At 47.3% G+C, this 1,114,149-nt stretch overlaps 3 protein-coding genes, 6 long non-coding RNA genes and 1 pseudogene across 11 annotated transcripts; 4 read left to right on the plus strand and 6 right to left on the minus strand.

Annotated features, from left to right (window-relative positions):
* Positions 1–117,186: 117,186 nt before the first annotated feature.
* On the minus strand, positions 117,187–121,261 carry LOC140218314 (uncharacterized). Its single transcript, XR_011894576.1, has 3 exons — positions 120,896–121,261; positions 120,039–120,125; positions 117,187–117,381 (listed from the first exon to the last, which is right to left on the minus strand). It is a non-coding gene; the product is annotated as an uncharacterized lncRNA (long non-coding RNA).
* A 137,243-nt stretch (positions 121,262–258,504) lies between these two features.
* LOC140218423 (uncharacterized) lies at positions 258,505–260,334 on the plus strand (annotated as a pseudogene).
* An 84,759-nt stretch (positions 260,335–345,093) lies between these two features.
* LOC126530134 (uncharacterized) lies at positions 345,094–348,412 on the plus strand. Its single transcript, XR_007599366.2, has 2 exons — positions 345,094–345,202; positions 348,246–348,412. It is a non-coding gene; the product is annotated as an uncharacterized lncRNA (long non-coding RNA).
* A 14,017-nt stretch (positions 348,413–362,429) lies between these two features.
* On the minus strand, positions 362,430–371,140 carry LOC140218440 (uncharacterized). The gene is made up of 2 exons (XR_011894691.1): positions 371,056–371,140; positions 362,430–364,019 (listed from the first exon to the last, which is right to left on the minus strand). It is a non-coding gene; the product is annotated as an uncharacterized lncRNA (long non-coding RNA).
* A 5,372-nt stretch (positions 371,141–376,512) lies between these two features.
* Positions 376,513–386,544, minus strand: LOC129384577 (uncharacterized). The gene is made up of 3 exons (XR_008612277.2): positions 386,341–386,544; positions 385,280–385,416; positions 376,513–376,763 (listed from the first exon to the last, which is right to left on the minus strand). It is a non-coding gene; the product is annotated as an uncharacterized lncRNA (long non-coding RNA).
* Positions 386,545–387,020: 476 nt separating this feature from the next.
* LOC126529909 (nuclear factor related to kappa-B-binding protein) lies at positions 387,021–824,804 on the plus strand. 3 transcript variants are annotated; one of them, XM_055070097.2, is made up of 21 exons: positions 387,021–387,082; positions 387,278–387,340; positions 408,015–408,170; positions 424,828–424,911; positions 444,595–444,662; positions 464,291–464,418; positions 507,071–507,272; positions 528,279–528,416; positions 582,349–582,452; positions 599,769–599,856; positions 648,916–649,238; positions 658,627–658,753; positions 674,585–674,829; positions 693,474–693,648; positions 712,251–712,354; positions 728,861–728,984; positions 729,166–729,239; positions 739,750–740,019; positions 763,096–763,255; positions 804,731–804,975; positions 824,713–824,804. In XM_055070097.2, exons 2-21 carry the CDS (start codon positions 387,336–387,338, stop codon positions 824,767–824,769), a joined length of 2,877 nt encoding a protein of 958 aa, XP_054926072.1. In that variant the 5' UTR covers positions 387,021–387,082; positions 387,278–387,335; the 3' UTR covers positions 824,770–824,804. The 3 variants fall into 3 exon arrangements, with proteins under 3 accessions (XP_054926072.1, XP_054926073.1, XP_050033317.1); XM_055070098.2 differs by having other exon boundaries at positions 387,032–387,340; positions 739,753–740,019; XM_050177360.3 differs by having other exon boundaries at positions 387,032–387,340; positions 424,828–424,883.
* On the minus strand, positions 704,391–712,297 carry LOC140218441 (uncharacterized). The gene is made up of 3 exons (XR_011894692.1): positions 712,214–712,297; positions 710,738–710,837; positions 704,391–705,108 (listed from the first exon to the last, which is right to left on the minus strand). It is a non-coding gene; the product is annotated as an uncharacterized lncRNA (long non-coding RNA).
* Positions 824,805–824,905: 101 nt separating the features above from the next.
* Positions 824,906–842,912, minus strand: LOC126529906 (3'-5' ssDNA/RNA exonuclease TatD-like). The gene is made up of 3 exons (XM_055070099.2): positions 842,613–842,912; positions 842,392–842,552; positions 824,906–831,706 (listed from the first exon to the last, which is right to left on the minus strand). Exons 1-3 carry the CDS (start codon positions 842,902–842,904, stop codon positions 831,227–831,229), a joined length of 933 nt encoding a protein of 310 aa, XP_054926074.1. The 5' UTR covers positions 842,905–842,912; the 3' UTR covers positions 824,906–831,226.
* Positions 842,913–843,150: 238 nt separating this feature from the next.
* LOC126529908 (endoplasmic reticulum aminopeptidase 2-like) lies at positions 843,151–966,278 on the plus strand. The gene is made up of 16 exons (XM_050177359.2): positions 843,151–843,239; positions 845,860–846,296; positions 861,643–862,047; positions 862,944–863,064; positions 874,618–875,021; positions 894,108–894,239; positions 897,600–897,831; positions 911,290–911,420; positions 911,476–911,531; positions 911,615–911,762; positions 921,095–921,168; positions 921,754–921,858; positions 925,841–926,008; positions 939,031–939,171; positions 939,702–939,783; positions 959,710–966,278. Exons 1-16 carry the CDS (start codon positions 843,200–843,202, stop codon positions 959,848–959,850), a joined length of 2,817 nt encoding a protein of 938 aa, XP_050033316.1. The 5' UTR covers positions 843,151–843,199; the 3' UTR covers positions 959,851–966,278.
* Positions 966,279–967,314: 1,036 nt separating this feature from the next.
* Positions 967,315–968,568, minus strand: LOC129384514 (uncharacterized). Its single transcript, XR_008612228.1, has 2 exons — positions 968,203–968,568; positions 967,315–968,089 (listed from the first exon to the last, which is right to left on the minus strand). It is a non-coding gene; the product is annotated as an uncharacterized lncRNA (long non-coding RNA).
* Between the last annotated feature and the right edge of the window lie 145,581 nt (positions 968,569–1,114,149).

Here is a 1,114,149-nt window from a genome sequence, read left to right on the forward strand (position 1 = left end):
TGAAACTGACACGCATCGCATAACACTGGGTGCGCGATATATCGCTGCGCGCTCTCGCTACAACGTTAGAAAAGGGTTGCATCGCCTTGATTTGCACAGGCAGTCTCCTGGGGATTACGCTGCTCGCAATAAAGACTTTTCTGAAACTGACACGCGTCGCATAACACTTGGGGCGCGATATATCGCTGCGCGCTCTCGCTACAACGTTAGAAAAGGGTTGCATCACCTTGATTTGGACAGGCAGTCTCCTGGGGATTACGCTGCTCGCAATAAAGACTTTTCTGAAACTGACACGCGTCGCATTACACTTGGGGCGCGCTATATCGCTGCGCGCTTTCGCTACAACGTTAGAAAAGGATTGCATCGCATTGATTTGCACACGCAGTCTCCTGGGGCTTACGCTGCTCGCAATAAAGACTTTTCTGAAACTGACACGCGTCGCATAACTCTTGGTGCACGATATATCGCTGCGCGCTCTCGCTACAACGTTAGAAAAGGGTTGCATCGCCTTGATTTGCACACGCAGTCTCCTGGGGATTACGCTGCTCGCAATAAAGACTTTTCTGAAACTGACACGCGTCGCATTACACTTGGGGCGCGCTATATCGTTGCGCGCTCCCGCTACAACGTTAGAAAAGGGTTGCATCGCCTTTCCTTGCACTAGTCTCCTGACAATTACGCTGCTCGCAATAAAGACTTTTCTGAAACTGACACGCGTCGCATTACACTTGGGGCGCGATATATCGCTGCGCGCTCTCGCTACAACGTTAGAAAAGGGTTGCATCGCCTTGACTTGGACAGGCAGTCTCCTGGGGATTACGCTGCTCTCAATAAGGACTTTTCTGAAACTGACACGCGTCGCATTACACTTGGGGCGCGCAATATCGCTGCGCGCTCTCGCTACAACGTTAGAAAATGGTTGCATCGCCTTTCTTTGCACAAGAATAGTCTCCTGACGATTACGCTGCTCGCAATAAAGACTTTTCTGAAACTGACACGCATCGCATAACACTGGGTGCGCGATATATCGCTGCGCGCTCTCGCTACAACGTTAGAAAAGGGTTGCATCGCCTTGATTTGCACAGGCAGTCTCCTGGGGATTACGCTGCTCGCAATAAAGACTTTTCTGAAACTGACACGCGTCGCATAACACTTGGGGCGCGATATATCGCTGCGCGCTCTCGCTACAACGTTAGAAAAGGGTTGCATCACCTTGATTTGGACAGGCAGTCTCCTGGGGATTACGCTGCTCGCAATAAAGACTTTTCTGAAACTGACACGCGTCGCATTACACTTGGGGCGCGCTATATCGCTGCGCGCTTTCGCTACAACGTTAGAAAAGGATTGCATCGCATTGATTTGCACACGCAGTCTCCTGGGGCTTACGCTGCTCGCAATAAAGACTTTTCTGAAACTGACACGCGTCGCATAACTCTTGGTGCACGATATATCGCTGCGCGCTCTCGCTACAACGTTAGAAAAGGGTTGCATCGCCTTGATTTGCACACGCAGTCTCCTGGGGATTACGCTGCTCGCAATAAAGACTTTTCTGAAACTGACACGCGTCGCATTACACTTGGGGCGCGCTATATCGTTGCGCGCTCCCGCTACAACGTTAGAAAAGGGTTGCATCGCCTTTCCTTGCACTAGTCTCCTGACAATTACGCTGCTCGCAATAAAGACTTTTCTGAAACTGACACGCGTCGCATTACACTTGGGGCGCGCTATATCGCTGGGCGCTCTCGCTACAACGTTAGAAAAGGGTTGCATCGCCTTGATTTGCACAGGCAGTCTCCTGGGGATTACGCTGCTCGCAATAAAGACTTTTCTGAAACTGACACGCGTCGCATAACACTTGGGGCGCGATATATCGCTGCGCGCTCTCGCTACAACTTTAGAAAAGGGTTGCATCGCCTTCATTTGGACAGGCAGTCTCCTGGGGTTACGCTGCTCACAATAAAGACTTTTCTGAAACTTATACGCGTCGCATTACACTTGGGGCGCGATATATCGCTGCGCGCTCTCGCTACAACGTTAGAAAAGGGTTGCATCGCCTTGATTTGGACAGGCAGTCTCCTGGGGATTACGCTGCTCTCAATAAGGACTTTTCTGAAACTGACACGCGTCGCATTACACTTGGGGCGCGCAATATCGCTGCGCGCTCTCGCTACAACGTTAGAAAATGGTTGCATCGCCTTTCTTTGCACAAGAATAGTCTCCTGACGATTACGCTGCTCGCAATAAAGACTTTTCTGAAACTGACACGCGTCGCATTACACTTGGGGCGTCCTATATCGCTGCGCGCTGTCGCTACAACGTTAGAAAAGGATTGCATCGCCTTGATTTGCACACGCAGTCTCCTGGGGATTACGCTGCTCGGAATAAAGACTTTTCTGAAACTGACACGCGTCGCATAACACTTGGGGCGCGATATATCGCTGCGCGCTCTCGCTACAACGTTAGAAAATGGTTGCATCGCCTTTCTTTGCACAAGAATAGTCTCCTGACGATTACGCTGCTCGCAATAAAGACTTTTCTGAAACTGACACGCGTCGCATTACACTTGGGGCGCGCTATATCGCTGCGCGCTCTCGCTACAACGTTAGAAAAGGGTTGCATCGCCTTGATTTGCACAGGAAGTCTCCTGGGGATTACGCTGCGCGCAATAAAGACTTTTCTGAAACTGACACGCGTCGCATTACACTTGGTGCGCGATATATCGCTGCGCGCTCTCGCTACAAGGTTAGAAAAGGGTTGCATCACATTTCTTTGCACCAATATAGTCTCCTGACGATTACGCTGCTCGCAATAAAGACTTTTCTGAATCTGGCACGCATCGCATAACACTTGGTTCGCGATATATCGCTGCGCGCTCTCGCTACAACGTTAGAAAAGGGTTGCATCGCCTTTCTTTGCACAAGTATAGTCTCGTGACGATTACGCTTCTCGCAATAAAGACTTTTCTGGAACTGACACGCGGCGCATAACACTTGGGGCGCGATATATCGCTGCGCGCTCTTGCTACAACGTTAGAAAAGGGTTGCATCGCCTTTCCTTGCACTAGTCTCCTGACAATTACGCTGCTCGCAATAAAGACTTTTCTGAAACTGACACGCGTCGCATAACACTTGGGGCGCGATATATCGCTGCGCGCTCTCGCTACAACGTTAGAAAAGGGTTGCATCGCCTTGATTTGCACAGGCAGTCTCCTGACGATTACGCTGCTCGCAATAAAGACTTTTCTGAAACTTACACGCGTCGCATAACACTTGGGGCGCGATATATCGCTGCGCGCTCTCGCTACAACGTTAGAAAATGGTTGCATCGCCTTTCTTTGCACAAGTATAGTCTCGTGACGATTACGCTTCTCGCAATAAAGACTTTTCTGGAACTGACACGCGGCGCATAACACTTGGGGCGCGATATATCGCTGCGCGCTCTTGCTACAACGTTAGAAAAGGGTTGCATCGCCTTTCCTTGCACTAGTCTCCTGACAATTACGCTGCTCGCAATAAAGACTTTTCTGAAACTGACACGCGTCGCATAACACTTGGGGCGCGATATATCGCTGCGCGCTCTCGCTACAACGTTAGAAAAGGGTTGCATCGCCTTGATTTGCACAGGCAGTCTCCTGACGATTACGCTGCTCGCAATAAAGACTTTTCTGAAACTTACACGCGTCGCATAACACTTGGGGCGCGATATATCGCTGCGCGCTCTCGCTACAACGTTAGAAAAGGGTTGCATCGCCTCGATTTGCACAGGCAGTCTCCTGACGATAACGCAGCTCGCAATAAAGACTTTTCTGAAACTGACACGCGTCGCATGACACTTGGGGCGCGATATATCGTTGCGCGCTCTCGCTACAACGTTAGAAAAGGGTTGCATCGCCTTTCCTTCCACTAGTCTCCTGACAATTACGCTGCTCGCAATAAAGACTTTTCTGAAACTGACACGCGTCGCATAACACTTGGGGCGTGATATATCGCTGCGCGCTCTCGCTACAACGTTAGAAAAGGGTTGCATCGCCTTGATTTGGACAGGCAGTCTCCTGGGGTTACGCTGCTCGCAATAAAGACTTTTCTGAAACTGACACGCGTCGCATAACACTTGGGGCGCGATATATCGCTGCGCGCTCTCGCTACAACGTTAGAAAAGGGTTGCATCGCCTTGATTTGCACAGGCAGTCTCCTGACGATTACGCTGCTTGCAATAAAGACTTTTCTGAAACTTACACGCGTCGCATAACACTTGGGGCGCGATATATCGCTGCGCGCTCTCGCTACAACGTTAGAAAATGGTTGCATCGCCTTTCTTTGCACAAGAATAGTCTCCTGACGATTACGCTGCTCGCAATAAAGACTTTTCTTAAACTGACACGCATCGCAAAACACTGGGGCGCGATATATCGCTGCGCGCTCTCGCTACAACGTTAGAAAAGGGTTGCATCGCCTCGATTTGCACAGGCAGTCTCCTGACGATAACGCAGCTCGCAATAAAGACTTTTCTGAAACTGACACGCGTCGCATGACACTTGGGGCGCGATATATCGTTGCGCGCTCTCGCTACAACGTTAGAAAAGGGTTGCATCGCCTTTCCTTCCACTAGTCTCCTGACAATTACGCTGCTCGCAATAAAGACTTTTCTGAAACTGACACGCGTCGCATAACACTTGGGGCGTGATATATCGCTGCGCGCTCTCGCTACAACGTTAGAAAAGGGTTGCATCGCCTTGATTTGGACAGGCAGTCTCCTGGGGTTACGCTGCTCGCAATAAAGACTTTTCTGAAACTTATACGCGTCGCATAACACTTGGGGCGCGATATATCGCTGCGCGCTCTCGCTACAACGTTAGAAAAGGGTTGCATCGCCTTGACTTGGACAGGCAGTCTCCTGGGGATTACGCTGCTCTAAATAAGGACTTTTCTGAAACTGACACGCGTCGCATTACACTTGGGGCGCGCAATATCGCTGCGCGCTCTCGCTATAACGTTAGAAAATGGTTGCATCGCCTTTCTTTGCACAAGAATAGTCTCCTGACGATTACGCTGCTCGCAATAAAGACTTTTCTGAAACTGACACGCATCGCATAACACTGGGTGCGCGATATATCGCTGCGCGCTCTCGCTACAACGTTAGAAAAGGGTTGCATCGCCTTTCTTTGCACAAGTATAGTCTCGTGACGATTACGCTTCTCGCAATAAAGACTTTTCTGGAACTGACACGCGGCGCATAACACTTGGGGCGCGATATATCGCTGCGCGCTCTTGCTACAACGTTAGAAAAGGGTTGCATCGCCTTTCCTTGCACTAGTCTCCTGACAATTACGCTGCTCGCAATAAAGACTTTTCTGAAACTGACACGCGTCGCATAACACTTGGGGCGCGATATATCGCTGCGCGCTCTCGCTACAACGTTAGAAAAGGGTTGCATCGCCTTGATTTGCACAGGCAGTCTCCTGACGATTACGCTGCTCGCAATAAAGACTTTTCTGAAACTTACACGCGTCGCATAACACTTGGGGCGCGATATATCGCTGCGCGCTCTCGCTACAACGTTAGAAAATGGTTGCATCGCCTTTCTTTGCACAAGTATAGTCTCGTGACGATTACGCTTCTCGCAATAAAGACTTTTCTGGAACTGACACGCGGCGCATAACACTTGGGGCGCGATATATCGCTGCGCGCTCTTGCTACAACGTTAGAAAAGGGTTGCATCGCCTTTCCTTGCACTAGTCTCCTGACAATTACGCTGCTCGCAATAAAGACTTTTCTGAAACTGACACGCGTCGCATAACACTTGGGGCGCGATATATCGCTGCGCGCTCTCGCTACAACGTTAGAAAAGGGTTGCATCGCCTTGATTTGCACAGGCAGTCTCCTGACGATTACGCTGCTCGCAATAAAGACTTTTCTGAAACTTACACGCGTCGCATAACACTTGGGGCGCGATATATCGCTGCGCGCTCTCGCTACAACGTTAGAAAAGGGTTGCATCGCCTCGATTTGCACAGGCAGTCTCCTGACGATAACGCAGCTCGCAATAAAGACTTTTCTGAAACTGACACGCGTCGCATGACACTTGGGGCGCGATATATCGTTGCGCGCTCTCGCTACAACGTTAGAAAAGGGTTGCATCGCCTTTCCTTCCACTAGTCTCCTGACAATTACGCTGCTCGCAATAAAGACTTTTCTGAAACTGACACGCGTCGCATAACACTTGGGGCGTGATATATCGCTGCGCGCTCTCGCTACAACGTTAGAAAAGGGTTGCATCGCCTTGATTTGGACAGGCAGTCTCCTGGGGTTACGCTGCTCGCAATAAAGACTTTTCTGAAACTGACACGCGTCGCATAACACTTGGGGCGCGATATATCGCTGCGCGCTCTCGCTACAACGTTAGAAAAGGGTTGCATCGCCTTGATTTGCACAGGCAGTCTCCTGACGATTACGCTTCTCGCAATAAAGACTTTTCTGGAACTGACACGCGGCGCATAACACTTGGGGCGCGATATATCGCTGCGCGCTCTTGCTACAACGTTAGAAAAGGGTTGCATCGCCTTTCCTTGCACTAGTCTCCTGACAATTACGCTGCTCGCAATAAAGACTTTTCTGAAACTGACACGCGTCGCATAACACTTGGGGCGCGATATATCGCTGCGCGCTCTCGCTACAACGTTAGAAAAGGGTTGCATCGCCTTGATTTGCACAGGCAGTCTCCTGACGATTACGCTGCTCGCAATAAAGACTTTTCTGAAACTTACACGCGTCGCATAACACTTGGGGCGCGATATATCGCTGCGCGCTCTCGCTACAACGTTAGAAAATGGTTGCATCGCCTTTCTTTGCACAAGTATAGTCTCGTGACGATTACGCTTCTCGCAATAAAGACTTTTCTGGAACTGACACGCGGCGCATAACACTTGGGGCGCGATATATCGCTGCGCGCTCTTGCTACAACGTTAGAAAAGGGTTGCATCGCCTTTCCTTGCACTAGTCTCCTGACAATTACGCTGCTCGCAATAAAGACTTTTCTGAAACTGACACGCGTCGCATAACACTTGGGGCGCGATATATCGCTGCGCGCTCTCGCTACAACGTTAGAAAAGGGTTGCATCGCCTTGATTTGCACAGGCAGTCTCCTGACGATTACGCTGCTCGCAATAAAGACTTTTCTGAAACTTACACGCGTCGCATAACACTTGGGGCGCGATATATCGCTGCGCGCTCTCGCTACAACGTTAGAAAAGGGTTGCATCGCCTCGATTTGCACAGGCAGTCTCCTGACGATAACGCAGCTCGCAATAAAGACTTTTCTGAAACTGACACGCGTCGCATGACACTTGGGGCGCGATATATCGTTGCGCGCTCTCGCTACAACGTTAGAAAAGGGTTGCATCGCCTTTCCTTCCACTAGTCTCCTGACAATTACGCTGCTCGCAATAAAGACTTTTCTGAAACTGACACGCGTCGCATAACACTTGGGGCGTGATATATCGCTGCGCGCTCTCGCTACAACGTTAGAAAAGGGTTGCATCGCCTTGATTTGGACAGGCAGTCTCCTGGGGTTACGCTGCTCGCAATAAAGACTTTTCTGAAACTGACACGCGTCGCATAACACTTGGGGCGCGATATATCGCTGCGCGCTCTCGCTACAACGTTAGAAAAGGGTTGCATCGCCTTGATTTGCACAGGCAGTCTCCTGACGATTACGCTGCTTGCAATAAAGACTTTTCTGAAACTTACACGCGTCGCATAACACTTGGGGCGCGATATATCGCTGCGCGCTCTCGCTACAACGTTAGAAAATGGTTGCATCGCCTTTCTTTGCACAAGAATAGTCTCCTGACGATTACGCTGCTCGCAATAAAGACTTTTCTTAAACTGACACGCATCGCAAAACACTGGGGCGCGATATATCGCTGCGCGCTCTCGCTACAACGTTAGAAAAGGGTTGCATCGCCTCGATTTGCACAGGCAGTCTCCTGACGATAACGCAGCTCGCAATAAAGACTTTTCTGAAACTGACACGCGTCGCATGACACTTGGGGCGCGATATATCGTTGCGCGCTCTCGCTACAACGTTAGAAAAGGGTTGCATCGCCTTTCCTTCCACTAGTCTCCTGACAATTACGCTGCTCGCAATAAAGACTTTTCTGAAACTGACACGCGTCGCATAACACTTGGGGCGTGATATATCGCTGCGCGCTCTCGCTACAACGTTAGAAAAGGGTTGCATCGCCTTGATTTGGACAGGCAGTCTCCTGGGGTTACGCTGCTCGCAATAAAGACTTTTCTGAAACTTATACGCGTCGCATAACACTTGGGGCGCGATATATCGCTGCGCGCTCTCGCTACAACGTTAGAAAAGGGTTGCATCGCCTTGACTTGGACAGGCAGTCTCCTGGGGATTACGCTGCTCTAAATAAGGACTTTTCTGAAACTGACACGCGTCGCATTACACTTGGGGCGCGCAATATCGCTGCGCGCTCTCGCTATAACGTTAGAAAATGGTTGCATCGCCTTTCTTTGCACAAGAATAGTCTCCTGACGATTACGCTGCTCGCAATAAAGACTTTTCTGAAACTGACACGCATCGCATAACACTGGGTGCGCGATATATCGCTGCGCGCTCTCGCTACAACGTTAGAAAAGGGTTGCATCGCCTTGATTTGCACAGGCAGTCTCCTGGGGATTACGCTGCTCGCAATAAAGACTTTTCTGAAACTGACACGCGTCGCATAACACTTGGGGCGCGATATATCGCTGCGCGCTCTCGCTACAACGTTAGAAAAGGGTTGCATCACCTTGATTTGGACAGGCAGTCTCCTGGGGATTACGCTGCTCGCAATAAAGACTTTTCTGAAACTGACACGCGTCGCATTACACTTGGGGCGCGCTATATCGCTGCGCGCTTTCGCTACAACGTTAGAAAAGGATTGCATCGCATTGATTTGCACACGTAGTCTGCTGGGGCTTACGCTGCTCGCAATAAAGACTTTTCTGAAACTGACACGCGTCGCATAACTCTTGGTGCACGATATATCGCTGCGCGCTCTCGCTACAACGTTAGAAAAGGGTTGCATCGCCTTGATTTGCACACGCAGTCTCCTGGGGATTACGCTGCTCGCAATAAAGACTTTTCTGAAACTGACACGCGTCGCATAACACTTGGGGCGCGATATATCGCTGCGCGCTCTCGCTACAACGTTAGAAAAGGGTTGCATCACCTTGATTTGGACAGGCAGTCTCCTGGGGATTACGCTGCTCGCAATAAAGACTTTTCTGAAACTGACACGCGTCGCATTACACTTGGGGCGCGCTATATCGCTGCGCGCTTTCGCTACAACGTTAGAAAAGGATTGCATCGCATTGATTTGCACACGTAGTCTGCTGGGGCTTACGCTGCTCGCAATAAAGACTTTTCTGAAACTGACACGCGTCGCATAACTCTTGGTGCACGATATATCGCTGCGCGCTCTCGCTACAACGTTAGAAAAGGGTTGCATCGCCTTGATTTGCACACGCAGTCTCCTGGGGATTACGCTGCTCGCAATAAAGACTTTTCTGAAACTGACACGCGTCGCATTACACTTGGGGCGCGCTATATCGTTGCGCGCTCCCGCTACAACGTTAGAAAAGGGTTGCATCGCCTTGATTTGCACACGCAGTCTCCTGACGATTACGCTGCTCGGAATAAAGACTTTTCTGAAACTGACACGCGTCGTATAACACTTGGGGCGCGATATATCGCTGCGCGCTCTCGCTACAACGTTAGAAAAGGGTTGCATCACCTTGATTTGCACACGCAGTCTCCTGGGGATTACGCTGCTCGGAATAAAGACTTTTCTGAAACTGACACGCGTCGCATAACACTTGGGGCGCGATATATCGCTGCGCGCTCTCGCTACAACGTTAGAAAAGGGTTGCATCACCTTGATTTGCACACGCAGTCTCCTGGGGATTACGCTGCTCGGAATAAAGACTTTTCTGAAACTGACACGCGTCGTATAACACTTGGGGCGCGATATATCGCTGCGCGCTGTCGCTACAACGTTAGAAAAGGGTTGCATCACCTTGATTTGCACACGCAGTCTCCTGGGGATTACGCTGCTCGCAATAAAGACTTTTCTGAGACTGACACGCGTCGTATAACACTTGGGGCGCGATATATCGCTGCGCGCTGTCGCTACAACGTTAGAAAAGGGTTGCATCGCCTTGATTTGCACACGCAGTCTCCTGACGATTACGCTGCTCGGAATAAAGACTTTTCTGAAACTGACACGCGTCGTATAACACTTGGGGCGCGATATATCGCTGCGCGCTGTCGCTACAACGTTAGAAAAGGGTTGCATCACCTTGATTTGCACACGCAGTCTCCTGGGGATTACGCTGCTCGCAATAAAGACTTTTCTGAGACTGACACGCGTCGTATAACACTTGGGGCGCGATATATCGCTGCGCGCTGTCGCTACAACGTTAGAAAAGGGTTGCATCGCCTTGATTTGCACACGCAGTCTCCTGACGATTACGCTGCTCGGAATAAAGACTTTTCTGAAACTGACACGCGTCGCATAACACTTGGGGCGCGATATATCGCTGCGCGCTCTCGCTACAACGTTAGAAAATGGTTGCATCGCCTTTCTTTGCACAAGAATAGTCTCCTGACGATTACGCTGCTCGCAATAAAGACTTTTCTGAAACTGACACGCGTCGAATTACACTTGGGGCGCGCTATATCGCTGCGCGCTGTCGCTACAACGTTAGAAAAGGGTTGCATCGCCTTTCCTTGCACTAGTCTCCTGACAATTACGCTGCTCGCAATAAAGACTTTTCTGAGACTGACACGCGTCGTATAACACTTGGGGCGCGATATATCGCTGCGCGCTGTCGCTACAACGTTAGAAAAGGGTTGCATCACCTTGATTTGCACACGCAGTCTCCTGACGATTACGCTGCTCGGAATAAAGACTTTTCTGAAACTGACACGCGTCGTATAACACTTGGGGCGCGATATATCGCTGCGCGCTGTCGCTACAACGTTAGAAAAGGATTGCATCGCCTTGATTTGCACACGCAGTCTCCTGACGATTACGCTGCTCGGAATAAAGACTTTTCTGAAACTGACACGCGTCGTATAACACTTGGGGCGCGATATATCGCTGCGCGCTGTCGCTACAACGTTAGAAAAGGGTTGCATCGCCTTTCCTTGCACTAGTCTCCTGACAATTACGCTGCTCGCAATAAAGACTTTTCTGAAACTGACACGCGTCGCATTACACTTGGGGCGCGCTATATCGCTGCGCGCTGTCGCTACAACGTTAGAAAAGGGTTGCATCGCCTTTCCTTGCACTAGTCTCCTGACAATTACGCTGCTCGCAATAAAGACTTTTCTGAGACTGACACGCGTCGTATAACACTTGGGGCGCGCTATATCGCTGCGCGCTGTCGCTACAACGTTAGAAAAGGGTTGCATCACCTTTCTTTGCACAAGAATAGTCTCCTGACGATTACGCTGCTCGGAATAAAGACTTTTCTGAGACTGACACGCGTCGTATAACACTTGGGGCGCGCTATATCGCTGCGCGCTGTCGCTACAACGTTAGAAAAGGGTTGCATCACCTTTCTTTGCACAAGAATAGTCTCCTGCCGATTACGCTGCTCGGAATAAAGACTTTTCTGAGACTGACACGCGTCGTATAACACTTGGGGCGCGCTATATCGCTGCGCGCTGTCGCTACAACGTTAGAAAAGGGTTGCATCACCTTTCTTTGCACAAGAATAGTCTCCTGACGATTACGCTGCTCGGAATAAAGACTTTTCTGAGACTGACACGCGTCGTATAACACTTGGGGCGCGCTATATCGCTGCGCGCTGTCGCTACAACGTTAGAAAATGGTTGCATCGCCTTTCTTTGCACAAGAATAGTCTCCTGCCGATTACGCTGCTCGGAATAAAGACTTTTCTGAGACTGACACGCGTCGTATAACACTTGGGGCGCGCTATATCGCTGCGCGCTGTCGCTACAACGTTAGAAAAGGGTTGCATCGCCTTTCTTTGCACAAGAATAGTCTCCTGACGATTACGCTGCTCGGAATAAAGACTTTTCTGAGACTGACACGCGTCGTATAACACTTGGGGCGCGCTATATCGCTGCGCGCTGTCGCTACAACGTTAGAAAATGGTTGCATCGCCTTTCTTTGCACAAGAATAGTCTCCTGACGATTACGCTGCTCGGAATAAAGACTTTTCTGAAACTGACACGCGTCGTATAACACTTGGGGCGCGCTATATCGCTGCGCGCTGTCGCTACAACGTTAGAAAATGGTTGCATCGCCTTTCTTTGCACAAGAATAGTCTCCTGACGATTACGCTGCTCGGAATAAAGACTTTTCTGAAACTGACACGCGTCGTATAACACTTGGGGCGCGATATATCGCTGCGCGCTCTCGCTACAACGTTAGAAAATGGTTGCATCGCCTTTCTTTGCACAAGAATAGTCTCCTGACGATTACGCTGCTCGGAATAAAGACTTTTCTGAAACTGACACGCGTCGTATAACACTTGGGGCGCGCTATATCGCTGCGCGCTCTCGCTACAACGTTAGAAAAGGGTTGCATCGCCTTTCTTTGCACAAGAATAGTCTCCTGACGATTACGCTGCTCGGAATAAAGACTTTTCTGAGACTGACACGCGTCGTATAACACTTGGGGCGCGCTATATCGCTGCGCGCTGTCGCTACAACGTTAGAAAATGGTTGCATCGCCTTTCTTTGCACAAGAATAGTCTCCTGACGATTACGCTGCTCGGAATAAAGACTTTTCTGAAACTGACACGCGTCGTATAACACTTGGGGCGCGCTATATCGCTGCGCGCTGTCGCTACAACGTTAGAAAATGGTTGCATCGCCTTTCTTTGCACAAGAATAGTCTCCTGACGATTACGCTGCTCGGAATAAAGACTTTTCTGAAACTGACACGCGTCGTATAACACTTGGGGCGCGCTATATCGCTGCGCGCTCTCGCTACAACGTTAGAAAATGGTTGCATCGCCTTTCTTTGCACAAGAATAGTCTCCTGACGATTACGCTGCTCGGAATAAAGACTTTTCTGAGACTGACACGCGTCGTATAACACTTGGGGCGCGCTATATCGCTGCGCGCTGTCGCTACAACGTTAGAAAATGGTTGCATCGCCTTTCTTTGCACAAGAATAGTCTCCTGACGATTACGCTGCTCGGAATAAAGACTTTTCTGAAACTGACACGCGTCGTATAACACTTGGGGCGCGCTATATCGCTGCGCGCTGTCGCTACAACGTTAGAAAATGGTTGCATCGCCTTTCTTTGCACAAGAATAGTCTCCTGACGATTACGCTGCTCGGAATAAAGACTTTTCTGAAACTGACACGCGTCGTATAACACTTGGGGCGCGCTATATCGCTGCGCGCTGTCGCTACAACGTTAGAAAATGGTTGCATCGCCTTTCTTTGCACAAGAATAGTCTCCTGACGATTACGCTGCTCGGAATAAAGACTTTTCTGAGACTGACACGCGTCGTATAACACTTGGGGCGCGCTATATCGCTGCGCGCTGTCGCTACAACGTTAGAAAATGGTTGCATCGCCTTTCTTTGCACAAGAATAGTCTCCTGACGATTACGCTGCTCGGAATAAAGACTTTTCTGAGACTGACACGCGTCGTATAACACTTGGGGCGCGCTATATCGCTGCGCGCTCTCGCTACAACGTTAGAAAAGGGTTGCATCACCTTGATTTGCACACGCAGTCTCCTGGGGATTACGCTGCTCGGAATAAAGACTTTTCTGAAACTGACACGCGTCGTATAACACTTGGGGCGCGCTATATCGCTGCGCGCTCTCGCTACAACGTTAGAAAATGGTTGCATCGCCTTTCTTTGCACAAGAATAGTCTCCTGACGATTACGCTGCTCGGAATAAAGACTTTTCTGAGACTGACACGCGTCGTATAACACTTGGGGCGCGCTATATCGCTGCGCGCTCTCGCTACAACGTTAGAAAATGGTTGCATCGCCTTTCTTTGCACAAGAATAGTCTCCTGACGATTACGCTGCTCGGAATAAAGACTTTTCTGAGACTGACACGCGTCGTATAACACTTGGGGCGCGCTATATCGCTGCGCGCTGTCGCTACAACGTTAGAAAAGGATTGCATCGCCTTTCTTTGCACAAGAATAGTCTCCTGACGATTACGCTGCTCGGAATAAAGACTTTTCTGAGACTGACACGCGTCGTATAACACTTGGGGCGCGCTATATCGCTGCGCGCTCTCGCTACAACGTTAGAAAAGGGTTGCATCACCTTGATTTGCACACGCAGTCTCCTGGGGATTACGCTGCTCGGAATAAAGACTTTTCTGAAACTGACACGCGTCGTATAACACTTGGGGCGCGCTATATCGCTGCGCGCTCTCGCTACAACGTTAGAAAATGGTTGCATCGCCTTTCTTTGCACAAGAATAGTCTCCTGACGATTACGCTGCTCGGAATAAAGACTTTTCTGAGACTGACACGCGTCGTATAACACTTGGGGCGCGCTATATCGCTGCGCGCTCTCGCTACAACGTTAGAAAATGGTTGCATCGCCTTTCTTTGCACAAGAATAGTCTCCTGACGATTACGCTGCTCGGAATAAAGACTTTTCTGAGACTGACACGCGTCGTATAACACTTGGGGCGCGCTATATCGCTGCGCGCTCTCGCTACAACGTTAGAAAAGGGTTGCATCACCTTGATTTGCACACGCAGTCTCCTGGGGATTACGCTGCTCGGAATAAAGACTTTTCTGAAACTGACACGCGTCGTATAACACTTGGGGCGCGCTATATCGCTGCGCGCTGTCGCTACAACGTTAGAAAATGGTTGCATCGCCTTTCTTTGCACAAGAATAGTCTCCTGACGATTACGCTGCTCGGAATAAAGACTTTTCTGAGACTGACACGCGTCGTATAACACTTGGGGCGCGCTATATCGCTGCGCGCTGTCGCTACAACGTTAGAAAAGGATTGCATCGCCTTGATTTGCACACGCAGTCTCCTGACGATTACGCTGCTCGGAATAAAGACTTTTCTGAGACTGACACGCGTCGTATAACACTTGGGGCGCGCTATATCGCTGCGCGCTCTCGCTACAACGTTAGAAAATGGTTGCATCGCCTTTCTTTGCACAAGAATAGTCTCCTGACGATTACGCTGCTCGGAATAAAGACTTTTCTGAGACTGACACGCGTCGTATAACACTTGGGGCGCGCTATATCGCTGCGCGCTCTCGCTACAACGTTAGAAAAGGGTTGCATCACCTTGATTTGCACACGCAGTCTCCTGGGGATTACGCTGCTCGGAATAAAGACTTTTCTGAAACTGACACGCGTCGTATAACACTTGGGGCGCGCTATATCGCTGCGCGCTCTCGCTACAACGTTAGAAAATGGTTGCATCGCCTTTCTTTGCACAAGAATAGTCTCCTGACGATTACGCTGCTCGGAATAAAGACTTTTCTGAGACTGACACGCGTCGTATAACACTTGGGGCGCGCTATATCGCTGCGCGCTCTCGCTACAACGTTAGAAAATGGTTGCATCGCCTTGATTTGCACACGCAGTCTCCTGACGATTACGCTGCTCGGAATAAAGACTTTTCTGAGACTGACACGCGTCGTATAACACTTGGGGCGCGCTATATCGCTGCGCGCTCTCGCTACAACGTTAGAAAATGGTTGCATCGCCTTTCTTTGCACAAGAATAGTCTCCTGACGATTACGCTGCTCGGAATAAAGACTTTTCTGAGACTGACACGCGTCGTATAACACTTGGGGCGCGCTATATCGCTGCGCGCTCTCGCTACAACGTTAGAAAATGGTTGCATCGCCTTTCTTTGCACAAGAATAGTCTCCTGACGATTACGCTGCTCGGAATAAAGACTTTTCTGAGACTGACACGCGTCGTATAACACTTGGGGCGCGCTATATCGCTGCGCGCTCTCGCTACAACGTTAGAAAATGGTTGCATCGCCTTTCTTTGCACAAGAATAGTCTCCTGACGATTACGCTGCTCGCAATAAAGACTTTTCTGAAACTGACACGCGTCGTATAACACTTGGGGCGCGCTATATCGCTGCGCGCTGTCGCTACAACGTTAGAAAAGGATTGCATCGCCTTGATTTGCACAAGAATAGTCTCCTGACGATTACGCTGCTCGCAATAAAGACTTTTCTGAAACTGACACGCGTCGTATAACACTTGGGGCGCGCTATATCGCTGCGCGCTGTCGCTACAACGTTAGAAAAGGATTGCATCGCCTTTCTTTGCACAAGAATAGTCTCCTGACAATTACGCTGCTCGGAATAAAAACTTTTCTGAGACTGACACGCGTCGTATAACACTTGGGGCGCGCTATATCGCTGCGCGCTGTCGCTACAACATTAGAAAAGGATTGCATCGCCTTGATTTGCACAAGAATAGTCTCCTGACGATTACGCTGCTCGCAATAAAGACTTTTCTGAAACTGACACGCGTCGTATAACACTTGGGGCGCGATATATCGCTGCGCGCTGTCGCTACAACGTTAGAAAAGGATTGCATCGCCTTGATTTGCAAGGGAATAGTCTCCTGACGATTACGCTGCTCGCAATAAAGACTTTTCTGAAACTGACACGCGTCGCATTACACTTGGGGCGCGCTATATCGCTGCGCGCTCTCGCTACAACGTTAGAAAATGGTTGCATCGCCTTTCTTTGCACAAGAATAGTCTCCTGACGATTACGCTGCTCGGAATAAAGACTTTTCTGAGACTGACACGCGTCGTATAACACTTGGGGCGCGATATATCGCTGCGCGCTGTCGCTACAACGTTAGAAAAGGATTGCATCGCCTTGATTTGCAAGGGAATAGTCTCCTGACGATTACGCTGCTCGCAATAAAGACTTTTCTGAAACTGACACGCGTCGCATTACACTTGGGGCGCGCTATATCGCTGCGCGCTGTCGCTACAACGTTAGAAAAGGGTTGCATCGCCTTTCTTTGCACAAGAATAGTCTCCTGACGATTACGCTGCTCGCAATAAAGACTTTTCTGAAACTGACACGCGTCGTATAACACTTGGGGCGCGATATATCGCTGCGCACTGTCGCTACAACGTTAGAAAATGGTTGCATCGCCTTTCTTTGCACAAGAATAGTCTCCTGACGATTACGCTGCTCGCAATAAAGACTTTTCTGAAACTGACACGCGTCGCATTACACTTGGGGCGCGCTATATCGCTGCGCGCTGTCGCTACAACGTTAGAAAAGGATTGCATCGCCTTGATTTGCACACGCAGTCTCCTGACGATTACGCTGCTCGGAATAAAGACTTTTCTGAGACTGACACGCGTCGTATAACACTTGGGGCGCGCTATATCGCTGCGCGCTCTCGCTACAACGTTAGAAAATGGTTGCATCGCCTTTCTTTGCACAAGAATAGTCTCCTGACGATTACGCTGCTCGCAATAAAGACTTTTCTGAAACTGACACGCGTCGGATTACACTTGGGGCGCGCTATATCGCTGCGCGCTCTCGCTACAACGTTAGAAAATGGTTGCATCGCCTTTCTTTGCACAAGAATAGTCTCCTGACGATTACGCTGCTCGCAATAAAGACTTTTCTGAAACTGACACGCGTCGCATTACACTTGGGGCGCGCTATATCGCTGCGCACTGTCGCTACAACGTTAGAAAAGGATTGCATCGCCTTGATTTGCACACGCAGTCTCCTGACGATTACGCTGCTCGGAATAAAGACTTTTCTGAGACTGACACGCGTCGTATAACACTTGGGGCGCGCTATATCGCTGCGCGCTCTCGCTACAACGTTAGAAAATGGTTGCATCGCCTTTCTTTGCACAAGAATAGTCTCCTGACGATTACGCTGCTCGCAATAAAGACTTTTCTGAAACTGACACGTGTCGCATTACACTTGGGGCGCGCTATATCGCTGCGCGCTCTCGCTACAACGTTAGAAAATGGTTGCATCGCCTTTCTTTGCACAAGAATAGTCTCCTGACGATTACGCTGCTCGCAATAAAGACTTTTCTGAAACTGACACGCGTCGCATTACACTTGGGGCGCGCTATATCGCTGCGCGCTGTCGCTACAACGTTAGAAAATGGTTGCATCGCCTTTCTTTGCACAAGAATAGTCTCCTGACGATTACGCTGCTCGCAATAAAGACTTTTCTGAGACTGACACGCGTCGTATAACACTTGGGGCGCGATATATCGCTGCGCGCTGTCGCTACAACGTTAGAAAAGGATTGCATCGCCTTGATTTGCACAAGAATAGTCTCCTGACGATTACGCTGCTCGCAATAAAGACTTTTCTGAAACTGACACGCGTCGCATTACACTTGGGGCGCGCTATATCGCTGCGCGCTGTCGCTACAACGTTAGAAAATGGTTGCATCGCCTTTCTTTGCACAAGAATAGTCTCCTGACGATTACGCTGCTCGCAATAAAGACTTTTCTGAAACTGACACGCGTCGCATTACACTTGGGGCGCGCTATATCGCTGCGCGCTGTCGCTACAACGTTAGAAAATGGTTACATCGCCTTTCTTTGCACAAGAATAGTCTCCTGACGATTACGCTGCTCGCAATAAAGACTTTTCTGAGACTGACACGCGTCGTATAACACTTGGGGCGCGCTATATCGCTGCGCGCTGTCGCTACAACGTTAGAAAAGGATTGCATCGCCTTGATTTGCACAAGAATAGTCTCCTGACGATTACGCTGCTCGCAATAAAGACTTTTCTGAAACTGACACGCGTCGTATAACACTTGGGGCGCGCTATATCGCTGCGCGCTGTCGCTACAACGTTAGAAAAGGATTGCATCGCCTTGATTTGCACAAGAATAGTCTCCTGACGATTACGCTGCTCGCAATAAAGACTTTTCTGAGACTGACACGCGTCGTATAACACTTGGGGCGCGCTATATCGCTGCGCGCTGTCGCTACAACGTTAGAAAAGGATTGCATCGCCTTGATTTGCACAAGAATAGTCTCCTGACGATTACGCTGCTCGCAATAAAGACTTTTCTGAGACTGACACGCGTCGTATAACACTTGGGGCGCGCTATATCGCTGCGCGCTGTCGCTACAACGTTAGAAAAGGATTGCATCGCCTTGATTTGCACAAGAATAGTCTCCTGACGATTACGCTGCTCGCAATAAAGACTTTTCTGAGACTGACACGCGTCGTATAACACTTGGGGCGCGCTATATCGCTGCGCGCTGTCGCTACAACGTTAGAAAAGGATTGCATCGCCTTGATTTGCACAAGAATAGTCTCCTGACGATTACGCTGCTCGCAATAAAGACTTTTCTGAGACTGACACGCGTCGTATAACACTTGGGGCGCGCTATATCGCTGCGCGCTGTCGCTACAACGTTAGAAAAGGATTGCATCGCCTTGATTTGCACAAGAATAGTCTCCTGACGATTACGCTGCTCGCAATAAAGACTTTTCTGAAACTGACACGCGTCGCATTACACTTGGGGCGCGCTATATCGCTGCGCGCTGTCGCTACAACGTTAGAAAATGGTTGCATCGCCTTTCTTTGCACAAGAATAGTCTCCTGACGATTACGCTGCTCGCAATAAAGACTTTTCTGAAACTGACACGCGTCGTATAACACTTGGGGCGCGATATATCGCTGCGCGCTGTCGCTACAACGTTAGAAAAGGATTGCATCGCCTTGATTTGCACAAGAATAGTCTCCTGACGATTACGCTGCTCGCAATAAAGACTTTTCTGAAACTGACACGCGTCGCATTACACTTGGGGCGCGCTATATCGCTGCGCGCTGTCGCTACAACGTTAGAAAATGGTTGCATCGCCTTTCTTTGCACAAGAATAGTCTCCTGACGATTACGCTGCTCGCAATAAAGACTTTTCTGAAACTGACACGCGTCGCATTACACTTGGGGCGCGCTATATCGCTGCGCGCTGTCGCTACAACGTTAGAAAATGGTTACATCGCCTTTCTTTGCACAAGAATAGTCTCCTGACGATTACGCTGCTCGCAATAAAGACTTTTCTGAAACTGACACGCGTCGCATTACACTTGGGGCGCGCTATATCGCTGCGCGCTGTCGCTACAACGTTAGAAAAGGATTGCATCGCCTTGATTTGCACACGCAGTCTCCTGACGATTACGCTGCTCGGAATAAAGACTTTTCTGAAACTGACACGCGTCGCATAACACTTGGGGCGCGCTATATCGCTGCGCGCTGTCGCTACAACGTTAGAAAAGGGTTGCATCGCCTTTCTTTGCACAAGAATAGTCTCCTGACGATTACGCTGCTCGCAATAAAGACTTTTCTGAAACTGACACGCGTCGCATTACACTTGGGGCGCGCTATATCGCTGCGCGCTCTCGCTACAACGTTAGAAAAGGGTTGCATCGCCTTGATTTGCACAGGCAGTCTCCTGACGATTACGCTGCTCGGAATAAAGACTTTTCTGAAACTGACACGCGTCGCATAACACTTGGGGCGCGCTATATCGCTGCGCGCTCTCGCTACAACGTTAGAAAAGGGTTGCATCGCCTTGATTTGCACAGGCAGTCTCCTGACGATTACGCTGCTCGGAATAAAGACTTTTCTGAAACTGACACGCGTCGCATTACACTTGGGGCGCGCTATATCGCTGCGCGCTGTCGCTACAACGTTAGAAAAGGATTGCATCGCCTTGATTTGCACACGCAGTCTCCTGACGATTACGCTGCTCGGAATAAAGACTTTTCTGAAACTGACACGCGTCGCATAACACTTGGGGCGCGATATATCGCTGCGCGCTCTCGCTACAACGTTAGAAAAGGGTTGCATCGCCTTTCTTTGCACAAGAATAGTCTCCTGACGATTACGCTGCTAGCAATAAAGACTTTTCTGAAACTGACACGCGTCGCATTACACTTGGGGCGCGCTATATCGCTGCGCGCTGTCGCTACAACGTTAGAAAAGGATTGCATCGCCTTGATTTGCACACGCAGTCTCCTGACGATTACGCTGCTCGGAATAAAGACTTTTCTGAAACTGACACGCGTCGCATAACACTTGGGGCGCGATATATCGCTGCGCGCTCTCGCTACAACGTTAGAAAATGGTTGCATCGCCTTTCTTTGCACAAGAATAGTCTCCTGACGATTACGCTGCTCGCAATAAAGACTTTTCTGAAACTGACACGCGTCGCATTACACTTGGGGCGCGCTATATCGCTGCGCGCTCTCGCTACAACGTTAGAAAAGGGTTGCATCGCCTTGATTTGCACAGGCAGTCTCCTGGGGATTACGCTGCGCGCAATAAAGACTTTTCTGAAACTGACACGCGTCGCATTACACTTGGGGCGCGCTATATCGCTGCGCGCCCTCGCTACAACGTTAGAAAATGGTTGCATCGCCTTTCTTTGCACAAGAATAGTCTCCTGACGATTACGCTGCTCGCAATAAAGACTTTTCTGAAACTGACACGCATCACATAACACTGGGGGCGCGATATATCGCTGCGCGCTCTCGCTACAACGTTAGAAAAGGGTTGCATCGCCTTGATTTGCACAGGCAGTCTCCTGGGGATTACGCTGCTCGCAATAAAGACTTTTCTGAAACTGACACGCGTCGCATAACACTTGGGGCGCGATATATCGCTGCGCGCTCTCGCTACAACGTTAGAAAAGGGTTGCATCACCTTGATTTGGACAGGCAGTCTCCTGGGGATTACGCTGCTCGCAATAAAGACTTTTCTGAAACTGACACGCGTCGCATAACACTTGGGGCGCGATATATCGCTGCGCGCTCTCGCTACAACGTTAGAAAATGGTTGCATCGCCTTTCTTTGCACAAGAATAGTCTCCTGACGATTACGCTGCTCGCAATAAAGACTTTTCTGAAACTGACACGCGTCGCATTACACTTGGGGCGCGCTATATCGCTGCGCGCTCTCGCTACAACGTTAGAAAAGGGTTGCATCGCCTTGATTTGCACAGGCAGTCTCCTGGGGATTACGCTGCGCGCAATAAAGACTTTTCTGAAACTGACACGCGTCGCATTACACTTGGTGCGCGATATATCGCTGCGCGCTCTCGCTACAAGGTTAGAAAAGGGTTGCATCACATTTCTTTGCACCAATATAGTCTCCTGACGATTACGCTGCTCGCAATAAAGACTTTTCAGAATCTGGCACGCATCGCATAACACTTGGGGCGCGATATATCGCTGCGCGCTCTTGCTACAACGTTAGAAAAGGGTTGCATCGCCTTTCCTTGCACTAGTCTCCTGACAATTACGCTGCTCGCAATAAAGACTTTTCTGAAACTGACACGCGTCGCATAACACTTGGGGCGCGATATATCGCTGCGCGCTCTCGCTACAACGTTAGAAAAGGGTTGCATCGCCTTGATTTGCACAGGCAGTCTCCTGACGATTACGCTGCTCGCAATAAAGACTTTTCTGAAACTTACACGCGTCGCATAACACTTGGGGCGCGATATATCGCTGCGCGCTCTCGCTACAACGTTAGAAAATGGTTGCATCGCCTTTCTTTGCACAAGAATAGTCTCCTGACGATTACGCTGCTCGCAATAAAGACTTTTCTGAAACTGACACGCATCGCAAAACACTGGGGGCGCGATATATCGCTGCGCGCTCTCGCTACAACGTTAGAAAAGGGTTGCATCGCCTTGATTTGGACAGGCAGTCTCCTGGGGTTACGCTGCTCGCAATAAAGACTTTTCTGAAACTTATACGCGTCGCATAACACTTGGGGCGCGATATATCGCTGCGCGCTCTCGCTACAACGTTAGAAAAGGGTTGCATCGCCTTGACTTGGACAGGCAGTCTCCTGGGGATTACGCTGCTCTCAATAAGGATTTTTCTGAAACTGACACGCGTCGCATTACACTTGGGGCACGCAATATCGCTGCGCGCTCTCGCTACAACGTTAGAAAATGGTTGCATCGCCTTTCTTTGCACAAGAATAGTCTCCTGACGATTACGCTGCTCGCAATTAAGACTTTTCTGAAACTGACACGCATCGCATAACACTGGGGGCGCGATATATCGCTGCGCGCTCTCACTACAACGTTAGAAAAGGGTTGCATCGCCTTGATTTGGACAGGCAGTCTCCTGGGGATTACGCTGCTCGCAATAAAGACTTTTCTGAAACTGACACGCGTCGCATTACACTTGGGGCGCGCTATATCGCTGCGCGCCCTCGCTACAACGTTAGAAAAGGGTTGCATCGCCTTGATTTGGACAGGCCGTCTCCTGGGGATTACGCTGCTCGCAATAAAGACTTTTCTGAAACTGACACGCGTCGCATAACACTTGGGGCACGATATATCGCTGCACGCTCTCGCTACAACGTTAGAAAAGGGTTGCATCGCCTTGATTTGGACAGGCAGTCTCCTGGGGATTACGCTGCTCGCAATAAAGACTTTTCTGAAACTGACACGCGTCGCATTACACTTGGGGCGCGCTATATCGCTGCGCGCCCTCGCTACAACGTTAGAAAATGGTTGCATCGCCTTTCTTTGCACAAGAATAGTCTCCTGACGATTACGCTGCTCGCAATAAAGACTTTTCTGAAACTGACACGCATCGCATAACACTGGGGGCGCGATATATCGCTGCGCGCTCTCGCTACAACGTTAGAAAAGGGTTGCATCGCCTTGATTTGCACAGGCAATCTCCTGGGGATTACGCTGCTCGCAATAAAGACTTTTCTGAAACTGACACGCGTCGCATAACACTTGGGGCGCGATATATCGCTGCGCGCTCTCGCTACAACGTTAGAAAAGGGTTGCATCACCTTGATTTGGACAGGCAGTCTCCTGGGGATTACGCTGCTCGCAATAAAGACTTTTCTGAAACTGACACGCGTCGCATTACACTTGGGGCGCGCTATATCGCTGCGCGCTTTCGCTACAACGTTAGAAAAGGATTGCATCGCATTGATTTGCACACGCAGTCTCCTGGGGCTTACGCTGCTCGCAATAAAGACTTTTCTGAAACTGACACGCGTCGCATAACTCTTGGTGCACGATATATCGCTGCGCGCTCTCGCTACAACGTTAGAAAAGGGTTGCATCGCCTTGATTTGCACACGCAGTCTCCTGGGGATTACGCTGCTCGCAATAAAGACTTTTCTGAAACTGACACGCGTCGCATTACACTTGGGGCGCGCTATATCGTTGCGCGCTCCCGCTACAACGTTAGAAAAGGGTTGCATCGCCTTTCCTTGCACTAGTCTCCTGACAATTACGCTGCTCGCAATAAAGACTTTTCTGAAACTGACACGCGTCGCATTACACTTGGGGCGCGCTATATCGCTGGGCGCTCTCGCTACAACGTTAGAAAAGGGTTGCATCGCCTTGATTTGCACAGGCAGTCTCCTGGGGATTACGCTGCTCGCAATAAAGACTTTTCTGAAACTGACACGCGTCGCATAACACTTGGGGCGCGATATATCGCTGCGCGCTCTCGCTACAACTTTAGAAAAGGGTTGCATCGCCTTCATTTGGACAGGCAGTCTCCTGGGGTTACGCTGCTCACAATAAAGACTTTTCTGAAACTTATACGCGTCGCATTACACTTGGGGCGCGCTATATCGTTGCGCGCTCCCGCTACAACGTTAGAAAAGGGTTGCATCGCCTTACCTTGCACTAGTCTCCTGACAATTACGCTGCTCGCAATAAAGACTTTTCTGAAACGGACACGTGTCGCATTACACTTGGGGCGCGCTATATCGCTGGGCGCTCTCGCTACAACGTTAGAAAAGGGTTGCATCGCCTTGATTTGCACAGGCAGTCTCCTGGGGATTACGCTGCTCGCAATAAAGACTTTTCTGAAACTGACACGCGTCGCATAACACTTGGGGCGCGATATATCGCTGCGCTCTCTCGCTACAACGTTAGAAAAGGGTTGCATCGCCTTGATTTGGACAGGCAGTCTCCTGGGGTTACGCTGCTCGCAATAAAGACTTTTCTGAAACTTCTACGCGTCGCATAACACTTGGGGCGCGATATATCGCTGCGCGCTCTCGCTACAACGTTAGAAAAGGGTTGCATCGCCTTGATTTGGACAGGCAGTCTCCTGGGGATTACGCTGCTCTCAATAAGGACTTTTCTGAAACTGACACGCGTCGCATTACACTTGGGGCGCGCAATATCGCTGCGCGCTCTCGCTACAACGTTAGAAAATGGTTGCATCGCCTTTCTTTGCACAAGAATAGTCTCCTGACGATTACGCTGCTCGCAATAAAGACTTTTCTGAAACTGACACGCGTCGCATTACACTTGGGGCGCGCTATATCGCTGCGCGCTGTCGCTACAACGTTAGAAAAGGATTGCATCGCCTTGATTTGCACACGCAGTCTCCTGGGGATTACGCTGCTCGGAATAAAGACTTTTCTGAAACTGACACGCGTCGCATAACACTTGGGGCGCGCTATATCGCTGCGCGCTCTCGCTACAAGGTTAGAAAAGGGTTGCATCACATTTCTTTGCACCAATATAGTCTCCTGACGATTACGCTGCTCGCAATAAAGACTTTTCTGAATCTGGCACGCATCGCATAACACTTGGGGCGCGATATATCGCTGCGCGCTCTCGCTACAACGTTAGAAAAGGGTTGCATCGCCTTTCTTTGCACAAGTATAGTCTCGTGACGATTACGCTTCCCGCAATAAAGACTTTTCTGGAACTGACACGCGGCGCATAACACTTGGGGCGTGATATATCGCTGCGCGCTCTTGCTACAACGTTAGAAAAGGGTTGCATCGCCTTGATTTGCACAGGCAGTCTCCTGACGATTACGCTGCTCGCAATAAAGACTTTTCTGAAACTTACACGCGTCGCATAACACTTGGGGCGCGATATATCGCTGCGCGCTCTCGCTACAACGTTAGAAAATGGTTGCATCGCCTTTCTTTGCACAAGAATAGTCTCCTGACGATTACGCTGCTCGCAATAAAGACTTTTCTGAAACTGACACGCGTCGCATAACACTTGGGGCGCGATATATCGCTGCGCGCTCTCACTACAACGTTAGAAAAGGGTTGCATCGCCTTGATTTGCACAGGCAGTCTCCTGGGGATTACGCTGCTCGCAATAAAGACTTTTCTGAAACTGACACGCGTCGCATAACACTTGGGGCGCGATATATCGCTGCGCGCTCTCGCTACAACGTTAGAAAAGGGTTGCATCGCCTTGATTTGCACAGGCAGTCTCCTGACGACAACGCAGCTCGCAATAAAGACTTTTCTGAAACTGACACGCGTCGCATTACACTTGGGGCGCGCTATATCGCTGCGCGCCCTCGCTACAACGTTAGAAAATGGTTGCATCGCCTTTCTTTGCACAAGAATAGTCTCCTGACGATTACGCTGCTCGCAATAAAGACTTTTCTGAAACTGACACGCATCGCATAACACTGGGGGCGCGATATATCGCTGCGCGCTCTCGCTACAACGTTAGAAAAGGGTTGCATCGCCTTGATTTGCACAGGCAGTCTCCTGGGGATTACGCTGCTCGCAATAAAGACTTTTCTGAAACTGACACGCGTCGCATAACACTTGGGGCGCGATATATCGCTGCGCGCTCTCGCTACAAAGTTAGAAAAGGGTTGCATCACCTTGATTTGGACAGGCAGTCTCCTGGGGATTACGCTGCTCGCAATAAAGACTTTTCTGAAACTGACACGCGTCACATTACACTTGGGGCGCGCTATATCGCTGCGCGCTTTCGCTACAACGTTAGAAAGGATTGCATCGCATTGATTTGCACACGCAGTCTCCTGGGGCTTACGCTGCTCGCAATAAAGACTTTTCTGAAACTGACACGCGTCGCATAACTCTTGGTGCACGATATATCGCTGCGCGCTCTCGCTACAACGTTAGAAAAGGGTTGCATCGCCTTGATTTGCACACGCAGTCTCCTGGGGATTACGCTGCTCGCAATAAAGACTTTTCTGAAACTGACACGCGTCGCATTACACTTGGGGCGCGCTATATCGCTGCGCGCTCTCGCTACAACGTTAGAAAAGGATTGCATCGCCTTGATTTGCACACGCAGTCTCCTGGGGATTACGCTGCTCGCAATAAAGATTTTTCTGAAACTGACACGCGTCGCATGACACTTGGGGCGCGATATATCGTTGCGCTCTCTCGCTACAACGTTAGAAAAGGATCGCATCGCCTTGATTTGCACACGCAGTCTCCTGGGGATTACGCTGCTCGCAATAAAGACTTTTCTGAAACTGACACGCGTCGCATTACACTTGGGGCGCGCTATATCGCTGGGCGCTCTCGCTACAACGTTAGAAAAGGGTTGCATCGCCTTGATTTGCACAGGCAGTCTCCTGGGGATTACGCTGCTCGCAATAAAGACTTTTCTGAAACTGACACGCGTCGCATAACACTTGGGGCGCGATATATCGCTGCGCGCTCTCGCTACAACGTTACAAAAGGGTTGCATCGCCTTGATTTGGACAGGCAGTCTCCTGGGGTTACGCTGCTCGCAATAAAGACTTTTCTGAAACTTATACGCGTCGCATAACACTTGGGGCGCGATATATCGCTGCGCGCTCTCGCTACAACGTTAGAAAAGGGTTGCATCGCCTTGACTTGGACAGGCAGTCTCCTGGGGATTACGCTGCTCTCAATAAGGACTTTTCTGAAACTGACACGCGTCGCATTACACTTGGGGCGCGCAATATCGCTGCGCACTCTCGCTACAACGTTAGAAAATGGTTGCATCGCCTTTCTTTGCACAAGAATAGTCTCCTGACGATTACGCTGCTCGCAATAAAGACTTTTCTGAAACTGACACGCATCGCAAAACACTGGGGGCGCGATATATCGCTGCGCGCTCTCACTACAACGTTAGAATAGATTTGCATCGCCATGATTTGCACAGGCAGTCTCCTGGGGATTACGCTGCTCGCAATAAAGACTTTTCTGAAACTGACACGCGTCGCATAACACTTGGGGCACGATATATCGCTGCGCGCTCTCGCTACAACGTTAGAAAAGGGTTGCATCGCCTTGATTTGGACAGGCAGTCTCCTGGGGATTACGCTGCTCGCAATAAAGACTTTTCTGAAACTGACACGCGTCGCATTACACTTGGGGCGCGCTATATCGCTGCGCGCTTTCGCTACAACGTTAGAAAAGGATTGCATCGCCTTGATTTGCACACGCAGTCTCCTGGGGATTACGCTGCTCGGAATAAAGACTTTTCTGAAACTGACACGCGTCGCATAACACTTGGGGCGCGATATATCGCTGCGCGCTCTCGCTACAACGTTAGAAAAGGGTTGCATCGCCTTGATTTGCACAGGCAGTCTCCTGACGATTACGCTGCTCGCAATAAAGACTTTTCTGAAACTGACACGCATCGCAAAACACTGGGGGCGCGATATATCGCTGCGCGCTCTCACTACAACGTTAGAATAGGTTTGCATCGCCATGATTTGCACAGGCAGTCTCCTGGGGATTACGCTGCTCGCAATAAAGACTTTTCTGAAACTGACACGCGTCGCATAACACTTGGGGCACGATATATCGCTGCGCGCTCTCGCTACAACGTTAGAAAAGGGTTGCATCGCCTTGATTTGGACAGGCAGTCTCCTGGGGATTACGCTGCTCGCAATAAAGACTTTTCTGAAACTGACACGCGTCGCATTACACTTGGGGCGCGCTATATCGCTGCGCGCTTTCGCTACAACGTTAGAAAAGGGTTGCATCGCCTTTCCTTGCACTAGTCTCCTGACAATTACGCTGCTCGCAATAAAGACTTTTCTGAAACTGACACGCGTCGCATAACACTTGGGGCGCGATATATCGCTGCGCGCTCTCGCTACAACGTTAGAAAAGGGTTGCATCGCCTTGATTTGCACAGGCAGTCTCCTGACGATTACGCTGCTCGCAATAAAGACTTTTCTGAAACTTACACGCGTCGCATAACACTTGCGGCGCGATATATCGCTGCGCGCTCTCGCTACAACGTTAGAAAAGGGTTGCATCGCCTTGATTTGGACAGGCAGTCTCCTGGGGTTACGCTGCTCGCAATAAAGACTTTTCTGAAACTGATACGCGTCGCATAACACTTGGGGCGCGATATATCGCTGCGCGCTCTCGCTACAACGTTAGAAAAGGGTTGCATCGCCTTGATTTGGACAGGCAGTCTCCTGGGGATTACGCTGCTCTCAATAAGGACTTTTCTGAAACTGACACGCGTCGCATTACACTTGGGGCGCGATATATCGCTGCGCGCTCTCGCTACAACGTTAGAAAATGGTTGCATCGCCTTGATTTGGACAGGCAGTCTCCTGGGGATTACGCTGCTCTCAATAAGGACTTTTCTGAAACTGACACGCGTCGCATTACACTTGGGGCGCGATATATTGACACGTGTACTTGTCTCTATCGGGTGACAAGTTTTGCCGCCGAACAAATGTTATCGCACAGCGCGGGACGCGCCTGCATGTATCCGAAGTTTCTGGAAAGTTATCGATGCTTCTACCCGCTGTCTGTTGTCGCCGAACGTTGTGTTATCTGATTTCATCGCTTGACACGAATGGTGTAGAACATTTTAGAAGGCATGCGGGTCCCAACGTTTAATCTGGAACATTCGATGATTGCTGTATAAAAGCCGACGCGCTTGACCCGCTGATCAGATTTTCGACGATCGCCGAGCGTGTTCGCCGCTATCGTTGTGCTATAAGTGTAGCCTGTTTTGTGGGCACAGGTTCGCCCAATAAAAGTTTGTTTTGTCGTTCACAGTATTGCTACTGTGTTATTCAACGTCACCACCACGTGACATCTGGTGGAGGTGCTTTTCGTTCATGTACCGGACGCCCCCGACAAGCCGTGATCCAAGCCCGGAGCGCAAAGAGAACACCAACGTAGTCCCGGAGCATCGAGCAAGCCGCCGTCTTCAACAGCTGCCCCCGGAGCACGGACTTCTACCTGAGAAGACCAAGAAGATTGTGGACAAGGCAACCCCAATGGCAGCCCCAGCGTCCCCCATCGTGCTGCAGCAGCCCAGGGAACCTCCGACGTTCCGCCGATCAACATTCGAGGACCCGGAAACCTGGCTCGAAACGTATGAGAGGGTCGCTAAGTTTAACAGTTGGGACAGCGACGACAAGCTGCGGCATGTCTATTTCGCATTGGAAGACGCCGCCAGGACGTGGTTCGAGAATCGGGAAGCCACCTTAACGACGTGGGACCTTTTCCGAAGCGGCTTCTTGCACACGTTTACAAGCGTCGTGCGAAAAGAGCGAGCCCAAGCTCTACTAGAAACCAGAGTGCAGCTGCCAAACGAGACGATCGCGATCTTCACGGAGGAAATGGCCCGTCTTTTCCAGCACGCCGACCCGGAAATGTCGGAGGAGAAAAAAGTTCGCTTCCTGATGCGCGGCGTCAAGCAAGACCTTTTCGCCGGACTTATTCGTAACCCACCAAAGACTGTGGCTGAGTTTTCTGCAGAGGCATCGACGATCGAGAAAACTCTGGAGATGCGCACCCGGCAATATAACCGCCAGGGGCACACGCCGCAGTATGCCATCCAAGGACTGGGTTCGGACGACCTTCAAGAGACCATCAGGGCCATTGTGCGCGAAGAACTGCGCAAGGTCCTGCCTTCGTCGCAGCCTCAAGTAGCTTCGATCGCTGACATCGTGAAAGATGAGGTTCAGCGATCGCTTGGTGTTCCTGAGGTGCAACCTCAATTACTGCAGCCCCAGCCAGAAGCGATGACCTACGCCGCCGTCGCACGCCGTCAAGGCCCCCCTCCGCGACCACGCCAGGGCCCTGCAACGACGCAATTCCGTCGTCCGCCGCCGCCGCCGCCAGCACGCCCACCCGTCGCCCAGCGCACCTACGCGAGGAAGACGGACATTTGGCGAGCCCCCGACCACCGTCCGCTCTGCTATCACTGCGGAGAAGCCGGCCATGTGTATCGCCGATGCCCATACCGGGAGATGGGACTGCGAGGTTTCGCCGTCAATGCTCCGCGCCCGCAGCGAGGTGAACGCCCTCGCGATATCGCCGACTACCTCGCCGCTACTCAATGGAGCTCTCGACGACCGTCGCGTTCACCATCACCAGGCCGCTACCTGTCGCCGCAGCGACGACCATACACTGGCCCAGCCCGGGGCCGGTCAGCGAGCCCGTATCCGGAAAACTAAAAGCAGCAACCGATGGAGGTGCGGTTGCTGTTCGTCGAACTGACGAAGATCCTCCGCCGCCGACGAAGACGACGAAGAAACCATCTCGACGACCTAATGACGACACGCCGCCGTCCCGACGAAGTCAGGAAGCCAAGACTACACCGACGAAAGACGACTTTACGACGCGACGTTCCAGCTTCAGTTCAACACGACGCAGCCGTGATCCGACGCCGAGACCTAACTGTAACGCAAGACAAAGAACCACCGACCTCGACGTGCTTCTCGACGGCCACGCAGTCACCGCCTTAGTAGACACAGGAGCCGATTACTCCGTCATGAGTGGATCCATCGCCGCCCAGTTGAGGAAAGTTAAGACTGCATGGGAAGGCCCTCAAATACGCACCGCTGGAGGACACCTGATTACGCCGACTGGGATCTGCACGGCAAGAATTACCGTTCATGACCGGACTTACCCTGCCACCTTCGTTGTCCTCCAACAGTGTTCACGAGACGTCATTCTCGGCATGGACTTCTTGAATCAACATGGCGCAGTCATCGACCTGAAGTCGAAGTCGATAACGCTGTCACAAGATCAAGCGATACCGCCGGAGAGCTGTCGTAGTCACCACGCCTTGAGTGTGCTCGAAGATCAAGTGAGCATCCCGCCGCGCGCCAGCATTATTATTTCCGTCGGCACTGAAACACCCGCTGACATAGAAGGCGTCATCGAGGGCGACCAACATTTACTGCTCGACCGTGAAATTTGCGTCGCAAGAGGGATCGCTCGACTCCACGGAGGGCAGGTGGAAGTTATGCTCACCAACTTCAGCCAAGAGTTCAAGCACATCAACAAGGGCACGACAATCGCATACATCGAGGAAATTGTGGAAACCAGCAATGCCTTTGTCCTCTCGGATTCAGCCGCATCTACCCCGATGAGCATTGTCCCCGAACCAGACTTCGACGTGAATCCAAGTCTTCCTATGAGTAAGCAGCAACTGATCAGAAGTCTTCTCCGACGATACAAAGACTGCTTTTCGACGTCCTCGAGGATTCGACAAACACCAGTTGCAAAGCATCGCATAATAACCGAAGAGAGCGCTCGACCACTCCGCCAGAGCCCTTACCGAGTTTCGACGCGAGAACGTGAAGCTATTAGGCAACAAGTCGACGAAATGCTGCGCGACGACATCATCCAGCCGTCGAAAAGCCCGTGGGCCTCTCCTGTAGTCCTGGTAAAGAAAAAGGACGGAACCCTACGCTTCTGCGTCGACTATCGTCGACTGAACAAGATCACGAAGAAGGATGTGTACCCCCTTCCACGGATAGACGACGCATTGGATCGGCTCTGCAACGCTAAATACTTCTCGTCGATGGACCTCAAGTCTGGCTACTGGCAAATAGAAGTCGACGAGAGAGATCGCGAAAAGACTGCCTTCATCACGCCAGACGGCCTCTACGAGTTCAAGGTCATGCCATTCGGACTGTGCTCGGCGCCTGCAACGTTTCAGCGCGTCATGGACACGGTGTTAGCCGGACTGAAGTGGCAGACGTGCCTTGTTTACCTGGACGACGTCGTTGTCTTCGCCGGAAATTTCGACGATCACCTTAGGCGGCTTGCGACAGTGTTAGAAGCCATCAAGTCATCAGGGCTCACTCTGAAGCCGGAAAAGTGCCGCTTCGCTTACGATGAGCTTTTGTTCCTAGGCCACGTGATCAGCAAATCAGGAGTACGCCCCGACCCACAGAAGACAGCTGCCATCGCAAAGTTCCCGCAGCCAACCGACAAGAAGGCAGTGCGCAGATTCCTTGGCATGTGTGCCTACTATAGGCGCTTTGTCAAGGACTTCTCACGCATCGCGGAGCCGCTAACACATCTAACCAAATGTGATGTCGCGTTCAAGTGGGAAACGCCGCAGGCCAAGGCATTTCAAGAACTCAAACGACGCATGCAGTCGCCGCCGGTACTTGCACACTTCGACGAGGACGCCGATACCGAAATCCACACTGACGCCAGTAGCCTAGGCCTCGGTGCCGTCCTAGTCCAGAGGAAAGAAGGACTTGAAAGGGTGATATCGTATGCTAGCCGGTCGCTGTCAAAAGCGGAAAGCAACTATTCTACGACTGAAAAGGAATGCCTCGCCATCATTTGGGCTATAGCTAAATTCCGCCCTTACCTCTATGGCAGGCCATTCAAAGTCGTCAGTGACCATCATGCATTGTGTTGGCTAGCTAACTTAAAGGACCCTTCAGGACGGCTGGCGCGGTGGAGCCTCAGACTACAAGAATATGACGTCACGGTAACATACAAGTCCGGACGAAAACACTCAGACGCCGATTGCCTATCACGCGCCCCCATTGACCCGCCGCCGCAAGATGACGAGGATGACGACGCCTTCCTTGGAATAATAAGCGCGGAAGACTTCGCTGAACAACAACGAGCGGACCCGGAACTTAAAGGCCTCGTCGATTATTTGGAAGGGCACACCGACGTTGTCCCCAGGGCATTTAAGCGCGGATTATCTTCCTTCACGCTTCAAGACAGTCTACTCGTGAAGAACTTCTCGCCAGTCCGCGCCAATTACCTTCTTGTTGTCCCGTCAGGACTTCGTCCAGAAGTATTGCATGCCCTACATGACGATCCGACCGCTGGACACCTCGGATTTTCCCGGACACTATCGAGGATACAAGAAAAGTATTATTGGCCGCGCCTGACCGCCGACGTCACCCGTTATGTCAGAACATGCCGAGACTGTCAGCGACGCAAGACACCGCCGACAAGGCCAGCCGGATTACTACAGCCAATCGAGCCTCCTTGCCGACCATTCCAGCAGATCGGGATGGACTTGCTGGGACCCTTTCCGACGTCAATAACCGGAAATAAGTGGATCGTCGTGGCGACGGACTACCTCACCCGCTTCGCTGAAACAAAAGCACTGCCGAAAGGTAGCGCAGCCGAAGTGGCGAAATTCTTTGTCGAAAACATCCTGCTGCGACATGGCGCCCCAGAAGTCCTCATCACCGACCGAGGAACGGCCTTTACAGCGGAGCTCACCCAAGCCATTCTGAAATACAGTCAGACAAGGCACAGGAGGACAACGGCTTACCACCCGCAGACGAATGGTCTTACGGAGCGGCTGAATAAGACCCTCGCCGACATGCTAGCGATGTACGTCGACGTCGAACACAAGACCTGGGATGCCGTCCTGCCGTACGTAACATTCGCTTATAACACGGCGGTGCAAGAAACAACACAGATCACGCCGTTCAAGTTGGTTTACGGCAGGGACCCGACGACGACGCTCGACGCCATGCTGCCGCACGTAACGGACGAAGAGAATCTTGACGTCGCTACCTATCTCCAGCGCGCCGAAGAAGCCCGACAGCTCGCCCGCCTGCGAATCAAGAACCAGCAGAGGACCGACAGCCGACACTACAATCTCCGACGACGCTTCGTCGAGTACCAGCCCGGCGACCGCGTTTGGGTGTGGACCCCGATACGCCGACGGGGACTGAGTGAGAAACTATTGCGACGCTATTTCGGACCCTACAAGGTCATCCGACGTATTGGCGCTCTGGACTATGAGGTCGTGCCAGACGGCATTTCGCATTCACAGCGACGTCGCGCACGACCTGAAGTGGTCCACGTGGTGCGTCTGAAACCATTTTACGGACGCTAACGAACTTTCCTTATTTTGCTTTATTCTTTGCTATGAGTGCTTACTTATTACTTTGATTTGTTTGCAGCATCGGGTCGATGCTTTTTAAGAGGGGGGTATTGACACGTGTACTTGTCTCTATCGGGTGACAAGTTTTGCCGCCGAACAAATGTTATCGCACAGCGCGGGACGCGCCTGCATGTATCCGAAGTTTCTGGAAAGTTATCGATGCTTCTACCCGCTGTCTGTTGTCGCCGAACGTTGTGTTATCTGATTTCATCGCTTGACACGAATGGTGTAGAACATTTTAGAAGGCATGCGGGTCCCAACGTTTAATCTGGAACATTCGATGATTGCTGTATAAAAGCCGACGCGCTTGACCCGCTGATCAGATTTTCGACGATCGCCGAGCGTGTTCGCCGCTATCGTTGTGCTATAAGTGTAGCCTGTTTTGTGGGCACAGGTTCGCCCAATAAAAGTTTGTTTTGTCGTTCACAGTATTGCTACTGTGTTATTCAACGTCACCACCACGTGACAATATCGCTGCGCGCTCTCGCTACAACGTTAGAAAAGGGTTGCATCGCCTTGATTTGGACAGGCAGTCTCCTGGGGATTACGCTGCTCGCAATAAAGACTTTTCTAAAACTGACACGCGTCGCATAACACTTGGGGCGCGATATATCGCTGCGCGCTTTCGCTACAACGTTAGAAAAGGATTGCATCGCATTGATTTGCACACGCAGTCTCCTGGGGCTTACGCTGCTCGCAATAAAGACTTTTCTGAAACTGACACGCGTCGCATAACTCTTGGTGCACGATATATCGCTGCGCGCTCTCGCTACAACGTTAGAAAAGGGTTGCATCGCCTTGATTTGCACACGCAGTCTCCTTGGGATTACGCTGCTCGCAAAAAAGACTTTTCTGAAACTGACACGCGTCGCATTACACTTGGGGCGCGCTATATTGCTGCGCGCTCTCGCTACAACGTTAGAAAAGGGTTGCATCGCCTTGATTTGCACAGGCAGTCTCCTGGGGATTGCGCTGCTCGCAATAAAAACTTTTCTGAAACTGACACGTGTCGCATAACACTTGGGGCGCGATATATCGCTGCGCGCTCTCGCTACAACGTTAGAAAAGGGTTGCATCGCCTTGATTTGCACAGGCAGTCTCCTGGGGATTACGTTCCTCGCAATAAAGACTTTTCTGAAACTGACACGCGTCACATAACACTTGGGGGGTGATATATCGCTGTGCGCTCTCGCTACAACGTTAGAAAAGGGTTGCATCGCCTTGATTTGTACACGCAGTCTCCTGGGGATTACGCTGCTCGCAATAAAAACTTTTCTGAAACACAACTCGTCGCATGACACTTGGGGCGCGATATATTGCTTCGCGCTCTCGCTACAACGATAGAAAAGGTTTGCATCGGCTTGATTTGCACAGATAGTCTCCTCGGGATTACGCTGCTCGCAATAAAGACTTTTCTGAAACTGACACGCGTCGTATAGCACTTGGGGCGTGATACGTCGCTGCGCGCTCTCGCTACAACGTTAGAATAGGGTTGCATCGCCGTTATTTGCACAAGTATAGTCTCCTGACGATTACGCTGCTCGGAATAAAGTCTTTTCTGAAACTGACACGCGTCGCATAACACTTGGGGCGCGATATATCGCTGCGCGCTCTCGCTACAACGTTAGAAAAGGGTTGCATCGCCTTGATTTGCACAGGCAGTCTCCTGGGGATTGCGCTGCTCGCAATAAAGACTTTTCTGAAACTGACACGCGTCGCATAACACTTGGGGCGCGATATATCGCTGCGCGCTCTCGCTACAACGATAGAAAAGGGTTGCATCGGCTTGATTTGCACAGATAGTCTCCTCGGGATTACGCTGCTCGCAATAAAGACTTTTCTGAAACTGACACGCGTCGCATTACACTTGGGGCGCGCAATATCGCTGCGCGCTCTCGCTACAACGTTAGAAAATGGTTGCATCGCCTTTCTTTGCACAAGAATAGTCTCCTGACGATTACGCTGCTCGCAATAAAGACTTTTCTGAAACTGACACGCATCGCATAACACTGGGGGCGCGATATATCGCTGCGCGCTCTCACTACAACGTTAGAAAAGGGTTGCATCGCCTTGATTTGGACAGGCAGTCTCCTGGGGATTACGCTGCTCGCAATAAAGACTTTTCTGAAACTGACACGCGTCGCATTGCACTTGGGGCGCGCTATATCGCTGCGCGCCCTCGCTACAACGTTAGAAAAGGGTTGCATCGCCTTGATTTGGACAGGCAGTCTCCTGGGGATTACGCTGCTCGCAATAAAGACTTTTCTGAAACTGACACGCGTCGCATAACACTTGGGGCACGATATATCGCTGCACGCTCTCGCTACAACGTTAGAAAAGGGTTGCATCGCCTTGATTTGGACAGGCAGTCTCCTGGGGATTACGCTGCTCGCAATAAAGACTTTTCTGAAACTGACACGCGTCGCATTACACTTGGGGCGCGCTATATCGCTGCGCGCCCTCGCTACAACGTTAGAAAATGGTTGCATCGCCTTTCTTTGCACAAGAATAGTCTCCTGACGATTACGCTGCTCGCAATAAAGACTTTTCTGAAACTGACACGCATCGCATAACACTGGGGGCGCGATATATCGCTGCGCGCTCTCGCTACAACGTTAGAAAAGGGTTGCATCGCCTTGATTTGCACAGGCAATCTCCTGGGGATTACGCTGCTCGCAATAAAGACTTTTCTGAAACTGACACGCGTCGCATAACACTTGGGGCGCGATATATCGCTGCGCGCTCTCGCTACAACGTTAGAAAAGGGTTGCATCACCTTGATTTGGACAGGCAGTCTCCTGGGGATTACGCTGCTCGCAATAAAGACTTTTCTGAAACTGACACGCGTCGCATTACACTTGGGGCGCGCTATATCGCTGCGCGCTTTCGCTACAACGTTAGAAAAGGATTGCATCGCATTGATTTGCACACGCAGTCTCCTGGGGCTTACGCTGCTCGCAATAAAGACTTTTCTGAAACTGACACGCGTCGCATAACTCTTGGTGCACGATACATCGCTGCGCGCTCTCGCTACAACGTTAGAAAAGGGTTGCATCGCCTTGATTTGCACACGCAGTCTCCTGGGGATTACGCTGCTCGCAATAAAGACTTTTCTGAAACTGACACGCGTCGCATTACACTTGGGGCGCGCTATATCGCTGCGCGCTCTCGCTACAACGTTAGAAAAGGATTGCATCGCCTTGATTTGCACACGCAGTCTCCTGGGGATTACGCTGCTCGCAATAAAGATTTTTCTGAAACTGACACGCGTCGCATGACACTTGGGGCGCGATATATCGTTGCGCGCTCTCGCTACAACGTTAGAAAAGGATCGCATCGCCTTGATTTGCACACGCAGTCTCCTGGGGATTACGCTGCTCGCAATAAAGACTTTTCTGAAACTGACACGCGTCGCATTACACTTGGGGCGCGCTATATCGCTGGGCGCTCTCGCTACAACGTTAGAAAAGGGTTGCATCGCCTTGATTTGCACAGGCAGTCTCCTGGGGATTACGCTGCTCGCAATAAAGACTTTTCTGAAACTGACACGCGTCGCATAACACTTGGGGCGCGATATATCGCTGCGCGCTCTCGCTACAACGTTAGAAAAGGGTTGCATCGCCTTGATTTGGACAGGCAGTCTCCTGGGGTTACGCTGCTCGCAATAAAGACTTTTCTGAAACTGACACGCGTCGTATAGCACTTGGGGCGTGATACGTCGCTGCGCGCTCTCGCTACAACGTTAGAATAGGGTTGCATCGCCGTTATTTGCACAAGTATAGTCTCCTGACGATTACGCTGCTCGGAATAAAGTCTTTTCTGAAACTGACACGCGTCGCATAACACTTGGGGCGCGATATATCGCTGCGCGCTCTCGCTACAACGTTAGAAAAGGGTTGCATCGCCTTGATTTGCACAGGCAGTCTCCTGGGGATTGCGCTGCTCGCAATAAAGACTTTTCTGAAACTGACACGCGTCGCATAACACTTGGGGCGCGATATATCGCTGCGCGCTCTCGCTACAACGATAGAAAAGGGTTGCATCGGCTTGATTTGCACAGATAGTCTCCTCGGGATTACGCTGCTCGCAATAAAGACTTTTCTGAAACTGACACGCGTCGCATTACACTTGGGGCGCGCAATATCGCTGCGCGCTCTCGCTACAACGTTAGAAAATGGTTGCATCGCCTTTCTTTGCACAAGAATAGTCTCCTGACGATTACGCTGCTCGCAATAAAGACTTTTCTGAAACTGACACGCATCGCATAACACTGGGGGCGCGATATATCGCTGCGCGCTCTCACTACAACGTTAGAAAAGGGTTGCATCGCCTTGATTTGGACAGGCAGTCTCCTGGGGATTACGCTGCTCGCAATAAAGACTTTTCTGAAACTGACACGCGTCGCATTGCACTTGGGGCGCGCTATATCGCTGCGCGCCCTCGCTACAACGTTAGAAAAGGGTTGCATCGCCTTGATTTGGACAGGCAGTCTCCTGGGGATTACGCTGCTCGCAATAAAGACTTTTCTGAAACTGACACGCGTCGCATAACACTTGGGGCACGATATATCGCTGCACGCTCTCGCTACAACGTTAGAAAAGGGTTGCATCGCCTTGATTTGGACAGGCAGTCTCCTGGGGATTACGCTGCTCGCAATAAAGACTTTTCTGAAACTGACACGCGTCGCATTACACTTGGGGCGCGCTATATCGCTGCGCGCCCTCGCTACAACGTTAGAAAATGGTTGCATCGCCTTTCTTTGCACAAGAATAGTCTCCTGACGATTACGCTGCTCGCAATAAAGACTTTTCTGAAACTGACACGCATCGCATAACACTGGGGGCGCGATATATCGCTGCGCGCTCTCGCTACAACGTTAGAAAAGGGTTGCATCGCCTTGATTTGCACAGGCAATCTCCTGGGGATTACGCTGCTCGCAATAAAGACTTTTCTGAAACTGACACGCGTCGCATAACACTTGGGGCGCGATATATCGCTGCGCGCTCTCGCTACAACGTTAGAAAAGGGTTGCATCACCTTGATTTGGACAGGCAGTCTCCTGGGGATTACGCTGCTCGCAATAAAGACTTTTCTGAAACTGACACGCGTCGCATTACACTTGGGGCGCGCTATATCGCTGCGCGCTTTCGCTACAACGTTAGAAAAGGATTGCATCGCATTGATTTGCACACGCAGTCTCCTGGGGCTTACGCTGCTCGCAATAAAGACTTTTCTGAAACTGACACGCGTCGCATAACTCTTGGTGCACGATACATCGCTGCGCGCTCTCGCTACAACGTTAGAAAAGGGTTGCATCGCCTTGATTTGCACACGCAGTCTCCTGGGGATTACGCTGCTCGCAATAAAGACTTTTCTGAAACTGACACGCGTCGCATTACACTTGGGGCGCGCTATATCGCTGCGCGCTCTCGCTACAACGTTAGAAAAGGATTGCATCGCCTTGATTTGCACACGCAGTCTCCTGGGGATTACGCTGCTCGCAATAAAGATTTTTCTGAAACTGACACGCGTCGCATGACACTTGGGGCGCGATATATCGTTGCGCGCTCTCGCTACAACGTTAGAAAAGGATCGCATCGCCTTGATTTGCACACGCAGTCTCCTGGGGATTACGCTGCTCGCAATAAAGACTTTTCTGAAACTGACACGCGTCGCATTACACTTGGGGCGCGCTATATCGCTGGGCGCTCTCGCTACAACGTTAGAAAAGGGTTGCATCGCCTTGATTTGCACAGGCAGTCTCCTGGGGATTACGCTGCTCGCAATAAAGACTTTTCTGAAACTGACACGCGTCGCATAACACTTGGGGCGCGATATATCGCTGCGCGCTCTCGCTACAACGTTAGAAAAGGGTTGCATCGCCTTGATTTGGACAGGCAGTCTCCTGGGGTTACGCTGCTCGCAATAAAGACTTTTCTGAAACTTATACGCGTCGCATAACACTTGGGGCGCGATATATCGCTGCGCGCTCTCGCTACAACGTTAGAAAAGGGTTGCATCGCCTTGACTTGGACAGGCAGTCTCCTGGGGATTACGCTGCTCTCAATAAGGACTTTTCTGAAACTGACACGCGTCGCATTACACTTGGGGCGCGCAATATCGCTGCGCGCTCTCGCTACAACGTTAGAAAATGGTTGCTTCGCCTTTCTTTGCACAAGAATAGTCTCCTGACGATTACGCTGCTCGCAATAAAGACTTTTCTGAAACTGACACTCATCGCAAAACACTGGGGGCGCGATATATCGCTGCGCGCTCTCACTACAACGTTAGAATAGGTTTGCATCGCCATGATTTGCACAGGCAGTCTCCTGGGGATTACGCTGCTCGCAATAAAGACTTTTCTGAAACTGACACGCGTCGCATAACACTTGGGGCACGATATATCGCTCCGCGCTCTCGCTACAACGTTAGAAAAGGGTTGCATCGCCTTGATTTGGACAGGCAGTCTCCTGGGGATTACGCTGCTCGCAATAAAGACTTTTCTGAAACTGACACGCGTCGCATTACACTTGGGGCGCGCTATATCGCTGCGCGCTTTCGCTACAACGTTAGAAAAGGATTGCATTGCAAGAATAGTCTCCTGACGATTACGCTGCTCGCAATAAAGACTTTTCTGAAACTGACACGCATCGCATAACACTGGGGGCGCGATATATCGCTGCGCGCTCTCACTACAACGTTAGAAAAGGGTTGCATCGCCTTGATTTGGACAGGCAGTCTCCTGGGGATTACGCTGCTCGCAATAAAGACTTTTCTGAAACTGACACGCGTCGCATAACACTTGGGGCACGATATATCGCTGCACGCTCTCGCTACAACGTTAGAAAAGGGTTGCATCGCCTTGATTTGGACAGGCAGTCTCCTGGGGATTACGCTGCTCGCAATAAAGACTTTTCTGAAACTGACACGCGTCGCATTACACTTGGGGCGCGCTATATCGCTGCGCGCCCTCGCTACAACGTTAGAAAATGGTTGCATCGCCTTTCTTTGCACAAGAATAGTCTCCTGACGATTACGCTGCTCGCAATAAAGACTTTTCTGAAACTGACACGCATCGCATAACACTGGGGGCGCGATATATCGCTGCGCGCTCTCGCTACAACGTTAGAAAAGGGTTGCATCGCCTTGATTTGCACAGGCAATCTCCTGGGGATTACGCTGCTCGCAATAAAGACTTTTCTGAAACTGACACGCGTCGCATAACACTTGGGGCGCGATATATCGCTGCGCGCTCTCGCTACAACGTTAGAAAAGGGTTGCATCACCTTGATTTGGACAGGCAGTCTCCTGGGGATTACGCTGCTCGCAATAAAGACTTTTCTGAAACTGACACGCGTCGCATTACACTTGGGGCGCGCTATATCGCTGCGCGCTTTCGCTACAACGTTAGAAAAGGATTGCATCGCATTGATTTGCACACGCAGTCTCCTGGGGCTTACGCTGCTCGCAATAAAGACTTTTCTGAAACTGACACGCGTCGCATAACTCTTGGTGCACGATACATCGCTGCGCGCTCTCGCTACAACGTTAGAAAAGGGTTGCATCGCCTTGATTTGCACACGCAGTCTCCTGGGGATTACGCTGCTCGCAATAAAGACTTTTCTGAAACTGACACGCGTCGCATTACACTTGGGGCGCGCTATATCGCTGCGCGCTCTCGCTACAACGTTAGAAAAGGATTGCATCGCCTTGATTTGCACACGCAGTCTCCTGGGGATTACGCTGCTCGCAATAAAGATTTTTCTGAAACTGACACGCGTCGCATGACACTTGGGGCGCGATATATCGTTGCGCGCTCTCGCTGCAACGTTAGAAAAGGATCGCATCGCCTTGATTTGCACACGCAGTCTCCTGGGGATTACGCTGCTCGCAATAAAGACTTTTCTGAAACTGACACGCGTCGCATTACACTTGGGGCGCGCTATATCGCTGGGCGCTCTCGCTACAACGTTAGAAAAGGGTTGCATCGCCTTGATTTGCAAGGGCAGTCTCCTGGGGATTACGCTGCTCGCAATAAAGACTTTTCTGAAACTGACACGCGTCGCATAACACTTGGGGCGCGATATATCGCTGCGCGCTCTCGCTACAACGATAGAAAAGGGTTGCATCGGCTTGATTTGCACAGATAGTCTCCTCGGGATTACGCTGCTCGCAATAAAGACTTTTCTGAAACTGACACGCGTCGCATAACACTTGGGGCGCGATATATCGCTGCGCGCTCTCGCTACAACGTTAGAAAAGGGTTGCATCGCCTTGACTTGGACAGGCAGTCTCCTGGGGATTACGCTGCTCTCAATAAGGACTTTTCTGAAACTGACACGCGTCGCATTACACTTGGGGCGCGCAATATCGCTGCGCGCTCTCGCTACAACGTTAGAAAATGGTTGCTTCGCCTTTCTTTGCACAAGAATAGTCTCCTGACGATTACGCTGCTCGCAATAAAGACTTTTCTGAAACTGACACTCATCGCAAAACACTGGGGGCGCGATATATCGCTGCGCGCTCTCACTACAACGTTAGAATAGGTTTGCATCGCCATGATTTGCACAGGCAGTCTCCTGGGGATTACGCTGCTCGCAATAAAGACTTTTCTGAAACTGACACGCGTCGCATAACACTTGGGGCACGATATATCGCTCCGCGCTCTCGCTACAACGTTAGAAAAGGGTTGCATCGCCTTGATTTGGACAGGCAGTCTCCTGGGGATTACGCTGCTCGCAATAAAGACTTTTCTGAAACTGACACGCGTCGCATTACACTTGGGGCGCGCTATATCGCTGCGCGCTTTCGCTACAACGTTAGAAAAGGATTGCATTGCAAGAATAGTCTCCTGACGATTACGCTGCTCGCAATAAAGACTTTTCTGAAACTGACACGCATCGCATAACACTGGGGGCGCGATATATCGCTGCGCGCTCTCACTACAACGTTAGAAAAGGGTTGCATCGCCTTGATTTGGACAGGCAGTCTCCTGGGGATTACGCTGCTCGCAATAAAGACTTTTCTGAAACTGACACGCGTCGCATTGCACTTGGGGCGCGCTATATCGCTGCGCGCCCTCGCTACAACGTTAGAAAAGGGTTGCATCGCCTTGATTTGGACAGGCAGTCTCCTGGGGATTACGCTGCTCGCAATAAAGACTTTTCTGAAACTGACACGCGTCGCATAACACTTGGGGCACGATATATCGCTGCACGCTCTCGCTACAACGTTAGAAAAGGGTTGCATCGCCTTGATTTGGACAGGCAGTCTCCTGGGGATTACGCTGCTCGCAATAAAGACTTTTCTGAAACTGACACGCGTCGCATTACACTTGGGGCGCGCTATATCGCTGCGCGCCCTCGCTACAACGTTAGAAAATGGTTGCATCGCCTTTCTTTGCACAAGAATAGTCTCCTGACGATTACGCTGCTCGCAATAAAGACTTTTCTGAAACTGACACGCATCGCATAACACTGGGGGCGCGATATATCGCTGCGCGCTCTCGCTACAACGTTAGAAAAGGGTTGCATCGCCTTGATTTGCACAGGCAATCTCCTGGGGATTACGCTGCTCGCAATAAAGACTTTTCTGAAACTGACACGCGTCGCATAACACTTGGGGCGCGATATATCGCTGCGCGCTCTCGCTACAACGTTAGAAAAGGGTTGCATCACCTTGATTTGGACAGGCAGTCTCCTGGGGATTACGCTGCTCGCAATAAAGACTTTTCTGAAACTGACACGCGTCGCATTACACTTGGGGCGCGCTATATCGCTGCGCGCTTTCGCTACAACGTTAGAAAAGGATTGCATCGCATTGATTTGCACACGCAGTCTCCTGGGGCTTACGCTGCTCGCAATAAAGACTTTTCTGAAACTGACACGCGTCGCATAACTCTTGGTGCACGATACATCGCTGCGCGCTCTCGCTACAACGTTAGAAAAGGGTTGCATCGCCTTGATTTGCACACGCAGTCTCCTGGGGATTACGCTGCTCGCAATAAAGACTTTTCTGAAACTGACACGCGTCGCATTACACTTGGGGCGCGCTATATCGCTGCGCGCTCTCGCTACAACGTTAGAAAAGGATTGCATCGCCTTGATTTGCACACGCAGTCTCCTGGGGATTACGCTGCTCGCAATAAAGATTTTTCTGAAACTGACACGCGTCGCATGACACTTGGGGCGCGATATATCGTTGCGCGCTCTCGCTGCAACGTTAGAAAAGGATCGCATCGCCTTGATTTGCACACGCAGTCTCCTGGGGATTACGCTGCTCGCAATAAAGACTTTTCTGAAACTGACACGCGTCGCATTACACTTGGGGCGCGCTATATCGCTGGGCGCTCTCGCTACAACGTTAGAAAAGGGTTGCATCGCCTTGATTTGCACAGGCAGTCTCCTGGGGTTTACGCTGCTCGCAATAAAGACTTTTCTGAAACTGACACGCGTCGCATAACACTGGGGGCGCGATATATCGCTGCGCGCTCTCGCTACAACGTTAGAAAAGGGTTGCATCGCCTTGATTTGGACAGGCAGTCTCCTGGGGTTACGCTGCTCGCAATAAAGACTTTTCTGAAACTTATACGCGTCGCATAACACTTGGGGCGCGATATATCGCTGCGCGCTCTCGCTACAACGTTAGAAAAGGGTTGCATCGCCTTGACTTGGACAGGCAGTCTCCTGGGGATTACGCTGCTCTCAATAAGGACTTTTCTGAAACTGACACGCGTCGCATTACACTTGGGGCGCGCAATATCGCTGCGCGCTCTCACTACAACGTTAGAAAATGGTTGCTTCGCCTTTCTTTGCACAAGAATAGTCTCCTGACGATTACGCTGCTCGCAATAAAGACTTTTCTGAAACTGACACTCATCGCAAAACACTGGGGGCGCGATATATCGCTGCGCGCTCTCACTACAACGTTAGAATAGGTTTGCATCGCCATGATTTGCACAGGCAGTCTCCTGGGGATTACGCTGCTCGCAATAAAGACTTTTCTGAAACTGACACGCGTCGCATAACACTTGGGGCGCGATATATCGCTGCGCGCTCTCGCTACAACGTTAGAAAAGGGTTGCATCGCCTTGATTTGGACAGGCAGTCTCCTGGGGTTACGCTGCTCGCAATAAAGACTTTTCTGAAACTTATACGCGTCGCATAACACTTGGGGCACGATATATCGCTCCGCGCTCTCGCTACAACGTTAGAAAAGGGTTGCATCGCCTTGATTTGGACAGGCAGTCTCCTGGGGATTACGCTGCTCGCAATAAAGACTTTTCTGAAACTGACACGCGTCGCATTACACTTGGGGCGCGCTATATCGCTGCGCGCTTTCGCTACAACGTTAGAAAAGGATTGCATCGCCTTGATTTGCACACGCAGTCTCCTGGGGATTACGCTGCTCGGAATAAAGACTTTTCTGAAACTGACACGCGTCGCATAACACTTGGGGCGCGATATATCGCTGCGCGCTCTCGCTACAACGTTAGAAAAGGGTTGCATCGCCTTGATTTGCACAGGCAGTCTCCTGACGATTACGCTGCTCGCAATAAAGACTTTTCTGAAACTGACACGCATCGCAAAACACTGGGGGCGCGATATATCGCTGCGCGCTCTCACTACAACGTTAGAATAGGTTTGCATCGCCATGATTTGCACAGGCAGTCTCCTGGGGATTACGCTGCTCGCAATAAAGACTTTTCTGAAACTGACACGCGTCGCATAACACTTGGGGCACGATATATCGCTGCGCGCTCTCGCTACAACGTTAGAAAAGGGTTGCATCGCCTTGATTTGGACAGGCAGTCTCCTGGGGATTACGCTGCTCGCAATAAAGACTTTTCTGAAACTGACACACGTCGCATTACACTTGGGGCGCGCTATATCGCTGCGCGCTTTCGCTACAACGTTAGAAAAGGGTTGCATCGCCTTTCCTTGCACTAGTCTCCTGACAATTACGCTGCTCGCAATAAAGACTTTTCTGAAACTGACACGCGTCGCATAACACTTGGGGCGCGATATATCGCTGCGCGCTCTCGCTACAACGTTAGAAAAGGGTTGCATCGCCTTGATTTGCACAGGCAGTCTCCTGACGATTACGCTGCTCGCAATAAAGACTTTTCTGAAACTTACACGCGTCGCATAACACTTGGGGCGCGATATATCGCTGCGCGCTCTCGCTACAACGTTAGAAAAGGGTTGCATCGCCTTGATTTGGACAGGCAGTCTCCTGGGGTTACGCTGCTCGCAATAAAGACTTTTCTGAAACTGATACGCGTCGCATAACACTTGGGGCGCGATATATCGCTGCGCGCTCTCGCTACAACGTTAGAAAAGGGTTGCATCGCCTTGATTTGGACAGGCAGTCTCCTGGGGATTACGCTGCTCTCAATAAGGACTTTTCTGAAACTGACACGCGTCGCATTACACTTGGGGCGCGATATATCGCTGCGCGCTCTCGCTACAACGTTAGAAAATGGTTGCATCGCCTTGATTTGGACAGGCAGTCTCCTGGGGATTACGCTGCTCTCAATAAGGACTTTTCTGAAACTGACACGCGTCGCATTACACTTGGGGCGCGATATATCGCTGCGCGCTCTCGCTACAACGTTAGAAAAGGGTTGCATCGCCTTGATTTGGAAAGGGAATCTGGGGATTACGCTGCTCGCAATAAAGACTTTTCTGAAACTGACACGCGTCGCATAACACTTGGGGCGCGATATATCGCTGCGCGCTTTCGCTACAACGTTAGAAAAGGATTGCATCGCATTGATTTGCACACGCAGTCTCCCGGGGCTTACACTGCTCGCAATAAAGACTTTTCTGAAACTGACACGCGTCGCATAACTCTTGGTGCACGATATATCGCTGCGCGCTCTCGCTACAACGTTAGAAAAGGGTTGCATCGCCTTGATTTGCACACGCAGTCTCCTGGGGATTACGCTGCTCGCAATAAAGACTTTTCTGAAACTGACACGCGTCGCATTACACTTGGGGCGCGCTATATCGCTGCGCGCTCTCGCTACAACGTTAGAAAAGGGTTGCATCGCCTTGATTTGCACAGGCAGTCTCCTGGGGATTGCGCTGCTCGCAATAAAAACTTTTCTGAAACTGACACGTGTCGCATAACACTTGGGGCGCGATATATCGCTGCGCGCTCTCGCTACAACGTTAGAAAAGGGTTGCGTCGCCTTGATTTGCACAGGCAGTCTCCTGGGGATTACGTTCCTCGCAATAAAGACTTTTCTGAAACTGACACGCGTCGCATAACACTTGGGGGGTGATATATCGCTGTGCGCTCTCGCTACAACGTTAGAAAAGGGTTGCATCGCCTTGATTTGCACACGCAGTCTCCTGGGGATTACGCTGCTCGCAATAAAAACTTTTCTGAAACACAACTCGTCGCATGGCACTTGGGGCGCGATATATTGCTTCGCGCTCTCGCTACAACGATAGAAAAGGTTTGCATCGGCTTGATTTGCACAGATAGTCTCCTCGGGATTACGCTGCTCGCAATAAAGACTTTTCTGAAACTGACACGCGTCGTATAACACTTGGGGCGTGATACGTCGCTGCGCGCTCTCGCTACAACGTTAGAATAGGGTTGCATCGCCGTTATTTGCACAAGTATAGTCTCCTGACGATTACGCTGCTCGGAATAAAGTCTTTTCTGAAACTGACACGCGTCGCATAACACTTGGGGCGCGATATATCGCTGCGCGCTCTCGCTACAACGTTAGAAAAGGGTTGCATCGCCTTGATTTGCACAGGCAGTCTCCTGGGGATTGCGCTGCTCGCAATAAAGACTTTTCTGAAACTGACACGCGTCGCATAACACTTGTGGCGCGATATATCGCTGCGCGCTCTCGCTACAACGATAGAAAAGGGTTGCATCGGCTTGATTTGCACAGATAGTCTCCTCGGGATTACGCTGCTCGCAATAAAGACTTTTCTGAAACTGACACGCGTCGCATAACGCTTGGGGCGCAAAATATCGCTGCGCGCTCTCGCTACAACGTTAGAAAAGGGTTGCATCGCCTTTTTTTGCACAAGTATAGTCTCCTGACGATTACGCTGCTCGCAATAAAAACTTTTCTGAAACTGACACGCGTCGCATAACACTTAGGGCGTGATACATCGCTGCGCGCTCTCGCTACAACGATAGAAAAGGGTTGCATCGGCTTGATTTGCACAGATAGTCTCCTCGGGATTACGCTGCTCGCAATAAAGACTTTTCTGAAACTGACACGCGTGGCATAACTCTTGGTGCACGATATATCGCTGCGCGCTCTCGCTACAACGTTAGAAAAGGGTTGCATCGCCTTGATTTACACGGGCAGTCTCCTGACGATTACGCTGCTCGCGATAAAGACTTTTCTGAAACTGACACGCGTCGCATTACACTTGGGGCGCGCTATATCGCTGCGCGCTCTCGCTACAACGTTAGAAAATGGTCGCATCGCCTTTCTTTGCACAAGAATAGTCTCCTGACGATTACGCTGCTCGCAATAAAGACTTTTCTGAAACTGACACGCGTCGCATTACACTTGGGGCGCGCTATATCGCTGCGCGCTTTCGCTACAACGTTAGAAAAGGATTGCATCGCCTTGATTTGCACACGCAGTCTCCTGGGGATTACGCTGCTCGCAATAAAAACTTTTCTGAAACTGACACGCGTCACATAACACTTGGTGCACCATATATCGCTGCGCGCTCTCGCTACAACGTTAGAATAGGTTTGCATCGCCATGATTTGCACAGGCAGTCTCCTGGGGATTACGCTGCTCGCAATAAAGACTTTTCTGAAACTGACACGCGTCGCATAACACTTGGGGCGCGATATATCGCTGCGCGCTCTCGCTAAAACGTTAGAAAAGGGTTGCATCGCCTTGATTTGGACAGGCAGTCTCCTGGGGATTACGCTGCTCGCAATAAAGACTTTTCTGAAACTGACACGCGTCGCATTACACTTGGGGCGCGCTATATCGCTGCGCGCTTTCGCTACAACGTTAGAAAAGGATTGCATCGCCTTGATTTGCACACGCAGTCTCCTGGGGATTACGCTGCTCGGAATAAAGACTTTTCTGAAACTGACACGCGTCGCATAACACTTGGGGCGCGATATATCGCTGCGCGCTCTCGCTACAACGTTAGAAAAGGGTTGCATCGCCTTGATTTGGACAGGCAGTCTCCTGGGGATTACGCTGCTCGGAATAAAGACTTTTCTGAGACTGACACGCGTCGCATAACACTTGGGGCGCGATATATCGCTGCGCGCTCTCGCTACAGCGTTAGAAAAGGGTTGCATCGCCTTGATTTGCACACGCAGTCACCTGGGGATTACGCTGCTCGGAATAAAGACTTTTGTGAGACTGACACGCGTCGCATAACACTTGGGGCGCGATATATCGCTGCGCGCTCTCGCTACAACGTTAGAAAAGGGTTGCATCGCCTTGATTTGCACACGCAGTCACCTGGGGATTACGCTGCTCGGAATAAAGACTTTTGTGAGACTGACACGCGTCGCATAACACTTGGGGCGCGATATATCGCTGCGCGCTCTCGCTACAACGTTAGAAAAGGGTTGCATCGCCTTGATTTGCACACGCAGTCTCCTGGGGATTACGCTGCTCGGAATAAAGACTTTTCTGAGACTGACACGCGTCGTATAACACTTGGGGCGCGATATATCGCTGCGCGCTCTCGCTACAACGTTAGAAAAGGGTTGCATCGCCTTGATTTGCACACGCAGTCACCTGGGGATTACGCTGCTCGGAATAAAGACTTTTCTGAGACTGACACGCGTCGCATAACACTTGGGGCGCGATATATCGCTGCGCGCTCTCGCTACAACGTTAGAAAAGGGTTGCATCGCCTTGATTTGCACACGCAGTCTCCTGGGGATTACGCTGCTCGGAATAAAGACTTTTCTGAGACTGACACGCGTCGTATAACACTTGGGGCGCGATATATCGCTGCGCGCTCTCGCTACAACGTTAGAAAAGGGTTGCATCGCCTTGATTTGCGCACGCAGTCACCTGGGGATTACGCTGCTCGGAATAAAGACTTTTCTGAGACTGACACGCGTCGCATAACACTTGGGGCGCGATATATCGCTGCGCGCTCTCGCTACAACGTTAGAAAAGGGTTGCATCGCCTTGATTTGCGCACGCAGTCACCTGGGGATTACGCTGCTCGGAATAAAGACTTTTCTGAAACTGACACGCGTCGCATAACACTTGGGGCGCGATATATCGCTGCGCGCTCTCGCTACAACGTTAGAAAAGGGTTGCATCGCCTTGATTTGCACACGCAGTCTCCTGGGGATTACGCTGCTCGGAATAAAGACTTTTCTGAAACTGACACGCGTCGCATAACACTTGGGGCGCGATATATCGCTGCGCGCTCTCGCTACAACGTTAGAAAAGGGTTGCATCGCCTTGATTTGCGCACGCAGTCACCTGGGGATTACGCTGCTCGGAATAAAGACTTTTCTGAAACTGACACGCGTCGCATAACACTTGGGGCGCGATATATCGCTGCGCGCTCTCGCTACAACGTTAGAAAAGGGTTGCATCGCCTTGATTTGCGCACGCAGTCACCTGGGGATTACGCTGCTCGGAATAAAGACTTTTCTGAAACTGACACGCGTCGTATAACACTTGGGGCGCGATATATCGCTGCGCGCTCTCGCTACAACGTTAGAAAAGGGTTGCATCGCCTTGATTTGCACACGCAGTCTCCTGGGGATTACGCTGCTCGGAATAAAGACTTTTCTGAGACTGACACGCGTCGCATAACACTTGGGGCGCGATATATCGCTGCGCGCTCTCGCTACAACGTTAGAAAAGGGTTGCATCGCCTTGATTTGCGCACGCAGTCACCTGGGGATTACGCTGCTCGGAATAAAGACTTTTCTGAAACTGACACGCGTCGCATAACACTTGGGGCGCGATATATCGCTGCGCGCTCTCGCTACAACGTTAGAAAAGGGTTGCATCGCCTTGATTTGCACACGCAGTCTCCTGGGGATTACGCTGCTCGGAATAAAGACTTTTCTGAAACTGACACGCGTCGCATAACACTTGGGGCGCGATATATCGCTGCGCGCTCTCGCTACAACGTTAGAAAAGGGTTGCATCGCCTTGATTTGCGCACGCAGTCACCTGGGGATTACGCTGCTCGGAATAAAGACTTTTCTGAAACTGACACGCGTCGCATAAAACTTGGGGCGCGATATATCGCTGCGCGCTCTCGCTACAACGTTAGAAAAGGCTTGCATCGCCTTGATTTGCGCACGCAGTCACCTGGGGATTACGCTGCTCGGAATAAAGACTTTTCTGAAACTGACACGCGTCGCATAACACTTGGGGCGCGATATATCGCTGCGCGCTCTCGCTACAACGTTAGAAAAGGGTTGCATCGCCTTGATTTGCACACGCAGTCTCCTGGGGATTACGCTGCTCGGAATAAAGACTTTTCTGAAACTGACACGCGTCGTATAACACTTGGGGCGCGATATATCGCTGCGCGCTCTCGCTACAACGTTAGAAAAGGGTTGCATCGCCTTGATTTGCACACGCAGTCTCCTGGGGATTACGCTGCTCGGAATAAAGACTTTTCTGAGACTGACACGCGTCGCATAACACTTGGGGCGCGATATATCGCTGCGCGCTCTCGCTACAACGTTAGAAAAGGGTTGCATCGCCTTGATTTGCACAGGCAGTCACCTGGGGATTACGCTGCGCGCAATAAAGACTTTTCTGAAACTGACACGCGTCGCATAACACTTGGGGCGCGATATATCGCTGCGCGCTCTCGCTACAACGTTAGAAAAGGGTTGCATCGCCTTGATTTGCACACGCAGTCTCCTGGGGATTACGCTGCTCGGAATAAAGACTTTTCTGAAACTGACACGCGTCGCATAACACTTGGGGCGCGATATATCGCTGCGCGCTCTCGCTACAACGTTAGAAAAGGGTTGCATCGCCTTGATTTGCACACGCAGTCTCCTGGGGATTACGCTGCTCGGAATAAAGACTTTTCTGAAACTGACACGCGTCGTATAACACTTGGGGCGCGATATATCGCTGCGCGCTCTCGCTACAACGTTAGAAAAGGGTTGCATCGCCTTGATTTGCACACGCAGTCTCCTGGGGATTACGCTGCTCGGAATAAAGACTTTTCTGAAACTGACACGCGTCGTATAACACTTGGGGCGCGATATATCGCTGCGCGCTCTCGCTACAACGTTAGAAAAGGGTTGCATCGCCTTGATTTGCACACGCAGTCTCCTGGGGATTACGCTGCTCGGAATAAAGACTTTTCTGAAACTGACACGCGTCGTATAACACTTGGGGCGCGATATATCGCTGCGCGTTCTCGCTACAACGTTAGAAAAGGGTTGCATCGCCTTGATTTGCACACGCAGTCTCCTGGGGATTACGCTGCTCGGAATAAAGACTTTTCTGAAACTGACACGCGTCGTATAACACTTGGGGCGCGATATATCGCTGCGCGCTCTCGCTACAACGTTAGAAAAGGGTTGCATCGCCTTGATTTGCACAGGCAGTCACCTGGGGATTACGCTGCGCGCAATAAAGACTTTTCTGAAACTGACACGCGTCGCATTACACTTGGTGCGCGATATATCGCTGCGCGCTCTCGCTACAACGTTAGAAAAGGATTGCATCGCCTTGATTTGCGCACGCAGTCTCCTGGGGATTACGCTGCACGCAATAAAGACTTTTCTGAAACTGACACGCGTCGCATTACACTTGGTGCGCGATATATCGCTGCGCGCTCTCGCTACAAGGTTAGAAAAGGGTTGCATCACATTTCTTTGCACCAATATAGTCTCCTGACGATTACGCTGCTCGCAATAAAGACTTTTCTGAATCTGGCACGCATCGCATAACACTTGGGGCGCGATATATCGCTGCGCGCTCTCGCTACAACGTTAGAAAAGGGTTGCATCGCCTTTCTTTGCACAAGTATAGTCTCGTGACGATTACGCTTCTCGCAATAAAGACTTTTCTGGAACTGACACGCGGCGCATAACACTTGGGGCGCGATATATCGCTGCGCGCTCTTGCTACAACGTTAGAAAAGGGTTGCATCGCCTTTCCTTGCACTAGTCTCCTGACAATTACGCTGCTCGCGATAAAGACTTTTCTGAAACTGACACGCGTCGCATAACACTTGGGGCGCGATATATCGCTGCGCGCTCTCGCTACAACGTTAGAAAAGGGTTGCATCGCCTTGATTTGCACAGGCAGTCTCCTGACGATTACGCTGCTCGCAATAAAGACTTTTCTGAAACTTACACGCGTCGCATAACACTTGGGGCGCCATATATCGCTGCGCGCTCTCGCTACAACGTTAGAAAAGGGTTGCATCGCCTTGATTTGGACAGGCAGTCTCCTGGGGTTACGCTGCTCGCAATAAAGACTTTTCTGAAACTGATACGCGTCGCATAACACTTGGGGCGCGATATATCGCTGCGCGCTCTCGCTACAACGTTAGAAAAGGGTTGCATCGCCTTGATTTGGACAGGCAGTCTCCTGGGGATTACGCTGCTCTCAATAAGGACTTTTCTGAAACTGACACGCGTCGCATTACACTTGGGGCGCGATATATCGCTGCGCGCTCTCGCTACAACGTTAGAAAATGGTTGCATCGCCTTGATTTGGACAGGCAGTCTCCTGGGGATTACGCTGCTCTCAATAAGGACTTTTCTGAAACTGACACGCGTCGCATTACACTTGGGGCGCGATATATCGCTGCGCGCTCTCGCTACAACGTTAGAAAAGGGTTGCATCGCCTTGATTTGCGCACGCAGTCTCCTGGGGATTACGCTGCTCGCAATAAAGACTTTTCTGGGACTGACACGCGTCGTATAACACTTGGGGCGCGATATATCGCTGCGCGCTCTCGCTACAACGTTAGAAAAGGGTTGCATCGCCTTGATTTGCACAGGCAGTCTCCTGGGGTTTACGCTGCGCGCAATAAAGACTTTTCTGAAACTGACACGCGTCGCATAACACTTGGGGCGCGATATATCGCTGCGCGCTCTCGCTACAACGTTAGAAAAGGGTTGCATCGCCTTGATTTGCGCACGCAGTCACCTGGGGATTACGCTGCTCGGAATAAAGACTTTTCTGAAACTGACACGCGTCGCATAACACTTGGGGCGCGATATATCGCTGCGCGCTCTCGCTACAACGTTAGAAAAGGGTTGCATCGCCTTGATTTGCACACGCAGTCTCCTGGGGATTACGCTGCTCGGAATAAAGACTTTTCTGAAACTGACACGCGTCGTATAACACTTGGGGCGCGATATATCGCTGCGCGCTCTCGCTACAACGTTAGAAAAGGGTTGCATCGCCTTGATTTGCACACGCAGTCTCCTGGGGATTACGCTGCTCGGAATAAAGACTTTTCTGAGACTGACACGCGTCGTATAACACTTGGGGCGCGATATATCGCTGCGCGCTCTCGCTACAACGTTAGAAAAGGGTTGCATCGCCTTGATTTGCACACGCAGTCTCCTGGGGATTACGCTGCTCGGAATAAAGACTTTTCTGAAACTGACACGCGTCGTATAACACTTGGGGCGCGATATATCGCTGCGCGCTCTCGCTACAACGTTAGAAAAGGGTTGCATCGCCTTGATTTGCACACGCAGTCTCCTGGGGATTACGCTGCTCGGAATAAAGACTTTTCTGAAACTGACACGCGTCGTATAACACTTGGGGCGCGATATATCGCTGCGCGCTCTCGCTACAACGTTAGAAAAGGGTTGCATCGCCTTGATTTGCACACGCAGTCTCCTGGGGATTACGCTGCTCGGAATAAAGACTTTTCTGAAACTGACACGCGTCGTATAACACTTGGGGCGCGATATATCGCTGCGCGCTCTCGCTACAACGTTAGAAAAGGGTTGCATCGCCTTGATTTGCACACGCAGTCTCCTGGGGATTACGCTGCTCGGAATAAAGACTTTTCTGAGACTGACACGCGTCGTATAACACTTGGGGCGCGATATATCGCTGCGCGCTCTCGCTACAACGTTAGAAAAGGGTTGCATCGCCTTGATTTGCACACGCAGTCTCCTGGGGATTACGCTGCTCGGAATAAAGACTTTTCTGAAACTGACACGCGTCGCATAACACTTGGGGCGCGATATATCGCTGCGCGCTCTCGCTACAACGTTAGAAAAGGGTTGCATCGCCTTGATTTGCACACGCAGTCTCCTGGGGATTACGCTGCTCGGAATAAAGACTTTTCTGAAACTGACACGCGTCGTGTAACACTTGGGGCGCGATATATCGCTGCGCGCTCTCGCTACAACGTTAGAAAAGGGTTGCATCGCCTTGATTTGCACACGCAGTCTCCTGGGGATTACGCTGCTCGGAATAAAGACTTTTCTGAAACTGACACGCGTCGTATAACACTTGGGGCGCGATATATCGCTGCGCGCTCTCGCTACAACGTTAGAAAAGGGTTGCATCGCCTTGATTTGCACACGCAGTCTCCTGGGGATTACGCTGCTCGGAATAAAGACTTTTCTGAGACTGACACGCGTCGTATAACACTTGGGGCGCGATATATCGCTGCGCGCTCTCGCTACAACGTTAGAAAAGGGTTGCATCGCCTTGATTTGCACACGCAGTCTCCTGGGGATTACGCTGCTCGGAATAAAGACTTTTCTGAAACTGACACGCGTCGCATAATACTTGGGGCGCGATATATCGCTGCGCGCTCTCGCTACAACGTTAGAAAAGGGTTGCATCGCCTTGATTTGCACAGGCAGTCACCTGGGGATTACGCTGCGCGCAATAAAGACTTTTCTGAAACTGACACGCGTCGTATAACACTTGGGGCGCGATATATCGCTGCGCGCTCTCGCTACAACGTTAGAAAAGGGTTGCATCGCCTTGATTTGCACACGCAGTCTCCTGGGGATTACGCTGCTCGGAATAAAGACTTTTCTGAAACTGACACGCGTCGTATAACACTTGGGGCGCGATATATCGCTGCGCGCTCTCGCTACAACGTTAGAAAAGGGTTGCATCGCCTTGATTTGCACACGCAGTCTCCTGGGGATTACGCTGCTCGGAATAAAGACTTTTCTGAAACTGACACGCGTCGCATAACACTTGGGGCGCGATATATCGCTGCGCGCTCTCGCTACAACGTTAGAAAAGGGTTGCATCGCCTTGATTTGGACAGGCAGTCTCCTGGGGATTACGCTGCTCGCAATAAAGACTTTTCTGAAACTGACACGCGTCGCATTACACTTGGGGCGCGCTATATCGCTGCGCGCTCTCGCTACAACGTTAGAAAAGGGTTGCATCGCCTTGATTTGCACAGGCAGTCACCTGGGGATTACGCTGCGCGCAATAAAGACTTTTCTGAAACTGACACGCGTCGCATTACACTTGGTGCGCGATATATCGCTGCGCGCTCTCGCTACAACGTTAGAAAAGGATTGCATCGCCTTGATTTGCGCACGCAGTCTCCTGGGGATTACGCTGCACGCAATAAAGACTTTTCTGAAACTGACACGCGTCGCATTACACTTGGTGCGCGATATATCGCTGCGCGCTCTCGCTACAAGGTTAGAAAAGGGTTGCATCACATTTCTTTGCACCAATATAGTCTCCTGACGATTACGCTGCTCGCAATAAAGACTTTTCTGAATCTGGCACGCATCGCATAACACTTGGGGCGCGATATATCGCTGCGCGCTCTCGCTACAACGTTAGAAAAGGGTTGCATCGCCTTTCTTTGCACAAGTATAGTCTCGTGACGATTACGCTTCTCGCAATAAAGACTTTTCTGGAACTGACACGCGGCGCATAACACTTGGGGCGCGATATATCGCTGCGCGCTCTTGCTACAACGTTAGAAAAGGGTTCCATCGCCTTTCCTTGCACTAGTCTCCTGACAATTACGCTGCTCGCGATAAAGACTTTTCTGAAACTGACACGCGTCGCATAACACTTGGGGCGCGATATATCGCTGCGCGCTCTCGCTACAACGTTAGAAAAGGGTTGCATCGCCTTGATTTGCACAGGCAGTCTCCTGACGATTACGCTGCTCGCAATAAAGACTTTTCTGAAACTTACACGCGTCGCATAACACTTGGGGCGCCATATATCGCTGCGCGCTCTCGCTACAACGTTAGAAAAGGGTTGCATCGCCTTGATTTGGACAGGCAGTCTCCTGGGGTTACGCTGCTCGCAATAAAGACTTTTCTGAAACTGACACGCGTCGCATTACACTTGGGGCGCGATATATCGCTGCGCGCTCTCGCTACAACGTTAGAAAATGGTTGCATCGCCTTGATTTGGACAGGCAGTCTCCTGGGGATTACGCTGCTCTCAATAAGGACTTTTCTGAAACTGACACGCGTCGCATTACACTTGGGGCGCGATATATCGCTGCGCGCTCTCGCTACAACGTTAGAAAAGGGTTGCATCGCCTTGATTTGCGCACGCAGTCTCCTGGGGATTACGCTGCTCGCAATAAAGACTTTTCTGGGACTGACACGCGTCGTATAACACTTCGGGCGCGATATATCGCTGCGCGCTCTCGCTACAACGTTAGAAAAGGGTTGCATCGCCTTGATTTGCACAGGCAGTCTCCTGGGGTTTACGCTGCGCGCAATAAAGACTTTTCTGAAACTGACACGCGTCGCATTACACTTGGTGCGCGATATATCGCTGCGCGCTCTCGCTACAACGTTAGAAAAGGATTGCATCGCCTTGATTTGCGCACGCAGTCTCCTGGGGATTACGCTGCGCGCAATAAAGACTTTTCTGAAACTGACACGCGTCGCATTACACTTGGGGCGCGCTATATCGCTGCGCGCTCTCGCTACAACGTTAGAAAAGGGTTGCATCGCCTTGATTTGCACAGGCAGTCTCCTGGGGATTGCGCTGCTCGCAATAAAAACTTTTCTGAAACTGACACGTGTCGCATAACACTTGGGGCGCGATATATCGCTGCGCGCTCTCGCTACAACGTTAGAAAAGGGTTGCATCGCCTTGATTTGCACAGGCAGTCTCCTGGGGATTACGTTCCTCGCAATAAAGACTTTTCTGAAACTGACACGCGTCGCATAACACTTGGGGCGCGATATATCGCTGCGCGCCCTCGCTACAACGTTAGAAAATGGTTGCATCGCCTTTCTTTGCACAAGAATAGTCTCCTGACGATTACGCTGCTCGCAATAAAGACTTTTCTGAAACTGACACGCATCGCATAACACTGGGGGCGCGATATATCGCTGCGCGCTCTCGCTACAACGTTAGAAAAGGGTTGCATCGCCTTGATTTGCACAGGCAGTCTCCTGGGGCTTACGCTGCTCGCAATAAAGACTTTTCTGAAACTGACACGCGTCGCATAACTCTTGGTGCACGATATATCGCTGCGCGCTCTCGCTACAACGTTAGAAAAGGGTTGCATCGCCTTGATTTGCACACGCAGTCTCCTGGGGATTACGCTGCTCGCAATAAAGACTTTTCTGAAACTGACACGCGTCGCATTACACTTGGGGCGCGCTATATCGCTGCGCGCTCTCGCTACAACGTTAGAAAAGGATTGCATCGCCTTGATTTGCACACGCAGTCTCCTGGGGATTACGCTGCTCGCAATAAAGACTTTTCTGAAACTGACACGCGTCGCATTACACTTGGGGCGCGCTATATCGCTGCGCGCTTTCGCTACAACGTTAGAAAAGGATTGCATCGCCTTGATTTGCACACGCAGTCTCCTGGGGATTACGCTGCTCGGAATAAAGACTTTTCTGAAACTGACACGCGTCGCATAACACTTGGGGCGCGATATATCGCTGCGCGCTCTCGCTACAACGTTAGAAAAGGGTTGCATCGCCTTGATTTGGACAGGCAGTCTCCTGGGGATTACGCTGCTCGGAATAAAGACTTTTCTGAAACTGACACGCGTCGTATAACACTTGGGGCGCGATATATCGCTGCGCGCTCTCGCTACAACGTTAGAAAAGGGTTGCATCGCCTTGATTTGCACAGGCAGTCACCTGGGGATTACGCTGCGCGCAATAAAGACTTTTCTGAAACTGACACGCGTCGTATAACACTTGGGGCGCGATATATCGCTGCGCGCTCTCGCTACAACGTTAGAAAAGGGGGTCATCGCCTTGATTTGCACACGCAGTCTCCTGGGGATTACGCTGCTCGGAATAAAGACTTTTCTGAAACTGACACGCGTCGTATAACACTTGGGGCGCGATATATCGCTGCGCGCTCTCGCTACAACGTTAGAAAAGGGTTGCATCGCCTTGATTTGCACACGCAGTCTCCTGGGGATTACGCTGCTCGGAATAAAGACTTTTCTGAAACTGACACGCGTCGCATAACACTTGGGGCGCGATATATCGCTGCGCGCTCTCGCTACAACGTTAGAAAAGGGTTGCATCGCCTTGATTTGGACAGGCAGTCTCCTGGGGATTACGCTGCTCGCAATAAAGACTTTTCTCAAACTGACACGCGCCGCATTACACTTGGGGCGCGCTATATCGCTGCGCGCTCTCACTACAACGTTAGAAAAGGGTTCCATCGCCTTGATTTGCACAGGCAGTCACCTGGGGATTACGCTGCGCGCAATAAAGACTTTTCTGAAACTGACACGCGTCGCATTACACTTGGTGCGCGATATATCGCTGCGCGCTCTCGCTACAACGTTAGAAAAGGATTGCATCGCCTTGATTTGCGCACGCAGTCTCCTGGGGATTACGCTGCACGCAATAAAGACTTTTCTGAAACTGACACGCGTCGCATTACACTTGGTGCGCGATATATCGCTGCGCGCTCTCGCTACAAGGTTAGAAAAGGGTTGCATCACATTTCTTTGCACCAATATAGTCTCCTGACGATTACGCTGCTCGCAATAAAGACTTTTCTGAATCTGGCACGCATCGCATAACACTTGGGGCGCGATATATCGCTGCGCGCTCTCGCTACAACGTTAGAAAAGGGTTGCATCGCCTTTCTTTGCACAAGTATAGTCTCGTGACGATTACGCTTCTCGCAATAAAGACTTTTCTGGAACTGACACGCGGCGCATAACACTTGGGGCGCGATACATCGCTGCGCGCTCTTGCTACAACGTTAGAAAAGGGTTGCATCGCCTTTCCTTGCACTAGTCTCCTGACAATTACGCTGCTCGCGATAAAGACTTTTCTGAAACTGACACGCGTCGCATAACACTTGGGGCGCGATATATCGCTGCGCGCTCTCGCTACAACGTTAGAAAAGGGTTGCATCGCCTTGATTTGCACAGGCAGTCTCCTGACGATTACGCTAGTCGCAATAAAGACTTTTCTGAAACTTACACGCGTCGCATAACACTTGGGGCGCCATATATCGCTGCGCGCTCTCGCTACAACGTTAGAAAAGGGTTGCATCGCCTTGATTTGGACAGGCAGTCTCCTGGGGTTACGCTGCTCGCAATAAAGACTTTTCTGAAACTGATACGCGTCGCATTACACTTGGGGCGCGCTATATCGCTGCGCGCTTTCGCTACAACGTTAGAAAAGGATTGCATCGCCTTGATTTGCACACGCAGTCTCCTGGGGATTACGCTGCTCGGAATAAAGACTTTTCTGAAACTGACACGCGTCGCATAACACTTGGGGCGCGATATATCGCTGCGCGCTCTCGCTACAACGTTAGAAAAGGGTTGCATCGCCTTGATTTGGACAGGCAGTCTCCTGGGGATTACGCTGCTCGGAATAAAGACTTTTCTGAAACTGACACGCGTCGTATAACACTTGGGGCGCGATATATCGCTGCGCGCTCTCGCTACAACGTTAGAAAAGGGTTGCATCGCCTTGATTTGCACAGGCAGTCACCTGGGGATTACGCTGCGCGCAATAAAGACTTTTCTGAAACTGACACGCGTCGTATAACACTTGGGGCGCGATATATCGCTGCGCGCTCTCGCTACAACGTTAGAAAAGGGGGTCATCGCCTTGATTTGCACACGCAGTCTCCTGGGGATTACGCTGCTCGGAATAAAGACTTTTCTGAAACTGACACGCGTCGTATAACACTTGGGGCGCGATATATCGCTGCGCGCTCTCGCTACAACGTTAGAAAAGGGTTGCATCGCCTTGATTTGCACACGCAGTCTCCTGGGGATTACGCTGCTCGGAATAAAGACTTTTCTGAAACTGACACGCGTCGCATAACACTTGGGGCGCGATATATCGCTGCGCGCTCTCGCTACAACGTTAGAAAAGGGTTGCATCGCCTTGATTTGGACAGGCAGTCTCCTGGGGATTACGCTGCTCGCAATAAAGACTTTTCTCAAACTGACACGCGTCGCATTACACTTGGGGCGCGCTATATCGCTGCGCGCTCTCACTACAACGTTAGAAAAGGGTTGCATCGCCTTGATTTGCACAGGCAGTCACCTGGGGATTACGCTGCGCGCAATAAAGACTTTTCTGAAACTGACACGCGTCGCATTACACTTGGTGCGCGATATATCGCTGCGCGCTCTCGCTACAACGTTAGAAAAGGATTGCATCGCCTTGATTTGCGCACGCAGTCTCCTGGGGATTACGCTGCACGCAATAAAGACTTTTCTGAAACTGACACGCGTCGCATTACACTTGGTGCGCGATATATCGCTGCGCGCTCTCGCTACAAGGTTAGAAAAGGGTTGCATCACATTTCTTTGCACCAATATAGTCTCCTGACGATTACGCTGCTCGCAATAAAGACTTTTCTGAATCTGGCACGCATCGCATAACACTTGGGGCGCGATATATCGCTGCGCGCTCTCGCTACAACGTTAGAAAAGGGTTGCATCGCCTTTCTTTGCACAAGTATAGTCTCGTGACGATTACGCTTCTCGCAATAAAGACTTTTCTGGAACTGACACGCGGCGCATAACACTTGGGGCGCGATACATCGCTGCGCGCTCTTGCTACAACGTTAGAAAAGGGTTGCATCGCCTTTCCTTGCACTAGTCTCCTGACAATTACGCTGCTCGCGATAAAGACTTTTCTGAAACTGACACGCGTCGCATAACACTTGGGGCGCGATATATCGCTGCGCGCTCTCGCTACAACGTTAGAAAAGGGTTGCATCGCCTTGATTTGCACAGGCAGTCTCCTGACGATTACGCTAGTCGCAATAAAGACTTTTCTGAAACTTACACGCGTCGCATAACACTTGGGGCGCCATATATCGCTGCGCGCTCTCGCTACAACGTTAGAAAAGGGTTGCATCGCCTTGATTTGGACAGGCAGTCTCCTGGGGTTACGCTGCTCGCAATAAAGACTTTTCTGAAACTGATACGCGTCGCATAACACTTGGGGCGCGATATATCGCTGCGCGCTCTCGCTACAACGTTAGAAAAGGGTTGCATCGCCTTGATTTGGACAGGCAGTCTCCTGGGGATTACGCTGCTCTCAATAAGGACTTTTCTGAAACTGACACGCGTCGCATTACACTTGGGGCGCGATATATCGCTGCGCGCTCTCGCTACAACGTTAGAAAATGGTTGCATCGCCTTGATTTGGACAGGCAGTCTCCTGGGGATTACGCTGCTCTCAATAAGGACTTTTCTGAAACTGACACGCGTCGCATTACACTTGGGGCGCGATATATCGCTGCGCGCTCTCGCTACAACGTTAGAAAAGGGTTGCATCGCCTTGATTTGCGCACGCAGTCTCCTGGGGATTACGCTGCTCGCAATAAAGACTTTTCTGGGACTGACACGCGTCGTATAACACTTGGGGCGCGATATATCGCTGCGCGCTCTCGCTACAACGCTAGAAAAGGGTTGCATCGCCTTGATTTGCACAGGCAGTCTCCTGGGGTTTACGCTGCGCGCAATAAAGACTTTTCTGAAACTGACACGCGTCGCATTACACTTGGTGCGCGATATATCGCTGCGCGCTCTCGCTACAACGTTAGAAAAGGATTGCATCGCCTTGATTTGCGCACGCAGTCTCCTGGGGATTACGCTGCGCGCAATAAAGACTTTTCTGAAACTGACACGCGTCGCATTACACTTGGGGCGCGCTATATCGCTGCGCGCTCTCGCTACAACGTTAGAAAAGGGTTGCATCGCCTTGATTTGCACAGGCAGTCTCCTGGGGATTGCGCTGCTCGCAATAAAAACTTTTCTGAAACTGACACGTGTCGCATAACACTTGGGGCGCGATATATCGCTGCGCGCTCTCGCTACAACGTTAGAAAAGGGTTGCATCGCCTTGATTTGCACAGGCAGTCTCCTGGGGATTACGTTCCTCGCAATAAAGACTTTTCTGAAACTGACACGCGTCGCATAACACTTGGGGCGCGATATATCGCTGCGCGCCCTCGCTACAACGTTAGAAAATGGTTGCATCGCCTTTCTTTGCACAAGAATAGTCTCCTGACGATTACGCTGCTCGCAATAAAGACTTTTCTGAAACTGACACGCATCGCATAACACTGGGGGCGCGATATATCGCTGCGCGCTCTCGCTACAACGTTAGAAAAGGGTTGCATCGCCTTGATTTGCACAGGCAGTCTCCTGGGGCTTACGCTGCTCGCAATAAAGACTTTTCTGAAACTGACACGCGTCGCATAACTCTTGGTGCACGATATATCGCTGCGCGCTCTCGCTACAACGTTAGAAAAGGGTTGCATCGCCTTGATTTGCACACGCAGTCTCCTGGGGATTACGCTGCTCGCAATAAAGACTTTTCTGAAACTGACACGCGTCGCATTACACTTGGGGCGCGCTATATCGCTGCGCGCTCTCGCTACAACGTTAGAAAAGGATTGCATCGCCTTGATTTGCACACGCAGTCTCCTGGGGATTACGCTGCTCGCAATAAAGATCTTTCTGAAACTGACACGCGTCGCATGACACTTGGGGCGCGATATATCGTTGCGCGCTCTCGCTACAACGTTAGAAACGGATCGCATCGCCTTGATTTGCACACGCAGTCTCCTGGGGATTACGCTGCTCGCAATAAAGACTTTTCTGAAACTGACACGCGTCGCATTACACTTGGGGCGCGCTATATCGCTGGGCGCTCTCGCTACAACGTTAGAAAAGGGTTGCATCGCCTTGATTTGCACAGGCAGTCTCCTGGGGATTACGCTGCTCGCAATAAAGACTTTTCTGAAACTGACACGCGTCGCATAACACTTGGGGCGCGATATATCGCTGCGCGCTCTCGCTACAACGTTAGAAAAGGGTTGCATCGCCTTGATTTGGACAGGCAGTCTCCTGGGGTTACGCTGCTCGCAATAAAGACTTTTCTGAAACTTATACGCGTCGCATAACACTTGGGGCGCGATATATCGCTGCGCGCTCTCGCTACAACGTTAGAAAAGGGTTGCATCGCCTTGACTTGGACAGGCAGTCTCCTGGGGATTACGCTGCTCTCAATAAGGACTTTTCTGAAACTGACACGCGTCGCATTACACTTGGGGCGCGCAATATCGCTGCGCGCTCTCGCTACAACGTTAGAAAATGGTTGCATCGCCTTTCTTTGCACAAGAATAGTCTCCTGACGATTACGCTGCTCGCAATAAAGACTTTTCTGAAACTGACACTCATCGCAAAACACTGGGGGCGCGATATATCGCTGCGCGCTCTCACTACAACGTTAGAATAGGTTTGCATCGCCATGATTTGCACAGGCAGTCTCCTGGGGATTACGCTGCTCGCAATAAAGACTTTTCTGAAACTGACACGCGTCGCATAACACTTGGGGCACGATATATCGCTGCGCGCTCTCGCTACAACGTTAGAAAAGGGTTGCATCGCCTTGATTTGGACAGGCAGTCTCCTGGGGATTACGCTGCTCGCAATAAAGACTTTTCTGAAACTGACACGCGTCGCATTACACTTGGGGCGCGCTATATCGCTGCGTGCTTTCGCTACAACGTTAGAAAAGGATTGCATCGCCTTGATTTGCACACGCAGTCTCCTGGGGATTACGCTGCTCGGAATAAAGACTTTTCTGAAACTGACACGCGTCACATAACACTTGGGGCGCGATATATCGCTGCGCGCTCTCGCTACAACGTTAGAAAAGGGTTGCATCGCCTTGATTTGCACAGGCAGTCTCCTGACGATTACGCTGCTCGCAATAAAGACTTTTCTGAAACTGACACGCATCGCAAAACACTGGGGGCGCGATATATCGCTGCGCGCTCTCACTACAACGTTAGAATAGGTTTGCATCGCCATGATTTGCACAGGCAGTCTCCTGGGGATTACGCTGCTCGCAATAAAGACTTTTCTGAAACTGACACGCGTCGCATAACACTTGGGGCACGATATATCGCTGCGCGCTCTCGCTACAACGTTAGAAAAGGGTTGCATCGCCTTGATTTGGACAGGCAGTCTCCTGGGGATTACGCTGCTCGCAATAAAGACTTTTCTGAAACTGACACGCGTCGCATTACACTTGGGGCGCGCTATATCGCTGCGCGCTTTCGCTACAACGTTAGAAAAGGGTTGCATCGCCTTTCCTTGCACTAGTCTCCTGACAATTACGCTGCTCGCAATAAAGACTTTTCTGAAACTGACACGCGTCGCATAACACTTGGGGCGCGATATATCGCTGCGCGCTCTCGCTACAACGTTAGAAAAGGGTTGCATCGCCTTGATTTGCACAGGCAGTCTCCTGACGATTACGCTGCTCGCAATAAAGACTTTTCTGAAACTTACACGCGTCGCATAACACTTGCGGCGCGATATATCGCTGCGCGCTCTCGCTACAACGTTAGAAAAGGGTTGCATCGCCTTGATTTGGACAGGCAGTCTCCTGGGGTTACGCTGCTCGCAATAAAGACTTTTCTGAAACTGATACGCGTCGCATAACACTTGGGGCGCGATATATCGCTGCGCGCTCTCGCTACAACGTTAGAAAAGGGTTGCATCGCCTTGATTTGGACAGGCAGTCTCCTGGGGATTACGCTGCTCTCAATAAGGACTTTTCTGAAACTGACACGCGTCGCATAACACTTGGGGCGCGATATATCGCTGCGCGCTTTCGCTACAACGTTAGAAAAGGATTGCATCGCATTGATTTGCACACGCAGTCTCCTGGGGCTTACGCTGCTCGCAATAAAGACTTTTCTGAAACTGACACGCGTCGCATAACTCTTGGTGCACGATATATCGCTGCGCGCTCTCGCTACAACGTTAGAAAAGGGTTGCATCGCCTTGATTTGCACACGCAGTCTCCTTGGGATTACGCTGCTCGCAATAAAGACTTTTCTGAAACTGACACGCGTCGCATTACACTTGGGGCGCGCTATATCGCTGCGCGCTCTCGCTACAACGTTAGAAAAGGGTTGCATCGCCTTGATTTGCACAGGCAGTCTCCTGGGGATTGCGCTGCTCGCAATAAAAACTTTTCTGAAACTGACACGTGTCGCATAACACTTGGGGCGCGATATATCGCTGCGCGCTCTCGCTACAACGTTAGAAAAGGGTTGCATCGCCTTGATTTGCACAGGCAGTCTCCTGGGGATTACGTTCCTCGCAATAAAGACTTTTCTGAAACTGACACGCGTCGCATAACACTTGGGGGGTGATATATCGCTGTGCGCTCTCGCTACAACGTTAGAAAAGGGTTGCATCGCCTTGATTTGCACACGCAGTCTCCTGGGGATTACGCTGCTCGCAATAAAAACTTTTCTGAAACACAACTCGTCGCATGACACTTGGGGCGCGATATATTGCTTCGCGCTCTCGCTACAACGATAGAAAAGGTTTGCATCGGCTTGATTTGCACAGATAGTCTCCTCGGGATTACGCTGCTCGCAATAAAGACTTTTCTGAAACTGACACGCGTCGTATAGCACTTGGGGCGTGATACGTCGCTGCGCGCTCTCGCTACAACGTTAGAATAGGGTTGCATCGCCGTTATTTGCACAAGTATAGTCTCCTGACGATTACGCTGCTCGGAATAAAGTCTTTTCTGAAACTGACACGCGTCGCATAACACTTGGGGCGCGATATATCGCTGCGCGCTCTCGCTACAACGTTAGAAAAGGGTTGCATCGCCTTGATTTGCACAGGCAGTCTCCTGGGGATTGCGCTGCTCGCAATAAAGACTTTTCTGAAACTGACACGCGTCGCATAACACTTGGGGCGCGATATATCGCTGCGCGCTCTCGCTACAACGATAGAAAAGGGTTGCATCGGCTTGATTTGCACAGATAGTCTCCTCGGGATTACGCTGCTCGCAATAAAGACTTTTCTGAAACTGACACGCGTCGCATAACGCTTGGGGCGCAAAATATCGCTGCGCGCTCTCGCTACAACGTTAGAAAAGGGTTGCATCGCCTTTTTTTGCACAAGTATAGTCTCCTGACGATTACGCTGCTCGCAATAAAAACTTTTCTGAAACTGACACGCGTCGCATAACACTTAGGGCGTGATACATCGCTGCGCGCTCTCGCTACAACGTTAGAAAAGGTTTGCATCGCCTTGATTTGGACAGGCAGTCTCCTGGGGTTACGCTGCTCGCAATAAAGACTTTTCTGAAACTTATACGCGTCGCATAACACTTGGGGCGCGATATATCGCTGCGCGCTCTCGCTACAACGTTAGAAAAGGGTTGCATCGCCTTGACTTGGACAGGCAGTCTCCTGGGGATTACGCTGCTCTCAATAAGGACTTTTCTGAAACTGACACGCGTCGCATTACACTTGGGGCGCGCAATATCGCTGCGCGCTCTCGCTACAACGTTAGAAAATGGTTGCATCGCCTTTCTTTGCACAAGAATAGTCTCCTGACGATTACGCTGCTCGCAATAAAGACTTGTCTGAAACTGACACGCATCGCATAACACTGGCGGCGCGATATATCGCTGCGCGCTCTCACTACAACGTTAGAAAAGGGTTGCATCGCCTTGATTTGGACAGGCAGTCTCCTGGGGATTACGCTGCTCGCAATAAAGACTTTTCTGAAACTGACACGCGTCGCATTGCACTTGGGGCGCGCTATATCGCTGCGCGCCCTCGCTACAACGTTAGAAAAGGGTTGCATCGCCTTGATTTGGACAGGCAGTCTCCTGGGGATTACGCTGCTCGCAATAAAGACTTTTCTGAAACTGACACGCGTCGCATAACACTTGGGGCACGATATATCGCTGCACGCTCTCGCTACAACGTTAGAAAAGGGTTGCATCGCCTTGATTTGGACAGGCAGTCTCCTGGGGATTACGCTGCTCGCAATAAAGACTTTTCTGAAACTGACACGCGTCGCATTACACTTGGGGCGCGCTATATCGCTGCGCGCCCTCGCTACAACGTTAGAAAATGGTTGCATCGCCTTTCTTTGCACAAGAATAGTCTCCTGACGATTACGCTGCTCGCAATAAAGACTTTTCTGAAACTGACACGCATCGCATAACACTGGGGGCGCGATATATCGCTGCGCGCTCTCGCTACAACCTTAGAAAAGGGTTGCATCGCCTTGATTTGCACAGGCAATCTCCTGGGGATTACGCTGCTCGCAATAAAGACTTTTCTGAAACTGACACGCGTCGCATAACACTTGGGGCGCGATATATCGCTGCGCGCTCTCGCTACAACGTTAGAAAAGGGTTGCATCACCTTGATTTGGACAGGCAGTCTCCTGGGGATTACGCTGCTCGCAATAAAGACTTTTCTGAAACTGACACGCGTCGCATAACTCTTGGTGCACGATACATCGCTGCGCGCTCTCGCTACAACGTTAGAAAAGGGTTGCATCGCCTTGATTTGCACACGCAGTCACCTGGGGATTACGCTGCTCGCAATAAAGACTTTTCTGAAACTGACACGCGTCGCATTACACTTGGGGCGCGCTATATCGTTGCGCGCTCCCGCTACAACGTTAGAAAAGGGTTGCACCGCCTTTCCTTGCACTAGTCTCCTGACAATTACGCTGCTCGCAATAAAGACTTTTCTGAAACTGACACGCGTCGCATAACACTTGGGGCGCGTTATATCGCTGCGCGCTCTCGCTACAACTTTAGAAAAGGGTTGCATCGCCTTCATTTGGACAGGCAGTCTCCTGGGGTTACGCTGCTCACAATAAAGACTTTTGTGAAACTTATACGCGTCGCATTACACTTGGGGCGCGCTATATCGTTGCGCGCTCCCGCTACAACGTTAGAAAAGGGTTGCATCGCCTTTCCTTGCACTAGTCTCCTGACAATTACGCTGCTCGCAATAAAGACTTTTCTGAAACTGACACGCGTCGCATTACACTTGGGGCGCGCTATATCGCTGGGCGCTCTCGCTACAACGTTAGAAAAGGGTTGCATCGCCTTGATTTGCACAGGCAGTCTCCTGGGGATTACGCTGCTCGCAATAAAGACTTTTCTGAAACTGACACGCGTCGCATAACACTTGGGGCGCGATATATCGCTGCGCGCTCTCGCTACAACGTTAGAAAAGGGTTGCATCGCCTTGATTTGGACAGGCAGTCTCCTGGGGTTACGCTGCTCGCAATAAAGACTTTTCTGAAACTTATACGCGTCGCATAACACTTGGGGCGCGATATATCGCTGCGCGCCCTCGCTACAACGTTAGAAAATGGTTGCATCGCCTTTCTTTGCACAAGAATAGTCTCCTGACGATTACGCTGCTCGCAATAAAGACTTTTCTGAAACTGACACGCATCGCATAACACTGGGGGCGCGATATATCGCTGCGCGCTCTCGCTACAACGTTAGAAAAGGGTTGCATCGCCTTGATTTGCACAGGCAGTCTCCTGGGGATTACGCTGCTCGCAATAAAGACTTTTCTGAAACTGACACGCGTCGCATAACACTTGGGGCGCGATATATCGCTGCGCGCTCTCGCTACAACGTTAGAAAAGGGTTGCATCACCTTGATTTGGACAGGCAGTCTCCTGGGGATTACGCTGCTCGCAATAAAGACTTTTCTGAAACTGACACGCGTCACATTACACTTGGGGCGCGCTATATCGCTGCGCGCTTTCGCTACAACGTTAGAAAGGATTGCATCGCATTGATTTGCACACGCAGTCTCCTGGGGCTTACGCTGCTCGCAATAAAGACTTTTCTGAAACTGACACGCGTCGCATAACTCTTGGTGCACGATATATCGCTGCGCGCTCTCGCTACAACGTTAGAAAAGGGTTGCATCGCCTTGATTTGCACACGCAGTCTCCTGGGGATTACGCTGCTCGCAATAAAGACTTTTCTGAAACTGACACGCGTCGCATTACACTTGGGGCGCGCTATATCGCTGCGCGCTCTCGCTACAACGTTAGAAAAGGATTGCATCGCCTTGATTTGCACACGCAGTCTCCTGGGGATTACGCTGCTCGCAATAAAGATCTTTCTGAAACTGACACGCGTCGCATGACACTTGGGGCGCGATATATCGTTGCGCGCTCTCGCTACAACGTTAGAAAAGGATCGCATCGCCTTGATTTGCACACGCAGTCTCCTGGGGATTACGCTGCTCGCAATAAAGACTTTTCTGAAACTGACACGCGTCGCATTACACTTGGGGCGCGCTATATCGCTGGGCGCTCTCGCTACAACGTTAGAAAAGGGTTGCATCGCCTTGATTTGCACAGGCAGTCTCCTGGGGATTACGCTGCTCGCAATAAAGACTTTTCTGAAACTGACACGCGTCGCATAACACTTGGGGCGCGATATATCGCTGCGCGCTCTCGCTACAACGTTAGAAAAGGGTTGCATCGCCTTGATTTGGACAGGCAGTCTCCTGGGGTTACGCTGCTCGCAATAAAGACTTTTCTGAAACTTATACGCGTCGCATAACACTTGGGGCGCGATATATCGCTGCGCGCTCTCGCTACAACGTTAGAAAAGGGTTGCATCGCCTTGACTTGGACAGGCAGTCTCCTGGGGATTACGCTGCTCTCAATAAGGACTTTTCTGAAACTGACACGCGTCGCATTACACTTGGGGCGCGCAATATCGCTGCGCGCTCTCGCTACAACGTTAGAAAATGGTCGCATCGCCTTTCTTTGCACAAGAATAGTCTCCTGACGATTACGCTGCTCGCAATAAAGACTTTTCTGAAACTGACACTCATCGCAAAACACTGGGGGCGCGATATATCGCTGCGCGCTCTCACTACAACGTTAGAATAGGTTTGCATCGCCATGATTTGCACAGGCAGTCTCCTGGGGATTACGCTGCTCGCAATAAAGACTTTTCTGAAACTGACACGCGTCGCATTACACTTGGGGCGCGCTATATCGCTGCGCGCTTTCGGTACAACGTTAGAAAAGGATTGCATCGCCTTGATTTGCACACGCAGTCTCCTGGGGATTACGCTGCTCGGAATAAAGACATTTCTGAAACTGACACGCGTCGCATAACACTTGGGGCGCGATATATCGCTGCGCGCTCTCGCTACAACGTTAGAAAAGGGTTGCATCGCCTTGATTTGCACAGGCAGTCTCCTGACGATTACGCTGCTCGCAATAAAGACTTTTCTGAAACTGACACGCATCGCAAAACACTGGGGGCGCGATATATCGCTGCGCGCTCTCACTACAACGTTAGAATAGGTTTGCATCGCCATGATTTGCACAGGCAGTCTCCTGGGGATTACGCTGCTCGCAATAAAGACTTTTCTGAAACTGACACGCGTCGCATAACACTTGGGGCACGATATATCGCTGCGCGCTCTCGCTACAACGTTAGAAAAGGGTTGCATCGCCTTGATTTGGACAGGCAGTCTCCTGGGGATTACGCTGCTCGCAATAAAGACTTTTCTGAAACTGACACGCGTCGCATTACACTTGGGGCGCGCTATATCGCTGCGCGCTTTCGCTACAACGTTAGAAAAGGGTTGCATCGCCTTTCCTTGCACTAGTCTCCTGACAATTACGCTGCTCGCAATAAAGACTTTTCTGAAACTGACACGCGTCGCATAACACTTGGGGCGCGATATATCGCTGCGCGCTCTCGCTACAACGTTAGAAAAGGGTTGCATCGCCTTGATTTGCACAGGCAGTCTCCTGACGATTACGCTGCTCGCAATAAAGACTTTTCTGAAACTTACACGCGTCGCATAACACTTGGGGCGCGATATATCGCTGCGCGCTCTCGCTACAACGTTAGAAAAGGGTTGCATCGCCTTGATTTGGACAGGCAGTCTCCTGGGGTTACGCTGCTCGCAATAAAGACTTTTCTGAAACTGATACGCGTCGCATAACACTTGGGGCGCGATATATCGCTGCGCGCTCTCGCTACAACGTTAGAAAAGGGTTGCATCGCCTTGATTTGGACAGGCAGTCTCCTGGGGATTACGCTGCTCTCAATAAGGACTTTTCTGAAACTGACACGCGTCGCATTACACTTGGGGCGCGATATATCGCTGCGCGCTCTCGCTACAACGTTAGAAAATGGTTGCATCGCCTTGATTTGGACAGGCAGTCTCCTGGGGATTACGCTGCTCTCAATAAGGACTTTTCTGAAACTGACACGCGTCGCATTACACTTGGGGCGCGATATATCGCTGCGCGCTCTCGCTACAACGTTAGAAAAGGGTTGCATCGCCTTGATTTGGACAGGCAGTCTCCTGGGGATTACGCTGCTCGCAATAAAGACTTTTCTGAAACTGACACGCGTCGCATAACACTTGGGGCGCGATATATCGCTGCGCGCTTTCGCTACAACGTTAGAAAAGGATTGCATCGCATTGATTTGCACACGCAGTCTCCCGGGGCTTACACTGCTCGCAATAAAGACTTTTCTGAAACTGACACGCGTCGCATAACTCTTGGTGAACGATATATCGCTGCGCGCTCTCGCTACAACGTTAGAAAAGGGTTGCATCGCCTTGATTTGCACACGCAGTCTCCTGGGGATTACGCTGCTCGCAATAAAGACTTTTCTGAAACTGACACGCGTCGCATTACACTTGGGGCGCGCTATATCGCTGCGCGCTCTCGCTACAACGTTAGAAAAGGGTTGCATCGCCTTGATTTGCACAGGCAGTCTCCTGGGGATTGCGCTGCTCGCAATAAAAACTTTTCTGAAACTGACACGTGTCGCATAACACTTGGGGCGCGATATATCGCTGCGCGCTCTCGCTACAACGTTAGAAAAGGGTTGCGTCGCCTTGATTTGCACAGGCAGTCTCCTGGGGATTACGTTCCTCGCAATAAAGACTTTTCTGAAACTGACACGCGTCGCATAACACTTGGGGGGTGATATATCGCTGTGCGCTCTCGCTACAACGTTAGAAAAGGGTTGCATCGCCTTGATTTGCACACGCAGTCTCCTGGGGATTACGCTGCTCGCAATAAAAACTTTTCTGAAACACAACTCGTCGCATGACACTTGGGGCGCGATATATTGCTTCGCGCTCTCGCTACAACGATAGAAAAGGTTTGCATCGGCTTGATTTGCACAGATAGTCTCCTCGGGATTACGCTGCTCGCAATAAAGACTTTTCTGAAACTGACACGCGTCGTATAACACTTGGGGCGTGATACGTCGCTGCGCGCTCTCGCTACAACGTTAGAATAGGGTTGCATCGCCGTTATTTGCACAAGTATAGTCTCCTGACGATTACGCTGCTCGGAATAAAGTCTTTTCTGAAACTGACACGCGTCGCATAACACTTGGGGCGCGATATATCGCTGCGCGCTCTCGCTACAACGTTAGAAAAGGGTTGCATCGCCTTGATTTGCACAGGCAGTCTCCTGGGGATTGCGCTGCTCGCAATAAAGACTTTTCTGAAACTGACACGCGTCGCATAACACTTGGGGCGCGATATATCGCTGCGCGCTCTCGCTACAACGATAGAAAAGGGTTGCATCGGCTTGATTTGCACAGATAGTCTCCTCGGGATTACGCTGCTCGCAATAAAGACTTTTCTGAAACTGACACGCGTCGCATAACGCTTGGGGCGCAAAATATCGCTGCGCGCTCTCGCTACAACGTTAGAAAAGGGTTGCATCGCCTTTTTTTGCACAAGTATAGTCTCCTGACGATTACGCTGCTCGCAATAAAAACTTTTCTGAAACTGACACGCGTCGCATAACACTTAGGGCGTGATACATCGCTGTGCGCTCTCGCTACAACGATAGAAAAGGGTTGCATCGGCTTGATTTGCACAGATAGTCTCCTCGGGATTACGCTGCTCGCAATAAAGACTTTTCTGAAACTGACACGCGTGGCATAACTCTTGGTGCACGATATATCGCTGCGCGCTCTCGCTACAACGTTAGAAAAGGGTTGCATCGCCTTGATTTACACGGGCAGTCTCCTGACGATTACGCTGCTCGCAATAAAGACTTTTCTGAAACTGACACGCGTCGCATTACACTTGGGGCGCGCTATATCGCTGCGCGCTCTCGCTACAACGTTAGAAAATGGTCGCATCGCCTTTCTTTGCACAAGAATAGTCTCCTGACGATTACGCTGCTCGCAATAAAGACTTTTCTGAAACTGACACGCGTCGCATTACACTTGGGGCGCGCTATATCGCTGCGCGCTTTCGCTACAACGTTAGAAAAGGATTGCATCGCCTTGATTTGCACACGCAGTCTCCTGGGGATTACGCTGCTCGCAATAAAAACTTTTCTGAAACTGACACGCGTCACATAACACTTGGTGCACCATATATCGCTGCGCGCTCTCGCTACAACGTTAGAATAGGTTTGCATCGCCATGATTTGCACAGGCAGTCTCCTGGGGATTACGCTGCTCGCAATAAAGACTTTTCTGAAACTGACACGCGTCGCATTCACTTGGGGCGCGCTATATCGCTGCGCGCTTTCGCTACAACCTTAGAAAAGGATTGCATCGCCTTGATTTGCACACGCAGTCTCCTGGGGATTACGCTGCTCGGAATAAAGACTTTTCTGAAACTGACACGCGTCACATAACACTTGGGGCGCGATATATCGCTGCGCGCTCTCGCTACAACGTTAGAAAAGGGTTGCATCGCCTTGATTTGCGCACGCAGTCTCCTGGGGATTACGCTGCTCGCAATAAAGACTTTTCTGAAACTGACACGCGTCGCATAACACTTGGGGCGCGATATATCGCTGCGCGCTCTCGCTACAACGTTAGAAAAGGGTTGCATCGCCTTGATTTGCACAGGCAGTCTCCTGGGGATTACGCTGCGCGCAATAAAGACTTTTCTGAAACTGACACGCGTCGCATTACACTTGGTGCGCGATATATCGCTGCGCGCTCTCGCTACAACGTTAGAAAAGGATTGCATCGCCTTGATTTGCGCACGCAGTCTCCTGGGGATTACGCTGCACGCAATAAAGACTTTTCTGAAACTGACACGCGTCGCATTACACTTGGTGCGCGATATATCGCTGCGCGCTCTCGCTACAAGGTTAGAAAAGGGTTGCATCACATTTCTTTGCACCAATATAGTCTCCTGACGATTACGCTGCTCGCAATAAAGACTTTTCTGAATCTGGCACGCATCGCATAACACTTGGGGCGCGATATACCGCTGCGCGCTCTCGCTACAACGTTAGAAAAGGGTTGCATCGCCTTTCTTTGCACAAGTATAGTCTCGTGACGATTACGCTTCTCGCAATAAAGACTTTTCTGGAACTGACACGCGGCGCATAACACTTGGGGCGCGATATATCGCTGCGCGCTCTTGCTACAACGTTAGAAAAGGGTTGCATCGCCTTTCCTTGCACTAGTCTCCTGACAATTACGCTGCTCGCAATAAAGACTTTTCTGAAACTGACACGCGTCGCATAACACTTGGGGCGCGATATATCGCTGCGCGCTCTCGCTACAACGTTAGAAAAGGGTTGCATCGCCTTGATTTGCACAGGCAGTCTCCTGACGATTACGCTGCTCGCAATAAAGACTTTTCTGAAACTTACACGCGTCGCATAACACTTGGGGCGCGATATATCGCTGCGCGCTCTCGCTACAACGTTAGAAAAGGGTTGCATCGCCTTGATTTGGACAGGCAGTCTCCTGGGGTTACGCTGCTCGCAATAAAGACTTTTCTGAAACTGATACGCGTCGCATAACACTTGGGGCGCGATATATCGCTGCGCGCTCTCGCTACAACGTTAGAAAAGGGTTGCATCGCCTTGATTTGGACAGGCAGTCTCCTGGGGATTACGCTGCTCTCAATAAGGACTTTTCTGAAACTGACACGCGTCGCATTACACTTGGGGCGCGATATATCGCTGCGCGCTCTCGCTACAACGTTAGAAAATGGTTGCATCGCCTTGATTTGGACAGGCAGTCTCCTGGGGATTACGCTGCTCTCAATAAGGACTTTTCTGAAACTGACACGCGTCGCATTACACTTGGTGCGCGATATATCGCTGCGCGCTCTCGCTACAACGTTAGAAAAGGATTGCATCGCCTTGATTTGCGCACGCAGTCTCCTGGGGATTACGCTGCTCTCAATAAGGACTTTTCTGAAACTGACACGCGTCGCAGTATACACTTGGGGCGCGATATATCGCTGCGCGCTCTCGCTACAACGTTAGAAAAGGGTTGCATCGCCTTGATTTGCGCACGCAGTCTCCTGGGGATTACGCTGCTCTCAATAAGGACTTTTCTGAAACTGACACGCGTCGCATTACACTTGGGGCGCGATATATCGCTGCGCGCTCTCGCTACAACGTTAGAAAAGGGTTGCATCGCCTTGATTTGCGCACGCAGTCTCCTGGGGATTACGCTGCTCTCAATAAGGACTTTTCTAAAACTGACACGCGTCGCATTACACTTGGGGCGCGATATATCGCTGCGCGCTCTCGCTACAACGTTAGAAAAGGGTTGCATCGCCTTGATTTGCACAGGCAGTCTCCTGGGGATTACGCTGCGCGCAATAAAGACTTTTCTGAAACTGACACGCGTCGCATTACACTTGGTGCGCGATATATCGCTGCGCGCTCTCGCTACAACGTTAGAAAAGGATTGCATCGCCTTGATTTGCGCACGCAGTCTCCTGGGGATTACGCTGCGCGCAATAAAGACTTTTCTGAAACTGACACGCGTCGCATTACACTTGGTGCGCGATATATCGCTGCGCGCTCTCGCTACAAGGTTAGAAAAGGGTTGCATCACATTTCTTTGCACCAATATAGTCTCCTGACGATTACGCTGCTCGCAATAAAGACTTTTCTGAATCTGGCACGCATCGCATAACACTTGGGGCGCGATATATCGCTGCGCGCTCTCGCTACAACTTTAGAAAAGGGTTGCATCGCCTTTCTTTGCACAAGTATAGTCTCGTGACGATTACGCTTCTCGCAATAAAGACTTTTCTGGAACTGACACGCGGCGCATAACACTTGGGGCGCGATATATCGCTGCGCGCTCTTGCTACAACGTTAGAAAAGGGTTGCATCGCCTTTCCTTGCACTAGTCTCCTGACAATTACGCTGCTCGCAATAAAGACTTTTCTGAAACTGACACGCGTCGCATAACACTTGGGGCGCGATATATCGCTGCGCGCTCTCGCTACAACGTTAGAAAAGGGTTGCATCGACTTGATTTGCACAGGCAGTCTCCTGACGATTACGCTGCTCGCAATAAAGACTTTTCTGAAACTTACACGCGTCGCATAACACTTGGGGCGCGATATATCGCTGCGCGCTCTCGCTACAACGTTAGAAAAGGGTTGCATCGCCTTGATTTGGACAGGCAGTCTCCTGGGGTTACGCTGCTCGCAATAAAGACTTTTCTGAAACTGATATGCGTCGCATAACACTTGGGGCGCGATATATCGCATCGCGCTCTCGCTACGACGTTAGAAAAGGGTTGCATCGCCTTGATTTGGACAGGCAGTCTCCTGGGGATTACGCTGCTCTCAATAAGGACTTTTCTGAAACTGACACGCGTCGCATGACACTCGGGGCGCGATATAACGCTGCGCGCTCTCGCTACAACGTTAGAAAATGGTTGCATCGCCTTGATTTGGACAGGCAGTCTCCTGGGGATTACGCTGCTCTCAATAAGGACTTTTCTGAAACTGACACGCGTCGCATTACACTTGGGGCGCGATATATCGCTGCGCGCTCTCGCTACAACGTTAGAAAAGGGTTGCATCGCCTTGATTTGGACAGGCAGTCTCCTGGGGATTACGCTGCTCGCAATAAAGACTTTTCTGAAACTGACACGCGTCGCATAACACTTGGGGCGCAATATATCGCTGCGCGCTTTCGCTACAACGTTAGAAAAGGATTGCATCGCATTGATTTGCACACGCAGTCTCCTGGGGCTTACGCTGCTCGCAATAAAGACTTTTCTGAAACTGACACGCGTCGCATAACTCTTGGTGCACGATATATCGCTGCGCGCTCTCGCTACAACGTTAGAAAAGGGTTGCATCGCCTTGATTTGCACACGCAGTCTCCTGGGGATTACGCTGCTCGCAATAAAGACTTTTCTGAAACTGACACGCGTCGCATTACACTTGGGGCGCGCTATATCGCTGCGCGCTCTCGCTACAACGTTAGAAAAGGGTTGCATCGCCTTGATTTGCACAGGCAGTCTCCTGGGGATTGCGCTGCTCGCAATAAAAACTTTTCTGAAACTGACACGTGTCGCATAACACTTGGGGCGCGATATATCGCTGCGCGCTCTCGCTACAACGTTAGAAAAGGGTTGCATCGCCTTGATTTGCACAGGCAGTCTCCTGGGGATTACGTTCCTCGCAATAAAGACTTTTCTGAAACTGACACGCGTCGCATAACACTTGGGGGGTGATATATCGCTGTGCGCTCTCGCTACAACGTTAGAAAAGGGTTGCATCGCCTTGATTTGCACACGCAGTCTCCTGGGGATTACGCTGCTCGCAATAAAAACTTTTCTGAAACACAACTCGTCGCATGACACTTGGGGCGCGATATATTGCTTCGCGCTCTCGCTACAACGATAGAAAAGGGTTGCATCGGCTTGATTTGCACAGATAGTCTCCTCGGGATTACGCTGCTCGCAATAAAGACTTTTCTGAAACTGACACGCGTCGTATAACACTTGGGGCGCGATATATCGCTGCGCGCTCTCGCTACAACGTTAGAAAAGGGTTGCATCGCCTTGATTTGGACAGGCAGTCTCCTGGGGTTACGCTGCTCGCAATAAAGACTTTTCTGAAACTGATATGCGTCGCATAACACTTGGGGCGCGATATATCGCATCGCGCTCTCGCTACAACGTTAGAAAAGGGTTGCATCGCCTTGATTTGGACAGGCAGTCTCCTGGGGATTACGCTGCTCTCAATAAGGACTTTTCTGAAACTGACACGCGTCGCATGACACTCGGGGCGCGATATAACGCTGCGCGCTCTCGCTACAACGTTAGAAAATGGTTGCATCGCCTTGATTTGGACAGGCAGTCTCCTGGGGATTACGCTGCTCTCAATAAGGACTTTTCTGAAACTGACACGCGTCGCATTACACTTGGGGCGCGATATATCGCTGCGCGCTCTCGCTACAACGTTAGAAAAGGGTTGCATCGCCTTGATTTGGACAGGCAGTCTCCTGGGGATTACGCTGCTCGCAATAAAGACTTTTCTGAAACTGACACGCGTCGCATAACACTTGGGGCGCAATATATCGCTGCGCGCTTTCGCTACAACGTTAGAAAAGGATTGCATCGCATTGATTTGCACACGCAGTCTCCTGGGGCTTACGCTGCTCGCAATAAAGACTTTTCTGAAACTGACACGCGTCGCATAACTCTTGGTGCACGATATATCGCTGCGCGCTCTCGCTACAACGTTAGAAAAGGGTTGCATCGCCTTGATTTGCACACGCAGTCTCCTGGGGATTACGCTGCTCGCAATAAAGACTTTTCTGAAACTGACACGCGTCGCATTACACTTGGGGCGCGCTATATCGCTGCGCGCTCTCGCTACAACGTTAGAAAAGGGTTGCATCGCCTTGATTTGCACAGGCAGTCTCCTGGGGATTGCGCTGCTCGCAATAAAAACTTTTCTGAAACTGACACGTGTCGCATAACACTTGGGGCGCGATATATCGCTGCGCGCTCTCGCTACAACGTTAGAAAAGGGTTGCATCGCCTTGATTTGCACAGGCAGTCTCCTGGGGATTACGTTCCTCGCAATAAAGACTTTTCTGAAACTGACACGCGTCGCATAACACTTGGGGGGTGATATATCGCTGTGCGCTCTCGCTACAACGTTAGAAAAGGGTTGCATCGCCTTGATTTGCACACGCAGTCTCCTGGGGATTACGCTGCTCGCAATAAAAACTTTTCTGAAACACAACTCGTCGCATGACACTTGGGGCGCGATATATTGCTTCGCGCTCTCGCTACAACGATAGAAAAGGGTTGCATCGGCTTGATTTGCACAGATAGTCTCCTCGGGATTACGCTGCTCGCAATAAAGACTTTTCTGAAACTGACACGCGTCGTATAACACTTGGGGCGTGATACGTCGCTGCGCGCTCTCGCTACAACGTTAGAATAGGGTTGCATCGCCGTTATTTGCACAAGTATAGTCTCCTGACGATTACGCTGCTCGGAATAAAGTCTTTTCTGAAACTGACACGCGTCGCATAACACTTGGGGCGCGATATATCGCTGCGCGCTCTCGCTACAACGTTAAAAAAGGGTTGCATCGCCTTGATTTGCACAGGCAGTCTCCTGGGGATTGCGCTGCTCGCAATAGAGACTTTTCTGAAACTGACACGCGTCGCATAACACTTGGGGCGCGATATATCGCTGCGCGCTCTCGCTACAACGATAGAAAAGGGTTGCATCGGCTTGATTTGCACAGATAGTCTCCTCGGGATTACGCTGCTCGCAATAAAGACTTTTCTGAAACTGACACGCGTCGCATAACGCTTGGGGCGCAAAATATCGCTGCGCGCTCTCGCTACAACGTTAGAAAAGGGTTGCATCGCCTTTTTTTGCACAAGTATAGTCTCCTGACGATTACGCTGCTCGCAATAAAGACTTTTCTGAAACTGACACGCGTCGCATAACACTTAGGGCGTGATACATCGCTGCGCGCTCTCGCTACAACGATAGAAAAGGGTTGCATCGGCTTGATTTGCACAGATAGTCTCCTCGGGATTACGCTGCTCGCAATAAAGACTTTTCTGAAACTGACACGCGTGGCATAACTCTTGGTGCACGATATATCGCTGCGCGCTCTCGCTACAACGTTAGAAAAGGGTTGCATCGCCTTGATTTACACGGGCAGTCTCCTGACGATTACGCTGCTCGCGATAAAGACTTTTCTGAAACTGACACGCGTCGCATTACACTTGGGGCGCGCTATATCGCTGCGCGCTCTCGCTACAACGTTCGAAAATGGTCGCATCGCCTTTCTTTGCACAAGAATAGTCTCCTGACGATTACGCTGCTCGCAATAAAGACTTTTCTGAAACTGACACGCGTCGCATTACACTTGGGGCGCGCTATATCGCTGCGCGCTTTCGCTACAACGTTAGAAATGGATTGCATCGCCTTGATTTGCACACGCAGTCTCCTGGGGATTACGCTGCTCGCAATAAAAACTTTTCTGAAACTGACACGCGTCGCATAACTCTTGGTGCACCATATATCGCTGCGCGCTCTCGCTACAACGTTAGAAAAGGATTGCATCGCCTTGATTTTCACACGCAGTCTCCTGGGGATTACGCTGCTCGCAATAAAGATTTTTCTGGAACTGACAGGCGTCGCATGACACTTGGGGTGCGATATATCGCTGCGCGCTCTCGCTACAACGTTAGAAAAGGGTTGCATCGCCTTGATTTGTACAGGCAGTCTCCTGGTGATTGTGCTGCTCGCAATAAAGACTTTTCTGAAACTGACACGCGTCGCATAACACTTGGGGCGCGATATATCGCTGCGCGCTCTCGCTACAACGTTAGAAAAGGATTGCATCGCCTTGATTTGCGCACGCAGTCTCCTGGGGATTACGCTGCGCGCAATAAAGACTTTTCTGAAACTGACACGCGTCGCATTACACTTCGTGCGCGATATATCGCTGCGCGCTCAAGCTACAAGGTTAGAAAAGGGTTGCATCACATTTCTTTGCCCCAATATAGTCTCCTGACGATTACGCTGCTCGCAATAAAGACTTTTCTGAATCTGGCACGCATCGCATAACACTTGGGGCGCGATATATCGCTGCGCGCTCTCGCTACAACGTTAGAAAAGGGTTGCATCGCCTTTCTTTGCACAAGTATAGTCTCGTGACGATTACGCTTCTCGCAATAAAGACTTTTCTGGAACTGACACGCGGCGCATAACACTTGGGGCGCGATATATCGCTGCGCGCTCTTGCTACAACGTTAGAAAAGGGTTGCATCGCCTTTCCTTGCACTATAGTCTCCTGACAATTACGCTGCTCGCAATAAAGACTTTTCTGAAACTGACACGCGTCGCATAACACTTGGGGCGCGATATATCGCTGCGCGCTCTCGCTACAACGTTAGAAAAGGGTTGCATCGCCTTGATTTGCACAGGCAGTCTCCTGACGATTACGCTGCTCGCAATAAAGACTTTTCTGAAACTTACACGCGTCGCATAACACTTGGGGCGCGATATATCGCTGCGCGCTCTCGCTACAACGTTAGAAAAGGGTTGCATCGCCTTGATTTGGACAGGCAGTCTCCTGGGGTTACGCTGCTCGCAATAAAGACTTTTCTGAAACTGATACGCGTCGCATAACACTTGGGGCGCGATATATCGCTGCGCGCTCTCGCTACAACGTTAGAAAAGGGTTGCATCGCCTTGATTTGGACAGGCAGTCTGCTGGGGATTACGCTGCTCTCAATAAGGACTTTTCTGAAACTGACACGCGTCGCATTACACTTGGGGCGCGATATATCGCTGCGCGCTCTCGCTACAACGTTAGAAAATGGTTGCATCGCCTTGATTTGGACAGGCAGTCTCCTGGGGATTACGCTGCTCTCAATAAGGACTTTTCTGAAACTGACACGCGTCGCATTACACTTGGGGCGCGATATATCGCTGCGCGTTCTCGCTACAACGTTAGAAAAGGGTTGCATCGCCTTGATTTGGACAGGCAGTCTCCTGGGGATTACGCTGCTCGCAATAAAGACTTTTCTGAAACTGACACGCGTCGCATAACACTTGGGGCGCGATATATCGCTGCGCGCTTTCGCTACAACGTTAGAAAAGGATTGCATCGCATTGATTTGCACACGCAGTCTCCTGGGGCTTACGCTGCTCGCAATAAAGACTTTTCTGAAACTGACACGCGTCGCATAACTCTTGGTGCACGATATATCGCTGCGCGCTCTCGCTACAACGTTAGAAAAGGGTTGCATCGCCTTGATTTGCACACGCAGTCTCCTGGGGATTACGCTGTTCGCAATAAAGACTTTTCTGAAACTGACACGCGTCGCATTACACTTGGGGCGCGCTATATCGCTGCGCGCTCTCGCTACAACGTTAGAAAAGGGTTGCATCGCCTTGATTTGCACAGGCAGTCTCCTGGGGATTGCGCTGCTCGCAATAAAAACTTTTCTGAAACTGACACGTGTCGCATAACACTTGGGGCGCGATATATCGCTGCGCGCTCTCGCTACAACGTTAGAAAAGGGTTGCATCGCCTTGATTTGCACAGGCAGTCTCCTGGGGATTACGTTCCTCGCAATAAAGACTTTTCTGAAACTGACACGCGTCGCATAACACTTGGGGGGTGATATATCGCTGTGCGCTCTCGCTACAACCTTACAAAAGGGTTGCATCGCCTTGATTTGCACACGCAGTCTCCTGGGGATTACGCTGCTCGCAATAAAAACTTTTCTGAAACACAACTCGTCGCATGACACTTGGGGCGCGATATATTGCTTCGCGCTCTCGCTACAACGTTAGAAAAGGGTTGCATCGCCTTGATTTGCACAGGCAGTCTCCTGGGGATTGCGCTGCTGGCAATAAAGACTTTTCTGACACTGACACGCGTCGCATAACTCTTGGTGCACCATATATCGCTGCGCGCTCTCGCTACAACGTTAGAAAAGGGTTGCATCGCCTTTTTTTGCACAAGTATAGTCTCCTGACGATTACGCTGCTCGCAATAAAGACTTTTCTGAAACTGACACGCGTCGCATAACACTTAGGGCGTGATACATCGCTGCGCGCTCTCGCTACAACGATAGAAAAGGGTTGCATCGGCTTGATTTGCACGGGCAGTCTCCTGACGATTACGCTGCTCGCGATAAAGACTTTTCTGAAACTGACACGCGTCGCATTACACTTGGGGCGCTCTATATCGCTGCGCGCTCTCGCTACAACGTTAGAAAATGGTCGCATCGCCTTTCTTTGCACAAGAATAGTCTCCTGACGATTACGCTGCTCGCAATAAAGACTTTTCTGAAACTGACACGCGTCGCATTACACTTGGGGCGCGCTATATCGCTGCGCGCTTTCGCTACAACGTTAGAAAAGGATTGCATCGCCTTGATTTGCACACGCAGTCTCCTGGGGATTACGCTGCTCGCAATAAAAACTTTTCTGAAACTGACACGCGTCGCATAACTCTTGGTGCACCATATATCGCTGCGCGCTCTCGCTACAACGTTAGAAAAGGATTGCATCGCCTTGATTTTCACACGCAGTCTCCTGGGGATTACGCTGCTCGCAATAAAGATTTTTCTGGAACTGACACGCGTCGCATGACACTTGGGGTGCGATATATCGCTGCGCGCTCTCGATACAACGTTAGAAAAGGGTTGCATCGCCTTGATTTGTACAGGCAGTCTCCTGGCGATTGTGCTGCTCGCAATAAAGACTTTTCTGAAACTGACACGCGTCGCATAACACTTGGGGCGCGATATATCGCTGCGCGCTCTCGCTACAACGTTAGAAAAGGGTTGCATCGCCTTTCCTTGCACTAGTCTCCTGACAATTACTCTGCTCGCAATGAAGACTTTTCTGAAACTGACACGCGTCGCATAACACTTGGGGCGCGATATATCGCTGCGCGCTCTCGCTACAACGTTAGAAAAGGGTTGCATCGCCTTGATTTGCACAAGAATAGTCTCCTGACGATTACGCTGCTCGCAATAAAGACTTTTCTGAAACTGACACGCATCGCATAACACTGGGGGCGCGATATATCGCTGCGCGCTCTCGCTACAACGTTAGAAAAGGGTTGCACCGCCTTGATTTGCGCAGGCAGTCTCCTGGGGATTACGCTGCTCGCAATAAAGACTTTTCTGAAACTGACACGCGTCGCATAACACTTGGGGCGCGATATATCGCTGCGCGCTCTCGCTACAACGTTAGAAAAGGGTTGCATCACCTTGATTTGGACAGGCAGTCTCCTGGGGATTACGCTGCTCGCAATAAAGACTTTTCTGAAACTGACACGCGTCGCATTACACTTGGGGCGCACTATATCGCTGCGCGCTTTCCCTACAACGTTAGAAAAGGATTGCATCGCATTGATTTGCACACGCAGTCTCCTGGGGCTTACGCTGCTCGCAATAAAGATTTTTCTGAAACTGACACTCGTCGCATGACACTTGGGGCGCGATATATCGTTGCGCGCTCTCGCTACAACGTTAGAAAAGGGTTGCATCGCCTTGATTTGCACAGGCAGTCTCCTGGGGATTACGCTGCTCGCAATAAAGACTTTTCTGAAACTGACACGCGTCGCATAACACTTGGGGCGCGATATATCGCTGCGCGCTCTGGCTACAACGTTAGAAAAGGGTTGCATCGCCTTGATTTGGACAGGCAGTCTCCTGGGGTTACGCTACTCGCAATAAAGACTTTTCTGAAACTTATACGCGTCGCATAACACTTGGGGCGCGATATATCGCTGCGCGCTCTCGCTACAACGTTAGAAAAGGGTTGCATCGCCTTGATTTGGACAGGCAGTCTCCTGGGGATTACGCTGCTCTCAATAAGGACTTTTCTGAAACTGACACGCGTCGCATTACACTTGGGGCGCGCAATATCGCTGCGCGCTCTCGCTACAACGTTAGAAAATGGTTGCATCGAATTTCTTTGCACAAGAATAGTCTCCTGACGATTACGCTGCTCGCAATCAAGACTTTTCTGAAACTGACACGCATCGCATAACACTGGGGGCGCGATATATCGCTGCGCGCTCTCGCTACAACGTTAGAAAAGGGTTGCATCGCCTTGATTTGCACAGGCAGTCTCCTGACGATAACGCAGCTCCCAATAAAGACTTTTCTGAAACTGACACGCGTCGCATTACACTTGGGGCGCGCTATATCGCTGCGCGCTCTCACTACAACGTTAGAAAAGGATTGCATCGCCTTGATTTGCACAGGCAGTCTCCTGGGGATTACGCTGCTCGCAATAAAGACTTTTCTGAAACTGACACGCGTCGCATAACACTTGGGGCGCGATATATCGCTGCGCGCTCTCGCTACAACGTTAGAAAAGGGTTGCATCGCCTTGATTTCCACAGGCAGTCTCCTGACGATAACGCAGCTCCCAATAAAGACTTTTCTGAAACTGACACGCGTCGCATTACACTTGGGGCGCGCTATATCGCTGCGCGCCCTCGCTACAACGTTAGAAAATGGTTGCATCGCCTTTCTTTGCACAAGAATAGTCTCCTGACGATTACGCTGCTCGCAATAAAGACTTTTCTGAAACTGACACGCATCGCATAACACTGGGGGCGCGATATATCGCTGCGCGCTCTCACTACAACGTTAGAAAAGGGTTGCATCGCCTTGATTTGCCCAGGCAGTCTCCTGGGGATTACGCTGCTCGCAATAAAGACGTTTCTGAAACTGACACGCGTCGCATAACACTTGGGGCGCGATATATCGCTGCGCGCTCTCGCTACAACGTTAGAAAAGGGTTGCATCACCTTGATTTGGACAGGCAGTCTCCTGGGGATTACGCTGCTCGCAATAAAGACTTTTCTGAAACTGACACGCGTCGCATAACACTTGGGGCGCGATATATCGCTGCGCGCTCTCGCTACAACGTTAGAAAAGGGTTGCATCGCACTGATTTGCACACGCAGTCTCCTGGGGCTTACGCTGCTCGCAATAAAGACTTTTCTGAAACTGACACGCGTCGCATAACTCTTGGTGCACGATATATCGCTGCGCGCTCTCGCTACAACGTTAGAAAAGGGTTGCATCGCCTTGATTTGCACACGCAGTCTCCTGGGGATTACGCTGCTCGCAATAAAGACTTTTCTGAAACTGACACGCGTCGCATTACACTTGGGGCGCGCTATATCGTTGCGCGCTATCGCTACAACGTTAGAAAAGGGTTGCATCGCCTTTCCTTGCACTAGTCTCCTGACAATTACGCTGCTCGCAATAAAGACTTTTCTGAAACTGACACGCGTCGCATTACACTTGGGGCGCACTATATCGCTGGGCGCTCTCGCTACAACGTTAGAAAAGGGTTGCATCGCCTTGATTTGCACAGGCAGTCTCCTGGGGATTACGCTGCTCGCAATAAGGACTTTTCTGAAACTGACACGCGTCGCATTACACTTGGGGCGCGCTATATCGTTGCGCGCTATCGCTACAACGTTAGAAAAGGGTTGCATCGCCTTTCCTTGCACTAGTCTCCTGACAATTACGCTGCTCGCAATAAAGACTTTTCTGAAACTGACACGCGTCGCATTACACTTGGGGCGCGCTATATCGCTGGGCGCTCTCGCTACAACGTTAGAAAAGGGTTGCATCGCCTTGATTTGCACAGGCAGTCTCCTGGGGATTACGCTGCTCGCAATAAGGACTTTTCTGAAACTGACACGCGTCGCATTACACTTGGGGCGCGCAATATCGCTGCGCGCTCTCGCTACAACGTTAGAAAATGGTTGCATCGCCTTTCTTTGCACAAGAATAGTCTCCTGACGATTACGCTGCTCGCAATAAAGACTTTTCTGAAACTGACACGCGTCGCATTACACTTGGGGCGCGCTATATCGCTGCGCGCTCTCGCTACAACGTTAGAAAAGGATTGCATCGCCTTGATTTGCACACGCAGTCTCCTGGGGATTACGCTGCTCGGAATAAAGACTTTTCTGAAACTGACACGCGTCGCATAACACTTGGGGCGCGATATATCGCTGCGCGCTCTCGCTACAACGTTAGAAAAGGATTGCATCGCCTTGATTTGCACACGCAGTCTCCTGGGGATTACGCTGCTCGCAATAAAGACTTTTCTGAAACTGACACGCGTCGTATAACACTTGGGGCGCGATATATCGCTGCGCGCTCTCGCTACAACGTTAGAAAAGGATTGCATCGCCTTGATTTGCACACGCAGTCTCCTGGGGATTACGCTGCTCGCAATAAAGACTTTTCTGAGACTGACACGCGTCGTATAACACTTGGGGCGCGATATATCGCTGCGCGCTCTCGCTACAAGGTTAGAAAAGGGTTGCATCACATTTCTTTGCACCAATATAGTCTCCTGACGATTCCGCTGCTCGCAATAAAGACTTTTCTGAATCTGGCACGCATCGCATAACACTTGGTTCGCGATATATCGCTGCGCGCTCTCGCTACAACGTTAGAAAAGGATTGCATCGCCTTTATTTGCACACGCAGTCTCCTGGGGATTACGCTGCTCGCAATAAAGACTTTTCTGAGACTGACACGCGTCGTATAACACTTGGGGCGCGATATATCGCTGCGCGCTCTCGCTACAAGGTTAGAAAAGGGTTGCATCACATTTCTTTGCACCAATATAGTCTCCTGACGATTCCGCTGCTCGCAATAAAGACTTTTCTGAATCTGGCACGCATCGCATAACACTTGGTTCGCAAAATATCGCTGCGCGCTCTCGCTACAACGTTAGAAAAGGGTTGCATCACATTTCTTTGCACCAATATAGTCTCCTGACGATTCCGCTGCTCGCAATAAAGACTTTTCTGAATCTGGCACGCATCGCATAACACTTGGTTCGCGATATATCGCTGCGCGCTCTCGCTACAACGTTAGAAAAGGGTTGCATCGCCTTGATTTGCACAGGCAGTCTCCTGGGGATTACGCTGCGCGCAATAAAGACTTTTCTGAAACTGACACGCGTCGCATTACACTTGCTGCGCGATATATCACTGCGCGCTCTCGCTACAAGGTTAGAAAAGGGTTGCATCACATTTCTTTGCACCAATATAGTCTCCTGACGATTCCGCTGCTCGCAATAAAGACTTTTCTGAATCTGGCACGCATCGCATAACACTTGGTTCGCGATATATCGCTGCGCGCTCTCGCTACAACGTTAGAAAAGGGTTGCATCGCCTTTCTTTGCACAAGTATAGTCTCGTGACGATTACGCTTCTCGCAATAAAGACTTTTCTGGAACTGACACGCGGCGCATAACACTTGGGGCGCGATATATCGCTGCGCGCTCTTGCTACAACGTTAGAAAAGGGTTGCATCGCCTTTCCTTGCACTAGTCTCCTGACAATTACGCTGCTCGCAATAAAGACTTTTCTGAAACTGACACGCGTCGCATAACACTTGGGGCGCGATATATCGCTGCGCGCTCTCGCTACAACGTTAGAAAAGGGTTGCATCGCCTTGATTTGCACAGGCAGTCTCCTGACGATTACGCTGCTCGCAATAAAGACTTTTCTGAAACTGACACGCGTCGCATTACACTTGGGGCGCGCTATATCGCTGCGCGCTCTCGCTACAACGTTAGAAAAGGATTGCATCGCCTTGATTTGCACACGCAGTCTCCTGACGATTACGCTGCTCGCAATAAAGACTTTTCTGAAACTGACACGCATCGCAAAACACTGGGGGCGCGATATATCGCTGCGCGCTCTCGCTACAACGTTAGAAAAGGGTTGCATCGCCTTGATTTGCACAGGCAGTCTCCTGGGGATTACGCTGCTCGCAATAAAGACTTTTCTGAAACTGACACGCGTCGCATAACTCTTGGTGCACGATATATAGCTGCGCGCTCTCGCTACAACGTTAGAAAAGGGTTGCATCGCCTTGATTTGCACACGCAGTCTCCTGGGGATTACGCTGCTCGCAATAAAGACTTTTCTGAAACTGACACGCGTCGCATTACACTTGGGGCGCGCTATATCGCTGCGCGCTCTCGCTACAACGTTAGAAAAGGATTGCATCGCCTTGATTTGCACACGCAGTCTCCTGGGGATTACGCTGCTCGCAATAAAGATTTTTCTGAAACTGACACGCGTCGCATGACACTTGGGGCGCGATATATCGTTGCGCGCTCTCGCTACAACATTAGAAAAGGGTTGCATCGCCTTTCCTTGCACTAGTCTCCTGACAATTACGCTGCTCGCAATAAAGACTTTTCTGAAACTGACACGCGTCGCATTACACTTGGGGCGCGCTATATCGCTGGGCGCTCTCGCTACAACGTTAGAAAAGGGTTGCATCGCCGTGATTTGCACAGGCAGTCTCCTGGGGATTACGCTGCTCGCAATAAAGACTTTTCTGAAACTGACACGCGTCGCATAACACTTGGGGCGTGATATATCGCTGCGCGCTCTCGCTACAACGTTAGAAAAGGGTTGCATCGCCTTGATTTGGACAGGCAGTCTCCTGGGGTTACGCTGCTCGCAATAAAGACTTTTCTGAAACTTATACGCGTCGCATAACAGTTGGGGCGCGATATATCGCTGCGCGCTCTCGCTACAACGTTAGAAAAGCGTTGCATCGCCTTGATTTGCACAGGCAGTCTCCTGGGGATTACGCTGCGCGCAATAAAGACTTTTCTGAAACTGACACGCGTCGCATTACACTTGGTGCGCGATATATCGCTGCGCGCTCTCGCTACAAGGTTAGAAAAGGGTTGCATCACATTTCTTTGCACCAATATAGTCTCCTGACGATTACGCTGCTCGCAATAAAGACTTTTCTGAATCTGGCACGCATCGCATAACACTTGGTTCGCGATATATCGCTGCGCGCTCTCGCTACAACGTTAGAAAAGGGTTGCATCGCCTTGATTTGCACAGGCAGAATCCTGGGGATTACGCTGCGCGCAATAAAGACTTTTCTGAAACTGACACGCGTCGCATTACACTTGGTGCGCGATATATCACTGCGCGCTCTCGCTACAACGTTAGAAAAGGATTGCATCGCCTTGATTTGCGCACGCAGTCTCCTGGGGATTACGCTGCGCGCAATATAGACTTTTCTGAAACTGACACGCGTCGCATTACACTTGGTGCGCGATATATCGCTGCGCGCTCTCGCTACAAGGTTAGAAAAGGGTTGCATCACATTTCTTTGCACCAATATAGTCTCCTGACGATTACGCTGCTCGCAATAAAGACTTTTCTGAATCTGGCACGCATCGCATAACACTTGGTTCGCGATATATCGCTGCGCGCTCTCGCTACAACGTTAGAAAAGGGTTGCATCGCCTTTCTTTGCACAAGTATAGTCTCGTGACGATTACGCTTCTCGCAATAAAGACTTTTCTGAAACTGACACGCGTCGCATAACACTTGGGGCGCGATATATCGCTGCGCGCTCTCGCTACAACGTTAGAAAAGGGTTGCATCGCCTTGATTTGCACAGGCAGTCTCCTGACGATTACGCTGCTCGCAATAAAGACTTTTCTGAGACTGACACGCGTCGTATAACACTTGGGGCGCGATATATCGCTGCGCGCTCTCACTACAACGTTAGAAAAGGGTTGCATCACATTTCTTTGCACCAATATAGTCTCCTGACGATTCCGCTGCTCGCAATAAAGACTTTTCTGAATCTGGCACGCATCGCATAACACTTGGTTCGCGATATATCGCTGCGCGCTCTCGCTACAACGTTAGAAAAGGGTTGCATCGCCTTTCTTTGCACCAATATAGTCTCCTGACGATTCCGCTGCTCGCAATAAAGACTTTTCTGAATCTGGCACGCATCGCATAACACTTGGTTCGCGATATATCGCTGCGCGCTCTCGCTACAACGTTAGAAAAGGGTTGCATCGCCTTGATTTGCACAGGCAGTCTCCTGGGGATTACGCTGCGCGCAATAAAGACTTTTCTGAAACTGACACGCGTCGCATTACACTTGGTGCGCGATATATCGCTGCGCGCTCTCGCTACAAGGTTAGAAAAGGGTTGCATCACATTTCTTTGCACCAATATAGTCTCCTGACGATTCCGCTGCTCGCAATAAAGACTTTTCTGAATCTGGCACGCATCGCATAACACTTGGTTCGCGATATATCGCTGCGCGCTCTCGCTACAACGTTAGAAAAGGGTTGCATCGCCTTTCTTTGCAGAAGTATAGTCTCGTGACGATTACGCTTCTCGCAATAAAGACTTTTCTGGAACTGACACGCGGCGCATAACACTTGGGGCGCGATATATCGCTGCGCGCTCTTGCTACAACGTTAGAAAAGGGTTGCATCGCCTTTCCTTGCACTAGTCTCCTGACAATTACGCTGCTCGCAATAAAGACTTTTCTGAATCTGGCACGCATCGCATAACACTTGGTTCGCGATATATCGCTGCGCGCTCTCGCTACAACGTTAGAAAAGGATTGCATCCCCTTGATTTGCACACGCAGTCTCCTGGGGATTACGCTGCGCGCAATAAAGACTTTTCTGAAACTGACACGCGTCGCATTACACTTGGTGCGCGATATATCGCTGCGCGCTCTCGCTACAAGGTTAGAAAAGGGTTGCATCACATTTCTTTGCACCAATATAGTCTCCTGACGATTCCGCTGCTCGCAATAAAGACTTTTCTGAATCTGGCACGCATCGCATAACACTTGGTTCGCGATATATCGCTGCGCGCTCTCGCTACAACGTTAGAAAAGGGTTGCATCGCCTTGATTTGCACAGGCAGTCTCCTGGGGATTACGCTGCGCGCAATAAAGACTTTTCTGAAACTGACACGCGTCGCATTACACTTGGTGCGCGATATATCGCTGCGCGCTCTCGCTACAAGGTTAGAAAAGGGTTGCATCACATTTCTTTGCACCAATATAGTCTCCTGACGATTCCGCTGCTCGCAATAAAGACTTTTCTGAATCTGGCACGCATCGCATAACACTTGGTTCGCGATATATCGCTGCGCGCTCTCGCTACAACGTTAGAAAAGGGTTGCATCGCCTTTCTTTGCAGAAGTATAGTCTCGTGACGATTACGCTTCTCGCAATAAAGACTTTTCTGGAACTGACACGCGGCGCATAACACTTGGGGCGCGATATATCGCTGCGCGCTCTTGCTACAACGTTAGAAAAGGGTTGCATCGCCTTTCCTTGCACTAGTCTCCTGACAATTACGCTGCTCGCAATAAAGACTTTTCTGAAACTGACACGCGTCGCATAACACTTGGGGCGCGATATATCGCTGCGCGCTCTCGCTACAACGTTAGAAAAGGGTTGCATCGCCTTGATTTGCACAGGCAGTCTCCTGACGATTACGCTGCTCGCAATAAAGACTTTTCTGAAACTTACACGCGTCGCATAACACTTGGGGCGCGATATATCGCTGCGCGCTCTCGCTACAACGTTAGAAAATGGTTGCATCGCCTTTCTTTGCACAAGAATAGTCTCCTGACGATTACGCTGCTCGCAATAAAGACTTTTCTGAAACTGACACGCATCGCAAAACACTGGGGGCGCGATATATCGCTGCGCGCTCTCGCTACAACGTTAGAAAAGGGTTGCATCGCCTTGATTTGCACAGGCAGTCTCCTGGGGATTACGCTGCTCGCAATAAAGACTTTTCTGAAACTGACACGCGTCGCATAACACTTGGGGCGCGATATATCGCTGCGCGCTCTCACTACAACGTTAGAAAAGGGTTGCATCGCCTTGATTTGCACAGGCAGTCTCCTGACGATAACGCAGCTCGCAATAAAGACTTTTCTGAAACTGACACGCGTCGCATTACACTTGGGGCGCGCTATATCGCTGCGCGCCCTCGCTACAACGTTAGAAAATGGTTGCATCGCCTTTCTTTGCACAAGAATAGTCTCCTGACGATTACGCTGCTCGCAATAAAGACTTTTCTGAAACTGACACGCATCGCATAACACTGGGGGCGCGATATATCGCTGCGCGCTCTCGCTACAACGTTAGAAAAGGGTTGCATCGCCTTTCCTTGCACTAGTCTCCTGACAATTACGCTGCTCGCAATAAAGACTTTTCTGAAACTGACACGCGTCGCATTACACTTGGGGCGCGCTATATCGCTGGGCGCTCTCGCTACAACGTTAGAAAAGGGTTGCATCGCCTTGATTTGCACAGGCAGTCTCCTGGGGATTACGCTGCTCGCAATAAAGACTTTTCTGAAACTGACACGCGTCGCATAACACTTGGGGCGTGATATATCGCTGCGCGCTCTCGCTACAACGTTAGAAAAGGGTTGCATCGCCTTGATTTGGACAGGCAGTCTCCTGGGGTTACGCTGCTCGCAATAAAGACTTTTCTGAAACTTATACGCGTCGCATAACAGTTGGGGCGCGATATATCGCTGCGCGCTCTCGCTACAACGTTAGAAAAGCGTTGCATCGCCTTGATTTGCACAGGCAGTCTCCTGGGGATTACGCTGCGCGCAATAAAGACTTTTCTGAAACTGACACGCGTCGCATTACACTTGGTGCGCGATATATCGCTGCGCGCTCTCGCTACAAGGTTAGAAAAGGGTTGCATCACATTTCTTTGCACCAATATAGTCTCCTGACGATTACGCTGCTCGCAATAAAGACTTTTCTGAATCTGGCACGCATCGCATAACACTTGGTTCGCGATATATCGCTGCGCGCTCTCGCTACAACGTTAGAAAAGGGTTGCATCGCCTTGATTTGCACAGGCAGAATCCTGGGGATTACGCTGCGCGCAATAAAGACTTTTCTGAAACTGACACGCGTCGCATTACACTTGGTGCGCGATATATCACTGCGCGCTCTCGCTACAACGTTAGAAAAGGATTGCATCGCCTTGATTTGCGCACGCAGTCTCCTGGGGATTACGCTGCGCGCAATATAGACTTTTCTGAAACTGACACGCGTCGCATTACACTTGGTGCGCGATATATCGCTGCGCGCTCTCGCTACAAGGTTAGAAAAGGGTTGCATCACATTTCTTTGCACCAATATAGTCTCCTGACGATTACGCTGCTCGCAATAAAGACTTTTCTGAATCTGGCACGCATCGCATAACACTTGGTTCGCGATATATCGCTGCGCGCTCTCGCTACAACGTTAGAAAAGGGTTGCATCGCCTTTCTTTGCACAAGTATAGTCTCGTGACGATTACGCTTCTCGCAATAAAGACTTTTCTGAAACTGACACGCGTCGCATAACACTTGGGGCGCGATATATCGCTGCGCGCTCTCGCTACAACGTTAGAAAAGGGTTGCATCGCCTTGATTTGCACAGGCAGTCTCCTGACGATTACGCTGCTCGCAATAAAGACTTTTCTGAAACTTACACGCGTCGCATAACACTTGGGGCGCGATATATCGCTGCGCGCTCTCGCTACAACGTTAGAAAAGGGTTGCATCGCCTTTCTTTGCACAAGTATAGTCTCGTGACGATTACGCTTCTCGCAATAAAGACTTTTCTGGAACTGACACGCGGCGCATAACACTTGGGGCGCGATATATCGCTGCGCGCTCTCGCTACAACGTTAGAAAAGGGTTGCATCGCCTTTCCTTGCACTAGTCTCCTGACAATTACGCTGCTCGCAATAAAGACTTTTCTGAAACTGACACGCGTCGCATAACACTTGGGGCGCGATATATCGCTGCGCGCTCTCGCTACAACGTTAGAAAAGGGTTGCATCGCCTTGACTTGGACAGGCAGTCTCCTGGGGATTACGCTACTCTCAATAAGGACTTTTCTGAAACTGACAAGCGTCGCATTACACTTGGGGCGCGCAATATCGCTGCGCGCTCTCGCTACAACGTTAGAAAATGGTTGCATCGCCTTGATTTGCACACGCAGTCTCCTGGGGATTACGCTGCTCGGAATAAAGACTTTTCTGAAACTGACACGCGTCGCATAACACTTGGGGCGCGCAATATCGCTGCGCGCTCTCGCTACAACGTTAGAAAAGGGTTGCATCGCCTTGATTTGCACAGGCAGTCTCCTGGGGATTACGCTGCGCGCAATAAAGACTTTTCTGAAACTGACACGCGTCGCATTACACTTGGTGCGCGATATATCGCTGCGCGCTCTCGCTACAACGTTAGAAAAGGATTGCATCGCCTTGATTTGCGCACGCAGTCTCCTGGGGATTACGCTGCGCGCAATAAAGACTTTTCTGAAACTGACAAGCGTCGCATTACACTTGGGGCGCGCAATATCGCTGCGCGCTCTCGCTACAACGTTAGAAAAGGGTTGCATCGCCTTGATTTGCACAGGCAGTCTCCTGGGGATTACGCTGCGCGCAATAAAGACTTTTCTGAAACTGACACGCGTCGCATTACACTTGGTGCGCGATATATCGCTGCGCGCTCTCGCTACAACGTTAGAAAAGGATTGCATCGCCTTGATTTGCGCACGCAGTCTCCTGGGGATTACGCTGCGCGCAATAAAGACTTTTCTGAATCTGGCACGCATCGCATAACACTTGGTTCGCGATATATCGCTGCGCGCTCTCGCTACAACGTTAGAAAAGGGTTGCATCGCCTTTCTTTGCACAAGTATAGTCTCGTGACGATTACGCTTCTCGCAATAAAGACTTTTCTGGAACTGACACGCGGCGCATAACACTTGGGGCGCGATATATCGCTGCGCGCTCTTGCTACAACGTTAGAAAAGGGTTGCATCGCCTTTCCTTGCACTAGTCTCCTGACAATTACGCTGCTCGCAATAAAGACTTTTCTGAAACTGACACGCGTCGCATTACACTTGGGGCGCGCTATATCGCTGGGCGCTCTCGCTACAACGTTAGAAAAGGGTTGCATCGCCTTGATTTGCACAGGCAGTCTCCTGGGGATTGCGCTGCTCGCAATAAAGACTTTTCTGAAACTGACACGCGTCGCATAACACTTGGGGCGTGATATATCGCTGCGCGCTCTCGCTACAACGTTAGAAAAGGGTTGCATCGCCTTGATTTGGACAGGCAGTCTCCTGGGGTTACGCTACTCGCAATAAAGACTTTTCTGAAACTTATACGCGTCGCATAACAGTTGGGGCGCGATATATCGCTGCGCGCTCTCGCTACAACGTTAGAAAAGCGTTGCATCGCCTTGATTTGCACAGGCAGTCTCCTGGGGATTACGCTGCGCGCAATAAAGACTTTTCTGAAACTGACACGCGTCGCATTACACTTGGTGCGCGATATATCGCTGCGCGCTCTCGCTACAAGGTTAGAAAAGGGTTGCATCACATTTCTTTGCACCAATATAGTCTCCTGACGATTACGCTGCTCGCAATAAAGACTTTTCTGAATCTGGCACGCATCGCATAACACTTGGTTCGCGATATATCGCTGCGCGCTCTCGCTACAACGTTAGAAAAGGGTTGCATCGCCTTGATTTGCACAGGCAGAATCCTGGGGATTACGCTGCGCGCAATAAAGACTTTTCTGAAACTGACACGCGTCGCATTACACTTGGTGCGCGATATATCACTGCGCGCTCTCGCTACAACGTTAGAAAAGGATTGCATCGCCTTGATTTGCGCACGCAGTCTCCTGGGGATTACGCTGCGCGCAATATAGACTTTTCTGAAACTGACACGCGTCGCATTACACTTGGTGCGCGATATATCGCTGCGCGCTCTCGCTACAAGGTTAGAAAAGGGTTGCATCACATTTCTTTGCACCAATATAGTCTCCTGACGATTACGCTGCTCGCAATAAAGACTTTTCTGAATCTGGCACGCATCGCATAACACTTGGTTCGCGATATATCGCTGCGCGCTCTCGCTACAACGTTAGAAAAGGGTTGCATCGCCTTTCTTTGCACAAGTATAGTCTCGTGACGATTACGCTTCTCGCAATAAAGACTTTTCTGAAACTGACACGCGTCGCATAACACTTGGGGCGCGATATATCGCTGCGCGCTCTCGCTACAACGTTAGAAAAGGGTTGCATCGCCTTGATTTGCACAGGCAGTCTCCTGACGATTACGCTGCTCGCAATAAAGACTTTTCTGAAACTTACACGCGTCGCATAACACTTGGGGCGCGATATATCGCTGCGCGCTCTCGCTACAACGTTAGAAAAGGGTTGCATCGCCTTTCTTTGCACAAGTATAGTCTCGTGACGATTACGCTTCTCGCAATAAAGACTTTTCTGGAACTGACACGCGGCGCATAACACTTGGGGCGCGATATATCGCTGCGCGCTCTCGCTACAACGTTAGAAAAGGGTTGCATCGCCTTTCCTTGCACTAGTCTCCTGACAATTACGCTGCTCGCAATAAAGACTTTTCTGAAACTGACACGCGTCGCATAACACTTGGGGCGCGATATATCGCTGCGCGCTCTCGCTACAACGTTAGAAAAGGGTTGCATCGCCTTGACTTGGACAGGCAGTCTCCTGGGGATTACGCTACTCTCAATAAGGACTTTTCTGAAACTGACAAGCGTCGCATTACACTTGGGGCGCGCAATATCGCTGCGCGCTCTCGCTACAACGTTAGAAAATGGTTGCATCGCCTTGATTTGCACACGCAGTCTCCTGGGGATTACGCTGCTCGGAATAAAGACTTTTCTGAAACTGACACGCGTCGCATAACACTTGGGGCGCGCAATATCGCTGCGCGCTCTCGCTACAACGTTAGAAAAGGGTTGCATCGCCTTGATTTGCACAGGCAGTCTCCTGGGGATTACGCTGCGCGCAATAAAGACTTTTCTGAAACTGACACGCGTCGCATTACACTTCGTGCGCGATATATCGCTGCGCGCTCTCGCTACAACGTTAGAAAAGGATTGCATCGCCTTGATTTGCGCACGCAGTCTCCTGGGGATTACGCTGCGCGCAATAAAGACTTTTCTGAAACTGACAAGCGTCGCATTACACTTGGGGCGCGCAATATCGCTGCGCGCTCTCGCTACAACGTTAGAAAAGGGTTGCATCGCCTTGATTTGCACAGGCAGTCTCCTGGGGATTACGCTGCGCGCAATAAAGACTTTTCTGAAACTGACACGCGTCGCATTACACTTGGTGCGCGATATATCGCTGCGCGCTCTCGCTACAACGTTAGAAAAGGATTGCATCGCCTTGATTTGCGCACGCAGTCTCCTGGGGATTACGCTGCGCGCAATAAAGACTTTTCTGAAACTGACACGCGTCGCATTACACTTGGTGCGCGATATATCGCTGCGCGCTCTCGCTACAAGGTTAGAAAAGGGTTGCATCACATTTCTTTGCACCAATATAGTCTCCTGACGATTACGCTGCTCGCAATAAAGACTTTTCTGAATCTGGCACGCATCGCATAACACTTGGTTCGCGATATATCGCTGCGCGCTCTCGCTACAACGTTAGAAAAGGGTTGCATCGCCTTTCTTTGCACAAGTATAGTCTCGTGACGATTACGCTTCTCGCAATAAAGACTTTTCTGGAACTGACACGCGGCGCATAACACTTGGGGCGCGATATATCGCTGCGCGCTCTTGCTACAACGTTAGAAAAGGGTTGCATCGCCTTTCCTTGCACTAGTCTCCTGACAATTACGCTGCTCGCAATAAAGACTTTTCTGAAACTGACACGCGTCGCATAACACTTGGGGCGCGATATATCGCTGCGCGCTCTCGCTACAACGTTAGAAAAGGGTTGCATCGCCTTGATTTGCACAGGCAGTCTCCTGACGATTACGCTGCTCGCAATAAAGACTTTTCTGAAGCTTACACGCGTCGCATAACACTTGGGGCGCGATATATCGCTTCGCGCTCTCGCTACAACGTTAGAAAATGGTTGAATCGCCTTTCTTTGCACAAGAATAGTCTCCTGACGATTACGCTGCTCGCAATAAAGACTTTTCTGAAACTGACACGCATCGCAAAACACTGGGGGCGCGATATATCGCTGCGCGCTCTCACTACAACGTTAGAAAAGGGTTGCATCGCCTTGATTTGCACAGGCAGTCTCCTGGGGATTACGCTGCTCGCAATAAAGACTTTTCTGAAACTGACACGCGTCGCATAACACTTGGGGCGCGATATATCGCTGCGCGCTCTCGCTACAACGTTAGAAAAGGGTTGCATCGCCTCGATTTGCACAGGCAGTCTCCTGACGATAACGCAGCTCGCAATAAAGACTTTTCTGAAACTGACACGCGTCGCATTACACTTGGGGCGCGCTATATCGCTGCGCGCCCTCGCTACAACGTTAGAAAATGGTTGCATCGCCTTGATTTGGACAGGCAGTCTCCTGGGGATTACGCTGCTCGCAATAAAGACTTTTCTGAAACTGACACGCGTCGCATTACACTTGGGGCGCGCTATATCGCTGCGCGCTTTCGCTACAACGTTAGAAAAGGATTGCATGGCATTGATTTGCACACGCAGTCTCCTGGGGCTTACGCTGCTCGCAATAAAGACTTTTCTGAAACTGAAACGCGTCGAATAACTCTTGGTGCACGATATATCGCTGCGCGCTCTCGCTACAACGTTAGAAAAGGGTTGCATCGCCTTGATTTGCACACGCAGTCTCCTGGGGATTACGCTGCACGGAATAAAGACTTTTCTGAAACTGACACGCGTCGCATTACACTTGGGGCGCGCTATATCGCTGCGCGCTCTCGCTACAACGTTAGAAAAGGATTGCATCGCCTTGATTTGCACACGCACTCTCCTGGGGATTACGCTGCTCGCAATAAAGATTTTTCTGAAACTGACACGCGTCGCATGACACTTGGGGCGCGATATATCGTTGCGCGCTCTCGCTACAACGTTAGAAAAGGGTTGCATCGCCTTGATTTGCACAGGCAGTCTCCTGGGGATTACGCTGCGCGCAATAAAGACTTTTCTGAAACTGACACGCGTCGCATTACACTTGGTGCGCGATATATCGCTGCGCGCTCTCGCTACAACGTTAGAAAAGGGTTGCATCGCCTTGATTTGCACAGGCAGTCTCCTGGGGATTACGCTGCGCGCAATAAAGACTTTTCTGAAACTGACACGCGTCGCATTACACTTGGTGCGCGATATATCGCTGCGCGCTCTCGCTACAACGTTAGAAAAGGATTGCATCGCCTTGATTTGCACAGGCAGTCTCCTGGGGATTACGCTGCGCGCAATAGACTTTTCTGAAACTGACACGCGTCGTATAACACTTGGGGCGCGATATATCGCTGCGCGCTCTCGCTACAACGTTAGAAAAGGGTTGCATCGCCTTGATTTGCACAGGCAGTCTCCTGGGGATTACGCTGCGCGCAATAAAGACTTTTCTGAAACTGACACGCGTCGCATTACACTTGGTGCGCGATATATCGCTGCGCGCTCTCGCTACAACGTTAGAAAAGGATTGCATCGCCTTGATTTGCACAGGCAGTCTCCTGGGGATTACGCTGCGCGCAATAAAGACTTTTCTGAAACTGACACGCGTCGCATTACACTTGGGGCGCGATATATCGCTGCGCGCTCTCGCTACAACGTTAGAAAAGGGTTGCATCGCCTTGATTTGCGCACGCAGTCTCCTGGGGATTACGCTGCTCGGAATAAAGACTTTTCTGAAACTGACACGCGTCGCATAACACTTGGGACGCGATATATCGCTGCGCGCTCTCGCTACAACGTTAGAAAAGGATTGCATCGGCTTGATTTGCACAGGCAGTCTCCTGGGGATTACGCTGCGCGCAATAAAGACTTTTCTGAAACTGACACGCGTCGCATTACACTTGGTGCGCGATATATCGCTGCGCGCTCTCGCTACAACGTTAGAAAAGGATTGCATCGCCTTGATTTGCACAGGCAGTCTCCTGGGGATTACGCTGCGCGCAATAAAGACTTTTCTGAAACTGACACGCGTCGCATTACACTTGGGGCGCGATATATCGCTGCGCGCTCTCGCTACAACGTTAGAAAAGGGTTGCATCGCCTTGATTTGCGCACGCAGTCTCCTGGGGATTACGCTGCTCGGAATAAAGACTTTTCTGAAACTGACACGCGTCGCATTACACTTGGTGCGCGATATATCGCTGCGCGCTCTCGCTACAACGTTAGAAAAGGGTTGCATCGCCTTGATTTGCACAGGCAGTCTCCTGGGGATTACGCTGCTCGGAATAAAGACTTTTCTGAAACTGACACGCGTCGCATAACACTTGGGGCGCGATATATCGCTGCGCGCTCTCGCTACAACGTTAGAAAAGGGTTGCATCGCCTTGACTTGGACAGGCAGTCTCCTGGGGATTACGCTGCGCGCAATAAAGACTTTTCTGAAACTGACACGCGTCGTATAACACTTGGGGCGCGATATATCGCTGCGCGCTCTCGCTACAACGTTAGAAAAGGGTTGCATCGCCTTGATTTGCACAGGCAGTCTCCTGGGGATTACGCTGCGCGCAATAAAGACTTTTCTGAAACTGACACGCGTCGCATTACACTTGGTGCGCGATATATCGCTGCGCGCTCTCGCTACAACGTTAGAAAAGGATTGCATCGCCTTGATTTGCACAGGCAGTCTCCTGGGGATTACGCTGCGCGCAATAAAGACTTTTCTGAAACTGACACGCGTCGCATTACACTTGGGGCGCGATATATCGCTGCGCGCTCTCGCTACAACGTTAGAAAAGGGTTGCATCGCCTTGATTTGCACAGGCAGTCTCCTGGGGATTACGCTGCTCGGAATAAAGACTTTTCTGAAACTGACACGCGTCGCATAACACTTGGGGCGCGATATATCGCTGCGCGCTCTCGCTACAACGTTAGAAAAGGGTTGCATCGCCTTGATTTGCACAGGCAGTCTCCTGGGGATTACGCTGCTCGGAATAAAGACTTTTCTGAAACTGACACGCGTCGCATAACACTTGGGGCGCGATATATCGCTGCGCGCTCTCGCTACAACGTTAGAAAAGGGTTGCATCGCCTTGATTTGCGCACGCAGTCTCCTGGGGATTACGCTGCTCGCAATAAAGACTTTTCTGAAACTGACACGCGTCGCATTACACTTGGGGCGCGATATATCGCTGCGCGCTCTCGCTACAACGTTAGAAAAGGATTGCATCGCCTTGATTTGCACAGGCAGTCTCCTGGGGATTACGCTGCGCGCAATAAAGACTTTTCTGAAACTGACACGCGTCGCATTACACTTGGGGCGCGATATATCGCTGCGCGCTCTCGCTACAACGTTAGAAAAGGGTTGCATCGCCTTGATTTGCGCACGCAGTCTCCTGGGGATTACGCTGCGCGCAATAAAGACTTTTCTGAAACTGACACGCGTCGCATTACACTTGGGGCGCGATATATCGCTGCGCGCTCTCGCTACAACGTTAGAAAAGGGTTGCATCGCCTTGATTTGCACAGGCAGTCTCCTGGGGATTACGCTGCGCGCAATAAAGACTTTTCTGAAACTGACACGCGTCGCATTACACTTGGGGCGCGATATATCGCTGCGCGCTCTCGCTACAACGTTAGAAAAGGGTTGCATCGCCTTGATTTGCACAGGCAGTTTCCTGGGGATTACGCTGCGCGCAATAAAGACTTTTCTGAAACTGACACGCGTCGTATAACACTTGGGGCGCGATATATCGCTGCGCGCTCTCGCTACAACGTTAGAAAAGGGTTGCATCGCCTTGACTTGGACAGGCAGTCTCCTGGGGATTACGCTGCGCGCAATAAAGACTTTTCTGAAACTGACACGCGTCGTATAACACTTGGGGCGCGATATATCGCTGCGCGCTCTCGCTACAACGTTAGAAAAGGGTTGCATCGCCTTGATTTGCGCACGCAGTCTCCTGGGGATTACGCTGCGCGCAATAAAGACTTTTCTGAAACTGACACGCGTCGCATTACACTTGGGGCGCGATATATCGCTGCGCGCTCTCGCTACAACGTTAGAAAAGGGTTGCATCGCCTTGACTTGGACAGGCAGTCTCCTGGGGATTACGCTGCGCGCAATAAAGACTTTTCTGAAACTGACACGCGTCGTATAACACTTGGGGCGCGATATATCGCTGCGCGCTCTCGCTACAACGTTAGAAAAGGGTTGCATCGCCTTGATTTGCGCACGCAGTCTCCTGGGGATTACGCTGCGCGCAATAAAGACTTTTCTGAAACTGACACGCGTCGTATAACACTTGGGGCGCGATATATCGCTGCGCGCTCTCGCTACAACGTTAGAAAAGGGTTGCATCGCCTTGACTTGGACAGGCAGTCTCCTGGGGATTACGCTGCGCGCAATAAAGACTTTTCTGAAACTGACACGCGTCGTATAACACTTGGGGCGCGATATATCGCTGCGCGCTCTCGCTACAACGTTAGAAAAGGGTTGCATCGCCTTGATTTGCGCACGCAGTCTCCTGGGGATTACGCTGCGCGCAATAAAGACTTTTCTGAAACTGACACGCGTCGCATTACACTTGGGGCGCGATATATCGCTGCGCGCTCTCGCTACAACGTTAGAAAAGGGTTGCATCGCCTTGATTTGCACAGGCAGTCTCCTGGGGATTACGCTGCGCGCAATAAAGACTTTTCTGAAACTGACACGCGTCGTATAACACTTGGGGCGCGATATATCGCTGCGCGCTCTCGCTACAACGTTAGAAAAGGGTTGCATCGCCTTGATTTGCACAGGCAGTCTCCTGGGGATTACGCTGCGCGCAATAAAGACTTTTCTGAAACTGACACGCGTCGCATTACACTTGGGGCGCGATATATCGCTGCGCGCTCTCGCTACAACGTTAGAAAAGGGTTGCATCGCCTTGATTTGCGCACGCAGTCTCCTGGGGATTACGCTGCTCGCAATAAAGACTTTTCTGAAACTGACACGCGTCGCATTACACTTGGGGCGCGATATATCGCTGCGCGCTCTCGCTACAACGTTAGAAAAGGATTGCATCGCCTTGATTTGCACAGGCAGTCTCCTGGGGATTACGCTGCGCGCAATAAAGACTTTTCTGAAACTGACACGCGTCGCATTACACTTGGGGCGCGATATATCGCTGCGCGCTCTCGCTACAACGTTAGAAAAGGGTTGCATCGCCTTGATTTGCGCACGCAGTCTCCTGGGGATTACGCTGCGCGCAATAAAGACTTTTCTGAAACTGACACGCGTCGCATTACACTTGGGGCGCGATATATCGCTGCGCGCTCTCGCTACAACGTTAGAAAAGGGTTGCATCGCCTTGATTTGCACAGGCAGTCTCCTGGGGATTACGCTGCGCGCAATAAAGACTTTTCTGAAACTGACACGCGTCGCATTACACTTGGGGCGCGATATATCGCTGCGCGCTCTCGCTACAACGTTAGAAAAGGGTTGCATCGCCTTGATTTGCACAGGCAGTCTCCTGGGGATTACGCTGCGCGCAATAAAGACTTTTCTGAAACTGGCACGCGTCGCATTACACTTGGGGCGCGATATATCGCTGCGCGCGCTCGCTACAACGTTAGAAAAGGGTTGCATCGCCTTGACTTGGACAGGCAGTCTCCTGGGGATTACGCTGCGCGCAATAAAGACTTTTCTGAAACTGACACGCGTCGTATAACACTTGGGGCGCGATATATCGCTGCGCGCTCTCGCTACAACGTTAGAAAAGGGTTGCATCGCCTTGATTTGCACAGGCAGTCTCCTGGGGATTACGCTGCGCGCAATAAAGACTTTTCTGAAACTGACACGCGTCGCATTACACTTGGGGCGCGATATATCGCTGCGCGCTCTCGCTACAACGTTAGAAAAGGGTTGCATCGCCTTGATTTGCGCACGCAGTCTCCTGGGGATTACGCTGCGCGCAATAAAGACTTTTCTGAAACTGACACGCGTCGCATTACACTTGGGGCGCGATATATCGCTGCGCGCTCTCGCTACAACGTTAGAAAAGGATTGCATCGCCTTGATTTGCACAGGCAGTCTCCTGGGGATTACGCTGCGCGCAATAAAGACTTTTCTGAAACTGACACGCGTCGCATTACACTTGGGGCGCGATATATCGCTGCGCGCTCTCGCTACAACGTTAGAAAAGGGTTGCATCGCCTTGATTTGCGCACGCAGTCTCCTGGGGATTACGCTGCTCGCAATAAAGACTTTTCTGAAACTGACACGCGTCGCATTACACTTGGGGCGCGATATATCGCTGCGCGCTCTCGCTACAACGTTAGAAAAGGGTTGCATCGCCTTGATTTGCGCACGCAGTCTCCTGGGGATTACGCTGCTCGCAATAAAGACTTTTCTGAAACTGACACGCGTCGCATTACACTTGGGGCGCGATATATCGCTGCGCGCTCTCGCTACAACGTTAGAAAAGGGTTGCATCGCCTTGATTTGCGCACGCAGTCTCCTGGGGATTACGCTGCTCGCAATAAAGACTTTTCTGAAACTGACACGCGTCGCATTACACTTGGGGCGCGATATATCGCTGCGCGCTCTCGCTACAACGTTAGAAAAGGGTTGCATCGCCTTGATTTGCGCACGCAGTCTCCTGGGGATTACGCTGCTCGCAATAAAGACTTTTCTGAAACTGACACGCGTCGCATTACACTTGGGGCGCGATATATCGCTGCGCGCTCTCGCTACAACGTTAGAAAAGGGTTGCATCGCCTTGATTTGCGCACGCAGTCTCCTGGGGATTACGCTGCTCGCAATAAAGACTTTTCTGAAACTGACACGCGTCGCATTACACTTGGGGCGCGATATATCGCTGCGCGCTCTCGCTACAACGTTAGAAAAGGGTTGCATCGCCTTGATTTGCGCACGCAGTCTCCTGGGGATTACGCTGCGCGCAATAAAGACTTTTCTGAAACTGACACGCGTCGCATTACACTTGGGGCGCGATATATCGCTGCGCGCTCTCGCTACAACGTTAGAAAAGGATTGCATCGCCTTGATTTGCACAGGCAGTCTCCTGGGGATTACGCTGCGCGCAATAAAGACTTTTCTGAAACTGACACGCGTCGCATTACACTTGGGGCGCGATATATCGCTGCGCGCTCTCGCTACAACGTTAGAAAAGGGTTGCATCGCCTTGATTTGCGCACGCAGTCTCCTGGGGATTACGCTGCTCGCAATAAAGACTTTTCTGAAACTGACACGCGTCGCATTACACTTGGGGCGCGATATATCGCTGCGCGCTCTCGCTACAACGTTAGAAAAGGGTTGCATCGCCTTGATTTGCACAGGCAGTCTCCTGGGGATTACGCTGCGCGCAATAAAGACTTTTCTGAAACTGACACGCGTCGCATTACACTTGGGGCGCGATATATCGCTGCGCGCTCTCGCTACAACGTTAGAAAAGGGTTGCATCGCCTTGATTTGCACAGGCAGTCTCCTGGGGATTACGCTGCGCGCAATAAAGACTTTTCTGAAACTGACACGCGTCGCATTACACTTGGGGCGCGATATATCGCTGCGCGCTCTCGCTACAACGTTAGAAAAGGGTTGCATCGCCTTGATTTGCACAGGCAGTCTCCTGGGGATTACGCTGCGCGCAATAAAGACTTTTCTGAAACTGACACGCGTCGCATTACACTTGGGGCGCGATATATCGCTGCGCGCTCTCGCTACAACGTTAGAAAAGGGTTGCATCGCCTTGATTTGCGCACGCAGTCTCCTGGGGATTACGCTGCTCGCAATAAAGACTTTTCTGAAACTGACACGCGTCGCATTACACTTGGGGCGCGATATATCGCTGCGCGCTCTCGCTACAACGTTAGAAAAGGGTTGCATCGCCTTGATTTGCGCACGCAGTCTCCTGGGGATTACGCTGCGCGCAATAAAGACTTTTCTGAAACTGACACGCGTCGCATTACACTTGGGGCGCGATATATCGCTGCGCGCTCTCGCTACAACGTTAGAAAAGGGTTGCATCGCCTTGATTTGCACAGGCAGTCTCCTGGGGATTACGCTGCGCGCAATAAAGACTTTTCTGAAACTGACACGCGTCGCATTACACTTGGGGCGCGATATATCGCTGCGCGCTCTCGCTACAACGTTAGAAAAGGGTTGCATCGCCTTGATTTGCACAGGCAGTCTCCTGGGGATTACGCTGCGCGCAATAAAGACTTTTCTGAAACTGACACGCGTCGCATTACACTTGGGGCGCGATATATCGCTGCGCGCTCTCGCTACAACGTTAGAAAAGGGTTGCATCGCCTTGATTTGCGCACGCAGTCTCCTGGGGATTACGCTGCGCGCAATAAAGACTTTTCTGAAACTGACACGCGTCGCATTACACTTGGGGCGCGATATATCGCTGCGCGCTCTCGCTACAACGTTAGAAAAGGATTGCATCGCCTTGATTTGCACAGGCAGTCTCCTGGGGATTACGCTGCGCGCAATAAAGACTTTTCTGAAACTGACACGCGTCGCATTACACTTGGGGCGCGATATATCGCTGCGCGCTCTCGCTACAACGTTAGAAAAGGGTTGCATCGCCTTGACTTGGACAGGCAGTCTCCTGGGGATTACGCTGCGCGCAATAAAGACTTTTCTGAAACTGACACGCGTCGTATAACACTTGGGGCGCGATATATCGCTGCGCGCTCTCGCTACAACGTTAGAAAAGGGTTGCATCGCCTTGATTTGCACAGGCAGTCTCCTGGGGATTACGCTGCGCGCAATAAAGACTTTTCTGAAACTGACACGCGTCGCATTACACTTGGTGCGCGATATATCGCTGCGCGCTCTCGCTACAACGTTAGAAAAGGATTGCATCGCCTTGATTTGCGCACGCAGTCTCCTGGGGATTACGCTGCGCGCAATAAAGACTTTTCTGAAACTGACACGCGTCGCATTACACTTGGTGCGCGATATATCGCTGCGCGCTCTCGCTACAAGGTTAGAAAAGGGTTGCATCACATTTCTTTGCACCAATATAGTCTCCTGACGATTACGCTGCTCGCAATAAAGACTTTTCTGAATCTGGCACGCATCGCATAACACTTGGTTCGCGATATATCGCTGCGCGCTCTCGCTACAACGTTAGAAAAGGGTTGCATCGCCTTTCTTTGCACAAGTATAGTCTCGTGACGATTACGCTTCTCGCAATAAAGACTTTTCTGGAACTGACACGCGGCGCATAACACTTGGGGCGCGATATATCGCTGCGCGCTCTTGCTACAACGTTAGAAAAGGGTTGCATCGCCTTTCCTTGCACTAGTCTCCTGACAATTACGCTGCTCGCAATAAAGACTTTTCTGAAACTGACACGCGTCGCATAACACTTGGGGCGCGATATATCGCTGCGCGCTCTCGCTACAACGTTAGAAAAGGGTTGCATCGCCTTGATTTGCACAGGCAGTCTCCTGGGGATTACGCTGCGCGCAATAAAGACTTTTCTGAAACTGACACGCGTCGCATTACACTTGGTGCGCGATATATCGCTGCGCGCTCTCGCTACAACGTTAGAAAAGGATTGCATCGCCTTGATTTGCGCACGCAGTCTCCTGGGGATTACGCTGCGCGCAATAAAGACTTTTCTGAAACTGACACGCGTCGCATTACACTTGGTGCGCGATATATCGCTGCGCGCTCTCGCTACAAGGTTAGAAAAGGGTTGCATCACATTTCTTTGCACCAATATAGTCTCCTTACGATTACGCTGCTCGCAATAATGACTTTTCTGAATCTGGCACGCATCGCATAACACTTTTTTGTTCGCGATATATCGCTGCGCGCTCTCGCTACAACGTTAGAAAAGGGTTGCATCGCCTTTCTTTGCACAAGTATAGTCTCGTGACGATTACGCTTCTCGCAATAAAGACTTTTCTGGAACTGACACGCGGCGCATAACACTTGGGGCGCGATATATCGCTGCGCGCTCTCGCTACAACGTTAGAAAAGGGTTGCATCGCCTTTCCTTGCACTAGTCTCCTGACAATTACGCTGCTCGCAATAAAGACTTTTCTGAAACTGACACGCGTCGCATAACACTTGGGGCGCGATATATCGCTGCGCGCTCTCGCTACAACGTTAGAAAAGGGTTGCATCGCCTTGACTTGGACAGGCAGTCTCCTGGGGATTACGCTGCTCTCAATAAGGACTTTTCTGAAACTGACAAGCGTCGCATTACACTTGGGGCGCGCAATATCGCTGCGCGCTCTCGCTACAACGTTAGAAAATGGTTGCATCGCCTTGATTTGCACACGCAGTCTCCTGGGGATTACGCTGCTCGGAATAAAGACTTTTCTGAAACTGACACGCGTCGCATAACACTTGGGGCGCGATATATCGCTGCGCGCTCTCGCTACAACGTTAGAAAAGGGTTGCATCGCCTTGATTTGCGCACGCAGTCTCCTGGGGATTACGCTGCGCGCAATAAAGACTTTTCTGAAACTGACACGCGTCGTATAACACTTGGGGCGCGATATATCGCTGCGCGCTCTCGCTACAACGTTAGAAAAGGATTGCATCGCCTTGATTTGCACAGGCAGTCTCCTGGGGATTACGCTGCGCGCAATAAAGACTTTTCTGAAACTGACACGCGTCGTATAACACTTGGGGCGCGATATATCGCTGCGCGCTCTCGCTACAACGTTAGAAAAGGATTGCATCGCCTTGATTTGCACAGGCAGTCTCCTGGGGATTACGCTGCGCGCAATAAAGACTTTTCTGAAACTGACACGCGTCGTATAACACTTGGGGCGCGATATATCGCTGCGCGCTCTCGCTACAACGTTAGAAAAGGGTTGCATCGCCTTGATTTGCGCACGCAGTCTCCTGGGGATTACGCTGCTCGCAATAAAGACTTTTCTGAGACTGACACGCGTCGTATAACACTTGGGGCGCGATATATCGCTGCGCGCTCTCGCTACAACGTTAGAAAAGGGTTGCATCGCCTTGATTTGCACAGGCAGTCTCCTGGGGATTACGCTGCTCGCAATAAAGACTTTTCTGAAACTGACACGCGTCGTATAACACTTGGGGCGCGATATATCGCTGCGCGCTCTCGCTACAACGTTAGAAAAGGATTGCATCGCCTTGATTTGCACAGGCAGTCTCCTGGGGATTACGCTGCGCGCAATAAAGACTTTTCTGAAACTGACACGCGTCGTATAACACTTGGGGCGCGATATATCGCTGCGCGCTCTCGCTACAACGTTAGAAAAGGATTGCATCGCCTTGATTTGCACAGGCAGTCTCCTGGGGATTACGCTGCGCGCAATAAAGACTTTTCTGAAACTGACACGCGTCGTATAACACTTGGGGCGCGATATATCGCTGCGCGCTCTCGCTACAACGTTAGAAAAGGATTGCATCGCCTTGATTTGCACAGGCAGTCTCCTGGGGATTACGCTGCTCGCAATAAAGACTTTTCTGAAACTGACACGCGTCGTATAACACTTGGGGCGCGATATATCGCTGCGCGCTCTCGCTACAACGTTAGAAAAGGATTGCATCGCCTTGATTTGCACAGGCAGTCTCCTGGGGATTACGCTGCGCGCAATAAAGACTTTTCTGAAACTGACACGCGTCGTATAACACTTGGGGCGCGATATATCGCTGCGCGCTCTCGCTACAACGTTAGAAAAGGATTGCATCGCCTTGATTTGCACACGCAGTCTCCTGGGGATTACGCTGCGCGCAATAAAGACTTTTCTGAAACTGACACGCGTCGCATTACACTTGGGGCGCGATATATCGCTGCGCGCTCTCGCTACAACGTTAGAAAAGGGTTGCATCGCCTTGATTTGCGCACGCAGTCTCCTGGGGATTACGCTGCGCGCAATAAAGACTTTTCTGAAACTGACACGCGTCGCATTACACTTGGGGCGCGATATATCGCTGCGCGCTCTCGCTACAACGTTAGAAAAGGATTGCATCGCCTTGATTTGCACAGGCAGTCTCCTGGGGATTACGCTGCGCGCAATAAAGACTTTTCTGAAACTGACACGCGTCGCATTACACTTGGGGCGCGATATATCGCTGCGCGCTCTCGCTACAACGTTAGAAAAGGGTTGCATCGCCTTGATTTGCGCACGCAGTCTCCTGGGGATTACGCTGCTCGCAATAAAGACTTTTCTGAAACTGACACGCGTCGCATTACACTTGGGGCGCGATATATCGCTGCGCGCTCTCGCTACAACGTTAGAAAAGGGTTGCATCGCCTTGATTTGCGCACGCAGTCTCCTGGGGATTACGCTGCTCGCAATAAAGACTTTTCTGAAACTGACACGCGTCGCATTACACTTGGGGCGCGATATATCGCTGCGCGCTCTCGCTACAACGTTAGAAAAGGGTTGCATCGCCTTGATTTGCGCACGCAGTCTCCTGGGGATTACGCTGCTCGCAATAAAGACTTTTCTGAAACTGACACGCGTCGCATTACACTTGGGGCGCGATATATCGCTGCGCGCTCTCGCTACAACGTTAGAAAAGGGTTGCATCGCCTTGATTTGCGCACGCAGTCTCCTGGGGATTACGCTGCTCGCAATAAAGACTTTTCTGAAACTGACACGCGTCGCATTACACTTGGGGCGCGATATATCGCTGCGCGCTCTCGCTACAACGTTAGAAAAGGGTTGCATCGCCTTGATTTGCGCACGCAGTCTCCTGGGGATTACGCTGCTCGCAATAAAGACTTTTCTGAAACTGACACGCGTCGCATTACACTTGGGGCGCGATATATCGCTGCGCGCTCTCGCTACAACGTTAGAAAAGGGTTGCATCGCCTTGATTTGCGCACGCAGTCTCCTGGGGATTACGCTGCGCGCAATAAAGACTTTTCTGAAACTGACACGCGTCGCATTACACTTGGGGCGCGATATATCGCTGCGCGCTCTCGCTACAACGTTAGAAAAGGATTGCATCGCCTTGATTTGCACAGGCAGTCTCCTGGGGATTACGCTGCGCGCAATAAAGACTTTTCTGAAACTGACACGCGTCGCATTACACTTGGGGCGCGATATATCGCTGCGCGCTCTCGCTACAACGTTAGAAAAGGGTTGCATCGCCTTGATTTGCGCACGCAGTCTCCTGGGGATTACGCTGCTCGCAATAAAGACTTTTCTGAAACTGACACGCGTCGCATTACACTTGGGGCGCGATATATCGCTGCGCGCTCTCGCTACAACGTTAGAAAAGGGTTGCATCGCCTTGATTTGCACAGGCAGTCTCCTGGGGATTACGCTGCGCGCAATAAAGACTTTTCTGAAACTGACACGCGTCGCATTACACTTGGGGCGCGATATATCGCTGCGCGCTCTCGCTACAACGTTAGAAAAGGGTTGCATCGCCTTGATTTGCACAGGCAGTCTCCTGGGGATTACGCTGCGCGCAATAAAGACTTTTCTGAAACTGACACGCGTCGCATTACACTTGGGGCGCGATATATCGCTGCGCGCTCTCGCTACAACGTTAGAAAAGGGTTGCATCGCCTTGATTTGCACAGGCAGTCTCCTGGGGATTACGCTGCGCGCAATAAAGACTTTTCTGAAACTGACACGCGTCGCATTACACTTGGGGCGCGATATATCGCTGCGCGCTCTCGCTACAACGTTAGAAAAGGGTTGCATCGCCTTGATTTGCGCACGCAGTCTCCTGGGGATTACGCTGCTCGCAATAAAGACTTTTCTGAAACTGACACGCGTCGCATTACACTTGGGGCGCGATATATCGCTGCGCGCTCTCGCTACAACGTTAGAAAAGGATTGCATCGCCTTGATTTGCACAGGCAGTCTCCTGGGGATTACGCTGCGCGCAATAAAGACTTTTCTGAAACTGACACGCGTCGCATTACACTTGGGGCGCGATATATCGCTGCGCGCTCTCGCTACAACGTTAGAAAAGGGTTGCATCGCCTTGATTTGCGCACGCAGTCTCCCGGGGATTACGCTGCGCGCAATAAAGACTTTTCTGAAACTGACACGCGTCGCATTACACTTGGGGCGCGATATATCGCTGCGCGCTCTCGCTACAACGTTAGAAAAGGGTTGCATCGCCTTGATTTGCACAGGCAGTCTCCTGGGGATTACGCTGCGCGCAATAAAGACTTTTCTGAAACTGACACGCGTCGCATTACACTTGGGGCGCGATATATCGCTGCGCGCTCTCGCTACAACGTTAGAAAAGGGTTGCATCGCCTTGATTTGCACAGGCAGTCTCCTGGGGATTACGCTGCGCGCAATAAAGACTTTTCTGAAACTGACACGCGTCGCATTACACTTGGGGCGCGATATATCGCTGCGCGCTCTCGCTACAACGTTAGAAAAGGGTTGCATCGCCTTGATTTGCGCACGCAGTCTCCTGGGGATTACGCTGCGCGCAATAAAGACTTTTCTGAAACTGACACGCGTCGCATTACACTTGGGGCGCGATATATCGCTGCGCGCTCTCGCTACAACGTTAGAAAAGGATTGCATCGCCTTGATTTGCACAGGCAGTCTCCTGGGGATTACGCTGCGCGCAATAAAGACTTTTCTGAAACTGACACGCGTCGCATTACACTTGGGGCGCGATATATCGCTGCGCGCTCTCGCTACAACGTTAGAAAAGGGTTGCATCGCCTTGACTTGGACAGGCAGTCTCCTGGGGATTACGCTGCGCGCAATAAAGACTTTTCTGAAACTGACACGCGTCGTATAACACTTGGGGCGCGATATATCGCTGCGCGCTCTCGCTACAACGTTAGAAAAGGGTTGCATCGCCTTGATTTGCACAGGCAGTCTCCTGGGGATTACGCTGCGCGCAATAAAGACTTTTCTGAAACTGACACGCGTCGCATTACACTTGGTGCGCGATATATCGCTGCGCGCTCTCGCTACAACGTTAGAAAAGGATTGCATCGCCTTGATTTGCGCACGCAGTCTCCTGGGGATTACGCTGCGCGCAATAAAGACTTTTCTGAAACTGACACGCGTCGCATTACACTTGGTGCGCGATATATCGCTGCGCGCTCTCGCTACAAGGTTAGAAAAGGGTTGCATCACATTTCTTTGCACCAATATAGTCTCCTGACGATTACGCTGCTCGCAATAAAGACTTTTCTGAATCTGGCACGCATCGCATAACACTTGGTTCGCGATATATCGCTGCGCGCTCTCGCTACAACGTTAGAAAAGGGTTGCATCGCCTTTCTTTGCACAAGTATAGTCTCGTGACGATTACGCTTCTCGCAATAAAGACTTTTCTGGAACTGACACGCGGCGCATAACACTTGGGGCGCGATATATCGCTGCGCGCTCTTGCTACAACGTTAGAAAAGGGTTGCATCGCCTTTCCTTGCACTAGTCTCCTGACAATTACGCTGCTCGCAATAAAGACTTTTCTGAAACTGACACGCGTCGCATAACACTTGGGGCGCGATATATCGCTGCGCGCTCTCGCTACAACGTTAGAAAAGGGTTGCATCGCCTTGATTTGCACAGGCAGTCTCCTGGGGATTACGCTGCGCGCAATAAAGACTTTTCTGAAACTGACACGCGTCGCATTACACTTGGTGCGCGATATATCGCTGCGCGCTCTCGCTACAACGTTAGAAAAGGATTGCATCGCCTTGATTTGCGCACGCAGTCTCCTGGGGATTACGCTGCGCGCAATAAAGACTTTTCTGAAACTGACACGCGTCGCATTACACTTGGTGCGCGATATATCGCTGCGCGCTCTCGCTACAAGGTTAGAAAAGGGTTGCATCACATTTCTTTGCACCAATATAGTCTCCTTACGATTACGCTGCTCGCAATAATGACTTTTCTGAATCTGGCACGCATCGCATAACACTTCCCTTATGAAAATATGAGATGAGTTTCACATGAAAGTCTGGCGAGTTTTGACATCACAGCCACTAGATTTTCTGATGAGTTTCTTTGGAATTTTCTGATGTATTCCTAATGTCATTCTAAAACATATTGGCCACCGTCTTTCTGTACAATTCTTGACGAGTGTTTTTCTTGTGAGCATGAAATGTCTTCCTAATGTGCGCTCCAAAGCAGTTTTCTTGTGACTTTCTCACGTCTTCCTAACGAATCTCTAATGAGCTTATACACTAGACTGCTCGTGCTCATATTACTGCTATAACAAAATTGGCCACCACGTGTGGTAACATTTTCTCACGTGTCCCAGTGGCAGTCCGACCTTATTTAAAGCTGTTACCTGTGCGTGACTGTCTTTGGTGCTATATATATGCAGCCTGTATGCATGCATGTATGTCAGCCTGTATGTATGTATGTCGAAGATGCAGCACTTTTGACATGTACATGGGCCCTACATATGCTGCATGTAAGACATTACTCAACGAAAGAAATTTAACAAAAACATTTATTGGGCATATCAATGCTTCCTTAAATGCAGAAGGAGGTTAAATGGAAGGAAAACACAGTATCGGTCTGGTTACGGATGTGATATCTTCCTTTCATTTAATCTCGCTACTTATCATTGAGGAGAGGCTGTTCTTGAGGTGGAGTGTCGTCATCTTGAAGTAAGTGCACGTGTACCCTGCATGGTAGAAAGGACAGAAAATTAACAAAACTTGGCAATCAACCACAGAAATACATGCTGTATCACTTGCTGCAGAACGATCTGGAGATGTTATAGCTAGTTCTGCGAAAAATTTATGTGGTGTCGGTTCACACAAAGTTGAGGAACCACTGCCTGGCCTTTGGGTGCAGCAGTAACTACAGTAAGCAGAAATTGCTCTTGGCTGTACAAATGTGCAACATTGATCAGCTGTGGCATGTGTACATGTCGTGAACAACTTCAGCTATATCGGTTTCCACTTGACAAAGGACAGCAGTGTCTGTGGATTACCAGCGTGAATGACAAAATCTCACTAATTACTTGGCATGGAAATGAGCGTAGGAGTGTTTGTGTACGGGCAACCCAATGCATCCCAGAGACATCCAAGTGCCAGTGGTTATAGAATATTTGCATCAGCTACGGTCACAGTTCTCACACATTCCAAGCCTACTATGTCATGCATGTGTTGGCCTCCTGAATGATGGCATATATCCCATTGAAGAAATACATCACGCCATGTCTGGGTTTTTTTATCATTTACACCTGAGCACTGCTTTCAGAGGGAGGGCACAAGTTGAAAAACAAATGCGTAGAAGCATGATAAACAAGCTTGCATAAAAATAATTTAATAATTAAGCATGGTGGTTGCTATTCCACGTAATTAGAGAGTATTCCTCTTTGTCATGCAATCATAATGAGCGTTGACTGACACACGTCCCATTTTTGGATGTGGTATTCCTCACTGATTTTGTTGTATCAATCGGTTGCCATAGGTGAACGAAACAGATAAACAATCTAAATCCAGTGCACAGCTTGTCATGTCAATGCATGGTCAAATGGGACGAGCACACTGGTTCTTTGAGTGAATTATGGTGCTCTCCTAGGCGCATGCTGAGGCACTGGCTAGTCAGCGTGCCCGATGTACATTGGACCAAATATGCATGTGATCAAAAGAATAGCCTACATTAACCCTGAAAGATACGAGACAAATTTTGGGTATCTTTAACTAAGCAAGCCTCCAATGCCTAGGTGCCTTTGTCAATTCACTTGTGGACTGCAGTGCACATATATTTCCAGCAAAAATAAATTAGGCAGCATATGCACAACCGTCATGTTGTATGGTCTCCCTTCCCTCGCTGCGCAAATTTTGTCCTGAAAAGTTACATGAACTGATTGAATTGCAAATTGAATCGAGAAAGGCAAGGAGGCAAGCGAGGCTTGCTTGGTTAAAGGTAGCACCAAATTTGTCCAGTGCGTGTCAGAGACACTGTACTGTATTCCCTTCACAGGTGGTCAAATGTACATAGCGCAGACTGGCTGGTGCCTAAATATGTACCTATGAGATCAACATATTTCACTCAAAAGACCAGTATGCTCGTCCTACTTGGCCACACATATCCGCAATGGGGCTTCAGGCCGGATTAGGATTGTTTCTGTTTTCACCCATGGCTGAAAATTGGCAAGAGAAATCAGTCAGGCACACCACATAAATAACAATAAGTGTGAGCCAGCCCCCATTATCAATGCATGAAGAAGGGCATCCTTTGTAGATTACAAGGGATAGAAATTAGTCTGTGCCTATTTACTTACTTCTTTTTATGCAAACACCATTTATCATGATTTTATGCCTTTGTATTATAACTTCTGCCATCCCTCTCAAATTAACTGGTGCACAACACAAGTGCACATCCAGTGCTATTTTTGTTAGTCCTTCCAACAACTTAAACAGTCAGTCGTTAGCCAAGGTCATGTTGCATAGTCTCCCTTCCCTCGCTGCGTAAATTTTGTCCTGAAAAGTTACATGAACCGCTTGGCAAATTCAAATGGACACTACAAGTTTCACCGAGTGGACACAGCTGGTTCTCAGAAATGCACAAAAACAGTGATGGGTATCTGTTGGCATCCTGTAGTGTGTGCAAACTAGCTGTGACATTGCTGCAGTAGACACACTCACAACTGCTACAATGCCTACCAGCATGAATAGGGGCAGCTTGCAAAGAAAAGAATACGAAGAAAGTGAGAGAAAAAATAGAAAGCTTACCAGAAAACACCTCACTACTTAAGTAACTGCAGCACAATGAATACTGGCCTTCATATTTCATTTCAAGAAATTCGAGTTCATCAAATGTGTATTTGCAGTGACAGTTATTCTGAGAACAAGACAGACATAATTGTAAACATCAATGTTAAACAATGGTATGCACACTGCGTGCTTAGACCTTTGAGATATATGGCACACTGCACTTCGAATTCTTACATGGACAAAAACAGCACATGTGTGTATCATAAGCAGAAAGGAAAACATGGAAATATATGCTACAGCATAACAAACAGTTCCAAACAAATAAAACCAAAATAAAAAAGAAACATACTGAGTAATAGGCAAAAATAAAATGGACTTGCAGCCAAGCAATTGATGCGAGAAAAATACTAAACGTCAGGACATGCGAGGTGTAGTTTTAACAGAACAAGATAACGTGTGCATAATGTCTACAAACACAAATAAGCAGCAAGTGGAATAAATTTGCACAAATATTTAGCCTATTTAGCAAGATGCATTAAGTAATATGTCGATACACTTATCCACTAACGATACCGAGATCCTACTTTTGTGAACACGTACACTTAAAGCATACCTGACATGTCCATCCAGATTACACGCCGTGCTGCTGCAGCCATTGCCACGGGTTATGTGGACACAGTTGTGGGTCACGGCTTCACCACTACAAAGAGAATTCTGTGTTAACTTACAGCTGTGGCACAATAAGACTATCACATCGTGAACACATGCAAGGAGCATGTAAAAACAGTCACGAAAACAATGCCTGCACTGGTGCAGGGTGGCAACAGAGCACAAAGTCGAAGTCGCTGATGAATGTCACGATAACAGGGACCCCTTCAACAAGGCAAAATTTCACACGCAGCAGCAGCAGCGCATTACATGAATGTTTGTTTACATAACAATTCTAGAGTTTCTGTCATGACTTTAAGTAACTATCCCTTGTAATGTTTACTTACGTCAAAGTTATGGCAACACCCCTTCAAAACAAACCTGTACCAGTAGCACGCTGTGATTGCTTACATTTTTTTTTCCTAATGCTGCTCGTAAATCGAACACCTTGTAAGCAGAGATTATCTACAACGTCGAAACATTTATAAGCGAGGAAACGTCGTAGCAGTAAGAATCGGTCAAGAGGTAGATGAGTCGTTATCATGCGACTTCAGCAGAAAAGCGGGAGCTCACGCACAAGCGCGCATGATGAACACGATTATTTCCGAACGTAATCTTTCTCATCAGAAGAAAACGCTTATCAAGATTTTCAATTCTGCATTATGGCAATAAATTCGCGCAACTAAACTCTGACACCCAGCAATCATCGGCATAGGTTTCACTGTTGTCGTGGGAGTTCTCTTTCCTACGTTCGCAAGGCACCCTATGCCCACACGAGAAGCACGCACAACACGTGTGTAGATAGCAAGCACGGTTACTCACCTTTTGAATGGCACGACGCGGTCGAAAAGCGTCCTCCAAGTTGCCGGTGCTTCGATGTTTCTTCCAGCAGACATGCCGGTGCATAGTGGACGAGCAGTGGCACGCTAACAACACGCATTAATTCTTCGCGACGTCCACCCAACTTTTCACGACAACCAGAGACAAAGGGAACGCACTCCACGGCATGAACATCGTTGGTCCACATTTGGCTGGCGCGCCACGCACACGGCGAGTTTGCAGCGAGACACAAGCTGTCTGTGGCACTTATGCGCACGCGAACTAAGTCACATTTCGTTACAGCAAACACAAAAACACACGATCAAACAAGCACATCGTTGCAGCTCGCACACCCGACCGACTCGTAAAGAGAGCGACAGGTTGATTGGATTGGATTGGAAACGGGACGGTGGGTGGCGCCACCAACAGGTCGGTTGGGGTCAGCCAATGTCTCGGCTAGCGTCATCTGAGGATTTGTGCGGCTGCCTAATTGCGCAGAGCTGTTGCAAGACAAACAGAACCACAGATAAGTCTATATTGTAAGCTATAGCTTGGCATAGTAAGAAATTCTATAACCACGGAGGAAGGAAACTAAGGAGAGGCCCTACCCCCTCCGCGCGCTAGGAGAAAAGTGTGGCGGAAATGACGTATAGGTTCTCATTTCTTTTGCTGCTTTTTTATTTTTTTTTGCTGCATGGCCACGCCTTTTGGGCCACAATGGCGGCGTTGTTCTGATTTTTTGAGCGCGCACACGTGTTGCTCTGGTAGGTTTCGTGCCGTGGCAAAGGCGCTGTGTGGGCGGGTTTGCGTTAGTCACCGTGTCTTGTTGCGCTGTGTTACCTGCACCGTGCTCTGCCGGATGTTGCGCGAGCGCGCGCGCTCCGCGTGCGAAACCACGCGCAGCGCGGCGTGGTTTCGCGAAAGATGTAAACAAGAGAGGAGGGTGTCACAAAAGGCGGAGCATCGCCATGAGCAACGCCAACTTCCGGCTTCACTTTTGCTTCACAAAGAGTGACGTCAGGGCCTCTTCTTAGTTTCCTTCCTCCGTGTCTATAACGCATTTTCAATTTGAATCGCTTCTGCTATCTGCAGCCAGCAAAAGCATGGCCTTCGAGATCTGAAAATGTTAACCCTATAGAAAATCGTTGCGGTGACGTTAATCGAAAGATTTTCACTTCGGGTACCTCTCATAAAACCCGCGAATTACGCATTTCGCTGCTCCCCGTGCTACCTGCACCGTCACTTCAATTTAAATAACTTCCTGCTGTCGTTGACATCAGCTATATAGCCTCAGACATCGTTGACGCGATCTCCGAGAGACACATGTGCAGTGTGCGATGTTTTAGTGCCCGTTGCAACAGTGTCAGTCGGAAAGCATCAAATCTGCTCGTGTGGCGCAGCTTACACTCCTGTCGTCCGTATCTTGCTTTCGTGTTAGTGTGTTTAATGTGCGCGGATAGCACTCGTGTAGCTCGTGCCTTCTGTGTTGATCGTGCTACCCACGAAGATTCCTCGAAAAACCCACATGTCTCGGCAGCGTGCATTTGTCCTATGTGGTATATGCCAGAAATGTGCGCTGGCGTACGATGTGCTTGCAACCAAGTACTACAGTGCGTTCCAGCAAATAGACGCTGCCGCTAACGCGCAGTTTTTTTTTTTTTCCCCGTCGTGGTTGCTCAGTGGCTATGGTGGTGTTGGGCTGCTGAGCACGAGGTCGCGGGATCGAATCCCGGCTTCGGCGGCCGCATTTCAATGGGGGCGAAATGCGAAAACACCCGTGTACTTAGATTTAGGTGCACGTTAAAGAACCCCAGGTGGTCGAAATTTCCGGAGTCCTCGATTCACTACGGCGTGCCTCATAATCAGAAAGTGGTTTTGGCACGCAAAACCCCATAATTTTTTACGCGCAGTTTTCCATGTCATGATCATGTCAATCTGCACAATTGTCGGTTTGCCACTTAAAGACTAGTAACACATCCGAGAAATCAAACTGCTCAGAACAAGGCATACGCTATAAGTTTGCACTGTTTACCAAATGTGATAACGGGGTAACACGAACTTACAGTGCTCTTTAAAAAGGAAAGAAAATTACGTCGTTGTTTTGTGCCTAGTCCTGATATATCGGAAGCGTTTCCAGAGTACTCGGCGCTCACGCTGTGTTATATCGTTTTCTTCATTTCTTCATTCACCCACCCAAGGTACTAGGTGTGAGTGACTTAATTGCTAGATATTAATTAACAGTGCATTAATTAGCACCATCTTCATTAACAAAGGTCGTGGGTTCGAGTGCCTCAAATAACTGTATCTTAACTGTGCCCTAATTAACATCGCCTTCATTAACACCGAAGATCGTGGGTTCGAGTGTCTTAATTGACTATATCTTAATGAACAATACCTCAATTAATATCGCCTTCATTAACAACAATGGTCGTTGGTTCGATTCCCACACAAGGTAATGTATTCGAGTGACTTAATTCCTAGGTCGTAATTAACCGTGCCTTAATTAGCATCATCATCAGTTATTTGGAGTGCCCCAAATAACTGTATCTTAACTACGCCTTAATTAACAGCGCCTTCATTAAAACCAAAGGTCATGGGTACGAGTGTCTTAATTAAAGACACAATAATCAGCTGCACATTAATTAACGTATTAATTAACAGGCTTCGATTTCCACTAAGGGTGGTACGTGCGTTCGAGTGCATTAATTAACTATATCTTCAATAACTGTCTTATTTAACGGTGTCTTAATCAACACCAAAGGTCGTGGGTTCGTAGCCTTAATTACCGCCAAAGGTAGTGGGTTCGACTCCCATGAAAGGTTGAGAGTTTGTAACCTCTTTGTACATCGAGTGCTCACGCCGACAATGCCGGATTTTCCGGCTCATGAGCCATTTAACGCTATCGCATTACAAAGAATTTTTCACGACTTGGCATCGTACACATTCATATATGATGCACTTTGACATTAGCAATAACACAAAAAAGCTGTATACTCCTCTCATCAGAAAACCTAAGGTGCATTGTCATTTGAGTCTCTGATGTACTTGTGATGCCAAAAAACATTAGACGATGCATTTCTTATGAATGTCTGATGTCACCTTAGGAACACATAACGTCCTCTACAGAAACTCATGGTTCATTTTCATAAGGGTTGGTTCGCGATATATCGCTGCGCGCTCTCGCTACAACGTTAGAAAAGGGTTGCATCGCCTTTCTTTGCACAAGTATAGTCTCGTGACGATTACGCTTCTCGCAATAAAGACTTTTCTGGAACTGACACGCGGCGCATAACACTTGGGGCGCGATATATCGCTGCGCGCTCTTGCTACAACGTTAGAAAAGGGTTGCATCGCCTTTCCTTGCACTAGTCTCCTGACAATTACGCTGCTCGCAATAAAGACTTTTCTGAAACTGACACGCGTCGCATAACACTTGGGGCGCGATATATCGCTGCGCGCTCTCGCTACAACGTTAGAAAAGGGTTGCATCGCCTTGACTTGGACAGGCAGTCTCCTGGGGATTACGCTGCTCTCAATAAGGACTTTTCTGAAACTGACAAGCGTCGCATTACACTTGGGGCGCGCAATATCGCTGCGCGCTCTCGCTACAACGTTAGAAAATGGTTGCATCGCCTTGATTTGCACACGCAGTCTCCTGGGGATTACGCTGCTCGGAATAAAGACTTTTCTGAAACTGACACGCGTCGCATAACACTTGGGGCGCGATATATCGCTGCGCGCTCTCGCTACAACGTTAGAAAAGGGTTGCATCGCCTTGATTTGCGCACGCAGTCTCCTGGGGATTACGCTGCGCGCAATAAAGACTTTTCTGAAACTGACACGCGTCGTATAACACTTGGGGCGCGATATATCGCTGCGCGCTCTCGCTACAACGTTAGAAAAGGATTGCATCGCCTTGATTTGCACAGGCAGTCTCCTGGGGATTACGCTGCGCGCAATAAAGACTTTTCTGAAACTGACACGCGTCGTATAACACTTGGGGCGCGATATATCGCTGCGCGCTCTCGCTACAACGTTAGAAAAGGATTGCATCGCCTTGATTTGCACAGGCAGTCTCCTGGGGATTACGCTGCGCGCAATAAAGACTTTTCTGAAACTGACACGCGTCGTATAACACTTGGGGCGCGATATATCGCTGCGCGCTCTCGCTACAACGTTAGAAAAGGATTGCATCGCCTTGATTTGCACAGGCAGTCTCCTGGGGATTACGCTGCGCGCAATAAAGACTTTTCTGAAACTGACACGCGTCGTATAACACTTGGGGCGCGATATATCGCTGCGCGCTCTCGCTACAACGTTAGAAAAGGATTGCATCGCCTTGATTTGCACAGGCAGTCTCCTGGGGATTACGCTGCTCGCAATAAAGACTTTTCTGAAACTGACACGCGTCGTATAACACTTGGGGCGCGATATATCGCTGCGCGCTCTCGCTACAACGTTAGAAAAGGATTGCATCGCCTTGATTTGCACAGGCAGTCTCCTGGGGATTACGCTGCGCGCAATAAAGACTTTTCTGAAACTGACACGCGTCGTATAACACTTGGGGCGCGATATATCGCTGCGCGCTCTCGCTACAACGTTAGAAAAGGATTGCATCGCCTTGATTTGCACAGGCAGTCTCCTGGGGATTACGCTGCGCGCAATAAAGACTTTTCTGAAACTGACACGCGTCGTATAACACTTGGGGCGCGATATATCGCTGCGCGCTCTCGCTACAACGTTAGAAAAGGATTGCATCGCCTTGATTTGCACAGGCAGTCTCCTGGGGATTACGCTGCTCGCAATAAAGACTTTTCTGAAACTGACACGCGTCGTATAACACTTGGGGCGCGATATATCGCTGCGCGCTCTCGCTACAACGTTAGAAAAGGATTGCATCGCCTTGATTTGCACAGGCAGTCTCCTGGGGATTACGCTGCTCGCAATAAAGACTTTTCTGAGACTGACACGCGTCGTATAACACTTGGGGCGCGATATATCGCTGCGCGCTCTCGCTACAACGTTAGAAAAGGATTGCATCGCCTTGATTTGCACAGGCAGTCTCCTGGGGATTACGCTGCGCGCAATAAAGACTTTTCTGAAACTGACACGCGTCGTATAACACTTGGGGCGCGATATATCGCTGCGCGCTCTCGCTACAACGTTAGAAAAGGATTGCATCGCCTTGATTTGCACACGCAGTCTCCTGGGGATTACGCTGCTCGCAATAAAGACTTTTCTGAGACTGACACGCGTCGTATAACACTTGGGGCGCGATATATCGCTGCGCGCTCTCGCTACAACGTTAGAAAAGGATTGCATCGCCTTGATTTGCACAGGCAGTCTCCTGGGGATTACGCTGCGCGCAATAAAGACTTTTCTGAAACTGACACGCGTCGTATAACACTTGGGGCGCGATATATCGCTGCGCGCTCTCGCTACAACGTTAGAAAAGGATTGCATCGCCTTGATTTGCACAGGCAGTCTCCTGGGGATTACGCTGCGCGCAATAAAGACTTTTCTGAAACTGACACGCGTCGTATAACACTTGGGGCGCGATATATCGCTGCGCGCTCTCGCTACAACGTTAGAAAAGGATTGCATCGCCTTGATTTGCACAGGCAGTCTCCTGGGGATTACGCTGCTCGCAATAAAGACTTTTCTGAAACTGACACGCGTCGTATAACACTTGGGGCGCGATATATCGCTGCGCGCTCTCGCTACAACGTTAGAAAAGGATTGCATCCCCTTGATTTGCACAGGCAGTCTCCTGGGGATTACGCTGCGCGCAATAAAGACTTTTCTGAAACTGACACGCGTCGTATAACACTTGGGGCGCGATATATCGCTGCGCGCTCTCGCTACAACGTTAGAAAAGGATTGCATCGCCTTGATTTGCACACGCAGTCTCCTGGGGATTACGCTGCTCGCAATAAAGACTTTTCTGAGACTGACACGCGTCGTATAACACTTGGGGCGCGATATATCGCTGCGCGCTCTCGCTACAACGTTAGAAAAGGATTGCATCGCCTTGATTTGCACAGGCAGTCTCCTGGGGATTACGCTGCGCGCAATAAAGACTTTTCTGAAACTGACACGCGTCGTATAACACTTGGGGCGCGATATATCGCTGCGCGCTCTCGCTACAACGTTAGAAAAGGATTGCATCGCCTTGATTTGCACAGGCAGTCTCCTGGGGATTACGCTGCTCGCAATAAAGACTTTTCTGAAACTGACACGCGTCGTATAACACTTGGGGCGCGATATATCGCTGCGCGCTCTCGCTACAACGTTAGAAAAGGGTTGCATCGCCTTGATTTGCACAGGCAGTCTCCTGGGGATTACGCTGCGCGCAATAAAGACTTTTCTGAAACTGACACGCGTCGTATAACACTTGGGGCGCGATATATCGCTGCGCGCTCTCGCTACAACGTTAGAAAAGGATTGCATCGCCTTGATTTGCACAGGCAGTCTCCTGGGGATTACGCTGCGCGCAATAAAGACTTTTCTGAAACTGACACGCGTCGTATAACACTTGGGGCGCGATATATCGCTGCGCGCTCTCGCTACAACGTTAGAAAAGGATTGCATCGCCTTGATTTGCACACGCAGTCTCCTGGGGATTACGCTGCTCGCAATAAAGACTTTTCTGAGACTGACACGCGTCGTATAACACTTGGGGCGCGATATATCGCTGCGCGCTCTCGCTACAACGTTAGAAAAGGATTGCATCGCCTTGATTTGCACAGGCAGTCTCCTGGGGATTACGCTGCGCGCAATAAAGACTTTTCTGAAACTGACACGCGTCGTATAACACTTGGGGCGCGATATATCGCTGCGCGCTCTCGCTACAACGTTAGAAAAGGATTGCATCGCCTTGATTTGCACAGGCAGTCTCCTGGGGATTACGCTGCTCGCAATAAAGACTTTTCTGAAACTGACACGCGTCGTATAACACTTGGGGCGCGATATATCGCTGCGCGCTCTCGCTACAACGTTAGAAAAGGGTTGCATCGCCTTGATTTGCACAGGCAGTCTCCTGGGGATTACGCTGCGCGCAATAAAGACTTTTCTGAAACTGACACGCGTCGTATAACACTTGGGGCGCGATATATCGCTGCGCGCTCTCGCTACAACGTTAGAAAAGGATTGCATCGCCTTGATTTGCACAGGCAGTCTCCTGGGGATTACGCTGCGCGCAATAAAGACTTTTCTGAGACTGACACGCGTCGTATAACACTTGGGGCGCGATATATCGCTGCGCGCTCTCGCTACAACGTTAGAAAAGGATTGCATCGCCTTGATTTGCACACGCAGTCTCCTGGGGATTACGCTGCTCGCAATAAAGACTTTTCTGAGACTGACACGCGTCGTATAACACTTGGGGCGCGATATATCGCTGCGCGCTCTCGCTACAACGTTAGAAAAGGATTGCATCGCCTTGATTTGCACAGGCAGTCTCCTGGGGATTACGCTGCGCGCAATAAAGACTTTTCTGAAACTGACACGCGTCGTATAACACTTGGGGCGCGATATATCGCTGCGCGCTCTCGCTACAACGTTAGAAAAGGATTGCATCGCCTTGATTTGCACAGGCAGTCTCCTGGGGATTACGCTGCGCGCAATAAAGACTTTTCTGAAACTGACACGCGTCGTATAACACTTGGGGCGCGATATATCGCTGCGCGCTCTCGCTACAACGTTAGAAAAGGATTGCATCGCCTTGATTTGCACAGGCAGTCTCCTGGGGATTACGCTGCTCGCAATAAAGACTTTTCTGAAACTGACACGCGTCGTATAACACTTGGGGCGCGATATATCGCTGCGCGCTCTCGCTACAACGTTAGAAAAGGATTGCATCCCCTTGATTTGCACAGGCAGTCTCCTGGGGATTACGCTGCGCGCAATAAAGACTTTTCTGAAACTGACACGCGTCGTATAACACTTGGGGCGCGATATATCGCTGCGCGCTCTCGCTACAACGTTAGAAAAGGATTGCATCGCCTTGATTTGCACACGCAGTCTCCTGGGGATTACGCTGCTCGCAATAAAGACTTTTCTGAGACTGACACGCGTCGTATAACACTTGGGGCGCGATATATCGCTGCGCGCTCTCGCTACAACGTTAGAAAAGGATTGCATCGCCTTGATTTGCACAGGCAGTCTCCTGGGGATTACGCTGCGCGCAATAAAGACTTTTCTGAAACTGACACGCGTCGTATAACACTTGGGGCGCGATATATCGCTGCGCGCTCTCGCTACAACGTTAGAAAAGGATTGCATCGCCTTGATTTGCACAGGCAGTCTCCTGGGGATTACGCTGCTCGCAATAAAGACTTTTCTGAAACTGACACGCGTCGTATAACACTTGGGGCGCGATATATCGCTGCGCGCTCTCGCTACAACGTTAGAAAAGGGTTGCATCGCCTTGATTTGCACAGGCAGTCTCCTGGGGATTACGCTGCGCGCAATAAAGACTTTTCTGAAACTGACACGCGTCGTATAACACTTGGGGCGCGATATATCGCTGCGCGCTCTCGCTACAACGTTAGAAAAGGATTGCATCGCCTTGATTTGCACAGGCAGTCTCCTGGGGATTACGCTGCGCGCAATAAAGACTTTTCTGAAACTGACACGCGTCGTATAACACTTGGGGCGCGATATATCGCTGCGCGCTCTCGCTACAACGTTAGAAAAGGATTGCATCGCCTTGATTTGCGCACGCAGTCTCCTGGGGATTACGCTGCGCGCAATAAAGACTTTTCTGAGACTGACACGCGTCGTATAACACTTGGGGCGCGATATATCGCTGCGCGCTCTCGCTACAACGTTAGAAAAGGGTTGCATCGCCTTGATTTGCACAGGCAGTCTCCTGGGGATTACGCTGCTCGCAATAAAGACTTTTCTGAAACTGACACGCGTCGTATAACACTTGGGGCGCGATATATCGCTGCGCGCTCTCGCTACAACGTTAGAAAAGGATTGCATCGCCTTGATTTGCGCACGCAGTCTCCTGGGGATTACGCTGCTCGCAATAAAGACTTTTCTGAAACTGACACGCGTGGCATAACACTTGGGGCGCGATATATCGCTGCGCGCTCTCGCTACAACGTTAGAAAAGGATTGCATCGCCTTGATTTGCACAGGCAGTCTCCTGGGGATTACGCTGCTCGCAATAAAGACTTTTCTGAAACTGACACGCGTGGCATAACACTTGGGGCGCGATATATCGCTGCGCGCTCTCGCTACAACGTTAGAAAAGGGTTGCATCGCCTTGATTTGCACAGGCAGTCTCCTGGGGATTACGCTGCTCGCAATAAAGACTTTTCTGAAACTGACACGCGTCGTATAACACTTGGGGCGCGATATATCGCTGCGCGCTCTCGCTACAACGTTAGAAAAGGGTTGCATCGCCTTGATTTGCACAGGCAGTCTCCTGGGGATTACGCTGCTCGCAATAAAGACTTTTCTGAAACTGACACGCGTGGCATAACACTTGGGGCGCGATATATCGCTGCGCGCTCTCGCTACAACGTTAGAAAAGGGTTGCATCGCCTTGATTTGCACAGGCAGTCTCCTGGGGATTACGCTGCTCGCAATAAAGACTTTTCTGAGACTGACACGCGTGGCATAACACTTGGGGCGCGATATATCGCTGCGCGCTCTCGCTACAACGTTAGAAAAGGGTTGCATCGCCTTGATTTGCACAGGCAGTCTCCTGGGGATTACGCTGCTCGCAATAAAGACTTTTCTGAAACTGACACGCGTGGCATAACACTTGGGGCGCGATATATCGCTGCGCGCTCTCGCTACAACGTTAGAAAAGGGTTGCATCGCCTTGATTTGCACAGGCAGTCTCCTGGGGATTACGCTGCTCGCAATAAAGACTTTTCTGAGACTGACACGCGTCGTATAACAATTGGGGCGCGATATATCGCTGCGCGCTCTCGCTACAACGTTAGAAAAGGGTTGCATCGCCTTGATTTGCACAGGCAGTCTCCTGGGGATTACGCTGCTCGCAATAAAGACTTTTCTGAAACTGACACGCGTGGCATAACACTTGGGGCGCGATATATCGCTGCGCGCTCTCGCTACAACGTTAGAAAAGGATTGCATCGCCTTGATTTGGACAGGCAGTCTCCTGGGGTTACGCTGCTCGCAATAAAGACTTTTCTGAAACTGACACGCGTCGTATAACACTTGGGGCGCGATATATCGCTGCGCGCTCTCGCTACAACGTTAGAAAAGGGTTGCATCGCCTTGATTTGCGCACGCAGTCTCCTGGGGATTACGCTGCTCGCAATAAAGACTTTTCTGAAACTGACACGCGTGGCATAACACTTGGGGCGCGATATATCGCTGCGCGCTCTCGCTACAACGTTAGAAAAGGATTGCATCGCCTTGATTTGGACAGGCAGTCTCCTGGGGTTACGCTGCTCGCAATAAAGACTTTTCTGAAACTGACACGCGTCGTATAACACTTGGGGCGCGATATATCGCTGCGCGCTCTCGCTACAACGTTAGAAAAGGATTGCATCGCCTTGATTTGCGCACGCAGTCTCCTGGGGATTACGCTGCTCGCAATAAAGACTTTTCTGAAACTGACACGCGTGGCATAACACTTGGGGCGCGATATATCGCTGCGCGCTCTCGCTACAACGTTAGAAAAGGATTGCATCGCCTTGATTTGGACAGGCAGTCTCCTGGGGTTACGCTGCTCGCAATAAAGACTTTTCTGAAACTGACACGCGTCGTATAACACTTGGGGCGCGATATATCGCTGCGCGCTCTCGCTACAACGTTAGAAAAGGATTGCATCGCCTTGATTTGCACAGGCAGTCTCCTGGGGATTACGCTGCGCGCAATAAAGACTTTTCTGAGACTGACACGCGTCGTATAACACTTGGGGCGCGATATATCGCTGCGCGCTCTCGCTACAACGTTAGAAAAGGGTTGCATCGCCTTGATTTGCACAGGCAGTCTCCTGGGGATTACGCTGCTCGCAATAAAGACTTTTCTGAAACTGACACGCGTGGCATAACACTTGGGGCGCGATATATCGCTGCGCGCTCTCGCTACAACGTTAGAAAAGGATTGCATCGCCTTGATTTGGACAGGCAGTCTCCTGGGGTTACGCTGCTCGCAATAAAGACTTTTCTGAAACTGACACGCGTCGTATAACACTTGGGGCGCGATATATCGCTGCGCGCTCTCGCTACAACGTTAGAAAAGGGTTGCATCGCCTTGATTTGCGCACGCAGTCTCCTGGGGATTACGCTGCTCGCAATAAAGACTTTTCTGAAACTGACACGCGTGGCATAACACTTGGGGCGCGATATATCGCTGCGCGCTCTCGCTACAACGTTAGAAAAGGATTGCATCGCCTTGATTTGGACAGGCAGTCTCCTGGGGTTACGCTGCTCGCAATAAAGACTTTTCTGAAACTGACACGCGTCGTATAACACTTGGGGCGCGATATATCGCTGCGCGCTCTCGCTACAACGTTAGAAAAGGATTGCATCGCCTTGATTTGCACAGGCAGTCTCCTGGGGATTACGCTGCGCGCAATAAAGACTTTTCTGAGACTGACACGCGTCGTATAACACTTGGGGCGCGATATATCGCTGCGCGCTCTCGCTACAACGTTAGAAAAGGGTTGCATCGCCTTGATTTGCACAGGCAGTCTCCTGGGGATTACGCTGCTCGCAATAAAGACTTTTCTGAAACTGACACGCGTCGTATAACACTTGGGGCGCGATATATCGCTGCGCGCTCTCGCTACAACGTTAGAAAAGGATTGCATCGCCTTGATTTGCACAGGCAGTCTCCTGGGGATTACGCTGCTCGCAATAAAGACTTTTCTGAGACTGACACGCGTCGTATAACACTTGGGGCGCGATATATCGCTGCGCGCTCTCGCTACAACGTTAGAAAAGGGTTGCATCGCCTTGATTTGCACAGGCAGTCTCCTGGGGATTACGCTGCTCGCAATAAAGACTTTTCTGAGACTGACACGCGTCGTATAACACTTGGGGCGCGATATATCGCTGCGCGCTCTCGCTACAACGTTAGAAAAGGATTGCATCGCCTTGATTTGCACAGGCAGTCTCCTGGGGATTACGCTGCGCGCAATAAAGACTTTTCTGAAACTGACACGCGTCGTATAACACTTGGGGCGCGATATATCGCTGCGCGCTCTCGCTACAACGTTAGAAAAGGATTGCATCGCCTTGATTTGCACAGGCAGTCTCCTGGGGATTACGCTGCTCGCAATAAAGACTTTTCTGAGACTGACACGCGTCGTATAACACTTGGGGCGCGATATATCGCTGCGCGCTCTCGCTACAACGTTAGAAAAGGGTTGCATCGCCTTGATTTGCACAGGCAGTCTCCTGGGGATTACGCTGCTCGCAATAAAGACTTTTCTGAGACTGACACGCGTCGTATAACACTTGGGGCGCGATATATCGCTGCGCGCTCTCGCTACAACGTTAGAAAAGGGTTGCATCGCCTTGATTTGCGCACGCAGTCTCCTGGGGATTACGCTGCTCGCAATAAAGACTTTTCTGAGACTGACACGCGTCGTATAACACTTGGGGCGCGATATATCGCTGCGCGCTCTCGCTACAACGTTAGAAAAGGATTGCATCGCCTTGATTTGCGCACGCAGTCTCCTGGGGATTACGCTGCGCGCAATAAAGACTTTTCTGAAACTGACACGCGTCGTATAACACTTGGGGCGCGATATATCGCTGCGCGCTCTCGCTACAACGTTAGAAAAGGATTGCATCGCCTTGATTTGCACAGGCAGTCTCCTGGGGATTACGCTGCTCGCAATAAAGACTTTTCTGAGACTGACACGCGTCGTATAACACTTGGGGCGCGATATATCGCTGCGCGCTCTCGCTACAACGTTAGAAAAGGATTGCATCGCCTTGATTTGCGCACGCAGTCTCCTGGGGATTACGCTGCTCGCAATAAAGACTTTTCTGAGACTGACACGCGTCGTATAACACTTGGGGCGCGATATATCGCTGCGCGCTCTCGCTACAACGTTAGAAAAGGGTTGCATCGCCTTGATTTGCACAGGCAGTCTCCTGGGGATTACGCTGCTCGCAATAAAGACTTTTCTGAGACTGACACGCGTCGTATAACACTTGGGGCGCGATATATCGCTGCGCGCTCTCGCTACAACGTTAGAAAAGGGTTGCATCGCCTTGATTTGCACAGGCAGTCTCCTGGGGATTACGCTGCTCGCAATAAAGACTTTTCTGAGACTGACACGCGTCGTATAACACTTGGGGCGCGATATATCGCTGCGCGCTCTCGCTACAACGTTAGAAAAGGATTGCATCGCCTTGATTTGCACAGGCAGTCTCCTGGGGATTACGCTGCGCGCAATAAAGACTTTTCTGAAACTGACACGCGTCGTATAACACTTGGGGCGCGATATATCGCTGCGCGCTCTCGCTACAACGTTAGAAAAGGATTGCATCGCCTTGATTTGCGCACGCAGTCTCCTGGGGATTACGCTGCGCGCAATAAAGACTTTTCTGAAACTGACACGCGTCGTATAACACTTGGGGCGCGATATATCGCTGCGCGCTCTCGCTACAACGTTAGAAAAGGGTTGCATCGCCTTGATTTGCGCACGCAGTCTCCTGGGGATTACGCTGCTCGGAATAAAGACTTTTCTGAAACTGACACGCGTCGCATAACACTTGGGGCGCGATATATCGCTGCGCGCTCTCGCTACAACGTTAGAAAAGGGTTGCATCGCCTTGATTTGCACAGGCAGTCTCCTGGGGATTACGCTGCGCGCAATAAAGACTTTTCTGAAACTGACACGCGTCGCATTACACTTGGTGCGCGATATATCGCTGCGCGCTCTCGCTACAACGTTAGAAAAGGATTGCATCACATTTCTTTGCACCAATATAGTCTCCTGACGATTACGCTGCTCGCAATAAAGACTTTTCTGAATCTGGCACGCATCGCATAACACTTGGTTCGCGATATATCGCTGCGCGCTCTCGCTACAACGTTAGAAAAGGGTTGCATCGCCTTTCTTTGCACAAGTATAGTCTCGTGACGATTACGCTTCTCGCAATAAAGACTTTTCTGGAACTGACACGCGGCGCATAACACTTGGGGCGCGATATATCGCTGCGCGCTCTTGCTACAACGTTAGAAAAGGGTTGCATCGCCTTTCCTTGCACTAGTCTCCTGACAATTACGCTGCTCGCAATAAAGACTTTTCTGAAACTGACACGCGTCGCATAACACTTGGGGCGCGATATATCGCTGCGCGCTCTCGCTACAACGTTAGAAAAGGGTTACATCGCCTTGATTTGCACAGGCAGTCTCCTGACGATTACGCTGCTCGCAATAAAGACTTTTCTGAAACTTACACGCGTCGCATAACACTTGGGGCGCGATATATCGCTGCGCGCTCTCGCTACAACGTTAGAAAATGGTTGCATCGCCTTTCTTTGCACAAGAATAGTCTCCTGACGATTACGCTGGTCGCAATAAAGACTTTTCTGAAACTGACACGCATCGCAAAACACTGGGGGCGCGATATATCGCTGCGCGCTCTCGCTACAACGTTAGAAAAGGGTTCCATCGCCTCGATTTGCACAGGCAGTCTCCTGACGATAACGCAGCTCGCAATAAAGACTTTTCTGAAACTGACACGCGTCGCATTACACTTGGGGCGCGCTATATCGCTGCGCGCCCTCGCTACAACGTTAGAAAATGGTTGCATCGCCTTTCTTTGCACAAGAATAGTCTCCTGACGATTACGCTGCTCGCAATAAAGACTTTTCTGAAACTGACACGCGTCGCATAACACTTGCGGCGCGATATATCGCTGCGCGCTCTCGCTACAACGTTAGAAAAGGGTTGCATCACCTTGATTTGGACAGGCAGTCTCCTGGGGATTACGCTGCTCGCAATAAAGACTTTTCTGAAACTGACACGCGTCGCATTACACTTGGGGCGCGCTATATCGCTGCGCGCTTTCGCTACAACGTTAGAAAAGGATTGCATCGCATTGATTTGCACACGCAGTCTCCTGGGGCTTACGCTGCTCGCAATAAAGACTTTTCTGAAACTGACACGCGTCGCATAACTCTTGGTGCACGATATATCGCTGCGCGCTCTCGCTACAACGTTAGAAAAGGGTTGCATCGCCTTGATTTGCACACGCAGTCTCCTGGGGATTACGCTGCTCGCAATAAAGACCTTTCTGAAACTGACACGCGTCGCATTACACTTGGGGCGCGCTATATCGCTGCGCGCTCTCGCTACAACGTTAGAAAAGGATTGCATCGCCTTGATTTGCGCACGCAGTCTCCTGGGGATTACGCTGCGCGCAATAAAGACTTTTCTGAAACTGACACGCGTCGCATTACACTTGGTGCGCGATATATCGCTGCGCGCTCTCGCTACAAGGTTAGAAAAGGGTTGCATCACATTTCTTTGCACCAATATAGTCTCCTGACGATTACGCTGCTCGCAATAAAGACTTTTCTGAATCTGGCACGCATCGCATAACACTTGGTTCGCGATATATCGCTGCGCGCTCTCGCTACAACGTTAGAAAAGGGTTGCATCGCCTTTCTTTGCACAAGTATAGTCTCGTGGCGATTACGCTTCTCGCAATAAAGACTTTTCTGGAACTGACACGCGGCGCATAACACTTGGGGCGCGATATATCGCTGCGCGCTCTTGCTACAACGTTAGAAAAGGGTTGCATCGCCTTTCTTTGCACAAGAATAGTCTCCTGACGATTACGCTGCTCGCAATAAAGACTTTTCTGAAACTGACACGCATCGCAAAACACTGGGGGCGCGATATATCGCTGCGCGCTCTCGCTACAACGTTAGAAAAGGGTTGCATCGCCTTGATTTGGACAGGCAGTCTCCTGGGGATTACGCTGCTCTCAATAAGGACTTTTCTGAAACTGACACGCGTCGCATTACACTTGGGGCGCGCAATATCGCTGCGCGCCCTCGCTACAACGTTAGAAAATGGTTGCATCGCCTTTCTTTGCACAAGAATAGTCTCCTGACGATTACGCTGCTCGCAATAAAGACTTTTCTGAAACTGACACGCGTCGCATAACACTTGGGGCGCGATATATCGCTGGGCGCTCTCGCTACAACGTTAGAAAAGGGTTGCATCGCCTTGATTTGCACAGGCAGTCTCCTGGGGATTACGCTGCTCGCAATAAAGACTTTTCTGAAACTGACACGCGTCGCATAACACTTGGGGCGTGATATATCGCTGCGCGCTCTCGCTACAACGTTAGAAAAGGGTTGCATCGCCTTGATTTGGACAGGCAGTCTCCTGGGGTTACGCTGCTCGCAATAAAGACTTTTCTGAAACTTATACGCGTCGCATAACACTTGGGGCGCGATATATCGCTGCGCGCTCCCGCTACAACGTTAGAAAAGGGTTGCATCGCCTTGACTTGGACAGGCAGTCTCCTGGGGATTACGCTGCTCTCAATAAGGACTTTTCTGAAACTGACACGCGTCGCATTACACTTGGGGCGCGCAATATCGCTGCGCGCTCTCGCTACAACGTTAGAAAATGGTTGCATCACCTTTCTTTGCAGAAGAATAGTCTCCTGACGATTACGCTGCTCGCAATAAAGACTTTTCTAAAACTGACACGCATCGCATAACACTGGGGGCGCGATATATCGCTGCGCGCTCTCGCTACAACGTTAGAAAAGGGTTGCATCACCATGATTTGGACAGGCAGTCTCCTGGGGATTACGCTGCTCGCAACAAAAAATTTTTCTGAAACTGACACGCGTCGCATTACACTTGGGGCGCGCTATATCGCTGCGCGCTTTCGCTACAACGTTAGAAAAGGATTGCATCGCATTGATTTGCACACGCAGTCTCCTGGGGCTTACGCTGCTCGCAATAAAGACTTTTCTGAAACTGACACGCGTCGCATAACTCTTGGTGCACGATATATCGCTGCGCGCTCTCGCTACAACGTTAGAAAAGGGTTGCATCGCCTTGATTTGCACACGCAGTCTCCTGGGGATTACGCTGCTCGCAATAAAGACTTTTCTGAAACTGACACGCGTCGCATTACACTTGGGGCGCGCTATATCGTTGCGCGCTCCCGCTACAAAGTTAGAAAAGGGTTGCATCGCCTTTCCTTGCACTAGTCTCCTGACAATTACGCTGCTCGCAATAAAGACTTTTCTGAAACTGACACGCGTCGCATTACACTTGGGGCGCGCTATATCGCTGGGCGCTCTCGCTACAACGTTAGAAAAGGGTTGCATCGCCTTGATTTGCACAGGCAGTCTCCTGGGGATTACGCTGCTCGCAATAAAGACTTTTCTGAAACTGACACGCGTCGCATAACACTTGGGGCGCGATATATCGCTGCGCGCTCTCGCTACAACGTTAGAAAAGGGTTGCATCGCCTTGATTTGGACAGGCAGTCTCCTGGGGTTGCGCTGCTCGCAATAAAGACTTTTCTGAAACTTATACGCGTCGCATTACACTTGGGGCGCGCTATATCGTTGCGCGCTCCCGCTACAACGTTAGAAAAGGGTTGCATCGCCTTTCCTTGCACTAGTCTCCTGACAATTACGCTGCTCGCAATAAAGACTTTTCTGAAACTGACACGCGTCGCATTACACTTGGGGCGCGCTATATCGCTGGGCGCTCTCGCTACAACGTTAGAAAAGGGTTGCATCGCCTTGATTTGCACAGGCAGTCTCCTGGGGATTACGCTGCTCGCAATAAAGACTTTTCTGAAACTGACACGCGTCGCATAACACTTGGGGCGCGATATATCGCTGCGCGCTCTCGCTACAACGTTAGAAAAGGGTTGCATCGCCTTGATTTGGACAGGCAGTCTCCTGGGGTTACGCTGCTCGCAATAAAGACTTTTCTGAAACTTATACGCGTCGCATAACACTTGGGGCGCGATATATCGCTGCGCGCTCTCGCTACAACGTTAGAAAAGGGTTGCATCGCCTTGATTTGGACAGGCAGTCTCCTGGGGATTACGCTGCTCTCAATAAGGACTTTTCTGAAACTGACACGCGTCGCATTACACTTGGGGCGCGCAATATCGCTGCGCGCCCTCGCTACAACGTTAGAAAATGGTTGCATCGCCTTTCTTTGCACAAGAATAGTCTCCTGACGATTACGCTGCTCGCAATAAAGACTTTTCTGAAACTGACACGCGTCGCATAACACTTGGGGCGCGATATATCGCTGCGCGCTCTCGCTACAACGTTAGAAAAGGGTTGCATCACCTTGATTTGGACAGGCAGTCTCCTGGGGATTACGCTGCTCGCAATAAAGACTTTTCTGAAACTGACACGCGTCGCATTACACTTGGGGCGCGCTATATCGCTGCGCGCTTTCGCTACAACGTTAGAAAAGGATTGCATCGCATTGATTTGCACACGCAGTCTCCTGGGGCTTACGCTGCTCGCAATAAAGACTTTTCTGAAACTGACACGCGTCGCATAACTCTTGGTGCACGATATATCGCTGCGCGCTCTCGCTACAACGTTAGAAAAGGGTTGCATCGCCTTGATTTGCACACGCAGTCTCCTGGGGATTACGCTGCTCGCAATAAAGACTTTTCTGAAACTGACACGCGTCGCATTACACTTGGGGCGCGCTATATCGCTGCGCGCTCTCGCTACAACGTTAGAAAAGGATTGCATCGCCTTGATTTGCGCACGCAGTCTCCTGGGGATTACGCTGCGCGCAATAAAGACTTTTCTGAAACTGACACGCGTCGCATTACACTTGGTGCGCGATATATCGCTGCGCGCTCTCGCTACAAGGTTAGAAAAGGGTTGCATCACATTTCTTTGCACCAATATAGTCTCCTGACGATTACGCTGCTCGCAATAAAGACTTTTCTGAATCTGGCACGCATCGCATAACACTTGGTTCGCGATATATCGCTGCGCGCTCTCGCTACAACGTTAGAAAAGGGTTGCATCGCCTTTCTTTGCACAAGTATAGTCTCGTGACGATTACGCTTCTCGCAATAAAGACTTTTCTGGAACTGACACGCATCGCATAACACTTGGGGCGCGATATATCGCTGCGCGCTCTCGCTACAACGTTAGAAAAGGGTTGCATCGCCTTGATTTGCACAGGCAGTCTCCTGACGATTACGCTGCTCGCAATAAAGACTTTTCTGAAGGAAGGAAGGAAGGAAAAAGTGGAGAAGGAAGGCAGGGAGGTTAACCAGTTTTGCCTAACCGGTTTGCTACCCTACACATGGGAGCGGGATGGGGGGGATGAAAGATGGGGAGAAGAGATAGAGGGCACATAACACGGCACACACATCGTTGGTTACAGTCTGTCACTCTTGTGTGGTACGTGACATCACTGTCACAGTCGCTTGTCCAAGCCCGTATCCTTCATAAACCGAAGTAGTCCCTTCGTCGCCTTCAGCTGCGATGTCTTCAGTCGGCGATATGTGAAAATGGTTGCAACTGACAATGGTCTACTGTCAAGGTGCGCTAGAACGGACGCCATGGACTGTCTCTGAACATTATATTCAGGACAGTCGCACAGAATGTGTTCCAGCGTCTCCTCGCAAAGACAGGCATTGCAGAGAGCGTTGTCGGCCATTCCAATGCGAAACGAGTAAGATTTCGTGAAGGCCACCCCTAGCCATAAGCGATAAAGCAGGGTGGCCTCACTTCGGCGGAGTCCGGTTGGCATACAGAGATGCATCAAGGAGGGCAGGTCGTGTTGATGATCGCTGCGGTTGGTCTGGCTGCTTGGTGTGCACCATAGAGAGAGCGTGATCTCCTGTGCAAGCACTTGAAGTCTGCTGGCTGCGTCGGAACGTGAAAGTGGTATGGCCTCTTCCTGTGTGTCTTCAAGAGCTGTCCGAGCGGCTTTATCGGCGTCTTCATTTCCGATGACGCCGCAGTGACTTGGCAGCCACTGAAACGTCACGTGATGTCCTTTCTCATGTGATGTATGAAGTAGGCATCTAATATCGAATACGAGCTGTTCAGATGGCCCGCGACGCAGAGCTGATAGTACAGATTGTAGGGCTGCCTTTGAGTCGCTGAAAATTGACCATTGTCGAGGTGGTTCCCGATTGACAAAACAAAGTGCAGCTCGAAGAGCAGCTAGTTCCGCAGATGTAGATGTCGTTGGGTGGTCAGTCCTAAAGCTGATGGTAATACCTCTTTCTGGGACGACTGCAGCACCGGACGAACACTGGATGTTTGTGGAACCGTCAGTATAAATATGTGCACTGTCTGCGTACCTCTCGTGCAGAAGAAGCAGAGACAGTTGTTTCAGCACAGGCGACGACAGCTCAGACTTTTTCCCGATTCCTGGCACGTTGAGATGGACTGTGGGGCTGACAAGGCACCAAGGGGGCATCGATGGTTTAGATGCAGCGGTGAAGCCCGAGGGAAGTTTGTCGTTGTACTTGACAATAGTTTTTGAGAATGATGCTTGGTGCCTGTCTGAAGGTAGTGTTGCAAGGTGGTGATAGGGGGCCCGTGCCAAATGTCTGATATGCGTTCTCAGGGTTTCCACCGTGATGTGAGTCTGCATTGGATGGTCCCGAGCAATCGCAATAGTTGCCTCAGTTGACGTGCATCTCGGCAAACCAAGACAAACTCTGAGTGCTTGAGCTTGCGCTGCTTGCAGAACACGAATATTTGTCTTGCAGGTGTTGTTCAGTACAGGTAGACTGTATCTTAAAAAACCGAGAAAGAGAGCTCTGTAGAGTCTCAGCATTGCGTCTACTGACATCCCCCACGTCTTTCCTGTCAGGTATTTAAACAACTGGGAGGTTGCTGTTAGGCGTCGTTTCATGTAAGCCACGTGCGGGCTCCAACAGAGGTCTCGGTCGATAATTACGCCTAGAAATCTGTAGGTTCTGACATAGGAAATGGTCCGCCCGTTGATTGAGATGACATAAGGCGTCATTGGTTTGCGAGTAAACGCCACTAGGGCGCATTTTTCTGGCGATATGCTGAGACCTTGTTCACACAAGTAGCTCGCTGTCAAAGTAGCCGCTCTCTGAAGCCGTGCACGTATCTGAGGACGTGTGACTGCCGAAGTCCAGAGACAGATGTCGTCTGCGTATACTGAAATTTTGGTGGTAGTTGGCAAGTGTTCAGCAAGCCCAATAAGAGCGAGGTTGAATAGCGTCGGGCTGAGAGCACCGCCTTGAGGAACGCCCTTGCTGGTATAGCGTCGCGTAGTTGGGCCATCGTCAGTTAATACATAGAATGATCTTGCAGATAGGTAACTTGCAATCCTTTTCTGAAACTTACACGCGTCGCATAACACTTGGGGCGCGATATATCGCTGCGCGCTCTCGCTACAACGTTAGAAAATGGTTGCATCGCCTTTCTTTGCACAAGAATAGTCTCCTGACGATTACGCTGCTCGCAATAAAGACTTTTCTGAAACTGACACGCATCGCAAAACACTGGGGGCGCGATATATCGCTGCGCGCTCTCGCTACAACGTTAGAAAAGGGTTGCATCGCCTCGATTTGCACAGGCAGTCTCCTGACGATAACGCAGCTCGCAATAAAGACTTTTCTGAAACTGACACGCGACGCATGACACTTGGGGCGCGATATATCGTTGCGCGCTCTCGCTACAACGTTAGAAAAGGGTTGCATCGCCTTTCCTTGCACTAGTCTCCTGACAATTACGCTGCTCGCAATAAAGACTTTTCTGAAACTTACACGCGTCGCATTACACTTGGGGCGCGCTATATCGCTGGGCGCTCTCGCTACAACGTTAGAAAAGGGTTGCATCGCCTTGATTTGCACAGGCAGTCTCCTGGGGATTACGCTGCTCGCAATAAAGACTTTTCTGAAACTGACACGCGTCGCATAACACTTGGGGCGTGATATATCGCTGCGCGCTCTCGCTACAACGTTAGAAAAGGGTTGCATCGCCTTGATTTGGACAGGCAGTCTCCTGGGGTTACGCTGCTCGCAATAAAGACTTTTCTGAAACTTATACGCGTCGCATAACACTTGGGGCGCGATATATCGCTGCGCGCTCCCGCTACAACGTTAGAAAAGGGTTGCATCGCCTTGACTTGGACAGGCAGTCTCCTGGGGATTACGCTGCTCTCAATAAGGACTTTTCTGAAACTGACACGCGTCGCATTACGCTTGGGGCGCGCAATATCGCTGCGCGCTCTCGCTACAACGTTAGAAAATGGTTGCATCACCTTTCTTTGCAGAAGAATAGTCTCCTGACGATTACGGTGCTCGCAATAAAGACTTTTCTGAAACTGACACGCATCGCATAACACTGGGGGCGCGATATATCGCTGCGCGCTCTCGCTACAACGTTAGAAAAGGGTTGCATCACCATGATTTGGACAGGCAGACTCCTGGGGATTACGCTGCTCGCAACAAAAAATTTTTCTGAAACTGACACGCGTCGCATTACACTTGGGGCGCGCTATATCGCTGCGCGCTTTCGCTACAACGTTAGAAAAGGATTGCATCGCATTGATTTGCACACGCAGTCTCCTGGGGCTTACGCTGCTCGCAATAAAGACTTTTCTGAAACTGACACGCGTCTCATAACTCTTGGTGCACGATATATCGCTGCGCGCTCTCGCTACAACGTTAGAAAAGGGTTGCATCGCCTTGATTTGCACACGCAGTCTCCTGGGGATTACGCAGCTCGCAATAAAGACTTTTCTGAAACTGACACGCGTCGCATTACACTTGGGGCGCGCTATATCGTTGCGCGCTCCCGCTACAAAGTTAGAAAAGGGTTGCATCGCCTTTCCTTGCACTAGTCTCCTGACAATTACGCTGCTCGCAATAAAGACTTTTCTGAAACTGACACGCGTCGCATTACACTTGGGGCGCGCTATATCGCTGGGCGCTCTCGCTACAACGTTAGAAAAGGGTTGCATCGCCTTGATTTGCACAGGCAGTCTCCTGGGGATTACGCTGCTCGCAATAAAGACTTTTCTGAAACTGACACGCGTCGCATAACACTTGGGGCGCGATATATCGCTGCGCGCTCTCGCTACAACGTTAGAAAAGGGTTGCATCGCCTTGATTTCGACAGGCAGTCTCCTGGGGTTGCGCTGCTCGCAATAAAGACTTTTCTGAAACTTATACGCGTCGCATTACACTTGGGGCGCGCTATATCGTTGCGCGCTCCCGCTACAACGTTAGAAAAGGGTTGCATCGCCTTTCCTTGCACTAGTCTCCTGACAATTACGCTGCTCGCAATAAAGACTTTTCTGAAACTGACACGCGTCGCATTACACTTGGGGCGCGCTATATCGCTGGGCGCTCTCGCTACAACGTTAGAAAAGGGTTGCATCGCCTTGATTTGCACAGGCAGTCTCCTGGGGATTACGCTGCTCGCAATAAAGACTTTTCTGAAACTGACACGCGTCGCATAACACTTGGGGCGCGATATATCGCTGCGCGCTCTCGCTACAACGTTAGAAAAGGGTTGCATCGCCTTGATTTCGACAGGCAGTCTCCTGGGGTTGCGCTGCTCGCAATAAAGACTTTTCTGAAACTTATACGCGTCGCATTACACTTGGGGCGCGCTATATCGTTGCGCGCTCCCGCTACAACGTTAGAAAAGGGTTGCATCGCCTTTCCTTGCACTAGTCTCCTGACAATTACGCTGCTCGCAATAAAGACTTTTCTGAAACTGACACGCGTCGCATTACACTTGGGGCGCGCTATATCGCTGGGCGCTCTCGCTACAACGTTAGAAAAGGGTTGCATCGCATTGATTTGCACAGGCAGTCTCCTGAGGATTACGCTGCTCGCAATAAAGACTTTTCTGAAACTGACACGCGTCGCATAACACTTGGGGCGCGATATATCGCTGCGCGCTCTCGCTACAACGTTAGAAAAGGGTTGCATCGCCTTGATTTGGACAGGCAGTCTCCTGGGGTTACGCTGCTCGCAATAAAGACTTTTCTGAAACTTATACGCGTCGCATAACACTTGGGGCGCGATATATCGCTGCGCGCTCTTGCTACAACGTTAGAAAAGGGTTGCATCGCCTTTCCTTGCACTAGTCTCCTGACAATTACGCTGCTCGCAATAAAGACTTTTCTGAAACTGACACGCGTCGCATAACACTTGGGGCGCGATATATCGCTGCGCGCTCTCGCTACAACGTTAGAAAAGGGTTGCATCGCCTTGATTTGCACAGGCAGTCTCCTGACGATTACGCTGCTCGCAATAAAGACTTTTCTGAAACTTACACGCGTCGCATAACACTTGGGGCGCGATATATCGCTGCGCGCTCTCGCTACAACGTTAGAAAATGGTTGCATCGCCTTTCTTTGCACAAGAATAGTCTCCTGATGATTACGCTGCTCGCAATAAAGACTTTTCTGAAACTGACACGCATCGCAAAACACTGGGGGCGCGATATATCGCTGCGCGCTCTCGCTACAACGTTAGAAAAGGGTTGCATCGCCTCGATTTGCACAGGCAGTCTCCTGACGATAACGCAGCTCGCAATAAAGACTTTTCTGAAACTGACACGCGTCGCATGACACTTGGGGCGCGATATATCGTTGCGCGCTCTCGCTACAACGTTAGAAAAGGGTTGCATCGCCTTTCCTTGCACTAGTCTCCTGACAATTACGCTGCTCGCAATAAAGACTTTTCTGAAACTGACACGCGTCGCATTACACTTGGGGCGCGCTATATCGCTGGGCGCTTTCGCTACAATGTTAGAAAAGGGTTGCATCGCCTTGATTTGCACAGGCAGTCTCCTGGGGATCACGCTGCTCGCAATAAAGACTTTTCTGAAACTGACACGCGTCGCATAACACTTGGGGCGTGATATATCGCTGCGCGCTCTCGCTACAACGTTAGAAAAGGGTTGCATCGCCTTGATTTGGACAGGCAGTCTCCTGGGGTTACGCTGCTCGCAATAAAGACTTTTCTGAAACTTATACGCGTCGCATAACACTTGGGGCGCGATATATCGCTGCGCGCTCCCGCTACAACGTTAGAAAAGGGTTGCATCGCCTTGACTTGGACAGGCAGTCTCCTGGGGATTACGCTGCTCTCAATAAGGACTTTTCTGAAACTGACACGCGTCGCATTACACTTGGGGCGCGCAATATCGCTGCGCGCTCTCGCTACAACGTTAGAAAATGGTTGCATCGCCTTTCTTTGCAGAAGAATAGTCTCCTGACGATTACGCTGCTCGCAATAAAGACTTTTCTGAAACTGACACGCATCGCATAACACTGGGGGCGCGATATATCGCTGCGCGCTCTCGCTACAACGTTAGAAAAGGGTTGCATCGCCTTGATTTGCACAGGCAGTCTCCTGGGGATTACGCTGCTCGCAATAAAGACTTTTCTGAAACTGACACGCGTCGCATAACACTTGGGGCGCGATATATCGCTGCGCGCTCTCGCTACAACGTTAGAAAAGGGTTGCATCACCTTGATTTGGACAGGCAGTCTCCTGGGGATTACGCTGCTCGCAATAAAGACTTTTCTGAAACTGACACGCGTCGCATTACACTTGGGGCGCGCTATATCGCTGCGCGCTTTCGCTACAACGTTAGAAAAGGATTGCATCGCATTGATTTGCACACGCAGTCTCCTGGGGCTTACGCTGCTCGCAATAAAGACTTTTCTGAAACTGACACGCGTCGCATAACTCTTGGTGCACGATATATCGCTGCGCGCTCTCGCTACAACGTTAGAAAAGGGTTGCATTGCCTTGATTTGCACACGCAGTCTCCTGGGGATTACGCTGCTCGCAATAAAGCATTTTCTGAAACTGACACGCGTCGCATTACACTTGGGGCGCGCTATATCGTTGCGCGCTCCCGCTACAAAGTTAGAAAAGGGTTGCATCGCCTTTCCTTGCACTAGTCTCCTGACAATTACGCTGCTCGCAATAAAGACTTTTCTGAAACTGACACGCGTCGCATTACACTTGGGGCGCGCTATATCGCTGGGCGCTCTCGCTACAACGTTAGAAAAGGGTTGCATCGCCTTGATTTGCACAGGCAGTCTCCTGGGGATTACGCTGCTCGCAATAAAGACTTTTCTGAAACTGACACGCGTCGCATAACACTTGGGGCGCGATATATCGCTGCGTGCTCTCGCTACAACGTTAGAAAAGGGTTGCATCGCCTTGATTTGGACAGGCAGTCTCCTGGGGTTGCGCTGCTCGCAATAAAGACTTTTCTGAAACTTATACGCGTCGCATTACACTTGGGGCGCGCTATATCGTTGCGCGCTCCCGCTACAACGTTAGAAAAGGGTTGCATCGCCTTTCCTTGCACTAGTCTCCTGACAATTACGCTGCTCGCAATAAAGACTTTTCTGAAACTGACACGCGTCGCATTACACTTGGGGCGCGCTATATCGCTGGGCGCTCTCGCTACAACGTTAGAAAAGGGTTGCATCGCCTTGATTTGCACAGGCAGTCTCCTGGGGATTACGCTGCTCGCAATAAAGACTTTTCTGAAACTGACACGCGTCGCATAACACTTGGGGCGCGATATATCGCTGCGCGCTCTCGCTACAACGTTAGAAAAGGGTTGCATCGCCTTGATTTGGACAGGCAGTCTCCTGGGGTTACGCTGCTCGCAATAAAGACTTTTCTGAAACTTATACGCGTCGCATAAAACTTGGGGCGCGATATATCGCTGCGCGCTCTCGCTACAACGTTAGAAAAGGGTTGCATCGCCTTGATTTGGACAGGCAGTCTCCTGGGGATTACGCTGCTCTCAATAAGGACTTTTCTGAAACTGACACGCGTCGCATTACACTTGGGGCGCGCTATATCGCTGCGCGCTCTCGCTACAACGTTAGAAAAGGATTGCATCGCCTTGATTTGCACAGGCAGTCTCCTGGGGATTACGCTGCGCGCAATAAAGACTTTTCTGAAACTGACACGCGTCGCATTATACTTGGGGCGCGCTATATCGCTGCGCGCTCTCGCTACAACGTTAGAAAAGGGTTGCATCGCCTTGATTTGCACAGGCAGTCTCCTGGGGATTACGCTGCGCGCAATAAAGACTTTTCTGAAACTGACACGCGTCGCATTACACTTGGGGCGCGCTATATCGCTGCGCGCTCTCGCTACAACGTTAGAAAAGGGTTGCATCGCCTTGATTTGCACAGGCAGTCTCCTGGGGTTACGCTGCTCGCAATAAAGACTTTTCTGAGACTGACACGCGTCGTATAACACTTGGGGCGCGATATATCGCTGCGCGCTCTCGCTGCAACGTTAGAAAAGGGTTGCATCGCTTTGATTTGCACAGGCAGTCTCCTGGGGATTACGCTGCGCGCAATAAAGACTTTTCTGAAACTGACACGCGTCGCATTACACTTGGGGCGCGCTATATCGCTGCGCGCTCTCGCTACAACGTTAGAAAAGGATTGCATCGCCTTGATTTGCACAGGCAGTCTCCTGGGGTTACGCTGCTCGCAATAAAGACTTTTCTGAGACTGACACGCGTCGTATAACACTTGGGGCGCGATATATCGCTGCGCGCTCTTGCTGCAACGTTAGAAAAGGGTTGCATCGCCTTGATTTGGACAGGCAGTCTCCTGGGGATTACGCTGCTCTCAATAAGGACTTTTCTGAAACTGACACGCGTCGCATTACACTTGGGGCGCGATATATCGCTGCGCGCTCTCGCTACAACGTTAGAAAAGGGTTGCATCGCCTTGATTTGCACAGGCAGTCTCCTGGGGATTACGCTGCGCGCAATAAAGACTTTTCTGAAACTGACACGCGTCGCATTACACTTGGGGCGCGCTATATCGCTGCGCGCTCTCGCTACAACGTTAGAAAAGGGTTGCATCGCCTTGATTTGCACAGGCAGTCTCCTGGGGATTACGCTGCTCTCAATAAGGACTTTTCTGAAACTGACACGCGTCGCATTACACTTGGGGCGCGATATATCGCTGCGCGCTCTCGCTACAACGTTAGAAAAGGGTTGCATCGCCTTGATTTGGACAGGCAGTCTCCTGGGGTTACGCTGCTCGCAATAAAGACTTTTCTGAGACTGACACGCGTCGCATTACACTTGGGGCGCGATATATCGCTGCGCGCTCTCGCTGCAACGTTAGAAAAGGGTTGCATCGCCTTGATTTGCACAGGCAGTCTCCTGGGGATTACGCTGCGCGCAATAAAGACTTTTCTGAAACTGACACGCGTCGCATTACACTTGGGGCGCGATATATCGCTGCGCGCTCTTGCTGCAACGTTAGAAAAGGGTTGCATCGCCTTGATTTGGACAGGCAGTCTCCTGGGGATTACGCTGCTCTCAATAAGGACTTTTCTGAAACTGACACGCGTCGCATTACACTTGGGGCGCGATATATCGCTGCGCGCTCTCGCTACAACGTTAGAAAAGGGTTGCATCGCCTTGATTTGCACAGGCAGTCTCCTGGGGTTACGCTGCTCGCAATAAAGACTTTTCTGAGACTGACACGCGTCGTATAAAACTTGGGGCGCGATATATCGCTGCGCGCTCTCGCTGCAACGTTAGAAAAGGGTTGCATCGCCTTGATTTGCACAGGCAGTCTCCTGGGGATTACGCTGCGCGCAATAAAGACTTTTCTGAAACTGACACGCGTCGCATTACACTTGGGGCGCGCTATATCGCTGCGCGCTCTCGCTACAACGTTAGAAAAGGGTTGCATCGCCTTGATTTGGACAGGCAGTCTCCTGGGGTTACGCTGCTCGCAATAAAGACTTTTCTGAAACTTATACGCGTCGCATAAAACTTGGGGCGCGATATATCGCTGCGCGCTCTCGCTACAACGTTAGAAAAGGGTTGCATCGCCTTGATTTGGACAGGCAGTCTCCTGGGGATTACGCTGCTCTCAATAAGGACTTTTCTGAAACTGACACGCGTCGCATTACACTTGGGGCGCGCTATATCGCTGCGCGCTCTCGCTACAACGTTAGAAAAGGGTTGCATCGCCTTGATTTGGACAGGCAGTCTCCTGGGGTTACGCTGCTCGCAATAAAGACTTTTCTGAGACTGACACGCGTCGTATAACACTTGGGGCGCGATATATCGCTGCGCGCTCTTGCTGCAACGTTAGAAAAGGGTTGCATCGCCTTGATTTGCACAGGCAGTCTCCTGGGGATTACGCTGCGCGCAATAAAGACTTTTCTGAGACTGACACGCGTCGTATAACACTTGGGGCGCGATATATCGCTGCGCGCTCTCGCTACAACGTTAGAAAAGGGTTGCATCGCCTTGATTTGCACAGGCAGTCTCCTGGGGATTACGCTGCGCGCAATAAAGACTTTTCTGAAACTGACACGCGTCGTATAACACTTGGGGCGCGATATATCGCTGCGCGCTCTCGCTGCAACGTTAGAAAAGGGTTGCATCGCCTTGATTTGCACAGGCAGTCTCCTGGGGATTACGCTGCGCGCAATAAAGACTTTTCTGAAACTGACACGCGTCGTATAACACTTGGGGCGCGATATATCGCTGCGCGCTCTCGCTACAACGTTAGAAAAGGGTTGCATCGCCTTGATTTGCACAGGCAGTCTCCTGGGGATTACGCTGCGCGCAATAAAGACTTTTCTGAAACTGACACGCGTCGTATAACACTTGGGGCGCGATATATCGCTGCGCGCTCTTGCTGCAACGTTAGAAAAGGGTTGCATCGCCTTGATTTGCACAGGCAGTCTCCTGGGGATTACGCTGCGCGCAATAAAGACTTTTCTGAGACTGACACGCGTCGTATAACACTTGGGGCGCGATATATCGCTGCGCGCTCTCGCTACAACGTTAGAAAAGGGTTGCATCGCCTTGATTTGCACAGGCAGTCTCCTGGGGATTACGCTGCGCGCAATAAAGACTTTTCTGAAACTGACACGCGTCGTATAACACTTGGGGCGCGATATATCGCTGCGCGCTCTCGCTGCAACGTTAGAAAAGGGTTGCATCGCCTTGATTTGCACAGGCAGTCTCCTGGGGATTACGCTGCGCGCAATAAAGACTTTTCTGAGACTGACACGCGTCGTATAACACTTGGGGCGCGATATATCGCTGCGCGCTCTCGCTACAACGTTAGAAAAGGGTTGCATCGCCTTGATTTGCACAGGCAGTCTCCTGGGGATTACGCTGCGCGCAATAAAGACTTTTCTGAAACTGACACGCGTCGTATAACACTTGGGGCGCGATATATCGCTGCGCGCTCTCGCTGCAACGTTAGAAAAGGGTTGCATCGCCTTGATTTGCACAGGCAGTCTCCTGGGGTTACGCTGCGCGCAATAAAGACTTTTCTGAGACTGACACGCGTCGTATAACACTTGGGGCGCGATATATCGCTGCGCGCTCTCGCTGCAACGTTAGAAAAGGGTTGCATCGCCTTGATTTGGACAGGCAGTCTCCTGGGGATTACGCTGCTCGCAATAAAGACTTTTCTGAAACTGACACGCGTCGCATAACACTTGGGGCGCGATATATCGCTGCGTGTTCTCGCTACAACGTTAGAAAAGGGTTGCATCGCCTTGATTTGGACAGGCAGTCTCCTGGGGTTGCGCTGCTCGCAATAAAGACTTTTCTGAAACTTATACGCGTCGCATTACACTTGGGGCGCGCTATATCGTTGCGCGCTCCCGCTACAACGTTAGAAAAGGGTTGCATCGCCTTTCCTTGCACTAGTCTCCTGACAATTACGCTGCTCGCAATAAAGACTTTTCTGAAACTGACACGCGTCGCATTACACTTGGGGCGCGCTATATCGCTGGGCGCTCTCGCTACAACGTTAGAAAAGGGTTGCATCGCCTTGATTTGCACAGGCAGTCTCCTGGGGATTACGCTGCTCGCAATAAAGACTTTTCTGAAACTGACACGCGTCGCATAACACTTGGGGCGCGATATATCGCTGCGCGCTCTCGCTACAACGTTAGAAAAGGGTTGCATCGCCTTGATTTGGACAGGCAGTCTCCTGGGGTTACGCTGCTCGCAATAAAGACTTTTCTGAAACTTATACGCGTCGCATAAAACTTGGGGCGCGATATATCGCTGCGCGCTCTCGCTACAACGTTAGAAAAGGGTTGCATCGCCTTGATTTGGACAGGCAGTCTCCTGGGGATTACGCTGCTCTCAATAAGGACTTTTCTGAAACTGACACGCGTCGCATTACACTTGGGGCGCGCTATATCGCTGCGCGCTCTCGCTACAACGTTAGAAAAGGATTGCATCGCCTTGATTTGCACAGGCAGTCTCCTGGGGATTACGCTGCGCGCAATAAAGACTTTTCTGAAACTGACACGCGTCGCATTATACTTGGGGCGCGCTATATCGCTGCGCGCTCTCGCTACAACGTTAGAAAAGGGTTGCATCGCCTTGATTTGCACAGGCAGTCTCCTGGGGTTACGCTGCTCGCAATAAAGACTTTTCTGAGACTGACACGCGTCGTATAACACTTGGGGCGCGATATATCGCTGCGCGCTCTCGCTACAACGTTAGAAAAGGATTGCATCGCCTTGATTTGCACAGGCAGTCTCCTGGGGATTACGCTGCGCGCAATAAAGACTTTTCTGAAACTGACACGCGTCGCATTATACTTGGGGCGCGATATATCGCTGCGCGCTCTCGCTGCAACGTTAGAAAAGGGTTGCATCGCCTTGATTTGCACAGGCAGTCTCCTGGGGATTACGCTGCGCGCAATAAAGACTTTTCTGAAACTGACACGCGTCGTATAACACTTGGGGCGCGATATATCGCTGCGCGCTCTCGCTGCAACGTTAGAAAAGGGTTGCATCGCCTTGATTTGCACAGGCAGTCTCCTAGGGATTACGCTGCGCGCAATAAAGACTTTTCTGAGACTGACACGCGTCGTATAACACTTGGGGCGCGATATATCGCTGCGCGCTCTCGCTACAACGTTAGAAAAGGGTTGCATCGCCTTGATTTGCACAGGCAGTCTCCTGGGGATTACGCTGCGCGCAATAAAGACTTTTCTGAAACTGACACGCGTCGTATAACACTTGGGGCGCGATATATCGCTGCGCGCTCTCGCTGCAACGTTAGAAAAGGGTTGCATCGCCTTGATTTGCACAGGCAGTCTCCTGGGGATTACGCTGCGCGCAATAAAGACTTTTCTGAAACTGACACGCGTCGTATAACACTTGGGGCGCGATATATCGCTGCGCGCTCTCGCTGCAACGTTAGAAAAGGGTTGCATCGCCTTGATTTGCACAGGCAGTCTCCTGGGGATTACGCTGCGCGCAATAAAGACTTTTCTGAGACTGACACGCGTCGCATAACACTTGGGGCGCGATATATCGCTGCGCGCTCTCGCTGCAACGTTAGAAAAGGGTTGCATCGCCTTGATTTGCACAGGCAGTCTCCTAGGGATTACGCTGCGCGCAATAAAGACTTTTCTGAGACTGACACGCGTCGTATAACACTTGGGGCGCGATATATCGCTGCGCGCTCTCGCTACAACGTTAGAAAAGGGTTGCATCGCCTTGATTTGCACAGGCAGTCTCCTGGGGATTACGCTGCGCGCAATAAAGACTTTTCTGAAACTGACACGCGTCGTATAACACTTGGGGCGCGATATATCGCTGCGCGCTCTCGCTGCAACGTTAGAAAAGGGTTGCATCGCCTTGATTTGCACAGGCAGTCTCCTGGGGATTACGCTGCGCGCAATAAAGACTTTTCTGAAACTGACACGCGTCGTATAACACTTGGGGCGCGATATATCGCTGCGCGCTCTCGCTGCAACGTTAGAAAAGGGTTGCATCGCCTTGATTTGCACAGGCAGTCTCCTGGGGATTACGCTGCGCGCAATAAAGACTTTTCTGAGACTGACACGCGTCGTATAACACTTGGGGCGCGATATATCGCTGCGCGCTCTCGCTACAACGTTAGAAAAGGGTTGCATCGCCTTGATTTGCACAGGCAGTCTCCTGGGGATTACGCTGCGCGCAATAAAGACTTTTCTGAAACTGACACGCGTCGTATAACACTTGGGGCGCGATATATCGCTGCGCGCTCTCGCTGCAACGTTAGAAAAGGGTTGCATCGCCTTGATTTGCACAGGCAGTCTCCTGGGGATTACGCTGCGCGCAATAAAGACTTTTCTGAGACTGACACGCGTCGCATAACACTTGGGGCGCGATATATCGCTGCGCGCTCTCGCTGCAACGTTAGAAAAGGGTTGCATCGCCTTGATTTGCACAGGCAGTCTCCTGGGGATTACGCTGCGCGCAATAAAGACTTTTCTGAAACTGACACGCGTCGTATAACACTTGGGGCGCGATATATCGCTGCGCGCTCTCGCTGCAACGTTAGAAAAGGGTTGCATCGCCTTGATTTGCACAGGCAGTCTCCTGGGGATTACGCTGCGCGCAATAAAGACTTTTCTGAGACTGACACGCGTCGCATAACACTTGGGGCGCGATATATCGCTGCGCGCTCTCGCTGCAACGTTAGAAAAGGGTTGCATCGCCTTGATTTGCACAGGCAGTCTCCTGGGGATTACGCTGCGCGCAATAAAGACTTTTCTGAAACTGACACGCGTCGTATAACACTTGGGGCGCGATATATCGCTGCGCGCTCTCGCTGCAACGTTAGAAAAGGGTTGCATCGCCTTGATTTGCACAGGCAGTCTCCTGGGGATTACGCTGCGCGCAATAAAGACTTTTCTGAGACTGACACGCGTCGCATAACACTTGGGGCGCGATATATCGCTGCGCGCTCTCGCTGCAACGTTAGAAAAGGGTTGCATCGCCTTGATTTGCACAGGCAGTCTCCTGGGGATTACGCTGCGCGCAATAAAGACTTTTCTGAAACTGACACGCGTCGTATAACACTTGGGGCGCGATATATCGCTGCGCGCTCTCGCTACAACGTTAGAAAAGGGTTGCATCGCCTTGATTTGCACAGGCAGTCTCCTGGGGATTACGCTGCGCGCAATAAAGACTTTTCTGAAACTGACACGCGTCGTATAACACTTGGGGCGCGATATATCGCTGCGCGCTCTCGCTGCAACGTTAGAAAAGGGTTGCATCGCCTTGATTTGCACAGGCAGTCTCCTGGGGATTACGCTGCGCGCAATAAAGACTTTTCTGAGACTGACACGCGTCGCATAACACTTGGGGCGCGATATATCGCTGCGCGCTCTCGCTGCAACGTTAGAAAAGGGTTGCATCGCCTTGATTTGCACAGGCAGTCTCCTGGGGATTACGCTGCGCGCAATAAAGACTTTTCTGAGACTGACACGCGTCGTATAACACTTGGGGCGCGATATATCGCTGCGCGCTCTCGCTGCAACGTTAGAAAAGGGTTGCATCGCCTTGATTTGCACAGGCAGTCTCCTGGGGATTACGCTGCGCGCAATAAAGACTTTTCTGAGACTGACACGCGTCGTATAACACTTGGGGCGCGATATATCGCTGCGCGCTCTCGCTACAACGTTAGAAAAGGGTTGCATCGCCTTGATTTGCACAGGCAGTCTCCTGGGGATTACGCTGCGCGCAATAAAGACTTTTCTGAAACTGACACGCGTCGTATAACACTTGGGGCGCGATATATCGCTGCGCGCTCTCGCTGCAACGTTAGAAAAGGGTTGCATCGCCTTGATTTGCACAGGCAGTCTCCTGGGGATTACGCTGCGCGCAATAAAGACTTTTCTGAAACTGACACGCGTCGTATAACACTTGGGGCGCGATATATCGCTGCGCGCTCTCGCTGCAACGTTAGAAAAGGGTTGCATCGCCTTGATTTGCACAGGCAGTCTCCTGGGGTTACGCTGCGCGCAATAAAGACTTTTCTGAGACTGACACGCGTCGTATAACACTTGGGGCGCGATATATCGCTGCGCGCTCTCGCTGCAACGTTAGAAAAGGGTTGCATCGCCTTGATTTGGACAGGCAGTCTCCTGGGGATTACGCTGCGCGCAATAAAGACTTTTCTGAGACTGACACGCGTCGTATAACACTTGGGGCGCGATATATCGCTGCGCGCTCTCGCTACAACGTTAGAAAAGGGTTGCATCGCCTTGATTTGCACAGGCAGTCTCCTGGGGATTACGCTGCGCGCAATAAAGACTTTTCTGAGACTGACACGCGTCGTATAACACTTGGGGCGCGATATATCGCTGCGCGCTCTCGCTGCAACGTTAGAAAAGGGTTGCATCGCCTTGATTTGGACAGGCAGTCTCCTGGGGATTACGCTGCGCGCAATAAAGACTTTTCTGAGACTGACACGCGTCGTATAACACTTGGGGCGCGATATATCGCTGCGCGCTCTCGCTGCAACGTTAGAAAAGGGTTGCATCGCCTTGATTTGGACAGGCAGTCTCCTGGGGTTACGCTGCGCGCAATAAAGACTTTTCTGAGACTGACACGCGTCGTATAACACTTGGGGCGCGATATATCGCTGCGCGCTCTCGCTACAACGTTAGAAAAGGGTTGCATCGCCTTGATTTGCACAGGCAGTCTCCTGGGGATTACGCTGCGCGCAATAAAGACTTTTCTGAGACTGACACGCGTCGTATAACACTTGGGGCGCGATATATCGCTGCGCGCTCTCGCTGCAACGTTAGAAAAGGGTTGCATCGCCTTGATTTGGACAGGCAGTCTCCTGGGGATTACGCTGCGCGCAATAAAGACTTTTCTGAGACTGACACGCGTCGTATAACACTTGGGGCGCGATATATCGCTGCGCGCTCTCGCTACAACGTTAGAAAAGGATTGCATCGCCTTGATTTGCACAGGCAGTCTCCTGGGGATTACGCTGCGCGCAATAAAGACTTTTCTGAAACTGACACGCGTCGTATAACACTTGGGGCGCGATATATCGCTGCGCGCTCTCGCTACAACGTTAGAAAAGGATTGCATCGCCTTGATTTGCACAGGCAGTCTCCTGGGGATTACGCTGCGCGCAATAAAGACTTTTCTGAGACTGACACGCGTCGTATAACACTTGGGGCGCGATATATCGCTGCGCGCTCTCGCTACAACGTTAGAAAAGGATTGCATCGCCTTGATTTGCACAGGCAGTCTCCTGGGGATTACGCTGCGCGCAATAAAGACTTTTCTGAAACTGACACGCGTCGCATTACACTTGGGGCGCGCTATATCGCTGCGCGCTCTCGCTACAACGTTAGAAAAGGATTGCATCGCCTTGATTTGCACAGGCAGTCTCCTGGGGATTACGCTGCGCGCAATAAAGACTTTTCTGAGACTGACACGCGTCGTATAACACTTGGGGCGCGATATATCGCTGCGCGCTCTCGCTACAACGTTAGAAAAGGATTGCATCGCCTTGATTTGCACAGGCAGTCTCCTGGGGATTACGCTGCTCGCAATAAAGACTTTTCTGAGACTGACACGCGTCGTATAACACTTGGGGCGCGATATATCGCTGCGCGCTCTCGCTACAACGTTAGAAAAGGATTGCATCGCCTTGATTTGCACAGGCAGTCTCCTGGGGATTACGCTGCGCGCAATAAAGACTTTTCTGAAACTGACACGCGTCGTATAACACTTGGGGCGCGATATATCGCTGCGCGCTCTCGCTACAACGTTAGAAAAGGGTTGCATCGCCTTGATTTGCACAGGCAGTCTCCTGGGGATTACGCTGCGCGCAATAAAGACTTTTCTGAGACTGACACGCGTCGTATAACACTTGGGGCGCGATATATCGCTGCGCGCTCTCGCTACAACGTTAGAAAAGGATTGCATCGCCTTGATTTGCACAGGCAGTCTCCTGGGGATTACGCTGCGCGCAATAAAGACTTTTCTGAAACTGACACGCGTCGCATTACACTTGGGGCGCGCTATATCGCTGCGCGCTCTCGCTACAACGTTAGAAAAGGGTTGCATCGCCTTGATTTGGACAGGCAGTCTCCTGGGGATTACGCTGCGCGCAATAAAGACTTTTCTGAGACTGACACGCGTCGTATAACACTTGGGGCGCGATATATCGCTGCGCGCTCTCGCTGCAACGTTAGAAAAGGGTTGCATCGCCTTGATTTGGACAGGCAGTCTCCTGGGGATTACGCTGCGCGCAATAAAGACTTTTCTGAGACTGACACGCGTCGTATAACACTTGGGGCGCGATATATCGCTGCGCGCTCTCGCTACAACGTTAGAAAAGGGTTGCATCGCCTTGATTTGCACAGGCAGTCTCCTGGGGATTACGCTGCGCGCAATAAAGACTTTTCTGAAACTGACACGCGTCGCATTACACTTGGGGCGCGCTATATCGCTGCGCGCTCTCGCTACAACGTTAGAAAAGGGTTGCATCGCCTTGATTTGCACAGGCAGTCTCCTGGGGATTACGCTGCGCGCAATAAAGAGTTTTCTGAAACTGACACGCGTCGTATAACACTTGGGGCGCGATATATCGCTGCGCGCTCTCGCTGCAACGTTAGAAAAGGGTTGCATCGCCTTGATTTGCACAGGCAGTCTCCTGGGGATTACGCTGCGCGCAATAAAGACTTTTCTGAAACTGACACGCGTCGCATTACACTTGGTGCGCGATATATCGCTGCGCGCTCTCACAAGGTTAGAAAAGGGTTGCATCACATTTCTTTGCACCAATATAGTCTCCTGACGATTACGCTGCTCGCAATAAAGACTTTTCTGAATCTGGCACGCATCGCATAACACTTGGGGCGCGATATATCGCTGCGCGCTCTCGCTACAACGTTATAAATGGGTTGCATCGCCTTTCTTTGCACAAGTATAGTCTCGTGACGATTACGCTGCTCGCAATAAAGACTTTTCTGAATCTGGCACGCATCGCATAACACTTGGGGCGCGATATATCGCTGCGCGCTCTCGCTACAACGTTAGAAAAGGGTTGCATCGCCTTTCCTTGCACTAGTCTCCTGACAATTACGCTGCTCGCAATAAAGACTTTTCTGAAAGTGACACGCGTCGCATAACACTTGGGGCGCGATATATCGCTGCGCGCTCTCGCTACAACGTTAGAAAAAGGTTGCATCGCCTTGATTTGCACAGGCAGTCTCCTGACGATTACGCTGCTCGCAATAAAGACTTTTCTGAAACTTACACGCGTCGCATAACACTTGGGGCGCGATATATCGCTGCGCGCTCTCGCTACAACGTTAGAAAAGGGTTGCATCGCCTTGATTTGCACAGGCAGTCTCCTGACGATAACGCAGCTCGCAATAAAGACTTTTCTGAAACTGACACGCGTCGCATTACACTTGGGGCGCGCTATATCGCTGCGCGCCCTCGCTACAACGTTAGAAAATGGTTGCATCGCCTTTCTTTGCACAAGAATAGTCTCCTGACGATTACGCTGCTCGCAATAAAGACTTTTCTGAAACTGACACGCATCGCATAACACTGGGGGCGCGATATATCGCTGCGCGCTCTCGCTACAACGTTAGAAAAGGGTTGCATCGCCTTGATTTGCACAGGCAGTCTCCTGGGGATTACGCTGCTCGCAATAAAGACTTTTCTGAAACTGACACGCGTCGCATAACACTTGGGGCGCGATATATCGCTGCGCGCTCTCGCTACAACGTTAGAAAAGGGTTGCATCACCTTGATTTGGACAGGCAGTCTCCTGGGGATTACGCTGCTCGCAATAAAGACTTTTCTGAAACTGACACGCGTCACATTACACTTGGGGCGCGCTATATCGCTGCGCGCTTTCGCTACAACGTTAGAAAAGGATTGCATCGCATTGATTTGCACACGCAGTCTCCTGGGGCTAACGCTGCTCGCAATAAAGACTTTTCTGAAACTGACACGCGTCGCATAACTCTTGGTGCACGATATATCGCTGCGCGCTCTCGCTACAACGTTAGAAAAGGGTTGCATCGCCTTGATTTGCACAGGCAGTCTCCTGGGGATTACGCTGCTCGCAATAAAGACTTTTCTGAAACTGACACGCGTCGCATAACACTTGGGGCGCGATATATCGCTGCGCGCTCTCGCTACAACGTTAGAAAAGGGTTGCATCGCCTCGATTTGCACAGGCAGTCTCCTGACGATAACGCAGCTCGCAATAAAGACTTTTCTGAAACTGACACGCGTCGCATTACACTTGGGGCGCGCTATATCGCTGCGCGCCCTCGCTACAACGTTAGAAAATGGTTGCATCGCCTTGATTTGGACAGGCAGTCTCCTGGGGATTACGCTGCTCGCAATAAAGACTTTTCTGAAACTGACACGCGTCGCATTACACTTGGGGCGCGCTATATCGCTGCGCGCTTTCGCTACAACGTTAGAAAAGGATTGCATCGCATTGATTTGCACACGCAGTCTCCTGGGGCTTACGCTGCTCGCAATAAAGACTTTTCTGAAACTGACACGCGTCGCATAACTCTTGGTGCACGATATATCGCTGCGCGCTCTCGCTACAACGTTAGAAAAGGGTTGCATCGCCTTGATTTGCACACGCAGTCTCCTGGGGATTACGCTGCACGCAATAAAGACTTTTCTGAAACTGACACGCGTCGCATTACACTTGGGGCGCGCTATATCGCTGCGCGCTCTCGCTACAACGTTAGAAAAGGATTGCATCGCCTTGATTTGCACACGCAGTCTCCTGGGGATTACGCTGCTCGCAATAAAGATTTTTCTGAAACTGACACGCGTCGCATGACACTTGGGGCGCGATATATCGTTGCGCGCTCTCGCTACAACGTTAGAAAAGGGTTGCATCGCCTTTCCTTGCACTAGTCTCCTGACAATTACGCTGCTCGCAATAAAGACTTTTCTGAAACTGACACGCGTCGCATTACACTTGGGGCGCGCTATATCGTTGCGCGCTCCCGCTACAAAGTTAGAGAAGGGTTGCATCGCCTTTGCTTGCACTAGTCTCCTGACAATTACGCTGCTCGCAATAAAGACTTTTCTGAAACTGACACGTGTCGCATTACACTTGGGGCGCGCTATATCGCTGGGCGCTCTCGCTACAACGTTAGAAAAGGGTTGCATCGCCTTGATTTGCACAGGCAGTCTCCTGGGGATTACGCTGCTCGCAATAAAGACTTTTCTGAAACTGACACTCGTCGCATAACACTTGGGGCGCGATATATCGCTGCGCGCTCTCGCTACAACGTTAGAAAAGGGTTGCATCGCCTTGATTTGGACAGGCAGTCTCCTGGGGTTGCGCTGCTCGCAATAAAGACTTTTCTGAAACTTATACGCGTCGCATTACACTTGGGGCGCGCTATATCGTTGCGCGCTCCCGCTACAACGTTAGAAAAGGGTTGCATCGCCTTTCCCTGCACTAGTCTCCTGACAATTACGCTGCTCGCAATAAAGACTTTTCTGAAACTGACACGCGTCGCATTACACTTGGGGCGCGCTATATCGCTGGGCGCTCTCGCTACAACGTTAGAAAAGGGTTGCATCGCCTTGATTTGCACAGGCAGTCTCCTGGGGATTACGCTGCTCGCAATAAAGAGTTTTCTGAAACTGACACGCGTCGCATAACACTTGGGGCGCGATATATCGCTGCGCGCTCTCGCTACAACGTTAGAAAAGGGTTGCATCGCCTTGATTTGGACAGGCAGTCTCCTGGGGTTACGCTGCTCGCAATAAAGACTTTTCTGAAACTTATACGCGTCGCATAACACTTGGGGCGCGATATATCGCTGCGCGCTCTCGCTACAACGTTAGAAAAGGGTTGCATCGCCTTGATTTGGACAGGCAGTCTCCTGGGGATTACGCTGCTCTCAATAAGGACTTTTCTGAAACTGACACGCGTCGCATTACACTTGGGGCGCGCAATATCGCTGCGCGCTCTCGCTACAACGTTAGAAAATGGTTGCATCGCCTTTCTTTGCACAAGAATAGTCTCCTGACGATTACGCTGCTCGCAATAAAGACTTTTCTGAAACTGACACGCGTCGCATTACACTTGGGGCGCGCTATATCGCTGCGCGCTCTCGCTACAACGTTAGAAAAGGATTGCATCGCCTTGATTTGCACACGCAGTCTCCTGGGGATTACGCTGCTCGGAATAAAGACTTTTCTGAAACTGACACGCGTCGCATAACACTTGGGGCGCGATATATCGCTGCGCGCTCTCGCTACAACGTTAGAAAAGGGTTGCATCGCCTTGATTTGCGCACGCAGTCTCCTGGGGATTACGCTGCGCGCAATAAAGACTTTTCTGAAACTGACACGCGTCGCATTACACTTGGTGCGCGATATATCGCTGCGCGCTCTCACAAGGTTAGAAAAGGGTTGCATCACATTTCTTTGCACCAATATAGTCTCCTGACGATTACGCTGCTCGCAATAAAGACTTTTCTGAATCTGGCACGCATCGCATAACACTTGGGGCGCGATATATCGCTGCGCGCTCTCGCTACAACGTTATAAAAGGGTTGCATCGCCTTTCTTTGCACAAGTATAGTCTCGTGACGATTACGCTGCTCGCAATAAAGACTTTTCTGAATCTGGCACGCATCGCATAACACTTGGGGCGCGATATATCGCTGCGCGCTCTCGCTACAACGTTAGAAAAGGGTTGCATCGCCTTGATTTGCACAGGCAGTCTCCTGACGATTACGCTGCTCGCAATAAAGACTTTTCTGAAACTTACACGCGTCGCATAACACTTGGGGCGCGATATATCGCTGCGCGCTCTCGCTACAACGTTAGAAAAGGGTTGCATCGCCTTGATTTGCACAGGCAGTCTCCTGACGATAACGCAGCTCGCAATAAAGACTTTTCTGAAACTGACACGCGTCGCATTACACTTGGGGCGCGCTATATCGCTGCGCGCCCTCGCTACAACGTTAGAAAATGGTTGCATCGCCTTTCTTTGCACAAGAATAGTCTCCTGACGATTACGCTGCTCGCAATAAAGACTTTTCTGAAACTGACACGCATCGCATAACACTGGGGGCGCGATATATCGCTGCGCGCTCTCGCTACAACGTTAGAAAAGGGTTGTATCGCCTTTATTTGCACAGGCAGTCTCCTGGGGATTACGCTGCTCGCAATAAAGACTTTTCTGAAACTGACACGCGTCGCATAACACTTGGGGCGCGATATATCGCTGCGCGCTCTCGCTACAACGTTAGAAAAGGGTTGCATCACCTTGATTTGGACAGGCAGTCTCCTGGGGATTACGCTGCTCGCAATAAAGACTTTTCTGAAACTGACACGCGTCGCATTACACTTGGTGCGCGATATATCGCTGCGCGCTCTCGCTACAAGGTTAGAAAAGGGTTGCATCACATTTCTTTGCACCAATATAGTCTCCTGACGATTACGCTGCTCGCAATAAAGACTTTTCTGAATCTGGCACGCATCGCATAACACTTGGGGCGCGCTATATCACTGCGCGCTTTCGCTACAACGTTAGAAAAGGATTGCATCGCATTGATTTGCACACGCAGTCTCCTGGGGCTAACGCTGCTCGCAATAAAGACTTTTCTGAAACTGACACGCGTCGCATAACTCTTGGTGCACGATATATCGCTTCGCGCTCTCGCTACAACGTTAGAAAAGGGTTGCATCGCCTTGATTTGCACAGGCAGTCTCCTGGGGATTACGCTGCTCGCAATAAAGACTTTTCTGAAACTGACACGCGTCGCATAACACTTGGGGCGCGATATATTGCTGCGCGCTCTCGCTACAACGTTAGAAAAGGGTTGCATCGCCTCGATTTGCACAGGCAGTCTCCTGACGATAACGCAGCTCGCAATAAAGACTTTTCTGAAACTGACACGCGTCGCATTACACTTGGGGCGCGCTATATCGCTGCGCGCCCTCGCTACAACGTTAGAAAATGGTTGCATCGCCTTGATTTGGACAGGCAGTCTCCTGGGGATTACGCTGCTCGCAATAAAGACTTTTCTGAAACTGACACGCGTCGCATTACACTTGGGGCGCGCTATATCGCTGCGCGCTTTCGCTACAACGTTAGAAAAGGATTGCATCGCATTGATTTGCACACGCAGTCTCCTGGGGCTTACGCTGCTCGCAATAAAGACTTTTCTGAAACTGACACGCGTCGCATGACACTTGGGGCGCGATATATCGTTGCGCGCTCTCGCTACAACGTTAGAAAAGGGTTGCATCGCCTTTCCTTGCACTAGTCTCCTGACAATTACGCTGCTCGCAATAAAGACTTTTCTGAAACTGACACGCGTCGCATTACACTTGGGGCGCGCTATATCGCTGGGCGCTCTCGCTACAACGTTAGAAAAGGGTTGCATCGCCTTGATTTGCACAGGCAGTCTCCTGGGGATTACGCTGCTCGCAATAAAGACTTTTCTGAAACTGACACGCGTCGCATAACACTTGGGGCGTGATATATAGCTGCGCGCTCTCGCTACAACGTTAGAAAAGGGTTGCATCGCCTTGATTTGGACAGGCAGTCTCCTGGGGTTACGCTGCTCGCAATAAAGACTTTTCTGAAACTTATACGCGTCGCATAACACTTGGGGCGCGATATATCGCTGCGCGCTCTCGCTACAACGTTAGAAAAGGGTTGCATCGCCTTGACTTGGACAGGCAGTCTCCTGGGGATTACGCTGCTCTCAATAAGGACTTTTCTGAAACTGACACGCGTCGCATTACACTTGGGGCGCGCAATATCGCTGCGCGCTCTCGCTACAACGTTAGAAAATGGTTGCATCGCCTTGATTTGCACACGCAGTCTCCTGGGGATTACGCTGCTCGGAATAAAGACTTTTCTGAAACTGACACGCGTCGCATAACACTTGGGGCGCGATATATAGCTGCGCGCTCTCGCTACAACGTTAGAAAAGGGTTGCATCGCCTTGATTTGCGCACACAGTCTCCTGGGGATTACGCTGCGCGCAATAAAGACTTTTCTGAAACTGACACGCGTCGCATTACACTTGGGGCGCGCAATATCGCTGCGCGCTCTCGCTACAACGTTAGAAAAGGGTTGCATCACCTTGATTTGCACACGCAGTCTCCTGGGGATTACGCTGCGCGCAATAAAGACTTTTCTGAAACTGACACGCGTCGCATTACACTTGGTGCGCGATATATCGCTGCGCGCTCTCGCTACAACGTTAGAAAAGGATTGCATCGCCTTGATTTGCGCACGCAGTCTCCTGGGGATTACGCTGCGCGCAATAAAGACTTTTCTGAAACTGACACGCGTCGCATTACACTTGGTGCGCGATATATCGCTGCGCGCTCTCGCTACAAGGTTAGAAAAGGGTTGCATCACATTTCTTTGCACCAATATAGTCTCCTGACGATTACGCTGCTCGCAATAAAGACTTTTCTGAATCTGGCACGCATCGCATAACACTTGGTTCGCGATATATCGCTGCGCGCTCTCGCTACAACGTTAGAAAAGGGTTGCATCGCCTTTCTTTGCACAAGTATAGTCTCGTGACGATTACGCTTCTCGCAATAAAGACTTTTCTGGAACTGACACGCGGCGCATAACACTTGGGGCGCGATATATCGCTGCGCGCTCTTGCTACAACGTTAGAAAAGGGTTGCATCGCCTTTCCTTGCACTAGTCTCCTGACAATTACGCTGCTCGCAATAAAGACTTTTCTGAAACTGACGCGCATCGCAAAACACTGGGGGCGCGATATATCGCTGCGCGCTCTCGCTACAACGTTAGAAAAGGGTTCCATCGCCTCGATTTGCACAGGCAGTCTCCTGACGATAACGCAGCTCGCAATAAAGACTTTTCTGAAACTGACACGCGTCGCATTACACTTGGGGCGCGCTATATCGCTGCGCGACCTCGCTACAACGTTAGAAAATGGTTGCATCGCCTTTCTTTGCACAAGAATAGTCTCCTGACGATTACGCTGCTCGCAATAAAGACTTTTCTGAAACTGACACGCATCGCTTAACACTGGGGGCGCGATATATCGCTGCGCGCTGTCGCTACAACGTTAGAAAAGGGTTGCATCGCCTTGATTTGCACAGGCAGTCTCCTGGGGATTACGCTGCTCGCAATAAAGACTTTTCTGAAACTGACACGCGTCGCATAACACTTGGGGCGCGATATATCGCTGCGCGCTCTCGCTACAACGTTAGAAAAGGGTTGCATCACCTTGATTTGGACAGGCAGTCTCCTGGGGCTTACGCTGCTCGCAATAAAGACTTTTCTGAAACTGACACGCGTCGCATAACTCTTGGTGCACGATATATCGCTGCGCGCTCTCGCTACAACGTTAGAAAAGGGTTGCATCGCCTTGATTTGCACACGCAGTCTCCTGGGGATTACGCTGCTCGCAATAAAGACTTTTCTGAAACTGACACGCGTCGCATTACACTTGGGGCGCGCTATATCGCTGCGCGCTCTCGCTACAACGTTAGAAAAGGATTGCATCGCCTTGATTTGCGCACGCAGTCTCCTGGGGATTACGCTGCGCGCAATAAAGACTTTTCTGAAACTGACACGCGTCGCATAACACTTGGGGCGCGATATATCGCTGCGCGCTCTCGCTACAACGTTAGAAAAGGGTTGCATCACCTTGATTTGGACAGGCAGTCTCCTGGGGCTTACGCTGCTCGCAATAAAGACTTTTCTGAAACTGACACGCGTCGCATAACTCTTGGTGCACGATATATCGCTGCGCGCTCTCGCTACAACGTTAAAAAGGGTTGCATCGCCTTGATTTGCACACGCAGTCTCCTGGGGATTACGCTGCTCGCAATAAAGACTTTTCTGAAACTGACACGCGTCGCATTACACTTGGGGCGCGCTATATCGCTGCGCGCTCTCGCTACAACGTTAGAAAAGGATTGCATCGCCTTGATTTGCGCACGCAGTCTCCTGGGGATTACGCTGCTCGCAATAAAGACTTTTCTGAATCTGGCACGCATCGCATAACACTTGGTTCGCGATATATCGCTGCGCGCTCTCACTACAACGTTAGAAAAGGGTTGCATCGCCTTTCTTTGCACAAGTATAGTCTCGTGACGATTACGCTTCTCGCAATAAAGACTTTTCTGGAACTGACACGCGGCGCATAACACTTGGGGCGCGATATATCGCTGCGCGCTCTTGCTACAACGTTAGAAAAGGGTTGCATTGCCTTTCCTTGCACTAGTCTCCTGACAATTACGCTGCTCGCAATAAAGACTTTTCTGAAACTGACACGCGTCGCATAACACTTGGGGCGCGATATATCGCTGCGCGCTCTCGCTACAACGTTAGAAAAGGGTTGCATCGCCTTGACTTGGACAGGCAGTCTCCTGGGGATTACGCTGCTCTCAATAAGGACTTTTCTGAAACTGACAAGCGTCGCATTACACTTGGGGCGCGCAATATCGCTGCGCGCTCTCGCTACAACGTTAGAAAATGGTTGCATCGCCTTGATTTGCACACGCAGTCTCCTGGGGATTACGCTGCTCGGAATAAAGACTTTTCTGAAACTGACACGCGTCGCATAACACTTGGGGCGCGATATATCGCTGCGCGCTCTCGCTACAACGTTAGAAAAGGGTTGCATCGCCTTGATTTGCACACGCAGTCTCCTGGGGATTACGCTGCTCGGAATAAAGACTTTTCTGAGACTGACACGCGTCGTATAACACTTGGGGCGCGATATATCGCTGCGCGCTCTCGCTACAACGTTAGAAAAGGGTTGCATCGCCTTGATTTGCACAGGCAGTCTCCTGGGGATTACGCTGCGCGCAATAAAGACTTTTCTGAAACTGACACGCGTCGCATTACACTTGGTGCGCGATATATCGCTGCGCGCTCTCGCTACAACGTTAGAAAAGGATTGCATCGCCTTGATTTGCGCATGCAGTCTCCTGGGGATTACGCTGCGCGCAATAAAGACTTTTCTGAAACTGACACGCGTCGCAGTACACTTGGTGCGCGATATATCGCTGCGCGCTCTAGCTACAAGGTTAGAAAAGGGTTGCATCACATTTCTTTGCACCAATATAGTCTCCTGACGATTACGCTGCTCGCAATAAAGACTTTTCTGAATCTGGCACGCATCGCATAACACTTGGTTCGCGATATATCGCTGCGCGCTCTCGCTACAACGTTAGAAAAGGGTTGCATCGCCTTTCTTTGCACAAGTATAGTCTCGTGACGATTACGCTTCTCGCAATAAAGACTTTTCTGGAACTGACACGCGGCGCATAACACTTGGGGCGCGATATATCGCTGCGCGCTCTTGCTACAACGTTAGAAAAGGGTTGCATCGCCTTTCCTTGCACTAGTCTCCTGACAATTACGCTGCTCGCAATAAAGACTTTTCTGAAACTGACACGCGTCGCATAACACTTGGGGCGCGATATATCGCTGCGCGCTCTCGCTACAACGTTAGAAAATGGTTGCATCGCCTTTCTTTGCACAAGAATAGTCTCCTGACGATTACGCTGCTCGCAATAAAGACTTTTCTGAAACTGACACGCATCGCAAAACACTGGGGGCGCGATATATCGCTGCGCGCTCTCGCTACAACGTTAGAAAAGGGTTCCATCGCCTCGATTTGCACAGGCAGTCTCCTGACGATAACGCAGCTCGCAATAAAGACTTTTCTGAAACTGACACGCGTCGCATTACACTTGGGGCGCGCTATATCGCTGCGCGACCTCGCTACAACGTTAGAAAATGGTTGCATCGCCTTTCTTTGCACAAGAATACTCTCCTGACGATTACGCTGCTCGCAATAAAGACTTTTCTGAAACTGACACGCATCGCTTAACACTGGGGGCGCGATATATCGCTGCGCGCTGTCGCTACAACGTTAGAAAAGGGTTGCATCGCCTTGATTTGCACAGGCAGTCTCCTGGGGATTACGCTGCTCGCAATAAAGACTTTTCTGAAACTGACACGCGTCGCATAACACTTGGGGCGCGATATATCGCTGCGCGCTCTCGCTACAACGTTAGAAAAGGGTTGCATCACCTTGATTTGGACAGGCAGTCTCCTGGGGCTTACGCTGCTCGCAATAAAGACTTTTCTGAAACTGACACGCGTCGCATAACTCTTGGTGCACGATATATCGCTGCGCGCTCTCGCTACAACGTTAGAAAAGGGTTGCATCGCCTTGATTTGCACACGCAGTCTCCTGGGGATTACGCTGCTCGCAATAAAGACTTTTCTGAAACTGACACGCGTCGCATTACACTTGGGGCGCGCTATATCGCTGCGCGCTCTCGCTACAACGTTAGAAAAGGATTGCATCGCCTTGATTTGCGCACGCAGTCTCCTGGGGTTTACGCTGCGCGCAATAAAGACTTTTCTGAAACTGACACACCTCGCATTACACTTGGTGCGCGATATATCGCTGCGCGCTCTCGCTACAAGGTTAGAAAAGGGTTGCATCACATTTCTTTGCACCAATATAGTCTCCTGACGATTACGCTGCTCGCAATAAAGACTTTTCTGAATCTGGCACGCATCGCATAACACTTGGTTCGCGATATATCGCTGCGCGCTCTCGCTACAACGTTAGAAAAGGGTTGCATCGCCTTTCTTTGCACAAGTATAGTCTCGTGACGATTACGCTTCTCGCAATAAAGACTTTTCTGGAACTGACACGCGGCGCATAACACTTGGGGCGCGATATATCGCTGCGCGCTCTTGCTACAACGTTAGAAAAGGGTTGCATCGCCTTTCCTTGCACTAGTCTCCTGACAATTACGCTGCTCGCAATAAAGACTTTTCTGAAACTGACACGCGTCGCATAACACTTGGGGCGCGATATATCGCTGCGCGCTCTCGCTACAACGTTAGAAAAGGGTTGCATCGCCTTGATTTGCACAGGCAGTCTCCTGACGATTACGCTGCTCGCAATAAAGACTTTTCTGAAACTTACACGCGTCGCATAACACTTGGGGCGCGATATATCGCTGCGCGCTCTCGCTACAACGTTAGAAAATGGTTGCATCGCCTTTCTTTGCACAAGAATAGTCTCCTGACGATTACGCTGCTCGCAATAAAGACTTTTCTGAAACTGACACGCATCGCAAAACACTGGGGGCGCGATATATCGCTGCGCGCTCTCGCTACAACGTTAGAAAAGGGTTGCATCGCCTCGATTTGCACAGGCAGTCTCCTGACGATAACGCAGCTCGCAATAAAGACTTTTCTGAAACTGACACGCGTCGCATGACACTTGGGGCGCGCTATATCGCTGCGCGCTCTCGCTACAACGTTAGGAAAGGGTTGCATCGCCTTGATTTGGACAGGCAGTCTCCTGGGGTTACGCTGCTCGCAATAAAGACTTTTCTGAAACTTATACGCGTCGCATAACACTTGGGGCGCGATATATCGCTGCGCGCTCCCGCTACAACGTTAGAAAAGGGTTGCATCGCCTTGACTTGGACAGGCAGTCTCCTGGGGTTACGCTGCTCGCAATAAAGACTTTTCTGAAACTTATACGCGTCGCATAACACTTGGGGCGCGATATATCGCTGCGCGCTCCCGCTACAACGTTAGAAAAGGGTTTCATCGCCTTGACTTGGACAGGCAGTCTCCTGGGGTTACGCTGCTCGCAATAAAGACTTTTCTGAAACTTATACGCGTCGCATAACACTTGGGGCGCGATATATCGCTGCGCGCTCCCGCTACAACGTTAGAAAAGGGTTGCATCGCCTTGACTTGGACAGGCAGTCTCCTGGGGATTACGCTGCTCTCAATAAGGACTTTTCTGAAACTGACACGCGTCGCATTACACTTGGCGCGCGATATATCGCTGCGCGCTCTCGCTACAACGTTAGAAAAGGGTTGCATCGCCTTGATTTGGACAGGCAGTCTCCTGGGGATTACGCTGCTCCCAATAAAGACTTTTCTGAAACTGACACGCGTCGCATTACACTTGGGGCGCGCTATATCGCTGCGCGCCCTCGCTACAACGTTAGAAAATGGTTGCATCGCCTTTCTTTGCACAAGAATAGTCTCCTGACGATTACGCTGCTCGCAATAAAGACTTTTCAGAAACTGACACGCATCGCATAACACTGGGGGCGCGATATATCGCTGCGCGCTCTCGCTACAACGTTAGAAAAGGGTTGCATCACCTTGATTTGGACAGGCAGTCTCCTGGGGATTACGCTGCTCGCAATAAAGACTTTTCTGAAACTGACACGCGTCGCATTACACTTGGGGCGCGCTATATCGCTGCGCGCTTTCGCTACAACGTTAGAAAAGGATTGCATCGCATTGATTTGCACACGCAGTCTCCTGGGGCTTACGCTGCTCGCAATAAAGACTTTTCTGAAACTGACACGCGTCGCATAACTCTTGGTGCACGATATATCGCTGCGCGCTCTCGCTACAACGTTAGAAAAGGGTTGCATCGCCTTGATTTGCACACGCAGTCTCCTGGGGATTACGCTGCTCGCAATAAAGACTTTTCTGAAACTGACACGCGTCGCATTACACTTGGGGCGCGCTATATCGTTGCGCGCTCCCGCTACAACGTTAGAAAAGGGTTGCATCGCCTTTCCTTGCACTAGTCTCCTGACAATTACGCTGCTCGCAATAAAGACTTTTCTGAAACTGACACGCGTCGCATTACACTTGGGGCGCGCTATATCGCTGGGCGCTCTCGCTACAACGTTAGAAAAGGGTTGCATCGCCTTGATTTGCACAGGCAGTCTCCTGGGGATTACGCTGCTCGCAATAAAGACTTTTCTGAAACTGACACGCGTCGCATAACACTTGGGGCGCGATATATCGCTGCGCGCTCTCGCTACAACGTTAGAAAAGGGTTGCATCGCCTTGATTTGGACAGGCAGTCTCCTGGGGTTACGCTGCTCGCAATAAAGACTTTTCTGAAACTTATACGCGTCGCATTACACTTGGGGCGCGCTATATCGTTGCGCGCTCCCGCTACAACGTTAGAAAAGGGTTGCATCGCCTTTTCTTGCACTAGTCTCCTGACAATTACGCTGCTCGCAATAAAGACTTTTCTGAAACTGACACGCGTCGCATTACACTTGGGGCGCGCTATATCGCTGGGCGCTCTCGCTACAACGTTAGAAAAGGGTTGCATCGCCTTGATTTGCACAGGCAGTCTCCTGGGGATTACGCTGCTCGCAATAAAGACTTTTCTGAAACTGACACGCGTCGCATAACACTTGGGGCGCGATATATCGCTGCGCGCTCTCGCTACAACGTTAGAAAAGGGTTGCATCGCCTTGATTTGGACAGGCAGTCTCCTGGGGATTACGCTGCTCTCAATAAGGACTTTTCTGAAACTGACACGCGTCGCATTACACTTGGGGCGCGCAATATCGCTGCGCGCTATCGCTACAACGTTAGAAAATGGTTGCATCGCCTTTCTTTGCACAAGAATAGTCTCCTGACGATTACGCTGCTCGCAATAAAGACTTTTCTGAAACTGACACGCGTCGCATTACACTTGGGGCGCGCTATATCGCTGCGCGCTCTCGCTACAACGTTAGAAAAGGATTGCATCGCCTTGATTTGCACACGCAGTCTCCTGGGGATTACGCTGCTCGGAATAAAGACTTTTCTGAAACTGACACGCGTCGCATAACACTTGGGGCGCGCTATATCGCTGCGCGCTCTCGCTACAACGTTAGAAAAGGGTTGCATCGCCTTGATTTGCGCACGCAGTCTCCTGGGGATTACGCTGCGCGCAATAAAGACTTTTCTGAAACTGACACGCGTCGCATTACACTTGGTGCGCGATATATCGCTGCGCGCTCTCGCTACAACGTTAGAAAAGGATTGCATCGCCTTGATTTGCACACGCAGTCTCCTGGGGATTACGCTGCTCGGAATAAAGACTTTTCTGAAACTGACACGCGTCGCATAACACTTGGGGCGCGCTATATCGCTGCGCGCTCTCGCTACAACGTTAGAAAAGGGTTGCATCGCCTTGATTTGCGCACGCAGTCTCCTGGGGATTACGCTGCGCGCAATAAAGACTTTTCTGAAACTGACACGCGTCGCATTACACTTGGTGCGCGATATATCGCTGCGCGCTCTCGCTACAACGTTAGAAAAGGATTGCATCGCCTTGATTTGCACAGGCAGTCTCCTGGGGATTACGCTGCGCGCAATAAAGACTTTTCTGAAACTGACACGCGTCGCATTACACTTGGTGCGCGATATATCGCTGCGCGCTCTCGCTACAACGTTAGAAAAGGATTGCATCGCCTTGATTTGCGCACGCAGTCTCCTGGGGATTACGCTGCGCGCAATAAAGACTTTTCTGAAACTGACACGCGTCGCATTACACTTGGTGCGCGATATATCGCTGCGCGCTCTCGCTACAAGGTTAGAAAAGGGTTGCATCACATTTCTTTGCACCAATATAGTCTCCTGACGATTACGCTGCTCGCAATAAAGACTTTTCTGAATCTGGCACGCATCGCATAACACTTGGGGCGCGATATATCGCTGCGCGCTCTCGCTACAACGTTAGAAAAGGGTTGCATCGCCTTTCTTTGCACAAGTATAGTCTCGTGACGATTACGCTTCTCGCAATAAAGACTTTTCTGGAACTGACACGCGGCGCATAACACTTGGGGCGTGATATATCGCTGCGCGCTCTTGCTACAACGTTAGAAAAGGGTTGCATCGCCTTTCCTTGCACTAGTCTCCTGACAATTACGCTGCTCGCAATAAAGACTTTTCTGAAACTGACACGCGTCGCATAACACTTGGGGCGCGATATATCGCTGCGCGCTCTCGCTACAACGTTAGAAAAGGGTTGCATCGCCTTGATTTGCACAGGCAGTCTCCTGACGATAACGCAGCTCGCAATAAAGACTTTTCTGAAACTGACACGCGTCGCATTACACTTGGGGCGCGCTATATCGCTGCGCGCCCTCGCTACAACGTTAGAAAATGGTTGCATCGCCTTTCTTTGCACAAGAATAGTCTCCTGACGATTACGCTGCTCGCAATAAAGACTTTTCTGAAACTGACACGCATCGCATAACACTGGGGGCGCGATATATCGCTGCGCGCTCTCGCTACAACGTTAGAAAAGGGTTGCATCGCCTTGATTTGCACAGGCAGTCTCCTGGGGATTACGCTGCTCGCAATAAAGACTTTTCTGAAACTGACACGCGTCGCATAACACTTGGGGCGCGATATATCGCTGCGCGCTCTCGCTACAACGTTAGAAAAGGGTTGCATCACCTTGATTTGGACAGGCAGTCTCCTGGGGATTACGCTGCTCGCAATAAAGACTTTTCTGAAACTGACACGCGTCACATTACACTTGGGGCGCGCTATATCGCTGCGCGCTTTCGCTACAACGTTAGAAAAAGATTGCATCGCATTGATTTGCACACGCAGTCTCCTGGGGCTTACGCTGCTCGCAATAAAGACTTTTCTGAAACTGACACGCGTCGCATAACTCTTGGTGCACGATATATCGCTGCGCGCTCTCGCTACAACGTTAGAAAAGGGTTGCATCGCCTTGATTTGCACACGCAGTCTCCTGGGGATTACGCTGCTCGCAATAAAGACTTTTCTGAAACTGACACGCGTCGCATTACACTTGGGGCGCGCAATATCGCTGCGCGCTATCGCTACAACGTTAGAAAATGGTTGCATCGCCTTTCTTTGCACAAGAATAGTCTCCTGACGATTACGCTGCTCGCAATAAAGACTTTTCTGAAACTGACACGCGTCGCATTACACTTGGGGCGCGCTATATCGCTGCGCGCTCTCGCTACAACGTTAGAAAAGGATTGCATCGCCTTGATTTGCACACGCAGTCTCCTGGGGATTACGCTGCTCGGAATAAAGACTTTTCTGAAACTGACACGCGTCGCATAACACTTGGGGCGCGATATATCGCTGCGCGCTCTCGCTACAACGTTAGAAAAGGGTTGCATCGCCTTGATTTGCGCACGCAGTCTCCTGGGGATTACGCTGCTCGCAATAAAGACTTTTCTGAAACTGACACGCGTCGCATTACACTTGGTGCGCGATATATCGCTGCGCGCTCTCGCTACAACGTTAGAAAAGGATTGCATCGCCTTGATTTGCACACGCAGTCTCCTGGGGATTACGCTGCTCGGAATAAAGACTTTTCTGAAACTGACACGCGTCGCATAACACTTGGGGCGCGATATATCGCTGCGCGCTCTCGCTACAACGTTAGAAAAGGGTTGCATCGCCTTGATTTGCACAGGCAGTCTCCTGGGGATTACGCTGCGCGCAATAAAGACTTTTCTGAAACTGACACGCGTCGCATTACACTTGGTGCGCGATATATCGCTGCGCGCTCTCGCTACAACGTTAGAAAAGGATTGCATCGCCTTGATTTGCGCACGCAGTCTCCTGGGGATTACGCTGCGCGCAATAAAGACTTTTCTGAAACTGACACGCGTCGCATTACACTTGGTGCGCGATATATCGCTGCGCGCTCTCGCTACAAGGTTAGAAAAGGGTTGCATCACATTTCTTTGCACCAATATAGTCTCCTGACGATTACGCTGCTCGCAATAAAGACTTTTCTGAATCTGGCACGCATCGCATAACACTTGGGGCGCGATATATCGCTGCGCGCTCTCGCTACAACGTTAGAAAAGGGTTGCATCGCCTTTCTTTGCACAAGTATAGTCTCGTGACGATTACGCTTCTCGCAATAAAGACTTTTCTGGAACTGACACGCGGCGCATAACACTTGGGGCGTGATATATCGCTGCGCGCTCTTGCTACAACGTTAGAAAAGGGTTGCATCGCCTTTCCTTGCACTAGTCTCCTGACAATTACGCTGCTCGCAATAAAGACTTTTCTGAAACTGACACGCGTCGCATAACACTTGGGGCGCGATATATCGCTGCGCGCTCTCGCTACAACGTTAGAAAAGGGTTGCATCGCCTTGATTTGCACAGGCAGTCTCCTGACGATTACGCTGCTCGCAATAAAGACTTTTCTGAAACTTACACGCGTCGCATAACACTTGGGGCGCGATATATCGCTGCGCGCTCTCGCTACAACGTTAGAAAATGGTTGCATCGCCTTTCTTTGCACAAGAATAGTCTCCTGACGATTACGCTGCTCGCAATAAAGACTTTTCTGAAACTGACACGCATCGCAAAACACTGGGGGCGCGATATATCGCTGCGCGCTCTCACTACAACGTTAGAAAAGGGTTCCATCGCCTTGATTTGCACAGGCAGTCTCCTGGGGATTACGCTGCTCGCAATAAAGACTTTTCTGAAACTGACACGCGTCGCATAACACTTGGGGCGCGATATATCGCTGCGCGCTCTCGCTACAACGTTAGAAAAGGGTTGCATCGCCTTGATTTGCACAGGCAGTCTCCTGACGATAACGCAGCTCGCAATAAAGACTTTTCTGAAACTGACACGCGTCGCATTACACTTGGGGCGCGCTATATCGCTGCGCGCCCTCGCTACAACGTTAGAAAATGGTTGCATCGCCTTTCTTTGCACAAGAATAGTCTCCTGACGATTACGCTGCTCGCAATAAAGACTTTTCTGAAACTGACACGCATCGCATAACACTGGGGGCGCGATATATCGCTGCGCGCTCTCGCTACAACGTTAGAAAAGGGTTGCATCGCCTTGATTTGCACAGGCAGTCTCCTGGGGATTACGCTGCTCGCAATAAAGACTTTTCTGAAACTGACACGCGTCGCATAACACTTGGGGCGCGATATATCGCTGCGCGCTCTCGCTACAACGTTAGAAAAGGGTTGCATCACCTTGATTTGGACAGGCAGTCTCCTGGGGATTACGCTGCTCGCAATAAAGACTTTTCTGAAACTGACACGCGTCACATTACACTTGGGGCGCGCTATATCGCTGCGCGCTTTCGCTACAACGTTAGAAAAAGATTGCATCGCATTGATTTGCACACGCAGTCTCCTGGGGCTTACGCTGCTCGCAATAAAGACTTTTCTGAAACTGACACGCGTCGCATAACTCTTGGTGCACGATATATCGCTGCGCGCTCTCGCTACAACGTTAGAAAAGGGTTGCATCGCCTTGATTTGCACACGCAGTCTCCTGGGGATTACGCTGCTCGCAATAAAGACTTTTCTGAAACTGACACGCGTCGCATTACACTTGGGGCGCGCAATATCGCTGCGCGCTATCGCTACAACGTTAGAAAATGGTTGCATCGCCTTTCTTTGCACAAGAATAGTCTCCTGACGATTACGCTGCTCGCAATAAAGACTTTTCTGAAACTGACACGCGTCGCATTACACTTGGGGCGCGCTATATCGCTGCGCGCTCTCGCTACAACGTTAGAAAAGGATTGCATCGCCTTGATTTGCACACGCAGTCTCCTGGGGATTACGCTGCTCGGAATAAAGACTTTTCTGAAACTGACACGCGTCGCATAACACTTGGGGCGCGATATATCGCTGCGCGCTCTCGCTACAACGTTAGAAAAGGGTTGCATCGCCTTGATTTGCGCACGCAGTCTCCTGGGGATTACGCTGCTCGCAATAAAGACTTTTCTGAGACTGACACGCGTCGCATTACACTTGGGGCGCGATATATCGCTGCGCGCTCTCGCTACAACGTTAGAAAAGGGTTGCATCGCCTTGATTTGCACACGCAGTCTCCTGGGGATTACGCTGCTCGCAATAAAGACTTTTCTGAAACTGACACGCGTCGCATTACACTTGGGGCGCGCTATATCGCTGCGCGCTCTCGCTACAACGTTAGAAAAGGATTGCATCGCCTTGATTTGCACACGCAGTCTCCTGGGGCTTACGCTGCTCGCAATAAAGACTTTTCTGAAACTGACACGCGTCGCATAACTCTTGGTGCACGATATATCGCTGCGCGCTCTCGCTACAACGTTAGAAAAGGGTTGCATCGCCTTGATTTGCACACGCAGTCTCCTGGGGATTACGCTGCTCGCAATAAAGACTTTTCTGAAACTGACACGCGTCGCATTACACTTGGGGCGCGCTATATCGCTGCGCGCTCTCGCTACAACGTTAGAAAAGGATTGCATCGCCTTGATTTGCGCACGCAGTCTCCTGGGGATTACGCTGCGCGCAATAAAGACTTTTCTGAAACTGACACACCTCGCATTACACTTGGTGCGCGATATATCGCTGCGCGCTCTCGCTACAAGGTTAGAAAAGGGTTGCATCACATTTCTTTGCACCAATATAGTCTCCTGACGATTACGCTGCTCGCAATAAAGACTTTTCTGAATCTGGCACGCATCGCATAACACTTGGTTCGCGATATATCGCTGCGCGCTCTCGCTACAACGTTAGAAAAGGGTTGCATCGCCTTTCTTTGCACAAGTATAGTCTCGTGACGATTACGCTTCTCGCAATAAAGACTTTTCTGGAACTGACACGCGGCGCATAACACTTGGGGCGCGATATATCGCTGCGCGCTCTTGCTACAACGTTAGAAAAGGGTTGCATCGCCTTTCCTTGCACTAGTCTCCTGACAATTACGCTGCTCGCAATAAAGACTTTTCTGAAACTGACACGCGTCGCATAACACTTGGGGCGCGATATATCGCTGCGCGCTCTCGCTACAACGTTAGAAAAGGGTTGCATCGCCTTGATTTGCACAGGCAGTCTCCTGACGATTACGCTGCTCGCAATAAAGACTTTTCTGAAACTTACACGCGTCGCATAACACTTGGGGCGCGATATATCGCTGCGCGCTCTCGCTACAACGTTAGAAAATGGTTGCATCGCCTTTCTTTGCACAAGAATAGTCTCCTGACGATTACGCTGCTCGCAATAAAGACTTTTCTGAAACTGACACGCATCGCAAAACACTGGGGGCGCGATATATCGCTGCGCGCTCTCACTACAACGTTAGAAAAGGGTTCCATCGCCTTGATTTGCACAGGCAGTCTCCTGGGGATTACGCTGCTCGCAATAAAGACTTTTCTGAAACTGACACGCGTCGCATAACACTTGGGGCGCGATATATCGCTGCGCGCTCTCGCTACAACGTTAGAAAAGGGTTGCATCGCCTTGATTTGCACAGGCAGTCTCCTGACGATAACGCAGCTCGCAATAAAGACTTTTCTGAAACTGACACGCGTCGCATTACACTTGGGGCGCGCTATATCGCTGCGCGCCCTCGCTACAACGTTAGAAAATGGTTGCATCGCCTTTCTTTGCACAAGAATAGTCTCCTGACGATTACGCTGCTCTCAATAAGGACTTTTCTGAAACTGACACGCGTCGCATTACACTTGGGGCGCGATATATCGCTGCGCGCTCTCGCTACAACGTTAGAAAAGGGTTGCATCGCCTTGATTTGGACAGGCAGTCTCCTGGGGATTACGCTGCTCGCAATAAAGACTTTTTTGAAACTGACACGCGTCGCATTACACTTGGGGCGCGCTATATCGCTGCGCGCCCTCGCTACAACGTTAGAAAATGGTTGCATCGCCTTTCTTTGCACAAGAATAGTCTCCTGACGATTACGCTGCTCGCAATAAAGACTTTTCAGAAACTGACACGCATCGCATAACACTGGGGGCGCGATATATCGCTGCGCGCTCTCGCTACAACGTTAGAAAAGGGTTGCATCACCTTGATTTGGACAGGCAGTCTCCTGGGGATTACGCTGCTCGCAATAAAGACTTTTCTGAAACTGACACGCGTCGCATTACACTTGGGGCGCGCTATATCGCTGGGCGCTCTCGCTACAACGTTAGAAAAGGGTTGCATCGCCTTGATTTGCACAGGCAGTCTCCTGGGGATTACGCTGCTCGCAATAAAGACTTTTCTGAAACTGACACGCGTCGCATAACACTTGGGGCGCGATATATCGCTGCGCGCTCTCGCTACAACGTTAGAAAAGGGTTGCATCGCCTTGATTTGGACAGGCAGTCTCCTGGGGTTACGCTGCTCGCAATAAAGACTTTTCTGAAACTTATACGCGTCGCATTACACTTGGGGCGCGCTATATCGTTGCGCGCTCCCGCTACAACGTTAGAAAAGGGTTGCATCGCCTTTTCTTGCACTAGTCTCCTGACAATTACGCTGCTCGCAATAAAGACTTTTCTGAAACTGACACGCGTCGCATTACACTTGGGGCGCGCTATATCGCTGGGCGCTCTCGCTACAACGTTAGAAAAGGGTTGCATCGCCTTGATTTGCACAGGCAGTCTCCTGGGGATTACGCTGCTCGCAATAAAGACTTTTCTGAAACTGACACGCGTCGCATAACACTTGGGGCGCGATATATCGCTGCGCGCTCTCGCTACAACGTTAGAAAAGGGTTGCATCGCCTTGATTTGGACACGCAGTCTCCTGGGGTTACGCTGCTCGCAATAAAGACTTTTCTGAAACTTATACGCGTCGCATAACACTTGGGGCGCGATATATCGCTGCGCGCTCTCGCTACAACGTTAGAAAAGGGTTGCATCGCCTTGATTTGGACAGGCAGTCTCCTGGGGATTACGCTGCTCTCAATAAGGACTTTTCTGAAACTGACACGCGTCGCATTACACTTGGGGCGCGCAATATCGCTGCGCGCTATCGCTACAACGTTAGAAAATGGTTGCATCGCCTTTCTTTGCACAAGAATAGTCTCCTGACGATTACGCTGCTCGCAATAAAGACTTTTCTGAAACTGACACGCGTCGCATTACACTTGGGGCGCGCTATATCGCTGCGCGCTCTCGCTACAACGTTAGAAAAGGATTGCATCGCCTTGATTTGCACACGCAGTCTCCTGGGGATTACGCTGCTCGGAATAAAGACTTTTCTGAAACTGACACGCGTCGCATAACACTTGGGGCGCGCTATATCGCTGCGCGCTCTCGCTACAACGTTAGAAAAGGGTTGCATCGCCTTGATTTGCGCACGCAGTCTCCTGGGGATTACGCTGCGCGCAATAAAGACTTTTCGGAAACTGACACGCGTCGCATTACACTTGGTGCGCGATATATCGCTGCGCGCTCTCGCTACAACGTTAGAAAAGGATTGCATCGCCTTGATTTGCACACGCAGTCTCCTGGGGATTACGCTGCTCGGAATAAAGACTTTTCTGAAACTGACACGCGTCGCATAACACTTGGGGCGCGCTATATCGCTGCGCGCTCTCGCTACAACGTTAGAAAAGGGTTGCATCGCCTTGATTTGCACCAATATAGTCTCCTGACGATTACGCTGCTCGCAATAAAGACTTTTCTGAATCTGGCACGCATCGCATAACACTTGGGGCGCGATATATCGCTGCGCGCTCTCGCTACAACGTTAGAAAAGGGTTGCATCGCCTTTCTTTGCACAAGTATAGTCTCGTGACGATTACGCTTCTCGCAATAAAGACTTTTCTGGAACTGACACGCGGCGCATAACACTTGGGGCGTGATATATCGCTGCGCGCTCTTGCTACAACGTTAGAAAAGGGTTGCATCGCCTTTCCTTGCACTAGTCTCCTGACAATTACGCTGCTCGCAATAAAGACTTTTCTGAAACTGACACGCGTCGCATAACACTTGGGGCGCGATATATCGCTGCGCGCTCTCGCTACAACGTTAGAAAAGGGTTGCATCGCCTTGATTTGCACAGGCAGTCTCCTGACGATAACGCAGCTCGCAATAAAGACTTTTCTGAAACTGACACGCGTCGCATTACACTTGGGGCGCGCTATATCGCTGCGCGCCCTCGCTACAACGTTAGAAAATGGTTGCATCGCCTTTCTTTGCACAAGAATAGTCTCCTGACGATTACGCTGCTCGCAATAAAGACTTTTCTGAAACTGACACGCATCGCATAACACTGGGGGCGCGATATATCGCTGCGCGCTCTCGCTACAACGTTAGAAAAGGGTTGCATCGCCTTGATTTGCACAGGCAGTCTCCTGGGGATTACGCTGCTCGCAATAAAGACTTTTCTGAAACTGACACGCGTCGCATAACACTTGGGGCGCGATATATCGCTGCGCGCTCTCGCTACAACGTTAGAAAAGGGTTGCATCACCTTGATTTGGACAGGCAGTCTCCTGGGGATTACGCTGCTCGCAATAAAGACTTTTCTGAAACTGACACGCGTCACATTACACTTGGGGCGCGCTATATCGCTGCGCGCTTTCGCTACAACGTTAGAAAAAGATTGCATCGCATTGATTTGCACACGCAGTCTCCTGGGGCTTACGCTGCTCGCAATAAAGACTTTTCTGAAACTGACACGCGTCGCATAACTCTTGGTGCACGATATATCGCTGCGCGCTCTCGCTACAACGTTAGAAAAGGGTTGCATCGCCTTGATTTGCGCACGCAGTCTCCTGGGGATTACGCTGCTCGCAATAAAGACTTTTCTGAGACTGACACGCGTCGCATTACACTTGGGGCGCGCTATATCGCTGCGCGCCCTCGCTACAACGTTAGAAAAGGGTTGCATCGCCTTGTTTGCACACGCAGTCTCCTGGGGATTACGCTGCTCGCAATAAAGACTTTTCTGAGACTGACACGCGTCGTATAACACTTGGGGCGCGCTATATCGCTGCGCGCTCTCGCTACAACGTTAGAAAAGGATTGCATCGCCTTGATTTGCACACGCAGTCTCCTGGGGATTACGCTGCTCGGAATAAAGACTTTTCTGAAACTGACACGCGTCGTATAACACTTGGGGCGCGCTATATCGCTGCGCGCTCTCGCTACAACGTTAGAAAAGGATTGCATCGCCTTGATTTGCACACGCAGTCTCCTGGGGATTACGCTGCTCGCAATAAAGACTTTTCTGAGACTGACACGCGTCGCATAACTCTTGGTGCACGATATATCGCTGCGCGCTTTCGCTACAACGTTAGAAAAAGATTGCATCGCATTGATTTGCACACGCAGTCTCCTGGGGATTACGCTGCTCGCAATAAAGACTTTTCTGAGACTGACACGCGTCGCATTACACTTGGGGCGCGCTATATCGCTGCGCGCCCTCGCTACAACGTTAGAAAAGGGTTGCATCGCCTTGTTTGCACACGCAGTCTCCTGGGGATTACGCTGCTCGCAATAAAGACTTTTCTGAGACTGACACGCGTCGTATAACACTTGGGGCGCGCTATATCGCTGCGCGCTCTCGCTACAACGTTAGAAAAGGATTGCATCGCCTTGATTTGCACACGCAGTCTCCTGGGGATTACGCTGCTCGGAATAAAGACTTTTCTGAAACTGACACGCGTCGTATAACACTTGGGGCGCGCTATATCGCTGCGCGCTCTCGCTACAACGTTAGAAAAGGATTGCATCGCCTTGATTTGCACACGCAGTCTCCTGGGGATTACGCTGCTCGCAATAAAGACTTTTCTGAGACTGACACGCGTCGCATAACACTTGGGGCGCGCTATATCGCTGCGCGCTCTCGCTACAACGTTAGAAAAGGGTTGCATCGCCTTGATTTGCGCACGCAGTCTCCTGGGGATTACGCTGCTCGCAATAAAGACTTTTCTGAGACTGACACGCGTCGCATTACACTTGGGGCGCGCTATATCGCTGCGCGCTCTCGCTACAACGTTAGAAAAGGATTGCATCGCCTTGATTTGCGCACGCAGTCTCCTGGGGATTACGCTGCGCGCAATAAAGACTTTTCTGAAACTGACACGCGTCGCATTACACTTGGTGCGCGATATATCGCTGCGCGCTCTCGCTACAACGTTAGAAAAGGATTGCATCGCCTTGATTTGCGCACGCAGTCTCCTGGGGATTACGCTGCGCGCAATAAAGACTTTTCTGAAACTGACACGCGTCGCATTACACTTGGTGCGCGATATATCGCTGCGCGCTCTCGCTACAAGGTTAGAAAAGGGTTGCATCACATTTCTTTGCACCAATATAGTCTCCTGACGATTACGCTGCTCGCAATAAAGACTTTTCTGAATCTGGCACGCATCGCATAACACTTGGGGCGCGATATATCGCTGCGCGCTCTCGCTACAACGTTAGAAAAGGGTTGCATCGCCTTTCTTTGCACAAGTATAGTCTCGTGACGATTACGCTTCTCGCAATAAAGACTTTTCTGGAACTGACACGCGGCGCATAACACTTGGGGCGTGATATATCGCTGCGCGCTCTTGCTACAACGTTAGAAAAGGGTTGCATCGCCTTTCCTTGCACTAGTCTCCTGACAATTACGCTGCTCGCAATAAAGACTTTTCTGAAACTGACACGCGTCGCATAACACTTGGGGCGCGATATATCGCTGCGCGCTCTCTCTACAACGTTAGAAAAGGGTTGCATCGCCTTGATTTGCACAGGCAGTCTCCTGACGATTACGCTGCTCGCAATAAAGACTTTTCTGAAACTTACACGCGTCGCATAACACTTGGGGCGCGATATATCGCTGCGCGCTCTCGCTACAACGTTAGAAAATGGTTGCATCGCCTTTCTTTGCACAAGAATAGTCTCCTGACGATTACGCTGCTCGCAATAAAGACTTTTCTGAAACTGACACGCATCGCAAAACACTGGGGGCGCGATATATCGCTGCGCGCTCTCACTACAACGTTAGAAAAGGGTTCCATCGCCTTGATTTGCACAGGCAGTCTCCTGGGGATTACGCTGCTCGCAATAAAGACTTTTCTGAAACTGACACGCGTCGCATAACACTTGGGGCGCGATATATCGCTGCGCGCTCTCGCTACAACGTTAGAAAAGGGTTGCATCGCCTTGATTTGCACAGGCAGTCTCCTGACGATAACGCAGCTCGCAATAAAGAGTTTTCTGAAACTGACACGCGTCGCATTACACTTGGGGCGCGCTATATCGCTGCGCGCCCTCGCTACAACGTTAGAAAATGGTTGCATCGCCTTTCTTTGCACAAGAATAGTCTCCTGACGATTACGCTGCTCGCAATAAAGACTTTTCTGAAACTGACACGCATCGCATAACACTGGGGGCGCGATATATCGCTGCGCGCTCTCGCTACAACGTTAGAAAAGGGTTGCATCGCCTTGATTTGCACAGGCAGTCTCCTGGGGATTACGCTGCTCGCAATAAAGACTTTTCTGAAACTGACACGCGTCGCATAACACTTGGGGCGCGATATATCGCTGCGCGCTCTCGCTACAACGTTAGAAAAGGGTTGCATCACCTTGATTTGGACAGGCAGTCTCCTGGGGATTACGCTGCTCGCAATAAAGACTTTTCTGAAACTGACACGCGTCACATTACACTTGGGGCGCGCTATATCGCTGCGCGCTTTCGCTACAACGTTAGAAAAAGATTGCATCGCATTGATTTGCACACGCAGTCTCCTGGGGCTTACGCTGCTCGCAATAAAGACTTTTCTGAAACTGACACGCGTCGCATAACTCTTGGTGCACGATATATCGCTGCGCGCTCTCGCTACAACGTTAGAAAAGGGTTGCATCGCCTTGATTTGCACACGCAGTCTCCTGGGGATTACGCTGCTCGCAATAAAGACTTTTCTGAAACTGACACGCGTCGCATTACACTTGGGGCGCGCAATATCGCTGCGCGCTATCGCTACAACGTTAGAAAATGGTTGCATCGCCTTTCTTTGCACAAGAATAGTCTCCTGACGATTACGCTGCTCGCAATAAAGACTTTTCTGAAACTGACACGCGTCGCATTACACTTGGGGCGCGCTATATCGCTGCGCGCTCTCGCTACAACGTTAGAAAAGGATTGCATCGCCTTGATTTGCACACGCAGTCTCCTGGGGATTACGCTGCTCGGAATAAAGACTTTTCTGAAACTGACACGCGTCGCATAACACTTGGGGCGCGATATATCGCTGCGCGCTCTCGCTACAACGTTAGAAAAGGGTTGCATCGCCTTGATTTGCGCACGCAGTCTCCTGGGGATTACGCTGCTCGCAATAAAGACTTTTCTGAGACTGACACGCGTCGCATTACACTTGGGGCGCGCTATATCGCTGCGCGCCCTCGCTACAACGTTAGAAAAGGGTTGCATCGCCTTGTTTGCACACGCAGTCTCCTGGGGATTACGCTGCTCGCGATAAAGACTTTTCTGAGACTGACACGCGTCGTATAACACTTGGGGCGCGATATATCGCTGCGCGCTCTCGCTACAACGTTAGAAAAGGGTTGCATCGCCTTGTTTGCACACGCAGTCTCCTGGGGATTACGCTGCTCGCAATAAAGACTTTTCTGAGACTGACACGCGTCGCATTACACTTGGGGCGCGCTATATCGCTGCGCGCCCTCGCTACAACGTTAGAAAAGGGTTGCATCGCCTTGTTTGCACACGCAGTCTCCTGGGGATTACGCTGCTCGCAATAAAGACTTTTCTGAGACTGACACGCGTCGCATTACACTTGGGGCGCGCTATATCGCTGCGCGCCCTCGCTACAACGTTAGAAAAGGATTGCATCGCCTTGATTTGCACACGCAGTCTCCTGGGGATTACGCTGCTCGCAATAAAGACTTTTCTGAGACTGACACGCGTCGCATTACACTTGGGGCGCGATATATCGCTGCGCGCCCTCGCTACAACGTTAGAAAAGGGTTGCATCGCCTTGTTTGCACACGCAGTCTCCTGGGGATTACGCTGCTCGCAATAAAGACTTTTCTGAGACTGACACGCGTCGTATAACACTTGGGGCGCGCTATATCGCTGCGCGCTCTCGCTACAACGTTAGAAAAGGATTGCATCGCCTTGATTTGCACACGCAGTCTCCTGGGGATTACGCTGCTCGGAATAAAGACTTTTCTGAAACTGACACGCGTCGTATAACACTTGGGGCGCGCTATATCGCTGCGCGCTCTCGCTACAACGTTAGAAAAGGATTGCATCGCCTTGATTTGCACACGCAGTCTCCTGGGGATTACGCTGCTCGCAATAAAGACTTTTCTGAGACTGACACGCGTCGCATAACACTTGGGGCGCGCTATATCGCTGCGCGCTCTCGCTACAACGTTAGAAAAGGGTTGCATCGCCTTGATTTGCGCACGCAGTCTCCTGGGGATTACGCTGCTCGCAATAAAGACTTTTCTGAGACTGACACGCGTCGCATTACACTTGGGGCGCGCTATATCGCTGCGCGCTCTCGCTACAACGTTAGAAAAGGATTGCATCGCCTTGATTTGCGCACGCAGTCTCCTGGGGATTACGCTGCTCGCAATAAAGACTTTTCTGAGACTGACACGCGTCGCATAACACTTGGGGCGCGCTATATCGCTGCGCGCTCTCGCTACAACGTTAGAAAAGGGTTGCATCGCCTTGATTTGCGCACGCAGTCTCCTGGGGATTACGCTGCTCGCAATAAAGACTTTTCTGAGACTGACACGCGTCGCATAACACTTGGGGCGCGCTATATCGCTGCGCGCTCTCGCTACAACGTTAGAAAAGGGTTGCATCGCCTTGATTTGCACACGCAGTCTCCTGGGGATTACGCTGCTCGCAATAAAGACTTTTCTGAGACTGACACGCGTCGTATAACACTTGGGGCGCGCTATATCGCTGCGCGCTCTCGCTACAACGTTAGAAAAGGATTGCATCGCCTTGATTTGCACACGCAGTCTCCTGGGGATTACGCTGCTCGGAATAAAGACTTTTCTGAAACTGACACGCGTCGCATAACACTTGGTGCGCGATATATCGCTGCGCGCTCTCGCTACAACGTTAGAAAAGGATTGCATCGCCTTGATTTGCGCACGCAGTCTCCTGGGGATTACGCTGCTCGCAATAAAGACTTTTCTGAGACTGACACGCGTCGCATAACACTTGGGGCGCGCGATATCGCTGCGCGCTCTCGCTACAACGTTAGAAAAGGGTTGCATCGCCTTGATTTGCGCACGCAGTCTCCTGGGGATTACGCTGCTCGCAATAAAGACTTTTCTGAGACTGACACGCGTCGCATTACACTTGGGGCGCGCTATATCGCTGCGCGCCCTCGCTACAACGTTAGAAAAGGGTTGCATCGCCTTGTTTGCACACGCAGTCTCCTGGGGATTACGCTGCTCGCAATAAAGACTTTTCTGAGACTGACACGCGTCGTATAACACTTGGGGCGCGCTATATCGCTGCGCGCTCTCGCTACAACGTTAGAAAAGGGTTGCATCGCCTTGATTTGCACACGCAGTCTCCTGGGGATTACGCTGCTCGGAATAAAGACTTTTCTGAAACTGACACGCGTCGCATAACACTTGGTGCGCGATATATCGCTGCGCGCTCTCGCTACAACGTTAGAAAAGGATTGCATCGCCTTGATTTGCGCACGCAGTCTCCTGGGGATTACGCTGCTCGCAAAAAAGACTTTTCTGAGACTGACACGCGTCGTATAACACTTGGGGCGCGCTATATCGCTGCGCGCTCTCGCTACAACGTTAGAAAAGGATTGCATCGCCTTGATTTGCGCACGCAGTCTCCTGGGGATTACGCTGCTCGCAATAAAGACTTTTCTGAGACTGACACGCGTCGCATTACACTTGGGGCGCGCTATATCGCTGCGCGCTCTCGCTACAACGTTAGAAAAGGGTTGCATCGCCTTGATTTGCACACGCAGTCTCCTGGGGATTACGCTGCTCGGAATAAAGACTTTTCTGAAACTGACACGCGTCGCATAACACTTGGTGCGCGATATATCGCTGCGCGCTCTCGCTACAACGTTAGAAAAGGATTGCATCGCCTTGATTTGCGCACGCAGTCTCCTGGGGATTACGCTGCTCGCAATAAAGACTTTTCTGAGACTGACACGCGTCGTATAACACTTGGGGCGCGATATATCGCTGCGCGCTCTCTCTACAACGTTAGAAAAGGGTTGCATCGCCTTGATTTGCGCACGCAGTCTCCTGGGGATTACGCTGCTCGCAATAAAGACTTTTCTGAAACTGACACGCGTCGCATTACACTTGGGGCGCGATATATCGCTGCGCGCTCTCTCTACAACGTTAGAAAAGGGTTGCATCGCCTTGATTTGCGCACGCAGTCTCCGGGGGATTACGCTGCTCGCAATAAAGACTTTTCTGAGACTGACACGCGTCGCATAACACTTGGTGCGCGATATATCGCTGCGCGCTCTCGCTACAACGAAAAGAAAAGGGTTGCATCGCCTTGATTTGCACACGCAGTCTCCTGGGGATTACGCTGCTCGCAATAAAGACTTTTCTGAAACTGACACGCGTCGTATAACACTTGGGGCGCGATATATCGCTGCGCGCTCTCGCTACAACGTTAGAAAAGGATTGCATCGCCTTGATTTGCGCACGCAGTCTCCTGGGGATTACGCTGCTCGCAATAAAGACTTTTCTGAGACTGACACGCGTCGTATAACACTTGGGGCGCGCTATATCGCTGCGCGCTCTCGCTACAACGTTAGAAAAGGGTTGCATCGCCTTGATTTGCACACGCAGTCTCCTGGGGATTACGCTGCTCGCAATAAAGACTTTTCTGAAACTGACACGCGTCGTATAACACTTGGGGCGCGATATATCGCTGCGCGCTCTCGCTACAACGTTAGAAAAGGGTTGCATCGCCTTGATTTGCGCATGCAGTCTCCTGGGGATTACGCTGCTCGCAATAAAGACTTTTCTGAGACTGACACGCGTCGTATAACACTTGGGGCGCGCTATATCGCTGCGCGCTCTCGCTACAACGTTAGAAAAGGGTTGCATCGCCTTGATTTGCACACGCAGTCTCCTGGGGATTACGCTGCTCGGAATAAAGACTTTTCTGAAACTGACACGCGTCGCATAACACTTGGTGCGCGATATATCGCTGCGCGCTCTCGCTACAACGTTAGAAAAGGGTTGCATCGCCTTGATTTGCGCACGCAGTCTCCTGGGGATTACGCTGCTCGCAATAAAGACTTTTCTGAAACTGACACGCGTCGTATAACACTTGGGGCGCGATATATCGCTGCGCGCTCTCGCTACAACGTTAGAAAAGGGTTGCATCGCCTTGATTTGCGCACGCAGTCTCCTGGGGATTACGCTGCTCGCAATAAAGACTTTTCTGAGACTGACACGCGTCGTATAACACTTGGGGCGCGCTATATCGCTGCGCGCTCTCGCTACAACGTTAGAAAAGGGTTGCATCGCCTTGATTTGCACACGCAGTCTCCTGGGGATTACGCTGCTCGCAATAAAGACTTTTCTGAGACTGACACGCGTCGTATAACACTTGGGGCGCGCTATATCGCTGCGCGCTCTCGCTACAACGTTAGAAAAGGATTGCATCGCCTTGATTTGCACACGCAGTCTCCTGGGGATTACGCTGCTCGCAATAAAGACTTTTCTGAGACTGACACGCGTCGTATAACACTTGGGGCGCGCTATATCGCTGCGCGCTCTCGCTACAACGTTAGAAAAGGGTTGCATCGCCTTGATTTGCACACGCAGTCTCCTGGGGATTACGCTGCTCGCAATAAAGACTTTTCTGAGACTGACACGCGTCGTATAACACTTGGGGCGCGCTATATCGCTGCGCGCTCTCGCTACAACGTTAGAAAAGGATTGCATCGCCTTGATTTGCACACGCAGTCTCCTGGGGATTACGCTGCTCGCAATAAAGACTTTTCTGAGACTGACACGCGTCGCATTACACTTGGGGCGCGCTATATCGCTGCGCGCTCTCGCTACAACGTTAGAAAAGGGTTGCATCGCCTTGATTTGCGCACGCAGTCTCCTGGGGATTACGCTGCTCGCAATAAAGACTTTTCTGAGACTGACACGCGTCGCATAACACTTGGTGCGCGATATATCGCTGCGCGCTCTCGCTACAACGTTAGAAAAGGGTTGCATCGCCTTGATTTGCACACGCAGTCTCCTGGGGATTACGCTGCTCGCAATAAAGACTTTTCTGAGACTGACACGCGTCGCATAACACTTGGTGCGCGATATATCGCTGCGCGCTCTCGCTACAACGTTAGAAAAGGGTTGCATCGCCTTGATTTGCACACGCAGTCTCCTGGGGATTACGCTGCTCGGAATAAAGACTTTTCTGAAACTGACACGCGTCGCATAACACTTGGTGCGCGATATATCGCTGCGCGCTCTCGCTACAACGTTAGAAAAGGGTTGCATCGCCTTGATTTGCGCACGCAGTCTCCTGGGGATTACGCTGCTCGCAATAAAGACTTTTCTGAGACTGACACGCGTCGTATAACACTTGGGGCGCGATATATCGCTGCGCGCTCTCGCTACAACGTTAGAAAAGGGTTGCATCGCCTTGATTTGCACAGGTATAGTCTCCTGGGGATTACGCTGCTCGCAATAAAGACTTTTCTGAAACTGACACGCCTCGCATAACACTTGGTGCGCGATATATCGCTGCGCGCTCTCGCTACAACGTTAGAAAAGGGTTGCATCGCCTTGATTTGCACACGCAGTCTCCTGGGGATTACGCTGCTCGCAATAAAGACTTTTCTGAGACTGACACGCGTCGTATAACACTTGGTGCGCGATATATCGCTGCGCGCTCTCGCTACAACGTTAGAAAAGGGTTGCATCGCCTTGATTTGCACACGCAGTCTCCTGGGGATTACGCTGCTCGCAATAAAGACTTTTCTGAGACTGACACGCGTCGTATAACACTTGGTGCGCGATATATCGCTGCGCGCTCTCGCTACAACGTTAGAAAAGGGTTGCATCGCCTTGATTTGCACACGCAGTCTCCTGGGGATTACGCTGCTCGGAATAAAGACTTTTCTGAAACTGACACGCGTCGTATAACACTTGGGGCGCGCTATATCGCTGCGCGCTCTCGCTACAACGTTAGAAAAGGGTTGCATCGCCTTGATTTGCACACGCAGTCTCCTGGGGATTACGCTGCTCGCAATAAAGACTTTTCTGAGACTGACACGCGTCGTATAACACTTGGGGCGCGCTATATCGCTGCGCGCTCTCGCTACAACGTTAGAAAAGGGTTGCATCGCCTTGATTTGCGCACGCAGTCTCCTGGGGATTACGCTGCTCGCAATAAAGACTTTTCTGAGACTGACACGCGTCGTATAACACTTGGGGCGCGCTATATCGCTGCGCGCTCTCGCTACAACGTTAGAAAAGGGTTGCATCGCCTTGATTTGCACACGCAGTCTCCTGGGGATTACGCTGCTCGCAATAAAGACTTTTCTGAGACTGACACGCGTCGTATAACACTTGGGGCGCGATATATCGCTGCGCGCTCTCGCTACAACGTTAGAAAAGGGTTGCATCGCCTTGATTTGCACACGCAGTCTCCTGGGGATTACGCTGCTCGGAATAAAGACTTTTCTGAAACTGACACGCGTCGTATAACACTTGGGGCGCGCTATATCGCTGCGCGCTCTCGCTACAACGTTAGAAAAGGGTTGCATCGCCTTGATTTGCACACGCAGTCTCCTGGGGATTACGCTGCTCGCAATAAAGACTTTTCTGAGACTGACACGCGTCGTATAACACTTGGGGCGCGCTATATCGCTGCGCGCTCTCGCTACAACGTTAGAAAAGGGTTGCATCGCCTTGATTTGCGCACGCAGTCTCCTGGGGATTACGCTGCTCGCAATAAAGACTTTTCTGAGACTGACACGCGTCGTATAACACTTGGGGCGCGCTATATCGCTGCGCGCTCTCGCTACAACGTTAGAAAAGGGTTGCATCGCCTTGATTTGCACACGCAGTCTCCTGGGGATTACGCTGCTCGCAATAAAGACTTTTCTGAGACTGACACGCGTCGTATAACACTTGGGGCGCGCTATATCGCTGCGCGCTCTCGCTACAACGTTAGAAAAGGGTTGCATCGCCTTGATTTGCACACGCAGTCTCCTGGGGATTACGCTGCTCGCAATAAAGACTTTTCTGAGACTGACACGCGTCGTATAACACTTGGGGCGCGATATATCGCTGCGCGCTCTCGCTACAACGTTAGAAAAGGGTTGCATCGCCTTGATTTGCACACGCAGTCTCCTGGGGATTACGCTGCTCGCAATAAAGACTTTTCTGAGACTGACACGCGTCGTATAACACTTGGGGCGCGCTATATCGCTGCGCGCTCTCGCTACAACGTTAGAAAAGGGTTGCATCGCCTTGATTTGCGCACGCAGTCTCCTGGGGATTACGCTGCTCGCAATAAAGACTTTTCTGAGACTGACACGCGTCGTATAACACTTGGGGCGCGCTATATCGCTGCGCGCTCTCGCTACAACGTTAGAAAAGGGTTGCATCGCCTTGATTTGCACACGCAGTCTCCTGGGGATTACGCTGCTCGCAATAAAGACTTTTCTGAGACTGACACGCGTCGTATAACACTTGGGGCGCGCTATATCGCTGCGCGCTCTCGCTACAACGTTAGAAAAGGGTTGCATCGCCTTGATTTGCACACGCAGTCTCCTGGGGATTACGCTGCTCGCAATAAAGACTTTTCTGAGACTGACACGCGTCGTATAACACTTGGGGCGCGCTATATCGCTGCGCGCTCTCGCTACAACGTTAGAAAAGGGTTGCATCGCCTTGATTTGCACACGCAGTCTCCTGGGGATTACGCTGCTCGCAATAAAGACTTTTCTGAGACTGACACGCGTCGTATAACACTTGGGGCGCGCTATATCGCTGCGCGCTCTCGCTACAACGTTAGAAAAGGGTTGCATCGCCTTGATTTGCACACGCAGTCTCCTGGGGATTACGCTGCTCGCAATAAAGACTTTTCTGAGACTGACACGCGTCGTATAACACTTGGGGCGCGATATATCGCTGCGCGCTCTCGCTACAACGTTAGAAAAGGGTTGCATCGCCTTGATTTGCACACGCAGTCTCCTGTGGATTACGCTGCTCGGAATAAAGACTTTTCTGAGACTGACACGCGTCGTATAACACTTGGGGCGCGATATATCGCTGCGCGCTCTCGCTACAACGTTAGAAAAGGGTTGCATCGCCTTGATTTGCACACGCAGTCTCCTGGGGATTACGCTGCTCGGAATAAAGACTTTTCTGAGACTGACACGCGTCGTATAACACTTGGGGCGCGCTATATCGCTGCGCGCTCTCGCTACAACGTTAGAAAAGGGTTGCATCGCCTTGATTTGCACACGCAGTCTCCTGGGGATTACGCTGCTCGCAATAAAGACTTTTCTGAGACTGACACGCGTCGTATAACACTTGGGGCGCGCTATATCGCTGCGCGCTCTCGCTACAACGTTAGAAAAGGGTTGCATCGCCTTGATTTGCACACGCAGTCTCCTGGGGATTACGCTGCTCGCAATAAAGACTTTTCTGAGACTGACACGCGTCGTATAACACTTGGGGCGCGATATATCGCTGCGCGCTCTCGCTACAACGTTAGAAAAGGGTTGCATCGCCTTGATTTGCGCACGCAGTCTCCTGGGGATTACGCTGCTCGCAATAAAGACTTTTCTGAGACTGACACGCGTCGTATAACACTTGGGGCGCGCTATATCGCTGCGCGCTCTCGCTACAACGTTAGAAAAGGGTTGCATCGCCTTGATTTGCACACGCAGTCTCCTGGGGATTACGCTTCTCGCAATAAAGACTTTTCTGAGACTGACACGCGTCGTATAACACTTGGGGCGCGCTATATCGCTGCGCGCTCTCGCTACAACGTTAGAAAAGGGTTGCATCGCCTTGATTTGCACACGCAGTCTCCTGGGGATTACGCTGCTCGCAATAAAGACTTTTCTGAGACTGACACGCGTCGTATAACACTTGGGGCGCGCTATATCGCTGCGCGCTCTCGCTACAACGTTAGAAAAGGGTTGCATCGCCTTGATTTGCACACGCAGTCTCCTGGGGATTACGCTGCTCGGAATAAAGACTTTTCTGAGACTGACACGCGTCGTATAACACTTGGGGCGCGCTATATCGCTGCGCGCTCTCGCTACAACGTTAGAAAAGGGTTGAATCGCCTTGATTTGCACACGCAGTCTCCTGGGGATTACGCTGCTCGGAATAAAGACTTTTCTGAGACTGACACGCGTCGTATAACACTTGGGGCGCGCTATATCGCTGCGCGCTCTCGCTACAACGTTAGAAAAGGGTTGCATCGCCTTGATTTGCACACGCAGTCTCCTGGGGATTACGCTGCTCGCAATAAAGACTTTTCTGAGACTGACACGCGTCGTATAACACTTGGGGCGCGCTATATCGCTGCGCGCTCTCGCTACAACGTTAGAAAAGGGTTGCATCGCCTTGATTTGCACACGCAGTCTCCTGGGGATTACGCTGCTCGCAATAAAGACTTTTCTGAGACTGACACGCGTCGTATAACACTTGGGGCGCGCTATATCGCTGCGCGCTCTCGCTACAACGTTAGAAAAGGGTTGCATCGCCTTGATTTGCACACGCAGTCTCCTGGGGATTACGCTGCTCGGAATAAAGACTTTTCTGAAACTGACACGCGTCGCATAACACTTGGGGCGCGATATATCGCTGCGCGCTCTCGCTACAACGTTAGAAAAGGGTTGCATCGCCTTGATTTGCACAGGCAGTCTCCTGGGGATTACGCTGCTCGGAATAAAGACTTTTCTGAGACTGACACGCGTCGTATAACACTTGGGGCGCGCTATATCGCTGCGCGCTCTCGCTACAACGTTAGAAAAGGGTTGCATCGCCTTGATTTGCGCACGCAGTCTCCTGGGGATTACGCTGCTCGGAATAAAGACTTTTCTGAGACTGACACGCGTCGTATAACACTTGGGGCGCGCTATATCGCTGCGCGCTCTCGCTACAACGTTAGAAAATGGTTGCATCGCCTTTCTTTGCACAAGAATAGTCTCCTGACGATTACGCTGCTCGCAATAAAGACTTTTCTGAAACTGACACGCGTCGCATTACACTTGGGGCGCGCTATATCGCTGCGCGCTCTCGCTACAACGTTAGAAAAGGATTGCATCGCCTTGATTTGCACACGCAGTCTCCTGGGGATTACGCTGCTCGGAATAAAGACTTTTCTGAAACTGACACGCGTCGCATAACACTTGGGGCGCGATATATCGCTGCGCGCTCTCGCTACAACGTTAGAAAAGGGTTGCATCGCCTTGATTTGCACACGCAGTCTCCTGGGGATTACGCTGCTCGGAATAAAGACTCTTCTGAAACTGACACGCGTCGTATAACACTTGGGGCGCGATATATCGCTGCGCGCTCTCGCTACAACGTTAGAAAAGGGTTGCATCGCCTTGATTTGCACACGCAGTCTCCTGGGGATTACGCTGCTCGGAATAAAGACTTTTCTGAAACTGACACGCGTCGCATAACACTTGGGGCGCGATATATCGCTGCGCGCTCTCGCTACAACGTTAGAAAAGGATTGCATCGCCTTGATTTGCACACGCAGTCTCCTGGGGATTACGCTGCTCGGAATAAAGACTTTTCTGAAACTGACACGCGTCGCATAACACTTGGGGCGCGATATATCGCTGCGCGCTCTCGCTACAACGTTAGAAAAGGGTTGCATCGCCTTGATTTGCACACGCAGTCTCCTGGGGATTACGCTGCTCGCAATAAAGACTTTTCTGAGACTGACACGCGTCGTATAACACTTGGGGCGCGCTATATCGCTGCGCGCTCTCGCTACAACGTTAGAAAAGGGTTGCATCGCCTTGATTTGCACACGCAGTCTCCTGGGGATTACGCTGCTCGGAATAAAGACTTTTCTGAAACTGACACGCGTCCCATAACACTTGGGGCGCGATATATCGCTGCGCGCTCTCGCTACAACGTTAGAAAAGGGTTGCATAGCCTTGATTTGCACAGGCAGTCTCCTGGGGATTACGCTGCTCGGAATAAAGACTTTTCTGAGACTGACACGCGTCCCATAACACTTGGGGCGCGCTATATCGCTGCGCGCTCTCGCTACAACGTTAGAAAAGGGTTGCATAGCCTTGATTTGCACAGGCAGTCTCCTGGGGATTACGCTGCTCGGAATAAAGACTTTTCTGAAACTGACACGCGTCCCATAACACTTGGGGCGCGCTATATCGCTGCGCGCTCTCGCTACAACGTTAGAAAATGGTTGCATCGCCTTTCTTTGCACAAGAATAGTCTCCTGACGATTACGCTGCTCGCAATAAAGACTTTTCTGAAACTGACACGCGTCGCATTACACTTGGGGCGCGCTATATCGCTGCGCGCTCTCGCTACAACGTTAGAAAAGGGTTGCATAGCCTTGATTTGCACAGGCAGTCTCCTGGGGATTACGCTGCTCGGAATAAAGACTTTTCTGAAACTGACACGCGTCCCATAACACTTGGGGCGCGATATATCGCTGCGCGCTCTCGCTACAACGTTAGAAAAGGGTTGCATAGCCTTGATTTGCACAGGCAGTCTCCTGGGGATTACGCTGCTCGGAATAAAGACTTTTCTGAAACTGACACGCGTCCCATAACACTTGGGGCGCGCTATATCGCTGCGCGCTCTCGCTACAACGTTAGAAAATGGTTGCATCGCCTTTCTTTGCACAAGAATAGTCTCCTGACGATTACGCTGCTCGCAATAAAGACTTTTCTGAAACTGACACGCGTCGCATTACACTTGGGGCGCGCTATATCGCTGCGCGCTCTCGCTACAACGTTAGAAAAGGATTGCATCGCCTTGATTTGCGCACGCAGTCTCCTGGGGATTACGCTGCTCGCAATAAAGACTTTTCTGAAACTGACACGCGTCGCATAACACTTGGGGCGCGATATATCGCTGCGCGCTCTCGCTACAACGTTAGAAAAGGGTTGCATCGCCTTGATTTGCGCACGCAGTCTCCTGGGGATTACGCTGCTCGGAATAAAGACTTTTCTGAGACTGACACGCGTCGTATAACACTTGGGGCGCGCTATATCGCTGCGCGCTCTCGCTACAACGTTAGAAAATGGTTGCATCGCCTTTCTTTGCACAAGAATAGTCTCCTGACGATTACGCTGCTCGGAATAAAGACTTTTCTGAAACTGACACGCGTCGTATAACACTTGGGGCGCGATATATCGCTGCGCGCTCTCGCTACAACGTTAGAAAAGGGTTGCATCGCCTTGATTTGCACACGCAGTCTCCTGGGGATTACGCTGCTCGGAATAAAGACTTTTCTGAAACTGACACGCGTCGCATAACACTTGGGGCGCGATATATCGCTGCGCGCTCTCGCTACAACGTTAGAAAAGGATTGCATCGCCTTGATTTGCACACGCAGTCTCCTGGGGATTACGCTGCTCGGAATAAAGACTTTTCTGAAACTGACACGCGTCGCATAACACTTGGGGCGCGATATATCGCTGCGCGCTCTCGCTACAACGTTAGAAAAGGGTTGCATCGCCTTGATTTGCACACGCAGTCTCCTGGGGATTACGCTGCTCGGAATAAAGACTTTTCTGAAACTGACACGCGTCGCATAACACTTGGGGCGCGATATATCGCTGCGCGCTCTCGCTACAACGTTAGAAAAGGGTTGCATCGCCTTGATTTGCACAGGCAGTCTCCTGGGGATTACGCTGCGCGCAATAAAGACTTTTCTGAAACTGACACGCGTCGCATTACACTTGGTGCGCGATATATCGCTGCGCGCTCTCGCTACAACGTTAGAAAAGGGTTGCATCGCCTTTCTTTGCACAAGTATAGTCTCGTGACGATTACGCTTCTCGCAATAAAGACTTTTCTGAAACTGACACGCGTCGCATTACACTTGGGGCGCGCTATATCGCTGCGCGCTCTCGCTACAACGTTAGAAAAGGATTGCATCGCCTTGATTTGCACACGCAGTCTCCTGGGGATTAGGCTGCTCGCAATAAAGATTTTTCTGAAACTGACACGCGTCGCATGACACTTGGGGCGCGATATATCGTTGCGCGCTCTCGCTACAACGTTAGAAAAGGGTTGCATCGCCTTGATTTGGACAGGCAGTCTCCTGGGGTTACGCTGCTCGCAATAAAGACTTTTCTGAAACTTATACGCGTCGCATAACACTTGGGGCGCGATATATCGCTGCGCGCTCTCGCTATAACGTTAGAAAAGGGTTGCATCGCCTTGATTTGGACAGGCAGTCTCCTGGGGTTACGCTGCTCGCAATAAAGACTTTTCTGAAACTGACACGCGTCGCATTACACTTGGGGCGCGCTATATCGCTGCGCGCTCTCGCTACAACGTTAGAAAAGGATTGCATCGCCTTGAATTGCACACGCAGTCTCCTGACAATTACGCTGCTCGCAATAAAGACTTTTCTGAAACTGACACGCGTCGCATTACACTTGGGGCGCGCTATATCGCTGGGCGCTCTCGCTACAACGTTAGAAAAGGGTTGCATCGCCTTGATTTGCACAGGCATTCTCCTGGGGATTACGCTGCTCGCAATAAAGACTTTTCTGAAACTGACACGCGTCGCATAACACTTGGGGCGCGATATATCGCTGCGCGCTCTCGCTACAACGTTAGAAAAGGGTTGCATCGCCTTGATTTGGACAGGCAGTCTCCTGGGGTTACGCTGCTCGCAATAAAGACTTTCCTGAAACTTATACGCGTCGCATAACACTTGGGGCGCGATATATCGCTGCGCGCTCTCGCTACAACGTTAGAAAAGGGTTGCATCGCCTTGACTTGGACAGGCAGTCTCCTGGGGAATACGCTGCTCTCAATAAGGACTTTTCTGAAACTGACACGCGTCGCATTACACTTGGGGCGCGCAATATCGCTGCGCGCTCTCGCTACAACGTTAGAAAATGGTTGCATCGCCTTTCTTTGCACAAGAATAGTCTCCTGACGATTACGCTGCTCGCAATAAAGACTTTTCTGAAACTGACACGCATCGCAAAACACTGGGGGCGCGATATATCGCTGCGCGCTCTCACTACAACGTTAGAAAAGGGTTGCATCGCCTTGATTTGCACAGGCAGTCTCCTGGGGATTACGCTGCTCGCAATAAAGACTTTTCTGAAACTGACACGCGTCGCATTACACTTGGGGCGCGCTATATCGTTGCGCGCTTTCGCTACAACCTTAGAAAAGGGTTGCATCGCCTTGATTTGGACAGGCAGTCTCCTGGGGATTACGCTGCTCGCAATAAAGACTTTTCTGAAACTGACACGCGTCGCATTACACTTGGGGCGCGCTATATCGCTGCGCGCTTTCGCTACAACGTTAGAAAAGGATTGCATCGCCTTGATTTGGACAGGCAGTCTCCTGGGGTTACGCTGCTCGCAATAAAGACTTTTCTGAAACTTATACGCGTCGCATTACACTTGGTGCGCGATATATCGCTGCGCGCTTTCGCTACAACGTTAGAAAAGGATTGCATCGCCTTGATTTGCACACGCAGTCTCCTGGGGATTACGCTGCTCGCAATAAAGACTTTTCTGAAACTGACACGCGTCGTATAACACTTGGGGCGCGCTATATCGCTGCGCGCTCTCGCTACAACGTTAGAAAAGGGTTGCATCGCCTTGATTTGGACAGGCAGTCTCCTGGGGATTACGCTGCTCGCAATAAAGACTTTTCTGAAACTGACACGCGTCGCATTACACTTGGGGCGCGCTATATCGCTGCGCGCTTTCGCTACAACGTTAGAAAAGGGTTGCATCGCCTTGATTTGGACAGGCAGTCTCCTGGGGATTACGCTGCTCGCAATAAAGACTTTTCTGAAACTGACACGCGTCGCATTACACTTGGGGCGCGATATATCGCTGCGCGCTCTCGCTACAACGTTAGAAAAGGGTTGCATCGCCTTGATTTGCACAGGCAGTCTCCTGGGGATTACGCTGCTCGCAAAAAAGACTTTTCTGAAACTGACACGCGTCGCATTACACTTGGGGCGCGCTATGTCGCTGCGCGCTCTCGCTACAACGTTAGAAAAGGGTTGCATCGCCTTGATTTGGACAGGCAGTCTCCTGGGGATTACGCTGCTTGCAATAAAGACTTTTCTGAAACCGACACGCGTCGCATTACACTTGGGGCGCGCTATATCGCTGCGCGCTTTCGCTACAACGTTAGAAAAGGGTTGCATCGCCTTGATTTGGACAGGCAGTCTCCTGGGGATTACGCTGCTCGCAATAAAGACTTTTCTGAAACTGACACGCGTCGCATTACACTTGGGGCGCGCTATATCGCTGCGCGCTTTCGCTACAACGTTAGAAAAGGGTTGCATCGCCTTGATTTGGACAGGCAGTCTCCTGGGGTTACGCTGCTCGCAATAAAGACTTTTCTGAAACTTATACGCGTCGCATAACACTTGGGGCGCGATATATCGCTGCGCGCTCTCGCTACAACGTTAGAAAAGGGTTGCATCGCCTTGACTTGGACAGGCAGTCTCCTGGGGATTAGGCTGCTCGGAATAAAGACTTTTCTGAAACTGACACGCGTCGCATAACACTTGGGGCGCGATATATCGCTGCGCGCTTTCGCTACAACGTTAGAAAAAGATTGCATCGCATTGATTTGCACACGCAGTCTCCTGGGGCTTACGCTGCTCGCAATAAAGACTTTTCTGAAACTGACACGCGTCGCATAACACTTGGGGCGCGATATATCGCTGCGCGCTTTCGCTACAACGTTAGAAAAAGATTGCATCGCATTGATTTGCACACGCAGTCTCCTGGGGCTTACGCTGCTCGCAATAAAGACTTTTCTGAAACTGACACGCGTCGCATAACTCTTGGTGCACGATATATCGCTGCGCGCTCTCGCTACAACGTTAGAAAAGGGTTGCATCGCCTTGATTTGCACACGCAGTCTCCTGGGGATTACGCTGCTCGCAATAAAGACTTTTCTGAAACTGACACGCGTCACATTACACTTGGGGCGCGCTATATCGCTGCGCGCTTTCGCTACAACGTTAGAAAAAGATTGCATCGCATTGATTTGCACACGCAGTCTCCTGGGGCTTACGCTGCTCGCAATAAAGACTTTTCTGAAACTGACACGCGTCGCATAACTCTTGGTGCACGATATATCGCTGCGCGCTCTCGCTACAACGTTAGAAAAGGGTTGCATCGCCTTGATTTGCACACGCAGTCTCCTGGGGATTACGCTGCTCGCAATAAAGACTTTTCTGAAACTGACACGCGTCGCATTACACTTGGGGCGCGCTATATCGCTGCGCGCTCTCGCTACAACGTTAGAAAAGGATTGCATCGCCTTGATTTGCACACGCAGTCTCCTGGGGATTAGGCTGCTCGCAATAAAGATTTTTCTGAAACTGACACGCGTCGCATGACACTTGGGGCGCGATATATCGTTGCGCGCTCTCGCTACAACGTTAGAAAAGGGTTGCATCGCCTTGATTTGGACAGGCAGTCTCCTGGGGTTACGCTGCTCGCAATAAAGACTTTTCTGAAACTTATACGCGTCGCATAACACTTGGGGCGCGATATATCGCTGCGCGCTCTCGCTATAACGTTAGAAAAGGGTTGCATCGCCTTGATTTGGACAGGCAGTCTCCTGGGGTTACGCTGCTCGCAATAAAGACTTTTCTGAAACTGACACGCGTCGCATTACACTTGGGGCGCGCTATATCGCTGCGCGCTCTCGCTACAACGTTAGAAAAGGATTGCATCGCCTTGAATTGCACACGCAGTCTCCTGACAATTACGCTGCTCGCAATAAAGACTTTTCTGAAACTGACACGCGTCGCATTACACTTGGGGCGCGCTATATCGCTGGGCGCTCTCGCTACAACGTTAGAAAAGGGTTGCATCGCCTTGATTTGCACAGGCATTCTCCTGGGGATTACGCTGCTCGCAATAAAGACTTTTCTGAAACTGACACGCGTCGCATAACACTTGGGGCGCGATATATCGCTGCGCGCTCTCGCTACAACGTTAGAAAAGGGTTGCATCGCCTTGATTTGGACAGGCAGTCTCCTGGGGTTACGCTGCTCGCAATAAAGACTTTCCTGAAACTTATACGCGTCGCATAACACTTGGGGCGCGATATATCGCTGCGCGCTCTCGCTACAACGTTAGAAAAGGGTTGCATCGCCTTGACTTGGACAGGCAGTCTCCTGGGGAATACGCTGCTCTCAATAAGGACTTTTCTGAAACTGACACGCGTCGCATTACACTTGGGGCGCGCAATATCGCTGCGCGCTCTCGCTACAACGTTAGAAAATGGTTGCATCGCCTTTCTTTGCACAAGAATAGTCTCCTGACGATTACGCTGCTCGCAATAAAGACTTTTCTGAAACTGACACGCATCGCAAAACACTGGGGGCGCGATATATCGCTGCGCGCTCTCACTACAACGTTAGAAAAGGGTTGCATCGCCTTGATTTGCACAGGCAGTCTCCTGGGGATTACGCTGCTCGCAATAAAGACTTTTCTGAAACTGACACGCGTCGCATTACACTTGGGGCGCGCTATATCGTTGCGCGCTTTCGCTACAACCTTAGAAAAGGGTTGCATCGCCTTGATTTGGACAGGCAGTCTCCTGGGGATTACGCTGCTCGCAATAAAGACTTTTCTGAAACTGACACGCGTCGCATTACACTTGGGGCGCGCTATATCGCTGCGCGCTTTCGCTACAACGTTAGAAAAGGATTGCATCGCCTTGATTTGGACAGGCAGTCTCCTGGGGTTACGCTGCTCGCAATAAAGACTTTTCTGAAACTTATACGCGTCGCATTACACTTGGTGCGCGATATATCGCTGCGCGCTTTCGCTACAACGTTAGAAAAGGATTGCATCGCCTTGATTTGCACACGCAGTCTCCTGGGGATTACGCTGCTCGCAATAAAGACTTTTCTGAAACTGACACGCGTCGTATAACACTTGGGGCGCGCTATATCGCTGCGCGCTCTCGCTACAACGTTAGAAAAGGGTTGCATCGCCTTGATTTGGACAGGCAGTCTCCTGGGGATTACGCTGCTCGCAATAAAGACTTTTCTGAAACTGACACGCGTCGCATTACACTTGGGGCGCGCTATATCGCTGCGCGCTTTCGCTACAACGTTAGAAAAGGGTTGCATCGCCTTGATTTGGACAGGCAGTCTCCTGGGGATTACGCTGCTCGCAATAAAGACTTTTCTGAAACTGACACGCGTCGCATTACACTTGGGGCGCGATATATCGCTGCGCGCTCTCGCTACAACGTTAGAAAAGGGTTGCATCGCCTTGATTTGCACAGGCAGTCTCCTGGGGATTACGCTGCTCGCAAAAAAGACTTTTCTGAAACTGACACGCGTCGCATTACACTTGGGGCGCGCTATGTCGCTGCGCGCTCTCGCTACAACGTTAGAAAAGGGTTGCATCGCCTTGATTTGGACAGGCAGTCTCCTGGGGATTACGCTGCTTGCAATAAAGACTTTTCTGAAACCGACACGCGTCGCATTACACTTGGGGCGCGCTATATCGCTGCGCGCTTTCGCTACAACGTTAGAAAAGGGTTGCATCGCCTTGATTTGGACAGGCAGTCTCCTGGGGATTACGCTGCTCGCAATAAAGACTTTTCTGAAACTGACACGCGTCGCATTACACTTGGGGCGCGCTATATCGCTGCGCGCTTTCGCTACAACGTTAGAAAAGGGTTGCATCGCCTTGATTTGGACAGGCAGTCTCCTGGGGTTACGCTGCTCGCAATAAAGACTTTTCTGAAACTTATACGCGTCGCATAACACTTGGGGCGCGATATATCGCTGCGCGCTCTCGCTACAACGTTAGAAAAGGGTTGCATCGCCTTGACTTGGACAGGCAGTCTCCTGGGGATTACGCTGCTCGGAATAAAGACTTTTCTGAAACTGACACGCGTCGCATAACACTTGGGGCGCGATATATCGCTGCGCGCTCTCGCTACAACGTTAGAAAAGGGTTGCATCGCCTTGATTTGGACAGGCAGTCTCCTGGGGATTACGCTGCTCGCAATAAAGACTTTTCTGAGACTGACACGCGTCGTATAACACTTGGGGCGCGCTATATCGCTGCGCGCTCTCGCTACAACGTTAGAAAAGGGTTGCATCGCCTTGATTTGGACAGGCAGTCTCCTGGGGATTACGCTGCTCGCAATAAAGACTTTTCTGAGACTGACACGCGTCGTATAACACTTGGGGCGCGATATATCGCTGCGCGCTCTCGCTACAACGTTAGAAAAGGGTTGCATCGCCTTGATTTGCACACGCAGTCTCCTGGGGATTACGCTGCTCGCAATAAAGACTTTTCTGAAACTGACACGCGTCGCATAACACTTGGGGCGCGATATATCGCTGCGCGCTCTCGCTACAACGTTAGAAAAGGGTTGCATCGCCTTGATTTGGACAGGCAGTCTCCTGGGGATTGCGCTGCTCGCAATAAAGACTTTTCTGAGACTGACACGCGTCGTATAACACTTGGGGCGCGATATATCGCTGCGCGCTCTCGCTACAACGTTAGAAAAGGGTTGCATCGCCTTGATTTGCACACGCAGTCTCCTGGGGATTACGCTGCTCGGAATAAAGACTTTTCTGAAACTGACACGCGTCGCATAACACTTGGGGCGCGATATATCGCTGCGCGCTCTCGCTACAACGTTAGAAAAGGGTTGCATCGCCTTGACTTGGACAGGCAGTCTCCTGGGGATTACGCTGCTCGCAATAAAGACTTTTCTGAGACTGACACGCGTCGTATAACACTTGGGGCGCGATATATCGCTGCGCGCTCTCGCTACAACGTTAGAAAAGGGTTGCATCGCCTTGATTTGGACAGGCAGTCTCCTGGGGATTACGCTGCTCGCAATAAAGACTTTTCTGAGACTGACACGCGTCGTATAACACTTGGGGCGCGCTATATCGCTGCGCGCTCTCGCTACAACGTTAGAAAAGGGTTGCATCGCCTTGACTTGGACAGGCAGTCTCCTGGGGATTACGCTGCTCGCAATAAAGACTTTTCTGAGACTGACACGCGTCGTATAACACTTGGGGCGCGATATATCGCTGCGCGCTCTCGCTACAACGTTAGAAAAGGGTTGCATCGCCTTGACTTGGACAGGCAGTCTCCTGGGGATTACGCTGCTCGCAATAAAGACTTTTCTGAAACTTATACGCGTCGCATAACACTTGGGGCGCGATATATCGCTGCGCGCTCTCGCTACAACGTTAGAAAAGGGTTGCATCGCCTTGACTTGGACAGGCAGTCTCCTGGGGATTACGCTGCTCGCAATAAAGACTTTTCTGAAACTGACACGCGTCGCATAACACTTGGGGCGCGATATATCGCTGCGCGCTCTCGCTACAACGTTAGAAAAGGGTTGCATCACCTTGATTTGGACAGGCAGTCTCCTGGGGATTACGCTGCTCGCAATAAAGACTTTTCTGAAACTGACACGCGTCACATTACACTTGGGGCGCGCTATATCGCTGCGCGCTTTCGCTACAACGTTAGAAAAAGATTGCATCGCATTGATTTGCACACGCAGTCTCCTGGGGCTTACGCTTCTCGCAATAAAGACTTTTCTGAAACTGACACGCGTCACATTACACTTGGGGCGCGCTATATCGCTGCGCGCTTTCGCTACAACGTTAGAAAAAGATTGCATCGCATTGATTTGCACACGCAGTCTCCTGGGGCTTACGCTGCTCGCAATAAAGACTTTTCTGAAACTGACACGCGTCGCATAACTCTTGGTGCACGATATATCGCTGCGCGCTCTCGCTACAACGTTAGAAAAGGGTTGCATCGCCTTGATTTGCACACGCAGTCTCCTGGGGATTACGCTGCTCGCAATAAAGACTTTTCTGAAACTGACACGCGTCGCATTACACTTGGGGCGCGCTATATCGCTGCGCGCTCTCGCTACAACGTTAGAAAAGGATTGCATCGCCTTGATTTGCACACGCAGTCTCCTGGGGATTAGGCTGCTCGCAATAAAGATTTTTCTGAAACTGACACGCGTCGCATGACACTTGGGGCGCGATATATCGTTGCGCGCTCTCGCTACAACGTTAGAAAAGGGTTGCATCGCCTTGATTTGGACAGGCAGTCTCCTGGGGTTACGCTGCTCGCAATAAAGACTTTTCTGAAACTTATACGCGTCGCATAACACTTGGGGCGCGATATATCGCTGCGCGCTCTCGCTATAACGTTAGAAAAGGGTTGCATCGCCTTGATTTGGACAGGCAGTCTCCTGGGGTTACGCTGCTCGCAATAAAGACTTTTCTGAAACTGACACGCGTCGCATTACACTTGGGGCGCGCTATATCGCTGCGCGCTCTCGCTACAACGTTAGAAAAGGATTGCATCGCCTTGAATTGCACACGCAGTCTCCTGACAATTACGCTGCTCGCAATAAAGACTTTTCTGAAACTGACACGCGTCGCATTACACTTGGGGCGCGCTATATCGCTGGGCGCTCTCGCTACAACGTTAGAAAAGGGTTGCATCGCCTTGATTTGCACAGGCATTCTCCTGGGGATTACGCTGCTCGCAATAAAGACTTTTCTGAAACTGACACGCGTCGCATAACACTTGGGGCGCGATATATCGCTGCGCGCTCTCGCTACAACGTTAGAAAAGGGTTGCATCGCCTTGATTTGGACAGGCAGTCTCCTGGGGTTACGCTGCTCGCAATAAAGACTTTCCTGAAACTTATACGCGTCGCATAACACTTGGGGCGCGATATATCGCTGCGCGCTCTCGCTACAACGTTAGAAAAGGGTTGCATCGCCTTGACTTGGACAGGCAGTCTCCTGGGGAATACGCTGCTCTCAATAAGGACTTTTCTGAAACTGACACGCGTCGCATTACACTTGGGGCGCGCAATATCGCTGCGCGCTCTCGCTACAACGTTAGAAAATGGTTGCATCGCCTTTCTTTGCACAAGAATAGTCTCCTGACGATTACGCTGCTCGCAATAAAGACTTTTCTGAAACTGACACGCATCGCAAAACACTGGGGGCGCGATATATCGCTGCGCGCTCTCACTACAACGTTAGAAAAGGGTTGCATCGCCTTGATTTGCACAGGCAGTCTCCTGGGGATTACGCTGCTCGCAATAAAGACTTTTCTGAAACTGACACGCGTCGCATTACACTTGGGGCGCGCTATATCGTTGCGCGCTTTCGCTACAACCTTAGAAAAGGGTTGCATCGCCTTGATTTGGACAGGCAGTCTCCTGGGGATTACGCTGCTCGCAATAAAGACTTTTCTGAAACTGACACGCGTCGCATTACACTTGGGGCGCGCTATATCGCTGCGCGCTTTCGCTACAACGTTAGAAAAGGATTGCATCGCCTTGATTTGGACAGGCAGTCTCCTGGGGTTACGCTGCTCGCAATAAAGACTTTTCTGAAACTTATACGCGTCGCATTACACTTGGTGCGCGATATATCGCTGCGCGCTTTCGCTACAACGTTAGAAAAGGATTGCATCGCCTTGATTTGCACACGCAGTCTCCTGGGGATTACGCTGCTCGCAATAAAGACTTTTCTGAAACTGACACGCGTCGTATAACACTTGGGGCGCGCTATATCGCTGCGCGCTCTCGCTACAACGTTAGAAAAGGGTTGCATCGCCTTGATTTGGACAGGCAGTCTCCTGGGGATTACGCTGCTCGCAATAAAGACTTTTCTGAAACTGACACGCGTCGCATTACACTTGGGGCGCGCTATATCGCTGCGCGCTTTCGCTACAACGTTAGAAAAGGGTTGCGTCGCCTTGATTTGGACAGGCAGTCTCCTGGGGATTACGCTGCTCGCAATAAAGACTTTTCTGAAACTGACACGCGTCGCATTACACTTGGGGCGCGATATATCGCTGCGCGCTCTCGCTACAACGTTAGAAAAGGGTTGCATCGCCTTGATTTGCACAGGCAGTCTCCTGGGGATTACGCTGCTCGCAATAAAGACTTTTCTGAAACTGACACGCGTCGCATTACACTTGGGGCGCGCTATGTCGCTGCGCGCTCTCGCTACAACGTTAGAAAAGGGTTGCATCGCCTTGATTTGGACAGGCAGTCTCCTGGGGATTACGCTGCTCGCAATAAAGACTTTTCTGAAACCGACACGCGTCGCATTACACTTGGGGCGCGCTATATCGCTGCGCGCTTTCGCTACAACGTTAGAAAAGGGTTGCATCGCCTTGATTTGGACAGGCAGTCTCCTGGGGATTACGCTGCTCGCAATAAAGACTTTTCTGAAACTGACACGCGTCGCATTACACTTGGGGCGCGCTATATCGCTGCGCGCTTTCGCTACAACGTTAGAAAAGGGTTGCATCGCCTTGATTTGGACAGGCAGTCTCCTGGGGTTACGCTGCTCGCAATAAAGACTTTTCTGAAACTTATACGCGTCGCATAACACTTGGGGCGCGATATATCGCTGCGCGCTCTCGCTACAACGTTAGAAAAGGGTTGCATCGCCTTGACTTGGACAGGCAGTCTCCTGGGGATTACGCTGCTCGCAATAAAGACTTTTTTGAGACTGACACGCGTCGTATAACACTTGGGGCGCGATATATCGCTGCGCGCTCTCGCTACAACGTTAGAAAAGGGTTGCATCGCCTTGACTTGGACAGGCAGTCTCCTGGGGATTACGCTGCTCGCAATAAAGACTTTTCTGAAACTTATACGCGTCGCATAACACTTGGGGCGCGATATATCGCTGCGCGCTCTCGCTACAACGTTAGAAAAGGGTTGCATCGCCTTGACTTGGACAGGCAGTCTCCTGGGGATTACGCTGCTCGCAATAAAGACTTTTCTGAGACTGACACGCGTCGTATAACACTTGGGGCGCGATATATCGCTGCGCGCTCTCGCTACAACGTTAGAAAAGGGTTGCATCGCCTTGATTTGCACACGCAGTCTCCTGGGGATTACGCTGCTCGCAATAAAGACTTTTCTGAAACTTATACGCGTCGCATAACACTTGGGGCGCGATATATCGCTGCGCGCTCTCGCTACAACGTTAGAAAAGGGTTGCATCGCCTTGATTTGCACACGCAGTCTCCTGGGGATTACGCTGCTCGGAATAAAGACTTTTCTGAAACTGACACGCGTCGCATAACACTTGGGGCGCGATATATCGCTGCGCGCTCTCGCTACAACGTTAGAAAAGGGTTGCATCGCCTTGACTTGGACAGGCAGTCTCCTGGGGATTACGCTGCTCGCAATAAAGACTTTTTTGAGACTGACACGCGTCGTATAACACTTGGGGCGCGATATATCGCTGCGCGCTCTCGCTACAACGTTAGAAAAGGGTTGCATCGCCTTGACTTGGACAGGCAGTCTCCTGGGGATTACGCTGCTCGCAATAAAGACTTTTTTGAGACTGACACGCGTCGTATAACACTTGGGGCGCGATATATCGCTGCGCGCTCTCGCTACAACGTTAGAAAAGGGTTGCATCGCCTTGACTTGGACAGGCAGTCTCCTGGGGATTACGCTGCTCGCAATAAAGACTTTTCTGAGACTGACACGCGTCGTATAACACTTGGGGCGCGCTATATCGCTGCGCGCTCTCGCTACAACGTTAGAAAAGGGTTGCATCGCCTTGACTTGGACAGGCAGTCTCCTGGGGATTACGCTGCTCGCAATAAAGACTTTTTTGAGACTGACACGCGTCGTATAACACTTGGGGCGCGATATATCGCTGCGCGCTCTCGCTACAACGTTAGAAAAGGGTTGCATCGCCTTGACTTGCACACGCAGTCTCCTGGGGATTACGCTGCTCGCAATAAAGACTTTTCTGAGACTGACACGCGTCGTATAACACTTGGGGCGCGCTATATCGCTGCGCGCTCTCGCTACAACGTTAGAAAAGGGTTGCATCGCCTTGACTTGGACAGGCAGTCTCCTGGGGATTACGCTGCTCGCAATAAAGACTTTTTTGAGACTGACACGCGTCGTATAACACTTGGGGCGCGATATATCGCTGCGCGCTCTCGCTACAACGTTAGAAAAGGGTTGCATCGCCTTGACTTGGACAGGCAGTCTCCTGGGGATTACGCTGCTCGCAATAAAGACTTTTCTGAAACTTATACGCGTCGCATAACACTTGGGGCGCGATATATCGCTGCGCGCTCTCGCTACAACGTTAGAAAAGGGTTGCATCGCCTTGACTTGGACAGGCAGTCTCCTGGGGATTACGCTGCTCGCAATAAAGACTTTTCTGAGACTGACACGCGTCGCATAACACTTGGGGCGCGATATATCGCTGCGCGCTCTCGCTACAACGTTAGAAAAGGGTTGCATCGCCTTGACTTGGACAGGCAGTCTCCTGGGGATTACGCTGCTCGCAATAAAGACTTTTCTGAGACTGACACGCGTCGTATAACACTTGGGGCGCGATATATCGCTGCGCGCTCTCGCTACAACGTTAGAAAAGGGTTGCATCGCCTTGATTTGCACACGCAGTCTCCTGGGGATTACGCTGCTCGCAATAAAGACTTTTCTGAAACTTATACGCGTCGCATAACACTTGGGGCGCGATATATCGCTGCGCGCTCTCGCTACAACGTTAGAAAAGGGTTGCATCGCCTTGATTTGCACACGCAGTCTCCTGGGGATTACGCTGCTCGCAATAAAGACTTTTCTGAGACTGACACGCGTCGTATAACACTTGGGGCGCGCTATATCGCTGCGCGCTCTCGCTACAACGTTAGAAAAGGGTTGCATCGCCTTGATTTGCACACGCAGTCTCCTGGGGATTACGCTGCTCGGAATAAAGACTTTTCTGAAACTGACACGCGTCGCATAACACTTGGGGCGCGATATATCGCTGCGCGCTCTCGCTACAACGTTAGAAAAGGGTTGCATCGCCTTGATTTGCACAGGCAGTCTCCTGGGGATTACGCTGCTCGGAATAAAGACTTTTCTGAGACTGACACGCGTCGTATAACACTTGGGGCGCACTATATCGCTGCGCGCTCTCGCTACAACGTTAGAAAATGGTTGCATCGCCTTTCTTTGCACAAGAATAGTCTCCTGACGATTACGCTGCTCGCAATAAAGACTTTTCTGAAACTGACACGCGTCGCATTACACTTGGGGCGCGCTATATCGCTGCGCGCTCTCGCTACAACGTTAGAAAAGGATTGCATCGCCTTGATTTGCACACGCAGTCTCCTGGGGATTACGCTGCTCGGAATAAAGACTTTTCTGAAACTGACACGCGTCGCATAACACTTGGGGCGCGATATATCGCTGCGCGCTCTCGCTACAACGTTAGAAAAGGGTTGCATCGCCTTGATTTGCGCACGCAGTCTCCTGGGGATTACGCTGCTCGGAATAAAGACTTTTCTGAGACTGACACGCGTCGTATAACACTTGGGGCGCGATATATCGCTGCGCGCTCTCGCTACAACGTTAGAAAATGGTTGCATCGCCTTTCTTTGCACAAGAATAGTCTCCTGACGATTACGCTGCTCGCAATAAAGACTTTTCTGAAACTGACACGCGTTGCATTACACTTGGGGCGCGCTATATCGCTGCGCGCTCTCGCTACAACGTTAGAAAAGGATTGCATCGCCTTGATTTGCACACGCAGTCTCCTGGGGATTACGCTGCTCGGAATAAAGACTTTTCTGAAACTGACACGCGTCGCATAACACTTGGGGCGCGATATATCGCTGCGCGCTCTCGCTACAACGTTAGAAAAGGGTTGCATCGCCTTGATTTGCACACGCAGTCTCCTGGGGATTACGCTGCTCGGAATAAAGACTTTTCTGAAACTGACACGCGTCGTATAACACTTGGGGCGCGATATATCACTGCGCGCTCTCGCTACAACGTTAGAAAAGGGTTGCATCGCCTTGATTTGCACACGCAGTCTCCTGGGGATTACGCTGCTCGGAATAAAGACTTTTCTGAAACTGACACGCGTCGCATAACACTTGGGGCGCGATATATCGCTGCGCGCTCTCGCTACAACGTTAGAAAAGGATTGCATCGCCTTGATTTGCACACGCAGTCTCCTGGGGATTACGCTGCTCGGAATAAAGACTTTTCTGAAACTGACACGCGTCGCATAACACTTGGGGCGCGATATATCGCTGCGCGCTCTCGCTACAACGTTAGAAAAGGGTTGCATCGCCTTGATTTGCACACGCAGTCTCCTGGGGATTACGCTGCTCGGAATAAAGACTTTTCTGAAACTGACACGCGTCGCATAACACTTGGGGCGCGATATATCGCTGCGCGCTCTCGCTACAACGTTAGAAAAGGGTTGCATCGCCTTGATTTGCACAGGCAGTCTCCTGGGGATTACGCTGCGCGCAATAAAGACTTTTCTGGAACTGACACGCGGCGCATAACACTTGGGGCGTGATATATCGCTGCGCGCTCTTGCTACAACGTTAGAAAAGGGTTGCATCGCCTTTCCTTGCACTAGTCTCCTGACAATTACGCTGCTCGCAATAAAGACTTTTCTGAAACTGACACGCGTCGCATAACACTTGGGGCGCGATATATCGCTGCGCGCTCTCGCTACAACGTTAGAAAAGGGTTGCATCGCCTTGATTTGCACAGGCAGTCTCCTGACGATTACGCTGCTCGTAATAAAGACTTTTCTGAAACTTACACGCGTCGCATAACACTTGGGGCGCGATATATCGCTGCGCGCTCTCGCTACAACGTTAGAAAATGGTTGCATCGCCTTTCTTTGCACAAGAATAGTCTCCTGACGATTACGGTGCTCGCAATAAAGACTTTTCTGAAACTGACACGCATCGCAAAACACTGGGGGCGCGATATATCGCTGCGCGCTCTCACTACAACGTTAGAAAAGGGTTCCATCGCCTTGATTTGCACAGGCAGTCTCCTGGGGATTACGCTGCTCGCAATAAAGACTTTTCTGAAACTGACACGCGTCGCATAACACTTGGGGCGCGATATATCGCTGCGCGCTCTCGCTACAACGTTAGAAAAGGGTTGCATCGCCTTGATTTGCACAGGCAGTCTCCTGACGATAACGCAGCTCGCAATAAAGACTTTTCTGAAACTGACACGCGTCGCATTACACTTGGGGCGCGCTATATCGCTGCGCGCCCTCGCTACAACGCTAGAAAATGGTTGCATCGCCTTTCTTTGCACAAGAATAGTCTCCTGACGATTACGCTGCTCGCAATAAAGACTTTTCTGAAACTGACACGCATCGCATAACACTGGGGGCGCGATATATCGCTGCGCGCTCTCGCTACAACGTTAGAAAAGGGTTGCATCGCCTTGATTTGCACAGGCAGTCTCCTGGGGATTACGCTGCTCGCAATAAAGACTTTTCTGAAACTGACACGCGTCGCATAACACTTGGGGCGCGATATATCGCTGCGCGCTCTCGCTACAACGTTAGAAAAGGGTTGCATCACCTTGATTTGGACAGGCAGTCTCCTGGGGATTACGCTGCTCGCAATAAAGACTTTTCTGAAACTGACACGCGTCACATTACACTTGGGGCGCGCTATATCGCTGCGCGCTTTCGCTACAACGTTAGAAAAAGATTGCATCGCATTGATTTGCACACGCAGTCTCCTGGGGCTTACGCTGCTCGCAATAAAGACTTTTCTGAAACTGACACGCGTCGCATAACTCTTGGTGCACGATATATCGCTGCGCGCTCTCGCTACAACGTTAGAAAAGGGTTGCATCGCCTTGATTTGCACACGCAGTCTCCTGGGGATTACGCTGCTCGCAATAAAGACTTTTCTGAAACTGACACGCGTCGCATTACACTTGGGGCGCGCTATATCGCTGCCCGCTCTCGCTACAACGTTAGAAAAGGATTGCATCGCCTTGATTTGCACACGCAGTCTCCTGGGGATTAGGCTGCTCGCAATAAAGATTTTTCTGAAACTGACACGCGTCGCATGACACTTGGGGCGCGATATATCGTTGCGCGCTCTCGCTACAACGTTAGAAAAGGGTTGCATCGCCTTGATTTGGACAGGCAGTCTCCTGGGGTTACGCTGCTCGCAATAAAGACTTTTCTGAAACTTATACGCGTCGCATAACACTTGGGGCGCGATATATCGCTGCGCGCTCTCGCTATAACGTTAGAAAAGGGTTGCATCGCCTTGATTTGGACAGGCAGTCTCCTGGGGTTACGCTGCTCGCAATAAAGACTTTTCTGAAACTGACACGCGTCGCATTACACTTGGGGCGCGCTATATCGCTGCGCGCTCTCGCTACAACGTTAGAAAAGGATTGCATCGCCTTGAATTGCACACGCAGTCTCCTGACAATTACGCTGCTCGCAATAAAGACTTTTCTGAAACTGACACGCGTCGCATTACACTTGGGGCGCGCTATATCGCTGGGCGCTCTCGCTACAACGTTAGAAAAGGGTTGCATCGCCTTGATTTGCACAGGCATTCTCCTGGGGATTACGCTGCTCGCAATAAAGACTTTTCTGAAACTGACACGCGTCGCATAACACTTGGGGCGCGATATATCGCCGCGCGCTCTCGCTACAACGTTAGAAAAGGGTTGCATCGCCTTGATTTGGACAGGCAGTCTCCTGGGGTTACGCTGCTCGCAATAAAGACTTTTCTGAAACTTATACGCGTCGCATAACACTTGGGGCGCGATATATCGCTGCGCGCTCTCGCTACAACGTTAGAAAAGGGTTGCATCGCCTTGACTTGGACAGGCAGTCTCCTGGGGAATACGCTGCTCTCAATAAGGACTTTTCTGAAACTGACACGCGTCGCATTACACTTGGGGCGCGCAATATCGCTGCGCGCTCTCGCTACAACGTTAGAAAATGGTTGCATCGCCTTTCTTTGCACAAGAATAGTCTCCTGACGATTACGCTGCTCGCAATAAAGACTTTTCTGAAACTGACACGCATCGCAAAACACTGGGGGCGCGATATATCGCTGCGCGCTCTCACTACAACGTTAGAAAAGGGTTGCATCGCCTTGATTTGCACAGGCAGTCTCCTGGGGATTACGCTGCTCGCAATAAAGACTTTTCTGAAACTGACACGCGTCGCATTACACTTGGGGCGCGCTATATCGTTGCGCGCTTTCGCTACAACCTTAGAAAAGGGTTGCATCGCCTTGATTTGGACAGGCAGTCTCCTGGGGATTACGCTGCTCGCAATAAAGACTTTTCTGAAACTGACACGCGTCGCATTACACTTGGGGCGCGCTATATCGCTGCGCGCTTTCGCTACAACGTTAGAAAAGGATTGCATCGCCTTGATTTGGACAGGCAGTCTCCTGGGGTTACGCTGCTCGCAATAAAGACTTTTCTGAAACTTATACGCGTCGCATTACACTTGGTGCGCGATATATCGCTGCGCGCTTTCGCTACAACGTTAGAAAAGGATTGCATCGCCTTGATTTGCACACGCAGTCTCCTGGGGATTACGCTGCTCGCAATAAAGACTTTTCTGAAACTGACACGCGTCGTATAACACTTGGGGCGCGCTATATCGCTGCGCGCTCTCGCTACAACGTTAGAAAAGGGTTGCATCGCCTTGATTTGGACAGGCAGTCTCCTGGGGATTACGCTGCTCGCAATAAAGACTTTTCTGAAACTGACACGCGTCGCATTACACTTGGGGCGCGCTATATCGCTGCGCGCTTTCGCTACAACGTTAGAAAAGGGTTGCATCGCCTTGATTTGGACAGGCAGTCTCCTGGGGATTACGCTGCTCGCAATAAAGACTTTTCTGAAACTGACACGCGTCGCATTACACTTGGGGCGCGCTATATCGCTGCGCGCTTTCGCTACAACGTTAGAAAAGGGTTGCATCGCCTTGATTTGGACAGGCAGTCTCCTGGGGATTACGCTGCTCGCAATAAAGACTTTTCTGAAACTGACACGCGTCGCATTACACTTGGGGCGCGCTATATCGCTGCGCGCTCTCGCTACAACGTTAGAAAAGGGTTGCATCGCCTTGATTTGGACAGGCAGTCTCCTGGGGATTACGCTGCTCGCAATAAAGACTTTTCTGAAACCGACACGCGTCGCATTACACTTGGGGCGCGCTATATCGCTGCGCGCTTTCGCTACAACGTTAGAAAAGGGTTGCATCGCCTTGATTTGGACAGGCAGTCTCCTGGGGATTACGCTGCTCGCAATAAAGACTTTTCTGAAACTGACACGCGTCGCATTACACTTGGGGCGCGCTATATCGCTGCGCGCTTTCGCTACAACGTTAGAAAAGGGTTGCATCGCCTTGATTTGGACAGGCAGTCTCCTGGGGTTACGCTGCTCGCAATAAAGACTTTTCTGAAACTTATACGCGTCGCATAATACTTGGGGCGCGATATATCGCTGCGCGCTCTCGCTACAACGTTAGAAAAGGGTTGCATCGCCTTGACTTGGACAGGCAGTCTCCTGGGGAATACGCTGCTCTCAATAAGGACTTTTCTGAAACTGACACGCGTCGCATTACACTTGGGGCGCGCAATATCGCTGCGCGCTCTCGCTACAACGTTAGAAAATGGTTGCATCGCCTTTCTTTGCACAAGAATAGTCTCCTGGGGATTACGCTGCTCGGAATAAAGACTTTTCTGAAACTGACACGCGTCGCATTACACTTGGGGCGCGCTATATCGCTGCGCGCTTTCGCTACAACGTTAGAAAAGGGTTGCATCGCCTTGATTTGGACAGGCAGTCTCCTGGGGATTACGCTGCTCGCAATAAAGACTTTTCTGAAACTGACACGCGTCGCATTACACTTGGGGCGCGCTATATCGCTGCGCGCTTTCGCTACAACGTTAGAAAAGGATTGCATCGCCTTGATTTGCACACGCAGTCTCCTGGGGATTACGCTGCTCGGAATAAAGACTTTTCTGAAACTGACACGCGTCGTATAACACTTGGGGCGCGCAATATCGCTGCGCGCTCTCGCTACAACGTTAGAAAAGGGTTGCATCGCCTTGATTTGGACAGGCAGTCTCCTGGGGATTACGCTGCTCGCAATAAAGACTTTTCTGAAACTGACACGCGTCGCATCCCCTATGAAAATGGTCATTGCCTTTATGTTTCCTTTATGTTTCCTTCTTGTGCCCTATGTGACCTTTATGATTCCTTGTCCTTTGTGTGACCTCCGGGACGCCAACTTTGTGTGTACCACATGTTTACTCATCCTAACGTATACCTCGAGGAAGTGACCTTTATTATGCCTCTAGGATGTGTCCTTTATGTTTACGGCAGGATGTTAACTGGGTGTGTACTATGTGTTACCTGAGTGTACACTAGAGTGCACATGTAGGTGACATAGAGTGCACATAACAACTGCCTATACATATAATACAGGCAGATATATCTGTACTGTGTGACAGCCATTGATACACTCTGCAGAGTCATTGTAAGTACTAAATCTTGACTTATCCTTTCCTTTGCCCCAAGAAAACAACCCTTATTATAATTATTGTAGGATGTGCCCTTTGTGTTTACGGCGGGATGTTACCTAGGTGCGCACTTCAGTGCACACGTAGGTAACATAGAGCATTAATCTATATATGGTGCATGCACTCTTTATATGTTACCTACATGTGCACTTGAGTGCACATGTAGGTAACAGAATGTCCGCAGTGAGCATCTTTTGCAAATAGTACAGTTAGAGCTATCTGTACTGTATGTTAGGCACTGGCAGATTCAGGGAAAAGGCACTGCTTGTCCACCTCGCACTAGACATGCCGACCGGCACTAATTGTGGCTATATTGTGCGGAAAATTGAGTATGCCATGAAATAGGATGGTGTATATAATGATTTATGCCATGCATTCTCTTAATATATAAAGTATTTCTTACTTTTTCAACCTGCTATTCTCCAGTAGCAAGTCAGATGCAGAAATCTGCAGTATTTAACCTAATATGCAAGAATTTCATGAAAGTTTTGTGCCAGCTAGGCTATCAAATATAGTTGATTGAATGTTTAAGACGGTTCTCATAGCAGGCGTCTTGCAGATGCTCCGCTTCGCCTCCAGTTTGGGAAATAATCTACTTAATTTACATGTCTTATATATATATATATATATATATATATATATATATATATATGAGCACTATGTTACCTCTGTGGGCACTCTATGTTACCTGGCTGTGCACTCCCTCGAGTGCACATCCAGGCAACATAGAGAGCGCCCAGTGATTATCTTTTTACACATGCTACAGATAGATCGTCTACCTGAACGATGTATTAACTTTAACTACTGGCGTATCAAAGTAAAAAAAAAAAATGGGGGGTGTGCGCCTGCCTCCCCCTCCCTATATATCTTGGCCGTATTGATCACCACGCGCCATCAACAGTACATACGTACATCAAAGCCTCATGCAGCGAATAATCCCTCACGACAAATAACAATTGCGCGGCGGCTGGAGACGCGGTGGCACGACGCACAGTGTTCGATGGCTTGCGCTACATGAACCGCAAAAGAGGCGTACGCCTCCGCGGCCAATCCGCCGCTTTGCTGTGAGCGTATATGATTATACAACCATTTAAGTAGCTGTTCGCGGTGTTATATTGGTTTCATGATAGCCTCATTACACATAAATATCTAATACGTACATTACGATTGTCTCTATATTACGCTCGTAAGATTTCTTTGCAGCCATCAGCGGGAAATGCAAGCGCTTCCACCTCTAAAGCTCAACTGGAGCTGCCGCTAACTTTCAGAACGCCTAGTTCGAAAGAATGTAGTGAAATTGGATATCTATAACGTTTCTGATGCTCTAAGCTGAAAAAAAAAAGGAAAACTCGAACATTGGGAGACGCTGCCACTGCTCCACCTCAAAACCGGGATCTTCGAAGCACTTTTTGGCATGTTACTTTTTCTACGCTATTTTTTTTTTCAGCCCTTGGCCTTGTCGTGATACCTTTTCTCTACTACTCACACAGATTATACACAAAAGTTTGGTCACTAACCAATGCAGAACCGGCTGTTGGTGCTAAAGGTGCCTTTCTTTTCAAAACTGCGTGTGATTGCTGTAGCGAGATAGCAAAGTGGGCGAGTTGGTTACGATTCATCGTACCTTTAGCAACAGCGCAAAAGCAACGCGGAAACAAGGAACAAACACTCCGCAGAAACAGCGCCGTGTTGTTGTGTTTCTTCCTTTAGTCCGTGTCGCTTTCGCGCTGACCACAAGTACGAGTAACTGCTGTGTCGATATTAGCACGCGTAGAAGTAGGGCAGCGCGGATCCCGTAAATGCTTGCTTGGGCGTACAACTGAACAATTTATAATTGTGAGTTGGCTGAGTATGAAAGTTGTGAGCGGAGTATGGCCGTATTTGATTACGCGAGCATGCAAGCAGTACGCCTGTTTCACTTTGGCCGAAGTTCCGCTGCCGCTGCAAGCCAGCCATCGCCACATTTTGTCGCCTTTATTCCTTACGCTACGAGGAAATATGGTTCCACCTATTCAAGGTAAGGCCTGACATTCTCAAAAACACGCCACTGGGCGCCATAAGAAGCGTGTATATATGCGGCGATTCCGAATTTCTGATCGGTGGGTCTCGCAGCTATCGCGGCTGCCCGCACAACGTGCGCCATCCCAAGCGACGGAGCGGCACATGATGCGCGCTGATTGGCTCGTGTCCGTCGGCAAAAGTTCACGCATAGTTCGTGTAAAATCTCTGCGTATACTTTAAAAAAAGAAGGCAGCGCACCAAGACACTTTAAACTCAATAATTTGTGTTTAAATACCAGCCTTCCTTCCAGCAACGACTTTTTTTTAATCTCGAAGGCCGTGCTTTTCCAAAATGCATGCCCTAACAGGAAATGTAGATCTCGGAGGCTAAATTCACTTTTTAACCGCAGTGCGGCGCTGCCGCAGTGTGACGGTTGACGGTGAGCCACGTTGTGTTGCTGTGAGCGGTGAAAGTACTCGTTGCAGTTACACGGTAACTTAATCATATTTTCGAAGTGCCTAAACAAACTGTGATCCGTACCGTGTGCATTAACCATCAGGAAACCTCTGGACTCGTGTAACGCCATTAGTTCGCCTTATGTTTCCTGTGATACGCCATTGCCTTACTTGTACTACAGCGCTCGTCCGAGCTGCCTTTGTTCTCGCCTGCCCGCGTTCGCTCGTGGAATACCTGGTACTGTGGCTTCGAATTATGGTGCGTGGAAGAATTTGTTGAAAGTTGTGCTTTCGTGCGCTGGTGTTCATCGGCAATTCGACAGTGTTCGCGCCGGAAAGAGCGTCGTCGCGTGGTGCCTGCGAGACGAAGAAGCCGTTTGCTGACCACATTGAAGGTAAGCAGGTCTGACGCTTGTGCGCATTCTCGCAGCTTTTAGTTCATGTAGTAAGCTTTGTAGAACGACAACAGAACACTTTCTGAGCGTACGTTGACTATGTTGCTGTACACATCTAGCAAAGCGTTTCACGAGGGGAGTTTCCGTGAAATGTATTATTTCTTACCGCTTACTTGCTTTATGGAGTGATGTGCTACCACCGCTGATTGTTGGGACTTAATGGGCAAATATTTACGTAAATGCTGAAAGTTACTGTTTTCTCGGTAGATTCCCGGCAAGAAATTCTTCCGTAGATATTAATTTCCGCAAGTTACGTGTGTAATGCATGTCGATGTGTCACGGGCATCGCGAGTTGGCACGCGACTACGATGTTTGACACTTGAACATATATTAGCTTGTGTGAAGATTACTTTATTGATAGTGTTCAGTTTGAAGTCCAGCTTCGCGAGAACTTGTCTGCATTGTTTGTGTTCTTCGACGTGCTCGCGTATTTGTCTTTTATATTGTAGGGCAAATATAGACCGACATTGCAACAGCGAAATTTCTTTTTAATCGAGGCATGTCAATCAGACGCCCGTTTTCATTAATATTTTCATCCGAAGAACAGGATGTCAATTCCTGCGATTGTTAAAGACAGTGGCTTGTAGTACTGCCGAATAAGGGATGCGATTTTCTTGCGATGCTTTGCGCTGGATGTTTGAAACTCTTATAACCCACCTTCCACGGCTGGCTGTTCTAGTTAATAACGATAGCGGAATGTCGGTCAGATCAATGAGCAAAAGGAGTAGCATCGGAAAAGGGATCGCTACAATATCGCGGCCTAGGTTTTAGACCCTTCGTAATCGATTGTTCATTTGATTTACAAGATATTTAAGTTTTGGTGGTAATTTCCCAGGTAGTCTGATGTTTGCGGCTGGTTTTATTCCCGCCTGAATTTTACTATATAACAGTGTAACCACTTGAGATATAACTATGAGACATCTGTACAAGCAGGCACACAAAGATTTGTTGGCCAGTTGCCTACTTCTAAAGGTCATGTACTACTTAGCAGCTGCTGCAGAAATGGTTAAAAGAATTTGTGAGAAATTTAATACCTGAGTGGACTGGCAGCTTAGTCTGTTTCAAAAAATTAGTTTAAAGCTTCTGTGTTGCCCTGATGTCTTTATGAGCTGTTTTTGACTGCTCCACGTTTCTTAGCTGTGTGCATACAGGCCAGGCTGTTCTTGCGTATATGAATATTTTTGAATAAGTGAAAAAGATTGGCTTTTGTTTTGTTTTTCAGGTGCCTTGTGAGCTCTCACCCAAGCACCACATTCCAGAGGTCTGCTGTGAGCAGACGTGGCAGTTTGAAGTAACATTCAGATAGTCCAATAAACTGTTCGTAGTTTCAGACAAACCTTTGCAAAGTATAGTCAAAACTTTCTTTTAAAAGTGCAAGCACTGATCCAAACTGATCTTTCCATCCAAACATTACATTTTATATTAGTAACAAAGACATAACTAGAACAGCAGCACTACAGTGAGGAACGTAGTGGTACTCCAAGTGTTATACTGAAATAATCTATGAAGTCTAATTAGTTTGTAATTTTAGAACAAATTGGCATGAATTTCTGTGCCATAGCAGACTTCCAATCCGTGCGCTGCATCGTGTAGGGAACAGTAACCTTACAATGAAAACCAATGCAAAAAATTTTAACTCGGGAAACGTTTATAAATATAAAATGTGTACTCGGAACTCGTCATCTATGCATGTCTACGTAAAATACAGGATTTAATCACTGCGGCCACATAAAGGATGCATAAAGGTAGGACACACGAAGGAAACATAAAAGCAGTGGCCAAATTTCAACATGGAGGAAACATAAAGTACGGTAACATAAGGGATACATAAAGGGAGGACACACGAAGGAAACATAAAAGCAGTGGCCAAATTTCAACATGGAGGAAACATAAAGTACGGTAACATAAGGGATACATAAAGGGAGGACATATGAAGGAAACATAAAAGCAGTGGCCAAATTTCAACATGGGGGAAACATAAAGGACATTTCCTCATGTGAACTGCGGGAAACATACAGTAAACATAAAGGACATAACCATTTTCATAAGGGATTACACTTGGGGCGCGCTATATCGCTGCGCGCTTTCGCTACAACGTTAGAAAAGGATTGCATCGCCTTGATTTGCACACGCAGTCTCCTGGGGATTACGCTGCTCGGAATAAAGACTTTTCTGAAACTGACACGCGTCGCATTACACTTGGGGCGCGCTATATCGCTGCGCGCTTTCGCTACAACGTTAGAAAAGGATTGCATCGCCTTGATTTGCACACGCTGTCTCCTGGGGATTACGCTGCTCGGAATAAAGACTTTTCTGAAACTGACACGCGTCGTATAACACTTGGGGCGCGCAATATCGCTGCGCGCTCTCGCTACAACGTTAGAAAAGGGTTGCATCGCCTTGATTTGGACAGGCAGTCTCCTGGGGATTACGCTGCTCGCAATAAAGACTTTTCTGAAACTGACACGCGTCGCATTACACTTGGGGCGCGCTATATCGCTGCGCGCTTTCGCTACAACGTTAGAAAAGGGTTGCATCGCCTTGATTTGGACAGGCAGTCTCCTGGGGATTACGCTGCTCGCAATAAAGACTTTTCTAAAACTGACACGCGTCGCATTACACTTGGGGCGCGCTATATCGCTGCGCGCTTTCGCTACAACGTTAGAAAAGGATTGCATCGCCTTGATTTGCACACGCAGTCTCCTGGGGATTACGCTGCTCGGAATAAAGACTTTTCTGAAACTGACACGCGTCGCATAACACTTGGGGCGCGCAATATCGCTGCGCGCTCTCGCTACAACGTTAGAAAAGGGTTGCATCGCCTTGATTTGCGCACGCAGTCTCCTGGGGATTACGCTGCGCGCAATAAAGACTTTTCTGAAACTGACACGCGTCGCATTACACTTGGGGCGCGCTATATCGCTGCGCGCTTTCGCTACAACGTTAGAAAAGGGTTGCATCGCCTTGATTTGGACAGGCAGTCTCCTGGGGATTACGCTGCTCGCAATAAAGACTTTTCTGAAACTGACACGCGTCGCATTACACTTGGGGCGCGCTATATCGCTGCGCGCTTTCGCTACAACGTTAGAAAAGGATTGCATCGCCTTGATTTGCACACGCAGTCTCCTGGGGATTACGCTGCTCGGAATAAAGACTTTTCTGAAACTGACACGCGTCGCATTACACTTGGGGCGCGCTATATCGCTGCGCGCTTTCGCTACAACGTTAGAAAAGGGTTGCATCGCCTTGATTTGGACAGGCAGTCTCCTGGGGATTACGCTGCTCGCAATAAAGACTTTTCTGAAACTGACACGCGTCGCATTACACTTGGGGCGCGCTATATCGCTGCGCGCTTTCGCTACAACGTTAGAAAAGGATTGCATCGCCTTGATTTGCACACGCAGTCTCCTGGGGATTACGCTGCTCGGAATAAAGACTTTTCTGAAACTGACACGCGTCGCATTACACTTGGGGCGCGCTATATCGCTGCGCGCTTTCGCTACAACGTTAGAAAAGGATTGCATCGCCTTGATTTGCACACGCAGTCTCCTGGGGATTACGCTGCTCGGAATAAAGACTTTTCTGAAACTGACACGCGTCGCATTACACTTGGGGCGCGCTATATCGCTGCGCGCTTTCGCTACAACGTTAGAAAAGGATTGCATCGCCTTGATTTGCACACGCTGTCTCCTGGGGATTACGCTGCTCGGAATAAAGACTTTTCTGAAACTGACACGCGTCGTATAACACTTGGGGCGCGCAATATCGCTGCGCGCTCTCGCTACAACGTTAGAAAAGGGTTGCATCGCCTTGATTTGGACAGGCAGTCTCCTGGGGATTACGCTGCTCGCAATAAAGACTTTTCTGAAACTGACACGCGTCGCATTACACTTGGGGCGCGCTATATCGCTGCGCGCTTTCGCTACAACGTTAGAAAAGGGTTGCATCGCCTTGATTTGGACAGGCAGTCTCCTGGGGATTACGCTGCTCGCAATAAAGACTTTTCTAAAACTGACACGCGTCGCATTACACTTGGGGCGCGCTATATCGCTGCGCGCTTTCGCTACAACGTTAGAAAAGGATTGCATCGCCTTGATTTGCACACGCAGTCTCCTGGGGATTACGCTGCTCGGAATAAAGACTTTTCTGAAACTGACACGCGTCGCATAACACTTGGGGCGCGCAATATCGCTGCGCGCTCTCGCTACAACGTTAGAAAAGGGTTGCATCGCCTTGATTTGCGCACGCAGTCTCCTGGGGATTACGCTGCGCGCAATAAAGACTTTTCTGAAACTGACACGCGTCGCATTACACTTGGGGCGCGCTATATCGCTGCGCGCTTTCGCTACAACGTTAGAAAAGGGTTGCATCGCCTTGATTTGGACAGGCAGTCTCCTGGGGATTACGCTGCTCGCAATAAAGACTTTTCTGAAACTGACACGCGTCGCATTACACTTGGGGCGCGCTATATCGCTGCGCGCTTTCGCTACAACGTTAGAAAAGGATTGCATCGCCTTGATTTGCACACGCAGTCTCCTGGGGATTACGCTGCTCGGAATAAAGACTTTTCTGAAACTGACACGCGTCGCATTACACTTGGGGCGCGCTATATCGCTGCGCGCTTTCGCTACAACGTTAGAAAAGGGTTGCATCGCCTTGATTTGGACAGGCAGTCTCCTGGGGATTACGCTGCTCGCAATAAAGACTTTTCTGAAACTGACACGCGTCGCATTACACTTGGGGCGCGCTATATCGCTGCGCGCTTTCGCTACAACGTTAGAAAAGGATTGCATCGCCTTGATTTGCACACGCAGTCTCCTGGGGATTACGCTGCTCGGAATAAAGACTTTTCTGAAACTGACACGCGTCGCATTACACTTGGGGCGCGCTATATCGCTGCGCGCTTTCGCTACAACGTTAGAAAAGGATTGCATCGCCTTGATTTGCACACGCAGTCTCCTGGGGATTACGCTGCTCGGAATAAAGACTTTTCTGAAACTGACACGCGTCGCATTACACTTGGGGCGCGCTATATCGCTGCGCGCTTTCGCTACAACGTTAGAAAAGGATTGCATCGCCTTGATTTGCACACGCAGTCTCCTGGGGATTACGCTGCTCGGAATAAAGACTTTTCTGAAACTGACACGCGTCGCATTACACTTGGGGCGCGCTATATCGCTGCGCGCTTTCGCTACAACGTTAGAAAAGGATTGCATCGCCTTGATTTGCACACGCAGTCTCCTGGGGATTACGCTGCTCGCAATAAAGACTTTTCTGAAACTGACACGCGTCGCATTACACTTGGGGCGCGCTATATCGCTGCGCGCTTTCGCTACAACGTTAGAAAAGGGTTGCATCGCCTTGATTTGGACAGGCAGTCTCCTGGGGATTACGCTGCTCGCAATAAAGACTTTTCTGAAACTGACACGCGTCGCATTACACTTGGGGCGCGCTATATCGCTGCGCGCTTTCGCTACAACGTTAGAAAAGGGTTGCATCGCCTTGATTTGGACAGGCAGTCTCCTGGGGATTACGCTGCTCGGAATAAAGACTTTTCTGAAACTGACACGCGTCGCATTACACTTGGGGCGCGCTATATCGCTGCGCGCTTTCGCTACAACGTTAGAAAAGGATTGCATCGCCTTGATTTGCACACGCAGTCTCCTGGGGATTACGCTGCTCGGAATAAAGACTTTTCTGAAACTGACACGCGTCGCATTACACTTGGGGCGCGCTATATCGCTGCGCGCTTTCGCTACAACGTTAGAAAAGGATTGCATCGCCTTGATTTGCACACGCAGTCTCCTGGGGATTACGCTGCTCGCAATAAAGACTTTTCTGAAACTGACACGCGTCGCATTACACTTGGGGCGCGCTATATCGCTGCGCGCTTTCGCTACAACGTTAGAAAAGGATTGCATCGCCTTGATTTGCACACGCAGTCTCCTGGGGATTACGCTGCTCGCAATAAAGACTTTTCTGAAACTGACACGCGTCGCATTACACTTGGTGCGCGATATATCGCTGCGCGCTCTCGCTACAACGTTAGAAAAGGATTGCATCGCCTTGATTTGCGCACGCAGTCTCCTGGGGATTACGCTGCTCGGAATAAAGACTTTTCTGAAACTGACACGCGTCGCATTACACTTGGGGCGCGCTATATCGCTGCGCGCTTTCGCTACAACGTTAGAAAAGGATTGCATCGCCTTGATTTGCACACGCAGTCTCCTGGGGATTACGCTGCTCGGAATAAAGACTTTTCTGAAACTGACACGCGTCGCATTACACTTGGGGCGCGCTATATCGCTGCGCGCTTTCGCTACAACGTTAGAAAAGGATTGCATCGCCTTGATTTGCACACGCAGTCTCCTGGGGATTACGCTGCTCGCAATAAAGACTTTTCTGAAACTGACACGCGTCGCATTACACTTGGGGCGCGCTATATCGCTGCGCGCTTTCGCTACAACGTTAGAAAAGGGTTGCATCGCCTTGATTTGGACAGGCAGTCTCCTGGGGATTACGCTGCTCGCAATAAAGACTTTTCTGAGACTGACACGCGTCGCATTACACTTGGGGCGCGCTATATCGCTGCGCGCTTTCGCTACAACGTTAGAAAAGGATTGCATCGCCTTGATTTGCGCACGCAGTCTCCTGGGGATTACGCTGCTCGGAATAAAGACTTTTCTGAAACTGACACGCGTCGCATTACACTTGGGGCGCGCTATATCGCTGCGCGCTTTCGCTACAACGTTAGAAAAGGATTGCATCGCCTTGATTTGCACACGCAGTCTCCTGGGGATTACGCTGCTCGGAATAAAGACTTTTCTGAGACTGACACGCGTCGTATAACACTTGGGGCGCGCTATATCGCTGCGCGCTTTCGCTACAACGTTAGAAAAGGATTGCATCGCCTTGATTTGCGCACGCAGTCTCCTGGGGATTACGCTGCTCGGAATAAAGACTTTTCTGAAACTGACACGCGTCGCATTACACTTGGGGCGCGCTATATCGCTGCGCGCTTTCGCTACAACGTTAGAAAAGGATTGCATCGCCTTGATTTGGACAGGCAGTCTCCTGGGGATTACGCTGCTCGCAATAAAGACTTTTCTGAGACTGACACGCGTCGCATTACACTTGGGGCGCGCTATATCGCTGCGCGCTTTCGCTACAACGTTAGAAAAGGATTGCATCGCCTTGATTTGCGCACGCAGTCTCCTGGGGATTACGCTGCTCGGAATAAAGACTTTTCTGAAACTGACACGCGTCGCATTACACTTGGGGCGCGCTATATCGCTGCGCGCTTTCGCTACAACGTTAGAAAAGGATTGCATCGCCTTGATTTGCACACGCAGTCTCCTGGGGATTACGCTGCTCGGAATAAAGACTTTTCTGAAACTGACACGCGTCGCATTACACTTGGGGCGCGCTATATCGCTGCGCGCTTTCGCTACAACGTTAGAAAAGGATTGCATCGCCTTGATTTGCACACGCAGTCTCCTGGGGATTACGCTGCTCGGAATAAAGACTTTTCTGAGACTGACACGCGTCGTATAACACTTGGGGCGCGCAATATCGCTGCGCGCTCTCGCTACAACGTTAGAAAAGGGTTGCATCGCCTTGATTTGGACAGGCAGTCTCCTGGGGATTACGCTGCTCGCAATAAAGACTTTTCTGAAACTGACACGCGTCGCATTACACTTGGGGCGCGCTATATCGCTGCGCACTTTCGCTACAACGTTAGAAAAGGGTTGCATCGCCTTGATTTGCACACGCAGTCTCCTGGGGATTACGCTGCTCGGAATAAAGACTTTTCTGAAACTGACACGCGTCGCATTACACTTGGTGCGCGATATATCGCTGCGCGCTCTCGCTACAACGTTAGAAAAGGATTGCATCGCCTTGATTTGCGCACGCAGTCTCCTGGGGATTACGCTGCGCGCAATAAAGACTTTTCTGAAACTGACACGCGTCGCATTACACTTGGTGCGCGATATATCGCTGCGCGCTCTCGCTACAAGGTTAGAAAAGGGTTGCATCGCCTTTCCTTGCACTAGTCTCCTGACAATTACGCTGCTCGCAATAAAGACTTTTCTGAAACTGACACGCGTCGCATAACACTTGGGGCGCGATATATCGCTGCGCGCTCTCGCTACAACGTTAGAAAAGGGTTGCATCGCCTTGATTTGCACAGGCAGTCTCCTGACGATTACGCTGCTCGCAATAAAGACTTTTCTGAAACTTACACGCGTCGCATAACACTTGGGGCGCGATATATCGCTGCGCGCTCTCGCTACAACGTTAGAAAAGGGTTGCATCGCCTTGATTTGGACAGGCAGTCTCCTGGGGTTACGCTGCTCGCAATAAAGACTTTTCTGAAACTGATACGCGTCGCATAACACTTGGGGCGTGATATATCGCTGCGCGCTCTCGCTACAACGTTAGAAAAGGGTTGCATCGCCTTGATTTGGACAGGCAGTCTCCTGGGGATTACGTTGCTCTCAATAAGGACTTTTCTGAAACTGACACGCGTCGCATTACACTTGGGGCGCGATATATCGCTGCGCGCTCTCGCTACAACGTTAGAAAAGGGTTGCATCACCTTGATTTGGACAGGCAGTCTCCTGGGGATTACGCTGCTCGCAATAAAGACTTTTCTGAAACTGACACGCGTCGCATTACACTTGGGGCGCGCTATATCGCTGCGCGCTTTCGCTACAACGTTAGAAAAGGATTGCATCGCATTGATTTGCACACGCAGTCTCCTGGGGCTTACGCTGCTCGCAATAAAGACTTTTCTGAAACTGACACGCGTCGCATAACTCTTGGTGCACGATATATCGCTGCGCGCTCTCGCTACAACGTTAGAAAAGGGTTGCATCGCCTTTCCTTGCACTAGTCTCCTGACAATTACGCTGCTCGCAATAAAGACTTTTCTGAAACTGACACGCGTCGCATTACACTTGGGGCGCGCTATATCGCTGGGCGCTCTCGCTACAACGTTAGAAAAGGGTTGCATCGCCTTGATTTGCACAGGCAGTCTCCTGGGGATTACGCTGCTCGCAATAAAGACTTTTCTGAAACTGACACGCGTCGCATAACACTTGGGGCGCGATATATCGCTGCGCGCTCTCGCTACAACGTTAGAAAAGGGTTGCATCGCCTTGATTTGGACAGGCAGTCTCCTGGGGTTACGCTGCTCGCAATAAAGACTTTTCTGAAACTTATACGCGTCGCATTACACTTGGGGCGCGCTATATCGTTGCGCGCTCCCGCTACAACGTTAGAAAAGGGTTGCATCGCCTTGATTTGGACAGGCAGTCTCCTGGGGTTACGCTGCTCGCAATAAAGACTTTTCTGAAACTTATACGCGTCGCATAACACTTGGGGCGCGATATATCGCTGCGCGCTCTCGCTATAACGTTAGAAAAGGGTTGCATCGCCTTGATTTGGACAGGCAGTCTCCTGGGGTTACGCTGCTCGCAATAAAGACTTTTCTGAAACTGACACGCGTCGCATTACACTTGGGGCGCGCTATATCGCTGCGCGCTCTCGCTACAACGTTAGAAAAGGATTGCATCGCCTTGATTTGCACACGCAGTCTCCTGACAATTACGCTGCTCGCAATAAAGACTTTTCTGAAACTGACACGCGTCGCATTACACTTGGGGCGCGCTCTTTCGCTGGGCGCTCTCGCTACAACGTTAGAAAAGGGTTGCATCGCCTTGATTTGCACAGGCAGTCTCCTGGGGATTACGCTGCTCGCAATAAAGACTTTTCTGAAACTGACACGCGTCGCATAACACTTGGGGCGCGATATATCGCTGCGCGCTCTCGCTACAACGTTAGAAAAGGGTTGCATCGCCTTGATTTGGACAGGCAGTCTCCTGGGGTTACGCTGCTCGCAATAAAGACTTTTCTGAAACTTATACGCGTCGCATAACACTTGGGGCGCGATATATCGCTGCGCGCTCTCGCTACAACGTTAGAAAAGGGTTGCATCGCCTTGACATGGACAGGCAGTCTCCTGGGGAATACGCTGCTCTCAATAAGGACTTTTCTGAAACTGACACGCGTCGCATTACACTTGGGGCGCGCAATATCGCTGCGCGCTCTCGCTACAACGTTAGAAAATGGTTGCATCGCCTTTCTTTGCACAAGAATAGTCTCCTGACGATTACGCTGCTCGCAATAAAGACTTTTCTGAAACTGACACGCATCGCAAAACACTGGGGGCGCGATATATCGCTGCGCGCTCTCACTACAACGTTAGAAAAGGGTTGCATCGCCTTGATTTGCACAGGCAGTCTCCTGGGGATTACGCTGCTCGCAATAAAGACTTTTCTGAAACTGACACGCGTCGCATTACACTTGTGGCGCGCTATATCGCTGCGCGCTTTCGCTACAAAGTTAGAAAAGGGTTGCATCGCCTTGATTTGGACAGGCAGTCTCCTGGGGATTACGCTGCTCGCAATAAAGACTTTTCTGAAACTGACACGCGTCGCATTACACTTGGGGCGCGCTATATCGCTGCGCGCTTTCGCTACAACGTTAGAAAAGGATTGCATCGCCTTGATTTGCACACGCAGTCTCCTGGGGATTACGCTGCTCGGAATAAAGACTTTTCTGAAACTGACACGCGTCGCATAACACTTGGGGCGCGATATATCGCTGCGCGCTTTCGCTACAACGTTAGAAAAGGATTGCATCGCATTGATTTGCACACGCAGTCTCCTGGGGCTTACGCTGCTCGCAATAAAGACTTTTCTGAAACTGACACGCGTCGCATAACTCTTGGTGCACGATATATCGCTGCGCGCTCTCGCTACAACGTTAGAAAAGGGTTGCATCGCCTTGATTTGCACAGGCAGTCTCCTGGGGATTACGCTGCTCGCAATAAAGACTTTTCTGAAAGTGACACGCGTCGCATTACACTTGGGGCGCACTATATCGTTGCGCGCTCCCGCTACAACGTTAGAAAAGGGTTGCATCGCCTTTCCTTGCACTAGTCTCCTGACAATTACGCTGCTCGCAATAAAGACTTTTCTGAAACTGACACGCGTCGCATTACACTTGGGGCGCGCTATATCGCTGGGCGCTCTCGCTACAACGTTAGAAAAGGGTTGCATCGCCTTGATTTGCACAGGCAGTCTCCTGGGGATTACGCTCCTCGCAATAAAGACTTTTCTGAAACTGACACGCGTCGCATAACACTTGGGGCGCGATATATCGCTGCGCGCTCTCGCTACAACGTTAGAAAAGGGTTGCATCGCCTTGATTTGGACAGGCAGTCTCCTGGGGTTACGCTGCTCGCAATAAAGACTTTTCTGAAACTTATACGCGTCGCATTACACTTGGGGCGCGCTATATCGTTGCGCGCTCCCGCTACAACGTTAGAAAAGGGTTGCATCGCCTTGATTTGGACAGGCAGTCTCCTGGGGTTACGCTGCTCGCAATAAAGACTTTTCTGAAACTTATACGCGTCGCATAACACTTGGGGCGCGATATATCGCTGCGCGCTCTCGCTATAACGTTAGAAAAGGGTTGCATCACCTTGATTTGGACAGGCAGTCTCCTGGGGATTACGCTGCTCGCAATAAAGACTTTTCTGAAACTGACACGCGTCGCATTACACTTGGGGCGCGCTATATCGCTGCGCGCTTTCGCTACAACGTTAGAAAAGGATTGCATCGCATTGATTTGCAGACGCAGTCTCCTGGGGCTTACGCTGCTCGCAATAAAGACTTTTCTGAAACTGACACGCGTCGCATAACTCTTGGTGCACGATATATCGCTGCGCGCTCTCGCTACAACGTTAGAAAAGGGTTGCATCGCCTTGATTTGCACAGGCAGTCTCCTGGGGATTACGCTGCTCGCAATAAAGACTTTTCTGAAAGTGACACGCGTCGCATTACACTTGGGGCGCACTATATCGTTGCGCGCTCCCGCTACAACGTTAGAAAAGGGTTGCATCGCCTTTCCTTGCACTAGTCTCCTGACAATTACGCTGCTCGCAATAAAGACTTTTCTGAAACTGACACGCGTCGCATTACACTTGGGGCGCGCTATATCGCTGGGCGCTCTCGCTACAACGTTAGAAAAGGGTTGCATCGCCTTGATTTGCACAGGCAGTCTCCTGGGGATTACGCTGCTCGCAATAAAGACTTTTCTGAAACTGACACGCGTCGCATAACACTTGGGGCGCGATATATCGCTGCGCGCTCTCGCTACAACGTTAGAAAAGGGTTGCATCGCCTTGATTTGGACAGGCAGTCTCCTGGGGTTACGCTGCTCGCAATAAAGACTTTTCTGAAACTTATACGCGTCGCATTACACTTGGGGCGCGCTATATCGTTGCGCGCTCCCGCTACAACGTTAGAAAAGGGTTGCATCGCCTTGATTTGGACAGGCAGTCTCCTGGGGTTACGCTGCTCGCAATAAAGACTTTTCTGAAACTTATACGCGTCGCATAACACTTGGGGCGCGATATATCGCTGCGTGCTCTCGCTATAACGTTAGAAAAGGGTTGCATCGCCTTGATTTGGACAGGCAGTCTCCTGGGGTTACGCTGCTCGCAATAAAGACTTTTCTGAAACTGACACGCGTCGCATTACACTTGGGGCGCGCTATATCGCTGCGCGCTCTCGCTACAACGTTAGAAAAGGATTGCATCGCCTTGATTTGCACACGCAGTCTCCTGACAATTACGCTGCTCGCAATAAAGACTTTTCTGAAACTGACACGCGTCGCATTACACTTGGGGCGCGCTCTTTCGCTGGCCGCTCTCGCTACAACGTTAGAAAAGGGTTGCATCGCCTTGATTTGCACAGGCAGTCTCCTGGGGATTACGCTGCTCGCAATAAAGACTTTTCTGAAACTGACACGCGTCGCATAACACTTGGGGCGCGATATATCGCTGCGCGCTCTCGCTACAACGTTAGAAAAGGGTTGCATCGCCTTGATTTGGACAGGCAGTCTCCTGGGGTTACGCTGCTCGCAATAAAGACTTTTCTGAAACTTATACGCGTCGCATAACACTTGGGGCGCGATATATCGCTGCGCGCTCTCGCTACAACGTTAGAAAAGGGTTGCATCGCCTTGACATGGACAGGCAGTCTCCTGGGGAATACGCTGCTCTCAATAAGGACTTTTCTGAAACTGACACGCGTCGCATTACACTTGGGGCGCGCAATATCGCTGCGCGCTCTCGCTACAACGTTAGAAAATGGTTGCATCGCCTTTCTTTGCACAAGAATAGTCTCCTGACGATTACGCTGCTCGCAATAAAGACTTTTCTGAAACTGACACGCATCGCAAAACACTGGGGGCGCGATATATCGCTGCGCGCTCTCACTACAACGTTAGAAAAGGGTTGCATCGCCTTGATTTGCACAGGCAGTCTCCTGGGGATTACGCTGCTCGCAATAAAGACTTTTCTGAAACTGACACGCGTCGCATTACACTTGTGGCGCGCTATATCGCTGCGCGCTTTCGCTACAACGTTAGAAAAGGGTTGCATCGCCTTGATTTGGACAGGCAGTCTCCTGGGGATTACGCTGCTCGCAATAAAGACTTTTCTGAAACTGACACGCGTCGCATTACACTTGGGGCGCGCTATATCGCTGCGCGCTTTCGCTACAACGTTAGAAAAGGATTGCATCGCCTTGATTTGCACACGCAGTCTCCTGGGGATTACGCTGCTCGGAATAAAGACTTTTCTGAAACTGACACGCGTCGCATAACACTTGGGGCGCGATATATCGCTGCGCGCTCTCGCTACAACGTTAGAAAAGGGTTGCATCGCCTTGATTTGCACAGGCAGTCTCCTGGGGATTACGCTGCTCGGAATAAAGACTTTTCTGAAACTGACACGCGTCGCATAACACTTGGGGCGCGCAATATCGCTGCGCGCTCTCGCTACAACGTTAGAAAAGGGTTGCATCGCCTTGATTTGCACAGGCAGTCTCCTGGGGATTACGCTGCGCGCAATAAAGACTTTTCTGAAACTGACACGCGTCGTATAACACTTGGGGCGCGCAATATCGCTGCGCGCTCTCGCTACAACGTTAGAAAAGGGTTGCATCGCCTTGATTTGCACAGGCAGTCTCCTGGGGATTACGCTGCTCGCAATAAAGACTTTTCTGAAACTGACACGCGTCGTATAACACTTGGGGCGCGCAATATCGCTGCGCGCTCTCGCTACAACGTTAGAAAAGGGTTGCATCGCCTTGATTTGCACAAGAATAGTCTCCTGACGATTACGCTGCTCGCAATAAAGACTTTTCTGAAACTGACACGCGTCGCATTACACTTGGGGCGCGCAATATCGCTGCGCGCTATCGCTACAACGTTAGAAAATGGTTGCATCGCCTTTCTTTGCACAAGAATAGTCTCCTGACGATTACGCTGCTCGCAATAAAGACTTTTCTGAAACTGACACGCGTCGCATTACACTTGGGGCGCGCTATATCGCTGCGCGCTCTCGCTACAACGTTAGAAAAGGATTGCATCGCCTTGATTTGCACACGCAGTCTCCTGGGGATTACGCTGCTCGGAATAAAGACTTTTCTGAAACTGACACGCGTCGCATAACACTTGGGGCGCGATATATCGCTGCGCGCTCTCGCTACAACGTTAGAAAAGGGTTGCATCGCCTTGATTTGCGCACGCAGTCTCCTGGGATTACGCTGCTCGGAATAAAGACTTTTCTGAAACTGACACGCGTCGCATAACACTTGGGGCGCGATATATCGCTGCGCGCTCTCGCTACAACGTTAGAAAAGGGTTGCATCGCCTTGATTTGCACAAGAATAGTCTCCTGACGATTACGCTGCTCGCAATAAAGACTTTTCTGAAACTGACACGCGTCGCATTACACTTGGGGCGCGCTATATCGCTGCGCGCTCTCGCTACAACGTTAGAAAAGGATTGCATCGCCTTGATTTGCGCACGCAGTCTCCTGGGGATTACGCTGCGCGCAATAAAGACTTTTCTGAAACTGACACGCGTCGCATTACACTTGGTGCGCGATATATCGCTGCGCGCTCTCGCTACAAGGTTAGAAAAGGGTTGCATCGCCTTTCCTTGCACTAGTCTCCTGACAATTACGCTGCTCGCAATAAAGACTTTTCTGAAACTGACACGCGTCGCATAACACTTGGGGCGCGATATATCGCTGCGCGCTCTCGCTACAACGTTAGAAAAGGGTTGCATCGCCTTGATTTGCGCACGCAGTCTCCTGGGGATTACGCTGCGCGCAATAAAGACTTTTCTGAAACTGACACGCGTCGCATAACACTTGGGGCGCGATATATCGCTGCGCGCTCTCGCTACAACGTTAGAAAAGGATTGCATCGCCTTGATTTGCGCACGCAGTCTCCTGGGGATTACGCTGCGCGCAATAAAGACTTTTCTGAAACTGACACGCGTCGCATTACACTTGGTGCGCGATATATCGCTGCGCGCTCTCGCTACAACGTTAGAAAAGGATTGCATCGCCTTGATTTGCGCACGCAGTCTCCTGGGGATTACGCTGCGCGCAATAAAGACTTTTCTGAAACTGACACGCGTCGCATTACACTTGGGGCGCGCTATATCGCTGCGCGCTTTCGCTACAACGTTAGAAAAGGATTGCATCGCCTTGATTTGCACACGCAGTCTCCTGGGGATTACGCTGCTCGGAATAAAGACTTTTCTGAAACTGACACGCGTCGCATTACACTTGGTGCGCGATATATCGCTGCGCGCTCTCGCTACAACGTTAGAAAAGGATTGCATCGCCTTGATTTGCGCACGCAGTCTCCTGGGGATTACGCTGCGCGCAATAAAGACTTTTCTGAAACTGACACGCGTCGCATTACACTTGGGGCGCGCTATATCGCTGCGCGCTTTCGCTACAACGTTAGAAAAGGATTGCATCGCCTTGATTTGCGCACGCAGTCTCCTGGGGATTACGCTGCTTGGAATAAAGACTTTTCTGAAACTGACACGCGTCGCATAACACTTGGGGCGCGATATATCGCTGCGCGCTCTCGCTACAACGTTAGAAAAGGGTTGCATCGCCTTGATTTGCGCACGCAGTCTCCTGGGGATTACGCTGCTCGCAATAAAGACTTTTCTGAGACTGACACGCGTCGTATAACACTTGGTGCGCGATATATCGCTGCGCGCTCTCGCTACAACGTTAGAAAAGGGTTGCATCGCCTTGATTTGCGCACGCAGTCTCCTGGGGATTACGCTGCGCGCAATAAAGACTTTTCTGAAACTGACACGCGTCGCATTACACTTGGGGCGCGATATATCGCTGCGCGCTCTCGCTACAACGTTAGAAAAGGGTTGCATCGCCTTGATTTGCGCACGCAGTCTCCTGGGGATTACGCTGCTCGCAATAAAGACTTTTCTGAGACTGACACGCGTCGCATTACACTTGGGGCGCGATATATCGCTGCGCGCTCTCGCTACAACGTTAGAAAAGGGTTGCATCGCCTTGATTTGCGCACGCAGTCTCCTGGGGATTACGCTGCGCGCAATAAAGACTTTTCTGAAACTGACACGCGTCGCATTACACTTGGGGCGCGATATATCGCTGCGCGCTCTCGCTACAACGTTAGAAAAGGGTTGCATCGCCTTGATTTGCGCACGCAGTCTCCTGGGGATTACGCTGCTCGCAATAAAGACTTTTCTGAAACTGACACGCGTCGCATTACACTTGGGGCGCGATATATCGCTGCGCGCTCTCGCTACAACGTTAGAAAAGGGTTGCATCGCCTTGATTTGCGCACGCAGTCTCCTGGGGATTACGCTGCTCGCAATAAAGACTTTTCTGAAACTGACACGCGTCGCATTACACTTGGGGCGCGATATATCGCTGCGCGCTCTCGCTACAACGTTAGAAAAGGATTGCATCGCCTTGATTTGCGCACGCAGTCTCCTGGGGATTACGCTGCTCGCAATAAAGACTTTTCTGAAACTGACACGCGTCGCATTACACTTGGGGCGCGATATATCGCTGCGCGCTCTCGCTACAACGTTAGAAAAGGGTTGCATCGCCTTGATTTGCGCACGCAGTCTCCTGGGGATTACGCTGCTCGCAATAAAGACTTTTCTGAAACTGACACGCGTCGCATTACACATGGGGCGCGATATATCGCTGCGCGCTCTCGCTACAACGTTAGAAAAGGATTGCATCGCCTTGATTTGCGCACGCAGTCTCCTGGGGATTACGCTGCGCGCAATAAAGACTTTTCTGAAACTGACACGCGTCGCATTACACTTGGGGCGCGATATATCGCTGCGCGCTCTCGCTACAACGTTAGAAAAGGGTTGCATCGCCTTGATTTGCGCACGCAGTCTCCTGGGATTACGCTGCTCGGAATAAAGACTTTTCTGAAACTGACACGCGTCGCATAACACTGGGGGCGCGATATATCGCTGCGCGCTCTCGCTACAACGTTAGAAAAGGGTTGCATCGCCTTGATTTGCACAAGAATAGTCTCCTGACGATTACCCTGCTCGCAATAAAGACTTTTCTGAAACTGACACGCGTCGCATTACACTTGGGGCGCGCTATATCGCTGCGCGCTCTCGCTACAACGTTAGAAAAGGATTGCATCGCCTTGATTTGCACACGCAGTCTCCTGGGGATTACGCTGCTCGGAATAAAGACTTTTCTGAAACTGACACGCGTCGCATAACACTTGGGGCGCGATATATCGCTGCGCGCTCTCGCTACAACGTTAGAAAAGGGTTGCATCGCCTTGATTTGCGCACGCAGTCTCCTGGGGATTACGCTGCTCGCAATAAAGACTTTTCTGAAACTGACACGCGTCGCATAACACTTGGGGCGCGATATATCGCTGCGCGCTCTCGCTACAACGTTAGAAAAGGGTTGCATCGCCTTGATTTGCGCACGCAGTCTCCTGGGGATTACGCTGCTCGCAATAAAGACTTTTCTGAAACTGACACGCGTCGCATTACACTTGGTGCGCGATATATCGCTGCGCGCTCTCGCTACAACGTTAGAAAAGGATTGCATCGCCTTGATTTGCGCACGCAGTCTCCTGGGGATTACGCTGCTCGGAATAAAGACTTTTCTGAAACTGACACGCGTCGCATAGCACTTGGGGCGCGATATATCGCTGCGCGCTCTCGCTACAACGTTAGAAAAGGGTTGCATCTCCTTGATTTGCGCACGCAGTCTCCTGGGGATTACGCTGCTCGCAATAAAGACTTTTCTGAGACTGACACGCGTCGTATAACACTTGGTGCGCGATATATCGCTGCGCGCTCTCGCTACAACGTTAGAAAAGGATTGCATCGCCTTGATTTGCGCACGCAGTCTCCTGGGGATTACGCTGCGCGCAATAAAGACTTTTCTGAAACTGACACGCGTCGCATTACACTTGGTGCGCGATATATCGCTGCGCGCTCTCGCTACAACGTTAGAAAAGGATTGCATCGCCTTGATTTGCGCACGCAGTCTCCTGGGGATTACGCTGCGCGCAATAAAAACTTTTCTGAAACTGACACGCGTCGCATAACACTTGGGGCGCGATATATCGCTGCGCGCTCTCGCTACAACGTTAGAAAAGGGTTGCATCGCCTTGATTTGCGCACGCAGTCTCCTGGGGATTACGCTGCTCGCAATAAAGACTTTTCTGAAACTGACAAGCGTCGCATTACACTTGGTGCGCGATATATCGCTGCGCGCTCTCGCTACAACGTTAGAAAAGGATTGCATCGCCTTGATTTGCGCACGCAGTCTCCTGGGGATTACGCTGCGCGCAATAAAGACTTTTCTGAAACTGACACGCGTCGCATTACACTTGGGGCGCGCTATATCGCTGCGCGCTTTCGCTACAACGTTAGAAAAGGATTGCATCGCCTTGATTTGCACACGCAGTCTCCTGGGGATTACGCTGCTCGGAATAAAGACTTTTCTGAAACTGACACGCGTCGCATTACACTTGGTGCGCGATATATCGCTGCGCGCTCTCGCTACAACGTTAGAAAAGGATTGCATCGCCTTGATTTGCGCACGCAGTCTCCTGGGGATTACGCTGCGCGCAATAAAGACTTTTCTGAAACTGACACGCGTCGCATTACACTTGGGGCGCGCTATATCGCTGCGCGCTTTCGCTACAACGTTAGAAAAGGATTGCATCGCCTTGATTTGCGCACGCAGTCTCCTGGGGATTACGCTGCTCGGAATAAAGACTTTTCTGAAACTGACACGCGTCGCATAACACTTGGGGCGCGATATATCGCTGCGCGCTCTCGCTACAACGTTAGAAAAGGGTTGCATCGCCTTGATTTGCGCACGCAGTCTCCTGGGGATTACGCTGCTCGCAATAAAGACTTTTCTGAGACTGACACGCGTCGTATAACACTTGGTGCGCGATATATCGCTGCGCGCTCTCGCTACAACGTTAGAAAAGGATTGCATCGCCTTGATTTGCGCACGCAGTCTCCTGGGGATTACGCTGCGCGCAATAAAGACTTTTCTGAAACTGACACGCGTCGCATTACACTTGGGGCGCGATATATCGCTGCGCGCTCTCGCTACAACGTTAGAAAAGGATTGCATCGCCTTGATTTGCGCACGCAGTCTCCTGGGGATTACGCTGCTCGGAATAAAGACTTTTCTGAAACTGACACGCGTCGCATTACACTTGGGGCGCGATATATCGCTGCGCGCTCTCGCTACAACGTTAGAAAAGGGTTGCATCGCCTTGATTTGCGCACGCAGTCTCCTGGGGATTACGCTGCTCGGAATAAAGACTTTTCTGAGACTGACACGCGTCGCATTACACTTGGGGCGCGATATATCGCTGCGCGCTCTCGCTACAACGTTAGAAAAGGGTTGCATCGCCTTGATTTGCGCACGCAGTCTCCTGGGGATTACGCTGCTCGCAATAAAGACTTTTCTGAGACTGACACGCGTCGTATAACACTTGGTGCGCGATATATCGCTGCGCGCTCTCGCTACAACGTTAGAAAAGGATTGCATCGCCTTGATTTGCGCACGCAGTCTCCTGGGGATTACGCTGCGCGCAATAAAGACTTTTCTGAAACTGACACGCGTCGCATAACACTTGGGGCGCGATATATCGCTGCGCGCTCTCGCTACAACGTTAGAAAAGGATTGCATCGCCTTGATTTGCGCACGCAGTCTCCTGGGGATTACGCTGCGCGCAATAAAGACTTTTCTGAAACTGACACGCGTCGCATAACACTTGGGGCGCGATATATCGCTGCGCGCTCTCGCTACAACGTTAGAAAAGGATTGCATCGCCTTGATTTGCGCACGCAGTCTCCTGGGGATTACGCTGCTCGGAATAAAGACTTTTCTGAAACTGACACGCGTCGCATTACACTTGGGGCGCGATATATCGCTGCGCGCTCTCGCTACAACGTTAGAAAAGGGTTGCATCGCCTTGATTTGCGCACGCAGTCTCCTGGGGATTACGCTGCTCGCAATAAAGACTTTTCTGAGACTGACACGCGTCGTATAACACTTGGTGCGCGATATATCGCTGCGCGCTCTCGCTACAACGTTAGAAAAGGGTTGCATCGCCTTGATTTGCGCACGCAGTCTCCTGGGGATTACGCTGCTCGCAATAAAGACTTTTCTGAGACTGACACGCGTCGTATAACACTTGGTGCGCGATATATCGCTGCGCGCTCTCGCTACAACGTTAGAAAAGGATTGCATCGCCTTGATTTGCGCACGCAGTCTCCTGGGGATTACGCTGCGCGCAATAAAGACTTTTCTGAAACTGACACGCGTCGCATTACACTTGGGGCGCGATATATCGCTGCGCGCTCTCGCTACAACGTTAGAAAAGGATTGCATCGCCTTGATTTGCGCACGCAGTCTCCTGGGGATTACGCTGCGCGCAATAAAGACTTTTCTGAAACTGACACGCGTCGCATAACACTTGGGGCGCGATATATCGCTGCGCGCTCTCGCTACAACGTTAGAAAAGGATTGCATCGCCTTGATTTGCGCACGCAGTCTCCTGGGGATTACGCTGCGCGCAATAAAGACTTTTCTGAAACTGACACGCGTCGCATAACACTTGGGGCGCGATATATCGCTGCGCGCTCTCGCTACAACGTTAGAAAAGGGTTGCATCGCCTTGATTTGCGCACGCAGTCTCCTGGGGATTACGCTGCTCGCAATAAAGACTTTTCTGAAACTGACACGCGTCGCATTACACTTGGTGCGCGATATATCGCTGCGCGCTCTCGCTACAACGTTAGAAAAGGATTGCATCGCCTTGATTTGCGCACGCAGTCTCCTGGGGATTACGCTGCGCGCAATAAAGACTTTTCTGAAACTGACACGCGTCGCATTACACTTGGGGCGCGCTATATCGCTGCGCGCTTTCGCTACAACGTTAGAAAAGGATTGCATCGCCTTGATTTGCACACGCAGTCTCCTGGGGATTACGCTGCTCGGAATAAAGACTTTTCTGAAACTGACACGCGTCGCATAACACTTGGGGCGCGATATATCGCTGCGCGCTCTCGCTACAACGTTAGAAAAGGGTTGCATCGCCTTGATTTGCGCACGCAGTCTCCTGGGGATTACGCTGCTCGCAATAAAGACTTTTCTGAAACTGACACGCGTCGCATTACACTTGGTGCGCGATATATCGCTGCGCGCTCTCGCTACAACGTTAGAAAAGGATTGCATCGCCTTGATTTGCGCACGCAGTCTCCTGGGGATTACGCTGCGCGCAATAAAGACTTTTCTGAAACTGACACGCGTCGCATTACACTTGGTGCGCGATATATCGCTGCGCGCTCTCGCTACAAGGTTAGAAAAGGGTTGCATCGCCTTTCCTTGCACTAGTCTCCTGACAATTACGCTGCTCGCAATAAAGACTTTTCTGAAACTGACACGCGTCGCATTACACTTGGGGCGCGCTATATCGCTGCGCGCTCTCGCTACAACGTTAGAAAAGGATTGCATCGCCTTGATTTGCGCACGCAGTCTCCTGGGGATTACGCTGCGCGCAATAAAGACTTTTCTGAAACTGACACGCGTCGCATTACACTTGGTGCGCGATATATCGCTGCGCGCTCTCGCTACAAGGTTAGAAAAGGGTTGCATCGCCTTTCCTTGCACTAGTCTCCTGACAATTACGCTGCTCGCAATAAAGACTTTTCTGAAACTGACACGCGTCGCATAACACTTGGGGCGCGATATATCGCTGCGCGCTCTCGCTACAACGTTAGAAAAGGGTTGCATCGCCTTGATTTGCACAGGCAGTCTCCTGACGATTACGCTGCTCGCAATAAAGACTTTTCTGAAACTTACACGCGTCGCATAACACTTGGGGCGCGATATATCGCTGCGCGCTCTCGCTACAACGTTAGAAAAGGGTTGCATCGCCTTGATTTGCGCACGCAGTCTCCTGGGGATTACGCTGCTCGCAATAAAGACTTTTCTGAAACTGACACGCGTCGCATTACACTTGGTGCGCGATATATCGCTGCGCGCTCTCGCTACAACGTTAGAAAAGGATTGCATCGCCTTGATTTGGACAGGCAGTCTCCTGGGGATTACGTTGCTCTCAATAAGGACTTTTCTGAAACTGACACGCGTCGCATTACACTTGGGGCGCGATATATCGCTGCGCGCTCTCGCTACAACGTTAGAAAAGGGTGGCATCACCTTGATTTGGACAGGCAGTCTCCTGGGGATTACGCTGCTCGCAATAAAGACTTTTCTGAAACTGACACGCGTCGCATTACACTTGGGGCGCGCTATATCGCTGCGCGCTTTCGCTACAACGTTAGAAAAGGATTGCATCGCATTGATTTGCACACGCAGTCTCCTGGGGCTTACGCTGCTCGCAATAAAGACTTTTCTGAAACTAACACGCGTCGCATAACTCTTGGTGCACGATATATCGCTGCGCGCTCTCGCTACAACGTTAGAAAAGGGTTGCATCGCCTTGATTTGCACACGCAGTCTCCTGGGGATTACGCTGCTCGCAATAAAGACTTTTCTGAAAGTGACACGCGTCGCATTACACTTGGGGCGCACTATATCGTTGCGCGCTCCCGCTACAACGTTAGAAAAGGGTTGCATCGCCTTTCCTTGCACTAGTCTCCTGACAATTACGCTGCTCGCAATAAAGACTTTTCTGAAACTGACACGCGTCGCATAACACTTGGGGCGCGATATATCGCTGCGCGCTCTCGCTACAACGTTAGAAAAGGGTTGCATCGCCTTGATTTGGACAGGCAGTCTCCTGGGGTTACGCTGCTCGCAATAAAGACTTTTCTGAAACTTATACGCGTCGCATTACACTTGGGGCGCGCTATATCGTTGCGCGCTCCCGCTACAACGTTAGAAAAGGGTTGCATCGCCTTTTCTTGCACTAGTCTCCTGACAACTACGCTGCTCGCAATAAAGACTTTTCTGAAACTGACACGCGTCGCATTACACTTGGGGCGCGCTATATCGCTGGGCGCTCTCGCTACAACGTTAGAAAAGGGTTGCATCGCCTTGATTTGCACAGGCAGTCTCCTGGGGATTACGCTGCTCGCAATAAAGACTTTTCTGAAACTGACACGCGTCGCATAACACTTGGGGCGCGATATATCGCTGCGCGCTCTCGCTACAACGTTAGAAAAGGGTTGCATCGCCTTGATTTGGACAGGCAGTCTCCTGGGGTTACGCTGCTCGCAATAAAGACTTTTCTGAAACTTATACGCGTCGCATAACACTTGGGGCGCGATATATCGCTGCGCGCTCTCGCTACAACGTTAGAAAAGGGTTGCATCGCCTTGATTTGGACAGGCAGTCTCCTGGGGATTACGCTGCTCTCAATAAGGACTTTTCTGAAACTGACACGCGTCGCATTACACTTGGGGCGCGCAATATCGCTGCGCGCTATCGCTACAACGTTAGAAAATGGTTGCATCGCCTTTCTTTGCACAAGAATAGTCTCCTGACGATTACGCTGCTCGCAATAAAGACTTTTCTGAAACTGACACGCGTCGCATTACACTTGGGGCGCGCTATATCGCTGCGCGCTCTCGCTACAACGTTAGAAAAGGATTGCATCGCCTTGATTTGCACACGCAGTCTCTTGGGGATTACGCTGCTCGGAATAAAGACTTTTCTGAAACTGACACGCGTCGCATAACACTTGGGGCGCGATATATCGCTGCGCGCTCTCGCTACAACGTTAGAAAAGGATTGCATCGCCTTGATTTGCACACGCAGTCTCCTGGGGATTACGCTGCTCGGAATAAAGACTTTTCTGAAACTGACACGCGTCGCATTACACTTGGGGCGCGCTATATCGCTGCGCGCTCTCGCTACAACGTTAGAAAAGGATTGCATCGCCTTGATTTGCACACGCAGTCTCCTGACGATTACGCTGCTCGCAATAAAGACTTTTCTGAAACTGACACGCGTCGCATTACACTTGGGGCGCGCTATATCGCTGCGCGCTCTCGCTACAACGTTAGAAAAGGATTGCATCGCCTTGATTTGCACACGCAGTCTCCTGGGGATTACGCTGCTCGGAATAAAGACTTTTCTGAAACTGACACGCGTCGCATAACACTTGGGGCGCGATATATCGCTGCGCGCTCTCGCTACAACGTTAGAAAAGGGTTGCATCGCCTTGATTTGCACACGCAGTCTCCTGGGGATTACGCTGCTCGGAATAAAGACTTTTCTGAAACTGACACGCGTCGCATAACAGTTGGGGCGCGATATATCGCTGCGCGCTCTCGCTACAACGTTAGAAAAGGGTTGCATCGCCTTGATTTGCACAGGCAGTCTCCTGGGGATTACGCTGCGCGCAATAAAGACTTTTCTGAAACTGACACGCGTCGCATTACACTTGGTGCGCGATATATCGCTGCGCGCTCTCGCTACAACGTTAGAAAAGGATTGCATCGCCTTGATTTGCGCACGCAGTCTCCTGGGGATTACGCTGCGCGCAATAAAGACTTTTCTGAAACTGACACGCGTCGCATTACACTTGGTGCGCGATATATCGCTGCGCGCTCTCGCTACAAGGTTAGTAAAGGGTTGCATCACATTTCTTTGCACCAATACAGTCTCCTGACGATTACGCTGCTCGCAATAAAGACTTTTCTGAAACTGACACGCATCGCAAAACACTGGGGGCGCGATATATCGCTGCGCGCTCTCACTACAACGTTAGAAAAGGGTTCCATCGCCTTGATTTGCACAGGCAGTCTCCTGGGGATTACGCTGCTCGCAATAAAGACTTTTCTGAAACTGACACGCGTCGCATAACACTTGGGGCGCGATATATCGCTGCGCGCTCTCGCTACAACGTTAGAAAAGGGTTGCATCGCCTTGATTTGCACAGGCAGTCTCCTGACGATAACGCAGCTCGCAATAAAGACTTTTCTGAAACTGACACGCGTCGCATTACACTTGGGGCGCGCTATATCGCTGCGCGCCCTCGCTACAACGTTAGAAAATGGTTGCATCGCCTTTCTTTGCACAAGAATAGTCTCCTGACGATTATACTGCTCGCAATAAAGACTTTTCTGAAACTGACACGCATCGCATAACACTGGGGGCGCGATATATCGCTGCGCGCTCTCGCTACAACGTTAGAAAAGGGTTGCATCGCCTTGATTTGCACAGGCAGTCTCCTGGGGATTACGCTGCTCGCAATAAAGACTTTTCTGAAACTGACACGCGTCGCATAACACTTGGGGCGCGATATATCGCTGCGCGCTTTCGCTACAACGTTAGAAAAAGATTGCATCGCATTGATTTGCACACGCAGTCTCCTGGGGCTTACGCTGCTCGCAATAAAGACTTTTCTGAAACTGACACGCGTCGCATAACTCTTGGTGCACGATATATCGCTGCGCGCTCTCGCTACAACGTTAGAAAAGGGTTGCATCGCCTTGATTTGCACACGCAGTCTCCTGGGGATTACGCTGCTCGCAATAAAGACTTTTCTGAAACTGACACGCGTCGCATTACCCTTGGGGCGCGCTATATCGCTGGGCGCTCTCGCTACAACGTTAGAAAAGGATTGCATCGCCTTGATTTGCACACGCAGTCTCCTGGGGATTAGGCTGCTCGCAATAAAGATTTTTCTGAAACTGACACGCGTCGCATGACACTTGGGGCGCGATATATCGTTGCGCGCTCTCGCTACAACGTTAGAAAAGGGTTGCATCGCCTTGATTTGGACAGGCAGTCTCCTGGGGTTACGCTGCTCGCAATAAAGACTTTTCTGAAACTTATACGCGTCGCATAACACTTGGGGCGCGATATATCGCTGCGCCCTCTCGCTACAACGTTAGAAAAGGGTTGCATCGCCTTGATTTGGACAGGCAGTCTCCTGGGGTTACGCTGCTCGCAATAAAGACTTTTCTGAAACTGACACGCGTCGCATTACACTTGGGGCGCGCTATATCGCTGCGCGCTCTCGCTACAACGTTAGAAAAGGATTGCATCGCCTTGATTTGCACACGCAGTCTCCTGACAATTACGCTGCTCGCAATAAAGACTTTTCTGAAACTGACACGCGTCGCATTACACTTGGGGCGCGCTATATCGCTGGGCGCTCTCGCTACAACGTTAGAAAAGGGTTGCATCGCCTTGATTTGCACAGGCAGTCTCCTGGGGATTACGCTGCTCGCAATAAAGACTTTTCTGAAACTGACACGCGTCGCATAACACTTGGGGCGCGATATATCGCTGCGCGCTCTCGCTACAACGTTAGAAAAGGGTTGCATCGCCTTGATTTGGACAGGCAGTCTCCTGGGGTTACGCTGCTCGCAATAAAGACTTTTCTGAAACTTATACGCGTCGCATAACACTTGGGGCGCGATATATCGCTGCGCGCTCTCGCTACAACGTTAGAAAAGGGTTGCATCGCCTTGACTTGGACAGGCAGTCTCCTGGGGAATACGCTGCTCTCAATAAGGACTTTTCTGAAACTGACACGCGTCGCATTACACTTGGGGCGCGCAATATCGCTGCGCGCTCTCGCTACAACGTTAGAAAATGGTTGCATCGCCTTTCTTTGCACAAGAATAGTCTCCTGACGATTACGCTGCTCGCAATAAAGACTTTTCTGAAACTGACACGCATCGCAAAACACTGGGGGCGCGATATATCGCTGCGCGCTCTCGCTACAACGTTAGAAAAGGGTTGCATCGCCTTGATTTGGACAGGCAGTCTCCTGGGGATTACGCTGCTCGCAATAAAGACTTTTCTGAAACTGACACGCGTCGCATTACACTTGGGGCGCGCTATATCGCTGCGCGCTTTCGCTACAACGTTAGAAAAGGATTGCATCGCCTTGATTTGGACAGGCAGTCTCCTGGGGATTACGCTGCTCGCAATAAAGACTTTTCTGAGACTGACACGCGTCGCATTACACTTGGGGCGCGATATATCGCTGCGCGCTCTCGCTACAACGTTAGAAAAGGGTTGCATCGCCTTGATTTGGACAGGCAGTCTCCTGGGGATTACGCTGCTCGCAATAAAGACTTTTCTGAAACTGACACGCGTCGCATTACACTTGGGGCGCGCTATATCGCTGCGCGCTTTCGCTACAACGTTAGAAAAGGATTGCATCGCCTTGATTTGGACAGGCAGTCTCCTGGGGATTACGCTGCTCGCAATAAAGACTTTTCTGAAACTGACACGCGTCGCATTACACTTGGGGCGCGATATATCGCTGCGCGCTCTCGCTACAACGTTAGAAAAGGGTTGCATCGCCTTGATTTGGACAGGCAGTCTCCTGGGGATTACGCTGCTCGCAATAAAGACTTTTCTGAGACTGACACGCGTCGCATTACACTTGGGGCGCGCAATATCGCTGCGCGCTCTCGCTACAACGTTAGAAAATGGTTGCATCGCCTTGATTTGCGCACGCAGTCTCCTGGGGATTACGCTGCTCTCAATAAGGACTTTTCTGAAACTGACACGCGTCGCATTACACTTGGGGCGCGATATATCGCTGCGCGCTCTCGCTACAACGTTAGAAAAGGGTTGCATCGCCTTGATTTGGACAGGCAGTCTCCTGGGGATTACGCTGCTCGCAATAAAGACTTTTCTGAGACTGACACGCGTCGCATTACACTTGGGGCGCGCAATATCGCTGCGCGCTCTCGCTACAACGTTAGAAAAGGATTGCATCGCCTTGATTTGGACAGGCAGTCTCCTGGGGATTACGCTGCTCGCAATAAAGACTTTTCTGAAACTGACACGCGTCGCATTACACTTGGGGCGCGATATATCGCTGCGCGCTCTCGCTACAACGTTAGAAAAGGGTTGCATCGCCTTGATTTGGACAGGCAGTCTCCTGGGGATTACGCTGCTCGCAATAAAGACTTTTCTGAGACTGACACGCGTCGCATTACACTTGGGGCGCGCAATATCGCTGCGCGCTCTCGCTACAACGTTAGAAAATGGTTGCATCGCCTTGATTTGCGCACGCAGTCTCCTGGGGATTACGCTGCTCTCAATAAGGACTTTTCTGAAACTGACACGCGTCGCATAACACTTGGGGCGCGATATATCGCTGCGCGCTCTCGCTACAACGTTAGAAAAGGGTTGCATCGCCTTGATTTGGACAGGCAGTCTCCTGGGGATTACGCTGCTCGCAATAAAGACTTTTCTGAAACTGACACGCGTCGCATTACACTTGGGGCGCGATATATCGCTGCGCGCTCTCGCTACAACGTTAGAAAAGGGTTGCATCGCCTTGATTTGCGCACGCAGTCTCCTGGGGATTACGCTGCTCTCAATAAGGACTTTTCTGAAACTGACACGCGTCGCATTACACTTGGGGCGCGCAATATCGCTGCGCGCTCTCGCTACAACGTTAGAAAATGGTTGCATCGCCTTTCTTTGCACAAGAATAGTCTCCTGACGATTACGCTGCTCGCAATAAAGACTTTTCTGAAACTGACACGCGTCGCATTACACTTGGGGCGCGCTATATCGCTGCGCGCTTTCGCTACAACGTTAGAAAAGGATTGCATCGCCTTGATTTGCGCACGCAGTCTCCTGGGGAATACGCTGCTCTCAATAAGGACTTTTCTGAAACTGACACGCGTCGCATTACACTTGGGGCGCGCAATATCGCTGCGCGCTCTCGCTACAACGTTAGAAAATGGTTGCATCGCCTTTCTTTGCACAAGAATAGTCTCCTGACGATTACGCTGCTCGCAATAAAGACTTTTCTGAAACTGACACGCATCGCAAAACACTGGGGGCGCGATATATCGCTGCGCGCTCTCGCTACAACGTTAGAAAAGGGTTGCATCGCCTTGATTTGGACAGGCAGTCTCCTGGGGATTACGCTGCTCGCAATAAAGACTTTTCTGAAACTGACACGCGTCGCATTACACTTGGGGCGCGCTATATCGCTGCGCGCTCTCGCTACAACGTTAGAAAAGGATTGCATCGCCTTGATTTGCGCACGCAGTCTCCTGGGGATTACGCTGCGCGCAATAAAGACTTTTCTGAAACTTATACGCGTCGCATAACACTTGGGGCGCGATATATCGCTGCGCGCTCTCGCTACAACGTTAGAAAAGGGTTGCATCGCCTTGACTTGGACAGGCAGTCTCCTGGGGAATACGCTGCTCTCAATAAGGACTTTTCTGAAACTGACACGCGTCGCATTACACTTGGGGCGCGCAATATCGCTGCGCGCTCTCGCTACAACGTTAGAAAATGGTTGCATCGCCTTTCTTTGCACAAGAATAGTCTCCTGACGATTACGCTGCTCGCAATAAAGACTTTTCTGAAACTGACACGCATCGCAAAACACTGGGGGCGCGATATATCGCTGCGCGCTCTCGCTACAACGTTAGAAAAGGGTTGCATCGCCTTGATTTGGACAGGCAGTCTCCTGGGGATTACGCTGCTCGCAATAAAGACTTTTCTGAAACTGACACGCGTCGCATTACACTTGGGGCGCGATATATCGCTGCGCGCTCTCGCTACAACGTTAGAAAAGGGTTGCATCGCCTTGATTTGCGCACGCAGTCTCCTGGGGATTACGCTGCGCGCAATAAAGACTTTTCTGAAACTTATACGCGTCGCATAACACTTGGGGCGCGATATATCGCTGCGCGCTCTCGCTACAACGTTAGAAAAGGGTTGCATCGCCTTGACTTGGACAGGCAGTCTCCTGGGGAATACGCTGCTCTCAATAAGGACTTTTCTGAAACTGACACGCGTCGCATTACACTTGGGGCGCGCAATATCGCTGCGCGCTCTCGCTACAACGTTAGAAAATGGTTGCATCGCCTTTCTTTGCACAAGAATAGTCTCCTGACGATTACGCTGCTCGCAATAAAGACTTTTCTGAAACTGACACGCATCGCAAAACACTGGGGGCGCGATATATCGCTGCGCGCTCTCGCTACAACGTTAGAAAAGGGTTGCATCGCCTTGATTTGGACAGGCAGTCTCCTGGGGATTACGCTGCTCGCAATAAAGACTTTTCTGAAACTGACACGCGTCGCATTACACTTGGGGCGCGATATATCGCTGCGCGCTCTCGCTACAACGTTAGAAAAGGGTTGCATCGCCTTGATTTGCGCACGCAGTCTCCTGGGGATTACGCTGCGCGCAATAAAGACTTTTCTGAAACTGACACGCGTCGCATTACACTTGGTGCGCGATATATCGCTGCGCGCTCTCGCTACAACGTTAGAAAAGGATTGCATCGCCTTGATTTGCGCACGCAGTCTCCTGGGGATTACGCTGCGCGCAATAAAGACTTTTCTGAAACTGACACGCGTCGCATTACACTTGGTGCGCGATATATCGCTGCGCGCTCTCGCTACAAGGTTAGAAAAGGGTTGCATCGCCTTTCCTTGCACTAGTCTCCTGACAATTACGCTGCTCGCAATAAAGACTTTTCTGAAACTGACACGCGTCGCATAACACTTGGGGCGCGATATATCGCTGCGCGCTCTCGCTACAACGTTAGAAAAGGGTTGCATCGCCTTGATTTGCGCACGCAGTCTCCTGGGGATTACGCTGCGCGCAATAAAGACTTTTCTGAAACTTACACGCGTCGCATAACACTTGGGGCGCGATATATCGCTGCGCGCTCTCGCTACAACGTTAGAAAAGGGTTGCATCGCCTTGATTTGGACAGGCAGTCTCCTGGGGATTACGCTGCTCTCAATAAGGACTTTTCTGAAACTGACACGCGTCGCATTACACTTGGGGCGCGATATATCGCTGCGCGCTCTCGCTACAACGTTAGAAAAGGGTTGCATCGCCTTTCCTTGCACTAGTCTCCTGACAATTACGCTGCTCGCAATAAAGACTTTTCTGAAACTTACACGCGTCGCATAACACTTGGGGCGCGCTATATCGCTGCGCGCTCTCGCTACAACGTTAGAAAAGGATTGCATCGCCTTGATTTGCGCACGCAGTCTCCTGGGGATTACGCTGCGCGCAATAAAGACTTTTCTGAAACTGACACGCGTCGCATTACACTTGGTGCGCGATATATCGCTGCGCGCTCTCGCTACAAGGTTAGAAAAGGGTTGCATCGCCTTTCCTTGCACTAGTCTCCTGACAATTACGCTGCTCGCAATAAAGACTTTTCTGAAACTGACACGCGTCGCATAACACTTGGGGCGCGATATATCGCTGCGCGCTCTCGCTACAACGTTAGAAAAGGGTTGCATCGCCTTGATTTGCACAGGCAGTCTCCTGACGATTACGCTGCTCGCAATAAAGACTTTTCTGAAACTTACACGCGTCGCATAACACTTGGGGCGCGATATATCGCTGCGCGCTCTCGCTACAACGTTAGAAAAGGGTTGCATCGCCTTGATTTGGACAGGCAGTCTCCTGGGGTTACGCTGCTCGCAATAAAGACTTTTCTGAAACTGATACGCGTCGCATAACTCTTGGGGCGCGATATATCGCTGCGCGCTCTCGCTACAACGTTAGAAAAGGGTTGCATCGCCTTGATTTGGACAGGCAGTCTCCTGGGGTTACGCTGCTCGCAATAAAGACTTTTCTGAAACTGACACGCGTCGCATTACACTTGGGGCGCGATATATCGCTGCGCGCTCTCGCTACAACGTTAGAAAAGGGTTGCATCGCCTTGATTTGGACAGGCAGTTTCCTGGGGATTACGCTGCTCGCAATAAATACTTTTCTGAAACTGACACGCGTCGCATAACACTTGGGGCGCGATATATCGCTGCGCGCTCTCGCTACAACGTTAGAAAAGGGTTGCATCGCCTTGATTTGGACAGGCAGTCTCCTGGGGATTACGCTGCTCGCAATAAAGACTTTTCTGAAACTTACACGCGTCGCATTACACTTGGGGCACGCTATATCGCTGCGCGCTCTCGCTACAACGTTAGAAAAGGGTTGCATCGCCTTGATTTGGACAGGCAGTTTCCTGGGGATTACGCTGCTCGCAATAAATACTTTTCTGAAACTGACACGCGTCGCATAACACTTGGGGCGCGATATATCGCTGCGCGCTCTCGCTACAACGTTAGAAAAGGGTTGCATCGCCTTGATTTGGACAGGCAGTCTCCTGGGGATTACGCTGCTCGCAATAAATACTTTTCTGAAACTGACACGCGTCGCATAACACTTGGGGCGCGATATATCGCTGCGCGCTCTCGCTACAACGTTAGAAAAGGGTTGCATCGCCTTGATTTGGACAGGCAGTCTCCTGGGGATTACGCTGCTCGCAATAAAGACTTTTCTGAAACTTACACGCGTCGCATTACACTTGGGGCACGCTATATCGCTGCGCGCTCTCGCTACAACGTTAGAAAAGGGTTGCATCGCCTTGATTTGGACAGGCAGTCTCCTGGGGATTACGCTGCTCGCAATAAAGACTTTTCTGAAACTGACACGCGTCGCATAACACTTGGGGCGCGATATATCGCTGCGCGCTCTCGCTACAACGTTAGAAAAGGGTTGCATCGCCTTTCCTTGCACTAGTCTCCTGACAATTACGCTGCTCGCAATAAAGACTTTTCTGAAACTGACACGCGTCGCATTACACTTGGGGCGCGATATATCGCTGCGCGCTCTCGCTACAACGTTAGAAAATGGTTGCATCGCCTTTGTTTGCACAAGAATAGTCTCCTGACGATTACGCTGCTCGCAATAAAGACTTTTCTGAAACTGACACGCATCGCAAAACACTGGGGGCGCGATATATCGCTGCGCGCTCTCACTACAACGTTAGAAAAGGGTTGCATCGCCTTTCCTTGCACTAGTCTCCTGACAATTACGCTGCTCGCAATAAAGACTTTTCTGAAACTGACACGCGTCGCATAACACTTGGGGCGCGATATATCGCTGCGCGCTCTCGCTACAACGTTAGAAAAGGGTTGCATCGCCTTGATTTGCACAGGCAGTCTCCTGACGATTACGCTGCTCGCAATAAAGACTTTTCTGAAACTGACACGCGTCGCATAACACTTGGGGCGCGATACATCGCTGCGCGCTCTTGCTACAACGTTAGAAAAGGGTTGCATCGCCTTTCCTTGCACTAGTCTCCTGACAATTACGCTGCTCGCAATAAAGACTTTTCTGAAACTGACACGCGTCGCATAACTCTTGGTGCACGATATATCGCTGCGCGCTCTCGCTACAAGGTTAGAAAAGGGTTGCATCACATTTCTTTGCACAAGTATAGTCTCCTGACGATTACGCTGCTCGCAATAAAGACTTTTCTGAAACTGACACGCGTCGCATAACACTTGGGGCGCGATATATCGCTGCGCGCTCTCGCTACAACGTTAGAAAAGGGTTGCATCGCTTTGATTTGCACAGGCAGTCTCCTGACGATTACGCTGCTCGCAATAAAGACTTTTCTGAAACTGACACGCGTGGCATAACACTTGGGGCGCGATATATCGCTGCGCGTCCTCGCTACAACGTTAGACAGGGTTGCATCGTCTTTCTTTGCACCAGTAACACGAGAGTTAGCGTGGACGCGGGGGAGGGAGACTCGGATAAAACAACACCAAATAAGGAGATATCGAAAGCAGCCGCTGCATTAACGAGAGTGAGGAGGGCTCGAGTTCAGTGGTCATGGGTCAGATGGTCATAATCACGACTTAGGCAGCTCCAAACAATACCATATAAGGAACGCCAATTGAACCCGGGTCACGTGGATCGAAATCCACACCACGTGACATGCGCCCTGTTCATGTAGCGGCTGCATTCTATATCCTTATTTGGTAGCGCTTCATGCGAGCCCTCCTCACTCTCGTTAACTCCTAGGTTAACTCCTCGCTCCAGGGTTCAATTGGCGTTACCTTATATGGTATTGTTTTGCGCTGCCCACCTCGTGATCATGACCATGTGACCCATGACCACTGAACTTGAGCCCTCCTCACTCTCGTTAACGTAGCAGGTGCCTTCGATATCTCCTTATTTCGTAACGTTTCATCCGAGTCACCCTCCCCCGCATCCATGTAGGGGCTTATAAATACCGCAACAATTTCGTCTCCTCATTTGATTTCGCCATGACGACGCCACGGATGGACCCAAGTGTGTTGGAGATTTCGGACATCCTCAGGGACCCTGCCGCGGAAGAGGCCTTTCTTCGTGGAGTCGGGCTGGTGCCGACGCCGACAGTTCGACCTCAGAGGACCGGAACCCGTCAAGGCCGTCCACCGACGTCTGACTTCTGGGGCGTCTGCAAGGATCTAGGGTTCAATCCCAGCGAGCCGGGATGCGAGGGAGAAGTCGTCACATACCATCGCCGGTGCAGAAAAGGTACCAGACCTAGCTTCAAATGCAACCGCTGCTGGAAGCAGGTTTCACAGCTCCGCGGTTCCAATGCAGCCAAGGCAGGGCTCATTTTTTGCTCGTACCGACGTACTGGGACGCCCCAACGTGAAACTCTCACGAAGGGAAATAATCTGGTTGACGTACGCCTTGGCTAATGGGCTCTCCTCCAGGAGCACTAAAAAGCTGGTGCAGAATGTATTTAAAATGAGCAATAGCCCCCGCACGGACTGGAGAAATTATGCTAGGGAGGTGGCGCTGGCCGAGCTTTTAGAACAGCCGCCGACGGGAGATGTAGGCCAGGTTGTTCAGATCGACGAGTGCCTAATGAGAGGCAGACGCAAATCGAACCGAGGTCGCCTCCTCGCTGGAGACAACGTCCCTCCCAGGCGCCGTAACAACTGCGGCGGTGTAGCGGACCGGGGTCCATAGATTTTCGGAATACTCTGCGTTCAGAGAAAAGAGCTGAGCCTCTTCAAAGTTGACAAGAGGGACGCCGCTACCCTCGGCCCCCTAATCACCAAAAATGTCCTCCCAAGCACCACAGTTCACAGCGACGAATGGGCTGCGTATCAATGTATACCCACTCTTGCGGACGCCAATGGAGCGCCATTTAACCTGGACTGGCACACCGTAAATCACAGCGTAAACTTTGTGGACCCACAGGGGCAAACACGTGCGCAACGCATAGAGAGCGAGTGTCAGAAGGCCAAGCGCCGACTCGTTCAAAACGGTAACAAAACCTCGCCGGCTCTGCTGCGCTCGCACCTTGCCTGGGCCTGGTGGATGTCGGTGAACGGGCGACCAGGGATCACAGACTGCTTCCTTCGGCTGATAGAGGCAATCGCCCGCCGCTACCCCTTCTAAGACAACCTCGTGCGCAGCTACTTGGATGGCCTTGCCATCCTCCTTCAACAAATCCTCCTTCGTCTGAATGTTTTTCTCTTCACAAACGGCTCTTTTCAGAGCCACTCCAATGGTGCATCGGCAGGGCTGATCTCAACCTCACGCTGCTCCGGCCGTGACCCTCTCCAACCGAGAAATACCTCGAGCTGCAATACTTGCATACACTGCAGCATTCAACCGGATTCAAGAATATTTAAAAACATTACGCAGCTATGACGACTGAAAGTTCTGAAAGCGTATGGGCTGCAGCCCTTACGTGGTGACAGACAAGAAGCAGAAAAATGCAGGTAAAAATAACTTGCAGGTATACGTAGAGACAGATCCGCGCCGGCGCGCGGCGCACTTGCGGCGGAAACCGCGCGCGTAGCCAGAAAAAAAAGCCCCGGTGGTATTGCGTCGCGTATCAGAAAAATTCTTTACGCAGATAAAGACACAGCAAACACTTAATTTGCCCCGTTGCAGCGATCGCGCGCAGCGAATTAAAGCGCCCCAAGTGTTATGCGACGCGTCTCCGTTTCCGAACAGTGTATTGGGATCAGCGTAATCGTCAGGAGGCTATAAAGAAAGGCGATGCAACCCTTTTCTAACGTTGTAGCGAGAGCGCGCAGCGATATATCGCGCCCCAAGTGTTATGCGACGCGTGTCAGTTTCAGAAAAGTCTTTATTGCGAGCAGCGTAATCCCCAGGAGACTGCCTGTGCAAATCAAGGCGATGCAACCCTTTTCTAACGTTGTAGCGAGAGCGCGCAGCGATATATCGCGCACCAAGAGTTATGCGACGCGTGTCCGTTTCCGAACAGTGTATTGCGAGCAGCGTAATCGTCAGGAGACTATACTTGTGCAAAGAAAGGCGATGCAACCCTTTTCTAACGTTGTAGCGAGAGCGCGCAGCGATATTTCGAGCCCCAAGTGTTATGCGACGCGTGTCAGTTTCAGAAAAGTGTTTATTGCGAACAGCGTAATCGTCAGGAGACTATACTTGTGCAAAGATAGGCGATGCAACCCTTTTCTAACGTTGTAGCGAGAGCGCGCAGCGATATATCGCGCCCGAAGTGTTATGCGACGCGTTTCAGTTTCAGATCCAGCGAAAGCCTCGTTCCGCGCGGACCAGCCACAGCGTGTGCAGCGAAAGAAAGCGCTTCGTACCGTCGGAGAACAGGGCCCACAACAAGCAAGCGATTCGAAAGCGCAGGGGTTATGCAGCAGCTTTCCGGTATTGTCGGGAGCTGGGAGCCTGCGCGCGTGTGATCTGGTAACTCTGTGCGCTTCGAAAACGGCGTCGTTGCATTCGCTACATTTGACCGTGTTTTTTCCCGTCAAATTTGGCAGGCAGTCTGGCAACACTGATCCGCAATGCTGGCAACATGTTTAAACCACACCAGTCAGAACTCTGCCCGGACCGCCTCCGTTCGATTTTGGAACGCGTACAAGATCGCACCCTAGTATGCATTATTAACAGCTTTCACACGTTTTCTTTGTTTTCCTATTCTAGTGTTGGCGCATGCTGATTGTGGACACGTGTACGGCAAAATGGCCAGTGGGAGTAAGTTTAGGTGATGTTATTCTTTGCCATGCCTTCCGCGGAAATTATAGCATCCGATTAATGTCTGCATTGTTGAAACTGTTAGTCCAATAGAGATTCCACTGGGTGTTCTTGGACAAGTGTGTACGTTTGACACAGCTATCTTGAACATATGGCTGCACTGCCCAGAATGACTGTATACCGGCGCGCGCAGGAAGACCTTAACTTAATATTATCTGCTGAAGTAGCAGATTCGTGCCTAACTGAAGCCCCGAGTGTCTATTCCATTACAGACGGTGTGGTAAGGCCCGCTGCCGAGTCGTTTCAGCATTCATTTTCTGAGAGTAGTGGTGGGCCTAGTTGTGGTATTCTTACTCCACTTGAACTTCCGGAGGCAGATGTGAGCACCGACGAAGTTTGTGCATGTCTTGACAGCCCTCCGAGAGATGGTGGGCTTTGTAATTCAACTGTTGAACAAATGCGCTCCCTAGGTGATAATGCATTGTCCCAAGGAGACCAGCCAAACACAGTTTCCTTCAAAGAAAAGCTGCAGGCCTGGTGCATAGAGAGAGATGTGCCCCATGTTACCATCACACATTTATTGCAGGTTATGCGCTCACATGCTTGCTTTTCTGGCCTCCCAAAATCTGCCAGAGCTCTCTTGTCAACGCCAAGGTTAGCGTATGGTGTTAAACCAATGGGTTCAGGCCAGTATTGTCATTTTGGTTTAACCGAGGGCCTTCAGGAGGCATTGAAAGATGTTCTGCCTGTGCCTAACCCACTCATACTCCATGTGAATGTAGATGGACTACCTTTGACAAAAAGTACACGAGACCAGTTCTGGCCTATTCTCTGCAGAGCAGCAAATTGTGAAAGCAGTAAGCCATTTCCAATTGGCATTTATTATGGCCAGACTAAGGCTTTGCAGCCTAACACCTTCCTACAGCAGATTGTGTTTGACTTGAAAATAGTCCTGCATCATGGTGTTACTGTTGGAAGCCAACTGATCCGTGTAGAACTTGGTGCAATAATCTGTGATGCACCTGCTAAGGCTTATATTCTGGGCATTAAGGGTCACAGTGTATACTTCAGCTGTCCGAAATGCACTACCGAAGGGAATCATAAGCATGGTCGTATGTGCTTCCCTGAACTCGATGCCCCATTGCGAACAGATGCAAGCTTTCGTAATGTAGATCAGGAAGATCGCCACATTATGGACACAATCCTCAAGGATCTTCCCATTGACTTGATTAGGCAGGTTCCACTTGACTATATGCACCTGACTTGCTTAGGTGTTGTTCGTAAGCTTCTGCTGCTCTGGATTAAAGGAGAAAAGACTTATAGAATAGGAAAACAATTAAGAGAGTCTGTGTCAGGAGCAAGTACTAAAATACGGCACTATGTGCCATCAGAGATGTCTCGAAAGCCGAGACACTTGTCAGACATTGACAGGTGGAAGGCTTCAGAGTTCCGGCTTCTTATGCTGTACACTGGCCCCGTGGTCCTGAAGTCAAGGATACCTGATAATCTGGCAGACAATTTTATGGTGTTGCACGTCGCCATGAGCATTCTGTGTAGCCCGCTGTCATGCACTCGGAACTTGGAGTATGCAGAGAGGTTGCCTGTGCATTTTGTTAAAGTGTTCATTGAAATATACGGAGAGCATGCTGTTTCACTCAATGTCCACTGTTTGGTTCACTTCGCAAACGACCAAACGACGTTTTAGTTCATGGACCTCTGCATGGTTACAGTGCATTCCCCTTCGAAAATTACATGCCTAGGCTAAAGAAGTATGTCAGAAAGCCTGAAAAGCCTCTTCAGCAACTTTACAATCGAATTATGGAAGAGCGGGCATTGGCTAGCATGTCCAACAGACCAGAAAGTTGTATTGCTCTTGATTCAGGCTCTGTATGCTTCACAGAAAAGGAAAAACTGCTGATGAGGCATGATAATGGACCACTTCCACTAGGTTGTGTAGGACCTCAGTACAAAGGTTTCCTATTTTCTCAAGACGCCACCATAAAAGTGAACAAGAGGGACTGCACGTGCATGCTAAATGATGATAGCATTGTCAAAGTTGAAAACTTTGCAGTCTGTGCTGTGGGCCACATGCCTGTGCTTGTTGGGAGGAAGTACCAGAAATTGGAAGACCTTTATACTTATCCATGCAAATCCTCTCTCATTAACATATTTTTGGCTTCTAATCTTTCAGACATCCACTTTTGGCCTGTTTCAGATATCGCACTGAAATGTGTGACTTCCTCTTGGCAGAAAGCATGCAGTATTTCCAATGTGACACCTGCAGTGATTTCTTACACTTCTATTTTGCTATTGTTCTGTTTCTGTTTACCAGTTAAATGTTTGCTTTTATTTCTTGCCATTTAAATAAATTCATTCGCTTTGCTTGTACTAATGTGAGAAATGTATTTTTGATCTCCTAATTATGTCAAAATCGGAATCAATTGTATGTTCACAACTTTGTATAGGCTCGACTTGTAAAACAGGCCGATATATTCAGTTGTGTATGTTCGTTGTCTTTCCTTTGATGTCTTTGAGCTGTGGGAGGATACTGTACTTCACTTTTTCCTTTAAGTTGACAGGTTTGCTGTTGTAGAGTTCCCCGAGGAGGACTGCAGCTTGGCAGTTGTTCACGGTTCGTGGTTGAATCCAAAAATAAATAGGACATATTGGCCTACTTTGAAAAATTCATCGCAGCGGCGTAGAGCCACTGTTGAGGGTGCTGCACCATCTCCTAGCTGGACACAAGCCAACTGTGTGGTGAAATCCTGGGCTGGTAAGGTCGCACTATTGCTTGTGAGATTTCCTATTGGAAAGGTTTCCTTTTTCAGACACTTACGAAAAGGCATGTGAAAAGCAGAATTCCTGCAATATCATTCGGACATGAGCTGTGAAGAGGAACTGGGACGCGGCAAAAGAAAAAAACGAAGTGCCTTGGCTTCTGATTACAGCAGTGAGCAAGACACGCCTGACGACTCGGGTGATGACTCAAACTATGAACCTCCTAGGCCGCCAACACCACCTGAACTGGTAACAAACATTGGTATGAAAGAAGTTTTCTTAATTTGTTTGTGTGCAAGTGCGCGCACATGAAATACGAATATTCACACTTCCCCAAAGCTGCCTCAAGGCAGAGATTGAGTTATGAGTTCAGAAACCTTAAGCATATCAACTGTCTGTTCTTTTTGGGCAGTTACATTGTGCTGTAAACTGGGAGTCTACCATCTTAACCAAAACTTAGCATAGTATAAGCACTTACAAGCACACGTCCCAGCACAAAGCTGTGTGTGTGGATAGGTTAAAAGCATTGTATTGAAATGATAATTTCAGGTGGCTATGACCCAGCTGCTGCCCACGCGTCATTCAAGATGCCTGGACGACACCGAAAGAAACGCTCTGCAGGTATTGTACATCTTTTTCACTTCAACTTAAAAATGTAAAAAAAGACTGACATGGCAAAGTATGCCAAATAGATCTTGATTTAAGTTTCTAATGTGCTGCCAATATGAAGCATTATTGTTGCATGAAAGTAACCATGAGTTCCCCTATGTTAATGCAAAATACCAAATCCTTTGTCTTCACTGTAAGCACGATATTGCTCTTGATAAAGCAAGAAGCTAAAACTTGTGTATATGTTTCCTAATGCAACATCACAAAGTAAATGTGACTCATTCGCCACAAGGATGCACGCAACAGCTCAGTCGTGATATGTTGGTGCTGCTCACCACTTTTTTTTGTTGTTGTGTGTTGAGCATATGCATAGGTGCAGCCTTTCTTTCCGTTATTTCAGGTGCATCTGCGAGTCCTATAGGAAGTCCTATAGCATATGGAAAATGAGCCAAGAGAAAGGCTTCGAGGTTGTCGAAGTAAACAGGGAAGTGAGAAGTTGTGGTGGTTTTAAACGAGATGGGATCCACTTCAATTACAGGCTAGCACGAGAAGTGGGCTGGCGACTTGGGGGTCGCGCTGTTGCTTTTTTAGGGGGCCCGCGGGCGCTCAGGAGGTCAGAGTAGGTAGTAATAAAGAAGGTCCTCTAGGGGAACATCAGAAGAGCATCGCCGTCGATAACAGAAAAAGGAGGAAAGCAAGAACAAGAGCTCGCCATGCAATAGGCTACATAAACATGCAGGGCGGCAGAAGAAAGGAAAAGTGGGCAGAGATTGAGGAGCAGTTACATAGAGAACAAATAGGGGTGTATGCGGTTACAGAAACGCACCTTAGGGACTCAGAAGAGCCGCCAGTTATTGAGAATTATGTATGGGAAGGGTGCAACAGAACTAAGTCGGAAAGAAAGGGAGGGGGAGTCGGAATGCTCATCCATCAGGGAGCCAAATGGAAAAGAGTAAATTCACAATGTCAAGAGCATCTTTGGTTATCAGGTACAATGAGTGGGAAAGAAACTTGGCTGGGAGTCACGTATTTGTGGACCGGAAAAAATTCCACAGAGAAGAATAAAGAGTTAGTGGAATGCATAAGCGCTGATATTAAGGGTTTCGGGAATGGTGCTGAGATTGTCCTATTAGGTGACATGAATGCCCACATACAGGATTTAGATGGCTATACCGACAATAACGGGAAGTCAATGCTAGACCTTTGCGAGCAACATAACCTCGTGATCGTGAATACAGGGCCTAAGTGTGAAGGACAGATCACGTGGGAAGTGGGAAACCGGCAATCGACCATTGATTACTGTCTGATGACAGAAGGAATTCATGATAAGTTGAGAGAAATGGTCATCGATGAGGAAGGGTTTAGCAGCATAGGGAGTGACCATAAACGCATCATTTTGAAAATGGGATATGTAGTTGGGAAAGAGAGCAAGGAAAGCACAATGGCCAGTACAAATTTGAACGCTGAACAAATAGCAAATATAGTCACTAGAGTTGAGGAAGAACTTGGCAAGTGGCCAAGTAAGGGGTGGGAATATGGTGAGCTTCTAAGTGTAGTAACGACAGAAATACGGAAAGAGAAACAACATGTTCGTTGGAAAGGAAAAAAAAAACCGAAAAGCTGGTGGAACAAGGAGATACGAGAAGCGATCGCCGAACGACAGAAAGCATCTCGAGAGCACAGGCAGGCAAAGAAGGCGCAGTTGCCACAGGATGAAGTAACCAGTAAATGGGAAATATACCGGGCGAAAAAGTCTGTGGTTCAAATACTTGTGCAAGGAAAATTAAAAGGTGAAAGTGAACGTTGGTTGTCAGAAATACGTGAGAAAAAGAAGGCCGCACCTATAATATTTTGGAACCACATAAAATTATTAGGCAGGAAGTCAACAACAATACAACAACATATCCTAGACGAAGATGAAAACAGACTGGAAGGAGAAGCGGCAATAAATTACATCCGAAAAGCAACAGCCGAATCTTTCCAAGGCAATGACGAGGTTGTACTTGATGAAAAAAAGAGCGTGAAAGAGACCCAAGTGGTAAAGGAGCTGGTGCTGACAAATTTAAACTGGAAGAAAGCGGAAGAGAAAATTCCTAAGCGCGCAGCCACAGGGCTAGACGAGGTTCCCGTTAGGCTGATAAATGAACTAGGACCAAAAAGTAAGGAAGCTCTGGTGAAAGCAGTGGAAAAAACTTTAAAAGATAGACGAATACCAGACAGTTGGCGACAAAGTAGAATGAATTTAATTTATAAAGGTAAAGGGGAGAAAGACAGAATTCACTCGTATAGACCGTTGACCATTACATTGGTAATATACAGGCTAGCAATGCAGGCAATCAGATTAAAGCTTCAAGCATGGGCAGAAAATAATGGCATTTTGGGAGAGCTTCAGAATGGCTTTAGAATAGGTAGGCGTTTGGATGATAACTTGTTTGTTCTTACTCAGTGTATTGAAATATCAAAAGCAGAAAGCAGACCGTTGTATGTGGCCTTTTTGGACATTACAGGAGCCTACGACAACGTAGACCGCAACATTTTGTGGGATATTCTGGAAGGGGAAGGCTTAGGTAACGATTGTCTACAGCTTTTGAGAGAGATTTACCTAGAAAATACTGTTTGCGTTGAATGGGAAGGGATGAGGAGCGCGGAGAAAGTTCATATCAACAAGGGACTGAGGCAGGGGTGCCCTTTATCCCCGCTGCTGTTTATGATGTACATGGTGAGGATGGAGAGAGCGCTAGAAGGAAGTAATATCGGGTTTAATCTCTCATACAAACAGGCAGGTACACTAATAGAGCAGCAACTCCCAGGTTTATTTTATGCGGATGACATTGTGTTGCTCGCAAACAAGCAAATTGATTTGCAACGTCTGGCTAATATCTGTGGACAGGAAGGCAACAATTTAGGTTTGAAATTTAGTGTTAAATCAGGTGTTATTGTATTCAATTAAAACAGTGAACAGACAGTGGAGATACAGGGCAAAGAAATACCTCGGGTAACAGAATATAAATACCTTGGTATATGGATAAACGAAGACAACGGATATATGGAAACACAGGAAAAAACCATAACAGTCAAGGGGAAGAGAAATGCAGCCATAATGAAGCACAGAGCGCTATGGGGATACAATAGGTACGAGGTCCTCCGAGGTATGTGGAAAGGGGTAATGGTTCCAGGACTTACTTTTGGGAAATGCGGTTGTTCGCTTTAAATCAGGGGTACAATCAGGACTCGACGGGAACCAAAGGTCAGTGGGTCGCCTCGCATTGGGCGCTCACGGGAAGACTACAAATGAAGCTGTGCAAGGGGATATGGGCTGGACTAGTTTTGAAGTGAGGGAAGCTCGCAGTAAAATTGAGTATGAAGAACGGCTGAGGAATATGGAGGAAAGTGAATGGGCTGGGAGAGTGTTCAGGTTTCTGCACAGGCAAAACATTGATTCACAGTGGAGGAAAAGAACTAGGAAGCTTACCAGCAAGTATGCGGCCTTAGGGGTGGGCAACACAGGAACAAAGAAGGTCAAGCGGAAAGTCAGAGAGGCTGAATTAATCTCATGGGTGGCGGCAATGGAAAAGAAACCTGCCATGAGTAACTACTTAAGAGGAAAAAACGAAATTAGGAAAGAAACCATTTATGATAACTCAAAGGGAAGCTCATTACTTTTCGAAGCGAGATCGGGATGCCTTAGAACACGCACCTATAAAGCGATATATAAGAAGGAAGAAGAAGCATGTGCTTGCTGCGGTAAAGCTAGGGAAACGACGGAGCATATTTTATTAGCATGTGAAGACGTGTACCCAGCGGTCGATTTAGGCACCACTGGCCTCCTTGAAGCCCTTGGGTTCAGCGGGAGCAGTGGGAAAGCAAACAGGTCCGCAATAGACATCAGTAAGAGGCGATTGGAGGATTGGTGGAAGAAAAGTAGTGAAACGACAAAAGACGGAGACGTACAAAAGCACAGTTCGCAATAGGGGATCAGAAAATTTGGACGTGGTAGTTCATAGTGTTTTTTTTTTCTTCATTGGTTAACCTAGGTAGGATATTAGGCAGCATAGTAGCAAGAGCTTGGTGGCGCAAGCCACCGCCCCGTTCCAAAGGGAACGCTCATAACATCCATCCATCCATCCACATCGAGTACAAAACTGCGCGTGCGTCTACTTGTCGTACAAAAATCCCTCACGTGACGTGATCCTAGGTGCCTAGGGACAGCATCGTTTAGGGATTTTTGAGAAGGCGCGATGCTGGCGCCGAGCGACGCCGTGGCGTGTTCGTCCTCGGCGTGATCGTTGTCTGGACCGCGCGTTGTTCAACACATGTTCAACATTGCAAATGTGATTATGCTTACGTTGCTTGTGTGTTGGTTGTAGGTTCTGTGTTACTTGGCTGAAAGCCGTGAGTAGTGGCGGTGCGGCAGTGCGGCTTTGGCCTCGGTGAGCTCTGGCAGTACAGAATCTGCGTTGTGTGACCCGTGCTTTCTTGAGAACCCGGCGGTGGTGACAATTGAAATATCGAACTGGCCTAGCGCCTCGGCAGCGAAGTTCTGCGAACCGCGATGTGGCGTCGCCGTGTCCGACTTTGCTTAACGGACATCGAGGGATGTGCTGCTCGCTGCAAGTCATGGAAATGCAACTGCGTCGACCGCCCACCGTTCAGCGCTGAATGTGTGATTGGTGTGCTGTGCTTAAAACGAGTGGTGCAGCGGGGGTGGCGGAGGAGTAGAGTGGCTTAGGGGCTTCGTTTGCGCGTTCACAGACATGTGCTCCCGTCTTGGTCTCATTAGCGGCTGTCGCGGGATTGTGGTGTGCTAGCTCCTTGCCTAGTGTGAAGTTTACGACGCAAACACACAGCATGTTCACGTTTTCCCGCGCTATATGTCATTTGCATGACGGCCCATTTGAAAACGAGACACATGTCTGTGCTCTTTGCGTTTGTGTGTTGTAAATTACTTTCTGTTGTGGAAGTTCTGGGAGTCTTATTACGCAAGGAGTGCGAATGTAAACATAAACACGTGTGTCTGAAATTTTGAATTACCCATGATACCCTTTACGACTGTTAAGTGGGCTACACGGCCTGTGTGAATCAGCTATCGTACGTTGCGACGCTCTTCCGTGCGGTAGGCGGATGCATGGTGTGCGTTTATTTCTGTACTGTTGTAAAAACCGTTTGTTTATTCACTCAATACAAATGTGCGGCTTCTTCGCCGCAGTACATCTTAGTTACGCGGTGAAGCATACTAAAAGTGGGAGGGGGCCGCTATCAGCCAGCATAGTATGTCCACTTAGGCGACCTGAGAGGCGGCGGGTGCGCGAGTGTATAATTAAAGAACTTTTGTTATGTCCAGTGACAGTGGCCCCTTTTCACTTTTAGTATGCTTCACCGCAGTACATTGCTTTGGCTTCACCGCGAAATATTAGTGTATTGCGAGAAAGATAATCGTAAAAAGCCTGACTATGCAATGTTTCTTTTGTAGCTTGCTACACCACAATACAGGGGTGTAAATAAGCATCGTGCAGTAAAGCATACTAAGAGTGGAAAGGGCACATAGGTTTACACTGTGCTTATTATTTTCAATTGTGACATAATTTACAAATGCATCTGTACTCGTGGTAAGCTTCATTGACAATTCTTCGTACATTATAAATTCATATTGCAGGGAAGCTTACTAAAGCACATTCGCCATTATGGTACGTGTTATTCACCTTCAATGCAGGAGCACAATGCGGATTCTTGCCCCTGCTTTTGGCTGGACTGCACATGCTCTTTGAGAATTGATTCATTGTTCATAAGTGCACTGGTACTTTACTCTAAACTGGAGGACTCAAGTTGATATGAAAGCACAATTTTTATTATTGGGACAAGATGTTGCCGAGATGGTTGCAGCACAGCTTTTTTTTTCTTCCAGGCACCTTTTCTACTTGAAGCTTCCATTGCAGTGTTTCGAGCCTCTTTGAACCAGCACATAGTGTATATAAATATTGGACACTGATTATGAACATAACCTAAGTTCATGCCTATCTATAGTAAAAAGATGTAGCACGACCAGACAAAATAAAAGAAGGGGGTGGGCTGCAGCAATACTAAGTGTTAAATGGCGCTTTATCCTTTCCCTTGAGTTTTCTGTTTATGTGCTTTCTATGGATCCTCCGCAGTAACCACACATGTGCCGAACTTGAGCTTGTTGGTTTCAAGTCTCATAGTTGTTACTAACAGAACAGTGTGATAAACGAACAAGGGCTTGGAGGCATCCGTTCACCTTGCTTGCCTCATGGTGCTGCTTCATAAGCACCGTGAGCATCCAGGCCAACTAGGAGGGGAGGTTTGTTGCAATCGCTTCTGAACTGTATTGCCACCAAACCAACAGTGCTCTCAATGACAGCTTTTGGACAGTAGAATGCTTGCACCCAGCGAAGTCCTAAGAAGGAAGCATTCAAGATGTGCAAAGTAGGCTTTTGAAGCTGGCAGCATTACTGAAGGGGCTTTGCCCATGTGCCCTCTTTATGGATACACAAAGATGATTTCCTCTTTAAGAGGGATTGTTTCAGAGGTCGTTACATGGCAACAGTGCTGGGTGTTTAGTAGCTTGTCTTTGCCCACTGTTAATAATCTATTCCTTCTCCAGCGCCCCTGTGGAAGTGCCTACTTTTCGGACACAATGTGCTCTCCATGCATGCATGCATTTTTAGCTTGTAAAGATGTCTATTACCCCTTGCCTCAAGCTGGTCCTTGCTGATGTCACCCAAGAAGGCATTGGGGAGTATGGGAATGTACACTTACAAAACACTGTTGATACCAGTGAAACCAAATTAATGGAGCTGCTGATCTTTTTTTGTCCACTCCATCCTTGTTAGTTACAATGAGCAATGTCCGAACAGAAGGCATATGTAGTTGGTCATGCATAGCCTGCACGCTAAGACTTGTTGGCATGTTGTGACCTTAGCACAGTGTTTATATGTAAAAACCTTCTGATGTGTTGATGACTTCCTTCTCTTTATCATACTTTGCCTGATGGAGCCAGCAAGTGGGTCAACCAGATGTTCAACAGGCTTCCCACTAGTTTTCCCAGAGTCTCCTTTACCAGGGTGCTGCTCATAGATATCTGTTTTCTTGACCTTGCACTGCACTTCAACCATGGCCACACCTGCTAAACCTATAGCATGCGATCAAAAAAGTGTTATACATCATGTTGCTCCAAACTCATGACATGTGCTACAAGGCCTTGAGGAACACCCTCATTTATTTACGCCCTCATCATACTGTACGAAGCTTCGCATGATAAGTGCGACAATTAACATCTGCTGGTTTTTCAGTGTTATTCCTGTCCAGCTTGATGAAAGCTATCCCGAGTGTTTCAAAAGCAAACGACCGCTGCTGGACAAGAATTGCTTAAAACAAGTGTCGCTATAACCACATATGTCACACGAAATGAAGAAGGCCAATGAGTATACAGGCGGTTTACTTTATATCCAACAAGCTTGGTTCTCCCTTTGCTAGTGAGTAAACTCAATTTGCCCCGAATACATGGCCTGTGACAAACTATGTGCCAGACGCTGTGTCCCCTGCAAAGCTGAAGATGTGTACGAGTACCTGACACCCTGCAGCGGCTTCTACACTGGGCAAACGGGCTACTATAAGAACAACTGCCCTTACTAATATGCAAAGAACATGAAAACGGGCAGAAATTTGGCTATTCATTGGACCCAACTGCAGGTGCAAGCCACTCTTCCACCAGATGTGTGTTGTTCACAGAAACTGGAGCTATACAAATGCAGATAAAAACAATGATGTTTGAAAGTAGTAGAGTTGAACTATATTCTGCACAAGCAGTGCTACCTGCTGTGCTGGTACCTTATAGCCACAATTCATGGCTGCACTATTCTTGAATTATTAGGTTCTATTATATTTATGGTGGCCATATATTGCAAATACTTATCATCCACATTGTGTGCAATATGGTTAAATGTCAATTATGAGCCATTCTTAATCTGAAATGCAACAAAAGAGCAAATATAGGAAACAAATTGCAATTCAAAGAGACAAAAGACAACCAGTGCACAGGTTAAGTGACAGACTTCCTTTTATTGAAGAAGAAACGCGACATGTGTCATGCCACCACCAGTGGGTAGCAATCTTTCAAGCTTTGGTGCGACGCTGTAAAACGGCCTTGGACACAAGAAACCGACATCATATTGTACAGAATGAAAGTGCAAGACTCCATCTAAGAACAGTCTATGGCACCACAAACTTGACATGGTGTAAAAATGTTGACATGCCCTACCCATAAAGGAAAAGCAACAAACACAGTAAACACGCCTTAAAATGCAATGTGAAGAGTCTGAAACCAAGAAAAAACAACCCGAAAAAGGTTTCGCTAAGTCTTTCAACGATTAAAATTGTCAAACTGTCTCATCACTTCTTACCTTGGGAAAGGGCCCTATGCTGAACTGGATCAAAGACTACATTACTAACCACACTCAATTTGTAGAAGTTAACCAGCAATATTCCATGAAATCTAGCGCAAGATCCGGAGTTCCACGAGGAAGTGTTCTGGCTCCAGTTTTATTTTTCATATACATTAATGATCTGCCTTCTAATATTCCAGTAAATGTTAGACTTTTTGCTGACGATTGTGTTCTGTATCAGGTAATCAATTCTCATAATGACCATGTGGCCTTGAACGACGCTTTGTCACTTGTGTACAAACGGTGTAACGAATGGCAAATGACTCTAAATATTAAAAAATCAGCAATTTTATCAATTACTAGAAAAAAGCTCGCATCAGAATTTAACTACATTATAAATAACGCCACACTTAACAAAGTGAAGGAGTACAAGTACCTTGGCTTAACATTAACACACAATTTCAGATGGGAGCGCCATGTTAACGTTACCTCGACCGCACAAAAAAAGTTGTTTTTCCTGAACAGACGTCTTAGACTAGCACCCCCAAACACAAAACTACTAGCATATAACACATTTGTCAGATCTGTATTAGAGTATGCTAACGTTGTTTGGTTTCCTTTCACCAAAGAACTCATTAACAAACTAGAAGCAATTCAAAGGAAGGCACTAAGATATTTACAACAAACATAGGTTAACAGACTCACCCACAGAATTGCTAAAACAGGCCGGTATACTGACCTTACAAAAACGAGTCAAGCTTGCACGATTAAAATTTATGTATCAACTTATTCATAATGAATTGAAAATAGACAGTTCCATATACTTATCTTTAGCACAAACACGACTCACCCGACATAAACATTCACTATCATTAAACGAACACCCATTTCATACGAAAGGCATAAGCATTCGTTTTTCCCTTTAATGACACGTGAATGGAATAAGCTGGACCCTAGTATCAGAGACAGCCCATTGTTAACTACTTTCTTTGACATTAGCCGAAAATGAATTGCGTGCTTCACAATTATGATGTACCTGTGTCACCATCTATTTTTGTGCCATTTTATTTCATTAGATTGTGTACATAATCACAATTTCTTTAACGACACCTTAAACGTATCTTATGGATTACTACCTCTTGTGTATACCTCATCTTTATAACTTGTATTATTTGCCATTACTGAGTACTATTGTTTATTTATGCAAATTGTTTACTTTTTTCCTGTTGTAGTTATTGCTTACCACCATTGATATTTGACAGACTACCTCATTACCCCTTGTTACTCTTAAATTTAATGCTATGTATTATTGTATAATTTATGCCTGCCATTTTGTTCACCTTTGTAAAATTGTATAACGTTACTTTTCTGCCTACTACATTGTCTGCCTCTGCTAACTGCATGTCTAATATGTCTAATCTTATTATTGCGCTAATTATTATTGTTACACTGCAAGATAACTATCCTGTTATGATCCCTGGTGGGATCGACAGTATGAATAAATAAATAAATAGTGATCCTGCACAGCTGAAAAGGAAGGAAAGTCCAATAGCAGGGCTGCAGAAAATGTCACCGAATAAATATACTTTGCTTACCAACGATACCTATGGTTTAGTTGTGCTCTGTGTATAAACTAATTGTGTACAAACTTTTCTTGTTTAGAATGGTTTAGCAGATAGGAAAAAATGACCATAAGAGCACCAAGTGTATGCATAGTCTACACACGAAACGCCACTGCTTTCTTATATATTTTTTCTCTACTACTATTCGTGAGTATTTAAGTGCCGTAATAGCACTGCTAACATCCTGCTGCAAAACACAAAATTGGGCAAGTTGTGGCATAAAGAAAATTGCAGCTTCATAATGTGAAACAATCATGCAGTAGCTGGTGAAATATGCGCAGGAAGCTTACTTCATGCAGTGTTTCTTGAAGTGAACACTTGCCAATGCAAGTCGCTAATCTCCTTAAAAAAGTCAAATAAGTAAGATTCGTATTTATTTGTGGGAGTTGTGCCTCCCAGTGATGAAGTGGAAGGACTCGGCTTATCTTCCTCCTCTTTCATATCCGGACTTGGCCACTGGTCTACACCAAAATAACCCTTTAGCTTCTTACAGCTGAATTCGTTTTGGTTTTCTCAAATCTATATTTGGGCTACCAATTGCTAGGTCTCACGCTTAATCAAAGAATGAATAAATGAAATGAATCAATTCTCAAAGAGCATGTGCAGTCCAGCCAAAAGCAGGGGCAAGAATCTGCATTGTGCTCCTGCATTGAGGGTGATTAACACGTACCATAATGGCAAATGTGCTTTAGTAAGCTTCCCTGCAATATGAATTTGTAATGTACAAAGAATTGTCAATGAAGCTTACCGCAAGCATAGATGCACTTGCAAATTATGTCACAATTGAAAATAATGAGCACAGTGTAAACCTATTTTCCCTTTCCACTCTTAGTATGCTTTACTGCACAATGCTTATTTATACCCCTGTATTGCGGTGTAGCAAGCTGCAAAAGAAACGTTGCATAATTAGGCTTTTTACGATTATCTTTCTCGCAATACACCAATATTTCGCGGTGAAGCATACTAAAAGTGAAAAGGGGCCACAATCACTACATAATAAGAGTTCTTTAATTATACACTCGCGCACCCGCCGCCTCTCAGGTCGCCTAAGTGGACATACTATGCTGGCTGATAGGGCCCCCTCCCACTTTAGTATGCTTCACCGCGTAACTAAAATGTACTGCGGCGAAGAAGCCGTACATTTGTATTGAGTGAATAAACAAATAGTTTTTACAACAGTACAGAAATAAACGCGCACCATGCATCCGTCTACCGCACGGAAGAGCGTCGCAACATACGGTAGCTGATTCGTAACACTGAGCTTAGTGTCACACATTACTTCCCCCCCCCCCTGCTCTGGCTTGGATTGGCGAAGCTCGCTACGTGCTTGCGCGCGCTTTTCCGAGCGGAGATTGCTGTGCGCCTGGTTTCTGCACTAGGCTCTTATACAGTTGCTTTTTCGAGCGCAGATCTGTGTGCGTCTGGTTTTTGCACTAGGCTTTTATACGATCGCTTGTCGCTGCTTTCCATTCGGCGCGGCTTGGTGCAGGCGCACAGACTTGGTGTGCGCCTGCTTTTTGCACTGGTCTTTGAACACATCGCTCGCTGCTCGCACTTATATATAAGTACGAAGTGAGCAAAGTGAGCGTCGCTTAGCACGGAAGTCATGTACCTTCACACTGGGTAGCGCCGAGCGATCGCTTCTAACAAACGCAGAAATGAGTCTTTGCAGCGCGTGTGGCCATTGACTCCCACCCCACAGCCATGTGAGGTGCGACTCCAGGAGCGGTGCAGTTACTCTGCAGCCGGCGGAGAGGAGGTGGCGCTTCACTTTCTGCCAATACCTTTCTATTTTTTTTGCGTGTGAACGCCCGTGATAGCTCGTGAGGTTTTGCGGGACGAGCTGCTGGCGCGACCCCCACTCGGTGGCCCCCCCACGAAACACAGAACCTCTTAAAAACTTCTTGAAACGGCTATAAACGGCTATAGACGTCTTGGTCTATGATAAGACTGAATATAGAATTTCTTCTAAACATAACCTCAGCACTTCGAATATGCTAGTATATATTCTATCTGCGGCAAAACCCACTACTGGTGTCACTAGTCTGTTTTGGTAAACACATTCAGGATGTCTAACTCAAGAACTTATCTAGATCTTTTTTTCTAAAAGTGCATAAAATGCCAAACGACGTGTTAAAAGTGCGGTTACCGTCGGCCGTCGGCGTTAGCGAATAAAAGATGCCACAGACAAATCGAACTCGTTGGAAGCAACTTAAGTTAATTGGCTTTAATGTTACATAATTTCACAACAGAACTTCAACAATCAAGGACGTGCTATTGTTTTCCATACGGGGCGCGCACGCGACGCCTGGAAACCATTCTATGCTCGCGTAGCAGGTATTGACAGCAGCAGGAGCGAAACGCCGGTGTTGCACAGCGGTGTCACAGAGCCACCGCGCTGCGATCACTTCGGCGGCACAATCCAAATTTTCCAGACAGCTCATTCTGTGCTGGAAACACTGGGATGCAGGAAGTTTTCAAAAACGGCCGCTGCCACCCGTTATGTCTCGGTCGTGGGTTCGTTATCCAGTTGTGCGTCATACTAAGCCGTTCTGTACATTTATACTGGATATTAACTGGAGTCATTTAGCTGTGCTGATGCTGTTTGCCGTGTGTTTTGCATCAGTGCTTCGTGACATCGGCTGTATTGCGTGTTTTCGCCGACGGCTTACTACCACAATGGCGGGGATCTGCGTTCGCCGCCTTCGCGTCTCAGTGCGTCTTTGTACGTCGCACGTTCGGATAACACCTTTTCCGGTATAAGTGAAATACAGTGCACTTCGTTTTTCGTCAACAATGTGAATTTATTTAGGTGTTACCCGCCGACAATTCTTTATATATGGGCTCTTCTGCTCTGCGAGTTTTCGTCATCTTTTAAGGGTTCTGCTTGTGTTCAGCCGTTCAGCACTACCGCGCTCCACGACTTCCGCAACACCAGTCAGAACTTTGCCCTGCTTGTTAGCCTGTGGTTAACGTAGTACGAACCAACCGAAAGGAGTGCATTCGAAGACGACGCGCTGGCTGTAATGCTGAACCAGACTGAACTCGCCCTATTCTGTGTCCTTTTGTTCTTACGTGTGTGCACGTCTGTGTCAGTGACTATGCAGTTTGTAGCGTTCCCACTTTATAGCAAAACAAAAAATATAACTGCAATGTTTACTTCATCTATACAATTCCAAATTAAATCGTCTGCTGATGTACAAATTTCACTTGTGTTTTGTTCTAAATAAGCAGCAAAACCTTTAACCTAGTAGGTGCTTCATCTGGGAGTGAAATCACGACAGCTTGGCAATTATTAATGGATGTCTGTGACTGGGTCACCTTATTTGTAATTGCAAATCTGCCTTTCAACTGACTTGATGCTATCTTATTTTGTTCCTTTCACTCTATAGAAGGCTGGACATCCTTCTTGTACCTTGGTGCTAGCTGGATGACGGGACCTCATCATGATCAGTGTAAGCCAATGTACTGTACCCTCTCTGGCGCTCCCAGTGCTTTCTATATGGGTTAAGGCCAGGGAGCGCTTCGTGGTAAAATAGCTAGTTGGTGTCTCACAAACGGGCATTTCTTTTTGCACTGGTCTATTATAAGCTGCCACTACTATAACCAATTTCTCAGTGCCAGTGTACATACACAGTTCTACTAATAAGTAGTTTCCTGTGGGGCTGCGCCTCTGCCGGTCCCCCTTTCACTCAAGAGGAAATGATGAAACTAATTAAGGCCCAGGATCAGACCTCTCAAATCCTGGCAGTCCAGAGGGCTCGCGAGAGGGCTGTCAGGTTTCACCTGATGGTCCCCGAGTGGGCCTAGCCAGCTGACGTGGAGCTTGCTTACGTCTATAGTGGAACGAATAAAGTTGTTTCTCTCTCTCTCTCTCCCTAAGCCCTACAAAATTTACCTGTAGGTAGTCATTGCTATGTAAGAACTCAAAAATTAACTCTGTTGTGTCAAACAAGTATTCCATACCATGAGTAAAAATTTGCTGCAACAGTGTACATTACACCTTGCTTCACTAATGCACAAATGTATTCAAGCCAGTATTTGATTAGTTTGGTATTCTAAATGTTTTCTGTGTGATTTAGTTTCTTTACAGGAATTTACTGTACAGCATGAGCAAGCAGTCTAACATTTATGTGTGCTGTAAAAGGTGTGCTTTGCCGCTAGAATTGATAAAACATGGGCCGAGGCTTCTATACAAGGACCAACTTCAATTTTGCTCTACCACCGTCAGCGCTTGGCTGGCGCTTGCAAAATGAATCGCATCAAGTAGCTTGTGCCAGACTGTTTTTTAACCTTGTTGTGAGGAGATCACAAAGTGATGTGTGGAGGCGCCTGCGTCTGAGATATAAACTGCGCTGCAACATATGTGCGTGTAGAACAGGCATGATGCTGAGGGTTCCAGCAGTTTGCAGAGGGGCTTTTAAAATTTTGTCATAACTGCAATTTCACCTGTGCTGTTTTTTATCGCCTATTTCAATAATATCATTGGAGGTGTTATCAGAATTTAGCAATCTATTTGCCCTGGCTCATTAGCCTGCCACATTTGCCTTTTGACTAGGTGGGCAATTATTCAGCATGGACCATTACTTGAATACACCTTTTTGTGTGCAGTGGCTTCTCAGTTGCAAGTCAACATAGATGCTCAGAATTACCTGAGGCTATAGATGCACTGATGAATTTGCCACCTATACGAATCACTTTGCACTTTCTCACGCAAACAGCATGTTAACACTTCCAAGTCAGTGAGCAATGTTATCGTTTGATCACATCATGAGATACTTTCAATTTTGAATGACGCATCATCCAAGGTGTTGCGTCATTTGTGTGAGGTATTGCCCTAAGCCAATTAGGGTCACATGAAAATTTATGAACAAAAGTGATTGATCTAGCTAGGAGTGTTGCTTTGGAACACTACTGTATCACCAGTCCTCCTTTGCATGCTACCTGCTTACTCTGTACTGTGTCATGTTCAAGTTTGAAAGAAAGGCAACAGCTAGGCAGCGCAAAATGCCAAACTTGCTTTTAGTTCAACAATATAAAACGCTATTTAACTTTTTAAGTAAGTTAGTACATCATTTACCTGCAGAGTGAATTATTGTTTTAAACTGATTATATTTTGCAGGAAGCTTCTCAGACTTGTTTGACAGGTTGATAAGTGGCTTTTTAGCCACAAAATGCCATACAATAATTTAAAGGCTGACTTTGACTCTGCTATGCAACTTAATGACTATATTCCAGGAACAAGGTCTCTGAGTTGTGGCGCTGGCTAACACTCCCTAGGTTTTACTAGGACACATAAATACCCAAGAAAGTGGATGGAAAAACGACACCACTGCAGCTCAATTGGTAGAGCATAGCACGCGAAATGCGAAGGTTGTGGGTTCGGTTCCCACCTGCGGCAAGGTGTTGGTTCATCCACTTTAATTTCCATTAATTTATCGTTTCTTTATTTAATTTATTAAGCACAAGTAATTTCCCCAATGTTGTCCTTGGTGTCAGTATTTGTTGGCTTCTTATGATATGAAATATACTAGTCATTTTAAACATCATCGCATACATACCTTAAGATACCCGTAATTTAATAGAAAGGAGGGCTTAAATTTATTTTTAGTGTGAGCCAAACTTCTTACTTAGCACATATTGCTAATTGAAGTTCCGATTTCAACATTCCCATTTCCGCCCTTGCCATTTTTTTCATGTTCTGTGCAGGTATTGCTTGCCTATGTCTACAAGAACCGTCACGCGTGGCCTGTGAGAGCAAGCTTTTGTGGGCAGCCAGTGCTATCCTACGAAGGCTGGCCTACTCTGGCAGCGGCGGCAATCATCTTCAAGATTTATCCATGATCACCTCTGCTGCTATTTGTCACTCTTGTTACACTTTCTGCATCTTTTCTAATTAGGTAATAAAGTATGAGTATGTGACATGGTGTGAAGTTGATGTCTTGCTGCATTTTGGCTTGCAATCACCTTTTATGCATGAAAAGCTCATTGTACTGTTTATGAAAAAAATAACAGCATATTATAAATTTATCTTTCAGTTCTGGTAACATGCAACATACAAGGAATTCACTAATGGATGGTATGCCGAAGAACTGGCCATTATTTCTGCGTGATGCTGTGCAAGCATGTGGCGTTACCTTACAAGAGGCACCCAGAAAGTACGTTACAATTTACTTTTAAATGAAGCATGGGCATCAGAAAAAAATATATTGCTAGTTAGAGTGGTTCGCAGAGTGTTTTTCCAGATGTGTACTATCCTTTATTTCTTAAGTCATTGCAGCACAGTGTTCTGTTTCGTATACTGGTGTAAGGCTATTGTGCCCCCTGTAGCTGAAACCAGGATGTAATTTTTGCCTCAACTGCAGCATCACTGACAAAATTTTTCTTTGCTAGAAACTATTTCAATTTTGTGGAGACCCAGCAGGGCGAAGTTTTGTCAATAATGACTTGTTTCACGGAGAGATGTTCTTGTTTAGGTCAATGAGGGAACATTGGAATTATATCGGCATACAATACAGATCTTGTTTTATTTGCAAAATAATTCTGACAGGCGGCATTCAACTGACTGCTCTAATTAAAGAGCACTGATTGACCAATGAGGCTGTACTACACTATTCCCGTGGTTTACATCTGGAAAAACTACTGCATCACTCTATCCGAGAATATAAACTTTTTTTTTCTGATGTCCATGCCTCGTTTAAAATAAATTGTAACTGTGGGTAAACGTCGGTTACTGTAACAGCTGCTGCAAAAATTTGAGGGAATGTCTAATAAAAGTATTCAGTTGTTCTTGTCAAGCTGTCCATAGGCTACCCAAGCACCGCGAGCGGCGCCACTGCTCCTGACAGGTAACGCCATCTGTGGCAGAAAAATTGAAACTGGGAATATCCACTGCGCATTTCTGCTGCGCCGCGCTGCAGCCGCTCGCTTTTTGTGCACGTGCAGGGCCCTCCCCTCGCAGTACACGTGCGGCGCGTCACAATCTATCGCCTTCAGTGCGACTTCTGAAAGATTGGCAAGCTGGACAGCTATTTCAGGAAAGCCAACTTGTTAAAACGAGAAAAGCTCGTCAGTCACGTATACTCTGTGGAGCAGACAATCAACGGCAACGATGCACAGCTCAGTGCGAAATGTATTTCACAAGTGAGCGACATCGTGTACGACGTGTACCTCGAGATGAGAGTCATTCTGTCATATGTTAAAAATACTGATTGTCTATACACACTGCGAAATGAAGCCGCGTACTCTCAATGTTCTTCCTTGTCGAATATGAAGCATATATTTTAGTTGTTTAGATAGGGCAGCCTTACAGTTGTTGTCGTCTACTGTCGGAGACGGACGTTTGCGGCGTGCGAAAAAAAAAAAATCATTTTACGGCCATGGCATCCCACTGAAAAGCCTGCGAAAATACACTTTTGCTTCGCCCGTTGGAGCATCACCCACTGACTTGGCGGCGAGGCAGCTGAAATTTAAGCACTGGGAAGCCGGTTGAACTGATCACCTCGTTGATTTCGGCGGTCGCGTCATGCCTGCACTCGAGTTTTGTGAAAGTATCGGCTTTACAGGCGCATAAAACCTACTGCGCGAAGGCGGTTCATTGTGAGTGGTGCAGAATTAAAGGCGTGATATGGTATCGTGCGCGTGATGCGCTCGCGTAATTAGCGCGCTAGTGAACGTACACTCGAAACAGTGTGCTATAGTGTTTATATTAGTAAACGCAAGCATATTGCCTTTATTTTCGCTTTATAGGGCAACTGGAGTATTGTGGCAGAGCTGCAAACTTGGAGTTAGCTTTGGAAATGCGCACCATGCCATGTTGCTGAATATTTGTCGAGGCAAGTTTGGAAGGCAGCTGCCTTTGAAAAGTAGTGGCAAATGGCTTCACTGTCTCGCCCTTATTTTTTTTTCTTACATAGCTGCAGTGGTCGTGCCATGAAAAGCGAAATTCTTGCGTTCGAGAAGGCAGATGCACCTACAAAGCTGGCATTACGGCTCAGTGCAAGCACACAGATGCGGTGTGCATTTACGTCAACAATAAAGAAGTAAATTCATGCACCGACCAGCCCTAGAAATGGGGCAAGCCAAGCGGAAAGCCAAAGAGACGCTTAGAAAAGATGTCTCGGACCTCTTCCCAAATGAGTTAGAAAAACATTCATGTTGTAGAATGTACTGCTTCAGTGAAGTAATTGCACCAGTACTGAAGGTACGAGAATTAGGGGCTCGTTACGACACAGCAGCCCACGACACCGCAATACTTCGGACCGCGCTTTTCGCTTCGGCGGGGCCGCTTTTGCCATAGCGGAAACTCAACTTCGCGCAAAAAGCCTATTGACAACGTTCCCAGCTGGCGACGCGACGCCCCAATGCCCCGGCTCGACTGAATAGCGCGGGCGCGCACGTGCAGTGGCCGCCTGCAAACTGGTTGCGCCTGGCTGCGCGGGCGCCATCTATCCCCAGTTTTGCACGGCTCGCTCGCTAGAGCAGCAGTGCGCGCTGTCGTCGCGCGCCCAAACTTGAGCTTGGGTTCCCTATTAGCCAACTTTTAGCGTAACGTTAGCAGGGCTTACTGAAGTACTTCTAGACGTCCATGGCTACAAAATGTCTTGATCAAGACAGCTACTAGGCTTTTGAATTAGCCGTTCAAGACATCTTTTAGACATCAAATAGCTGCTTGCGTGTTTCGTGGGCCGGGAGGATTGTGCAAATTGATGAATGCCTCCTTCGCGGCAAGCGAAAATACAATCGGGGCCCCCTGATGACGGGCGACAACGTTCCGCCGAGCCGCTATATCACGGCGGCATTGCAGATCGTGGACCATGGGTATTCGGCATGATCTGCGTGACCACCGGGCAGCTCCGACTATTCAAGGTCGACAGACGGGACGCGGCGACGCTAGGCCCCATTATTGCAGCCTACGTTGAACCGGGGACCACCATCCACAGTGATGAATGGGCCGCATACAACTGCATGCAGAACTTAGTGGATGCTAACGGAGCGAGCCTCAATCTACAATGGGAAACTAAACACAGCGTGAACTTAGTGGACCCAATCACGGACGCTGACACGCAAAAAATGGAATGTTATTGGCATGCAGAAACTGAAGCGCCACCTCCTCGCAGCCGGCTGCAGGGTAACTGCACCTCCTGGTGCTCTTTCTCTCCCCCTACTTTCATTCCTTACCCCCTGTGCAGCGCGGTTGAGGTGTCCTCTGCTGAGAGACAGTTACTGCGTTGCACTTTACCCCAACCTTTCCTTCCCATCATCAAGAATCTCCTTCTCTCTCTCTCTCCTGGAGTCGCACCTCACATGGCTGTGGTGGGAGTCAATCGCCACACGCGCTGCAAGAACTCATTTCTGCGTTTGTTAGAAGCGATCGCTTGGCGCTACCCAGTGCGAAGGTACATGACAAAGTAATGGAAAACAAAGCGCAGTTTCCTGACCTTTTGCTTTTGTATGAATATTTCCCAGCATTGCTGCGCGCTTACACACACGGTAGCACTTCCGCGATAAGCGACGCTCACCTTGCTCACTTCGTATTTATATATGAGTACGAGCAGTGAGCGATGTGTTCAATGACCAGTGCAAAAAGCAGGCGCACACCAAGTCTGTGCGCCTGCACCAAGCAGCGCCGAATGGAAAGCAGCGACAAGCGATCGTATACAAGCTTTGTGCAAAAACCAGACGCACACCGATCTGCGCTCGAAAAAGCAACTGTACAAAAGCCTAATGGAGAAACCAGGCGCACAGCAATCTGCGCTCGGAAAAGCGCGCGCAAGCACGTAGCGAGCTGCGCCAATCCAATCCAGAAGCCAAAGGAGAGGGGGGAGTAATGTGTGACACTAAGCTCAGTGTTACCAGCTGATTCACACAGGCCGTGTAGCCCACTTATCAGCTGTGTGAATCAGACGAGACGGTCATTAGAGGAAACGCCAGTCCACGGGATTGGCCAGTCGTTTCAGCGGGTGCGAGAGAAAAAATTACGAGACAGTCGTAAAGGGTATTATGGGTAATTCAAAATTTCAGACACACGTGTTTATGTTTACGTTCGCACTCCTTGCGTAATAAGTCTCCCAGAACTTCCACAACAGAAAGTAATTTACAACACACAAACGCAAAGAACACATACATATGTCTCGTTTTCAAATCGGCCGTCATGCAAATGACATATAGCGCGGGAAAACGTGAACATGCTGTGTTTTAGCGTCGTAAACTTCATACTAGGCAAGGAGCTAGCACACCACAATCCCGCGACAGCCGCTAATGAGACCAAGACGGGAGCACATGTCTGTGAACGCGCAAACGAAGCCCCTAAGCCACTCTACTCCTCCGCCACCCCCGCTGCACCACTCGTTTTAAGCACAGCACACCAATCACACATTCAGCGCTGAACGGTGGGTGGTCGACGCAGTTGCATTTCCATGACTTGCAGCGAGCAGCACATCCCTCGATGTCCGTTAAGCAAAGTCGGACACGGCGACGCCACATCGCGGTTCGCAGAACTTCGCTGCCGAGGCGCTAGGCCAGTTCGATATTTTAATTGTCACCACCGCCGGGTTCTCAAGAAAGCACGGGTCACACAACGCAGATTCTGTACTGCCAGAGCTCACCGAGGCCAAAGCCGCACTGCCGCACCGCCACTACTCACGGCTTTCAGCCAAGTAACACAGAACCTACAACCAACACACAAGCAACGCAAGCATAATCACATTTGCAATGTTGAACATGTGTTGAACAACACGCGGTCCAGAGAACGATCACGCCGAGGACGAACACGCCACGGCGTCGCTCGGCGCCAGCATCGCGCCTTCTCAAAAATCCCTAAACGATGCTGTCCCTAGGCACCTAGGATCAGGTCACGTGAGGGATTTTTGTACGACAAATAGACGCACGCGCAATTTCGAGCCGCGCGAACATCCGGGATATTCGGAGCTTGATTGGAGGTTAGCACTTTATGGGGCAGATGGCGCTGTATGTCTTTCCGGCGGCGCGGTCCGCAAGCAGTGTGAACTACGCGATTTTCGGCGGCAGGAGAATTCCATTCGCTGTAGACGCCGGATTCCTCAGTGTGAACGTACCATAAGATTTTGCTGGGTGCAAGCATTCTACTGTCCAAAAGCTCTGATTGAGAGCACTGTTGGTTTGGTGGCAATAAAGTTCAGAAGCAATTGCAACAAACCTCCCTTCCTACTTGGCCTGGATGCTCACGGTGCTTATGAAGCAGCACCATGAGGCAAGCAAGGTGAACCGATGCCTCCAAGCCCTTGTTCGTTTATCACACTGTTCTGTTAGTAACAACCATGAGACTTGAAACCAACAAGCTCAAGCTCAGCACTCGCATGGTTACTGTGGAGGATCCATAAAAAGCACAAAAACAGAAAGAAAACTCAAGGGAAAGGATAAAGCACCATTTAACACTTAGTATTGCTACAGCCCACCCCCTTCTTTCATTTTGTCTGGTCGTGCTACATCTTTTTACTATATATAGGCATGAACTTAGGTGATATTCCGAATCAGTGTCCAATTTTTATATACAATATGTGCTGGTTCAAAGAGGTTCGAAACACTGCAATGGAAGCTTCAAGTAGAAAAGGTGCCTGGAAGAAAAAAAAAGCTGTGCTGCAACCATCTCGGCAACATCTTGTCCCTTTAATAAAAATTGTGCTTCCATATTAACTTGAGCCCTCCAGTTTAGAGTAAAGTACCAGTGCACTTATGAACAATGAATCAATTCTCAATGAGCATGTGCAGTCCAGCCAAAAGCAGGGGCAAGAATGCGCATTGTGCTCCTGCATTGAAGGTGAATAACACGTACCATAATGGTGAATGTGCTTTAGTAAGCTTCCCTGCAATATGAATTTGTAATGTACAAAGAATTGTCAATGAAGCTTACCACGAGCACAGATGCACTTGCAAATTAGGTCACAATTAAAAATAATGAGCACAGTGTAAACCTATGTGCCCTTTCCACTCTTAGTATGCTTTACTGCATGACGCTAATTTTCACCCCTGTATTGCGGTGTAGCAAGCTACAATAGAAACTTTGCATAATTAGGCTTTTTAGGATTATCTTTCTCGCAATACACTAACATTTCGCGGTGAAGCCTAAGCAATGTACTGCGGTGAAGCATACTAAAAGTGAAAAGGGGCCACTGTCACTGGACATAACAAGAGTTCTTTAATCATACGCTCGCGAACCCGCCGCCTCTCAGGTCGCCTAAGTGGACATACTGATAGCGGCCCCCTCCCACTTTTAGTATGCTTCACCGCGTAACTAAAATGTACTGCGGCGAAGAAGCCGTACATTTGTATTGAGTGAATAAACAAATGGTTTTTACAACAGTACAGAAATAAACGCGCACCATGCATCAGTCTACCACACGGAAGAGTGTCGCAACATACGGTAGATGATTCACACAGGCCGTGTAGCCCACTTATCAGTCTTAAAGGGTATTATAGGTAATTCAAAATTTTAGACACACATATGTGTTTATGTTTACGTTCGCACTCCTTGCGTAATAAGACTTCCAGAACTTCCACAATAGAAAGTAATATTATATGTCTCGTTTTCAACTCGGCCGTCATGCAAATGACATATAGCGCGGAAAAACGTGAACATGCTGTGTGTTAGCGTCGTAAACTTCAAACTAGGCAAGGAGCTAGCACACGACAGTCCCGCGACAGGCGCTAATGAGACCAAGACCGGACAAGTCTGTGAACGCGCAAACGGAGTCCCTAAGCCACTCTGCTCCTCTGCCACCCCCGCTGCACGGCTGCACCACTCGTTTCAAGCCCAGCACACCAAACACACATTCAGCGCTGAACAGTGGGCGGTCGACGCAGTTGCATTTACATGACTTGCAGCGATCAGCACATCCCTCGATGTCCATTAAGCAAAGTCGGACACGGCGACGCCACATCGCGGTTCGCAGAACTTCGCTGCCGAGGCGCTAGGCCACTTCAATATTTCAATTGTCACCACCGCCGGCTTCTCAAGAAAGCACGGGTCACACAACGCAGATTCTGTAGTGCCAGAGTTCATCGAGGCCAAAGCCGCACTGCCACTACTCACGGCTTTCCGCCAAGTAACACAGAACCTACAACCAACACACAAGCAACGCACGCACGATTACATGAGCAATGTTGAACAACGCGCGGTCCAGAGAACGATCACGCCGAGGACGAACTCGCCACGGCGTCGCTCGGCGCCAGCATCGCGCCTTCTCAAAAATCCCTAAATGATGCTGTCCCTAGGCACCTAGGATCAGGTCACGTGAGGGATTTTTGTACGACAAATAGACGCACGCCGAAATTGCGCAGTTGTCTCCGCTCGCGTCGAGTTCGTGTGTTTACGTTGCGCCAAGACAATGATTAACCCCGAGCAAGGAGAGGCAGTACTGCTCGGCCTGTTGGCAAGCACCTTTCTGGCGATGCATGACGCGCAGAAGCATTCGCCGAAGAGACGGCGGCAGCGGCGTTGGTGGGTTCGCCCAGCTCTGCAAGAGCGCGACTCGGCCGCCATCTTTGGAAGTTCTGTTTCGCGGTCCCCGATTGGTCAGCGCCGCGCGGCGGCGAGGCAATCCGGCGGCAGCTGCCGCAAAAATCGGTACGGGAGCGATCGGCGCGGAAAGGGCTATTCCGGCGGATCTCGCCGCCGCCGAACTGGGTTCCGCCGAACTGGGCGCCGCTCCAGACGCCGAATGTCTCGGTGTGAACGGGGCATTAAGAAGGAAGCATTCAGGATGTGCAAAATGGGCTTTTGAAGCTGGCAGCATTACTGAAGGGGCTTTGCCCATCTGCCCTCTTTATGGATACACAAAGATGATTTCCTCTTTAAGAGGGATTGTTTCAGAGGTTGTTACATGGCAACAGTGTTGGGTGTTTAGTAGCTTGTCTTTACCCACTGTTAATAACCTGTTCCTTCTCCAGTGCCCCTGTGAAGTGCCTACTTTTTGGACACAATGTGCTCTCCATGCATGCATGCATTTTTAGCTTGTAAAGACGTCTATTAATCCCTTGCCTCAAGCTGGTCCTTGCTGATGTCACCCAAGAAGGCATTGGGGAGTATGGCAATGTACACTTACAAAACACTGTTGATACCAGTGAAACCAAATTAATGGAGCTGCTGTTCTTTTTTTGTCCACTCCATCCTTGTTAGTTACAATGAGCAATGTCCGAACAGAAGGCATATGTAGTTGGTCATGCATAGCCTGCGCACTAAGACTTGTTGGCATGTTATGACCTTAGCAGTGTTTATATGTAAAAACCTTCTGATGTGTTGATGACTCCCTTTTCTTTATCATACTTTGCCTGATGGAGCCAGCAAGTGGGTCAACCAGATGTTCAACAGGCTTCCCACTAGTTTTCCCAGAGTCTCCTTTACCAGGGTGCTGCTCATAGATATCTGTTTTCTTGACCTTGCACTGCACTTCAACCATGGCCACACCCGCTAAACCTATAGCATGCGATCAAAAAAGTGCTATACATCATGTTGCTCCAAACTCGTGACATGTGCTACAAGGCCTTGAGGAACACCCTCATTTATTTACGCCCTCATCATACTGTACGAAGCTTCGCATGATAAGTGCGACAATTAACATCTGCTGGTTTTTCAGTGTTAGTCCTGTCCAGCTTCCTGAAAGCTATCCTGAGTGTTTCAAAAGCAAACGACCGCTGCTGGACAAGAAGTGCTTAAAACAAGGGTCGCTATAACCACATATGTCACACGAAATGAAGGCCACCGAGTATACAGGCGGTTTACTTCATATCCGAGAAGCTTGGTTCTCCCTTTGCTAGTGAGTGAACTCAACTTGCCCCGAATACATGGCCTGTGACAAACTATGTGCCAGATGCTGTGTCCCCTGCAAAGCTGAAGATGTGTATGAGATCCTGACACCCTGCAGCGGCTTCTACACTGGGCAAACAGGCTACTATAAAGACGACTGCCTTTACTAATATGCTAATACCATGAAAACAGGCAGAAATTTGGCTATTCATTGGACCCAACTGCAGGTGCAAGCCACTGTTCCACCATATGTGTGTTGTTCACAGAAACTGGAGCTATACAAATGCAGATAAACACAATGATGTTTGAAAGTAGTAGAGTTGAACTACATTCTGCACAAGCAGTACTATCTGCAGCGCTGGTACCTTATAGCCACAATTCATGGCTGCACCACCATGCAAAGGCACTATTCTTCAATTATTAACTTCTATTATATTTATGGTGGCCATATATTGCAATTACATATCATCCGCATTGTGTGCAGTATGGTTAAATGTCAATTATGATAGCCATTCCTAATCTGAAATGCAACAAAAGAGCAAATATAGGCAAGAAATTGCAATTCAAAGACACAAAAGACAACCAGTGCACAGGATAAGTGATAGACTTCCTTTTATTGAAGAAGAAACGCGACATGTGTCATGCCACCACCAGTGGGTAGCAATCTTTCAAGCTTGGGTGACAGAGGCAAAACTTAGCAAACTGCTACAATCACGCTGTAAAACGGCCTTGGACACAAAAAAACCGACATCATTTTGTACAGAATGAAAGGGCAAGACTCCATCTAAGAACAGTCTATGGTACCACATACTTGAAATGGTGTAAAAAATGTTGACATGCCCTACCCGTAAAGAAAAAGCAACAAACACAGAAAGCACGCCTTAATATGCAATGTGAAGAGTCTGAAACCAAGAAAAAACAACCCGAAAAAGGTTTCGCTAAGTCTTTCAACGATTAAAATTGTCAGACTGTATTATCACTTCTTAATGAACCTGCACAGCTGAAAAGGAAGGAAGGAAAGCCCAATAGCAGGGCTGCAGAAAATGTCACCGAATAAATATACTTTGTTTACCAACGATACCTGTGGTTTAGTTGTGGTCTGTGTATAAACTTTTCTTGTTTAGAATGGTTTAGCGGATAGGGAAAAAATGACCATAAGAACACCAGGTGTATGCATAGTCTACGCACAAAAAGCCACTGCTTTCTTACTTTATTTTCTCTGTACTACTATTCACGAGTATTTAAGTGCCTTAATAGCACTGCTAACATCCTACTGCAAAACACAAAATTGGGCAAGTTGTGGCATAAAGAAAATTGCAGTTTCACTCATAATGTGAAACAATGATGCAGTAGCTGGTGAAATATGCGCAGGAAGCTTACTTCATGCAGTGTTTGTTGAAGTGAACACTTGCAAATGCAAGTTGGTAATCTCCTTAAAAAATTAAAATAAGTAAGAGTCGTATTTATTTGTGGGAGTTGTGCCTCAGTGTTGAAGTGGAAATACTCGGCTTTTCTTTCTCCTCTTTCATATCCGGACTTAGCCACTGATCCACACCAAAACAACCCTTTAGCTTCTTACTGCTTAATTCGTTTTGGTTTTCTCAAATCTATACTTGGGCTACCCATTGCTAGGCCTCTCGCTTTGCTTGAGGAAAACAAGACACCAACAGCTCCATCCAGTAAATCTGAGAAGCCAAGCACTAGAAGAAGATTAATGAAGCAGATGCACTCAATCATTGTCATCACATGCAAGAAGAAAACTTAACATAGGACTGCCTTCACAAGTGGGAAGGTCATGTGTAAGAACTTGAAGGTGTGGATGCCAGCTGTATATACAGTACGCAGACATTGAGCAGGTGTTAGCCAATCTAGGCACCTGTTGGCTAGATCACGCTCTCCGGTATCAGTATTCACCACGACTGTACCTTCAGCAGAGTGGCTGAAATGTAGAATTGTGGACTGCCACTCTTTTGATCGTATGTTTGAATCCTCGCAGCACAATGAGAACTTTATTTGCAATATTCTAGCAAGAAATTCGGGAATTCCAGTGATAACACCAGTAGACATCAGAACAACCAGGGGAGTTAGCCCATAGCAGCTATTGCTGTAAAAAATAAGACTGGCATAAGCACAAGAATTGAGATGGGCATACTACATGCCTTTGTTCTGGTAGTGGTCCACTACTTTGGTGCTACAGTTAATGATCTACACTGTCACTGGACATAATAAGACTTCTTAAATTATACACTCGCGCACCCGCCGCCTCTGAGGTCGCCTAAGTGGACATACTATGCTGGCTGATAGCGCCCCCCTCCCACTTTTAGTATGCTTCACCGCACAACTAAGCTGTACTGCGGCGAAGAAGCCGTACATTTGTATTGAGTGAATAAACAAATGGTTTTTACAACAGTACAGAAATAAACGCGCACCATGCATCATTCTACCACACGAAAGAGCGTCGCAACATACGGTAGCTGATTCACACAGGCCGTGTAGGCCACTTATCAGTCGTAAAGGGCATTATGGGTAATTCAAAATTTCAGACACACATATGTGTTTACGTTTACGTTCGCACTCCTTGCGTAATAAGACTCCCAGAACTTCCACAATAGAAAGTAATTTACAACACACAAACGCAAAGAACACTATATGTCTCGTTTTCAACTCGGCCGTCATGCAAATGACATATAGCGCGGAAAAACGTGAACATGCTGTGTGTTAGCGTCGTAAACTTCATACTAGGCAAGGAGCTAGCACACCACAGTCCCGCGACAGCCGCTAATGAGACCAAGACGGGACATGTCTGTGAACGCGCCAACGGAGCCCCTAAGCCACTCTGCTCCACCACCACCCCCGCTGCACGGCTGCACCACTCGTTTCAAGCACAGCACACCAAACACACATTCAGCGCTGAACAGTGGGCGGTCGACGCAGTTGCATTTACATGACTTGCAGCGAGCAGCAAATCCCTCGATATCCGTTAAGCAAAGTCGGACACGGCGACGCCACATCGCGGTTCGCAGAACTTCGCTGCCGAGGCGCTAGGCCACTTCGATATTTCAATTGTCACCACCGCCGGGTTCTCAAGAAAGCACGGGTCACACAACGCAGATTCTGTAGTGCCAGAGCTCACCGAGGCCAAAGCCGCACTGCCGCACCGCCACTACTCACGGCTTTCCGCCAAGTAACACAGAACCTACAACCAACACACAAGCAACGCACGCACGATTACATGAGCAATGTTGAACAACGCGCGGTCCAGAGAACGATCACGCCGAGGACGAACTCGCCACGGCGTCACTCGGCGCCAGCATCGCGACTTCTCAAAAATCCCTAAATGATGCTGTCCCTAGGCACCTAGGATCAGGTCACGTGAGGGATTTTTGTACGACAAATAGACGCACGCCCAAAACTGCACCCCGTCCAGGTTGCTTGCAGGCAGCGCTACTCTGCCCCTGGCGCACAAAACGTGCACGAACACGCGCGCGCGCACATTTTATTGCTTACAGGTGCTAAGCATCATCGGCAAGCGCTCGAACCTTGTCAAACTGCGTGCTCCGACATACCTGGTTGCAAGCAAACACCAATGGATTTTATAATTGGCCGGAGCTGGGTGCACGCGCGTGGCAGCAGACGACCCCAAGTGGAGTCCGCTGCTGCCACGCATGATGACGTCACAAATAAAAAGCTTTGTAAAAAATACATGAAATGCTAACGTTATCGTTTTGCTGTTAAATACACTACGCCTAAATAAATAAAGCATTTATTTTGTGCTGCGTTTCAAAATCGAAAATGACTGTCGGCGCCTACACACGCGTGCACGCAATGGGAGGACCGTTGTGATTCATTGTGGCTGTGTGGTGTGTACTGTAGTATTGAATCACTGTGTAATATCGGCGAGTACAAATAACGTTGCCATTACGAAGCTACAGAAGCTTCCAACGAACTGTGCTGCATCCACGAAACAGCACGACATGTCGCATCATTTGGACTGTCGGTTTCGAAGAGTCGTGGTAGCACAGCGCCGACTGAATATTGAGTCACTGTGTAATATCGGTGAGTACGAATCACGTTGCCGTTACGAAGCTACAGAAGCTTCGAACGAACTGTGCTGCATCCACGAAACAGCACGACATGTCGCCTCATTTGGACTGTCGGTTTCGAAGAGTCGTGGTAGCACAGCGCCGACTGCATATGGTGCCGACACGGATCATGCATATTGCACGGTGTGTCGTATGTAGCGATTCTTTAAGTTGTGTGTACGCCTTCTGGCAAAGTCGGATGCCTGTTTGGCCTTGGACACCACGTCGACACACTGCTCTCGAGCTCGAAAACGCAGAAGTGGTGCGCGTCGGTATTGACGTCGATGTAGGGTGCATACACATTTCCAAATCGCTGTGCAAAGTGGGGCGCCTTTTGTCGATGCGCAAAGTGCATTCAAACATTTCGCGTCGCCTTACGCACGCAGAAGCCTAGTAACGAAAGCCTGGACGTGAAACGTGAATCTAACAGAAAGGTCTGTTCCCGCCTGAAGGCAATGTCAGCAAGTGTCCGTGACGAGTGTCAAGTGACTCACACGAGGCTGGGCGTTGAAAAGTGTCTCTCGAGTGCCGCTGCTTTAGTCTGGCCAGGGCCCAACCCGCTTTAGTGAACCATTTAAAATGCCCAGTGTATTAGTTGCTATAGATTGTGGTGCAGTGAGACAGCCATTCCATAGCAGCCATGAAAATTACCTGTGGAAGTAATAGTAATGCGATAGGCTTTCGTGGTGATTGTCATTATGTATCACATGCATCGGAGTGCGATCATTTACACCCTGTGCTCGTGTTTAGATAAATGCTTTATCTTCTGAAGATACGGTACAGCACCTGGATCTTGAGTGGATCTTTCACTGTACAGGCTATACCAAAACCTCTCTACCTTTGTGTGCTTCATTTTTGCCAACTGTCTTTGCTCCACAAAGAAGGCCAAGTTTCTTTCACTGAGTTTCACTCACTAAGGGAACAGGCTTGTGCGACTTGCAATCAACAGGGGTCAAACACATGTGGTAGAGCTTTAGTTGTACAATATTCAATCGGGGGCCATTGTACATGCACCCCTAGGAAATCATTTGCTATGGCAAATACTAACGTTGTGGCATTTCTTTTTTAAGTTTGTATGCCTTAATAATATTGTTAAAATATAGAAGTATGTCTGCAAATTTAATAAATTTGGAGATCCTGACGTAATTCCTAATGCATGTTGGTACATTATATTATTCCCAATGGACTCCTCAGTATCGCTGTTATTTCTCAGCATTCTCCCACAACAGGTATTCTTTCATCTCTGAAACAAACGAAAGTCCTCCCGCTTTTCAAATCTGGTGACTAAGGCATTTGTAGCTATATATAGATTGATCTTCTTAGCACCTTATTCAAGTAAAATGTTAGAATACATAGTTTATAAGCATACTGTTGAATTTATTGAATCGCATAATGCCGATGTATGTTCTAACATGGTTTTTTGCGTGGATTTAGTATGATGTCGCAGTTAACTCACGACGTCACTCATGCTTGTGTTTTCTAGCAATGTCAATCATGATTAATAGTTTGCACTTCATTTGCTTGCTTTCTTTCACATTGCGTGGTGTGTGCATATTATTCTTGTATGTATACCTGAATAAAAAATTCAGTTGCAAGTCAGTGCTCCTGTTGCGTTTTCACTGTCCTTCATACTTTGTGCACTGTTTCTACTCTTTCAAAAACGCACTAACTCGTCCAGCTCTCAGTATGGAAGCTTAAAGTCAGCTGTTAAAATGAGAATCCAATAAACATGGAAACTGTCTGTAGGACAATAGCAATGATTTTACTGTTTGCAACATGCAGTTTGTACATGTTGGTACAAGAAGATTTCAAAGAGATATACAGAGTGTTACAGTGCGTAAGGTTGAATGGTCCCGTCCCTGCCATGAATACTGCAATATCATCATAAGTGTGCACAGGTCTTGCACTGCAAGCCAGAGACTTGCTCCAGGGCTTTCTTATTCTATTAAGTGTCAGCTGCTTGCATTCATAATGTGGTTGGTAAATTGCTTACCTATTTCCCACCTAAGTTCTCTGCATTTCATTCTGCTGTATTCATCGAATTGTTTTCAGCACTGTTCTTTCAATGACATCAAGGGTTACATTCATATTGTGTAAAGGTGTTTTCTAATGCACCAAGATTAAAGATTCTGACAAGTTTTCAAAGCTGACACAATGGCAAAAATATTCTCAGCCATAAAGTGTGCTCATTGAGACACCAGGCACCTTGTCCCACAAAACATCAATCAATTCTATTTTTAGATAAAAGCACATCAGTTTCTTACTTGTCAAGCTACATCTCTAGTCACCACATGGTCTTTCCAAAAAGAAGGTTGCACAAGTATTTAAATGCACTGTTTAAAAGTTTACTGTTAAGACTTGTGTTTCCTTCATTTCAGTTGCAATATGTGAAGTAGGTAGCAAGAGTGTTCAGCTTTAGTGCATCTGCTGTTGACAGAGCTAAGCTTACATGAAGGTGAAAGGGCATCCCTGCATATATCAACCCAATGTAAAGGTATGGCTTGATAAAGACATGTTGCGCTGGAAAGGTTAATTAAAGGTCAGCAGGATTCTCTGGTAATGTGGCATGCACAATACAGCTGGGATACAATATGCAGATCACTTTGCAATTACTCATTCGCTTCTTGCTTTCTTTCTGCAGCATAAGTCTGCGTGCTATGGTGTTATTTATCTTCATAACATCATAAAAAAAATTGCAATTCATTGCTCCACCAAAGGCACCATCAGCCAGCTAAGCCATTCTTGACATAAAGCTTCTCAGCCTGGTCTCTACATATGTTAGCTTTGAGAATGTCTTTTCACACAAACTTATCACAGGAACTCTGGAAAGGAGGTCAAGAACGCAACATAAATCTTTGGAAACTGATTTGTCCAGCCCAGTATCATTTTACAGTCCTGGCTTTCTTGATGCCAGTTCGGGACTTAAGAAGCTGCAGCTTAGCATGCAAGGTGTCGAATTATATATATTTCAGAGGAGCTAGACTTGAAAAGCCATTTTATTATCCCCCACATAAAGGTCCAAAAGGCTCTACATGAAAACTATGAGATAAACTTGCGTAAATCCCACGCAATGTGAAAATTGATGTTATGTGAAGTATTTTACAGGTAGCTGGCTATGCCAAGGTGAGGTATTGCTATCGGTGATTCGAAATGAACACTCATGTGAAACTTTCTTTTGAATCTCAAACGGAGGTGACCAACAACGGGTGGGTGTGCTGCTGCTGAGACACCTGAATCTTTTCATGTGAGCCATCTGGTTCCAACGCAGGTAGCGCGAGAGTCGCATGACAAAGCTGGAATGACGACAACGCAGCGAACACGATGGCATCACAAACATAACACATCCACACATCTAGTGGCACAAGCTAATATACAACTTGGGCTACTGGGTTGGCATAAAAACATGTAAGAGTAACAACCCCATTATTGAAATCTTTCAATACAAACTATAACAAAAAATTTTGTGCTTTGTTGCACCTATAAAACTACATCAAAAAATTGTATACTAACATAAGCAAATACACAATAAAAAGTCCATTACAGCAAAAGCAATATTGTGTTACTTATGCGACATTATTTTATTGATGAGGCCATGAAAGTAGAAATGCCAGGTGATAACACTTTGCCAAAGCTCAAGCAAATGTCTCGTTTAGTCCACTTCCTGTTTGGTGGACTTTAATTTGCTGGTCATTGATGCTTGTACACGTTGACATAGCTCCTGCCAGTCATGGCAAAAGCTGATATTATTGTGATTATGGCATGCAGTTTTTCAACTCCAAGCCCAGCTGCTGCTCTTTTTTTTTTAGCATAGCTTCCTTCAGTTGCAGCAATAATATAAAGTTAATATGTGCTGGGCCAATGTACAGATATTTCTGTACTCTTGCATGTCATCCTATCTTTTTACTTCTCCCATTTCTGCCCAGAATGATGCAGTTGATTCGATTTCCAAGGTTGCTTTTGCATTGCTTGTAATTAAGCTTGGAAGGCAGCATTCTCCACTCTTTTTCTGTCCTTGCTGGATTAAGCAACAAGCGAGAATACTGCTTCATGTGGCACAGTGGTTGCTTTATTTTGTCCTCCAGTGTAATAGCAGTTGCTACGAACTCAGCAAGAACCTGGTCCAGATGCCAGCAATCCTTTCTGCACCTTCATTACAGATGTCTGACAATGCAAATTATTGGCAGAAAATTTGCAGATCATGCACTTCAACTTGCTCACCAGCTGCAATGCATGTTGCTATGCAACGCTTGCAGCAGTTTGTCCAGTTAACATATTCCACTGCCAAAAAAAAATTGTGTGTCTGTATCAGCATCACTCTTTTCTCTGGTGTTTGGTCGGATGAAGTTCTGCAAGAGAAGAATCTGCCAGTCATCGCACGAATTCTTGGGTATACATTAACCAAAATATTAACTGAATTGGTTTAAGCAATGTAGGTAGTTGGGCGAGTTGGTTCAGCATTGCAGGTTTGTAAAAGTATATAAGATACAAGTACAAATAAAAGAAAGCACAAGAATCAATAGTGCATGTGCTACATGTGTGTTGTCCTTCCTTTTGTACTTGTATTTTAGGTGTATTTACACGTCTGAAATTGTTTAAGCATGTCGCATCTTAGTTTCAACAGGTATGGCTGACTAGATATTGTGTAGTTTTTAGTTTTCCTGCATGGGGTTTACATCTGAGAGAGAAAGAAAGGAACAAGGAAGGCCGGGTAAGTTAACCAGACGTACATCCAGTTGGCTACCCTGCATGGGGGTGAGTGTATGAGGGTTTAAAAGAAAGAAAGGAGGCAAGTCGAGACAGTTCACTCGCACAAAAGACGGATGGTGTCTATAAGTATCTTTTCAGATTCGTTTATTTTAGAAAGTCATAAGAGCATGTATGCATAGCTTTCTTCATTAATATGGCCAAGCACCCAGGATCCTAGCCTCTGTGAAAGGTCGACTATCCAGTTGTGTGGGTACACTCTAAAAGGGCTGACATTGGACATCAAAGACTGACAGGGGAGGTGTTGAATGGTCTTTTTGCAGTTACAGTGGTCACATTTAATAACGAAGGACAGTGAATTTGTAAAGGCACTTGATCAAGTATGCCTCTAAATACCAGGGGTTACAAAGAAGGCCCAGATGTCATAAACAGTTCTAATAGAGCTTTCTCTCACCCCGAAGGGGAAATGGTGATGTTGCAGCACGTGCAAACATCTTTGAAAGTGGAGGCTAGTGAGTAACAATGGTTCTTGAAAATGTAGCCTGAGAGCTCACCACTTTCAAGCAAACGAGATGGTACTCAAGCAAGATGGTGGAATGTTGAATATGTGCTCTGAGCCCTTTAGTATGTATAGCTATGTAGGCCGAGATTAGGTCTCTCTGCTGATTGCAATTGTAACAATTCAACTGTCAACAATCGTGACTGTGTTTTACACACAGTAGATTCAAGAAAATGCTACCTCGAGACCATGGCTGTATCACCAATTTAACCACTTCAGAGCTAAACTTACATTTCAAAATGCTAAAGGTCTCGTTAACGGCCATGCGCTCAAGAGGGATTTATTTAGAATTATTTGTCTAGCATGCCATACATGTACCCGCCTGTTGTGTTAACTAGGACAGGGACCATTGATTTATATTTGCAGAGGCTTTGTAACAGTGAGGGCTGTCTTTAGGAATTCAGTAGCCACACAATACACGATTTGTAGTGCAACCAAAAATATATCTGAGCTGTGCTCCACAAGGGCAATGAGAAAATCACTTTTGTGATAGTGCATTTCGCACGGATGTAAGTGTAAGTCAGTGTGCTTTTTTTCTTTTTTTTCTCACTTCCTTTCTTCAGTCCCTTGCCGTCTAACATGGAGAATAGCTTTCCAGGGCTGGGGCTTCTCTAGATGCAATTAAATTTTATCTCGAAAGAGAGAGAAGAGCTAGATGTTGAAGATTTCACAGCCGCTGACAGTCCACAGTACACTCTAAAAAAAGTTTACACCCTTTCGGGCTTGTCTTGTCCTACAGCGATAATCGTCATATCTGCCTTACTTGCATATTTCCTTTCTTGAAAACTCGGTGCTCGATACTTTACTGTCGAGACTGCTGTGTCAAGCTGATTACGCACAAGCCGTTCGTGACTAGGAAGTACCGGCCTCGCAGCATTAAAGAAAGGAAATGTGGGCAAGATAAATGACGATTATTGTTTGGGGACAAAATACAACCCAAAGGGAGCAAACTTGACCGCAACATAGACATCTTGTGGGCTAAATTGTACAAAATGCAGTGCAGAGGAGCATATGTGCTAATATATATATATATATATACACACACACACACACAGACACACACACCTACACGTGGGCAAAGGTCTTGTATGTGTTTCTTAATGGTTGTTGACAGATTTGCTTTATCTTCACCACAATACAGACAAGTTATGTGGTGAGTTATACAAACTGCATTGCTGTGAAGCATACTGAGATTGAAAGGGGGCTCATTTCAACTCTCACGGGGACTATAATAAAAGTCCCTAATTACACACGTGCGTACACGTCGTCTCCGGTCACAATATGAGCACTGAACCATCTGATATGTGTACCGACATGCATTCAGAGGTGTTTCTGGTGTGGTGTTTTAAGCCGTTTTTTTTTTGCCCTCAGGATTCCTCTCTGTTTGCGCCCTCTTTACACAACCACTCGCGAACAACAATAAAACCAACTAATAAACCCAGCTATTCGCTGCAATGCATAATTGTTGTCTGCAAATGGGCTTTGCAGCAGTATTAAGCATTATGCAGTGAAGCGCTATCGTAAAAATTTTAAACTCCGGTAAACACATTGCGCTTCATCATGTTTTCGCAATGTTCAGTGTCAATGTTCAGTGTATATATATATATATATATATATATATATATATATATATATATATATGAGTGTGTGTGTGTGCAAATCAAGTTTTTACGATATGTTCTCAGCAGTTGCAGTGGCTGCGATGAACTAGCTTTTACACCAAAATCTATCGGCCTCATCGCATAAAATTTGTGCTGCAGTGAAAATGTATTCGACGTGTACTATACATATCCGACTCCACTGGTACAATAAACCATCCACAAAATTAAGCCAATAGCTGTTTAGCTTGAGTTTCGTAGTTTTAGTGTCTTCGTGCGAGTGAGATGTTTCCAACTTTCTAGTTTTTTGTCAGTGATGTTCATTATTACGTTGTACTGCAAAGAAGCTGCATGTCAGAAGTACATATTCTTTACTCGTTGCACAGTGACTAACAAATTAGTGGTTCTCGCCATGAACTGCTGTCCATATTCACAATGGTCACAGTGATCTCACAGTCCCTGCAAATCAGTACTCATTCAGCTCATACTACGTGACTTTTGGTGTGCGCTACCAATCAGTGATTCATTCTGTCTGCTGTTTGCAGTCGTCCATTAAAGCTGTATGTGTTAGTACTTAGAAACTTGGACAATATGCAATGATTTACTCATTTTTATGTTTTATATTTACATTCTTTTATTTTTTCCTTTCTTATTTCCAATGCAATACAAGGCGTTGTGCAGGCTAACGATGCGGTACTTGTAAATTTATTAAGATAGCTCTGTTTTTTGAACACTCTAAACATGCATGGTTTTGAATCTATCTTCGGTTATATGTGTAAACGGCAGGAACTTCTTTCTGGTATAACATTCTTGGTTGCAGTGAAGGATGTATAAATATAGCTGATTTCGTAATAGCTTCACGATTTTTCTGCGCCGCACTTCTTTGATAGCGCACTACCAATACATACAGAATACACTATAAAAATGTCTTTCCGCACTACACATTAGAATTTTTGACGAGGTGTTTGCACCTGTGAAATTCAGGAGCCGTTGTGTTGTGGCTGCCCAATTTACGTGTCCGACATTTGTGGCACGTTCGCTAGTATAGGAAACAAAGGTGGCAGTCAGGAACTGCTCTGCTTCCTTTTTACCCAATCATGTTGATGTTCTGATGGTCTATCTTTTAGGTAGTCAGAGTTGTCAGTTGATAGTTCTGTATCTACTGTCATCGAAAGCTTCATAGTTAGCCTTTGCGAAACATGAAATAGATTATCATATCTTGGTGGTGAAGCAGTGCACTGACAAGGACAAGGCGCAGGCACCTAAGAATTTATGACACTAGCTGCAAGGTATGATGATTAATCACCAACTAGCCCAGCTTTCCACATTAATGAAATATATCATTTACTTGTAGCGTGAAAGAATGACGCAATAGAAATGTCAGCTTTTCATATGAAAGTATGCATGCACGTGATTCATGCATGTGTGCTTTTTTGATCCAGCGATTCCACAAAGGCAGCCCTGTCAGAATAACTTATTCTTATGTGAGAATAAACCAAAATTATTGTTGAAATGTTCTTTCCCATACTCACCTGAATGACTGAGATGCCCTTGTACTTAACTAGAGATAGCTAGTTGGTCAGCACACTTAATGGCCTGGCCAACTAAGGTACCACTTTGCCAGAAATTAATGGTGGTTTTAAATTACACCTTATTGTGCAAGGTTTTGTGCAGAGAAAGTAGATCACCACACAATAAGTTAAATGACTGACAGTCACTGAACAAGAAAATCTTCTGCCTGGAGTCAATGTTTGGACAAAGGGACTTGCCTTATTAAAAACTGATTTCCACATAGCTCATCACTCGCAAGGGTCGAGGAGGATATCAGGTGCGTAAGAGTAAAATGAAGGCTATGGAAAGGGGAAGTGGAAAGCTTTGAAGGCAAGGATTAGTTTGCGATAGTAAAAGGGGTGTGCTAAGGGTTCTTCCAAGTGGGGTGACGAAAACAACCCACAAAACTTCAAATGAACCATTACATACAAGTAGGCGTCAACCTACTGTGGCAGCCTTTTAGGGAAACCTAATTAAGGTAAGGCTTGCACTGTCAACTCTGTGGACAGCTGAAAGTCTCATAATCATTTCACGTAATGTCCTGGCCATGACCAAATATAATCTGGAGCTCCTACTGTTCCACTTGCCCTGTGTATTTACTATGATATAGTGTTACCTGAAAACACATCTTTCTTGATGGACAGCTTTTAAACTTGCAAAGCCTTTGCTCACTTTAACAAACTCGGGCTTCTTAAGCACAATGTCAATTTTATTAGCTTTTTGTCAATGGGTAACTGTTCTATGACCTGTGGTGTACAAAAATTATTTATCTTCCGATGGTGCTTACTTGTTCAACATCTCCCAATATTGCACATCATTTAATATTTAGGACAACAGCAGTTATAGTGGACTAAGGATGACTGTATTGACTGATGGAACTACCCACATAAAAATATTTCACTTTTAGTACTCTTAAGAGTTCAGCATTTGAATTGTTGAAACATTCAAATGTGGTCAAATACACTGGGTTACAATTATTGGATTGTGTCTACATTAGAAAGAAAAGAATGAAACTGCTGCCATGTCATGTATGGAACACCTGGCTTATAAATTAAGTCATGAACTCAAACCCTAGCAGGAACACGGATTTTGTTTTTTCTACAACAATGGTTTTTTGTAGGATCATTTCTGATCACTAACTCAGCCACGCTAGCACCTATGAGTGGTATATATGACGGCTAAATTAATATTTGGTACATTATATTTTAAGCTTGTTTTTTTAACTAGTATATGCACTTGAACTGACTTGACTTATGGTTGTGCAGCTTTGCTAAGGTTCCCTTCTTTATATATTGGATATGCGTTTAACGGGTTCACGGCAACTCCATTTTTATTAATCCCTTTGTTGTGGCAATCTAAATGTACCGACAACCATCATCTTGCACTCATTTCTCTCCTTCCAAGTTGAAAAAGAAACACAAAAGAAAGAACCATGGTCACTAATAAAAATGTTTTGCCTTTAGTGTACTTATCTGACTAAACCTGTATTCCATACATACTAATACAACTAGGAAGACGTTACAGCATGGAGCCCCTCTGGTTGCTTGAAAGTTCCGAGATTCATGCAGCTCTAATTAATATCAATATAAGTGACCTTTCCTCTGCATATGTTCCAAGTAGTACTTAATGAACAGGATTGTGGAAGTATATGCCTAATGCTGATGCTATTAAGCTAATTTGTCAAAAGACATTGCTACCTGATTTGTGTGAAGCCTGTCTGCAGCTCCTTTTTATAAGTTTAGGTGTATAAAAAGGGTAATATTATAAACCTGATGATAAAGCAGTCATTGTAGAGAGAATCTGGTTCATATTTTAATGTTTGGAACAGGAGCCAGAAATATCACCGATGTCATCTGCCATTGTTAGTGATGTGTGGGCATGTCCTACATACATCATTCTTAATCTGCTTCTGAGCCCCCCACCCCCCTTGCTTTAAATCATTGTCCAAACAAAAAGAGCATGTAGGTGGCTGTGCTAAGACTTGTTCTTCATTATTGCCTTTCACTGAAAGCCATGACCCCAAGCTCTTAACAGTATTCCTTTGTCTAAGCAATGCAAATTTGTGTCATCAAGCTTATTAAAAAGAACTGGTGTGCCAAAGGCATTTTCATAGTAGCCTAATAATTTACCCGCAGTTTCTTTGCAAAAGCTACCCAACATTTTTCACCGCATGCCTTGCATTCTTAGACTTTTGTCCTTGCTGTCTAGTTTTGGAATTGCTGACGTGCATCATTTCAGGCGTGCTTTCTAGCAAGATTGGTAGACTTAGCTTTCCGTCAATTGTACAAGCAATACTTGCCAGGTGTGCAGCTTGTGTTCTCCTACTTGATTCTGAAATGAAATACTTGTACACATAGTGGTATGTTTAACATTTTCCGTGCCTTCGACGAGCTAGGCTCGTCCGTGGCTTTTTGCTAAAAACGGCCAAAAACAAGCTCAGCTCATAAACGGTATTTCGCATTCTCTAGCATTGCCATGGACAAGCCAAGATGTGTCTCAATGCTTAGTCAGGCTTTTGATCGAAGGCAATGCATAATCCATGGGACAGCACAAGAAGAAGCAAATTTATTCTTTCTGAGCAGGTAAAACACGTTGCCAACTGAGGTTTTAAAAATACATTAGCCACTTCTCGTCAGAATGAAATGAATTATGGGTGTTTACATGCCAAAACCATGATATGATTACGAAGCACACCGTAGTGGGGGATTCCGCATTAATTCTGACCATCTGGGTTTCCTTAATATGCGCCAAATGCACAATACATGGGTGCCTTTTCATTTCGCCTCCATCGGGGTAACAGTGCGACATGGAAGGGGATAAAAAAGCGCTTGGTAGTACATACTGCACGAGTGTGCTTAACTGAGCTGGTTAGTGCACGTTTATAAGTGAATTTAACAGTGCTGAAGATGGGCGGAGAGAAGACGACAGACAGCCTCAAAACACCGTAAATAATTTAATATAGTAGCTTCTTTACAGCCACTTTTGTTTTCCAGGAGGATACTATGCCCTGATGTCACGACACAGTATATGGTCATGTGGGAGCAGGACATTACGATGTTATGACACTCGCTCTAGCTCATTCAGTCGTCCACTGTGCTGCTACATTGACCTTCAAAATTTGCAGTGCACAAGTCGACTGAGCTAGCCGGAGGCCTCAAGAGAGTGTCAAAACGTCGCAATGTCCTTTTTTCACATGACTACATATTGTGTTGTGATGTCACTACACAGTATCCTCCCAGAAAACAAAACTGAAACCGGCTCTAGGAAAGCTATTATACTAAATCACGCCACTCCAAGGCTTGTTATTATATTTTTAGAGCTCTAAAGCCTTAATTTAATGAGAGAAAAAAAGGAATAACTGAAGATATCATGTCAGTACCTCTTCAAATGGAACTTTGCAGACAATGTTCGGCCTAAAGTGTATCGGGTGCTTTGAATAAGCATTTATGGTCTTAGGATGTGTTGTAAATGCCAAAGAAAAGTCGAAGGGGGACAGCCCCCGGGCATAGTTTTGTTGGTAAAGTACTTTATTTAAAAAACCTGAAGGAGCTAAGTAACATTTTCTTGGTGCAAATATTGGCTTGTATAGCTGTAACTGACACAAGAATTGTTGAAGCTTGAAGCAGCATCGACTGTGTCATGGGCACTCAAGCAGTGGGCATTCCTTCTCTGGACAAAGATCTAGAGTGAGGGGGCAGGGTAGAACTGAAAAATATTGCCGTCCATTATGAATGCAAGGACATACTTTATGTTATGCACAACATACGGTATCTGTCAACAATAAACTTGCGCACAGTCATAAAATACAGATATGCCTGCTCGTGGATAGACATACATGGCTGCCTTATACATGACATTTAGCATGACAGCTATCTGGCTTTGCCAAAGTATGCAGTAGTCTAACAGCCATGCAAGTGTTGGCAAACTGTATGGCAATATCTATGCAAATTAAAGGGCAGGCTATTGCTTCATGTCAAGATAACTTGATTCAGTACAATATCAGTGCAATTTATATCTCGGTATATCTGCCCGAAATAGACCCTATTTACACCTTGCACTTCTGCCCACGTTAACTCTCACACTACTGCACACAAATGTTAATGTTCTTTTCTTTCCCATTGCCGAACTCCTATTTTGGTCACCACTATAGAAGTTTGACTAATAACCTTTCTGCTAAGCAAAAACTGCACACATTCAGCTTATGCAAGCCACACATCCCGATTTTCTCACAAGGAACAAATTTTATTCCATCTATTTCAGGCTGAGTTTGCACAGTTATGCAATTTTGGAGCTGTGTATAATGTTTGATGTATCGTACAGTGTGGCAGTGTTATATTAATATTGTGTTCAAAAGGAAATCCTTTTTCTTTAACATAAAGTATTATTTTCACTCTTTTCTTGCATTCGGGTGCTTGAGTTGTTTCCCGCAATTTTTCTGCATTCAATTGCGTGACTCTGTCTTTCCAAGCTGCCAAGTGCCTCTGCTTCATCCTTGTGCTCTTCTTGACGCCTTCAGTATGATGCCTGTCCGTTTGATCACACACGAAAGTGCAAAAACTCTCCTTTGACTTATCGTTCTGGTTCTGATCATGACTGCCACACCTTATCTCAAAGAATCCTTGTCTCGTTTTTCTGCAAGCTTCATCCCCCCCCTCCCTCCCCGCTTTGTTTTGCGTTTTTGTCTTTAGGATAAATGTTTAACATTACTTTAGCAGTGGTGCTAGATGGACTATCAGTCCCAGTTAAAGGCAAGCTGTCGCCGTCTTCAGGGCAGACACAGCACCCATTGACCGACACAGCATAGCAGACCTGCTGACAGAGAACAGAATGGCTTTTGTGGCAAAAATTCAGATTCGCCTCTGAGTTTCTGTGCTTCTGGAGCTATGACTGTTGCTTCTGCAATGCATCTATTTGCTGTGAGAATATCGCTACTCAAGTAGTGTTAAATTCTTGCAGCATTCTTTAGACCGAGTTACTTAGCTTTATCAATGGGCATCCTCTAGTCATGTGAACAAACCCAGCTCTATGGCCTGCTTATTAAAATCCCTGTTGGCTTAGCGGATGTGTAATGTGCTTTCTTGTCTAATTTGGTCAATCGGACCTCGAGCTTCACTTTACTGCAGCAGATGCCCAATTCAAAGTATTCACAAGCCTCTACGTCACTCTTGTAGAAAGCAAACTAAGTTGAACTTAATAACTATTTGTGACATAGATGTAAGTATTCTATTACTTTTCTTTGATGTCAGTGTGCAAGAATATTCCCATAATTCTCAGCCACTCAATGTCCCATATTTCAGTCTTTTAGGTCCCTAGGGCACTTGTGAGTGCACAGACAAGGATGCTACATAATTGTTAGTAAACACTAGTGATCCTTGCAGTTCCTCGCATCTTTAATACTGCCATGTTGGTACTGGATGCTTGAAGGGCAAAGCTTCCAAATTTCAGATGGGATGACCTCAGCGTTCCAGCTTTGCAGACCTTGGAGTGCCCATCACGATGAAGGCACAGAATATTGGCAGACACACAGCTGGTGGTTTCAAGGGCTAGGCCTGCACGATCAGCCTTCCGATGAGACTTGCTATCCCAGCCTTGTGAGCTATGGAGCAGTCATCGTTGTGGTGGCAAGATAAGTCTGCACTCTATGTGCCATTCACTTCAAGGGCTAGGCCTTCAAGATGGATGTCACTGAAGAAATTTATTGTCCCAGCCTTGCAAGCTTTGCAGTTGTCATTGCAGTTCTCCTTCGCATCGATAGGCAGGTCATTGGCTGCTCCAAGGGCTGGGCTGACAGGTTGTGTCATTCACCTCCGGGGGCATCCTGGCTTTGTGAACTTTAGACCGTTGTGCTGAAGGGCAAGGTCAGACAGGAGCTGAAGCAAGCAGAAGGTACTCCCACCTCCCAAACCTACAGATGACGCCTGCAGCCACAGTATGAGTCCTGGGTATTATGGCACAAAATGTAAAGAATCGAGACAGATGCCATGGATACCCTGATCTTGCTCCTTTAATAGAACTCTAATGTGAACGATCATGATAGAAGAGTGGTGCTATCTTCCTTTTCTGTTTGCAATAGGTATGAGGGCATTCAAGGCAAGAAAACAGGAAAATTAAACGACCTATTTGTACATATTAAGTAAGGGACTAATCACTGCGGACCACGAAGCCCCGGGTGACAAAAATGAAGGGAATAGCTGGAACATGGATGAAAGCCACATAGGAAGGTCGCCCCATGGATTGTGCTGAAGACATGCAGTCAAGACTTCACTGGACCAGGGCAACCAGTCAAAACCTGGCCAACACATCGCTACAAGAATACGCTTTGTAACTTCACCAGGCTACAGAATTCTAACACAAGGCCTGTGAGCTCCCGCTTCTGTGGCCAGAACACAAGCTTCTCGATATGGTTCCCGCTTCTTTGGCCAAGTGTGGACATTATGTTCGAGATGTCTTGGACCCTTCGGTCAAGCCTGTAGTTGCTGGGGTGAGTGCAGGGCTGCTTCCCTCTTCTCACCTTGCAGCAACAGTGAAATGTTTTTATTGGCTGAACAATACTTTTTTCATTCGCTTTGTTTTGTGCCATTGCTTTATTTGTTGTAGTCTGCTGTTCACGTCGAAATACCATCTTACTCTCAGCTTCTAACTTAAATCTTTACGATTTACTTCCCCTTCCATGGGTGCATTAAACTTTTGTTGCATGTATGCGATGGAATTTTTTTTTGGGGGGGGGTACTATGAGGTTTTCGGAAAGTCACCAATTCCAAATATAAATAACCGACATGATATCTACTGATTATTGGTATCCATGTGGAAAGCAGGCAAACGCAATGAATATGTAATGGCTAAAAAATCACTCCACATAGTTAGATGGTCTGTTGAGATTTTTAGGCCTGCCAAAGTTCTAAGAACACGACAGTGCAAGCCATAAAGTACTTAAATTTAGAATAAACAAAATAGTATTCGGTTATTCACTATGTTGACTGTTTATTAAATAAAGACTGGTAGATTTTATTCCGTAATGATGCTGTGAACAGCCATGCAGCTCAGTATAGTTGCAGCCGCAATGGGTCTGTGCTGCGCAGAAATGTATATCAAGTTTATTAATTAAACATTCACATAACATCTGACGAGAACTTAGTTGCCATATACATGCAGCCGTGCAGGTAGGTCTCCATGATCAATGAGCGCAAAAACAATTAGGCCATAAAAATAGCTGGGTGGCTTGTTTTATTTGAAATTGATTTTGCCCAAACTACACACAAATGAAAAATCATCACATAATATCTATCTCAATAAGACAAACATAAATGAGGGGGGAAATGGTACGACGAGGAGGAGAACAAAGCCAGAAAGATTGGGCTTGGTTCGAAACCTGACAGCAGCTTCAAAGCATGGCCAGAAGGTTTGCCCAGGATGCTAGAAAATATATGTATGTTGGGAAGAGTTCGAGGGCATTGTGGTCAGCTTCATGCTTGATCCATAGTACTATCTGCAATGCGTGTCAATAATTGGCCTCCTGAAAGTTGTTTCCTATGCAAGCATGGCTGTGTATGTTTCAGCTCAAGAACAGAACCTGCTTCTGTGCCTGAATTGACAGATGAGCACGCTTAATAAACCAGAACGTGTCAATAGTGTACTGAGTAGGCGTATGTTAGCAGGCTAGGATTTTATTTGTCTTTAGTTATATTTCTCATCATTTTACCTGTTGCACAATGTAGACCAATGAAGGCCCAAGCACAAGAGGGAAGATGAAAAAGTGAATGCATACATGACTTTCTTTAATGACAAAATGAATGGTTTCTGCATCAATGTCATAATACATACCTGCCAACTTTTACAATTTCATCACAAAAAGTCAGATTTTCAGAGGTTGCTTATAATTCTTCTATTGACACAAATAATTATAATGTGGGCATTTCTTAGGCACTTCATCATCTGCACATGATCATCATCACATCGTGTTCTTGATCTTCATCTCTTGTGGGGACCCAGCTTAAGATTGAACTGTGCCTTCAGTGTGATCGGTCCACCATGTCTTCGGGGCGTATTAAAGGTCATGCTAAATGCTACGTCACAGTAACATTTTTTCATTTGCATCCTAGTAAAGGCAAAAACTGATCTTAACGGAATGCAAATATTATCAATGGGCAATTTTCAGAGCCAGACTACTCAGACCCACTCAGGTATTCAGGCTTACTGGCAGCAGTGCCACAATAAAACTGCAGATAATATTTTGGCTGACGTTACATGAATATTTTGCGAATAAACATCACAAACATTTCTTTTTCTATGACGCAGATTATGTTTGCTGCGAATATAGAGCAGCGTGCCTTTTTCTAGAGCCTCTACAGAATGAAGCCATGTAAGGTTCCCAGAAATGTTGCATAATTCAGTTTCCTAAAATCAGCTTCGCCACAATACGGTCTTGTTATGCAGTGAAGCTTATGCAATGTACGAGGACGAAGCCTATTATAAAAGTGGAAAGGGGCCACTGTCAGGGACATATAATGTGTTCCTTAAAGGGACAATAAAGAGAAAAATTATTTCTTCTGCATTAGTAAATTACCTTTCTACAACACCAAAAACACCACTCTTACCAGTATAAGATGCTTGGTAGACCAGAAAAAGTGCAAAAACAAAAGACGGGTGGCGACGCCTCCTTAAAGTTCCCAGACCTGGTCGCTGTGACGTCATGGATTTGGATGGTATCTTCTAGGGCCTACTTAAGTACATAGCGGTACAGACTGTCTACATTGTGTTCTAAAGGAACCAAACATGAAGTTTCGGGAATTTTTACTCAGCCAACGCTGCCCAAATGCAAAAATATACTTTGAAATCCCTGACGTCACACTGACGCAGCTGTGTCGAGGTTTTGGCGTGAATTTCAAATACTGATACTTCGAACTTCATTTTCACATCTAATAACCAAACTATTGTTTTAAAATGACTGCCTGCGGGGTTCTAAAACAATGCTTTATTAGTCTAAACTGATTTATTGTTTTGCTTTAGTGTCCCCTTAATGATACGTGCGTGCACCCTCCGTCTCCTGTCAGTAAAAGCACCAACACACCTATTTATTGTACTAGCAGGCCATCAGAGCTACTTTGGACATGGCTGTGGCAATGTCAGCTGTTATTTCAACTACCTTGCAAGGATGTAGCTAATATTCTAGAAATATTAAACACTTAAAAAAACATGAACACTATAAACTTTGGCTTGATAAACAAAATGTTACTTTCTTACAGCTAGGGCCGCACTTTTCACCCCAGAACATGGGCCTTAAATCTCCACAGAAACAGCTTTGAATGGCTGCCAGTAGTTATTACGTGTCGGTATTCGTAGTATGACAGGAGACAGCAGGTGCGTGCGTGTGTAATTAAGGAACACGCACGTCCTGTGACAACGGCCTCTTTTCACTTTTGACATGCTTCACCGCGTAACACAGCTGTATTACGGAAAATCTGACTTTAGGAAACTGACTTACACAACATTTTTGGACCCTTGCCCAAACTCAACCGAATTTCTTGTGCAGAAAACAATTCCCAAAATTTTTTACCATATTTTAGTATTTTATGTCTGCAATGGTAGTACTTTTTGGATTTAAAGTTGAAGAGTCTGTAATACAAATGGTTTGTTTGTGTGTAAAATGTCTATCGGGGTATCTTAAGCACATGTGTCAGCACATGTGGTGCGCACGTCTGTAATTAAGGAACACACATGTCCTGTGACTACAGCTGTATTACGGAAAAACTGACTTTAGGAAACCAAATTATGCAACATTTTTAGACCCTTGCCCAAAGCCAACCAAATTTCTTGCGCGGAAAACAATTATCAGAATTACTATATTCCAGTGTTTTCTGTCTGCAATGGCAATACTTTTTGCATATAAAGTTGAAGAGTCTGTAATACAAATGGTTTGTTTGTGTGTAAATTGTCTATTAGGCGCCAAGTAGAACACAAAAGCAAGATGACATACAACACAGAAAAGCTTAAATTTGGCCTGACAGCACAAGATAGCACGAATTTTAGTTCTTGTGTAAATGTCTTTTGACCATAAGTTGAAAAACCCTGTTCACTTAATGTTGAAGATAAAAGCTATAAGGAAAAGTACACAAATTCTTAAGGAATGAAAATGCACAGGGTAGGCTCATCAGAAAGTATAAGCTTTGCCTTTTAGTGAGAGTTTCTTGCAAATTTAAATGTGGTTTGTAATGAGAGCTAATTTTGAATGCTGATAATTCTAAAAATTCTAACACATTGAAGTCGTTTAATAAGGATCTAGCTTCGCTTTTTCCTCCAAGTTTGGCGTTGGCATCTAACCAAGTAGACGTAGCAGGATACAGCTGTACAATGGACAGGGAAAACGTGAATATTTACAGGACAAAAGACTCCTGCCAGATAGACTTAGCGGAAGGGCTCTGCACTTGCGTGATGGGTGTATTTAATAGCTCATGCAATTCAGAGATGCTCAAACAGTAAACATGTTTAGTACCTCGTAGCGGCATGACTGTCACCTCTAACGCAGGTGAAAAAGATGAGCTCACATGCAGGTAGTGCGACAATAGATCACGCTAGCGCACTTGACCAAAGCGGCCGCGGTGTCAGCCTGCCCCGAGATCCCGTGGCACCATGGCTGGCTTAAACAAACAGTGGCTAGGGCAGCTACTTCTTCGCTCTGCCTCCCTCAAAGTGATGACACAGCTGACCGAGCCCAGCCTTCCCACAACTTGGTGACCAGGACGACTGAACCCTGCCATGCCAGCATTAGCGCACCAACTTTACCAAGGCGAGTAGTGACGTGGCCTAGCACGGTTTGGCAGAAGTCTCGCGAGTGTAGGGGGCATGGGAATTCTACATTGACATGCTGGACATCTGGTTCATCCCGCTAAACCATTTCCTTCTTAACAAGGTTCCAGGCTCCGGCTCTCAGCCCCTGCTCTGACTTGTACAAGGACTCGTGGGCAGCCGTCCTTGCTCACTATGTCACCTCGAGCACTCACTCTCCTCCAGCTGGTGCTCTATTACAACAGCTCTCGCCATCTATCGTGTCATTCTGAATATGGTCGTCCCACATCACCTGCGTCCACCCGTGCCGGTCGTCGGCATGCGCCGACCCCAGCATCAAACCTCTACGTGGTCCATGAGCTTCCTCCCCCAGCTCAAAGGCAGCTGCTCGACGATTCTTTCTAAGAAATACACTGGGCTAAACGCAAGCGCTTTCGGCTACTCTTCAGCTCGTTGCTCTTCTTCCTTAGACGGCCCCACAAGCTGCCCGCTTTCCACTCGGGGCAACTCACTCATCGCCAATTCAGAGGCTCAGCCACCGACTCAACAAGGCGCAAATTTCACTCTCGCTGGCGCAGCGTTGCCACAAGCACAACCTTCGTGATGCATTGAGTGACCACTGCAAACCTGATGCTATCGGCATTCGAGATTCCACTGAAAGCAGCAGCAGCCAAGCTTTCCGATGTTGTGCTCACATCTTCCGCGGATGCATGGCCTACCGAAATTTTGCAGGAGCAACTTTGCCATCTGGTTTCTTCAGCTCGAGAATCACTTCTAAGTCAACAACATGAGTGACCAACACTTGCGCTATCTCCACGCAAGTCCCAAGCTGCCAGATGGTCTACTTTTGGAGCTCCGACTTCTACAGGCCCGTGCATCTACGAGTGACTGTGGCAGGTTGCGATTTCTCACTCTGGTATCATTGTGGCTGCGCTTCACTCACAACCTATGCTGCCGGTGCTGCCTGGTGTATATCTCTCAGATTGCGAGAACCCGACACTACCAATGACGACACCGTCTGCACACTTTACCTGGGGGCTTTACCATTGGACTTTATTTCAATTGCACTTCGCACTAGGAGATGGGCTCTGTAGCCGCGCGACTATCACTTCCAACATAGGCAAAGAAGATGGGCTCACGCACAGGCAGAGCAAGAATAGAACATGCTAGTGCACGCGACCTGAACGGCTGCTCCCAAGATCCCGTGACACCATGGCTGGCTGGCTTGAATAAGCCGTGGTTACCTCTTCATGCTGCCTCCCATAAATTGGTGACTAGGACGACCGAACCTAGCCTTCGCACAACTTCTTTGTACATACACCTCTGCTCACAGTGCTTCCGTCTCAAGTCTGAAAACATTGCCTTAGCCTGCAAGTCATTATTGAATTCATGTAATTAACAAATGAGGACTTGTTAATTTGAATTCCAGCAAAAGGGTTAAACAATTACACAAGTCGGAAATCAAAATGGAGCGACTCCCATGCATTATGGGAACCAATGTTATGCTAACATTTTGCTGGTAACCCAACATTGTTATGATTAACGTGAAGTGTTGCTAGGCGGAGCAACATGTTTGTGTAAAATGAACTATATGTGTAACAAAAGCAAAAAGACGTCAGTGACTATGATTGTGTGACACTGACGGCATGATTTCTACTCCGGCCATTTGAAGTCAGCTTACAACATGCAGACTGTTGCGTTCTACATGTGTACTGGACGAGTATATGAAAGAGAAGCATGGATTGTCAAGTTATCAGTGATTATGTGTTATACAATCGTACGTACCTATGGCTATGTCATGTGATGTATGTTAAAACAATGATGGCTTCATAGGTTTCTCAGCCCAAAGCAGTTTTTTAAAAGCCCATAAGGGATTTCTTCGAAAAAAAAGCTTCATAGCTGAAAAAAAATTTTCTCCAGGTCCTGGGATGGAACCCAGGACATTGTGCTAAAGTCAGGTTGATGAGAATTTTCCTTTTCGTCAACCCTCCTTGATTTTGCGGGCTTCCACAGAACTGATTTGCCATTAATCGGGCTTAGGAGCAGGCAAATGGTCGATGGCCCTAACTTTGACCGCCTAAATGCCTTGGGGTAGCATACAACAGTTTATTGGCTACTAACCTGCTTCTAAGGTCACATGCAATTAAAATGAATTATATTAACTAACACATGCAGGATCGTTTTAATAACATATGACTCCATGAACTCATGCACTGCCCAAGATCATAACACGCAAAAAGCACAGTTCACATTAGTAGGCCTTGCAAAGCGTGCCAAGATGCACACCATGAAATTTATTTGAATTGTTTGAGTGCTTCCTATTATGGCCATTTAATGGGACACTAAAGGCAAATACTAAGTAGATGTGGCCTATTAAAGTAGCATTTCATAAACCTCACAGTGCTTGTTTCATGCCAAGAAGAGATAGTTTACGAGAAAATTGCATCTGAAGGGTTCGCATACCTAGAGAGCAATTCAATTCGCCTGCTCCTGAGGACAGAGTGGCGACGTTGTGCTATCACTGCCCTTCACTTCCATTGGTGAGTAAAACAGTACCCTACAGTCGGTGCTACAGTTTTCTGTGCAAAATGCGTAAGCCCGGCCATGTAGCAACCGAGCCAAGACAGAACGTTGGACTCGCCGCTGCAACTGCTCTTGATCAAGTAGCACGGACTGTTCGGGAATCCCGCAACACCACATAAACATCGAATTCTCTGTAACTTGCAGTTTGTGTGAGTTTCGCGAGCCAGAAAATCCAGCTCAGCACTATGTGATAACGAAACTACTAAAACGTGTAAGCGTGGGCGATGCTTTCAAGGGTAACCTCAATGGGTTCTTTTTTCTAAAAATCAAATAGAACTAGAAGAATAGCATTTTCTTTCATCTTATAATGCAATGCAGCAATCTTTTTATTACTAGTAGATAAGTCCTAGCGACAGAACTTTAATGAGTAGTGCCTACATCATCGGCTGGTACTTTAATGTGCTGGGGTAGCCTCTAATTGTGTATTGCAGTTACTTCCGTTCATCAATTACTGAAGCTCTGTTCGCAATAACAGTGATGCCTTCGACGTTCTCGAGCACTAATCTATTACTTTAGCTTGGCCTAATAATTGCCTTTAGTGTCCCTTTAGACACTAGTCCCTCTGACCTGCATAGGACTTGCCACAGCAGAGAGGTATTGCGCTGATAACCCCCACAGCACAACACACAAAGTGCTTGGCATGGTTCTTTGTACATCCTTGTCTCAGTACTCGTGTTACAAAGACACAATTGGGCTAATCACTTCGGTGCGGGAGAAACCACTGGGGCACCATATCTACTAGTCAAGTTTTTCAATTTGTGGCTACTTCTGAGCACATATGGCACGAAGTCATATCTAGTGATATCTGTTCTTCTTATGTCCGATGGTGTGTCCTAGTGAGGAACGCTTCACCTTTTAAAGAACAGATTTGGTAACGGCATGTACAACGAATTGAGTAAGTGGGATTTCAAATGCCTGTTCATTTGATCAAATCACATCAACAGGCCACTTGCCCCAATTGGGCAAATGGCCAATAAACCATCATACCCTGTCTTAGGGCATCAAGGGGCAGCCGAAGTCAGAGCCCTTGAACAGTTGCCTGCTGATGTATTTCATGATGCCTGCAGTTAAGATGTCTGCTGCTGTGGCTGTGAGTGGTAGTGGCTTATGCCAAGGGGATGGGAGGGTGAGTGCCACAGTAGCTGAATTGGTAAGGCACTACATGCCTAATGAAGGTGGTGTATATTCAGCTCCTACCTACAGCAAACTATCTTTTCGCCCACTTTCATTTCCCTTATCCACACCAATTATGAATTCCAAAAATGCACATTTAATTTACCCTATGCTTTCTCCGAGTTCATTACCTATTTTCATCATCTGGTCAAACAATTATGGCTCAGCTCGATAAAGGCTAATTCAGCTTGGAAGATAAGAACATCCGAGGAGGCCAAAAGAAGTGACTTGGTCGGCAATTGTGGATACTGTTCAGAATCAGCTTTAGAAACATAGAAGGTTTTCAGCTAAGCACATAGCAAAGACAGTCGATTTGTCATAAAGGTGCTTAGAGTAACTACTCACTAGTGCACTAAACATGAAAGTTTTAGCTAAGTGTGCCCAAATTGCTGACAAGAAATGCGGAAATAAGGTTACTTGTCAATATAGTATATGCTCCTGACAGAGCACCTTGGTGGCGAGCGCCGCAACACCCGTCACAGCAGAAGCGCAACTAGGGGACAGATGGGGGAATAGGCACCTAGTGTTCCTGTAGCATATACAGGAACACTATAGGCACCCTGCAAGACAGTGCAATTTGCGGCTTTGAAGCTGGTCGGCGCACAGCATGGTATTGGCGTGTTCAATAAAAGCATGAATCTTTTTAAAAGGCGGGAGCTGACTCATACGCTTTCGATTCCGCATTGTGGTACTTGTTAAGTCGTCAGTCCTCACATCACCGGCAACTGCGCTTTCCGTGCTCATATGTTGACATTTCTAACGGCATTGCCAGACATTTGTGTCATTCTTCTGCCTTTCTGTGTAGAGGCTTGGTTAAGATGTCCTCTTTGCGAAATTAGGGCGAGACAATTGCTTAATAAAGCAAGATTAACATAAAATACATGTTTTCTTTAGACTGTTGCTCCGGGTGATCTAGTGCCTCACTTGATTCCCCCTCTCGCCAATGTTTCATAGGCTTCATCGCCTCTCTTGTTTCATGCTGGCGGCCAGACCAGGCTCTAGTTACTTCAGCGTCCAGTGAAGGTATGCGCCTGGGGGGTGCTATTTACATGGAGCAGCAGTGTCTGCCTAACCGGACCCTTTAATCTGATTTGCAACTAGAGACAATTTTTACATTTAAAATAGTGTGAAGCTTGTCACCGACTTGTGGTAACACTGCAATGCATACTAATAATGCGGCAAAAGTCGATCGTGAGGCAGCCCTATTACAAAAATCTGGACTTATATCTACCTTAACGCGCCCCTAAATCAATTTTCCATTTCGCTTTCCTCAATGGCACTTGGACTATCTTGGACTATCTAGTGACGTAGATGCGCTTGCGGCATGTTTTGAAAGCATTGTAAAATCATGTATAAATCTATTTGTTCCTTTGAAAACTAAGAAAAAGAAACAATAACGTTCCCTGGATGAACCGAGAACTGCTGCACTTATCGCGACGTGCAGGCAGACTTCGCACTAAATGCTCAAACAATCCTCAGGCATGCGTTTTGTGCACTCAGGTAAAATATGAACTGCAGAAATCCTCAGCCAAAAATTTCTTCTATAATGTTCAGTTGCCGAAACTGTTCAAATCTAACCCCCGTAAATTCTGGTCTTTCACATCTCCTGGCTCTTCTTCTTCCACATCTTTTAAAATCAACAACAGTGTTGTTAACGATTCATTAGAGATTTCAGAAGTGTTTAATACATATTTTCAGTCAGTGTTCGCCTCGGATGATTCCAGTCTTTCAACACTTACAACTAACGATTCTTATGCAATTGATGATATCAACATTACCCTAGATGTTTTGAATCTCGTACTAAACTTAGATACTAAAAAACCAGCCGGCCCTGATGGAATTCCGTATTCCTTTTTAGTACGATTCTCGCTATGGACATATAAATATCTGTTCATTATATGTCAGAAGTCCCTTAATAGCGGCGTTGTGCCTTCTTCCTGGAGAAGAGCTCAAGTACTACCTTTATATAAATCTGATGGCACACAGCTCTCATCTAACTATAGGCCTATTTCTTTAACCCCAACCTCATGCAAAATACTAGAACACATAATCTATAAGCACATAATAATGTTCCTTGAAAATAATACCCATTGAACAGATTTCAGCATGGCTTCAGGCGTGGTTTTAGTACTGTAACCCAACTTGCGGAGTTCACTCATGACCTTTCCCATTACGACGACTTAGGTAATCAGATTGACACCATTGACTTGATAGCAAAGCTTTCGACACTACTACAATCTAAATTTCTTTTGAGACTCCATAATATTCAATATAACCCTCAGTTAATGTCTTGGATTTCCAGTTTCCTTTCTTTGCGTTCCCATTTCGTATGCTATGATTTTGCGGATTCATCTGTAGTCGACGTCACCTCAGGGGTCCCACAGGGATCTGTACTTGGCCCTCTACTATTCTTATTGTTTATTAACGACCTTCCAGACCATGTTACTTCAAAAATACGCCTTTATGCAGATGATTGTGTTATGTACAGCCCAGCTGACTCACTCGCTGATCATCAGCGCCTTAAAGATGCCTTTGTTTCATTTTGTGACTGGTGTGCTACCTGGAAAATGAGCATCAATTTTGACAAAACTGTTATAATGTATTTTACTAACAGAAGCATGCCCATATGTTTTGATTATGTATTCAACGGTGCACCACTAACACGAGTTTTTCAATACAAATATCTAGGCGTCATTTTTACACCCAGCTTGTCTTGGTCCAAACATATAATTACACTTGTAGCAAAGCGTTAAAAAAACTTGGTTACATCCGCCGAACTTTGTCTGCTGCTCCGAGGGACACTAAATTAGTAGCATACAAAACACTGATTCGCCCAATTTTAGAATATGCTTCCTCTGTATGGAACCCATATAAACAATGTGAAATTCATTGTATGGAATTGGTCCAGAGGAAGGCTATTCGTTATGTTTGCCGTCGCTTCGACTGAGACTTTTCACCGTCAGCTGCTCTTGCGGAATTAAACCTCCAGTTTCTTTCTAGACGGCAGCACATATAATCTCTGAAGATTTTCTATTCTTACAAGAACTCTCTTTGTCACCTATCAGATCCCTCTCTTTTAACGCCTGTTTGCCCGACTTCAACTAGAGCTTATCATGCCTCTAATATCAGACCACTCCATCCACCAACTAACACTTTCAAATAGCTTTTTCCCCCGCATGATTGAACAGTGGAATTTGTTACCTGCCGAAGTTAGTTTGTTATCCATTTCTCAATTTTTAAATGCTATTGCTGATGTATAGTTCTTTTCATTTTTCTATTTCTATGTTCCTGTTTCTGCATATCATAATTAGTTTTACTCGCATGTACACCCACTCCTAACATAGCCCTAACAGGCTGCAGTATGTATTAAAAAAAATGTGTGGCCGCAGTAGCAGATCCAGCGAAATGCATAGATATTTCAGTGGCGTGAATATAATGGTCACACTTCATCATTACCTCCGTGCATTAGCTTGAGAAGCGGCTAATCACTTTGAACACGCTAAAGTAATCAAAATTTGAGGGCTCACTAGAGCGTTGAAGCAGTGCCATGAAAAAGTGAGCTATTCAAATATCAAGCCGATTCATGCTCACAGAGCTATCTCAGCAAAAAAAAGACCCCTTCTTTCACGCCAAAAATGTGCGCAGCAGTGTACAACATTTGTCTATGTGAAAGCGAATAATTTAGCTATTGGCTTCCAGTAACAAAGCAAAATTCGTGCCATTTCTGTTGCTCTAAGCAAGAGCATGCATGCAGTTTCGATATTAGCCCAACACTGGCAGACCAGTCCCACCGTGCCAGTGTTGACTCAACTGACTCAACAACCGACGCGCCGCCTGGGCAGTGCCAGAAGCTTGTACGTTATTGTGAAGAGAGGCATCCGTTTTTTGTAGGTTACTCTTAATGAATTGGCACACAGTTATTTTTGTACAATGTCAAAACAAAGAAAATTGAAGACATTTGTTCCCCTCAACCTAAAGAATTTAAAATCTAAATTTCTGCAGGTAAGGTACGGCGTCCATGTTTTGGGACCAAACAGGATCACCTTGGACTATATTTAAGTGGGTGCTACAGTAACAGCAGTGAATTATTTATTACTGATGGCTAAATGAGGCAGATAAGATCGACAGGCTTTTAAAAGCAGGTTTATCCTATAGGTCATGCGTGCCATGGCCGAATCCATTTCCCGAAAGCTGAAGAGCAGCTCGACAAGGACTTGCTAATCAGATGTAAGCGGAACAGACGCCACTAAACATGAGGTATACAAGTTGTACGCCTCATGTACATGCCGTATCGCGTCATCGCAAGCCCGCCTATCGTATCACGAAGTGCGCATGCACCTACTGATTCGTACGGAATAAAAGCAGCCACGCTATCTTCAATAAACCATTCCATTGCTTGCACCTACTGCGTCTGTTGTTATCCGCGCTACAGCAGTGGCGACGAGGATGGGATTTCATGTGAGCATGGTCAGCGACTGACAGGATCGAATGATGGCATCTCGCCCACCGGTTTTCGACGAGACGGTGAGCAGCTGGAGCACGTACAGGATACGGCTGGAATCTTATTTTGAGGGCAATGGAATTACCGACACGGCCAAACGCCGAGCTCTGCTAGTGTCTTCATTGAGCGATAATGTCGTGCGCATGTTGCAAGGATGCCTTCCAACCGTGTCGGTTAACAGCCAGACTTACGATAAAGTCGTTGAATACCTCGAGGAACATTACAATCCTCAAGTTAGTGAAATAGCGGCGAGTTTCTCGTTCTTCATGCGCAAGCAAAGGGACGGAGAGAGCGTTCGGGAATACGTTCAGAAGGGTTTCAGAAGGGTTTGGGTGCGAGCTAGTTGGTACGGGTCATTCATATTTAAAACAGTGCCAAAAAACACGGACAAGGGAGGACACAGGACGAGCGCTGACTGCCAACAACACCTTTATTGGAGCCTGCGCAAATATATACAATTTGCAACAGGCATAAAGAGAGTGAAAGAAGGGGAGGGGAAGGAGAGTCATCGTCGGTCAACTACTGCTGCGCATGCGTCAATGACATTAAACAAAATAAAAGAAACCAATTGTACACCTCATGTACAAATATGTGCACAAATTTACTCACAGCTTCAAGAACATGCCTGCTAGATACAATGTCCCATTTGTTCCTTTATACACCTGTCAAATTAGCCCAATTGTGTTCTCGTACCAAAAGACAAGGGTATATGAAAAATCACACCAACCATATTGAGCATTGTGCTGTGGGTTGGTCATAAGATATCTCTCAGCTGTGGCAAGTTCTACGTGGACCAAACGGCCCAATGCCTGAATGACTATTTGAGGGAGCATTCAAACAATTTAAATAAACCGGATGGTGCAGCACACATTGCAAGGCCTGCTCATGTGAGCCGTGCTTTCGCACATTATGATCCTGGGCAGGAGTAGCAACAAAACATCGCATGAGCTCACGAAGGTATATTTTATCAGAGAGTGCACATGTTAGTAGCACTTCAATTGCCTTAATTCCCCAGAGGTGCACTTTTTTAATGGCTATTTGTAGCATTACAAGACAAACTAGCACTGTCACAACATTCACATCTTGCCTGTGCACAAAATTTGTACACTGTGTTTCGTCCTTTGAATCATTAAATCAGTTCGTAGTTCGCACTTTCATGTGTCCTTCCTCTGTAAATAGATTTTCGCACACAAAAACAATGTGCAGCAGACTTCACCAATTTGCCCAAGACGAAGTCCTAGTCAGACTCAAAAATCTCCTTCAGAGATTTTCTTACTGTGATGAGAATTTCTGTCACTGCATGGCACTCTGTTCGAACAAGGCCTTCACTGATAAGATGGGAGAAAAGAAAGGTTACAGAGGCAAAAATTGTCACATTGTCACTCAGATATATTCCCTAATGCAATGCCTAAAAGATTTTTTTTTGTTGGACAAGAGGATCAGGGTAAGGCTCACGACTAATGAGCATTCTATTGCACAGATGAAGGGATTAACCAAACAAGCCCTGCGAAGTCAAGGAAGATTCATACAATGGAAACTTGGCATTTGCTTGAGAGTGGCATGCATGGACCTGCAAACCCACACCGGTCATATTAGCGTGCATCTCACATCTATAACCTAATGCAGGTTCCTGCAATGAACCTACATCATGTTTGTAAACAAGTTGCGAGGAACATTTGCGCAAACCTGGTACCTCGCATAGCGCCATCACAAGAAGCAATACTAAATAGCAGCTTAGCAAACTAGCTGGAAGAAATTTAAGAAAATTTCTTGGTCTTCAAGACAGCCAAGCTATAGAACAAAATTGAGCCAAAGTAGAACTATGAGCGGCTGGGTCACGTTCTGCAATATTTGTCTTCATAGTTTACATTGGGGTTGCTCAACATGTTCCTTTAGAACTGTGGCGAGCAGGTGCTCAAGCAAGTCGCGATTCGCTAGCTGCCAAAATCCGATAAACAAGGGAACAGTATGAACATGCAAGACAAGAAACAGTACAGGTAAATGCGACATCGAGTGCCATATAAAAATTGCAACAGCTCACTTACTTATAGCGTCCTCGATCACCTTGCCCCGGGGTTGCCCCGAAACCAGAATGGTGCGCTTTGCCCCGCCGTGGTGCCGCACTGCGGAGGGTCAACATCGAGGACAAAACTGCACCCTGTGCAGGGTGCTTGCATGCAGCGCTACTTTGCCCCTGGCGCGCAAAACGTGCGCGAACACGCGCGCGCGCATATTTTGTTGTTTGCAGATGCTGAGCATCTGCGGCAAGCGCTCGAACCTTGTCAAACTGCGTGCTCCGACATACCTGGTTGCAAGCAAACACCAATGGATTTTATAATTAATCCTGACGACCCGTTTAATGAACCTGTCCACTTTCGGCCGCTCTTCACCACACTGTTTTTGGACGAGGTCGAGCAGCATGTCGTCTTCGCTGTCAGACGAACTTGAAGAATGCTTATCGATTGCGGCAACTAGCAGCGCTTCCTTTCTCATTGCCGACAAATCCACTAGCTAACTCCGTCAACTCCGTTGCAGCGTACCGCAGCTATCGGGCCAGAGCGTCCGCGGTTCTGCAGTCGGCAGTACGCGAGCACGTCGCGCGTCCCGCAGTGCTTGCTGGGATTGCACTCCAGCGCACCGCCGATTTTCTCGGTGCGAGACGGGGCAACGGAAAACCGCTCCGACAGGGTGCGCTTCCGGTGATCGAGGATGGTCAGTGCGCACCGGTGTGGTTGATCGAGGATGAAAGTGCGCACCAAGGCGCCCCGGTGCGCACCGGTGCGGGTGATCGAGGACGCTATTAGGCAATATCTGCAACAGCAATCCTACGAAGGATGAAACATTTTTTTTTTCGCGATCGATGCACAACACTAAGCGGCAACTGCAGCAACAAGCATTTGGAACGAGTTTAAACGTTTTTACCATAAGAGCAAAAAGTTCTGCCAAACTGAGAGCCCACATATGCTCCATTCACATCAGTAAATTCAACAAACAAGAGCAACAGCACTGAAAAACGTAACAGGAGCTGCACAAGACCACACTACCAACCATAAACGCGCTCCAAGGCATAAAGAAACGAGCTGCTCCAGCGTTGCGCCCCAGTGTGGCTCGAGATCGCAAGCTCGAACGCCATCCGGTTCTTCCAGCGCAACTAACTAGAACAACATTCTATCACACAACACAGTAAGAAACCGTAAAATTGTGTTTTAGCTAAGCTGAAAAGCTGAAGCAGCTCCATCAGCGCGCGTAAAACTATAAACCGGAACACGCCATACTTGTTTAAACAACGTCATCATAACTGTGACGTCACTTCCGTGCGTGGCAGCAGCGTTTTAGTCATGGTATGGCACGGAGGAAGGAAACTAAGGAGAGGCCCTGACGTCACTCTTTGTGAAGCAAAAGTGAAGCCGGAAGTTGGCGTTGCTCATGGCGATGCTCCGCCTTTTGTGCCACCCTCCTCTCTTGTTTACATCTTTCGCGAAACCACGCCGCGCTGCGCGTGGTTTCGCACGCGGAGCGCGCGCGCTCGCGCAACATCCGGCAGAGCACGGTGCAGGTAACACAGCGCAACAAGACACGGTGACTAACGCAAACCCGCCCACACAGCGCCTTTGCCACGGCACGAAACCTACCAGAGCAACACGTGTGCGCGCTCAAAAAATCAGAACAACGCCGCCATTGTGGCCCAAAAGGCGTGGCCATGCAGCAAAAAAAAAATAAAAAAGCAGCAAAAGAAATGCGAACCTATACGTCATTTCCGCCACACTTTTCTCCTAGCGCGCGGAGGGGGTAGGGCCTCTCCTTAGTTTCCTTCCTCCGTGTGGTATGGCATGTTTAGAACAGAAAAGGGTTTTGCGTTTGCGGATAGCATCTTGCGCTGACAGCGCCACTAAGGCGTCTAAGAAAAACGATTAAAAATAATTAAATAAAATATTTCATTTTATGACATGAATAGTAATTTTGACTTGCGTGTATTTGCGTTTAATTACAATTTAGAGGTTATTCTTCAAGCAGCAAACAATTAGTTGTGCTTAGTTTTGAGCAACAAAACCAACTTTACGTGCCTTCACCAGCCAAGCTTAGCCGTGTTAGGCCTACGAGCCATAAAATCCACACTCGAATTCGGAATCAGCGGCGTCTAATGAATCAATCTTCATAACATACGCTAGTTGAGAGAAAGCGATAACTGCAGTCACTTCTCCTAGCTTGCGAACTTCACGCGTTACCGCGGATCGAACCCAGTTTGGTGCCAGGTCAGAGCCGTCGCTTCGATGGGTGCCGCCATGTTTGTTGACGCAAAGCTTTTGGGAACGCTATTTGAGCTCCCGCTAAATCGGTGAAATAGCGTTCCCAACGCAAAACCCAAACGCAGTTTGCGTCTCGCGAATGCGCAGTGGCTTCGACGCTATTTCTTTGGGGCCCCAAAACGTTTGGGGCCCCTATTCTAAAACTCTCTATTATTATTGGACGAGGTCGATCAACATGTCGTCTTCGCTCTCAGACGAAGTTGACAAAAGCTCATCGATTGCGGCAGCTAGCCGCGCTTCCTTTCTCATTGCCGACATCTCCACTAGCTAACTCCGTCAACTCCGTTGCAACCGCAGCTATCGGGCTAGAGCGTCCGCGATTCTGCAGTCGGCAGTGCGCGCGCGCATGGCGCGTCCCGCAGTGCTTGCTGGGATTGCACCCCGGCGCACCGCCGATTTTCTCGGTGCGAGACGGGGCAACAGAAAACCGCTCCAGCAGGGTGCGCTTCCGGTGATCGAGGATGGTCGGTGCGGTTGATCGAGGATGAAAGTGCCCACCAAGGCGCCCCGGTGCGGATGATCGGTCGACGCAGTGGAAAGGGGGGGGGAGGGGTAGGCGTTATAGTGCCCTGGTCGTTCGAACGCTTAGGGCCCGAAAGCGTTAGGTTCACCCAAATAGACGCTAAATAATGGTTTGGCTTGGCTCCGTATATTATTTTTAAATAGGTGGCGCTAAAGCGATGAACACGACGAGAGCCTTGAATCGGTGCTTCCGTTCTGCCCGTGCGGTATGTCCGTGGCTGTGGAGAAGTGATTTTAGCTGTTTGATGTCGTTAAATGTGAGAGCTTGTGGCGAAGTCATTGAGTATGGCCGTAGTAGTTCTGCCCATGTAGTGTTCTGCGAACTTCACCTGTGCCTGTGACTGATCGTGTTGCCCAATAGCTTTGTGGAAATTGCGACGTGGTTTGTGTGGATGTCATCGCAGCGTTTACCAGCTCCTGGGTGGCCCCTGTGCCAGTTGTGGATGGCGTTGCGCAGTAGCTTTGTGGAAGTTGATGTACCTTGTGTGGATTTCGTTGGCGCTTATGACTGCTTTAATTATAGGTGGTCACGCTGCCTTTTGAAGCGCGTCCGAGCGCTAGAAACGTCACCGAATTTCTTGTAAACAACGTGGACGTCTCGAAATGTTAGCTAGAAATCAACCAGCAGCAAACAAGTCTGTATCTTGTGGTTTTTCGAGCTTATGCTCATGCGAGCAGCAGAAGGACAAAAGATCCGTTACATAATGTCAGTTCCATAAAATCAGCTTTGCCGCAATACAGTCATGTTATGCGGTGAAGCATGCGTAATGTATTGCGGTAAAGTGTATGAAAAAGTAGGCAGGCACCACTGAGTTACTGGGGCGATTTTATTGTATTATGATCATGGCCGTGCGCAAACAAGGAAGAATCACAGTCGAAGCGCATGGCACAAACCTTGCCAATGCTTCAATTGGAAAAAAAAAGAAAACGAATTGGAGTGGGTGATGCCAAAAACAAAGCCTTGACTTTTGCATTATCAAAGCAGTTCCGAGAATAGTCAATCATATTCCAAGCTCCTGCATTATTTATGATTGTTTAAAGTATATGCATATATTGTGCACCAGCCTTAGCACCATTTCTAATGTACTTTAATGATGTAAGTTTAATAACACATGGCAAATATATAATTTGTGCTGTATGGTGTTGTGCTGTTTATAAGCTGCTGCTTTCATGTGGTAATGTGTACATTGGCTGGAAGAGTTGATGGATCCTCCTTATAGAACTCATTGAAAGGTGAACCACCTGTCAAGCCATCATTGTTCTTGCGGTTGTACACCAGATTTCACAAACATGGGGATAGTTATATAGAAAGAGTAGCTGAGGCTTAACATATCCACATGCATGCACAGGAGTGCGGGAGTCGACCATCTATCTCTCTAACTCAGGTTGAATGTGCATACTTGAGTAACATGTAACACTTCTTGTGTGTCAGGTTTCTTTTATTGTTAGCCAAGTTTGTGTTTTTTCTCCCATTTGTAGGTTTTAGTGTGTGTTACTGTGTATGTATATAATTGCTTCCAGAGTGGCTTTCTTGTTGCTAATAAATTTAGAGAAGGCAGCGTTCTTCATGTTGTGCATCAGACAGCACGTGAGCATGTTTCAAAGGATGTTGGATTTTGTTGCCATAAGCAACAAAAAGGCATAAGCATATAGACTGCTTGCTAGAGGTACTCTTTATAGCATTAAGGATATTATCATGCTGATAACTCTGTGCACAATAACTAGAAAGATCACATCATGTCTGACATGTCTTCTTGCCACCATGAAATCTTGTCAGATGCATAACACGGGACATACACCACAGATCTTGGCCAGCCATTCTCATTTGTGGTCTCGACCTCCTACCACTGAGCAGACTGGTCCAAGAGACAAAACATGCAACTTTTATCTGATTAAATGTAGTGCATGTTGCACAAAATTAGATGTCAGGTGTTATTGTTGACACAGATACGTATCTGTGAGCCTCATAAACTAATGTCAAAAGAAAGAGAGTAATATATACCCATGAAATGCACTCTTGGTAGGATGGCAGGACCATTCTCTTGCAGAGTTAAATAACAACCATGCAGCAGTATCATGATATCAAGCTGAACAATAATTCACTCCAAGAATAGGTTTCTTCATGCAACATTGCACTGATAGTCTTGGAATACAATACCCATTGCTAACAGAAGGCCTTCCAAATTATGCATGACAGGAGGGCATATTTTAGGAAGCAAGAATGAAAACGGAGCCGGTTAACTATGAAAGTTGTGAATGCAACTCTGCAGAAGTTAGAAAAATGAACCAAATGGAATAGTTTAAAAGTAAGTGGTTTAGAGACAAAAGGCCGTTTTATTCCATGCCAGAAAAGCAAGCATAGGTTGAAATGCTTTCCACATACATACCTTCAAGGTGCATGTACAGGGTCTGTCCTGAGAGTAGTGTCAGTAAGGCGATTAAAAATCATTTATTGAATTTGTTGTTACAAAACGTTGAAAAATCTTCAAAATACTCTCCTTTTGCGTCAATACATCGGCTCCAGCGAGACTTGCAGCTCGCGAATGCGTTGCGGTAGTCCTCCTCCAGAATGGCCTTTAATGCTGTGGTGCTAGCTGCTTTGATCACGTCCGCTGTCCCAAAATGATTGCCTTTCAGGGGTGTTTTGAGGCATGGAAACAGAAAAAAGTCGGGGGGGGGGGGCCAAGCCCGGGCTGTACGGGGGCTGGGGGATCGTTGGCACCCCTGCTTTAACCAGGTAGTCGGTGACGATGAAGGCACTGTGGGCCAGCACATTATCGTGGTGCAACTTCCAGTTGTGTGCAATGTCCGGCCGGATGTGTTGAACCCTGCATTTCAGTCTTTCGAGGACATCCACATAAAATTTGGAGTTCACAGTGGTTCCAGGTTGTTCAAACTCATGATGAACCAGTCCGTGGATGTAAAAAAAAAACGATGAGCATGATCTTGATCTTTGATTTGCTCATCCTGGCTTTCTTCTGGGGAGGGGACGAGTGTGTGTGCCACTCAGATGATTGCCTTTTGGTCTCCAGGTCATATTCAAATACCCAAGTCTCGTCTTCTGTAATGACGTCCAAAAATTTTCGCTCACGTTTGCACATGTTGAGATTTTCTTGGCACGTTTCAACACGGCGTGACTTTTCGTTTTCGGTTAGCACTTTTGGAACCATTTTTGTGCACGCCTTCTGCATGCCAATATTGTTTGTAACAATTTCATGAACTTGAGTTTTCGGAACGTTTTACATGTCGGCCATTAAACGAACACTTAATCGTTGGTCTGAGTTCAACAATTCCCTCGCTCGTGTCATATTGTCAGTCGTAGTGGTCGTGGATGGCCATCCAGCGCAGTCCTTGTCGTCGCCCTCTTCCCGGCCTTCCAAAAGGCCTTGTGCCACCGAAACACTTGCCGATCTGACAGGGCATGTTCTTTATAAGCAGTCTTGAGCATAGTAACAGTTTCCGCAGCTGTTTTGCCAAGTTTCACACAAAACTTGATCGCAAATCTTTGTTCTAATGAGCGCTGCATTTTCACTTGCACAAGAATAAAAAACAGCTCTCACGGACAGGCCCGTCCAACACTCTCCGATGTTCGGAGCACAGTGTTTGACGGACCGCTGTGTGATGTGTGGTGCGCGACATGGTGCTTAGATGGATTCTGTCACTACTAGTTTCAACCAGTTAGACCGCTCTGACATACAGTCACATCACAATAAATTTACTGACATTACTTTCAGGACAGACCCTGTATGTGGTGATAGACAAGCTCTTTAGATATAAATGTTGGGAACCTGGATGGAGGTGAGGGACATGTACAGTAAAAACAAGATGTATAAGATCAAAAATTAATTCTTTTAGTCAGAAATTGGTCAGTGGTGTCTGGCTTCTCTTGTTCCCTGGCCCTGGATGGTGAATACAAAGTATATATATATATAATTGTGTACAATCAAGCATAGAATCATTGCCTTCTACCTGTGCTAACGTATGAGGCAGAAACTTGGAGGTTTCTTGGAGACAAGAAAGGGCATTGTGGTGTCATGTTGGAAAGCACTTTTCCGGAGGAGGGTGTGTCCGCCACTGACATAAACTTTAATGAAATTTATACCAATATAGCTGACAAAATGTTGCGCTGTCACCAAGTTGAATCAGTTTAGTTTGACAACAGTCTCAAATGATGTTAAGGTAGAAAAAGGTATTCTTTTATGCGCCTTCTTCAGTGCAAAACACACAAGCTTAGGGAATCCGTTTCAGAACCATTTTGTCGGAATATAAATCATGGCTTCATGTTTCAGAATTTCTGCAGACACACCTTGACAGGCTGGGAATCAACGACCAATTTCTTGCCGCCAGCTCTCAGACTGTTGTACACTTCCTGCAGGAGCATAATCTGGGAAAATGGACAGGCTTGCAGAAGGTCTATGGATGCAGAAGATCTATACAATTCTTTGCCGCAGGTGCGTCTCTTGCAGTTTGTTAAGGACTGCATACACAATCAAACAAGTTAGCTGGAATTTGCTGGAAGGTGTAAAATTCTTGTTGCGAACTTTCTGGAGCTTCTTGATTTGTATTTAAGGTCAATTTTGGTCTGGTGGGAAGGTAAAATATGTGTCCAGAATGCTGGCATCCGCATAGGTTCTGGTGTTGCACCAGTGCTCAGTACTATTTTAAGTAATGTTGACCAGAAAATAATCAAAACCTGAGTGGGCTTGCTCTTAAAATTTTCAGATACGTGGATGATTATTTGTTTTTCATGAGCAAATGATAACTTTCGCAGAGCTGTCATTGAAGTACTGAAGCTATTTAGAGAACAATAGCAAGGTTTCAACTTCACTTTAGAAGTTCCAGAAAAAAAATGTGCTGCAACTTCTTATATCAGGCTTACTTTTATGTGGGATCACGTATGCTGGGGATATCAGTCGAGTACTTCTAAGCCCCTTCTTGATTATAGGTCTAGCCGTTCAAAACTTATTAAGTACAGTATTGCCACTCACGCAATTAGAGATGCCCCAACCAAGAGCTATCCTCACGTTATCCTTGAAAGTGTAAGGAATCTGGTGACAAGGCTGAATGAGGCAGGTTATTCAGTTTCAGTGGTTTTTTTATCTTGAAACACGTTAATTAAGGAACTTAAGGTGCAACCAGGGTGGAGGAAGCTTAAGCAGCAAGAGCGGAACAAAGTGGCCTTTATCCCCTCTATTAATTGTCGCACAGGCAGAAAAAGGTGGCTTCTAAGTTCCAGGAGAGGATTGGGTTTTCATTTAAATATAAGCTGATGGGAACATGTGAAGCAATAAACAAGCACATTCTTCATAACGGGTGTCTGAGCAGGGAGGACTGCCAAGTGAAATATAGCATACAGTTTGTCTCTTGCACACGAAATGTTGTTTATTCGATTCCTTTTTCTTGAAGCCTACAAAACATATATCAGTCAGACTGGAAGGTGCTTAAACATTCAACTAAGGAAGTACCATAGTTTTTTTAAGGGTTTTTGCGCATCCACACCTTTCTGTGCATTGTTGCAGCATTGGGCATCATGCAGTTTTTGAAAGTACTATTCTGCTGTTCACACACTGTGAAAAGCTCTCACATGATATAATGGAGGCTTATCACATTAGAAAGAAAGGCTCACTATGTGTTAGCCAGCCATCCATCTCGCTGCAAGATAGGGAGGTTGCCGTGTTAGATCTCAAGTAAAGCCACTGAGTTGCATTGTGCCTTAGTAATTGTTTTTTTACGTTGATTAATCAGCCGTGACATGTGTGTTGCCGTCAAAACATGTGCATTCGGTGATGTGAAGGTTGTTTTGGTATGTTTCTTCATATGCTAGGGGGCCGGGTGTTGGTCACGTGATGTGTGTTATATATTGGTTGTTTTCTTTCAATAAACTTTATTTGATAGTGCTGTATCCTGTCCCGTTCTATTACTTTCGTCGGCATCTGTCATGCAGTAGCTGCCATGAAGCTTCAACAACTTGCCCAATTTTCTATCGTATTTTCTATCGTATGGAGCATTAGAGTTACGGAATGGATGCCATGGTGTGTGTGTGTGTGTGTGTGTGCGTGTGTGTGTGTGTGTGTGTGTGTGTGTGTGTGTGTGTGTGTGTGTGTGTGCGTGTGTGTGTGTGTGTGTGTGTGTGTGTGTGTGTGTGTAAAGGTAAAATGGTGGTAAGGTGGGATGGTAAAAGTAAAATGAAGAGATTTTCACATCATGACTAGTCTTTTTAACACATTTACCTACAAAATTAAACACCCTGCTCTTATTAAGCACCTTGTACATAGGTATTCATATTACTAATAATCTTTCAATGCAAATGCATATCAACTTTTTGAGTAATGCTAATAACTGAACACATGGCTTTTTGTGCTGCAAGTTTTCTTGGACTCCTGCTTCCCTTAAACTTATACTGTATAATATGCTTGTAAGATAAAAACTGGAGTATGCTTCATCAATCCGGGATATACCTACAAAAAATACAACTCTCATATTTAGTTCAAGCCATACAAAACCAACCTGTATATTTTATTGTAGGTGCTTAGTCCCATACCGCAAGCATATCAACAATTAAAAGTTGCCTTGATTGCCTAGGCAACAAGAAAACTTACCTGTTTATTTCACAAATTCTAAATTGAAACATGTTTTTATTACCTCCTTGTAGCTCATCGATATATACGTGTGTGCGTGTGTGTGTTCTGAGGCTGCCTTTTAAAGGAATAGTAAAGATTGGTTTGGCAAGTTGGCACCTGTACCTTGAGGTTGTAGTTCATTCTCAATGAGATACAAGGAGGTAATAACATATGTTTCAATTGAGAATTTGTGAAATAAATGGGTAAGTTTTTTTGTTGACAAGCCTGGCCAATCAAGGCAAGTTTTAATTGTTGATATGCTTGCGGTATGGAAATAAGCAGCTACAATAAAATTTACAGGTTGGTTTTGTATGGCTTCAACTAAATATGAGAGTTGTGTTTTTTGTAGGTATATCCCGGATTGATGAAGCATACTCCAGTTTTTTGATCTTGCAAGCATATTATACAGTATAAGTTTAAGGGAAGCAGGAGTCCAAGAAAAATTGCAGCACAAAAAGCCATGTGTTCAGTCATTAGCATTAGTCAAAAAGTTATGAAAGTGAAAAACAGGCTGTAGTCCACAACCATGGCTGTGACTCAACAAGTGTCACTGAATATTACCGAATGGTCGTCAACCAACAAACATTCCACTCTCTCCAGTACACTTAAACTATAAAGACTAAAAACAGTGCATTTGTCAGCTTCTCAGGTGCGTTTTCTCTTATTTGTAGAATTCTTACTGGAGCGAATTCTTGTATAATTGTGAAATGCAAGAAACTATTTCCTGTTGAAATTCTCCACGCAAAGCACCTTTCAGTCTGCGTCAGGAGAGAGGAGTCACTAGTTTACGTAACACCCAGCGAACTTATGCGCCTTTATGTGTTTATAGAAATAGACAACAATATTTTTGCATGAAAAATATGAAACCATTATGAAAGAGACTGATTCCCATGCTCAAGACATGGCAACGATGAACAGTATGTCTTCAGCCATGGTACATGAATGTCTGGTAATAACAGGTTATAGCTTTAAAAAACAACAGTTGGTAACAGTGCACCACACTTTATGGCGTTCTGTAATAATCAGCTTTTTGATGTTTGAATATATTACACAAGCCAGAGCCATCAAAATTCTAGAGTGTTTATTTTTTCTTGCGATAGCTTCTTGTTTTCCTAATGAACCAGCTAGCCCAATTTGCCACTCTTCATTATTGTACTCTTGTTGATTAAGTGCTTGGGGAATTGCATGGTCTGCATGTTGGCAGTAGTGACGCAGCTGCTGATGAACAGTTGCAGTAGCCAAAACATGACAATATTTTACAGGACTTATGCACAGTTTCCGGTCGGTGTCCTTACATGTAGCGAAGGGCCCTACTTAACCACGTGACTGCCTTGAGTGGGTGATCGCACTGAACAAACAGTGCTTCACTAGCAGATGGTGAAGAGGTAAAGCTTCTCAGTCTGTATGCAGAGGCATAGAAAGCAGCTGAATGTTAAGTTAGCAGTTATGCTACTTGATACAACAGCAACATTTTCACACCATGCATCTGTCTTCCTCACTTTTTTTCTCCTTTGACTCAATGTAGCTGGTGCAAGTTAATCCGTTAACTGTGGCGGCATGACTAAGACACTATCTTTTTTCTGAATGAAACAAGCAAACTCTGAAATTTTATTTTAACAGTGTATTACGGTTTGAATCAAAGACTCAAAACACTATATATAAAGCCTGTTCTGATTGTCTTCTTTGCTGTCACGTGCTGAAGGCTACACAGGTTAAACTACTTTTACACATTTCGACGTGCGGTGGTTGAACTAGCACCCAGTGAAAATTTGTGTCTTCTGATTTTGCAATATGTTCACTGATGTTTAGCTGTTTTTGTTCATGAATGTGTGGTTTTAAAAATGGTAAATCCATGTTCTTACTTGAATAAGTTCTCAGATCTGTACTCACTTTTGCTTAAATAATATTGCTGTATTGTCATGTTCTGATATATTGCTGTAGATCTTGTACCAATAGCGATGCTTGTCCTGTTTCTTTGCTTCCTGTAAGTGTGCCATGCCAGTTTGTTCTTTTTGCTCAAGCTCACTTGTGTTCTGTCACATATCACAACACTTTTGGGATGAATGCAAAAGTGCATAGTCTAGAGAAAATAGCTTCATATGAACTTGTAATATTATAAAAGCATGTGCCAATTAGACCTGTTCTATACAGCATCTGTGAGCACAAATGGGCATGGTGAAGTTGGTACTTCAGTCTGTGTTGTTCCTCTTATGTGTTTGTTTAAATGTGGCTAAAGTTGCTTGCTTATTCTTTAGATAATGGAGTGTAAAATAAACCCTAGTCACGTTTGTAGTCATGTTGCTTGTGTCTTGTCCTTGTTCCTTTGTGGATGGATGCATTAGCGTTGTCATAATTTTCAAATCAAGTATGCACCAACTAGCCCAGAAAGTAGCTTTAATGAAATCACGTTGGTAGTGTCTCATTTATGGCATTCACAAACTCAGCCTGACATGTCAGAGCTACAGTTAGTATTCACAGTCTTGAAAGTGCTTTGTTTTGCTTTTGTAAATAAACTTTATTACAACAGTAGGAAGATACCTATGAAGAAAGGAGTCAGACAAGTAGACACAATCTCTGCAATGCTATTCACTGCGTGCTTGGAAGAAGTATTCAAGCTATTAAACTGGGAAGGTTTAGGAGTAGGGATCGACGGCGAACACCTCAGCAACATTCGGTTTGCCGATGACATTGTTCTATTCAGCAACACTGCGGACGAGTTACAACAAATTATTGAGGACCTTAACAGGGAGAGTGTAAGAGTGGGGCTGAAGATTAATATGCAGAAGACAAAGATAAGCATAAATAACCGGGCAAAGGAACAAGAGTTCAAGATCGCTAGTCAGCCTCTAGAGTCTGTGAAGGTGTACATCTACCCAGGTCAACTAATCACAGGAAACCCTGACCGTGAGAAGGAAATTCACAGAAGAATAAAAATGGGCTGGATCGCACACGGCAGACATTGTGAGCTCCTGACTGGGAGCTTATCATTATCATTGAAAAGGAAAGTATACAATCAGTGCATTTTACGGGTGCTGACATATGGCGCAGAAATTTGGAGACTGACAAAGAAGCTTGAGAACAAGTTAAGGACCATGCAAAGAGTGATGGAACGAAGAATGCTAAGTATAACTCTAAGAGACAGAAAGAGAGCAGTTTGGACAAGAGAGCAAACGGGTATAGATGATATTCTAATAGACATTAAGAGAAATAAATGGCGCTGGGCAGGTCATGTAATGCGCAGATTAGATAACAGTTGGACCATTAGGGTGACAGAATGGGTACCAAGAGAAGGGAAGTGCAGTAGAGGATGGCAGAAGTCTAGATGGTGAACCAAAATTAGGAAATTTGCGGGTGCTAGTTGGAATCGGTTGGCGCAGGACAGAGGTAATTAGAGATCGAAGGGAGAGGCTTTCGTCCTGCAGTGGACATAAATATGATGATGATGATGATGACAGTAATCCTGTTTTGGATATGCATTAAATGTTGCACATCCGTCTCGCAAAATTTGTAAATGTAATTTTGTATAAAAGAACTGGAGCACACCTGCTACAAAGATGGATTGATACTTTTCTCATGCAACTTCCCCAATGTAGTTTCACAGGCTAAGTAACGCTGCTGTGCTTTGAAAACGTGTGCTTTAATTTATGTTGAAACATACAACAAGCTGTACAAGCTACAAGCTGTAAGCTGTAAGCATACAAGCTGTAAAAAGTTTTGATAATTGCACAGTTTACACGCTTCATTTTTATTTGATACTCTAATATCCCAACTGTGTTTGTTAATCTGTTCACGTGGCAGGCAATGCATTCAGGGTTGTATATTCAGTTCATTTTAAAGACGTCTCTTCAGGCGTGTGGGCACTGGCATGTGTGCTATTTCTAACATGCTTTATCAGTGCCTCAATCAGATTTCTGTATGTCATATGATGATCTCTATCTGGGTTTAAAAGACTGATACATCATGCTATTTGGTCTTGTAGGCAGCACAGTGAGATCTATCTGCTGCCTGCCGGTCTGGTAAAGAGTTCTATGGGTCAGGTAGGAATATATATCACTTTTAGAAGGACCCATACAACCTATACATATTCCTAAGAGACTTGCAGAAATTTTTATCAGTATTTTTTTGCTAGGGTACTGATATTAGGTTTTAAACTAGTGATGGCACTCCGAAGAGACATTAGTGGAGACATGCCCCACTGGGCACGTGCAGCAGCTAAGCCCAGTTGGGGGGGGGGGGGGATATGGACTGGGCGCCGGCTTGCGAGAGCAAGGATGACGTGGCATTGCGGCGGCGCCCTCTCCCCTCACGCAACACCTGGCGCACTAGAGTGATGGCAGATGTACAGTTTCACCCGCTCTGCTCCGTAGAGGCACGCTCGCAATGTGGTCACAACCAATGGGATTTGAGGTTCCATTTCGCTGAGACGACAGACGCTGGCTTTTTTACTCAGTGAGCCATTTGTTTAGTCTGTTTGAACAGAAACGGACCTGCCAGAGTTTGGTTGTTTCACGACAAAACACACAGTCATCAACAGAAAGTTTAGTTTTCTACGTTAAGTTCTTTGCGAGATCTAAAATGAGAAAAATCAAGGGCCTAAACACTCAGCATTGTGGCATGCCAGAAGTGACAAAAGACAGATTTGTGAATTGGAGTTGTTAACATACAAATTGTGTTTAGTCATGAAGAAAGCATTCAGTGAATTTGAGTAATTGCATGTGGATCAATATTAAGTTAGCTTATTCAGGAGAAGGAGGCAGTGGCACAAAGTAGCAGAATTTAAAATGCTAAAAGCATCCATTCAACGCAAGAACTAAGTTCAATGGAGGAGATCAAGTTAGTGAACATGACAATATAGTTGTGTTTTTCATGAGAGACAAGGTCTTATGGCAACCATGTTGACATTTGTTGTAGAAGTTTTGTGACACAATTTAGGATTATTATGGAGATTGAAATAAATGATGTTAGGGAGGCTTGGCGATTGAGGCCAGCAATTGTTTCGCCCAAGTGTCTCTCATAATATTACTGCGGCAGATCACTACGTGCATTCTGTTCTAGAAGCTGAAAAGGTAATGCTAATCTGTGTAATGCATCTGTCGAATGCCGACAACAGTATGATGCTGATGCGGTGACAACGATGGCATGATCGACGATGGGATGACAATTCTAGAGTCATCACGATTGAGGCATAACGACTTTGGGATGATGAGTGCATGCATGGCAATGACTGCGCATCTACTACACAGCGTGAAGGCGGCAGCATCCAACGGCGTGATATTACAACTAATTTGAAATGACAATGCAATGATGACGACAGATTGAAGACTGTGAATGGTGAACAATGATGCGTCCACTTGGCAACTAAAGAAAAACATATGAGGACAGCTAAGCATGTCTTATCTGAGTTGTGATTGCGAAAGCATTAATGCCCAATTCAACGCCACTGAGCAGTCCTTCGAGTTTTACGCTGCAAGTGATGCACCCTAGAGCTACATTGGGCCCGAGATAGCAAGCAGCAGCACCCTGCAGTGCCAACACCGCATGCCACCGACGTGCTGCATGACCAGAGACCAGGAAACAGCAGTGGCCACCAAGGCCGGCAGGCACGCGCAGCAGCTAAGCCCAATGGAGGGGGGAGATACGGACCGGGCGGCGGCTTGCAAGAGCAAGGATGACGTGGTGTCGCGGCGACGCCCTCTCCCCACACGCAACACCTGGTGCACTATAGCGACAGCAGGTGTACCCTTTCACCCACTCTGTTTCATAGAGGCGCGCTCGTGACGTGGTCGCAGCCAATGGGATTTGAGGTGCTGTTTCGCTGAGACGACAGACGCCGGCTTTTTTGCTCAATTGGCCATTTGACGCTTTCGCATAAATAATCGCTACAGAATAATGACGACGTGGTTATGTTGAGCTCGCGTTCACGCTTCATCTGCACAGACCGCCCTACCTATGTACTTTTGGTACTGGGGACAATTCTGTACCATGCAATACACTCAGCCATGGAGCACCTGCAACAATGATGCGATAGGCAAAAAACGCTATGCTTTAAACATGCACCCATAGAGTGCCCCAATATTGCAACCAGCCGATCCGCGCATAGTGAAGCGTCCGCATGGCCGCGTTTGCCACGTGGCCGTGCTATGCGAGTGTGTGGCTGATATATTAATTGAGTAATCGAAAGACTGGTTCCGAATGCATTTACTAACCAATTTGAGTCCACGGCACTTTTATGTGCTGCTTTGAATAACTGCATGTGGTACCGCAGTTCCCGCAGTTGCCCAATGCATGTGGCGCATACTTTAGCAGCAGCGCTCGGCGTGTTTCGACTAAAGCAATTTCGTTTCAATTCTGCCCGCCACTCATGGCGGCTGTAGCTGCTTATAGTTATACAGTACTTTGGTTATAAAGTACAGTAAGTCTAGTTAATAAATTTTATTGGGATGTGAGGTTTTATTTTGGTAAATCGAGAACTTCGTCAAATTGAAACCACTTGATTAGATCACGCAACATGCCATAAAATTGATGCAAGGGCCAAAAATGTCGTTTTTGCCTATGTTCACACTTATGGTAGCTCTTGAGCATGTACTCTGCCTTAATGGAAGAAACCATTAAACATTCTTAAAAGCTAAATGTCAGTGATACTAAAATCCCCAGAACTCAATTAGACCTAATATACCCACATCTTTCTTTTTAATTAGGGCAAATAAGGCAAGATATTAGTTGATTCTAGGATTCCGTGCTCATTAATGTGACAGTGAAAATATTCAATGTCATGTAGTGTAATGCAACGAAAACAAGGACCCAAGAAAAAGGAAAACACAGACATTATTAGGCGCTTGTGTCTGTGTTTCATTTCTTCTTGTGTTCTTGTTTTTGCTGCGCTACAACACATGCCGTTCCATGATAATCAACGAAGAAGCCCACATTGCCACCCCCGTGTAGAGAACAGGAAATTTCTTTATACACTTAAACCTTGATATAACAAAGTAGGCAAAATCGGCAATTCGCTTCGTTATATAGAAATTTCCTTGTATTGAAATTCGATCTGTTATGCAAATGAGTACAGTCGCCGATCGTTTTTGTTGCACGGAAAGGGGCCATGCAATTTTCCGAATTGGCAATAAAAAAAGCAAGTTTGAATGAGAAAACATTTTATTTTGACGAATATGGGAGTCAGCGATGAATGATACGGCTTCATGCCACGTTGATATCTTTACATCAGCGGTACTAATTGAGTGACGGCATGCTTTCGCGTGCACTCCGCCCCCAAAGCGTCGCCCGGTCGCACTGCGACGACGCTATCATGAAAAGCGCCGGCAGCTGGGAGCGAATGCTTCGTCTGCTTCTCGTTCCAACGGGCCATCAAAACTCGAGATTGCGCAACCTTCAATACTAAACGTGCGGGAAAACAGCTTACATGATGCCACGCCGTCTTGGCATGCCCGCTTTTTCCACACGCAGCAGATTACCTCTAGAGCAGGGTGCGCGGCTGCGTATGCGCTCAGCCGCGTCTCGGCCAGTCATGGCCGAGACACGCGCCAGCTTACCCCCCCCCCCCCCGCCCCCTCGCGCGCGCTTGATCGCGTTACCGCGAGCTCGCTTTCCTTCCCCACTTTGCCATTGCTCGCGTGGGAAGGCCGCACTTATGAAGCCACCATCTTTCTTGTCTCACCCTTGCACACTTTCACTCGCACCTAAAGCACAAGTGCGCGGGGCGCGATAGGATCTGATCGCACTTGGACTTAATTTATACGGAACATGATGCGGCTCCAAGCTGTTGTTCTTGTCGCGCTGCACGCAGTTTGAGAGGTGCGTTTGCAAGGAGCCGCTTGTAATTCAGTCATTTGACTATCTGCGTCCGCGGAAGTTACCATTGATTGTCTCAATTGGCACTCCTCTGCGGCAGAAACGAAATCTCGTTATATTGAAATTGCACACAAACACACTTCTTTATATTGAGGCTCTAAATGCATGGTGTTCGAGGGAGAAGAGGTTATGAAAAGTTAAATTCTTCGTTATATCGAGAATTTTGTTATACTGAGGTTTAACTGCATAGAGATTTGAATTTATATACTTTGTTGTGCAGCTCCTTGGGTCATGGTTTAATTCTATGACTATGACTCGTATGACTCTGTATTCGTTGCGTGGGAAACCTCTCTCACCCCATTCCCCTACGGTTCTCCTTTTGGAGGAGGCCCCCTCTTGATCCTATCCTTGTTCCACTCTTGGCCCACATCATTTCACAATCGAGGCATGTAAGGCCACAGTTCTTTATGGTATGCAGCTCTGACATCATGCGTACCATACAGAATTGTACATGAGCCTGAGCCCATGCATAACCATTCTTCTGATCAAATGTTAATTTTTAGACTGAAGTCCTTTCCTCTTGCATGACAGTTATCTCCAGCTGCTGTATTGTTGCTCCTCTCTCATGTGCGTTTACCAATAAATTATCTTAGTCAATTTCTTCTTGAACATCGAGTACAATCTTTGCCATCTTATGTGTGTGTTGAATGTTAATTTTTAAAGACCTGTCTTCACAATCTGCCTCCACCTCATCCATTTTAGCATCCTCAATTCAGTCACTTCTCCATCCTGACTTCTAGGTGACTTTATTAAACTTGTTTAGGTTCCATACAGTAGTGCTGGTCATGTATTGTCTTATAAGTTTATTAGACAGTGAAAATCTTCAACTTGACTGGAACCTGTGTAACATAAATATCATAATGCATCTTTTCAGTTTTTCCAAACTATGTCAATTCTGCTGATTCTGTGGGCTGTCCAAATTTTCCATGTTGGTGTTTTCAGTTATCATTGAACCGAGCTCTTCTCTATGGCTTACCCTCAAGGCTTCCCTTTCATCTACTCTGAGAAATTGGCATGCGGCTACCAGATGTGGGCAGCTTGCCTCACAACACATGCACATGCTCAGCTACTTTCGCCAACCTTTGTGCTAGATGCCAATCAGCGTGAGCAAAGCAGTGAGAATGGGGAATTATGAAATTAAGGCAGAAGTTCGAGCATTAAGGGAAGTCATACTTATGAGGTGAGTACATGTGAAGAAAAGTATTCAGAAATGTTGGGAAATTGCAGTTTCCTGTTTATTGGTCTTTTAAACTCTCCCTAGCTATTTCAGTTATTTCATCATGTGTTGCAATTTTTAGTTGCAATATGTTTTTCTTAAGTGCTGCCACACTTACTACTAGAAGTTTGAGAACCTATATTTCTTATTCACTTGGTTCATTCATACCTACAAGCAGCAGCCTTTTCACTTTACATCAGCTATTAAATGCAATTGATGCCCAGATATGTTCTCAGTCTACTTCAGTGGGAGTCACTAACACAGTGAATGATCATGAAGCATGTGTGTTCTTAGAAAGTACCTTCATGTGATGCAGCTGTAAGTTAAGGTAGGGAATGCTTTGGAAAGCATATTATGTGGCTTACATGAGAATTATTTCATGCCAGAAAGCACACAAATATTCGTGTTTATTTCTGGTGTTCTTCTTCCTTAATTACCTTCTTGATTCAGCGCATATATATGAAGCAAGAGATCCTGGCTTGTTCTTTCTTTACATTAGCAAATTACATTAATCAGATAATAGCACACTTTACATAACTGAGCACACTAAAAGTCACTTGGCGAGAAAAACATGTACTTGTCTTTTTGAATATCCCAGCTTGATGTTTTAGTGTGTGCAGTTTGGACATGATTCTTCAGAAGCACTACATCTGCTTCAGGTATATGAGGCATAATTACTTTTGCTTAAAAATAATCCTAATCTTCCTTGATAGCTGTCCTTTTTTTACTAGACAATATAAGCATGGTGCTTAATTCCAAGATAAATATGCCTGCTGTAACTGTATGCATCAGTTTTTGACTATTCGTTACCTACTGTTCCTATTAGAAAAATGTATTTGCCAACCTCCAATTATTTGCATTGAAGTAGTGAAGAGTTTGACGGCAGCCTGTCTGGTTTGGTCAAAAGAGGCACGGTAAGTAGTTTAAAATTAGATGCGAACCATAAAAATAAAAAATAAGAACTGGTTCAACTGGAACTTTGTTCACAATCTTTGTGAACAAGGCTTTCAAGTGGGAGCCGAAACATCTGTCTTGTATTCCCGATATTCATTTGCTTATTATTATTATTTGAATTCATCTAGCCCTAAAGAGGTGGCAATTTATTTCGAATACTACTTTTTGCATTTTGTTTCCATTGCTGAGTTTTTTTTTTAAAGTAACTTCATGCACCACACAAGTACAACTCAAACATTTTCATTCTTTCAAGGACGTCACAACTAGTGGAAGGTATTCTGCACTAACATAATTATTTTGAGATTTCCAGTAATTATGTAGTCCTCATAAAAAGTATCTAAATAATTTTGGCCTAAGCGGTTATACATTAACCATGTAGGCTTCATGAACTTCTGATATCACTTGGTCTTGGCAAACTTGTGAGCTGACAAGTTTGAGCATGCAGTCACTTCCCTCCATATTTGTTTTCGATGAAGGCTTGCCCTTTGGTGCTACTCTGGATCCACCCCCATTTCCTGTGATTACCACTACGGGCTTCAAGGCACACACCCTCAGGAAAACTTTTCATGCACAAACCTGGTTCTTTCACACTTTTACTAAGACATACATTGAAAGCAAGGATGGCATAGCAGGCATGTTGGTTACAGAAGTACTTTATTAAATAGCTTTGTAAGTATTCATCTAGTGGACATGTCCATATCCTCTTCTGCTGAAGTGCAAATTAGCTGGGGGAGCATGTCTCCTTCTCATGCATATGCTAGCCCAGCCAATCAGAACTTCAGGAGCGGATGAAATGGACATTTCCACTAGATGGACACAGAATACATCCCCTGTTCTCTGTCCTATCTTTCCACCCTTCTCCATGTATTTTACTCAGTAAACTACTGGTTCAGCATGTTGGTCACCTTAATCATCTTCCGGTAGCTCAGCACTTAGAAGGTATACAATACAAATAAGGCACTGTAAACCCAAGCAGTTAGGCTGGCGATTGCTGCTGTTATGCACCATACAGGCTGAAGCAATGGCTTCACCGTAGCTTTCTAAGTTAACTTTACAGAACTTTGAATTTAGAGAAAGCAGAATATAAAAACAGACTAGCATTTTTCTTATGTGCATCACCACTCTGCTTTTTGTGTTACTAAAATAAGTATATTGAACCTAAATGAAGTAAAAAGACAAGGAAATTGTGTCACTAATTTCATTTCACTGTCTTTTTAAAAGTATATCAAGATTTTTTAATTGCATTACAAGTTGTTACTTATGTTTCGATATTAATGTTCATTTCTCATGCTCCAAATAAGGCTACAACTGTTCCCTCATCCACAGCTATCAAGGCCTTATGGCAACTTTGGAAGCTCTCTGAACTGACTAAATGCTATGCATTGCATAATTTCTTAATACATTTTCGTGGCTGCCTTTAACCTCTATAGTTCCTCATTAAAGCCAGCAATCTCTCTTGTGGCCACCTTTAAAGACCTTGTAGTAATGTATGCCTAACAAGAAAGATGGGTGCTTTGTAGTGCTAGTATATGCTCTAAGTAAATCGTTTTATGCAAAAATTGCTGACATAATTGTCTGACAAATACTGCATCATGTTTGCTATTTTGCCTTCTGTTTCAATTTCCCTGCATCTATACATTTTACCAGTGCATGAGTAGGGTTCAAGGCTGTTCTTTAAAATGCTCATGAGCACTTAGCATGATCAGTTCCCCATATAAGTGGTTTTGCTGAAGAGAATACAGGAATATGAGCAAAATTGACAGGGAACCAACATATAGATAACGTCTGCATGACTGCCTATCAAAAGTTATATTTTCTTAGAAAAAAAAAACTGGAACGTACATTGCGTAATGTAAAACTTATTGCATACACCGCCTTCATTAGGATGATACTAGAATATTCAGCGTTGCTTGGAGTCCCCATGAAGTGACGCTTAAGAGGAAGTTGGAAAGGATACAGAGTCTGGCGGCGCGTTTTATTTGTTCGACATACCGAAGGAAGGAATCGGTCACGCTTATGTTACAGCGTTGCAACTTCGATCTTCTTGAGGTACGTAGGAAAAAATATAGGCTGAAGGTGCTTTATCAAATAATGCAGGATCAACTTAAGATTGATAAGCTCAAATATCTACATGCTTCAGGCAAAAGATACCCGCAAACTAACCACGACTACGTCATAAAGCCGGACCATACCAACAGTGATACATATCGATACTCATTTTTCCTGGATGCGATAGAAATGTGGAACCAATTGCCAAACGCTATTGTTAGCCTAAAAGATGTCACCGGCTTTGAAAATGCTGCTGAGGCATATTTATGGGAGTTTTCAATTTAGTTTTGAAGTGCCAAGTGATATGTGCGACTTGATATTCATTGTACGTATTTTGATAAATGTCAGAAGTGTGCTGAACAGCATTCAAGTGAACATCTTATTAACTGTGAATTGACAAGTGTTAAGCAACTTTACGTACATTGACATTGTCCATATTTGATTTATGTAATTGTATTGTCCTCTCTGTTATGACCCTCTATGAGGGTTGACAGTATTAATAAATAAATAAATAGACAACGAGGAATGTGGGTAAGAACACTTTATTTTCAGCACACATGTTTTTTTTTTAATGAACTGCTGTTATACTGCTAAAATCTGCACATTTAATAAAAGTACACTGCTCTGCTTCATCACTCCATGCTAAGTGCAAGTATCCTGTACCAGGAAGTCGAACCAAGACGTGGGATGTTCAGTCTGTGCAAAAATTAACGTGCAAAAACTAAAGCACACACAAGAAAATAAACACAGCACAGGAACATATCCAATGAATCAGAATTATCTTTGAGAGCAAACATATAGTTTCTATGGCACGGTGAAGAAACCTTATTCCTCCGGCTTTCTTTGTGCGCGAGAAAATATGAAAGTGCATGCGTTCTCCCCATATTGTGTATCTGTAACCTTTTCACACACAACAAAGATGTTGTCTCAGTGTGCCCAACTGTCTTTGCATATCCATTTCTCTGCTCTCATACCATGATACTTACAGTTAAAGGCTCTAGCAATGCTTAGCTTGAATGAACCAACACAAACTACATGCACTGTGCTGTCGAACATGGCATTGTAAGTTAGATTCATGCACAGCACATTCATGTGCTATAAACATTTGATTGTGATTGTAGGCGAGATAAATAAAAAGAAGGTATGTAAATAAGAATATTCACTAATAAGCTGTGCAGAAGTGCTCTCCCGTTTGGACAGAAGCCGAGCACTGCTGCAGTGAACAAGAAGCCAACTTATACAGCATTTAAAATCTAGGTTCTAAATGTGCTACAGATTTTTCTGAATTCATGGTCGAAAATCTAGGTGTTAAAGGTGACAAACATTTAAACAGGTCTCTATTCGGACTGGTAATGCTATGTGTCACCTAGTTTGATAAAATATGCCATATCACTGGTTTCCCAAGCTACGGCTGCTGTCCAGTTGCAAGTGCAAATCACTCAATTATGTTTAGGGCACGTTTGAGCAAAAGGCAGCCAAGTTACTGTGCCATTGAGATCTATTTCCTGATATCTGATTTCTTCTCAGAAAGCTATCTCTAAAAAAAACCTTCACAACAACATAACCCAAACTTTTCTTGAGTAAAGCCATCACACTGGTCCTTGAACACTAATTACACAGTCGCTCTTTGTGATGTAATGTTATGTACGTCAGCACCTAACAAAGTACAGGAAAATTTAATAATGGCAGCGTGACAGGTACACAAAAAAGTAAAGGGATAAAACATCATACAGGCTGCCATCAGTGCTCATATCTCCATTTCAATGTGAATGTTTTTAGCAGTGAATACATGTTCTCATTAAACTGAGTCATATATCGAAGGGCAAGGGTCTTTACATTCTAAACTGACAAATGTGCTTCATTACAATTCACCGCAATACAGGAGGTGTTTTGCAGTGAACCATCACATAAGTTTTGGCTAGCTATGGCGGGCGTGTCCTGCAGCGAGGCCTCTTGAGTATTGCGGTAAAGCGTATTATTGTGACAAGAGCTAACCTGGCATGTATGGCTTTAGCCAACAAAATTATCAAGACATCATGCATCCTGCCACGAAAATCTGCTTTGATGAGAGTAGAACATTAGGTTCGTCGCTGACAGAAACCATACATTCCAGATTCACGTAAATCTTTCCCAATATCGGCATGCTTCACCGCAACACACAAATATGTTGCGGCCGGTGATAACGGTGGTCGAACAGACTGGTGCAAATGTTTCGACAGGGGAGCGTGCCTTCATCAGGGCAACTGCTTTCCTTGGCAGTTTTCATATACGTGAGTCCCCCCCAACTCCTAACAGGGGAGATTTACCTGGACCTTTGACAAGAGACGTACCGACAAGCGTTTGGTAGTGGCTGGTAGAGATGCAGCTAGGAGTCTAAAAAGCGTTGCGAAATTCGGTTCCGTAAGGTTAGCTTCACCGCAATACAAATATGTTAAGCGGTTAGACATACAAAATATGTTGCGGTGAATAATAGCAAGGGTACCTGGCCTTTGATGCAAATTAGCAGCTTCCCAAGAGGCACGGTAATCCCGTAGCTAGTTATGCAGTTCCCCGCATGCGAGTGAGTTCCCTGCGTTCGGCGGTTTCCCAGTGACATACAAAATTACATTGATTGACTGTGTTGTAAATGGGCGACGGCACTATATGTTGATGCAAAAGCGTCGTTTCGCTTTCGAAAACTGCGCTCGGCTAAAGAGAACACCTTGACTCGCATATGACCAAAGCAGTTGAACAGGAAACTACGAAATTACGTAGCTATTATGGAAGAAATCAACAACTCAGAAAAAAAATGGCCGTGTAAACATAAACTGCATGGCTTACGAGGTTGACAAACGAACGGTTCAAAGCATCACAGCCACGTGCGAAATAGGGCTGAAGGCCGGCCAGTACACTTAGGCGCCTCGGCGCGCGTAATGTAACAGGAGACGGCAGGTGCACGCGTACATCATTAAGGAACACATATAATTTATGTCGGTGAAAGCGGTCACTCTTCAGTTCTGACATGCTTCACCGCGTAACATTAGTCTACTACGGCGAATCTGACTTCAGGACGCCGATTTCTTCAACTCTTCTAGCGAGGCAGGTCCCTTTATCACGCTTGGCAACGTTTGACATTTTCTACATTAATTTTGTTTGTTCTTTTTGATTTTCTTATCACAGTGACCCTGTATCACGCAGTAGCAGAGCTAGTGCCGCGTCTTAACTGCGTTAGGAAAGGCAAGCGTGTATGCAGCAGGCACGCGGCGGCATTGGCTCTTGTTTGGAAACTTCAAGAGACGCTCTTCCGCGCAGCGATGTCATTTGTATTATTAAAAGAATGCAGGTGATGATTAAATGAGCCGCAGCAAAGCTGTAAAAAAGCAGTAGTAATGCTGTTCCAAGATCCTCTCGCTCGAGCGAGATGGTCTTAGAAAAAAAGGGCGATGTAACGCGATCTGACGGAACAGCTCGTCATACCAGTGTTTTCTTACGTCCTCGTTCTTTCGCGTATCCTCCCCTGAACCAGACTACTGAATGGTTCTGTGCACGCACTGACGATCCTGACGGAGGCAATACCACTCACACGAGCAGCTCCATATAAGATGCCACGGCCCATTCCACATGCCGGCTGCAATTTGACGCGGCCAGGAGGCAAAATATGCGCACAAGGTACCTAATGGTAACGCATCAAACTGCTCACAGCCGCAATCCTTTATTACACGCATGTAGCGTGGAAAGATGAATGGCCGTGTCTGCTGTGCCCGGGCACAGCAGACGAAAGGTGCCCGAAATGTCTACATTCACCCATGACGTCACGTCCGCTATAACCCATGATGTCACATCCGCTCATTTCCATGGCGGCCGTCTTACGGAGCCGGCTGCGCTGCGAAACGGTCCGTATTCCGTGCCCACTTAGAGCGTGAGTAATTCATCTTTCCACGCTATATGCGTATAATAAAGGATTGGGGCTGTGAACAGTTTGATGCGTTACCATTAGGTACCTTGTGCGCATATTTTGCCTCCTGGCCGCGTCAAATTGCAGCCGTCATGTGGAATGGGCCGTGGCATCTTATGTGGAGCTGCTCATGTGAGTGGTATTGCCTCCGTCAGGATCGTCATGCTGTGCGTGCGCAGAACCATTCAGTAGTCTGGTTCAGGGGAGAATGCGCGAAAGAAAGAGGACGTAAGAAAACACTGGCATGACGAGCTGTTCCGTCAGATCGCGTTACATCGCGCTTTTTTTCTAAGACCATCTCGCTCGAGCGAGAGGATCGTAGAACAGCATTACTACTGCTTTTTAACAGCTTTGCTGCGGCTCATTTAATCATCACCTGCATTCTTTTAATAATACAAATGACATCGCTGCGCGGAAGAGCGTCTCTTGAAGTTTCCAAACAAGAGCCATGCCACCGTGCTTGCTGCAAAATACGCTTGCCTTTCCTAACGCAGTTAAGACGCGGCACTAGCTCTGCTACTGCGTGATACAGGGTCACTGTGACAAGAAAATTAAAAAGAACAAACGAAATTAAGGCAGAAAATGTCAAACGTTGCCAAGCGTAATAAACAGACCTGCCTCGCTAGACGAGTTGAAGAAATCGGCGTCCTGAAGTCAGCTTCGCCGCAGTAGACTAGTGTTACGCGGTGAAGCATGTCAGAACTGAAGAGTGACCGCTTTCACCGACATAAATAATATGTGTTCCTTAATGATGTACGCGTGCACCTGCCGTCTCCTGTTACATTACGCGCGCCGAGGCGCCTAAGTGTACTGGCCGGCCGTCAGCGCTATTTCGGACGTGGCTGTGATGCTTTGAACCGTTGGTTTGTCGACCTCGTAAGCCAGTTAATGTTTACACGGCCATTTTTTTTCTGAGCTGATGATTTCTTCCGTAATAGCTACGTAATTTCGTAGTTTCCTGTTCAACTGCGTTGGTCATATGCGAGTCAAGGTGTTCTCTTTAGTCGAGCGCAGTTTTCGAAAGCGAAACGACGCTTTTGCATCAGCATATAGTGCCGTCACCCATTTACAACACAGTCAATCAATGTAATTTTGTATGTCACTGGGAAACCGCCGAACGCAGGGAACTCACTCGCATGCGGGGAACTGCATAACTAGCCACGGGATTACCGTGCCTCTTGGGAACCTGCTTTGCATCAAAGGCCAGGTACCCTTGCTATGATTCACCGCAACATATTTTGTATGTCTACCGCTTAACATATTTGTATTGCGGTGAAGCTAACTTTACGGAACCGAATTTCGCAACGCTTTTTAGACTCCTGCATCTCTACCAGCCACTACCAAACGCTTGTCGGTACGTCTCTTGGCAAAGGTCCAGGTAAATCTCCCCTGTTGGGAGTTGGGGGGACTCACGTATATGAAAACTGCCAAGGAAAGCAGTTGCCCTGATGAAGGCACGTTCCCCTGTCGAAACATTTGCACCAGCCTGTTCGACCACCGTTATCACCGCAACATATTTGTGTGTTGCGGTGAAGCATGCCGATATTGGGAAAGATTTACGTGAATCTGGAATGTATGGTTTCTGTCAGCGACTAACCTAATGTTCTACTCTCATCAAAGCAGATTTTCGTGGCAGGATGCATGATGTCTTGGGAACTGTTGTTGGCTAAAGCCATACATGCCAGGTTAGCTCTTGTCACAATAATACGCTTTACCGCAATACACAAGAGACCCCGCTGCAGGACACGCCCGCTGTAGTTCGCCAAAACCTTATGTGATGGTTCACTGCAAAACACCTCCTGTATTGCGGTGAATCGTAATAAAGCACATTTGTCAGTTTAGAATGTAAAGACCCTTGCCCTTCGCTTTTGTAATAATATGACTCAGTTTAATAAAAACATGTATTCACTGCTAAAAACATCCACATTGAAATGGAGATATGAACACTGATGGCAGCCTGTGTGATGTTTTATCCCTTTACTTTTTGTGTACCTGTCACGCTGCCATTATTAAATTTTCCTGTACTTTGTTAGGTGCTGACGTACATAACGTTACAGCCACTGTGTAATTAGTGTTGAAGGACCAGTGTGATGGCTTTACTTAAGAAAGGTTTGGGTTATGTTGTTGTGAAGGTTTTTTTTTAGAGGTAGCTTTCTGAGAAGAAATCAGATGTCAGGAAATAGATCTCAATGGCACAGTAATCTTGGCTGCCTTTTGCTCAAACGTGCCCTAAACATAATTGAGTGATTTGCACTTGCAACTGGACAGCAGCCGTAGCTTGCTTGGGAGACCAGTGATATGGCATATTTTATCAAACTAGGGGACACATAGCATTACCAGTCCGAATAGAGACCTGTTTAAATGTTGGTCACCTTTAACACCTAGATTTTCGACCATGAATTCAGAAAAATCTGTAGCACATTTAGAACCTAGATTTTAAATGCTGTATAAGTTGGCTTCTTGTTCACTGCAGCTGTGCTCGGGTTCTGTCCAAACGGGAGAGCACTTCTGCACAGCTTATTAGGGAATATTCTTATTTACATACCTTCTTTTTATTTATCTCGCCTACAATCACAATCAAATGTTTATGGCACATGAATGTGCTGTGCATGAATCTAACTTACAATGCCATGTTCAACAGCACAGTGCATGTAGCTTGTGTTGGTTCATTCAAGTTAAGCATTGCTACAGCCTTTAACTGTAGGTATCATGGTATGAGAGCAGAGAAATGGATATGCAAAGACAGTTGGGCACATTGAGACAACATCTTTGTTGTGTGTGAAAAGGTGACAGATACACAATATGGGGAGAACGCATGCACTTTCATATTTTCTCGCGCACAAAAAAAGCCGGAGGAATAAGGTTTCTTCACTGTGCCATAGAAACTATATGTTTGCTCTCAAAGGTAATTCTGATTCATTGGATATGTTCCTGTGCTGTGTTTATTTTCTTGAGTGTGCTTTAGTTTTTGCACGTTAATGTTTCAAACTCGCTTTTATTTTCACAGACTGAACATCCCACGTCTTGGTTTGACTTCCTGGTACAGGATACTTGCACTTAGCATGGAGTGATGAAGCAGAGCAGTGTACTTTTATTAAATGTGCAGATTTTAGCAGTATAACAGCAGTTCATGAAAAAAACATGTGTGCTGAAAATAAAGTGTTTTTACCCACATTCCTCGTTTCTTTTGCCTGGAGCATGTAGATATTTGAGCTTATCAACCTTAAGTTGATCCTGCATTATTTGATAGAGCACCTTCAGCCTATATTTTTTCCTACGTACCTCAAGAAGATCGAAGTTGCAACGCTGTAACATAAGCGTGACTGATTCTTTCCTTCGGTATGTCGAACAAATAAAACGCGCCGCCAGACTCTGTATCCTTTCCAACTTCCTCTTAAGCGTCACTTGATGGGGACTCCAAACAACGCTGAATATTCTAGTATCATCCTAATGAAGGCGGTGTATGCAATAAGCTTTATATTACGCGATGCACGTTCCAGTTTTTTTTTTTTCTAAGAAAATATAACTTTTGATAGGCAGTCATGCAGACGTTATCTTTATCTATATGTTGGTTCCATGTCAATTTTGCTCATATTCCTGTATTCTCTTCAGCAAAACCACTTATATGGGGAACTGATCATGATAAGTGCTCATGAGCATTTTAAAGAACAGCCTTGAACCCTACTCATGCACTGGTAAAATGTATAGATGCAGTGAAATTGAAACAGAAGGCAAAATAGCAAACATGATGCAGTATTTGTCAGACAATTATGTCAGCAATTTTTGCATAAAATGATTTACTTAGAGCATACTAGCACTACAAAGCACCCATCTTTCTTGTTAGGCATACATTACTACAAGGTCTTTAAAGGTGGCCACAAGAGAGATGCTGGCTTTAATGAGGAACTATAGAGGTTAAAGGCAGCCATGAAAATGTATTAAGAAATTATGCAATGCATAGCATTTACTCAGTTCAGAGAGCTTCCAAAGTTGCCATAAGGCATTGATAGCTGTGGATGAGGGAACAGTTGTAGCCCTATTTGGAGCATGAGAAATGAACATTAAGATCGAAACATAATAACAACTCGTAATGCAATTAAAAAATCTTGCTATACTTTTAAAAAGACAGTGAAATGAAATTAGTGACACAATTTCCTTGTCTTTTTACTTCATTTAGGTTCAATATGCTTATTTTAGTAACACAAAAAAGCAGAGTGGTGATGCACATAAGAAAGATGCTAGTCTGTTTTTATATTGTGCTTTCTCTAAATTCAAAGTTCAGTAAAGTTAATTTAGAAAGCTACGGTGAAGCCATTGCTTCAGCCTGTATGGTGCATAACAGCAGCAATCGCCAGCCTAACTGCTTGGGTTTACAGTGCTTTATTTGTATTGTATACCTTCTAAGTGCTGAGCTACTGGAAGATTGATTAAGGTGACCAACATGCTGAACCAGTATTTTACTGAGTAAAATACATGGAGAAGGGTGGAAAGATAGGACAGAGAACAGGGGATGGATTCTGTGTCCATCTAGTGGAAATGTCCATTTCATCCGCTCCTGAAGTTCTGATTGGCTGGGCTAGCACATGCATGAGAAGGAGACATGCTCCCCCAGCTAATTTGCACTTCAGCAGAAGAGGATATGGACATGTCCACTAGATGAATACTTACAAAGCTATTTAATAAAGTACTTCTGTAACCAACATGCCTGCTATGCCATCCTTGCTTTCAATGTCTGTCTTAGTAAAGTGTGAAAGAACCAGGTTTGGTGCATGAAAAGTTTTCCTGAGGGTGTGTGCCTTGAAGCCCGTAGTGGTAATCACAGGAAACGGGGGTGGATCCAGAGTAGCACCAAAGGGCAAGCCTTCATCGAAACAAATATGGAGGGAAGTGACTGCATACTCAAACTTGTCAGCTCACAAGTTTGCCAAGACCATGTGATATCAGAAGTTGATGAAGCCTACATGGTTAATGTATAACCGCTTAGGCCAAAATTATTTAGATACTTTTTATGAGGACTACATATTTACTGGAAATCTCAAAATAATTATGTTAGTGCAGAATACCTTCCACTAGTTGTGACGTCCTTGAAAGAATGAAAATGTTTGAGTTGTACTTGTGTGGTGCATGAAGTTACTTTAAAAAAAAAAACTCAGCAATGGAAACAAAAATGCAAAGAGTAGTATTCGAAATAAATTGCCACCTCTTTAGGGCTAGATGAATTCAAATAATAATAATAAGCAAATGAAGATCGGGCATACAAGATAGATGTTTTGGCTCCCACTTAATTGAAAGCCTTGTTCACAAAGATTGTGAACAAAGCTCCAGTTGAACCAGTTCTTATTTTTTTCATTTTTTATGGTTGGCATCTAATTTTAAACTACTTACCGTGCCTCTTTTGACAAAACCAGACAGGCTGCCGTCAAACTCTTCACTACTTCAATGCAAATAATTGGAGGTTGGCAAATACATTTTTTCTAATAGGAATAGTAGGTAACGAATAGTCAAACACTGATGCATACAGTTACAGCAGGCATATTTATCTTGGAATTCAGCACCATGCTAATATTGTCTAGTAAAAAAAGGACAGCTATCAAGGAAGATTAGGATTATTTTTAAGCAAAAGTAATTATACCTCATATACTTGAAGCAGATGTAGTGCTTCTGAAGAATCACGTCCAAACTGCACACACTAAAACATTGGGCTGGGATATTCAAAAAGACAAGTACATGTTTTTGCTCGCCAAGTGACTTTTAGTGTGCTCAATTATGTAAAGTGTGCTACTATATGATTAATGTAATTTGCTAATGTAAAGAAAGAACAAGCCAGAATCAAGAAGGTAATTAAGTAAGAAGAACACCACAAATAAACACGAATATTTGTGTGCTTTCTGGCATAAAATAATTCTCATGTAAGCCACATAACATGCTTTCCAAAGCATCCCCTACCTTAACTTACAGCTGCATCACATGAAGGCACTTTCTAAGAACACACATGCTTCATGATCATTCACTGTGTTAGTGACTCCCACTGAAGTAGACTGAGAACATATCTGGGCATCAATTGCATTTAATAGCTGATGTAAAGTGAAAAGGCTGCTGCTTGTAGGTATGAATGAACCAAGTGAATAAGAAATATAGGTTCTCAAACTTCTAGTAGTAAGTGTGGCAGCACTTAAGAAAAACATATTGCAACTAAAAATTGCAACACATGATGAAATAACTGAAATAGCTAGGGAGAGTTTAATAGACCAATAAACAGGAAACTGCAAAGTCCCAACATTTCTGAATGCTTTTCTTCACATGTACTCACCTCATAAGTATGACTTCCCTTAATGCTCGAACCTCTGCCTTAATTTCATAATTCCCCATTCTCACTGCTTTGCTCACGCTGATTGGCATCTAGCACAAAGGTTGGCGAAAGTAGCTGAGCATGTGCATGTGTTGTGAGGCAAGCTGCCCACATCTGGTACCTGCATGCAAATTTCTCAGAGTAGATGAAAGGGAAGCCTTGAGGGTAAGCCATAGAGAAGAGCTCGGTTCAATGATAACTGAAAACACCAACATGGAAAATTTGGACTGCCCACCGAATCAGCAGAATTGACATAGCTTGGAAAAACTGAAAAGATGCATTATAATATTTATGTTACACAGGTTCCAGTCAAGTTGAAGATTTTCACTGTCTAATAAACTTATAAGACAATACATGACCAGCAATACTGTATGGAACCTAAACAATTTTAATAAAGTCACCTAGAAGTCAGGATGGAGAAGTGACTGAATTGAGGATGCTAAAATGGATGAGGTGGAGGCAGATTGTGAAGACAGGTCTTAAAAAATTAACATTCAACACACACTTAAGTTGGCAAAGATTGGACTCAATGTTCAAGAAGAAATTGACCAAGATAATTTATTGGTATACACACATGAGAGAGCAGCAACAATACAGCAGAGATAACTTTCATTCAAGAGGAAAGGACGTCAGTCTAAAAATTAACATTTGGTCAGAAGAATGGTTATGCATGGGCTTAGGCTCATGTACAATTATGTATGGTACGCATGATGTCAGAGCTGCATAGCATAAGGAACTGTGGCCTTACATGCCTCGATTATGAAATGATGTGGGCCAAGGGTGGAACAAGGAAAGCATCAAGAGGGGGCCTCCTCCAAAATGAGAATGGTAGGGAAACGGGACGAGAGAGATTTTCTGCGCAACAGATACAGAGTCATATGAGTCATAGTCATATGAGTCATAGTCATAGAAACCATGACCCAAGGAGCTGCACAACAAGGTGTATAAATTCAAATCTCTATACAGTTAAACCTCAGTATAACGAAATTCTCGATATAACGAAGTATTTAACTTTTCATAACCTCTTCTCCATAGAACACCATGCATTTAGAGCATCAATATAAAGAAGTGTGTTTGTGTGCAATTTCAATATAAAGAAATATCGCTTCTGCCGCAGAGGAGTGCCAATTGAGACAATCAATGGTAACTTCCGCGGACGCAGATAGTCAAATGACTGAATTACAAGCGGCTGCTTGCAAACGCACCTCTCAAACTGCGTGCAGCGCGACAAGAACAACAGCTTGGAGCCGCATCATGTTCCGTATAAATTAAGTCCAAGTGCGATCAGATCCTATCGCGCCCCGCGCACTTGTGCTTTAGGTGCGAGTGAAAGTGTGCGAGGGTGAGACAAGAAAGATGGTGGCTTCATAAGTGCGGCTTCCCCACGCGAGCGATGGCAAAGTGGGGAAGGAAAGCGAGCTCGCGGAAACGCGATCAAGCGCGCGCGAGGGGGCGGGGGGGGGTAAGCTGGCGCGCGTCTTGGCCATGACTGGCCGAGACGCGGCTGAGCGCATACGCAGCCACGCACCCTGCTCTAGAGGTAATCTGCTGCGTGTGGAAAAAGCGGGCATGCCAAGACGGCGTGGCATCATGTAAGCTGTTTTCCCGCACGTTTAGTATTGAAGGTTGCGCAATCTCGAGTTTTGATGGCCCGTTGGAACGAGAAGCAGACGAAGCATTCGCTCCCAGCTGCCGGCGCTTTTCATGATAGCGTCGTCGCAGTGCGACCGGGCGACGCTTTGGGGGCGGAGTGTACGCGAAAGCATGGCGTCACTTAGTTCGTACCGCTGATGTGAAGATATTGCACGACCGGCTTTATTACTAAAGCCGGTCGTGAGATATCAACGTGGCATGAAACCGTATCATTCATCGCTGACTCCTAAATTCGTCAAAATAAAATGTTTTCTCATTCAAACTTGATTTTTTTTATTGCCCAATAGTTCGGAAAATTCCATGGCCCCTTTCCGTGCAACAAAAATCGATCGGCGACTGTACTCATTTGCATAACAGATCGAATTTCAATACAAGGAAATTTCTATATAACGAAGCGAATTGCCGATTTTACCTACTTTGTTATATCAAGGTTTGTATAACGAAATTTCCTGTTCTCTACACGGGGGTGGCAATGTGGGCTTGTTCGTTGATCATCATGGAACGGCATGTAGTGTAGCGCAGCAAAAACACGAACACAAGAAGAAATGAAACCCAGACACAAGCGCCTAATTATGTCTGTGTTTTGCTTTTTCTTGTGTCCTTGTTTTCGTTGCATTACACTACATGACATTCAATACTTTCACTGTCACATTCATGAGCACTGAAAACCTAGAATCAACTAATATCTTGTCTGATTTGCCATAATTAAAAAGAAAAATGTGGGTATAGTAGGTCTAATTGAGTTCTGGTGATTTTAGTATCACTGACATATAGCTTTTAAAAATGTTTAATCGTTTCTTCCGTTAAGGCAGAGTACATGCTCAACTGCTACAATAAGTGTGAACGTAGGCAAAAACGACATTTTTGGCTCTTGCATCAATTTTATGGCATGTTGCGTGATCTAATCAAGTGGTTTCAATTTGACGAAATTCTCGATTTAACAAAATAAAACCTCATATCTCAATAAAATTTATTAACTAGACTTACTGTACTTTATAACCAAAGTACTGTATAACTATAAGCAGCTACAGCTGCCATGAGTGGCGAGCAGAATTGAAATGAAATTGCTTTAGTCGAAACACGCCGAGCGCTGCTGCTAAAGTACGCGCCACATGCATTGGGCAACTGCGGGAACCACGGTACCACACGCAGTTATTCAAAGCAGCACATAAAAGTGCCGCAGACTCAAATTGGTTAGTAAATGCATTCGGAACCAGTCTTTCGATTACTCAATTAATATATCAGCCACACACTCGCATAGCACGGCCACGTGGCAAACGCGGCCATTCGGACGCTTCACTATGCGCGGATCAGCTGGTTGCAATATTGGGGCACTCTATGGGTGCATGTTTAAAGCACAGCGTTTTTTGCCTATCGCGTGATCGTTGCGGGTGCTCCATGGCTGAGTGTATTGCATGGTACAGAATTGGCCCCAGTACCAAGAGTACACAGGTAGGGCGGTCCGTGCAGATGAAGCGTGAACGCGAGCTCAACATAACCACGTCGTCATTATTCTGTAGCGATTATTTATGCGAAAGCGTGAAATGGCAAATTGAGCAAAAAAGCCGGCGTCTGTCGTCTCAGCGAAACAGCACCTCAAATCCCATTGGCTGCGACCACTTCACGAGCGCGCCTCTATGAAACAGAGTGGGTGAAAGGGTACACCTGCTGTCGCTATAGTGCACCAGGTGTTGCGTGTGGGGAGAGGGCGTCGCCGCGACACCACGTCATCCTTGCTCTTGCAAGCCGCCGCCCGGTCCGTATCTCCCCCCTCCATTGGGCTTAGCTGCTGCGCGTGCCTGCCGGCCTTGGTGGCCACTGCTGTTTCCTGGTCTCTGGTCATGCAGCACGTCGGTGGCATGCGGTGTTGGCACCGCAGGCTGCTGCTGCTTCCTAGCTCGGGCCCAATGTAGCTCTAGGGTGCATCACTTGCAGTGTAAAACTCGAAGGACTGCTCAGCGGCGTTCAATTGGGCATTAATGCTTTCGCAATCACAACTCAGATAAGACATGCTTAGCTGTGCTCATATGTTTTTCTTTAGTTGCCAAATGGATGCATCATTGTTCACCATTCACAGTCTTCAATCTGTCGTCATCATTGCATTGTCATTTCAAATTAGTTGTAATATCACGCCGACGAATGCTGCCGCCTTCACACTGTGTAGTAGATACGCAGTCATTGCCATGCATGCACTCATCATCCCAAAGTCGTTATGCCTCAATTGTGATGACTCTAGAATTGTCATCCCATCGTCGATCATGCCATCGTTGTCACCGCATCAGCATCATACTGTTGTTGGCATTTGACAGATGCATTACACAGATTAGCATTACCTTTTCAGCTTCTAGAACAGAATGCACGTGGTGATCTGCCGCAGTAATATTATGACAGACACTTGGGCGGAACAATTGCTGGCCTCAATCGCCAAGCCTCCCTGTAACATAATTTATTTCAATCTCCATAATAATCCTAAATTGTGTCACAAAACTTCTACAACAAATGTCAACATGGTTGCCATAAGACCTTGTCTCTCATGAAAAACACAACTATATTGTCATGTTCACTAACTTGATCTCCTCCATTGAACTTAGTTCTTGCGTTGAATGGATGCTTTTAGCATTTTAAATTCTGCTACTTTGTGCCACTGCCTCCTTCTCCTGAATAAGCTAACTTAATATTGATCCACATGCAATTACTCAAATTCACTGAATGCTTTCTTCATGACTAAACACAATTTGTATGTTAACAACTCCAATTCACAAATCTGTCTTTTGTCACTTCTGGCATGCCACAATGCTGAGTGTTTAGGCCCTTGATTTTTCTCATTTTAGATCTCGCAAAGAACTTAACGTAGAAAACTAAACTTTCTGTTGATGACTGTGTGTTTTGTCGTGAAACAACCAAACTCTGGCAGGTCCGTTTCTGTTCAAACAGACTAAACAAATGGCCCACTGAGTAAAAAAGCCAGCGTCTGTTGTCTCAGCGAAATGGAACCTCAAATCCCATTGGTTGTGACCACATTGCGAGCGTGCCTCTACGGAGCAGAGCGGGTGAAAGGGTACATCTGCCGTCGCCCTAGCGTGCCAGGTGTTGCGTGAGGGGAGAGGGCGCCGCCGCAATGCCACGTCATCCTTGCTGCAAGCCGGCGCCCAGTCCTGCAACTGCAAGCCGGCGCCCAGTCCATATCCCCCCCCCCCCCCCTCTGGGCTTAGCTGCTGCACGTGCTCAGTGGGGCAATGTCTCCACTAATGTCTCTCCGGAGTGCCATCACTAGTTAAAAACCTAACATCAGTACCCTAGCAAAAAAAAACTGATAGAAATTTCTACAAGTCTCTTAGGAATATGTATAGGTTGTACGGGTCCTTCTAAGAGTGATATATATTCCTACCTGACCCATAGAACTCTTTACCAGACTGGCAGGCAGCAGATAGATCTCACTGTGCTGCCTACAAGACCAAATAGCATGATGTATCAGTCTTTTAAACCCAGATAGAGATCATCATATGACGTACAGGAATCTGATTGAGGCACTGATAAAGCATGTTAGAAATAGCATGCATGCCGATGCCCACACGCCTGAAGAGACGTTTTTAAAATGAACTGAATATACAACCATGAATGCATTGCCTGCCACGTGAACAGATTAACAAACACAGTTAGGATATTAGAGTATCAAATAAAAATGAAGTGTGTAAACTGTGCAATTATCATACCTTTTTACAGCTTGTATGCAGATATATTATCCTAGAAATGTTTCAACATAAATTAAAGCACACGTTTTCAAAGCACAGCAGCCTTACTTAGCCTGTGAAACTACATTGGGGAAGTTGCATGAGAAAAGTTTCAATCCATCTTTGTAGCAGGTGTGCTCCAGTTCTTTTATACAAAATTACATTTACAAATTTTGCGAGACGGATGTGCAACATTTAATGCATATCCAAAACAGGATTACTGTCATCATCATCATCATATTTATGTCCACTGCAGGACGAAAGCCTCTACCTTCGATCTATAATTACCCCTGTCATGCGCCAACCGATTCCAACTAGCACCCACAAATTTCCTAATTTTGGCGCACCACCTAGACTTCTGCCATCCTCTACTGCACTTCCCTTCTCTTTACCCATTCTGTCACCCTAATGGTCCAACTGTTATCTAATCTGCGCATTACATGACCTGCCCAGCGCCATTTTTTTCTCTTAATGTCTATTAGAATATCATCTATACCCGTTTGCTCTCTTGTCCAAATTGCTCTCTTTCTGTCTCCTAAAGTTATACTTAGCATTCTTCATTCCATCACTCTTTGCACGGTCCTTAACTTGTTCTCAAGCTTCTTTGCAAGTCTGCAAATCTCTGCGCCATATGTCAGCACCCGTAAAATGCACTGATTGTATACTTTCCTTTTCAATGATAATGGTAAGCTCCCAGTCAGGAGCTCACAATGTCTGCCGTGCACGATCCAGCCCATTTTTATTCTTCTGTGAATTTCCTTCTCACGGTCAGGGTTTCCTGTGATTAGTTGACCTGGGTAGATGTACACCTTCACAGACTCTAGAGGCTGACTAGCGATCTTGAACTCTTGTTCCTCTGCCGGGTTATTTATCATTATCTTTGTCTTCTGCATATTAATCTTCAGCCCCACTCTTACACTCTCCCTGTTAAGGTCTTCAATCATTTGTTGTAACTCGTCCGCAGTGTTGCTGAATAGAACAATGTCATCGGCAAATCGAATGTTGCTGAGGTGTTCGCCATCGATCCCTACTCCTAAACCTTCCCAGTTTAATAGCTTGAATACTTCTTCCAAGCACGCAGTGAATAGCATTGCAGAGGTTGTGTCTACTTGTCTGGCTCCTTTCTTCATAGGTATCTTCTTACTGTTGCAATAACGTTTATTTACAAAAGCAAAACAAAGCACTTTCAAGACTGTGGATACTAACTGTAGCTCTAACATGTCAGGCTGAGTTTGTGAATGCCATAAATTAGACACTACCAATGTGATTTCATTAAAGCTACTTTCTGGGCTAGTTGGTGCATACTTGATTTGAAAATTATAACAACACTAATGCATCCATCCACAAAGGAACAAGGACAAGACACAAGCAACATGACTACAAACGTGACTAGGGTTTATTTTACACTCCATTATCTAAAGAATAAGCAAGCAACTTTAGCCACATTTAAACAAACACATAAGAGGAAGAACACAGACTGAAGTACCAACTTCACCATGCCCATTTGTGCTCACAGATGCTGGATAGAACACCAGGTCTAATTGGCACATGCTTTTATAATATTACAAGTTCATATGAAGCTATTTTCTCTAGACTATGCACTTTTGCATTCATCCCAAAAGTGTTGTGATATGTGACAGAACACAAGTGAGCTGGAGCAAAAAGAACAAACTGGCATGGCACACTTACAGGAAGCAAGGAAACAGGACAAGCATCGCTATTGGTACAAGATCTACAGCAATATATCAGAACATGACAATACAGCAATATTATTTAAGCAAAAGTGAGTACAGATCTGAGAACTTATTCAAGTAAGAACATGGATTTACCATTTTTAAAACCACACATTCATGAACAAAAACAGCTAAACATCAGTGAACATATTGCAAAATCAGAAGACACAATTCTTCACTGGGTTCAACCACCGCACGTCGAAATGTGTAAAAGTAGTTTAACCTGTGTAGCCTTCAGCACGTGACAGCAAAGAAGACTATCAGAACAGGCTTCATATATAGTGTTTTGAGTCTTTGATTCAAACCGTAATACACTGTTAAAATAAAATTTCACAGTTTGCTTGTTTCATTCAGAAAAAAGAAAGTGTCTTAGTCATGCCGCCACAGTTAACGGATAAACTTGCACCAGCTACAATTGAGTCAAAGGAGAAAATAAAGTGAGGAAGACAGATGCACGGTGTGAAAATGTTGCTGTTGTATCAAGTAGCATAACTGCTAACTTAACATTCAGCTGCTTTCTATGCCTCTGCATACAGACTGAGAAGCTTTACCTCTTCACCATCTGCTAGTGAAGCACTGTTTGTTCACTGCGATCACCCACTCAAGGCAGTCACGTGGTTAAGTAGGGCCCTTCGCTACATGTAAGGACACCGACCCAAAACTGCGCATAAGTCCTGTAAAATATTGTCATGTTTTGGCTACTGCAACTGTTCATCAGCAGCTGCGTCACTACTGCCAACATGCAGACCATGCAATTCCCCAAGCACTTAATTAACAAGAGTACAATAATGAAGAGTGGCAAATTGGGCTAGCTGGTTCATTAGGAAAACAAGAAGCTATCGCAAGAAAAAATAAACACTCTAGAATTTTGATGGCTCTGGCTTGTTTAACATATTCAAACATCAAAAAGCTGATTATTACAGAACGCCATAAAGTGTGGTGCACTGTTACCAACTGTTGTTTTTTAAAGCTATAACCTGTTATAACCAGACATTCATGTACCATGGCTAAAGACATACTGTTCATCGTTGCCATGTCTTGAGCACGGGAATTAGTCTCTTTCATAAAGGTTTCGTATTGTCCATTCAAAAATATTGTTGTCTATTTCTATAAACACATAAAGGTGCATAATTTCGCTGGGTGTTACGTAAACTAGTGGCTCCTCTCTCCTGACGCAGACTGAAAGGTGCTTTGCATGGAGAATTTCAACAGGAAATAGTTTCTTGCATTTCACAATTATACAAGAATTCGCTCCAGTAAGAATTCTACAAATGAGAGAAAACGCACCTGAGAAGCTGACAAATGCACTGTTTTTAGTCTTTATAGTTCAAGTGTAATGGAGAGAGTGGAATGTTTGTTGGTTGACGACCATTCGGTAATATTCAGTGACACTTGTTCAGTCACAGCCACGGTTGTGGACTACAGCCTGTTTTTCACTTTCATCCATGTTCAAGAACAGCTTTCCAGTGCCTAACGAAACTGTCTGCTGATCAGCTTCCCTCTCCTGTGCACCAAAAAAACTCACTGCTTCTGGTGAAAGATTTAAACTAGCTTTAGGTGCCTGTAACTTTCGAGCAAGTACGTAACATTCCAATATTTGTAAAGGAACATCATTAGCTCCACTGACCAATTTCACAAGAAGTTCATTTCCGCCTTCAAATACAAATGAAGAATGCGACCAATGAGGTCCTAGTTTAGCCGCACTTTTAGGAAGATGCAGGATTTGGTGTACATTGTATGCCATTGCATCCAATCCATACAAAGACTGTGCTCTCACAACAAACTCCGAGAGAAGATCAGATGATCTCATTATGGTCATCTGAAGTGACGGTGCCTAGTAGAAGTATATAGACACCCTCCACAAGCAAACTGGAATGTCTGACATACTTATCCGGCAAAAAGCTATGAAGGCATGGTAATGAATAATGAAGAACCCACCACTTCCATTCACTAGCTTTCCAGATTGTGAAGTCTGATAATCTTCGCGGTGTACGTGTGAACCAATTCGGTGGCTTGATTGCCAATAACCTCCCGTTTAAAGAGGCTAAACTTTGTTGTGAACCAATTTAAACATCTTTTCTCTTTTAAACGTGATCACATTTTTATTCTTTTTAAGCTGTTGTATGGTGTATATTTGTTCCAACAATCTTTCCTTTCTGAATCCTGGGCTTCATATTTTATTTATATGTATTGTCTTTTGTGATAATATAAATGCACTATTTCTGACTCATTTTTTGGGCAAATGAGGAAGCTTGCTTCTCCTTGAAGCACATTACACCTATACAACACACATAGATACTGATAGACTATAGATCTGGCAAACTAATATGAATACACTATTACACTAATAAAAAGAATACACTAGTAGACTTGTACAAGCAGAATAGCACAGATACGTCCAGAATAGAACTAAAAGTAATTTTATCAGTGTATCAGTTGTATTGTTTCATAATGCAATAGAAAAAAACTGATATAATTTTTATTAGGTTGCCCTATCAGATTTTTTGCTAGTGATCTTTCAGTGTAAATGCATATCAACTTTTTGACTAATGCTAATGACTGAACACATGGCTTTTTGTGCTGCAATTTTTCTTGGACTCCTGCTTCCCTTAAACTTATACTGTATAATATGCTTGCAAGATCAAAAAACTGGAGTATGCTTCATCAATCCGGGATATACCTACAAAAAACACAACTCTCATATTTAGTTGAAGCCATACAAAACCAACCTGTAAATTTTATTGCAGCTGGTTATTCCCATACCGTAAGCTTATCAACAATTAAAGCTTGCATTGATTGGTCAGGCTTGTCAACAAAAAAACTTACCCATTTATTTCACAAATTCTCAATTGAAACATATGTTATTACCTCCTCGTATCTCATTGAGAATGAACTACAACCTCAAGGTAATGGTGCCAACTTGCCAAACCAATCTTTACTATTCCTGTAAAAGGCAGCCTCAGAACACACACACGCACACACACGCACACACATATATATCAGTGAGCTGCAAGGAGGTAATAAAAACATGTTTCAATTGAGAATTTGTGAAATAAACAGGTAAGTTTTCTTGTTGCCTAGCCAATCAAGGCAACCTTTAATTGTTGATATGCTTGCGGTATGGGAATAAGCAGCTACAATAAAATGTACGGGTTGGTTTTGTATGGCTTCAACTAAATATGAGAGTTGTGTTTTCTGTAGGTATATCCCGGATTGATGAAGCATACTCCAGTTTTGATCTTACAAGCATATTATACAGTATAAGTTTAAGGGAAGCAGGAGTCCAAGAAAACTTGCAGCACAAAAAGCCATGTGTTCAGTTATTAGCATTACTCAAAAAGTTGATATGCATTTGCATTGAAAGATTATTAGTAATATGAATACCTATGTACAAGGTGCTTAATAAGAACAGGGTGTTTAATTTTGTAGGTAAATGTGTTAAAAAGACTAGTCATGATGTGAAAATCTCTTCATTTTACTTTTACCACCCCACCTTACCACCATTCTACCTTTACACACACACACACACACACACACACACACACACACACACACACACACACACACACACACACACACACACATATACCATGACACCCATTCCGTAACTCTAATGCTCCATACGATAGAAAATACGATAGAAAATTGGGCAAGTTGTTGAAGCTTCATGGCAGCTACTGCATGACAGATGCCGACAAAAGTAATAGAACGGGACAGGATACAGCACTATCAAATGAAGTTTATTGAAAGAAAACAACCAATATATAACACACATCACGTGACCAACACCCGGCCCCCTAGCATATGAAGAAACATACCAAAACAACCTTCACATCACCGAATGCACATGTTTTGACGGCAACACACATGTCACGGCTGATTAATCAACGTAAAAAAACAATTACTAAGGCACAATGCAACTCAGTGGCTTTACTTGAGATCTAACACGGCAACCTCCCTATCTTGCAGCGAGATGGATGGCTGGCTAACACATAGTGAGCCTTTCTTTCTAATGTGATAAGCCTCCATTATATCATGTGAGAGCTTTTCACACGTGTGTGAACAGCAGAATAGTACTTTCAAAGACTGGATGACGCCCAATGCTGCAACAATGCACAGAAAGGTGTGGATGCGCAAAAACCCTTAAGGAAACTATGGTACTTCCTTAGTCGAATGTTTAAGCACCTTCCAGTCTGACTGATATATATTTTGTAGGCTTCAAGAAAAAGGAATCGAATAAACAACATTTCGTGTGCAAGAGACAAACTGTATGCTATATTTCACTTTGCAGTCCTCCCTGCTCAGACACCCGTTGTGAAGAATGTGCTTGTTTATTGCTTTACATATTCCCTTCAGCTTATATTTAAATGAAAACCCAATCCTCTCCTGGAACTTAGAAGCCACCTTTTTCTGCCTGTGCGACAATTAATAGAGGGGATAATGGCAACTTTGTTCCGCTCTTGCTCCTTAAGCTTCTTCCACCCTGGTTGCACCTTAAGTTCCTTAATTAACGTGTTTCAATATAAAAAAGCCACTGAAACTGAATAACCTGCCTCATTAAGCCTTGTCACCAGATTCCTTACACTTTCAAGGATAAGGTGAGGATAGCTCTTGGTTGGGGCATCTCTAATTGTGTGAGTGGCAATACTGTTTTGAATGGCTAGACCTATAATCAAGAAGGGGCTTAGAAGTTCTCGACTGATATCCCCAGCATACGTGATCCCACATAAAAGTAAGCCTGATATAAGAAGTTGCAGCACATATTTTTTCTGGAACTTCTAAAGTGAAGTTGAAACCTTGCTATTGTTCTCTAAATAGCTTCAGAACTTCGATGACAGCTCTGCGAAAGTTATCATTTGCTCATGAAAAACAAATAATCATCCACGTATCCGAAAATTTTAAGAGCAAGCCCACTCAGGTTTTGATTATTTTCTGGTCAACATAACTTAAAATATTACTGAGCACTGGTGCAACACCAGAACCTATGCAGATGCCAGCATTCTGGACACATATTTTACCTTCTCACTAGACCAAAATTGACCTTAAATAGAAATCAAGAAGCTCCAGAAAGTTTGGAACAAGAATTTTACACCTTTCAGCAAATTCCAGCTAACTTGTTTAATTGTGTATGCAGTCCTTAACAAACTGCAAGAGACACACCTGCGGGAAAGAATTGTATAGAACTTCTGCATATATACTAAAGCCTGCCCATTTTCCCAGATTATGCTCCTGCAGGAAGTGTACAACAATCTGAGAGCTGGCAGCAAGGAATTGGTCGTTGATTCCCAGCCTGTCAAGGTGGGTCTGCAGAAATTCTGAAACATGAAGCCATGATTTATATTCAGACAAAATGGTTCTGAAACGGATTCCCTAAGCTTGTGTGTTTTGCACTGAAGAAGGCGCATAAAAGAAGACCTTTTTCTACCTTAACATCATTTGAGACTGTTGTCAAACTAAACTGATTCAACTTTGTGACAGCGCAACATTTTGTCAGCTATATTGGTATGAATTTGATTAAAATTTATGTCAGTGGCTGACACACCCTCCTCCGGAACAGTGCTTTCCAACATGACAACACAATGTCCTTTTTTGTCTCCAAGAAACCTCCAAGTTTCTGCCCCATACGTTAGCACAGGTAGAAGGCAATGATTCTATGCTTGATTGTACACAATTATATATATATATATATATATATATATATATATATATATATATATATATATATGTGTACTTTGTATTCACCATCCAGGGCCAGGGATCAAGAGAAGCCAGACACCACTGACCAATTTCTGACTAAAAGAACCAATTTTTGACCTTATACATCTTGTTTTTACTGTACATGTCCCTCACCTCCATCCAGGTTCCCAACATTTATATCTAAAAAGGGTCTGTCCTGAAAGTAATGTCAGTAAATTTATTGTGATGTGACTGTATGTCAGAGCGGTCTAACTGGTTGAAACTAGTAGTGACGGAATCCAGCTAAGCAGCGGTCCGTCACTCAGTGTGCTCCGAACATTGGAGAGTGTTGGACGGGCCTGTCCGTGAGAGCTGTTTTTTATTCTTGTGCAAGTGAAAATGCAGCGCTCAATAGAACAAAGATTTGCGATCAAGTTTTGTGTGAAACTTGGCAATACCGCTGCGGAAACTGTTACTATGCTCAAGACTGCTTATAAAGAACATGCCCTGTCAAATTGGCAAGTGTTTCGGTGGCACAAGGCCTTTTGGAAGGCCGGAAAGGGGGCGACGACAAGGACTGCGCTGGATGGCCATCCACGACCGCTACGACTGACAATGTGACACGAGCGAGGGAACTGTTGAACTCAGACCAATGATTAAGTGTTCGTTTAATGGCCGACATGTTAAACGTTCCGAAAACTCAAGTTCATGAAATTGTTGCAAACGATATCGGCATGCGGAAGGCGTGCACAAGAATGGTTCCAAAACTGCTCACTGACAACGAAAAGTCACGCCGCGTGGAAACGTGCCAAGAAAATCTCAACATGTGCAAACGTGAGCGAAAATTTTTGCACAACGTCATTACAGAAGACGAGACTTGGGTATTTGAATATGACCTGGAGACCAAAAGGCAATCATCTGAGTGGCACACACACTCATCCACGGACTGGTTCATCATGAGTTTGAAGAACCTGGAACCACTGTGAACTCCAAATTTTATGTGGATGTCCTCGAAAGACTGAAACGCAGGGTTCAACATATCCGGCCGGACATTTCACACAACTGGAAGTTGCACCACGATAATGTGCTGGCCCACAGTGCCTTCATCGTCACCGACCATCTGGTTAAAGCAGGGGTGCCAACGATCCCCCAGCCCCCGTACAGCCCAGGCTTGGCTCCCCCCCCCTTTCCACTCCGTCGACCGGGTCGCAGGAACGGCGGCCAAGATGTATTGCATGGAAACATCGCCCCCGAGTGCTCCGTGATCGCTGCGCATGCGTGAGCTGAGAGAAGGTGAGAAAGGAGAACAACTCTTTTTCGCAGGATGTGACGTCACATTGTTGCTTGTTTTTACTTTTTTGAAAGAGCTACTCTCGAACGTAGATTAGCCATTGCCGTCGTGTCGGCTGCAAGACTTTCTGCGCGCGCTTTTGTGCATGTCGAAAGCGTATAACGTGCGCGATATTCGTGCGAGCGCAGTTTGACTTGAGCAATCGTGGGTTTGGACTCCGTGACATTTGCTTTCGTCATATGCGAGTTAGGGGCTTGCCGACAGGTAAACCGCCGCTGTACTTATTTTTTTATTTATTTACAATGACCTTACAGGCCCCCGTAGGAGCATGACGTAAGGGGGGGTATAAACAGAAACAGTACTATTGACTATCAAGGTGAATACCTTGTTTTTCGTGGTACTGAAATAAATAGCGCTTCGCTGCGATGGTGACTTCAATCGAGTGCGGTAATTGCTGCGCATTACGGGCGATTTAATTGCACAGTACGTGCTGCATTATCGGTGCAGATAGAGAAAACTTATCCTGTGAGCCTTACTTCCGTCAGTCAGTCGGTTAGATGTTTCGCTCTTATCCAGTTCACATTTCTTGATATCCACTAACGATCTGCTTCAAATATCGACGAAGTGTCTATTGATCGTGCAGATGTTTTTTTTTATTATTCACACAACTGGCGATAGGCAGCAACGTTACGGCCGTGAGTTTTCCTTTCGAGCAAACCTTTTCAAATTGAAGTTTTCGCTCATGTTCACGAGATAGCACATTTAAGTGTTACACCCGCTGCTGTATTTTTCGATTCCATGTGACCTAGATTTAAGCTGCCTCAGGTTGTATTAACGCGCGCAGAGGCTTTTCGAAAAATAGTTGTCACCTGAGAAATCAATGCAGTGTGCCAGTTCTTTTGGAATGGTGCTATTTGTGAAATTGATCATATTTCTCCTAGTCATGCTCAACTACTTACTGGTCAGATGTTTGAACTTCCGAAGAAGTATTTGTAAAGTTTCCCTTCCAACTCAGCATTGTAACTGACGCTTCTCGGAAGTATGAGTGGTATTTGCCCCTGCAACACTGCCATGAGTTCAAGTTCAAATTGTGCCCACCGACTGTCTGTCCGTGTGCCACTAAAGAGCAAAGAACTCATTTCTCAATTGTTGCAACATTTCTTTTTCATTCCATCTTCAAGAAATTTGTTTACTTCTTTTCCTGGTCATTGTGGACTTGCACACATTGAAGTTTGGGATAGTTTGGCAAAAGCATTGCATAGTGGGCCTGTAGGGTTTTTTTTTTGTATTTAGCGCATTGCTCTTCTGACTGGACAAATCAAGTAACTGCATTACAAATATTTCACTTCCTTGGAATGTCTGTTCCATGTGCCTCATAACAGTACACGGTTGAATTTGGCACATGCACCTTCATATGACCAAGTGTAGGTTTGTATTGCAATGGAAATAAGAACATGAGTGCTTCAATTGTCTTCATCACATTGCTGATGCCTTCAATGTGTGAAAATGGCTTGTAACAATATTGCTGTGTTTCATGTGAGGATATGGAATAGAATAACTTTCTTCTTTTATGCTGAAGGTATTCGCCCCTTTTGCCTGTTGGGCTTCAAATCTTGTAGAAAATGCTGTGAGCAGCCTGGTGTGTGCCTGAAGAGCAATGCTAGTTTGTGCATGATCATATTGTTGCTGCTGGGAAGATGACATCTTAGGCACATTTTTTTCATACAATTAACACAAATGTTTCTATCTTCCCCTTGTGGCTCAATCGTAGTAGACCTGTTCGTTTTTCAGTTACTTTGTTGTTTATTTTTGTTACATATCAGTATTATGTACTATCAAGTTAGTGGGAATATAAAGCTATTTGATGTTGTATTCATGGGGAATCCTAGCCGATCCCTCGTCATGGGTATGTGCCATATGTCACAGGCAACAGTCATTCTAGTCTCTCTTCTTGTGGTAAAAGTATCCCAAAGCCTATTTTGTATGCTTGCAGATGAGTTGAGATTTACACATCAATGCCAGCTCACAAAGCATCTAATACGGCAATCAGCCAGCCACCTCCGCAGATGGAGAATTCTGCAGTTTCCAATCATACTGTTTCTGTTGTCTTTGGCAGAGATTTTGATTGTACATGGCGGGAATAAACTGTAGGACCATAAAAAAACTTGTGATGACAAGGGCCATATATGGTGGAAATTATAGTAGATTATGACCAGCATTAGCTCAAGCCCTGCTAAAGGTCTGTGGTATCTAAAAAAATAATAAAGTGCTGGTTTTCATATCTATAGCTGCTGTGTGCATTAAGCTCAAAACTCCCTTCTTGGCAACATAACCCAGGAATGCCCACTCCAAACACTCTTGCACATGCACTTTCACAGCATCTGCTTTGATCTACCTAATTGCATATCAGTAAAGGTGGGTCTAGTTCACTAAAGACTGACAATGCTGCATTCGAATGGAACCAAATCGTTCTCGAAAAGTTCTTGAAACCAGTCAAGCAGGTTTTTGAGAACTTTTAATCTGGCAAAATGACAAAATGAAAGTTATTTGAAATAAGTGATGCAATGCTGATGAGGTTTGGGCATGCATTTCAAGGTGCTTGGCCTTCATTATCTCTAATCATAGTGAACCTGCCAAATTGGCAAGGATCTTGAATGAATTCTTCACTAGGCCCAACTATTTTGTTGCTGCCCTATATTGTGCACTCTTCCTAAATAGGAAGAGTGCACAACAAAAATCTTGTGGCTTCCTGTTATCATAACACCCTATAACTTCCTTAGATGTGGGCCATTTGATATTCACCAATAAATACTTCCACAGGATTTAGATGATGCCTTTAAATAAGTGTCCCTCATGCTTACATGTAAAGGAGCACTAACATTAAACTTTTGGACTGAATTTTTTTATATTAATCTGGTTCCAAATGGCAGCTTTTATGGCCACACCATGCCACTGAAAGCTGCATGTGCTTTGAGCGATTCTTAATGTGTGCTAAGACTTGCTTCACTAAATAAATTTTCTTATGACTCTTCTCAAACATCTAAATTAAAATTAATTTACTTCTAGTGTTCTATAAGTCACAACCACGATACGATTACGAGGCATGCCATAGTTGCGGACTCCGGCTTAACTTTAATCGCCTGAGGTTTTTAACGTGCACCCACTCCACAGTGTGCACCAAGACAGAAAGACCAATGTTGTGCTGCATAGTGGTCCTAACATGCTCAGTTTTCAATGACCTAATAATGGCATGGCTTACTTATGAACTGCAGCGTGCATCATTTGTTTGTGACCTACCATGCAATGTTGTCACCAGATTATGGGGCCACGCTGCCTTTGGCACATGTTTAAATGTTGGCGTTAAGGATATATTTGTGGCGCATAGAAGGAATTTGAAGTTTTGTAGTGTAGTTAACTGAATGACAGCTATACACGCATAAGAAAAAAATTGTGCCAGGACTACTTAAACTCTGCAGTGTTTGAGTTTGACCAATTCTTGCGATTTTGCACATTTCGGATGACTGCAGGTCATTCATTACAGTTATACCAGCTTTTGTACTATTTAGACATGCTGTTTGCCCCGGTTTTATACAGTGATCATAGATAGCCACACCACACCATGTTGGTAGAAGAATTCAGAATTTTAGTAAAATGGGGTTGCTCCATGTTGAGGTGCACCAGCATGTCATAGTAAGTGGAAGCCAGAAGCAGCAGCATTTTAAGGTATTGTGCCGCACCATGTAAAGTGAAATTATTGTGCCCCCCTCCACTCTCGCTGGCAAAACCTGCTGGTGAAGCATTGCGAGCAAGCTTTCGAGGTACGCTGCGCTCTTTCCAAAACAGCGTCCGAGGCAGCCATCTATTTTGCCTACAGGACGAGAAGTCCCTGGCCAGGAGTGCATCGAACATACGGAAATATCTGTCAATTGTGCTGCTGAACATCTAGAGATTTATAGTTTTGACCTCAGGTTGCAGAACACAGCAATGCTATAGCAAACAGTGTAGTGAAAGCTGTTTCACGGCTCTACCACGGCATAGCCAGCACTGCATGCATATACTATACACAAGCATGAGGTTTTAGCAGCAATACTTAACAGTAAATTGTATTTGTACAACTTCACTCTGTCTTTAACACTGCCAGGCTTTAAAATACATGAGAAGAGCTCACTGTCTTTCATTTGATGTGTTTATACAAAAAAAGTGTGTGCATGGAAGGGGTTAATTAAGGCTCCTTTGTCAAGCCAAAATGCTTCCTGGCATGATAAAGTGAAGCCTTGTGCATTTCAGTCTGCAGTTGCTCACTGCACTTTCAAAAGCGCAATCAGCACAGAGAGCACAGGAAAACACACAAGCAATGGTTCAGCAGTTTATTTGAAACAAATGCAACTTTGTTTTACAGAAAGACCATATTCCAAAAAAGCAACCACATGCTTTGCAGACAATACAGCCAACTTATGTTAATTGTACAGATGTTAACATGCCCTGCCTTTATATGTGGAAATGTTTCAAGTCTCAAAGTGTGCCCCTACTTTGTAGCTTGTCCTTGGAACAATGGATGATTCAAACAAATGCTAAATTTAGCACCATTGCCACACTGATAGAAGAAAACTACATATTAAAATGGCAACTTCTTGGAGAACAGAAAAGGGTGTATAGTAAACTTCCAATAATCTGACTCCGGTTAATTTAATTTTTTCAGTTAATTCGATCCTGGCCGACGCCCATGCATTTCTATGGGATTAAACATTCATTATTTCGATCCTAAAACTGGCATTCGCCGGATAATGCGAACTTGACCAGACCCCAATAATGACCCCTTTTAGTGGCAGCCCATGTCTCAGTAGAGCTTAGGGGACAGTGAATGCGTTAAACAAATGCCATCTCTCTGAAATGCCTATTTTTGACGCACCCGTGAAAGATTTTCAAGCAGTAACGGTAGCTGACGATGTCCGACTGTGGTACTTATCTGATTCTAACGAACACTTTTTGTTTTCAAAGGACATTGAGACGAAAATTGCCTAGCTGTGCAATCGATTGCGAAACTAAAACCGTGGTTGCACCATTCATATGCTTTACCACATATCATGGCTGTAATACGGCGAAGCTGGCTTTGGAAAATCAGCTGGCATTCTAAAAAATGAGGTACGCGTAGGTTTCTACTTTGGTTTGGAGTTAAGTCATTTCTACTTTAGTTTTATACTGTGGACAAATAGAAATTTGATGCACGTTCGTTTCAGAGGCGTGTTACTCAAGCACATATTGCCTAATGAATCAACGGTGCATCAGCAGGTTTTTGCATCTTAATTCGACCCGTCAGTCTCGTGAGGGTAGAATTAATGGAAGTTGATTGTATAAATTGCGTGATGAAGCACCAAGAAAGTTACCTTGCTCAGGTAGTGAAAAAGCATGGAGAAAGTGCTTCACACAACATCCACTAATGTTCTGTTGCAGATGCAAAAGCTGCCTCCCTTATCTGGAACAGAATAAATTCCTTTCGAAGGCAAAATAAAAAACAGAAAGAGAAGTCATCAAGGCATTCCACATCCATCTTATTCAGTCTTTACAGTGTTGCTACATCACCATTTGCTTAGCCTCCTATGCCAAAAAAAATTGTCGAAAATAAAATGACCTGATTCCCATGTTTTTTACCACCCAAGCAGTGTTTACTGTCAATTATTACTGCTTTCTGTAACCTCACCTGTAAATACTGTATGTTAACCTGTATGTTAACACTGAGCTATACGATAAGCTTAGTGAAAGTTAAAAAAGAATACTTGATGTTCATTTCTGTTTTTTTTTAGAGATAAGAAGGGGTGCTTAGAAGCGAGCCACATTTGCAAAATGCTTGAATAAACAGCAACTACCCCGGTCATGCACTAATTGTGGCCATGCTGTCCCTGCAAACTTCTCATCCGCCCACCTAACTTTCTGCTGCCCCCTGCTACGCTTCCCCTCTCTTGGAATCCAGTCCATAACCCTTAATGACCATCGGTTATCTTCCCACCTCATTACGTGCCCTGCCCATGCCCATTTTTCTTGATTTCAAGTAAGATATCATTAACTCGCGTTTGTTCCCTCACCCAATCTGCTCTCATCTTATCCCCTTAACGTTACACCCATCATTCTTCTTTCCATAGCTCGATGTGTCGTCCTCAGTTTAAGTAGAACCCTTTTTGTAAGCCTCCAGGTTTCTGCCCCGTAGGTGAGTACTGGTAAGACACACCAGTTATACACTTTTCTCTTCAGGGATAATGGCAACCTGCTGTTCATGATCTGAGCATGGCTGCCAAACGCACCCCAGCCCATTCTTATTCTTCTGATTATTTCAGTCTCATGATCCAGATCTGCGTTCACTACCTGTCCTAAGTAGATGTATTTCCTTACCACTTCCAGTGCCTCGCTACCTATCGTAAACTGCTGTTCTCTTCCGAGACTGTTAAACATTACTTTAGTTTTCTAGAGATTAATTTTTAGACCCACCCTTCTGCTTTGCCTCTCCAGGTCAGTGAGCATGCATTGCAATTGGTCCCCTGAGTTACTAAGCAAGGCACTATCATCGGTGAATCGCAACTTACTAGGGTAATCTCCCATTAACTCTTATCCCCAATTCTTCCCAATCCAGGTCTCTGAATACGTCCTGAAAACACGCTGTGAATATCATTGGAGAGATCATATCTCCCTGCCTGACGCCTTTTTTGATTGGGATTTTGTTGCTTTCTTTATGTAGGACTACGGTGGCTTTGGAGCTGCTGTAGATATCTTTCACTATTTTTACACATGGCTCGTCTACACCCCAATTGCATAATGCCTGCATGACTGCTGAGGTTTTGACTGAATCAAACACTTGTAATCAATGAAAGCTATGTATAAGGGGTGGTATTAAAATTAGATCTTTCGTCTCCTGCGATAGCTTACTGGTAGTTACAACCAACTTCTATTGCATACTCCTTAATGATGCCCATAAGATTTTCGTTCATTGCTTCAACACTAAGGTTCTCTTCCCTAGTTAAAGCCCTATACCTCTTCTGTAGCTTGATCCGAAATTCCTCTATTTCCCCTCTTACCGCTTACTCATTGATCGGCTTCTTATGTACCAGTTTTTTCCATTCCCTCCTCAAGTCTAGGCTAATTCGAGATCTTACCATCCTATGGTCACTGCAGCGCACCTTGCCAAGCACATACACATCTTGTATGATGCCAGGGTTAGCACAGGGTATGAGGTCTATATCATTTTTAGTCTCGCCATTAGGGCTCCTCCACGTCCACTTTCGGTTATCCCGCTTGCGGAAGAAGGTATTCATTGTCCGCAAATTATTCCATTCTAATACTAATAATAACTACTAATAACTCTTCCCTACTATTCCTAGAACCTTTCCCATATTCCCCCAATGACTTTTCTCCAGCCTGCTTCTTGCCTACCCTGGCATTGAGGTCGCCCATCAGTATAGTGTATTTTGTTTTGACTTTACCTAGCTCGATTCCACGTCTTCATAGAAGCTTTCGACTTCCTGGTTATCATGACTAGATGTAGGGGCGTAGACCTGTATGACCTTCAATTTGTACCTCTTATTAAGTTTCACAGCAAGACCTGCCACCCTCTCGTTAATGCTATACAATTCCTGTATGTTACCAGCTATATCCTTATTAAACAGGAATCCGACTCCTAGTTCTCGTCTCTCCGCTAAGCCCTGGTGGCACAGCATGTGCCCGCTTTTTAGCAATGTATATGCTTCATTTGTCCTCCCAACCTCACTGAGCTCTATTATATCCCATTTAATGCCCGCTAATTCCTCCAATAGCACTGTTAGACTCTCCTCACTAGAAAACGTTCTAGCGTTAAACATTGCCAGGTTCAGATTCCAATGGCGGCCTGTCCAGATCCAGAGATGCTTAGCACGCTCTGCTGCATCACAGGTCTGACCGCCGCAATGGTCAGTTGCTTAGTAGCTGCTGGGGACTGAGGGCCGAGGTTTGATTGTTCTATTCATACAGAAGGTCAAGGACTGGCCAAGTACTGCACCAAGGTGGCCAATCCTGCTCTGGTGAGGGAGTGCATTACCGGTTCTGGTCACCGGGGTCAGGCCACCAGGCCTGTTTATACAGCTGTATCAACATGTGGATGTTTTTTTGTCCAGTGGAAAATTGTGTGGCACCGGGATTTGAACCACAGTCCTTTTGCACGTGAGGCAGATGCTCTACCTCTACGCTATCGCATCGGGGCGCAAGTAGTAAGTAATTATACAGAAAGCGTTTTATTTACTGTAATTGGAGGATTGGAGCAGATTAGTTCGACCACTCAAGGAGTGGGAATGGTTCAACTGTCAGAACCCCAACAAAAGGACTGGAATCACATAAACCACAACTCTGAAGGAATGAAGTGGGAATAGAATGGAGCGCCCCACTCTGCAATTCTGCACCATGCCGATATATCCTGTTCTTGGGCAATGCCAGCGCAGCTCTAGAACCACAAAGACGACCGCACTACCAGGGCGAAACACATCGAAGGCCCGTCAGCTGCTGCATGAGCACGTGCTGCCAACGAGCAATCCTACACAACATATTATATATATATATATATATATATACACACACGCGCAGTGCACAGACTGGTGCCCTAGGTAGGGGCTAGGACTCGCAAAAACTATAGTGTTCTCCACAAATGTGACGAGTACCAGGCCACCAAACTCCTTGCCCTGTGCATGTTGCTGTCTATCTTCATGAGCCTAAATCCTGATGCAACCACTGGTGCCACACTGCTATTTTCAAAGGCCACCAATAGGTGAAGCGCCAGGGACCGCCCAGGCCAGGGGACATCGGCTTGGTCCGATACACAAACGACAGTAAACTTCGAATTGACAGGACTACGAATGACAGGACTACCGGTACCAATTTGTAACTACTAATTAACTTTCTTCTCCGCGATCGCTAGTAAGATCTGGTGTGGCACAAAGCTCTGTATTGGGACCAATTTTATTCCACCACAAACATGGCTCCACACAATAATTTTGTTTGAAAACATATGTGAGTGCATATGCTTGTATTGGACAGCGAGAATAATTAAGGGTCAGTAAGCAATGCCAAACACATGCAATCCGGCTTACAAAACAAAAGGAACTGGTCACTATTTAGTAATAGTTTTCCTTTGTGTGAAACAACTTCACCCTTGAAAAGTTCCTCATTTTCTCTTCAACATGGCGATGTGTCGCCTCGCGCGCGATCTGGATCGGATACCCGACCTAGGTTACACGCTCTACGCAGACGACATCACGCTGTGGACGAGCAGAGGTTCACTAGGGGATAAGGAATATACGCTCCAAAGTGCAGTATTAGCGGTGGAGAAATTTTCTAGATGGAGTGGCCTGAAGTGCGCACCCGAAAAATCTGAGGTTATCCAGATACACGCGAAAGGCTACAAATCCAGAGGATCGATTAACATCGTGGTTGAGGGCCAATCAGTCCGAGAGGTACCCATGACGCGAGTCCTGGGATTGTGGCTTCAGAGCGACGGGAGAGCAGTACAGACACTCAAGACCCTCAAATCCACAGCCAACAACATAGCCCAAATGATACGTCGCGTGACGTATCGAAAAGCGGGAATGCGAGAAGACGATACCCTAAGGCTCGTACAGGCTTTAGTGGTTAGTCGAATAACGTATGTCTTACCGTACCAAATCCTGAACAGGGAGGAGGAAAAGCAGGCTAACACAATAATGCGAACCGCTTTCAAAGCTGCTCTGGGCCTACCTAAATGTACTTCAACGGAGCGCATGTTAGCTTTGGGAGTGCACAATGCTTTCGACGAACTGAGGCAAGCCACCCTGATGCGACAGAGGGAGCGCCTCAGCTTCACAAAAACTGGTAGGGCAATATTGGCTAGACTCAATATCCCAGCATACCCCATTTATCTCACAGAGCAGGCCGTACCTCACCCTCCTTCGATGAGATCCAAAATTACAGTAGCCCCAATTCCAAAGAATATGCATCCCGAGTACAACAAAGAAAGGCGCAAAGCACACGCACAACACATTCAATCAGCCTACTCTAATAACCATAGGTACAACACGTACTACACAGACGCAGCTCTGTATGCAGAGGCGACTGGGCAGCGCTACCAAAGGAGGTACGCCCTGGCAGTCGTGAACGCTATCAGCCAACAGCATATTACTGCGTCGGCCACGGCGGGATCCCCCACCTCGGCTGAAATATTAGCAGTGGCGATCGCACTCGCTCACGCGGAGCGTTCGCAAAGGGACTCGGTCGTGGTCACGGACTCCCAGGAGACATGTCGCATGTTTCTCAAGGGGCATGTGACTGCGGCTAGCCCCGCGATAATCCCCAAATCTTTCAACCACCATCATCGCCTACTCTGGTGCCCGGGCCACGCGGGGGTACAGGGGAACAAAAAGGCTAACGCGTTAGCTCGAGGGTTCACTAACCGAGCGACGGCGTCCTCTTCTAACCCCAACCACCCGCACTACCCCTCACAAAATTCCACCAATTTAAATGCCAAAGACATCCTTGCTGATCAGCGTGGAGTCTGAAGAAAATACCCGCCACCTCACCCACAACTTAACGGGAAAGAGGCCGCCGATTGGCGTAAAATACAGACCGGGGTGTTCCCCCATTTAAAATTGCTAAACGCCATGTATCCCACTCGTTATAGGGCCAACTGTCCTTGGTGCGGTGGCATACCTACCCTAATACACATAACCTGGGAGTGCACTAAGCACCCTCATAGGCCAAATGCCAGTAGGACAATGGAGCAGTGGGTGGCACAGCTCGCCAGCTCCGACCTGGCAGGACAAAAGTCCTTAATTAGCCAGGTCAGGCAGGTGGCAGAGGCCAGTGAGGCCCTGGAATGAGAGGCTCCGACCACCCCTCCTTCAACTTTTTACAATTTCAATAAAGTTTCTCTCTCTCTCTCTCCTCATTCTACAAAGGTTTATATAGTGAAATATAGAAATATTTGGATGTATTTGAGTTATCACCTGGCCCAAGGAACTTCTAGTGGCAGCCTGTCTCGATCTCGCAATTCCTGGCACTGCCCAATATACAGCATGCTTGACTGCTGCAGTGGTCAAGTGCTCTGCAGCTGTAGGAAATCGAGGGATAAGGGTTGATTGCACAATTTATGGCATTTCCAAATTTTTAACTTAGTACCATCTCTATACTATGTCGACACTATGCCACTAGACCATTGCTGTGCTGCAGTCATCATAATATTAATTACTCATCGTATACACAAGCTAGACAACTGCTTAGGCAAAATATTAAACTGCGCGAGGAAGACAGGACGTGAACTGAAACATAGACACACACAAAGCACAGGCTTCCAACTGGTATTATTTTGTGAAAGCAAAGAATATATAAGGTACTTCAATATGGCAAAACAAGGAGCAATTGCAAATAATTTGTGCACGAGGTATTGACGAAAAATATCAAGGCCATGTATGCATTAAGAGTGCAGGAGAGTCTTAATGTGCCCATCTAAGACTTCAATTCTTTCCTTGAGAATCTCCTCTTGCAGTGCAGGAGCTGCGACAGCAAAAGCTGCCTGCCTTATGAGGAACAGAATAAATTCCTTTTGAAGGCAAACTCAAGAACAGAAAGAGAAGTCATCAAGGCATTCCTCATCGCTAAAAGGTGTGACAACTAAGTTAGCTCACCTTCTTGATCCCTATCAAGGAAAGAAATAGAATTCTTAGATGGGCACATTGGGACTCTACTGCGCTCTTAATGCACAGGTGGCCTTGCTATTTTTTGTCACTCCCTCGTGCACAATTTCGTTGCGAATGTTCTTTGTTTTGCCATATTGAAGAACCTTATAAACTCTCTGCCTTCACCAAACAAAGCCAGTCGGAAGTCTACACTTTGTGCATGCATCTATGTTTTTGTTCATGTCCTGTCTTCCTCGCAGAGTTTAAAATTTTGCTGAAGCTACGAGCTGACTAGCCCAAAACATGCCTTACTTCAGTGTACAGCTGGGCTTGTTGGTAAAGCTACACAATGCAGCTCAAGTGTGTGTCTGCTCTTCCGTGTTCTCATGATGTGGCTCAGCCTTGAGTGCATGTGTAGTTTCAATACTGGCTACTATATTTTAACGACTAATACAATTTCTATCTTCAACTTCCAGCCAGACAGAGTACTTCATACTACATTCTGAACATTGCTGCAGTGCAGCAGGATTTCTGTCTAATGCATTGGCCTCTACCACCAAATGCCTGAGAAATTAAAAAAAGTTATGTAGATTCCAAGCACAGTGGGGATTCATGTTACAGGAGGCATACTGCAGGTAAATGGCTACATAGTGTTGGTTCGGGTTCTTCCAAACATTGCAGTGTTGACCAATGTGTTTGTGTATGGTGAGTGATTGCATATATGACACAAGCTTTGTGAGGAGAGTACGAATGCAAAGGCATGGTTTCTTTGCCTCTTTCCTAACACTGTGTGGCGGCTGCTGTTTTGACGAGTGGAAAACTTGGCTTATGCAGTATGCGCAAATGGGTTTGAGACTTTTAAGACCAATTTCCTTGAGGCAAAGTTTAGCATGGAGTCAGTTTTGTCACAAGGAAGTTATTCCTATTCACACATGCCTGTTTTGTTTTTTGTTTTTTCATTTAGTTTCAGGTCCACCTAAATTATTGCCGTCATGACAGCCGTCACATATATGGTAGCATCAATCTTTGTATTAATCATTCGAGTATTGAAATCTAAAAGTTTGCAGCAGTGTAAAAGGACAGGAGGACAAGAGGAGAGAGGAGAAGAGAGGTTGCAGTGTAACAGAAATAGGCAAGCACTAATTGAGCGACAAGACCACTGGACACAGGAAAAGCAGATTTAGCTGAAACACAGCAGCCTGTAAGGAAGAGACGGAACATAATTCTTTGTGAAGCTTAGTCTGCATCAGTTTTATATACCATCGGAGATCATGAACATGCCAGAGGCAAAGCATACTGTTACGGGGATGTTGGGAGTATAGAAAGACTGTATTTACAATATATATTGTCACGTGGTAGTGACGGTTGAGAAGGCAGCAAAACTATGATTGACGAAACAAGCGTTTTATTGGGCGAACTTGTGCCCTCAAAAGAGGCTACACTCAAAGAAGGATGGTAGCGGCGAACACCATCGGCGGTCGTCGAAAATCTGATGAGCGGGTCAAGCGCATCGGCTTTTATACATCTGTCGTCGAATGTTCCAGAGCAGTCACTGGGACCTGCGTGCCTTCCACAATGTTCCACATTATTCGCGTCGCGCACACATGCAATCAGATAACACAAGTTGCAGTGAAAGACAGTGGATGGAACCATCGATAACATTCCAGAAACTTCTTTTACATGCAGGCGCGTCCTGTGCTGTGCGATAACATTTGTTAGGTGGCGAGAAGTGGTCACCCAATAAAGATAAAGAAGTACACGTGTCAATATACAAGATGAGGCAGAGTAGTTAAGATGGCTGACCACCAACAGCACGCAGCAGCCAGCGTGCTGCGGTCTTCTTCCTCTCTTTTTTCATCCTTCCGTAACAGGACCCCCGGGTGGTGAAGCGCCGTCTTGGCTCATGGTAGGCAAAGAGTCGCGAGCGAAGTACGGCTTCAGCCGCGAAACATGCACGATATCAACAGGCGTCAGACTTGAGGATGCATCAAACTGAAGTGGTGAAATCTCGTAATTTACGTTGTTAACTTGACTTAGGACTTCATAAGGCCCTGTGTAGTGAGAGAGAAGCTTCTGGAAGAGGCCAACCCGACGACATGGTGACCTAAGGAGCATCCAAGCACCTGGTGCGAACTTAAAATCGCTATGGCATAAGTCATAACTCTTTTGGTATATGTTGCGGGGCTAATAAACGAGATCGGGCGACTTGACATGCCCTGTGAGCACGATCGATGACTTCATGAGCATGGTCAGTTGCAACAGGTGGCACAGAAGGGATTATGATGTCAAAGGGCAAAGTGGGGTTGCAACCATACAAAAGATAAAAGGGTGAATATCCTGCAGTGTCACGTCAGGACAAGTTATACACAAACGGCAGTAAGGCCAGCGTGGTGTCCCAGTCGCGGTGATCGTTGGAGACCTACATCGACAGCATCTCTGTGATTGTTCGGTTGAGACATTCCATAAGACCGTTTGTTTGTGGGTGGTAGGCGGACAGCTTATGCTCAGTGGCACAAGAGCGGACGAGGCCGTCGACAACTAGAGACAAGAATGAGCAGCTGCGGTCTGTAATAACTGTCGAGGTGCACCATGGTGGAGAATGACGTCGTGGAGGAGAATATCGACGACGTCTGTTGCACAGCTAGTCGGCAACGCCTTTGTTATCGCATAGTGTGTCATGTAATCAGTAGCGATGGCAGTCGACTTGTTAGCTCTAGTCGTCGTCGGAAAAGTGCCACGTAAGTCAAGGCCTAAGCGAGAGAACGGTTCACAGGGAACTTCAACTGGATGGAGTCATCCGACAGGTGGTAGGGGAGGTTTCTTCCGGCACTGACACAATTCGCAAGTTGCGACATAACAGTGCACAAAGCAGTAGAGACCTGGCCAGAAGAACCGGCGTTGTACATGATCATATGTATGCAAAACTTCAAGGTGTCCCACCGTCGGTGCATTGTGAAGTTGTTCAAAAGCAACAGATTGCAGATGATGAGGACGGCCAAGGAGCAACTCAGGGCCATCAGCGTTCATATTGCGGTGGTAGAAGATGCCATTGCGTGGCAAGAACATGCAGCATGTGCCGTCAGTGCTGTCGGAGTGATTGCACTCTGGCAATGATGGACTGTAAGGACTCGTTGCGTTGTTGTTCGGTGCGCATGTCAGTCATGTCAGTGAAAGCCATCACGCAGGTCACCGGATCTTGCACAGAAGGATCAAGTGGATCCACGGGGTGACGAGAGGCAGTTAGTGTCCTTGTGGAGGCATCCAGCCTTGTAATTGACAATAAATGCAAATTCCTGGAGCCACAAAGCCCAGCCACCAAGCCATCCTGTTGGGTCCCAAAGGGAAGACAGCCGGCAGAGTGCGTGGTGGTCTGTAACGACCGAAAATGTACGGCCGTACAAATATGGCCGGAACTTGACGACAGCCCAAACTAAAGCGAAGCACTCCCACTCGGTGATGGGGTAATTTCTCTCGGCAGGTGACAGCAGGCGGCTGGCGTAAGCTATCACGCACTCCGTACCATTCTGCTGTTGATCGAGAACAGCGCCGATGCCATGGCTGCTTGCGCCAGTGTAGACTTCGGTCGGTGCAGATGGATCAAAGTGGGCAAGTATGGGAAGGGTGGTCAGAAACCTGATGAGAGCGGCAAACGCATGAGCCTGCTCCGGGCCCCATGAGAATGGTGTGTTCTTCTTTTTGATCTGTCAAAGGCCGAGCAATGTTGGCAAGGTTTTTGATGAAATGATTAAAGTAAGAACACAGGCCGAAGAAGCAGCACACGTCAGAAGCAGAATGTGGCACAGGGAAACTCATATGGCACAAACTTTTTCCGAATCTGGTTGGAGACCGGATGCGTCAATGAGGTGTCCCAACACGGTAATCTGACGGTGCCCAAATTGACACTTCGTGGAGTTGGAGGCCAGCTTTTCAGAAGACCGCAATAATGGCAGTGAGTCGGGTAAGGCAGCTGCCCAACATGGGAGAAAAAACAGCTTCGTGAAGGTAACAAAGACAGGTGGTCCATTTGTAGCATCGCAAAAGAGAGTCCATCACAAGTTCAAATGTCGCAGGAGCATTGCATAGGCAAAAGGGCATGACTTTGAATTGATATAAGCCATCCGGTGTGATGAAGGCTGTCTTCTCCAACCATTTCATCAACCGAAATCTGCCAGTAGCTGGATCGAAGATCGATGGACGATAAGTATTTAGCTCTGTGCAAGCAGTCCAAGGCGTCATCGATGCATGGTAGTGGGTAGACGTCTTTTCGCGTGATCTCATTTAAGTGGCAATAATCGACGAAAATATGCCAGGCACCATCTTTCTTTTTTCACACGGACGACAGGCGTAGGGCTGGCTGCTGGCTAATGGCTCGATGACCCCTTTGCGGAGCGTTTTGCCCACCTCTGATTGGATGACTCGACGTTCAGCATGCGATGCACGATAGGGACGCTGACAAATAGGATTTGTGTCTCCAGTGTTTATATGGTAGTGAACAACAGATGTTCAGCCTAAAGGCCTGTTGCCGAAATCAAAGATTCCACTGTACGATTCAAGCAGGAGACGTATGTCCCTGGCCTGTGCAGAGGTGAGGTTAAGTGCAGTCATTTTCGCAAAGTCGTCCGTTAAGGAACCAGAGCTGGGCACTGCGATTGGCACTAATAAACCACTCTCAGAATTCAGACTCACAATATCAAATTCAGAACCACTAGAAACGGTGTCCAAGAACATGCTGGCCGGAATCACTTGAGGGCACAGGCTCAAATTCAGAAGAGGTAAAACAATGTCATTATTAGTAACCGTGACCGGTTCAAAGCACATCGATGATGGGGCCAAGCACATATTCACCATCAGGAAACTGTGGCTGGGCGGTCAAAGTGACGTAAGTAACTGCTTCGAGTGACAGACGCACATCACGAAGCGAGCACAAGTGCGGTGGGGCGGTGCTCGGAGCATCGGCGAGTTGAGGCAGTTCTAACTGAAGAACGTCGGCCGTGCAATCGAGGAGAGCAGAACGAGTGGATAAAAAGTCAAATCCTAGAATAACGTTGTGAGGGAAGATGTTGCTCACAGTAAAGAGAACAGAAGTAGGGCGGCCAGCTATACTTGCAGTACACATTCCAAGAACCAGCATTCCACCGTCAGCCATATGAAGCACTCGGGCAGCTGCTGGGGTGAGGACCTTCTTTAAACGACTACGCAGGCTAGCACACATCACAGGTATGTGGGCTCCACTGTCGATGAGTGCTTGGACAGCTATGCTGTCTATTTTAACACCAATTACACTTCTCCTTGTGTGCATAGACAGAGGATTTGCTGCAGCATTAGGCAATGCAGCACCACCTCCGAGGGCTGCATTAGTTTTACGAACGGGTGCGGCCAAACGCCACAGGGGACGAAAGGCGACGTGGCTGTGGCGAAAGCGAAGATAGGCGACGTGTTTGCGGTGAACGAGACTGGTGTCCGTGCGGCGATGGTGAGCGACTGTACCACATGTTCCTAGCAGAGTTGGCGCTGTTAGATTCGGCGGTGGGCGAAACATTGCGGGCATTTTCATCACAACGGCTCAGGTTGGTCGGCATGCGAAGTGTTAAGGGCCATGAGTTGTGACAGTATCAGGCGACATGACCAATGTGGCAGCAGGTGAAACATATCGGCTGGTCGTCCGCAGTGCTCTACTCAGTCGGGTTGTGATAACGCGGAGAGAAGCGTCGGGGTGGAGCAAAAATAGTAGAAGGGCGTTTGTTAGCTCTGGGATTGGCAACAGCACAGACAGAACGTAAGCCAATGTTTTCAAGTTCCTGGTGAATGATGGCTTGTAAGAAGGGGACTGAAAATGTTGTAGCATCAGGGATAGGCAAACAGAAATGCAGGCGCCATCGCATCCAGTTCACGTCAACGATTCGCACCACATCCTCCGATGGCGAGGCATGCTGCTGTGTGGGTTGATCTTCACACGTTGGCGTTGCAGCAGTAGTGGGAAGTCTGGCGAATGGTTGCAAGACGCATCGGCTTTTGGCGTGCTCGAATTGTTGGCACTCTTTCAAGATAACATCAACTGTAGAGCAGCTTTTGTTTGCACATGAGCAGATTAAAGGCGTCGTCAGCAACCCTTAAGCACATGCCCGACCTTCTCAGCTTCTGTCATGTCGTGATCGTGTTTGCTTTACGACAAAGTGCCAGCATGTCTTGGATGTACAAGAGATAGGACTCCGTGGGAGATTGGGTACAGGAGGCCTATTCCTGTTTTGCGTCAATTTTACGGCCGGCTGGTTTGCCAAACAACTCTGTCAACTTCTCTTTGCATTGGTCCCAGCTGGTTAGCTCCTTTTCGTGGTTTTCATACCACACCTTTGCCGTGCCTCTTAGGTAGAACAACAGGTTAACTAGCACACGCGTGGGGTCCCATCTGTTGATTCCACTCACACGTTCGTACATAGCCACCCACTTTTCAACATCGGTGCCATTGGTCCCACAGAAAGTTCCAGGATCCTTGGGTTGTGCAGCCACAACCTTGGCTATGCCCGATGACAAGGTACAGCAAGATGCTACTTTACCCCCAGATGTCACCTCTTATGACATTTCAAGGCAGCGAGACTGAGACTGCACTGTATTCAGCGGCACTTACAACCATGATGTAGAGGATTGACTTTCCCCCTATGTACAACACATCAGCAGAATAAGAACGAAGAAATGCCCCACACAGGTGCATGGCACTAAACTGGACGCACTACCTGCTGTATGCAAGAGAGAATGAGGAAGAATGAGCTTCCCGTTACTCCTGAGCACCTACCTACAACTGCTTTTATGGGCACAGCATTGAAGCAGCAATTGAGGTAATGCCTAACACCACATGAAATACAAAGCACACTACGTCAACACAGAGAAACCAAAACAACTGCACACACTTCTCACCGAAATAGACACAACACCTGCTTTGTTGCATCTGAGCTGAAACGGGTGAATCCCAAACTCTGTGTCACATAACATCTGAAAAAATTAGATGCTACGAGAGAACCAATGAGATTAATCTGGCGCACTATGCATGCATCTTTAGCCTAATGTGTAAAGAATTGGGCTGCTGCACTAAGGACCCAGATTAACGACCCACCATCAGGCACGTTACTAACTGTTATTGAGCCTATCTGACCGGATGTACGAAGAAGCCAGGAGACAGCTCATGATAATGCTTTGCATAAGAGACAACGAAGCTGAACCCACGTTTTCGGCCTTGTGCTTGCAATGCTCTACCAAGTGAGCTTCAACGGCAGTTGTCCCAATGTCAATTTTCTTGGATAGCTGCGCATATGTACTAAGCAAAGCCGTGGGAGTGCTAGGCAGCAGCACTCACAGTTATGATGGCAGACGTTTAGTATCCTTTAAAACACCCACATTACAAAGCACACGATCTTAGAAGCTGACAACTGGCTAATAAACACTCGTTTTCTACCATGAGGCCCCAAGGCAGCCGAAATCAAAACATTTGTATCTTATGAGCGAGAAAAATCAGGGGAATCATGCAGCTCAATTTTTTGTTTATAACAAGCATGTGATGGCAACAGACAATGAAGCAACAGTGACTATATAGAAAAATGGGTTAGAGCTGACGACAATCATTGGCAGCTCACACTATAATGCTTTCTCGAGTTTATTGTCGCAAGACATCTGGCAGCAAATCCTCTGGATTCTTCTTCTACTATGTCTTTTGCAACTGAAATTTTAAATGTGTGTAATACTTCATGGCAACTTAGAACACTTAAATGGTTAAGCATCTCCGTACCTTAAATTTGTGGACCAGCTTTGTCACCTTTCTAGAACAATAACTCTCTGGTGTCATACATCATTCAAAGCAACTAATTCCCACTCAAACCACTACTTATTAAATCTACCTTTAGATGAGCAGTACCTGCATTAGACGCAGCTGCATACCCTTTTAGCAAATGGATATACATACCACGCTCAGACTGAGCAAACCAAACAAACCAACAGCAACCAGTACTTGTGTCCATTTGTCTTCAACGAGGCAGAGACAGGCACAGGTCTCGACAAACACAACAAATATAAGGTGCAGGCAGAGGAAATAAGCAGAAGCTGTAAAGACAGCAGCAAAGTGAAACAAATTAGACAAGTTTGCAGACAGTCAGCGATCTGGGCCGAGGACAATTCACAACGTTACTGCCACAATTAGAAGCAAATGCTCCTCATGCAACAAGAAAAAACACGCTTTAGCTGTAAACAGCACGACTGCGCGGGGTTGGTTGATATTCTAAACACAGCACATACAACAATTAAAGCAGACACATTACTTGTGCCATCTGTCTTCTTGCTGTTTTTACAATATCGGTCACGGTTGCAAAGCTACGCACATGATCTATGAACGAAAGCAACGGACGTGCATATAAAGTTTGGTGAGCCGATTCATACTCATATAGGTTTAATTTTGAAAGTTCCCGTAAAAGTGATAGTAGCAGCAGCAGTAAAGTGGTTTCGTTTACCAGCTCGCTCACAACGTACGCATTGTATGATTTAACTCCACGGCTCGCAAAGGAGCTACTAAGAAGCTTTAAGTGAAGGAAATACGCTTTCGTTATCTCACTGCAACGAATGAAAGCCTCTGACGCCCATACCGCGGTCAGCAGTGAGAAAGGTAATTAAATGCAGCAATGCGCTGCATGGGTAAATAAGAAGGGCATAGCGTAGTCATCCTATAGAGATGGAGAAAAATAGACTTAAGAACGCGATAAACATCATAGGACGACATCCACGCTAGTTGAGTGCATGCATTTCTGGCGCGTGGAAGATGTCGCTGTTTTTTGTTCATTTTTTTACATCGGTGCAACGCGTAGGAACTGCAGCGTTGAAGGCACGAACGAATAAATTATACTGCGATCACTGCGGGACCTGCGACAACCGTTTCGTGTTCCTTCGAATTTCGAGATCACATCGACCACAGCTCGAATGCGCAACCGGTTTTTTACGTGTCAGCAAGAGAACGGGTAATCGCACAACGCTTACCGTTGTTCCAAGTACTTCGCGGTAGCACCAGCAGCTGGGCAACAAATGTCATCAAGCCCTGGCCCACCGCAGTGTCCGCAACTTGAAGCTTCTAAGTATTCGCCAAAAACTAAAAGCGGACCACATCCATACGTACGCGCGCGAACGAGACGCGAGCCATGCCGTCTGAGTTCGAGAGTAGTTATTTCATAAAAGCAAAAACAAACAACAATGTGACGTCAGATCTGGTAAAGTCAACTTGTCCTCCTTTCTCACCTTCTCTCAGCTAACGCATGCGCAGCGACCACGGAGCCCTCGGGGGCGATGTTCAGGTGGCATGGAATACGGACCGCTTCGCAGCGCAGCTAGGGTAGGGTGGCTAGAAGCGCAGCCGACCGCCATGAAAATGAGCAGATGTGACATCATGAGTTATAGCGAACGTGACGTCATAAGTGAACGTAGACATTTCGGGCACCTTTTGTCTGCTGTGCCCTGGTCACAGCAGACACGGCCTTATTTTTCGCGTCTGAGGGTTTTGCAGGTATATAAATATGAAGTATGTGTCCTGAAATAAAATTGTTGCGACTGCAGCAAGTGTCGTGTATTCTTTTGTGTCTTCGCCTTCTTGTCAGTGCACTGCTCCGTTACCAAGGTATGGGGGACTCTATTCGTGTGCGCGTGACGATAAACATCGACAACGCCGTTGTCAAGCGGACAGCGTTGCTAGCTGCGTTCAGCCGTTCGGCATTGTACCAGTTGTATGGTACGCTTTTATGTGTACGAGATCAAGCGAGCGTGACTTTCTTTAACTGCTTTGGCTGTGGTATCTGCTGGCTATGCATTAGCCATTGTAAATTGCCGAAGGGCACCGTGCATGTTTTGGAAGTTATCGAGATGCAAAACGTTGCTTCTATATAAGTGCATTGATGACATCGTTTGACTAGGGGTACTTCCGCAGAAAGGTGATCTCGGGACTCGGCATCCGTTGTTCCGGAGCTTGATGTACCACCGAGACGATGAGGTATGTGCCACAACAATGTCCCGCGTCTCAACATAGTATTCACCAGATCTGGTTCACCAGTAGCAAAACGATTCGCAACAGGTCGAGCCTACTTAGTCAATCCGCTCAACATGTTTATCCGTCGGTTCTTTTCTCATCAGACTGATTTGTGACTGCGGAACCTCACGGCCTCTTCTGTGCACTCAAAGAGCGTAATGAACGAGTCGGCCTTCTGCAAGGCGATGAGTCTTGCTCTCTCGTCTCCCGAAACGCCAAGTTGTTAATAATTTCTTCACCACTGTCGGTGCCTGTTTTATTATTCTACAGCCCCTCTCTTGCCTAAACGATGTGGTCACGTGAAAAGCAACATTAGAACCAAGTGTGTTTGAAAACACACATGCACTCACGTTGATGTACACACTTCGCTCGTTCTTTTTCTTCTACAGTCCCCATTACAACAGGAGCTCATGATTGGCGGACATTATTACCAGTTTTTATTACGATCAGCATTGCATTCATTTATTTTTGTTGCCAACTGTACACACTGAAATCGAAGAATTTGGCAGATCGCAAAATTTCTTTAATCCTTTTTTCACTGTCTCTTCAAAAGAACAGCTGTATAACTAGTACTTTTGATGCATAAATACAAATGAAAGGGAAAAGACAAGTATTTTGTATTTAATGTACACAGACCTGGTGTACGCACAAGGAAAAAATTTGTCACATTTAACAATGTATAATTTCTACGCGTTGCTACTTTATTAATCATGCTCCAATAAAATAATTGTTCATGTTTCCTGTCGACAGTCGTGCAATGAAATGCATTAATACCTGATAGCGTCACACTCTGCTCTGTGAATATGTTTGAGCAGATGGTTAAACAAATCCAACGGTTTTTGGCTGGTTGCATTTTGATCGGTCATTTTGCATTCTTTAAGACAGTGTGATTGTGTATGTGCTGCTCACTTTTTATGTAGCGAGTTGTTGCAAAGAAAACCCATGTTGGTTTTATTATATCAAATTTAAAGCATCAGTCTTGGATGGTTGAGTGCCAACTGATATGAACACCCATTGATATCAGCTCACCAGGTCAGCAATGTAAGGCAACAAAAGATGGTGTTGCCTTACATTGTAGGCATGCTAAACACAAGAGGAACAAAAAGTGCAACACGAATCCACTGAAAGGCAAAAAACACATGAACTATCTGCACATGCAGGCAGCGCGCCAATCCATCAATCATAAGACATGCTGGGGCATTCATTACTTATACTGGTTCAGGCATGGAAAAAACTCAGTGATTAACTGATTGTCATTTATTGGTTGGTCAAAGGCATGGCCCTAGTGGTGTCTCCGCCTTCAAGACCTTTCTCTCCACATTGTATCAGACTACCCTTGTTCTCTCATTGAACTTCATTCCCCTTTTGCTGATGCCTGGTCAAAGTAACAAACTAGCCTAGTCTCTTCTCTTGAGCTGTAACATTGATTTCTCCTTGTGTGTAGTTATTCCAACCACAACATTTCCTTGTCACTCTGCACAGCTCATCTCATCATTGTTATCTCCAGCATTTACATCTTTTTAATGTTACAGTAAGATGGCCAGTGGGACTAGTTGGTAGTTAATAATTTTTTTCATAATTGGAAAACTAAAGCACTGGAAGAATGAAGAAATAAGACATGTCAAGCACTTGTTTGTGTCCGCCTGCGTCCTCCCGGCACTCCAGTGTCCCGATTTAGAATTTTAATCATCTTCAACTCTATTGAAGTTGTGCAGATCATTACCAAAAAGGCATTTAACATTCTTCACAACTGTCCAAGATTATCCACTTTTTAACTATGCTTGCTTTTCATGTAGAACTTGACACCACAATTAAGGTTCCATTAAAAAGTTTGACATTATCACATAAGCCAGGATAGTGCCAGCATTTGTTTTGGCCACTACGCAACAGAACATCAGGCCATGCTATCCTGTTTGAAACACAACAAGCAAGCAATTAAGCATCACAGATTGTACCCATATATCTTTTTATCAACACGACTGGATTTCTCGTGCTCATTCTCCAAAATAGAGTGAACTGGTTTTGAATGCACACACTTGGCAAGATAAGGATGCTAATGATGATGAAGGCATCAGTCGGAGTCATAATTTCTTTCCAAAATATATTTATTGTAGAAAGCTAGAGCATACATTTTTGTTCTGAGAGTAAACACATGCTGCATTACTCGGAAGTGTGCGTGTCCAGTGCTTCGCAAGAGGCAATGGACATAACAAACATCCAGACGGCGCCGCCAGCACAAACCTCACATCACACAACCTAGAAAGAGCCTGTGAGCTAACCTTCGCCCGTTAAACACACAGCGCAAACTCATTTGTCATCATAGAGACACAAATACTACAATGAAATGTCAGGGGACTTCTTCATAACCTCGATGACATTATATAACTACTACACAAACAATCCAAAGTGGCTGTGTGTTCAAGAGACACATCTGAAACCTACGAACACTAATTTTCTTTGAGTAACAAGCATGTGACGCCCCCTCGGACATAGTGTTTGTTGGCCCGCCAGGCTCAGGAGGCAACATTGGTAACCGCAGCAAGAAACTCCTATGAGCACAGCTACTCGGGGTCAGTCATCGTTCATCACCACCACGCTGCAGAGCGTCTGTCTAACGGAGGGTGCCTCAAGACCTCCCTTGTTCACGAACCCGGGCGGATCGTGACACTGGTGACGAGTACCCACAGATCGTTCCACGCCGCCCCTTGCGGCGGCGGTGCCCTGTTGCTGCCGCTATGCTGCTGTACGGAAGGTTCGAACCGTTTGAGGGAGATGGGTCCGCCTGGCCAGTTTACGAGGAAGTCCACATGTTCTTCCGGGCAAACGACACACCCTAGGCCAAACAGCGGGACATGTTCCTGGCCAGCTGTGGGACCCGCATCTTCAGTCTCCTGCTCGACCTTCTCAAGCCAGCCACGCAGCATGTTAAAACGCTGGGGGAGTGCTCGCCATACTGCGCTTGCATTTCTACCCAGCACTGTCCACACTAATGGAGCATTTCCGCTTCAACAACCGGAGCCACCGGGAAGGAGAGACCCTCGGGCAGTTCGTTGCTGCGCTATGAGGGTTAGCGAGTGCCTGTGTTTTCGGGGACCAACTGGACTCGCTGCTTCGGGACCGTTTCACCTGCGGCATCAACAACCCCGCCATGCGACTCCTGGAGCTTCCCGCCCCCTCACTGGAAGACGCTGTTAAGGCAGTGTTGGCAATGGAAGCTGCCGCCAAGGATGCCGGCGGGATTGCCTGTGCGACTGGCTCACCGTCAGCGGAATTGGCGGTCAACAAGTTGGCGACAAAGGCCAGTACCTGCGGTCACTGTGGTCGTGCCACTCCCCCTGAGTGCCAGTTCTCTCAAGCACTATGCTTAACATGCGGGAAAACTGGGCAACTGGCACGGGTATGCCGAAGGGGGAGGACGAATAGCAAACAGCAGCAGCAGCCTGGTTCAAGCCCAGGTACCACACAAGCCCGTGGCCGGGCTAGCCGTCGCAAGGGTATGCGGCGAGGGCGTGCGGCAGCAGGCTTGAGTTCTTCCGCGGCCAGGCTCCACGTTGTGGTCGAGGACCCGCCGTTTTTCGACATGTGGCACACAGGCTTTGTTCCATCTTCATCTGCCGGCCAACACCTCGACAGAAAAGCTGTTAGCCCTCAGACTCCATAACACGTCCGTGGAGCTCAATGAAGCACAATTAGGGTCGCAGATACTCAGACTCCAGCAGACTACCATGGGCAGGAAGCTTCTAAAGCTGGGACATCAAGAACTAGAAAGGGAAGAACAGAGAACGGCAAACCTACCAGATGAGTACTGCAGCACCATCAGGGTAGGGTCCTTGCCAAGAAACATGGACCCTAACCTACGCGCAGCCAGGCGGAATGCTAGGGCAAAATATGTAGAGAAATATCTAGCAACCAAGGCGAACATGGTATATACGGACGCCGCAGTGTATCCTTGGAAACGAGGAACAACAAAGCAAAAAGTTGTTGCGACAGTAATTGGCTCGGACTAAAGGAGATCACTTGCGCGTCGGCATGGGACTGTACGGTAATTGAGGGAGAAGAAATGGCTGTTGCTCTAGCGGCCGCGGAGGGTTACCGCGCAAGCAAATCCCTTACAATATTAACGGATTCTAAGGAAGCATGCCGTTACTACATCAATGGCAGAATTGGCCAAAAGGCACTCCAATTCTTCCTCCGCGCTGGCCAACATGAAAGATGAGTTAGACACAACATTTTCTAGATGCTGGGACACACTGAAATTGAGGGCAACCAGAGGGCTGATAGGACCGCTCGCGAGCATACTAACCGAGCGGACCTAAATGGAGATCCTGAGGACTTCATGACGGTGATCCCGACGTACTCCGAAATACTCAATTATCATAGAGGAACGAGGGTCAAATACTCCCCGCCCCATAACATGCTTAATCAACAAGAGGCAGTTTGCTGGCGGAAGCTGCAACAGGAACCTTCCCAAATCTACACATACTAAGCAAAATGTTCCCAAACCAATACAAGGACATGTGCCCATGGTGTGACACAAAACCCACCCTTTATCATATCACGTGGGAATGCAGCAAAAACGAAACATTCCACAATATAGAAAATCCGAGTGCGGAGCTGTGGGAGAGTATGCTCTCCACCGGCAACCTATGTCTCCAACGGGGGCTGGTACACTACGCCCAACGAGCAGCCACGCTCACTGGTGCCCTGGAATAGGGGCGCCAACCCTGCAAGATGGGAGTCACCGTCGACAAGAAGATGGAAGTACTCGGTCTGACCGCTGAATGACTCTCTAAATTACAGCAATAAAGTGTATCCTATCCTATCCTATCCGTCTTCTGTGCCGCCGTACATGCTGACCGTTGAAGTCTGCGGGCACCCCATTTCCATGGAGTTGAACACGAGCCAGCGTGTCAGTAATGGCCGGGAAACTCTTAAAGCGTACTTTCCCCGGTGTGTCCGTCGAGGCTGCGGGCGTGATGCTGCGCAGCTACTCAGGACAGCTCTTCCAGGTCCAGAGTCGGGCACAGGTCAGCGCTCGCTTTGGCGACAGGGAGGCAACCCTTCCCCTTTACTTAACCGAGGGGTTGTCGCCGACGCTGCTGGGCCGAAACTGGATTCATGCGCTGGGCGTTCGTCTGCCAGAGTACCAGGAAGCCAGCCTGCATGTGCTGAAAGGTGTCCCCAGCCTCCTAACCGAGTTCAAGTCCCTGTTCCAGCCAGAGGTGGGCACTATTGCCGGCATGACGGCTGGCATCTATGTACCTGAGGGAGCCCGGCCATGTTTTTTCAAGCCTCGCCCACTGCCGTTCGCCCTGAAGGATGTGGTCACCAAGGAGCTGCAACGGTTACAGCGAGAAGGCATCCTAGTGCCCGTCAACACATCTGAATAGGCCGCTCCCATCGTACCAGTCCTCAAGTGGGACGGCAGTGTCAGGATCTGTGGGGATTTCAAGGTTACCATCAACCCCGTCGCTACCATCGAGAAGTACCTGCTGCCCCGAATAGATCTCTGGTAAGTGTTGTCCGGTGGACAGAAGTTTACCAAGCTTGACCTCAGAGATGCTTACCAGCAGCTGGTGCTCCGGGATGCCTCCTGGAAGTATGTCACAATATTGACAATTTTGGGGCTTTTTCAATACACACACTTACTGTTTGGTATGGCCTCAGCCCCAGCCATACTTCAGAGGGAGATAGACAACCTCTTCAGGGGCATGAGGCATGTGACGGTGTACGTTGACGACATCCTGGTTACTGGCAGTGACGTCAGGGACCACCTGCAGAACCTACACAACGTCCTGGCATGACTGCAGGACACCGGCCTCAAGCTGGAAAAGTGTATTTTTCTGGCCCCCAGTGTTGAGTACTTGGGACATGTCATATCCCAGGCTGGCCTAGCTCTTGCTCCCCGCAAAGTTGATGCTGTGCTCAAGGCACCAAAGCCCCGGAACAAGAAGGAGCTTCAAAGTTACCTTGGCCTCACCAACTTCTACAGGAGTTTCCTGCCGAACATGTCGGAGCATCTACAGCCGCTAAATCTGCTTCGAGATGATCAGCAATGGGTCTGGAAGAAGGAGCAGGACCGGGCCTTCCAGCGCAGCAAGGAGCTAATCGCCAAGGCTCCACTCCTGGTGCACTTCGATCCTACCAAGCCTGTCGTCCGTACCGTAGATGCGTTGCCGTACGGCGTGAGAGACGTCCTGGCGCACCGGGACAAGGATGGCCAGGAACGCCCTGTGTCATTTGCTTCTTGTCGGCTTCATGCTGCAGAGCAATGCTACAGCCAGCTGGACAAGGAAGGCCTAGCCCTCATGTTCGGTGTCGAACGTTTCTACCAGTATCTGTAGGGCTGGAAGTTCGAGGCGGTCACGCACCACAAGCCGCTGTTGGAGCTGCTGGGGCCCGACAAGGCAGTTCCCGTCGAGGCATCACCTCGAGTGGTATGCTGAGCCTTGAGGCTGGCAGTTTACAGTTACCAGCTGGTTTACCATTCGGAAAAGGACCTGGGACCTGCCGATGCCCTGAGCTGCCTGCCCCTGCCAGAGGTGCCTGATGCTGTTATAGAACCTGTTGAAGTGTTCATGCTGAAGCATGTGTACCCCGAGGTACTCTCCAGATCTGCGGTGTCGCAAGCGACCAGCCGGGACCCATTCCTGTCTCAGGTGGTCAAAGCAGTGTCTCGTGGGGAGGAATTGCTTCAGCAGGCCTATAGCCACAGGGCTATAGCTTACAGCAGGGCTGCCTACTGTGAGATTCCAGGGTGGTGATCCCACAAAGACTCCGGTCCAGGGTCCTGCAGTTGCTGCACGCGGGTCATTCTGGCGTGGAAAAGACCAAGATGGTGGTCCGATCTCATGTTTGGTGGCCTGGCCTGGACCAGGACATCGCTCACACATCGCCCACACATGGTGCAGAGCTGCCAAATCTGCCAGGAGCATCAGTGGGCCTCACGTCATGTGGAAATCACCCCCTTGGACATTCTCACAGAGACCCTGGTCCCGCTTACATGTGGATTTCGGGGGGCCCTTCAAAGGCCATTACTTCCTGGTGGTGGTGGACGCCTTTTCGAAGTGGGTGGAGGTTCTACCTGTCACCACTCCATTAGCAGGCGTGACAATTGCAGCGCTACGACAGGTCTTTGCTGCCCAGGGATTGCTGGACGTCATCGTGTCCGACAATGGTCCTGCTTTCGCCAGCACAGAGTACCTGGCCTGGCTGACGAAGAACGGAATCTGCCAGATGACGGTTCTGCCGTACCACCCTGCTTCAAATGGTGCAGCCGAGCGGGTGGTGCAAACCATCAAGGACAAGCTCAAGAAGAGCCAGCCTGGGGATTTCCGGGTGCAGATTACCCGGATACTGTTTCAGTACCGGACCACGCCCCACGATGTCACTGGCCGTGCCCCCTGTGAGCGCCTGCTGGGTCGGATGGTCAAGACACCTTTGGATGTCTTGCATCCGGACCTCCAATCCACAGTGCTCCTGAAGCAGCTGAAGCAGAAGCTGGCTGCTGAGTGAGGGTGCCGTCTTGGGCCTTTACCGGGGAGCTCCAGTTTTCGCCAGGAACTTCCGTCCTGGCCCACCCTGTTCCGCCGGACAGGTGGTGTCTCCTGCCAGCGCCTCATCGCTGCTCGCCCACATGCCAGACAGGGCCACGTGGCACAGACACGCCGACCATGTTAGGCCTCGCCTCGGGACCTGGCCAGCACCCTCGACTGCCACTTCAGAGTTGCCGCCCGTAGGAGGACTATTGGCAACACCAGTCGCTTCAAGCGGAGCACCGCCCACCTTGGAGGCGGCAAGCGTTGCCGTAGGTGCGGCGCATGTTGTTCTTTCGTCGAGCCTGTCAACACCGGTGCCCAGGTGGAGTACTCGACGGCGGCGGCCACCGGACTGTTACTCGCCTGGGTAGCAGGCACCGTCGACCCGTCTAGGACGGAGGCAGAACCTCGTACTTTGAACTTGGACGTCTGTTGTTGACAAACTGGGGGTCATCATCATCATCAGCCTGATTACGCCCACTGCAGGGCAAAGGCCTCTCCCATACTTCTCCAACTACCCCGGTCATGTACTAATTGTGGCCATGTTGACCCTCCAAACTTCCTAATCTCATCTGCCCACCTAACTTTCTGTCGCCCCCTGCTACGCTTCCCTTCCCTCGGAATCCAGTCCGTAACCCTTAATGACCATCGGTTATCTTCCCTCCTCATTACATGTCCTGCCCATGCCCATTTCTTTTTCTTGATTTCAACTAAGATGTCATTAACGCGCGTTTGTTTCCTCACCCAATCTGCTCTTTTCTTATCCCTTAACGTTACACCTATCATTCTTCTTTCCATAGCTCGTTGCGTCGTCCTCAATTTAAGTAGAACCCTTTTCGTAAGCCTCCAGGTTTCTGCCCCGTACGTGAGTACTGGTAAGACACAGCTGTTATACACTTTTCTCTTGAGGGATAATGGCAACCTGCTGTTCATGATCTGCGAATGCCTGCCAAACGCACCCCAGCCCATTCTTATTCTTCTGATTATTTCACTCTCATGATCTGGATCAGCAGTCACTACCTGTCCTAAGTAGATGTATTCTCTTACCACTTCCAGTGCCTCGCTACCTATCGTAAACTGCTGTTCCCTTCCGAGACTGTTAAACATTACTTTAGTTTTCTGCAGATTCATTTTTAGTCCCACCCTTCTGCTCTGCCTCTCCAGATCAGTGAGCATGCATTGCAGTTGGTCCCCTGAGTTACTAAGCAAGGCAATATCATCAGCGAAGCGCAAGTTACTAAGGTATTCTCCATTTACTCTTATCCCCAATTCTTCCCAATCCAGGTCTGGGGGTAAGGGGGTGTAACAAGCATGTGACACCTCCTCGGGCATAATCTTCGTTGGCCCGCCAGGCTTGGTGGCCTGCCTGGCTCGGGAGGCAACATTGGCAACCGCAGCAATAAACACCGATGAGCACAGCTGCTCGAGGTCAGTCATCGTTCATCACCGCCACGCTGCGGATCTGTCTAACGGAGGGTGCCTCAAGCCCTCCCTTGTTGAGGGTGCCTCGAACCCGGGCGGATTGTGACACTTTGTAGTTACACCATCTTTTGAAAAGACCGTGACGAGGCTCATGCCTCTGACGGTGTAGGCATAGTAGCCGACAAGTCTGTAGCTTGCTGACATGTCATGCTTCAGATGCCCCTTGAGGCAGTGTCAGTTCGCAGCATCCTCTTTAATAAATTGTTCACTGTATGTTCCATTTACGTACCCTTGAAGCATGATCTTGAAAAAAAAACAGACTTTTATAACCTCATTGATCAGCTTCTTAAGCCTTACATACTCGTGGCAGATTTTAACGCTTACAATACAATGTGGCAAGACTCACGATGTGACATGAGAGGCTGGCCAATGGAAAGCTTTCTTGTATCCTCTGGTGCGTGCCTCTTTAATTAAATGGGAGCCCACGTATTACAGTGTCCAACATAATTCATACTCTTCAATAGGTTTAGCAGTTGGCTCCACGGCCATCTTTCCATGTTTAGAATAGAGTGTATTAAATGATCCCTTCGGAAGTGACCACTTCCCTGTAACCCTAAACCTGATACAGCAATATGAATGCCCTCCAAATGTTCCTCAGTAGAAACTATCATCTGCTGACTGGGATCATTTTAAAGAATCAAGTTATATATCACAAGGTTTTATCAGTGAATTTAGCACAGACGACACAGTAGCGTATTTTACTAGCTTTATAATAGATGCAGCAGAAAAATGCATCTCGCAGAAAACTGGGAACCCATGCAAAAGACGAGTCCCTTGTTGGAACAATGGTTGTAGGCAGGCGCGAAAGGAAGATAACAAAGCATAGGGCATTCTTTGTTGATATCCTAATGCGGAAAACCTTATAGCATTCAAACAGAATAAATCGCAGGGAAGGAGGAAGCGAAGGCAAGCAAAGAGGGCAAGCTGGGAGAGGTTTCTCTCCAGTATTCGTCATTTGTACACACAGGCAGTGAAAGTGTGAGATGGGCTGAGAAGGCCGGAGGGGGCAGCCAATTCATCCGTTGCCCTTGGTAAATGAATAAGGAGACAGTCTGAAAGACCAAGCTGACTCTCTTGGTGAGCACTTTGAGTGTGTTTCTAGCTCTATGCACTATTCCTTGTCTTTCCTGAAATACAAAGAAACAGAGGAACGCAAGCCACAAGCCACTCAACCGTAAATGCAGCTCAAACGAACCTTTTAACCAGCCTTTCTGCATTGCTGAGCTGAAAGCTTCCTTAAACGCATGTCAGAATTCTGCTCCAGGTCCCAACAGAGTTATGTACGAGATGATTAAACACCTTCACAAAGACACACAAATCACACTACTCGCACTCTTTAATACCCTCTGGGCAGATGGGCATCTTCCATCCCCATGGAAAGAAGCTGTTGTCATCCCTTTGTTAAAACAGGGCAAAGATCCCGCCTCAGTAATGAGCTATTGTCCGATAGCACTAACAAGTTGCCTGTGCAAGCTGTTTGAAAAAAGGATAAATCGTCGTCTTTTATATTACCTTGAATCAAACAAAATGCTTGATATGTACCAATGCAGATTTAGAGAAGGCGGGTAAACAACTGACCTCCTCGTGCATGTTGAGACCAACATTCTTGATGCTTTTGTCCATAAGCAGTTTCTCTTACTATTTTTCTTGACATGAAAAAGGCCTACACCACCACATGCCGCTGTGGTATCCTCCGAGACTTGTCACGAATAGGTATCAGGGGGAAAATGCTGAATGTTATTGAGAGTTACCTCACAAAACATACTTTCCACGTAAAAATAAGCAACACTCTCCCGTTCATTTACACAGGAAACTGCAGTCCCCAGGGAGGCGTCCACAGCTGTACGCTTTCTATTGTGAAAATGAACACGCTTCATTATTCACTAACCCCAACCATTTTTTATTTTGTTTACACAGACGACATAAAAATATGTTTTAAATCCCGTAGTATTGCAGTCTGCAAGAGGCAAGTCCAGCTTGGGCTAATGAAGATATTTAAATGGACAGGCGAAGATGGGTTTAAGATCAACCCACATAAAAGCTCCTCTGTCATTTTTTCAAGAGGGGGCTGCCCCCTGACCCCACTATCGAACTACAAGGACAGCACATTCTTGTGAACAAAGAACATAAATTCCTAGGTGTCATACTCAGTCCAAAACAAAGTTTCATCCCCCACATCAGATACTTTAAGGCCAAGTTCCTGAAAGCAATGAACTTACTGAAAATTCTCTCCCACACCAACTAGGGCAGTGACACAAGATGCTTATTGAACCTCTATAAAAGTCTTGTAGGATCCCGTCTAGACTGCTGTTAACAGCGCAAAATGTAGACGAGAGACGAGACAAGAAGACACCACAAGCGCTGACTTTCAACAACGTTTATTTTTAACAGGAACATGGCTTCTTATACCATTGCCCACACATGTCACAGTCACGTGATTGCACATCATGTGAAACATGCACTTTTTCTTTTTTGCTCTCAAGATAGTGGTTGCACGTGCAAAAGCTCAAGTTCTTTTTTTGTCAGTAACAAGGACGGCGTGCTAACGCATTGGTCACGAAGTCTGGTAATCTAGGCTGCCTCAATAATCTCCCGGACCAGCTGGTCATTGTGTTTCTTCAGCACTTCACAGCGTCTGAATTCTGTGGCGCAAGCTTTTGAGGGACAATCCCTGACATGGATTCCTAGATTCCTGTTGGCCTGCTCGACGCTAAGTTTGTGTTCCTTTAGTCTTTCATTTGTGCATCTCGAAGTTTGCCCTATATACCTTTTTCCACATTTCAAAGATATTGAATACACCACGGCTTCTGTGCACTCCACAAAACGATTCTGGTGATTTATCGTGCACCCTTGCTGGTTTATCGGCTCTTCAGCATTGACGCGTCGCAGAATTCAGACGCTGTGAAGTGCTGAAGAAACACATTGACCAACTGGTCTGGGAGATAATTGAGGCAGCTGAGATTAGCAGACTTCGTGACCAATGCGTTAGCAAGCCGTCCTTGTTACTGACAAAAAAAGAACTTGACGTTTTGCACGTGCAACCACTATCTTGAGTGAAAAAAAGAAAAAGTGCATGTTTCACATGATGTGCGATCACGTGACTGTGACACGTGTGGGCAATGGTATAAGAAGCCATGTTCCTGTTAAAAATAAACGTTGTTGAAAGTCAGCACTTGTCTCGTCTCTCGTCTACATTTTGCGCTGTTAACAGCAGGATGGAAAACCAACAAGCCCAAGCTGCTATTCTACCGTCAAGACTACGGTGCTGTGGTGTATCAATCTGCTGCACCGAGTGCCCTAATACATCAGGTACAAAAGCTCAGCAATGCAGAAAGGCTGGTTAAAAAGTTCATTAGGGCTACATTTACGCTTGAGTGGCTTGCATTCCTGTTACTTTGTATTTCAGGAAAGACAAGGGATAGTGCATAGAGCTAGAAACGCACTGAAAGCACCAAGAGAGTCGGCTTGGTCGATCAGACTTTCTCCTCGTTCGTTTACCAAGGGCATCGGATGGATTAGCTGCCCCTTCAGCCTTCTCAGCCTGTCCCGTACTTTCACTTCCTGTGTGTACGAATTAATACCGGAAAGAAACCTTTTCCAGCTTGCCCTCTTTGCTTGCTTTCGCCTCCTCCTTCCGTGCGATTGATCCTGTTCATCATTTAGTAATATGCCTGGCCACATAGCTGTGAGAACTAAGCCAGGTACAAAGCTCAGCAATGGTGATTGTCACGTGGTAGTGACGGTGAAGAAAACCATGTGTCATGTCACGTGGTAGTGACGGTGAATAAAAGCAGCAATACGGTGGAATACAAAACCAGCTTTTATTGGGTGAACCTGTGCCCACAAAAACAGGCTACACTTATAGCACAACGATAGCGGCGAACACGGTCGGCGATCGTCGGAAATCTGATCAGCGAGTCAAGCGCGTCGGCTTTTATACAGCAGTCGTCGAATGTTCCAGACTAATCGTTCGGACCCGCATACCTTCCACAAAGTTCTACACCATTCATGTCACACGATGAAATCAGATAACACAACGTTCGGCGACAACAGATAGCTGGGTAGAAGTATCGATAACTTTCCAGAAACTTCGGATACATGCAGGCGCGTCCCGCGCTGTGCGATTACATTTGTTAGGTGGCGAAAAGTGGTCGCCCGATAAAGATAAGTACACGTGTCACTATGTAGAGTCCAGTGAGTGGTCACTCCATCTGCAAAGGTCGTTGTCCAGTTTTATGTATTTCCTGAAAGCACACACTAACCCTGAACATCCCTGTAATGTAACCATAAGCAATAAGACTTGTGCCGTATTTTTCCAAACTCGCCCAGTGGTGAGAGAGCCTTTTTCGCTGCATGTGACGAGCCTCGGCGAAGCAATGGCTGTCCCACTTTTTAAAAACTTGCTAATGGCTCCCGCCAAGTGGATGTCGCAGCTGATAGTTTGTGACGTCTTTTGTATAAGTTACAAAGAATGCCACAGAAATGCACATAAAAAAGCATTTCCTGGAACTTCAGTCAAAGTACTCGTGCCCAGAATTCTACACAGATGCTTCAAAGTTGCGTGCCGGTGTTTCCACATTCGGTCCATCCTTCTCGGAATCAGGCTGTTTGTACCCGGAAATTCATGGCGGAGGCCTATGCACTTTGTCAGCTGTACGGCACATCAAGGAAACAAAAATAGAAAAGGGAATAATATTTACAGATTCATTAAGACCTTCATTTCTCAATGAAAGAATAAAAATCCAGTCTTTACTGAACTTTATTCAATCCTCTGCGCTTTGTACACACCTCATCAACATATCATGTTGTGCTGTGTACCTGGCCACAGAGGCATCGAGGATAATATGCTTGCCAACTGCATAGCCACAACAGTGACTACAAAACCAAGTAATTCTTCCTTAGCTTTACCTGTTATATATTTAAGCCCCTTCATGTGCAAGAAACTGAAGGGCCACAAGCAGTGTACGTGGGACACTGAAATGCTTAATAAACTTCACATTATCAAGCTAAACATAGGGAACTGGCCACTAACAGCAAAGACTGACGCAGTTTTCTGCCACCTCTGGATAGGTCAGACTTATAGAACTCACTGTTACCTATCAACCGGTGATGATCCTCTTGTCTGTGATAAATGTGGCGAGATGCTTATGGTCGTCTTTTTAGAGTGATGAGAAATCCAAGCTCAATGAAAAAGGTGCTTTTCCTTGGCACACAGACAACAAATTCCCCTCCACTCCGCAATGTTTTTCGGCATTGAACTACTATTTGACACGAAGTTAGTTTTAACGTTTTTGTGTGATGTTGACACATTGCATGTTATCAGACCTAGGTATACGTAGCCCATCCTCACAGTAGAGGCTGCTGCGATAGCATTTTCGTAAAGCACATGCCTCCCAGCCTTTACGTTTGAAGGCTCACTGGTGAGGTCTGAGTGCTACTGTTATTCACTCGTTCAGTACATAATCCCTTGGTGATACAACTTTTATGTTTGTAGCATACACCACTAATCATTATCATTATTTTAATACGTGTACATTTTATGCACTTTACGGCAACTAACTTTTAGGCCTCTCTGTAGCCAAGTTACATGTACTATTTGTAGTAGTGTGCGGCAACCGAGAAGCCGTACTCCAGAAAATGACAGTGGCCGGTGCAGAACAAGGAATCGGCATTTATTCTTTCGGACACGCTTTTTATAGGCAGCGGTTACTTATCCGCTGCTGATATCGGTGCCCGTGATGACGAAGTGGCACGGCACGCACTTGACGTTACGTCATCACATTCCTTCCCCCCAAGATCGTCGTCGTCATTACCATCTTCACTGGCGGAAATCGTGAGACCCATATCGGTCTGGTGGTTTCCTGGCACGCTGACTTCGGCGCAGCACTGGTGGAGGGTCGGAAGGCGCTTCGGCTTGCGTCTGAGGATGGTCATTGTGGGTAGCAGGCAGTGGCAATTCCTGCCCGTCTGGTGGTGGTGGTTCCGGCGTTATTGCATCCTCTGGGGGAGGTGCTGCCGTGTCCGTTTCATGATACGCCTGCCGGGGCATGGTTGGAGCCTCCCGATGACGCACAACGTCCTCAGTCCCGTGTCTTCTCGGGGCCTCCGCACCAATGTTTGATCCTGCATGCTGGAAACTGCGCGAGCGTAAATGGTCAACATGAACGTACCGGACTGTGTTCTGTGTTTTTACGAGATAGGTCGCAGGACTAACTGGCCGCACCACACATATTTCAGTCCACGACACCGTCTCTTGCCTGACAGTCTATGTATACGCAGTCCCCTGCCCTGAATGAATGGAAAATCGATCTTCGTTGGTCATGCTGTCGCTTTACCGCTTCTTGCTTGCTCTGCATGTTGTCTCGAAATGAGGGCCTTAGCAAGGACAGTCTCGTGCACGGCATTAGTTTCAGAAACAGTTTGGCTGAACACTTGCCTGTTACTGTGCTAGGTGTTGTCCGATATGCCAGCAAGAAGTCGTCCAGCCTCTCCCGCAGTGGTCTGCCGTTTTCTCCCTTGTTTTCGTGCAACAGCTGCATGCGGAGGCTCCTCTTAACGGTTTGCACCGTCCTCTAGGCAGCTCCATTGGATTCCGGATGGTATGGCACAGGCTGTATGTGCGCCGGATGCCACAGGCATCGAGGAAGTCTTGGAACTCCTGCGATGAAAACTGTGGACCATTATCAGAAATGACTTGTTCGGGGAATCCGTAAGAAGCAAATAGACTCCGCAAACGCTCGATAGTCTTCGCGGCTGTAGTTGAGCTCATAGGGAACACCTCAATCCATTTTGAAAACGAGTCAACACACAAAAGGAATGTCGTTTTTTCAAATTAAAAAAAATCCAAATGCACTCGCTGCCAGCATTGGGCGGGAAATGGCCATGGCTCGGGTGCATCCTTTATCGGCCTTACTTTCGATTCCAATGGCTTGATTCCCGCTGCTGAAATTCTGTGGCCCAGGTAGCGAACTTCGCTGCAAAAGAGCTTGCATTTTGCCATGCGCAGCGTCACATTGTGATCCTGTAATCGTGTTAACACCTCTTCCAGCTTTTGCCGACAGTCATCAGCACTCGTACCCCCAATTATGACATCATCAATGTAACACCCTACTTGAGGGACGCCTTTGAGAATCCTGTCCATGAGCGACTGGAATATGGCAGGAGCACTTGCAATGCCATAAGGGAGAAGCTGGTATTGGTAAAGACCTTGGTGTGTGTTTACAGTTAAAATCGCCTTCGCAGCTTCGTTAAGTTCTACTTGCTGGTAAGCGGTAGCAAGGTCAAGCACACAGAATACCCTTGAACCTGCTAACGTTGCGAACAAGTCTTCTGGCAACGGAAGAAGGTAATGCTCAGTCAGAAGCGCAGGGTTCACCGTGACCTTGTAGTCGCCACAGAGCCGCACTTTTGCTCCCCCATCCTTGGGTACTACCACTAACGGGGTTGCCCAATCGCTTCTGGTGACTTTTTTCAATATCGCAGTCCGTTCTAAGGTATCAAGTTCTTCAGACACAGCTTGCTTCAATGCAAAAGGCACAGGACGGGCCTTGCAAAATACTGGCGTGCTATTTGGCTTCAAATGAACTTGTGTTTTGTAACCCGTTATGAACCCTATCTGCGGTGAAAACATTGCCTCAAATTTCTTCTTTAGCTCATCCACGGCATCGTCTTGCTCTACAGCTCGAAGTTCTTGCCAGTTTAACTTAAGCTTTGTCAACCAGTTGCGACCAAGCAGACAAGGCAGCCTTCTTCCCCCGTCATCTGCTATCAGCACAGGTAAAATATCAGTTTGATCGCCGTGCTCGACTTGCAGGTTCACTGATCCTACAACTGGCACCAGCTCACCTGTATATGTCCTTAAAGGAACAGTCGCTTTCTTGATAGTCAGTTGTGGAAACTTATGCTGAAAAACCGACTTAGGCATGACGGTGACGGAAGCCCCTGTGTCTATCTGCATCTTTATGGTTTGTCCTTCCATCCGAACAGTGACATAGTACGCTGAATTATTATTTGTCATACTGTATATTTCTTGCTCTTCGTCCGAATCGTCTGCCGGGCTATCGATTGCATTCAGTGCCTTTGTTCTGCCTGGACGCTGTCTGCACATTGTTCTCAAGTGACCTTGCTCACCGCAGTTATGGCACTTATACTTGCGGTACCGGCAGCTTTCCGCCGTGTGACGTTTACCACAACGGAAAAACTCTAGGCACTCATTCTTGACTCGATAGCGGTCCCTAGCTTGACTGCCTTGCTTTAGAACATCAACTTCTAATCTGGAATGCCTTTGTGAACTGCCTTGGTGCTCTTCTAATGCCATTTGCCTAGTCTGTGTGGATGCTAGTTCATGGTTTAACGCGATTTTGCACGCTTCTTCGAATGTCAGCTCTTCAGCTGTAAACAGCTGACGTTGTGTATCGGCGTATCGTAGTCCGGCAACTAGTCGGTCTCTAAGTGCTTCGTCTAGAAATTTGCCAAACTCGCAACTTCTGGCCAGGTGCTTCAGCTGAACCTCAAATTCGGCTACAGTCTCTTGCTCAAGTTGTATCCTTCGGTTAAATCGGCACCTTTCTGCTATCACGGCCTTTCTGGGACTGTAGTGACTTTTTAGCCGAGCCGTTACCTCGTTATACGTTTTGCTTCATGGGGAATGTGGAATCAACAGGTTCTTCAATACCTCATACACTTGAGGACCCACTACCGTCAAGAATACGGCCAGTTTCCTGCCTTCAGCTATGTCATTTCCCGAGACATAAAGCTCAAATCTTTCCAAGTAGGACTCGAAGCTATCGCTTCCTTCGTCAAAGTTATCAATTTTTCCCACCTTCGCCATTGCAGCGCCGGCCCCGCGGTAGTCGTCTTCAGCAGCAATCGAAGAAGCAAGTGACAAGCCGCCCTGATCCCATCTTCGTCGCCAGTGTAGTAGCGTGCGGCAACCGAGAAGCCATACTCCAGAAAACGACAGTGGCCGGTGCAGAACAAGGAATCAGCGTTTATTCTTTTGGACACGCTTTTTATAGGCAGCGGTTACTTATCCGCTGCTGATATCAGTGCCCATGATGACGAAGTGGCACGGCATGCATTTGGCGTTACGTCATCACACTATTCACATCCTGGTTCCCAACCCTGACAGTTTTCATGTTCTACCATTGGCACTTCATTTATTATCTTTTGCTTGGTGCTCTTTGGCCATATCTGGCCCTTGTGCCAATAAAATTCATAAAACAACGACAATTCCATCATGTCTGTGTCTAAGTTTCTCCAGATTAGTGACGAACAATGTTGTGATAAACTGGGAAGGCTTAGAAGTAAGGATTGACGGTGAATGTCTCGGCAACCTTTAGTTTGCAGATGACATTGTTCTCTTCAGCAACACTGGAGATGAGTTACAACAAATGATTGAGGACCTTAACAGAGAGCGTGTAAGAGTGGGGTTGAAGATTAATATGCATAAGACAAAGATAATCATGAATAGCCAGGCAAGGGAACAAGAGTTCAGGATCCCCATTTAGCCTGTAGAGTCTGTGATGGAGTATGTTTACCTAGGTCAATTAATCACAGCTAACCCTGATCATGAGAAGGAAATTCACAGAATAAAAATGGGATAAGGCAGACATTGTCAGCTCCTGACTGGACGCTTACAATTATCATTGAAAAGGGAAGTGTACATTCAGTGCATCTTACCGGTGCTGACATATGGGGCAGAGACTTGATGATTGTCGTTATGCTTCCTTGCGATCGCTCATTGACTGTCTCGAGCCTACACCTAATTACACGCCCCTGCACATGTTTGTCCTCATGAATAGCACACTTCACCATTGTAACGTCCAACCAGACGGCCCTGAGCTGCTGCTTCTTGTACCTATACATCTGTGTTTCACAGTCCTGCATGAGCGTCGCAATGAACCAACTGCTGGTCACCTTGGCGTATCTTGCACGTACGACCATGTCCGGTGCGACTTCTTCTGGCGTGGTCTCGCTCAGTCTGTCCGATGTTATGTGGCCTCTTGCGATAAATGCCAACGTTGTAAACAATCTGCTGCACTCCCTGCTGGACTGCTGCAATCGCTTTCCATCCCGACCGAACCATTCTTCCGTGTTGCTTTAGACCGTCTCGGTCCTTTTCCTGAGTAAAAATCCGGCAACAAGTGGGTCACCACTGCTACCGACTATGTGACCAGGTATGCAATCACTCCAGCGCTCCCCACAAGCACTGCTACTGATGTTGCCGATATTTTGCTCCATGATGTTATTCTACAACACGGCTCCCTTCGCCATTTACTCGCACTGCCTGCAGCAGACAACGAAGACTGGACTGTCTGGTGTGCACACTGTGTATCATCTTAGTTGCTGCTGTGTACCTCAGTATAAATACATCGTAAATAGTCATACCTCGTGTCGCTTTACGCAACAATATTATTAATGCCTTAATTCAAGTTTGCAAAGTTTGCATTTCAGTGCTGCTTCTTCCTGAGATCCAGTGCAAAGCTCATCTGTGTGCAAGTGCGAGTGAATTAATTATATCATTGTGGATGAACACCCTTGTCACTTGCATCCGAGTCTCATCTGCATGAGAACTTTGTGCACTATGTTGGGTACAAAGCACCAGTTGAAACCCGGTATCCCTGGTGGCATACCACTTGTTTCTTAGAACGGAATTTTTTACTTTCCTGTAACTTTGAAAAGTTTGCTGAGTTATTGTCCATTGGTAAATAGCAATCAGAAGTTTGACTGGAGAATGACCTTGGCACTGAACGGATAACTGGTCATATAGAGCACTGCACTGGCTTAATTAGGATTGCTCAGCTTGCGGAAATGTGGTCGTTGATGAGACTACCATTAAGCTAGCAGCTGCGTGAGTTGTGTGGTTTGTTCCTGCATTTGTATCTGCAATTTCTGTTGGATGAAAGTCTCGAGCAATGTCTTGATGCTCTCATCTGCCTCTGCAGGAGGCACGTTGGAGGTAGAGACATCTCACTTTGTTTTATCTGGTGCATTTGGTACTGGATGCAGTACCATATGTGTAGTTGTGCTACTTGCCTGTTTCATTTTGAATAAGTCATTGTTATCGCAAGTGCTCTTTGCGGCTATGCCAAAATACTAAATTTGTATAGATAGAAAGGCGGCACCATCTGTCATCGTCAGGGTGAGACACATGTGAAACACATCCGGCTGTGAAAGTTGATTCGTGTTGTATTGCCTTATTTTTTTTTTTGATGTAGATCATAATTAAAATGGCTTTAGAACATTCTTATATTTTTTATTGGTGCTAACAACGCTGCTTAAACACCAATAATAGTGTCACACAGTGAAGTTGGTTATGTCATATTCGATGCATGGAATTGCTGCATCATGACATCGCTATAGGTGGTGCCTAAGAAGCTTTCTTGGGCACATTGCAAGGTCACTTTAAAATGTGTTATGAATTCATTGGTGCAGAATGTTTGCATAAGAGCTTGTTCCCCTCTGGTTAACAGGGTTTGTTCATAAATTTGTTATGTTTCTTTAGTGTTAGGAAATTGCTGGCCAAGTACAATGTACTGACCACATCTCTTGTGTGGCTAATGAAATGCTGTCTGTGGGGCAAGAGCACTAATCAACTTGTGGATGGAACCACGCAGGGTCGCCACCGGGAGCCGATGGAGCGTTGCCTGCTGGGCAGCCAGGTGGTACAGCTGCCGCAGGCACTGTGCGAGCAGGAGGCCCTGCTGCGTGCCGTCCTCAGCATTGACACCTGGAACAACGCCCTCTCAGAGGCACATAAGATGCGGCTCATGGTGCGGGCTTCTTAATGTAATGCCAGGGTTACTAATGCAAATAACACTTACGCCAATGTCAGAAGAGTTTCCTTATCGGCTATCTAGCTATTTCACGAAAAATCCCAAGGATAGTGCAGTATGAGATGCGGGCTGTTCACATGGGTATGTGTTACTGGGTGTGTGCCACTGGGTATGTGTCACTTTTCAATGAATGTTTTTGACACTAACTTGGGTCACTGGGTATGCATGAACTTCATGGCAGGGTCACCAGAAAGTGTCCAGAGGGAAGGCAGTAGAGAGGAGCTCAGCTGCAGTACATGCCTCATGCATGACACGTGTTGGCTGTTCGCATACTTGGCTAATCATCGTAAATGAGTTCTGCCCAAACATTTATGATGGCTGCTGCTGTTCTCAATGCATTGCGAGTGCCTGTCAGGTGTCTGCCGTCATCTGTGTTGTGATCTGTCACATTAACGTATCTGAGTCAGGACGTTCGTTGGTAACAAATATAAAGTAAAGAATGGTAAAATGATCAATACAGGGGAAGTGAATAAGCTTTATCCTCTACTTCCATGCAAAGCACTTGGGCAAGGTCAGCTTCACTATAGAATGATTGAAAAATTGGCAAGCTGGCTGCAGATTTAGAGCATTGTTGCATCTCAAGATGGCAAAGGGAATTCCGTAGGTGTTCTTAAGGGAGTAAGTGCAATTTTTTTCCAATGCTGCTCAAATAAGCAATTAATGTATATGGTTCTAGATTAGGGGACACAAATGGCTTATGTACGCAAGAACTAGGGGCCACGGTACTGTGCATGCGCAGACCAATACGTCTGGGTTTGCACATGCGCAGTACCGTGGCCCCTAGTTCACGAGTATGCAAGCCGCTTGTGTCCCCTAATCTAAAGCTCTAATAACTTTGCCCATTTATTTACTCATAAAAAATGATCGATCTGGAAAAAAAGAAAATGTCCCAACTTAGTATATTGCCACGTGGTGGTGACGTTGAAGAACACAGTAGCAAATACTGTGAAAGACAAAACTAACTTTTATTGGGCGAACCTGTGCCCACAAAACAGGCTACACTTATAGCACAATGATAGCGGCGAACACGGTCGGCCATCGTCGAAAATCTGATCAGCGGGTCAAGCGCGTCTGCTTTTATACAGAATCGTCGAATGTTCCAGACTAATCGTTGGGACCCGCGTGCCTTCCACAAAGTTCTACACCATTCGCGTCAGGCGAATAAATCAGATAACACAAGGTTCGGCGACAACAGACTGCGGATAGAAGCATCGATAACTTTCCAGAAACTTCGGATACATGCAAGCGCGTGCCGCGCTGTGCGATAAGATTTGTTAGGCGGCGAAACGTGGTCGCCCGATAAATATAAGTACACGTGTCAATACCCCCCTCTTAAAAAGCATCGTCCCGATGCTACAAATATAAGAGAGCGAAACTCAAAAGGACACTTATTAAACATAAGTAACAAAACAACGAAAAGAAATCAAGTCCAAAGGTCAGTTACACGAAGTCCCAAAGTTCGTCAACGCTGGTGGTACGGCTTGAGTCGCACAACGTGGATAATTTCAGGTCGTGAGCGGCGCCGCTGTGCCAGCGAAATGCCGTCTGGCACGACCTCATAGTCCAGTGCGCCAATACGTCGGATGATCTTGTACGGTCCGAAATAGCAACGCAAGAGCTTCTCGCTCAGTCCTCGTCGGCGTATAGGGGTCCAAACCCAAACACGGTCACCGGGCTGGTACTCGATAAAGCATTGTCGGAGGTTGTAGTGTCGGCTGTCGGTCCTCTGCTGGTTCTTGATCTGCAGGCGGGCGAGCTGTCGGGCTTCTTCGGTGCGCTGGAGATAGCTAGCGACGTCAAGATTTTCCTCGCCAGTGACGTGCGGCAGCATGGCGTCGAGCGTCGTCGTCGGATTCCTGCCGTAAACCAGCTCAAAACGGCGTGATCTGTGTTGTTTCTTGCACCGCCGTGTTGTAAGCGAATGTTACGTACGGCAGGACGGCATCCCAGGTCTTGTGTTCGCCGTCGACGTACATTGCTAGCATGTCGGCGAGGGTTTTGTTCAGGCGCTCCGTGAGACCATTCGTCTGCAAATGGTAGGCAGTTGTCCTCCTGTGACTTGTCTGGCTGTATTGCAGAATGGCTTGGGTGAGCTCTGCTGTAAAAGCCGTTCCTCTGTCGGTGATGAGGACTTCTGGGGCACCATGTCGCAGCAGGATGTGCTCGACGAAAAATTTCGCCACTTCGGCTGCGCTGCCTTTTGGTAGAGCTTTAGTTTCAGCGAAGCGGGTGAGGTAGTCCGTCGCCACGACGATGCACTTATTCCCGGATGTTGACGTCGGAAACAGCCCCAACAAATCCATCCCAATCTGCTGGAATGGTCGACGAGGAGGTTCGATCGGCTGTAGTAATCCTGCTGGCCTTGTCGGTGGTGTCTTGCGCCGCTGACAGTCTCGGCATGTCTTGACGTAACGGGCGACGTCGGCGGTGAGACGCGGCCAGTAATACTTTTCCTGTATCCTCGACAGCGTCCGGGAGAATCCGAGGTGCCCAGCGGTTGGGTCGTCGTGTAGGGCGTGCAGTACTTCTGGATGCAGCGCTGACGGTACAACAAGAAGGTAGCTGGCGCGGACTGGTGAGAAGTTCTTCTTCACGAGCAGTTTGTTTTGTAGCGTGAACGAAGACAACCCGCGATTAAATGCCCTAGGGACAACGTCGGTGTTACCTTCCAAGTACTCGACGAGGCCTTTTAACTCTGGGTCTGCTCGCTGCTGTTTAGTGAAGTCTTCCGCGCTTATTATTCCAAGGAAGGCGGCGGCGTCCTCGTCGTCTTGCGGCGGGGGATCGATGGGGGCACGTGATAAGCAGTCGGCGTCGGAGTGTTTTCTTCCGGACTTGTGTATTACCGTGACGTCATATTCTTGAAGTCCGCGGCTCTGCCGGGCCAGCCGTCCTGAAGGGTCCTTTAAGTTAGCTAGCCAACACAACGCGTGATGATTGCTGACGACTTTGAATGGCCTGCCATAGAGGTAAGGGTGGAATTTTGCTGTAGCCCAAATGATGGCGAGGCATTCCTTTTCAGTCGTAGAATAATTGCCTTCCGCTTTTGACAGCGACCGACTAGCATAAGATATCACCCGTTCAAGTCCGTCTTTCCTCTGGACTAGGACGGCACCGAGGCCTTGGCTACTGGCGTCAGTGTGGATTTCAGTATCGGCGTCCTCGTCGAAGTGTGCAAGTACCGGCAGCGACTGCATGCGTCGTTTGAGTTCTTGAAATGCGTCGGCCTGCGGCGATTCCCACTTGAACTCGACATCACATTTCGTTAGATGTGTTAGCGGCTCCGCGATGCGTGAAAAGTCCTTGACAAAGCGCCTATAGTAGGCACACATGCCAAGGAATCTGCGCACTGCCTTCTTGTCGATTGGCTGCGGGAACTTTGCGATGGCAGCTGTCTTCTGCGGGTCGGGGCGTACTCCAGATTTGCTGATTACGTGGCCTAGGAATAGAAGCTCATCGTAAGCGAAGCGACACTTTTCCGGCTTCAGAGTGAGCCCTGATGACTTGATGGCCTCTAATACTGTCGCAAGCCGCTTAAAGTGATCGTCGAAATTTCCGGCGAAGACGACGACGTCATCCAAGTAAACAAGACAGGTCTGCCACTTCAATCTTGCTAAAACTGTGTCCATCACGCGCTGAAACATTGCAGGCGCCGAGCACAGTCCAAATGGCATAACCTTGAACTGATAGATGCCATCTGGCGTGATGAAGGCGGTCTTTTCGCGATCCCTTTCGTCGACTTCTATTTGCCAGTAGCCAGACTTGAGGTCCATCGATGAGAAGTATTTAGCATTCCAGAGCCGATCCAATGCGTCGTCTATCCGTGGGAGGGGGTATACGTCTTTCTTCGTGATTTTGTTCAGTCGACGATAATTGACGCAGAAACGTAGGGTTTCGTCCTTTTTCTTCACTAAAACAACTGGAGACGCCCACGGGCTTTTCGACGGCTGGATGATGTCGTCGTGCAGCATTTCGTCGACTTGTTGTCTTATAGCTTCGCGTTCTCGCGTCGAAACTCGGTAAGGGCTCTGGCGTAGTGGTTCGAGCGCACTCTTCGGTTATTATGCGATGCTTTGCGACTGGTGTTTGTCGAAAACCAGTCTTTGTATCGTTGAAGCAGACTTCTGAGCTGTTGCTGCTTAATCACGGGGAGAGTTGGATTTATGTCGAAGTCTGGCCCGGGAACTACGGTCGTCGGGGTAGATGCAGCAGAATCCGAGAGGACAAAGGCATCGCTGGTTTCCTGAATTTCCTCTATGTATGCGATCGTTGTGCCCTTGTTGATGTGCTTGAACTCCTGGCTGAAGTTTGTCAGCAACACTTTCGTGTTTCCTCCGTGCAGTCGAGCGATCCCTCTTGCGACGCAAATTTCACGGTCGAGCAGCAAACGCTGGTCGCCTTCGATGACGCCTTCTACGTCAGCGGGTGTTTCGGTGCCGACCGAAATAACAATGCTGGAGCGAGGCGGGATGCTCACTTGATCTTCGAGCACTTTCAAGGCGTGGCGACTACGAGGGCTCTCCGGCGGTATCGCTTGATCTTCCGACAGCTTTATTGACTTCGACTTCAGGTCGATGATTGCGCCGTGTTGGTTCAGGAAGTCCATGCTGAGAATGACGTCTCGTCAACACTGTTGCAGGATAACGAAGGTGGCAGGGTAAGTCTGGTCATGAATGGTAATTCTTGCCGTGCAGATTCCACTCGGCGTGATGAGGTGTCCTCCAGCGGTCCGAATTAACGGGCCTTCCCATGCAGTCTTAACTTTCTTCAATTGGGCTGCGATGGGTCCACTCATGACGGAGTAATCGGCTCCTTTGTCTACTAAGGCGGTAACTGCGTGGCCGTCGAGAAGCACGTCGAGGTCAGTGGTTCTTTGTCTTGCGTTACAGTTAGGCCTCGGCGTCGGATCACGGCTGCGTCGAGTTGACCTGTGGTTGGTACGTGGCGTCGTCAGGTGGTCTTTCGTCGGCGTATTCTTTCCTGCCAGACTTCGTCGGGACGGCGGTGTGACGTCGTCGTTATGTCGTCGATGTAGTCTTTTCGGCGTCTTCGGCGGCGGCGGAGGATCTTCGTCAGTTCGACGAACAGCAACCGCACCTCCTTCGGTTGCTGCTTTTAGTTTTCCGGATACGGGCTCGCTGACCGGCCCCGGGCTGGGCCAGTGTATGGTTGGCGCTGCGGTGACAGGTAGCGGCCTGGTGATGGCGAACGGGACGGCCGTCGAGGGCTCCACTGAGTAGCGGCGAGGTAATCTGCGATATCGTGAGGGCGTTCACCTTGCACTGGGCGCGGAGCGTTCGTGGCGAAACCTCGCAGTCCGATCTCCCGGTATGGGCACCGTCGGTAGACGTGACCCGCTTCTCCGCAGTGGTAGCAGAGCGGGCAGTGGTCAGGAGCGCGCCAAACGTCTGTCTTCCTCGGGTAGCTGCGCTGGCCGACGGGTGGGCGTGGTGGCGGCGGCGGTGGTGGTCGACGGAATTGCGGCGTTACGGGGCCCTGGCGCGGTCGTGGAGAGGGACCCTGACGGGGGGCACGGCGGCGTAAGTCATCGCTTCTGGCTGGGGCTGCGGTACTTGTGGTTGCACCTCAGGAAACCAAGCGATCGGTGCACCTCTTTCACGATGTCAGCGATCGAGGCCACTTGAGGCTGCGATGATGGCAAGACCTTGCGCAGTTCTTCGCGCACAATGGCCCTGATGGTCTCGCACCGATCGTCCGTGGCCAGTGATTGAATTCCGGCGTAGCTTGTCGGCTTGGTGCGTCGGTCGAATTGCCGGTTCCGCAATTCCAGTGTCTTCTCGATGCTCGTCGCCTCACGAAGAAACTCGTCGACGGTCTTCGGTGGGCTTCTTACCATTCCGGCAAAAAGTTCCTCCTTTACACCACGCATCAGGAAGCGGACTTTTTTCTCCTCTGACATTTCCGGGTCGGCGTGCCGGAAAAGACGGGCCATCTCCTCCGCGAAGATCGCGATCGTCTCGTTTGGCAGCTGCACTCTGGTTTCTAGTAGTGCTTGGGCTCGCTCTTTTCTCGCGACGCTTGTAAATGTTTGCAAGAAGCCGCTTCGGAACAGGTCCCACGTCGTTAAGGTGGCTTCTCGATTCTCGAACCATGTCCTGGCGGCGTCTTCCAGTGCGAAATAGACATGCCGCAGCTTGTCGTCGCTGTCCCAACTGTTAAACATAGCGACCCTCTCATACGTCTCGAGCCAGGTTTCCGGGTCCTCAAATGTTGATCCGCGGAACGTTGGAGGTTCCCTGGGCTGCTGCAGCACGATGGGGGACGCTGGGGCTGCCATTGGGGTTGCCTTGGCCACAATCTTCTTAGTCTTCTCAGGTAGACGTCCGTGCTCCGGGGGCAGCTGTTGAAGACGGCGGCTTGCTCGATGCTCCGGGACTACGTTGGTGTTCTCTTTGCGGTCCGGGCTTGGATCACGGCTTGTCGGGGGCGTCCGGTACATGAACGAAAAGCACCTCTACCAGATGTCACGTGGTGGTGACGTTGAAGAACACAGTAGCAAATACTGTGAAAGACAAAACTAACATTTATTGGGCGAACCTGTGCCCACAAAAACAGGCTACACTTATAGCACAACGATAGCGGCGAACCCTCTCCAAGTTTCAGCCCGTTATCATGCAGTAACTGATCTGACCAATTCGAAAAAATGTAAGGGTACTGCAGCAACAATAATTTGGAAACTGCAACCTTGGTCACGAGCTTCCCGAATGGCCTACTGATTTTGACTTTTGCCATCAGCAGAGACACACTGTGCTCTTCCACAACCTGTTTAATCCATGCTACTTCTCAAGTCATTTACCATCACGTAAGAGGGATAGACAATGTCCATGGTGGCGGCACTGTCTCATAGCACCCGGCATGGTTTTCTGTTAACATGCAGGTCGTGATGATATGGGTGTAAATCCCATGTCTCGTCTCTTTCGTCCATGTAGGAAAAACTACGCTAGGCTTCCTGTCTGAGTTTGTGGCACTTATAATAACGGATCGGTCTAAAGGATTCGAATTCCCTTTTCAGCTTTTTGGATTTTGGACGGTTTCGCCGTTTTACTTCCCTTCTCTCTTTTCTGATGGCCTTTTCTCTGCGTCTACGTGCTCCGGTCGTTTTGTCCACGATCGCTTTTTGAATGGACATTGTTTCTGTGGTCCATTTCGACCGTCCCTATTTCCGTCCTCGGTGTTCAGCTTTCTATGCATTGCGTATTCTTTGGCTAATTCGGCTGCCCTTTCCACGTTTATGTTTCCTCTTTCTTGCACCGATAGCTTCACAGATAGTGGGATGCTTTTGTAATGCTGCTCTAGACATATGCCTTCGATAATCATCTCTCTGCTCTCGTACGCTTCCATGCTTTTCAACCTCTCGACTAGGTTTGCCTTTAAGCCATATGCAAACTCTGGATATCGCTCACCATCCTTCTTGCATGTGCTTCAATACCTTTGCCAAAAAGCTTTGGCTGAAAGACGGTACTTCTTAACATTCGCATAATCATATGCATCTTGGGCACTGAGTCTGGCGATTACATCAACAACTCCACATGACGTCGCATTCAATTAATTGTATCTGGATTTTTGCTAATGTTTTAAATAGAATTGAGTATAACAGTTTTACAACATAGACAGTAACCGCTGTAGCTATGTACTCGAAGCAAAGTTCATCTTCTCACAAGTCCTTTCAAAATTTCCTAGGAACAATCCTATGTCATTCCCGACCTCAAATGGCTTTAAGATGCTGTCCATGCTGTATGATTTCGCCTCGCTTGATCATTCCAGAGTCCCTTCAGTCACTCGAGACAACTTTCAAGTTTCAAGAGTTTACTTTCAAGGTTAGGATGCATTTTTCTTAACTCTCGATCTTTCTCGCGTTACTCTCTGTCCTGTTCTTTCTCCCATCTGTCTCTTTTCCTAAAGAGTTTTAACCCAATTCCAATGTCCTCCGCTCTTGCATGTTTGGAAAGCAATATTAATGTTTCCGATTTCATCATTTCCTTGTGTACTTCTAGGCCCAGTTCTTCACCGACAACCAACAATTCGTCTCTCATCAGTGTCCTCAAATCCATGATTGCTGTTTTACTGCCTTGGTCCTGCTCTCTAAACACTAGGTAAACACAAACTAGCTAACAATCAGCAGTCCAGCTTCCCTGCTCTTCTAAACTGAACAACCACAAAATGAAGCCTAGAAGTCAAAGCAAAAACTAAGCACTCACTGCAGACACAGCACCACATCGCAATGTCTATCTCACCATCTGTCAAAGTCTGTCTCCTTGTCTGCATCTGCGTGCAGACATGGAGATGCAAGACGAGGAGTAGCAACCTGGCGGCGCACTTGCGGTTACCGATTTCAATGCATCGGCGTGATAAAGACAGCACATGTGCCCATTTCCTCCCGCATACTCACATTGTTGCGTTCCCACACTGTGGAGGCGTCAAGAGCCGACGAAGACATGCAAGAGGCGCGTTACACCCTCTCCTGGTTCTCCCTCGCTCTTGCACCCCTCTCCCCCTAACTTGTGGGTAAAGGAAAGGCAATGCATTGGATTTAAACTTGTATCCATAAACTTGTATAAACTCCACAAACTTGTATATTTACGGAAATAAATTCATTCATTCATTCATTTTCTGCTGACGTGACGAATGTCGCTGGTGTATTCAGAAGTGTAGGTGAGCTGTCTGATTTCGCGGGGCACATAGGAGGTGCTGCTGGATGCTAGGGCAGAAGTCAGTGGTTTATGGTACAGAACATGGAAAGAGCGTCCCTTGAGAAAATGTAGAAAGGGCTTTGCAGCCAAATAGATGGCTCTCAGCTCTCAGCTGAACATGCTGTAGCAGCACTGAGGAGGCGCAAGCTTCTTGGAAAAGAAGACGATGGGCTGCTACGTGCCAGCAACGAACTGCTGCTAAACTGCAACGGCAGCGGTGTCTGATGTGTCAGCCATGTCAGATGTTGGGGAGTTGTATTTGGGGTGGGTGAGGAGTGTCGCGCCGGCAATGGCTACTTTGATGCCTCTAAACGTGCAGTCAGCGGTGTCATTCCAGGCCACGGGAGTATACAGCATCTTGAGGCTCAAGAGAAGGTCGTGTAGAGGCTGCGGTATATTGGCAAATCAAGGAATGAAGTGACGCTAATAGTTAGCGGGTCCAAGAAATTCATGCAGTTGCCTGGTGATGGATGGCTGAGGAAACTTACGGATGGCTGTGACGCAGCCATTCGTAGGGGATGAATGCCGTGTGCGTTGATGCGATGGCCGAGGAAATCCAACTCCGTAACATCGAACTCGCTCTTCGGACCATTAACGACAACCATTCTGGACCATTCTGGCACGTAGGAGTGCGCTACATGATCATTCTTATTTTCTTGGACATCATATAGAGATGATCGGAAGCACTATATTCGAAGCACCACTTCGTCTTTGCTAAACTTTTCTTAGTCAACAACATGGGTGAAATCGCACTTGAGGAACTGTACGTTAAAGCATCCTTCGCCCGGATGCGCTGTCCGCTGCTGTTCTTGTTGGTGCTGAGAACAATGCTTCTTTAGGCCCCCATGATTTATAGTTCAGAACGAAGAAATATGTGTTCTTGTTGATTTTCTCTAAAGCAGAAATACCACCACTATTTGATGCGGACTCCGCTTTTTCGCCATTGGAGATGCGCTTTTGCTAACCATGCCGCTCACCTTTTTGTCGTAGAAGCTTCAACATATTATAACAACTTGCAAACAAGAAATAGTAGAGACCTGTATCTCCTCATTGCACATACTGACGGCTACAGATGACAGTTTTCCACTCTGCATACTTTACTTGTTATGTGCCATCTGCCACAAGTACCAGACGACATGTGCCACTGTGAACCATTGTAATGAGTGCAGTGCCACTTTTGGATCATGATCCGAAGTGCTGGACTACACTTCAGACAGGTCGATTGGCACACTTACTCCTCTAGCCACCATTGCGCCGCAGCTGTGGCTGATAGCGCGTGGGTGCAGCATGGAGGAAAAGGGTGCGCTGACGGAGAGGGTCGTTCGCTTACTTGGCATGAACAAACCTACCGAATAAAACTAAAGGTAGGTTATCTTATTAGCCGAGCCAGCGAGCAAGAGCAGGTGAAGAGGTCCAGGCCTTATCTGTGTCTCCCTATTGGTTGAACGGAGTCATGTAGTTACACTCGCACCGTTTCTGCAGAAACAAGTGCATGAGCATCTGTGCGCAGTTCACCACCCCTTTGTTTTCTTGGATCTTTGTTTTGACTTGTGCAGGCGCTATGCCAGTTGCTCTTGATTGTGGATCCGATGATCGCAACTATTGGCATACTGCACAGCATGATTGTCATAATCAAAAAAGAACAAACTAAGACCCTGCAGGGGCATCTGCGTCAGCAGGCGTTTGGTGTGTTGCGACACCACGTACCCGAGCACATGAGGTTTGGACCCTCCAGCGTGTAGCCGTGCGTGGCTTAGCCGTGTCTGGGGAAAGGGGGATCCTGGGGGTTGAGCCGATGCTGGGTGTTTGGACCTTTAAGGCCCCCCCGACGGAGGCAACACACCTCTTCGGCCTCGGCTTCACATAGACGGCACCTCCAGACTGACCCACCTGGAGGAAACTGGCAGTCGCCTTTTCCTGTCCTCCTCTCCAATCTCAGTCTTCCTCTCACACTTTTCCACCTTTCCTGTCTTCTCTTGACGTCTTATTACTTCCATATTTCCTAGCGGCAAGGGTTAACCGTGTGTAATATATCCAGTCTTGGGTATACAGTAAACTCAGTTGTACGAACGTCGGTTTATTGAATATTTCAGAATTACGAACTTTTAAAAAATTCCCGGCAGTTTTCTTATAGATTCTATGCAAAAGTGTTTCACTTAAGCGAATTTCGGAACAGTCAATATTTCAGTTTAACGAACTCGCTCAGAGGACCAAGGCTCGCACTGCACTGCAGGCACAAACGATGCCCGCCCTCATTAAATCACCGCTCCAGCGGCAATGTAACGTCGCTGGCGCTACAGCGCCCCTGGGGCAAAGCGGCGGCGCGGAAAATGAACGGCAACGAGGAATGGCCTCCGAGATCGCCCGCACAAAAGAGCAAGCATGTAATCTCGGAAGCCATGAACAAAGTAACATCGCTGGCGCTTACAATGCCGCCAGAGCAAAGCGGCGATCTGTCACACCAAAAACCACGTGGTGTGTGTTTTTTTCCGACCGGCTAGTCGTGGCATGGTCGTCGTCTCTTTCTTTCCAGTCTCGTCGGTTCCGCGTGTGCACACAAACGACCCACGTGGTGTGTTTTTCATTGATATGTACAAATTCCATTTCACACATTTCTAACACTATGGATGCCATGTCTTTTGCTCCATCAATTGCACTTCAATCTTCTGACTTTGTATGCCATGTATTATGTTGGTCTAGTGAATATTCAATTTAGTGAACTTTCAGTTAAGTGAACTATTTCCTTCGGTCCCTTGAAGTTCACTCAAGTGAGAGTTCACTGTATATATATTAGGTTATAGCGGCGATGCATGGCTGGCGTCTGCAGGTATCATTCCCAACCTAGTAGCGTCCCCTAGTTGGTCTTGGTGGTGGGTGGCTACCATTGCCGCCGAATTTTCCCATGTTTAATGGCAAACGCTTTCCCCTCCCCCTCCAATATCGCCCTCAAAAACGAGGGCACACCGAAGCAACATTTCAGTTCGAATTAAAACCAAACCATGACACCTTCCCAAAATTCCATGTCCTTCATAGTGAAGGCAACACAACCATTAGAAAACTATCGCCTTTCTTAGTATCAAAATGCCTATCAAACACGATTGGTTCAGGCGCCATCCAGTGCCTCGGAAAATGCGATAGAGGTCGATCCTTAAACCCTGGCGTCATTGACGCCAAAAGACCCGCGCTCCTTGGAGCGCTCACAGAAGGAGAAGCATATTATACCTTCGCTGAGAAAGGGAAAGGTAACCTGAACAGTTACCGCCCTTCATAAGAGTAATCAGCTTTTAAATACATCTCACCTACAATTTGTAAGCTCACACACATAAGTATTTTTATTTCAATTCCAATAAGATGGCTTTCATCATTCATTGGAATTGCAGAGGACTAATTCACAATCTAGGTGACATCAAAGACATCATAAATAAGTTCTCACCAGTTGCATTCTGCCTTCAAGAAACGAACCTGGGACCCAAACATGCACATTTTCTTAAAGGTTTTACTGTCCTAAGAAAGGACCGCGAGCACTCCAGCCATCTATCAGGAGGTGTTGCTATTGTCATCCAAGGTGGCATCCCTACACGGGATGTTTTATTAAATACTATGTTTGAGGCAGTAGCTGTCACCGTTTTATTTTTAAAGACTGTCACCATATGTTCGTTGTACATCCCTCCCCATACCCATTTCACAATTCGAGACATGGAAAATTTAATTGGCCAGCTGCCGGAGCCTTTTGTTTTAGTCGGAGACTTTAATGCTCACTGTACTCTTTGGGGCAGCGATAAGAATGACCAAAGAGGACAACTTCTCGAAGATTTTATTTTGACAAATAACATCTGTCTTTTAAATTCAGGTGCGCCAACTCATTTTTCACCGAGTTCACATACTTTTAGCTGCATTGATTTAGCATTTTGCTCTCCCGACATTTTTACCGATCTTAAATGGGACGTACTGGAGTCTTCATATGGCAGTGATCATCTACCTGCTATAATCAACCTCACCTCAACGCTACCCATTATATCTCAGAAACCGTGCTATTGGAAACTACAAATGGCAGACTGGTCTGTTTTCACAGAAAGTGCCAGGCTCGAGGAGCTTACTTTAACAGACTTAGGCATTGACGAAATTAATTAAAAATTTACTAACGGTATTATTTCTGCAGCTGAAAAGGCCATTCCACAATCTTCTGGCATTGCTCGGAAAAAGCTGAATCCTTGGTGGACACATGAATGCACCGTAGCAAAAAAGCAGCAAAATGAGGCCTGGGGAATCTTACGCAGATACCCAACACATAACCTTCTAAATTTCAAACAAGCAAAAGCGAAAGCTCGATACATTCGAAGACAGGTGGAAAAATTGTCTTGGCAGAAATATATATCTACAATTAATAGCTCCGCCACATCCAAAAGGATGTGGGAACAGGTCAGGAAGTTGAAGGGGGACTACTCATCATTCACGATACCCATACTTACATCTTCAGGCACTCAGACAACACTACAAGAACAAGCGAATATACTTGGGGAACATTTTTATAACATCTCTAGCTCGGCTAATTATTCAAACATGTTTTTAAAATACAAACTGTCAGCAGAAAAGGAGACGCTACCAACTGTTTGTATGTGAAGGGATGAATACAACGCTCCATTCGCGGTACAAGAACTTAACAGGGTCCTCTGTGTTAGCAAAAAAACTGCAGTAGGTCCTGACCGGATCCATTATTCCATGCTTGCACACCTGTCCCAAGTATCCGTAGAGGCTCTCCTTAAATTTTTTAACAAAGCATTTGAATCTGGAAGCATGCCAAAGTGTTGGAAAAGTGCAATAGTTGTGCCTTTTTTAAAAATAGGCAAATCCCCCACATCCCCAAGCAGCTTTCGACCCATTGCCCTGACAAGCTGTTTGGCGAAATCGTACGAAAGTGTCGTAAATGTGAGATGAACTTTTACGCTTGATACACGGGACTCCATTGATTTTCACCAGTGCGGCTATAAAAAAGGGTGTTCAACGACAGACCACCTCGTCCGACTTGAACACGAAATGCGCGAAGCATTTTTACACAAACAGCACTGCCTGGCAGTGTTCTTCGACCTAGAAAAAGCGTACGACACCACGTGGAGGTTTGGAATCTTATGTGACCTCGCCGTGTTAGGAATCCGTGTAAATTTGCTAAACTGTCTCGCTGATTTTATGTCCAACAGAACATCCCAAGTCCGTCTAGGCAATGTGCTCTCTTGCACATTTATCCAGGAAAACGGCGTGCCACAAGGTTGCGTACTTAGCACAACACTCTTTGTAGTAAAAATGAACTCTGTCAACAACGTCATTCCCACCTCTGTTATGTTCTCCATATACGTCGATGATCTGCAAATAGCGTGCCGCGCCTCAAACTTACCAACATGTGAAAGGCAGCTCCAGATAACAATAAATAAACTAATGGAGTGGGCTGAAAAAAATGGTTTCCGCTTCTCTACTCGGAAAACTGTTACAGCACTTTTTTCGCAAAAACTAGGGTTGTACTTAGACCTCGATGTAAAACTGAATGATGTCGTGCTGCTGGTAAACCAAGAATATAAATTCTTGGGAGTAATCTTTGACAAAAAACTAAACTTTCTAGCCCACATTAAAACACTAAAGATAAAGGCAAATAAAGCATTGAATATCCTGAAAGTTTTATCTCATAAGCACTGGGGTTCTGACCGAACGTGTCTTTTACGTATTTACCGGTCTTTTGTTCGTAGCCCTTTAGACTATGGCTCCATTGTTTACAGCTCAGCCAGACAGTCCTACATTCGACGACTTGATCCAGTACATAACCTTGGACTGCGACTGGCAAGTGGTGCCTACAGAACCTCACCTATTCAAAGTTTATACGTCGAGTGTAATGAACCCTCCTTACAGCAGCGCAGAGCATTACTCACTTTTTCCTACGTACTCAGAATTCAGTCATCATCGCAACACATATGCTACAATATCCTCACACAATGCAACTCACACCTACACTATACAAATAAACCGAACATGATTAAACCGCTTGTCCTGCGATATGAGGAATATGTTCGGGATTATGACATTCCTTGCGAAGTCCTCCAGGTTGCCAGAAAGCCACAGCGTCTGCCCCCGTGGCATGATTTTGAACCGTTGTATGACTGGACATTGACACATTTAAAGAAGAAAGACACCCCACGCGAACACATTACACAAGAATTTCGTGCTCTTCAGGAGAAATATCAAAATCACATGGAATTCTACACTGATGGCTCTAAAACGAAAGAACACGTGGGTGTGGGGGTCGTAACGGAAAATTGGGAAACAAGTATTCGATTGCCACAACACGCCTCAGTTTTTACGGCCGAAGTTTTCGCTATATAGGTTGTTGTTAAAAAGATTATCGCTGATAAACACAAAAATGCAGTCATATACACAGATTCTTTAAGCACACTGAAGGCTCTACATCTGAAATCTGAGTGTGAACCCCTGATTGGAGACATTTTAAACATGGTGGCTTTTTACAAATACGGGAGGTCAATTCGTTTCTGCTGGGTCCCAAGCCATGTAGGGATACCGGGTAACAAAGCAGCTGATAGATATGCATTGATGGCAGCGCACAAAGACATTACAAATGCAACACTCCCATATAAAGATAGCATCCATGCAATTAGAAAAGCCTTAACTGTAAAATGGCAACGCGAATGGGACTGTTGTGCCGACAACAAGCTACATCTCACGAAACCCATAGTTGGCAAGTGGAAGTCATGCTATCATCAGGAGTGGTTCATTGAAGTAGTTTTATGCCGACTACGCATTGGGCACACACACCTCACACACAATTACTTACTTACGAAAGAAGACACACCAATATGCGAGAAATGTCAATAGCCACTAACAGTTATGCACATATTACTCACATGTACGCAGATTGAAACACACAGACGGACACTTTTGCACAAATTATATCAACTACACATACCTTTACACCCTGCTCTAATTTTAGGTGATGATCCGCTAGTCCCATTATCTGACGTCCGTAAATTTCTAGACGACACTGGATTTTTACATAAAATATAGATTATTAGCACAACCTTTTCCTTCATAAACTGGATTTTAAAACACCTCGTGTCTGGCGCAGCATAGCCTTAGCCACTTTTGCGCCATTAAACCCCCATTTAATGAACTAACAAACTAAGAGGGCGAGCAGGTGAGCGCCCAAATCTCGAACTACATTAATTCTCAGAATTTCAGTACCTTCCAAGGTGTAAATAAAGTGTATTGGCACTTTTTGATGCTGCAAGGTAATAACATTCGTCTTTTTGTTTATCGACAAATGGTTTCTGGAGCACCAATTGAGAATACTCATAATTTATGCTCATGCTGATGTTGCGGCCACTACTGAAAGCAAGTAAAGAATGATGTTCTTTCATTCGCCGTATCACCCTTAAAGTACATCCAGCTAATACAAAAATACATGCAATTGAGATGGATCAATACAAAAACACCAAGTATTGTAACAGCAACAATAATAAATAAGGTAGAAATAGTGATAACAAAAACTAACTCAAATATTCATAATTTATGCTCATGCTGATGTTGCTGCCACTAGTGAAAGCAAGTAAAGAATGATGTTCTTTCATTTGCCGTATTACCCTTCTTACCCCCCTCCTGTTTCTAAAATCTTTTTATTTTGTTAAACAATTCAGCTTTCAGTGTGCGCATAATATGGCTCGTAGTTGCATGATTTTCCAATAAACCTCAGCTTCCATGTTCCTGCCAAGTTCATTGCTTTCTTTCTTTACCACTTTAGCACAAATGCCCTTTTGTGCAAAATGTTGCATGAACTTGCCCAGCAATTCACGGTTGTGGAGCAATAATTTGCCATTTTATTCCCTCAGGAATTTCTGCCCAACTTTGGCGAGAATGACAAGGAGGAGAAAGTGGAGACCCTGCAGTGAGTGGACCCTCTCTCACCTTCTGTGGTGAAGCACACTTTTTTCCTCCCCTGGGTGAGGTCACCAGCTGCGGCAGAGTACTGCTCCATCAAACAATTTAGAGCAACAAACACTTACATTCTCCTGTGAGACTGGCTAGGGGCATCAGTTTGCTGAATGGTATATCTGAAGAAAGATTTTGGGTTAAGCTTTAAATATGTGAATTGCCAAGAGATCTTATGGGACAGTTCTTGGGTCTAGGTTTGTCTTTTGGGCCTGAAACGAACGTCCTGGTATTTTTGCAACTTTCCAAAAATCCACTTTAGAGTAATTCATCGAGACATACTAAGATTATGAAGCACCTTCCCAGTGCTCTGGAATGTACATTTAAGAGGCAACACATACAATGTAACAACTCGTTAAAAAAGAAAGAAAAGAAAAAAATCCATAACCTCTGCCTTTTTGTCACATGTGTGTTGTGTTTATCAGTTTTTGCCAAGCTTGACCATGGAGTCTTGTTTAATAAGAGAGAAAGAGAAATGTTTATTATTTAAAGGGTCACCTTTTCCATGAAATGCAAAGCATGTGTAGTGATAGCAAGGTATTAGTACATAAAGTAAAGTTTGTGGTTTTATAAGCCGTATACATTCCAGTAAATATTTGCTTTCTAACTGAGCAAGAATGGTGTCATATGCATACAGACAAACATGAAAAGATGTCATGTGATGATCATAACACTTGCCCTCACATTGCTGGGGTTATAAGGGATGGCATCAGCGCCAAGTGAGTACCCTGTGCCGCTGCTTGTTTCATCATTTTGACTGTGCCACATCCCTGAAATTCAGGCTACATTACCTCCAACACTAAGTGCGTGGGAAGAAAATATGCATGAATCCACCAACTGTCTCGGCTCCCCCGATACATATTTATACATAGGCCACTTATGCCATCAGCTGTGTAGACGGCCATGAGCTGCCATGGCCGGGCTAAATAAGAAGGTGCATGCTTTTCTTTCCTAGCGTGCACTTGATCATGGGAACTCCAATTTTGGGCATGTGGGAAGGAAGAAGGCGTGCGCATAAAGCCACCATCCTTCTCGGGTCAACCACATGCACTTGAACTTACATCCACAGCATATGGGGCACGGGTACAGTGGCTGGAATAGGGGAAGTGTGCCGAAGGCGCGGCCGCTCGCGTGTGCTTCCGCGATGCAACTGCGAGGCGACGCTGGTGGTTGCTTACACGTCGTTTCCTACGAGCGTGCTATGCGTTTCGTGCTAGAAACGCGAATTTGCAGTGATTCTTTAGGTTCATAAATTAGTATATCCGGACTGCAATGCGTTCACTTGCATGCTACAATTGCAGTGACAATACATTTGTATATCTCCGCCTTCCATCAGTTTTCGTTCGATAAAACTTGCTCACTGCTGCCACGGTAGTTGCGCTTTAGTTACTGCCCGAGCACAGCAGCGATGCGCTGCACAGTGACGCTCTTTATCGCGTTTCAACTTTGCCGCTCAGAAGACTGCTAAATGCAACCATCGCGTGCTATAGGCGTGAATGGGATCTTTTGCGCACTCGCACTTCTTGCCATAGAAATCTACTTGTCGTTTACACTAGTTCTATGCACAAAAATTTTTCACAGCATGAATGCAGTAGTCGCATTCGTGATAATTGATTCTTATTGAAGAAATTGCTTGAATTAAAGTCGATGTCCAACGCGTATGAATTTATAACTAGACGTTTCTATGAGTGCTGATTATTATTTAATTGTAAAATAAGTATTGTGCTGTATTCGTCCAAATAATGTGATTAGTTTCATGCAAATAAAGGTGGAAAACATATGGTCCCTACTGTACATTCCTGATGGAACTGTTTATTGCTTTTACACTAAACCATAAATCATTCACCTGATAACAAAATTCAGGGTAATTAGAGGTTTCTTAAATGTAACATTAGTTTCAGGTAGATTAGTAATATACAAAACACACTTCAGAGAAAGTTCAGCAAGACATAGCTGAAAGCGCATCTCCACATGGTGCTCAAGTTGTTTTGCTAAGTTTCAAATGTTTTTTCTTCTCCCTTGTGTAAGTGCGGTCTTTGTTCAGAGACTTTGTATAGAAGTGAAGACGTGTCATGATGAAAAACTTTACAATACTGCTTGGTGAAAGAGTCCTCCAGTGCTTCAACAAAAGCAAACAGCTCACGTGTTGGATACAGCAGGCCGCCTTGGTCACAGAATGCTGTGAAGGATGAAACTTGCTTTTCTGCGTTCTCTGGTGGTGTAAGGAGAGCATCGAAGCAATCTCGGCATTTGGCTTTGACAGTGGCTTTGACGTCGGCTCATCACATGCACATTTTCAACAATCCAGAGAAAGCGCACACCGTACGGAAACCGCTCAATATGACCCAAAAAGCGCTGGAAACGTAGGCATGTAGGCCTTCCATGCGCTCAGCTTGACAAGTAAACGACGGCGAGCGCCACCTCGCGGATGCATCATGAAGCTGCACTGTGGTTCCCGTAGGAGCCGCTTGGCGGTAATCACACTCCCCCTATTCCAGCCACTGTAGCACGGGTCACTCATTCTTATCACACTGAGACTACGAAACATCATGGCGACGAGAAAAATTCGCCTGAAGTTTGCATATAATTGTCGCTGCAATAAAAGCAAACAAGAAAGATGGCAACCCATATGGCTTCTTCCTCGTTTAGCCTCACTTCAGCCACATCACGCTCCTTCATACTTATTCCCATTTTAGCTCACCCCATTAGGGCAGATGAGGGTAAGGATGATCATGTGTGCACTGACCATTGCAGTGGTTACATTTTGAGAGGGGCTGCAATGATAATTGTTCCACTTTTTCGTTTATTTTTATGCAACTGCACACTTGCAAAAGATTGGGGTGCAGGGTGTCTACCAACCAAGAAAACCGGGAATTCTCAGGGATTTTCAATAGCCTGGAAAAACTCGGAGAAAACATAGGGAATTAGTGCTTCAATCAGGGAAAATTAGCTGTCATTTTATGAAAGGGAACGAAAGTCACCCGACTACTGGCTCGAGTAAATGAGAGGAATCGTAACGAATTGTCTTTGACGCCGTGTTGTTGGCTGGAGGAGTTGCCAGTGTACAGTCAGTGACCGATTTTCTGGACGCCCGATTTTTGTGAAATGCCTTATAATGTGGACGGCTTTGCGGCACCACCACGTACCCCATAGAGTCAATATATAAGAATTTGTAATTTCAGACGCAAGAACCCTTTGCTCTCAGATTTTCCGGACTTTTTGCCGCAACCGCAGGTCCGAAACGGCATTAATCAAAGCCAACACCGCCGTTTTAATTATCTGGCAGCCTCGAACCAGCTCTCTCTCACGCAGATCCACTGGCAGCTGTATCCACCACCGCAGCAATGCTAGGCTTAGCTGCTTCGGCGTTCACTATTAAGGTTCTTGCCGTTCAGTGCCGTGTTTTTCATTGAAACAATTCGCTGCTGTCAGTAATGGCACCGACTCCGCCTCTGTAATCGTCGCGATTGGCTTCGAAGTTTGGGAAGCATAACACGTTGCATAATACCGGTTCCCGAAAGGCAGCTTCGCCTCAATACAGCGATGTTATGCGGTGAAGCGTACGGGAAGGATTGCGGTGAAGCTTAACAAGTGTGGGAAGGGGCAATTGTCACGGGACGCAGTACGTATTCCATAATTATACATGCTTGCACCCGCTGTCTCCTGTCACAGTACGAGCTACGATATGCCTAATAAGTGTACTGACAGGCCTTCAGAGCTCTCTTGGATGTGCCTGTGAGGACTTGAGCCCTTAAGGGCAGTAAAAGACATGCATTCATTTTTTCGGACTGCCCAATTTGATTTTTTGGACGTTTGCGTGGTCCCTAGGGAGTATGAAAAATCGGATGTTGACTGTACAACTGGCCAAGAGGTTGCTTCAAATGGTCCATGGGGTGAACGCGCAGTCAAATGAGGACAAAAACAGAAATCACCGCCGCATTGAGGGATGATGGGAATGGAACTGTGCTGCCTCTTCTTTGAAGGAGCTTGGGCTCAAAAAGCAAAGTGTTGGCTGATGTAGAAATGCAGGTGACCCTCATCCAAAGCAAAATAAACTCTTGAAAGCAGTCAAACACAAAGCGGAGGCATTGTGCATGGGCGAAAGATTTGTGAGGACAGTTGAGGTTGACTTTCCAACTGCTGAGAAAATCTCACTTGTGACAAAGTTCGGGCCTAATACCAATGATCTTGCTATCACTTCATAGAAATAGCTCATTTTCAGAAATATTTGCTTTTGTATGCATCTCTCTTTATTTGTATGTTAGAATGTTGGACTCTATTTACAATGGGCTTTATCATTTTTCTTTTTCGAAGACATTTTATTTGCTGTACATTTTACTATCCCCTACCTTCATAAGGAGGAAGCTTGGCCGAGTTGATGATTCAATATCGACATGTGTGCACAGCGCAAAAGACGAGGACTGAAGGAAGAACTCAACACAGGCGCTGACTTCAACTGATCTTTATTTGTGAATTTGCCAGAATTATATACACATTCAAAAGTAATGAAAAACAACTTTTGCATTATGTCGCAAATGAACCCCTATGCATCACAGCCAGATACTTGATTTTGTTTTTGGCAAGGGCAATAGACGCCATGCTGATGCAAAGGTCACCCAGCCGCTGTATCTTGTCAACCTCTATGATTTCACGTGTGAGCTGTTCTTGGTGTTTGGAGACTACGACGCAGTTTTCAAATTCAGGGTCACAAGGGCAGTCTCTGCAGTGAATGCCAAGATGACCTTGCATGGCGGTGTAAACATTCTAAAAATGCTCTTTCAATCACTCATTTAAACATCTGCCCGTTTGGCCAACATATTTCTTTCTGCAAGTCATGTAAAGTCATTTCCTTCTGTAAGTAATTTCTTTCCACAATCACGTAAACCACACCCAGGGTGCATGCTCCAAACCACTCCCTATGGTTAGTAGCGCAAATATTTCGTCGTGTGGCATGAGCATTCACACGCCTGCAGAGCTCCGATAATTTTCCGGGGTAGAAAAAACAACTTTAACATCTACTTTACTGCCTATCTTCTTCAAGATATGCAATATCTTGTGCAAGTAAGGGAGCACCGCTACAGTCTCTGGCAGCGCAGTCAGCTGGTGCTTTGTCTCACGCTTGACTTTTCTGCTACTGAAACTAACAAAAGCTCGAGGTACCCAGCATATGTTAGGCGGGAGGCCTGCGCAAGGAGACTGCGCGTTAAAGAGTGGAAGCAAGACTTATTTAGGGCATTTGTGAAGCAAAGTGTCATGATCCGCCTGGGTTCGGGAATGAGGGAGGGCTCGAGGCACCCTCCTCGTATATTTTCACCATGCCTTTCACACGGGTACGGTTCATCGATATGCACCACTGAATGTTGTTTTTTTCCTGTCACATTTGTTTCCGCTTGTACGGTATATTGACACGTGTACTTGCCTATCTTCATCAGGTGACCACGGTTCACCGCCTAACAAATGTTATTGCACAGCGCAGGACGCACCTGCATGTATTCGAAGTTTCTGGAATGTTATCGATGCTTCTATCCGCTGTCTGTCGTCGCCGAACCTTGTGTAATCTGATTGCATGTATGCGCGACGCGAATGGTGTAGAACTTTTTGGAAGGCATGCGGGTCCCAGCAGTTACTCTGGAACATTCGACGACTGATCTATAAAAGCCGACGCGCTTGACTCGCTGAGCAGATTTTCGCCGATCGCCGACCGTGTTCGCTGCTGTCGCCGTTCTTTGAGTGTAACCTGTTTTTGAGGGCACAAGTTCGTCCAACAAAACGCTAGTTTCGTCTTTCTCAGTTTGGCTGCTTTCTTCACAGTCACTACCACGTGACATCTGGTGGAGGTGCTTGTGCGTTCATGTACTGAACGCCCCTGCAAAGCCGCGATCCAACCCCGAAGCCCGGGGACAAATCCGACATCGCCCAAGACCAGCGTGCTAGCCGCAGACTGCAAGGACTGCCCCCAGAGCACAGACTTCTACCTGAGATGACGAAGAAGATCGTGGCCAAGACAACCCCAATGGCTGCCCCAGCGTCCCCCGTTATCCTGCAACAACCTCGGGACCCACCGACCTTCCACGGAGCAGCTACTGAAGACCTGAAATCCTGGCTGGAGACCTACGAATGAATTGCGACTTTCGACAACTGGGACTATGACGACAAGCTGTGGCATGTATACTTCGCCTTGGAAGACGCCGCCAGAACGTGGTTTGAGAACCGGGAGTTGACCATGACAACATGGGACCTGTTCCGTAGCGGCTTCCTGTGCACCTTTACGAGCGTCGTGCGCAAGGAAAGGGCTGAAGCCATGCTGGACATCAGAGTGCAGCTACCTAACGAGAATGTTGCCATCTTCACGGAAGAAATGAACCGTCTGTTCCGCCACGCCGACCCGGATATGCCCGAGGAGAATTCCGCCTTCTCATGCGTGGTGTGAAGGAAGAACTTTTCGGCGCAATGATATGAAGCCCACCGAAGACCGTAGAAGAGTTTCTTCGCGAGGCCACCAGCATGGAGAAAACACTTGAAATGCGGAACCGGCAATTCAACCGCCGCACGAACTCTACCAACTACACAGGAACTCAATCTCTGGCCACCGACGATCTGTGCGACACTATCAGAGCGATCGTACGAGAAGAGCTGCAGAAGTTGTACCCTAGGTCGCAGCCTCAAGTAGCCTCAATCGCCCAAATTGTCAAAGATGAGCTTGAGCGATCCCTTGGAGTTCCTGAGGTGCAACCAGAATCACCGCAGCCCAAGCCGGAAGCGATGACATATGCCGCCGTCGCCCGCTGCCAAGACCCCCCTGCACGACCGCACCAGGGACCTTTAACGCCACAATTTCGTCATTCACCGCCGCCGCCGCCGCCGCCAGCATGCCCGCCCACCGCCGCTACGCGAGGAAGACAGACATTTGGCGTGCTCCTGACGGCCGCCTACTCTGCTACCACTGCGGAGAAGCGGGTCACGTCTACTGCCGATGCCCATACCAGGAAATGGGACTGTGAGGGATCGCCGTTAACGCGCCACGACCACAGCTTGGCGAACGACCTCACGATATCGCCGACTACTTTTCTGCCACTCAGTGGAGCGCTCGACGACCATCCCATTCGCCGTCACCAGGCCGCTACCTGTCGCCGCAGCGCCGACCATATACTGGCCCAGCCTGGGGCCGGTCTGCGAGCCCATATCCGGAAAACTCAAAGTACTTCACACACATCGATCTGTGTGAAAATAAAATCTATAGTGGAAAATGAAACGCTGTCTCTGTGTATCTGTATTTTTTGACGTCCTCGTTCAGTCGTGCTTATACACTCCATCATGGATTAGGCAAGATCCTTTCACTATAGAATCAACAGCAATAAAGGAAAGTTCTGATACATCAAGAAGCGTCTGGCACTGAGCGATAACCCTGGAACAGTAGTTAGCAGGGGAAAATGGTCAGAGGAAAAAAATGCACAATGTACAGTCTAATCTCGTTAATTCGAACATTCGGTTTATTCTAACTGGCGCTGTGACCCGGTAATTCGAACGTGCAAGAATTTGGGAGAGTTAATTCAAACATATTGCGCTCCGACAGTGCTCTCAGCAGCGCGCCAAATCACGCGGCAGCACCTCCACCCAGCATTCCTCTGACCCCACCATGGAGGAGGAAGAGCTTAGGAGAGACTCCTCAACGCTGCACGCGAAAAAAAAACAAATACCGCGGCCGAAATTTGTGCGCAGACATGTGCCGGCACGCATCACCAATTACTTCTGTTAGTGACTTCTGTTAGTGTTGCCTGTACACCGTAGAGTCAACGTAAAGAACGTCTAAAATTTCGGATGTTAAAAACCTTCACCGTCTCACTTCCCAGTCTTTTTGCCATGAACGCAGGTCCGAAACGGCATCAATCGAAGCCACCACCACCGCAATTCGATTATCGCGCTCTCTCATGCAGATCCGCTGGCAACCGTAGCCACATTGCCTAGCTGTTTCGACATTCGCTACCAAGCTTCTTGCTGTTCGATGCCGTGTTTTTAATTGAAGCAGTTTATGCGCCGCTGTTAGCAATGGTGCTGACGACGCCTTTATAATCCTCGCCAATGGCTTCGGAGTGCGGAAAGCATGGCACGTTGCATAATGACGGCTCCCGAAAGTCAACTTTGCGCCAATACAGCAGTCTTACGCGGTGAAGCATACCAAAAGTTTGAAGGGGCAATTGTCACGGAACATGGTATGTTTCCTTTAATTATACACACGTGCACCCGCCATCTCCTGTGACAATACAAGCACCGATACGCCTAAAGGCTGTTTCACGTGCTTCGACTGGAACGACGAAAATCGGTGCAGTCGCACGCGTCGCAATGCGATTTTTAGAGGGAACATTTCACATGATTGCCATTTCAACAATGCGACTAGTGCGACACCCAGGGTTGCTTACTGCCAGGTTTCGTGGCACATGCTGCGTAATTCTTTTACTGTAATGAATAATGTTTGCATGATAATATTGTTGACTTTTCTTTATTAGGAGCAAATAATATGCTTGTTTTGTAATTCAGAAACCTGTTGAAGTTAAAATTTGTTTTGGAGTGCGCAACGGCGGCAGTGGCCAGTGTGGCTGAACGCCTAAAGAAGTCAGTTTCAAGGGGGACGGATGTGATTACAGAAAGCAGTAATAGCAAAAAAACGAGTAGTGGCTATCCGTACATTCATTCAGTGTTGCAAAGGCTTAAAAAAGTTGCAAGTAGATATGATTTCACGGCTCCCAATAAGCTAGGTAAGATATGCCCTGCCGTGCAGAGGAAAAAGGAGCAGGTAAAAGGCAAAAAAAGAATAGATATTTGTCCAATGAAGCACAATAAGAACAACAGTTTTACTGACTGTCGTATGGGGGTGGCTTATAAGATTTCCCTTAGCTGTGGCCAGTTCTAAATAGGGCAAACGGGGTGGTGTATCAATCAGAGGCTGATGGAACATAAAAGGTCGTTAACCGGTGGATTGCCTTCTAATCTTTCTTTACATTGCCAAGATTGTAAGTGCACGCCAGAGTTAGATAAATGTGCGATATTGTACTGGCATAAGAATGAAGATACGCGTCTTACGGTAGAGGCATGGCATATCTACAGTATAATGGTGGAAGTGCATGCATGAGTCAGCCTTTGGTTACTTTACATAAGGAAGAGATTAAGTCTCTTAACAGTTATCTCTCACGTGGACCGGAACATGTACCCGACTGACACGTGGTGATGCCATTGCAGAGCTTGCGCAGCTGAGTTTTGTGTCTCCTTTCTTTTTTTCGCCTCAGTGCTCCCTTCAGTTGATAGTCGGCATTCGTGTTGTCCACTTCTCTACTCTTGTGTCCTGTCTGCATGCCTCACCTCTTTTTTCTTTAGTTGTAAGTTAGCTCTCATCCATCTTTAGTGTCATACTGTTGATACTGCTTGTGTGTGTGTGTGTCTGTGCATGCGTGCATAGATTTGGATGTGAAATTGGGGCCTTGGGCGGGTATATCGTTTGTCTCCTGTGCAGCCTCATGAATTCATTAACTATAGTGCAACAGAAATACAATTGACAAGAACAAAGTGAACATACAGAACGCTTCATTCTTGTCCCTTGTATATCTGTCACGCTTTAATTAATAATGAATACACACTAACTTGTCCAGGTTTCAGTTCTTATGTCGGGATCATAAGCCGGCTTGTGTCCTGGAATATGTGCATGGCTATGTATCCTGTAATTTAATTTTTGGCCATGTGCTTGCAAGTCGCGTGTCAGTCTCCTGATTTTCCTGACAACGTTGTGGGATGTGCAGGCCTAGACAGTTTCTGGTGAATCCATGCAGGTGTGCAGGGTGTTGTAGTCTGTAAATTTGCTCTATAAGTGCTGCTTTGATTGCTTTCAGTTCAGCTTTTTTGGGTGTAGGATGACCTGGAATGGTACTCACTTGTATCGGGTTTAATCTTATGTAGTGTTGTACTACTGTTACACTGCTATTGGTACATCAGTGTACTATATGTGCCTGATGTTTGCTTGCATCTTCATGATTAGCAACCTCCTCTGTGTGTTTGGCAGTTGCATATATAGTCGAACCCGGATATATCGAACCCACATATTTCGAATTATTGGCTATATCGAACACACAGATTACCCCCTAGAAAATACTATGTAAAAGTATTGGACAATTGCGTAGTATATTGAATTCCATTTTCGTCGGACATTCAATATATCGAACGCCGCGCCGCGCCCCTGGAAGGAGCGCTTTTCCCAAAGACATTCGTGTCCGGTCCTCAGGGGAAAACATTTCCGCAGAGTCAGTCAGCAAGCTCCTCCTCTGCGCATGCACGGCCGTCGCCTAGTGACGGAGACGCAGAGCCTTTCCCCCGTTCTTGCGCCCCACCGGCGCGAGCTCTCTTGCTCCTCCTCTACCGCCGGCATGTGCATTGGGCAAGGGCATTGGAGCTCAGCGAAGAGAGTTTGCGGCATGGAGACGCGGCGACGTTTCTAAGCCACGCTTTCTGGGAAAAGGGAGAGAGAGAGAGTGAGGGGTCGGCACGGTCGCTCGGGGGCCAGGGGAGACAAGAGAGCCAGAGGGGGCTCAGAAAACGAACACAGCGCCTTCGACGGCATATTCCGCCTATCTTTTTCCCCGCTCTCTTCTTTCTTTTCCCTTTGTCATTCCTTTGCAGCCCCGTTGACTGCCGCTCGAACAGGCTTCGCTCGGACTGCTCCATCTGCGCATCACACGTTTTGTTGTGCATACCTCTGTTTCAACGTGCCGTGTGTAGTGTGTGTGATTGAGGTCATCTGGTGAGCTATGGCATCCGCGGACATAAAAAAGAGGAAGAATCTGGACTTTGCAAGAAAGCTTGAAGTAATCTGGCGTGTCGAGAATGGAGAAAAGAAGTCCTCCGTGGCAGACGCATTCGGCATTCTGCGGAGTACTTTAAGTACGTTGTTAAAAAACAAGCAGGACATCAAGCTCAAAGCAGGTGAGGAAAGTTGCTCGGGAGCGTGTCGTGTGCGCCCTGCTGCTTTTGACAAATTGGAGAAGGCACTCTATACGTGGTTTCTTGAAATCCGAGTGAAAAATATTCCCGTGGATGGCTCGATGTTAATCGAAAAGGCCAAATGGTTTGCTACGGCTCTTGGCGAAGAGAACTTTTGCGGTGGCACTGCATGGCTGCAAGGGTTTAAAAACCGCCACGGCATTGTAGGAAAGGCCATTTCAGGCGAAAGTGGGACTGTCAGCAGCCAGGAGATGCAGCAGTGACTTTCTGAGGAGTGGCCGAAGATCACTGAGAAGTTTTTGCCTGCAGAAATCTTCAATGCAGACGAAACTGGTCTCTTTTGGCAAATGTTGCCGAATAAGACACTCGCTCTTCGTGGAACCTCATGCCACAGCGGTAAAATGAGCAAAGTGCGTGTGTCGGTGCTGCTTGCAGCCAACATGGACGGCTCGTGCAAGCTACGGCCATTCGTGATCGGGAAGAGCAAGTCACCGCGCGGCTTCAAGAACTGTAAACAGCTTCCCATCTGCTACGGCTGTAATAGGAAGGCCTGGATGACACGTCAACTTTTTGTTGAATGGCTGCAGGCTTGGGACTCTGAGTTGGGCAAGTCAGGCCGCCGAGTTTGCCTTCTGGTAGACAACTGTTCGGCCCATCAAACGACTTTCAAGCAGCCGCACATCGAATTGAAGTTTCTCCCGCCGAACACCACAGCGAGACTGCAGCCCCTTGACCAGGGTATCATAAAGGCATTCAAGGTAGGCTATCGGAAGCGACTTATTCAACGGCTCCTCATAAACCTCCGCATGGGAACCGATCTCAAGATTGACCTGCTCGGCGCGATCCAGATGATTACCGGCGCTTGAGGTGACTTGAAGGAGGCCACAGTAGCCAACTGTTTTGGCAAGGCAGGCCTTGAAGTGGCCGGAGATGAATGTCCGGAAGCTTTAGATGACGTTGAGTGCTTGGAGGACGCGTTCCGCGACTTGTCCAATTTTCCCGGCGCCATCCCGTCCGAAGTTACTGTTGATGACTTCATTAATGCTGACAGCGAAGTTCAAGCGGTAGCCGACCTCGCTGATGAGGACATTGTGGCCAGAATAGCTGGCGTTCAAGACGGCGATTCCAGCGACGACGAGGGCAACTGTGTTTTCGAAGAAACGCGTTCGTGGACATGCACAGCCATTGAACTGGCATCAGCGTTCAGCCTGATTCGGTGCTGTTACAGGGAAATGGAAGGCACTGGGCTCTCGCACCTGGACAGTCTCGAGAAGATTGAGACTAGTGTTTTAAACTTCATTTCCCAGAGGAAAAAGGAGCCCAAAATTTGTGATTTTTTTTCCGTGAAATAAAGTGCTTTCATATTGTGTGCTCATGCTATGTGATTCGCGGCTGTTCCAATCGGTAAGCCACAATTTTTTATGATCGCGAGTGCTTTTTTGGCCTATATCTGTATATCGAATTTTCGCTATATCGAACTATTTTCCGATCCCCGTTGAATTCGATATATCCGGGTTCGACTGTAGTTTCCTGGCCTAAATATTTAATCCCATATTGCACGGTACGGGCCTGTTGGGTTTCAAGTTGAAGTGCTCCTGAGGTTGTGTTTCTGAAGGGAGGGGTAGTCATCTTTGCATCTCATATGCTAGCTGTCATAGTATCTTGGGACCAGGTTCTAAGCTCTTGAGGCAAAGAATTTGTGCTGCAGGCTGCAACTCTACTCTGTCTAGGTGCTTGTCTGTTTGCTCTTTCTCATAGAGGTCTTCAAGCATGGTAAAGTCGGAAAGACCTGTTGTTACCCGTTGTCTATATTCAATGAGTTGTCTTCTTTGTGTGCTGCTGGTAATTCATACCGCACAATACCTTGGACACAAGCACAGCATCTGCAATTTTCCATAGTATCCGCTCGTCCACCCCCCATGATTTCGAGATTATTCTTTTCACCAGGTGTAGAATTTGCATCCAGGCATGGCATAATTGTTTCACCCATGTGTTGGCTCTGCCATTATGGTCTTACACTAGCTGAGGATTTGTGGATGTTGACACGGATATATTTGTCCAGCTTTGTGGAGTACAATGTTGCGATCTGGGGTAGTTCTTGACTCGTCTTTTTTCCGACGTCGATGTAAGCTGACTTAACAAAAAGCGAGAGGTCAGACTGGCCAAGAAAGTCTGCAGTGTTGTCGAGAGCTGGATGCATCATTCTTGATTTCTGTATAATATAGCTTTCCCATAGACTGTAGTACTTCTTGTAGTACGCCTGTGTTGTTGGTGTGGCTGGGCCAAATGTACCTCCGACTCTTACCTGGAATTTTCTGTCTTTCAAAATGTTACTGTTGAACTTAAGTGCTCTAATCAGAAATTTTCTTGCTCATCTTTCCTCTTATTAGAGTAGCATGAGGTACTGCTGTTTAAAGCCTCTTCACTCTCTTCATTCTTTCATAAATGGTATTACACAATGCCCTGTAATAAAGTTACTGCTGCTTATGGCCCACTCATATCTGCCAGAAGGGACAACTCTTGAAAAAGGTTTTCCTTGTGCTGTGTGCATGGTGTAGTACAAGCATTCATGTATTTTGACATATATACATCTGTAGAATCAGCTACCTGATAGATTACCGAGATACTGATCATGCTTATTTGTGCAGTGCTGTTGAACAATACATATTCCTGCAATAAATGTTTACACATTCGAAGTATCAGAAAAAATGCTTGTTTTACAATTTTGCCCTTTGCTTTCGTTTGGTGTTGGTATTGCTTGTTAGATTTTTCATATGCATGCCCTATTTATGCAATGGCCTTTGGGTTCAATAAAGGATGAACTAAATCTAAGTGCAAGAGCTTTTTTTTTACTTGTGACTCCCATCGAGAGGCGACTGCCAAGGCTGGCAACTCAACCCCTTACCTTGTGTAAGGCTGGCAACTCAACCCCTTACCTTGTGTTAGCAGCAGAATGTCGTAGTCACAGTGGCAGATGAATAAATTGAAGAACAAGACAGATTTGTGTTTTTTCTTGCCTGTGTATAGGTAAAAAGTGCAATAAATAAGTATGTCAGAGCAAGAAAGCTGTTTGTGGCCCTTTATTGCATAAACTGCATGTTGCGTATGGTTGAACTGCAGAAATTTCTTTCAAACTCCCAGTTCTTGCAAGTAGCATGGTACTTCATTACTTATAATGGTAGTAATCACAGTGGACATCGTTACGTGGGTTTACACACTAATATATGTGATCACAAAGGTATTAGAAAGTGCTATTAGAAACATGTAAGGCGTGGATGTTTCTGCACACTTGATCAGCTGTGAACATGCAAGAACCATTTGTACTTAAAAAATTCAAAGATTCACAGGAAGGGATGCAACTGGCTGACTTCACTGCACAGTTTTGATTTACTTTTCTTTAACGTGTCGTCTTCTACTGTTTCATCTCCACACGAACAGGCTCTTTGCCTGCTTTTCGCATTGTTGCACGAGTTTTACATGACGGTACATAGTCACTGTGCGTGTCACTGTGTCACTGTGTCACTATCAAGCGAATAATTCACCTAATTTACTAACTAGAGTTAATTACCATTCAGAGGAAATGTTTATACAGATGCAGTAAGGATACAAAGTCCGCAACATATTCAATGTTTATTGGTTTTTGTGCAAGGAAAAATATTCTCCAGAGATGTAACTTAATGTGCATGACATATTCAAAAACAAGTTAACGACTCTGTTTATTCAACTCTGTTTATTCAAATGTGCTATTTCGTTGAAAATTCATTACGATAGCCTACACATTTGCTCTCTCAAATTTAATAAGTAAGTGAGGTAAGATAACCTTCCAAGGTGCATCGGGAAATTCACACTTGAAAACCGACAAGAAAATGCAACTGAACGGTACTGGGTTCAGCACAACATTGAAACTTTGGGTACCTTGCTGTCTTGTCATTTGCCCTTGCCGAGGTTGAAATTATTTAGGCTGCTCCGTACGTATGATTTTTGTGTGCTATTTAACCCTTTGAGGGTCGAATTATTTTGAAAAAAACTTTTCCAGGTGGTCAAATTACTTTATTGCGGATCTTGAATGTACAAAATGTATAAAGTCGGGAATAAATAGTAAAAAATAATTAGGAACAGTATTTTGGTGTCGGCATCACTCAGAACTGCAAATTTTCTATAGTATTTCCGAGCGTGGTACTCCTTGAAACACGGGTCTACGCACAGCGCCTTATCGCAATCTGCACACCTAAAATGCGTGTCTGTTCTCTTGGAGCGAGGAGCTGTGTTGGCGCACACGACATCTCTGCGACATCTCTGCGTGCGGCTGCCTTGGGCAGAGATCTGAGGCACCCTCTCGCATAAGCGCGTTGCCGCAGAGAGCGACAATACCTCATGAGCGGTGGTGATAAACAAGCTAAGAGCAGTGCCAATCAAGATAGAAATCGGCTTCCGCTGCTCCTGCGAGAACGTGCCGACAAAGAGAAAAACCACGTTTCACGCACCTCCATTGCGATCACGCGGCGGAACCGAAACCGCGAAAGCGTGTTGCCGCAGAGAGCGAGAATACCTCGCGAACGGCGCTGATAAGCAAGCTAAGAGCAGCGCCAATCACGATAGAAATCAACTTCCACCGCCCTGCGAGAGAGTGCTGACAAAGAAAAAAAAATGACGTTTCGCGCACCTCTGTTGCGATCACGCGGTGAAACCGAAACCGCCAAAGGGGCGTTGCCGCAGTCTGAGCGACGCGCTGAAGCTAGCAGTCAGCTCTGTTATCTCCCCAAGAAGGTAGCACCAATTTCAAACGCATCTTGTATGTGCGAAGAGGTGGCAGCACCTCACGGTAAGCACGCATCGTCATTATGGCGCGAAATTTCAAACGGAGGGTCGGAACCGTACCCGTACGGCAAAGACCTTGCGGGACAGAAAACCGCCGCCGTACATGTACGGCAAAAACCTTCAAAGGGTTAACAAAAGAAAATGTGAAGACCCCTAAAGGTCATGTCGTCTCGTGGCAACTCGCAGAGGTGTACGAAGCAAAAGTGAAAATGCACTTAATTACCTGCGTAGCATGTCACCGAACCGGTTGGTCGCAGCTGAACTGAAGATCGGGGGGTCGGCACTGCGACTGCGATTTTCGTCGAAAACGACAGAAATCGCACTTCTGGTGTGGCAAAATCGCATCATGTGAAACAGGCTTAATAACTGAATGCTATTTCTAAATATGAGTGAATAAATCATCTAGAACTTCTTACTCGTGTGTTAGCTCAGTGAACATCCGCCACTGCAGGTGAGTCCTCCATTAAGTTACCTTCATTTAATTTAATAAATTTCTTTTAATTTAATATTGTTTGAAGGGGGACTAAGCACTTCTGAAACGTTCCTAACGCTTTTTAGCTTCCAGAATGAAGGCATCAGAAGAGCAGTCAATGAAAATTAAAAATTCATCAACTGTGGGGATGCGCGACTCTCGCGCGTCCCCTGATATGTTTTTCCCGCATACCGCGTCTCCTGTAATCCGGCTTCGCCGCGTGGTTTGGCGCCCGCAGCGGTCGGAGTGGTTGAGGCGCAGTACGAGAGATGGCGCGAGTGTTGTGCTGTTAACGCCGCCGACAGGTCTTTACCTGGGCACCGAAAGACAAGGCGCTTGCTCTCTTAGGGTCGAGACAGCGAGGAATGCGGACGTGCCGTGCTGCGCGTGCGCCGATCCATGCTTCTGCGAGACCGTCTCGCGTGGCCGCCTTGGAACGCGCCACCGTTTGCGTGGCCGTACACGCGAACGACCAGGCATTGGGACCCAGCATGGGGCGAACATGTTCGCTCGCTATCCGGTCGCGGTGAGTCGGACTTCTAGATTTGTCGCGCGCCCATCGGCATGTTTTGTGGATAGCAACTCGGCTAGCTGGCATTGATCTATGAAAGGTGCAATAAATGCCCCTGTGATTGTTTGCACTACTGTGTTGTCGTTCCTTTGTCCCAAGAGCATGGGTGTGAAAGACCCCACACAACGTATATAAATATGTTAAAAACTGCAGTGCCTTGCACTTGTGATGAAATGTCACGGTCTAAACAGGATAAAAACAAGTCACTAAGAATGGGAGCAATGACTTTTTAATTTTCATTGACTGCTCTTCTGATGCCTTCATTCTGGAAGCTAAGAAAACGTTAGAAACGTTTCAGAAGTGCTTAGTCCCCCTTCAAACTAGTCATGAGATGCCGGTAGATAGGTCTCTTTGTTTCCTTGATCTTCGCCTGAGCTTTCAGGACAGCCACATGTGTTGGTCGTATGAGCCGCGAGCCAACAAGCCACTTCTGCCGTATACGTCCGCACATTCTAAGCTTGTTAAGCAGGCCATTATCAGTTTGTGCTTCAAGAATGCCCTTAGCAAGTCTTGCTGTCATGTAGTGGACGTAAGCTTTGAAAGGCAAACTCTACGTTTGTCCTTGGATATTATCCTAGGGTGGTGCTAGTGTCTGTCGCGGAACGCATTTTAAGAGAAGCGTGATCCAGCACGCAGAAGTCAGTTGCCGATGCCCCTCCCGGCATACGCCCTAAAGTCAGTGTCATACCTTACATGCACGGGATATCCCATAACTTGAAAAAGATGGCCCAAAGGGCGAATGTAAGAGTTGTTTTTTCTGCTCCCAACAAGCTTGGCAGGTTTGCAGGCTGACGGATCCAAATGCCGTCCCTTCCGATAAGTGCAGAAAGCATCACCGCAAAAAGTTTGTCGAGTGTGTCCACCAGGTGGTGTACAACCTCCCGCTTTCATGCGGGAAGAAATATATCGGACAAACTGGGCGTTGCCTCAATGATCGGCTCCGCGAACATAGCAACAATGTAAAAAACGGCTCTGGTGGTTTCTTGGCGATCCACTGTCGCGATCATGGATGCAAACCTCTTGAGGATCGATCAATGCACGATTGTTTCCCGTGGCAGCACGCAGCTCAGCCGTGAAATATCTGAAGCGCAGATGATCGCGAAATTGGGTGATAAGCGTGTTAGCTTCCCGTCTCTGGCTCTCACAGAAAAAGAATAAAGTTTCTTGGCAGCGGCATCACTTGACTCCTAACTATGTTACATGAATTCGCACTTCATTTTCTCGTAAGCGCATGCGCGGTCTACACTGCCTCCCATGTATAAAATCGACGCAGTGGCACAATAAACTTAGTTGAAAGTTTGCGCGTGCGTGTTGTTTTTTGTCACGCAATATCATTTAAGTAATGCAGGTTTTCCTCATCCAAACCAAAATAAACTCTTAAAGGAATGAAACAACACACTGAAGCGTTGTGCATGGGCGGAGAGTATGTCAGGACAGTTGAGGTTGACTTACCAGCTGTTGCGAGAGAACCTCATTTGTAACAAAATTCGGGCCTCATACTAATGAGCTTGCTATCAGTTGATAGAAATAGCTCATATTCGAAAATATTTGCTTCTGTATGTATCTCATTTTTATTCGTCTTTGACAATGTTCAACTCGATTTGGAATAGGTTTTACTATGTTTTTCGAAAATATTTTGTTCGCTATGCATTTTACTAACCCCTCCCTTCTGTTTTCTTTTGGAATAAAATGAACACCACTACTTACTATTCAGACTGGTCTAAGTTTTTTTTTTAACATGCTTACTAGAGAGTGACAGCATCAGGGCGACATGGCGTCAGCCCGTCTGTGTCACTGTATCACTCAGGCAGTTTTGCAAAAGCACTCAGGGAAAACCTGATAAACTCGGGGAATTCGAAAATGTCAGCTTTGGTTTGCAATGTGGGCTTGTTGGTAACGCATCTTGAATAGGTGTACGGTAGCACGATTAAATGATAGGACAAAAGAAGACACGCAGGGACACGCACAGCATTGTGTGTTTCCCTGTGTGTCTTCTATTCTCCTGTCTTTTAATCACGCTACTGTACACCTATTCAGCACTGTGGCTTCAGGATTTGCTTGGTGCTATGTTATGCTACGTTGCTGCTTATGAGAATCATCATTATCAGCCTGGCTACGCCCACTTCAGGGCAAAGGCCTCTCCCATACTTCTCCAACTACCCTGGTCATGTGCTAATTGTGGCCATGTTTTCCCTGCAAATTTCTTAATCCCATCTGCCCACCTAACTTTCTGCTGCTCCCTGCTGCGCTTCCCTTCTCTTGGAATCCAGTCCATAACCCTTAATGACCATCTGTTATCTTCCCTTCTCATTACATGCCCTGCCTATGCCCATTTCTTTTTCTTGATTTCAACTAAGATGTCATTAACTTGCGTTTTTTCCCTCACCCAATCTGCTCTCTTCTTATCCCTTAACGTTACACCCTTCATTCTTCTTTCCATAGCTCATTGCGTCGTCCTCAATTTAAGTAGAACCTTTTTTGTAAGCCTCCAGGTTTCTACCCCGTAGGTGAGTACTGGTAAGACACAGCTGTTATACACTTTTCTCTTGAAGGATAATGGCAACCTGGTTTTCATGATCTGAGAATGCCTGCCAAAGACACGCCAGCCCATTCATATTCTTCTGATTATTGCAGTCTCATGATCTGGATCTGCATTCATTACCTGTCCTAAGTAGATGTATTCCCTTACCACTTCCAGTGTGTCGCCACCTATCGTAAACTGCTGTTCTTTTCTGGGACTGTTAAGCATTGCTTTAGTCTTATGAGAATATTCCCACCCATTTTAAGTACACTCACTAGTGCACTGCTCTTGTCTCGATGCAGGCGGCTGTTCAGCGGGTGCAACTTCAAGTTTGGCAATCCCATACACTGCTTCTTCCTGCGGCTTAGGGGTGAGTCACTTTCATGGCTCAACTTTATGGCATGGTCTATAGCCCACAGCATAGAGAAGTGGCTGTAGCAGGGCTGCCATTGGCTACAGGTGAAAGCTTGCCAGATGACAACCAAGTAGAATGCGATCCAGCCAGTGGCCGAAGTGCTTTGTACACATGGGCCATTCTACTGCTGTGTACTAATGAATGTGACTGCAGTAGCCTGCAACAGCAATCTCCACATGTTGGTGACCTGGGCTGTCAGCAACACGGTGCACATGATCGCATGGCAAACTGACCTGTTGATTCCACAAGCTTGAGCTGGCAGGTATGAGGGGGGTTAATAAGAGGAAGTTGCACCACTTGCTTGGTCCACATTTGAGTCTTACCTGACTACTACAATTAAAGTTGTGCGTTTTAGAACTGTGCCTTGTGGCCTGCATGGCTCTTGTTAAGTGCTGCTACTTCGACCTAGAGTCTAATTGCCTCAAATGGTGGTCTCTGATCGAGCTTTAGCTCTGAAAATGGTTATCTGCATTTGCTATGGGGAGGAGGCTGTGCTTCATATGGGACCTGTAAGATCAAAGCGAGATCCTTTCCAAAGTAGCGTTGGCCACAACCAAAAGTGCAGTTTAACTGGAGTTCGGGCCAAACTCCAGCTCTCACATAAAACCCCTCCATGTAAAACTCCTTTGCTGGGGCCTTTGAGACTTTTGGGGCCTTTGAACTGGAAAAAAAAAAAAGAAACATTTTGTAGCTGACTGGATTAGCCAGGTTTTTCATGTGCACCTCTAGTTCCGCATCAGCTGTTGACCACCATTCATAAGTGTACCACCCTGCTAGCTCCTTATCGTATGTGCTTCCCAGATTCCCTCTATGTTAGTTCTTTGAGGATGAGAACTTGCTGCTGTTTAGAAAACTCAATGGCCATGAAGTAGGTAACTCTGGCTGACAGCCAGCTCTGTCTTTACAAAAAAAAGGTCTTCCAGTTTGGATCAAGTACAGTAGGTCGTAAACTATATTTTGCTTGTGCGAAAAGTTTAATTTGAGCAATATTTCAGTGTATTGTGTGTGCGTGATGTTGGTAATTGTGACAGGAAGTAAATCCAACCAGAGTGTTTTCCTGCCAGGACACCTTCCTGCATGAGCAGTAGCATTTGAGAAAGGTAATTTATATCTGCACTGTCACTCAACTTCTTGAAAGAAAGTTTTGTAGTCACTTTAGCATACGCTGAAGAGGATGAAGGCGAAAGTCTGCGTGCTCATGAGACATTAGAGAGTTTTAGAATAGGGGCCCCAAACGCTTTGGGGCCCCAAAGAAATAGCGTCGAAGCCACTGCGCATGCGCGAGACGCAAACTGCGTTTGGGTTTTGCGTTGGGAACGCTATTTCACCGATTTAGCGGGAGCTCAAATAGCGTTCCCAAAAGCTTTGCGTCAACAAACATGGCGGCACCCATCGAAGCGACGGCTCTAACCTAGCACCAAACTGGGTTCGATTCGCGGTAATGTGTGAAGTTCGCAAGCTAGGAGTAGTGACTGCAGTTATCGCTTTCTCTCAACTAGCGTGTGTTATGAAGATTGATTCATTAGACGCCGCTGATTCCGAATTCGAGTGTGGATTTTATGGCTCGTAGGCCTAACACGGCTAAGCTTGGCTGGTGAAGGCACGTAGAGTTGGTTTTGTTGCTCCAAACTAAGCACAACTAATTGTTTGCTGCTTGAAGAATAACCTCTAAATTGTAATTAAACGCGAATACACGCAAGTCAAAATTACTATTCATATCATAAGATGGTATATTTTATTTAATTATTTTTAATCGTTTTTCTTAGACGCCGTAGTGGCGCTGTCAGCGCAAGACGCTATTTGCAAACGCAAAGCCCTATTCTAAAACTCTTCACTCCTGCGTGCCCCAACGCTAACACCCGCAAAGCTCTTTGGGGCCCCAAAATATTGGGGCCCCTATTCTAAAACTCTCTATTAATTAAGGGGGAAGAGGGGCTTAGGAACTTTTTTTTTATTTTTTGACTAAATTTAATAAACATTGTCACCTATACAGAGTTTTTCATGCCGATTTAGAAAATATAATTACTTCTTAAATTGAATAAGTGGTTCCAGATATAATTAAAATTAATCACCTATTCTTTATCTAAAAAATTGTAACGAGAGTATCAGCCAGAATGTTTATAAATACATATGGCTGGATACTACAAACTGTAAGCAACACAATGGCAGGACAACTTTTTTATATTGCAGGTATTACCAATTCTACAGCAATTTGAAGTTCAATCTCCAGACATGGCAATCATGTGGTCCAATTAGTAGCCAGATCTTAAAATTTACAAAAGCGAAATTAAAGAATCTGCTCCTAGCATTGTGTAGTACACACATATAGCTACGTGCCGCTGTTAAAATTATGGTTCTATGTGCCCTGAAGACCGAAATAGCGCTTCGGCAAGTTTATGAAACACCAAAAATGAGATTTTGAGAAAACTTGAAAAAACAAAATGAGCGTACTTTTATAACAGAACACCACGAAATATTTGAATATATACAAGTGCTATTGCATTAGTAGCCTCCAGGAATGTAGTCTGTCTGGCTAGTGTCTGTATGGTGATGCCTTCCGAGCACCCGCTGCAAGTTTTCAGCAGATGCGTGCTCAGCAGACGTAGCCAGCATGTAGTTTGTTCCGGCAGCAGTGTTGTCAACGGGACCTGCTAGTTCCGATTTTTGGTCAGTAGCAGGAGTTGGCGCTAATGCTTAAAGTTTTACTTGAGCTTCACTGTCACTACGGCGAAAAAATTTCGGCTACAGAATAGTAGAGTCGTCCCGAAATGTCAATGAAACGTGGCCATTGTCAGGAGTGCTTCGAGGGACTAGGCCTGACACACCATCCGGATTTCTGCCGCCGCTCGACTGCGGAAGCGGGCGGCCTAAATATAGACCTTTTTCGTCCACGCTGCGGCAGCAGTGCATTCGTGACCCCAGTAAACTTCCGGTCATGCATTTCTGACAGTCAAATTAGCTAAGAAAACAGAGCTATCTTGCGCGTAATTTACTGTGGGCACATATTCTTTATGTGTTCAAATATAAGGTAAGTGCGGCATGTGTTGACCTCGTGTATGGGCTTTTTTTGTTGGACTGAACAATAAAATTCACTTGTAGAACACTCCAACTTCACAGCAAAACTGATGCCAGCTGGAGGGTTCTGTAAATTTATAGGCTATTAACTTGTGTTGTTCCAGAGGGCTTAACCGGAAGTCTTCTGGGAAGCCTATTTGTAAGCATGAAAAGTCAGACGTAGTGTGAGCACGGCTGAAGAAACGTGCACTCGCCAACTGAAAAAATTCAAAACAGAGATTGACGTTTCGGCGGTGAACGAATGCATGGTGGTCTTTATTATATACTCGTTGGAAGACGTAATGCACTTGCGTACAACTCGGGAAGGGGTCCCCGTGTCCGGTTTATCGTGTTAGTAGTAGATTGTATGCATTATCGGGATGATAATTTTTTTTTTCCGCTCTTTCGATGATAGAAGCCGAATGCCAGTTTAATACTATGTCCAGTCTTTTCGTGATGCTCTGCCAGGGCGCTGGAGACCGTTTGTCCCTTGGCTAAATCATTGCGATGCTGCTGTAGCCTTCTTTTAACGTTCCCCGTCTCGCCCACGTAGCACGCATGGCAGTCCTGGCGAGGAATTTGGTAGATGATGGCCGGAAATTTTTCTTTTTCGAGGCAGTCTTTCACTCGGACGAGTTGTTGTTTTAGCTTGCTTGAAGGGACGTGGCAGATTTGTACTTGCATGAGTCCGCACACACGTTATGTCACATTGGCGAGAACAACAGCGTCTATTGTTAGACCAATAGTTCGACACACTGGTGCAGCCAGCATAACCGGGCGCGGCGAACGGACTTCGACGTGGCCAGCGTCGAGCGACGCTCACCCGTGTGCCAGTAACATCGGACCATAAACGCGCCTCATCGATGTCATCAGGAAACGGCGTGGCGGGGTGTCGTTTCTCGACATTGTACGCCGACTTCCTCTTCCTTCTTTTTTTTTTCTAAATTTGAACTTCGTAGCGAACTTCGGAGTCGAGGTTGGCATCGCTGTCAGCGTGGGAAACCTCGTTGGCACGCACGGCATGTGCGGAGTGGCCGCGGAGTGATGCAGACGACGCCAATCTAGCCAATGGCGTAGCTAGCTGAGGGTCACGTGCCTCTGTCATTCAATTACAGCACGCATTGGGTCTTCTTTTTGAGGCAGAATTTCTTCACTGCCAATGTGCGGACGGAGCCGGTGGTGGCGGGAAAATGAAGATGAGAGACTGCTCTTTCAAACAACATACAGGTCGGCACGACCGAACGACTGCGGGGGCCGTCACGTGCCATAGAAAAAGCACTTTTTTAGGGAAACATTGGCTCATATTTAGCCCACACTGGTGACAAAAATTTATATTACGGCTAAAATATTGATTTAGAATGCGCAAAATTTGGCGAAGTGGTAGATAATAGTTGGAAATTCCGAAAATACCGTTTTGAAAATATTGACTTTTTCTCGATTTCTCGGTCTCTAAAACCCGTGTCCCCCTTTAAATTACTTGACATTGTCATTCAAATGTGTTGTTACTTCTTATTACTTATTTTGTCCCACCAAAGGTCATGGTCGAGTGCCTTAATTAACACCACTGGTCGAGGGTATGACCCCCCTCAAAGGTGGTGGGTACCGGTGCCTTAAATATTTTAATTGACTGTGCCTTAATTAACTTCACCTTAACACCAATAGTCATGGGTTCGACGCTCACCAATGGTTGTATGTTCGACTCCCATCAATTTTGGTGCTATTGAAGTTTGGTGCCATAATGCCAGATGGTCCATTTTTCGACCCATGAGCCATTTAAGGCTTTTGCCTTAATTAATTAATAAAGCGACCCATGCTGCCAGTCATTTTATGGTTAACAACATATTCTAGTCTGAAAGCAGAGTCGCAAAAAAGGCACACCCGACACACCTCATAGGCGCTACTAACAACTTCATTCGAAACCGTGAGATGTAGTGGATTCATTATGCAAAAAAGAGGTGAAGCATGCAGACAGGAAGCAAGAGTAGAGAAATGGACAACACGAACGCCAACTATCAACTGAAGGGAGCACTGAGGCGAAAAAAGAAAGAAGACACAAAACTCATCTGCGCAAGCTCTGGAATGGCATCACCACGTGTCAGTCGGGTACATGTGCTGGTCTACGTGAGAGATAACTGTTAAGGGACTTAATCTCTTCCTTATGTAAAGTAATCGAAGGCTGACTCACGCACGCGCTTCCACCATTATAGATATGCCATGTCTCTACCATAAGAGACATAGTTTCATTCTTATGCCTGTACAATATCGCGCATTCATCTAACTCTGGCATGCAGTTACAATCTTGGCAATGTAAAGAAAGATTAGAGGGCGATCCACCGGTTAACAACCTTTTATGTTCCATTAGCTTCTGATTGATACACCACCCCGTTTGCCCTATTTAGGACTGGCCACAGCTAAGGGGAATTTTATAAGCCACCCCCATACGACAGTCAGTAAAACTGTTGTTCTTATTGTGCTTCATTGGACAAATATCTGTTCTTTTTTTGCCTTTTACCTGCTCCTTTTTCCTCTGCACGGCAGGGCATATCTTACCTAGCTTATTGGGAGCAGTGAAATCAACATTAACATCATATCTACTTGCAACTTTTTTAAGCCTTTGCAACACTGAATGAATGTACGGATCGCCACTACTCGTTTTTTTTGCTATTACTGCTTTCTGTAATCACATCCGTCCCCCTTGAAACCGACTTCTTTAGGCATTCAGCCACACTGGCCACTGCTACACTAGGATAACCTGCTTCTAATAGGCGCCAGACCTGCGCATTAAAACTGGCGCTCATTTTGTGCATGCAGGATCGGGTGAGAGAAGACTTAAGGCACGACATGGCAATTCTGTTTTTTACTACTTTGGAATGCTTGGAAAGAAAGTTTAACAACGGCTTCGAAGATCTTGGGGAGTGCTGCCAACAAACGTGATTTTGTTCGAAGACCAAGGAAATGTCGAGAAACTGAATTACGCCTCACTGAGGAAATTCCTTGGTAAACTTTAATCCTCCTCCATAAAGTTTAAATTGCTGACTTACTGAGGTAGCAGCGGAATAGAATTCTTCTTCCGTATTGTCCTGTCTGCATACCTCACCTCTTTTTTGCATAATGAATCCTTACCAACTAGCTCGGCCTTTCTGTCGTGTGAAGAAATAAGCCCTTTTCCTGTAGAAACATTTTTACTGGTAACGTTCCAGTGTGTAATTAAAAAAAAGGTTTAGCCCTTGAAAAAGGTTTTAGAAGTCTATGCTGATTGGGTGGAGAGATGGCATTTTTCTGCAGAAATTGGGCATTTGTTTTGGATCAAGGGTTGCCCCTATTCTTAGCAATATTTACCTGAGTAAGGTTGACAGCTGCTTAGAGGAAGCCTTAGGTGATTGCGTCATCAAGATATTTCGTTACGTTGATCATTACCTGATTTTCTGCAATAGGGAAGAATTCGATTCCGCTGCTACGTCAGTAAGTGAGCAATTTAAGCTTTATGTTTAAATTGCTCACTGGATTAAAGTTTACCAAGGAATTAAAGTTTACCAATTGCCAATTACCAAGCTCGAAGATTGCTCAGTGCAGTCCTTGCGCAGTTATGCAAACAGCCTAATCACTCGCGTTCATCTTTGTTGGTTGCATCAAAATCATTTATGTGCCACGTGGTTTCTCAGCCTCATTTGACCAAGAGTTGGTTTGACTCGCCGCCGTAATGGAAGATGGCTGGTGCGCCTGCTGACCATTGTCAATGCACGAGGTTGCCGGGGAAAAGAAAGCGCATGGCTATAGATTTAGAAACTAAGTGCTTGTAACCGATGAGGCGATCGTCGCGAACATGTTTGCATCAGATATCGACGGCGCCGCCGCTGGCGAAGGCGCGGTAATGGCGCGTTCACACTGAGACATTCGGCGTCTGGAGCGGCGCCCAGTTCGGCGGAACCAAGTTCGGCGGCGGCGAGATCCGCCGGAATAGCCCCTTCCGCGCCGATCGCTCCCGGACCGATTTTTGCGGCAGCTGCCGCCGGATTCCCTCGCCGCGGTCCAATCGGAGCACGTCTCAGCAATTCGAAAGATGGCGGCCAAGCTCGACGCGCTCGTCATATCGCAGTCTTGTACGCATCGCGACCTCGGAAATGCTCATCGAATTGGTGCGTAACCGCCCCGTCCTTTTTAACAAGTACCACGCGAAGCACAAAGTCTAAGCGACCTGACAAGGTGGCCTGACCAAGTTACGCGCGCTCTTGCAAAGCAGGACGAACCCACCAACGCCGGTGGCGTCGTCTCTTCGGCGAATGCTTCTGCGCGTCACGCATCGCCAGAAAGGTGCTCGCCAAACAGGGCTAGCAGTACTGCCTCTTCTTGCTCAGGGTTCATCATTGCCTTTCCAAGCAATGGGGGAGACGCGCAAAATGAACACACGAACTGGACGTGGGCGAAGACAACTGCGCAATTTCGAGTCGCGCGAACATCCGGGATATCCCGCGCTCGCTTCTAGGTTAATATATTATGGGGCAGATGGCGCTGTATGTCGTTCCGGCGGCGCGGTGCGCAAGCGGTGTGAACAACGCGATTTTCGGCAGCAGGAGAATTCCATTCGCTGTAGATGCCGGATTCCTCAGTGTGAACGTGCCATAAGGCAAGCTGCCTTAACATTGTCAACACAGGAGGCCCGGCAGATGATGCAGTTCCTCAGTTACTTTGTTTTCACAAGGAATCTTCCGCTGCACTACGTGGAGCACCAGGATGCCTTGGAGAAGGATGTCGGCAAGCTTCGCATAAAGCATGCAAGGTTGACGGACATAGGGTTTTCTCGTGCAAGCCAATGAGAAGCACATGGCGAGATGCTTGTGGCGATCTCGCATCAGTGTTTCTTTTGAATCTCTCAAGTTGACAGGCTGCCGTGGCAACCTTCTCGCATTTTTTAAAAGGCCCCTTTTGGGGCCACCAAAGCAGTGCCTGGGCGATGCTCACATATCGCTTGCCACCCTCTTTGCTGCGGCTTGTTGCACGCGAAGCAGTTAAATGAGCCAGCAGAATCAGGTGGAGGAAGTGGTGGGGAGGGGCACTGGCCTCCCCACCATTAGTTTTCTCACATCAGCTCTACATCAGGCAGACTATAGATGGCAATTGTCAAAACTAGCAAGATCATTTGAAAGATCTAAAGAAGGTATACTCTGTGTTGTCCAAAATAACAGAAGTCTGACTTACACAAGCATTACTTCTTCTTTTATGTGAAACGCTTCCAATAGCTCACGTGTGATTTTGTCTTTGCTTCTTCCCAGGATCTCTATATCATGAAATCTCGGCTGACAAGAGCAGGCTTTATAGTGTGCTGAAAGATGTGCAATCACCTTCAAGTTATTAGCACGCTCCCTCATTCGATCATTGACGCACTGGCCAGGGCACATATTCTGAAACGTTCACCTTCTGCTAAACTATTGCGTTGGCCACGCCTCAGCCAACGGCGTGCACTGATTGACAGTTTTAGCAAAACTGGAAAATAAACAGCGCCATCTAGTAGTTCCAGCCTATGTCATTTTAACATCATGGTGTTGATGGGTGCTCTTGACATATATTGAATTAACCATAGAGTTTCTCACTATAACACCTAGAGGGAAATCTGGCACCATTGTCTACGGGAGTTTTTAAGGGGTGCCGTGCTGTCATGGGAATGAGGGTAGATGTGTCTGCGAGGCTCATGTTCGCTGGTGTTGTAAGAGGCTTCGTCTAGAACGTAGATTTGGCTACACAGATAACACATTCTTAAAGTAAAACCTTCATAGAATGTTTCTCAGGTGATGTGAATGTCTCTCAGGCAATGTGAAGCGTTCGACAGCGCGTATTGGTTGTGCACGCTGTCACGGGTAAGCAGTCACTTGATTTATTGGACGTGACTATCGCGGCGGTGAAACTATCGTGGAAGGCGAACGTTTGAGAATACGGCCCCAGTAGTTTGACCTATGTAGGACTTTCCAGAAGACAGGGGGATTTCAACTTTCCAAAGGCAGGGGCAAACTATGTATCAATGCATTAGCAATCTTTGGGTACTTCACGCACATTCAGGCATCTATTTATCAGTCGGTTGGTCGTTGCGGATGTAGTCAAGCGTTGGACGAAAACTCGTTTGGCGAGGAAACATATTGGTGCCAAAAAAAATGTGCACTCGCCAAGAATAAAATGAAAATAAAAAATAAATTTAAAAATAAAAAATAAAAATATTTTTCTTTTATTCTTGGTGAGTGCACGTTTTTTGGCACCAATGTGTATGGATGTATGTGTGTGTGGGTGTGTGTATGTTTGTATCTAGCCATTTTCCCACATACTTGAGTCACTCAGTAGTCGGCGATCAAATGGTTAGTGCATCAAGCTGCTATGCTAGGGTACAGGGTCTGAAACCAACCATCTGACCAACTTGGGTCACAAAGTATTTGCCAATGTGTACATATGGGCTGTGCCGCTCTTTAATGAACCTTCTTCATGCCGACATGAGTCACTGTATGAGTTCAGTGAAACTCTTTGAGGCTGCCTTGGAGCACTGGGTATATACAGTCAAACCCGGCTATATCGAACTCGCAAAAAAACGCCTATCAGTTTGATATAGAGCATAATTCGATATAAGCCTGCTAAATACTTGGATGTCAAAAAAGCACATACCATTTATAAAATCACTTTATTGGTGAAACTAGCTTAGTTTCGCACGAAGTAGTCCTGCATTTTCTTCTGCTTAGGCAATTTCGCTGCCTGCGACGCATGCACTTTTCCACATGGTCAGCGTCGGAGCAGCTGAGGCTGCAACCTTCCGCATTCGCGCAGAAGCACCGACTAGCGCGAGCGCACCAATCACTTGGGAGGATGTGGGCCAAGGACCGGCGTTGCTTTCCTCATTGTGCCCACTTTCACTTGTGCTCGGTACGATGTCGGCAATGTAGTCTTCGTTTTCGGGCTCTCCTGTGGTCGCGACAGCATTCTTTGCACTCACAAACTCGTCCACCGTTGATTCGTCAACAGCTTCCGGAAATTCTGACAGCTCGCTCCGAACTTCGGAAACATCGGCAACGGCTTCTTCGCATTCATCAGGATTTAGTCATCACCGAGGTCGCGAAAGTCGGCACGGCTGAAGCAATTTCGGATGAACCACTCGCACACGGCCCTGCGTACGCATCAGGTGCCACGGGCACCGGGTCGCGAGTTTGGCCGCTTTAGCCGTAATCTCCCCCTTCAAGATCGTGCTGAGAGTGCTCCTCAGAATCTTGTACGCTGCGGGGACATCTGACTTCTCATCGCGTTCGATAATATTTATGATTTCGAGCTTCACGACAAAAGGCGAATTTTGCCGCTTCATCACGGCAACACTGCGGGAGGCGGCCTACAAGGCGCACACACAATGAACCAGAAAAGCAGCGAGAGAACTCGCACTTCCACCATCCTGCACGACGAGGGCACAAGAGCCTCTGATTGGCTGTCTGAGCAAGCGCTGCGGGCGGGCCAGGATCATCTTTTGCAGGGGGGTGTCGATGGCTCGTCCGAGGCAGGGCTACTTCTAGCCACCATAGCAGGGCGGTCACGGTAGGGAGAGCGGTTGGATGGAGCCGCGCCGCCGGGTTTTCTCGCCACCGTGAGGGAAAGCCATCTTCCGGGGGCACTTTCTGCCGCTCGACGTTCAATATATCGGGAGTCGCTGCTTTTTTTTGTTCGATGTAAGCATAATTTTTGCTATATATACTCATTGTAACTATACCGTGCCCTGAAATTGTTCGATATATAGAATAATTCGATGTAAACGGGTTTGATATAGTCGGGTTCGACTGTACCAATGAGTCTGCGCTGGTCTTAAATGAATATTATGCAAAATAGAAGTGAGGCGTGCAGACAGGACACAAGAATAGAGAAGTGGACAACACGAACACCGACTATCAACTGAAGGGGGCACTGAGGCAAAAAAGGAAAGACGACACAAAACTCATCTGCGCATGCTCAGGAATGGTAACACCACGTGTCAATCGGGTACACGTGCCGGCCTACGTGAGAGATAACTGTTAAGGCACCTAATCTCTTCCTTATGTAAAGTAATCGAAGGCTGACTCACGCACGCACTTCCACCATTATAGATATGCCATGCCTCTACCATAAGACGCGTATCTTCATTCTTATGTCTGTACAGTATCGCGCATTCATCTAACTCTGGCGTGCAGTTACAATCTCGGCAATGTAGCGAAAGATTAGAAGGCGATCCACCGGTTAACGACCTTTTATGTTCCATTAGCCTCTGATTGATACGCCGTCCCGTTTGCCCTACGTAGAACTGGCCACAGCTAAGGGGAATTTTATAGACCACACCCATACGACAGTCAGTAAAACAGTTGTTCTTATTGTGCTTCACTGGACAAATATCTGTTCGTTTTTTGCCTTTTACCCGCTCCTTTTTATTCTGTACGGCAGCGCATATCTTACCTAGCTTATTGGGAGCAGTGAAAGCAACATTAACATCATATCTACTAGCAACTTTTTTAGCCTGTGCGACACTGAATGAATATACGGAATAGCCACTACTCTTTTTTTGCTATTAGTGCTTTCTGTAATCACGTCCGTCCCTCTCGAAACCGACTTCTTTAGGCGCTCAGCCACAGTGGCCACCGCTACACTAGGATAACCTGCTTCTAATAGGCGCCAGACCTGCGCATTAAAACTGGCGCTCATTTTGTGCATGCAGGATCTGGTGAGGGAAGACTTAAGGCACGACATGGCAATTCCGTTTTTTACTAATTTAGAATGCTTGGATTGAAAGTTTAGCAACGGCTTCGAAGATCTTGGGGAGTGCTGCCAACAAACATGATTTTGTTCAAAGATCAAGGAAATGTCAAGAAACTGAATTACGCGTCGTTGAGGAAATTCCTTGGTAAACTTTAATCCTCCCCCATAAAGTTTAAATTGCACACTTACTGAGGTAGCAGCGGAATCGAATTCTTCCCTATTGCAGAAAATCAGGTAATCATCAACGTAACGAAATATCTTGATAACACTATCACCTAAGGCTTTCTCTAAGCAGTTGTCAACCTTACTCAGGTAAATGTTGCTAAGAATAGGGGCAACCTTTGAGCCAATACAAATGCCTGATTTCTGCAGAAAAACGCCATCTCTCCACCCAATCAGCGTCGACTTCAAGTACATTGAAAGAATTTCTAGAAAAGCTCCCGTGGAAACACCGCATCTGTCAATAAAAGCCGACTCTTGCACTTGTTCTTTAATGCACTCATTTACGGAATTTAGCAACCCGTCATGCGGCAAGGAATAATACAGGTCTTCGATATCCATACTAAAAGCTGTACAATCACCAGGATTTTCCTCTCTCAAATACTGGACTAGTACTCTGAGCCCTTTTCCATGTTCCCCTACTTATCTGCACAATCCTGCTTCGTTAGCTTCCCTAATTGCGATATGTATGTTCCGCGCTAGAACCATGTCGTTGTTTAGTCGTAATCGTGTCGTCCCATTGGAAGTTCAAATGATGTGCGGCTTTCTTCAACCATCAACTGGGCATGCCAGAAGGATTGGAGCTATTCTTTCCGCTGAATCATGGCGCCAAGTTAGGTTCTACCAGGAGTGTCTAAGGGTCCGTTGCGCGGCCCTGGGAGACGGTCGCCATTGGAACCGCCCCTACGCCAATTGGAATAAGTTAGCCGTGCAACATGTGGACTTCCTATGGAGGATGAAACTTCCGGAGCTTCAACAAAGTAAGAGGAAACACCTTTCTAATAATTCACCGTCAAATAACGTACTGGTTCTTGGAGATGCCATCGTGACTGATAACCATAAAAGAACCCTTGCTTTAGGTCCTAAGCACTGTTTTAAGCCTAACGTAAAACCCGTTGACGTTTTAAGCATACCGCGCTGCATAACCAGGTTCGTCCCGGAAGAAGAATGCTCACGCTGTATTTCGGATTGCATTGCTAGCATTAAACAATCAGATTCTCATTTTTAAGATGCCTGACCCTGTCCGATCGTTAGTTGATTACCTTGTGGAGCATAAACTTAGACCAGTAATATCTGACAAGGAAGGTTATTTCGTAATTATGCCAGATGACATGTTTTCGGAAAAAGGGATTTCAGCCATAGAAAATAATTTGCAGCCAGTAAAACTCAAGCCTTCGGTAGTTAAGCAACGTGCGGTTGACCTCTTGTCAAGACATAATCTTGATAGGCTCGTCTGTAATGTCAAGAAAGCTAAATCCCTCACCTTAGAACTGTTTTTCTCGGCCAAGACCCATAAACAAGAAATTCCTTTTCGTGCTATAGTGTCAGAGAAAGGGACGTGGCAGGTCTGTGTCGCTAGTTACCTACAGAACTGCCTAGCTTCTCTAGTTTTTTCAGACCCCTTTTGCCTGCGTAATTCTCAGGCACTAGTTTAGTATTTGAGAGAGGAAAATCCTGGTGATTGTACAGCTTTTAGTATGGATATCGAAGACCTGTATTATTCCTTGCCGCATGACGGGTTGCTAAATTCCGTAAATGAGTGCATTAAAGAACAAGTGCAAGAGCCGGCTTTCATTGACAGATGCGGTGTTTCCACGGGAGCTTTTCTAGAAATTCTTTCAATGTACTTGAAGTCGACGCTGATTGGGTGGAGAGATGGCGTTTTTCTGCAGAAATCAGGCATTTGTATTGGCTCAAAGGTTGCCCCTATTCTTAGCAACATTTACCTGAGTAAGGTTGACAACTGCTTAGAGAAAGCCTTAGGTGATAGTGTTATCAAGATATTTTGTTACGTTGATGATTACCTGATTTTCTGCAATAGGGAAGAATTCGATCCCGCTGCTACCTCACTAAGTGAGCAATTTAAACTTTATGGGGGAGGATTAAAGTTTACCAAGGAATTTCCTCAACGACGCGTAATTCAGTTTCTTGACATTTCCTTGATCTTCGAACAAAATCATGTTTGTTGGCATTACTCCCCAAGATCTTCGAAGCCCTTGCTAAACTTTCAATCCAAGCATTCTAAATTAGTAAAAAACGGAATTGCCATGTCGTGCCTTAAGTCTTCCCTCACCAGATCCTGCATGCACAAAATGAGCGCCAGTTTTAATGCGCAGGTCTGGCGCCTATTAGAAGCAGGTTATCCTAGTGTAGCGGTGGCCACTGTGGCTGAGCGCCTAAAGAAGTCGGTTTCGAGAGGGACGGACGTGATTACAGAAAGCACTAATAGCAAAAAAAGAGTAGTGGCTATTCCGTATATTCATTCAGTGTCGCACAGGCTTAAAAAAGTTGCTAGTAGATATGATGTTAATGTTGCTTTCACTGCTCCCAATAAGCTAGGTAAGATATGTGCTGCCGTACAGAATAAAAAGGAGCGGGTAAAAGGCAAAAAACGAACAGATATTTGTCCAGTGAAGCACAATAAGAACAACTGTTTTACTGACTGTCGTATGGGTGTGGTCTATAATATTCCCCTTAGCTGTGGCCAGTTCTACGTAGGGCAAACAGGACGGTGTACCAATCAGAGGCTAATGGAACATAATAGGTCGTTAACCGGTGGATCGCCTTCTAATCTTTCGCTACATTGCCGAGATTGTAACTGCACGCCAGAGTTAGATGAATGCGCGATATTGTACAGACATAAGAATGAAGATACGCGTCTTATGGTAGAGGCATGGCATATCTATAATGGTGGAAGTGCGTGCGTGAGTCAGCCTTCGATTACTTTACATAAGGAAGAAATTAAGTACCTTAACAGTTATCTCTCACGTAGGCCGGCACGTGTACCCGATTGACACGTGGTGTTACCATTCCTGAGCATGCGCAGATGAGTTTTGTGTCGTCTTTTCTTTTTCGCCTCAGTGCCCCCTTCAGTTGATAGTCGGCGTTCGTGTTGTCCACTTCTCTATTCTTGTGTCCTGTCTGCACGCCTCACTTCTATTTTGCATAATGAATCCTTACCAACTAGCTCAGCTTTCTGTCGTTTTAAATGAATATCTTTGATGCCAACTTGGGTCGCTGGATATATGCCAGTAGGTGTGGGCAACTTATGAATGAATGTCTTTGGTGCTAACTTGGGTGACAAGGTATCTGCCACTGGAAATGTGCTACTCTACAATGTTGAAAAAGATCCTTTAAAGGGCCCATAAATAATTTTCGATATTTTTTAAACATTTCAAGTAAACACACGCATCGAGTTCAGAATGCTGTCACGATCAATGATGCCAAATGCGGCAGCGCCATGTGCCGTGGATGGGCCACAATATAAAAAAAACAATCCCTTGCTCATCTTCAGGCCTTTCCGGTATCCGCAGCTCTTGTCATGATGTCACCAGGAGTAGACGCTATCTATTGGTTGAACAAGAGCTATGACTTCCAGTTAGTCTGGTACACGTGCTCCCTGTGCTTCCTCGTCATGTTGCTTGCTTTTGCGCGCTTGTGAATCGGTAGCTATGGCTCGTGATGCAAGTGCCAAATCGCTTGTGTTCCAACGCAGTTGTGCTTAGTGGTCTGATTAGCTGTGCTGATAGAGTTTGACAGTGTTTTGCGATGGCTAGAAGGAATCCGTGCACGGTACTTGGCTGCAAAAACGCTGACTGGAAAAATGAAAGGACGCGGCACCGGCTGCCTCATGATGCCACCTCGCGCAATGCCTGGCTTGCAGTGCGCAACAGAGGGTCCATAGCGGCACATTTTGCAGGAGCATGGGCCGGCACGGCAGCAACAGTGGGTAGCCGAGAAGCTCAGAGTCGTGGTAACTCGAAGTGGACAGTGTTTTGAAAAGCACATTTGCAATTTTGTATTGGCAAGTGTACTTGTTTATCTCTCTTGGGTGACCGCTTTTTCACTGGCTAACAAAGGTTAAACATTATCGCTCAGTGCAGAATGTACCTGCATGTATCAGAAGTTTCTTGAAGGTTATTGATAGTTCTATCTGTCGCCTGTTGTCAGCAAACTTTGTGTAATCTGATTGTATGCACGAAGCGAATTGTGCGGCACTTTCTGGAAGACACGCGGGCACCAGCAATTATTCTGGTACCTTTGATGACTCGTGCATAAAAGCCGACGTTCTCACCCTGCTAATCAGTTTTTCAATAATCGCTGACTGTGCTTGCCGCTATCATGGTGTTTGAGTGTTGCTTGTTTTGCTGGCCATGACTTCACCCAGTATAAAGCACGAGTTCTCACAATAAAGATTTGAATTTGTAACTCCCAAAACAGAGCGAAGAGAAGAGCAAAACAAGTGAGAGCCACGTTTTAATCATCAAACGCATGTAACTCCGCTGTTACGGCACCGTTTCGAAAAATTCTAGTGGCTGCATGTTCATTGCAGACTTGTACACAACTGCAATACCACTACTAAATTTCGACCTCTGAATGGTTTAGGGGCCCTTTAAACTTCCCTGATTCTGAGCAGAATCGAACCCCCGTCACAAGGCTTCCTCAAGGACAGGAAACTGACGCATTAGCAGGCTGCGCCACAGATGTGCTAGGTATGTGCTGCTTATCAATGAACGCCTTTCATGCCAACGCTTTCGCGAGCTGCACCATGAATGCACTGGGTATGTGCCGCTCTTTCAAGAATCTTTTGCCAACTTGGGGCACTGAGTGTGTGCCACTGAGTATGCGGCAAACGAGGGAGCAATTCTGATTGTTCGCAAGCACTGGTGTGCCACGCTTCTCATGTTGTAACCCACACGCGTACTTCTCGGCAGTGCTACGTGTCCAGAAAGAAGCACAAGAGATTGCTGCATCACCCGCTTCTCGGCGTTTGCCCACACCGGTGTGCCGTTAATTTCGAAGGCCATGTGAAAGGGCACCGAGTGCTCTTAGGGAGGCATGAAAGTGGAGTCATTGCTTTAATGCTAACACATCACCGTCGGCAGTCATTGTGAGATGACTTCTGCCATGATATTTCTTTCTTCAGGGTAAGGCGACGAAGCAGCCTTTGCCACACCTGCCTCAGCATACCTCACACGGTGCGTGTGAGGTGCGCAGCACAGAGGCAGGTGTGGCAACAGCTTGCTTGCATTTTTTTAAGGCGAGAGCCTTAAGTGACCCATCGCAATGGCTTGTACCCCAAAAAAATGGTGTATAGTCCAGTGACGCAAAAAATCAGTGATGCAAAAAAAGATTGGAGGACTCCTTTAAGAGTGGAATGCAATAGTCTTCAAGGATCCCTGACTGCTTCTCATGTTTCCCGGCAACTGCAGCTTATGTCACCATAATGTTTACTGGGAAACGCTAGTGGCGAACACTATACATGAAGGCGAGCTTTCTGGTAGAAACGCGGCCTCTTGCGTGGGCCACAATGCGGTGGAGTCGAGCAGCAACTGGAATTGTTCTATGGAGTCAGGCATGTTGCTTTATGGCCTTTGAGATTTGCACATGCCAGCGCGCACAAATTTCAGAGGCCATGGTCACTCTATGAATGGTAGAAACGCTGGAATTCCCGTGTAACAGAATGATGTTTTCTCGTATATTCAAATTACAATCCAACACTATGATGTCTGTAGGTTGCGTCTAAGTTGTACTTTGATTTTTCTGACGTATTTTACCTTGAGAAATTCAATTGCTTCAGTAACTTCCTTACGCTACATGGAGGGCCTGCGTGGTAGGGTATGTGAGGTTCGAAATGATTTTTGCCAGAACTACAGTCAACGCGGGACGTTGATGCCAGATTTTCTGCAACACGGTATCGTGATAGCGTTAAGCGCGCCCCCCTTAACGCTATCACGTTAATATATCATCAGGAATGGCTCATATCCGCGTAAGCAAGCAAAGATGCAATGGCTGAATATGAAGAAACAAAAGTAAGGAAGAACAAAGAAAGAAAGAAAGATGGAAAGAAACAGAGAACGAAAGAAAAAACGAAATAACCTTCAGATACAGTTACAACTTGATCTTACGAAACCCGATTTTATAAAGTTCCCGATCTCACGAAGACATTTCCGTTCCCCGGTAGGCACCCATAGGGTTCAATGTTGTCATCAACTCAAGTTAACGAAACTAACTTGGCCGAACTCGATTTAATGAAGTTTTTCCTGAAATAAATGAGTAAAAAAAGTGGTGATTTCTTTCTAATCTGTATACAGATGGGTTTCAAGTGTGCACTCTAAAGCTAACACGCTAAAACATCTAGGTGCGCTAGTTGTGGCCCTAGCCTTATTTGACGAGGCTGTACGCCGCGTCCATGCACGGAACTGTAGATTCAACACTGCCTCGGTAGAGGTGGCTGTGGTTGCTTTTATTTCATGGTGTATGCAACAGATGGCTGGATTAGCAGCGAATACAGTGCCGCACTAGCTTTTGCGTGTCACTATGTTACAATTTTTTATTTTGAAGGACCGAAAAATTCCTTTCTCCATTTTACAAACTTCCTGATTTAACGAAATAATTAGAGCATGGTCATCACTTCGTTAAATTGAATTTTACCTGCAGTGCATTAGGTGCTCGCGTGTGTCATTAAGAAGGTCAACCTACAGCATCATACGTTTACTTCACACTGCGGCTCGTTGTGTCTTGCAAGGAGACTGATCTCTCCGATCGTGTAACTTAATTCATTACCACTTACCACTTTACCACATTATCATTACCACAGGATTTCGCTTTCTTGTTTTTTTCGGCTGCTAGTGTGTTATATTCGGCTGCTAGTGTGTTCGGCTGCTAGTGTTATATTCGATATGTTGTTAAAACCAGTATTGTTATAAGTGGGTTTGACTGTTTGCTTGTATGAAATATGGATGTAGCTTGCTAGCACAAGGTGACATGTTGCATGCTAGTCGCACAAAATGATTGGCATCATGTTTCAAAGAAGTGGCGCTGGTTTTTACCCATAGGTGATTGTAGATGTGTCGGGGAAAGCTGTCTGCCCTGCTGTTGTTGGGCACCATACTGAACCTTCAAAATGCCGCCTACTGCGTAGTTGTGCGGAAGAGCTGGAATTATTTTTCATTGCATTGGAAAAATAAGAAGTCTCTTGGTGCATATTTATGTGTCAATTACTATGGTACCGCATTTTTTCCTTCTCAATTTTTGATGGCACACGGAAACACAAATTTGTTCTTGCCGGTTAATTTATAGTGAGGCTGCATTCCCACCAGGTACTTGCTGCTAACCAGGTTTCACAAACAAGAAAAATTTCCAAGGCATTTTACATCCGTGAGGGCCTTGGTCAGTGTGCCAGCAGCCTGCCTGTGCGGTTGCAGTGGGAGTTAACCGTTTTCTTTTATCCATGTGTAGGGACAACTTTCTTTTTGCTTTTGCTGCTTCTTTGCACCTTTTTATCACTCCAATGTGTTGCTATAAGCTGCCTTCTTTTAGAATAAATGTTTTAGTGACAGCACTTATCTGCTCCTTTCACATCATGTTCTGGCTGGTGGTTCCTGCCACGAGTGTATTACCAGCTGTTCCAGTTTTCAACGTTGATTGTTAACGAAACTGAAATTTGGGTCAATGCAATTTTTTTTTCCTTTGCTGTTAAAAATTGTGGTGACGATAACATTTGTGTGCAGCTGACATGCTGCATTATTTCAAGGTGGCAACAACAGTGTCATCCTCTTTATGCACAGATGGCCTGCTGGTGCCCGATATTGCACGCACGGCATCACTGGTGCGCAAGGCCAGCTACCGGGACTACCGGCTGAACCAGCGTCGCTACCACTGTCGCCTGTTGCAGGACATCTTAGTGTCGCGCAAGGCAAGTGTTTTGCCTGCGTCACTCGTCATCTTGTTTAATTGATCGATTGGGCTTAACATTGCAAGGCACCAAGTTCCAGATGCCCTCCTTACTCAATGCTCCTCATAGGGCCTGTAAGGTAATAATAACTCTAGAGTGTATTTTTGCACCCTGCCACGATTTAAACACAGCTGGCACAGTTAAGGGTCAGGTCCGTGAACTTACTAGCATGATCCCATAGTGACCACAGTGAGTCACCATCTCCTTCGGAGTGGCATCCTCCACATTTGCACGTCACATATAGTTCTCATTTCTTGAATGCTTTAAAAAAGCTTTCATCCTAATATTTGCGCCATTTAAAGATGCAACAGCTCGGCACCGTGAGAATGCATGATAAAACGCTGTTGCAACTTGTTTCAGCATCAGGGGCAGCATTTCAATTGATGATGATTTCATGTTGAAAACTGCATGTTATCGTGGCCACTTCCACTTTTTCTAATCGAGACAACCAAGCATAAGCACACAGTTAAGCATACATAATATGTTATATAGACATGTGTCCTCCCCATTCCCCTCATATGGTAGTGGTGATTGGCCATTGTCGCAAGGATGATTATAATTGTATTTCACATTTTGTCCTATTGTGCAACCTATTGGACCTTCTAACCATGGCGTTATAATCTGTTTCAGTAGTTTCAGATGTGTTGCCGGTGTTGGGAACCCTCTGCTTGTCTTAATGGCCTTAACAAGGGGTCGTGTCAGAAGATTAAAGTTTACGGGAAGGCTTCCATGGATGTTGCAGCTGTAATTTTTTACATGATTTTGCTTCACTCTTTAAAAAAAGATTTATTAAGACTCTCTATGATACTGAAAATAGTGTTCTCACTTGTTTGAGTGAGTACTTGCAAAGGACAAAGAAATCAATGCAACTCTGCCCTGTAGACATTATTTTTCATTTAGAAAGTACAAATAATTGCTTTGACATTGGCTAAACGTTTAGGTGTAGTTGGCACAGCCACAGCACTGCAGAGGACTCCTTCCTGTTTAGTGCTTTATGCTCTGCAAAAATGGCATCAGTAGACTCGCCTATGTGGTATCAATCCCAGGTGCACTTTTATATGAAAGGAACGAAGCAGCTGGCATTGAATGTGTTTGGAACAGTGCATAAGGAGTGCGGTAAAAGTGCAAGCATGGACTCTGTAATTAAGAAAATGGCTGCACTTACCCATGTTAGTGAGCATGCCCTGTAAAAATGGATTGCGGAGCATGAGAAAAATGGCAACATGCTGTCACAAAAGAAGCTGTTTCGTGGTGGCCGCGATTGAGACAGGACAACTTCAACCTCAGTGTGTTACACAGCAGAGTCATGCACCAGCTCGCTGTGTCCGTGACGATGATTCATTGGATGCTGCAGATGATTGGCTTCTGGTTTATGGAGCATTCCCATAATGTGCTCCTGATTCAGGCTACACACACATCATTCAGTGGCAATGCAAGTATTTGTGCCAAATAAAGCAGTTGCAACGCCAAGGATGACCCGCCTTATGCACCGACGAAACCTGGCCAACGCTGGGCACACGGTCAGCCGAGGGTGGGTCGACGAGACCATAAAGACTGCCGTGAAAGCGAAGAAAGACAACCTGTTGACAGGCGCCCCCAAACCTCAGTGGTAAGGGCAGTCGGCTTTGTGAGCGGCACCGGTGAAGGGTTCTGCACAGGAAAAGGAACTGCTGGCTATCACGGTGGTAAAATCAATGGCACCCATTATGAGAAGTGGTTTAAAGGAGTACTGACACAAAAATTTCCGATTTTGGTTTTTCCGCTGCAGTAAGTATTAATGACCCAGTAATCACGGCATGAAACATCATTGGCTTTAGAGCGCGGCAGGAAATTATTTGGAGCCTTGTTTATTGCGACCAGTCCATGTTTCGGTTTCAGAAAGCAACAAGTTGGCCAAAGAAGGAATGTAAACTGTGACAAAACTGTGACTTACGCATGCCGGCATGCATGCCGGCACGCAAGCTTCGTGTTGCTAGTTCATCTGCTATGTCTGCATGTGCTTTGCGATGTCCTCGCCATCATCGCCATCTTCGTTTTCATCCTGCAGTGGCCACTATTTCCTGCAGGCGGGAGTTGCCGCTGTATTAGACGTGGCCAACCACCTTTGATTGGATCCACCACAAAGCAGCGACTCGGAAAGTACAGCCAGCGACAGCTATCAATATGCATACACACTGCTACAAGTGGTACGAACCATTCGTCGAGGGCACTTTGGGAATGAAGCATGTTCCGCAGCAGGACATAAGGTGGGGTAATAGTCGGCACAGCATCAGGCTTGGGGGTACATAGTCTTGGTGGAAGATCATCGGAGCGCTCTAAGCTCGGTGGGTTTTGTTTATACCAGGCACGCTCAAAATGAGCAAATCTGGCTGCTCTTCAACGGGGTCCATTTTAAGCGTCCAGCAGCGCGCATGAACTCGAACCATTTATGCCACTCATTGACGCCGACGGTAGCGAACGAGCAAGCCAGGGGAGCTGGCGATCGCTACGAAACGGCGTAGGCCTAGCTCGTTGGCCATTGGATCCGAGGCCGACGGCACATGCGATCCGTCCGCAGCTCGTAATGAAGCACCTATATTCGTCAACACAATCGTCTGCACATTTATGTCGCTTATAAGTGACAATACAATTAGTTTTCCCGACGCTGTTGGTAGCGATGAGAAAACACGTTAGCCAGGTGAGCCACTTTGCAGAGATTGCTGCGGCGGCTGCGCTGACTGCTTGCGAGTCAAAATCACACCAATGATTTACTATTTCGTGCAACGTTTGATGACATGAACACTTTTGAGGTCACTTTACTCGCATTATTTAGTGTCGGAAACAAATTTTAACTGATTTTCTGTGCTGCCGTCAGCAGCGAAAAAAAAAATACATCGGGGTCATCGGAGCGGCGAGAAACTTGCTCGCAGGGCTCGCCCTGATGGCAGTGCAAACTCGTGACGTCGTGTTTTCTCGCTTGTTTACATTCCTTCCTTAATGCTGATGTCGCGAGGTGTTACGTATTGCGGTTGGCTGCTCGCATGTGCACTTTAAAATTGATTTTAAATATGTTCTAAGCTATATTCGCCGTTCATATTTTGCAGACAATGTGTGTGTGCCCACATAGATCGATCTCACACGTTAACTCGACTTCGAATTTATGTGTCAGTACTCCTTTAAAGAAAAGCTGCTGCCTCATTTGCCTCCGAACAGTGTGAATGGGATGGGCAATGCTCTGTACGATTCTGTGCAACTTCAAAAAACCTACCCCTGTTGGGATATGGTGGAGATGACCACGGTGTTGTGTCAGCAGCGGCAGGCAAGTGGGGGCCCCCGGCCAGCGAACGCGCGGCGAGCGCGGATGCAGAGAGGGAGACTCCGAGCTAACTGCTGCTGATGAAAACCGGAACGAAGACTCAGCCGACTCGCGGCCGTTTATTACTAAAAAGGACTTCACATGCCAGATGACACCTCCTGATTGGTCCCAGCTCGTCACATGACAGAAGGGGGTGGGCCATCTAGCTAAACTACTACGAAACATAAATGTATGATAACACAGAGATCTGACAGGGGGCGACACTGTACTACATCATGCCCCCCTGGAACAAAGTAAGCATACAGTGAAACGCGCACACAAGACGCGCACTTAAGTCCAAGGACAAATTCAGTTCGTTCCCCCCCACGTTCACACACACGCGCACCAGATGCACACAAGGCATGCACTTAAGTCCACAACAAATTCAGTCCGTCCCTGCCCAAGTTTACATACACGCGCACCAGTCTTGGGCAACAAAACACAGGCAGTCACTCAAACAGAGTCCGATAAGGAACACGGCACAAAACTCACTGCACCGCAACAAGGAACACATTTTATACCTGTGTGAATGAAAACTGAACTGTCTCCTAAATGTCACAGCGAGGCCCCTAGCCGTGGCATTTCGAAGACGGCAATACGCTCTAAATTCAAGAAACATAATCATCGAGCCAGGGAGGCCGTTTTCTGTCATGCTGAGGATGCGTGTGTACCTCAGAAGAACTTTGGGGGTTGTGACGCGTATTGGTCGACTTTGAAGACCCAGTCGTCCCACTACTATTTCCCTCCCCCTGGTTGGACAATTGAATGTGGTTGTCGCTCAAAGCTGGAGAGGGTTGCCCAGGAAGCTCCTCTCGATGTCCCAACAAGTCCTGGGATGCTACCGATTCCCCCACGGAATCCGAAACGATTGCCGACTGTGTAGACTCGGAAGTGATACAGTCCGACGAACTACTTAACTGATGCCTATGAAAGGACGACGTCACGACAGGCGAGTCATCGGAATGATTATCCAGGTTTGAATATGAGTACAAAAAATCTTTATCAGTTGTGGACAATGTACTATGTTTTGAATTATCTACTACTGTGGTTAACTTAGACGCATTCCACGTCTTGCCATCACCGAGTACAAAAGAGGATGGTCCTACCTGGGCCTTAACTGTACGAGGTTTACTGTACTTAAAAAATTCTTTCTTGGCAAGTTTTACTTTGACGGTGTCTCCCACCTTGATACGAGTTGCCTGAGCACCTCTCCGTTTGTCTACATACTGTTTAGTTTGCCGCTGTTTCTGCGAGACTCTCTCGCGAACTTGAGGAAAAAAACTGTCCTGAACTGCTATGTGCTTATGCAACCTGAAGTTGCTAATATCTATAGGAGCAGGCGCATCCAGAATTGCTTTTACCTTGCTCTCTGTAGGCGAAATGCCTTCAGCTGAAATTTTATCGCCCAGAAAAGTCAGTTCTCTCACAGAGAAGACACATTTTTCATTCAGTTTCATACCACTGTTTGAAATGCGAAGCAAGACTTCACTTAAGTTGGCATCATGCTCAGGTTTTGTCCGACCCCATACCAAAATGTCATCAAGGTAACAGACAGCATTCTCACAACTCTGCAAGATTTGTGACATCATTTTCTGAAACACTGCTGGCGCGGATGCCAAGCCAAAACAGACACGCTTGAACCTGAATAAGCCTTCATGAGTTATGAATGTAGTGAGATCTCTACTATCTTCTTCCAGTAACAGCTGATGATAAGCAGATGCTAGATCCAGCTTAGAAAAATATGTGGCACCATGAAACATTTGTAATAACTCTTCTACGTGCGGCAAAGGATACCCATCAATGACAATTGCCTTATTCGGTTCCCGTAGGTCTACACAGAGCCGGATGGCTCCATCCTTTTTGCGCACTACAACGAGTGAAGACACCCATTCAGAAGCCTCGACGCGCTCGATGACGTCGCAGTCCTTGAGATGTCGCAGTTCATTTGTCACCTGGTCACGGAGAGCCAGGGGTAGTCTGCGGAACTTTGAAGATACTGGTTCCATACCTTGCCGCCGATGTATTCGGTGCACGAAGTTTTTGACGAGTCCCAACTCGCCACTAAAGAGGTGATCAAAACCCGGAGGCACACCTGTGGGGCTCTGTACTGGAGGAAGCGAAGCAAGGCAGCATGTCAGTGACGTACCGTCGATTTGTATCCCCAAGCGCTGGATGGCGTCAAGACCCAGCAGTGATGTTCCTGTAGATGTTACGTGGAAGGTGACAGAGCATGACCTTTGAAGAAACTGGACAGTTGCTTGAAAAAGGCCTTGAATGTCGATGCGTTGCTTGGAGAAATTCCTCAAGTCCACTGCTGTTTTTGACAGTCTGTGCTGTCGACCAAAGTGATTTCTAAAATCTTCGATCGTCATCAATGAGACAGACGCTCCGGTGTCCACGAGCAGCCGCATGGCGACGCCGTTAACCACGACCGGGACTTGTAAATCCCTTTTAGCTTCCAAAGTGCTCACCGTGAAGACAGACGCGGACGGCTGTCCTGCGGAAGACAGCGTCTCTGCGGAAGAGACGTGCTGAACAGTACGGGTTTTTCGGCATACTGATGCAAAATGGCCCAACGTGTGGCAGGCGTTGCACCGCCGGTTTCTTGCTGGACAATTCCTGTACGTTGCAATATGTTTCGTGCTGCCACACCGATCGCATGCACCACGGTTCCCGGAGGAGCCATGTGCGAAATGTCGGCCCTCTTGGCGGCTTCTCGGAAGAATTCGGCCCTCTTGGTGGCCTCTCGGAAGAGGTAGGCCCTCTTGGCGGCCTCTCGGAAGAAGTCGGCCCTCTTGGCGGCCTCTCGGAAGAAGTCGGCCATCTTCATGGCCTCCCGGACTACGTCGGCCATCTTGGCGGCTCCCCGAAAAAAGTCGGCCATCTTGGCCCGTCGACGGAACGCCAAGTTGAGATGCCTCGATTCTTCGAATTTTGTCGGGGTCGAACGCGCGGTTCGCTCATTTCAGGGCTTCTAAAGAGCGTCCAATTTCTTCTGCCTTGTCCAGGGACATGGTTTCGCCATGAGCCAGTAACTTTTCGCGAACGCTGACGTTCGCTACCCCATGTATTATTTGGTCTCGGACGCGCTCGTTGTAGGTTGTGCTGAAGTTGCACTGTACCGCCTTCTCCTTCAATGCGGTCACGAATTCCAGGAATCCTTCTCCCTCGAACTGCCTTCGACTGGTGAATTCGTGCCTCTCCGCCAGCACATTTGTTGACGCGGCGAACAGCTGGTCAAGCCGCTGCAAGAGTTTCTGGAACTCTGACGCTGGCGGGACCGCTTCACTTGACGTTGACGCTGCGTCGGTCGACTGCCTTGCTGCCTCGCTTGACGCTGACGCTGTGCCGGTTAACTGCCTTGCTGCTTCCTGCTCCTCGTCTGCAAAGTACTTCCGTTGTCCCTCATGCCCGAGAGTGCTGACGAGCGCGGACGCTCGTCGCGCGTCCGTCCAGTCGCCACCGCCGGCCGCTTCGAGGTGGGCCTGAAAAATTTTTTTACATCGATACCATGGAATTAACGGTGGCCCGGGCAATTCCAGAAAAACGGGAAGGTTCGCCGAGAAAGACGCCATGCCTGGTAGCGTGCGGGAGACAGTGCAGAAAGCAAGCCGGAGCTCGTAGCAGGAGTGGGGCAAGGCAGAACAAAGGGGGCGAGAAGGCCTAGACTCGGAAGCCTCGCGACGCCAAGTGCGTCGGCGGCGTTTGCTTGCCGTGCAGACACAGGAAGGGACGCTTCACTTACGAAGCTCGTTGGTTTCCTGGGGCTTCGGTCGGAACCGCAGTGGGAATCCCATCCTCATCGCCAAAAGATGTTGTGTCGGCAGCGGCAGGCAAGTGGGGGGCCCCCAGCCAGCGAACGCGCGGCGAGCGCCGACGCAGAGCGGGAGACTCGGAGCTAACTGCTCCCGATGGGAGCTAACTGCTCCCGATGAAAACCGGAACGAAGACTCAGCTGACTCGTGGCCATTTATTACTAAAAAGGACTTCACATGCCAGATGACACCTCCTGATTGGTCCCAGCTCGTCACATGACATAAGGGGGTGCGCCATCTAGCTAAACTACTACGAAACATAAATGTATGAAAACACAGAGATCTGACAGGGGGCGACACTATACTACACACGGCACAATGCTTCGCCACACTGAGCGCCGCGGTTGACCCATGCCTGCCCATCAACTGCGGTCTGGTACAAGCTCGTGGAAACAATCGATGACAACCTCAGAAAGCATTCACTCAGAAAGCATTTATTATGATTAGAACTAACACTTCGAGCAGGCCAGCTAGCTATATAGTTGACATCACTGAGGGTACCTCGAAGAAAATAAGACACTAGGTAAAGAAGGGCTTCCGACATACCAGCTGGGGATACAGGTGGCCGCGAAGATTGCCACAGCATAATCATGGTTGTCAAACTATGTGCGGGAAACAGGAGCGGTGGTGGAGATTTACACACTCGCTCGTTGCTGGTGACCAAAGACCTTTGGGCGATGTCAGAGGGATTTCATGTGATACATGTAGTGGCGCTGATAGCGCTTGCAATTCCCGTGTGCCGCCCACGAAAGGAAGGTTTCCTCTCACCACAACCTCTTCATGCACTTGTGACAGATGGGACCCGCGGATTCCCAGATCCCTTCCTCCTTAATGTTCCCCTACGGCAGAGAGACCGCTGGAAGGACGGCAGCGAGGAAGTGTCCGGGTAGGTGTGAAGGTTAACTCGTAGGAAATGGTGGAATCTATGTCGATAGGCAGCACAACACTGTGGGGCGGCTGTTCAGATATGGCTTTCCTTTATCGATACGGTTATCCTTTATCGTGGATGCCATGTGCTGCTGTGTTGGACCAGGGACAGGGACAGTCCTTCCCTGCAATTTGAGGCCGAGACAGCAGGCAGGGACGTGGATGGTGGAAGCAATAGCAAGTCCGGCGGCTTCACTTGTTACGTCGCTGAAATACACTCCACAAATGCCTAGAATTATAGCAGTAGAGGCTGCCACGGCTTCAGCCATCTGACGCGATGCTGAACCACCTGTTTACTGCATAGCTTTATGCGGCAACAAAAACAATACAGTTCGTTTGAACAAAATTATTTGCTTCGACCGAATTTTTCCGGTTCTATTGCAGCATGAAAGTTGGCAATGCTCGTCTGAACAAAGTGCTCGATGGTCCCCCGAGATGCCTTTTATTCTGCCTGCAAAATATTGAGTCCATCTGAACAAAATATGCTATTTTGAATGACGTTTATCCACTCGGGCGAGTATAGTAAAACTAGCAAATGCATTTGTGCCCGCTAAATGACGCGACATAGTCATCTACAAACGTGCGACCGGCACCTCCGAAGGCCCTTAGGCCCAATCGCATCCATGATGGATACCAAAGCCACAAGAGCCCATAAAGGGTTCCAATGAGCCGCTGCGATAAAATAGGCCTAGCTAAGTGGTCCCCGCTTGCTGCTCAGCACGCAGCTTCCAAGCGGACTCCTGGGACTGTATCCCACTGACATCCTAGCCAGCGTTTTAGGCGCCTGGCTCCCAGAGCCGATGATACAGAGGGAAAACAACTTAAATATGTTCAGGAAAAATTGGCCACCACATCGACTGCTGTACTCACTTGCCTTGGGTGTATTCTTCGTCGCTGCAAATCTAAGCTTCTGTATGAGTTTGGGGGCGTTGTTGAAGCGTTACTCTCACTCAAGAAAGCACATACCCAACCTAGCTAGCAATCATGCCTTTGGGTGATGCCTAACGCTGGTTCGGACGAAGCCCTCCTCGCACTGAGTGAACCGATTGCCATCTAGTTTTTCCAAGATTTGCCCCACATTGAGTACCAAATGTATGATTACGGTGGACATGCCCCCAGCACTATCCTTCACCACAACGAGGCCCAAGATTGGCACCTCCCTGCACGTCAACTGCGATCCGGTAGAAGCTCGAGGAAACAATAGACGACAACCACGTGTACACTCAGAAAGCATTTATAACGATTGCAACAAACACTTCGAGCAAGCCAGCTAGCTATATACAGTGGAATGTCAAATGGAAATTGCTTAAACGGAACACCATCCTCATGGTTAGTTGATATTGTATTCATGCAATTGTATTCAACTTTGTCTCTCAGTTGTGGGGATCTCCTCCGTACTCTTGGGACAAAGGAACGACAACACAGTAGTGCAAACAATCACAAGGGCATTTATTGCACCTTTCATAGATCAATGCCTGCTAGCCGAGTTGCTATCCCCAAAACATGCCGATGGGCGCGCGACAAATCTAGAAGTCCGACTCACCGCGACCGGATAGCGAGCGAATATGTTCGTCCCATGCTGGATCCCAACGCCTGGTCGTTCGCTTGTACGGTCACGCGAACGGTGGCATGTTCCAAGGCGGCCACGCGAGACGGTCTCGCAGAAGCATGGATCGGCGCATGTGCGGCACGGCACATCCGCACTGCTTGCTGTCTCCACCCAAAGAGGAAGCGCCTTGTCTTTCGGCGCCCCAGTAACGCCGCCTGTTGGCAGCGTTAGCAGCGCAACACACGCGCCATCTCTCGTACTGTGCCTCAACCACTCCAGCTCTTCGGGCGCCAGGCCACGCGAGCCGTGCGGGAAAACCAACATATCAGGGGACGCGTGAGAGTCTCGCATCCCCACACAGTAAATGGAACTTCACCCGCCTTGGTTGCTCAGTGGGTATGGTGTTGGGCTGATGAGCATGAGGTCGCAAGATTGAATCCCGGCCATGGCGGCTGCTTTTCGATGGGGGCGAAATGCGAAAACACCCATGTACTTAGATTTAGGTGCACATTAAAAAACCCCACGTGGTTGATATTTCCAGAGTCCTCCACTACGAGCGGCGGCGGAGACTTTCACACTCACTGCTTGCTGGCGACCAAAGAGCCTCGGGTGGATGTGTTGCCACGGCTTAAACGCAGTTTGCTAACTACGTGCAGGAAAATGGGAGTGGCGGCAAAGACTTCCACACTCACCGCTTAATGGCGACCAAAGAACCTTGGGTGGCCATGACGATTGCCATGGCCCAACGATGTGCGGGAAAATGGGAGCAGCAGCAAAGACTTCCACACTCACCGCTTACTGGCGACCAAAGAGCCTCGGTAGAAGTGACGATTTGCCACGGCAGAAACGCAGCTGGCTAACCACGTGCGGGAAAAATGGGAGCGGCGGCAAACACTACCACACTCACCGCTTACTGGTGACCAAGGAGCCTGGGGTGGACATGCCGATTTGCCACATCAGAAAAGCAGTTGGCTAACCACGTTCAGGAAAATGGGAGTGGTGGCAGAGACCTCCACACTTATCGTTTACTGGCGACCAAAGAGCCTCAGGTGGACGAGACGATTTGCCACGGCAGAGGTGCAGTTGCCTAACCACGTGCAGGAAAACGGGAGCGGTGGCAAAGACTTCCACACACCGCTTGCTGGCCACCAAAAAACCTTGGGTGGCCATGACGATTGTCACGGCGCAAACACGGTTGGCTAACCACATCCAGGAAAATGAGAGCAGTGGCAGAGACTTGCACGCTCACCTCTTACTGGCGACCAGAGAGCCTTGGGTGGACGTCACAATTTGCCACGGCAGAAACGCGCTTGGCTAGCCACGTGCGGGAAAATGGGAGCGGCGGCAAACACTTCCACACTCACCGTTTGCTGGCGACCAAAGAGCCTTAGGTGGCTGTGATGTTTTCCATGGCAGAAATACGGTTTGCTAACCCCATCCAGGAAAATGGGAGCGGTGGCAGAGACTTCCACACTCGCCCCTTATTGGCGACCAAAGAGGCACAGGTGGCCGTGATGATTTGCCATGGAAGAAACGTGGTTAGCTAACCCCGTGCGCAAAAATGGGAGCGGTGGCAGTGACTTCCGCAGTCACCGCTTGCTGGCGACGAAAGAGCCTCGGGTGGCTGTGATGATTGCCATGCAGAACGCGGTTGTCTAACCACATCCAGGAAAATTGGAGCGGCGGCAGGGACTTCCACACCCATCGCTTACTGGCGACCAAAGAGCCTTGGGTGGACGTGACGATTTGCCATGGCACAAACGCGGTTGGCTGACCACATGTGGGTAAACGGGAGTGGTGGCTGACACTTCCACACGCACCGTTTACTGGCGACCAAAGAGCCTCGGTGGACGTGATGATTTGCCATGGCAGAAACGCGGTTGGCTAACCACATGCGGGAATAATGGGAGCGGTGGCAAACACTTCCACACTCACCGCTTACTGGCGGCCAAGGAGCCTCGGGTGGATGTGCCGATTTGCCACGGCAGAAAAGCAGTTGGCCAGCCACGTGTGGTAAAATGCGGATGGTGGCAAAGACTTCCACACTCACCGCTTGCTGGCGACCAAAGAGCCTTGGGTGGCTGTGATGTTTTCCATGGCAGAAATGCGGTTGGCTAACCACATCCAGGAAAATGGGAGCGGCGGCAGAGACTTCCACACTCGCCTCTTATTGGCGACCATAGAGCCACAGGTGGCCGTGACGATTTGCCATGGCAGAAATGCGGTTAGCTAACCCCGTGCGCAGAAATGGGAGCGGTGGCAATGACTTCCACACTCACCGCTTGCTGGCGACGAAAGAGCCTCGGGTGGACGTGATGATTGCCGCGGCATAAACACGGTTGGCTAACCACATGCGGGAAAACGGGAGCGGCGGCAAAGACTTCACACTCACCACTTGCTGGCGACCAAAGAGCCTCGAGGAGGGGGGGGGGGGGGCGGGACGATTTGCCACGGCAGAAATGCGGTTGTCTAACCACGTTGCGGGAAAGCTGCGGCAATGACTTCCAGACTAAATGCTTGCTGGTGACCAAAGAGCCAATGGTGGACAGGACGATTTGCCATGGCATAAACACGGTTGGCTAACCACATGCAGGAAAATGGGAGGGTGGCGGACACTGCCACACTCACCGTTTATTGGCGACTAAAGATCCTCGGGTGGATGTGACGATTAGCCACGGCAGTAACGCGGTTGGCTAACCACGTGCAGCAAAATGGGAGCAGCGGCAGAGACTTCCACATTCACCACTTACCGGCGACCAAAGAGCCTCGGTGGTCGTGACGATTTTCCACAGCAGAAACGCAGTTGGCTAACCACGTGCGGGATAATGGGAGTGGCGGCAAACACTTCCACACTCACCGCTTACTGCCGACCAAAGAGCCTCGGTGGACGTGACAATTTGCCATGGCAGAAACGCGGTTGGCTAACCACATGCGGGAAAAATGGGAGCGGCGGCAAACACTTTCATGCTCACCGCTTGCTGGCGACCAAAGAGCCTTGGGTGGCCGTGATTGCCATGGCAGAAACCCGGTTGGCTAACCACATGCAGGAAAATGGGAGCGGCGGCAGAGACCTCCACATTTACCGTTTACTGGCGACCAAAGAGCCTCGTGTGGACGAGATGATTTGCCACGGCAGAGGTGCAGTTGCCTAACCACGTGCAGGAAAACGGGAACGGTGGCAAAGACTTCCACACACCGCTTGCTGGCCACCAAAGAACCTTGGGTGGCCATGACGATTGTCACGGCGGAAATGCATTTGGCTAACCACATGCGGAAAAATGGGAGCGGCGGCAAACATTTCCACACTCACCGCTTGCTGGCGACCAAAGATGATGATAAAGCAACATCTACTGGGCCCGAAATAAATCGGTCGTGCACGCAGGCACCAGATGGGGTGGTTCCCTAGTTACGGGACCCATATGTTTCCAGCAGCTCCTGGCCCCTGTCCGTCAGTGCGAGCTGAATCGGTAAGGCGAGGCTGGATAACAAAAGCTCCCATCGCTCAAGGGGTTGGGGATTGGGGGTGTTGGTGGAAATGGGAGGAGGGGGGGTTGGATGTGATGATTGGCCACGGCAGAAACACGGTTGGCTAACCACGTGCGGAAAAATGGGAGTGGGGGCAAACACTTCCAGACTGACCGCTTGCTGGCGACCAAAGAGCCTCAGGTGGACGTTATGATTTGCCACGGCTGAAACGCGGTTGGCTAACCACGTGTGGGAAAATGGGAGCGGCGGCAAAGACTTCTACACTCACCGCTTGCTGGTGAGCAAGGAGCCTTGGGTGGATGTGATGATTTGCCACCACAGAAACGCAGTTGGCTAACCACATGCAGAAAAACGGGAGTGGTGGCGGAGATTTCTACGCTCACCGTTTGCTGCCGACCAAGAGCCTCAGGCGATGTCGCAGAGATTTAATGTGACACACGCAGTGGCGCTGATAATGCCACGCTGCACGCCGATACGACACAGGTCAAAATGGGGACTCGCTCGTGTACTTCAGTTGGCTACTGGCGTGGCGAGTAGCGGCTGCGATACTGACTTTTCTAGATGATGTTAGCTATGAACCACATTTATCGTTTTCAATCGCAAACTCGCGCGTTTTCTAACATCCTCTAATCTAAGCCGACCATAGAGTTTGGTATATGATTATTTGAAAAGGACCCAACAATTATCTGCCTAGATTTGAATAAATACGATAACCCGATTGAGCTTGTGTGGAGTGACGTGAAAGACTTTGTGGCAAAAGGGAACAGATTTTAAGATACAAGGCCTGTATGCTCTGTTCTGGAAAGGCATAGAGCAAGTGACAGGGGAGAAATGGGAGAATTACGTGGGCCATGTGGTGTGAGCGGAGGCGAAATTGAGCATGTAATCCACGATCAGCTTGACAGCTACCAATCTGCTGTAGCAACCTTGGATGACGACACCACAAGTAGTGATCAAAGCAGCAGGGATCAAGATGATGATCTTGAGTTTTTAGCCCCTCACTTGAGAGATTGTGAGATCTGACACCTTTGCCCCACCTTTGCACCACCATATAAATAATTGTGGCCGAAGCCATCGAATGTTGATGCTAATGCAGTTAGCAATGAAGCAAAGTAGCTACACGGCAGTGCTGGCAGTATCGAATATACATGTATCTTAGATACACTAGCTGACCTATTTTCCGGACCTTGCGTGGACCGAGAAATAGTCTGAGAAATTGAACAGTCTGAAAAACTCATTCAGTCAAAAAAAGAAACAAAATGTATTAGGGGCTTAGGACAGTTTTAAAATATTGTCACGTGGTGGTGACGTTAAGAACACAGTAGCAATACTGTGAAAGGCAAAACTAGCCTTTATTGGGCGAACCTGTGCCCACAAAACAGGCTACACTTATAGCACAACGAAAGCAGCGAACACAGTCGGCGATCGTCGGAAATCTGATCAGCGAGGCAAGCGCGTCGGCTTTTATACAGCAGTCGTCGAATGTTCCAGACTAATCGTTCGGACCCGCGCGCCTTCCACAATGTTCTACACCATTCGCGTCACACGATGAAATCAGATAACACAACGTTCGGCGACAACAGACAGCCGGGTAGAAGCATCGATAACTTTCCAGAAACTTCGGATACATGCAGGCGCGTCCCGCGCTGTGCGATTAGATTTGTTAGGTGGCGAAACGTGGTCGCCTGATAAAGATAAGTACACGTGTCAATACCCCCCTCTTAAAAAGCATCGACCCGATGCTGCAAACAAACGAAGTTAATAAACAAAAGCACTCGTAGCAAAGAAAAGAACAAAAATGACGAAGTTCGTCAGCGTCCGTAAAAGGGTTTAAGGCGCACCACGTGGACCACTTCAGATCGTGCGCGGCGCCGCTGTGAATGCGAAATGCCGTCTGGCACGACCTCATAATCCAGAGCGCCAATACGTCGGATGACCTTGTAGGGTCCGAAATAGCGTCGGAGTAGCTTCTCACTGAGTCCTCGTCGGCGTATCGGAGTCCAGACCCAAACACGGTCGCCAGGCTGGTACTCGACGAAGCGTCGTCGGAGGTTGTAGTGTCGGCTGTCGGTCCTCTGCTGGCTCTTGATTCGCAGGCGGGCGAGCTGTCGGGCTTCTTCGGCGCGCTGGAGATAGCTAGCGACGTCAACATTCTCTTCGTCAGTTACGTGCGGCAGCATGGCGTCAAGCGTCGTCGTCGGGTTCCTGCCGTAGACCAGCTTGAACGGCGTGATCTGTGTTGTTTCTTGCACCGCCGTGTTGTACGCAAAGGTTACGTACGGCAGGACCGCGTCCCACGTCTTGTGTTCGACGTCGACGTACATTGCTAGCATGTCGGCGAGGGTCTTGTTCAGGCGCTCCGTGAGACCATTCGTCTGCGGATGGTAGGCAGTTGTCCTCCTGTGGCTTGTCTGGCTGTACTGCAGAATGGCTTGGGTGAGCTCTGCTGTAAAAGCCGTTCCTCTGTCGGTGATGAGGACTTCTGGGGCACCATGTCGCAGCAGGATGTTTTCGACGAAAAATTTCGCCACTTCGGCTGCGCTGCCTTTTGGTAGAGCTTTAGTTTCAGCAAAGCGGGTGAGATAGTCCGTCGCCACGACGATCCACTTATTCCCGGATGTTGACATCGGAAACGGCCCCAACAAATCCATCCCAATCTGCTGGAATGGTCGGCGAGGAGGTTCGATCGGCTGTAGTAATCCAGCTGGCCTTGTCGGTGGTGTCTTGCGTCGTTGACAATCTCGGCATGTCTTGACGTAACGGGCAACGTCGGCGGTCAGACGCGGCCAGTAATACCTTTCCTGTATTCTCGACAGCGTACGGGAGAATCCGAGGTGCCCAGCGGTTGGATCGTCGTGTAGGGCGTGCAGTATCTCTGGACGCAGCGCTGACGGTACAACAAGGAGGTAGCTGGCGCGGACTGGTGAGAAGTTCTTCTTCACGAGTAGGTTGTTTTGAAGCGTGAACGAAGATAATCCACGCTTAAATGCCCTAGGGACAACGTCGGTGTGCCCTTCCAAATACTCGACTAGGGCTTTTAGCTCCGGGTCCCCTCGTTGTTGTTCGGCGAAGTCTTCCGCGCTTATTATGCCAAGGAAGGCGTCGTCATCCTCGTCATCTTGCGGCGAAGGGTCAATGGGGGCGCGGGATAGGCAATCGGCATCTGAGTGTTTTCTTCCGGACTTGTATGTTACAGTGACGTCGTATTCTTGTAGTCTGAGGCTCCACCGCGCCAGCCGTCCTGAAGGGTCCTTTAAGTTAGCTAGCCAACACAACGCGTGATGGTCGCTGACCACTTTGAATGGCCTGCCATAGAGGTAAGGGCGAAATTTCGCTGTAGCCCAAACGATGGCGAGGCATTCCTTTTCGGTTGTAGAATAATTGCCTTCCGCTTTTGACAACGACCGGCTAGCGTAAGCTATCACGTGTTCATGGCCATCTTTTCTCTGGACTAGGACGGCACCGAGGCCTAGGCTACTGGCGTCAGTGTGTATTTCGGTATCGGCGTGCTCGTCGAAGTGCGCAAGTACGGGCGGCGACTGCATGCGTTGTTTGAGTTCTTGAAATGCGCCGGCCTGCGGCGTTTCCCACTTGAACTCGACGTCACATTTAGTTAGCTTTGTCAGCGGCTCAGCGATGCGTGAAAAGTCCTTGACAAAGCGCCTATAGTAGGCACACATGCCAAGGAATCTGCGCACTGCCTTCTTGTCGGTTGGCTGCGGGAACTTTGCGATGGCAGCTGTCTTCTGTGGGTCGGGGCGTACTCCTGATTTGCTGATCACGTGGCCTAGGAACAAAAGCTCATCGTAAGCGAAACGGCACTTTTCCGGCTTCAGAGTGAGCCCTGATAACTTGATGGCTTCTAACACTGTCGAGAGCCGCCTAAGGTGATCGTCGAAATTTCCGGCGAAGACAACGACGTCATCCAGGTAAACAAGGCACGTCTGCCACTTCAGTCCGGCTAACACCGTGTCCATGACGCGCTGAAACGTTGCAGGCGCCGAGCACAGTCCGAATGGCATGACCTTGAACTCGTAGAGGCCGTCTGGCGTGATGAAGGCAGTCTTTTCGCGATCCCTCTCGTCGACTTCTATTTGCCAGTAGCCAGACTTGAGGTCCATCGACGAGAAGTATTTAGCGTTGCAGAGCCGATCCAATGCGTCGTCTATCCGTGGAAGGGGGTACACATCCTTCTTCGTGATCTTGTTCAGTCGACGATAATCGACGCAGAAGCGTAGGGTTCCGTCCTTTTTCTTTACCAGGACTACAGGAGAGGCCCATGGGCTTTTCGACGGCTGGATGATGTCGTCGCGCAGCATTTCGTCCACTTGTTGTCTTATAGCTTCGCGTTCTCGCGTCGAAACTCGGTAAGGGCTCTGGCGTAGTGGTCGAGCGCACTCTTCGGTTATTATGCGATGCTTTGCGACTGGTGTTTGTCGAATCCTCGATGACGTCGAAAAGCAGTCTTTGTATCGTCGAAGCAGACTTCTGAGCTGTTGCTGCTTAATCACAGTGAGACTTGGATTTATGTCGAAGTCTGGCTCGGGAACTACGGTCGTCGGGGTAGATGCAACAGAATCCGAGAGGACAAAGGCATCGCTGGTTTCCTGAATTTCCTCGATGTATGCGATCGTCGTGCCCTTGTTGATGTGCTTGAACTCCTTGCTGAAGTTTGTCAGCAACACTTTCGTGTTTCCTCCGTGCAGTCGAGCGATCCCTCTTGCGACGCAAATTTCACGGTCGATCAGTAGATGTTGGTCGCCCTCGATGACGCCTTCTACGTCAGCGGGTGTTTCAGTGCCGACCAAAATGACAATGCTGGAGCGAGGCGGGATGCTCACATGATCTTCGAGCACACTCAAGGCGTGGTGACTACGAGGGCTCTCCGGCGGTATCGCTTGATCTTCCGACAGTGTTATCGATTTCGACTTCAGGTCGATGACTGCGCCATGTTGATTCAGGAAGTCCATGCCGAGAATGACGTCTCGTGAACACTGCTGGAGGATAACGAAGGTGGCAGGGTAAGTCCGGTCATGAACGGTAATTCTTGCCGTGCAGATTCCAGTTGGCGTAATGAGGTGTCCTCCAGCAGTTCGAATTTGAGGGCCCTCCCATGCAGTCTTAACCTTCTTCAACTGGGCGGCGATGTGTCCACTCATTACGGAGTAATCGGCCCCTGTGTCGACTAAGGCAGTGACTGCGTGGCCGTCGAGAAGTACGTCGAGGTCGGTGGTTCTTTGTCTGGCGTTGCAGTTGGGTCTTGGCGTCGGATCACGGCTGCGTCGCGTTAAACTGAAGCTGGAACGTCGCGTCGTCACGTAGTCTTTTGTCGGTGTAGTCTTGGCTTTCTGACTTCGTCGGGACGGCGGCGTGTCATTATTATGTCGTGGAGATGGTCTCTTCGGCGTCTCCGTCGGCGTCGGAGGATCTTCGTCAGTTCGACGAACAGCAACCGCACCTCCATCGGTTGCTGCCTTTAGTTTTCCGGATATGGGCTCGCTGACCGGCCCCGGGCTGGGCCAGTGTAAGGTCGGCGCTGCGGCGACAGGTAGCGGCCTGGTGATGGCGAACGCGACGGTCGTCGAGAGCTCCCCTGAGTAGCGGCGAGGTAGTCGGCGATATCCCGGGGGCGTTCACCTTGCTGCGGGCGCGGAGCGTTCACGGCGAAACCTCGCAGTCCCATCTCCCGGTATGGGCATCGGCGGTAGATGTGCCCCGCTTCTCCGCAGTGGTAGCAGAGCGGGCGGTGGTCAGGAGCGCGCCAAATGTCCGTCTTCCTCGCGTAGGTCCGCTGGGCGACGGGTGGTCGTGCTGGCGCTGGCGGCGGCGGACGACGGAACTGCGGCGTGACAGGGCCCTGGCGCGGTCGCGGAGGGGGACCTTGACGGCGTGCGACGGCGGCGTAGGTCATCGCTTGCGGCTCAGGCTGGGGCGATACAGGGGCTACTCCAAGTTTTTGTTGGAGCTCTTCACGCACGGCGTCGGCAATCGAAGCCACTTGAGGCTGTGATGGTGGGAACAGCTTTTGTAGCTCCTCCCGCACGACCGCTCGGATAGCCTCGCGCAGGTCGTCGGTGGCCAGTGATTGAACTCCGGCGTAGTTCGTCGAGTTTGTGCGGCGGTCGAATTGCCGGTTTCGCATCTCGAGTGTCTTCTCGATGCTAGTGGCCTCGCGAAGAAACTCGTCGACGGTCTTCGGTGGGCTTCGTACCATACCGGCGAAAAGTTCCTCCTTTACACCACGCATCAGTAGCCGGACTTTCTTTTCCTCGGACATTTCCGGGTCGGCGTGGCGGAATAGGCGGCTCATTTCTTCCGTGAAGATGGTAACGTTCTCGTTTGGTAGCTGCACTCGGGCGTCCAGCATAGCTTCAGCCCTTTCCTTGCGCACGACGCTTGTAAAGGTGTGCAGGAAGCCGCTACGGAACAGGTCCCACGTTGTCAAGGTCGATTCCCTGTTCTCAAACCAAGTTCTGGCGGCGTCTTCTAAAGTGAAGTAGACATGCCGCAGCTTGTCGTTGGAGTCCCAGTTGTTGAACGTCGCGATGCGTTCGTAGGTCTCCAGCCATGATTCCGGGTCTTCAGTCGCTGCTCCATGGAAGGTTGGTGGGTCCCGAGGTTGTTGTAGGATAACGGGGGACGCTGGGGCAGCCATTGGGGTTGTTTTGACCACGATCTTCTTTGTCGACTCAGGTAGAAGTCCGTGCTCTGGGGGCAGTCCTTGAAGTCTGCGGCTAGCACGCTGGTCTTGGGCGATGTTGGTTTTGTCCTCGGGCTTCGGGCTTGGATCGCGGCTTTGCGGGGGCGTTCGGTACATGAACGTACCCAGCACCTCCACCAGATGTCACGTGGTGGTGACGTTAAGAACACAGTAGCAATACTGTGAAAGGCAAAACTAGCCTTTATTGGGCGAACCTGTGCCCACAAAACAGGCTACACTTATAGCACAACGAAAGCAGCGAACACAGTCGGCGATCGTCGGAAATCTGATCAGCGAGGCAAGCGCGTCGGCTTTTATACAGCAGTCGTCGAATGTTCCAGACTAATCGTTCGGACCCGCGCGCCTTCCACAATGTTCTACACCATTCGCGTCACACGATGAAATCAGATAACACAACGTTCGGCGACAACAGACAGCCGGGTAGAAGCATCGATAACTTTCCAGAAACTTCGGATACATGCAGGCGCGTCCCGCGCTGTGCGATTAGATTTGTTAGGTGGCGAAACGTGGTCGCCTGATAAAGATAAGTACACGTGTCAATATCTCCAATAATGCCCTACCTCATATTACACTTAGAGGCAATCAGATTTGCTTGTATTTGTGTAAGTGTAATGTAGTCTCCGTATGCAGTCCGACAAGAGCTTCACCACGTTGGCAATCACTGTTGCCGGAGATCGCCACAGAGATCGACCAAACACGGCACTTTTCTTTGCACCACTTGGCTCTCTCGAAGACACCTGAGGTGGTGTCGATGACACAAGTGCGAAGCCGCACAAACGCACAAAATGATGCGACGCAATCTCCGAGGCACACAAGCTCTGTGGAAAGACACACTACGTGCAAATAGCAACCAATACTTTAAAATAAATAAATGAATAAAAATCGATCTTGCATTAAGTGATTATGGCGATAGTGCTGACCCAAAATAAGAAAACGAAATAAACAAAAAAAAGTTCCTTCCTATAGAGCATTTCGTCGGCCAAGGAAAAGCAGGCAAGACCTCAGAGGCTGGAGAAAGTTGCACGCATTCTATTGAAAGCGTGCACGTCCCAATCTTGGAGGCTGTAGAGCAAGCCACTGGAAGCTAGCCTGGCCAAGCCATCGGAAAATCCAACATGGCGGTCCCCAAGCCGGGTAGCGTAGATCGGGTAGCGTGGCTCAGAACAAGCGTTTTAGTCTGGAAAATCGAACTTTGGGGCTTAAATTCGTCCGAAAAATTGGTTGCGAAAGTGCATTAGCTCTATGAGAACCCTGACGGTGCATTTATTAAAGGGAAGCTGAAGAGTCTGTCGAATTCAATAAGACGCTCATATACGGATGCAGGAACCTTATAAACCACGTAGGTAAAATTTGGGGGCTTTTTTTCAATTAGGAGCGACGTAATCGTCGGTTGAAATTGCGCTGTAGCTCCGCCCCCCGTCGAATGCCGCGCGCTGCTGCTGACGCTGACGATGCGAGCGGAGACCGGAAACCGCGGTGTTGTGACGTCAACTCTAGTGTTTCGTTCCTTCGCAGCATCCGCGGCCGTGCCTGACCGCGCTTGTTTCTGCATGCGTGCCATCGTAATCTGCTTCGATCGACCCTGCATTCCTTTGTTGGTGCGTCTGTGTGTATGTAGAGTGGTAGTCAACGTGCGTGGTAGTCAGCGTGAGTGGTAATCAACGTGAGTGGTAGTCAACGTGGTAGTCAACAGATGAAGGTCACTACACGTACTGCATGAACCGGGAAGCTTTTCACGCGTTTAAACCGTCTTTGTAGATTGCCGACAGCTTTGGACAGCGCACAAATGCCGTCGATCGCTTCCCCGCTTACGTTCCACGAGGAGGCATGCAGGAACACAACGCTACAGTTGTTTGACCGGAAACGAGCTCACTAGATCAGCGAAAGATCGGCGAGATCACTAGATCGCTTTGCAAAAAACATATTCACCAAAGAGCATTTCCAACACGAGGAGATCCCAAGACTTTGCTTTCGTTCGCGTCGAAAGCACCGCTCGCACCAGCATCGTTTGCTTCTTGGAGAGGTCGGCTCTTCGCAATCGGCTCGTACATGTAGGGAGTAACACCGAACTCCACAGAAAAACGCAGTCTCTCTAAATTTTCCATTACCGTCTCAGAAAAACAGCACCAAACTACCTGGCACCGCGCTTCATGTGTAGCGGCAGCAGTTGGTTACTAGTGTTGACGTCACGAGGCGCCCGACCAATCACAGGCGGAAACGAGACGCGCGAGCTGGGCGTGTCCGCTGCTGCACTTTTTGTCGAAATAAGATATATTTGCACTTTCTTTCGCTCAATTTCGATATGATATTCGAAGGGTTGAAAACCATTATGTACAGATGCTCACTCATTTTTTCTGGAAAACCTTTCAGCTTCCCTTTAAGTCTGGAATATCTATCAAGTCAGAATTTTCGCAGTCCGAAAAATCTGTCTGCGACTGTACTATCTTAGACACTCTTTGGGTATATTGTATCTGTGTTATGATACATCTGCCAGGACGTGTATCAGTATCTGTGTATCTGTGTGGCCTGACACTGCAATTTCAGTGCGTGCAACAAAAGTTTTGTTGAAGTTCCTGCAGGACACCAAGCTCGACGAGCGGCTCTAGCGAGGCAACTGTCTCATGTACATAAGCACTCACCACTTCTCTTATCATCATCATCCATCCCAATACTTTCGCTCCCCTTCCCTCTTCCCCAGTGCAGAGTAGCAGACTAGAGCGCACTAGCTCAGGTCGACCTCTCTGTCTTTCCTATCAATAAATTCTATTCAATTCAAGTGTTTCCAATACATAAAACAATCTATTATGTATAGTATGATACAAGATATTGCTATCGCAACATCACCGTGCGAAACTATAAACATTGACTGAACTCTGCTTCTCAAGCTGCAACTAAGCCATCTGAATAAAACTTTAAGGCAGTGAAATTTTTTATCTCTCTGCCAGAGCCCTCCAGCGAGGGCAGGTGATGAGGTCTGCGCATCCCTATTGGTGCGCAATCATGAGACGGCGTGCTGTCTCGACAAAAATGAGCGCGCGAATGCCTTGAGCACAGCCGATCTTAGGCACTGCCTGGGGGGGGGGGGGGGAAGAATCACTGCCTGGGTGGAAAAAAGCAAACTGCTTAGAAAATAAAAATATAATTCTCTTCCTTCACATCTGATAGCAGAGCGTGTCCGTGTGTCCAGCGATTTGAGTCCTTAACGGCAGTAAAAGACATGCATTCATTTTTTTGAACTGCTCGATTTTACGGACGTTTTCGTGGCCCCTAGGGAGTAAAAAAAATTGGGCATTGACTGTACACCTGACAAAGAGGATGCTTCAAATGGTCCGCGGGGCGAACGCGTGATGGAAAAAAAAAAAAAAGCCTACACATTGAGGAGTGAACAGGAAAGGAAGCGATCCGCCGCTTTTTTCAAGGAGCTTGAGCTCAACAAACGAAGTGTTGACTGAGGCCGAGACGCAGGCGTCCCTCATCCAAACCAAAATAAACTCCTTCAAGCAGTGAAACGCAACACTGAGGTGTTATGCGCGGGCTGAGAGTATGTCAGGACAGTTGAGGTTGACACGCTAGCTTTGAGAGAGCATCTCACTTGTGACAAGGTTAGGGCCTCATATCAATGAGCTTGCTATCAATTGATAAAAAATATCTCACATTCGAAAACATTTGTTTCTGTATGCATCTCCTTTTTATTCGTATTTGAGAATGTTCGACTCGATTTGCAATGAGTTTTACCATTTTTTTCAAATATATTTTATTCGCTGTGCATTTTATGAACCCCTCCTTTCTAATTTCTTTTTGAATAAAATAAATGCTACTCCTTACGGTTCAAACTGGGCTAAGTTGTTTTTTTATTTTTAGCATGCTTACTAGAGAGTGACAGCATCGGGCAACATGATGTCACCCTGCCTTGATGTAAAACAAAGTTCTGTATCACTCAGGGAACTTTGTAAAGGCACTCAGGGAAAACCTGGAAAACTCAATGAATTTAGAAATGTCAACTTGGTAGACACCCTGAAGAATTTATCAATAAAATTTTGATTAAATATCATAAATCACAGGCACAATATATAAATAAATGGGCTTGTATTACCCTCAGAAATTTATTCAGATACACAATAAAAAAAAAACTTCTGAAAATCTGATGAGTGGTTACAGAGATATGGCTGGAACAAGCAGCCTCACCAGCCAAAAAAGTCATTGTGAGAAAATGATCTTTAAAAGTTTTGAGCACATATATTGGTCTAAAATGACCCTGTAGCATAACTGCAGATGTCCTTAGGCACTCTTTTCTTTTTCCACTTTTCCACCTCTTGCGTTCGCTTCTTGGCCCTTTTCAAGTGAAGAGAATCTTTCTCGGCTGCCCGTTGAATGGCCAGGTGGCCAGGTGTCAGCCCCACTGATGAAAATAGCTCTTGGGTGGCCCTGTGGCAGCCAGAATTATATCCTAAAACGGCCTCATGCACTGCTGTCTCCACAGCGATCAGCGACACATGCTACTTTTTTGGCATCAGGGACCACAGCATGGAGTGAAATGATTCTGATGCATTCTGCGTCTTTGCTCCCAGGCAGCGTTGTAGAAGAGAAGCCTATGAGAGGCGCTTATAAACAGGTAGCAGTGCTTCTGCAATATAGCCTGGAAGACTGTACCGATGCTTTGGAGGTGGCACACCATCATTCTTGCTGGCTTTATGACGACACCACGAGTCTGCACCCTCAGGGCACAAGTCGTGGTGAGGATCCTCGTTCGTTGATGTCACATGGTGGTACGATGCCATCACTGCATGCTGCATTGCAGCCAAATCATTGGAATTGTTCTGTAGGGCCCAGCCATAATAGTCGGTCAACTTGTCGATGAGGGCCTTTGTTAGCCGGCCCTTCCCTCCTAAAGCCTTGTCACTTTTCTGCACAAGGTTGCACAGTGCTGTCCCCATCCTCTTCTGGACGTGGTCCAAGCATTCCTCTTTCGAAATGGGGACCAGTCCATAAACATTTTCTTGCACAAGGGCAGAGAAGGTGGCACTATCTCCGTCAGACTCGAACATTGTGTAACAGAGGTTGTGCTTTGGCACTGAATGGGAGAAAAGGATGACAGCTGCCTCAACCTCCATGCTCCCAGACTTAGAGTCAGTGTTTTTCTGGCACACATGATCCTCCTGCCAGCTTGCGTAGCCTGGGTCTCCAGGCTTTGGTCCTACTTGGCAACCAAGGCACTGGTTCGATAAAACAATGCCGTCCAAGGTGAGGCCCGTATGATATTCAGTTATTGCACCAATTCCAATATGGGACATGTGGCGACACTTGTGCCATGTTCCATCAAAATTTACTGTGATATCACTGCTGAAATATGGATCCATTTCCTTGTAGGCGGTTTTCACAGCAGGAGCAGATTCTGTATAGAACTTGTCCATGCACTGTGTCTACGGTTCCCTGAATTTCTTCAAGTGCTTCTGAAAAGTCTTATGATGCAGGCCACGATGGCACATATTCATAGCTGCCCAAAAGTAATTGAGGGCTGTTTGTCCCTTCCCTATCTGTTTTGTCGCCACAATGGCTCTTATATTCATGCCAAAGGCCATTGAGTCGTCCTGATGAGCAGAACTCCACGAGCTTGCAACTACTCCACAATGTAAACATAGCAGCTCAAGCTTTGTTGCAAGTCCAAGTTGGGTGCCTCCTTGAACCTTCATCCCAGTCGTGAAGCACCGCTGGCACGGGGTCCCGGATAGCAGGTTGCCTGGGGCATCCATTTGCACAAGGAGCAATTTGTCGCCTTCTCATGTAGCGGTGGCAGCTTCAGGATCGCGCTCCATTGCTTGAAATTTTCGCTCCATCGCTGACATAGCGCCAAATCCTCATTGCACAGCAGCGAATTTTTTTATCCGCTGCCTCTTTCCCCTCACACGTCAGGAAACGTGTTTTCAAGTGCACAGTGGACGACGCGATCTCACTGTCTGAGGCAGATGAAAGAGAGGATGAGGAAGCTGCTGGTTGATGAGCACGAGACACCAGGCGCACTCGTCACTATAAATTCTTGCGCCGGTGGAGCAAGAGTCACGTTGCTAGAAGCGTCAACGCAACCGCGCTCTTGTGTAGATGAAGCAGAAGCTGCCCCACAGGAACCATCGGTGCGATCATTGTTGGTTGGCGCGCAGGCGAGCGGCGAGCTTTGCCATGCGGGCAAGCTTCATAGTATGTTTCCTCGCACCGAACATGTGTAGCGTCTTCAGTTTCTATGGGCGTATCATGGCCGACTGCACAACAGTCGGCAGGCTAAACGCAACAATGGTCTCGTAAAGATGGTTGAAAATCGTCTCATAAAGACAGTAGAAACTTCGAGGATATGCGAATGGCTGCAAAGATAGACAATGGCAAGTGGAACACACAAAGGCCGCCAGCGATGGAGGAGCCGAAGCATACGACGGCCGGACGCATTATGCAGGAGACCACTACGTCATCGCATGCAGCAGCCAGTGGGAGTCGCGGGCTCCCCCACGTCCTTGAGGAGCGCGCGCTTCGCCCAATCTCAGCTTCGTGTCTCAGCCGTGGGAACCTTGAAAGCTCTCGCGAATCCTCCAGTCATGAGCAATTTACGCCTCTCCCGCGCTGCCGTTGCCGCCGCCGCCGTGGGTGGTGGGAAAAAGAAAGCTCTAGAATGCACGAACAAAACAACACCAAAATGGTGGTGCTTGGGGGAGTGGTGGAGAAATGGCACTCCCGCCAAGTAGGGGTATTTTGAGCGCTCACTCACTGCTCGGGGGCTGCCGCAGCTTGTTATAAACTTTATTTGAAATAGTTTTGCGATGAATTAGATGTTGATATTTACAGAAATGGTAGTTTATAAGACATGCTGCCTGAATATGCATTTTTCCAAAAATCAACTTTTTCGCGATTTTTCAGTTTTCAAAGACCGCGTCCCCCCCTTAAGACGCGTGGTTCTGCTGCAGCAGGACAATGCAAATGCCATGCCCACTTGCGTCGGTGTGTAGGATAGCAGAGGCTGTGGGATCAAAGTGACGAAGTACTGGTCCTGATGTGAGACATCAATGGAATGTCTGAAAGGCGGCTTCACAGTCATCCCTCTGGGTAAAGGGTGTAGGCATGGTCAGAAGTTTGTGAAGAGGAGCGATAGTAGCAAAGTCGCGGACAAAGCGGTGGAACTATGACGCTAATCCAAGAAATCTGCGAAGGTCTTTAGGTATGGTTGGTTTCGGGAAATGCACTACAACAGCAACTTTGCCGGGATCTAGTTCATTGCCATGCTTGCTGACAACGTGACCTAATACTTTAATGTTGTGGCTCACAAATCGACACTTCTTATTATGGAGCTGGAGACTGGCTTTGGCTAGATGTGAGAATGTCATCTCAACGTTCCAGGTGCTGGGAGATGCTGGACGAAAAGATGACAATGTCGTCCAGGTAACAATGGCAGGTTTTCCGTTTGAGGCTGCGCAGTACGGTATAGGTCATTTGTTTTAGTGTGGCTGGTGCATTGCACAGTCTCAAAGGCATCACGTTGAATTCGAAAAGGCCGTCAGATATTGCAAACCCCATCTTCTCTCTGTCAGACTCGTGCATAGGGATCTTCCAAAAGCCAGAGTGCAAGACAAGGCTTGAAAAGTATTTGGAACCTTGTAAGTTATCCAAAGCATCATCAAACGAGGCATAGGATAGACATTCTTATGGGTAATGTTGTTTAGTGTTCTATAATTGATGCAAAACCGTACCGAGTCGTCCTTGTTTTTTTTTAACTAGGACGACAGGAAAAGACCAAGGGCTTGTGGAAGGCCGTATAACGTTCCGCATGAGCATGTCGTTGACTTGGTCTTCGATAACCTTGTGTTCCGAAGCCTATACACAGTAAGGGTGGTGGCAAATGACATGGGATCTGTCTGTTTCGATGCAATGAACAGCCACTGTTGTTTGACCCAGCCATCCAAACAAACGTCAAAACAAGTTTCGTGTTTCTTTAAGATGGTCAGCAAGGCATCAGTCTGCGTTGAGCTGAGATCTGAACTCAGAATGGCCCGAGAGCACTGGTTGAACCTTCCGTGGGCGTGCACTGTGTGGGGGACGAAACTGGTGAAGCAGTGACGACAGATACTGGTGCAGTGTCGATAAGCCACAGTGGACCTCTCTAGCAGCAGAAGTGGCTCTAGTGTTGTGTTGTAGGCAGTTAGACTGGTGCAGCCATGTGAAAAACGCACTAGACAAAAGGCGGTGCCGATTCCCCGAAAATTACAGCGTTGATAAGAGGAAATGGCAGTGTTGCCGTCTATATTGTCCCTTGATCTAACGTTAAGGATACATACATGGCCGGGTGGAAGGACAAAATCTGCTGCTATAAGAAGGTGAGGAATCAGCAGCATCCGAGAGTTCGGTGTCCCTAATATGTATAACCGGAGAGCTCGATTATCCGCACGAAGTGACAGAAGACACAGTAGATAAGAAATCCCAGCCTAAGATGATTGAATCAATGCACGACGAAAGCACGGTAAGCTAGATATGATGCCGAATTCCGTCAATGAGGACATGAGCGGACATGAGTCGTTGGTGCCACATAGAACTTCAGGCCAACATACATAGTTTTCACTTTTCGGAGACAGAAACATAGTTCACGATGAATAACAAAGATGGCGGCACCAGTTTCTATAAGCGTATCGACGGAAACACTGTCCACACAAACAGTGAGTAAATTTGTCGGGTAATCAGGATGAAGTGGGACAGTTTGCGAACAAGCAGTTTATCCTCTAAAAAGTGCAGCTTCTAGTTTTCCGAATGGTTGGCGAGAGAATTGGAGGCAGCAGGCAGGGGGGAGGAAGTATGGCGGAACGGTGACAGAGAATGATGACGTAGTGAGCGAGAAGACTGAGACATGCCTTGGAATAGCAGAGGTGAGGGTGAGCTATGTGATGAGGATATGCGATAAAACCTCATTCATACATTTAAAAAATAAATCGCAAGAAAAACATACTAAGCGGGAAAACACACAATCCGAAGTAACCAAAAAAAAGCTAACATACTTAACTATTGTTAACATCTATGTAATGTGAAGCATCACATGGATCTTTGCAGCACAAAACGCTGACGCGCATCGAGCTGGGGGTGTTCCGGCGGCTGGTGACGCGTTTTGTTGTTTTCCTACTGCGTGGTGTTTTAAGAGGGCGGTGGGAAACGGAAACGAAATCAGGGTAATGGCGGTTGCCACTGAAGCAAAACGTGATGCCGACGAACGGTGGCGCATTTAGATTATTGCCTACTAAAAGGGGGCAGTACACTACCAATGACATTACGTACTACTACCATGTTCTGTAAAATGACTCTTTAAACCTATGCCTCACCAAACGTATGCTTATCACAATAGGTTTGGTGGCGATAGCTGTGAGCGCGGCATACGACGACCCGGCCGGAGATTTGCCGGTACTGAAATAAGAAACTGTGTGCGCCATCATCTTCACGTGAGATGTGCGGCTATATACTGTTCCTGATTATGCGTGCCTCGTGCCTTGTTCACATAGGATCTAGCAGCCGGAAAACGTAGATGATCGCAGTCTGCAGCGGGAAACGGCGTCGTGTTTCGGTTATAGCCTATTAAAAGTGCGCACTACTCTTGCGACAGCACCAAGCGCTCTGAAGCAGATAGGCGAAGATGCTTATCACAATAGGATTGGCGATAACTGGGAATGCCGTGCATGACGACCTCGGAGAAGATTGGCTGGTACCGAATTGAGAAACTGAGTGCGCACTGGCGTTTTTATGTGAGACGGGCAGGCGAGTATTGCAGTTATTAAAACTTCTTTCTGGGCGAGTTGGTGCATACTTGATTTGAAAAGTATTGTGGTGAAACTGCCACAGCGGGCAGTTATATACTGTTGTCGATCGCGCGTGCATTGCACATTTTCTTGTTTACACGAGATCTAGTGGCTGGAGAACGTATCATAGGATTGCACTTCGGCAACGCACTGAATGTTAGTGCTGAAAAATCATGTTTTCCAGGATTGTATGAGCCGGTAAAAAATCAGCGTGACACTATTGGGTCATTTTTTGTGTTCTCGATTGTGAACATTGGTGCCGGGAAAACATTGGAACATATCAACTGTATAGGTTTCCAGAACGTAAGCATCGGGTCTGGGAACACAGTCTCTCTCATAGGCGGAATAACCACGTTGTTCAGCTTGCTGGCGCTGATGGCGTAAATGGGATACATGACCACCAATGCCACAGTAAGCATACTGGGCAGGCACGATGAGCAGGATTGTGCAGGGGCCTGTACTGCCATTGAGGCCAGGTGGTCGCAGACAATGTCAGCAGGGGCAGGTGGTACTGGTACCGGAGACCGCATAACAACCTCTGCACAAGAAGGTGCACAAATAGGCACAGAGGACATGGTATGTGGGACACTTGTCATAGATGCCATTTCTTCTTTAATGATCTTGCACAAATTGGGAGGAGGAGTGCACAGAGATGTAATGGCTGTGTTGGCGGGAACATGGCCGTGAAGCTCCTCTCTCACAATGATGCAGATGAGCATGTGCATATCGTCATTGTCTGTAAGGCGAGCATCGCAGCAGGCGTATGGAAGACAAAAGGAAGAGAGTGTGGCAAGGCATTGGCATTTCGTGATGATATCACGAACTGCAATAGGGCTCTGAATTGCAAGCGTTAAAGGCGACGGACTTGATGCCCTTCAGGATATGGTGGGTTCGGCCCTCTTGTGACATTTCTCTGAGTTTAAACTTACAGTGCAAACACCTAAGCAGACCACAAAAGGAAGATACGACACACATAGGCGCTGTGTGTCAGAGCCAGTGTGTGTTGTATCTTCCTTTTGTAGTCCGTCTTAGGTGTTTGCACTGTAAGTTTAAATTCAGAATTATGTACCATCTAGACCCAAATGAAGCTTTTCTGACATGTCACTCTCAGCGTGCTGGCAGAGAGCTAGGACACTTTCAATATAGGAGGTGTAAGATTTGTATGCTCCCTGGATATGGGTAATGAGCTTGTTTGGCTACTTTGGAGTGCCCAGCAGACATGCTGAATATGTGACGCAACTGCTCAGTAGATGTTGACCAATCAGGAAAGTCGCATTCATGGTTGAAAAACCACGTTTTAGTGACCTCCCTTGAAAGCAACATTTCGGAGCTGGTGTGCCTCGTCCCAACAGTTGTAAGCACTCACCCTGTCGTAATGGTCAAGCCGGTCTTCTGTGTCTTTGTCGCAAAGACCAGGAAAATCCTCAGAGTCGCAGTGCGGTGCGTTGACAGACCAAGTAGGCCCAACTGGTTGAGCTAAGGTGGGTTCAGAAGAGGAAGCATCCGTTAGTGCCATGACTGTTGATGGCCAGCACAACCAGCAACCAGAGCGCAGCTCCAGGGGTGACCAGCAGGGCAAGAGGGCATGAGAATCAATGCACGCTCCACCAATTGTCATATGACACCCCGTACCGCACGAGCCAGTCAGCCAGTGGGCTTCTTCAATTTTCCACTTCTGGCTACCCGCGGGCTGCCAGAGCTAGCCAGAGCATCTTTGTTTTTCTTAGGTTGCTCTGCCCACCGTGCCACACACTTCCGCCGGGCGTTCGTTTTGCTCGGGCTGGACAGTTCTGGCTACCCACGAGCTGCCAGAACCTGCCAGGACAATCTTGGTCTGGCTGCTCTCTGGAAGTTCTCTGGCTAGCAGAAAACTCAAAGAGGCGATGGGCACTTGCCACCATGTTTGTGGGGACTTCACGGATTGCAATGCAGGCGCTTGCGGACTTAAATTTACCTCACCCAGCCAACTGTCTACGGTCATCTTCAGATTTCCTTACTTCTAGCGTTATCTTTTTAGGTGCTAACACACCGTTCCGCATTGCGAAGCGGTGTGATATGAGCAGTGGTGAACCGTTTGAAGCTTTTGTGTGTGTATGTGTGTGTCCCCAAGGCTTCTTTGCGGTGGTGATCAGCGCGTCGCGCTCTCATGCGTGCATGTTATCGGCATCAAGTTCCACGCAAGTTGTAGATGCTCATTCACACATGTTGCGGTACATTTTTGGTTTCTCTTTCTCTGGTGGTGTTCCTTTTCACATATCTTGCATATGCAGTATGCGGAGATATCTCCTTTTTCTGCAGTTAGCAAAGGTGTTGCAGCCTCTCTGTCGTGTTCACTCCGCCTCTCTGTCGTATGCTTGGGTGGCAGCTCCTGGTGTGTGTCCGAACTGCAGGCCATTGATGTAAGAATGCACTGGCCGAGTAATAGGCACATGTACATTAGACACACGTCCATTGGCTTATTGCTCTCATGATCGCGACCAATGTTGTTTTTCGTGTGAAACTTTTCGCTGGTCACAGGCGGCGTGCATTTTCACGTGCCAGCTGCGTCCCCAGCTTCTTAGGGTCAAAATGAGAAGCACCATCAGCCATGACAAACTTTCTGAAATCGAAGCCCAAGCAGGTCAGCAAGAAATTTTATGCGTATAAGACGTACCCAATATCCTGTTTTTTCATGTCTTGTGAAGTGATGACACAACACCAACTCATCGATGTCGCCGGTGGGCGACGTAATCACTGCGAGCAGGGATCCTCAAACTATCGCTTTCGAGGATACAATCACTTACACATGATTTCGCGTCTCGTCACCGGACGTGTCGGAAGCCATCTGTTGTGCTGCACAAGGTGCAGTTGGCCCAGTGTGTGTCCTGTGCCGAGTCGCGCAAAATCGCACGAAAGTGACCGTATCCCTGAATGCAACTATATATTTTCAAGCTGGCAATGCATAAATGGGCCGACATTGCCAAGCGCGCCCCGGCCTTGCCAGGTGCTGCCATGCTGGTAGTAGCATGTTTCCATTCGGCCGGCTGTCCCGGCATTCGATTTTGCAAACTTCGGGCAGGTTCGGGTTGTCTTGGGATCCCAGTCCACGTTACTTCCTATCAGGACCAGAACTAGCTGGCTGCCATCTGGCTGCCAGCAGGCTGCCAGAACTCCTTAAAATCGAAGAGGCCCAGTACCAACCTGACAAACCAATAATGATGATGAACTAATAGTTTGCGCTCACAATATTGGCGTTGCTGTTCCTTTCGTTGCTCATCGTATTTGTGCTGCTCAGTTTGCACAAAACTGCGAAACATCAGGCATCCTAACTGTTTGTGGCTTGCTTTTGGCCCGGAACCACTACGTCCTGCCTAACCTGAGCACGACGCCATTGTGCATATTGACGTTGCGGTTCCTGTCACCATTCATCATGTTCACGCTGCTCTTCAGGAGTCCTGACGATACGTGGCCTTTCCATAGCGCTATCACAGCAGAAATTAAATCAGTTGCTAAGCTGGTTCTTCCTTTAGAGAAGTAGAGCAGCAAGTTGGGCTAGTTGTTGGAAGTTCATCTTGTAATACTGGGGTTACTGTGCTAAGACACACGGACAACAGAAGTAGAAAAGGACAGGACGTGCGCAGACTCACAACTGAATTTTATTGGGTGAAAGATTACATATATATACAATGATCAAAATGACGTCATCATGCTGATAGGCCATCTACAATCACTGCCGTCACAATCTTGCATCCAGAAATTGCACCTCACAATCAACAAGCACAATGGAAGGATCGCTAACACATACACGCGCTTTCTTCTTTATAACATATGCCTCGAACAGCTCCTATGTACGATGATCCCTATGATGGAATTAAATTCTTGTTTTTTCTAGGAGCAGAAGGCACACCTTCTTTGTCTCTTTTTCACAATCCCTGCAATGTTTTGCTACGTAGGAATGCTTGTCAGATGAATTAGTCTTAAAATGTTCTGTAAAAGGCATAAATGGCACAGCCAATGCCTACGTCGCTGCCCTGGCGCCTTTTAAGTGGCAGCATGCATGTGGCTGTTTGTGCGCGGAACGCTTGGGATCAGTGCAATCACGACGCGCAAGCGGGCATGTCACGTGGTGTTTTGTATTTTGCGGGCATCATCAGTAAGCTGAACTACACTAATACTTAAGAGATAGAAAGACAGAAACTGTTTATTCGGACGTTTTGAAAACTGCTCTGCAACTTTCTAAGTGTAAATTTTCCCCTAGCTTCATTAGTTCAGAAGTTGGTTGATTAATCTTGACTAAAAATCTAATTGGGCAAAATACAAAACAAAATAGTGTGACACACTATACAAAAGTGTGCAACATGCATTTGGTCGCGTCATCTTAGAGTGCATCGGGATATTTTTAAACTCTGACTAAAGTTAGCTGAAACACCCTGTATACAGTGACTTTTGCTTAGATACATGGATTTATTGTATACTTATACGTATATTTAAAGATTTTGTTGCGAGGTTTTGTCGATATATGCAGTGAACTTTGTTTCCAGTGACACTCTCTTGCTCTTTATCTTCACATTTGTGTATTCCATTGTATCTTCGCATTTCTAATGTATATTTTGTAGAACTCCTGCTTTCGATATGTGGTCTCTGTAGCGACTATAATTTCGGTGCAATTACAATGCATGACCGGTGACAGCTGCTCCTGCGCAGTACATTAGAACGAAGGACAGCGTCATTGAGATTTCTTGCTAGCCGTTGCATATGTACAAAAATGCAAACAACGTTCTTGAATGACAAAGTTTCATTAAAATATTTGTCCTCAACTTGTTCATTTCACGGCCTTTACATTTATCATATCGTCGGCATGCACTGCTTTGCTTGTTTTGAACTGATATAGTTCTAAAGTTCGTGTGATATTTTCTTTGCTTATTAAATAGACAAAACACATGGAAGCATTGATATCACTTATTTCTGGCCCAACTTTTGGGACATATGAATATATTCTTTTATGAAAAATACATATTTTACTTGTATTGACAGTGTGTAGCATCCAAGAATTCGTTTGCAGCATCTTTGGCAATGACGATGCAGTTATCATTCATGTATTTGATCCCTCAACAAATTGTGTAAGGAGGAGGCCAAGGTCCAACGTGAGCCCCTCCAGAACGAAATTTCTGGCTATGCCACAGCCTGCTTCATATGGTACAAATGCTTTTTCCTGGAAACTGCAGCTTGTGCAACCGTAATCTTTACTGCTTTCTGATTTTATTTCTTTCCCCCTGCACGGCCAGTGCCGCAGATGTGCGGAGGTGAGCGCCATCTGGTGGTGCGTCACACACATGGCGCAACACCTTTCACCATGATTGGTTGAGTTTTCTGTCAATGGAGACAAATAAATCCTGGAATCCTAGTCATATACAGCTTCTCTAAAACATATGGTGGCAGCTTGTCACACAATGTGCAAAACGTTTGTAAATTACTGAGAGGTTATATCAGAGTCCTTCCATTTTTTTTCTGGTCACGAAACTGCCGCCTCAGTTTCATATAGAGCCAGCGCCCGCCGCTAGAGGCGCAACCGTGCATGAGAGGGCATGCCAACGCCGCTACCGCTGTGGTTGTGTGTGGGGCAGCCTCGGTATTCTAGCTTTCTCAACTTCCTCAACCATCGCTATAGCTTCACATAATTATCTTTAACATTGAATATGCTTAAATTACTGCCTGAGCGTGTCTTCTGCCATGATATGAGCACCCGGGACGAAAATAAAGCCGCTCATAACATGGAGCTTGCGGCGGTCCCAGACCAAAAAAAATGGAAAAAATCTGGGATTTTAAGAGCCAGAACCGCGATACGATTATGAGGCACGCCGTAGTGGGGGACTCAGGATTAATTTTCACAACCTGGGATCCTTTAAAATGCACCTAAATTTAAATAAACGTAAATAATTGTCTGAATGAGGTTCAGGTAGGATTAATGCAAGACAAACTTCGCTACTAAATGTGTTTAAATGCACCTAAAGGCCTGCAAAGCGATGCCATTTCTGAATGAGATTTAGCTAGGATTAATGGATTAATGCAAGACAAACTTCGCTACTAAATGTCTTTAAAATGTACCTAAATTTAAATAAACGGGTGTTTTGCATTTCGCCCCCGTCGAAATGCGTCCGCTGTACACGGCCGGGTGGTCTAGGTCCAGATTTCTTCATCATCGCTGTTCGCCTCAACACTTCGGTGGGCTTCGTTTTTTAATATTTGCCTGAAATTAAACGCCGCGCATTCGCAACAAAGCACCAGTGGTCTCACTTATCACCAGATGCAAACGTATGGGCTGTTGCACCCCCGCTTACCCTTAAGTAAGCGCCAACTCTCCGTTGCGCATAGCGAGAGATTGTTCGCCGAGCACAGCTGTTCACTAAGTTTCTGTTAAACTGTGGCAGAGAAGGACTCTGACTGTGGGCAGTATCTTATAAGGAGATCAAAAGAATGAAATTGTTATTGAAAAGGGCTGCTACCGTAGAATACTTAATGACAAAGAAAAGAAAATTGAGCTGCTCCGTGCGCTCAAGATTTCTTTGCAAGGCGATGCCATTTCTGAATGAGATTTAGGTAGGATTAATGCAAGACAAACTTCGCTACTAAATGTCTTTGGTGCAGCTTTTAGCAACGGATTAAGGCGAACGTAAAGTGTTAGGACCTGCACAGTTGAAACTAGCTGTATTTTAATTAGGCAATTGCCCTAGCAAGCAGTTGTTTAGAAGCGTCAGTACGTAAGCCAAGCACTTATTCACGCTGCTCGTGGTTTCGACACATAAACGACGAGACTAGGTATTTTGGTTCTTAATGCGCAACTACTTACAATATGTTAAAAACTTTATAATTCGACTAAGAAAACAAATAGAACGTGTTGGTGCAAAAACAACACACAAGCACGATCATTTATTTATCATGTAAAATAAGCGGAGCGAAATACAGACAGCACAGAGGCGTCCGGTCGCGAATGGTCTACCATTCACAATGCAAGAAATTTGTTAAAAGCATGACACTGACATAATAAGCATAAAGAAATAACCTCAAACGTGAGAGATATGCATTGGGGAGGGGGGGGGCAGGAAACAAACACCAGCAAACGAATGGCATTAAATACAGAATGCATACTCGATTGTTTCTATAAACAAGAAAGTGTAAAGCATAAGCATTTCATAACACATGGCAAAACAGAAGTAGCCAAATCACAAATACAGCAATTTGTTTTTAAATGGCTTGTTAGAGATACCACCATTCTACTTCTTGAGCTGTTACTTGCAACACGTGTTCGGCATCGTTGTCCCACCCCGCCACTTCAACTAAACAGCCGAGCACTCGAAAAATAGCGCAGCACATGCACAGAACACACCCGATCACTCAGCTCGCCTCGCACTGGGCACGCGTTTCGGTACACGAACGATGCCCTCTGTGGCACAGTGGCGCCGCGTCGCGGCACTTTTGGGCAGCATATGAACCTCTCCCATAGCGTGACGGCGGAGTTTCGTGACCAGAAAAACATAGAAGGACTCTGGTTATATCTACAATTTATACACTTGAAATCAACAAGAAAAAATAAATGTCATGATGTTTATTTACTCTTTACTGTCAATGACCGATTTTTCGAACATGCCTGATAATTCAGACGCCTTCATGGCACCGCCATGTGCCCCATAGAGTCAATCATCTGAAATTTCTGACACTGAAGCCCTTCGCCATTCGATTTTTCTTACTTTTTGCTGTGACTGCAGGTCCGAAACAGCAATAGTTGAAACCACCACCCCTGCGATTTTTACTAACTTGAAGACGCATTGCCAGCGCTCTCGCACGGCAATGCGTTGGCAGCCACAGTAGACGTTTTGTGCTCTTGTTAAACCTAGCTTCTTAGACGTTCGCAGAAGTGGGACTTCTGCACCAATTGCGCCATCTTGACACAAACGTAAATTCCTGCGCCAAACACAGAAAATTGATCAAAATTGCACCACGTTGCACCACAATGGCTTCAGCATGTGTGCTCTGGCAGTGGCTGCAAACAGTGAACGAATTTGTTCTTTGAAACAATGCACTGCCAATTACGATATTCCCTAATGCGAAATTTCAGTGCAGTCGTATACATATCTTCATTTAGCGATATGTTGGCTGGCATAGACAATCTGTCCCATGCAGCACGTTGAAAGCAGAGGGAAGTGCGGCGCAACTGCCTCACTAATTGTGACACGTGGGCGTGATTCACAGCAGCCACCACTGATAGACCTCTGCTCATGCAGCGCTCTGTTTTCATACAGATGACGCCTAATATTCTGATGTCATCTTGTAGCCGTCATCGTCACACAGCCTGTCTTGCATGGCACAGCTGTTTTCTTCTCACGCTTTCCCCATTCTCTCTTCCTCCGTTTTCCACCTCACGGTTCCGCTGCACCCTCTTCCTCCGCTTTCCTCCTCATGCTTTCTCTGCTATCGCCATATTTCATCCTCGTTCACTCTTTCATCCTTTTGCTGTGCTCGTTTGCTCAGTTACAAAGTCGCCGAGGGATGATGCCGGCACTCGCTGCAGAAACGGCCGCCCAAGAGCTGCACTCTGAAACAGTGCAGCTATTCACATTCTACACACTGCGTGATGGCACCTCCCGCACAGTTTCTCGTAGTTTTTGTGCTTTTAATGCTGAACTTTTAGGTGGTTTTGGCAAGTAGCCAGCTGCACCTGGCTGTTGCCGCTGCTGTTGGAACGGCCAGGGCTCTATTATTTAGGGTGTACCAGAATACGGTTCAGTGGGCCAAGCAGTCTAGCACTTTCTAGCTGAGACACAAAATAACAAAAAGTAGGCTAGGGGTGCTGTGAGCGAACTAGATATTAGGGAGGTGCGTGCTGCAACAGGTTCAGTGGGTGGGCGTCTCTGTCCCCAGGGCAGGTATAACGTAAAACTATTCCAATCTGTTCTTGGGCCCATATGGCGAGGCCTGAGCCATTTTGATGGATCACTAAGGGCTAGTGGCTGATTTGAAATAAAAACAGATTTAAATTTATGTTATACCAAACAAGGGTCTATTGCAGTTCTCCGAGTCTGCGGTGACATATGGTGATCCAGGAATTATGTTACCGCGTCGATTGGACTGCATAATTTGAGAATCTTCTGTTATCATCATGATCGTTGCTACAGGAATATATAGTTCTGTCATATTGCAAGCAATCTTTTTTGGCTTTACAGGAAAGGCATTCGCCGTGCTGCTGCTCGACCCACTCTTCCATATTCTAGTATGCTATACTTATAATGTGCACTTTTACCGCCCCAAGTTCTGATTGGCTTGCAGCAAGGCCAAACTATCTCTATTATGTAGAAACAGCCTTCAATAAGCCACAGTTATTCATAACTGTGGCTTTGGACTCACTATTTGGACTCACTATTTCAGAATGCATGTTTTTAATGTGAATGCCTTAATGGCTCATGGGTCGAAAATTTGACCATGCGGCGTTATGGCACCTAATTCAATGGCACGAAAATTGGGGATAGAAGCTTCAACCTTTGGTGGGAATTGAACCCAGGACCTTTGCTGTTAAGGCAAAGGTACTTAAGGCACAGTTAATTACAATAGAGTTAATTAAAACACTCAAACACATGACCTTTGATGTTAGGTAAGGTCCCTAAGGATTCCAGAAAAATTGAAAGTGGACTGTGTTAGCCAGCTGTGATGTTTCGTTCGAGAAATACATTGGGCAGGACTTTGGTGGTTCTGTGAGGCAAGCATTGATGGCTGTCTCTTATATGATACAATATAGATGGTGGATTGTTTTGTTGGAGACTGTAGATGTATGTTTCCTCACAAAATAACGAATTTGGTAGCAAATTCCTTGCACAAGCTATAATTTTTATTAGAACCATTATTGGTGCACAAGAGGTAAGAAAGTGAAAATGCCAGCAGTGCTTACAGTGAAAAAAGGGAGTGGGTGGTCTGTCATGTTCCAGGAGCTAATAACAATATAAGCAATAGAAAGTTTGGCTTGTGCCAAACTCATTATGATTTTGCATTGCAAAATTATCATAGAACCAAAGTCTATAAATGATCTGGCCTAGGTATTGAAGGTATGAATCAGTCAGTCAAGAATGACGTCACGAAATTTAAATGAAACTTGTACTAGCTGGAGCTGTGAGAAATATGCTCCATCTCATAAAGCAATGTGTCAAGTTGTTTCTGTAGTTCTGGTATTTTTTGCAAGTTTACTGTAATTAAAATGCCATTTTACATGCTCCAAAAATATAGCCCTAACTGCATGGTGTATCATATATAATATGCAAATATTCTGGCTCATAAATTTGCAACCAAGTGTTTTTTCTAAAAAGGTGACGTTGGTTTAAGGTATCTGGCATAAACAGCAACTTACCTCATTTTTTTTTTTGTGAGAAAATAAAAATTCATGCAGTGAACTATTAAGAGGGGGTATGCAAGGTACTGTGCCCATGTATAATAAGCTAATAAACATCCTAACATATTCATTTGCTGACTCTGGGGGAAAGTTGTGAATAGGTGATTTATATAACTAGATTACCGTATTTACTCGATTCTAATGCGCCCTCGACTGTAACGCGTACCCGTTTTTCATGACCAAAAAGAAAGAGTACAATACCGCACACCTCGTGCTTTTATATAGAAATACTATTTTCTCTCATTTGAAAAAAACAGATCTATTCCCAGTACACTAAAGTTGCGATGAATAAAAATACAAATGGAAGCGGCGTACCTTGCCGCCAAGATTTTCACTGCGTTTGTACGAGTTGCGTTGGGCAATAGATGTCACTCGTCATCGCTCTAAGACAACTCCTTATCACTTTCAACAGACGAAAGTATTTCATCCTCAGTGCTGTCCATGGCATTCGAAATCCCGCACTTTTTAACGGCCTTGTAGACCATGGCAGACGGGATTGTGCACCATGCATCTTTCACCCATCCAGCAAAGTCCTGCAATGAGGCATGCTTCATTTTATTGACAGGCGTGAATTCGTGGCAGCCACTGACAAGCCATTTGGTGTAAAGTGCCCGAATTCTATCTTTCGCTGGCTTGTTCAAACAAACACTGAGTGGCTGGAGCTGCGATGTCATGCCGCTGGGTGTCACGACAAGCTCGGTGTTGCATGCAGCCAGCTTGTCCTTGATGCGCTGGTCAAGGTGGCACCTGAACGCGTCGAGCACAAGCATCCCACGCAGACCCAAACTGCTGCCGGGTCTCTTCCGCCAAACGTTATCAATCCAGTCAGCGACCAAGTCCATGGTCATCCAACTTTTTTCATTTGCGTGCACAATGACGCCACTTGGAAACACGATTCCTTTCGGGAGCATCTTCTGTCTGAAGATAAGGTACGGGGGCAGCTTGTGCCCATCTGCAGTGCAACAAAGCACTGCAGTGACTCTAGTTTTTTCGTGGCCTGAAGACAAAATACGTACTTGCTTCGCCCCCTTCTTTTTGACGGTTGTGGTGACAGGCATGTCAAAGTAGAGCAGCATCTGATCGGCATTTCCAATCTGTCTGAAGTGGTAGCCGTTTCTATGGCGCAACTTCAAAACCTACCGCTGAAAACTGCGATTTCTCTTCATATTCTTCGGGCAATTTTTGGCATATCCCTGTCCGCCTTCGAAGAGAAAAGCCTTTTTCTTTTCATAAAACTTGATAGCCAGCACCTGCTCGCTTTGAAGTCACTCTGCATTAGCCCTTTCTGTAGGGCTAACTGCATCGCCCGTACTTTGAGCAGATTGGTGCTTTGAGCAGAGCCGCTTGCTGCTCTTGCATGTATTCTGCGAGCAGCTCTTCTATTTTGGCGAAGTGGCCGTGCTTCGGTCCACTGAAACCTTTCCTTGTTGCTTTGCTGGCAAAAATATTCTCATTCTGTTTGCTCCAGTCCTGCACAGAAGTTTCGGGAACTCCAAATGCCCGTGATGCGGCCCAATTTCCATCAGTCTCCGCGCACATGATAACTTTCCTTTTAAATGCAGCATCATAGTGGACTCCGCATGTCTTCGCAGTCGGCGCTTCCATGCTGATTGAATAAATGCAGAAAAGAGGAAGACAAGCGGTAGACTAGGTTACACCAGCGCCTGGTTACACGTACAACATGGAGGTATGCACATAGAGGAAGCTACGGCAGCTGGGCTAGAAGCGCATACGAGGCGGCCATTTTTCGTTTGCCGATAGCGATATGGTAACGCGGATTTAGGGTCGTGCTCGATTCTAACGTGCATGCAATTTTTGGACCCGTTTTATCAAAGAAAAGGTGCGCATTAGGTTTGAGTAAATACGGTATATCTTGAAATATTTTTTCTGCCTTTGTGTTTTTTAAGCAATTCGTTGAGTTAGCTTGACAGAAATAAAACAACCCCTCTAAATTATACAGAGGTGGAGGAACAGGATGTATGGTTATTGCATTATAATCTCCAGCATTGTCTCAGTATCCAGTATACGTATGTACTTTCTGTAGCATCAACAGTCTGTGTAGGTGTTGCAGTGCTCTGGCAGCATGACTGCACTATCTGCTACTTGCACCACAGCATTGGATGGTTGTGGCAGCTCTTGCTTTGCTACTTTGGGAATGCAAGAGCAGTAGTCTTTCAGTTTAGTGCGGAGCTGCACATATCGGTACTCAGTTGTGCACAGTGCTTTCCTTTGAAGGAAGGTCAGAGGGAGGGAGCTGCATCGTGACCGCTACCTTCTGCAGATGCTAGGTGCATTGGGCCAGTGCTAACCTACGAGGCCAGAACTTGGAGGATGACAAGGAAAGTTGAGGAGAAGCTAAGAACTAGACAATGAGTGGCAGAGCAGAAAAATGATATGCATAATGTAAGACAACAAACGAGGTTAGCAAGACACTAGGCAGGGGTAGTTGGAGATCGCTGGGAGGAAAGTGGACATAATATAGGCTGCCAATGGCATGGCAGGTGCACTTGTGGCTGTGTAGTGCTCTTGTGACACCCATGAGGTGCTGTTGCGTGCAGCGACTGCTGGACGCTTGCCTGGACTGGGGTCCATGGGGTGGAGTGCCCCGTCCCATAGGAGGGGGTGCAGCAGGGGGGTGTGGAGGCCCCCGCCAGGTGCCTCTCGCACAGCGCACCCGCTGGCGTTACTGCACTGAACTGCAGGAGCTGCGTGACCGCCTGGGGCAGCCACGCACCTCAGATGAGGATGACCTTTGCTCTGGTGAGTCAGAATTTGCTATTTCTAGTCCTGCTTTTGCACAGCATTTCTTACATTTCGTGAAATAGTAAAGGACCTCATAATGCAAAGAAGGCGTGCAGACATGGACACAAGAGAAGAGAAGTGGACAACACGAATGCCGGGAAGTTGCATTTCTTTCTTCTTTGCATTATGAATCCTTACCAACTAGCTCAGCTTTCTGTTGTTTTAGGTAAAGGACCTGTTCACCTTCCCCAATGGTTGTGACCTCTGAAGATATCTAAGAAAAAGTTCAGAGTACCTTTATTGAGGTTTAATTGATGATAAGGGTATATTTGAACCTCATTATAATAAATGTCAATAAAATGACATTTGCAGCTTAGCTCCTATGGTGTAGTAATACAGGGTGCCAATGAGCAGCAGTCTGTGCACCACAGTTGCGGCGCAGCTGATCCACAGTCCAGCTCAAGCTAAAGGAAACAGAGAGAGGAACCGTGGTACAGTGGGCATAAATGTGACAAAGTATTGGATGTAAGCAGGTAGACAGTGCTGGGCCAAGATGGGTTTGGGGGGTTCAACTCACTGAACAAGAAGTAGGGGTGTGTGAATATTTGAAATTTTCTAATAGCGAATCGAATAGCGTCATATTCGATTCAGTTTTCGAATGGAACAGTCACTATTCATAAATGTGAATATATCTCGATTTCAAATATTTCACAATGTCAACTGCACCAAAATAAACATAAAGTTAGAGTAAAAATACGGTAAACTTTCACCCCCGTGGGCATAGCATGAGAAAATGCGTAGTGGAGCAGGCTGCATCACTTAAGTAGACATACTTTAACATGCTGTACAGCGATCATTTGCACTCTTTTTAAGAGCCCTGTCCATGTGAAGAAACTACTTGTTTGCTCCTATTGATGCATTTGTGCTTTTAAGAATGCTTCATAACATACTATGTAATGACAGAAACTTGCTAACTTTAAGAGTATCGGAATGTGAACATCGTTTGTATTAATTGTGTTAACGGCTGCTCATTATTCGAAAACTATTTGCAAAGTATTCAATAATCAATTCAATTCGATTTGCGTCTGGCACTATTCGATTCGTATTTGATGTGGTCACTGTTCGCACACCCTAGAAAGACGTATTTCACAACCCTAGAAAGAAGGCTTTTAGAGTGCAAGGGCATTAAGACAACATGGATGAAAGGGAAATGCAATTTACTGTGACATTTCGCTTCCCGTAGTTGGGACATTACGAATGCAGACCTGCTAGTGGCCATTAATAAAGTGAGCACACGAGAGAGCCTACTTCACGGGGCTCAAGCCCGCAGGCCATGGGGGATAGAGTGACATTTGAGAAATTTATGGTGGGCACCTTTGTGCACAGGCCAGTGTCGAGGTATTTATGAAGTGAGCACACAACTTCCCATACCTCGCTCCACCCCTCAGGCGTGTATGCCAATATTTTGCATGTAAAGACGGACCTGTGCAAGATGTGTAATGACAGGTTGCATAGTGATTAAGGGAGAGGAGAGAAAAGCTTTATTGATGAAAGTCGACGAGGAATGGAAAAGTTGGCCGCATCTCTTGTATTTAGAAATTTAGAGCCCATGTGGTGCATACTGAGGTGGTAATAACCAAAATTTTTATACTATGAGTGAGGCACCTTAATATGAACACATATATTTTGGCAGCTTGTGTGCTGTTAGGGCCCTGTTTGTTAGGGGCTGTAGTGCAATCATAAATGTTGGTGTGTCGAGTCATTTGGCTTTTCACTGTAGTCTTGTACCGTCTTGTGCTGCAATATAATCAGTGACTGCACGTGTCAAGCATCGTCGTGATTGTCGCATTCTCCGTTTGTAACAATCATTCAAATTTTACATCTGCATTATGATTCAGCACTTTAAAAAAAAAAAGAACATTTGGTGTCATTTTAAACAAATGAAGTGGTTGCTGTGATACTTGAACACAGTGTTTTAGCAACTTCTTGTAGTGATGTGTTCGTCATTACGTGACTTTTGTGGTACCATGAAACATCAACAAGGTGGTGTGAGATCACTCAGCAACAAAAAAGAAAAAATCTTAAGAGCCGGTATCATGTCGCAGGATACAATTGATCTTAGGCATTTAATTGCATGACTGAGTTTGTGACTGAGATTAGTGGTTATGCGACAATCCTTAGCTATTTCTGAAGTGCCCTTCTATTATGTGGATATACCGTTAGACTGAAATAATTTTGCCTTATAAGTGAATTTTCACGCTTCGGTACTTTTAATATCTGCTACAAAAGAGGAGCAGAAATACAGTATTGCAAGAGGATCATCTGTAGCATTGCAGTCGTTAGACACAGGATGTCACAAAACTGAGTTCCTGGTGGCTAATATAATGCACTCTTTAGTGGGCTCTTGTTAGCTTGACAGAAGGTAGTGGCCATAATTTTCACAAATAAAGAAAACAGCGCAATAACGTTGACTCTCTAACATAATTTTAACAAATTTTTGCACTTTTCTCATGCACGTAAGCATGCGAAAACATCCTTTTTATAAAATGCTTCATTTTTATACTGTTGCTGCGAACAAGAAAAAAAACAATGAAATAATAGAAGAAAACTATGTGTATAAACTATGAAAAAACAGTGTTCATGAGAGTTACTCACAAAAAAAGACCATTAACCTTTGTCTATTCTATCAACAGCAGTGTTCTTCACGAAGTACCTCATTACAAATACCTGGGCCTCTGGATAACAAGTAACTTAGACTGGACTAAACACATTGATTATGTCGTAAGAAATGCAAACTGTAAGTTGTTCTTTTTACGAAGAGCTTTAAAATTTACCACTCCTGATGTCCGCATGACCGCATATAAAGCGCTTATTCTCCCATCATTAGATTATGCAGCCATAATCTGGGACCCATTCACTAGGACCAATATTAACAAGATTGAAAGCGTACAGAAAAAGGGTGTGCGATTCATAGATAACAGCTTTGGACGTTCTTCTGTTTCTGCCCTTTTAACCAGAGCAAACTTGCCACAAATAACGCAAAGAAACCGGTCATTTAGGCTAAAATTTATGTATCAGATTGTAAAGGGGCACTATAAATTAGGCACTTCAGACCTTTTCATCCAGGTATGCCACTAGACAAAGGCACCAATTAACAATTGCTCCGTTTCACACACGTAACAACTCCTTTAAATACTCTTTCTTTCCGTGGACAATAACTGAATGGAACCAGCTTACTAACACCCAAGTTCAACAGCCTTCACTTACCTTGTTTACATCGTGTCTAACTTAGTAGTTACCGTATGCCTTCTATTTCAGTTTATATTAGTTTATTTACTCTTATGTATCTATGTATTTGTCGGTTGCCTTTTTTTTGTGATCTTTTCAACATTTGTACCCTCCTGCCAAAATCCCCAAAGTGGGATTGCAGTATCAATAAATAAATAAAAATAAAGAAAAATGCATATTAAAGCATAACTGCGAGTCGGCCTAGTTGGAACAGATTCATACTAAAACTTTTTGTGTGCAAACAAACAGGGACGAAGAATAGGGGCAACACAAGGACGAGCGCTTTGTCCTTGTGTTGCCCCTATTCTTCGTCCATGTTTGTTTGCGCACAAAAAGTTTTAATATGCATGTTAAGTCGCACAGCAATCCTCACACTGCGCTGTCACTCATAGTGCCGTACCTTAGTAACTATTAACTTAGTAACTAGTAACTAGTAACTTAGTAACTATTCTGTATTTGATAGAGAATCGAAAAAGAAGTAAAAGGTATGTATGTATGCATACAAGCGATAAAGTAGAATCACGATAACTAGCTACATTTAAATTCACTGTACAGGATTACAGGCGTTTTTATAACCAGTGTAAGAATAGCAGAAAATTTTGTTGCATAACAGCAGTGCCAACAGAATAGGCTGAACGCAAGCCGAACACCAACAAAAAGCACCATAGACATACCGAAACAGAAACAATGTTTTGCACTCCTTTCATATATAGTAGGAATTGGAGGGCTATATATTGCTACGGAACAGTATTTGTGATGACGAAGAGGTGAGCAGCGTGAAGACGACGACGACGATTAGAGGCTAGCGCGGGCTGTTGCCTGTTGCCCAAGTGCGGCGTATTTCATTGTAAATATACTTGTATACAGTGGAACCCCGTTCATACGTTTTTCACCGGACCGGGGGAAAAAAACGTAACAGCCGGGAAAACGCAACAGTGAGGAAAGCTCCGAAAATGAATGAAAAAAGTGCAGCTTCAACTATAGACAATTTATTTCCACAGAGTGCGCTTAGGACTTAAAAAAGTCTAGAATGGTGGCTTGCCGTTTCTTTCGCTCGCTATAAATCGCCACACGTTTCTCAATACCCTGGAAGGCCGCATTGCTGTCAGCGTCGCTGTGAGGTGCGACGTACCTGCGGAGGAGGTCCAGAGCCGCGACGGCTTCTCCAAAGCTAGGATTTGGCAACTCCCCGGCATCATGTGGCTCGTGCTCCTTGTCACCGCGCCACGGCAATGGCAACGGACGAACGAATATCCGCTGGAAATTTTGCCCTCTTTGGCGTAATCATGCTAACGTGCTAACGATTGTTTAATATTGCTGCGGAGCGCGTGCGTCCGAGCAGCCCGGTTGCGCGCAGCGCGGCGTGGGAGAAACGTAAACAAGAGAGGAGAGCAGGCCCGATAGGCGGAGCAACGCCACGAGCAACGCCAACTTCCGGTTTCACTTTAGCTTCACAAAGAGTGACGTCAGGGCCTCTCCCGAGTTTCCTTCCTCCGTGAGTCGACCCGTCCAACAACCAAGCGGTGACCGTAATCACAGTGATGATAGTAGGATCATTTTTCACGAATGGCGGCCTCATGCGGCCTCTCGAACTAGCGTGCGGCTTCTTGCAGCCAGTTCCATAGCCAAGCCCGGCCAAGCCCAGCCAACTCGTCAAAAGCCAAAATGGCGGCTGGAGCGCGTTGTCTACTTTAGCCCAGGCGGGTTCGGGGTGCTAAGTTGCGACGTATCATGCGGGAACGTTATCACAGCTACAACGTAACAGCGGGGTTCCTTATACATTGAATCCTATGGAAGCTATGCCGGGACCGGATGAAAACGACGTAGCAGCCGGGAAAACGCAGCAGTGAGGAACGTAACAGCGGGGTTCTACTGTATAGCTTTTCGTCTGCATCTTCCTACGTAACATATCAGGTGGAGGTGGATGTGGCCTGTACCTCGTCACGGAGCTTCTCAGTGGACGGTATGTCGAGCCTTCCTTCATGGCTCCCGGAGATGACAACTCGACTCCGCCGGCTCCGACACCTGCTGCCATTTCGACGACCTATGTCACTCTCCCCGGTCCCTGTGATTTTGGCGTATTCTCGGGCAAAGATGGGGAAGGCGTCGAGGACTGGATCAGCCTGTACGAACATGTCAGAGGCAATAACAGGTGGGATCCTACTATCATGCTTGCCAATGTAGTCTTTTACCTCGGTGGCACACCTCGAGTTTGGTTTCGGGCGCACGAAGATGAGCTCACCAGTTGGGATTTGCTGAAGCAAAAGCTTTGAGACTTGTTCAGCAACTCCTACGGTCACCGACCTGCTGCCCAGAAGGCACTTTCCGTCAGTGTGCAGATGTCAGCAGAGCCCTACGTCACGTACATTCAGGACGTCTTGGCTCTGTGCCGCAAAGTTGACGCGCACATGACTGAGTCAGACAAGGTTTCCCACATCCTCAAAGGCATTGCAGATGACGCCTTCAACTTGCTCGTTTTCAACAACGTGGCGACGGTGGATGCAGTTATAAAAGAGTGCTGCTGCCTGGAACTCGCTAAAAGCTTACGTATCGACCAGCAGTTTGCCTGTCTGCCCAACACCCCTGCGACATCTTCCTGTGCCGACGCTTCTTGTCCCAACACTGGCGATGTTACCAGGATCGTCCAGCGTGAGATCGAGGCCGCCTATCCGGCTGCCTTCGACTCCAGCCCCTCCAACGCACCTGCAGTCATGGTTTCCCTGATCCAGGCAGTTGTCCGCCAGGAGTTCGCAAACATGGGTCCTCACACCATCTGCTCGGCCCATCACCCTGATACCCACCCGGCTTCTCGAATCGGGTACATTTCTCGGCACTGTCGCAGTCGCTGGAGTTTCCCGACCTGGTCTACTTATACTGCCTACTCTCGCCCCTCAGTTGGCCCTTGTCGTCCCTATGCCACACGCTTCGATAATGCTGCCACTGATTCTCTTGCGCCAAACCGCCCCTATTCTCGTTCGCCTTCGCCCCAATGACGACAATCTTGCTCTCCCCAGCCCCATCGCTCCTATTTGCCGACTCCCTCCAGACGTAGCTCCCAGCCGGAAAACTAGACGATGCAGCGCCTCGAGGTGACGCTGCATTGCTCCCTACGTGACTAAATCCTCTACTGGCTTTGCCCACTCATCTGAACCTTCTTGACGTGCAAGTCGACGGTGTTTCTGTGTCTGCTCTTATAGACACTGGGAGACACTGGGGCGTATTTGTCGGTAATGAGCGTTGACCTTCGTAACCGGCTGAAGAAAATAGTCACGCCCGCCACCATGCCTGTTGTCCGTGTCGCCGATGGTGGAACAGGCCCCGTAATTGGTATGTGTGCCACCCGTGTCTCCTTCGCCGATAACTCCACTATCTTGCTATTCACAGTCATCACCCACTGTCCCCATGACATCATCCTCGGCTTAGACTTCCTCTTTGCACATTCTACTCTCATCGATCGTTCCACTAGTACTCTCCGCCTCGACCTGCCTGTTCTGGATCCCACTGAACCACACCCCCAGTCACTTCAGTTCCGTTGACTTCGTTCGCTTGGCGCCTTCGGCACTGACTTACGTTGACTTCGTGTCATCCCCACCAGTCCCCGACGGTCACAACATCGCGGCTCCTATGCAAGACGTCCTCCTTACACACGGGATCACAGTACCTCATACAGTTTTATCTATTACGGCGAATTGCGTCTGCCTGCCAGTGGTCAATTTTGGCTGGACGACACAAGTGCTGCCACGCGGGATGTCTCTGGCCCAGCTTTGCTCATTCGAGGATCACTCAGTAGCATATATTGCAGTAGACGACAATTCAGCCGATCTTCCTCTACCATCGCTGTCGGCAACTTGTACCATCGCCGACTTACAGAAAACGATTGCACCCGACATGCCGTCCGAGCACGTTTGTGAGCTCTATCGCGTTCTGTTTTCCTACTACGATATTTTTTACTTTAGCAATCTTCCTTTTGCCCAGACTACAGCTGTTAAACATCGCATTAATACCGGTGATGCCCCTCCTATTCATCACTGCCCGTATCGATTGTCACCAGCTGAGCGTCAAGTTATTCACGCCGAAGTTCGCAAAATGCTTGCCAAGAACATTATTGAACCGTCATGTAGTCCATGGGCATCGCCTGTTGTACTGGTAAAAAAGAAGGATGGCTCATGGCGCTTTTGTGTGGATTTTCGGCACCTTAACAGGGTTACCAAAAACGACGTGTAGCCCCTACCTCAGATTGATGACGCCCTTGACTGCCTCCACGGTGCTCGCTACTTCTCCTCTATTGACCTTTGCTCAGGCTACTGGCAGATTGCCGTGGACGATCTCGACGGCGAGAAGACTGCTTTTGTAACACCCGACGGTCTTTATCAATTCAAAGTGATGCCATTCGGTCTATGCAACGCTCCTGCCACTTTTGAATGCATGATGAGCTCCCTTCTTCACGGTTTCAAATGGTCCACGTGCCTGTGCTACTTGGACGACGTTATAGTATTTTCCCCAATGTTTGCTACGCACCTCGAGCGCCTCTCCGCAGTCCTGGATGTTTTTCGTCGAGCCGGTCTGCAACTCAGGCATCGAAGTGCCAATTTGGCCGTCGCCAGATTACCGTCCTTGGGCATCTCCTTGACACGAATGGAGGGCAACCGGACCCAGGCAGGATCCATGCTGTTACGCACTTCCCTGTTCTGAAGTGTGTCAAGGATGTGTGCAGCTTCATTGGCCTTTGTTCGTACTTCCGCGATTTCATGAAAAATTTCGCGGCCATAGCATGACCACTAACCGAGCTTTTGAATAAAGACGCCCCTTTTCAGTGGGGCGATAACGAGGCCTCTGCATTCTCGCATCTAATCGACTTCTCACAACGCCTCCCATTCTGGCCCATTTCGATCCTTTTGCGCCTACCGAAGTCCGCGTGCCCGCGGACTTCGGTGTCAGCGGTCACGGAATTGCAAGCGCAGTACTGGCACAGCAGTCATGGAATTGCCAGCGGTCACGGAATTGCCAGCGCAGTACTGGCACAGCGGTCACGGAATCGCCAGCGGTCACGGAATAGACGCAGTACTGGCACAACGGCAGCGCGGCCACGACCGTGTTATCGCTTACGCCAGCAGGCTGCTCTCACCCGCGGAGTGCAACTATTCCATCACTGAGCGTGGGTGTCTGGCGCTAATTTGGGCGGTTGCGAAATTCCGCCCATACTTATATGGCCGGCCCTTTTCCGTTGTCACAGACCATGACGCGCTTTGCTGGTTATGCTCACTGAAAGATCCTCGGAAGACTTGGTCGCTGGGCCTTCCGCCTCCAGGAATATTTGTATTCTGTCATCTACAGATCTGGCCGACTACACAAGGACGCTAATTGCCTGGCTCGCTACCCGGTCGACGAGCCTGCCGACGCCGACAGTAGTAGCATCAATGACATTTTCTCTGTGTCTCGCCGATGAGCAGTACCGAGACCTATCGCTGCGGGCACTCATCGACGTCTGCGCTCTGCACCTACCGACGCATCCGTTCGCCGATATGTCCTCCAGGGCAGCATTCTGTACCGAAGGAACTTCCTTCCTGATGGATCTGATGTTCTTGTCGTGCCAAAACATCTAAGACAGACTGTGCTCTTTGAGATGCATGACGCACGCACTGCAGAACATCTTGGGGTAACCTGCATGTACGACCGCGTCCGCCGCTGCTTCTATTGGCCTTGTCTCGCTCGCTCCGTCCAACGCTATGTTGCTGCCTGTGATCCCTGCCAGTGTCGAAAAACAGCTCAGGTGCTACCTGCCGGTCATCTCCACCCGATCACCATCCCTGTGGAACCGTTCTTTCGTGTTGGATTAGACCTTCTCGTTCCCTTTCCCACGTCATCCTCTGGGAACAAATGGGTAGCCGTCGCAACTGATTATACCACCTGATACGCTATCACGCGGGCTCTCCCTACCGGTTGCCCCACTGACGTCGCGGACTTTCTCTTGTGTGACATAATCTTGCTTCATGGCGCCCCATGGCAGCTGCTTACTGACCGCGGTTGTAACTTCCTCTCGAAAGTTTCCGCCAACATTGTGCGTCCCTGCTCCATTCAACACAAGCTGACTACCTCATACCATCCTCAAACCAATTGCCTGACAGAGCAGTTGAACCGTACTCTTACCGATATGCTGTCCAAGTACGTTTCCAAGGACCACCACGACTGGGACATATGCCTTCCTTATGTCACATTTGCGTATAATTCTTCCTGGCACGTCGCCGCCAGATTTTCACCATTCTATCTACTGTACAGTCGAGAACCGACCTTGCCCCTAGACACGGCACTTCCTCCTGCTGCGATCTCAACAAGCAAGTATGCGCGAGATGCTATTGCCCTCGCCGTCCATGCACGGCAGCTTGCCCGTACTCGACTGACGGCCTTGCAAACCACTCAGCAGCGTCAGTACAACGCCTGCCACCGTGACGTACAGTTTTCGCCTGGTGCGCTCGTGCTGCTGTGGTCGCCCTCTCGTCATGTCAGACTTTCAGAGAAGCTCCTTTCGCGATACACAGGGCCCTACTGCATGCTGCGCCAGGTGACGCCTGTGACGTACGAAATTGCTCCCGTGAGTTCAACCTCGTCCTCTACTCTGACATCTAGTGATGTTGTGCACGTCAGTAGGCTCAAGGCCTACTACACTGCTTCCGAGTCCGGCCTTTAGTCGCTCCAGGACGGCGCTTTTGCCTCCGGGGGTAGTGCTACGGAACAGTATTTGCGATGATGAAGAGGCGAGCAGTGCGAAGACGACAACGATTAGAGGCCAGCGCGGGCTGTTGCCTCCTGACCAAGTGCGGCGTATTTGATTGTAAATATACTTGCATATAGCTTTTCGTCTGTGTCTTCCTACGTAACAATATCATCAGTTCACTGCTGCTAGCATATTCGATTACCAAACAATCGCCCAAATCGTTTACAGTGAAGTCGAGATGGTCAACAATGGGTCTGGAAGAAGGAGCAGGAGCAGGCATTCCAGCGCAGCAAGGAGCTAATCACCAAGGCTCCAGTGCTGGTGCACTTCGATCCTGCTAAGCCTGTTGTCCTTACCGTAGATGCGTCGCCGTACGGTGTGGGAGCCGTCCTGGCACACCGGAACAAAGATGGCCAGGAACACCCTGTGTCCTTTGCTTCTCGACGGCTTCATGTTGCAGAGCAACGTTACAGCTAGCTGGACAAGGAAGGTTTGGCCCTCATGTTCGGTGTCGAACGCTTCCACCAGTACCTGTGGGGCCGGAAGTTCGAGGTGGTCACGGACCACAAGCCGCTGTTGGGGCTGCTGGGGTCCGACAAGGCACTTCCTGTGCAAGCATCACCTCGAGTGATACGCTGGGCCTTGAGGCTGACGGCTTACAGCTACCAGCTGGTTTACCATCCGGGAAAGGACCTGGGACCTGCTGACGCCCTGAGCCGCCTGCCCCTGCCAGAGGTGCCTGATGCTGTTCCAGAACCTGCTGAAGTGTTCATGCTGGAACACGCGTACCCGGAGGTGCTCTCCAAATCTGCGGTGTCTCAAGCGACCAGCCGGGACCCAGTCCTGTCTCAGGTGGTCAAGGCGGTGTCCCGTGGAGAGGAATTGGTGCAGCAGGCCTATAGCCACAAGGCCGTTGAGCTGAGCTTGCAGCAGGGCTGCCTACTGTGGGGTTCGGGGGTGGTGATCCCACAAAGTCTCCGGTCCAGGATTATGCAGTTGCTGCACGCGGGTCATTCAGGGATAGAAAAGACTAAAATGGTGGCCCGGTCCCATGTTTGGTGGCCTGGCCTGGACCAAGACATCGTGCATTTGGTGCAGAGCTGCCAAATCTGCCAGGAGATTCAGCGAGCCTCGCGTCATGTGGAAATCACCCCCTGGCCGTTCCCACAGAGACCCTGGTCCCGCCTACGTGTGGATTTTGAGGGACCCTTCAAGGGCCATTACTTCCTGGTGGTGGTGGACGCCTTTTCAAAGTGGGTGCAGGTTATACCCGTCACCACTCCATCAGCAGGCGCGACCATTGCAGCGCTACGACAGGTCTTCGCCGCCCAGGGGTTGCCAGATGTCATCGTGTCCGACAATGGTCCTGCTTTCGCCAGCGCAGAGTACCTGGCCTGGCTGACGAAAAACAGAATCCGCCGGATGATGGTTCCACCGTACCACCCTGCTTCAAATGGTGCAGCTGAGCGGGTGGTGCAAACCATCAAAGGCAAGCTCAAGAAGAGCCAGACTGGGGATTTCCGGACACAGATTGCCCGGATACTATTCCAGTACCGGACCACACCTCATGATGTCACTGGCCGTGCCCCCTGTGAGCTCCTGCTGGGTCGGATGATCAAGACACCTTTGCACGTCTTGCATCCGGACCTCCAATCCACAGTGCTTTTGAAGCAGCTGAAGCAGAAGCTGGCTGCTGACCAAGGATGCCGTCCCGGGCCTTTGCCAGAGTCGGGAGCTCCAGTTTTCGCCAGGAACTTCCGTCCTGGCCCACCCTGGTCTACCGGACAGGTGGTGTCTCCTGCCAGCGCGTCATCGCAGCTCGTGCGCATGCCAGACGGGGCCACGTGGCACAGACACGCCGACCATGTCAGGCCTCGCCTCGGGACCTGGCCAGCACCCCCGACTGCCACTTCTGAGTTCCAGCCCGCAGGAGGACTAGTGGCAGCACCAGTCGCTTCCAGTGGAGTACCACCTACCTCGGAGGCGGCAACCATAGCCAGTGGTGCGGCACCCGTGGGACCGGTGTCAAGCCCGGCACCACTCGCAAGGCCGACCACTACGGATCCCCCGGATGGAGCAAGGCTGGCTCAGGCAGCACCCGGCGTTGCCACACCCGACCCGTCAACACCGGTGCCCAGGCGGAGTACTCGATGGCGGAGGCCACCAGACCGTTACTCACCTGGGTAGCAGGCACCGTCGACCCAGCTAGGGTGGAGGCAGAGCCTCATAGTGTGAACTTGGACGTTTGTTTTTTATTTAACAAACAAACTGGGGGTAAGGGGTTGTAGCAAGTATGTGACGCCCCCTCGGACATAATCTTGGTTCGCCCGCCAAGCTCGGCGGCCTGCTATAGCTCGGCAGGCAACACTGGTCACCGCACCACAATAAACACTGACGAGCACGGCAGCTCGCCGGTCAGTAATCATTCAGCACCACCACGCTGCGGAGTGTCCGTCTATCGGAGGGTGCCAGAAGCCCTCCCTTGTTCACGACCCGGGGTGGATCGTGACAGCTGCCATGTGCATTTCATCGCCCATCCATACTAATGCATCAACGGTGCCATCTATAGCCCGATCTCATAACAATTTGCTTAAATTGAAGTTTCTCACTACTCCATCACACATAACTGTGTATTATATAGACACAATTTTTATTGGTTGTATTATACGACGTTTTCACGTGGTCCTGAGAAAGTCGTATAATCGGGGTTCCACTATTACTATCACTTTCGTGAGACTGCATTGGACTTGTCGAAGTATGTGTCCAACGGCATTCCTGGCATTGTGTGCAAAAGCGATCGGCACATGTGCAAAAAATGCTGGGGCTGATTACACTGGCACATCTGGTGTGGCGTTATGCGAAATCTGGCAAGTGATAGTAAAGTGAAACCTCGTTAAACCGTAGTTGGCTGGAGCTCGGAAAAACTACGTACTAAATGGTAGTACTGTTTAACCGAAATAGCATGAGATCGCCCACTTACCTGTCGAAAACGGAACTCAAAGAGAGTGCGATGAAAGGGAAAAAGACATGCAGTATTTGTTCACTTCGCGCGACAAAAGTGTTATTTTTGTTTGATGCCGCGGCGGCCTGGCACGACGACAGCATCCTCAATTTTACTGCAGCTGCGTGCCAGCTTTTCAGCCAGCCCCCTCTTCTCAGCAAATGCTCGCATGGCAGATTCCTCGTTGACGTTATGTATTCTCCGTGCACGCGCGCAGTAGTGCTGCAGAAGTCCCGCGGGCGCATTTTCATTGCTGGGTGCCGGAGTTTGGAATACTTTTTGTTTGGAATAGAGTTATATTATCGCGCCCCTGTTCTCGTCGCGACGATTGCATTCATTAGGCTGACGTAACGCGTAGCTTTTGCCACTGTCGGGCCTGAATCGCCCGCGCTGTCGCTTTCCGTGTCGTCCTTATCACTGTCGCTAGGCGACACTTTGGCAACAACAGAGGCAACGATGGCAAAAAGTCGAACCTTGTAGCCGACATGTCTTCGCGGTCGCAGCAGCGCTGCCGAGAAACTTCTTCGCTTTCCAAATGCCATATACCGTAGTCAACAGCAGATCCTTGTCGCGTGCCAGCGCCAACTTCTTCGTGTTACGTTCGATAGCACGGACGATGTCTAATTTTTCTATGCTGAGCACCCGGCGTCTTTTTTTATCCGAGCTTCGGAAGGACGCGAGTCCTCGCTCACATGACGCCATAACGTTCTCTGGCACGGCGTCGAAATGATGCTGATGTTGATGCGGCTTCACGCGCAAACGCACAGGGCGCTTGGAGGCCGTTGTTCCGATCTCTGAGGCTTGTTGTTCTGCCGGGGCGCCCGATGGAGACGACGCACTGCCGTGTTTGCGCGACGAAAAGTTGAAACGCTACGTTTTAACCGATGCATACGCAATAAGCTGGTACGGCTTATGCGAATACAAAACACATTATGTTCAATGGCCGCTGAGTCGGGGATTTGACTTTACTACTTTTAAAACGAAATTACTGTTTAAGCAGGTACAGTTATGGAGGTTTTACTGTACAGTGAAACCTCATTAAACCGTAGTGGCTGGAGCTCGGAAAAAGTATGTGCTAAACGGTAGTACTGTTTAACCGAAATAGCATGAAATCGACCACTTACCTGTCAAAAACGAAACTCGGAGAGAGTGCGATGAAAGGGGTAAAAAACGTGCAGTATTTATTCACTTCGCGCGACAAAAGTGTTATTTTCATTCAATGCTGCAGCGGCCTACCAGTGACGACAGCGGCCTCAAACTTACTGAAGCTGCGAGGCAGCTTTTCAGCCAGCCCCTTCTTCTCGGCAAACACTCGCATGGCAGATTCCTTGTTGGCATTACGTATTCTCCGTCCATGCGCGCGGTAGCACTGCAGAAGCCGTGGGGCACCTTTTTCATGGTGAGGTGCTGTTCTCGTTGCGACGACTGCATTCATGAGGTTGACGTAACGCGTAGCTTCTGCCTCTGTTGGGCCTGAGTCACCCGTGCTGTTGCTTTCCGTGTCGTCTTCATCACTGCTGTTGCTAGCTGACACTTCGGCCACAACAGAGGCAATGATGTCGAAAAGTCGAACCTCGTAGCTGACATCTCTTCGCGGTCACAGCAGCGCTGCCGAGCAACTTCTTCGCATTCCAAATGCTATACACCGTAGTCAACAGCAGATCCCTGTCACGTGGCAGCGCCGACTTTTTCGTGTCACGTTCGATAGCCTATACAATGTCTAATTTTTCTTCTATGCTCAGGGTGTCTACCAACTGGGAAAACCGGGAAAACTGGGAATTCTCAGGGAATTTCAATAGTCTGGAAATACTCAGGAAAAACTCAGGGAATTTGTGCTTCTATGAAGGAAAATTAGATGTAATCTTATTGAAAGGGAACGAAAGTCGTGTTAATTCTGGCTCCAGTAACAGAGGAATTGCAAAGAATCGTCATTGACGCTGTGTAATTGGCACAAGGTGTTGCAAGAGTAGTTAACTACCGATTTCCAGACGCCCAATTTTTCGGGCATGCCTGATAATTTGCATGGCTTCGCGGCACCACTACGTACTCCATAGAGTCATTGTATAGTGCCCTGACTGCAGGTCTGAAATGGTATTAATCAAAGCCACCACCGCTGCAATTTTGATTATCTCGCCGCCTCAAACCGATGCTCTTGCACACAGATCCGCTGGCAGCCGTAGCCACCACTTCGCAACGTTAGGCCTAGCTGCTTCTACTTTCGCTAGCTTCTTGCCCTGCGATGCCGTGTTTTTCATTTAAAGAATTCGCTGCTGTCAGCAATGGCACCGACTCCGCCTTTGTAATCCTCGCGATTGGCTTCCAAGCTCGCAAAGCACAGTGCGTTGCATAATGCCACTCTCCAAAAGTTAGCTTTGCCTCAATACAGAAATGTTACGTGGGGAAGCATAACAAGCGTGGGAAAGGGCAATTGTCATGTGACACAGTATGTATTCCTTAATTATACACACGTGCACCCCTGTCTCCTGTTACAGTACGAGCACCGATATGCCTAATAAGTGTACTGGCAGGCCTTAAGAACTTTTTCAGACTTGCCTGTGGCAATTTGAGCCCTTAGATCTTTCGTTACTGCGAGAAAACGGTAGTTCTTTATAGATCTCAGAAAAAACAATATTTACCCCTACAAATAATATTACACCACACATTGCAGCATAGCATGTTGTGCATAATGAAAATCTTCTTCCAAAAACATATGTTGCCAAACAAAATTTTTTTAGGTAAAACAAAAATTCTAGAAGGCACCATTTTTGATGCCAGTTGATAAAAACAATAAAAAAACGATATCTGCTAAAACATTAATATTAAAGGTAATTATGAATACACATTTCAAAAATAAATAACCTGGAAATAGTGTCTGAAAAAATAAATGCTCAGTACACTGCCATTCTTCGGATACAAAAAAGAAGCTAAGGCCAGTTCATCGCTCATGCCATACAGTGAAGCAGCTCCTAGATTTTGTGAAGCATAGGTGCACTCCGCACTTTTCTTGCAAAATGTCTCGTATTTGTTCATCTTTCGGTCCTCGTAACACATTTTTCAGTTACATCTTTTCGGCATCTGAGGATAATCCGATGAGAAGTCCAGGGAACGTACTTCACCAGTTCGTCTAGAGTCATGCACCCAGGCACGTACCCAAGGGGGGGCCCGGGGGGGGCCCGGGCCCCCCCCGAAATTAAGCGGCATACCCCCCCCCCCCCCTTATCCGCCCAAGGCACCACTCTTCACACATATTCCTAAAGCTTTGACAAATCAATCTACTCGGCGGTCAACACTTTGCTGCCTTTTACAGCGAAAGCAGTGTATGACTAAGTTCCGTAGTTTTTTTCGGCGTCCGTTAACAGAAAAAATCATGATGTGGGCCAATCCTGGTGATAGTGCAAAAGGGTCCAAGATCAATGGCACATACCTCTGTGAACTCGGGAACCTATAACGCGCCCTTCGGAGTCTTCGGGTTATGGGGACATATGGGGAGTTCCTAATGCCTCCTTCACCTCCACCTGTACAAAAAGGGAATAACCACACCGGGTAACGGGTGACAGTTATATTGCTTATGGGTTTAAGGTTCATTGCAGGGTCTGATAATCAACGCTTTTTCGCAATATCTTATTTTCCACCTTATCTAACCCTTATCGTGGATATATGATTCCGAGGATCTGCCAGCGTCGTGGCTAGGTGTCACTCGAGGAAATAATGAAGCAAAAGGAAAAGTTAAGCGCAACTGGCGTTTTCTCCGGCCACAACTCATTCCACGAGCTTACAGACCAGCCGACTGAACCGAATCCCTTTCCTGGCCCCTGGATTAGTATAAACAAAGAACATTGAACTAACGAAGCAACAGTGATCCGCGTGATCGTTGAATCGATGGTGACAGAAAAATTGTGTTGGGCATTATAAATAAATAAAAATATTATAATTAAAACAATAAATAGATGGTGCAATAGATGGTGACAACTGAATTCATCTTGAGTTCATCGTGAAGGCACCGAATTAATGACAAAACTGACCTCCACACCCCAGGAGATGCCGATAACTACCACCCTCCAAAAGGAGTGAAAAAATTGACTATTCCACTCTGTGAAGATGGAATGGCAGTGAAAGCTGATGACAGTCAAAGCTCTTAAACGAAAAGCAAAGTGTTTCACATCCGCTGCCGGTCGGCCTGAATATAGTGTAATATCGGGCCGACCCGCGGCGGAGTGAAGCAGGCGTTAAGCACCCCGCATACGTGGGTCCATACCGAAGGTAGTACAATGCCGGGCCGACCCGTGGTGGAGGTGAATCAGGCATTAAGAACTCCCCATACGTAGGCCGATCCCGAAGATATCCAAATACCGGGCCCACCGGCGGCGGGGATGAAGCAGGCGTTAAGCGCTCTCCTCACGTGGGTCCATCCCGAAGGTAGTGCAATGCCTGGCCGACCCGCGGTGGAGGTGAAGCAGGCATTAAGAACTCCCCATATGTAGGCCGATCCCGATGATATTGCAATACCGGGCCCACCCGCGGCGGGGGCGAAGCAGGTGCTAAGCGCTCCCTACACATGGGTCCATCCCGAAGATAGTGCAATGCGGGGCCGACCCGCAGTGCAAGTAAAGCAGGCATTAAGAACTCCCCATACGTAGGCCGATCCCGAAGATATCCAAATACCGGGCCCACCGGCGGCGGGGATGAAGCAGGCGTTAAGCGCTCTCCTCACGTGGGTCCATCCCGAAGATAGTGCAATGCGGGGCCGACCCGCAGTGCAAGTGAATCAGGCATTAAGAACTCCCCATACGTAGGCCGATCCCGAAGATATCCAAATACCGGGCCCACCGGCGGCGGGGATGAAGCAGGCGTTAAGCGCTCTCCTCACGTGGGTCCATCCCGAAGGTAGTGCAATGCCTGGCCGACCCGCGGTGGAGGTGAAGCAGGCATTAAGAACTCCCCATATGTAGGCCGATCCCGATGATATTGCAATACCGGGCCCACCCGCGGCGGGGGCGAAGCAGGTGCTAAGCGCTCCCTACACATGGGTCCATCCCGAAGATAGTGCAATGCGGGGCCGACCCGCGGTGCAAGTAAAGCAGGCATTAAGAAGTCCCCATACGTAGGCCGATACCGAACATATTGCAATACCGGGCCCACCCGCGGCGGGGGTGAAGCAGGCGTTAAGCGCTCCCCTCACGTGGGTCCATCCCGAAGTGCAATGCCTGGCCGACTCGCGGTGGAGGTGAAGCAGGCATTAAGAACTCTCCATACGTAGGCCGATGCTGGTGATATTGCAATATCGGGCCCACCCGTGGCGGGGGCGAAGCAGGCGTTAAGCGCTCCCCACAGGTGGGTCCATCCCGAAGGTAGTGCAATGCCGGGCCGACCCGTTCGGGCAAAATTGGCAACTGGAAACAAGAGTCGCAAGGAGTTGAGAAATTAAGCGACCTACTGAGCGAGAAAGCCAAGGCAACCGCCAAACAGGGAGGAAAAGCGAAAATTGTTTGTGAAAATATTTATGGATCAACATCTTATTTAAAAAGGAAGTAGAGAAAACGCTGCCGGAACTGGAGAATAATTCCGTGTGTTTTGAATTACGCTTCTATCAGTTATCAATCGAGCCACCTGCATAGCCATGTCCCTGCTGTGCTAAAGGCGGGGGGGGGGCGGGTGAGGTTATAACTTTCCGCGGTGGGCGCAGTACATCTAGAACCGCAGCGTCCTGCGCTCTACGCGGTTGTACGGAACTGGTGACCACGCCCCCCCCCCCCCCCCCCCCTCGTTACACAACTTCCCAAATAACGACACGAGTCGGTCTTGCTACTTGGTAGAGCAGTAAACGAGGGTTGCAAAAGAACTGTGACTGTTGCGCAAATATACATTTATCTGAAGTTCTTCCAGGGCTAATTCAAAAAGCGTTACTAGAAAACTTCATTTTGCACTCTCGCTTGTTAACTTGTTCTTGGCAAAGTTCTTCCCGCGCACCTTTCATTTGCGAGTCCATTTGATGTGGTTCTTTGTATGCCAAGTAAAGAAGTGTATCTCACATGCGTACCTGTGAGATACACGTTATTTCAATTCTCTTTTGCGGTTTTACGCGTCTTTATGGCAAATGGTGAGCATTCACATTTGTACTGTAGTAAAAGTGCCCTCCACTTCATTTGCATACAAAAGTTACCTTGGGTTTGGCCCCCCCCCCCCCGAAAAAAAATCCTGCGTACATGCCTGCATGCACCTCTTCCAGGACCAATCGCTCACAGCGTAGCTGGCCAACTACAAGATTATGCATCCAAGCATATCTGTTTGCATTTTTGAAGATTGTCTTTATCACTTCTGCAGAGAAAAAGAGTAGGAAGAAATCCCATGCCGTAGCAAACTGTCTTGCGCTGATCCGCAGTGCTGGGCCGAGATGTGCTACGGGTGGCCTTCATGGCGTGAATGGAAGTTTCTTTGCTGCCGATGCCAGCACATCATAACCAAGTGAAGTATACACCCTGAACATAATCAGGACAGGCCTCAGGCCGTGCAGAAAGATTGGCAGATAAGTGCGCACAAGGAAGGAAACCGCTCAAGGCCGTAATTGAAACTCGCCGGTGAACAGTTGCAGATGTCCCATGCTGACTCAAAACATTGTCGCCATCAAAGCTCAAATCTGCTTTGCTGTCATCTTTGGAATCGTAACTTGAGTCCTCATTAATAAATTGAGAAGTCCGAAAAATCGGACGTTGACTGTACAACTGACCAAGAGGATGCTTCAAATGATCCATGGGGCGAACGCATATCGGAAGGAGGATGAGAACAGAAAGCACTGATGCACTGAGGAATTAACAAGAAAGGAAGCGTGAAGCCACTTCTTTGAAGCTGCTTGAGCTAAAAAAACAAAAAACAAAGTGTTGGCTGACGCCAAGATGCAGGTGTCCCTCATCCAAACCAAACTAAACTCTTTAAAGCAGTGAAACCCAACACTGAGGTATTGTGTTAGGGCTGAGAGTGTGGCAGGACAGTTGAGGTTGACTTCCCAGCTGCTGAGAGAGAATCTTAGTTGTGACAAAGTTCAGGCCTCATACCGATGAGCTTGCTAAGAGTTGGTAGAAATAGCTCATGTTTGAAAATATTTACTTCTGTATGCATCTCCTTTTCATGCGTATTTGAAAATATTCTACTCGATTCGGAATGGGTTTTACCATTCTTTCCACTGTGCATTTTACTATCACCTTCTTTCTGTTTTTTTTTGTTAATAAAATAGAAATTACTCCTTACTATTGAAACTGGATTGAATAATTTTTTGTTTCAACATGCTTAGTAGAGAGTGACAGCATCGTGCAACATGGTGTCGGCCCGTCTTGACATAAAACGAAGTTCTGGCTCATTCAGGGAATTTTGCAGAGGTGCTCAGGGAAAACCTGGAAAGCTCAGAGAATTAGGAAATGTCAATTTGGTAGACACCCTGATGCTGAGCATCCGGCATCTTTTTATCCGAGCTTCGGCATGACGCGAGTCGTCGCTTGCGCGACGCCACAACGCTCTCTGGCACGCCGCCAAAATGATGTTGATGTGGCTTCATGCACAAACGCACAGGGCACTTGGAAGCCGTTGTTCTGATCTCTGAGGCTTGTTGTTCTGTCAGGCTGCCCAATGGAGATGACACACCGCCGTGTTTGCGTGACGAAAAGTGGAAACACTACGGGTTAACCAATACGTACGCAATAAGCTGGTGCGGTTTATGCGGATACAAAACACATTATGTTCAATGGCCGCTGAGTCGGGAATTTGACTTTACTTTAAAAACGAAACTACTGTTTAAGCGGGTATAGTTTAACGAAGCTTTACTGTACCTCTGAAAGTTAGTGGCTGAAAATACCTCTCATGATGACACACTTGGCATATGACACACTGGTGCTGATCATGAAAAGTACTGTTTTCTCTCCTGACATAAGTCAGCAAGTTGTACCTACTTTCAGTGAAAAGATAAACCATTGGCAGTTGTAAAACCACGGGATCTACAGCTGCATGCAAGAAGTGTTGTCCTTGTGCTGTGCAGAGGGCGGGGGGCCTCCCAAGCTGCTGCGCAAGTATCGCCGACAGGTGCACCACTTTGAAAGCTCTCTGAGCCCCGAGCTGAACCGTGTCCCCTCAACTTTGGCTGCTGGGCCCCAGGGACCGCATCGATGTGACACCAGTGAGCGAACTCTACTCTCTTTTTGTGTGCCATTTAACCAGTCTGGCAGTGTGTGTTGAGCAACATGATTTTCATATTTTACACATGCCCTGAACATCTGGTGCACTCCTTATCTTGAAGGAGTGCACTCGTCGTTACACAGTCATCATTCTGCTTAGAGAGTTTATTGGAGCTTTTGGTGAAATGATTTGTGCCAACCTTTCTTGACGGCTGAAGCACTGAGATTCCCATGGTGCTTAGGATACTACTGAAAAATTAACTTTTGTTTGTGTTAAATGTAGTCTTGTTGGTATAACAACTTTAGTTGCATAATAGAACAGTTTAAACACTGCTTAATTGCATGTATGTTTGCTGCCCTATATTTTCAACCCACAGTACCCTTCAATTGTCCACACAGGCACCATTTTGTTCATTGTGAGGTTCACTGTGTATGTAGTGTCGTGGCCCATCGTGCTTGGCAACTGCGTGTGACATGGCTAGTATAGGAGCTGTGCAGTGTCGATAACAAGGAAGGCTTGTGGAATTGGTGGCTACAAATTGTTATGGTGAGGGCATACTACTACGACAAAAACAGCAAAATCTTAATACCCAGGGAAAGCACTTGGTCCATAGGACATCTGAATCATGTCCCAATGTCCATAGACCATTTTGGAGACAAATAAGCATCTGTCGGACGTCCAGTTTTGGATATCCCACGCTGCAGATGTTCCAGGGATATGCACATGGACATGCTTTGGATATCATACCATTAATGTCCCAAGGATATCTCACATGGACCTTTTTTGATGTACGTGTTAACATTTGCAGGGGTAAGACTCCTGGGCAGATTGCACCATTTTGATACAAATGCAAATTCCTGTGTCACACTGTGCCAAACACAGAAAATTGTCTGAAATTGTGCCACGCTGCGCCAGAATGGGTTCTTCATCTGTGCTCCGGTAGTTGCCGCGAACAATGAGCAGATTCATTCTCCGAAAAAGAGTGCAGTCGTTCACGTTCCTCACACCGTGCAACACCTCCTGCACCGTTTCTTGTAATTTTTGCGTTTAAGTATTACAGGCATTATTACCAAAATTTGCATGCACTAGACAATTTCAGTATCAGGGTAATCTGCTTAAAAATTGAGCTTAGAACATTGATTAAGACAGTTGCAGTACAGTGCTCATGTTGGTTTATTCTGTGTTTTGTTGTGGTTTCGAAGTGCACCGCCGTATTTCATATTCCACCAAAATTCAGATTGGCCTGCTCCAGACTGCTTCAAAATGAAATTTATTCTGCTCCATGCTGCTCCAAAATGCAATTTTCTCCGCTCCAAGCTGCTACAGAATGCAATTTTACTTGCTCAAAAAATTGGTCCAAAATGACTTAGGGCAATCCCAACCCTGTATTCATCCTCCAATTGAGGCTTTATTTTTTAGTTTCCTCGTAACAGAATTATGTTTTCTCACATGTTTGAATTACATTCAAAAGTTATCATGTCTGCAGCTTGTGCGCATGTCATACTTTACAAGTTTTCTTATGCAATTTACTTTCAAAACTTCAGTTAGTTCAATAACCCACTTGCGTTGGACTGATGACCTAGAAGACCGAGGAATATGCTGCACTTCTGTACACGTGTGTGTGCATAGTAACGTGTGCCCATGGATGGGTGGAAACAGCTTTATTTTAAATCCGGCAAAGTTTAACGACCCGGGCTCAGGTCTCCCATGAGGGGACTTCGAGGCCTTGCCTTGTCGCTGCCTCTTGGGCCTGCTGGACAGCCCACTCTTGCGTCTTGAGGTTGCAGCTGCGCAGAATGGTGGCCCACTTCGACACAAGAGCCTTCGGAGCTACTGCCATTGTAGCTGATATAACACGACACTCCCGCAACATGTGTGAGAGCATCACTCTAGTTGCCTGACATAACTTGCAAAGAGCACTCGGGTATTGCGCGGGGAAAATGTGCTGCAGTTGCACCAGAATGGGGAAGGTTTGTGTCTGCACTTACCGCCAGACGACTGCCTGGCAATGTTTCAGTTTGGGGTGAGGTGGGGGCAATATTTGCATGTTTTGTGGATGGCAACTCGGCTAGCTGGCATTGATCTATGAAAGGTGTAATAAATGCCCTTGTGATTGTTTGCACTACTGTGTTGTCGTTCCTTTGTCCCAAGAGTACGGGAGGAGAACCCCATAAGCTATAAGAGAACAAGTCGACAAAATGCTGCGCGACGACATCATCCAGCCGTCGAAAAGCCCGTGGGCATCCCCTGTTGTCCTGGTGAAGAAGAAGGATGGAACCCTACGTTTCTGCGTCGATTATCGTCATCTGAACAAGATCACGAAGAAGGATGTATACCCCCTCCCACGGATAGACGATGCATTGGATCGGCTCTGCAACGCGAAATACTTCTCGTCGATGGACCTCAGGTCTGGCTATTGGCAAATAGAAGCTGACGAAAGAGATCGCGAAAAGACGGCCTTCATCATCCCAGACGGCCTCTACGAGTTCAAGGTTATGCCAATGGGACTGTGCTCGGTGCCTGCAACGTTCCAGCGTGTGATGGACACGGTTTTAGCAGTATTGAAGTGGCAGACCTGTCTCGTTTACTTGGATGACGTCGTCGTCTTCGCCGTAAATTTCGACAATCACCTTAGGCGGCTTGCAACAGTACTAGAAGCCATCAAGTCATCAGGGCTCACTCTGAAGCCAAAAATGTGCCGCTTCGCTTACGATGAGCTTCTGTTCCTAGGCCACGTCATCAGCAAGTCTGGAGTCCACTCTGACCCGCAGAAGACACCTGCCATCACAAAGTTCCCGCAGCCCATCGACAAGAAGGCATTGCGTAGATTTCTTGGCATGTGTGCCTACTACAGGCGATTTGTTAAGGACTTTTCACGCATCGCTGAACCACTGACACAGCTAACTCAATGTGATGTCGAGTTCAAGTGGGAAACGCTGCAGGCCGACACATTTCAAGAACTCAAACGACGCATGCAGTCGCCGCCTGTACTTGCGCACTTCCACGAGCACGCCGATACCGAAATCCACACTGACGCCAGTAGCCTAGGCCTCGGTGCCGTCCTAGTCGAGAGAAAAGATGGACATGAACACGTGATAGCTTACACTAGCCGGTCGTTGTCAAAAGCGGAAGGCAATTATTCTACAACCTAAAAGGAATGTCTCGCCATCGTTTGGGCTACAGCGAAATTTCGCCCTTACCTATATGGCAGGCCATTCAAAGTGGTCAGCGACCATCACGCGTTGTGTTGGCTAGTTAACTTTAAGGACCCTTCAGGACGACTGGCACGGTGGAGCCTCAGACTACAAGAATACGACATCACTGTAACATACAAGTCTGGACGAAAACACTCAGATGCGATTGCCTATCACGCGCCCCCATTGACCCGCCGCCGCAAGATGACGAGGATGACGACGCCTTCCTTGGAATAATAAGCGCGGAAGACTTCGCCGAACAGCAACGAGGAGACCCCGAGCTAAAAGCCCTATTTGAGTATTTTAAAGGGCACACCGACGTTGTCTCGAGGGCATTTAAGCGTGGATTGTCTTTTTTCAAGCTACAAAACAACCTGCTCGTGAAGAACTTCTCACCAGTCCGCGCCAGCTACCTTCTTGTTGTACCGTCAGCGCTGGGTCCAGAAGTACTGCACGCCCTACACGACGATCCAACCGCTGGGCACCTCGGATTCTCCCGGATGCTGTTGAGAATACAGAAAAGGTATTAATGGCCGCGTTTGACCGCCGACGTTGTCCGTTACGTCAAGACATGCCGAGACTGTCAGCGACGGAAGACACCACCGACAAGACCAGCAGGATTACTACAGCTGATCGAACCTCCTCGCCGACCATTCCAGCAGATTGGGATGGATTTGTTGGGGCCGTTTCCGACGTCAACATCCGGGAATAAGTGGATCGTCGTCGCGACGGACTATCTCACCCGCTTAGCTGAAACTAAAGCTCTACCAAAAGGCAGCGCAGCCGAAGTGGCAAAATTTTTCGGTGAGAACATCCTGCTGCGACATGGTGCCCCAGAAGTCCTCATCACGGACAGAGGAACGGCTTTTACAGCAGAGCTCACACAAGCTATTCTGCAATACAGCCAGACAAGGCGCAGGAGGACAACTGCCTACCATCCGCAAACTAATGGTCTCACGGGAGCGCCTGAACAAGACCCTCGCCGACATGCTAGCAATGTACGTCGACGTCGAGCACAAGACGTGGGACGCGGTCTTGCCATATGTAACCTTCGCTTAACACGGCGGTGCAAGAAACGACACAGATCACGCCGTTTAAGCTAGCTTACGGCAGGAACCCGACGATGACGCTCGACCTCATGCTGCCACACGTCACTGACGAGGAGAATCTTGACGTCGCTACCTATCTCCAGCGCGCCGAAGAAGCTCGACAGCTCGCCCGCCTACGGATCAAGAATCAGCAGCGTACCGACAGCCGACACTACAACCTTCGACGACGCTTCATCTTGTACAAGCCCGGCGACCGTGTTTGGGTATGGACCCCGATACGCCGATGAGGACTGAGTGAGAAGCTATTGCGACGCTATTTTGGACCCTTCAAGGTCATCTGACGTATTGGCGCGCTGGACTATGAGGTCGTGCCAGACGGCATTTCGCATTCACAGTGGCGCCGTGCAGGATCTGAAGTGGTCCACGTGGTGCGCCTTAAACCCTTTTACGGACGCTGACAAACTTACTTATTTTGTTGTTTTCTTTGCTACGAGTGCTTTTCATTATTACTTTCGTTTGTTTGCAGCATCGGGTCGATGCTTTTTTAAGAGGGGGTATTGACACGTGTACTTATCTTTATCGGGCGACCCCGTTTCGCCGCCTGACAAATGTTATCGCACAGCGCGGGACGCGCCTGCATGTATCCGAAGTTTTTGTAAAGTTATCAATGTTTCTATCCGCTGTCTGTTGTCGCCGAACCTTATGTTATCTGATTTCATCGCCTGACGCGAATGGTGTAGAACTTTGTGGAAGGCGCGCGGGTTCCAACGATTAGTCGTGAACGACTACTGCTGTATAAACGACGACTGCTGTATAAAAGCCGACGCGCTTGACCCGCTCATCAGATTTTTGATGATCGCCGACTGTGTTCGCCTCTATCGTTGTGCTATAAGTGTAGCCTGTTTTGTGGGCACAGGTTCGCCCAGTAAAAGTTAGTTTTGTCGTTCACAGTATTGCTACTTTGTTCTTCAACGTCACCACCACGTGACAATATTAACGATATTACTCATTACTGATATGGAAGAAACTGTTTCAACGTACGTAATGCACTCACGAGAAGAAAAAAAAATTGCGTTTGGCTTGCTCCACCGGCCGCCATTTTTATTTTGGTGTCCCGCAGCAAACGCGGTACGAATTTTTTTTTTTTTTTCATATCGCGGGAAATTTAACCCGCGGAATGATCACACCCCTGATTTTGCATCAATTTTTCTGACAAAAAAGTGTGATCATTATGCGAATAAATACGGTAATTGAAGCAGAGTTTCTGCAGGATATACCAGCCCGTGGCTGTCAGGGACATGCATTCGAGTTGCGAGGTTCTTTGCGCATCCACAATTTCCTCAAGCGTGTTGTAAACACCCAGCTGTAGCAAACGAGCAGTGCTTGTGGACTCCGGTAGGCCAAGGGCGATTTTGTAAGTCTTGCATATAAGGGTGTTGATTTTCTCCCTTTTGGTGATACAGTAAAAGCTCATTAATTCGGACTTCTAGGGACCGTAAATTATGTCCGAATTAACCGAATGTCCTAATTATCGAGCAGACAACACCCCGCAGGGGCGTCTGCGCAAGCAGGCGTTTGGTGCGTTGCGACACGACGTACCCGAGCACACGAGGGTTGGACCCTCCCGCGTGTAGCCGTGCGCGGCTTAGCCGTGTCTGGGGAAAAGGGGATCCTGGGGGTTGAGCCGATGCTGGGTGTTTGGACCTTTAAGGCCCCCCCGCGGAGGCAACACACCTCTTCGGCCTCGGCTTCACATAGACGGCACCTTCAGACTGACCCACCTGGAGGAAATCGGCAGTCGCCTTTTCCTGTCCTCTTCTCCAATCTTCGTCTTTCTCTCCCACTTTTCCATCTTTTCTGTCTTCTCTTCACTTCTTATTACTTCCGTATTTCCTGGCGGCAAGGGTTAACCGTGTGTTATATATCCTGCCTTGGGTATATATATATTAGGTTATAGCGGCGATGTATGGCTGGCGTCTGCAGGTATTCTTCCAACCTTGTAGCGTCCCCTTGTTGGGCTCGGTGGTGGGTGGCCACCATCGCCGCCGAACTTTCCTGCTCTCTATGGCAAATAACTTTCCTCCGCTACCTGATCGCTCCCTGAAGAGGGGGCGCACCGATGAAACATTCACTTTGTTCATGCAGCCAAAACAATCCTTTCCAAAGTACCACGTTGTACATAGTCAGCACGATAAGAAAACAGTCAGAATGATCTCACCATTTGTCGTAGCGAAATCTCTCACTGAAGCAATTGGCCCAGGCTATAAAGTAACTAAGATGGGAAGTGGTGATCTTCTTCTCTAACTTCGCGACAAAGCGCAATATGACAAACTCTCGAAACTTGTTGCATTTGGAGAAATTCCAGTCTCAGTGGGCCCACACAGATCCATGAACACAGTGCGCGGGGTCGTCTCAGAAGATGACCTTCTCGAACTGAGTGAAAGCGAACTACTAGAAGGATGGCAAGAACAGAATGTTGTCAAAGTGCAAAGGATTAAAATAAGACGAGATGACAAAGAAATACCAACTAGGCATATAATCATAACATTTGGAACCAGCATTCTCCCTGAATCAATAGAAACCGGCTACTGCAAGCTTTGTGTTAGACCGTACATCCCAAATCCGCGTCGATGCTTTAAGTGTCAGCGTTTTGGGCATGGGTCGCAAACCTGCAGAGGACGTGCTACTTGTGCTAAGTGTAGTTCTTCTGAACACGCTTCTGACATCTGTACTTCACCAAACCACTGTGCTAACTGTGAAGGAGATCACCCCGCCTACTCGCGATCGTGCCCCTCGTGGAAAAAGGAGAAACAAATAATAGAACTGAAAGTCAAACTAAACCTATCTTTTCCAGAGGCACGTAAGCGTCTTTCACTCCAAAATCAGTCCAGTCCTTCCTACACCGATGTGGCGCGCCGGGGGGCAGCGCTACATTTTCAGGCGGCCGCGCAAGTCACACGGAGTGTGACGGCGGTTACGCCATCAGCCCCCCTGGCGGGAGCAGCCGCGGCTCTTCCGCCCCCTACCACGAACGGCCAGCAGACCTCCGAGCCTGCTGGTCCCAGGGCCACTGCTCGTGCAGACAGGCCCGAAAAACCCCCGCGCGTGCCCGCTGAGCGGGCGTCATCCAGCGCCTCTGACGAGGCGATGGATGTAACAAAAACTTCTCCGGCGTCTCAGACGCCGAAGGAACGGCGTTGCTCCCTGGAGCGCGCCAAGAAAAAAGAAATACCCCGCATCAAGGGGCCTGGAAAGGACCCTTGAGCCAACCTAATTCATATCTCTTGACACACAGCACATAAACACAAACAATATGGATACACAAATATTACACTGGAACGTGAGAGGTCTGATCCACAAGCTCGATGATATCAAAGAACTCTTACACAAATACAATCCAAAGGTGCTGTGTGTTCAGGAGACACATCTTAAATCTACGCAAACAAACTTTCTTAGGCAATATGCTATTTTCAGGAAGGACCGAGATGATGCTGTTGCATCGTCCGGCGGCGTAGCAATAATAGTAGACAGAGGCGTTGCTTGTCGGCAACTGCAACTCCGAACTCCCCTTGAGGCAGTTGCTATCCAAGCAGTACTATTCAATAAACTAGTTACTATCACGTCCGTATACATCCCCCCAAATTATCAACTCTCTAGCACAACATTTCAAAGCTTTATTGATGAGCTGCGTCACCCTTACATAGTCGTCGGTGATCTAAATGCGCATAGCACACTGTGGGGTGACTCACGCTGTGATGCGAGAGGACGGCTCATAGAAAACATCCTATTCACTTCGAGTTCCTGCTTGCTTAATAAGAAAAAGCCAACGTTTTACAGCTCTACACATAAAACATTTTCTTCGATAGACCTAAGCATAGCGTCTAGTACAATTGTGCCATATCTCCAGTGGGATGTCATTAATAACCCTTATGGCAGTGATCACTTCCCCATCGTGCTAAACCTTAAAAAACAAAGTGAGTATCCTGCACATGTTCCTCGATGGAAAGTTGATTCAGCCGACTGGACGAAGTTTCGCGAACTAACGCAGCTGCCCTGGAATGATATCTGTGAACTTAGCCTAGACGACGCAGTAGCATACATAACAGCGTTCATTATTGATGCTGCATCAGTATGTATCCCCCAAACAAAAGGGTCGCCCTCAAGACGGCGTATTCCATGGTGGAATGAGGAGTGTAGAGAAGCCAGGAAAAAGCAAAACAAGGCTTGGAATCTCCTCCGTAACTCACCAACCGCAGAGAACCTCATTAATTTCAAGGCGATCAAGTCGCAAGGCAGAAGAACGCGCCGCCGCGCTGAACGCGAAAGTTGGAAAAACTACATAAGCAGCATCAATTCATATACAGACGAACGAAAAGCCTGGAACAGGGTTAACAAAATAAAAGGCCGCGAAACTCATCCCTTACCTTTATTAAATACACAAGGCGACACCCTGGAGGATCAGGCAGATTGTCTAGGAGCACATTTCGAGCACATTTCCAGTACATCACATTACACAGATACATTCCTAAAATACCAGCGACTAGCAGAGCAGATGAATTTGGATCGGAAAAGCACATCCAATGAAGCATACGACCGTCCATTTGGAATGGCTGAGTTCCAGGCCTCACTGAACTGTTGCAACAAGTCCGCTCCAGGAAGTGACAGGATAATGTATGAGATGATCAGACACTTACACCCCGAAACACAAAAAACACTACTGTCACTCTTTAATTCCATGTTCTCTGCAGGCTACATTCCTTCTGTTTGGAACGAAGCAATCGTAATCCCTATTCTCAAAGAGGGCAAGGACCCTTCCTCACCCAACAATTATAGGCCCATAGCTCTGACAAGTTGTATATGCAAATTATTTGAGAAAATGATTAACCGTCGCCTCATCCATTTTCTTGAAAGCAGCAAGATACTCGATCCCTTACAGTGTGGTTTTAGAGATGGTAGATCCACAACAGATCACCTTGTCCGCATCGAGACAAATATCCGCGATGCCTTTGTCCACAAGCAGTTTTTCCTGTCTGTATTTTTAGATGTGGAGAAGGCATACGACGCAACCTGGCGCCTTGGAATCCTCCGCGATCTGTCTGAAATGGAAGTTCGATTCAACTTGCTATACACCATTCAGAGTTACCTCTCCAATCGCACGTTCCGTGTAAGACTTGGTAACGTTCTGTCCCGTCCATTTACGCAGGAGGCTGGTGTTCCACAAGGAGGTGTACTCAGCTGCACTCTTTTTATAGTCAAAATGAACTCGATCCAGACTGCCATACCACGTAGTATGTTTTATTCTGTATATGTAGATGACATCCAGATAGGTTTTAAATCATGTAATCTAAGTATCTGTGAGCGACATGTACAGCTTTGCATAAATAAATTGTCTAAGTGGGCGGACGAAAATGGTTTTAGGCTAAATCCGAGAAAAAGTATGTGCGTCCTGTTCTCTAATAAAAGAGGTATACTGGCGGAACCAGTAATCAATCTCAATAGAGAACGGTTATCTGTGAGCTGTGAACACAAATTCTTAGGGATCCTTCTAGACAGTAAGCTAACCTTTGTGCCACACCTGAAGTATATAAAGGCAAAGTGCCTCAAGACTATGAATCTTCTGAAGCTGTTGTCACGCACAGCTTGGGGAAGCGACAGGAGATGCCTAATAAAGTTGTACAAAAGCCTAATATTAACACGCCTTGACTATGGGGCCATACTCTATAATTCTGCTGGACCTAGTACTCTAAGAATGCTAGATCCTGTCCACCACTTAGGCATCCGCCTTGCAACAGGCGCCTTTAGAACTAGTCCTGTGCAAAGCCTTTACGTCGAATCTAATGAATGGTCGCTGTACAACCAAAGGACATATTTGTGCCTTTCGTATGCCTTGAAGGTAAAATCAGCTGTGGATCATCCATGTCATTCAATTATTCACGACTCCTCCACGGCCAGGCTATACCGTAACCGCCCAGGTGTCCGGCCTCCTCTGTCCCTCCGGTTGGAAGCACTCTCAGAAAAAACAGGAGTCTCTCTTTTAGAGAATGTCTTAATGGCCCCCTCTTGGCTTCCACCGCCTTGGGAGTGGCAAACTATCCAATGTGACATCTCCTTCTTAGAAATATCAAAACAAGCACCTGAGGCTCACATACAATCACATTTTCTTGAACTTAAAGAGAAGTATTCCTGTGACGAATATTACACAGATGCTTCGAAGTCTCCTGCTGGTGTTGCTTACGCAGCTCTCGGACCCTCATTTTCAACATCAGGGCCACTAAACCCACACACCAGTATCTTTACGGCAGAAGCATACGGTATACTTTCGGCTGTTAAGCACATAAGGCGCAGAAATGTCGCTAAGGCTGTTGTCTTTACAGACTCACTAAGTGTCGTGAGAGCCCTGATTAGCTTACGAAAACATAAGAATCCCGTTTTGAATGCACTGTATAGTTTGTTGTGCTCCGCATATATCTGCAACCAAGCGATTATTATATGCTGGGTACCTGGCCATAAAGGTATAAAAGGCAACGTAGCTGCTGACGAAAACGCTACGTCAGTGAGTTTCAGCGACACAGATGGAAATATCCCCATTTCTGCCACAGACCTAAAGCCCTTTTTACGCCGTAAATTGAGGAAACATTGGCAATCAGAGTGGGATACACAAACATTGAATAAGTTACATATTATAAAACCAAGATTGCGGAGTTGGATAAGTGAGAAAACAGCACGGTACAAAGAAGTACTTCTTTGCCGATTAAGAATAGGACACACTTACAGTACTCACTCCTACCTATTGACTGGCGGGGATCCTCCTACTTGTAGTAGGTGCGGCGATGGCCTCACAGTCATCCATGCTCTTATCCAGTGCCCTGCAATAGAAACGGAGAGGAAAAAGTATTTCCCTTCTGCATATCGCGAAAATATACCTCTCCATCCTGCATTTTTTCTTAGTGACGAACCATTTTTCAAACTGCAAACAGTCTTAGATTTTTTAGACGAAACCGACATCCTGAAAATCATTTGGCCAGGCAATTTTTAGCACGTGACTAACAGCCCTGCATTCAAGGGCTCTCTTAAAACTCTGGTGTCAGTGTTGTTTTATTGCACAGTGTTTTTACGACAGCCCATTGCCATAACCCACATCGCTGCCTAGTCACCGTCATTATTTTAGCAACTATATATTCTACTCCACTTACAGCTACAGATTTTAGGCCCTTTTACAGCCATGTGACATCTACCATAAGGAATTCATTGTGCACGCCATCCATAATACATCAACATTACCACTTGTCATGGCGCTCTTTGGCCAAACCTGGCCCTTGCGCCACAAAACACCACACATCATCATCGAGCAGACAACAAAAACAATAAATGCACGACTTTCATCAACAAACCTTTATTGCGCAAAGTAATCGAGGATGCTCGTCTGCTTTCGAGCAGAAACCCGCGCAGATACTATTTTACGAAGTCCTTCCAGGTGCTTAGCAGCTCGCATGCTGTCTGCAGTGTCCCCAAAAAATTCTTCCAACACAGCGAGGGCCTCCGCGGCTTCCTTCACAGTGCCAGGGGACCGAAGCTGCTCCTCTTCCTCCTCAGAATCTTTGCCGTGCAGCACGTCCCTGACAATTTCTTCTTCGGTAAGCGAGCCGGCTGTAACAACGCCGTCATCAATGCCGACGTAATCAGCGAGTGTCACCGCATCCGGCAGAACTCCTCCAAAATCCTCGCAGTCATCTCCATTGTCATCTAGCGACACTTCGGCCACTGTATCATCGCCAAGCTCACGCACAACGAAGCCGCTGTGTCTAGAACAGTTGGCGACGACTTGCATGGACGTGTTGTGCCAAACGTAGGCAAGAATGTTGACCGCGCTCAAAAGATTCACGTCGTACTGCTTGCCGACTTCATGGCACAGGAGCATCCGTTCCAGCACGCGCCTGCGGTATTTGGTCTTGACATACTGAATTATGCCTTGGTCCATCGGTTGGAGGGCCGATGTTGTGTTCGGTGGCAAGAAAACAACTTCTATGTTGTCCAGTCCGGTGACACTGTTATGCGCACTACAATTGTCCAGCACCAGTAACACTTCGCGGTTCTTTGCGGAAAACTGTCGGTCTAACTTCTGCATCCAGCCACGAAAAACTTCCGACGTCATCCAGGCCTTTTTATTCGCTCGGTATTCCACCAGAAGAGCAGGCATGTTCTTAAAGCACCGTGGCTTTTGTGCCTTTCCAATGACGACAAGCGGCAAGCGCTCTGTTCCTGTCATGTTGGCGGCTAAAAGAATGGTGACGCGTTCCTTGGATCGTTTGCCACCGATGCACGGATCTCCTTTCATGGTCACAGTCTTGTCTGACAAAGCCTTAAAGAAAAGTGCTGTTTCATCAGCATTCAATATGTCATTTGGATCGTAGGCGGCGATGAGTTCGAGCAGCTGAGCGTTCTTCCAGTTGTTGGCAACGTCTTCGTGACAGCGCCTCTTTCGCCGCACACAGTCCTAAAAACGAGGCCATGTCGCGCTCTGAAGCACGCACACCACCCTTCCGATGCCTTGAGTGCATCGATATGCATCATCAGTGCAAACCTCTCGGCTTGCGCCATGATGAGGGGTCCACTCAATGGCAGATTTGCATTACGCGAGTCGACCACCCACCAAAGCAAAGCCTCTTCCAACCCTGGATGAGCTGCTGTTCGCAGACGCTTTCGTGACGCTCGAAACTTCTCGCTTTCGAACGCCTGAAGAATCCGTTCATTTTTAACATACGTGCTCAAGGTACTTCTTTTCACGTCGTACTTCTTCATGGCTTCTTGTCGAGAGAGTCCGTCCTTCAGGGCCCGCAAAATTTCCACCTTGGTAGCCAAGTCCTTCGCCTTGTATTTCGGCCGCTTTGCCGGCGTTGCCATCGGCGGAGAATGCAGTGACACGGGCGCACAACAGAAAAGCACCAATAAAGTTCAATAACTGAGCTGCGCTAAATCCAGCGGTCCTCGGCAAAACAGCGTGCAAGGATGTAGCGCACCAACAGCAACAAAGCGACAAAATGGCCCCGTCGATAACGCCGACACATGCAAAAACAAGGAAAAGCACCCATCTAGCCACAAGTTGAGCCAATTGGATTGGATTGGCCAAGTTTCAGCCACTTGAGGTCAATGGCGATGCTGCGTTTGGGCAACGAGGCGTTGGTTTGGGTATCACTTTTGTGCCGCGTTTGCCGTATTTTCGTTTTTGAGCCTCGGTGGCTGCCCAAAATCGTCCGAATTATCCGAGGTGGGCTGGAATCCGTCCGAATTAACGAGAGTTTCGTCCCATGGACTCCCCTATATAATAGTAGGGACCAGGCGCGAAGGTCAAATTATCGAATTTTCCGAATTAACGGAAGTCGAATTAACGAGCTTTCACTGTATTCCAGTTGTGAAGGGCAACCACATAAGTAATGCCACTGATTGCGAAGGAGTGTTTGAGGTGTATGACACTGTCGTGCTTCATGCCCGTGTGCTTGTTTGTAATTCATATGATCAGGCTGGTAGCCGCTGTAACCTTGCCTTCGATATTGCAGATAGCGTTTGTGTTCGACCCGTTGGCTGCGATATGCATGCCGAGGATAATAGACCTGATACTCTGTGCTAACCCTGTCATCATACAAGATGTGGACGTGCTCAGCAAGGTGCGCTGCATTGACCATAGGATGGTAAGAACTCGAATTGGCCTAACCCTGAGGAGGGAACGGAAGAAACTGGTACATAAGAATCCGATCAATGAGTTAGCGGTAAGAGGGAAAATAGAGGAATTCCAGATCAAGCTACAGAACAGGTATTCGGCTTTAACTCAGGAAGAGGACCTTAGTGTTGAAGCAATGAACGACAATCTTGTGGGCATCATTAAGGAGTGTGCAATAGAAGTCGGTGGTAACTCCGTTAGACAGGATACCAATAAGCTATCGCAGGAGACGAAAGATCTGATCAAGAAACGCCAACGTATGAAAGCCTCTAACCCTACAGCTAGAATAGAACTGGCAGAACTTTCGAAGTTAATCTACAAACGTAAGACAGCTGACATAAGGAAATATAATATGGATAGAATTGAACAAGCTCTCAGGAACGGAGGAAGCCTGAAAGCAGTGAAGAAACTAAAAATTGGCAAGAATCAGATGTATGCGTTAAGAGACAAAGCCGGCAATATCATTACTAATATGGATGAGATAGTTCAAGTGGCTGAGGAGTTCTATAGAGATTTATACACTACCAGTGGCACCCACGGCGATAACGGAAGAGAGAATAGTCTAGAGGAGTCCGAAATCCCACAGGTAACGCCGGGAGAAGTAAGGAAAGCCTTGGGAGGTATGCAAAGGGGGACGGCAGCTGGGGAGGATCAGGTAACAGCAGATTTGTTGAAGGATGGTGGGCAGATTGTTCTAGAGAAACTGGCCACCCTGTATACGCAATGCCTTATGACTTCGAGCGTACCGGAATCTTGGAAAAATGCTAACATAATCCTAATCCATAAGAAAGGGGACGCGAAAGACTTGAAAAATTATAGACCAATCAGCTTACTGTTCGTTGCCTACAAAGTATTTACTAAGGTAATTGCAAATAGAATCAGGAACACCTTAGACTTCCGTCAACCAAAGGACCAGGCAGGATTCCGTAAAGGCTACTCAACAATAGACCATATTCACTCTATCAATCAGGTGATAGAAAAATGTGCGGAATATAACCAACCTTTATAATAGCTTTCATTGATTACGAGAAAGCGTTTGATTCAGTCGAAACCTCAGCAGTCATGGAGGCATTGTGGAAGGAGGGTGCAGACGAGCCGTAGGTAAAAATACTGAAAGATATCTGTAGCGGCTCCACAGCCACTGTAGTCCTCCATAAAGGAAGCAACAAAATCCCATTAAAGAAAGGTGTCATGCAGGGAGATACAATCTCTCCAATGCTATTCACAGCGTGTTTACAGGAGGTATTCAGAGACCTGGAATGGGAAGAATTGGGGATAAGGGTTAATGGAGAATACCTTAGTAACTTGCCATTCGCTGATGATATTGCCTTGCTTAGTAACTCAGGGGACCAACTGCAATGCATGCTCACTGACCTGGAGAGGCAAAGCCGAAGGGTGGGTCTAAAAATTAATCTGCAGAAAACTAAAGTAATGTTTAACAGTCTCGGAAGAGAACAGCAGTTTACGATAGGTAGCAAGGCACTGGAAGTGGTGAGGGAATACATCTACTTAGGACAGGTAGTGACGGTGGATCCGGATCATGAGACTGAAATAATCAGAAGAATAAGAATGGGCTTGGGTGCGTTTGGCAGGCATTCTCAGATCATGAACAGCAGGTTGCCATTATCCCTCAAGAGAAAAGTTTATAACAGCTGTGTCTGACCAGTACTCACGTACGGGGCAGAAACCTGGAGGCTTACGAAAATGGTTCTACTTAAATTGAGGACGACGCAACGAGCTAGGGAATGAAGAATGATAGGTGTAATGTTAAGGGATAAGAAAAGAGGAGATTGGGTGAGGGAACAAAAGCGGGTTAATGATATCTTAGTTGAAATCAAGAAAAAGAAATGGGCATGGGCAGGACACGTAATGAGGAGGGAAGATAACCGATGGTCATTAAGAGTTACGGAATGGATTCCAAGGGAAGGGAAGCGTAGCAGAGGGCGGCAGAAAGTTAGGTGGGCGGATGAGATTAAGAAGTTTGCAGGGACAACATGGCCATAATTAGCACATGACCAGGGTAGTTGGAGAAGTATGGGAGAGGTCTTTGCCCTGCAGTGGGCATAACCAGGCTGATGATGATGATGATAAGACACTACGCTGGGGTATTGCAGATACCACGGGAGGTAAACTAAATTGCTGATGTCTCAGTTAAACGTATTGTTCTCTATGTGCAAGGTAGGAAGTGAACCACCGTGTAAGGGCAGAATTTTTGAACGTAACACTGATTTTAAGTAAAAGCTTTTTGTGGGACACCTTGTCAAAGGCGTTTGCAAAGTCTAAGAATATTATATCAGTTCGGCTGCGGGCAATAATCATGCTAGAAATGTCATGCAGAAGTTTAATAAGTTGAGTGACGGTGGACAGTCCTTTGCAGAAGCCATGTTGATCTGGAAAAATTCATTTTTGTTCATCTAAATAGGTGAGCAGGTGGTTCTAGCATTTTAGAACAGGTGCTCGTGAGCGATGTCGGTCGGTACTTGCTAGTGCCCGAGGTTGGACCACCTGTATGGTTGGACCATGTATGGGCACAATTTTTGCGAGCTTCCTGGCAGTGGGAAATGAGCCATCGAAATGGATGATTGAAAAATTAGTGTTAAAAACTTGGATGTCCATTTGGCATATCTATAAAGGAATTCATTGGGGATTTTGTCACGACCGAGACTTTTTTTATATTAATGTGAAGGAACAGATTGTAAACGCCCACTCCTGTATTCCCGATATTTTGAATAGGAAGTGTGTCCACATAATCATTGATGGTAGGCAAGATACCATCATCGATGGTAAAAACTGAGGAAAAAAAGGATGTAAATGCCCCCGCTTGATCCTGGCTACTTTTGTCTGTGTGCATGCTGCACGACTTAGCTGTTGGATTCAAGTACCTCCAAAACTTATCTGGGGCTTCCTTGAGAAATCGTTTCAGCGTTGAGTTATAACAGTTATTTCTAGGTGTCTTCAGGTTATGCCAGAGGTTTTTACCTAAAAGATAAATGTCATGTTTCTGTTCAATACTAAGATTGAGGGTGCAAGATTTTCACATACGTTTATGCTTTCTTTTAGTGTGTATTATCTCCCGAGTTACCCAATGGTTTCTTTTTCCTGCACGTTTAGAACCCTGAGGAATGAAATGTTGTATGCAAAACGCTGTCATATCATGGAAAAATTTCCACAGTTCTTCAGTACAGTCGCCGACTGATTCGCCGACAGTACAGTCGCCGACTCCAAAAATTCGGACATGCTCGATTATTCGGTCTGCTTCGCGGCACCGCCATTCTCCCCATAGACCATAATGTATAACAACTGCCGAAAGTTCGGACACCTTGCAACCTCTCGTCTGATTTTTCGGACACTCCTTGAGCCAACTCGATCGAGAGCACCATGCACCGACTCTGACCAGTGCATTATTCGACTTGCTGAATGCCATTTTTGTTTTGAACGGAGCCTCCTTGCTCCCCCACGAAGTGGCTCTATTGCAAATCCCTGCTCATCATCATCGTTTCTGCCTGGTTCGATAGAGTGGCTTTACAGCAGTGCCGGTTTCAGCTTAGTAAGCCATGTCAAGACAATCCAGCAGCTGGTTTGTTTCTTCGCGCACGACGCAGCGAGTACGCCACGTTTTTCGTTTGTGTGACTGGTGTCGGCATGGTGGTGTTTGCTTTGTGTGCTGTGTCGAGGTTCCGGTGATCCAATGTGGCATACGGAAAGATTGCGTCAAGTGTCTAATGGTGCCGACAGTGCCCGCGCAAACTGCGCTGGGGAATGCCAGAAAGCGGGTGCCGGGAGGCCTAAGGTATGGCGCCTTTCGATGTGTTCCCGACTTCCGCAGAAAATGTTCTGCCGAGACCTGCGCAGTGGTTGCATTGCGATTCCGAACACTGTCTCATTTGACAGTTTCACGGGTGCTGACACTGCTGTACTGACATGCGCAGAACTTGACGATGGCGAGATCATTCGTTGGGTTTTTGCTGCACCGCCGGACGATGACTCTGAGTCGGAAGATGACGCACCATGTGCTACGCTGCCGTCGCATGCAGAGCGTGTACAAACAGTTACTGTGCTTTCAGCCACCTATAGTGACCGTACGACCCTCTCCGAGATTGAGACTTATCTGATTCAGGCTTATCTGCAACGGCGCATTCACGATTTCTTCAAGCCTACTGCTGAGCCAGAATAAGTGTGTGGAAATAAAGGATTTTATTTATTGTTTTCTCAATCTGCTTTTTCGGACATTTCCGCAGTCCCCGTGAGGTCCGAATAAACGGTCGGTGACTGTAGTACCAGATAATCTGTACAACTCCAAAAGAGAATAATATGACTGCTCCAGATGTTACAGTAGTGCCATGTCATTGGTGGTTTTAATGTTTGGAATCACAAGTTTCTCATTCTCATGCATGATATTAACTACACATCTAGTGACATGACCTTTTTATGATCAGAGAGACCTATCATCAATTTCACGCTTCATGAAATGGGAGCAACCAACCAGATAAGAATATTAGATCAAGGATTAAGGAAGCAGTTGGACTCTGTGGGCTTCTATTCGTGCTCTTGGGACAAAGGAAAGAAAAACAGTAGTGCAAACAATCACAAGAGCATTTATTGCACCTTTAATGGATCAATGCCTGCTAGCCGAGTTGCTATCTCCAAATCACCGCGACCGGATAACAAGCGAATATGTTTGCCCCATGCTGGATCCCAACGCCTGGTCGTTCGCGCATACGGTCACGCGAACAGTGGCGCGTTCGAACGAGGCCTCACGAGACAGTCTCGCAGAAGAATGGATCCGGCGCTTTCTCAGATCGTCCGTGCAGCTTGCCAATTCCGAACTAAAGAGTGCCTTCTCCTTTCTGCGCCCAAGAAACCCCACCGTAAGGTGGCATTAGCAGTGCAACAGTCATGCCATCTCTCGTACGGTCCTTCAACCACAGGATTGAAGGAGACGGGAGCTATGCTGGAAAACAACATATCAGGGGACGCATGAGAGTCGCGCATCCCCACATCCCCCCAACCTTTGTGGGGATGCGAGACTCTCGCGCGTCCCCTGATGTTTTTCCCGCATAGCGCATCCCCTGATATGCTGTTTTCCCGCACGGCTCGCGTGGCCTGGCGTTCGCGGCGGTCGGCGTGGTACAAGCGCGGTGCGAGAGATGGCGCCACCGTCGCGGCGGGGTTACTCGGGCGCCGAGGGACAGGCGCTTGGTATCTTTCCCGGCGGGCCGGCGAACAGCGTGGACATTCCGCGCGCGCTGCGACCATGCTTCTGCGAGACCGCCTCGCGTGGCCGCCTTCGAACGCACGACCGTTGGCGTGACCGAACACGCGAACGACCAGGCGTTGGGATCCAGCATGGGGCGAACATATTCGCTCGCATTGCGGTCGCGGTAAGTCGGACTTCTAGATTTGTCGCGCGCCCATCGGCATGTTTTGGGGATAGCAACTCGGCTAGCAGGCATTGATCTATGAAAGGTGCAATAAATGCCTTTGTGATTGTTTGCACTACTGTGTTGTCGTTCCTTTGTCCCAAGAGTACGGAGGAGAACCCCATATCTCCCACACCTTAAATCACTACATATTCCGGCGAAACATGTCACACGGTCTAACATCAACGCGTGCTTCGCGAACAAGGCAGTACATGCAAGAGTGGCTGCGCCGAGGAAATGTCCCCACGCTGTCCATAACATGTGAGCCGACATTGCCCTTGCGCTAGTCCACTGGTCACAGCTGCAGCTCTGCAGACTCGACGGCACGATTCCAAGCCAGGACTCCGGAAATGGCGATGCAGTAGTCGGCACGAGCAAGCGTTGCTCGCACCCTGCTGGCAAGAGCCGCAGTAGCTGTCGGCGACCGCTGGCTCTTTTCTCCGCCGCCAAGGTTTGCGAGCTGGATACAGGCGGTCGCTGAAGCCGCTGCGCCGAACTGACCACAGCATCACCATCGCCCGGGATGGCATGATCGTAGTCCGGGGCAGCAGCGCAGACGATGTGCAGGTGACAGCAAACTAGGGGTGACTCCAATCACGCTGCGCACACTCAACGCACTCGGCAAACACTAAAGTAGTGCAAGGGAGAGGAATTCTGCTTGCGCATCGCTAACGTGGCACGATGTTCAACTTGGCTAGCTAAGGATCGGGCGGCTACTCAGATGCTAAGTTCACGTGAACAAAGCTCGCTTCCTTGATTCGAATGAGTAATTTCAATTCGTGCGAGGCTAACTACAATGAGGAAGCAAAGTGCAACACCTCAATGCCACGGTACACCAGGTTGTGTCCTTCCGCATGCGACAGGCAGCTTCATAAAGCCTTAGGCCTAAAGCGTCGCTACCCTGACAACCGGCATCCAAAAAACACCTAAAATGGGTGCAAAACAGGCAGCCGCGAGGAGACGTCAGCTCTGTTAGATGGCCCTACCCCGCTCGGTGGACACAGCATCTGAGTTGACGGCGCCCACTTTCCCAGACGGTGTCGGAGCGCCCAGTGCCAGGTCGCAATACCAGTCAGCCCATAAAATACCAGTCAGCCGTGGCCACCCGGCTCCTAGAGCTGTGACTTCATCAGGGTCAAAGAGATAGAAGAAGCTATTTACATAAGAAATTCGGACCAGCCACGAGGCTTCCGTACTCACTCGTTTCAGGCTTGCCAATGCTCCACGGGCACTAAGCCTCGCTCTCCCAGGATGTAGACCGCATGGCTCTCGTACCGACAAAAGGCTTAGTATGTTGAAAAGTTCAAACACACTACAGCCACCGTCACCTCGCTCAAGAAAGCACGCCGTCAACGCTACCGATCAAAATTCACGCTAGCCCTACGCTTCGGTTCAAGCAAACGTCTCGAATGAAGCAAAACTGTTAAAACTATCGTCCGAGTCCCCGAGAAGTCAACGTTGGGCAGCCAGATGTGGGATTCTCACCCCCGTACTCTTGGGACAAAGGAATGACAACACAGTAGTGCAAACAATCACAAGGACATTTATTGCACCTTTCATAGATCACTATCGCTAGCCGAGTTGCTATCCACAAAACATGCCGATGGGCGCGCGACAAATCTAGGAAGTCCGACTCACCGCGACCGGATAGCGAGCGAATATGTTCGCCCCATGCTGGATCCGAACGCCTGGTCGTTCATGCATACGGTCACGGGAACGGTGGCGTGTTCGAACGAGGCCTCACGAGATGGTCTCGCAGAAGCATAGATCGGCGCACTTGCGGAACACCGTGCAGCTTGCCGATTCTGAACCAAAGAGGCAGCGCCTTTTCCTTTCCGCGCCCAAGTAACCCCGCTGTGAGGCGGCGTAAGCAGCACGACTCTCGCGCCATCTCTCGTACTGCGCTTCAACCACACCGACCGCCGCGGGCCCCATGCCACGTGGCGAAGCCGGATTACAGGAGACAGGAGCTATGCTGGCAAACAACGTATCAGGGGATGCGTGAGACTCACGCATCCCCACAACTCACACGCGTACAAGCTGAGACGACCTGAGTTAAATCATAACAGAAGGATATCTCAAGTAGTTGTTCAGAATTAGGGACACGTCCCTCTACACAAAGTGTCGACCGATTAATGCCGGGAAGGTTGAAGTCCCCTAATTTTATTTATTTATTCAGGTACCCACAGCACCCATTGAGGGCATTTTTGTAGGGGGGATACAGTTGCAAAACATACATTGTCATGCAGATGACACTGTGTAAATAACAAACAAACAATAAAAATACAACGCATTCCAATACTGAGCAAACTGATAACAAAAGAATTATGAAAGCAAGAAAGACGTAAATATTGTCATATTGTTACGTAGGAAGACGCAGACGAAAAGCTATGTACAAATATATTTACAAGGAAAATACGCTGCGCTTGGCCAAGAGGCAACAGCCCGCGCTAGCTTCTAATCGTCGTCGTCGTCTTCACACTGCTGGCCTTTCGTGATCGCGCATATTGTGCCGTAGCACTACCCCCGGCTGCAAAAGCGCCGTCCCGGAGCGACTAAAGATCGGACTCGGAAGCAGTGTAGTAGGCCTTGAGCCTACTGACGTGTACGACATCACTAGATGCCACAGGGGAGGACGAGGTTGAGGCCACAGGAGCAATTTCGTAAGTCACAGGCGTCACCTGGCGCAGCACGCGGTAGGGCCCTGTGTATCGCGAAAGGAGCTTCTCTGAAAGTCCGACGTGACGAGAGGGCGACCACAGGAGCACGAGCGCACCAGGTGAAAACTGTACGTCACGATGGCGGGCGTTGTACTGACACTGCTGAGTGGTCTGTGAGGCCGTCAGTCGAGCACGGGCAAGCTGGCGTGCATGGTCAGCGAGGGCGATGGCGTCGCGCGCATACTCGCTTGTTGAGACCGCAGCAGGAGGAAGTGCCGTGTCTAGGGGCAAGGTAGGTTCGCGACCGTACAGTAGATAAAAGGGAGAAAATCCGGCGGTGTCGTGCCGGGAAGAATTGTACGCAAATGTTACGTAAGGAAGGGCAATGTCCCAGTCGTGGTGGTCCTTGGAAACGTACTTGGCCAGCATATCGGTAAGAGTACGGTTTAACCGCTCTGTCAGGCCATTGGTTTGAGGATGGTATGAAGTAGTCAGTTTGTGTTGAATGGAGCAGGAACGCACAATGTCAGCGATAACTTTCGAGAGGAAGTTTCGACCACGGTCAGTAAGCAGCTGTCGCGGGGCGCCATGAAGCAAGATAATGTCACGCAAGAGAAAGTCCGCGACGTCAGTGGCGCAGCTGGTAGGGAGAGCCCGAGTGATAGCGTATCGGGTGGCGTAATCAGTCGCGACGGCTACCCATTTGTTCCCAGAAGATGACGTGGGAAAGGGACCGAGCAGGTCTAATCCAACACGAAAGAACGGTTCCACAGGGACGGTGATCGGCTGGAGATGACCGGCAGGTAGCACCTGAGGTGTCTTCCGACGCTGGCAGGGATCACAGGCAGCAACATAGCGTCGAACGGAGCGAGCGAGACCAGGCCAATAGAAGCGGCGGCGGACGCGGTCGTACGTGCGGGTTACCCCAAGATGTCCTGAAGTGGGTGCGTCATGCATCTCAAAGAGCACAGTCTGTCGTAGCTGTTTTGGCACGACAAGAAGAAGGTCAGAGCCGTCAGGGAGGAAGTTCCTTCGATACAGAATGCCACCCTGGAGGACATATCGGCGAACGGATGCGTCGGTAGGTGTAGAGCGCAGACGCTCGATAAGTGCTCGCAGCGATAGGTCTCGGTACTGCTCATCGGCGATGTTACCGAAGGCAGAGACAGAGAAAATGCCGTTGGCGCTACTACTGTCGGCGTCGTCAGGCTCGTCGACCGGGTAGCGAGACAGGCAGTCAGCGTCCTTGTGTAGTCGGCCAGATTTATAGGTGACAGTATGCGAATATTCTTGGAGGCGTAAGGCCCAGCGACCAAGTCTTCCTGTAGGATCTTTCAGTGAGCATAACCAGCAAAGCGCGTGATGGTCTGTGACAACGGAAAAGGATCGGCCATATAAGTATGGGCGGAATTTCGCAACCGCCCAAACTAGGGCCAGACACTCACGCTCAGTGATGGAATAGTTGCGCTCCGCGGGTGAGAGGAGCCTGCTGGCGTAAGCGATAACACGGTCGTGGCCACGCTGGCGTTGTGCCAGTACTGCTCCAATTCCGTGACCGCTGGCATCAGTACGGACTTCGGTAGGCGCAGAAGGATCGAAATGGGCCAAAACGGGAGGCGTTGTGAGAATGTCGATTAGATGAGAGAATGCAGAGGCCTCGTTATCGCCCCACTGGAAAGGAGCGTCTTTTTTCAAAAGGTCGGTTAGTGGTCGTGCTATGGCGGCGAAATTTCTCACGAAACGGCGGAAGTACGAACAAAGGCCGATGAAGCTGCGCACATCCTTGACACACTTCGGAACAGGGAAGTGCGTAACAGCATGGATCTTGCCTGGGTCCGGTTGCACTCCGTTCGCGTCAACGAGATGTCCAAGGACGGTAATCTGGCGGCGGCCGAATTGGCACTTCGATGCGTTGAGTTGCAGACCGGCTCGCCGAAAAACGTCCAGGACTGCTGAGAGGCGCTCGAGGTGCGTAGCGAACGTTGGGGAGAATACGATAACGTCGTCCAAGTAGCACAGGCACGTGGACCATTTGAAACCGTGAAGAAGGGAGTCCATCATGCGTTCAAAAGTGGCAGGGGCGTTACATAGACCGAACGGCATCACTTTGAATTGATAAAGACCGTCGGGTGTGACAAAAGCAGTCTTCTCGCGGTCGAGATCGTCCACGGCAATCTGCCAGTAGCCGGAGCGAAGGTCAATAGAAGAGAAATAGCGAGCACCGTGGAGGCAGTCAAGGGCGTCATCAATCCGAGGTAGGGGATACACGTCCTTTTTGGTAACCCTGTTAAGGTGCCGATAATCCACGCAAAAGCGCCATGAGCCATCCTTCTTTTTGACCAGTACTACAGGTGACGCCCATGGACTATATGATGGTTCAATAATGTTCTTGGCAAGCATTTTGCGAACTTCTGCGTGAATAACTTGACGCTCAGCTGGTGACACTCGATACGGGCGGCGATGAATAGGAGGGGCATCGCCGGTATTAATGCGATGTTTGACAGCTGTAGTTTGGGCTAAAGGACGATCGTTAAAGTCAAAAATATCGTGGTAGGAAAACAGAACGCGGTAGAGTTCACGAGCGTGCTCGGAGGGCAAGTCGGGGGCAATCATTTTCCGTAAGTCAGCGATGGTACAATTTGCCGACTGCGATGGTAGAGGAGTATCGGATGAAGTGTCGTCTACTGCAATGGATGCTACTGAGTGATCCTCGAATGAACAAAGCTGGGCCAAAGACATCCCACGTGGCAGCACTTGTGTCGTCAAGCCAAAGTTGACCACTGGCAGGCAGACGCAATTCGCCGTAATAGATAAAACTGTATGGGGTACTGTGATCCCATGTGTAAGGAGGACGTCTTGCATAGGAGCCGCGATGTAGTGACCGTCGGGGACTGGTGGGGATGACACTAGGTCAACGTAGGTCAGTGCCGAAGGTGGCAAGCGAACGAAGTCGGTGGAACTGAGGCGACTGGGGTGTGGTTCAGCAGGATCCAGAACAGGCAGGTCAAGGCGGAGAGTACTGGCGGAACAATCGATGAGAGCAGAATGTGCGGAAAGGAAGTCTAAGCCGAGGATGATGTCGTGGGGACAGTGGGCGATGACTGTGAATAGCACGATTGTTGAGCGATCGGCGAAGGAGACGCGGGCGGTACACATACCAATTACGGGGGCTGTTCCGCCATCGGCGACACGGACAACAGGCGTCGTGGCGGGCGTGATAATTTTCTTGAGCCGGTTACGAAGGTCAGCGCTCATTACGGACAAATGCGCCCCAGTGTCTATGAGAGCAGACACAGAAACACCGTCGACTTGCACGTCAAGAAGGTTCAGATGAGTGGGCAAAGTCAGTAGAGGATTTGGCGGCGTAGGGAGCAATGCAGCGTCACCTCGAGGCGCTGCATCGTCTAGTTTTCCGGCTGGGAGCGGCGTCCGAAGGGGGTCGGCGAATAGGAGCGACGGGGCTGGGGAGAGCGAGATTGTCGTCGTTGGGGCGAAGGCGAACGAGAATAGGGGCGGTTCGTTGCAGGAGAATCAGTGGCGGCATTATCGGAGCGTGCGGCATAGGGACGAGAAGGGCCACCTGAGGGGCGAGAGTAGGCAGTATAAGTAGGCCGGCTCGGGGAACTCCAGCGACTACGACAGTGCCGAGAAATGTGCCTGATTCGATGGCAGTGGAAACAAATAGGCTTGTCGTCAGCAGTGCGCCATTCAGATGGGTTGCGGAAACGTGGTGGGTAAGAAGATGCGGGACGGGGCGAAATCGAAGAAGCCGGGCGGGTATTAGGGCGATGGGCCGAGCAGATGGTGTGAAGACCCATGTTTTCAAACTCCTGGCGGACAACTGCCTGGATCAGTGAGACCGTGACTGCAGATGTGTTGGTGGGACTGGAGTCGAAGGCAGCCGGATAGGCGGCCTCGATCTCACGCCGGACGATCCTGGTAACATCGGCAGTGTTGTTGAGACGAGGAGCGTCGGCACAGGAAGATGTCGCTGGGGTGTTGGGCAGACGGGCAAACTGCTGGTCAATACGTCAGCTTTTGGCGAGTTCCAGGCGGCGGCACTCGCTTATAACAGCATCCACCGTCGCTACGTTGTTGCAAACGAGCAAGTTGAAGGCGTCATCGGCAATGCCTTTGAGGATGTGGGAAACCTTGTCTGACTCAGTCATGTGGGTGTCAACTTTGCGGCACAGAGCCAAGACGTCCTGAATGTACGTGACATAGGGCTCTGTTGACGTCTGCACACGGCCGGAAAGCGCCTTCTGCGCGGCAAGTTGTTGACCGTAGGGGTTGCCGAACAAGTCTCGAAGCTGTGTCTTAAGTGAATCCCAACTGGTGAGCTCATCTTCGTGCGTGCGATACCAAACTCGAGGTGTGCCACCGAGGTAAAAGACTACGTTGGCGAGCATAATAGTAGGGTCCCACCGGTTATTGCGGCTGACATGTTCATACAGGCTGATCCAGTCATCGACGTCTTCCCCATCTTGGCCCGAGAATACGCCAGGATCACGGGGAGCGGGGAGAGTGATGTAGGTCGTCGAAGTGGCAGCAGGTGTCGGAGCCGGCGGAGTCGGGTTGTCGTCGCCGGGAGCCATGAAGGAAGGCTCGACGTACCGTCCACTGCGAAGCTCCGTGACGAGGTACAGGGAACGTCCACCTCCACCAGATATGTTACGTAGGAAGACGCAGACGAAAAGCTATGTACAAATATATTTACAAGGAAAATACGCTGCGCTTGGCCAAGAGGCAACAGCCCGCGCTAGCTTCTAATCGTCGTCGTCGTCTTCACACTGCTGGCCTTTCGTGATCGCGCATATTGTGCCGTAGCAATATGAACAAGCGTTGTGGGGAGATATGGGGTGTTCTCCTCCGTACTCTTGGGACAAAGGAACGACAGTACAGTAGTGCAAACAATCACAAGGGCATTTATTGCACCTTTCATAGATCAATGCCTGCTAGCCGAGTTGCTATCCCCAAAACATGCCGATGGGCGCGCGACAAATCTACAAGTCCGACTTACCGCGACCGCATTGCGAGCGAATATGTTCGCCCCATGCTGGATCCCAACGCCTGGTCGTTCGCGTGTACAGTCACGCGAATGGTGGCACGTTCGAAGGCGGCCACGCGAGACAGTCTCGCAGAAGCATCGGACGGCGCCTGCGCGGACGTCCGCGCCCGCCGGGAAAGAGCCCGCGCCTTTCTTTCCTGCGCCTAAGTAACCCCGCCACAGCGCAACACTAGCGCCATCTCTCGCACTGCGCTTCAACCACTCCGACCGCCGCGGGCGCCAGGCCATGCGGCGGGCGAAGCCGCCCTGCAGGAGACGAGCTATGCGGGAAAACTAGATCTCAGGGGAGGCGTGAGAGTCACGCATCCCCATATCCCCCCAACCTTAAATTTCACACAGTCTAACATCAACACGTGCTTCGCGAACAAGGTGGTACATGCAACAGTGGCCGCGCCGGGGAAATGTCCACACGCTGTCCATAACATGCGAGCCGACTGTCCTTGGGGTACACCGCTGGCGTCCGCCGGTCACTGCAGCAGCTTTGCAGACTCGACGGCACGATTCCAGGCCAGGACTCCGGAAACGACGACGCAGTAGTCGGTACGAGCAAGTGTCGCTCGCGCCGACGCGCCCTGCTGGCAAGAGCCGCCGTAGCTGTCGGTGACCGCTGGCTCCTTTGTCCGCCGCCGAGGGTTGTGAGCTGGATGCAGGAGGCCGCCGAAGTCGCTGCGCCGAACTGGCCACAGCATCACCATCGCCCGGGGTAACTCCAATGACGCTGCGTAGACTCAACACACTCGGCAAACACTACAGTAGTGCAAGGGAGAGGAATTCTGCATGCGCATCGCCCACGTGGTACGATGTTCAACTCGGCTAGCAAAAGATCGGGCAGCTACTCAGATGCTAAGTTCATGTGAACGAAGCTCGCTTCCTTGAGTCGAACGAGTAATTTCAATTCGTGCGAGGCTAAATAGAATGAGGGAAGCAACTTGCAACACCTCAACGCCACGGTCCACCAGGTTGTGTCCCTCCACGTGCGACAGGCAGCCTTGTAAAGCCTTAGGCCTAAATCGTCGCTACCCTGACAACAACCGGCATCCAAAAACAACACCCAGAATGGGCGCAATACAGGCAGCCGCGAGGAGACGTTAGCTCTGTGAGGTGGTCCTACTCCGCTCGGTGCACACAGCATCCGAGTTGACGGCGCCCACCGTCCCAGACGGTGTCGGAGCGCCCGGTGCCAGGCCGCAATACCAGTCAGCCCGTCGTGGCACCCGTGGCCCGCGGCCACCCGGCTCCCAGAGCCGCGACTTCATCCGAGTCAAAGAGACAGAAGAAGCTATTTACATAAGAAATTCGGACCACCCACGAGGCTTCCGTACTCACTCGCTTCAGGCGTGCGACTGCTCCGCGGGCGCTCAGCCTCGCTCTCCCAGGATGCAGACCACGTGGCTCTCGTACCAACAGGTCTCCTCGATTTGGCTGCACCTTTTGCACTAGTTCAGAAAGGTGTCGTGCCAGTGCAGCGCTAGTTCTGAAGTGTGAGTGTAGCGCGACGCTAGCGCTTTCGATGCAGCGGTCAAATCGAGGACAAAAGTGCAGAAACGTACAGGCCTTCGTCTGCTGCGACTGGGTGGCTGTGGCTTTTCTTTTGTTGGTGTGTCATTATTCAGAAAGCATGACGAAGCGTGGTTTCCACACCTTTCTGAATCATATATGGCACAACGTTTCAAACGTACAGGCCTTCGTCTGCTGCGACTGGGTGGCTGTGGCTTTTCTTTTGTTGGTGTGTCATTATTCAGAAAGCATGACCAAGCGTGGTTTCCACACCTTTCTGAATCATATATGGCACAACGTTTCAAACGACTGACCGATGTGGTTTCGCGCAAACTTAACGTCGAGGTAGCGGTAAGCTCGTGAAAACTAATACAAACGACTGTGACCTGAGGGAAAATCCCGGCCTTCAGTGCACTTAGCAGCAGTTGAACCCGGAAAGCGCCCTTAACAAGATGCTGCGTACACATCCTGAAGAAAACTGGCGTCCGTGCTGCGTTACTAATAGCAGGCGCCGTCGATGCCGTCTACCAACACCCGCATGGCCACGGAGCCGCATGTGTCGTCTGCTATCAAAAGCCTTGCACTACGTGCACGAGAAAAGAACTTGCGGAAAGTCTAGTGCCGAAGTGTACATGAACTCGTGCAGCACGACGCCAAATCGAGTGCCGAAGTGCAGGTGGTGCTAGCTGCACTGGCAAATCGAGTGCTAGAGTGCTGCACCCCCTGAACTAGTGCAGAAAGTGCAGCCAAATCGAGGAGACCTAACGAATGCCATTAAAAAAACACTTGCGAAAAGGCTTAGCATGTTGACATGTTCAAACACACTACAGCCACCATCGCCTCACTCAAGAAAGCACGCCGCCGACGCTAGCGATCAAAATCCCCGCTAGGCCTACGCTTCGGTTCAAACAAAGGTCTCGAACGAAGCAACACTGTTAAAATTATCGTCCGATGCCCCAAGAGGTCCACGTTGGGCTGCCAGATGTGGGGAGATATGGGGTGTTCTCCTCCGTACTCTTGGGACAAAGGATCGACAGTACAGTAGTGCAAACAATCACAAGGGCATTTATTGCACCTTTCATAGATCAATGCCTGCTAGCCGTGTTGCTATCCCCAAAACATGCCGATGGGCGCGCGACAAATCTAGAAGTCCGACTTACCGCGACCGCATTGCGAGCGAATATGTTCGCCCCATGCTGGATCCCAACGCCTGGTCGTTCGCGTGTACAGTCACGCGAATGGTGGCACGTTCGAAGGCGGCCACGCGAGACAGTCTCGCAGAAGCATCGGACGGCGCCCGCGCGGACGTCCGCGCCCGCCGACCCGCCGGGAAAGAGCCCGCGCCTATCTTTCCCGCGCCTAAGTAACCCCGCCACATCGCAACACTAGCGCCATCTCTCGCACTGCGCTTCAACCACTCCGACCGCCGCGGGTGAAGCCGCCCTGCAGGAGACGAGCTATGCGGGAAAACTAGATCTCAGGGGAGGCGTGAGAGTCACGCATCCCCATAGCGTATACAAAAAATTCGAAAACATACAGCAACACAGCAAAAAAGAAATATTATAATAATTCAAGAAAAGTTAATTCAACGAAGGCGTGACAGAGCATTTTCAAAGGAAGATTGCGAGGCTAAGACAACTTCTTCTGGCAATTTATTCCAGTCATGCTCTCTTTTGGGAAAAAATGAGTTTTTAAAGACATTTATACGGCACTGGTATTCTTGAACCTTTAAAGGGACCCTGAAACGATTTTGACGATTTTCTACAAATGTACTGAGTCGTTAGAGTAGGCCCTTCTGATCATTAATTGACACATCTAAGTGCTCCGCGTAAAGCGTGTAATTTATTATAAGGTTTTAAAAATGCACATCGCTGCCGATTGGAGCACGCTGCTCGGCGGAATTTTAAGCCGCCCCTACCCATATGACGAAAATCACCCATATGACGTCAGTGGGGCGAGCTATCCGATTGGCTGACCAGGGCGCGTGATCAATAATTTTTCCAACTTTATGGTAAGCAAATGATCTTCGTAATAGTTGGAATGTTAGTTCATTTGTTTTTATAAACAGAAAGTAACATAAAGAGAATGCACAAGAACGATTTTTCAATACAATTAAGCGCTTCCGGCACACATCAAGTGTCGTCTGCTTGTGTTACAACGTACTCCATTTTGACGAGAGCTCCGCGGACCGAGTTGGTCTCAGTCTTTTCGCGAGCACTATGATTCGACTTTGTTGCTTTGTGGACTGCAAACGTAGCGACTGGCAATATGTCAAGCTGCGACATCGTGTCCCTCTGCAAGGCAGCATATGAGCGAGCTGGCTGCTGCGCATCAGACTGCCGCTATCCGATCGGCGCTAGGGTTTGCGCGTTTGTGGCCGTCACTTTACACCGGAAGATTACTAACGCAATAGCGTTTCGCGAGTCCGGTATTAGGGCAAATGCAAGCGCAAGGGGACAGGGTCTGGCCGCTTGACTGTGCTGTAACGGGATGAGCCATGGGATGAGAATCGCAAATGCGAATGGTCTGCACGGTGCTGCCACCTGGTGGCACAGAGCTCAACCATACACAGTAGCAGTAACGAAGTGTATTCTTCTTTGGCTGCTGGTGTGTATTTTTCGCAGGAGTGTAATCATCAGCACTTTGTTTTTACAAATGTTTAAAATGTTTTACACTTGGTTAGAGCAATATTAGCGCTTTGTTTGGCTGGTTAAGCACTGCGCCAACAAGTGGCTGGACCGTGCAGACCGATCAGGCCGCACGTACGTCTACGCTAAAGTTCCTTCATCAGCTTGAGTTTATGCCTCCAGTCATTTGCCGAAATGACCAGCTTGCCTGTGGTTACCGGAATACCAGACACGTTCGGCGCTACGACAGAATGCTCGCAACGCACGCTGCTTCGATAGCTCTTGCTTGGGATCGACGGCCAAGCGGCTAGCGGAGAGGTTTCACGCGGGCGGGGGCAGGCTCCAAAACAACCGGAAGTGGACGATGTGACGTCGATTCGTGACGCGAAACCAGTGAAGGCGGAGCTCAGCCCCGATCGCTCGGCGAACGAGTTGAGGAGGAAAAGCATGACTAGGGAGGAGAGTAACTTCTAATCGCTTGTAGTTCCATTAATACGTAACGCTTCACTTAAATTGTGGTGTGAATGTTCTACTTAAGCTGTACCCTACGCGTCTACAAAATTTGTCCGAACCGTTTCAGGGGCCCTTTAAAGAATGATCTAAACGGGAGGATATATAGCTGGGAGCTTTCATGTATGAATCTTTAGACAAACCGGTTGCGCCTATAAAAATATTGTAAAATAGCTTAAGTCGAAGGTATTTGCGTCTGTCTTGCAATAGAGGCAAGCCCAAATTTTTCCACATCTGGGAGGAGCTTTTGGTGAAATCATAGTTTGCAGACACAAACCTTGCTGCTCATTTTTGAATTTGTTTAAGTTCTCTGATAAGTGTTTTTGTTTCAGGGTCCCAAATCGCACAACCATATTCTAAGGTGGGACGCACGTTTGTCAAGTAGAGTGTCTCCTTCAAATCAGCAGGTGCCTGCTTGAAATTGCATTTTAGAAAGTTTAACACACGGCTATGTTTGGCAGCAATATGGTTTACGTGGTCGTTCCAAAAAAGGTTGTTTGCGAAGATAACACCGAAGTACTTGTAATTCTGAACAAATTATAAGTTTCTGTCACCTAAAGAGTACTGGGTAGGTAATGGATGCTTTTTATTTGTAAATTGCACAACTTTACATTTTGAAATATTTAATGTCATGTTCCATGTTTTGCACCATGCCAAGACAGAGTCGAGGTCACTTTGCAATTCATAGGAGTCGCTTACACATGTTATGTCACGGTTAATGCAACGATCGTCAGCATACAATCTGACCTGACTGGAAACTAGGTCACCTATATCATTCACAAATATTAAAAAAAGAAGAGGGCCCAGAACTGATCCCTGGGGAACACCCAATATGACTGCAATATTATATGAACTTGCGCCTTCAAGAATAACGAATTGCTTTCTACCGACGAGGTACGCTTCGAGCCATTTCACCAGGGTGGGTGGAATTTTGAGGGTAGACAGTTTCAGTAATAATACATTATGTGCGACAGAATCAAAAGCTTTTTGAAAATCCAAAAATATGCAGTCAACCTGGTTACCATTGTTAATTGAAAAAGCAATCGTGCGATTACCACTTCATGGTCGCTTAAACCAGGAATTGTGGTAGTTGGAGAAACGAGGGTGCGATCGATGCAGACAATCAAATCAAGTACATTTGCACTGCTACAGCCTATTCTAGTTGGGCATTCCACAAACTGAAATAGGGAATGAGTGTTAATCATTTCACAAAAAGCTAATATATGAAGAAGCAATGTGGTCTTTATATTTGGCTTAAGAGAGGCCCATTCTACATTAGGTAAATTAAAATCGCCACCTAAAATAATGTAAGATGCATCAAGGGTTAGTAGGATGTTGCTCAATTCAAATAGGGGTTGCGGTGTTTTAGGGGCTGGAGATCTGTAAAATGAACCAATAGCCATTGAGGAACTGTTAGCCAGTGTGACCTTACACCAGACCATTTCGCATGTCTTGCTTTCTGGGTTAAGAGGTATGCTGTTCAGTCCATTATTGACAATGACAAAGGCATCACCGCCATGCTTGTTACGGTCCTTCCAGTATACATTGTAATTAGGCGGAAATATCTTGCAGGTGCCTATTGTTTCGGCCAACCATGACTTGGTGGCAATGACCACTTGTGGTTTGACCAATTCCAAGAGTGCAGCAAACTCTTCTTTTTTTATTCTTGAGGCTGCGGCAGTTGACAGCAATAATTATCAAGTCGGATTTAGTATCTGCTCTTTTCTGCCATGCAGGATTCCTTGATGGCTATTGGTTTATGCTTTTATGGTATCAGTAGCGCTGTCATACATGTAAACTTGTTTTGCCAACTTCAGTTTGTTGACATTAAATTTGAAGTCACCGCCACATTCCTTGGCAAACTGTTTCACCTTTTCTGCTCATGCCTTCCTTACTTTATTCGAGTAGTCTTCACTGATAGCAAAACCGGTATCTTTTAGTTGTAAGGCAGCTGCAAGTAAGTGCTACTTGTATTTGAAAGATATGAATTTCACTATAATCGGCCGTTTCTTTTCTGGTAAGTAATGCCCAAGTCTGTGCGCTCTTTCCATAGCCATCGAGCTACGTTCTACACTTAGTTTCTCAGTGCAAAAAGTCAGAATCCATTCTTTACACAGTGCCCAGGTTTGATTCTCGGAATCTGAGTGGCCAAAAAAGATCAGGTTGTTCTTTCTTGCTCTGTAATCTAGATCGTCTTGGCCTTTGTGGACTGTTGCAAACGAGGAAGCAACCAATTCAACACGAGACGAGATCCTTTCTATCGATTCTTTTAACTGTGGGACACATGATACGCGGTCTTCAGCGTACACAACCGTGGCTGTGAGCTCTTCTAATTTTTGTTCAATGGCCTGCTGATTACTTCGAAGCGAACGATTTTCGTCAAGATTGTTGGATTGTTTTTCCAAGATTGATGGTATCTGTATAATAGCCTTAAACATTTCCTGTTCTTGTTCATCGGTAAGAGGACCAGGATTCAGCTCGACATCCCCGGCAAGCAGTAAGAGCAACTTTGAAAACAGACAAAAAATGGCAATAGAGCAGCACAATCTTAAACAGAACACGCGACATGCAAGCATGTACATGCTTTGGGTGGGATCTGATGCCAGTTTTCTAAAAGGTTTGCCATTTACACGATAGCAATAACCAACCTGTAGAAACACAAAACGTAAGTGCCTGGCATCCATGGCGGCGTCAGATCCCCATAAAATAATAATAATAAAATTAATAATAAAGTAATCTTGCAATAATAATAAATAATATTGTCTTCATGCTTTAGCTGTGCATCCATAAAGCTTCTTAAGTTATTAAGCACATTCACTGGGGCGTTTGGTGGTCTGTACATAGCACCAATGAATCCTGTACGATTAAGTTTGGTTTTAATCCAAATAGCTTCAACATCAGTGACATGCGGGAGAATACTGAGCAATATACATTCTTTAATTAGCAGGGCAATGCCTCCTCCTCGTTTTGCGGTCTTTTCTCACGATTTTGTATCCAGGAGGTGTGACTTCGGCATCTAGTATGTCTTTTTAAGCCATGTTTCGGTAAGTACCAGAATTTCGGGATCATGTTTTAGTACTAGAGCCTCATTGGCCGTAACCTTATTTAAAATGCTTCTTACATTTATGTTTAGAAGCACCGTGACGCCTTCAATCATTGTTTTTTGTTTTTTTGTTTGTTTGTTTATTTATACTGTCAGTCCAAGAATGGACCATTACAGGAGTGAATAGAAATACAAAAAACGATACAAAATATCGGTACATGTAGAACAAAAAGCAATACAATAGCAGTATCTGTAAAAAGTGACATGCGGAGATCAAAGACAAAACACTGTCGCAGTATGCGCATCAGAAACAGTTGTTATGGTGCATTCATATCTGGGAAAATAAGATTCTCCAAACCAGCAATAAAAGCACTGACAGAGAAACATGTGACAAGTGGATTGGGTAATTCATTCCATTCTTTGATCGCCCTCGGAACAAAACTATACTTGAATTCCGTGTAACTGGCAGCTTGTATAAACTGTGCTTGTGTCTGGTGCGATGATCTGGTGAAATTACTCAGAAATAAGGTCAATTAATTTTAACCTGGTCATGAATAATTAGGTATAAAAATTTCAATCGGTCAGACTTAGTTCTAAAGCGGAGGGGTTTGCACGTCTGCATAGTTCAGTAGGAGAGTGCACGCGCTGATACTGAATCTAGAGGCGAATCATTGAACTCTGTCCAATTTATGACGGTTGGTTACAGTGTGTGAGTCACATACAATCTTAGCATATGCAATAATTGGCCCTACTAATATCTTATATGCCAAGCTTTTCACATCAGGAGTTGCGCTGTACAGTCTTTGCCTGAGACCCCATAAGACTTTATTTGCCCTGCTACACACCTGATTGATATGTGTATTCCACCTCAAGTCTTGAGTAAATAGTAGTCCTAGATATTTATATTCTATTACTCTTTTTAGTTCGTATGGACCGATGCTGTATTTGTACCGCAAAGTCAGCTTCTTGCTTGTTATGGTCATACAAACTGATTTTACTGGGTTCAGTGACATTTGCCATTCATTGAAAGACTACGGTAAGATATTTAGCAACCCACTGAGCATGCCTATATAGGAGCTCATTCGGGATGCTATGGGGGCCGGGGGATTTCTTAATGTTAATGCGCCAAAGAAGGTTCAGGACTCCTTCCTCTTTGATGAGAAGGTCAGATGCTGAAGGGCGGTCAGAGGTGTCATGAAAGTACGGAAGTGTGTCATCATCATTGGTGAACATGGAGGAAAAAAAAGGAATTGAAATTTTCTGTACGTTCTTAGGTAATCATTTCATCCTCATCTTTATATTGTTTTTTTAGAAGGGTTTACATATCTCCAAAATTTTTGGGTGATTTATGAAGGAAATTTTTCAGTGTTAGATTAAAGAATCTCTACTTGGATTCCTTGATAAGATGGTTTAAGTCGAGCCTCATGTTATCAAGCAAAGTGTTGTTCTGGCCGCTAGGATCTCGAGAACAAGCTTTTCCTTTCCTTTTTATCCTCTGTATTATTTATTTATTTTATTTATTGATACTGCAATCCCGGTATCGGGATTATAGCAGGGTGGGAAAAAGAATTAAGCAGTTTCACAAAAATGGCAAAATGTAAACAAAAGAAATAAGGGTGCAGGTTGAAGCTCTGCAGCCAGCATCAGGAATACATTTGAACAAGATATCAAACAGTAAAAAAATAAAATACACAATAGAACAGTAAAGTGATGAAATGCAGTAACACAGACTAGGCAATATGTTGAGCAAATAACGTCAGTGACGGTTGCAACACTTCATTGTTAGTGAGGTTATTCCAATCGGTAATAGTTCGTGGAAGAAATGAGTATTTTAAACAGTTATTACGGATGCGAAAAGGAGTTAAAGTTAGCTGATGTCGTTGTCGGGTCGCATACCCTGACGAAAAATGAACTAAATGGGTGATTTCAGTTCTGTAGTGTCCTTTAATTAATTGGTACATGAATTTAAGTCTTGCAGAATGATTTCGCTCATTTATTGTCGGCAGACCAGCTTTGATTAAAAGATGTGTTATCGATGTACGTCGGTAATTATTATATATGTATCGAGCAGCCCTCCTTTGAACCCTCTCTACTTTGTTTATGTTAGTCTTAGTGAATGGGTCCCAAATGATAGCAGCTTAATCTAAGGTAGGCAAGACAATACATTTGTAAGCAAGGAGGCGGACAGATGGAGTGGATAACCGCAATGCCCGTCTTAAGAAAAACAATTTACGATAAGCGTTACACGTTATGAAATCAATATGTTTGTTCCAGCTGAGATTGTTAGTGACCCAGAGCCCTAGATATTTATATTCTGTTACTTCTGCAAGTGTCACATCATTAATACTGTAATCAAATGCTAAGGCATTTTTTTTGTGAGTAATCCTCATCAATACAGTTTTTTCAACATTAATGGACATTTGCCATGATTCACACCATGCAGAAACTTTTTGCAACGTGTTATTTAGTAGTATTTGATCTGAGACACTTTTTACTTCTGTATAAATGACACAATCATCAGCGTAAAGCCTAATCTTCACAGGAATGTTAGACACAATATCATTAATATATATTAAAAACAAGAGAGGCCCAAGAACAGAGCCCTGAGGGACGCCAGAGTGAACTGTAAGCTTGTAAAAACAATGATTGTTAAAAACAACGAATTGTTCCCTGTTTAAAAGGTAGGCTGAAATCCACTTTACTAATTGTTTGTTATGAAGTATTGTGTCTAACTTATAAATTAACTTTTCGTGAGTGACCCTGTCAAAAGCTTTCGAGAAATCCATAAATACGGCGTCAATCTGTGTTCCATTGTTAATTGAAGAGGAAAAATCATGTATAGTTTCTACTAGCTGTGTACAGGTGGAGTAACCCCTCCTGAATCCATGCTGATATTTAGTAAAGAAATTGTTAGCTTTGAGGAAGCTTTATATGTGAATGTGAATTATGTGCTCAAGTAGTTTACAAGCAGTCGATGTTAGCGAAATCGGGTGGTAATTCTTGATCAATCGCTTGTCTCCACTTTGTGAAGCGGTTTCACTCTGGCAGTCCCCCAGTCTCTTGGGATTTGACTTTCACACAAGGACCTTGTAAATAAAACAAACAAATACTTAGATGTCCATTGTGCATATCTTTTCAAAAAGGCATTAGGTATGTTGCCCGGTCCAGGTGATTTCTTTACCTCAAGGTTAAGCAGCATACTTAAGATACCATGCTCACTATTGACAAGATCCTCCAAAGGCGGCAGTGAGGCTTCAAATTTTGGAAAGATGTTATTGTCGTTAGTAAATACGGACTTAAAATGTTCATTGAAGACATTAGATAGTTTGTGTGCATCACTGACCAGAACACCTTTGATTTCAAACTGATCATGGGTCTTTGAGGTTGGGGAAACCGAACGCCAGAATTTGTCAGGAGACTCTGATATAAATTTGGGCAAAGATTTTTCAAAATAATGCTGTTTGTCAATGGCCGTTTGATTTTTGAGCCCAGAACTAAGCAAAGCTATATTTTGTTACAATTCCGGAGAAAGAATGTTTTCTTTTCTTTTCTGCTTCATGCGCTTCAGTTTTCTTTTTAGCTGCAGTGTCACCCGAGAAATCCATGGGTTTTTTGTTTTCTTTTTAACAATAACCGACACGTGACATTCAATACATTCATGTACCATGGCCTTGAACTGGCCCAAAGTTCTTGAACACTTGCAGTGTTATTACAAAATGCATCAAAATTAATGGAAAGAACATCAATAACGGAAACATCGTCAGCACGGGAGAAGTTTCTAAAATGCATTTTAGGCCAAACCTTATCAAGAGTCATGCCGTAAAGGGTCAGGAGAACAGCCTGGTGATCGGAGATACCAGGTATCACTACACACTTAGTTGCATCGAGGATTGTTCCAGAAACAATCCTCGATGACATGAATTGACATGAATTATTTCCCTTGTAATCCATGGGTTATTTCATTTGCATTTTTTCGTGCCTGTGGGGTAAATTGCGTAATGCAGTGCATCGTAACCTTGGAAAAAAGTCACAGAGATTGTCCGTGCCACCATTGGATTCATAAACAGGCATAAAGTTATCAAACTACCTTTCAAGGTAATCCATGACACTAACATCATCAGTGGCTTGAAAGTTTAGACATTAAATGCTTGAATCCTGGTGCAAGGGGTACGATGACATGTTCAAGGACAGCAGAAAAAGAACGCTAGGGCAAGAACAAAAAGCTGCAAAACAGCAGCTTGACTAGGTCCTTGCCCCTTTTCTTGGCAATAGGCACAGATTCATACATACATTCAGAGTACATATAATACACATATACACACACGCATACCAGAAAACTTCCTTCTATAGTTTGTCAATAAGAGAGAGAGAGAGAAAAAAAGAAAAAGAAGTGCGCAAATATTACCAATGGAAAAAAAGCATGAGTACACATACAGCATTTTCTTGAAACACTGTTCGTTAACCCTTTGAGATGCTGTCTACACAATTGTGCACAGCAGGAGAGTGCATCAATAGCAAAAGCACTGATGAAAGTAATGGTATTTAAAATGTGTTTCATACATCTTGAAACATTTATTATTGGAACTGTGCTGCAATTTTGAATAACGTGCAGAATGTTTTAGCAAAATGAGTGGGAAGGTAGACGGCTGGGTGTTTTTACTATGTGTCAGTATGTTGTATGTAGCGGGTTCACTTCTTTCATTGTTTTTTACAATAACATGCACCGGCATAATTTTCAAGAGGCTGGATAAGTGCTTTTGATGCTTTTCAAAACACGAAATAGTACATGTTCTCATATATTGTGTTCCTGTAGTGAGTTTTCGCATGGAGTTGAAATTTTGTAAACTTGACAAAATTCGCTAAACAATTGAAATCTCTTAATATTTTCTGCAGCTGCACACTTTCTACGATTCTGAAAATGCAAGAGATTGGGTGAAAGCAACTTTTCAATCAATGGGATAAAGTGGCATCTGAAAGGGGTTAAACATTGTTACAACATTCAGATTTAAGAAACTTCCCATTGTAACTCATACAGCCACTCAAGAGTATAATTTAGTACAGTAACATTCTTTTGTACAAAGGATATTCATCAAGAAACATAAGCAAAATACCGTTACATAGAGTGTTTTAATCAAATTGCTCAACCGTTTGTGTCACCGGTCCCACGCAAATGCACCGTATTCTGAAAGTTGTGCTGTCAACGTTCGCTTAGAAATATCGTTTAGGGTTATATCAACATACTGTAAGGCGATTAGTAACTTGGGTACACGATATTCTAATCTAGTAAATCCATAATTTGTTCTTAAAAATGGCAGCAGCCAAGCATACTTTTGCCTCATATTGTACGGTACATGTGTGGGGAAAGTTAATTTGCATAAATCTAAGAAAACTGTGTTGTTGTATAAAAGACTCTTTTTGCACTTTAAAACAAGGTTTGTTTCGTACGAGTGTTGTATGGGAATCACATTAAGAGAGTGAAATATTGCAGTTGTATTGGCATCGTAAGAGGCATTCACAATATTGCGAACGGCTTTTTTCTGCAGGACTAGTAGTTTATAAAGATTTGTTTGGCAAGTGTTTGGCAAGTGGTTCCCCATACGAGATTGCAGTAATTAATATGAGGAGCAAGAAGGCTGTTGTAGATTAAAAGTTTAATTTTAGGGGGTAAAACATGCCTGAATTTGCATAGTATGCCACAAACCCTGGCCAAAGATGTTGAAACTCGGGCGACGTGATCATCCCAGAATAAATGCTCATTAAAAACTACCCCTAGAGTCTTTACTGTTTTTACAAGCTCTATCCTCTCCGTGCCAATCTTTAATATTATGTTCCTATCAATTTTTTTTTATGGTGGAGCAAACAGAATAGCTTTTGTTTTCGTACTATTTATTTCCAATGACTTAATTTTACTCCATTTAAGCAAACTACTCAGGGTGTCACTTGCCAGGTTCAAAAGGTAAGCCAGACTAGTTGACTTGAAAAACAAACTGCTGTCGTCGGCATAAATTATGAAGTGTGTTTTTTTGCTTATATGAATGACGTCATTTATGTAGATGTTTAACAATGTTGGCCCAAGAACGCTGCCTTGCGGAACTCCTTGCAACATTTTTTGAAGAGTTGATTGGTGGGATTTAATTCAGACGCACTGCTTTCTATGTCTTAAATATGACTGTATAAGTGCTAATGGAGTGCTGCAAAACCCATAATTTCGTAATTTATCAAATAAAATTAAATGGTTAATACGGTCAAATGCTTTGGAATAGTCAATAAAAACACCTATCGTTATCTTTTTATATTCAAAACCACTAAGAATGAATTCTTTTTGTGACAGTAAAGCAAGCTCTGTCGACATTCCTTTTCGAAAACCAAACTGTTGCTTGGATATGATAGAATGTTTCTCGCAAAATGATGTAACCCTTCTCGGGATAATTTTTTCTAATCCTTTTGAATTTACAGGTAATACTGAAACTGGTCTGTAATTTGAACATTTGTTTTTGTTCCCTGATTTAAACAGTACAGTAACTTTGGCTTGTTGCATTGCTTCAGGAAAGACTCCAGTAGATAAAGCAATATTGAATATATGAGTGAGGACAGGTGACAGAAGATTGAGCACAAATTTAATGGGTGTTATTTGCAGCCCATCAATATCACATGCTTTGCTGTTTTTCAGGGACATGAAAGCTAAGAAAACCTCTTCCGGAGATGTTGGCTCAAAAAAAGGCTGAATGTTTATTGGGTAGTACACCCAATAACTCAATGCCCTGTGCTGTTTTCTTTAGGTAGAATATTATATTAGCCAGTATAAGCATGTTATCTCACCTGTAGTGTTTGCTGACCCATTCGTAATTCTGCAACCAGTCATCGACGTCAACATTGTCAATCTCGGAAAACATGCCAGGGTCACGAGGCTAAACCAGGATGGCCGTCGGTGGCAGCGACGGGGCTGTGGTTGAAGACTCTCCTTCGGATGACAGGGTGGCCAGGCGCCGTCCGCTGCGGAGCTCCGTTTTGCGCAAGTGATTACCCAGCAACTCCACCAATGATGTTACGTGAAGGAAGAAGTGTACGGCTATTCACAGATGGCTTTTAATGGCGGAAGCAACAAACGTAGAGCAGCGAAAAAACTAAACTCTTCTTCGTTGTCTCCAAGGCCACCATCAGTGTCCTCTTCTTCCCACATTACAGACTGTGACAATATTTCAATCTACGAATTATAGCAGGCAAGTTCACAAGGCATATCCACTTGGAACAAATTCTCAGGACGTCACCAGTTTCGAGATACTAATTTTTCATGTGACCTTTACTGAAAACACCGGCATCTCAAGCGTAGCTGCAACAGGATGACGGATTCGCTCTGCCCCACGGCCAAATCGGAGTATTATTCACTTAACACTTGAACAGATATTTTTCATTCAAGAGTACTTTCCTTTGTGGAAGGGGAGAACAGTGTGGTGTTGATGAAGCATCCATAATGCTGGCATACTGGCTAACCGATCCAGCCACCGTGACTGCCAAGCAGTTTCACACTTCTGCACCAGCAGCCGCTGTAGTGCAATAAGATGAAGTGGAAAAATAAATTTAGGCGTTAAACTTAAGGGAAATGAAGCTTAGTAATCACCCAAGACCAATCCTATAGAGAACTTATCCAATACACCGCCAGTTTATGCGTTGGTCTATCTTCTTCCCAGGAACCAAGAAAGTGTTGGCCCCGCACCTTCATCATCATCATCATCAGCCTAGTTACGCCTACTGCAGGGCAAAGGCCTCTCCCATACTTCTCCAACTACCCCGGTCATGTACTAATTGTGGCCATGTTGTCCCTGCAAACTTCTTAATCTCATCCACCCACCTAACTTTCTGCTGCCCCCTGCTACGCTTCCCTTCCCTTGGAATCCAGTCCATAACCCTTAATAATAACTATCGGTTATCTTCCCTCCTCATTACATGTCCTGCCCATGCCCATTTATTTTTCTTGATTTCAACTAAGACATAATTAACTCACGTTTGTTCCCTCACCCAATCTGCTCTTTTCTTATCCCTTAACGTTACACCCATCATTCTTCTTTCCATAGCTTCTTGTGTCGTCCTCAATTTAAGCAGAACCCTTTTCGTAAGCCTCCAGGTTTCTGCCCTGTACATGAGTACTGGTAAAGCCTGTTTCACATGATGCGATTTTCGCCGCAACGGAAGTGAGATTTCCATCGTTTGCGATGAAAATCGCAGTCGCAGGGCCGACCCGCCGATTTTCGGCTGCGACCAACTGGTTGGTCGCACAGTCGCACCGTTGCAGCGATCGCTGCGATTTTCCGTCGAAATTGCGCGGAGAGCTATCGCGGAGCTTATTCGCTGGTTTGTTTTGAAAAAATTCCGTCTCGCACAACAAATGCAATGCCGGAGACGTGGATTGCCGAACTGTGCAGTGAAGTCAGCCAGTACAAGCAGTTCTTGCACGTTCACAGCTGATCAAGTGTGCAGAAACATTCATGCCTTACATGTTTCTAATAAGTTCGTGGTCACATATATTAGTGTATAAACCCATATAATGATATCTGCTGTGATTACTTTTTATAAGGAATGAAATACCATGCTACTTGCAATAACATTTTAGAACAAATTTCTGCAATTCAACTATACACAATATGTGGTTTATTCAATAAGGGACCACAAACTGGGCTTTTTTGCAATGACCAACTTATTCCAAATTTTACTTACATACAGGCAAGAAAAAAATCTATAGACAAAAATCTTGTTCCTCGCTTTATTCACCTGCCACTGTGGCTATAGCATTCTGCTGCTAACACAAGGCGAGGGGTTGATTTGCCAGCCATGGAAGTCGCACTTCGATGGGAGTCATGGGTAAAAAAAAGCTCTTGCACTTAGATTTAGTTCATCACCTTTCATTGAACCCTTAAACTTCAACATGCTATTGCATACTATTGCATAAGCATTGCATGCTTATGCAAAATCTAACACCAATAGAAAGCAAAGGGCAGAATTGTAAAACAACCATCTTTCGTGATAATTCGAGTGAGTAAATATTCATTGCATCAATATGTATTGTTCAGCACTGCACAAATAAGCATAATCAGGTATAGCAAGTACTCTGTCAGGAAGCTGGTTCTACAGATGTATAATTGTCAAGGCATGAATGCTCATACTATGTCGCACACATAGCACAAAGAAAACCTTTTTCAAGAGTTGTCCCTTCTGGCACATATAAGTGGGCCATAAGCAGCAGAAACTTTATTGCAGGACATTGTGTAATACCGCTTATGAAAGAATGAAGAGGGTGAACAGGCTTTTAACAGCAGTATCTCATGCTACTCTAATAAGAGGAACGATGAGCAAAAACATTTCTGGTAGAACACTTAAACAAAAACTTTATGAAAAACAGAAAATTCCAGGTGAGAGTTGTAGGTACATTTGGCCCACCCACACCAACAACGCAGGCATACTACAAGAAACACTACAGCCTATGGTGTATTACAGTCTATGGGAAAGCTATCTTATACAGAAATCAAGAATGATGCAACAAGCCCTCGACAACACTGCAGACTTTCTTGGCCAGTCTGGCCTCTCACTTTCTTGATAAGTCGGCTTACATCGACGTCGGAAAAAAGACTAGAATCGAGAACTACTCCAGATTGCACATTGTGCTCCCAATAGCTGGAGAAACATACCTGCAAGTCAACATCCACAAATCCTCAGCTAGTGTAAGACCATGACAGCAGAGCCAGCATGTGGGTGAAACAATTATGCCATGCCTGGATGCAAATTCTACACCTGGTGAAAACAATAATCTTGAAATCATGGGGCCTGACGAGTGGATACTATGGAAAATCGCAGATGCTGTGCTTGTGTCCAAGGTATGGTACGGTATGAATTACCAGCAGCACACAAAAAAGACAACTCATGAATACAGGCGTCGGGTAACAGGTATTTCAGACTTTACCATGCTTGAAGACCTCTATGAGAAAGAGCAAACGAACAAGCACCTAGACAGAGTAGCGTTGCAGCCTGCAGCACAACTTCTTTGCCTCAAGAGCTCAGAACCTGGTCCCAAGATACTGTGCCAGCTAGCATATGAGATGCAAGGACGACTACCCCTCCCTTTAGAAACAACGTCGGGAGCACCTGAACTTGAAACACAACAGGCCCATACCGTGAAATATGGGGGCATACAGTTAGGCCAGGAGACTATATGCAACTGCCAGACACAGAGAGGAGGTTGCTAATCATGAATATGCAAGCAAACATCAGGCACACATTGTACACTGATGTGGCAATAGCAGTTTAACAGTAGTATGACACTACATAAAACTAAACCCCAAATAAGTGAGTACCATTCAAGGTCACCCTATACCTAGAAAAGCTGAACTGAAAGCAATCAAAGCAGCACCCTGCACAACACCCTGCATGGATTCACCAGAAACTGTCTGGGCCTGCACATCACACAAGATTGTCAGGAAAATCAGAGATTGACACGCGACTCGTAAGCACATGGCCAGAAATTAAATTACAGGATACATAGCCATACAGATATCCCAGGACACAAGCGGGCTTATAAATAAGCCCGACCTAACTGAAAACTGGATGAGTTTGTGTGTATTCATTATTAACTAAAGTGCAACAGATAGACAACAGACAAGAACAAAGCGCTCTGTTTGTTCACTTTGTTCTTGTCCATTGTATTTCTGTTGCACTATAGTTAATGAATTCATAAGGCTGCACAGGAGAAGAATGATACCTCTGCCCAAGGGCCCGATTTCACATCCAAATCCACGCGTGCATATGCACGCACACGGGCGCGCACGCACGCACACACACACGTACGCACGCACACACGCACACACACACACACAGTATCAACAGGATGACACTAGAGATGGATGAGGACTAACTTTCAACTGAGGTTCATTTGTAAAAATGTGGCGAGTTATACAAATTACCAGAAAAAAAAAGAAAGACGATGAGCAAGACGAGAACAAGGTAAAGCAGGAGCCAACGTTTCGACAAGTGGACTTGTTTTCTTCAAGGTCCACTAGTGGTAACGTTGGCTCCTACTTTCACCTTGTTCTCGTGTTGCTCATCGTCTTGAATTTCCATCTCCCTCCTTGCCCATGTTTTCCCCAGACATCTTTGAAGGATAGATAAAAATTGGTGCTTGATGCAGCAAAACATAAATAAAAATGCTATAGAAAGAAAATACAGAAAAATTCCAAGTGCAGGAAAAAAATTATTACAATTGCCAATCCTGCATGCCAGCACCTTTCAAGAAACACTGTTGTTATTTCAATAGACAGACTGACAGCTTACTTATGCAAGCACATTCTTCCAGTTCTATGCCATTGGAAAAAAAATAAGTTTCCTGGAAGGTAGCCACATGCACACTTGGTGATCACAATGTTTTTTTCCCTGGACTTGTATATTTATATGTATTTTCTATCTTTCCCGCTTTTACGTTTCGTTTCATCAAGCACTAGACTTTATCAAGTTTTATTGCTGTGCTACTTTCTGGTAACCTTTATCGATCACTGCATTTTCACAATGAACCTTTTAATTAGAAGTTAGCGTACCCTGTTCTTACTGGTTCACACTATACATTCTTGCTACATTGGCCAAATAAAAGATTTTATAAGGTACACAGAAGCATGATAAGGGCCATTAAAGTGACTTGTTGCAGTCTAAAAAAAATGAATAGCCTGGCTGCAAATGGCACCAGAGAACACATAGGACGAACAAGAAAACCGAGATGATCTAACAACCAAAAGTTTAATGTACGCACCGAGTAAATGCTGGCTGACAAGCAATAGACCGAACATACACAAAAAGGAGAAGCGAAAATTAATGTGTGTTTCCTGATAGGGAATGCATCCATTTCTAATGGAGGCCATGCTGACAAGATTCTCCCAGCATTTTTAGATCTACAGCTTCCGTAATTTCTCTAGGCAGCCGATCTGCACAGAATGCTAGCTTCTTCCTCTACAATGCATGCTCAGATGTGGAGAGTGCATTGTAGAGGAAGAAGCTAGCATTCTGTGTAGATCGGCTGCCTAGAGAAATTACGGATGCTGTAGATGCAAATACACTGGGAGAATTTTGTCAGCATGGCCTCTGTAACACTTTCAGAGATGGATAGGTTTTCTGTTGGGATCTGTATGGAAACACATCAGTTTTGCTTCTGCTTTTTGTGTAACTTCGATTTATTGCTTGTCAACCAGCATTTACTTGGCATGTTCAATAAACTTTCATTTGTTATTACGCCTTGGTCCCTAGCAGAAAGGTGTTCATTCTTTTTACAGTGAAGCTGTATATGCCTAGGCAAAACACTCATGGTCCGATCCCAAAAACCCTAGTGTAGGGGTATGAGCCATTGTTTAGGGGGGCGTGAGCCACTGCATTCGTCTTGCATGATGGATGGAGAAATGTCTTGTTGGGTAGACATAGAAATGCTTATGCATTTCAATCATGCATTTATCTACATATTATTGCAGGGAAGGGACACAGAGGGGGACGGAGTTAAGACAAGATCATGATGTCATTATTATCTCGCAGCAAAGGTGTAGTGGGCCATTGGCTAGACCGATAGTGACGTCGTTTCTCTCTAGTAGCAGAGCTCGCGTGCAGCAGTCTCTCTCTGGCTTCCCAATAGGTATAAAATGTGTCCCTGTATTTAATTAAATGAAATGTGCAGCCCCGGTGTGTCACTTGGTAACTAGTGCATAAACAAGTCATAAACATTATGATTAACGCATCACAAAACACAAATGCCCAACATAATTCAGAAAGACTTTGATGAACCCGCTGGATTAACACAATGAACTACTCATTGCACTTTCCATGATGGTGATCTTGCAAAGTGCGATGTGTGGCATTCCAAATAAACAATGTGATAAACCCAAGCCAAATGTGTGCATAACCTCATTAAGAAACACAGACATAACCAATAATATAGAAAGACTTGAATAAACCATTGGAATTAACCCAGTGATGAACACCGGGGCCGCAGATTTCAGCTTCACTGGTTTACCATCTGTACAGGGTGCACGGGCAGTAATCTTTTCTGTTATTGTTTGTTAAGTATTGTATAATGTTGTGCCAGTAAAACACGTTGGGCTAGTTGGTGCATTGTACTGGTGCTTCTTTTTTTTGCTGTTTTTTTTCTTATTGTTGTGCCCTTCTTCCTTTTGTAACAACTTTTTTATTCCCCCTCGCATAATACTCCAACCTTGCAGTCTGCGAGGTATATAAATAAGTAAGTACATAAGCATGTCATTCATTATCTGCATACACCTCGCACCATTCCTTGCTCAACAAACGTCACTGTGTTGATGTCTCGCAGCGTGCATCTACATTAACTGCCGTTTGCATTTCGGTATGGTTTGTGAACAGTGTAATGGATAAAGATTACATGACATTAAGGTTGTGACCTATACGGTGCATAAGCAAACCTTGCAAAAGATGACATGTTGGATGTTGAAAATAAGACAAATTGCGTATATTGCAGTTACTTTAACAGCATTTAATTGACCACTTGACAAAAACTTCACTTCGCATAGATTCCAACACGTACACTGCACCTGCAGTTTTTTTTTTTGCTTATTAATGTGGTCGTTACTGCATGGCCACATTGCAGATTTGAAAACAAAGTTAAATAAATTTGTTACAATATAACAATATGCGTAGATCACTGCGATTGCAACACCAGAACTTGATACAAACATGCACACTATAGGATGCAGACAAATGCTCAGGACAAACTCCAGAATGTTTGCATCCTGATACTTATGAAAGTGAACAGTTTCATTCCATGGCTGTCATTGAGAGGGAGACAGAAAACTTAATTGTGTTCGTGGAACAAAAACGCATTGATAAGCTTAGAGATATAGTAATTGCTTAACACTCTCGACATGAATAATTATAGCTTGCTATCGACATTGAATCAGCCTTTCGACAGCAAGAAAAGGAATCAGTTTTTCCAGCTCTGAACATTGAATTGCAGGAAGTGCAAGCAGGCACAAAATTCGGCCACTATAATCTGTTTAGGAATATTAAATTAGATTAAACATTGAGACTTGCATTTGTACTTTCTCTGGCTGAGCAACCTAGTTTGAAATGACTCCCATAAGCATGTTGTAACAATGTTGATCTAATACATGTTAAATGCATGATTAGCTTAAGAAATCTGGATGATTGCTATAAATTACAGCGAAGGAACTATAATGTTTTATAACATTAATAATATAATCATAATATTTATTTCCACAAAACAGGCTAACCGTGAGCGGCGTGCGAGGCTGAGCAGAAAGCCGAAAAATTCTACGGCAAGTGCGCCTGCCGTGGGCCTACGGTCCTGCATTATGAATAGCGCGCATTGATATGGTCTTCTTGTTAGAAGTTCCGAGTATACTACCAGCGCGAGACACAAAGTGGACGAGAAGCGTGTCTTTTATAATGCTGTGTTACAATGTACAGGTTTCTACAAAAGTGACGGTAACTGCTCGAAACATTTGATGCGACGGCTTTTGCACCTTCAGAAATATTTAGAGGGCTCCCATATATATATTCGCAGTGCAAGGACGGCGATGTACTAACCAGGCTAGCGCTAAGGTTGAATTTCACAACACAATTTTCATTCCACGTCCTAATCACACAGATCATTTGAGGCTTCATTCAGGGGCACACGTGGGCTTTCGCGTTGGTGCTTCTTGTTGCGTTTGGCGTAAGAATATGGCTAGGAGCAGGCACCACATATGTGCAACCACAGGCAATATACACGCATCATTTCTCCAGAAGCTGATGCCGAGCACGGGTAGCGCGAGGATCTTGTTGGGCTGACACGACGACTTCGTGGCAGCCGAATTCCGAATACTGCATATGCGGTGAGGGTAGCTAGATGAACTTGTCGATAGGTCATCTTGTAGATTGTTGTAGCACAGGCAGAACGAAACGGACATAGAATGTAGACGAGACAACACACAGCGCTGAACCACCTGCGAACAGCTGTTTACGTGTGCCATGTTGCACTGAACTACAGAAACTGCCGTCGCGCACTCGAAGACAAATCTTAACCAACATTTTTAAATTAGTAAACGTACATATTATTTCCTTCTAATCAAGAAAAGTCAATAATGTTATAATGTAAACGTATTATTCATTACAATAAAAGAATTATGCAGCGTGTGCCACGAAACCTGGCGGTAAGCAACCCTGGGCGTCGCACCCGTCGCATTGTTGAAATCACAATCATGTGAAATGAGCCCTCTAAAAATCGCATTGCGATGCGTGCGGATGCACCCATTTTCGTCGTTCCAGTCGCAGCATGTGAAACAGCCTTAAGACACAGCTGCCCTTAGAATGAGGTTTTTCCGACCTCACGTTACAACCTCTGTGCTTTCTAAAAGGTCTCAGATGACGTTTTGCAGGCCTATTCTAAATGACGTACCAATATTTCAATGTGGTGGCTTGCATGCGACCTGTTGAGGTATGCGTTCGCGGCCTAATGGTTATAGAGTATATCGGGCTTCAAATTGGTGGCACAGTGTCAGAATCTGGCTGGTGATCACTTTTATTTAATTGTGAACATATGCAATTTTTCATACTCACGAGCGTACGGGTTGGTCCCCGACCTCATAACGTGGTTGGCCCACGCTCGCTTACCGACCTGCGGGAGCAGCCCATGACTCTAAGTTACCCAAAGACGTTGGGCCAACCAAGAGGCCCAACCTTCTGCCGACATGGTCAATGGCCAGGCATGAGCCTCGCTTGTCTGGCCAACTATGTCGGCCACCGACTTCTTCCTGACTTGTTACCAACCGTCGGCCATCGGCCAAGTTCCATTGGGTGGCAGTTTAGCTGAGAAAAGTGCAAGCTTTCTAGATCAGTATTATGTAGTACAGGACGTGCAGCTTTGATTGAAAACATCTTCGACGGAAGTCCATCTGGTTGGGAACGAAAGTTTGAAAAATTATTAACTCCAACCAATAATTTATTTGAAACCCAATGTTTCAGAACCAGTTCGGTCCCTTCTTCAGGTGTGACTAAAACGTGGGCCAGCAGCATAGGGCGGCCTATGGTCTCCCTTTGTCAGCACGTGGCTCAGCCCACTGACGTACGCGGAGGGGAGCGTTGCCGGTGTCCGATTCATTGTCGCCTTTGTGAGCCGGATGTGCCAAGACTCGACGTGGCGTCTCTTAAACAGATTATGCTCCACGGCCAAGACGCCCACCTCCTCGAAAGTGATTCTGTGATCGGCGCGCTCGCAGGGCTCGGTCAGGGGGTCGCCTTCGAAGTTCAACAGCCGGATGTCGTTCTTGTGTTGATTTATCCGCTGGGGGAGGTTTTTTGTTTCGCCGATGTATGAAGCTGGGCACTTGGAGCGCAGGATTTTGTATATTACACCTGGCTGTTTTTCTCTGGGGACGCGGTCTTTGGGTCGTGGTATGTAGCGGCCGATTGTAGAAATGGGTTTGTGAGATATGCAGATATCGTAAGTACGATGTCTGCATAAGTACAAAGAAACAAATGACTGCGCAGCGGGCCACAAGTTTGATGTTTCTTAATGGGTGGTGCGAGTGTGGCGATTGCAGCGAACAAAATTTTCGCCTGTGACGGCAAGTGAAGAATTTTTCATGGGCCAACGTAGGGACGCTTTCCGGAGCCGTAGGCTAAGCTTGCGGCTTATGTCACTGAAATGCGTGATCGGTCCCTGCCAGTGAAGTGCCACATGGTCATAAAACAAGCCCGGATCTTCGCCTTTTAAGGACTTGCTCTGCCATGAGTACAAATGGCTTGCGGCAGAAGACTGTGAACTTACGCCAACCAGACCTGTCAAAAGAGCCTCCCTGACGGCTGCGTGTGGTTGGGTGCATTCGGTGTGGGCTGCTGTTCCACAAGATGTCATGGTGCGGTCGTTTGCCAAATGTGGAATTTCAGTGGATGACGACACACTACGTGACCGGAGCAGCCATGACGATGGCAGCACTAGTGAGGACGATAGCGCAAGTGAAAGCGAGTAGTCCAATGACCATTTCACCCACTAATAAATTTTCGTTATCGAATGTGCCCTTGGGTATGCTCTTCTTTTTTTTCCCCCTATCACAAGCGATATGGGGGGGTTGACTCACGTTAGAGTGGACTTACAATCATGTTAATACGGTAATTAGTGAGTTATGGGGAAAACTAAATATTGTCTGAGTTACTATAGGCTATTGTGAACAGTATGCATTTGGTTCAATTCGCTTCCGACGCACCTTTCATTTTGGCTCAGGTTATGTGGGACACCCTGTACACACGCGCACGCACGCCGCATGAGGGGCAGTCAGAAAGTTCCCCGAATGGTGGTTCAGTGTGCTAATGTTATGCTTATGGCAATGCTTGCCCAATCACCTTCCAAGCAGAACCCTTGCGCCCACACACACTTGCTCCATCGTTCCTGCCATTGCTGGAAGCACCGGAAGAAGGCTTCGTTCAGAATCTGTCGGAGCTTAGTCATCGTATTCACTTTGATCGCATTCACTTGGAGGGAGATCCGAAGAGTACGGTGGTTGAAAGACAACCGGAATGTTCTTGGCGAGGAATTGCTGACAATAAGCTATTTGTGTCTTGGTGCACCATCGTGATACAAACACCACTTGCCTTGCCACTTGTCCCGTCGCGTCCTTCGAATCGCATCGAGCACCCTCTGGGAAACTTGCACGTAGAAATAACCAGCAACAGACTGTCCAGGTGGTATGAACTCGTGGTGCACCAAACCGTCGATTTCAAAGAATGCAATGGGCATCACTTTGGCTTTGGACTTGACAATGTATCATTTTTTTGGTCTGGGAGATGCTGGTGTGTGCCACTCCGATGACTGCTATTCCGTTGCCAGGTCATAGACGAACACCCAAGACTCATCACCAGTGCAGATCTCTTGGAGCAACGTTGGGTTCTGCGTACTCATTGCAAACGGCTCGCCATTGATTGTCATGCGACATTACATCTGATCCGTGTTCAGCTGCCTCGGAACAAACTTCACACTGATGCATCTCATCTTCAAATCATTGCGTAAAATGACATGAATTGATCCATGTGGGATACACACTTTTTGCTTTAACTCCTGGATTGTCATTCTTCGATCACGGCAAATCAGTTGCTTCACTTTGGCAATCATTTCTTCGTTTTGGGATGTTGACGGTCTCTCGCTGTGCTCGTCGTCCTCCAACGTCTCCTGCCCATTCTGCCCGTTAACGTCTCCTGCCTGTGCAATCCAGTCGTAAAGCGGGGTTTTCTGTAGTGCATTAACACAATACATTTGCTGCAGGGCTCATAGCGTCTCTAAAGCTGGCTGATTTTCCCAGTTTGCACATGAACTTGATGTTTGCACGTTTGAACTGTGACGTTGCGCCGACTGCCCACTGCTCATGTTCGTGTCACATGGCGCAGTGACACCACTGCGCACTGAAATCTGTCCAGACCTGCTCTGCCCACACGCAAACATACCCAGCCCCCTACCCAAGCATGTGTGCCCTTATTGCTTGTTCGGCATCACCGAAGCGATTCCAGGGACTTTTTGACTGTCTCTCGTGTACAAACACACATACACATACGCACATATATATATAAATAAAATGCAACTGAAGATGGTCTGCTCCAAATCACCGTAAGTTGCACTTGGCTCCTCGAAGAGACACAACATGTGTTGGATGAGCTTCTGCACAACACTTTGCAGTGCAGTGAAAGCAGTTTAAATCATGTATCCGGGACCTCAAACAAGCGTGATATGATGCTAATGAATTTATCTCGCATTTACCACTAAATTGCCGAATTATTTCTCTGTTCCTTGTTCACTTTATTGCTCCACATCTCCTCCTCCACATGGCCCTCGTTGCTCTCCCCTCGGCCGGCGCTCCTTGTTGAGAAGTGCGCTCGCTGCCTCGCTTGTCTGTGGGACCTTTCGAACCGCATTTTAACCGGTATAGTGTCTGACGCTGCTGCACTATAAGTGCTATGCGTACTTATTGAGTTTATAGGAAGTGAAATGAGAGTCAGAATAGACTGCATTATGTCCATTCCTGCTCTATAAGCAGTTACGTTATAAGCACATCTAAGCTGTATATGTGCATCATTTAAAATAGTACACTGACTTGGATTGGCTCTTGATTTACAGGTTCGGGTCGTTTTCTAAGCAAGTGCCTCACTCTATCGGAAATCACCGAGGAACGGTTTCGAGACATGCTGTTGGCTCACCGGCAGAAGCGACTCGCTGGTTTGGTGAGTGCTTTCTGTCTGGAAGAACAAAGAAAAATAACTAAGATACTAAACAGACCATACCTTGAGTATGGTGTGTTTTTATCATTAGCTGTTATTATCATTTTTAAATGAGAGTAGCGCGTTATGCGCTCCGTGCCGTAGAAAAATCCGGGTTCACAGTCTTCCAATTCGCCCGTGAGCGAAAGTTTTCGTGTATACAGGTGTATATACATGTGTGTGCGTACGACTGAGCAGCTTATCCATTCTCCTCGGCTTGGCCTTCAATGGAGCACAAGATGGAGGTGCCCCATGTCTAGTCACCTTTCCGGTAAGAGAAGTGACCAGTTTTCCACCACTATCTTACACCTTCACGTTCTAAGCGCTGTTAAAGGCGGCCGAGGCGCCTTATACCTAGCCGGGTTCTCGGCCGACTGCGCATGTGCGATTCCGGAACTATGAGGTCAGAACCATTTAGAAATCATTCTATATTGAGTTACCCAAATCAGTCAGCTTAAGGCATCTATCACGGACAAACCAAGGAAATTTTTTGGCACGTAGGGCCCTCGGGGCTGTACTTTTCGCCGATAAGGTAGCCTCGCCGCCTGTTTCTGGCGCAAGTGGATCGCCTGAAACAGGCCGGTTTCCCACAGCATATCATAACAGCTGTGGCCAAAGGTCTCCTTAAGACCGCAAAACGCGGGTGACAGGATGAGCAGTTTACTTCACTGGAAAATGCGCGAGTGAAGCAGAAACATGCAATCATACCGTGCATCCACGATATCTCGCACAGACTGAAGAAGATTGGCAATAACACAAATGTAAGCATCATCTTTTCAGCGCCAATCAAGCTCTTCAACTTGTGCAAGGCCAGCTACTGTGGTTCTGAGAAGCGCAGTTGCCGGGCAAATCACAAGGAATGCTACGTTCATTGTGAGAACAATATCGTATATGAACTGCTCCTGTCGTGTGGCAAAAAATACATCGGCCGAACAGGAAGGTGCGTAAATGACAGGTTGCGTGAACACCCAAATAATGTGCGAACTGGAGGAGTGGGGCATCTCGCTTTTCACTGCAGAAAGCATAGATGCAGTCCCATTTATAAACAGTGCACAGTGATAGGAAGAAGCCCAGCGCAAACAACACGTGAGATTATTGAAGCGGCGAAGAGATCGCTAGTTTAGGGAGCGCTTGTGTTAGCGCGCCTTCAATTGATCTTTCAAGAAAAGAATTCTATTTTTTAAACGTGACACAGAGGGTGGCCTGATGGAGATGACATTTTAATCTTGCAATTACAAAATAATTTTTGCCTATGCATGGTCGTTCTTTCATCTTTGATATCATCTTAACTTTCCTTTACACATGTCTCGTTGCTGTCTCATTTGATTAGAAATCAGTATATATATGCATGCGTACGGTGGTGTCTGTTACCTATACAGTGCAGTCCACTTATAACGATACCACATATAACGATATATCGGTTATAACGATGGGTTGACATGAGAGTGTCAATTTATGCATTAGGTCTATGGGGGAAAAAACCATTTATAACGATAGGTTATTCAGCGCATATCGGATATAACGATCAAAATTTTGCCGCCTGGACGGCGTTTTCCGTGCCAAATAATCGTAACATTTGCATTGTTTAGTTCCCTGAAACGAACGATGTCGAGATGAGGCGATGTTTACCTCCATAAGTTCGTATCTGCCGCCATTACCGCGCACCGGAGAGTACCTGAGTAGGCGCAGCGTGCCACAAGATGGCGCTAGCTGCTCCATGCGCGTCGGCCACAGTCGCTCCGAAAGAGAGAGAACAGAAAAAAGCGACAAGCAAGGCGGCGCGGTGGCGCCCATCCCGCGTCTCTCTCTCTCGCTATACCAGGCTGACGCCACCGAAGTAGCGTGCAACCAACGATTCAACCCACTTCGAAGATGGCACTGACAAAGCGTAAAGCTGTGTCGCTTGACACGAAGATGGATATCTTGCAGGACTCTTGATGTGGCTTCAAGGTGAGCGCCCTTGTGAAGAAGTATGAGCTCGCCCAGTTAACGATATCAACCATCTTGAAAACCGGGAACACCACGATTGTGAAGGCTGGAGCTATCAGCGGCCATGCCGATCAGCGGAAAAGGGTTAGAGACCCTTTGTACGCCGATGTTGAAGAGGCGCTTTACCAGTGGTTCATCACCAATTGCTTCAAAAAGGCGGGCTTTGTGCGTAAGGACGAACTTCCTCAACCCACTGAGACCAACACGGTGGAAGCCGCTGACATAATCGAGCTCTGGGAGCTCTTTTCTACTGGTGACACAGGTAGTGCAAAGAAGGAGGAGTTTTTGACTGCAGACAGTGCTGCCTCGTTCTGCGATGAGCTCACTGCCGAAGATCTGCTGTCTCGACAGACAGCAAAGTTGTTTGACGGTGGCGACGGCAGCAGCGACAGTGACAATGAGATTGACAGTGGCTTCTTGACCCTGACCTCGATGTCCACGCAAAGTGCACTGTCGTCGATCGACTCCTTAATTGATTTTGTGCATGCTAAAGGATTACCGCCAGTGTTCGCACAGCCGTTGGAATCCATGCACACTGCGGTTGTGAAGCTGAAGCTGCCGCAAAAGCAAGTGCAGATTTCTGACTATTTAGGCGCGCCTAACCCTTGACATGGTCATCGGCGCTAGAAATAAAGCTTGTTTTTCACAGCCTACTTTCTACATCATCCATTCTTTAGAACAAGTAGTGAATTCGAGTTCGGAGCTGCAAAGGTATGTTCCGCGTCTTTTATTTTATAAAAAATTTTTTTTAATAACTGCAGTCCAGATATAGCGATCATCGGTTATAATGATCATATTTTTCATCTTTCTCGATATTGTTATAAGTGGACTGCACTGTATATATGTGTACCGCTTCGTGGCATAAAACAATTGTTGGAAAAGTTAGCGCTGTGTCCGTGTCTTGCCACTGTCTTTCGTCCCTTTTCGTGCGCTAAAAAACCTCAGTCATAAGAAATGGACACAGCCTGAAATCAGTGAGAAAGAAACTTGGCATAGGACAAACCAAGATGTGTGCACTAAAAGATAAGCAGGGTAATATAATCAGAAATCTCAGACATATTAAAGGAAGCGGAAGAATTCTATGCTGACCTGTACAATACCCAGAGGAGTCAGGATACCTCAATTACGAACAGTAATGAACAGGATACAGAAACTACTCCTATAACTAGCAATGAGGTCAGAAGGGCCCTGCAAGACATGAAACGAGCAAGAGCAGCATGAGAAGATGGAATATCAGTCGATTTAATCAAAGATGGAGGAGACATAATGCTTAGAAAACTGGTGGCTCTTTATATGAAGTGTCTATCGACTGCAAGGCTCCCAGAAAACTGGAAGAATGCAAAGATTATACTAATCCACAAAAAGGGAGATGTTAAAGAATTGGAAAATTATAGTCCCATTAGCTTACTCCCAGTATTATATAAAATATTTACCAAAATAATCTCCAATAGAATGAGGGCAGCACTGGACTTTAGCCAACCAAGGGAACAGGCTGGCTTCAGGAAGGGATACTCTACAATGGATCACATCCATGTCATTAATCAGGTTATCGAGAAATCCACAGAGTGCAATCAGCCTCTCTATATGGCTTTCATAGATTACGAAAAGGCATTTGATTCAGTAGAGATATCAACAGTCATAGCAACATTACGTAATCAAGGAGTACAGAACGCTTACATAAATGCCTTGGAAAATATCTACAGAGGTTCTACAGCTACCTTAATTCTGCACAAGCAGGAAGATACCTATAAAGAAAGAGGTCAGACAGGGAGACACAATCTCTCCAATGCTATTCACTGCTTGCAATTGGAAGAAGTATTCAAGCTATTAAACTGGGAAGGCTTAGGAGTAAAGATTGACGGCGAATATCTCAGCAACCTTTGGTTTGCCGATGACATTGTTCTATTCAGCGACACTCGGGACGAGTTACAACAAATGATTGAGGACCTTAACAGAGAGAGTGTACGAGAGGGGTTGAAGATTAATATGCAGAAGACAAAGATAATGATCAATATTCGGGCAAAGGAACAAGAGTTCTGGATCGCCAGTCGGCCTCTAGAGTCTGTGAAGGAGTATGTTTACCTAGGTCAATTAATCACAGGGAACGCTGATCATGAGAAGGAAGTTCACAGAAGAATAAAAATGGGTTGGATCACATACGGCAGACATTGCCAGCTCCTGACTGGAAGCCTACCATTATCGTTGAAAAGCAAGGTGTACAATCAGTGCATTTTACCAGTCCTGATATATGGGGCAGAGACTCGGAGACTGACAAAGAAGCTTGAGAACAAGTTAAGGACCGCGTCAAGAGCGATGGAACGAAGAATGTTAGGCATAACGTTAAGAGACAGGAAGAGAGTGGTTTGGATCAGAGAGAACGGGTATAGACAATATTATAATTGTCATCAAGGACAAAAAATGGAGCTGGGCAGGTCATGTAATGCACCGGTTAGACAACCGTTGGACCATTAGGCTTACAGAATGGGTACCAAGAGAAGGAAAACGCAATCGAGGACGACAGAAGACTAGGTGGAGCAATGAAATTAGGAAATTCGTGGGTGCTTGTTGGAAGCGGTTGGCACAAGACAGGGCTAATTAGAGATAGCAGGGAGAGGCCTTCGTCCTGCAGTGGACACAAAATAGGCTGATGATGATGATGATGAAGAGCCAGGCAGCATGCAGCAGTCCAGCAGCAAGTGTTCTTGTTGCGGAGGACATGTGCAATAAAAAATTTAGTCGTCAGTAGCGCTGTATCTTCGTTTCCTTCTCTTGTCCTCGTGTTATTTTTTTTTGCGCTTTGCCTCAAGTTATGCAGTACCAACTAGCCCACCAGTCTGTTTGTTCTCTTGATCGTTGTGCTTGTTTCTTGACCTGTTACTAGAAGTGCGTGAACCACACCATTCACTGCTAATGCATCCGATCCCACGAGCGCATATTCAGACATCGATTTACATATTTAGGCACATTCACACAGCACACTCAGTGAAACATGCTAGTTTTCTTGTCGAAGTGGAACTGCATGCGATAAAATAAGATGCCTTTGCACAGCAACACCAGGCAGAACACGTTGTTGACTGCTGAGGTGCAACCACAAACGTGGCAACCTGCGCCGAGGCACCGCAGCGCCCTGTTGCAGCCGAGCTTCAGTGCATATAGACCGTTTTATTGAGGGCAATTTTGCAATGACAGTGCTGTCTATTGTCCAGCGCCATGCTGGTATGTGGGATAGGGCTGGAGGGTGCACGGTGAACGTGCTGTTGATGATGAGTGGCAAGCTTTCGCGCTTTCCCGAGAGGTATGAACAAGTTGCTTGTATTGGGAAACTTCTTAGCATGTCGTCACCAAGTTTTTAGCTTTGATATATCCGCAATATCGATCGGTGACGGGCCTTAGGTGCTCTCGCAGCTCTGCTGACTATATAAATAGGAGGCGATTAAAATTCTGAACATTTTCGATACATAACGTATACATTTAACTTGTTGTTATTGTACTTCTAGCCTTGAACTCTATTGAGGTATCACTCAGGCGACAGTAATCAGAGGTGTCTCCATTTGTCATGCGGTGTGCCGCACAAGCTTACAGCTCAATCCAGCTAACTGTGAAGCTTTGAGGAAACACGTTTTGCTAGCTGTTGTGCTCCTATAATTTTCGCAGTACGAGTTTATAAACATCGTTCATCTGGCAACGGGACATCAAGCTTTACTATATAAAGAACCGTAAAATAACTCAATCGAAAGGGCTCTTAACATGTATAAAATGAGCTGACAACAGTGGCCGCGAATATGCCACGATCAAGCAGATGCTCGCAGCACGTTGAAAGATTATGCGCTCTCTTAGATCTCGAATGGTGCCTGTGTGTGCAAGTGCACCTCGCCTACACGAGAGAGTTGTAAAACGAATAACTACTTTTTGCAAGAGCAAATATTTTCTGCAGTAATACAGCCTGCGACGAGCGGTATTGGCAGCTTGCCAGTGAGATTTGAAAGCACGGGAAGGCCCATGTGAACTAGGGCTAGCCAGCACACGGTAGGCATTGCTTTTGTTACAGAATGGAAAAGAACACGCATTCATTTCTTTTCGGCACGTATTGTTTTCATAATATTACCTTGGTCAACTTCCTCCAGAACGTTTTTTGCGAAGCATGATAATCTTAGAACACACTTAAACAAAACAAGTTTAATGTGCGTGCACGAAGAAATAGTTCACCCATTCGCAATAGTTAACTGACTCAGAATACGCACCTTTCTTTCATATCCCAGTTTGACCATGGGTGCCGAGTTCTGAATTCGTCGCCATGCGCAAACTGGGAACAAAACCATCCAAACATACACGCCATGGCAGCAAGTCCTTTCTGTTTATGCTGGCAATACAAAGCGTACGCTTCTCTGCTATCGTAGTGGTGGTGTCCACGAAGTCACCGCGGATGAAGATGCACTTTACGCTTGCTTCCAAAAGTTATTTTTGCAGCCAAATATAGCAGAGTGATAGCGTGTCGACCTTGAGTCATCTGACATTGCAGAAATCCCAGACAAAACACATTGGAATCGCACTAATTCGCAATTAAACCGCTACCTTTTCAACCTGCCGCTGGGAGAAAACGGCATCCACACATACCAGTGCGAGGAAGAGGTTGGTGCGGAGTGCAGGTTTGAGGCTGCGTTCCTCCCAGCTGATAAAATGGCCTATACCCTATATAAATGTACTGGATTGTGTGTCTGGATTGTGTGCCTGGGATCCTGGAGGTTGAGCCGATGCTGGGTGTCTGGACCTTTAAGGCCCCCCGGCGGAGGCAACACACCTCTTTGGCCTCTGCATCACATAGACGGCACCTCCAGACTGACCCACCTGGAGAAAATCGGCAGTCGCCTTTTCCTGTCCCTCTATTCAATCTTTTGCTTTTGCTCTGGCTGTCTCTTCTTTCCTGTCTTCTTACTGTCTTCTTATCACTTCTTCTCACTTCCGAATTTCAAGGCGGCAAGGGTTAACCTGGTGTATGTATCCAACTTTGGGTATCTTATATTAGGTTATTGTAGCTACGTACAGCTGGCGTGCACGTTTCCTCCCGGACTCATGGCGTCCCCTTTTTGGGCTCGGTGGTGGGCGGCTGGCGTAGCTGCCGAAATTAAATTATTCTGCATGGCTAAGACGTCATTCCTCCCCCCTTTTTCGATCGTCCTCTTTCAAAAAGAGGGCGCACCGAAGAAACCTTTCAGCTATTCAGCCAGCGCAACGAAACTTTCCCCCGCTTTCATGTAATACACAGTCAAGATTCCGAAAAGACAGTCAGAACTATCTCACCTTTCATCGTAGCTAAATGCCTTACTGACACACTAGGTGCTGGCTACAAAGTGACAAAAATGAGCAGTGGCGACCTTCTGCTTGAGGTCCGCGACACTCAACAGCATAGCAAGCTCTCCAATCTCCTAGCATTCCTTAATGTAGCAATCACCGTTACCCCCCACCGATCATTGAACACATGCAAAGGAGTCATCTCTGATGAAGATCTATTGAGCCTAAGCGAGGAAGAGCTCCTGGAGGGCTGGAAAGAACACAATGTCATTCAAGTGCAAAAAATAAAGATCAGGCGAGACAACCAAGACATTCCAACTAAGCATATCATCCTTACCTTTGCATCGAGCATGCTACCAGAAACCCTAGAAATGGGATATACCAAAATTAGAGTCAGGCCTTGCATCCCAAACCCCCGAAGATGCTTCAAGTGTCGGAGATATGGCCATGGTTCGCAAAGCTGCCGTGGCCGACTTACATGTCCGAAGTGTGGCGAACATGAACACGAATCCAACAACTGTAATGGCACACTCCACTGTCTCAACTGTGACGGTGGACACGCAGCATACTCTCGAATCTGCCCTACATGGAAAAAAGAAAAAGACATAATCACAATGAAAATCAAAGAAAACATTTCATTTCAAGAAGTGCGGAAACGTGTTTCATTTTTTCATACCTCAGGGTATGCTGGTGCGGCGCGCAAGGGGGCAACGTCGCAGCAGACTCCAGCTCCGGCCCAGCCCACAACGAGTGTGGTTGCGGCCTTGCCACCAGCCCCCCTGGCGTCAGCAGCCAGCGCTGCTGCGCCGTCCCTGAAGGAGGGCCCATCGACCTCCGGGTTGGTGGCCTCCTAGGCCCTGCTTTTCGAGGCAAGGCCTACGGTGAAAACACCCCGCTCTTGTGAGCGGAAGTCCAGCGGCTCCCAAGAGTCGATAGACACAACCCCGAGCCAGAAGGCGCATCTAGCACCTCGGGAGCGGCGCGAGTCTCGCGACTGCTACAAAAAAGACAGAACCCGTACCATAATCACGGGGCCTGAAAAGGCTCCGTAAGTCATTTCTCTAACTTGACTCCTCTTGACACACAGCATAAAAACACGAACAATATGGCTACACAAATAATGAACTGGAACGTTAGAGGTCGTATCCACAACCTCGATGACGTTAAAGAACTCTTACACAAACATAACCCAAAGGTGCTGTGTGTTCAGGAAACACATCTTAAATGCACACAAACAAACTTTCTTTGTCAGTACGCCATCTACCGTAAAGACCGCAACGAGGCGAATACCTCGTCTGGCGGTGTAGCAATAGTTGTAGACAAGTCCGTAGCTTGTCACCATGGCGCCCTTCAGACGCTCCTTGTGGCAGTGTCAATTTGGGCAATTCTTTCTAATAAATTGATCACTGTATGTTGCTTATACATACCCCCTAATTTTCATCTGGAATAAAGTGATTTTTATAACCTAATTGACCAGCTTCCGGACCCTTACATACTCGCAGGCGATTTTAATGCCCACCACACCATGTGGGGAGACTCGCGATGTGACGCGAGGAGTCGTTTCATTGAAAATTTTCTTGTGAACTCCGGTGCATGCCTCTTAAACAAGAAGGAGCCAACTTATTATAATATTCATAATTCATATTCATCAATAGGCCTGTCTGTTGGCTCGGCTTCAATTTTCCCGGACTTGCAGTGGCATGTAATAAAAATCCCTGTGGAAGTGACCACTTCCCTGTAATGTTAAATTCAATGCCTCAACATGAATGCCCCCTACATACACACCCCGGTGGAAACTAGCCTCCGCCGAATGGAATGATTTTAAGGAAGCAACTTACTTATCACGAGATCTTATCACTGATTTTAACATAGACAATGCAGTAGCATATTTTACTTGTTTTATAATCGACACAGCTGAAAAGTTCATTCCCCAAACGCAAGGTCTCTCTTGTAAAAGACGGGTACCCTGGTGGAATGAACAGTGCAGACTGGCACGAAAGAAACAAAACAAAGCGTGGGGTTTGCTGCGTCGCTCACCGACTGCAGAAAACCTCATAGAATTTAAACTCGCAAAGTCACAAGGAAGGCGCACACGGAGACAGGCAAGGAGGGCTAGCTGGGAGAGGTTTCTCTCTGGCATCAGTTCCTACATCCAAGAGTCCAAAGTATGGAATGGCGTACGAAAGATAAAGGGCCAAAAAATCCACCCTCTGCCCTTAGTGGACGACCAAGGGACTACCTTGGAGGACCAGGTGAACGCTCTGGGCGAACACTTCGAACATGTATCAAGCTCCATGCATTACACAATATCATTCCTCAAATATAAACAAATAGCTGAACTTAAGACACTTGATCGTAAATGCCGTCTGGATGCACCATATAATTGTCCTTTTAATATTGCCGAGCTTAAAGCTGCATTGAGCACATGTAGAAGCTCTGCACCGGGAGCTGATAGAATCATTTATGACATGATTAAGAACTTACACGAAGACACAAAAATGACACTTCTGGCACTTTTCAACTCCATCTGGGCTGCCGGGTACGTTCCATCCTTATGGAATGAAGCTATCGTTATTCCCGTCTTGAAGCTGGGTAAAGACCCTTCCTTGGCGCCAAGTTGTCACCTGATAGCGCTTACAAGTTGTCTTTGTAAGCTATTCTAAAAAATGAATAATTGTAGACTAATACGTTTCCTTGAACTGAACAATATGCTTGATCCCTATCAGTGTGGCTTCAGAGAAGGGCGGTCCACAACTGATCATCTTGTACGCATTGAAGGAAATATCCGCAATGCATTTGTACATAAACAGTTCTTCTTATCGATATTCCTCGATATGGAGAAGGCGTACGACACGACATGGCGATACGGGATCTTGCGAGACTTGTCGGGGATGGGCTTCCATGGAAATATTCTAAACATAATAGAAAGCGATCTGTCCAAACGTACCTCCCGCGTGAAAATCGGCAATGTATTGTCGCGACCTTTTATACAAGAAAATGGTGTACCTCAAGGAGGTGTGCTTAGCTGCACGTTCTTTATCATGAAAATGAACACCCTTCGTGCTTCATTACCGCCAGCCATTTTTTATTCTGTTTACGTAGATGATATACAAATAGGTTTCAAATCCTGCAACCTTGCAGTGTGTGAGAGGCAAGTACAACAGGGCTTGAACAAAGTATCTAAATGGGCAGACGAAAATGGATTTAAAGTGAACCTGAACAAAAGTTCTTGTGTGCTTTTCACAAGAAAGAGAGGGCTCGTTGCAGATCCCAATATCGAAATATATGGCCAGCAAATCCCTGTGAACAAAGAGCACAAGTTCTTAGGTATCATACTTGACTCTAAACTAACATTTATTCCACACATAAAGTATCTCAAGGTGAAATGCTTAAAAACAATGAACTTACTGAAAATTTTATCCCATACAACATGGGGCAGCGACAGAAAATGTTTAATGAATCTCCACAAGAGCCTAATTCGATCACGATTGGACTCTGGTGCCGTGATCTATCATTCTGCCGCCCCGAGTACGCTAAAAATGCTAGATCCGGTCCACCATCTAGGAATCCGACTGGCCACTGGCGCTCTCAGAACAAGTCCCATTGAAAGTTTGCATGTAGAATCAAATGAGTGGTCACTCCATCTGCAGAGAACATACATTAGCCAAACATATTTTCTAAAAGTTTGCTCTAATCTTCAACATCCGTGTTTTAATACAGTCAAACCCGGCTATATCGAACTCGCAAAAAAAACGCCTATCAGTTCGATATAGAGCATAATTCGATATAAGCCTGCTAAATAATTGGATGTCATAAAAGCACATACCATTTATAAAATCACTTTATTGAAGAAACTAGCTTAGTTTGGCATAAATTAGTCCTGCATTTTCTTCTGCTTGGGCAATTTCGCTGCCTGCGACGCACGCACTTCCCCACGTTGTCTAAGGAGTCGGAGCAGCTGAGGCCGCAACCTTCCGCATTCGCGCAGAAGCACCGGACTAATGCGAGTGCACCAATCACTTCGGAGGATGTGGGCAGAGGACCGTCGTTGCTTTTCTCAATGTGCCTACTTTCATTTGTGCTCGGTACGATGTCGGCGATGTAGTTTTCGTTTTCGGGCTCTCCCGTGGTCGCGACACCATCATCTGCACTCACAAACTCGTCCACCGTTGATTCGAATGTCCCGGAAATTTTGACAGCTCGCTCCAAACTTCGGCAACACCGCCAACGGCTTCGTCGCATTCATTAAAATTTACAGTCATCACCGAGCACGCGGAAACCGGAACGTATGAAGAACCCCTCGTACGCGTCGGGCGCCATGGGCACCGGGTTGCGAGTCTGGCCTCTTTAGCCCTAATCGAGCCGAGAGTGCTCCGCGGAATCTTGCACGCTGCGGGAACATCCAACTTCTCATCGCGTTCGACGCAATTTATGATTTCGAGCTTCACGACGAAAGGCGAATTCTGCCTCTTCATCACGGCAACACTGTGGGAGACGGCCCACAAGGCGCAAACACGATAAACCAGATAAGCAGCACAACTCGCACTTTCGCCATCTTGCACGAAGACAGCACAAGAGCCTCTGATTGGCTGTCTGAGCGAGCGCTGAGGCGGGCCAGGATCATTTTTTGCTGGGAAGTGTCGATAGATAGTGATCTAAAGAAACGAAGGACGCTTGATTCTGCAACCCGTGATGGAGCACGGCGAAGCGTCGTCAGGGGAGAGGGAATGGGAAGTGAAAGATGATGGAGAAAGAGGGAGGATGTGGCCTCCACTATGCGCGACAGGGGGAGTGTCGACGGCTCGCCCGAACAGCCCGAGGCAGCGCGGTCACGGTAGGGAGAGCGGTTGGATGGAGCCGCGCCGCCGGGTTTCCCCGCTACTGCGTGGGAAAGCCAACTTCTGGGGGCACTTTTCCGCCGCTTGACGTTCGATATATCGGGAGTCACTGCAATATTTGTTCGATGTAAGCGTAATTTTTGCTATATATACTCATTGTAACTATACCGTGACCAGAAATTGTTCGATATATAGAATAATTCGATGTAAACGGGTTCGATATAGTCGGGTTCGACTGTACCTTTAACGATATGACATATGCTACACTCTTTCGCAATCGTACCTCTGTAAGACAGCCCTTTTCACTGCGTGTGAGGGAGCTTAGCGCTGAAATGGATGTCCCACTCCTCAAACATCGCTTAATGCCTCCAGCTAAGCTGCTACCTCCTTGGGAGTGGCAGATGATACAATGCGATATATCTATCATGCAAGTTACAAAACACGCTCCAGAGATTGAAATCCACATGCATTTCCGGGAACTCCAATACAAACACTCCTGCATGGAGTTCTACACAGACGCATCGAAGTCACGCGAGGGGGTGTCCTATGCAGCGCTCGGCCCATCCTTCTCGGAATCCGATGTACTGCATCCGGAAACAAGCATCTTTACGGCTGAGGCCTACGCACTATTGTCGGCTGTAAAGCATATAAGGAAAACAAAACTAAAAAAATCTGTTATATATACGGATTTCCTCAGCACCGTGAAGGCTTTGATGTCATTTTGTAAGCATAAAAATCCAGTAATCAATTAACTATATTCCGTCCTATGTAAACTGTATATATGCTGGGTGCCGGGTCATAGGGGTATCGAAGGTAACGTTCTGGCGGACCAGATGGCCACATCAATAGCATCGTATTCTGTTCATCCTACCGCTGCAGTCCCTGTCACAGATCTGAGGCCCTTCTTGCGCAGGAAACTGCAAAACTACGGGCAACGCTTGTGGGACAGGGAAACAAATAATAAGCTGCACGTAATAAAGCCACAATTAGGGTTCTAGCCTTCTGCAATAAAATCACGCCGGACAGATGTCCTATTCTGTCATCTTAGAATAGGACACACATTTGGTACCCATAACTTCTTACTCACCGGAAATGACCCTCCAACCTGTGGCAGATGCAGGGAGAGGCTGACCGTGGTCCATGTCCTCCTGGAGTGTCGGAAAGCTGGATCTGAGAGAAGGATACATTTTTCCTTAGCATACCGTCAACACATTCCTCTTCATCCTGTAATGTTTCTCGGTCCAGAACCGCTTTTTAATACAAACACAGTCCTAGGTTTCCTCAGAGATGTTGTCCTACATGTTATTAGTCCCATACATTCGTAGCGCTTCCTCTCTTGAGAGGATGCCGCTGTGACAGTCATACTGTATAGCACATGCCTCCAGGCCCTTGTGTTTCAAGGGCTCTGGCGAGGCAGTAGTGCTCCAGCTAATTTTACGATCTCACATATCTTTTATAATGCATCATTCTCTCACGATGGATTTTATTGCTCATAGAACATGTCATTATCATCGACATAATCTTATAACAGATAGATTTTACGCACTCTAGAGCGACTATTTTTAAGGCCCCTTTACAGCCACGTCACATCAACCTCATTGAACTCATAACTACGCTGCGAATTCATCAACACTGGCTTGGTGCTCTTTGGCCATACCTGGCCCTTGTGCCAATAAAAACCACACATTCATTCATTCATTAAAAAAAAGAAGTGTCTAATCAAAACACAAAATTTACTTCTTTGCAAAGAAGTTTGTGATGCTCATCTGTTTCTGCAGTGCAAATCCGATGAGGGTGGTCTCCAGTTTATTTAAAGCAGAAACATGCTATTCGCTGAGGCCCTTGACATAGACAAGTTGCCTGAGGCTCTTTAAGCATGCTTATGGGTGCTGGCTCCGAAGTTTCATCGTCACTGATTCCTCCGCATCGCTCTCCGCCCGCACTTTGCATGCGATGCCCTCATCCGTGCACGGTTCCGCAATATCAGCATCTTCATCAGCAGAAATAAAGTCATCCCAACCAGTGTTGTAGCCCGCCATGTCGGAGTCGACGACGCGCTGCTACAAATTGCCGGTGGGCCGATCATCTTCGGAGGCATCAAACTCAACATGAGACACTGCGTTGATGAAGCTGGCCTTGCGGAAACAGTTCCGCACATAAGTGGCAAGTTGGCGGCCGGGCAGTCAACGGCAATGAGCAAGTGCTCCACAATACAAGACTAGCCTAATGTCAAGTGCCTCCCTGATCATGTCCTCTATTGCCAAGGCAGATTGCTTCGCCATCGCCTTGGCGATCAAGAACCGTGAACAGATGGGGGAATCGTAGAAACCATTATCTCAGACTCTCAGGAGGCGTGCCGCTTTTTCATGAACGGTCATCTCCGTTTCAAGGTTAGCAACCTCCTGGGAAAGGAACTCAAAAGTACATACAGACTGGTCTGGTGCCTGGGACACGCAGGCCTGGAGGGGAATGAGAGGGCTGATGCTCTAGCTCGAGAGCTCACGAACCGAGTGGAGCAACCATCGCCCTCCCATTCACAACCCGTCACTTCACAGGAAAGCCATCGGGAGGAGGAGGATAACGATCCGGCACATATGGCACCATGCGATATTCTTGCTCACCAGCGCGGCATGCGGCAAAGATATGGCACCCCCCCACATATCTTTGCAAGGGGAAGATGCAATAGATCTCTGAAGAATTCAAACAGGGGTCTACCCAAATTTATTGAGATTAAGCAAAATTTTCCCAATGATATATGGGCGTGCCTGTCCGTGGTGTAGCGACTTGCCACAGTCTTTGTACCAAATCTCATGGGGATACCAAAATAGACTGCCAAGTTTAAATGCGTACTTAGTTAGGTATAATCTAACCAACACACTGGAGCAATGGGACGCAGAGCTCGCCAGCTCAGACCCGAAAGTGCAGCAGGCTCTTGGTCACGTTCGGCTAGCGCCAGAAGCCAGTGGAGCCCTGGACTTGGGGCGCCACCCATCAAGCTCCTAATCCCCTATCCCCCTTTCCCCAATTCAATAAAGTTATTCTCTCTCTCTCCACAATATGGTGCCTATATGATGCCTTAAATGCAGGTATTATGCCCAAATCAAGCGGCTGCACTTTCGAAGTGGTATTGGGTGGCAGGAAATGTAGAGTAACTGCTGTTGGAGAAGTTCGCACGTTGTGTGCTGAGCAGTTGCCGAGCACGAGCAGCACGCGCTTTCTTTGCCTCTGTAGTTGCGGTGAAACTCGCCCAGCCACTCCGCGAATAAATTGTGCGTCATCCATGCCTTTGTATTGTGCCTGTAGCGCACAGGTACACAGCTCCAAAAGCATCGCAACTTCTTTGATTTTATGATTACAAAGGGCACACAGTGGTTGCACGAAAGTACTGTAATGTGCACTTTATGGTGTTTTCTGCCAGCACATGAGTCGCCTTTCATGGCGTGCGTCCTGTCCGGCAGCATCTGATAAAATAATGCAGGTTCGTCTGTGTTATACACATCCTGCTCCGTGTAGCTTACAGTAATGGCTCGGTTTCTTACAAGCCAAGTGGCAACGTCTTGGTCACTTACCGAAGTCGCCTCGGCGGCATTCGATTAAAAAACAATCCCATGCTGCACTTTGAGTCGATGTAGCCAGCCATTGCCTGGGCAGAAGCCAGGAAAATCTAGCAGGAATGCAAAGTTTTTGGCTTTGGCCAGCGTCATTGGCCCACTTATCGCAATGTTGCGAGTCCATGCGTCAGCAAATCACTTAAAAGCAGTGCGTGCTCTACGTCTGCATGGGCGGCCTTTTGCAGGCACTTTCTGTTCGTTGAGTTGGTGGCTGGGCTGATGATCTTTTCCTTGTTCTTTAGAAACGTTGACATGGTTGATTTAGACACGTTGTACTTCTTCACAAACTCGCAGTTTTTAGCACCTTCGTTAGCTTCGTTGCCATGTTCAGCGCTTTTTGTTTCATGACTGCTGCACGTACGGCATTCCCGTCCGTCATCCTGAATTAAACTCGGGCTCGACTAGAACGAAGCGCAAAAGTGAGGAAGCACGGAGACTAGTGTGGAGAAGCCTGCTTTGCGGTAACAGCCAGAAAACAAAACTTCTGAACTTTAGCCGGCGCCGAGACAGCGAGGGAGTTGCAAGAAAGAGTGAGGAGAGAGGAACGGAGTTGTGAGGACAGGTGGGAGGGTAATCTTGGAAGCCACATGCCGACACTTGTGGGCAATGCGTGATGGCGTGGAGAGGGTAGAGGGGCACGAAACGGATACTAGTTCGCCTCTGAGAAGGCTTGGAAAAACAGACCGTGTGCACAAAGGGGTCGGAGGTCGTCGTTATTCCACATCGCGGTGGTGGATTTATGCCGTCCATTCGCTGTAGTTAATCGGCAGGACTCAAAGACGGAATATGTGTGATTTTATGCCATTGAAATAATAATGTATATGTATATTTTGACGGTCGCACAGCTCTCGTTCGTTTTAAACGAAAGTTCGTCTTAAGTGGGGCCATTATATGTGGGCTCGACTACATTGGTTACCAGTATCATCATCGGCTCCAGAATGACCTGGTGAACTAAATTATGCTTTTCAGCACACATTTACTGCCATTACCAAAAAAAAAAAAAAATCTGCGTCATTCCATAAAAACAAAGCTAACTTGATTTACTGCCACAGCACCTCCTTAAAATATGCATTTAGCAAGGCACACATAATACCAGTGACACTGTAGCGTGGAAGGGACAATTTTCTCAGCAATGTGCCTTTTGTGGGAATACGCCTCTTTTGCACTGACTGAACTTTGCATGCAGAAGGAGCTTATTCTTAGACATTTTTGTGAAGAACATCACTTCAGCCCAGAATTGCTGTGGAGCAAAGAATCCATCACAGAACCATTTTTTGTCACCTATCACATGTTTATATTTGTGTGATCACTTCTGTTTGCTGCACTTGACTGCATGCTGGATCATAACACTTTGTTGTATAACTCAAGTGTCACATTCTTGAATTCCTCTTCAAGAATAGGAAGCACAAAACACGAAAGCAAGGATGAAGAGGATGCAGCAGTGTTTATTTCTACTTTCGCATCCTCATTTTCACTGTGCGTTTGTTCAAAGAATATTGAATTCTGACTTGCACTGCTCATTCTTTAATTGTGTTGCACCGATGGCATTGCAGAATACGGCTGAGCTGGACACGTCCTCTGTGACCTTGGAGGAAGTGATTACCCGTACCAACCTGTCACGGAGGCCCCAGCTGCGACCCCGTAAGTACGCTTCTTTCGAGCCTTGCCTGAAAGGGCTGTTGGCTCTCGTCGGAAATATGGGAGCACAAGCATAGCTATCACTTTGTACGGATCCCTTGCACTCTGTCAGCTGACTGAACATGAAATGCACTGTTCACACATATATTTGTTTAAGAAAGTGCTGTTCTCGCTCTGAATATTACATGTATTTACTAATAAAGGACACCACATAGTTGTCATGGTTTCGTAGTTGTCATAGCTGTCGTAGCTTACTCATAACTTTTTTTTTATGTTACAAATTTGGGCTCATTCTACAATTTTGGAAATGTTGCATGAAATTTTACAAAAAGATTCTCTACGCAATAAAGTATCGCTCGTTGGTCTGTGAAGATATTGTTACGAGGCATCACGTATGAGCATTCCGTCAAAGGACCGCGTCGCTCCGTGAAGAGAAAGAAGATGGGGCATGCCGTGTGAGATACTGTCAGTTATTCTGGGATAGCAGCAGCCTGTAAATATTGTAAGATACGATTTCGTCTCCTCCCCATGTACTCATGAACCCCCGTTATAATTTGGTGGAGCTGCGAGGTACCAGAAGCACTGTATGAGTCTTGATCATCATGATGACAGACAAGACCACGACCATGCCTGTGCCAGCCAGTCGATCGTCCTTGCACATCCTAAAGACCTAAGGACATTCTGCTGTACGGATGAAGTTGACGTCAAAGATTGGATTGCCCGTAATAAACACATCAGTGAGATCAGTTGTTGGGACCCAATGCTGATGCTTGCAAACATGCTGTTTTATCTCGAAGGAATGGCTAAGATACTGTTCAAAAAGCACGAGGTTGAGATTTGAAGTTGGGACACTTTCAAAAAAAAAATTAGGGCCATGTTTGGGAAGCCCATGAGTCGAAAGGCAGCCGCAACGGAAGAGCTATCCATCTGTGCTCCGACGCTTACTGAACCGTACATATCCTACATTCAGCATGTCTTGGCTCTTTGCCGTAAAGTCAACAGTGACATGAGAGAGGCGGACGAGGTTGGTCACGTGCAGAAGGGAATCACAGACAATGCGTTCAACCTATTACTGTGCCAAAATGGTGCAACCGTCGACGAAATTATGAAGAATGCCGGTGTTTTGAGCAGGCCAAAAGTCAGCGTATTGCTCGCTTGGTTACCGAACGCCGCTCTGACATCGTCATGCGAAGCCGGACAGGTCTGTCATCTGCAGTCGTCGCTGCCGTCATCGGAACTTACATGAATCATTTGTCGGGAAATTGAATCAATTGCTCCTGCTCTTTCTAACACCAGCCACGGGGATTTTCATGTGCCAGCCCTGGTCCAGTCCATTGTGCGGGAGGAGCTAGGCAACTTGGGTTTTGCCGTCTGCGTCTGCACACCTGACTTTCGCCCTAGGTTGCTACCTCGCCCAAGATCGCTGCCCCAGGGACAACGGTTCCCTCCTCGCTCTCGGAATCCAGTTGAATGGCGGACGGCAGATCATTGGCCATATTCAGATGGCCAGATGATTGGCCATGGCAGACGATTGACCATATTAAGCGCTGTACAAGGTTAAAGAAGGCACACTAATGGGTTCGCAGTGCATTAGTGTGCCTTCTTTAACATTGCACAACGCTGAATATGGTTTTCTGGATTCTGTCGCATGAGTGCGCTCTGGTGATCGGATGTTGGTGGTTCCTGCACATGGTGTTCACTGTGCATGTTCTTCTAGATTCTGCTCTCTATAAAGGAGTGATGCAATAAAATGATGTCAGTTGAGAGCAGCACCTTGTCCTGGTCGTCTCTTTTGTGTCCATTGTTTTGCGCTAAACAAAGTAATTATGGATTTGCACCAACTAGCCCATCAACATATTGTGTTACAGGGATATCTTCGACTTCGATTACTGCCCTCTGGGTCAAATGTCTCTCGTAAGTCATCAAATACATATGGGAGATGCTATTCTTATCAGATTGTGACCATATTGCGTGTCCCATTCCAAAAGCCAGGTCATGCAACATGAGGTCGATAAGATGCGCTCCAAAGGCATCATATAGGCTTCTTCCAGTCCACGGGCGGCACCTGTCGTCTTGGTCAAAAAAAAAAAAAAAAAGAAGGATGGCAGCTGGAAATTTCGCATCAACCATCGTGCCTTAAAATAATGCGCAAAGATGTATATCCGCTGTCATGAATCCATGACGCCCTTGACCGTCTTCACAGTGTGAGATGCTTCTCATCCATAGACCTACACTTAGGTTATTGGCAGATTTCTGTTGACGACTTGGACCGAGAAAAAACTGCCTTTGTCACACCAGACAGTCTCTATCAGTTCAAAGTTATGCCATTTTGACCGTGCAACATCCCCACAACCTTCAAACTCATGATGGACCCTCTTCTTCGTGGTTACATATGGCCATCTGGCTCTCCTACCTAGACAACATCATTGTGTTTTCCCCCAACGTTTCAAAGTCGCCTTACTCGTTTGGCGACCATTCTAGCTGTCTTTCGTTGGGTGGGACTCCACCTAAACTCCAAAAAGTGTAATTTCGGCAGACAACCAATATCTGTGCTTGGTCAACTTGTAAGTGCTACAGATGTCCAACCTGACCCTGACAAGATTAACGCTTGTCAGGGTATGGCCGCACATTCTTCGTTCTTACCGACAACCACACTCTTTGTTGGCTGTCGTTGCTCAAGGACCCAACTGGTCACCTTGGTCGCCGGCCTCTCAGACTGCAGGAATATACATTTGAGGTAATTTATAAATCTGGTGGTCTACATCACGATGCTGATTATCTTTCGCGCCATCCGATGGACCCTGCTAGCCTCGCTGACCATGACAATGATTCCTGTGTGCTCGGCATATCTGATTTATGCGACATTGGCACCGATCAACGTCGGGATGAATCTCTAAAGCTAACTATTCAGCAACTCTCTTCCGCACGTTCCAAGCCTTCTCTACGTCAGTATGTCTTATGCAGTGAAGTTCTATACCGTTGCAACATGAAACCTGACTGGCCGAAATTTTCGCTTGTTGTTCCTTGGCACCTTTGTACCACCATTCTTCAACATCTACACGACACTCCCAACTGTGGGACACCTCAGCACATCACGCACCTACGACCACATGCGACAGCAGTTCTTTTGGCCTGGCTTGTATTGTTCCATGCACCGATACATTGCTGCTTGCGAGCACTGTCAATGGTGCAGATGTCCTGCTCTTCCACAGGCTGGCCTGCGTCAACCTGTCGACATTCCATCGGAGCCCTTCTTTCGCGTCGGCCTTGACTTGCTCGGACCTTTCCCTACATCCGTATCCAGCAACAAATAGATTGCCGTCGCAACCGACTATATGACCAGATATACCATCATGCACGCCATGTCCAGTAGCTGCGCTATAGACGTTGCAGGCTTTCTGCACAATGATGTCATTCTTCGGCACAGGACTCCACACCAGCGTCTTAAGGATCGTGGTCGCTGTTTCCTAGCAAAGGTCGTTCACAAACTTCTTCATAGCTGCGCTACTGAACATTGCCATACGACAGCCTACCGTCCACAGACTAGCAGTCTTACTGAGCGCCTCAACCGAACTCTCGCGAATATGCTGTCTATGTACGTCTCTACTGATCACCGCGATTGGGACGCCAGCCTACTCTACGTTACTTTTGCCTACAACTTGTCCTGGCATGATGCCGCTGGCTATTTGCTTTTCATTCAGCTATACAGCCGCAACCCTGCATTGCCCTTCAAGATGCTTCCTCCTACTGATCCCCCCGTACCCACCGCATATGCTCAGGACATCGCCTTTCGAGCCACAATAGCTCGCCAGGTTGCTCACACTAGGCTATGTGTGTCGTAAGCCTCCCCAAAAAAGCGCTATGATAACCAACACTGCGAAGCCGAGTACCTTCCTGAATCTCTGGTCCTACTCTGGGTACTGTCTCGACGCCAAGGTTTTGCGCAAGGAGCTCCTCCCTCTCTACACCGGACTCAACAAAGTTCTCCACAAGCTCAACGACGTTTACTACCTCATCAATCCGCTCCCACGTAGCCTGTCTTCTTCTTTTACATCCACTACTGATGTTGTCCATTTGTCATGGCTGAAATCCTACTTCACCAGCAATGCTGACTGATTTTAGAAGGTGCCGTGACGGCGCTCAGTCCGCCGGGAGTAATGTTACGAGACATCGTGTAGGAGCATGCCATTAAAGGACTGCTTCACTCTATGAAGAGAAAGAAGACGGGACATGCCATGTGAGATGCTGTCAGCCTATCTGCAGTAGCAGCAGTCTGTAAATATGGTAATATACAATTTTGTCTCTTCCCCGTGTACTCGTGAATCCCCATGGCAATGTTCGAAAATATGATGGTGAAAGGACACCAGAGGTGTACGCATGCTTTGAGGATGCTTATTCATACGAGCTCACGTATCAAGCAACATCGGCAACAGAAGAATCGCTGCAGAAGTCATTAAAGGTGTCCTGAACTACTCCGGACAGGCCGCCATTGGAATATGAACCTGGCAACGTTTAACGCTAGAACATTATCTAGTGAGGCGAGTCTAGCAGCGCTATTGGAAGAATTAGAGGACAGTAAATGGGATATAATAGGGCTCAGTGAAGTTAGAAGGCCAAAAGAAGCATATACAGTGCTAAAAAGCGGGCACGTCCTGTGCTACCGGGGCTTAGCGGAGAGACGAGAACTAGGAGTCGGATTCCTGATTAATAAAACATAGCTGGTAACATACAGGAATTCTATAGCATTAACGAGAGGGTGGCAGGTCTTGTTGTGAAACTTAACAAGAGGTAGAAAATGAAGGTTGTACAGGTCTACGCCCCTACATCCGGTCATGATGACCAGGAAGTCGAAAGCTTCTATGAAGATGTGGAATCGGCGATGGGTAGAGTGAAAACAAAATACACTATACTGATGGGTGATTTCAATGCCAAGGTAGGCAAGAAGCAGGCTGGAGACTGTGGGGAGCACCCGCCTCCATTTCCTCCCGCGTACCCGCGTCATCCCGTTCACACGTGGCGGCATGTCGTGCCGGCGTAGACAAGGGAGAGAGGCACTACGCGCCCTCCCTTTCTCCGTCGCTCTTGTGACGCGCGTACCCCTCTCCCCCCACGCGGCTCACGAGAAAGGGAAACGTATCCGGCGGGGGAGGAGGACTTCCCTGCGCAAAAGGTAAGAAGGCATAAAAGCGCGCCACCGGGAGAGACTCTCTCTCTTGGGACGCCGACCCCTGGACCGCCTGGACGAAAGCACCTGCCGCATCCCGTGAGTGATCTCGTTTGTCTGACCCACCCAGACGAGGCAAGCCTATTTACTACTATTACTGAGAGGACGTCCCTCTGCGAGTGTTTGCTATTGCTAATAGCAATAAACGTTATTACCGTTGACACCGCTGCTTGCCTTATTCGTTTGAACCCGGCGTAGCCGCGATTCCCGCGCTACGGGTTGGGAGTACCACGAAGCGACTGCGTGGGGCTAGATCCGGAGCTCGCCTTCAGCCCTAGCCGCACGCAGAGTGGAACCCTCACAAGACAAGGCAGTGGGGGAATATGGCATAGGCACTAGGAATAGCAGGGGAGAGTTATTAGTAGAGTTTGCGAAACAGAATAATATGCGGATAATGAATACTTTCTTCCACAAGCGGGATAGCTGAAAGTGGACGTGGAGGAGCCCGAACGGCGAGACTAGAAATGAAATCGACTTCATACTCTGCACTAACCCTGGCATCATACAAGATGTGGACGTGCTCAGCAAGGTGCGCTGCAGTGACCACAGGATGGTAAGAACACGAATTAGCCTAGACCTGAGGAGGGAACGGACGAAGCTGGTACATAAGAAGCCGATCAATGAGTTAGCGGTAAGAGGGAAAATAGAGGAATTCCAGATCAAGCTACAGAACAGGTATTCGGCTTTAACTCAGGAAGAGGACCTTAGTGTTGAAGCAATGAACGACAATCTTGTGGGCATCATTAAGGAGTATGCAATAGAAGTCGGTGGTAACTCCGTTAGACAAGATACCAGTAAGCTATCGCAGGAGACGAAAGATCTGATCAAGAAACGCCAATGTATGAAAGCCTCAAACCCTACAGCTAGAATAGAGCTGGCAGAACTTTCGAAGTTAATCAACAAACGTAAGACAGCTGACATAAGGAAGTATAATATGGATAGAATCGAACAAGCTCTCGGGAACGAAGGAAGCCTAAAAGCAGTGAAGAAGAAACTAGGAATTGGCAAGAATCAGATGTATGCGTTAAGAGCCAAAGCCGGCAATATCATTACTAATATGGATGAGATAGTTCAAGTGGCTGAGGAGTTCTATAGAGATTTATACAGTACCAGTGGCACCCACGACGATAATGGAAGAGAGAATAGTCTAGAGGAATTCCAAATCCCACAGGTAACGCCGGAAGAAGTAAAGAAAGCCTTGGGAGCTATGCAAAGGGGGAATGCAGCTGGGGAGGATCAGGTAACAGCAGATTTGTTGAAGGATGGTGGGCAGATTGTTCTAGAGAAACTGGCCACCCTGTATACGCAATGCCTCATGACTTCGAGCGTACCCGAATCTTGGAAAAACGCTAACATAATCCTAATCCATAAGAAAGGGGACGCCAAAGACTTGAAAAATTATAGACCGATCAGTTTACTGTCCGTTGCCTACAAAGTATTTACTAAGGTAATTGCAAATAGAATCAGGAACACCTTAGACTTCCGTCAACCAAAGGACCAGGCAGGATTCCATAAAGGCTACTCAACAATAGACCATATTCACACTATCAATCAGGTGATAGAAAAATGTGCGGTATATAACCAACCTTTATATATAGCTTTCATTGATTACGAGAAAGCGTTTGATTCAGTCGAAACCTCAGCAGTCATGAAGGCATTACGGAATCAGGGTGTAGACGAGCCGTATGTAAAAATACTGAAAGATATCTATAGCGGCTCCACAGTCACCGTAGTCCTCCATAAAGCAAGCAACAAAATCCCAATAAAGAAAGGCGTCAGGCAGGGTGATACGATCTCTCCAATGCTATTCACAGCGTGTTTACAGGAGGTATTCAGAGACCTGGATAGGGAAGAATTGGGGATAAAAGGTAATGGAGAATACCTTAGTAACTTGCGATTCGCTGATGATATTGCCTTGCTTAGTAACTCAGGGGACCAATTGCAATGCATGCTCACTGACCTGGAGAGGCAAAGCCGAAAGGTGGGTCTAAAAATTAATCTGCTGAAAACTAAAGTAATGTTTAACAGTCTCGGAAGAGAACAGCGGTTTACAATAGGTAGTGAGGCACTGGAAGTGGTAAGGGAATACAACTACTTAGGGCAGGTAGTGACTGCGGATCCGGATCATGAGACTGAAATAATCAGAAGAATAAGAATGGGCTGGGGTGCGTTTGGCGGGCATTCTCAGATCATGAACAGCAGGTTGCCATTATCCCTCAAGAGAAAAGTTTATAACAGCTGTGTCTGACCAGTACTCACGTACGGGACAGAAACCTGGAGGCTTACGAAAAGGGTTCTACTTAAATTGAGGACGACGCAACGAGCTATGGAAAGAAGAATGATAGGTGTAACGTTAAGGGATAAGAAAAGAGCAGATTGGGTGAGGGAACAAACGCGAATTAATGACATCTTAGTTGAAATCAAGAAAAAGAAATGGGCATAGGCAGGACACGTAATGAGGAGGGAAGATAACCGATGGTCATTAAGAGTTACGGAATGGATTCTAATGGAAGGGAAGCGTAGCAGAGGGCGGCAGAAAGTTAGGTGGGCAGACGCGATTAAGAAGTTTGCAGGGACAACATGACCACAATTAGTACATGACCGGGGTAGTTGGAGAAGTATGGGAGAGGCCTTTGCCCTGCAGTGGGCATAACCAGGCTGATGATGATGATGATGATGAACTACTCCTCGGTCTTGGTGAAAAAGAAGCAGTCTGTGTACAGCGTACGCTGCTGTCAACATCTCGGCCAAATTTTGCAATCATGTTTTCTCATACTCTCTCGTTCCAACAGAAGCTTTCCCCTCACTCTTTTCATCATCATCATCATTAGCCTGGTTACGGCCACTGCAGGGCAAAGGCCTCTCCCATACTTCTCCAACAACCCTGGTCATGTACTAATTGTGGCCATGTTGTCCCTGCAAACTTCTTAATCTCATCCGCCCACCTAACTTTCTGCCGCCCTCTGCTATGCTTCCCTTCCCTTGGGATCCAGTCCGTAACCCTTAATGACCATCGGTTATCTTCCCTCCTCAGTACATGTCCTGCCCATGCCCATTTCTTTTTCTTGATTTCAAATAAGATGTCATTAACTCGCGTTTGTACCCTCACCCAATCTGCTCTTTTCTTATCCCTTAACGTTACACCTATCATTCTTCTTTCCATAGCTCGTTGCGTCGTCCTCAATTTAAGTAGAACCCTTTTCGTAAGCCTCCAGGTTTCTACCCCGTAGGTGAGTACTGGTAAGATACAGCTATTATATACTTTTCTCTTGAGGGATAATGGCAACCTGCTGTTCATGATCTGAGAATGCCTGCCAAACGCACCCCAGCCCATTCTTATTCTTCTGATTATTTCCGTCTCATGATCCGGATCCGCCGTCACTACCTGCCCTAAGTAGATGTATTCCCTTACGACTTCCAGTGCCTCACTGCCTATTGCAAATTGCTGTTCTCCTCCGAGACTGTTAAACATTACTTTAGGTTTCTGCAGATTAATTTTTAGACCCACTCTTCTGCTTTGCCTCTCCAGGTCAGGGAGCATGCATTACAATTGGTCCCCTGAGTTACTAAGCAAGGCAATATCATAAGCGAATCGCAAGTTACTAAGGTATTCTCCATTAACTTTTATCCCCAATTCTTCCCAATCCAGGTCTCTGAATACCTCCTGTAAACACGCTGTGAATAACATTGGAGAGATCGTATCTCCCTGCCTGACGCCTTTCTTTATTGGGATTTTGTTGCTTGCTTTATGGAGGACTATGGTGGCTGTGGAGCCGCTATAGATATCTTTCAGTATTTTTACAAACGGCTCGTCTACACCCTGATTCCGTAATGCCTCCATGACTGCTGAGGTTTCGATAGAATCAAACGCTTTCTCGTAATCAATGAAAGCTATATGTAAGGGTTGGTTATATTCCGCACATTTTTCTATCACCTGATTGATAGTGTGAATATCATCTATTGTTGAGTAGCCTTTACGGAATCCTGCCTGGTCCTTTGCTTGACAGAAGTCACTCTTTTCGGACTGCCTTATTTCATAGTGTAGCAGATTACCATATGCGGCTGCTATTGGCCAATAGCTGACATTAATGAAGAAGGGTATTTGGGTGAGCGCACTTCTTTCTATTGTTACTGTGTATATTTGTGCAGTTTAATTAACAGGCTGAAGTGAGCTAAAATGTGCGTTTCGAATTTTGGTAATATTGTACTTCCGAAGTACAACTATCGTACCATCGCCAACTATCGTCTGCTAATGCCTGGTAGCACCCACCTACATAGGAATGAAACATTGGACACTGCTTATCAGTGTCGTAGCCATCCGGTCTCGCTAATTTTATTTAGTTTTGAGCACTCAGCTAGCCTCGAACCATGCAAAACTTAAGGTCAGGCCACATGCACGCTTGCCAGCACGCGCTCACTCCTGGACGCTCCTGGCCTTGGCAAACATCACTTCATATTAAACTGTTGGCAGCACTTCAAGATGTACAAGCTGGATATGGCTTCTATCCACAGGTCAAGCTGGTGCGAGACAAAGCCAGTCCACACCATGTAGCATGACCAGACTGGAGCATATGAGCGCGAACGTGCACTCAAGCCTTGTCGTGCACAAACCAAACGCCGCGCATATGCAGTCAAGTTGCATGTAGCTGCGGTTGGCTACATAGTGTACATACCGCAATTGCCGCGAGGTGCCACCATGAGCCAACTTGCTGACCGCATTGCAGCTCATTGAGGACAGCTGCGTTGGGCTAGGGTGCCTTGATGTCCTCTTTGCCTACCCACAGAGAGGGAGGAGGTTTGCATTGACGCACCCTACGTTTGGCACGTTGTAGGAACCAAAGTTGGAAATATTGGCGTCTATGTGAACATCCAAAACAAAATTTGAATTGTGCGCTATGGTGACATTCAGTAGGCAGAGAGTTGTGGGCATGCCCCACTCCACTGTAGCCACTCCGTAGAAGGACTGGAAGCTCCGTGAAGGGGATCCTAGCTGACCTCTGATTGCTAACAACTCCACTTCTGTTTGAAGCTCTTTTCAGCAAGGTATTTATGGAATAGTCTATTTTAACTTCAAGTTAATTTCTTGACTTGGTGAAAAAATGGTTCAGGACCCCTTTAAACCTAGCAATAATGTGCTGCTTGTCAATCTCTGCTCTTCCAAGTTTGTGGCAGCTTGGGTGCTGCATCTAAAGGTGTCGATTTCCTAGTATGGATATTTACAAAAAAAGGTGTGTGCTCACAAATATATATATATATATATATACACACACAGACAGCCGCCGACCCTTTATTCGGACCTCACGGGGACTGTGGCAGCAGATAGAAAAAAATTACATTCTTTATTTCCACGCACTTATTCGGGCTCGGCAGTAGGCTTGAACAAATCGTGAATGCGCCGTTGCACGCTGTTCTGTTTACGCACAATCAGATAAGCCTGAATCTCGGAGAGGGTCGTACGGCGGCTGAAAGCACAATCACTGCTTGTACACGCTCCCCATGCGACGGCAGCGTAGCACATGGTGCGTCATCTTCCGACTCGGAGCCATTGTCCGGCGGTGCAGCAGAAACCTGACGAATGATCTTGCCATCGTCAGGTTCTGCGCATGTCAGTACAGCAGTGTCAGCACCTGTGAAACTGTCAAATGAGACGGTGTCCAGAATTGCAATGCAGCCACTGCGCAGGTCTCGGCAGAACATTTTCTGCGGGAGCACATCGGAAGGCGACAAATCATAGGCCTCCCGGCACCTGCTTACCGGCATTCCCCAGCGCAGTCTGCGCGGGCACTGTCGGCGCTATTAGACACTTGACGCGATGTTTCTGTATGCCATGTTGGATCACCGGAACCTCGACATAGCACACAAAGCAAACACCACCATGCTGACGCCAGTCGCACAAACGAAAAACGTGGCCTGCTCGCAGCGTCGTGCGCGAAAACATAAATCGGCTGCTAGGTTGTCTTGACATGGCTTACTAAGCTGAAACTGGAACTGCTGTAGAGCCACTCTATCGAACCAGGCAGAAACGATGATGACGAGCGGGGATTTGCAGTAGTGCCACTTCGTGGGGCAGCAAGGAGGCTCCGTTCAAAACAAAAATGGCGTTAAGCAAGTCGAACCATGCACCGGTCAGAGTCGATGCATGGTGCTCTCGATCGAGTTGGCTCATGGAGTGTCCGAAAAATCGGACGAGAGGTTGCAAGGTGTCCGAACATTCGGCAGTTATTATACATTATGGTCTATGGGGAGAATGGCGGTGCCGCGAAGCTGACCGAATAATCGAGCACGTCCGAATTTTCGGAGCCCGGAAAATCAGTCGGCGACTGTATATCAGCAGCAGCAGCAGCAGCGGCGGCGGCGGTGGCGGCACTCGTCCTCGATTGCATTTCCCTTCTCTTGGTACCCATTCTGTAACCCTGATGGTCCAACGGTTATCTAACCGGTGCATTATATGACCTGCCCGGCTCCATTCTTTTCTCTTGATGTCAATTAGAATATTGTCTGTACCCGTTTGCTCTTTGATCCAAACCGCTCTCTTTCTGTCTCTTAACGTTATGCCTTGCAATCTTCGTTCCATCGCTCTTTGCACGGTCCTTAACTTCTTTTAAATTTATTAACGTACCTACATTTGCCCTGAGGCATTGTTGTAGGGGGGTGTTTACATGAGTAAACGCAAGAAGTTACAAGCACGGCATAAAAAAAAATTTTTGGCGTGATTACAGCAGTGGACACCGATTACAGTGGGACCAGCAAGTGACAGCTGCACACTCACTGAATGCAGCTGAAGTCATGTTGCACTCATGCACAAATGCTGCCAGAGCGTAACAGAAAATATTTTAGTAGGGGCGGTGACAACAGTGTCGGGAACGGTGTTCCACTCTTTAATAATTTGGAGGAAAAAAATGGCGCTTGGAATGCAGATGTACAGCATGAATATTCGCCAATTTTTTTGCTGTTGTTCCTTTGTCTGGATGGGGGGAGGGGGGCGCTGTAGGTACACATGTCGATTTAATGCCACCTCTTCACATACAATCTGTTTCAAAAATAAACTCCTAGAATAGGTGCACCGGAGCTTTAGAGTGTCCTATGAGACAGTGGGTTTTACACCTGTAACGCTAACCTGATGACTATACTTTTTAGTAACAAACCGCATAGCACGATTCTGTATTACCTCCAACTTCTTCAAAAGAATTTTAGTGTTTGTGTCCCAGACCACTGCAGCATACTGTAGAATTGACCGAACATTAGAAAAGTACAGAAGTTGCTTGACATCTAGAAGGGCTTTATTAACATTCCTTTTAATGAAATGAAGAAGCTTTTAAAGTGATGTAGTTCACATGCTTATTCCACGAAAGATCTGAAGAAAAGAAAACACTAAGATATTCTGCCTGATATACTTTTTCGATTAAAACGTTGTCTAAATTATAGTTGTGGAGAATGTTAGCCTGCTTTCTACTTAAGGTAATCTAAGGATTAAAGTTCATGTGCCATTTACAGCATCAAGCAAGTTTTCGGTCAAGGTCACCCTGCAGGGACAAAGCATCAACGTCACTGTCTATGTCCCTATAAACCACGCAATTGTCCGCGTATAGCTGTATTTTCAATGTAACATTCGAGGTGATGTCATAGGTGTATATGAGGAATAAAAGCGATCCTAAACAGATTCGTGTGATACCCCCAAAGTGACAGCAGCAGGTTTTGATTCATAGCCATTTATAACCACCTTTTGTGAGCGACCCGACAAATAATTCTGCACCCAGTTAAGCACGGGGTTAGGGAGGCCAAGGTAAGACATCTTAAGTAGTAAGAGAGAATGGGGAACAGTATCAAATACTCTTTAAAACCCAACAAAATGCAGTGCACTTGCTTTCCAGCGTCAAATAAAGAAAAAAAATATCATGGAAATATTCAAGCAGCTGGGTAACACATGAAAAGCCCGCATGTAATCCACTTGTTCTCAAGCTTCTTTGTCAGTTTTCAAGTCTCTGACCCATATGTCAGCACTGGTAAAATGCACTGATTGTACACCTTGCTTTTCAATAAGCTTCCAGTCAGGAGCTGACAATGTCTGCCATACGTGAGCAAACCCATTCTTATTCTTCTATGAACTTCCATCTCACGATCAGGGTTCCTTGTGTATAATTGACCTAGGTAAACATACTCCTTCACAGACTCCAGAGGCCGACTGGCGATCCTGAACTCTTGTTCCTTTGCCCGAATATCGATCATTATCTTTGTCTTCTGCATATTAATCTTCAACCCCTCTCTTACACTCTCTTTGTTAGGGTCCTCAATCATTTCTTGTAACTCGTCCTGAGTGTTGCTGAACAGGGCAATGCCATCTGCAAATCGAAGATTGCTGAGATATTCGCCGTTGATCCTTACTCCTAAGCTGCCCCAGTTTAATAGCTTGAATGCTTCTTCCATGCACGCAGTGAATAGCATTGGAGAGATTGTGTCTACTTGTCTGACCCCTTTCTTCATAGGTATCTTCCTACTTTTCTTGTGTAGAAGTAAGGTGGCTGTGGAATCTCTTTAGATATTTTCCAGGGTATTTACGTAAGCGTTCTGTAGTCCTTGATTACATAATGCTTCTATAATTGCTGGTATCTCTATTGAACAGGGATAGGCGGGCTAGTTGGTGGTCGATATTGGAATGCATCATGTTACCGCGCAAACAACAAGGGACAAAAAGGAAAACACACAAGACAGGCGCGGAACTTGATCTGAGATTTACTCCAGGAAATCCCACATTTATACATGTATCATAATCACACTTGCTAATCATCAGACAACCATCACTCGACGTTGGCATGCGGGCGTGAGTGGCACAAATTTGCATGTAAATATTTGCACTCTTTATCGCTCAGTGACACTGAAAAGCTGCGTAAGAGTTCAAATATTTACATGCAAATTTGTGCCACTCATGCCAACGTCGAGTGATGGTTGTCTGATGATTAGCAAGTGGGATTATGATACATATATAAATGTGGGATTTCCCACAGTAAATCTCAGTTGAAGTTCTGCGCCTGTCTTGTGCGTTTCCTTCTTTGTCCCTTGTTTGTGTGGTTACATGATGCATTCCAATATCTATATTTAATCAAATGCCTTTTCGTAATCTATGAAAGCCATATAGAGAGGCTGCTTGCACTCTGTGGATTTCTCGATAACCTGATTAATGACATGGATGTGATCCATTGTAGAGTATCCCTTCCTGAAGCCAGCCTGTTCCCTTGGTTGGCTAAAGTCCAGTGCTGCCCTCATTCTATTGGAGATTATTTTGGTAAATATTTTATATAATACTGGGAGTAAGCTAATGGGACTATAATTTTCCAACTCTTTAACATCTCCCTTTTTGTGGATTAGTATAATCTTTGCATTCTTCCAGTTTTCTGGGAGCCTTGCAGTCGATAGACACTTCATATAAAGAGCCGCCAGTTTTCCAAGCATTATGCCTCCTCCATCTTTGATTAAATCGACTGATATTCCATCTTCTCATGCTGCTCTTGCTCGTTTCATGTCTTGCAGGTCCCTTCTGACCTCATTGCTAGTTATAGGAGTAGTTTCTGTATCCTGTTCATTACTGTTCGTAATTGAGGTATCCTGACTCCTCTGGGTATTGTACAGGTCAGCATAGAATTCTTCCGCTTCCTTTAATATGTCTGAGATTTCTGATTATATTACCCTGCTTATCTTTTAGTGCACACATCTTGGTTTGTCCTATGCCAAGTTTCTTTCTCACTGATTTCAGGGTGCGTCCATTTTTTACGGCTTCTTCAGTCTTTCTCACATTATAGTTTTGAATATCACTTATTTTTGCCTCATTGATCAGTTTTGACAGTTCAGCAAATTCTGTCTTATCTCTTCAGTTGGATACTTTCATTTTTTGTTGTTTCTTTATTAGGTCCTTTGTTACTTGGGAGAGCTTGCCTACTGGTTGCTTTGGTGCCTTGCTTCCCACATCAATTGGTGCCTCTGAAGCCAGCCTAGTTACAGTTTCATTCATTAGCACTATGTCATCATCATCTCTCTGTTCTAAGGCTGCTTATTTGTTTTCAAGTACTAGCCTGAATTTGTCTGCTTTTACCCTTACTGCCTCTAGGTTGACCTGTTTCTTCTTGACCAATTTTGCTCTCACTCTCTTCAAATTGAGGTGAATTCTAGCCCTCACTAACCTACGATCACTTCACTTTACCCTACCTATCACTTCTACATCCTGTACTCTGCTGGGATCGGCAGAAAGTGTGAAATAAATTTCATTATTGTTTCACCATTAAGGCTTTTCCAGGTCCACTTTCTGTTGCTACGCTTCTTGAAAAAGGTGTTCATTATTCGAAGCTTATTCCTTTCTACAAATTCTACCAGTATCACTCCTCTAGCGTTCCTAGAATTGATGCCGTAGTTGCCAATTGCTTGTTCACCAGCCTGCTTTTCCCCCACTTTTATTTATTTATTTTATTTATTTATTAAGGAACCCACAGCGCCAGTGGGGGGCGGGGGGGGGCACAAGAAGAAATACACATGACACCTCTGCTCCTGGACAGTGTTAAAAGTGATAACAAAAGAGGAAAAACGAAGAAGGCAAAGTCCTTAGCAATGTACATCTACAATCTACAACATCAAAAAGAAAGCATCATTTGAATCAACCCTCACAACATTACTCGGCAGTCTATTCCATTCCCTAATGGTTTTAGGAAAGAAAGACATTCTAAACGATTCAATTTTTGTCGCTAATTCACGGACCATAATATCATGGTCAACACGATTGGATCTATAACAAGGCTCTTGCACAAACTATTCGCAATCAACCCGAACAGCTGAATAATAAATGGCATGGAAAAACTTCAGACTCAACTTCTTACGGCACGTGTCTAGCAACTCCCAGTTGAGTGCTTCCTTTGTACGCGATGCACTGTACTGAGCCCCACGTATGCCAGATACGAAACGAGCAGCAATGTTCTGCACCCGCTCCAGCTTATCTTTATCTCTACGAGTAGGTGGGTCCCAAACCGTACACGCATATTACAGAAGTGACCTCACATAAGTCTTGTACAAAATGTCCCGACATGACTGTGGAAAAGTGTTTGCATTTCGGCGAGGAAATCCCAGGGTTTTGCATGCTTTAGCAGCGACATAATCGACTTGACGCCGCCAATTCAAAGCAGAAGTAAAATAAACACCTAAATATTTAAATTCAAATACCTGTTCCAACATTACATTTCTAATAACATATGGTTGCATGTCAAGGTTTTTCTTTCTTGTAAATTTCATATGAACAGTTTTAGACAAATTCAAATTCATATTCCATTTGACGCACCACTCTGAGATTCTGTTCAAGTCTTCCTGAAACATCTCAGCATCACGGTCACAAGTGACTACTCTATAGAGGACGCAGTCGTCTGCAAATAACCGCATTTGAGACACTATTCCGTCACTAATGTTGTTCACAAACAGCAAGAACAATAGCGGCCCTAACACAGAGCCTTGCGGAACACCGGACACAACTTGCACCTTCTGAGACTGAGTACCATTCACCACCACGAACTGCTGACGTAAACGTAGGTAATCTTTTACCCATGATATCACTTGAGGACTGGTATTGTAAAAGGCCATTTTTTTAATTAGTAAACAGTGCATCATGGTATCGAATGCCTTTTTGAAATCCAAAAACATACAGTCCATGCTAAGATGCCTGTCCAGTGCTCCTGCCAGGTCGTGCACAAATTCAGTCAACTGTGTAGTGCAAGATAGGCCCCTTCGAAAACCATGCTGACGAAGATTAAACAAGCTTACATTGAAGTCACCCATTACTACAGTGTACTGAGTTTGCACTTTTCTCATCACTAGTTTAACCTCTTTATAAGACTGATTATACTTCCTCATCATCGTGACTGGATGTTGGAGCATAGGCTCGTGCTACCTTTAATCTATACCTCTTATTGAGTTTGATTATGACTACTGCTACCCTCTCGTTGATGCTGTAGAATTCGTCAGTGTTGCCCGCTATGGCCTTATGGATTAGGAATCCTAATTGCTTCTTATCTGGGAGACCTTTATAGCAGAGGTCATGGCTGTTATTCAGCAATGCTTAACCCTCACCAGTTCTTCTAATCTCACAAAGGCCGATGATATCCCAAACCATGTCTGTTAGTTCCTCAAAAGGTCCTGCTAAGATAGCCTCCCTCAACAAAGTTCGGCAATTAAAGGTTGACAGGGTCAGTTTCCATTAGCTGCCTCTCCGGATCCAGATATTCTTAGCACCCCCTGCTGCGTTGCAGATCTGACTGCTGCCTTGGTCAGGTGGTCCGCAGCTGCTGCGGACTGAGGGCCATTGGGCAATTGAGTAGTGAGCCATGTGGGAGGGAGTGGCCGAATACTGCACCAGGGAGGCCTATTCCTGTTCTGGTGAGGGAGTGTCTTGTTGAAGCTTAGTGGGCCTTCCTAATTTGGTTGTATCTGGATAAGTATAGCCCCACTCGCTCTCGGCATCCTTTGCTGGTGACAGGCGTCATTCCAAGCCTGCAGATGTTGTGCACTAGAGGAGGTGAATTTCAAGTTCACCATTGTAAAAAAAAAATATTATAGAGGGTTTTGAACTTCCGACTATGGCAACCGAGCATTTTACATAGCTCAGTCAGATAATCCCACAGGCGGCGAGGCTACCTTATCGCCAACAAGTACAGCCCAGAGGGCCCTACATGCCTAAAGACTTCTTTGATCTATCCGCGATAGAAGTGTTCTCTTGATCGCGATGGCTAACTTAATATTGAACGATTTCTAAACTATATATATATATATATATATATATATATATATATATATATATATATATATATATATATATATATTTATTGTTGTGTGTGGAAAGACACAGACAGAAGAGGCTATTTACAGGCTATTTACACTGGAGCCAGGCCGGCACTCACTCGCGCCACGCGCACCGACCAACTTCATCGTCGTTCTCGCGGCGGCTTGTTTCTTGAGCATCGCTCGGTGATATCGTAATACCACCGCCCCCCCCCACCACCACCCCCCGGCAGCAAAAGCACCGTCACGGTGCTGTTAAATATCCAAGGCACGTGGAGAGTTATGGGCTCGAGTTGGGCGACGTGGACAATGTCACTGGTTGTCACAGCGGAGGACGTAGTGGGCGTGGCTAGAACGATTTCATAGGTGACATCAGTCACTTTGCGGAGCACGCGATATGGTCCTGTGTAACAAGAAAGGAGTTTTTCACATAGGCCAACTTTACGCGAAGGTGACCAAAGCAACACGAGGCTGCCGGGCACAAAATGGACATCACGGTGACGGAGGTCGTAGCGTTCCTTCTGCTTGTGTTGAGACACTTGTAGACGAGCGTGCACAAGTTGGCGAGCGTGGTCAGCATGGGCGATTGCATCACGGGCATAATCGCTAGTTGAAGCTGTGGCGGACGGAAGCACAGTGTCCAGTGGTAGCGTTGGTTCGCGGCCATACAAGAGGTAAAACAGGGAAAAGCCAGCAGTTTCGAGACGGGTAGAGTTGTATGCAAAGGTAATGTAAGGTAGAGCCAGGTCCCAGTCACAGTGGTCGTCGGAAACGTATTTGGATAGCATGTCTGTAAGGGTGCGGTTCAAGCGCTCAGTGAGGCCGTTCGTTTGAGGGTGGTAGGAGGTGGTAAATTTATGCCGTATTGAGCAGGCACGCATGATGTCGTCGATGACTTTGGGCAAAAACGTACGGCCACGGTCTGTTAGCAATTGACGCGGAGCACCATGCATCAAAATAATATCATGTAGGAGGGTGTCCGCAACATCAGTTGCGCAACTGGTCGGAAGAGCACGGGTTACGGCGTAGCGGGTCGCGTAGTCCACCGCGACTGCAACACACTTGTTTCCTGATGTAGATTCCGATAATGGGCTGAGAAGGTCTAAGCCAACACGATGGAAGGGCTCGGCAGGGATGTCGAGCGGCTGCAGGTAACCAGCGGGGAGCTGGGAAGGCTTCTTGCGTTGTTGGCAAACTTCACAAGCGGCGACGTAACGTTGTACGGAACGGGCAAGACCCGGCCAGAAAAAACGGCAACGTACACGGTCATAGGTTCGAGATACGCCGAGGTGTCCTGCCGTTGGTGCCTTGTGAAGCTCTTCTAGAACGGTTGAGCGGAGGTGTTTAGGTATTACAAGGAGGAACTCAGAGCCGTCTGGATGAAGGTTACGACGGTACAGAGCACCGTCGCGGAGGACGAAGAGGCGTAGAATAGCATTGGCCGGAGAGTGCTCAAAACGGTCGATGAATTCTCTGATGTAGGCGTCACGGCGTTGCTCGTCGGCGAAATGAAGCAGCTATGATACAGAGAAAACACAAGAAGCACTGGCAATATTAGAGGAGTCAGAGTCGTCAACAGGGTAACGCGACAAGCGGTCAGCGTCTTGGTGCTGGCGGCCAGACTTGTACACCACGGAATATGAAAATTCTTGTAGCCTCAAAGCCCATCGACCAAGCCGGCCTGTAGGATCTTTTAGCAAAGACAGCCAGCAGAGAGCATGATGGTCAGTGACTACGGAAAAAGGGCAACTGTAAAGGTAAGGACGGAACTTCGCAACCGCCCAGACTACAGCAAGGCAATCTCATTCCGTAATGGAATAGTTGCCCTCCGATGGTGTGAGGAGGCGGCTCGCATAAGCAATATCGTGATCCTGGCCACGCTGACGCTGGGCTGCTGGGCTAAGATGGCACCTACGCCCTGACCGCTGGCATATGTACGCAATTCTGCAGGGGCATCAGGGTCGAAGTGGGCGAGAATGGGTGGTGAGGAGAGAAGAGTAACGCGACGAGAGAAGGCGGCGGCTTCTGCAGTACCCCACGAGAATTGTACACCTTTCTTCAAAAGATTAGTGAGGGGTCTAGCAATTGCTGCAAAATGTTGAATAAAACGACGAAAGTACGAGCATAGCCCTACAAAACTTCGAACGTCTGTGGCTGTCTTCGGAACCGGAAACTCCCTGAAAGCGCAAATTTTGTCGGGATCAGGCTGTACTCTGGAAGCGTCAACGAGATGGCCCAGAAGACTAATTTGCCAGTGGCCAAAACGACATTTGGACGAGTTAAGTTGCAGCTTCGCCTTTCGAAATACATCAAGTATAGCTGTTAGACGCTCAAGGTGAGTGTCGAATGTGGGCCAGAAGACGATGACGTCGTCAAGGTAGCAGATGCATGTGGACCATTTGTAACCTTGGTGCAAGGAGTCCATCATACGCTCGAAGGTGGCAGGGGCGTTGCATAATCCAAACGGCATTACTTTAAATTGGTATAGGCCATCAGGTGTGATGAACGCGGTTTTTTCTTGGTCCATATCGTCAACAGCAATCTGCCAGTATCCCAAACGAAGATCAATAGACGAGAAATAGCTGGAACCGTGCAGGCAGTCAAGGGCGTCGTCTGTACGTGGGAGCGGGTAGACGTCCTTCGTAGTAATGTTGTTCAGATGACGGTAGTCTACACAGAAGCGCCACTGGAAGAAGGCTCAATGATATTTTTATCTAGCATTTTGTTGACTTCGTTTTGCGGCGTTCCGACGCAGAAACTCGATACGGTCGTCGGTGAATATGCGTAGCATCACCGGTAAGAATCCGATGCTTGACCGCGAGCGTCTGGCCTAAAGGGCTATCGTCGATGTCGAAAATATCTCGGTAGGACGATAATGCTTGGCAAAGCTTTTCAGCCTGCGCCCTGGACAGGTCCGTCGCAACCATTTTCTTTATATTTTGATCCGCACCCGAGGCTGGAGCGAGGGGCCTGCTAAGCTCGCGAGAACCATCGGTCGATAACGCTGCCACGTATTGGTCGCCGAGACAATCAACGGTGGCAAGGCAAATACCTTGCGGTAGAATTTGCTTTGCCAATCCGAAGTTACAGACAGGCATGCGAGTGCGGTTCCCAGTAATATGAAGTATACTGTGAGGCACTGTAACGTCATACCTTATTGGAATGTCGGGCAGAGGAGTGACGAGGTACTCGCCATCAGGAACTGGTGGGAAAGACAACAGTTCAATGTAGACTATTGACTTTGGCTGCAGGCGAAGAAAGCCGGTCGGATGTAAGCGGCTGTGGGGTGCGTCAGAAGGTTCTGCGAGCATCGGCAACTCAAGGCGAAGGGTACTGGAAGAGCAGTCAATAAGAGCAGAATGTGCGGAGAGAAAATCGAGGCTGAGAATGAGGTCGTGGGGGCAATGAGCAATTACGGTGGAGAGGACAGGAGTGTGGCGGCCGGCGATGCTGACGCGTGCCATACACATGCCGATGATAGGCACAGTACCGCCATCCGCAACGCGGACGACACGTGCCGACGCTGGGGTGAGGAGCTTTTTGAGTTGTCGTCGGAAGGCAGCACTCATAATTGAAAGATGTGCTCCTGTATCGATGAGTGCCGTGACAGGATAGCCGTCAACGTCAAGAAGGTTTCGGTTCATGGGTAACGTGAGCAGAGGATTTGAGGGCAGGGTCGACAACGTAGCTTCAACTCCAGAAGCTGCAGCTCCTAGTTTTCCGGCTGGGTCCGGGAGGCGATAGGCGGCAAAGAGAAGCGACAGGGTTGGGGCGAATGAGACTGATGGCGTCGTGGTGAGGGCGAGTGGCTGTACCGAAGGTTCGGAGCAGGAGCATCAGCGGCAGTGGATTCATGGCGGGTGGTATAGGGAAGGGAAGGTCCAAAGGTGCGGGAATAAGCAGCGGTGTATGTCCGAGGAGGTGGTGGCCATTGGTTGCGGATAGTGACGAGCGATGTGGCCGATGCGACAGCAGTGGAAGCAGATCGGCCGGTCATCAGGGGTACGCCAATCGGACAGGTTGCGGTGAGATGTGACGGAATAGGACTGCCGAGGACGAGGAGGGCCGCTAGAGAACTGGGGAACGCTGGGTTGAGACGTGGAACACACAGAGTTCAGACCCATGTTCTCAAATTCCTGTCGGACGATGGCCTGGATCATCGCAATGGTGGTTGCTGGCGGATTGGGAGGCGTCGTGGAGAAAGCTGGCGAACAGGTGGCCTCGAGTTCGCGGCGAACAATACGGGTGACGTTGTCACAGGTGGTGGTCTGACGTGGTCGACCCTCACATGTCGACGTAGCAGCAGTGTTGGGTAGCCGCGTGATGTGGTGTGTGATACGGCGGCTCTTAGCTTGTTCAAGGCGACGGCATCCTTTGATGATGGCGTCGATAGGGGAGATGTTGCCGAAAACAAGCAAATTGAAAGCGTCGTCGGCGATGCCTTTTAGAATATGTGACACTTTATCAGCTTCGGACATAGCATCGTCAGCTTTGTGGCAGAGAGCCAAGACATCGAGGATGTAGGAAACGTATGGCTCCGTAGATGACTGAACGCGGGACGCAAGAGCCTTTCTCGCGGCAGCCTTGCGCCCAATGGGGTCGCCGAACAGTTCCCGTAGCTTCTCTTTGAAATTGTCCCAACTGGTTATCTCGTCGTCATGCGTTTGGTGCCACACGCGTGGGGTGCCGCCGAGATAAAAGATGACATTGGCCAGCATAATCGTTGGGTTCCACCTGTTATTAGCACTGGCGTGTTCATAGAGATTGATCCAGTTGCCAACATCCTGTCCCTCCAGGCCAGAGAACACACCTGGGTCGCGATGTGGGGTGACCGTGACGATTGGAGCAGTGGGACAAGCCGAAGCCGTTGCAGAGGTGGGCGCGTCACCGGGAGGCATGGTGACAAGCTCGGTGTGCCGACCACTTCTGAATTCCGTGGTGTGGACGGGGATCGCTGACCTCCACCAGAATGTTGCGTGTGGAAAGAAACAGACAGAAGAGGCTATTTACAGGCTATTTACACTGGAGCCAGGCAGCCAGGCCTACACTCGCTTGCGCCAAGCGCTCCGACCAACTTCCTCGTCGTTCTCGCGGCGGCTCGTTTCTGGAGCATTGCTCAATGATATAGAAATAATATATATATATATATATATATATATTGTCACCCAGCCATTACTACTGAAACAGTTTACCACCGACAGATTGGCAAAAAAAATCTCTGCCTTTAGCGATGGCGTGTCCTCGGCAAGCGCGCGCGCGCAACCACGAACTACCGCGTCTAAGGGGGTTGTAACGCGACTTCCGTAAACAAGCTCAAATGGTGTAAACTCGGTGGTCTCCTGCACAGCGGTATGGTAAGCAAACGTGACGTATGGTGAAATTTCATCCCATGTTTTGTGTTCCACATCAATGTACATGGAGAGCATGTCGGCTAATGTTCTATTTAGGCGCTCTGTTAAGCCGTTAGATTGGGGTGATAGGCTGTGGTCTTTTGGTGGTCGGTGTGCGTCAGTGTGGCGACTTGTTGCAATAACTCCGCTGTAAACGCTGCACCGCGGTCAGTAATGAGTACAGCGGGTGCACCATGGCGAAGCACGATGTTGTGGACGAAGAAGCTGGTGACTTCAGCAGCATTTCCCCGCGGCACAGCTTTCGTCTCCGCATAGCGAGTTAAATAGTCAGTTGCCACAATTATCCACTTATTTTGCTAGGATGACGTGGGGAACGGCCCAAGAACCATTCCCACTTGCTGGAACGGCGCCGGAGGTGGATCCAAAGGCTGAAGGAGGCCGGCAGGCTTCACGGGTCGAACTTTACGCCTCTGACAGTCACGGCACGTTCGCACATAGCGATGAACCGACGAAAATAGGTGTGGCCAATAGTATTTTTGCCGTATGCGCGCTAATGTCCTCGCGAAGCCTAAGTGGCCGGCACAGGGATCGTCGTGACACGCCTGTAAAACTTCGTCGCGCAGTGCTGTCGGAACGACGAGAAGGAACGTCTCCTGGCTGTTCTCGAAATTTTTCTTGTACAGGATATTGTTTCGCAGGCAGTACGACGTCAATCCTCGTGAAAGTGGGCGTGGGACAACGTCAGCTCCCTCGAGATATCGGATGACTGGAAGCAGCTCAGAGTCTGCACGTTGATAGTCAGCCATGAGCACCACGTCGACGACACCAAGAAACGGCAAATCTAGCTGCAAGTCGGAGGATGTCAAAGGAATAGGAGAACGTGACAAGCAGTCAGCGTCGCTATGCTTATGGCCGGATCTGTAGACAACAGTTATGTCGTATTCCTGGAGGCGGAGGCTCCAACGAGTGAGGCGACCTGACGGGTCTCGTAGATTGGCAAGCCAACAGAGCGAGTGGTGATCGCTGATCGCTCGAAATGGCCGGCCGTATAAGTAGGGTTGGAACTTGCTGATGGCCCACACAACTGCTAAGCATTCTTTTTTGGTCGTTGAATAATTAGCTTCTGCTTTTGTCAGACTACGACTCGCGTACGCAATTACACGTTCCGCGCCATCTTGCCATTGAACCAGAATGGCCCCGAGTCCTACGTTGCTGGCGTCGGTGTGTATTTCAGTTGCCACGGTGTCATCAAAATGCGCCAGCACTGGAGCGGATTGAAGGCGTTTGCCCATTTCGGTGAAGGCCTGCTCTTGGTCTTCCTTTAGAAGAGTTAAGTGCTGGGCTAGTTGGTGATCTTGCATACTGAAAAGATTTTGCGTCAAAAAAACAACACACACAAGAAAGACGACGACACCACGGGCGCGTGGTGTCGTCGGCTTTCTTGTGTGTGTTGTTTTTTTGCGCAAAATCTCTTCTTGGTCTTCCCTCCACGCAAAGGCCACATCTTGTCGCGTCAGTCTCGTGAGCGGTTCAGCAATCCTTGAGAAGCCTTCAACGAAATGACGGTAGTAAGCGCAGATGCCCAGGAACCACTGAACAGCCTTTTTGTCTTTAGGACGAGGAAACTCTGCAATGGCAGTGAGTTTTTCTGGGCCTGGTCGTACTCCTTGGGAGCTGACCACGTGACCTAGAAACTTGAGTTCCTGGAAGCCAAAGTAAAGTTTTTCAGGCTTGATGGTGAGGTTGGCCTTGCGTATTGCGATAAGGACACTTCGTAGCTGGGCGAGATGTTCATCGAACGTGCTGGAAAACACAACGTCGTCTAGGTACACTAGACACGTCTGCCACTTTAGTCCAACGAGTACAGTGTCCATCATTCGTTGGAACATAGCAGGAGCGGAACAGAGACCGAAAGGCAGCACTTTAAATTCGTACAGCCCATCGGGAGTCACGAAGGCAATTTTTTCACGGTCACGCTCGTCTACTTCGATTTGCGAGTAGCCTGACTTTAGGTCTAACGAAGTAAAGAACTGAGCATGACGCAGACGGTCCAAAGCGTCATCGATCCGTGGCAGGGAATAAACGTCGCGTTTGGAGACTCGGTTAAGCCGTCTGTAGTCAATGCAGAAGCCGAGTGTGTTGTTTTTCTTTTTTACTAGTACGACAGGCGATGCCCACGGACTTGTCGACATCTGGATGACGTCATCATTTAGCATTTTTTGAACTTTACGCTTAATCGCCTCCCGCTCCATAGGTGACACACGATACTGATGCTGACGAACAGGCCGCGCTGACTCCTCTGTAACGATCCGGTGTTGTGTAACGGAAGTGCGCTGGACTTTGGATTCCGTGGAAAAACAGCCGGAGAATTCTGTCAGTAGGCCCAGCAGCTGATCCCTTTGTACATCTGCTAAGTCAGCATTAATGTGGACGCGGGTATTCAGGCTGGCGTGAGTGGTTGCATCCGGTGAAGTCACTTGTAACGTGCTGATGTCGGAGAAGTCAGCAATGTCGTTCAGGAATGCCACAGCTGTACCTTGAGGGTCGTGCTGATACTCATGGCTGAAGTTTGTCAACAAAACTTGCGAGCACTTAGGCTGTATTTGAACAAGGCCCTGGGCGATGCAGATGTTTCTTTCGAGCAGCAGCGGGATATTTGCCTCGGCAATACCCTCATAGCCGTCCAATGCGTCGCAGGTGACGAGGGTCAATACGCTGCTCCTTGGCGGCACCGTGATGTTCTCGTCAACAATCCTCGAGGCGTTGACATACGTGTCGTCAGTGCTGCTCCCTGCTAAGGCCTGCACCGTAGAGAACGTTACCCGTGACTTTTGTAAGTTAATCACAGCTCCATTAGCCTGCAGAAAGTCCATTCCCAGAATTAGGTCCCTCCAACAGCTTGGGAGGATAACGAAATCTCCGAGGTACGTAAACCCACGACTGCTCACTCGCGCTGTGCATCTTTCTACCGGGGTTAGCAGATGACCTCCTGCAGTGCAAATCTGCGACCCAGTCCACTCGGTACAAACTTTCTTCAGCTTGCAGGCAAGGTCCATGCTCATAACTGAGGTGTTGGCTCCAGTGTCGATTAACGCCATTATTTCTTCGTCGTCTATGGTGACGGGAATGTTTGACGTTACTACCTCTCGTAAGGTGTTTGACTCTGTCTGTACGTCTGCATCGTTCTGTTTTCGTCGTCGTAGTGAAGGATCTTGCGTACGGTCGTCGTCAGCGGCCTCACCTTCGGAGGTCGCTGAATTCAGTTTTCCCGACCCGTCGGGCTAGGCGAGCAGCATCTCAGAGCACCGTGAGTAAAGGCTTGGCTTGGTGATGGTTACCTGTAACGAGCAGGAGACGACGAATGGGGCTCCTGCCATCGCTGATCAACAATGCGACGATTCGCGACGAAACTCTCTATTTTCGGCGGCCGTTCACCAGGTCGTGGACAAGGTGCATTCGGCGAGAATCAATCCATGGAGCCCCACATGACGATAAGGACACATTCTGTAGATGTGTCCGGCTTCGCCACAATGAAAACAAAGGGGCTTGTAGTCTGTGGTGTGCGAGACATCGCTCTTCCTAGTCCTTGCTTCGGTGATGTGCGGTGGGCTGCGAGGCGGCCTGAAGCTTACGTCCATATGTTGAGTGGGGTGTACCATGCTGCACGCACTTGAGGGTGGCAGACGGCGTACTGCTTCAGCGTAACTCATTTCAGCGTGCGGTCCCTGCTGTGGTGCCTCGTACTGTCCAGGAATATGGACGGCCTGTCGGACCTCGGCCCGCACCATTTCCGCAATGGAAAGTTGTTCCACAGGGGCAGTGGTCGTCTGCATCTTCTGCAGTTCCTCCTTGACGACAGTCCTGATGAGTTCTCGCAAGGTGCCAACGTCGTTACCGAGGGTAACGACAGAGAGCTCCCTTGAAATCATGGCGTCACGGTTGTTTTGCCTGGCCCACTGTTGAAGGGCCTTTTCCATAGTAGTGGCTTCGTCATGGAACTCTGCAAGTGGCGTCGGCGGATTTCGAATGAGGCCAGCAAAGATTTCCTCGTTGATGCCGTGCATGAGATGGTGCACCTTCTTTGTTTCAGTCATAGAAGGGTCCGCACGTCTGAAAAGCCGATTCATGTCTTCTACGTACGCAGTCACTCTCTCATTCGGGCCTTGAAATCTTGCCTCCAACGCTAACTCTGCCCTCTCCTTCCTGTCTACCCTGGTGAAGGCATTGAAGAACTGCCTACGAAATTCTTCCCATGATGTCAGTGTCGCCTTGTGGTTCTCAAACCATGTTTTCGCGGAATCCTCAAGAGCAAAGTACACGTAGCGAAGCTTACACTCGTGGTTCCAGTTGTTGAGGTTGGCAGCCCAGTCAAAATGGTCAAGCCAGTCGTCGGCGTCCACTGAAGCACTTCCGTGGAACAGATTCGGCGTCCGGATGTGATTGACGACAACGTGCGATGTTGCAGGAGTGGCACGAGGTGGTTGGTTCGTCATTCTAGTTTGTTCGGGTAGCAGACCGTGCTGTGGCTGGATACCCTGTAGACGTCGGCTGGCACGTACGTGCACAGGGGTAAGCTCGGCTGAACTACTCGCCAGGCTTAGGGCTGGGGTATGCTCCGGAGATCTTAACATCGACCGTACCCCGCACCTCCACCAGAAAGTTGTGGAGTTGTGGAGTTGTGCTTCATTCCTCCTTCCTATGTCACCCAGCTATTACAACTAAAACAGTTTACCACCGACAGATTGGCAAAAAAAACTTCTACCTTTAGCGATGGCTCGTCCTCGGAGAGCGCACGCGCAACCACGAACTTTGTCGTTCTCGCCTTAAGGGTCCCGTGTCATATCACATGCAAACTTATTTCGCGTCATTTTATATATATATATATATATATATATATAAGCAATTTTTTGTTACACTTTCCTTTCCAGGTTGGCAGGCATGCTTACTACAGTCAACTTCCATCAGTTTGATTCTGACAGCACTCGCTAAATTGATCAAATTATACAGTGGGTCGAATTAAACAAGATGCTGAAAAAACGCAAAAGCACACCGCGGATTCATTTGGCAGTATTTGCCTGATTGTAACACGCCACCGAATAGTATGTGTGCACACTTTCTATCTGTTAAGAGTAGCAAACCAACATAAAAGTGACACCAAAGCTCCTAAACAAAGTAAAAATCTGACACGCACCCAATTTTTTAGCTGGAAGAATTTTTGCACAATGGTGATCAGTTTGCTAGTCAGCAGTATTTTTCTACATCGCCGTATTGAAGCTCTACAGAACGACATTCTCGAAAACCCCGATTAACCTAGTAATTTTTGTCAACTTTGGCATGCTAGCAGCCTGGCTTGCTCGATTTAGGGGTGGTCTACGTCTCCTTCGTATGTCCCTCCTCCCCTACCAGCAACCTTCATTCCTGCCTTCTATGAATAAAAGAATTCATTCTAAAGTCAGCTTCGCCCCATTACATATGCGTTATGCAGGAAATCATGCATACGTCCTGAAGGCGGTTTTCATATCGTGTCTGGCTGCACCACGCAGGTAATTTTCAGTCCAATCTCATTTTAAAAGAAAGGTGCACATGAGTTGCTTGAAAATCTTCCTAGAGGGGGCCGAAAGTAGGCATGGTGGCAGGCAGCGCAAGGACTTCCAGGCACGCTAAACAAAAAACTGAACGCCACAAGCGCTATACTTCAACTCAAATCTAAAGCAGAAAGTGTACGTATAAGCCATGAAGACAAAAAAAAAAAAAAAAAGATATACAGAAAAAAGTCATCACCTGCCATGCCAAGCGCGCCACTCATCCTGCACTATCATTCGCACCTGCTAGATATCTAACTTCTTTTCTTGTGACCAAAATTGACAGTGTGCTCACACAAACTAAATCATCGTGCTACATTTCCTCTGCCTCTGCTGTCAATCTACAAGACTACTCTGTGTTACGATACACCATATACGTGTTATCGAAATAGGGTGTACACCCACGCTCATGAAGGTATGCTGCCAAGTGCCCATCTGCGGACACCTTCCCCTTGTAGTCATGCTCTCTTAGATGCTCAGTCTGCCCCACGTAGACTCCACCACAAGATAGCAGGGTTTTATATTACACCTTGTGTACAAGCTACATATCTATTGCGGTGTCTAACGCTACATGCCTTTCTTTCGGAATGGGACAGGTTCTTCTACATATACCGAAAAACTTTTCAGGTCCTGACATTATTACTTTAACGCCAGCTTTGTTGCCAGTCTTCTTGAGATTGGGAATCGAGCTTTGTTTGCATTTTTTTTTCTTTTGAGCTGGTGTATGGCACTTTCACACCGCAACAGCCAAACAATGACGCTCGTGCTCCTTCCAACAGTCCCTCATCGTCATTCCAACGTCACCAATCCCGTTCGCCACCAGCTCGTTTACCATCGTCCCTATCACTGGAGGCTTGTCACCCACCGGCCCCGACGCAGCCCCAACGCCTGTCTCCGGAAAGCTAAGCGATGCTGCTCCTGGAGGTGACGCTACATTGAAGATTCCACTGCAAAACCCTCTGATCACTTTGCCGACCAAACAGGACTTCATCATGTTTTAGTTGATGGTGTCAAGTGCCCCAGCACTCCTCGACACTGGCACGCACGTATCCGTGATGAGTCCCCAATTGCGCCGACGCCTGGACAAAGTTCTCACACCCGCTGCGTCACGCAGCGGGTGTGCAATCCTTGCAGAGCTGCTCTTTCTACTTTTGTCACTTGCAATGAAGCTAAAGAGCAGATGATGGGCAGTGTTGTAGAAGGCACGAGGTTATTTTTCTGTCGCTATCCGGCATGTGCTGTAGCACATGAGAGCTCTACTAAACCAGTCATCAAAATACAAAAGTCTTTATTTATACCGAGAATTGCGCATTTCAGGAGCACAATTTTTTGAGCAGGACTATTTTAGTCGCGAAGGCAATTGGCTGTCGCGCTTTGGTCATCTAGGCGGGGCCTCCCCCTTTTTCTAAAGGTGTATCCGATTATAGTTTCATTAGAAGCACATCATGGTTCACTAAATCAAAAGCCTTTGAAATTTCTACAAGAACCCCAATAACAAAGGCTTTGTTTTGAAATTGTGTTAGAATGCACTCCTTCTGTTCAAGGCACGCTATTTCGGTAGATTTATTTTTGCAAAAACCAAACTGACTCAGCAAAATAAGGTTATGTTTATCCTCGAAATCAGACATCCTTACCGTATGTGCTGAATTTTTTCAAATGCTTTAGAGAATATAGGTATTATAGACACTGGCCTATAATTTCTTAAATCATTGCGTTCTCCCTTCTGATACAGTACCTTTAGCTGTCTGCATTCTTTAAGGAAATGTATGACTAGTTAAGCTGAATTTAAATTTATTTGTGAGAACAGGTGCTATGATTACAACATTCTTCACGGGCCTTACTTGAATGCCATCTATGTCGCAGCAGCAGCTATTATTAAGGTTTTTAATGACAGATATAACTTCATCATTCGTAACCGGTTGCAAAAACAATTCTTTTTTATTGTGAGTAATAATATATTCACTTGGATCATGTGACGTGCAGGTGGGAGGCAAGACTGGCAAAAAAGTTATTAAAAGCCTCTGCGAGCTCTGCTCCTGATACAACTTCATTATTACGTATTATATTCCGTGGAGTAGTATGTTGTTGCTCTTGCCTCAGTAATCCATTTAATATAGACCACAATAAATCATGTCTCCCGGCTTGAACGTCAAGTAAGACATAGTAGTATGTCATTTGAGCATGTCATAGCCTCTTCGTTAATTTATTCCTGTACTTTTTGAAGTTACTAAGATCATCAATTGAACGTGTATGTAAAATAGTTTGTACAGTTTATCTATTCTTCGTCTTGATTTCCTACCATAAATTGGGTGTTACCCGAGGTTTGTGTGTTTTCGCTTTGATTCTGGCATTTTTAATTTAAAATGAGAATAAGATAACTGCTTAAATATTTTAACGAACTCATTATAAGCCTCATTAGCATTTCACAGTCACTCTCTACAGGCATCTTACCATCCGACTGGTAAGTGGGCAAGGTCGTTCCAGTCTTCAAATGAGGCAACAGAGACACCCCATTAAATTATCGTCCTATATCATTAACTAGTGTCCCCTGCAAAATCATGGAACGCGTCGTATACTCGCATATCATGAACTTTTTAGACTCAATCTGTTTTTTTCGCCCTTGTCAGCACGGATTTCAAAAAGGCTACTCTTGTGAAACACAGTTGGCAATTTTCGTTCATGACCTGCATGTTAACCTTGACAGTAACTTTCAGACTGACGCCATATTCCTGGATTTTGCAAAAGCATTTGACACAGTTCCTCATAAACATTTGCTGCTAAAATTGTCTCAGTTAAATTTACACCCCGACGTACTAAAGTGGATAGAAGCATTCTTGACTAACCGCTCTCAGTTTGTTTTTGTTAATAACCATTATTCTAGCAGACTCCCCGTAACATCAGGCTTCCCCCAGGGATCCGTCTTGGGACCACTTTATTTAATTTACATTAACGATCTACCAACGCATGTATTATGTAACATTCGTATGTTTGCAGATGATTGTGTAATCTACCGCAAGGTTACTAACACATCTGACCACACACTCATCCAGAACGATCTCAATAATGTACAAGAATGGTGTAATCGCTGGCTAATGAACCTAAATCCTAACAAATGTAAACTCGTGTCTTTCACTCGCAGCCATAACCCCCTCACATTTACCTATTCCATTGCTGATGTTCCAATAGAATCAGTCCAATCATTCAAATACCTCGGTGTCATCCTATCTTGTGATCTGTCCTGGCGCTTGCACGCTACTAACATCATCTCAGCTGCTAATAGATCACTGGGATTTCTTAGGCAACATCTGCGTCATACCCCACAACAAGTAAAAGCGTTGGCCTATAAATCATTTGTAAGATCAAAACTTGAATATGCATCTCCCATCTGGAATCCGCATCAGATTTATATTATAAATTCACTTGAGGCTGTGTAAAATCGTGCAACTAGGTTTATTCAATCTTCATATTCATACGATATCAGCATTTCATCGATGAAAGCGAAATCTGGCTTGGAAACGCTTTCTTTCCGTCAACAGGTTGCCACCCTCTCTCTCTTCCGTTCATTTTTTTTTTTCAGCTCCCTAAATCACCCACCGTACATCACGCCCCCTTCATACATATCTCATCGCACTGGTCATCCGCTTCAAGTTGCACGCGCACGTGCCCGGACCACCACTTTTCAAGCATCATTGTTTATTCAAGCATCAAGGGACTGGAATGGCCTTCCACATGCCATCGCAGCCATCACAAGCCCATCTGCCTTTACTGAAGCTGTTGTCACCCATATCTCGAAATTAACGCCTGTTTCTAATGTTTATTTTATTAACCACCCCTTATGTAATACCTTCAATGGGGTTTTTAAGGTAATAAAGTGAAATATATTAATATTATTGCACATAGCTTGTGTCAGTGACTCGTAAAAAGAATTAAGCGCTGTTTCAGTTATACACTGTGTTACTTTTTCCTTTTGGTGCTTTATCTCTCCTGACATATGCAAACAAAGGGAAACAGGGAGGTGATCACTGGTCACGCATGATGACACGCCTGCATGTTCATTGTGTAATGAAGAGTTTGTAATTAGTAAGTCTAGAATAGATTCACTTTCTGGTGTAACCCTTGTTGGGATATTGACTACATAAACAAATGCATTAGAAACCAAAACCATGTTAAATTCTCTTACAGAAGGGTTTTCCCTCGCCATATCGGTATTCAAATTATTATCGGCGATAAATGATAGAAAATGGTCATAGCATTCAATAAACTTAAGGATACTTCCACTGGGAGGGCAATAGTAAATGAAAAACACGAACCTTCCAGTACAATATGATAAAATCACAGCATCATCGGTAATCTGACTATACATGTCTAACCTGTCGCATTCAATATCATCCAACAAAAGTAAAGAAACTCCACTGCCACGGAGGCCGGTGCAGTTCAAGTAATATGTTCTGTAGTTGGTCAGCCCAAATACATCAGAACTGTTTGTACTCCAAGCTTCAATGAACGTAATAGCAGAAAATACAAATGAAAATTCACCAAAGAATTCTTCCAAACACAATGTTTTGTTCTTCACAGAGTGCTCACTTAAGTGAATGATTTTAAGTGATGTTAGCACAAGACAAGAAGTTGTAGAGTTAAGATTACTCGGGAGGTGATAACATAACTTCTCCATGTTGATGGCTTGTCAAAGATAAACTAAAAGAAAACACGAACAGCTTTACAAACGGTCCAAGTCGTTCTTTCCTTTCACATGAATTGCATTCATGCCCTTACTTTTCCAAACAAGAATCTTTCTATTTTTGTGCCAATCAAACTTATAACCATTCTCTTTTGTGCATTTCTTGGCTGCTCGCAGCAGTTCTCTATTTTGACATGTTAGATTTTCCTGTATGAATATGGGTAGTTGGCTGTCATTAAGATTCTTCTTCTTCTGAAGCCACATATCTCTTGTGGCTTGCTTTGTGAAGCGAAGGATGATGCCGGAAACCTTATTAGGTTTGGTGGGAAGTCTGTGAACCACTGAAATGTCAGAATCTGTCAGATGGGGCAACTGAAGTTTATCAGCCACATCGTTCACTAGAGCTGCAAGATTTTCACCCTCTGTTGCCACTATACTGTGCAGCTCCAAATTAAGCTGCCTGCTTCGGAATTCAAGCTGGTGTACTTCTTGTTTGAGCTGAGCTTGAACTAGCTGATTTAACATGTAATGATTTAACATGTAAAACAAGGGTCAGACATTTTTCACGTAAGCACAGTTTACAGTAACATGAAATTCAGCAATACAGAGACCCGATGGCAGCAGCATCAGCGAAGCTAATTTTCTATCGTTTTAATCTTTTCTCGACGTCGAAATTTGGCAATAAGTGGGTCATTGTCGCGACTGATTACATGACCTGGTTCGCGATCACGTGAGCTTTGCGCACAAGCTGTGCAACTGAGATGGCAGATTTTCTTTTGCACAATGTCATCCTCCATCACGGTGCACCCCGGCAGCTCCTCACTGATCGTGGCCGCACCTGCTTGTCCTGAGCACCTCCTTCGCTGCTGTTCTGCCACCCGCAGACTAACGGAGAGGCTTAATAGCACATTGACAGAAATGCTGTCTGTGTACGTTTCTGACGACCACAGTGATTAGGACAGCACGTTACCCTTTGTGACCTTTGTCTATAATTTGTCCCGTCATGAGACTGCTGGCTTTTCACCCCGTTTACCTTCTGTTCCGCCACCACCCTTCATTGCTCTTTGACACACTGCTTCCTTCCACGACAAACACTCCCACGGAATATGCTCAACATGTCTTCGCCCGGGTTCTCACTTGCTACCTGGCACTTGGGCTTCTCATTCACACCTCCTGATTCCTTCTCGTTAAACGCTCCACGCGAGGCCCTTGTGCCCTTGCTGACCGGGCCTTAGGACACTCGTAGTTACCGTGTCCACCGTTTTTTTTTTTTTTCGTATTGGCTTTTATCTTAAATTGTGCGCTTTGGGTTTTTTCAACCCCTTATTTTTTTGTTTTTCATTGGCTTTAAACCCGTTATTGCTTCTGAGTAGGTACGGGTTTCCCCATTTTTATTTAGTTTGTTTTCACTACTTCTGGGGAACAGAGGCAATCCGGGGCTCACATGGCATCCCAGATTGCTGGCTCCCGGCTCACTGAGTCTCAGGCCGTGCAGAAGATCTGTTACAACAGCCAACATCAGGGCGTTCGATTTCCTCCTGGCTCCGTTGTCCTCCTATGGGCACCATGTCTCCACATCAGCTTGTCTGAAAAGCTGTTGCTGTGCTACACAGGGCCCTAGACGATATTGCATCAGCTTGGTGATGTGAACTACGAGATTGCTCCACTAGACTCGCGTGTCCCGGCTGAAGCCTTACTTTGCCATGAGTTCACCTCCCTTATAGTTAGCGCTGAGGCGACGCCTTTACAGTTGGGGGTTGTGTTACGGCGCAACCAAGAGTGGCGGCAGTCAGAAGAAGACAATTTGAGGTGCGGAGGTGGAGTTGGTCTCGACAGCCATCTTGTTTATGCATCGTTGCCTCCCTTGTAAATATTGTAAATACATCTTTATATGTGACTTCTGCAACGTAACAATATCTAGCAGGTGTTAATGATGATAATGCAGGATGAGTGACGCACATGGCTTGGCACGTGATTACTTTTTCTCGGTATATTCTCTCATTTTTCGTCTTCATGGCTTATATTGCTACGGAACAATATGTGCGATCATTAAAAGGCGAGCAGTGCGAAGACGACGACGACGATGAGAAGCTAGCGCGGGCTGTTGCCTCTTGGCCAAGCGCAGCAAGTTTTCTTGTAAATATACTTGTACATAGCTTTTCGTCTGCGTCTTCCTACATAACATATCTGGTGGAGGTGGACATTCCCTGTACCTCGTCACGGAGCTTCACAGTGGACGGCACGTCGAGCCTTCCTTCATGGCTCCCGGCGACGACAACCCGACTCCGCCGGCTCCGACACCTGCTGCCACCTCAACGACCTACATCACTCTCCCCGCTCCCCGTGATCCTGGCATATTCTCGGGCAAAGTTGGGGAAGACGTCGATGACTGGATCAGCCTGTATGAACACGTCAGCCGCAATAACCGGTGGGACCCTACTATTATGCTCGCCAATGTAGTCTTTTACCTCGGTGGCACACCTAGAGTTTTGTATCGCACGCACGAAGATGAGCTCACCAGTTGGGATTCACTTAAGACACACCTTCGGGACTTGTTCGGCAACCCCTACGGTCACCAACTTGCCGCGCAGAAGGCGCTTTCCGGCCGTGTGCAGACGTCAACAGAGCCCTATGTCACGTACATTCAGGACGTCTTGGCTCTGTGCCGCAAAGTTGACACCCACATGACTGAGTCAGACAAGGTTGCCCACATCCTCAAAGGCATTGCCGATGACGCCTTCAACTTGCTCGTTTGCAACAACGTAGCAACGGTGGATGCTGTTATAAAATAGTGCTGCCGCCTGGAACTCGCTAAAAGCCAACGTATTGAGCAGCAGTTTGCCCGTCTGCCCAACACCCCAGCGACATCTTCCTGTGCCGACACTCCTCGTCCACACAACACTGCCGATGATACCAGGATCGTCCGGCGTGAGATCGAGGCCGCCTATCCGGCTGCCTTCGACTCCAGTCCCACCAACACATCTGCAGTCACGGTCTCACTGATCCAGGCAGTTGTCCGCCAAGAGTTTGAAAACATGGGTCTTCACACCATCTGCTGGGCCCATCGTCCTGATACCCGCCCGGCTTCTTCGATTCCGCCCCGTCCCGCACCTTCTTACCCACCACGTTTCCGCAACCCATCTGAATGGCGCACTGCTGACGACAAGCCCATTTGTTTCCACTGCCATCGAATCGGGCACATTCCTCGGCACTGTCGCAGTCGCAGGAGTTCCCCAACCCGGTCTACTTATACCGACTACTCTCGCCCCCCAGGTGGCCCTTCTCGTCCCTATGCCGCACGCTCTGATAACGCCGCCGCTGATTCTCCTGCACCGAACCGCTCCTATTCTCGTTCGCCTTCACCCCAACAACGACAATCTCGCTCTCCCCAGCCCCGTCGCTCCTATTCGCCGACTCCCTTTGGACGCCGCTCCCAGCCGGAAAACTAGACGATGCAGCACCTCGAGGTGACGCTGCATTGCTCCCTACGCCGCCAAATCCTCTACTGACGTTGCCCACTCATCTGAACCTTCTTGACGTGCAAGTCGACGGTGTTTCTGTGTCTGCTCTTATAGACACTGGGAGACACTGGGACGTATTTGTCGGTAATGAGCGTTGACCTTCGTAACCGGCTGAAGAAAATAATCACGCCCGCCACGACGCCTGTTGTCCGTGTCGCCGATGGCGGAACAGCCCCTGTAATTGGTATGTGTGCCGCCCGCGTCTCCTTCGCCGATCGCTCAACAATCGTGCTATTCACAGTCATCGCCCACTGTCCCCATGACATCATCCTCGGCTTAGACTTCCTCTCTGCACATTCTGCTCTCATCGATTGTTCCGCCAGTACTCTCCGCCTTGACCTGCCTGTTCTGGATCCTGCTGAACCACACCCCAGTCGCCTGAGTTCCGTCGACTTCGTTCGCTTGCCACCTTCGGCACTGACCTACGTTGACCTAGTGTCTTCCCCACCAGTCCCCGACGGTCACTACATCGCGGCTCCTATGCAAGACGTCCTCCTTACACATGGGATCACAGTACCTCATACAGTTTTATCTATTACTGCGAATTGCGTCTGCCTGCCAGTGGTCAACTTTGGCTTGACGACACAAGTGCTGCCATGCGGGATGTCTCTGGCCCAGCTTTGCTCATTCGCGGATCACTCAGTAGCATCCATTGCAGTAGACGACACTTCATCCGATGCTCCTCTACCATCTCAGTCGGCAAATTGTACCATCGCGGACTTACAGAAAATGATTGTGCCCGACTTGCCGTCCGACCGCATTCTGTTTTCCTACCACGATATTTTTTACTTTAACGATCGTCCTTTGGCCCAAACTACAGCTGTCAAACATCGCATTAATACCGGCGATGCCCCTCCTATTAATCGCCACCCGTATCGAGTGTCACCAGCTGAGCGTCAAGTTATTCACGCAGAAGTTCGCAAAATGCTTGCCAAGAACATTATTGAGCCATCATATAGTCCATGGGCGTCGCCTGTTGTACTGGTCAAAAAGAAGGATGGCTCATGGCGCTTTTGCGTGGACTATCGGCACCTTAACAGGGTTACCAAAAAGGACGTGTATCCCCTACCTCGGATTGATGACGCCCTTGACTGCCTCCACGGTGCTCGCTATTTGTCCTCTATTGACCTTCGCTCCGGCTACTGGCAGATTGCCGTGGACGATCTCGACCGCGAGAAGACTGCTTTTGTAACACCCGACGGTCTTTATCAATTCAAAGTGATGCCGTTCGGTCTATGTAACACCCCTGCCACTTTTGAACGCATGATGGACTCCCTTCTTCACGGTTTCAAATGGTCCACGTGCCTGTGCTACTTGGATGACGTTATCATATTCTCCCCAACGTTCGCTACGCACCTCGAGCGCCTCTCAGCAGTCCTGGATGTTTGTCGTCGAGCCGGTTTGCAACTCAATGCATCGAAGTGTCAATTCGGCCGTCGCCAGATTACCATCCTTGGACATCTCGTTGACGCGAACGGAGTGCAACCGGACCCAGGCAAGATCCATGCTGTTGCGCACTTCCCTGTTCCGAAGTGTGTCAAGGATGTGCGCAGCTTCATTGGCCTTTGTTCGTACTTCCGCTGTTTCGTGAGAAATTTCGCCGCCATAGGACGACCACTAACCGAGCTTTTGAAAAAAGACGCCCCTTTCCAGTGGGGCGATAACGAGGGCTCTGCATTCTCTTATCTAATCGACATTCTCACAACGCCTCCCGTTCTGGCCCATTTCGATCCTTCTGTGCCTACCGAAGTCCGTACTGATGCCAGCGGTCACGGAATTGGCGCAGTACTGGCACAACGCCAGCATGGCCACGACTGTGTTATCACTTACGCCAGCAGGCTCCTCTCACCCGCAGAGTGCAACTATTCCATAACTGAGCGTGAGTGTCTGGCCCTAGTTTGGGCGGTTGCGAAATTCCGCCCATACTTATATGGCCGACCCTTTTCCGTTGTCACAGACCATCACGCGCTTTGCTGGTTATGCTCACTGAAAGATCCTACAGGAAGACTTGGTCGCTGGGCCTTACGCCTCCAAGAATATTCGTGTACTGTCACCTATAAATCTGGCCGACTACACAAGGACGCCGGCTGCCTGTCTCGCTACCCAGTAGACGAGCCTGACGATGGCGACAGTAGTACCGCCGACGGCATTTTCTCTCTGTCTGCCTTCGCTAACATCGCCGATGAGAACTACCGAGACCTATCGCTGCAAGTACTCATCGAGCGTCTGCACTCTACACCTACCGACGCATCCGTTCGCCGATATGTCCTACAGGGTGGCATTCTGTACCGAAGGAACTTCCTGCCTGATGGCTCTGATCTTCTTCTTGTCATGCTAAAACAGCTACGACAGACTGTGCTCTTTGAGATGCATGACGCACCCACATCAGGACATCTTGGGGTAACCTGCACGTACGACCACGTCCGCTGCCGCTTCTATTGGCCTGGTCTCGCTCGCTCCGTTCGACGCTATGTTGCTGCCTGTGATCCCTGCCAGCGTCGGGAAACACCTCAGGTGCTACCTGCCAGTCATCTCCAGCCGATCACTGTCCCTGTGGAACCGTTCTTTCGTGTTGTATTAGACCTGCTCGGTCCCATTCCCACGTCATCCTCTGGGAACAAATGGGTAGCCGTCGCGACTGATTACGCCACCCGATACGCTATCACTCGGGCTCTCCCTACCAGTTGCGCCACTTACGTCGCGGACTTTCTCTTGCGTGACATTATCTTGCTTCATGGCGCCCCGCGACAGCTGCTTACTGACCGTGGTCGAAACTTTCTCTCGAAAGTTAACGCTGACATTGTGCGTTCCTGCTCCATTCAACACAAACTGACTACCTCATACCATCCTCAAACCAATGGCCTGACAGAGCGGTTAAACCGTACTCTTACCGATATGCTGTCCAAGTACGTTTCCAAAGACCACCACGACTGGGACATTGCCCTTCCTTACGTAACATTTGCGTACAATTCTTCCTGGCACGACACCGCCGGATTTTCTCCATTTTATCTACTGTACGGTCGCGAACCTACCTTGCCCCTAGACACGGCACTTCCTCCTGCTGCGATCTCAACAAGCGAGTATGCGCGCGATGCCATCGCCCTCGCCGACCATGCACGCCAGCTTGCCCGTGCTCGACTGATGGCCTCACAAGCCACTCAGCAGTGTCATTACAATGCCCGCCATCGTGACGTACAGTTTTCGCCTGGTGCGCTCGTTCTCCTGTGGTCGCCCTCCCGTCACGTCGGACTTTCAGAAAAGCTCCTTTCGCGATACACAGGGCCCTACCGCGTGCTGCACCAGGTGACGCCTGTGACTTATGAAATTGCTCCTGTGGGTTCAACCTCGTCCTCTCTTCTGGCATCAAGTGATGTCGTGCATGTCAGTAGGCTCAAGGCCTACTACACTGCTTCTGAGTCCGATCTTTAGTCGCTCCGGGACTGCGCTTTTGCAGCCGGGGGTAGTGCTACGGAACAATATGTCCGATCACGAAAAGGCGAGCAGTGCGAAGACGACGACGACGATGAGAAGCTAGCGCGGGCTGTTGCCTCTTGACCAAGCGCAGCGTATTTTCTTGTAAATGTACTTGCATATAGTCTTCGCGGTGCCTGCCAACATAGATTTGTACCAACTAGCCTGATTCAGTTGCTCAAAAATAGGCATTTTGAATGAGAGATGACACAAGCTCTGAACATTCATTGTCCTCTAAGCTCCGCCGTGACAGATGTTGCCACTAAAGGGGTCACTATGGGCATCACCATAGGGGTCAGGCGTGTGCATGCTGACTGGTCAAGTTTGAATTATCTAGTGAAACCGAATTTATGGACCTAAAGGATGAAATTCCGAGCCCATAGAAATGCATGGGCACTGGCCAGAACCTCCAGCCAAGATTGAATTAATAAAAAAATAGAACTGCTGTCTCATTAACGGAAGTTTACCGTATATGCCGTCACATGAACTTGCATCTATCTGTACAAGGGCACCTTATATACAGCAGACTTCCCTTAAGATGAACCCATATAACTCTTATAACTCTTTCATTACCGCTAGAAATGTGCTCATTTTTGCTGCTAACTTCTTATTTCAGGATGTAGTAGTCGAAACACATACCGTGATGCATAAAATTGTAGTCTGATTACTGGTGCTTTGAATGGATATAAAGCCGTAATAATTGTTCCGACTGTTTTTTGAGAATTTATATGTGAAACTTCAAAGAAGCGCCTCAAGGAAGACGAATGAAAGTATAGTATTTTCTGGTATACAAGTGACACCCTTGTATAAGTTGCACCCGCTAAATACAGCCGCTTTTGCAGAAAAGTTAATATGTAAGTTGCACCTATGCATAAGCCCATGTTTTTCACATTGCGGGTTCACACGCACATATCCTCATTGCGAAATGCCGTGCTTACTGAATTCTGATGTGCTCAGCTACTACGCACCACTAATATACCGGAGATTTTGGCCACCCAAGACATGAGGCAGCCAATATCAAAGGTGATCTAGGGCCGATATCAAGTGAGCATCGTGCTCTCTGAATGTTCGCTTGCTCTCTCATCTATTGTGGTAGGCCAGCACTGCACTTTTGTCAGCGGTTGTCAACACGGCAAGGCAGGAGTTCAAATTGAACATCTCCTCCTCAGTAACATTGGAGCCAAAACAAACATTAGGAAAACAAGATGCTTGCACGATCTCACACCTTAGGCAGAATAATGAAGAAAGGGCTAAAATTGTGCTGTGTTTCACTGCATATAGCCCATTCCGAACCGTGTGCACATGCATAGGTGCATAGAATGCAAGCTTGCGCTCATCGGCGAGCATGAATGCTCTGAGTGCTTCCATGTGAAACCTCCACCTTCAGTAAATATTATATACAAGTCGCACTATTGTATAAGACGTACCAGCGAAAATTTGGGGGATAAAACTTTGCCCTATACACTGGAAAATATGGTAATAATTTGATATTATAGTATAAGTACCGAGAGTAACAATAAACCTGACATACACAAACTATGCACCTGGTTCCTAGCTCCCAACTTTTGTATGTCAGATTGTCATATGTAAGAGGCATGCGGTACAGAAAGAAAGGAAGAGGACAATGTGCGTGGATTGGTCTGAATGGCATGAGCCCTCGAGGCGCATGAACCAACCTGTGATCGGGAGAGAAGTGGCGCTGAGCTGGCATTATCGACGTGGCTCTGGGCCAAGAAGGTTGGAGCGTCGGCATCGCACTGGTGACTGGAGCCATGGAGGTTCGGTCAAGCTCGTGACGCTGGCGATCCAGGGTGTGGCCGTTGACCTCGGTGACATTCGAGCGAGGCTCCTTGGACCTGCTGCAGCCTATCACGGCAGTGCCGGGCACTCCAGGAAGGATCCCCCTTCAGAGGCAGCCCAACACGTACGATAGTTCCCGGGGCGTCTCGTCGGCACTCGGCACCTCTTAGGCCTCTGCTTCACATAGACGGCACCTCCAGACTGACCCTCCTAAAGGAAATCGGCAGTCGCCTTTTCCTGTCCCTCTATTCAATCTTTTGCTTTCCCTCTCGCTGTCTCTTCTTTCCTGTCTTCTTATCACTTCTTCTCACTTCCAAATTTCTACGCGGCAAGGGTTAACCTGGTGTATGTATCCAACCTTGGGTATCTTATATTAGGTTATTGTAGCTACGCACAGCTGGCGTGCACGTTTCCTCCCGGACTCGGGGCATCCCCTTGTTGGGCTCAGTGGTAGGTGGCTGGTGACGCAACTGAAATTAAATGAATTCTGTATGGCTAAGACGTCATTCTTCAGCTAGCGCAAAGAAACTTTCCCCTGCTTCCATATGATACACAGTCAAGATTCCAAAAAGACAGTCAGAACTATCTCACCTTTCATCGTAGCTAAATGCCTTACTGACACACTAGGTGCTGGCTACAAAGTGAAGAAAATGAGCAGTGGCGCCCTTCTTCTTGAGGTCCGCGACACTCAACAGCATGGCAAACTCTCCAATCTCATAGTATTCTGTAATGTGGCAATCACCGTTATCCCCACCGATCACTGAACACGTGTAAAGGAGTCATCACTGATGAAGATCTCTTGATCCTAAGCGAGGAAGAGCTCCTGGAGGGCTGGAAAGAACACAATGTGATTCAAGTGCAAAGAATAAAGATCAAGCCAGACAACCAAGATATTCCAACTAAACATCTCATCCTCACCTTTGCATAGAGCGTGCTACTAGAAACCCTAGAAACCCTAGATTCGAGTCAGGCCTTACATCCCAAACCCCCGAAGATGCTTCAAGTGTGAGAGATATTGCCATGGTTCGCAAAGCTGCCGTGGCCGACTGACCTGTGCAAAGTGTGGCGAACACGAACGCGAATCCAACAACTGTAATGGCACGCTCTGCTGTCCCAACTGTGACAGTGGACACGCAGCATACTCTAGAACTTGCTCCCACATGGAAAAAATAAACAGACATAATCACAATGAAAATCAAAGAGAACATCTCATTTCAAGAAGCGCGGAACCGTGTTTCCTTTTTTCATACCTTAGGGTATGCTGATGCGGCGCGCAAGGGGGCAACGTCGCAGCAGACTCTGGCTTCGGCCCGGCCCACGAAGAGCGTGGCCGCGGCCGTGCCACCAGCCCCCTTGGCGTCAGCAGCCAGCGCTGCTGCGCCGTCCCTGAAGGAGGGCCCATCAACCTCTGGGTTGGTGGCCAACAAGGCCCTGATTTTCAAGGCAAGGCCTACGGTGAAAACATCCCGCTCGTGTGAGGGGAAGTCCAGCAGCTCCCAAGAGTAGATAGACACAACCCCGAGCCAGTTCTCGCGTGATCTGGCGCGAATCTCGCGACCACTCCAAGAAAGACAAAACCCGAATCACGGGGCCTGAAAAGGCTCCGTAGGTCATTTCTCCAACTTGACTCCTCTTGACACACAGCATAATAACACGAACAATATGGCTACACAAATAATACACTGAAACATTAGAGGTCTTATCCACACCCTCGATGACATTAAAGAACTCTTACACAAATATAACCCAAAGGTGCTGTGTGTTCAGGAGACATATCTTAAATGTACACAAACAAACTTTCTTCGTCAGTACACCATCTACCGTAAAGACCGCAACGAGGCGAATACCTCGTTTGGTGGTGTAGCAGTAGTTGTGGACAAGTCCTTAGCTTGTCATTATGTCGCCCTTCAGACACCCCTTGAGCCAGTGTCAATTCAGGCAATTCTTTTTAATAAATTGATCACTGTATGTTGCATATACATACCCCCTAATTATCACCTCGGGAAAAGCTATTTTTATAACCTAACTGATCAGCTTCCGGACCCCTACATACTCGGAGGCGATTTTAATGCCCACAACACCATGTGGGGAGACTCGCGATGTGACGCGAGAGGTCATTCCATTGAAAATTTTCTTGGGAACTCCGGTGCGTGCCTCTTCAACATGAAGGAGCTAACATATTATAATATTCATCATAATTCATATTCATCAATAGACCTGTCGATTGGCTCTGCAGCAATTTTCCCGGACTTGCAACGGCATGTAATCAAAAATTTCTATGGAAGTGACCACTTCCCTGTAATGTTAAATTCAATACGTCAACATGAATGCCCCCCATATACACCCCGGTAGAAACAAGCCTCTGCTGAATGGAATCAATGTAAGGAATCAACTTACTTATCACGGCATGTTATCACCGATTTTAGCATAGATGAAGCAGTAGCGTATTTTACTTGTTTTAAACTAGACACAGCAGAAAAATTCATTCCACAAACACAAGGACTCATGTAAAAGACGGGTTCCCTAGTGGAATGAAGAGTGCAGACTGGCGCGAAAGAAACAAAACAAAGCGTGGGGTTTGCTGCGTCGCTCCCCGACTGCAGAAAACCTCATAGAATTTAAACTGGCAAAATCACTGCGAAGGCGCACGCCGAGACAGGCAAGGAGGGCTAGCTGGGAGAGGTTTCTCTCGGGTATCAGTTCCTACACCCAAGAGTTAAAAGGATGGAATGGCATAAGAAAGCTAAAGCAGCAACAAATCCACCCTTTGCTCTTAGTGGACGACCAAAGGACGGCCTTGGAAGACCAGGCCAACGCTCTGGGCAAACACTGCGAACATGTATCAAGCTCCACGCATTACACAAAACATTCCTCAAATATAAACAAAAAGCTGAACTTAAGGCACTGGATCGTAAATGCCGTCCGGATGAACCATATAACCATCCTTTTAATATTGCCGAGTTAAAGCTGCATTGAGCACATGTAGAAGCTCTGCACCGGGAGCTGATAGAATCATCTATGACATGATTAAGAACTTACACAAAGACACACAAATGACACTCCTGGCAATTTTAAACTCTATCTGGGCATCCGGATACCTCCCATCTTCATGGAACGAAGCTATTGTTATTCCCGTCTTGAAGCTGGGTAAAAACCCTTCCTTGGCAGCAAGTTATCGCCCGATAGCTCTTACAAGTTGTCCGTGTAAGCTATTTGAAAAAAAAATGATTAATCATAGATTAATACATTTCCTTGAACTGAACAATATGCGTGATTCCTATCAGTGTGGATTCAGAGAAGGGCGGTCCACAACTGATCAACTTGTGCGCATTGAAGGAAATATCCGTGATGCATTTGTACATAAAGAGTTCTTATTAATATTCCTCGATATGGAGAAGGCGTATGACACAATGTGGTGATACGGGATTTTGCTAGACTCGTCGGGAATGGGCATTTATGAAAATACGTTAAACATACTAGAAAGCTATTTGTCCAAGCTAACCTTCCGCGTGAAAATCGGCACTGTATTGTTGCGACCTTTTACACAAGAAACTGGTGCGTCCTAAAGAGGTATGCTTAGCTGCACACTCTTCATCGTGAAGATGAGCTCGCTTCGGGCTTCATTACCGCTAGCCATTTTTTATTCTGTTTACATAGATGACATACAAATAGGCTTCAAATCTTACAACTTTGCAGTGTGTGAGAGGCAAGTACAACAGTGCTTGAACAATGTGTCCAAATGGGCAGATGAAAATGGATTTAAAGTAAACCCCAACAAAAGTTCTTGTGTGCTGAGTAGAACTTGTTGCTGGGCGAGTTGGTTGGGATCTAATGAATACATTGTTGCGCCAAAAAAGGAAAATAAATACTTGGGAAGGAAGAGTACGAAACGACAGATTGAGCGCTGAACTTGAACTGATTTTATTCTTGCAGCAGGGCAGGGAGAATGAACCAATGCGCATGCGCACATCAGTGTTGCCTAGAGCGATTACAGTGACGTTTTTAACAGTTGCAACTCGTTTTCAAACAGAAAAGCAGACGTGTCACTAATACAACTTGTGCCTCTCTCTTTTATGTGATACGCCTCCAAAAGTTCTCTTGCTAACGTATCACCACTCCTGCCAAGTATCTTTATCTCACGCAGTAGTGGCTGGCATGTTCCTTTCAGGAAAACCATGCAATGCACAGGTAAATGCGCATTACCTTTGTTGATTACAGACAATTCATGCTCCCAGGCCTGGTCATTAACACATCTCCCCGGTTGTCCAACGTAGGATTTCTCTCATTTTAGCAGTATTTCATATATAACGCTCGTCGCACATTTCACGTACTGTCTAGTGTGCTTTTTCTGGCATCCCGACTTTTTGTCAATGCGGCTTATGCATGGACACAGTCCAGCCAACTTGCATGGTGCCGAGAAAACAACTGGCACACCAAACCTAGTAGCGACTTTCTTCAAGTTGTGGGAAAGCTTGTGGACGTATGGCACCTCTGCGGGTTTGCCTCGTTTTTCGTCGGGCCTAGGCGTGTGCCTTTTTCCCTTCACCTTCTGGAACAATGTTTTAGACACCGCCCCAACAACCGAGCTCGGGTAGCGGGCTGTGTGTAGCCTCGCCAATTGCTTCTCAAAGTTAGTCTGCATCGCGTGGGGGCACGACTTCATGAGAGCAGATTCAAGGCAAAGCGTGGCTATTCCTCTTTTAACTAGCTTTGAGGGTGCCGAATCATACGGCAGCAATTCCTTCTGGGCACGTGGCCTATGCTGCCAACATACGTGGTCTTTGTAAAAAGCTAAAGACAGATCTAAAAACTAAAGAGTGCCATGGGAAGGGATTTCATGTGTAAATAGCATGCTCTTCCCATGTAGTCTAAAAACATCTAAGACCTGGAAAATGCACTGGTCAACAGTAAAAATCATGGTAACATCTAAAAAAAATTAAAAAATCATCGACATATCTAAAAGCCTTAAGGGAGAACCTATCGTCAAAGGAACTGTGCAGATCGCGGTCAATTGAAGCCAAGAAAATGTCGCACAGCACAGGAGCGACGCAGGACCCAATGCATATCCCTTGTCGTTGAACATACAATTCATCGTTAAAAGAAATAAAAGTAGAGTTTAAGTAAAATTCCAATAAAACCATAAAATTGTCTATGGCTATGCCCTCTAGATTCTGAAAATCTACTGGGCCGTTGCGGAGAATGCAATCCCTAACAGAGGCACACATTTCCTGTTGAGGCACTGAGTAAAACAAATCAACTATGTCTACAGAAAAAGCGTGTGCGATAGGGGCGTTTCCTTTCAGGAATTGAATTACATGTCTACAGCTCTTAGTCGTGAAAGGATCATTCACTTGCAATGATTTCACGTTCTTTAAAAGAAACTGGCTAACTACCTGTTGCCAAGAGCCTTTCTCGCTTACGATGGCACGGAATGGAATTCCTTCCCAATGAGATTTCGCTGTGAAAAACAGGGTTAAGGAAGCACCTCTACATTCACTTATTGCCTTGACTAACTTCGAAAGATGAAGTTCTGTGCAAAGGGCTACAGCTTGTTTCTTGACTCTTGTTGCCTTTTCTTTGACTAGGACAAAGTTTTTTTCTACAGCTTGTGCCTTGTCGCTAAACACACCTCCTGAGAAGACCACGAAACATCCTTCCTTATCAGACTGAAGAAGCTCGAGGTTATTTTCTTTGAAAAAAGTTGTGACGATCCCTGTAGGGTCTCTAGACTTGTCAGATTGCACTTTGTTGGGAGCTCTACCAAGGGCATCAACACCTTCCAAGAGGCGTCTCTCCTGGTCTTCACTGGTGGCTTTCTTTGAAATCCGTCTATTTAAGGCCAATAATTCATGGGCTGGTATACGTGGTTCATGGCTATACTTCAGCCCCTTGTCTAGGACACGGGTGATGCATCCCGGGATTACGATATGGTCTTCAGGCACCAACAGACCCTCTTTTCGTGTTACCTTCTTGTCTTTCGGGACATGAAGCAGTTCTCTAATGCAGTCCAACGACAAAATTCGGTTGCTTAGGATGCCTGACGTTTGAGAATCCTGAAACGCTGCTCAGCAATCCAGGTAAGGTACGAAGCATAGCAAAGGACATGCAGGATGTCCCAGCTATGCCTGACTTGAGCCTACAACTCCGAGCGAAGAATCTTGCAAATGCGCTTAACGTGACCTGTTGACGCCTTGAAAGGACCAAAAAGGAAAGAGGCCTCGGCTGACACAAGTCCTTTCCGTAAGCAGAAAGCGATGAGCCTAGACCGACACACTGATTGCACAATAAGACACAAATGGTTGATGTAACTCGCCCAGCAACAAGTTCTACTCAACTACATTTCTAGTACAGTGGGCCCCTTTTCTACCATGTCTACTTGAAGCTACATCTTTTATCTGTATGGGTCTTTTGCTGTTGTTTTAGTTATTTCTGTAGTCATTGTTTTGAATTGTCTTTTGAGTGTATCAGTATGGTGACCCTCAAGTTGTTGTTTATCAGTGCTCTATTAAACAGTTGCAATTTATTTGTTTATATTAATTTATCATCATTGCCATAAGATGGAGTGCTAGATTGTCTGAAATGGCTATTCCATGTGTAGTCTCATGACAGTGAGTACCTTCTGGTACTGCAGAGGACGGCCGACTCAAGCGGCCGCGGGTTGCGGGAGCCGCACCCTCCGTCGCCCCTGTGGTGGCTACCAGTCCGCCCCCTACCACACCGGCCCCTCCGTCATCACCTCCGGTTCCCATCAGCATGGCAGCCGAGCTTCTCCCGGCTGCTGACTCGGAGGAGGATGAAGAGGAAGAAGCAACTGCAGGGGAGCCCCCCAGTCCCGTGCTGCCTCCCAAGGAGCGCCCAGCCAGCCCGCCTGCTTTACAGCAGCCCTCGTGCTTTTTTGCCCTGCTGCGGGACCTCTTCAATGAGACCGCCGAGCAGAAGATGTCTGCCGCCAAGGCAAGCCCACTTTCCTACGGCGTTGCCATGGTGGCTAAAGTGCCAGCGGATTGGTGTGCAAGAGTGCTGGTTCGAGGCTGAGATAATCGAAAGGGCAGCAGTGGTTGCATCAATTAATAACATTTCGGGCCTGTGGTCGTGGCAAAATGTCTGGAAAATCAGACAGAAAACGATTTCACCATTCAAAATTTCAGATGTCCTGATACAGTGGCTTCATGGAGTATGTGGAGGTACTGTGAAGGTGTCTGAATTATTGTGAATGCCCAAAAAATTTGCTGTTGAAATCTCTTTTGCTGACTGTAATTTGAATTGAAGCTCCTCGCAACTCTGCTGTACGAAGCTGTATAACATAGACATAATTTTTGTTGGTTGGATAACACGACATTCTTGCGCATTCCCGAGAAAGTTTTGTCGTTGGGATTCCACTGTATAATTTGCAAGAGTTGAAACTTACATTTCTTAATAACTATATGCTTAATTTATATTTCCTACTCATGAATGACTGAAGACAGCCAAAAATAAAGCAAAAATTTAAAGGGGAATTTTTGGCAACATGCTGCAAAGTTAAAGTAATGACGAGGACAGAAAACCGCGTTTGTTGTGAAGTCAGGCTGACGTCGGCACATGTGCCATAGCTATCTTGGGTACTAGGTGCAAACACACACAAGACACAAGGGAGGAGACGGCAGAGAGCGCCACTTACACATGCTTTATTCGGAGGCACACTACACACTTATATAGCAGTCTTAGACGCAAGGAACACAATCAGATCAAGATTGATATGGAAGCGAACTGGTTAAATATTTCTTTTCAGCCATATATAAAGATATTGATGGGTCACTGATGCACATGCTTCCTTTCTTTCCAATAAAGAAAGTTTCAATTACTTCCCGAGCTTTTTTATCTTTACTCTTTGCTAGAATTCGTGCCCCTGCAAAACATGGCTCTCAAGACCGTGACAGGCAGGACTTGAATGTGCTTGGGTATGTTTGGCCCTTCTTTGTCTTGCTCTACATTTCTTTCATGTTCCCTAATTCGATCGTTAACGCAGTGCCCAGTTTGCCCTATGTAGGAATGGCCGCATGAGAGGGAGATTTCCTACACGACACCTTCTGCACACTTCATAAACGGTTGCCCATGCTTGGGGCCACATCCATTTTTATGTTCACGTATTCTTTCGATACGATAAAAAGGCTTCCTAGCTTTTCAGGGGCCGAAAACACAAGCGGTACCTCATGTCTGCTAGCAACCTTCTTTAAATTTTGGGCCATCTTGTGTACATAGGGCACTACCACAGGCCTCACCACCTCATCTCGAGGGGGATCTTCCCCAGCTCTCACAGCCGCACTCTTCATTTTTTGTACTAGGCTTTCAATGACTGCCATCACAATCGAATCAGGAAATCCAGCTGAAGACAGCCTGGCCATTTGGTTCTGGAAGCTAAACTGCATCCTGTGAGGGCACGATTTTCCGAAGACGGATTTCAGGCAGAGTGAAGCAATCCCCCCTTTTTGTTAACTTCAAATGGGCGGAGTCGTATGGCAGGAGCCCTTTGTTTTGCACGAGGTGCATATGCCCAACAAATCTGATACGCACAAAACTCAATGTTTATTTATCTAGAAACTTTAGGCAGTTACCCTCAGGCACTTCAACGGTGAATTGCAAGCCATTTCCATGTTGTCGAAACATGGATAAAATATCATGCACATTCTCTTCCAAAGTTCAAACTTCCATCCTACAAAAAAATATCCAAAAATCATCCACGTATCTAAAAACTTTCAAGACGTGCCTAGCCGGTAAAACCTGATGTAAAACTTGATCTATTTGTGAGAGAAAAATATTACACAATACTGGCGCCACACAGGATCCTATACATATGACGGCTTTCTGCAGAAAACACTGCTGGTCAAATGTTATAAAAGTCGATTGTAAGTAAAACTCTAAAAGGGTTAAAAAATCGTCAATGGAAATTCCCGCATTGTTCTGAAAGGAAATGGGTTTGTTTTTTTCTATACACTCTCGGAGTGCAGCGAACTGGGCCTTGTGAGGAACAGAGTAAAATAAATCCACCACATCCACGGAAAAGGCGCAAACTTCGTCAGATTTCTTTGTAAGAAATGTGTCTTTATCGGAAAGAAAGGAAGCATGTGCGTCAGCGACCCATCAATATCTTTATATATGGCTGAAAAAAAAAATATTTAACCAGTTCGCTTCCATATAAACCTTGATCTGAGTGTGTTCCTTGCGTCTAAGACGGCTATATAAGTGTGTGGTGTGCCTCCGAATAAAGCAGTTGTAAGTGGCGCTTTGTCTCGTCTCCTCCTTTGTGTCTTACGTGTGTTCGCTAGTACCCAAGATGGATTGTGACCAACTCGCCCAACAAGACGTCCTTTTGTGCCATAGCTACTTGATAACGGCTTTAAAAGGCCGTCACTGAATAAACAATGCGTAGTGTTTTCGTTCTTGTGTGAGTGTTACTGTGAGCCTGGCCGCCCAGTCAAATGCCGAAGGCGTACCTGCCCAGCAGTAGTTATAACAGTGGCGACGAGCAACAAACCACCACCTCAAGGACAGAGAACTTTCCCACCATGGTGTACCAAGTTCCACAGTTTGGCAACACCAAGGACAAGTGGTCATCGTACTACATCCAAGTCCAGTCTTACTTCGAGGGCAACGACATCGTCAACAATGCTAAGAAGAGAGCGCTTCTCATCTCGGCATTGGGTTGGAAGCCTATCGACATACTTAGTTGACGTTGTGCTCCACAGAAGGTGAGCGAGTTAACCTACATGGAAGCAGTTACAATTCTTGAAGAATTTTACGTACCCAAGCCAAATGAGATAGCCGCAAGCTTTAAGTTCTTTACCTGCACTCAAAGTGAAGAGGAATCACCTCAGCAGTTTATCGTGGAGCTTCGCCACCTGGCTGATAAACGCAATTTCGGGACCATGTTGAATCGCCTGCCACATAACAGGATATTATGTGGAATTCGCAGCAGTGACGTGCAGAAGACCCTACTTTCTCACCTGAAGTTGACTTTGCAGAAGGTAGAAACCATTGTGCTTGCAGCAGAGGTTGCAGAACAGGGTGTTCAGCTTATGATTCAGATGGAACCAAAGGAAGAGCCTGAGGTTCACAGACTAGCCGGTGATAGACAACAGTGACAGGCTGGAAAAACCTGCAGTCAGTTGAGCGGCTCGTCTAAAGGCTGTCACCGGTGTGGAAGTGGCGAGCATGGTGAGGGCCTTTTAAACATGCTAAGTGTTTCAACTGTAGGAAAAAGGGACACTTAGAACTATATGTATGTATGCTTTATTTCCACCAAAACTAAATACACCCTTGCAGGGGTAAAGTGAGAAAAAAAGCTGCTCGTGGCAGCTTGACCAGCCCCAAATACCCATAAAAAAAAAAAAAAAAAGGAAGGAGCAGCAGAGTGGAATTACAGTTTTCCGAAGTACTTACAAATTCAAGCACTACAACATATCATGCATGCACATCGCAAATAAGGCAAGGAACAAAAAAGAAAAAAGCTACAAAAGCAAGATGTAAGCAAGCAAGCCAAAATATATAAGCACAAAATCTCACTGCACTTGATAAACACGGGGAAGGCGGGAGATGGAAATACAAGACGATGAGCAAAACGAGAACAAGGTGAAAGCAGGAGCCAACGTTTTGACAAGTGGACTTGTCTTCTTCAAGGCGACATATGCTTTCCTCGCCACAGTATATGTAGGTGGGGTTCTTCTAAAGGGGAGAGGGTGTAAGGCGGCAGGTGGGTGTGGCAACGAGCAAAGGTGTGTCAGAGTGTTGAATTGAAAATAAAGGAGTGCTTTGGACAAGGCCAGTGATTTGGCCAAATGACAAGCACGTTTCAACGCCCGCGTGTTAGCCGGCATGTCAACGGCGTCTGACACGTCGGCTGGGGAAAAAAAAAGGAAGGAAAAGAAAAAAAACACGAAAAGAAGAAAAAGAAGCTAAGAAACCAGACGAAGTGTTGTTGTCTATAGCTTGAAATTTAGCATAGCGAATAGATTCTAAAGCTCCCTTTGAAACGTTTATGCTTGTTGGTTGCAATGTCTTGAACTTATGGATAAGGTATGATTCTGTGTATTTTCTTTCTTGTTGAGAACGAAAATTTGTCTGTAAGATGTAGAGTTTAAGTTCATCAAAGTTATGACCTAGTTGGTTGAAATGCTCGGTGACGGCTTTGGGAAGCTTTTTAGCTGTGGCCGCACGATGTCCGTTTAATCTGACGTTCATTGATTGTTCTGTTTCACCAATGTATTGTTTCTTACAGAAGAAACATTCAAGCATATAAATCACATCTGAGCTTGTCCAAGTGAAGCTAGATTTGACTTCATGTGTATAACTATTTGCGGTGCTTTTAATTTTAATGTCACTTTGAAGGTGCCTACAGGTTTTGCACCTGGGGCGACAACATTCTTTTATTACGGGGGAATGCTGTTGGCTGACTTTTGCGTGCACTAACATGTCTTTAAAGTTCCTGTTGCGGCGATACGTAACCCTAAGTACATCTGGGAACGCTTTCCTCAGTCGCTCGTTACTTGATAATATTGGGTGGTATTTTCGTAGGATGTTGTTTATGTGTGGGAGTGCATTAGAACATTTTGTTATAAAGGCCGGCGGTCTGTCAGATTCTGGTGTGGCCTGTTTCTTCGCCAGTTCCGACTGTCTCTCCAACCTTGACACGGCATCGAGAGCAACTTGGGGATAGTTCCTTTCTGTTAGCGTTGTTTTAAGGTCATTTAGGTGGTGGATATAATCTTGGTCTTCGCTGCAGATTCTTCTTATTCGTTTTGCTTGTCCTACAAAAATTCCTTGCTTGCAGTGTTGCGGGTGATGACTGTTGTAGTCTAAATATTGCTGTCTATCCGTAGGCTTCCGGTAAAGTGCTGTCGGTAAAGGCTCCCGCAGATTCTTCTTATTCGTTTTGCTTGTCCTACAAAAATTCCTTGCTTGCAGTGTTGCGGGTGATGACTGTTGTAGTCTAAATATTGCTGGCTATCCGTAGGCTTCCGGTAAAGTGCTGCCGGTAAAGGCTCCCGGCAGCAAAAGCGCCATCACGATGCTGTTAAATATCCAAGGCGCATGGAGAGTTGTAGGGCTTGAGTCAGGCGATGTGGACAACCTCACTGGTTGTCACAGCGGAGGATGTAGTGGGCGTGGCTAGAATGATTTCATAGGTGACATCGGTCACTTGGTGGAGCATGCGATATGGGCCTGTGTAACAGCGAGAGCAACTGGCCGGAAGAGCGCGGGTTACGGTGTAGCGGGTCGGCATAGTCGGCCGCGACTGCAACCCACTTGTTTCCTGATGTAGATTCCGGAAATAGGCTGAGAAGATCTAAGCCGACACGATGAAAGGGCTCGGCAGGGATGTCGAGCAGCTGCAGGTAACCAGCGGGAAGGTGAGAAGGCTTCTTGCATCGTTCGCAAAGTTCACAAGCAGTGACATAACATCATATGGAACGGGCAAGGCCCGGCCAGAAAAAACGGCGACGTACACGGTCATAGGTTCAAGATACGCCGAGGTGTCCTGCCATTGGTGGGTCGTGAAGCTCTTCTAGAACCGTTGAGTGGACGTGTTTAGGTATGACAAGTAGGAACTCGGAACCATCTGGATGAAGGTTACGACGGTACAGAGTACTGTCGCGGAGGACGAAGAGCCGTAGAGTAGCATCGGCTGGAGAGTGTTCAAAACGGTCGATGAGTGCTCTGATGTAGGCGTCACGGCGTTGCTCGTCGGCGAAATGAAGCAGCTGTGATACAGAGAATACGCAAGCAGCACTGGCAATATTGGAGGAGTCAGAGTCGTCAACAGTGTACTGCTGCAAGCTGTCAGCGTCTTGGTGCAGGCAGCCTGACTTGTGTACCACGGAATATGAAAATTCTTGTAGCCCCAAAGCCCATCGACCAAGCCGGCCTGTAGGATCTTTTAGTGATGAGAGCCAGCAGAGAGCATGATGGTCAGTGACTACGGAAAAAGGGCGACCGTAAAGGTAAGGACGGAACTTTGCAACCGTGCAAACAACAGCAAGACATTGTTGTTCCGTAATGGAATAGTTGCACTCCGATGGTGCTAGGAGGCGGCTTGTGTAAGCAGTAATGCAATCCTGGCCACGCTGACGCTGGGCTAAGATGGCACCTACGCCCTGACCGCTGGCATATGTACGCAATTCTGCAGGGGCATCAGGGTCGAAGTGGGCGAGAATGGGTGGTGAGGAGAGAAGAGTAACGCGACGAGAGAAGGCGGCAGTTTCTGAAGTACCCCACGAGAATTGTGTGCCTTTCTTCAAAAGAATAGTGAGGGGTCTAGCAATTGCCGCAATATCTTGAACAAAACGAGGAAGGTACGAGCATAGCCCTACAAAACTTGGAACGTCTGCGGCTGTCTTCAGAACCGGAAAGTCTCGGACAGCGTGAGTTCTGTCAGGATCAGGCTGTACTCCGGAAGCGTCAACGAGATGGCCCAGAAGACTAATTCAGTGGTGGCCAAAATGACATTTGGACGAGCTAAGTTGCAGCTTCGCCTTTCAATATACATGAAGTATAGTTGTTAGATGCTCAAGGTGAGTGTCGGACGTTGGCAAGAAGACGACGACGTCGTCGAGGTAGCAGAGGCATGTGGACCATTTGAAACCTTGAAGCAAGGAGTCCATCATATGCTCGAAAGGTGGCAGGGGCGTTGCATAATCCAAACGGCATTACTTTAAATTGGTATAGGCCATCGGGTATGATGAACACGGTTTTTTCTCTGTCCATATCGTCAACAGCAATCTGCCAGTATCCAGAACGAAGATCAATAGAAGAGAAATAGCTGGAATCGTGGAGGCAATCGAGGGGGTCGTCTATATGTGGTAGCGGGTAGACGTCCTTCTTAGTAATGTTGTTCAGATGACAGTAGTCTAAACAGAAGGGCCATGCGCCGTCCTTCTGAGCCAACACCACAGGTGACGTCCAGGGACGCCCGCCATCAATTGCGGCAATGACGAGCGACATGGCCGATGCAACAGCAGAACAACACCTACAGTTTGACACGCAGGTAGAGTCAGTGTAACCGAACGCATCCAACGCAGTCCAATGCGCCCGACGTCGAAATTGCTCTTGCTCCATCTGCGCATTCATCGCGCCAACTGCGCCGACCCACAATGCATGGCGTGGAGAAAAAAGGTGCCCTTGTCGCTTCTCTGTTGATCGCAGACAGCCGTTCAAAGCGGCACACAGTTTGGCGATCATTTTGCACTTGCTCCGAAGAGAGCAGGAGGCAGCATTTTGGCTGGCGCAGCGCAAGCAGCTTAATGTGTCAGGCTGTAAGCGACGCACGCCATAAACATCGAACTATAAACGCGCCTTTGTGCCTCTAACGCTCACCTCAGAAACAAAAGCTGTGCTCTAAAATGCACTCGCGAAACGCACTTCAACCTGCTGCAATGTTGGTCTCCGGTGTGCTTTGACTATACGTGTTGGTGGCATGTAAACAGGTATCCCAGTGATGCTTTCCTTTGAGTAATAGCCACAAATCTCAAAAACTATGCTTTTTCGTGCTGCGAGCACCAATAAATGTCACAGCCACCATGTTTTAATTAGACTTCACCTGGTGCCACTTCTCGGCAGAACACTTCGTAGAGAAATAGCATAACTTCCAATGTGTAATATGAAAAAAGAAAATGAAAGAAGACTTGTGGTACCACGACGAATTTGTATCTTGAAGGTTTTGAGAGAGGGAGAGAACTGACCTGCAACAGAGGCGTTGGCCATGCCTGGCCAGGTGCATACACATCTCACCCAAGTTATGCCTAAACAAAGGGCTGCAGATGAAGAGAGCAAAGCTGCATGGCCCGTGCAGTGACACCAGCGTCACCAACATGCTCCCGCGCACTAGCACTCTCCCCATCCACAATGCCGCAAAGTTTAAATTATTGGTGGCAGTGCGGATCTCGGTGTGAATTAGCGGTATGCGTTACATATTGTCATGTGGAGTGATGTATGAACAATACAGTAACAATACTGTGAAAGACGGAACTAACTTTTATTGGGCGAACCTGTGCCCACAGAAACAGGCTACACTTAAAGAATGGTGACAACGGCGAACACAGTCGGTGATCGTCAAAATCTGATCAGCGGGTCGAGCGCGTCGGCTTTTATACATCAGTCGTTGAATGTTCCAGAGTAATAGCTGGGAGCCACGTGCCTTCCACAAAGTTCTACATTATTCATGTCGCGCACATATGCAATCAGATTACACAAGGTTCGGTCACAGACAGCGGATGGAAGCATCGATAACATTCCAGAAACTTCCGATACATGCAGGCGCGTCCTACGCTGTGTGATAACATATTCTAGGCGATGAAACGTGGTCGCCCGATGAAGATAAACAAGTACACATGTCAATATCATCAGAAGCCAACAAAGACACCAAGGGAAACATATGGGAAATTACTTGTACTTACTTATTGAATTAAAGAAATGATAAATTAATGGCAATGAAAGTGGATGAAAAAACAACTTGCCACAGGTGAGGAACAATCCCACGTCTTTGCATTATGTGTGCGATGCTCTCACCGATTGAGCTGCCGCGGTGCGGTTTCCCCATCCACTTTGTTGGGTATTTATGTGTTACTGCTAGAACTAACCTTGGGAGTGTTAGCCAGCACCACCGCTCACAAACCTTGATGGCGCATCTGGAACATCCTTCCTGCCACAGGCGTCACGAGTACGTAATCTTTCTGGGTGAAGGCAACTGGTCAGTAAACTCACAGATGCTACCTGAAGGCATCAGTGTTGCATGGCCAGTCCTTTATTTTCATGTTTTCGCTCATCTTGAAATTTTTTCTGGGTTTTACAGCTTTGAGTTAACGGAGGTTTACTGTATACGCTACACACAGTAACAGTTGTGACGGTACTGCAAAAGATGAAGAGCCTTTTTAGCGACGAAGGCAACAAAGACATTGAGAAAGTCTTTATCAAATCTTACATGCTTGACTTGTTTTGTTCGGAGTTCTCCAACGAAAGTTTGTTTGACGGGACTTGGAACGCACTTCTGTATGCAGTGTATTAGAGCATCCAATGATTGGCAAATAAATGTTTACTTACCTGCTGTGTACTGTATGCAGAGAAAATAAAGAACGTGTTTTCAGTTAAGGCGTTTCCTTGCGAATGATGCAGTGGGTGCAGACTACCTTAAAATATATATTTTTAAAGCCCAAATTTGCGTCTGTGGACCAATATACAGTACATTTCTGCTTGCTGGCTTCGCTCGCACCAAAGTGGTGCTGTCCATCGCGCACCTTGCACACTCTAATGTGCTCCAGTTAATTCTGCTGCCCCTTCTGCCTGCCTGTGCGAAGTCCCTCTGTTGTGTGTGCAGCTCGAGGAGCGCGTCAAGACCTGGAGCCACTCCACCGGAGCTCAGCAGGTGGAGTGGTTCGCACGACGCGACAGCTGGCCTGACATGGTCTCCTCTGCATTGCGTTTCCTGGCAGGTGACTACATAGGTGAGGATGGGTCGACAGTGGGACAATTAGCTCTTCGGTTACCAGCACCACTTGCACAGTTGCTTTTTTTTTTCTTTAAATCCAAACCAGTATGACTGCAATGGAAAAGCACACCAGCATCTCTGACATCTATACCATGATGAGCGTAAGGCCACATTTCATTTCTATCTCAGGCTGTTGACCTATGCAATGACACTGGCTGGTTTCCTTGAAAATGGTCATGGTTCAATGTACTGAGTAATTACATGGCTTTTGCTATTGTGGCTTTTGTGAGGTCACACTGGTAGGGGCGCAGATAGTAGCGCAAATTTGACAGCCCTGCACATAGTGCATAAGTTCTGCATTCCAAGGTTGTGGGCAGTTCATCTTCTCTTTAAAGCATGTCAGCCTGAGTTGCATGTCATGCCTGTGCAGATAAAGCTTTCTTGGAATAAATTATAAAATATATGTGTTCTTCCTTATTACATCTAGCATTGGGCACATGTAGTACAACCAGTAAAAGAAGAAAACGGCAACATTCAATTGAAACCAGGGCAGAGTTTGAGGTTTATTGTTTCTTATAACAGTTGTACAAAGTCGTTACAATGAAGGCAGACTTTGTCTTTCTCCCAACTTCAGTGACCCGCCAGTATCATTCACATGTTGCGTAACTGTGCACTCCAGCATTTAAGACCCTGTTTTAGCACACTCAAGCATTGTGACACCCAATACATAATTCACCAGGAAATGTCTTCAAAGTGTCCAAGCTCTCAAATAGTGATGCCAATCTGAAGTCTTGCTATTACTGCACCACATAAGGAACTCTATAGTTGTGCCTAAATGATCAGGGCAAAGATGCCCGTGTTATGGCAGAAATATAGTGGCAAAAAAAAATGGAATGAGGCTGCAGTTGGGAAGCGTATTTTGCTCTCCTTATTTCTTTGCGATTAGCGTATGAATTTGTCTTCTGATCATGAGCTCAATGAACCTGGTTCAGCTTAACCCACCGAGCTGTACTTGGCCAAACTTACTCTTGATTGTTGGAACAAGCTTTGGCAACAACCAATTGGAGACACTGCCCCTCCCCTATCTTTTGTCTTGTTTTGTTGCTCTTACAAAACAGCCTGATCATGCTGGGCTGCAATAATACCTAAGATCTACTGTGCTTAGCTTGTAACATGGAAGTCTAGGCTGACTTGCCAGTAAGCAATACGTGGTGTTAGTACAGGTATACCCTCTTTTTTTCTTTCTTTTATTTAAGTTACTCCATTTTGTCTGCTAAGCATTTTGTCCTAAGAATCTATCTTCATATCTTATTAAGGAAAAAATACATCCACCCCATCGTAGCAAGTGCTACAAAGGCTGTGCATTTTTCAACTGCACAGCCTGTGCACAACCACCTGCAGGATACTGCACTTCGCAAACAACCCTCCCACCTTCACCTAGAACACCAACAATGGGTGGATGGCTTGCAAAGAAAGTAATAATAATAATAATAATAATGATAATACTAATGCAGAAACCATTCACAGTGATTGTCAATGTAAGTGAATAGCGAAACGCTTCAAGACAGCTATACGCTTTCTTGGAGACGGAAAAAAAAGAATTATTTTTCAGTTCTGTTACTTTTGTAATCTACACTTCGGGGTGCACCTGCCAGGCAAAAATTTGCTCAAGACAATGCGTTGTTGAGCAACAAAATGCCGTATTTATCCATCGAAATACTCAGTTTCGGTACGAAAGCACCGAATTAGACCAATTTTCCACCGTTCGCCATTCCTAAGACCCTCTTGGTCCCGTTCAAAAGGGCATCTTTCCGTCCTGATTTACTACCAAAAACGAGTGTTTAATGCCACTTCAGAAGAGAGCTACCAGGTAAACCCAAAAGAAAAAAATCCATCATGTTGGCCCGCCGCCAGCACGTACACTGAAGGGTGGGTTCTGATTGGAGTACAGGTATTTCCAGTAGCTTCCGGTGCAGATGACAATACACACACAATGCAAACACGCATATTGACAACACCCTTACTCCATGACCATTGTTCAATGTCATGATTGCAATGCCAAACCGTGCTCAGAAATTCCGCATGCTTCACCACTTTGGCAAGGGGTGGAAAGAATGTGCCGTGCAGGATGAGGAGTTATCGCAGTTATCAGCGGTGACATCTGAAGACCCCAGCAGAACAGCAAACAGGCGGACATCTCGGAGTAGCGGCGTGACACAAAAGCAGCCAGTGATTGCAACGGTTGCTGACTGGGGTGGTAATTGCCAGAGTGCCCTTAGACATTGCAGTTATCAGCGGCGACATCTGCTAATTTTGGTGGAAAAGCGGATAGCAGCACTACACAAGGGCAGCTGGCAATCAAGATGGTGGCCATGGTGGTGCCAAAGGCAGCTGACAGCGGCAATACTTGGCTAGAGCACAAGAAAACATCACAGCCAGTAGTGATTATGACTGCGGTACATGGTGGTGTAGTAAATGACAGATGGTGGCAACGGTGAGGACCGCTTCCACTGTTGGCATGCACAATCGGACAGACCGTGCAAGGATAGATGCAATGTTTCTCATGATGGTTGATCAAGTTACCATAGAACAATGAGAACAGCAAAAAGCAGCTGAACTCTCCTTGGCCTTGGCAACAGAGCGCGAGGTGAATTTTCCCACAAGTGAATGCTGTACCGAAAGTGCATTGATCACAACGTACACTATCACTAGCCTTGATATGGTGAACACGTTACTGAAATGTAATGCTTGCCAAGTGGGTCGTGAAGTTGTGATGTTTGAACACAACATGCGGGATTACAGTGTAGCTGTATAACTAAAAGTGCGATGCAGCAACTATGGCGAACATGGTTCAAAAAGGAGCTCACAATGAGTTGTTGGTGCCACTAACAACTGCAACCTGTTCGAGGTCAATGTTTGTGTGGCAGACGGTGCTGAAAGACATTTTTGCCACTATGGGGGTTTCACACTGAGGCCTTCACAATGAGACCTGCCAGCAGTACCTCAAAACAATGTTGAATCCAGTAGCAACGAGGGCCTGCACTGTACATTTGGTAAAATGTGCCAGTGTAGTCAAGAACCTCTACAAAGACCTGAACTTTGGCAATCCATGAAACATAGCAGTCTCTCTTGATAGATGTTTTCACACTAAAGGGCATACTTCTAATGTAGTCAAAGTGGCCACTGTGATAAAGGTTTTTTTTTCCTGCAACATCATTGGCAATGAAAGCACCCAAAAAGCTGTCCATGAGGCACATGGAAAATGTGAAGGGCCCTCGCTACCATTGTTGAGAATGGATGTAGCTTGGCACCTCAGCAGTCTTACCTATATTATCATTCGAAGAAAATGGAATACACCAGAGTTCACCAACTGGCGACTATACATGTGCCATGGGCCCACATATGAGATCACAACATTTACCAGTTTTACTCAATGAGAAGAAACGTTACTGTGCCATCTGCAACTAGGAGCTTTTTTCATGAACACTTACTCATTTCTAATTGGAATGGTGAACAGTGCCAATTGCAGCACATGTTGTGTAGCAGGAATGATCAAATATCTCCTGTGTGAGTGCCCAATATACGCAGATGAAAGGATGGCCCCTCGGACAACATTGGGGTACTTAGATGGTGACGGGCCTTTCACAGAAGAAAAGAACTTGGGGGCCATGGCCTCATCCGTCTGCTATGTAGAAAGCCACAAAAGCGCTGCTTCGTTTCTTGAAATGCACCAACCTATATGACCACTTGTGATTGGCTTAACAACGAACCCGTGATAATAATAATAATAATAATAATAATAATACCTTTATTCATAAAAACAAGTGGTACAAAGTGCCAAGGCATTAGGAAAAAAGTTGCTACAAAAGCAACTTGACTGGTCCTAATAACCAGACGGTCCAAAAGGCAGCAGACAGCAAGGAGCGAGGAAAAAAGAAAGGAAAGAGGAACAACGAAAATGGAGAAAGGAAAGAGAGCAATGGCATATAGTAGTACATAGATCTCACTTAAACAATTTGCATCACACATGAAACAGCTCGGGAAAAACAAACAATATGGATATATAGATACACAAAACTCTTAAAAAGAAAAACATTAGGTACATGGTCAAACCCAATTCTTGGGGCAGTAGAAATTATACAGTTCTCCGCCAGAACAATTAGGTACATCGATGGACGCAAATCTGAGATTATTCAGCAGAGTGGGGAGAGTGTAACAAGTCATTTGGTTACCATAGGTTGAATGCACATGCGGTCCATGCCAGCATTCCGGGGGCCTGGTGTTACAACATGGGATGTTGTGTTTTAATCTAGCCAGAGATGAAACAAGGCTTAAATTCTGTTTGGTTTCTTTTAGGTATCCAAGATAAAGGCGGTAGTTAAACATATCGCTGACTTTAATTACCCGAAGTTTTTTAAATAGGGGCTCAGATGGGGAGTCAAAGGGCATATCACTAATTACGTGAACAATTTTCTTTTGTATTACAAGCAAACGGTTAATATTTGTAACAGGTGTGGTGCCTCAAATAAGGCAGCAATAATGAAGGTGGCTCGCAAACAAAGCATTATAAATTAACATTTTAATCTTCCGAGGCATGTAGTGAATAGAGAAAACGCGTCCAGTTATTTGGGAGAGTTTGACTGCAAGAAAATCAATATGATCGCTCCAGCTCATATTTTCATCAAAAAAGACCCCGAGTGTTTTTACAGAAGGGACAAGTTCAATTTTAGAAGACCCTAACACCATGTCCCTACAAAGACAGGTATTCTTATTCTTCGGTTGAAATAAAACTGCCTTTGTTTTTTCAGCGTTAATCTTGAGACCATTTTCTAGAGACCATAAATATATTTTTTCCAAACAAGAGTTAGCCACTGACACTAGCTCCGATGCATCGGTGGACGAAAACAGGACAGTAGTGTCGTCGGCATAGATTATGAATTTGGCATCGGGATCAATATTAATGAGATCATTGACGTAAAGATTGAACAGAAGAGGCCCAAGGATACTGCCCTGGGGAACACCTACCGTAACACAAGAAATTTTGGACGATTTGTTGTTAATGAACATATATTGCCATCTATGCTGCAAGTATGACCGAAATAATTTTAAGGCGACACCGCGGATACCATAGTAGATAAGGTTATTTAATAATAATTCATGACTGATGGAGTCGAATGTCTTACTAAAGTCAATAAATACCCCTAAAGTAAGCTGGCGGTCCTCAAAATTTTGTAAAATGTATTCTTTCTGCTGAAGAAGCGCAAGCTGAGTTGATCTGTGTTTGCGAAAGGCATATTGCGAGTTAGTGAGGACGCTTTTAGTTTCAAGGAAGTTAGATACACGGATAAAAATTATTTTTCCTAAAGCATTCGAAAAGATCGGGAGTATAGTTATTGGCCTGTAGTTGGACATAGCTGTTTTATCACCTTTCTTGAATAAAGCTAACACTTTTGCAGCTTACACTTTACGTGGGAAGACACCACTACTGAGTGATAAGTTATAAATATGCGTTAGCACTGGGGAAATTACATCGAGAACATATCTAACAGGTTTCATGTGCAAGTTATCTATATCACACGTGCTACTGTCCTTTAAATTTGAAAAAATACAGGTAAGTTCACCTTCATCAGTCGGCTGGAGAAAAACGGTGTCATGAGGCGCGGCTTTAATATAATGGCAAGCACTGCTATTTGTGGGCAACATACTAATGTTGGTGAAATAATAATTAAAAGCATCAGGTAACATTTCAGCGCTAATATCAACCCCGTCTTTCTTAATAATAACAGGGAGTAGGGCATCAGGTGAACGACCGAGTAGCGAATTGACCTTCTTCCATACTTTCCTATATATCGCTCGAACAGGACTCGAAATATTTCTTATTATAGTGAATGTTAGCAAGCCGCAGCTGCTTATTAAGTTTATTACGGTATCTCTTAAACGTGGCTAGATCTGCCATGTCACGGGACACGATAAACTTGTTATATAGACTATTTTTTTTCTTTTATTTCTTGGAATAGTTCTGCCGTGATCCACGGTTTTCTTATCTTTGAGGAGCGCTTTGTTTTAGTACGAGTCGGAAAATGCTGGTCGTAGAGCACACAAAAAATGCCCAAGAAAGTTTCATACGCGAAGTTAGCACATTTTGAATGAAAAATTGCGTGTGTACCAGTGCAAAGTGTGAACTTCTCTGTTCTTTCTCATCTTTCAGTCCCCTTTCCTCAGTGCAGGGTAGCCTGCCAAGCTCAGCCTGGTTAAACTACCTGCCTTTTCTTGACGACTTCTCTCTCTGCCTTGGCTGTGATTGTGGGCCAAAACACGAGAGCTCGGTGATTGTCCACCTGTGTGCATTTCACCTGCTGCTGAAGTGCTGATTGGCTGGGGGCACCTTCTGACACGCACCCTAGGCCTAGCCGATCAGTAGATGAAATGGACATGTAAACTAAGTGGACAGTTTCAGAATACCCCCTTAATACATGCTGATGGGAAATTCCAGCATTTGTGCCAAAAGAGCACATCGTCCAATGCTGGACGGATGGAAGTACAGGTGGCAATGATTCTTTTTCAGTGCTCCCCTTTGCTTCATGACTGTGCTTTGTGATGGTGACAGCCGGTCGTACCACGCTATTGATGAAGCAAATGTGTTTCACATGGTTAAAACACGTTGGCGGGCTAGTTGGTTAGAATCCATGGTAGAGTGTATAAGCACGACTGGACGAGGACGAAGAAAGAAACAGATACACAGACACAGCGCTTCACTTTCAACTATAGATTTTATTTTCGTACGCATCGATAAATATATACCGTACGAGCGGAAACAAACATAACAGCAACAAAATAACATTGAGTGGTACATTTCGTTGAACCGGACACGTGTGCAAGGCAAGAGAAAAAAAGAAAAAACTTGTACTACAATCATCACAAAGACAAACCAAGGAATCGTATCTCCTTTTCTGATAGTGACACCGAAGGCTTGCTTACGCACTTTTTCTCTCATTTTGCTATCTCATAGGCCTCTACAATCTCCCTCGTCATCCTGCTATGAGCCTTATACAGAACGGAAGTGCTTTCAAACATGGGCTTGCAGGAACAATCTCGGCAGTGAATACCCAAATGACCCGAGATTACCTTAGTGACGTTATATTGATGCTCCTTTAATCTCTCGTTGATGCATCTGCCGGTTTGACCAATATACGTACTTCCGCATGAAAGTGGGATGGCATAGACGACGTTATGAGTACAGGTTACAAATTGTTTGCAATGTTGGGTAAAACATGAGTGCCTTTTGTTATTTTCTGTGTTAACCTGTTTGCATAGCTTCTGTAGACGCTCAGGGGCAGAGAAAACCACATCTACTCCCGATTTCGCCGCTATTCTTCTGAGATTATGTAAAATGCAATGAATGTATGGTACCACAGCAACTTCCTTTGCTCTGTTTCTTTCTTCGTCCTCGTCCAGTCACGCTTATACACTCTACCATGTGTTTCACACATGTGAAGAAAGAGGGCAGTGCAAACTGTGTACAGAAACGCATGTGGACTGCACTGCAGAAACTTGTGTAGAACCATTGTGCAGAATCACAAAGGAGAGAACGGAGCGGGTACCAGTGGTAGAGGCCGTCTTACTGGTGACCTTGTCACCAAGCTGACAAGCTATTATGGCTGGGCTCTCATATTGCATTCCGGAAATGTGAACCACACGCACACTGCAGTAGCACATTGCGTGTATGTTACATTTGAGGATAGAGCAATGGCTGATTCGTTACTGCAATACACACCCAGGCGAAATCCGGGACTTGAAATACAGATCTTGCAAGTGATGGCCATTCCGTGATGAGTGTTACCACAATTCCTGTGCACATCACAGTATACTAAAAGGTGTTATGTAAATGAGTACGGATGCATTACACATGCTTATGAAGTCTCAATCAAAGTGTTTTTTTTTTCATGCAATAAAAGGTGCCCTGTCTCTTTTTGCTGTCACGTAGTGTAGTATACCACGCATTATGTTTGTGGTTGCGTCATAGTTTTGCCAATGCAGTGAGGTGTTTCACATTAAAGGGCAAGAACAGAAGAAGGGGCTTGCTGCGCAAGCTGTGCTTCAGAAATCCTGCTTGCATATGGCACAAAAAGTAGAAAAAAAAGAAAAGGCAATTTTCTTGCAGTTCTTTTCTAAGCCCTGGTCATTGTAAACAGTACAAGACCACTTGGTTTTGTTTAGGTGAAAGAGCAGCTTTTGCTTTGCTTATTGCTTGACAGCAAGGGTAATGGGTGACAGTTGGCACAGGATCAAATGCCTCTTGAGTTTACAGGCATTTGATGCTGTACAATAAGGCACAGACTGGCAAGAATGGAAAGCCAGTAGGAATTCCTCAATTTTCCAAGTTAACATGAGCCAAATACACAATCTTTTAGCATAATGCCTTACTAGTGTGATTTTTTAGTGTTTACAATGTAATTGCAATGTTCCAACATGTTAAAATATCCAAACTTGCTAATTAAGTAAATGCATGTGCATATTATTACAGTAGAACCTCATTCATATGTTTTTAAAAAAGGTACTTGAGAAGAAAGAACTAACCGGCAAAATGTACGATTTGAAGTCACTAAAAAATTTGGCTCAATTGTGCTTGATGTCTACGTAATAAAAAGCATTGCAGCACAAGGTGCCGATGCTTGTCGAGCTGGTGGTGTCCGAGCAGCCCGAGACACACATGGTCATTTTTGTGGCTTCGCCAAGCTTTTGTTTTCGCTCCTCAATGTCAGCCTGGGTCAGCAGTTCCTTCGAGTGGGGCATTTTGGTTGAAAATTTTGATGAGCTCACTTTGCGCGAATTGTTGCGGCATGAGACGCCAACATGCATTGAGCTGGTGAAGGTCAACCAGCCCGAGACGCTCATTGTCATTTTCCTATTGCATAATGTTTTAAAACGGCAACAGGAAACCAGAACAAAGTAGAGGCGGTGTGGAATGCCCGAATACGACACCTTCAATGCTGTCAGCGTGAAACATGACTCTCACTTTGTACCACCTGCAGCAGGGAACGGTGAAGTGTTTGGATTATCGTCCATTAAGAGTATGCAGTACTCTTTTTTTTTTTTTTTTATTATTGAACATCCCTTACAGGCCCCTTGACAGGGCATTGAGTAAGGGGGGTAATAAAAAAAGTACAAAGTAACTTGCCAGTGTCAACGTACGGCTCAAATTTGCAGTTTAACATAAAGGAGAGGAATCGATGATAATGTGGTATGGCGGCAAGTACAAGGTTGGGCGGGAAAAAGGATAACACGAAGAGAGAAAAAAATTATAATATTGGCTGGCATTATACATATGGCAAAACTGGATACCGGAACTATAAAGTATACCGATTACAATGACAACAGTAACAAGAAAAGAAACTACAACCAAAGATAGGCGGAATCTAAGCGCATGAACAGTTGACAGGGTTTAAAATACGCATAATGGTAGGGAATGATAAAAACTCAGGAACTAATGGTGTGCACAGTAAAAACATTTATCAGTATAAGGAATGCAGTCCGGCACAAAGTGGGATACTGAAAAAAAAAAGAAAAAAAAAACACGTGCAGGGGTACAAAAATATGACGGACGTCTTTGGTCTTAAAGCTGTCAAAATAACAAATAAATAAATACATGGGTGGTATACAGAACATGGCACCGGAAGTAAAATAAAACTGGAAATACTAGTGGCAAGTTTTTATTCTGAAAAGAAAAGGTGCAGGAGTTGACGGAAATTATCGTGGTCTGGTTCGGATGCAGTGTTGTCTGGAAGACCATTCCACAAACGTATGGCGCGAGAAAGAGCAGATGCGTTGAAGGTGTGAGTTGACCCACATAATCGCGTGAAACTTAAGTGATTATGCAACCGACGTGATGTGATGGAAGGAGCATCAAGGTGAAGTGGGAATGGTCTGTTGCTGTATGCGTATTTGTGAAAAAGGCATAAAAGGGAAATGTCGCGACTAGCACTAAGGGGTTCAAGTGAAAGATTGTGCTTAATTTGCGTTATGCTGTTATGGTTGTCATAATTGCATGAAATGAAACGGGCAGCCCTATTTTGAACCGCTTCAAGCATGTTAATTAAATAATTTTGGTAGGGGTACCAGATAGATGCGGCGTATTCAAGCTGTGGGCGAACGAAGGTCTGATAAGCTAGATGACGAACGTGAGTGGGACAGTTATGTAAATTTCGACGTAAATATCCTAAAGATTTGGAAGCTTTTGTGCATATGGTGGTAATATGGTGAGACCAGGAGAGGTTGGGTGTGAAATGAATACCAAGGTACTTATAAGATGATGCCTGCGACAGTTGGTAATTGTTAATGGTGTAGAAGTAGTTGGAAATGTTTTGCTTGCGTGTGAAGGAGATTATTTTGCATTTTTCTGTATTCAGCAACATAAGCCATTTTTTACACCAGTTGTTAATGCGGTAAAGGTCGTTTTGCAGCGTTAAGTGGTCGTCGGCACAGGTTATTGGACAATATATGATGCAATCGTCAGGGAAGATTCGCATGCAGGAAGAAATGTTTTCTGGTAAGTCGTTTATGTAGATTAAGAACAATAGGGGGCCGAGGACGCACCCCTGTGGTACGCCCGAAGTTACGTGAGAAAGGGAGGATTGGAAATTGTTAATAACCGTGAACTGCTGGCGGAGTGAAAGGAAGTTACGGAGCCAAGATAAGGTTAGCGAGTCTAATCGAAGAGCAGATAATTTAGAAATCAGACGGCAATGGGTGACGCGGTCGAAGGCTTTAGAGAAATCAAGAAAAATACAGTCAGTCTGGAGGTTATTGTTCATGTTGCAGTGTAGTTCTGTACTTAATTCTAGTAGCTGGGTTTCGCAAGAGAAACCTTTCCTGAATCCGTGTTGGTTGTTAAAAAAGACATTGTTAGGTTCTAAGTGTCGGTAAACATGAGAAGCGATTATGTGTTCAAGAAGTTTGCAGCAGATGCAAGTTAAAGAAATTGGACGGTAGCTTTCGGGAGTATGTTTATCACCGGCTTTAAACACAGGCACTATTTTACCAATTTTCCAATCGGAGGGAAGTTGACCTGTCGCTAAAGATTGCCTGAAAAGGTGGTATAAAATGTTAGCTGAAACGGAGACAGTGTTCTTAAGAATTTTAGAGTTAATATTGTCAATTCCGGCTGAAGTGGATAATTTAAGGTTTTTAATTAGAAGTACTATGCCCTCTGCAGTTATTTTGATCGGTTCCATATATGGGAAGTCAAAATCGGGTACGTATGGAATGTCAAAGTGGTCTTCCCGGGTGAAAACAGATGAAAAGAATGTGTTAAATGTCGAGGTGCAATGACTGTCTGAAAGTGGAACATGATTGTCGTCTAGCAAAGATATCTGTTGCGGATCGTGTTCGGGGGATACAAGTTTCCAAAACTTCTTAGAGTTAGATTTCAGAAGGGAAGGTAAATCACTAGAAAAATATTTTTGCTTAGCAGATTCTACTGCGGAACAGTAAGTTATCATGAAATCTTTGTATGTCTTCCACGCGGAAGGCGTGCTATGTCGTTAAGCTGTGCGGTATAAATGTTTCTTTTTATTTCTAAGATGCCGGAGGGATTTTGTAAACCAGGGGTTTGATTTATCATTTTTGACTGTTATTAGCGGGACGTACTGATTTGCTAGCGCACACAATTTGTCTCGGTAAAGTACCCAGTTGTCTTCGATGGGACGACTGTTGAAGGATGGTAGGAATGTGTCAGTGTAGAAGGTTTCGAGTTCGGCGTTAATTTTGCTGTAGTTGGCTTTACTGTAATCGCGAATTTTTTTGCTGTCGGTGCCGGAGAATGGTGGCGGAATGTTAAGGGAAACTTGAAGGAGTTTGTGATCACTAAAACCATCCATGTGTACTAGGGCACCTACTGTTTCAGGAGCCGTCGTAAGGATTAGGTCGAGGATATTTGAACCGCGTGTGGGTTGTTTCACTATTTGAAACAAGTTAAAATCTAAGGTTAGGTAGATAAATTCGGTGGACATGTGGCAGGGGGAAGACAACTGGTTCCAGTCTATTGTAGGAAAATTAAAGTCGCCGAAAATGTAAATGGCATCGGTGCGACATATCTTGATAGCCTCAGTGATGCTGCTGCGCAGTTCGTTCACAAATGAATGACTACAGTCAGGAGGTCGGTAACAATTGCCGATGAGCAGAGGGGAAAACTTGGTTTTGCAGGCTACCCTGATAATTTTTATGTTAGAGTGTGCATTGATTACGTATGATTGTAGAGTATTTTTTATTGTGAGAAGAACACCTCCGCCTCGCCTATTTGTACGGTCATTTCGGTATATGTGAAAATTGTTACGATCAGGCAGAATTTCGCTATCGGTGATGTCAGGGTATAGCCACGTTTCGGTAAGGGCAAGTCACTGTCGTCAAAGAAAGAACAGACCAAATCGCGTTTCGGTAGTAGGCTGCGGATATTACAAGATGATATCGATAATGAGCAAGTGGCTTGATGTGACTCAGCTTTATTCAGATCTTGCATGCACGTGTTAGACTTTAGCTATCTGCTAGCTAGACCAACTGAGTCAGTGTTGATATGATATATGTAGGTGTTTTGTGTTAATGTGCAGACGGTCGACTGATAGTTTGAAAGGCTTGTTTTGGGCTTTGGCAAAGCCCACTAATTTTCGCCTTGCTTGTCGTGTCGCTGGAGAAAAATCTTTGCTGATGGAAACTTTTTAATTTTCGTGCCGAAGACAAAATCTGCTGCTTGTCTTTGAAGAAGGTTAGTTTTGCGATAATTTGTCTCCTCTTTCCTTCGGTGAACTTGCCGAGCCTGTGAACACGCTCGAATTGTGAACTAGTAGTCGTTATTTCTAATCGTTCAGAGCAAAAGCTTATTATTTTTTCCTCGGCCTTGGCCCATTCTTCATCCACATTATCTTCAATCCCAAAAAAGAGAAGATTTGATCGTCGCTGCCTGTTTTCAGCATCGTTGCAACGAGACGTAATTTCTGCCAACTGATGTGAAACCTTCAGCAGGCCGTCGTCAGTAGGACCTTCGGTGTTTCGCTGCAATGCAATCGTTGCCTCGAGGGCAGCGACTTTAGCGTTAAGTAACTTGATCTGATTTTTAGCCGTTTCTTGCTCGTCACTCACTTTTTTCAGATGAGCTAACATTGTGGCATGATCAGCTACTAGTTTGTCTATGCTTTTTAAGGCCGAAGCAAAGGCATCAGCTTCCGCTTTACTCATGGGGCCCGGGTTCGATTCAACATCGCCCGACAGCATAAGCAATATGTTTAGGACGTCAGAACACAGGTTGTACGGAATACACAACAATCGCCTCAATTCATCGTAAAACTCTGGTGGGCACGACACCGCAATAAGACAGGAATGACTGCACTTGGTACAGGAGGCACCCCTCATATAGCTAACCTGTAACAGCACCCATCCCAGATGCGGCGCCGTACCCAAAGCAGGCGGATGAAGGCTGGCGATTATATGCATAACAGCTGAAGCCACGTGTCGATGTCGAGGTTCCGTGTTGCCAGATTGAAGCGCCGATTTCATCCAAGTTTGGCCTCAGAAGGTTTGCAGTAGGCCAGGGATGAGGCAGGCGATCAGGGTCGGTCAGCTCGCAAGATCCGGGGACCCAGGAGCAAACGGCCCAGGTGACCGCAGCCTGTAACAGCAGTGGACGTAAGTCACCCATCCCAGATGCGGTGCCGTACCCAAAGCAGGCGGATGAAGGCTGGCGATTATATGCATAACAGCTGAAGCCACGTGTCGATGTCGAGGTTCCGTGTTGCCAGATTTAAGCGCCGATTGCATCCAAGTTTGGCCTCAGAAGGGTTGCAGTAGGCCAGGGATGAGGCAGGCGATCAGGGTCGGTCAGCTCGCAGGATCCGGGGACCCAGGAGCAAACGGCCCAGGTGACCGCAGCCTGTAACAGCAGTGGATGTAAGTCACCCATCCCAGATGCGGCGCCGTACCCCTGCACCCTACAAGCTGTGAAACAGATGGGGGAAGAAGCTTATCGCAATAGGGTTGGGGGCGCCAGCTTTGAATGCGGCGTGTGATGACCCAGGAGGATATTTGCTGGTACCAGAATAGAAAACTGAGGCGGGCGAGTGTTGCAGAAAAGCTGCTGCGGTGGGCAGCTACTGTTCTTGACTGTGCATGCGTCATGCCTTTTCTTGTTTACATAGGATCTAGCGGCCGGAAAATATATTATGCAGTCGCACTTTGGTGATGTTCTGAATATTGGGGCTGAAAGAGCGTGTTTTCCAGAAAAATATGACCAGGTAGAATAAAAAAATTAACTGCATATTGGGTCATTTTATGGGATCTCGATCGTGAACATTGGCACTGGGAAATCGTACATAACGGAATCATATCAACGAGGTTCTACTGTATATGATATTTGTAGCTTAGTATTCGTATTTGATTGCATTAGAAAATTTTTATATTTCCACACCCCTAACAGTGAACCATGTATTAATAGCTGACCCGCTTCACCCGTGGATGAGATTTCAAGGACCACCAATCTTGCTTGCCACTGTCGTGCTTTGAGTGCTACAGTCAAACCCGGTTATATCGAACTCGCAAAAAAACTCCTATCAGTTCGATATAGTGCATAATCCGATTTAAGCCTGCTAAATAATTGGATGTCATAAAAGCACATACCATTTATAAAATCACTTTATTGATGAAACTAGCTTAGTTTCCCGTAAATTAGTCCTGCGTTTTCTTCTGCTTGGGCAATTTCGCTGCCTGCGACGCACGCACTTCCCCACAATGTGAAAAGGAGTCGGAGCAGCTGAGGCACCACCAATCACCTCAGAGGATGTGGGCAAAGGACCGTCGTTGCTTTCCTCATTGGGCCCACTTTCATTTGTGCTCGGTACGATGTCTGCTATGTAGTCTTCGTTTTTGGGCTCTCTCACGGTCGCACCATCATCTGCACTCACAAACTCGTCCGCCGTTGATTCGTCAACAGCTTCCGAAAATTCTGACAGCTCGCTCCAAGCTTTGGCAACACTGGCAACAGCTTCGTCGCATTCATCAGAATTTACAGTCATCACTGAGCATGAAGAAACCGGCACGTATGAAGAACCACTTGTACACAGCGGTCATGCGTACGCGTCAGGCGCCACGGGCACTGGGTCATGAGTTTCGCCGCTTTAGCCCTAATCGTGCTGAGAGTGCTCCTCGGAATCTTGCACACTGTGGGGACATCCGACTTCTCATCGCGTTCGACCTGATTTATGATTTCGAGCTTCACGACGAAAGGCGAATTATGACGCTTCATCACGGCAACACTGCGGGAGAAGGCCCACAAGGCGCAAACACAATGAACCATAAAAGCAGTGAAACAACTCGCACTTTCACCATCTTACACGACAAGGCACAAGAGCCTCTGATTGGCTGTCTGAGCAAGTGCTGCGGGCAGGCCAGGATCACTTCTTGCAGGAGGGTGTCGACAGCTCGCCCGAGCAGCCCGAGGTAGCGCGGTCACGGTAGGGAGAGCGGTTGGGTAGAGCTGCGCCGCCGAGTTTCCCCGCTACCGCGAAGGAAAGCCAACTTCTGGGGGCACTTTCCCTCCACTTGACGCTCTATATATCGAGAGTTGCTGCTATTTTTGTTCGATGTAAGCGTAATTTTTGCTATATATACTCATTGTAACTATACCGTGACCAGAAATTGTTCAATAATTAGAATAATTCGGTGTAAACGGGTTCGATATAGTTGGGTTCGACTGTACTTGTTCTTTGAGGCATAAGTTCGCTCACTAAAGAGTTAACTTCTTACCTCAGGCGGCTTTGGCAGTGCCTTATTGCTCAATATCACGAAAATGTCATGTCTCATGTAGGGCTGCTGCCAGAGGACTTTGTGCCGTACCTGGACTACAAGGAAAAACAGCAGCAGTGGCAGTGGATAGGGGCAGGCCGAGACTCGGACACGCAAACGCACGCCCTCTGCCAACACTGGCTCCAGGGTAGGGAGCCCATGGACGCCTTGGAGGCCTCTCAGGGCTCACCACCACCACCAAAGTCCACAACAGACTGGACAGTGCGCCCAACCACGGACCACGAGCGCTCACACTACCGTACACAGGTCAGGCTTGGCAAAAGAAAGGTGCCTCCTCATCCAAGTTGTGTGCCCATCTATGTTGCTTCGGTCGTCCCTGCTGCACCACAATTCTGATGATCCAAGGTCCGTGGTCCAGCTTTAATGGGCCTCTTTGATTATCCATCTCCGACCGTCCCAGACAGCACCAGGCGGCGCTTTCAGCCAATAAGCATTGCGTATGTAGCATCACAAGTAGTCCCGGACAGTCTGGGATGGCAAAGTAAAGAGGCCCAGTATGTAGAGACAGATTGTATTCAAAATGATGGAGACAAAAAATTATGCAGATCCCACTCACTGTGCGAATCGGTGTAAGCAAAGCTTTCCTTGCTGGATGCTTTGATTGATGATAATTAACGTTGACATTGATGGTTAAAGCTTAAGTTCTTTATCGTTTAGACTAATACGGGAGTGGTGTGTTGATGTCAAACGTTACTTTGCGTGCACCACTGCTGTTTGCCTGCATAATACACAGGGAGAGGTGTTTGCTTGAGGCATTGCTGTGCGCCATATTTTATAACCTCTGAGAGGGTTGAGCGTTGTCACTGCCTCTCATGGCACATTGCATTGTGGCAGAAGTATTAAACTTGAATTGGATTATGGGGCTGTACATGCCAAAACCACACTCTGATTATGAGGCACGCCATAGTGACGGACTCCGGATTAATTTTGACACCGTGATGTTCTTTAACGTGCCCCAAAATCTAAGTGCACGTGCATTTTCTATTTTACCCCCGTCAAATAGGGCTGTCGCGGTTGGGATCAAATCCATGGCCACTAGCAATGCCATAGCCACAAAGCTATTGCGGCGGCCACAGAAGCATTGATTTGACGGTCGACCGCGTCCGTAGTATCGTCTGGACCCTGCGGTGCATTTTAATTAATGCAGCTCTGTTTCTGCGCCCTGCGTAAGTTGCCCCGCTTCACATATTTGCATGGAGTTTATTTTTCAGAAATAGCAGCAATGTACTGTACTGTATCTTGAACTTAAGCTTGTCCTGTTTCCCCGCAACTGCTGTCGTATAGTAGTGGGGTTTCCTTGCCTTCTCAGGTCACCTCCCCCCTCTCTTATATTGGAATTGCCTCTTCTTGCTCTCCTCCTCTCTAGAGTTCTATGTGCGTCCCCTCTGGCCTCGCATGTTAGTACAAAGGGAAGCACTGCAGTTTCTGCAATGCCTCTGAGGGGAGTCACCAATAATTACAGCTGTCAAGCGGCTATTGTGGCGACGGCCAGGGAGCTCCAGAGGGCATTATGCACATTCGATGGGGTGGGGTGAAAATGAGTTTCTCCCGTCGCCTTTTCTCTCTTACTCGCGCTGTCATCTATATACACGCTCTGAACGACCCCGACGCGGTGTGCACGACAGCAGCCCACAGCAGCAGCAGCAGTGGCAAAGTCGAAGGAAGAGCCAAAGAAAGCTTCACTTTAAAAAGAAACTCAAGACGAGCTCTAACTTTCAACAAATAGTTTTTGTAAATCAAAGCACACATACACACATTGACAATGCACATCTGCTGTGCACAGAGATACGACTGTTTGCATTGATACACATACAGTAAGTCCTCGTTAACTGCAACTTTCATATCTTGAAATATTGTTTAGGTCGAAATATTTTTCTGGCTGTGGTGTCAGCCCATGGGTTTTTCACCCTTTATCTCTAAAAATTTTTTTGACGGATATCGTGAAGCCTAGAGTTCGAAAACACCAAGGAAAAGGCAGTGGGACAGTGTTGGTGGCATCGCTTTCGTTCACTTTTCACTTGGTGGCAGCTTGCAAACCAAACCAGACACTGCGCCTGGCTGTGCTGCCTGCTTATGTTTCCCCCTTTTCTCTATCACCGCTCACATGCACTTGCTTGGGTACCCGCTTCCACTTTGTTGTGGCCTCGTGCAGCAGTGGTTAGCTGGGAGTCAGTCTATTTTTCTTTCCCCCTCTTAATGCTGTTGGTGACACGTCATTGTGGTCACAGCAGGAACTTGAGCAGGACAATCTTTAGCAGGACAATCCATACCTGCCAACCCTCCCGATTCGCCCGGGAGACTCCGGATTTTTGACTGAACTTTCCGATTGTACGGTCACTGTCTTATATCTCCTAAAAAGTGGTCTTTGTTCGCGCAATAATGGTTTTTGCGAAGCCGGCACCGTGGAATCTACAGCCACATCATAATCGTCAGCATCACCAACAACGGCCACACTAGCACGATCAGTATCATCGACTAAGCAGCCGACTATGGTGCTTAGTAAGCCAAACAAAGCCAGAGCCAGTGTAGCTCTTGCATTTCATGCATGCCTTCCTCCATGGTGTATCTTGTTGCTGCTGCTTGGTTCTTTATTCTATGCTGCTTGTGTCTATGATTAGTGTTGGCTAGGCCGTGTGTGTGCGATGCACCATGTAAAGTTGCAGTCCTTGTGTGCTTGATGCCATGGCGCTATCAAAGCCCCAAAAAAGCTATTTGCAGAAGTTTTTCCGATCTTATACTTCTGAATTACCGTGCTTTTTGACATCTAGAAAAGGAGAACATTTTGCATTTGGTATAACGTGTGGATGCGACGTCAACGTGTCTCACGGTGGCAAAGGCGACTTCAAACTGCATGTTTCTATGGCAAAGCACCAAAGCTATGTTCGTGCCGCTGAGCAGCAAGACAACATAGTGAACTTTCTCCGGAACAACTGCGACGACAGTGTCAGACGTGTGGAGTGCCTGTTTACGGGATTCTTCGTTGAACACGACCTACCCCTTAGTGTCAGCGACCACGTTTGGCTTCTTCTATGGAAAATGTTTCTGAAATGCGACGAGGTGAAGCGTTATGGATGTGGACGCAACTCTGAAATGCAACTCTGAAATGCATCTCTGTAGAATGCGGAGGTGGCTAACCTGAAATTTATTTCTCAGGCATCGCTCTCGAGTCTTCGTTTCTTTATTCAGAGTTTGCCTCAGCTGCTGCCCCGAGATTCCAATGAATCTGTTGAAGACGCTTTAGATGCTCTCGAAGCTGAGTTTGCCGCACTACAGGTGTACCGTCTTCAAGAGGACATTCTGAATGGAGAAAGGTGGGACGTGCAGTGGTCTATGGTTGGAAAAATGAAAAACACTGATGGGAAACATGTTTCACTGAGTTGCTAAGGTGATGCTCGATTTACTCGTGATACCGCATAGCAAGGCAGAGTGTGAGAGGATCTTTAGCATGGCGTGAGAAACTAGGACTGAATTCCGCTCGTCAATGTGCAACACAACTCTCCAACACCGGCTGCTCGTGAAGGGCCGTCAGTCTGGACCATGTTTGGAGCAAAGCTACTCGGACAAATTTTTGAAGTGAGCAAAGTCTGCTACTACAAGGTCCCTGCAAAAGGACTCATCGACCACTGCCTGAAAGTTTGAATGACCCCCCTCCCCCCTAGGAAGTTGAAACATTGAATGCACCCCCCCCCCCCCCCCCGCATGAATATAGAGTCTCCCGTTTTTTTATCTCGCTAGGTTGGCAGGTAAGCCAGAAAAAGCGCAAGAATGAAATACGGGTGGCGATGCCTACTTAAGTTCCCGCACCTGGGGGCTGTGCCGTCTTGGATTTTGATGACACTTTCTAGGGCCTACTAATTATATATAGTGGTACAGATTGACTACATTGTGTTCTAAAAGAACCAAATATTAAACATGGCAAGTTTTGGGAACCTTTATTCAGCCAACGCGGCCCAAATGCGAAAACATACTTTGGAGTCCCTGACGTCACACTGACGTACTGGCGCTGGGGTTTCGCTGCAAAATTGAAATACTGATACTTAAACCTTCATTTTCTCATCTAATAATCAAACTATCTTTTTTTAAATGACTGCCTGCAGGATTCTCAAAGAATGCTTCATTAGTCTAAACTGATTTATTGTTTCGCTTTAGTGTCACTTTAAGGGTTAAAATAAAGGAGACCTGTGAGCACCACACAAGATGTTAATGGTAGCTGTGCACTTTTCATAAACAGTCCAGAAAATACCTGCTGCCTCACCCACAACTTAGAGCGCGGTGAAGAGGATGCCAATTGGCGCAAAATACTGACTGGGGTATTCCCCCATCTAAAATTGCTAAACGCCATGTATGCCACTAGCTATGCCCGTAGTGCACTCCAATGGGTGCGCCACTGGTGGTGGCCTTGCGTAGAACACTCGGGACAGGAGCCAGCCACGCGCCGTAGTTTGCTGCATCGTTGATTGTGCTTCTCTGTCTTATTCATGTTTCCAGAGCAAAATAAGCAACACCCTTCGCACGTGTGGGGTGGCCAACGCTTCAAGGAATGTCGAAAAAGAATTGCTGCACAGTGGGGGGCTCAAATACCAGCAAAAACGTGCCGGCAATACGGTTCTAATTATTCCCTGCAAAGCCTCATCAGCAGGAGCAACGGCAGCAATGAATCGCCGCTGTTCGGCGGGAAATTTCTTGTTCTCATCCTTTCCTTTGTCGTGTTGCTGTTTTTTACACTCCATGATATTTAGACGGATAAGCAACGAAGTTCGTCTGCAGTACAGCACGCAGTATAAAGGCATTTCAATCAAGTTGTGAATGCTGTTTGCTGCTTCTTTACTGCGTTGTGCTAGCTAGGCAGTACGACTGCACGAGCGCATTGTGTTGTATTTTAAAGCCACTGAAGCTTGCAAGAACTGAAATTGTTGGTTTGATGCGGCCCTGTAAATTCTCGCACCAGCTGTTGCGCACTTCATTGTAGTGGCCAGACTTGCGGCCATAGCGCACGGCAATGAAGACACAGTAGCCGCTATGAGGGGTGTAGGCACACTTACCGCACAGGTCATGCGCTCTGCTTTTTATTGTACATCGCCCGCCCCCTGGTAATGTCAGTTACCATACTTCCTCCCCCCTTAACACAACAGATTAACAGCATATAAGGAGTTACAGTTCAAGGAGAAATCCGAAGCACCGGACGGCGTTCCCTAGTGCTCCTACGAAGCCTAGGTGTGGACAGAGGTGGGGAGCAATCGGTGCATGTTGATGTCTCCAGCTGATAGGGCTCGCCGAATAGTAGTAGTTGACCCTCCAAGCTTGTCGCTGCTTTGGTTAAACCACCCCGCCTCTGAGGATAAAGTCAAATGTGGTTCCGAGCATGCAGTAGAAGGGCTAAGAGCACCGACGGTTGTGCTGGTGGGGTATCGACTGTGGCCTTGCATGGTCAAGTTGCCGTGTCCATTGTCGCCCATCATCCAATTGTAGCTCCACCTGTGAATTGTGTTGTTTGGTGACTACAGCGGGAATCCAGCTCGGACCTGATCGAAAATTATTGGTGAATACTCTGTCTCCTGGTTGTGCTGACACCCTCTATTTCATTTTTTGATCGTACTCCATCTTCTGAGCGACTTGTTTCTGGAGAACTGTTTTTCTTAGGTCCGGCCGCAACAGATCCAATGCAGTCCTGAGCCTCTGTCCCATCAACAGCTCAGATGGGCAACACCCGATGACCTCGGGCAGTGTCGACCTATATGATAACAGTATTCGTGCAATTTGTGCACAAAGATCCCCTGGGCCAACAACCAAGACTACGAGCAGTAAAACAGCGCTAAACAACAGGACGAGGAGAGGGACAAGACACCAGTGCTGATTAACAACCAAGACACAGATCCAATGCAGTCCTGAGCCTCTGTCCCATCAACAGCTCAGATGGGCAACACCCGATGACCTCGGGGGGTGTCGACCTATATGATAACAGTATTCGTGCAATTTGTGCACAAAGATCCCCTGGGCCAACAACCAAGACTACGAGCAGTAAAACAGCGCTAAACAACAGGACGAGGAGAGGGACAAGACACCAGCGCTGATTAACAACCAAGACACTTGGTTGTTAATCAGCACTGGTGTCTTGTCCCTCTCCTCGTCCTGTTGTTTAGCGTTGTTTTACTGCTCGTAATCATGAACCAACCAATACAAATGCGTACTCTTCTGTAATTTTACTTTCATAGGTTGAAGGGCTCTCTCTGCCATACCATTAGAAGCAGGGTTATAAGGCAGTACTAGCATCTTCTTCACACCGTTCTTCTTCAAGAATGTCTCGTACGCTTCACTCGCGAATGCGGGTCCATTGTCCGATACTACCATGTCTAGGAGGCTGTGATTCTCAAATATGACCCGCATGCATGCAATTGTACATTCCGCTGAGGGTGATGGAACGGGAAAAACTTCAATCCATTTGGAGAATGCATCAATTGCAATTAAAAAAAAAAACAGGGAATTCTAGTAAGGTCACGCATAGTCCACGTGGATCCTTGACCAGACCCTGTCTGGGAACGACCACGGCATCATAGGCACTGGTCTCAATGGTCTCTGTTGTTGTTGGCAGGAGGAGCACTCTTGAGCCGTGGTTACGATCATCATCATCATCAGCCTGGTTACGCCCACTGCAGGGCAAAGGCCTCTCCCATACTTCTCAAACAACCCTGGTCATGTACTAATTGTGGCCATGTCGTCCCTGCAAACTTCTTAATCTCATCCGCCCACCTAACTTTCTGCCGCCCCCTGCTACGCTTCCCTTCCCTTGGAATCCAGTCCGTAACTCTTAACCCTTTCGCTGTCGGACGTTTCTGGCCGTGACGCACCCCCAGTGTCGGCTTGGTTTCAGGGAACGAGCATAACAGGGAATGAACATAGCAATTTATTTTTGATTATGATTAGTATACAAATAACATAGTCAATGCAATATGCACATTTCAGTGTTCTGCAGCTGTTGTTAGTAAACATCATCATCAGCCTGACTATAAAATCCGTTCAACATCCGAATCTGACGATGCGGAACCCTCTTCCTCTCATGCGACTTTGTGCGAGTCCGAATCCGAGCTCGGCTCGTATTCTGAATCGGAATTCAGCCACCGCTCCCATGAGCAGACGAAGGTCCCGCGCGCCGAGCCATCCGAAAGTAACCACGCGCAGGGAGGATGCGCTTTCAGTCGCCCGCGCAACGGAGAGACATGGGACGTTGCGTGATCAAGAAGACGGAGGGAGATGGAAAAAGGCTAAACAAAGTTCGAAGGGCTTTACGTTTACTGCTGCAAGTCGGAAGCGAGGATGCGGCGAGAGAGCGAAAGCAGCAATCGAGTCACCCTTTTTGGAGAGGCAACGGCACGTGCGCCTGAACTTGACGCGCCGTAGCAGGCACAGCAACAGAAGAAAAATAAAAACCTTCAAACCAGCGGAGATTACAGAACAACCCTTGAACCCGTAACCACACGCGCGCGACGCATGATCCAGCGAATGCGGAGCCACCGCGCCACTCAGCAAAGAGAAAGTGGGGAGTGGCAGTCGCACCGTACTCTTCAATACATGGACTAACACAGGTCGGGGCGAATATACGTACTTGTAGAAAGAGTCAACAGATGGCGTGGCCAATCCAGGAGCGCCTGCTTTGCGCTCAGGCGCGAAATTTTGAACGCACGATAGAGAACGTACCGGTACGTCAGTGACACCGTGGGGGGGAAGCGCGATGACGTACCGGTACGTCCGTGACAGCGAAAGGGTTAATGACCATCGGTTATCTTCCCTCCTCATTACATGTCCTGCCCATGCCCATTTCTTTTTCTTGATTTCAACTAAGATGTCATTAACTCGCGTTTGTTCTGGTACATAAGAAGCCGATCAATGAGTTAGCGGTAAGAGGGAAAATAGAGGAATTTCAGATCAAGCTACAGAACAGGTATTCGGCTTTAACTCAGGAAGAGGACCTTAGTGTTGAAGCAATGAACGACAATCTTGTGGGCATCATTAAGGAGTGTGCAACAGAAGTCGGCGGTAACTCTGTTAGACAGGATACCAGTAAGCTATCGCAGGAGACGAAAGATCTGATCAAGAAACGCCAATGTATGAAAACCTCTAACCCTAAAGCTAGAATAGAACTGGCAGAACTTTCGAAGTTAATCAACAAGCGTAAGACAGCTGACATAAGGAAGTATAATATGGATAGAATTGAACAAGCTCTCAGGAACGGAGGAAGCCTAAAAGCAGAGAAGAAGAAACTAGGAATTGGCAAGAATCAGATGTATGCGTTGAGAGACAAAGCCGGCAATATCATTACTAATATGGATGAGATAGTTCAAGTGGCTGAGGAGTTCTATAGAGATTTATACAGTACGAGTGGAACCCACGATGATAATGGAAGAAAGAATAGTCTAGAGGAATTCGAAATCCCACAAGTAACACCGGAAGAAGTAAGGAAAGCCTTGGGAGCTATGCAAAGGGGGAAGGCAGCTGGGGAGGATCAGGTAACAGCAGATTTGTTGAAGGACGGTGGGCAGATTGTTCTAGAAAAACTGGCCAGCCTGTATACACAATGCCCAATGACCTCGAGCGTACCGGAATCTTGGAAGAACGCTAACATAATCCTAATCCATAAGAAAGGGGACGCCAAAGACTTGAAGAATTATAGACCGATCAGCTTACTGTCCGTTGCCTACAAAGTATTTACTAAGGTAATTGCAAATAGAATCAGGAACACCTTAGACTTCCGTCAACCAAAGGACCAGGCAGGATTCCGTAAAGGCTACTCAACAATAGATCATATTCACACAATCAATCAGGTGATAGAGAAATGTGCGGAATACAACCAACCATTATATATAGCTTTCATTGATTATGAGAAAGCGTTTGATTCAGTCGAAACCTCAGCAGTCATGGAGGCATTGCGGAATCAGGGTGTAGACGAGCCGTACGTAAAAATACTGAAAGATATCTATAGCGGCTCCACAGCCACTGTAGTCCTCCATAAAGAAAGCAACAAAATCCCTATAAAGAAAGGCGTCAGGCAGGGAGATATGATCTCTCCAATGCTATTCACAGCATGTTTACAGGAGGTATTCAGAGACCTGGATTGGGAAGAATTGGGGATAAGAGTAAATGGAGAATACCTTAGTAACTTGCGCTTCACTGATGATATTGCCTTGCTTAGTAACTCAGGGGACCAACTGCAATGCATGCTCACTGGCCTGGAGAGGCAGAGCAGGAGGGTGGGACTAAAGATTAATTAAAGCGCCCGCGACATTCGAAAGGATGATGGATAACATTCTACGAGGCCTCAAATGGAAGACGTGCCTGTGTTATTTAGACGACGTGGTAGTTTTCTCCCCTGATTTCACCACTCACCTCTCTCGTCTACGCGAAGTCCTTACTTGCCTTGCCACCGCCGGCGTTCAACTTAACTTGAAAAACTGCCGCTTCGGAGCCCGCCAGCTGACCATACTTGGCCATGTCATTTCCAAAGACGGCGTCCTTCCCGACCCTGACAAACTTCGTGCTGTCGCAGAATTTCCACGGCCGACTACACTGAAAGAGCTCCGAAGTTTTGTCGGCCTTTGCTCTGATTTTCGACGTTTTGTGCGCAATTTTGCCTGCATCATCGCTCCCCTGACAAAGCTCCTGGCTGGCCCTGGTGACCTTCGCGATTGGACTCCGGTCATGTGACCAAGCCTTCACCACTTTGCGTCGCCTGCTTACCTCACCGCCTGTTCTACGTCACTATGACCCGACTGCACCGAGCGAAGTTCATACGGACGCCAGCGGCGTTGGTCTTGGAGCCGTCCTTGCGCAACGCAAGCCTGGCTTTCCGGAATATGTGGTTGCGTATGCGAGTCGTGCCCTCACGAAGGCAGAAACCAATTATTCTGTCACAGAGAAAGAATGCTTGGCTATAGTTTGGGCGTTAAACAAATTTCGCGCTTACTTGTATGGCCATCCGTTCAATGTTGTGACAGACCACCACGCGCTTTGCTGGCTTGCGTCACTGAAAGATCCGTCAGGCCGTCTTGGACGTTGGGCTCTTCGGCTCCAAGAATTTGACATTCGCGTCATCTATCGATCCGAGCGCCAACATTCTGATGCCGATGCACTCTCCCGATCGCCCATGCGATCCGACGAAACGCCACCCTCATCCATAGAGTGCCCGGTTGCTACACTTGCTGTTACTGACATGCCGTCTGAACAGAGGAAAGATCCGTGGATTGTGTCTCTCATTGACATTCTTCACAGTTCTTCAACGGCTACATGCCCTCAAGCCCTTCGTCGCCAAGCCACCCATTTCGTGCTACGGGACGCCACCTTGTACCGCCGAAACTATCAGCCGGACGGTCGCAAATGGCTGCTAGTCATCCCTTGCCATTTGCGCTCCAACATATGCAGTGTGGGGATGCGCGACTCTCGCGCGTCCTCTGATGTTTTTCCCGCATAGCGCGTCTCCTGCAGGGCGGCTTCGCCCGCCGCGTGGCCTGGCGCCCGCGGCGATCGGAGTGGTTGAAGCGCAGTGCGAGAGATGGCGCTAGTGTTGCGCTGCTAACGCCGCCGACAGGCGAGGTTACTTGGGCGCCGAAAGGAAGGCGCTTGGCCTTTTTGGTTTCGGAAAGCAAGCGGGACGGACGTGCCGCTCGCGCGTGCGCCGACCATGCTTCTGCGAGACCGTCTCGCGTGGCCGCCTTGGACACCGTTCGCGTGACAGTACGCGCGAGCGACCAGGTGTTGGGATCCAGCATGGGGCGAACATATTCGCTCGCAATGCGGTCGCGGTAAGTCGGACTTCTAGATTTGTCGCGCGCCCATCGGCATGTTTTGGGGATAGCAACTCGGCTAGCAGGCATTGATCTATGAAAGGTGCAATAAATGCCCTTGTGACTGTTTGCACTACTGTGTTGTCGTTCCTTTGTCCCCAAGAGTACGGAGGAGAACCCCGCATCTCCCACATCTGGTGCCCAACGTGGGGCCTCTTGGGGCATCGGACGATAATTTTAAGTGTTGCTTCGTTCATGACCTTTGTTTGAACCGAAGCGTAGGCCTAGCGTGGATTTTGATCGCTAGCGTCGGCGCCGTGCTTTCTTGAGAGAGGCGACGGTGGCTGTAGTGTGTTTGAACTTATCAACATGCTAAGCCTTTTCGCAAGTGTTTTTTTTTAATGACATTCGTCAGTACGAGATCCACGTGGTCTGCATCCTGGGAGAGCGAGGCTGAGCGCCCACGGAGCAGTGGCAAGCCTGAAGCGAGTGAGTACGGAAGCCTCGGGGGTGGTCCGAATTTCTTATGTAAATAGCTTCTTCTATCTCTTTGACTCAGATGAAGTCGCGGCTCTGGGAGCCGGGAGCCATGAAGCGACAGGGTTCTCACCAGCAGAACTAGTGTATGGGAGGACACTCCGTTCTCCACTGAGAATGTTAAGAGAGATGTGGGAGGAAAGAGGTGAGAGTCCAACAGTGGTTGAATACGTGCTAAATTTACTGGAACGGCTAAGCGCAACCCAAGAACTAGTCGGAAAGAACATGGGAGTGGCTCAAAAGAACGCCAAATTCTATTACGACAAGAATGCGAGGCTTCGTACGTTCAACGCCGGAGACCAGGTAATGATCCTCAAACCTTCAAGAAAGAACAAGCTTGAAGTTCACTGGGACGGGCCCGTTAAAGTGTTGCACAAACTTTCAGACACTAACTATGCTTTGAGAATGCCCGGTCGCAGGAAGGAAGTGAGGATATATCACTGTAATTTGATGAAGCCGTATGTAGAGCGGAGCAGAGTCGTTAACTATACCATCAAAGAGCCGGATGGCATTAGTACCAAGTTTAAGGAGTATAGGGCGACTTGCAACTCTGAAATCGGTCTAGAAGAAGTAGTCGAGCACTCGGTAAGCTCGCACGCTCTAAGACCCGAGCAGCTAGATGAGCTAAAAGAAGTGTTAGGGGAATATCTCGACAGATTCAGCGATCGGCCGGGTAGAACCGAACTGATAACGCATGAAATTGAGCTGACATCAACCGAACCAGTAAGATCAAAGCCTTACAGGGTGTCTCCAAGACAGAGAGAGATTAGGGAGGCAGAGATACAGCGCATGCTAGAGTTGGGAGTTATTGAGCCCGCTGAGAGTGACTACACGTCACCGCTAATACTGGTAGAAACCCCTAACAAGGACCCTCGTCCGTGTGTTGACTACAGGAAGTTAAATGCCATCACTAGGGATCAGCTCTACCCGATACCCAACATTGAGGAACGAATCAAAAGAGTTAGCGCTGCTAAATACATTTCAACTATAGATCTCGTGCGGGGGTACTGGCAAGTTCCCCTTTCAGAAAGTGCCAGCCGTTATGCCGCATTCATCTCGCCTGTAGGCACTTTTCGCCCTCTCGCACTCAGCTTCGGGCTGAAGAACGCGCCGTTTAGCTTCTCTAAGTTAATGGATATTGTCCTAAAGGACTTGCAGGAGTTCGCCTTGCCCTATCTTGATGATGTGGCAATTTTTTCGGACAGCTGGGAACAACACGTATCGCACCTCAAACAGGTGTTCTCACGGTTGAGGGAAGCCGGCTTAACGATGAAAGCGGAAAAGTGTAGGTTTGGTTGTTCGCAGGTTACTTATCTGGGCCATGTTGTCGGTCAGGGCATGAGACGGCCGGCTGAGCTGAAAATAGCTACGATTGGAGAATTTTCTCAGCCGCGCACGAAAACAGACCTTCGTTCATTTTTGAGACTTGTGGGGTACTATCAACGGTACATTCCGAATTACTCACAAATGGCAAGTCCATTAACGGACGCCCTTCGAAAGGGAGCACCGAGTAACGTACACTGGGATAAGGACAAAGAGAGCGCTTTCCAAAGTTTGAAAACGCTATTGGTTTCTCGCCCAGTGCTTCGCGCGCCAGACTACACAAAGGAATTCATAGTTCAATGCGACGCAAGCGACAGAGGTATGGGCGTGGTACTTAGTCAGGTCGGCGACGATAACGAGGAGCATCCTATCCTCTATGCCAGCCGTAAACTAAATGTAAGAGAGGAAGCTTACAGCGCTTCAGAGAAGGAATGTGCTTGTTTAGTTTGGGCCGCACAGAAGTTGTCGTGTTACTTGTACGGAGCGAAGTTCATCTTCGAGACCGACCACTGTCCTCTGACGTGGCTCAATCAAATGTCACACAAAAATGGCCACTTGCTCCGATGGAGCCTCACTCTCCAAGAGTACAACTTCTCCGTTAGATATAAGAAGGGAAAGTTGCATAGCAATGCGGATGGTTTGAGCAGGCTAATTTGAATTCTGCGTTTGAGGGTCCCGCCTAAATTTTAGGGTTACTAGTGCTAATTTTATTAAGCGAAGAAGATCCCCTCTCATTTAGCAGGATTCCATCCATGATTGCTGAATTCGTCAGCAGGAATTTGCTTCAGAAATTGGCATACCGAAATGCAGCATTTTTTGTTTTTGCACTTCTGTTGTTTTTTTTTTTGAAGCCTTGCGAGTCTAAAGTGAGAGCCAATCAATGCACGTCATCTCGGCGCAGAGCCGTGTTGTGGGGTTCATTTTGCAGTTGCCTGTCCTTGTTGTATGTTTTGGGGCGGTGACATCAATACACAAGTGGTCGCTGCGAGCCAAGACATCAATCCCCCCCTGACCACTTGCCGTTCTCTTCCTGCCTAGCGGTTGTCAGCGCTAGACAGTCGAGATTTTTCGGGCCATGGAGGCGCTGTTAAGAATGGCGAGCTACAAGGAAAAATTGCCACCCAATTACGACTGGGGGACAAGGCGCGCATCCCCCACTCTCCGTCACTGCAGCTAGACTGCGTTCGAAGAAGCGGGCTTTGTGCTGAAAACCGCCTCCATCCACGAGCCCCATCTCCGTTGTGACGAAGTGAGTTCGATGGACAAACTATTGTGCCCGAGGTCCCCCAGCGCGAACCTGATTTTGCTACGCATGAGCAAGCCGCGGCGGGACAACGAGCTACCCAGAATGTCTCCGAGCTTCCCGGAACGACTCCCCTCTGTCGGCGGCTCCAGTCCTTCGCACCTGTGTGTTTGCGTGTGTGTGGGCGTAAACGATACTGCAGAGCGACTCCCCTCTGTCGTCGGCTCCAGTCCTTCGCACCTGTGTGTTTGCGTGTGTGTGTGCGTCACCTTGTCGCGGGAGGCGGCTAGTTTTGCGATGACGAAACGAACATTCGCTGCCTTGTATCGCCGTAGGACCGAGCGTTTAAAAACGGCTGTTGGGCGGAGGCTCGACACACTTCTCTCGTGCAGGCAGGTTGGAATGACACACTTTCTCTTGAGCAGTCATGTTGGACTGACACTCTTTTTCTTAAGCAGTCATGTTAGACTGATTTAATTTCTGTAAATAAACCCATTTTCCTCGTTCTCGATGAGAAGCAGTTCTTCCCTTCATCAACGTCCTCAGCGTGTTTAAGTTGGACGACGGCATGGGCCAGCTACCTTCGAATTCATGCCGGACTCCAATCTTGGCAACGGATCTCGAGCGATGGGATTGAGCCCCCAATCCTGACACCTCCTGCATCCAGCTCACAACCCTCGGCGGCGGACAAAAGAGCCAGCGGTCACCGACAGCTACGGCGGCTCTTGCCAGCAGGGCGCGTCGGCGCGAGCGACACTTGCTCGTACCGACTACTGCGTCGTCGTTTCCGGAGTCCTGGCCTGGAATCATGCCGTCGAGTCTGCAAAGCTGCTGCTGTGACCGGCGGACGCCAGCGGTGTACCCAAGGACAGTCGGCTCGCATGCTATGGACAGCATGCGGATATTTCCTCAGCGCGGCCACTGTTGCATGTACTATCTTGTTCGCGAAGCACGGGTTAATGTTAGACCGTGTGACATGTTTCGCCGGAATAAGAAGTGATTTAAGGTTGGGGGGATGTGGGGATGCGCGACTCTCGCGCGTCCCCTGATGTTTTTCCCGCATAGCGTGTCTCCTGCAGGGCGGCTTCGCCCGCCGCGTGGCCTGGCGCCCGCGGCGATCGGAGTGGTTGAAGCGCAGTGCGAGAGATGGTGCTAGTGTTGCGCTGCTAACGCCGCTGACAGGCGAGGTTACTTGGGCGCCGAAAGGAAGGCGCTTGGCCTTTTTGGTTTCGGAAAGCAAGCGGGACGGACGTGCCGCTCGCGCGTGCGCCGACCATGCTTCTGCGAGACCGTCTCGCGTGGCCGCCTTGGACACCGTTCGCGTGACAGTACGCGCGAGCGACCAGGCGTTGGGATCCAGCATGGGGCGAACATATTCGCTCGCAATGCGGTCGCGGTAAGTCGGACTTCTCACCATTTTTCCTTCTTTATGGACATGAACCATCCACTACCCTCGACACCGTGCTACCATATCATCCGGATGCCTCTGAATTCACCCCTCTTTCCGAAGTTGCTCGCCATGCTGAAGAGTGCCGCCAACTGGCTCGCTCGTTCACGTGGGCTACCCAAGGAATTAACAAAGATCGCCACGACAACGGGCAGCCCACACAGTCCTTCGCCGTGGACTCTCACGTCTGGCTTCAGCTGCCCTTCCAATCTCCAGGCCTTAGCCCAAAGCTTGCTCCGAAATATCAGGGTCCGTACCGGGTCGTCGCGTGTACATCGCCTGTGAATTATGTGGTCGAACCGGTGACGCCATCTTCAGGCAAACGCCGCCGTGGCCGCGAGACGGTTCACGTCAGCCGCCTGAAACCGTACCACGACTCCCTTATCGTGTCATCCCCTTAGGTCGCCAGGATGGCTCCTCTTCGCCGCGGGGGCAATTGTAGTGGGCAATATGCATGTGGCGCTGTGTGGACTGCCGCCGCTGCGGCGCGAGACCCGAGCTCGGGCTGCTGATGCGAACGCCTAGGACTCGCAATCAAGCGCTACTTGCGATCCCGCGTACGAGCTACAATAAACCCCCTTTCAAGTGAAACTTTGTTAAACCGTAGTTGGCCGGAGCTCAGAAAAAGTATGTGCTAAAGGGTAGTACTGTTTAACTGAAATAGCAGGAGATCGACCGCTGATCTGTCAAAAACAGAACTCAGAGAGAGTGCGATGAAAGGGGAAAAAAACTTGCAGTATTTATTCGTTTGGCACGACAAAAGTGTTATTTTTGTTTGATGCCGCGGCGGCCTAGCAGCGACGACAGCGGCCTCAAACTTACTGAAGCTACGAGGCAGCTTTTCAGCCAGCCCCCTCTTCTCGGCAAACACTCGCATGGCAGAGTCCTCGTTGGCGTTATGTATTCTCCACGCACGTGCGCAGTATCGCTGCAGAAGTCGCGGGCCACCTTTTTCATTGCGGGGTGCTGTTCTTGGCGCGGTGATTGCATTCATGAGGCTGATGTGACGCGCAGTTTCTGCCACTGTGTGGCCTGAATCGCCCGTACTGTAACTTTCTGTGTTGTGCTCATCACTGTCGTTGGGCAACACTTCGGCAAGAGAGGCAATGGTGGTGAAAAATCAAACCTCATAGCCTACATCTTTTCGCAGTCGCAGCAGTGCTGCCGAGAAACTTCTTCGCATTCCAAATGCCACACAGTGTAGTCAACAATAGATCCCTGTCACATGCCAGTGCTGAGTTCTTCGTGTCAAATTCCACAGCACGAACGATTTCCAATTTTTCTTCTATGCTGAGCACCCGCTGTTTTTTTATCCAAGCTTCGGCATGACGCGAGTCCTTGCCATGACCTCGTGGTCCTTGCTTGCACGATGCTGAAATGATCTTGATGTTGATGTGGCTTCACGCGCAAATGCACAGGGCGCTTGGAGGCTGTTGTTCCAATCTCTGAGGCTTGTTCTGATGGGCCACCCGATGGAGATGATGCACTGCCGTAATTGCACGACGAAAAGTGGAAATGCTATGTGTTAACCAATACATGCGCAATAAGCTAGTACGCTTTATGCGGATACAAAAGGCATCATGTTCAGTGGCCGCCGAGTCAGCATTTGACTTTACTACTTTTAAAGTGAAAGTACAAGTACTGTTTAAGCGGATACAGTTTGCACAATTGTGTGTGGGAAGCTGGCTGGGTGAGTGGATAATGTTCGGCAGCGCGCTCATTATCTTGCCTAGGGACGCAGACCACTCGTTGCACTGCACCGCCAGCATTAACTGACATCACCTCCGTTCCCTCTACCGCACAGTGCTCAAAACTGGTTTCGTCCTCGCTACATGCGGGACACTAAATTGCTGCTTGCCCGCACCAGCACGGGTGGGATGATTCCTTTCCTTATTTGCCTTGCTTTGTTGCCAAGACACTGTGTTTGGCACTTGGTGGCACTTGGCACCCTAATGCAACACTTGAAGCCCGTCATCCAAGAAACTCCTAACTGGTTCCTGACATGCAAATAAGTTGACTATGCTGGTTTTCTGACGATTTCACTTAAAAAACTGAAACTGAACCTTGTAAAAGTGCACTGTCAGGGCTTTAGCCTATGCCCACCAGTGATGAGCTGTTTACACCTTACCATTGCACGAGATTGATGTGAGCATCCTTATCCTTATCAATGTCGCTGAAACTCTATGTTGTGGGTTTGCATACTCACCTTGTTCGGGCACAGCGTGTCGACTGATTGCACGTCGCTGTGTTTACCACTCCTGCGCGAGGCCACAGTGCAGTGGCTGCAGCAACCAGGTGACAGAAGGAAGGGGGAAACGGTAAGGTGGGAGTGGGGAGTGCAAAGGAAGCGCTGCGTGTGGCTAGGCTAGTGAGCTCGGCACCAGCGTGTTCACTCACTGCTGCCGGGTGAGTGCAAGCGACGCTGCCCTGCCATCTGGGCAACCGAAGGCAGTAAGTACTAAATGCCTAGATGCACTGCTAAGTATGGCGAAAGTTACGTGCCTTTCTCTCCCTTCACTTGTGGCACAAGCAGGTTGTATCCAAGTGGCACCCCCTTTGGGCAACACAAACATATCGCAAGGACCCTGATTTTCCTGGCAACATGTGCCAGAAGCGATTGCAGGAGCCAAAAATATGTAATGGCCTTCATGATCATCTTGAGGAGCCTTCATAATCGCCTAGTGAGGCCCTCTCTCTAATTACGCTGTTTCCATCGATGTCTTGCCAAATGAGGGCTGTACCTTCCAGCAAACCCACATCGATGCTGCCACCACTATTGGACAGCAGATGGTAAGGGTAGCTTACCTGAAAGAGGCACGAAAAAGCAGTAAAGGAGCGTGAGAAAACGGCCCACACGTCGTGAGCCCACCATATTGTAAGTCACACTGCCGTGCACAGGCATTGCAATGGATAACCGATATTGCACTGCAGAAGGGTATTCACTGTAACCAGTCAGCCATGCTCAAGGGCATTCATTGTGCTACATGCCATGTGGCAGCATTGAAATAACGTATATTTTGATAGTTGAGCCAGTTTTGTTTGCAACAAGCGATTGTTTGTTTGTCTTATGCTGTGTTCTGATACTTGACGTGGACGGCAATGTAAACAACTGAGGGAACAGTGGCCATCTTTAAGTCTTGTTCTAATTCTGACGAAGTCATCAAAAAAGATAGCTTCGAGGTCAAAAACAATGCAAGGTACTTTGATGTCCAACAAGATGGCGGCTGAGCAGGAAGCTTGATGGGAAGGTCGTCTGTGTACAAGAAAACATAGCTACTCTGTCCTATGCGCTTAATGTAAGTTATGTTGAGTTTTTTATGGGATCACACATGTAAAGAGTTACAATAGAGAGATAATATGTGCTTTTATCAGCTTTTTCTTGTCTCCATGAAGTAACGTCACATCGCAGAGATGTCTTGCAGATGGTTCTAGACACATTACTGTGCTTAGTCTCGAAGCTGTCTCCTCTGCTGGCCAGAACTCGAACACACCTTTGAGTCATAAGTTGGCTCAACTCTATATGAATGGTAGATGAAAAGTCTGTTCCATTTGTGTGTGTGTCTCCCAGGAATGTGTGCGGTACCAGAACCCTCATCGGGCTTTCACATTCCGGGTACATGGCTACGAGGCAGTGGTTGGACCAGTCAAGGGCGTCTACGGCAAGGAGAGTGGTGTGAACAAGGCTCGGGAACACTCGCTACTGGTCTCTGATCGGCCACCCTTTGTCACCATTCTCTCGCTCGGTGAGCTTTCATCTATGTCACAAGTGATTGTTGTTCACAACAACCACTCTTTTGCATGTGTACATTTTCTTCAGTGAAATTTATTGCTCCCAAGATGCAATAAGAAGGTAATGTCAGTCTCTACAGTGCACACTCATATTTGGGAAGAAGTAGTGACTTCTCTATTGCTCAACCAATGGCTTAGCCAGAATCGGGTTGTGGGGCTCGCTGTAGAATGCCATATTTACTCGAATCTAACATGTACTTTTTGCCCATAAAACGGGTCTAGAAATTGCGGGCGCATTACAATTGATTACGACCCTAAATCGTGTTACCATATCGCCATTGGCATTTCAAAATGGCCGCCTCGTATGCACTTCGAGCCTAGCTGCTGTAGGCCGGACTTAGGTTAGTCCACCGTCCGTCTTCCCGTTTTCTACGTTTGCTCTATCAGCATGGAAGTGCCGACTGCGAAGACATGTAGAGTTCATCATGATGCTGCAATTAAAAGGAAAGTGATCACATGTGCGGAGACAGACGGAAATAGGGCCAAATCACGGGTGTGCGGAGTTCCCAAAACTTGCGTGTGGGGCTGGCGCAAATAGGAGAGGTGTCCTGCTCTGGCAGCTGCTGCGTACGGTGCAGCCACACGGCCCCTATTTGAAAGCGATCTGTGATGGAGACAAAGAGTCTACGCATCTAGGCACACTGCGCTGTGTTCTCGTCGCTGAGTTCGCGTTCAAGCGAGAGGCCGCACAGAGGTCAATTCGCTCACTTCTGCTACCACACTTCACTCCACCGTTTTGATAAAGTTTACGTGGTCATTGAGTGAGATGTTCATGTTTGCTTCTGCATGCATGACACCATGCTTGTTAATTTAGTTAGTAAGCAAATGTTTAAATGTTTATACGGCCAATAAAACTGCTATCCTTACTTTTTGTGTAGTTGTCTACTGATTTGTTATCGCATAGATGCTTCGCCTTTCAGGCAAAATTGGGACTTCTCGTATTTATCGCAACTTTAGTGTACAGTGAAAGCTCGTTAATTCGACTTCCGTTAATTCGGAAAATTCGATAATTCGACCTTCGTGCCTGGTCCCTACAATTATATATAGGAGTCTATGGGACGAAAATCTCGTTAATTCGGACGGATTCCAGCCCACCTCGGATAATTCGGACAATTTCGGGCAGCCACCGAGGCTCAAAAACGAAAATACGGCAAACGCGGCACAAAAGTGATACCCAAACCAACACCTCGTTGCCCAAACGCAGCATCGCCATTCACATCAAGTGGCTGAAACTTGGCCAATTCAATCCACTTGGCTCGACTTGTGGCTAGATGGGTGCTTTTTCTTGTTTTTGCACGTGTCGGCGTTATCGACGGGGCCATTTTGTCGCTTTGTTGCTGTTGGTGAGCTACATCCTTGCACGCTGTTTTGCCGACGACCGCTGGATTTAGCGCAGCTCAGTTATTGAACTTTATTGGTGCTTTTCTGTTGTGCGCCCGTGTCACTGCATTCTCCTCCGATGGCAACGCCGGCGAAGCGGCCGAAATACGAGGCGAAGGACTTGGCTACCAAGGTGGACATTTTGCGGGCCCTGAAGGACGGACTCTCTCGAAAAGAATCCATGAAGAAGTATGACGTGAAAAGAAGTACCTTGAGCACGTATGTGAAAAATGAACAGATTTTTTAGGCGTTCGAAAGCGAGAAGTTTCGAGCGTCACGAAAGTGTCTGCGAACAGCAGCTCATCCAGAGTTGGAAGAGGCTTTTCTTCGGTGGGTGGTCGACTTGCGTAATGCAAATCTGCCATTGAGTGGACCCCTCATCATGGCGCAAGCCGAGAGGTTTGCACTGATGATGCATATCGATGCATTCAAGGCATCGGAAAGGTGGTGTGCGTGCTTCAGAGAGCGACATGGCCTCGTTTTTAAGACTGTGTGCGGCGAAAGAGGCGCTGTCACGAAGACGTTGCCAACAACTGGAAGAACGCTCAGCTGCTCGAACTCATCGCCGCCTACGATCCAAATGACATATTGAATGTTGATGAAACAGAACTTTTCTTTAAGGCTTTGTCAGACAAGACTGTGACCATGAAAGGAGATCCGTGCATCGGTGGCAAACGATCCAAGGAACGCGTCACCATTCTTTTAGCCGCCAACATGACAGGAACAGAGCGCTTGCCGCTTGTCGTCATTGGAAAGGCACAAAAGCCACGGTGCTTTAAGAACATGCCTGCTCTTCTGGTGGAATACCGAGCGAATAAAAAGGCCTGGATGACGTTGGAAGTTTTTCGTGGCTGGATGCAGAAGTTAGACCGACAGTTTTCCGCAAAGAACCGCAAAGTGTTAATGGTGCTGGACAATTGTAGTGCGCATAATAGTGTCACCGGACTGGACAACATAGAAGTTGTTTTCTTGCCACCGAACACAACATCGGCCCTCCAACCGATGGACCAAGGCCTAATTCAGTATGTCAAGACCAAATACCGCAGGCGCGTGCTGGAACGGATGCTCCTGTGCCATGAAGTCGGCAAGCAGTTGTGGGGAGCACACACGCCCGTCTTCCCCCGCGCCGTCGCGTCGAGAGCCGGCATAGACAGGGGACAGGCGCACTATGCCCTCTCCCGATTCTCCCTCGCTCTCGCGACGCGCACGCGCCCTTCCCCCCCGACTGGCGGGCAGGCAGCCGACGGGCGAGGAGGACATTCCCCTCGCCCAGGTAAAAAGGTACAAAACAGTGCGACCGGGCGAGACCCTCTCTCTCTGAGGCCGGACCCATAACCTGCCGGACTGGAGTACCTGCTGCTACCCGTGAGTGACCACGTTGCCTGACTACCCCGGGCAACGAGGCCAGCCTATTTATTACTATTACGGAGAGGACGTCCCTCTGCGAGTGTTCGCTATTGCTAATAGCAATAAACGTTGTTACCGTTGACACCGCTGGTTGCCTTATTCGTCCGAACCCGGCGTAGCCGCGATTCCCGCGCTACGGGTTGGGAGTACCACGAAGCGACTGCGTGGGGCTAGATCCGGAGCTCGCCTTCAGCCCTAGCCGCACGCAGAGTGGAACCCCCACACAGTACGACGTGAATCTTTTGAGCACGGTCAACATTCTTGCCTACGTTTGGCACAACACGCCCGCGCGAGTTGTCGCCAACTGTTCTAGACACAGCGGCTTCGTTGTGCGTGCGCTTGGCGATGATGCAGTGGCCGAAGTGTCGCTAGATGACAATGGAGATGACTGCGAGGATTTTGGAGGAGTTCTGCCGGATGCGGTGACACTCGCTGATTATGTCGGCATTGATGACGGCGTTGTTACAGCCGGCTCGCTTACCGAAGAAGAAATTGTCAGGGACGTGCTGCACGGCAAAGATTCTGAGGAGGAAGAGGAGCCGTGGAGGCCCTCGCTGTGTTGGAAGAATTTTGTTAAGACACTGCAGACAGCATGCGAGCTGCTAAGCACTTGGAAGGACTTCGTAAAATAGTATCCGCACGGGTTTCTGCTCGAAAGCAGACGAGCATCCTCGATTACTTTGCGCATTAAAGGTTTGTTGATGAAAGTCGTGCATTTATTGTTTTTGTTGTCCGCTCAATAATTCGGACATAATTTACAGTCCCTAGAAGTCCGAATCAATGAGCTTTTACTATTGGGAGTAAATCTTTAATTTTCCAAATGAGAGACAGTTGTATTTCTGTATGAAAGAATGAGGTGCGCAGTACTGTAAAGAGCTTTTTTTAGGTCACGGCAAACAGGTGCGCTTTACAATGACGGGCGTTTCTTTCCCCCTTTGTTTCGGCCATAGAAAAACGGGTGTGCGTTACAATCGAGGGCGTGTTAGAACCGAGTAAATACGGTAAATGTGTTCTGTCAACTTCTCGGGGTGTCCTTGTTATGTCTGGTTGAGTAGCTCTGCAATAGTGGAACAGTCGTTCTCTAAAAAATGATTTTCCTTGCATTGCCTTGCTTAGTGATGACCTTCTTCATCTCTTAGAACCCTGCCGCAGGTGGCAGGAACTTCCCACCTGCTACATTTGTATAACGAGGCCATGGGAAGCATTATTCTTGCCACAGAAATGTGTCGCTATCTTACACGAACTTGACAAAAATTTTAATGCAGAAGTGCCCTTTGTTGAAGAAGAAATATATCTACAGGATTTCTTGTGCCTTGAACGAATCCCAGCAATACTGTCTTCTCAATCATCTTATACCTCTCTCACACGAGCCTGCAAAAGCTCTTTTACGTAAGCGGTCTTTTACCAAGTTGAAATACTTTTTAATGAAGAGGTGTTGCGTAGCAGACAAACAGCACCAACAATCTTTTTTTATTGTTTCCATCTGGACAAGCTACAGAAAGCATAGCACTAGCGTTTGAAACAAAATCGGCCAAAATATACGGATTTTTCTCGAAATACAAAGTAAAAACTTATTGTATTACACGGTTTTCAAATAAATTTAACAACACCAGGCTAAGAAACGTTAATGTGAATATTTGTTATAGTAGTTTAGAGAGCGTTTTATGGAGTATACAGCTTTCACTGATTACGAGAAAGCGTTTGATTCAGTCGAAACCTCAGCCGTCATGGAGGCATTAAGGAATCAGGGTGTAGACGAGCCGTATATAAAAATACTGAAAGATATTTATACTGGCTCCACAGCCACCATTGTCCCAATAAAGAAAGGCGTCAGGCAGGGAGATACGATCTCTCCAATGCTATTCACAGCGTGTTTACAGGAGGTATTCAGAGACCTGGATTGGGAAGAATTGGGAATTCTGTGCTCAGCAGGGTGCGCTGCAGTGACCATAGGATGGCAAGAACTCGAATTAGCCTAGACCTGAGGAGGGAACGGAAGAAACTGGCACATAAGAAGCCGGTCAATAAGTTAGTGGTAAGAGGGAAAATAGAGTAATTCCAGATCAAGCTACAGAACAGGTATTCGGCTTTAACTCAGGAAGAGGACACTAGTATTCAAGCAACGAACGCCAATCTTGTGGGCATCATTAAGGAGGGTGCAATAGAAGTCGGTGGTAACTCCGTTAGATAGGATACCAGTAAGCTATCGTAGGAGACGAAAGATCTGATCAAGAAATGCCAATGTATGAAAGCCTCTAACCCTACAGCTAGAATATAACTGGCAGAACTTTCGAAGTTAATCAACAAGCGTAAGACAGCTGACATAAGGAAGTATAACATGGATAGTATTGAACATGCTCTCAGGAACGGAGGAAGCCTAAAAGCAGTGAAGAAGAAACTAGGAATTGGCAAGAATCAGATAAGACAACTGACATAAGGAAGTATAACATGGATAGTATTGAACATGCTCTCAGGAACGGAGGAAGCCTAAAAGCAGTGAAGAAGAAACTAGGAATTGGCAAGAATCAGATGTATGCGTTAAGACACAAAGCCGGCAATATCATTACTAATATGGATGAGATAGTTCAAGTGGCTGAGGAGTTCTATAGAGATTTATACAGTACCAGTGGCACCCACGACGATAATGGAAGAGAGAATAGTCTAGAGGAATTCGAAATCCCACAGGTAACGCCGGAAGAAGTAAAGAAAGCCTTGGGAGGTATGCAAAGGGGGAAAGCAGCTGGGGAAGATCAGGTAACAGCAGATTTGTTGAAGAATGGCGGGCAGATTGTTCTAGAGAGACTGGCCACCCTGTATACGCAGTGCCTAATGACCTCGAGCGTACTGGAGTCTTGGAAGAACGCTAACATAATCCTAATCCATGAGAAAGGGAATGCCAAATACTTGAAAAATTATAAACGGATCAGCTTACTGTCAGTTGCCTACAAACTATTTACTAAGGTAATCGCAAATAGAATCAGGAACACCTTAGACTTCTGTCAAGCAAAGGACCAGGTAGGATTCCGTAAAGGCTACTCAACAATAGACCATATTCACACTATCAGTCAGGTGATAGAGAAATGTGCGGAATATAACCAACCCTTATACACTTTAACCTCGTTAAACCGTAGTTGGCCGGAACTCGGAATAACTGCGTACTAAATGGTAGCACTGTTTAACCGAAACAGCATGAGATCGCCCACTTATCTGTCGAAAACGGAACTCGGAGAGAATGCGATGAAAGGGGAAGAAAACATGCAGTATTTATTCACTTCGCGCAACAAAAGTGTTATTTTCGTTTGATGCCGCAGCTGCCTAGCACGACGACAGCGGCCTCAAACTTACTGACGCTGCGTGCCAGTTTTTCAGCCAGCCCCCTCTTCTCGGCAAACACTCGCATGGCAGATTCCTCGCTGGCGTTACGTATTCTCCGTGCACGTGCAGTAGTGCTGCAGAAGTCCCGGGGGCGCATTTTCATTGCTGGGTGCTGGAGTTTGGAATACTTTTCGTTTGGAATAGAGTTACGTTATCGCGCCCCTGTTTTCGTCGCGACGATTGCATTCATTAGACTGACGTAACGCGTAGCTTCGGCCACTGTCGGGCCTGAATCGCCCGTGCTGTTGCTTTCCGTGTCGTCCTTATCACTGTCGCTAGCTGACACTTCGGCAACAGCAGCGGCAACGATGGTGAAAAGTCTAACCTCGTAGCCGACATGTCTTAGCGATCGCAGCAGCGCTGCCGAGCAACTTCTTCACATTCCAAATGCGATACACCGTAGTCAACAGCAAATCCTTGTCGCATGCCAGCGCCGACTTCTTCGTGTCACGTTCGATAGCACGGACAATGTCGAATTTTTCTTCTATGCTGAGCATCCGGCGTCTTTTTTATCCGAGGTTCCGAATGACGCGAGTTCTCGCTTGCACTACGCCATAACGCTCTCTGGCACGGCGTCGTAATGATGCTGATGTTGATGTGGCTTCACGCGCAAACGCACAGGGCGCTTGGAGGCCGTTCCGATCTCTGAGGCTTATTGTTCTGCTGGGCCGCCCGTTGGAGACGATGCACCGCCGTGTTTGTGTGACGAAAAGTTGAAACGCTACGTTTTAACCGATGCGTACGCAATAAGCTGGTATGGTTTATGCGGATACAAAACACATTATGTTCAATGGCCGCTGAGTCGGGGATGTGACTTTACTACTTTTAAAACGAAGCTACTGTTTAAGCGGGTAAGGTTTAACGAGGTTTTACTGTATATAGGTTTCATTGATTACGAGAAAGCGTTTGATTCTGTCGAAACCTCAGCAGTCATGAAGGCATTACGGAATCAGGGTGTAGACAAGCTGTATGTAAACATACTGAAAGATATCTATAGCGGCTCCACAGCCACCGTAGTCCTCCATAACGAAAGCAACAAAATCCCAATAAAGAAAGGTGTAAGGCAGGGAGATACGATCTCTCCAATGCTATTCACAGCATGTTTACAGGAGGTATTCAGAGACCTGGATTGGGAAGAATTGGGGATAAAAGTTAATGGATAATACCTTAGTAACTTGCGATTCGCTGATGATATTGCCTTGCTTAGTAACTCAAGGGACCAATTGCAATGCATGCTCACTGACCTGGAGAGGCAAAGCAGAAGAGTGGGTCTAAATATTAATCTGCAGTAAACTAAAGTAATGTTTAACAGTCTCGGAAGAGAACAGCAATTTACAATAGGTAGCGAGGCACTGGAAGTGGTAAGGGAATACATCTACTTAGGGCAGGTAGTGACGGCGGATCCGGATCATTAGACGGAAATAATCAGAAGAATCAGAATGGGCTAGGGTGCATTTGGCAGGCATTCTCAGATCATGAACAGCAGGTTGCCATTATCCCTCAAGATAAAAGTGTATAATAGCTGTGTCTTACCAGTACTCACCTACGGGGCAGAAACCTGGAGGTTTACGAAGAGGGTTCTACTTAAATTGAGGACGACGCAACGAGCTATGGAAAGAATAATGATGGGTGTAACGTTAATGGATAAGAAAAGAGCAGATTGGGTGAGGGAACAAACGCGAGTTAATGACATCTTAGTTGAAATCGAGAAAAAGAAATGGGCATGGGCAGGACATGTAATGAGGAGGGAAGATAACCGATGTTCATTAAGGGTTACGGACTGGATTCCAAGGGAAGGGAAGCGTAGCAGGGGGCGGCAGAAAGTTAGGTGGGCGGATGAGATTAAGAAGTTTCAGGAACGACATGGCCACAATTAGTACATGACCGGGGTTGTTGGAGAAGAATGGGAGAGGCCTTTGCCCTGCAGTGGGCGTAACCAGGCTGATGATGATGATGATGAGACGTGGTCGCCCGATAAAGATAAACAATATCGCCGGTTGTGCCATCCAACATTGCTGAGCGGTCATAATTAACCGAAAATGACGCCAGCTGTTCACTAGTGAGCTGTGGCTTGAAGTCCGGGTCGTTTTATTCCGCCAAAGTTAATTTTTGAAGGTCCGTTACATGCCCAACATGTTGACCTGGATTTTCAACCAGTTTCCAAGAGTTTCCATTTCACTTCTCTCGTAAAATCCCGGCAACAGGCACTGCCGGTGTCACTACTACACAGTTATCGAAAGTCGCTCCTATGGCGGGGTTCTGCACGGCTGCGTCGTGAGAAAAGAGTCGTGCTCGTAACTATACTGCACCCACACTTCAATTTAGTGTTTAGGACTCGAGTTATCCTTTTGAATATGACAGCAAAACAGATTCAAGCGCTAACGGCAACAATGTTTTGAGTCAGCATGGGACATCTGCAGCTGTTCCCCGACGACTTTCCTTTACGGCCTTGAGCAGTCTCCCTCCTTGTGCGCACTTATTTGTCGATATTTTGCATGACCTGCGAGCTCTACTGATTAGCTTCAGGGTGCATACTTTGCTTGGTTACGATGTGCTGCCATTGGCAGCAAAGAAACTTCTGCTCATGTCAAGAAGCCCACCCGTAGCACATCTCACCCCAGCACTACGGATCAGTGCAAGACAGTTTAGAATGGCATGGGATTTCTTTCTACTCTTCTTCTCTGCAGAGGTGTGAAAGACAATCTGCAAAAATGCAAAGAGATATGCTTGGATGCATAATCTTTTAGTGCCCAGCTATGCTGAGAGCAATCAGTCCTGGATGAGGTGCATGACTCTAGTCGAACTGCTGAAGTACGTTCCTTGGACTTCTCATCGGACCATCCTCAGAAGATGCCGAAAAGGCAGAACTGCAAAATGTGTTACGAGGACCGCAAAGATGAACAAATACCAGACATTTTGCAGGAAAAGTGCGGAGTGCACCTATGCTTCACAAAATCCAGGAGCTGCTTCACTGCATGGCATGAGCAATGAACTGGCCTTAGCTTCTTTTTTGTATTTGAAGAACGGCGGTGTACTGAGCATTTATTTTTTCAGACACTATTCCTGGGTTATTTATCTTGGAAATGTACATTCTGAATTTCCTTTGATATTCATGTTTTTGTAGATATCATGCTCCTTTATATTTCTTTTTATCTACTGGCAGCATAAAAAGGCACTTTCTAGAATTTTTGTTTTGCCAAACATATGTTTTTGTTTGGCAACGTATGTTTTTAGAAAGAGCATTTTATTATGTATAATATGCTATGCTGCAAAGTGTGCTTGAATATTATTTGTAGTGGCAAATAATATTCCATAAGAAAATGACAATTTTCTCACTATAATGAAAGTGTTAACTCGACTGTTGTTCCATCTTCTCCTACCGCTTTTTCCCAGTTCATGTCTTGCAAGGCCCTGCTAACTTCTTGGCAAGTCATAGAAGGAGCCTCTGTAACCCGTTTGTTAGTACTTCGAATGAAGGTAGGGTGGCTGCTATGGATACTGTATAGGTCAGCACAGAATTCTTCAGCTGCTTTTACTATACATGTATCTTCGAAATTGCTGATGATATTACCCTGCTTATATTTCAGTGCATACATCTTGGTTTGTCCTATGCCAAGTTTTCCTAATGATTTCATGCTGCGTCTATTTTTTACTGCTCCTCAGTCTTTCTTAAGTTATAGTTTCGAATATCCTTTATTTTCTCTCTCTTGATCAGTTTTGAAAATTCCGCAAATTCTATCCGATCTCTTGAGTAGGACACTTTCATTCTTTGTTGTTTCTTTATTAGGTCCTACGTTGCTTGGGAGAGCTTACCTATTGGTTGCCTTGGTGCATTGCCTCTCTCTTCAATTGCTGCTTCTGAAGCCAACCTAGTTACTGTTTCATTCATTACCTCCTTGTTATCTTCATCTCTCTGTTCTAGGGCTGCATATTTGTTTGCAAGAACCATCCTGAATTGGTCTGCTTTTATTCTTACTGCATCTAGGTTGGCCTGTTTCTTGACTAATTTTACTCTTTTTCTCTTCATATTGAGGTAAATCCTAGACCTTACTAGCCTATGATAACTGCACTCTACCCTACTTAACACTTCTGCATCCTGCACTATGCTGGGAATGGCAGAAAGTATGAAATTTATTTAATTTCTTGTTTCATCATTAGGACTTTTTCCAGGTCCACTTTCTGTTGCTGCGCTTCCTGAAGAAGGTGTTCATTATTAAGAGCCTATTCTTTTCTGCGAATTCTACCAACATCTCTCCTCTAGTGTTCTTAGGACTGATACCGTAGTTGCCAATTGCTTGTTCACCAGCCTGCTTTCCCCTTACTTTTGCATTGAAGTCACTATTACTACGATATACTGAGTTTGCACTTTTCTCGTCGCCACTTCAGCATGTTCATAAAACTGTTCTATTTCTTCACCATCGTGTCTGTTGGTCGGAGCGTAGGCTTGTACTACCTTCATTCTGCACTTCCTATTAGACCATGTGGTATCGCGCAAAGCAGGACAGGGGACACAGGAAAAAATCAGGAGGTCCCGCTTCACACTGTACCACAGCCTAAAAATGGAAAATCAACTAGCCTAAACCATCACTCTGCTATTAAGCTTTATTACGACTGCTGCTACCCTCTCCTTAATGCTGTAGAGTTCGTTATGTTGCCCACTATGTCTTTATGGATTGGGAGTCCTACCCCATATTTCTTCCTATCTGGGAGTCCTCTGTATCAGAGAACGGGGCCGTTAGTCAGCACTGTGTAAGCCTCACCAGTTCTTCCAACCTCACTAAGGCCAATAATATCCCACACAATGCCTGATATTTCAAAGAGACTGTCTCGCGTGGCCGCCTTCAAACGTGCCACCATTCGCGTGACTGTACACGCGAACGACCAGGCGTTGGGATCCAGCATGGGGCGAATATATTCGCTCGCAATGCGGTCGCGGTAAGTCGGACTTCTAGATTTGTTGCGCGCCCATCGGCATGTTTTGGGGATAGCAACTCGGCTAGCAGGCATTGATCTATGAAAGGTGCAATAAATGCCCTTGTGATTGTTTGCACTACTGTGTTGTCGTTCCTTTGTCCCAAGAGTACGGAGGAGAACCTCGTATCTCCCACAAGGTCCAAAGCTGGGAGTGCCTTTCAGACCAGGGATTGGTTTCCGAAGTGATAACATCTCCGGAGCAGGGTCCGTGAAGAAGTTGGAGGTGGTGTGTCCGATGACGTCCAAGGATGTCTTGATGTGCCGGCCATACAGAAGCACTGCAGGAGAAAGGCCAGTGGTACTGTGAGGAGTGACTTAAGATTCCTAAGTACTCTGTAACAGTGTTCTTCACTGGTCGCTGCTCTAGCAAAGCCAACTGAATGTAATATTTGAGCACATGGATAAATCTTTCAATCTGTCCATTTTCCTGGGGGTGATACACAGCCTGGAGGCTTACGAAAAGGGTTCTACTGAAATTGAGGACGACGCAACGAGCTATGGAAAGAAGAATGATGGGTGTAATGTTAAGGGATAAGAAAAAAGCAGATTGGGTGAGGGAACAAACGCGAGTTAATGACATCTTAGTTGAAATCAAGAATAAGAAATGCGCATGGGCAGGACATGTAATGAGGAGGGAAGATAACCGTTGGTCATTAAGGGTTACGGACTGGATTCCAGAGAAGGGAAGCGTAGCAGGGGGCGGCAGAAAGTTAGGTGGGCGGATGAGATTAAGAAGTTTGCAGGGACGACATGGCCACAATTAGTACATGACCGGGGTTGTTGGAGAAGTATGGGAGAGGCCTTTGTTCTGCAGTGGGCGTAACCAGGCTGATGATGATGATGATGATACACAGCCGAGAAGCTGTGCTTGATGCCCCTGTCTTGAAGAAAGGACTTGAATTCTCAGGATGTAAATTGTGGTGCATAATCCGAGACCAGTTCGTCGGGGTAGCCTTTTTGTGCAAATATTGACAGGAGGAAGTCCACCACTTTACTGGAAGACAAATCCTTGCAGAAAGCAACTTCTAGCCATTTGGAAAAATAATCAACAACTGATATAACAAAAGAGCAGTCTGCTGGTGCACGCTCAAATGGGCCAACAATATCAATAGCTATGTTGCTCCAAGGTTTATCTGGAAGGGCCACTGGCTGTAGTGGAGTAGGATAGCTCTTAGCATTTTTGTCTGCCGACTGACAGACTGTGCAGCTTCGGATGGCAGTTTCTACTTGTTTGTCCTGACCTGGCCACCAGTACTTTTCACGAAGACATTGCTTGGTCTTCACAATTCCAGGGTGCGATTCATGGGCAAGCTGAATAAACGTAGCAGTGAGCTTGGCTGGAACCACAATACACTCCGAGCACATAAGCAGACCATCTGCTACTGACAATTCCTCCCGGACCTCATAGTAGGGAGTCAGTTCAGCAGTCAAATATTTCTTCGTTGGCCATGATGTCTGAACAAAATGAGCAATCTCCTGGAGTTTGCAATCCTCGGCTGTAGCAAGTCGAAGGTCATTGACATGAACTGAAGATGTGCTGGGACATCTTCAGTTCAGGTAGCCGGGACAGGTAGCCGGGACAAAGCGTCTGCTACTTTGTTGTATTCTCCACGTCTGTACTGAACTGTGAAATTGTAACGTAGCAAATGAGAGGTCCACCTTGTGATGTAAAGTGGTCGCTGTCCTGTGCTATGTGTCAAAAGTAGAGATACTAGGGCTTGATGGTCCGTTACCAGCATGAACAGTCGTCCCCAGAGATAAATGTTTCATTTTTCACATGCCCACAGACACGCCAGGGCCTCCTGCTGTCCCGCTGAGTACTTCCGCTTCGCTTCTGTCGGAGTTCAGGATGCGAATGCAACAGTCCGAATGTGTGGCTCCTCAGCCTGTTGTGGTACTGCTCCCAGGCCATAAACAGACGCATCTGTGGCCACAATAACAGGGAGCGTTGGGTTGAACATTTGCAATATCTTGTGCAATGCTAAGAGCTTCATTACCTTTGCAAAGCTCTTTTTGGCAGCGGCATCCCATTCATAATGTACATCCTTACGAAGTAACCTACGCATAGGTTCTACCTCTTCAGCCAGGTGTGGGATAAACTTAGCATAGTACTCAACCAAGCCCAAAAATGAATGCAGCATGCTTGTGTCTGTGGAGGTGGCAGCATGAACAATGGCATCGACCTTGGCTTGAAAGGGAGCTATTCCTTCTGAGCTGACGCGATGCCCAAGAAATGGTAACTCCGATGCATTAAACACGCACTTCTCATTGAGCTTAAGTCCAGCTTCAGAGATGCGTTGAAGAACTTGCTCCAGATTTCTCAAGTGCTCTTTCTCGGTCCTGCCAAAGATAATGATGTCATCTAGGTAGCACAGCACCCCTTTGCAGCCTTGCAGGACTGTTGTCAAGAGTTGTTGAAACGCAGCTGTGGTTGATGCCAGTCTGAGGCACAGCCTTTTCAAGTGAAAAAGGCTATTGTGCGTAATGAAAGAAGTGAGGTCTCTGCTATCTGGGTGAAGCAGCACCTGGTAATAGGCAGAAGCTAAATCGAGCTTTGAAAAGTGGCGTGCTTCATTCAGAGTGTGTAGCAGCTCTTCCGTATGGGGCAAGGGAATGCTGTCGACTACTGTACAATCAATCGCTTTGTTAGGCTCTCTCAAGTCAACGCAGAGGTGGATGCCGTCATCTTTCTTGCGGACTACAACAATAGGAGAAACCCACTCGGAAGCGTTAACCCTTTCAATGACATCATCGGAAAGAAGGCACTCAAGCAGGTTGCTAACCGGCTTGCGCAGAGAAAGTGGCAAACGTCTGAACTTCTGCACGACTGGGGAGGCTGATGACTTTACCTTGACCTTGTGGTGAATGCCCTTGGCAAGTCCAAGGCCTGGTGACAACAAATGCCAAAATTTCGCCCATAGCGAAGCTGGCATACTGAACTTTGGTGGACTTAGCGGATTGTGCTATTCCTGTGCAGTTTTAGCTGCTCCTTTCAGCATGGCATCTGAACCTTCTTCGGTAGCCGTAGAGGCACTAGGGGGCAGAGATATCTTCGGCAACCGTGTGCAGGCAACATAGTTGTGTACGCACAATATGTAGTTCTAGAGCTTGCACAGCATCCAGACCAAGAAGAGAAGTCCCTCCGGGTGCGACCTGAATAGCTACACGGCCGTTTTTTTCCTGGTATGAGTCTGGCTTTAACCCTTTGACGGTCAATGACGTAAATATACGGCACCGCGAACAAGTCCAAGAATGGTCGATGCCATATATTTACAGCGCCGTCTGTACGTTTAAAAAGCACGCCAATTTCCAAACTTTTTCTTTTGTGTCATGTGCTGCCACTATGTGGGAATACAGGAAAAATTTTTTTTTGCATGCCTCCCTCTCTTGGTTTTCGTTGCATGGTTTGTTTTAGCGCTAGTTTGCCCCCGTGCGCCTATATACTACCGCTCGCGCATTGGCGTGCACACGGGCGGGGGGCAGTTTGGATTTTGTTTTGTGGTCGGTTTCGGCTTTTTTCGCCTGCGAAACTGATGGCTATCTCGTTTCTAATTGCTCAAAGGGCGACCGCTTGTTTCTCGCTTGTTTAGTGCTCACAGGGGTGCCCATAGGAACGATGCCGCTGTGCATGCGATTCCGTTTCTTTTCTTTTTTTTAAGACTCGCGAAAACGTAATTGCCCTAGCTGGTTGGCAATAAGATGAAGATTAGCGGAAGTTTGTCACACGTGTTGCTTTTTTTGATGGGCACACAACCACACAGTTTTCTTGAGTGCGCGCACCTACGCAGTTCGATTAGACTAAGAGCAGCAACGTTTGAGGCTTGCGAAATATTCTCGTGGGCTGAATTTCGAAGCCTTGAACTATATGCATAAAAATGCATAAAATTTTTAATTCTGATAAGTTTATTTCCTTTTTTATTGTTATTCATGAATGAAGAGTGCATATATACCAATGCAAAATATTTTTTTCTCACTTTACCGTCACCCTAGAAAAATTACAGTAATTTTTTTCTAAATAAGTTCCTAAGAAGAATCGGAATCTGCAATAAAAAAAATCCACGCTGGGCGGTCGCATAAGGCGAAAAAAAATCGACCCTCAAAGGGTTAAACTGTCCCAGCACAGGAATCTTTTGGCGTTGGAAGTCCAACATAGTAAGTTTAGAGCTGGTCAATTGTATTCTGTCTTTGAACACGCTTCGGAATTCTTGTTCCCATATAATTGACACAGCTGATCCAGTGTCGACCAAGAACTTCACAACGCGCGGTTGCGATTTGGAGTTCATTGGCGCGACTGCCACTTCAATGTAGACACCTGTGGGCTTATCTTCATAAATAGTGAAAATGCTGATGGCATCTGACGTATCCGTTTCAGAAACTACTTCGCGGACGTGAGCCGGGCGTCGTCCTCGTGTGCTGAGGCCACTACGGCAGACTTGCATGAAGTGGCCATGGCGGCCACATGCAAAGCAGGTTTTATTGCGAGCGGGGCATACAGACGGCTCGCAACTTGCTGTGCCGCAATTACCGCAGACATTTGAAATTCCGCTGTACGGAACAACGACGGTGGCTGTGCCTGAAGTTGGCGGGCGAGCATGACGAACGCAGGCTTGACTAGGGACGCACAGGTCATTGTCGCTGAAACGCCAGTTATTTTGTCTGGTCATTCCAAAAGCGTCACGTTGGTGTGGCTGTTGTATGATGTGCTGAACAGGGTTAACAAAGGCTTCAGACTCAAGCTGAGCTCGCTCACGAAGTAGCGCAATTTCAACGGCATGGTCGAAAGTGAGTGCGTCTCCTTCCAATAACAACCGCGAACGTAACTGCAGAGATGCAACGCCAGTGATAAACTGCTCGCACATGTTTTCGTTTGCTTGCTCACCGAAATTGCAAGAGGCAGCAAGTTCTCAAAGCGCCAGGGCGAAGTCAGAGATGGACTCGCCATGTAGCTGATGGCGTTTGCGGAAGTGGTTGTGTTCTAGCCGAACATTGCGCGTGTCGACGAAATGTCGAGCCAGCGTCTCGCGGGCCATCTTGTATGTGTTTGGGGAACGCGCCGCTGTGGCGTCTTGTTTGGGGAGCACGGCGTCCGCTGGATCAGCGGCTGAAGCAGCTTCGTCCAGCACCGTTGGTGATGGGAGTGCATCGAAAATGCGTTGTCCTTCTGGCCCCAAGCAGTGTAGCAAAAGAGCTCGATGGCGGGGCGCAGGCAGGTCAGCAGCTCCAAATGCAAGAAGAAAATTCTCAAAGAGGCGTATCCACGGGGCCATGGAATGGCTGGAGTGCTCGGGGTGGTGAGGAATATTGGCGGCGGCGAAAGTGCAACGGACGCCATCCTCGTCGCCAAATTATAGTTTTGGCGAGCAGTGCGATCAGCAGAAGAACGACACAGACGTTAACCCATACCACACAAGATGCAAGACCCTTTTATTCACGCGAGCACTGATATGTATGTAAGGGCAACAGTGGTGCCATCTCTCTATGGCTTTGTTAATTACGCAACTAAGGGCACCAATCTGTCGTTTCGTATTCTTCCTTCCCAAGTCTTTATTTTCTTTTTTTGGCGCAACAATGTATTCATTAAGGGCACCAAGTGTGGCCCTACGACATTACAGCTACCTTTAGTTTGATTCAGGGGACTTAATCTCATCGCGACATTTGCACCACCTAGTCTCCTCTCTGGCCACTACGGTCAACTGCACACACAGCCTTCGAGTATGGCACCTTGCCTTGCCTCGCCTCACTTGGAGCTCTCGGTCCACTCATGCCGCCACTCTCACCTCACAGTGGCACCGCAGGGGAAAAAAATTAAACTAACAAAACCAAAGGAAGCTTAAGCTTCCTTTGGTTTTGTTTGAAACACCAGCAACTTATTTGGAATATATAAAATGAAAGCAATGGTCTACTCACCGTGAATAAAGAAATCCTTCCGAGTGAAGTGTTTCAAACCAACCAGCATGGTATCGGTCACCTTTATCCATGCAGGTCTCCTGTGCACGTCATCTGGTTCCTGGGGGAAACAACAAAATCATACATTGTTGTCTTTCCACCGCAATAACATGCGTAATTGTATGCAGCGAAATTCTTCCAACATCTGTTTTTCTTTTTTTCTTTCTTGGGCTTGTGCGCGGTGGCATCACAAAACTTTGAAAACTACAAAGCAATGTTTCAACACACGCTGTAATGTGAGAAACTAGAAGTGAACCTAGATTGGCTGGTTCTCGGCGCAGCTGCTAGGGGCTGAGCAGCTGAGATTCATGAATTCATGACATTCAAGCCGAGTTCAGCCCCCTTCACTTAGTAATAACTTCTCAGGAGTGTATTGACGAGCAATGGTGTGCAGTCTCTGATGTTCTATAAATGCATGATGGTTCTAAGTAAGCCAAACTTTTAAAAGTTATGTTTGGTGTCTTTACACTCCCGCATTGGCAGTGCAGAGTTTAAAGGAGTTTTTAGCAAGATTGAAAAGGTCCACACCCAGTGCCATACCTCCATGTCAAAAAAAAACCTTTGCTAGTTGCGAGGTACGCTCAGCCTCACTCGTGGGAAGTGCTACGAACAGGGGTAGAAAAAGGCTTCGTCAAAGAGGCCAGTACTGTAACATAATGTAGAGCTAGCACATCCCTCAACATCCAAGGTGTAATTAGTTTGTTGTGCTGCTATTGTGATGTGTTCATTATGCTTTTCAACTAACCAAAAGATTCTGAACAATAAAATGGTATTTTTGTATTCCTTTACGCTAAACGAGGTGACGTTATGTCGACTTCGAATCGGACATACACATCTAACGCACAATTTTCTATTTTTAAAGGAAAACCCACCAACTTGCGAGAAATGCAAGGAATCACTTACAGTAAATCACATAATTATGTCATGTCCACATACTGAAACACAGAGGCGGAAACATTTCAACAATTGGTATCACTTGCATATACCTTTACACCCTGCATTATTTTTGGGCGATGAGCAGCTAGTGCCGTTCAGTAACTCGTTCGAGTTTTCAGATGAAACTGGATATTTACATCAACTTTAAGGTAGCACAGCTATTGCTGCCTTAACATTGGATCTTGTACTGTCCTGTGACTGGCGCAGCATGCCCTTAGTCACTTTTGCGCTATTAAACTCCAATTAACTAACTGTATGCCTTTACGCAGTTGTATTAGCTTTTGGCAACTTGTCTAGTATACTAAGTGGTTTGAGGTTTGTAGGTATGTTAATATTCTTAATCATCATCTCATCGTCATCGTCATCTCATCTCATCATAGTCTTCTTAATCATCACCATGCATTGTTATCATGACATCTATATTGAGGCCACAACATCCATTTGCCTTTGGTCAGTGGAAAAGTGTCATTGCCACCAGGTGACCCTGAGCTGACTGCTTACATCGAATGCTTGACCACCACTGGTGTGCCTCGTGCAGTGCGTGATGCGGCTGCTCGGCTGCCCAATGGCGAAGGAACACGTGCTGACATCTGTGAACTGCTCAAGGACTCGCAGTACCTGGCAGAGGCCAGCGACCAGCAGGTAACGTTTTCCCACCTCTGCATGAGACATGTGCCATTAGCATAAATTGAAATCCATTCAAGAAAAAAGAAAGTCACTAGAATACCTAGGTGCAGCGGTGGCGTAGAGGCAGAGCATCCGCCTCGCGTGCAAGAGGACCATGGTTACTTGGACAGGTTACGTGGACTGTGGTTACTTAGGACAGGTAGTGACCGCGGATTCGGATCGTGAGACTAAAATAATCAGAATAAGAATGGGCCAGGGTACGTTCGACAGGCATTCTCAGATCATGAACAACAGGTTGCCTTTAATCCCTCAAAAGAAAAGTGTATAACAGCTGTGTCGTACCAGTACTCACGTACGGGGCAGAAACCTGGAGGCTTACGAAAAGGGTTCTACTTAAATTGAGGACGACGCAACAAGCTATGGTAAGAAGAATGATGGGTGTAACGTTAAGGGATAAGAAAAGAGCAGATTGGGTGAGAAACAAACGCAAGTTAATGACATCTTAGTTGAAATCAAGAAAAAGAAATGGGCATGGGCAGGATATGTAATGAGGAGGGAAGATAACCGATGGTCATTAAGGGTTACAGACTGGATTCCAAGGGAAGGGAAGCGTAGCAGGGGGCGGCAGAAAGTTAGGTGGGCGGATGCGATTAAGAAGTTTGCAGGGACAACATGGCCACAATTAGTACATGGCTGGGGTAGTTGGAGAAGTATGGTAGAGGCCTTTGCCCTGCAGTGGGCGTAACCAGGCTGATGATGATGAGAATACCTAAGGTATACTTCTGTTTGGGCAAGTTGGTGCAACATATGTTGCAGTATTACACACAGGCGCCGGTCCTGTCGTTTGTGTTCTTCTTGAGTCCTGGTCTTCTGCACCTTGCCTTTACTACTTCAAGCATGAACCAACTAGCCCAAGCAAGAGTTTTACAGGACCTATACTGTCCTGTGTAATGTGTCATTTTGAACTGTCTAACCTTGCAGTAACTTATTTAACTTGATGAAACTTATAACCTTCTATAAACTTGGTTAAACCTGATATGCATACAGTAAACCCTTGTTATAATTAAGTTGAAGGGCGGGTCGTAATTACTTTGTTATAGCCATTAGTTCGTTATAGCCACTGTCCCTTCCTATCCGCCTTTGACAAGCAAGAGAGGATGTACTCACCACCAAATCTCACAGCAGCCCGCCACATGAAAAAGAAAACGGCCGTTGCACGGAAAAAAACAAGCAAAAAAAAAGACAGCAAGTCATTGATACTTTATTCATGCCAAGCGGCTCATCACTGACTGATCAACAGCACACCAGCTGGCAGCTCACTTCGCAGAAAAAAAAGTGCTTGATAGATTTTTGCCACGTCTTCTTCAGGCGAATAACAGCTTTTTCAGCTGAAGCCGCTATTTCGAGTCTGTCCTCACCGTCACAGAGAGCGCCAAAGAAGCGGCGCAGCAGGTCTGCTGCATCCAGCACTTGTGCGGGCGTCGGTACGTCTGGTTCGCCAATATTAGGCTCCGGGCTGTCGTCGCCAGAAGCAATTGGCAATCTTGCTTGCCGGAACAGCCATCCAAGCAGCCTGTTGCATCTCGATCACCATGTACAAGTCGATCATGGACTCGCGCTTCATACTCATATTGAGCAGAATTCAGTTGATCACACGCTTGCGGTAGCCCAACCTAAAGTTCATGATAACTCCTTGGTCGAGGGGTTGCACAACTGCAGTGCAGTTTGGCGGCAAGAAGCATAGCTCATTGCTTTTGAGCACAGCGCCAGTGTGGTGGGCCGTGCATTTGTCCAGTATGAAGCATATCTACCAGTTCAGCTTGCCCAGCTGCTCGTCCCACTGCCACAACCATTGTGCGAAAATTTCTCTTGTCATCCAAGCCTTACGGTTGGACACATAACTCACTTGGAGCCTTCGTTTGCCTTTGAAGCATTGTGGTGATGCACTTTTGCCAACCACGAGGGCCGGCACCTTTTCCAATCCATCCATGTTGCCACAAAGCAGCACGGTTATGCGGACCTTGCTCTGCTTACCGCCCTGGCAGCATTCACCTTTGATGGCCAAAGTTTTTTGCGGCAGCATCTGTTTGAACAGGGCTCTCATTCGCGTTGAACAAATCCTTCGTACTGTATTTTTCTAGCAGCTGTCCAATGTTTGTCTTCACCCACGCCACTGCAGCTTCGCGATCAACAGACTGCACTTCCCCGCTGACAGCCCTACCGACGATTTCGTGGCGCTCCTTGAAACGCTGCAGCCAGCCAACACTCGCCACAATATCGCCGTGCCCCATGATGCACGTCAAGCCCCTCACTTTGCGCTGGAACAGTGCCCCACTCACAGGAGTACCGCTTGCTCTTGCGTCCAAAAACCACTTGAAGACCGCCTTCTCTACAGCTTCGAAAGCTCTGGCTCGCAGCTTCTTTCTGTCGCCTTTTACGCCATATGTGACAGCACTTGTGACAGCTTCCTTGCTGCTCAAAATCGTCGGCAGTGCGCTAAACGCTATGCCTAAATCTTCGGCCACATTTTCTTCTTCATGCTGGACTCATGTTGCACAGTGAAGAGATGGCAGCGACTGACTGATGCCACTAGTGAGTCAAATGAAGGTGGCTTTGCGTTTCAGCTTGGGAAGCACGCACCGTGATCCGCTGATACCGAGCCGACGCTTCAGCAACTGGAGAACATTGCGTGCTCTCGCGTGGTCGCCGCATCGGAGGAGAGGAGGGGGTGAAGGGGTACATGCAGTGGCGAACGGCGGCAGCTATGCGTTTCGGCTTGGGCAGCGGCACATCATCGAGATCAGCCGCCACCGAGCCGGCGCTCTGATTGCCACCACACATGGAGAAATAAATGGATATATGCTAGACTTGCTGCACCAATGCCTGGTTTGGTGTAGCGCACCTCTGGATTCTGGCGGCGACGGTGCTGGGCCTCTGCTCGGGCAGCTCATTTAGCAGCAGCGGCAGACGAAGGACTTCCACTGGTTGCCTCGCTCATGGCTCAGAAAGAATTGGAGCAAAAAAGCATTGGAGGAAGAGTGAATAGAGCAAGGCTCGCGTTCTGCGGGAGAGATGGTGCCAGGGGTGCGTGCAGCTAGAGCAGCGCGTTGGCTCTGGCTACGGAGCTGGTTATGGCGAGGAACGACGGCGCCGCAAAATGCAGGAATGGGTGCCAAAGAGCTGCGCTCTAAAAGAAGCGTCATTATACCCATTGTGAGAAAATTTTAGCTTTGTTAAAGCGAGGTTTTCAATACATGGGCATCTATTGAAATTTCAAGGGGAGTCACGATTGCTTCATTATATCCATTAGTTCGTTATGTCCCAGTTCATTATAGTGAGATTTTACTGTAAATATATTGTCGCAGTACAACGCAGATAGAAGACCGGGAGACGTTCTTCAATAACAGCAGGACAACCTGTTCAAAAACAAACAGGACAGATACACGTCTTCTTCGTCCTCACCGAATCCCACTGACCCACTAGACGAAGTCCGTTAATGTTCATATCGTCATCATCTGTATAGAATACACGCGTCATTTGTCCCTCCCTAAGAAGCATCGCCCAGATGCGAGACCAGAAGTGTCACTTGCGGAAGTAAGGGTCTCTCGCATAGTTAATCGTTCACATATGGCTTCATGCGGACAACATGCACAAGTTCAGGACGGTGCGTGTGGCGCCACGTACAATTGGGACTACAGTTGCCAGCCGTTTATTTGGACCTCATGGGGACTGCGGAAATGTCCGAACAAACAGGTGTCCGAAAAAGCAGATTAAGAAAGATATGAAATCCTTTATTTCCACACACTTATTCGGGCTCGGCAGTAGGCTTGAAGAAATCGTGAACGTGCCGTTGCCCGCTGTTCCGTTTAGGCACAATCAGATAAGCCTTAATCTCGGAGAGGCTCGTACAGTCACTATAGGCGGCTGAAAGCACAGTCACTGCTTGTACACGCTCCACATGCGACGGCAGCATAGCACATGGGGCGTCATCTTCCAACTTGGAGTCATCGTTGGTGGTGCAGCAGAAACCTGACGAATGATCTCGCCGTCGTCGAGTTGTGCGCATGTCAGTACAGCAATGTCAGCACCTGTGAAACTGTCAAATGAGACGGTGTCCAGTATCGCAATGCAACCATGCGCAGGTCTTGGCAGAACATTTTCCACATCAGTAGGGAGCACATCCTAGGCCTCCCGGCACCCACATGCCGGCATTCCCCAACGCAGTCTGGGGGGCACTGCCGGCACAATTAGACACTTGACGCAATGTTTCCGTATGCCGTGTTGGATCACCGGAACCTCCACACAGCACACAAAGAAAACACCAGTCGCACAAACGAAAAACATGGCCTGCTCGCAGCGTCGTACGCAAAGAAACAAATCAGCTGCTGGATTGTCTTGACATGGCTTACTAAGCTGAAACCGGAACTGCTGTAGAGACACTCTATCGAACCAGGCAGAAACGATGATGATGAGTGGGGATTTGCAGTAGCGCCACTTCGTGAGGCAGCAAGGAGGCTTCGTTCAAAACAAAAATGGCGTTCAGCAAGTCAAACCATGCACCATGAACCATGCATTTACACATATATGTACGTATACGCACATATACAACACTCATTCACTCAAACAAATGCTCTTCTAGAGCTTTAACAAAATTAGGGGACTGGAAAATGGCCCCAGGAAGACAGTTCTAGTCGGAAACGGTCCTCGGGAAAAAACCGTGTTTGAATGTGTCAGTTCTTGCAAAAATTGGTTCCAGTAAATGAGCTCCTGTGTGGTGTGCTCATCTAGACAATAGCTGTTTAAGTTCTGTGGGATGCGAAATGTTTAGTTTATGTGCTAAAAGGTTATAGAGGAACAACAAACAGGACATTTTCCTACGTACTTGAAGTAGTTGAATGTTATTTGTTTTCGTTAGTGTTGTAGGTGAATCAAACCTTCTGTATTTGTTATAAATGAACCTAATCGCTTTCCTTTGCACCATCTCAAGCTGGTAAATGTCTTTCTTTATGAACGGTCCCATAAGACCGACGTGTACTCTAATTTTGATCTAATAAATGTTATGTATGCAAGACGTTTAAGCTTACTTGGAGCACCTGTAAGCTTCCGCCTCAGAAAGCACAGCTTGGAAAATGATGAGGAACAAATGTCTGCAATATGCGCAGACCAGGTTAAATCGTTTGTTATTGTAACCCCTAAGTATTTATGATGTGTGACCTCCATAATAGAATGATTTAGAAGGCTGTAAGAGAAAGGAGAAACCTGTCTTTTGCGCGAAATTCGCAAGAGGACAGTTTTATCTAGGTTAAGTTGCATATTCCATTTAAGGCACCATTGATGAACAGCTAATAGTGAGTTTTGTAAGAGGTAATGATCATTATGCTCGTTTATGCTCTTGAAAAGAATGCAGTCATCTGCAAAAAGCCTGACAGAGACATTTTCGGGAAAAGGAGCCGGCAAATCATTAATATAAATTAAAAAGAGCAGCGGGCCTAAAACGCTTCCTTGGGGTACACCTGACGTAACTGGAAGCACTTCAGATTTACAACCATTAACCTCTACGTACTGTGTCCTGTGTTTTAAATAAGCATTAATCCAATTAACAAGGTAATTAGTAGGGACGCCAATACTTTCCAGTTTATGAATAAGTTTACTGTGGGGAACTGTGTCAAATGCCTTGCGGAAATCTAAAATAAGTACATCAATCTGCCCTGATTTATCAAGCACAACAGAAAAATCATGAATTGTTGTAACTAACTGTGTCACAGTGGACATTTCTTTCTGAAAGCCATGTTGTGCAGGTGATAAAATGTTATTTTCAGCAAGATAGGAGTTAAGATAACCAGAAACTATGTGTTCAAGCAGCTTGCAACAGGAGGAAGTGATTGAGATTGGTCGATAATTAGAAATGGTTAGCTTGTCCCCTTTTTTTTAGAATTGGCACAATGCGGGCCATCCTCCAGTCCTCCGGCACATCTCCCGAAAGTAACGAGACTTGAAAGATCCTTGTTAAGAAAATAGATACCTGTGCTGCAAAGCGCTTCAGAAAGGCATTTGGAAGCCCACCGGGACCCGCGGATTTTTTATCTGCGAGTTTACGCAGCATAGACACAACACTGTTCACAGAGATAGTTGGTACATCACCAGGATCTTCAACTGGAATTCTAGCTGTGGTTGCCTGTTCCATAAGGAACACGCTTTGAAAATACGAGTTAAAACCTTGTGCTATGATCGTGGAGTCGTTGACAACGCTGTTATTAACTCGAATTTTGGTCAAGTGGTCAGTCCTGCGACCTAAAAAATTCCACAATTTTTGGGGATCACTTCTGATAAATTCGGGGAGCATCGTGTCAAAATAATGGGACTTTGCTAATTTTAACTTTAGGCAAGTTCCTCTTTTAGAACCTGGAACTGTTGTGGGCAAGCAATTTTTTTCTTCCTACAGCGCCTTACTTTGCATTTCATTTGAATAATTTCACGACTTATCCAAGGATTGCGGCGATTAATACGAACCTTTCTAAGGGGAACAAAATGTTCAATAGTATACCGTACTGTCTTCTTAAAGTGTTGCCATAAACTATGAAGGTCATTGCTGCAAGGGTTATCTAACTGTGATTGTAAAGAGTCGATGATTACGTTATCGTCAGCACGTGCGTAGTCCTTGATCGTTTTAACCGGACGCATCCCGGAAACAATTGACGAAACACAACAGAAGAACAACAGATGATGATCCAAGATTCCAGCTTCAACACTAAGCACTCCATCAAAAAAGGTTTGACTAACAAAGAAAAGGTCTAAGACAGATGTCTCTCTGGTGTATGCATGAACGGTTTGCTTAAGGTTTAAAGAAAACATCAGATCAAGAATAATATCACATGAGGCAGACAGGCCGTAATACGGTTTATCCCAATCGATAGCAGGGAAATTAAAATCACCGGTAATAATTAAGTTCCGGTTTTGATAAGGTAGTAAGCGGTCAGATAAACTATACATGAAAGAATCCGCTGCATCAGGTGCACAATACACAGCAAAAGGAAAAACAGTGAGACCATGCGCAGTAACGTGCAACAACAAACTTTCATGCTGATCAATTTGTTGAAGCAGCGTTACATTTACTGCACGTTTCGCAATCACAGCAACGCCTCCACCACATGAGCCGCGATCGCATCTGTATATGACATAGTCCGGTGGCACAATTTCTTCATCAAGAATACCTCTATGTAACCATGTCTCGGAAATCACCGGTAGGTGAGGATCATAAGAAATGAGCAGAACTTCAAGGCTATCTTTTTCTTTACAATGCTTCTAGCATTCAGGGATATCACACGTAACTGGCACGTATCTGGCAATGGGGTCGTCTTGACGTCAAGAGAACTACCGGCGTTAATATTTAACCGATGGTGGTTTATGCTTCGCTTGATTTGGAGAACCATGGGCGTAAAAAAAAGACAGTGATTCTGAACCTGTGGCTTGTCAAGTACTTGAAGCATTGGCGCGTTTCCTTCGCGGACGACCTGCATTTTTCCCCAGTTGTGAGGCTTTCGTTACACCACTCTCATAGCTGTGATCAATACCGTGTGAAGCGGCTTCAGGTACTTTAAACCTTTGATTTTTCCTTTCGTCCCACGCATAGACCTCTTTGTTAATGACTAATTTATCATACTTAAGGTACACTTTATCCTCAGGCTCCTTATCTTTAGCAGTAGCCCAGAGCAGCTTTCTAATTTTTCTTAGCCTAGGTGAGAAGTCTTCCGAAATGTACACTTGAGTTCCCTTCAGCTTCGAAGCATTTCTGAGAAGTTCCGGACGCGCTTTCCCTACCGCTTTTCTTCCTAGGCGGTGTAAACTTGCTAGGCTCTCTACCTTTATTTCAAGTTTGCGTTCAAAAATTTCTGTAAGAATATGTTCCTTGAGACTATTTACCGTCTCTGCTTCAGACTCCTAAATACCATACACGAGCAGATTGTTTCGTCGAGAATAATTTTCATTGTTGTCCACATTTCTCCTTAGTGAAGCAATCTCTTCGTTTAGTTCCGCAAGCGATTGCTCGCATGTCTCCATCCTTTTAGCTGTCTGTGAAAGCACTTCCAGTTTACCTTCAATGGGAGACAGTCTCACGTTTGTCGCGGTAATGTGCGAGTCTAGCTTAACTCTGATAGCCTTTAGTTCACATGAAGAAGCTTTTTGATTTTGAAGTATTTCTTTGAGTTGCTCTGCTATCCCTGGGCCTGGATTAAGCTCAACGTCCCCGCTTAACAACAGTGCAAGTAGACAAAATGAGTCAAAACACTCAGTAAAACATTCAAGCAAGACGCCTGGGCAAGGCAGCACAACCAAACAGAGGGAATCACTTTTAAATTCACAGGAATTGTGATATCTACTAACCTGCATGAAAAAGACGAACAGGTTTAGCCATGACTGCATCCCTCGGGTGCTGCCTTGCCCACTGCCGAAGAAATCTTGAGGGGCAGTTTCCAAGAAATTTGATAATGTCGATGTTACTTGGGATAGCCAACGCGAATGCCGATAACGTTCAGGGCAGCAGCCACCGGTGTCGTTGCGAAATCCAGTGTTGGCATGGAAGAGCATCGTCACTGGCACATGGTGTTGTCGTTCATTCCACGATGCAGCACACTGACCGTCGACGGGATGAAAAGAAGCAGTGTCGATTTGTGAGGCAAAGACCTGCATGAAAAAGACGAACAGGTTTAGCCGTGACTGCATCCCTCACTTGTCGCACCCCCTGCTTGTCCACTAGATGTCCAAGTACTGGCACCTCTCTGGCCAAAGTGACATTTGTTGGAGTTGAGGGTAAGGGCATCTTGTTCAAGGCACGTCCGAACAATGTCCGGTTGATGGTTGTGCTCTGGAAAAAGTGCAGCCAAAAATGACGACGTCGTCTAAATAACACGAACAAACCTCCCATTTCAGGCTTTACAGTACCGTGTCCATAAACCTTTCAAATGTTGCAGGTGCATTGCACAAACCAAACAGCATGACGTTGAATTCAAAGAAGCCGTCTGGGGTCACAAAAGTGGTTTTCTCTTCGTCAGCTGTATGCATGGGTATCTGCCAGTAGCCCGATCGGAGGTCCACAGATGAAAAGTAGGATGCAGAATGAAGGCAGTCGATAACGTCATCGATCCAAGGACGTGGATGCACATCCTTTTTCGTCACAGAATTGAGACGCCGGTAGTCGACACAGAACCTCCAGGACCCATTTTCTTTTTCAGGAGCCCCGTAGGGTCGTCTGCATCAGCAGGCATTTGGTGTGTTTCGACACCACGTACCCGAGCACACGAAGGTTGGCCCCTCCCACATGTAGCCGTACGCGGCTTCGCCGTGTCTGGGGAAAGGGGGATCCTGGGGGTTGAGCCGATGCTGGGTGTTTGGACCTTTAAGGCCCCCCGGCGGAGGCAACACACCTCTTCGGCCTCAGCTTCACATAGACGGCACCTCCAGACTGACCCACCTGGAGGAAATAGGCAGTCGCCTTTTCCTGTTCTCCTCTCCAATCTTCGTCTTTCTCACCCACTTTTCCATCTTTCTTGTCTTCTCTTCACTTCTAATTACTTCTGTATTTCCTGGCGGCAAGGGTTAACCGTGTGTAATATATCCTGTCTTGGGTATATATATATTAGGCTATAGCGGCGGTGCATGGCTGGCGTCTGCAGGTATTATTCCCAACCTAGCAGCATTCCCTAGTTGGGCTTGGTGGTGGGTGGCTACTATCGCCGCCGAATTTTCCAGTGTTTACATGGCAAACGCTTCCCCCCCCCTCCAAGATCGCCCACAAAAACGAGGGCGCACTGAAGCAACATTTCAGTTCCTATTAAAACCAAACTATGACACCTTCCCACAGTTCCATGTCCTTCACAGTGAAGGCAACACAACTATTAGAAAACTATCACCTTTCATAGTATCCAAATGCCTATCAAACACAATCGGATCAGGCTACAAAGTATCGAAGATGGCAAGCGGAGACCTCGAACTGACAAAGAAAGAACAAGTCGAAAAAATTAGTGAACTCAAAAGCATCGATGACACTAATGTCACTATTTCCCCACATCGCTCGCTCAACACCAGCAGAGGAGTAATATCAGAAGATTTCTTGAACCTCAGTGATGAAGAGCTCCTTGAGGGATTCCAGGAGCAACATGTAATCAAGGTACAAAGGATAACACTTCGACGAAACGACCAACAGATCCCCACAAAACACGTAATACTTACATTTGACTCCAGTACTGTGCCAAGTTCACTCGACGCAGGCTACCTGAAAATCAACGTCTGACCATACATACCGAACCCGAGGCAATGCTTCAAGTGTCAGAGGTTCAGACATGCATCACAATCATGCAGAGGAAAGGAAACATGCGCAAAGTGTAGTGCCAACGACCATCCATCTGACAACTGCAAGCTCCCACGCAATGTGTCAATTGCAAGGGTGAACATCCAGCTTTCTCACGGAGCTGCCCTTGCTGGAAAAGAGAAAAAGAAATAACTGCAATAACTGTTGTGGCATTCTCTTCCCGTGCTCCTGGGACAAAGGCACGACAACACAATAGTGCAAACAATCACAAGGGCATTTATTCCACCTTTCATAGATCAATGCCTGCTAGCCGAGTTGTAATACACAAAACATGCCGATGGGCGCGCGACAAATCTAGGAAGTCCGACTCACCGCGACCGGATAGCAAGCGAATATGTTCGCCCCATGCTGGATCCCAACGCCTGGTCGTTCGCGTGTACGGTCACGCAAACGGTGGCGCGTTCGAAGGCGGCCACGCGAGACGGTCTCGCAGAAGCATGGATCGGCGCACGCGTGGCACAGCACATCCGCACTGCTTGCTGTCCCGACCCAAAGAGGAAGCGCCTTCTCTTTCGGCGCCCAAGTAAACCCACCTGTCGGCGGCGTTAGCAGCGCAACACTCGCGCCATCTCTCGTACTGCGCCTCAACCACTCCGACCGCCGCGGGCGCCAGGCCACGCAAGCCGTGCGGGAAAACAACATATCAGGGGATGCGTGAGAGTCGCGCATCCCCACACTGTACAGGAAAAGATTTAATTCCATGAAGCGAGGAAAAGGCTTGCGCACTTACCTCAAGTAAGCTATGCCAGTGTGTCGCGGCAGGGGGCAGCGCCACACCGGTCTCAGGAGTCTACAGGGGCCACGTCCGGTACTCCTCTAGAAACCCCAACCGCCCCCTTGGTGGCTGCAGCCAGTGCTGCTCCATAAGCAACGAATACGGGCCCGCAGACAACAGTGCCGCAGAGCCCGAAGTTGAAGCGTACCCCACGGCCCGAGACGCGCGTTTCGGCGCCTGGCTCTCGATCGTCCAGTGCCTCGGAAAAGGCGATGGAGGTCGATCCAAAAACCCCTGCGTCATTGACGCCAAAAGACCCGCACTCCTTGGAGCACTCACAGAAGGAGAAACATATTATAACTTCTGTGAGAAAGGGAAAGGTAACCTGAACGGTTACCGCCCTTCATAAGAGTAATCAGCTTTTAGATACATGTCACCCACAATTTGTAAGCACACACATAAGTAATTTTTTTCCCAATTTTAATAAGATAGCTTTTATCATTCATTGGAACTGCAGAGGCCTAATTCACAATGTAGGTGGCATCAAAGACATCATAAATAAGTTATCACCAGTAGCATTCTGCCTTCAAGAAACGAACCTGGGACCCAAACATACACATTTTTTTAAAGATTTTACTGTCATAAGAAAGGACCGCGAGCACTCCAGCCGTCTATCAGGAGGTGTCGCTATTATCGTCCAAGGCGGCATCCCCACATGGAACGTTTCATTAAATACTCCATACGAGGCAGTAGCTGTCACCATTCTATCCTTTAAGACTGTCACCATTTGTTCGTTGTACATCCCTCCCCATAGCCATTTCACAACTCGAGACCTGGAAAATTTAATTGGCCAGCTGCCGGAGCCTTTTGTTTTAGTTAGAGATTTTAATGCTCATTGTACTCTTTGGGGCAGCGATAAGAATGACCAAAGAGGACAACTTATCGAAGATTTTATTTTGACAAATAACATCTGTCTTTTAAATTCAGGTGCGCCAACTCATTCTTCACTGAGTTCACACAATTTAACTGCCTCGATTTAGCATTTTGCTCTCCGGACATTTTTACCGAATTTAAATGGTATGTACTCGAGACTTCATATGGCAGTGATCATCAACCTCACCTCAACGCTACCCATTATATCCAACAAACCACGCCAATGGAAGTTACAAATGGCAGACTGGGCTGTTTTTACAGAAAGTGCCAGGCTGGAGGAGCTTACCTTAACAGACTTGAGCATTGACAAAATTAATGAAAAATTTACTAACTGTATTATTCCTGCAGCTGAAAAGGCCATTCCGCAATCTTCTGGCATTGTTCGGAAAAGGCTAAATCCTTGGTGGACACATGAGTGCACCATAGCAAAAAAGCTGCAAAATAACGCCTGGGGAATCTTACGCAGGTACCCAACATATAACAACTTTCTAAATTTTAAACAAGCCAAAGCGAAAGCTCAATACATTCGGAGGCAGGTGGAAAAGTTGTCGTGGCAGAAATATATATCTACAATTAATAGCACCGTCACATCGAAAAGGATGTGGGAACAGGTCAGGAAGTTTAAGGGGGACTACTCATCACACACGCTACCCATACTTACACCTTCAGGCACTCAGACAACACTACAAGAACGAGCGAATATACTTGGGGAACATTTCTATAACATCTCTTGCTCGGCTAATTATTCAAACACGTTCTTAAAGTACAAACTGTCAGCAGAAAAGGAGAAGCTACCAACTGCTTGTATGTCAAGGGGTGAATACAACTCTCCATTCACGGTACAAGAACTTAACAGGGTTCTCTGTCCTGGCAAGAAAACTGCAGTAGGTCCTGACTGGATTCATTATTCCATGCTCGCACACCTGTCCCAAGCATCCGTAGATGCCCTCCTTAAATTTTTTAACAAAGTATTTGAATCCGGAAGCATGCCAAAAAGTTGGAAACATGCAATAGTTGTGCCTTTCTTAAAAACAGGTAAATCCCCCACATCCCCAAGCAGCTTTCGACCCATTGCCCTGACAAGCTGTTTGGCGAAAACATGTGAAAGTATCGTAAATGCCAGATTAACTTTCACGCTTCATATACGGAACTCCATTGATTCTCTTCAGTGCGGCTAAAAGAAGGGTGTTCAACAGACCACCTCGTCCGACTTGAACACGAAATACGTGAGGCATTCATACACAAACAGCACTGCCTGGCAGTGTTCTTCGATTTAGAAAAAGCGTATGACACCACGTGGAGATTCGGGATCTTACGTGACCTCGCTGCGTTAGTAATCCACGTAAATTTGCTAAACTGTCTCGCTGATTTCATGTCCAACAGAACATTCCAAGTCCGTCTAGGCAATGTGCTCTCTCGCACATTTATCCAGGAAAACGGCGTGCCACAAGGTTGCATACTAAGCACAACACTCTTTATAGTAAAAATGAACTCTGTTAACGAAGTCATTCCCCCCTCTGTTATGCACTCCATATACGTCGATGATCTGCAAATAGCGTGCTGCGGCTCAAACTTACGAACATGTGAAAGGCAGCTCCAGATAACAATTACTAAACTAATGGAGTGGGCTGAGAAAAATGGCTTCGCTTCTCTACTCAAAAAACTGTTACAGTGCTATTCTCGCAAAAATGAGGGTTGTAGTTAGACCCGGATTTAAAATTGAATGATGTCACGCTGCCGGTAAAACAAGAATATAAATTCTTGGGAGTAATCTTTGACAAAATACTAAACTTCCTATCCCACATCAAAACACTAAAGATTAAGGGAAATAAAGCATTGAATATCCTCAAAGTTTTATCTCATAAGCACTGGGGTTCTGACCAAACCTGTCTTTTACGTATTTACCGGTCTCTTGTGCTTAGCCTTTTAGACTACGGCTCCGTGGTTTACGGCTCAGCCAGACAGTCCTACATCCAACGACTTGATCCAGTACATAACCTTGGACTGCGACTGGCAAGTGGTGCCTACAGAACTTCACCTATTCAAAGCTTATATGTCGAGTGTAATGAACCCTCCTTACAGCAGCGCAGAGCATTACTCACTTTTTCCTACGTACTCAGAATTCAGTCATCACCGCAACACATATGCTACAACATCCTCACACAATGCAACTCACGCTTACACTACACAAATAAAGCGAACATGATTAGGCCACTTGTCCTGCGGTGTGAGCAATACTGTCGGGATTATGACATTCCCCACGAAGTCCTCCAGGTTGCCAAGAAACCATAACAGTTGGCCCCGTGATACGATTTCACACACTTATATGATTGGACGTTAACACATCTAAAGAAAAGAGACATCCCACACGAACACATTATACAAGAATTCCGTGCACTTCAGGACAAATATCAAAATAACATGCAATATTACACTGATGGCTCTAAAACAAAAGATCACGTGGGTGTGGGGGCCGTAACGGAAAATTGGGAAACAAGTATTCAATTGCCACAACATGCCTCTGTTTTCACGGCCGAAGTTTACGCTATCTTGTTTGTTAAAAAGATTATCACTGATAAACACAAACATGCACTCGTATACATTGACTCTTTAAGCACACTGAAGGTTCTACAGCTGAAATCTGAGTGTGAACCCCTGATGGGAGACATTTTAAACATGTTGGCGCCTAACAAATACGGGAGGTCAATTCGTTTCTGCTGGGTTCCAAGCCATGTTGGGATACCGGGTTACGAAGCAGCTGATAGATGTGCATCGATGGCAGCGTACAAAGAGATAACAAACACAACACTTCTATACAGCTTACAGCTACACTTACACTTACAGCTACAGATTTTAGGCCCTTTTACAGCCATGTGACATCTACCATAAGGAATTCATTGTGCACGCCATCCATAATACATCGTCAACATTACCACTTGTCATTGCGCTCTTTGGCCAAACCTGGCCCTTGCGCCATAAAACACCACACATCATCATCATCATCATACAAAGATAGCATCCGTGCGATTAGAAAAGCCTTAACGGCAAAATGGCAACGCGAATGGGACCGTTGTGCCAACAACAAGCTACATCTCACTAAACCCATAATTGGCGAGTGGAAGTCATGTTATCATCAGGTGCGGTACCAACCTCTTTGATGCCAACCTGGATCGCTGGGTTTGGGCCACTCTTCATCAGTGACAAACAAATGATTAAATATTCATCTGGTGCTGGGTGGAATCGAACTCACATCATAGTGAGACAATCTTGTAGGAATATTTCACTCACGCGCTGACCTCAGGACGCTGCCACTAGAGGGTGCAGCTTGTTCGGTGGGAAGCGCAAGGGAGGAACCCGGCTGCATTCACGCCTCATACATAACACGTCTTTGTGGGGGCAGTACAGTGTGCCACTTCATTACTTTGATGCTAATCACATTAATGTTGACATTCATGAGATGAGTTCTGCTGGAATTTTTTATAGAGCTATATTTTCGTGATGCAGACAACAATTCAGAAACAAGCACTGGCCTGCCAAGGTCACTTCAACCTATTTAAAGAATTTATTTGTTGTGGCAGAAATGTAGTCTTGAAAACATCTTTAAGCACAATGAAAGACAGTACATGAAGGAACAGCAGGACAAGGCGCTTACTCACAACTGAAACATTTCAATCAACCAACTCGAGATTTAGCAGAAGCCTACCATGCCAGAGAAAGAGGAGATGCCTGTTGCAGCCACTCTTCTGTCATGCTCCACGATAAGGAAATTGCCTTGCTTGGTAGTTAGCCCACATTTTCATCATTTACTATTGTTTTCTGTCACCTCTGTTTTGCTGCACATGTGTGGTCACCCCTCTTTTTTTTGTGCCTATGTATTTGTGTGCTCACTTCCGATAAATCTTTCAATTGTGAGTCCTGTTGTTCATGTACTGTCTTTCATTGAGCTTAAAAAGTTTTCAAGATGCAAATCAACCAACTAGCCTGAATGACCATTTCGTTGAAAAATTTGTCTACTCAGGTGATTGAGGTGTCCACTGGAGATGCCACACAAGTAGATATTTTTATTTTTTGTATATTAAATAGGTTTAATTTTTGGCTGCTTTTCTGTTCCTGTCTTCAAGAACAGCTGCTTGGGACTACAGTGCATGCACATTTAGTACATGCCCCAAGATATCCGCTCTCTCAAAGCTGCTCTACTAAAGATCATCCGACCTCTGCTCTCCCATTGTCTTGTTGTTGCTTCTTCATCATGAGAGCTGTTGTGCTTGAGTGGGCTGGTAGATCATCAAAGCATCTACGTGTTACTCAACATTTCATGGCGAATGTCAGTCATGCCATGCCATCACCATTGATTTGAGGCTACATATAATAAATTTCTCAAAATGCAGCCACAGCTTCTGTCACACACAGCTGAAAAAAATATGCGCTCAGTGTTCTATATTGACAGATAATAAACTTGGCATTATCGGGACAAACAAAGGTGCTGCTTTAACATTGTGACCGCCAGATCCACACAGTGGTGAGTGGAGCCCTGGACCGGCTGCACTACGAGAAGGATCCTTGTGTCAAGTATGATGTCAACCGCAAGCTCTGGATCTACCTGCACCGCTGCCGCACTGAGGAAGAATTTGGTGAGCCTCACATCTTGCAGTGTAGGCGTAGAAAGAACTGCCCATACTGGTTGCACTCACTTCCCCATATATTGTAGCCCGCCTGTTTCGCTGTCCTGTAAATTGACCATATTCTTAAGACAAACATTTTTCTTTGGTCATTCCTGGATGCATGTCATTGACCAGATGTTGCCCTTTACAGAAAAGATCCACCAGGCACAGGCTGCTGCTGCCAAAGCCAAGAAGGCAATTCAGAAGAACAAGCTGCCCCGCCTGGTGAGCATGGCTAAATGTTCGCTGTTGCAGCATCCTACTAGAGATATGTGCACAGTTACTGCAAATGGCATCTTTGATCCCACTGTGAGGGTTTCTCTGTAGCCTCATTGGTAGACCATCATAACTGGACTTTAATGGTGGTGTGAACAGGTGCAGCACAGAAGAGCGAATAATAAGGGGAAAAAAAATAATAGTAAGTGGGACACACTCGTGCGCAGAGTAATTATTGTTCTCTCTTCTGTCCCCCTTGCTGTCCTCGCGCTGTTTTTCAAACTTTCGAAGTGCACACAGTGCCATTGACACTGGGTCCTCCATACAGAAGCTGCTCCAAGCCACAATCATTACGAAGCACATGCACCTAGAATAATCTCTCATCGCTGCTGTTAGGACTAACAATGGCATCACACATGTTGCACTTCCAATCCACCCCTGCTCTTTGCCAAGATGGCTCCTCCCATGTCCCACTGTCCTTCTCACTCACAGTTCCATCCTGCACTTGGTGCAGAAACCGTGGCTGTCATCTGTGACTCGTCGGTTGTGGTCAGGTGACATTAGACATGGTGCATTTCAACACAACACATAGCATGCTTGACATGACGGACTTCAGCAGGCTGGTGTGCGGACAATGCCGGACTATGAATGAGCCTTTACTCTGACAAATGCTGTACCTTAAAAACATTCTATCTTGTGTTTTCTATGTGTGAGTGTGAGCCTCTGTTTTCCTGTTTTCGTTTTAGTGGCTCCATTGCTGACAACCTCAACATATATGGCAACCTCTGTTTTCCTGTTTTCATTTTACTGGCTTCATTGCTTACAACCTCAACATATATATATATTGCTGAATATTTCAAATCACTTCTCTGGAAGCATACAAGGTAGAGGAAAGTACATGAATGGGAAAAATTGTAGGGGTGTATGAATATCAAAATTTTCAAATATGTATAGAATGTGAATACTTAGCTTCGAATATCAAATTGAATATTCAGTAATGATATGCACACACACTTATTAGCAAGTGGGGTAGTTTGTCATGTTGCAACATTGCAATTGCATTGTCAATGTTAAAAAACTAGACTAGTAAACCGTTATACTAAAGCATTGTTCATTTGGCTTATGTTAACTTAGAAAATTTAGTACAGTCGCACCCAACTATATCGAACAATTTCTGGACACGGTATAGCAACAATGAGTATGTATGGCAAAAATCACGCTTACATCGAACAAAAATAGCAGCGACTCTCAATATATCGAACGTCAAGTGGCGGAAAAGTGCCCCCAGTAGTTAGCTTTCCCTCGTGGAGCCAGGGAAACCCGGCGGTGCGGCTCCATTCAACCATTCTCCATACCCTGCTGCCTCGGACGAGTCGTCGACATCCCCCTGCAAAAAACTGATTCTGCTGGACCGCCCGCAGTGCTTGCTCAGACAGCCAATCAAAGGCTCTTGTGCCCTCGTCGTGCAGGATGGCGAAAGTGCGAGTTGTCTCGCTGCTTTTCTGGTTCATTGTGTGTGCACCTTGTGGGCCTTCTCCTGCAGCGTTGCCATGATGAAGTGGCAGGATTCGCCTTTCGTCGTGAAGCTCACAATCATAAATCGGGTCGAACGCGGTGAGAAGTTGGATGTGCAAGATTCCGAGGAGCCCTTTCAGCACGATCTTGAAGAATAAGAGCGAGATTTGGGCTAAAGCGGCCAGACTCGCGACTTGGTGCCCGTGGAGCCTGACGCGTACGCACAGCCGTGTGCGATCGAGTGGTTCATCAGAAATTGCTTCAGCCATGCTGGCTTCCGCATGCTCGGTGATGACTGTAAATTCTGATAAATGCCATGAAGCCGAGCTGTTGACGAATCAGCGGTAGATGAGCTTGTGAGTGTAAATGATATTGTCACGACCACGGGAGAGCCTGAAAACGAAGACTACATTGCCGACATCGTACTGAGCAGAAGTGAAAGTGGGCACAATGAGGAAAGCAACGACAGTCCTTTGCCTAGATCCTCCGAAGTGATTGATGCGCTCGCACTAGTCCGGTGCTTCTGCGCGAATGCGGAAGGTTTGCGGCCTCAGCTACTCCGACTCCTTAGACAATGTGGAGAAGTGCGTGCATCGCAGGCAGCGAAATTGCCCAAGCAGAACAAAATGCAGGACCATTTCATGCGAAACTAAGCTAGTTTCATCAATCAATTGATTTTATAAATGGCGTGTGCTCTTATGACATCCAGTTATTTAGCAGGCTTATATCGAACTATGCTCTATATCGAATGGATAGGCGGTTTCTTGCGAGTTTGATATAGTCGGGTTCGACTGTAATTCCCACTAGAAGGTAGGTTAAAACTGCGTAAAAAACGAGGACAGCGAAAGAAACACACAATACACAACAGTGCAGTTGTGTGTTTCTTTCGCAGTCCTCGTTTTTAGCGCAGCTTTAATGTATGAACCAACTAGCCCTCAAGAACATCCTACTAATTTCTACTAGCTGTCCTCACCAGCCTGTGCCTTATTGTACTGCATCAAATGCCCGTAAACTCTGAGGCATTTCACCCTGTGCCAGTCATCACTCATCGCACTTGCTATCAAGCAATAGGCTCAGAATCGAGTGTGGCACTGCAAAAAAAAAAAAAAAAAAAAAAAGGCACTCTTGCTGTCTGCAAACCTGTGCACTTTGCTATTGAGAGGCTGGCTTTTTTGCAAAGTTTAGCCATTTAGTGGCTATGTGCACTTTTCAGGTGAAATTTCGCTAGCCGCACGAAATCATCACAAAATTCAGCGTAGAATCGCCCAAATATTCTTTGATTAAATAGAAGCAAATGCTAAGAACCATGTTTGCTCCCGCACAGCCAGCAATGTATTTGATTTGATTAGAATATTCTAACATTTAAAAACATCTATTTTTCAAATCGTATATGAATATTGAAAATATAATATTCGAACTTTTCAAATATTCGCACGCCTTTAAAATATTGTCATCCACTTGAATTGTAGCACGAAGCTACAAAGGAAACCCATACGAGTTTCTCACAAAGAAATCCTCGCAGTAGAAGAAAAAGTCATGCTGGTCCGGCATCCCGGACGAATCAGCTGCATTTTTGCGCAATTGTCCGTGCCGCGCCACGTGCCTGCTTCAATGATTTGCAATGGCCACCATGGAAACAACAGCCACCTTAACGTTCCTGTCGATGCAGCCCTGATCGGCGAGAACGCTGCACCACGTGCTGCCGCCACGCAATGCTGCAAGGGATTGGCGGTTTTGCCGGAGCTTCATTTAAACATTGCCACTTGCTGATAACGGTTCGCGGTGTCATTTTATCGTTTGAACATTGCATTTTTTTTCACCCGCAGCAGCACAGATAAAGTAATTTTACAGCTCTTGTGTGCCTCACATGCAGTCATAATGCTGAGATCGTGATTTCCGAGACCTTCACAGAATGGTGGCATTTCACTGCAGTTTCCAAAGTTTACACTTCTGGCCAACTAGAACCCTTCACTCTCTTGTGCAGAATGCAGTTATGTCCCATTGTTAGTAAAATAGATCACGAGCTCTCTAATAAGAAATGGTGGCTGCGCAGTTTCGAACTGACCACTTTTTGCACAGCTATCAAATTTGTTAAAAACGGCTTTGACTGTATCCACATGCATGTGGACATCAACTGAGCCTTATGTCACTTACATTCAAGACATCTTGGGTCTCTGCTGCAAAGCCAATGAAAATATGTCTGTGTCTGGAAAAGTTGTGCATGTGCTCAAAGCTATCACCAGCAGTGCATTCATCTCGCTCGTGTTCATCAAAATATTAACCGTTGTTGCCATTGTTGGAGAATGCCACTGCCTAGAGCAAGCCAAAAGCTGATGCATCGCTTATCATTTGCCTGCCTGCTGAATACAGTGGCATCGCTATCTTTTCGTGATCTCTATCACCCGGCCACCACCTGCAGCAGTGTTTTATGCACAAGGATGGAACTGCTGTGCCATCTGCGCCATCTTGTGCCAAAACACTTACTCTTATGAAATGGCTCAATGTTGCGGGATGTTTGTGTTCAGTGGCAATCACACAGCCATGCGTTGTCTGGCATTTAGCCCTAGAAGCCAAGCTAAAGCAATCTGTTTCAGCGTCGGCGTCTGTGAAGTGAGGGCATGTTGGTGGCGCATTGTAACTGGGCCACAGGAAAACAAAAATACTTTGTGCTATACAGTGAATGACAAATGTTTTATACAAGTCCTACGCGTATGCATAACATGCAGATCAACTAAAGATTATTTGAACTGGCGCTCTTTATTATAGGCAGTTGGAAAAGAAAGCTGCACTTTCAGCTGAATGAATAAGTCGCATGGTCTGCTGTTATGCATTTTAAGGCTCGCTTGTACGCCCTATTTCTAAATCTGCATCGATTAATGCGAACACCATGCATGTAAATTTTAATATATATTTCGCATGTGCACTTGAACCTCGTGACCAGAAATATCCAATGGCAACTGTAATCATGTCTCAATTGTGCACTCTGGGTACTCTATATTGCACACAACCACACCATACAAAATCAGACTTTTGTGGCTGCAAAACGCAAACCAAGGATGTAAAGTTTTTGTTTTAGTCTAGTCTATCGCAGTGGGTGAATGGCAGTCGTAAAGGGACTGAAAATACGCAAACAACAGAAATTGTGTTCGTAGCCATGATGCTAATGACACGACTTGCGCAGATCAAGTATGAAAATTTTAAGAAACCATTGTTTGGCATTCAAAATATTGGTCGCCGTTTTACATAGACTTTATGGGGCAGCCCTAATAATTCAGCTTGTGCAAAATGTTGGTCGGCGATGCTGAGCAGAAAGCCACTGAACACCTTTTTCCCTTTATTCTTCATGTCACAGTTTTTATTTTCTTCTCGCTAAGTTATGTGGAATACTGACAAACACGCAGTGACCACTAAAGTAACTTCGCATTTATTGTGTGGTACTCTGCTATACCAACTGAATGCTACCAAGGATTAAAAAAAAAAGACGCGAACGGCGTTCACTGTATGTTGATGGGTGGTGCTCATGGTTGTCACAGTCGGTATGTTTTGTTAATTGTGCATGAATATGTATAATTAGCTAAATTTATAAACTTTCCTAATCGACAAGATGCAAACGAAAAAATTGAAGGCTATTCCACATTTTGAAGATGGATGACTAGCTGAGCTGTAAAACATTGTGGTAAAGACTATTGCATCACTCATTGTCCCTTAGTAACGATGGTCGCAATGGCTTTGTGATCGCTGCAAACTGCAAACAGGTTCTTTGATAATGTCAAAATCGGTTAGTTGGGCTTTGTTGGTTGGGTTGGTTGGTTGGGCCGGATAGGCGTGGCATCGCAAGCGATATGTCTGCAACACGAAATGCGTAAACAACTCCATTTTTAGTCCTGACACAGCCACATTGAAATCACTGACAATGACCACAGGGATAGTGTCATCGCAACTAACTCACACAAAGTGAGTAGCCATGAACCTTGCAGGCCTTTGAGCCATTGCATTTTTTGCTTGCTTATGGGGTATGAGCGATTGCTTACAGGGTGTGAGCCATTGATGATGATAGTTTTTGTGTTCGGACACGAAAATTCCATGGTACCCTAGCCATGTACATTTCTGCTGTAAATGTGGTGGAGGATGTTTGAACACAAGCAAATACTGTATTTAAAGCAACATATAATTTGCAATATCCAGTATCCTTATTCAATAAGTGAGCTAACTAATGTTAGCTAATCAAACTTAAATATTAGTCGCTCGTGCAAAATGAAAAAGAAACTCTTGTCTAGCCTAAACAAAACACTCATCGACGTACAGCAGGTGCTGTGCGTATAAATATGTTGGTTATGTTTCTTTTCTTGGTCACATTTAGTTGGCACAACTGGTATGTAACTTAATAGTGGTTTCTGAGAAATGCATATAGGTTTCCTTTGTCGGGCATGTGTATGGCATTTTTTCCTTTAGTGAACTTTCCTCCACCTTGTGCACTTCTGCAGAACTCTTTCGCTGTAACCTAATAGTGTTCTGCAAAGTCAAATAAAAAAACATATTTTCTTGATTTGTTGGTATTTCACTCATGTTGAGCCTCACCTAGCATCCTCCAAAGCGCGTATCTTCTGCTCCAGAAAGAACAGCTCTTGCTCGAAACCTGCTCTAATGTGCCAAATTGGCTGCTCTCAGAGCTGCTCCAAAACTTCCATCTCTGTGTGCATCATACAGCTGGTGGAGACCTACCCACTCTGGAACCCAAGTTCTTCGGCCCACCTCTGGGTTCGGTATCACTTATTCAAGCAGTTGCCTGCCAGATATTCTTGCTGTTTCTTCAGTTCACTGCTTCAAGTTCCAGCCAAATTTTATGACTCCACCATGTCCCCCAGCACATTTTCCTTCACATTTTTGCAGTTGCCCATCTGGTCAACTCCCGATGACAAAGCCATATGTTTTCACTGTCCCCATGAATCTTACTACTACGCTGAAGCTGTAGCTGTTCTACACCCCTTTATCAGCTACTCTCATCCCAGATGGTCATTCTCATTTCTGCCCCAACCAAGTTGCCTCTCATGTATCTACGGCTCCACCTACCTGCCTTCACTCCACTCAATATAATATTGACACGTGCACTTGTCTTTATCGGGCGACACGTTTCACCGCCTAACAAATGTTATTGCACAGTGCAGGACACGTCTCCATGTTTCGTTCACGTTACAAAACAACCTGCTCGTAAATAAGAACTTCTCACGAGTCCGCGACAGCGACCTTCTCGTTGCTCCATCAGCGCTGCGTCCAGAGGTACTGCACGCCCTACATGACAATCCAACCGCTGGGTGCCTAGGATTCTCCCGAACGCTGTCGAGGATACAGGAAAGGTATTACTGGCCGCGTCTGACCGCCGACGTCGCCCATTACGTCAGGACATGCAGAGACTGTTAGTGACGCAAGACACCACCGACCAGGCCAGCAGGATTACTACAGCTTACTAAACTTTGTTTATATTCATATTTTGTTGAAGACAAAGCTCCTTAAACTGTTCAAAAGAAATGTCCAATTCGTCAAGTATAGCCGTATCATCGACCATATTGTAGTCCCTGTAAGTCGAAACATGTCTGGATACATTTCCATTTTGCTGCAATGTCATTGTTATGCCAACGATGGAATGATCATAAATTCCAGGAAAAATCTCAGCTTTGTGTGGCCGGAGCAACAAGTTTTCACTCAGAAATATGAGGTCAAAGACAGATTTGCTGGCTTGCTGGACACGAGTGTATTCATTACAACTTGGTGAAGACTGCGAAAAACACATTTCAATTAGTGCAGTGGCAGGCTTGCATTCCCTATTTCTCGGCAACATGCTGTCCCACAATATTCCCAGAACATTCATATCACCTGCTACAACAACGTTCTTGTGTTGTGCACGCAGACAGTGCATGAAATCATTCTGTCTCTCGATAGCTGCTGCGCTTGTCCCAGGTGGGGGATACACTGCACCGATAACAACAATGTTCACCCCCAAAAAAATTTTACACCATGCTGTTTCTATATCTAAAGGATACTCAAATACTGTATACCACAGTCTGCTATCAATGAAAATCGCCACACCCTGACCTCGGCTGCTACGGTCATTCCTTATCACTTTGTACCCTCACGGACAGATCTCGTGTTCATAAACTTCGTAGTTAAGCCATGTTTCCGTCACTGTCACCACATCTGGCTCGTGCTCGGTCAAAAGATACTCCCGTTCAAAGCTTTCGTTTAAAAGGCTATGGGCATTAATACTGAGCAAGTGAAGCCTGGGCGTCTGGTGACGTCACTCAGATGTTAATGCACTAGTTCCAGTTGCATTCGGGTCTGTCTTGCTGATACATACGTTGTTTCTTCATGTCATCCCAGCCGTAAGTGGTACCGTCAATCTTCATCTTGTCATAAACAAGAATAACTTTGTGCCCGCTTCCCTTATCCCTCAGCGCACTGTTCCAAAGGTTCCGTCGCTTCTGTCTAACATCGTTTGAGTAGTCTTCATTAGTAAAAAATAGCTGTCCCTTTAATTTCCCGAGCACTCCGAAGTACAGCTTGCCTTTCATCAACATTAGTAAAATGCAGGAATACTGGCCTTGTTTTGCCTGAAGAATACTTTCAATTCTGTGCAGGCGTTCAACACACGTAACAGAAACATTGAGCTTCTCTAGAAAAACTTTGCCAACTACTTCACCTTTCAATTTCTCTGCTGTTTCATTTTCCATCTCTGAGAGTCCCATTACGATGAGGTTATTGCTTCGACTGCGGTTTTCGAGAACTTCAAGTTTTTTCTGCATGCCATCCAAACACATATGTAAGTTAGAAATTTTTATGTCTGATTGCTCTATTTTCTTAGTTAGCTCAGGAATACTAGACAACAGTCTCAACCTTAGCAACTGTTGCCTTTAGGTCAGTCACATCACTCTTCAACCCTTTAATTTCAGCCAGAAATTCTTCCAGTAACTCTCGTTCAGGACCCAGATTCGTTTCAATGTCACCACAACATAACAATTGCGTCATAACATCCAAACATTCACTGGAAATTGCACAAAGGGCTTGTGGGCTCGACAGCACTAGCAAACCGGGACAGTCGTCTTTGAAACAAGCATAAGAGCGTTTGTCATCAAGCTGTGTGAAGAATAAAAGTGAGTTGGTCGGTCATTTCATCGCGGTGCTGCCAAGCCCACTGGTATTTTTTCTCTTGATATATTTATTTATTCCATTTCAGTATTTTCTTATTTTTTTCCTGAGCACCGGTTTCTGCCACTCCTTCTATTATCTCTTTCAGAGACGCGATAGCCCACAAACACCAGCGAAACAGGTAATAGAGGGCAGCTGTGCACGCGGGAGTTGACACGTGTCTCTGGCCTTGTGCACAGCACTCCTTTATTCTCAATTCTACACACCTTCGCTCGTTGCTGCACCCACCCGCCTTATGCCCTCTCTTTTTCAGAAGAACCCCACCTCTATATACTGTGGCGAGGAAAGCATATGTCGCTTTGAAGAAGACAAGTCCACTTGTCGAAACGTTGGCTCCTACTTTCACCTTGTTCTCGTCTTGCTCGTCTTGAATTTTCATCTCCCGGCTTCCCCGTGTTTCCCTGATCTTATGTTTGATGGGTCTCTGTGGAGTCGCCCAAAGGGGTTGTGTTTCCGCTCACCGGTGTGCACAACCCCACTGAGTGCTCGCTTGCATGGTCGTCCCGTCGTTTGCTACTGCCAAGGTGTCACCTGGTGGTGATGTTGAAGAACACATTAGCAATACTGTGAAAGACAAAACTAGCTTTTATTGGGCCAACCTGTGCCTACAAAAACAGGCTACACTAATAGCACAACGATAGCGGCAAACACGGTCGGCGATCGGCGAAAATCTGATCGGCGGGTCAAGCGCGTCGGCTTTTATACAGCAGTCATCGAATGTTCCAGACTAATCGTTGGGACCTGCATGCCTTCCACAAAGTTCTACTCCATTCGAGTCACGCGATGAAATCAGATAACACAAGGTTCGGCGACAACAGACAGCGGATAGAAGCATCGATAACTTTCCAGAAACTTCGGATACATGCAGACGCGTCCCGCGCTGTGCGATAACATATGTTAGGCGGCGAAACGTGGTCGCCCGATAAATATAGGTACACGTGTCACAATCGTTTTTTGCAGCCACTGCTATTTTGTTTTCAGTAGTGTCGTATGGCGGAAAGTCTCGGATACTAATCAGTTTTCTTTTTCTTTGCCTTCGGTGGTGGTTCCCCTTTTGGTTGCCGTTCGCATATTCCTGTGGGCTGGGGCATACGCATATGGGATTTCAGTATGGTTGCGCACAGTTCCGCTTCTCGTGGCGTCGTTTCTTTTTCTTTCTCGCTTCTGGCATCTTTCTTCTTGTGATGAAACACGTTATTTCGGGACAATAAGTTCATTAGTGATAGATGACGCTAGAATTATTGCATAGCGTATTTGTGTGTAAAGTATTAGTGCGAGCAAAGCGTCCTTGAGACAAAAATATTGCTTGTAATACACTTTTGCTGTAATTGTGAGTTCTCTATCATTTCCTACTACTGGAATCTGCAATTTAAAAAAATTGACCACAGGGGCACAGTTTTTGCGAAAAAATTCAACCCTCGAAAGGGTAATGGCAAGCATCGAGGTGAATGTTGATGTCTCCCCATTCAGTCGATTGCAATGGCAACACAGCAAATATAGCATATGTGGTTGCAGCATTATGCTTGCCAGTCTGGCATCAATCAACCAAGAATGAGTCCCTCAATTTAAATTATATTGATGTGCTCTCATGAGAAGTCTGGGAATGCTTCCTTGTCAGCAGCTGCTAACACATCCTAAACTGTGCTAGAGGTGGGAGCAGGTAGTACCAGACAGCTTAGTTGCAAATTCACTGTAGGTGGTTTCAGCTTGGCTTAGTCACAGTTGAGCTGGACTGCGGGAGATGTGTGGGCTGAAGACCTTTTACTGGTGTGGCCCAAGCGAGTACTCATGCACCTGCACGCAGAAGTCCAAGGAAAGCCCCAAGGCAGCCGAGCCAGAGACTGCGAGCCCGACCAAGCGGCCACCCTCGTCACCCCCTCTGCCAGCGCCGCGAGTGGAAGCCCCCGAGCCGCCAACCAGCCGGCCCCCACCTGCAGCTCCGTCTGTCCCCACCCCGCCAGAGGAGCCCTCACCTCCCGAGCCCAAGCTGGTCACCAAGGGCTTCCAGACGATAGTGATCAAGCAGGAGCCCAAAAACAAGCCTGTGATGGCACGCCTTGTCTCTGGCTCACAGGTATGACACTTTGATGTGCTTTATTTGCTGCAAGTACAATTGTTATTGAGAACAAAGAGCAAATGGGGGAACAGTGGGCCTAGACCCTTTGTGAATGTAGTAACTCTCAGACCGAGGCAAAGTATAAGCTGCCTTTTTTTTCTTTTTTTTAACTGTAGAAATAAATAGCAGTTTAGCCAGAGGCGATGCATTGATTGTGATAGCAAATTAATACACAGCTATATGAAGTAAGAATCTTAGTTTTATCGGCCACATAAACTTGGTAACGTTTGTTTACTAACTGAATTAACAAGCATGGTGTCAGTGCACACAAGCAAACATGAACCGGCCGCACTCTATGAGCGTGGGCATTCGCAATCAAAACGGTGGTGCGAGCAAGTGCGGCAGCATCAGTGAGCCATGTGACCTTCGTGCAGTCTCTCACTTCAACGCAAGAAACGCAAGAGTGGTGAGAACACAGCACACGCAAAGGTACGAGTCGTCTGCAGATCTCTTTCAAGATACGGCGCACACAGCCGTGCAAAGTATGCCCTTGTTGCTGGAGTCAAAGCCACCCCTTCCCTCCCGCGCTGCCTCCCCACCTTCCTTTAATATGGCACACAAGATTCAGCCACGATCATCAGTTCCCCTTGTGCCTGGTCGCAAAATGCGCAGTTGCTGCGGGAGCACAACACCGCCCTCCCTCCCATCCCCCCACGGCCTTTCACGCAATGAAAGACGATGCGTTTGCTCCCCGCTTTCTCTCTTCATGTGCTTAGCCATGATTGTCGGCTTCCCTTGTGTGCTTTCAGTCGTACCAACAGCATATGACGCGCAGTGACAGTGTTATCGCCCGTCGACTTTATACGGAACATCACAGTGATGCAGACGCCGATGGCAAAAATGCTCCTGGAGTGTCCATACAATTTCTATCGCAATAATAACGAGGAAAAGGGACATGAACATAAAAGGAAAGCCAACTCTACTCGGGAAGTCTTGATGCCTGCATACAAGTTGCTGTTCCTCTGGTCATGATGCCTCCAGTGGAAAGGATGGCCGTCACCTTGGCCATGAGTGGCACTGGCTCAGGGGGAGTAGCGGCAAGCATAGCTCAATCGCATGCAGTGGTTGCAGGCTTGGTTCACACTGGTGCTGGCAAGGTGCCATTTCGTCCACTTTCATTTTTCTTTCCTCTTATTTGTACATTTCAACTGTTAAAAAGAACCTGGTCAATTTCCTGTATGCTTTCCTAGTCCTCGTTGGGCCTATTCAATTATCCGTCTATGATGTCCCAGCATCTCAGATAGTCCAGAACTGTGAGGGACAGATAATCAAAGAGGCCCATTGTCTGTTGACTTTATACCGTGAGAATAAATAGGCACAGTGCATCAATATATCAGCAATAAAACATGTTACAAAGTACAAATACAACAGCACAGTCTAGGCTGTACTCTCTTGAAATGGATTCCTAATAAGCCACACTTTTTGGGCACCTTTACTTATGTCACTCTGTCAAGCCAGACTTGTAATGAAAGCTCTTTGTGCTTGACCTTTAATGGGAACCGACTGTACATAGTACGAGGGCTGTTATTACACAAGAGCATTTCATTTACCTATTAATTTTGAGGGTAAGGGGAGGGAGGGCTCGGAGGTAACCGCAATAGTGACTAAATATTAGGGCAGCTTGGAAAACTTTTCAAGTTTATTTTATTGTCATTTACAACAGCAGCAGCTCGTTGCTAGACTTTATCTCAGTTTGGGCTTCAGTGCAATATTGTTTACTAGGGGTGCGCAAGTACTCAAATATTCGATTTCGAATCATATAGGGAACGTTCGAATAATTTAATTCGCAAACCAAATGTCTAATATTTGATTTTTCGAATATCGGTACCTGCGGTGAATGACCTGGCCATGGTTAGTGCCTAGAGGCATGCAGCGTTCTCACGGTGCATGATCTTTCTCAGTACAAGGTTTGACCGTGTCGACCGGACTGATATAAACAATTAATGCTATGTACTCGAACAGAGGGAACAACAAAAGCAATGCGTGTGGAAAGCACAGAAACATGTGTGAATATCGGGCTGATAGCCAGTGAAAGGCATGCTGATCGTGTCAGATACATTAGTTCACTGTTCACACATATAGATTCATGCAGTTCAGTCTTTTCTACCCACACATGAGCACATTGTAATTTTGCTTGTGATGATGGTGTCTTACCTGTGTTTCAGAATTTTTTGCCCCCTATTTCTGATGTATCAATAAGCGAATAGGGTATATTCCACATGCTTCTAAAACTTGAAGAAAAGAAATGTTCAGGCCCAGACGATATACCCAACACTTTCCTAAAAAGGTATGCCGAATGGGTTTCGAAATACTTGTACATTGTGTTTTTACGTTCCTTAGAAGTAGGTAAACTCCCGAATGACTGGAGAACAGCCCGAGTAATATCACTTCATAAACACGGTGCCAAACAGTCTATAAAGAATTAGTGTCCAGTCTCTTTAACCTCTAACACTTGCAAATTATTAGAGCACATAATACATAAACATATTGTGGATTTCTTAGATACACATAACATCTTAACGGAATGCCAGCATGGATTTCGGAAAGGGTACCCAACTTATACACAGCTAGTTGCTACCATCTAGGACTTTGCCATATCTGTAAATAACGTAAAACAAATTGATGCAATTTTTATGGACTTTTCAAAAGCTTTCGACAAAGTATCACACAGTAAATTGTTATTTAAGTTACATATTCTGCTTAGCAACTCTCAAATTGTTAATTGGATTTCAGCGTACTTGAACAATCGCCACCAGTTCGTTGCATTCAAAGGCCATCAATCTAACCAATTACCAGTGAAATCAGGTGTCCCGCAGGGCTCGGTCCTAGGGCCACTCCTTTTTCTTATGTATATAAACGACATGGTACACGACATCTCTGTCAAATTAAAATTGTACGCGGGCAACTGTGTTCTATATACAGAGGTTAATGATCAATCGGATCAGGCATTGTTAAACAATGATTTTCAGCGTGTTGCTTCTTGGTGTAAGCGGTGGCAGATGTGTATAAACTTCAACAAGACTGTTCTGTTTTTGTGCGGATCACTCGAAAGAAGAGGCCCTTATCGTTTCCGTACAATTTTAAAAATGTGCTTTTGTCTGAACTGTCTGAATACAAATATCTTGGGCTATAGATTTAAAACAATGTTAGGTGTAATAAACATATTCACTATGTTACTGCGAATGCTTATGGAAAGTTATTCTTTTTAAGAAGAATGTTAACTCTGGCTACCCCTGCTGTAAGAAAGTTAGCATACAAATCCATTGTCCTCGCAGTCTTAGACTATGCTGCTATAATATGGGACCCCTATACAAAAGGTAATTTTCTAAAACTAGAGAATGTCCAAAAAAAAAGAGCCGTACAGTTCATTTATAACAATTTTCGACACAGCTCAGAGACTGAAGTACAAGCTCGCGCTAACCTAACCCAGTTATCCGATAGAAACCGCTCATCACGACTAAAATTTTTATATCGATTAGTTAGGGGGCACCATAAAGTTGACGTTAGTGAATGGATTACATTTTCTTCCAGTTATTCAACACGCCAAAGACATGAACTAACAATAACGCCTTTTTGTTCTCATAATGACTCTTTTAAGTATTCATTTTTTCCACGAACGGTCAGAGACTGGAATAAACTCAGCAGCTGCATCGTTCAAGCAGACTCTTTGTCAGCTTTCGCATCCCTTCTTGATTACTGAAATATAATTGGTTATTTTTATTGTGACTGTCTATATGATATCTGCGTTGATTGTTCCTCTGTTTCATTTGCACATTTGATAAATGGTTTCCTTAAATTTTTTGTGTTCTTTTTTGACTGTGACCTAGGCATGTGCATATATTTTGTTTGCCATTATGTTGTATTTTCTCTCATGTATTGTATCCCACCCTGCTAAAATCCCGGTGAAGATTGCAGTATCAATAAATAAAATAAAAATAAAATGCCAGTGCGTAGAGCAGGAGTGAGGCGATATTGTGGGACGTGTATGGGTGTCTCGGAAACAGGGTAGCCAAGGCGAGAAGTACAGCGCAGCCCTGACGGCTGCATCTGAGACGTTGGAGCTGACCGTTACGATGAGCCTCGACAAGCTCGCCTACGGTGTTGTGGATACCAAGCTGAAGAAGCCGTTCTATGGAAGCATGTGGAGACAGCCCAAGAGCCGCTTTCACTGCCTTCCGCAGAAGGGCGTCCATCTTCTCGAGTCTGAGTGAGGGTGGGATTATGATAGGGGAGGTGATAGATGAGCCGGCTGATTATCAGAGCCTGTACTATGTGGAGGATGTCTTTCTTGCGAAGGCCTCTTCTACGATTAGTAATGCAGTTTATCATATGTGTGACTTGTGCTATCTGCTGACCCAAAAGGTAGGTGCATAGTGTGCGAGGCTTTGCCATCAGACTGAATGTGGAGGCCCAAGATACGGAGTCTAGCTACCTGAGGGATAGGGCTGCCGTGTAAAAACAGGGAGATATTAGGGGATTCGTCAGTTCTGCGGCACCACCTGTGCACGAGGAGAAATTTGGACTTTTCACCTGCACAGGCAAGGCCTCCTGTGGCTGCATAGTTTTGCACGACACACACAGCTTCCTGGAAAGCATCCTGGATGGCCCCGTCGGATCCCTGGGTTGCCCAGATCGTAATGTCGTCGGCATAGAGAGCGTGCCGGAAGGTGGGTATCTGGTCTAGTAAGAGGGGCAGCTTAGCCATAGCCACGTTGAAGAGGGTGGGCGATAGGATCGAGCCCTGTGGTGTTCCTCTACTTGTGAGTCTGATGACGTCCGACCGGAGCTCTCCTATGCCAATAGTGGCTGTGCAGTACGAAAGAAACGCTCTGACTTAGTTATAGGTACGTGTGCCGCATTGGGAAGAAGCCAGATTGTTGAGAATTAGGTCATGGGAGACTTTGTTGAAGGCCCCCTTGAGGTCCAGGGCCAGAATAGCTCTGGCCGCACTGGGGCAATCCACAATATTCTCCTTAAGCTGCAGCAAAATGTCCTGCGTAGAGATGTTAGGGCAGTAGCTGAAGAGTGTATCCGGAAAGAATTGGCTGTCTTCGAGTAAGGGTTGTAGCCGCGAACGTACAACGTGCTCAAAGAGTTTACCTACGCACGTAGTTAAGGATATAGGTCGGAGATTCTGCAGGGACACTTCAATATAGGCTATTGACTTTGGCGGCAGACGAAGAAAGCCAGTGGGGCATAGGCGGCACTGGGGTGCTTCAGAAGGTTCTGCGAGAATCGGCAACTCAAGGCGAAGGGTACTGGCAGAGCAGTCAATAAGCAGAATGCGCGGAGAGAAAATCGAGGCCGAGAATTAGGTCGTGGGGGCAATGAGCAATCACGGTGAAGAGGACAGGAGTGTGGCGGCCAGCTATGCTGACATGTGCCATACACATGCCGATGATAGGCAAAGTACCGCCATCCACAATGCGGATGACGCTGGGCTGAGGAGCTTGTTTAGTCGTTGTCAGAAGGCAGCACTCATAATAGAAAGATGAGTGACATGACAGGATAGTCGTCAACGTCAAGAAGGTATTGCTTCGTAGGTAACGTGAGCAGAGGATTTGAGGGCAGCGTCAACAACGCAGCTTCACCTCCAGAAGCTGCAGTGCCTAGTTTTCCGGCTGGATCCGGGAGGCAATAGGCGACGAAGAGAAGCGACGGGCTTGGGGCGAACGAGACTGGTGGTGTCGAGGTGAGGGCGAGCGGCTGTAGCGAGGGTTCGGAGCAGGAGCACCACCGGCAGTGGGTTCATGGCAGGTGGCATAGGGAACAGAAGGTCCAAAGGTGCGGGAACAAGCGGCGGCGTATGTCCAAGGAGGTGGTGGCAATCGCTTACGGCAGTGACGAGCGACGTGGCCGATGCGACAGCAGTGGAAGCAGATCGGCCTGTCATCAGGGGTACGCCATTCGGACGGGTTGCGGCGAGATGTGGCAGAGAAGAACTGCCGGGGACGAGGAGGGCTGCTAGAGAACTGGGGAACGCTGGGTTGAGACGTTGAACACACGGAGTTCACACCCATGTTCTGAAATTCCTGTCTGACGACAGCCTGAATCATCGTAATCATAGTTGCTGGCGGATAGGGAGGCGTCGCGGAGAAAGCCGGCGAACAGGCGGCCTCGAGCTCGTGGCGAACAATACGGGTTACATTGTCACAAGTGGCGCTCTGACGCGGTCAGCCCTCACATGTAGACGTAGCAGCAGTGTTGGGTAGCCGCATGATGTGGTGTGTGATACGGCAGCTCTTAGCTTGTTCAAGGCGACGGCATCCTTTGATGATGGCGTCGATAGGGGAGATGTTGCCAAAAACAAGCAAATTGAAACCGTCGTCGGCGATGCCTTTTAGAATGTGTGCCACTTTATCTGCTCCAGACATAGTATCGTCAGCTTTGTGACATAGAGCCAAGACGTCGAGGATGTATGAAACGTACGGCTCTGTAGATGTCTGAACACAAGATGCATGAGCCTTTCTTGCGGCAATCTCACGCCCAGTGGGGTCGCCGAACAGTTCCCGTAGCTTTTCTTTGAAACTGTCCCAACTGGTTATCTCGTCGTCATGCGTTGGGTGCCACATGCGTGGGGTGCTGCCGAGATAAAAGATGATATTGGCGAGCATAATCGTCTAGTCCCACCTGTTATTTGCACTGGCGTGTTTATAGAGCTTGATCCATTCGTCAACATCCTGTTGCTGCCGGCCAGAAAACACACCAGGGTCACGATGTTGGGCAACCGTGACGATTGGAGTAGTTGGACAAGCCAAAGCTGTTGCAGAGGCAGTCTCGTCACCGGGAAGCATGGTGACAATCTCAATGTACCGACCACTTCAGAGTTCCGTAGCGAGGACGGGGATCGCTAACCTCCACCAGAATGTTACGCGTGGAAAGGCACAGACGAGAGAGGCTATTTACAGGCTATTTACACTGAAGCCAGACAGCCAGGCTGACACTTGCTTGCGCCAAGGGCACAGACCCACTTCGTTGTTCTCGTGGCGGCTTGTCTCTTGAGCATCTCTCAACAATATTGCATAATATAATAAGAGTATCCGGCAACTGAAGCATCCTGTGGCCCATTACTTTCCGCAAATAAAGAAGTAACAAAATCGGACTTTGATCATGCGACAATTCGTATGCCTCAACAATGTCTTTTTTTTCTTTTGCGGAGCGTGGGCACAGATTTTAAAAACACGAAGGAAAGCATGTTTTCCACAATCGAATGCCTACTTTGGGCACCTAATGTGGCTACCGAAGGAATATCGAAGAACACATGAGACGCTTGAACGATACGCACACTGCTTAGTATCCTGCACCGGCGAGACAACACTTTCCGGAGAAGTTTCGCTCAAGCTAACGCGTTGCAATTCGTCGAGTCCCCACAGCGATGGCGGCGAGCAATCATTGTTTCTATTTCTCATCTGCTAGCCAGAAAGCGTTGAAAACATTGCCAGGTGAAAATCCACTCATCCACAAAAAAATGAACGCACACCACTGGAGTGCACCGTGCGGTGGTCAGGGCTACACGAGAAAAATGCATGCGCTCTGGCTGGCTGTGACAGCACGCAGGTAGCGAGAACAAGAAAATTGAAGAGGCTCAGTGTGTCATTGCGAATAAAAGTCACAGTAGAACAGTAACTAAAAACATAATTACCTTTGCTGGCTTTACTGTCTTCACATGGATGCTTTGGCACAGGTGAATAAAATGTTGATATTCATTTCTGTGACATGACGGCACAAATGAACCACCACAACGCTTTGTCTCGTCGGAGCTCGCTGGGTGCTTTGTCAACTTTTGAGTAGTACACTCTAGTCAACTTGTCTGATAGTGTGTTGATTTGGCTTGTCTCGTTGCATGGTCCGATGTACGACTTCAGGAAAGTCGACGCACCTTTGGCACCAAATGTTTATAACAGCATTAAACCCACAAAGTCCCGGAATTGAAAATCTAAGGCACGACTTTGGAAATGTCAATGCACCTTTCAAAAGTTTGTAACAACTTTATACTCGTAATGTTTCGGAATTGAAATCCTTGCGCTCCGTATATTCCGCGGCCTCCACGAGTTGTTGCGACAAGCCCGCTCGCCATCGAAACGCCCTTGAAACTTTGTGCTTGGATGGGGCTTCTTGCGTTATGAGACTCCCGGTCCATGGGCATTGCCACAAGGTCCAGCCAAAGTTCGCAATGATCACGCCGAAATGTCTTTTCGAGCATGAAAAGGATATTCTAGACAAAATTCAGAATGATTTCCAGCGCTGGGGGGTTGTTTTGGTTGGTGGTGCATGACAGCATGAAAAAAATTTCGGGAGGGGGGTGGGGAAGTGCTGAAACCCCATAAGTCCCCTTCTGGCTACGCCCCTGTACATATGCTTTCACTCTTCACTATAATGAATGTGGTGTGTTGCACTAGCACTGCATTTGCCTGGTTTGTTTCCTTATCCAAAAATATTAACACACGAATATCAGCAGTCTTCCAAATGCTCCATTATATTTCTGAAAAATACACAATCTCTGCAAATGAAGTATATTATAACAAGAAAAAGTGGGAGCCCTAAAGCTTTCTACATTAGACTGCTGTCAGTGTCCTGTTTTCAAAAATTGCGGCAGAACCCAATCTCAATGACTGTAGACAGTAATTGAATCAATATGGCGACACAGTGCATTGCCACTATTGAAATGAGTTATGTATGAGGCATGTACTGAATGGTTAGTGCATTGAGCTGCTATGCTGAGGTAACAGGGTTCGAAACCAACCATCCGGCCAACTTTGGTCACTGAGTATGTGCCGATGTGTATATACGTGTGGCTCTTCAACGAACCTTTTTCACGCCGACGTGGGTCACTATGGATGCGGTACTGGGTAGTCACCGCTGTTTGAAGAAACTCTTTGAGGCTGACTTGGAGCCCTGGGTATGTGACACTTGGTCCGTGCTCGTCTTCATTGAACCTCTTTGATTCCAACTTGGGTCACTTGGTATGTGCCAGTATGTGTGTGCCACTCGTTAACCCTTTCGCTGTCACGGATGTACCGGCACGTCATTGCGCTTCCCCCCCCACAGTGTCACTGACGTACCGGTACGTTCTCTACCGTGCGTTCAAAATTTTGCGCCTGAGCGCAAAGCTTGCGCTCCTGGACTGGCCACGTCATCTGTTGACTCTTTCTACAAGTTCGTATTTTCGCACCGACCTGTGTTAGGTGCGACTGCCACTCCCCACTTTCTCTTTGCTGAGTGGCGCAGTGGCTCCGCGTTCACTGGATCATGCGTCACGCGCGTGTAGTTATGGGTTCAAGGGTTGTTCTGCCATCTCCGCTGGTGTGAAGGTTTTTATTTTTCTTCTGTTGGTGTGTCTGCTACGGCGCGTCAAGTTCAGGCGCACGTGCCGTTGCCTCTGCGAAAAGGGTGACTCGATTGCTGCTTTCGCTCTCTCGTCGCACCCTCGCTTCCGACTTGCAGCAGTAAACGCAAAGCCCTTCGAACTTTGTCTTAGCCTTTTTTCATCCCCCTCTGTCTTCTTGATTACACAACCTCCCATTTCTCTCCGTTGTGCGGGCGACTGAAAGCGCATCCTCCCTGTGCGTGGTTACTTTCGGATGGCTGCGCGCACGGGACCTTCGCCTGCTCTTTGGAACGGTGGCTCTTCCAATTCAGAATACGAGCCGAGCTTGGGTTTGGACTCGGACAGCGTCTCACGTGAGGAAGAGATGAGTTCCGCATCGTCAGATTCGGATGTTGAACGGATGTTATAGTCAGGCTGATGATGACGATGTTTACTAACAGCAGCTGCAGAGCACTGGAATGTGCATATTGCATTGACTATGTTATTTGTGTACCAATCATAATCAAAAATAAATTGCTATGTTCATTCCCTGTTATGCTCGTTCCCTGAAACCAAGCCGACACTCGGGGTGCGTCACGGCCAGAAAGGTCCGAGAGCAAAAGGGTTAATGGATATCTGATGCCAACTTGGGTGACTAGGTATGTGCCACTGGGAACGTGCCTTCTACGAATAAGATACCTTGAATTTCTCCAATACTAAGCGGAACGAACCGACGTCACATGTGTTCTTCAAGGACAGCAACCCCAACACATTAGCAGGCTGCGCCAGAAATGCGCTGGGTATGTGCTGCTTTTCAGTGAACTTCTTTCGTGCCAACGCTTTAACGAGCTGAGCTGTGAATTCACCGGGTATGTGCCGCTCTTTAATGAACATCTTGCCAACTCGAGTCACTGAGGGTGTGCCACTAGATGTGCGATAAGCGAGAACACGGTTCTGGGCATTCGCAGGCACCGGTGCGCCATGCTTCTCCGCTGCAAAACTAGATGGAACAGCATGTATAAACAGAAGCTCGAAATCCTGGTTGCCACATGACGCATTTCTAAGCATTCGCATACACTGACGCGCCATGCATTTCGTAGGCCATGCGCAGGCTTTGCGGCAGCTACACTAGATAATGCTGAATGTTCTAAGGGAAGTGCAAAAGAGGAGCCTTGCTGCAGAGCATTGTTGCTAAACTGATTAAATGATAAACACATAGCTTGCTGTGGTTTTGTAGTGGCTGTGGCATAGCGCTGCTAAGCCTGAAAGTGCACAGTCAAATACTGGCCGCAGTTTCCTGCATTTCATAGGGGGTGAAATTCAAAAATGCCCATGTACCGTGTATTGGGTGCACATTAACCCATTGAGGGTCGTTTTTTTTTTGCCATACGCGACTGCCCAGGGTCAATTTTTTTTATTGCAGAGTTCAATTCTTCTTAGGGACTTATTTCGAAAAAAATTTACCGTAATTTTTCTAGCGTGACCGTAAAGTGAGAAAAAGATATTTTGGGTTGGTATATATGTACTCTTCATTCATGAATAACAACAATAAAAAACGAAACTTCCGCAAAGCAGGCTTTGTGGTAGCTGCAGACAACGAATGTCTTGACAGTGAAGACGATGACGCTGGATGCTTGGACAGTGAATTTTGCGAGCTCTCGGCATTCCCAGGTGCCATGCCAGGCAGCGTTACAGCACGCGATTTCGTCAGCACTGACGACGGCGTGCAAGCTGTAGAGGATCACGCTGATGCGGAAATTGTGGCTGACATCATGGGTGATGAGGACGCAGACTCGAGCAGTGGCGAGGGTTCCGACGAAGAGGACCAACCACCATGCACTGCAGCTGAACTTGCATCAGCTTTCAGCGTCATTCGCCGCTGTTGTGGCACAATGGAAGGAGCTGGCCTTTCTCATTTGGACACTGTCAACAAGCTTGAGGACAGCTTAATGAACTTTATGGTGCAGAAGAAAAAGCAAGCAAAGGTCACAGGTTTTTTTCTTCCAAAATAAAGTTCTCTGGTCATCGCGCTGTGTTTTTTTTTCTTATGCACCTTGGAGTTACAGATCGGTAAGTTCCCGTTAGCCACAACATCGGGAAACTGCCTTGAGATGTGGAGTTGTTAGAGACGCTTTTGACATCCATTATTTATATTTCGAATTATCAATATATCGAACTATTTCGCGATCCTTTTCGAGTTCGATATATCCGGGCTAGTCTGTATTATGTCTGCATGGCGCCATTCCTGTGAAAGCGTGCCATTGCTCCAGTGGTCATTGTGAATGCAGCTAAGTCCTGAATGGCCCGATCATCTAGGTCGCGTAGGAGTGTGTATTAAATCCCATCAGCCCCAGGTGCGGCGTTGCGCCTAATGCCCTGCAAGGCCGCCCTAACCTCGGCTTCTGTAATATCGGCGTCTAGAGGGGTGGCGTCTGTGTGTGTATAGTCTCTGTAGGTGGGGCGGGTGCCTGTAGCAACTGTAGACTGTGCTGTAGACTGTGAAGTAGAGTAGTGTCATCGAGACCTAATTTGTGGAGGATGGTGCGGACTCTGTTGTTAGTGTACATTTTGGTTTGCGTAGGGTTTAATAATGCGCGGAGCAGCGACCATGTCCGAGGTGTGCTTAGTGTGCTGCTGAGGCGATCGCAAAGGCTATGCCAATTGTTGTTAGTGAGGGTGCTCGCGTAGTCATTAGCCTCCGTAGTTAGGCGGGCAATACGCAGACGAAGTTTCCGAATATGTTTTTGCTGCCGCCACCACCAGGTCAGGCCTCTGTGTGCCTCCCAGAGATGGAGCAAATGGAGATCCACATCGGGCGCCTCGGTTCTTGCAGTGATGCGTTGAGTTGCAGTTTTTAGATCACTTTGAAGTTGTTTGATCCACTCCTGGAAGGAGGGGGTGTCCTGAGGAGCTAGGGAGGACCGGTTACGCCTAAATTTACCCCAATTTGTTATCTTAACAGTACGTTCAGGAGTGTGTGTTGGTTGTACCTGCAGTTCAGTAGCTAGAATGTAATGGTCGCTGCCTGGGTTCTTCACGAGATTGCTCCAAGAGTGTCGACCTACCCCTCTGACCATCGTGAGGTCAGGGCACGTGTCTCTGCTTATGCTGTTGCCTAATCGTGTTGGTTGATCTTGTTCTGTGGCAGAGTCATGCGATGGAACGCAAGAGCCTGAGCAAGCCGGCGTGCTTTTGGTGTTTTTGTTTGATAACCCCAGGCCGGGTGCGGTGCATTGAAGTCACCTACAATGACCATCTGTTTAGCCACTTTGCATAGATGTGCAAAAAGATGTCCAAACTCATGCTTCCTCGCATTAGGTGCACTGTAGGCATTAAGCGCAAACAGGCTGCTATGGGAGCGAGAGCACGGGACCAATTCGAGAAGTACGTGCAGTATGGTGAGGTTTCGAGGGTGTGTTTGATAACGGTCGAATGTTTGGACACTAATGTGGCTGTGAGGTGTGGTGTGTTGCTATTTATTGTGTCGGTGTATGTGTTGTAGCCGGGAAGTGTAAGAGTACAATGCACTTCCTGCAACACTATTACATCGGGGGGATGGGGCTGTGTGGCGATGAATCGCGTAAGAGATCCGCGTTTCTGGTGGTAGCCCCTGCAATTCTATTGCCACACGCTTAGGAGTTGGGGGCTAGCGTGTGTCCTTTTACAGTTTCTGGCCATGATCAAGTATTATTTGTGTGTGTTTTGTACTCGGGGGGCTGTCCGGGTGGCGGCTCATCGGCCTGGGAGGTGCCGAGAAGTAAGTGTTCCGGGCCCAGTGAGGCGGGTTTTCGGACTGGTAGCAGTAATCGGGCACGACGAAGGTAAGGATGTGATCTTTGTGTTTCATGTGAAGGAAACAGGGAGCGTTTGGATGAAGAGGGAGAGATTGAAAGTTAGCCGAGTGCAGCCGCTATTTGTTCTTTAATATTGGCCACTATCTGCTGGACAGCGGGTTGCAGGGCCTGTTGTATTAGCTGTTGGAGTGGAGCTGTGACTGCAGCCATAATGACCTCCTTCATTTTTTGCATTTCTGCCTTCATTATGGCAACCAATTCTGTCTTTAGAGAGCTGACCATATCGTTCAGTGCCTGTGTCACGACACACGATCTGCCCGGGTTCATGAACAAGGGAGGGCTCGAGGCACCCTTCGTTAGACGCTACGCAGCGTGGTGGTGACGAACGATGACTGACCCCCAAGCAGCTGTGCTCACTGGTGTTTATTGGTGTGGTGACCAATGTTGCCTAACTGAGCCTGGCAGACCACCGAGCCTGGCGGGCCAACGAAGATTGTGCCCGAGGGGGCGTCACATGCTTGCTACACCCCCTCACCCCCAGTTAGTTTGTCACCAACAAAAAACTTCTAAGTTCAATGTACGAGGCCCTGCTTCCGTCCTAGCCGGGTCGACAGTGCCTGCTACCCAAGCGAGTAACGGTCTGGTGGCCTCCGCCGTCGAGTACTCTGCCTGGGCACCGGTGTTGACGGGCCGGGTGTGGCAACGCTGGGTGCTGCCTGAGCCGGCCTCGCTCCATCCGGAGGGTTCGCAGTGCTCGGCCTTGTGAGTGGTGATGGGCTCGACACCGGCCCAACAGGCGCTGCACCACTGGCAACGCTTGCCGCCTCCGAGGGAGGCGGTGCTTCGCTGGAAGCGACTGGTGCTGCCGCTAGTCCTCCTGCGGGCTGGAACTCGGAAGTGGCAGTCGAGGGTGCTGGCCAGGTCCCGAGGCAAGGCCTAACATGGTCGGTGTGTCTGTGCCACGTGACCCCTTCTGGCATGCGGACGAGCAGCAATGAGGCACTGGCCTGAGACACCACCTGTCCGGCAGACCAGGGTGGGCCAGGACGGAAGTTCCTGGCGAAAACAGGAGCTCCCGACTCTGGCAAAGCCCGGGACGGCACCCTTGGTCAGCAGCCAGCTTCTGCTTCAGCTGCTTAAGGAGCACCGTGGATTGAAGGTCCGGATGCAAGACGTCCAAGGGTGTCTTGGCCATTCGACCCAGCAGGAGCTCACAGGGGGCATGGCCAATGACATCGTGGGGCGTGGTCCGGTACTGAAACAGTATCCGGGCAATCTGCGTCCAGAAATCCTGTCTGGCTCTTCTTGAGCTTGTCCTTGATGGTTTGCACCACCCGCTTGGCTACACCATTTGAAGCAGGGTGGTACGGCGGAACCATCATCTGGCAGATTCTGTTCTTCGTCAGCCAGGCCAGGTACTCTGTGCTGGTAAAAGCAGGGCCATTGTCCAACACGATGACGTCCGGCAACCCCTGGACGGCGAAGACCTGTCGTAGCGCCGCAATGGTTGCACCTGCTGATGGAGTGGTGACAGGTAGAACCTTCACCCATTTCGAAAAGGCGTCCACCCAAAAAGGGTCCCCCAAAATTCACATATAGGCGGGACCAGGGTCTCTGTGGGAACGGCCAGAGGGTGATTTCCACACGACGTGAGGCCCGCTGATTCTCCTGGCAGATTTGGCAGCTCTGCACCATGTGAGCAATGTCCTGGTGCAGGCCAGGCGACCAAACATGAGACCACGCCATCATCTTAGTCTTTTGCACACCAGGATGGCCCACGTGCAGCAACTGCAGAACCCTGGACTGGAGACATTGTGGGATCACCACCCTAGAACCCCACAGTAGGCAGCCGTGCTGCAAGCTCAGCTCAGCGGCCTTGTGGCTATAGGCCTGCTGAACCAATTCCTCGCCACAGGACACTGCCTTGACCACCTGAGACAAGACTGGGTCCCGGCTGGTCGCTATGATACCGCAGATCTGGGGAGCACCTCCGGGTACGCGTGCTCCAGCATGAACACTTTAGCAGGTTCTGGAACAGCATCAGGCACCTCTGGCAGGGGCAGGTGGCTCAGGGCATCAACAGGTTCCAGGTCCTTTCCCGGACGGTAAACCAGCTGGTAACTGTAAGCTGCCAGCCGCAAGGTCCAGCGTACCACTCGAGGTGATGTCTGCACAGAAGCTGCCTTGCCAGGCCCCAGCAGCTCCAACAGTGGCTTGTGGTCCGTGACCACCGCGAACTTCCGGCCCAACAGATACTGGTGGAAGCGTTTACACCCAACATGAGGGCCAAACTTTCGTTGTCCAGCTGGCTGTAATGCTGCTCTGCAGTATGAAGCCGACGAGAAGAAAACAACACAGGGCGTTCCTGGCCATCATTGTCTCGGTGCGCCAGGAGGGCTCCCATGCCATATGGCGATGCATCTACAGTCAGCACGACAGGCTTGGCAGGATCGAAGTGCACCAGCTTTAGAGCCTTGGTGATTAGCTCCTTGCTGCACTAGAAGGCCTGGTCCTGCTCCTTCTTCCAAACCCATTGCTGACCTTCTCGAAGCAGAAGATGGAGCGGTTGTAGATGCTCCGACAGGTTCGGCAGGAAACTCCTGTAGAAGTTGAGGCCAAGGTAGCTCTGAAGCTCCTTGTTCTCAGGTTTAAGCATCTTGAGCACAGCATCTACTTTGCGGGAAGCCGGGGCTAGGCCAGTCTGGGAAAAGACATGTCCCAAGTACTCAACACTGGGGGCCAGGAAAATGCACTTTTCCAGCTTGAGCTTAAGACCGGCATCCTGCAGTCAGCCAGGACGTTGTGCAGGTTCTGCAGGTGGTCCCCGTCGTCGCTGCCAGTAACTAGGATGTCATGCAAGTACACCGCCACGTGCCTCATGCCCCTGAAGAGGTTGTCCATCTCTCTCTGAAATATGGCTGGGGCTGAGGCCACGCCAATGGGTAAGCATGTGTACTGGATGAGTCCCAAAGTTGTCAATATGATGACATACTTCCGGGAGGCATCCTGGAGCACGAACTGCTGGTAAGCACCTCTGAGGTCGAGCTTGGTGAACTTCTGTCCACCGGACAACGCTGACCAGAGATCTTCAATTCGCGGCAAGGGGCACTTCTCGACGGTAGCAACGGTGTTGATGGTAACCTTGAAATCCCCACAGATCCTGACACTGCCATCTCACTTGAGGACTGGTATGATGGGAGCGGCCGATTCAGACGTATTGACGGCCAGCAGGATTCCTTCTCGCTGTAACCGTTGCAGCTCCTGAGTGACCCCGTCCTTCAGGGGGAACGGCAGTGGGCGAGGCTTGAAAAATTGTGGCCGGGCTACCTCAGGTACATAGATGCCAGCCATCGTGTTGGCGAATGTGCCCACCCCTGGCTGGAACAGGGACTTGAACTCGGTCAGGAGACTGGGAACGTCTTTCACTGCATGCAGGCTGGCTTCCTGGTACTCTGGCAGACGAACGCCCAGTGCGCGAATCCAGTTTCGGCCCAGCAGTGTTGGTGATGACCCCTTGGTTAAGTAAAGGGGAAGGGTTGCCTCGCTGTCGCCAAAGCGAACGCTGACCTGTGCCTGACCCTGGACCTGGGAGAGCTGCCCAGAGTAGCTGCGCAGCATCGTGCCCGAAGCCTCAACGGACACGCCAGGGAAGGTACGCTCGAACCGTTTCCCAGCCATGACAGACATGCTGGCCCCCGTGTCCAGCTCTATGGAAACGAGGTGCCCGCAGATTTCAACGGTCAGCATGTACGGCAGCACAGACGGCGGAACAAAGCCTGTGTTCCACATGTTGAAAATCGGCGGGTCATCAGCCGCGACGTGGAGCCTGGCCGCGGAAGAACTCGGGCCTGCTGCCGCACACCCCCGCCGCGTACCCTTGCGATGGCTGCCCTGGCCGTGGGCTTGTGTGGTACCTGAGCTTGAACCAGGCTGCTGCTGCTGTTTGCTGTTCGTCCTCCCCCTTCGGCATACCCGTGCCAGCTGCCCAGTTTTCTCGCACGTGAAGCATTAAGCTTCAGAGAGCTGGCACTGTGAGGGGGAGTGGTCACCACCACAGCGACCGCAGGTACTGCCCTTTGTTGCCAACTTCTTGACCGCCGCTTCCGCCGACAATGAGCCAGTCGCATGGGCAATCTCGCCGGCATCCTTGGCGGCAGGTTCCATTGCCAGTGCTGCCTTCACGGCGGCGTCCAGCGAGGGGTCGGGAAGCTCCAGGAGTCACGGTTCATGGCGGGGTTGTTGATGCCGCAGACGAAACGGTCACGGAGCAGCGAGTCCAGTTGGTCCCCGAAAGTGCAGGCACTCGCTAACCCTCGTAGCGCAGCAATGAACTGCCCGAGGGTCTCTCCTTCCCGGCGGCTCCGTTTGTTGAAGCAAAAACGCTTCATTAGTGTGGACGGTGCTGGGTTGAAATGCGAGCGCAGTATAGCGAGCAGCTGACCCAGCGTCTTAACATGGGGCGTGGCTGGCTTGAGAAAGTCGAGCAAGAGACTGAAGACGTGGGTCCCGCAGCTGGCCAGGAAAAGTCCCGCTGTTTGGCCTCGGGTGTGTCGTTAGCCCGGAAGAACGTGTGGACTTGTTCCTCGTAAATTGGCCAGGAGGACCCATCTTTCTCGAACAGCTCCAGCCTTCCGTACAGCGGCATGGCGGCAGCAATGGGGGGTGGTGTTTCGCCGCTTGAGGCGCCGTGAGACGATCCGTGGGTACTCGTCGCCAGTGTCATAATCCACCCGGGTTCGTGAACAAGGGAGGGCTCGAGGCACCCTCCGTTAGACAGATGCTCCGCAGCGTGGTGGCGACGAACGATGACTTACCCCCAAGCAGCTGTGCTCGCCGTTGTTTATTGGTGCAGTGACCAATGTTGCCTAACTGAGCCGGGCAGATCACCAAGCCTGGTGGGCCAACGAAGATTATGTCCGAGGGGGCGTCACGCGCTTGCTACAGCCTGTTGTGTACAGTAGTCGGGTGTGCAAGATGTTTGTGCAGAGTCATTAAGATGCGGCTCATTGTCAGTCATCATGGGTTGCGGTGTGGGTTTGGGCTTAGAGTGTTGTGTGATTGAAGGGGTGTGGGGATGTGGAGAGGGGGATAGAAGTGGGAACTGCGCTGCCCAGCTTACCGCCTGCTTTTTCTTAGCAGATCCATTTCCTTTATGGCCACGGTCCCTCCAATGGCCGCTGGTGGGAGTCCAGCCCTTGGAGCGGCCCTTGGAGCGACTCCGGTCAGTTTGGCGACGATCCCCGGGTGATCCGTGAGTGCGGCTGCGTCCTCTAGTCCAGGGGTTCGCCGCAGAGCTCCCCGGTGTTGTTGCCGCTTGGGTCATATTTTGCTGTGCGCTCTGCTGAGTTGTCGTCTCAGGCTGGCCTTGCACTGGTCTGGGTGGGAAGTGCTGGTCCTTATGCTTGTTTTTTTTTTACGACGCACGCGCAATTCATTGTGTGGCGGCAGTTGACGCGATGGACAGCGAGGGTCAGTAGCAGGATGAGCGCCGTTTCAGTGAATACATTAAGGTGTGCACTCATGTTCCTTCGGTGGGTTTGAGATGCCGCACGCCGGGCAACGGGGTTTGTCGGGCATGGGGCAGACGTCCGCGCGATGGCCTATCGACAAGCACAAGCTGCACACCTGCTGGCATGGTCGGTATACGTGGCAGGGGAGTTCTGCTCCGTACATACGGATGTAGTAAGGTAAATGGGTTCTGGAGAATGTGACCAGGGCCGTATTCATAGGTCCCATCATGCGAGCGTGTAAGACAGGGGCTTCTGAGCATCGGAGGTTTTCTAGCATCGTCGTCGTAGTGGTGTTCGGCTCAAGGCCTGAGACTACACCCTTGCAGGAGTTCTCTGGGGGGGCTTATGTACGCTTGAACAGCGGGTTGAGTGAGGCCCATGGAGATGAATTGAACTTTCTGCAGCCATGCTGCGAGGTTCTCGTCCGGTGTGCTGAGCAGCACAAGGTTTTGCTCAGTTCAGATGTGAATAATGGGTTCGTTGAGCACGGTGCTGTCCAGCCCTGCTGCTATGCCAATGGCTCGGTTAACAGAAGGATGAGGCCACGCATTGAGGTTCAGGCCGTCTCTCGGGCGGAACACAATATTGTAGTCGTCGACAGGCAGTGGCGGGAGTTGCGTGTTCATCTTGCGGGGTGCTTCAGGTGCTAGAGGAGGCGGCAGGTTCGCAGTAGCTTCTGCTAAGCATTTCTTTTTCCGAGCCGCGAGAAACCAGTTGGTGTCCTCCTCGGCCTGACCGAACGAAGCGTCGGCGTCCATCGTGGCAGGGGAGCGGGTGCCGTCGGTCTCCATCTGAGCGGACTAAATTGGCGTGGGAAAGGAGGCGCGCCCACGTCTAGGCTGGCGAGGGGAAGCGCAGGTAAGGCTCAGCGCGTGGCCTTGGTGGTGCAAAACTTCTAAAGCCAATAAAATTTCATTAAGATATCTCAACAAACAAGAAAGTTGTTATCCGAGGGTAGCCTCCCCCTTTAATAATAGGAGAGCGTACTATACATTTAGAACGACAGAAAGCTGAGCTAGTTGGTAAGGATTCATTATGCAAAAAAGGTGAGGCATGCAGACAGGACACAAGAGAAGTGGACAACACGGAATGCCGACTGTCAACTGAAGGGAGCACTGAGGCGAAAAAAGAAAGAAGACACAAAACTCATCTGCGCAAGCTCAGTAATGGTATCACCACGTGTCAGTCGGGTACAAGTGTCGGTCTACTTGAGAGATAACTGTTAAGGGACTTAATCTCTTCCTTATGTAAGGTAATCGAAGGCTGACTCACACACGCACTTCCACCGTTATAGATATGCCATGCCTCTACCATAAGATGCGTATTTTTCTCCTTATGTCTGTACAATATTGTGCATTCATCTAACTTTGGCGTGCAGTTACAATCTTGGCAATGCAGGGAAAGATTAGAAGGTGATCCACTGGTTAATTGCCTTTTATGCTCCATTAGCCTCTGATTGATACACCGCCCCGTTTGCCCTACGTAGAACTGGCCACAGCTAAGGGGAATTTTATAAACCTCATCCATACGACAGTCAGTAAACCTGTTGTTCTTATTGTGCTTCACTGGACAAATATCTGTTCTTTTTTTGCCTTTTAACTGCTCCTTTTTCCTCTGCACGGCAGCGCATATCTTACCTAGCTTATTGGGAACAGTGAAAGCAACATTAACATCACATCTACTTGCAACTTTTTTAAGCCTGTGCGATCCTCAAAAGAGCTCGATTATCTTTGTTCGCGCTGAATGTGTACATGTCTGTGAATATGCGAGTCAAAAAAGTGCTTGCGTGTGGTTCCCTGTTTATTATTTTTTTGTTTTCATTTTTACCGAAATTTAAACGTGTTGTATGATGTTTCGAGGGTGTATATATAGCGACAAGAACTTGAAATAAATCTATTGTTGAAAGTTAGCACTGTGTGTGTCAGATGTGCCTTTCTGTTGTCCTTGTTCAGCTTGCACTACAACAAAATAAGGCATAATTCAGGCTTGACACTTCAGCAAGCAACCGGAGGCTGACTCTAAGTGGCATTTTAAATGGTTCAATGATTTATGCACTGTGCTGATTTATTGCAACATTCATTGGGTGAGGCCGTGGATAAACACATCAGTGGAGATAGAGGAAGGTTCTGTGGCACTCTGGAAAGGCTGGTCCCCTTGGTCAGCACCTGTGATCATATTTGCAGCACCAGTGTCACATTGCCATGAAAATGTTGCACTTCCAGGGTGTCTACCAACCGGGAAAACCGGGAAAACCGGGAATTCTCAGGGAATTTGAACAGTCTGGAAAAACTCAGGGAAAACTCAGGGAATTTGTGCTTCTATCAGGGAAAATTAGCTGTAACTTTATTGAAAGGGAATGAAAGTCGTGGTAATACTGGCTCCAGTAACAGAGGAATCGCAACGAATCGTCATTGACGCCGTGTCATCGGCAGGATGTATTGCCAGAGTAGTTAATGACCGATTTTTTAGACGTCCGATTTTTCGGACATGCCCGATAATTTGCACGGCTTTGCGGCACCACCACGTACTCCATATAGTCAATGTATATTGCCCTGACTGCAGGTCAGAAATGGCATTAATCAAAGCCGCCACTGCCGCTATTTTGATTATCTCGCCGCCTCGAACCGGCACGCTCGCACGCAGATCCGCTGGCAGCCGTAACCACCACCGCGGCAACGTTAGGCCTAGCTGCTTCTATGTTCGCTATTAAGCTTCTTGCCGTGCGATGCCGTGTTTTTCATTGAAAGAATTTGTCGCTGTCAGCAATGGCACCGACTCTGCCTTTGTAATCCTCGCGATTGGCTTTAAAGCTCGCAGAGCACAGCTCGTTGCGTAATGCCAGTCTCCGAAAGTTAGCTTCGCCTCAGTACAGTATTGTTAGGCGGTGAAGCACAAGCGTGGGAAGGGGCAATTGTCACGGGCCACAGTATGTATTCCTTAATTATACACACGCGCACCCCCATCTCCTATCACAGTACGAGCACCGATATGCCTAGTAAGTGTACTGGCAGGTCTTAAGAGCTTTTTCGGGCGTGCCTGGGTCAATTTCAGCCTTTAAGGGTAGTTAAAGACAGGCATTCATTACTTTTGGACTGCCCGATTTTCGATGTTTTTGCGGCCCCTAGGGAATCAGAAAAATCGGACGTTGACTGTACAACTGACCAAGAGGATGCTTCAAATGATCCATGTCGTGAAAGCGTGGTAGAAGGAGGATCAGAACAGAAAGGACCGACGCACTGAGGAATTAAATTAACGGGAACGGAAGCGTGCTGCCGCCTTTTTGAAGAAGCTTGAGCTAAAAAAATCCAAGTGTTGGTAGACGCCGAGATGCAGATGTCCCTCATCCAAACCAAAATAAACTGTTTTAAGCAGTGAAACCCAACACTGAGATGTTGTGTACGGGCTGAGAGTATGTCAGGACAGTTGAGGTTGACTTCCCAGCTGCTGAGAGAGAACCTTAGTTGTGACAAAGTTCAGGCCTCATACAGATGAGCTTGCTATCAGTTGATAGAAATAGCTCATATTAAAAAAATATTTACTTATGTATGCATCTCCTTTTCATGAAAACGTTCGACTCAATTTGGAATGGGTTTTACCATTTCTTTCGCTGTGCATTTTACTAACACCTTCCTTCTGTTTTCTTTTTAAATAAAATAGATATTACTCCTTACTATTCAAACTGGATTAAGTCATTTTTTTTTTTCAGCATGCTTACTAGAGAGTGACAGCATCAGACAACGTGGTATCAGCCTGTCTTGACGTAAAACAAAGTTCTGGCTCATTCAGGGAATTTTGCAAAGGTGCTCAGGGAAAACCTGGAAAACTCAGGGAATTTGGAAATGTCAACTTGGTAGACACCCTGACTTTGCAATATCAGCTCAACTTGACAACAATTTTTAGGTCATGCTCCCTTTATTTGGTTTGGAGATTTTTGCGAACACACAAGCCTTCATTATTCTACTCGGTAAGCACACAGATGAGATTAAGGTGCCTCGTCTGCAGACATCGGTCACCTCTTCATTTACGTTTATTTTCTTTTTCAAGCATCTTGGGTGCGCCTGCCACATACGACAGCAGGAACATTGCCCTTGCACGCTTTTGCATCACACAAAGAGCTTCGAAAGCGAAAGAATCTTCCAAATTCTGCAGAAAACTGAAAAGAATATGGTAATATACCTTAATGAATTTCATTTTTTTAACAGTGAAGTTGCATTTAGGTGGAATTAAAAATTGTAGTGCAGAGGACATTTTAGTGTGCAGAAATTAATTTGGAGTAGTAAATTAAGTTTACCTGCTGCATTGAGATTCGTAGAGCAAGCGTTGGTGTGTGTGCGTGCGTGCGTGGGCATGCAACTGTTTCTTGCAGAAGTGGGAATGTGCAGTTTTGCTGTGCACTCACACTGTTTTCATGTGACGTTTGTAGCAGGTGGTGTGCAACCTGGTGGGGGGCAGCCCCCGGCCGGCCCTGCGTATCCAGGGGGCACCGTTTCTGCCTGCTCCCCGCCTTATCACAGTCGCCCAGCAGGGACCCCCAGCCACAGCCACGCCCATGCTGCTGGCCACACAGCCCACCGTTGTCCTCGGTCAGTAACCAACACCCTCAGTGGGACCTCACTTCAAGCAGCACCACTATGTTAAATAAGCCTAATGAGAACAAGGCTAACTGTATATTATTCGGGGCAAAATGCATACATGTGCATTAATATGTGGGGAGGCTGACTCGTCACTTATAAAGGTGCAATATAAAGAACAACAAGCTCGGCACAGTCCTTTTTGTGAAGTCTGTCTGGGCTTCCTTTGCAGCATCCTGCTTTCTTTTGCAGAAAAGTTTAAAATTGAGTCGTTTGGTACATTTTGAGAATTACAGTGCAAAATGACTGGACAAGAACACAAGGCACAGACTGATCACTTGCAGGTTAGCCTGTAGGGTCAGGTGCATGACAATGTTTCCTTTATGTGCTTCCAGTTGCCAACAGATTCAGCCTTGCCCTGCAGTTAACTAGCCTCCTAGTTAGCCCCAATGCAGTCAACAGCCAGTTATTCGGAGAGCCCCGTGGCACTGCCACTAGCCCTGTAGACTTAAAGTACAGTCGAATCTTGTTAATTCAAACACGCTTAATTTGAACTTCCTGTTTATTCGAACTGACGCTGGGGTCCCGTCAAAGTTCTGTGTAGTCCAATGGGCAAAAATGCCCAGTAATTCGCAAGCGCAAGCATTTACAACAGTTAATATAACATACCGCACTCCGACAATGCTCTCAGCAGCACACCAAATCATGCGGCGGTGCCTCCAACCATCATTGCTCTGACCCCACCATACAGGAAAAGCTTAGGGGAGAGCCGTCAATGCCACGCGTGAAGAAAAAAAAAAAAACTGTGGCGGAAATTTCACCCTCTTTCAAATAGTGTAGCCAGGCCGCCGTTTCTGCGTCGCGCCGTGATGCCCCGACACACTAGTGGCAAAACGCGTGCTGCGGGTTGGATTGGTTCTGGGTCAATTTTTTACAGCTTGCTGCAGCAGCAAGCTGCAAACTGGTGTCATGCGGACCCACCCAACCACTCTATTCGTACTCGTGTCTGGTTCGGTCGGACTGCTTGTTTCATGCTATCATCTGCATGCGTCAGCTCTTGCTCGTGTTTGTTTTGGTTGGTTTGGTTTGGTCTCGTTCACGCTTGTTGTTTTACAGTGATGAATCTAAACTGAGACGTCCCAATGGAAAGGTTGTTTGCAACAGTGCGCTATATCCGATTCTATACGACAAGAGAGGCCACGAATACAAGGATGCAAAGGCAACACCCAGTACTTCATTCTCCTTGTATTTTAACGCAATACTGTTTAGAAGCCCGTGTCACAGAAAGTCTGCGCCGGCATCGGATGTCATTTCGGCAAAAAGATTTTTGAGCCACTTATACCCAGGCCATCCAGTGATGCAAGAAATTTACTGAACTAATTGAATTTCTCAAGCTAAGATACGTAGAAAAATCTTAAACTACGACATACATGCAACCTACAGACATGATAGCTCTCGGATTGTAATTGACTGTAAGATAAAACAATTGTGTTGCACGAAAACTCAAAGAAACCACTTTTCCAATATTTCCACAATTCACAGACCGACCACGGCGTCCGCCATTTGTGCACGCCGGGGTGTCTCGGGGGCCACGGAGCGGGGGGCCCCCGGTTCCTTGCAATAGCTGGCGCTCGCCCCCCGCTGCATCGCGGCCCACGCAAGAGGCTGTGTTTCTACCCCAAAGTCCGCCTTCATGCATAGCATTTGCGGCCAACATTTCCCGGCGAACATTACGGCCTTGTACGCTCCAGTTGCTGGGAAGCATGAGACGCAGTCAGGGATCTTTGGATGCTACTCTTAAAGGCGAAGCTTAAGGATCCTCTAAATTTTGAACACAGCGACGCTGCAACAGACAGGAGCGCACCAACATGATTATGATCAGCGGCAACAACTTCGTCATCTTGATAAGACATGACTCACGTTATGAACGCAGGATGAAGAACGTAAGCTTCATCAATACGTCTTTTTGGGCGGGTTGGTTCATCTTGAAACATATGGGTAATAGAGCGAACAGACGACCACATGAAGAGAGACACGTACACACAAGCGCTGACTAACAACTGGTTTTATTGGCAAGGATAGCACACCTTATATATGCCAGAGTGAAACAAGGGAAATGAAGGAGAAAAACGTGTCAAAGGTGATAGCATGCCAACAACGCAAGCGCAATACAGCCAACCAAGTGTAACAAAATGCAAACAATTATTTTTCTTTTTCTTTGCAATCTGAGTCCCCGAGAGCCGCATCCAGAAGATCAAATTCAGCATCAAAGAGAGTAAGGGAAGGGGTGCTGAAGCACTTGCTACCAAATTTTCTAATGTGGTAGGCTTTTAAACTGATTGCTCTTTCCTAAAACCGTTGTTTCTTTCAACTAGGCCACACAATCCGTACACTTGCTAACGTGCGCAACTAAATGTGTGTATTTATCATCCAGTTTCTCAGTTTTTGAGCGTGTTCCCCCCAACAATCATTGACACAGCAACCAGTTTCGCCGACGTAAAACATCCCGCATGACATGGGAATGCAACAAAGCACTCCAATGGAACATTTAACTAATGGCTGTTGGTGTGTCTTCTGGCATCCACGTTTTCTGGCGTTACAGGTACGTGGATACAACTTTCCCAGCTTACTTGGGGCAGAGAAACAAATTGGTAAGCCGTGCCTGCTACTTTCCACCGTCTTAAGATTGTGGGAAAGTTTATGGATGTAAGGGAACACCTCAGGCTTAGGTGCTTTCCGTTGATCCTCAGCCGTTGTACTTCTCGATCCACACTAGAATTTTTGGAGGAGGGTTTCTGAAACGGCAGTCAAGACTGAGACGGCGAACCCTGCAGCCAAAAGACAGCTTGCCTGATTATTAAAACTGGGCTTAATCTGATGTGGGCATGATTTCTAGAGAGCCGATGCCATACACAACACCGCTATTCCTCTCTTGTCTTGGAGTATGCTGAGTGAAAGGGCAGCAACAATCAGTGCCATCCATCAAGCTGGCGAAAAAGCAAATCTGCTTCCCTCCCGCCCTTCCTCGCAACCATGCTCCCCTCACGCTCCCTCGCAACTCACTCACCTTTGACGCTCACCACGCGCGCACCTGCCTGGCGCCAGCTTAGCCCGCTCCCTGAAGTTTCGTTTTCTACCATTATTGGAAAGCGAGTGTTGGCCAGCATGGGTAGTTTCGTGGTTCTGGCTCGCTGTGTGCTTGCGCTCTGCAATATTTCATGACTCACACCATTCGTGCATCGTGCTATGGTGCATGAATACTTAATTAATCCGAACAGATTTTTGGGCCCCTTCAAGTTCGAATTATCGAGATTAGACTGTATAAGGACAACTGAAATTTTGAACAGCTTACAATGTGTCATGTAATAATATAGACCCCGATGCACGACCATGTGCTAATTTAGCCAGTCAAGCATAAAGAGCTGTATTCTTGTTTTCAGATCTTGCTGGCACTTCACAAAACCAATACTAAGAAAGCCTAGTCGATCTAGTAGTCGCTGATGAAAATCCAGTGCATGCATTGACGGTACTTTCGTCTATCTGTAGCGACAGCATGACAGCGGACCTTTCCAGAGATGTGCGTACATCGTCGGCTGCAGCCGCCACGCCAGTCAGAGACTCGCCCGTTCACCTTGCCTGTAGCGTGCGAGCAGCACACGGCCCAGCACTCCCACCATGTCTTGCAAATGACCACCAACAGTGCAGCTGCCACTGACGGTGCATTTCTGGAATAGTCCATCATCGAGATATGGGCCGCAATTTTGTAGCGACACCTTGTGCTTGTTTCTATGCCACTTTTATCATCCACTGCGCATGGCCAGCTGATGCCATTGATAACGCATGCAGAGCGTCGCTCTGACTACTGACAAAGCATGAAAAGGAATGGCATAAAGGGCATTGCAAGAAAATTGCAGCTGCGGAATGTCTAGGCCAGTGGCAAGTGCATGTGCACAGCAAGATGCATCCACAAACTTGGGCTGTATTCATCAACTATTGCTTTCGAAACACACTTTCATTTTCGCTATATTTGTTGTGACTAGCGCCAGACATGTCAACAGGCAGCAGCATTTCTGCACATTGATAAATGCTTAGCACTGTGCCAAGAACGACGTGTCGCTCGCAGACACCAATGCATCTTGTGTCATGCAAAATACAGCCTGCTTGGAATTGTGCCAAGAATGCTGTCGCTCATTGTCACGAAAAATTGAAGGTATCTTCGAAAGCAACAATGCGAGAATATGGCATACCTTTTTGGCCACTTGTGGAATAAAGTCACTTATTTTTCGGCAAATACGGTATTTCAGACTTTCAGTTATTCAAACATTTCGGTGGTTCCATATCGAGTCCAAATTATCGATAGGTGACTAGGAGAGCTCCTAGAGTCCAAGAAAGGCGTTGATCCCACATTTTCTTTTTTTTAACAGCAAATTTTTCTTTATGAGAAACCTGTATGGGCTTCCTTTATAGCATCATGTTTTGGTTAGGTGGATGAGTTTTTCATTTATGGTCGCCGATTGATAATTCATACTCGACAGGGACCCCCAAATAGTCCAAATAATCGGAAGTCTGAAGTACTCTATTAGCCCGAAAATAAGAGATTTTGTTTCGCAAGTTTTTATTCACCGACAATTACAATACTCCCTAATGCAAAATCTGAGTGCAGTTCTAAATGTGTTTTCATTTCGCGACTTATTAAATGGTGCGGACAATCTTTCTCGTGTGGCATGTTGCAAACGGAGCAAAGCATACCTAAACAAGGAACACTCATGCACAACGATAGCGGCGAGCAGAGTCGGCGATCGTTGAATATTTGATCTGCAGGTCAAGCGTATCAGCTTCTATACATGACTCGTCGAAGGCTCCAGAGTAATCGCTGGTGCCCACGTGACTTCCAGAAAGTTCTACACAATTCACGTCATGCATACAATCAGCTCACAAAAAGCTTTGGTGACCACAGCCAATGGCTAGAACTATTGATAACATTTGAGATACTTCTGATATATACAGGCACATCGTTCATCGAGGGATAACATTTAACATTTGTTAACCAATGAAAAGCAGTGATTGAAGAAAGATAAACAAGTGAACAGATCATAGTGATTGCCGCAGAACATGTCCTGCGCGGCACCGAGCAGCACTACGCTTTTCTCTTTCCTCCTTTGCTGCGGTGCCTGTTCGCTAGGTTATGCCACTGCCGATGCTCGCCACAGGAATGAGCTATTGGGAGCTGTGCTCTAAAAGTTGTGCCGTATTCTCAATTTTGTCAATTTCAGGGAAGCCTTTAACTAGTGCATGACGCATCGGTACTTACAGGTACAACCACAAGACATGTCAGTGCCTATGAGCGACAGTATTCTTGGCGCAGTATCAAGCAAGCTATCTTTTGCAAACCAGCATAAGACATGTTGGCATCTCGCACTTTTCTTGCTCGGCATCTTTTAAAGAAAATAGGGCCGAAAATTTCCTGTGCAGTGCTATCAGATATGAAATCAAAACTGCCTTCCTAATGATCTTATGCGTTACTGCATAACCTAGATGTATTGTGGCGTAGTTGACTTTAAAGAAAACATGTGGCAAAGCTTTCTTTGGGAAACCGGCTGCCATTGTGCAACAGTTTTTCTAGCTAAAAAATCGGGTGCATGTAAAATTTTTACTTTAAGAGCTTTAATGTTATTCTTACATTAGTTTTCTCTTTTGGACACATGGAAAGTGAATGCGTATTTGATTGGGGAGCATGTTCGAATAGGGCAAATGCTGCCAAATGGATTGGTGTTACGTTCCGACATTTTTTCTTCATCCTGTTTAATTCGACCCACTGGATAATTCACTCAATTTCGCCCATCCCGTCAGGGTTGAATTAACAGAAGTCGACTGTGTAATAGACAGCCAAAAAATATTGTTCTATCTTTGCCACGGTAGAGGGGTCTGAGACAGCACTACCGTAGTGAAGCGATGGTTAGATGTTTCTTTTTTTAGGTCATCAGCCTTACTGAAAAAGAGTCACTTTATTTGTATTTCAAAAGACTTAATTTTTTACAGGCTGTAAGCTTATGCAGTTAAACCTCAATATAACAAAGTCGTTAAAATCGGCAGTTTGCTTCGTTATAACGAACTTTCGTAGTGTTGATTTTTATTTTGATGATTCTTTATAGAATAGAAATTGAGCTAGTTGGTTAATGCTAAGCATGGTCTTAAATATTGCAAACTTGATGGCACACAAGAACAAAGAAAAAGAAGACACACACATTGCGCTTCAACTTGAAGTTTATTGTAAGAAAACAAAAAGCTTTAGTGCACAAAATATGTAACCAAGCAGACAGCCAGCAATGACATATACATTATCATGGGGTGTGCGTGAAATCCATCTCTTCTTTCAACAATGATACAGATGTCTGGCTTATGCACGTGTCACCAGTACAGTGTATGTAATAAGCATCTGCTATCTCCCTTGTGAAGATGTCACGATGCCTCTGCAACATGGTGGTTAACTTTGGTGCGCATCTGGATGTGGTGCAATGCTGAACCAGGCGTGCCAGTTTGGCCATATAACACCTGCCGCATGTCATCGATATTCTGTGTACAATGCAAAGTTTGCATGTTATAAACTTCTTGATGTGTTCATCTTGGGATCAAATCCCAGCCACAGCGGCTGCATTTCAATGCAGGTGAAATGCAAAAATGGCCACGTACCATGCTGGGCACACCTTCAAGAACTTCAGGTGTTCAGAATTAATCCAGAGTCTCCACTAATGGGTGTGCCTCACACTCGTGTCATGGTTTTTGCACGTGATATTCTAGAATTTAATTTTATTTAAACGTGAACACACTGGTTATGGGCAGCAAGATACATAATAACCCAGTTTATAATTTCAGAGAGTCAACTTATTTCCTTTATATCGAATATTAAATTCGAGTAAAGAAATGCTTTAAAGAAATCTAGCTGAGTTACATCAATCTGGCTGCTTTAATCAAGCACCTTTGGTCAAATTTGAGAGTTTTTAAGGCTGTCATTTTTTTAGCTCTTCCTGGGCTAACCAGAACTGGCTATCACTCGTGCCAGCACAGGAACTTGAGTCCTTTTACAATGATAGCTGTGCAGTAGTTGCGGGTAGTGTCCCCATATATTGTCATTGTAGCTGGTAGGCAGTAATGATCATCACCTTGGTATTGCAACAACAGTAAAATATAAAAGTTCTGAAACAGAAAGCACTGCAACCAGTCTCAAACCCAGCAGCTTGTATATTCAAAATTAATACTCCAAACCATAATACAGCTGACTTCCGACTTCCATCAATTCGACCCTGACGGGGCCTATAAAATTGATCGAATTATCTGGCAGGTCGAATTAAACAAAATGCAGAAATGATGTCAAAACGAACACCGCTGATTCATTTGGTAGTATTTGCTCGAATCTAACATGCCGCCAATTCAAATGCACGCCCAAAGTAGACCAAAGTAGTAAACTAACTTATGAATGACATTAAATCTCCTAAACTAAATAGGAATCTAACTCACACATGATATTTTAGCAAGGAATATTGTTGCACAATGGTGGCCTATTTGCTAAAGTCAGCTTCGCCGGACTACGCAAGGTTTATGCGGCAAAGCATGCGAACGTTACGAAGTTGGTTTCGTTTTTGTGTCCGACTGGACCGTGGAGGCAATTTGTCACCCAATTTTTTATTAAAAAAAAAAAGGCGTGTGCTAGAACCAGGTAAATATCATAATCGAACAATTCTGAGCTATGGTTATTGCTTGAAAATCTTCTTAGGGCAGGCCAAAAATAGGCACTTTTGACAAGGGATGACGTGTGCTCACGGTTGCACTCGCTGTACCCTAAGCACTGCCGAGACGGATGCTGCCACTAAAGGGTCCGCCGCTATGGGTGTCACCATAGGGGTCAGGCACGTGCGTCCTTACAGGTCATTTTATTTATTTTATTTATTTATTGAGTACCTGCATCACCTGAGAAGACATTACAGCAGGGGGTACATACATATCTACATCAATTGACACTCATTTCAACACACAAAGTGCAGTAAAACTTTTCTTTAGACTGTATACCAACAATATTTGACAGGAGTGCATTCCACTCCTTCGTGGTCCTATAAAAAAAATTCATAACGCAAGGTGTCAGCTTTAAAAGGCAAGTCATGGAGTTTCAAGGCATGGTCTCTTCTACGTGAAATATTCGATTGTAATGTAATATATTTGTTCCTGTCAATGCTTATTTTAGAATAGTAAATACTGTGAAAAAATTTGAGTCTGAAGCACTTTCTTCTGTCCTTTAGATCTTGCCAATGAAGTCTGTACTGGCCTTCGGTAATACTGAGGTTTTTGTCGTAATTCCCAAGAACGAATTGAACCGCCCTATTCTCAATTTTTTCAAGTAAATTGACTAACTGACACGTATAAGGATCCCAGCAGATACAAGCGTACTCAAGTACCGAACGTACATGAGTAAAATACAGCCGTTCTTTCAATTTACTAGGTAATTGACCAAAATTTCGACGTAGGAAGCCCAACTTTCGTGCCGCCTTCCTTCTTGCCTTCTGTACATGCCTGTTCCACCTTAAATCTGAGGTAAACCAAACTCCCAAGTATTTACATTCCGTAACCCTGCTTAGAGTAACACCATTTAATTTATACTCGTTTGTCTTTTATGAATGTTTCCTTGTTAAGGTGATGTTTAAACATTTTGAAACGTTAAGTGACATTTCCCATTTCGCACACCAAGTTGAAAGTTTATCTAAATCACTCTGAAATGCATCAGAAGCCCGCATCAGAAGGTTTTAAAGACGAAATTGGAATGTATTCAGCAAATCTCAGTATGCTTCATATGCTCAAAGTATAGGTGCACTGACTCAGTTACAGGCACGTTAGGGGATTCTGATGTAGAGCAACTAGAAGAGAAGGCAGAAGTGCCGACTGAAATTGTTCTTTTTTAAATATAGCAAGGAAAGGCTAATATAAACAAAGACATACACACACATATATATATATATATATATATATATATATATATATATATATATATGTATATATATATATATATATATATATATATATATATATATATTTATATATATATATAGACCAGCAGCTTCAAGAACGATGCTTGTGAACAACCCGTGCTCTCCTAGTGCGCCCAATGTGTGCCTGTACTGATATTCTTTCTTTAGTTTTTTTCCTTGCCTGAGACTTTATATCTACGAAATAGCTTGCTGGATGACTTTGTGCAGAAAAACAATGCATGTGATTTTGAACTCTGCCCAGGTAAGTATTTCAGTAAATGTACTTTCACTTGTTATTTGACCGTCATGAAATGTGTGTGTATTTATGTAAATTCCATTCATTGTACCCTCCCTGTAACGGCCCTCAACCGAGGGTTAACAGTATGACTAAGTAAATTCAGGGTGTCTACCAACAGGGAAAACCGGGAATTCTCAGGGATATTGAGTAGTCTGGAACAACTCTGGGAAAACTCAGGGAATTTGTCTCTATCAGGGAAAATTAGCTGTAATTTTATTGAAAGGGTAGAAAGTCGTGGTAATGCCGGCTCGAGTAACAAACAGGAATTGATCGTAATGAATAATCTTTGACCTCCTGTCATCGGCTGGAGGAGCTGCCAGTGTACTGTCAACGACCGACTTTCCGGATTCCCAATAAGTTGGACGGCTTCGCGGCACCACCACATACCCGATAGAGTCAATATATCAGAACATCTGAAATTTCGGACACAAGAACTCTTTGCCATCCCATTTTCCGGAGGTTTTGCCAGGACTGCAGATGTGAAATGGCATTAATGAAAGCCACCACCGTGGCCATTTTGATTACCTCGCCGCCTCGGACCGGCGCTCTCGCATGCAGATCCGCTGGCAGCCGTAGCCACCACTGCGGCAACGCTAGGCCTAGCTGCTTCGACGTTCGCTATGAAGCATTTTGCCGTTGGGTGCTGTGTTCTTTATTGAAAGAATTCACTGCTGTCAGCAATGACACGGACTCCGCCATTGTGGTCCTCGCGATTGGCTTAGAAGCTTGGAAAGCACGGTGCATTGCATAATGCCGGTTCCCGAAAGTCAGCTACGCCTCCGTACAGAAATGTTACTTGATGATGCATACGCAAAAGTATTGCAGTAAAGCATAACAAGCGTGGAAAAGGGGCTATTGCCATGGGACACACTATGTATCCCTTAATTATACACGCATACACCCGGTATTTCCTGTCACAGTATGAGCACTGATGTGCCTAATACGTGTACCGACAGGCCTTCAGAGCATTTTTGAATGTGCTTGTGGCTGTTTGAGCTCTTAAGGGCAGTAAATGACATGCATTTATTTTTTCTACCTGACTGATTTTTCTGATGTTTTGGCGGGCCCTGGGGAGTTCGAAATATTGGACGTGAACTGTGGAACTGACCAAGGAAATGCTTCAAATGGTCCGTGAGGCGAATGAGTGGCGGAAGTAAGACAAGAACAGAAAGGACCTACGTATTGAATGAACGGGAAAGGAAGCGTGCTGCCACCATTTTGAAGGAGCTTGAGCTCAAGAAACAAAGTGTTGGCTGATGCCGAGATGCAGCTGTCGCTCATCTAAACCAATAAAACTCTTTAAAGCAGTGGAACACAATACTGAGGTGTCTTGCACGTGCTGAGAGTATGTCAGAACAGTTGAGGTTGACTTACGAGCTGTTGAGAGAGAATCTCAATGATGACAAAGTTCGGGCCTCATACCACTGAGCTTGCTATTAATTGATAGAAACAGCTCATATTCGAAAATATGTGCTTCTGTATGTATCTCCTTTTTATTCGTATTTGAGAATGTCCGACTCGATTTTCATTTTTTTTGAAGACATTTTATTTGCTGTGCATTTTACTGACCCCTCCCTTCTATTCTCTTTTTGAATAACAAACACTACTCCTTAGTATTCAAATTGGATCGTCGTTCTTTTTAAAAAATTTTTTCATATGCTTACTAGAGAGTGACAGCATCTGGCAATATGGTTTCAGCCTGTCTTGACATAAAACATAGTTCTGCATCACTCAGGGAATTTTACAAAGGCACTCAGGGAATTTGGAAATTTCAACTTGGTAGACACCCTGAAATTGATAAATACAGTCGTACCCGACTATATCGAACCCGTTTATATCGAACTATTCCATATATCAAACAATTTCTGAACATGGTATAGTTACAATGAGTATGTATAGCAAAAATTATGCTTACATCGACCAGAAATTGCAGCGACTTCCGGTATATCGAACTTCAAGCGACGAAAAGTGCCCCCAAAAGTTGGCTTTCCCTCGTGGTGGCGGGGAAACCCGGCGGCGTGGCTCCATCCAAACGCTCTCCCTATTGTAAGCACGCTGCCTTGGGTTAGCCCTCAACACCCCACTGCAAAATATGAACCTCACCCGCCCGCAGTGCTTGCTCAGACAGCCAATCAGAGGCTCTTGTGCCCTCGTCGTGCAAGATGGCACAATTGCGAGTTGTCTCACTGCTTTTCTGGTTCATTGTGTTTGTGTCTTGTGGGTCTTCTCCCGCAGTGCTGCCATGATGAAGCGGCAGAATTCACCCTTCGTCATGAAGCTCGAAATCATAAATCAGGTTGAACGTGGTGAGAAGTCGGATATCCCCGCAGTGTGCAAGATTCTGAGGAGCACTCTCAACACGATCTTGAAGAATAAGGGGGAGATTAGGGCTAAAGCGGCCAAACTCGCGACCCGGTGCCCATGGTGCCCGACGCATACACACAGCCATGTACAAGTGGTTCATCCGAAATTGCTTCAGACGTGCCGGCTTCCTCGTCAAATGATCGGGCTTCTAATGAACTCTGTGATAGTACCCACGCAGACCATATGGCAAAGGATGTCCTGTGACCTAGCGTAACTTTCAGAAGCCCACGTGTGATTCACAAACACACTGACGTCGGTATCAATTAATGGGAATTGTAAAAGCTATGCGATGGTACACACATAGCGAACGTGAAACCACTTGGGAAAAGCTGTCACGTGACCTCACATATATTTCGCTAGCCCATGCGTGATTCCCAACCATACTGACATGGATATCAAACAGTTGCACTTCAAACAAGTTCTGCGATGGTACACACGTCATATACTTCAGACCACATGAAAAAGAGTCGCATGACAACACGTAATTTTAGCCAGCCTTTGGGTAATTCCCAACCATGCAAACATGGATATCAAACAAACGAAAATTACAAAAGCTATGCAACGGTACACACTTAGCGAATGTCAAATCATATAGGAAAGGGTGTCACATGACCTTACTATCATTCGCCAGGCTCACGGGTCATTCCCAAACCTGCCAACATGGGTATCAAATGAACAGAAATTGAAGAAGCTGTGTTGCAGTACCCATGAAGTGAATGTATCATGTAGGTATCATGTATGTATCATAAATGTATCAAAAGGGTATCATGTGACCTCACATAATTTTCGCAGGCCCATGGGTGCTTCCCAACTATATTGACACGGATATCATACTGACACGTGTACATGTTTATCTTTATCGGGTTACCGTATTTCACCGCCTAACAAATGTTATCGCACAGCGCAGGATGCGCCTGCATCTATCGGAAGTTTCTTGAAAGTTATCAATGGTTCTATCCACTGTGTGTTGTCACCAAACCTTGTGTAATCGTGCGACACGAATGGTGTAGACCTTTCTGGAAGATACGCGGTTCCCAACGATTACTCTGGAACCTTCGATGACTGATGTATAAGGAGCCAATACCCTTGACCCGCTGATCAGAGTTTCGACAATCGCCGACTGTTCGCCGCTGTCGCCGTTATTTCAGTGTAGCCTGTTCTTGAGGCCACAAGTTCGCCCAATAAAACATTAGTTTTGTCATTCCCAGTTCTGCTGCTTTCTTCACCGTCACTACTACGGGACATCTGGTGGAGGTGCTAATGTGTTCATGTACTGAATGCCCCACAAAGCCACGATCCTAGCCCGAAGCCCAAGGACAAGGCCAACATCGCCCAAGACCAGCGAGCTAGCCGCAGACTGCAAGGACTACCCCCAGAGCATGGACTTCTGCTTGATACAACCAGGAAGACTGTGGCCAGCTGAACAACCACAAAGGCAGCCGCAGCGTCACCGATCGTGCTTCAACAACCAAGAGAGCCCCCTACCTTCCGTAGAGCTATGTCGGAGGATCCGGAAACCTGGCTCGACACCTTCGAAAGGATCTCAAGCTTCAACAACTGGACCTCTGAAGGTAAGCTACGACGTATACTTCTCCTTGGAAGATGCTGCGAGGACTTGGTTAGGGAACTAGGAGTCCACCCTTACAACGTGGGACCTGTTCCACAGTAACTTCCTGAGGACGTTCATGAGTGTTGTCCGAAAAGAAAGGGCCGAAGTTCTGCTGGAAAACCGAGGGCAACTACTAAATGAGATCATCGCCATTTTCATGGCAGAGATGACCCGTCTTTTCCGGCATGCCGACCCGGAAATGTCCGAAGGGAAAAAGTGCGCTTCTTGATGCGAGGCATAAAGCAAGAACTTTTTGCCAGACTGACCTGCAACCCACCGAAGTCCGTAGCTGAGTTCGTGACAGAGGCAACGATGAATGAGCAAACTCTAGAAATGCGCACTAGGCAATATAACTGCCGAGTGCTCACGCCTCTGTGTGCCATCCAAGCATGGCTCCAGTGACCTCCAAGAGACCATCAGGGCCATTGTGCGCGAAGAACACAATAGCCCTTTACTTTTACTTCCTCTAAATGATCAAGTTTGGTCATCTTTCCAACAAACCAGCACAACCGAAAGGCCGCTCCGGACATTGGTCCGAAGACCTCACTAAAGCGTTCAATCGGTAGTAGTGACGGGCGGTGTGTACAAAGGGCAGAGACGTAATCAATGTGAGCTTATGACTCGCGCTTACTGGGAATTCCTCGTTCAAGGGGAACAATTGCAAGCCCCTATCCCAATCACGAAAGAAGTTTCACGGGTTACCCAGTCTTTTCAGGCAGGGATAAAGACACGCTGCTTCCTTCAGTGTAGCGCGCGTGCGGCCCCGGACATCTAAGGGCATCACAGACCCTGTGTCCTCAGTCACTGACATTGTCAAGGATGAACTTCGACGATCACTGGGCGTTACCGAAGTGCAGCCCGAATCGCCGCATCCCATGCCGAAAGCGATGGCCAGTGAAACTACCCGAGGAAGACAGACGTCTGGCGTGCTCCTGACCACTGCCCACTCTGCTACCACTGCAGAGAAGCGGTTCACATCTACCAACGATGACCCTACCGCATATTGGCGAACAACCTCGTGATATCGCCAACTACCTTGCCGCTACTGAGTGGAGCCCTCGACGACCATCCCATTCGCCGCAACGACAACCATACACCGGCCCAGCCCGGGGCCAGTCTGCGAGCCCATATCCGGAAAACTAAAAGCAGCAACTGATGGAGGTGCAGTGATGCATTGGGATGGTGGCGACTCGACCACCATCCCAATGAAGCCATAAAGTCAAGGATACACCAACGAAAGATGACTTGACGCAATGTTCCAGCTTGAGTTCAACGCAGCTGTGATCCGACGCCAGCACCAAACTGCAACGCAAGACAAAGAACAGGAGCCGACTATTCTGTCGTGAGTGGAGCCATCGCCGCCCAGTTTCAGAAGGTTAATTAAGACTGCATGGGAAGGCCCTCAAATTCGGATCGCTGGAGGACACCTAATAACGCCGACTGGAATCTGCACTGCAAGAATTACAGTTCAAGACCGGACCTACCCTGCCACCTTCGTTATCCCCCAACAGTGTTCATAAGACGTCATTCTTGGCATGGACTTTCTGAACCAACACGGCGCAATCATCGACCTGAAGTCCAAGTAGATAACACTGTCGGAAGATCAAGCAATACCGCCGAAGAGCTGTCGTAGTCACCACACCTTGAGTGTGCTCTAAAATCAAGTCAGCATCCCACCTCGCTCCAGCATTGTCATTTCCGTTGGCACCAAAACAACTGCAGATGTATAAGGCGTCATCGAGGGTGACCAACGTCTACTTCTCGACCATGAAATTTGCATCTCAAGAGGGACCGCTCAACTGCACGGAGGAAACGCGAAAGTGTTGCTGACAAACTTCAGCCAAGAGCTCAAGCACATCAACAAGGGCACGACCATTGCATACATCGAGGAAATTCTGGAAACCAGCAATGCGTTTGTCCTCTCGGTTCTGCCGCATGTACCCTGACGACTGTAGTTCCCGAACCAGACTTCGACATAAATGCAAGTCTCTCCATAACTAAGCAACAACAGCTGAGAAGCTTACTTCGATGATACAAAGAGTGCCTTTCAGCGTCATCGAGGATTCGCCAAACGCCAGTCGCAAAGCATCACATAATAACCGAAGAGTGTGCTCAACCACTCTGCCAGAGCCCTTATTGAGTTTCTACACGAGAATGTGAGCCTATCAGGCACCAAGTCGACGAAATGCTGTGCGACGACATCATCCAGCCGTCCAAAAGCCCGTGGGCATCTTCTGTAGTCTTGGTGAAGAAAAAGGACGGAACCCTACGTTTCTGTGTCCATTATCGTCGTCTGAACAAGATCACGAAGAAGGACGTATACCCCCTCCCACGAATAGACAACGCATTGGATCGGCTGTGCAACGCTAAATACTTCTCGTCGATGGACCTAAAGTCTGGCTATTGGCAAATAGAAGTTGATGAAAGAGATCGCGAAAAGACGGCCTTCATCACCACAGACGGCCTCTACGAGTTCAAGGTTATGCCATTCGGACTATGCTCGGCGCCTGCAACGTTCCAGCACGTGATGGACACGGTTAGCAAGTAGGTGACGGCCCCTCGGACTTAATCTTGGTTAGCCCAAGCTCGGTGGCCTGCTAAAGCTCGGCAGGCAACAGTGGTCACCCGCGCCACAATAAACACCGACGAGCACGGCAGCTCGCCGGTCAGTAATCATTCAGCACCACCACGCTGCGGAGCGTCCGGCTATCGGAGGGTGCCAGAAGCCCTCCCTTGTTCACGACCCGGGGTGGATTGTGACACTGGCGAAGAAGCTGGCGACGAAGCGACGAAGCTGGCGACGAGTACCTACGGAGCGTCGCACGCCGCCGCGAGCGGCGAAACACCGCCCCCCGTTGCTGTCGCCATGCCGCTGTACGGAAGGCTCGAGCCGTTCGAGGGAGATGGGTCCGCCTGGCAAATTTACGAGGAGCAAGTCCACGTGTTCTTCCGGGCAAACGACACACCCGAGGCCAAACAGCGGGACATTTTCCTGGCCAGCTGCGGGACCCGCGTCTTCAGCCTCCTGCTCGACCTTCTCAAGCCAGCCACGCCGCACGTTAAGACGCTGGGTGAGCTGCTTGCCATACTGCGCTCGCATTTTGACCCAGCACCGTCCACGCTAATGGAGCGTTTCCGCTTCAACAACCGGAGCCGCCGGGAAGGAGAGACCCTCGGGCAATTCGTTGCTGCGCTACGAGGGTTAGCGATTGCCTGCGCTTTCGGGGACCAACTGGACTCGCTGCTCCGGGACCGTTTCGTCTGCGGAATCAACAACCCCGCCATGCAGACGCGACTCCTGGAGCTCCCCGACCCGTCGCTGGACGACGCCGTGAAGGCAGCGCTGGCAATGGAAGCTGCCGCCAAGGACGACGGCGAGATTTCCCGTGCGACTGGCTCACCGTCGGCGGAAGCGGCGGTCAACAAGTTCGCGACAAAGGGCAGTACCTGCGGTCGCTGTGGTGGTGCCCACTCCCCTTCACAGTGCCAGTTCTCTCAAGCACAATGCTTTACGTGCGGGAAAACTGGGCACCTTGCACGTGTATGCCGAAGTGGGAGGACGAACAGCAAGCAGCAGCCTGATTCAAGCCCAGGTACAACACAAGCCCGCGGCCAGGGTAGCCGTCGCAAGGGTACGCGGCGGAGGCATGCGGCAGCAAGCTCAAGCTCTTCCGCGGCCAGGCTCCACGTCGTGGCCGAGGACCCGCCGATTTTCGACATGTGGCACACAGGCTTTGTACCGTCGTCTGTGCCGCCATACATGCTGACCGTCGAAATCTGCGGGCACCCCATTTCCATGGAGCTGGACACGGGGGCCAGCGTGTCTGTAATGGCCGGGAAGCTCTTCAAGCGGACTTTCCCCGGCGTGTCCGTCGAGGCTTCGGGCGTGATGCTGCGCAGCTCCTCCGGGCAACTCTCCCAGGTCCAGGGTCAGGCACAGGTCAGCGTTCGTTTTGGCGACAGGGAAGCAACCCTTCCCCTTTACTTAACGAAGGGGTCGTCGCCGACGCTGCTGGGCCGAAACTGGATTCATGTACTGGGCATTCGTCTGCCAGAGTACCCGGAAGCCAGCCTGCATGTGATGCAGAGCTGCCAAATCTGCCAGGAGCATCAGCGAGCCTCACGTAATGTGGAAAGCACCCCCTGGCCGTTTCCACAGAGGCCCTGGTCCCGCCTACATGTGGATTTTGGGGGCTGTGGCGGTGGTGGCGGAGCAGCCTCCCTGCGCTTGGAGGACCTGCAGAGCCAGCTCGAGGAACAGCGGGAGCTGGCATCGGCACGGCTGCTGGAGCTGGAGCAGCTTCAGCTTGACCACAAGGAGGCCCTGAAGACGGTGGAGAGGCTGCGGATAGAGCTGCGGTCACTGCCCGAGAGCCTGGTGGTGAGCACGGCAGAGTGCAAGTGCCTGCAGAGCCAGTTCTCCGTGCTGTACAATGAGAGCCGCAACAGGCAGCTCAAGAGCGAGGTCTCCCGCAGTAAGCGCAAGCTGCGCAAGGCTCAATCAGAGAAGCTGAAGCAGAAGCTGGCTGCTGACCAAGGATGCCATCCCGGGCCTTTGCCAGAGTCGGGAGCTCCAGTTTTCGCCAGGAACTTCCGTCCTGGCTCACCCTGGTCTGCCGGACAGGTGGTGTCTCCTGCCAGCGCCTCATCGCTGCTTGTCCGCATGCCAGATGGGGCCATGTGGCACAGACACGCCCACCATGTCAGACCTCGCCTCGGGACCTGGCCAGCACCCTCGACTGCCACTGAGTTCCAGCCCGCAGGAGGACTAGCGGCAGCACCAGTCGCTTCTAGCGGAGTACCACCTACCTCGGAGGCGGCAACCGTAGCCAGTGGTGCGGCACCCGTTGGACCGGTGTCAAGCCCGGCACCACTCGCAAGGCCGACCACTACGCACCCCCCGGATGGAGCAAGGCTGGCTCAGGCAGCACCCGGCGTTGCCACACCCGACCCGTCAACACCGGTGCCCAGGCGGAGTACTCGACGGCGGAGGCCACCAGACCGTTACTCGCCTGGGTAGCAGGCACTGTCGACCCAGCTAGGGTGGAGGCAGAGCCTCATAGTGTGAACTTGGACGTTTGTTTTTTTTTTATTTAACAAACAAACTGGGGGTGAGGGGTTGTAGCAAGTAGGTGACGGCCCCTCGGACTTAATCTTGGTTAGCCCGCCAAGCTCGGTGGCCTGCTAAAGCTCGGCAGGCAACAGTGGTCACCCGCGCCACAATAAACACCGACGAGCACGGCAGCTCGCCGGTCAGTAATCATTCAGCACCACCACGCTGCGGAGCGTCCGGCTATCGGAGGGTGCCAGAAGCCCTCCCTTGTTCACGACCCGGGGTGGATTGTGACAACTTCTCGTCGATGGACCTAAAGTCTGGCTATTGGCAAATAGAAGTTGATGAAAGAGATCGCGAAAAGACGGCCTTCATCACCACAGACGGCCTCTACGAGTTCAAGGTTATGCCATTCGGACTATGCTCGGCGCCTGCAACGTTCCAGCACGTGATGGACACGGTTTTAGCAGGATTGAAGTGGCAGACCTGTCTCGTTTACTTGGAGGACATCGTCGTCTTCGCCGGAAATTTCAACGATCATCTCAGGCGGCTTGTGACAGTACTAGAGGCCATAATGTCATCAGGGCTTACTCTGAAGCCGGAAAAATGCCGCTTCGCTTACTATGAACTTCTGTTCCTAGACCACGTAATCAGCAAATCTGGTGTCCGTCCAGACCCGCAAAAGACAGCTGCCATCGCACAGTTCCCACAACCCATAAACAAGAAGGCAGTGCGTAGATTCCTTGGTATGTGTGCCTACTACAGGCGCTTTGTCAAGGACTTTTCACGCATCTCTGAGCCGTTGACACGTCTAATTAAATGGGATGTTGAGTTCAAGTGGGAAACGCCGCAGGCTGACGTATTTAAGGAACTCAAACGACGTATGCAGTCGCCGCCGGTACTTGCGCACTTCGAAGAGTACGCCGATACAGAAATCCATACTGATGCCAGTAGCCTAGGCCTCGGTGCCGTTCTAGTCCAGAGGAGAAACGGAGTCGAACAGGTGATAGCTTACGCTAGCCGGTCGCTGTCAAAAGTGGAAGGCAACTATTCTACGACCGAAAAGTAATGTCTCACCATCGTTTGGGCTACAGCTAAATTTCGCGCTTATCTTTATGGCAGGCCATTCAAAGTCGTCAGCGACCATCACGCGTTGTGTTGGCTAGCAAATATAAAGGATCCTTCAGGACGACTGGCGCGGTGGAGCCTTAGACTACAACAATACGACATCACTGTAACCTACAAGTCCGGACGAAAACACTCCGGTGCCGATTGCCTATCACGCGCCCCCATTGACCCGCTGCCGCAAGATGACGAGAATGATGACGCCTTCCTTGGAATGATAAGCGCGGAAGACTTCACTGAACAGCAACGGGCAGACCCGGAGCTAAAAGGCCTCGTCGAATATTTGGAAGGGCACACCGACGTTGTCCCCAAGGCATTTAAGCGCGGATTATCTTCCTTCATGCTTCAAAACAATCTACTCGTGAAGAACTTCTCACCAGTCCACGCCAACTACCTTCTTGTTGTTCCGTAGGCGCTGCGTCCAGAAGTACTGCGCGCCCTACATGACGATTCGACCGCCGGGCACTTCAGCTTCTCCCGGACGCTATCGAGGATACAAGAAAGGTATTACTGGCCGCGCGTAATCGCTGACGATGCTCGTGACATCAAGACATGCCGAGACTGTCAGCGACGCAAGACACCACCCACAAGGCCAGCCGGATTACTACAGCCGATCAGGCCTCCTTGCCGACCTTTTCAGCAGATCGGGATAGACTTGTTGAGACCATTTCCGACGTCAGCGTCCGGAAATAAGTGGATCATCGTGGCGACGGACTACCTCACCCAGTTCACTGAAACTAAAGCTCTGCCGAAAGGCAGCGCAGCCGAAGTGGCAAAATGTTTCGTCGGCAGCGTTCTGCTGCGACATGGCGCCCCAGAAGTCCTCATCACCGACAGAGGAACGGCCTTTACAGCGGAGCTCACCCAAGCCATTCCTCAGTACAGTCAGACAAGGCACAGGAGGGCAACTGCCTACCATCCACAGACGAATGGTCTTACGGAACGCCTGAATAAAATTCTCGCTGACATGCTAGGAATGTACGTCGACGTCGAGCACAAGACCTGGGATGCCGTCCTGCCGTACGTAACCTTTGCTTACAACACGGCGGTGTAAGAAACAACACAGTTCACGCCGTTTAAGCTGGTTTACGGCAGGAATTCGACGACGACGCTCGGCACCATGCTGCCGCACGTCACTGAGGAGGAGAACCTTGACGTCGCTACCTATCTCCAGCGCGCCAATGAAGCCCGACAGCTCGCCCACCTACGGATCAAGAACCAGCAGCGTAACGACTGCCAACACTACAACCTCCGACGACGCTTTGTCGAATACCAGCCCGGTGACCGTGTTTGGGTTTGGACCCCAATACGTCGATGAGGACTCAGTGAGAAACTATTGCGACATTATTTTGGACCCTACAAGATCATCCAGTGTGTTGGCGAAATAGACTAAGAGGTCGTGCCAGACGGCATTTCGCAGTCACAGCGGCGCCGGGCACGATCTGAAGTGGTCCACATAGTGCGTCTGAAGCCCTTTAACGCACGCTGACAAACTTCCTTATTTTTGGTTTCTTTGCCACGAGTGCTTTTCTTTATTACTTTTTTTTGTTTGCAGCATCGGATCGATGCTTTTTAAGAGGGGGGTATTGACACGTGTACATGTTTATCTTTCTCAGGTTACCACGTTTCACTGCTTAACAAATGTTCTCACGCAGTGCAGGACGCGCCTGCATGTATACGAAGTTTCTGGAATGTTATCAATGCTTCTACCCGCTGTCTATTGTTGCCAAACCTTGTGTTATCTAATTTCATCGTGTGACGTGAATGGTGTAGAACTTTGTGGAAGGTACGCGGATCCCAACGATTAGTCTGGAACATTCTACGACTACTAATATGGATGAGATAGTTCACGTGGCTGAGGAGTTCTATAGAGATTTATACAGTACGAGTGGAACCCACGATGATAATGGAAGAGAGAATAGTCTAGAGGAATTCGAAATCCCACAAGTAACGCCGGAAGAAGTAAGGAAAGCCTTGGGAGCTATGCAAAGGGGGAAGGCAGCTGGGGAGGATCAGGTAACAGCAGATTTGTTGAAGGACGGTGGGCAGATTGTTCTAGAGAAACTGGCCACCCTGTATACGCAATGCCTCATGACTTCGAGCGTACCGGAATCTTGGAAAAACGCTAACATAATCCTAATCCATAAGAAAGGGGACGCCAAGGACTTGAAAAATTATAGACCGATCAGTTTACTGTCCGTTGCCTACAAAGTATTTACTAAGGTAATTGCAAATAGAATCAGGAACACCTTAGACTTCCGTCAACCAAAGGACCAGGCAGGATTCCGTAAAGGCTACTCAACAATAGACCATATTCACACTATCAATCAGGTGATAGAAAAATGTGCGGAATATAACCGACCTTTATATATAGCTTTCATTGATTATGAGAAAGCGTTTGATTCAGTCGAAACCTCAGCAGTCATGGAGGCATTGCGGAATCAGGGTGTAGACGAGCCGTACGTAAAAATACTGAAAGATATCTATAGCGGCTCCACAGCCACTGTAGTCCTCCATAAAGAAAGCAACAAAATCCCCATAAAGAAAGGCGTCAGGCAGGGAGATACGATCTCTCCAATGCTATTCACAGCATGTTTACAGGAGGTATTCAGAGACCTGGATTGGGAAGAATTGGGGATAAGAGTAAATGGAGAATACCTTAGTAACTTGCGCTTCGCTGATGATATTGCCTTGCTTAGTAACTCAGGGGACCAACTGCAATGCATGCTCACTGACCTGGAGAGGCAGAGCAGAAGGGTGGGACTAAAAATTAATCTGCAGAAAACTAAAGTAATGTTTAACAGTCTCGGAAGGGAACAGCAGTTTACGATAGGTAGCGAGGCACTGGAAGTGGTAAGGGAATACATCTACTTAGGACAGGTAGTGACTGCTGATCCGGATCATGAGAGTGAAATAATCAGAAGAATAAGAATGGGTTGGGGTGCGTTTGGCAGGCATTCTGAGATCATGAACAGCAGGTTGCCATTATCCCTCAAGAGAAAAGTTTATAACAGCTGTGTCTTACCAGTACTCACGTACGGGGCAGAAACCTGGAGGCTTACGAAAAGGGTTCTACTTAAATTGAGGACGACGCAACGGGCTATGGAAAGAAGAATGATAGGTGTAACATTAAGGGATAAGAAAAGAGCAGATTGGGTGAGGGAACAAACGCGCGTTAATGACATCTTAGTTGAAATCAAGAAAAAGAAATGGGCATGGGCAGGACATGTAATGAGGAGGGAAGATAACCGATGGTCATTAAGGGTTACGGACTGGATTCCGAGGGAAGGGAAGCGTAGCAGGGGGCGACAGAAAGTTAGGTGGGCAGATGAGATTAGGAAGTTTGGAGGGTCAACATGGCCACAATTAGCACATGACCGGGGCAGTTGGAGAAGTATGGGAGAGGCCTTTGCCCTGCAGTGGGCGTAACCAGGCTGATGATGATGATGATGATGATGATGATGATGATTCTACGACTGCTGTCTAAAAGCCCACGCGCTTGACCCGCTGATCAGATTTTCGACGATCACCGCTGTCGCCGTTATTTGAGTGTAGCCTGTTGTTGAGGCCACAAGCTCGCCCAATAAAATGCTAGTTTCGTCTGCCTCAGTTTGGCTGCTTTCTTCACAGTCACTACCACGTGACAGTATCGCTACCCAAACAACAGCACGGCCCATCGTAGCACCCTGGGAGAGCAGGATTCTGGGACAGGTCCGTCTGGTGCGAGCAAACCTAGTAGTGGCTTGTGGTCACTGACGGCTTCCAACGGACGACCCCACAACTACTGTCTGAACTGTGTGACCCCAAACACGAGCACTAACGCTTCCTTGTCCAACTGGCTCTAGTTCTTTTCTGCAATTGCCAGACTTCTAGATGCAAAAGCAATGGGACGCTCTTCCCCCGATGTCTCGCGCTGTGCCAGCCCATAAGGTGAGGCATCTGTGATCAGCACAGCCGGCCTTGCAGGGTCAAAATGTGCTCAAACTCTAGTGGACGTAAGCAGCTCTTTGCCTTTCCGGAAAGCTTGCTCCTCCTCAGACGTCCAGCACCACCAGGCCACTGCCCCCAGCAAGTGGTTCAGGGGGTGCAACACACTAGACAGGTTTTGCATGAACCGTCTATAAAAGTTGATCAGGCCCAAGTAGCTCTGTAGCTCCTTCACATTCCAAGGCACTGGTACTGCCAGCATGGCTTCAGTCTTGGTTGGGTTCGGTTGAAGACTGGCTGCACTAATGACGTGCCCTAGATACTCCACCTTAGGTACCAGGAACTCTCATTTAGAAAGCTTCAGCCAAAGCCCGGCTCTCCTCAGTCGCTCCATGACTCTGCACACATTAGCCCAATGGTCGCTGCCATTGGCGTCCGTCACGAGTATATCGTCAAAGTATACCGTGACCAATGTTACTAGACTAGCTTCAGTTGTAAAACTCCCCGCCCGCGCGCTTACAGCCGCTGTCGCCACTTCTGTGACGGCCGCCCGATGGCAGCGCTGTTCCATCGAGCTCCACTGCAGACGCCTCGTCACAGCCTTCAGCTCGTGCGGACGGGCACTTTGCGTGTGTTTCACGCTCGCTGGCATTTTCCCTTGTCCGAATTAGTGATACCATGAGAAAGTGGTATCCACCTACAGCAATAAGATTTATCGCACCAGTTCGTTAATACTGAAAGAAAGGTAAACTGCACGAAAGGAAGAAACGCATACAGCGAAGTGCAGAAGCTGCGTTTCTAAATGTGTTTCTTCCTCTCGTCTTAACGTTTCGCGAGGTTAAGGCTTACGAGCCTGAATATCTGGCCAAAGTGCGTGATTGTAGGAGGATCTTCATCCGCACCGAAGCTTCTCACCACGCCAAAGAAGCGCTACAAAAAGAAAGATGAGGTCGGTCTTTGTACACACTAGCCACAAAAAAAACAAAAAAAAAAGAAGATGTCGGATTTTTCATTCCGTGAAGATGGTTAATCAGCGATGCTGAAACGTGCGGCCCCTGTGTTTATCACTGGGTTAATCCCGAGGGTTCATTAAGGTATTTCTCAGTTGTGAGGTTACACACACAATCGGCTGCAACGGAGAGAACGACGTCACTGACGGTATGCCCGCAGTCCGCAGTTGTCGCTTGCGTTCGATGTCTTGAGTTTGCTTGGCGGCGTGGTTAGCAGCCTTCGCCTGTGATTTGCCGCTTGTGATTCTTCGAAATTAAATTTCTTCAAAATTAAGTCTTTCCGTTACGTAAGGCCATGAGTGGCTCATACTCCTTTAAGGAATGGCTCATACCCCCGTAAACGCGGCCTCCCCATTACGACGACAGAAGTGAAGTGAAATTCTACGCTGGAACGATGAACGGTCACGCAGCCAGCTGTGGAAGACGACGACGAACACGGGAGCAGTGGCACGAGCGCGTGCCGTTAATATCGCAGAGAGTTCCCGGTCGGCACGAGGAATTGCTCTGTTTTACGCCGTGCGAAGCGTCTCATTCCTGGGAGCACAGAAAAAGTGGTGCGCCGAATTGTCGACATTGTTCCGATAGCGGCCTATGCAGCCAGATACGCAGCACGTCGGCATCGTCTGCTGATATTCTTAAGAAACTTGGCGAAGGCCACAGTTCCACGGATGACATGCTTGCTGAAATTCACCGTCAACAACGAACCACAGAATACACCAACGCTGCACCGCGTGCTTAGTCCGGCCCGCCCGTGTAGCCGGCCAGTGAGGAAGTGAAGTCTTTATTCTATGGTGAATCCTGGTGCGACTGCAGCGCCACGAAGGCGCGGGCGGGTGGCGATTCCGCGCAACGGCGCAGAGTTTTAAAACTGAAGCCAGCCTAGTAACATTGACCGTGACATGGTCAAGATTGTGCAGAAGGTTCTCCATCTGGCATTGAAATAAAGCCGGGGCTGACGACACCCCAAACGGAAGTCGGGTTAACTGGTACAAGCTCTTCGGTGTGTTGATGGTGACAAATTTTTTAGAGTCTTTGTGCAGCTTAATCTGCTGGTACTCATCTCTCAGGTTGAGCTTTGTAAACTTAGCGCCCCCCGTTAGCCTTGCAAACAGCTCCTCGATGCAAGGGATTGGGTACGTCTGCAGCACCGTCACTGGGTTGACTGTCATCTTGAAGTCGCCGCACAGGCGAATGCGGCCATCCCGCTTTACTACGGAAACGACGGGCGCGGCCCATTCGGACTTCTTTACAGGGTGGATGACTCCCTCACGCTCCACCTTCTGCAACTCCTCGACATCTCTGTCTCGCAGCGCAAACGGGACGACCCGTGGCTTAAACAATCTTGGCTTAGCACCCTCTTGCACGGTAATCTGGGCGGTCACGTCGTCAAGGGTGCCCAGTCCCTCCGAGAATACTTCATGGAATTGACTCACCACTTCTTCCACGGACGTCACCGCATTGACTGTTTCTGGCTTGCCGATTCAGAGCTGAAATTCTTTCATCCAACTTCTTCTGAACAGCATTGGGCATGGGCCGCTCATGACGAACAAAGGAGTCACACATTTGCGCTCACCAAGCTTCATGGTTGCCACGAACTTACCTACCACCGGCTCCGTGTCACTGAAAAATCCTCTGAACTGGACCTCCGATGTCTCTAGTCGCGCCGAGGGAAACAGCTGCATAAATTTCCTCTCGCTGATAGTTGACACACTGGCGCCAATATCAAGCTCCATGTCCAACGTCATCCCATTGATGGAAACTTCAACACGCATTGGCTCTGGCCCGGTCGCTTCAAGCGTCCATAGGTCGTATGCTCCCTCCTTCTCCGGCCTGTATTCCGTCGCCGCTAGCTCGTCGTTCAGGTTGTGGAAAGGGTACGGTCCATTCTGGAACCTCGCTTTTGCAGTCTGTGACGTGCTTGACCGGCATATTCTGGCCAGATGACCTCTCTGCTCGCACTTGAAGCAAACGCTGCTCACGTGACGGCATTGGGGCGCCCGATGCCGCCCCCCCACAGCGGAAACAAGACCCACTTGCTTGCTGCTTGGTTTTCGCAACATTCGCAGACTCCTTGGATTGTACTGGCGTCGCTTGGGTAGCTGAGTACATAATGCACGGGAATCTTTCTGTGCAGCCTCCATGGCAATGACGGTATTCTTTGCGTTCTCCAACTCCAAATCTGCGGTTTCCAGCAGCCGAGTCTGCATTGTGACATCGTTGATGCTGCTCACGATTTGGTCCCTCAGCATCCGCTCACGAAATTATGTGAACTTGCAGTCATCGGCAAGCTTCTTTAGTGATGCGATGAAGTCGCTAACTGACTCTCCGTCCCGCTGGTGTCAAGAAAAGAACTTGAAACTGGCCACAACCTCCGATTCCTTTGGCGAGTAGTGCTTGTTCAGAGCGTTGAAAATTGCAGCCAAGGTGGTGTCGGCAGGCTTCGTAGGAGCTAGCAGGCTCCGCTGCAGTGAGTACGTTTCTGATCCACAGCACGTCAGAAACACAGCAGTCTTCTTCGCCTCAGCGATGTCATTCGCTGCGAAGTACAGTTCCACCCGTTCATGATACTTGGTCCAATCCGATGTACTCGCGTAGAATGGTTCCACCTTCCCGACAACAGACATGGCCGATACAGGGGGGTGGATAACGCAGACGTGACCATAGTTTATCACTCGTCGCCAGTTGTGATAATCTGGGCTGGGAATATTTCCCGGCCACGAGTGAAGGACAACACGCCAGTCAAGGGCATACCACGTACTGACTAGACCAGTCATGGGTTCCTTTTTATCGACCGACGCGGTGGTGCCCTCCAGTGATCAATAACGTCACAATCCATAACAGAGCATTATTACGATGATGTATCATAAGGGCAAGGTATTTTTGTTGTCACATGACAGTGCTCTTCAAGAAGTCTCTTCAGTTATGTTTGGTTGGCGCAAAATTATAACATTTCATCATTATTTTGAACTTCCTAGAACGCATCCGCAACTGCATGTAGATTACATTGTCTTGGCACTTGGATTAAATGTGTGGTACCTGGATTGAATTGACTGGCACACGGATTAAAATAGCTGGTGCTTGGAATAATTTGAGCGGGAAAACCTGTAGTTTCATGGCAGCCATAGTATTACTTTTGAAATAATGATCCTGCACATTTGCTTACAGAAAAAAAAAAAAGATTCTTGCTAGATTAACCATATCACTGTCATGTGGTACACGTATTGTACTATATTTTGGCACTAGCGCTGTATTATGCAAGCCTGTTTGTATGAAGCAGCTAAACACACCAACTTCCTGCCTCTGTTACACTTCTGGCAACTGTACAGTCAGCATGACTCATCAAATTGTGCTGTGGCTGTGCCTTAGAACAGGTGATTAGTCCATGCAGTCTGTGGGTCAGTATGTAGCTCCTAGCTGTGAAAGCCGCATTTCAGTGAGGGTTAGGGCTTGTGCACACACTCTGGCTGGTTGTAATCAGCAGTCATGCCACTAGTGTTTTTTGGAGGATGTTAAACTTCATTAATCTATCAATATGACAAACAGCAACTTGGTTATGCAAACCGGTGTTTGTTTTTGTTGGATTACTGACAGGTGGAACTGCTAATGATATTTGTCTTTTTGCCAACAGCTGGTAAAGCCTTTCCTTTATGACACTGATAATTACACTGTATTGCTGTGTCGATGCATTTTGCTCACTGAAGCAAAAGATGAAACTGTATTCTTTTCTCAAGCATAATACCTCTTGAAAACACATCTCAGCATCTGCCGTTTTCACAGCTAGTCAAACGTTGGCAGCAAGAAAGATTTTGACGATAATTTCACTAAATACATAAAATGTGACTTGAGATATTCATCCTCAGAATTTGCTATGAAAAGAGGTTTATTTGCAGCTCCTTATGCAAAGGCACAGTGACCGGGAACAACGAGACAGCCCGAAGCACTGTCCAGAAAGATGCCAGCAATCAACAACGCGAGCCAAGCTGAGCTGCGCGTTGGCGATGCAGCTGTGCCACGAGACGAGTCTTCTTCACAGTCTCCCCCCGGACAAAAAGAGCCATCCAGGCACCTTAAGAATTGGGAGGCAGAGGGTCGTGGTAGGGTTTGAGATGCGAGACGGGGACAATGTCACATCCATGCCGGCGCTAGTCGTCGGGGGGTGACGGTGGCTCATGAAGAAAATTCACCAGGGATGTTCGCTCCAAGACTCGGTAAGGCCCTTCGAATTTTGGGACGAGTTTCGAGGAAAGCCCCAGCATTTGGAAAGGGACAGACAGCCACAGAAGAACGCCTGGAGCGTAGGTGTTGTTCGGAAGCAAGTTGGTGCGGTGTTCTTTCTGGCGCTGCTGTTGCTCTGCCATAAAGGAGCATGCTAGCTAGTGGCATCCTTCGGCTTGTCGGGTGACGTCGGATACAGGTAGACACTCAGAGGCGTCAGGACAGTATGAAAGGAGCGTGTCGATGGTATGTGTCGGCTCGCGGCCATACAGGAGGAAGAAAGGTGAAAATCCCATAGTGGCCAGGATCGCGCTGTTGTATGCGAATGTGGTGAATGGAAGGACGCTGCCTCAGTTACCATGATCACATGCCAAGTACATCGAGAGCATATCACCAATTGTGTGGTTAAATCGCTGTGTGAGCGCGTTAGTCTGGGGATGGTATGCCATGCTTGACCGATGAATAATGTGGCATTCCGAAAGCAAACCTTCGACGACTTCGGAGGGGAAGGCGCGACCTCGATCACTGAGGAGTTCTCGAGGTGCGCCGTGTCGAAGGATGAAGCGATGTAGGACGAAAGAGGCTACATCCCGTGCTGTAGCAATTGGTAAAGCAGCAGTTTCGGCATAGCGTGTCAAATGGTCAACAGCAACTACGATCCACCAATTGCCGTCTGGTGTCATGGAAGCGGTGGGCTGTATAGGTCAATGCCGACGCGATCGAAGTGTGTGGCAGGGAATGGGAGTGGCTGCAATGTACCAGACGGGCATAAAGGCAGCGATTTACAGCGTTGACAGTCAAGACAGCACCAAACAAACTTTTGTACAAAATGTTACATGCCGCGCCAGTAGTAGCAGTGGTGAATTTGTTCGTACGTCTTGAAAACTCCGGCGTAGCCACACTGCGGATCGTTGTGGAAATAGGCAGAGATTTCTGACCTAACGCTGCGGGGAATCACCAGAAGCCGCCGACGGCCTTAAGGAGGGTAATTGCATCGATGGAGCAGCTGGTCACGAATGGTAAAATGAACTGCTTGGCGTCGGAGGGTTCGGGATACAGGGATGGTCGATGATCCAGATAGATCGTCGAAAAGAGAAGCAATCCACGGGTCACAACATTGTGCGGTGGCAAAGGAGTCCATGTCAAGAGATGACACGGAGTCTGCGGAAGTTGTTCCGCAGGCCGAGTCTGGAGGGAAAGATGAACGAGGCAAGGCGTCTGCGTCTGAGTGTGTGCACCTGCTGTGGCATACAACGCGAATGTTGTACTGCTGGATGCGTAGTGCCCAATGGGCTAAGCAGCCAGTGGGATCTTTCAAGTTGGCCAGCCAACAAAATGCGTGGTAATCTGTGATCAAGTCAAATGACCAACCCTGTTGGCGTCTGTATGTACCTCAGTTGCAGCTGACGGGTCGAAATGGCGAAGAATAGGTGGGGCAGTGAGAAGACGACGCAGTGTAGCAAAGGCGGAGTCACATTAGGAGACCAGGAGAAGAGGGCGGCGTCACCGCGTAGAAGCTGAGTCAATGGCACCATGATCGATGCGAAATTTCAAACAAAGCGCCGAAAATATGAGCATAGGCCCACAAAGCTTTGAAGTTCTTTGATGATCTTAGGCTTCAGAAACTCGGTGACTGCTGAGTAGAACACTGGGTAGAACACCGTGCTTGGACACAACGTGGCCTAATACGGTGAGCTCTCGCACGGTGAAGCAGCATTGTTTGAGGTTGAGTTGGAGGCCGGCGTTCGTTAGACAGGTCAAAACATGTCTGAGGTGGAGCAGGTGAGTGGGAAAATCAGGTAAGAAAACCACAACATCAAGGTAACCGAGATATATAGACTTGAGGCCACGCAGCGTGTTGTCCATGAGTCGTTCAAACATGGTAGGGACGTTACAAAGCCCGAAAAGCATCATGTGAAATTCATATAAGCTGTCAGGCGTAATGAATGCAGTTTTCTAGCGATCGGTCGCAGCCATCAGGACCCGCCTGTACCCTGAACGCAAGTCAAGGGACGAGAAGAATTCTGCTCCCTGAAGACTGTCGAGAGCGTCGTCGACGCGCGGCAAAGGATAGATGTCTTTGTGCGTTACGTTATTTATCCACCGGTAGTCAACGCAAAAGCGAATAGACCCATCCTTCTTGCAAACGAGAATGACAGGAGATGCCCAGGGACTGTGCGAAAGTTGAATAACGTCACGCCACAGCATATCTTCAACTCGGGTGATAATGACACGACGCTCTTCGGCAGAAACGCGGTACAGTTGACGTAATGGCTGATGTGAACCAGTGTCAATGTAGTGCTGCACTTCCGACATGCGGCCCAGTTGAGGTTGTGAAACGTTGAATGAACTTCTAAAGTGGGGCAGGAGATCAAGAAGCCCGGCGCGTTCGGCAAGTGTGAGGGTATCGGCGATGGCACTCGAGAACGCATCCCTGGATGTCTCCTCAAGCACGGAAATCGAAGATGGTTGGCCAGAGTCCACATCAAAAGAGTCTCTGGGGACGTCAACCAAAGACGATCAGTCGAGGAGTTCAGTCAAGGCAGTCAAGGCATTCACCAACGAGCAACAAAATAGGTGCACAGAGGGGATCGTAGAAGTATATATTGCTGCAGCTGCCAGCAATGTCAAGCGTTGAAAACGGTAATGGGAGAGATTTACGGCTCATGAAGACGTCGTACGGTGTGAAGAGGACCGTTGCATCAGTGATGGCATTGCAAGAGACGAGTATGAGGGCGAAGGAGCCAGGCGGAGTATCTGTGTCCTTGTGCACAGTAAGTTTAGAAGGGTGATCACGATCTTCGTGCAATGGTGCGTCACACAGATGGGGAAAATGGTGCGTCACACAGAAAATTCAACTTCGGCGCGTGCGCAGTCGATCACGGCTTTATGGTAGGATAAGAAGTCCCATCCGAAGATGACATCACTCGAGCAGGCGGGAAAAATAATACACTCGACTATAAGCAATGCCGTAAATAAGCACACGTACAGTACAGGCTTCGTGCAGAGTGACGTGCTGTGCGCTTGCCGTACGAAGTGACAGTCCAGAAAGCGGCATGGTCACCTTGCGCAGTGAACTACACAGTTGGGTGGCTATCTTAGAAACGGCTGCGCCGGTATCCACAAGAGCGAATGCAGGAACACCTTCAACACAAATTTCGGCCACGTTAGCAGGACAGGTGCGAGGACTTAGACAGTTTGAATGGGGCACAGTTCTTGCCTCTTGTGGGAATGCGCGACTCTCAAGCGTCCCCTGATATGCTGTTTTCCCGCATAGCTCCCGTCTCCTGCAGTGCGGCTTCGCCGCGTGGCGTGGGGCCCGCGGCGGTCGGTGCGGTTGAAGCGCAGTGCGAGAGATGGCGCGAGTGCTGCGCTGCTAACGCCGCCTACCAGCGGGGTTACTTGGCCGCGAAAAGGAAGAAGGCTCTTCCTCTTTGGCTGCAGGTGGGCGAGTGCCGCGGACGTCCCGTGCGTGCACCGATCCATGCTTCTGCGAGACCGTCTCGCGTGGCCTCCTTCGAACACGCCCCACATCTGGCTGCCCAATGTGGACCTCTTGGGGCGTCGGACGATAGTTTTAACAGTTTTGCTTCGTTCGAGACCTTTGTTTGAACGAAGCGTAGGCCTAGCGTGGATTTTGATCGGTAGCATCGGCGCCGTGCTTTCTTGAGTGAGGCGATGGTGGCTGTAGTGTGTTTGAACTTTTCAACATGCTAAGCCTTTTCGCAAATGATTTTTTTTAATGACATTCGTCGGTACGTGACCCAGGTGGTCTACATCCTGGGAGAGCGAGGCTTAGCGCCCACGGAGCATTGGCAAGCCTGAAGCGAGCCAGTACAGAAGCCTCGTGGTTGGTCCGAATTTCTTATATAAGTAGCTTCTTCTATCTCTTTGACTCTGATGAAGTCGTGGCTTTGGGAGCCGGGTGGCCACGGGCCATGGGTGCCGCTATGGGCTGACTGGTATTGCAACCTGGCACTGGGCGCTCTGACACCGTCTGGGATGGTGGGCGCCGTCAACTCGGATGCTGTGTGCACCGAGCGAGGTAGGACCACCTAACAGAGCTGACGTCTCCTCGTGGCTGCCTGTCTTGTGCCCATTTTGGGTGTTGTTTTTTTTGGATGCTGGTTGTTGTCAGGATAGCGACGCTTTAGGCCTAAGGCTTTACGAAGCTGCCTGTCGCACGTGGAGAGACACAACCTGGTGGACCGTGGCGTTGAGTTGTTGCACTTTGCTTCCCTCATTCTAGTTAGCCTCGCACGAATTGAGATTACTCGTTCGACTCAAAGAAGTGAGCTTCGTTCACGTGAACTTAGCATCTGAGTAGCTGCCCGATCTTTTGCTAGCCGAGTTGAACATCGTACCACGTGGGCGATGCGCATGCATAATTCCTCTCCCTTGCACTACTTTAATGCTTGCCGAGTGTGTTGAGTGTACGCAGCGTGATTGGAGTCACCCTTGGTTTGCTGTCACCTGCACATTGTCTGCACTGCTGCTCCGTACTGCGATTGAGCCACCCCGGGCAATGGTGATGCTGTGGCCAATTCAGTGCAGCGAATTCGGCGGCCGCCTGTATCCAGCTCGCAACCCTCGGTGGCGGACAAAGGAGCCAGCGGTCACCGACAGCAGGGCGTGAGCGACGCTTGCTCGTGCCGGCTACTGTGTTGCCGTTTCCGGAGTCCTGTCCTAGAATCGTGCCGTCGAGTCTGCAAAGCTGCTGCTGTGACCGGCGGACGCCAGCGGTGTACCAAAGGACAATGTCGGCTCGCATGTTATGGACAGCGTGCGGACATTTCCTTGGCGCGGCCACTGTTGCATGTACTACCTTGTTCGCAAAGCACACGTTGATGTTAAACCGTGGCACATGTTTCGCCGGAATATGTAGTGATTTAAGGTTGGGGAAATGTGGGGATGCGCGACTCTCATGCGTCCCCTGATATGCTGTTTTCCCGCATAGCTCCCGTCTCCTGCAGTGCGGCTTCGCCGCCTGGCCTGGGGCCCGCGGCGGTGGGTGTGGTTGAAGCGCAGTGCGAGAGATGGGCAAGTGTTGCACTGCTAACGCTGCCTACCGACGGGGTTACTTGGGCGCGAAAAGGAAGAAGGCTCTTCCTCTTTGGCTGCGGGTCGGCGAGTGCCGTGGACGTCCCACGCGTGTACCAATCCATACTTCTGCGAGACCGTCTCGCGTGGCCTCCTTCAATGCGCCACCATTCGCATGACTGTACGCGCGAATGACCCGGCGTTGGGATCCAGCCTGGGGCGAACATATTCGCTCACTATCAGGTCGCGGTGAGTCGGACTTCCTAGATTTGTCGCGCGCCCATCGGTATGTTTGTGGATAGCAACTCAGCTAGCAGGCATTGATATATGAAAGGTGCAATAAATGCCCTTCGCCAAATGACAGAGTGTGTTCGTCGACGATGCCTCCTGTCCCATGCTGTCGTCCTGATAGGAGTCGTCAGCATCGATACCGAGCGCAGTCGCAAGGAGATTCAAGACTTCGCTTTTCGGTTGTTCTGTTGAAGGTTGCTGGATTACTTGAGTAATGTTTGATGGTGCTGGATTGATGATCAGTGTGACGTAGGATACTGCGGCTTCCTCCATACCTTCAACTGCATGAATGGTGGGCTCTTCTACAATGGTGACAACGGGTGGAGCTGTCGTGAGTCCCCTCTGATGTCCTTGGAAGCTCTCTTGGCCCAATGCGCCATCCTCGTTTCCACCAAAGTAGTTCTTTCATATGCATTTCTACCAGCACATCATCTTTTCTGCACTTCTGCTTGAGTAGATCAAAGGCATTCCCATAATTACTGTCGGAAAACTGTAGTCCTTCCATGGCAGCTGCCGCTTTTCCGGTTAGTGATGACAGAAGGTACGTAAATTTCTGATTTCGTTCAAGTCGGTTCTTTCATGTACAGCTGTTTCATATTGCCGCCAAAATCTCTGCCATTTCATTTTATCGCCGTCAAACTTCATTATTTCTAGCTTTGGTAGCTTCACTATTGTTGCTTGCTGCGATTGTCTAGCTTCGCCATTAAAGTTGGGTTGCTCCCTCACTGTTTCCCGTATTTCTTGTCGAGAAAGGTACGCATTGATCCTGTGCAGAGCATTTATTATCTTTAATCGTACTCAGTGGTTTTCACAATTTCCGAGTCAGTTGTTTCGGGTTTTATGAACTGCTCCATCTGCTCGTCTGCTTTCTTTAGCGAGTCTGCAATACCTTTGATCTGGCTGGCTATCAGCAACATCGCTGTAGGATCCTCATTTTCCTCCAGTTTCTTTTCAGCATCGCTCACTAAGTTGGTTATTTCTGTCCTCAGCGTTTTTAACTTTTTCAAAATCACATCTCTGTTCATCTTGAATGACTAAGTAAACTGCTGGTCGCTTACAGATTCTAGCGGCGAGCCGTCATCTGAGTCTAGGTCGCCCAATGTATCCGTGCCGCTCCTTGCGGCCGATGTCTCGCCTCGCTGCCATTGGTTCGCCTTCGGGCCTCCTCTTCGTCTGTCTTCTGTGGCCAGTCCGTCGTTCTGGAAGTCCGTGGCCAGTCAGAAGAGGAGTAGCCGCTATCCTGGTCACGGCACCATGTTGCAGAAATGAGACGAGACAGCTGCATTCGATGCAAATGAAATCAAGATTCTTCTTTTTGTTTATTGCTTCTTGTAGCGCGCGTGCCTTTGGAGCCTGCCATCTTCTTCTTTCTCATCTTGTCCGCTCCCATGAGTTTCAACATGCCCTTGTGATTGTTTGCACTGCTGTGTTGTCGTTCCTTTGTCCTAAGAGCACGGGTGTGAGAACCCCACACTCTTGAACTGCGACGTTCAGTTTTCCTGGTCCGCTGGTGCAGGTCGCCGACGCATTGAGGAGAGCAAGTGTCGGCAAGGGGATGGCGAGCGACGCGACAGAAATTCTGGGAGGTCAGCACGAGCACACGGTTGGGGAGAAGGAGCGGCGTATTGGCAAAAGGGCTGGCTGCCGTACTGGAAGGGCCGAGAGGCGTCGCTGAATGCTTGAGGGCACCGGTGGCAATATCGGGTGACATGTCTGTGGGTGCAGCAAGAATAACAGATGGGACGATTGTCAGGCGTCCTCCAAGGATTAGCTCTCGGTGCGGTCCAAGATGCAGCATGGGCTTCCGATGGCACTGATTGGGACTTGGTCGAGAAAGACGCCAGCGGAGGCCTGCATACTGCCTGCGCGTACGGCGACAGGCTGTACTGCCAGCGCAGAGTTGAGATTCGCGGCTGATGGCGTGCGGAAGGAACAACTTGAGCAACCTCTTCGGAAATGAGGGTGCGGAGTGTGTTTGGAAGACGGGAGGTGGGCTCCTGAGTGAAGGGGACTTAAGAAAATTGGTGGGCAACTTCCTCACACACAAAGTCCTTGACCTGCTGAAAGAATGAGGATAGGTCATGCATGCTATCAAGGCTCACCAATGAGTCGTCGCTTCCCGGAGCACGCCGAGTCGAAGCGCGTTGCTTCCTTAACTCCTCCTAACTTTGGTATAGGCTGACGACTTCGGTAACGGTGCACGGATTCCTGGCTAGGAGCATCTGGAATGCACCGTCATCAATGGCTTTGAGTATATGGTGAATTCGCTCAGCTTCGGGCATGGCGGCGTTGACTCGTTTACAAAGGTCCACAACATCTTCAGTGTAGCTCGTTAACGTTTCTGCCATCTGCTGTGCTCGGGCGCGCAAGCATTCTTCAGCGAGCAGCTGGTCGGCTGAACACTTCCATAAAGGTTGTCTTGAAGACTGACCATGTGGGTACATCACTTTCGTGGTTGTGAAACCAGAGTGAGGCAACACCAGCCAGATAAGTGACGACTTGGGTTAACTTCGATGGATCATCCCACTTGCTGTGCGCACTCACACGTTCATATAGTGCAAACCTGTCTTCTACATCTTCGTCGTCTGCGCCGCTGAAGATCTTGGGGTCCTGTTGTCGTAAAACGCCGATGCAGGTGATGGACTCTGGCATGAGCGTCGTTTGGGATAAGCTGTTGGTCATGGCGGGCGGTAGCGTTCTTGATCGCAGCTCTAGGGTTTCAAGCGACGAGGTTCGAGTCCCAGCACCTCCACCAATTGAGAAGAGGTTTATTTGCGGCTCCTTATGCAAAGGCACAGTGACCGGGAACAGCGAGACAGCCCAAAGCACTGTCCAAAAAGAAGCCAGCAATCAACAGCACAAGCCAGGCTGAGCTGCATGTTGGCGATGCAGCTGTACCACAAGACGAGTCTTCTTTTTCACAGCTAGAAAGGCAGTGTTCCAGTTAAGACTACAGTCGAACCCGTTTACGTCGGACTATTCTATACCGAACAATTTCTGGACACGGTATGTTATAATGAGTATATATAGCAAATGCAGCGGTGTCGTAGAGGTAGAACACCCGCTTCGCGTGCAAGAGGTCCATGATTCGAATCCTGGTGCCGCGCAATTTTCCACCGCATTTAAAAAAACAAAAATCCGCGTGTTGACAAAATTGCATAAACAGGCCTGGAGTGTGGCCTGGTCCCGTTGACCAGAACCGGTAACGCACTCCCCCACCAGAGCAAGATTGGCCACCTTGGTGTAGTACTTGGCCACAACCTCCTATATGAACACAACAATTAAACCCCGGCCCTCAGTCCCCAGCAGCTGCGAAGCAACTGACCACGGCTGCGGTCAGACCTGCGACGCAGCAGAGGGTGCTAAGAATCCCTGGCTCCGGACAGGCCGCCATTGGAATATGAACCTGGCAACGTTTAACGTTAGAACGTTATCTAGTAAGGTGAGTCTAGCAGTGCTATTGGAGGAATTAGAGGGCAGTAAATGGGATATAATAGGACTCAGTGAAGTTAGGAGGCCAGAAGAAGGATATACAGTGCTAAAAAGCGGGCACGTCCTGTGCTACCGGGGCTTAGCGGAGAGACGAGAACTACGAGTCGGATTCCTGATTAATAAGAATATAGCTGGTAACATGCAGGAATTCTATAGCATTAACGAGAGAGTGGTAGGTCTTGTTGTAAAACCTAATAAGAGGTACAAAATGAAGGTTGTACAGGTCTACGCCCCTACATCCAGTCATGATGACCAGGAAGTCGAAAGCTTCTATGAAGACGTGGAATCGGTGATGGGTAGAGTGAAAACAAAATACACTATACTGATGGGCGACTTCAATGCCAAGGTAGGCAAGAAGCAGGCTAGAGACAAGTCAGTGGGGGAATATGGCATAGGCTCTAGGAATAGCAGGGGAGAGTTACTAGTAGAATTTGCAGAACAGAATAATATGCGGATAATTAATACCTTCTTCCGCAAGCAGGATAGCCAAAAGTGGACATGGAGGAGCCCGAACAACGAGACTAGAAATGAAATAGACTTTATACTCTGCGCTAACCCTGGCATCATACAAGATGTGGACGTGCTCAGCAAGGTGCGCTGCAGTGACCATAGGATCGTAAGAACTCGAATTAGCCTAGACCTGAGGAGGGAACGGAAGAAATTGGTACATAAGAAGCCGATCAATGAGTTAGTGGTAAGAGGGAAAATAGAGCAATTCCAGATCAAGCTACAGAACAGGTATTCGGCCTTAACTCAGGAAGAGGACCTTAGTGTTGAAGCAATGAATGAGAATCTTGTGGGCATAATTAAGGAGTGTGCAATAGAAGTCGCTGGTAACACCGTTAGACAGGATACCAGTAAGCTTTCGCAGGAGACGAAAGATCTCATCAAGAAACTCTAATATATGAAAGCCTCTAACCCTACAGCTAGAATAGAACTGGCAGAACTTTTGAAGTTAATCAACAAGCGTAAGACAGCTGACATAAGGAAGTATAATATGGATAGAATTGAACATGCTCTCAGGAACGGAGGAAGCCTAAAAGCAGTGAAGAAGAAACTAGGAATTGGCAAGAATCCGATGTATGCGTTAAGAGACAAAGCCGGCAATATCATTACTAATATGGATGAGATAGTTCAAGTGGCTGAGGAGTTCTATAGAGATTTATACAGCACCAGTGGCACCCACGACGATAATGGAAGAGAGAATAGTCTAGAGGAATTTGAAATCCCACAGGTAACGCCGGAAGAAGTAAAGAAAGCCTTAGGAGCTATGCAAAGGGGGAAGGCAGCTGGGGAGGATCAGGTAACAGCAGATTTGTTGAAGGATGGTGGCCAGATTGTTCTAGAGAAACTGGCCACCCTGTATACGCAATGCCTCATGACCTCGAGTGTACCAGAATCTTGGAAGAACGCTAACATAACCCTAATTCGTAAGAAAGGGGACACCAAAAACTTGAAAAATTAGACCGATCAGCTTTGGGAAGAATTGGGGATAACCGATGACCGATTGGGAAGAATTGGGGATAAAAGTTAATGGAGAATACCTTAGTAACTTGCGATTCGCTGATGATATTGCCTTGCTTAGTAACTCAGGGTACCAATTGCAATGCATGCTCACTGATCTGGAGAGGCAAAGCAGAAGGGTGTGTCTGAAAATTAATCTGCAGAAAACTAAAGTAATGTTTAACAGTTTCGGAAGAGAAGAGAAACTTACAATAGGCAGCGAGGCACTGAAAGTGGTAAGGGAATACATCTACTTAGGACAGGTAGTGACTGCAGATCCGGATCATGAGACTGAAATAATCAGAAGAATAAGAATGGGCTGGGGTGCGTTTGGCAGGCATTCTCAGATCATGAACAGCAGGTTGCCATTATCCCTCAAGAGAAAAGTGTATAGTAGCTGTGTCTTACCAGTACTCACCTACGGGGCAGAAACTTGGAGGCTTACGAAAAGGGTTCTACTTAAATTGAGGACGACGCAACGAGCTATGGAAAGAAGAATGATAGGTGTAACGTTAAGGGATTAGAAAAGAGCAGATTGGGTGAGGGAACAAACGCGAGTTAATGACATCTTAGTTGAAATGAAGAAAAAGAAATGGGCATGGGCAGGACATGTAATGAGGAGGGAAGATAATCGATGGTCATTAAGGGTTACGGACTGGATTCCAAGGGAAGGGAAGCGTAGCAGGGGGCGGCCGAAAGTTAGGTGGGCGGATGAGATTAAGAAGTTTGCAGGGACGACATGGCCACAATTAGTACATGACCGGGGTTGTTGGAGAAATTGGAGAGAGGCCTTTGCCCTGCAGTGGGCGTAACCAGGCTGATGATGATGATATAGGAAAAATTATGCTTACATTGAATAAAAATAGCAGCGACTCTCGATATATCGAATGTCAAGCAGCAGAAAGGTACCCCCAGAAGTTGGCTTTCCCTCGCGGCAGCGGGTAAGCCGGGCGGCGCAGCTCCATCCAACCGCTCTCGCTATCGTGACCGCGCTGCCTCGGACGAGCCATCGACACCCCCATGCAAAAAATTATCCTGGCCCACCCGCAGCACTTGCTCAGACAACCAATCAGGAGCTCTTGTGCCATCGCACAAGATAACGAAGGTGTGTGTTGTGTCGCTGCTTTTTTGGTTAATTGTGTGTGCGCCTTGTGGGCCTTCTCCCACAGTGTTGCCGTGATGAAGCGGCAGGATTTGCCTTTCGTCGTGAAGCTCGAAATCATAAATCGGGTCAAACGCTGTGTAAAGTCCAATGTCCCTGCAGCGTGCAAGATTCCGAGGAGCACTCTCAGCACGCTCTTGAAGAATAAGGGGCAGATTAGGGTTAAAGCGGCCAAACTCGTGACCCGGTGCCCATGGCGCCTGGCGCGTATGCGCGGCCATGTATGAGTGGTCCATTCGAAATTGCTTCAGCCGTGCCGACTTCCGCATGCTCGGTGATGACCGTACATTCTGATGAATGCGACGAAGCCATTGCTGGTGTTGCCGAAGTTTGGAGCGAGCTGTCAGAATTTCCGGTGGCTGTTGACAAATCAGTGTTGGACGAGTTTGTAAGTGCAAATCATGGCATCGCGACCACGGGAGAGCCTGAAATTGAAGACTACATTGCCGACATCGTACCAAGCACAATTGAGGAAAGCAACGACGGTCCTTTGCCCACATTCTCCGAAGTGATTGGTGCGCTCGCACTTGTCCGGTGTTTCTGCGCGAATGCGGAAGGTTGCAGCCTCAGATGCTCCAACTCTTTCGACAATGTGGAGAAGTATGTGCGTTCCAGGCAACGAAATTGCCCATGCAGAAGAAAATAAAGGACTATTTCACGTGAAACTAAGCTAGTTTCATCAATAAAGTGATTTTATAAATGGTATGTGCTTTTATGACATCCAAATATTAGGAGGCTTATATCGAATTATGCTCTTTATCAAACTGATAGACGTTTTCTTGCGAGTTTGATATAGCCGGGTTCGACTGTGTCTAAAATTGCTGGTGGAGCACCTTTGGCAAACTTAACTAAAACCTCAACATATTTTTAGCACATTTTAAGGACGGATATCTCAAAAGTAGTGCAAATCTTAGGATTCTTTCTAAGCAGACACGACTTCACTGCTGCTTGGGTTTTATTCCCCGTTTGCAACATTTGTGGTGAATTGATTTAAACATTTTATTTAGGTAATTGGCCATATTATTATTATTATTATTATTATTATTATTATTATTATTATCCATATTATTGCTGACAAAGCTACAACTTTGCTAGGTAATGTTCACCACAAGGCAGGAAGCATGAACAGGCTTTTGAAATTACTATCTAGAGACACTTCTATATCCTAGCCCACATCTCCATCATGCTGTTTCACAAGAATGTTATGTACTTGGGCTTGACTTTGCAAAGGCGTGTTGCTGCGTCTAATGGTTGCAGATGTACAGTGCAGTCTATTTTCATCTTAGTGTTCAATTGAGAGAGGCAGTCACTCTGATGCCAAAGTTTGCCATGCACCAAGTAGAGCTGCCCCCGAAGACTGAGAAGTTGAGGTGTGTGTGTGCAGCCAACCAGAATGGACCACTCAAGTCCAGCCCAGCATACGTGATGGGCACCACGGGACCCCCAGGCACAGCGGCCACCATGGTGGTTGGCGGCCAGCCCCTCAAGGGTATCAAGGTGATCCCAGTGCCTCCACGTGGTGCGCGGCCTCTGCTGGCACGTCTCATTGGGCCGCCGCCGGCAGGGCTGAGGGCCGTGCATCCCGCGGCCACCAACACCCCAGTTTCCTCTTCGTCACTCATTGTGCAGGTGCGTGCCCTTCTGGGTCATCAGTCAGTCAATCATCAGCTTGAAAATGCTCAGCCCACTAGGGTGCCCGCCCAGTGTCCTGCTTCAAAATTACAGAGGCTGTGATTGATTGTTTTCACTACAGCAGCAGGTAGCTAAAGACTTTCTGGATGTGGCCTTGGGCGTTGAAGGAAGCAAAACGCAGTGAAGGGCAACAGAGAATTAGGCAGTGTGATGAGATTGCAAAACTTGCAGGCATAGATTGGAGCCAGCTGATGCAATACATTCGAGGTCACTAAAGCAAACCAGTAAGGCAGGCAGGGATTATGCACTGTCGCTCTTACCATTAAAACTTCTTTCTGGGCGAGTTGGTGCATACTTAATTTGACAAATATAACAGTGCTTCCACTTGCAACCATAAAGGAACAAGGAGCACTTGCGTCCTGTCCTTGTTCCTTTGTCGTTGCATGTGTTAGGGCTGTTATATTTGTCCAATTACTCTTACTATTTAAGATGTCTTTCGGCATTCTTTCTTTTTTTAAATTTGTGCCAACCTTTAGTTACGCTACTGATGATGCTGCTGGCCACTCCCCCTCCTTCACCCGATCTCTCTGTCTCTCTCTAGACGCACGCACGCACACACACACACACACACACACACACACACACACAGTAGCCAAAAAAAATTGTCTGAATAAAAGAACAGTCCGAAAAATCCATGATCCTGTACTGAAAAAGTCGCAGATAGTCCCTTGTTTTAAATTCCTGCTTTTTGTAACGTCTGCTTGCATCTGTGCAAGCGTCATGTTCTCGTCATACACACAAGACAGCATTATTAGAGCATTGAGAATGTCTTGCATTGATGGTTGCGGGTGGCCAGAGGTGTTGTCGTCGGAGTCCAAGTCTCTTTGCGGCAGTGCGGGAAGGTTCATCCCACTGCTGCGCAAGTTGGCAATCGCCTGCTCGCCAGTGTCGATGTCTTCAGCGGTGCCATTTGCCTCTTCGGTCATGGGCTCTTCAGAGTTGCAAAATCAAGCATGCCTAAAACAATCTGCAATCATCGAAGGCTGAACAGCCTTCCAGGTACCTGCTAGCATGCCGAATACCGAGAACAGGTTAACTGAGTACGTCTTCCCGCTGTCAAAGCACGAGTGTGTGGCCAAGTAAACGGGCCCGATAGTGTGCCTTGAGGTTTTTAATGACCCCTTGGTCCGTCGGCTGGAGCACGGTCGTTGTATTCGATGGCAAGAATTCAAGACAAATAGCTTTCAGGTTGTTTACAGTGTCCTGCGCCCCGCAGTTGTCTACGACTATTACCACTTGCCTCTTCTGGTGCCCAAACATCCGGCCCAGACGGTGGATGTAATCTTCAAACGAGCTTTATGTAATCCAGGCCTTTGTATTGCCTCTGTACCACACAGGCAGGTTCTTCGCACCCTTGAAACAACGGTGGTTTTTCACCTTCCTTATCACTAGAAGAGGCAGCTTCTCGGTACCAACCGTGTTTGCCCCGACCATGACAGTTACCCTCTCCTTACTATGCTTCCCACCAGTGCAGGCCTCATAAGTAAAGGATAGTGAGCAGTCTCACGGCATTTTGAAGAATAGGCCTGTCTCGTCACTATTAAAAATGTCTGCAGGAGCATTCTCTTGTACCAGAGCCTTCAACTTACTTGTCCGGTAATCTGTGACAGTAGATTGATCCACGGCACCGCTCTCCCCGCAGATTTTCTTGAAAAAGACTCAGTGCCTTTTCTTAAACCCACGGATCTACCCATCGGTGAACTTGAAGTCCTGAATGCCCATTTTAAAGCGAGCATCTCAGCTTTTTGCTTGAGCATGTTGCCCGAAACGGGAAGGTTCTTTGCTAGGACTCCAGCTGCTGGGCCTCTTCAAGCTTCAGATATTGTCCTTTCCGGTCATTTTTTGTAGTTTTGTAGTGCGACTGGTCAACTGCAGCCAAGGTCTTTTCTTTGTTTTTCTCTTAATGAGACAAGGTCTGTTTGAAGGACTCCTTCGTGACGTCGACTCGCGTTCGTCCTTGCTCGATAAGCCTGATGATGGCGGCCTTTTTGTCGAGCGTCATGGTCGAATATTTTTGGTCGAATACTGTGTATATAGAACGCTCGTGAAAGAGAAAGAAGCACACAGGAGATATCAAGAGAAGAGGAAGAAGAAAGGGCCAGATCACTTATGTCTCATTAAACGGAATCTTAAATTTTGGTGGAGTCGCACTTTTGAACCATGTCTGTGTCATTTGCCATCGCCCGACCTGAAGATGGTCATGACAGAGCCAATTCAGCACTTGAGAATCTAGAATCTGTTGGCTTAGAGTGAATATGCGTGTGACTGACTTCCAATGCTGTATTGACAGTTCCAAGTAGCCAAACCATAGTTAAAAGCGAAACTCAATCTGCTAGCCATCTAATACAACACCTTTTGAAAAATCAGCAACGGCAAGTGTGGTGACAGCAAGAGCTTCTGACTACATTGTCATCAACAACCCAATCAGCAAAGCAGACAGTGCAAGAACTTGTCTTGCCAGAACCTTTCGATGGTACATCATCAAGCCTGTCAATGTGGCTTCACTTTTATGAATATGCATGCTCGCAGAACAATTGTGTTATATCTTTATTAACTACGCTGCTAGCTTGCGGCACACAGGGGAATTACATACCGTATTTACACGATTGTAAGCCAACTCCAATCTAAGTCGACCCCCCCATATCGCGTGTGACAGGAAAAAAAAAAAAAAAGAAGAGCATACCCAAGGGTGCATTCCGTAACGAAAACTTATTAGTAGCTGGCATGGTAACTGGACTACTCGTCTTCACTTGTGCCATCGTCCTCCCAACCCAACCACATGCACCCGTCAAGAAGGCTCTTTTGACAGGTCCAGTTGGCATAAGTTCGTGGTCTGCCGCCAGTCACTCGTACTCACAACGAAGCAGGTCCTTAACAGGCGAAGATCCGGACTTGTTTCATGACCATGTCACATTCACTGGCAGGAACTGATCACGCATTTCAGTGACGTATGCAGCAAGCTTGGCCTACAGCTCTGGAAAGCGTCCCGACTTCGGCCTATGAGAAATTCTTCACTTCCCGTCACAGGTGAAAATCTTGCTTCGCTGCGGTCGGCACTCTCACACCACCCGTTTAGAAACATCAAACACGCTGTGTAGTGATTTGTTTCTTTGGCGTAAAGGATGGCAGCCCTCTTGAACGCTGCTGTGAACGAACGCCGAATGTATAGTGGTCCTGCAGCACTCATGACGACCAAGAAAGCATGGAAGTAGCACGTAGCCAGCCGTCAAGTCGAACACGTCAAACGAAGAGCTACAGGGAAAGAGAAACACGTGAGCGGTGTCTGCTCTTCCATGAACTATCGATACTCCCCGCAAGCGCTGCCTTTCTGAGGGTGCCGCTGCGAAGGGAGCAGCAGCACTTTCATCAACTGTCGACACCCCCCCATGAGTGTTGTGTGCACTGTAAAACTCTAAAAAATTTTGAAAAACCCTTGCGAAAAGCGAACAAACCCACGGGATAACGAAAAGCTATGGGTAGAGCCATAGGAGGACAAACATAAAACTGTAACTACATTGTACGTAGTTCCCCTGATATCTCATTGGTCTCGCTTTTTTGGCAGTGCCATGTTTTGGTTTCGATCTTTACATAGGGAGAACTTGTACCGAGTTTCCCAAGTAATGCAAATTAACATAGGTGAAATAAAAATGCTTATCATTGCAAAGAATCATCAGTAGATTGTTTGTCATGAAGAAAAAGCATATTGAGTGATGCTGAAGCTTATGTAAGGAGTGCGCCCCTTTTAATGAAGTTTAACTTTTCCTCTCACTTGCCAGTGTTCCTGACAAATATGACTCGCCCAACAGCGCCTCCCCCCTCCCCATCCTGCTTGGCATCAAAATCACCTCAGGCCTTGTCAAAAAAAAAAATCTGGCTACATGCCTGGATGTCCACATTTAGATCATTAATTGAAACAAACAATTCCATACAGGTGAAGTTGTCGGAAGTTTACAAGTGCAGCTGCAGCCAAGAACAGAGCAAAATATGCTTCAGCCAGCAGCTTGATACTTTTATTGCCTTGTCATAAGCAAGGAAGAATATAGTATTCACTGGTATTCACAAATGGAGAACCTTTCTTGAGAGAGATTTATGAGACAACCTCAAAAGTCGCTGCACTGTTTAATTAACATTCCTAGCCCAGTTGGCTAAGAAGGGCTGCAGCAACTTCCTCAAGAATATTTTGCAATGTTCCTCAGTATGAGCATGGTCCTTTCTCCGATACATTAATTGCCGACACTTTGTGAAATGTGGGAGTAATGCTGACATCAACAGGTGGCACAGATTGCTGCTTTTTCGAATCTCATCTGTCTTCTTGACCTGCTGAACAAAGATACAAGTCAGCTGGCAAAGCTTAACAACTTCCATTTTAGGGTGTGTCAAGCCTCCATTGTCCATATTTGCAATCAGCCCGTAGAGTGGCCCAGTTGATTCTGGTGCTTCCAGCAGGATCTTGCACAATTTGCATGGCAGCTGAAAACCAGTGTCAAATGTTTCATAAAGCAACTTGATTGTGGTAAGGAAGGGTTCTGCTCTAAGAGTCGTAACATCATAAATAAAGTTATGCAGCACAAAGTTATGCACAGGCTTCGGAACTTCCAAAAGCACTCACATTAAAAGCATTGGGGGCACGCCACCGTATGGAACAAGGTCATGCAACTGCCATTCTTTCTGTAGGCTGCCCTTCAATGGGCCATCGCCCCTCTGCCCAACTGCTTCATGCGAGCGAGGTAGCCTGGATGCTCCATCGCCACCTGCCATCTCATACGGAATACCTGCCTGTCCAAGCTGAAGCAGATCATCGACTCTTAACTTTGCCTCTGTTTCTGGCCACAAACGCACTTCCCGTCTGGCAACCTGGCTGCACTATCAGTGAGGTCACCCCGTCCCAGCTGCTACTTAGCCCAGAACTGTTTCTCGGCCAGTCGGGGCACGCCACAGTATGGAACAAGGTCATGCAACTGCCGTTCTTTCTGCAGGCCACCCTTCAGTGGGCCATCACCCCTCTGCCCAACTGCGTCGTGCATAGCGAGGTAGCCTGGATGCTCCATCGCCACCTGCCATCTCATACGGAATACCTGCCCGTCCAACCCGAAGCGGATCATCGACTCTTTACTTTGCCTCCGTTTCTGGCCACAAACGCACTTTCCGTCTGGCAACCTGGCTGTACTATCAGTGAGGCTGCCCCGTTCCAGCTGCTTCTTAGCCTGGAACTGTTTCTCGGCCATTCGGGGCACGCCACCGTATTGAACAAGGTCATGCAACTGCCATTCTTTCTGCAGGTTAGTTACCTTGCAAACGCAAGCTGCTTCCGCACCAATGACCGTTTTCTAATTGCGGTGTCATGCCCCCCTGAGTTGATTGACAGTTGTCGCAATCATTTATGCAAGTTGTTATGCTCCTGGTACGTTACTTTTCACAATGTATCTTTTTTGCTTATACCGGCTGGCGACGTGGAATCGAACACAGGCACTGCTTCTTAACTTTAATCTATTTCCAAAGCACTATCTCGTTTAGAATCTTCCCAAAGCACCGTGCTAAATGAACTCGCACTAATCCGTACTTCCCAGACTAACATTGAAGCTATGATCAGTGCCCTTTCTGCTCGTGTTGATATCTTAGAAAAAAGAGTTGATGAAGTTCAATCAGTGCACTCACAGCCTTCTTATGGCACAAGTGGCTACATCGCTAATCTGGCTTACCAATTAAAAGCGCTGGAGGAAAAATGTGACGACGCGGAAAACCGACAGAGGCGTCCTAACCTGCTGTTCTTGGGAATTCCTGATGCTAACAACGAAAGCTGGGCACAATCAGAAATGCACGTAACCTCATTCTCATCAGAGAAGCTTAACATTTCCATTGCAGCGGCTGATTTGGAGCGTGCACACAGACTAGGTCGCTTCCAGAAATACAAAAATCGTCCCATCATCGTCAAATTCGCATGTTTTAAAGATAGAACCGCCATCCTTCAACCAGCTTCCAAACTTAAAGGCTCCTCTCTTGCGGTTCGCGAGGATTTCTCTACACGTGTGTGCAGCGCGGAAAAAGTTAAATTCGTTTGGTATATAAACAGGCTCCCAATTTAAAATTCGTTTTGACAGGCTCATATCCCGGCCACGGCGGCCGCATTTCGATGGGGGCGAAATGCGAAAACACCCGTGTGCTTAGATTTAGGTGCACGTTAAAGAACCCCAGGTGGTCGAAATTTCCGGAGTCCTCCACTACGGCGTGCCTCATAATCAGAAAGTGGTTTTGGCACGTAAAACCCCATAATTTAATTTAATTTAACAGGCTCATCATAGAAGACAAGCAGTTTGTCTATGACGCCGAGCCTGATTCAGTCATGGAACTAACAAAGTAGCCATCAACTCGAATTGAAAATCTTCCATTTTCCCACTCTACCCTACCCAGTTACGCGGCATCAAGGAGCCCCATGTTTCACGCAATGAAAGTTATGTTAACCAATGCTCGAAGCTTCATGCCAAAAAAAGAAACACTGGAAATGATCACCACAGATGATGACACTGACATTGTTGTTATCACAGAGTCATGGCTAAACTCTGATATCGAGGACCATTAACTTCTGAACTACCCATCGTATACCATTTATAGGCAAGATAGGACCGGTCGTCGGGGGGGGTCTTGGTATCTGTCAAACTATGGCTGGTCTCTTCTCGCTTAGCTACTGATGGTCACCACGAGATCCTTTGTCTCAAGATAGTAATGCCGACAAGCACGACCATACTGATTTCTTGTTACCATCTCCTTGATTGTGACATTACATTTACAAACAAACTTAATTCCATCATATGCAATGTAATCTCCCGTTTTCCTCATGATAATCTTGTGCTATGGCAGCGACTTCAACTTTCCGGATATTGACTGGGAAAACTGCATCGCTTCAACCCGCGCGTCCAAAGATTTCCTAGAAGCAGTTCTTATGTACAACCTTAGCCAAGTAGTTACCAGACCTACTCGCAGTACTAACATTCTTGAGTTAGTACTTACTACCAATAATGAACTAATTTATTCATTACAGTATGTTAAAGGTGTTAGCGATCACAACATGTTGTTTTTTAACATAGCTGTAGAACTTCCTACCCGCCAGCCGTCTACTAAATACATCCGAGATTACAATAAAGCAAACTCGTTTTTTTGTAGACTTCCATCAATCAGCCCCTTCCAGAACAGCTGAGCAAAACTGGTTACTCTATAAACATTAACTTTTGTCTCTTCTTGATGCTCATGTTCCTCTTGTACGTATTCACGGGGATGCCGGCAGACCCTGGTATTCGAACAACCTTAAAAAACTATCTAGGAAAAAAAAACTCATTTTCCTCAAACTCAAACGACGCAACAATCCGCTCCGCAAAAATTGGAAAAATACTTCACATTATTGTGGGAGTACACAAGTTTGCAGAGACAATCTAAACGCAAATATTTCCACCAGGACCTGCCGAGCATTCTGCGTGACAACCCTCGCAAATTCTGGAACTCATTATCACTTAAACGTACTTCATGTCATAGTATCACGTTAATCAACTTGGATGGGTCTCTTGTTTCAGTGAATCAGCGTCCCGATGTCATGAACTGTTATTTTTGCTCGGTTTTCACTAATCAACCTCCCACTGATTGCTATCTACTCACTTTTCAGAAATGCCAGCTGTTATTATGACTACTCAAGGAATCTCCAATTTAATCGATAACCTTAAACTTTCCAGTGCGCCAGGCCCAGATGGCATAACGGCCAAAGCTTTAAAGACCACCAAATTTCAATGTAGCCACTTCTTGAAATTGATTTTCCCTCAATCTATTGCCTCTTCCACTATTCTGAATGATTGGAAAATTAGCACTACAGTCGCTGACTGACTTTCTGGACTCCGAAAATTCGGACATGCTCAATTATTCGGTCTGCTTCGCGGCACCATCATTCTCCCCATAGACCATAATGTATAACAACTTCCGAAAGTTCGGACGCCTTGCAACCTCTCGTCTGATTTTTCAGACACTCCTTGAGCCAACTCGATCGACAGCACCATGCGCCGACTCTGACTGTTGCATGGTTCGACTTGCTGAACGCCATTTTTGTTTTGAACAGAGCCTCCTTGCTGCCCCACGAAGTGGCGCTACTGCAAATCCCTGCTCATCATCATCGTTTCTGCCTGGTTTGCAGCTACAGCAGTTCCGGTCTCAGCTTAGTATGCCATGTCAAGACAATCCAGCAGCTGATTTGTTTGTTTCTTCGTGCACGACGCTGCGAGTAGGCCAGGTTTTTCGTTTGTGCGACTGATGTCGGGGTGATGGCGTGGTGATGTTTGCTTTGTGTGCTGTGTCGAGGTTGCGGTGATGCAACGCGGCATACGGAAACATCGCGTCAAGTGTCTAATGGCGCCGACATTGCCCGCGCATACTGCGCTGGGGAATGCCGGCAAGCGGGTACCGGGAGGCCTAGGATTTGTCGCCTTCCGATGTGCTCCCTACTGACGCGAAAAATATTTTGCCGAAACCTGCGCAGTGGTTGCATTGCGATTCCGGACACCGTCTCATTTGACAATTTCACAGGTGCTGATACTGCTGTACTGACATGCACAGAACTCGACGACGGTGAGATCATTCGTCAGGTTTCTGCTGCGCCGCCGGACGATGACTGCAAGTCGGAAGATGACGCACCATGGGCTACGCTGCCGTCGCATGCGGAGCGTGTACAAACAGTGACTGTGCTTTCAGCAGCCGTACGACTCTCTCCGAGGTTCAGGCTTATCTGATTGCGCGTAAACGGAACAGCGTGCAACGATGCATTCACGATTTCTTCACACCTACTGCCAAGCCCGAATAAGTGCGTGGAAATAAAGGATTTTATTTTTCTTAATCTGCTTTTTCGGACACCTGTTTATCCGGACATTTCCGCTGTTCCCGTGAGGTCCGAATGTATTGTGAGGAACGTGAGGTCCGAATGTAATGTAATGTCGGCAACTGTATTGTACCTCTGCACAAATCTGGTAGTCATTCCAGTCCATATAATTACTACCCTATTTCCCTAATGTGCATACCTTGTAAAATTCTAGAGCATATATTGTACTCCAGCATTGCATCTCATTTAGACAAGCACTCTTTTTTCTTTTCCAATCAACCTGGATTTAGACGAGGCCACTCATGTGAAATGCAGCTGTTCGAATTCACCACAGACCTTCACCTCCACCTTGACTCCAGTTTCCAAACCGATGTTATCTATCTTGACTTTGCAAAGGCGTTTGATCGTGTCGTCCATCTACGTCTTACTGCGAAACTTGCTTATCTGAATTTCGACCCACTTTTATCGTCCTGGATTGAATGTTTTCTCACAAACCACTCGCAACACACTGTACTGTCATCAATAACCTCAAGTCGTCAAGTAGTCCAGTCTTGTCAGGTGTACTACAGGGCTCTGTGCTCGGGCCTCTTTTGTTTCTAATTTTTATAAATGACCTCCCTAACAGCATTCTTTCATCAATTCAGTTATTCGCTGATGACTGCGTCCTATATTGGCACATATCCTCCCATAATGACCAACTAATACTCCAGGAAGACCTAAGCAAAATAGCAAATTGGTGCTCTATTTGGCTCACGTCCCTCAACGTTTCCAAGTGCAAGTACATGTGAGTAACTCGCAAGCGGGACATCATTAACCACCAGTACTCTCTTAATTCCACAGCCCTGATTCAAGTTGGCTCTTACCGTTATCTAGGTGTTACTATCACTAATCAGCTTACGCGGTCTGCACACATACCTCAACCTATAAACGACTGTTCTAAATCACTTGGCCTACTCAAAAAATAGATTTTTCTGTCTTTTGTTCCTGTACGCAAGCTCGCCTATGAAACCTTCATTTGGACTAAACTGGAGTATGCCTCAGCAATCTGGAACCCTCACCAGTCTTATCTTATTAACTTGCTCGAAGCAGTGCAGAATAGCGGAGCACGTTTTATCGCTTCAAACTATGACTGGCATACAAGGATAAGCTGCATTAAATCATCCCTCAGCATCCCTGGCCTAACACTTCGTAGGAAGATTTCACAACTTTCCCTTTTCCACAAACTCTATTATAATTTCCCACATCTCAGGAACACTCTTTTACTTCCGCCCAACCGCTTGTCTAAGCGTCTCTTTAGCAACCTGTGTCTGCAATGTCTTCATGGTTCCTCTAATGCCTTCAACAACTCTTTCTTACCTAGTGCTATTGAATTGTGGAATGTGCTACCCAACAGCATAGTAAATGAAAGTGATCCAGATAAATTAGGCACCTATTGTCATGTTTTTTTAAACCCTTAAAGGGCCCCTGAAATGGTTCGGACAAATTTTGTAGACGCGTAGGGTACAGCTCAAGTAGCACATTCGCACCACAATTTAAGGGAAGTGTTACGTATTAATGGAGGTACAAGCGATTAGAAGTTACCCTCCTCCCTAGCCATGCTTTTCCTCCTCAACTCGTTCGCCGAGTGATCGGGGCTAAGCTCCGCCTTCACTGGTTTTGCGTCACGATGCGACGTCACATCGTCCACTTCCGTTTGTTTTGGAGCCCGCCCCCGCCCGCGCGAAACCTGTCTGCTAGCCGCTTGGCCGTCGACCCCAGGCGAAAGCTATCGAAGCAGCGTGCGTTGCGAGTATTCTGTCGTAGCACCGAACGTGTCTGGTATTCCGGTAATCACACAATAGCCGAACATTTCGGCGGAACGGTGGAGGTGTAAACTCAAGCTGATAAAGGAACTTTAGCGTAGACGTACGTGAGCTGCCTGATCGGCCCCCCATGGTCCAGCCACCCATTGGCGCAGAGCTTAACCAGCCAAAGAAAGAGCCGATATTGCTCTAACCAAGTGTAAAACATTTTAAACATTAAAAAAAAAAACGTGTTAGCGATTACACTCCTGCGAAAAATTTACATCGGCAGCAAAGAAGAATACATTTTGTTACTGCTACTGTGTGTGGTTGAGCTCTATGCCACCAGGTAGCTGCACTGTGCAGACCATTCACATTTGCGCTTCCGTTCATTCTCTGAAACGACACGCAAGGGGACACGGCCAGGCCCTGTCCCCTTGCGCTTGAATTTACCCTAATACTGGACTCGCGAAACGCTATTGCGTTAGTGATCTTCTGGTGTAAAGTGTTGGCCGCAGTCGCGCAAATACTGGCGACAATCGGATAGCGGCAGTTCGATGCGCTGCAGCCAGTCCACTCGTCTACTGGCTTGCAGAGGGACACTATGTCGCAGCTGACATATTGTTAGTCACTACGTTTGCAGTGCACAACGCAACAAAGTCGAATCATAGCGCTCACGAAAAGACAGACCGACACTGACGGCGGAGCTCTCGTCAAAGACTGAGCACGTTGTAACACAAGCAGACGACACTTGCTGTGTGCTGGAAGTGCTTAAGTGTACTGAAAAATTGTTCTTGTGCATTCTCTTCATGTTACTTTCTTTTTATAAAAACAACTTGACTAACATTTCAACTATTACTAACATCATTTGTTTACCATAAAGTTGGAAAAATTATAGATCACGTGCCCTGGTCAGCCAATCGGATAGCTCGCCCCACTGACGTCATATGGGTGATTTCCGTCATATGGGTAGGGGCGGCTTAAAATTCCACCGAGCAGTGTGCTGCAATCGGCAGTGATGTGCATTTTTAAAAACTTATTATAAATTACATGCTTTACGCGGAGCACTTAGATGTGTGAATTATTGATCAGAAGGGCCTACTCTAACGATTCAGTATGTTTGTAGAAAATCGTCAATATCGTTTCAGGGTCCCTTTAACCTACCACTACTATGCAGTTACTCTAACGTCGTAACTTTTTTTTTTACTTCTCTGTTATATTGCCGGTTGTGTTGCCATTTCTACTGCCGGTTCGTACCTTACTTTGTTTTGTTTTTAATTTTTCTTGCCCATCGTCTACTAGCATGTATACCAAGTTTTGTTTTCCATTGTACAAATGAGTTAACCATTGTATAATAATGACCATAGTGTTTCTTGACGCTTTTGCCCCCCCCCCCCTTCTGTAGTACCCTGAAAGGGGTCCTTAAAGGACAATAAACGATGATGATGACTCACATTAAGTTGCAGGGGAACTCGTGATATTTCACAGTCGGGTCCTTTTTGGCATTTGCGTTGCAGAGCAGCACACAACAGTTGCACAGCATTGCGCCATATTGTCACGTGGTCGTGACATCAAAGAACACAGTACCAATACTGTGAAAGTCAAAACTAGATTTTATTGGGCGAACCTGTGCCAACAAGAAGAGGCTACACTTATAGCACAACGATAGCAGCGAACACGGTCGGCGATCGGCGAAAATCTGATCAACGGGCCAAGCACGTCCCCTTTTATTCATGAATCTTGGAATGTTCCAGACTAATCGTTGGGACCCGCGTACCTTCCACAAAGTTCTACATCATTCGCGTCAGGCGATGAAATCAGATAACATAAGGTGCGGCGTCAACAGAAAGCGGATAGAAGCATAGATAACTTTCCAGAAACTTCGGATACATGCAGGCGCGTCCCGCGCTGTGCGATAACATTTGTTAGGCGGCGAAACTTGGTTGCCCGATAAAGACAAAGAAGTACACGTGTCAATACCCCCCTCTAAAAAAGCATCGACCCAATGCTGCAAACAAACGAAAGTAATAAAGAAAACCACTCGTAGCAAACAAAACAACAAAATAAGGAAGTTCGTCAGCATCCGTAAAATGGTTTAAGGCGCACCACGTAGACCACTTCAGATCGTGCGCGGCGCCGCTGTGAATGCGAAATGCCGTCTGGCACGACCTCATAGTCCAGTGCGCCAATACGTCTTATGACCTTGTAGGGTCCGAAATAGCGGCGCAGTAGCTTCTCACTGAGTCCTCGTAGGCGTATCGGGGTCCATACCCAAACACGGTCGCCGGGCTGGTACTCGACGAAGCGTCGTCGGAGGTTGTAGTGTCGGCTGTCGGTCCTCTGCTGGTTCTTGATCCGCAGGCAGGCGAGCTGTCGGGCTTCTTCGGCGCGCTGGAGATAGGTAGCGACGTCAAGATTCTCTTCGTCAGTGACGTGCGGCAGCATAGCGTCGAGCGTCGTGGTCGGGTTACTGCCATAAACCAGCTTAAACGGCGTGATCTGTGTCGTTCCTTGCAGCGCCGTGTTGTAAGCGAAGGTTACATATGCCAGGACCGCGTCCCACGTCTTGTGCTCGACGTCGATGTACATTGCTAGCATGTCGGCGAGGGTCTTGTTCAGGCGCTCCCGTGAGACCATTCGTTTGCGGATGGTAGGCAGTGGTCCCCCTGTGCCTTGTCTGGCTGTATTGCAGAATAGCTTGTGTGAGCTCTGCTGTAAAAGCCCTTCCTCTGTCCGTGATGAGGACTTCTGGGGCACCATGTCGCAGCAGGATGTTCTTGACGAAAAATTTTGCCACTTCGGCTGCGCTGCCTTTCGGTAGAGCTTTAGTTTCAGCGAAGCGGGTGAGATAGTCCGTCGCCACGACGATAAACTTATTTCCGGAAGTTGATGTCGGAAACGGTCCCAACAAGTACATCCCGATCTGCTGAAAAGGTCGGTAAGGAGGCTAGATCGGCTGTAGTAATCCTGCTGGCCTTGTCGGTGGTGTCTAGCGTCGCTGACAGTCCCGGCATATCTGGACGTAACGGGCGACATCGGCAGTTAGGTGCGGCCAGTAATACCTTTCTTGTATCCTCGATAGCGTCCGGGAGAGACCGAGGTGCCCAGCGGTCGGATCGTCATGTAGGGCGTGCAGTACATCTGGACACAGCGCCGACGGAACAACAAGAAGGTAGTTGGCGTGGACTGGTGAGAAGTTCTTCTTCACGAGTAGGTTGTTTTGAAGCGTGAACGAAGACAATCCACGCCTAAATTCCCTAGGGACAACGTTGGTGTCCCCTTCCAAATACTTGTCTAGAGGTTTTAGCTCCGGGTCTCCTCGTTGCTGTTCGGTGAAGTCTTCCGCACTTATTATTCCAAGGAAGGCGTCTTCATCCTCGTCATCTTGCGGCGGCGGGTCAATGGGGGCACGTGATAGGCAATCGGCATCTGAGTGTTTTCGTCCGGACTTGTATGTTACAGTAATGTCGTATTCTTGTAGTCTGAGGCTCCACCGTGCCAGTCGTTCTGAAGGGTCTTTTAAGTTAGCTAGCCAACACAACGCGTGATGATCGCTGACCACTTTGAATGGCCTGCCATATAGGTAAGGGCGAAATTTCGCTGTAGCCCAAATGATGGCGAGGCATTCCTTTTCGGTTGTTGAATAATTGCCTTCTGCTTTTGACAACGACCGGCTAGCGTAAGCTATCACGTGTTCATGTCCATCTTTTCTCTGGACTAGGATGGCACCGAGGCCTAGGCTACTGGCATCAGTGTGTATTTTGGTATCGGCGTGCTCGTCGAAATGCCCAAGTACGGGCGGCGACTGCATGCATCGTTTGAGTTCTTGAAATGCGTCGACCTGCGGCGTTTCCCACTTGAAATCGACGTCACATTTAGTTAGCTGTGTCAACGGCTCAGCGATGTGTGAAAAGTCCTTGACAAAGCGCCTGTAGTAGGCACACATGCCAAGGAATCTCACCATCATCATCATCATCAGCCTGGTTACGCTCACTGCAGGGTAAAGGCCTCTCCCATACTTCTCCAACTGCCCCGGTCATGTACTAATTGTGGCCATGTGGACCCTCCAAACTTCCTAATCTCATCTGCCCACCTAACTTTCTGTCGCCCCCTGCTATGCTTCCCTTCCCTCGGAATCCAGTCCGTAACCCTTAATGACCATCGGTTATCTTCCCTCCTCATTACATGTCCTGCCCATGCCCATTTCTTTTTCTTGATTTCAACTAAGATGTCATTAACGCGCGTTTGTTCCCTCACCCAATCTGCTCTTTTCTTATCCCTTAATGTTACACCTACCATTCTTCTTTCCATAGCTCGTTGCGTCGTCCTCAATTTAAGTAGAACCCTTTTCGTAAGCCTCCAGGTTTCTGCCCCGTACGTGAGTACTGGTAAGACACAGCTGTTATAAACTTTTCTCTTGAGGGATAATGGCAATCTGCTGTTCATGATCTCAGAATGCCTGCCAAACGCACCCCAGCCCATTCTTATTCGTCTGATTATTTCACTCTCATGATCCGGATCAGCAGTCACTACCTGTCCTAAGTAGATGTATTCCCTTACCACTTCCAGTGCCTCGCTACCTATCGTAAACTGCTGTTCCCTTCCAAGACTGTTAAACATTACTTTAGTTTTCTGCAGATTAATTTTTAGACCCACCCTTCTGCTCTGCCTCTCCAGGTCAGTGAGCATACCTTGCAGTTTGTCCCCTGAGTTACTAAGCAAGGCAATATCATCAGCGAAGCGCAAGTTACTAAGGTATTCTCCATTTACTCTTATCCCCAATTCTTCCCAATCCAGGTCTCTGAATACCTCCTGTAAACATGCTGTGAATAGCATTGGAGAGATCGTATCTCCCTGCCTGACGCCTTTCTTTATAGGGATTTTGTTGCTTTCTTTATGGAGGACTACAGTGGCTGTGGAGCCGCTATAGATATCTTTCAGTATTTTTACGTACGGCTCGTCTACACCCTGATTCCGCAATGCCTCCATGACTGCTGAGGTTTCGACTGAATCAAACGCTTTCTCATAATCAATGAAAGCTATATATAATGGTTCGTTATATTTCGCACATTTCTCTATCACCTGATTGATAGTGTGAATATGATCTATTGTTGAGTAGCCTTTACGGAATCCTGCCTGGTCCTTTGGTTGACGGAAGTCTAAGGTGTTCCTGATTCTATTTGCAATTACCTTAGTAAATACTTTGTAGGCAACGGACAGTAAGCTGATCGGTCTATAATTTTTCAAGTCTTTGGCGTCCCCTTTCTTATGGATTCTACGCAAGGAATCTACACACTGCCTTCTTGTCGATGGGCTGCAAAATCTTTGCGATGGCAGCTGTCTTCTGCGGGTCGGGGCGGACTCCAGACTTGCTGATGACGTGGCCTAGGAACAGAAGCTCATCGTAAGCGAAGCGGCACTTTTCTTGTTTCAGAGTGAGCCCTGATGACTTGATGGCCTCTAGTACTGTTGCAAGCCGCCTAAGGTGATCGTCGAAATTTCCGGCGAAGACAATGACATCATCCAAGTAAACGAGACAGGTCTGCCACTTCAATCCTGCTAAAACCGTGTCCATCACGCGCTGCAACGTTGCAGGCACCGAGCACAGTCCGAATGGCATAACCTTGAACTCGTAGAGGCCGTCTGGGGTGATGAAGGCCGTCTTTTTGCGATCTCTTTCGTCAACTTCTATTTGCCAATAGCCAGACCTGAGGTCCATCGACGAGAAGTATTTAGCGTTGCAGAGCCGATCCAATGCGTCGTCTATCCGTGGGAGGGGGTATACGTCCTTCTTTGTGATCTTGTTCAGACGATGATAATCGACGCAGAAACGTAAGGTTCCGTCCTTTTTCTTCACCGGGACAACAGGGGATGCCCACGGGCTTTTCGATGGCTGGATGATGTCGTCGCGAAGCATTTCGTCGACTTGTTCTCTTATAGCTTCACGTTCTCGAGGCGATACTTGGTAAGGGCTCTGGCAGAGTAGTCGAGCGCACTCCTCAGTAATTATGCGATGCTTGGCGACTGGTGTTTGTCGAATCCTCGATGACGTCGAAAAGCAGCCTTTGTATCGTCAGAGCAGACTTCTGAGTTGCTGTTGCTTAATCACAGGGAGACTTGGATTAATGTCGTAGTCTGGTTCGGGAACCATGGTCGTCGGGGTAGATGCGGCGGAATCCGGGAGGACGAACGCATTACTGGTTTCCAGAATTTCCTCGATGTACGCGATCGTCGTGCCCTTGTTGATGTGCTTGAACTCCTGGCTCAAGTTTATCAGCAACGCTTCAGTTTTCCCTCCATGCAGTCGAGCGATCCCTCTTGCTACGCAAATTTCACAGTCTAGCAGTAGACATTGGTCGCCTTCTATGACGCCTTCTAGGTCAGCGGGTGACGCCTTCTAGGTCAGCAGCATTGTTATTTGTTAGGCAGCGAAATGTGGTTGCCCGATAAAGACAAACAAGTACACGTGTCAATATGAACGAGGCTGGCTACGGCACACACGTACACAGAAGAGCCTTAACAAAGCACAGCAAGCACACACAAACTTGCTCACACACACACACGTGAAAAAGCATGAGATGAATGCGTATCGCACGAGGCAAAAACGTTCTGATGCGAACCGATTTGCTCCGAAACTGCTGTTCCATTATCCGAGACGACGGTCTCTGGACCACCGTGTACTACAAACAATGTAAGCAATTTGCAGCACACAGTTGCCGATAACATGGATATCCGAAGAAGCACCTCCAACCATTTGGCGTGTGCATTGACCACTAGGAGGAAAACAATCCCTTGGAATGGTCCTGCAAGTCAATGTGGATCTTCGACCATGGGTTCTTTGCATACTCCCAGGGATACAGCCTTGCACGTGGTGGTTCTGGCCTTGTTTCTTGACAGTGCTGACAAGCTCAGACCTTTTTCTCGATGTCTCCGGCGATTCCTGGCCACCAGATCGTGCTTCTCACTAAGGCTTTCATGCGCACAATACCAGGATGCATGCTGTGCAGCAACTCTAAAACACGACTTATTGCTTGGTTCGGAACTACCACCCTGCAGCGCCACAGAAGACAGCCACAGTACTTTGAAGGTTCGTGCTGCCGACGGACAAATGGCTTAAATTCCTCCTCCACTTTTCCATGAGGCCAACCATTCACGACCTAACGTTGAACTCCAGCTAAGGTTGGGTCACTCCGTGTGCATCAGGCGATCCTATGGGCATTCCAAGCAATTTCTGGTGCTGACTCCAGCATTTGCACTTCACCCAGTTTTTCCTCAGTTGAGCTAGTGTCTGTTGCTGCAGGTAGTCGACTAAGGGAATCTGCATTTCTGAGGCTTTGTGCGGGCCTATACTCCAATTCATAGTCATATGCAGAGAGCATTCATTAATGACCATCGTAACATCCTTGGTGACAAAACTTGAGGCATTGGTGTTGCATGGTGCAATAAACCCAGCAGAGGCTTATGATCAGTCACAATGCGAAAATGATGGCCATAGATAAACTTGTGGAACTTCTTAATGCCAAGGCCTCTCAGTCCGTCTGCGCATAGTTCCCCTCTGCAGCTGTCATTGTTCGAAAGCCATCGGCTATTGGCACCTCATAGCCATTATTGTCTACATGGCTCAACACTGCCCCAAGCCCGTAAGGTGAAGCGTCGCAGGCCATTATTAGTGGCTTCTGGTAAGCGCAGGCGGACGTGTAAACGTGAGTGGTCTGCATGGTGCAACTACCTGGTGGCACACAGCTCAAAGAGACACAAACAGCTAATATTGCATTAACCAAGCGTATTCTACTTCGCTGCTGGTGTAAATTTTCGGCACTGGCGTAATCGCACTGTTTGCCAAAAATTTACACATGCATGTAGCAAGGTAAAATACACTTGGTTACTGCAATATTAGCTGTTTCTGTCAGTTTGAGCTCTGCGTCACTAGGTGGTGGCACCATGCAGTCCGCTCCCGTTTACAGCTCCGCCCCAACGTCCTGTCCGCCTGCGGTTACCCGAATACTGGACAAGCTAAACCTCTCCATTGTCCAGGTAAGAGTTTTTTCCGTTCCTTCTAGTATGTGCACATAAATACTTTTGCTATTCGCGTTCGCAGTAGTTGCCAGTTGGTCATCTGTGAACTCTGCTTCACGAGCGCTAACTTTAGTTCAGCCTCTGCACATGATCTCAGGCCATATCTATGCATTCAACCTTAAGAATGGCACGGCACAAAATACATGAAGGACGGGACGAGGCCAACTTCCAATTGATTTAATTCAGGAGAACTTACGCTGAAGTAAACATCAGACACATGCGTATACAGACATCATTCAGCACAAACGGGAACCAAGAAGGTCCAATACAGGTCTAATATGTACCCTCGCCTTATGCCTTTCGTCCACACAAAAACTAGCCTACGAAACTTCCATTCAACGTAGCCTCAAATCTGCCTCAGCTATCTGGAACCCCCACCAAGCTTCCTTAATTAACATTTTAGAATCGACAGAAAATTTTGCCGCCAGACTCATCGCTTCCAGGTACAGCTGCCAAGAAAGTGTTGGTGTGATTGAATCATCCCTAGGGCTCAAACCATTGGTACTTTGCCTGAAAATTGCCGAACTGTCTTCTCCAACAACTATGACACCACACAACTACGTGGTAAACGTGTTATCCTGCCACCCTCTAATCTATCCTTTTTTTACCTAACGTCATTGCAGAGTGGAACAATTTTTCGGTTGTCAACGAGCGTAACCGTCGGAAGTTTTAACAGCTGCTTACCATGATCTCAATATCTAACTCTTATATATATTACCATGCTGTGCATTTTTGTGATTCAGGATGTACATAGTGAATTTTTGTACAGGTTTGCTTTTATGTTGTGTTAAATGTTGTTTTTTAGTTATGTTAGAGTGTAAGCTTTTGCACGAAGCTTGTGATCATGTGTTTGTTCACTTCATTATTTGCTGTATTTTTGTGTAACTACGGGATGTAGCACGCCACTAAAGCCAATGTGCGGGGAAACCTTTTCCAGGTTTCTCATTTATGGCTCTCTTCTCCTCGCAGGTGCAACAGCCACAAGCGGGTGAAGGAACCCCGCGGCCTGACTGTCCCTCATCATGATCGTCTGCCACGTGCATTACACATCAATTTGCTTACTTTGTGGTCAATGCCTGTGAGCTGCACAGTTCATGGAACTGCTCCCACAATTCTGTTCCAACGTTGCTAGTGAAAGTCAGACACAGAAGGACACAGCAGCAACATTCACACTTTTTTATGCCTAGGCCACATTAAAACATTGCATATTTCGATGAAGGCACTCTTCAACAGTTGTTACATAAGAAAAAGGCCACACAGGCATTATCACAGCACCGTTCACTCTCTCAAGGAGCATATTCAGCAGCACGGAATGGCAAAACATAGAGCAAGCAATCTGTGTCCACAGCCTCATTCAAACTATTTTGCATGCACACAATGAAGAAGAAGAAGCACTGTGTCTATGGGCACAGGAGTGCACTTGCTTCTGGCACATGCAACACATGCCTGCAATACACTAAGGGACAGCACTGCTCATTAAAGGGGGACCCTCATCCAATGGCAGTTGGAGTAAGGCACTGTCCAGGGAGCATTCTGTTGCAGGAATATTGATTATGCTAAATAGGTTGAGTAACAAACATGTGGGCAAATACCACAAGAGGAGGCTGCGACATGAATACTTCCCAACCACTTTGACCAGCATCTGCAAGTGGCATTCCTCTTTTACCACAAGCAAAATCTCCTTTACCTTTGTGGCACATTAGGTTAATTTAGTAATGCGATTCCTCTAACACATTCGACAATGGGACATTGTGCTGTCTCATCATCACCACTGTACAAGAAATGCAACTGAGGACCAGGCATACACCTAGCAGAAGCATGTTGAACAACATTTGCATCACAATGAATATTTTGTAGAGATTATTACATCATCTACACACTGGACTTGCCATAAAATCCAGCATATAACACAAGCTTTTCTTTCCTGGAGTGTGGTGGGACACAACCATTTTTGAGATGCCATCACCAGGTTTCAGTGCTTTATAAAAATGCGCAATTCTACTGTTCAACTATGTGACACTATATTATTAGAGTACTTATTCACAATGTTCAAACTTGGAGAGGGGCCCTTTAGTGTTGCCAGGCACTTGGTGACATTCTCTGGTCCCTTGAGTGCAAGAAAACCCAGACCAGCTATTGTCGTGGTTGCCCATCATCACATGTGCGAGTGTACAGTAGACCAGAGTAGTGGCATTGTGTGAAACTTGGCAATCAAAATATTTTAGGCACTCCACACAAAGCATGTGGCTAGTTGTTGACTTTGAAGAACCAAGTTGCACATTCAAAAAAGACAACCACAGGAAAAGGCGACGTAGACGGAAAGAGTGCAAACTATCAGTTGGTTTTATTTGTGTGAAGGTGCCTTATATATGCAGAATCACAGCCAATGAAAGGATGAGGAGAATGGGAGGGGGAGAGCAAAGACACACGAGTCAACTCGTAATCAACAGCTGCGCAGAAAAATCTTTTCCTTTTGGTACAATTTGACAAAAGTGTCGCTAACACATTTATCGCCATTTTCCTTTATGTGGTAGGCCTCCGAAAGCTCATGCGCTGTTTTATTTTGACTTTTTCCTAGAATTTTTATGTTCTTAAGCAGAGGCTCACATCCACTGCATGTGAGGCAATGAGCGGGTAAGTTCGCTCCTTCTTTATTCCGAATTGAATGCGCATGTTCCCCTGCGCGTCCATTCACACAACGGCCCGTTTGATCCACGTAGACACCTCCACACTTGAGCAGAATTTCATACACCACGCCCGTGGCACATTTTACATACGTTTCAGAGCATGTTTTATGCCGCTGCCTCGAGCCCCTTCCTGCCTGCAAGTTTCTGTGGAGCAGAAGAAATGACAGGGACGCCATGCCTCTTGGCCATATTTTTTACATTGCATAGTTTTCTTCCTTGGCAGCAACTCATTTGTGCTACTGCGATTTCCTCTTTTTATCTTCCTAAGAAGATTCTCAGCAGATCCAGGGGCTTTAGCATGGTGCAGCAAACACCAGCGGTGGGGTTTTCTTCATGGCGTGTGAAGCAGGCAACGTGTGGAGGAACATGCTGAATGCATGGTGCATTGTCTTCAGCTGTGGTTCTTAAAAGTACACATTACTATAATAGACCGAGTTTTAGGCACAAATAGGCTACAGTCTGCACAGTTGATTGCATATTTTGGAGGCCAAGGCATGCAACGTCAGTTGAGCATAGTTTAGAGTCTGGTGTGAAAATTTGTGTAAATCTCGAACCTGACGTGACCTTCCTCCACACCTATGAGCACCTATAAGGAGGGCAACATGCGACCATCTTGGTATTTTGAGCAGTGATAGGATGCTTGCATTTTAATCAGCGGGGTAAAGAAGCATCCCCACTGCCGTTGCAACATGTATGGTTCTGGTTTATATGCTTAATGCTTTCCTGGGTAAACTCAGTTGACCAAGTTAACACTAGTGTTGTCCTTTTGTTTGCAGTGCCGTTCAGAACTCTTAAAACGGGCTGCGACCTCTTGTGTAGCGTCGGTATGCCTCAACATACAAAGTCTGAGCACATACCTTGCCAGCTCTCCTGAATTATCCGTAATGTGGCTCATTCTACAATTCTACTAATGTTGCATCAAGCATTACGAATAATAAATTATTTTTGTCAGTCAACAAACTTTCAATTGGAACTCTTCTGATGGTGATAGGATGCACAGATGCATACTCGCTTCGAGCTGTAGGCAATGCAATGCACAGGCAAAATCGGCAACAGCAATGTCACTGAAAAATTCACATTGAGATGCTTTGTTGCTGCTAGTGCATCAAAAGGTAAATCGTTGTTAAAGGGCCCCTCACTAAATCTTGGTTACACACTGACAATTGTTACGTGCCCTCTAGGGAACGTTCTACCGTAACAATTTTTCAAATTGGTTCATTATTAGCAGAGATAGGAATGTTCGCGAACCCACCATTTCAGGAGGCAAGCGTCACTGCCAACATAGGCACTCTCTCCACTTGCCTGATATAGCCTCCACAAGCGAAATTTCTTCCCTGTGTTCTCCCATGCCAGAGCTGGGGGATCGTGTCTATCCCTGCACTTTCTTTTTTATGTGTTTTTTACTTTCTACGCGGCACGATTCCAGTGATGGTCTCACACATGAACCCGCAAGCTGTTGCGCATTTGTTTCATTTCACACTGTACACAATCTTACGAGCTGTGCACGAAAACACCCGAGTTGTCCGACTGCTTCTGCAAACTGGATCCCTCAGTGTGCGCATGTTTGGAGTGGCTGGCCCGGCTCGTCGATCTTTACCGCTTTACCTCGCATTGTCGTACTGCTGGCACTAGATAAATGGCGTGATTAAGTCAGTGCTACATGAACACTGAAACAGGCACAAGCAGATCATGCACTGGAACATGGTAGAAAATCACACAAGTTTCATTCTCCGCGTGCGTGACTGTACGATGTGGAACAAGCAGACGAAATGGAAGTACAACTCTTTTGCTACAGCACAAAGTAAAACAAAGGCACGCAGCCATTCTGTTTGTAAGTTTTACTATTTCTCTCAACTTTAGTTCATCTATTGAAGCAGTAGACCAAATAAATAACTGCTGTTGCTTCGAATAATTCTCAAAGTCACATATTACTGTAAGTGACGTCACAGCACTGCAAACTACGTAGGTGCACTTGTGCAAATGACGTCGACTCTCCGGCTGGGAGTGCAGTGCCCATGAGAAGGACAGAAAAAGTTCAGTCTGAAACTTCAGCTGTCTTCATGGTGGGTTGTGGTGTAATACTTTGCAGACACGATTGATAGTAGTGCACGTTGTATGCACTGTGCTTGTCAGCCCAAAATAGCCAGACCTGAGGGGGGGCCTTTAAATAAAACACTTCCACAAAGGCTCCTCCAGGCAAGCCTTCGTAAGAAGTGCGTGCTACCTTCCTCTCTTGGTCAGCAAGAGTTAAAGATTTTACGGTTGGCAAGTATGCGAGCGCATTCTTTTGTGCTTGCTGTGCAAACAAAGGAAAGAGCTATGGTGCTGAGTTGTGTGAGCACTTCGTGGCAAAAGTATGTTTGTGCATTACTATAGCCGTGTCTTGTCCTTTAAAGCCAACACAAACTTCCCCACCAGCTCAGCATCTCAAAGAAGCACGGCATTTCCCATCTTGTTTGCCTGCCTGTCTTGCTAAGCAATTACATTGGAGTAGTGCATATAAAACACATGGCTGTATCGATCCCTCTCACACTTCATTAGGTCAGCAAATCTTTTTTCATTCATTTAATCATCCTTATTCACCCCCATCCCATACCCCTGTATGCCCTGAGGCATTTACCCTCGCATTAAAAAGAAAAAACACATGGCTGGCACAGTTTTCATTCATAGTAGTTGCTCCAAACTTGTTTTGTATATTTTCTAGCTCACCATTGCAGCTTGTCATATGAAGTCTGATTCCTACAGGCGTAAGTGTATAGGCATGGTGAGAGATCAGCATGGCAGATCTTGCAGTGAAATGCGCTGGCATTTTTGTTCGGGTCCTCCAACTGCAAAGTCGTGTAATGTGTGGAAATCATTTGCATAACAAAAATTGCTGAAGAGGAGCCAGAGACAAACCGGAAATGCCACAACCAGTGAGCACACCTCCTTGAACAAGAGTCTTTGACTGTGAAAGTCGCAGCCATGCTCAATGTCTGGCATTGCGCAGTCAGCTGTGCAGGCACCAGACTTTGTGTGTGTGTGTGTGTGTGTAATGGACAAAATTCAAAAAGATCAGTTTCATTCCACATGCAATGAGCCATCCCCACCACTGGTGGTGCAATACAACACATTGCGTATAGGTCACTAATACACAAGAAAGTTTGGTTCATGGGCTGTAATTAATTCATAAAACACAAATCAAAATGACAGCCAGTGACAGCACCACACTTGCACGAAGTGCAAAGATGCATGTGGTTCCTATATCTTTTTAAACGCTTGTATGCATATTAGATTTTACGAGCTTTGCCTCCCGTTTGAATGAGCTGTAGTGAGAAATTCCAGTTTTGCCTTCTGCCGTTCTGTTGGTTCTTTGTGCAGTTCTCCTAGATGGTGATAATTCCACAGCACCACGACATCTTTGTCAGTGGCATCTGCGCTATTTTGACATGCATCCGTCACATCTCATGTTTGCAGCTTCTAAATACTAAGTGGTTCTGGTATAGATCCCTGAAAGTTGGATATGCCAGATACAGCAATGAGGTTGGCTGCAGAAACATACAACAATTCCTCCCAAAGGTCGATGCACTCATTTGTAATGTGTGTCATTGCCAGCGCACCATTTCTGCAGCACTGGCAACCTTTCTTTGAATTACATACAGTACGAGCTCCAAGTACACAGCACATCATCTCACCAATGTCGACGATGGGTGTCTGAAGAATGCACCCATGTGCCGTTGAGGCTTGTGCAGTGAAACAGCGCAAGATAGAGCCTGCATGTACATGTCTGCGGAAACCAGCTGCAAGTACCGCTGGAGGCTCCAATGTTTGGGACCAGCCGTGTCTCTCTCTCTCTCTTTTTTTTCTTTTTGGTTCTCTCTGCAACACCAATCTCTTGAGTGCACCAAGGAAAGCATTAAAGTGCCAATTTGGGCTGATTGGTGCAGGTTGCATAAGAAACAAGTAACAGCACAAGCCACAGGGCATAAAAAGGAGACAAACAAAGCACTGACTATCAACCAATGTTTTATTATGCACATGGTAAATATCTACAGCTGTGTGAAGGAGAGAAAGTAAGCTACATGGCAAACAAAAAAGGCACGATACTGAAAATCAAGATCACTAAGTCAGCGCAGTCGTGAATGTGCAAGAAACGCCATTTGCTTGGCTGTCATGGCATCGCTTCTCACCAAGGAAATTGCGTTTATTGCACTTGATGATAGCACTCCTTTAGTGATCTTGATTTTCAGTATCATGCCTTTCCTTCTTGCCATGTAGCTTACCCTCTATAATTAGCCCTTCATGCACCTGGATATATTTTCTGTGTGCACAATAACACATTGGTCTACAGTCGGCGCTCTGTCCTTCGTATATCTTGTGCCTTGCGCTGTTGCTCATATTGTACGCAAGGTAAGACCTATGTTCACAGCATCTAATACTTGGTGTGTTGGAAGCCTAAAAATGTGAGCTCTGGCTCACGCACCATTTTGTCCGGCCCAAGCAAGTTAAGCCAACAATGTAACGTTGGTAACAGAGCCAAGTGAAGCCAAAGGCATTGCAGGACTGCAGTAACAACTATCAACCTAACCCATTGCCAGAGCCTTGCCCCACGGTTGGTGGGAACGTCATCAGGCGCACAAGAAATGGACTCTTTTTTTCCATGCACCAACTGCTCATGTGCATGCACCTAAACCCTTTGTAACATCGTGTAGAAACTATCGATACGAAATTTCTGCAGCAAATAAGCCAAGTATAATATCGTCCTTAGCGTTCATTTAGGAGTCGTGGAGGAACACGTGTTGCTGCCCACGGGCCTTTCAGTCGAGGCCAAAGATGCTGAGTGCAGTGTAGGTGGTTCGCAGCGCCAGGTCCTGAGGTCCCAGGCCCAGCACAGCTGCAGTCAGCTCAAGCACCGCCGGCAGGCAGCAGGGCTCGTTGCGCTGAAAGGAGCAGTAGCGCTCGAGCAGCTGCACTGCACGGGGCTGCAGTGCCGTGCGCCACGGCGATGGCAGTGCACGGGCATTGGGCCACAGGAAGGGGCTGTCGCTCTCCAGGAGCAGCCGCTCGGGTGGCACGCTCCGCAGCACCTCCGGCTCTTTCCACAGCTGGCCCCCCACACCCAGGTAGCAGCCCCGTGCTAGGTACGCCGCTGCTTGATCGCTGCTGCCCGCAAAGCAGTGCAGTACGACGTGCGCCGGCAGCCGGCTGCTGTGCCGTGCTAGCACATCCATCATGGCATCAAATGCCGCTCGCTCTCGGAGCACCAATGGCTTGTTTAGCTCACATGCCAGCGCCATCTGCAAGTCAGTGATACTCTTAACATAGTCCGGCTATGACTGGCATCGTCCTCTTTCATAAACGAAACACGTGTCCCAATAAATGTGTAGTGTAGACTCTAGGCATCGAAATCTCGCCAGATATCGTACCTCATTATAATGAAGCTTTGTTAAACAGCGCCATAATTTCATTTCAGCCATATGCAACTTCAAACATTTTACTACAGCTTCTGTATCTACCTCATTGGAAACTTTGCTGCTAGGCACCATTCTATTTGGCTGCTAAGCCTAAGTGTTTCTATTGTAAGTACTATCAGCAAAAATGTTAATGTAGACAGCAATGAATGCCTGTTACGCATAATTACATGAAACTGTGACATATAATCGCTCTGTAGATGGTTTCTAAGCATGGAGTAGGTCCCAGTGTATGTTTCAGATTAGGCTGGTGTTACAAACCTGCAAGAAAATGTGTTGTAGTTAAGGAATTGTTCATGTTTGAAATCATGCTACCAGTACTTACTGAAGACAAAACCAGCTTTCAATCTCTCATGATTGTCTGTGGTTGCAATGCTCTCTAAAAGTGAATATGTTGTGCTTTGCAAACTGCAAATATGGCAGTTGTTGTGACACCACATTATTGGCACTATCTACCGATGGCAACCAAGCCTTAGGTCCGCTCGTGGTGGAATACAGAACAGTAGTTCCACGAACTTAGCCAATGTAGCACGGCCATCTGCTTATGGTCAGCGAACAACCTTTGGCAGCTACTAACTGCCCACTGGTTTCATCATCATCATGATCAGCCTATTTTATGTCCACTGTAGGACAAAGGCCTGTCCCTGTGATCTTCAATTACCCCTGTCCTGTGCCATCCGATACCAACCAGCGCCTCAGAATTTCCTAATTTCGTCACCCCACCTAGTCTTCTGCTGTCCTCAACTGCACTTCCTTTCTCTTGGAACCTATTCTGCAACCCTAACAGTCTACCGGTTCTCTAACCTGCGCATTACATGACATGCCCAGCTCCATTTTTGCTCTTAATGACAATTAGAATATCAGCTATACCCATTTGCTCGCTGATCCAAACCGCTCTCTTCCTGTCTCTTAACATCACACCTAACATTCTTTGTTCCATCACTCTTTGCGCCATCATTAACTTGTTCTCAAGTTTCTTTGTCAGTCTCGAAGTTTCTGCCCCATATGTCAGCGCCGGTAAAATGCACCGATTGTACACCTTCCTTTTCAATGATAATGGTAAGTGTCCAGTCTGGAGTTGACAATGCCTGCCAAATGTGCTCCAACCCATTTTTATTCTTCTGTGAATTTCCTTCTCATGATCAGGGTTCCCTGTGGTTAATTGACCTAGGTAAATGTACAGTGCTCACGGAATGAAATGGGACACGGAGCATTTAGTAGAACCCTACATATGTGCAAAGTACGCGAGAGCACCATGTGATGTCGCTAGGAATTTGGTCACCAAAGGTGACGAGGACTCTGATGTAAGTGTACGCGCCAGAATTACGTCGATGTGACACGAACTGCAACCGGTTGAAACGAAAGTATGCGCATTACTTAGCCCTAAATTGACGCGTTTCATTCCGTGAGCACTGTACTCCTTCACAGACTCTAAAGGTTGACTGGCGAACCTGAACTCTTGTTCCCTTGCCCGGCTATTCACGACTATCTTTGTAATCTTCAACGCCACTCTCATACTGTTAAAGTCCTCAGTCACTTGTTGTTCCCCAGTGTTGCTGAATAGGACAATGTCATTTGCAAACTGAAGGTTGCCGAGATATTCGCTGTTGATACTTACCCCTAAGCCGTCCCAATTTAATAGCTTCAATAGTTCTTCCAAGCATGCAGTGAATAGCATTGGAGAATTGTGCCTCCTTGTTTGACCCCTTTCTTTATAGGTATCTTCCTACTTTTCTTGTGTAGATTTAAGGTAGCTGTGGAATCTGTAGATATTTTTCAAGATATTTACGCAAGCTGCCTATACTCCTTGGTTATGTAATGCCTCTATGACTGCTAGTATCCACTGAATCAAATGCCTTTTCGTAATCTATGAAAGCCATATAGAGAGGCTGATTGTACTTTGTGGATTTCTCGATTACCTGATTGATGACATGGATGTGATCCATTGCAGAGTATCCTTTCCTGAAGCCAGCCTGTTCTGTTGGTTGACTAAAGTCCAGTGTTGCCCTTATTCTATTGCAAATCATCTTAATGAATATTTTACACAATACTGTGAGTAAGCTAATATTAGGGCCTATAATTTTTCAATTCTTTAATGTCTCCCTTTTTGTGGATAAGTATAATGTTTGGACTCTCTCAGTTTTCTGGGACCCTTGAAGTTGATAGACACTTCGAATAAAGAGCCGCCAGTTTTTCAATCATTATGTCTCCTCCATCTTTGATTAAATTGACTCTTATTCCATCTTCTCCTGACAATTTTCCCCGTTTCATGTCTTGCAAGGCCCTTCTGATCTCACCACTAGTTATAGGAGGAGTCTCTCCAACCTCTTCATTACTGCTTCAAATGGAAGTATCGTGGCCCCTCTGGATAATGTACAGGTCAGTATAGAATTCTTCCGCTTCATTTATTATACCTTCGAGATTGCTGATGATATTACCCTGCTTATCTTTCAGTGCATACATCTTGGTTTGTCCTATGCCAAGTTTCCTTCTCACTGATTTCAGACTGCGTCCATTTTTTACGGCTTCCTCAGTCTTCCTCACATTATAATTTCGAATATCACTTATTTTCGACTTGTTGATCAGTTTTGACAGTTCCGAGAATTCTATCTTATTTCTTGAGTTGGACACTTTTATTCTTCGGCGTTTCTTTATTAGGTCCTTTGTTACTTGGGAGAGCTTGCCTACTGGTTGCCTTGGTGCCTTGCCTCGTCGGCGTTTTGCATGCTTCAAACGGGGTCATTTCCCTCCAGGGGCCGATTCAGTCACTTCGCGCTTAATGTAGAACCCCACTGTCCAGACTGTGGGGAGGCGTACTGCTCCTTATCCCATATGCTCTGGCAATGCCCTGCGTTACGCAGCTCATCGCTAAGCACTCTAACCGACTGGGAGGCAGCCCTTAAGAGTGGCGACCTCTCAGAGCAACTACGGGCTGTCCAGAGGGCCTGTGACAGGGCAGAGGACCACGATCTTCCGACCCCGACGTGGGTGCAGCCCGCGACGGCTACGGGAACTCCCTGAAAAGGGAGCTACCCTAACGCCGGTTCCTCAGGACCATTAATAAAGTTCTTTGTCTGTCTGTCTCTCACTTCCATTGCTGCTTCTGAACCTAGCCTAGTTACGGTTTTATTCATTTCCTCTATACCATCTTCATCCATCTGGTATACCATCTATACCATCTTCTCTGTTGTAAGGCTGCATATTTGTTTGCAAGTACCAGTCTGAATTGGTCTGTTTTTACCCTTACTGCATCTAGGCTGGCTTGTTTCTTCTTGACCAATTTTACTCTTTCTCTCTTCATATTGAGGTGAATCCTAGACCTCTCTCACCTATGATCACTGCACTTCATCCCTAGCATTAGAAATCGAAATGTCAGTCTGATGACCTACTTGTAAAGAGCACTCAGACAAAATATGCCACCTTCTTTAGGAGAAATGGTGATCGGAGAAGTGAGGGAGACACAATTATAACAGTATTTTACACAATTTCCTGGAAACACTGCCTCAATCAAACAACCCTAGATTATTCTTAACAGCTGTGGTACTATGCAAAATAATTTTCGCTGGCAAAAGATCAACAACGCTTTTAAAAAAGTAAGTGCCCCTCACAGTTGATAAATGAAAATTCACATCCTAACACTTCTACCTCCTGCACTATGCTGGGATCGGCAGAAAGTACGAAATCTATTTCATTTCTTGTTTCACCATTAGGGTTTTTTCTAGGTCCACTTTCTGTTGCTACGCTTCCTGAAGAAGGTGTTCATTATTCGGAGCTTATTCCTTTCTGCAAATTCAACCAACATCTCTCCTCTAGTGTTCCTAGAATAGATGCCGTGGTTGCCAGTTGTTTGTTCACCAGCCTTTTTGCCCACTTTTGCACTGAAGTTGCCCTTTATTACAGTATACTAAGTTTGCACTTTTCTCGTCGCTAATTCCACATCTTCATAAAACTAATCTACTTCATCGTCATCATGACTGGAGGTTGAAGCATAGGCTTGTACTATGTTTAATCTATACCTCCTATTTAGCTTTATTATAAGTACTGCTACTCTCTCTTTAATGCTGTAGAGTTCGTCAATGTTGCCCGCTATTCCTTATGGATTAGGAGTCCTACCCCGCATTGCTTCTTATCTGGGAGTTCTCTATAGCAGAGGACGTGGCCGTTAGTCAGCACTGTATAAGCCTCATCAGTTCTTCTAACCTCACCAAGGCCAATGAGATCCCAAACAATGCCTGATAATTCCTCAAAGAGTCTTGCTAAGCGAGCATCACTCGAGAGGGCTCGAGTGTGCTAAATGGGCACAAGGAAAAAAAAAAGGCTCACTGTGGTCATAAGGTTATTTGACCTGCCATTGACACGAGAGAGCATGCAGCTGCTTAATGTGGCTCTATTATGTGTCGGATTTCGTGCAAAGGCTGAATACAAAACAAAAGGCATGCAAAATCCTGCAAAATGGCATTGAGTATTCCGCAAGTACTTGCCCGATAACCTAGCTAACCTGCAATAACCTAGCTTTTTTATCGGCAAGCTTTTCTTTTTTTCCTGCTATTTGAAAAACTTGTCGGTAACTGTACTCATATCATTAATTGATTCATGACCTTGATGTCATTCTTTCCATACGCTGAGTCGCCGCACACCCCATTGTACAACCTTGCCCCTCTGAAGCCCCCCTGCACACTCAAGTGCCAGAACCAATGTCCTTGCTTAAAAAGGTGCTTTTGTGCAAGCACACTAACGCTCCGACCATCCAAGGTGAGCTGTTGGTTGTTACCTACATAGGACACACAGCCTAAAAAAAGTTACAACAGGCCAAGGTTGCTTTTTCTGTAACAAGCTGCAATATTAGCAGTGCAATCACAAACAAGCAACAAGGCTGTTAAAAAAGGCACAGACTACACTTCGTAAGCTGCAACGGATGTGTAGTGCATCAGATTCCTCTATCCTGTGATAAATTTCATGCGGACCAGACAGGGCACCGTTTCGACAAGACTCGTCACCTTGGGCTGGTCGTTGGATATTTTATCATTCTGAATAGCCATGTAGGTGGTTGACATTGGGCACTCGAAACATGTCAGGCTTTTGGATCGCTCTGCTCTGACAAGAGCACTTTGGCATAGCAACAAATGATTCGGTTTGAACGGGGCAGAATATATAATACGCTCGCAAAGGAGCAAATATGCCATGCACAGCACATTCAAAAGCAATAATTCTTCTTCACTATGATGAATACATATGGCGCTCAATCTTGCCTTTCCCTCGATAACTCATCTCAGAGACAAGATCGTTTCTATGTCTGCACTACAAAGCATTTTTAGAACAACAGCTCAAGCCCACACACGCTGCAATGTCTTGTCCTTTCTTTACACCTATTTGACTGTTCACACCCTTCCACGCAATCCTGGCAAGTCTCCCTTAGAGATTATTTCATACCAACCAATTGTGTTGGCAAGTTGCGTTGGGAAGGTAATGGAGCGTATGATCCTCGCCAGACTTGAGTGGTACCTTGAACATTATGAAATCTACCCAGATGCCATGACTGGCTTTCGACGTCACCGATGTTCTATCGACAATGTTATCGATCTGGTAACCTATGTTCCACACCAAAAGACGTGTAATAGATTATCTGTCGCAATGTTCTTAGATATAAAGGGAGCCTATGACAACTTGAAGCATTGGAATCAGTGGGCCTAGGCGGTCAATTATATCGTTGGACATGCAGTTATTTACATAGGCGGACTCTATTTGTTAACACTGAAGCTGACCCAACCTCCCAATATTATACACACCATGGAGTTCCACAAGGCGGTGTCTTGAGTCCCATGCTTTTCAACCTTGTACACATTGGTCTCGTGGAACGACTTCCGAACACAGTTAAAATATCAATGTATGCCGACGACATCTGCGTCTGGGCATCTGGTGCGACACGACCACAAGTAAGCGCAAGGCTTCCAAAAGCTGCGACGTCAACATCAACGTACCTAAATGAACAAGGCCTCAAGACCTCGCCAGAAAAATGCACATTGGTCGCGTTTAGCTGAAAGCCAAGGAGATCATCCAATGTCTCTATCAACGGTCAAAGCATACCTTATGTCAGGACGCACCGATTCTTAGGCGTAATCATTGATCATGACCTCTGCTGGAGTCCTCATGTGGCATACCTAAGGAAGCGCCTGACGGATGTTTCTAATGTGTTCAAGTTTCTTGGAGGAAAAGCCTGGGGTATGTCAGTACATGCAATGATGCAACTATACAGGACGCTCTTTCTTGGGTATTTGTGACACAGCTTACCTGTGCTGACCAACACCTGCAGAAGTAATATCCATACACTCGAAAGCGTCCAGGCCCAGGCACTTAGAGTGTGTCTTGGATTGCCGCAGTGCTCGTCCACAGCTGAAACAATTGCGATTGCACACGATTTCCCAGCCAAGACCCATATAGTCAGGGAAGTGCTCAGAGCACACTTACGACACCTTGCCCGAGCCCCTGCCCATCATCTAGCCTCACTGCCAGAGGATCGACCACATGCTTCCTTTTGTGAAACAGTCCTGCCCTATCGTGCATACTTTCCATCAGGTTATTCAGCTCCAGCGAGAGTTCCATTTCCCCCATGGTGCTTGGCTCAAGCAAAAGTTCGACTAATGGTACCAGGAATACGAACAAAAGCCCAACTCTCATTTTCAGCACTCGAGAAGCTTTCACTGCTCTTGCTCTACGACCCATACAATGAGCATCGTCATCTATATACTGATGCTTCAACCACGGTGAATGGGTCTGCAGGATCGGTGATCTTTCCTGAAAAAACCTCCACCACAAAGATTCGACTATCTCACCAGACTACATCGACTGCCCGGAGATCGCTGCTATTCGTTGTGCACTTTGTGTAATTTCTGATGAACTACCCAAGAAATGGAGCGTGTTCAGTGACTCCAAGGCTGCTTTTTATTGTTTGGTTTCTGCCTTACATAGCGGACCCCACGCACAACTAGTTCTAGAAATCAGACTGCTACTTCACCACCTCATCGAGCAAGGACACGACATCGCGTTACAGGGGATTCCAAGCCACTGTGGCATTATGGGCAATGAACATGCCGACGCAGCAGCACGATCTGCACATGAGGAGGGCTTGCAAGATACCATTCCATTCTCAAGAACAGACACTGCAATGAAAATTCGTGTGCTTGCAAATGAAGCCATCAGAACTTTATGGAACACACCAAGCTTGAAGTACACACGTCTACACCAACTGGACGCATTCCTTCGACTTCGACCGCCATCTGGACTCTCTCGACTCGAGACAGCAGTACATTGCCAACTGTGGCTTGGTGTCGCCTACACAGAATCTTTCGCCTTCCGAGTTGGTATGGACGAGAGCGCGGCTTTCAGTCACTGCGGCGGCGAGGAGGCCATAGAACATGTACTTTGCCACTGTCCTCGATACAGCGCGCAAGCCTTGACGACTGGCCACTTTCAGAACAGTCAGTCTTGGAATGCAGACATGAACTGTCGTTACACCGAAAGTCGGTCAAGGCTTTGTTGACCTTTTTATGTGGCAGTCGCCTATTAGAAAGACTATAATGATCCCACTCCGTCCCTTTTCATTTTTTTTTTTTCACGCTCTTCTTTCCGTCTTCCCCTTTCCTGTCCCCTAGTGCAGGGTAGCAAACCGGAGGTTTTAATTCTGGTTAACCTCCCTGCTTTTCTCTCATTCACATCTCTCTCTCTCTTTCTGCACAGTCCAAGCAGACAGGCCCAGTGGTGATCAAAGTGGAAAAAAAGCATTATAGACAAATGCATATTCACATTTAGTGCAACGAAATCTGGAAGCGAGCATGGAGCCAACTTCTAGAACTGCTTGACAGCACCGCAAATAGGGAGGAAGAATCATGGTCAACACCAATGGGGTTATTGCTGCGACGTCTAAAGTTCTGGATACATAAAATGGCGGAAGTCGTTGCAGGGTCACAAGACTATCTTCCACAGATATTGCATGTGTTCCAGCTCAAACTGAGATAGGATTCTAGGCGCTGAGGCAGCATAAGCACATCATCATTCATCCGCCCTGAAAAATAATTATTGTTTTTGAGTGAGCTTCAATGTGCACAGATCATTTTGAATATATATATTGCTATGCTACATCTCTATGGACGTCAGACTCTGGAGTTTTGCAAGACGCGTAGCGCCACCTGCCGCTGCGAAAAGGCAGTAATTGAGTAGTGCGAAGCCAGACTCCCTTGCTAAGTTGCCTATGCAGCTAGCGAGTGCGAAAGAACGATTTAACTAGATTTTGGTGCATATTGCGAGTGTTTTGCGCATTTAACACCTAGACAGAGAGCGATGAATTTTTACGCTAGTTGGACGCGCCGCTGAACTGCCATAAAGCGCTTGCTGGCTCACTCTTCAGTCTGATGGCGTAAACGACTGCAACGGCGATATCTCGTCGCGCTACGAAGAAACGCCGCAATCGACGCTACTGGTGTGTTGTAAATTGCCATGAACGTGAAGGACGGAACAACAACGTTCAGTTTTACCGATTTCCATCGGATCGTATAAAGGGGAAAGGAGAGAGCGCTGGATACGGGCTGTTCAACCTGTTGGGTAATCGGATTACTTGCATTCTCCACAACACAGCGGCTCGCATGAGAAAGTGCGACAATTTTGTTCTTCTGTAACTGTGTTCAGTAGCCCTGACGGAGGACTGTGGTAACCAAGCGAAAGCTCAAGAATCTGCAGCCGCCAATTCGTTGGTAACAGAAAAAACAACGTTGCGAACCATCCTGCTTATGTGCCATCGATATCTCCACCTTTTAACAGACGTCCGCCTCCGCTTGACTCAACAAGTGGAACGGAGAGATTTGGCAGGTGAGCTTAACCAAGCATTTTGGTTCGTTCAGGAATTCAAAATCCTGTTCTAGAGCATTGTTGTATCGCGAGCTCATTTCTACTTTAGGTATATTGTATGTCCTGCGCCGATACAACAAGCACGCTTCGCGATGTGCCGAGCCTGCTCGACTGCGTTTTTCAAATGTGAGCAATACAGTTGCTGTAGGAGCACTGGATGAGTAATTGCAAAGTAACGCACGTGTGGAAAGAAAACAATATCGCATTTATTTACATTTATTTGTGCGCGCTTGTTGCTCGAAGCGTCTGCAAAAAGTTCGAATTAAGGTACTGAGCGATGCTGTAGCTCCTGCGAGAAAGAAAGATGCAGCGCGTAGGCTCTGTAGGAAGCTTACTTTCGTTATGATCGCATGCTGTTTGCTGCCCTGGAAAAGGCTATGAAAGGATTTACTCTCTGTAAATAATTGCGAGATATAACATTAAGATAAAATACATAAAAATATAGGAGATACTTAAGTCTTGTGTTCAGGACATATTCTATATGAACCAATTTGAAATGCTTAGATTTTATGCTGATATGCCTATAGACAAACCTGATGCTCTCTGTACTTGCGACTTGCAGCACGCCGAAATAACACTTGAGACTTTATATTGTACACGTACTTCGTCCTGCTGAGCTTCCTTTCCGAAGCGTGGATGGGCGGAAGAAGCTTTTCAGGTCCTTAATTTTTAGGAAACCGCGTCTCAACACAAACGAAAGAGAAGGGTCCATTGTGGACTATGCACCTTCGCTTGCGGACAGCTCTCCTTGCACTACTCAGTTAGCACCAAGGCTGCGATGGGGGCGCTGGTGACAGGTTTTCCCGCAGCGCCGCCTGGGCAGAGTCTATATTTTTGCATCACAAGACCTTGCAAAGGTTTGCTATGATAAGTGATACCAGCATGTCTTGTACACCAAAGGAGATCCAGTATGACACACTGCAAGTGTGGCTTGCACCAAAAGTTTCTAGCCCACTGCACATCGGCCCCATCGTTGTTCTGGCACCTCAGTGACATCACCTGCATGATATCCCACTCGTATCCAATAACTGTCGCTATTGCAACCAATCAACCAATGTCACTGGCATCGCCCACGTTAAACATTATTACCCTCGGAATTCTGAGCGACTCACGCACAGGGCCCTTGCTACGTTACATTGGGCAATAAATCAAACGAGGAGGACGACGTTCACACGGACTTTAGATAACACCTGCAATCATTATTCATCCTCTCCTCTGGAATAATCACATGCATTGCAGCTGTGTATTCTGCCCTGTTCAAAGAAAACCACTTGTTGCAGTCAGCACTAAGCTCCGTAATAGAGGAGCATGTGGATGATTTTTAGGTGATCAAAAGGGGCAGACGAAAAGATGTAGACGTTTGCAGATACAGATATTGCGCAGCGAACCACAAAATGTATGCGGTAAGTTTCTAAAGCCTGTAATTACTTAAACTGCAATGAACCTTAATAGAGCAAGCAGGTGGCTGCGTGTGTGCGCGCGTGCACCATTACCAAGTGGGACGAAACGTACAGGCTTACAGACACGCCCGTTGATCGCATTATTTGGGATCAAATAATGATCGGACATTGTAAAGGTCATGTTAAGCTAGCCATTCAAGCTGCTTCTCGTACCTGTTTCTCGAGCACTTGGATTTGACACTCCGGAGAGGAGAAATTCTTGCTGAAATCGAGGCCACATTCGCCGATGCCGACGCATTCTGGACTCAGCGCGACGCTCCGTAGCACCTCGAGCGCATCCTCGTCCCAGGATTTCGCGTCGTGAGGGTGGACACCTGCGTCGCGAGCACGGTGCATGTGCACGAGAAGGCGAAGCCGCCCTGCAAGCCGCTTACCTGCGGTGCAGTACACGGTACCGGGATGCATGCGCGTCAGCCGAAGGGCCTCCTTGGTGGTGTGTGCCGACGTGCCCAGTACGATCATCTTCTTGACGCCCGCATCTTTGGCTCGCTGAATCACGCTCTCCAGGTCGCGGTTAAACTTTTTGTTCACCAAATTGGCGCAGATGTCTATAAGTATGTAGTTGTCATCACTTACTTCGGTTGCTTGCGCTCTTTGAGGATCGTTTTTCGTCCCCGCAACTCCCGACGTGAACAGCTGATCGCATGCAGCATTGCTTGACGCCATGTTATTGACGTCACGAAAAGCTGCGCGTTATTTAAAAAAAAAAAAAAATTATACACTAATCTCCTAGTTTTCTAAGCGCTAAGAAGAATATGTTCTTCCTCGTTTTATTATGGCTTTTATATCGTTTACGTCATGGTTACTTGAACAACGCTTGAACGATAGATATCGGCTGCAGGGTATCGTGACAGCGCCATAGAATAACGAACCACAGCGCGCTAGTCGAGTGCCTGCAGCCTGCATGCCTGGAAATAGGGAATAGGGTAGGGTGGCGACAGCATCCTTCGTCTGCATCACGATGAAAGAGGGAGACGTCGACTATGTTGCTTTCCTTACCGGTAAAGCCATTGTCGATGTTGGCATTCTGTGCGGCGCGCACGTTGGCAGCACTCGAAGCCGGGCGTTTTCGTATTCTTCGTGATTAATCCTGCGCAATGTTTTGCCATCGGCAGTAATATATCTGATGAGTTTATGGTACCCACGGCGCACATTTGATCGCAATCGAGTCCGATAAGGATCAAATTTCATGATCGCAATTGGCTCCTTTGCTCAAACTGCGGGAGGAAGCCAATCGCGGTGTACGATTTCGATCCTGATCGGGCTCGATCCTGATCGAAAGTGGCCGTGCGAGAGCGGCATAATTCGGTGATGTTCCGAAATAAAAGACGTTGTATCTCGCACTGAGATGCATTTATCTCGCACGTTGTCGTGGTGGTTGACAAACATAAAGCTTCTAGCTTGTAGTAGTAAATTGAGCTTGCTTGCAAGAAAATGTGCGTGCAACGACACCGCGCGTTTCGCTCTGCCTTGTGTGTTACTTTGCAGTGTACTTTAATATTAAATTATTTCTGAGACAATTGACTCTTAATTCAAGCTCCTCAATGAAGGCACGGGGGAATGGCACATATAATTGTGCTATCTTATAACCCTTGTGTAGAAAAAGGAGTGCTATAGTAAAGAATGGGTGCTCGTAGAGGAAAGGAGGATGAGGTTCGAGCGGGCCCTCGGTGTTGGAGTCTCGCGTTTTTAATATTATTTGAACCAAAGAGGTCTCTGGTTCGTTCCCGGTTTTCGGCAACTGACTAACACCGAGGGCCCGCTCGAACTTCATCCTCCTTTTTTTCTCTGCGAGAGCCCATTCTTTGTTATAGCACTTCTTTTTCTACACCTTCCCTTAAAGAAAGGATTATATGTATCATAAGAAGCCAACAAACAAGAACACCAAGGACAACATAGGGGAAGTTACCTGCACTCATTAATTGAATTGAAGAAATGACAAATTAATGGAAATGAAAACATGCAAAATCAACTGGCAGCAGGTGTGTGTGTGTGTGTCTGTGATAATTAGTACTTTGGATCTCTCTGTACGTGTCGCTGCAGTGAATGGTAGTAAGTGCCTAATGCTGTAGCTGGCTCTGGCAGAAAAACATTGACACCGTGACGACAAAGCATTTTCTCCTTTCTTCGATAACAGCTAGGTGTAAAGACATTTTAGCAACCGCTATACTTAGATGGAGTTATGTGTAGATATTAGTATATTGGGTCAGAATGTATAATTAGCAATTCGGGCAATAACAGCCCAAGCTGTTGCTTAAGGTACGTGCTTCTCTAATTATTGGATTACTTGTAGAAATGTTAATGCAGATAGCCTAACATTCTGAGTGTGCATGGAACCATACTTTATTTAATTAATTACTCACTAACTGAATCACTCGCACTGACTCACTCACTTATTTGAATTTGGCCACTGTGGTGGCTCAGTAGCTATGACGTGCTGCTTACAAGTTTCTGGTTTTGATTCCTAGCCATGATGACCACATTTCGATGGCGGTTAAGTGCAATTATCTCTTGTACTTGGGTTTGGGTTACGTAAGCACAGGTGGTCGAAACTAATCCGGAGCCCTCTACTGCAGCAGCACAATCTACCGTGCTGTTTCGGGATGTGCACAATTTTATTTGTATTTGAATCTATTTGCAGAGCAGTGCTGTATTCACTTTCCTGTTTGAAACCTAGCAATTGACTGTGACTTGCTGCATTGGTGCACTTCACTGGTTTGACATCAAGCTCTCCCATTGTTCCAAATTATTTTACGACACCTTTGCATTGTGTAGCTTAAGTTTGTGAATGCTTTGGGAAATGCACGTAGCCACTTTTTGTCTGTACTAAAATATTTGTGTGTGTGTGACAATCTCTGCATGCTGCACCTTCTAATTTTAACATTCTCATTCTAAAGCTGTCAAAGCATGCTTGTTTGTTTGTTTTCTTCTATTTCTATCCACTATCAAAAAAATCAGGTGGCTTATTGCAGTAGCAGGGATACTGACAAAGCAGCACTGAAAAAAAAAGACAGACGCACAAGCGCTGTGTGTGCCCTTCTTCGACCTCATCATTTTTAGCACTGTCTTGTAGAGTATGTAGGAAGCTTATGTGTGGTGCGCTATTAATTAAATCACCCATGCAATAGTGGGATGGTGATATATATTTTCAACATGTCTGGTAGCATGTTTTCAGGATCCCTCTGTGCAGCAGCCCGAGGTGAATGCATCACAGCTTGCACCAGTCGCATCAGGAGAGGTGTGTGTGCTGCTCTTACTGGCCTCGCACATCTGTCCTGTTGCCTCGATCGGACGAATGAATCAAGGAACGGGAAAATGTGACAGCTTGTTGAATGTTGGTTTTAAGCAGCCTTGCACACATAAAATGCAATGTTTAATTTGCTTGACCTTTTTATTTATGAAACAAAATCTTTTGGAGCTGTGCATGAAATATTTCTCTGCATTAACTAATTTAGTTTTAATATTCTAAACAACCAGAGGACATTGCAGAAAGACTTAGTCGAGCATGCTATAGTCGTGACACTTTTACGTGCTGTTGGTTATTGATTACACTGATTTGATGTGATGTCATAAAGCTGTCAGATGCAGTACTAGTGCCCTGAAGTACAACATCTTGCACAGACAACAAGCTACTTGGTCGCACGTACACCAGCTGCCCACGGCACCGGGCTCTGCTGCTGGTAGCGGGCACCTTGGCGGCACTGGTGTTCGTATCTCTGGTAGCAGCCCTGGCTCGACCGGTGTCGCGCTGTCCTCCCGTGGCCCGCCCCGAAGGGTCGATGCCGGGTTGGTCACTCCGGCCAACTCCCCCACCAGCCGATCCGTGGCCGCACGTGAGGCTGCCCGACTTTGCCCAGCCCGTCCACTATGCGCTGGTGCTGCACCCCAACCTGACCACTGCCACCAGCTTCGGTTTTGTCAACATCAGCCTGCAGTTTGTGCGCTCCTCAGACTTTATAATAGTACATGCCAAGAACCTGAGCTTTCTCCAAGTTGGTCTGCACAATGCCTTGACCGTCCAAGTGAAGGGCTTGCGCTATGTTCCCCTGCATGACCAGGTGAGACATTCCTTTTCTGCACAGGTAGCTTAGCATGAGTTGGTCAGCAATTCTTTGGGCGGCGCACAGAATAGACAGAGGACGCAGGAACATAAGACACATCCCAAGTGCTAACCAGCAAGGAACTAGAAATGAACTGGCTTAACACGAGTTGGCAGGCTAGGTATTTTCTCCCATTTTTATCTCTTTAGGAATTGTTTGCTGGTTCCTTCTCCGTGGTGTGTGTTTATGCGTTCTCGGGTCTATCTGCTCTGCACTGCAGCCAAAAAAGACAGGTTGTCTGTTTTGTATTACCTGGCTATGTAAATGCTGCTTTGGGAGCGCTTCCATAAAAAATGTTCGGTCCTCATTTTAGTGTGTGTGGTGCTTAGTGCGCTTTTAACTGACCCAATTTATTTTTTACAATGTCAAGCAGACTTCTCTGATTGAGTGCTTAGAACAATCATAAAAGTTAAGATTGCCATCCACCTGACAATGACACGAAAATAAAAAGGAAACGGGCTTCTCGTACGAGTGTTTCAGAAATAAAGCTCTGCAGTTGGAGAAAAATTTGTGTTGTTCTGGCAATTGAACCTTGGACTAGCACCTTTCTGGGACGATTTGAGCTAACCAGGAGGTGAGCAGACTGCTGGTTCCAGGGCTTGTCAACCAGTAATCGGAAGTCTTGTGTGGGAACATGTTGGAAACTTGGGCAGTCTGTGCAGTGAAAACATCTTTAAAGGGGCCTCACGAAACACTTTTTATAGAATGCAAGAGATCCACTTGAAGTTAAACTAGATATTTCAGAAATGCTTTGCAGCAAAATGCTCTTGAATGCATTCGGCCGAGGCAGACCACTGGCAAAAAATATTGCCTTTGATCCCCTTTGCGATGCTTTGGCTCCTTCTTCAATGCCTTGCACTGCAAAGGCTCCAGTGAAGCTTACCCACAAAGCTCCACCTACTTAACTTCACCGTGGCGGCCAGTTCAAATTTGATTTTGGATGTTGGCATAGACATTACTATTTCCAATTTCGGCACCTACGACGCACCAAACGCAGCAGTCCTCGGGGAGCCGCAGCGCCCTTGGGGGAGCAGGCTTGTTGCGCAACTGCACGGTGGCCACAGTGTCTGTGCCACACAGCCTCTGGGATTGTGCATCAGACCATCCCGGTGTAACTTGGTGCCCAGCTGCCTTGACATGGCGCTGTCAGCCGAGGGCTCTGGTGGTGTCCGCTCTGCAAGAAGTAGGCTTGCGTCGTTGCGGGAGAGAGCCGAACTCACGAGTTGCAGCAGGTATCCGCCAGGTTCGCGATCGGGGCGCCAGAGAGAGGGAGTCTCACCCAGTGACGCTGTGTTTTACCTCTTTATTTTTGCAAGGGGAATGCCCTCCTCACCCGTCGGATACCTTTCCTCGAGTTTGGGGCATGGTGCACGTATCGCTACAGCGAGGAAGAACTGGGACAGGGTGCTGTGTGCCTCTCCCGTGTCTACGCCGGCTCTTGGTGCATCCGCAGCATGTGAATGCAGACACATGAGTACGTAGGAGCAAATGGTCGTGTGTGCTCCCCACAACTAGTAATTACAATTGAACCTCAATATGACAAAGTCAGTAAAATTGGCAATTTGCTTCGTTATATCGAAATTTAGTTTATTGAAATTCGACCTTTTATGCCAATAAGTACAGTCGCTGATTGATTTTTCTTGCATGGAAAGGGGCCGCAGAATTTTCTCTATTATCGGGCAAATCGAAAAAACCAAATTTGAATGACAAAAAAATACATTTTGATAAATTTGGGAGTCGGCGATAAATGATACGGTTTCATGCCACGTACATCGACGATATCGTCTCGGCGGTATGCATTAAGCGAAGCCAGCCACTCTTTCACGTGCACTCCGCCCCCGTGGCTGATAGCATCACCTGCACTGGGACGACACCATCGGGAAAAGTGCCAGCAACAAATGCTTCATCTGCCTCTCACTACAACAGGTCATCGAAACTGGAGATTACACAACCTCCAATACTAAATGAGTGGTAAGACAGCTTACATGGTGCCGCGCTGCCTTGGCACACCGACTCTTTGCACACGTGACAGATTACCTATCTGTAGCTGCGCATCCTGCCTAAAGCAGGATGCACGACTGCGTATGCGCACTCGGCCGCACTTACAGCCATGCACAGCCACGGTCAAGGTGGGCTAACTTACCCCTCTTCTGCGCCCTCTCATGCGCACTTGATCGCATTACCGGGAGTTCACTCCCCTCCCCCTCTTTCTGTTTCCATGTGCGCGAAAGTGGCACTCTCACCCTCGCGCACCCGCAGCAGTAAAATTTCGTTATATTGAAATCGTATATGTACAAGCATACTTTGTTATATTGAGATTCTAAATTCATGGTGTTCTATGGACAAGAGGTTGTAAAAAGTTAAATACTTCATTATATCGAGAATTTCATTGTATTGACATTTGTTATATCAAAGCTTAACTGTACTAGTATCTTCCTGAGCGTAGCTATTTCTGTTTTTAGTTTTGCGCTATGCAAATATAATAGCGTTCTTATGTTGATCCTCTTTCTTTTTTCTTTTTAAATAGTGCTTGTTTTACATTGTGTAACCGAAGTTTCTCCTTTAGCCAATGCCTTCCCGAATGCACGTAAGTTATTCATACATAAATACCATACTTGCATAATTCTAATGCACATCTTTCTTGAATAAAAACTATGTTCAAATTTCCATGTGCGTGACAGAAAATCAAAAACAAAACCGAGTCTTACTAAAAATAAGTTCAGTGCAAGGTAGCAAGCTACATTTCTATTGTACGGACTTAATTTGTTTATGCCTTGGTTTGTGGTCGCCAGTTTCCAATTTGCTGTACGCCTGTCATAGTGCTTCTGCTCAACCACCTTTTGTCAAGATAGTCGAATGGCAGGATGGGAGAAAAAGATGTTTGGTTGTCTTTGTGTGTCGCATGAAAATCATTTCAACACGGTGTGCGTCGACTCCTCGGGTTTCTCTACTCGACACGTGCGGTAGAACCGACGCCAGGTTATCTCTTTTTTTTTTTCAAATATTTGGACCGTAATGTAACCGTGCGTTGCAATAGGGGGTGCGATAGAATTGTGCAGATATGGTATATTTCTAAAAAATAAATCAAGTAAGCATGCTGTGAGCAGACACGTGGAAAAGCGTCTTTTATTTTTCTGTTTGGTGCGATGAACATTTTAGTCACTATTCTTTATACAGTAGTTATGGTAATGCCTGCTTGGGTGGCTCCATTGAGCTCTAAGACTGCAGCATGTAGCAGGACTCGTGGATTTTATTTAATCCGCAAAGAAACCTTTCTTTAGGCTTACTGCGTGGCTTAGCTGAGATATTCTTTTGTATGTTTACGCATTTTATTGGCACTTCACCTTGCCTTTGGACTGGCATACTTAACCCTGCGGTTAGGCTTTTCCATTTGCTAACAAAGCCAGCACTGGATGCATAAATAAGTACAACAAAATGTTTCTTATAATATTTTGAATGCTTTCGCTTCTTGGCTGTTTGGTGCATGTCAATACGCACAACATTGGTTCCTGTCAATAAGCAAGGTTCCAAATTTCAGAATCCGATGGAAAAGTGATTTCCATTGCAGTTGGTTTCTTAGCATGACGAAGCGTTATTGTGGTGATTGGCAAGAAAAAAAACGGCCGTGGCTTAGCTTGGTTAAGCCTGGTGATTGCGAAGCAATAGTGTGTTATTCTCGGATCAGCTGGTAGTATGACTGGTGGTAGTCTTGGGTTATGCTAGTGTTACGGCTTACAGTGAATCATCTAAGCACCAGCACGTCCAGGTGCATCTCGGACTTGAAGACGCCGTTGGCGAACGCCCGTATCGAGCTGAAGGACGAGAGGTCCAAGTAGCGCATGACGACGTTCTCGATGCTCGACACCCGATGAACGTCGGCGGCTGCGAGGAGGCCGCTGCTGATGTCGCGACACGCGAGGATGACTCGGGCGCCGCGCCGCGCCCCTGGTGAGAGGAGCGGGAGTTAGGCCGCCGTTGGGGGCTACCGCCTCGCCTCGCGACGGCGTGAGATGGGGCCCCGTTTTTACGCAGCTGGTGTGACGTCACTCTAGGTCACGTGGTGTGACGTCATGCAGCGAGGTCACGCTAAAGGTCAATGGTGCCTACCACCGCCTCGCCACGGAACGGGCTGAAGTGCGACCTAAAGTAGTATTGCTTTGCAATAAAAATTAAATAAATTCTGAGGTGTATGAGGCAGAAACACAATACGATTATGAGGCATGCCATAGTGGGGGACTCTGGATTAATTTTGGCCGTCTGATGTACTCTAACAGGCATCTCAATCTAGTGCAACCAATTGCAGGAGGTTCCTTGGGGCACATCATGCTACGTCTTGCTTAATCCATGCCCTATCACAATGGCGAAATGCATAGGTAAAAGCAAGCACCGGCACCATCAGTCGACTCACTCAAAGATTTGAAACTAGGAGTGTAGACTATTTGGCTAGTTAGTTTGTTGCAATAGCTGAGGTGATAGTGCTGGATTCACATGGACAAGGAAGACTGCAGGACATGCGCTAGGGAGTGCACCTGCTGTCATCTTTCTTGTCCATGTGAACACAACGCTATGACCTCAATTATTTGAAACCAGTTCACAAAATGATAAACATGAATATAACCAGCAATGCTTGAAGTATAGTGCATTTCCAGCACACGATGAACTCTTTTTCAGAGATATTCCGCTTCTACCTGCCTATGTAAATGTAGTGGGAGTATGGGTGCTGAAAAAATAAATAAATGCGTTTAAGAATAAATAAGTGCCAGCGTGCACTTTGCCCCTCGCAGACCTTCAGTCATCCTTTTGAGTTTGGTAAAGAATCATATTTAGTAGCGCAGAATCAATTTTTGCTCGCCTCATCCAAGCCGTAGCAACAGTACTGGAGTAGCCAAAAGCCTCCCTGACACATGAAAAGCCCTCAGTGGCAAGCACCCAGGTGCTGAGCCTGCCTTGCCTACGTCGGAACCTCTCTTTGTGCGCAATCTTGGAGGCCATGTATGGCAGGCTACAGCTACATCCAGTGCTTATGCGACAGCGTTTGCTTTGTGCACAACAGGGCTGGAGTGCACGCTTGCGCTCGTGTGCTCCAGTTTGGCCGTGCAACATGTTGCGGACCGACTTTGTCCGGCACCAGCTTGACCGACGGATGCTAGCCAACATCCAACTTGCACATTTTGAGCCGCTCTCAGTAGCTCAATACGAAGGGATGTCTACCAAGGCATCTAGCCAGGAGTGAGTGCACACTGGCAAGCATGCGTGCGGTCTGACCTTAAGTTTCGCATGGTTCGAGGCTAGGCGATGGTTGAAATCTATAATCGAAATCAGCGAGACCCAACGGCTGCAACATGGTGGCCAAAGTTTAATTCCTACGTGGTAGGCCATGGCCAAGAGTGAACGGACGACGGTCGGCTTCCTCCGGAAGTATGTAATTCTTATTTAAATCCAAAAGCAGATATTTGCTTACTTCAGCCTGTTTATTAAAGTGTGTCAATAAATATACACAATAACAGTAGGAAGAAGCAGACTGATCCAAACACTCTTCTTGATTGATGTCAGCTTATTTATATATTTATTTATTTATTTATTTAACATACTTTCAAGGCCCGAAGGCATTACAGAAAGGAGTGGGTGAACATAACAAAAGAATTGTGCAGAATAGAAAGACATATTCAATGTGGCGGTTTATGAATGCTGGTTTTGAAGGTGTCGGTATCCAGGATGGCTGCAACGGTGGCGGGAAGGTGGTTCCAATCTTTGCTTGTGCTAGGGATGAATGCATTACTACAAAGTTTAGTATGTGAAGACGGCACACCAACTTTGAAACTGTAGTCAGAGCGAGATGATATGTATGACGGTTGAGTGATAAGCTGTTTTTTCAACGAAGGGTTATGGTGGTAGATTTTATGGAAGAGCAAAAGGGGGAAGCATCTACGACGAAAAGAAAGTTCTGGCAAGTTAAGTGTTGTTTTCATTGAGGTAACGCTAGCATATCGGGAGTAGTTTGATAAGATGAAATGCGCTGCATGATTTTGAATGGCTTCTAGGCTGTTTATGAGTGTAATGTTAGCCGGGTCCCAAATGGTGCATGCGTATTCTAGTTTGGAGCTAACTAATGTTTTGTAGAGAGTTAGTTTCAGTGACGATGGTGCAGATGAGAAGTTTCGGCGCAAATAGCCCAACATGCGATTGGCATTGCTACATATAATGTCGACGTGCATGTGCCAGGAAAGGATGCTGGTGATGTTCAGTCCAAGGTATTTGTACGATGAGACAACTGAGAAAGGGCTATTATTGAGGAAATATGTATGCAGATTAGTAGTATTGGTACGCTGTGATACGCACATGCATTTACATTTGCTTAAGTTAAGCTTCATAGACCACTTGTTACACCATAACAAAACATTATTAATGTCATCTTGAAGTTTATGAGAACTATTGAGGTCAGTAATTTTATTATATATAATGCAAATTTTCAACTAGTAGGCGGCAAAAAGCCTACTAGTTGAAAATTTCACACAGGAAGCAAGGTTATTAATATAGAGAAAAAGTAGAGGACCTAGAACCGACCTTTGCGGTATGCCTGACATTACCACGAGGGGCGCAGACGACAAATTGTTCACGATTACGTATTGTGTTCTATTAGCAAGAAAGTTTTTAATCCAGTCCAGTACTAGCGGGTCAATGTTAAGAAGACTAAATTTATGGATTAGTAGGTTATGGGATACGGTATCAAAGGCTTTAGCAAAATCAATAAGGATGCAATCGGTGTCAAATCCTAAGTCGGTGTTAGAAAAGAGGTCGTTAGTAAAGCAAGCTAGTTGCGTTTCGCAGGAGAACAATTTCCTAAAGCCATGCTGACTGTTTTTAAAGAAAGAGTTCGTCTCAAGAAAATCAACTATGTGGGAATATATTATATGCTCCAGGATCTTACAGGGAATGCTGGTTAGCGATATGGGACAGTAGTTTTCGGGGCAATGTGTGTTACCTGATTTGTGAACAGGAACCACCTTCCAGTCGCTTGGCAGTGATGAGCAGTGTAATGATTGGTAGAATATCCTAGAAAGAATAATTGATGAATACAGTTCAGTACACTTGAGTATTTTTGAATTAATTTCATCTGAACACGCAGATGAAGATATTTTTAAATTACCGATTAGTTTTCTAATGCCCACCCAGTCTATAAGCATTAGGTCCATTGGGGTATCATAAACTTTCGTTGAAGATGGCAAAAGCATAGGTGCAGCATCATGAAAAAAGGAAGCAAAGGCATTATTAAAAATATTGCAACACTGATCACTTTGAACAGGGGTGTTAGATTGGGACAATTGTGTTGTGGCTGGTGTATTACCACGAACAACATTCCAGATTTTATGCGGGTTGACATGTAAGTATGATCGTAATGTAATGTTAACCCATTAGGGACCGGTTTCTTTTTTTCTTGCTATCTTGAAATAAATCTCATATATTAACTTACATTCATACTAATAATTCACATGCAAGAAACTATTACTCTTGCCTAATTAGTTTTTGAAATATAGCACGTGACCATATGGTCACACTGGGCCCTTACGCTACAGCAAGATACGCGAAGTTAAAAACATTTATTTCAAGCCATGAAACATCACAAAAAACATATATAGCGAATAGTCGAGCACTTATTTAGTGTGATATGGTTTAAATCATGGAATACACATGCCGACGTCATACTTTGTGCATTGTGTGGGCACCGCGCTGTGGCAATTATCTCATGCACACCTCCACCTCTTGCCATTAGGTATTGGTGCAACAAAGTGGGCCACTTGGTCATACCGTGTACCAGTCAGGACATAACCAGTCTTTGGTATTCTGCGTTGACCAGGTCCTCTAGGCTTATTGTCCCATCGCGTCAGGTAGCTTTGTGCAATTTGCCTGCGGGATTCCACCTGCGTGACGTTGAACCCTGGGCTACGAATTAGCGCCCAAGCGTTGCTGATAGATACATCACAAAGTCAAGTGAAAATCAGCCACCACCACTTTTTGCCACGGATTGCAATCCTATAGGCGCCTGCATTTGCATCCATCTGGTCCGTACCTCCTATAAACCGTGTACTTACCAACAGTGTTTGGATGGGCCACCTTGATTCGCTTCTTCTCAACATACGAGTACCTGTCTGCAGATGACATTGGCTCTACGCCGTGAATGGTGCTTACGATCGTTACTACAGAGTTGTCAATCCAGCGGACAACAATTATCCCATTGTCGCTCAGCACGGGATCTTCGTGCCCGCGAGGTTGGCGCTTGACGAATTCTGGTCAAGCGATAGGGCACGCTTTGGGAACACGGTTCTGCTTCACTGTACCCGTGCCTTCGTAGCCATGTGCCTTGAGATGCCTGAGTAGCTGCATGCTTGTGAATAAATTATCAAAATAGAAAAAGAAAGGAAGGTCGTGCGTCTCTGCTGCGAGTTCTTCCACCATTTGAAAAGTGGCACCGCTGCTTTTCCGAAGTCATTTTCATGTTTTTCAGATGTTCCGGGATCCCTTGCTTGCCTTGATACACTTTGAAGTTTACAAGGTATCTGTTCTTGGCATTATGCACCATACTTTATACCCGAAACAGATAGGCTTTCCACGTGTAAACTGTTTACACCCATGATGACCATAATACTCAATCATACTTTCGTCATAGGTCAGGTGACGCACACGTTGAAAATGCTCCAGAAACCTTGCATTCAATAGTGCCATCAATGGACGCAACTTTGCCAACTTGGCACTAAGTGCTAGGCTTGCACTTGGCTCAGTGCACTGTGCCAAGTGCAGGAATCGCATTATCTGAATGAAGCGATTTCTTCGCATAGCATTGTAGGCCATCGTGTTGCGCATATCCGTGCCGCTGTCCCAATAGCACATTTTCCCTAGCAAGCGGTTATAGCCGGACAAAACGAGCACTCCAAGAAAACCTAATTCTTCTTTGGTAACCTCCGGATCGGGCATATCCCAAAATAACACATACTTTCTTGTTTGTTCGACTAGCAGCTCCACGACGGCATTTCGAACAACTCAACAGGTGAAAAGTCCCTATAAGCAGCAAAGTTTGGGTCGGGAAATATGCCAAGGCTTATCTGGAGATCCCCCTTCATCCACTTAAAAGCAGTGGATAATTTTTGCCGGAATGCCGCATCAACTACAGAAGAAGAAACCTCCGATATTCCGTCGCCTTGCTCGCCGGGGTTGTCATCGTCCGAGTCGCATCCACCGATGCGGCGTCCGTCAGAGAAAACAGTTTCAGCGCCGGCTAATAGCTACCACCTGCTTAGATTGTCAATGAGCCCACCTGTCTTCATCGGCCGAGTTTTCAACCGAATAGGTGCTAGCCTCTGGCGGCTCGATATAAATCACTGATACGTCGTCATTTTCCTCTACGGCTATCTTCGCTATTTCTTTCAACATCAACCTATTCAGACAATAAAATAAGAAATAACCACTGCGAGAACGTGCCAGCAGCCGTGCACGAGATGAGAATGCAGTTTAAAAAAAATAAAAAGTTAGGTAGCCTAAAGGGCTAGCGTGACCATATGGCAACGCGCAAAATAACGTGCTCGTTCATGGATAAATCAAACATTAATCTTTCACAAATGGTCATCGAAGGTCACATATTCAAAGAGCAATACGGAGGTAGGGATATCTGACTATTGCTTAAACAAGTAGTAAAAACAAACACACTTACCCCTTGGAGCGATGCATGGCAATGCTACTCGCAGAGTAACACTTATTCCTGCCTTTGCGAGGGGTTCCCACAAAACTACTGACAGCTGCCGCCACTTGGTATCCATAAAGGGAACTCTAATCTGTCAAACGGCACGTCAAAGGCGATTTTGGTGCCGTTTTGTTAATCTTAATTCATTGAAATTCACTGTGCAGACTAACGTGACCATATGGTCATGCTGGTCTTTAATGGGTTAAAAAAGGTTCGCTTAGCTTGGAAAATGGCGCTACAATATTCATCGTTGATGCGGTAGTATTTGGACCAATGAATTGGGATGTTCGATTTTTTTTTCGCAATGAAATAACAGTTTTTTCTTGTTCCGAATACGGCGCGAGGTGGCCGTAAACCAAGGCGACTGGGGATTACAGTGTACTTTTCATTGGGGAACATATTTTCTAATTAGGAATAACAGTTTGCACTTATAAAGGGACCAGTTTTGTTCAAGTGTTCGTTGATCGAAATCGGGCATCATTGCATCCATAAAATGCTCCATTTCTTGCTTAATTGCGGGAATATCAGCTTTGGAATAATTGCGAACTGTCTTAACCTTCTTTGTGTAAGAAAAGCGTGTTTTTAAATCAAACTGCAGCAACAAATGATCACTTATCCCAGGAAGATAAGTTAAGGAGGTAACTAGGTCGGGGGTAGTAGACAGCACTAGGTCAAGTGTGTCAGAAGATGTTGGAGTGACTCGGGTTGGTTTGTGGACCAGCTGTGTTAAGTTGAAGTCAAAGCACAAATTTAAGAATTCAATAGACTCAGCTGAAGTACGCTTAAAATTAACAAAGTCAGTCTCCCATATTATATGTGGAAAATTAAAGTCCCCCAGAACAAATACCGGAGAGTTAGGAAACCGAATAATCAATTGGTTAAGGACAACATGGAAATCTGCAGAAAATGTAGAGGACGAATTTGGTGGCCTATAACATGCACAGAATATAAAGGGACGGTCTGAAATGCTCATGTGCACACAGACTGATTCTAGGGACTAATTCTAGGACTAATTCTAGGACTAATTCTAGGACTAATTCTATTAGCTATCAGCTAATAGCAGCCACGATTGGGAAGCTTAAATGTCGTGACATGTGCAAGCCGCTGGGAGCTTCGAAGCGGGGGACGGCAAGGCCTTGTTTGAAAAGAGGGGTGTCCGAGAAACATGCGATTTGGCACTTTTCTTGTGAACTCCACATGCCGTGTACTGCTGCAAAATTTGACTGAATCGTTCACAGCAGCGTATGCTATCTGCAAACTGCGTTTTTTTCACCAAGCCCGAGTGGTGGTACGGGTGCCATGTTAAGTGACTTACGACACATTGCTGTTGTCACACTTGTGTTGATTAGTCTGTGTGTGTACAGCCCGTGCGATGTTATTGCCATCATCGGCTTATTTTGTGCGCACTGCTGGCCACAGGCTTCTCCAAGTAATCTCCAATCACTCCTGCCTTGCATCAACCAACTCCATCCCATTCCTCCTAATCTCGTAGCACTGCACCTAATCTTATGCTTCTCGGGACATTGTGCCCCTTCCTTTGCACTCCAGCAGATTGCCTGCCATTGCGAGGTCTCTGGCCTTTCATGAAGAGCAGTCTCGCTTCCCATTCCTTAACAAGCAGTCCCCCACAAGGTCAGCACTGTCAACAATAGCAAGTTTTTGACCAATCATTTTGAATATAAGAATCAGCACTCGGAAACGCAACACAATAAACTGAATAAATTGACAAGAACAACTGCACTCGCAAGTACATTTCGTTTTGAAGAAGCAGAGTTAATATACGCACACACCAGCACACCGTAGGAGAGTTGCGATCTGGGTCAGTTGGTGCACATTCGTGAGGCTTAAACCAGTCGTAGTGCAGAGTGGCTAGTCCTGTCTCTGTGTGTGCCACGTCTGTCCTCTGTTCTTCGTCTTTTTGACTGGTTTAATTCTCAAGATTCTTCATCAATATTGGATTTATTCTTGGTATGAGGCAATATCAAAGAAAACCTTTCATGTAATGTAGTGGCCGGTATTTCTGATCATCAAGCCGTAATCTTGGTAATAGAAGACATATTATTGGAACGAAGGGGTGATATCCGACACTTTCCGAATTTTGCCCGTGCTGACAATGAATCGATTATTGATATCTTAGATCTTCATTATTATAATTTTCTGCACAGCACTTGTAGCGTGCATGACCTGTGGCTTGTTTTCAAAAACATTGTTCGTGACTGCATTCAGCGTTTTGTACCAGTGATATGCAAGAAGTCAGACAATCACAATCCTTGGATTACGCGAGAAACTTTGCAATTGCAGCGCAAGCTAAAGCGATTAAAGAAAAGAATAAAAACATCAAGCTCAGCCTTTTTAGAGGCAAAAATTCATGAAGTTTCAGAGGAATTAAAACAGTGCATTCTGAAAGATAAAGAAAAATACTACAATAAACAACTTCCGGATTTTATAAAAACTGCACCTGAAAAGTTTTGGCGGTCAATTGCACCAGTTTCTCGTTCTACCGATGCATTCATTATAAATGGACAACATGTAAGTGACAATGTCCAGGTTTCAGCAGCATTTAATAACACCTTTAAGAAAGTTTTCACGAAAGATGACGGGCGTCTCCCACCCTTTAGCATGTCCCTTCCTTCCATGCCTGATGTTATAATTTCTGAAGAGGGTGTTTTTAATCTATTATTAAAACTGGATATTAAGAAATCACCTGGACCAGATGATATACCGAATGCCTTCCTTAAACAGTATGCAGAGTGGTGTTCAAAGTATTTGTGCGTCCTATTCACGCGATCATTAAAAGAAGGTGTTCTACCGTGTGATTGGAAAACTGCTAGGATTAAGCCTTTGCATAAAAGTGGAGAGAAGACGTGTATTGAAAATTATCGCCCTATTTCATTAACTTCGACAACGTGCAAATTATTGGAACACATCATTCATAAGCATCTAACTAATTTCCTCGACGAGCATAATGTACTGGCAGCTGTTCAACACGGGTTCAGGCGAGGGTATTCCACATGCACTCAACTGGTCGAAACAATCCATGATTTTGCGACAGCAATCAATGAAGGAAAACAAACTGATGTTATCTTTATGGACTTTCGAAAAGCTTTCGATAAGGTTTCGCACAAGAAACTACTTCACAAACTCAGTTTTATTATAAATAATAAACAGATATTAACATGGATACAATCGTACCTATCTGATCGCCGTCAGTTTGTCGAACTCCATAGAACTTGCTCCAATTACGTTCCTGTCGATTCTGGTGTTCCCCAGGGATCCGTCCTCGGCCCCCTACTGTTTTTAATGTTTATTAATGATATTGTTAAAAACCTGTCAGTACGTGTTAAGTTATATGCGGACGACTGCGTGCTGTATGAGAAAATAAGTTCGACTGATGATCAAATTAGGCTGAATAATGATTTTGCAAAAATAGTTTCTTGGTGTGAGAAGTGGCAAATGTCAATTAACTTTGAAAAAACCGTATTTATGAGGATAACACTTAAAAATATCCCTCTTCTATATTACTACACTGCTAATAATAATTTTCTTCATGAAGTCACAGAATATAAGTATCTAGGTCTATGGATCTCTGATAACCTTTCTTGGACCAGGCATGTCGACTATGTTTCCGCAACCGCTCTCCGAAAGCTTTTTTTCTTACGCCGCTCGCTTAAGCTCGCGACCCCTGCTACACGCCTCCTTGCCTACAACACTATTATTAGACCAATCTTAGAATATGCAGTAATTATCTGGGACCCTTTTACAAAGGTAAACATAAATAAACTTGAAAGAATCCAAAAGAAAGGAGTAAGGTTTATATATAACACTTACGGGCGTGCATCAGTCAGTGACCTCCTCAAAAAAAGTGGTTTACCCTCTATTCCTAACAGAAATCGCATATGTCGCTTAAAGTTTTTCTATCAATTAATTAATAATAATCTCAAAGTTGACACCTCCAATATCCTTACCTATTCCTCGGGGTACCAAACTAGAAATCGCCATTCTCTTTCTATAACACCATTAAATCCGCGAGTTAATTGTTTTAAATATTCCTTTTTTCCAAGGACCATCAGTGATTGGAATAACCTCACGGATGATGTTGTCAGACAGACATCATTACATTCATTTCAAGAGCATTTGAATTGATTGTTGTTAATTGACCTTGTCGCTGTATTCTCTTGTTGAAATTCTATGTGCAATTTTGTTTTCTTTGTGTCTGAAATTCTGTATCTTAACACAATGTTTCCCACCTGCTATGATCTTGTGTACAAGATCGCAGTATTCATAAATAAAATAAATAAATAAATAAAAGAAGCAGCACACCACCATGCAACAATAAATGGTACTATTTAACAAAAGAAAAAGAAACAAAATATCTCATTTTTTGCTGGCCTTCCAAAAACACAAATTTGTGCTCATTTTGCATGACGTATGGTTGGCTCACACATGTCTCCTTTTCATCTTGCGATATTAAATGCCTCAATTATTTCTCTAGTTAGCTTATCCCTATGGTTAGAAAGTATTGTAGTGCTATTAATGAAAAGCTGCAAGCAACCACATTTTGAATGATGCCCTTTTATGTAATAATGGATGTGGCTCTGTAGTGACCTTTTGTGTTCGGACAATCCTGCGTTCACACAGTGACCAGTCTGGCCAATGTACAACTTACCATACTACAAAGGCAAACAGTAAAATTAAATTATGGTGTTTTACGTGCCAAAACCACTTTCTGATTATGAGGCATGCCGTAGTGGTGGGCTCCGGAAATTTCGACCGCCTGGGGTTCTTTAACATGCACCTAAATCTAAGTACACGGGTGTTTTCGCATTTCGACCCCATCGAAATGCGACCACCGTGGCCGGGATTCAATCCCGCAACCTCATGCTCGGCAGCCCAACACCATAGCCACTGAGCAACCACGGCGGGTAAAGGCAAACAGTAAACAACAGACGTCCTACATTCCACAAAAATAGACACATGCTTAATCCCACACTCCAGTTGATTCGTCTTCAGAGGAGGTGTTGTCCTGTGGCCAATAAGGAGCCCCACATAATTGCAGTGCACAGCATGCGTCTTCCTTGTTACTAACTAGCAGGGAGTCCCCTCAGGGGGAGCCAAGGGCTTAGCTGCACTGCATACTGTTTTGTTGAGACAGGTGCTAAGACGACTGGCATGCCTCTTGGCTGTTTAGGGAAAACTCTGTTTTGGAGTCTTCAGTCTCTCTCTGAGGTGGGGACAAGTAAGCATTGTTGCGAACTCATGCCTTTGCATACCTTGTTCACCTTAATCAGCTGTGGTTATGACTTGTGCGAGCCTCACTTGCTGGCTGCAGTCAGAGCGTTTTCATGTTCACTTTGTGACGCAACTCTGCTTTGTGACACATTTGTTCCTACCTTTGTTTTCTCATGTGATTTTCATTTGCATGACAGCAAATCAAGTAAATGCAAACAATAAAATAATGTGACACAGTGACAATCGGTGTGAGCGCATATCAAGTACACTGGCTGCAGAAAGTGACTCATCCTTGAACACCACTGTGCAAGCGGTGAGTAAACTAAGTCCTTCCGTTTGCAGGTGTACATACAGTTGAATGAGTCTGTACCAGCAGGCAACCAGGTTGTACTGCACATTGCATTCTCGGGCACGCTGGACCGTGACCTCGTGGGGCTGTACCTGAGCTCGTATGTGACGGCAGCGAACGAAACTCGGCGCCTGGCAGCCACCCAGTTTGAGCCCACATCAGCACGGCGTGCCTTTCCCTGCCTGGACGAGCCTGCCTTGAAGGCCAGCTTTGAGCTGGAACTGGTGCACGAGCAGAGCCACCAGGCGTACGCCAACGCACGCCGCCAGAGCCTGCGACCATTTGGGGGACAGCTGGTTTCGAGCCGCTTCGAGCGCTCACTACGCATGAGTACCTACCTCGTGGCCTTTGTCATCTGCGACTATGAGGCTTTGACCAGCCAGCTGGGTGCAGTGCAGGTGAGCCTGTTGGCACGCTTACAATATTGTAGTTGATATTTGCTCACGTCCTACTTTCTTTTATTTTGTGCCCAAACGCCAGCACTGGCACATCAGTGCAGCATCACGGTATATTAGGTTATTTGGTTTGTAGTTCACGAAACTTGCTGCTTTCAGTCTTTGGCTCTGTTTGAGTAGTAATACAACATAGTTCCTCTTTACTAACAAAAATACCTAGGCTCGAGCAGACATTGTCAAAATTCATGATGTCATGGCAAGCTGTTGTGGAAAGATGGTGTCACCACCCATCTTTCATTTTTGCATCCTATGCCAAACCCTTCTCTTGGTGCTATTGTAGAAACGTAATTTACTGTTCTTCTTTTCTCATCACTGTTCCTTCAAAGGAGTGTGGTGCAGTGTGGTGCAGGTTCAAGTACCTTGTAGTAATGCTGAGGCCATATTAGCTAACATTTTAATTGGTCTTCACTGGTGCACATCAATGGAGAAAATGTTTAAAAGGTTGCATTGCTGATTTGTGTAGGTAGTATATCAGTTGCCGATGTCTGGATGGGCAGCTTTGTTTGGTTTGCTAAGCTGCACTATAGCTGGCACAAAGAACGACGAGGGCAAGCATGTGTGAGGAAGCAATGCAATTAGCCAGATGATGCTCCTAGCAAGTGGACCCGATTGAGTCCAGTTGCCTTTATACTGAGTGTTTACAAATTCCTTTGTAGGCTTCTTCAGTGAAAAGAAGTTTAGGTAGGCATGTTTTGATGCATAAGCGACATTGCTGGTCATGGGTAAAAATTCAGAATGGAATATTTGGCACTATTCCCAGTTTCAGCTCTTTCTGCAGCTGTTCGGCATCATTTTATTATTTTGCAAAGTACCAAGTCCACACTCTGATCATTATGCAGCTGCGAGTACTAGTGCCAAAGGAACAGAGTGCACAGGGGCATTTTGCTCTCAGCATGATGAAGCGGTCGCTGGACTTCTTCAATGACTTCTTCAGCATACCATACCCCATGAGCAAACTGGGTAAGCTGTTCTTTTTCATTGTGCGCATGCTGTACTTATGAAGTGGAAACACGCTGTGTACTGGGTGATCCAATCAAACGAGCAAGAGAAGTGGCCAACTACCTTTCGTTGGGCTAGTTGGTGGGGCACAGTACATACATGCGGCACGAACAGACCGAGATGAGATAGCACCGACTGGCAAACTGTTAGCCATTCTCACCTTTGCACTTGCAATGAGAAGGGGTGCCTGCACTAATCTTCACACAGACTGAAGAGATCACAGAGGAAAGCTAGCATTATGCCAGACATGGTAATCCAAGGTGAAGCAGCTGCCGTAAGTGTTGTTCGTAGCAGTACTTGAAACTCTTTGAAGCTTTGGTGCATTAAAATGCAATTATTGAGGCCTCAAAAAGCCATAAATTTTATTATGCAAATCCAGCTTGGTTAGCACCTTTGTGGTAGCTTGCTCACTTTTTATTGTATACCTCTTTTTATAGTGTACTAGAATACTGGGAAGTGTGCTGTCCATCGCGCAAGAGTACACAAATCAGGAAGCCATCACAACGATGACAGACACAAAGGGCGTTGTTTGCAACTGGTGGGCTCCAGCCATGCTCCAGCACACTTGCTATGTCGTCCACATTTTTCTGCTTCCTGTGATATGTTCCGCCGAAGCAACTCCCAAGTAAATACACTGTGTTTTCTTGCTGCACTGTGTGGTTCTTGTGCAGTTGAAGAAAGTATCGTGGGATAGGAGAGTGCCAGAATGATGGAAAGGTGATGGAATAAGCAAAGCAGGGCCCATTTTGTGTTGGGTTGAAATAGGGGCTACTGCTTGTGTGAAAATGTCCTGGCACATTTCTTGTGCTTCGACTCTGATCACCGTGAGGTGTGATCTCATTACAGTAGAACCTTGTTGGTACAATCCCGTTATGTACAATTTCCCGGCACCAATGTTCACGATCGAGAACACAGAAAAATGGCCCAATACAGTTACGCTTCTTCTTTACTGGTTCATACGTTCCCGGAGAACAAGATCTTTAGGCATCAGTGTTCAGTGCGTCACTAAAGTGTGATTGTACGATATGTCCACTAGGTCCCATGTAAACAAGAAAAGCAAGCACACGCGATAGAGAACAGTAGTAGCCCACCACCGCAGTATTCTCCTGCCCTTCTCTTGTAAAAACGTCGGTGTGCACTTGGTCTGCTATTCCGGAACCAGCAAATCTTCTCCCGGGTCGTTGCACACCACATTCACAATGACCGCCACCAACTTATTGTGATAAGCATCTTCACCTATCTGTTCCACAGTGTGGGTGACATAGTGCCATTAGAACTATACTGCACGCTTGTAACAGCTGATAACTCAAACATGCCACCGTTTCCTGCTGCAAGCAGCGCAAAGAACGCGTCATGTTTCGCACTGGCGGCATCATAGGCATCGCATTCTAGTGTCGCCCACAAGTTCAATTTCCTTCTGGTTTCCCAAAGCAAAACGACAATGTGCACATGCAATTGGACAACAACGGTTGCTCCGGCGCCACCAGCTCTATGCGCATCGGCTTCTCGTGCCACAACAATTCGTCCCAAGTGGGCCCTTCAAAACTTCCTGCCAAAACATCCTGCTTGAGAAGAGCTGTTGACCCAGGCCGAATTCGAGGAACACAAACATAAGCTTGCTGCAGCTGTAACAATGATGACACTCATCTCAAGCCCTCTGCCAGCTCAGCGCATGTAGGCGTCTTGTGCTGCAGCAATTCGCACAACGCTTCACATTACATAGATGTCAGCCAAGTTAAGTCTGTCATTTTTTTTTAGTGACTTAGGATCGTACGTTTTCCCGGTTAGTGTGTTTTTTCTCGCATCTTGGGGTGCCATTCGCTGCCGTAGTGACTTGCTGCACTCTGTATGAGCTCTAGATCTTGACCCTTCATCTAGCGGTTCCCCTGACAGAGGAACGGCTTTATTTCAGAGCTCACCCAGGACATTCTGCAATACAGCCAGATAAGCCACAGGAGGACAGCTACCTACCACCCGCAGACAAATAGTCCTACGGAACAGCTGAACAAGACCCTCGCCGACATGCTTGCAACTTACCTATGTTGATGCTGAGCACAAGACGTGGGATGCTGTCCTGCCATACATAACCTTCGCTTATAACATGTCAGTGCAAGAAGCAATGCAAATCACGCCGTTCGAGCTGGTTTACAAAAGGAACGTGACGACGAAGCTTGATGCCATGCTGCCGCACGTCACAGTTGAGAATCTCAATGTTGCCCGCACCGCACTGAAGAAGCCCGACAGCTCGCCCGCATCGATAACCAGCAGAGGACCAACAGCCAGCACTGCAATCTTCGACGGCGACACCAGCCCGGTGACCGTGTTTGGGTCTGATACGTCGACGAGGACTTAGCGAGAAACTGTTACTACACTATTTCATACCCTACAAGATCATCCAACATATTGGCGCACTGCACTATGTGGTGGTGCCAGACGGCATTTCGCAATCACAGTGGCGCCATGCACGACCTGAAGTCATCCAGTGATATGTCTTTAAGTCTTTCTATGCCTGCTGAAGAAGTCAAGGACTTTGTTTGTTTAATATACATTGTTTTGTTTTCACTTTCGTGTTTGTTTTTAAGAGAGGGGTGTTGACACGTGTAGTTACTTATCCTTTTCTTGGGGACTGCATTTCACCCACTAACATCTTAAATTTATCGCTCAGTGCAAGACGCGTCTGCATGATTGGAACTTACTGGAATTTTATCGATGGTTCTGTCTGTTGTCACTGAAGCTTGTGTAATCTGATTGTATGTGCAACATGAATTGTGTAGTACTTTCTGGAAGACACGCGAGCACCAGTGATTAGTCTGGAACTTTCAATGACCCATGTATAAAAGCCGATATAGAGAAGTATAAATAGCTTTCTTTACCGAGAGAATGTCCATGTTCTTTTAGACGGGTACTTATGCACCGACCGGTTTGTCCTATGTACATGTTGCCACAGGTTTAACGGAAACCGGTACACAACACCTATTCTGCATATAGGGAATTTTTGATCTTCTTTAAGACCGCAGCTTCATTTTTTTTACCCTATTGTCAAACTTATTTGAAATAGCTTGGCACAGTTCTTGCACCTTGTTAGGAGCGCTGAAAACCACTTCAACGGCACACCGGCTGGCAACATTCTTTAGCCCATGGGAAAAATAATGGACGTAAGGTACAACCGCAAGCGTTTTTTGTTCTTTCTAAGCCTGTTCCTTGAATCTGTGGGTTGTACGCCCTTTACTATTTTTATTACCTTTTCGGCCGCTCTGACTATAATGTGTTCTGGGAATCCCACTGAAGCTAGTCTTGTTACCTGATTGGCAAACCTTTCTTTTATTCGGTGGCAACAAGATTTTACTGAAGTGGCCCGAAGGCAAGACACCGCAATTCCGCTTTTTACAATCTTCGAATGTCCTGATTTGTACTGTAATATGGGCTTTTTTGATCTAGGGCTGTAGTACATCCAGCATGTGTGGTCGGGTGTTGTGTCGGCAGCGGCAGGCAAGCGGGGGGCCCCGATGGGCGAACGCGTGGCTAGCGCCGGCGCAGTGAAGGAGACACGGAGCTAACTGCTCCCGATGAAAACCGGAACGAAGACCCAGCCGACCCGCGGCCGTTTATTACTTATAAAGGCTTCACACGCTAGATGACGCCTCCCGATTGGTCCAAGCTTGTCACATGACAGAAGGGGGGTGCACCATCTAGCTAAACAACTACAAAACATACATGTACGATGACACAGAGATCTGACAGGGGGCGACACTATACTACATCATCCCCCCTTGGAAACAAAGCAAGCATACAGTGAAACGCGCACACAAGTCGCGCACTTAAGTCCAAAGGCAATTTCAGTTCGTTCCCCCCCCACGTTCACACACGTGCACCAGTCGCACACAAAGCACGCACTTAAGTCCACAACAAATTCAATCCGTCCCTTGGGCACCAAAACACAGGCAGTCACTCAAACAAAGTCTGACAAGGAACACGGCACAAAACTCACTGCACCGCTACAAGGAGCACATTTTATACCTGTGTTAATGAAACATGTGGACTGTCTCCTAAATGTCACAACGAGGCCCTTAGCCGTGGCATTTCGAAGACGGAAATACACTCTACAGTACAGAAACAAAATCATCGAGCCACGGAGGCCGTTTTCTGTCACGATGAGGACGCGTGCGTACCTCAGAAGAACTTTGGGGGTTGCAACGCGTATCGGTCGACTTTAAAGACCCAGTCGTCCCACTATTATTTACCTCCCCCTGGTTGGAAAACTGAACGTGGTTGTCGCTCAAAGCTGGAGAGGGTTGCCCAGGAAGCTCCTCTCGACATCCCAACAAGTCCTGGGAGGCTACCAATTCCCCAACGGAATCAGAGACGACTGCTGACTGTGTAGACTCGGAAGTGATACAGTCAGACGCACAACTTAACTGAAGCTTATGACTATGAGAAGACGCTGTCACTACAGACAAGTCATCGGAATGACTATCCAAGTTTGAATATGAGTACAAAAAGTCCCTATTACTTGTACACAATGTACTACCTGCTGGATCCTTCATCACTACGGTTAACTTAGACACATGCCACGTTTGCCCATCACTGAGTAGAAAAGTAGATGGTCCTATCTGGGCCTTGACTTTACGAGGTTTACTGTACTTAAAAAATCCTTTCCTGTTAAATCTAATTCTGACGTTGTCTCCCACCTTGATACGGGTTGCCTGAGCACCTCTACGTTTGTCTACGTACTGTTTAGTCTGCCACTGTTTCTGCAAGACCCTTTCTTGAACTTGAGACACAAGACTGTCCTGTTCCCGTAGATCTACACAGAGCCGCATGGTTCCATCCTTCTTGCGCACCACCACGAGTGGAGACACCCACTTAGTAGCCTCGACGCGCTCGATGACGTCGCAGTCCTCGAGACGTCGCAATTCATTTGTGACCTGGTCACGGAGAGCCAGGGGTAGTCGGCGCAACTTTGAAGATACTGGTTTCGCATCTTGCCGATGAATTCGGTGCACAAAGTTGTTGACGAGACCCAACTCGTCACTGGAAAGGTGATCAAAATCCGGAGGCACACCTGTGGGGCTCTGTACTGAAGGAAGCGATGGTAGACGACATGTCAGCGACGTACCGTCGATCTGTATGCCCAAGCGTTGGATGGCGTCTAAACCCAGCAGTGATGTTCCTGTAGTCGTTACATGGAACGTGACGGAGCATGACCTTTGGAAAAACTGGACAGTGGCTTGAAACAGGCCTTGAATGTCGATGCGTTGCTTGGAGAAATTTTTCAAGTCCACTGTTTGTGACAGTCTGTGCTGTCGACCAAAGTGCTTTCCAAAATCCTCGGCCGTCATCAATGAGACAGACGCTCCCGTATCCACCGGCAGTCGCATGGAGACGCCGTTCACTACGACTGGAACTTCCAAATCTTTTTTAGTTTCAAAAGCGCTTACCGTCAAGACAGACGCGGACGGCTGCCCTTCGGAAGTTGAAGACAGCGTCTCTGCGGAAGAGACGTGTTGAACAGTACGGGTTTTTCGGCATACTGATGCAGAATGGCCCAACGTGTGGCAGGCGTTGCACCGCCGGTTTCTTGCTGGACAATTCCTGTACGTTGCAATATGTTTCGTGCTGCCACAGCGATCGCATGCACCACGGTTCCCGGAGGAGCCATGTGCGAAATGTCGGCCCTCTCGGCGGCTTCTCGGAAGAAGTCTGCCCTCTCGGCGGCTTCTCGGAAGAAGTCGGTCGTCTCGGCGGCTTCTCGGAAGAAGGCGGTCGTCTCGGCGGCTTCTCGGAAGAAGTCGGCCATCTTCATGGCCTCCCGGACTACGTCGGCCATCTTGGCGGCTCCCCGGAAGAAGTCGGCCATCTTGGCCCGTCGACGGAACGCCAAGTTGAGATGCCTCAATTCTTCGAACATTTTCGGAGCCGAACGCGCGGTTCGCTCGATGCAAGGCTTCTAACGAGCGTCCAATTTCTTCTGCCTTGTCCAGGGACAGGGTTTCGCCATGAGCCAGCAACTTTTCGCGAACGCTGCCGTTCGCTACCCCGTATATTATTTGGTCTCGGACGCGCTCGTCGTAGGTTGCGGCGAAGTTGCACTGTACCGCCTTCTCCTTCAATGCGGTCACGAATTCCAGGAATCCTTCTCCCTCGAACTGCTTTTGACTGGTGAATTTGTGCCTTTCCGCCAGGACATTTGTTGACGCGGCGAACAGCCGGTCAAGCCGCTGCAAGAGTCTCGGGAACTCTGACGCTGGCGGGACCGCATCACTTGACGTTGACGCTGCGCCGGTCGACTGCCTTGCTGCCTCGCTTGACGCTGACGCTGTGCTGGTTAACTGCCTTGCTGCTTCCTGCTCCTCATCTGCAAAGTACTTCCGTTGTCCCTCACGCCCGAGAGCGCTGACGAGCGCGGACGCTCGTCGCGCGTCCGTCCAGTCGCCACCGCCGGCCGCTTCGAGGTGGGCCTGAAAAATTTTTTTCCAGCGATACCAAGGGATTAACGGTGGCCCGGGCAATTCCAGAAAAACGGGAAGGTTCGCCGTGAAAGACGCCATGCCCGGTAGCGTGCAGGAGACAGTGCAGAAAACAAGCCGGAGCTCGCAGCAGGAATGGGGCAAGGAAGAACAAAGGGAGCGAGAAGGCCTAGGCTCGGAAGCCTTGTAGACGCCGAGTGCGTCGGCGGCGTTTGCCTGCCATGCGGACACAGGAAGGGTCGCTTCACTTACGAAGCTCGTTGGTTTCCCAGGGCTTCGGTCGGAACCGCTGCGGGAATCCCATCCTCGTCGCCAAAGGATGTTGTGTCGGCAGCGGCAGGCAAGCGGGGGGCCCCGACGGGCGAACGCGCGGCTAGCGCCGGCGCAGTGAAGGAGACACAGAGCTAACTGCTCCCGATGAAAACCGGAACGAAGACCCAGCCGACCCGCGGCCGTTTATTACTTATAAAGGCTTCACACGCTAGATGACACCTCCCGATTGGTCCAAGCTTGTCACATGACAGAAGGGGGGTGCGCCATCTAGCTAAACAACTACAAAACATACATGTACGATGACACAGAGATCTGACAGGGGGCGACACTATACTACATCGGGTAACAATCGCAGAGACAAATCTATTAACTGTAGTTCGTTTTCTTTGGCAATCTCATGGGTAAACTTAAGGCCTAGGCTACATTCACGGAACACATTTAGTACATTAACCACATTACAGCCATGTTCCTTCCCATCAAAAATAACCAAAAGATCATCAACAAATCGAAATTTTTGCCAAGCTTCCTAAAGCACTGTGAATATTTTGGTCTACACGAGCTAGAAAAATGACGCTTAGTATTGGGGCTAACTTGGAACCTATACATATACCTGATTTTTGCACATACATTGCTTGATTCCAACTGACAAAAGTAGAGCTAAGATAAAGGAATAGTACTTCCATAAAGCTTTCTACGGTCATACCAGTAGATGGCTCTTTCTGTACTGGTGCAAAACAGAGGATAGGACAACGGAGTTCCTCTAGAACACGGTGAGACCGCTCTTGCCCACTGTCAAGAAGGCACCGTCTACAGAAGGAAGAGTGGCACGGCTTGGGGAATATTTTATTCCAGAAGAGGATAACAAGCTTCTGCAGCTTAGGCCAAAGTTCGCACTGGAACCGGCGCTGTGTCCACCTGTGAAGCTGGCAGCATCGAGAGCCATCTCCCGACTGGTCCCTGAAGAAGAACGTGCAAGGTGTGTTTCTGAATGTGTAGATGCCATCGCGAAGGCAAAAACTGCATGTGTTAGTCCGAACCGGCTCAACCTAGTGGCAGGAGACTTGGCTTCTAGAGGGTTATGTGTTGTTACCCCTGATTAAGAAGGATGTTTTGTTGTCCTACCTGATGGTATGTTTCGTCAAAAAGCTTGTGAAGCTATGGATAAAAATTTCAAGACAATCGGATGTTAAGCCTGCCAAAGAAAAACAGTGTGCTATTGAATTACTTCATTCCCTCAGTTTAGAAAGCCTATGTGCCTCAGTCAAAAAAGCAAAGGGCCTGCATCTTGAAGTGTTTTTCTCATGTAAGACGCACATACCTGGAGAGCCGTTCAGAGCCATTGTTACTGAAAGAAGCACTTTGCAGTAGGAGGTAGCATTATTTATCCAGAAACAGCTTTCTTCACTAAGAATCCCCGATCCGTTAGCAATCTGTAATTCTGTGGCAGTTGTACAATATTTGAGGGAAGACAAGACAAAGGGATGCAGCACCTTCAGCATTGATATACAAGATTTATTTTACTGGATTCCCCACACAGAGTTTTTAAAAAATGTAAAAATGTGTGTTCACGAAGATAACAATGAAGTAAAATTAGGAATGACAGCGGAGCACCCGTGAAAAGCGTTATGGAAGTACTGTTCCTTTATCTTAGCTCTACTTTTGCCAGTTGGAATCAAGCAATGTATGTGCAAAAATCTGGTATATGTATAGGTTCCAAGGTAGCCCCAATGCTAAGCGACATTTTTCTAGCTCGTGTAGACCAAAATATTCACAGTGCTTTAGGAAGCTTCAGTCCTGAAATTGCTGACAGTGAGATAATACCACCTACGTATAAAATGATTCGAAAGGATCGTGATTTGTGGGGTGGTGGTGTTGCACTCATTTTTAAAGAAGAAATCGAATTTGTTCCAATGAATTGTCCTAACACAGAAAGCATATGGTGCAGGGTAAACCTTGGCATTCTTTCGTGTGTCACTGCAGTAGTTTATAGGCCTCCCAATGGCCCCCTTATATTTCTTGAGTCACTTCAAGACTATCTTTAACTTCTGTATCTGCCAATGCAAGGGCAATCATTGTAGGTGATTTCAATCTGTTGAATGTCCTTTGGGAGTCACTTGAGGTAGGCTCAGCTGATGCTAAACATAGTGAGGCAATGCTGGACATTACTTTTAATAATGTTCTCATACAAATCGTTAAACATGCAACAAGGATAGGAATAACCATGGAATCAATATTGGACTTGGTTTTTGTTAGCAGTGAAATAACTGAAGAAGAAGGGCTCTCTGATCATAAACTTGTCTTAGTTTCCTTAAAGAAGCTCAGACCATGAAACATGAAAAAAGGCGAACTATGTATTTCTGTTATAGATTTTTCATACGCTGACGATGTATACATCTTAGACTGTTTGGAAACGTCCTTGGATTCATTTGATGTGGAGGATGACGACTACGTTTAAACGCATTGTAAGCGATTGCCTGCAAAATTTTGTTCCTAAAAATATAAAATAATCGGAAAGCATAACCCCTGGATAAATCCAACTTAAACGTAAGATAAAATGCAGAAAATGTAAGTGAGAAAAGTGTGCAAATGAAATATTGCACCTTTCTTTGATGCTTAAGCAGAAGCTGGTGGCAGCGAAAGAAGAGTACTTTTCAGAAAAGCTCATGCAATTTATGAAAGCTTCCCCACAGCGTTTTTGGTGTCACGTTTCACCCTCGTATAAAAAAATGAGGTTCATTGAAATGGATCGCTCTTTGTTCCTGACCAATCAGAAATCGCCAACAGATGCAATGCTTATTTTCATTCTGTGTTCAGTCTGCCTACTTCTTCGCCTCCGAAATACAGTACAGGAAGGTGTGACATTGCTATCTGACATGCCGGATGTTGTTTTGTCTGAAAAAGGTATATTCTCCCTCCTACTTAATTTAAATGCAAAAAGGTCGCCTGGCCCTGATTCAATTCCTAATGAGTTTCTGAAGCAATACGCTGAATGGGTCTCTCAATATTTACTTCTAATATTTAAAGCTTCTTTAGAGCAACATTGCTTACCAACTGATTGGTTACAGGCTAGAATAGTACCAGTACACAAATCTGGAAGCAAACACATTCCTGATAACTATAGACCTATTTCTATCACTTGCACCTGTTCCAAAATAATTGAGCATATCTTGGCAAAGTGCTTATCCGAACACCTTGAGGACACCAAGAAGCTAATTTCCAATCAACATGGCTTTAGATGGAAATTATCTACTGTTACCCAACTTCTAGAAACACTACACGATTTTTCTAAGGCAATAAATGACAGAGATCAAGTAGATGCAATTTGCTTGGACATGTCCAAAGCATTTGACGGTGTTCCACATGCAGAGCTTGTTTATAAGCTGTTTGACCATGGTGTAAACAGAAATACTGTGCTGTGGATAGAAGCATACCTCACCAAGAGAGCTCAGTTGGTGGAGGTAAATGCCTCAAAATCCGACGTCCTTGGGGTACCCTCTGGTGTCCCTCAGGTGCTAGGTCCCATATCTTTATGCTACATCAGTGACATTACAGTTGCCATCCCGCCCCATGTTACAGTCCGCCTATTCGCTGATGATTGTTTAATTTGTTCAGTTATCTCAAAACAAGAAGACCAGTGCCCACTAAACTCTGCATTGAACACTATTATTCAATAGTGTACAGCATACTAAATGAAAATAATCATGCAGAAACATCATATATGACAATTATAAACAAAACCAAAAATGTATTTTCTTTTGAATATGAAACGAACGGGCAGTTTTTAACACGAGTCATCCATTTAAAATATTTCATGATCATCATCATCATCAGCCTAACTACGCCCACTGCAGGGCAAAGGCCTCTCCCATACTTCTCCAACTACCCCAGTCATGTGCCCTCCTGTTGTACTTGCGCACAAAAAGAATGGATCTGTCAGATTCTGCGTAAACTATGGTATACAGTCAAACTTTGATATAGCTGACACATGAAATCATTAAGGCAGATTTAATTAGGAAGTTTGATAGCTCGTGTGTCAGTTCTCCTTCGATTGCACTTTGATCTTGGGAAATGGCGTATCTTGACAGGGTTTGAATGGCAAGCATTTAGTATGCTCTGTAAGTCCGTGGCTATCATTATCAGCATTACAAATGATATTCCAGGTTTTTTGCCGATCCTTCACATATTGCGCGTGGTTAGCGCCCTATATATTTATTCCTTCATTGCTTCACGAATAAACTGTTGTAAGTCAGCGCTGTGTGCATGTCGCTCTCTTGGGTCCTTGTCTTTTTCGCGCTGTGTCCTTTTTCCAGAACCTGTACCTGCAGAAGAGCAGCCTAAGGTCCAGCCCACGTCACGCCCCACACGTAACGGAGCAAGTACATAGCTGCAAGACATCAGAGCATAGAAAACCTGAGGGGCAACCAACAATCATGATACCCTCGGACGACATAGCAGCACCATAGCAGAGGCCTTCGTCCTGCAGTGGACATAAAATAGGTTGATGATGATGATGAATCAAGTTTGATAGATTGAAGGTGTCCCAACCCCTGACTTGTTGTGCATGCTACGGTGCGGCCTGTTCCCAATAAGTACTTCTGAGAGACACTGTGGCCTGAGCTGTGCCAAGGTCCTTAGCTGATTTTTTTGGCTCACACTTTTTCAGTGGGCACTTTTCTTTGCAAACACAGGATGAAAGAAGGCAATAGCAGTCTTTCCTTCTCTCTGGTTAAGATAAGGGCCTGCGGGAAATGCTAATGCACCCTTTTGTTGGCAGACCTGGTTGGTGTGCCTGACTTCGGTCCCGGGGCCATGGAGAACTGGGGTCTGGTCACGTTCCGCATGAGCTCACTGCTGTACGACGAGGCAGTGACGCCCGTGCGCAGCCAGGAGCGTGTTGCTTCCACGGTGGTGCACGAGATTGCCCACCAGTGGTTCGGCAACCTGGTGACCATGCGCTGGTGGGATGACCTGTGGCTCAATGAGGGGCTGGCCACCTTCCTCGAGGTGGTCTGCCTCCAGCAGCTGCAGCCCGAGTGGCGGCTCGCCGAGCTCTTTCCTTATTCGACCACCCAGCCTGCGCTGGAGCTGGACAGTCTGGACACCAGCCACCCAGTGTCAGCTAGCGTGCGTGACCCAGCCGACATTGATGCCCTCTTCGACTCCATCTCCTACAACAAGGCATGACTCTTCTTTTGCCTTTTGTTTTTCAGCTTCTGCCTATAGGGTGAAGGTGGGTTTATTGGCCACCGTATATATTTATTTATGCATACTTTGCCTCATTCGAGGCATTTCGCACAGTAGGTAGGTTGCTGTCTCGCCTCGTTTCGGGCCCTTTGAATAAAATGAAATTTGTGGCTGACTTCTAGCACTACAGCCCAATGCTCTAACCATTGGGTCATGATTGTGTACATATTTATTTATTTATTCATTTATTTGAAATACTCTCAATGCCATTGCAGCAAGGAGTCGTACAGTTGTTGTGTACATTGTTGCATATGTAATACCCCTGTCAATTGGGCAAGTTAAGTGCACTTACGGGGAGTGCACTTCGAGACCTTGAGCGGCATTTTAGGCTACGCGGTGCTAAACGGGAAAACAGAGCGCGCACACAGTTAAAAAAAAAAATAATGCGGCAGCCTAGGATCACAGTTTTTAAAGATGTAGATTAAAAAGAAAAACTTCTAAAACGTTGTTGTTTTACATTGTATTATAGATAAAACAACTACAATGTATATTTTCTCAACAAAAAATGCTAAGTATTTTATTATAAGAGTGCTTCAAGTCAATGCTGGCCAAGACGAATATCTAGCCAATCCAGAACAGCATGGGGCGCTATTCTGAAGATTCCGCCATTTTCTTCTATGCGTGTCGTAGACGCGATGCTAATAAAATGGCGCTGCTGGCCCCATTTTGCTTTCGTAACATGATGCCAACTTGACATTTTGCCTAAGAAACTGAAATGAAGGTGCTGAGCATAAGGTTATCGGTAAGGCAAAACAGTTTTCCTCCGCTGAAAAAATAAAGCAGCCAGCTCAAAGCGCATGATTATTCCGTCGAAAACGCTTCTCGTCTCCATCGTCTGCTGCATACAAGCCGTAGTCTGCTTCATAAGGTAAAATGTGTGTCCCCGGGAAATGGAATGAGTCGTCGTATGTTGGCGCTAACGTGCTTGTTTTCTGCCTTGAGACAACATACGCGACCTGCCAGTGGTGATGCGCGCGCGTTCTAGGCCACGTTATCGCTACCTCGTGAAATGCAAGTGACTCAGCCCGACTCGGCTGGCTGAGGAATGGCCGAATATCACCGATAGCTTTGCGTGCGCCAGAGATATCCACTAGCGCGACGCAAGCACCAGCACTGCCATCTCTTGTTCACTTCGCTGGTTACTCGCACCGAGGGAGGAAACATCAAGGCAGCGCAGCGTGCCTTGCGTACATTTCTTCTTATAAATTAGAAAGACGCTGTTGTCATTGATTGTGCGAAAAGGCATTAATCTTGATTACAATACAAATGCAGCAGTGAAAAGTGGACAACATTGCCGAAAGTTTGCTATGTTCAATCAATCAAATGATGGCCTCAAACACAAATGCCAACACCACCCGAGAGCGATGCAAATACTATGAGCACGCGTTATGAACAAAAGATTTTGATGGTGCCAAACGACGAGGAAAATGTGGCGATATGCATTCCTCTCGGCTGCCATTGCATATGGCTGGTCATTAGCATAATTTGCGCGGCTCGTCGCACCACAAATTATGGCGGCCCAGCACAATGTCACACATCGTCAAAATGACGTTTACGAAACAGCCCTTCCTCTGACGCTCCTCATGGAAGATTCCTTCAGCCAATCAGCAAGCTGGCATGGCGGCTATCTTGGATTGCCACCACATATTCGCGAAATTGCAGATGCATTGCAGTGGCTTCTGTACGCTACCGCTCACTTTCTTTTTGAAGCGCTAACGTCGCAATATAGCTGCCAAGGACCAAAAAAATGTATTAGTCAATAAAATTTGCATCTCCACGTCACATTTCGTCATCTTCTGCAGCCCCGAGCGTGCTAAAGATGCTAGGTCCGGTCCACCACCTAGGAATCCGACTGGCCACTGGAGCTTTCAGAACAAGTCCCATTGAAAGTTTATATGCAGAATCAAATGAGTGGTCACTTCATCTGCAGAGAACATACATCAGCCAAACATATTTTCTGGAAATCCACTCTAATCCTCAACATCCCTGTTTTAATACCATTAACGATATGACATATGCTACACTCTTTCATAATCGTCCCTCCGTAAGACAGCCTTTCTCGCTGCGTGTGAGGGAGCTTAGTGATGAAATGCATGTCCCACTCCTCGAGCTCCGCCTAATGCATCCAGCCAAGCTGCTACCTCCTTGGGAGTGGCAGCTCATACAATGCGATATATCTTTTGTGCAAGTCACAAAGCATGCTCCAGAGATTGAAATACAAATGCACTTCCGGGAACTCCAGTACAAATACTCCTGCACAGAGTTCTACACAGATGCATCGAAGACACACGACGGGGTGTCCTATGCAGCCGTCGGTCCATCCTTCTCGGAATCCAACGTACTGCATCCGGAAACCAGTATCTTTACAGCCGAGGCCTACGCACTGTTGTCGGTTGTAAAGCATATAAAGAAATCAAAACTCCAGAAATCAGTTATATATACGGACTCCCTTAGTGTTGTGAAGGCCTTGATGTCATTCTCTAACCACAATAATCCGGTAATTAATGAACTCTATTCCGTTCTGTCTAAAGCGTGTCACCAGCATGTCATCATATGCTGGGTGCCAGGTCATAGGGGCATCGAAGGTAATGTTCTGGCGGACCAGATGGCCACGTCAGTTGCATCGCATTCTGCTAATCCCACCGCGGCAGTTCCTGTCACAGATCTGAAGCCCTTCTTACGGAGGAAACTACGGAACCACTGGCAACGCCTATGGGACGCGGAAACAAGTAATAAGCTCCACGTGATAAAGCCACAGTTAGGATTCTGGCCCTCTGTAACAAAACCACGCCGATCAGATGTCCTATTCTGTCGTCTCAGAATAGGACACACATTCGGCACCCATAATTTTCTACTCACCAGAAATGATCCTCCAACCTGCGGTAGAGCGAGGAGAGGCTTACCGTCCTCCACGTCCTCCTGGAGTGCCGGAAAGCCGAATCTAAAAGAAAGAAACATTTTCCCTTAGCATACCGGCAGCACATTCCCCTTCATCCAGTAATGTTACTCGGCCCAGAACCGCTATTTGACACCAACGCAGTTCTAAGTTTTCTGAAAGATGTTGTCTTGCATGTTATTAGCCCCACATGTTCGTAGCGCCTCCTCCCTTCAGAGGATGGCGCTGTGATAGTTCTTTCGTATAGCACGTGCCTCTAGGCTCTTGTGTTTCAAGGGCTGCGGTGAGGCAACAGTGCTCCAGGTATTTTTACCATCTCGTATATTTACTATTCTCCGTCATTCTTTTACGATGGATTTTAATGTTCATAGTATTCGTCATTTGTCATCGCCATAATTTTATAGCAAGTAGATTTTACGCACTTTACAGCAACTATTTTTAGGCCACTTTACATCCAAGTCACATCTTCCATAATATATCGTCAACATTACCACTTGTCATGGCGCTCTTTGGCCAAACCTGGCCCTTGCGCCACAAAACACCATACATCATCATACACGCGCTGCTTAGGTCACGTTCTGAAGTATACATAAGCTTCCATGAACATTCCGTCATCCCATTGTGAACAAGGCTTCCGTAGCGAAGCCGAAACATCTTTTAGATTTATTCATTTCTTAGCACTTCTGTTGGTCGGTGTCCATCGTTTTATTACTTTGAGTCTGGTACAAAGGGAAAGCAGCCATGATGTCATGTTACGCCATGTGGGACACCTGTCCTCGGCCTGAATGCGGTTCAAGCCCTCAACCTTCTCATTATGGGAGAAGAATTGCGCTGCCTGCACCTGTCCACAGAGGGACATGCAGAAGTTCCTGCCATGAGCCCCGGTTTGCAACCTCGAAATGCCACACCAAAAGCAGCGCTAGGCCCTCCTAAGTTTGGTATGCCGCCAATACTATGGATCATGTTTGGCCATTTGTTTTTGCCTGGCTTGGGACTTGTCAAAGGTGTGCAACATAAGGTCACAATGAAAAACTTGGTCACACCGGTCTCGCAGAAGCTAAGGCCCCTACCATTCTCTGTCCGCCAGTCGGTCTCCGACGAGATCAAGAAGCTACTTGCAGCAGATGTTATCGAGAGAATTAACGCCTCCGAGTGGGTCTCTCCAATTGTAGCAGCTCGCAAGGCAGACGGTAGCATTTGACTGTGCGTCAATCTACGAGAGCCTAACACAGCTGTAGTAGCAGACAGCTTTCCCTTGCCTCAGATGGAGGAACAGAGCACACTGCTTCTCCAAGGTGGACCTGGCATCGGCCTACTATCAAGTTGTGCTCCACCCAGAAAGCAGAACCCTAACTGCGTTCATTACGCATGAGGGCCTTTTCAGGTTCAAGAGGGTTTGCTTTGGGTTGGCGTCAGCACCGGCTGCATTCCAGATCATGACAAAGATTCTGGAAGGCTGCAAAGGGGTCTTGCGTTACTTGGACAACATAATCATTTTTGGGAAGACTGAGAGCGAACACACACGGAACCTGAAGCAAGTCCTTGAACGAATAGTGGTAGCTGGGTTCAAGCTCTACGAGAAATGCGTATTTAAAACATCGGAGCTGTCTTTCTTAGGACATCGGGTCAGCGCAGAGGGTATAGCACCGCTCCAGAACAAGGTTGATGCGATCGTTAAGGCTCCTGCACCTACAGATGCAGCCACGCTATGCTCTTTTTAGGGCTAGTTGAATACTATGCCAAGTTTGTTCCGTGACTGGCAGATGAGGTAGAGCCAATGCGCCGTCTACTACTCAAAGACATAACCTTTGACGGGACCACACTGCTAAAGAAAGTTTCACAAGGATAAAAAGACTCCTAGCATCCCACAAGGCCCTACGAATGTTTGACCCGACGTTGCTCGTCATTGTCTCAATAGATGCATCTGCATACGGTCTGGGCGCCGTATTGCAACAAGTGGAGGGGTCCCATATGCGAACTGTGGCATTTACATCGCAAGCATTAACAGAGACAGAACGAAAATACTCAGCTGGAGAGCGTGAAGCCCTGGCCTGTCTATGGGCCTGTGAGAAGTGACACGTTTATCTCTGGGGCCGGCCGTTCACCCTATTGACAGATCACCAGGCTCTGGTTGCCTTACTCTCGTCTCAGAGTACAGTACAGTGGCCCCTTCGTATCGCAAGGTGGACTGCACAACTCCTGCGCTACAACTTCAAAGTCCAGTACCGCAGAGGAACCCACAACCAAATAGCAGATGCCTTGTACTGAATGCCTGTTTCAGAAACACAGGGTGGCTTCCAAGTCGATGAAGAGGTTGTGTCTTTAGTTACATCGCCTGTACATCTAGAGGATCTTCGGGTTGCTACCGCTGAGGATGGCATACTACAGCAGGTCACAAAATACATCCAGTCATCATGGCCAAATCGGAAAACACTTCCGGCAGAACTGACACCCTACCATGATGTACAGGAGGAGCTTTCCAAATTCAAAGTGGGTGCCTACGTGTGTGTCAAATGTCCTCTACCTGGACTGAAAGGCACCCCCAGTTTTGGTGCTCCACTCAAAATCCTGAAACGCATAGGTCGTTGGTCATTCCACCTCGAGGACTGCTGGACGTAGAACGCCTCTCAATTATCCGCTGTGCCCCACGAAGCGGTACAAGAAGCAACGGCGAGACAAGAATCCCTGCGGGGGGATATGGACATAGACATGCCGGCAGGCAACGCCAGAACTCGGACACCATCCTTAGGAACACAGAGCACCACATCCCAAAGAACACCAACGACTGATGACGCACAGTCTCCAGAACCGCTGGTGTCACCACTGCCTCCTTGCACGCTGAGCCCACCTACACAACCAGGGAGCCCACTAGCTGAAACCGTGACCTCTGGACTGTGTGCTGATTGCGGTGGCGAATCGAGAAACCCTCATCAGCCAGTAGAGTCAGGGCTGCGCCGTTCTATATGGGAGTGAAGACCGCCAGCATAGTTCAGGGATTATGTGCAATGAATTTACTCATTGCAGTGACTTTATTAGGCAATCGCCACCAGTGACTTTACTAACAATTTGTTAGCGCAATTATTTAATTGGCCGCCACAAGCAGTAACGGTTTTTTTGGTTGTGTGCATATAACCTGCATTCTCTTATTGAGGGAGGGCTAAATGTAGTGTCGTGCCTTCGCAACAGATGGCACTGCGGACGTGACGCAGGTCACATGCGACTGATGGCACCACAGCGCTCATGTATATAAGTTACGCTCACCGGAATAAAGGTTGTTATCGGCATGGAACCGGCAGTAGTGTAGCCTCCGTGTCGCTGGGCTAGCGACACGACAAAAGCTTTGAAGAATTCCGTGCTCAAGTAAAATACCTTCAAGTTGAACTTGCCAAAGTCGAAAAGCAAGGCTATGAGTGCCAAAAAAGAGACCTTAAGGCTAAATAAGGAACTACAGGAAACGAAGATGCAGCTTGTTGAGTTAAAACAATACAGCAGAGGAAATAACATTGAAATTAGAGGCATCCCAAAGAATAAAGATGCGAACGTCATTGGGACCGTCTGAAAAGTCGCATTGTCTTTGCATGTCCAGTTTTCCTTCGGCGACATTGACGTGGCTCACTGTGTCCTGACAAAAGGCAACGTTCTTTCAAATGTAGTCGTAAGGTTCACATAGAGATCAGCTTGTTACAAGCTACTGAAGGCAGCTAAAAAGCAGCAACATAATGCAACCATGCTAGGGTTTCAGAACAACAATTCTGTGTTCACAAAAGAGCACTCGTGTCCAGAAAACTAAATTTTACTTGGAAAAGCAATCCAGAAAAAACGGGAGAAATGCTTTAAATTTGCATGGATGTCCAAGGGAGAGATACTATTGCAGAAGTCAGAAATTAAAGGTAGTGCACCTAACATGTGAAGAAGACTTAGCGAAAATAGTTTAACCATCTTTTCCCAGGTTACCTCATAGTCCTTAATAACTATGGCTTACAAAAGGCTGAAGTTGACAATATTTGTATCAACAAGAATACCTCAGATTTTCATTGCAACATTCGCAGGATCAATAGAAATCTAGGTTTGTTTTCTGCATTTATGTCACAACACATGCATTCATTCAAATTCATTGCAACAACAGAGGCGGGTTACGAAAAAAGAAAGTATCACCATTCCAGGTTACAGCACTGTATCAAATGCACACGAATCACGCTAATGTAGGAGTGGCGTCGTTTTCGTAAAAGACGATAGATCATTTTCTAAGGTCCCAGAGCCCACGTATAGTTGCAATGACATTGAATCGCTTTTTATTCTGCTAGAGGGTGACTTCATCATTGGAGCAGTCCTCTTAGCGGCAGCATGGCTGCATTTCTCGGTAAGCTGGAATATATTTCTTGCGTTGTGTCAGAAAAACCGACATTGGCCACTGGTTGTCGTAGGTGATATACCGTATTTACTCGAATCTAGGCCGACCCCCTAAAGTCCGAAGCCAACAAAAAAAAATATGTTACCTCGAATGTAGGCCGAACAAGAAAAGCGAGGACAGCATTCACAAAATGCAAACGGCATTTATTGAATCTGAACGTGCAGAGCTCATTCAACGTCATCGGCGCTGCTAGACTTGTTGCTGTGTTCCTTGTCACTGTCACCTTCAAACAGTGCACTATCTTCAGTACCGTCAAGCGCATTAGATATGCTGCACTTTTTAAAGGTGTGCACGATCAAAGTACCTGGGATGTCGTCCCACGCTGCAGCTACCCAGCCCGCCAGCTGCCATAGCGATGCACGTTTGATGCGGCCCGTGGCCGTTAGCATGTGGTGTTCGTCAGTCAACCAGTCCGTGTAATATTTCCACAGACGATCCTTGAAAGGTTTGTTGATGCAGAGATCAAGAGGCTGCAACTGGCCCATCATGCCGCCCAGTATAACAGCGAGGTCCGTGTTCGCTTGGGCGAGCGCAGCCTTCATGTTGTCGGACAAGTGCCCACGATAAGAGTCGATGACAAGGAGCGAGTTCTCTGTCAAAATGACTCCTGGACGGCGTCGCCACACAATCTTAACCCACTCTTCCACCATCGCACCCGTCATCCACCCATTCTCATTTGCCCACACAATGACACTTCTTGGGAAAGTTTCTCAAGCAGGCAGTGTCTTCCTTTGAAATATCATATAAGGAGAAAGTTTATGTCCATCAGCTGTGCAGCACAGCATCACAGTTGCGTGCTGCTTCTTGTAGCCCGCGAGCTCACCTTCACCTCCTTGGCACCCTTTTCATTCACGGTGTACGCCACTGGCATATCAAAATACAGAGCCCTCTGGTCGGCGTTGCCGATTTGCCCAAGGTTGTAGCTTGCTGCTTCTCTCTTTCGCAGCATGTAGCGCTGAAAAGCTATCAGCTTTTCTTGAAAATCGCTTGGCAGCTTCTGGGTGATTGAAGTGCGACGTCGGAGGCTGAAGCCGAAGCGCTTCATGAATTTCTGAAGCCAGCGCGGGCTGGCTTTGAAATCCTTTGGCATTAGGCCTCGCTCCCTCGAAAGTTCCCTAGCTTTCGCTTGGAGCACTTCTGTTGTCACTGGAAGGGCAGCTGCTCTCTACGTCCGAACAGTCGGCCAAAACTGTCTCCACTTCATGGTGACGGCCTTTCTTTGGTCTGCTAAATCATCCCCGTTGCGGCGCACGCAAAAAGCTGCTCTCGTTGTCCCCTCCGATGACGGACGTTTTTCTCGTCGACGCCGAAGTCCCACCGGCTTGAAGGTTCGACGATGCCTCTGCGGCTATCACAACTTTTCACTTGAAAGTGGCACTGTAGTGGCATCTCCTGCTTGGTGCCATCGCGATAACACCACGCTGCACACTGATACGGCCGACACAGCACAGGTCAAAATGGTGACCTTGCTTGTCTACGGTTGGCTACTGGCACAGCTAGTAGCAGCTGCGATACTGACTTTTCTAGGTGGCGCTAGTTAGGCACCATATTTAGCAGTTTAAATGAAAAACTGCCGCTTTTTTTTTTAAATCCTCGAACCTAAGACGACCCCAGAGTTTGGAATATGATTATTTGAAAAAAAACTATCGGCCTAGATTCGAATAAGTACGGTAAATATAAACATATTAAGTATGAATAACCGTGGCCATACCAATTTACTGCAATCCTACAACTTCCGTAACTTCATTATATCATCTACACGTATAACTAGTACGTCTGTGTCTTTAGTAGATCATGCTTTAACTAATCTAGACACAGGGGTAGTTGGAGGCGCTTACTCAAAGCCAATCACCAATCATCTTCCTATATTTGTTGCTTCCGATTTTGTTGTTAGTACTAAGCGCTCAAGATTTCATATTTTAACCAAAGTAGATAATAAGATATTAAGCAAAGAGATTCTTTCGATAGACTTCAATCACAGACTTTGAGTTTTGCGAAGAAAATTTGAACTTCCCACAACAACTATGCAGTACAAACGGGTATGTCGCCTGGAAAAATATTCTACTGAAAAAAGCGGCCCATAATCGCAAAATTGTCTTCTTTCAAGGACAAGCAAAGTATCCTGTCCGCAGCACATAAACTTAAGGGAACATTTTCAATTGATGAAGACTTCATGCCATCAACACGTGTGGCTAGAAGAAAACTGGTAGTTTTTGCCAGGCCACTTGAAAAGCCTTTTACGTTGGTGCTCGACAAGCTCTACATAGACAAACAAGTATATGTTTACGACACCGCTAGCGACTCAGTAATACAATGTTGAATTGGTAAAGGCAAGGCGTAGAAGAACAGGACTCAAGAAGAACACACACGACAGGTGCCGGTCCTGTCGTGTGTGTTCTTCTTGAGTCCTGTTCTTCTGCGCCTTGCCTTTACTAATTCAAGCATGAACCAACTAGCCCAAGCAAGAGTTTTACTTAATACAATCTACCAGATAGCTAGATACAAGCCCAAGCTCACAAAATAATCAGCTGCATTTCTTGCCACAAGCCACTCTCTCGCTCTCTGTGGCCTACACTAACATCCGAAGTTTGCTACCTAAACACGATACACTTTGTGCTTTTCTAGATGATAGTGACTCAGACATAATAGTACTAACAGAGACATGGTTGAATCCAGATATCGACGACAATGAGATTCTGCCAGGAAATAACCTTTACAAAATTTATAGAAATGACTGCATCAATAAGCGCAGTGGGGGTATACTTATCGCCATTAAAAAAAATCCTTCATTCATATTTTGTTGATTTCGGGTCATTTCTTGAGATTGTGTGGGCTACTTTTCATGTGTTCTCTAGCGCTGTACTTATTGGGGCCTGTTACAGGGCACTAGATTGTAACCATTCCTTTTTGAATGACTTGCGGGACAGTGTTATTAAAGCGCTCCAGCTGTGTCCATCCAACCACATTTATCTTCTTGGTGATTTCAATTTTCCGCTTATCGACTGGGAACATATGTCATCTTCATGTCATGCGTCTCTGGAACTAATCAATCTAACCTTAGATTTTAACTTCTTCCAAATAGTGAAGGCGCCTGCACGTGCTTCCAATATCTTGGACTTGGTTTTCACAAACGATCCTGACACAATAACTTCCATCTCAAATATGAGCAGCTTTAGTGATCATAACCTCATCCAACTAGCTGTTAGCATTCCGAAGCCCGTGTCTGGCACAATAACAAAACAAATATTCGATTATAACAGAGCAAATTACGATGAGATAATCTAAACTAGAAGAATTTTTTTTGCCAAGCGCTACTACCTTAATTTAATTGTCGATCCGTAAACGACAACTGGGTACTGTACAGGAAAAAATTAACTGCAACACTAGACCGGCACATCCCGATAGTCTCCATAACTAACGACAAATCAAGCCCTTGGTTCAACAAGTCTCTTCGCAAACTAAGGAATAGAAATAAACATTCGTATAACAGGGCTAAACACGTGCACACTGCTGAGGCTTGGCAGATATACAAAGACTGTTTAAACAATTGCTGCTCAGCGATATCTTCCGCTAAAGATAAATACTACTCGCAAGACCTTCCATCACTGCTAACTTCCAATCCCAAAAAATTTTGGCACACCATATCTTCGACAAGAGATACTAACACCATAACTTTACACAGAACCGAAAACATACCTATTCTAGCGCCGATTACCCCACCGTATTCAACATGTCTTTTTTTTTTTTTTCATCTGTTTTCACTCAGGAGGACTGTTCCATTGTTCCAACCTTTCCCGAAATTGATGCCGCTTACATGGAACCAATTGTTGTCGCTGCTGAAGGCGTTAAATTACTCATGAGCAACCTCAAAATATCCACTTCAGCCGGTATTGACAACATTAATTCCAAGATATTAAAGAACACCGTCGCTGCCTCAAGCAAGATCTTATGCCATATTTTTCAACAATCCCTAGTATCTGGAAAGTTGGCCACTGATTGGTTAATAGGAAAAATAATACCAATTCACAAATCTGGAGATGTTCACTCGGCTGACAACTATCGGCCCATATCTTTAACCTGCGTATGTTGCAAAATGCTTGAGCACATAATCAGTTCACACGTGTACAGCCACCTTGAAGCTCACAATTTCTTTTTTTCTAATCAGCATGGTTTTAGGAAGGGATTTTTCTGTGACACAATTATTTGAACCAATGACTGACTTGCACTTTAACATGGACTGCAACCTTCAAACTGACTGTATCTTTCTTGACTTTTCTAAAGCTTTTGACCGCATGCTCCACTGCCGCCTAATTTCTAATTTATCTGCCCTACGACTTGACTCTTTAACATTATCCTGGATTCGTAACTTTCTTTCTTTTCGAGAACAGTTTACTGTTGTTAACAATTTCTCTTCCCCGCCTTCTTATGTTAGCTCTGGTGTGCCACAAGGCAGCGTCCTCAGCCCCTTATTCTTCTTAATCTACATTAACGACTTACCCACCCAGATTACTTTCTGCATGCGCCTTTTTGCCGATGACTGCATAATCTCCCGTCCTATTCACACGACTGACGATCACTTGGCACTTCAAGCAGATCTTAACCTTATTGCTAACTGTTGTAACAAATGGCTCATGACACTAAACTTTACAAAGTGCAAGGTGATGTGCTTCAGCCGAAAATGTGTAAATTCTAAATTTTAGTATCACCTTAATGACACTATGCTTTCCCACACTTCATCATACAAGTACAAGTACCTTGGTGTTCTTACAGAGAATCTTTCATAGGTTCCACACATTGCTTCTACATGCACCAAAGCATCACATTCTCTTGGCTATCTACGACGCAACTTGCGAAATGCCTCGACAAACATTCGAAAACTCGCTTTCCAAACTAATTTTGCCACAGTTAGAATTCGCCTCCTCAATTTGGTCCCCTCATCAACATGACTTAATAAATATGATGGAAAGAATACAAAATAGAGCAGCTCGGTTCATATCACGTAACTACGGTATAAACTCGAGCATTACACTAATTAAACTAGACCTTCTACTGCTGCCGTTAGATATCCGCCACAACATCACTCTTCTGTGCTTATTCCACAAATATATTTACACTAATAAACGAACCCGGTTACAACTGCAAATACCCCACTCTTTTTCACACAGATTACATAATCAGTTCTGTTTCATGCACAAATATGGTAAAACAAATGCATTTAATTCATCTTCGCTACCTCGTGCCACTCGTCTCTGGAATGACCTCCCTGATAACATAGTCTCCATATTGAACCCCGACATGTTCCGCTGTCAGTTACTCATGCTTTACCCATTTAATACCGTTCACGAATGCCCAGCCTAGTGTATTTGATCGTGCATTTTTGCAATATTGTATATTATTTTCATAAACACTATTCCTTTTGCTCTGTTAATGGCAACAAGTATTCATGTGCCTTTATATATTGCTTTGTATTCCCTGTGCCTTCAATATTGTATAACACGGCAATCTTTTAAATGCACTGTTCTTGTTGGAAATTTGTACTTTTTAAATCTTTACTGTTTAAAATGCCCCCATTACTTTATGCCCTGCCATAGAGCCTGTAAGGTTCTTTTGAATAAATAAATAAATGTACAATGAGGATATCGACACCGAACTAAAAAACCTGATTACAGTTCTTAAATTCGCTGTAACCAAAAGTAAATGCAAGGTATTAAAAGGCCAACATGATAAACCTGTGTGCCCTTGGATGACAGAGCAGATACTTGAAACACTTAAAACCAAAAAATATATGTATGATAAGTGGCAGCATAACAAATACAGTGAATACTATTTGCAACAATTCAAAACACAGTGGAATAAATCTGTCACTGTGATTCAGTTGAGTAAAAGAGATTGTTACACACAGTTAACTGCGCATGCAAGTTGTGAAACAATAAAGATGTGGGAGATTATAAATGATGTTATCGGGAAACGCAAACAAATCGTCCTTCTAGACGCTATTGATGAAGACACTGTAGAACAATTCAATACATATTTCTTGTGTATCGGCCCGCCCTTAGCTGCAAAGTATGGTTGTGACAATATAATTTTTTCCTGTTTCTAACACTTTTGCCATGTGTACCATTGAGCTTGGGGACATCATGGTGAGAGTCGGCAATACGTCTTCTAAAACCTCTGGATTACTGTTCGCCTGATCAAAGAGGACATAGATATAGGGCCAGTATTATGTCACCTGCTTAATAATTTTTTGCAATGCTCGAGGTATCTGTTCCCGCTAAAAACTGCTAAGGTGGTCGCACTAACCCTTGTAAAAGATGGTGATCGCACTAACCCCTGCAACTATAAACCAATTTCTGTGCTCAGTATCGTTAACACAATTTTCAAAAGGATTCTTGCAAGTTGATTCTATAAATTTTTAGATAAGTATCAGATTATGTGTCTGCAGCAACACGGGTTTTGTCCAAATTATTCTACTTTGTCAGGAGTGTTAATTCAAACTAAAAAAATTAACGCTGCTTTGCAGAATAACATGCTTGTTGAAGTCATTTTCTTGGACCTAGCATTGGACACGGTTGACCACACTTTGTCAAGTGTTTGACAAAAACTTGTCTGGCAAGGAAACATACTGGTGTCAAAAAAACTTGGCTTCACCAAGAATAAAAGAACATGACGTTTCGGGCCCCATATGGGTCAAGGGACTCATACGGGGCCCGAAACGTCATGTTCTTAATTTTTTCTTGGCGAGTCCACATTTTTCTGGCACCAGTCGACCTCACTATACTTCTTAATAAACTAAAGCATTATGGTTTCTGTGGAACCACATTGAATCTTCTTACCAGTGACTTTCACATCCGCATACAAGTAGTCAGCATGAACAATATTACATCATCACCCAAGAATGTGAGCACTGTAGTCCCATAAGGGTTCGTCCTTGGGCCAATGTTATTTTCTTTATATGTTAATGACCTACTACTAATATTAAAATCAAGTAAAGTCCTTATGTATGCCGACGCCAATTGCATCATGGTTACTGTCCACAATACTTATGATTTAGAATCTAAAGCAAACAAAGAGTTGAAGAAGGCCTTTGAATGGTTTTTAATGAACAAACTGACAATTAACGTTAGAAAGACTAAATATGTTGTATTTCACACACGTAGCAGGTATTTGCCACCTAAATGTTTGCAGTTATTAATAAACAATATGTCATTGGATGAAGTTAGTTCATTTGAATACCTTGGCATGTTATTTGACAACCTGCACTGGAAGAGCACATGAGCGCAGTCTGCACAAAGCTGACATTGGGATGCTGCGCACTCTGACAAGCACGGCATCATTTTTATATAAGGACACTGCATATTTTATACTTTGCATTCATTCACAGCCACCTAATGCATAGTAATGAATCTTAGGGTATGGCTTACAAAACTTATCTGGAACCCATCTGCAACCTACAGAAACGAGCGTTGAAAATAATTACTCAGTCAAGCTTTAAGTCAGGCTTTGTTTAATCTAATGAATGTATTATCTTATGATATGGTACATGAATTCAAGATTGTGCTAAGAGATTTATTAGCAACGGACACAGGCAAATGGGTAGCAGTCACAAGCGTTCCGCCAAGGACAGCAACCACGAGCTCATACCGGTAGTGATGGTGCTGAGGCACAGGCTACTTTTCTTCGTTACAATCGCCCTCCGCAGAAAAAGGGGCCATCCTGGCGGCTTAAGCGAAGAGACTACTATTGGGTCGTAGTACGGCTTAATGCGAGAGACGTGCACGAGTTCACGGCTGTGATGGCGGAGGTCCGTCAATGGCGTGAGGGGCTCTATGATGTAATTGACGGCAGACTGGGTGTGGTAGCCCAGGTGTGGTAGCGGGTACCCAAAGCCATACGAGAGAGCCACAAGAAAAAGTTGGTGCAGAACGGCCGGCAGGTTGACGGGATTGCTGCTGCCACTGGTCCTCGCTGGAAAAAGAGCGGGCAAGCTGGCAGCATTCCTCGGCATGTCGAGCAGCATCAGATAGCGGAGTACTTTTGCACACGTCAGGTGTATATGAAAGAATGGTATCGAACGTATGAGGAGGTTCTCGTCCATATAGGAGAAAGTAAGGGGAAAATCCAGTAGTTGCTTGGGCCGCAGTATTGTATGCATAGGTCACGAAAAGAACTTGGTCCCAGTTTGAATGATCAGAGGCGACATACATCGAGAGCACATCGCCAAGAGTAAGTACAGTTGAAGCGCTTGGTCATGCGGTTAGTTTGTGGATGGTATGCTGTACTGGTGGGGTGGACGATTCGGCATTCGTCAAGTAGTGCCTTCAAAGCATCGAAAAGAAACGCACGGCCTCTATCGCTCAGAAGTTCACGAGGGGCACCATGGCAAAGAACGAAATGTCGTAACAGAAACGATGTAAATGTCGCAGGTGGGGGCAGTCGGCAGAGCGGCTGTTTCGGCATAGCGGGTCAAGTGATCCACTTTAATAATAATCCAGCGGTTGCCTGCTGGAGTGGAGGGTAGCAGTCTGTATATGTCAATACCAACACGATCAAAGGTCGACTAGAGCAGGGAAGGGGTTGTGACGGGTAGACTTGGCCAAGAGGTAATTTTCGGCATTGGCACTGAGCACAGGAGTGAATTAACTTTGACGTAGTTATACATGCAAAGCGTAAGGCGAGCAAAGGACAGCGGAGAACATCTGCAGCGAATGAACACCTCAGAGGATGTAAAGAGAACAGTGCCATCGAAATAGCGGCGCATGACACAGGCACAAGGAGGAAAGGAACGGCATTGTCTTTAGACACAAACAGTTTAGCACTAGAAGGGCGGTTTTCGATAGTCTCATGGTTGGGAAGTGCAGAAAGTTCGAGTTCAGTGTGACAACAGTCAATAACGGTGTTATTATTTGCAAGGAAGTCCCAGCCTAATATAACTTCATGGGGACATGAGGGCAGCACGACGAATTCGACGGTATACAATAGTCTTTGAATGAAGACACAAGCAGTACAAGCAGTGAGAGGGGTAATACTTTGAGCATTCGCGGTTCGAAGGGAGAAGTCAGAAAGGCATCAAAGCCTTTCGTAGTGTGTGGCAGAGTTTGGTGGAAATTACGGATACGGTGGCTTCTGTATCCACAAGTGCCAGGACGGCAATTTCTTTGACAGACACTTCAATTGCGTTGGCTGGAGAGGGACGAGGACTTGGGCACTGCAACGTGGACGCAGTTTGTACCTCTCAACCTGCAGTTACACCGTTCTGCACAATGCAATCAATGGGTCTCTTTGTGCTAGCTAGATGGTTCCACAATTTTTCTGGGTGCACTGCGCATAAAGCTAGGCAGGGTATAGTGAAAATACCGTTGCTTAGCCTTGAATACAGCCCGATTCAAGGCCTCTTAAATGTTCTGGATTTCAGTGCAAAGGGCATGCCGTTGCTTTAGCCTTTTTAGTTTTTGTTTAAGTTGCAGTACTTTTCGTGTAACCCACGGATTACGTTTGGACTTCTTAACTTTGTTTGGAATAAGATTATAGAGACAGAAATGGCCCATTTCTTTGAACTTATTCCAGAGCACCACGGCGTCATTCCCATCAAATTCGCTCAGCCTGTGATCCAAGTAGTCCAAAACACTTTCATCTCTGGCACAGCAAAAGTCCTTCCCAATCACTGTTTTATCAAGGGCAGTATCGCAACATTCCATGGGACATGAAAAGTAGACAAGTTCATGATCCGAAATACCTTTTTCTAAAGAGGTGACAAAATTTTCAATAAAATAACTAATAAAAATAAGATCAAGCATAGTTTCACTATCTCCTTGTAAGTACGTCGGTTGTGTCACAATTTGTTGCAAGTTATTAGTTAGCATAATATCAATCAAGTAATCGACATTCTGATCGTAACTGTAAGCAGCATAATCCCATTTAACACCAGGCAGATTGAAGTCACCAATGAGAAGTATGTTATCCTGAGAAAAAGCCGACATATGCTCATAAAGGTCATTTAGGAACTGGGTAGGTGACTCAGGTGCGCGATAAACAGCGAATAATAAAAAGGATCGCGCCCAACAGTGAAGGTTTAGGCTGACACTTTCGTGATTTTCAATCTGCCGAAGTGGAAAAGCAGGTATGCTATGTTTGACTAGTACAGCTACACCGCCTCCTCTGGAAGGCCTGTCACGTCGAAATACTTGATAAGAAGGTGGAAAAACGCTTGCGCTATCAATGTCATCGCGCAGCCAAGTTTCAGTAATCACAACAACATGGGGATCGTAACTTAAAAGGGTAGCCTCACGCTGGGCACTTTTGTTCACTACACTGCACGCGTTTATGTTTAAAACCCGTAGATTCTTAGTAGTCGAACTAATTAATTGAGGGGTGGATAAGCTTTGACGAGTATTTCATTCTATCCTGGAGTCAGTGTTTTCGTCCCACATAAACAATTGTCCATCCACTCGTAGCTCATCATTGATAAGTTTTACTTTCTTGCCCAGTTCTCAAAAGTTTCCGCTTTCTGCGCATGTCCAGAGAAAAATCGCTTTGAACTGACGTTTTCAATCCTTTAAGCTTATATGTGTTTTTCGATACTTGCTGTTTCTCGTTATAATCTTAAAAGTATGTTATAACTGGCCTATTTTTTTGTCACGTTTGCCCAACCGATGAATTCTCCCTACCGAGTTGCAGGTAACATTAAGTTTCTGTGAAAAGATGTCCCTCAAGACTTTTTGCTTCAGATCGTTAACAGTTTCGGCACTACCTTCTTGTACCCCGAAAACAATCAGATATGACCGCCTGCTCCGTTCCTCTAGGTCAATGATTTTTTTATGCGGAAGATTCACCGATTGTTCAAGGGAAGCAACGCAATCACCTTGTTTATTGATTTTGTCAAAACGTAACACCATATCTGACATTAACTTTTCCATCGTGCTTTACTGAGTCCTAAGTGCCATCACTTCAGCGCTAAGCTTGTGTGGCCCTTCCCACAGTTCTTCCAGAAGTTCTGCTGTCTGTGGGCCATGATTCAATTCTACGTCCCCGCAAAGAAGAAGCTGGCACACACAATACACATTATACGCTATGGTAACGCGCTGTTGTGGGCATGGCATGACCAATATACTGCGGCAATCACTTCTAAGCGTAGTAAAGTATGAACTAACCTGCGCGATACAGAAGAAAGGCTTAGACATCATGCCGAAGCTTGGTCTGCCATGCCCACTCCTACAGAGTGAAAAACCACTTACTTATATTTGACAGGTATTCTATCAATAAAAAATATTTTCCAGGCCTTCGTATACGAACTGTTATCAATACTGGCATACTAATTTGGTGTTCCCTTTAATAGGAGTAGAGCATACTGTACATCTTGATCTTAAAAGTTTGTGTTAGATTTTCTAATATTTAATTCGGCTTTATTTTATTGATTCGATTCAATATTTGATTCGAAACATACTATTCATTTGTCGCACACCCCTTCCAGCACTTTATCGATACTGTATTTGTAACCTAATGTTGTGTAACAATCCTGCTACAGCCTTACATGCAAAGGTATATAATAAATGAATATCTAAGCATTGGTTTTTGGGTCAGATAACCATTATAAGTGGAGTGCACCTTATTGGAGAAAGGTGCATTCATTGCATATGTCTCCATAGCTTGATCTTAGAGTAGCCAAACTTATGTGCAACTTGTGTGACGGCTGCTACTACACATGCTGTCATTGCAGGGTGCCGCTGTAGTGGCCATGCTGGAGGGCTTCCTGGGCCGGCAGCAGCTACGGAAAGGCCTGACCCAGTATCTGAACATGTATCGTTACCACAACGCTGACACTGCAGACCTCTGGGACACCTTCACAAATGTGAGTCTGCGTGTCTTCTTCGAGTGTCTTGCTCACAGTTGCAGTAAATCCCCCTCTCCTGACACCATGGTGTGACATGCAAAAAAGGACCATGCTTATCAGGTGACATTAAAAAAATGCCTTGCAGAGAAGTGCTCTTATATGCAAATATTCAGAATGTTCAAGTATTTTTATCACATATAATGCAGTAAACATTGACTATGTAGTAACTAAAGCCTCTCAATTTATTTATTTATTTACAATGACCTTACAGGCCCCCGTAGGAGCATGACGTAAGGGGGGGTATAAACAGAAACAGTACTATATGAGCTAGTGAACATATTATGTAGCAAGTGGCACTTATACATTTCTACTAAAAAGCATTCAAACACAAGAGATACAGCACTTTAAAAAAAAGAAAAGTAACTGATGCGCAGTACGAACCACGATGCAGGTGAGAAATAGCAATGAAAAGTAATAAGTTGGTGAACAGATTAAAAGGGTGTTATTGAAAGATGACTGCTGACTTGGTTGAGGAAGGAATCATGGTTTGTTAAGGAAGCGATAGTGTCGGGCAAATCGTTCCACAGAGAAATGGCACGTGGAAGCGCAGAGCTGTTGAAGGTTAATGTGTGACCGAAGATGCGTGAGTAACTGAAATTGTTATGGAGGCGTTTTGACATGCGCAAAGGCCTTTCGAGAGGTAGCGGAGACAGCCTATTACTATTAACGTACTTGTGGAACAAACAGAGAAGTGCGATGCAACGGCGAGTTTCAAGTGAAATGATGTCATGATTCTGTTTAATTTCAGTTACGCTATGAGAATAGTTATAATCGCAAGAAATGAAACGTGCTGCTCTGTTCTGTACGGCTTCTAGCATATTGATTAGATATTTTTGATGAGGCGACCACACAGGACTTGCAAATTCTAGTTGAGGCCGGACAAATGTTGCATATGCAAGCTTCCAGATGCTGGTTGGGGCGTTCTTTAAGTTTCTTCGTAAATACCCCAAAGTTCGTGAGGCTTTGGCGCAAATGGCGGTGACGTGGGATGCCCAGGACAGGTTAGGAGCGAGGTGAACTCCGAGATATTTATATGAAGATGCTTTCGAGACCTGAGAGTAGTTAAGAAAGTAGGTGAACTGAGAATTGACATGCTTACGGCTAAAAGTGATAATGTTACATTTAGATTCGTTAAGAGGCATTTGCCAGGTGCTACACCAATCAGAAACATTCTTCAGGTCATTTTGAAGTGCGATGTGGTCGTCGATAGAACTAATGGTGCGGTAAATTATGCAATCGTCAGCAAAAATCGTCAGCGAATTAAGTGCCGTATTTTGTAGTTTGCAATGCCAGTGATGCCATTTCTTCGTTTCCAATGCACGTCTCCTCCTTCTTATATAACTAAAGCTGTGACATGGCATCACATGCTTTTCATTTTCTAGTTTTTGGCTCAGGAGAAGTAAAGTATGACCTTTGTATGACTGGCACCATTTTTGTTGCATTTGTGTGAGTATGGTATGGCGTACAGCATGTGTGATGCTTTCATCCTGACTGCGCTGCCCCAAGTGATGCACTTCCTAGGTGCTCCTGCTTTTTGTCGTGGGCTGCTGAGCATGGCACTGCTAGAACATCTTGAAGGGGCAGTGCAATAAGACGAAGACAGAAGGCAGGAACACACAGGACAGCGCTGAACTCACAACTAGCTTTATTCGAAGGCATACACAAACTTGTGTACACAACCCATAGCCACGTGCTCTCCCATCGATGGCGTCATTATCAGTGCGTAGGCAAAAAACGCAAAACCCTGTAATCTAATGCTACACTATGAGGCGGCTTAAAAATTCAAATTCACTGTCATGCAAATTTAACAATGGCATGCTTACACAGCGTGACCCTTTTTTCCTGATATAGTAGGCCTCAATAATCTCCCTCGTGGTCTGATTTTTATGCGCGGAAAGTATTGTGGTGTTTTTATAGATTGGAGTGCACCCATTCTCAGAGCGATGCCGCGCGACATGCGAGTAGGCATTACCCGTTAGCGAGCACCTATGCTCAGACAATCTAATATTCAGGCAACGACCTGTTTGACCGATATAGACATGACCACAGGAAAATGGAAGCTCATAAACAACTCCCATTCTACAGTGCACAAACGGGGAAGTATGCTTAACAGTACAGCCTTTCCTTTCCGATGCGAGTTGGCGGGATTTGAGTTGTCATTTAGGTAGCATTTCCGTTAGCAGATGCTGATGCTCCGATAGAATCCGGCAAAGGGGAAAACTCGGGGGGCTCACCACGTATGCGACGACTGCAGCGTTGGTGAACAGGAGTCAATGCGATGGGTGCAAGTCGCCGTGAGTTCGGGCTCCTTTCTCTGACTTGAGAAGGGCTTGAAATCATACCCTGCGTCTCCACCAGAGCTGTAACGAAACAGTTCAGTGACACTACTTTAATCACTTTACCTTGGGCGAACTTGTGCCCAACAAACAGCTAAGCGAGAGGCCCACTAGAACGTCCACAGTCTTTTCACCAGAGTCCCACACCTCTTCTTCTCCCCTTGTGTCCTGCGCTGATGATGGGTTGCTCCGAATGCGCGTGCCTTGCGAACCCGTGTTGCCTGGTTCACTGCCGCTATCTTTCACAGGTAGCAGTAAACAACTGGACGGACGCAGGAGGCGGCTGGCGTGTGTAATTTGAAATCATCTTGTGTCAATATATTGTAAATATAATCATCTACACTCCCAACATCCCCGTAACAATATCTTGGAAAATATCTACAAAGATTCCACAGCTACCTGCATTCTCCACAAGAAAAGTAGAAAGATACCTATAAAGAAAGGGGTCAGACAAGGAGACACAATCTCTCAAATGCTATTCACTGCATGCTTGGAATAAGTATTCAAGCTATTAAATTGGCATGGCTTAGGAGTAAGGATAAATGGTAAATATCTCGGCAACCTTCGGTTTGCAGATGACATTGTCCTGTTCAGCAACACTGAGGACCTTAACAGAGAACAGGTGGTGGCGGTGGTGGCGGTGGCGGCGGCGGCGGCTGAATATAAAACTCGGCCAAAGGGTGCCAACCAACTGTGTTTGCTCAGACACCCCCATGATCACAAACAGGCTTCTGTTAGAAACTAGTCTGGCTTGCCCAGGTAGGGCACAGTACTGGTGTTTGACTGAAGCAAAGACTATGTTTCAGCCTTTCTTATGGCAAAGTGTTGCATTCTTTCACTAGAGTGTCATTGAGGGCAGTGAGCAGTGCAGTCAAGAGGTGGCAATGTAACACACTGTTTTGAGGTAAGGTGTCAAGTTGAGGAGATGTGGGGGTTAGAGCTCCCAGTGGCCTCTAATAAAGGCCACCGTGTCTTGCAACAGGTGACCTCTGGACAGGTGGGAGTTTCACAGGTCATGGAGACGTGGACACGACAGAAAGGCTTCCCACTTGTGCGACTTTCAGTCGGGAGTGATGGATGGCTGCATGCTACGCAGCGGCGATTCCAGCTCCTGCCTGCTGACCTGGTCACTGATGTGGCAAGGTGGCACGTGCCGCTCACTTTTGTCACGGATGGCGGTCAGCAGCGTCTGGTCTGGATGAACAGCACTGATTGTGAGCCCTGTCACACAATCTGCTAGCCCCAACTACTGCAGCAGCTTTGCCTGCTTGTTTTGAATTTCAGCTGTTGTCATTTCTGTGGCCAGAAGTTTCTGCATGTGCACTGTCATGCTGTGCAAAAAGGAGGTTCTATTGCCCTGACAGAGGGGTACGATTTAATCAAGCGTTTGATTAAAGTCCGTCTGGTCAGGTAACATGAGGATGAAGTTGCAGTCACTGACCAAATCGAGGTGCAAGAGACTGACGTTTCACAGACTGTATGGGTTCTTTGGAACGGGCTCCTTGAGTGTGACCGAGGAATGCATATGAGCTCTCAAACATCTGTGTGTTTTAAAGTGAAGCTTTCTTAACCTCTTCCTTCAACTTTCCCACTGCTTCTGCTCCTGCTGCTGTCTGGCACACCATGTTGGGGGGGGGATTCAGAGTGTGTGTACACATGACAGGAGCCTGGCAGAGAGCAAAGACAATGTGAGAAACTTCTTTGGACCTTTGCACCACCTCGAATGGGCACAATGCCCTCTGAGCTCCCTGGGCTTCTCCACGTTAGCCTCTTGAAAGCTGTAATTATCCATGACCACCCACAAAAGCATTGCAGAAATTGCAGTGCTTACCTTTCTACTAACGTGCAGATCCAGAGGAGGGGGAGAGGAGGCAGAGGATGGGTAGAACAGACACAATCACGAAACGAGTGGCTTGCCACTCTTCGCTCGCAGTTTATATACTAGCGGGGGGGTAAGGTGATGTGAGAAGGCAGGTAAACGCTACTACTATAGGCGTGACAGCAGTTGCTGCAGGCATACAGGATAACTTTAAGTTGAAGGTACGGTACGGTACGTTTCTGCTATTTCTGAAAAATAAACACCCTGCAAATTTGCCAAGTGGACAACTTATAATATAGGGTGTGCAGAAGCAGAGCCGCATTAGGCGACATCGACATTATGGAAGCAGTCACATGTCAAATCAATGCTTCTGTGCCCGCCGTGCTGGCTTATAGCATTGCTCGAGGTCGCAGGTTTGATCCCGACCACAGCAGCCGCATTTTGGCGGAGGCGAAATAAAAAATTGTTCGTGCACTTAGATTTAGGGACGCAGTAGAGAACACAATGGTCCCAAAATTAATCTGGAGTCCGCCACTATGGTGTGCCTTATAATCCGATTGTGGTTTTGGCATGTGCAGCCCCATAATGCAAATCATCTACACTCTCTCAGCTCATCTACACCCTGATTCCGTAATGCCTCCATGACTGCTGATGTTTTGACTGAATCAAACGCTTTCTCGTAATCAATGAAAGCTATATATAAGCGTTGGTTATATTCCGCACATTTCTCTATCACCTGATTGATAGTGTGAATATGGTCTATTGTTGAGTAGCCTTTACGGAATCCTGCCTGGTCCTTTGGTTGGCAGAAGCCTAAGGTGTTCCTGATTCTATTTGCGATTACCTTAGTACATAATTTGTAGGCAACGGACAGTAAGCTGATCAGTCTATAATTTTTCAAGTCTTTGGCGTCCCCTTTCTTATGGATTATGATTATGTTAGCGTTCTTCCAAGATTCCGGTATGCTCGAAGTCATGAGGCATTGCGTATACAGAGTGGCCAGTTTTTCTAGAACAATCTGCCCACCATCCTTCAACAAATCTGCTGTTACCTGATGCTCCCAGCTGCCTTCCCCCTTTGCATAGCTCCCAAGGCTTTCTTTACTTCTTCCGGCGTTACTTATGGGATTTCAAATTCCTCTAGACTATTCTCTCTTCCATTATCGTCGTGGGTGCCACTGGTACTGTATAAATCTCTATAGAAATCCTCAGCCACTTGAACTATCTCATCCATATTAGTAATGATATTGCCGGCTTTGTCTCTTAACGCATACAGCTGATTCTTGCCTATTCCTAGTTACTTCTTCACTGCTATTGCTTTTAGGCTTCCTCCGTTCCTGAGAGCGTGTTCAATTCTACCCATATTATACTTCCTTATGTCAACTGTCTTACGCTTGTTGATTAACTTGGAAAGTTCTCCTAGTTCTATTCTAGCTGTAGGATTAGAGGCTTTCATACATTGGCGTTTCCTTTTATATATATATATATATATATATATATATATACACACATAATATATATATATATATAAATTCGCTGCACCGCCATTCTCCCCATAGACCATAATGTGTAACAACTGCCGAAAGTTCGGACACCTTGCAACCTCTTGTCTGATTTTTCGGACACTCCTTAAGCCAACTCGATCAAGCACCATGCACCGACTCTGACTGATGCATGGATCAACTTGCTGAATGCCGTTTTTGTTTTGAACGGAGCCTCCTTTCTGCCCCACGAAGTGGCACTACTGTAAATCCCTGCTCATCATCATCGTTTCTGCCTGGTGCATGGCTACAGCAGTTCCGGTCTCATCTTAGTAAGCCATGTCAAGACAATCCAGCAGCTGATTTGTTTGTTTCTTCGTGCACGATGCTGCGAGTAGGCCACGTTTTTCGTTTGTGCGACTGGTATCGGCGTGACGGCGTGGTGATGTTTGCTTTGTGTGCTGTGTCAAGGTTGCGGTGATGAAACGTGGCATACGGAAACATAGCGTCAAGTGTCTAATGGAACCGACAGTGCCCGCGCAGACTGCGCTGCGGAATGCCGGCAAGTGGGTGCCGGGAACCTAGGATTTGTAGCCTTCCAATGTGTACCCTACTGACGCCAAAAGTGTTCTGCCAAGACCTGTGCTGTGGTTCCGGACACCATCTCATTTGACAGTTTCACAGGTGCTCACGCTTCTGTACTGACATGCACAGAACTTGATGACGGCGAGATCATTCGTCAGGTTTCTGCTGCACCGCCGGACGATGACTCCGAGTCGGAAGATGACGCACCATGTGCTACACTGCCGTCGCATGCGGAGCATGCACAAGCAGTGACTGCGCTTTCAGCCACCTATAGTGACCGTACGACCCTCTCCGATATTCAGGCTTATCTGATTGCACGTAAATGGAACAGCGTGTGACGGCGCATTCACGATTTCTTCAGGCCTACTGCCGAGCCTGAATAAGTGCGTGGAAATAAAGGATTTCTTTTTTCTTTTCTTAATCTGCTTTTTCGGACACCTGTTTATTTGGACATTTCCGCAGTCCCCGTGAGGTCCGAATAAACAGTCGGCGACTGTATATATGGAGAAGTATGAGAGAGGCCTTTGCCCTGCAGTGGGCGTAATCAGGCTGATGATGATATATATATATATATATATATTGTTACGCCCACAAAAGGCGTTACATTGAAGCCAGGTAGAATTAGATGCGACGGCCTTGATCAGCTGAGCGCCTGTCGAGATTCAGCTAGCCAGCCACACATCGTCTTCCTCGTTCACCACTCTTCGGTGCCCCCGCATACTGTTTGTTGAGGCGTGAACCCACTATGCACGTAAGAGCGTCACATTTCCCTCTGCGCAGACGAAGCCCGTCGGGCAAGTCAAACAGGCTGTCGAGAAATAAAGGGCTTTAAACAGGCGACATGCAAAAGTTCAGTCTTTGCTGACCGTCGGCCATTTGATGTGAGACATGCTATGTGGTAGGTTAATTCACTGATACGCTCAGTAATAACATAGGGTCCAACATAGTGGGCCAGCAGTTTTTCACATAATCCACATTTCCTGGTTGGTTTCCAGAGCAACACTAAATCACCAGGGTCATATATCACGTGTCGGTGTTCGCGGTCGCAGCATGCCTTCGAGCGGTCTTGTGAAACAAGAGTGCGTAAAGAAGCAAGTCGTCGGGCTTCTTCAGCAAGACAGACTGTCTCTGATATACAAAGATTATCGTGGCTGGAAAATGGGGAGATAGTGTCTAGTGTATAACGAGGCGGACGAGCGTAAAGAAGAAAGAAGGGCCTGTAGCCCATAACTTCATCCTTTGAGGTGTTAAATGCGTACGTAATGAAAGGTAGCACGCTGTCCTAGTTCTTATGATCTGACGCGACATACATGGACAGCATGTTAGTAGGAGTTCTGTTCGTACGTTCCCTAAGACCATTTGTTTGGGGATGATACGGGGTGGAATGTCGAAAACTTGAAGCACATAGAAGAAGCATCTCTTCGACCACGTCTGCAGAGAACTGCCGCCCACGATCACTGATGTTGACTCTGGGAGGTCCATGTCGGAGAATGACAAAACGCAGCAGAAAAGTACACACTTCGGTTGCAGTAGCCGATGGTATTGCAGCTGTCTCACAGTAGCGTGTCAAGTGATCGGCACACATGATTATCCAGCGATTCCCATCGGATGAACGTGGGAAAGGACCGAGAAGGTCGATGCCAACTTGCTCAAAGGGAGTGCTGGGGGGTGGCACTGGATGGAGTTGACCAGGAGGAGCACTCGTCGGACGCTTGTAACGTTGACACTCGATGCAGCTGGACACATACTGGGCGGTCATCTGGCACATTTTAGGCCAGTAGAACCTTTCTTGAAGGTGGTGGAGAGTTTGCGCAGAACCCAAATGACCAGATGTTGGGTCGTCATGCATAGCGCACAAGACGGAGACTCTCCGGGACCACCAGAAGATATCGTGGGCCTGTAGTAGAATAGTTCTTTTTGTAAAGAACCCCATCACGAACGCAGAAACGAGTGGAAGGTGCTGATTGCCTTGCAGTAATGAGCAGTGGTTCTAAAGTTCTGTCTTTTTGTTGCTCGACCTTGAAGGTATTTATATCGGGAAATCCCGGCTCCAGTGATGCGATATAGCAGTTGAAGTTGTCCGCATCGCAGTCCGTCGTTGAAAGCGGCATGCGCGAGAGGCAGTCAGCGTCGGCGTGTCGGCGGCCGCTTCTATAAGAAACGGTAAAGTTATATTCCTGTAAATGAAGTGTCCAACGCGCTAGCCGGCCCGACGGATCACGTAGATTAACCAGCCAGTAGAGAGAATGATGGTCTGTCACCACAGTGAAGGGGCGCCCGTACAGGTACAACCGGAAGCGCTGTACTGCAAAAATAACTACAAGACATTCTTGCTCTGTGACGGTGTAGTTACGCTCGGACTTACTTAAAGAGCGACTTGCATAGGCGACGACGTGTTCTTTGGGGTCGACGCGTTAAATAAGGACAGCGCCGATGCCAATACCGCTAGCGTCCGTATGAACTTCTGTGGGAGCCGCATGGTCGAAGTGTCGGAGAATGGGATGGGACGTCAGACGAGACTTCAGCTCACGAAAACTAGCTTCACATTCAGGAGTCCATTCAAAGAGAACGCCCTTCTGCAGGAGGCATGTCAGTGGATACGCGATGTTGGCAAATCCACGAATAAACCGGCGGAAGTACGAGCAAAGCCCTAGGAAACTGCGTAGCTCTCTTGCATGGCAAGGTTGCTTGAAGGCTTCCACCGTAGCAGTCTTCGCTGGATCAGGTCGTATACCGTCCTTATCCACTAGGTCTCCCAGAACGAGTGTTAGGCGCTCTCCAAAATGACACTTCTTCGAGTTGAGCACCAAACCCGCTTTGTCCAAGCAGTCTAGCACAAGATCGAGACGTGCGTTGTGCTCACTGAATGCGCGCCCGAAAATCACTACATCGTCTAGATAGCACATGCATACTTCTTACTTCAAACCACGCAGGATGTTGTCTGTCCATAAAGCGCTCGAAAGTTGCAGGCGCATTACAGAGCCCGAACGGCATCACATTGAATTCAGAAAGTCCATCTGGGGTTACAAATGGCGTTTTCTTCTTGTCTGCCTTGTGCATAGGAATCTGCCAGTACCCCAAGCTCAAGTCAACAGACGAAAAGTATTACGCTGATGAGAGGCAGTCGATAGCATCATCAATACGCGGAAGAGGATATACGTCCTTTTTAGTGATGGTGTTGAGACGGCGGTAGTCAACACAAAATCGCCATGTACAGTCGAGTCCCGCTACAACGAAATTGACGGTGCACGAAAAAAAATTCGTAGAAGCGAAAATTTCGTTGTTGTGAAATTCACAAAAATATGGCTAGCCTGAACTGGTAAACCACAAACAAACATTTATTTCCAGAAGTCAAGCAGTGTCGACTGCTTCCCTTTTTTTCCTAGGAGCATCATGACGCGATTTTCGCATTCGGCGAGTAGCTGCATCGCGACGTCGTCATCATGCACAGCCACGCTGTTTCTGATGACATCGAACGCATCCAGTACGCGAGATGTGGCCGGTGGATGCAGGTCTGGCACTTCGTCATCATCCGACTGCCCTCCGTCGTCGCGGACACTTTTTATGATGTCCTCATCGCTCAATTCCTCACAGGCGATCACATTGATGTCAGCGTCAATGAAGTCGTCCAGCTCGACACTGGATGCCACACTTCCGGCACCTTGAAGGGCCGCCCAGGACGCAATTACGTCTGCTGGCGGATGCGCTGCTCCGTTGCAGTCAGCAGCATCCTCAGCAGAGTCGGTGTCTGGGTCTCCGAGCTTGAAGCCAGCGTGCGTGATGCAGTTCGCGATAACTGGCCGTCCAGTTACTTGGCGTTACTTTGAAGCCGGGTAGAATTAGATGCGATGGCCTTGATCAGCTGAGCGCCTGTCGAGATTCAGCTAGCCAGCCACCCGTCGTCTTCTTCGTTCACCACTCTTCGGTGCCCCCACATACTGTTTGTTGAGGCGTGAACCCAATATGTACGTAAGAGCGTCACAATATATATATATATATATATGTTTCTTGCACTTCAAGAAACTTCATGTGACCTCGAAGAATTGTTCACTTACGTGACGGCCTTATATGAAGGCCTCATAGTAGGAGACAGTTCAATTTCGCAGCCTGAGTCCTCTCCCACCACCAAGAATTTGACGCCTCTCAGTGGTGTAATTTTCCTTCGTGTAAGTTTCTCATACTTCGCTATCACTAATACTGCTCCGCCTTTCCGGCGAAACTGGAGCCTGTCTTTTTTTTTTCTGTGAGTCTGAGTATAAGCGCTCCTGCACATGACTGCTGTTGATTATGATTTCGAGTGAATGCGGTTTGGCCTCATCTAGGTTATTGAGTGAATTATACAGAGTTCCCTGACTATCACGCACCAAGTCTTTAAAAAAGAGCAGTTGTGTTACTCGAAAAAAACCTAGTGCATATTGTTTTTTCCAGTACAGTGGAGTAGCCACCTGAAATACTTTCGTTTCTGAAATTTAATTTGACATTTGCAATTAATTATCTAATTCGAGAAGTGCTACGCTAATTATCAAAGAGGCATTATCAATGAGGCATCTGTAGGTGCCCCAAGGCATCCCCAGACATCTAACTGCTGTGTTTTCAGTGACATACGAATTGCGTGTAATTTCTTCTGACTGGTAAACAAACCTCACGAAATATGAAAAATACCACACGACTATGCTCCCACCTGCATCATAAAGCAGCACCCTTAAATAAGCTGATTGAAAGCAACTGCATTGCCTGTCGCCAACCCAAAAAGACAGTGCACCGTCTTGATAATGGTACGGAAGGAGCACCAACAGCAGGTCTTGCAGCTTCACAGCTATTCCTTCATCTCATTCCTACGTCACACTTATTATCCGTCTCTCAAGGCCGACTGATCACATTGATAATAAAAGCCCCTTGATAACGCAGCCGAAGCGCCGCTCTTATCACGCATGAAATGTGAAAAACGATATAATAGGCATAGCATGTTTCGAAATTGCAGATTTGCTCGCACCGCATTGACAGAGTGCGCGCGCAGCTATATTTCGTGCCAAAAACTTACTTCGGACCAAAGCCAAATTAAAGTGACGGTTTTAGTTTTCATTAGAATGTATACGTACTGCAAAAACAGGTTCATCGCATAAAATAAAAGTTAAATAACAGACCGGGAAGCGACCCACGTGTTGAGAAAAGGCAAAACCAATTCATTCAAGAAAGTAAATAACTACTTCTAAATGAGCTAAATCGGCAATCGGGACGCCTGCACAACAAACAAACAAAAATTAGTTCAGATTTCCGTGTGCCCTTACTATCTGTGAATTCGTAAGCGCCATTGAACACCAGCTGCTGCCTAGAGGACGTGTTCGAATAGGTCTTCTGCAGCTACGCAGTACTGAGTCTGGTTTATCACATCGTCAGTGGCTTTCTTGATGACCGATGCTCGGATTCTACGGTAGACATTTGTTATTCTTGTCTTGAGCTAATCTGACGTCCATCTCGATCCTGTAAGCAAGATCTTTCACATAACCCCAAAGAAAGAAATCAATTGGGGAGAGGTCAGGTGACCTAGCTGGCCAATTTACAGGCCCGTGCCTTCCAATCTATTGCACATGAAAAGTCGCATCCAGCCAGTTTCAGCTTGGCTGCTGCTGTGTGCTGGTGCTCCATCTTGCTGATACTACAGAAGTGGAAGACGTGACAGTGGGACTTTGCTGAGAAACTCATCCAGCACACATTGAAAGATTTTGTCCACGTAACACTGTCCATTCAGTGTGTGATCAAAGAAGATGGGACTGTTTATAGCACCGGTGCTAATTACGTACCCCTCATTGCACGATCACAGGTACTGGTGCCAATTGCACTTTACTCAGTGTGCTTTGTAGTCACTACAATAGTGCACATTATGCAAGTTTACTCGGGCGTTTCTGTGAAAATCCGCTTCATCTGTGCACATAGTGTTGCTCAAGAAGTCTGGTGACTTATCGAGTTTTGTGAGGACCCAAATCGAGCAATCTAGACAATTCTACAGATCCCTAACTTCCAAGCATTGGTGATGGTAAAGGTGGTACGGATGAAAGGCTTTAGGATCCTCCAACTGATGACTTGAAATTCTACCTGGGCAGCCATGTCCCGCATGCTGGCATGAGGGATTGAGGCCATTAATGTTAGAACATCCGTGCATAGGCTAGGACTCAAAGATGGAATCCTCTTCTTCTGTTTATTGAAGCTGCCAATTAGTCTGAGGTTTTCATCATTTCTGATGATAGTCGAAGCGTTTGGTCTACTGCCACACTTTCAAGACTGATATATATTTGCGGCCTTCCTCTTGTTGTCATTTGCAGCTCCCAAGGCAAGGATCATTTTTACCTTCTGCTCACTAGAAAAAAACATGTTGACTGGGACGAAACAAAATGCACCTTTAAGCAGTTGTAATTACGTTGTCAAATCACTTTTATGGTGATAGGTTTTGTGGCAAATAAAAAGAACCATCTGTGCACTTTATCTTTGCTAAGACAACAGCTATCACAGAAGGGTGATGGTTAGGGCTGATTGATTTTTCATTTTAGACTGTGGTGCAGCGTGAAGCGGGACAAGGGACACAGGGAAAAAACGAGGACATGCACTTAATGCCAACTGAAATTTTATTGTCTGATACAAAATGTTGTATAACACCTATATATAAATAACACTTTGTATCAGGCAAAATTTCAGTTGGCATTAAGTGCTTGTCCTTGTTTTTTCCTGTGTCTCCTGTCCCACTTCACGCTGCACCACACAGCTATCATAGCTTGTTTCCAACTAAGACGAAATGTCATGCGTTACTTCAGCCGAGGTGCAGCAGATAAGGCACTAGTTCGATCATGATGTTTCACAGCGAAGCTGTACAGTGCAGTCCACTTATAACGATACCACATATAACAATATATCGGTTATAACGATGGGTCGACTTGAGAGTGTCATTTTATGCATTAGGTCTATGGGGAAAAAACCATTTATAACGATAGGTTATTCACCGCATATCGGATATAACGATAAAAATTCTGCCGTCTGGATGGCTTTTTCCGTGCAAAATGATCGTAACATTTGCGTTGCTTAGTTCCCTGAAACGAACGATGTCGAGATGAGGCGATGTTTACCTCCATAAGTTCGTATCTGCCGCCATTACCGCGCACCGGAGAGTACCTGAGTAGGCGCAGCGTGCCACAAGATGGCGCTAGCTGCTTCATGCATGTCGGCCACAGTCGCTCCGAAAGAGAGAGAAAGAAAAAAAAAAGCGACAAGCAAAGCGGCGTGGTGGCGCCCATCCCGCACTCAGTCTCTCTCTCTTGCGATAGCAGGCTGACGCCACGGAAGCAGCGTGCAACCAACGGTACAACCCAGTTCGAAGGTGGCGCCGACAAAGCGCAAAGCTGTTTCGCTTCACACGAAGATGGATATTTTGCAGGACTCTCGACGCAGTTTCAAGGTGAGCGCCCTCGTGAAGAAGTATGAGCTCACCCAGTTGACGATATCAACCATCTTGAAAACCGGGAGCACCGCAATTGTGAAGGCAGGAGCTATCAGTGGCCATACCGATCAGCGGAAAAGGGTTAGAGACCCTTTGTACGCCGATGTTGAAGAGGCGCTTTACCAGTGGTTCATCACAACCCGCCGCATAATGTGCCTATTAGTGGGCCAATACTTGCCACCAAAGCGAAAAACTTCGCTTTTCTTCTGGGACGCCCAAATTTTGAGCCTGGGGGAGGCTAGATTCAGTGCTTTAAAGAGCGGCACGAAATCGTTTACAAAAACGTGGTAGGGGAAGCAGCGTCTTTGGACACAGAGGCAAAGCAGCAGTGGCTGCAGACAAAGCTGCCCGGCGTGCTGGAGCGCTACGCGGAGAAGGATATATATAATTGCGACGAAACTGCTCTGTTTTTTTCAAATGTTGCCGTCGAAGACTCACGCTCTTAAAGGAGATCGATGCCCCGGCGGGAAGCACTCGAAACTTAGGTGACCGTGTTGCTGTGCGTTAGCATGGACGGGAGCCATCGTCTCAAGCCTTTCATGATCATGCGATCAAAGAAGCCAACATGCTTTAAGAATCAGCACATCCCGGTCCGCTATCGCAGCAATAAGAAGGCGTGGATGACCCGCGGCCTGTTCGAAGAATGGCTGCTCGAGTTCAACAGTATAATTGAAGGCCAAGAAAGAAAAGCAACCAGTAGTGTTGCTACTTGACAACTGTAGCACACACAGCGTTAACCCGAAGCTAACATCTGTCGAATTGATGTTTATGCCTCCGAATACTACGGCAGGCCTGCAGCCGTTGGACGCTGGTGTGATCGCCAACTTTAAAGTCCTGTATCGGCGGCGCATGCTGGAGTGGCTAATTTTAGCCATTGACCGCGCAGCTCCTGGCACGTCGGGTCACGCAGACGGGCCCCCTGACCTGAAGGTCAGCCTTTTAAAAGCCGTGCGCTTCGTTTATGGTGCATGGTATGAAGTAAAGCAGTCAACCATATACAACTACTTCAAAAAGGCGGGCTTTGTGCGTCAGGACGAACTTCCCCAACCCACTGAGACCAACACGGTGGAAGCCGCTGACATAACCGAGCTCTGGGAGCTCGTTCGTACTGGTGACACAGGTGGTGCGTCGATGGAGGAGTTTTTGACTGCAGACAGTGCTGCCTCGTTCTGCGATGAGGTCACCGACGAGGCCATCGCCGAAGATGTGCTGTCTTGACAAACGGGAAAGTTGTGCGACGGTGGCGACGGCAGCAGCGACAGTTACAACAAGATTGACAGTGGCTGCTTGACCCCGACCACGATGTCCACACAAAGTGCACTGTCATCGATCGACTCCTTAATTGATTTTATGCATGCTAAAGGATTGCCGCCAGTGTTCGTGCAGCAGCTGGAATCCATGCACACCGCGGTTGTGAAGCTGAAGCTGCCGCAAAAGCAAGTGCAGATTTCTGGCTATTTCGGCATGCCTAACCCTTGACAGGGTCATTGACGCTAGAAATAAAGTTTGTTTTTCACAGCCTACTTTCTACATCATCTGTTCTTTAGAGCAAATAGCGAATTCGAGTTCGGAGCTGCAAAGATATGTTCCGCGTTTCTTTTTTTATATATATATATATATATAACTGCAGTCCAGATATAGCGATCATCGATTATAATGATCATATTTTTCGTCTTTCTCGATATTGTTATAAGTGGACTGCACTGTATATGGCTAGCCGATTCGTATATCCGTCTGTCACCTGTACGCTGAAAACTCCGATGCAACCGCATGCGAATGTGTGAGGAAAAAAAGTGAAAGAGAGGTGCACGATTGACTGCGAGTGGGCGCAGCAGTTTCTCTCCGGCTCCAAAATGGGTTGGCCACATGTTATACGTACTCCTTAGGAGCAGGCAGCTTTCGATCAGCAACGCAGCGAGCAGAACCGGGAACGAGCTTGTCTACACCATCCCGATGCTGCAGACAGGCTTGTGCAGCCGAGTGCAAGCAGCAACTGCGTACGGAGGATCCAGCAACCTACCAAGCCGTCATTTAATGAACCGTCGGGAATAGCCCAGTGAGTAACCCAGTGACAAACACCAGGGCTGCACGTTTCAGCTTCACTGGTTAACCATCTGTACGGAGTGCTTGGGCAGCGATTTTTTAAAATTTCCTTCATTTCGTTCTGGCTAACTCAGAAGGAACCTGATCGAGGACGCTGCTTTATGATGTGGGTGGAAGCGCAGTCACATTGTATTCGCTATATTTTGCAGCACACGATCAGTGCGTAGCTGAAATACTGCAGTTAGATGTTCCTTGGCTGTGTCTACAAATATCGCATTGACACTTTCATAATTACAATAGTAAGTCTCAAATTAAATAATTAATTACAATTACCTAATTAACTTTCACTAACTAAAACATTACCGGCAGCTACTCCATTGTACTGGAAACAATATGCGCAAGGTTTTCCTCAAGTAACACGTAGCTTCTTTTAAAATCTTGGTGCAATATTTATGGCCTATGCAAGTGATGGTGTTTTCATCCCGAATAAATCTTGTAAATTATTAGAAGTGTCTTTTTATGAGTTGTTAGCTTTGCTTACTGGAAAGAGAATCGATGCTGAGACACATATAATTCGCGTGCATTTCACACGCCGTTGATAAAAGACTCCACTGAAGGGGTCAGTAAAGTCTACAGGTTTTTTTCATGGTCAAAAAAGCACACAAAGCATTTTGAAGCGAAGTGAACATACAGCAACATACTCATTTAGGCAGAAGCTATCCATACCTTTAGAAATAATTGTTAATTGGCTGGCTCCTTCTCTTTAAAAATATAATAAACTTTATCCTTTGTGTATGTGCATGGTGTTTACAGTGGAAATTTAAAACAATGTAGAAGTGAGAAAATACGGATGAGGCAGCCAACAACGGTTCTTCTAATGAGCTTGTTCTGCTATTGTCACGATTTACAGAAATAAAGCAAAGTATGAATTAAATTCTGTGCACATCTGCACCAACAAATATTGCAGTAGAAAAAAAAAAAGTAGGAAAGTTGGGAGTGAATCAGCTGTTCATTGTTATATCAGCATATTGTTAAAAACCATTATAGTTATAAGTGGGTTTGACAGTAATAGAATATTAATTCATTCAGCACTTTGTCCTTCAGAGGTGTCAGTGAGGCTGCATGCAGCAAGCAAAGGTACTCGCTGAGATGGCTGTGCTGTCATTGATACGTGAAATTTAGAGCTTCAGCAACAGTGCAAAAATTTTCCCATGCGGGCTTGGGAAATGCTCCTAGCACAGTTTACAACACTGTTACAGTGGATGTGTCCCTCGGTGAGTCAGTGCCATCCTGGATCAAGGCCAATGTGAACCAGACAGGCTTCTATCGGGTCAACTATGATGCGCCGAACTGGGCGGCCTTGATGGGCCAGCTCCAGCGTGACCACCAGGTAGGCCGTGCTAGCTAGCACTGAGCCCGCGAGCACTGAGTTGGTCTGGATGCAGGCACTGTGGCCAGCAGACAGGGCGAGCCTACTCGATGATGCCTTCACCCTAGCCAGGTTGGGCTGTCCATGTGACATTTGCTTACGTTTTGCAGGAAGCCTGCTGGTCTGTGTTACATTCCAAGCTGATGGATGTGCAGGGCTGGGGAGCTGAACCTGTCAGTGGCATTGGAACTGGCAAGCTACCTGAAGAAAGAGCGGGACTTCGGGCCATGGGCAACAGCTTTGCCCCACTTGCTTGACCTGCAGCGCATGGGCAGTGACTCTGACTGGCTGCCTGTTCTGCAGGCAAGCACTCCCTCTGCATCCTGTAGAAGGCCAGCCATTACTTTTTCTCTTTAAATTTATTATAATTAGGAGCATTAACTTAGATTTGTCTAAAGGTTTATTAAAAGTGTGTGCTCATTTTGCATTTTGCAGGAGCTTGTGCAAGGCATTAAGTGAGCTGTGGTCCCTTGCAAGCAGTGTGTTGGAACAAAACAAAAACAGGAACGAAAAATTTAAGAACAATATTTTTTTACCGGAATGAAAACATAACCAAAATGTTATTTTTTATTTTGTTTTGGAGTGAAACCAAAATATTTTTTATCAGTTTCCGAAACAACCGACGTCAGGCAACGTCAACATTAGGGCAAATGTCAGGGGTGCGCATAACCATGCATTTCAGGCATGGGTGGTGCGAGTGATAACCGGTCGAGCGCTTCACTAATCTAAGCTTGCCGTTCTGTGCACTAGCAGATCGACGTCATAGCAAAACCCAGGGCTTGCATGCTAAAGAATTTGTTCTGTAGTTTTCTATGAATGCAACGCTTTGTTACCAAAGTTTTATCATTCGTTTATGTTCATTTAAGTTCGTTTTATCGGAACAACCACCTCGCATTTCAACGAGTATACTCGACGACATGCTGCTTCAGAGGTCGTGCTTAGAGCCTTGAGTCAAGGCACCATGCTTCATTCTGACACCATCCTTGCAAATCACAGTTTGTCATGTACCTGACAGTGTGCAAATTTATTTATTTTAATACCCTAAGGACTCTAGTGGGCATTACATAGGGCGCTCAGATTCAAGTGAATGTTATATCAAACATTACCCGGAGGCAAAAATACAATAAAAAACAAGGCTAAAAAAGAACACGCAGGGCATAATTAAAACCAGGGTGTCCAGAATATCATAGTTTAGTGCAAACCAAGTGCCATGATGACATATATACAGACTATTTTCATAATTAGTGCACTTTTATGAGCATTAAGAACAACACTGCAAACATTCAGCACTCAAGGGCCGTAAACAAGACAAGACATAGCCAGAGATATGCTAACAATGTTTATCACTTTGTAAAAAATTCCAGCACAATCTATCTCACATTGAGTGTCAAAGTTAATGCGATTAGCGTTAACCACTTCGTGTTGTCTCTTTCTTCGTCCTGTGTGTTCTTTTCGGTAACTTCCCAAATCGCGATTAGCATTCAAGCAATGTAGTGACACACCATATTGCTAAATACACCTTTATTTAAAATCTGCAATGGCTATTTTGAGATTTCCATTGCTTCCACTATATGCGAAATATGCTGTCTTTGTGATCAGCCCACTTTGCTATGACCAGGGTGTCTACCAACCGGGAAAACTGGGAATTCTCAGGGATTTTGAGTAGTCTGGAAAAACTCAGGGAAAACTCAGGGAATTTGTGCTTCTATCAGGGAAAATTAGCTGTAATTTTATTGAAAGGGAACGAAAGTCACGGTAATGCTGGCTCGAGCTACAGAGAGAAATCGTAACGATTGGTCTTTGACGCCGCGTCGTAGGCTGGAGGAGTTGCCAGAGCATAGTCAACGAGTGACTTTCCGGACGCCAGATAATTCGGATGGCTTCGCGGCACAACACGTACCCCATAGTGTAAATGTACAAGAACGTCTGAAATTTCGGACACAAGCACCCTTCGACGTCCGATTTTCCAGACTTCTTGCCGTGACCGCAGGTCTGAAACAGCATTCATCAAAATCACCACCGTTGTCACTTTGATAACCACGCCGCCTCGAACCGGCACACTCGCACGCAGATCTGCTGGCTGCCGTAGCCACCACCGCGGCAATGCTAGGCCTAGCTGCTTCGAGATTCGGTATTAAGTTTCTTACCGTTCTGTGCCGTGTCCTTCATTGAAAAAATTCGCCACTGTCAGCAATGGCACCGACACCGCCTTTTTGGTAATCGCGACTGGCTTCGAAGTTCGGAAAGCACGGCACGTTGCATAATGCTGGTTCCTGAAAGTCAGCGTCACCTCATTAGAGCAATGTTGTGCTGTGAAGCATAACAAGTGCTGGAAGGGGCAACTTTCACGGGACACAGTATGTATTCCTTAATTATACACGCGTGCACCCGCCATCTCCTGTCACAGTACAAGCACCAATATGCCTAATAAGCGTACTGGCAGGCCTACAGAGCTTTTTCGGATGTGCCTGTGGCGATTTGAGCACTTGAGGACTGTAAAAGACATGCATTAATTTTTTCGGACGTTCTCGCGGCCCCTAGGGAGTCAGAAAAAATCGCATGCTGACTGTACAACTGTCCAAAAGGATGCTTCAAATATTCCATGTGGCGAAAGCATAGACGAAGGAGAACAAGAAGACAAAGGACCTATGCATTGAGAAATGAACAGGAAAGGAAGCATGCCACTGCTTTTTTGAAGGAGCTTGCACTCTAAAAGCAAAGTGTTGGCTGACGCCGGGATGCAGGTGTCCCTCATCCAAGCAAAAAAACTCTTTGAAACAGTGAAATACAACACCGAGGCATTATGCATGGGCTGAGAGTATGTCAGGACAGTTGAGGTTGACTTATCAGCTGTTGCGGGAGAATCTCACTTGTGATAAAGTTCGGGCCTCATGCCAATTAGCTTGCTATCAGTTGATAGAAATAGCTCATATTCGAAAACATTCTGTTAGTATCTCTTTCTTTTTCGTATTTGAGAATGTTCAACTCGATTTGCAATGGGTTTTACTATTTCTTTCGAAGATATTTTATTCGCTGTGCATTTTACTAACCCCCCTCCCTTCTGTTTTCTTTTTGAATAGAGTAAGCACTACCCCTTACTATTCAAACTGAATTAAGTTGTTTTTTTATTTTTTAACATGCTTACTAGAGAATGATACCATTGGGCGACATGATGTAGGGAGCCCGTCTTGACATAAACAAAGTTCTGTGTCACTCAGGGAATATTGCAAAGGCAGTCAGGGAAAACCTGGAAAACTCAGGGAATTTGGAAATATCAACTTGCTAGACACCCTGTTGACACTCGCTCCAGGATCGGCAATGACAGCATAACGGCGACTATATAGTGATGACAAAGTGATGATAATAGAGTGATGAAGGTGGTATGACAATGACGACACGGCGACAATGGGATGACAATTCTGAAATAATGACAATGGTATAACGACAACAGCTTGGCGGCGAAGCCATGAGGACAACAGGATGATGGTGATGGTGTGACAATGATGAAGGTGTGATGACAACCCTGCAGTATCATCTGGGTAAGCAGGAGTTTGGTGTGTTGTGACACCATGGACCCAAGCACATGGGGGTTGGACCCTCGCATGTGTAACCGTGCGGCGCTTAGCCATGTCTGAGGAATAGGGGATCTTGGGGGTTGAGCCGAAGCCAGCTGTTTGGACCTTTATGGCCCCTCGGTAGAGGCTACACACCTCTCTGGCCTCCTCTTCACATAGTCGGCACCAAGGACAGAACTGCAAACATTGCAGTCAAAATTGTAGGGCACAGCACAAGATTGACAGAGCACAAGACGAAGAAAGGATAAACACGGTGCTGGACTTCTCCATCTTGTTCATTCACAGCGCATGAAGCTAGCAAGTGACATGTAAAAATGGTTCCCTCTCTTTAGTAAGAGAGAGCTGCTTCTAATTATTTTTACAGCATAAGCTCTTATGGGCTCGTTATGATGATGGCCATTGTGGTTGGCGATGTTGTCCACTGCCACTGGTGTGCATCACAGGTATGGCCAGGAATGGGGAAAAAGAAAAAATTGTTTGCGCCAGGATCAGACTCAGGCCCCCTGCGTAGGAGTCGGTTACTGTACCACTGAGCCATGCCAGTACTTGCTAGCTTGCAGTGGAAACATGCCATATACACGTCCTAGCACGCGAGAAGACGCGCGATGCGAGATGTGCACCGTGTAACGTTTATATGAGCACACTTTGCATTGCAGTTGCATATTATGGCACCACGTAGCACACCAGTTGCATAGGTAGTGGTACAAGGTAAATAGAGAAGGTTTGAGGAAGAAAAGAAGATTAAGGAGCTGTATACTAGAATGAAAAACATGTTAGCATACCTGATTAAATCAAGCGTGCTAGGTGACTATTTGTCACCGTCCCATTTCAAAGGAGATGGCAATAACTTATCATCATCATTAGCATCATATTGTGCCACTTGTCATGCCATGCAAGATGCATGCTGCATAGCGTCGAAACATGCACATTTTGCATTGCAGTTGCATATTATTGCACCAGGTGGCAGGCCATGTAGCAGTTCACTGGTAGTGTTAAAAAGTAAATAAAGAAGGTTTGAGGAAGAAAAAGAAGATTACGGAGATGTATACAAAAATGCTGGAATGAAAAACATGTGAAGCATACCTGATTAAGTCACGCAGGCTAGGTGACTGTTTCTTACTGCCCCATTTCAAAGGGGACACCAATCTGTCATCATCGTCATTATTAACATTGTATCATGCAACATGTCATGCGACGGGAGATGCTCGGCACGTAGCATTGCTATGGGCACACTTTGCATTGCAGTGGCATATTATTACAGCAGGTCGCATGCCATGTAGCAGTTCGTTGGTAGTGGTACGAGGTAGACAGCGGTGGAATAGGTACAGTGGAACCCCAGTTATACGTCCTCCGGTTTTGCGACGACCCGGGTTTTACGATGGATTAGCGCAGTCCCGGCCAAGTCTTATAGAAGCAATGCATTAAAAACCCCGGTTATCCGATGCAATTTTACGCCTGACCCACGTTATACGACGACCCTCGCGAAGCGCGGAACGGAACAGCGGATGAAAGAGAAGTGCCACGGGTCTCTTTCCTCGCTCCGTCTCTCTGCATGCAAAGCGCTTGACACCGCTCGACCGGTTCGCTCCAGCGCAGCTTTCTTCCCTGCCTCGTCTCATCGTTTGTTTCTCTCTCCCCCACCAGGAGCCGGTAGCCACGCTTGCTGTGCTGAAATAGTGCCTTTTCTTCTCCACAATCTCCCTCTCTTCTTGGCATCGCCGTCTCTTGTCGCGTTGGTGAAGCTTTTCTGTCCTTCCAGTTTCCCAGGAAAAGATCGCTGACAAGGTAGCATGGAGAGGCCTAGGTTTAGCGCTAGTGTTCCTCATCATAATCCTAGTAACCAGCATTCAACGGAGGTTTTGAGTTGTGTGGAGCAACACAATGCACAATGTCCCGAAAGTGGACAGTACTGTCACTCGGCAATAAGCTGAATATTATCGAGGAAGCGGAAAAGCGGCATGGAGCCACGAAAGCCAGCATTGCCTAGGACCTTAAGATACCCGAATCTTCACTTAAGACAACCCTGGCAAACAAAACAGTGATATTGCAGAATGCCAACAAGTTTGGGCTCAAGTGGAAAGCGGCAAAAGAAGGACAGCATGAGAAGTTAGAAAAAGTTCTCGTCAAGTAGCTGCATCAAGCACAGAGCTCTGTGATCAACGTTGACGGCGCCATTCTAAAAGAAAAGGCGAACCTTGTGGCATTGCGTCTGGGCATCGACGACTTTCAGGCATCGAACGGGTGGCTGGATCGCTTTAAAGAACGAAACAGGGTTGTGTACAGCTGCTCCTGCAGAGAAAGCACTTCCTTGAACGTTTCAACGTTGAACGAGTGGATGGAGTTGCTGCTGGAGATGTTTGCTGCACACAAGCCCTGCGACGTTTTCAATGCCGATGAGAGCGGTATTTTTTACCATATGCAGCCCGAGCCGAGCGTTTAAGGGTGACAACTGTCATGATGGCAAGCGTAGTAAAGAGCGTGTGACGACACTGTTCTGTGCTAACGAGGACTGTTCCGAGAGGCTGCCCATGCTCGTTGTTGGAAAGTTTGCAAAGCCATGGTGCTTTGAGAACTTGGAAGACGCTATCGTGCAGCTACAACTTCAATAGAAAAGCGTGGATGACGTCTTCGCTCTTCAACAATTTTTTGCAGCAGCTGGATAACAAAATGGGTGCTAAGGCGAGGAAAATATTGCTTTTCGTGGACAACGCACTGTGCCACCCACCCGATACGTCCAGCATGAGGAAAGGTTGTTTTTTTTCCGCCCAACTGCACAAGCCAGCTGCAGCCGCTGGATACCGGAAGCGGTTAGTGCAGCATCGGCTGGTGGCTATGGAGTGCAGCGACTCGGAAAAAAAGTTCACTGTGCTCGACGCCATGCATTTTATTGCCAGTTCGTGGAAAGCAGGTCGCGAAGCACAATCGCTAACTCGTTCAAGCACTGTGGCTTTAAGCGAGAGACTGCCTCCTCTGCTGGGGATGCAACAACCTCGATGCCGCTCGAGGCCAATGCAGGCTTCCTCACCCGCGACCTTCGCCGAGTTCGTGGAGGCCGACAACAATGTTGCGATCTGTGGTGGGGTGTCGCTGGATGACGCCATCGAGGAGGCTTTGCCTAGTGCCGACACCGCTGTGACATCGGATGAGGACAATGACGACGCCACAGATGCCATGCCTGTACCTACCAGGTTTGCCGAGGTGCTACGGCACTTAGACAGCACCTGGAACTTCATCTGTTCACGTGACACTGCAGAGGACCTCCTTTTCGACGTTGCCCAACTCGAGCAAAAGCTCTTGGTTTACGCATCAAACAAGGTCCAAAAGAAACACCGGCTTTTTTTTAAAGTTCACGCCAACTGGCGGGAATCGCTGCAGTGGGCAGTGTAGTGCCGTAAAGGTTCGTTTGAATAAAGCATGATTGGTACCTGTACTCATAATGCAAAAAAGAGGTGAGGCATGCACACAGGACACAAGAGTAGAGAAGTGGACAACACGAACGTCGACTATCAACTGAAGGGAGCACTGAGGCGAAAAAAGAAAGAAGACACAAAACTCGCCTGCGCAAGCTCAGGAATGGTATCACCACGTGTCAGTCGGGTACATGTGCCGGTCTACGTGAGAGATAACTGTTAAGGCACTTAATCTCTTCCTTATGTAAAGTAATCGAAGGCTGACTCACGCATGCACTTCCACCATTATAGATATGCCATGCCTCTACCATAAGACTCATATCTTCATTCTTATGCCTGTACAATATTGCGCATTCATCTAACTCTGGCGTGCAGTTACAATCTTGGCAATGTAGGGAAAGATTAGAAGGCGATCCACCGGTTAACGACCTTTTATGTTCCATTAGCCTCTGATGTACTGTACCTTATGTAATTTACCTGTACTGCAGCAGTATTATATCTTTTCGCATTTACTTTTTTGATAATTTGGGTTTCCAAGCCCTGCCGAGTATGTTTGTAGTTTACATTGAAGTTTCTCATAAATCCGTCACGCGAGATAAGTAGTATTTTTATACACATAATTTATGTTCGGATTTTACGACTGCCGCATTTTACGACGCTTTTTCGTGGTCCTGAGAAAGTCGTATAATCGGGGTTCCACTGTACTGAGTTTTCACTTTTCTCATTGCTAATTTAACATCTTCATAAAACTGATCTACTTCATCATCATTGTGACTGGATGTTGGAGCATAGACTTGAACTATCTTTAATCTATACCTCTTATTAAGTTTTATTACGACTACTGCTACCCTCTCATTAATGCTGTAGAATTCGTCAATGTCGCCTGCTATGTCCTTATGGATTAGGAATCCTACCCTGTATTGCTTCTTATCTGGAAGACATCTATAGCAGAGTACATGGCTGTTAGTCAGCACTGTATAAGTCTCACCAGTTCTTCTAATCTTCCTAAGGCCAATGATATCCCAAAAAATGTCTGATAGTTCCTCAAACAGTCCTGTTAAGCTAGCCTTACTCGACAAAGGTCAGGCGTTAAAGGTTGACAGGCTCAGTTTTCATTGGTGGTCTCTCTGCCATCCCCCTATTTTGATTCTTTTCATGCAACCTGGTTGTAACAATTATCGGTTGTAACAATGGAATTTTCGTGGCACCTGAATATTGTTATAATTGGGTTCCACTGTACCACATTCAGTGTGAATGGCAATTCATCCGCAATAAAGCTTGGGGAATTTGGTGTTTCCAAAAATCTAACTGGATAAAAATGTACCTACAAAACTTTAATTACATCCCCCAACTGATACGGCATCTTAAGTAAATCTTAAAGAAAACTTAAAGTTTAGTTAACAGATATGACGTAGTGGATACACCTCTATGACGTCAGTATGTAACGTTCGTAAAGAGTACTACTTGCAAAATATGTATGTATGTATTTGCAAAATATGTATATATGTACTAGTAGGACATCCTTTAGATATTATGACACGACGTAAATGAATGGATCATACCTGGATGTTGATACAATATCAGTGGTTCACTGGCACATTAAAGGACGTCATCTCACAAATTTCGTGCCGCAAAATGTTCTCAAATTCTTCAGCTATAAGTGGAGTTATCGCACCAATATCCAGCTTTCTCTCTCTTTTTGCCTCCGCTGGTGCACTGAAAGCTACACAGCGGAGAAGCCAAAAGGACAAAGCTCGGCCAAAAGTGTCGCGACAGCAAAAGGGCTCACAACCTGTGGCGGTCACTGTGCTACGCATCCCGCCACTGCCATCTTGGAGGCCATGCACATCAGATGCAGCTACGGGCAGTGCAAAGATGAAATTATTTTTCTGTTTTTTTTTTTAGGCATATATGTGTTTCATTTATTTAACTCAAAGTTAGCAATTATGTATTTCTCTTGCGATCATGAAATCAGCCAATAACATTAGTGGGTCCAGCTGTTTTCAGTGATGCTGCATGATGACGTTGCAGAAGTGAGAGCAACTGAATAGTTGCAGTTTATGACATGAGATAGTAAATTCCTTGCTGCATGCAGTGCAGTATTTTGGCTCACCATGTACGCAGCAGCCTCTACGACAGGTCGGCAACGTTTTACTGTGTTCAGACAGTGTTTCGGGTCCCTTTAAGAAAGAACAAGATAGCCTCTCTCTACCTTTGTCATATTTTTGGTGCCTACTTGTTCGTTCTACAACAGTTCTGGGCACAAAGTGGTAAAAAAATTTTGAGTGCCTTTGTTTTGCAATGGAAGCATGTTTGGCTCACAATCCCAATGGCTGAAATGGAAGATGTGTACCAAGATGATCCAAGTCAGAGCCCTCAGGCTCTAACTTGGGATGAAATTTTATTTGCTTACTTCGCTCTTCCCAGGGCAGTACCCTACAATGCTTATAGTGGGCACCTACAGTAGCACATGTTTTTGCCATAATGTGTTTGTAGTACAGTGAATGTATGTGTGCATAACGTTCTGCTTGCATTGGGCAGACATGTTGTGCCACATTGTATGTAAGCCCACATGACGTGGTATTTCTCATGGCTCCACAAGGCAGATGAAGGTCATGCGTGTCTGGCCCAACAAGGATTTTGGTTGCAGGGGCATCTCTTGTCACTCCTGAGACCTGTTCTGGCTGACTTGGGATGGGAGGACACAGGCCCGCACCTCGACAGGTGCGTGTGCTGCTCTCACACTGACCTGTCAAGCTGCCACTTGTTAGATGACCGAAGCATTAGACTCATTCAGTCCCTGAGAGCGGCAAATTGGGAATGCTAAATGCCACCTAGATCAGGTGCCTTGTGCAAGGTGGTTGCCCCCCAGCCCAGCTTTCATTGAAAAATGTGTGCAGACTGTTTTCATCTTCCAGAAACCTTCACCAGTAGCAAATCCACTTGAATTGCATTTCTAAGGAAAGGTACTAGTACTTGAAAAGGCAATCCACAAAAATCTTAGTGTTTCTTAAGCAGAGTAAAGAAAAACTTTTGGTAAGCACATTGCGTTTCTCAGTGTGCTTTGGTGTTCGCAGGCTTATGTTTTGTGTATGGCTTTTTATAATAAGTTATTTTTTGTTATTGTTTCATTTGGTTGAGCTCATCACTTTGTTTTGATGAGGTTGTGTTTGACTCATTGCTTTGCCTTGTTCCTTAGTACAGCAGCCATGGTCGCTTTCATTTTGTGTAAAAGCAGCAGATCTTTGTCTGTGCCCTTATTCAGATTGAAGAGGAAATAATTTATGCCCTATGCTGTACTTGAAACAGAAAGCTTCGTGCCGAGATTCTCCATGCTGCCCTTGAGCTGGAAGATGAACAGGTGCTGCAGGAGGCCAGCCATCACTTTGGCCAGTGGATGTACGAGCAACGGAGGTGGGTTGGTCTCTCAGGAGACACACTGCTTTCTCTGCTCTCATATGATTTAACCTATTCAGGTGGATCAGCTTTCGAAAAAAGCAGTAGCACTTCAGTGAAGACTGGAATTAAAATTCTGTTTAGGCTGTCATATCTAGTATAATCTGCACAATTTGCAGAATTTGCATGCCTGAACAGATGCTCGTGTCCTCCTAACATAGTAAAGCTTCTGTATAGTTTGTGCTGTTACTGCTAACAGCATGCTACACTCTTGCTCTCCTAAGCTGACCTTCATTCCTTGCCCATTTCTAAACCCGTCTCCCCTGTTGCCTATCTTAGTTCTCTTTCAAGATCAACTTTTCTGGGCCGCTTTAGAGTCAAAAGCTTTCTGGATTTTTGCTACTCAAATGAGACAAGTTTTGTTTGAGTCTGGACAATCTTGTGCTGCATTGGAACAGTGTCATTTGTGTTTGTCCTGCTGTTTCTTTTACTTTTTACTTTTGAATGGTGTTGTCATGCTTTCATTTCTTCGCAATACACGCAGTCCTTGTGAGCTCATTCTAAACCATGAAAAGTCAGTGCTCCAAAAATGTGCCTTTTCTTCTCGTTTATAAACGTGCCTAAGTGATTCCATTGGAAAGTCATACATCCCCTCTGTGCACAAATTCCTTTCATCTCAGGTGCATTGCATGTAGCACGAAACTGGCTACCTGCCACACCTTATAAAAGCACTGGTTAACACAGTCTGTGAGAAAACCAAGTATGTGTCAATGTGGTGACGGTTCACAGTGGGATCACCCCATCCGGATCATGAGACTGAAATACGTGTAATCAGAAGAATAAGAATGGGCTGGGGTGCGTTTGGCAGGCATTCTCAGATCATGAACAGCAGGCTGCCATTATCCCTCAAGAGAAAAGTGTACAACAGCTGTGTCTTACCAGTACTCACGTACGGGGCAGAAACCTGGAGGCTTACGAAAAGGGTTCTACTAAAATTGAGGGCGACACAACGAGCTATGGAAAGAAGAATTATAGTTGTAGCGTTAAGGGATAAGAAAAGAGCAGATTGGGTGAGAGAACAAACGTGAGTTAATGATATCTTAGTTGAAATCAAGAAAAAGAAATGGGCATGGGCAGGACATGTAATGAGGAGGGAAGATAACCGATGGTCATTAAGGGTTACAGACTGGATTCCAAGAGAAGGGAAGCATAGCAGGGGGCGGCAGAAAGTTAAATGGGCGGATGAGATTAAGAAGTTTGCAGGGACAACATGGCCACAATTAGTACATGACCGGGGTAGTTGGAGAAGTATGGGAGAGGCCTTTGCTCTGCAGTGGGCGTAACCAGGCTGCTGACGATGATGATGACCTGTTCTGTAGCTTGATCTGGAATTCCTCTATTTTTCCTCTTACCGCTAACTCACTGATCAGCTTCCTATGTACCAGTTTCTTCCATTCCCTTCTCAAGTCTAAGCTAATTCAAGTTCTTACCATCCTATGGTCACTACAGCGCACCTTGCCGAGCACGTCCACATCTTGTATGATGCCAGGGTTAGTGCAGAGTATAAAGTCTATTTCATTTCTAGTCTCGCCGTTCAGGCTCCTCCACGTCCACTTTCGTTTATCCCGCTTGCGGAAGAAGGTATTCATTATCCACATATTATTCTGTTCTGCAAACTCTACTAATAACTCTCCCCTGCTATTCCTAGAGCCTATGCCATATTCCCCCACTGACTTGTCTCCAACCTGCTTCTTGCCTACCCTGGCATTGAAGTCGCCCATTAGTATAGTGTATTTTGTTTTGACTTTACTCATCGCTGATTCCACGTCTTCATAGAAGCTTTCGACTTCCTGGTTATCATGACTGTATGTAGGGACGTAGACCTGTACGACCTTAAATTTGTACCTCCTATTAAGTTTCACAACAAGACCTGCCACCCTCTCGTTAATGCTATAGAATTCCTATACGTTAGCTGTATCCTTATTAATCAGGAATCCGACTTCTGGTTCTCGTCTCTCCGCTAAGCCCCGGTAGCACAGGACGTGGCCACTTTTTAGCACTGTATATGCTTCTTTTGTCCTCTTAACCTCACCGAGCCCTATTATATCCCATTTAATGCCTGCTAATTTTTCCAGTGGCACTGCTAGACTCGTCTCACTAGATAACGATCTAGCGTTAAACGTTGCCAGGTTCAGATTCCAATGGCGGCCTGTCCAGACCCAGAGATTCTTAGCACCCTCTGCTGCGTCAAAGGTCTGACCGCCACTGTGGTCAGTTGCTTTGCAGCTGCTGGGGACTGAGGGCCGGGGTTTGATTGTTGTATTCATATAGGAGGTTGTGGCCAAGTACTGCACCAGGGTGGCCAATCCTGCTCTGTTGAGGGAGTGGGTTACCGATTCTGGTCACCGGGATCAGGCCGCTTTCCAGGCCTGTTTATGCAATTTTATCAACGCGCAGATTTTTGTTCTTTTTCGTTAATCCGGTGGAAAATTGCGTGGCTTCGGGATTCGAACCATGGTCCTCTTGCACGCGAGGTGGATACTCTACCTCTACACCATCGCTGCACTTGGGCTCTACAACTTGGGCACAAAGAGTTCAAGTGTAGCAATGGATGGTTCAGCCGTTTTAAAGAGTGCAATAATTTGACCTTCATAGCTGTCTGTGGCGAGAGCGGCAGCGCAAACGAGAACGTCGTCGACGACTGGAAGAAACACACGTTGGCTTCGTTGCTTAGCAAGTACAGTGCAGACGATGTGTACAACCTTGACAAGGCGGCCCTTTTTTACAAGATGCTGCCCACAAAAATGTTTGCAGCAAAGGACACCATGGTCAAGAGTCGAAAGCAGGGCAAGGAAGGAATCAGCGTTCTGTTCGGCGTGAACATGTGTGGTAAACACAAGCTGCCACTACTCGTAGTTGGAAAAAGTGGGAAGCCTCGCTGCTGCACCGCTGATGCACCGCTGGCACCAAGGGATGAGCTTATCTACCGGCACAACAAGAAAGCCTGGGTCACAGGTGCATTATTTGAAGATTACGTTTGGCAGCTTGACCGCAAGTTCGTGGCCACAGGCAGGAATGTACTCTTCATTGTTGATAATTGCCCGGTGCATGGTGACATACCACACCTGAAAGCTATCAGAATGGTATTTCTTCCTTCGAACACCACGTCGATCACGCAGTCAATGGACCAAGGTGTCATTCACCCCACGAGGAAGATTTACCGCCACCACCTGCTCAAGCACATTCTCCTTTGCTATAACAACAGCAAGGAGTACTCCATCGACCTCTTTGGGGCCATATGTCTTATTGTATATGCATGGAAGCAAGTGGAACCCACTTTGATCATGCGGTGTTTTGAACATTCTGGCTTCTCGAAGGAAAGCACCGTCGATGCTGATGCTGACTATTCAGGTGCACTTGATGAAGGAGGAGCCTAGTATTGCGACCGCATCAATGCACTCTGCACAGAGGATAGCGAATCTGGTGCAGTTGGCTTCGCCGAGTATCTGAACTTTGAAAATGATCAACAAACGTGCTACTCAGACTTGGAGAGTGAAGCTACCGCTGATGCTCCCATGTGCGATGACAGCGACGACGACTACGACACTAACGAGCCCTCCCAAGCACCCGCTCTCTGGGAAGTTATCGAATCGCTGAACGTTATCCGTAGTTTTGCTGAGTGCCACGGTAGAAATTCTCAAATGCTGCTCATAGTTGGCCAACTAGAAAACATAACCCTTGGAGCTTCAAACTACAGGACACGGCAAACCAGCATCTCTGATTACTATAAGTAATCCAAAGATCACTGAATAAAGGTAGCGCATTCCTGCAGCGAAATTTTTTGCCTGGGTTGCATTTTTTTTTGCGTTCGGATCATTCGAAAACTCGCTTAATTCGAAGATTTTTTGTGGTCCCGATGACTTCGAATTAACAAGGTTTTACTGTATTTGCATAATGTGTGTGCTCAGCTACAGAGCACAGAAACGTGCCTGTGTTGCAGCCTGGGAGCCAACTTGAAGGACGTGGTGTACCGAGCGGGTGTGCGCCAGGGGGGTCGGCGTGCCTGGCAGCACTGCTGGCAGCACTACCTGTCTTCCCAGGTGCCCTCGGAGAAGGCCCTGCTGCTCCAAGCTCTGGGGGCATCGCCCAGCCAATGGCAGCTGCAGCAGTGAGTGGCTGCCTTGGCACTAATGCTGCTTTCATTGTGCAAGACTTTGCATGCTGAGGGCAAAGTCTGTACAGACCGAGGGATTATATCAAACTGCTTCAACATGTCGCCTATTCCAGCTGAAACTGTCACTCACAATTTCATTCATTCATTTCATTTATTGATACTGTGAATCCCATCAGGGATTGTAACAGGAAAGGCTGTATGTGATACACAAGAACATGGTATAAGATGTTACATACTAAATCTTATACAATAAAGAATTTGGGCTTATAAAAATTTGATTACGTGATTATACAAGAGAATAACAAGAACGAGGAGGATATGACAACAGTAATTACAGTTGCAGAAACCAGTTACAGGGTCAGTATTGAGCTAATAACAGTCACGCAACAATCAAGGTTACAATAATGTCAAAAGGATAGACAGTTGGGCGAGTTGGTACGGTAACATGGTCTTGGCTTGTAGCGCGAAATGAACATGGACACAGAAAGGAGCAGACGGGACGAGCGCCAACTCTCAACTAAATTTTTATTAAAACGAAGAACATATATATAGGTGATTGCAAAAACCGCAGCATAAGAACATGACAAGGTAAAAAACATCAGTTAAACATATCAGGAGGTATGGAAGTCAAAGAAGGAAACAAAAAAAGGTTACTTCAGATTAGTACACGTATTGCGAAGGTACTGAAATTCGCAATCTAACAGAGACAACGAAGCATGGCTAACGCAAGTGTCTCCTTATCTTTTGATGTGGAATGCCTCAATAATTTCCCGTGTGGTTTGGCATTTATGTCTGGAAAGAATTTTTGTGTCTTCAAAGAAAGGTTTGCAACCACAATCGAAACAATGTGCCGCTAAATGTGATGCATTGGGGTTGTTTAGTGAATGTTTGTGTTCTTTTAGTCTAATGTTAATGCACCTGCCGTTCTGTCCAATGTAAACTTTCCCACACTCGAGTGTAATCTGATAAACCATACCGGTGTTGCAAGGCACTAAAGGGGACACATGTCTAACGCCGCAGTCATCTTTTCTTTTTTTGCCACCCTGTTCAAGTTTCCTATTTATCATAGGGCACATGTTAGACAACTTGCGAGGGGCCGAGAAAACTGGATTGATGTCATACCTATTGGCCACGTTCCTTAAACCATGGGATAATCTATGTATATAGGGTACCACAGCAAACTTTGTTTCTTTTTTCTGTTTTTCTTGTTTCTTACCAGAGCTTTTTACCCATTTTAAAAGTTTTTCGCAGGTTAGTGATAATAAATGCATGAGATAGCTAGCCTTCCCAAGCCTTTCTTTCTGTTGTGAAAAACTTTGTTGCATATTGTGCGGACATGACTTAGTAATGGCAGACTTAAGGGTTGAATACGCTATCCCCCGTTTAACAAGTTTAGAATGAGAAGAAGAAAATTCAAGCAGTGGCTTCTTAGCCCTAGGTGAATAATTCCAACAGACATGCTCATCCTGGAATGTTAAGCACAGATCTAAAAACTGTAATTTGTTGCTCTGGATAAGCTCTGGACAAGCGTGAAACCTAGGCCCCCATCACATTCGCTAAAAACCTTTAAAATATCCGTAGCTTTCTTGGTGTAGTTATCGCGAGAACAAAACACCAGGTAGTCATCTACGTATCTAAACGCATGCACCGCCAATTCCTTAAGATTGTTTTGTAGTTTTCTAGTGACGTGACTTATATAAATATCACTCAAAACTGGCGCAACTTTTGAACCAATGCAAACTCCCGATTTTTGTACATACATAGAACTACCCCATTTTACAACGGTATTCCCTATGTAAAACAACAAAATTTCTAGAAAAGGTTCCACGGGCATCCCACAGTCCTGCGTAAACCGGAACTCATCATTGTTGAGCGTCACTGCTTCTTTAACGCTACACATTAGTTCCGATTGCAGAAGCGAATAAAAAAGACCCTTTACATCAACACTGATCGCCGAGCATTTACCTGGATTATTTTCTGTTAGGAAGGCTACAATTTCTTCCGAATGACTTATCAGGAAGGGGTCATTAAGACGAACTGAAGACAGTACATTATGCAAAACAGTTGAGACAGTGTACTGCCACGTTCCTTTTTCAGAAATAATGGCTCAAAAAGGAACTTCCAGCTTATGTGTCTTTACACTAAAATATATGTCGAGGTGCAGACCCTTGGAATGCTTAACTCCCGACGTGAGGCTTTCCAGACCAAATTTCTCAAGCAAATCAATTGCAGTTTTCTTCACTTTCTTTAAATTGGTAATTTTTGGAACAAAATTTTTGTCAATAGCGGTTTTAGCTCTTTGTGCGTACAATTCTTCAGGAACAACAACAAAGAAACCTTCTTTGTCCACAGTAACCAACCTAAGCTCATGCTTGACGAAAAAACGCGACACCCCAGTTAGGTTGTCTGACTTACTGCGCTGAGGTACAGTCCTCGCGATCACATCAACGCACTCAGTCACACACCTTGGTCGAAAGTCTTCAGTGACCCAACGAGAAATGGATCTAGACAAGCTGACCTTTTCCGGAGGTGACAAATCAGGTTCACAGGCAAACTTTGGTCCCTTGCGCAGAGTGCTTTCGATGTTTGCTGGGAGTTGTTGACCTCCGAGCACTACCACTTTTCCTTGGTCCCGCGTAGTCTTATCCTTCTTCAGTAACGAAAGACGAGCATGGGCCCATAGGAATTCCGTGGCCTGCTCTGCTATCCTAATCCATTCCCGAAAACATCGTTGTTGGCCTTCCGCAGATGGGGCTCTCCCGCACAAAACCAGTAGCCTGTCCCTGAAGAAACAGACCTGCCGCCAGAGTTCCGAGTTCAGAATCCAGGCCATACTTCGGGAGTGTCCTGTTGAAGGTTTCGTGCTTCCAAAGATTGCTTGAATATCCGGAGGGCAAAAGCCCTCCGGATATTCTAGTTTATTATTCTAGTTTATTATTATTTATATTCTAGTTTAAGACGTCTGATAATGAAGAATAGCTGTCTTATTGCGGTTGATGTGACATTGTTAACGTGAGAATCCCACCTGAAGTCAGATGTTAGTGTCACACCAAGGTACTTATGCTCATGAACAGATGCAAGACGAATGTTGTTAAGGGTGTACTGGAAGGCTGATGTATGTTTTTTTCTGGTTATAGATAATCGAACAGACTTCTTTAGATTGATATCCATCTGCCAGTCCTTGCACCACTAGGAGACTGCTGCTATGGCGTTATTTAAAGTTCTATGGTCATCAAGGCAGTTAATTTCCTGGAAAAGAATGCAGTCATCTGCAAAAAGTTTGATACTCTGTGAAGCATATGCTGGTAAGTCATTAATAAAGATTAATAATAACACTGGGGCTAGGACATTTCCTTGGGGTACTCCTGATGTAACGTTAGTTGTCGCGGACTTCTCGTTGTTAATTTCAACAAATTGTGTGCGATTACTAAGATAGTTTTTAATCTAGTCAAGGATAGGGCCACTTCCCAAAGTTAGTTCTAGTTTAGCAAGAAGTTTAGTGTGTGACACGCAGTCAAATGCCTTCGAAAAGTCTAAAAATATGAGGTCTATTTGTTTCTGGTTATCAATGCTCTTGGATATGTCATGTGTTAATTCAATTAATTGCGTAATAGTAGAAAGGCCTTTACGAAAGCCGTGCTGACAAGGGGTTAAGATATAATTTACTTCTAGATAAGCATTTACGTATTTTAAAATAATATGTTCTAATAACTTGCATACTGTGCTGGTTAATGATATGGGTCTATAGTTTGAAGGATCAGATTTATTTCCTGATTTGTGTATTGGTGTTATTTTGGCAGTTTTCCATTCCGTAGGATGGGTGCAGGTGGATAATGATTTTTTAAAAAGAAGGATTAGGAATTTTGCCATCCACTCGGCATATCGATGAAGGAATATGTTACGGATGTCATCTGGCCCTGGTCCTTTTTTTGTGTCAAGATTTAGTGAAAGATTTAGTACTCCTGTTTCTGCTATAATTAATGGTTCCATCTTCACACCAGTGCCGGAGGTTATTCCTGGTAGTTCTCCGTTATCAGATGTAAAAATAATGCAGAAATAATTATGCAAACAAGTCGCAGCGTTTTTGCTATCCTCAGGAGATGTCGGTCTTTCATCTCGTGTTTTAGGGTTTAAATAATGCCAGAATTTTTCGGGAGCATTCTTTATAAAGTTAGGAAGTGTTCTTGTAAAATAGTGTGATTTGGCCTTCTTAATTTTTGTTTTCAAATCGGCCACGGCGTGAGTTAATTGTTGAGCAGTTCGTTGTGAGGGATGAGATTTCTTGTTTCTTCTGATTCGGCGAACTTTCCTTTTTGCATGAATAACGGTCCGAGTTATCCAGGGGTTATGTTTATGAGTTTTCTTAGTTTCCAAGGGGACGTAATTACTGATGCAATATGACACAACGGATTTAAATTTGCGCCATAAAATTTCTATGTCTGTGTTTCCATCATGTGTGAGTTGCTTGAATGACGATAGTTCAAATTTTTATTTTTTTATTTTATTGTACCCTCAAGACCGAAGTATTACAGAGGGGAGTGGGTAAAAAAAACATACACAAGTAAATAAACAAAGCAGCAAATAAACAGCAAATTTGATTAGTTAATTGTATCCGGGAGTAATGATGTCTGATAAGGCCGAACGAAACATTGAGTTGTCCTTGATTGCGACAACTGCGCCGGGAAGGTGGTTCCATTCTTGAGAGGTCCTAGGAATAAATGATTCGTTACAGGTTCTGGTGTGGCACTGAACGATTCCAACCTTATGGCTATGGTCGATGCGAGAGGAAATGTAGGTAGGAGATGATATTAGATTATCGGATAGATACGAATTGTGGAAATATAGTTTATGAAATAAAGCAAGGCGAAAGCACTTACGCCAGGCTGAGAGAGGAGCAAGCAGCAAAGAGTTTTTCATGGCGGTTACGCTTGATGGACGGCTGTAATTGCTATGAATGAAATGTGCGGCATTGTTTTGGATTAGTTCAAGTGATTGAGTAAGGGTTTCGAGGTGCTGGTCCCAGATGGATGAGGCGTACTCTATTTTACTCCTAATAAGCGTATTGTATAGGATCAATTTTAATGATATGGGAGCAGAAGAAAAATTTTGGCAAAGATAACCTAGCATGCGATTAGTATTGTTAATTACGTTGTCGATGTGCAACGACCAGGAAAGTGACGAGGTTATGTGGACGCCTAGGTATTTATAGGAGGTTACAACCTCCAGGGGAGTATCATTAAGGTAATAGTTCGGTGGAGGAATATTGCTGCGAGTTACACGCATACATTTACATTTAGTTACGTTAAGTTGCATTAACCATACGTCACACCAGTTAGAGATAGCGTTTATATTGTCTTGTAAGACTTTGTGGTCAGATTTGTCCGAGATTTCACGGAGGATAACACAGTCATCTGCGAAAAGGTAAATATTAGAACAAACGTCATTGGGTAAATCGTTAATGTAAATTAAAAAAAGAAGAGGGCCTATAAATGATCCTTGGGGCACACCATAGTCTACAGGATTAGATGGGGACATATGATTTTTTAACACATACTGTGACCGATTAAAGAAAAAATGTTCAAGCCATGCAAACAGGTGAGGATCAAGATTAAGTTTACTAAGTTTAAATAGAAGTAATTTATGACACACTTTGTCGAAGTCCTTGGCGAAATCAAAGAAAACACAGTCTGCGAAAGAACCTTTGTCGAGAATAAGATGAAGGCTGTGAGTAAAAGAAAGAAGTTGGGGTTCACATGACAAGTTTTTTTGGAAACCATGTTGTGCTTTTGTAAAAAACGAATTATTGTGTAAGTGCTTTGCTAAATGTGAGTACAGAATATGTTCCAAGAACCTTGCAAGGAATGCTTCTGAGGGAAATGGGGCGGTAGTTGAGGGGCCAGTGTTTGCTACCGGACTTATGAAGTCGGCTACCATCGGCTACCTTCCAATCTGCAGGTAGCCGATGGGTATCTAAGGATTGCTGAAAAATTTTCGAAAGCAGAACAGATGAATAAACAACAGTATTTTTCAGGAATTTCGCGTTAACCAAATCAGCACCAGGACTTGATGACAACTTGAGACCTTTAATTACATTTTTGACCCCAAGAGGTTCAAGAAGTTCAAGAGGTTCAATAATAAAGTCCATAGGTGGGTAATTGCAAAACTCGAGAGTTGGAAGCACAGGGTTACTACATACGATGAAGTTGTTACAGAACACAGAGTTAACGATATGGGGACATAAATCTCCGGGTACCGGTGAACCATTGGAATCAATCAACTTGATTGAATTATCTTTGGAAGGGTTAATAACACGCCAAAACTTTTTAGGGTCATTCGCAAGCATTGTGGGCAAAGTGTGTACTTGGAATGCCGTTTTGGCAAGTTTAATAGCTTCTGTGTAAGTACTGTTTGCCTCCTTATAAGCATCTCATTTCGATGCCAGTGAACTTTTATTCGCTATTCGATACAGTTATTTTTTTCGGTTGGAAAGCCTTTTTAATTTGGAATTGAACCAGGGTTTCTTAACATTGCAGGATATTACGCTTGATGGAATAAACTTGTCGGTGAGCTCATGTATATTATTTTTGAAAATGGTCCAGTTCTCATCAACCGTGTAATCATCAAATTGGCTTAGGAAAGGATCAAGAAAATTAGCTAGTTTAATACTAATATCGTCAAAGTTTGCCCTATTGTAGTGGTAAATTTTTTTTTTTTTTTTTTCAACAATTGGTTTTATCACAGGAGATAATATGTTGAAAAAAAGACCCAGGTGATCGCTTAAGCCCGGTAAGCATGAAACATTGGTAACTATGTCAGGATGAGAGCATAATATTAAGTCAAAAAGGTTAGCAGCGCTTTCCGAGATCCTCGTTGGTTCTAATACTAATTGTGTTAGGGAAAACAAAGTGCAGAGATCAAGAAAGTCATTACTTTGCGAAGAAAATGGATAACAGTGCGGAGGTTCAGTAGTCCAGCATATGTTGGGGAAGTTGAAATCCCCCAATAATATAATGGTGTTCGAAGGATGCCGCAAAGTAAGGGTGTTAAGCACATCGTGAAGCTCAGTGGTGAAAGTGGATGGGTAGGATGGATGCGCAGTAGCAGACAACAATCGTAATTTTACGGTAACCGATATCAACGCACACGCACACAACTTCCAGGTTACAGTATAAGTGGATTTGATGACCTTGCAGGGATTTTGAAATAGCGAGTAGTATGCCTCCGCCTTTGCGATTAGTGCGATTGCAGCGGAAGGTACGAAATCGAGACAAGTCAAAGATTTCACAATCTTGCACATGGGGTTGTAGCCACGTTTCTGTTAATACAATGATACCAGCATTACAGCTATCGATGAGCAATTCTAGTTCCACGCGTTTGCGAAACACACTTCTAGCGTTTGCAACAATCACGGAGACTTGTGGTGTTAAAGATATGCCATTGCCCTTTGCACATTGCTATGTAGCAGGATGATGACGCAGATTGTCAGGTGTGCTTGCGTGGTCTGGAACACTACATTTAACTTGCTTAACGCTGTCACTTGTTGAATCATACATAAAACATTGTTTATCAATGAAAAGCTTGTTAAAACATAGTTTAAATGAGGGAGAATTTGGCTGGCTTTAAAGGGACCCTGAAACGATTTTGACGATTTTCTACAAACGTACTGAGTCGTTAGAGTAGGTCCTTCTGATCATTAATTGACACATCTAAGTGCTTCGCGTAAAGCGTGTAATTTATTATAAGGTTTTAAAAATGCACATCGCTGCCGATCGGAGCACGCTGCTCGGCGGAATTTTAAGCCGCCGCTACCCATATGACGAAAATCACCCATATGACGTCAGTGGGGCGAGCTATCCGATTGGCTGACCAGGGCGCGTGATCAATAATTTTTCCAACTTTATGGTAAACAAATGATCTTCGTAATAGTTGGAATGTTAGTTCATTTGTTTTTATAAACAGAAAGTAACATAAAGAGAATGCACAAGAACGACTTTTCAATACAATTAAGCACTTCCGGCACACAGCAAGTGTCGTCTGCTTGTGTTACAACGTACTCCATTTTGACGAGAGCTCCGCGGTCAGAGTCGGTCTCAGTCTTTTCGCGAGCACTATGATTTGACTTTGTTGCTTTGCGGACTGCAAACGTAGCGACTGGCAATATGTCAAGCTGCGACATAGTGTCCCTCTGCAAGGCAGCATACGAGCGAGCTGCCTGCTGCGCATCGGACTGCCGCTATCCGATCGGCGCCAGGGTTTGCGCGTTTGTGGCCGTCACTTTACACCGGAAAATTACTAACGCAATAGCGTTTCGCGAGTCCGGTATTAGGGCAAATGCAAGCGCAAGGGGACAGGGTTTGGCTGCTTGACTGTGCCGTAACGGGATGAGCCATGGGATGAGCAGAATCGCAAATGCGAATGGTCTGCACGGTGCAGCCACCTGGTGGCACAGAGCTCAACCATACACAGTAGCAGTAACGAAGTCTATTCTTCTTTGGCTGCTGGTGTGTATTTTTCGCAGGAGTGTAATCATCAACACTTTGTTTTCATAAATGTTTAAAATGTTTTACACTTGGTTAGAGCAATATTAGCGCTTTGTTTGGCTGGTTAAGCGCTGCGCCAACAAGTGGCTGGACCGTGCAGACCGATCAGGCCGCACGTACGTTTACGCTAAAGTTCCTTCATCAGCTTGAGTTTATGCCTCCAGTCATTTGTCGAAATGACCAGCTTGCCAGTGGTTACCGGAATACCGGACACGTTCGGCGCTACGACAGAATGCTCGCAACGCACGCTGCTTCGATAGCTCTCGCTTGGGGTCGACGGCCAAGCGGCTAGCGGAGAGGATTCACGCGGGCGGGGGCAGGCTCCAAAACAACCGGAAGTGGACGATGTGACGCCGCATCGTGACGCGAAACCAGTGAAGGCGGAGCTTAGCGCCGATCGCTCGGCGAACGAGTTGAGGAGGAAAAGCATGACTAGGGAGGAGGGTAACTTCTAATCGCTTGTAGCTCCATTAATACGTAACGCTTCACTTAAATTGTGGTGTGAATGTTCTACTTAAGCTGTACCCTACGTGTCTACAAAATTTGTCTGAACCGTTTCAGGGGCCCTTTAACCAAATTCGAGAAGCCTTTTTCGAGCGAGCCTTGTCGCAGACGAGAAGTCCTCAGTTACTGAAATGTTACTACTTTTAAGCTGGCTGCGCGACGAAAGTATGCTCTCCTTAATTTTGAAGTTGGTTAGTTTCATTATAACCGGACGACATTTCGTATTTGAAAAAGTACCGATTCGATGCGCCCATTCAACTGAGTTTGGTGGCAAGGCATTTCCCATCACTGACGACAGGGCATCCACAGTTTTTTGTTCAGTTTGCAGCCATGACTCATGGGAATCGGGTATGTCGTGAAAAACCAAGTTATTCCGCCTTGATCTGTCTTCCAAGTCGTCTAAGCGCGAGACTATGGTGTCCTGCTGCTTTTTCGACCGTTCAGCGCTCTCTTGAAGTATGGTGATATCATTGCAAAATGTGTCTAGTGCTTCAGATTTATTTTCAAGTGATTCAAGATGGCGGAAAATATCAGTTGGCTTGCCTTCGATTGCGTTTTGGCTGGCTTTCACATCCTTCATATCTGATGTCAACTCGAACTGGCCTTTAGTAAGCTCGACTGTCGACTTCTTTATGTCTTTTGGCATTAATAGCACGGTACCCGTGTGATCAGACTGGGATTCAGGAAGACTACTCGAGGCAGAGTCATCTTGAGCCGACCTCTGCACCCTTGGAGGCCCCGTTTTTCCTCGACATCACCGCATTGCAACAACAACAGCGCCACGTCGAGACAATCACACATAGTAGCATGTAAGACAAGTGGGCATGGGAGCAGCGAAAGTGAGCGATTATCACTCCATTTAGCATACAGGGTCAAATTGTTACGCACCTGTGGAGCGAAGAAAAGTTGCGCATGAGGCATAGTGCAACGAGTGCTGCTTGCATGCCCACTGAAGGAGTAGTTCATCAGCAAGCTGCTTTTGAAGGGGCTGGGAAAGGGCGGTAAATCAGCTGGTGACGTCGTCCCAGAAACGATGCGGTGTCCATCTAGCGGTACATCCAGGAAGGATGGAAGATTATGGAGACCACACGTGCCGGTGACAGGCTCTTGATCTTGGACAGCATCGACGCGTTCGCCCACGGTAGGGCGAGTTTGGATGGGCGCAGAAAGTGAAACAAGGGCCAGCATCAGGAAAATCTGTGGAGCGAAGAAAAGTTGCGCATGAGGCATAGTGCAACGAGTGCTGCTCGCTTGCCAACAATGACAGTGTATCGATGATGCTTGTATCATCAGCTCTGCTGTAGTCTACTTACGTTTTTGTTGGTTGTGAAGAGGGTAACGAATCTTGATACGGCACCTCACACAATACTAGTTTGTGATCTGACAAGCCGGTCGACACTTCGAATTTAGCATTATGGGTGGGGAAATTATTGCTTAAAAATACTAGGTCTAAAATGTTAGAACTGGATCCTTGTACACGGGTGGGCTCAGTTATTATCTGGGTTAGGTTAAAAGAGAGCATAATGTCGAAAATATCTGCGCAAGGTGAATGGTGATGCAGTGTGTGCCAGTTGATACAAGGGAGATTAAGGTCGCCTAGTAATATGAGCTTGGTCCCCTTCACATGCTGCTGCATATACACGTGCAATGATTGCAGTACATTCAGATCAGTAGAAGGACTACGTAAATGTGTCCAACAATGAAGGTGGTGTTGGCAAAGCAAAGTTTGCAAAATACAGCTTCAACCCCCTCAACGTCAGGCAACTTAATGTACGGAATTTCCCTTTTTATCAAAAGAACAACACCACCGCCTCATGTTGGTCGATCTTTGCGAATAATGACGTAGTTTGGGAGAGTAACTTCAAAGTCTTTGGCATCTTTGGTTAGCCAAGTCTCTGTTATGCCTATAAATTCCGGTTCGAAAGCTATTAACATTGATTCGAGGGGTCCGAGCTTATTACTAACACTTCGAGCGTTAATATTACCGAACATTATTTTGGATGTTGGTGACGACGGGGACGCAAGGTTTGCATACTGGTGTCCTGGTTTTTTGCATCGCTTGAAGTGGGCATAATGGGGGTCACCTCATTATTTTCCTCATCCCAAGGATAAAGGCAACTATTAATTTTTAGTTTGTCGTAGACCAGGGCCACTTTATCACCGGATTCCTTCCTTTCTTTTCCATATTGCCATAGCTTCTTCCTAATATCTCAGACTCGCGCTGAAAAGTCTTTGCTGATGGCGTAGTCAATATCCTTGAGCTTTTGACAGTTAAGCAAAATTTTTTTTTTGTCTCGGAAGTCAAGGAGTTTAAAGATTATTGGTCTTGTTTTGTTTGCCATTGATTTGCCTAGTCTATGGATGCATTCAATTGCCACTGCTTCTAACTCCAAAGTATGCCTAATGACCTTTTCATTCTCCGCGCGTTCCAGGGATTCGGTATTTTCTTCTGTATTTTCCTGCATACCATACACAATAAGGTTCGACCTTCTGGATCTATTCTCTAGATCGTCTAGCCTTAATTCCAAGGATGATACAATTTCTTGTAGGCTAGCGACTTGTTTAGTGCAAGCTGAAACATTATCTTCAAGGCATGATAGACATTCTAGTTTTTCATCTATCGATGTCAGTCATTCTTCCTTTATTGTCTTTATATCTGCGGCGATTTGAGTTAACTGTTCGGCAAGGTCCGGAAGGTCAGGCCCGGGATTAGTCTCGACTTCTCCAGCAAGCAGTAACAACTTTGCAAGGTACACTATGTCATACAAACAATCGAGAAGCACCGTAGGGTACGGCAGCACGAAGAGACAGCGCTCACTAGAGCGAAAACACTTTCCAAAACGTCTTCTTACCTGCACAAAGAAGACAAGCGGGTGAGCCATCTGCATGCAAGCCCTGCTGCCATGCCCTTTGTGATGTGCTGGGTCGTCGCCGGCTTTGTGCTCCGGGTGAGGTGAAGGGCCGTGCTGGGCGGCTTCAAGAATGTACTTCCGCTGGAGGTAGACGATGACGGGTTCCCTTCCGCAAATGGTAGGAAAGGAAACGACGAAAAGGTGACATTCTGAAGCACATGCGCGTTGAGAATCACGAAAGACTGATTTGGTTCTTGATGTCCCGCTGGTATTGGCAGCAGGTTCGCGATAATCTGCACAAAGAAGACAAGCGGGTGAGCCATCTGTGTGCAAGCCCTGCTGCCGTGCCCTTTGTTGTTGTTTCATTCACAAGGTTCATGAATAAATGCAAACTTCCACTTTTCTACAGCGCAGATATAACTAAAAGTTTTCTGCCATTTTCTCAATTAACCTAGCTGAGAAACCAAAAAAAATGGTACAATTTGATGAAAACATTGGTTGGCTCCAACGACATTTCTTGTTCAACTAGTCTGGATGACTTCAAGCCTTCCTGTGAACCTCCATCTTGTTTGGACAGCCTGAAAGCTCATTTTTTGGCCCTCTTGCGTTGCATGTGCAGTGGCGGTAAACAGTAGTTCAGTAGTTCAACATATTTGCCCGGTATCCTTCCGTGGTGAGTCGGACTTCCTTGATCCGTCAGCGTCCATCAAGACCTTCCATTAGTTGCAATTCAGATAGCTGCCATTATTTATTTATTTACACATACTGCAGCCCCTGCAGCCCCATTGCATGGAAGGCAGAATAAATGCCCTTAGGTTGGTTTCTCCTACTGTCTTGTCCTTCCTTTGTCCCAAGAGCATGCTTGAGACCCCACAAGGTTGAATTGTGAAGTTCCACTGAAATGTTTATTTCAAATGCTATTAGTAACAAGACACCAGTGTGTGAAGCAATGCAGCAGAACTTCTGCTGCCATTTTAGAGCCAGCATTATCATTTCTTCAGTGCATTTACATTATACATGAAGGATGTGTCATCTCACAAAAGAAAGAGCTAGGAAACACTGTGAGGAGGCACACATTTATAGCATGCCAGAGTCTCACCGTGGATGCCCGCTTACTTAGATACCTGCAGTTCTCACTGGAGCCAGACAAGGTACGTGCCCAAGACACACACACGGTCATTGGCGTCGTGGCCAGCAACCCTGCTGGTCATTTGCTCACCTGGCACTTCCTCAAGAGCCATTGGGACGCTATTTACAGTCTGTGAGCAAGTTGTCCTTTCTTCATTGATATGTACTGCAAAAGAAAGCTTGCATGTGCGAAATATAAAGCTCAGGCATTGTGGATTTCGTCGAACACTTGACTACCAAATCTGAGGCATTGTGGACTTATGATATTGGCTATCATGACATAGAAGCGCTTCCTGCTTCAAATCTCAATTCTTTCCATGTAGAGGAAGCTGACATAATAGTTCTGCGGAAACCCGCAAGGTGGAGAAAATTAATTAATAAAGGGAAAATGAGACATCCACCCAAACATAGCTAAGTGCTCCAAAGGAAACCCGTACGGGTTCCTCGAAGAAAAATTCGTCGTGGTCAAAAGCTTTGCAGTTGAAGAAAAATTCGTCCTGACGAATTTTTCTTCAACTGCGAAGCTTTTCTTTCGAGGAACCCGTACGGGTTTCCTTTGGAGCACTTAGCTACGTTTGGGTGGATGTCTCATTTTCCCTTTATTAACTAGATGAAGCCGTAGACGAAACCTTGTCACTGAGTCTTTATGCTTTCTCGTTGCAGTTTCAAGGAGACAACATTCTCTCTGGACAGCATCCTATCAGCTCTACTGCCAAGGTTTCACACTGAGTATGACTACCAAGAGGTCAGTGGCCACTGAATAGCTAGCACACCATTAAAAAAAGGAGTGCCCACAAGAAGGGCTGATTTGACAAAGGGCATGCAGCTTAAGTGGCTTAGTGCTGATGATCAGGTTTTTGTCAGAGCATCTCAACTTGCCTGGTAAATGGGGTTGCAGCATGTTTCCGGAATCACCTGCCTTATGGGGATGTGCAACTCTCACGCGTACCCTGATATGGTGTTTTCTCGCATAGTTCCCATCTCCTGTAATCCGGCTTCGCCGCATGGCTTTACTGCAGCGGTCGGTGTGCTAGCAGGGTAGTACGAGAGATGGCACGAGTGTTGCTCTGCTAACGCAACTAACGGCGGGGTTTCTTGGGCGCAAAAAGGAGAAGGCTCTTCCTCTTTGGCTCGGGATCGGCAAGCGGCGCGGACGTTCTGCGCGTTGCCCGATCCATGCTTCTGCAAGACCGTCTCGCGAGGCTTACACAGGAATGGACGAACACGATCGTTCGAACGCGCCACCGTTCGCATAACCGTACACACGAACGACCAGACGCTGGTGTCCAGCATGGGGCGAACATATTCGCTCATTATCCGGTCTCGGTGAGTCGGTCTTCCGCAATTTGTCGTGCACCCATCGGCATGTTTTGTGAATAGCAACTCGGCTAGCAGGTGCAATAACTGGTCCAATAAAAGGTGCAATAAATGCCCTTGTGATTGTTTGCACTACTGTGTTGTCGTTCCTTTGTCCCAAGAGCACGGGTGAGAACCCCACAGCCTTTACTGCTTATTACTGTAGATTAAAGATTTATATCTGCTCTGCTCATTTACCTAGCCTTGATTAATATCTAAACTTAAGTGCTTGCCCTTCCATTAGTTAGTACAGTCAAACCTCATTAATGAGATGAGATATAACAAACTAATGGATATAACATAGTAAGTGAAAATCCCATTGAAATTCCCACAGAGATCCATGTGTTTAAAACCTCGTTTTAACAACGTAATATTGTCCTGCCAATGGATGTAACGAACAAGATCTGTCTATGAAACCTGACGCTTGCACTCTGGATATATAGCTTTCTGCAAGGTTCGGCACACATTCGGTGCAGAAGTTCAAAACTCCTCCATTGAATATGCCATCAAGCAACACTAGTCTTTCTCACCGCTGCACATAGCTGCACGTAAACAGTAGCTCATTAATGCCGTCACTATTCTCCCTCTCACTGCCGCACCACATAGGCTAATGCTGATAGGCATAGCTCCAAGATTGCACTGGTGCAATCGCCCAGCCTTAGCCAGCCTTCGCGACGTGCCACATTCAGACAGAGAAGTGTGATGGAAATGGTGAGCTACTGCTTGCGGGTGGCAGTGTAAAAGATCAGTGCTCCACTTTTCTCTCTCACTGCAGCACACCGTGCAGGCTGGTGCAGTTAGTCGTGGCCTCCGAGATTGCATCGGTGCGGTTGCAATCTCAGAGGCCACAAGTCTGTCACGCTCAAGCTAGTGCGACTAGGTTTGTTGGCCTTTTTGCGCACACAGTGGAGCTAAGGTATAAATACACGTGGTAACAAAGCTCCCATAGAAGTCCATACGTCCTGCTATGGCGGCTTGAAGATGACGACAATGATGATGAATTGGGGCTAATTGATGAAATGATGAATTGTGGAATTGTGGCTAAAGGTAGATTTCACCGCCATTGCATTTCACCACCTCATCGTCTCCTCTTCAGGCATCTATGTCTTTACAGCCACTGTCCACTTAGACTCCCGGTCCTCGCACACTGGTTTCGCAAGAAATCCATATTTGCGGCACAGAAATTGAACCAGTTGAATTGGTTCATTGGCCTGTTATGCAGGTGTATCGTGTGTCGTCCATGAGGTGCAGACACCCTTCGTAGGAGAGCTTGCTCCTTGCTTCAGGTGCCTTGTATGTGGACCAGCCCAGATCACCCTGAATGGCCCCGATTGCAACGTGCCCATGACAGCCAAGGGCCAGATAGCCCACTTCTTGCTGTCCTCGCTCCAACCACTTCCTGGATTTTGCTGTGAGGCAGACAGCTGAATTCGCAGAAGTCAAGCCAGGGACATGCACAGATTTCCACGTGTCTCGGATATTCAGGAAGCGGTTACACCCCCACAGGCATGGCAACCCCATCTACATTTCGCAGGGCCAATTTTTCGGTGTAAAAAAATTTATGTTTCCCGTTCTAGGCTTGTTCGCGAAGTCGTCTACTGTGCCAGATCACATCACATGGCATACAAAGAAACAACAGTACAAATGAAGCGTAAGGGAGAACATTCGCCACAACATCGTGTCACAATCAATTACGAATACGCCTGTCTGTATTTATAGCCCTAATTATATTGTAACGATATTAATAAAACAACTATATTTATTAAGGGCGAACTTGTGCCCACAAGTAAAAGTCATTGCGGTCGTGAAGAAATCCCCGGTGGTCGCATTCTCAAGACTGGCCTCGAACCGTCTTCCTCTTTCTCCTAGCGTGACACCTCGTGCGCGTGGCGCATGCGAGCCGGGTCCAACTGGCTGCCCGTGCCACGAAGATTGCTGCCTGTTGTTGCTGAACAACACCACGGTATGGCGTGCACAGTGTTCAATACAAAGGGCGTGCAACTTGAATGTCACCAAGTTTGTCGCGGCACTATATTGGCAGGCATTACACCAGTGAGTCTTAAGAGTTTTTGCATGAATTTAGAGCAATGGGTTAACTCAGATTTTGAACTAAGTACCACATGCATGTGTTCTTAGTACCAGCACACATCTGTTATTTCAGTGTTATGATCAAATTAACTTTAGTACCTTGAAATAATTCACAAAAACCACCCTTTAACCTTCACTAACACAGCACACATGCCACCTGTAGTTCTTCTCTGGTACTCAAGACACAGCTAAAACATATTCTTTAGTGTGAAAAGGCAGTGAAAAAATAAGATTACTTATCAAATATTATAAGGTTAGTACAATATATATTGCCATTACATCTACGCATAAGAGAGTTTTGACGACATTACAGCGTTAAATACGATAATACAATCTTGGCGTATCTCAGCATGCTTTGCCACAAGCAAACTTCAGAAGCCTGCACAGTTTCGTGCTCATAATTGTTCATGGATGGAACCAAACAGCCTGTGGCTTCACACTTTCCTACTTTAATGACATTGTCTGTACTTTTTCTAATGTTTTCATGGGCGACATATGGGACACATAATTTTCATCAACTACTGTTTTGCACCGCAAGACGTAGTCGCGCTTCAATCACATGGACCTGCATTTCAGCCTCGCCTCTGCGACCGTGTGAATTGACCATGGCGGAGCTACATGAAAGTAGCGGATCAGCCTGGATCAGCTGCGTAGTTGGGGGTACTGTGTTGTGTGCCACGTGCTGCTTGACTACGATGGACTTTGTGTCACAGTGTGAAAGACTGGTTCTTTGACCACGTCGTCGTTTTTGCCAGTTTCACAATGCTATGGACAAGCCAAATGGTAAGCGATAACTACAGGCCATCACATTGAAACAGAAGGCAGCTGCCGTAAAGGCAGTCACATCAGGTGCTAAAAAGTATTCTGTTGCACACATCAAAGATTCATCCGCCGCCCTCCAGCTGTGGAAGAAAACTAAAAGGCGCAGCTCCGGAGGCAAGAACTGCAATCTCTTCGAACTGCTCAAGCCCTCGTTTATTCCCTGCGAACGTCATTGAAGTTTTTGCCGAAGGTACTGCCGTTCACACGCTTGTCGACAAGAGTGCTGCAGTGTCCGTGATTGCCGACCACCTTTGCCGTATGCTCCAAAAAGTCGCGACACCGTTTTCTTCCATTTTGCTACGTACAGCAAGCGCTGAGCCAATTGAGCCCTTAGGAACATGTACCGTCCGTGCCGCCATACAAGACAATTTGTACCACATTGAGTTTGTTGTTCTTCCCCGCTGCTCTCACGCCATCATTCTAGGATGGGACTTCCTCTCATCTCATCAGGCTGTTATTGATTGTGCCCGTGCAGAACTTGCGCTGACCCCATTTTGTGGCAGGCTTTCTGAAGATTTGCCTCCACCTTCTGCTCGAGTATTCTTCACCACCAACACTGATATCCCTGCTTTCTCTTCCACCCTTGTATCTGTTTCCTGTGCTGCTTTCTACGATTCCACAGTTCTTTTCACACCGTCTCAACTTGCTGCACCCCGTCATCCTTTCTTGCTTCCCTTGGCCCACCTTCCCTTTCGCCAGGGCTCCAGCGCACTTTATTTTTCGAATCCATTTTCGTGTTCATCAAGCTCACATCATGACAAGTGCCTCAATTTTGCTGACGAATTTGACACGAGCTCTGTGTACGATGTGCCTGATGACTCGACTCCTCTTCAGGTTGACACTATGACCCCCCTGTCTCTGCATCTGCGCCTGCATGTGACCGAACGTTTGCTACGTCTATTGATCCCAACCTCACTCCGAGTCAACGCACGGAGATCATCAACTGTCTTAAGCGATTTTGAACTTCTTTCGACCTCCAACAACAATATTTGGGACGTACCTCCACAGTCATTCATCACATTGAGACCAGCAGCCATGCACCTCTACGCAACGTCCACACCATGTGTCCGCGATGGAGCGCTGTGTCATCGATGAGCATGTAAGAGACGGGCTTCAAAGCAGCATGATACAGCCACCGGTAGTACTGGTGAAAAAAGAAAAATATGGGAAAATTTGTTTTTGTGTGGACTATCAGTGACTCAACAAGATAACCTGGAAAATGTATATCCTCTCCCCCATATCGACGACGCACTGGACTGCCTCCAAGGCGCTGAATTCTTTTTGTCCTTAGACTTACGATTTGGTTATTGGCAGGTCCCAGTGGCTGACGCAGATAGTCAGAAAATGGAATTTGTTACGCCTGATGGCTTATGGGGGTATGGTAGGGTAAACCCCCATAAAATCGAATTTGCAATTTTGGCACAGAAAAATACACTGCACTATGATGAGCAAACCTGCGTGAGCGCGATCTCGAGTGCCCGCTCAAAGCGGTTCAAATGTTGTGCCAAGGTGTGCCGTGTGCCCTGCCGTTTAAAAGTGGCAGGTGTAGGCGGGTTTGTTTATCGCTGTCGTTTGTGATTTTCTTCATTATGGCATGGATTCTTTTTTGCTTGTGTGTGTGTGGGGGGGGGGGGGGGGTATATAAATTACTTGTACTAAAATATGATATATTAATTAAAAGAAAATGAGTCATCCACCCCATCGTAGCAATTGCCACAAAGGAATCCCATGCGGGTTCCTCGAAAGAAAAGAATCGTAGTTGATGAAAAATTCGTCCTGGTCAGGGGCTGAAACCCGGGACCACCGCCTTTCTGGGGCAGCTGCTCTACCATCTGAGCTAACCAAGCAGCTAGCAGATGGCAGGTCGAAGTCGAATTCGTTAACAACTCGAAGCAAGTGTTTGACGTAATAGTCCTTTGTAGAAAAGAACTATTACGTCAGACTATTGCTTACGTGGTCATGGTAGCCTGTGTTTTGAGTTTCAAACATATTACTTGCCCAGAAGATGGCACGATCGTCCAGAAAATGGAGCAGAAAGCGAACTTCAAAGGTAACCGGTCTTCTGAGCAAATGTATTCATGAACGAACACAGAACACCAATGAGTCGCTCAACCAACTCATATGGTGCCGCTGCCCTAAGAAAACTTTGTCAGTGCTTACGCATTGAAGACAGCAACTAACAATGCTGTAGCCTACTACAATGACAGCAATTCTGCACGAAAAGCTGTTCTGGAGGCCCTTGGAATTGTTCCAGGTCTGTTTTGTAATATTGCCCTCGATAGGATGGACAAAGAGCCTGTTGACATGGCAGAATTCTATGACTCTGCCGAGAGCAAGAAAAAATGAAGGATAAAAAGTAACACTAAGAAGGGTTTTGGAGACACCTGGAAGAAAGTCGGCAGCAATATGTATCCTTCTGGGACATTTTGAGCATCCACAAGCAGTATTCGAACATAAAACTTCGTTTTTCTCAAATTGCATTTTTTATGAATATTTCAAATTCAATGTACCTTTTCTCAGAAAGTATTGATCCTATTCCAGTGAAATTTTGTACACATGTACTACAACCAGTCATAAATATTCTGAACTAAAGAAATCTCTGATGATATGAATGATAACACTGGAAAAATTTACATTGCAAGAAACCCCCCTTGTGGTTTTGTGCAAGCAGAGATATTATTCTTTTTCGGGTGCGAACTCCAAAGTGGATATGATATTTCTTTAGTTCAGATATAACCTATGGGTATTTAGAATAACACTGCATAATATCATCACATTCCTCTGCGTGGCTGCAGAGAAAAGGTACATCAAATAATTAAACACACCCGAAATTTTGGGAGTGGGCCACCGGAAAATCAAACCATCTCGACACAAACAAAGTGTCTCGTATTGTACCCAAGAGCATCTTTTGTAAGCCCGTGAAAGTTGATGCGTATGTCTGCAGCCGTTTCTAAAATATTACGTTAAAACTAACATGTACCATTTACCCCACCATACCTCCTTATATGAATTTACCGTGATGCCCTTTGGCCTGTGTGATGCACCTGCAACGTTTGAAAGAATGATGGATAACGTCCTCCGGGGCTTCAGATGGTAGGTGGCTTTGTTATCTCGATGACATTGTCATCTTTTCCGCGGACTTTTCTTTTCACCTTCTCCGACTCAAACGCATGCTCACTTTCCTCACCGATGCTGGACTCCAGCTCAACTTAAAGAAGTCTCGCTTCGCCGCCCGGCAGCTAGTCATGCTTGGCCACGTCGTCGAATTCCCACGACCAAAAACCACAAAAAAAAAAACTCCGCAGCTTCATCGGATTATGCTTTTGCTTTCGTCGTTTCATCCGCAACTTCACCTCCATAATAGTGCCTTTGATGCAGCTTCTCACAAGTAACCATGACCTCTTGGCCTGGCCACCAGTTTGCGATGCCACACTCATGCCGCTGCGTCGTCTGCTAACCTCACCCCCCATGCTCTGACATTTTGACCGAAGCGCACTGACAGAAATACACACGGATGCCAGTGGCGTCGGCATTGGCGCTGTTCTTACACAATGAAAGACTGGCTTTGATGAATGCATTGTTGCCTTCGCTAGCCGCGCACTCACAAAAGCAGAAGCAAGCTATTCCGTTACAGAAAAAGAATGCCTGGCTATCATTTGGGCCATAACGAATTTTCATCCTTACCTCTATGGTCACCCGTTCGACATCATCACTGACCGCCATGCACTCTGCTGGCTGTCGTCCTTGAAAGATCCTTCAGGTCTCCTCGCTCGATGGGCGCTTCGCCTCCAAGAGTACGATATTCAAGTGCTGTACCGCTATAGCCGTAAACATTCGGACGTGAATGCCTTGTCTCGCTGCCCAGTGTCAGGCCAGCCCAATTATAAGAAAGTACGAATATGTGAGTCCTCCCTCACTGCCACGAACATGCTTTTGGAGCAGCAGAAGGATCAATAGATTGTTGCTATGCTGGCTTTTCTGTCACACCGATCAGCGCCTTCTCCTGACCGTGCAGTGCATCGCCAAGCACACGACTTCGCTGTTCATGACGAACTCTTATACCGGCGTAACTACCTCTCGGGACAGGTGCAAATGGTTACTCCTGGTTCCTCGGCATCTACATTCGGACATACGTGCAGTGTTTCACAATGACCCGTAATGAGCACATGCAGGAGTACTAAAAACATATGCGCGCCTTCGACTCCCTTATTACTGGTGCGGGATGTACCGATTCGTCTGCCAATATGTCCGTTTCTGCCTCACTTGCCAATGCCGCAAGAATACCCCTTGTGCCTCAGCAGCTCTACTGCAACCATTGCCTTGTCCGGGACGGGCCTTTGCTCGCGTTGGAGTTTATGGGCCCCTTCCAAGTACTTCAGGTGGCAACCACTGGGTGATTGTGGCGATAGACCATCTTACGCGATAGCATCTGTGCGTGATGTTGCCTGGTTCCTCCTGCGTAACATCATACTTCGCCATGGAGGCCCCAGAGAATTGCTGAGCAACAGAGTCTTCTCTCTGACATTATAGAAGCCCTACTCAAGGAATGCCATGTAACTCACCGTACCACAACTGCTACTACCCACAAACTAACGGGGTGACTGAGTGCTTTAACTGTACTCTTGGCGACATGTTAGCCATGTACGTCGCATCTAACCAGACCAATGGGACCGCATTCTACCCTTCATGACATACGCTTATAATACCGCCACACAGACCACTACGGGATTTTCCCCATTCTTTCTTCTTTACGGACGCGAGCCTTCCTGCACAATGGATACCACCCTTCCGTATCGCCCTGACACAACGAAGGCTACTACCCTGTCCAAAGCTGCTCCACACGCGGAAAAGTGCCGAAAGCTCGCCCGCACATTTACTTCGGAAGATCAGCACCTACAGAAGCACCTTCGGGATATTCCCGCCTCTCCTACACCCTATGCCCCTGACTCACTAGTCTGTCTTTGGGTTCCCGCTACCAGCCCTGGACTTTAACCCAAGCTTGTTTCCAAGAACCGGGGTCGCTACCGTGTTGTCAGTCAAACGTCTCCTGTGAATTATTTGGTAGAACTTCTTGAGCCGCCTTCTGATAAGCGCCACTGAATTCGTGCATGTTCAGCAGCTCAAGCCATACTTTGGCCCACCTGTTCTATCTAGCCCATAGGTCGCCGAGCCGGCTCCCCTTCTCTGGGGAGGTAATTGTAGTACTGGAGAAGAACAAGCAGCAAGCACTGCTCCTAGAAATGATGAAGACGAGTGGTTGGAAGCCTTGTGCCTGTGTTGCCTAAGCTGTGTGTCCTCTCACTGCGGTGCTCTACTATCCGAGAGTTTCATCAATTAAACTATAACACCTCTTGACAATACTAATGAATAGTAGTGGCCCCAAGACTGAGCCCTGGGAAACACCTGAAGTAACGGAACTGAGAAGTCAGCATTTTAAAAGAACCAATCCGAGATCTCACATCCAAATAGCTAGTCAGCCAGTCGTGTAGTTTGCGATTTTTAAGAACTGAGCGTAGTTTAAAATGAGAAGTTTTTTGTGGCAGACTGTATCAAATGTTTTCGCATAATCTATAAAGGTGTCATCTATCTGTCCACGAGTGTTTAGTGCCATTGCAACGTCATGAGTGAATTTGATGAGTTGTGTGACTGTTTAGTGGCCAGAACGGAACCCATGTTGCCACTTGGAGATTATGCTATTATCAGCCAAAGACCTGCTGATATGTTTATGAATGATATGCTTTGATAACTTACATCATGTGTTAATTAAAGAAATTGGCCTGTAGCTTGAAAACAGCTTTTTGTTGCCAGATTTAAATACAGGGATGACAGTGGCAATTTTCCAGAGACGAGCAACAGTGCATGAGTCGGTCAGATTTTGGAAAATGGTTAGGTAATGTGCAACCTTTCTGAGCACCTTTCTAAAAATTCATTTGGAACACCATCTGGTCCATTACTTTTGGTTGTGTCGATGCTAAGCAGATGGTTAATAACTCCTGCTATGAACATTTGGATATCAGAAATTGGATATCAGATGGCTGCACCATCTCGTGTGCTCTGGAGGTTGGGTTAGTACCATCATCAGAGACAAAAACAGATCTAAAGTTGTTGCTGAATGCTTCAGATATAGAACAAGGATCAGAACAGGGTTGGTCGTCATTGACTTGTCAATAATAAATATAGATGAAACCGGGGATACAGGGTTAATAGTTCTCGAAAATTTCGCTGCGTTAACTTTTATGAGTGTAATCACTGTATTGTTGCAAAATAAGTCTCATGCATCACATATTTTAGTTTTTAATGTTGATTTCAGTGAACTTAGCAAAAAATGATGCTGACTGTTTGGCGGGGAGTTCTGATGCTTGCGAGGCCATTTGGCTTGTTGCATAAGTTGAATGATACGCTTGTTGCACCAGGAGCGTTCCAGGTTGCGTTTTATACATTCTTTTGGAACAAATTTCAATATGCACTCTTCGGCAATGTTGTATAAGTACTCAAGTAAGGTATTGACGTCAGAGTGGTCACTGGAAGTCAAGAAGCAATCAAAAGATGTAGCCAGTAAATTAGTAATAGCAATGTCATCTGCACCGTTAAAATTCAACACAGTTTTGAAAACAGGTGCTATGATGTCAATGGCCAGATTAAATGTAACAAAGACTGCTTTGTGATCACAAAGACCATCAGTTATTTCATATTCAAAGCTGTTGCATAAAAGTGGCTCGTTCACAAAGACAAGATCCCAGATGGAAACTTCACATGTAGGAACAGTGACGGCCTGTGTTAGGTCAAATGAAGTAGCCAAGGTAATGAAAGACTCGCACAGTAATTTGGCGCCACCAGCTACGGAATGAGAGCTCCAGTTTATACATGGGACATTTCAATCACCACAGAGTATCAACTCGCAGCAATGAAGCCTGTGTGTAACTATACGTATTCACAAACGATAGGAAAGATGTTGCCAGAGCCGGGCAGGCGGTATATGGCACCCAAAACCACGATGAAGCTACCGATTTTAACTTTGGCCCAAAGTGATTCAATATCTGTGAGTTCTGGAAGTGCAGAAAATTTGATGCCGTTTCTAAAAAAGAGCGCCACGCCGCCTTGCCCACCCGGCACGTATCTTTCCGTAGAACCGTGTAGCCAGAAGGCAAAAACTCAACATCGGAAATAACATCGCTGATCCAAGTTTCGGTTACTGAAACAAAAGATAGATCATGACAATCCACTAGATATTTAAAGTCATCACTTTTATTAAGTAGACTATGTGCATTTACATTTAGAAGCGTCACTCGGCAGTTAGATTGCAGTCTGTTGGGGATACTTCTGGTTGTCTTTACAATGAATTTTTTAGCATCGTCCCAAGTGTAGCATTTGTTATCCATGATAAGCAAGTTGCAGTGCAGTCATGCCCTAAGTGCGAATGAGTGTGAAGAACCTTTTTATTTCATAGTAAAAATTTACTAATAATTTTGCGCCAATTAGCCCAAAATATGGCAGCAAGAAATGTTGCCAGTAGCTTGTCTGATGCAGCATGTCAAAACTCCTGAAAACTATTGGCCAACTGATAATGCACTAAACTGGCTGAGCTTTTCAATCAGCAGCATTGCCTGCATTCTACTTTTGCGACATTGCCACTCTCCGACAAAAGCCAACAGCATTCACCCTGCACTCTGAGTAGCTCTCTACACACAGCGTGCTGTATATTGGTTGAAGGTTGTGTACTATTATGCTGGAATGGAGCCACACTACATGGCTTGCAGCACATGAAGGAAAGATGCTGCATCATCTAACCTGCAGTTTTCTGTTGTCATTGCGATAAACTGGAGCACTTGCACAGTCAAGGCATGCTGTGTTTCCATATTTTGTAATTACGCATTTCATTTTGTATTTCTTTCACGATTCATAATTAGCTCATACAAAGCCGCATCACCATTCCCGCCTCTGGCTGCCAGCATATAGAAATGCGGTGGAGGAACTGCTGCTGCATTGCTCCAAAGCTGCCGCAAAGTGTGGAACCTGCTACATGCTGCTATAAAAGCCCGACTTTGGAAAAAATTGCATCATGTCAGTGCCAAAAGGGATTCCAGAGCGTTTTATATAGTTCTGCTGGTAGTGAATGTGAAAAGAAAATCCAACTTTTGCATTTATGCATGGATGGTGCAATGTCACTATATCCAGTTACGAATCAGCATGTGTTTCCTGGGTCCGAAAAACAACAAACAAACAAAGCAGACTGTTGCCTAATTCGTTTGTTCGGGAAAAAAAAAAAAAAACCATGGCTTGATGCTACAAGTTTTTTAGGTATCTGCTGCTCAATACCTGCTTTCTAGATTTACGCTAGATATTGGTGTACTTCTAGCACCTTAAAGGGCCCTTTGCCAGGTCTACCTCTTTCTGAGCTGACAAGTGCAGTGCATACAATGCATGCTAATGACCATGTTTTTAAAGTATTCCACCACTTCGCGCTGTGAAAACAGCTGAAATTTCAAACAGCACATTGTGTGCCCTCGAGGGCGCTCGACTCTCAGCCAGAAAGTTGAGGTCGGACACACAAGTGCATCTACATAATTCACAGGGCTGTAAGGTTACTCACAGTGACATGCGACTTTGAGAATTATTTGTTAGTTCTGTTGTTCGTTTGTTTAATCTGTTGCCTCAATAGCTTAATTAAAGCTTAGAGAAATAATAAAACATGCAAACTGAATGTCTGCATGTCTTTGTTTTACTTTGTACGTTAGCAAGAGATGTGTATTTCCGTTTCGTCTGCTTGTTCCCACGTCATGCAGAGAACAAAACTATGTAATTTTCTACCATGTTTCAATGCGCGATCATTCTCTTGGGTCCCCTCATGTCTACCTTAGCGTTCGTGTGGCATTATACCACTAGTCTGGTTCCAGCAGTACAATGACACAGCGTATCGCAGTAAGGATCCATGAGCCGGGCTAAGCTCTCCAAATGCGCACACACTGATGGATCCATTTCGCAGAGGCAGCTGGACAACAACTTAGGTGTTCTCATGAAAGCTCGCAAGATCGTGCATTGGTCGAAACGAAACAAGCGCAACAGCTCGCTATTTTTTGTTGTCTATTGGCATTGTTGCACTGCTGTATTTTTGCATCGGCTTCAGCGTGCCCAGTAGCAACTCGGCACCCGCATACAATGTTGGCCATGAAAGCAGACATCCATTAGACTGAAGTAAGTGCGGCTCCCCCCTGAACTATGTTGTATGAGTTAATTAACAAAGAGGAAATCAGACATCCACCCGTTCGTAGCAATTGCTACAAAGGAAACCCATACGGGTTCCTCGAAAGAAAAGCGTCACAGTTGAAGAAAAATTCATCGTAGTCTGGGACTCGCACCCAGGACCACCGCCTTTCCGGGGCAGCTGCTCTACCATCTGAGGTAACCAGGCGGCTAGCAGATGGCAGGACGAAGTCGAATTTGTCAACATCTCAAAGCAAAGGCAAGAGTTTGACGTAATTCAGAACTATTACATACATTATATGAGGCATGGCTTTACTGTATTACTGTCCTAAATATACAGCTTGTGCAAACTAGCCTGAGCCCAAAGACAACTAGGAAATCAAGAGCCCTGCAAGCAGCTGTGGGAAAAACAAAGTGCAAATCTAGTTGTGAGAGCTGTTTCGCAAAACCATCAAGTCAATTTTAGAGCACATGATAACCTTGTTCACTATGGTAGTGTGGCTTCCGTGTGAGAAAGGGGCATCCTATTCTTTGCTGTATGTGTGTGTGAGTGTGTTTTTCTTGCACTCTGAAGCTGTTACCAAGATGCATTACCAACCAGCTTAGCTACAAGATCTTCTAGAAAAACTTCTTTTCCTGTGTCATTGTATCCCTTGTATGCAGTGCTTTTATCAGTGCAGAGGAAAACACTGCGAGGAATGAAGAGCATAATTGGCCACACAAGCTGATCGTTGCTGCAGTAACGTTGCAAGCAGTGTCGGCATGATGACACCCCTTGCCTTGTGGGCGGATGCCCTTAATTTTCTTCTCTCTGGTTTTATGCCTTCAGAGTATGGCAGCTATTGCTTCTGTATGTCATTGAGCTGGCCATGCGCTTTGTGAGCTGGTTCATACCAGCGCGATGACAGTTTCGTGTGCATGTGAAAGAAGCTGCGCACCGTGAAGCTGAGGGAGATTTTCAGGCCATTGTCGTCAAGGGTGAGGGTTGGATCCATTGTGCACAGCTGGATACACAATCTGTAGCTTGCAATCGTGCGAACAAGCTACAGATACTAAAAGCACAATTTCTAACGAGCTGCAAAGAGGTTTATTTGCAACTGGTGTGGCACCCACCTGACTTCATGTTGTGGGGATGAGCGACTCTCACGCGTCCCCTGATATCTTGTTTTCCCGCATAGCTCCCGCCTCCTGCGATGCGGCTTCGCCGCATGGCCTGGGGCGCGCGGCGGTCGGTGTGGTTGAAGCGCAGTACGAGAGATGGTGCGAGTGTTGCGCTGCTAACGCCTCCTACCGGCGGGGTTACTTGGGCGCGAAAAGGAGAAAGCTCTTCCTCTTGGGTTGCGGGTCGGCGAATGCCACGAACGTCCAGCGTATGCACCGATACATGCTTCTGCGAGACCGTCTCGCGTGGCCTCTTTCAAACGCGCCACCGTTCGCGTGACCATAAGTTTTTCTAGTATGGCAGCTATTGCTTCTGTATGTCATTGAGCTGGCCATGCGCTTTGTGAGCTGGTTCATACCAGCGCGATGACAGTTTCGTGTGCATGTGAAAGAAGCTGCGCACCGTGAAGCTGAGGGAGATTTTCAGGCCATTGTCGTCAAGGGTGAGGGTTGGATCCATTGTGCACAGCTGGATACACAATCTGTAGCTTGCAATCGTGCGAACAAGCTACAGATACTAAAAGCACAATTTCTAACGAGCTGCAAAGAGGTTTATTTGCAACTGGTGTGGCACCCACCTGACTTCATGTTGTGGGGATGAGCGACTCTCACGCGTCCCCTGATATCTTGTTTTCCCGCATAGCTCCCGCCTCCTGCGATGCGGCTTCGCCGCATGGCCTGGGGCGCGCGGCGGTCGGTGTGGTTGAAGCGCAGTACGAGAGATGGTGCGAGTGTTGCGCTGCTAACGCCTCCTACCGGCGGGGTTACTTGGGCGCGAAAAGGAGAAAGCTCTTCCTCTTGGGTTGCGGGTCGGCGAATGCCACGAACGTCCAGCGTATGCACCGATACATGCTTCTGCGAGACCGTCTCGCGTGGCCTCTTTCAAACGCGCCACCGTTCGCGTGACCATACGCGCGAACGACCAGGCGTTGGGATCCAGCATGGGGCAAACATAATCGCTTGCTATCTGGTCGCGGTGAGTCGGACTTCCTAGGTTTGTCGCACGCCCATCCGCATGTTTTGTGGATAGCAGCTCGGCTAGCAGGCATTGATCTGTGAAAGGTGCAATAAATGCCCCTGTGATTGCTTACACTACTGTGTTGTCGTTCCTTTATCCCAAGAGCACGGGGGCGAGAATCCCACATTTGGCACCCAACGTAGGGCCTCTTGTGAACCGCGTAGGGCTAGCATGAATTTTGATCGCTAACGTCGGCGGCGTGCTTTTTTGAGCGAGGCGATGGTGGCTGTAGTGTGTTTGAACTTGTCAACATGCTAAGCCTTCTCGCAAATGATTTTTTTTAATGACATTCGTCAGTAGAAGAGCCACGTGGTCTGCATCGTGGGAGCGGCTCGCTTAGCACCCGCGGAGCATTGGCATGCCTGAAGCAAGTGAGTACGGAAGCCTCGTGGGTGGTCCAAATCTCTTATGTAAATAGCTTCTTCTATCTCTGGCTCTGATGAAGTCGCGGCTCCGGGAGCCGGGTGGCCCCGGACCACGGGTGCCACTACGGGTTGACTGGTATTGAGGCCTGGCACCAGGCGCTCCGACACCGTCTGGGACGGTGGGCGCCGTCAAGTCAGATGCTGTGTGCACCGAACGGGGTACGACCACCTAACAGAGTTGACGTGTCCTCGCGGCTGCCTATTTTGCGCTCAGTTTGGGTGTTTTTGGATGCTGGTTGTTGTCAGGGTAGCGACGCTTTAGGCCTAAGGCTTTATGAAGCTGCCTGTTGCATGTGGAGGGGCACAACCTGGTGGACCGTGGCGTTGAGGTGTTACACTTTGCTTCCCTCATTCTAGTTAGCCTCGCATGAATCGAAATTACTCGTTCGACTCAAGGAAGCGAGCTTCGTTCACGTGAACTTAGCATCTGAGTAGCCACCCGATCTTTTGCTAGCCGAGTTGAACATAGTACCACGTGGGTGATGCGCATGCAAAATTCCTCTCCTTGCACTACTTTAGTGTTTGCCGAGTGCGTTGAGTGTACGCAGCGTGATTGGAGTCACCCCTGGTTTACTGTCACCTGCACATCGTCTGCGCTGCTGCCCCGGACTACAATCGAGCCACCCCGGGCAATGGTGATGTGGTGGCCAGTTCGGCACAGCGACTTCGGCCGCCGCCTGTATCCTGCTCGCAACCCTCAGCAGTGGAAAAAAGAGCCGGCGTTCACCGGCAGCTACTACAGCTCCCGCCAGCAGGGCGCAAGCGCCGCTTGCTCGTGCCGACTACTGCGTCGCCGTTTCCGGAGTCCTGGCCTGGAATCGTGTCATTGAGTCTGCATAGCTGCTGCTGTGACCAGCGGACGCTAGCGATGTACCTAACGACAATGTCGGCTCACATGTTATGGACAGCGTGTGGACATTTTCTCGGCGCGGCCACTGATGCTTGTACTGCCTTGTTCATGAAGCACGCGTTGATGTTAGACCATAGTGCAATACTGCGCTACTTAGCTCGTAGCGCAGTACGTAGGCTATCTCTCGTAGCCCAGTACGAGAGATGGTGCGAGTGTTGCGCTGCTAACGCTGCCTACCGGCAGGCCAGCGGGGTTACTTGGGCTCGAAAAGGAGAAAGCTCTTCCTCTTGGGTTGCGGGTCGGCGAGCACCGCGGACGTCCCGCGCATGCTCCAATACATGCTTCTGCGAGACCGTTTCGTGTGGCCTCCTTCGAATGCGCCACTGTTCGCGTGACCGTATGTGCGAACGATCAGGCATTGAGATCCAGCATGGGGCGAACATATTCGCTCACTATCCGGTCGCGGTGAGCCGGACTTCCTAGATTTGTCGCACACCCATCGGCATGTTTTGTGGACAGCAGCTCGGCTAGCAGGCATTGATCTATGAAAGGTGCAATAAATGCCCTTGTGATTGTTTGCACTACTGTGTTGTTCCTTTGTCGCAAGAGCACGGGGGTGAGAATCCCACAATGTTTGCATTCTGGCACAGCTTATGAACGACGTAATGCATAAACAAATGTTGGATTAGGTGAAAGTTGTGACCTGTGCACTGCATAAACATAAACGTTGCATGACACTATTGTACATTGCATAGGATGAACCTAAAGAAAATGGTTCGCATTGCATTTAGTTGTGTACAAGGCAGTACCTTGTAGGTACTTGTTCATTTCGGATAACCTGGTAACCTCGTTGAATTTTGTAATATGTTTTGTTAAACTGAGAAGCAATGTTGTTGAGCCTACCTTGCTACACTGATGAAGTGAAGAGCACAGTATGTGACGAGCATGTGACGCCCCCTCGGGCATAATCCTTATGAATAATCTTCGTTAGCCTGCCGGGCTCGGTGGACAACATTGATCACCACACCGAATAAACACCAACGAGCGCAGCTGTCAGTCATCATTCACCATCGCCATGCTGCGCCCATGCTCTGATGGTCATAGCCATCTAAGATAGGCAGTAGCAAGCTCCTGCCTTGCACTGGTCAGAGAGAGTTTTGTGCCACTTTTGGTTCAAGTGAAAGTTGCCAGCTTTATGTACGATAACCTTGCCTTTACTCTTTCTGGCACTGCCACTGTTGCTTCATTCCATCGGAGATTGAACAACACAGATGTTTAAACTTAGTAAAATAACAGTTTAGCAGAGTAAAATAACAGTTTATGCACACAGCTATTTACTAAAATAAAGTTACGTACAAATGACAAGGTGAACACTTGATCTGGTGCATTTGACCGAGCCAGGGATTCAGAGAACACTGGAGTGCCATTCTGGACATCAGTGAAGTCTGCCATATTGTCACATCTAATCAGTCCTGATTGGTCCCAAGGGCTGCTACGGCCTCTGATTGGCTCAAAATGGTGCCATTAGAGTATGGCAGAATTCACCGATCTCCTGAATAGCACCCCTGCACTTGCATTAAATATGATAGTGAGGGTTCGGAACATGGAGGAAAGAAACAATATAGGAGAGGCCTTGACATCACGTTTTTGAAGCCAGAAATGCAGCCATGTTGGTGTGCCATCTGCCTTTCTGCCTACAATCAGCTCGCCTGTGCAGATAGGCGCGAGCTTTGAACTTGCATTGCTACGAGGTGCCAGATGTGTGTGCTGCCGATCGGAATAAAGCCTGCGAATTTTCTGTAACAGTTTTAGTGAAGCAGATGCACTCCTGTGCTTTTCCGTTGCACGTTGAAGATGACGACGAAGACCCACACCGTGATTACTTGAGTGTTCCTATTGCTGGCTGACACTCACACTCATAGACCTTCAACACAACCTTCAAGCTTCAACCAGCATGCTTCAGCAACCAGCAAGCTTCAACCACCATGCTCCAAAGTCAGCTTGTCTTGTGAACAGAATGTGCTGCGAGAAAAACATGGGCTAGAAAATATTTGTCTCGCTCTTCAGAGGCCTAAAGCAGTGGCGAGAGCTTCAGGAGCTCAGTTGCTATGGCAACATTGACGTTTGAGTTACCAATCCCAGTGCTCCTTTGTGAAAAACAGCACATGACTTCCACCACACTTTCCCCAAAACATCTGTGCTGGCCAGGACCTCTCCTACGCTTTCCTTCCTCCATGGTTTCGAAGCTGTTTTAAAACCTCGATGGCTCCTCCCAAACAGTGGCACAATAAATCACAGCACACCAGTGATATAATTGGTTGATGCACGTCTGTTTCTCTATCCACATGGCATAGAACATTGCCGAGAAAAAAAGGAAAAGAAAGAGGAACAGTCTGTGCTTAAAGTTGTGCCATTCACGCCATGTTGTTCCCAGAACCTTCCAAGGCAAATTAGCTTGTTGATAAGGAACCACCCCCAAAGCCATATTGTTCCCTAAATATCCACAGGCAAAGTGACAGCAGGCCCTCAGTGATGGCCAGTTCTCCAAGTATGGGAACACATTATGGTAAATGCATTTATCTTACCTGTTTTCCATCCTGTGGTCTCATGTCAACGTCCTTAACACAAAGTTTTCTATTACATTTTTTTCGTGTGACCTATCTAGTTGCTCAGTGCAAAAAAAATTATGCAATGGAGATTCAATGCACATGGTGGTGAAGTGAAGCTTTTATGAAGCAGGCTAATTAAATGCTATAAAACTAACATCGGTGCATTCAGCTTCCTCTATTGACATTCTATGCAATGTGTAATTTTATGCATTGTTTATATTCGTGTGCAACACATCAGAACTTTACTGTCATGCAATGTTTATGTTTGCGAACTGCAAAATTCATAAGCTATGCCAAAAGGCAAACAGCAGTTCACGTAAATGCTCCGCGAGGACGAAGGTGAGGGAAGGATGGTGAGCAGAGGTGCACATTAAATACGATGTGAAAGACAGTGGTAAGGTTAACTATTATTGGCTTGTTTCATTCCTGCCTCTGGCCAAATGGCAACTAGTGTGCACAGGCTATGCAATGTGCTGTTTGTTCCAATCATCTCAGAAAGCTATTTGGTGTTGGCACCAGAGAAGTATGCGTGTAGTTGTGTCCTAATGGTTAGAGCATCAAGCTGTTGAACAGAGATACCACCTGAGATATCAGATGATATGAAGCTGCATCAGAGATATCATTCTTTTATTTTCTCCATGGGAAGCAAAACAGCAGCTGCAGCAGCCGGTAAAGTCCAGGAGGGTTCATTAAGAAAGCTTCGTTTGAGAAACTTTTTCTCGCAGGTTTAGCAAAAATCTTTTTATGGGTCACTAACAGGTAGAAATGTACAATAAAACATTGAAAGAATTTTACTGTAAATGTGTGCCATGGCAAGTAGTTATTTGTTTCACTGTTATATGTAACCAGGGTAATAAGGGAGCTGCAGCTTATGGCAACATCATGCGCGAAACAGGGTTCAAGCACTAAGAGTAATTGTTCAGTGAAAACTTTCTCTCCACACACTTGTTAACAATAAAATTTACATTTAAAAACATCATAATCTAGAATCTCATTAGTGTACCATGAGCTTGGGGAGTAGCTGAGGAAATAAATAATGGTAATGAAAAACAGAGGCTGACCCTGCAACCAGTCATGCCCGGGAGGCTGGAGCACTTGTAAGTGAATGTGGAGAGCCAGTGTGGGTTTTATGTGTGCGCAGGTGAAGCAGTTCTTTGGCCAAGTGGAGTTGCAGTCTGGCCGGCTGGCCCTGGACCAGGCTCTGGAGCGCATCCGCTCAAACATCTTCTGGTTTGAGCACGTGGAGCCACAGCTACGACAGTGGCTGCTGCCAAACACCTAGACACTTGCAGCCAGAGCACTACTTGCATGTCACGAGGGCCATCATCTCTAGGACCATCTCTGCTGTGTGTGCTCTGAAAGAAGTTTTGCACATATCTTGTCCTCATACAGTAATTGTAATTCAATGTCTTGCTTGCCTCTCCTTTGTTGAAAACTATACGCTCGCTACTTTCCAGTCAAGAATGCTATGTTTACGCTGATGCTGTTTGTGACTTGGAAGTACTGAGCGTTAAAAAACGAAAGGCACACAAGATAGTCAATTATTTTTGGTGACACGAAGATAAACCTCAAAGTGTGCTAACTTTGCTTGGAGTGTACTTGAAAGCCACATGCCAAACTGCAAGTGCGCAGGTATTTGCCGTATTTCTGCGACGTGTAATCGCAGGATGCTGTCCTATTAGCGGCGAGAACTTGGAGTGGCGCCCTCTTGCGAGTGATGTCACGGCCAGGAGGCGGCTCGCTCGGCTGCCGTGCGCCTCTTCGTGCATGCTTCGGTTATGGGTGGCTCGAGCCGTACGTATTGAAGGATATGTTGGCTTCTTTCTGCTGTCATGCCTGCACCACAGTTCCTTCTTCAAAAGCGCATGAGTCGAGAAAATTCGTGGCTTGGATATCGCAAGCTATGTAGTGTTGAAGGGGTCTACTGGTTTTACAATGCACCATGTCTGTCCATAAATTTTGCATAAAAAGAATGTCTGCAAATTCAACAAGTGAAGTTGTGTACGATGCTTCACTAAGCACTTACCATTCCCTTAGCACTTAGCTATGAGAGACATTGCATTGTACATGGAAAAAAAATCTTGATCATCGTCATCATCATCAGCCTATTCATGTCCACTGCAGGACGAAGGCGTCTCCCTGCGATCTCCAATTACCCCTGTTCTGCGCCAACCGATTCCAAATAGCACCCGCAAATTTCCTAATTTCGTCACTCCATCTAGTCTTCTGCTGTCCTCTACTGCGCTTCGCTTCGCTTGGTACCTATTCTGTTACCCTAATGGTCCAATGGTTATCTAGTCTGCGCATTACATGACCTGCCCAGTGCCATTTCTTTCTCTTAATGTCTATTAGAATATTGTCTATGGCCGTTTGCTCTCTGATCCAAACTGCTCTCTTTCTGTCTCTTAAAGTTATGCCTAGCATTCTTCGTTCCATCACTCTTTGTGTGGTCCTTAACTTGTTCTCAAGCTTCTTTGTCAGCCTCCAAGTCTCTGCACCGTATGTCAGCACCGGTAAAATGCACTGATTGTATACTTTCCTTTTCAATGATAACAGTAAGCTCCCATTCAGGAACTCACCATGTCTGCTGTATGCAACCCAACCCATTTTCATTCTTCTGTGAATTTCCTTCTCCTGGTTCCCTGTGATTAGTTGAGCTAGGTAAACGTACTCCTCCACAGACTCTAGAAGCTGACTTGCGATCTTGAACTCTTACTCCCTTGCCTATCTATCTATTATCTTTGTCTTCTGCATATTAATCTTCAGTCGAACTCTTACACTCTCCCTGTTAAGGTCCTAAATCATTTGTTGTAACTCGTCTGCATTGTTGCTGAATAGAACAATGTCATCAGCAAACCGAAGGTTGTTGAGGTATTCGCCGTCAATCTTTACTCCTAAGCCTTCCCAATTTAATAGCTTGAATATTTCTTCTAAGCACGCAGTGAATAGCATTGGAGAGATTGTGTCTCCTTGTCTGACCCCTTTCCTTATAGGTATGTTTCTACTTGTGTAGAATTAAGGTGGCTGTGGAATCACTGTAGATATTTTCTAGGGTATTTACATAAGCGGTCTGTACTCCTTGATTACGCAATGCCTCTATGACTGCTGGTATCTCTACTGAATCAAATGCTTTTTCGTTATCTAAGAAAGCCATTAGAGAGGTTTATTGTACTCTGCGGGTTTCTCAATAACCTGGTTAATGACATGGATGTGATCCATTGTAGAGTAACCTTTCCTGAAGCCAGCCTGCTCCCTTGGTTGACTAAATTTCAGTGTTGTCCTTATTCTATTGGAGGTTATTTTGGTAAATATTTTATATAATACTGGGAGTAAGCTAATGGGCCTATAACTTTTTAGTTCTTTAACGTCGCCCTTTCTGTAGATTAGTATAATGTTTGCATTCTTCCAGTTTTCTGGGACCCTTGCAGTCGATAGACACTTCGTATAAAGAGCCGCCAGTTTTCCTAGCATTATGTCTCCTCCATCTTTGATTAAATCGACTGTTATTCCATCCTCTCCTGCCGCTCTTCCTTGTTTCATGCCTTGCAAGGCCTTTCTGACTTCATCTCTAGTTATAGGAGGAGTTTCTGTATACTGTTCATTACTGTTTTGAATAGAGCGCTCCTGAGGCACTAGAAAGGCACTGCCAAGCAAAGCTGTCATCATGATTCTTATTACTCTAGTGAGTTGTTCTAATCAACTATGGCCACTTTATTAATGTGTAAAAAAAAGTTAGGCACGCACTTCATAGGAAAAAGTTTGCTGCTACTTTCACCGCTCTCTGAAACAGGCCCCCGTAAAACAAATTGCTCATGGCTGCTAACACGATGGGGCATCATGTAGAGTATTTACATAGTTAATTCACAAATACCATAGTAGCAATCACCTGAAAGAAAAGTTTTGTGGTTAAGATTGAGAGCCAATCAATTGCAAACGATGAAATGTCTTCTGAGTGTAGTGCTTTCTTCTTTGTTGAGCTTTGGGTAAGGTGGTGGGTACACCCTGCGTTCCAGCCTGTGATGTTGAAGGATCCCTGAGTACGGTCTCTGCCTCCGCTGGCGCAGACCGGGCGTCTCGAGAGTAGGAAGGGTTGGCCCGGCAGGTGTGGCCTCGGGCCGCGGCGTGTGCCGCTTCGTTCCCCTCCAGCCCCTCGTGCCCAGGAACCCATGTCACGCAGGTGTAGGGGATCAGAGTACTGCGGTGTTTTAATAGCTTCAGTGCTTCTGTCGACACGCGACCCTTAGCGTAGTTCCCGACGGCTGCTTGAGAATCGGAGAAGATCACAGCTGCGTCCATTCACGTGGTTGTTGCTAGGGTGATCGCCGTCTCTTCTGCAATCTCGGGGTTTTGTGCACGGACTGTGGCAGACGCTAGCTCTCTGCCCTGAGAATCTACGACGCTCAGGGCGTAAGCGTTTCTTTGCGGGTATTTGGCTGCGTGTAGTCGAGCGTATACGAAACCTTTCTGCCGCCTGCATCATTGCCCAGGGTAATTTAAACAAGTTTTTTTTTTTTTCTGAAAATGAAATAGAACTGGACAAGTAGCATATTTTATTTCTCTGATAATGCTATACAAGAACTTTCTTACAAGGATGCCTTTTTTTTTTTCAACGAGTGGTTGAGTACTATAGTGACACAGAATTTAACTGAGGAGAGCTCTCGTCATCGCACAAGTACTTGAATGTCCTGGGGGAGTCTCTAATAATGTCCTGCATTTACCTCAATTTCTCAATTATTAATTAAGGCTCTGTTCGTGATAATATTGACGCCATTAGAGATTCTCGAGCACTGATCTGTCACAGTAGCTTGACTTAATGTTTGCCTTTAGTGTCCCTGTAAAGAAGCAAGTGGTGCTGGTAGGATCTAAACTGCAGTGTTAAAGGGAAGCTGAAGAGTCTGTCGAATTCAATAAGACGCTCATATACGGATGTGGGAACCTTATAAACCATGTAGGTAAAATTTGGGGTTTTTTTTTTCAATTAGGAGCGACGTAATCATCGGTTGAAATTGCGCTGTAGCTCCGCCCCCCGTCAAATGCCGCGCGCTGCTGCTGACGCTGACGATGCGAGCGGAGACCGGAAACCGCGGTGTTGTGACGCTAACTCTAGTGTTTCGTTCTTTCGCAGCGTCCGCGACCGTGCCTGACCGCGCTTGTTTCTGCGTGTGTGCCATCGTAATCTGCTTCGATCGACCCTGCATTCGTTTGTTGGTGCGTCTGCGTGTATGCAGAGTGGTAGTCAACGTGCGTGGTAGTCAACGTGCGTGGAAGTCAACGTACGTGGTAGTCAACAGATGAAAGTTACTACACGTACTGCATGAACCGGGAAGCTTTTCACACGTTTAAACCGTCTTTGTAGATTGCCCACAGCTTTGGACAGCGCACAAATGCTGACGATCGCATCCCCGCTTACGTTCCACGAGGAGGCATGCAGGAACACAACACTACAGTTGTTTGACCGGAAACGAGCTCACTAGATCGGCAAAAGATCGGCGAGATCACTAGATCGCTTTGCAAAAAACATACTCACCAAAGAGCATTTCCAACACGAGGAGTTCCCAAGACTTTGCTTTCGTTCGCGTCGACAGCACTGCTCGCACCAGCATCGTTTGCTTCTTCGAGAGGCCGGCTCTTCGCAATCGGCTCGTACATGTAGGGAGTACTCAGAAAAACGCAGTCTCTCTAAATTTTCCATTACCGTCTCAGAAAAACAGCACCAAACTACCTGGCACCGCGCTTCATGTGTAGCGGCAGCGGTCGGTTACTAGAGTTGACGTCACGAGGCGCCCGACCAATCACAGGCGGAAATGAGACGCGCGAGCTGGGCGTGTCCGCTGCTGCACTTTTCGTCGAAATAAAATATATTTGCGCTTTCTTTCGCTCAATTTCGATACGATATTCGAATTCGGTGGGTTGAAAACCATTATGTACAGATGTTCACTCATTTTTTCTGGAAAACCTTTCAGCTTCCCTTTAAGTCCTCGTATTACTGCAGAGCGTTTCTGTGCAGAAATGCAAAAATTCGATATTGTACCATGAACCACTCGTCATGAGCAAAACTGTTTTAGCGGATTAAAATGAAGGTAACTGTTGTAGTAGTAATATATAGCCAGCGTTTGTGACAGTTGTTGCACCGTAGCAGGTATGGTATCATAACTGGATTCTCATATGCTAAATTTTTGCGGTTATCGATCCGCTCATGAAAAACCCGCAATAGGCGGGTCTGCGCTCCTTCGGCTGGCACTGTGGCGTTGCCTTTGAGAACTGTATTGTCATCTAAGAAATAAGCTCCTTCAATAAATTTTTGCGAACGAAGATGTCGTAAAAATATATTTGAGACGACCGCCATAAGTATACAAGCCGAGGGACAGAAAGCGAACAAATGAAAACGCTGCAAAAGGCACCCAGACACCACCCGAACTGCAGCAGACGACAGGCTCGGGTCCGTGCCCTGACGTTATGCGAGTGGCGCTCGCAGTGCCTTTGTAGTTCGTTCTCTGGGCTAATAGGATCTGGTCAGTTTCCTGTGTTTGTGCTACACAGGAAATGCCAAAATTCTTTGTTGTTGTACACCAATATGTTGTCTTACAGTACTTCAGCATTTTGCAGTGGTTAGCACAAAAAGAAGAGCAACCTAGCCATACAATATTTCTGAACATGTTACTTCAGAGCTAACAATTCGCGTTGCAGTCTTAGACAATGTGAAATATTCTGCAGTTGCACATTCTTAAAGGTTGCATTAGAAGTTAAAAGCATGAAAACTGTACATGAAACCAAGTTGGAACATGATTTTCAACTTAACTTCCTTATGGATAAAAATAGTTATGTGATTGGCATTCATTGGACGCTTCACAAACTTTCTGGTATCTGCGCAGGTATCTAAATGTTCTTATTTCATGTTGACTTTGGTCACTTATGTGCCGCTCTTCAATGACACAAAAACAAAAAAAAGTATCTGGTGCTGGGTGGAATCAAAACCATGCCACACACACGCACACACACGCACACTCTCTCTCTTGCCTGAATATGTAGATGCAGTGGGCCATGTGTGGATTTGGTGGCACCGTTGCTAGATGACGCAGTGTGTCTATTTGAGCATTGCTTCATTGCCAATGGCATTAACATCGACACTCATGGTAAGATGGGTTCAGCCAGAATTCTTTTTTAAATGCAAGAAGTGTTGCAAGAATGCTAAAAAATGTTTTCATGGCATTAACTGCCTTGAGGTTTTAAGGAAGAACTGAATGCAGGTATATAATGATCTCCACTATATCACCAGTTGCTTTTTTTTTTTTCAACTTTGAAAACAATAATGGCATCTTGTAGTACATTTGGTATTGCAGAAATCATTGTGTGTGTGGTAACTGTATGTATCACAGGATTGTGTTATGTTAGCTAGTTCGTGAATGATATTAACTTAGCTAGCCACTGTAAAGATTGTGGCTGTGTGCCAGACTTTTGGTGTTGTGTCATAACAAGGTATAAGGAGCAAAAATAATGTGATATATGGGAACCGCATGCAATTTTCAAAAGGGGCAATGAATGTGTAAGCATGCCATCGCTGAACCTGCACGAACAGTTGTTTCTTTCACCTTCAAGTCAATAGTGGTCATATGCTTATATGTGTATCTTTCGTTGTTTCCCTTTCCTGCTATGTGTGTGATTTACTCTGTACATATGGAGTTGGCAAAAAAATAAAGGCAATGGTCAGCACTTCGTATTGTCATTATGTGTCCCACTTTGCAGTGCACAGCACATATGCGCACTGTGCACCACATTTGCATGTTCATAGTTCCTGATATTGACCAGTAGATTGGCCCACACTATCTTCAAAACACAGCATGCAAGGGCACATGCAAGTTGGTCATGTTACTTGCTTGCTGCCTGCCAAGTTAGCAGGAATAAACATTCCTCTTTCAGTACTCAATGTGGTCTTGTTACCAGCTCCCAACACAACACTTTTTGATGGCAAGGATTATTATAGGAAATCTGAAGCATCGATAAAATTGGCACTGCAGTGTAAAAAGCTAGCTGCTTTGGTAATTGTGCAGTACAGGTATCCTGGAATTGGCATTGGGGCAGTCTGCACTTCATCGGCCACAACCAGCCTCTCGATGAATAAGACGAGAACTATGGTGGCCATACGAAAACACAGAAAAAAAACTGAGTGGCGCCATTTTCAAAGCCCGGTGGCACCACCTGCTGCTCCAACGGCTCCGAGCTACCAAGCGAGGCGACCGTAGGTAGACGCAGTGCTTGCGCTTTGACATTTCTTTGAAGTTCTCACGAAGGACGGGATGGTGAATTTTAGCCAACAAATTTAGTTCGTGAACTTCAGCTTCTTGGCAAGATTGTGCTGCAAATCGGAATGGCTGTGGCAAGCGCAACGTCCGCAGACGGAGCGGATCGTTCGGATAAGTCCGCGTTACCTTTGCGTGCGGAAACATTGGTTCTGCGGCTATAGGCGTCAGACTGCCCAGGCGGCGCTGCAGAAAAACCTGTCACCAGCGCCCCAGCCTCGGCACAAACTGAGTAGTGCAAAAAGAGCTGTCCACAAGCAATGGTGCATAGGCCACAATGGACCCTCCTCTTTCGGTTGTGTTGAGGCACGGTTTCCTAAAAATCAATGACCTGGAAAGCTTCTTCCACCCATCCACACTTCGGAAAGGGAGAAAGCTCAGCAGGACGAAGTACGTGTACAATATAAAAGAAGTCTCAGGTGTTTTTTCGGCGTGCTGAAACTCGCAAGTACGCATCAGGTTTGTTTATAGGCATATCATCATAAAAATCTAAGCATTTCAAATCGTTTCATATTGAAAATGTCCTGAACACAAGACTTAAGTATCTCCTACATTTTTATGCATTTTATTGTAATATCTTTTTGCAATTATTTACAGACAGTAAATCCTTCCAAAGCCTTTTTCAGGGCAGCAAACACAAAACGTTTTCCAAGGCAGCAGACATAGTGCGAACATACCAAAATAAGCTTCCTACAGTGCCTGCGCGCCCCGTCTTTCTATCGCAGGAGCTACAGCATCGCTCAGTACCTTTGAACTTTTCACAGACGCTTCAAGCAGCACATGCGCACAAATAAATGTAAATAAACACGACATTGTTTTTACACACGTGCGCATTACTTTGCAATTGCTCATGCAGTGCTCCTACAGCAACTTTATTGCTGACATTTGAAAGATGCAGTCGAGCAGGCTCGGCGCATTGTGAAACGTGCTTGTTGTATCGGTGCAGGACATACAAAATACTGAAACTAGAAATTAGCTTGCGATACAATGGTGCTCCGGAACAGGATTTTGAATTCATAAATGAACCAACATGTTTGGTTAAACTGAACAGCCAAATCTCTCGGTTCCACTTGTTGAGTCAAGCGCGGCGAACGTCTGTTAACAGATGGAAATATCGATGGCACATATGCAGGATGGTTCGCAATGTTGTTTTTTCTGTTGCCAACGAAGTGGTGGCTGCAGATTCTTGAGTGTTCGCTTGGTTGCCACGGTCCTCCGTCAGGGCTATGCAGCGCAAATACAGCAGGACAACGTTATCGCACTTTCTCATGCAAGCTGCTGTGTTGTGGGGAATGCAAGTAATTCGATTACCGAACACGTTGAACCAGCGCTCTCACCTTTCTCCCTTCATACGATCGCAAAGGAAATCAGTAAAACTGAACGTTGTTATTCAGTCCTTCACGTTTATCGCAATTTACAACACAACAGTAGCGTCGATTGCGGCATTTCTTCGTAGCGGGCGGCGCTATCGAAGTTGCCGTCGTTTCCTCCATCAGTCTGATGAGTGAGCCAGCTTTATGGCAGCCAGTTCGGCCACAAAACACCTATTCGACGGCGCGTCCGACTAGCGGATAAATTAATAGCTCTCTGTCTGGGTGTTAAATGTGCAAAACACTCGCAATAAGGACCAAAATCTAGTTAAATCGTTGTTTCGCAGTCGCTAGCTGCATAGGCAGCTTAGCAAGGGAGTCGGGCTTTGCACTACTCAATTATTGCCTATTCGCACCGGCAGGTGGCGCTACGCGTCTTGCAAAACTCCATAGTCTGACGTCTATACCATTTTGATTCGCACGTCTGACAATTAATACGTCATGAATTAGTAAAAGCGTTGCAGTACGCGGTATACTTTACATCCACGTTGTAGTGCCTGGAAAAATTTCGCGGCCCGCACCTTGAAAACAGGCGACATACCGTAGGTTCGAATAAGCGGAGCGTACGTGCACGGATGCCCAGATGTGTCAGTTTTTTGCCTCAGGACGGCGGAAGAATTAACTGCCATTAGTTCAACCGTGTCGGATCTTCTGCAATGTATGCATACTTTTTTAACAAACATCGCCGTTCTTGCTATCTGGCCAGCAGTTACGATAAGCAACACAAAGCAGTTTTCACACGTGAAGGTTTCGAATAGTTGCTGAAAGGTATTGCGAAATTCCGTGGCCACTAACGCCAGTGCTCGTAATTCAATCTGTTACTCATGAGTTCGATTGTCATGAGCGTCAGAACTTTGTAGCGGTGCGAACACTTTCGCGACATTTACATCTGAATCAGGTGCGGAGTTCTATGGCAAGAGCCGCTGTACGAAGCCCACCTCAGGCCTTTGTGTAATCGAGGCACGCAGACAGACACATACACATAGAGAGACACGCGCAGATGCACACATACAGAGACAGAAGGACATGCACGGCTGAATATGCCACAGCGGCACTGCTCTCGACGTACACCATGCTCGTCGCAAACGATGCTCTGCAATCTGCTTCGTTTTCGCGCTGGTTACTTGCACATCCATATATGACGCAGTGACGCTCCGATGATGTTCTCTACTTAGATGTTGCGGGCACAGACATATTTACGCATTGAACACCCCGTAACACACCCGCTACATGCACGCGAACGCGTCGCAATTGGCAGCCCAGGGAAGATGGCGGCCGGTCGCTGGGTTATGCGACGGTGTCGCATCGCATTTCTAGCGCATCACATTCATGTAAACAGCAGTAATGCGCTATGAAGGCGCATCACATTAATGCGCCAGGCGAGGGTAGATTTACGGGCGCAAGTCGACTCTCGCGGAGCATGTAAACGCAGGATCGTCGCATTAGGAATTATGGGAAAGAATTAGCCACCAACATGGCGGCGGTCCCGGCTGCCCGCTTCGAATTGAATTTGACGTTGATATTTTTACGATATCATCGAGCGATGCTCAAGAAACGAGCCGCCGCGAGAACGACGATGAAGTTGGTCGGTGCGCTTGGCGCGAGCGAGTGTCGGCCTGGCTGCCTGGCTCCAGTGTAAGCCTGTAAATAGCCTCTTCTGTCTGTGTCTTTCCACACGCAACATTCTGGTGGAGGTCAGCGATCCCCGTCCTCACCACGGAACTCAGAAGTGGTCGGCACACCGAGCTTGTCACCATGCCTCCCGGTGACGCGCCCACCTCTGCAACGGCTTTGGCTTGTCCCACTGCTCCAATCGTCACGGTCGCCCCACATCGCGACCCAGGTGTGTTCTCTGGCCTGGAGGGCCAGGATACATGTTGACGACTGGATCAAACTCTATGAACACGCCAGTGCTAATAACGGGTGGGACCCAACGATTATGCTCGCCAATGTCATCTTTTATCTCGGCGGCACCTCACGCGTGTGGCACCAAACGCATGACGACGAGATAACCATTTGGGACAATTTCAAAGAGAAGCTACGGGAACTGTTCGGCGACCCCATTGGGCGCAAGGCTGCCGCGAGAAAGGCTCTTGCGTCCGTGTTCAGTCATCTACGGAGCCGTACGTTTCCTACATCCTCGACGTCTTGGCTCTCTGCCGCAAAGCTGACGATGCTATGTCCGAAGCCGATAAAGTGTCACATATTCTAGAAGGCATCGCCTACGAAGCTTTCAATTTGCTTGTTTTCGGCAACGTCTCCACTATCGACGCCATCATCAAAGAATGCCGTCGCCTTGAACAAGCTAAGAGCCGCCGTATCACATACCACATCACGCGGGTACCCAACACTGCTGCTACGTCGACATGTGAGGGTCGACCGCGTCAGACCACCACCTGGGACGACGTCACCCGTATTGTTCGCCGCGAACTCGAGGCCACCTGTTCGCCAGCTTTCTCCACGACGCCTTCCGATCCGCCAGCAACCACCATTGCGATGATCCAGGCCGTCGTCCGCCAGGAATTCGAGAACATGGGTCTTGAACTCCGTGTGGTCCACGTCTCAACCCAGCGTTCCTCCTCGTCCTCGGCAGTCCTATTCCGCCACATCTCGCCGCAACCCGTCCGATTGGCGTACCCCTGATGACTGGCCGATCTGCTTCCACTGCTGTCGCATCGGCCACGTCGCTCGTCACTTTCCGCAACCGATGGCCACCACCACCTCGGACATACACCGCCGCTTATTCCCGCACCTTTGGACCTTCCGTTCCCTATACCACCCGCCATGAATCCACTGCCGCCAGCTTTCTCCACGACGCCTCCCGATCCGCCAGCAATCACCATTGCGATGATCCAGGCCGTCGTCCGCCAGGAATTTGAGAACATGGGTCTGAACTCCGTGTGGTCCACGTCTCAACCCAGCGTTCCCCCTCGTCCTCGGCAGTCCTATTCCGCCACATCTCGCCGCAACCCGTCCGATTGGCGTACCCCTGATGACCGGCTAATCTGCTTCCACTGCTGTCGCATCGGCCACGTCGCTCGTCACTTTCCGCAACCGATGGCCACCACCTCCTCGGACATACACCGCCGCTTATTCCCGCACCTTTGGACCTTCCGTTCCCTATACCACCCGCCATGAATCCACTGCCGCTGATGCTCCTGCTCCGAACCTTCGGTACAGCCGCTCGCCCTCACCACGACGCCATCAGTCTCGTTCGCCCCAACCCCGTCGCTTCTCTTCGCCGCCTATCGCCTCCCGGACCCAGCCGGAACACTAAGCACTGCAGCTTCTGGAGGTGAAGCTGCGTTGTCGACCCTGCCCTCAAATCCTCTGCTCACGTTACCCACGAACCGAAACCTTCTTGACGTTGACGGCTATCCTGTCACGGCACTCATCGATACAGGAGCCCATCTTTCAATTATGAGTGCTGCCTTCCGACGACGACTCAAAAAGCTCCTCACCCCAGCGTCGGCACGCGTCGGCCGCGTTGCGGATGGCGGTACTGTGCCTATCATCGGCATGTGTACGGCACGCGTCAGCATCGCCGGTCGCCACACTCCTGTCCTCTTCGCCGTAATTGCTCATTGCCCCCACGACCTCATTCTCGGCCTCGATTTTCTCTCCGCATATTCTGCTCTTATTGACTGCTCTTCCAGTACCTTCGCCTTGGGTTGCTGATGCTCGCAGAACCTTCTGACGCACCCCACTGCCGCTTACGTCCCACCGGCTATCTTCGCCTGCAGCCAAAGTGAATAGCCTACATTGAACTGTTGTCTTTCCCACCAGTTCCTGATGGCGAGTACCTCGTCACTCCTCTGCCCGACATTCCAATAAGGTATGACGTTACAGTGCCTCACAGTATACTTCATATTACTGGGAACCGCACTCGCGCATGCCTGTCTGTAACTTCGGATTGGCAAAGCAAATTCTACCGCAAGGTATTTGCCTTGCCACCGTTGATTGTCTCGGCGACCAATACGTGGCAGCGTTATCGACCGATGGTTCTCGCGAGCTTAGCAGGCCCCTCGCTCCAGCCTCGGGTGCGGATCAAAATATAAAGAAAATGGTTGCGACGGACCTGTCCTCGGCGCAGGCTGAAGAGCTTTGCCAAGCATTATCGTCCTACCGAGATATTTTCGACATCGACGATAGCCCTTTAGGCCAGACGCTCGTGGTCAAGCATCGGATTCTTACCGGTGATGCTACGCATATTCACCGACGACCGTATCGAGTTTCTGCGTCGGAACGCCGAGTAATTCAAAACGAAGTCAACAAAATGCTAGATAAAAATATCATTGAGCCTTCTTCCAGTCCCTGGGCGTCACCTGTGGTGTTGGTTAAGAAGAAGGACGGTACGTGGCGCTTCTGTGTAGACTACCGTCATCTGAACAACATTACTAAGAAGGACGTCTACCCGCTCCCACGTATAGACGACGCCCTTGACTGCCTGCACGGTTCCAGCTATTTCTCGTCCATTGATCTTCGTTCGGGATACTGGCAGATTGCTGTTGACGATATGGACCGAGAAAAAACCGCGTTCATCACACCTGATGGCCTATACCAATTTAAGGTAATGCCGTTTGGATTATGCAACGCCCCTGCCACCTTCGAGCGTATGATGGACTCCTTGCTCCAAGGTTTCAAATGGCCCACATGTCTCTGCTACCTCGACGACGTCATCGTCTTCTCGCCCACGTTCGACACTCACCTTGATCGTCTAACAGCTATACGTGATGTATTTCGAAAGGCGAAGCTGCAACTTAACTCGTCCGAATGTCGTTTTGGCCACCGGCAAATTACTCTTCTGGGCCATCTCGTTGACGCTTCCGGAGTACAGCCTGATCCCGACAAAACTCGCGCTGTCAGAGAGTTTCCGGTTCCGAAGACAGCCGCAGACATTCAAAGTGTTGTAGGGCTATGCTCGTACTTTCGTCGTTTTATTCAAGGTTTTACGGCAATTGCTAGACCCCTCACTAATCTTTTGAAGAAAGGCGTACAATTCTCGTGAGGTACTGCAGAAGCCGCCGCCTTCTCTCGTCTCGTTACTCTTCTGTCCTCACCACCCATTCTCGCCCACTTCGACCCTGATGCCCCTAAGAATTGCGTACAGATGCCAGCGGTCATGGCGTAGGTGCCGTCTTAGCCCAGCGTCAGCGTGGCCATGATCGCGTTATTGCTTATGCGAGCCGCCTCCTCACACCATCGGAGCGCAACTATTCCATTACGGAACGAGAATGCCTTGCTGTAGTCTGGGCGGTTGCGAAGTTCCGTCCTTACCTTTACGGTCGCCCTTTTTCCGTAGTCACTGACCATCGTGCTCTCTGCTGGCTTTCTTCGCTAAAAGATCCTACAGGCAGGCTTGGTCGATGGGCTTTGAGGCTGTAAGAATTTTCATATTCCGTGGTGTACAAGTCTGGCCGCCTGCACCAAGACGCTGACAGCTTGTCGCGTTACCCTGTTGACTACTCTGACTCCTCTAATATTGCCAGTGCTTCTTGCGTATTCTCTGTATCACAGCTGCTTCATTTCGCCGACGAGCAACGCCGTGACGCCTACATCAAAGAACTCATCGACCGTTTTGAGCACTCTCCGGCCGATGCTACTCTACGCCTCTTCGTCATCCGCGACGGTGCTCTGTACCGTCGTAACCTTCGTCCGGACGGCTCTGAGTTCCTCCTTGTAATACCTAAACACCTCCGCTCCACCCTTATAGAATAGCTCCACGACGCACCAACGGCAGGACATCTCGGCGTATCTCGAACCTATGACCGTGTACGTCGCCGTTTTTTCTGGCCGGGTCTTGCACGTTCCGTACGACGTTACGTCGCCGCTTGTGAAGTTTGCCAACGAAGCAACAAGCTTTCCCAGCTCCCCGCTGGTTACCATGCAGCCGCTCGACATTTCTGCCGAGCCCTTTCATCGTGTCGGCTTAGACCTTCTCGGCCCAATTCCGGAATCTACATCAGGGAATAAGTGGGTTGCAGTCGCGGTGGACTACGCGACCCGCTACGCCGTAACCCGTGCTCTTCCGACCAGTTGCGCAACTGATGTTGCGGACTTCCTCCTACATGATATTATTTTGATGCATGGTGCTCCGCGTCAATTGCTAACAGACCGTGGCCGTACGTTTTTGCCCAAAGTCATCGACGACATCATGCGTGCCTGCTCAATACGGCATAAATTTACCACCTCCTACCATCCCCAAACGAACGGCCTCACTGAGCGCTTGAACCGCACCCTTACAGACATGCTATCCAAATACGTTTCCGACGACCACCGTGACTGGGACCTGGCTCTACCTTACATTACCTTTGAATACAACTCTTCCCGTCTCGAAACTGCTGGCTTTTCCCCGTTTTACCTCTTGTATGGCCGCGAACCAATGCTACCACTGGACACTGTGCTTCCGTCCGCCACAGCTTCAACTAGCGATTATGCCCGAGATGCAATCGCCCATGCTGACCACGCTCGCCAACTTGCGCGCGCTCGTCTACAAGTGTCTCAACACAAGTAGAAGCAACGCTACGACCTCCGTCCCCGTGATGTCCATTTTGTGCCCGGCAGCCTCGTGTTGCTTTGGTCACCTTCGCGTAAACTTGACCTATGTGAAAAACTCCTTTCTTATTACACATGACCATATCGCGTGCTCCCCAAAGTGACTGATGTCACCTATGAAATCGTTCTAGCCACGCCCACTACGTCCTCCGCTGTGACAACCAATGACATTGTCCACGTCGCCCGACTCATGCCCTACAACTCTCCAGGCGCCTTGGATATTTAACAGCATCGTGACGGTGCTCTTGCCGCCGGGGGGGGGGGGGGGGGGGGGGGGGGGGGGCAAGAGCACCGCCATGAGTAACTACTTAAGAGGAAAAAACGAAATCAGTAAAGAAACCATTTATGATAACTCAAAGGGAAGCTCATTACTTTTCGAAGCGAGATCGGGATGCCTTAGAACACGCACCTATAAAGCGAGATATAAGAAGGAAGAAGAAGCATGTGCTTGCTGCGGTAAAGCTAGGGAAACGAAGGAGCATATTTTATTAGAATGTGAAGTCGTCTACCCAGCGGTCGATTTAGGCACCACTGGCCTCCTTGAAGCCCTTGGGTTCAGCGGGAGCTGTGGTAAAGCAAACAGGTCCGCAATAGACATTAGTAAGAGGCGACTGGAGGATTGGTGGAAGAAAAGTAGGGAAACGACAAAAGACGGAGACGTACAAAAGCACAGTTCGCAATAGGGGATCAGAAAATTTGGGCGTGGTAGTTCAGAGTGTTTCTCTTTCTTCTTTTTTTCATTGTTTAACCTAGGTAGGATATTAAGCAGTACAGTAGCAAGAGCTTGGTGACGCAACCCACCGCCCCGTTCCAAAGGGGACGCTCATAATATCCATCCATTCAGTTAATGCGCTACATGATGCGCTACATGTAAACCGACACTAAAAAGGTTTGTTCGATTCAGAAAAAGGTGCATGGCACCACAAACGAAAAGGTGCAGCGGGTGCCGGCCTGCACCCACTCGCTGCAAGGTTCAAGGGTGCCGTGCACCGCGGCGGCACCTTGCCTTGCACCCCGTTCAATCGAGCACGGGGGTGCAGGATGCACTGCTGCACCTCGGGGAATCGAGGGACTAGGTGCAGTGCACCGTGAGTAGGTGCAGAAGGTGCACTTAAGGTGTACTAGACTTTACCGACACAGGAGCGTCCGCGGCATGTGGATATGGCTACGTCTGCGTTGACGCGGTCGACGGAACGCAGGCGTTAGGTTCACCCAAACGTCACGTTTGGGATGTCATGGGGATGTTGCATTCATTCTTTGTTTTTCGCGCCCGTGATGTCGCATCCGTCTCTGGGTTTGGCGGCAGAATGGCAAGCTCAAAGAGGTACAAAGAGGAGCTACGCTCAAACAACTGCACAAAGATGTGGATCGTTTATTTTTGGGGGCTTGTGCTATCGTAAGTACTTCCTTTTATGCGAAGCATATTACGAGAGCTCAACCCAGCTCCTCAGGCGCGGCGGTGTCGCCTTCAATACCACGTGACACCGTGACGTCACGACAGAGGAGAAACGGGGCTCCAACTCGCGCCGTCGCTCGCGGCGTCGCGGCGGTATATAAGCAGCTGCGCTTGCCTCTGCTAGACACTCACGAGGTGAGATGCCTCCTGGAGACAGAGCTGCTCGTTGGAATGAGAAGCGAAGGTTGCGGCGTGCTACAGAGACTGATTTTCTAGGTGGCTTTGGCTCAACTCTTGCAAGATGGGCAGGGTGGGAATCGAACCAGGGTCTCCGGAGTGTGAGACGGAGACGCTACCACTGAGCCACAAGTTTTTTTTTTTCTTTATTCACAAAATGACATACATACATAAAAACCCGTTGGGCTACTTGGACCAACGTGACAAGCTAAAATTTCTTGAAATTCACTAATTCATCAAGAATACCCAACCAGTCAGGCGGATCTGCCTGTACACGATATATCTCACGTATGAAGATAATGCTTTCAACAAAGTTTTCTCTTGCTGAGCGCGCATTCACATCGGCGTGCGTTACCGCCATCCGTGTCTTCCAAAGACTATGGAGGCCCAGGAGCATTCTCATGTCGTACGGAAAGCCCTGATGGCTGTCTACCGGCAGGAAACGTATACCCTGTGCTGTTATCGGCAGTTCCCTTTTAAGAGTTCTTTGCAAGACGTCCCAATAAAAAATTGCATCCCAGCACTCAATGAAAGCGTGCTCAATGGTCTCCGGCTTGTTACATAGCGGACAGTTTGTCGTCCATGGTACAAATATTCCTTTGTCGGCTATCCATGTTTTGACCGGAAGGGTAGATGTATGCAATTTAAAGAAGAACGACTTTACGCTTGCTCTCACTGGCATCCTTTTAACTCTTTTTCAAACATCTTGTCCTGGGCCTCCATAGTATTTCATTCGGTACAATGGCACTGGCATCATAACTTCAACTAAATCCTTGTAAAGTTTCTTTCTTGTTACTGTGCTCAGGTACTGAAGGGAAAACCGAGCTTTTAATATTCGAAGGGAGTCGACTACCTCTCGCAAGTAGCCTTTAAGCCGATAGTGTACAGGCTGTGCACTAGACACAATAAATTCAGGCAAAACGCTTTTCAAACGGATCTGGATCATCGTACGCAAGAATGAATCACTTTGATCTCGTAAGAAGACAAAACGAGAAACGATCTGTCGTAAGAACAAATGCGACAATCCAAGACCACCATCTCGAACAGGACGAAACAAGTTGGTACGGCTGACCCTTTCCCAAGTGGAGCCCCAGATAAAAAACAGCAAATACTCTCTGTATTTTCTGTACATTCACACGGGTCATCGACAAAAATTGGAGGACATACCACACTTTGGCAATTAAAAAAAATTACCGACGATTACGTTACTTCCTAATGCGAAATTTGAGCGCAGCAAATAAGCTGTTTCACCTTTTCGATAGATTGAGGCAAAGAAATCGAGCAACACATGTATGCGCTATCACAGAATTTTTTTTTATTTTTCACACGTATTCCTTTAACAAAGACTCCACTAACAGTTCTTGACAGTCATGAAGGAAGCTTTGTGGTCGGAGAAATAGACTGATATATGTTCGACTTGGTACACCAATGCTTGATTCTCAAAGACGAGATCTATACAAGTGCCTCGCGAGGTTGTCACAGCCGTGGGACGCGTTACGAGCGAGAGGAACGGGATGTTCTCCCGCATAAGTGTTAGGAAATTGCTGTTTGTCTTTATGTCAACATTAAAGTCCCCCACTACTAACATCGGTGTGGATCGATGGACGGTTAATGCGAGTTGCAGGAAGTGCACGACGTCTTTCGTGAGTGCGGTAGGGGCGAAGTAGGCAGCTACTACCAGCAAGATAATTTCGCAGTGGCGAACGGCAGCGGCAATTTCGGCTCGGGCGGTGCACATATACAGATCCGCCGCCACCGATCTGGCTCTCTGATTGCCACCGCACAGGGCGAACGGCAGCGGCAATTTCAGATCGGGCGGTGCACATATACACATCCGCCGCCACCGATCTGGCTCTCTGATTGCCACCGCACAGGGGTTGCATTGGAGGAGGAGCGAAGAAAGGAATTAAGTTCGAGCCGGCGCTTTGACAACCGGAGACTCGCAGGAAGAGGGGGGAGGGGGGCGGCGTGTACACCCAGCGGCAAACGATGGGGGCAGAAGCGCGCGCAGCAAGCGGACAACACGATAAAGGGAGGAGGGAAGAGATAGCAGCGACTGACTGATGCCGCTGACGCCGATAGTGAGTCAACCCCAGCTGCGGAGTTGGTTTCAGGGACAACGCCGCCGATGCCGACACAAACAATATGATACCCTCGCTTCCGCAGCGCTAAGAACCAGGTCTAGCCGTGGGAAGGTGGTCACGTATTCGTCGACGTGCCAGGGCCTACGTGAAATAACCGGCGCGTCGGCAACTGAAGAGCACCCTATCCGCCACACAAGAACAGGGGGGGGGGACCCTTTCCTCCTCTTTCTGCATGGCGGCGACGGTGTTTTATGCAGTCACGTTATCTTGACTCTCTAGCGGTGTCAGCGGCATCCAGCGGTATCAGTCGGTCGCTGCTAGCGCTGGGGGGATGAAAGGGGGGCGGAGCTGGTTACGAGGCCGACGACAACGCCGACGACGACGCGAAACCCAGGAACGGACGCCAAAGAGCTGCGCTCTAAAACAAATTACAAACCGTTGCCTTTGCAAACATTGACAAATCACGACCCTGCCATCCTCCGGTTTTCTCTTTTACGCGCGACGTCTCTTCCTCCCAGTACTGCGCGGCACTCTCGTAGTGCTCAAGCGGTACCCCCAAATATTTCGTAGGAGACACGGACCATTGTAAACTGGCAAAGAGAGACGGTGTGTTGTCCCAACTTCCGTGCCAAAATCCGATGCTCTTGTCCCAATTGATCTCGCATCCGGTTTGCCTGCAATATCTTTTAGCATCGCTTATCGTCTCTAGTACACTTTGGCGATCTGTACAAAAGATTGTGACGTCATCAGCATATGCAAGCACTTTAACATGGGACGATTCAAGCTTATAACCACCACTGAGCCACTAGTACGATGCTTCAAAGCGGTACAAAAGCGCCTCTAGTGAATGCGGTGTTGCCTTAGAAACGAGCTGTTTCTAAGGCTCAGGCGTGCGTCGCTTGCTCAGGCGCACATTTCGTTGCCGCGCCGAACGCTGCGTTGCTCGACGCTCACCGCGTCCAATGCGGGGCGCCTAGTCGCTGCGCCGTAGCCCATTGTCTTACACCCCTTGGCGGGTCGACGGGAACGCTGTCGCGTTCCACTCTTGAAGGCGAAGCAGAGTAACGCATGAGTTGTTTCTTCGTCTAGCCGAACCAAATATAGCCAAGCAACAGCAGTTCACCAGGCTAAACAGTGGTTCAACAACTAAAATAAAGGCTAGTATGCTTCGCATCCTGGGCTTAACCTTAGCTAAGCCACAGCCATTTTTTTCCATTCGATGTGCATCTACTATGCAAACCTACGCTTTCGGCTGCCTGATACTTCATTTCCAGGTTCCTCACCAGCTTATTTTCCGTGTGACGCATCCCGCTGACCGCCGCACCGATCAGCCAGTGCTACAGTGTACTAGCGCCGAGAATGCATATTAGACGACACTGTTTATCTTAGGTTCCTTCAGACTTCGTAATAGCCTTTTTCACAATCAACATTACCTGGTTACGGTGCTGCTACACGGCAGAATGTGTAAATGGCAGATGACCCAAGTGCGGCATGTGCGCGCACTTGTTTAGAGAAAATAAAGAGTATTCATCATTTATTTCGCAATGTAAACGCACATTCCTGACGCATGGGTCAGGTCTGCCGTCCGCCAACTAAGGGCGGTAGTAAATGAGTGCTTTGCGGCGTCATTGCACGCGCGGGAAACAGCGTTCGTTTTACATAGTAATATCGCTGCGCTGTCAACAGCCATTCTCCGGTAACCTTTCTCCGCAGCGTAACGCTCGTGTGCTCTGTGCAGATGTGACAGAGGTTGTGTGTGCGGTCGGTATTTGTGATTTTCTAGAAATAAGCTTCATTACAAAGTGCATGATCAGGCTGCGTGGTCGTCCGTTCTACTAGAGCGGGACGATCAATAAACGATACAAGCGTGGACATACACATGCTGTTGCCAAATAAACCTTAAGGTGGGTCCATTTAATACTGGTGGTTTAATCATGGATGAAAGACTGGGATGTTCTCTTTATGTGCTTGCTTCAAAGTAAGATAAATCGAAACTTGGCCAACCAATTTTACTAGTGTTATAAGGCTTTGTGAGAAAGGGTGCTGTGTATTGCTTTGTAATGAGTGACTTGAAGAGTGTGGCATTGTCTCCCATCGCACGTGTATTTTTCCGGCTGGAAGTTATGTTCATGTGCTCAACAGTGCTTCAGGAACCCTCTGAGCGCTTACACGTTGATATTACAGCGACTTGTGAATTCTGGCCCTAATGTAAGCATTAAGGGGCTCTAGCACTCATTTTAGTGATAACTTTAGACGTTAATTCTATAGTGTATATTGTTGACTGACAAGAGAAGCCGGGTCTAGTAAGTTTTACATCTTGACACTAACCTGTGGCATGATGAGTTTACGCAAAAGAACAGTGCAGGTGCCATCATATATACGTTCATTGTCCTTATATTGTTGTGCTTTGAGTCCTGAACATCACTGTCAGATCTTTTCCATCTCGTCAAAATGTTAAACGTCTATGGTAATCGATGTCTAAACATCGTAGTACATATGCCTTTGTGCTACCATCAGTGAGAAACAGCGGTCAAGGTTCCTGAACAAAAACAAACTTTAATTTGGCTTGTTTGCCATTGGGTGCACACTCAATATCTGCTGAAGAATCTTCCCTGAAGCCCACTGCGCAGACTGCTTTGATAGCCTTGTCGTGGAGCGTCACTCAGTGATGCGCACAGCTGTGGCTGAAATGGCTGTGGCACTTTGGCATGCTGCAGACATGGTGGTTGATGTACTAAATAAGGTGTGTCCGATTTATGCACAGTTTACTGCACCATGCGCACCAGTCATGTTGTGCTGTCCCATAGCCCTCAATTCTTTGGTGCAAAAGCATGCCGCTGCACAACGGTTATGAATTGTGGCATGGTGTAGGCGATGTGCCACTGCGTTGCAGGAAACAGCTGCACCTGCTCGTTAGCTGGTGCTGCTGAGGTTCGCAGCACCATGCAAACGATGCTCACAGGGGTGATGTTTGCAGACACAGAGGGCACTTCCAGTGGGTGTGCATATGCTCCGTAACCTCTTAAGCTTGAAGGAGCTTGAAAGTTTCAACATGCAGTCAAAAAAGTGTCCAGCACATTGATATTTGTTGCGGGCACTTTTACTTTAAAACCTCGTTAATATGTAGTTGGCGGGTAACGTGGATCAGGTATGCGCTAATCGATGTACTAATTAGCCGACAATCATAGATGAGCGGCTATAGACTTACCGGCTAAAAGAACATGTTAATTCTCACTCAAACACACGCAGACAAGCTTTATTTGCGGGCAGGCAGCAAAAAACTTCTTACTTTCACTTGCCACCGTAGCGACTTTGCAGTGGTGACGGCATCCTAAAACACGGCAAGTCCGCCAGCCAGTTTCTCCATCAGTCCCCACTTCTCTGCGAATGCCCTGATGATGGTCAACACACTAGCCATGTCAGATACGGAAGGGCCATCATCCATGTTGTCATCCGTGACGATGACGTGGAAATGCTAGAAGCTATGGGAGCAGGAAACACGTCACGGCTACCGTGTTTTGACGTCGCTATCTGTGGCAATGCAGTACAGGAAAGGTCCGTATGCTACAATTTTGCTATCTATGATCTGCAAGCACAACATTTTGTCAATGTCACACTTGCACACTTGTAAAATGACGTAAATATTACGCATTAACCACTTGGCATGCATCAAGTGACTACGGTTTAGGCAGTAATTCGTCAGTGTCATGCTTGTACCCTCTGAAAAATGAAGCAACTACTACACATTAACCGTTTGGCATGCATTAAGCAACTATGGCTAAATGCTCAGCCAATACATCAGGTTGAGTGGCGACAGGGCAGGGGATTCATTATGGTTACATTTAAATTAGAATTGCTTATTAAGTGGGTACATATTGATACATGCATATTGCATGTTTCTTGTGGATCGATGCACGCGGGTGCCCTGACCAAGACGACGAACGCTCTCTGGCTCTCGAGCCGTCGGCTGAACTGGCCAGGACTGCATTATCCTTTGTAAATAGTCTCCAGTTCTTAATCCTTCGTTTGCGTAACGTTTTGGTGGAGGGTGCCGTTCCCCGCCCTCGCCACGGAGCTCCGCAGCGGCCGCACCGTCCTGCTTTTCGCCATGGCTCCCGGTGACGACACCTCATCTGCTTCTACTCCTGCGACCCCGCCAACAACTTGCGTTACGGTTACTAACCCCCTGCAATCCTCCGGCCCGGAGGATATGCTCCGGCCAAGATAAGGTCGACGTTGAGGACTGGCTCAACCTGTAGGAGCGTGTTAGCCAAAACAACCGCTGGGACCCTACCATTATGCTAGTCAATGTCCTATTCTACTTGGGTGGAACTCCTCGTGTCTGGTTCCAGACACACGAGGACGAGATCTCTAGCCGGGATGCTTCAAATAGAAGCTCAGCGACCTCTTTGCAAATCCCACCGTTCTGCCGAAAGGTGGGAACGGTGGGCTGGCTGTTAGAAAAGAGCTTGCTACCCGAGTTTAGTCTTCTACTGAATCGTATGTCTCATACATACAAGAAGTGCTCGCTCTTTGCCGGAAAGTCAATGACAAAATGTTTCAGGTTGAGAAAGTCGGCCACATACTCAAAGGGATCGCGGATGACGCATTCAACTTGTTGGTCTTCAACAATGTGTCCACCAACGCCATTGTCAAGGTATGCCGCCGCGTCTTTCCACAGTTCTCCCAGCTCCCTAACACAGCTGCGAGGTCATCTTGCGTCGACCTTACCGCTTCACCACCCTTAAGTGAGAATGTCACACTATTGTTCGTCGTGAAATCGAGGCTACAAGTCCTGTGCCATTCCATCCACACCCACTTGACCCCACCATTGACCAACCAGCCCTAGCGATCTCATTCAGGCAGTTGTGCGGCAAGAATTTGACAACCTCGGTTGTCCTGCTGCCTACTCCGTCTCCCAACCTGATGCCCAATTGGTGTTGACAGCTATGCATCACAGCGATCAGTATTCCCCTCCCAGGTACCACAACCCTACCCAGTGGAGAACTCCGGACAACAAGCCCTTTTGCTTCCATTGCCTCCACATTGGCCACGTCGCTTGCCACTGCCTCACCTCCTGGACGTCGCCATATTCGAGCTCCTTTTCCCCGTCTCCTCGTCCATGTACCGACCCATGCCGTTACTCGCCTCACCGTATGCCTCCTACCTCAGGCATCACCTCAGCGCCGTTGGTCCCCGTCGAACAAACCACATTGCTATTCATCACCGACCAATTATGGACCCTCCCAGACAGAAAACTAGACCATGCAGCTCCTGGGGCTAGTGCTGCATTATCTTCGTCGTGTCGAAATCCTCCACTGACGCTCCCAACGAACCAGAACTTACTTGATGTTCACGTCGACGGTGTCCCTTTGACGGCGTTAATAAATACTGGAGCGCAGGTGTCCACAATGAGTTGTAAGCTCCGTAGTCGACTGAGGAAGGTTCTCATGCCTCCTACTACTCGAGCCGATGGCCGATGGTAGCACTGTTGACGTTGCAAGAATGTGTACTTCCCCTATTAGTATCGCCGACCACCACGTTCCTGTTCTTTTTACAGTGCGGATCAATTGTCCCCATGACCTAATCCTTGGACTTGACTTTCTTACAGTGCATTCAGCTTTTATCGACTGTTCTGCCGATACCCTTTGCCTCGAACTTCCTCTACTCATGCATATTCGTGCCGAACTGCCGAACAACTTTAGTACGACCGCCTTTGTCCGCCTGCCACCTAATGCCTTGACTTTCGTCGATTTGCTATCATCTTTTCCTTTGCAAGATGGTGATTACGTCGCCACACCTGTTCCTGATGTCCTTTTGATGCGCAATATCCCTCTGCCCCACTCCGTCTAACCCTCGCCGATAACCGGACATGCCTCGATCCCCGTTGTCAATTTTGGCCTGACAAAGGAAGTTCTACCCCAAGGCATATCGGTTGCAATGCTGCGTGCTATAGGAGATGACCACGTCACAACGTTTTCAGTAGACGTCTGCTCAGATTCTTCACCATGTCTACAGGATGCTATTTGCCCTGACGCAACATTTTGTCCCATGATTGCTGCGGACCTATTGCCTGAACAAGCAGCAACTCTGTGTCACCTTTTGGTTTCCTACCACGACATCTTCGACCTCAACAATCTCCAATTGGGCCAGACTTCAATTGTTAAGCATCACATAAATACTGGTGATGCCAGTCCTATTCATCACCGGCCATATCGAGTTTCTGCTTTAGAGCGTAAGGTTATTCAAGATGAAATGAACAAGATGCTTGCAAAAGGTATTGTTGAACCTTTGTCGAGCCCTTTGGCGTTTCCCATGGTACTTGTTAAAAGGAAAGATGGAACATGGTGTTTCTGCGTAAATTATCGTCGTCTAAACCGCATTATCAAGAAAGATGTCTACCCCTTGCCTCGCATTGACGATGCCCTCAATTGTCTCCACGGTGCCAAATACTTTTCATCAATAGACCTTCGGTCTTGGTTATTGGCAAATTTCTGTGGATGAAAAGGACCAAGACAAGACCGCGTTCGTCACCCCTGATGGTCTATATCAATTCTATAACAAGGTTTTGCTGTACAATGGTAGTATTTATTATTATTATTTATTTTTAAAGCTCTTGGCAGATTTGCTTGACTATGCTCCAGGACGAGCAGGCAATGTCGTTTATGGCACAACTTTGTGGAAGTGTTTTAGAACTTTACAGAAAGCATAAAAAGCACGCACTGATTCAAAAAAGCAGCCATAAGCACGAGACCATGTAGTGATCCAATCAAGCAAATAACACGGCCTACACATCATCGCTTGATAGAAAAGTGCGAGTAGTGTGCTGCATCAGCATCCATGGCACTGTTTATCTGTTGCACCGGCACCACTGCCCCTTTTAAGCACCTGTTCTGTGTACGGCACGAGTATCTATCGCATCAATAGCTATGTCTACATTGACAGCTTTCTCAATCACCTCTCAGCATCAGCACAGGGGGCCATTATTTGTAAGAGTGCTTTGTTGAATCTTTCTATGTTGTCAAAAGTGATTCGAAACAGAATTTCACTTGGAGTTTGGTTGTTCTTCATCGACCATATTTGCCCTGTCATTGTTTTTGTGTGTGTCATTTTATGGCCGTTCAATTCACCAGCACCATTTCAAACGGTTCACATGGTGCTGAACCCTACCATTCATTTCAGTGCTTCATTGATAGTGCATTCTAAACCTTGCTATTCATTTCAAAAGGTGCTTGGTTGGTTAGCAATTTTTCAGCACCATCCTTTGGTGCAGCATGTTTCAGGCATTGCTACCTTGGTGCAGAAGTATAGGTACTAATCAGCGATGCAGCATACAAGACACCATCGAAACCCCACTTACACACATCTTCTGCATCTACGCCATGCTAGTGTACATGCTTTGCATGCATGTACACTAGCATGTTTTGTATTTGCCGTTAGGCTGCGAATCAACTGTCTGTATTGATCAACTCAATGCTACTTCAGATTAAATATGCCTCTGTCAATACATCTGCATTGGTAGTTTTCTTGTGCTCTTATTGCCTTCTAAAATTTAATACAGAAAAACAATTGTCTGCATTCTTGTTAACGAAGGCATGACCAGTTCATTCCAAGATACTGACGTTCACTTCCATGGTGCACTTTGCTTTTAGAAAATGCTGTCTGATCATCTGCAGCGAAAAAATTGATATTTATTAACATATAGCATGTATTTAAACTACTTCTCTCATCGGCAGAATTAACCGGACCGTTTCAAGCATTTACTCATTTCTCTACATTATTTTTTGCTTCCAGTACAAATGGGACATTGCTTTCCACTATTTTTATGACCAATGAGCTCAAGACATCGACTTTTATCTGGAGTTCAGAACCCGTCATTGCACTGTACTCTGCCTCTCAAGCTTATGCAGACCAACTCGAGCTAAAGGTTTGTCTCACCTGCACCATTTGAAACAGTTTATGAGGTGCTGCACTCTTCCATTAATTTTATTGGTACAGCAATAGTGCCCTCTGAACCCCATCATTCGTTTCAAAACGAGCAGGCATAGGTGCCGATTATGGGGAAGCTCCGGGGCCCGAGCCCCCTCCGGAGTTTTCAGTGGGTGCTTAGCCCCAGGAGATGCCAAAGACCACACACGCACACGCACACGCACACACACACACACACACACACACACACACACACACACACACACACACACACACACACACACACACACACACACACACACACACACACACACACACACACACACACACACACACACACACACACACACACACACACACACACACACACACACACACATCGGAGCCTCTGCCACCCTACACCGGCACCCCTAACGAGCTCCTAGATGAGGACATTCATCTACATGAGGTAACAGCGACGATAATGGGCTTGAGACGCCACACAGCCCCGGGAATGGACCAAATTACCAATAAGGCACTTATAAATCTTGACAGCCCCTCGCTAGTAGAGCTTACCGCTCATCTTAACGAAGTATGGAGGAAAGCAAACCTTCCCGACGACTGGAAAATAGCCGAGGTTCGTCTGATACCGAAGCCAGGCAAGCCACCACCCAGGTAGCACACAAAGTCTTGAAAACGTCGTATTAAGGGATTCAACGTCTGAAACGGATTTTTGACCAAAATCGACGCATCAAAGACGTTCCAAACAAGATAGCTTAAAAACGAGGGGTGAATACGTTTTGATAACGTTGGAAGCCAGGCAGCTTAAAAACGAGGGGTGAATACGTTTTGAAAACGACTCAAGGCGCCACAGCCACGCCACGGCGCGTCAGCCTCTTTAGCGGCTTCTACAATATTCAACAACCCATCAACGCGATCCAACCTTGCGCAAGGGGGCGATACCGTCGTCAAATCATGTGACCAAGGTGGCCACGTGATTCGTGATGCCGGGCGAGCCGGGCATAGTCGCGTCGTCATGGCGTCGTCGCGTCACCGCACTCGCATTGCGCTGTGGTGTGTTTGCGGCTGTTCTGAATGTGCTGCCGCTGCCCTTTGCTATGTAAGTGTTGCAGTGTTTTGCTGCCAAGAAAACGATATTTTGTGATCAGTTTGGGTGGTGCGATATGTTTGTGTGGTTTTAATTTGGAAATCAGTAGTGTTTTCAATTTTTATGTGACCAAGCCGGCCATGTTATTCGTGAAGCCGGGCATAGTTGCGTTATCGCACTTGCATTGCGCTGTGGTATGATAGCGGCTGTTCTGAATGTGCTGCCGCTGCCCTTTGTCATGTAAGTGTTGCAGGGTTTTGCCGTCAAGAAAACGACGTTCTGTGATTAGTTTGGGTTGTGCGATCTGTTTGTGTAGTTTAATTTGGAAATCAGTAGTGTTTTCAATTGGAGGGCGCGGAGTGGAGGGCACTAATCAGCTCTTCAAGTTCATTGTCATGTTATGTGAGGCGCCTTTTCACTGACGCTGTAATTAAGGCGTTAAGGGCAGTATAAGGACGAAAGTTAGAGGGACGAAATCGTGCCTGTGTGTCCCTAGCGTCGGGATCGGCCGCTATGCGTGATCCTAACAACAAAGCATTTTGCAGAATGCGAAGAAAGGCGGCAAAATTTCTGTCTGTGCGCACCTTGCCGATCTCCGCAATAGAGCCGTCATCGTGGTATTTTAGTCTTCCGTTTAGCAAGAGTGTTGCAGACAAGGGAACTGGTTCAAACAGGCTTTTTTTTTTAATGATTCAGTACTAGTGCGGTATCCCAAAAGGTGAGGTCAAGTGCTCGCCCTATTTTCTTCCCTCGCGCTACAGCGCACTGACAGAATTTTGCGTGCACCATACCGTGCTTTTATCGTTTGCGCTTCAGGTTCTCGATTGTGTTTTCGCCCCCTTCACCCACGTGATGGGTATTTCATGGTATTACCGGGTACCACATGTGTCCATATATTGTGTCCAATATATGAAACGGCCAAATTCGATTTTATTTGACGCCTCAAATGGTAGTAATGTATTGAGTCCCTTGTAGCTTTGTGCTTGTTATTAATTTTACTATTTGGCGAAATGAATACAGCATGTACGCTGCATAACTCGCTTGTGGATACTGCATACGTGAGTCGAGTATGCCCTTGGTATAAAATAACTTGTATGCTTTAGGTAGTACGATTATTTGCAGTTTGGGACATGTGTCAGAATGTACGCTGTGCGCCCTTCGCGCTTTACGGCGGCCTGCGGAGTTCGTGCGGGTGCCATGTGTGCGCATGGAGCTCGCGAAGCGCTCTCGCAGTTATATATATATATATATATATATATATATATATATATATATATATATATATATATATATATATATATATATATATATATATATATATATACACATGTGTTCTGTTCGCGCGCTTCGCACAACAATGCATGTCGCAGTTCTTTGTCCTTGTGCAACACATTTTCCTAGCGTACGTCTGTGCATTATTTGATACCGGTTTCACTCGGGGCTCTTTTAGCCGCTATCCAGTCCGTTACAAATCGAATTTCTCGGTCGTGATTGGCTCCTCTGCGCAAGCTACGAGAGTGAGCCAGTCGCATCGATAATTTCGATCCGGATCGGGCGTTCGGGCGTGATCGCGATCGAGAGTGGTCGTGTGACACCGGTTTTACACATGGCTCCCACATAGGGAACACTTTTAAGTTCAATGCTACTGAGTGAAGAGCAAGTGCATATATATGCCAGTGGTGGTATGTGGGCAAGTCTCTGGTGAAGCCAATACTTGTGCATTCAATACATTTCAATTACCAGCGTAGTGCATCAATGTGTCTACTTCGACAAAATGGAGCACCAGTGCAGATATCTGAGCATACCTGTCCAGGGCAGCAAGTGTGTCTACATTGAAACCACTACCAGCATGTGCGGCAGTTCTATTTCCAGCAGCGGGACTGCACAATAATCAGTAGGGTGCTCTCAAGCTGTTTATCTATGAAGCTCTGCCTGGACTGTGTGCCAAATATTTTTGGACGTGAAAGTGGGGGTGAATTGGTAAACATCAGTGGAACTGTGCCTGGACTTTGTGGCAAATGTTTTTGGATGTGAAAGTGTGAGTGAACTGGCAAAGAATTTGCTCTGGGCTACATGTGTTAAACGTTTTTCTCATTCAGAGTGCTTTTTTTTTTACTTTAGGAGACTGGAGATGTGCGCAAAGTGTGACATGTCAGTGTGCTAATTAATGTATTTGCTGGTTTGCAAATTATTCGTTGCAACTTTGTTTTTGCCAGAGAGGTACAACTTTGCCTCTTGTAAAGGGCTTTTTAGATAAAACACATACTATTTATTATGACCATTGCTTCCTTTGTTACACAAATGCAGCTTCCAGTGCATTCCAGTTTATTTCCATGTTTATTTAAGTTTCTCATATGAGGCTTGCATATTCATTTCTCACGTTCTGGAGTGGCAAGATGCAGCATTACTGTCTCATCGTTTGCTGTACTACAGTAGTGTTCACTTGTTACACTGAATCCCCCGTTTAAGTATTCTGTACTAATTTCACTTTTTGCTTTTTTGTTGTATGGTTATTTTTTCTCGCCATTACCTTCTTTGATATATCCTAAAGGCAATATTTCCAATTTTGCATTGTTCCCATTTCTTTTATTTCTGTCACAGGAATGGTATGCGGTGGTATTTCTTTTTGTGCTCTTTTCAAGCTTCTAGGTGATAGGTAACATTGCTTGGAGGCAGTTACCATCCGATTCATACTCTTGCATTTTTCAGTCTACTTCCTCCATTCGCTCCGATGTCACTTCTGCATAACTCTAGTCCATCTAATAGCACGTGCACTTTACTATGATAAATTAGACACTTTAGTACACTCCAGGTTTTTCTGTTCATTTTTGTATGTGTACTTGGAATTTTGTTTATGTGCTAGTGAATGTTCACTTTCGAGTTCATTACGAATCCTTTCTGCGACTTTTGTCATTGTTGATGTACCTTTACTTCTATTTGCATTTCTCACACAGTTTGTTCGAACCTCGCATAAGCATTACATTTTAATAAAGTGTTTTTGCTTTGTCACAATGTTCTCATTTCATGCACTCTTGGTATGAAGGGCTTGGTCTGGCCACCTGCCAAGACGTGGCCATTTGTTCTTTGCAGGATGTCATTCCCATTGTGGTTGTAAGCATCGTAGCTTACTAAAGGCGGTATTAAGGATTTATTATTCCTAACAGGCTCGTTTTCGTGCGACTTGGTAGAGGATGCGCCGGCCATGCGGGGAACAGTGCTTGGCACTGAGCCGTGGCTCTTACAGTCAACACCGACGCTTCTACTCATCTGGGGCGCGATTGGAGATCGTTGTTCGAAACGCCCGATCAGTTTCACCTCACGCGATTGGCCTAGGCCGTGCCAATGGGTGCGGCTGACGACGTCTGCGCGGCATAGGCCAGTCGCGTGAGGTGAAACTAAACGCGTGTTTTGAACAACGATGTCTGATCGCGCCCGTCACCCGCGAAAATTAGCTTCAGATGATCGTAAACCTTTCAAGACCGCTTCTAGACCAGCTTTTTGATAACGTCCTAAAAACGTTTATAAATTGGTTACGAATAGTTTTGCCAAAGGGATTACTTGTGTCTTTCCCAATCCTATTTCTAGACCAGCTTTTCGAATACGTTTTGCAGACGTGTTCTAGATCGTCTCAAGAAAGTAATTAAGCCGGACATTAGCAGAGATATACGACGTTTTCCCGCCGAAGTTCTCTCATTCGTGTCTTCTTTAACCCGTTTTTATCGTCTTGGATAAACGCTACGAAAACGTTACGTATCTCTTTTGTGCTACCTGGGCAGCCATTGAGAACCTACGACCGATCTCCCTCACTTCGTGTGTAGGAAAGCTCCTAGAGCACATCGTTCTCAACCGGCTACAACCATTCCTGGAGGATTCGGGGAAACTACCAACAACGATGATAGGATTCCGTCCACACCTCTCAACTCAAGACATCCTACTTCAGCTGAAATAGGAGGTGATTGTACCAGCGACACGCAACTCCCCCACGGCTATCCTCGCCTTAGATCTTAAAGGGGCGTTCGATAACGTCAAGCACACAGCAATCTTACAGGGGCTAAACGCGCTGGGCTGTGGGGCCAGGATGTACTCCTATATCAGAGATTTCCTCTCAGATAGAAAAGCCATCCTAAAGGTCGGGGACAAAGCCACAAACCCCTTCCTACTGGGCGGGCGCGGCACACCACAGGGCGCAGTGTTATCCCCTCTCCTTTTCAATATCGCCCTAATAGGCCTACCGCCGCTCCTCGATAACATCCCAGGGATCCGGCATGGCATATATGCCGACGACATTACCATCTGGTCGTCCACAGGGTCCATCGGGGAAATTGAGAATTGCTTGCAGGAAGCTGCAGACGTGGTGAGCGACTATGCTAAGTCATGCGGGCTCAGCTGCGCCCCCCAAACGTCGGAGCTACTCCTGGTCTCACCGCGAAAGAAGCACACATCCGACTCGCCCACTATCAACATACAACTGGAGGGACGCACTATCGTTCCGTCTCAGAGCGTAAAGATATTGGGAATGGTTTTCCAGTCGGATCGCACCAATACAATATTAATTCAAAAGCTTAAAAATACAACAGCCCAAGTTACGCACATGATAACAACCAAGACAAGAGGCATGGGGGAGGCGGACACGCTTCGGCTTGTCCAAGCCTTCGTCGTGTCTCGAATAACTTACGCTATTTCATACGCACTACTCAACGAGACGGAACTGAAGAAAATCAACACAATGATCAGAAAGGCATATAAGCAGGCGATGGGCCTGCCAACCAGTACGTCCACAGAACGCCTACTACGACTAGGTGTGCACAACACGGCCGAGGAGCTGATCGAGGCACATTTATCCAGTCAGCGAACAAGGCTGGCGGTTACGGAACCAGGGAGGTCCATTCTCTTACGCCTGGGGCTCTCTGCCCCTCTGAGCCATCCGCCGCCTCAGACTGTGAGCTTACCCCATGCCATCCGGAGAAACATCACCGTACGTCCTCTACCTCGCAATATGCACCCAGTGCACCACGCAGAGCGAAGGGAGGCCCGCGCCCTGGCCATACACAAGCGATACGGGACTTTACCCTCTACAGCCTACACGGACGCGGCTTCTTACTCCAGACGCGCAGCCACAACAGCCACCGTAGTCGTCAACACAGAACATCGGAGCAGCATTTCGCTCACACGAAACAATCCCCTCCAAGCCGAGGAAGCGGCCATAGCCCTCGCGCTCTCCCAAAGAGAGGTTGAAGTCATAGTGACCGACTCCCAACAGGCGTGCCTGCAACTTTGCTAGTGGCAGAATTCATACTACTACGCTCCGGATCATCAATCAAAAGCCGCCAACGAGATCAGTCATGATCATCTGGGCGCCAGCTCATCAAGGCATTCCTGGCAACGAGGTCGCCAACCACGTGGCTCGAGATCTGACCCACCGAGCCGACGCCGAGGAATCTGAACCCGAACGCATGCACCCTCTAGTCTCTTACCAAGACATCACACAGCACTACAAGCTAACCCGCAGAACATATGCACCCCCACACAAGTCACTACCTGGAGAGCAGGAGCGATTCCTCCGAGCTCTACAGGTTAATACATTCCCCCACCCAACCAGAAATCACCTCATAGACCCTACAAAATTCTCTCCGCAATGCCGCTTCTGCGCAGAGCCCGGGTCCCTCAGGCGGTTGCAGAGCGGCACCATTAAATCCTCCGAACCCCACTAACGAGCTTTGGGAGAGAGCCTTGGCCAGCTCCGACCTCGAGGATCAGCAACGGCTGATTGCGAGGGCCCAGGACGCGGCCCGAGCTCAAGGCAATCTTAAATGAGGACGCCTCTCCGAAGCTTCATTCACCGAATAAAAATGTTTATTCTCTCTCTCTCACACACACACACACACACACACACACACACACACACACACACACACACACACACACACACACACACACACACACGCGCGCGCGCGCGCACACACACACACAAAGTGCCATTACCAGAGCTTTGTAACCCACATCGTTTGAGGTTTCTTTAGACTTTCCTCGACCTTCTCACTTGAAATTTTACAGGGACTAATAGCTTACTGCATCATTGTTGGTGTGGACATGCACGGCTTTTAATTCATACTTTCGCTTTATTTCTGCAAGTCCTGACAATAGGAGGACACGCGTATTAGAAGCACTAGTGGCGGCTGCCTAATACATATTTTCTCACTTCAACCTTGTTTTAAATTTTCACTTTAAACACCATGCATATACACCATATATATGAATATACACACAGGACAAAGTTTATTATATATTTGAAAGAGATGGAGGTAGCCAATTAAAATTTACTTCTAAAGGTATGGATAGCCTATGCCAGAGAATGAATATGTTGCTGTATATTCACCACACTTCAAATTGCTTTGCATGCTTTTTTGACCATGAAATACCTATAGACTTTAGTGACCCATTCGGCAGGGTTTTTAATCAATGGCGTGTGAATTGCACATGAATGTTGTGTGTCTCAGTGTTCCTTCTCTTTCCAGTAAGTAATGCTAACGACTCAAGAAAAAAGAACATTTCTAATAATTTACAACATATATTAGGAAAGGAAACATCGGCAGTTGCACGCAAAGGTCATGAATATATGTAGGGTGTCCCGATTAACTATCATGCGCCAATATTTTAAAAAAGGGCAATGCGTTACTAAAAGAAACCTAGTGCATATTGCTTACAGTACAGTGGAGTAGCTGCCAGTAATTTTTTTGTTCCTGAGAGTTAGTTAAGTAATTCTAATTAATTATCTAACTTGAGACATACTATCCTAATTATCAAAGTGTCAATGAGGCATTTGAAGGCACAGCCAAGGGACATCTAACTACGGTATTTTCAGCAACAAACTAATTGCATACTAATTTTTTTCCGACTGATAAATAAACCCCACGAAATATGGAGAATACCAAGTAACTGCGCTCCCACCCAGATCATAAAGCAGTTCCCTCGGACAGGCTCCTTCTGAGTTATCCAGAATTAACGAAACAAAGGAAAACATCGTGATCGAGCAAGTTCCTTATCTGCCGTGTCCCGGCTGAAGTAACACGTCGTGTTTGATGTTAGTTGGAAAATAGTTGTGATAGCTGTTGTCTTAGCATCTATAAAGTCCATGGATGTCTGATTTTTTTTTCTTTTTTTTGCCACAAAAGCGAATTGACAACGTCGGTGCAAAGGTTAAAATTTGCGTTTTGTTTTGTCCAAGTCTCCGTGTCTTTCTCTATTGAGCAGAAGGTAAACATGATCCTTGCGTTAGGATCTGCAAGTGGCAAAAAGAGTAAGGCCGCAAATATATATATATATATCAGTCATGGAACGGTGGTGGTAGACCAAATGCATCGACTATCATCAGAAATTATGAATACCTGAGCCAAACCGGCAGCTTCAAGAAACAGCAGCGGAGGACTCCATCTTTGAGTCCTAACCTACGCACAAGTGTTCCAGCATTTATGGCTTCAAACCCTCATGCTAGCGTGCAAGACGTGGCCACTGAGGTACCGATTTCCAAGTCATTAGTTTGGAGGATGTAAATGACGGCCTTTCGCTCGGAGCACCTGAACCAGCACCAATGCTTAGAAGATAGGAACCTGTAGAGATGTCTAGATTTCTCGAATTGTGTCCTCACAAAAGCCTATGAGTCTCCAGACTTTTTGAGCAAGATCATGTGCACAGATGAAGCCAGTTTTCGCAGAAGCACCTAGGTAAATTTGCATAATGCACACTATTGGAGGGACTCCAATCTACATTAAGTAAGGCGCAATCGGCGCCAGTACCAGTGGTCGCTCAATGTGTGGTTTGGAATTTACGCCAGTGCAATAATCAGTACCATCTTCAATCACGCACTGACTGCTCAGCGTTACGTGAACGAAATCCTTGAAGGAGTGGTGGATGAGTTTCTCAACAAAGTCCCGCTGTCACGTCTTCCACTTCTGCGGTATCAACAAGATGGGCCACCTGCATGCAGCAGCAGCCGAGCACGAAGCTGGTTGAGTAAGAATTCGATGCCAAACGATCGATCGAATGGTTCGTTGAAATTCACCCCCACCTTCGGCGTCCGAGACGCACCGTCCGAGACGGTCTGCACAGGTGGCTCAATGGGTGACTTAGGTTCGAGGGACAAAGAAGCCGAAGTAACGAACGAACAAAAACTTGTATTTACAGATAAAATTACAAAGTTTGGTTACAAGATTGCATTGTTTCAGGAGTACATCGATTACAAATAGTTACACTGGTTTGGACCACATAGGGCGACCCTATTTCGGCAGAGCCGATGGTGCTTAACACCGAAGCCAGGTCCAGAACTCCCCATCGGAGCGCTGCGGCCGCGTTTTGTAGACGCAACGCTCCGCCCACATTATTTGTTGGCGAATTACTGCCGGGTTGCGTCTCAACTGGACAATTCGTTCACCAATCACTGCGTTCAGCAGAACTTGCGTGCGTGATTGGCCAGTCGAACAACCCTCAATCTAAGAACATCTTTTTTTAGTACAGTTCACAGTGTAGAACCCTCACCCGAAATACACAACATACAACAACAAAGGGGTGAAGGTCATGCCAGCTGTACACACAGCAAGTTCCGAGCAACGGCTCACGAGCACAGCCGGCGCAACAAGCACTGACCAACAAAATACATTCCCAAAACCCAAAAGCCTGGGAACGTCGGGACCATGTTTTCAGTGCTCGAACACGTGCGCGACGCGACCGGATTACAAGAAACCGCAGGCCATGCGGCGCCATAAACAAGCGATTGTTTGCAAGTCAAACTGTCACAGAGGAGCACGGGATAATTGTCCACCCGCCAAGGTCGGCCTCGTGTCCGGGCCGTAAGCCGAAGAAGACGTTCCCACGGCGCCTCGGAACCGAGCCAAAACCGCAGGCTCTTTTGCGGCTCAAAGAATCCCTACGCCGGTCAGCGCGCGGTGCAAAGCCATAAAAAGTAATGAGGCTGGCGCGCCTGCTTGAGGCCGCGCGATCTCCGTTGCCCGCGGCCAGACCCGAACCAAGCATTCTTCAAGGGCACCCATCAGAGCACCGCGGAAGTCAGACGCGCCCGCCCGTTACGGCGTTTGACGCCCATTCGGGGAGACCCCAGCTGTGAATGGGTTTACTCCCGCCAGCCCGCCGCGCGCAAGGGAAACGCCTGCGGGGATTCCGAGGAAGCGCAATGCGACGGGGGTACGAAGCTCCCTTTGTACTGTGATGCGCGACCGCTGCTGTGGTGCTGGTGGTCGTCTCCGCTCCCCGAACTGTGCCGCAGCCATGGTTGCCGACAGCGTGGTTACTCTCCTTGCTTGCAAGGCCCCGCTCTGTGTCAACCGTTGACAGCCATTACTCAAGTGTGCAAACAATCTCGTCGAGACGCATGCCCCCTGCCCAGATGGCCCGCGCCGTCCTTTTGGGTTTGTTTTGGCGCCGCCCGTAGCGGGGCTTACAGGTTGGGTGCGACTTTTCATGCGCAGTAGATTGGAACGCACGAGCCTGTAAATTGGCCGGCTAGGTTACCGGACCTCTCTCCGTTAAATTTCTTTCTTTGGGGTTATGTAAAAGATTGTGCTTACATGATCGAGACGGACGTCAGATTAGTTCAAGGTAAGGATAACGGATGTCTGCCGTAGAATTCCGGCATCGGTCATCAAGAAAGCCACTAAAGGTGTGATAAAATAGACAGTACTGCGTAGCTGCAAAAGGAGACCTATTTGAACACGTCCTCTAGGCTGATGTTCAACGGAGCTTACGAATTCATAGATAATAAGAACACGCAGTGTCTTTTTCTTTTTTTTTCCTTTTTTTATTGTCTGTGTGTGTGTGTGTGTGTGTGCCGACATTCTGATTGCCAGTTCAGCTCATAGAAGTGGTATATTTAATTTCGTGAACGCATTGGTTTTGCCTTTTCAGTACAAGTTGGTCGCTTTCCAATGTGTTTATTTCGCTTTTATTTGTTGACACGAACCTGTTTTTGCAGCACGTATACACTTTCATGAAAAATAAAACGCTCACTTTATATTGGCTTTGGTCCGAAGCAAGTTTCTGGTGCGAAATATAACTTCGCCTGCACTCTTTCGATGCGGTGCGAGGAAAGGCTGGATTTTGAAACATTCTGTGTCTATTACATTGCTCTTCGCATTTCGTGTGTGGTCAGAGCTGCACTTTGGCTGCGTTATCAAGGCTTTTGTTATCATTGATCAGTCGGCCTTGAGAGAGGGATAATAAGTGTGACGCAGAGAGAAAGGAGTAGCTGCGAAGCTGTGAAACCTGCTGTTGGGGCTCCTTCCGTACCATTATCAAGGTGGTGCGCTGTCTCTTCGGGTTTTCGATAGGCAATGCAGTTGCTTTCAATCAGCTTATTTGAGGGCACTGCTTTATGATGCGGGTGAGAGTTCACTCACATGGTATTTTTCATAGTTCGTGAGGTTTTTTTTGTCAGCAAAAAGGATTGTACGCAATTAGTATGTCGCTGAAAACACTGCAGTTAGATGCCATTTTGGGATGCCAACAAATGCCTCATTGACTCTTTGAAAATTAGGAGAGTACTTCTCGAGTTAGATAATTGTAATTACCAAATTAAATCTCAGTAACGAAATAATTACTGGCTACTACTCCACTTTTCTGGAAAAAATATGCACTAGGTTTTCTTCGAGTAACGGTACTGTTCTTTTTTTAAATCTTAGTGCATGATAGCTGTGGAACACTCCCTCTCTTCATCCCCATACCCCTTTCCCCAGTGCAGGGTAGCAAATCGGACATGTGTCTGGTTAACCTCTCTGCCTTTCCTCTCTTCTATTTCTCTCTCTCTGTATAATTCACTCAGTAACCGAAATGAGGCCAAGCCAGATTCACTCGAAATCAGAATCAACAGCAGTCATGTGCGGCAGCACTTATGCTCGGACTAGCAGAAAAAAAAAGAGAGAGGCTGCAGTTTTGCAGAAAGGCGAAGCGGTGTTAGTGATAGCCAAGTATGCGACAATTACACGAAGGAAGATTACACCACCAAGGGGACTCGGGATGTGAAATTGAACTGTCTCCTACTACGAGGTCTTGTATATACTTAGCGCCGTCACTTCAGTGCTCAAGTCTTCGAGGTCACACGAAGTTTCTTGAAGTGCAAGAAATATATATATGTATTGTAAGGAACCGCTTTATTCCAGCCAAGCTCGGGCTACTACCTCGAGGATTAAACTGTGCTGCTGGTGATGATATATGCAGATGGAAAAGATGTGCAGATGATGAAGTTGAAAGTCGGGCATGTGTTGCGCCCACACTAATTCTCTCTCGCTGTGGAAGCGGCCACCTGGCTGCGCATAAGTACTATAAAATGCGTCAAGTATTAGGTTTTAAGCGGGAGACATGCACTATCTCTGTCCCACAGCAACTGGTATCGGATGGCGTTCTAACGAGCGAGACACGGTAATTGACAGGTGATGTCTGCTCAATGACCGTGGAAAGTCGAATAAAACACGTGAGAAATTTTTTGCATAAGCCAGGAACACGCACAGGAGTCCAAAGAAGAACTTCGCCACCAGGAGAAAAAGTCACAGCACAGTGGGTCAAGTCGTAACGAAACTTGCGAGCGTCCTGGGAGATGCCGGTGTTAAGCGGGGCGAGGCGACTGCAGTCCGTGAGGCGAGACACAAACTGTTCCGAGAAAGGAACTGATGGGGGTACAGGAGTCGAAAGGAATGATAGATCAAGAATGAAACTTGGTGAACAGCCATAGATGAAGAAAAAAGGTGAAAAGCCAGTAGTACGTTGCGTAGCCATGTTATTAGGCGAATGTCACGAACGGCAGGATTGCATCCCAGTTCGTGTGGCCGGGGTGGATGTACATCGCAATCATGTCGGAGAGGGTACGGTGAAAACACTCCGTCAAGCTGTTGGTCTGCGGACTGTAACTGGAAGTCGTCTTGCGAATTGTGTTAGAGGCGCACAGAACTTCGGTAAGGATAGAAGAGAGGAAGACTGCTGCGGTGTAAGATAATGTTGTGTAGAAAGAAATCGGTGACTTCAGCAGCAGTCCCGGATGGTAGAGGTGCTGTCTCCGCATAGCGTGTTGGGTGGTCTACGGCCGTTACAATCCAACGATTGCCATGTAAGGTCGTGGGAAAGAGGACCGTACAAGTCTATTCCAACTACTTCGCAAGGCGAAGCGGGACAAGGCAGACGTTGTAAAGAGCCAGAAGGAGTTGTTGGTCGTTTGCGGCTTTGACAATGAACGCAGGATGCAACATACTTCGCAATGGCTGAAGACGGGCCAGGCCAGGAGCAGCGACTTAATATTCTGTTGTAAGTCTTGTGGTAGCCTAGATGACCAGTCGTCGCATGATTGTGAAAGGCTTCGAGCACCTCACATTGCAGAGAACATGGTACGACCGGGACCCATTTGTTGCCATCGATGTGATAAATGTTGCCACGTAAAGCCCCATTGTGCAGCTTGAATTGATTAAGTTGTCGACGAAGTCAGGCGTTTGGAGGTGACGAAGAATCTTCCATGCGTTGGAGAATAGTTCAGCAGTATGGGTCGATGCGTTGGTGGGACACAAGGACAGATGGGCTGTCGTGTCTTAGCCAATCGAGGGTTACAGTGGGTAAAGCCGATGAAGAGGACTCGGGACGTACACAATTACGGAAAGGTGATGGTGAATCGTCATGATTTGGCAGAGGGTAGCGAGAGAGAGCATCGGTGTCTTGATGCTTCTTTGCAGCCCTGTAGGTGACATTGAAGTCGTACTCCTGTAGGCGAAGCACACAGCGACCCAGGTGACCTGATAAATCCTTTAGCAATGAAAGCCAGCACAGTGTGTTATGGTCGGTAACAACTGTGAAATGGCGGCCTTGAAGATATGGGCGAAATTTTTGCATTGCCCAACAGCTAGGCACTCCTGCTTGGTTATGGTGTAGTAATTCTTCTCTGCACTGGTTAGTGCATGACTAGCATAAGCAATTACTCGTTCAGGGAACGTGTTGTCACGTTGCAGTAGAATGGCACTGAGAGTGACTGCTAGCGTCAGTGTGAAAGATGGTGGGCGCGGTCGGATCAAAGTGGCATGATACTGGGTCTGACATCAGGGCATGTTGCAAAAGCAGGAAAGCATGTTCACATTCGTCGGACCAAACAAAGGGCGCATTGCTGGCGAGGAGTTGATGGAGCGGTGACGTAAGCGTAGCGAAATTGCATATGAAGTGCCGGAAGAAGCAAGTCCAAGAAAACTGCATGTCTTTTGGATGCAGTGGACATAAAATTCGAGGATGGCAGCAAGCTTCTCGGGGTCCGGTCGAATACCTTCTTTGCTGACTATGTGCCCCAGAACTTTGATGGTCTTGCTGGCGAAACTGCATTTGTGTGTGTGTGTGTGTGTGTGTGTGTGTGTGTGTGTGTGTGTGTGTGTGTGTGTGTGTGTGTGTGTGTGTGTGTGTGTGTGTGTGCGTGCGTGCGTGCGTGCGTGCGTGCGTGCGTGCGTGCGTGCGTGCGTGCGTGCGTGCGTGTGTGTTGAGCTGCAAACCAGCATTTGCAAGACAGGCAAGGACTTCATCAAGACGTTGCAAATGTTGTGAGAATGTGGTTGAAAACACAATGTCGTCGAGGTAGCACAGACAGGTTTTTCATTTCAAGCCACGCAAGGCTTATCGATCATGCGTTCGAAGGTGGCAGGCACATTGCAGAGTCCAAAAGGCATCGCATTGAACTCGTACAGCCCATCAGGGGTAGCAAATGTTTTTTCTTTGTCGGATTTGGACATCGGTATTTGCCAGTAGCCTGGTCTAAGGTCAAGGCTAGAAAAATTTTCAGCACCGCGGAGTGAATCTATATATAGTGCATCATCCATCCGTGACACGGGGTAAACATCTTTGTGCATGATTTTGTTCAGCGCACGGTAATAGATGCAAGAACACACTGAGCTGTCTTCGTGACAATTGCAACGACATGAGTGTCAACAGCTCAAGTGACAGTTGATCCACGAGGCAACAGTTGGGGTTCGAGAGTTTGGTTTATTGCAGTGAGCAATGCAGACCCCTCAGAGAAGCGATAAATCCTATCATATCCTAAATGGCACCTTGCAAGAGTCCCAAGTGTCAAATGTAATGAGTATTGTGCATTGAAAGGGCCAAGGATGTTTTGTACATGCAAGATAGCAGTTGCTTAGATGTACTATATTAACAGGAACCAAACAAACTCCCTCAGACATAAGCATGCAGCAGATTCAAGGACTAGATGAAGCTTCAAAGAAGTAACTGTGTTTCATGTAGGACAGGAGTGAATGACCTTTGTGCATGAGATCAGTTATAAAAACACTAAATGAATGCAGTACAGTGTCTGTATCATATCTTATGCAGACCAAACTAGCCTGGAGTTTCAGCGTTCCTTGTCAGCTTATTTAAGGCACTACATTGTTCAGAGTGCAATATTCTACAAAACATAATATGCGAGATGTAGCGTGCTAACCCTCATGACTCAACAACTACTGAACCGAAACCTCAATGAGCAGTGAATCTTCCTTGTATTTTTCATCGTAACCATACTTTTACTCTTGAAAGAGAACTTCTTTAGTGAATTTGCTTGTGTATTAATTTTTCTTTAGGCAAGTATTTTTTTACATGTTAATTTCTCAATCCTGCTTTCTCTTTCCGGAGCTAAAACAGAATGCCTCTTATTTCAATTTGATCTTTTGACCTAGGAAGCCATCATCTAGTGCTGTGTACAGCAAGCACATGCTTCGGGCAAGGAGGGAGCCAGCACCATATCTACATCAGCAAGAACATCGGTGCTCAAAATAAACATTTTCTGTGCAAATACCTGTCTTTTTATACTTGCAGCATGAATTAATGTTTCTTTTGCCTTCACATCCAGGAAGGTTTATAGGAATAAATAGTGACTGTTGAATGACCAGGAAAAGCTTTGAAGCCTTTCTACTTGCACAGTGGTAAAATACATGTGTACTTGAACTTGATAGTACAGAAACGAAAGGCAAAATAACAGGCACAATGCTCGGGGCAGCAGTCGTATAAATGGTAGATGAACACAACTAATTGTGCTGTCCAGTTTCATTCAGTTTGACCAAGTTTTGCAAGAATTGCCTTCAAAATGCATCATTCAGTTTAGCCAGCTAAAGTCGAACTCGTACGAACTTTGGGATGTCTGCCGAGAATTTTAGCATAAATGGTATGTGTGCATCCGTCAGCAGCACTACAAGCCGAATAAGGTTTTCGCGTTACTGTCGCCCCTCCCTTGGGGTTATTGCAGTGTCTACTTCAAGTGCTTGAGGGTATAATGGAGAATGACTCCAATTTGCTATAAATATGTGCAGTGTTGATGCAGAAATGAGAAGGCTATATGAATATGCAGGACAAGAGCTGGTAGGCCTGGTTATAAGCATGAATTAGAAACTTATAGACGAAATGCAATATGAATACAATTTGTTAAACGACATCCATGTGTGGGAACTTCCCACATGAAAGGAAAGTGCAATACTTTCAACATGCCAACACAAACATCACTCTAGGGAAAGATTCTGTAAGGGTCCACTAAGTGGACTGTCTATTTCAGCACGCGCTGATTAGGTAGAGCTCTAAGCTGATAGAGCAAGCGACAATCGTCACCGTGGGCTCTCTTGCTCTATTCATTCCGCGTGTACTGGAATGGACAGTCCACTTAGTCAACACTTGCAGACTAGCCCCCTAGGGCTGTAGAAGCACGCAGTATATTAAGCTTAAGTCTGTGTGGAGTGCTGCCTCCTGCTTATGTGGCAAGTCCTCCTGTTTACCTGTTCCTTTCAACTGAGAGCTGAGCATGGCCTAGGTTAAGTCAGAAAAAGCAACCAGCGTCCTTAGAATTCAAACTATTACTATTTGCCCTGTAAAAGGGGACAGTGAAGCCTAAAATGACACTTGACTTGGGCCATATTTTTCGCAATATGCGTGAGAATATTGGGATTTCCCATCAATTTTACCCTTCCTACATCACATTGTGAACAACCCGAAAACTTAACACTGTTGTGCAGAGCGATGAAGGGACAGGATTTGAGCGAAAAAACAACACACGACACCTGAGCGCAAACTATGAACTGGTTTATTTTTCTGCAAGTGAAGCATACATAAAGCCTACATGCATGCACAGGAGTCTTCTTCCAAGTCTACCTACACCCTCTATTGTCAGCGATTATGCTAATCTCTTTATTGCTGAGTGAAATAGACGGCGCACTGACACATAAGCCCTGTGGGTCCATCTTGATGTTGTATGCTTCCACGACTTCTCTTTTCCTTTGGTTCCTACTTTTCAGCAGGATCATTGTCTTGTGATAATCACAAGTTGATAGTTTGTGCTCAGGTGTCGTGTGTTGTTTTTTCGCTCAAGTCCTGTCCCTTCGTCACTCCGCACAACGGTGTTAAAGGGACACTAAAGGTTACCAGAAACTCAAGTTAAAGGGCCCCTGAAACGGTTCGGACAAATTTTGTAGACGCGTAGGGTACAGCTTAAGTAGAACATTCACACCACAATTTAAGTGAAGCGTTACGTATTAATGGAGCTACAAGCGATTAGAGGTTACCCTCCTCCCTAGTCATGCTTTTCCTCCTCAAGTCGTTCGCCGAGCGATCGGGGCTAAGCTCCGCCTTCACTGGTTTCGCGTCACCATGCGACGTCACATCGTCCACTTCCGGTTGTTTTGGAGCCCGCCCCCGCCCGCGTGAAACCTCTCCGCTAGCCGCTTGGCCGTCGACCCCAAGCGAGAGCTATCGAAGCAGCGTGCGTTGCGAGCATTCTGTCGTAGCGCCGAACGTGTCTGGTATTCCGGTAACCACAGGCAAGCTGGTCATTTCGGCAAATGACTGGAGGCATAAACTCAAGCTGATGAAGGAACTTTAGCGTAGACGTACGTGCGGCCTAATAGGTCTGCATGGTCCAGCCACTTGTTGGCGCAGCGCTTAACCAGCCAAACAAAGCGCTAATATTTTTCTAACCAAGTGTAAACCATTTTAAACATTTATAAAAACAAAGTGTTGATGATTACACTCCTGCGAAAAATACACACCAGCAGCCAAAGAAGAATACACTTCGTTACTGCTACTGTGTATGGTTGAGCTCTGTGCCACCAGGTGGCTGCACCGTGCAGACCATTCGCATTTGCGATTCTGCTCATCCCATGGCTCATCCCGTTACGGCACAGTCAAGCGGCCAGACCCTGTCCCCTTGCGCTTGCATTTGCCCTAATACCGGACTCGCGAAACGCTATTGCGTTAGTAATCTTCCGGTGTAAAGTGACGGCCACAAACGCGCAAACCCTGGCGCCGATCGGATAGCGGCAGTCCGATGCGCAGCAGCCAGCTCGCTCGTATGCTGCCTTGCAGAGGGACACGATGTCGCAGCTTGACATATTGCCAGTCGCTACGTTTGCAGTCCGCAAAGCAACAAAGTCAAATCATAGTGCTCGCGAAAAGACTGAGACCGACTCTGACCGCGGAGCTCTCGTCAAAATGGAGTACGTTGTAACACAACACGGAGGAAGGAAACTAAGGAGAGGCCCTACCCCCTCCGCGCGCTAGGAGAAAAGTATGGCGGAAATGACGTAGTAGGTTCTCATTTTTTTTGCTGCTTTTTTATTTTTTTTTTTGTTGTATGGCCACGCCTTTTGGGCCACAATGGCGGCGTTGTTACGGTTTTGAACGCTCACACGTGTTGCTCTGGTAGGTTTCGGGCCGTGGCAAAGGCGCTGAGTGGGTGGGTTTGCGTTAGTCACCGTGTCTTGTTGCGCTGTGTTACCTGCACCGTGCTCTGCCAGATGTTGCGCGAGCGCGCGCGCTCCGCGCGCGACACCACGAGCAGCGCGGCGTGGTTTCGCGAAAGATGTAAACAAGAGAGGAGGGTGGCCCAAAAGGCGGAGCATCGCCATGAGCAACGCCAAATTCCGGCTTCACTTTTGCTTCACAAAGAGTGACGTCAGGGCCTCTCCTTAGTTTCCTTCCTCCGTGTAACACAAGCAGAGGACACTTGCTGTGTGCCGGAAGTGCTTAATTGTATTGAAAAATCGTTCTCGTGCATTCTCTTTATGTTACTTTCTGTTTATAAAAACAAATGAACTAACATTCCAACTATTACGAAGATCATTTGTTTACCATAAAGTTAGAAAAATTATTGATCACGCGCTCTGGTCAGCCAATCGGATAGCTCGCCCCACTGACGTCATATGGGTGATTTTCGTCATATGGGTAGGGGCGGCTTAAAATTCCGCCGATCGGCAGCGATATGCATTTTTAAAAGCTTATAATAAATTACACGCTTTACGCGGAGCACTTAGATGTGTCAATTAATGATCAGAAGGACCTACTCTAACGACTCAGTACTTTTGTAGAAAATCGTCAAAATCGTTTCAGGGTCCCTTTAAAGTGGTAGAGCAATGTTCTAGAACGTTTAAGGCGTCAATATAATCGCGAACAGAGCTTTAGTAACCGAGAAATTGAGGTAAATGCATGACATGATTTGAGACCCCCCAGCGACATTCCGGTACTAGCCCGATGACGAAAGCACTCCTCATAATTTGTGTTACTAATACTCAACTACTCGTATTAAAAATATCATTTCATTCGATTATAAGACGGAAAAAAATGCTACTTGTCTACGTCTATTCGATTCTAAGAAAAAAGAACATTTTGACGTTACCCTTCAGTAATATGGCTGTTCGAAAGGTTTCGTTTTCGCTCGACTCTGCGCGCTCGACTATGCGCCGCGCACGCTTTGGAGTTTCAGAAGTTTCGTTATCGCGTCGTGCTGTGAGGGTTCTGCTGGCTCGCGAAACTTTCATTTGGAACAAGCAGCGAGAATGCCACGTCCATGTGATGTCGTGGGAAGCCCTCGTTGCTCTCCCGCTCCGGAGAGCCGGTGTCGAGGCCGCCGTCGTAGTACGCAACGACGCCGGCAGCGCGAGCCCTCAGCAGCAGGTCGCGCTCGTCGGTGCTCAAATCGCTGAAGTTGAGCCCACCCTCGCGAGCCAATCTGTCAGTGTCAGGGTCCATTGCGACGAGCGTCGAAGTTTGCGTCATAGAATGAAGTACCAGCTTATGGGCGTCTTGCGCTGGAGTTTGAGGTATAGTAGCGGCGCCTGGTGGCGGTGCGGGAAACGACATCTGGGTCGTGCCAGCTTGGGTCGTATCGAGCCCTGGCTGTGGCGAAGCACGTTTCTAGGCCGAGTTTTGCGTCGATTCGCACTTTTTTACGCCCTGTTGCGAGTGCGAAAAGGCTCGTCACTTCTCACAGACCACGCCGACCACGCTGCGAGCTCGCCGCAGCCTATAGTTTAACGAAAACGGACTCTCCGTGCGCCGTGGGACGTAATGCTGGGAGCAGAAGGAATCGGTGATGCCGATCCGGAGAGACCTAGCCCAGCCTCGAAAAGGCGTCACCGTCATTACTTCTGCGTCGTGGGCTGCCATGTACAAGAAGGCCTGAATCCCAACATCAGATTCTACCGTTTTCCTTCAAGGCCTCACGAAGTGGAGCGTCGGGCGCGCTGCATAGCTGCAGTTCGTCGCACTGAGTAAGCGAAACTTCGTGCCATGCTGACTGCTTCGCTTGTCTTTAAGCTTGCTTGATTATCTGCGTTCGAAAGTTCGGTCTTTTGCACCTACAGTACCGACAGCAGACCGACATAGCAGCAGGCATGGCTGGTAATTCACGATTCGAGACCCGACCACAGCGACAATTAACAATTCGACCGATGCAAGGTGGGGAAGTGTGTGCAAATGAGCACAAATGGTCGGGCTCATTCGATGACAATTCACTACTACTCTACGAGCAGCACAGGTTAAGAGAGTTAAATGCGCTCATCCTTGATCTCAAGCCAGCACGTTGAGGCAGCGCAGCAAGGCAATATATTGATTGCACACATCGATGTTCGAGCGCTGTCATTAAAAGCTACATCAAGCGAGCAGCGCACGAGCTCGCGCTGCAGCGCGATTCGCACGTACGTGCGAGCTCACATGCATTGCATCAGTTACTAGCGGCATGCAGTCAACAAAGATTGCAGGAGGCCCGCCGTTTGGCGGCATTTCGAAAGACCGCTGCCGTCGCGGCGCGTACGATCGTGCGCTCGAGCAGTTCGTACATCGCGGCGCGTACCGTCGTGTGCTCGAGCAGTTCCGTACACATGATGTCTGCTTATCGCTGTTGTGGATTCATTTATAGCACGCATTTCCTCGCGTTTGCGCGCCTGAATCTAGCAGCTTGCGTGCAAACCTTACCTGTAGTTCCACTTCGTACGCGACTCGCTTCACTTGCGATTGACACCGTGCTAAAACTTCGCCGCCTAATTCTTGAACGGCGTACACGTATTCGGCACTGCATAATTTCTTGCCTTTACGCAGCGTGCCACCTCTGAAAAAATCTTCGGCGCCCGATATACGCAGCAGGCCGTGCTACAACACAACCGAAAGTGGCGGGTCCATATTGTAAACGTGCTTTCCGAAGCAGACGACCGAGCTTGGTACGACCCATTTTAGGACAGAGGGCGCTTTGTAGCACCTTTCTAGGAGGGAGGGAAAGAATGCCCTAGTACTTATCGGTGGTGATTCAAATATGAGGAGGTGCAAAAGAGCTATAATGGAGCGTGCAAAGGGCGATAGGCGGGTAGCAGTCGGGATGTTCCCAGGCCGGACAATGGACGCAGTACTGAAAGAAACAAAAAGCGAGCTTTCTGAGAATGTTGCAGAGCGCAATTTGGTAGTGGTAGCGGCGGGGCTAAATGATGTGTTGAATGGTGAAGCTGCAAAAGTAGCGGAAAGATTAGCGGAGGGAGTGGACGATTTAAGGGTGACAGCACAGCAAGTCCAGATCGTGGTATGCACAGTGCCGGAGGTGCAAGGAAGGAACGGAGCAATTGCCAAGGACGTTGTGGCTGTAAATTGTGAAATAAGAAAGCTAAGCCAGGAGAAAGGATTTGAAGTGGCAGACATAAACAGAGAAGTGCATAGAGCAGGCTTTGGCGGAGGCTTTACACGAGATGGCATCCACTTTAATGGAAGGCTAGGAGCCGAGATCGGCTGGCGCCTCGCAGGTCGGGCAGTAGCTTTTTTAGGGGGTCCGCTGCGCCTCAGGGCATAGGGGTAGGTAGAAACAGTGTAGAAAGTGCAATAGAGGCTGACGCCAATAAAATGGCCACTAGGAGGTCCAGGAAGAAAACTACAAATAAATTTAACACCAGGATCAGGTACATAAACATGCAAGGCGGTAGAAAGAGAGCGAGGTGGTTAGAAATAGAACAGCAGTTAAAGGACGAAGAAGTAGGTGTATACGCGCTATGCGAAACACACCTCAGGGATCTAGAAGACCCACCGCTTATTGAAGGCTACGTCTGGGAAGGGAGCAATAGGACAACAACGGAGAGGAAGGGAGGAGGAGTAGGTATGCTCATACACCAAGGAACAAATTGGCAAAGAATAAAGTTAACTTGCAAAGAACATGTCTGGGTATCAGGTACAATTGCCGGTAAAAAGGCATGGCTAGCAGTAGTTTATTTAGGGACAGGGGACAAATACAGGCAAGAGAACAAAGATCTAGTGAAGTTCTCGATGACGATATAAAGCAGTTTGGAGAAGGTGCCGATATTTGTCTGCTGGGTGACATGAATGGCCACATCGAGGATCTGGATGGATACACAGATTGTAATGGGAAGTTGATGCTAGACTTCTGTGAACGACACAACCTAGTTATAGTAAATAGAGAAACTAAGTGTGAGGGACAAATCACGTGGGAGTCCCGTAACAGACAAACGACCATTGACTACTGCTTAATGTCGCAGGGATTGTATAGCAAGCTAGCAATAATGGAAATAGACGAAGAGGGGAAGTACAGCCTCGGAAGTGATCATAAGCGTATTAGTCTACAGTTGGGAGCCCTACTCAAAAGAGAAATACAGGGAAGCCAAAAAGAGTACGCAAAATTAAATGACGCGCAAATAGCGCAAATAGCGGCTGGCATAGAGGAAGCAATAAAGAAACATCCCATGGAAAGGTGGGATTATAATCAGTTAGAACTACTCATTAGTACAAAAATAAAAGAGGTAAAAGGAGTAAACCGCTGGAGAGGAAAGGGGAAGCCACGAAGTTGGTGGAATAAGGAAATTAGAGAGGCCATCGAACAACGACGGTGGGCATCTTGGGAACACAGAGAAGCAAAGAGGGCGCAGTTATCTGAAGAGGAAATAGGCCAAAAATGGGAATATTATCGACAAAAGAAACAACAAGTGCAGGTCCTCGTCCAGGCTAAAATAAAGCAGTCCTCTGATCGCTGGCTGGCTGAAGCTCGCGATGCAACTAAAGGGGGGTCAAGAAAATTCTGGAACCATATAAGCTGGCTGGGTAAAGCTAATCACAGAAAAGAGGAACAGATTCACGATGCCGAAGGAAATTGTTTAGAGGGAGATGACGCTGTGAACTACATTGGTTCAGTTATAGCAGAGTCATTTAGGAAAGACGATAGGGTAATCGCCCCAAGTGAGGGAGCAACACAGAATAGCATAATAGAAAACAGCTTAGAATTGACCAATCTTAACTGGAAAAAGGCGGAGGCAAATGTTCCAAAATGCACGTCCGCGGGGATAGACGAAATTCCAATCAAGTTAATTAATGAACTTGGCCCAAGAAGCAAGGAAACGCTGATAAAAGCATTGGAGGCAGTCATAACAAATAAGCAAATTCCGCACAGCTGGAAACAGAGTAAAATGAATTTGATTTATAAAGGAAAAGGTGATAAGAAGAACATAAAATCTTTCCGACCAATTACGATAACATCAGTTATATATAGGCTGGCGATGCAGGCGGTGAAATTAAAAATGCAGTCATGGGTAGAAAGTAATAGAATACTTGGAGAACTTCAGAACGGGTTCAGAAGTGGTAGGCGCTTAGATGATAGCCTGTTCGTGCTTACCCAGTGCATAGAAATAGCTAAGGCGGAAAATAGACCTCTGTATTTAGCCTTCCTGGACATAAGTGGTGCATACGACAATGTGAACAGGGAACTTCTGTGGAACATATTAAAAGCTGAAGGTATCGGTAATGAGGTAATTGATTTTCTACAGGAACTATATCGAGAAAATAATGTTGAAATAACATGGGAAGGAATCAAGAGTACGACAACTGTCGAGGTTCACAAAGGATTAAGGCAAGGTTGTCCTCTATCACCGCTGCTGTTCATGCTTTATATGATAAGCATGGAAAGAAGGTTACAACGAAGCAATCTAGGGTATAATCTGTCGTACAGATTAGGCGAAAAGGTTGTTGAGCAACGACTACCGGGTTTAATGTATGCGGACGATATTGTACTGTTCGCAGATAGCCAGGAAGATTTGCAAACTCTGGTTAATTACTGTGGGGACGAAGGAGACAGTTTAGGTTTCAGTTTTAGTGCAGCTAAGTCCGGTGGGATGTTTTTCAACGATACAACTGATCAGGAGCTTACAATACAAGGCCACGAAATACCCCGAGTGGCCGAATACAAGTATCCCGGGGTTTGGATAAACAAAGGGCAGATGTACACGGAAAAGCACGAACAGTCTCTAATAGCAAAAGGGCGAAGAGATGCCGGGATAATGAAACATAAGGCGTTGTGGGGTTACAACAGGTATGAGGTACTGAGAGGCATTCGGAAGGGAGTAATGGTGCCGGGGCTTACTTTCGGGAATGCGGTCCTGTGTTTAAGGGCAGAGGTTCAGTCGAGACTAGAGGTAAATCAGAGAGCTGTGGGAAGGTTAGCACTAGGTGCCCAGGGGAAAACCACAAACGAAGCAGTACAGGGAGATATGGGCTGGGCGTCATTCGAAGCACGGGAAGCTCAGAGTAAAATCCTATACGAAAAACGTCTGAGGAAATTGGATGATAACAGGTGGGCAGCTAAGGTGTTTAAATACCTATACAGAAAGAGCGTTGACTCACAATGGCGGAAAAGAACTAGAAAGCTAACCAGTAAGTATGCCAGACACGAGGACGAAAAAGGACAGAGCATTAAACGACAGGTTAAAAATGCGGAAGGTAAAAATTGGATAAATTCAATGGGAAATAAGCATAGTGTAGAACTATATCGATACTGGAAACAGCAGATCAGGAAGGAAGCGTTTTATGATAACTCAAGAGGCAGTGCCCTACTCTTTGAAGCTAGATCAGGATGTCTTAGAACGCGGAGCTATAAAAAGAAATTTAACGAAGAAGAAGACACATGTACTGTGTGTGGTAAATATGTAGAAACAATGGAACACCTCATACTAAAATGTGATGGTATCAACCCCGATGTCGATGCGGCCACAGTCACCCTTCCTGAGGCCCTAGGGTTCAGAGATAATGATAGTCATGTAAATAAAGGTGCGGTGGAAATTAGCAAAAGGCGATTGGAGGATTGGTGGCTCAAAAGCAGAGAGGTGACATAAGGTTAAAAGGGTAGGAAGACGTATTTAAAGAAAATCGAGAAATTCAATAACACACAACACAGATAAAAATAAAAGGCAAAATAAAAATCTGAGCATGGTGGCAACTGCCATCACCCCGTTTCAAAGGGGACGCTCCTACCTTCCATCCATCCATCCTCGCAGCGTCCCCTGGGCAATGCAAGGGCCCCATGGTCGCGCGTTTCTCCTTCCGCTAGCCACCATACTCCCGCTTTCGCTCTGCTGTCGGCTCTGTCTTGGCTCTGTTTCTGGCCGCGCGTTTGCGTTTTGCTCAGAAAAGCCGTAGCGCCATCTGCGGACGCCGTTCTACTCACCGATGGCGCAACGTCACTATGAGACCATGATGTCAGTACTCCTCGATCGGAGGGCGGGCGATTTGAACTGCGCTAGAGGTACGCGGACGCTTCAGAACGCATTTTCTCTTGAAATATGTCTCTCCTTGGCACGAAACAAGCGTTTCGAGGTTTCTGTGATGGTATTTCAACAGTCCACGTTGACTTAATAGTAACCTTTAGTGTCCCTTTAAGTATGACGAACCAACTAGCCCATTGCACAATTTTCCTGAACTTGAAAACAATTGTAAACTAGAGTCTGTGAGAAACGATGAAGTGTTCTGTCGTGACATATAGATTTATGCATGATCACTTTGCTATATAAAGATACAATTTTAGCCAATGTTAACGAAGAGCTTCACTTTTGGAGTTCACTTAAATAATGTCTGTGATGCATTGTGACAGTAGGAGGTCCTGGAGATGCTACTGTGGAGATATGTCAACATATTGAGCCTATTCCTGTTTAATCTATGGATAGATGCCTTCATGAAGAGTTGGAGAAACTGCACAATAGAATGTTTTATATCACATGTAATAATTATGCTGTGATAAAGTGTACATGCTGAGCTTAATGTTTTAGAAAAGCTCAAGAAAAGGCTCCAGGATAGGTGACCTTTTATTTGGCTCTCTTCATAGTGAAGTCTAGACGCATCACCTCAGCCACACTTAGTAAAAAATCTGTGGGCTCGTACTGACCATGCCTTTACTGCGCAAGTTGCCTTGGTGCTCCCAGTCTTGACAGGTAACACTTAAGCACTCTCTCATGCACATGTTTGTTCCAAAGCTACAGTTGCTAACTAAAGTAGCTCCCACATGCGGTTCTGTAACTCTAGACCTAACTGCACAAACGCATGCAGTACTACGAGTCTGGCATGGAGTCCACATGACATGTGCACAAATTCAAGTTTCGTATAGGCAACAGATAACTGGTAACCTGTTAGAGTAACAAAATGGATGCCAAGGAAAATTCACCCATGGCCTTAGGCAGGAAAATGAGGTGTTGTGATGAGATAAGTAAATAACAATCGCATTTGATCGACTGACTCAAAGCTGGCAGGGGTATTGCATTTGACATGATTGAAACAAGCTGCAGCATGGCATGGTAACTGTGGCAGCCTTTACAATGTTGCGTTCTCTGAATTACACTTATGTGCATCCATATGCTGCAGCGACCAACTGTTTTTATTCAAGAAAGCCAAGTTTGTGGTTCAGCACACATCATACGCTGGCAAACTCACTGATGAGTCAACTCCCTCAGATCATCCCACGAGTCTGAGCTGAGCAGTATTTGGCGAGTTTGAGCTCGAGTGAGCTCGGCTGAGTAGTATTCTTATGAGTTAAAGTGAGCAGCTAAGTATAATTTTGGCGAGTCTAAATAGTGAGTTCCGATTATTTTGCCAACATATATATGGTCCGTGTACTTTCGAAATTCAGATACTTGCGCATAGGTTGGAAATTAAGCTTCTCGCCAAGTGACTACTGCAGAAATGATCATCGAGCTAGAGAAGACCGATACGCCTTAATGATGCAGCGTGCCGCGCGGGATCCATGTGTGCAGCGAGCCAGTGGATGGGTGCGTGTTTGGGAAATTAGGGGGTTTCGACCCATCCACAGATAATTTCCATAATACCTTTCTCTATAGTGTATTATTGCGACAGCAATTTTTGGACACCCTTGGCGAATTTTCGCCATCGCCCTGATGTTCGGTTTCAAGTCCAAGTGTGACAAAAATTATATTGCCCCGTTGCATCCCACATGCTGGGGTTAATTGCGTATGAAAGGGTGCGAGGGTGAGCCGAGAAGGATGGCAGCTTTATGCGCGCTGTCCACGTCCCGTGATCAAGCGCGCGCTAGGGTAGGAGAGCGCGCGTCTCTTGCCCGGCCGTGCCCGTGCACATGGCTGTCCGCGCGCAGCAGAGTGCATATATACACGGCCCGCGCGTGCCACATTTTTTAAAAGTAATTTGCGGCCGGTGTAAAGGCGGCAAGCCGACGTGGCTGCTGGTTTCACGAGTGTTGGAGGTAGCGTTAATCTAAGTTTCGGACGAAACTTAGAGAACACTGACTTCCTTAGAGGGGCCAAAATTTTGGGGCGGCACGTATAGTAGAATGCAGTGTTCCATTGTAAAATTTTTTTATGTAACAAAGTAGAGTGCTGAGTGTTACGTCTTTGTTACATCAAGGTTCAACAAAAATTAAGCGCTGGAAATCAGCGCTGGACGCATATGCAACTCCTTACTCCACACTGAAAACATTTGAGAAAACATTTTTAAAGAATGCTCTGTACGTTTGTATAAATCCCTACCTGCAGATATTCCTCTGATTTAGCCTAATTATGTGCTGCCAACTTAACTTACTCACGCAGCACACGTATCATTGCGAAATTTGCTTTTAGAAAAAGCATCGAGTTATTTAATTAATTTTGCGAACAGAAAAAAAAATTGCAACTTCCACTATATAGCGCGCTTCCAAGGCTATTAAATAGCTCAATGTTCAGGGAACGTACTGTTTCCATGAGTGGTTTACTCATGCAGTAAGATGTACTGCTCCTACACCTTGTAATAAAAAGCATATGCATCGACACATTACATTCTTGCTTATTTTCTCATCACAGAGGTAGATGGGGCACATGAACCTACATGCTCACACAAATCAACGTGACATGGCAGCGAATTCTTTGTTTACCTTGTACACCACAAGTACGAGGTTTACGCATTCATTTGACTTCATGAAACCCTATTTATACCACAGGCTTTACGGCAATGCTTGCATGCAGTGCGGTGACGCGCTAGACAAAACTGCACATATTATATGGTTTGTTTGATATTAACTCGAGATGCAAACGTTTGCAATGTTTCCATTCACGCAGCGCACCAAAAGAGCGTGGTATATGCATTGATCTGGTTTCATGACATCGTACGTACTTTTGCCACTAGCTTTACGGCAGTGCTTGTTTATAGTGCTCCGAAGCACGACGGAACTGTACATTATTATACGGTGTGCTCGAAATTCACTCGAGATGCAAACGTTTGTGCAGGCAGGAAAGTAATGATTTAATTCACGTAGCACAATACGAGAGCGCGCTCTATGCAGTCCTTTGATTTCATAAAACTCTATTTCTGCCACAGGCTTCACAGCAATGCTTGTGTAGAGGGCTGTGAAGCTCGACGCAGCTGTAACAACATATCCCACGGTACACCAGATTTTTACCGCGTTTGTTTTAAAGGGCCCCTCACAGGCTACATAACAAATTTTGGTTATACGCTGAAAGTTATGTGCCCTCTAAGTAGTGTTCTACCGCAAGAATTTTTCAAATTGGTTCATTAACAGCAGAGAGAAAATGATTGAAGTGCCGCAAACCCATGATTTCAGGAGGCGAGCGTCGCCGCCTATATAAACACTCTCTCGACTTTCCCCGTTTCGCCTGTGTAAGCGAAGTTCCTTCACTGCGTTCTCCCATACCGGAGCCGAGGGATCGCGCGGCGTCTTCTTCTTTTTTCACCGTCACCGGCACACTTCCGGTGACGGTGTCGCGCGAGCTGTTGCGCTTGTCCCGTTTCCTGTAGCGGACGATAATGCGCGCTCTACACGAGAACACGTGATTAGCGGTATAAGTCAGTGCCCCAGCACTGAGGCAAACGCGAGAGGATGAATGAGCATGATCGCAATGCTGGAACACGGTAGAAAATTACATATAGTTTCGTTCTCTGCGCGCGTGCAAACGTCGGAAAAAGGAGACGAAACAGAAATCCATCTCTTTTGCTATAGTGCGAAGTAAAAGAAAAGCACCCAGACGGTTTGTATTTTTCATTATTTCTCTAAACTTTAATTAGTCCACTGAAGCACCAGATTCAACAAATAACTGATGCTGCCTTGAATGTAAGTCACGTGTCACTCTGAGTGACATCACAGCACAGCCTGTGCTCCTCCTATGCAGCAGCAAAGTTACGGGCATTCATCTGCTTGCTGCTGCGATAACGTTATGACACTTGAACTCAGAGGTATGATTTTTGTTGCGTGAGGTTATAGATAGCCAGTAGAATACTTGTCTGATGTTAAATGCTATGACCCACTGGCAATCCATGATGCACTCAATGAAAACATTTTTATGCTGTGTGCGGCGTGACCCACCAGTGACCCACACGCAAGAATTCTCGCTCTTGTGTTGCCATCTGAGGTTTGAAATTGCAACTAATATATCTTCTTATTGCATTGGACATGGGGTGGCACGTTTGTTTCGGAGAGTGGAGTGGCGGCACATTTCTCAGTTAGGTTGCTTGCAAACTTTTCGCCGCAGTTTTTGAAATACGTGCCGTTGGAATAAGTACCTGCATTTTTCTTGCTACTCCCAAACTTTTCAGCGTGTCTAATAGATCCTCATGCCCCTTACGGATGCAAAAAAAAAAAAATCACAATGCAGAGGAAACAAATAAACTTAGTTTTGGGCCAGAAGAATGCACCATGCAGCAACTTCGCGATCACCAGCTGATGAGTCAAGTGCTTCAGTGTCAGATGTTCAGCAGCGGACAGACAGTGAAATCATTGACAAGGATAGTGTTTACGAACCGTCACAGACCTCAGTCAGCACGTCAAATGGAGAGTCGGACCTGACTGATGATTCAGAGGCGAATGTTTCGGGATACGATGCTCTCATTTCTCTCAGCCCATTTCTAGAGAAATGGACACCGGCAACAACCACTTCGCCTAGTGTGACGCCGCACTCTAGGCCGGTCACTATCATTCGGTTGCCATCTAGCCATTATGCCCCATCTTTATGTTCACTGTTTATTATGGATGACACTTGGAAAATGATGGTCAATGAAACAAACAGGTTCACACAACAAGTGTTGAAGTCAACTACTCCCAAATCTAAATCAGGGTTGAAAAATTGGACGGAAACCAATGCCAAAGAAATGAAAGCATTTATTTGAATACTGATTTGTATTGCTCTCCTCTGTCTTCCTACTCTCAAATCTAAATCACAGTTGAAAAATTGGATGGAAACCAATCTCCAACAAACGAAAGCATTTGTTGGAATACCAATTTGTATTGATCTTGTCCATCTTCCTATCTCAGTCACTACTGGGCAAAAAGTAACCTGTATGGTGTTGAACTCATTCGTCGAAATATGAGTTGTGACCGCCTTTTCCCTACTTTTGAGGTTCCGGCATTTTGCGGACAATTAACTGGTTGCAGAGTTGCAGGATCATGTCTTTAAGATCCATCCTTTGATAGAGAAATTGAACTAAAATTTTTGCCACTGAGCTTGAGCCAGGAAAGGAGGTTGTGATAGATGAAACAATAGTGCTATGGCGTGGCAGACTTTCGTTCTTACAGAGTCAGGCTGTTCAAGGCATGTACCAAAGACAGTTACAGGCTAAAGGTTGATGTATATGCCGGAAAGTGTGACTGAACAGTTGGCATCGGACACGCCGAAGATGTATGCTTGAAACTCCTGCAAAATTACAAGGAAGTCGTGTGCCCGCTGTACGTAGACAACTTCTACATGAGCTTACCGCTCACTCTTCGCCTTCTAAAGGAAGACACTTTCATTTGTGGCACAGTTCGCTCAGTGAGGAAAGGGCTGCCAAAAGATGTCACTGAAGTAAAGGTTGCAAATGGTAGTGTTACCGGACTTCAGTCCAAAAATGGAGTGAAGGCACTGAAGTGGATGGACAAGAGGTCTGTTCTGATACTCACATCTGTCACCAAATATAAAGCAACATTGGTGGACAGCGGGAAGAAAACAAGGGACGGCGCACCAATCATGAAACATCAGGCCATTCTCGATTATATTGCAGCAAAAAAGGGCGTCGACTATAGTGATCAAATGACGTTATACCACAACTGCCTTAGAAAAGGACTCAAGTGGTACAGAAAGGTAGCTGTTGAGTTGCTTGTTGGAAGTGCCATCATAAATGCTTGGAACATTCATGGCATGCTTGAAGGAAACTCTACGCCAATTATAAAATTTCCAGATGAACTGGCTCATTTACTGTTCGGCCCTCGTCAAGACAACATCGAAGAAACTCGTGGGAGGAGTGTCCACATGCTAAGAAAAACTGGCACATCGGCACACGACACTCAGTGGCACTGCACTGGCTGCTATGCGGCCAACAGTACCAGCAGCAGCCCAAACACTACGGTGAGAGTGAGAAAAGTGACCACTTTCTGTGGATAACGCCCCGGCAAGCCATTCATCTGTTTGTTGTGCTTTAATTCTAAGCACAAGTAACCTGAGAAGCAAGCTAGCTTCAACTGTAAAATGAGTAGGATGAAAACTTCAAAACATGGTTAATGTTCCTACTAAATTTTAGCCTTTCTCTAACTAATAAATATTTCTAACACACGAACTGACTTCTTGTCTTCTCTAGTGGCAGCACTTTGCAGTTCTACATAAGTTTCTAGCACCTTGAATCCATTGAGGGGCTACAGAATGTATTAAAGAAAGATAAAAATGCATAATGTTGTGCTGAATGTGATCAAGGCACATGTGCAAGAAACTATAATTATTAGTTCGATGAGGACAGTAATGTGCTTTAGCAAGTTAGAAATTTGTTACCAACTTGCCCACATTCACATCTTAACAGATTTAACAATGTTTCCACTACGTGGAGAACCTTGATCTACAGTGCTTTTATCATCCTGAAGAAGGTTGGTGTTCCTATTATAACACGTGTATTTAAAAAGCTCTATCAATCAGGATTTCATGTTGTTTTACTTGACATAAGCTTACGAGGCTTACAGATTACGTGCTCATATCTCAACGTAAACACCCACTTCCTTTTCAATTATTTTCATTTCTGTAAAAGCACAGTAAATTTCGTCAGACGAGAAGTGCAAATGCGTTTTTTATTCTTTCATACTTGGTGCTTGCTAGCCTGCTGCGATTCTGAAGTAAAACTTCAAGAGGACAGCTGCCTGAATACCTTGCTTTTCTGCATGCAGTATTACACTTGAATGCAAGCCTTTTTGAGCTTTGAAAAATTTTAATGGTTTTGTTCCGTTGGGTTAACAGAAAATGTTGAAACCTTACTGTACATAAAATTTATTCTATAGCCTGTTTATTATTACAATAGTGATTGTTCTACAAGTGATCAACACCAGCTAAACAAGGGAGGCCTCTGGCTGCAGCCAGTGTTTCAACAAGAGCACTAGTTGACAAAGATGAGTTTGTCACAACATTGACTCCAGGACAAAACATTCCTTATTCGACTTCACTATTTACATCTTCCTGTGAATCTGTTTGTTGCTCCAACTCCAATACACAAAGATGAGTGGAATGCATAAGCTTACTTGTAGAGCTGCTCAATGAACTGCTGCATAAGTTACCCACCTAACAAAACACACAAGACGTTTTTTAGTAAACCAAAGAAAAATAACAAAATATCACGATACTAATAAAACAACCTACTTGCACAAAGGAAAGCAGTTTATGCGCTAAATATTCACTCTGGCTAATAGATGAGTTGTTTTACAGATTTCACAGGTCATGAATAAATGCTAAAGGAAGACAAACAAGGCAACTACACAAGAACATTGTGTCTTCTTACAAACCATAACAATTACATTGGCCGATTCATTTCTCTCAGTGAGCATGTCAATCAGACAATCACATAGGCAGCCACAGCAAGTATTAGAGGTATTTATGCATAAATCAAGTTGTCAAACACACAATCTTCCTTCATGTTCTGCATGCGAGATTTGCACTTTTGCAAATAAGAATTCTCTTGGACATGATGAACCACGAAGCCATATAATAGCAATGAGAAAATACAGATAAAATGACAGGAGCACAGCATAGAAACTTAACTTTTGCACCGAAGCTTAAAATTATTTTCTTAAAAAAATTAAATTATGAGGTTTCACGTGCCAAAACCACGATCTGATTATGAGGCACGCCATAGTGGGGGACGCCAGAAATTTAGACCACCTGTGGTTCTTTAATGTGCACCTAAGTCTAAAGTACACGTGTCTTTTCGCATTTGACTACCATTGAAATGCGGCGGCCGTGGCCGGGATTCGATCCCACGACCTCGTGTTCAGCAGCTCAACACCATAGCCACTAAGCAACCACGGTGGGTAAAATTATTTTCGTCTCCCAAAATATAATTACTCTATGTGTAGAAGGATCCTCTTTGGGGGTCAGAAATCTAACGGGGGCACGGACAGAGAGAGACACAATGACCAGGTACTGTGACATTTCAAAATTTTATTAAAACTCCAGGCATGTTTATTCACCCTAACCCCTCGACAGGGCCCAAGCGGTAGACCAGAGGCAGTTACAAATCAAGACCTTCCGCAACCCCATTCATCTCAGGAGGATATATTCAGACATCTATTCAGACGATAACTGCAAACTATGTGGCAGGGTTCATGCATTTTAGACACATTCGCTGGGAATGTGCGGTTATAGGCAGAGAAAATGCAGTGCCTCCAGACAGAGCTGCGGCACGGTGGGCAGCCGCGCTGCGAAACTCAAACCTCCAAGATCAACCATGGGCCATCCAACAAGCCCGTGAAGCGGCGAGGAGACAGGATCTCCGGACCTACTCGAGAGCGGCCTAGACCCAGGCCACGAACTTGCCGGATTTTCAATAAAGTTGTTACCACCACCATGTTTTGCATGTAAACTAGCAATTCGTAGGAACATACAAGTGCGTTACGGGAGTAAAGTTTACTTCAGGCTAAGATTTTGTAGCAAAATTATAAAGAAACCCTAGGCGACCAGCAATTTAATGCATGGTATCTTTGTATAAACAGAATGGGCAAATTTACGTCACAACAGCAAATATTCAGGTGAGTTCGTAAACAAAACAGGTGGACCAAGCAGGTAACAGAAACAGCACAGCACTGCTTTCAGCACTCCTTATTTGTCAGAGTTAGTGCAAATACGCAGTGCCGCGCATACATAGATCACAAAGACACCCAATGTGCATTGACCAATAGTCTAGGAGATTAACAGCGCCTACACGACCATGCTACACGACACGGATGCATTGGCAAGTGGGCAATGAAGAAAGCCCGTTTCAAGAGGTGTAACCCTCCAGGCTATTGAGTATTGTACATAGTTAGATTCCAGTAATTTCTGGGGGCCTTAGTTTCATTCACGGCCAGTGTCAAGGCATTTTCGAAGTGAACACACAAGTTCATCCACATCGCTGCTCCTGCCAGGTATGCATGCCTATGACAGGCACATAGTGATTACGGGAGCAGGGAACTGCTTTGTTGAAGGCAAAATCGACAAGCATGCAAAACACTGTCTCAAGAAACTTCACATTTTTCTTTGTTGAAACAATCATAACTTTATTGTTTTCTGAAGAATGACCAACCCTTGATTTGTACCGATCGCTGGTTGTGCATACGAAGTGCACCACTGATGAGATACTCAGTGGATAAGAGATGTGCAGCCTGACCTTGCTGCTATTCGAGGAGCAAACACAGATGTGATGAAAAAAAAATTCAGCTGTAGAACCCCTCTCCCCTGAATCTAATGTTTACGACTGCTATGTCTAGGACCACGCTCATTGTGCCAAATGGGCACAAGGAGTGCACCGCTTTTGCTGTGAAAAGTAGGAGAAAGAGGTTGCCCAGTGCCTGTAGCAGGCAGAACATTGTGGCCCCACCCATGGTGGCCCTCTACCTCATTCCAGATTCTGTTAAGCATAACTACTGAGGGGAAATGAGCGTTAAAATTTTACAGAGACAAAAATGCGACAAGCACATGCTTAAAACTTAGATCAGGCCTTCGTGTCGTCGAAGAGCTTCTAATTTCTGGTACTTCCCTGAATCATCGACCACACTGTGCAAAAGGAAAGCATTCCAAAAATATCGCAACTTGCTTGTTTAGAAAACTCATAAAAAACACTCCCCCCCCACTTTTTTTTTCTTCTTTTACTTTCCATTGACTCTGACTTTCATTATGTTAATAAACTTCAGAAGAGCTTGCTCTCAGGCTAGTTTGTACACACAGCTAAGAATGAAAAAATGGAGAGAAAACCGTACAAGAAAGAAAGGCCTAGAGAATGTTGATTTGTGCGCAGCAATTTATATCAAGGACGGGGTGCTGGACCAGGGAAGCTAAGAAGCCGCCACAACAAACAGGTGTGAGGGGAGCTAGGTGAATGACTTCGATGTCCACACAGAAACATAACTATAGGAATGTTAGAGAATGCTGTGTCGTTCAACAACCCCGCGAATGTTGAAAAATGCGACAGTCATTAGCTGGAAAGAGTTTCAGAGAGCTCCATGGAGTGGGGAGGTGGATACGGTAAGGGGGTTAGGGTGGTGATGCGCATTAAGGGCGTCAACAATGAAGTTAAGTGAAAAATTATAGAACATAGGGGGATTGTCTCATTACTGCTCGATCGCTCAAAACCAGATGGCCGTGGCCAGTTGCCTTAGCCGAGATTCACCTACCACAAGCACAGCACAGCATAGCATGTGCTGTGCTTGCTGCTCTGCAGTCTTTAGAATAGCCGGGTGTCAGGGCAGCATGCCCATAATGCCTGCAATTAAGTAATAGGCGACTTGCATGTGCTGTGCTTGCTGCTCTGCAGTCTTTAGAATAGCCGGGTGTCAGGGCAGCATGCCCATAATGCCTGCAATTAAGTAATAGGCGACTTGCAAAATAGTGCCCGCTCTCTTCCATACATAGCCATGGCTGAACCACTCCCTAGCAAATCTGGTAAGAAAATAACGCTGACCTCCTGCTACTTGGGCTGCAACAAGTCTGGGCTGCAAACAAGAAGACACAAGACAGAGCGCTGTCATGTTTTTAGCACAGTTCGCTTTCCTAAATAATGTACCAACTAGGTCATAATATACATTATATAGATACATCAATTTGTAAACAAAATGTTATTTTTAATATAATCATTTTTAAAAACAGCACAAGGATGATAGAATAATTTTAAGTGTAGTGGCTGCATGCCTTAGCAATGAAAAACTTTTGTCAGAAGTTAAGCAAAGTTGTTTTGGCAACATAAAAATGTGCATCCTCATTGCTAAAGCATTCCTGTCCGGGGAGTGCTAGGAGTTTGTCTTGGCGTGATGTAAAACCCTCCACACATTTATATAGTGCGAGAGAGAGAGGTGATGGGAAAGGGGGAGTGGTAGTGGCCAGTGGAGAATCCTTCCCTGAAATAAATTTCTGGTTACGTCACTGAATGTCTGTAATGCCTTGTAATAGCAATATGTCTTGGATGGAAACACTATAGATGATACCAGTGAATCTATTGAGCCTATTCCTATTTAGTGAGGTGATGGATGTTTTCCCAAAGAATTATAGAAACTGTACAATGGAATGTCTTGTACCACCTGTAATAACTATGCTGTAAGAAAACAGAAAGGCTGAGCTTAAATGTTGTAGGAAATCTCTTAAGAGGCTCGAGGATAGGTAAAGATGACTAACTCCCGTATTCTCCACTCAACACTCCACCTGGACTCAAGTGCACAGCAGCCCCGCTCCTTGACAGAAGTGGTTGCTTAGCTTTAATCAAGCTTCATGTCAGTTACTGTGAAACACAGCGTCGTCTTCAGTCGAGGGGTGGCACTGTGCTCAGCTCAGTGGAAAGAAGCTTCCAGTCATAGATGGTTTCAGAATACAGGGTAAGTGACCTCACATTTTACTCTCTTCGTCGTGAAGTCTAGACACCAAAGCCTCGGTTTGAACAAGTAATGCTTTAAGCGCTCTCTCATGCATATGTTTGCTTTAAGGCAGAGTCAGCTTACTATTTCCTGCTTCTGCCACGTGCAAATGATACAAAAATATCTCAATAAAATGATTGTGATCTAAGCGGTACACACTCTCTGCAAGGTGATTAAATGCTTGTAATAAAAGAAGCACTACTCATGTGCTAGTCAGCATCCGCAGTAATATGTTCACCAAGATATCTTTTTTGTCTCGATATATTCGATATTGCTGCAAATTTAAGAGGATTTGCAGCTAACATGTAGCTGTTTACTTGTGTCTCGAGAACATCAGCTTTAGGTGAGAGGAGCGCTATATTGCATGATACAAAGGAACATTTTTAGACTGCTTGTTTTATTTTTGTGTGAAAAACAATTGTGAAGGTTTTAATTGCAAAGTAATATCGTAGGTGTTGGTAACGCAAACAAGCCATGCAAAGTGTATGCATTAGAAATGTACTATCCAGATGAGGGCCCCCTGTCCCGCTGAAATATTGTAAAGAATGCTATAAATAATAAATGCTATACTATAATATCAAATGCTGTGACATTTAACAGATATGGTGCCTAAGAGAAAGGATAGCTAATGCAAGAGCAGCATTAATAAAACAACAATATTAACTGCAAAATTTATAATTTTTCTCAAAACATTATCTTGGCATTAACTGTGGCCTCACACACTGTGGGCGCCCTTGCCAACAACCTTCACATTTCACTAGTGCTAATTCTAGCTTCCCTCTAGCTTCTAGCTCAACTGCAAGGTTTTGAACGTCAGGGCATGTGCAAGTGAAAATTAGTTTGTGATGGCCATGTGGATCTCAGTTTCTCTGCCTGAATAATAGGGCGAGGAGGGCAATATAATTGCCTTGAGAACTTTTAAGCAGAAAAAGCATGGTGGATGAGGAGCAGTGGCCGTGATAAAACATTTCAGGAGTTCAATGTAGTAAGCCTACAGGAGTAATATGATTAACTTTGCAAGAATATGAGGCCATTATAACAATAGGGGAAACAGACTGGCCCATCACAATGAATTTTCAAATATTGTAACTGATAACACCTTGCACGGCTGCTGTAATTAGGGAAAAAGATGTAGCATTGTCTTAAACAGACAGCTTTTTTGTTTGTTCACTCTGCTATGCCACTGTACACATCATTACTTTTACTTTTTTTCTTTTGCAACAGAAAGTCACCATATGCCTGGAGGCTTTAAATCACCTTCTTGCTGTGCTCCCGATATATATGAACAGTTCGAAAACATTACCATTGTTGCTTGGTTTATTGCCCAAGTAGACCGGCACGTAACGACCGACCAAGGAAGCAGGCATGTGAATATGCACACCCTGTATCCAATCAGCCCCTATATCAATCAATTTTGCACAATTAGACCTCCATATATTGAACTTTAATGTAACAAGCCGTGTTACTTTGCAGAACTTATTTGGTGTGCATATAGGAATCCTCAATTTATTGAATTCTGTTTACCTGCGATTTAAACTTAATGAAATCATAAATTCTTCTAAAATTTAAATGAGGATATGTGTTGCATTTGAACTGTAAATTCTTTGGACGTACAAGCGCTTTTCCGGAGTAAAGCCTCACGATTTCCTTCCCAAGTTTATTTGACTTAAGGACAAAATTCTGCAGCGAAGTTCTAAAACGACCACAGGCGATAAGCAGCTGAATGCGAGGTATCTGGTACAGACCAACGGGGGAAAACTTACAAATCACAACAGCACACTTTCAGGCGAATATGTAAACAGGCGAACTAATTAAGCAGGGAACAAAAACAATACAGCACTGCTTTCATAGGTCCCGAATGATCAGTTTCGTCAGAGTTGGTGCAGGCACGCATCCGCAGATAAAACGGGCTCCCACCGTGCATTGCCCAATACTTTGAGAGCTGACGCCTACACGACCACCGGGGGAGGTTATAGCACTTGTTTCTGCTCTGATCGTATAGTGTTCGAATGATGTTGCGACAACGAAAGTACTTGCGACGACCTTCCGCAACTATAGAACATCACAATCATAGGCAAAGACCGTTTGCACATGTACTAACCAGCCAAACAAACTAACCACGGCAGCGAAGACCACTTAAATCGAAAATACAACACAGAAACTGTTTTGTTATGTCTCGTATAGAGGACGATAGAACACTGGACTTTTGTTAACGGAGGTTAACTGGGTTTATTAAGCATCGAGTACACAGGAATGGGTGTGGTTACATGGAGGTACGGAGAGTAGAGTGTCTTGAGACGGGGCGGCGGCCGACCAGCAGGAGAGGAGCGGGAGAGCCAGACGCAACTTGATATGTCGTCTGCTCAGAGTTCATAGAGGAGGAGGGCTGCCGCGACGGTGGGAGCGGAGGTTTCAGAAGGGCCCTTTTTCTAGCTGCTGGCGCGCGGTCGAGCCGGCTCAGACAGGCTCTGCGGCTGTTTGTTCCGTGTGTTTTCCGAGCCGTGTTGCGTTCAACGTGCCCATGCTTGTGAAAAACAGTGGATGACTTGAAAAAAAGAAGGCGTATCCCTGCATCTACTGCAGCACAGGAGGTTCGATGCCAAAAAGAAAGACGGACACCCATTGTTACGCTCCGGGCTGCAGGGCACTCCGAAAGCGTCATTGTTCGCCGCACTAACGGAAAATGAACTTCGGAAGTAATGGGAGAGCGCAATCTGCTAACAGCAGACAAGCATCGCACTGAATCTTCAGGGGTATTTCATTAAAACTTCTTTCTGGGCGAGTTGGTGCATACTTGACTTAAAAATTGCGTGCTTGTGTGTCGTGCTTGTTACTTTGTGGTTGCATGTGTTTGCGCTGTTACAATTTTTTATGTTCAGCGGTATGTGAGCGCCACTTTGAACCTCGATACATTTGGAGGGATTACGTCCACATCATCAATAGCACCGAAATGAGACTTCCACGTGGCAAGCTGTTGCTGGCGCCTTGCGCGGTGCCTACCCTTCTGCCCGACTGTACGTCCTTCCTTTCTGTCACACCTGTTGAAGAGAGGCTAGAAAGGAAGAGGCCAGCCGCAGAAAGTGCACCGATGGTAAGCACGAAGCCACGTAAGAGCGCACGGACCGCACAAAATGAAGAAAGAGCGGGAGATTGTCAGCTCCGCCAACCACTTCGCGAGATCCTGGTCGAGGCTGCGTAAGATGAAAACGGACAGTTTACGGAGAATGAACCATTCCCAATTAGCTCGCTCCAAGTAGTGAATGTTCCCTCAAGCTCTGGTGCCACTTTAACTGTGGCAGTGACTCAACCGTAGTTTTCACGACAACGTAGGTACAAAAGCAAGAAAGGCTCGAGATATTGCATGAAAAAGTTCTGCATTTCAGTGGGCATGAAGACGAAGTGTCTGCTCAACTGTACTTTAGAGGTGCGCTGTGCCAAGACATAGTTGTACGCTCCCTTGCCGCTGCGAACCATTTGCTACAAGACTCTGAGAGCCGCATCATCTGCCAAAGAATAATGCCTGCAAGTGACTTACGTGACCTTTCACATGTTTTAACTCGAGGTTGCAGCCTGCTGCTGTGGTATTTCGGACTCCAGCATCCGTGACAGCCGCTTAATTTTCTATATCGCTGGTTGTGGCAAGAAAGTGTATTTTAAAGACAGGCTGTGACGCCTGCCTGAACTTACTGCTGATCACAAAATGGGCAGCAGGAAATTTGAGGCTTGCAGAGTTTACCATATGAAAGACAACGGTGGTTTGTCATATCCTGCCTCCCCTCTGTACAAGTTTATGATCAACTTGGACAAATACTTCTTGAGTTGCACGCAGACAGTGCTTAAGATGTTTTAGATGCTGTTAAAGCCAAGCTGCAGCATATCAACTTAGCTGCCCTGATCACTTCGAATCCATCACAGCAGAACTCACTGCTTTCTACATCACAACCAGGCTACATTTCTTCACAAAAAGCGTGAATAAGTGTAATAAAAGAAGGCGCCAGGGATCAAAATATACTAAGCTCTGTTGATGTTCCTAGGACTCCATGGTACAAGGTGTTTTTGGTTATGTGTTTTAACAGTAATAGTTACTTATAATGGGATTAGATGCTCGGTGTCTAGGGAAGGTACACTAGCTAGGGTTCCTTTATAGCTGTGCTATTTTCATTGTGAATAAATAAAAAGAAACACTAACCTGGATTTTTTTTCGAGCGTCACTCTGACAGTATGTGCTGAAGATGCGGCGAATTTCTTAGGAGCTAAAATTTCGGGAAAAATTGTGAGTTTGTATGTGCGCAATTGCATAGTCAAAAACGAATTCATTCCGGGGTTTAATGTGTAAAACGCACTAAGATCTAATTATTAGGCACGTAGTATAAGGGGGGGGGGGGGGACACATGAATAATTTCGACCAACTGGGGTTTTATAACCGGCAACACGGACATGTTTGCATTTTGCCACCATGAAAGTGCAGCCAACGCGACCACTATTTTTATCCTACGCCCTCGGGGTTAGCAGCGCAACACCGAAGTCGCTACGCACTTTCATGTCATTAGCGATAAGCACGCGATTTAAATGGAGTGGTAAATATAGCTCCATAGAAGCAAGGCAGGCCCAGATTTAAAGCTTTTTTAGTTTCGAAACTGATCCTCCCAAAGCGGGCGCGTTTTGCGCCTAGGCACTGAGATGGCGCTGCGGTCGAAGTTTGCGCTACGCTAGCCACGCTGCCGTGTAAAGGCCCGCGTCCGACGTAACGCACGCGCGCGCGCGTGCTACGTCACGTCGACACAAGAACGGCACCGAGAGCGGCGCTGCTGCGCCGGCGTTGAGAGCGCCGCATGCGAAGCAAAATTCTATTAGCAGGTGGTACCCCTCTCCCATCTCTCGTTCGCGCCGCCTTGATTGCCTCCTGCACTGCGCGTGTTTGGGCACGTTTCGCGCCGCGCGCGGTGTGTGCCTACGTGTGTGCGCGTGAAGGGCGGTGTACAGTCTGTTTCACATTTAGGGGAAAACTCGGAGCGCATTGCATCGCGATGCGGCGAGCGCTTGAGTCAGGCGGCGGCAGCAGCTCGCGCAGGTGCTCGAGGGGCGGTATGTTGAACGGCGTCGTCTGCTACGGCGGCGCGCGCTGGCCGCATTGTCGGGAAACGTTCTACTATCAGTTGCAGGGCGCCGATCTCATCGTTACGGCGTGAAATGAGCCGGTATTCTTTACTATGCGTTGTGCGACGCCAACTGATACGCCTCGAAGGTAAGTTCATCGCTGCAGGGCAGTCATAGGCGACGTACTGATTCCATACATTCTTGACGGCCCGTTTCTGGAAGGCGACTATATATTCTAACGCGATAGGTCGCCGATCCACACTGCTCGTGTGGTGCAACAACTGCTAGAAGAGCGCACAGTCACTCTCTTGGAGTGGCTGCCTCAATCCCCGGGCGCCAACATCATTTAAAATGTCTGGGGCTCGTTGAAAGTATCGCTGGCGCACCATCCCCTCTATCAGTCGCCCGAGGATAGGCTTCGATCCACCATCGTCAGCGACTGAGACGTGCTGCGAATGAACACATCCCTGATCAAGTCATTCTGCACTTCACTGCCTTCCAGGATGAGCGCTGTCATCGCTGCCGCTGGGGACATGACGAGATACTAACTGAAGTTCCGAGCGTGACGTGTCCAATTCCCCGCCGGCGGGCAGAGTCTGTCTGGTGAAGCGAACGATTGTCGAGAAAAATCATTTCCAGCTCATTGTCTGAACCTAAAACATTCATTTAATCGTATCCGTTTGTTTCATCGTGTTCGACTCCCATAGTTATCATTGTTGAGTGCTTTGTTTTCCTTTCGAGTCAAACAAAGACTGAACACGTTGCGCGCACATCTTGGTGCGTCTTGTCGCTGCTTATTACGGTAGCACACACAGTGAAGAAATATACGTGCACTGCCCCTTACAGTAGCACGCCTCCCGACAATGCGGCCAGCGCGCGCCGCCGTAGCAGACCACGCAGATCACGACTCCGCCCCTCGAGCGTCTGCGCCTGCTCGAGCTGCTGCTGCCACCGCACGACTCCATTGCTTGACGCATCGCGATGCAATACGTTCCGAGTTATCCCCTAAGTGTGAAACAGACTGTACACGCTTCCATTTGCCTTTAAGAAGATCGGTACGCTTGACGATTATTTTTATGGCTGCAATGCGGCGAAAGGGCAGCGTCTGCTTAACCATGTAAGTGACGCTGAGCAGGTGATTGGAAACGACATCGTATGTACCGCCGGAAAAATCGTCAGCACATACGATGCGGCACATACATACGGCACATACGAGCTAAAGTCATTTTTGCAGTTTCTCACAATATGTTTGCTACAAATCCGTGTTGTCTCTGATGGCGACAACGGTCTTCCATCGACACTGTGCGGAAATAAACAAAATGGAATGCCAACACGCCCTAACCTACGCTCTTTCAAGTTACATTTAAAATATATCGATTACTTAAATGATATTGCGCGACAAAAAACGACACGGACGTGAGGGACGACACACCAAGCGCATGTTGTCGACACACCAAGCGCTTGGTGTGTCGTCTCTCACGTCCGTGTCGTTTATTGTCGCGCAATATCATTTAAGTAATGGATTACCAACTTGCCTGGAATGCTGCTCTCAAAAATATATCGCTGCATAGCACAAGTACGACATGCGCACACAACTTTAACTAGTGCGTCCCCTACAATATGGAATAGAAGCAGCAATGTAGACAGCTTGGCCATTTTTTAACAGTGCTCAAGAGACGGAAGTTGAAAGTATAAGTAATCATTCCTCCTTCAGCAATGTCGGCGCGACCAAGACGCGGGCGTGTATCGTCCAGCAACTCGATCGATCGGTGCAGTGGTGAAGCGGGAATGAACTCCGGTCATGTTCAATGCATCGTGCACATATCCAATTTCTCGGCACGCGTGAACTTCGGCCACTGCTAGCGCATACAACAGAAGTGGTTTCCATTCTTGGGCAGCGCACACATAAACGAAACACGAGAAAAAAAGACAGGACAAGCGCTCGTCGAACAACTTAAAGTTTTCATATGAATAAAAGGATTATGAACCGAGTAATTATTAAATTAATGTGGGTTACATATAAAAACCATCATACACTCAGGAGTGATCAATGAACGAGCTCGCTTCGTTTGCCAGTTGTTTACTTCGCTCGGCGCACCGCAGTAATCCATGTGTGTCGTCTGCTTATTTCGTACCATTTTCTTGTGAATCGGCAGAATTTCACTGCTGGCTTCAACCCTCTCGTGTTTACATTGCTGTCGTGACAGTTAACAACACAACAATAATTTCCGGTCATCCGAAGAGGCGCCGTCGCAAACAAGAGACGTTTCGCGCGCAGCGCGAATTGAACGCCGGCGCGACCGCTAAGGAAAGCGGCGGCGGAAACCTACACCCGTTGGAGATGAAATCGTTCCGCCAGGGGAGAAACGAGCGCTGGCGTCTAGGATGAAATAAAGCCCCTCAATCTTTCAAAAGTAGCGCCATTCTTAGATCTTTCCGCCACCCCGCTCACCCTGGCGCGTCCTCCTCCGCGCCTCCTGTCGCCCCAGCCTCCTCCGCTCCTCCATTGGCCAATCTGTGTCACGTGGAAGCGGGCGCCGTGCTTTTGTATATTTTTTTCTTTCCAGCGCGGAGCAGGCGCCGCGCTTTTGTATATTTTTTCTTTCCAGCGCGCGCCGACCTCCATTGTTGGGCCTGCGCGACGAAAGTACGGCAGGCGGACTGACGGAGTGCGTTAGCGTAATAGAATGTGCAGGGCCGAGAACTTAATTGCGATGCCATGCTGCTGCACCTTCGGTTGCCGCAACAGACACAGCGAGGGCAAAAAGCTTTTTGCTTTGCCGTCCGGCGGGCGCAAGGCAAAAAGAAGTGTGAATTCGCAGGATCGGGCGGGCTGACTTCGAGGAAGTGGCTAAGAGCGCACAGCTTAGTGAAGTAAGGGCCACGGCTACTCACAACCTCTTATTTTGACCATAGTTCACGCCTTCCGCTTCGAAAAAGTGGGTGTTCATGCTCTGCGTGGTTTTTAGCGCGTTGTTTGACTTTCTTTTTTCGAATGTGCTCTCTTTGTTTCATGTAGTATCGTCTTGCGGTGAAATGCACGCATCTGCAGCTGGCCTGTGACATAAAAGCGACTTTATTCAGGGTGTGTTTTGAGCTCCACCAGAAGTTAGCACATTCTCGACGCTATTGCAAGGCTCACAATGACTTACGATGCAGTCTTTTAGCTTCGAATGTACGCCCGCATGTATTGATTTGGTTTGTGGTGATTAATGTTTTTAACGTTCCGAAGTGACTAAAGCTAGAATGGAGGTCGTAGTGGATGGCTCCGGATAACTTTATCTAGCTCGCCTGGGGATGTTTAACGTGCACTTTGATCGTAGAGTCGTACGTGGGCCGGTAAATTCATCGTTGGCGTTTCATAATACTCGTGCGCTAGCGCTGCTTTAGAAGTTGGCGCATCGGCACGATTGTATTTCTTCAATAAATTTTATTTACTAGTGTAACAACTTGTCATTATTTCGTATTATTGACGGCGCCTTCAGGGCACCAAAGCGGCAACGGGAACACCAAAGCTAGAACCAGCGCTGGATGGGGCTCGCCGAAGCCTGTGCATGCCAAGGGGGTATAAGATCGCGGACAGCCAATTTTGCATGCGAACACTCCCTGCGACGCCTGCATTAGTGTAATGTTACGTGCTCTTCAGAGGCCTCCGTTAGCCATTACATGTGCCCTCCTGGAGCAGTACTTCTAAAAAGAAAAAAACAATATATCGTCACGATTACCAAAGCACCCCGCAATGAAAAAACGGCCCTGTTGCCAGGCATTGCTGACCGCACACATCCGGAATCTCTCACGCGCCGACCGAACAAAAGTGTCCTGCAGGTACGTGAATGAACCTACGAAACCACGTACACATACTTTCACGCTGTCAACACCTGAAACTTTGGTAATTACGCGCGTGTTTGAGTGCACCGCGTGCTTGCGTCGTGTTTCAGCAACACGAACTCTCAACGTCGCGCGCTTTACGCCTTAAATACGCCTTGCATAATGGTCATTTTCTCTATTTCCTCCGCAATTCTAACACGAAATTCTAAAGGCCAGTTACCGACTGACGAAGAAAGATCTCGATTGAAAAAACTGCTCCGCAGGGTTCGAACGAACTTTTCAGCGGATTACCTCCCGTAGCGTGTTAGCCGTCGTCTGCTACGGCAGGCCCACCACCGGCGGCGCCACCGTCGAGGCCGCGCCGAGCGGAGGAGGAGGGAAGCGAATGGCGCTACTTTGGGAGATTGAGGGGTTTTAGGATGAAATAAAGCCCCTCAATCTCCCAAAGTAGCGCCATTCGCTTCCCTCCTCCTCCGCTCGGCGCGGCATCGACGGTGGCCATAGAATAAAGAACAAACTTAGAGAAGGGAAACTGTACCTTCCGCCGTGGTTCGAAAATAAGCAGCGGCAGCGCATGGAACTTACTTTGGGGGACGCCAGATGACGTTGCTCAAACCGGAAGCGGAAGTGCACATTTTTTTTTAGAGCAAAATTCAATATGGCCGTTTTTTGCCGGTCGCGTACGCTGGTACGCGCCGTGCTTGCCCTGCAGGCTATGCGGCATGCCTCAATGCCTTCGCTGCCGCGTAGGTGGTGCGTTCTAATTGCCAAGAGCCTCTACTGACGCCCATACAAACAAGCCACAAGTGAGTGAACAGAACGCGCGACTTTATTGGCAGAAGACAAGGAGTGTACATTCTCGTGCAATAGCAGAAATAAAGTTTGCATTAAGGAGGACTGTCGTGGATTATGGTGGATTAAAGTTACCGAAGGAGGATTAAGGTCGATGAATGTGGATTCGGTGGATTAATGTGCATTAGGAGGATTATAGTACACTAATCGGTCTTAATACTCAATGAACCCTAATTCACCTTAGTCCACCCTAATACACGTTAATGCTCCTTCATCCACCTTAATCCAGCTTAATACTCCCAATCCACCTTAATACAACCTAATCAACCTACATCGCCCCTAATGCACCTTAGCCTACCCTATACGGTCTTAATCCTCCTTCATCCACCTTAATCCTTATTCATGCACCTTAACCCAACTTAATCCTGCTTAATAATCCCAATCTACCTTAATACACCCTATTCCACCTCTATCAAACCTAACCCAGCTCCATGGCCCGTAATCCACCTTAGCCTACGCTAATCCATTCTAATCGGTCTTAATCCTCCTTTATCAACCCCAATTCACCTTTATCCACATTAATCGACCGTAATATGCCTTTATCCACCTTAATCCTCGTTCATTCACCCTAATCGGTCTTAATACCTTTCATCAACCCTTCACCTTAATCCACCATAATCCGCCTTAATCCCCCTCCACCCACCTTAATCTTTATTCATGCATCTCCATCCTTAATGCACTCTAAGCCACCTTAATCTTCTTTAATACACTCTAATCAACCTTAATCCTCCCTAATCCAGCTTATGTCAATCACTAATGATTCATTAATTAACTTGGGTAATCATTCTCTTATACAGGGGTGGACATGCTTTGGGTCACCTCTGGCCTTCCTTGGGTCACGTGATACTTCCAGTTTACCACGCGACCTTGAAACAGATCTAAAGGATTTCGCCTTAAAACTTGTCACAATTTTTTTTCAGGGTGCAAAGCAGAATCTATAATGCTGCACTTCCGACTGAATAACAAGAGTTAGCGACGTGCTAGGTGGTGGAGCCGCCCCAGAACATTAAGCATACTGAGGACAACCGCAACAAAAACGCTGGTGAGCAGGCCGGAAGAATGAAAAAAATATGCAGCATTACGGGATGCTTTGCTACGAGCTATGAGAAAGACGCCTCAGCTCGCAAACAACGCTGTTCTTTTTCGGAACAAAGTTCTTTCGGCCAATGTCATGCAGCCACTGCTTCCTGCGCAAGCCGTCACGCTTTCCTTGTGGTATCATAAAAACGGCATAACCATCTTCAGGCTTCTTGCTGCAACAGCCCGGCATAGCGCTAGCACATAGAGCAGGAAACACAGCGTACAACGTTCGCTACGCCGAGCTAAAGCGCCGAGCCAGCCGTGCTCAGGAGGAAAATGGCGCGAACGAAAAAGAAAAACGCAAGCAAAACTCAAGATCCGCGCGTTTCCAAGGGCAACGGCAGGGAGACCAATCGTCGTGCAGGAAAACGGGGGCAAAACTGGTTGCCGCGGGGGAACGCGCAAGGGGCGAGGAGGAGGCGAGGAGGTCGCGCGGCGGCGGCAAAGTTCAAAGAGTGTCGCTACTTTAAAATTATCAAGGGGTTTTAGGCCCACTCCCTATCGCGCGCGCGCGCTCCTCACGGCCAGTCTCTAGGGGAGCGCGCGCGCGCACCCCATAGAATAAAGAACAAACTTAGAGAAGGGAAACTGTACCTTCCACCGTGGTTCGAAAATAAGCAGCGGCAGCGCATGGAACTTACTTTGGCGGACGCCAGATGACGTTGCTCAATCCGGAAGCGGAAGTGCAAAATTTTTTTTTAGAGCAAAATTCAATATGGCCGTTTTTTGCCGGTCGCGTACGCTGGTACGCGCCGTGCTTGCCCTGCAGGCTATGCGGCATGCCTCAATGCCTTGGCTGCCGCGTAGCTGGTGCGTTCTAATTGCCAAGAGCCTCTACTGACGCCCATACAAACAAGCCACAAGTGAGTGAACAGAACGCGCGACTTTATTGGCAGAAGACAAGCAGTGTACATTCTCGTGCAATAGCAGAAATAAAATTTGCATGTCGAGATACGCTGGAATCATTGACGCGAGCTCGTAAACGGCTCACCGTCGTCGTCGCACGTGGTGGTCAGGTTAACGAGCAACAACCAGCAGCGGAAACATATTGGACAGAGTGTGCCACTTGTTTGCAGCGACAGTCGCCGTTAAAAATGCCCAAATTGCATTGCGAAGCAACGGGAGACGCAGGCATCTGCTGCTGCAGCCTACACAGCGACATGGGCTACCCCAGATTTTAGCCGTTCACTCCTTTCCAACCTGCACGTTTCTTTTCTTTCGGGGGCCGCTAATGTGTGGCTCACACTTGGTGTCTCAAATTGTCTCACTATGGACAAGTCGCTTTCGTGGGCATCGCCTCCATCAGCTACTTTTGCGGGCCTTTCCAACCATCTGGCTATCAACTTCATACGCATCGGACTATGTAAGCACGTATGCTGGTCTCCGTTCATGCCTAATCGCGGCCGAGAAAGGCCAGAAGCACAATTCGCCCATTGCTGCAGCAGGAAAGGGCGAACGGGGAGCACGAATCACGGTGCATGAAAATTGGGAGTCTATGTCGCTGTGCAGGCTGCAGGAGCGAATGCTTACTGCGAGAGACTGCTTCCCAGTGCAACCGACCAGGCCGCAATATTCTAAAAACATAACACTGCGACCATAACCAAGCGACATAACAGCAAAATTAAACAGCAATCAGTCACCGCATGAGGTTCAGACAATACATTATACATTGGCGACGAACCATATGGCAACAGTGAGCATTCACATACACGGGTCTCTTAGGGTACATTGAGCTGCCTACCTACAGGCGTAGTGCCTGCCTTCGTCGCATGTGGTGGTCTACTAACGAGCAACAACCAGCAGCAGAAACAGATTGGACAGAGTGTCCCACCTGTTTGCGGCAACAGTCGCTGTTAAAGATGAGCAACTTGCAGTGCAAAGCAATCAAGTGACGCAGGCATCTGCTGCCGCAGCCTACACAGCGACATGGACTACCCATCATTTTAGCGTTAACTCCTTTCCAACGTGCACATTTATTTTCTTTCGGGGGCTGCTATGTGTGGCTCACATTTTGTCGCAATGTGGACAAGTCGCTTTTGTGGGCATCACCTTCGGCAGCCATTCTTGCGGGCCTTTCCACCCATACGGCTATCAACTTCATACACTTCGAACCATGTGAGCACATATGCTGGTCTCCGTTTTGAGCAAATCATGGCCGAGGTAAGCCACAAGCACAATTTGCCCATTACTGCAGCAGGCCAGAACGAACGGGGCGCACCAGTTACGGTGTGTGTATACTGGGAGTCTATGTCGCTTTGCGGACTGCAGGAGCAAATGCTTACCTCGAGGGACTGCTTACCAATGCAACTGACCAGGCCCCCACATCTGAGAAACGTAACACAGTTACCACAGCCAAGTGTGGCAGCAAAACCAGATTCTGCAATCAATCACTTCACTGTAGCTTGCACAAAGACCCAGGCTATCAAGGAAGAGGAGCAATCATCAACGAGACTAGGAATATGGAAAATGAGAAAGCTTGCATTCAAGAGAGAAGCCACTCTGCTCTGCAAGCATTGAAGGCTAAAAACATCAAGAAAAGTAAAATGGTGCATAGCACATGTGCATAGGTTAATGCAAGACGCATGCCGATGCTGCATCAGCTATTTCAGGAGAGGAATTGCGCATGACAACATACACTAGAAGATACTGCTACAGATATGTTAGGCTGCTAGACAGTGACTGGTATTAAGTATCAGCGAAGAATCGGTTGACCTTTATATTTGGATGAGGATGAATGACCTCTAACAAAAATGGGCAATGAGAAAGCTTGCATTTATAGAAGAAAAATTACACTTGGCACAAATGGAATTAACATGGCTAGGAAGCTGATTAAGGGCAAACTGATGGAACTCAATCTTTTGGCCAGTGTCGTCCGTGCTTGGTCAGATGTTGCAGGTGCACCTGAAGACGAAGAATTTCTAGAAAGTCCTTTTTGAGTTACCTGGATGACTCAACCAAATGTCCGTGCTGGTGGAATGGTGGCTGAAGCTCTTTTCAGTCTTGACACAGTCCTCTGCAGACTTGATATCTCATTCATATTCTTCTGCATGTGCTTCTTTGTTCTTGGTGTAAAAGCCTTGCAAATTCGGCTCCAGCCCCTTCCTGTTGGCGCAGATAGGAGCTCCTGTGATGACCAAGATGTGCTTGGCATAGACTCTGTTGAGGCAAAACGGTGACACATGAGATACAGCACAGATTAGCCAAATTTATGTGTGTTTTATATGTTCGAACCAATTATACTGAACCATAAATATGAACAAACATTCATATCTGCTGCAAACAGCAAGCCAATACAGCATATATCAAACATATTTATTTCTGAACCATGTGTTGTTCACCTTGTAGTAGTAGCGAATGTCCACACAATGACCTTGTTGTAGCAGGCAGCAGCTTCTGTTTAGTGCGTGGAGTGTACGTGTTGCTTTATACTGGTGCCGTCTTCATTACTGCATGTCTGGAACAGAAATTTTGACTGAATCAGAAATTGAAAAAGCAAAGTTTTAAAATGCAAAAAGGTGTAACATATATGTTGTAATGGTTTGCGACTACAGAACACATGCAAATGTACACTGTCTGTTCTAGGGTGCTTAAGCAGCATGTTAAATAAATATTGCTATTGTCCATAAAATTGATGTCTGCCTAACTACAATGCATGTCAACAGCGCAAGTACTATTAAGATCACAAATGAGAACATTTGTGGGTTCATTTATACACTAGAAGTGATCACACTGCTAGTTCCACAAGCAAATGCATGAAAGTCATGAAGCTATTAGAACTGATGCATTATTTTTCTGTACGAACGTGATGCACCGCTTCACTACTGCAAAAATAAATGCCCTACGGTAAACCAATCTGAACAGCAAGAACATTTGGAACCAACAAGTACGAAATATGGGTGAATTATCATGCTTGCAACTGTTTAATACATTAAATTCTGTACTTTCACTTCATTTTACCAAAGGATTATTCGGTTTTGTGGACGAAAGACGTTGCCGGCCGACTCGAAAAAAATGTTTAATATGTATATTGATAAGGCTACTCAGTCACCTACAACCACGGCTACAATAACATGAAAAATGAGACGCGCGTTCCGATATCGCTCTTTCTTTCCTGGTTGTGTGTGTAAACCAAACGACAGCCTCGCAAGTAAAGGTTAATTTAGGAAACAGCAACTGAGATCCTCACTGCCCATATGTAATGCAGGATCTAGTTCGTTAACTTGTGCCCGCCTGGAAGGTAATGAGACGGATATTATATAACGATTCAAGCAGCGGTGTTAAACGACTCACCGTTATTGCCGTTGTCAGCCGCAGCAAAATCCAGCTCCCGTTTCGATGCAGACCTGTTCCGAATGGCTCACGACCGAAACCCAACTGCCGGTCTTACATGTCCGCTTGCAAACACGTAACTTCACCCCAAGTTAAATAACGCGAGACATCGAAGTGCAAGAAACTAGTTTTAGAAACAAAGAAGCAACCAGTCTTGAGTGTACGAACGAATGAATCCGTGCTGCCGTGCACTCGGAAATACCGGTCAAAATTTTAAATCCAGGCCAGAGGTCACGTGAAAGATCGATGATGCTGAACGCTATTTGCGTTTATAATGGCGAAGAAACAATAAACTTACTAACAAAGAGTACAATATCTAATTAGCAATGATAATTTTGCCCTGTTTTTATGTAAAAGAAAATGCTTCAGTAATTGTAAGAGAAAGTTTGTAAGATAAAATTGCGCTTGTTACGACGCCTCTACCGGGAAATGTTGGAACTAACGAACGAATCCCGAAAGTGATGCTACTACGTCGGCTTTGTTAGCAGCGGCGCGCGGTCGATTTTTTCGCCCTCTGTGGCCATTTGTTGAACTTGAGAGTGTGCTACCCCTGCGGTGGCGCCGCCGGTGGTGGGCCTGCCGTAGCAGACGACGGCTAACACGCTACGGGAGGAAATCCGCAGAAAAGTTCGTTCGAGCCCTGCGGAGCAGTTTTTTCAATCGAGATCTTTCTTCGTCAGTCGGTAACTGGCCTTTAGAATTCCGTGTTCGAATTGTGGAGGAAATAGAGAAAATGACCATTATTCGAGGCGTATTTAAGGCTTAAAGCGCGCGACGTTGAGAGTTCGTGTTGCTGAAACACGACGCAAGCACGCGGTGTACTCAAACACGTGCGTAATTACCAAAGTTTCAGGTGTTGACAGCGTGAAAGTATGTGTACGTGGTTTCGTAGGTTCATTCACGTACCTGCAGGACACTTTTGTTCAGTCGGCGCGTGAGAGATTCCGGCTGTGTGCGGTCAGCAATGCCTGGCAACAGGGCCGTTTTTTCATTGCGGGGTGCTTTGGTAATCGTGACGATATATTGTTTTTTTTTTTACAAGTACTGCTCCAGGAGGGCACATGTAATGGCTAACGGATGTCTCTGAAGAGCACGTAACATTACACTAATGCAGGCGTCGCAGGGAGTGTTCGCATACAAAATTGGCTGTCCGCGATCTTATACCCCCTTGGCATGCACAGGCTTCGGCGAGCTCCATCCAGCGCTGGTTCTAGCTTTGGTGTTCCCGTTGCCGCTTTGGTGCCCTGAAGGCGCCGTCAATAACATGAAATAATGACAAGTTGTTACACTAGTAAATCAAATTTATTGAAGAAATACAATCGCGCCGAGGCGCCAGCTTCTAAAGCAGCGCTAGCGCACGAGTATTATGAAACGCCAACGAGGAATTTACCGGCCCACGTACGACTCTACGATCAAAGTGCACGTTAAACATCCCCAGGCGAGCTAGATAAAGTTATCCGGAGCCACCCACTACGACCTCCATCCTAGCTTTAGTCGCTTCGGAACGTTAAAAACATTAATCACCACAAACCAAATCAATACATGCGGGCGTACATTCGAAGCTAAAAGACTGCATCGTAAGTCATACTGAGCCTTGCAATAGCGTCGAGAATGTGCTAACTTCTGGTGGAGCTCAAAACACACCCTGAATAAAGTCGCTTTTATGTCACAGGCCAGCTGCAGATGCGTGCATTTCACCGCAAGACGATACTACATGAAACAAAGAGAGCACATTCGAAAAAAGAAAGTCAAAGTGAAACAACGCGCTAAAAACCACGCAGAGCACATGAACACCCACTTTTTCGAAGCGGAAGGCATGAAGGCTCAAAATAAGAGGTTGTGAGTAGCCGTGGCCCTTACTTCACTAAGCCGTGCGCTCTTTGCCACTTCCTCGAAGTCAGCCCGCCCGATCCTGCGAATCCACACTTCTTTTTGCGTTGCGCCCGCCGGACGGCAAAGCAAAAAGCTTTTTGCCCTCGCTGTGTCTGTTGCGGCAACCGAAGGTGCAGCAGCATGGCATGGCAATTAAGTTCTCGGCCCTGCACATTCTATTACGCACTCCGTCAGTCCGCCTGCCGTACTTTCGTCGCGCAGGCCCAACAATGGAGGTCGACGCTCGCTGGAAAGAAAAAATATACAAAAGCGCGGCGCCTGCTCCGCGCTGGAAAGAAAAAAATATACAAAAGCACGGCGCCCGCTTCCACGTGACACAGATTGGCCAATGGAGGAGCGGAGGAGGCTGGGGCGACAGGAGGCGCGGAGGAGGACGCGCCAGGGTGAGCGGGGTGGCGGAAAGATCTAAGAATGGCGCTACTTTTGAAAGATTGAGGGGCTTTAGGATGAAACTTGGCGTGCGGTCGTCCATAGTCGGGCGCACCGGCGCAACCACGGCTTCCGACGCGCCCCGACGGGCCCGGAGCCGCGCGTCGGAGTCGGCGGAACTCTCGCACCACAATGCATTGCGCGCGAAGAAAAAGGCGCCAACACAACACCGCAGACAACTCTGCGCATGCTCCGAAGATAGCAACCAACGGCGTGCGCGTTGAAGTATGGAGGGGATGGCATCTCGGCTGGCGCAACGCAACCGACGTAGCGTGACTGACCGCGAACGACGCTCGCCCGCGCGCCGATAACGTCGGACTATAAACGTGGCTTAAGCAACTTTGCTGCCGACGCTGCAGTAGACGTGAGCATTTGCATCGCGTTTTCTTGTCGAGTGGTTCCGATTTTTTCCCTGTAAGTGTGTGTCCATTATCGTGAGTAGTGCACAAGATGAGCTTCAGCAGCTTTCGGTGTATGGTATGGTGTGGTCGGTGTGGGCGCTCATGTTGCCCTTGATTGGGACCTGCAAGTATGCAAGTAGCGTGGGCTGCCGCTCTTGAATGCCAGATTTTTTATTTTTAGCTGTCAGAAGGTAGGTGGTGCGCGTGATTTCTTTTCGTTACATTGTGTTAGGACTGGGCAACCAAATGCCAACGTGTTTTATGCCGGGATGTACCAGCGCGTACCGGCGCAACACAGAAGAGGCACTTCTCTCCGCCGACCGATCCGCTTCTTCTTGCAAAGTGGTAGAGAGCGATACCCCACGCAGACAAAGCGTTGGGGAAAACATCCAAAATGTGCGACACCCACTTCCAAGCAGGGGACATTGTGAAGTCGTATAAACATATGATCAACGGAAAAGTGATTGAAATCGAGCGTGGAGTATGGTCTCTCAGGAGTGATGCAGTTCCTACCATATTTCCCAATCTCCCGCAGTACTTATCCTCAAATCGTAAGCGGAGAAAATCTCCAAAAAAGAGAGCAAGTGTAGCAACAAACGCATGGGCAACTCAGAGCGACGCTGCAGAAGACACCGCACAAGAGCAACCGGAGCCCGTGCGAATCAGCTGTTTGAATGTTAATGAGTTGGCGGAAAAGAGCGCGTCTTAGCGGTTGCCTCGACAGTGGGGATCGGCAGCTCTTGAAGACTAAATGGACAGCGATCACAGATTGTTTTTTACGAGGCAGGAATGGAGGGAGAGGTATGCACAACATTGAAGAGTATCGTTTATTAAAGACATGCTACGCAGTATCTGCCCACGGAAAACTGGTTATGACGTTCCCCATGGATATGGATATCACTTAAAATCACATAAAATGGCGATCTTGACCTCCTGCAATAAGTGCAAAGGGGATACAGTGGCTTCACAAGACTTTCTACCTCCTGAAGCAATGCTTGTGATTGAACGCGAGTTTGTGACTGGCAGCCTTGTTTGTCCTTCAAGGGAACTGTTTAGCTGCGTGAAAAGCATAGAAGAGACCATTGTGCAAGCATGACAAAAATAAGTCTTAGGGGACCTTTTACCCTAGTTACACGGGCAGCTTATGCCCTTGCCAAGACAGGGACAAACTGTATCGGTTGCCAGGAGAACGACAGTGCCAATAGAGCTCGTAGGAAACGTAAAAAAGCAAAGCTCGTGCGAGTGGTAAATGGAGTGAAAAGTAAGGCCTCTAAAGGTCTGTGAAAAGTTTAAATAAACTATAATATGCTAATACAAGTCCACTAAAAACATCTCTGTAATGTTTTTATTTTATAACTTTACCAGACGTAGCAGAGCAATGTCAGCATGATATCCATTTATAAGGTAGCCCTCTATATGTGATTTGAAAACTAAGGAGTCGCTTTATGGAACCTCTCTTGACGACCCTGGAGGGTGTTCTCGTCCTTAATAAAATCGGGGGAAATATTCAAGCTTTGTTGTTTCAATTTTTTTTTAAATTCTGACTTGCGCGATTTCGCGTTCGGAAAACAGGAATAAAAATTATTCGCGTTCAGTGTGATTGATACGGAGAGGTAGCATTCCCTTTCAAGCGATATAGGGCGAAGTAAACTCCTCATTTCGCTATACAAATGCAGAAGGTATGGAATGGCAGCGCCGAGATACACAGACGATCAATTTGATTCACACGATTTATAACATTCTTTATAGATGTTTTGACCAATAAACTGATTCATACGCCATATATTCGACAACGTAGTTTTCTACAGCAGGTTTAAAGCGTTTAAACGGATTAAAAATAAAAAAAACGCGAAAGGCACACGCACGAGAGTGACGATTCTGCCGAAAACGAAAAGTAATCGCCAATGCCCACCTTTTTCTAAATCGCTCATCGTTTGTACGCATACGTGCGCTAACTCCTGGGCCCGAAAGCGTTAGGTTCACCCAAATAGACGCTAAATAATGGTTTGGCTTGGCTCCGTATATTATTTTTAAATAGGTGGCGCTAAAGCGATAAACGCGACGAGAGCCCTGAATCGGTGCTTCCGTTCTGCCCGTGCGGTCTTCGCCTGTGTCCGTAGCTGTGGAGAAGTGATTGTAGCTGTTTAATGTCGTTAAATGTGAGAGCTTGTGGCGAAGTGATTGAGTATGGCTGTAGTAGTTCTGCCCACGTAGTGTTTTGCGGACTTCACCTGTGCCTGTGACTGATTGTGTTGCCCAATGGCTTTGTGGAAAGCGACGTGGTTTGTGTGGATGTCATCGCAGCGTTTGCCAGCTCCTGGGTGGCCCCTGTGCCAGTTATTGATGGCATTGCCCAGTAGCTTTGTGGAAGTTGATGTACCTTACGTGGATTTCGTTGCCGCTTATGACTGCCTTAACTATAGGTGGTCACGCTGCCTTTTGAAGCGCGTCCGAGCGCGAGAAACTTCAACGATTTTTTTGTAAACAACGTGGACGTCTCGAAATGTTAGCTAGAAATCAACCAGCAGCAAGCCAAATCTGTATATTGTGGTTTTTCGAGCTTACGCTCATGCGAGCAGCAGAAGGACAAAAGGTCCGTTCCATAATGTCAGTTCCATAAAATCAGCTTTGCCGCAATACAGTCATGATATGCGCTGAAGCATACGTAATGTATTGCGGTAAAGTATATGAAAAAGTAGGCAGGGACCACTGCGTTACTGGGGCGATTTTCTTGTATTATGGTCATGGCCGTGCGCGAACAAGAAAAAATCACCGTCGATGCGTATGGCACAAACCTTGCCAATGCTGCAATTGAAAAAAAAAAGAAAACGAATTGGAGTGGGTGATGCCAAAAACAAAGCCTTGACTTTTGTATTATCAAAGCAGTTCCGAGAATAGTCAATCATATTCCAAGCTCCTGCATTATTTATTATTGTTTAAAGTATATGCATATATTGTGCACCAGTCTTAGCGCAAATTCTAATGTACTTTAATGATGTAAGTTTAATAACACGTGGCAAATATATAATTTGTGCTGTATGGTGTCGTGCTGTTTATAAGCTGCTTCTTTCATGTGGTAATGTGTACATTGGCTGGAAGAGTTGATGCATCCTCCTTATAGAACTCATTGAAAAGTGAACCACCTGTCAAGCCATCATTGTTCTTGTGGTTGTACACCAGATTTCACAAACATGGGGATAGTTATGATATAGAAAGAGTAGCTGAGGCTTAACATATCCACATGCATGCACAGAAGTGCGGGAGTCGACCATCTATCTCTCTAACTCAGGTTGAATGTGCATACTTGAGTAACGTGTAACACTTGTTTGGTGTCAGGCTTCTTTTATTGTTAGCCTAGTTTGTGTTTTTTCTCCCATTTGTAGGTTAAGTGTCTGTTGCTGTGTATGTATATAATTGCTTCCAGAGTGGCTTTCTTGTTACTAATAAATTTAGAGAAGGCAGTGCTCTTCATTTTGTGCATCAGACAGCAAGTGAGCATGTTTCAAAGGATGTTGGATTTTGTTGCCATAAGCAACAAAAAGGCATAACCATATAGACTGCTTGCTGGAGGTACTCTTTATAGCATTAAGGATATTATCATGCTGATTACTCTGTGCACAATAATTAGAAAGATCACATCATGTCTGAGATGTCTTGCCACCATGAAATCTTGTCAGATGCATAACACGGGACATACACCACAGATCTTGGCCAGCCATTCTCATTTGTGGTCTCGACCTCCTGCCACTGAGCAGACTGGTCCAAGAGACAAAACATGCAACTTTTATCTGATTAAATGTAGTGCATGTTGCACAAATTTAGATGTCAGGTGTTATTGTTGACACAGATACATATCTGTGAGCCTCATAAACTAATGTCAAAAGAAAGAGAGTAATACCCATGAAATGCACTCTTGGTAGGATGGCAGGACCATTCTCTTGCAGAGTTAAATAACAACCATGCAGCAGTATGATATGAAGCTGCACAATAATTCACTCCAAGAATAGGTTTCTTCATGCAACATTGCACTGATAGTCTTGAAACACAATACCCATTGCTAACAGAAGGCCTGCCAAATTATGCATGACAGGAGGGCATATTTTAGGAAGCAAGAATGAAAACGGAGCGGGTTAACTATAAAAGTTGTGAATGCAACTCCTCAGAAGTTAGAAAAATGAACCAAATGGAATAGTTTAAAAGTAAGTGGTTTAGAGACAGAAGGCCATTTTATTCCAAGCCAGAAAAGCAAGCAGAGGTTGAAATGCTTTCCACATACATACCTTCAAGGTGCATGTACAGGGTCTGTCCTGGGAGCAATGTCAGTAAGGTGATTAAAAATCATTTATTGAATTTGTTGTTACAAAAAGTTTAAAAATCTTCAAAATACTCTCCTTTTGCGTCAATACATCGGCTCCAGCGAGACTTCCAGCTCTCGAATGCGTTGCGGTAGTCCTCCTCCGGAATGGCCTTTAATGCTGTGGTGCTAGCTGCTTTGATCACGTCCACTGTCCCAAAATGATTGCCTTTCAGGGGTGTTTTGAGGCATGGAAGCAGAAAAAAGTCGGGGGGGAGCCAAGCCTGGGCTGTACGGGGGCTGGGGGATCGTTGGCACCCCTGCTTTAACCAGGTAGTCGGTGACGATGAAGGCACTGTGGGCCAGCACATTATCCTGGTGCAACTTCCAGTTGTGTGCAATGTCCGGCCGGATATGTTGAACCCTGCATTTCAGTCTTTCGAGGACATCCACATAAAATTTGGAGTTCACGGTGGTTCCAGGTTCTTCAAACTCATGATACCCGTCTTGTCTTCTGTAATGACGTCAAAAAATGTTCGCTCACGTTTGCACATGTTGAGATTTTCTTGGCACGTTTCAACGCAGCGTGACTTTTCGTTGTCAGTCAGCACTGTTGGAACCATTTTTGTGCACGCCTTCCGCATGCCGATATCGTTTGTAACAATTTCATGAACTTGAGTTTTCGTAACGTTTAACATGTTGGCCATTAAACGAACACTTTATCGTTGGTCTGAGTTCAACAGTTCCCTCACTCGTGTCACATTGTCAGTCGTAGTGGTCGTGGATGGCCATCCAGCGCAGTCCTTGTCGTCACTCTCTTCCCGGCCTTGCAAAAGGCCTTGTGCCACCGAAACACTTGCCGATCTGACAGGGCATGTTCTTTATAAGCAGTCTTGAGCATAGTAACAGTTTCCGCAGCGGTATTGCCAAGTTTCACACAAAACTTGATCGCAAATCTTTGTTCTAATGAGTGCTGCATTTTCACTTGCACAAGAATAAAAAACAGCTCTCACGGAAAGGCCCGTCCTACACTCTCCGATGTTCGGAGCACACTGAGTGACGGGCCGCTGCTTAGCTGGATTCCGTCACTACTAGTTTCAACCAGTTAGACCGCTCTGACATACAGTCACATCACAATAAATTTACTGACATTACTTTCAGGACAGACCCTGTATGTGGTGATAGACAAGCTTTTTAGATATAAATGTTGGGAACCTGGATGGAGGTGAGGGACATGTACAGTAAAAACAAGATGTGTAAGGTCAAAAATTAATTCTTTTAGTCAGAAATTGGTTGTTAGTGGTGTCTGGCTTCTCTTGTTCCCTGGCCCTGGATGGTGACTACAAAGTACACACACACACACACACACACACACACACACACACACACACACACACACACACACACACACACACACACACACACACACACACACACACACACACACACACACACACACACACACACATATATATATATATATATATATATATATAATTGTGTACAATCAAGCATAGAATCATTGCCTTCTACCTGTGCTAACGTATGGGGCAGAAACTTGGAGGTTTCTTGGAGACAAAAAAGGGCATTGTGTTGTCATGTTGGAAAGCACTTTTCCGGAGGAGGGTGTGTCAGCCACTGATATAAATTTTAATGAAATTTATACCAATATAGCTGACATAAAATGTTGAGCTGTCACGAAGTTGAATCAGTTTGGTTTGACAACAGTCTCAAATGATGTTAAGGTGGAGAAAGGTCTTCTGTTATGCGCCTTCTTCAGTGCAAAACACACAAGCTTAGGGAATCCATTTCAGAACCATTGTGTCGGTATATAAATCATGGCTTCATGTTTCAGAATTTCTCCAGACACACCTTGACAGGCTGGGAATCAACGACCAATTCCTTGCTGCCAGCTCTCAGACTGTTGTACACTTCCTGCAGGAGCATAATCTGGGAAAATAGACAGGCTTTAGTATAGATGCAGAAGATCTATACAATTCTTTGCCGCAGGTGCGTCTCTTGCAGTTTGTTAAGGACTGCATATACAATCAAACATGTTAGCTGGAATTTGCTGAAAGGTGTAAAATTCTTGTTGCAAACTTTCTGGAGCTTTTTGATTTCTATTTAGGGTCAATTTTGGTCTGGTGGGAAGGTAAAATATGTGTCCAGAATGCTGGCATCTGCATAGGTTCCGGTGTTGCACCAGTGCTCAGTAATATTTTAAGTTATGTTGACCAGAAAATAATCAAAACCTGAGTGGGCTTGCTCTTAAAATTTTCCGATACGTGGATGATTATTTGTTTTTCATGAGCAAATGATAACTTTCGCAGAGCTGTCATCGAAGTACTGAAGCTATTTAGAGAACAATAGCAAGGTTTCAACTTTACTTTAGAAGTTCCAGGGAAAAAATGTGCTGCAACTTCTTATAGTATCAGGCTTACCTTTAAGTGGGATCACGTATGCTGGGGATATCAGTCGAGAACTTCTAAGCCCCTTCTTGATTATAGGTCTAGCCATTCAAAACTTATTAAGTAGAGTATTGCCACTCACGCAATTAGAGATGCCCCAACCAAGAGCTATCCTCACCTTATCCTTGAAAGTGTAAGGAATCTGGTGACAAGTCTTAATGAGGCAGGTTATTCAGTTTCAGTGGTTTTTTTATCTTGAAACACGTTAAGGAACTTAAGGTGCAACCAGGGTGGAAGAAGCTTAAGGAGCAAGAGCGGAACAAAGTTGCCATTATCCCCTCTATTAATTGTCGCACAGGCAGAAAAAGGTGGCTTCTAAGTTCCAGGAGAGGATTGGGTTTTCATTTAAAGATAAGCCGAAGGGAATATGTGAAGCAATAAACAAGCACATTCTTCACAACGGGTGTCTGAGCAGGGAGGACTGCAAAGTGAAATATAGCATACAGTTTGTCTCTTGCACACAAAATGTTGTTTATTCGATTCCTTTTTCTTGCAGCCTACAAAATATATATCAGTCAGACTGGAAGGTGCTTAAACATTCGACTAAGGAAGTACCATACTTCTTTTAAGGGTTTTTGCACATTCACACCTTTCTGTGCATTGTTGCAGCAGTGGGCGTCATCCAGTTTTTGAAAGTACTACTCTGCTGTTCACACACTGTGAAAAGCTCTCACATGAATTGATGGAGGCTTATCACATTAGAAAGAAAGGCTCACTATGTGTTAGCCAGCCATCCATCTCGCTGCAAGATAGCGAGGTTGCCGTGTTAGATCTTAAGTAAAGCCACTGAGTTGTATTGTGCCTTAGTAATTGTTTTTTTACGTTGATTAATCAGCCGTGACATGTGTGTTGCCGTCAAAACATGTGCATTCAGTGGTGTGAAGGTTGTTTATGTATGTATCTGCATATACTAGGGGGCCTGGTGTTGGTCACGTGATGTGTGTTATATATTGGTTGTTTTCTTTCAATAAACTTCATTTGATAGTGCTGTACCCTGTCCCGTTCTATTACTTTTGTCGGCATCTGTCATGCTGTAGCTGCCATGAAGCTTCAACAACTTGCCCAATTTTCTATCGTATGGAGCATTAGAGTTACGGAATGGGTGCCATGCTATACGTGCGTGCGTGCGTGCGTGCGTGCGTGCGTGCGTGCGTGCGTGTGTGTGTGTAAAGGTAAAATGGTGGTAAGGTGGGGTGGTAAAAGTAAAATGAAGAGATTTTCACATCATGACTAGTCCTTTTAACACATTTACCTACAAAATTAAACAATCTGTTCTTATTAAGCACCTTGCACATAGGTATTCATATTACTAATAATCTTTCAATGCGAATGCATATCAACTTTTTCAGTAATGCTAATAACTGAACACATGGCTTTTTGTGCTGCAAGTTTTCTTGGACTCCTGCTTCCCTTAAACTTATACTGTATAATATGCTTGTAAGATCAAAACTGGAGTATGCTTCATCAATCCGGAATATACCTACAAAAAACACAACTCTCATATTTAGTTGAAGCCACACAAAACCAACCTGTACATTTTATTGTAGCTGCTTATTCCCATACCGAAAGCATATCAACAATTAAAAGTTGTCTGAACATATAGGATAAGAGTAAATGGAGAATACCTTAGTAACTTGCGCTTCGCTGATGATATTTCCTTGCTTAGTAACTCAGGGGACCAACTGCAATGCATGCTCACTGATCTGGAGAGGCAGAGCAGAAGGGTGGGACTAAAAATGAATCTGCAGAAAACTAAAGTAATGTTTAACAGTCTCGGAAGGGAACAGCAGTTTACGATAGGTAGCGAGGCACTGGAAGTGGTAAGAGAATACATCTACTTAGGACAGGTAGTGACTGCTGATCCAGATCATGAGAGTGAAATAATCAGAAGAATAAGAATGGGCTGGGGTGCGTTTGGCAGGCATTCGCAGATCATGAACAGCAGGTTGCCATTATCCCTCAAGAGAAAAGTGTATAACAGCTGTGTCTTACCAGTACTCACGTACGGGGCAGAAACCTGGAGGCTTACGAAAAGGGTTCTACTTAAATTGAGGACGACGCAACGAGCTATGGAAAGAAGAATGATAGGTGTAACGTTAAGGGATAAGAAAAGAGCAGATTGGGTGAGGGAACAAACGCGCGTTAATGACATCTTAGTTGAAATCAAGAAAAAGAAATGGGCATGGGCAGGACATGTAATGAGGAGGGAAGATAACCGATGGTCATTAAGGGTTACGGACTGGATTCCGAGGGAAGGGAAGCGTAGCAGGGGGCGACAGAAAGTTAGGTGGGCAGATGAGATAAGGAAGTTTGGAGGGTCAACATGGCCACAATTAGTACATGACCGGGGTAGTTGGAGAAGTATGGGAGAGGCCTTTGCCCTGCAGTGGGCGTAATCAGGCTGATGATGATGATGATGATGATGAACATATCTGTGCTATTCTGCTTGTACAAGTCTACTAGTGTATTCTTTTTATTAGTGTAATAATGTATTCATATTAGTTTGCCAGATCTATAGTCTATCAGTATCTATGTGTGTTGTATAGGTGTAATGTGCTTCAAGGAGAAGCAAGCTTCCTCATTTGCCCAAAAAATGAGTCAGAAATAATGCATTTATATTATCACAAAAGACAATACATATTAATCAAATATGAAGCCCAGGATTAAGAAAGGAAAGATTGTTGGAACAAATATACACCATACAACAGCTTAAAAAGAATAAAAATGTGATCGCATTTAAAAGAGAAAAGATGTTTACATTGGTTCACAACAAAGCTTTAGCCTCTTTAAACAGGAGGTTATTGGCAATCAAGCCACCGAATTGGTTCACACGTACACCACGAAGATTATCAGACTTCACAATCTGGAAAGCTAGTGAATGGAAGTGGTGGGTTCTTTATTATTCATTACCATGCCTTCATGGCTTTTTGCCGGATAAGTATGTCAGACATTCCAGTTTGCTTGTGGAGGGGGTCTATATACTTCTACTAGACACCGTCACTTCAGATGACCATAATGAGATCATTTGATCTTCTCTCGGAGTTTGTTGTGAGAGCACAGTCTTTGTATGGATTGGGTGCAATGACAAACAATGTACACCAAATCCTGCATCTTCCTAAAAGCGCGGCTAAACTAGGACCTCATTGGTCGCATTCTTCATTTGTATTTGAAGGCGGAAATGAACTTCTTGTGAAATTGGTCAGCGGAGCTAATGATGTTCCTTTACAAATATTGGAATGTTACGTACTTGCTCGAAAGTTACAGGCAGCTAAAGCTAGTTTAAATCTTTGACCAGAAGCAGTGAGTATTTTTGGTGTACAGGAGAGGAGAGCTGGTCAGCAGACAGTTTTGTTAGGCACTGGAAAGCTGTACCGGAACTTGGATGAAAGTGAAAAACAGGCTGAGTCCACAATCGTGGCGGTGACTCAACAAGTGTCACTGAATATTACCAAATGGTCGTCAACCAACAAACATTCCACTCTCTCCAGTAAACTTGAACTATAAAGACTAAAAACAGTGCATTTGTCAGCTTCCCAGGTGCATTTTCTCTCATTTGTGGAATTCTTACTGGAGCGAATTCTTGTATAATTCTGAAATGCAAGAAACTATTTCCTGTTGAAATTCTCCATGCAAAGCACCTTTCAGTCTGCGTCAGAAGAGAGGAGTCACTAGTTTACGTAACACCCAGCGAAGTTATGCGCCTTTATGTGTTTATAGAAATAGACAACAATAGTTTTGAATGAAAAATATGAAACCATTATGAAAGAGACTAATTCCCGTGCTCAAGACATGGCAACGATGAACAGTATGTCTTCAGCCATGGTACATGAATGTCTTGTAATAACAGGTTATAGCTTTAAAAAACAACAGTTGGTAACAGTGCACCACGCTTTATGGCGTTCTGTAATAATCAGCTTTTTGATGTTTGAATATATTAAACAAGCCAGAGCCATCAAAATTCTAGAGTGCTTATTTTTTATTGCGATAGCTTCTTGTTTTCCTAATGAACCAGCTAGCCCAATTTGCCACTCTTAGTTATTGTACTCTTGTTAATTAAGTGCTTGCGGAATTGCATGGTCTGCATGTTGACAGTAGTCATGCATCTGCTGATGAACAGTTGCAGTAGCCAAAACATGATAATATCTTACAGGACTTATGCACAGTTTCGGGTCGGTGTCCTTACATGTAGCCAATGGCCCTACTTAACCATGTGACTGCCTTGAGTGGGTGATCACAGTGAACAAACAGTGCTTCACTAGCAGATGGTGAAGAGGTAAAGCTTCTCACTCTGTATGCAGAAGCATAGAAAGCAGCTGAATGTTAAGTGAGCAGTTATGCTACTTGATACAACAGCATCATTTTCACACCATGCATCTGTCTTCCTCACTTTATTTTCTCCTTTGACTCAATGTAGCTGGTGCAAGTTTATCCGTTAACTGTGGCGGCATGACTAAGACACTATCTTTTTTCTGCATGAAACAAGCAAACTCTGAAATTTTATTTTAACAGTGTATTACAGTTTGAATCAGACTCCAAACACTATATATGAAGCCTGTTCTGATAGTCTTCTTTGCTGTCGCGTGCCGAAGGCTACACAGGTTAAACTACTTTTACACATTTCGACGTGCGGTGGTTCAACTAGCACCCAGTGAAGAATTGTGTCTTCTGATTTTGCACTATGTGCACTGATGTTTAGCTGTTTTTGTTCATGAATATGCGATTTTAAAAATGGTAAATCTATGTTCTTATTTGAATAAGTTCTCAGATCTGTACTCACTTTTGCTTAAATACTATTGCTGTATTGTAGTGTTCTGATATATTGCTATAGATCTTGTACCAATAGCGATGCTTGTCCTGTTTCCTTGCTTCCTGTCAGTGTGCCATGCCAGTTTGTTCTTTTTGCACAAGCTCACTGAATATTTACAATGAATGAATATTTACAATTATTATTAGGGTTATAATTATATTCGAGTGCTGATTGCTGTGCTATCGTTTGTTAACGAAGCTTTCCCATAAGTCTAAATATTTTAAGGCAGTTTGTCGTGTGCGTATCATGGCCACGCACGCTTATATCGCCTTCCGTTTTTCTACCACGGGTGCGCTTTAAAACCACGGTGCTGCAGTTTTGCTTTCCTTTCCTTCCTTCTTCTCCGCCCTTAAAATGGCTCTCTTAACTACTACACGCAGAGACAAAGCAACAGCGCGCGCATTAGATTCCATAGATGAGATGAGTATTTACAATTATTATTAGGGTTATAATTATATTCGAGTGCTGATTGCTGTGCTATCGTTTGTTAGCGAAGCTTTCCCTCAAGTCTAAATATTTTAAGGCAGTTTGTCGTGTGCGTTTCATGGCCACGCACGCTTATATCGCCTTCCGTTTCTCCACCACGGTTGCGCTTTAAAACCACGGCGCTGCAATTTTGCTTCAGAGACGTTCTTTTCCTTCCTTCTTCTCCGCCCTTAAACTGACTCTCTCAACTACTACTCGCAGAGACAAAGCAACAGCGCGGGCATTAGATCCCATTGATGAGATGAATATTTACAATTATTATTAGGGTTATAATTATATTCGACTGCTGATTGCCGTGCTATCGTTTGTTAACGAAGCTTTCCCTCAAGTCTAAATATATTAAGGCAGTTTGTCGTGTGCGTATAATGGCCACGCACGCTTATATCGCCTTCCGTTTCTCCACCACGGTTGCGCTTTAAAACCACGGCGCTGCAATTTTGCTTTCCTTTCCTTCCTTCTTCTCCGCCCTTAAACTGGCTCTCTTAACTACTACACGCGGTCACAAAGCAACAGCGCGCGCATTAGATCCCATAGATGAGATGAATATTTACAATTATTTTTAGGGATATAATTATATTCGAGTGCTGATTGCCGTGCTATCGTTTGTTAACGAAGCTTTCCCTCAAGTCTAAATATTTTAAGGCAGCTTGTCGTGTGCGTATCATGGCCACGCACGCTTATATCCCCTTCTGTTTCTCTACCACAGCTGCGCTTTAAAACCACGGCGCTGCAGTTTTGCTTTCCTTTCCTTCCTTCTTCTCCACCCTTAAACGGGCTCTCTTAACTACTACACGCAGAGACAAAGCAACAGCGCGCGCAATAGATCCCATAGATGAGATGAATATTTACAATTATTATTAGTGTTATAATTACATTCGAGTGCTGATTGCCGTGCTATCGTTTGTTAACGAAGCTGTCCCTCAAGTCTAAATATTTAAAGGCAGTTTGTAGTGTGCGTATCATGGCCACGCACGCTTATATCGCCTTCCGTTTCTCTACCACGGTTGCGCTTTAAAACCAGGGCGCTGCAATTTCGCTTCAGAAACTTTCCTTTCCTTCCTTCTTCTCCGCCCTTAAACTGGCTCTCTCAACTACTACAAGCAGAGACAAAGCAACAGCGTGCGTATTAGATCACATAGATGAGATGAATATTTACAATTATTATTAGGGTTATAATTATATTCGTGTGCTTATTGCCGTGCGATCGTTTGTTAACGAAGCTTTCCCTCAAGTCTAAATATTTTAAGGCAGTTTGTCGTGTGCGTATCATGGCCACGCACGCTTATATCGCCTTCCGTTTCTCTACCACGGGTGCGCTTTAAAACCACGGCGCTGCATGTTTTGCTTTCTTTTCCTTCCGTCTTCTCCGCCCTTAAACTGGCTCTCTTATCTACTACAAGCAGAGAAAAAGCAACAGCGCGCGCATTAGATCCCATAGATGAGATGAATATTTACAATTATTATTAGGGTTATAATTATATTCGTGTGCTGATTGCCGTGCCATCGTTTGTTAACGAAGCTTTCCCTCAAGTCTAAATATTTTAAGGCAGTTCGTCGTGTGCGTATCATGGCCACGCGCGTTTATATTGCCTTCCGTTTTTCTACCACGGGTGCGCTTTAAAACCACGGCGCTGCAGTTTTGCTTTCCTTTCCTTTTTTCCGCGCCCTTAAACTGGCTCTCTTAACGACTACACGAAGAGACAAAGCAACAGCGCGCGCATTAGATCCCATAGGTGAGATGAATATTTACAATTATTATTAGGGTTATAATTATATTCAAGTGCTGATTGCTGTGCTATCGTTTGTTAGCGAAGCTTTCCCTCAAGTCTAAATATTTTAAGGCAGTTTGTCGTGTGCGTATCATGGCCACGCACGCTTATATCGCCTTCCGTTTCTCTACCACGGGTGCGCTTTAAAACCACGGCGCTGCATGTTTTGCTTTCCTTTCCTTCCTTCTTCTCCGCCCTTAAACTGGCCCTCTTATCTACTACACGCAGAGATGAAGCAACAGCGCGCGCATTAGATCCCATAGATGAGATGAATATTTACAATTATTATTAGGGTTATAATTATATTCGAGTGCTGATTGCCGTGCTATCGTTTGTTAACGAAGCTTTCCCTGAAGTCTAATTATTTTTAGGCAGTTTGTCGTGTGCGTATCATGGCCACGCACGCTTATATCGCCTTCCGTTTCTCTACCAAGGTTGCGCTTTAAAACCACGGTGCTGCAATTTTGCTTCAGAGGCTTTCCTTTCCTTCCTTCTTCTCCGCCCTTAAACTGGCTCTCTCAACTACTACACGCAAAGACAAAGCAACAGCGTGCGCATTAGATCCCATAGATGAGATGAATATATACAATTATTATTAGGGTTATAATTATATTCGTGTGCTGATTGCCGTGCCATCGTTTGTTAACGAAGCTTTCCCTAGAGTCTAAATATTCTAAGGAAGTTCGTCGTGTGCGTATCATGGCCACGCGCGTTTATATTGCCTTCCGTTTTTCTACCACGGGTGCGCTTTAAAACCACGGCGCTGCAGTTTTGCTTTCCTTTCCTTTTTTCCCCGCCCTTAAACTGGCTCTCTTAACGACTACACGAAGAGACAAAGCAACAGCGCGCGCATTAGATCCCATAGATGAGATGAATATTTACAATTATTATTAGGGTTATAATTATATTCGAGTGCTGATTGCTGTGCTATCGTTTGTTAGCGAAGCTTTCCCTCTAGTCAAAATATTTTAAGGCAGTTTGTCGTGTGCGTATCATGGCCACGCACGCTTATATCGACTTCCGTTTCTCTACCACGGGTGCGCTTTAAAACCACGGCGCTGCAATTTTGCTTTCCTTTCCTTCCTTCTTCTCCGCCCTTAAACTGGCTCTCTCAACTACTACACGCAGAGACAAAGAGACAGCGTGCGCATTAGATCCCATAGATGAGATGAATATTTACAAATATTATTAATGTTATAATTATATTCGAGTGCTGATTGCTGTGCTATCGTTGGTTAGCGAAGCTTTCCCTCAAGTCTAAATATTTTAGGGCAGTTTGCCGTGTGCGTATCATGGCCACGCACGCTTATATCGCCTTCCGTTTCTCTACCACGGGTGCGCTTTAAAACCACGGCGCTGCAGTTTTGCTTTCTTTCCTTCCTTCTTCTCCGCCCATAAACTCGCTCTCTTAACTACTACACGCAGAGATAAAGCAACAGCGCGCGCATTAGAACGCATAGATGAGATGAATATTTACAATTATAATTAGCGTTATAATTATATTCGTGTGGTGATTGCCGTGCCATCGTTTGTTAACGAAGCTTTCCCTCAAGTCTAAATATTTTAGGGCAGTTTTTCGTGTGCGTATCATGGCCACGCAAGCTTATATCGCCTTCCGTTTCTCTACCACGGGTGCGCTTTAAAACCACGGCGCTGCATGTTTTGCTTTCCTTTCCTTCCTTCTTCTCCGCCCTTAAACTGGCCCTCTTATCTACTACACGCAGAGATGAAGCAACAGCGCGCGCATTACATCCCATAGATGAGATGAATATTTACAATTATTATTAGGGTTATAATTAAATTCGAGTGCTGATTGCCGTGCTATCGTTGGTTAACGAAGCTTTCCCTGAAGTCTAAATATTTTAAGGCAGTTTGTCGTGTGCGTATCATGGCCACGCACGCTTATATCGCCTTCCGTTTCTCTACCACGGTTGCGCTTTAAAACCACGGTGCTGCAATTTTGCTTCAGAGGCTTTCCTTTCCTTCCTTCTTCTCCGCCCTTAAACTGGCTCTCTCAACTACTACACGCAGAGACAAAGCAACAGCGCGCGCATTAGATCCCATAGATGAGAAGAATATTTACAAATATTATTAGGGTTATAATTATATTCGAGTGCTGATTGCTGCGCTATCATTTGTTAACGAAGCTTTCCCTCAAGTCTAAATATTTTAAGGCAGTTTGTCGTGTGCGTATCATGGCCACGCACGCTTATATCGCCTTCCGTTTTTCTACCACGGGTGTGCTTTAAAACCACGGCGCTGCAGTTTTGCTTTCCTTTCCTTCCTTCTTCTCCGCCCTTAAACTGGCTCTCTCAACTACTACACGCAGAGACAAAGAGACAGCGTGCGCATTAGATCCCATAGATGAGATGAATATTTACAAATATTATTAATGTTATAATTATATTCGAGTGCTGATTGCTGTGCTATCGTTGGTTAGCGAAGCTTTCCCTCAAGTCTAAATATTTTAGGGCAGTTTGCCGTGTGCGTATCATGGCCACGCACGCTTATATCGCCTTCCGTTTCTCTACCACGGGTGCGCTTTAAAACCACGGCGCTGCAGTTTTGCTTTCTTTCCTTCCTTCTTCTCCGCCCATAAACTCGCTCTCTTAACTACTACACGCAGAGATAAAGCAACAGCGCGCGCATTAGAACGCATAGATGAGATGAATATTTACAATTATAATTAGCGTTATAATTATATTCGTGTGGTGATTGCCGTGCCATCGTTTGTTAACGAAGCTTTCCCTCAAGTCTAAATATTTTAGGGCAGTTTTTCGTGTGCGTATCATGGCCACGCAAGCTTATATCGCCTTCCGTTTCTCTACCACGGGTGCGCTTTAAAACCACGGCGCTGCATGTTTTGCTTTCCTTTCCTTCCTTCTTCTCCGCCCTTAAACTGGCCCTCTTATCTACTACACGCAGAGATGAAGCAACAGCGCGCGCATTACATCCCATAGATGAGATGAATATTTACAATTATTATTAGGGTTATAATTATATTCGAGTGCTGATTGCCGTGCTATCGTTGGTTAACGAAGCTTTCCCTGAAGTCTAAATATTTTAAGGCAGTTTGTCGTGTGCGTATCATGGCCACGCACGCTTATATCGCCTTCCGTTTCTCTACCACGGTTGCGCTTTAAAACCACGGTGCTGCAATTTTGCTTCAGAGGCTTTCCTTTCCTTCCTTCTTCTCCGCCCTTAAACTGGCTCTCTTAACTACTACACGCAAAGACAAAGCAACAGCGTGCGCATTAGATCCCATAGATGAGATGAATATATACAATTATTATTAGGGTTATAATTATATTCGAGTTCTGATTGCTGTGCTATCGTTTGTTAGCGAAGCTTTCCCTCAAGTCAAAATATTTTAAGGCAGTTTGTCGTGTGCGTATCATGGCCACGCACGCTTATATCGCCTTCCGTTTCTCTACCACGGTTGCGCTTTAAAAATAGGGCGCTGCAATTTCGCTTCAGAGGCTTTCCTTTCCTTCCTTCTTCTCCGCCCTTAAACTGGCTCTCTCAACTACTACACGCAGAGACAAAGCAACAGCGCGCGCATTAGATCCCATAGATGAGAAGAATATTTACAAATATTTTTACGGTTATAATTATATTCGAGTGCTGATTGCTGCGCTATCATTTGTTAACGAAGCTTTCCTTCAAGTCTAAATATTTTAAGGCAGTTTGTGGTGTGCGTATCATGGCCACGCACGCTTATATCGCCTTCCGTTTCTCTACCACGGTTGCGCTTTAAAACCAGGGCGCTGCAATTTCGCTTCAGAGACTTTCCTTTCCTTCCTTCTTCTCCGCCCTTAAACTGGCTCTCTCAACTACTACACGCAGAGACAAAGCAACAGCGCGCGCATTAGATCCCATAGATGAGAAGAATATTTACAAATATTTTTACGGTTATAATTATATTCGAGTGCTGATTGCTGCGCTATCATTTGTTAACGAAGCTTTCCCTCAAGTCTAAATATTTTAAGGCAGTTTGTCGTGTGCGTATCATGGCCACGCACACTTATATCGCCTTCCGTTTCGCTACCACGGGTGCGCTTTAAAACCACGGCGCTGCAGTTTTGCTTTCCTTTCCTTCCTTCTTCTCCGCCCATAAACTCGCTCTCTTAACTACTACACGCAGAGATAAAGCAACAGCGCGCGCATTAGAACGCATAGATGAGATGAATATTTACAATTATTATTAGGGTTATAATTATATTCGTGTGCTTATTGCCGTGCGATCGTTTGTTAACGAAGCTTTCCCTCAAGTCTAAATATTTTAAGGCAGTTTGTCGTCTGCGTATCATGGCCACGCACGCTTATATCGCCTTCCGTTTCTCTACCACGGGTGCGCTTTAAAACCACGGCGCTGCATGTTTTGCTTTCTTTTCCTTCCGTCTTCTCCGCCCTTAAACTGGCTCTCTTATCTACTACAAGCAGAGAAAAAGCAACAGCGCGCGCATTAGATCCCATAGATGAGATGAATATTTACAATTATTATTAGGGTTATAATTATATTCGTGTGCTGATTGCCGTGCCATCGTTTGTTAACGAAGCTTTCCCTCAAGTCTAAATATTTTAAGGCAGTTCGTCGTGTGCGTATCATGGCCACGCGCGTTTATATTGCCTTCCGTTTTTCTACCACGGGTGCGCTTTAAAACCACGGCGCTGCAGTTTTGCTTTCCTTTCCTTTTTTCCCCGCCCTTAAACTGGCTCTCTTAACGACTACACGAAGAGACAAAGCAACAGCGCGCGCATTAGATCCCATAGGTGAGATGAATATTTACAATTATTATTAGGGTTATAATTATATTCAAGTGCTGATTGCTGTGCTATCGTTTGTTAGCGAAGCTTTCCCTCAAGTCTAAATATTTTAAGGCAGTTTGTCGTGTGCGTATCATGGCCACGCACGCTTATATCGCCTTCCGTTTCTCTACCACGGGTGCGCTTTAAAACCACGGCGCTGCATGTTTTGCTTTCCTTTCCTTCCTTCTTCTCCGCCCTTAAACTGGCCCTCTTATCTACTACACGCAGAGATGAAGCAACAGCGCGCGCATTAGATCCCATAGATGAGATGAATATTTACAATTATTATTAGGGTTATAATTATATTCGAGTGCTGATTGCCGTGCTATCGTTTGTTAACGAAGCTTTCCCTGAAGTCTAATTATTTTTAGGCAGTTTGTCGTGTGCGTATCATGGCCACGCACGCTTATATCGCCTTCCGTTTCTCTACCAAGGTTGCGCTTTAAAACCACGGTGCTGCAATTTTGCTTCAGAGGCTTTCCTTTCCTTCCTTCTTCTCCGCCCTTAAACTGGCTCTCTCAACTACTACACGCAAAGACAAAGCAACAGCGTGCGCATTAGATCCCATAGATGAGATGAATATATACAATTATTATTAGGGTTATAATTATATTCGTGTGCTGATTGCCGTGCCATCGTTTGTTAACGAAGCTTTCCCTCAAGTCTAAATATTCTAAGGAAGTTCGTCGTGTGCGTATCATGGCCACGCGCGTTTATATTGCCTTCCGTTTTTCTACCACGGGTGCGCTTTAAAACCACGGCGCTGCAGTTTTGCTTTCCTTTCCTTTTTTCCCCGCCCTTAAACTGGCTCTCTTAACGACTACACGAAGAGACAAAGCAACAGCGCGCGCATTAGATCCCATAGGTGAGATGAATATTTACAATTATTATTAGGGTTATAATTATATTCGAGTGCTGATTGCTGTGCTATCGTTTGTTAGCGAAGCTTTCCCTCTAGTCAAAATATTTTAAGGCAGTTTGTCGTGTGCGTATCATGGCCACGCACGCTTATATCGACTTCCGTTTCTCTACCACGGGTGCGCTTTAAAACCACGGCGCTGCAATTTTGCATCAGAGACTTTCCTTTCCTTCCTTCTTCTCCGCCCTTAAACTGGCTCTCTCAACTACTACACGCAGAGACAAAGCAACAGCGCGCGCATTAGATCCCATAGATGAGAAGAATATTTACAAATATTATTAGGGTTATAATTATATTCGAGTGCTGATTGCTGCGCTATCATTTGTTAACGAAGCTTTCCCTCAAGTCTAAATATTTTAAGGCAGTTTGTCGTGTGCGTATCATGGCCACGCACGCTTATATCGCCTTCCGTTTTTCTACCACGGGTGTGCTTTAAAACCACGGCGCTGCAGTTTTGCTTTCCTTTCCTTCCTTCTTCTCCGCCCTTAAACTGGCTCTCTCAACTACTACACGCAGAGACAAAGCAACAGCGCGCGCATTAGATCCCATAGATGAGATGAATATTTACAAATATTATTAATGTTATAATTATATTCGAGTGCTGATTGCTGTGCTATCGTTGGTTAGCGAAGCTTTCCCTCAAGTCTAAATATTTTAGGGCAGTTTGCCGTGTGCGTATCATGGCCACGCACGCTTATATCGCCTTCCGTTTCTCTACCACGGGTGCGCTTTAAAACCACGGCGCTGCAGTTTTGCTTTCTTTCCTTCCTTCTTCTCCGCCCATAAACTCGCTCTCTTAACTACTACACGCAGAGATAAAGCAACAGCGCGCGCATTAGAACGCATAGATGAGATGAATATTTACAATTATAATTAGCCTTATAATTATATTCGTGTGGTGATTGCCGTGCCATCGTTTGTTAACGAAGCTTTCCCTCAAGTCTAAATATTTTAGGGCAGTTTTTCGTGTGCGTATCATGGCCACGCAAGCTTATATCGCCTTCCGTTTCTCTACCACGGGTGCGCTTTAAAACCACGGTGCTGCAATTTTGCTTCAGAGGCTTTCCTTTCCTTCCTTCTTCTCCGCCCTTAAACTGGCTCTCTTAACTACTACACGCAGAGATGAAGCAACAGCGCGCGCATTAGATCCCATAGATGAGATGAATATTTACAATTATTATTAGGGTTATAATTATATTCGAGTGCTGATTGCCGTGCTATCGTTTGTTAACGAAGCTTTCCCTCAAGTCTAAATATTTTAGGGCAGTTTTTCGTGTGCGTATCATGGCCACGCAAGCTTATATCGCCTTCCGTTTCTCTACCACGGGTGCGCTTTAAAACCACGGTGCTGCAATTTTGCTTCAGAGGCTTTCCTTTCCTTCCTTCTTCTCCGCCCTTAAACTGGCTCTCTTAACTACTACACGCAGAGATGAAGCAACAGCGCGCGCATTAGATCCCATAGATGAGATGAATATTTACAATTATTATTAGGGTTATAATTATATTCGAGTGCTGATTGCCGTGCCATCGTTTGTTAACGAAGCTTTCCCTCAAGTCTAAATATTTTAGGGCAGTTTTTCGTGTGCGTATCATGGCCACGCAAGCTTATATCGCCTTCCGTTTCTCTACCACGGGTGCGCTTTAAAACCACGGTGCTGCAATTTTGCTTCAGAGGCTTTCCTTTCCTTCCTTCTTCTCCGCCCTTAAACTGGCCCTCTTATCTACTACACGCAGAGATGAAGCAACAGCGCGCGCATTAGATCCCATAGATGAGATGAATATTTACAATTATTATTAGGGTTATAATTATATTCGAGTGCTGATTGCCGTGCTATCGTTTGTTAACGAAGCTTTCCCTGAAGTCTAAATATTTTAAGGCAGTTTGTCGTGTGCGTATCATGGCCACGCACGCTTATATCGCCTTCCGTTTCTCTACCACGGTTGCGCTTTAAAACCACGGTGCTGCAATTTTGCTTCAGAGGCTTTCCTTTCCTTCCTTCTTCTCCGCCCTTAAACTGGCTTTCTTAACTACTACACGCAAAGACAAAGCAACAGCGTGCGCATTAGATCCCATAGATGAGATGAATATATACAATTATTATTAGGGTTATAATTATATTCGAGTTCTGATTGCTGTGCTATCGTTTGTTAGCGAAGCTTTCCCTCAAGTCAAAATATTTTAAGGCAGTTTGTCGTGTGCGTATCATGGCCACGCACGCTTATATCGCCTTCCGTTTCTCTACCACGGTTGCGCTTTAAAAATAGGGCGCTGCAATTTCGCTTCAGAGGCTTTCCTTTCCTTCCTTCTTCTCCGCCCTTAAACTGGCTCTCTCAACTACTACACGCAGAGACAAAGCAACAGCGCGCGCATTAGATCCCATAGATGAGAAGAATATTTACAAATATTTTTACGGTTATAATTATATTCGAGTGCTGATTGCTGCGCTATCATTTGTTAACGAAGCTTTCCTTCAAGTCTAAATATTTTAAGGCAGTTTGTGGTGTGCGTATCATGGCCACGCACGCTTATATCGCCTTCCGTTTCTCTACCACGGTTGCGCTTTAAAACCAGGGCGCTGCAATTTCGCTTCAGAGACTTTCCTTTCCTTCCTTCTTCTCCGCCCTTAAACTGGCTCTCTCAACTACTACACGCAGAGACAAAGCAACAGCGCGCGCATTAGATCCCATAGATGAGAAGAATATTTACAAATATTTTTACGGTTATAATTATATTCGAGTGCTGATTGCTGCGCTATCATTTGTTAACGAAGCTTTCCCTCAAGTCTAAATATTTTAAGGCAGTTTGTCGTGTGCGTATCATGGCCACGCACACTTATATCGCCTTCCGTTTCGCTACCACGGGTGCGCTTTAAAACCACGGCGCTGCAGTTTTGCTTTCCTTTCCTTCCTTCTTCTCCGCCCATAAACTCGCTCTCTTAACTACTACACGCAGAGATAAAGCAACAGCGCGCGCATTAGAACGCATAGATGAGATGAATATTTACAATTATTATTAGGGTTATAATTATATTCGTGTGCTTATTGCCGTGCGATCGTTTGTTAACGAAGCTTTCCCTCAAGTCTAAATATTTTAAGGCAGTTTGTCGTCTGCGTATCATGGCCACGCACGCTTATATCGCCTTCCGTTTCTCTACCACGGGTGCGCTTTAAAACCACGGCGCTGCATGTTTTGCTTTCTTTTCCTTCCGTCTTCTCCGTCCTTAAACTGGCTCTCTTATCTACTACAAGCAGAGAAAAAGCAACAGCGCGCGCATTAGATCCCATAGATGAGATGAATATTTACAATTATTATTAGGGTTATAATTATATTCGTGTGCTGATTGCCGTGCCATCGTTTGTTAACGAAGCTTTCCCTCAAGTCTAAATATTTTAAGGCAGTTCGTCGTGTGCGTATCATGGCCACGCGCGTTTATATTGCCTTCCGTTTTTCTACCACGGGTGCGCTTTAAAACCACGGCGCTGCAGTTTTGCTTTCCTTTCCTTTTTTCCCCGCCCTTAAACTGGCTCTCTTAACGACTACACGAAGAGACAAAGCAACAGCGCGCGCATTAGATCCCATAGGTGAGATGAATATTTACAATTATTATTAGGGTTATAATTATATTCAAGTGCTGATTGCTGTGCTATCGTTTGTTAGCGAAGCTTTCCCTCAAGTCTAAATATTTTAAGGCAGTTTGTCGTGTGCGTATCATGGCCACGCACGCTTATATCGCCTTCCGTTTCTCTACCACGGGTGCGCTTTAAAACCACGGCGCTGCATGTTTTGCTTTCCTTTCCTTCCTTCTTCTCCGCCCTTAAACTGGCCCTCTTATCTACTACACGCAGAGATGAAGCAACAGCGCGCGCATTAGATCCCATAGATGAGATGAATATTTACAAATATTATTAATGTTATAATTATATTCGAGTGCTGATTGCTGTGCTATCGTTGGTTAGCGAAGCTTTCCCTCAAGTCTAAATATTTTAGGGCAGTTTGCCGTGTGCGTATCATGGCCACGCACGCTTATATCGCCTTCCGTTTCTCTACCACGGGTGCGCTTTAAAACCACGGCGCTGCAGTTTTGCTTTCTTTCCTTCCTTCTTCTCCGCCCATAAACTCGCTCTCTTAACTACTACACGCAGAGATAAAGCAACAGCGCGCGCATTAGAACGCATAGATGAGATGAATATTTACAATTATAATTAGCGTTATAATTATATTCGTGTGGTGATTGCCGTGCCATCGTTTGTTAACGAAGCTTTCCCTCAAGTCTAAATATTTTAGGGCAGTTTTTCGTGTGCGTATCATGGCCACGCAAGCTTATATCGCCTTCCGTTTCTCTACCACGGGTGCGCTTTAAAACCACGGTGCTGCAATTTTGCTTCAGAGGCTTTCCTTTCCTTCCTTCTTCTCCGCCCTTAAACTGGCTCTCTTAACTACTACACGCAGAGATGAAGCAACAGCGCGCGCATTAGATCCCATAGATGAGATGAATATTTACAATTATTATTAGGGTTATAATTATATTCGAGTGCTGATTGCCGTGCTATCGTTTGTTAACGAAGCTTTCCCTCAAGTCTAAATATTTTAGGGCAGTTTTTCGTGTGCGTATCATGGCCACGCAAGCTTATATCGCCTTCCGTTTCTCTACCACGGGTGCGCTTTAAAACCACGGTGCTGCAATTTTGCTTCAGAGGCTTTCCTTTCCTTCCTTCTTCTCCGCCCTTAAACTGGCTCTCTTAACTACTACACGCAGAGATGAAGCAACAGCGCGCGCATTAGATCCCATAGATGAGATGAATATTTACAATTATTATTAGGGTTATAATTATATTCGAGTGCTGATTGCCGTGCCATCGTTTGTTAACGAAGCTTTCCCTCAAGTCTAAATATTTTAGGGCAGTTTTTCGTGTGCGTATCATGGCCACGCAAGCTTATATCGCCTTCCGTTTCTCTACCACGGGTGCGCTTTAAAACCACGGTGCTGCAATTTTGCTTCAGAGGCTTTCCTTTCCTTCCTTCTTCTCCGCCCTTAAACTGGCCCTCTTATCTACTACACGCAGAGATGAAGCAACAGCGCGCGCATTAGATCCCATAGATGAGATGAATATTTACAATTATTATTAGGGTTATAATTATATTCGAGTGCTGATTGCCGTGCTATCGTTTGTTAACGAAGCTTTCCCTGAAGTCTAAATATTTTAAGGCAGTTTGTCGTGTGCGTATCATGGCCACGCACGCTTATATCGCCTTCCGTTTCTCTACCACGGTTGCGCTTTAAAACCACGGTGCTGCAATTTTGCTTCAGAGGCTTTCCTTTCCTTCCTTCTTCTCCGCCCTTAAACTGGCTCTCTTAACTACTACACGCAAAGACAAAGCAACAGCGTGCGCATTAGATCCCATAGATGAGATGAATATATACAATTATTATTAGGGTTATAATTATATTCGAGTTCTGATTGCTGTGCTATCGTTTGTTAGCGAAGCTTTCCCTCAAGTCAAAATATTTTAAGGCAGTTTGTCGTGTGCGTATCATGGCCACGCACGCTTATATCGCCTTCCGTTTCTCTACCACGGTTGCGCTTTAAAAATAGGGCGCTGCAATTTCGCTTCAGAGGCTTTCCTTTCCTTCCTTCTTCTCCGCCCTTAAACTGGCTCTCTCAACTACTACACGCAGAGACAAAGCAACAGCGCGCGCATTAGATCCCATAGATGAGAAGAATATTTACAAATATTTTTACGGTTATAATTATATTCGAGTGCTGATTGCTGCGCTATCATTTGTTAACGAAGCTTTCCTTCAAGTCTAAATATTTTAAGGCAGTTTGTGGTGTGCGTATCATGGCCACGCACGCTTATATCGCCTTCCGTTTCTCTACCACGGTTGCGCTTTAAAACCAGGGCGCTGCAATTTCGCTTCAGAGACTTTCCTTTCCTTCCTTCTTCTCCGCCCTTAAACTGGCTCTCTCAACTACTACACGCAGAGACAAAGCAACAGCGCGCGCATTAGATCCCATAGATGAGAAGAATATTTACAAATATTTTTACGGTTATAATTATATTCGAGTGCTGATTGCTGCGCTATCATTTGTTAACGAAGCTTTCCCTCAAGTCTAAATATTTTAAGGCAGTTTGTCGTGTGCGTATCATGGCCACGCACACTTATATCGCCTTCCGTTTCGCTACCACGGGTGCGCTTTAAAACCACGGCGCTGCAGTTTTGCTTTCCTTTCCTTCCTTCTTCTCCGCCCATAAACTCGCTCTCTTAACTACTACACGCAGAGATAAAGCAACAGCGCGCGCATTAGAACGCATAGATGAGATGAATATTTACAATTATAATTAGGGTTATAATTATATTCGTGTGGTGATTGCCATGCCATCGTTTGTTAACGAAGCTTTCCTTCAAGTCTAAATATTTTAAGGCAGTTTTTCGTGTGCGTATCATGGCCACGCACGCTTATATCGCCTTCCGTTTCTCTGCCACGGGTGCGCTTTAAAACGACGGCGCTGCATGTGTTGCTTTCCTTTCCTTCCTTCTTCTCCGCCCTTAAACTGGCTCTCTTATTTACTACACGCAGAGATAAAGCAACAGCGCGCGCATTAGATCCCATAGATGAGATGAATATTTACAATTATTATTAGGGTTATAATTATATTCGAGTGCTGATTGACGTGCTATCGTTTGTGAACGAAGCTTTCCCTGAAGTCTAAATATATTAAGGCAGTTTGTCGTGAGCGTATCATGGCCACGCACGCTTATATCGCCTTCCGTTTCTCTACCACGGTTGCGCTTTAAAACCACGGTGCTGCAATTTTGCTTCAGAGACTTTCCTTTCCTTCCTTCTTCTCCGCCCTTAAACTAGCTCTCTCAACTACTACACGCAGAGACAAAGCAACAGCGCGCGCATTAGATCCCATAGATGAGAGGTATATTTACAAATATTATTAGGGTTATAATTATATTCGAGTGCTGATTGCTGCGCTATCATTTGTTAACGAAGCTTTCCCTCAAGTCTAAATAATTTAAGGCAGTTTGTGGTATGCCTATAATGGCCACGCACGCTTATAACGCCTTCCGTTTCTCTACCACGGTTGCGCTTTAAAACCACGGTGCTGCAATTTCGCCTCAGAGACTTTCCTTTCCTTCCTTCTTCTCCGCCCATAAACTGGCTCTCTTAACTACTACACGCAGAGATAAAGCAACAGCGCGCGCATTAGAACCCATAGATGAGATGAATATTTACAAATATTATTAATGTTATAATTATATTCGAGTGCTGATTGCTGTGCTATCGTTGGTTAGCGAAGCTTTCCCTCAAGTCTAAATATTTTAGGGCAGTTTGCCGTGTGCGTATCATGGCCACGCACGCTTATATCGCCTTCCGTTTCTCTACCACGGGTGCGCTTTAAAACCACGGCGCTGCAGTTTTGCTTTCTTTCCTTCCTTCTTCTCCGCCCATAAACTCGCTCTCTTAACTACTACACGCAGAGATAAAGCAACAGCGCGCGCATTAGAACGCATAGATGAGATGAATATTTACAATTATAATTAGCGTTATAATTATATTCGTGTGGTGATTGCCGTGCCATCGTTTGTTAACGAAGCTTTCCCTCAAGTCTAAATATTTTAGGGCAGTTTTTCGTGTGCGTATCATGGCCACGAAAGCTTATATCGCCTTCCGTTTCTCTACCACGGGTGCGCTTTAAAACCACGGCGCTGCATGTTTTGCTTTCCTTTCCTTCCTTCTTCTCCGCCCTTAAACTGGCCCTCTTATCTACTACACGCAGAGATGAAGCAACAGCGCGCGCATTAGATCCCATAGATGAGATGAATATTTACAATTATTATTAGGGTTATAATTATATTCGAGTGCTGATTGCCGTGCTATCGTTTGTTAACGAAGCTTTCCCTGAAGTCTAAATATTTTAAGGCAGTTTGTCGTGTGCGTATCATGGCCACGCACGCTTATATCGCCTTCCGTTTCTCTACCACGGTTGCGCTTTAAAACCACGGTGCTGCAATTTTGCTTCAGAGGCTTTCCTTTCCTTCCTTCTTCTCCGCCCTTAAACTGGCTCTCTTAACTACTACACGCAAAGACAAAGCAACAGCGTGCGCATTAGATCCCATAGATGAGATGAATATATACAATTATTATTAGGGTTATAATTATATTCGAGTTCTGATTGCTGTGCTATCGTTTGTTAGCGAAGCTTTCCCTCAAGTCAAAATATTTTAAGGCAGTTTGTCGTGTGCGTATCATGGCCACGCACGCTTATATCGCCTTCCGTTTCTCTACCACGGTTGCGCTTTAAAAATAGGGCGCTGCAATTTCGCTTCAGAGGCTTTCCTTTCCTTCCTTCTTCTCCGCCCTTAAACTGGCTCTCTCAACTACTACACGCAGAGACAAAGCAACAGCGCGCGCATTAGATCCCATAGATGAGAAGAATATTTACAAATATTTTTACGGTTATAATTATATTCGAGTGCTGATTGCTGCGCTATCATTTGTTAACGAAGCTTTCCTTCAAGTCTAAATATTTTAAGGCAGTTTGTGGTGTGCGTATCATGGCCACGCACGCTTATATCGCCTTCCGTTTCTCTACCACGGTTGCGCTTTAAAACCAGGGCGCTGCAATTTCGCTTCAGAGACTTTCCTTTCCTTCCTTCTTCTCCGCCCTTAAACTGGCTCTCTCAACTACTACACGCAGAGACAAAGCAACAGCGCGCGCATTAGATCCCATAGATGAGAAGAATATTTACAAATATTTTTACGGTTATAATTATATTCGAGTGCTGATTGCTGCGCTATCATTTGTTAACGAAGCTTTCCCTCAAGTCTAAATATTTTAAGGCAGTTTGTCGTGTGCGTATCATGGCCACGCACACTTATATCGCCTTCCGTTTCGCTACCACGGGTGCGCTTTAAAACCACGGCGCTGCAGTTTTGCTTCAGAGACTTTCCTTTCCTTCCTTCTTCTCCGCCCTTAAACTAGCTCTCTCAACTACTACACGCAGAGATAAAGCAACAGCGCGCGCATTAGAACGCACAGATGAGATGAATATTTACAATTATAATTAGGGTTATAATTATATTCGTGTGGTGATTGCCATGCCATCGTTTGTTAACGAAGCTTTCCTTCAAGTCTAAATATTTTAAGGCAGTTTTTCGTGTGCGTATCATGGCCACGCACGCTTATAACGCCTTCCGTTTCTCTACCACGGTTGCGCTTTAAAACAACGGTGCTGCAATTTCGCCTCAGAGACTTTCCTTTCCTTCCTTCTTCTCCGCCCTTAAACTGGCTCTCTCAACTACTACACGCAGAGACAACGCAACAGCGCGCGCATTAGATCCCATAGATGAGATGAATATATACAATTATTATTAGGGTTATAATTATATTCGAGTTCTGATTGCTGTGCTATCGTTTGTTAGCGAAGCTTTCCCTCAAGTCAAAATATTTTAAGGCAGTTTGTCGTGTGCGTATCATGGCCACGCACGCTTATATCGCCTTCCGTTTCTCTACCACGGGTGCGCTTAAAACCACGGCCCTGCAGTTTTGCTTTCATTTCCTTCCTTCTTCTCCGCCCATAAACTGGCTCTCTTAACTACTACACGCAGAGATAAAGCAACAGCGCGCGCATTAGAACCCATAGATGAGATGAATATTTACAATTATTATTAGGGTTATAATTATATTCGTGTGCTGATTGCCGTGCCATCGTTTGTTAACGAAGCTTTCCCTCAAGTCTAAATATTTTACGGCAGTTTGTCGTGTGCGTATCATGGCCACGCACGCTTATATCGGCTTCCGTTTCTCTACCACGGGTGCGCTTTAAAACCACGGCGCTGCATGTTTTCCTTTCTTTTCCTTCCGTCTTCTCCGCCCTTAAACTGGCTCTCTTATCTACTACACGCAGAGATAAAGCAACAGCGCGCGCATTGGATGCCATAGATGAGATGAATATTTACAATTATTATTAGGGTTATAACTATATTCGCGTGCTGATTGCCGTGCTATCGTTTGTTAACGAAGCTTTCCCTGAAGTCTAAATATTTTAAGGCAGTTTGTCGTGTGCGTATCATGGCCACGCACGCTTATATCGCCTTCCGTTTCTCTACCACGGGTGCCCTTTAAAACCACGGTGCAGCAGTTTTGCTTTCCTTTCCGTTTTTCCCCGCCCTTAAAATGGCTCTCTTAACGACTACACGAAGAGACAAAGCAAAAGCGCGCGCATTAGATCCCATAGGTGAGATGAATATTTACAATTAATATAAGGGTTATAATTATATTCGAGTGCTGATTGTTGTGCGATCGTTTGTTAGCGAAGCTTTCCCTCAAGTCAAAATATTTTAAGGCAGTTTGTCGTGTGCGTATCATGGCCACGCACGCTTATATCGACTTCCGTTTCTCTACCACGGGTGCGCTTTAAAACCACGGCGCTGCAATTGTGCATCAGAGACTTTCCTTTCCTTCCTTCTTCTCCGCCCTTAAACTGGCTCTCTCAACTACTACACGCAGAGACAAAGCAACAGCGCGCGCATTAGATCCCATAGATGTGATGAACATTTTCAATTATTATTAGGGTTATAATTATATTCGAGTGCTGATTGCAGTGATATCGGTTGTTAACGAAGCTTTCCCTCAAGTGTAAATATTTTAAGGCAGTTTGTCGTGTGCGTATTATGGCCACGCACGCTTATATCGCCTTCCGTTTCTCTACCACGGTTGCGCTTTAAAACCAGGGCGCTGCAATTTCGCTTCAGAGACTTTCCTTTCCTTTCCTTCCTTCTTCTCCGCCCTTAAACTGGATCTCTCAACTACTACACGCAGAGACAAAGCAACAGCGCGCGCATTAGATCCCATAGATGAGATGAATATTTACAAATATTAATAATGTTATAATTATATTCGAGTGCTGATTGCTGTGCTATCGTTTGTTAGCAAAGCTTTCCGTCAAGTCTAAATATTTTAAGGCAGTTTGTCGTGTGCGTATCATTGCCACGCACGCTTATATCGCCTTCCGTTTTTCTACCACGGGTGCGCTTAAAACCACGGCCCTGCAGTTTTGCTTTCCTTTCCTTCCTTCTTCTCCGCCAATAAACTGGCGCTCTTAACTACTACACGCAGACATAAAGCAACAGCGCGCGCATTAGAACCCATAGATGAGATGAATATTTACAATTATTATTTGGGTTATAATTATATTCGTGTGCTGATTGCCGTGCCATCGTTTGTTAACGAAGCTTTCCCTCAAGGCAAAATATTTTAAGGCAGTTTGTCGTGTGCGTACATGGCCACGTACGCTTATATCGCCTTCCGTTTCTCTACCACGGGTGCGCTTTAAAACCACGGCGCTGCAGTTTTCCTTTGCTTTCCTTCCTTCTTCTCCGCCCTTAATCTGGCTGTCTTAACTACTACACGCAGAGATAAAGCAAATGCGCGCATTAGATCCCATAGATGAGATGAATATTTACAATTATAATTAGGGTTATAATTATATTCGTGTGGTGATTGCCGTGCCATCGTTACTTAACGAAGCTTTCCATCAAGTCTAAATATTTTAAGGCAGTTTTTCGTGTGCGTATCATGGCCACGCACGCTTATATCGCATTCCGTTTCTCTACCACGGGTGCGCTTTAAAACCACGGCGCTGCATGTTTTGCTTTCCTTTCCTTCCTTCTCCGCCCTTAAACTGGCTCTCTTATCTACTACACGCAGAGATAAAGCAACAGCGCGCGCATTAGATCCCATAGATGAGATGAATATTTACAAATATTATTAGGGTCATAATTATATTCGAGTGCTGATTGCCGTGCTATCGTTTGTTAACGAAGCTTTCCCTGAAGTCTAAATATTTTAAGGCAGTTTGTCGTGTGCGTATCATGGCCACGCACGCTTATATCGCCTTCCGTTTCTCTACCACGGTTGCGCTTTAAAACCACGGTGCTGCAATTTTGCTTCAGAGACTTTCCTTTCCTTCCTTCTTCTCCGCCCTTAAACTGGCTCTCTCAACTACTACACGAAGAGACAAAGCAACAGCGCGCGCATTAGATCCCGTAGATGAGATGAATATATACAATTATTATTAGGGTTATAATTATATTCGAGTTCTGATTGCTGTGCTATCGTTTGTTAGCGAAGCTTTCCCTCAAGGCAAAATATTTTAAGGCAGTTTGTCGTGTGCGTATCATGGCCACGCACGCTTATATCGCCTTCCGTTTCTCTACCATGGTTGCGCTTTAAAACCAGGGCGCTGCAATTTCGCTTCAGAGCTTTCCTTTCCGTCCTTCTTCTCCGCCCTTAAACTGGCTCTCTCAACTACTACACGCAGAGACAAAGCAACAGCGCGCGCATTAGATCCCATAGATGAGAAGAATATTTACAAATATTATTAGGGTTATAATTATATTCGAGTTCTGATTGCTGTGCTATCGTTTGTTAGCGAAGCTTTCCCTCAAGTCAAAAAATTTTAAGGCAGTTTGTCGTGTGCGTATCATGGCCAGGCACGCCTATATCGCCTTCCATTTCTCTACCACGGTTGCGCTTTAAAACCAGGGCGCTGCAATTTCGCTTCAGAGACTTTCCTTTCCTTCCTTCTTCTCCGCCCTTAAACTGGCTCTCTCAACTACTACACGCAGAGACAAAGCAACAGCGCGCGCATTAGATCCCATAGAGGAGAAGAATATTTACAAATATTATTAGGGTTATAATTATACTCGAGTGCTGATTGCTGCACTATCATTTGTTAACGAAGCTTTCCCTCAAGTCTTAACATTTTAAGGCAGTTTGTCGTGTGCGTATCATGGCCACGCACGCTTATATCGCCTTCCGTTTTTCTACCACGGGTGTGCTTTAAAACCACGGTGCTGCAGTTTTGCTCTCCTTTCCATCCTTCTTCTCCGACCTTAAACTGGCTCTCTTAACTACTACACGCAGAGATAAAGCAACAGCGCGCACATTAGAACGCATAGATGAGATGAATATTTACAATTATAATTAGGGTTATAATTATATTCGTGTGGTGATTGCCGTGCCATCGTTTGTTAACGAAGCTTTCCCTCAAGTGTAAATATTTTAAGGCAGTTTTTCGTGTGCGTATCATGGCCACGCACGCTTATATCGCCTTCCGTTTCTCTACCACGGGTGCGCTTTTTAACCACGGCGCTGCATGTTTTGCTTTCCTTTCCTTCCTTCTTCTCCGCCCTTAAACTGGCTCTCTTATCTACTACACGCAGAGATAAAGCAACAGCGCGCGCATTAGGTCCCATAGATGAGATGAATGTTTACAATTATTATTAGGGTTATAATTATATTCGAGTGCTGATTGCCGTGCTATCGTTTGTTAACGAAGCTTTCCGTGAAGTCTAAATGTTTTAAGGCAGTTTGTCGTGTGCGTATCATGGCCACGCACGCTTATATCGCCTTCCGTTGCTCTACCACGGTTGCGCTTTAAAACCACGGTGCTGCAATTTTGCTTCAGAGTCTTTCCTTTCCTTCCTTCTTCTCCGCCCTTAAACTGGCTCTCTCAACTACTACACGCAGAGACAAAGCAACAGCGCGCGCATTAGATCCCATAGATGAGATGAATATATACAATTATTATTAGGGTTATAATTATATTCGAGTTCTGATTGCTGTACTATCGTTTGTTAGCGAAACTTTCCCTCAAGGCAAAATATTTTAAGGCAGTTTGTCGTGTGCGTATCATGGCCACGCAGGCTTATATCACCTTCCGTTTCTCTACCACGGTTGCGCTTTAAAACCAGGGCGCTGCAATTTCGCTTCAGAGCTGTCCTTTCCTTCCTTCTTCTCCGCCCTTAAACTGGCTCTCTCAACTACTACACGCAGAGAAAGCAACAGCGCGCGCATTAGATCCCATAGATGAGAAGAATATTTACAAATATTATTAGGGTTATAAATATATTCGAGTGCTGATTGCTGCGCTCTGATTTGTTAACGAAGCTTTCCCTCAAGTCTAAATATTTTAAGGCAGTTTGTGGTGTGCGTATCATGGCCACGCACGCTTATATCGCCTTCCGTTTCTCTACCACGGTTGCGCTTTAAAACCACGGTGCTGCAATTTTGCTTCAGAGACTTTCCTTTCCTTCCTTCTTCTCCGCCCTTAAACTGGCTCTCTTAACTACTACACGGAGAGATAAAGCAACAGCGCGCGCATTAGATCCCATAGATGAGATGAATATTTACAATTATTATTAGGGTTATAATTATATTCGAGTGCTGATTGCCGTGCTATCGTTTGTTAACGAAGCTTTCCCTGAAGTCTAAATATTTTAAGGCAGTTTGTCGTGTGCGTATCATGGCCACGCACGCTTATATCGCCTTCCGTTTCTCAACCACGGTTGCGCTTTAAAACCACGGTGCTGCAATTTTGCTTCAGGGACTTTTTTTTCCTTCCTTCTTCTCCGCCCTTAAACTGGCTCTCTCAACTACTACACGCAGAGACAAAGCAACAGCGCGCGCATTATATCCCATAGATGAGATGAATATATACAATTATTATTAGGGTTATAATTATATTCGAGTGCTGATTGCTGTGCGATCGTTTGTTAGCGAAGCTTTCCCTCAAGTCAAAATATTTTAAGGCAGTTTGTCGTGTGCGTATCATGGCCACGCACGCTTATATCGACTTCCGTTTCTCTACCACGGGTGCGCTTTAAAACCACGGCGCTGCAATTTTGCATCAGAGACTTTCCTTTCCTTCCTTCTTCTCCGCCCTTAAACTGGCTCTCTCAACTACTACACGCAGAGACAAAGCAACAGCGCGCGCATTAGATCCCATAGATGTGATGAACATTTTCAATTATTATTAGGGTTATAATTAAATTCGAGTGCTGATTGCAGTGATATCGGTTGTTAACGAAGCTTTCCCTCAAGTGTAAATATTTTAAGGCAGTTTGTCGTGTGCGTATTATGGCCACGCACGCTTATATCGCCTTCCGTTTCTCTACCACGGTTGCGCTTTAAAACCAGGGCGCTGCAATTTCGCTTCAGAGACTTTCCTTTCCTTACCTTCCTTCTTCTCCGCCCTTAAACTGGATCTCTCAACTACTACACGCAGAGACAAAGCAACAGCGCGTGCATTAGATCCCATAGATAGGATGAATATTTACAAATATTAATTATGGTATAATTATATTCGAGTGCTGATTGCTGTGCTATCGTTTGTTAGCAAAGCTTTCCGTCAAGTCTAAATATTTTAAGGCAGTTTGTCGTGTGCGTATCATTGCCACGCACGCTTATATCGCCTTCCGTTTTTCTACCACGGGTGCGCTTAAAACCACGGCCCTGCAGTTTTGCTTTCCTTTCCTTCCTTCTTCTCCGCCCATAAACTGGCACTCTTAACTACTACACGCAGAGATAAAGCAACAGCGCGCGCATTAGATCCCATAGATGAGATGAATATTTACAATTATTATTAGGGTTATAATTATATTCGAGTGCTGATTGCCGTGCTATCGTTTGTTAACGAAGCTTTCCCTGAAGTCTAAATATTTTAAGGCAGTTTGTCGTGTGCGTATCATGGCCACGCACGCTTATATCGCCTTCCGTTTCTCTACCACGGTTGCGCTTTAAAACCACGGTGCTGCAATTTTGCTTCAGAGACTTTGCTTCCTTCTTCTCCGCCATTAAACTGGCTCTCTCAACTACTACACGAAGAGACAAAGCAACAGCGCGCGCATTAGATCCCATAGATGAGATGAATATATACAATTATTATTAGGGTTATAATTATATTCGAGTTCTGATTGCTGTGCTATCGTTTGTTAGCGAAGCTTTCCCTCAAGGCAAAATATTTTAAGGCAGTTTGTCGTGTGCGTACATGGCCACGTACGCTTATATCGCCTTCCGTTTCTCTACCACGGGTGCGCTTTAAAACCACGGCGCTGCATGTTTTGCTTTCCTTTCCTTCCTTCTCCGCCCTTAAACTGGCTCTCTTATCTACTACACGCAGAGATAAAAGAACAGCGCGCGCATTAGATCCCATAGATGAGATGAATATTTACAAATATTATTAGGGTTATAATTATATTCGAGTGCTGATTGCCGTGCTATCGTTTGTTAACGAAGCTTTCCCTGAAGTCTAAATATTTTAAGGCAGTTTGTCGTGTGCGTATCATGGCCACGCACGCTTATATCGCCTTCCGTTTCTCTACCACGGTTGCGCTTTAAAACCACGGTGCTGCAATTTTGCTTCAGAGACTTTCCTTTCCTTCCTTCTTCTCCGCCCTTAAACTGGCTCTCTCAACTACTACACGAAGAGACAAAGCAACAGCGCGCGCATTAGATCCCATAGATGAGATGAATATATACAATTATTATTAGGGTTATAATTATATTCGAGTGCTGATTGCCGTGCTATCGTTTGTTAACGAAGCTTTCCCTGAAGTCTAAATGTTTTAAGGCAGTTTGTCGTGTGCGTATCATGGCCACGCACGCTTATATCGCCTTCCGTTTCTCTACCACGGTTGCGCTTTAAAACCAGGGCGCTGCAATTTCGCTTCAGAGCTTTCCTTTCCGTCCTTCTTCTCCGCCCTTAAACTGGCTCTCTCAACTACTACACGGAGAGACAAAGCAACAGCGCGCGCATTAGATCCCATAGATGAGAAGAATATTTACAAATATTATTAGGGTTATAATTATATGCGAGTTCTGATTGCTGTGCTATCGTTTGTTAGCGAAGCTTTCCCTCAAGTCAAAAAATTTTAAGGCAGTTTGTCGTGTGCGTATCATGGCCACGCACGCTTATATCGCCTTCCGTTTTACTACCACGGGTGTGCTTTAAAACCACGGTGCTGCAGTTTTGCTTTCCTTTCCATCCTTCTTCTCCGCCCTTAAACTGGCTCTCTTAACTACTACACGCAGAGATAAAGCAACAGCGCGCGCATTAGAACGCATAGATGAGATGAATATTTACAATTATAATTAGGGTTATAATTATATTCGTGTGGTGATTGCGGTGCCATCGTTTGTTAACGAAGCTTTCCCTCAAGTGTAAATATATTAAGGCAGTTTTTCGTGTGCGTATCATGGCCACGCACGCTTATATCGCCTTCCGTTTCTCTACCACGGGTGCGCTTTTTAACCACGGCGCTGCATGTTTTGCTTCCCTTTCCTTCCTTCTTCTCCGCCCTTAAACTGGCTCTTTTATCTACTACACGCAGAGATAAAGCAACAGCGCGCGCATTAGGTCCCATAGATGAGATGAATGTTTACAATTATTATTAGGGTTATAATTATATTCGAGTGCTGATTGCCGTGCTATCGTTTGTTAACGAAGCTTTCCCTGAAGTCTAAATATTTTAAGGCAGTTTGTCGTGTGCGTATCATGGCCACGCACGCTTATATCGCCTTCCGTTTCTCTACCACGGTTGCGCTTTAAAACCACGGTGCTGCAATTTTGCTTCAGAGTCTTTCCTTTCCTTCCTTCTTCTCCGCCCTTAAACTGGCTCTCTCAACTACTACACGCAGAGACAAAGCAACAGCGCGCGCATTAGATCCCATAGATGAGATGAATATATACAATTATTATTAGGGTTATAATTATATTCGAGTTCTGATTGCTGTGCTATCGTTTGTTAGCGAAGCTTTCCCTCAAGTCTACATATTTTAAGGCAGTTTGTCGTGTGCGTATGATGGCCACGCACGCTTATATCGCCTTCCGTTTCTCTACCACTGGTGCGCTTTAAAACCACGGCGCTGCAGTTTTGCTTTCCTTTCCTTCCTTCTTCTCCGCCCTTAAACTGGCTCTCTTAACTACTACACGCAGAGATAAAGCAACAGCGCGCGCATTAGATCCCATAGATGAGATGAATATTTACAATTATTATTAGGGTTATAATTATATTCGAGTGCTGATTGCCGTGCTATCGTTTGTTAAAGAAGCTTTCCCTCAAGTCTAAATATTTTAAGGCTGTTTGTCGTGTGTGTATGATGGCCACGCACGCTTATATCGCCTTCCGTTTCTCTACCACGGTTGCGCTTTAAAACCACGGCGCTGCAGTTTTGCTTTCCTTTCCTTCCTTCTTCTCCGCCCTTAAACTGGCTCTCTTAACTGCTACACGCAGAGATAAAGCAACAGCGCGCGCATTAGAACGCATAGATGAGATGAATATTTACAATAATAATTAGGGTTATAATTATATTCGTGTGGTGATTGCGGTGCCATCGTTTGTTAACGAAGCTTTCCCTCAAGTGTAAATATTTTAAGGCAGTTTTTCGTGTGCGTATCATGGCCACGCACGCTTATATCGCCTTCCGTTTCTCTACCACGGGTGCGCTTTTTAACCACGGCGCTGCATGTTTTGCTTCCCTTTCCTTCCTTCTTCTCCGCCCTTAAACTGGCTCTTTTATCTACTACACGCAGAGATAAAGCAACAGCGCGCGCATTAGGTCCCATAGATGAGATGAATGTTTACAATTATTATTAGGGTTATAATTATATTCGAGTGCTGATTGCCGTGCTATCGTTTGTTAACGAAGCTTTCCCTGAAGTCTAAATATTTTAAGGCAGTTTGTCGTGTGCGTATCATGGCCACGCACGCTTATATCGCCTTCCGTTTCTCTACCACGGTTGCGCTTTAAAACCACGGTGCTGCAATTTTGCTTCAGAGTCTTTCCTTTCCTTCCTTCTTCTCCGCCCTTAAACTGGCTCTCTCAACTACTACACGCAGAGACAAAGCAACAGCGCGCGCATTAGATCCCATAGATGAGATGAATATATACAATTATTATTAGGGTTATAATTATATTCGAGTTCTGATTGCTGTGCTATCGTTTGTTAGCGAAGCTTTCCCTCAAGTCTACATATTTTAAGGCAGTTTGTCGTGTGCGTATGATGGCCACGCACGCTTATATCGCCTTCCGTTTCTCTACCACTGGTGCGCTTTAAAACCACGGCGCTGCAGTTTTGCTTTCCTGTCCTTCCTTCTTCTCCGCCCTTAAACTGGCTCTCTTAACTACTACACGCAGAGATAAAGCAACAGCGCGCGCATTAGATCCCATAGATGAGATGAATATTTACAATTATTATTAGGGTTATAATTATATTCGAGTGCTGATTGCCGTGCTATCGTTTGTTAAAGAAGCTTTCCCTCAAGTCTAAATATTTTAAGGCAGTTTGTCGTGTGCGTATGATGGCCACGCACGCTTATATCGCCTTCCGTTTCTCTACCACGGTTGCGCTTTAAAACCACGGCGCTGCAGTTTTGCTTTCCTTTCCTTCCTTCTTCTCCGCCCTTAAACTGGCTCTCTTAACTACTACACGCAGAGATAAAGCAACAGCGCGCGCATTAGATCCCATAGATGAGATGAATATTTACAATTATTATTAGGGTTATAATTATATTCGAGTGCTGATTGCCGTGCTATCGTTTGTTAAAGAAGCTTTCCCTCAAGTCTAAATATTTTAAGGCAGTTTGTCGTGTGCGTATGATGGCCACGCACGCTTATATCGCCTTCCGTTTCTCTACCACGGTTGCGCTTTAAAACCACGGTGCTGCAATTTTGCTTCAGAGACTTTCCTTTCCTTCCTTCTTCTCCGCCCTTAAACTGGCTCTCTCAACTACTACACGCAGAGACAAAGCAACAGCGCGCGCATTAGATCCCATAGATGAGATGAATATGTACAATTATTATTAGGGTTATAATTATATTCGAGTTCTGATTGCTGTGCTATCGTTTGTTAGCGAAGCTTTCCCTCAAGTCTACATATTTTAAGGCAGTTTGTCGTGTGCGTATGATGGCCACGCACGCTTATATCGCCTTCCGTTTCTCTACCACTGGTGCGCTTTAAAACCACGGCGCTGCAGTTTTGCTTTCTCTTCCTTCCTTCTCCGCCCTTAAACTGGCTCTTTTAACTACTACATGCAGAGATAAAGCAACAGCGCGCGCATTAGATCCCATAGATGAGATGAATATTTACGATTATTATTAGGGTTATAATTATATTCGAGTGCTGATTGCCGTGCTATCGTTTGTTAACGAAGCTTTCCCTCAAGTATAAATATTTTAAGGCAGTTTGCCGTGTCCGTATCATGGCCCAGCACGCTTATATCGCCTTCCGTTTATCTACCACGGGTGCGCTTTAAAACCACGGCGCTGCAGTTTTGCTTTCCTTTCCTTCCTTCTTCTCTGCCCTTAAACTGGCTCTCTCAACTACTACACACAGAGACAAAGCAACAGCGCGCGCATTAGATCCCATATATGAGATGAATATTTACAATTATTATTAAGGCTATAATTATATTCGAGTGCTGATTGCCGTGCTATCGTTTGTTAACGAAGCTTTCCCTCAAGTCTAAATATGTTGAGGCAGTTTGTCGTGTGCGTATCATGGCCACGCACGCTTATATCGCCTTCCGTTTCTCTACCACGGGTGCGCTTTAAAACCACGGCGCTGCAGTTTTGCTTTGCTTTCCTTCCTTCTTCTCCGCCCTTAAACTGGCTCTTTTAACTACTACACGCAGAGATAAAGCAACAGCGCGGGCATTAGATCCCATAGATGAGATGAATATTTACAATTATATTAGGGTTATAATTATATTCGAGTGCTGATTGCCGTTCTATCGTTTGTTAACGAAGCTTTCTCTCAAGTCTGAATATTTTGAGGCAGTTTGTCGTGTGCGTATCATGGCCACGCACGCTTATATCGCCTTCCGTTTCTCTACCACGGGTGCGCTTTTAAACCACGGCGCTGCAGTTTTGCTTTCTTTTCCTTCCTTCTTCTCCGCCCTTAAACAGGCTCTTTTAACTACTACACGCAGAGATAAAGCAAAAGCGCGCGCATTAGATCCCATAGATGAGATGAATATTTGCAATTATTATTAGGGTTATAATTATATTCGAGTGCTGATTGCCGTGCTATCGTTTGTTAACGAAGCTTTCCCTCAAGTCTAAATATTTTAAGGCAGTTTGTCGTGTGCGTATGATGGCCACGCACGCTTATATCGCCTTCCGTTTCACTACCACGGTTGCGCTTTAAAACCACGGTGCTGCAATTTTGCTTCAGAGACTTTCCTTTCCTTCCTTCTTCTCTGCCCTTAAACTGGCTCTCTCAACTACTACACACAGAGACAAAGCAACAGTGCGCGCATTAGATCCCATATACGAGATGAATATTTACAATTATTATTAAGGTTATAATTATATTGGAGTGCTGATTGCCGTGCTATCGTTTGTTAACGAAGCTTTCCCTCAAGTCTAAATATTTTGAGGCAGTTTGTCGTGTGCGTATCATGGCCACGCACGCTTATATCGCCTTCCGTTTCTCTACCACGGGTGCGCTTTAAAACCACGGCGCTGCAGTTTTGCTTTCTTTTCCTTCCTTCTTCTCCGCCCTTAAACTGGCTCTTTTAACTACTACATGCAGAGATAAAGCAACAGAGCGCGCATTAGATCCCATAGATGAGATGAATATTTACGATTATTATTAGGGTTATAATTATATTCGAGTGCTGATTGCTGTGCTATCGTTTGTTAACGAAGCTTTCCCTGAAGTCTAAATATTTTAAGGCAGTTTGTCGTGTGCGTATCATGGCCACGCACGCTTATATCGCCTTCCGTTTCTCTACCACGGTTGCGCTTTAAAACCACGGTGCTGCAATTTTGCTTCAGAGTCTTTCCTTTCCTTCCTTCTTCTCCGCCCTTAAACTGGCTCTCTCAACTACTACACGCAGAGACAAAGCAACAGCGCGCGCATTAGATCCCATAGATGAGATGAATATATACAATTATTATTAGGGTTATAATTATATTCGAGTTCTGATTGCTGTGCTATCGTTTGTTAGCGAAGCTTTCCCTCAAGGCAAAATATTTTAAGGCAGTTTGTCGTGTGCGTATCATGGCCACGCAGGCTTATATCGCCTTCCGTTTCTCTACCACGGTTGCGCTTTAAAACCAGGGCGCTGCAATTTCGCTTTGCTTTCCTTCCTTCTTCTCCGCCCTTAAACTGGCTCTCTTAACTACTACATGCAGACATAAAGCAACAGCGCGCGCATTAGATCCCATAGATGAGATGAATATTTACCAATATTATTAGGGTTATAATTATATTAGTGCTGATTGCCGTGCTATCGTTCGTTAACGAAGCTTTCCCTCAAGTCTACATATTTTAAGGCAGTTTGTCGTGTGCGTATGATGGCCACGCACGCTTATATCGCCTTCCGTTTCTCTACAACTGGTGCGCTTTAAAACCACGGCGCTGCAGTTTTGCTTTCTCTTCCTTCCTTCTTCTCCGCCCTTAAACTGGCTCTTTTAACTACTACATGCAGAGATAAAGCAACAGCGCGCGCATTAGATCCCATAGATGAGATGAATATTTACGATTATTATTAGGGTTATAATTATATTCGAGTGCTGATTGCCGTGCTATCGTTTGTTAACGAAGCTTTCCCTCAAGTCTAAATATTTTAAGGCAGTTTGCCGTGTCCGTATCATGGCCCCGCACGCTTATATCGCCTTCCGTTTATCTACCACGGGTGCGCTTTAAAACCACGGCGCTGCAGTTTTGCTTTCCTTTCCTTCCTTCTTCTCCGCCCTTAAACTGGCTCTCTTAACTACTACACGCAGAGATAAAGCAACAGCGCGCGCATTAGATCCCATAGATGAGATGAATATTTACAATTATTATTAGGGTTATAATTATATTCGAGTGCTGATTGCCGTTCTATCGTTTGTTAACGAAGCTTTCCCTCAAGTCTAAATATTTTAAGGCAGTTTGTCGTGTGTGTGTGATGGCCACGCAAGCTTATATCGCCTTCCGTTTCTCTACCACGGTTGCGCTTTAAAACCACGGTGCTGCAATTTTGCTTCAGAGACTTTCCTTTCCTTCCTTCTTCTCTGCCCTTAAACTGGCTCTCTCAACTACTACACGCAGAGATAAAGCAACAGCGCGCGCATTAGATCCCATAGATGAGATGAATATTTACAATTATTATTATGGTTATAATTATATTCGAGTGCTCATTGCGGTGCTATCGTTTGTTAACGAAGCTTTCCCTCAAGTCTAAATATTTTAAGGCAGTTTGTCGTGTGCGTATCATGGCCACGCACGCTTATATCGCCTTCCGTTTTTCTACCACGGGTGCGCTTTAAAACCACGGCGCTGCAGTTTTGCTTTCGTTTCCTTCTTCTTCTCCGCCCTTAAACTGCATGGCTCTCTTAACTACTACACGCAGAGACAAAGCAACAGCGCGCGCATTAGATCCCATAGATGAGATGAATATTTGCAATTATTATTAATGTTATAATTATATTCGAGTGCTGATTGCTGTGCTATCGTTGGTTAACGAAGCTTTCCCTCAAGGCTAAATATTTTAAGGCAGTTTGTCGTGTGCGTATCATGGCCCCGCACGCTTATATCGCCTTCCGTTTCTCTACCACGGGTGCGCTCTAAAACCACGGTGCTGCAGTTTTTCTTTCTTTTCCTTCCTTCTTCTCCGCCCTTAAACTGGCTCTTCTAACTACTATATGCAGAGTTAAAGCAACAGCGCGCGCACTAGATCCCATAGATGAGATGAATATTTACAATTATTATTAAGGTTATAATTATATTAGTGCTGATTGCCGTGCTTTCGTTCGTTAACGAAACTTTCCCTCAAGTCTACATATTTTAAGGCAGTTTGTCGTGTGCGTATCATGGCCACGCACGCTTATATCGCCTACCGTTTCTCTACCACGGGTGCGCTTTTAAACCACGGCGCTGCAGTTTTGCTTTCTTTTCCTTCCTTCTTCTCCGCCCTTAAACAGGCTCTTTTAACTACTACACGCAGAGATAAAGCAACAGCGCGCGCATTAGATCCCATAGATGAGATGAATATTTACAATTATTATTAGGGTTATAATTATATTCGAGTGCTGATTGCCGTGCTATCGTTTGTTAACGAAGCTTTCCCTCAAGTCTAAATATTTTAAGGCAGTTTGTCGTGTGCGTATGATGGCCACGCACGCTTATATCGCCTTCCGTTTCTCTACCACGGTTGCGCTTTAAAACCACGGTGCTGCAATTTTGCTTCAGAGACTTTCCTTTCCTTCCTTCTTCTCTGCCCTTAAACTGGCTCTCTCAACTACTACACACAGAGACAAAGCAACAGTGCGCGCATTAGATCCCATATACGAGATGAATATTTACAATTATTATTAAGGTTATAATTATATTGGAGTGCTGATTGCCGTGCTATCGTTTCTTAACGAAGCTTTCCCTCAAGTCTAAATATTTTGAGGCAGTTTGTCGTGTGCGTATCATGGCCACGCACGCTTATATCGCCTTCCGTTTCTCTACCACGGGTGCGCTTTAAAACCACGGCGCTGCAGTTTTGCTTTCTTTTCCTTCCTTCTTCTCCGCCCTTAAACTGGCACTTTTAACTACTACACGCAGAGATAAAGCAACAGCGCGCGCATTAGATCCCATAGATGAGAAGAATATTTACAATTATTATTAGGGTTATAATTATATTCGAGTGCTGATTGCTGTGCTATCGTTTGTTAACGAAGCTTCCCCTCAAGTCTGAATATTTTAAGGCAGTTTGTCGTGTGCGTATCATGGCCACGCACGCTTATATCGCCTTCCGTTTTTCTACCATGGGTGCGCTTTAAAACCACGGCGCTGCAGTATTGCTTTCCTTTCCTTCTTCTTCTCCGCCCTTAAACTGCATGGCCCTCTTAACTACTACACGCAGAGACAAAGCAACAGCGCGCGCATTAGATCCCATAGATGAGATGAATATTTGCAATTATTATTAGGGTTATAATTATATTCGAGTGCTGATTGCTGTGCTATCGTTGTTAACGAAGCTTTCCCTCAAGTCTAAATATTTTAAGGCAGTTTGTCGTGTGCGTATCATGGCCACGCACGCTTATATCGCCTTCCGTTTTTCTACCACGGGTGCGCTTTAAAACCACGGCGCTGCAGTTTTGCTTTCCTTTCCTTCCTTCTTCTCTGCCCTTGAACTGAATCTCTTAACTACTTCACGCAGAGATAAAGCAACAGCGCACGCATTAGATCCCATAGATGAGATGAATATTTACAATTAATTTTAGGGTTATAATTATATTCGAGTGCTGATTGCCGTGCTATCGTTTGTTGACGAAGCTTTCCCTCAAGTCTAAATATTTTAAGGCAGTTTGTCGTGTGCGTATCATGGCCACGCACGCTTATATCGCCTTCCGTTTCTCTACCACGGGTGCGCTTTAAACCCACGGCGCTGCAGTTTTGCTTTCCTTTCCTTCCTTCTTCTCCGCCCTTAAACTGGCTCTCTTAACTACTACACGCGGAGACAAAGCAACCGCGCGCGCATTAGATCCCATAGATGAGATGAATATTTACAATTATTATTAGGGTTATAATTATATTCGAGTGCTCATTGCGGTGCTATCGTTTGTTAACGAAGCTTTCCCTCAAGTCTAAATATTTTAAGGCAGTTTGTCGTGTGCGTATCATGGCCACGCACGCTTATATCGCCTTCCGTTTTTCTACCACGGGTGCGCTTTAAAACCACGGCGCTGCAGTTTTGCTTTCGTTTCCTTCTTCTTCTCCGCCCTTAAACTGCATGGCTCTCTTAACTACTACACGCAGAGACAAAGCAACAGCGCGCGCATTAGATCCCATAGATGAGATGAATATTTGCAATTATTATTAGGGTTATAATTATATTCGAGTGCTGATTGCTGTGCTATCGTTGGTTAACGAAGCTTTCCCTCAAGGCTAAATATTTTAAGGCAGTTTGTCGTGTGCGTATCATGGCCCCGCACGCTTATATCGCCTTCCGTTTCTCTACCACGGGTGCGCTCTAAAACCACGGTGCTGCAGTTTTTCTTTCTTTTCCTTCCTTCTTCTCCGCCCTTAAACTGGCTCTTCTAACTACTATATGCAGAGTTAAAGCAACAGCGCGCGCACTAGATCCCATAGATGAGATGAATATTTACAATTATTATTAAGGTTATAATTATATTAGTGCTGATTGCCGTGCTTTCGTTCGTTAATGAAGCTTTCCCTCAAGTCTACATATTTTAAGGCAGTTTGTCGTGTGCGTATCATGGCCACGCACGCTTATATCGCCTTCCGTTTCTCTACCACGGGTGCGCTTTTAAACCACGGCGCTGCAGTTTTGCTTTCTTTTCCTTCCTTCTTCTCCGCCCTTAAACAGGCACTTTTATCTACTACACGCAGAGATAAAGCAACAGCGCGCGCATTAGATCCCATAGATGAGATGAATATTTACAATTATTATTAGGGTTATAATTATATTCGAGTGCTGATTGCCGTGCTATCGTTTGTTAACGAAGCTTTCCCTCAAGTCTAAATATTTTAAGGCAGTTTGTCGTGTGCGTATGATGGCCACGCACGCTTATATCGCCTTCCGTTTCTCTACCACGGTTGCGCTTTAAAACCACGGTGCTGCAATTTTGCTTCAGAGACTTTCCTTTCCTTCCTTCTTCTCTGCCCTTAAACTGGCTCTCTCAACTACTACACACAGAGACAAAGCAACAGTGCGCGCATTAGATCCCATATACGAGATGAATATTTACAATTATTATTAAGGTTATAATTATATTGGAGTGCTGATTGCCGTGCTATCGTTTGTTAACGAAGCTTTCCCTCAAGTCTAAATATTTTGAGGCAGTTTGTCGTGTGCGTATCATGGCCACGCACGCTTATATCGCCTTCCGTTTCTCTACCACGGGTGCGCTTTAAAACCACGGCGCTGCAGTTTTGCTTTCCTTTCCTTCCTTCTTCTCTGCCCTTGAACTGGCTCTCTTAACTACTACACGCAGAGATAAAGCAACAGCGCACGCATTAGATCCCATAGATGAGATGAATATTTACAATTAATATTAGGGTTATAATTATATTCGAGTGCTGATTGCCGTGCTATCGTTTGTTAACGAAGCTTTCCCTCAAGTCTAAATATTTTAAGGCAGTTTGTCGTGTGCGTATCATGGCCACGCACGCTTATATCGCCTTCCGTTTCTCTACCACGGGTGCGCTTTAAAACCACGGCGCTGCAGTTTTGCTTTCCTTTCCTTCTTTTTTCTCCGCCCTTAAACTGGCTCTCTTAACTACTACACGCAGAGATAAAGCAACAGCGCGCGCATTAGATCCCATTGATGAGATGAATATTTACAATTATTATTAGGGTTATAATTATATTCGAGTGCTGATTGCTGTGCTATCGTTTGTTAGCGAAGCTTTCCCTCAAGTCTAAATATTTTAAGGCAGTTTGTCGTGTGCGTATCATGGCCACGCACGCTTATATCGCCTTCCGTTTCTCTACCACGGGTGCGCTTTAAAACCACGGCGCTGCAGTTTTGCTTTCCTTTCCTTCTTTCTTCTCCGCCCTTAAACTGGCTCTCTTAACTACTACACGCAGAGATAAAGCAACAGCGCGCGCATTAGATCCCATAGATGAGATGAATATTTACAATTATTATTAGGGTTATAATTATATTCGAGTGCTGATTGCTGTGATATCGTTTGTTAGCGAAGCTTTCCCTCAAGTCTAAATATTTTAAGGCAGTTTGTCGTGTGCGTATCATGGCCACGCACGCTTATATCGCCTTCCGTTTCTCTACCACGGTTGCGCTTTAAAACCACGGCGCTGCAATTTTGCTTCAGATTCTTTCCTTTCCTTCCTTCTTGTCCGCCCTTAAACTGGCTCTCTTAACTACTACACGCAGAGACAAAGCAACCGCGCGCGCATTAGATCCCATAGATGAGATGAATATTTACAATTATTATTAGGGTTATAATTATATTCGAGTGCTCATTGCGGTGCTATCGTTTGTTAGCGAAGCTTTCCCTCAAGTCTAAATATTTTAAGGCAGTTTGTCGTGTGCGTATCATGGCCACGCACGCTTATATCGCCTTCCGTTTCTCTACCCCGGGTGCGCTTTAAACCCACGGCGCTGCAGTTTTGCTTTCCTTTCCTTCCTTCTTCTCCGCCCTTAAACTGGCTCTCTTAACTACTACACGCAGAGATAAAGCAACAGCGCGCGCATTAGATCCCATAGATGAGATGAATATTTACAATTATTATTAGGGTTATAATTATATTCGAGTGCTGATTGCTGTGCTATCGTTTGTTAGCGAAGCTTTCCCTCAAGTCTAAATATTTTAAGGCAGTTTGTCGTGTGCGTATCATGGCCACGCACGCTTATATCGCCTTCCGTTTCTCTACCATGGGTGCGCTTTAAAACCACGACGCTGCAATTTTGCATCAGAGACTTTCCTTTCCTTCCTTCTTCTCCGCCCTTAAACTGGCTCTCTCAACTACTACACACAGAGACAAAGCAACAGTGCGCGCATTAGATCCCATATACGAGATGAATATTTACAATTATTATTAAGGTTATAATTATATTGGAGTGCTGATTGCCGTGCTATCGTTTGTTAACGAAGCTTTCCCTCAAGTCTAAATATTTTGAGGCAGTTTGTCGTGTGCGTATCATGGCCACGCACGCTTATATCGCCTTCCGTTTCTCTACCACGGGTGCGCTTTAAAACCACGGCGCTGCAGTTTTGCTTTCCTTTCCTTCCTTCTTCTCTGCCCTTGAACTGGCTCTCTTAACTACTACACGCAGAGATAAAGCAACAGCGCACGCATTAGATCCCATAGATGAGATGAATATTTACAATTAATATTAGGGTTATAATTATATTCGAGTGCTGATTGCCGTGCTATCGTTTGTTAACGAAGCTTTCCCTCAAGTCTAAATATTTTAAGGCAGTTTGTCGTGTGCGTATCATGGCCACGCACGCTTATATCGCCTTCCGTTTCTCTACCACGGGTGCGCTTTAAAACCACGGCGCTGCAGTTTTGCTTTCCTTTCCTTCTTTCTTCTCCGCCCTTAAACTGGCTCTCTTAACTACTACACGCAGAGATAAAGCAACAGCGCGCGCATTAGATCCCATTGATGAGATGAATATTTACAATTATTATTAGGGTTATAATTATATTCGAGTGCTGATTGCTGTGCTATCGTTTGTTAGCGAAGCTTTCCCTCAAGTCTAAATATTTTAAGGCAGTTTGTCGTGTGCGTATCATGGCCACGCACGCTTATATCGCCTTCCGTTTCTCTACCATGGGTGCGCTTTAAAACCACGGCGCTGCAGTTTTGCTTTCCTTTCCTTCCTTCTTCTCCGCCCTTAAACTGGCTCTCTTAACTACTACACGCAGAGATAAAGCAACAGCGCGCGCATTAGATCCCATAGATGAGATGAATATTTACAATTATTATTAGGGTTATAATTATATTCGAGTGCTGATTGCTGTGCTATCGTTTGTTAGCGAAGCTTTCCCTCAAGTCTAAATATTTTAAGGCAGTTTGTCGTGTGCGTATCATGGCCACGCACGCTTATATCGCCTTCCGTTTCTCTACCATGGGTGCGCTTTAAAACCACGACGCTGCAATTTTGCATCAGAGACTTTCCTTTCCTTCCTTCTTCTCCGCCCTTAAACTGGCTCTCTCAACTACTACACGCAGAGACAAAGCAACAGCGCGCGCATTAGATCCCATAGATGTGATGAACATTTTCAATTATTATTAGGGTTATAATTATATTCGAGTGCTGATTGCTGTGCTATCGTTTGTTAGCGAAGCTTTCCCTCAAGTCTAAATATTTTAAGGCAGTTTGTCGTGTGCGTATCATGGCCACGCACGCTTATATCGCCTTCCGTTTCTCTACCATGGGTGCGCTTTAAAACCACGGCGCTGCAGTTTTGCTTTCCTTTGCTTCCTTCTCCGCCCTTAAACTGGCTCTCTCAACTACTACACGCAGAGACAAAGCAACAGCGCGCGCATTAGATCCCATAGATGAGATGAATATATACAATTATTATTAGGGTTATAATTATATTCGAGTTCTGATTGCTGTGCGATCGTTTGTTAGCGAAGCTTTCCCTCAAGTCAAAATATTTTAAGGCAGTTTGTCGTGTGCGTATCATGGCCCCGCACGCTTATATCGCCTTCCGTTTCTCTACCACGGGTGCGCTCTAAAACCACGGTGCTGCAGTTTTTCTTTCTTTTCCTTCCTTCTTCTCCGCCCTTAAACTGGCTCTTCTAACTACTATATGCAGAGTTAAAGCAACAGCGCGCGCACTAGATCCCATAGATGAGATGAATATTTACAATTATTATTAAGGTTATAATTATATTAGTGCTGATTGCCGTGCTTTCGTTCGTTAATGAAGCTTTCCCTCAAGTCTACATATTTTAAGGCAGTTTGTCGTGTGCGTATCATGGCCACGCACGCTTATATCGCCTTCCGTTTCTCTACCACGGGTGCGCTTTTAAACCACGGCGCTGCAGTTTTGCTTTCTTTTCCTTCCTTCTTCTCCGCCCTTAAACAGGCACTTTTATCTACTACACGCAGAGATAAAGCAACAGCGCGCGCATTAGATCCCATAGATGAGATGAATATTTACAATTATTATTAGGGTTATAATTATATTCGAGTGCTGATTGCCGTGCTATCGTTTGTTAACGAAGCTTTCCCTCAAGTCTAAATATTTTAAGGCAGTTTGTCGTGTGCGTATGATGGCCACGCACGCTTATATCGCCTTCCGTTTCTCTACCACGGTTGCGCTTTAAAACCACGGCGCTGCAGTTTTGCTTTCCTTTGCTTCCTTCTCCGCCCTTAAACTGCATGGCCCTCTTAACTACTACACGCACAGACAAAGCAACAGCGCGCGCATTAGATCCCATAGATGAGATGAATATTTGCAATTATTATTAGGGTTATAATTATATTCGAGTGCTGATTGCTGTGCTATCGTTGGTTAACGAAGCTTTCCCTCAAGTCTAAATATTTTAAGGCAGTTTGTCGGGTGCGTATCATGGCCACGCACGCTTATATCGCCTTCCGTTTTTCTACCACGGGTGCGCTTTAAAACCACGGCGCTGCAGTTTTGCTTTCCTTTCCTTCCTTCTTCTCTGCCCTTGAACTGGCTCTCTTAACTACTACACGCAGAGATAAAGCAACAGCGCACGCATTAGATCCCATAGATGAGATGAATATTTACAATTATTATTAGGGTTATAATTATATTCGAGTGCTGATTGCCGTGCTATCGTTTGTTGACGAAGCTTTCCCTCAAGTCTAAATATTTTAAGGCAGTTTGTCGTGTGCGTATCATGGCCACGCACGCTTATATCGCCTTCCGTTTCTCTACCCCGGGTGCGCTTTAAACCCACGGCGCTGCAGTTTTGCTTTCCTTTCCTTCCTTCTTCTCCGCCCTTAAACTGGCTCTCTTAACTACTACACGCAGAGATAAAGCAACAGCGCGCGCATTAGATCCCATAGATGAGATGAATATTTACAATTATTATTAGGGTTATAATTATATTCGAGTGCTGATTGCTGTGCTATCGTTTGTTAGCGAAGCTTTCCCTCAAGTCTAAATATTTTAAGGCAGTTTGTCGTGTGCGTATCATGGCCACGCACGCTTATATCGCCTTCCGTTTCTCTACCATGGGTGCGCTTTAAAACCACGACGCTGCAATTTTGCATCAGAGACTTTCCTTTCCTTCCTTCTTCTCCGCCCTTAAACTGGCTCTCTCAACTACTACACACAGAGACAAAGCAACAGTGCGCGCATTAGATCCCATATACGAGATGAATATTTACAATTATTATTAAGGTTATAATTATATTGGAGTGCTGATTGCCGTGCTATCGTTTGTTAACGAAGCTTTCCCTCAAGTCTAAATATTTTGAGGCAGTTTGTCGTGTGCGTATCATGGCCACGCACGCTTATATCGCCTTCCGTTTCTCTACCACGGGTGCGCTTTAAAACCACGGCGCTGCAGTTTTGCTTTCCTTTCCTTCCTTCTTCTCTGCCCTTGAACTGGCTCTCTTAACTACTACACGCAGAGATAAAGCAACAGCGCGCGCATTAGATCCCATAGATGAGATGAATATTTACAAATATTATTAATGTTATAATTATATTCGAGTGCTGATTGTTGTGATATCGTTTGTTAGCGAAGCTTTCCCTCAAGTCTAAATATTTTAAGGCAGTTTGTCGTGTGCGTATCATGGCCACGCACGCTTATATCGCCTTCCGTTTCTCTACCACGGGTGCGCTTTAAAACCACGGCGCTGCAGTTTTGCTTTCCTTTCCTTCCTTCTTCTCTGCCCTTGAACTGGCTCTCTTAACTACTACACGCAGAGACAAAGCAACCGCGCGCGCATTAGATCCCATAGATGAGATGAATATTTACAATTATTATTAGGGTTATAATTATATTCGAGTGCTCATTGCGGTGCTATCGTTTGTTAGCGAAGCTTTCCCTCAAGTCTAAATATTTTAAGGCAGTTTGTCGTGTGCGTATCATGGCCACGCACGCTTATATCGCCTTCCGTTTCTCTACCACGGTTGCGCTTTAAAACCACGGCGCTGCAGTTTTGCTTTCCTTTGCTTCCTTCTCCGCCCTTAAACTGCATGGCCCTCTTAACTACTACACGCACAGACAAAGCAACAGCGCGCGCATTAGATCCCATAGATGAGATGAATATTTGCAATTATTATTAGGGTTATAATTATATTCGAGTGCTGATTGCTGTGCTATCGTTGGTTAACGAAGCTTTCCCTCAAGTCTAAATATTTTAAGGCAGTTTGTCGGGTGCGTATCATGGCCACGCACGCTTATATCGCCTTCCGTTTTTCTACCACGGGTGCGCTTTAAAACCACGGCGCTGCAGTTTTGCTTTCCTTTCCTTCCTTCTTCTCTGCCCTTGAACTGGCTCTCTTAACTACTACACGCAGAGATAAAGCAACAGCGCACGCATTAGATCCCATAGATGAGATGAATATTTACAATTATTATTAGGGTTATAATTATATTCGAGTGCTGATTGCCGTGCTATCGTTTGTTGACGAAGCTTTCCCTCAAGTCTAAATATTTTAAGGCAGTTTGTCGTGTGCGTATCATGGCCACGCACGCTTATATCGCCTTCCGTTTCTCTACCCCGGGTGCGCTTTAAACCCACGGCGCTGCAGTTTTGCTTTCCTTTCCTTCCTTCTTCTCCGCCCTTAAACTGGCTCTCTTAACTACTACACGCAGAGATAAAGCAACAGCGCGCGCATTAGATCCCATAGATGAGATGAATATTTACAATTATTATTAGGGTTATAATTATATTCGAGTGCTGATTGCTGTGCTATCGTTTGTTAGCGAAGCTTTCCCTCAAGTCTAAATATTTTAAGGCAGTTTGTCGTGTGCGTATCATGGCCACGCACGCTTATATCGCCTTCCGTTTCTCTACCATGGGTGCGCTTTAAAACCACGACGCTGCAATTTTGCATCAGAGACTTTCCTTTCCTTCCTTCTTCTCCGCCCTTAAACTGGCTCTCTCAACTACTACACGCAGAGACAAAGCAACAGCGCGCGCATTAGATCCCATAGATGTGATGAACATTTTCAATTATTATTAGGGTTATAATTATATTCGAGTGCTGATTGCTGTGCTATCGTTTGTTAGCGAAGCTTTCCCTCAAGTCTAAATATTTTAAGGCAGTTTGTCGTGTGCGTATCATGGCCACGCACGCTTATATCGCCTTCCGTTTCTCTACCATGGGTGCGCTTTAAAACCACGGCGCTGCAGTTTTGCTTTCCTTTGCTTCCTTCTCCGCCCTTAAACTGGCTCTCTCAACTACTACACGCAGAGACAAAGCAACAGCGCGCGCATTAGATCCCATAGATGAGATGAATATATACAATTATTATTAGGGTTATAATTATATTCGAGTGCTGATTGCTGTGCGATCGTTTGTTAGCGAAGCTTTCCCTCAAGTCAAAATATTTTAAGGCAGTTTGTCGTGTGCGTATCATGGCCACGCACGCTTATATCGACTTCCGTTTCTCTACCACGGGTGCGCTTTAAAACCACGGCGCTACAATTTTGCATCAGAGACTTTCCTTTCCTTCCTTCTTCTCCGCCCTTAAACTGGCTCTCTCAACTACTACACGCAGAGACAAAGCAACAGCGCGCGCATTAGATCCCATAGATGAGATGAATATTTACAATTATTATTAGGGTTATAACTATATTCGAGTGCTTATTGCTGTGCTATCGTTTGTTAGCGAAGCTTTCCCTCAAGTCTAAATATTTTAAGGCAGTTTGTCGTGTGCGTATCATGGCCACGCACGCTTATATCGCCTTCCGTTTCTCTACCACGGTTGCGCTTTAAAACCACGGCGCTGCAGTTTTGCTTTCCTTTCCTTCCGTCTTCTCCGCCCTTAAACTGGCTCTCTTAACTACTACACGCAGAGATAAAGCAACAGCGCGCGCATTAGATCCCATAGATGAGATGAATATTTACAAATATTATTAGGGTGATAATTATATTCGAGTGCTGATTGCCGTGCTATCGTTTGTTAACGAAGCTTTCCCTCAAGTCTAAATATTTTAAGGCAGTTTGTCGTGTGCGTATCATGGCCACGCACGCTTATATCGCCTTCCGTTTTTCTACCACGGGTGCGCTTTAAAACCACGGCACTGCAGTTTTGCTTTCCTTTCCTTCCTTCTTCTCCGCCCTTAAACTGGCTCTCTTAACTACTACACGCAGAGACAAAGCAACAGCGCGCGCATTAGATCCCATAGATGAAATGAATATTTACAATTATTATTAGGGTTATAATTATATTCGAGTGCTGATTGCTGTGCTATCGTTTGTTAGCGAAGCTTTCCGTCAAGTCTAAATATTTTAAGGCAGTTTGTCATGTGCGTATCATGGCCACGCACGCTTATATCGCCTTCCGTTTCTGTGCCATGTGTGCGCTTTAAAACCATGGCGCTGCAGTCTTGCTTTCCTTTTCTTCCTTCTCCGCCCTTAAACTGGCGCTCTTAAATACTACACGCGGAGACAAAGCAACCACGCGCGCATTAGATCCCATAGATGAGATGAATATTTACAATTATTATTAGGGTTATAATTATATTCGAGTGCTTATTGCTGTGCTATCGTTTGTTAGCGAAGCTTTCCCTCAAGTCTAAATATTTTAAGGCAGTTTTTCGTGTGCGTATCATGGCCACGCACGCTTATATCGCCTTCCGTTTCTCTACCACGTTTGCGCTTTAAAACCAGGGTGCTGCAATTTTGCTTTCCTTCCCTTTCTTCTTCTCCGCCCTTAAACTGGCTCTCTTAACTATTACACGCAGAGACAAAGCAACAGCGCGCGCATGCGATCCCATAGATGAGATGAATATATATATATATATATATATATATAAAACTATCAGTCATAGCTCTCGTAGTATAGCCCTCTGGGCCGTTTCCTTATTTTCTTTCGAAAGTAGTCTTATTAGGGTTATTATAATTACACGAAGGTATTTCGCCCTCGTCAGCAGCAGTCCTTGAGATAGTTATTCTGGCGGCTAGCTTTCCACGCTATGCGTGCCGCCATCGCACCTGGTTAAGCTTCTCCTAGACGCTAGAGTTATACTATGTCCGCGCGACCTTGAGCGATCGGAACGCGCGTTTTCCCCTCTTGGCCGGCGGGGACGGGAGGCTTTGTTCCGGCCGCAGAGCGCACCACGTCTCAGTAAGGTGCCTAGTGGTGGTCTCGTTCGGATGATGCCCTCGTGGTGAGCGCATATTTCCCCTCATCTTTTAAGAGGTTGAATACTTACATGCATTTGTCTCGCAAACCATATTTATTTCAATGGAATTTTGCACGTCTCAATAATTTCTCTCGTCGTATTCGAGTGCTGATTGCCGTGTTATAGTTTGTTAACGAAGCTTTTCCCCATGTCTAAATATTTTAAGGCAGTTTTCCTAGTCTCTAAAGCCGCTCGAGTTCGCTCTTTTCCTCGGGCAGCCATTTTTCCAAGAAGGTATGCCTTCCAACCACGCGGCTATCGCTAAAACCGACTATCGCGGACAACATCAGTCGCTTTTCACGTAAGTGTGAGGCTCGGAGCAGGAGCTGTGGCGCTTGAAAATAGCCTGGGGCCTGACGAACCAACCGACGGAGCTATCTTTCCGGGCAACATCCAAGGGTCACGAGTTCAAATCGCTTTTTATGTTCCTTTTTTCCCCTTTTTCTTTCTTTTTTTTCCTTCTTTTTTAATGTCTTTTCCTTTGTTTTATCACTGTACGGGAACCCTCCTAAAATAAAAAAAGAAAGATGTATATCTTCAATTATGTATGGCCACACATGTGCAGGTCATAAATACCAGGTTCTCTAGCCGAGTGCCATCCGTGCGGTATAACCGAGCTCAGATTGGTCCACCTTGACTGATCAAATAGGGCACCACTGTATCTTAAATGAGGCGTACAACTCCTGCGGGACCCGCCGTGGTTACTCAGTGGCTATGGTGTTAGACTGCTGAGCACGAGGTGGCGGGATCAGATCCCGGCCACGGCGGCTGCATTTCGATGGGGGCGAAATGCGAAAACACCCGTGTACTTAGATTTAGGTGCACGTTAAAGAACCCCAGGTGGTCGAAATTTCCGGAGTCCTCCACTACGGCGTGCCTCATAATCAGAAAGTGGTTTTGTCACGTAAAATCCCATAATTTAATTTTTAATTTAACTCCTGCGGGGACGGTAGAGTATCCGCCTCCCATGCAAGAGGACCGTGATTCAAATCCCGGGCCGCACAATTCTCCACCGGAAAATACAAAAAAAAACCGTGTGTTGAGAAAATTGCACAAACAAGCCTGGAGTGCGGCCTGATCCCGGTGACCAGAACTGGTAACGCACTCTCTCACCAGAGCAGGATTGGCCACCCTGGTGCAGTACTTGGCCACAACCTCCTATATGAACACAACAATCAAACCCCGGCCCTCAGTCCCCAGCAGCTGCGAAGCAACTGACCACGGCAGCGGTCAGACCGGCGACGCTGCAGAGGGTGCTAAGAATCCCTGGCTCCGGACAGGCCGACATTGGAATATGAACCTGGCAACGTTTAACGCTAGAACGTTATCTAGTGAGGCGAGTCTAGCAGTGCTATTGGAGGAATTAGAGGGCAGTAAATGGGATATAATAGGGCTCAGTGAAGTTAGGAGGCCAAAAGAAGCATATACAGTGCTAAAAAGCGGGCACGTCCTGTGCTACCGGGGCTTAGCAGAGAGACGAGAACTAGGAGTCGGATTCCTGATTAATAAGAACATAGCTGGTAACATACAGGAATTCTATAGCATTAACGAGATGGTGGCATGTCTTGTTGTAAAACTTAATAAGAGGTACAAAATGAAGGTTGTACAGGTCTACGCCCCTACATCTAGTCATGATGACCAGGAAGTCGAAAGCTTCTATGAAGACGTGGAATCGGCGATGGGTAAAGTCAAAACAAAATACAGTATACTGATGGGTGATTTCAATGCCAGGGTAGGCAAGAAGCAGGCCGGAGACAAGGCAGTGGGGGAATATGGCATAGGCTCTAGGAATAGCAGAGGAGAGTTATTAGTAGAGTTTGCAGAACAGAATAATATGCGGATAATGAATACCTTTTTCCGCAAGCGGGTTAGCCGAAAGTGGACGTGGAGGAGCCCGAATGGTGAGACTAGAAATGAAATCGACTTCATACTCTGCGCGAACCCTGGCATCATACAAGATGTAGACGTGCTCGACAAGGTGCGCTGCAGTGACCATAGGATGGTAAGAACTCGAACTAGCCTAGACTTGAGGAGGGAACGGAAGAAACTGGTACATAAGAAGCCAATCACTGAGTTAGCGGTAAGAGGGAAACTAGAGGAATACCGGATCAAGCTACAGAACAGGTATTCGGCTTTAACCCAGGAAGAGGACCATAGTGTTGAAGCAATGAACGACAATCTTATGGGCATCATTAAGGAGTGCGCAATAGAAGTCGGTGGTAACGCCGTTAAACAGGAAACCAGTAAGCTATCACAGGAGACGAAAGATCTGATCAAGAAACGCCAATGTATGAAAGCCTCTAACCCTACAACTAGAATAGAACTGGCAGAGCTTTCTAAGTTAATCAACAAGCGTAAGACAGCGGACATAAGGAACTATAATATGGATAGAATTGAACAGGCTCTCAGGAACGGAGGAAGCCTAAAAGCAGTGAAGAAGAAACTAGGAATAGGCAAGAATCAGATGTGTGCGTTAAGAGACAAAGCCGGCAATATCGTTACTAATATGGATGAGATAGTTCAAGTGGCTGAAGAGTTTTATAGAGATTTATACAGTACCAGTAACACCCACGACGATAAGGTGAGAGAGAATAGTCTAGAGGAACTTCAAATCCCACAAGTAACACCGGAAGAGGTAAAGAACGCCTTGGGAGCTATGGAAAGGGGGAAGGCAGCTGGGGAGGATCAGGTAACAGCAGATTTGTTGAAGGATGGTGGGAACATTGTCCTAGAAAGATTGGCCGCCCTATATACACAATGCCTCATGACCTCGAACGTACCGGAATCTTGGAAGAACGCTAACATAACCTAATCCATAAGAAAGGGGACGCCAAAGACTTGAAAAATTATAGACTGATCAGCTTACTGTCCGTTGCCTACAAAGTATTTACTGAGGTAATCGCAAATAGAATCAGGAATGCCTTAGACTTCTGTCAACCAAAGGACCAGGCAGGATTCCGTAAAGGCTACTCAACAATAGACCATATTCAAACTATCAATCAGGTGATAGAGAAATGTGCGGAATATAACCAACCCTTATATATAGCCTTCATTGATTACGAAAAAACATTTGATTCAGTCGAAACCTCAGCAGTCATGAAGGCACTACGAAATCAGGGTGTAGATGAGCCATATGTGAAGATACTGGAAGATATCTATAGCGGTTCCACAGCTACCGTAATCCTCCACAAAGAAAGCAACAAAATCCAAATAAAGAAAGGCGTCAGACAGGGAGATACGATATCTCCCATGCTATTCACAGCATGTTTACAGGAGGTATTCAGAGACCTGGAGTGGGAAGAATTGGGGATAAAAGTTGATGGAGAGTACCTTAGCAACTTGCGATTCGCTGATGATATTGCCTTGCTTAGTAACTCAGGAGACCAATTGCAATGCATGCTCACTGACCTGGAGAGGCAAAGCAGAAGGGTGGGCCTGAAAATTAATCTACAGAAAACTAAAGTAATGTTTAACAGTCTCCGAAGAGAACAGCAGTCTACGATAGGTATAGCGAGGCACTGGAAGTGGTAAGGGAATACATCTACTTAGGGCAGGTAGTGACCACGGATCCGGATCATGAGACTGAAATAACCAGAAGAATAAGAATGGGCTGGGGTGCGTTTGGCAGGCATTCTCAAATCGTGAACAGCAGGTTGCCACTATCCCTCAAGAGGAAAGTGTATAACAGCTGTGTCTTACCAGTACTCACCTACGGGGCAGAAACGCTGGAGGCTTACGAAAAGGGTTCTGCTGAAATTAAGGGCGACGCAACGAGCTATGGAAAGAAGATTGATAGGTGTAACGTTAAGGGATAAGAAAAGAGCTGATTTGGTGAGGGAACAAACGCGGGTAAATGACATCTTAGTTGAAATCAAGAAAAAGAAATGGGCATGGGCCGGACATGTAATGAGGAGGGAAGATAACCGATGGTCATTAAGGGTTACGGACTGGATTCCAAGGGAAAGGAAGCGTAGTAGGGGGCGGCACAAAGTTAGGTGGGCGGATGACATTAAGAAGTTTGCAGGGACAACATGGCCACAATTAGTACATGACCGGGGTAGTTGGAGAAGTATGGGAGAGGCCTTTGCCCTGCAGTGGACGTAACTAGGCTGATGATTTTGATTATCATAGGTTTCACAATAGAGAAAGTTTACACCCTGTTTCACAGTCACTCACAAGAAATGTCCAAAGCGCACTACCGCCACCTTTTAAAAATCCAACGGGAGCCAAGCCAAATCAGCATTAGTTGGCTATTTGGGTGAACGCAACGCACCCCTTCGAAGGGGTGCGAGTTCATAGGAATGCCGGTATGTTGTGGATTCGGATTGGCATCGTTTTCGTAGAGACAGAACACCTTGAAGCACGACCTACTGTATAAGGGGACTCCGGCTCCCCAGCTCCGGAGAGACGCTCAGCCGTCGAGCTAAGCCTCACTCGCACTCCGCCGGCGACGCCAGCCGTTAACATGGAAGTAACGGTTGAAGGCCACACCGTAACCGCACAATTAAGGGCTCCAGTCAGACGATTGGACACCAGTTCTATATAAAGCATATGCCTGCCGACCGGCCAATTCGCCGAAACCACCTCAACGCTCAGACAACGCTACCTCCGAGGCAGCAAACCCGAACGCCAGAAACGCGGCGCCCGACGCAGCAGCCGCAACTAGCAGCAGCAAGACGGCGGCCCGCCTACCACCTGCGACCAAGGAGGCTCGCCTCACAGTGCAACGCAGCAAGCAACTGCCGCCACTCCCACCCAACGCTATTAGAGTGGTCGTTCGCCCGCGAGGTGAAGTGCGACTCCTAGACATCCCAACACCTCGACTCAGTAAGGCAGTGCAGACCCAGCTCCAAATCACTCTACCGGACGACTTCTGCCTTCGCATCCACCCGACCAACAATACTTTCACCATGGCAACAACACATTTCCCAACAGCCGAGACTCTGAAGACGCTGACCTCCCTCACCATTGGAGACCGAACCTACCCGTGTGCAGTTTACGTGGCAGCCCCACCGGGGGCTACCAGAGGAGTCATCACAAACGCCTATGACGACGAGACCCCAATGCAACTCTACCAAGACCTGGTCAGAAGAAATCCAGAGCACACCATATTAGCAGCCCGACGCATGGGAAAGACGCACTCCATCCTAATCACCTTCGACGCAAGCACAGTCCCGAACTCCATAAAATACATGGGAGCCATCCACCGCTGCACCCAATACCGCGGCAGTCCGGAAGCCTGCACAAATTGCAGACAACCGGGTCACCGTCATGACGTATGCCCAAGCCCCAAGACCAATCTGTGTCCCCGCTGTGGAATACAACATCCGCAACAAGAACCTCCTTGCACGCCTAATTGCATTCTGTGCGAGGGCCCTCACCTTACCGGCACGGGATCCTGCAAGGGACGAAACCTTCACCAGACACGGAAACAGCCGAGCCACCCACAAACGCGGCATCAAGAATTGATCACATCCGGGGACAATTTTCCCCAGTTGTCGCCCAACCAACACAAGCAAGCCTGGACAGCGCCGTTGAAGCAAGCTTGGGACACTCCCCTCTCTTCTCACAAGCACATGCCATCCATAACAGCGACTCCCAATCTACAACACGCCCTTGCAAAATCCCAGGAGGAGGCAGCGGCGGCCAAAGCAGAAGCTACAGCAGCCCGGAAAGAAGCCGCCGCCCTTCATCAACATATCGCCAAACTGGAAACCCAGATAAGTGCTCTTGCCTCTGGATCTCCCATTCCACCTGCCCCCGCTCCTGCCGCATCCCAGCCTCCCACACCCAACCCACCCATCGCCCATACCTTACCCAGTCACTCCAACCCTACTTCCTCTCCTGATTTGCTAGCAATAGAAGCTGACACCGAACCCTCCGCAAATTCAACTTCATGCACAGCACCCACTCCCTCCACCGCTACCTCAAGAGACGACATTCCAACCCTGCTTGAGTCCTTCGCTGCTCGCTTTGAGGCAAAATTGCAGGCCGCTATTACTCACATCAACCAGGAATGTGCAACCCTCAAAAACGCGGTAATCCACATAACACAAGACAATACTGCTTTTAACCAACGATTAGACGTGCTAACCCAATGCTTCTCTGACCGATGTAGCGATCTTGAGTCCCAGCTAAATTCTTACTCAACCGCCCTCCCGAAGCGGGACCCCACCCCAAATAGACGCAAGAAGGCTAAAGCAACGGAGGGAAACGACAACCCTATGCCTGTCATAGCTCACGACTCCCACCCCGCTGTTATTCCTTCCCCTGCTATCGACTCTCATGATGGCAGCTCCAAACCATAATCTTACACTCTGGCAGTGGAACTGCCGGGGCTTTCGCCAGAAGCGTCATGTGGTCCACCAACTGCTATCCTGCGCAACGGGGCCCGACATCCTTGCCCTGCAGGAACCCTCCAACCCACTTACCCTCCCTGGCTATACTCCTATTCTGCCCACATCCCCCCTACCCTCCCGGGTAGCGTTTCTAGTTAGTCGCTCAATCACCACCATCTCCCATACCCTACCGATTCAAGACATTGATCACCTTCTAATTGAGCTTGTGCCGCAACACGCTAGAGCGAACAGTCTCTTCATCCTAAATGTATATAGCCACCCAAAGTGCCTACAAAGCAACTTCGAACGCCTCTTTACACTTGCGAAGTGCATAGCAAACAAGTGCCCCTTACTCGTTGTAGGAGACTTTAATGCCCCGCATACGGCCTGGGGTAACCCACATGACACACCGAAAGGCCGTCGTGTGTGGTTAGCAGCGCAACAAGCCGGTCTCTCTCTACTCACCGACCCTACCTCTCCTACACGCACGGGAACCAGCATCTGTAGAGACACTACGCCAGACCTTACGTTCGCACATCGCCTCCCTCACGCCACATGGTGCAACATACAAGATAATTTGGGTAGTGACCATTGCATCATCGAAATTCTCTTAAACATTCAACTACCCCGCAGACCTCCCAGAGGCTCCACTTTCACGAAGTGGGACTCTTTTCGATCATATAGAGCAGCCCGCACCTCCGCCCCCATCAAGGACATCACCGAATGGACCAAACAACTACAAAGTGATGTCCGACTCGTAACTCGTCCCCTATGGGAGGACTACCCCAGCGACACAGTTGACTCCCATCTACTACATTTATGGGAAGCTAAAGCAAGCCTAGAACGACGCTGGCAAAGGCAGCGTTGGAACCGGACACTTAGACGCCGCCTCGCCCGTCTCAACAAAGAGATAGACACACGCAGCGACTCTTTCACGACAAAACTGGGAGTCATTATGCAACAAGCTAGATGGCAATATGAGTTTACCTCAGACTTGGAACCTATTTAGACACTTAATACACTCCACACAGTCTAAGACTACACAAAGACACAATCTCACCAAACTCTTACATACTTCCGATACACCTCCATTGGAACTCCTCCAAGAACTTCGAAATCTGTACTTCCCCACACACCCTCCTTTAACACACACCGACTACGCAGGCCCCCCTAACGACTTCCTCGACCAACCCATTACAGAAGCAGAAGTTCAGGCTGAACTCCAGAGACTTAACACGTGCTCAACCCCCGGTCCGGACGGGGTACATAACAAGGCACTCCGGAATCTCGACGCTGAATCCATTGCGGCCCTTACAGAATACTGTAACGGGTGCTGGCAAAAGGGCACCCTCCCATCGCAATGGAAAGAGGCCAAAGTCGTCTTCATACCTAAACCCGGGAAACCTCTGCTCACCTCTAACCTCAGACCCATCTCTCTGACATCTTCGGTGGGAAAACTGATGGAACACGTACTCCAGACGAGGCTCTGCCGTTACCTAGAAAGCAATGATCTGATGCCCACCTGCATGTTTGGATTTCGTCCTGGACTTTCCACACAGGACGTCTTCCTACAGCTAAAACATCACATTCTAGATTCCCAAACCAACGACACCAAAGCTATTCTAGGTGTGGATCTTACTAAGGCATTTGACAACGTTACACACTCAGCTACCCTACAAAACCTTACAACCTTGGGAGTCGGAGCCAGGATGTACAACTACATCCGAGACTTCCTCAGCCACCGCACAGCCACACTTACTTTCGGTGACCACATCCTCCCAGGTATCACACTCGGGGCACGAGGTACGCCCCAGGGAGCCGTGCTTTCCCCTATATTATTCAATATAGCACTCCTTCACCTACCCCAACAACTAGCTCAAATCCCCGACATCCATTTTAGCCTCTACGCCGACGACATCACTGTCTGGACAAACCGAGGCAGTAACGCCGAAATAGAACAACACCTACAATTGGCACTAACCACCATCGACACATATGTACGAGAGCGTGGCCTGACCTGCTCCCCATCAAAATCGGAGCTCTTTCTATACCGCCACAAGCAACACGATTCAGTCGTTCCTCCCATCACCCTCACGCTAGGTACTCACCCCATCCCACTAGTATCAAAAATCCGAGTGCTAGGGCTAGTTATCCACTCTCATGGCGCGCACGGAGAAGTCATCAAAACTCTCCAAACACACGCTCAGCAGACCACCCGACTGATTCGCCGCATAGCGAACCGTCGGGCTGGCTTACGCGAGGAAAACACGCTTCGCCTCACCTAGGCTTACATAATAAGCCGCACCGCATATGCTCTTCCTTACCTACCCCTTCGACAGAAGGAGAGAGATCGAGTAAACGCGCTCCTACGGAGTTGCACGAAAGCAGCTCTACGCCTTCCTCCCAGCACATCCAATGACCGACTCCTCAAACTCGGTGTCCACAACACCATTGAGGAACTCAGAGAAGCTACCTTTACGGCACAAATATCCCGTCTGTCTAACTCAGAGCCTGGCCGCACTCTGTTATCCCAATTAAGGCTAACCCCAATTACACACCCTACCGAGAGGGTCCCCCTTTCTCCTATCCTCCGCTCTAACCTCAACATACCCCCTGTCCCCAAGAACATGAACCCTGAGCGAGACGGGAACCGCCGAATAGCAAGGGCTCGGGCCCTCCACAAACAGTATGGCGAGGACCATGAGGTGGTCTACGTGGACGCAGCGGAATATACGTCAGGCTCCCGTATGGCCCTGGCGGTAGCCGACAATCGAGCAAAGCTACTAACCTCCGGTTCAATCATCACCAATTCCACCACAGAGGCAGAAGGCACCACAGGCAGAAGGCATCGCGCTTGCTCTCATCTCTTCATCTGCCACCAAAGTTATCACTGACTCCAAATCCGCCATTCTCAACTATGCCAATGGCTACATATCCCGCACCGCTGCGCGCTTACTACGCTTCTGGCAGCCCCGGCGCCGCATAACCCTAATCTGGACGCCAGCACATGCTGGCCTCCCCGGCAACGAGGAGGCTCACTCCTTCGCCCGAGGTCTCACATTCCGGGCAGTGGGAGCCGAGCCCCCTCTACGGGCCGGGGAGTGCCTGCTCTCCTTCCGTGATATTCTCTCGTACTACCTGGACAAACGAACGGAATACACACCCCCAGCCCCATCCCTCACCATAGAGCAGGCCGCACACTGGCGTCGACTACAAACTCGGACTGCTCCATACCCCATACTACTACATGCCAGATACCCAGACCAATTCCCCTCAACATGAAAACTTTGCGGCAAACCAGGAGACTTCCTGCACACCCTCCTCACATGCCCCACCTTCCCTCATCCCCCATCACCTGCCGTGGCGGTCTCTTACTGGGAGACTCTTCTGACCTGCCCTTCCGCTCAAGACCAGTGCCGGATCTTCTCCAGTGCAATAAGAAGGATTGCGCCTCAAGGACTCTCCTTCGCTTTGTAAGAGTGCCCCCTCATAGTAAGGGAGCACTCAAGTGCCATGTAGGGGGCTTCGCCCCCACCATTCATATCATTGGCAATAAATGTTTCTACCACCACCACTGTATAGACCGTTTCATCGGGCGAGGAGGATAGGGCGCGCGGAGAGCCTTTCCTCCTCTCTGGCTTGGGCGATCCGGCGCGGCGCTGCTTGAAAGTATTGCTGTCGCGTGCTGCAGAACGATTTCGAGATGTTTTAGATCGTACTTTGTGAAATTTACGCCATGTTCGTTCATATAAGGTCATCAGGGAAGCCTTTCGGTGCATCAGTAGCTATACTGTAGGCAGAAATATGTCTTGAGGGCGCAAAAATGTGACGCGCATAATCAGCCCCGGTGTACGCACATTATCAGTCGCAGTGCCTGTATTTGTTGTTTACTATTTTGCTTATATCGATTTTAATTCAACAAAGAAAACCGGCGTCTCTGTATTACCAGCATTAAATGGTAAATCAGCTCACTGTCTGATCGATTGGCGTAGGCAGTAAAACATAAAACATAAGAGCGCATGCTCGTGCACGGCCAACCTAAGGCAACCACGAAACATCTGAGCGGCAGGCGCTATCAAATATTTGTGATACACTAGCATCGTCCTCACGCATTTTAAGTCTAGTATGCTTGAAATTACCATATGTCTACGCTAGCTTTGCTGCATGAGGCCCATGGCGCTGCTCAACACAGCGATCACTGCGGTTGGTGAGCCAGCACGATACATATATAAGCGGTGTGCTTCGGCACTGCCTTTTTGGCCTGTATACAGCCATAATATATGAGAGGGTTCGCATAAAAAGAATGCGATGGCTATTTTTGAGCGCAAAATTTACGTAATACGTGTGAGCGCGTCGTAGAGAAGTGAACGAACACAACTGAAAGAAAAAAATCGGGTTATCATCCTCTTTCTCTAAAAAGCAAGAGAAAACGGGTTAACGCCGTACAACGTTTCTAAATATATAACCGCTGATGCCGTATGCTTGGACCATGCGCTATATAGAACAAAGATATCTGTAATCCAGCACCTACTACTGCTTAGGACGCTCGCGCAGTTCGTAAACGGTCGCTTTGCTGGGCAAGCTTAATTCAGACTGTAAGGTATGCTGCTCTTACTAGCCAAAACTATTTTATTCATGGCTGGAAGCCTCATCCATCCAACCAAGTAGTCCCGCAATGTAACCTGCAGCGAACAGTTTGAACGCTTGTCAAAGTATAACAGCACAGCTCCTATCGTAGCAGAACGCTACCCACGCTGCTAAGATTGTCGCGTGTTTCATGGCTCATAAACCGCAACTTAGAAAAAGAGGATAATACTGAAATAAGGTCACATTAGTGATTGGAACATTCAGAAATACACAATTGATCTCCGAAGCTGATTGTAGGCTCAAATATGCGCGCACACATCGCGCTGCGTGTTCCGTCCACCTCAACGCCAGCAGAAATTCCCGCCATGACGCCTTAAATCACTTCGGCACGTCTCACAGAACCGTTTACCACGTAGAAGACGCACGTCATACTAAACAGACCGCACGACCGCGAAAAGAAACGCCAAAACCTACCGCCGAGCGTTAACCTACCGCCGAGCGTATACCTGCCATGCAAAAGACCGCTTTCACCCAAGCCAGTATGGCGCTGCTCATAGGCGGCGCCACTGCGTTCACAATATGGCGGCGCCTACGAAAAAACGGTCTATAAGGGGCACGGAGGAAGGAAACTAAGGAGAGGCCCTGACGTCACTCTTTGTGAAGCAAAAGTGAAGCCGGAAGTTGGCGTTGCTCATGGCGATGCTCCGCCTTTTGTGCCACCCTCCTCTCTTGTTTACATCTTTCGCGAAACCACGCCGCGCTGCGCGTGGTTTCGCACGCGGAGCGCGCGCGCTCGCGCAACATCCGGCAGAGCACGGTGCAGGTAACACAGCGCAACAAGACACGGTGACTAACGCAAACCCGCCCACACAGCGCCTTTGCCACGGCACGAAACCTACCAGAGCAACACGTGTGCGCGCTCAAAAAATCAGAACAACGCCGCCATTGTGGCCCAAAAGGCGTGGCCATGCAGCAAAAAAAATAAAAAAGCAGCAAAAGAAATGAGAACCTATACGTCATTTCCGCCACACTTTTCTCCTAGCGCGCGGAGGGGGTAGGGCCTCTCCTTAGTTTCCTTCCTCCGTGATAAGGGGCGACCTGCGCGTGAGGCGCTACACCAGCGCCGCTGATTTGCTTTTGCCTGTGTGGTTTTTTTCTTCTTAGTTTTCCAAACCGCCGCCGCGAACAGTGGCGCTAGTGCTCACCCCCACCTACCCCCCAACCCTGTGACCGGCCGCACATATGGGCCGCACGCACGGGCAGCAAGCATTTTCAGCGAGAGCACGGAAGGACGCAAACGCAAGCGCGCGAAACAGTCGATTAGCAGAGTGCTTGGTGATCTGTTGGTGTCGCTAGATCTTGATTACCAGATTCTATTTCAGTGACACTGTGATTCTCAGCCCCGTGGGCGTCGGCTTTCGCGTTTGCGGCTTCTTCATGCACGATGGTTTACTGCTGCATACCGTTGTGAAAGTCAAGCGGCCGAGCATCAAGAGGAATTTCATTTCATGAGTTCTCCGTGACCGATATTAGGAACCAATGGTGGAAACCTGAACAAAAAAAAAAAAAAAATGACTGGGGCTTAGCTAAGGTTAAGCCTGGATACCTCGAAGCGAAAAGGTTCGGTGATGCTTACGGTTTAGCTTATAGTTATGCTTTGTGATTTAGCCTATGGTTATTCTTACGGTTTAGCTTATGGTTATGCTTTATGATTTAGCCTATGATTATGCTTACGGTTTCACTTATGGATATGCTTTGGTAAGCTTATGGTTATGCTATACGTGTGCCTCGTATAGTTATGCAAATTGCTTATCAATGATATATACCACAAGTTATGCAGGATTATTAAACTTCTTTATTCATCATTGTTGGGCACATTGTCTTGCGATTTCTGTACAGCCATAAACACAGCTCTCTGTAACACAGTTCACAGTTCCATGTTGAATGCGCACGCCTGTTCTCTGGCAAGCGGTTATATATATAGTCGATCTCCGCGATAAACATACGCTTGCGGCGAACGTCAAACGACGACGCATAGCGCGGGGCAGTGGCCACCTGCGCCGACTCCGAACACGCTTACGGAGCCAATTCCGACATACGCCGGCTCGCGCGAAGCGCGCTACGTGTTGACTAACGTAGTGAAGCTTTTCGTTTCAAAAGCCCAACTCCAGGAAAGTGCTTAAAGTGTAGTGACTATCTGTGTGATGGCACAATAAAGCGCCCTTGGAATTTTTTCAAGCTGGACTTTCGTTATCATTTGGTAAAGCGGCGTAAATAAATACGTCAATAACAGCACATTTGTTCGATTGTGGCATGCACTGAAACTAAAACTACCCACGTTCTGCCGCGCTCCCAACAGCACGTCACTTCAGTGAACGTGCCGAATGCAGCAAAGGAACGCGTGGGCCCTGCAAAGCGGTACGTAGTGCGTTTATTGCGTCCTGCTCGGGACTATCGAAACCTACGGGAGAATGAAGTGCGAGCGCGTTCAGGCCTCGTATAGCGCGGAAAGTGCACACCAGACCATATTGGCACCACAGCACTAACCAACATTTTAGCGGACAATGAGGGGAAAAAAAAAGAAGCTCTAAGGGATTACACTATTTCAATCCTAGCAGCCGCGCGGCCGCGCCTTCAAAGTAGTTTCAAATTTCATTGCACTGCACAGCGAACATACCAAATATGTGGGGCATGTATCGACGCACATTTTTCTAGCCGCACCCTGTCAATAATGTGAAATGCCGAGTTTACTGCAGGTGCTCTGCGAATTTTTACCGTCATCGCCGTACCATGCCGTACTCCTGAAGGCGGGGCCGGAGCGTTTCGGGCGTTGCTGTGAGGGTGAGCACTGGCGGCCTCTACCGGCACGCTTGGTCCCTACTCAATCTTCGGCCGCGCGCTGCCGTAGGCGACCGCGGGATGTGCAGGTCGCTCTTTATGGACAAGAACGGCACCGAGAGCGGCGCTGCTGCGCCGGCGTTGAGAGCGCCGCATGCGAAGCAAAATTCTATTAGCGGGTGGTACTCCTCTGCTCCTCTCCCACCTCTCGTTCGCACCGCCTTGATTGCCTCCTGCACTGCGCGTGTTTGGGCACGTTTCGCGCCGCGCGCGGTGTGTGCCTACGTGTGTGCGCGTGGACATTTCATTCGAAGGGCGATGTACAGTCTGTTTCACATTTAGTGGAAAACTCGGAGCGCATTGCATCGCGATGCGGCGAGCGCTTGAGTCAGGCGGCGGCAGCAGCTCGCGCAGGTGCGCGAGGGGCGGGATCTTGAACGGCGTCGTTTGCTACGGCGGCGCGCGCTGGCCGCATTGTCGGGAAACGTTCTACTGTCAGTTGCAGGGCGCCGATCTCATCATTACTGCGTGAAATGAGCCGGTATTCTTTACTAAGCGTTGTGCGAACGCCTACTGATACGCCTCGAAGGTAAGTTCATCACTGAAGGGCGGTCATAGACGACGTACTGATTCCATACATTCTTGACGGCCCGTTTCTGGAAGGTGACTATATATTCTAACGCGATAGGTCGCCGATCCACACTGCTCGTGTTGTGCAAGAACTGCTGGAAGAGCGCGCAGTCACTCTCTTGGAGTGGCCGCCTCAACCCCCGGGCGCCAACATCATTTAAAATGTCTGGGGCTCGTTGAAGGTATCACTGCCGCACCATCCCCTCTATCAGTCGCCCGAGGATTGGCTTCGATCCACCATCGGCAGCGACTGAGACGTACTGCGAATGAACACATCCCTGATCAAGTCATTCTACACTTCACTGCCTTCCAGGATGAGCGCTGTCATCGCTGCCGCTGGGGACATGACGATATACTAACCGAAGTTCCGAGCGTGACGTGTCAGATTCCCCGCCGGCGGGCAGGGTCTGTCTGGTGTAGTGAATGATTGTCGAGAAAAATCACTTCCAGCTCATTGTCTTAACCTAAAACATTCCTTTAATCGTATCCGTTTGTTTCATCGTGTTCGACCCCCATAGTTATCATTATTGAATGCTTTGTTTTCCTTTCGAGTCAAGCAAAGACTGAGCATGTTGCGCGCACATCTTGGTGCGTTTTGTCGCTGCTCATTACGGTAGCACACACAGTGAAGAAATATACGTGCACGCGCTCTGTACCCCGGCCTTTCGAAAGAACAAACGAACCATGCTGTCCAAAGAAGTTTGTGGAACTCCATTATCGCCAATCAAGGCTCAGAGTTTGGCGACGCACAACGTTTAGTAAAGACTATCAGCTCAGTTCCCGCAGTGCCGATGAAATCGGTGCACTGCCCCTGACAGTAGCACGCTTCCCGACAATGCGGCCAGCGCGCGCCGCCGTAGCAGACGACGCAGATCACGACTCCGCCCCTCGAGCGTCTGCGCCTGCTCGAGCTGCTGCCGCCGCACGACTCCATTGCTTGCCGAATCGCGATGCAATACGTTCCGAGTTTTTCCCTGAGTGTGAAACAGACTGTACACGCTTCTATTTACCTTTAAGAAGATCGGTACGCTTGACGATTATTTTTATGGCTGCAATGCGGCGAAAGGGCAGCGTCTGCTTAACCATGTAAGTGATGCCGAGCAGGTAATTGGAAACGACATCGTATGTGCCGCCGGAAAAATCGTCAGCACATACGATGCGGCACATGCATACGGCACATACGAGCTAAAGTCATTTTTGCAGTTTCTCACAATATTTTTGCTACAAATCCGTGTTGTCTCTGATGGCGACAACGGACTTCCATCGACACTGTGCGGAAATAAAATATGTCGCTGCATAGCACAAGTACGACATGCGCACACAACTTTAACTAGTATGTCCCCTACAATATGGAATAGAGGCAGCAATGCAGACAGCTTGGCCATTTTTTAACAGTGCTCAAGAGACAGAAGTCGAAAGTATTAGTAATCATTTCTGCTTCAGCAATGCCGGCGCGACCAAGACACGGGCGTGTATCGTCCAGTAACGCGATCGATCGGTGCAGCGGTGAAGCGGGAATGAATTCCGGTCATGTTCAATGCATCGTGCACATATTCAATTTCTCGGCACGCGTAAACTTTGGCCACTGCTAGCGCATACAACAGAAGTGGTTTCCATTCTTGGGCAGCGCACACACAAACGAAACACGAGAATAAGACAGGACAAGCGCTCGTCGAACAACTTAAAGTTTTTATATGAATAAAAGGATTATGTACCGAGCAATTATTAAATTCATGTGGGTTACATATAAAAACCGTCGTCCACTCAGGAGTGATCAATGAACGAGCTCGCTTCGTTTGCCAGTTGTTTACTTCGCTCGGCGCACCGCAGTAATCCATGTCTGTCGTCTGCTTTTTTCGTACCATTTTCTTGTGAATCGGCAGAATTTCACTGGTGGCATCAAGCCTTTCGTGTTTACATTGCTGTCGTAACAGTTAACAACACAATAATAATTTCCGGTCAATCGAAGAGGCGCCGTAGCAAACAAGAGTCGTTTAGGGCGACGCGCGAACTGAACGCGGGCGCGACCGCGAAGGGAAGCGGCGGCGGAAACCTACACCCGTCGGAGATGAAATCGTTCCGCCAGGGGAGAAACGAGCGCTGGCGTCTAGGATGAAACTTGGCATGCGGTCGTCCATACAGTAGGTCGTGCCTTGAAGACGCGTTTGGCAAGTACCATAGAGTTTCTCACTACATTACCTAGAGGGAAATCTGGCGCTGCTGCGCTGTGGTATGCATGGGAATGCCGGTATATTGTGGATTCGGATTGGCATCGTTCTCGTAGAGACAGGACACCTTGAAGACGTGCTTGGCAAGTACCGTTCCGTCTGTCACAATGATTCATTTTCTACTAGAACAGCACGTGAAAAGCTGTTTTAGCTTTATTATTACGCGAAAACATGTTTTGTTTAACTATGAGAACTTGTTATTGTGTGTACGACTACATGTTACGTAAAAAGTATCAGCGGGCCGCTAAAGTTGGAAGACAGACGACAAGGTTCGCGCTTGCTTTGAAACAGTTGGTCGTCTGTTCTTGCTTTTCTTCGCTTGGTCATGCATCGTGGCTGAGTAAAGATGTAATATGCGTGAATGGAAACATTTTATGAAGATTTTACTTTGAGAACGCGTTATTTGCGTAGCCATATCGACGTTTTAGGCGAAGCTTCTTACAACACCAGCCAACACGAGCCTCGCAGACACATATACCGTCATTCCCATGACTATAGT

Source organism: Dermacentor andersoni, chromosome 5 (genome assembly GCF_023375885.2).
Source record: "Dermacentor andersoni chromosome 5, qqDerAnde1_hic_scaffold, whole genome shotgun sequence".
NCBI lineage: Eukaryota > Metazoa > Arthropoda > Arachnida > Ixodida > Ixodidae > Dermacentor > Dermacentor andersoni.

Excerpts from the sequence above, each read along its gene's own strand:
- LOC126529909 (XM_055070097.2), top strand. Across the intron at positions 507,273-528,278 it reads TGAGGATGACCTTTGCTCTG|AGGGCGGGGGGCCTCCCAAG; the intron begins GTGAGTCAGAAT and ends TGTGCTGTGCAG. Across the intron at positions 599,857-648,915 it reads GAGGCCCCAGCTGCGACCCC|AGGACGGCCGACTCAAGCGG; the intron begins GTAAGTACGCTT and ends CTGGTACTGCAG.
- LOC126529906 (XM_055070099.2), bottom strand. The coding sequence starts at position 842,904 with ATGGCGTCAAGCAATGCTGCATGCGATCAGCTGTTCACGTCGGGAGTT. Across the intron at positions 842,553-842,612 it reads TACCGTGTACTGCACCGCAG|GTGTCCACCCTCACGACGCG; the intron begins GTAAGCGGCTTG and ends CTCGCGACGCAG. Across the intron at positions 831,707-842,391 it reads TCCAAGTGCTCGAGAAACAG|ATGGCGCTGGCATGTGAGCT; the intron begins GTACGAGAAGCA and ends ACTGACTTGCAG.
- LOC126529908 (XM_050177359.2), top strand. The coding sequence starts at position 843,200 with ATGAAAGAGGGAGACGTCGACTATGTTGCTTTCCTTACCG. Across the intron at positions 911,532-911,614 it reads GATGCCTTCACCCTAGCCAG|GGCTGGGGAGCTGAACCTGT; the intron begins GTTGGGCTGTCC and ends ATGGATGTGCAG. Across the intron at positions 911,763-921,094 it reads ACTGGCTGCCTGTTCTGCAG|GGGCATCTCTTGTCACTCCT; the intron begins GCAAGCACTCCC and ends TTTTGGTTGCAG.